Source organism: Stenella coeruleoalba (assembly GCF_951394435.1).
Source record: "Stenella coeruleoalba genome assembly, chromosome: 19".
NCBI classification, from domain to species: Eukaryota; Metazoa; Chordata; class Mammalia; order Artiodactyla; family Delphinidae; genus Stenella; species Stenella coeruleoalba.
Window position 1 is genome coordinate 15,071,038 of NC_137165.1, and position 1,152,822 is coordinate 16,223,859.

The following is a 1,152,822-nucleotide window of genomic DNA, read 5'->3' on the forward strand; positions in this document are numbered from 1 at the left end:
AACAGATTTCATACATGTGCCCTATGAATAAAACAAAACTAAAATATGTAATAACTGCCAACATGTCAGCCTCTAACTTTAGAGTTCCTGTACTGCATGGCATAAGGGGGAAGTACAGAATGACGGTCAAAAGTGTAGGCTCAGGAATCTGACTGCCTTTCAAACTATTCCCTCTCTCTTACTAGCTGTATTATTTCAGATATGTTACTCATCTATATAATAGTACCTATCTCACAAGGTTGTTTTGAGGATTAAATGAGATAACATGTAAAAAGTACTTGGCAAGTATCTGGCTTATGCAAGTGCTCAGTAAAGGTTAGCTATCATTACTACCATTATTATTACTATGCTCATATTTAAGAACATTTTGGGCTGAAGAAATGTTTATATTTAAACAAATTAAAATTAAGTTATGTGAAAACAGTAGTTATAAGTTTTTTTCCCTTGGAGTATTACAGTTAAACCAAAGTGTTCACCAGAAAAGCATGTACACTATGTTCCACTTTATAGTATATTTATCAGTGTGTTTAATAAACATAAGATTGGCTTACTTGAAGATGGACAATATGATTCAATTTGCATCTACTGAAATAGAAGAGTCTATCCTGTTGAATATTTAAAAGGCTGTACATGTTTTCTTTTGTGTGTTAAGATTCCTTAACGTTTCATACTTAGTACACCAAAACACAGGAAAATAGAGGATGCAAACATTTGAATCCTTTACTAGCCATGGGAGCTATGGCAGAGCTAGAAATGGGTTTTCTAGAACTAAGAGTGGTTTTACAAGCAACTATAAATGAAAATACATTGCCCCAAAGCATGAGATTAGAAAGAACTCTTCTTTTTGAGAGAGTCCTCTGCTGTGCTGCTATAATAATCATTGGATGATGGGAGCTGATAGCAAGGAATGACCAAATGAATGGACATCCTCCTTTAATAACTGCCCCGTTTGGGGTGGGAGTTCTTGTTAAAGAAGTATATTTTTTTAAACTTTATTTTGAAATAATTATACACTCACTGGAAGTTGCAAAGAAATGTACAAGAAGGTCCTTCACCCAGCACACCCCCAATGTGAGCATCTTGCATAACTGGAGTAAAATACCAACACCAGGAAATAGACTTTGGTATAAACCACAAAGTTTATTCAGATTTCACCCATTTTACATGCAAAATTTGTGTATGTGTATAGCTCTATGCTATTTTATGACATGTTTCGTGTAACTGTCACCACAATCAAGATACTTAACTGTAACATCACCACAATATTCCTTAGTGCTACCCTTTTATAGGCATACCCACCTCTCCTCCCCTCCCCGCTCCCAACCTTAATCACTGGCAACCACTAATCTGTTCTGTATCTCTATAATTATGTTACTTCAAGAACGTAACATGTTAAATAAATGGAATCATTTTGAGACTAGCTTTTTTTCACTCAGCATTATTTTAATGGAATGTATTTTGCTTAGTACACATATTACAAAACACTTCAGTTCTTGCCACAAAATATTCTAGCCTGCAAGTGACCTAAGGAAATATAGCTGTTAAAAACTGATGATGGGGGCTTCCCTCGTGGCGCAGCGGTTAAGAATCCACCTGCCAATGCAGGGGACACAGGTTTGATCCCTGCTCCGGGAAGACCCCACATGCTGCGGAGCAACTAAGCCTGTGCGCCACAACTACTGAGCCTGTGCTCTAGAGCCCGCGAGCCGCAGCTACTGAGCCCACGTGCCACAACTACTGAAGCCCGCACGCCTAGAACCCATGCTCTGCAACAAGAGAAGCCACCGCAATGAAGAGTAGCCCCTGCCCGCCGCAAATGGAGAAAGCCTGCGCACAGTAACGAAGACCCAATGCAGCCAAAGATAAATAAATAAATATTTAAAAAATAAAACAAAAAAAACCTGATGATGGAGGTTGAATGTGACCAAACCACAACACTGTCATTAACTGATTAGTTTCCAAATTAGCAGGTAGGCAATTATCTTAATTCTATGTCTGAGGACCACTTCACAGAGCAATGAGTATTCATTAATGGTGCCTTCTAATAAAATGACAAATTATGATCAGTTTTAAATTTAGGAAGACAAAGGGGCTTTATCTTAAATTTTAAAAAAATTCAATTTATAAATTGGGTCAAATACAAACTTTTTTTTGGGGGGGGGAGTCACACACAGCATGCGGGATCTTAGCTTGCGTCCCCTGCAGTGGAAGTACGGAGTCTTAACCACTGGACCACCAAAGAAGTCCTGAAGTGCAAACATTCTGACTGTCCTAAAAGCACAAAAACTACTGTATTACACTGGTGTTTCAAAATATTTAGGTTCTCTACCAAAAATCTCAGGGAAATATCCTTTAAAAAACCTGTAGTAGTTCCTTGAAAATGTTTGAACTTAATTGAACAAACATGTTCGGAGCACCCAGTATGTGTATAGCACTAAAAGTGAAGGAGGAGCCATATTTGGTCAACATCTTAATTTTTTATGTCTAATATAAGAGTTGGTACACTCACATTAGCTTTAATTCCAAATAAAAAATGAACATGAAGAAAAAGAATATAAAAACCTCATCCATTTTATATATACAACAATTCTCTCTTTCTCTACACACACACACACACACACACACACACACACACACACACAATTATAAAGGGTAAAGATGTGATCATCAAGTATAAGCACCATGATTGCAGAATTAAGGAGAACACTGCAACTGGATTTTCTTAGTCTTTATTACCTCCATTGTTCTTGTAGAGAATAAAAACTATTTACTAGTGTTTTGTTTCATTAAATTGCAGTCAGATATGACATGACTAAATGGGAGACTGTTTTAAAAACCTTTGCAGGGCTTCCCTGGTGGCGCAGTGGTTGGGAGTGTGCCTGCCGATGCAGGGGATACGGGTTCATGCCCCGGTCCGGGAGGATCCCACATGCTGCAGAGCGGCTGGGCCCGTGAGCCATGGCTGCTGAGCCTGTGCGTCCGGAGCCTGTGCTCTGCAACGGGAGAGGCCACAACAGTGAGAGGCCCGCGTACTGGGAAAAAAAAAATAAAAAAACCTTTGCAGTTAGCTCAGATAAATGGAAGAGAAAGCACATGGTTGTGCAACACCTTTCTTCCATCACTACTGGGTTGCCTCCTGAGCTGTGGTAACAATCAGAAGAGAAATGGCTCTGTATATATTACTGGAACTCCTTCATCAATACACAAAATATAGTTTAATGACACTGGGGAAAAATTACAGATACTGGACCATTATTTATATTATTAAATTATCTTTTTTCAGTCATAAACTTTTTTTAATTAAATGAAAATTCAGAAAAGGGTTTTTTTTTTTTTACAGAAACTAATCTGTTATTCCATAACTAATAAACCACAAAGGGAAAAAAAAATTACCTATGGGCTTATTTCTGAAAAAAGAGGTTTACCTATCCACTTATCCAAAACAGATCTCAGTTACAAGAAAAAACAGTTCAAGAATCAATCCTTCCTTGGGCTTCCTTGGTGGCGCAGTGGTTAAGAATCTGCCTGCCAATGCAAGGGACACAGGTTCGTGCCCTCTCCCAGGAAGATCCCACATGCCGCGGAGTAACTAAGCCCATACGCCACAACTACTGAGCCTGAGCTCTAGAGCCCGCAAGCCACAACTACTGAGCCCATGTGCCACAACTAGTGAAACCTGCACACCTAGAGTCCATGATCCGCAACAAGAGAAGCCACGACAGAAGCCTGCGCACCACAACGAAGAGTAGCCCCCGCTGACCCAACTAGAGAAAGCCCGCGCATAGCAACGAAGACCCAACACAGCCAAAAAGGATAAAAATAATTAATTAATTTATTTATATAAAAAAAGAATCAATCCTTCCTTAAATGTCTTATGGCTACAATCTTCTGTTGTGCTCTTCGAACTTAGAAATGAAAAATTCCTGTTATCTTTTCTTTAAACCTAGCAACAGATCATTTATTAAAGGTCCTACAACACAGTCATCTGTATTATGGGCTTTATTTGTCCACATTCACATGACTCTTCTAAGTACAAAGTCTGTTTAAGAGTTGTGAAAAATACAGAAAATTTTTATTATATAAACTCAGACATAAAAAGATGTGGCTCTGAACAGAAAATTTAGAAATGAGAAGATATAAATGACCATTAACTATATGAAAAAATGTTCAATCTTACCAATAACTAAAAAGATGAAAATGAAAATACTAACTTTTATCACCTATCAAATTGGTAAAGATTTTTTAAAATTATATCATCCAATACTGGCAAGGTAATGAACAAAGATATACTCCTACATTGTGAAAATGTGAAATAGTTTCAATTTAGCAAAATGTATCAAAAGAGCCTGAAAAATATCCATTTCTTTTGATCCAGTAATTCCACTTACAGTTTATTCTAAGGACATAAAAGAAGATGCACAAAAAGATTTAGGTACTATGATATTCACTGTGTTATATAATGGGATATCTAGTCACATTAGTGAAAAACTTTGAACAAAATAAGATTGGTTAAATAAGTGTATACTCTTCAACAGGAAGTTTTGTAGCCAACTGAAAATCTGTTTTCAACAACATTTAATGGTATGGGGAAACTTTAAGGCTACATGCCTACTAGTCCTTGTTCACTACTCAAGAAGCGACCCAATAATCATTCCCTCTCATACTATGGCCACACTGCTTCTTGCGTATTTTACCTTGACTCAAACCTCCCCATATCCTCATCCTCTTTGATGACCTTCTCTTTCACTTCCTCGGCTAAAACCTGGCTTTTCCCTAAAGACATCTTTCATTTGAGGCTGCTCATGGCTCATATACCCCGTACTTCAGATTAGGAGGCTGTTTCTCCTGATTCTAGTCTCAAACACTGTAGGTAAAAATCCTGTTCCTTTGAAGTTCATGCTATATGACTATGTTACCCTTACCCCTCTCTTCTCTCAATTCATGAACCCTTTATTACTTACTATCTCTGACATCTTGAGCTCAGTCTTCCTCTCTACTTTACATCGTGCCATCACCCTGGCATGCCATCATCATCCCAGATAATGCATAAACACTAACCTTGTTTTCCTCATCTCCACTTATGTTTTAATGGTTTTTAAGTCTCCCTTTTAGTAATATATTTGTCTGACTGCAGTTTAATGACTGTTTCCTCTCTACTTCAGCCACCCTGTCTCACGGTCACTCTTGTTACTATCTGCAACTGCCCCAGTTCTGAAACTGTAAACTTGTGCAACCCACCTGATAACCACCACTACTCTTCTAACTATATTTCACTGAACATAAGATGTGCATTATTTCACATTTTAACATTGCTGAAATCTGAATACACCTTACAATCAGTGGCATCATCGAATTACTGTCAAACCAGAGGTATTCTTTTTTGTTGTTGTTGTTTTGGGTTTTTTTTTGCGGTACGTGGGCCTCTCACTGTTGTGGCCTCTCCCGTTGTGGAGCACAGGCTCCTGACGCGCAGGCTCAGCGGCCATGGCTCACGGGCCTAGCCGCTCCGCGGCATGTGGGATCTTCCCAGACCGGGACACGAATCCGTGTCCCCTGCATCGGCAGGCAGACTCTCAACCACTGCGCCACCAGGGAAGCCCCAGAGGTATTCTTAATACTTTAGTTGATACTACTGCTTGCATGTGTGAATATTAAAAAGTATCAGCATCAAAACTTGTAGAATGAGCATCACTGAGTGTTGATGTAGCATTTCTTAAAATTATGCAATTTTGTGGAGATAATTTACTTTTGACTCCCATTTGGGATTATTACTTAACAAGCCTACTTCACCACCTCCAAACACCCTCCTTATAAACGTCGTTTGATGTCAGAGAGAAATGATATAGCACGGAAAAACATTGTCTGAGTGAAAAAGTGAGTCCAAAAAATACTAGATATGAAAAAGTTTTAAGAATTCCTTAACCAATTAATTTTGCTTATATTTTGTTTTATGTACGTATAAGAGTAACCTAAATTTAAAAATCTGTATCTCATTTAGACTAAAAAAAGCCTTTCAATATTGTATCGTGTACTAAATATACAATTAAAATTCTAAGTGACAGGAAAGACTGTCATATTTAATTGACAGTGTTCTTTTTTTCTTAGTGGTACATAAAATAACTGCAACCTACAATGTTTTCAATTCAATGAAATACAGTAGCTCTCTTGATCATTTATTTCCACCGTATCCTTTCTTTGATCCTATGGATGCCCCTAATCCCTTGATTCTTCCATTTTCTATTAGAATCTTTACAGTAGTAAATCTTCAACTCTTGCCAATAATCTTAACTCCTTTGCTATGCTGCCTATCTTCTATTACTCATTTGACAAACCCAAGCCCTGAATCAATCCAACCATCTGCTATCTATATTAGGCCTGCCAAGCACTTCCGTAAAATGTAATTTCTTAGTTTCTAATTGTAACTGGGCCCTAATGCTACCTACCAATTCTTCTTTTTCATTAGTCAAGTCTATCTTCTTTCTCTACCAACTATATCCAGGCCTCCTCTCTTTTTAAACCTCCTAGTCTTTGTCAACTCCCTGTAAAGACATTACCTAAGATTACTGCCACCTTTCAAAACTATTATGAAAAATTATTTTGCACAAAAAATAACACCTATGAACTTATTATCCAGCCTAACAAACAGAACATTATCAGTACACCTGAAGTCCCTATATATCCTTCCCTGATCTCATCTCCTACCCTTTCCACCCTGAATTTTGTTTACAGTCTCCTTGATTTTTTTTTATTTTTTTTGCGGTACGCGGGCCTCTCACTGTTGCGGCCTCTCCCATTGTGGATCACAGGCTCCTGACGCGCAGGCTCAGCGGCCATGGCTCATGGGCCCAGCCGCTCCGCGGCATGTGGGACCTTCCCGGACTGGGGCACGAACCCATGTCCCCTGCATCGGCAGGCAGACTCTTAACCACTGCACCACCAGGGAAGCCCCCTCCTTGATTTTTTTGTTTGTTTTGTTTTTGTTTTTTGTTTTTGCGGTACGCGGGCCTCTCACTGCCGTGGCCTCTCCCGTCGCGGAGCACAGGCTCCGGACGCGCAGGCTCAGCGGCCATGGCCCACGGGCCCAGCCGCTCCGGATCCTCCCAGACCGGGGCACGAACCCGTGTCCCCTGCATCGGCAGGCGGACTCCCAACCACTGCGCCACTAGGGAAGCCCCCTCCTTGATTTTTTTAAAAATAGTTTTGCTACATAGATATTGAAGGGGCTCAGAACATGCTACCCCAAAATATGCTGCTTTGGCATATTGATTAGTTTTGAGTTAAAGACACCTGAAAAACAGCAGATACAAGGACACTCTGACCTTCCTTTTTCTTCCTAAAAGCAGGAGATAAAATTCCCATGTGAAAGGTGCCTTCCCTGTACTAGGAGTTAGAAAAATTCTTATCACCAGAGATGGGGAGTCAAAGCCAGGAGAAATCTATAAACAGACATTGTTAGAATAACTCTTTCTTTAGTCTCCCCCAAATTTTACTTTTCCACAATTGCTACTTTTTGTTAACCTACTATATAAGCACTTAGGCCTACTCACTTCTTTGGGTTTTCATTTTTTCTTGTGAGGGCTCTCATATATGTGTAAAAGAACTTCATATGCTTTTCTCCTGCTCATAGCCCCAGCTAGAGTCTCTAGTAGAATGAAGGAGTATCTTACCTCCTTCTACAGTATACCTCACCAAATGATGTTTTACTTTACAGAAACTGAACTCGTATCCATGCCTCTGCTGATGAACATTTATTTGGGTTTCCTTTGTTTTTGCAAACAAAGAAGCTATGAACATTGTTATGCATGTGTCCTGATACACATGTGTAACCATTTAGGAGAACTGCTACACTGTAGGGAGATATATCTTCAACGTCACTAAATACTGACAAATTATTCTCCAAAGTAGTCTAACCAATTCACACTCCCACCTACCGTGTATAAATTCCCACTACTCTATCCTTGTGAACATTTTATATTGTGGAACATTTTATTCTTTAGGCAATTTTATGGGCATAAAATGATTTTGTTTTGCATTTCCCTTATTATTGAGGCTGAATTATATATTCATATAATTTATATATTTTTCATACATTTATTAGTCATATTCATGTCTTTTGTACATTTTTCTATTTGGGTTCTCTTGTTTTCTTAATGATTTGTTGGAGTTCTTGGTATACTCTGGACAATAATCTTTTCTTATTTTTATGGTTGCAAATATCTTTCCCCTATGGCTTGTGTTTTCCCTTTTAAAATGACACCTATGATATTGGCATCTTTGAAAAGAAACATCAAATAGGAACTCCTATAACTCCCTCTCACAAAACCTAAAAACCTGTGCGTCAGGACCCATGCTTAAATCTCTCCTACATGAAAACAAAGATTCCCTTCCCCCGACCCTACTGTCCCTATAGCCACCGTAAGAATCCTGGCATCCCATAAGAGCCAAAGTGGTCTACCCTTGTTGCCTCTATCCACAAACATTCCTCAACCCCAGCGCAACCTGGCCTCTGTCCCTACCACTCCATTGAAATCGTTCTAAAACCTTTGTTGTTAAACCTAATCCATAGTTTTGATATTTATCTTATTTGACTTCTCAGAAGTATCTGACCTAGTTGATCCTGGCCTTGCTTTAAACTCCCTCAAGCTCATTTCTTATCAGTTCCTCTCTTTTTATGCTCCATTCTTTTTTTTTTAAAATTGAGGTAACATTGGTTTATAACATTATACATGTATTGTATATGTAAATACAACATTCTATTTAGACTTCTGTATACACTATAGTGTTTATGATCCATTCTTAATTAGCTACTTTCATTCTCTTGAACACATCATGTCCTCTTTCCACTTCAGGACTTTGTGTATCTAACTCCCTCTGCTTGGATAAGTGACTTATCCTTCTAGTCTTGGCCTCCTTCAGGAAATCTTCCCTGACTCAAAGAATGTGTTAGATATTTGTACCCTCCTAGGTACATCTATATCTTCTCATTTTACTTATCATTCTATACTGAAGTTGTCATTTTACTTAGCTGTACCCCCTACTGACTAAAAGTTTCATAAGGACAGGGACATTGTCCATCTTATTTAAACACTTCTGTAACTTCACAAACTGGCAACATGACTGGCACACTAAGTATCTGTTAAATAAATAAGTTCAATTTATGGTTGTGTTTTCCACTACTATCACATTTTCTGTGTGTGATATTACAAGCTTTAAAAACTTGCTCAGCTTCTGATCCAGCAATTCCACTTCAAGAATTCATCCCTAGGAAATAATCTCAAATGTGTACAAGAATGCCTTGCGGGATAATGGAATTTGTAAAATCAAAAAGCTGGTAACCACTCTAAGATTCAACAGCAGAATGGTTAAATTACGGTTTATTCATATAATGGAATGCGATATGACCATCTAAAATGATACTGCACATCTTTTTTTTTTTTTTTTTTTTTTGTGGTACGCGGGCCTCTCACTGTTGTGGCCTCTCCCGTTGCGGAGCACAGGCTCCGGACACGCAGGCTCAGCGGCCATGGCTCACGGGCCCAGCCACTCTGCGGCATGTGGGATCTTCCCGGACCGGGGCACAAACCCGTGTCCCCTGCATCGGCAGGCAGACTCTCAACCACTGCGCCACCAGGGAAGCCCTGCACATCTATTTAGTATTTAAAATATACATACATATTCTTCAACCAAGAAGCCTCATTATGGAAATATGTCATTGAAATAAAAGCACCAGAGTATTAAAAAAAAAATTGAAATGTCCAACAATAAGAAAACAGCTGAATAAATTATGGTCCAAATATACTATAAAATATTATGGAGCTGCTGCCCAAACGTGTACAGTGGTTACTTCTGAGTGATGGGATTAACAGTACTTTTAATTTTTCTTTCATACTTTTCTGTATTTTCTAACTGGTCTATAATGACTACGTATTTTTATATAACAAGAAGTTATTCTGATTTATTAAGTAAACAGAAGTTATTCTAATTTATTAATTAACAAAAGCATCTTTAAGACCCTACTCAGAACTGAAAGTTAATTATGCTTAGTATCTTGACCAATTTTGCAGAATAGGAAGTGCCACCTGCCTTTGTGTGGTCAAAATTTCTAATTCCACACCTTCAGCCAGTTAGTATTTAATGTTGGTTAGGTCACTCTATGCCAACACCAAGAAGGAGTTGAGAATATACTCTACTTTTTAAAGAAGTTACCATTTAGTTAAGGAAACAATTAAACAACTAATACTTTTATACAACTAAAGAGCAATCAATACCAACATAATGGCATTTATTCATTCATTTAAATATTTACGGACCATATGCCATGTTCAAGGCACTATTCAAGATGTTGGAGGAAAAATTATAAACAAAAACCCCTGCCCTCAATGAGCTTATAAGGGAACAGACAATAAACAGACAAAATTTATGTCAGATATGTTGCGTTCTATGCAGAAAAATAAATCAAAGAAGAGTAGAGGCAGGAGTGGATTGAATTTGAAATAGGATCTTCGAGGAAGGTCTCAATGAGAACATAAAATTTGAACCAAGACCAGTAGAAGATGAGAAAACAAGTCACAATGAGATCTGGAGAAGAGCTTTTCAGGCACAGACAATAGGCAAGAACATACCAGATACGTCCAAGGAGGAAGGCAAGGATGGAACAGTGAGTGAAGAAACAAACTATAAGTATTAGAGTTCAGGGAAAGGAAAATCATGGTCTGAGAGAATCAAAGAATCATCTATGGAGGAAGAAGGATGAGGCCAAATTTAGAAAGATGGGTAACAGTGAAAAAAGATTGTGGGGACTTCCCTGGTGGTCCAGTGGTTGAGAATCCACCTTCCAATGCAGGCGACGTGGGTTTGATCCCTGGTTGGGGAACTAAGATTCCACATGCCACAGGGCAAATAAGCCCATGTGCTCTAGAGCCTGTGCATCACAACTAGAGAGCCTGCGAACCACAATGAAAGATCCCGCATGCCACAACGAAGATTCTGCGTGCTGCAACTAAGATTCAATGCAGCCAAACAAACAAATAAATAAATAGATTGTATTATATAGAGGAAACCCCAATAGGAAATATGATGACATAAACATGGCAATAAAGAATGCAGAGATCAGGAATTCCCTGGCGGTCCAGTTGTTAGGACTCTGAGCTTCCACTGTCTGGGCCCAGGTTCAAACCCTGGTCAGGGAACTAAGAACCTGCAAGATGGGTGGCATGCCAAAAAACAAAACAAAATAAACAAAGGATGCAGAAATCAATATGATTATAGCAAATGACTTCTATTTGGGTGTTAAGAACTAAAGTTGGACTAAGACCATGTTATGAAAACAGCTGGAACTCTGAAAGTGATACAAAGATGAAAAAGAATTATTAGAGGTTTTTTTAAGCTAATGAAAAAGTAATTTAGAAAAATGATCTGGAATCAATGCAATACGGTTAATAAGGAGACTCAGGGCACAGGGTTTACAAGACTATGGTAGGTGGGAGTGGACAGAAAGGGTAAATCTAGGCAATATTCTAAAAGAAAAAGAACTTGGAAATAGAAGGAATGTAGAAAATAGAATCAAACATGGTATTAAAGTTTCTAAGCTAGGAGACTGCAGAAATAGTGATGAGAAGTGGAATGATATGTATGTTATAGAAAGCTCATTTCATCCAGAGCTGTTTTTAAAATGGTTTTAAATTAAACAAAAAAATTATACTCCCTATCCAAAAGATATGAGTTGTATTTTTTGAAGTATTATTATAATAGTTCGCCCACTGACAACTCACATCTCACATAAAGGATGCGATCCTCATAATTTTACCTCCTTAAAAATACCTTATTGCATCATAAATGGAGAATTTTCTGGTTTGTTCTACATTTTTCTCTAATATCTAAACATATAGGTTCTGAATAGACAAAGAACCTAAAAGTGTATTCATTTGAAACAATTCCTTAGGAAAGCAAATTTCAAATCAGTGGGAAAATGACAGACTATTTAATAAATGGTGTGGAGACAACTATCCAGCCTTTTGAAAAAAACAAAAACGAAAAACAACAATTAAAACTGATACCTTCCTCACACCTCATTCCTTATAACAAACATCAAAATACACGCCAGGTGTTATTAAACATTTAAATGCAAACAGAAGTTGCAAAACATTAAGAGAATAAAATTTTACTCAAAGGTAAAACAACAGTATGTCTGTACAAAGGAGGTAGAACAATTATAACTCTCATATACCAATAGTGGAAATGTAAAATGGTACAACTTTGGAAAAGAATTTAGCAGTTTCTTTGTTCTTTTTTTTTTTGGCCATGCTGTGCAGCACGTGGGATCTTAGTTCCCCTACCAGGGATAGAACCCGTGCCCCCCCACAGTGGAAGCACAGCCTCTTAACCACTGGACCGCCAGGGAAGTCCCCAGAATTTAGCAGTTTCTTAAAAAGTTACATCTACCATGTGACCATTTCATGCCTAGGTTCTACCCAAGAGAAATTAAAGCATAACTCTATACAAAGACTTGTACACAAATGTTCATAGCCATTTTACCTGTAATAGCCAAAAACTGGAAACAATCCAAATGATCAACAGTGAATAAACAATCAAGTTGTAGTATATTCATACAAAGGAATACTACTCAGCAAGAAAAAAGGAACAGACTACTGAAACACAATGTGAGTTAATCTCAAAATAGTTATGCTGAAAGAAGCCAGACACCCCTCACCCCCATCCAAAGTACACAGTGCATGATTCCATTTATATAAATTTTACAAAATGAAAACTATAGTGATATAAACCAGATCAGTAGCTGCCTGGGGGTTGGTGTGTGTGCAAAGGGGCAGAAAGGAGAAATTACAAAGGGGCATGGGGAAACTTTTGGGTGTGATGGACATTCATTGCCTTTGTTGCAGAGCAGTTTCAAGGTATAAACTTAGGTCAAAACTTAGCAAACTGTATATTTTAAATAAGTGCATGTATATGTCAATTATTCCTCAATAAAGGTATTTTTTTAAGTAAAATAATGTCAGGCCATATGCTGAAAACTGTGGACTATTTACCTCTGGCGGGTAATTTTAAATAGAAAAAATGATATAATAACAATAATTTTAAAATAAAATGAGCTGTGGTTATCATGACTCATATACTGGGGAGGAGGAAGAGATGATTTGAACCAGTGACAGGGTTGACAGGTGTTTTACAAAACCAGATGCAAAGAAGCCTCAATGAATTAACCTCAGGAGAAAGAGAAGTGAGGGCATATTTAGAAACCAAAGCCAAGAATCAAAATATGCCAAGCCAAGTACATATGAGGACAGGTGCAGAGCAAATTCAGAGGCAGGAACCTGGTAGCAAAGGCAAATTATGATGCAACAGATGAACAGACTGGCAGAGACAAACTAAAGAGCACAGTCCACGTATATAAAGCAAATCATTCCTGGAACACATAAACAAACTATGGTTTAAGGCTGACTTTAAGAACAGAAAGCAGGCAGCAAAAACAGGTGAAGCTAGAGAGTGGTTAGAGTCAAGTACACTGCCGAATAAACAAAAGAGGCAAAGCTATGCACAAGAATAGGAGCTCACACAAAATTCTTCTCAAAGTAAGGCTGGATGCTCCATTTGGCTTTTATTCCTGGTGGCTCAATAAGAAATGGCCCTAATTCTAACAAAACACCCTTAATAGTTTCTGAAATTTTAACTTCTCCCAGAAGTGAAGATATTTTTGTTTTAACTTGAATCGTCTATAAATTCATGTTCATAATGTACAATAAAAAGCTCCTTTAGAGCAGAGATTGTCCTGTTCAGCCTTTTATTTACTAACAGGAGGTCAGTATTTTCTACACATCAGATGCTCAAATAATGATGGTTAAAAGTGTTGAACAGGGGATTCCCTGGTGGCGCAGTGGTTGAGAGTCCGCCTGCCGATGCAGGGGACACGGGTTCGTGCCCCGGTCTGGGAAGATCCCACATGCCGCGGAGCGGCTGGGCCCGTGAGCCGTGGCCGCTGGGCCTGCGCGTCCGGAGCCTGTGCTCCGCAACGGGAGAGGCCACAAAAGTGAGAGGCCCGCGTACCGGGGAAAAAAAAAAAAAAAAAGTGTTGAACAAGAAAACCATTAAAATATATACATATTATTTTTATTGAAATCTCCATTATCTACTTTCTGAATTACCACTTAATAATATTCCTAGACCAGTCTCCTTCCATTGCACAGGCCCTCCCTATGTTCTTTACCACTGCCAACAGAATATGTGATCCCTAAATACAAAACTAATAAAAAATAAATAAATAAACACTCATGAAATCAAAAGCCACATATATAAAATTTTTAGAATTAGTCATACTCAGCTTCCAATTCTTGGTAAGAAATTAAGCCAGGCTCTATTTCTCTGAAGATGTTCTACAAGTGAGAGAGGTTGGACACGAGAAACAAATATAAAAGCTGTGGGGAAAAAAATGCCTGGGGAAAAAAAGCTGACTAGTCTGGACAGAGGGAGGGCAGAGTAGCAAACCACAGTTAAAGAGGATAGGGCATACAACTTAGGGGTTGGATGATGGAAAGCTTTTCAGAAATGTTCTTTGTCTCCCCAGAGGCAAAAAAAGCAACTGTTCTGAGGTAATGTCAGAGCAGCACCCCAATCTTTAAACTTCTATGGGAGTCTGTTCTCAAATAAAGAGCAACTCTGATGTAGTTACTGGGAAGTGCCCTGAGGGGTATGGTTACCTGGTGGATACAGCAAAGAGAAGCCTAGGATTAACATCATAGGCTCTCTGCCCTGAGGTTCTTCTTCCTTTCTCCGGACCTTACCATTCCTCCCAAACATATTACCATCAAAATTAATGTGGCTGATAATCCCAATGGAAAATATGTTCATGAAAGAAAAATAATAATCCAGCATTGGAGAAGTCTAAGGATTATAAAAATCTTTCTAAAGATTAAAAAACGGACAAAAGAACTGAATAATGTACGTTAAAAAGAACCAGCTTAATGAACGAGACAGAATATAAATTTTAAATGACCATAATACATATCCTCAGAAATAAGAGAGAGGACACTGGCAACATGAAGCAGAATAACAGTTTTTGTTTGTTTGTTTTTGTTTGTTTTTTTGCGGTACGCGGGCCTCTCACTGCTGTGGCCTCTCCCGTCGCGGAGCACAGGCTCCGGACGCGCAGGCCCAGCGGCCATGGCCCACGGGCCCAGCCACTCCGCAGCATGTGGGATCCTCCCGGACCGGGGCACAAACCCGCGTCCCCCGCATCGGTAGGCAGACTCTCAACCACTGCGCCACCAGGGAAGCCCCAGAATAACAGTTTTTAAAAAGAAACAATTTGAAATAATATGTATAGAAAATACAGTTAAAATAAAAATATTAAGAGATGGGTGAATGGATTAAAAGATATGGCTCTAAAATGTTTTAGTGAGCTAGAATTATTAGGCTAAGAAATGCTCCTGGAACATATGAAGAAGGGATAAGGAGATTTTTTTTAAAAAGATACAGAGATATATGAGAGATAGAAGTATCAACATTCATAAAAATTAAAGACAAAGAAGACATATAAACTAAACAGATTCAAAGAAACATCTGAATGACTGAGGCTTTTCAAGAATTAAAGAATAAAAAGTCAAACTGAACAGATTGTGAATGCCAAAGAGAACAGAAAATAAATAAAACACATATACATACACAATACCTTGATACATTAGAATGAAATTTAAGAAAATCAAAGACAAAAGAAAATTCTAAAAGCTTCTAACAAGAAAGAATAGATCACCTATAAAGGAATAAGATCAGATTGACCTCAGACACCTCATCAGCCACACAAGATTTAAGAATAAGTAATTCTTAAAATTACTGGGTGGAGTAATTTTAAAGTGTTGATGGAAAAAACTTCAAACCAAAAAGTTTATATCCAGATAAACTAGCATCAAAAGTAAAGATATTTTAAGCACACAAAGTCTCAGAAGATTTGCCACATAAAGGCTCTCTCTGAAAATACGCATTAAGGGAACTATTCCCAATAAAAATATTGTGAGATTAAGTAAAACTTAATATTATCTTTAAAACTGAGCAAAAAGATAACCAAAATGATCCAGAACTAAAAACCTAGAGCAGCTCTATACAACAGAACTTTCTGAAATAATTCAAATGTTCTATACTTGTTGCCCAATATGGTAGCTACTAGTCACATGTGGCTACTGTGCATGTGAAATGTAACTACAGTGACCGAATTTTAAACTTAAATTTTATTTAAGTTTAAAATTAAGTCTCTATGACTAGTGGCTACCATATTAGCACAGATCTAGAGTAGGATTCAGTAGGCCTTTCTCTTTAAGGCCCAGATGGTGAATATTTTAGACTTGTGGCAATGTGGCCTCTGTTGCAACTGTTTGCAACATGCAAACAGTTTTGTGTCACTGTTTCACAGAAGCAGTCACAGACAACGAAATAAGTAAATGGCAAGGCTGTGTTCCAATAAAACTTTACTCAGGAACAGTCAGAAGTATTTCATTTAAAATACAGACAAGAAAGAATGCCCACTTAGGTAGTCTAACATACTACTGGAAGACTTGGCTAATATAATAAAACAGAGGGAAAAAAAGCATAAGGATTAGAAGAGATAAAGCAGACAGTATAAACAAATTATTACACTAAATGAGTTTAGAAAGACTGGCAGATACAAAATCAATTTACAAAATCAACAGCATTGCTCTACACCGGAACAGTCAACTGGAAAATATACTTGAAAATAAGGTACCATTCACAATAGCTATAAAAACTATGAAGTATCTAGGAGTAAACCTGAAGATAAGGGGTAGAACATTAATGAAATAAAAAATTACTTCATTAAAAAGCCTAAATGAATGGAGAACTATACCACATTTATCGGTAGTTCCTAAAGACTAAACTATAAATCCAAGGCAATTCCAATACAAATTGGAGTTTTAATTTTTAAGGAATTTTACAACTCTAAATTGTCTAAGAACAGTTTAATCAAGTTTGTAAGAGAGGTGTAAAATAAAGGACTCAGCTTACTAGATAGTAAGATTTACTACTAAGCCATAATAATAAAAAAAACTGTAATAAAATGAGAGATTAGAAGCAGATTCACGAATATATGGGAACTTGACATGATAAAGATGACCCACAAATCAAGAGGTAAGCACACACTGTCTATAGATGGTACTGGGAGAACTGGTACATTTTAAGAAAAATAATGTTGGATCCCTACCTCACAACATATATAAAGAGTGAATTCAAGATGGATTAAAGACCTATACATAAAAAGTATTATATATCTAATAGAAGATAGGAGAATATCTTGGTAGCCTCAGGGTGATGAAGAGCTTCTTAAAGAAGACCTCTTAAGCACAAACCATATAGGAATAATTGATTTGACTATATTAAAGAGAGAGAATTTATGCTCTATAAAGGACACTATATTATAGTCAACTTTAAGTTACAATAACAAATTAGCTCTCAAATACTGCTAATTAAGTTTCTCTCTAGATTATTGTTCCACCAAGGGGACAGTTCAGTTTGGCAAGACAGCTCTCTGTTCCATATGGTCATTCAGAAACCCAAGCTCTTTCCAGCTATCACAAGGGTACACAGAAAGTTGGGTCATGGCCTGAAATAATAAACCTATCCATATTCCAACTTACGACAAGGTAGAAAAGAAGCCCACATTCAGGTAAGAATGCACATAATACCTTGTCCATGTTTGATTGGCAAAATTAGTCATGTGGTCTCAATTAGCTAATGATAAAGCAGAAAACACAACCCCTAACTGAGCAGCTATGTGCCCAGCTTAAACTCTGTCATTGCATTAGGGAAGGATAGAATTATGTGTATAATTAGCAATCCTCACCATAGGGACCACAAAAGAAGTAACAGACTGAGAGATTTTCAATGTCTAAAACTAACAATGGATTACTATCCAAATTACATACCATAAAAAAAGACAGGAAATACAATAGAAAGGAGGGTAGTGGATATGAATGAGAAATTTACAGAAAAGAAAGAAGAAATGCCTAATAATTAACAATCAATGAAGTGCAAAGTAAAACAATGAAGAATTGGAAAAATTATTAAGTGTTAACAAGATGAAGAAATAGAGACCACCAATGGAATGCAAATTGGTACAGTCATTCCAGAAAGCAATTTGCCAGTACTTAGTGAAATAATGTATCTATATACTCTCTGATCCAGAAATCCAAAGAAACCCTTTGGTTTCTATTTGGCTTTTACTGGGACATGTACAAGAATGTTTTTTATAGTGCTGTGATAGGGAACTGACGATAACTTAAATGTTTATCTCTGGGGGAATGGGATAAAATATGATGCATGTAATATGCTATCGTTAGAATCAACTAGGTATATACAATATAATGTAGTATTAATTGAAAAACATGAGATCTACAATACAGTGAAGCTCATATATATATAAAATATACACACTCAGGAGCTCCCTGGTGGTCTAGTGGTTAGGATTCTGAGCTTTCACTGTCCTGGCTTGGGTTAAATCCCTGGTCAGGGAACTGAGGGCGTGGCCAAAAAAAAAAATACACACTCAAAACAACACAATACAAAAGCATACACACATATTCAAGCATATATATCAAACATAACACAGTATGTTTAAAAGGGAATGGGAGAGGGGATGAAGAGGAAAATTGATAAATAAAATAAGAGTCTTGTGCAGGCTGATAATGTGAGTGTGCCCTGAAATGAGAAGTATGACTAAGAATTCTCTGATTGTTTAAAAAAAAGCACATTACTACATGCTTAACAGTTCTTTCCTTGTCAGAGATGTCACAGTTCCAGAAAGACATACACACACGTGCACCAACAACACAAAGATGAAAATGTCATGAAGGATGCTGTTCTGAAATAACAATCTTATCTGTTTCATGTGACAATTTCTCTGTGATAAGACAGCAAAATGGGAGAAGCATAAAAGTTGTGTAAATAAGAGGGTAATTTTGGACTGCTCATAAGGAAAAGAACACAGTTCTTTAATATCCACATATAGTGACAGACAAGGATTAAACGAAAAAAAAAACTCAGAACATGATTCTCGATATCTTATGTTGCACAGTCAAAAAGAGTGGTAGAAAAACATTTTATAAGATTTAGTAAAAACATTTATTATAATAACACCTCTTCCAATTATTGCTTAATTCACCAATAAAAGGAAAACTACATTTTATTCCACTTATTTCCCAAAGGAACATCATTAATCATGTTGGTAATAACCAGCACACTTATAATCAATAGTTGGTGGTCTTGTAATCCTCCCCACACAGGCCAAATTTTAATGAAATATATTTGGTAATGTATTTTTTTCAAAAGACAAGCAACAGTTTGGCACCTAATATATAATCATAATGACCAAGTCAGGTGTGCAGTAAACCCCAGTACAGACTTTATTAGAGTTCAGTTATAAATACACAACCTCTTGACATTGAAGATGTAGTTCTTACAGATAAAGCCCAAAGGCAGGAAATGAATCTCCTCCCAAATGCTGCTTCTTATCTTTAAAGTAACCTCAAATTATTACTAAACTAATAAAGTAATTTTGTTTCAGAAAGTGATCTGATCTATTTTATTTTCAGCTTTTGATAAATCCAAGAATGAGATGGGGGATTATTGCTTTCTGTCTGACTGCACACACTGAAACTCAACATGAAAATAAAGGAAAAACTTTTTTTTAATGTTTTTTATGGTGAAGCTAGAATAGGCAATATCAAAGCCTGTCAGTGTATAAGAAAGATGTGTATGGTTTTAGAAAACAGAAAACTAATTTTGTTATTTAACAGCAAATTTAGAAGTAAGGCTTTTACCATCATCTAATTAGAAATTGTCAGTTAAAAATGATGACTAAAAAAGGTGCAATGAGATTGTATAGAAACCAAATAAAACAATAATAATGCAAAAATATAATTATGGTTATTATTGCCTTCTTTATAGAAAATTTTTCTAATATAATGGTTCTTAGCTAATGGCCACAACCCAAAATGAAGATCAAGATTCTATTAAAAAGTCACAAAAAAGCCAGGCTACCAAATATGAGTCTAATACAAAGTGCATGGAGACAGCACAAGTAACTTTCAGACGACTAATGATTAATGATGACAGTTATTCTACACAAAGAAGATAATATCATTTTTATTGTAGCAATATAGCTACCATTTATTATACTTCTATTCTGTGCCAGGCACTGTACTAGGCACTTAAGGTACCTCTAATACTTAAAATAAACGTTTAGATATTATAGAGATTTTCTTTAATGTGGAACTAAAACTAAAAAGATTAAACAATCTGCTCAAGATCTCAGAGCTAGGAAAGCAATGCAAAGTTTCTGGTTTAAGTCGGCAAATTAATACATGCTGCGCTCCAATAAAGATGTCAAAAAAAAAAAAAATACACGCTGCAGCCTCCTCCTCTTCCAAACCCTTAGAATGACAGAAAAGAAATCCATAATTATGCTGAAAAACAAGAAACGGTGCTTTCAATAGACTAGAAACTTGAGGAAGATAGAAGACTAGAAACCAAACTGCCCAGAGGCTGAATGCTAGAAAAGATGGGAATGGTTCCAAGGGCACTACATGTTCTGAGGTAAGGGATACAAAGAGCAGAAGACGATAAAGATAAATTAGCTGGGGTTTTTGCATTAGAAGCAGCAATGCAGGTGATCCTTACATGCTGCCTTTCTTGGAAAAGGTAAATAAAAAGATTCATTTCTGCCCTTAATTGAGAATAGTGAACATAGGAGCTTGAGTTAGCCTGGTGAAATTTTTATAATACCAAGGATAAAGAGAAAAATCCTAACACCTAAGAAGGAAGCTGGGAGTGAAAATTACTTACAAAGAATCAGATTGATATCAGATGCCTCCATTTGGAAATAGTGGATATAAAAGGAAAACAAAGTGTTATTTTAAAGTTCTGAAGGAAAGTAATTTTGAACTTGGAATTCTGTATGTAGCCAAACTATCTTTCAAGAGTGAAGGCAAAATAAAGACATCTGGAGATCTGCAAGGATTCAAAGATTATCACCCACAGGTACTCTCTAAAAGAATTACTTGAGAAAATACTAATGGAAGTACAAACAAAGAAGCAGGAAACAGAAATCAACAATGCATGTACTGTTAAAAAAAATACATGCAACTAAAATCTCAAATGTAATCAGCATAAGGTAACAGAGAAAGAGGAAAAAAGAGAAAAATGGAAGAAAGTAAAAAATTGCTGGGCTTCCCTGGTGGCACAGTGCTTAAGAATCTGCCTGCCAATGCAGGGGACACAGGTTCAAGCCCTGGTCTGGGAAGATCCCACATGCTGCGGACCAACTAAGCCCGTGCACCACAACTACTGAGCCTGTGCTCTAGAGCCTGCGTGCCACAACTACGGAGCCCGCATGCCACAACTACTGAAGCCTGCGTGCCTAGAGCCCACGCTCCACAACAAGAGAAGCCACCGCAATGAAAAGCCAGTGCACCACAACGAAGAGTAGCCCCCGCTTGGTCTTCCGCGGTGGCACAGTGGTTAAGAATCCGCCTGCCAATGCAGGGGACATGGATTCGATCCCTGCTCTGAGAGGATCCCACATGCCGTGAAGCACTAAGCCCATAGGCCACAACTACTGAGCGTGAGCTCTAGAGCCCGAGAGCCACAACTACTGAGCCCATGTGCCACAACTACTGAAGCCCGTGTGCCTAGAGCCCATGTTCCCCAACAAGAGAAGCCACCGCAATGAGAAGCCCGCGTACCGCAATGAAGAGTAGCCCCTGCTTGCCACAACTAGAGAAAGCCTGTGCACAGCAACGAAGACCCAATGCAGCCAAAAATAAAATAAATTAAAAACAAATTGCTAAGGTTCTTGACTTGTCCAAGAGAGGATGTGAACATTCTATTCTAAACACCATTAGAATAATTTAATTATTGTGTTGAAATTTTAAGGGTAAACATTAAAATAACAGAATGTAAAGCTCCCAAAGAGAAGGGTAAAATGGAACAACCACCATTACCACATCAACAAAAACTTAATCCAACAAACAGAAGAAAAAACAAGAAATATATGATTAATAAGCATGGTAAACAAGAGATATAAAATGGCAGGAATAAGTACAAACATCATAATCACCTATTTAAAAGACAAGAACAAAACACAGCTATATCCAAGAGATACAAAAAAAGGTAACGAACGAATGAATTCAATAAAGCTGAAAATAAAGAGATGAAGACAGACACAGCACGAACACGCTAAAAAAAACCCAGCAAAATTAATTTAAAGAAATCTTAAGTCAAGGCAAAAACGGAACAACCCATGGAGATATTAATGAATCTTTACATAATTAACATAGTTCCAAACATATAAAAATAAAATTTATTTAAAAAGAGAAAGCAACAAACTGTAACCATAGTGGAAAACTACCATACCATACTCAAGAGAAAAATCAAATAGATACCAAGTGAGAAAGGGTATAGACTTGAACAATGCAGTTAAGTTTGGACAGAGAATATAAACTCATTCCCGGGCCAGGGAGATGCAGCCTATAGTAATCAACAGGGACTGGTAGAAACTATAGCTAACCAAAGAGTACAAGCCCCACCTAAAAGTAGTCACATTCAAAAAATTTTAAAGACTGTCATGACAGACAGTCAACTTGCTTGTGTCTATTAAATAAATGAATGCACAAATATACATACAAATATGAATATATATTCATATATATGTACATGAATGTTTGTTATAGTACAAGTATGTGTAGTACTTTAAAGAAAACAGAAGAAATTTTCATTTCAAATATACATGGATCAGTCACAAAATCTGCATTGAGCCATTAAGAAAATGTCAAGAAATTACAAAAAGCAGAAGTCACATGGACCATGTTCACAGGCAAAATGCACTAGGATTAATAATAGCAAGTGGGAAGGAAAAGACCAGATACCTGGAAATTAAAAACACAATTCTAAATGATTCCTTCATTAAAAAAAGAGAATCAAAACAAAAATTATGAACTACTTTTTAAAAAATATACAATGAGGTAGGCAAATAACAAAGCCTATGACATGCAAAGCAGGACTATGGAAAAATTTACAGCCATTAATAAATTTCTTAGGAAACAAAAAAGATGTTCAATTGAAGAATGTAAGAGAGAACAGACTAAGAACAAAGAAAGATTACATGGAAATAACAGAGAACAAAGTAATAAAATAGAAAACTAAAAGATAGTTGGATGACCAATAAAAAAAAGGTAATGCTTTGAAAAGGTAATATAATAGGTAAACTTTTGCCAGGTATGATCAAGAAAAAAGGAAAGAAATTGCAAATAAACAACATCAGGGAAAAAAAGAGACATAATTACAAATGCAGAAGAGATTTTTTGAAAGCATTTTAACTATTATTAAAATGCTCTACAAATATAATTTGAATCCCTAGAAAAATGAATGACTACTTAGGAAAATACAAAAAAACAAAATTAGCTGAAAATGTAGAAACTGGAACAGATTTAAAAAAGGAAGAAATTGAAATAGTCAAGGACCAAATGCAAAATATCACTGTGCATTTTAAAATATTTTAAAGGAACATATTTCCTCTGTTAAATGTTCTAAAGCAGAGGCTCTAAGATGTTTTGGCCTCAGGAAACTTTTACGCTCAAAATTATTTAGGACCCAAAGAGCTTTCGTTTATATGAGTTATACCTATCAATATTTATCACATTAGAAAGTAAAACAGAAAATTTTAAATACTTATTAATTCATTGAAAAACAGCAATAAACTCATTTCATACTAACCACAGTCTTATGAAAAAAACTGTACTTTAGCAAAAAAATTTACTAAGAAGAGTGGCGGTGTTTTATATTTTTGCAAGTCTATTTAGCAGAAGATTTTTGGGTTTTCTCATATTGCTCTGTGTTCAATTTGTTGCAATTCACATGTACTGCAGTATCTAGGAAACTCCACTGTACATTTGTGAGAAAATGAGAGTAAAAAAGGCAAACAACGTCTTAGTATTATGATGAAAATAGTTTTGACTTTGCAGACCTCATGAAAGGATCTTGAGGACATCTAGGGGCCTCCAAATTACAACTGGAGAGCCACTGCTCTAGAAAAGAAAAAAAAGATGGAAAGCTACACCAATACCAGGTAAAAACAGAACAAGAAAACTAGGTCAGTGTGACTTAAGAGCAAATACTTACCTTATAACATACACAAAAATTAACTAAAAATGTATCAAAGACCTGTACCTAAGAGTTGAGACTCTTGGAAGAAAACAGGGGAAAAGCTTCATGACACTGGATTTGGCAGTGATTTACTGGATATGACACCAAAAGCACAGACAACAAAAGAAAATGTGATAAACTGGGCTTCAACAAAATTTAAAATTTTTGTGTATCAAAGTACACTATCAACAGTGAGAAAGCAACCCATGGAATAGAAGAAAATATTCACAAGTCATATATCTGATAAGGGATTGATAACCAGAATAAACTCCTACAACTTAACAACAAAAAAACCCCTCAACTACCCAATTTAATAATGGGCAAAGGACTTGAACAGACATTTCTCTAAAACAGATCTACAAATGACAGATAAGCATATGAAAAGATGCTCAACAACATCCGTTATCAGGGAAATGCAATCAAAATCACAATGAGATATTACTTCACTACCATGAGAATAGCTATTATTAAAAAAATAGTCAATAACTACTGAAAGGATTGGAAAGGATATGGAGAAACTGGAACCACTGTTCATTGCTGGCAGAAATGTAAAATGGTACAGCCACTGTGGAAAACAATATGGTGGTTCCTCAAAAACACAGAACTACCGTATGATCCAACAGTCCTACTTGGGTATATACTCAAAAGAAGTGAAAGCAGGGACTCAAAACATACTTGTACACAAATGTCATAGTGGCATTACTCACAATAGTCAAAAGCTGGAAAAAACCCAAGTGTCCATGACAGATGAATGGATAAGGAAAATGTGTTATATACATACAATTGAATGTTATGCAGCCTTAGAAAGGAAGGAAATTCTAACGTGCTACAGCATGGATGAACCTTGAGGACATTATGCTAAGTGAATAAGCTGGTCACAAAAATACAAATACTGTATGATTCCACTTATATGTGGTAAGAAGAGTAGTCAAATTCACAAAAGTGGAATGGTGGTTTCCAGGAGCTAGGGGGAGGAGGAAATGCCTAATAAAAATTTCTGGCAATCCAGAGTTACTGACCAACTTTCACTAATTTATCCTGCATTAAGAAACACGAAAATCTCATGGCTTACAACACAAGGTTTATTTCTTGCTCATACTACCTATCTGCAACATGCTGTTCATATGGCAAAGGGAAAAAAAAGCAATGGCTAAATCAGGATATAGCTTATCACTTCCATTCACATTCCACACTTGCCAAAACAAGTCTCATGAATAAGCCTAGTATCAAGGGGCAGGAAGTATACTCTCCCAAAGGGAGAGGCATCTGATGGGAGGACTCCATAGAGATGGACCCAGTAGAGAGGGTTGCCCAATAAGACTTGGGGATGATAAATCTACAACAAAGGGGAACTCCCTTCATTTGAAAAAAGGTATTTACCATGAACCCAGAGCAAAAATAACTATTGTTATATATCAGCAATAAACACTTAGAAAATATAATAAATGTAACAATAAATTTAAAAGATCCCAACCAAGCATATGAGCTATGAAGCCAATTAACTACGTCATCTTAGGCAAACTCTGCTTCTTTCTTCAACTGTGAAATGAAGATGACAACCTATTTCACTGATTCTAAAACAAATTTTTCACTTTAACCTCTCAGAAACTGATGATTTCTTGAAAGAATAGCTGTCACCCAGAAAGCAATAATAATGCATCAATAGTATATGAACACTTTCCAGTGTCACTTTCTGGTAACATCAAGAAAGCATCAATATCAAAGTATCTTACATTTGATAAAATACAGTAATATTTAATATTATTGTGATGATTACATGAGCTAATTCATATGAAACACTTAGAGCAGTACTTAACATATAGCAAGTTCTCAATAAATATTAGTTTTTTTATTCTTTGTCCCACTATATCTATCAAAACAGATTATGATGCTAGAGTAATTGAAATAAAATGGCATTGGATCAGGATTAGAGAAAGAAATCAATGGAACAGAATAAACAGTCCAGAGAAAGAGACCTGCATATTTATGGGAATTTAATACATAATAAATGAATCATTTTATATCAGTGGGGAAGGTACATAATGGTAGTTCTCATCCTATCATACTCAATACCCCTCTTTTATAGGAAGACTTTGTAAATACTCCTTATCCATACTGAAAGAAAATGAAAAGATAATATAAACATCTACACACAATTCTTAAAAGTTATACATACACACACCCATTTCTTCTTTCTAACCCAGTTTTGGATACACACATACATCCTTACAGAACTAAAAAAATAAAGGGAAATTAATTTATAGGAGAATTATACTATATTTCAATATATAAATGCATAACCACATTAGAAGACAGTAAGTTGTCAAATGCTTCTAACAGGCAGAATCACTGTAATCACCATTAATGCTACAGATACAAATGCTGACTGTAGAACTGGTGACTCAAATACCACAAGTGACACTGGGGACGGTGACCTGGTTTTCTTAAATTGGTGAACTCTTGGTAAAGTTAAGAACAGAATAAGATACAATCTTCACTTAATCTATAAGACAGTCAAAAATAGGGGAAAATTTAGCCACATAAAAATAATACTTTTGCCACATAAAAATAATACTTTTGCCACATAAAAATAATACTTTTTAAAAGTATTTAAAGTTTTATTTTATTTTGGGGAATTTCCTGGCGGTCCAGTGGTTAGGACTCCATGCTTCCACTGCAGGGAGCCCAGGTTCAATCCCTGATCAGGGAATTAGGATCCCAGAAGCCGTGTGGTGTAGCCAAAACAAAAAACAAAACAAAACTTTTATTTAATAAAAATAGAATGTGCAGGGACTTCCCTGGCGGTCCAGTGGCTAAGACTCTGTGCTTCCAATGCAGGGGGTGCAAGTTCAATCCCTGATTAGGGAACTATGATCCCACATACTGCGCAGTGAGGGCCAACCCCCACCCCCCAACCAAGAAAAAAAAAAGAATGTGCAAAACATATGTTGTGTTTACGTGTAAAAAGAACAGGTCCAAGGCTCATAAAATTATAGCTTTTCATCTGTACACATGTTCAGAGGGATTTCACCTATATGAATGGGGGTAAATGAGAGGAAGAATATTTACAATTCCTGGCCCACATCAAACTGTTGTCAATACACTCTCTCTGAGTAACTGTGATAAGTAAAAGCCACCCCATACGTTTCTTAATGCCTCTCTTGAAGCGCCGAAAACCCCTGGAATAAGACTGTTCAAAAAAAAAACTGAACAACTAGCTATCCATTTTGTTGAAAATTAATAGACCCATCTCCTCAAAATATTCCTAAATCACTGGAAGGCAGAGTTGTGTAATTTCACATGATAAAAACTACATCTCAACATAAGCTTGTGTTCCTTTTCCAACTAGTAAACAAGTTGACTCTGAAGTCTCTAGCTCTGCCAATTCCTCAACTAACCCTTTTTCCATTGCTCTCTCAAACTTTAAAAACTCTATTACAGACAAACTGCCTCTCAGAGGCAATATATTATCATGTTTAAAAGCATGGACTTTGGTAACAGGCAGATCTTCTGGGATCAAAAACTAGCTCTATTACCTAAGTACTCTGTGTGTGATACAGGTTAATTAACTTCTTGACACCTCAGATTCCTTAGCATAAAATCTCCCCTTTTCCTTCAGCTTCTTCCATTTTAAACATGTACAAAACACCTTCATCCTAAGAAAACAAAAACAAAAAGGAAATTTCCACCAACTCTACCATTATTCCTTCTATCAACTCCGTCTCCTCTCTTCCTGGTCAAACTCTTTCAAAATAAGACCATGAATTAAATCAAAGAAGTTAATGATCACATAACAGAACAATAAAAGGGATGGAAAGGGAGACTGAAGAACTGAGAAAATACACCAAGGACTAAAACACCACCACTAGAACCAACAAATAAATTAGAAACAGCAAAAAAATAGAAAAGATCTAACTGAAGTATTAACAAAGGTTTAAGATGATGATCTTTGATGCAGAGAAAAAGACAAAGACTGAGTAATTCCTCCAAATATCTGTTTAACTCTCTCATCTTACCCAACTCTACTTTTTCTTTGTCCTTGTCATCTTCTAAACTAACATGTAATTTACTCATCTGTTAGGTTAACTATTTATCACCTCTCCTCCTCCCACCAGAATGTAAGCTCCAGAAAGGCAGTGGCTTTGTTTTGTTTCACTGGCACAGAGGAGGGAATCACTAAATAGCTGAATGAACTAATGAATGCATGACGATATGGAAGACAAAGATGATCCTCCAAAAAGATAAAAGATAAAAAGCAAATGGATCAGAAAAAGTATTGACATGATGACGATAAATTTCTATGAAATGAAGGAATAGTTAAATATTTAGGTAAAAAACAACAATGTATTCCAGAAAAAGTAATTCAAAATGATTTGCACCAAAACACACTGAACTTAGAGGATGTAAAGAAAATACTCACCAGCTGTCCAAGCCAATAAAAAAGTAAGTCATTGAAAGTGGGATAAAATAATGACAGTATTTTACTTCCTCATAAAAATACTCAGCGCCAGGGAAAATAACTACAGTCTACAAAGTTTTGAAATAAATTGTTATTCTAGAAATTCTACAACCATTCAGATAGATTATTTAGGTGACAAAGCAACAGGAAATCAATCACTCCTTAACAATTAAGAATTTAGGGGGGCTTCCCTGCTGGTGCAGTGGTTGAGAGTCCAACTGCTGATGCAGGGGACACGGGTTCGTGCCCCGGTCCAGGAAGATCCCACATGCCGCGGACGGCTGGGCCCGTGAGCCATGGCCACTGAGCCTGTGCGTTCGGAGCCTGTGCTCCGTGATGAGAGAGGCCACAACAGTGAGAGGCCCACGAACTGCAAAAAAAAAAAAAAAAAGAATTTCGGAAATAATGCCCCTATAAGCACATGTCGACAAACTATGGGACAATGAAATTAAGCTGAAGACCTCAGAAATGGAAAACACTAGTAAAAGAACTAGTAGAGTGCACTGAGTTGAATTAAATAAAAAAACAAGGAATACAAAATACAGGAATACAAAAATGATTTAACTTCAAAAAATTAATGTAGATGGGGACGCAGTCTGAGGAGCAGGGGCGGGAGTTTCGAGACTAGGGCAGCGCCAAAGGCCACAGACACCCCAAAACACACCACCAGACGTGGACCTGCCCACCAGAAAGACAAGACCCAGCCTCATCCACCAGAACACAGGCACTAGTCCCCTCCACCAGGAAGCCTACACAACCCATGGAACCAACTTTATCCACTGGGGACAGACAACAAAAACAATGGGAACTACGAATCTGCAGCCTGCAAAAAGGAGACCCCAAACAGAGTAAGATAAGCAAAATGAGAAGACAGAAAAACACACAGCAGATGAAGGAGCAAGATAAAAACCCAACAGACCTAACAAATGAAGAGGAAATAGGCAGTCTACCTGAAAAAGAATTCAGAATAATGATAGTAAAGATCCAAAATCTTGGAGATAGAATAAATGCAAGAAACATTTAACTAGGACCTAGAAGAACTAAAGAGGAAACAAGCAACGACGAACAACACAATAAATGAAATTAAAAATTCTCTAGAAGGGATCAATAGCAGAATAACTGAGGCAGAAGAACGGATAAGTGACCTGGAAGATAAAATAGTGGAAATAACTACTGCAGAGAAGAATAAAGAAAAAAGAATGAAAAGAACTGAGGACAGTCTCAGAGACCTCTGGGACAACATTAAACGCACCAACATTCGAATTATAGGGGTTCCAGAAGAAGAAGAGAAAAAGAAAGGGACTGAGAAAATATTTGAAGAGATTATAGTTGAAAACTTCCCTAATATGGGAAAGGAAATAGTTAATCAAGTCCAGGAAGCACAGAGAGTTCCATACAGGATAAATCCAAGGAGAAACACGCCAAGACACATATTAATCAAACTGTCAAAATTAAATACAAAGAAAACATATTAAAAGCAGCAAGGGAAAAATAACACACAAGGGAATCCCCATAAGGTTAACAGCTGATCTTTCAGCAGAAACTCTGCAAGCCAGGAGGCAGTGGCAGGACATATTTAAAGTGTTTTAATTTCTCCATCAAATCTCATTCAGATTTGATGGAGAAATTAAAATCTTTACAGACGAGCAAAAGCTGAGGAGTTCAGCACCACCAAACCAGCTTTACAACAAATGCTAAAGGAACTTCTCTAGGCAAGAAACACAAGAGAAGGAAAAGACCTACAATAACAAACCCAAAGCAATTAAGAAAATGGTAACAGGAACATACATATCAATAATTACCTTAAATGTAAATGGATTAAATGCTCCCACCAAAAGACACAGACTGGCTGAATGGATACAAAAACAAGACCCATACATATGCTGTCTACAAGAGACCCACTTCAGACCTAGGGACACATACAGACTGAAAGTGAGGGGATGGAAAAAGATATTCCATGCAAATGGATATCAAAAGAAACCTGGAGTAGCAATTCTCGTATCAGACAAAATAGACTTTAAAATAAAGACTATTACAAGAGACAAAGAAGGACACTACATCATGATCAAGGGATCAATCCAAGAAGAAGATATAACAATTGTAAATATTTATGCACCCAACATAGGAGCACCTCAATACATAAGGCAAATACTAACAGCCATAAAAGGGGAAATCGACAGTAACACATACATAGTAGGGGACTTTAACACCCCACTTTCACCAATGGACAGATCATCCAAAATGAAAATAAATAAGGAAACACAAGCTTTAAATGGTACATTAAACAAGATGGACTTAATTGATATTTATAGGATATTCCATCAAAAAACAACAGAATACACATTTTTCTCAAGTGCTCATGGAACATTCTCCAGGATAGATCATATCTTGGGTCACAAATCAAGCGTTGGTAAATTTAAGAAAACTGAAATTGTATCAAGTATCTTTTCCAACCACAACGCTATGAGACTAGATATCAACTACAGGAAAAAATCTGCAAAAAATACAAACACATGGAGGCTAAACAATACACTACTTAATAACGAAGTGATCACTGGAGAAATCAAAGAGGAAATCAAAAAATACCTAGAAACAAATGACAATGAGACATGATGACCCAAAACCTATGGGATGCAGCAAAAGTAGTTCAAGAGGGAAGTTTATAGCAATACAATCCTACCTTAAGAAACAGGAAACATCTCAAATAAACAACCTAACCTTGCACCTACAGCAATTAGAGAAAGAACAAAAAAACCCAAGTTAGCAGAAGGAAAGAAATCATAAAGATCAGATCAGAAATAAATGAAAAAGAAATGAAGGAAACAATAGCAAAGATCAATAAAACTAAAAGCTGGTTCTTTTGAGAAGATAAACAAAATTGATAAACCATTAGCCAGACTCATCAAGAAAAACAGGGAGAAGACTCAAATCAATAGAATTAGAAATGAAAAAGGAGAAGTAACAACTGACACTGCAGAAATACAAAGGATCATGAGACATTACTACAAGCAACTCTATGCCAATAAAATGGACAAACTGGAAGAAATGGACAAATCCTTAGAAATGCACAACCTGTCAAGACTGAACCAGGAAGAAATAGAAAATATGAACAGACCAATCACAAGCACTGAAATTGAAACTGTGATTAAAAATCTTCCAACAAACAAAAGCCCAGGACCAGATGGCTTCACAGGCAAATTCTATCAAACATTTAGAGAAGAGCTAACACCTATCCTTCTCAAACTCTTCCAAAATATAGCAGAGGGAGGAACACTCCCAAACTCATTCTACAAGGCCACCATCACCCTGATACCAAAACCAGACAAAGATGTCACAAAGAAAGAAAACTGCAGGCCAATAACACTGATGAACATAGATGCAAAAATCCTCAACAAAATACTACCAAACAGAATCCAACAGCACATTAAAAGGATCATACACCATGATCTAGTGGGGTTTATCCCAGGAATGCAAGGATTCTTCAATATATGCAAATCAATCAACATGATACACCATATTAACAAATTGAAGAAGAAAAACAATATGATCATCTCAATAGATGCAGAGAAAGCTTTTGACAAAATTCAACACCCATTTATGATAAAAACCCTCCAGAAAGTAGGCAGAGAGGGAACTTTCCTCAACATAATAAAGGCCATATATGACAAACCCACAACCAACATCGTCCTCAATGGTGAAAAACTGAAACCATTTCCACTAAGATCAGGAACAAGACAAGGTTGCCCACTCTCACCACTCTTATTCAACATAGTTTTGGAAGTTTTAGCCACAGCAATCAGAGAAGAAAAAGAAATAAAAGGAATCCAAATCGGAAAAGAAGAAGTAAAGCTGTCACTGTTTGCAGATGACATGATACTGTACATAGAGAATCCCAAAGATGGTACCAGGAAACTCCTAGAGCTAATCAATGAATTTGGTAAAGTAGCAGGATACAAAATTAATGCACAGAAATCTCTGGCATTCCTATACACTAATGATGAAAAATCTGAAAATGAAATTAAGAAAACACTCCCATTTACCATTGCAACAAAAAGAATAAAATAACTAGGAATAAACCTACCTAAGGAGACAAAAGACCTGTATGCAGAAAATTATAAGACACTGATGAAAGAAATTAAAGATGATACAAATAGATGGAGAGATAGACCATGTTCTTGGATTGGAAGAATCAACATTGTGAAAATGACTCTACTACCCAAAGCAGTCTACAGATCCAATGCAATCCCTATCAAACTACCAATGGCATTTTTCACAGAACTAGAACAAAAACTTTCACAATTGGTATGGAAACACAAAAGACCCCAAAGAGCAAAAGCAATCTTGAGAACAAAATATGGAGCTGGAGGAATCAGGCTCCCAGACTTCAGACTATACTACAAGGCTACAGTAATCAAGACAGTATGGTACTGGCACAAAAACAGACATACAGATCAATGGAACAGGATAGAAAGCCCAGAGATAAACCCACACACATATGGTCACCTTATCTTTGATAAAGGAAGCAAGAATATACAGTGGAGAAAAGACAGCCTCTTCAATAAGTGGTGCTGGGAAAACTGGACAGCTACATGTAAAAGTATGAGATTAGAACACTCCCTAACACGATACACAAAAATAAGCTCAAAATGGAATAAAGATCTAAATGTAAGGCCAGATACTATCAAACTCTTTGAGGAAAACATAGGCAGAACACTCTATGACATAAATCACAGCAAGATCCTTTTTGACCCACGTCCTAGAGAAATGGAAATAAAAACAAATGGGACCTAATGAAACTTAAAAGCTTTTGCACAGCGAAGGAAACCATAAACAAGATGAAAAGACAACCCTCAGAATGGGAGAAAATATTTGCAAATGAAGCAACTAACAAAGGATTAATCTCCAAAATTTACAAGCTGTTCATGCAGCTCAGTAACAAAAAAACAAAAAAACCCAATCCAAAAATGGGCAGAAGACCTAAATAGACATTTCTCCAAAGAAGATATACAGACTGCCAACAAACACATGAAAGAATGCTCAACGTCATTAACCACTAGAGAAATGCAAATCAAAACTACGATGAGATATCATCTCACACCAGTCAGAATGGCCATCATCAAAAAACCTACAAACAATGAATGCTGGAGAGGGTGTGGAGAAAAGGGAACAGTCTTGCAAGAGAATTTCTCTGACTTCAAGTACTTCTAGTTGGAGACATCAGGATTAACCAGGATTATTAACCTCATGAAATACAATTCAAGCGACTGTACAAATATTGACTCTCCACTATGGAGAACAGTATGGAGGTTCCTTAAAAAACTACAAATAGAACTACCATACAACCCAGCAATCCCACTACTGGGCATATACCCTGAGAAAACCATAATTCAAAAAGAGTCATGTACCAAAATGTTCATTGCAGCTCTATTTACAATAGCCAGGAGATGGAAGCAACCTAAGTGTCCATCAACAGATGAATGGATAAAGAAGATGTGGCACATATATACAATGGAATATTACTCAACCATAAAAAGGAATGAAACTGAGTTATTTGTAGTGAGGTGGATGGACCTACAGACTGTCATACAGAGTGAAGTAAGTCAGAAAGAGAAAAACAAATACCATATGCTAACACATATATATGGAATCTTAGGAAAAAAAAAAAAAGGTCATGAAGAACCTAGGGGTAAGACAGGAATAAAGACACAGACCTACTAGAGAATGGACTTGAGGATATGGGGAGGGGGAAGGATAAGCTGTGACAAAGTGAGAGAGTGGCATGGACATATACACACTACCAAACGTCAAATAGATAGCTAGTGGGAAGCAGCCGCCTAGCACAGGGAGATCAGCTAGGTGCTTTGTGACCACCTAGAGGGATAGAATAGGGAGGGTGGAAAGGAGCGAGACGCAAGAGATATGGGAACATGTGTGTATGTATAACTGATTCACTTTGTTATAAAGCAGAAACTAACACACCATTGTAAAGCAATTATACTCCAATAAAGTTGTTAAAAAATTAATGTAAACTCACATTGATGCTAAAAAAATTAAAATTTAAAATCATTTATGATAAAAATTCGTAGTAAACTAGAAATAGTAGCTAAAATGTAAAGCGAACATCACATTTGAGAAATTTTATAAGCAATTTCCATTAGTCAGCAATGTAACAAAGTTTCTATCATTGCCTCTCTCTATATATTGTAGTTTTCAGACAACGTAATAAGACACACTCATAATCACAACAAAAGATAAGAAATATGAGGTAAAAGAATTGAAAAGAGACAAAATTATCCTTATTTATAGACACTATGTCTACAAAGGAAACCCAAAAGAATCATCAGGTAAACTATTAGAACTATATAGGTACTAGAATTAAATCAACAATAACAAAAAAATCAGAAGCTTTTACACATACTAGTAATAATAAATTAGAAAAAAATCCCCTTATACGATAACAAGGGCTACAAGGTACCTAGAAATAAATCCAACAAAAGGTGGGTGTGACCCTCATGGAAGAAACAATAAAACTGTACTAAAGGACATATAAAACACCTGAACAAATAAAAAAAATGCTATCTTTATATATGAAAAGAGTGAAATATTAAAATATCAATTCTCTTCTAATCTATAAATTCAATGCAATTCCAATCAAAATCCCTAGTTTTATTATGAAACTGAAGGTGACACTAAAACATTTAAATGACTTAAGGCAATTTTAAAGAATAAGATAAAGCACTACAGTAGAGAACAGGCTGAACAGAATAGCAAGACAATGAATGACTTTGCAGATCAAAAATGAAGATTTCGGTCTTTAAGAGCAATGGGAAGTCAACAGTGATTTTAAAACAAGTAAGACGACTTTGTCAAAAGTGTGCAAAAATGTACTGGAGAGGCTCAAAAGACAACCTGGGATGTCACTGAAAATGGTGGTATGGACCTAACAGAAATTCTCTTCTCCAAAACAGCAAGAAAATACTGGCAAAAAAGGTCAGAATCAGCTTTTTTAGAACTCTGGAAATTAACCAAAGGCTTACAGTAGTCCAGGGAGCATTTATTCAAGAACTGAATATTGGTAAGAACTCTGTGGTGTTTTAACTTGCCCTATTTCCATCATCCCCTCCCTAGTGCCATGGTAGCCTAAAAACAAGAGACCACAATCATAGTACAGTAGAAAAATCAGCAGTCTGGCAGCCACTGCAAAGGGCAGATGAAGTTCCTTGAAAACCTCATCCCAGAGAATTATTGGACCTGTCTGGTGGTTCCCTGGAAGACACCACTCACAAGGCTGTCTTTATCTGACTTGACAGAGTTGCTGATGTAAAACAGCCTTCTCCTTGGGAGTATCTGTCGAAAAACGATCAAAGACAACTGTTGAACCTCAGGGTGGCCTGAGGCAGTGGGTAACAGTTTTCACAGTTGGGGAAAACAACCGATTAACCAAAAAGCTTAAAAGGAAGAAAAGCAGAGGAACAGACTGTCCATATGGGCTTGAAATCCCCAAAATATTCCTAGGGATCATGAAGATCACATGCATACACAGACCTTTGAGCATGATCAGGAAAGACTTAAGAAGGTCCTAAGCTCTCAAGACAGATCTTGAGGACTGACATCAGGCTCTGCACAAGCAAGAACTGAAGGATAAGGCAAAGTTGTAAAATGCCTGGCTATGTGTTGAAGGCATACCCCAAGATGCACACAGAGTCTCTTGGCAGATTTGTGACTTATTAGCTACAGGTGTTTAAGAAAGTCTCTGTCAGCTCACTAGCTGACCATGAAGCTAACCAAGTGGACTTCAGTGGCCACACACAACTATGAATACAGACTTTAAGAATTAGTTCAGGGAATTCCCTGGCAGTCCAGTGGTTGAGACTCGGCACTTGCACTGCTGTGGGCCCAGATTCAATTTCCTGTCCAGGAACTAAGATCCCACAAGCCACGTGGTGTGTCCAAAAAAACCAAAACACAAACAATTAGCTCAGAAAAGTCACTAAGCAAAAAACAACAGCCAATAAAACCCAGCAAAAACAACCAACCTTGGGAAGAGGGGAAGATCTGATTTCCACAGTTGCCGTTTCTATTATTTTAAACGTTCAGTTTTCAACCCCAATTTATGAGACATACAAAGAAACAAGAAAGTACAGTCCACACACAGAATAAACACATTCAATGAACTAAAGGAAACTGTCTAAAAAACTAAAGAAAACTATGAGAATATCTCACCAAATTGAGAATACCAATAAAAAGAATTTACAAAAAAAAAAACAAACCTCAGGAGTTGAAAATACAACAATGCATTATATCTCAGACAAAGGAGATGTAAAAAACATAATCCACCCGTGTGTCAACATAAGTAAATCTGGCTAAAGAGATTTAACCAGAGATTCACAAAGTAACATTACGTTTATGAGGGCACATGATTAATACCACCATTTCTTTCCTAGAAAAGAACAAAAATTCCTACTTCATCTCATCTTCATAATCTGGATGATCTCAGCCACTTCGGTAATGCTCTTATCCTACTGGCATAAGAAGAACAGAATCCTCTTGCTGTCGCTCCCACTCCTCACAAAATTCTATCATTTAATGTTGTCCTTTGCTCTCTTCTTGCATTTTCTTACATATCCATTTCACTCACGGATAGCAGGTTAAGGGATGAATTTTTTTTTTTTTTTTTGCGGTACATGGGCCTCTCACTGCTGTGGGTCTCTCCCATAGCGGAGCACAGGCTCTGGACGCGCAGGCTCAGCGGCCATGGCTCACGGGCCTAGCTGCTCCGCGGCATGTGGGATCTTCCCGGACCAGGAACCTGTGTCCCCTGCATCGGCAGGCAGACTCTCAACCACTGCGCCACCAGGGAAGCCCAAGGGATGAATTTTTAGCAAAGCTACACAATTACTTAAAATTTCTCACTGCTTATACTGCTATTAGATATATTCAGTATCATGAATCTCTAGGAATTCAGTTTACTAGCATATGAGAAAAACGTAAAAAATTCTTAGCCATCATTAAAATAACCCAAATTTCCTGCCATTTTCACAAATAATATGCTTTGTCATGTCCATATAAAACTGTCATTTTATTCAAACTATACAAGACTATCTCCAGAGAAATAGGAAATTATGAGATTGATAACTGATGAAAAACTGAAACTGAAACACTTCCTTGATTCAGATGTACTATAATGTTCAGAGAGATTAAAATTTTAACTTTTTCTTACCATTAGCAAGCCAAACAGGCTTCCAACGAAAAAAAGATTCATTTTAGGAAAAACAGACTTATGAAGACTACTTTAGTTATTCAAGAAAGTGTTTTTATTTTTTTTTATCTGGGGGAACTCTTTATTTATTTATTGGCCACGCAGCTTGTGGGATCTTAGTTCCCTGACCAGGGATCAAACGCGCACCCCTTGCATTGGGAGCACGGAGTCTTAACCACTGGATCTTAGTTCCCTGACCAGGGATCAAACGCGCACCCCTTGCATTGGGAGCACGGAGTCTTAACCACTGGATTACCAGGGAAGTCCCAAGAAAGTGTTTTTAAAAGACTGGAGTTGGGACTTCCCTGGTGGTGCAGTCATTAAGAATCCACCTGCCAATGCAGGGGACACAGGTTTGAGCCCTGGTCCAGAATATCCCACATGCTGAGGAGCAACTAAGCCCATAAGCCCATGAACCACAACTACTGAGTCTGCACTCTAGAGCCCGCGAGCCACAACTACTGAGCCCACACACCACAACTACTGAGCCCACGTGCCACAACTACTGAAGCCCATGCCTAGAGACCATGCTCTGCCACAAGAGAAGCCACCACAATGAGAAGCCCACGCACTGCAATGAAGAGCAGCCCCTGCTCGCCGAAACTAGAGAAAGCCCACATGCAGCAACGAACACCCAACTCAGCCAAAAAATTTAAAAAAATTAAAGACCTGCTTCTATAAAAAAATAAATAAATAAAAGATAAAAGACTGGAGTTAAAGTGGTGAGAGATTAAGAAATAGGAATAACCTTCCCAGACTGCAAACAATACTACAAAGCTACAGTGATCAAAACAGTGTGTTATTGGCACAAACACAGACATATGGATCAACAGGACAGAATAGAGAGCTCAGAAATAAACCCACACAACTACAGTCAATTAATCTTCAACAAAGGAGGCAAGAATATAAAATGGGAAAAAGACAGTCTCTTCAGTAAATGGTGCTGGGAAAGTCGGACAGCGGCATGTAAATCAACAAAGTTAGAACACACCCTCACACCATGCACAAAAATAAACTCGAAATGGCTTAAAGACTTAAACACAAGATATGACACCATAAAGCTCCTAGAAGAAATCATAAGCAAAACATTCTCTGACATAAATCATACCAACGTTTTCTTAGGTCAGTGTCCCAAGGCAATAGAAATAAAAACAAAAATAAACAAATGGGACCTAATCAAATTTGCAAGCTTTTGCACAGCAAAGGAAACCATAAGCAAAACGAAAAGACAACCTACAGAATGGGAGAAAACATCTGCAAATGATGCAACCGACAAGGGCTTAATCTCCAAAATATATAAACAGCTCATACAACTCAACAACAGAACAACCCACCCAACTGAAAAATCAGCAGAAGACCTAAATAGACATTTCTCCAAAGAAGACTTACAGATGGCCCTAGGCACATGAAAAGGTGCTCAACATCACTAATTATTAGAGAAATTCAAATCAAAACTACAATGAGGTACCACTTCATATCAGTCAGAATGGCCATCATTAAAAAATCTACAAATAACAAGTGCTGGAGAGGCTATGGAGAAAAGGGGACCCTCCTACTCTGTTGGTGGGAATGTAAGTTGGTACAGCCACTATGGAAAACAGTATGGAAGTTCCTCAGAAAACTAAAAATAGAACTACCATATGATCCAGCAATCCCACTCCTGGGCATATATACCTGGACAAAACTATAATTAGAAAAGATACATGCACCCCTATGTTCATAGCAGCACTATTCACAAACAGCCAAATGTCCATCAACAGGTGAATGGATAAAGAAGATGTGGTACATATATAAAATGGAATATTACTCAGCCATAAAAAAGAATGGAATAATGCCATTTGCAGCAACACTGATAGACCTAGAGATTATCATACTAAGCAAAGTAAGTCAGAAAGAGAAAGACAAATACCATATGATATCACTTATATGTGCAATCTAAAATACGATACAAATCAATGTATCTACAAAACAAAAACAGGGACTTCCCTGGTGGTCCACTGGTTAAGACTCCGCACTCCCAATGCAGGGGGCCCAGGTTCAATCCCTGGTCAGGGAACTAGATCTCTCATGCCGCAACTAAACATCCCGTATGCAGCAACGAAGATCCCACTTGCTGCAACTAAGACCCGGTGCAGCCAAATAATTAAATAAATAATAAATATTTTTTAAAAACCCAAAACATGGGCTTCCCTGATGGTGCAGTGGTTGAGAGTCTGCCTGCCGATGCAGGGGATACGGGTTCGTGCCCCGGTCCAGAAACATCCCACATGCCGAGGAGCGGCTGGGCCCGTGAGCCATGCCTGCGCGTCCGGAGCCTGTGCTCCGCAACGGGAGAGGCCACAACAGTGAGAGGCCCGCGTACCGCAAAACAAAAACAGACTCACAGATATAGAGAACAGACTTGTGGTTGCTGCGGGGTGGGGAAGGTGGGAGGGAAGGAATGGGAGTTTGGGATAGCAGAGGAAAACTATTATATATAGGATGGATAAACAACAAGGTCCTTCTGTAGGGCACAGGAAACTATATTCAATCCTGTGACAAACCAATGGAAAAGAATATGAAAAAGAATATATATATGTGTGTAACTGAGTCACTTTGCTGTACAGAAGAAATTAACACAACACTGTAAATCAACTATACTTCAATAAAATTAAAAAAAAAGAAATAGTAAAAGCAATGAAAATATACCATGTAATCCGGTAATTTGCAAATGTTTCTAATTTGGGGGATATACAAATACAGTCATGTATTTTTTAAAGCACTGATTTCCTTCTGTTCTTCAAAAATTATAACAATGAAATGAATACAATTTTGAAAAAAAAGAAAAAAGCTCATACTGTCACCAAAAAAACCCAAACCAATTCTCTTTTATTTTCCACTTATATATCCATATAGTTCTGTACAACCATATATACATATTCAATTTTGTATTCTGCTTATTTCATCTTCTTTCATGCTTTTAAATGGTTCCAGTACTCTCTCTCATTATGACTTCTATCAGATTAAATGTGTTATTTCCTGTTATATTTTAATATGATTTGGAAGCTAAGTATCTTACAGGAAATTCTTAAAATTCGCCATAAATTTTTCTTAAAAATTATATTTCAATTATAAAAACTATTGTGGAAAATTTAGAAAATACAGAAAAGCATAAAAATCAAAATAACCACTCATAGGTCCACCAACGACAACTACCATTAATATTCTGAAATGCTCTCTTTACTCTTTTTTCCTTTCACTTTATTTCTAACAATTCTGTAATATACACTGCACCTCACTTTACTTAGCCATGCTTTCACTGTTGAAAGTTGGACTGGTTCTAAGATTTTACTATCATAAACAACCGTGAAATAAAGACTTCTGAATACCTATAAATCTTTAATGCAAACTTCTGGCAACTTCCTTAGGAGAGAATTTTAGAAGGGAAAATTCTGGCACAGCCTCTGTCTTCTGATTGATACAGTGGGTTAAATATACTTGATTCTTAAAGGATTGATACAAATTGCAAAACTGCCTTCCAAAAAGGGGCAATGATTTACAAGAACAAAATTTTGAATTTCAGAATTTCCCATTTCACCAAAACCTTGCCATTATCATTTTTTAAAGTATTTTCTAACATAGTAAAAAAAAAAAAAAATGGCAGCTTACTGTTGCCCTAATTTACATTTCTTAGATATACTAAGATTAAATATTTTTAATGTTTATTAGATATTTCCATTTCTTCTACATTTCTCTATGTATTTTCCTTAGTTTTCTGCTGGAGTTTTAATGCTTTCCTTATAGTTTCTGTAACTGTTCTATAGTTTATGAAATTGAAAGCTTAACCTATAAAAGGACTATACCATGGCTTCTGAGTACTCAAAGTGCAATTATTATCATCTACCATTTATCTAACATATTTGATATATACACAAAAAACTAAATTAATGAACTTAAGCTATCTATTTTAACTTAATATTCTCTTTTAAAGAGATCAATAAGTTTTGCATCTTTATCCAACAGCGACTATTCTCAGCTTGTATGGATCATACCTCTTCATGGCATATGAATTATATTACAAAACTGGATCTCACAAGGTTATTATTATCTAGAAATGAGCATTTCAATTGCCAAGACTAAAAGAAAAATTCATTATGTTCTGCAAAATGAGCAAGCATTTATCACGGAGAAATATCTAAAAGGAAGTTCCATGTTTGTCACGCAACATCTATTTTAGTCACTAGCCACTTCATAACACTTGTGAAATACTGGTTGTCACACATACTTTGGATAATTGTATACATCATGGGTCAGCAAGTTACAGCCAAATCTCAGCCATCCCCACTTTTGTAAATAAAGTTTTATTAGAACACATTTATTAGTCATGCTCATTCATTTACATATTATCTAATGGCTGCTTTCACACTAGGAGATCAAAGTTGACTACTTAGCTTGCAAAGCCTAAAACATCTACTCTCTGGCTCTTTACAATATAGACAGCTAAAACATCTGAGTAAATGATTTTACTCATTCTTAGAAGTCAGCACAAACATTCGGATCCTAACTCATGGAGCTCATACTCTAGTACAGTGAAAGACTTATATGCAACTAACTTATAATACAAGATATAAAAAGCTAAGTGCTCTAAGAAAGGTAAAGAGTGTCAGAAAAAGAAAGCGTCTTTCTAGTGGGGAAAATCTTGAAGGAAGCAACTTTTGCACTGGGTTTTAAAGGATGGCTATAATTTGGACATACAGGATGGAAAGACTTCCAGTGTGAAGAAAAGTAGAGTTGTGAAAGAATACAAACATAACAGTGTACTTTGCATGGAGAAGCACAGTTAGGAGAAAATGCTAATAAGTCCTTTGAAGCCAAAGCATAGGGAAGGCTTTCAATGTCAGGGTGAGCAGTTTAGATTTTAAATACAATTAGGTTCAAGAGTAAGGAAGTTAACAGTGATTAGAACTGTGCTTTCGGAAGATCAATCTATCAACAGTATTTGAAATGAATTTGAGGAGAGAGAGGTGATAAGGAAATTGTTACAAAGCTATAATAATCCATGACAGAAGTAATGAAGGTGGTGGCAATGGGACTGGAAAGAGAGGAGAGACTGGGAAAAAATGAAACAAACACACTATCTTAGCAAAACCACTCAAACACTTATTATCAGACAGCAGCATTTGGATATAATATAAACCTTACTCATATGGGGTAAAAACTCTTCATCTCCTCTACCTTTGAACAAAATGATAATTGTTTCTATTTAGTTCTGATAATTTCAGAAAGAGGGACTATTTAAATAATAATTTAAAGTGCTGGACTACCACTTTCTCCCATTTTTAAACTAACTCTGGATATAAACACACACTGAAACAGAATTCGCTTGCTAGGGCTCCCTCTGCTTGACCACTGGAATAAAAGTCTGATCTTAAATTTGGGCTCTTAGTTGCTTCTGCTGAATTCCTGAAAATAAGAATAGTTGGATTTGCTTCAGAAGCTCCTCGCCAGGTTTATCAAATGCCCTCCTCAGGAGGGGAAACATAAAATATCTTTCTCTGTATTTTCCAAAACACCAATAATTTTATTATTTCTTAACTGATTAATTTTTAAAGAAGAGAGTTTTAGATTCACTGACATAGAGAAGAGACTTGTGGTTATCAAGGGGGAGGTGGGTGGGAGAGGAATTGATTGGGAGTTTGGGATTAGCAGATGCAAACTATTATATATAGAATGGATAAACAACAAGGTCCTACTGTATAGCACAGGAAACTATATTCAATATCCTGTGACAAACCATAATGGAAAAGAATATGAAAAAGAATGTGTGTGTATGTGTATGTGTGCGTGTGTGCGTGTGTGTATAAACTGAGTCACTTTGCTGTACAGCAGAAATTAACATAACATTGTAAACTAACTATATTTCAATAAAATAAATTTTTTAAAAAGAAGAGTTTTATATTCAAAGCTCACAAACATTTAAATAATATACAAATAATATAAGCTGGAATTCACCAGACTAATGTTTTATAGGTAAGGAAATTATTCTAAAGACCGGTTTTATATTCTCTGCTCATTAAGAACTAAACTGCATCTCCCTGTCAGTTGGCTTCTGGCTGGGTTCTACCAACGGAATACAAAAACAGTATATTGGAGGGTAGGAGAAAGGGAGAAGACGAGGTATTTCTCCCTGCCTCTCTCTCTACCTAAGACTGAATCTCCCCGTGGCTTCAACTCCTTTTGGAAAAGTCCAGTTCCCACCAAGTAACCCTAGCCTCTGGCCTCCAGGTCCAACTCCTACCTGTATCCCTCCATTTATCACTTCTTGCCTTTTACTACTGCTAATCTCTGGGTTGCTTCACCATCTCTTGTAGCTTCTCAAGTCTTCCATCACCCATGTAACCAATATCTGCATTAAAGTCTCTCTATGTAAAAGGAAGGAGGGTGGGAGGAAGGGAGGGAAGAGCAAAATGGCCCTAGGCCTTTCTTTTCTGACTCTAGTGTACCCACCGTCCAGCTTCCACTAGCCTCATTTCACAATGGAAAAGAAACAGCAATCACATCAGTAAACTTTCTAGATCACTTGTATAAACCCATCCTTCTCAAACTGGAGTATATGTTGCTTTGCATTACGTGGGTATGCCAGGATGATTTATGTGAAACTACAAGATAACCATGACGTATTTTTCTGTTGTGTCTACAGTGATTTTAAAAAATTATTTGTATATTAAAACAAACCACAAGGGTAGTGTCAACTCAATGGGGAAGAGTCTTCAACAAATGGTGTTGGGACAACTGGATATCCATCCACATGCAAAGAGTGAAACTGAACCCCCATCTCATAACCGTATAAAAATTAACTCAAAATGGATCATAGATGTAATTTTAGAACTAAAACTACAAAATTCTTAGAAGAAAACATATGCGTAAATCTTTGTGACCCTGGATTAAGCAATGGTTTCTTAGGTATGACACCAAAGCAGTAGCAACCTAAGAAAAAAAATATATTGGACTTTCTCAAAATTGAACTTTTGTACTTCAAAGGATGTTATCAAGAAAGTGAAAAGACAATTCACAGAATGGGAGAAAATATTTACAAATTACATCTAATAAGAGCCTTGTATCTAGAATGTATAAAGGAATCTTACAACTCATAACAAAATGACAACCCAATTAAAAACTAGGCAAATGATATGAACAGACATTTCTCTAAAGATGATACATAAATGGCCAATATCCTTGGTCGTAAGTAAAATGCAAATCAAAACCACAATGAGATAGTTGTCTGGGGCATAATGTGGGGAAGCAAACTAACTGCAAAGGGGCGTTAAAGAACTTTCAGGGAAGAGAGAAATATTCTACAATACATCTTGACTGGGGTGTATATATTTGTCAAAAGTCACCAACCTGTACACTTAAAATCCACGTTTATATGCAAATTTTATGTAAATTATCAACTTTAAAAAATGTAAGCCATCTAGAGTCTATTTCTTCAACAGAAGAAAAGAAGCAAAGGATCAAATATGTTCAATTACCTAACTATGCTATTATATAATTAGTAAAAACTGAAAGAGAAGTGATTTTTTCTGCCAGAGCAAAGGAAGTATGAAATTGATACAAAGTCTTTTAGAAATACAGAAAATAACTGAAGTATTAAATAAGCACACATTTGGGGGTTTTATAAACTGCTGTAAACTGGGGCTTCATAGGAAAACACTGTTTTGGCTGCTAAAACATAAAATGTTCATATTAGATGTCATTATCATCAATGCTAACTTTATACACTACCATATTACAACTGAATAACTACACTTAGCAGACACTGAGTAACCACAAAAGTAGTCTCATAAGAAACTACTTTGCTAATAAAAATTTCTAGGAAACTGGCAACATCTTAATAGCTTATTTCCAGGGATCTTTACAGCAACAATTTTGTTATATATCAGTATTATTGTCTGAAATTACTCTGTATAACTGCTCAAAAATAACTGAAGTTCATAGCCTTGGGGAAAAAAAAAATCTCTTAGATTATCTGTGTATCACCTACAAAAAAAAAAAGCAGACCTTTCTTCTTTATTCTTTTTGATAATTCTGTAAATTATAATGCTACAGATATGCTGTATTAACAAATATCTAAAGCAAGCAAAGACATTAAATTCACAAGTTCAATTTTAAAAAAAAATTTCCAACAATGCAGTAGAAAAACAGTTTCCCTTACCTCATCATCATCATCAGAATCATTCCCAAACACTGAAGGTTTTTGCAAAACAGGGTGCAACTGCTGTGCTTTCTTTGGCAAAGTAAGCCCATACCTGCATTTTTTTTTTTGAAATAGAAATTACACCATTATATTTAAATGTTAAACAATAATACAGCCACTACCTCCTCCAGACGAAGCTACCAAGTCAAAACATGTCACATAACCTATGAACATATAACACTGGTTCTGATTTTCAACTATCTAAAAGTTCTAATATGCACTAAGTTTTTATAATTATTACTTTAAGTGATTATTTGTGGGCCAAAATCAAAATACCATTTTAATCAAAGAAGGGAAGTGAATGAAGAGTTCAGAAATGTTTTAGATGGTGAAATGATAGCAAGGTTTTAAAAAGAACATGTTAGTGGAAAGCTCAGTTGATGTCCACTAAAAATAAAAATGCTCTAAACTATCCTTGTGATCTAACAAGAGTCAAGAAAATACTTGTTTTTTTTTCCTATTGGGTACACAATTTTAAAGAAGTTATTGGATAAAGGTTAATGTCATCCATGAAAATTTTTTAAAAGATTACATTAACTGAGAAACCCAAGTAGCCACGGGGCAAATTGCCATTACACTTTATTAAGCACACTTGCTTTGTCTTGGAGCACCTGAAAGAACCATCCCATCAGATCCAACTCATTTAGTTTCTCACGTTTTGGCCTTTAAGACGCAGAAATCACAGAAGGCCGCATCACAAGCGAGGATTATACATCAAAGATAAAACTTCCAAGAACATATAACATTTGTCTCTTTTGTGGCAACGTATACCCCAATTCCCTATATGCCTACCCTTTTCTGTGGCTTCTCAGCACAACAGTCCTAAACCGAGAAGGGAGGGCGGTAATCAGAACTTGACCTGCCAAGTAGAACAAGGCCCTCTAAGAAAGCCAGGAATTGTCTCTCTTCTCATTGCCCCTGAAAGCATCCAACCGGGGAGAAACTCAAGCGCGGGGTAGGAAGCAAGACTGAGGGGCCTCAGACCGAGCTTTTGGAAAATAGAAAAGTCTCGCTCTCTGCCCCTCAGCCTAACTTCCTTTATTTCCTCACAAGTTTCTCCCTCAAACTTCGGGCTTCCATCCTGGAAAATGTGGGGGGGGGATGGGAATATATGTTCCTCAGGATTTCTCGCTTTCCCCCATCTCTATCCCTGACGACACAGCCCCTTCACTTCCAGCGCACTTCTACTGCTCGGCCAAAGACACAGTCGCCGTGGTGTCTCACTCCCCAGCCTAACCCTAACTCCCAGATCACTCACTGCCTGCCCGGAATCGCCATCTTGCTCCCGTCTCCGCTGAACGTGGCCGACGCCGACGTGACGCTGACGCAGACGCCAACGTCGAACGTGAGCTCTCGCGCGGGTTTGGGCGGCCTAGACCCCGCCTACCGGCTGGGTTCGCGTTTTGTGTTGCTTCCGCACTGCTGGGAGTCTGATGCTTGGCTTTGGGCGTTGTTTTGAAAACCGACAGACTGCCTCGAAATCAGTGTGAAGAAAGGAATGGCAAAATTTTAGGCCGGAGGTTCGCAGAGAGTGGTCCTGGGACCAGCAGAATCGGCATCACCCGGGACTTTGTTAGAAATGCAAAATTTCCGGCTCTGTTCCACATCTGCGGAATCAGAAACTCTGGGACGGGGCCCAGAAATCTGAATTTTAACAAGCCCTCCAGGTAATTCTGATACTCAAGTTTGAAAACCACTGCCCTAGGCTATCGATTTCCCCCCGCCCCCGAGGTACTCAGCGTGAGTATACCCGACTCAGGGTAATTTGGCAGAAGATGAAAATCTGTACGCTAACTATCTCATTATAGGACAGAAATGATTAATAAAATACCGTGGTACCACTGGGTATAGGAAATAAAATTATATATGATACTTTTTAAAAAATGCTAGTCACACTTCACCTGTGGACCCACTCATTCTCGGCCCTTTCCAAACTAGTAACAGCAAAGAGATCTTTTGAATTACCGACAGAAGAATGTTAAAATCTCCAGCTGTAATTGTGGATTTGTCTATTTCTCTTTTTACTCCTGTCATGTTTTGTTTCATGTATTTTGAAGTTTTGTTATTAGATATATAAACATGTAGGATTGTTGTGTCCTCTTACATTGACCCCCTATACCATTAAGAAATGATCCTCTTTATTTTTTTATTTATTTTTATCTACTTTATCTGATATTAATGTAACCAGCATTGTTAGCATAGTGTATCTTTTCCCGTCCTTTTTACTTTTAACCTATTTTAATTAGTTTGTGTCTATATATTTAAAGTGGTTCTCTTGTTGATAGCATATAGTTGGGTCTTGCTCTTTTATCCAGTTTGGCAATTTCTTCCTTTTAACGTGGGTATTTAGAACATTTTCATTAAAGCAGTTATTAGTATAGTTGCAATTTGTTTTCTCTTTTTCCTATCTGTTTTTTGTGCTCCCCCCTCCACCTTCCCCCGGCCTTTTGAATTAATAAATTTTTATGACTCTGCTTAAGATTTTTATGCTTCAACTTCTTTGTTGGCTTATTGGCCATACTTTGCTTTTTTTTTTTTTTTTTAAGGTTTTGCTTTAGGGTTTCTGGTACACATCTTTAACTTATCACAGTCTACCTTCAAGTAAGAATGAAGCACTTTCTGTATAGTATAAAAACTTTATAAAAGTATAGTTACATTTTCCCTGAGACTTTGTGCTGTATTTGTCACATATTTTACTTCTACCTATATTATAAATGCACAATAAATTATCATTTTTGCTTTAAACAGTCAATTATCTTTTAAAAATATTTTTAAATAAGAAAAATGTTATGTTTATCCACATATTTACCATTTCCCGTGGCTGCGTATCTTTGTGTAGATCCAGATTTCTTTTTCTTTTTAGCAGGAAAGGGTGGGGTAGTGGGAGGAGGAATTGGATGGTCAAAGGGCACGAACTTCCAGTTATAAGATAAAAAAGTATTAGGATGTAATGTACAACATGATTAATATAGTTGACATTGCTGTATGTTATATATGCAAGTAGTTAAGAGGGTAAATCCTAAGAGTTCTCATCACAAAGAAAAATATTTTTTCTTTTTCTTTTATATCTATGTGAAATGATGTATGTTCACTAAATTTATTGTAATCATTTCATAATGTATGTAAGTCAAATTATTATGCTGTACACCGTAAACTTATACAGTGCTGTATGTTAATTATATCTTAATAAAACTGGAAGAAATAAAGTTGAAAGAAAATGCAAAAGAATCCACAGGCACACGTTCTATTAGCTGTCAGAACGATGACATCATCACACATCATGAAGCCTCTGCAAAGTTCAGTTGCACACTGGTGTGAGGATGAGTGAAAAAGGCAAATTGTTAGAAATATAGTTTTGACCTGGAAAATTCCAAAAGTGTTTTAGGGACCTTTGGGAGTCCACAGACCACATTTTGATATCCACTCTTCTAAATGAATTAATGCTGAGATATATTATTAAAGGAATTATATAGCTTTGCATATAGGAATATGCTGAATGTCTTTTTTTCCCCCAAAGTGATTAGGGTAAGGCTAGATAGAAACCAAATATGAAATCTGCTTGGGGCACAGTGAAATAAGAGGGAAAAAATATATATACATATATAGACACATATATTGGTTTCTGTCCCAGATTCCCAGTACAGAGCTCCTAAAACCTTTGTGATTTCCTGAGTAATTAGAGCACTAAGAGCAACTGTTGTTTTTATACTTGGTCTTTGACCCTAGTTCCTGGTTCCCTGGGTGATAGGAGTTATTTTGTTCCAATGAGGTAACTCTTGGTGGGCTTCTGGATAGCATCAGCATGGGGGCTAGTCACCAGAGAGACCACACCATAAGTTAGAAGCTTGAAACTTTCTACCCCACCTCCCATCCTCCGGGAAGAAGAGAGGGGTTTTAAACCAAATTAATGATCCATCATGCCTACATAATGAAGCCTCCATAAACAACCCAAAAGTATGGAATTCTAAGAGCTTCCAGGTTGGTGAACATATCCACCTGCCCAGAGGGTGGTACACCCCAACTTCATGAGGACAGAAGCACCCTTCCTGACCTCACCTATGTATCTCTATCTGGTTGTTTATATGTATACTTTATCATATCCCTTATATAATAAATAGGTCAATGTAAAAAGAAAAGAAAAATATTATGTTTATTCACATATTTACCATTTCCAATGTCTCCATATCTTTGTGTAAAACCAGATTTCTATTTAGTATAAACATCTTTTTTTTAAACAGCTTTATTGAGACATAATTCACATACTGTGCAATTCACCCATTTAAAGCATACAATTCAGGACTTCCCTGGCGGTCCAGTGGGTAAGACTCTGCACTTCCACTGCAGGGGCCATGGGTTCGATCCCTGGTACCGGAACTAAGATCCCGTTCGCCATGCCACGCAGCCAAAAAAAAACAAAACCGTACAATTCAATGGTTTTTAATATATTCAGAGAGTTGTGCTACCACCATCACAAGCAATTTTAGGATACTTTCAATACCCAGAAAAAAACCCATGTAACCATTAGTCACTCCCATTTACCTCCCCCCGCCCCCGCAACAGTAGGCAACCAGTAATCTACTTCTGTTCTCTATGGACCTGCAGTCCTATTAGTTTTTGCTCTGTGTATTTTGGAACTATGTTATTAGGTGTGTAACTATTTAAGATTTTTATGTCTTCTTAATTAATTGACCATTTTTTCATTATGGAATGACCTTTATCACAGTAATATTCTTTGCTCTGAAATCTACTTTGTCTGATATCTTGATAGTCACTCCAGCCACTCCAAAAGTTTTCTTTTGACACAAACACCAGGGAAAGCAAAAAGATGTTCAGGAAAGGAAAATAATTGTAACTTACTACATAGCTAAGCCCTAAATAGCATACATGATCATGATAATGCAAACACTGAATATCCAGCTATTCTGATCTAAGTTACTATGTAATTATATTGGGAAGAAGGAAGGAGTGGGAAATGTGTATGTGTTTGTGTGTGTGTGGATGCACACACTGGGGAAGGAGCTAAATCTTTGTATTGCATACTGGGAGGTTAATAAATATTGCCTAATTCAGGAAAAAAAAAAAGCCACGCAGCATGTTATTTTGCAATATGGAGGCACATGTCAAAACTACAGCCAGAATAGGGGTTGGCAAACTTTTTATGCAAAGGGTTAGATAGTAAATATTTAGGCTTTATGGGTCATAGGTCTCTGTGGCAGCTACTCAGCTCTGCCCAGTGGTATGAAAGCAGTCATAGACAATATGGGCATGGCTTTTCCAATAAAACTTTATCATGACAGGCAACTAGCCAGATTTAGCTTGTGGGCTGTTTATTAACTCCTGAGATAAAAGAACTGAAAGTAGATGACTTAGAAGCAAGGAAAGTAGGGGTGAGGTTGAGCTGGGAAATGCTCTGGTCTTGATAGCCCTTGTATGACAGAAGGACTTTTTAAACTATGAGCATGTGTTATTTTGCTTAAAATAAAAAGAATCGATAAAGGGTAAAAATAAAGCCTCCTGCCTGGGCTGTCTGCCTCTTACTTATGGAGACTGGACGGGGAATTAGTTACACAAAGTTATCCAGCTCGATATCCTATATAATGCAAGCTTCTGTATTCTCCCATTGCCTTTAAGCTCAGGCAGTAGGTTGAGGAGAGGTAAAATATGGTTAATGACTAGGAGATGGAACACCCACCAAGGGGAATTACAATGCCTACAGAGAAAGACATAGGCAATATTTAATGAATTGATCTTGCCTGCTGAGAAGTCTTTATAATAAGGTCATGGAGGGGAGGGGAGGAACATAGAGTTGATGATGTAGGGTGGGGTTAGGTGGGAGTGGCATTGCATAAAACCTTACAGAAGAGGAATGAAAATTCCCTAAATTACCTGCAAAGGGTCTTCTGAGTCCGTAGATTGAGGATGTCTGTGGAAGTTAAGGGCAGCTGGTTGCTTGATCACATTTAGATTATGAAGGAATGGGAAGTCAGTCACAAAAGACCACATAATGTATGATTCCTTTTATATAAAATATCCAGAACAGGCAAACCCATAGAGAAAGCAAGGTTAGTAGTTGCCTAGGGCTGGGGTGGGGAAAAATGGGGAGTGATTGCTAATAGGTATGGAGTTTTTATGGGGGTGATGAAAATGTTCTGAAATTGATAGTTGTAAATGGTTGCACAATTTTGTGAATATACTAAAAAGCATTTTCATTAAGTATGTGAATTGTATAATATATGTGTTATATTTCAATAAAGCTGTTAAAAGAGCCAATAGGAGCTTTTCTGGGATTCCAATATCATTGTCTTGAAACCTTATGTTGTTTCTGGACCATGGAAAGCTGTAATTATAAAGGAAAGTGGTCTGGATGGTCTACACCATGCAGTATCATTGTTACCTATAAAATATGGAGAAAGAGCTAATTTAAAAATCCAATTAATCAAGTCTAAGCTTCTGAAGTATATGTAAATACAAATAAATCAATAAATCTATTGAGTCAAATAAATAGTTTAAATATAAACCTACATCTAAATTTTTGTCAAGCATAAATAACATCCTCTTCACTAAAAGAGTAAACTCCTGGTGTTAAGGGATAGGATTTTACTTGAACGATAGTTAGATAAATTCAACCCTGTTGGTTGCTTAATTCTAAAGTAGTTCCCAAAAGACTAATAGCATAGTCTTTAGCCTAGTAAAGTCTGGAAAGTGTTGGTGAGATGTCTGGAATGCTGGCAAGAGCAATAAAACAGAAATTAGGACATGTGTGTGCCTCTTACTAGCTGTTGTGACCTAAATAACTCACTCTTTGAGCCTATTTCCTTGGTTATAAGATGGGCATAGTATTGTAATATCGAGACTGCCACCTTACACGTTATGAGGAGGATCAAATGAGCTAGTATGTGAAAATGCTGATACTTCAAACAAGTTAAAATGCCATGCAAGTGTGTGATAATTTTATCATTAAGCTGGATGCCATTTAGTTAACTCCATGACAAAAGAAAGTGGTCTGGATGGTCTACACCATGCAGTATCATTGTTACCTATAAACTATGGAGAAAGAGCTAATAAAATAATAACCATGATAATGGTTAAACAGGTGGCAGTCTGCAAAAATTTCCCCTCCTTGCTGCCTAAAATGCCATTTGTATTCACAGTGGACTCTTTATAAGCTTGATCTGAAGCCATCACGATATGTGGCTATCAGTTTAATATCTTCAAGAACATTGTTCCTAGAAATGTTGCTGCAAATGCCCTGAAAAGACCACTTCCAAATATGAAACAGGCTTATAGGTTAAAACTGGGCATGCGATCATCCAAGAGATGAGGCCTGGTAATAACACTGCCATCTTATCAGAAAAGGTTAAAAAGGGACCTCCAATCTCAAAATATAAGATGTTTGGAACACATCACATTTTGTCAACCAAATAAAGAAAATGAAGTTTAATTTCCCAAAATTTTATTAAAAATGGACTCTGTCATCAGATATCTTATTGCAAAGATGAAATCTCACAACAGAGCAGTAAAGTTTGCTGTAGTAAGAAGCTTTAAATAAATATAAATTCTTTTTGCAGTTCTTGAACTTGAGAGGATTTTGTTATTTAAAAAAAGTGTCTTCTTTTTTCCGTGAGTCATGGACAAACATTTTCCCAGAATTTCTATTCATTGAAATAACTTTTAAGTTGTTAAGGTAAGTAGGGGTAGGGGGTGGAGATGGGGATGGGGAGGAAGTGGTGCTCATATAAGTCTTTGAAAAATTAGAAAAACAATTCCCAGTCCATTTCTTAAAATCTTTATTACTTGGTGCTCTTTTGATGTAAAAACTGCCATTTTTTCTAAATCCTCAGTCTTTCTTCGATTGTACTTTAAAAAAATTAAAATAACTCTGCCCAACGAACCGTAATAGTCCCATGCCAGATACAATGCTAAAACTAAAAGGAAACTTTAAAATATATTCTATAACATACATTTCATTATGGCTACCTTAACTGGATATTTTTTAGATCAAATTTCTCCTTAGGTAGCACTTTTGGTTTTATAAAGCACTGAGATAAATGTCTAGGAGAAGAATATGTTTATGTGGCACTCCTTTCCAAATGAAAATATTTTATTTTATAGTTAACAAACAAAACTGAACATGACAAAAATACTCTAAATACAGTAGCAGTTCCATTAGCATTTCCCTAGCAAGCTTCCACCTGGCATTTTGCATACACATAGGAGTCAGTCTCGGATGGCAATGGGGGTGAAATGGCACTATTTATTTTTTTGTTCAGCTTCATAAGAGCTGAACAGATGTGTGCCCAGTGGTATAAGTATTCGATAGCAGTATTACCAAATGTCCATACTTCAATTCTAGAATGATCTGCACCAAGAAAAAAGAAAGTGTGAATAGTTTTGTACTTTTATTACTAAAATATATTTTAATACTAAAATATAAATTATGACAAAAGTTCATTCGATATATTTTGAGTCAAAACCATAGCAGAATCCTGTTTAAATATGTAATTACAGGAAAATGGATAAATAAATTTCCTTATATTCATATAATGGAATACTACACAGCATTTAACAAAGAACTAGAGCTACATATATCATTGTGGATAAATCTCAAAAACATACTGTTGAGAACAGTAAGTTGTAGAATAGTATGTTCTTTTGGATATAGTTAAAAACAATTTTAAAACCTGAAAATATTATATTGTTTATGGATTCATAGGCATGTAGTAAAAGTAAGAAATCACGATGAAACTGATAAACACCAAATTCATAATAATATTAGCTCTAGGGAGGAAGAGAAGAGAATGGGATCAGGGAGGGGTATAGAAAGTCTCAACTGTTCCTATAATGTTTTCTTTCTTTAAGAAAGTCTGACTCAACCATGCATAATGTTAAGCTTGGATACAGAATATGGCTCCATAATGACTACACAGGTGTTAGTCTCTAACTTCTGTGTTTGAAATATTTCCTAATTAAAAATTATTTTTAAACATATAATCACTGTACACCAAAACATTTCATTTGTTAGACTGCTAACTATTAAGCTGCCATTCGTAAAAGTTACTTTTTCCCAGGAGTCAGTCAGTGACTAATATTCAGATAGAATGGTCCAATGGAAAGAGAATATACTTTAAAGTTGAAAGGATCTGAGTTCTAATCTTGGCTGTACCCCAACTAGTTTTGTGACCTTGAAAAAAGTCACTTAATTGCTCTGAGCCTGTTTTTTCTTCCAAAAAACAGAGATAACTCAGAATTGCTATGAGGATTAATGAGAAAAGATATGCAAAAATCTGTCACAGAGTAGTTGCTCAAAAAAATGTTAATTACCTTCCTTCTTTCAGGTGCCTTCTACCCTCAGGTCTATGTTTTACTCATTTTTGTTACTTCTAGTGTCTAATACAGTTCCTAACCCAATAAATGTTTGCTGATTTGAGTTGAATCAAACTATTAAGTGATACTTATAATTGAATAAGAGGTTTTAAATGCTTTCTATACAGTAGCTCATTAACAACACTGACAATTATGTCACTTATGGATATCTATTAGGATGACAAAACAGAACATATATTATTTCCCTATCTTCTATCAACATGAAGGAACAAATTTCCCTGAATTAGGCTTAGACTTTCTATGGTTTTGAAGGCATCACTACCACAAAGGTACAATGTGGGACAGGAAAGGCACATAAAATATGGAAAACATACTCAAGTCTCATTTTTATTTGAAGCTCACTTTAAAACACGTGGGTACAATTTTCTAAAATTCTGTTTTAACACACGCACGCACACACACAGAGGTACTGTCTTCTCTCAGTTGTAGGTGTTTAATAAATGTTGATTGAAACAACATTAAATTGTGGAATAATTAAAAATTATTCACATTAAAAATACTTGATTCAGGGCTTCCCTGGTAGCGCAGTGGTTGAGAGTTCGCCTGCCGATGCAGGGGACACGGGTTCGTGCCCCGGTCTGGGAAGATCCCACATGCCGCAGAGCGGCTGGGCCCGTGAGCCATGGCCGCTGAGCCATGGCCGCAGAGCCTGCGTGTCCGGAGCCTGCGCTCCGCAACGGGAGAGGCCACAACAGTGAGAGGCCCACATACCACAAAAAAAAAACAACAAAACAAACCCCTGATTCATATGATATTATGGGTAGTACTAGACCAATAACATACATACTTAAAATATTGAGATGCATTTGTTATAATTGATCGCTTTTTGTATTAATTAGCTTCCTGGAAGCTTTAAAAGTTAATGCTATAGGCTGCAAAGATTACTTTGATTATCATAATATTCCAATGTTATGAATCTAAATTAAACTTCACTCTAGAACACTCCTAAAACCAGTCCTAACTAATTTTCTGAGATATAACAGCTCTGCTACTGCCCACAGCCTTTATTCTGCCTTTTCCAGATCCCCATTAAGAGCCCTGTTGCATTGACGCCTGCCAGTGTTCTTATCCGACATCCAAATGATCAGACCCCTATCTGCAGCCATTATTAAGCTAATCAGCCATCTCCACGGTGATTCAAGGATTTGAGGATGGGGAGCGACGTCGCTCCCTTTCACAAGCCCCTGTTGCTTATTTCCTGTCTTACTGTTACCGAGGACAGAAGCTCCGAACCTGTCTGGGTGGAGGTTCCTGTTTCCCTGCCCCGTTTCAATGAGAGATTGATGCCTTAACAACTGGCTCTAATGATTTCTCTAATGAAGCCTCCATCGGTCGGCTGGGTTCCCAGTAACAACGGTTGAGTGTTACTGCCCTCTTGTGGTGGATAGACGCCAGATCTCTGCAGTTCAGCAGAGCTCCAATGCGCATAGATGTAGTAATTCTTCCTTTGTAAAGGATATAGTAAATTATTTGAATATATCTGAGTTTAAAGACTTGCTGGGTCAAACTTTGAATCTCTGTTTATGAACAGAGATTATTAATTCAGAAACATTTTATGGTATTTTTGTAGGGTCTAGCTTAATCAAACTTTTAATTACATAGGGAATTCATTCTGCTGAAAACATTGGGGTATTATAGGATATTTATAATTAAAATTCCATTTATGGATCTCTGCTTTAACACTGGATTAATCCTTTGGGAATTATAGACAATTAGAAAGATGTGCGAAGCAATAAAGAATGAAGTCCTTAAGCTTCAAATCCAAAAGTTAAAGTGTAACTGCTCCTTTCAACTAAAATCTAACCCAAGATCAGCAAGCAGTGTATCTTTTTTAAAAAATTTTGGTTGCATTGGGTCTTTGTTGCATGCGGGCTTTCCCTAGTTGCAGCGAGCGGGGGCTACTCTTCGTTGCGGTGCGCGGGTTTCTCACTGCAGTGGCTTCTCTTGTTGCGGAGCACGGACTCTAGGCGCACGGGCTTCAGTTGTTGTGGCACGTGGGCTCAGTAGTTGTGGCACGTGGGCTCAGTAGTTGTGGCTCACGAGCTCTAGAGCACAGGCTCAGTCGTTGTGGCGCACGGTCTTAGTTGCTCTGCAGCATGTGGGATCTTCCTGGAGCAGGGCTCAAACCCCTGTCCCCTGAATTGGCAAGTGGATTCTTAACCACTGCGCCACCAGGGAAGTCCCTTTACTGTTTATTTAAATTAAATTATTTTAAAACACTTTTAAACAAAAAATAGAAACTCGCTATTGATGTGATAAAACCATTACAAATAAAAGTTGAATGATATTTTTTCTTGTATTCCAATGGCACAGGTATCAGTTGTTTGCTCCTTTTTGTTTGGAGCTTAGTGTGGGAAGCCTGTTACAGGGGTCTTTGCATTCAGTAAACATACTAATACTCTCCCTGTTTTCACTCTGGTACTCTCCCTCTCAGTTGTGTCTGACGTCCCCCAGTCCAGAGAAATTCTAGGTTACCTTCTCTGAGGAATAAATTTCTAAGGTTGGGGAGGGAAGGTTGCCCAGTGGTGTGATGTAGAGAAGATGAGATACAGAGACCAAAACACTAAAACAGAAAGATGAGAAACAACAGGGAGAAGAAAACTTCAAAAAATACTTAACATTAATACTCTCAGTGAGATAAGACATTGCATTCATGAAATATGAACAACATGTTGTAGAAAGCAAATATTTAGAGAACAAGAGCAACAAAAGCTCTCAAACATTAAAATGCACAGAAACAAAAATTCAATAGGATTAAAAGTTGAGAGAATGTCTCAGAAAGTGAAACAAAAAGATGGAAAATAGGACAGAAAATACAGGGATTTTTGAGGCTGAATCTAGGAGATCCCATGTCTGAATAATAGGAGGAGTTCCAAAGAGGGAACACAGAAAAGGGAGGGTAGGACCTCCACTAACCTCTAGGTCATTTTTGTGTAAATAAGAAAAAGACACCTACCATGGATGAATATACTCTATAAGCACACGGCTTGCTGAGGAGAAAAAGGTGTATGATCTACTGTATAGCACAGGGAACTCTGCTCAATGTTACGTGGCAGCCTGGATGGGGGAGAGTCTGGGGGAGAATGGATACATGTATATGTATGGTTGAGTTGCCTTGCTGTGCACCTGAAACTATCACAACACTGTTAATCGGCTATACTCCAATATAAAATTAAAAGTTAAAAAAAAAAAAAAAAGAGGGCTTCCCTGGTGGCGCAGTGGTTGAGAGTCCGCCTGCCGACGCAGGGGACATGGGTTCGTGCTCCTGTCCGGGAAGATCCCACATGCCACGGAGCGGCTGGGCCCGTGAGCCATGGCCGTTGAGCCTGCACGTCCGGAGCCTGTGCTCCGCAACGGGAGAGGCCCCAACAGTGAGAGGCCCACATACCGCAAAAAAAAAAAAAAAAAAAAGAAAGAAAGAAAAAGGTGTGAGGAAAGAGATACCCCTCCTCCAAGCAGATATAGCCTTAAGCTAAAGCACACAGTTTAGTGTATGGAATTCTGGTTAGATTTCAGCCCCCACCATCCTCAGCAGGGCACATCTGTGCAGTGCACAGACTGCACAGCTGTAAGTAGCAGCCTTGATGCCATGCAGGAAATCATCAGGGCTTAAGAACCTGTGTTTCACAACTGAAAAGGCCCAGTGAGTGCTCAGATCAATGGATGAAAACAGACCCACATCAAGATATATCATTATGAAATTTCACAGTCTTGGAGATAAAGGAGTAATTCTATAGCTTCTGGAGAGAAACAAAACAAAACATGCACAGAATCTGAAAGTTACATGCGCAGAATCAGAAAGGCTTCAGACTTCTTTTCAACAGCAAGCTTGGAAGTTCCCAAGTTTCTTCTAACAACGGAGCCATTTCCTCAAGAAGTTAACCATAGAGTTTCCATATGACCCAGCAATTCCACTCGGAGTTATGTATCAAGAGAACTGAAAACACTTGTAAACAAATATTCATAGCAGTATTATTTATAATAGCCAAAAAGTAGAAACAACTCACATGTCCATCGACTGATAAATGGATAAATAAAATGTGGTATATCCTTATAATAGACTATTATTCAGCTATAAGAAAGTAATGAAGTAGTACTGGTACATGCTTGGACATAGATGAACCCTGAAACATTATGCTAAGTGAAAGAAGCCACATACAAAAGCCACCTATTGTATGATTCCATTTATATGAAATGTCCAGAATAGGCAAATATATAGATACTGTAAGTAGATTAGTGGTTCCCAAGGGCTGGGGTGGGGAGGGGCAAAGGAGAGTGACTGCTAATGGGTACCAGGTTTCCTTCTAAAGTGATGAAAATATTCTAAAATTAGATAGTGGTGATGATTGCACAACCTGGTGAACATACTAAAAACCACTAAATGGTATACTTTAAAAGAGTGAAATCTGTGGTATGTGAATTATATCTCAATTTCTAAAAGAAGACAATGGGGGACTTCTCTGGTGGCGCAGTGGTTAAGAATCCGCCGGCCAATGCAGGGGACATGGGTTCGAGCCCTGGTCCGGGAAGATGCCACATGCCTCGGAGCAACCAAACCTGTGCACCACAACTACTGAGCCCGCGTGCCACAACTACTCAAGCCGGCGTGCCTAGAGCCCATGCTCCACAACAAGAGAAGTCACCGCAGTGAGAAGCCCACGCACTGCAATGAAGAGCAGCCCCCGCTCACTGCAACTAGAGAAAGCCCGGGCATAGCAACGAAGACCCAACGCAGCCAAAAAAAAAAAAAAAGACAATGGGGCAATGTCTTTAAAATTACACTTCGTAGCAAACTACAAATCAAATGTGACAGTTGAATAAAAACATCTTCAGACGTGAAAAGTCTCAAAAAATTTACCATTCATGCACTAGTGCTCAGGAAACTACTAGAGATATGCTACCTCAAAACATGGGAGTAGATCGAGGAAGAATGAATGAAGAGAATGGCAAAGTAAATGCCTCTGACGGCAGCAAAATAAATTTCAGGAAGGCAGCTAAGGAGCAGATCTGGGGTGGGGGAAGGCCCCAGATTCAAAGAAAATTAAGATCTCTAGAAAGGATGGCTTCAAGAAAAAAAGAAATTGAAACCAACAAAAATTACCTGGTAAAACTGACCTTTTGGGAAATTAAAAATACGGAGAGACAAATAGAAGGGGTGAGAATAATTATGAAGTACAAAGAAAACTAAGCAATTTAAAAAATAAAAGGCAATTATTTACTGCAGGAAAAAGAAAAATGAAAAAGGAATGATCAAAATATGCTACAATGCTCAGCTGTGGATATCTGAATAGGCAAAATCATGTAAACATTGCATTTGGATTTAACTCCAAATAGTAATACAATTTCATTGGGAGGGCAAGGTAAGAAAATTGTGGTATAACAGAACTAAACTTTCATCTATAAGAAGAAAATCATTTGACAAGGCTTAAGTTAATGACTCAAAAGATAGCAATAGTGCATAATATTAGAAATATAGAAAATTTGAAAACAACAGAAGAAACAGTCAAAAGAGTCAAAAAGAATTGCATGGTGAGAGGAACTGGGGAAAAGAGAGGAAAGGGATGGGCTAGTGACTTCTTTGTTAGAAGGCTTTTAGTTCTATTTGACCTTTTAAAGTACTTTAATAAAAAGTATGATATAGGGCTTCCCTGGTGGCGCAGTGGTTGAGAGTCCGCCTGCCGATGCAGGGGACATGGGTTCGTGCCCTGGTCTGGGAAGATCCCACATGCCGCGGAATGGCTGGGCCCATGAACAATGGCCACTGAGCCTGCGCGTCCGGAGCCTGTGCTCTGCAATGGGAGAGGCCCCAACAGTGAGAGGCCCACGTACCGCAAAAAAAAAAAAAAAAAAGTATGATATAATTTTTATAATCCTTTTGGGATAAAAGACTGTTTTAGCATCCACTGAAATGAAAAAAATGAGTGACAAAGGAACTTGGAAAATATGTTTGCCTTAAATAGAAAAATGTTCTCATTAAACTGATTTTCAACAGCCTTTATCAGATATCAAAGCAATGGGATGTTACCTTGACAAAACCATTTTTCTCATAATTCAATAACTACTATTGGAAAACTTCAAAATTTAAAATCAGAAGGAGTGATAAGGAACGAAAGAAAATAGCTAATTTAATTTTTCTCTTTTTTTTTCCCCCAGATGACTTGAAACTGGAAGGGAAATGCATGGGAAATGGGCAAGCATCTAGGCCCCAGGTCTTTAACAAATTCCAAAATAGTTCCTGAACAGTGTGTGAGTACTTGTCTCATATCTTAACTAAAAGGGCCCTTTAAGCGGTTCTTTTCAGGACAAGGGAATCTATTCTAGAACGGAATGGATGTTTCTACCTCTAGAGCCTGAAATTCGTGAGCAACTCATAAATATCACACTCTAGACTCCCTCTTAAACCCAGATCTAACTGTGATAGCAGCTCTTTTCCGACAAGTAGGAACAAGTCTTGGAAGAGGCCACTATCTAAGAATACTAGGTTTGAAAAGGTGGTAGGGAACTGTAACCAAATCCAAGCCAAATAGGACAAAACAATTTTCTTGGTTTCTTGTCCATTTCATTCTGACTCATTTAAAAGAACCCGGCACATCCTCACAGTTGCAGATTCAGTTCAGTGCTGTATTCATATTTGCTATTTCTGGATGGTTGGTAGAATCCTGTCTGATCTTTAGCTGTGCAGTGGGAGGTGAAGGAGAGAGTCTTGCCCCACTTCTGGAGTGGAGAGGGATGGAGAACAGCACGCAGTAGAGCCACCACGGTGGTGGCAATAGCAATTAGGGAAAGATCTCCCGGGGGAAAGGTGAATCTTGAGGACAGAAGTTAATCAGGGCTGTGAGTCCAGCAGTCCTGCCCCCTGATGGTAGAGCATCTCCCTCCATTGTCATTCTTGGAGGATCATGGTGGTATTTTATGGAGGAAGCTGGTGAGTTTCTTTATAGATGGTGATAGCACTGAGGCTGTGGCTGCTTTGGAAGAGGAGCCCTGGGTCTCTCGCAGGAAAAGTGGAGGGCCTGGGGAACTCCTGCTGAGACCAGTGTCTGTGCACCTATAGATGTTTGGATTTAGGTGTGGGGAGGAAGTATGGCTACTTGCAGAAACACAGTTTCTAGATAGCAAAGTGATTGTGGTCACACTTGGAATGGGAGACAGCTCTTCTTACCTCTAGGTCTGAGAACATTTCCTGGTAGAAAACATCTGTCCAAACCCACTGGGAAGGCGACATGGGACAGAAAAACCAGGCGAGGCTGGCATCAGAGGTCCAAAATGGAGTGAGGAGAACAGATCCATTACAAGGTGGTCAGGTCACGGGTCTTCAGGTGGAGAAGGCTAACTACATGAGTACTTTAGGCAGAGTAACAGAGGGTAGCAGGCTTTTGATGCACTATGCACAGCTGTCGGGAGTGGTCACTGGAGTCAGTGGGTCCCCCACAGGGAAGTATGTCAGCAACATTCACATGCAATGGCATAGTCTTGGGAAGCCAAGCCTGCTGAACAAAGTTGCCCAGTGCTCCTGCAAAGGTGACTGTCTCAATATAAAGGTGGGACACAGCTGCCTGGAATTCCACCAGAATATAAAATAACCCTTTCTAGAAATGTAAATCAAAACCACGATGAGATATCACAACACATCTGCTAGAAAGGCTATTACCAAAACAAAAACCAACCAAACAAAAAAACCCCAAGAAATAACAAATGCTGGCCAGGATGTGGAGAAAAGAGAACCCTTATGCACAGTTGGTAGGAATGTAAATTGGTGCAGTCACTATGGAAAACAATATGGAGTTTTCTCAAAACATTATATATAGAACTACCATATGATCCAGCAATTCCATTTTTGGGTATACATCTGAAGGAAATGAAATCACTATCTTGAAGAGATATCTGCACCCCTCATGTTCACTGCAGTGTTACTTACAATAACCAAGACGTGGGAACAACCTAGGTGTTCACTGACAGATGAATGAATAATGAAAATGTGATATATACATATAGTGGAATATTGTTCAGTCATAAAAAATAAGGAAATCCTGCCATTTGCAACAACATGGATGAAACTTCAGGGCATTAGGTTAAGTGAAATGAGTCAGACAAAGACAAATACCGTATGATCTCGCTAGAGCTAGGATGAAGTGGAGTGAGAGTTGGAAGCAGAAGCCCTAAAAAAGTGTGGGCACATCACCAGCCCTGACTCTGTTTTCTTGGCAAAATCATCAGTTTGGAAGGTTTGGTGAGTTTGGAGCTATGCCAAAAGTCCCTCCCCATCCTGGGCAGAACCTATAGGTATTGGTGGCATTTCATGCTGGGTGGAGTCATTGAGTAGGGGCCTTACTTACTTCTAGAAGAAGGCTCAGATAAACTTGGGCAGCAGAGTGCCCTGCCAGAAGACTCCTCTTTTTCTGGCACAAGCAGAAGGGTGCCCCAAGAGTTCTCTTTCCTTTCCCCAAATGCGGAGCTTAGAATTTCCTGATACAATTGCATCTGAAGGAGAGAGGGTTGGTACCTGGGTGGTCTGAACTTTCTTGATTGATTCAGAGACTGTGGTAATGCTAAAGGTTTGGTGGCGTGGTAGGGGAGCCTAGGGGATATTAGCTTCTGGCTGAATCGAGCTGTTAACTGCAGTTGGAATTCCTGGCACCTGAGGACACTGCTGGAAGAGAAAGTGCTGGGGAGCATTGGAGATCAAGGCTACTCAGGAATCAGCTAGCACAGTCCAAAGTGGGGGCAAGCAAAGGAAACAGAAATTTGCATGTTTTCCTGAAACAAAAGAGCTATATATGACAACAGGAGGTAGTTCTGATTGGCAAATCGGAGGTGAGCCTGAAGAAACTCCCTTGAAGCATTGGTACAATGCCATGGATGATGCCTTTATTAAGGGCTGAGAGCCAATTCCTGAACATGCCTTCAAGGTGGAGAGGGGAGGGGCCTGATCCTCATCCCTAGCTCCTATCTGACAGAGGGACTGGACTGGACACTTGGGGGGGTACCTGAGTCCTTGCCCAAGAAGGGGAACATCAGTCTGAAGGGACACAAGTGGCAGCAGGATCTGGTTCTAGGCCAAGGGGCTGGCAGGTTGGATGGGGACCAAAGTGGAGTAGGGACTCAGGGAGAATCTCAATTAGACAAACGGGTCACACATGGGGCAGTGCCAGGCCCAAGGCAGGGACTAAATCTACTCCAAAGGGAAGAGCAGCAACTAGGCACTGACATAGAAAATATTTCTGCTAGAGTTTTAAGTCCTCAGTGAACAGTGAACAAGTATAGACCAAGTACAGTGTATACAAATATATAGTGAACACGTATTCGTTTTTGTTGTTGCTGCCGTTACTGTTTTCCTTAAACAGCACCTTAGAAGTGATAACTGCAACACCTGTGAATGCAGAGGCTCTGTGAATCAGTCCATGGCCCTGAGGGCACACAGAAGACCTTCCAAACAGGAATTCTAATCTTTACTCACACCACTCTCGGTCCACATGAATTCATGTGAACTTTTTTTTTTTTTTTTGGCGGTACGCAGGCCTCTCACTGTTGTGGCCTCTCCCATTGCGGAGCACAGGCTCCGGACGCGCAGGCTCAGTGGCCATGGCTAACGGGCCTAGCTGCTCCACGGCATGTGGGATCTTCCCGGACTGGGGCACAAACCTGTGTCCCCTGCATCGGCAGGCAGACTCTCAACCACTGCGCCACCAGGGAAGCCCCATGTTAACTTCTATGTGAATCTCGTGTCTAGCACTCCCGAACTTCTGGGAGTATCTCTCCTTCCTAAACCAGAAGATCTCTCTCTCTCTCATCCACCCGTCCTTGCTCACTGCTTTGTGCTTCCGCTGTGCTACGTGCTTCCACTGCCACAGACAGCCTGAAGAGTGTGGCTGTCTTCCCCCGAGTTGCCTTTTCCTTTCTCTTGTCCTAGGAGTCTGATTCTAAGCCACTCTGCCTAATATAGGTGTCACAGAAGTCTAGAAACCCTTGTGACTTGGTCCAGAGTCTCCAAAGAGAGTGGGGGAGAGATGGATAGGCTTAGTGAAGAGATTTCTACAGAGCCATTTTTCCAATTAATGATTAGTTTTCTAAATGAGTTAAAAAAAAAAGAACCAAATTTTTAAGTTCGCTCTTTACTGTTCTATTCATATAAATGGCCTCAGGGGGATTCCCTGGCCGTCCAGTGGTTAGGACTCTGTGCTTCCACTGCCGAGGGCCTAGGTTCGATCCCTGGTTGGGGAACTAAGATCCCACAAGCCGAGCAGCAAAAAACAAAAACAGAACAAAACAAAACTGGCCTTAGGTCTCTGGTGGGGTAATATACACACATAGAGAAATGTGTGCTTGTATATGCATATTTACCCTTATATGTTACCAGTTCTCTGTGGTCAAAGAGCTCATCACCTTTTCCAACCTGGGAGCCTCACTGCTTTGATTCCTGCTGATGCTCCTCCCAAAAAGTCTACATTACTAGTCTATAAAGACTCATAATCTATTATTTTCTTCGGTTCTTCATGGGAACTAAAGATAATAGCTGCCTTTTTGCTTAACATACTTGTCTCCTAGTCTCACTGCAGCCCCTATTTGCTTTTATTTTTTAGCGAATTATGAACATGTAGTCAATAAGTGGGAGACAGAGGTGCTTCTGAATTCTCATACGTGTGGCACAGACAGTCACTTTGGGGATTGCAGTAGATTACAGACAATGCCCCTCCTTTTAGAAGACTATAATCAGAACTATTTTCCCCTAAAAATTGAATGTATGAGCCACTTGCTTTATTCTAATAAAAGTCTCTGGATTGCAACTGTGTTTTGTTGCTCTTGGTATAGATTTAGACCAAAATTAAGTGGAAATTTACCTCTGATATATTCATCAATGAGCTTTAAATTAACCTTCAGTTTCCTAGCAGTTGGATCAAAGTCACAAATATTCTCGACTAAGTATTGGTTAACGTACTGTGAACAAAGAACAAAAGTTATGGAATCATCAACAAGTGGAAGTAGAGTGCCCAATTCATCAGTTTACATAATTCCATTTATATACACTTCAAAACAGGCAAAACCAGTCTATGGTGTTAGAAGTCAGGATTCTGGTTACCCGAGGGTGAGTGTGCGTGTGTGTGTGTGTGTGTGTGTGTGTGTGTGTGTGTGTGAGAGAAGCTGGTGATGGGAGAGGGTACGGTACAGAGGACGGCTTTGGGGATGCCACTAATGTTCTGTTTCTTGATCTAGGTGCCTGTTACAAATGTTCATTGTGTAAAAATTCTTGCCTTTGTATACTTAGGATTTGTGCAATTATGATTTGTATATCTAAACTTGTGTAGGATATTTTTCAATAAAGTGTACTTAAAAAAAAACTTACCAGTTTACACTGATCCCAATTTCCTAAGTCACTTGATAATTCCAATTCTGGATGAAAGAACAAGATAATCCCTTTTAGGATGTCTTGTACTAGTCTTATGTTGGCTTCCAACTCCTGGGACTGGCTGTCTGGTGATTTTGGCTCTGCCAGAAGATCATAATCATAGAGCAACAGTGACACAAAGTCCATGGAGGTAAGCAGCCGGAGGCACTGTTGTAGCTCCTTCAGCATGACTCGGAAGAAGAGAATGCCTGCCCGCTGGACTGCTCCCACATTTTCAATTTCTGGAATGATTGAATGACATCCCACATTGTTGTTTAGTACACACACTACTTTTTAATAGGATTATGAACATAATATAGTAAAACTTTTTTTTTCTTCAGGAAGAAGAAGACCATATCCTATGGTTTTAAACAATCAGTTTCTCTAGTCACGAAATCAAAAGGCAAAAATGGAATTACACCTGGTGAAGTTCACAGGAAGAGGCTTTGAGGAAATGTGGAAACTTTTTTGGAGTTAGATCTTGGTTTGAATACCTACTTTCCCCCTTATTGGTTCTGCAGTCTCTCTGAGCCTCCTTTTCATTTTCTGTGAGGATAGAGCTGATCCCTACTTCCCTGTTGAGCTGTGGGAATTACAGGAGATGGTATATGTAAAAGTGCTTAGCCCCAGGTCTTACACATAGTGGATGCTCAAAAGACATGAGTTTTCTTTTCTTTTTTCTTCTTCTCCCACATTGTGTAGTGGCTAGAAATTTTCAGTTTTACCCCACCAGAGTGTTACTCTACTAATTCTGGTCATTCCATTCTAGGCAGCCAAAGGTTTCCATGCTTCCTTCTTCCCTCCCTTCTGCCCAAACTGATTTTGTGCTAAGGGTAGCCTAGTGAATGTGGAATCATAAGGACCGGGGGCCTGTACTTGGTCGTGCACTAGCTTGCTATTGGACTTTTGTTTTGACGGGCGTTAGCTTCTTTATCTGTAAAATGAGATGTTCCGAAGAGTTAGCACTGTGTAATGTACTGAAAAGAGCACCCAAACTGGGGTGCAAATCCAGCCTTCACCACTTGTTAACTATGTGATTTGGTGCAAGTTGTTTCTCTGAACTTTACTTTCCTCATCTGTAAAATGAAATAATCACCATTCACCTCATAGAGTTATGGTAAGGACCAACTGAAATAACATATTTAAAGTGCTTGACACATGATGTGACATTTAATATTGGGCTGGCCAGAAGGATCATTCGGGTTTTTCCGTAAGATGTTACAGAAAAACCCAAATGACCTTTTTGGCCAACCCAATAAATGCTACTTGTATATTGCCTTTATGAGTCCTTCCAGTTCTAAAACCATGACTCTAGCCAAGAAAATGTGATTCCTTACCCTTTGCTAGAATTTATAGCCCATACTCATCAGCCCAAGACTGCAAGAAGGAAATCCTTCCATGTGGAAAGATCTATATATTGCAACAGTTCATTTTAGAAAATGCATCCTGCATTGCATTGTCTGTGATTTCCCCAAAACTTTTTAAATCCATGAATTCAGATGGTCGCCACATGTACAATACCTAAGATATAGTTTTTCTTTATTTCTCCAGATAATTCGCCCAGTATTTCATTGCAGGCAACTTGGATCACCTTCGTCATTTTCTGTAGATCTTTAAATTCTCGATACAACAACATCTTACTTCTGCCAATGTTAACATCGAGAGCTCCCAAAGCTTCTCCTGTTCTCTCACGAAGTGGAACTACTATGTGGTTTTCTCCACAGACAGAGGCCAAAACAACTTCTGAACTGTCTGTACACTTAAAGAGGAAATCTCTGAAACCAAAACCAAATAAGCATAAGGATATAAAACAACAGCCTGTTCATAACATTCCACCCAAACATACTGAATCATCTTCTCTTGTGCCTACTACACTCCAGCCGCACCAGCCCTTTTTGCTGTTTCGTCTGCCTGGACCACTCCACCCCTTGAGTTCACAGGGGTCTTTCCCTCAGCTCCTCATAGAGAAGCCCTCCCAGACCCCACAATCTAAAATAGCTGCACCTGAGTCTCGCTCCACCCTAATACTCTGCCTTATTGTTTTTACTATATACTTATCCTTATCTGAGGGTATTTGTTTTTTGTTTAAATATTGTCCAATACATATTGGTTGAACGCCTGAAGGAACAATGAGCGTGTTAGGTCAGGTGCCCTAGAAGCAGAGCCTGAGAAAAGGGATGCTCTGTGCAAATGATTTATTGAGGGAGTGCTCTCAGGAGAAACCTGTAAGGGTCTGAGAAAAGCACGATAGGCAAGGGGGAGGAGCTAAGCAAGAATGTGATTTCAGGTGAACTCTAGCCTCAGTCTGATCCCAAGGGGAGCTCTGGAAGGCAAATTGTGCCCAGACTCTCCTCCACCTTGAGGCAGGGGAGAGGCCTTTTGTCAGTCATTAGAGCTCTAATCTGCTTGGGTTGTGTGTGGAGAGGGTGTTTACAGAACTCTTAGGCACCTCCTGGTGAGAGGCTCCCATTGCTCAAGGGTGCTCCTCCAGAGAAAGTTACAGTGTAAGTCATTAGCAGTAGGACCTGGCCCCTTGCAGAAGGTACATGGGGATCTGGGCAGGGCACCTGCTTCAGTGAGGGACCTGCGGTTTTCATAGAAATGTAGTGGCTTCTTTTTTCTCTAGTGAGGTATCTCTTTTTATCTCTTTCTCTCTTTCCCCATCTACATGATATTGAGTGTATCTTTTTTTTTTTTTTGGCCGAACTTTGGCATGCGGAACTTCCTTAACCAGGGATCAAACCCCCGCCCTCTGCAGTGGAAGCCCAGAGTCTTAACCACTGGACCATCAGGGAAGTCCTTACATGATATTGAGATGTCATTCCTTTGAGGTATTTGTAAAAATGTTGGTGCTTTGCATAGCCTCAAAAGCACGTTGAGGGAATTCCCTCGTGGTTAGGATTCCGTGCTTCCACTGCAGGGGACAGGGGTTCGATCCCTGGTCGGGGAACTAAGATTCCATATGCTGCAGGGCATGGCCAAAAAAAAGCACACTTATAGTTCATAACATCAATCCTATGATGATAGGGAAGGTTATGTCCTTCTTTTGCTATTCCTACCCCTTGCTGCAGCTGAGCCATCACTTCGTGTCTTTATGATAACCATAGTAATGATGCATCATGCTAAGCTTTCTTGGTCAACAGAGGTCCTCAAAAAGCACCTGCTCTGGGCTTCCCTGGTGGCGCAGTGGTTGACAGTCCGCCTGTCGATGCAGGGGACACGGGTTTGTGCCCCAGTCCAGGAAGATCCCACATGCCACGGAGCGGCTGGGCCCGTGAGCCATGGCCGCTGAGCCTGCGTGTCCGGAGCCTGTGCTCCGCAACGGGAGAGGCCACAACAGTGAGAGGCCCGCGTACCGCCAAAAAAAAAAAAAAAAAAATAGCACCTACTCTAAGTTACACACAGAAATCCGAGGTTATAAGTCTGGATGTTACAAGGACTCCTGTAGAACTCTTGACCAGCACAAGGAATAACTGTATGGAAAAGAGCTTAAAACTGAATGAACATTCTGGTATGAGGCCAAACTGAAATTGAATTAACATAGGTACTTAAATGTCAAATTAGCCTACTAGTCTGAGATAGGTTACCGCCTATTCAACTATGCTGACCCTCTAAGAAGCAGTGGTCCCTTTTTGCAAAAGATGTATTCTAGTTAAGATCTGTTTTGCATCTGTCCACAGTTTAATAGTCTTTGCATTCCACAGGTGAGAGGCATTCAAGGTTATCTAGAACTGGGGGTTTATTAAAGGCAACATTCTTTGCCTCCTCCCCATCTTTGCCCCAGACTGTCTTCTTTAAATAAAAAATACAAGTCCACAGGCTAGTTAACATTAAGAGGATGAGCTCTGATTAAGTGATGTGGGTGTATTTTTCATAACCATGGTGGGTTTTTGTTAATTCCATGTTTACAGGACAATTATAGAAAATAAAACACTAAATTGAAATCTGTTTTAAAAAGGACTTGAGGGGGAAAGGACCCAGGCAGACAAAGGTCTGCAGTAATTTTTCTTTAAAACCCAATCAGAATGAGAGCCAGTGTATATTAATAAGAGGCAGAAGCTGGCAGTCAAACAAAACAGACCATGAGGTATGTCTCATACCTGAAGATGCAAGTCTTCCTAAAGATGATAGGGGGATTCCTGTGGATTTCTGTTAGACCCAGGTGCCCTGTGACCATCATATTTCGTAAAACATAGTCTGAATCCTTGAAAAGAGGCAGAGATATCATTAGAGAAAGGAGTACTTAGACTTCATACTCTCTCTCTTTTTTAAAAAATATTTATTTGTTTTTGGTTGCATCAGGGTCTTAGGTGTGGTGCATGGGCAGCGTGCGTGCTCTTCGTTGTGGCACGTCGGCTTCTCTCTAGTTGTGGTCTGTGGGGTCAGTAACTGCAGTGCACCAGCTTAGTTGCCCCGAGGCATGTGGGATCTTAGTTCCCCGACCAGGGATCAAACCCCTGTCCCCTGCATTGGAAGGCAGATTCTTAACCACTGGACCACCAGGAAGTCCCCCAGACTTCATACTCTCATTAAGACTTTTGGGGACAAATAAATAGAAAAAAATCAGAAAAGCTTAGGTAATATAAAATGTTTTTCAAATTATAGGTCAAGGTCAATATAATTTTGAGCCACAATGATGCCAAACACTTGGGCCTCAAGGTTTGGGTCTCAGAATTTTTTTTTTCCTATCCTCACTCATTCTATTGGTCATCCCATCCAGTCTCATGATTTTTGTTTTGTTTTGGTAAAATATACACAGCATAATATTATCATTTTAACCATTCATAAGTGTGCAATTCAGTGGGATTAAATACATTCACAATGTGTAACCACTCGAGTAGTTTTAAATATAATTTATTTACCAGTCTGGATTTCTCCCAAACACTAAGCTCATATATCCAACTGCCTATTCAATATCTCCACTTAGATGTCTAACAGACATTTCAAATTATATTTAAAAAAAATCTTTTTCAATTTATTAGGTAAGAAATTATCTTCTACTTAACTTTGTATTTATTTCATTATGAGAACAATTGAACATTTTTTCCCATGTTTATTGACCATTTGCATGAGGTTTTTTGTTTAAATAAAATTGTCCTTTGCTTATTTTTATTTTGGATTTTCAAAATCTCATTGACTTTTATATAACACTGTTAATCCTTTGTCAGATATGTGGCAATTAGTTGTGTTTATAACTTTGATGCAGGAAAGTTTTACATTTTTATGTCATCAATGTATCAACCTCGCTTTAATCATTTCAATCTTAGAAATAGAATCAGCCATCCTTCCTCAGACCATGGCTGTAAATTCCCTCCTATCCTTCATTTTCTTAGCTATTCTCATGCATTTATTCTTCTTCCAAATGAAGATTAAAATCATTTGGCCAATTTAAAAAATCATGCTGGAATTTACCTTGGAATTTTGTTAAATTTAAAAATAATTTTGGTAAGAAATTATATTTTTAAAAAGTGGTCTTCTTGTGAAAATAATCATGATATGACTTTTTAACTTTATGAAAAAAATTTATGTCTCTTGGTAAAGTTTGTAGTTTGCTTCAGGTAGGACCTAAGCGTGATGGAGTGAAGTGGGGGGAATGTTCTGGGCAGGGTAACAGCATTTTTGAAGTCTCTGAGGTTAAAAAAAAAAAAAAGGTTTCATGACTTCCCTGGTGGTCCAGTGGTTAAGAATCTGCCTTCCAATGCTGGGGTTGGGGGTTTGATCCCTGGTCGGGGAACTAAGATCCCACATGTGGTGGGGGAACTAAACCTGCATGCCACAACTAGAGAGCCTGTGTGCTGCAACTAGAGAGAAGCCGGAAACAAAGAGCCTGCGCACCGCAACGAAGACCCAGCACAGCCAAAATAAAAGAAAAATTTTTAAAAAGGTTTCTATTATGTATGGTGGGATGTGAAACATTAATTGTGGTATTGTATACCACCCTCCTCCCCACTCAAGCAGAAAGTTTGTGCTGCCTAAGAAAAGAAATGTGGAGAGGTGGAAAGCAGAAATCACCTGCTAATCTCTGGCTTTTGTTTTTTCAAAAGCCTACTTGATATAACTTAAGATAGCAAACCAGGCACATGTTAGACCTCAGGAAAGTAAGAGACTGAGGTCTTGGTCTCCTTGCTGGCTGTCAGCTGGGGGCTGCCCTTAGCTCCTAGCGACCTTGGGTCTTTGTACAGCTTCAGAACCAGCAACAGAGTGTCAACTCTCTCACACTGCCATCGCTCTGACTCTTCTTCCATCCTTTCACCTTTCAGGGACCATAGCCAGAAAAGGTTATCTGCTTTTAAGGACACGTATAATCGATAGGGCCTACCTGGCTAATCCAGGACACTCTCCCTTTCTCAAGGTCCTTAATACTAATCATGTCTGCAAAATTCCTTTTGCCACTAAGGTAACATATTTACAGGTTCCAGGAATTAGGATATGGACGTCTTGGTGGGGGGAAACATTATTCAGCCTACCACAGTTAAATATTTAACAAATTCGGTGCTCCAAAGAAATAGTTAGACATAGGTGCTTTGGGGTGATAAACTAAATAAATAATAATAATAATGATATTTATTATTATTCACAATAAAAGAGATAGCCTGAGTTTCATATCTAAGAGAAATTGAAACTCCTATGTTCCCTCATTTATAGTTATTGTCAAAAGAGTGAGAACTCTTTTTCCTCCATGACTCTGTACCTTACAGAAACATGGGCATGAGGTGAGGTGGGATGTCTCAGAATCTACTTTATAATTTGTATCAGTCAGGATGTCAGGAGGAAGCAGATGACACACCAGTACTGGCTAATTTGAAGAGAGTTTAATAAAGGGACTATTTATGAAAGCATGGGCAGTACTTAGAATCCCAGGCCTAGTAACAATGGGGCGCTGCTACCACTTTTAGCCTGAAGAGGCAAGGGATGGAAGCAATTACTGGAACTTGGAGAAGACAGGAGAGGGAGAGGGCCACTTGACTAAAGGTACAGTGGCCTTTAGTCGAAGAACACAGCTAACCCACAGCAACCTGGCAGAGGGGAGAGCCAAAAGCAGAAGGAGAGCCTCCCTCTCCTTCTACCCACCAATCTCCTACTGGTGCCTCTCATTGGACAATCCCAAGAAGAAGCTAAAGGCCAAGGAGTCCATTGATTCAGTCTACTTTCTGAGGTACAGAGCGAGCTGGAGAAGAGAGGAGAGTAGATCTGGAGGGGCTGCATAAAGTAAGGGAGAGGCTTATTAAGTTACCATAGTTGAATGCTTTAAAAAAAGGTATCCCTACAGCCATCCTCAGCCACTTTTAACATCAAAACCTCACCTAGTATCTCCCACCTAGGACAAACCCCTGACTACAGGCTTGGACAGGCTGTACTGGTCTCTACCTGGCCGTGACCCCACCCAGACCCTGGCTGCTGAGTGGTCCTCCTCTCCCCGTCGGGATATGGTCTCCACCTCCATAAGATGGCCTTGGGTCAGATGGATAGTGACCCTTGTGGTCTTGTCCACAGCATTACAATTCTGAAACTACACGCCCCTTCAGCTGCGCTTCTTGCTGACTGCTATAGGCGATGTTAACCTTCTTCATGGGCCCTAGGTGCTGTTTCTCTGAGGGCTCCAACAAAGTGCTTAGACGCTGGCCAAGTGGAATGCTCCCCAGACCACACACGCTATGGCCCCACTGTGTCTGTGGCCTATGGGACCTGGTGGTCTGCCCCCTATACTGAGAGGTTCTCACCGCCGCCCACCCAACACATACACACCAGGTGGTCCGCCCCAGTTCAGAAGGCACTTGAAGGCTCCCACCCCCACCCCACCCCAGAAGCAGCACCCACAACTAGGCATTCTCCACCTCCTTGGCCTGGTCACCCCATCAGAGAGGTCTGTGATTCTGCCCTCTTTAGCCAAGGCCTCATCAGCTTGATCCAGCCACTGAAGGAGGGAAGCGGGGACCTGGAGGGAAGGAAGGAAAAGAAGCCAAAAAGGAAGGGGAGAGGCACCTGTGGGACGGCCAGGTAAAGGACTGAAAGACAATCAACGTGTTGCCACCACCTGATCAGGCACCGTGCAGAATAGTTTAGCCTTCTTGAAACGAAGACCCCTTTCCATCCATTCTTATCACATGAAAAATCCTAACATTAACATTAAGTGTAAAGAAGCAAAGCAAACATTCATCAAAAATTCATCATATTGTAGATAGGGAGCCTTTTTTTTTCTTTTTTTGATTGGCGTGATATAAGGTGTCCTTCCAAAACAGGGGTGCCTCATCCCTTCCCAGTTCACCCATATCATCCTGGTGGGGTCTGCCAGTTACTGTAAATTTCCCACCCTGGCCAGGAGGGGCATATCTCAGGATAGATCAAAACGAGTTTTCTTTCCTTGGTTTTTCCAAATTGGAACAGGAAAGAAAAATTCTTCTTTAGTTACTAAGCATCAGGCTTGCCCTGTAGAAAAAAACCTGTCTTTAGCCAGAAGGGCAAAGCCAAAGTGCAGAGGGAAGCAAACGTGAGAACTGGGAAGAGAAATAACATGAGAGAGCCCAGATGGTCATCCCGGAAGCCAGCCTGACTCCTGCCCCTTCTTCATTTGGTTACCTGAGTTAATCAATCTGCCCCCCTTTGCCTAAGGCAGTTTGATGGATTTCTGCCACTCACAGCCAAGGATCTTGAGTTGGGGTCATAGCATAATAGCTAACTGAATATGCTTTAAAATACGAGCAAGACAATAGTATCTAGAAACTCTGTTAACCTGGGGCAGTCTAACACTGCCCAGCCTTGCCTACCTTCGCTGGGCTAGGCTCAGTGAAGTATGTAGTGATGGCAGTGATGCTGGATGTGATGTTGTAGAGCCAGCTGATGCCAGTGATCACAACATGCAGGATATGCTCTCGGCTGTGGACGTAGTGATAGGCAGTACTAAAAACATGGGCAACTCCCTGTAGAGACAGAAAATTTAAATTGCCTTTTCTATTTAAAACACCAAAATAATTAGTAATGCATCAATTGGATTATCTTTTTAATTGATAATCTACTTCCTACAAATTATTCATCAATTCTCAAAAGGCAGTGTTCCAGATTCTACTATGAAAAAAGGATCAATCACAGTGAAATCAAAAGTAAGGAGAGATCTACCATAAGATCAACCTAACTTACTGTGTTTCCTGACAATCATCCAGTGAAATCTGTGATATGTGCTATCAGAAAATAGTGTCAGAAGAACAAGATAAACTTTGAAATGAGAAAAAAAGGTTTAAAAGCCAAGAACTGATGCCAACCTTGGACAGATGGGTAAGAGCTGCCCTGATCTGATGCAATATTAATGTCTGCATCTTTACAAGGCTACTGTCATCAGATCAGCAAGCAGTACAGGTGTGCTGGGTTCCAAGGCCTGCAACACGCTAGAGTACACCATCATCTTAGATACGTAAAGAGAGCCTGTTCTACAGAGAAGGGACAGGAAGTCCTTAGAACCCATCTGTGGTCTTCTTGTCAAGAAACTCTAGGAACCAAAAATTCTTCAAAAATATCTGCATTTTATATTAGGACCCAAGGCATCTAAGGGTAACCCAGGAGCCTTTACCTCCAAGGGCTAGAGAGTCAATTTGGAATTCACTTTGACATATTCTCTAATAAGACCATAAATAGTTCACCTACTGATAGCTCCATACTCTTCCATTTTGCTTCTTAATATCTTCACATGATTCTTATTGTTAAAAAAGATGAAACTTATTATTAAAAAAGATGTCCAGGGAAAATGATTCTACCACTTTCCTCAGTTGTACATCCAGTAAATGAGAGGAGAAAAATTTAAATAATGGTAAATAAACATCAAGAGCATACAGGGGAACAAATGATAGCAACTTCCTGATTGCTGCTATGTCCCAGTCCATTGCCTCCATAAAGGTTTTCAATCTTCCTTCACTGAAATTTCTATTCATAAAATTAAATTTAAATGCTTGTAGAAATGGTCCAGTTACTTTATAGTCTTAAAAGTGCCTCTCCTTTTTGAGATCTAACATGAAAACACGAATACTCGAGAAACATTTAGGCTTTTCCTTCATTTTTTATCCTCAAAAATTATAACACTGAAATAAGAACTATAGGAAGGCATATCATATTTAGAACCACTTGTGGAAACAGCAAAGGATTTCAAGGTACCACTATTAATAAAACATTAATATGTCCCTTCTAAAAGTTCATTCCTACTTTTTGGGTTTTAGTTAGTAGTCTAATAGTTGGATTTCAGTTCTATAGCAGAAAATGCTGTTCCTATGATTAATGCAATCAGACACATATTAACAATCTTCCCAGACAGGCTGAGACATAGATGGACAACTGAGGCTGAGTCCTTCCATGTGTAATGGGGAGCCTCTCCAAAGACTGATACAAGTATGATGACACTATCTGTATACATAGCTTCACTTTCATCTTTGTTTTTTAAAAAGTATAGAAGGAAAGACTTCCCTACCACAGACCTTGAAGAATTTTTCTGTGCCTTACCTGATAGAATTTGATCTCATGGGGTAGGAAGATGTTTATTTTCTGGGGATCTCTTAAGGTGTCGACAGCCAAGACCCCAAAGATCCTCATATATGCATCCTGAAGAGGCAGAGCCAGGAATGACCCATTTTGATCGTTCTTCTTGCGGGAATGGTTCCAGAAAAAGATGTTCCCATGGTTCTGAACTTGGGGGACGTGTATTGGCTTCCCTTCATCCACTACTGTAAAGCTGAGAAATAGGAATATGAGGATGGGAGAAAGGCAACAGGAGGGGGCTTTAGATTAAACCATGCAGGAAACTAGATCCAACCATTCATAATCATTAGTATTATATGTCAGAGAAGTGGACTCAGATAAAATTACCAGTTAGGAGAGTCTGACTTGAGAGAAAGATTTAAAAAATAAGCTTAATGGTGTGTATATAGAAGAAGAAAGATGTTGCTCAGAAAAAAATGAGGATGGATGAGCCAGATACAGTCAGATAGGGGGACACGATGGAAAGTGCAAGGAATTAATAGCGATTATATTGTTATAATGGTTGCAATATCCAGCTGCATTTGATGTGGGACTCTAAATGTTGTTGGGGAAAGACTGCTACAAAGGAAAATAATATCAATAAAAGTTGACATAGAGTAAAAAAAAAAAGCTTAGATCATAACAGAGAAAACATATATAAAAAGGATGCAGGAGACATAACTTACAGAGTAGGCAGAAATAATTGAACTGAAACTGTGAAGCAGAGTCCTTACATGGAAAATTAACGCCTAAGAGTGAACTCTAGAAACAACCAGGTGAAACCATCCAAGACTGGAAACCCATCACCTCCTGCTCTAGAAAGTTTGGTGATCTGAGGCATTTCTCTCTTGGGCAGCTAACTAGGATTTCAATGCTAGTTTACTTCACAAAAGGAATTATTTTTTTTAGAAGGGTGAAACCAACCTCTTCAAGATATTCTTACCTGATCCCCTTCATGTCCCTGTAGAGCACTTTGTTCAGTACAAATGGAGCATCGTCTAAAGTACAAGCTATGTTCTTCAATAGAACCTTCCCTCTATCAGGCAGTAGTAGGTTTTCTTCTAAGAGGGAAATGTGAGCACTGATCTTCTTATTTCCATGGGCTTCAGCATCCTATGGCAAAATGTTTCTGACCATTTATTTGCCAATAGCCAAAGAGCTATTCTCTTAATCATGTCTCCCTTCATTAGCCAGTTTGTGTATCTGAACCCGATAATTTAACTTTCCTGAATAAATGATGCAGATATTACCATTCATAGGCAGTGGGAGAAAAGCTGACACCACAGCTCTTCCTGAAACCTGAGATTTAGTGAGTGGAATAGATATACACTATGTCAATCAGACTAGTTTACTTAAAAAAAAAAAAACCTGCCAGGTCTACTTAAATTTAGAGGTTTAAAACTTGGATCCCTTTGAACCATACTCATGTTGTATGGGCTTCAGTTAAAAGTACTTATTTTAGAGGGCAACAAGATGACTTCATTTCATTCATATTTCTTAACCATCTACTATGATGTGAATATGGGAAAAAATGCTCTCAAGAAATTCTTAACATTGTTTGGCTATGACATTTGATTTACATCATTTCAGGAAAGGATTACTTGTGGATACAGATTGCAGACTTTACTCAACTACTATTTCTAATTAAAATAACTGAGAATTCGCTGTACCTAAAATATTATAACAATATTATATGTTAACACATATATTAAATATGCCCATAAATTGGGGACATGAGAGACACTTTCTCTGATATTTGTCTCCTCTTTCTGTGTACTTGGGTTTGCTCTTTGTGCTTTTCTTTTCCCTTCTGCCTTGATTCCTCCTTTTCTACATAGAAGATCAATAGGCTAACTAACAAAGATGTATTAAGATGTATCTTAGGGTGGGCTTCCCTGGTGGCGCAGTGGTTAAGAATCTGCCTGCCAACGCAGGGGACATGGGTTCGAGCCCTGGTCTGGGAAAATCCCACATGCCGTGAAGCAACTAAGCCCGTGCGCCACAACTACTGAGCCTGCGCTCTAGAGCCTGTGAGCCACAACTACTGAGCCCGTGTGCCACAACTACTGAAGCCCACACGCCTACAGCCCATGCTCTGCAACAAGAGAAGCCACCGCAATGAGAAGCCCGTGCACTGCAACAGAGTAGCCCCCGTTCACCGCAACTAGAGAAAGCCCGCACACAGCAATGAGACCCAACACAGTCAAAAATAAATAGTTTTTTAAAACAAGATGCATCTTAGGGTACTGCAGATCTCTGAAGCAAGTTGGAGCAATATCTTTTTTTCTTGATTGTCCTCCTGTTGCTGGTCACATCATTTCCAACTATATTGGAAAATTCAGCCATTCAGGAGATGATTCCCATAATCAAGTGCTGCTATTTAGCTGAGATGAACAACTTAGTTTCCCTGGATCAATGGAAGCTGTGATATATGTAGAAGACAGCCATGCTATTTCTGCCTGGAAAGAGCAGCAAGCTGGGAGTGTCTGAGGTAGCAGTAGAGCTGTGGACAGTGGTCCATCCAGGTCATGTATTTTAAGTGACAGGATTCTGTGATAGTCTCAGATTGTTTCTAGGCAGTGCTATGAAATATAGTGTCATGTTGGATTCTACTTTATAATGACTTTATGATTTAAATAGTTCCTTTTAAAACTGACTCCCAAAACATCATGCAAGGGAAATGTAGCTTAAACTGCATGTACATCTCCTCATGGCTATTTTTTTTTTTAACATCTTTCTTGGAGTGTAATTGCTTTACAATGCTGTGTTAGTTTCTGCTGTATAACAAAGTGAATCAGCTATATGTATACATATATCCCCATATCCCTTCCCTCTTGCGTCTCCCTCTCACCCTCCCTATCCCACCCCTCTAGGTGGTCACAAAGCATCGAGTTGATCTCCCTGTGCTATGCAGCTGCTTCCCACTTGCTAGCTATTTTACATTTGGTAGTGTATATATGTCCATGCTACTCTCTTACTTCGTCCCAGCTTACCCTTCCCCCTCCCCATGTCCTCAAGTCCATTCTCTACGTCTGCGTGTTTATTCCTGTCCTGCCCCTAGGTTCATCAGAACCTTTTTTTTTTTTTTAGATTCTATATATATGTGTTAGCATACGGTATTTGTTTTTCTCTTTCCGACTTACTTCACTCTGTATGACAGACTCTAGGTCCATCCACCTCACTACAAATAACTCAATTTCGTTACTTTTTATGGCTGAGTAATATTCCATTGCATATATGTGCCACATCTTCTTTAACCATTCATCTGTCGATGGACACTTAGGTTGCTTCCATGTTCTGGCTATTGTAAATAGTGCTGCAATGAACATTCCTCACGGTTTTTGTTTTTTGGGGGTTTTTTTGGCGGTACACGGGCCTCTCACTGTTGTGGCCTCTCCCGCTGCGGAGCACAGGCTCCGGATGCGCAGGCTCAGCGGCCATGGCTCACGGGCCCAGCCGCTCCGCGGCATGTGGGATCTTCCCGGACCGGGGCACAAACCCATGTCCCCTGCATCGGCAGGCAGACTCTCAACCACTGCGCCACCAGGGAAGCCCACGGTTGTTTTTTAATGTCACTTTATTGTCTGTTCTAGGCTTATCTGACTTTTGGCACAAATGAAATTAGGAATCCCAAGACATAATTTTATTTCTTCTACCTTTCCTCTCTGCTTGCCAACTTGCAATCATTCCAGTTGCAACTTTACTAGGCTTTGGGTCATTGTAAAGTATCGGAGTGAATAAAACATCTATAGCAGCAATTTCTCAAGAGAATTTAGTGTGTTCCTCCTTTGTAACCATTGCACATCACCTATTGTAAGAAAATTTTTCTCTTGTATATCATTTTAGAAAACACACCTGGGTGAGGGCCTTAAAGGTCTCTGCGTACACTGGCTCCAGGGATACCCCACTTGTCTCTGCAGCACGTTGGATTTGGTGCAGCCACTTTTGTCTGGCACAATTTCTCAGACTCTCAACACGGCTCCTTTCTAAAGTATTCATCAGAAACTCCACAACGCTTTCCAGAACTTGATCTTCATTGCCCCTGAGTTCAGATACAACCAATTCTATGTATTTCTGAAACTGTTTGGAAGACAACCTCACTTCGTGACCAGGGTGTGGCTTTGGAAATTGGATGTGTAGTTTAGCTAAAAGACATAAATACAAAACCAAGAACTAATCAAAAGTTCATTCATCTGTGGGGGAAATTTTCATTCTCCTCTCTTACAGCAAATTGAAGCCTCTGACAACTGCTTCCCATGGAAAACCAGGCATATCAAAGGCACCTCAAGTCCACTGGAACATCTTACAGTGACTTCCTATACTGAACTCAAGATGACTCTTATGTCATCTGTTATTGTTTTGTTTTAATTCTACCACTCAGCCAGGTGAAACCTTATAACATCATCCTTAGGTCCCTTAAATTCTAGAATCCATCGTGTCCAACTCCTTCATTTTACCCATGTGGACACCTGACTCTATAGAGGTTCAGTAACTTGCCCATGGTCTTGTGACCGTTTAGTGAAAGATCCAGTATTGGAACCCAGCTCTCCTGACCATTGTGTAGTATCTTTTCCTCTGTGGAACATAGTTCTCTGTTATGAAGTTTTCCCATCTTGTAAGTGGAAACCACCTCATTATGCCTTTTGAAGCTTCATTAAGTAAATTGTCTTTGGAGGCAGTCTAAGACAAGTAGTGTAGTATAATGTACAGTTTGTAGAAGGCATAGTTAATGAAGAACACATGACAGTTGATAAACTTAGGTACCTTTGAAGATCAACGTATTGGTTACGTTCATTTCTGAAAGGGTTGAAGACCTTAACTAACTCTGATTGCTCTTTCCCTCATGTACTACATACTTCAAGAATTTGAAATCTGTTATGCTAAAGTAATCAGATAAATCCTTAAACCCAGTGAAGAGCAAAATCATTTATACTGGGATCTAAGCAAATGAAGGAGAGAACTTATTACATTAGAATAAGATTTTTAGTAGCTTTTGATTGAGAAGAATCAATCAGAAGAGAAAAATATAATATAGGATAAGAAAAAGTCATTAAGGAGAATAAGAAGTTAAGTAACTTCAGGGGAAACTTGCAAGCCATTCAGACTTGAGAGGTGAATCAGACCTTGTAGAAGCGGAAAGATAAAACAAGAAGGGAAAATAGGCAGAACTGTGGAGTGGTTTGGATTCTTTTAATCCCAAGAGCATGGGTAGCCAGGTGCACAAAAGGAATCTAACTAAGTACAGTTAAGGTCTTGGACAACAATTCAACTCCTGATTGCTCTGACATTTTCTATATTCCCACCAGCAATGCACAAGGGTTCCAATTTCTCCATATCCTTGCAAACACTGTTATTTTCCATTTTAAAAATTATAGTCATACTACATGAGCAACAAAAGCAAAAATAAATTAGTGGGGCTACATCAAACTAAAAACCTTCTGCACAGCAAAAGTAGCCACAAAATGAACACCTACAGTATGGGAGAAAATATTTGCAAATCATATATCTGATAAGGGGTTAATATCCAGAATACATAAGGAACTCATACAACTCAATAGAAACAAAAAATCTGGTGGAAAAATGGGCAGAGGAACTGAATAGATACTTTTCCAAAGAAGACATGCAAATGACCAAAGGTGCATGAAAAGATGCTCAAACATCATTAATCATCGGGGAAATGCAAATCAAAACCACAATGAGATATCACATCACACTTGTTAGAATGACTCTCATCAAAAAGACAAGAGATAACAAGTGTTGGTAAGGATGTGAAGAAAAGGGAACCCTTGTGGACTGTTGGTGGGAATGTAAATTGGTATAGTTACTGTGGAAAACAGGTGGAGGTTCCTCAAAAAATTAAAAATAGAACTACCAAATGATCCAGGAATCCTACTTCTGGCTATATATCTGAAGGAAATAAAATCACTATCTCGAAGGGATATCTGCATCTCATATTCATTGCAGAATTATTCACAATAGCCAAGATATGGAAACAACCTAAGCGTCTGTCAACGAATTAATGGATAAAGAATCATGGTGTGTGTGTGTGTGTGTGTGTGTGTGTGTGTGTGTGTGTATGACATATGAATTATATATATATGTATGTATATATGTGAATGACACATATACCATGGAATATTACTGAGCCATGGGAAAGAAGGAAATCCTGTCATTTGCAACAACATGGATGGACCTTGAGGGCATTATGCTAAGAGAAATAAGTCAGACAAACACAAATACTGTATGATCTCACTTATATGTGGAATCTGAAAAAGCCAAACTCACAGAAACAGAGTGTAGAATGGTAGTTGCCAGGGGCTGGGGGTGGGGGAAATGGGGAGATGTTGGTCAAAGTGTACAAGCTTTCATTATAAGAAAAGTTCTGGGATTCTAAATGTACAGCATGGTGATTATAGTTAATATTGCGTTGTATACTTGAAAGTTTCTAAGAGAGGAGATCCTAAATGTTCTCATCACAAAAAAAGAAATGGTATTGTGTGAGGTGATGGAAGTATTAACTAAGCTACTGTGGTAATCATTTCACAATATATGTGCATCAAATCAATACATCGTACATCTTAAACTTACACAATGTTACATGTCAATTATATCTCAATAAAGCTCAAAAAAAATTATAGCCACACTAGTAGGTGTGAAGTGGTATCTCATGGTTTTAGACCAACCAGTGTTTTAACTGTATATATGCCATAATACCGGGAAACTTGAAGCCAAGTTGTTACCACAACTTAAGAAAATTCTTACATTTTTACCTTTCTTCATAGATTCCTTTTCCATTCCCTCCTTGTATGTATACAAGAGTTCATCAACTTCATTCAGATCCAGGAAGCCTGAGCTATCACAGTCCCACTTCTGAAAGAGGGCATTTAGGAGAAGTCCCCGTCGGACTTGGGAAGCATTTTGTCTAGCCTAGGATACAAACAGGATAACAAAGCACAGAAGATACACCGTATTGTGCTAGCTGGCATCTTAGGCTTATTCCCCCCAAAGTGCAGCACTTTTTATAGAAACAGCTTTGCTTTGGGACTAAGCATAAATATGAATGGTAAAATGAAGCATTTAATTTTTTATTATTTAAAAAAATTTTTAATTAAAAAAATTTTTTAAATGAAGCATTTAATTTTAGTTCTCTAAATATCATTTCTTTGTTTCACCTTAAGCCAAGAAGCAGGCATTCTCTGCATTGAGCTAAAACACATTAATTTAGGAAGGGGACTCACTCCTTGAGAATCTTTGATTCATTCCTTTCCACTCCCTTACTAGTTGTTCAAGAATGTGATAAAACATGGGGTGCTCTGCCTGGCTTCTTGATGGAATATGTTTTGTAGTAAAGGGGGTTGGATGGCAGTGTTCAAACAACAAAAAAATGACTGTGTTCAAAAATTCTTTTTTATATTTAACATTGACCTAACTTGATATTAATTTTATTTACTGTTTAGACTTTTTTACTAGATTATGTCAACTAGACAGTAATTTAATTTTGTTGCTAAAAGAAAGTGAACATATACCATTTGATTAAATGGGGGGAATAGCAGTTGAGGAGGCAAAAGGAATATCAACTCTAGATTAGGTTGAGAAGACTCATAAGACTGATAAGTTTACTGAATATGCCTGGTGAACCTGATTTATGTGTTTCGTATAAGAGTACATAAGTTGTTTATATCAGCTAATGTGTTTGCATTTATCACCTAAGTAAGTAGTAATTTCTTAAGAAATATGTACTACCTTGGTGCACATGAATAAAAATATATATTCAAGCCACAACTGTACCCCTACGTATGTGCATTTGCAAATGCACTCACACAGCAGACAGTGCACACACACACACACACACACACACACACACACACACACACACACAAACACACATCTTTGTATATACACATTTCTGTTCCTCGGAGTCTGCTCTTCCAGCTTCAGAGGAGCAAAAACACAGCTGTAAAATAAACCATCACCTGCCATCAGAAATCATGTTCTTACTAGGAGAATGAGTTCTCTGGAGTGTGATCTTAGAATATTTGACATTCAAATGAAGTATTTAATGGCCATGCTGGTTGAACTAAAGGGATAGGTTTGGTTGTAAGTTATTTAAGAAGAGCTAGACTAGGAGCAACTGAGATTGATAGATTTATTTATAATAGTGACCTCACCTGTTTTACTGATAAATAATATTACTCACCTCTTCTAAGCCACTCCTTTTCTCTTCTTTTGTTTCAACAAAGCCCTTCTTAAAAAAGGAGGTGAGGGCTTCGCTGACACTCAAGGGGGCATCTTCACCAACAAATGTCTCCAGGAGTTGCACAAACTGGAGCAGATTGAAGGAAACTCCATTGAAGGCACTCCTACCTTTTATTTCCTTGTAAGACTGAATATTTCTGATCATCGAGTGTAGGTCTATCAAGGAAGAAACATACATCAAACAGTGAAGTGAACAATTTTATCAAAGTTCTGGAAAATATACGAGTACTTATTGTAATGGACATCTGCTCCTTTTTTTCCTGTCAGGAATTCATGCTCCCTTCATGAGTTCAGCACCCTCCTTTTTTGATTTAGGAAAACATCTCTCCCCCATTGTCAGTTTAGATGTATCAGGTAGTTCTGAGCTTCCTCCATCCTTGCTTCAAGGATGGCCATGTGATATAGGTCCGGCCAATGATTCACATAGGACAGCAATGGAATCCACTATAGGCCAATGAGAATTAGCCCCAGAACTCTTGGGGCAACTACTGGGGGAGAATCACTCTTCTTATATTCTGATTCCTGAACTAGTATGATGTAGGCTTAGAGATGCCCTCATGGACATCTTTGCCACAATACAGTGAAAACTAAAACTGAAAGTTACACAGAGAAGAACAGGGCTGAGAGGCAAAGAGACACTGTCCTGCTGCTATTATTGAGCTCTTGGATTCAGCTGTGCCTGAAGCCAGCTGCAGTCTGGACTCACTAGTTAAATAAGTCTGTAAATACCACCACTACCACCTCTCCCCCAAAGAGTCTTGACTAATATATTTATCTTGAAGCTCAATGTTATAATATGAAGCATATTTCATGAAAAAGTCCAGTGATTTATGTTTGATTTATTAACTAATTCAATCGTTCATGCCCTTATGCTTCCCATATGAGATTTGATGTGACTTAAAAAGGATCACTCATGCAACTGTTAAAATGGTAAAGCAAAACTGAGATAAAGAAGTAAGACCAGGGGAAGAGGAACATGAATTAGCAGGCAACAAGAGCTTAATCAATGCCATGTAATTCCATGAAATATTTGGAGGATAGAAATCTGTTATTTGATCCATGCTTAAATGAGAAAAAAATTACAGATAGGTGGAAAATATCTTGATCTTATAAGTTCTACTACTTGTTAATGAAAGGTAAAATGATAAAATAGTACGTCTTGGGATAATTGTTGTTAAAGACATGGTTTACTGAGAGCTAACATCTACTCTTTATTGTCTCTGTTGAGTAGATCTTCCTTTGTAAGTCTTCAAAAACAAGATAGATCCTCACCTGCCTCGCATATTTGGATGTGGAACTACCAGGGAGAGGAATAGCTGGAATGATTTCTATTTTTCTAATATCTAACATCTGATTCCCTTTGTATACCTTGATGATAGCTTCAAAGTGGTTTCAGGGCCATTTAACAGTAAAAAGAAAAAAAAATTGGATACGGCCCTCTGTAGCCGCAGGTTCTGCATCTGTGGATTCAACTGTGGATCAAAAATATTCAGAAAAAAAATTTCCAGAAAGTTCCAAAAAAGCAAAACTTGAATTTGCCACATACTGGCAACCATTTACATAGCATTCACATTGTATTTATAACTATTTACATAGTGTTTACATTGTATTAGGTATTAAACGTAATCTAGAGATGATTTAAAGTATATGGGACGATGTGCACTGGTTATATGCAAATACTATTCCATTTTACATAAGGGACTTGAGCATCCCTGAATATTGGTATTCATGGGGGGAGCTCTGGGGGGTGGTTTCCATGGAAAAAACCCCTGCAGGTACTGAGGGACAACTGTATTAATGCATATGTGTTAAAGAGCATTCATCAATAGCACTGCATGTACACTACCACCCAAAACAGTCATCGTGAATATGTTTAGATCCATCAGCTCAGGGACACAATAATGCAAGTATCACTCTGCCATTGTGCCTTGGCTAAGTCCAGTCCTTATCATCGTGTACCACAGTAAATTAAGTTCATCAATTAGAGTGCCATCTATTCTTCCTGGTTTTGTTGTTAACATGTACCTGTGAACCTGGAGTTACCATAGATTAAGTTTGCCTGTTCCTCCTCTTCACATTTGGCATACTTCGTGTTCCAGTTACAAGTCAAAAGTTCACCTATAAAATACACGTTCCATAATATAGCCAGCGTAACTTCACTTTCATAATGGTTTTGCTCTAGAGTATGAATGAAAGGAGGATTAAATGAGAAGTTACCTGACCATGATTTTCCTTCTATTTTTTGGGACTTGGGTTCACAGGATTTGTCTCTCTGAACTTCCTTTTTTTCAGTTTCTAAAAGGTACAAAATAAAATGCCTATGAGTTGGACATTATATACTCTATTATATATTCTAAAGTTAATAAATGAGAGAAATGTCTTGCATATAGAACACAAAAACTTTCTTTCAGGTCCTTTCCTATATATGCTGTATCATAATGGTATCACTTAATAACTTTAGTTTTTGGGAGCAGCTCTGTGACAAAGGCTATTTGTTGTACCCAAATTTTGCCATGCAAATTAAGGGCTATATTTCCTAGCCTCCCTGGCAGCTAGGTGTCACTATATGCCTAAATTCCGACTAATGAGTTGTGACGGGAAATGATGTAATACCTATCCTTTCTCCTCACCTGGTGGTCAGAATGTGGACATGGTGGTGAGCTATCTTGGACCATGTGGTTGGAGGAGACACAAGACAGAAAGAGCTTGAGCCTCTGCTGATTTCATGGGGCTGAGCTGTCATATAAATTTTGACTTTTACATGAGAAACAAAGAAACTCCTGTCTTGTTTAGACATTGTTATTTTGTTTTGCTTTTGTTTGGTTTTTTAGACACTGTTATTTTAGATCACTGTTACAGATAGTCAAAATTAAGTCCTCACTAATAATACATCTGACTGAATAGAAACTTCACTAACTTTTTAAGCTGTATCCCTACTATGCAGGGAGAGCCAGAAATTAGCAGTCTTATTTCATGGAGAAATAAATATAATGCTGAAAAAAATGAAAGATTTAAAATTAGTTAATGTTAGTGTAGAATCTAGAACATAGGTTACCCATCTCTTAGGAGTTTTAAATAATAATTTTCTTTGGGACTGTAGAACTTTAGAATTAAAAAATTATGCCTAACTGAGGTCTTAAGTGGCATTGAGATTGGTTCTCTAAAAGATTAGAATTCTTCAACAAAAAGGGCATAAATTGGCATAGGGAATTCAGAGGAAAAGTCTTCTTCAGAATAAATATTTGAAATGTGGGGTGCTCTCAGTCTTAAATATGACCTCCAGAAACTCTTATATACAACTGAAAAAAGTGAGATACTTTTAAAATTTGAAATAAAAGAAATTTATTTCTTTTATTCTGATATCAGACACCACAGTTAAAATAAAAGGGCTTCTACTGCCTTTTCAGAGGTCCAATGAAAATTTCTACATGTAACATTACCAGATTTCTTCCTTACAAATGGGCTTCTAGTGTTAAAGCAATTCTAGGTAAATTGATAATAGAGACTTTCTGGTTTGCAGGTAATTGATTACTCAAGGTCTAGACTCATGCTGAGTAGCAAAATATATCTGAAGATTGCATGACCTTATATGTCAGGAAGAGATCCTAATTGAAATGAATATTTCCTGAAAGGACTTTAAAAACCACTCTACAAAGCAAGGAGCTGATGTAGAAGAACTATATTAATACCTGAAAGATGACCTTTTCTGCTTGATACTGAAATTTTCTCTTGCAGTTCAGGACTCATGAATAGTTGCTCTTCATAGATTTGCCCCTGAGTCCTTTCTTCCTGTGGAAGGATTTCAGTGTACTCAAAGGAAATAGCCTCCCTAGATTTTTCACTTTCTCTTAAGATACTACCTTTTCTTGATTGTGAAGTTGAGTCTATGTCCTCTTGTTTTTCTGGAATTGTCTCTATGGGTGGCTGTTGTTCCGCAGTTGACCCTCTGAGTGGTCCTTGTTCTACTACTGACTCTCTGTGTGCTCCTTGTTCTGCAACTGACCCTCTGTGTGGTCCCTGTTCTAATACTGACTCTCTATGTGGTCCCTGTTCCTCAGGTGACCCTCTGTGTGATCCTTGTCCTGTTGTTGACTCTTCATGCTGTCCTTGTGCTGTTACTGATTCTCTGTAAAGTCCTTGCTCTGCAGCTGGTTCAGTGTGGATTCCTGGTGGTTCTCCTTGTTCTGTTATTGACTCAATATGTGGTCTTTGTTCTATTATTAACTCTCTACTTGATCCTTGTTCTGGAGTTGACCCTGTGTAGGTTCGTCGTTTTGCTACTGATTCTTTGTTCAGTTCTTGCTCTCCAGTTGACTCTTTGTCTTGTTCTTTGGTTGAAATTCTGTTTGGTTCTTGGTTTGCAGTTGTCCCTCTCTGCTGTTCTGGTGGGCTTTGTGGTAGTGTTGATTTTCTATGTTTATCATGTTTATGTTGATCTTCTGGATTTGCTAATAATTTACTCTGGCTTTTGCTAGCATGTTTTGTATGTTTGCTAGCATGTAATGTATTCATCTCTAAGAGTACTTTGTCAAAGTCTTCATAAATGTGCTTCTGATTATCCATGTCTCCCCAGAACTCAGGCAAGTCTATCTCTCCAAATTCAACAAATGGCCCTAACACAGAAAACAAAACATTTACCTAAACAATTGATCTTATAGTGTAGAATCAGAGCTAGTAAATTAATGTAAAAAAGCAATGGGCTGTGATGACCTAGATGGGTGGGATGGGAGGGGTGTGAGGGAGGACCAATAGGGAGGGAATATATGTATACGTATAGCTGATTCCCTTCATTACACAGCAGAAGCTAATACAACATTGTAAAGCAATTATACTCCAATTAAAAAAAATCTATATGGGAAAAGAAACTGAAAAAGAATGGATTTATGTATATGTATAACTGAATCACTTTGCTGTACACCTGAAACTAACACAACATTGTAAATCAACTATACTCTATTATAAAATAAAAATTACAAAAAAGCAATCAGCACAGTGACTGTAATATAGACCTATTGCTTTAAATAAATATCAGTTACCTTTCCCAGCAACCCAATAAAAAAAAAAGGTATCTAAAGGAACATAAAAGATGCTCACTACTGTAAATTAGAAATAATCCCTTCCTAAAAGGTATGGTTTTGGAAATGAACATGATTCTTCTTTTGCTACTAGGAGAGTTGCTTAGACTTCCAAGGCAAATAGAATTTATCCTCTACTCTTAGTCCTCCCACAGTAAGCATAGCATGGGGCTGAGGAAAGCGACAAATGTCTTTCACCTCATATACCTTTTCAGTATCTGCAATACCAAAATAAGAGCAAAGTTCTATGATAATCTTTCACTGAGCTATATTTTTCCAATATTCATTTTCTCTCCCTTCCCTCTTCCCTCTCTTTCTTCTTCATTCCTCAATTCTTTTTCTCCACAACTTATGTGGACACCTGGTTCAGAATTCTAGGGAAGGATTGGATAGCACTCATGAGAATCCCACTGTTAAACAACAAAACAACCCTGATATCCAGGACTACAGAAAATGGGACTCATGCCACAAGATTGTACCCCTTCCTCCCAAAACAGTTAGTATTTAAGTTCTAAAACTGTGATTCCCACAATTTTCAGGATACTCTATGTACATTATCCATAGATTTTTAAGTATCCAAGTAATAAATTTTCACACAAGTAAAATATTCACTTTCTTTGGAAAACTCATCCATTCAAAGACCTTCTCTTTAAAAAATAAAAATATAAATCACAATCCTTTTGTTTTGGGAGTAATATAAAAAAGATATTTTACTGTATAAGTACAGTAGAGGTGTACAAGTAAAAGTGCTTGAGAGAGAGAGGTGTGGCCAAGAGGCCAGATTAGGAAGACCACGAGGTCACCTCCTTCCTTGGGCACACCAAAATTACAACTATTTACAGAGCGACTATGCAGGAAATCAGAAAAGATTTTCTGCAACTAAAGACATAAAGAAGGAACCACTATAAGACAGGCAGGAGGGGCAGAGATGTGGTATAATCAAGACCCACACCCTTGGGTAGGTGACCCACAAACAAGAGGATAATTACAATTGCAGAGGTTCTCTGCAAGGAGCAAGGGGTCTAACTCCCACGTCAGAATCCTAGACTGGAGGTCCTGCCCCAGAACATCTGGCTTTGAAGGGCAGCAGGGCCCTTAAAGACTGGTACCTGGAAACTATAAGACATTGATGAAAGAAATTGAAGATGACACAAATGGAAAGATACACTGTGCTTATGGACTGAAAGAATCAATATTGTTAAAATGACTATATTACCCAAGGCAATCTACAGATTCAGTGCAATCTCTATCAAAACAACAATGGCATTTTTCACAGAACTAGGACAAATAATTCTGAAATTTTTATAGAAACACAAAAGACCCTGAATAGCCAAAACAAACTTGAGAAAGAAGAATCTGGAGCTATCGCACACCCTGATTTCAAAATTACAGGGAATTCCCTGAGGTTTGGTGGTTAGAACGTTGCACTTTCACTGCCAAGGCCATGGGTTCAATCCCTGGGCAGGGAACTAAGATCCCACAAGTCGTGCAGTGTGGCCAAAAAAAACCCCCAAAACCCAAACAAACAAACAAACAAAAGCTATGGTAATCAAAACAGTATGGTACTGGCACAAAACTGGCATGTAGATCAATGGAACAGAATAGAGAGACCAGAAATCAACCCACACTTATATCGTCAATTAATCTACAACAAAGAAGGCAAGAGTATACAATGGGGAAAGACAGTCTCTTCAATAAATGGTGTTGGGAAAACTAGACAGCTACATGCAAAAGAATCAAGCTGAATTACTTTCTCACACCATGTACAAAAATAAAATTAAAATGGATTAAAGACTTAAATTTAAGACCTGAATCCAATTAAACTCCTAGAAGAAAACATTGGCAGTAGACTCTTTGACATCTGCCTCAGTGATGTATTTTTGGATATGTCTCCTTAGGCAAGTGAAACAAAACCAAAAATAAACAAATGGAACAGCATCAAACTAAAAAGCTTTGGCACAGCAAAGGAAACTATCAACAAAACAAAAAGACAGCCTAATGAATGGGGAAAGATAGTTATAAATGATATATCTGCTAAAGGGTTAATATCCAAAATGAAGAAGACATACAAACCAACATCAAAAAAACAACCTGATTAAAAAATGGACAGAGGACCTGAACAGACTTTTTTCCCAGAGAAGAGGTACAGATGGCCTACAGATACATGAAAGATGCTCAACGTCACACTAATCATCAGGGAAATGTAAATCAAAACCACAATGAGGGCTTCCCTGGTGGCGCAGTGGTTGAGAGTCTGCCTGCCGATGCAGGGGACACGGGTTCGCGCCCCGGTCCGGGAAGATCCCACATGCCGCGGATCGGCTGGGCCCGTGAGCCATGGCTGCTGAGCCTGCGCGTCCGGAGCCTGTGCTCCGCAACGGGAGAGGCCACAACAGTGAGAGGCCCGCGTAAAAAAATAAAAATAAAAAAAAACCACAATGAGATATCGCCTCATACCTGTCAGAATGGCTATCATCAAAAAGACAACAAATAATAAGTGCTGGCAAAGATATGGAGAAAAGGGAACCCTTGTGCACTGTTGGTGGTATTGTAAATTGATGCAGCCACTATGGAAAACAGTATGGATATTCCTCAAAAAATTAAAAGTAGAACTGCCATATGACCCAGAGAACAAATGGGTGGTTGCCAGAAGGGTTTGAGGTGTGGGTGAAACAGGTGAAGTGAATTAAAAGGCACAAACCTCCAGTTATATAATAAATAAGTCACAGGGATGTAATATGCAGCATAAAGAATATGGTCAATCATATTGTGATAAGTTTGTAGGGGGATAGATTTTTACTAGACTCATCACGGTGATTATTTCCTAATACATGAAAATGTCAAATCATTTTGTAGTACATTTGAAACTAACATAATATTGTACATCAACTATATTTCAATTAAAAATGCTTGGGAGAAGGAAACATTTTTCTTAGAAACTTTAGAATTCTAAGTTGGACATTAAAACTGGAATTACCACTACCAACTTAATTTCCAAAACATTCAGATTGTCACTAAAGCACCCCTTCATTTGACTGAATTTAAAATTGAATTCTAGCTGAGCTCTGACTTAACAACTTTTAGTATTACACCATAGTGAAAAATACATCTAGTTGTGATGAAGACTGAATTTTGTGTGGAATGAACAACTAGATAGAGCTATCATGATCTAAGGGAGATGTTATATGAAGGGATTCCATGGGGATAGAATGACCTTGTATTATCATTTCAGTGTACTGCATCACTCCAGCTTGAGCATGCTCCCTCTGGGTGGCACTTACATTGTCTTGGGTTTCGGAGTAAACCTCTGAGCACTTTTGAACTTTGGTCATAGAATGTTTCCAGCAAAGCCAATGTCCTCTGCCGATCCAAAAACCCCACCTAAGCAGAAAGTTGGCAATTAGTTGTTACAGGAGATTTGAAATTTTTATGTAGATGGAATATTGAAGATTTTATCATTACCACCAGCACCGTAATCATGTAAGTAAAAGCTGCAGAGTCAAAATCAGGAAAGTTATATCTTGCCTTTAAGCTTATACTCTACTTCCCCTTTCTGTAACACTTAGTAGCTGCATAAATACTTGTTGTTACTTACTTAATTGCTAAAACCAATATATAATGTTCAGTTCTTATCTAATCTGACCTGAGTATGACATTCGGAACAATTAATTGCTTCTACTTGTTCTTTTTTTGCATTGTTTTTATTTCAAGAAAAATTTCAATTAGAGAAAAATATAGAAAATGATAAAACTAACACTTGTGTTCCCAACACCCAGAAATTATGTTTGTTAACATTTTATGTATGTACTTTAAATACTGATATAATACACGTTCCCTTGCTTTTATTTACTCAACACTGAGATATGATTCATGTATTTAAGGAAATATATTTTATTTCTTTAATTGATGCATGGTATTCTATAATATGAAAACATCCTAATTTTTAAAAACACCCCTCTATGGATCAGCATTTAGATTATTTCCAGTATTTTGATACCAAAATAATGTTGCAGCGGATATCCTTATATACATCTCTTTGTATACATATGTAAACATTTCCTTAGGGTAAATAAACAAAAGTGTAATTAACGGATTGTGTATAATGTGCATTTTCAACTTTAGTAGTTATTGCCAAATAGCTCTACAAAACACCTATACCAATTTACATTCTCACCAGCACTGAATGAGGATATAATTTCTCCATATCCATGCCAATATTTGATATTGTTAGAGTTTATAATCTGATGGATAAAAAATGGTATCTAATTATTTTAATTTGCATTTCCCTGATTATTAGTGAGATTAAATATATTACATTTTCATATGTTTATTATGTACTTGGGTTTCCTGATCAATGAATGGCTTTTTTTTAAAGATTTTTTTGATGTGGACCATTTTTAAAGTTTTTGTTGATTTTGTTACAATCTTGCTTCTGTTTTATGTTTTGTTTTTTTGGCCACGAGGCATGTGGGATCTTAGCTCCCTGACCAGTGATTGAACCCGTACCTCCTGCATTGGAAGGGGAAGTCTTAACCACTGGATGGCCAGGGAAGTCCCCCAGTGAACGGCTTTTTCTTGTCCTTTCCCATTTTTTCAGTTGGCATGAGTAGTCTGTTTCTTATTAACTTATAAATTTTTGATAATGATCATTCTGTTATCTATATAGCAAATAGTCTTTCTCAGTTTATCAGTGTCAGTTAATCTCTTATTTACTTAACTTTTGGTGAGTTTAGCCATATCAATGTTCTAAATTTTGAAGTAGTCAAATGCATCAATCATTTCCTCTATGGTTTGTGCTTACTTGCTGTATTCTTTAGGAAGTATTACCTATACTGAGGTCAAAAGGCATGCTCTATATCTGCTTCTAAAACTTTAAAAATTTTGTTTTCCATATCTAGGTCTCTGATCAGATGGAACTTATTTTTCCTCATTAAGGAGACTGAAATCTAATTTTATTTTTTTTCCAATATGGAAGCCAATCATCCCAATATCATTTATTGATTAGTCCCTTCCCACTAGTTTACATCCATGTTATACACTAAATTCCCACATTCTCATGGGTCTGATGCCAGGTTCAATATTCTGTTAATATAACTTTATTTTTATAAATCAGGAAAATTCTCCCCAACTTGTTCTTCTTTTTAGAATTGTTTTTGCTATATTTGGACCTTCATTTTTCCATACAAGTTTTAAAAACTAAAGCTTTGAAAAATAACATAAAGAAAAGTACACAAATAATAAGCGCATGGTTTTATGAATTATCACAGTATAAACATACACATGAGCTGTTTCTCAAAGGAGAATAGTTAACTTTAGTAAAAGGCATGGTTTTGCTCCAAAACTTGAGGGATCTACATTGTGATTCTACTATTGCAACTTGCGATAGCTTTCTAATTTGCTCTGTTCATTTCAAGTACTGTAGGGTCTTCTAGGTGATAAGGCACAAGATAAAGAAGAGGCTTTGTAATGCAGCCTAGAAAGCCTACAAGACCTTTTCTTGCTCTGGGACCCCCTTTGCCAGCTGATGGCTCAGTTAACACAAAAGAGCAGCACAGATTGATACAAATGTGGTAAAGGTTGTTCCTAAAATGTAAAAAGGTCCAATAAGCATTATGCTTCTTTCTTAGTGGTAGGTGGCACAGGATATGGCAATTTGCCCCGTATTTGAAACAGATATCCTGTCATGCTTCCACCTACTGGAAGCTAAAAATTTTACCAACGTAGAAAACACTGAATTTTTATGGTTTTTATCTTCCACACTCTGACACACATGGAACTTACCAAGGCATCTAATGCTTCTTCCAGCTCATCCAATCCAATCACCACAATGGAAACCATCAAGGTGGTGAACTGTATGATGTTCTATGATATGTCAACACAATCAATGTCTCTGCATACTAAATTATGATAGAAAGAAAAAGAGCTGCCTTAGCCCTATGCCAAGGCAGTGAAAGGATACTGCTGTTCCTAATAGGTGAAATCAAGCTTCTTTTGTTGGTCCTTGCAAACTGCTCTACAGAAAATAGTAGTTGCCAGATCAGTTGTTGTGAATGATGGATCTGTGTCAATTTGGTCCAAAAAAGGTTCCACATCTTGAATAGCAGCTGCAAATGGTGTTAGTGTAATCTACAAATATTCTTCAAGATCTACCTACCTTCTGCATAGGCAAAACAGAAGAACTAGATAAGAATGCTATTTTCTGAATCCTTCATATCACTAATATATTTTCATATCTAATCTTTGTGGAATTGTTTTTTTTAATTTGTTTTTGTTATCCATTTATTTTTTACCATTTTGGCAGGCAGAGAAAGTTCACCATGATAGCCTTCAGCCCCTAATTTGTGAGAACTCTGCTAGTTGCTATACATGTCTATTCCAGTTGTACATTCAAGAACCAGAAATAAATATAGCTAGGTCCCGCAGATTAACTGGGTCTATGATATAACCTTGAACCAAAACAGCATTTATCACCTGACATGCATAAGCCCTAACTTTAACCAATGGTCCACTGGGGCACTTTGGGATACCAGGGATTAGTGTTAACTTGGAGTCTGGTAATCTCTGAAAGTCTGGTGGGATATTTCCTTTTTTCCAATGCATATTCACCCTAGTAAAGGGCTACATACCCTTTGAGGAAGGCTTGAAGTAAGATCTAGACTATATGCTCATAGCAGAATTCTTCCTCAAGAAGGCCAGCCTCCACTTCAACCAAAGCCTTCTGGGTGTATCAACTGCTTGTCTACGAACTGGATAAGAAGCCAAAACTCTCCATTGTGGTGTCTCATCTCATGTTTCTGGCCCCACAGTTAGAGCTTTTCGGTAAATAGTTCTAGTAATAATTTAGTAGATATCCTACCTATGTAATTCCTAAGAAAATCATGATCACTACAGAAAATCTATGAGTCAAAACATTCATATGGCCACTTTAATTTCTGCCGTTCATTGTGGTAATTCCAATCATACGTTCAGGAACTAGGTAAAAAACCACAGTATGAGTCATAGACAAATAAGGCCTATTATAATATGGCCTTTAACCTTGGGCATTAAGTCAAAATACCATTTATCTATGATATTAACTTTGACCAGTAGACTCTAACTCTGGTAGTTAAATGCCACTTGTCTTCTAGGAATCCCATCAGTTCATTGAAACCAGAAAGCCCACTTCAATGCCACTATCTCCTACCATCATTCCCAACCTACAGAGGACAGCTACCTCTGTAGGGATGTTAGTGCTCCCGTCATTAATGGATTTCTCAGGGATTGTCACCTGGGCACTCTTGGGGAATAGGATGAAGGTAAATATGGGTAGGCTACCTATTAGAAATCAACTTTGTCAATTTTACAAGCCTTTGGATTTATTCCTTTATAGCATGCCATGAAGGCTCTAGCATCTCAATCTCATTGAATGCAGGCTGTATTTGAGTCAAGGTTATAGTTAATCTACCAAGAAAACTGTTAAAACCATTTCCAAGATACTAAAAATATTACTGCTTAGCAAATCTTCTAAGTATAATGATATTGATAAATCTGGGCTAATCCAAAGTTATATCCATCCTCCTAAGTCTAAAAGGTTTATAATCAGGAATTCTCTGCCGGCCCAGTGGTTAGGACTTTACCTTCCACTGCAGGGGGCATGGGACCTTCCACTGCAGGGGGCATGGGTGTGATCCCTGGTTGGGAACTAAGATCCCACATGCCACGTGACGTGGCCAAAAAAAAATTGTTATAATCAATTCCCACACATGTTCCCCAAGTTTCTGCTGCTATGAATTAGCAAAAACTTGCTATTCTCCTGGAATACTAACAATCACCTTTCTCTACAGATTTGACTAGTCCTCTTGGGGCATGCTGAGATCTGACTTTTGGGTCTAAAGGCAATGGATGATACACAGGTGGGCCTTAAGGAAAATAGCTAATTGCCCCAAGTGATGTTATAGGTTCTGTAAGGAAAGAAAAGCTTATATCCTCAAAAAAAGGAGAGAAGGGATTGCTTTTGCTGCCAAGGGAGTCTTTAGGGAGGTTTGTGGCACAAGTCTCAGCTTCCATCCAAATGTAACCATTCCAAGTCTCAGGATCTCTCTATTTTCCAAGCAATGTGCTGACTTTCACATGAGAGACTTATGAATTTGGCTTATGTTTTCATTCTGTCCCATTAAACTTGAGGGCTGATTTTTTAAAATCTATATCTGCTCTGAAGCTACAAGAAATAGAGATTCCTTTAGAGTCATCATGGACATTTTCTGGTTTTGTGACTGCAACTTGAGCTGAGCATTTAAAGCCCTGAGCTTGTCTTTTACTTTCTATAATCTCTCCAATACAATGAGATGAAGCTCAACCACCGACAGCCCTTGTAGTCAGCACTATTACAATTATGATAAAATGCAGCAGCCACTTGGTGTCTTAAAGCCCAAGGCACTTCATCCCAAGCAACCATAAGTGGTCATTTAAAATTTTTTTCATTGAGGAATAATAAATATGCAATAAAGGGTATACATCTTAAATGTTCAGCAGAATAAATGTTTACCTATCTATATACTGTGTAAACATTACTCAGATAAAGATATAGAACATTTTTATCATCACTAGAAGGCTCCATCATGGTTTCTGTTAGTCAATAATTCTCCCAAAGGTAGTTATTATTCTGATATTTATCACTATAGATTAGTTTATCTGTTATTGAATTTCATATAATTGGAGTTATATATGACATTTTGTGTCTTTTTTTGTTCAACATTTTATCTGTGAATGTTATTCATGTTTCATTTGACTGTAATTCTTTTTTCATTGCTACACAATATTCTACTGTATGAATACATATATGAAATTTTATTTAATCATTTTATTGTTTATGTACATTTGTATTGTTTTTAGTTTTTGACTATTATGAACATTTTTTGGATTTTTTGGTCAATTTCAATGAAACATAATTTACATCCAGTAAAATGCATCAATTTAAAGTGTACAGGGCTTCCCTGGTGGTGCAGTGGTTGAGAGTCCGCCTGCCAATGCAGGGGACACGGGTTCATGCCCCGGTCTGGGGAGATCCCACATGCCGCGGAGCGGCTGGGCCCATGAGCCATGGCTGCTGAGCCTGCGCGTCCAGAGCCTGTGCTCCGCAATGGGAGAGGCCACAACGGTGAGAGGTCCGTGTATCGCAAAAATAAAATAAAATAAAATAAAAGTAAAGTATACAGTTCAGGGACTTCCCTGGCAGTCCAGTGGTTAAGACTTCGCCTTCCAATGCAGGGGATGCAGGTTGGATCCCTGGTCGGGGAGCAAGGTCCCACATGCCTTGAGGTCAAAAAACCAAAATATAGACTAGAAGCAATAATGTAACAAATTCAATAAAGACTTTTAAAACGGTCCACGTCAAAAACAATCTTTAAAAACAGTGTACAGTTTAATGAGTTTTGATAGTGTATACACCCAAGTAACTACCACCACAATGAAGAGAAAGAACATTTTCATGAAACCGAAAGTTCTCTCGTGCCACTTTGCAATCAGTCCCCTCTACTCATGGCCCCAGAAAACTACCAATCTGCTTTCTACTGTTGTAGACTAGTTTTCTGTGTTTTAGATTTTCATATAATGAAATCATGTAGTGTGTTCTCTTCTGTGACTGCCTTCTTTCACTTAGCATAATTTTTTTTTTTTTTTTTTTTTTTGCGGTACGAGGGCCTCTCACTGTTGTGGCCCCTCCCGTTGCGGAGCACAGACTCCGGACGCGCAGGCTCAGCGGCTATGGCTCACGGGCCCAGCCGCTCCGCGGCATGTGGGATCTTCCCGGATCGGGGCACGAACCCGCGTCCCCTGCATCGGCAGGCGGACTCTCAACCACTGCGCCACCAAGGAAGCCCCATAATATTTTAAAAATTCCTCAACGTTATAATATATATCAGTAGTTATTCTCTTTCACTAATGAGTAGTAATTCCACTGTGTGGCTATACTACCGTGTGTTTATCCACAAGTTATGGACCTCTGGGTTGTTTCCAGTTTCGAGCTGTTACGAATGAGGCTGTTAAGAACATTAAATATGTCTTTGGGTATACATATGTTCAGGTTTCTCTCATTCCATTTTATTTCTCCTAGGTAAATATCTCGGAGTGGAATTGCTGGTTGATGGGTCATATGGTAAGTATATGTTTAACTTTTTAAGAAACCACCAAACTGGGAATTCCCTGGATGTCCAATGGTTAGGACTCCCAGTGCTTTCACTGCCGAGGGCACAGGTTCAATCCCTCGTCGGGGAACTAAAATCCTGCAAGCTGTGTGGTGTGGACAGAAAAAAAGAAAGAAAGAAAGAAACCACCAAACTGTTTTCCAAAGTGGTTGTTCCATTTCTATCAGCAATGTATGAGAATGCTGGTTGCTCTACATCTTTACCAACACTTGGTATTGTCAGGCTTTTTAATTTTAGTTACTCTAGTGGGTGTAATTTTTATCTCATAGTGGTTTTAATTTGCATTTCTCTATGACTATTGACACTGAACATATCTGCATGTGCTTACTGGACATACATATATCTTCTTTCCTGAAAGTTAAAAATAAAATCCATGGCATTTTGATTAGATTGTTTCATTAAGTTGTAGGAGTCCTCTATGCACTCTGGACACACAACTTTTGTCATTAAATCTATTGTAAATATTTTATCCCAGTCTATAGCTGTCTTTTCATTTCCTCAATAGTGTCTTTCAGAGAACAGAATTTTAAATTTGGTGAAGTCCATTTTATCAAATATTCCTTTAAGGTTCATGTTTTCTTCTGGAAGTTTGTGATTTTAAACATTTAGGTCTAAAGGCAATTTCAAGCTTATTTTTATGTTTGGTGTGAGGCAAAGCTTGGAGTACAACTTGCCCCCCCCCACCCCAAAGTCGGTAGCCAGTTTTTCCAGCACCATGTGTTGAAAAGATTATCCTAGGAACCTCTGTTGAAAATCAACTGACCACGTACATGTGGTTACATTTCTTGCTATTTGGCTCCACTGATCTATTTGTCTGTTCTCACGCCAATACCATGCTGTTTTGATTTCTGTAGATATATACTAAATCCTTAAATCAGCTAGTGTAAATTTTCCAACTTTGTTCTTTTTCAAAATTATTTTGGCTACTCTGCATCCTTTGAAATTCATGAACATTTTAAAATTAGCCTTGTCAATTTCTATAAATAAGCTTACTAGGATTTGGATTGGAATTGTGCTGAATTTATAGATCAATTTGGGAACTGACTAAACACAGTGAGTCTTTTGATTCATGAGTATGGTCTCTGAGAGAAATGAGGACTGGTCTCTTCAATGAATTAGGTTTTTTATTTCTCTCAGTAATGTTCGGTAGTTTTCAGTCTATGGGTATTGTATATACTTTGTTCAATTTATCTGTATTTCATGTGTGTGATTTAGGCATTTAAAATTTTCATTTTCCAATTGCTCATTGCTAGTATATAGACATACAATTGATCTGTATGTATTGACCTTACGTCCTGAAGCCTTACTAAATTCACGTATATGTTCTAGTGAATTCAATTTTTATATCCCTTAGGATTTTCTACATAGAAGATCATGTAATCTTGAATTAAGAGGATTTCTTTTTCTTTTCATGCCTATTTCACTGGCTAGTACCTCCACTACAATGTTAAATAAAAGGGGTGAGGATGGACATCCTTGCCTTGTCCCTGATATAAGGAAGAAATCATTAATTTTTTCACCATTAAGTATAACTGTAGGCTTTCCATGGATGCTCCTTAACATTTTGAAAAAAATTCTATTTCTAGTTTGCTGAGAGGTTTTTAAAAAAAATCATGAATGTGTGTTGAATTTGGTCAGATGGCCATATAGTTTTTCTTTTTTTAGTTTCTTAATATGGTTAATTGCCTTGATTGAATTTTGAATATTAAACCAATCTTACATCCCTGGATTACACTCCACTTGATCTTAATATATTACTTGTTTAATATATTGCTGAACTAATTTGCTAAAATTAACTTAAAGATACTTGTATCTTGCTCATGGAAGATATTAGCCTACAGGTTTTTTTTTTTCCTTGAGATAGTTTTGTCTGGCTTTTATATCAGAATAATCATGGTCACATAAAATGAGTTGGAAAATGTTCTCGCTTCTATTTTCTGGAAGACTTTGTGTGGGTCTGGAATTATTTCTTCCTTAAATGTTTGCTAGGACTCAGCAGTAAAGCCTCTTGGCCTGGAGTTTTGTTTGTGGAAAGGTTTTTAATGACATTAATTTCTTTATACATATGAGAGTATCTAGGTTTTCTATTTCTTTTTGAGATAGACTTGGTAATTTGTGTCTGTCAGAGAATTTGTCCACTCAATCTAAGTGGCAAATTTATTGGCATAAAGTTGTTCATAATGTTCCCTCATTGTCTTTTTATTTTATTAAAAAAATTTTTTTTTCTTTTAATATTTTTGGGCCATGCCACACGGCATGAGGGGTCTTAGTTCTCTGACCAGGGATTGAATCCATAACTCCTGCAGTGGAAGGGTGGAGTCTTCTTATTTATTTTCTTCCTTCCTTCCTTCCTTCCTTCCTCCCTCCCTCCCTCCCTTCCTTCCTTTTTTGGTTGGCTGCATCTGGTCTTAGTTGAGGCACGTGGGATCTTTCTTTGCTGCATGCGGTCTTCTCTCTAGTTGTGGCGCAGGCTCTTCTAATTGTGGCGTGCAGGTTTTCTCTCCCTAGTTGTGGTGCATTGACTCCACAGCGCGTGGGATCTGTGGTTTGCAGCACGTGGGCTCTCTAGTTGAGGCACGCAGGCTCAGTAGTTGTGGCACAGGCTTAGTTGCCCCGTGGCATGTGGGATCCCAGTTCCCCGAATACCAGGGATTGAACCCGCATCCCCGGCATTGGAAGGCGGATTCTTTACCATTGGACCACCAGGGAAGTCCTGGAAGGGCAGAGTCTTAACCACTGGACTGCCAGGAAAGTCCCCCCCTGCCCCATTGTCTTTCCGTTGCGGAGCACAGGCTCTGGACGCGCAGGCTCAACAGCCATGGCTCACGGGCCCAGCCGCTCCGCGGCATGTGGGATTTTCCTGGACCGGGGCACAAACCCGTGTCCCCTGCATCGGCAGGCGGACTCTCAACCACTGCGCCACCAGGGAAGCCCCCGCCCACTTTTTGACTGGGTTGTTGTTTTTTTGATATTGAGCTGCATGAACTGTTTGGAGATTAATTCTTTGTCCGTTGCTTCGTTTGCAAATATTTTCCCACATTCTGAGGGTTATCTTTTTGTCTTGTTTATGGTTTCCTTTCTTGTGCAAAAGCTTTAAGTTTAATTAGGACCCATTTGTTTATTTTAGACTGATCTTATTTTCTTATATAAGCACTCAAAGCTATAAATTTCTAAGCACTTCTTTAGTGGCATTTCTCTAATTTTATTACATTGTGTTTTACTTATCACTCAGTTTCAAATATTTCCTAATTTCTCCTGTGATTTTTTTTTTCCTCATGGGTTATTTAGAAGTGTTTCTAAATATTTGGGGATTTTCCAACTATCTTTCTCTTATTGATTTCTAACTTAATTCTGCTGTAGTCAAAGAGCGTACACAGTGTGATTTTTTTTTTTTTTTTTTTTTTTTTTGGCGGTACGAGGGCCTCTCACTGTTGTGGCCTCTCCCGTTGCGGAGCACAGGCTCCGGATGCGCAGGCTCAGCAGCCATGGCTCACGGGCCCAGCTGCTCCACGGCACGTGGGATCTTCCCGGACCGGGGCACGAACCGGCGTCCCCTGCATCGGCAGGCGGACTCCCAACCACTGCGCCACCAGGGAAGCCCTACAGTGTGATTTTAATTCTTTTAAATTTATCAAGATCTGTTTCATGGTATAGCATGTGATCATCTTTGTGAATGTTTCAAGTGCAACTGAAAAGTATGTTTTTCTGCAGTTGTTGAGTTGAATGATCTATAACACTCAAAGTCAAGTTGGTTGACAGCATTTTTGAAGTATTTTATACCCTCGCTGATTTTCTGTCTACTTGTTCTATCAACTGCTAAGAAAGTAGTGTTTAATTCTCCAATTGTAATTGCAGTTCTGTCATATTTTGCTTCATGTACTCTGAAACTCTATTAGGTGTATAGACAATTAGAATTATTATGTCTTCTTATCAAATTGACCTCTTTATCATTATACTGTAGCCCTCTTAATCCTTGGTAATACTCCTGTTCTGAAGGCTCCTTTGTCTTATACTAAAGTAGCCAAAAGATTTATCTTTTTCCATACCTTTACTTTTAAACTATTTGTATCTTTATATTGGTTTTATCCAGCCTCACAATCTCTGTCTTTAGACTGCAGTGTTTAGTCCATATTCATTTAAGTAATTATCACTATGGTTAGCTTTAAATAGACCATCTTGCTACTTGGGTTTTTTGTTTGTTTTTGTCCCATTTCTTCTTTCTTCTTCCTTCTTCTTCTTCTTTCTCTTCCCCTTCCCCTTCCCCTTCTCCTCCTTCTTTCTTCTTCTTTCTTCTTCTTCTCCTCCTTCTTCTTCTTCTTTCTTCTTCTTTTTCTTCTTTCTTCTTCTTCTTTCTTCTTCTTTTTCTTCTTTCTTCTTCTTCTTTCTTCTTCTTCTTTCTTCTTCTTCTTCTTCCTCTTCTTCCTCTTCCTCTTCTTCTTCCTCTTCTTCTTTCTCCTTCTCCTTCTTCTCCTCCTTCTCCTTCTTCTTCTTCTCCTCCTCCTTCTTCTTCTTCCTCTTTCTCTCCTTCTTTTTTTGCTTCTTTTCCTGCCTTTTTAAAAAATAAATTTATTTATTTATTTTTGGTTGTGTTGGGTCTTCGTTGCTGCGCGTGGGCTTTCTCTAGTTGAGGAGAGCGGGGGCTACTCTTTGTTGCGGTGCGCGGGCTTCTTGTTGCGGTGGCAGTGCAGGGGCTCTAGGCTTGCAGGCTTTAGTAGTTGTGGCACACAGCCTCAGTAATTTTGGCTTTCAGGCTCAATAGTTGTGGCACATGGGCTTAGTTGCTCCATGGCATGTGGGATCTTCCCGGACCAGGGCTCGAACCCGTGTCCCCTGCATTGGCAGGCAAATTCTTAACCACTGCACCACCAGGGAAGTCCCGTTCCTGCCTTCTTTTGATTATATTTTAATATTCCACGTTATTGCCACAATTGGCTTAATAGCTATACCTCTCTTTTTTCTAGTAATTGCTCTAAAATTTAACATTATGCATCTTTATCTTATCACAGTCTACTTTCAAATAATATTATATACTTTATGCCTAATGTAAGAAACTTATTTCTATTTTCTCCCATCCATTATTTTTGCTATTGTTGTCATACATTTCACTTCTACATATATTGTAAACTTCACAATACATTATTAGTTTTGCTTCAAAGAGTAAATGATCATTTAAATAACATTTTAAATGAGGAGAAAAGTCTTTTATAACCACTCAGGAATTTTCTTTTTCTCTCTCGCTGCTTCAGTTTGGATAGTTTCTATTGCTATGCCCTTATGTTTACTAATATTTTCTTCTTCAGTGTCTAATTTCATGCTAATCTTATGTAGTAAAGTTTTAATTTCACATATATATATTTTTTATCTCTAGGGGTTTAATTTGGAACATGGCTGGTTGAAACAAGAAGCTAGTGGATGGCACTGTGGATTCAAGATCCTGGTTAACACTTAAAAGATCATTGCTCCTCACTCAACAAAGCATGGCGCGCGCTCTCTCTCTCTCTCTCTCTCTCTATATATATATATATATAAAATATATATATATAATACATATATGTATTTTTAAATTAATTAATTTATCTATTTTGGGCTGCATTGGGTCCTAATTGCTGCACGTGGGCTTCTCATTGTGGTGGCTTCTCTTGTTGCGGAGCACGGTCTCTAGTTGCGTGGACTTCAGTAGTTGTGGCTCACTGGTTTCAGTAGTTGTGGCTAACGGGCTCTGGAGCACAGGCTCAGTAGTTGTGGCACACGGGCTTAGTTGCTCTGCAGCATGTGGGATCTTCCCAGACCAGGGCTCAAACCCGTGTCCCCCTGCATTGGCAGGAGGATTCTTAACCACTGTGCTACCAGGGAAGCCCCAATATATATTTTTAATAGCATCCTCTGACTAAGAAGTAGTATTGCTTTTTTTTTTTTAATGCTGTACCTAATTCTGAAAACTTCAACTGAATAAATATCTCAGAGGAGAATTTCTGCCTTTAAGGACCACTCTGAATGGTGGATTCTGAGCCTCATTCCAGTTAACCACATGTCTTGTTATAAACATTTCTCTACGCTCATGTAGCTATAGATATACAAACATGTGTACCAATGTATATGTACATTTTTGTTTGCTTTACAAAAATGGGATTTTATTACATATATTTCTCCATCTTTTATTTTTTTTTTACTCATTAATAATATATAAAAATCCTCCAACTCAGCTGGTGTAGATCTATTCAATTTGTATAAAGGCTGCATGATATTCCAAGATGTAGATGTACCCTCATTTAAAAAACATTTCCCGGGCTTCCCTGGTGGCGCAGTCGTTGAGACTCCGCCTGCCGATGCAGGGGACACAGGTTCGTGCCCAGGTCCGAGAGGATCCCACATGCCGCGGAGCGGCTGGGCCCGTGAACCATGGCCGCTGAGCCTGCGCGTCTGGAGCCTGTGCTCCACAACGGGAGAGGCCACAACAGTGAGAGGCCCGCGTACCGCAAAAAAAAAAACCATTTCCCTACAGATAAACATTCCCTTTATCTATCCCTCTCTCTCTCTTTTTCGTGTGTAAACAGTGCCATAGGAATCATCCTTGTACGTGTATTTTCTATCTACTGGTGCTTTTATTTCTTTGGGATAAAAATTTCAGGAATGGGATCACTTGGTTGAAGGATGTGTATAATTTTTAGTTAAATAGGTATATCCAGATTGCTTTACAAAGATACTATACTATTAAATTTTCACCAGGAATGTGTGAGAAAATGCCTTTCCTCTATCCCTACCAGCAATAGGTATTATCATTTTGTTTTATTTATTTATTTTTGGTATTGTAATTTTAAAATGTTTTTGCTCATCTGTTGAGTATGCAGTGATTCTACATATTCTATGTTCATATCCTTTGCCCATTTTTCTTTGGGGGCTTACACAGTGTCCTACCATCAAATAAAGGGGCAATTAGTTCAGTGCCAGTAGTACTTGTTGATTCTGACCATATGGAGTTCGTCCCACTGAATCATTTGGAAGTAGACCTTTTTTTTTTTTTGGTGTTTTTTGTTAATGCCCATGGTTCTCCTTGTCCCAACTTCAAGTGTTGGACACTTCCTGGGGGTACTTCCAGAACTTTTACTGTCATCTCTGCACACCCACCCCCTTTACACACAGGTATTTAGGAACACTCATTATCTTTCCTCTAGCCACAGGAGTGGGACTACCCTCAGGCTCATCCACCTAGACCCCTCCTTCTGCAGTGGCTAACCTTCCTCTTTAGTGCCATGTTGCATTCAGGACTTCTCAATGAAGCTTGCAGTCTCTGAGCTACACCCAGGAAATGATGCATAATGATCATTATGCATAATGATGCCCTGGTGTTCTTAAATTTCTCCTCAACCTACTTGGAATTTCTAAGTGTCTATAATGTTGCCTTCAACATACAACCCTGGTTGGGGTATAAGGGTGTAATATCAGATATTAACTCTGACTTAGGGATCCAGGCAACCCCTAAGCAGTAGTCACAACCCCTCCAACCTCCTTCTCCCATCAGCTGGTCACAACTTCCCACTGACAGAAAAAGTGCTTTGATGTCATATTTTGCATTCTTCTTCACCCTATGATTCTCCATTCTTTCTCAAGATCCCAGTATTTTCAATTGAAAGTAGAGGCTTTTGAACTCTTGTCTCAGCTCCTCATTGAAAATTTTCAGAAACTCAATTAACTTCTTTGCTCTAGACTGTATCTACCTTCCTTCGAAGATCAGCACATAACTATTGTTCGAACGATGGGAAGAAAAGCAAAAAGCATAAGCAAACCTGAGTTATTCTTCTAAATATTATCCCACTGTGTGGGATATCCCACTATGTGAGGTAATGTTTTGTACTGCACATGAGTTGGTATTAAGTTGGCCAACAGAGAATAGTTGTTCTCCAGGCATTTGTCAGGGAGTAAAATCTTGACCCATGTTACCCAATATTTATTATTAGCTCTGTTAAAAGAAACAATTTTCAAGGATTGCCTGAAAAACACACAGACATTTCAGATTTTATAAAATATATTCCTGACAAGCCAAATTAGTAGGTATCTGAGAACCTAGACTGTAATGCATTGGCTCCTCTAAGAACTGCTTTTTCTGAATTGCGGTCAGGTGTGGTATCATTTACCTACAGGTAAGGTGGTTTTAAGAAACTGTTCTGGGCTTCCCTGGTGGTGCAGTGGTTAAGAATCCACCTGCCAATGCAGGGCACACAGGTTCGAGCCCTGGTCCGCGAAGATACCACATGCCACAGAGCAACAAAGCCTATGTGCACAACTACTGAGCCTGCGCTCTAGAGCCCGCAAGCCACAACTACTGAGCCCTCGTGCCACAACTACTGAAGCCCATATGCCTAGAGCCCGTGCTCCACAACAAGCCACCGCAATGAGAAGCCTACGCACTGCAACGAAGAGTAGCCCCCACTCACTGTGACTAGAGAAAGTCCGCGCACAGCAACGAAGACCCAACGCAGCCATAAATAAATTAATTAATTAATTAAAAAAAAAAAGGGCTTCCCTGGTGGCGCAGTGGTTGGGAGTCCGCTTGCCTTTGCAGTGGACACAGGTTCGTGCCCCGGTCCGGGAGGATCCCACATGCCGCGGAGCGGCTGGGCCCGTGAGCCATGGCCGCTGAGCCTGCGCATCCGGAGCCTGTGCTCCGCAACGGGAGAGGCCACAACAGTGAGAGGCCCGTGTACCGCAAGAAAAAAAAAAAAAAGGAAAGAAACTGTTCTAATAAAGTCATTTTTTCACTTATTGTATGTCCAGCATAAAGATGTTCACTTCATCACTTAGGGCCCCTTTAATGGGTACTTCCAGAAGAAACTCCTGACTATACTTTTTATCCCAAATTTTTGCACTTCTTCTTAGCTCCAGTTTATATTTATCTTAAAAGCATTGTCAGTAGTGTGTTTCGTCATGTTTCCCTTTCACATTCACTGCTAGGAAGATTAGATTCAGACCTGTAGACAACCAGAGCAAATATTTAGGTCATTCTGGTATGCATTTTGGGCTTTGTTCCCAGCTTCACTTAGTATCCTGCCTCTTATTTTTTTCTTCTTTCACCCTACTTTTAATCTATGTTATTCTGTTGTATTTTATCTATTCTTATAAGCTTCCTTAAATCTTTTCAGTAACATGGGGATACAAACAAATAAATATAAGGTTCATAAACAAATATATTTCAGTAAAGTTTGTATCTATTTTTGCAAATCCATTTGGTATCCTGGCACACTAATGCCTTCCCAAATCCTATTTCTAGAAATACTTTATGATATAAATGTTTCTTGTTTTTAAGAAGCAGAATAAAATGTGGTAGGCTTTCTATTCCCAGCAGCTCTTTTCTATCGGAAGCCACCAGCAAAGAGAGTAAACAAAAACAATTCTAAGCAACCTGTTCTTAAGAATGGGAAAGAAACTTAGGGACAAGTTATAAATCATGAAATACAGTGCCACTCGAGTGGTAATCTGTGATGAGAAAGGCAGAAATTGAGAATAACATCTAGAATGTTATAGCAACTTGAGAAAGTAAATGATAATAAATCAGATTTGAATCTGATAATAAAACGTGAATTGTATTTTGTATGTCCTTTTTCCCTCCTAGTAATCCATTTTCATCAGTCCACAACAGGTTGGATATTAAAAATATCACCACCAACAACAACAACCTAAAAACGGGTCCTTCATAACAAATAGTCTGAGAAGCACTGCTTTAAGGGTCTTATCTTACCTTCCCATGGTCACAATGTAAGAAGAGTTCAGCAAACATCTGTCTCCGCATGTCAGTTTTTATAACCTCCCTGAATTCATCTGCACAGTGGCAAAGGTGCTTAAGGAGCTCCTCAAACATTTCACTTTTAAAGCCTGCAATGTGAGAATAGATGAACTGTGGAGAAAAAGAGGATAAATGATTGATTTAAAACCGTGCTCTTTACTTGGATTTTTTCCAAGGATTCAGTTGATGTGCATGAAATTATTGACTGCAATTTTTTCCATATCATTTGCTTGTCACTTAGATAAAGTATTTTCCTGTTAGTGTTATTATACAAGGTTATGCTGCAGAGACAGGTGATCAATACAGTCCCCAACACCATATACAAGCGGGACTAGATATTTTTGGAACAATTTCCCTTTAGATCACATCAGTCTTATATGGGAGCAGTTTTAACCTCACAGTATGAAATAGCAGCAGTCATAAAATGTGGCCTATAAATGAATAGCTCTAAAAATTGAATGTAGTTTTTCTTTTGATGTAGGGGATATAAGAGCATGTGTGCTCCAAGACTGGCTACATTTAATTATTGGAGTGAAGGGATGGGGAGAGTGGGTGGTTTTTTTATCTTCTGATTTTGCAATAAAGTATCCTTTGTCCATGATTTGTTTTTTCTTTTGAAAGTCTAGAATCTGAAAACACCTGTGCTCTTGGGCTATTCCTCTTGAGCCCTGTTGAATAGATTCCCAGAAGTGGGATTGCTTGCTTAGAAGGTAAACGCATCTGTACTTTTGGTAGGTTTTGACATCAGGCTTGTACCCTTTTGCACTCCCACCACTAATGAATGAGTGGCTGTTTCTCTTCAGCCTCATCATCAGTGTGTATTGCTTTCCACATTTCTGCTAATTTGATAGGTCAGGGACATTACAATCTTGATCTACACGTGACTGTAAGTATCTTGTGATAGAGAGCAGTGTATCAACCACTGGAAGAGTTTCTGAGTGAACTCCTCTTTAGGTGTTAGCCTACCTCACAAGTCAATGATTTCTTCCTCTGCCCCAAGCACAGTGGCAGTCAAATTTGTACTGAATGACCCTGCTTCCATAGCTAGAAATGATTAGGCCATGGGAGGATACTTATCCTAAACAAACTCATTCAGATTCTCTATACTGCGAATTGAGAATTAGGACTGGGGAATGGCCAATTGATCTCTGAGAGGGGCTGGACCTGTGAATGTAAACTTAAGATTTGTTGGGAGGCCAGATTTCTCCATGTGAACTAAGGATGCAGAAGAAGTCTGTACACAGAGACAGATGAAACAAAAAGCAGAGAGAAGAGAGTCTTGATGTTCTCCAACTCCCTATTCCAGTCTCTTCCTGAAGCCAGAACAAATTCCTGCCCTTGCTTTCTGCACATTGCATTTTCAGCTACGTTAGCTCAGGTTGGTTCCTGTTTCTTACAATTAAAGAATAACAACTAATACAGTTTGTTTGAAATGGAACATTTTGTTGGCATATTTCATTGACATAATCTTTGAAATGAAGATTATAGTCGATATTTCACTTCCTCATTAATATCATATAGGCAAATTTAGGATGTATTATGTAAGAGAAATATTAGACTTGAATCCATGCTAATGAATCATAAACCATCATTCAACTGGCTTAGAGATCAAAAGAGGAAAATTTAAACAGAGCAAAGGAGCTTTTCTAAATATTTCATTTCCTTAACTGCCTAAACAACCTAATTGTCATTATTCTTGATGGATTAGTGAGCATAATTAATTCTTTTCTGTTACTTGGGAAGCAGAATAGTATACCGGTTAAGACCTCACATTTTGTCTGGGGTCAAATCCCAGTTCCCATATTTACTGGTTGAGTAACCTGGGATGAGTCGCTGGACTTCCCAGTTCCTTAATTTGTTCCCTAATAGCTATCACAGTCGCTATCTCACTGGGTCATGGAGAGGACCCTGTATATGTACAGAGTATAGGTATTTCATGCAATAAGTTCTCTGCAGCCATCGCTCTTGTCTCCTTTTGAACTAGGTAAGAAATTGATCAAGAAGGTTTTCTTTATAAAATAAAAGTCCTCTCAGCTGACATACGTATCTTAGAAGGAAAAACTCAATGAGATCAGTGGTTCTCAAAGTGTGGTCCCTTGAGAGCTTGTTAGAAATGCAAATTTGGGGACGCTACTCCAAACCTACTGAATCAGAAACTCTGGAGTGAGAACTAGAATCTGTTTTTAGAAGCCCTCTGGGTGATTCTTATGCTCAAACTCACTTAAGTTTGAATTAGATGGACTAAGGCAACTGGTCCTAAGTATACCAGTATTCTAAGATCCTATTGTTCAATCCTTAATGACTTTTTGCTTGAATAGTAGGTACTTTTCTAAATTACTGATAAGGTAGAATTTCCAAATAATTGACATTTTCTGGCAATATTGTGGCTCAGTGCTCTAATGCTGAAATAAAAATTACTGATTCATGAAAAGATTCATCTTGTTTTGTATTAAGCTTTTGGGAATTGACCTCAAAGCCATATGAATTTTCTGGCTGTGGGAATGCTATTAAATCAAGAATTAGTTTAACTGTTTCTCCAAGAGACACTTTAACATTCTAGATTTATAGCCTATGGCTTTTCTGAGTGAGCATATTCCGTAAGCATGGGCTATATGACATGAAAGACAACCAGATGCCAACTGAACTACAAATCAAATTCCAAATAGAACAATTATAGCAGTTTGCCAGTATCTCCTGTAAAAACAGAAAAAATGAAAACATATGGTAGCTTTTGTGTTTTCACATCCTCCCAAGGAATGAGTCAATTAATATCCATAAGTCCTGAAATAATTGCTTAGATGAATTTAAGAATATGATTAACTACTAATATCCTTCAGTTTAATCACTTTGTGAGCTGTTAAACATTAAAACTGTACTTAATTAAGTTGTCTGTGTGTGCTGGATCCCAACATAATGAATTCTAAGATTTTCCTTTCTGACAGGAAAATCAAAATGTTGAGAATGCAGTAAATGTCACACTTAACAGGTTGGTAGCTACTGTTAGATTCTACAGCCTTGGGATTCACACTTATTTAATTATAGACATACTGGAAGATTGATGAAGTAGGTGATCTGAGAGCAGTAGGAAGAAAACTATGTTTGGAGACTATTTATGTTAGGTATTAACTTCCAAATTGTGTTTGGAAGCCTTGGTAGTAAATAACGTTTTCAGAAATGTCTGCAAGCAAGAACTATAGAATATTGAAATACACATAGTATATTTGCTATCTATCATTGAAGAAGTGATATGTTCATATAGCATTTGGGCAGAAAATTAGCTTTCCAGTCTCAGGGAACTTTTAAAAACAATTAATGCTAATTATATATTCAACAAAGCAGAAAAATGTTCTGATCTTTAAAAACTTTGCTTAACAAATGAATTGAACAAAGGCCTCATTTAATATCCAATAATACTAAAAGTGACAGACTGAAACACACAGTCTAACCCATACTGGTGAAAGGTGGCTTAGGCAACGTTATGGGTTTAGTGGTGTGCCCCCAAAATTCATATGTTGAAGGCCTAACCCCCAGGACCTCAGAATGTGACTGTATGTTGAGATAGGATCTTTAAAGAGGTAATTAAATTAAAATGAGGTGACTAGGGTGGGCCCTCATCTGACTAGTACCCTTAAAAAAAGAGGAAATTTTGGGACTTCCCTGGCGGGAAGCCCACTGTTTAAGACTCCCCACTTCCACTGCAGGGGGCACAGTTTCGATCCCTGGTCAGGGAACTAAGATCCTGCAAGCCGCACGGTGCAGCCAAAAAAAATTTTTTTTAAAAGAGGAAATTTGAACATGTACAGAGGGGAAGACCACGTGACGGTACAAGGAGAAGATGGCCATCTACGAGCCAAGGAGAGAGAGACTCTCAGAAGAAATCAACCCTGCCAATTTCTTGTCTTGGACTTCTAGCTTCCAGAACTGAGAAATTAAATTTCTGATGTTTAAGTCACCCAGTCTATGGTACTTTGTTATGGCAGCCCTAGCAAACTAATACAAACAATAAGGAATTGCTGATCAGACAGTTCCTTGAGTTGTGTGTTTCTTACAGTTGAAGACCACCTGGGAAGACACACACCAACTTGGAGGATAGTTTACCATGGGCTCTCCCATTTCCCTGGCTTAAAATTCCCTTGTTTCCTCCTAAGGTTTCCTCAGGTAGTTTCACAACATATTGCTGCCTCTACCTCTCCCAAAGCCATCATTCTTCCATCTTCTGTCCTTCTCTGCCATAGCTCAAAGCACATGGAAAACAAAATGAGCAAAACAAAACAAACAAAAATTACAAAATACAGTTGAACTAGAGAGAATAGAAAGCCACTCAGATGCATACCATCTCAAGGAAAATGCACAGCCTGGACTTAGTAGAATATGTTAAAGTATAATCTTTGGGTACAGCTGATGAAGCCTCTCTATTTAAAGTTTAAACTTTGAGCTGTGTCAGTTTGAAGGCCTCAGACTGTCTGATTGATATAAAACAACTGAGCATAAGGAAGTGACCATCTCAAAGCAGACCACTTTGGAGCAAGAACAAAGAATCCCATAAAAGAGAGTCTAGGCAGAGGCCTGGCTCTTATTTACACCTGGCCAAGGGATACACTGGTTCTTCAGTGTGGCAGAATCAAAACTTAACATCTGAATCCCACTGTATAGTAAATTGCAGTTTTGTATATAATTATTCTTAAGCCCATTTTATAATTCAGGTGTAGACCTCAGACTGCTTGAAGCCTATGTCTACTGAAGGATGCTGCTGGGAAACTGACCCTCAACCTTAGCCAGTTCCACAGTAAACAGGAAGGTGTTGGGTTGTTTTCACTTGTCCTTGGTGAGCAGGTAGATACGTGGAGATCATCCACAATGATCAGGTGGGAGATAAGGAAAAAGAAAAGCAAAGTAAGCTCCTCAATTAGGGTGACCAACTGACTCACTTTGCCTGGAACTTTCCTGGTTAAGCACTGAAAGTCCCATATACTGAGAAATCCCTCAGTCCCAGGCAAACCAGGATGGTTTGAAACCCTCTACTCTGATTCATGCCAATAGTCTAATCCCTGTGGGGAACTCGAGGGATCCTCTGGAAGCATGCTGTGTTGTATCCTGCTTTATATAACAAACTTTCTCTGTAAGTATCTGTAAACGAAACTTTGCAGGCGTTGTGTCTGTGGCATCTTTTCATCTCCAATCCACTGCAACAAACATAAAGCAAACTATATAGAGAGTTATTATTCTGTGGTATGCATTCACCCATTCTTTATACTTCTGTTGTATTTAGATAATTACAAGATAAAGAACACCTAAACGTTTGTTACAAATAACTGGGAATGGTGAACACAAATGACAATCTGAGTCGAGATTCTGGTGCCTGGAGTGAGCAGAACTGATAAGTAGGCCACATACCCCTAGAGAATAGTTCTTTAAAAGGATTCACTCTTGTCTGAGAAATCTATACTTTGTATTACTTTGAGGCAACAGTTGCAGCAGTCCCCAACCTTTTTGGCACCAGAGACCGGTTTTGTGGAAGACAATTTTTCCATGGCGGGGGGTTGGAGGGAGGTTGGTTCAGGCGGTAATACAAGCGATGTGGAGCGGCAGATGAAGCTTCGCTGGCTCTCTGGCCTCTCACCTCCTGCTGTGCGGCCTGGGGGTTGGGGACCCCTGGTTTAGGGGACTAACTGTGAAACTGCATCAGGGAAAGAACATCCATCAGTCAAGGGCCGATTGCTAGTATCAGTAGAAATAGAAGTGTGTCACTCTCTGGACCCCCCAGAGGTGGGAAAGGATGATCTGCATTGATAAGAGGACAGCCTCCTTCAGTTCCTCACTGTGGGGTCTTCGGAGGCTCTCTTCTACCTGAGGCCATCCTTACCCTTTACTCCATGAACCTTGTCATACTAAAGGTCTTGTATATAGTCATCACCAATGGATTAGAAATAAGGAAGTTCCTTTCCCTGGTAGTGCATGGTGATGCCCTCTTCTTTTTTTTTTTTTTTTTTTTTTTGCAGTACGCGGGCCTCTCACTGCTGTGGCCTCTCCCGTTGCGGAGCACAGGCTCCGGACGCGCAGGCTCAGCGGCCATGGCTCATGGGCCCAGCCGCTCCACAGCATATGGGATCTTCTCGGACCGGGGCACGAACCCGTGTCCCCTGCATTGGCAGGCAGACTCTCAACCACTGTGCCACCAGGGAAGCCCTGCCCTCTTCTTCAGGTAGCACTTTCCCCCACAGAAATAGTTACTTAATGATTATTAAGAACTCCATTTCAGGAACTTTGAAAACAAGGACCCCGACCACTATATAAAATATTACTTCTATTTGGAAAATGGGTTTCAAGTTCCAAACAACCAATCAACCTACAGAAACTTTTTTTGGAGAGGGGCATACAGCCATTTGTGGGACTATTATCAAAAAAAATTATGGGCACTTTTTGACAACTCAAGGTAATCTCTGCCTTAAAATGTACCAAGAAAAATTTAGACATACTTATCTCTCAGACTTCTCTTGAAACAGATTATTAGGAAATTCTTTACCAAAACAAAGGGAATTCATGGAGTTCAAAAAGTCCAGGAAATTAGGGCTTCCCTGGTGGCACAGTGGTTGAGAGTCCGCCTGCCAATGCAGGGGACACGGGTTCGTGCCCTGGTCTGGGAAGATCCCACATGCCGCGGAGCGGCTGTGCCCGTGAGCTGTGGCCGCTGGGCCTGCGCATCCAGAGCCTGTGCTCTGCAGCAGGAAAGGCCACAGCAGTGAGAGGCCCATGTACCACAAAAAAAAAAAAAGTTTTTGGAAGTTAGAAAACACATTAAAATTTTTTAAACAATTGGAGAAACTTGAAAAATACATGCAATTTACAGCATAAACGGTAATGTCTTTAGTACATAAAGAGCATTTACAATTCCATAAGAAAAAATAAACATCAATAGGTAAGATGGGCAAAGGATGTGAACAGATAATTCACAGAAGAAAAAAATTTTAATTGCACAGAAAAATATTTAACCTCATTAGTAATCAAAAAGATAAAAGTTAAAAAACAAAATGCCATTAAATTGCAGAGATTTCTTATATGCAACAATGCCCACTATTGGTGAGAATATGGTGCTTCGAAAGCTCTCACATATTGCTAATGGGAGAACAAATCAGTATAATCAAAAGCACAGTTTGACAATAGATACCCAGATCCTTCCAATGTTTATTCTTTGACCTAGTAATTCTTTCTGGGAACCTATTCTAAGGAAATTACTGTGTCTTAGCTCGGGCTGCCATGACAAAGTACCACAGACTGGGCGGCTTAAACAGCAGAAATGTATTTACTCACAGTTCTGCAGGCTGATAAGTCCAAAATCAAGGTGCCAACAGGGTTGGTGTCTGGTGAAGGCTCTCTTCTTGGGTTTCAAATGGCTGCCTTCTTGCTATGTCTTCACATGGCCTTTCCTTAGTGCATGCATGTAGAAAGAGAGAGAGGTCTCTCTCTTTCTCTTCTTATAAGGTCATCAATCCTATCGGATTCGAACTCCACCTTTATGACTTCATTTAACCTTAATTACCTCTGTTAGCCCTATCTCCTAAAAAAAAATCACATTGGGAAGGTTAGGAATTCAACATGTGAATTTGCAGGGGGCATAATTCAGTCCACATCAAGCTGTAAACAAAAGTTTATATGCAGATGTTAATCATCATATTTATAGTGAATAATGAGAAATGTCCAACAATAAATAAATGATTAAATAAATTATAATAATTATATTATAATGTTTCCATTAAAATGAATTATGGATTAAAAATTTTTTCTTCTTTATATTTTTAATTTTCTAAACTGAATATTACTTTCTTACTGAGATATAATTCACATACCATAAAATTCATATAGTATTACTTATATATTTTAAAAAATAAGAAAATTTTCTAAATTGCTCCATTTTAGGGAAACTAGTATAAGACAAAAAGGCAAGTAGCATCTAGAATCAGTGTCTTGCAAAGATATTTAAGTTACATTTATTACTACATTAAAGTGATAAAGCCTTGACTTTTTCTAAACCATTTAAATACTATAGTTTATTCTTCTGCATATTTTTCTTTGAGTAACTTTTCTCATTTGCGCTCACAAGATTTTATTGGGTTGGCCAAAAAGTTCATTTGGGTTATGGAAAAACTCGAAAGAAGTTTTTGGCCAATCCAATAGTTTATGGAGATGGCTGAGTGTTGGCATGGGGAAGCTAATGTCACTGACAGAAGATTTTTTTTATTATTTACAGTTTCCAAGAGAAGGGAGCATGTCATGCCATGCAAAGCCACAGAGGGAGCACCAGGTTTGGGTCTGGAGGCAGAAGCAGGAGTAAGTGGAAAGCCTAGGCCAGAGCCGTTTTGGGGATTTCCTCAGGAAAGGCAAGGTAGGGCAGAGTAAACAGTTTAGGATTGGCTAGCTTGAATAATCTCAGCAGGCCTTGGGGTACAGGGGCAGTCCCTAGTTATCTGGTATCTATCTGGCCCTGGGTTGATTTAGTGCAGGGGAAATATTGGTTTGGTGAGTGAGATTTAAATAAGGAGGTGGTTTAGAGTATGTGCTCTGGATCACGGAGGACATATAAACAACTTTGGCCATTAGTTTGGCCCTGTGACTAATGGATGCCAAATAGACAAATACAGAATCTAAGAAAACAGAATATAATTGAGACAGGATTGACAAATACTTATCTGTATGATAATCATTTCAAGGATTCCAGAAATCCTTCATATAGAACCTTGAAATTGTATATAGTGCATAGTCATCACCTTCCATGGAGCCAGGGTATAAGAGAGGAGGAGAAAGTTACCTTGACTCTGGGACTCAGAGAAAAACAAGGGGAATTAGAGGAGAGACATGAAAAAATATAAAAGCAGGCTATAGAAGACTTAGGACCCTGGTACTATTAAATTGCTTCTTTTGCTTATTCCACTACAGTAGAATCATACTTTCTCAGGTGTAATTTTATGTAGACTTCTAAGCCAAACTGCCTGAATACAAATTTCCCTAGCTCCACTAATTTTGAGACCTTGTACAAGTTACTTACCTTTTCTGTACCTTAGTGTCTTCATCTATAAAAGTAGGAATAAGGATTGCTGAGATTACCTGAGTTAATATATGGATAGCTTTGGACAGCACCTGGCCCATAGGAAATGCTTTGTAAGTTTGAAACCTCATTATTATTTGTAGAACCAGATTTCACTGAATAGAACAAGCTGGTTTTTCTTGGCCCTACCCGAAGGTGTCAGTGGAAGTTTTTCACACGCATCATGAGTACCACTGACTGAAAGAAGTTGCAACATGCCTTTGATTATAAGATGTAACCTAACTTCAGAGGGGTTAAAATATTTTAAAGTGTACATCTTAGAATCGATAAAATAAGTTTTTATGCTTTCATTTAAGTTAATGTATGTGTGACATCCACCAAAAGACAACTGAAACTGGCAAAATAATTTGATTCAAATAATGAATAATGTAACTTACTTCTATAAATTCCATTTTGTTCAGTCTTGGTTCCATTGAGTCAGCAATATCCAATTGTTGGCAGCATGCTTTTAATTATGGAACAAAGGTTATTTGATAGTTTGGTTGTGATACATTCATATTTTATATTCATATCATAGTACTCCAAAAGAACATAAAATTCTTAATGTCCATCAATATTTATAATAGAGTAAATGATATATAGTTGGGTAACATTCCAATTACTACAAAATTATTATTTTTCCTGACTTCTATTTAATTAAGCAACTCAAACACTAAAGAACATGCCTACATTTTTAATGACCATGTCAAGATAAAGCAGAAATAAATAGGCTCATCAATAGTATAAAAGACTGCAAAAATATCTGTGTTGGTTTATGCTAGCATTTATGCTATAAGGTCCTAAAACACAACACTTCCACAAACTTTCCTTTTAAATACTTAATTTTGTCTTTAATATTTTAAAAATTAAATAAATATGAATATATTCTTTTGGTAAAAGATTCAAATAATACAAAAATATAAACAGCAAAATTTGAAATAAAGACTTTTTTAAACCTCTATTTGATATGACAATTACATGATCCTTATTGACCTTACTAGGACACATAAATTGTATGAAAGCTCATGATAAAAGAATTAATACACTGGTTTCCTCTCCTACTTCTAAGAATAACTCTTCCTGCCTATTATGGGCTGGTACATAAAAAGTTTATTTTTTTTTTTTTGTGGTACACGGGCCTCTCACTGTTGTGGCCTCTCCCATTGTGGAGCATAGGCTCCAGACGCGCAAGCTCAGCAGCCATGGCTCACGGGCCCAGCCGCTCCGCGGCATGTGGGATCTTCCCGGACTGGGACACGAACCCGTGTCCCCTGCATCAGCAGGCAGACTCTCAACCACTGCGCCACCAGAGAAGCCCGAGGATTCTACATGTATATAAAAATCCATTCATTTTGCTCTTATTTCAAAATGCCAGATACAAAGAGTATGACTGATTGGATATAATTTTACTTTTCTTATGTCTAAATATTCATTATAAATAGGTACAAATGTCTGACTATTCCATATGTCTTTTAGCGAAGTTGTAACTAAGCATTTATATATTGAAATACAGCACAATTTAATTTTCTTATGTCTTTACTTGTATCTCTCCTTCATATCACAGTTATGACATTATATCTTTCTTTTAAAATTCTGTGTATGTAAGCAATATTTTCTAGGAATTTGATAGGATAATAAAGGGTTATTAAAAATAGTTGTAATAAAATGGGGCACTCGACTGAAAGAATTAAAAATCACTGATTGCATCTCTGCTTTTCTACATTCTCCAACTGAAAAGAGCAAAAGAGCTTGACTACATGACTCTTCATCTTTATTCAGCATCCCTCCACCCTCAAAAAAAAGGACAGAGAAAAATATAAACACTGCAGTAACAGGCAGGCTTACCAAGCTGGAAATCTGGATTTTGAAAAAATTCATGAAGGACATTCTGAATCTGCAAATCAAAGAAAAGAGACCATATACTACTTTTCAATTAGCATATATTAAGTATTTTAGACTAAAAGCCATCTGTAGTCTTTTAATTTAAGTCCTAGGTAATTCTTCTAACCCAGGGACAGAAATAGTAATAATTAACATTTAGTTTATAGCAGATTTCAAAGTATATAAAATGCTTTTGCATATATTTCCTCACTGATTTTCAACCTTTTTGTGTGAGAACTAGGATGCTGAGCAGATCCCATTTGCCCCCTCTAAGGAAATTTCTAACAACACTCAGACATTGGGCATGACGGAGCTAAGGCAAATTTGGCAACCAGTTTGGCAATCCAAAGAATCCTCTATAATTCTTCAGTCTTCAATGACTAAAAACAAAATTTCTGAGCTCTTCTTGGTCCATTTTTTATTTTTATTTATTATTTTTATTTTTATAATTTATTTTTGGCTGCATTGGGTCTTCGTTGTGGCGCGCAGGCTTCTCATTGCGGTGGCTTCTCTTGTTGTGGAGCACGGGCTCTAGGTGCAAGAGCTTCAGTAGTTGTGGCACGTGGGCTCAGCAGTTGTGGCTCACAGGCTCTAGAGTGCAGGCTCAGTAGCTGTGGCGCACGGGCTTAGTTGCTCCACAGCATGTGGGATCTTCCTGAACCAGGGCTCAAACCCACGTCCCCTGCATTGGCAGGCGGATCCTTAACCACTGTGCCACCAGGGAAGTTCCTTGGTCCATTTTTTAAAAATAAGACTTTATTTTTCAGGGAAGTTTTAGGTTCACAGAAAAATTGACCAGAAAGTACAGAGAGTTTCCATAGACTCCCTGCCCCCGACCACCACATACATAGCTTTCCTCCACTACCAACATCCCCCATCACAATGGTATATTTGTTACCATCAATGAACCTACACTGGAAACTCATAACCCAAAGTCCATAGTTTACATTAGTGTTATACATTCTATGGGTTTTGAAAATTATATGATGACATGTATCCATTATTATGGTATTGTACAGAATTGCTTCACCACCCTAAAACTCCTCTGTGCTCTGCCTATTCATCCTTATTTCCCCTCCTCACTCCTGGAAACCAATGATCTTTTTACCGCCTCTATAATTTTACCTTTTCTGAAAAGTCATAGAGTTAGAATCATACAGTATATAGCCTTTTCAGATTGGCTTCTTTCACTTAGTAATATTCATTTAAGGTTCTTCCATGTCTTTTCATGGCTTGATAGCTCATTTCTTTTTAGCACAGAATAATATTTCACTATCTGGATGTACCACATTTATTTATTATTCACCCACTGAAGGACATCTTGGTTGCTTCCAAGTTTTGTCAATTATGCTGTAAACATCCATGTGTAGGCTTTTGTGTGGACATAAATTTTCAACTCCTTTGGGTAAATACAAAGGACCATCTACCATGGCTTGATTGTATGGTAAGAGTGTGTTTAGTTTTATAAGAGACTGCCAAACTGTATTCCAAAGTGACCACACCTTTTTTTATTTTACCAACAATGAATGAGAGTTTCTGTTGGTGCACATCTTTGCTAGCATTTGGTGTTGTCAATGTTCTGGATTTTGGCCATTCTGATAGGTGTGTAGTGGTATCTCACTGCTGTTCTAATTTGCATTTCCCTGATGACATATGTGGAACACATTTTCATATGCTTATCTGTCACCTGTATATCTTTGGTGAAGTGTCTGTTCAGGTCTTTTGCCCGTTCTAAAATCTGTTATTTTTTTTCCTATTGTTGATTTTAAGAGTTATTTGTATATTACTGTTCTTTATCAGGTATGTCTTTTGCAAATATTTTCTTCCAGTCTGTGGCTTGTCTTCCTTGGTCTATTTTTAGCAACTGGAAATATGCTTGGTATTGTATCTAACCAATAATTATTCTCACATCTATATACACCTAAGAGAACATATATAACTCTTAGAGTACAGTTATTTTTCAGAGCTAAAGACATGGTCTCTTAGGGAATTCCTTGGCGGTCTGGTGGTTAGGACTCTGTGCTCTCACTGCCGAGGGCCTGGGTTTGATCCCTGGTCAGGGGACTAAAATCCCACAAGCCGTGTGGCACGGCCTCCCCCCCAAAAAAGGATATGGTCTTTTAGTCCACAGAAGTAATTAGTCACACACATACAAAAAACAAACGAAAGCTATGTCTGTCTGTAAGGAAGAGTTTGTGAAATTCAGCCAGAGTCAATATTTTGGAAATCTACCTAGAATTTTCTTTTTAATGTTCAAGAGAAAATTGAAGAAATTGACTTTCATGAGCTAGACTTACATCAGCAGGACCAAAAATTTAGAGGGAGGTTTCTAGCACTCTGCTCAGTATCTAGCAATCACCCTCTTATCACCCATTCCACCTACCCTTCACAGATACCCTCTTCCTTACCACTATCATAGGAATCATTCCTTTGGGGTCTAGAATCCACTCATTGAACTGTTCCTGCAGAGCCTGTTTCCATGTGTTGGCCACCTTGGCTTTGACTTTGTTCATGCATTCTATTTGTTCTCGTTTCTGTTTAATATTCTCCTTCATCCTGGATACTCTGAAGGATGTAGAAACAGAAGAAATGTCAAGTTGAGACCACTGGATTTGACTCAGATTGTTCAAATGGCAGAATACAGGAGTTCAGAGCCTCATTTAAACTTTGGATCTGTCTTTTTCCGTGAAATTTTCCTTCATTCAAGCCTGTAGGGATCCCTCCTTCCCCCAGCACATACTGAATTTGGCATTAATGATAAGCTGCCTTCTACTATTATTTGACTTTTTATAGAGGTAGGCCTTATTTTACTCAACTAAGTACTGTACTTAAGAAGCACTAAGAATAGCTCTAGAACCTGCCACATATAAAAGCAAGGTTGAACGCACTAAAGCCTCAAGGTGGTGGGCCTCTTTTTTCCCTGGACACGTAAATCATCTTGGAAGGACTCTAATTCCAAGTCTAGGGTGGGAGCCTGGAAACTGCATTTATGAAAAGCATCTCAGGTAATTCTGATGCCTTGGACCAAACTTCTGATTTCTGTCTAGGAAAATTTATTGTCAATTTCTTTTATCCGGCTGGAGTCAAATACTTTTGACAGCCTCTGAGCATAATAGCTAACTTAGACAGAGTTGCATCACCCAGGTTGAAAATGGGGGAAGAATGTGATTTTAGTCATTCCTATGTTTATCATCCCTACTAGGACTTCAAAACCCCAAAACTGGTTTTGATTGAAACACCAAAATGGTTCAGAATAATAAAAATAGCTGCTGGTTTCAAATACAATTTTCAAGTAATGTTTGAGTCAGGTCTTCATCTTTCAAAGAAGAGAGACTAGGGCAATCTGACAGATTTGGAAATGCAAAAGAATTCTCAGTAAGAACTGGTAAACTGGAGAACTCCAATAATCCAAAAGAAACAACTAAAATCTAAATCATTACTTTATGCCCATATAAGGCCTTCAAAATTCTCTAAGAAAAGAAGCCTTCAAAAATAAACTTTGAAGTTTGAAAATAAAAATAGGCAAGTTGTTAAATAGTGCAGAAGGGCTTGTTTCTGAACTGCTGGAAGATTAATTAGCATTTTAAAGGATGTGCTAAGTTCCTCTAATGCGACTACTAACTAGCCAAACCGCCATCACTTATCTCAGAACCCCCAGTCTATTCTTGGCTGGCTCTTCTTCTGCTCTTCCCCTACTCTTTCTCCCCCTGCTGCTTTATCTTTCTCCCTCTCTCCCTCTCTCTCTATCCTCCTCTCCCCTTTCCCCTGTCTCTATACAGCACTCTCCTCAACTTCTGTCTTTTCTGCATGATTTTCTGTTCTGTGTCTGCGTCCTTCTTCTAGCTTTTTCTCATTATTCACTCATTCACACTCACTCACTAAGTCAGTTACTTATTTACTCGTTACACAAACATTTATCAAGCACCTACTATAGATTCTGCCATTATAAAGCTTAGGGTCCACTGCAGAACAGATAAGTAAGTGATATTGTGTAATAAGTACTCGGTGTCTCCAGATTCTCATGTGTATTAATCAACATAGATTAACAAAATTGAGTTTCTGTCCTATTTCCATCTGCCTGAAAAGCCTTCCTCCCTCTCTTTGTTTGACTCCATCCTCCACGTCCTTTAGGTCTCAGTTCAGACATCATTTCCTCCCTCTTATTAATGCCCACATTTAGAAACAAAACTTAGTTTTGTGCTTCAGGGCTACTGCACATGAGACTCCAAATATAATCCAGATGGATTTTTAATTTACTAGGTAACTCATTCAGGGACTGAATAAAATTTCTCTTTAGTGGTCTGCATTATCTCAAGAGGATATCTAAATTAATCAACAGAATTCCATAGCATCCAAAACTCATAACTTTGGGTAGTGTAGGGTAGCCATAATCTGTAAGCAGATTCTAAGTATAAATCCACATTTAAGGAGACCTGAAAGAAAAAAACCTGCAGTGTGGTAAAATGCAAAAATTATCACAGATTCTTCCCATTCCTGTATGCATGTCTGTCTGTATGCAGTGTAACTTTGCAGCTTTTCCCATTATGAGCTGGAGTCTATTTCTGCATCTCTTGTGTCTGTCTGTGGCCATGTGACTTGCTTTAGCCGATGGGTCATTAGCAAACATGATGGAAGCAGAAAGTTGAAAAGTGCTATAAATTATATCACAATAAAACTGGAAGAAAAAGTGCTTAAACATTGGGGTTTGCTCTCTTGTATTGAACTTAAGAGCACTTCTACCACCACCTTGGAAATAAGCCTTGGCTAGCCTGCTGGATGATGATCCAGTTACCTCCATTGCTTTTACCAACAGCCAGCCAACTAATAGACAAATGACTAAGACTATCATTGCCATTTTACCGCAATGTATGAGTGAGTCCAACTGATACCATGTAGATCAGAGATGAGCCATGAGCCCAGTCCAAAATCATGAGCAAATAAATGATTGTTTATTTAAGCCACTGAGTTTTGAGGTATTTTGTTATGCAGCAAAAGCTAACTAACGAAACAGTTTTGCCATCTTAACAACTGTTTTGAGCTTTTTTAAAGAAAAGTACAGTATAAATCTAACTGATTAAAGAAGTAAAAATGCTTCCTTACCCTAATTGTGACAATCCAAATCCTATCCATCCATTCAAGCTGTGTATGGAAAATCTTCCACTCAGAGTATTTGCCTAGATTATATCAAAACTGAATGTTGTATTTCATAAAAACTGGTTCTAACCAGCTTAAGTGCATAATTGACCATGAACTTTGAGTGACCCCAGTACACCAGACCATTACTAGACCTAAGGGAGGACTCTTTCTCAACTGCTAAACAATAGAACTTGTTTTAATCAATCATGTACAAACCTATGGACTCACTCTGTCCTATATACAGTGTGATCGTCTTCAGTTGTTATAACCACTATAAAGCTCCCTTCCTAACACTTAAAAACTCCAGAATTTTCCCCTTCAGCAAACTAGTCAGTGAATTCTTCACTGGTGTAGATTCCTTTGCCTGGCAAGTTAATAAACTCAGCTTTTGTTTGTTTGTTTGTTTTTAAGCTCTGATGGTCTTAGTTTCACAGAGCTAAATTGGACTTCTTGCCATTCTTGGAGCATGTCCACATTATTCCTGTGATGAGTATTCCTATAAAAATACATATATGATATGTGTCTACTTAGTTATTGTACTTAACCCATTTTCTTCTGTTTATTCAATATACAGCTTATTATGAAATGAAGTTCCTGACATAAGGTTCAATGACTTAAGAAAAATCTAAGTTACTGGTTAATCAATGATATTTGAACAGCTAAATAATTAGGCCTATTTGGAATTTTATAAAATGATGAAGAACATTTATTATAGCCTCCCACTTAAGTACAGATGATTAATCATAGAGATTTCAAAATTAAATACTCAATTACTCCAAATTAAGACATATCTCAAAATAATCTTATGTATCAAAAAAAACCAAGAAAACTTTCATCATTCTAAGCCAGATTAGAATATGTCAGTTAATTCATTTAACAAATATTTATTGAGCATTACTTACACAACACAGTGTTAGATGCTGGGGATTCAATGGTGAATATGACAGATGTAGTTCCTGCTCACATTACAGCAGGAGAAACAACCATTACAATTTTGATAAGTGCGATGAAGAAGAAACACAGGATGCAATGAGAGAGCCTATAAGGGAAGACCCCAACCCAAATTCATGACGAAGTGGTATTTGAGCTGAACTCTGAAGGACTGGGAGGATAAGATAAAGAGGAAGGGAAAGAAGTAACAACATGTGAAAAGATCCTAAAGTAGAAAGAAGCACAGTATGTTTGAAGAACTGAAAGAAATCCTATATGCCTGGGGTATAGAGTGTGAGAATGAGAGAGGTGGGAGCCCGGGCTAGAAAGAAAGTCAGAGACCAGGTCATACAAGAAAGTTTGTATAGGCCTAGTTAAGGATTTTGGTTTTTATCCTAAGAATAAAGGGATACCATTGAAAGGTTTCACACTGGAGAAAAATATGAAAACGTTAAACTTTAAAAAAATCACTTCAGTTACAGGTAAATGATAGAGTGGAAGAGGGCAAAATGGATGTAAACATAACAATTAGGAGACTATTGCAATATTGCAGGTGACAGATGATGGTAGCTTAGACTAGGGTGACAGCAGTGGGGAGGGTCAGAAATGAATAGATTTGAAAGAAGGAGGTAAAATCAGCAGGACTTAATGATTGACTGGAAGTGATCAATGAGGAAGTAGAAAGTGTCAAGGTTGATCCCTCTGGTTTTGGCTTAAGAATCTGGATGGATGATCAATTAAGACAATGACTTGTTGAAACTGAGATGCTCGTGAAACATCCAAGTGCACATACTGAATAGATAGTTACATGTGTTGTAATGAGGGCACTCAGGGATGGATTATGGAGTGATAGGAGAACTATGCCTTAAGGAACCTTAATATTTGAAGATCAGGTAGCAAAGAATGAACCAGCAAAGGATACTGAGAAGGATTAAACAGAGGTAGAGGGAAAACTAGTAAAGAATGATATTATGGAAGGAAGGGAAACAGCATTTCAAGGAGGAAATGGCCAACACAATTGAACACTGCTAAGAGGTCAAGTAAGATGAGGACTGCAAACTTTCCACTGGGCCTAGAAGCAGAGAGAATGTTGTCATATTGGTAAGTGACATTTATTGAAGAGAGCCTGGAAAAAAGACCAGATGGAACAGGTTGATAAAAGTGTAGGAAGTAGGGAGAGTGCTATTTGGACAACTATTTTGATAAATTTAGCTATGTTTTAGTCATATTTCCTCAACTAGAGTGTATAAGCTCCTCATGACAAGAACCAAATTTCGTATTTCTTTTTTGTATAAGGTATGGCTCAACATTAAGCACTGAATAATTATGCCATAAATACTGATTGACTGTGAAGACTCCTCAATAAATTTAAGTTATTAATTCATTCATCTAACAAATATTTATTGAGGCCCAACTCATGCCAAATACTTCGCTCAGTGTTGGAAATATAGATATGATAGAAGATGGCATGCAATATAGTGTGCAATATGATAGAAAATAGTGTGCAATAGTGTACTTCTCTGCAACAGTGTAAAATTCTAACACTAATAATCTTTCTCTACACTTCCTTTTTAATGTTTAACTTTTAAAAAAATATATCATACAGTAAAATTAACCTTTTTTGGTGCATAGTTGTATAAATTTCAACACGTATAAATATGTGTAACCATCACCATAATCAAGCTATCAAAAGTTTGTAATTTTACTTTTTTTTTTTTTTCCGGTATGCGGGCCTCTCACTGTTGCGACCTCTCCCGTTGCGGAGCACAGGCTCCGGACGCGTAGGCTCAGCAGCCATGGCTCACGGGCCCAGCCGCTCCGCGACATGTGGGATCTTCCCGGACCAGGGCACAAACCCATGTCCCCTGCATCGGCAGGTGGACTCTCAACCACTGCGCCACCAGGGAAGCCCTGTAATCTTACTTTAAGTGCAAATATTTTTCATTATCAATTCACAATAAGGCAGTAGTGACATAGAATATGCATTCTCAAGAATTGGAGAGATCAAGAATCAGAGGGAAAAGATGCTAAAAGAAAAGAAAATATGAAGAAAAACAAAATGACACAAACCTACCCTCCTTATCAGTTTTGCAAATTTACATGTAAGAATTATAGTCCACTTCAATTCTATACCTGTCTTTCAGGAACCCTGAGGGAAAGCAATGAAAGTATATTGCATATGTAAAATTACAAATGGCAGTGATATTTTATTTTTTAGATAAGTGGCTACCACTATATAAATTGTTCCGAATCAGTAAGAAGTGTCTTCTCTATCTATCGTACTTAGACACCAAACAAAGATGAATCCATTTTTGTCCAGGGAAGTAGGCAGATGAAAAATTTTCAGATCAGGTTGAGTCAAACAGACACTTTAACATTATCACCAGAAGATAAAGTCTTGACAAATCAAACAAAAATATTATGTGTCCTTTTTCTTGAGCATAAGTAAGGAAAACTCATTCCTAAAATGAACGGACTTCTCCAAAGCTCTCTAATGGATTGAGAACAACACAAACAGTGATATAGTTCAGAGAATTTAAAAGCAGGACTGTTTTTGCTAAGATTGCTGGGTATCCAAGCTTTAAGTCAATAGACATTGTGCTGCTGTAAAGCATCCCTAGGATTTCTGAATATTCTATAAATGCCTGAAACTGTCTTGTGTTGACATATGGATCTTGGATTTTTGCCAGAGGAAGATGAAACCCTAATTCTGATAATCTCAGCAAAGAAAGCATCTTTAAATACTTTAACTCTTTCATGATATTCCTAACAACTTTAAGACAACATTGACTGATACAGAATAAGATGAGCAAATGGAAAGACAAGCATTCTCATATAGAAACACTTGTCATTATTAAAGATGTTGATTTTCCCTAAGATAATGAATAAATTTAATCTTATTTCAATAAAAATTCCTATAACGTTTCTTTTGGTGTTCTCTCTCCCCCACTCTTCTTTTTCTCAGGTAGATGAACGAATCCTAAAGTTCATATTGAAAAGTAAACACACAAGAATAGACAGTAGTGATTAGAAAAGAACAAATATAGACTATTCAGTAACTGTTATTGGGCTCACTATGTAGCCATTTGGAAAAGAAAAAGTTGGATACATATTTTAAATCTTACACTAGGATAAATTCTAAATGGATCAATATTTTAAATTAAAATTAAAATAATTCCAGAAGAAAACATGGGACAATTCTTTTAACATCTTGAAATGAAATGTAACAATGACTCAAAGCCCAGAAGCCATAAAATAAAAGTAAATAAATTTGACCACATAGAAATAAAAAATCCTATACATGACACAAGATAAATGACAGGTGAAAAACAGGAAAATATTTGTAACTCATTCACATGCTTTGGATAAAAGGAAGAAAATTAAGAATGTATATTTGCATTTGCTTATGTATGCACTAAGAAACTCTGGAAGGATCCATTGAAAACTAAGAACAGTAGCTATTTATAGCAGAGGTGGAGCACTGCGTGGATGGAGGAAAAGAATGGGAGAGAAAGTTTTTAACATATAACACTTTATACGTTTCAGCTTTTGAACCAGGCGAACATATTACCTATCTGAAAAGTTAAATTTTAAAAAGTCCTTCCTCTCATATAGCTTACTTTCCAATGCAAGAAGACAAATAATAAACAAATAAATATACACTTGGGATCCTAGTGAGATAACTAAATTCATCAGTACAAGGAACTTACTTAATATACCTCGTTAGTCTTCACAGTGCCTCATAAATAGTGAAGCACATAGTAGTAGCTCAATAAATACTTTTTGAAGAACTATAAAGTTACTTTAAGTCCTATTTGTATGATTATGTTATTGTTCTACTTGCTTTTCAACATAAGGAGCTAGATCATCAACTGAAAATACAACAAACTGTACCTGTTGTAAGTAGTGCTTGGAACGTTTATCTTCAGGTCTTCTGCAATATTTCTCATCACCCTCTGATAACCAGACATTCCTGAGTCTTTGACGTAATTAGGGTTGTTTCTCATTAAGTATTCCCCCAAATGGTTAATTGGATCAAACTTGGTTGGAATATCAACTTCTGCCAAAAGCTTTTTCTTTTCCACTTGCATTAACATTTTTTCCATTCCAGGAACTAAGGTGGGTAGAAGTTTGTCGAGTAAATACGCACGAGTGTTCAGTGTCATATTTTCAGTATTAAACCACTCTTTGGCCAAATTATCCGTGGGGAGTTTTTCTTCAGCCTTTTTTTCTAGTTCCTTCTTCAGATTTTCCTTATCTATGATTTTCTGCTGCATTGCCTGGGCTCTTGCCTGCACTCTTTCAAAAAGATTTTTCTTCCATGACTGTTCTAGCTTTGAATTTTGTGCAGTTTGATCTAAATTGAAAATCACTTCTGCAGGTTTTCTAAATACAGTATTCTTTGAGATTCTAGAGTCCTCTAGTGAACAAGTAGAGATTTTTGGCTGCTCCAGGTTTAATTCTGAGGGGACAAAAATTGAAATGTAAGAAATATTAGAAGTAGATTTTAATCTATGTTACTTTAGAATATTATTAGAAAATTATTTTACATCCATTTACATGGTATATTCGAACACAGCTAAAAGTAACAGAAAATCAGACAGCAGTGACTTTAACCATAAGGACATTTACTGTTTTCTTAATCAGAAGCCATTCAACAGCTCAGTGTTTTTATTATGTACCTAGCATGTTTCTATTGTTCTTTATTCATTTTTTGTGCTTGTATCTCAGGATCACAAGATAGCTATTGCAGCTCCAGGCATCACTTCTTTTTTTTTTTTTTTTTTTTTTGGTACTCGGGCCTCTCACTGTTGTGGCTACTCCCGTTGCGGAGCACAGGCTCCGGATGCGCAGGCTCAGCGGCCATGGCTCACGGGCCCAGCCGCTCTGCGGCATGTGGGATCTTCCCGGACCGGGGCACGCATCGGCAGGCGGACTCTCAACCACTGCACCACCAGGGAAGCCCAGGCATCAGTTCTTTACAGGAGAAAAGGATTGAGAACGAAGGGGCTTTCTCCTCTTGAGGTTCTGTTATATTATTCAAGAAGAGAAGATCCCAGACTCCTCACTCTAAGACTTTCCTTTACATTTCATTGGCCCTAATTAGGTTACATGCCCACCCTAGGCCAATAGCTGGTAAAGATAAAAGGGTTATTGAGAATAGTTTTGATCAATCATAATTTATTCCTTGGTCAGGGTTTAGACCAAATTTGGTCAGGGTTTAGACCAAATTCTCTGATATCAAGTGATTTCCATCTGCTACAAAACTGAAGTTCCATTGGCAGACAAAAGGTGGGAAAATGTCTGCTGAGTAGGCAGTGAAGAGAGACTACCAGACATGTACGTGTATTGGGTTGGCCAAAAAGTTTGTTCGGGGTTTTCTGTAAGGTGTTACAGAAGAACCCAAATGAACCTTTTGGCCAACCCAATAAATATATTTCTTCCCACTCTCATATTTCCAACTTCTTTCATGTTGGAGATTTTAGACCAAGATAGTGGACTGAGGTCAGGACCTACATGCCCTCCCTACCAAAATCTCTAGAAATGATAGAAAAGGGTGTGTGTGTGTTTGTGTGTGTGTGTGTGTGTTTTAATATGAACATAAGAATGCTAACAACCAGTAGAAACTAACACAACATTGTAAGGCAACTATACTCCAGTAAAAATTAATTTTAAAAAAAGGACTTTTCTGGTGGGCAAAGACTCCAGTGGGTAAGACTCCACGCTCCCAATGCAAGGGGCCTGGGTTTGATTCCTGGTTGGGGAACTAGATCCCACATGCATGCCACAACTAAGAGTCCTCATGTCACAACGAAGATCCTTGCATGCCACAACTAAGGTGGCACAGCCAAAAAAAAAAAAAAAGAATGCTAACAATCAATTATGAAGAGGGCCTTCAGAAACTTTGAGGGTCTCTGAAAAATATAAGGTAGATGGGATTAGATTGATTAAAGAAACTATAAGACTAAAAAGATCCAGAAGATGACTGTGAAATTTGGGAGCAGCTCTGGGCCACCTTAAGTTTAAAGGGTGTAGATACGGATAGCAGGGGAATGACTGACCTTTTTGTCTATCTTCATCCCCATTTGAGCTAATCACCGGGCACCAGAGGCATTCACCCTTGAAATGGGACAAGGGGATTCAGGCAAGAGACGCAGAATAATGCCTCCACACACAGAGAAAATGAATTGCTGACAGACTTCACTGTCTGCATATCTTACCCCTCCTCCACAATCTGCATATCTTACCCCTCCTCCACAATCACTGGCAGCAGGCTACAGAAAACAGAAATGTCATCCAGAGAAAAGCAAACAGGGATTCCCAAATGCAAATGTAAACAGACACATAAGGATCACCAAATATTTAACGAAAACCAACTCCATGACTAAACAAATGCAATGATTAATACTATCCAAGGAAGCACCACTAATAGAACAAATATAAGGAGTTCTAAAAGAGCTGTAATTAATATCCTCAGAGCAATTAGAGGAAATTAAAAATATAGTTATATTATTTTTAAAAATTACGAGAGCTTGTAAACCTAGTGCTCACACCCTGGCTTCTATCTTTTTTTTTTTTTTAATAGGATTGAAATTTTAAATTTATTTATTTATTTATTTTTGGCTGCATTGGGTCTTCGTTGCTGCGTGCAGGCTTTCCCTAGTTGCGGCGAGCAGGGGCTGCTCTTCGTTGCGGTGCACAGGCTTCTCATTGCGATGGCTTCTCTTGTTGTGTAGCATGGGCTCTAAAGTGCAGGCTCAGTAGTTGTGGCGTGCAGGCTTAGCTGCTCCGCGGCATGTGGGATCTTCCCGGACCAGGGCTCGAACCCGTGTCCCCTTCATTGGCAGGCAGATTCTTAACCACTGTGCCACCAGGGAAGTCCCCAGACCTTGGTTTCTAATATCATTCTCCAATTAAAAAAAATCAGGACTCATTGAAAAAATGGCTGATTCTAGGACTGGGGCAAGAAATATTCAAGATGAGCCTGGAGCAGAAATATACCCATAAATATATGACCAATTGACTTTTGCTAAGGGTGCCAAGATCATTCAATGGGGAAAAAATTATCTCTTCAGCAAATGGTGCTGTAACAAATGGGTATCCATATGTAAAAAAAATGAAGTTGGACCCATACTTCATGCCATAAACAAAAATTAACCAGCTCTAACAGATCTACACTGAGTATTCCACCCAACAACAGTAGAATACACATTCTGCTCAAGTGCACATGGGACATCCTCCAGGAGAGACTATATGTTAGGCCACAAAACAAATCCTAATAGATTTAAAAATATAAATATCATACAAAGTGTCTTCTTTGAAGATACAGGAGAAATCTGTGGGATTAAAAAACACACCTTTAAACAACCAATGGGTTAAAGAAGAAATCACAAGGGAAATTAGAACATACTTAGAGATGAATGAAAATGAAAACACAATATACCAAAACTTATGGGATACAGTGAAAGCAATGCTCAGAGGGAAATTTATAGCTGTTAAGTGACTACATTAAAAGAGATGAAAAATCTCAAATCAATAATCTAAGTTTACACCTCAAGGACTAGAAAAAGAAGAGTAAAATAAACCTAAAACTAACAGAAGGAAGGAAATAATAAAGATTAGAGTGGAGATAAACAAAATAGAGACTATAAAAACATCAGAGAAAATCAATGAAACCAAAAGTTGGTTATTTGGAAAGATCAACATAATTGACAAATTGCTAGACTGGCAAAGAGAAAAAGAGTGAAGATACAAAAAAACTAATATAAGAAATGAAAGTGGGAACATTACCACCAATCTCACAGAGATAAAAAGGATAACCTAGAATAAATGGACAAAAAATACACAAAAAATATCTAAACTGATTCAAAAAGAAATAGAAAATCTTAACAGACCCATAACAAGTAAAGAGATTAAATTAGTAATTAAAACCCTCACAACAAAGAAAAGTCCTGGACCAGATGGCTTCACCAGTGAATTTAATCAAACATTTAAAGAATTAATACCTATCCTTACAACACTCCTCCCCCCAAATTGAAGAGGACATAACAGTTTCTAACTCATTCTATGAGGCCAGCATAGATATGATACCAAAGCCAGATAAGGACACCACATGAAAAGAAAATTTCAGACTACTATTCCTTATGAATATAGATGTAAATCTTCAACAAAATATTAGCAAATCATGAGAATATTCTCCTGTCATCTTCTAAAATTACTTACTGTTTTATCACTCACATTTATATCTACAATACATGTAGAATTTATTTGCATGTGTGGGGTGAGGTAGGACTCAAAAATACATATTTTCCATTTTGGCATCATTATTGAAAACACCTCCTGTTTTCAATACAGGACTTTCAGCTGGACTCTATTTCATTGGCTTATTTGTCTATCCTTATGTCAATGTCCTACTGTCCTAATTTCTGTAACCTAATTATAAATGTTGATATTTAGTAATATAAATCCCCCAGCTTTGTTGTTCTTCAAGATTTCCTTGGCTTTTCTAGGTCTTTTGCATTTCTACATAAATTTTAGAATCAAATTATTTTATATACACACAGACACATATACAGAACCCTGCACAAATTTTTGCTAGAATTACACTGAATCTAGAGGTCAATCGAGGGAGCACTACTTTCTTAACAATATTAAGTCTTCTACTTCATGAATAAGGTATACTTTTTCATTTATTTAGGTCTTCTTTAATTTCTTTTAACAATGTTTTATAGTTTCAGTGTACAGGTTTTGTTCATTTTTGGTTAGATTTATTTTGAGATATTTAGTGCTTTTTATGCCATTAAAATTGTATTTTAAAATTTTCATTTTCTAATTGTTTGTTGTTAATATATAATAGAAATATAATTAGGTTCCCAGGACCTAGCTAGTTCAGGCTCTGATCAATAAGCTATCAGATGTTTTTTTCTACAGCCACGATTGCTGAGGTGATTGGAATGAAAAACTTAGTAAGAATCTTAAGGTTTTTTCTGATATGGCCATGGAGATGAAGTAGTTCCAGGTCTTTCAAATATTATCTACTAGTCAATTTGCTTCTCTCCACTGAAAAAATATTAATGTCAAACTGAACCACAATAGGATTAGGGCCACACACTGTTAAAGTTCTTTGCCTCTATTACTTCGTGGATTCAGGAGAAAAGAAGAAATAGATATGTAAATTATTTTGATACTCATTATTTTTTTAAAGATTTTTTTTTTTAATGTGGACCACTTTTAAAGTCTTTATTGAATTTGTTACAATACTGCTTCTGTTTTTCGTTTTGGTTTTTTGGCCACGAGGCATTTGGGATCTTAGCTCTGCATTGGAAGGCGAAGTCCTAACCACTGGGCGGCCAGGGAAGTCCCCATACTCACTGTTTTTAACATAACCAGAAAGTAGTTATTGAGCCATGCTTCAATCATTAATAACTCTCAATAAATAGTACTAGTGCAATAAAAGGGTAAGAGACCAGAACCTCCTCAACTTAGAGCAGTGTTTTTATAAATCTTATATATTATGAAATATTTGAGACTTGTAAATATAATGATGATATAAGTAGCCATATATCTACTCTTAGCTTAAGAAAAAAATTACCTGTATATTAAAACCTCTCAAATACCCCTACTTTGATAGAAACACTATTCTGAATTTCATGTTTATCATTTTTCTGCATTTGTATATATTATATATAAGCAATATAATATTGTTCTTGTTTTTAATTTTTATAAAAATTATTTCATATGTGTATTCTGTGACCTTTTAAATACTTAATATTACGTTTATGAAATTCATCTATATTGATAACTGCAGCTCCAGTGTGTTCGTTTTTCACTGCTCCATAATATTTCATTATATGACTGCATTGCAATGTATTTATTCATTCTCATTTTGGGGGAGGCTATCCATAAATATTTTAAAATTCTTTTTATTTATTAAAATTTCTTTCTTAGCTTTATTGAGAGTACTCTGAAGAATACTTTTAAATTCTACCTACAGGTGGAACTTCAAGATGGCGGAAGAGTAAGACGCGGAGATCACCTTCCTCTCCACAAATACATCAGAAATACATCTACATGTGGAACAACTCCTACAGAACCCCTACTGAACGCTGGCAGAAGACCTCAGACCTCCCAAAAGGCAAGAAACTCCCCACGTACCTGGGTAGGGTAAAAGAAAAAACAGAGACAAAGAATAGGGACGGGACCTGCATGAGTGGGAGGGAGCTGTGAAGGAGGAAAGGTTTCCACACACCAGGAAGCCCCTTCGCGGGTGGAGACTTCTGGTGGCGGAGCGGGGGAGCTTCGGAGCCACAGAGGAGAGCGCAGCAACAGGGGTGTGGAGGGCAAAGCTGAGAGATTCCCGCACAGAGGATCGGTGCCGACCAGCACTCACCAGACCAGAGGCTTGTCTGCTCGCCTGTGGGGATGGATGGGGGCTGGGAGCTGAGGCTCGGGGCTTCGGAGCTTAGATCCCAGGGAGAGGACTGGGGTTGGCTGCGTGAACACAGCCTGAAGGGGGCTACTGCGCCACAGCTAGCCGGGAGGGAGTCCGGGAAAAAGTCTGGAGCTGCAGAAGAGACAAGAGACTTTTTATTGCCTCTTTGTTTCCTGGTGCATGAGGAGAGGGGATTAAGAGCGCCGCTTAAAAGAGCTCCAGAGACGGGCGCGAACTGCGGCTATCAGCGCGGACCCCAGAGACGGGCATGGGACGCTAAGGCTGCTACTGCAGACACCAAGAAGCCTGTGTGCAAGCACAGGTCACTATCCACACCGTCCCTCCTGAAAGTCTGTGCAGCCCGCCACTGCCAGGGTCCCTTGATCCAGGGACAACTTCCCCGGGAGAACGCACAGTGCGCCTCAGGCTGGTGCAACGTCACGTCGGCCTCTGCCGCCGTAGGCTGGCCCCGCATCTGCACCCCTCCCTCCCCCCAGCCTGAGTGAGCCAGAGTCCCCGAAGCAGCTGCACCTTTAACCCCTTCCTGTCTGAGCGGGAACAGACGGTCTCAGGCGACCTACGCACAGAGGTGGGTCCAAATCCAAAGCTGAACCCCGGGAGCTGTGCAAACAAAGAAGAGAAAGGGAAATCTCTCCCAACAGCCTCAGAAGCAGCGGATTAAATCTCCACAATCAACTTGATGTACCTGCATCTGTGGAGTACCTGAATAGACAAGGAATCATCCCAAATTGAGGAGGTGGACTTTGGGAGCAATGATATATATATATATATTTCCCCTTTTTCGCTTTTTGTGAGTGTGTATGAGTATGCTTCTGTGTGTGATTTTGTCTGTATAGCTTTGCTTTTACCATTTGTCCTAGGGTTCTGTCTGTCCGTTTTTTGTTTTTACTTAAAAATTTTTTTCTTAATAATTATTTTTAAATTTTTATTTTAATAACTTTATTTTATTTTACTTTATTTTATTTTATCTTCTTCTTTCTTTCTTTTTTTTTTTCTCTCTTTTATTCTGAGCCGTGTGGAGGACAGGCTCTTGGTGCTCCAGCCAGGCGTCAGGGCTGTGCTACTGAGGTGGGAGAGCCAAGTTCAGGACACTGGTCCACAAGAGACCTCCCAGCTCCACGTAATATGAAACGGCGAAAATCTCCCAGAGATCTCCATCTCAACGCCAAGACCCAGCTCCACTCAACGACCAGCAAGCTACAGTGCAGGACACCCTATGCCAAACAACTAGCAAGACAGGAACACAACCCCACCCATTAGCAGAAAGGCTGCCTAAAATCATAATAAGGCCACAGACACCCCAAAACACACCAACAGATGTGGACCTGCCCACCAGAAAGACAAGATCCAGCCTCATCCACCAGAACACAGGCACTAGTCCCCTCCACCAGGAAGCCTACACAACCCACTGAACCAACCTTAGCCACTGGGGACAGACACCAAAAACAATGGAAACTCCGAACCTGCAGCCTGCAAAAAGGAGACCCCAAACACAGTAAGATAAGCAAAATGAGAAGACAGAGAAACACACAGCGGATGAAGGAGGAAAGCAAAAACCCACCAGACCTAACAAATGGAGAGGAAATAGGCAGTTTACCTGAAAAAGAATTCAGAATAATGATAGTAAAGATGATCCAAAATCTTGGAAATAGAATGGAGAAAATACAAGAAACGTTTAACAAAGACCTAGAAGAACTAAAGAGCAAACTGTAAACAGAGATGAACAACACAATAAATGAAATTAAAAATTCTCTAGAAGGGATCAATAGCAGAATAACTGAGGCAGAAGAACGGATAAGTGACCTGGAAGATAAAATAGTGGAAATAACTACTGCAGAGCAGAATAAAGGAGAAAGAATGAAAAGAACTGAGGACAGTCTCAGAGACCTCTGGGACAACATTAAACGCACCAACATTCGCATTATAGGGGTCCCAGAAGAATAAGGGAAAAAGAAAGGGACTGAGAAAATATTTGAAGAGATTATAGTTGAAAACTTCCCTAATATGGGAAAGGAAATAGTTAAGTCCAGGAAGCACAGAGAGCATACAGGATAAATCCAAGGAGAAACACGCCAAGACACATATTAATCAAACTATCAAAAATTAAATACAAAGAACAAATATTAAAAGCAGCAAGGGAAAAACAACAAGTAACACATAAGGGAATCCCCATGAGGTTAACAGCTGATCTTTCAGCAGAAACTCTGCAAGCCAGAAGGGAGTGACAGGACATATTTAAAGCGATGAAAGAGAAAAACCTACAACCAAGATTACTCTACCCAGCAAGGATCTCATTCAGATTTGATGGAGAAATTAAAAGCTTTTACAGACAAGCAAAAGCTAAGAGAATTCAGCACCATCAAACCAGCTTTACAACAAATGCTAAAGGAAGTTCTCTAGGCAGGAAACACAAGAGAAGGAAAAGACCTACAGTAATAATCCCAAAACAATTAAGAAAATGGTAATAGGAACATACATATCGATAATTACGTTAAATGTAAATGGATTAAATGCTCCCTCCAAAAGACATAGACTGGCTGAATGGATACAAAAACAAGACCCGTATATATGCTGTCTACAAGAGACCCACTTCAGACCTAGGGACACATACAGACTGAAAGTGAGGGGATGAAAAAAGATATTCCATGCAAATGGAAATCAAAAGAAAGCACGCGTAGCAATTCTCATATCAGACAAAATAGACTTTAAAACAAACTATTACAAGAGACAAAGAAGGACACTACATCATGATCAAGGGATCAATCCAAGAAGAACATATAACAATTGTAAATATTTATGCACCCAACATAGGAGCACCTCAATACATAAGGCAAATACTAACAGCCATAAAAGGAGAAATCAACAGTAATACAATTATAGTAGGGGACTTTAACACCCCACTTTCACCAATGGACAGATCATCCAAAATGAAAGTAAATAAGGAAACACAAGCTTTAAATGATACATTAAACAAGATGGACTTAATTGATATTTATAGGATATTCCATCCAAAAACAGCAGAATACACATTCTTCTCAAGTGCTCATGGAACATTCTCCAGGATAGATCATATCTTGGGTCACAAAGCAAGCCTTGGTAAATTTAAGAAAATTGAAATCGCATCAAGTATCTTTTCCAACCACAACTCTATGAGACTAGGTATCAACTACAGGAAAAAATCTGTAAGAAATACAAACACATGGAGGCTAAACAACACACTACTTAATAACCAAGAGATCACTGAAGAAATCAAAGAGGAAATCAAAAAATACCTAGAAACAAATGACAATGAAAACACAATGACCCAAAACCTATGGGATGCAGCAAAAGCAGTTCTAAGAGGGAAGTTTTATACAAGTCTACCTTAAGAAACAAATAAGAAACTTAAGAAACCATCTCAAATAAACAACCTAACCTTACATCTAAAGCAATTAGAGAAAGAAGAACAAAAAAAAACCCCCAAAGTTAGCAGAAGGAAAGAAATCATAAAGATTAGATCAGAAATAAATGAAAAAGAAATGAAGGAAACGATAGCAAAGATCAATAAAACTAAAAGCTGGTTCTTTGAGAAGATAAACAAAATTGATAAACCATTAGCCAGACTTATCAAGAAAAAAAGGGACAAGACTCAAATCAGTAGAATTAGAAATAAAAAAGAAGTAACAACTGACACTGCAGAAATACAAAGGATCATGAGAGATTACTACAAGCAACTCTATGCCAATAAAATGCACAACCTGGAAGAAATAGACAAATTCTTAGAAATGCACAACCTTCCGAGACTGAACCAGGAAGAAATAGAAACTATGAACAGACCAATCACAAGTACTGAAATTGAAACTGTGATCAAAAATCTTCCAACAAACAAAAGCCCAGGACCAGATGGTTTCACAGGCGAATTCTATCAAACATTTAGAGAAGAGTTAACACCCATCCTTCTCAAACTCTTCCAAAATATAGCAGAGGGAGGAACACTCCCAAACTCATTCTACGAGGCCACTATCACCCTGATACCAAAACCAGACAAAGATGTCACAAAGAAAGAAAACCACAGGCCAATATCACTGATGAACATAGATGCAAAAATCCTCAACAAAATACTACCAAACAGAATCCAACAGCACATTAAAAGGATCATACATTATGATCAAGTGGGGTTTATCCCAGGAATGCAAGAATTCTTCAATATACGCAAATCAATCAACATGATACACCATATTAACAGATTGAAGGAGAAAAACCATATGATCATCTCAATAGATGCAGAGAAAGCTTTTGACAAAATTCAACACCCATTTATGATAAAATCCCTCCAGAAAGTAGGCATAGACGGAACTTTCCTCACAAAGGCCATATAGGACAAACCCACAGCCAACATCATCCTCAATGGTGAAAAACTGAAACCATTTCCACTAAGATCAGAAACAAGACAAGGTTGCCCACTCTCACCACCCTTATTCAACATAGTTTTGGAAGTTTTAGCCACAGCAATCAGAGAAGAAAAAGAAATAAAAGGAATCCAAACTGGAAAAGAAGAAGTAAAGCTGTCACTGTTTGCACATGACACGATACTATACATAAAGAATCCTAAAGATGCTACCAGAAAACTACTAGAGCTAATCAATGAATTTGGTAAAGTAGCAGGATACAAAATTAATGCACAGAAATGTCTTGCATTCCTATTCACTAAAGATGAAAAGTCTGAAAGTGAAATTAAGAAAACACTCCCATTTACCACTGCAACAAAAAGAATAAAATATCTAGGAATAAACCTACCTAAGGAGACAAAAGACCTGTATGAAGAAAATTATAAGACACTGATGAAAGAAATTAAAGATAATACAAATAGATGGAGAGATATACCATGTTTTTGGATTGGAAGAATCAACATTGTGAAAATGACTCTACTACCCAAAGCAATCTACAGATTCAATGTAATCTCTATCAAACTACCACTGACATTTTTCACAGAACTAGAACAAAAAATTTCACAATTTGTATGGAAACACAAAAGACCCCGAATAGCCAAGGTAATCTTGAGAAAGAAAAACGGAGCTGGAGGAATCACGCTCCCTGACTTCAGACTATACTACAAAGCTACAGTAATCAAGACAATATGGTACTGGTACAAAAACAGAAATATAGATCAATGGAACAGGATAGAAAGCCCAGAGATAAACCCACGCACATATGGTCACCTTATCTTTGATAAAGGAGGCAAGAATATACAGTGGAGAAAAGACAGCCTCTTCAATAAGTGGTGCTGGGAAAACTGGACAGCTACATGTAAAAGAATGAAATTAGAACACTCCCTAACACCCTACACAAAAATAAACTCAAAATGGATTAAAGACCTAAATGTAAGGCCAGACACCATCAAACTCTTAGAGGAAAACATAGGCAGAACACTCTATGACATAAATCACAGCAAGATCCTTTCTGCCCCACCTCCTAGAGAAATGGAAATAAAAACAAAAATAAACAAATGGGACCTAATGAAAGGTAAAAGCTTTTGCACAGCAAAGGAAACCATAAACAAGACGAAAAGACAACCCTCAGAATGGGAGGAAATATTTGCAAATGAAGCAACTGACAAAGGATTAATCTCCAAAACATACAAGTAACTCATGCAGCTCAATATCAAAAAAACAAACAACCCAATACAAAAATGGGCAGAAGACCTAAACAGACATTTCTCCAAAGAAGATATACAGATTGCCAACAAACACATGAAAGAACGTTCAACATCATTAATCATTAGAGAAATGCAAATCAAAACTACAATGAGGTACCACCTCACACCAGTCAGAATGGCCATCATCAAAAAATCTACAAACAATAAATGCTGGAGAGGGTGTGGAGAAAAGGGAACACTCTTGCACTGTTGGTGGGAATGTAAATTGATACAGCCACTATGGAGAACAGTATGGAGGTTCCTTAACAAACTAAAAATAGAACTACCATATGATCCAGCACTCCCACTACTGGGCATATACCCTGAGGAAACCATAATTCAAAAAGAGTCATGTACCACAATGTTCATTGCAGCTCTATTTACAATAGCCAGGAGATGGAAGCAATCTAAGTGCCCATCAACAGATGAATGGATAAAGAAGATGTGGCACATATATACAGTGGAATATTACTCAGCCATAAAAAGGAACGAAACTGAGTTATTTGTAGTGAGGTGGATGGACCTAGAGACTGTCATACAGAGTGAAGTAAATCAGAAAGAGAAAAACAAATACCATATGCTAACACATATATATGGAATCTAAAAAAAAAAAAAAAAGAAAATGGTCAGAAGAACCTAGGGGCAAGATGGGAATAAAGATGCAGACCTACTAGAGAATGGACTTGAGGAAACGGGGACGGGGAAGGTTAAGCTGGGACAAAGTGAGAGAGTGGTATGGACATATATACACTACCAAATGTAAAACAGATAGCTGGTGGGAAGTAGCCACATAGCACAGGGAGATCAGCTCCGTGCTTTGTGACCACCTAGAGAGGTGGGATAGGGAGGGTGGGAGGGAGGGAGATGAAAGAGGGAAGAGATATGGGGACATATGTATAACTGAGTCACTTTGTTATAAAGCAGAAACTGAGACAGCATTGTAAAGCAATTATACTCTAATAAAGATATTAAAAAAAAATTCTACCTACATAGTGTCCATCTTTCTAACCAGGAAAAATATTAAGTGGTTTATTTTTTAAAACACTTGAAAAGCCAACATTTCATTTAAAGAATGTCTTAAGTCCAATATTGGATAGTATTTATGAATATCTCTCCCAAGTTTTGATTTCCTCTTGGCTTATTCATATATGGGGGAAATGAGGAGGGTAGTATAATGCTCTTTGTTACCTCTCAGTTGGATTTGTAAACAAGTTAACCTCTTTTTTTGGGGGGTGGGCGGGTAGTGTTTCCATTCTGTTTTGTCACAATGCTCATTAATATCCAATACTTTTACTTCTATTTTAAATAAGTGTGATAGAGACCAATTTTTTTTTAAAGTCTGCAGGTTCTAATGTACTCTCTTTGCTTTTAACCTCTCTAGCATAACCCAAGGCAGATATTCCTCCTCCTGCTTTAAGGGGAGTGCTACAGATTTATAGCAACTTAATATCTAGCCATCTGCATGGCTCATTAGTAAACTCACACATGAACTGGGGCATTGTCTTATCTTTGCTGCAGCCTGCTAGTGCTCCTCTAGTGTGCTTGGCTATTATAGGTTGCTAAGCAATAATCCTCGTGCTTGCATTGTCCCCACCGACATGCAGAATGGAAGTAGATATGTGTTTGGTTACAGCTCTGGTCAAACACTTCTGTCTTAGAGCCATAAAATCAAGAAAAGAAAAGGAGGCACAGCAATAGCAGGGTCAGTAAATCAGAATTCTGAACAAGCCTATCTGTAGGTGTCTTTTGATTGGGTGATCTCTGAATTCATAAATTACAGCACTGCCCCAAGGGAAAATTAAGAGGTTTAATTGAATATAATTTCAAATAGGTACTGGGTTTTTTAGCAGGTCTATGCTTGGACATTCCTAAACCTTTTACAGATAGATAGATTCATTTATATATTCACTCAATAAATAATTATTGATGTCATAGTGCCAGGCACTATGCTAAGCACTGAAATTCTTTTTCAGGATTGTCTTCCTAAACTCTTGCGGAATTAAGAGCCTTTCACATTCTTTCCCAATATGCACACCTTCACCCCTGTATCAATCCACCTTCTAACATACAAAGTCCTATTCAGGCAATATGGGCACAAATGCTTTCAACTAAGTAAGTAGGAACACAAAAGAATTCCTTATTCATATTTTGAAAGGTCCAATCTTGTAAGTGACTTTTATCATTTCCTGCACTTAGTGCATGGCTCACTGCTGGGCATGGCCTCAGTACAACCCTATTTAAGGACATAAATAGGAATGAATTATAACCCACATTATAATAAGCTTTAACAGACTATTTCTTCACAGAAGGCATATAACATTACAGGGACTGGCTGCTGGTTAAACTGGTGAAAATTGACGCAGCAGGGCTACTTAACAGATGTGTGATGTTCCCTTTAAACACAGGTCCTGTTTGAAACTCAGCTGTCTTGGTCTTACCAGAATTTCTTACCATTTGTACATAATGTAGAATAACTACTACGAAAGGAGGAAGAAAAGAAGCACTATTAAACACTATTGTAATTAAAATTCAATAACTATAGGAAAAGGCATTTTCCTACAAAACGTTTTTAAACTTAGGGCTGTGTAATAAGAATAAAGCTGAACAAATTAATAAAAAAGAAATAAGATTTCTCAAAACACAAGTTAAGCTCATAGCCTAAAAAATACAATGACCAGGGAAAGAAATAAGGAATTCCCATGGTACGTTTTTGTTTTGTTTTGTTTTGTTTTTTTGCGGTACGCGGGCTTCTCACTGCTGTGGCCTCTCCCGTTGCGGAGCACAGGCTCCGGACACGCAGGCTCAGCGGCCATGGCTCACGGACCCAGCCGCTCCGTGGCATGTGGGATTTTCCCGGACCGGGGCACGAACCCGTGTCCCCTGCATCGGCAGGTGGACTCTCAACCACTGCGCCACCAGGGAAGCCCCACATGGTACGTTTAACCACAATATTTTCTATGCAAAGATATGTATTTGAGTGTATTCTGGGAGCTGCCTGGCAAGATAACATCCTTTTAATTTTGACAAGTATATAACAAGGATAAAGACACATCCTTTGACATGTTGAGACTAAAATAACAGTTCCTCTTCCCACTTCTTACACACACACACACACACACACACACACACACACATGTATTTACAAAGGGAGATTTAGAAATGTTAGGATTAATAGTGACTGATCACTGAATAAATAAGTACATTGCATTGCATTTGATATCGCAACAAGCAACTGCAATGTTTTCAGTATATATCATAAACTGGGATGAACAGACTTAAACAAACAAAACACATTTCCCTCTACCATACATTGAAAAGTGATAACAAATTGAAAGTATAAGAACAGAAAAGACCATAAACTCTTGATTGATATGTTTTCTAGAGAGGCAATAAATTACATGTTGGAATATATGTGTGAAGATTTGTAGGTGCAAATATGGCCATAAACTGATTAAAGTGAACACCTAATTAAATTTATAGCAAATTACCTAGATCGTGATTCTGTTTGGCATGTTTAAAACGCAAGAGTTCATTTATAAACCTGGCTCAAGTGAGTATGGTAAAGGCAAAGTGTATTTATGGGGTGATGGTGAAGGGTGGGAGTGAGGAGGAAGTAAAATCAAGAAACTGGTGGTACATACAGTGGAATACTCAGCCATAAAAAGAAACGAAATTGAGTTATTTGTAGTGAGGTGGATGGACCTAGAGTCTGTCATACAGAGTAAAGTAAGTCAGAAAGAGAGAAACAAATACCATATGCTAACACATATATATAGACTCTAAAAAAAATGGTTCTGATGAACCTAGTGGCAGGACAGGAATAAACACGCAGACGTAGAGAATGGACTTGAGGACACGGGGCGGGGAGGGGAAGCTGGGACGAAGTGAGAGAGTAGCATTGACATATATACACTACCAAATGTAAAACAGATAGCTAGTGGGAAGCAGCTGCATAGGACAGGGAGATCAGCTCTGTGTTTTGTGACCACCTAGAGGGGTGGGATAGGGAGGGTGGGAGGGAGGTTCAAAAGGGAGGGGATATGGGGATATATGCATATGTATAGCTGATTCACTTTGTTATACAGCAGAAACTAACACAACATTGTAAAGCAATTATACTCCAAGAAAGATGTAAAAAGAAAAAAATGTTGACAAATGCAAAAAAAAAAAAAAAGAAAGAAAGAAACTGGTGGTAGGGGGCAGGTAGGGAGGGACTTGCCAAGAAACTTTTTAAAAGTTAGTGAAGCTGTGAAAACAGTACTAAGTTTATAATAAAGGCAAAATAAATGCTGAAAAGTTTGGTTCTTAATGTGTATGTATTATATATTTACTAATAAGAAGGAATAGTAAATAATACTTATAATTGGTTTAAAAGACAGAAAAGCACTTTGGAGAAAAGTAAGCAACTACAAGTTATAACTACCATCTATATAGCAATTTATAGTTTAGAAAATGCTTTAAAAATTATTGTTGGGACTTCCCTGGTGGCACAGTGGCTAAGAATCCGCCTGCCAATGCAGGGGACATGGGTTTGAGCCCTGGTCCAGGAAGATCCCACATGCAGCGGAGCAACTAAGCCCGTGCGCCACAACTACTGAGCCTACGCTCTAGAGCCTGCGAACCACAACTACTGAGCCCACGTGCCACAACTACTGAAGTCCGCGCGCCTAGAGCCCGTGCTCAGCAACAAGAGAAGCCACCACAATGAAAAGCCCGCCTGTCGCAACGAAGAATAACCCCCACTCACCGCAGCTAGAGAAAGCCCGCACGTAGCGATGAAGACCCAATGCAGCCAAAAATAAATAAATAAAATAAATAAATTTATTTTAAAAAATTATTATTATAGTTCAGCCTAGCACATACTAAACACTCAATAGTTGTAAACCAAATTGAAGAATTTCAATTAACTAAAATATAAGTTGAAATTGTTAAATTTTAAATATTGTGAAAATTTTCTGTCATACAGGATTTCACTAAGTATCTAAAATTAGAAGAACTGTAGTGAAAGGGATGAATGTCTTGCCCAGTTATTTGTTGCCTTTTGATCATATAAATTTTCAACCTGCATAATTATGTGGGATTTGGGTTAAGGATTGGGCTGGAAGTCAAATAGAATAAATGTGTTGTCAAGTACAGAGGTAAAAAGAAGAAATAGAAAAACAGCAGGCAGGTTGAATCACTAGGGTTCTTCATTTTATTTTTGTATTAATGGGTTGTCTGCTATGTGTCAGTCAGCTCTCTTAGCTAAATTTTCTCTTTAAGCACAAGATGAATGGTTATAAACTTGCCTCTAAGTATCAATAGAAGATGACGGGAATATATTTTAAACTATTTCCCAAACCGCATTTAAAATATCCCTGGGATTATATCTTTAAAAGGCAAAATCTTGAGGAACCCATCCCCAACTAAAATTTAGTAATAGTTTTGCATTCTGTTGTGTAGGAGAAAGTCTAGTTCTCTACCTTGGGATTTGACTTTATTTGCTGCTGTTCCTGCCACATTGCTGCAGATGCCTAATGCCAAACTGTCTGGTATACTCCGTGAACTCTGAAAGGAGGAAAGAAACACCAATTAAAAAGTGAAATGCTTTTCATCAAAGTTGCATCAACTCTCCCAATTAAAGAATGCACACAAATCCCTTGTAAAAATCACCAAACATTCCTCCCTAATTTTGCTAGGATTTAATGCTATATATTAGAAGCAAAGCAGTAATCACAGTCTATTTACAAGATAAAGTTCATTGGCTCAGAATGTCATCACATCTTTCTATTGCTAACGTAGTAAATATGCTAAGAATATTATTCCAGATGTACATGAATCCTTGAATTATATAATACTTTCTAGAAACATAATTTGAGACCACAACACAGTGAAATAGGACATTTGAAATTGCTGCTGGTTTCTTTTACTATTAGAATCACCTTCCACGTTTGTGGTGGAAAGAAAAACGTTTTCACCTTAATTAAAGAAAGTAAAGGTTAGTTTTATGAATAAATGGTGACAAAATAGCTTTTTGTACTCATGCTGATGTACTTTTAAAAGGATGATAACAGAATACTTTAAGACTCACATTAGTCAACTTAATGGTGAATCATATAACTATTTTCACTTGCCTTCCCTTTTCTATAAAATATTTTTCCTCATTGAAATCTTCTATTTATTTAAACACAAAGTTACTTAAACGATTAACATGGAGATTACATTTTCAGAATGATAGCGAAGTTCCCCTAAAAACTGGTGGTTATTGTACTCAGGGTAACAGTTCTGATTTTAGAAAGTAAACTTTACTTATAATTCATAATAGCTCTTCACAAATAATTTACCTGTCAATGGAAGTTTTCTGCAACTGACTCAAATGAGTCAGCTTAATGATCAACATGGGTTTGCTTTTTCCCATTTGCCATTTTATCTTTTTGAATACCCACATCTTTTCCTTTTTTTTCTTTGTGAGAAAATTAATTTCTCCAGTTTACTCTCAAGCATTAACATCTGATTACTCATGAAAACTCTACCTTCATAGGCTCTTTTACTTTGGTTGCTTCCTGGTTCCTTTCTTTGTCTTCTTTTCCATTTTCCTGAAGTGGAAATAGTGTTAGTAAATGGTATCCAACAGGAGCCGGAAATAAAACTAACATTTTATACTCTAGTGTAGCAAGCTTTTTATGTAAAAAAATTCACATAATGAGTAAACATCATACCAAATAAAATCACATAAAGTAGTTGTATTAGCAAACTCAAACAGTATTAGACTTGTTAGGTATAAAGAATACAAAGCAACTGGAAGCAGGCCACTGTGACTCAACTATTAGTTGACCCCATTTTTGTCAAAACTTCATGCAGAAAAGTTCAACTAAAAAGAGAAATAATTCAATGACAGAATATGATATTGCATCTCCATTTTCCCAAAAATGTTGAATCTCAAATCCTCTCATGGCTAAATGGTTAGAAACCTATGTAGACCAGGTACCTGAGCAGGTTTGGGTTCCTCTTGAGATGTCGACTCACTCATCTGGACCACTAAAAGATATCACCAAATGGTAAGGAAAAGTATTACCAGACCACTATTTATAACAAAAAGAGAGAAAGAAAATATTAACAAACAGAAATACTCTGGAAGATCAAAATCTCCCCCCACCCAACCTCATCCCACCATTCTACTGAATGATAGTAAGTTCTCAGCTGCTAAACTTCTGACTGTACTACTGTTATTACTGTGGTTACTGATCAAAGCTCAATTAGTGCTAGGCCAGGGTTCAGGGAGACAGGAAAAGTCACCACAGTAATCATCACCATTAGTGTTTTAAAAAACAGCAACAGTAATGCAACTGAATTTTTAAAACATTATCATCATCCTCATTAGTTTTTGAAATTACAAAGTGAGGTGAAATGAAACTTTGATTGCTATTTAATTCATGTGAGAAAGTCAGACATTAGAATAATCACCTTGCTAAAAAGTATTTTTGGAGGGGGGAGTTCTGAGAGGAATGAGATTTATCTGGTTTATTTATTTATGCTAAGGAATAAAAATGGATAATTACCACATCCCCTACTTCAATTGCAAATGACTATAGATTCAGTCACAGATGATCAAAATCACTGTTGTGTCAAAAATCATGTAAGACTTTGTGTATATTTAAGACTTTGTGTATATTTAAGCTAGGTTCTATGTAAAAAGTAATGCATTTTATATACATGGCCTCTGCTGCTAGGGCAGTTACAATCTAGGGACTTCTTAATTTGAAATGGTATTATTTATAATGTGCTAGAGTATTCACTTTTCTTTTTATCAACATATGTTCTGCTTGAATGAACCAAAAGTACGGCCTTTGGAGACAACAGCTTCCAACACAAAAATGCCTGCCTCAAAACCTTTTTGAAGCAATTCATAAATAATAAATAATACACAATAGATTTCTTTGATAGGTCCCAATTGTACATTTTCACAGACTGCTGTTTTTGCTTCTGGTGTCCATCTCCTGAAATTGCTAAAAAGCTTCCTCCCATTTCTTTTAAGATTTACTTATTTTTATTTATTTATTTAGGCTGTGCCGGGTCTTAGTTGCAGCACATGGGATCTTTGCTGCGGCACGTGGGATCTTCATTGCAGCCCGCAGACTCTTAGTTGCGGCAGGCATGCGGGATCTAGTTCCCCCACCAGGGATCGAACCCAGGCCCCCTGCACTGGGAGCGCAGAGTCTTACCCACTGGACCACCAGGGAAGTCCCCCCATTTCTTTTAAAATTTGTTTTGTTTGGATGCACCCAGATAAATTCAACTCAGTAAACCTTTACTGGGTGCCTTCTATATGCAGGCAGACTTTGGGGTTAAAAAGATGGATAGGATCTGCTTTTGTAGAGTTCCTAGTTTAGTGAGAGGAAAAAGGGATAAACAGATGCAATTCCATCTGTACGTGCAAAAGCAGAGGTACAGGGGCTTCCCTGGTGGCGCAGTAGTTGAGAGTCCGCCTGCCGATGCAGGGGACACGGGTTCGGGCCCTGGTCCGGGAGGATACCACATGCCGCGGAGCGGCTGGGCCCGTGCGCCACAACTACTGAGCCTGCGCTCTAGAGCCCGTGAGCCACAAATACTGAAGCCCGTGTGCCACAACTACTGAAGCCCGCGTGCCTAGAGCCTGTGCTCCGCAGCAAGAGAGGCCACCACAATGAGAAGCCTGTTCCCTGCAACGGGGAGTGGCCCTCGCTCGCTGCAACTGGGGAGAGCCCGTGTGCAGCAGCAAAGACCCAATGCAGCCAAAAATTAAATAAATGAATAAAAAAAAAAAAGCAGAGGTACATACAAAATATTAAGGAACACAGAGGAATGGCAATTAATTTTCTCAGGGAGGTCAGGGAAGATTTCACAGAAAAATAGATTTCCAAGCTAGATTTTAAGTGACTAATAAGACTTTGTGTGTGTGTAAAGGAGGGGGGAAAGAGTATTTGAGGCAGAAGGAACATTATACGCTGGAGTATAAAAGTTCAAAAAGTGTTTGAAGCATTCATAGCAGAGCATAGTTATATAATAGAAAGTGGCAGAAGATGAGGCTAAAAAGGTAACTTTTCACAATAAATCAAGGAGTTTGGATTTTATTTTGTGCTTTTTAAGCATAGGACAAGATGCGATGAAATCGGTGTTTTTAAAAAGTTGACTCTGCCGGCAAAGACTGGAAGTGTGAAAGAGTGGGGAAAGATAGAATGAAGGTAAATTTTGTACCTTAAATATTGCACCTGAGATGAATGCCCCTGACTGTAGTCTACTTCCCTACTCCCTTACCATTGTTTCCACCCAAATAAACTTGCACTCAACTCCTTGGACCAGGGTCTGTTCTGAGGGAACCCAAACTATTTACAACAGATAGAATGATCAGGACTGGGGGCATAATTAGATCTAAGGAGTGAAAGAGGAGTAGTTAAGGCTCACTGAGCGTTTTTTAATATTTAGAAGGCTGAATGGATGATGATGCCATTAAGTGAAATAAGGAAAGGAGAGAAAAACAGGTTTGAAGAATGATATGAGTTTGAGTTTGAAGGTATTACATTTAAGACACCTGCTTGATAGCATTTTAAAAAATATTTATTTGGCTGCATTGGGTCTTAGTTGCGGCATGCAGGATCTTTAGTTGCGGCATTCGAACTCTTAGTTGTGGCATGAGAGATCTAGTTCCCTGACCAGGGATCGAACCCAGGCCCCCTGCATTGGGAGCGTGGAGTCTTAGCCACTGGACCACCAGGGAAATTCCAATAGCATCTTCATTAGTAGGACTGTCAGTCACATGTGAAAGAGTAGCCAATTATCCTCGAGGAAGGAGTTTCTCAGTATGAGAGAAATCATACATCATTCTGATTTCTCAGACTCATAGAGGATAAGAAATGTCATTTACCTGGATTTCTTGTGAGTCTTGAACCCCTGGGTATTGATAGAAAGATACATTTGTAGGAGGATGCTAGTGGGGCTCACCCAATAATAGCTAAGAGAAGGGAAAAAAAGGCTGAAAATAAACCCTTGTTGATGAACACTTAAAAGTAGGGCTAAGAAAGAAGAGCCAGTGAAAGATACTGATAACTGCTGGGAATGGCAGGAGACTACTGCAGCTGTGCACCTGCACACTGCTGGCCTGACTCCCACTACCAGCCGCTACAGCCGTGCACATGCCCACAGCAAGCCCCTATGGCCCCACAAGTGTACAACAACAGCCAAGGCCCCCATAGCTGCTGGAGGGCCTGGATTCAATGTGGACACCTGTCACTGGCTTGCATGGCTCTGCTTACCTGCAGTTAACCTTAAAGTTGTGTACCTGCAAGACACCAGCCTCAACTCCCGTCACTGGCCACCACTGCCCAGCATGTGCCTTCAGCTAGCCCCATTGTCACTCAAGGACACACTGACAGCCAGGGCCACTGCAGCTGCTTGTGCACCCCCAGTTGGCCCCAGCCCCTGCCACTGTGCCTCTGCAGCCAGTCCCCACAACTAGCCCTGCAGCCAAGCCTGTGCATACCACTGGCTCTGGACACCACCACTGCCTGGCCTGATCCCTAGCCACTGGACTGGAGGTGCTGTTAAAGACTCCAACAGTCCTTGAAGCCACTGTGGACTGCCTACAGCTCTCACCAAAGATTATGCGGTTGTTGACGTCATGAACCCCAGCTGCTAAACCAACAAGACATCACGCCCCTCCCCATCATTCGGAGATGTTACATGCCCTCACACTTTGCACTCCGCACCACTAGACCCAGGGTCACAGCATGTTCCAGCATGTGCCTGCCCGCAGATGAAAGTCCTTCCATACCAAAGTCAGTCCATAAAGTCTGAAAGAGGTAACTGCTTCTTCAAATGCACAGACACCTACAAAAACTACAGGGATCACAAAACATCGGAGAAACATGACACTACCAAAGGAACACAGTAAACTTCCAGTAATGGGAAGTGGAGATTCACAAATTGCTTGATAAAGAATTCAAGATAACTGTTCTAAAGATGCTCAGAGAGCTACAAGAGAACACAGGTAAACAATTTAATGAAATAAGGGAAATGATACAAGAATGAAATGATAAGTTCCACAAAGAGAAAACAAAAAAAGAGAACCAAACAGAAATTTTGGAGCTGAAGAATACAATGACTGAAATGAATAATTCAGTAGACAAGACTAAACCAAGCAGAAGAAAGAATCGGTAAACTCAAACACAGATCATTTGAAAATATTCAGCTGGTGGAGAAAAAAAGAAAAAACTGAAGGGGAATGAAGAAAGCCTATGGGACTTATGGGACACCATTAAGAGAAACAATCTATACAATATGAGAGTCTAAGGAAGGGGAGAAAGGGGCAGAAAACTTTTTGAAAAATAATGTCTGACCTATACCACCAGCCTGCCATAAAAATACAGTGGTGTAAGTTTGACCTCTCCAATTAACTGCTGTTGTCTCAACTTCTCCAAGTGATTAGAAAATCTCATACTTCCATCTTCAAGTCTCCTTCCTGGTCCATTAACTTTCTTCTTATTATATACTAAATGTTTGTATGTGCAACCTCCACCATGTCCCCACAAATTAATATGTAGAATCCTTAACAGCCCCCCCCCCAAATAATGTCTGAGAACTTCACAAATCTGAAGAGAGATTTGGACATCCAAGTTCATGAAGCTCATAGGTCTGCAAACAAATTCAACTCAAAGAGATCTTCTCCAAGACACATTGTAATAAAACTGTCAAAATCAAAGACAAAGAGAAAATCTTGAAAGAAGCAATAGAAAAGAAGTTTGCCACTTACAAAGGAACCCCATAAGACTATCACAGGATTTCTCAGCAGAAACCTTACAGGCCAGGAGAGAGTAGGATGACATATTCAAAGTGCTGAAAGAAAAAAAAAAAACCCCAAAAACCTGTCAACCAAGAATATTCTATCTGGCAAAGTTATCCTCAGAAATGAAAGAGAGAGGGACTTCCCTGGTGGTCCAGTGGTTAGGACTTTGCCTTCCAATGCAGGGGGGTGCGGGTTTGATCTCTGGTCGGGGAGCTAAGATCCCACATGTCTCGTGGCCAAAAAACCAAAACATAAAACAGAAGGAATATTGTAACAAATTCAATAAAGACTTTAAAAAAAGTGGTCCACATCAAAAAAATCTTTTAAAAATTTAAATAAATAAATAAAAAGAAATGAAAGAGAGAGAAAATCTTTCCCAGAAAAATAAAAGCTGAGGGGAGCTCACCCCCACCAGAACTGTCTTACAAGAAATGCTAAAAGGTGTTCTTCAAGCTGAAATGAAAGGACACTAATTAGTAACATGAAAACACACTGTAAGTATAACTATACAGTCAGATTCGGAATATTCCAATACTGTAATATGGTGGTGTGTTAATCACTTACCTCTAGAATAAAGGTTAAAGGACACAAGTATTAAAAATAACTATAGCTTTGCAAACAATAATTTGCTATTGGATATCCAATATAAAAAGATGTAAACTGTGGCGTCAAAAATATAAGATGGGGGGAGGATATAGAAAGGTAGAGTTTCTGTATGTGATCGAAATTAAGTTGTCATCAGTTTAAAATAAACCATTGTATCTATAAGGTGTTTTATGTAAGCCTCATGGTAACCACAAAGCAATAACCTATAGTAGATGCACAAAAGATAAAGAGAATGGAATCAAAGCATACCACTGCAGAAAATCATCAATTCACAAAGGAAGGCAGTAAGACAGGAAGAAAGAAACAAAAGAATTACAAAACAGCCAGAAAACAATAAGATGACATTTAATTAGATGTTGATTAATAAAAGTTCTCACCTATCAATAAAATGGATTAAATTCTCCATCTAAATGCATAGAGTGGCTGGATGGATAAAAAACCAAGACCCAACTATATGCTGCTTATAAGAGACTCACATCAGCTTTAAGGATACACATAGGCTCAAAGTGAAGGGATGGAAAAAGATATTCCAGGCAAGTGAAAACCGAAAGAGAGCAGAGATAGCTATACTTACATCAGACAAAATAGACTTTAAGCCAAAAACTATAATAAGAGACAAAGGAAGTCATCGTTTAATGATAAAAGAGTCAATTAGTCAAGAATTATGGGTTGCAGAATTACAATATTAATTGAATTCAAATTCCAGCCAAGTTATTCATGTCAAAATTGAGGGATTGATTGGGAAGGAGTACCCTGAAATTTGGAATGGGGACATTTAGTTGGACTAGGAGACTGATAATCTCAAACTTCTGAGTCACTTTGAGCCTTTTTTGACAGTGAAAGCAGTTTGTCCTCTTGTATTTGTGAAGAATATCCTCTTAATTGAAAATTTTGTAATAATATCATCTGGGGCAACTGCCTTGCAAGAGGATGCCCATTTTCCTCAAGACTCACCACAACCACCTCTTACTTATAGTAGATTCGTTAACTCAAATCAGGTCTTTTTATTTTCTCATTAAACTTTGTTTCAATGGGTCTCAAAATTCTGTGACAGATTTTTGGTCAAGTTGTTTCCATAAAAAAGTACTGATTTTAGGGCTTCCCAGGTGGCACAGTGGTTGAGGGTCTGCCTGCCGATGCAGGGGACACGGGTTCGTGCCCCGGTCCGGGAAGATCCCACATGCCGCGAAGCGGCTGGGCCCATGAGCCATGGCCGCTGAGCCTGCGCGTCCAGAGCCTGTGCTCCGAGATGGGAGAGGCCACAACAGTGAGAGGCCCGCGTACCACAAAAAAAAAGTACTGATTTTAAAAGCTAACTTAAAACTGCCACACATACCACATATCCCAGCAATCCCACTCCTGGGCATATACCTGGAGGAAATAATAATTCAAAAAGATACATGCACCCCAGTGTTTATTGCAGCACTATTTACGATAGCCAGGATGAGGAAGCAACTAAATGTCCATCAACAGAGGAATGGATAAAGAAGATGTGCTACATATATACAATGGAATATTACTCAGCTATAAAAAAGAACAAAGTAATGCCATTTGCAGCAACATGGATGGACCTAGAGATTGTCATACTGAGTGAAGTAAGTCAGACACAGAAAGACAAATATCATATGATATCACTTATATGTGGAATCTAAAAAAAAGGGTACAAATGAACTTGTTTACAAAACAGAAGTAGAGTCACAGATGTAGAAAACAAACTTATGGTTACCAGGGAATGGGGATGGGGAGGGATAAATTGGGAGATTGGGATTGACATATACACACTACTATATATAAAACTGATAACTAATAAGAACCTGCTGTATAGCACAGAGAACTCTACTCAATATTCTGTAATGGCCTACATGGGAAAAGAATCTAAAAAAAAAGAGTGGATATAGGTATATGTATAACTGATTCACTGTGCTGTACACCTGAAACTAACACAACATTGTAAATGAACTATACTCCAATAAAAATTAAAAAATGAAAAATAAAATCAAATAAAGGAAAAACTGCCACACATAAAACAAATGGTTGACGAAATATTCTCCTTTCCTTCTGAAGGTTTTGTGATGCAGTCTTTTACCATTAAATGGCCAACTGAAGTGAACAGTCCTAAGACCGTTCTTCCACCACTGATTAAGACTGGGGTGGCAGGTATTGGAGATAACATTCATGTAGCCTTCTGAGCTTTCTGGGCAGACTTGATAACCTTGCCAGCTGCAGCTGCCTTCTTGCGCACTTTTTTTTTTTTTTGTCCACTACTTTGATGACACCCACAGCAATTGTCTGTCTGATGTCGCGAATAGCAAAATGACCCAGAGGAGGATAGTCAGAGAGGCTCTCAACACACACGGGCTTGCCAGGAACTATATCAATGATGGCAGCATCACTGGATTTCAAGAATTTGGGCCCACCTTCCAGCTTTTTCCCGGAACGATGATCAATCTTCTTCAGCTCAGACAACTTGCAAGCAATGTGAGCTGTGTGACAATCCAGCACAGGTGCATATTCAGCACTGATTTGGCCTGGTTGGTTCAAGATAATCACCTGAGCTGTGAAGCCCACTGATTCCATCAGTGGGTCATTTTTGCTGTCATCAGCCACACTGCCACGACAAACATCTTTGACAGACACGTTCTTGACACTGAAGCCCATACTGACCCCAGGAAGGGCTTCACTCAAAGCTTCATGGTGCATTTCAATAGATTTCACTTCAGTTTTAACGTTGACTGGAGCAAAGGTGACCACCATGCCCGGTTTGAGAACACCAGTCTCCACTCGACCCACAGGGACAATACCAATACCACCAATTTTGTAGACATACTGGAGGGGCTTGTCAGTTGGACATGCTGGTGGCAGGATGCAATCCAGAGCTTCAAGCAGCATGGTTCCACTGGCATTGTCATTTTTATGGGTGACTTTCTATCCCTTGAACCAAAGCAGGTTAGCACTTGGCTCCAGCATGGTGCCACCATTCCACCCAGAAACTGGCACCAATGCTACTGTGTTGGGGTGGTAGCCAATTTTCTGAATGTAGATGCTGACTTCCTTAACAATTTCCTCTCAGCTCTTCTGGCTATAGAGTGGCTTAGTGGAATCCATTTTGTTAATGCCAGCAATTAGTTCTTTCACACCCAGAGTATAAGCCAGAAGAGCATACTCACGGGTCTGCCCGTTCTTGGAGATACTGGCTTCAAATTCACCAGTGCCAGCAGCATCAATCAGAACAGCACAATCAGCCTGAGATGCACCTGTAATCATGTCTTTAATAAAGTCTCTGTGTCCTGGGGCATCAATTATGGTCACATAGTACTTGCTGGTCTCGAATTTCCACAGGGAGATATCAATGGTGATAGCATACTCACATTGAGCTTTCAGTTTGTCCAAGATCCAGGCATACTTGAAGGAGCCCTTTCCCATCTCAGCAGCCTCCTTCCTGAACTTTTCGATGCTTCTTTTGTTGATCCCACCATATTTATAGATCAGATGGCCAGTAGTGGTAGACTTGCCCAGATCTACATGTCCACAGTGATGTTGATGTGAGGCTTCGCCTTTCCCATTGTGGCTTAAATTTAGTGGTGGTTTTCATGACACCTGTGTCCTGGTGGCAAACCCATTGCGAAAAAAGCTAAAATCAGATATTAAAATGCTCCAGCAGGGCAAATACAAAGTCTAACCAAGTGGAAATAGGTTTTATGGCAAAATATTTTCATTATTTTCTTGTTTAGTGGCAGAAGCCCAGGGAACATACATGAGTATATTATAAGGGAGTTAAAGGAAGGAGCACAAAATATAATACTGGGTTGGCTGGAATTTATTGATATGGGTACCCGTATCAGAAATTAAGGATTTAATGTATTAGCACCTACAGCTGGAAGTGACACTCACTATTTACTTGGTAAGTTCACTGAAACTTGGACTCCACAGTGGCCTATGTTTAATTAAGTGGAGATACTGGAACTTCCTTGGATAATGTAAGAGGAATCCAAAGTCTTAGGGATATGGGAATGTTGGAGTAGATTTATCACATTTTGACTTGCATATCCACTCCCCACAAGAATATTCTCCAAGAGAACTTGGGGGGTGTCCCTTTACTAAAGCACTGAAAAATACATTAGTGAGTGGAAGTACTTATATCCTTGAAAAGCTCTATGTTGGCTTTCTTCTGTAGGCAAGGCATGATGGGATGACCCATTTCAGGCAGCAGAAGCCAGATGTCAGTGTTTATCCACCAAAGACAAGGCAGGCACATTTACCATAAAGAGAAGTAGAGATACAGTGGTAATCAGATTATTTTTGACATTCAGCTAAATGATTATGGTGGTCCCAGGATTAAAATAGATGGGCAGCCTAATAAAGTATTGATCATCTACACATAATATTTAAAAATCTATACATAGTAGCCAAAAATATGACTTTAGTCACCATAGTGGAGAGTTCTGACTTCTCTCACCCAGTTTCCAGAGCTGAGCCTCTTAATTGAAAGGGCAGGCTGGATCCCCTTAAGGAAGGATTCTGCAGCACTACCATAGCATATACTGAAAATCTTCCTCCAAGTCTTCTCCACAAAGACCTTAGGCCATTTCCTAAAATGACTGTGTAATGAGGAAAAAGATTAATATTCAGGTATTTCAGGGACTTCTAAACATTGGCATTAATTGGTGTTAATTTCTGGGGACCCAAATGCATTCCACCAGTTTAAGTGGGGCCTGTATTGGACAGGTGAGAGATGGAGTCTTAACTGGTTTGTGTTTTGCTTTTTAAAATTTATTTATTTATTTATTTTTGGCTGCGTTGGGTCTTCGTTGCTGCGCATGGGTTTTCTCTAGTTGTGAGCCGGGGCTACTCTTCCTTGTGGTGCGCAGGCTTCTCGTTGCGGAGCATGGACTCCAGGTGTGCCGGCTTCAGTAGTTGTGGTGCACAGGCTTAGATGCTCCCCGGCATGTGGGATCTTCCTGGACCAGGGATCGAACCCATGTCCCCTGCATTGGCAGGCAGATTCTTAACCACTGCGCCACCAGGGAAGTCCCCTTAACTCAAGTTTGTATCACAGTGGGCAGAGTAGGCCCATAGAACCACTCTGCGGTGATTTCACCAGCTCCTGGATGTATAATTAGAATAGATACCTGGTAACTGGCAGAATTTCCATATTGGTTCTTTGATCCTGGAATAAGGACAATGAAGAGCCAAGTTGAAGCCCTTGGGAACCCCCTCCCACCTCCCCCATACACCAGAAGAGTAAACAAAAATTATTGCTTCCTTGGGATGGCAGAATGGGGGATTATAGAGATTAGTGACACCAATAAAGGTTAAAGGAAGCAGGAGTGATGAAATCTATCTCTCGCCAATTTAATTTACCTGTTAGGCCTGTGAAGAAGGCAGATGGATCTTGGAGAATGAGTGTGGGTGATTATAAATTTAATCAGGTGATGCCTCTAATTGCAGCTGCTCTTCCATATGTAGTAACTTTACTGGAGCAAATCAACACAGCCAGTGCCACTTGGTATGCAGCTAGTGATCCAGCAAATGCTTATTTCTCCATACAAATTGGCAAGAAACACCAGAAGCAATTTGCTTTTACTTGGCAAGGCCAACAATATAACTTCACAGTCTTGCCCCATGGCTACATCAATTTTCCTGCTCTCTGCCATAATATAGTCCACAGAGATACTGAGCATCTTCACCTTCCAATCAGCATTAAGTTGGTCCAGTACATTGATGACATTATGCTGATTGGATCCGGGGAACAAAAGGAGCGAGGTCTTCAATTGTCTTCATGAAATATATGCAAAACCAACGGATGGAAGATAAATTCCACTTCTGGTATCAATTTCTACATCAGCCAAGTGCCAGTTATTAGATTATTTTCTCAGCTCCAAATTCACCCTTTTGTACTTTTCTTTCATGCTGGAGCTGGAGTATGAAAACCACATTTCTTTGCCTTGCCAGCTGGCTCTGTTAAGCTCTGCTAATTGGGGGCATCAGATGGAGACCACAAGGCTGAGGAAGGACAAGAAACTTGTTCCTTCCTGTCTACCTCACGACTGCTTCCTGTGGTGTTTTGGTTCCAGGGTGCTTCACTCCAGCTATGCTTCTTTAACCTGGTAGCAGCAGCTGAATCCAGTTTGCAGTTTTTCTAAAGTTTTGTAGTTTTCATTGACATCAGCCAGCCAGTGTTCCTGCTGCAGAGGTCTGGGCCCCAGACTGCTGGGTCCCATGGAGCACCCCATCTAAGCTCAGAGACACCAACGGCAGCCAAGCAGTGTCTTCTTCTCAGAGACCTGAGTTTCAGCTCTGTGGGCTCACTCCTCCAAGTTTGTAATTTTTTTCCCTTTAATTCCTTTGTTTAGGTTGTTTTTCAGTCCTAAAGGTAATAACAGTTGCTACCTCTGTCACACCTTAGATTTCTCTTTTCAGTTTTTCAGTCACCTACTTAACTTCATACCTAGTTAACAATTCTTGTTAAATTATCTGTTCAAATAACTGGTGTGAATTTTATCTCCTATCTGGACACTGACTATCAATAAATTAGTATAAGATTATTAAAATTTAAGAAGAATTACAACCAGGTAGAGGCAATACATGACTCAATCATACTCCACTCACTCTTAGCTGTTTTATATTCTATCTCTATATATTTCTACTTGTTTTATAATTTGTAACTAGTCATTTCAAATGTAAGGGGTTGGATTATAAAGAATGATTTCCCCCCCCACATTTTAACAAGCTTAGCTATACAGTCTTTTAAATGACATACTTCATTTGGCCTGTGATCAATCAGTTACAGACGTACTGCAAGATAGTTATCTATTCAGCCCTAGGAGTGGTCTGAAAGGAGTATGGTGGTTGGTGCCGCTACATAATTCACCCCTGGCCAGAAGCAGTTTGACTTAAGGATTCTCAAAGAGTGACCCAAAGAATCAGAGTCTGATGATCCGTCCTAGTGTGCCCCATGGTTCCACAGGAGGCAAACACAATGGAGGACTTGCTTTATTAAAGGAAGTATCCTCTAATAAAGAAGAAAAGCAAAGGAATGTTCTATCTCTAAGACATCACTTTCAGAGGCCAGTTGCGGTGTGTATTGCTGCTCATCATAAACAATGAACCTTGGAGCTGCTGGAGGAGTGCATGCTCCAGGCACTCAAGGAGCAGGACTCAGAGCCTAAGCTGTGGCCAGGAAAGGCAGGGAAGTCTGCCAGATACTCGTCATGGACTCAGCTCTTAATCTCTCTTCATATATATTGAATTCTTCCCTTTGTTTATGGCTGATGTGCCCTTTTAGTTACATCCAAGTTAGCTGCAGAATTATTGCTCTCGTAACACAGTCCTACCCTGCAAATGGGAGTTTTGTCATTATTTGGTAAAATATACTTAATATGAAAAAGTTTGAGTGGATTCTAAATCCAGTCATGCTATCATAAGATATTACCACATTACATTTTCTAGTGGGAAAAAAGTAAGAGCTACTGGAGTCACACATAATTTATACTTGCAAATTTTGAATAGTTGTGAAAATTATTTTAAATTTATCACCTATTTGTATGAACTAAATTCTCATCAATAATGACTACTAATTGATCACTGTTAAACTGTCTTGTTCAGAAATTACATGCAGTCATTTCGGTCATAAAACCCTACATAGAAAATGTCATGTTTATAGAGGCAATCTCGGGTTTTTCATTAAATTTTTGAGAGACTTTATTTGGAAGCTTATACAAATTCAATATTTAATATCACCCTTAAATATGTTTGTTATTTTTCTCATTATAATTATAAAAAGAAAATAACTTTTTTCACCAAGCCCCATATTGTTGCCTCCAAATCCCCTCTAATTTATCCCAGTGTGCTGAACAATATCATTTCTATGGATGTCATGATATGAAAAAAGGTTGAGAAGCACTGCTTTAACCTTTAAACCAGGATTCTTAACCTGGGACCCCTTAATGGATTTCAGTGTGTGTGTGAAATATGTAAATGTATCTTTCTGGAGAAATGGCTAACAGTTTTCATCAGGTTCTCAAACCTTAAGAACCAGCTGATCTCAGAAATTTCAAAAGCTCCCTTATAATTTCACCTTGAAGAAGGGATAATACAAGTTAAGGGTTAAATGAACTCCAATGGCACAAGGAGGCCTCCATTATCACAGGTGGGAAGAAGAAAGGTGCTCTAAATAGAGCTAGGAGAACTTTTCTCTTTGGCTCCCTCTTTTGGGAATCCTGCTCTTGGCCTCTGTCTTCTCGAATTCAGCTAGCATATTATGACACCTCTTCCCTCAGATCACCAGAAGACCAAGTAGGAAGCAGGGTGGAGCCCAGGAAAGAATGGGTATAAATGGTGCAGAGAGCATAGACTGCAAATGCTCACATGTGATCCAGATCAGTTCACAACGTGGCTATACTGGGATCTGTAGGCAAAGCCTGAAATCCAATATCATAAAGCATACATTTATTTGCCCAGACCTTTTCTGTGTTTCTAAAGCACTTTGTACATATCTAGACTTCTCATATATATATGTGTGTGTGTGCGTACTTCTGGGGCCTAGCAGAGGCAACTGAAGCAACAGTACCACTAAACCTTACTGTAATTATTTGATGAGCTTTTTCCTGCTAACAAGCTATGAGGGGTAGATAGACTTTTGTTTTTAAAACAGTGACTAGTGTATAATACACCCTTGGTATTTTCTCAATTAATGGTGAATAAATCAATGAACATGCACCAACAATTTCCAAATCTTAGTTTCCTTAAAAGGCATATGCCAGGAAGAGATATTTCTCCTGTAAATAAATTAACTTTCTGTTACAAGCCTTATGTGAATTTGGGTACCTTACAATCCCAATTTTGACCAGGATTTTATCACCTCAGATGTGATGAATAATGATGTACTATACCTACATACAAATGAGACATGTCTTGACCACTAATCTACTTCTCCTACTGTTAAGAAAAGGCATGGAATCATGTATTTTTCATTCTTTTTTTAATTACCTTTCTGCTTGATGCTATTTTCTACACATAGGATACACTCAGCAAAAGCTCACTGAACTTGGAACAAACTTATGAGAATAATAAAGTTATCTTAATTACATATGGTGCTTTACAGTTTATATTGCACTTTACATTTTTTTTCTCATTTGATCACAGGAATCCTGTGAGTTAGAGCTCCGTTGCAGAAATGAAGAAACTAAAGCTCAAAAAGTTTAAGCCATTTGTTCAAGGTTTTACAGAGCTGGAACTAGAAGCCAGGTCTCTGATTCCTAGGGTAGTGCTCTTTCCCACTGTAGGATTATCTTACACTGTAAGATTATCATCTTCCGATAATGTTGCTACATAATGCTACATAAAAGTAGATAATCAGTGTTGCTGTCCCTGAGTCAGTAAGAAAATTAACATATAAGTACATTACTAAGACCTATTGATTTGAATAATACTTTTCTCTAGAATGATACTTTGGTTTATAAATCACGTTTCATTTATTTGCCTTCATTCAGCTTTCAGCTATGTATAATTCTTGCCTACGCATATAGCCTCCTGTTTGGTCTCCTAAGCTTTGGTTCAAAGTTCTTACTTCTGAACTTTGTCTTCTCTTTTCCTGTTTACTAAGTAGCTCTGGGAAAAACACAAGTCAGATTGTTTAATCTGTGAACCATACATCTTTGTTTAATTTTGTCTCGCAGGCACTCTTGACCACCACCAGGGGGCAAAAGCCTACCAGCTAGCTTCTCTGCAGTACATTCTACATAGGACTGTACAGTACAGGGACCCTCAGTGTCTGATTCTTGATGGAACCTCCCTGCTAATTATTTCAACCACAGGGCCCCAAGGAGACAACAAAGGCTCAGCACAGAGGGCTCTAGTGGCACTTAACCATAAAGCGGCCAGAAAGAGCTCACGACAGCTCTGTCAGTTTAAAAGAAGCAATAAGATCCAAGAGAGTCTGAGCGATAAGGCGGTGGGTTAATAACTGCAAACTCCTGAATGTGTGTGTTTTACAGCTTTGATATGTATGGTAGTATTTACCAGCACATCCACTCAAATTGAGAAACAGCTTTGTCAACTCTCTTGCCCTGTGTAATCAATCAATGGCATTTGCATAGTGCGATTCCCCCCCCACCTTCAATCTTGATTTTTCATTACATTCTTGGCTTATGTTCAGCTGATTTATCTTTTAGAAAGCGATTTCTTTAAACTATTTAATCGGCATTCCGCATGTGTCTATGAAATAATGAAATCTAAAGACGAAGGAGAGGAAACCCCTAGGAGCAAATCCTGTTTAGTCAAGAGAACTTCTTGCCAGCAGGAAGCAAGTGGGAGGTAAATAGCAGGTTGGACCCTTCCAACTCCGTGAGCCCAGCTTGCTCGGCCTCCCAGGCTCGCTCGGCCTCTCTGCACCTCACGAATAATGAATGAGTCCTAAGACAGGGGCCAGGATAATAGAGGAAGCACGAGGGTACCATAAAGACTCCCGGGGTATAAAATTACAAATCTTTCTTACTTTCAAAAAGTCTCATCCTAAAACATAGAGTCGGAGACGGAAGGGTGGGAAAGCTCAGAAAAAGCCTCCCCGAGGGCCGGGTCAAAGGGAGGGTCTCTAGCCCAGTAAGCCCCACCCACGCTCAGAGAAAGCGTTTGAAACCCCGCGGCGCCCTTTCCCATCCGGAAACATGTTTGCCTCGGGATTTTTACCTCAGTTTCTTCTCACGAAGGTGGGTTAAGCTGTGCGCCCCACCTCAGAAAATGGTCGTCCCTCAGGAGTGGGGGCGCCAGCGACCCTCAGCTGCGAGACCCCGCCCCCCAACCCACTCCACAGCCCCCGGCGCAGCCAAACTGCGTGATTCCAGAGGCAAGGAGGAAACCCGGGAGGGGGCGGCGGCCCTTGGCGCACGCACGCGGCCGGCTTCCGGCAACTCAAGGGTTACGGCCAGGCGGCGGCGCGCGCCGAGGGGAGAGGCGGTTGCTGACAGGTGGCGCCTGCGCACTGGGAGCGCTCATTGTGCCCCGCAGCTGCCGAATCGCCCGCCCGCCCGCCCGCCAGCCGCCAGTTCAGCGCGTCAGTCTGCGAGAGTCCGGTGGTGGGTGCGGAGCCTGCTGCCGTTCGCGCGGTCTCCTCCTCCTCCTCCTCCTCCTCCCCGCCCCCCTCATCCCCACCCCACACCCCTTGCCTCATCCCGGCTCCGTCACCCTCCCGCCCCCCACACTCAGGACAAGAATGCCCTGCCCGGAACAGCCCAGCAGCGCCTAGATGGCTTTGGTCACAGTCCAGCGGTCGCCTACCCCCAGCACTACCTCCAGCCCCTGCGCCTCGGTGAGTCTTTCCCGGCAGCCGCTCTGCTCGCTTCTGTCACTGCGGCTCCGCTTTGCCTCAGCGGGTCCCGCCGAGCGCCACTGCGCACGCGCCGCGCCGCTTCCCAGGCCTGGGCACTCTGCTGCCGCGAACCCCCCACACCCCCCCATCTTAAAGACGAGCTGCAGGAACTACAGAACGTCGATTTGTGCCCCCATCACTCTGAGCACCTAGCGCCTCACAGTCCTCGCCCCGAACCCCCCTGTGGCATGCCTTCCTCTGGCTTGAGCACTTCCTTTCGGGAATGAGTCATTCTTGCTTTTCACCCTCCCCCTTCCTTTACCCTCTGTTGCTCCGCTGCGGGGAGAGGACCCTGGGACTCCTGCGTTGCCCCATACACACACCCACATCCCCTTACCCGCGCCCATTTCAGGGACCCGTTCCGTATTCGCACACTGCACGCCCTTCGGGCTCTCCGGGTGTCTTTCTTCACCCTGGTCACTCGCTGTCTTTTTGTGCCCTGTCCGTTGGGCTTCATTGGACGGCTGAACGGTAGTTACTCCTTGGTTTCTCCCCTCCTCCCCTCCTCCAAAGGGTGGCCGTGGTCTCTGCTCTTTGGATCTCTTACCTCTGCGAGGTCCCGAAGCATCTGGCGCTGCTTGATGACCAGTGCCAATTCATTTACATCTCACAGACATTTATGCCTTACACTCATTGCTCATGATCGTTCTTGTTCTTGGGTCGTGTTTGTATGGCTCGTTACTTCAGATGCCTGTGCCAGTGAAGCGTGCTTCCAGAAGGAAAATACCCAGTAACCAGCCTTTTCCTGCTGGGCCCTTCTTTACCTTCGCCCCACCCCCACTCCTTTACGCTCCATTCTTTTAGCCTTTTTTTTTCCCTGAAAATATTTATTTTTTTAAATAAAATATTGTACCAATGGGGGGAAATGGGATCTTAAAAAAAAAAAAACTAGATGTTTTAGAGGGAATAAGTGGAATGAATATATGAGAAATTGGAAAAACCATTTTGAACTTCCTTCAGAACAGTAATTTAAAAAACTGTGTTGGTGGATGTAGTGGTTTCAGCTTGCAAAAACATATTCAGTAAACGCTGTACTACCTTCCACTGTAAAAATTCGGGTTACTCTTCATATGTTTATGTTAACTGAGGTGTGTGTGAATGTTGACATCTTGAAAGTGTGCTGGTTTGTAATTTCAACGTAGTTTCCTGAATTTTAAAATTTTGTTGTGTAGAGTGGTGGTTTCTTTTTTCCTGAGCTAGCTTTTGCACTTTGTGTGACCAAATTGGCAGCTGTATCCTAATTCTAGAAGTGATTATACTTCAGAGGTTACCTTACTTCGTGTTGTTTCCAGAGAGCAGAACTAGCTAGGATCCTTGGATGGAAAGAAATTCAGGGAGGCAGATTTCCAATCATTCTAAGGAGGAATTTTGTAACAGTGGGGTGGACTGCCTTGCAAAATAGTGAGTGCCCATTGCTGAAAGGTTCAAGCAAAGGCTGGAGGGCCTTTTGCCTAGGAGGTGGTAAAAGGGCTCTTTCCAACTCTGAAGATTATGTGATTTGAGAATAACTGCACTTGAAAGCTAGTAAAATATTTAAGGGTCCTCTGAAGACAAGTATCACAGGAATGGAAATTTAATATACTTTATTCTTATATGTGGTATTTTATGCTAGTTTTTGGAAAGTCACTAACATACCATCAGACCATCTTAATTCACCCCACCAGTAAACCTTTGGAAGAAAGTGGTTACCACGCCAGATTTTGGCTGAGAAAGCAACTGAAGGTTAATTGAGTCATGTAGGCAAACCAGGAACCAGTATTATATTGACATGATTTTCCCTGGGCATTGTTGGAAGCAGTTTATGCTGTAATAATAATATATGTGTATCACGTTATCATACTAATTTTCTTGAGGTGAATGATTAGTAGTACCATATCTACTTGATGTAACTTAATTAGCCAACATTTGGTTATTTTAGAATCTGGAGGTATGTTAATAGGCACTTTTGACATAGGTAATTAAATTGATCATGTGGTAAGCTCAGTTGTTGAGCTAAGTGACTGATATTTCTACATCTACTTGCTACAGTAACCTGGGTATTTCAGTTTATATGTGGCCCTGGGAGCAAAGGAATCCTGGGACGTGTGTGTGTGTGTGTGTGTAACAGTCAGCATTGTTAGCATGACTATGACCCAGTTACCTTTCCCTTTAAATTGTTTTCCTATTCCACTTTATCCAGAGCTTTTTCAGTTGAGTTGTCTCATGGTCCTTGTGTTCCAGTATTTGACTGCTGTCCGACTTGAATGTATTTGCTGTTGCATCTCTTGCTGCATGAATAAGTTGAGTTGTTTGTTTTAAAAGAGAACAGAAAGAATCTACAGAACCTCAAAAGGAGAGATTTAATTTTGTGAGGCTGGAAATTTAGGGTTTTTTAATTAATCATATTAAGCATTCTGTTACGCTCTTTCACTGTAGGAGGTAAGACATTTTAATACCGTCAGCTCTTCAGTGTTCTTTCATTAGAGATTAAACAAATCTATTGATCATCTACTGGGTGTGAATGACTATTATAGTATCAAGATGTATAAGATATTGACCCTATCTAAGATATTGACCCTATCTATCAGGGTCTATAATCTTGGGAGGGAGGGGGTGAGGGAAGGGACAGGGACTGGAGGAGGAACAAACGTGAGAGTAGAAAAGGAGAGTGAGGGGATGCTACTGTATGTACATGAACAGCCAGTTTGTAAATGGCCATAAGTATGTCTGAATTCAAATTAAGATAAATTCACTAATGGCAATAGTAGTAATAATAATATGTAGCATTTAAGTGCCTTACATGGATTAACTTATTTACTCCTCACAGTATGCCCAAGGGAAATTGCTATTATCCCCATCTTACTGATGAAACTGAGGCAAAGGGCTATTAAGGAATGTACCCAGTGACACTCACCTGTTGAAGATGTAATTGAAACACAGATGTGTCTAACTTTAGAATCTTCCATCTTTTTCCTTCCTGGTAATCAAAGAGAAGTATACATAGTTAGGTGGCTCTTGAACTAGGCCTTGAAGGATAGGTTGAATGTTTATAGGCCGAGATAGAAGCTGGGAAGTAGAGAGTATTCCAGGTGGAAAGAAGCTGTATACACCAAGACTTAGAGACAGGAATGTACAACGCATATCTGAAGGACTTATTAAATAGACCAGTTTGAAGAAGGATTTGTTTCGAAGAGTAGTAATAGATAAAGGTGGGGAGGCAGCTAGGGCTGCAAAGGGACTGCTGAGCTTAGGAATTTAAACTTGATAGAGAAGGTAATGGAGAGTCCTCAGAGGTTTTTGAGCGGATATGATCACAGTGGTGTTTTAAGAAAACTGATCTAGCAGCTGTGGGCCAGAGGGAGTTGAGAGGTAGGGCATGAGTGGAGCAGGTTAGAGGCTGTTACAGTAGCCCAGGTGTGAGATAATAAAGGCATGAACTGGGAATGTGAAAGAAGGGAAGGAAAAGGACAGATGCAAGGGATTGTGGAGAAGCCGCAAAGGACCTGGGATTGGATATAGGGGAGGAGGAATCAGAGATGCCAACTCTTGGAATATATTGTTCTAGATGTTTCTAACTAATTGGGGGCAATTTAAGAATTATCTCTTCTATCTGGTATGAATTTTCTGAATGGATACCTATATTGGTCCAGGGTTATATAAATACAGTGAAATACCATAAAATCTTTTACTTTTGTAAAAGTGCTTTATGCTTTTCAGAGTGTCTTGTGTTCATGGTCTAATTTAATTCTAGAATAGCCTCATAAGTTACGCAGGACAAATACCAAGGTTAAAAGGACTTGCTGAAGATTGCAAAACTGGTTGGTATAAGATCCTGCAGTAGAACTAAGTTCCTTGGCTCCTGGTCCACGGAGTGATAAGAGAGACAGCATATTAGTTTCTGATCCTGAGAACTTGACTGCCAATAGAGAAAAGGAATCAAGACTTGAGATGCAATCAAGAACTCACACTGTCTTTTGAGTTCATTTATATATTGTCTGTTTTGACTTTCTGTCTTGACTGTCTAGAACAGAATCATCCAAGTCTTGTACAAATCATTTTTCGGTGATACCCTTATTTGAAGCCTATTATCTCTTGGTTTACATAGAAATCTTATAAACTTGAATATTTAGTTTCCATGCTCATAGAAGATTACCAGAAGCAAAATAGGAATGGAAAGGGGCAGGTGCTGCTAAAGGCAGGCTCCTTAAAGTTCTGGGAAATAATAGTTGAATGGTTTTACAGCAAGAGAGGAGGAAGAAAACCTATAAATAGCTGACCCAAGGAAAAAATTTAGCAGTTAGGGACTACTTAATGTAAGGACAAATACCCCTCTAAGACCCAGTACTCCTTCAGAGCAACTATTATATGGTTATAGTGATGACCCCAAATCATCGTAAGAAGGCTTAATCTTGTTTTGTCTTGGTTTAAGCAGTCGAGATTGAGTGAAGTGTATTTTCAGATAGAGATCCATCCAAGTTTCACCAAAGTCTTGATGTTGAGGATATGGGGAGAGGGAAGGGTAAGCTGTGACAAAGTGAGAGAGTGGCATGGACATATATACACTACCAAACGTAAAAGGGGAGCCGCATAGCACAAGGAGATCAGCTCGGTGGTTTGTGACCACCTAGAGGGGTGGGATAGGGAGGGTAGGAGGGAGGGAGACGCAAGAAGGAAGAGATATGGGAACATATGTATATGTATAACTGATTCACTTTGTTGTAAAGCAGAAACTAACACACCATTGTAAAGCAATTATACTCCAATAAAGATGTTAAAAAAAAGATGCACATTTTACTTAATTGGGCAATTCATATATATATATATAAACAAATGGGGATGTGGGATAAATAGATATTATTGAATTATATATATTCAGATATGACCACACCTCTCTCCCTAGTCAGAGAAAATAAAGCCATAGCAAATATGAAATTGATTTATATAAAGTATATACTTAAAAGTGACGCTTTTTAATTTTTTTGAAGACAGCTTTAGAAACTTTCTTGAACTGTAGAAATAATACATGCCAGTTGTAGGAAATTTGGAAAATATGGAAAAGCACAGAAAAGAGAATAAAAGATACATGCCATACAGCTGAGCGTGTATTTTTACATAGCTGAAATGCTGCTGTATGTATAATTTTGTATGCTTTTTAAAAGTTTTATATATATCATAGATGTATTGCCAAATCACTTAAATGGCTGCGTTGAGTAGTTACAACTCATTCTAACCATTCCATTATTGGTGAATATCTCGGTTTTTTCCTAACTTTTTTTTCTATTATAAATTACATTGCAGTGACCATCATTGTGCAGTCAAATATTTGACTGCATTTTGGAACATTTATTAAGATTTCAAGAAATACAATTACTGGATCACAGAGTATATACAATTTTAAGATTCCTGTTACCTAGTTATACTTCCTAGGATGGTTGTTCCCAGTTAACATTTATTCCAACCAACATAGTGTAAGAATGCTCATTTCTCTTAGCCTTATTAACACTTAGCCTTATTCTCATTTTATTGTTAATCATTGGTAATTTTTGAGGATAAACAGTAGTACCTAGTTGGCTTGATATGCATTTTATTATTAGACAAGTTGAATATTTTTTAGATGTTTATTAGGCATTTTTGTTAACTTTTTAAAAAGATAATTTTATTGAAGTATAGACTACAGGCCCTAAAATAAACCTGTTTTAAAAAGTGTGCAATTCAGTGATTTTTTTTTTTTTTTTTTTTTTGCGGTACGCGGGCCTCTCACTGTTGGGGCCTCTTCCGTAGTGGATAGTGGAGTACAGACTCCGGACGCGCAGGCTCAGTGGCCATGGCTCACGGGCCCAACCGCTCCGCGGCATGTGGGATCTTCCCGGACCGGGGCACGAACCCGTGTCCCCTGCCTCGGCAGGCAGGCTCTCAACCACTGCGCCAGCAGGGAAGCCCCAATTCAGTGATTTTTTTATAAACCTACAGAGTTGTTCCACCTTCACTATAATCCTGTATTTCTATTTTATGAGCTATGTATTCTTTTCAATCTGTGTATTCTCTTGATACGTTATGAATATTACCCCTTTATTTATTAAAACTGTTTGCTTTTTAATTGTTTGTATTGCCCTTAGAATAAAGTCTATACTCCAGAGTTTTGCTAGCAAGGCTTTTACTAAGGCTTTTACTTGCTTACCTCTTCAGCCTTGTCTCTTCCCTGCCTTGCACACTGCTCAAGTCACGCTGACATGCCATGCTCCCTTTGATCTCTAGGCTTTTGCACATGCTGTTCCCTTTTCCTGGAAACCTTCCCTTCATCTCTTTACCTGACTAATTCCTGCTCATCCTTCAGGTCTCAGCTTAAATGTCACTTCTTCTGGGAAGCTTCCCTGACTCCACTCCCAGACTATGGTAGGTGCTCCTTCTGTGCGCAACATAGCACCCTATACTTACCCGTCGTGGCTCTTATCTCTTTATTGTACTTGACTGTTTGATTGCTTATCTCTCCAACTAACCTTTAAGCCAGGGACTGGGTCGATTTACATATTTTTGTATCACCAGGGTCAAAAATATTGGACTGTGGATCAATGGATGGATCGATGGATATAGTCATATTTAGCAATTTTTTCCATTTTGAGTTCTTCCATTGTTTTTAAGCACTGATTTGTTTCTAGAAGCCCAAAGAATACGACCACCCTTAAGAGTTTTTTTTAAATTTATTTATTTATTTATTTATTGGCTGCATTGGGTCTTTGTTGCTGTGCGTGAGCTTTCTCTAGTTGGGGCGAGCGGGGGCCACTCTTTGTTGTGGGCTTCTCATTGCGGTGGCTTCTCTGTTGCGGAGCACGGGCCCTAGAGCGCCTGGGCTTCAGTAGTTGTGGCACACGGGCTCAGTAGTTGTGGCTTGCGGGCTCTAGAGCACAGGCTCAGTAGTCGTGGCGCATGGGCTTAGTTGCTCCGCAGCATGTGGAATCTTCCCGGACCAGGGCTTGAACCCGTGTCCCTTGCATTGGCAGGTGGATTCTTAACCCCTGCTCCACCAGGGAAGTCCCTACCCTTAAGACTTTTGATAAATATTGCTAAATTGTCCTCCATAAAAGTTGAATCAAATTTTGTTGATGAGCTATGTATAAAAATGTCTGCTTCATTGTACCCTCATCAGCCCTGAATATTGTCATCATTTGTTTTATCATTTTAAGAGCTCTTGTTTACTGAACATTTACTGTGTGCCAAACACTGTGCTAAGTACCTTACGTTCATTATATTGTTTAATTTTTACATCACTCCTGTGGTTTAGGTATTATTGTCTCTAATTTACAAAGAAAATTGAGGCTCAAGGAAGTAAAATGAATTGCCCAAGATTATAGGTCTGGTGTCTGACCCCAGAACTCTCTTCAACACTAGTATTTTATTATTGTTTTGAGTTGCCTTTTTTTTTTTAAGTCAGAGGTTAAACATTTTTCAAATACTTACCATTATTTATTTTATAGTCCCTGTCTTTTAAGTCATTCATGTGATTAGCCCAGCTTTCTTCGTGGAGTTATTTTTGCCATATTGATTTGTAAATATTCTTTGTATACTTGTAATATTAACGTTTTTCTGTTATGTTACACATTTTGCCTTGGTTTTCCTTTGCCATTCTGTTCTATTTGTTTTTTATTCATTTTGATGTACAGACATTAAAAACTTTTAATGCTGTCATCTCAAAGTCTGTGTATGTGTGTTTCCATTGTTTTTCTACTTAGTTCAATTTTCCATCAATAGAGTAGAGAAATATTCACTGATATTTTCTTAAATTGTTTTATAGATTATTTTTATACTTAATTTTACTGCATGGTGTGAGATAAATATTAAATTAATTTTGTTCCAAATAGTTAACTTGTCCCAGTTCATTTTATGAAACAATCACTCCTTTTTTCTAATTCCACCTCTGGGAAATACTACATTAGGGTATAAGCTAGAGTGTGTTCCAGTGAAGTTCCATTGCTCTTCCCACAGGATTTTAGTTAGGTTAGCACATATTATTTAGTATTCATTAAATTGTGTGGACAGGGACTTCCCCAGTGGTGCAGTGGTTAGGAGTATGCCTGCCAGCGCAGGGGACGCGGGTTCGATCCCTGGTCCGGGAAGATCCCACATGCTGTGGAGCAACTAAGCCCATGCGCCGTAACTACTGAGTCTGTGCTCTAGAGCCTGCGAGCCACAACTACTGAAGCCCGTGCACCTAGAGCCCATGCTCCGCAACGAGAGAAGCCACCGCAGTGCAAAGCCCGCATACCGCAATGAAGAGTAGGCCCCACTCACTGCAACTAGAGAAAGCCTGTGCGCAGCAACGAAGACCCAATGCAGCCAAAAATAAATAAGTCAATTTATAAAAAAAAAAGTTGTGTGGACAGAAAATAAACTTAAACTAGCTTAGATTTTAAAATTTGACTGGTATCTGGAAAGTCCAGAGGAAGAGCAGTTCTTTGGTACTTAAAATGTGTCTTCAAGTCTCTTGTCCTTTCTATCTGGCTTTAGTGAGAGGGAGCAGATTCTAGATTATGCCCTGTCTGAAAAAGGCACCATGCAGAGCCCACACTACCTTTCTGTGTATCACCATTGCATATCGTTCCAGGTTCCAGCAGCTTAGAGCTTTGCAGTTTTTCCATTAAATGCCTGCTGTCATGTTGGCTACACAGTGCCTAGCCCATAGTAGGCATTTTCATGTCCATGTGTTTGATTTATTTGTTCATTCATTCAAGAAACCTAACTGTAGTAGGGAAACTATTTAAAAAAAAAAAACCAAGCAGTTTGATTATTGATATGACTCTACCCAATTTGAAATATGCCAGAGGTCAGGTGTACATGGGAGGTGAGACCTAAGGAATCTTGTTAATCAGCAAATAGGTACTGAGTGCTGTTTTGTGCAGGTAATGCAATCCATTTTCTTACTCTGGTTCTCAGTACCGTGTCTTTTTCAGATACATTTACAAACTGCCCTGCATTTTCTTGTGCAGCTGAGCAGTATAGCTGCTATTCACAGTGCCCCTCATTTTCCTGTTTGTCAAGAGAAAGTCAGGTGAGGTGATCTTGGCTCTGAAATGTAATGAAAGTCCCATGGTTCCCTTGATTTTCTGAAAGTGAAATAATTTCACTTACTTGGTGGGAGAGGATATGCTTAGAAAGAAATGGGCAGAAGTAATGTACTGTGTTACAGCCTAGATTTTTTGGAGCTGTTTGATTCATTTTTTTTTAAAAAGGTAATTTAGCACCTTTTTGTATCCTGTGCTATACTTGATTCTGAAGGTATCTATTTCTTTACTTATTCATGCCAGGATTGGGGATCCAGCAGCCAGTTAGTCCCTGGCCTCAGGAAGCTTAGAGTATAGTGGAAAGATTGGTATTAAATAAGTAATTATATTACAATGTAGTAATCACAATTGATGTATAAGCCTTGAGGAAGAGAGGGAAGGCCAGCAAGGACTACTGAGTTGAGCCTTAACGAGTGAGTGGAGTTGACCAGCAATTAGAGGGTGAGTAGCAGGAGGGAGGCAGGCATTTCTAAGCATGAACTTAAGGCACAGGGCCAGAAATGGCACATGTGTGCTGGAAGCCACAAGCAGTACAGTGTTGATGCTGTGTAAGGTGCAGAAAATGGGGCTGAAGAAGCAAAGATAACTTCTTTTGAACTGTAACACATGTGCCCTTACTTTGGCTTTCCTTTAAAGTGAATTTGTTAAAATTTGTGATATGAGCAAGAAACCTTAAAGTATAACTGCATAGCTACCATTTTTCAAGTGTTTGCTGTGCTGTAGACACTGGATTCAGCACTAACAGGCATCACAACAATGATTTGAAGAAGTACTATAATTGTTCCCATTTTACAGATGAAGAAACTGATTTTTCAGAGAGGTGTCTAGACTCCCCCAGCTAGGAGTGGCAAAGCCGGGATTTAAACTTTGGTTGTCACACTCAGAGACCAACTACTAGGTGCCGTTTGATTTCTTCTTCTTCTTTTTTTTTTTTTTTGGACCATTTCGCTTCCTGTTTGTCCTCCTTTAGTTTAAGTCACTGCAATTTGAGTCATTTTGCTGCTTATGCCTTGGTACTTGATAAACTCAGTTCAGCAGAAGTTTGTTGAGAACCTTCTCAAGCACTATGGGATGATATAAGGCATTATCCTTGCCTTAGAATTTAAAAGTCTAGTAGGGGAAGGCAGCTATAAGCTAAGCATGAATTAAAACAAAACAAAACAAAGCAAACCCTAGTATGGTGAGGGCAATAGGAGAGGCACAAACCAAGTGTGAACATGGGAAGAAGATACCAATTCTGTAGGGCATGCTGGACAGGGAATGTTTAACAGATCAATTGGAAAAGTTGGAGGAGCAAAAGATTTTTGCAGCTAAGAAAATGAAAGATACGTTTATTACTTCTAAATATTAATCTCTTTCAGTTCCATTTACAATTAGAAGCCAGTTTTCTCTACAGGGTGATTATTGTAAGATATTGTTGTCTAAGGCATGGTAACCAGATACTGAAGCTTCTATTTTTGCAAAATGTGTGTTTGTAGATATTACCTTGCCCCTTGCCTGTTCTTCCTCTCCCACCTCTATACCTTCCCCCACTTAAAGAAAAACAACAACCTCTTTTTTACTGCTTCATATAGGTGAATGTATGAAATTATATTTATTGAACTTTAAGGGAAGACATTTCTGTGCAAGTTAATTATTAGAGCAATGATTTTCCACTTGTTGCTTCAGACAGTTTTATAAAAAGAGCAACAATTTGGGAGAGCCCTTTTTTCACATTTACGATATTTAGCACATCTCAGGCAGGAATTAAAGTAAACCACAGGTTAGCAACTCATAACACATTATCTTAGTCTATTAGGGAAGCTCATTGATTCTTTGGAGTTTAAGAAAGTGATTGTGGTTTAGAATAAAAATAGTATTTGCCAATGATTCTAGTATAAATCACATGGGAGTAGGGAAATCCCTAAAAGTATTTTCATTTCTCTCTTCTTAGCCCTTCAGAAATGCCTGTAGCAACATGAAGCAGTCTAGCATAGTGGTAAAGAGTGTAAGGTCTGGAAACAGCCTGCCTGAATCTGAACCCTGCCTTTACAACTTACTAGACTTAGACAACTCACTTAACTGTTCTATGCTTCAATTTGCCCATCTGTAAAACAGGGGTAATAATAGTACTTCTTTCACAGAAATAAGCATTAAATGAGAGAATGCCTTAGCATCATGCCTGGCACCAAATAAGCATGCACTTATGAAGTATTAGTCATTTTTATAATGATGGTGATTTAGAGTTGCTGTTTGGTTGTTAAGCAATTTTTCGTTATAACACAAATTTGGTGGGGAGGATATTTGTTTTATGGCAGTATAATTCAAATGAATAGCCTATTTCAAGGGTTAGTTTCTCTTTACATTTTTTCTTTCTTTTGTATTTTTTAACTCAATAGTAGCTATATTTAAAAAATTGGGGAATCTCAGCTCTAGATGCCAATCTCCATGACAAAGTATGTTGTGTTTGATTTTGTAATGACCCTAGAGCACCATACAGAATAATAATGTAACTGTAATCTTTAAAAAATTTTTTCACTTGAGAGCTTATCAGTTTTCTAGGCCATGCTTAGCAGTATTTTTTTTTTAATTTATTTATTTTATTTTTGGCTGCACTGGGTCTACGTTGCTGCACGTGGGCTTTCTCTAGTAGCGGTGAGCAGGGCTACTCTTCGTTGTGGTGCACGGGCTTCTCACTGCGGTGGCTTCTTGTCGTGGAGCACGGGCTCTAGGCGTGCGGGCTTCAGTAGTTGTGGCACACGGGCTCAGTAGTTGTGGGTCGCAGGCTCTAGAGCACAGGCTCAGTAGTTGTGGCGCACGGGCTTAGTTGCTCCGCAGCATGTGGGATCTTCCCAGACCAGGGCTCAAACCCGTGTCCCCTGCATTGTCAGGCGGATTCTTAACCACTGTGCCACCAGGCAAGTCCAGCAGCATATTCATCTGTTGAATGTTTGGCTATATGGTAGCCACTGTAAGTGGCCACCTTAGTTTGTATCATAGACTGAATATGTTGGTGTTTTTAATGATCGAGGTTATGAATCATACAGCAAAATAAAACAGAAATTGACAGATTTTTTTAACATCTTTATTGGAGTATAATTGCTTTACAATGGTGTGTTAGTTTCTGCTTTATAACAAAGTGAATCAGTTATGCATATACATATATCCCCATATCTCCTCCCTCTTGCGTCTCCCTCCCTCCCACCCTCCCTATCCCACCCCTCTAGGTGGTCACAAAACACCAAGCTGATCTCCCTGTGCTATGCGGCTGCTTCCCACTAGCTATCTATTTTACATTTGGTAGTATATATATGTCCATGCCACTCTCACTTTGTCCCAGCTTACCCTTCCCCCTCCTCGTTTCCTCAAGTTCATTCTCTAGTAGGTCTGCATCTTTATTCCCGTCTTGTCCCTAGGTTCTTCATGACCATTTGTTGTTGTTGTTTTTAGATTCCAAATATATGTGTTAGCATACGGTATTTGTTTTTCTCTTTCTGACTTACTTCACTCTGTATGACAGACTCTAGGTCCATCCACCTCACTACAAATAACTCAATTTCGTTTCTTTTTATGGCTAATATTCCATTGTATATATGTGCCACATCTTTATCCATTCATCTGTTGATGGACACTTAGATTGCTTCCATGTCCTGGCTATTGTAAATAGATATTTTTAAAATATGGAGACTCTGAGGACACTGAATGTATTTATGGGTTTAAATATATCTTTGTATAAGGAAACAATAGATGAGAAGAATGATCTGTCTAATCCAGCTATACCAAGCAGTTGACAGTAGAAATTGAATGCAGCTTTTTGAAGATGCATTTCTAAAGCAACTGGATGAACTCACATATGATATAACAAGAGAGCTTTGGTTCAGACTTTGGTCGTGCTTTGATTACAGTTCTTATTATTGAACCTGTCAGAAAATAGAAACAACCTATTTCTTCTTAGAGAGAGTACTGAAAAAAATTGCATTAAGATTTCTATAAGCACAATATTTTGATTTGCCTTTTTGATCTGTCTATACAAGCTTCAAATTTCTCAACTCAGCATTTTTATGCTGATTCTGTGGTTTCCAATTAAACTTCAAAGGAAATTGTGCTGGCTGTAAAGGAAGTCTGGTTAGGCAAGGTGTGGCTGAAAAATCCAGGAACTCCTCCACTTGCCTACAAAACATTCTTGTGGGATATAGAACCTTGAAAATTAAATATAGGGCTCTTAGGAGAAAGAACATATGCTTAGGAGATTTCCATTTAAGCACCATTTTTTGTAGGATTTTAATCTATAAGATTAAAACAAGAAAATTTTATTAAACAAAACCATGAGAAGTCTTCTTGTGTTCTTAAAATTGTCTTATAGAAGACTATAGTTGTGGTGCAAAGTGAAAAAGTTTAAAGGCCCAAGGATGATTTGAACCTCTCTGTTTCATGAGCTTGTTTAGAATGCCAGTACATGGAAAGTTAAAAAGAGAGGTATTACTCACCAAATTAGTCTTTGGTTTGTTTCCAGTTGTCTTTTCAGGTGATTCATGGCACTTAGAGGAAGATAGTGTTTTAACAGGTCCCAGGCTTATGTTTTTGTTTCGTTCTGTTTTTTCCATAGATTTTTTTTCACTTTACTGAATAGCATTCACTTGCAAACATTTATTAAGTTCCTACTGTGCATAAGACTTTATATCATTTAAGCTTCTAGTACAGTGTACTTTTTAAAACAAGTTGCCTTATCTTGAACGTGTGATGTAGAAAATTGGAAGATTGAGGTTCTGTGTTTTATTCTTTATTCTTATATGCTGAAATCTCCCATTTGATTTTGTACTTTAAAATTTTGTATTCTATTTTGTGGCTCACATTTCTGAAATAACTGTAATAGTGATTTTCTAATTAGAAATAACTTTTCTGCAATAGTTGTGTGGACTCCAAAGTGAAACCTTGAGAATGGGATTACATGTGGTCCTAATTCAAAGACAAGGAAAGAAATTATTGAAATGGACAGTTGCCTTTGGAAGATATTCAAATATACGAAAATGTTATTTGAAAATGTCAATAGTTGACAATAGTTGGGTCAATAGTTGAGAAAATACCTTATAAGATAATTATCTCTTGACGCCTCCCTAAAATTAGGAAGTTCTCTTTTCTCATTTTCCTTTTTGCCTACTTCACTTGATTTATTATTGACTTTCTGAAATACCATTCAGGAAATTGAGAGCAGAATTTCTTCAAGATCAGTAGCCAATGTGACAGTGATATTGAAATAATGAATTTTTTTTAATGCTGCTAAAACTTTCTTGATTATATTCCTCAGAAGAAAAGTATTCTGTAGATTGGCTCTGAGTATACTTTTCTTCACTGCCAAATCCAGACCTCAAAGGACAGTTTCTCTCTCTGGCTAACTTAATAATGATTTTCTGTCTTAAATTCTTGTTCTTAAGGAAGTAGGCTGTATCATAGCATAGTGGTTAAATTGACTTTAAGTTCTAGAGCCAGATTCTGGAGTTAAAATCCCAGCTCTCCCACTTACTAGGTGTAGACCTTGGGAAAATCACCTTTCTAAGCTTAAGTTTCCTTATATTACAGGATTTATGTTGGCTTTCATGAAATAACTAAATGAAAGCTTAGTACAATGTCTAGGACTATAGCATAGTGTTAGGTAGCGGCTAGTGATTACTAATGTTAAGTAGATTTAATTCTTTGCTTTTTGCACATTATTATATAATAGTATTTAATTTTTAAATTTAATATGATTATATGATTTGGAAGCTTGGCTTCCAAAGTGAACTTATTATAGGTGATATATTTGGGTCTTTACTGAATTGTGTCAAATATGTATTACTTTCACATGGGTCACTTTATGAGAAGTTGTACACCCTGGATTGAAATTAGCACAACCATCTCTGTAATGGTAATGAAGTGATATGTAATGAAGTGCACTTGAAGATAGTGAAAACTGTAGTTTGTGGTTATCTACGGCTACCCTTAAAGCTATTAAAATTCTTTTTAGATAAAGATGCAGTGACCTTTTGCACTAAGCATATGAGTCCAAAATTTAATACTCAGTGACACACATGAGTGATATTTAAAATAATTCAGCCATTCATTTATATTATTTGTCCAAAGAATTGACAAGGAATTTTCTTCTGAGAGTTGTGTGTCATTTTTTGAGACTGCTTCTAGTGAAAGTCTCCATTATTTAGCTCTCCTAAATGACAGCCTTTTTGAAATGTCCCCCAACATCATCTCTCACCTGTGACATTTGAGTTTTTGTAAAATTCTGGCTTAATAGTTTTGGACATCAGAACCCTAAACCTTTTACCAGTAATGTACAGTGGTGGTGCAAGCTCACCTTATTGTTAAGATTACTGAATCACAACCCAGTCTCTTGTTTGAGGAATTTGGATGCAGTGATTTTTATATTTCCTTGCTACTTCTAGTTAAATAGTTTCTAGTTTGGTTCTAGTGATAAAGTTCAGAATAACTCATCTTTTGGGCAGCTTCAGGAGAGTTTTTGCTATAGTAAAAGCTCTGTACTACATCTTTAGTAGGAATTGATTGGAGGTTTTCTGCAATGCTAGGCATTCAAGTAGGCACCTGGGTTCTAGGCTAGACCTACTGAGAGGTATAATACAGAAGGTCACACATTTTAATGTGGTGGTGGGATTATGCAGGTGACCAAAATTAATGAAATTAGCCAAATGAGGCTTCTGGCAAGTTGGAGACTTTAAGCTGTATTGTCAGGGGCTGCCAATTGTGACCAAGTGAGAGTGCAGACCCAGTGTTGTGGCAAAAGTCTTCTATTTCAAGAAACACTAGTAATGCAGACTGTTACGTGAAATCTCTTGATTTTTCAGTGTTGGCAACTGAATTGTCTGGGAATGATATTTTGGCTACAAGTAACAAAAGACCGTTTAAAACATAAGAATATTTTTGGCTTGTCTAGCAGGAAATCCAAAGATATATAGTTCAGGACTAACTCATTCAGCAGCTTAACAATACCATAAGGATCCAAGCTCTCTATGTCTTTAGGTTCTACCATTGATAGTATGTTGGATTCCCATTTTTATACTTGTCTCCACGTAAAAGATGTCTGTTGTAGCTCCAGGCAGTACATCCATGTTTGATGCAAGAAGGGGTGAAAGGTACAGTGCCAGCAGTTAGCTTTACTTTTAATTAGGAAAGCAAAAGTTTTCCTGGAAACCAACCCCATTCCTAGCCGACTTCTCTTTAAGCCTCTGGCCAGAACATAGGTCACATGGTTATCTCTAGCTGCAAGAGAGCCTGGGAAGTGCAGTTATATGACTTTCCATAATAATCATTGAGTGGCAGCAAGGGAGAAGGATGTTTGGAATGTCTGTTGTCAAACTTTATCTATCATAACAACTAATGAAATTTAAAGAAATGTATCTTGAGAGCTAAACAGAACACATCCATGGCACAGACTTATCTTGTGGGCCACTAGTTTGTGGACACATTATCACAGCCCCCCCCGCCCCGCCCTAGTTTAGTACTCTACTACTTGCTCTGGCTTCTATCAGTTAGTTATTTTATTAGGTTTCCAGGGTAGCCTAGTGGAAAAGAGATATCTTTTCATAATGCAGAAAGAGTGTTGAAATTAGAAAGCTTGCATTTGGGACTTCCCTGGTGGCGCAGTGGTTAAGAATCCGCCTGCCAATGCAGGGGACATGGGCTGGAGCCCTGGTCTGGGAAGATCCCACATGCCACAGAGCAGCTAAGCCCGAGTGCCACGACTACTGAGCCTGCACTCTAGAGGCCGAGAGCCACAACTATTGAGCCCATGTGCCACAACTACTGAAGCCCGCGTGCCTAGAGCCCATGCTGTGCAACAAGAGAAGCCACTGCAATGAGAAGCCCACACACCGCAACAAAGAGTAGCCCCCGCTTGCTGCAACTAGAGAAAGCCCACACGCAGCAACAAAGACCCAAAGCAGCCAAAAATAAATAAATAAATAAATAAATATTTTTTTTAAAAAAGAAAGCTTGCATTTAAGTCCTGGTATGAAGACTTGTTAGCAGTATAATATTGGACAAGTTTGCTTAATCTTCTGTGCCTCTCATTCTTCATCTGGAAAATGGGCATATGATATTGCGGTATAGCACAGTGGTTAAGTGCAGAGGCTGTGGAATCAGAAAGACCTAAGTTGGATCCTATCTCTGCCAAGCAAGTTGCACGGTCTCTCTGCTTGTTAATTCTTCTGCAAAATGAGGTTAATATTTGTACTTATTTCACAGATTCTTTATGAAGACCAAATGAGATACAGTGAAGTCCCACCTTAGCAGGGTTTGAAAGTTAACATATAGGAAAAAATCAAATTATAGTCAAAATTACCCTTGAAAAACATCTCTTAAATCACCCATAAAGAACAGTATTCATGATTTGGGCATACAACTCTGTAACTGAGACTGTCTGAGGGGACACAGTTTCTCCCATCTCATGCTCATTTTGTTGCATGCATTTTTTAAAAATTAATTAATTTATTTATTTTTGGCTGCGTTGAGTCTTCGTTGCTGCACATGGGCTTTCTCTAGTTGCGGTGAGTGGGATCTACTCTTCGTTGTGGTGCGCGGGCTTCTCATTGCAGTGGCTTCTCTTGTTGAGGTGCGCGTGCTCTAGGCACGTGAGCTTCAGTAGTTGTGACACGTGGGCTCAGTAATTGTGGCTCTCGGGCTCTAGAGTGCAGGCTTAGTAGTCGTGGCACTCGGGCTTAGTTGCTCCACGGCATGTGGGATCTTCCCGGACAAGGGATCTAACCCATGTCCCCTGCATTGGCAGGCAGATTCTCAACCACTGGGCCACCAGAGAAGCCCCTGCATGAACTTGTTGAATGTAATGGCATGTAAAGTCATGTGAGCTGTAACATAACTTATATTTTCATTCATATTTATTCTCTTATGAGCACATGTAATCAAATTAGCATAAATTAAATGAATATTTGATGCAACTCGAGAGTTATTTGTGAGATGCTTAGCATGGAACCTGGCCCTTTTAAGCCTTCAATAAATGGTAGCTATTGCTGCTAGCATAGGTATAACATGTGCTGTTTTAGGATGAAGAAATTGAAGTTGTCCAGGGCTCAGCTTGACTCCTGATGTGCAACATGGCCAGTGATGATTCTTTTTTCCTGCCACACCAGCCAAAATTTATAACAGATGAGTGTAGCCAAGGGAATAATGTCACTATTTTAGGGGTTAAGATGAGGGTTATGAATTGTATTTCAAGGGAAAACTAACATTACTGCCTCCAAATTTATAAGCCCAAATTAACATGATTCCCCCAAATATGCTAATTTTTTCTTTTTTGTTGTTCAAGTTGGATGTATGTCATTTACACAGAAGAATATTTTGATTTTTTTAATGCAAAAAATTTTTTGCTTGCTTTTAAATTTATGATGTGAAGGTTTTTAAAAGACAAAGTGATATTAAGTGGAATGCAAGATGTCAGGAAGCCCTAATGATAAAATTCACGTGGGAAGTCAATCATCAAGGATGTTAATTGTATTCAAGTAAAGCTACACTGAACTGTAAATGATACAGGTGATCTGTATTACAGCATTGACACATATGTCTGACAAGATCTTATACCACTGACAAAAAGTACTTATTATGTATATAATGATATAATAATCTTTGTACACTTACTCTCTGAATAACATGCAGTTGTTGCTTAAAATACTTTGGGACTTTAGTTACTTGGGTCAGATTGTGGTGCTTCAAATATAATTAATCACATAAAGAGTAAGGCATAGCTTAAGAAATTGCCATGTAGGAAGACAAATAGACCCCTCTTTTCTCAGAGGAAGTACTTATTTTGCAGGTTACTATGGGCAAGGATGCAACCTCTGAATGTTTTTCTTGAGGATCCAGAATTTAAAAGTAAGAACAACCGTGATAGAAAGTAAAACTCTAAGATCAGTAATATCCTTTTGTTCAAGTGCTGTCAGGTATATTCTACTGGAAGTAAAGTTGTCTAAATTTGTACCTTATCACTCATTGCTTGGTATAGAGTTGTCTTGTTTTTAAACGAGGGAGGAAAATCTTGTTTTAAAGTGACTCATGTAGTGATGTAGTATGTGAGTAATGGGGTGGGTGTTTCTTTGCTCAATATGAGAACTAGTAATAACAGATACTGACAATTTTCCCATAGAATTTAACTCACATTGGGAATTCTTAGGAATCTGTGTACAGGTAGGTACCTGGTTCCAGAAGGTTAATAGTAAGAATCGTTAAATATCACTGCTATATGACCATGGGAATTTGTGTGGCATTTACAATATATGAGTTATAATTAGCTTATACTTTTAAGACTTCAAATATATAACAGTCTCTCTTATCTGTGATTATTTTTCTCCTAATGTCCTTTGAGACCCATTCATTTTCGATTGGATGATTTATCCATTTAGAGTTAATTAAATTCAGCTACTGAGTCTTATTTTATGGTGTTTCTTTTTTTTTTTTTTAATCTTACTGTGGTTATGGAACTAGGTCTAATGGAGACTTGATTTTTGTATCTTTATAGCTGTACAGGTATTGCCATGATACCAGGAAATACTGTTTGCTAGTAAAAGGGGAAGAAGTATGGATAACTGGAAAGATACTTAGACATTTCTTTTCCTACTTACAGAGATTTGGAGATGTTTTGAATTTCCTATAAGAGAAGTTGTATTGAAACGTAAGTCGTTTTTACAATAAGGAAGAGTATAGTTTTTAATAATAAATCTTCTAAAGCTAAGAGAGGTTTGGAGAAACTCTTGATGAAAAACTTAGGGAAAGGATTAAACGTAATTAAGGTTTTGGCAGCGTTGATGCACTTTGACTCTGATTGCTAGTCTTATCTTGGAGAGAATTAGAGAGTTTTTAAAAGCAAGAAAACGTTTAAGGCAGATGTTGATGAAGAGTAGCCAATTTGGCTCTGGACTTTAAGTTTTTTCTTTATTTATCTGGAAGATTTCAGTTAAGGAGTTCCAGGATTTGAGTAATAAGATTAGCTTATACATTCAAAAGACTGTTGTCTAGTCCCCAAGGGAAGTGGACAATGTATTTGTGCAAATGTTGCAACTTTGCTTAGTATCTTTGGAGCTCCTTTTTTGGCATTGCCTTCAGTTCTTTTAAGTATCTCCAAAGGTAGCAAATCTCCTTTGAAGGTGAACTTGATTTTTGGAAATAGCCAAAAATAACTCATATCCATATCTGATGAATATTAATTAACCAATCTAAAACAGCTTAGTTGAGTGTCTTTCATATTTCAGGCCCTAAGGGTGTAAGAATGTTTAAAATAATCAGGCCTTGCCTTCAAAGTTGTGGGACAAGAGTTGGTACATAACCCTGGGGCAGATGGCACAACGAGAGACTGTTTAAGGGATTTGGCAGGGAGATGCATAGCAGAGAAGTGGACTCTAAAGCCCTATTTACAAAATTAATAATTTTAGTAAAAGAAAGGAAATGAAGATAGGCCTGTCTGTAAGTTAGTGAGATAAATTTTTGTGAGTCATGAACTGGCTTAAACACAATTTCCAAGCAGATATTCCAAAAATATTTCCAATAGTGGGATATCATAGAACCTCTTAAGATGACCATTTAAAAAGAACATTCATTGTGTTGGTTAAAAAATAAACTTTCAGGGCTTCCCTGGTGGCGCAGTGGTTGAGAGTCCGCCTGCCAATACAGGGCACACGGGTTCGTGCCCCGGTCCGGGAAGATCCCACATGCCGTGGAGCGGCTGGGCCCGTGAGCCATGGCCGCTGAGCCTGCGCGTCCCGAGCCTGTGCTCCACAACGGGAGAGGCCACAACAGTGAGAGGCCCACGAACCACAAAAAAAAAAAAACAAACAAAAAACTTTCATTAGTTTATTTTTTTGGAGGCTTAAATTGAATTCTCTATTTTTACCTTAAGAGATATTCTCAAAAAGTATTCAACATGTAAATTTAACATAGAGTTCCTCCATTGTTTCCTACCTCTCCTAGATGCCTCTCCCTACCTAAGGCTGAAGAAGATAGTCTCCTTTCACAGCAAATGTGAGGGGGAGAGAGGGAGAAAGAGGTAGTAAAACTGAAGAATATTTTGAGCTGATCCATCTCAGAGACAGAGTAGTTAAAATTAGATACTTTTTCCCCCCCTCAAAATGTTAAAGATGTTAAATGATAGAAATAACCTTCAGAGCAAAAAAACCAAATTATTGAGATTGGTTTTAGGGGAACAGGAAATGGATGATAAAGTGACCTTATAGTTTATTCCAAACCAGGATGATAATGGGAATGAAAGGGGTGCTAGTGGTCATTTCACTGCGTGGCACATGTTACCTAGGAAGTGCGAACTGGGACATATGGCCACTCTATGATAGAACTGGAATTTATCTTGATATTTATTGGGTGAGTGTTTACTGAGAGGGAAAATATTTTATTTGGAATTTGTTCCCATTAATATTCTTTGAAACTACCTCACATAAGTTAGTCATTTCTTCCTTTGTTTTCTCATAGAAATTTTATACAACTACATGTATTTATAGCATTATATTGGGGTTATTTGTTTAAGGGTCAGCCTCTCTCATTAGACTGAGGTAAGGAAATTTTCTTGCTCCTTTTTGTAACCCTCTTAGTGTCGGAATGTAATAAATATGTAATAAATATATGTCAGTGAAGGAATGTTGATCTAATTTAATTATAGATTTCCTCATTACAAAAATAAGACAATTCTGGGGCTGATAATTTTACCTAAGCATATTGGATGGATTGCTTGTATTTCATAGCATTAAATAGGTTGAGGATGGATATTTAAATTTATAGGCTGTGTTTTACATTTGTTACAGAGAAAATTTAAAGGATAAGAATGAGATAACAAATAAACTCATGAAAAAGACCATTTGGAATTAACCATCAATAAAGTAGGTAGGAGTAGGGTTGAATTGACTTTATGGACAAGATAGGATGTGCAAAGACATGACAGTATGATCATTTGTAGAAATACACATGATTGGATTTGTTTGGAGTGGGGAGTGTATGTCAGGATGGGGCATGGAGAGAGATGAAACTAAAGAGGACATATTATGAAGAGGCTTCTGTAATACATTAGCAGGTTGAATTTTATCCTGAAAACCATGAGGAAATATTGAAGAATTTTAACAGGAGGAGTGGTGTGATCAGATTTCGTGCTTTTGAAAGTTAGCCATCAGAAAACGTATTGGAGGGAAGCCAAGTCTACTTAGTTACTAAATTGGTAGGCAGAGGGAAGGATGGTAATTGAAAAGGAAGAGTCTAGAGTATGGCTTCAGTGTTTCAGGTTTGGGCAGCTGGATGGAGAGAATAGTGCTGTTCACCCAGCTAGGGTGTGCAGGGGTCAGTTTAGATGGTAGGGTGGGAGGTGAGTATCCTGAGTTTAAGGTATATATGAAACAACTGAGGGAAAGTCCCAAGTTGGATAAATCCATCTGCTGCTCAGCAAGAAGATCTAGACTGGAGACAGAGAAAATGATTGTGACCATTTACTGAGCTTCTGCTTAAAGGTGTAAATGTGTGACTACACTGTGGTAAATACTTTATATACATCATGCATTTGGTCCTTATGAATTAGTTATCATTATTCCCATTTTATAGATTATGAAACCAAGATCCGTGGTTGCACAAGTTAGTAAGCGTCAGAGTCACTTGTGGACTTTAGAGTTGGGTTGAAACCATGAGGGTAAATGAGGTCACTTACGGTGAATGTATAAGGTGAGATAAGTGGAGGACTAAGGCATGAGATAAGTGAAGCACTAAATGTGAACTTTTGAGAAACTTAGACATTTGAGAGGCTAGTGGAGGAAGAAGATCCTGCAGATAAGACTGAAAAAGAACATCAAGAACAATGTTACCCAAAATATGTTCCTCCATTTGTCCTATGAGATAGTTCTTTAAAAGGGAGGGGGTTCTAGAATCAAGTAAGTTTGGGATGTAAGTTTGACTCTACAAATGCTGACCCCATCTTGTAGAGTCACAATGCGCATCAGTATTGATGTGAGAAATCCTGAGAAATATGAGAAATCCTGTAGTGGAGAAACCTGTTTAACTTAATACCATATTTCCCAAATCTATTTGATCATGAACTCTTCTTCCGCTTTTTTGCGTACATTCCATTGACATCCCAGAACTGAAGAATCCAACTGAGTGTGGCATCACAGACTCTAAGCAAAGAGGGAGTTTCAGGAAGGAACTGGTCACTGTTGTATCTGATGTCTCAGATTGCTCAACGGAGCCAAGAGTAGAAAGTCAGTTGACTTTGGCAATTAGCAGGGCACCAGTGACCTATGTGAGAGCAGCAGGTACCGTGGAGTAAGAGGTCAGAAGACAATTGTGTTGCAGCCGGCTAGAAGATAAATGAGTGGTGAGGAAGGAGAGGTAGCAAGTAGAGGCTGTTCTTACCAAAACCTTGCCTCTGAAGGAAAGAAGAAAGTTAACTAGAAGAGAGTGTGGGTGAAAGAAGGGCTCTTTTGTGTTATTTGGAAGAGACTTGAGAATATTTTTCTTATGAAGGGAAGGAGTCCTTAGGCAAGAAGAGGGCCAATATATGGAAGGAAGAGAGGATGATTCATGGAGCAAGATTCTGGAGGACATGGGAGAAGTTTCCAGAAGATGGAGAGATTAGCTTTGGAGGAATGGGAAGTTTTACTCTGAGCTCTAATACAGTAATGCCCTTAGCAGCTTCTTTTCCAAGTAAGGTTGTATTTTTATGTCTACTTTTTTTTTTTTGCGGTACGCGGGCCTCTCACTGCTGTGGCGTCTCCTGTTGCGGAGCACAGGCTCCAGACACGCAGGCTCAGCGGCCATGGCTCACGGGCCCAGCCGCTCCGCGGCATGTGGGATCCTCCTGGACCGGGGCACGAACCCCTTTCCACTGCATCGGCAGGCGGACTCTCAACCACTGCGCCGCCAGGGAAGCCCTCTATGTCTACTTTTTATAGCCTTACTGAGTCTTCTTCCTGATTGTCACAGAGTTGGCTGTCGCTTTCTACTGTCATAGTGTCTTCTAGTAGTTCTTTACTTCTAATTTGCTGCTTCGTATCTGCTTCCAACTAGAAAACCAGGAAATAAGCTGTTTAGGTTTGAATAGGAAGCAAGAGTAAATAACCCGAAGGTCTAGAAAGCATGTTGCGCCCCACCCCCAAGGGATGGAGTTCATAAGCTTTGGGACGTGTCTCTTCTGTACTTAGAATCCCCCTTTTTTTAGGTGAGGTGGTGGAAGGGAGTTGCTTTGGAATTTCTACATTTTCCGGATGAAATACCAAGTAAGGAACTTCTAGAAGTTTTTTATTTATATATATTTTCTATTGAAAATGTCTGCTAGTACTTCATTTCTCTACTTTTTTAAATTCCAAAAGCCATTCCTTCATTTAAAAAAACTATATATTGTTCATACAAAATCTCTTCAGTTTGAAGATGGTTTTTAACTAGAGTCTAGTAAAGTAATGGGATGACAGGATATAAGGTTCTAAATTATAACCATTAAAATGTGCAAGAGTAAATATTCTCCACTTAGTAGTACCAGGTATTTGTGGTGTGGTCTATACTGAGGCCTTTTGATTTAAGTGGGTCATTATATAAGGATGTAGTCCTGCTCTGTGCTTTTATGGCTATTTATGGTTCTTTCTCTAGAGCTAGCTAGCCCTTTTGTTCAAATGAGAAATCTGGAAATTATGCAGTTACCTCTGGACTACTTTTCAAAAGTTTGGAGGCTATTTTTTCCCCTTTTTCTGTTAACTAGGGTATATGTTCAGCATTTTGGAATTTATTTAGAAATGTAGATTAAATCTGATGGGTTTCATCCAGATAGCACAGTACAGGGAAGTGTTTGTATTAAATGTGTTTGCTATCCATCTACACTAGACACATGTGGGTATATAGCAAAGCAGATTCATGGTCTTCATCTCTGTTCTACCAAATCTCTCTTGATGGAGTTCAGGACTGTGTATTGTTAACAGGCTCTTGGGTGATTCTGATAGGCACTAAACATATGAAAACTACTGGTGCACGGGATCCAGCCTGTGATTAAGTCTGACCTATCCTGGTTCTTCCACTGAGTGTTGGCAAAAGTATCCATGGTTAGAACCTAAATCAGATGAGTATGTGTCCAGGTGCTTTTCATGGGATGATATATATATATTTTTAAGGTATCCATTTTATTATTATTATTATACTTTATTTTATTGTTTTGGCCACACGGCTTGCGGGATCTTAGTTCCCCGACCAGGGATCAAACACAGGCCCTCGGCAGTGAAAGCGCGGAGTCCTAACCACTGGACCACCAGGGAATTCCCAGGATGATCTTTTAAAGTGTTTTTCAGACTTATTATTTTTTAACAACTTTATTGACATAGAATTCATATTATTCAGTTAACATATTTAAAGTGTTCACTGGTTTTTGGTATAGTCACTGATTTGTGTACCTATCACCACAGTCAATTTTTTAAACTTTTTTTTTTTTTTTTGTGATACACGGGCCTCTCACCGTTGTGGCCTCTCCCGTCGCGGAGCACAGGCTCCGGACGCGTAGGCCCAGTGGCCACGGCCCACGGGCCCAGCCGCTCCGCGGCACATGGGATCCTCCCAGACCGGGGCACGAACCCGTGTCCCCTGCATCGGCAGGCGGACTCTCAACCACTGCGCCACCAGGGAAGCCCCAATTTTTTAAACATTTTTATCACCTCAGAAAGAAACCTCTTACCCTTTGGTTATCACCATCCTATTTCCCCTGAACCCTAAGCAATCAGTAATCAACTTTCTGTCTATAGATTTCCCTATTCTGAACTTTCATATGTATGGAATCATACAATATGTTGTCTTTTGTGACTGGCTTCTTTCACTTACCATAATGTTTTCAAGCTTCATCCATATTGTGGCCTGTATCAGTATTTCACTCTTTTTTATAGCAGGATAATATTCCACTATATTGGACTTCCCTGGTGGTGCAGTGGTTAAGAATCCACCTGCCAATGCAGGGGACACAGGTTTGAGCCCCTGCCTGGGAAAATCCCACATGCTGTGGAGCAACTAAGCCCGTGCACCACAACTACTGAACCTGTGCTCTAGAGCCCGTGAGCCACAACTACTGAGCCCGCGTGCCACAACTACTGAAGCCTGCGTGCCTAGAGCCGGTGCTCCACACAAGAGAAGCCACCGCAATGAGAAGCCCGTGCACCGCAACAAAGAGTAGCCCCCACTCGCCGCAACTAGAGAAAGCCCACGCACAGCAACGAAGACCCAGTGCAGCCAAAAAATAAATAAATTAATTAATTTTTTAAAAATTACAAAGCTGAAAATTCTTTCTTTCCTAAAATTAATATTTAGCAATAGCATCCCCTAACTTCCAGTGCAGAAGACCATTTAAAAATAGGTCTATTCCCTGTTCTGTGATGACCAGAAAGTTTCTTCTTTCCAAAGAGACAGAAATAAGAATAACCAACATTTCCTGAGCATTTACTCTCTGCCAGGCACTGTTCTGAGCTCTTTGTAGGTATGATCTCAGCAACCTTCTGAGGATAGGTGCTCTTATCATCTCCATTTAACAGATGAGAAAATTGAGGAACAGATAAGGGGTAGAACAGGATTAGAATCCAGGTAGTCTGACTTCGATCCCACTGTCTTAATAGCTCCTGCTGAAGATTGGCCTGCTTTATCCTTCGTGTCTTAAACTCTAATCTTGAATTCCATGTGTCATTTTTGGTGGGTCTAGGAAAGAGGATCTAGGAAATACACCTGAAGTGCCCTGGGGTTTTGGGGTTTTTTTTTTCCTTCTAAAACTCAATCTTATCCTCCATTAATCCTCATTAAACAGTTCCATAATGATAATATCCCAAATGTAAAAGATCCCCATATGTGCTCCAAGACATTTTTTATGGTATTAAATGTATTCTATGGTAACAGTTTGCTTTTATAACATTAATTAATTACTAATCCTGGGTATTGTTACCAAAATATCGTCCATAGGAATATTATCAAATAAAACAGGTGTCCCCAGGACTTCCCTGGTGGCACAGTGGTTAAGAATCTGCCTGCCAATGCAGGGGACAGGGGTTCGAGCCCTGGTCCGGGAAGATCTCACATGCCTTGGAGCAGCTAAGCCTGTCCACCACAACTACTGAGCCTGCGCTCTAGAGCCCGCGAGCCACAACTACTGAAGACCATGCGCCTAGAGCTCTTGCTCTGCAACAAGAGAAGCCACTGCACCACAACGAAGAGTAGCCCCCGCTCACCACAACTAGAAAAAGCCTGTGTGCAGCATTGAAGACCCAACGCAGCCAAAAATAAATAAATAACTTTATTAAATAAATAAAACAGGTGGCCCCAAAGTAACACAAGCTGCATGACCTGGAAGAAGTAACATTGGCGTGGTAGGAGAGCCATTCATCTGGCTTTGCTACCATTTAACTCTGTGACCCTAGCCAGTCTCTTCATCTGTCTGACACTAGTTTTCTCATGTAAGAAATAAGAGTTGAAGTTCTAAGGTCCTTTTCAGTTTTAGCATTCAAAGATACTATGTACTCTTGGTAAAGTGTCTTTGGAACCATGAAATGTAATTTGAACGAGTACTTTAATTGGGTTTTCTTCCTTGGGTTTTATGGTAATTATTGGCAGGCGTGCAGAACAGGCTGAGAGATAATTCTGTTAACTGACCTGTGGATCCTTGGAGTAGAAACCTCTGTTCCTGCACAGGAAATGTGATTTACATGCTATGTTTTGGATATGTATTTTTAGTTGGTCTTAGTGTTCTATTAAGATCTGCCCAGAGACTGTTCAAGGCTTAAATATATTCTCTAATGAGTTAATATATTACTGACTAAAATTAGATTTTTAAAAACTTGTTTTTAAAATAATTCTTAAAAGTGGACCTTTTGGTATGAATAGAGGTAAGAATAGGAAGCGAGATGGGGGTTGAAGGATAATTTAGGATCCAGATTTAGTTTTGTCTGGGAAACTGACAGTGGTTTCTAGAATATGCTTCCTTGGTTATTTTTAGTATACTGTAACCAATAAACCCTTAGTAATAATAGTAGCTACCACTTACAGAGTGCCCACTGTGCATGGCAGCATTTTGACAAGAAATCTGTAAGACCTGTATGAACCCTATTGAAGGATATAAAAGAAAACCTGAGTGAGTAGAGATCTATGCATGTTCCTTGAAGAGAAGACTTAATATTGCAGAGATGCCATTTCTACCCCGATTAATTTACAGCTTCAGGGCAATCCCAGTCAGAATCCCAACAGGCTTTCTGTTAGAACTTGATTCTGAAAATCATGTGGAAGAGACATGCTCAAGAATAGCAAGATACTTTTAAATAAGAGAGTGAGAGATGTGCCCTAGCAGAGAGCAAAATATATTATAAACAGTTACTAAAGCAGTATAAATTAATGGAACAGATACAGATCTATGTGTATATATAGGGATTTACTACATGATAGAAATAATGTTTCAAATCAGTGGTGATAGGAAGAATGACAACTGGAGTTGGTAATTAACTTTCCAAATGGAATAAAGTAAAATTAGAGCTCCACATTAGATCAAACTCAAAAATAAATCCTAGATGGATCACAGGCCTAAACATTTTTAAATATATAAAGTTATTAGAGGAAAAATATAGGAAAGTATGTTTATGTTTCCTTGAGAAAGAAAAAAATCTTAAGTAGGTGACAAAACACAAAACCCTAAAAAAAGATTAATAAATTTTACTATATCAAAATATAAATTTTAATAAAATAAGACACCATAATTACATTAGAAAACAAGCAATAATTGAGAAGTATTCATAATATACATAGCAAATGCTTTGTACTCCTGATACATAAAGAACTCCTAAAAATAATACAAAATATACCTAATAGTAAAAAACAAATTCATAGAAGAGGGAATAAAAATGACTCATAAGAAAATATGTTCATTAGTAATTAGAGAAATATGTTCATTAGTAATTAGAGAAATTTAAAAATAAGATAAAAATTTTCACCCATTGCCTTAGCAAAAATATTTAATGTGATAATATCTGGTATGATGAGGGGATAGAGAAAGAAGTATTGTCATAAACTGTTTGTGGACATATAATTTGGTACAGCCACTTTGGCGGGCAATTTGATGTAGTATCTGTTAAAACTTAAAATACCTGTACCTTATGACTCAGCAGTTCTCTTTCTTGTTATCTACCCTAGGAAAAACATTCTTACTTGTAATACAAGCATGAGCTGCAAGAACGACTGTTGTAGCATTATCTGTAATAGCAAAACAAGACAAAATAAAACCAAAAAACCTAAATATTCATTCATAGGGGAATGCTTAAACTCAGGAACACTAGGTAGTGCTTAAGCAGAATGGGATAAATCTATGTGTACCAACAGGGAAAGGTCTTCCAAATAACACTGAATAAAGAAAGCAAATTACAGAACAGTAAATACAATATAATACTACTTATGTAAAATAAAACATTTCTGTTGTATAAACATACACACGTACACATATCTAAAAATCTGGCTGGGGACTTCCCCCGTGGTCCAGTGGGTAAGACTCCATGATCCCAATGTAGGGGGCCTGGGTTCCATCCCTGGTCGCGGGGAAATAGATCCCGCATGCATGCCACAACTAAGAGCTTGCATGATGCAACTAAGAGTTTGTATGCCACAACAAAGATCCTGCATGCCGCAACTAAGACACAGGCAGCCTAAATAAATAAATAAATGTTTTAAAAATAATAAAAAAATAAAAATCTGGCTAATAGGTGCACTTACCTTGGGAGGAGACTGAGCCTGGGCTTTTTCTAAAGGGAAAGTTGGACTTTTTCTAAAGTGTAGTTGGAATTTTTTAAACAGTGTATTCTTGTCTCATTTGTTTAATTTAAAATAAACTTAATTTTAAAAATTATGGTGATAGGAAATTTTGATTTTAAAAAGTATATTTGAAAACACTTCTACAGTGTGGAATCATTTTTACTTAGTAAAACACTTTTTAAAAATTTATTTTTGGCTGCGTCGGGTCTTAGTTGTGGCATGGGAGATCTTTTCATTGTGGCATGTGGGCTCTTCGCTGCGGCGCCTGGGCTTCTCTCTACTTGTGGCGCATGGACTTCTCTCTAGCTAAGGCGCATCGCACTGGCTCAGTAGTTGCAGTGCGCGGACTTAGTTGCCTGGAGGCATGTGGGATCTTAGTTCCCTGACCAGCGATCAAACCCGCGTCCCCTGCACTGGAAGTCGGATTCTTAACCATTGGACCACCAGGGAAGCCCCCAATAAAATACTTTTATATGTGTGTAACTAGAAGGTAATACATAAAAACATTGAATCTCTCTGGATGGTAGAATCATGGGTAGTTTTTAATACTTGATGTGTTCTATATGCTTTTATATTTTTAATGTTTTTCTTTCACAGTGAACAACACATTTTTATAACAGAAGCAGTTATCTAAAGAGAAAACAAAGAGGCCCTCTGATGAAGGTTGAAACCTCTTTTAAAAATTCACTTGAATCATGATATTTAAGTTTTTGTGAAAATTACTCTTAATCAAATCTAACATTTACTGATGTGAGTTTAAGTTTGGAGGGTGGTAGTAACACATACATAAACATGGGCTTTCTTCCTCAGGAAGCTGTAGAATTAGACTTAATCCACTTCAGTACTTTGAAAGACATTGTTACATTTCCTCTTAATGAATTCCAGTTTCCTATCAGCAATTTTAGCAGGTCAAGTGGGGGTACTTCATGAATTGTTTTTGAAAATGTGGTCACTGGAAATTCCCGGAGAGTCTTCCTTCATTGTTTATGGTTGTATTAGAGTGTGAGATGCCTTTTTTTTTTTTTTGCAGTAGATTCTTAAAGATGGAGAATGATAATAATTTTACTTATTTTCTTAATCATAAGTTCCATCTCCTTCGGAGAATGCATATGCTTCTAAAGACAAGTGAGAATTGTTTTTCCTCCTGACTCTCTGATTCTCTGAGGACACTAGCTAGGTGTCAATTCAATTCTGACACTAACTGCCCAGAGTTAGCATCAGACTCCAGAAGTTTAAGGGCTTAGTCCCACAGGACTGTCCTTACTTCAGACACCAGTCTCAAGTATCAGGTCCCCAGATTATTCACACTTCTGTCCAACTTGGCTACAAAGTCAGGGATTCCCACAACCCTTCTCCTCAGGTTCAGTAACTTGCTAGAATGACTCATAGAACTCAGGAAAGCACCTTACTTGCTGTTACCGGTTTATTGTAAAGGATACAACTCAGAAATAGGCAAAAAGAAGAGATGCATAGGGCAAGCTGTGGGGGAAGGGGCATGGAGCTTCCATGACCTCTCCAGGTGTTTCACCCTCCCAGCACCTTGATGTGTTCACCAACCTGAAAGCTCTCTGAACCCTGTCGTTTAGGGGGTTTTTATGGAGATTTCAACACCTAAGCATGATTGATTAAATCATTGGCTATTGATGATTAACTCAGTTTCCATCCTCTCTCCTCTTCCTAGTGTTTGCGGGGTAGGGCTGAAATTTCCAAGCTTCTAATTAAGGCTTGGTCTTTCTCGCCACTAGTTCCCATCCTGAAGCTATTTAGAGGCCCAGTAAGAGTCACCTCATTAGAACAAAAGATGCTCCCATCGCCCTTGCCACTCAGGAAATCACAAGGGTTTTAGGCTCTGTGCCTGGAACCAGGGACAAAGACCAGATATCTTTCTGTGATACCATGACAGCCAAACTCAGTCTTTGGTTAATAGGATTTGGGAGCTAAGTGTCAGCTTGGTAGAATAAAGGCAGTTTCGTGGTGGACCTTCTTTCATAATTCCATAGAGGTTGAGTAAGGCTTGATGAAGAAACGGGGAGAACAACAAAGGCATGGAAGCCAAAGACATGGAGATAAGTGCAGAAAATTTCAGTATTCTAGATAATAAAGCACTTATGGGAGAGAGAGGGAGATGCTAGCTTAGAGAGCTAAGTAGACAAGAGCCAAGTCCTGCAGGGCCTTGTGTGCCTTGGTAAGAATTTTGGACTTAAACTTTAGCCTTTATTTCTCAAGCTTTAGATTGTATCACAGTCACTTGGGAAGCATGTAAAATTGCAGATTGGCCTAGGAATATGCATTTTTATAAGCATCCTTAGGTAACTCTGACACAGGAAACGCTGCTTTTGGCAATGAAGAACATAAAGGGCTTTATTCACAGAAGCAAAGTTAGAACTGCGACTTAGAGTAGATCGTTGCAGTAGCCAAGTCTTAGAACTAAACACAAAGGCCCAAACTAAGGCAGTTGTGGTTGGGATAGAAAGGATGAGACAGATGAGAGAAAAATATAAAAAGTAAAGCGGTGTAGGGGCTTGATGGTGGATTGTGAGAGGTGAGGCAGAAGAAGAAGCCTAAGTTGACTCTTGAAGATTTTTAGCTTGGTTGGGCTGAGTAGGTGACGGATTCCATTAACAAAGGTACAAGAAGTAAAACTTCCGTGGGAAGAAGATGAGTTCAGTTGTAGACATGTTGAGTGTGTAATCCTGTAGAACATCTAAGCAGATATGTTCCCATTAGGCAGTAGGATATCCAAGAGGACTGGCAATGAAAATTTGGAAGTAATTAGTTTGTAGGCTTTTGTTGAAACTCAGAGAGATGAGATCACTGAAGGAATGCCCATGGAGATAGATACCAAGGGCAGAATCCCGAGGGCCCTCATGTTTAAGGGGTAAAAGTAGAAAATAAATATCCGACAGAGACTGAGAAGGAACAACTGGAAAGCAGTTTGCGGAAGACCAGTAGAGAGTGGTTTCACAAATGCCAAAAGAGAGTTTTAGGAAGGAGTGAATGGTCCAATTCTGTCAAATGCAGCTGAGAAATCCAGTAAGACCAAGAAAAGTGCTCTGAATGGAGACTGCCAGTGACTTTGGCTAGAGTAGTTTCATTGGAGAGGTGGGACAGAGAAACCTGATTGTAGTAGGTAGAAGAGGAAATTGATCAAGTGGAAACAGTGAATATAAAATACTCCTTTCCAGAGGTGCTGCTGTGAATGCAAGGAGAAAAAGAATGGTAGGATCAGATGAAGATACGTCTTGTTTTTGTTTTTGAAGTATGAGATAGACTTGAAAATGTTTATATATTGAGGGAAATGAGCCAAAGTGTTGTGAGCAGGGGAAGATATAGAAGATAAAAGTGAGGGAGGGGATAATTGATGGGGTCCAAGTCTCAGGGGAAGCGGGGGGGGGGGGGCGTCCAGAACCCTGAATAAGGAGTTAGTCTGAACCAGGAAAAGAGCTACCTCATCTTCTGTGATTTAAATATCTATTTCCTCTTATGGTTGAATCTTACTATATAGGATGACATTTCTCATTCTTTTACTCTCATTAGAACTTAAAATATATCCTATTTGTGGTTTTATCAATCTGTCTGTACATAGATAAAAATTCCTACGAATAACCAATATTTAGATAATATAGTATGTCATATATAATTAGGTTAATACTAATCTGTTGCCTTGACTTCTGTACAGATTAGCAAAAACCTTTCTGAAACGTGGTAGGAAAATGTGTATTCTCTTTCTTTTTATGTTCTTCCTTTCTTTTTGCAGTCATGCAACACATACTGGACACCCAAAAAAATGGCACCTCACATAGGATTTGGAGAATGTTTGAATTACAGGCCTATAGCCTAAAATATAAAAGGTACTCATCATTCAGGGTTTACATTCCTTGAACTTACTAACTCTAAAAATTAGTACCAAACTGTTTTTAATAGGTGCCTTTTGTTATACAAGAATTCAACTTGTCACTAGGCAAAAGAATTTAATTTGGCCATTAAGAAAAAAACTGTCATTAATGATAACTTGGTAGACTTCCAGCTTGAAGCATGTTTATTAAAAAGCAAGTATTGTAAAGTTCTATGTGAGAATAGAATGCTACAGTGAGTATATTATGAGGGGGAAAAAATCCTGGCTTGTTCAGTTATAAATCCTTGATGATTCAAATTTGTTGTATTCATTTGATGGTGATGATAGTAGGAGGGAAGAAAAATGGCATGGCAAGATAGATTTACTAGAAAAAAGGCAAATAACTTTTTAAAGAATTTTGGTGGGACTTCCCTGGTGGCGCAGTGGTTGAGAATCCACCTGCCAATGCAGGGAACACGGGTTCGCGCCCTGGTCCGGGAGTATCCCACATGCCGTGGAGCAGCTAGGCCCGTGCGCCACAACTACTGCGCCTGCACTGTAGAGCTCGTGAGCCACAACTGCTGAGCCCGCATGCTGCAACTACTGGAGCCCATGCTCCGCAACAAGAGAAGCCACTGCAATGAAAAGCCCACGCGCTGCAACCAAGAGTAGACCCCGCTCGCCGCAACTAGAAAAAGCCCGCACACAGCAACAAAGATCCAACACAGCCAAAAATAAATAATAGATAAATTAATTTATTTAAAAAAAAAAAGAATTTTGGTAAGTGTGCCACATTACTTTCCAGAAAAGTATATTAGTTTGCACTTCTACCAGTAATGACAGCGAGTGTGCCCCAAACATCATTTTCCAAAACTTAAAAATTATATTCTCATTTTAGGAAAAGTTAAGAAACTTGTCATTGTATATCTATTCAGATGACAAAGTTGATAGCTGTGTACCAACCTATTGTATGTCCCAGAATCCTCTAGCCATTGAATTCGATAACCAAACTACTTCCTATACATCTTAAGAAGCCAGTTTTGCAGTCTGTTTCTCAATGGATATGTTTAATGTTTTTTTTCTCCTTGAAGGCTTTAAAAGTTTGAGTTCATTTTATAGTTTTTAGGGAATTTTCAAGTTCTGATTTCATCCCCCAGGTGTACTTTACATAATTATTTTGTTATTAACAAAAAATTGGAGAAGTGGCTGCTACAGATGGTTTACAATTCCCTAATTCTGTTTAATATAAGGATTTAATTTCTGTTTTTCATTTAAAAACCATCCTATTTTTTGGTGGCCAGTTGACAATAAACTTATAGCTACTGTAGCTAAGGTTTGGGATATCTTCAGTACTTCACATATGTGTAGATGTTGGCAGTGTATTATTAAATTCTAGTTTCTAGTCTTTAGGGTTTTTTTGGTTTGTTTTTTTTAATCTTTAGCCATTTAACACTTTGTTCATCTTACATTCCATTTGTGATAATTGATTTTATATTTGTATTTGAAGACATTAATTACAACCTGGAATATATAATGGGCACATAGATACTGCTCTCTATATTTTAGACCCCGTATACCTAGTGAGAAATATACTCTTGAGTAAAATATGTTCACTTTTAGTTTGATATAAATATTTTTGAGAAAATAAGGAATTGAGCTATAGATGAATTATTGGGGGATATGCTGTTTGGTCCTGTGAGCTCAAGGCTTAATAAAAAGGCCCCTTCTGTGTTTCCATACAAATTTTAGAATTATTTGTTCTAGTTCTGTGAAAAATGCCATTGGTACTTCGATAGGCATTGCATTGAACCTGTACATTGCCTGGGGTAGTATGGCCATTTAAACAATATTAATTCTTCCAATTCATGAACACAGTATATCTTGCTACCATACTACTCAAGGTAATCTACAGATTTAGTGCAATCCCTACCAAAATACCAGTGGGCATTTTTAACAGATCTAGAACAAATAATTATAAAATCTGTATGAAGACACAGACCAGGAATAACCAAAACAATCTTGAGAAAGAAGAACAAACCTGGAAGTATCATGCTCCCTGATTTAAAACTATACTATAAAGCTACAGTAATCAAAAACAGACACAGATCAATGGAACAGAATATCGAGCCCAGAAATGAACCCACACTTACACGGGCAATTAATCTACAACGAAGGAGGCAAGAATATACAATGGGGAAAAGACAGCCTTTTCAATAAATGGTGTTGGGAAAAAACAGCTACATGCAAAATAATCAAACTGGACTACTCATACCATGCACAAAAATAAATTCAAAATGGATTAAAGATTTAAATATAGGACCTGAAACCATAAAACTTCGAGAAGAAAACATAGACGTACTCTCTTTGACATTGGTCTTGGTAATATTTTTTTTGGATATGTCTCCTCGGGCAGGGGAAAACAAAGCAAAAATAAACAAATGGGACTGCATCAAACTAAAAAGCTTTTGCACAGTGAAGGAAGCTATCAACCTACTGAATGGGAGAAGATATTTGCAAATGATATATCTGATAAGGGGTTAATATCTAAAATATGCAAGAGCTCATAAAACTCAATGTCAAAAAACCCAAACAACTCGATTAGAAAAAAATGGACAGGCCTTCCCTGGTGGCGCAGTGGTTGAGAGTTCGCCTGCCGATGCAGGGGACACAGGTTCATGCCCCTGTCCGGGAAGATCCCACATGCCGCTGAGCGGCTGGGCCCGTGAGCCATGGCCGCTGAGCCTGCGCGTCCCGGGCCTGTGCTCCGCAGCGGGAGGGCCCACAACAGTGAGAGGCCCACTCACCGCAAAAAAAAAAATAAATAAAAAATAAAAATAAAAAAAATGGACAGATCTGAATAGACATTTTTCCGAAGAAGACATACAGATGTCCAACAGGCACATGAAGAGATGTTCAACATCACTAATCATCAGGGAAATGCAAATCAAAATCACAATGAGATGTCACCTCACACCTGTCAGAATGGCTGTTAACAAAAAGACAACATTTAACAGGTGTTGGCAAGGCTGTGGAGAAAAGGGAACCCTTGTGCATTGTTGGTAGGAATGTAAATTGGTGCAGCCACTGTGGAAAACAGTATGAAGATTCCTCAGAAAATTAAAAATAGAACTACCATAGGATCCAGCAATTCCACTCCTGGGTATTTATCCAAAGAAAACAAAAACACTAATTCAAAAAGATACATGCGCCCCTGGATTCATTGCAGCATTATTTACAGTAGCCAAGATACGGAAGCAGCCTATCAATAGATGAATGGATAAAGAAGATGTGGAATATATATACAATGGAATATTTCTCAGCCATAAAAAATAATGAAATCTTGCCATTTGCTACAACATGGGTGGACCTAGAGAGTATTATGCAAAGTGAAATAAGTCAGACAGAAAGACAAATACTGTATGGTTTCACTTACAGGTGGAATCTAAAAAACAAATGAACAAACATAACAAAACAGTTATAGATACAGAGAACAAAAAGGTGGTTACCAGAGGAGAGGGGGTTGGGGGAAGAAAGAAATAGGTGAGGAATAGGTGAGGGAGATTAAGAGGTGCAAACTTCCAGTTGCAAAATAAATGAGTCACAGGTATGAAATGTACAGTGTGGGGAATATAGTCAATAACTAAGTAATATCTTTGTATGGTAACATAGCATAGACTCAACATTGGTGATCATTTTGAAATGTATAGAAAAACGTCACTATCTTGTATAACAGGAACTAACATAGTGTCGTAGATCAACTCTACTTCAAAAACATACAAACTCACAGGAAAAGAGATAAGATTTGTGGTTACCAGAGGCGGAGAGTGGGGAGAAGGGGAATTGGATGAAAGCAGTCAAAAGGTACCCAAACTTCCAGTTATAAGTTAAATAAGTACTAGGGATGTAATGTACAACATGATAAATATAATTAACACTGCTGTATGTTACATATGAAAGTTGTTAAGAGAGTAAAGCCTAGGAGTTCTCATCACACAAAAATTTCTATCTCCTTAATTTTGTATCTGTATGAGATGGTGGATGTTTACTGAACTTATTGGGAAACTGTTTCATGAGGTATGTAAGTCAAATCATCATGCTGTACACCTTAAACTTATACAGTGCTGTAAATACATGAGTAAAACTGGAAGGAAAAAAAAAGACCTCTGAACTGAATCCTCGGGTCTAGCCCTAGCTCTGTCACTAGTTAGCTTTGTAACCTTGAGCATATCACTTATCTCTGTGTTTTCATAAAATGTCCTACACAAAGAATATAATTTATATCAAAGTATTGTTCAAATATGAGGTAATACTACTAGGGAAAAGAAAAAAAACTTGGCATTTGAGATTTGGGATGGTAGGGAAATAACTTCCTTGATTAAATTCAGTGTGTACTGTTAGAGAAGGCAGCACGGAGAAAATTGGTCAGGATTCATTCTACCAGAGCCAGGCAGGTAGCATGAATATGTGAATTGGGACTATCTAAGACTTAGGGAATAGATGGAGTCTGTGACAAATCTCTGTGTGTCTCTTGTTTAAAAATTCAGGTTAATAAAAAAAATACCATGGGGGCTATACTGAACAATTCTGTAGGCAGGATCCTTCCTGCAAGTCCTGGTTTTCGACCTCTGGTTTAAAGGAAAGAATGCTGGACAAGAAATGGAAGTCCTAGGTCTGCCATTAACTAGCTGAACAATCTTGGGCAGGTCATTAGATCTCCCTCAGCTTTAGTTCCCTCATCTGTGTAAGTTGAACTAAATCCATCTGTAACAACCCTTCCAGTTTCTGAGAATTACTTTCTTTTATGTTAAGAAGCTTATATTCTGATGGCAGCAAACTAATTCACCTGAGTGTATTTTCTATCTCACTATTACCCCTCCTAGACAGTTGCTCTGTCTTACCTCTGTTGTTAGCCTAATAAGGGTTAAGACACAGATCCAAGGAAGACAAAGAATTCTGTGGTACTTTGAGGAATTAATCTTAGGTTTATTTATTAGATTGGCTTGGCTAGAGAATCTAACTATGGCTGATGCAAAACTTATTAAGGAGAAACTAGGAAAGAAAATGTAATGTGTAAAATGATTTTCTGTCTTTTAAAATTCAGGAAAAGAAACTTCCGCTGAGAATAAATATTACTCCTTTGTAAGTATTAATTACTCCTCACAAAATCCAAGGCAAGGAGGAGGATAGTATTAGCTCCATTTTATAGTTTAGAAGTGGGAAGTATCTTAATATTATGAGCTAAGTGGGCTGAGTTAACAGCAAAATCATGGACTCCAGGATGAAGCCTGCATTCCATCTAACCTCCTTACGTATTCAACCTGCTGCCTCCACCAAGTCAGAATACACAAGTACACTCTCCTCACGTTTCCATATGTCCACATCTTTTCTGTGTCAAGGTCCAGTTTAAACACCCCTCCTCCACAAAGCCCTGCCTAATCCTTAAGCAGAAAGTAAGCTTTCCTTTCTACCTTGTAATTATTTTTTCCTTCTAGTACTGAAGACTACTTAAGAGTGCAATCCACATTTGATTCATCCTTATGTACCATTCAGCAGAGTGTCCCATGTAATAGGCACTCAATGATGTTTGATGGCCAGCTGGTGAGATAGATAATGGACTGATAGATGAATGAAGGAATGACTAGAAGACTTTTTTTAAAATTATATTTATTTAATTTATTTTTGGCTGTGTTGGGTCTTTGTTGCTGGGTGTGGGCTTTCTGTAGTTGCAGCGAGCAGGGGCTACTCTTCGTTGCAGTGCGCAGGCCTCTCATTGCGGTGGCTTCTCCCGTTGTGGAGCACAGGTTCTAGGCGCACAGGCTTCAGTAGTTGTGGCGTGCGGGCTTTAGAGTGCAGGCTCAGTAGTTATGGTACACGGGCTTAGTTGCTCCGCAGCATGTAGGATCTTCCCGGACCGGAGATCGAACCCGTGTCCCCTGCTTGGCAGGCAGATTCTTAACCACTGTGCCATCAGGGAAGCCCTAGAAGTCTTTTTTTTCCTAGCAGCATGTGCATAACTATATTAAGTGTGGCCTTGTACTTGGTTTGCATTTTATTTTTTTATTTGATTCTTAACGAATTATTTTATAACATGAAGTTTTTAAAAACAGCCTTCATCTTTCTAACATTCTAATTCTCTTACATCTTTAGGTATCAAAATTTAGAATTCCAACATTATATTTATGGCATTGCTTTTACCAGCTTAATTTTCATGAGCCTTGGCTGGGACTTGGAAACAATGCATCTTGTTTTGATGACTTTCTGATGGGCCAGAGGCCTCAAATGGATGTCACATGCTGTTTGAGCAGATCTAACAAAGAAAAAGACAGACAGTTGATCCCTCTTTGTTTCAAGGAACCTCCCTCTCTCCCCCTCCCTTCTTCCGTCCCCCCCCCCCCCCCCCCCGTTAGGTTTATTTTGATTCTGGAAATATTCTCGAGCTTCAAGGACAAGTTATAGTTTCCTTTCTTATATCTACTTAATCACAGTAGCATCTAGTAGATTCTCAATTAATATTGGAGTAAATGAAAAAATGAACAGCAGAAAGCATTGTAGCAAAGTGGAAATAGCATGAGCCTCTGAGTAAGAAAAACGTAGTTTGAATACTGGTTCTATCTCTTATTTTCATCTAGGATAAATTACTTGACTGAGTCCCTGTGCTCTTATCTGTAATATGGAGATGATGATACTTAAGATTTTTGATACTCTTGTTTTAAAATATTTGTCAACATACATTCTGATTTTTTGTCTGGAAAATATGGTCATCATATTTTAGTTCTTAGACTTTTCACCATGGAATTTTAAAACGATATACTCCTGGACACATTTTTAAAAATGAAATGTACAGACATGAGATTTAGAGGAAATTAATGTAATTTAGTCACCAATTTGTATAATTATGAAAAATAAGAACACCAAATGCTATGTTTTTAAAGATTTCCTATGATTCACATCAGAAAATCAACGAGTCTTGAACCAGACTTTTTCAGTTGTTCACTTGCTGCTTTGAGCTTATTTTTCTGCCTATTCATAATTTATGTAGCTTATGCCTATTCTTAATTATGTAGATAATTAATAATTTGAGATCATGAGTATCATATTGCACCATTAGAGTTTACTAGTTACAATCATAGTGTAATGTATTTAGTAGGATATGGCTAGATTTTTATCTCATATTTTCCATATGCCTTCACTGATACTTATGACTAGTAATGCACTATTTAATATGGAATATCTACTATAGTAGAAATCTGGAAGAAATTTTAAATACTCCCATACTACCAAACAGGTAGTATGGTAGTATTTGCCTCCCAGTTTCTCTTGATCTTCTCATTGTTTTCATACATTTCTCCAATTGCTTTTAAAATATCTTCATTCATTGATTTATTAATTCTAAAAATATATGTTGAACACTACTATGTGTCACATACTGTGCTAGGCAATAAGCACATACTGTTCTAGGCAATTATGTGTGCATTGATGAATAAAGCAGACAGTTCCTTCTCTCATGAAGCTTATTCTATATAGTAGTGAAGATAGAATTAAGCATGTACGCAAATTTGTAATTACAAATTGTGATGGTTCTCTGACTGAAACAACAGGGAGCAGTGCTTAAATTGGAGATTAGGAAAGGCCTCCCTGAAGAAGTCATACTTAGTGAGGAGGGGCCCGCCATAAGAAAATAAGGAAAAGAGTAGTGTAAGCAAAGAGAATAGCGTGTTCAAAGGCCCTGAGTTGGAGAGAGTTTGGCATATTTGAGAATTTGAAGGAAGGCCAGTGTTTCTAGATCAACGTGCCGTGAGACAGAATTAAAAAAACTAGAGAAGTAGGCAGGGGCCCTCCTTCTGTGCTCCATATCACCATGTTAAGAGAGCACTATCTCTAGTTGTTCCTATACCCACCTAACCTTATGTAAATATTATTAAACTTTTTTGCTGGGGGAGGGAGCGTTGGCTTTTCTTTTTGTAGTGTAGGCTCTAGGCATAGGAATACACACTGATTTTTATTGTTGCTATTGTATTGTTTCTTGGATAGGAGCCAAGTCTTCATGCTAATGTTGTACTGTGCCGTTATGTCCAGTGGGTACTAATAGTCACCAATTCCTTTTGTGAGATGCTAAAACAAACGTAAATCTCTAAACTCTCAGTTTTCTAGAATCAGAGCTGGAATTAGTCTAAAACAAACATGTACATAATTCAAAAGAAATTGTTTTATCCTTCTATCACTTTGAAAACCAGAAAGCAAGCATGTCTAATGGACCACTGCTTTTCATCACTGTTTTTCTGTTTTTAAAAAATGAATCAGGGCTTCCCTGGTGGCGCAGTGGTTGAGAGTCCGCCTGCCGATGCAGGGGATACGGGTTCGTGCCCCGGTCCGGGAAGATCCCACATGCCGCGGAGCTGCTGGGCCCGTGAGCCATGGCCGCTGAGGCTGCGCGTCCGGAGCCTGTGCTCCGCAACGGCAGAGGCCACAACAGTGAGAGGCCCTCATACCGCAAAAAAAAAAAAAAAAAGAATCAGACTTATTAAAGGATTTGGCTGAAATAAGAGTCTCCCTATGTTTTACTAAGGTAGTCATTTCAATGTGCTATAATTTAACTATTTACCTGTTGTTGGATATTTGAGTTGCAATGTGTATAATTCTATAGGGAATATTCTGGACATAAATCTTTTCAAAAAAATTTTTATTGGAGTATAGTTGATTTACAATGTTATGTTACTTTCTGCTTTATAGTGAAGTGAACCAGTTATACATGTACGTATATCCACTCTTTTTTAGATTCTTTTCCCATATATGTCATTACAGAGTATTGAGTAGAGTTCCCTGTGCTATACAGTAGGTCCTTATTACTTATCTATTTTATATACAGTAGTGTGTATATGTCAATCCCAATCTCCCAATTTATCCCTCCCCCGCTTTCCCCCAGTAACCATAAGATTGTTTTCTACATCTGTGACTTTATTTCTGGTTTTTTAATTTTTAATTTTTTTTTTTTTACGTAAATCTTTATATACATCTCAGATTATTCCTTTAAAATAAATTCTGGAATTTCCTCAGTCGAAGATAATGAACATCTTCAAGATTTTTTTGATACAATATCAGATTACTTTTCAGAAAAATTTTACTATTTTATACTCACAGCCATTGGTATGTGAGAGTTCCTCTTTCTCTTTTCCTTAATAGCTTTGGAAACATTTATAGTCTCTTATCTTTGCCAGTCTGAAGGATGAAAATTGTATCTTGTTTTATTTTGCATTTTTGATTAATGAAGTAAGATATGTTTACGTTCTGATATTTTTTAAAAAATCAAATGCATCAGAAAGCACTAATGTAGATAGGATAATATACGTTTATTCCACATGGGTATAAAAAGGATTTGCTTACAAATGGCTGCAAGAGAGTATGTTTTCAAATCTTATTATCTTCAGAGACTAGATGTAAACTTTCAAGCTCTAGCCAGTGTTCAATAGGATATTAACATTGTGAATCCAGTGTCCCAGAACATAAATTTGACAGTTCTCTGAAAACACTGGAACACAGATGGAAAATTCAACAGCCCTTCTTCATTGACTTGCTTATGATCTACCAATGAGCAAAATGCAGCAAGACTGCCAGCTGCTCTGCATCTGCAAACATTTGTGCAGAACTAATTTTAATAGCAGATGATGGAAATTAAAAAAAAAATGCAGCCTCCCCTCTGAGAAAGTCAGACCTATCCCGTGACTTCTCAGATGCCCCATAACCCTGTTAGCCAGAGTTTCATTCCTAAAATTCCATATATTACTTCCCTTCCTTCTCATGTGAGAGGTTTTAGAAATGTTTAAGGGAATCTCACAACTTCAGAAAGTCTTGATACTCCTTTAGTTGCCACCCTATGATGTTGTCATATTTAGAAGCCTCTGTGTACAATTAGAGTTCACCCATGAAAGATTCTATTTTGACCTTTAAAGATACCCAGACTTCATTTGTCTTATATCCATCGTAAAAAAGCCTGCTTCTTCATATAGTTTTGAGGTAAAAATTACAGGTAATGAAAAGAAACTTTAAAACTATTTTTTTAATCAAATGGATGATGAAGGAGTGGTAATTCCAGTAGGAATTTGATGAATCAGTGTCTGAAGGATGCCACGTACAGGTTTTGGGTTTATTGTATCAGTATTTCAGGTCTCCAAAGGAACTCACACAGGCCCAGATGGGTGCCTCTCTGACACTTGTCAGTATCTTCATTCAAATGTCAGAGTTTAGTCAAATCTGTTCTTTTTTTCTTGGACTTGCTTACTGCTGAAAGACTAAATTCCTTCATTATTATTATTTGATTTTTAAGTTTATTTTTTAATTTTTTAAACTAGATAATGTATTCATAAGATTCAGAATTCAAGAAGTTATGAAAGGGTATATAGTGAAGAGTCTTCCTACTTCTGTCCCCCAGCCATTCACTCCTCTTCTTCACATACAACTAATGTTATTAATTTTCTGTGTCTCTAAAAGTACTCTATGTATAGACAAGCAAGTGTGTGTGTGTGCGCGCGTGCCTTTCCCCTTTTTTATACTAATGGCACCATACCATCTACAATATTCTGTACCTTGCTTTTTTTCACTTAGTCTAGCTTAGAAATGCTCCATATTAGTACATAAAAAGCTCCCTTGTTTTTATTATTTCTAGATAGGATTCCATTGCATAGATGTACTTTAATTTCCAGTCTCCAGGCTTTCGTTTTTATAATAAATGCTGCAGTGAATAACATTAGGAAAATGTCATTTCACATAATTATAATAAATTTCTAGAAATAGAGCTGCTGGGCCAAAGGGAAGGTATAGTTTTATTTTCAATAGGTATAAAGCTAGAATGTGACCCAAGGGTTCAACCTTAAAAACCAAACCTGGAAAGAAACAGAGGTCATAGTTAACTGACCAGAGATTCTGATCTGTATCACTAAATGAGGTAGCTTTGAAATATTTTTCTTTATGTAAGTAAAAAAGGCAATGAAAATACTAAAGGATTACTTTCAGTAATGATTAATTTTCAGTGGTGACCAATAACTCTAATTCAGCACTTTAAATTACTTCCTTATTACCACAGATAGTTCAAGGCAATTACATAATTCTAAGAAAGTTCACTTATTCAACTTGCTACCATCCTAAATACTGCTTTGCAGTTTCAAAAAAATTAATGATCGACATTTTAAATAGCATCATGATTTTAAACTCATTCACAATATACTAGGTATAAACATTTATTTAGTTCCTAATCTTTGAAGACATTGTCCTTGCCCTCAATATAGTAATATAAACTATATTAGTAGTTTATAATCTGGGCAAAAATTCAGAAAGGATTCTTTTCATTCTTTAGTGTTACGTATCATGATCTGTACTTTATCTATTTCTTTATTTTCCCATCAATAAATGGTACACTTGGCTAGCATATTTTCAGATGCTTATTTGCAGTCTGTATCTTTTCTTGGTGAAGGGTCTGTTCAAATATTTTGCCTATTTTTTATTAAGATATTTGTCTTTATATATTGTGTTGACAAGCACTTTGTCAGACATATTTTGCATATATTTCTCCCCAGTCTGTGGATTACTTTTTGTTTTCTTAAGTGTGTCTTTCAAAGAGCACAGTTTTTACAAACATTTTCTTTTACGGTTAGTACTTTTTTGTGTCATTAAGAAATCTTTGCCTAACCCAGTGCTGCAAAGATTTTCTCCTGTATGTTCTTGTAGAAGTTACACCTATATTTTGGTAACCATTTATAGTTGTCACAACTTGCTTTCCCAGTTGAGGAAATTAAAGAGAAGAGAAGAAGAGAAGAACTTAAAGAGAAGAACTTAAAGAGAAGTTAAAACAATTTGCCCAAGGTCATTTAGTCGTTAGTTGTCATTATCTCTAACTAATTCTAAATTCTGTGCTTTTCTTGCTGTACAAGTTTGTGCATATTATGTCAGAATATGTACATAGGAAGATCATAAACCATGCTGGTCTGACATATCCTAAGGCTAATCATTTAGTTTGTCAGTTCCCAAGACCTTGCCTTCTCTCATTTCCTGCTGGGATCTACCATTTGTTTAGCCCATCAATCAGAGGGCAAGCAAGGGAGAAATTGTTAAATTTACTAAAATCAAATGTTATTTTCTTAGTGCCTCATAAAAGATATTGTCTAACTACTTAGATTCAGTCCAAATTTTGATTTATGGCCCACAGTATTAGTAATGTAAGAATGCATCTTGAATAGTCAGCCAACAAATATTTATTGAGTGCTTATTATAAATGCCAGGCATTATGTGTAGTTGCTGGGTATATAGAATGAATGAATTAGGTACACTTGATCTTTTTCCTCATGAATCTTATAGTCTAGAGCAGCAGTCCCCAATCTTTTTGGCACCAGGGGCGAGTTTTGTGGAAGACAGTTTTTCCACGGATGGGGTGTGGGGGGATGGTTCAGGTGGTAATGGGGAGCAGCAGATAAAGCTTTGCTTGCTTGCCCGCGGCTCACCTCCTGCTGTGCAGCAGGTTCCTCACAGGCTGAGGACGCTACCACAGTCTGGGGGTTGGGGACCCCTGGAAAGGAGTAGCTTTCAAATTCTTATGACTGAGATTCACAGTAATAAATACATTTTACATTATGACCTGGTATGCTTGTGTAGGTGTTCTTGTATACATGTCTAAAACACGTTTCATGAAACAGTTCTTCCTTTTCCTTCATGCAGTCAGTGTACTCTGATATTTTCTATTCTAGTTAGTTTAAAAAAACAAAAAAAGTATGTTGCTACAGACCTCTAAATTGATTTCACAAGCTGCTCATGGGTCTCTCAGCCTGCAGTTTGAAAAAAAATGAATAGAAGCTGGTTCATTACTGTGTTTTGGGAAGACTTACAGACTGTGGTTTGTTGCCAGGGGGCTTGCTGGGAGAACATGAATATAGTGTTTGCTTCTTGAGATTCCCAGCTGCCCTTTGGTCAAGTGGGACAGTAAGTATAACTATACTTTCCCCCTAAACACACCAAAACTTTCAAAATTTCAAAGGAAGCGCTTACTTACTTCCTTTGTAAGATTCTGTAGTGCTGGAAATGACAATGCTTCTCTTCTTGTTCACAAAATTATGAGGCCTATTATAGATTTAGGAATAAGTGGGAAATAACTAGCTAAGGAAATTTGTCGCTCAAACTAATGCTAAAACATACACAGAAACCTGAAAAACTGTTTCAGTAAGAAAATTTAAAAGTTTCTTTCTTCATTGATTGTTTGGAATTGAGGAAACTGGGTATCCTGAGTGGTATTACTTGGCTGGATATAAATTATGAACAGTCCTCAGAGAAGGGAGTTTTATGAACCCTCACCACAAGTGACCTTTTTATCAAAATATAAAACTGCTTCTTACCTTTTAAGCAGACAATTCAGAACTTCAGAACATGAGAGGGGTCTATCCATTTATCTCAGTTTGCAGTTATTTGAGGATTAGAGAAGAAAGGATGTTGCTTCAGAAATTTGAAATTAGAGACTTTTAATCAGAGGAAGTTTTATTCTGTGACATTTTTTAGTCTGATTTCTACTCAGAATGGACCTAAAAGTCGAGTTTTTGGTAGTGAAGATTTTTGTTTTTTAACTCCCAATGGGAGTGTAACACTATAGCAGGGTGCTTTTTTACTTTGAATCTTTCTAACCACCTTCCTTTGACAAATCCACATAAGCTAATTAACATTGATTTGAGGAATTACAGAAAATATGGTCCAGATTTAAAGTTTCTGGAGGGTGTAAGTTTCCGTTGTATTTCCTGATGGCCTGGTCCCCTTTCTAATGGAATTATTTTATTGTGGCAAAGGGGTGATAGTAAATTATTGTATTTTAAACAATAATTTTCTAAGATGCACGTGGTTTAAATACCAACCAAGAATACCAGTGTTCTCATACAAATATTTGTTCTCCATCTAGACAGTGGGAATAGTGAGAATAACAAAATGGGCTTAGGACAGTTCCCAAGTCTAAGGCTTCTCAGGTTTTTGTTTTGTTTTGTTTCTCCAGTTAGAAGAAACTAGTGTATTTGGAAAGAAATTCCTTGGTTATGAGAAACAGAGACCATCATCTTTAGAGGATATGTTAACATGAGAACTAAGATCTTTCTCTACATGGAATGAACATTTTCCTTCAGAGAAGTTATCCTCCTGGGAGGGGATTTTCTGCTGGAATATCCCTATTTCTGACAATCCTGACCAGGCTCAGACAACTCTGGCTGTCAGAACTTGACTGATGTCTGTGAGACATGGCACTTTTCACTTTGCTTTGCTCAGGGTCCCTGCATGGGCTTGGAGTTCTTCCTTGTGCTGACTGATGTCCCATATAAGCAGTCCATGCATAAGCTCCAGTTTTTCTCTAGGATCAGGATAGTGGCTCTCATAAATTCCTGTGCTTTAGTATCTATCCCTGCTGCTCATGTAAAGAGCTCTGGTTTCAACTGGCCCTGGGCTCTGTGCAGAGATTGACATGGACTTTGATTTCTACAGGGGACCTTCCTGCACTTTGCCTCTGTTCTTGAGAAAAAGCCACTCTCAAAAGCAAGTCATCCTTTTCTGCAAGTTTCTTTTCAGAGGAACTTCCTTCTGTGGCGGTAATCAGCGGGCCTTGTTCACAAGGGTCTCTAATGCCCTGGCCTAGGCAGGGTAACTCTTCCCTTGTGAGTCCCCCAATCCTTCATCCGTCCTTGATATTCTCCTCCTTTGAGTCTCTAGTCTAGTATCCTTGCTTCTGTCAGTTGGTGCAAAATCCTTGTCCTGGCTCTTCCCTTTGGCCTGAAGCTTAGGGACCCAAGGTGTTTCCCTTTGGCCTCCATAAGGACACACAGCACCTGGAAAGCTGCCATGGCCCCATTGGAAATACTCTGGAGATGGGACTCTGAGACCTTAGAAGCCAACCCAACTGAATTAAGGAGCACTGCAAGGGGACAGCCCAGTGACTGGTACTGGAGCCCTACCTCAAATTTGAGCTTTGACTCACCAGCAATCTCCTTTTTAAAGCATGGTTGGCTTGGATTTGGGGCAACCAGCATTCTTGGTTGTAGGAGACACTGCTTTGTTGCTGGAGCCCATAGACCACTTCAGCTTTTGGGAGTTTCTCACAATGGCTCTTATGATATCTTCCAATTGTGGTTTAGGAGATAAGACCCCCTTGGTATTGACCATCGCCCTGGAATCTCTGGCCCTTGAAGCAATTTCTGAATTGATCTCTAAAATCCTTTTCCTAAAGTAGAAACTAAACTTAGAGAAGTGCCCTCTTTTATGGGTTCTTCTCTCCAGGTTCTCTTGCTCCTCTCGCTCTGGGGCATTGCTGTTTTATGTCTGGAATCTCTTGAGACACTTCCACTCTCATCTCTTTGCTCGTTTCCTTACGTTGCTCAACTTGTAGTCAGCTCTGCACTATTAGCCCTTCACAAAGTCCAAAGTCCCACTTCTCCAGATTATTTTTTATGATGCAGGATGAGAGAGGCTGAAAAGTCCGTCTTTTTTTCTCCTCACTGAGGGGAGTGGGGAGGATTTCACAGGCCCATGACCAGTATTTGATAGGGATCCTTCTCAGAATTCTCTGGTGGAAACTGAATTTTATGTGATCACTTTGTCTCTGACCTGCATGAGTTTTCCCCAAGGAGCTTGGCAATCTCACTATGGTGTCAGCTTCTGAAATATGGGTGACTAGGGAGAAAAAGACTAGGACAGATTTTGTAATTGGGCTTCTCTCACTTTTAAATAGCTTTAAGAATTCAAGGATCTTGAGGGGTAGGCCCTACCTCTGCCGTATCCAAAGCTGAATGTGATTTTTTTAGCGCATGTTGAAAGTTTGGATCAGGAAAGGAGAGCTCTGGAATGGTATTCAGGTGAGGTTCCCCTTGGATAGTTTGAACTGTTGGTGGTAACTATTTCTCCAGAGAGAATTTCTTTGAAAGATTAGAGGCTGAGGTTTACAACCTTTAAGCTCCTTCTGGGCAGCTTCTCTCATCATAGTCCAGTTTATCAATTAAAATGCAAAAATGACCTTTCTGCTGTGTGAAGAGATCTTGAGGTCAGAATTTGTATAGGAAATTAATTACAAATACAAAACCATCACTCACTTTACTCCCAGTTCAGCCTGTTAGTTCTTAATTTTAGGTATCTCTAGCCTTCCTTGCTGATCAACCTAGATTCCTCCTCCAGTACTAGAGCTAAATCTTTTAGTTCTCTTATTTATTGCAGAAGGAATCAAGCTCTTTACTTACTGGAAAATAGGCCTAATCCTCGGTTCTCAGTAAAAAACTGTTCTTTTCACAATCGTCTGAAACCTGACTTGGTAATGTCTCATGATTCTATCTCAGTAACAGCAATCTTTCTTTCCTGGCACACATCCCCAGACAATTGTCCAAGGGAGGCTTTTCTCTCCTTTCTTACTCAGTGTCTTCTTCAGATTCCTCTTGTTTCCTGAATTCTCCTACTTTCTCTAAAATAGCCTTCTCTTTGCTCTTCAAACCTGTGTTCCCCAAAGGAATAAAGAGCTTCACCTCTCTGCACACTCTACAGAAGCATGCAGTGGTCATATTACATGGCATACACATTAGCATCTCTAAAACCTAATTCACTTTCATAGCCCAGGTTCCAAATCAAGCTACACAAAAAAGTTTTAAAGGTGTTTGTGTGTGTGTATGTGTGTGTGTGTGTGAGAGGGGAGTTGGGGGTGATTAATGGTTGTGTTTAAACCACAGATAGCTCTCATACATTGGTCTGAGGCGGGAAATAAAGAATTATAATTCTAAGGTGTTAAAGGCCATAAGACAATATGTAGGATGATTTACAAATAAATGGGGTCAACAAGAATTGTATGCTTTCAGCAGATGTGGAGTTAAGCTTTCTGTACCTCCTTGTTTTGCTAGCTTGCTTTCAGCTCATGAAGTCGACAGAATTGTTTTTTTTTTTTTAACTCCTACACAGAACAGGAGGGAAGTAAGCAGCTAACTAGTTAATAGCAGAAGCCTAACCGAAAATGGAAAATAATAGAATATTGGTTTGCCTAAATTGAGACAAACTCATCTCTCTGTAGATTACATATCAATATTGAGCCACTTAATTATCAACTAGAGACATAAATCCAGAAGTTTTCTTTTTCCTTTTGTATCTTGGGATTCCAGATCTTGAAGTTCTGAGTTGCAGCAGCTATTTTTTAAATTAATTAATTAATTAATTAATTTATTTTTGGCTGCGTTGGGTCTTTGTTGGTGCGCGCAGCCTTTCTCTAGTTGCGGTGAGCGGGGGCTGCTCTTCGTTGCAGTGCATAGGCTTCTCATTGCAGGGGCTTCTCTTGTTGTGGAGCATGGGCTCTAGGCGCGCGGACTTCAGTAGTTGTGGCACGTGGGCTCAGTAGTTGTGGCTCGCAGGCTCTAGAGCTCAGGCTCAGTAGTTGTGGCGCACGGGCTTAGTCGCTCTGGGGCATGTGCGATCTTCCTGGACCAGGGCTTGAACCCGTGTCCCCTGCATTGGAAGGCGGATTCCTAACCACTGCACCACCAGGGAAGTCCGTGCAGCAGCTGTTTTACTCTCATTCTTTTTGTGGGCTTTCAGCGAAGGTTGAGCATCTACCACCAGCTTCTTGGCTTTTCTCTGTGTTTATGGACTTATTACTCGTTTATTAATTTGTTCTTACTGCTGTGGATGATTACTTCTCAGAATCCATCATGGTACCTAGCTTAGTTACCTTATATACACATTCATTAAATACAGGTGGTGCCCCTTTATGTAAATTGAATAACCTGTGCATATGAATAACTGCTTTTATATCTCACTTGCCACTTTTCTTTACTCACTACTTTCCTTTTGTTGGTTTTGCTATCAGGAGTTAGTTTTGGAGTGATACGATTCCATCATTCCGATTCTAAAGCAGTGATATATGTGCTATCTACAGATGCAAATACTTTAGTCCAGTGGCTCTCAAACTTTAACTTATAGTTAATATATTTAATGTACATCAGAATCAGTTGGAGGGCTTGTTAAAAACACATCTCTAGGCCCTAACCCCAGATTTCCTAATTTGATAGATCTAGAATGGAGCCTAAGAATTTGCATTTCTAACCAGTTCACAAGTGACGCTGCGCCTGGTGGTCTGGGCAGCACACTTTGAGAATCACTGCTTCTTCCAAAATAGGAATTTTTCTCCTATTTCAGAAACATGCCCTTGTAGGACAGATGGTTATATCAGAAAAAGAGAAGAGAAAGGAAACCAAACCTCATGGAGATCATGGGATTTGGTGGGCTTTTTAAAAAATATTTTCAGATTATCTCTGTGTGAGAGTGTGAATTTGCTGATACAAGTAATGTGGCATTTGTATAGGATCTGAAATACTATCATAAGTGAATATTCAAAGAATTAAAAGCAAAATCTCTAAATCTACAAAATATCCATATGTCAAATCATTATGCTGTATACCTTAAACTAATACAATGTTATATTTCAGTTATATCTCCATAAAACTGCAGGGAGATAAAACTATGGTCTGTACAAAGATTAGAGACAGTTCTAGGCAGTATTCTCATTAGCCTGAGTTAAATTGTATGCTCTAGGCCAGGGATTGACAAACTTTTTCTGTTAAAAGCCTGACAGTAAATATTTTAGGCTCTGCCAGCCTTAAATGGTCTGTGTTGCATATTCTTCTTTGCCTTTTCTTTAGAAAACAAAACAAAACAACCATTTAAAAATGTGAAAACCATTCTTAGCTTGCTGGCCATATGAAAGCAGGCTGTTGATGGCTAACCCCTGCCAAGGCCAGTGAGGCTGAAGTCATCATTTTGAAGCTTCCTGAAATTCTGGGATTTGAGAGGTTCTTTGAAGGATGGCTAAAATTTAGATTGAAAGATTATATTCCTTCTGAAAGGAGAAGTGAGTAGAGAAACAAGCCTGTGATGCTTACCATAAAAGAGCTGTGAATTACGTACAGAGTGTAGAGAGCAGCAGTACCTTTGCAGATGAAATGGACTAACTGCAAGCCAGAGTCAGGGGGTCCTGTGGCATGAATACCTGGACAGTCTCAGCCACTGACAAGCCAAGCTGCTAAGTAGCTCTGAGAAATGAAGATGCTCTTTTGGCTTAAAGCCTCCACGTTGACTTGGAGCCCAGGGGAGGCAGTGTCTCATGTAACAATTGGCTCTTCAATAGGAGCTGTTGCTACTATGACTAATTAATGGACAAACATCATGTGTTTAGGGTAGTGAAGACTATTGGTCTCTTAACCAAAACTATACACAAAGATTATAACTCATCTTAATTTGTGTTATTGTTATTGGCAACAAGGAAGAATTGTAACAACTAATGCTGTCACTTAACTCATTCATTGAACATTTACTGAATGCTTACTCTGTGCCAGACTCTAGAGATACAGCTTGAGAAGCTCACTGTCTAGAGAGAGAAACAATATATATAGAAATAATTGCGGCAGTGTGAGGTAAGCGTTAGAAAATATATGTGCAGGGAACTATGGATGCTTAGAAGAAGGAATCACCAATTCGTTCTGATTTAATCTGTCAAGTTGACCCAGTCTAATTATTACTGGCCATAGATTATATCCTTAATACTAACCAATTATCTTGCAGATCTGTACCATTGATTATAAAGAGGCCTGTGTAAAATACTGTGGTTGGATCAAATCCAATTCATCATTTGGAAAAAGCTATTTCAAACATCCTGCTGTTGCTACTAGGTTTTTAGGATCCTCTTTAAGTGTAAAATATATAGCTCTAGCATTGCTTGGTCCCTTAATTTTGTGCTTCCCACTGTACTGGTGTGAATACTGGGTTCTAAAGCACAATTGTTTTCCCCAGTAAAACTTGCAGAAAAGAAGATTCTGTGGTAGGCAGAAGAATAATGGCTCCCCCAATAGAGTCCTCATCTGTGAACCTGTGAATATATTATGTTACATGGTAAAGGGGAAATTAAGGTTGGATGGAATTCAGGTTGTTAATCAGATGACTTTAAAATAGGCAGATTATCCTGGATTATCTGAGTAGGGGACAGTGTCATTATAAGGATCTTTAAAAGTCAAAGATGGAGACAGAGAAGAGGTCGGACTGATATGAGAACGACTCAACCCACTTTTGCTAACTTTAAAGATGAAGGAAGGGGGCCACAAGCCAAGAAATTCAGGTGGCCTCTAGATGCTGGAAGAGGCAAAGAAATGGACTCTCTCTGTATTAGTTTGCTAGGGCTGCCATAACAAGTACTGTAGACTGGTGGCCTAAACAACAGAAATTTATTTTCTCACAGTTCTGGAGGCTACAAGTCAGAGATCAAGGTGTTGGCAGGGTTGATATTTTTCTGAGACCTCTCTCCTTAGCTTGTAGGTGTCTGTCTTCTCCCTGTGTCTTCACATGATCTTTCTTTTGTGTGTATCTGTGTCCTGATCTTCTCTTATAAGGATACCAGTCGTACTGGATGAAGTCCCACCCTAATAACCTCATTTTAATTTAATTACCTCATCTCCAGATGCAGTCACACTATGAGATACTAGGGATTAGGACTTAAACTTATAAATTTGGGGTTGGGGGGGACCACAGTTCAGCCCATAACACTCCACTAGAGCCTCCAGAAGGAACATGGGTCTGCCACCACTTTGATTTTAGTACTCCTGACCTCCAGAACTGTAAGATAATAAATTTATGTTGATTAAACCATCAAGTTTGTGATTATTCGATATAGCAAATGAGAAAACAAATACAAGTAACCTGAATCTACCAATAGGAGACTGATGAACTGTATTGTGGAATATGTATACAATGGGATATCATGCAGTGATCAAAAATCATGAAGTAAATGTCCATTGATGGATGAGTGGATAAACAAAATGTAGTATATACATACAGTGGAATATTATTCAGCCTTAAAAGGGAAGGAAGGACTTCCCTGATGGCTCAGTGGTTAAGAATCCGCCTGCCAGTGCAGGGAACATGGGTTCGATCCCTGGCGCAGGAAGATCCCACATGCCGTGGAGCGACTAAGCCCGTGTGCCACAACTACTGAGCCTACACTCTAAAGCCCACGAGCTACACTGCTGAAGCCCGTGTGCCCTAGAGCCCACATGCCACAACTACTGAGCCCATGTGCCACAGCTACGGAAGCCCGTGCGCCTAGAGCCTGTGCTCTGCAACAAGAGAAGCCACCACAATGAGAAGTCTGTGCACCGCAACAAAGAGTAGCCCCCGCTTGCCGCAACTAGAGAAAGCCCACACGCAGCAACAAAGACCCAACACAGCCAAAAATAAATAAATAAATAAATGGGAAGGAAATTCTGATACATGCTACAACGTGTATGACCACTGAGGACATTATGCTAAGTGAAATAAGCCAGTCACAAAAAGACAAATACTATATGATTCTACTTATATGAGACATCTAGAGTTATCAAACTCATAGAAACAGGAAGTAGAATAATGGTTACCAGGGGCTAATAAGGGAGAAATGAAGAATTTTGTTGTTGTTAATTTTTTTAATTTAATTTAATTTATTTTTTAACTTAATTTTATTTTTTATACAGCAGGTTCTTATTAGTCATCCATTTTATACACATCAGTGTATACATGTCAATCCCAGTCTCCCAACTCATTCCACCACCACCACCACCACCGCCACTTTCCCCCTTGGTGTCCATACATTTGTTCTCTACATCTGTGTCTCAATTTCTGCCCTGCAAACCGGTTCGTCTGTATCATTTTTCTAGGTTCCACATATATGCGTTAATATTCAATATTTGTTTTTCTCTTTCTGACTTACTTCACTCTTTATGACAGTCTCTAGATTCATCCATGTCTCTACAAATGACCCAGTTTCGTTCCTTTTTATGGCTGAGTAATATTCCATTGTATATATGTACCACATCTTCTTTATCCATTCGTCTGTCGATGGGCATTTAGGTTGCTTCCATGACGTGGCTGTTGTAAATAGTGCTGCAATGAACACTGGGGTGCATGACTCTTTTTGAATTATGGCTTTCTCAGGGTATATGCCCAGTAGTGGGATTGCTGAGTCATATGGTAATTCTATTTTTAGTTTTTTAAGGAACCTCCATACTGTTCTCCATAGTGGCTGTATCAATTTACCTTCCCACCAGCAGTGCAAGAGGGTTCCCTTTTCTCCACACCCTCTCCAGCATTTGTTGTTTGTAGATTTTCTGATGATGCCCATTCTAACTGGTGTGAGGTGATACCTCATTGTAGTTTTGATTTGCATTTCTCTAATAATTAGTGATGTTGAGCAGCTTTCCATGTGCTTCTCGGCCATCTGTATGTCCTCTTTGGAGAAATGTCTATTTAGGTCTTCAGCCCATTTTTTAATTGGGTTGTTTGTGTTTTTAATATTGAGCTGCATGAGCTGTTTATATATTTTGGAGATTAATCCTTTGTCCGTTGATTCGTTTGCAAATATTTTTTCCCATTCTGAGGGTTGTCTTTTCATCTTGTTTGTAGTTTCCTTTGCTTTGCAAAAGTTATAAGTTTCATTAGGTCCCATTTGTTTATTTTCATTTCCATTACTGTAGGAGGTGCATCAAAAAAGATCTTGCTGTGATTTTTGTCAAAGAGTGTTCTTCCTATGTTTTCCTCTAAGAGTTTTATAGTGTCTGGTCTTACATTTAGGTCTCTAATCCATTTTGAGTTTATTTTTGTGTATGGTGTTAGAGAGTGTTCTAATTTCATTCTTTTAAAGCTGTCCAGTTTTCCCAACACCACTTATTGAAGAGACTGTCTTTTCTCCATTGTATATCCTTGCCTCCTTTGTCATAGATTAGTTGACCGTAGGTGTGTGGGTTTATCTCTGGGCTTTCTATCCTGTTCCATTGATCTATGTTTCTGTTTTTGTGCCAGTGTCATATTGTCTTGATTACTGTAGCTTTGTAGTATAGTCTGAGGTCAGGGAGTCTGATTCCTCCAGCTCCGTTTTTTTCCCTCAAGACTGCTTTGGCTATTTGGGGTCTTTTGTGTCTCCATACAAATTTTAAGATTTTTTGTTCTAGTTCTGTAAAAAGTGCCATTGGTAATTTGATAGGGATTGCATTGAATCTGTAGATTGCTTTGAGTAGTATAGTCATTTTCACAATATTGATTCTTAAAATCCAAGGACATGGTATATCTCTCCATCAGTTGGTATCATCTTTAATTTCTTTCATCAGTGTCTTATAGTTTTCTGCATACAGGTCTTTTGTCTTCCTAGGTAGGTTTATTCCTAGATATTTTATTCTTTTTGTTGTAATGGTAAATGGGAGTGTTTCCTTAATTTCTCTTTCAGATTTTTCATCATTAGTGTATAGGAATGCAAGAGATTTCTGTGCATTAGTTTTGTATCCTGCAACTTTACCAAATTCATTGATTAGCTCTAGTAGTTTTCTGGTGGCATCTTTAGGATTCTTTATGTATAGTATCATGTCATCTGCAAACTGACAGTTTTACTTCTTCTAAGGAAATGAAGATTTTTTTTTTAATGAGTGTAGAGTTTTAGTTTTGCAAGATGAAAAAGTTCCAGCGGTTGGTTGAACAACAATGTGAATATGCTTAACACTAATGAACTCTACACTTGAAAATGTTTAAGATGGTAAATTTTATGTTATTTTACCACAATTTAAAAAATTTTAAACAAAGATTAGTTAAAAAGGCAGCGACAGAAAAATAGGTGCAGTGTGTTTCCATTGTATATTTTAGAGAAAGGATATATACACATGTAATGCTTGTATGTGTACACTGTATCTCTGAAAAGATATCCCAAGAAACTAGCATAGTGACTACTTCTGGGAATGGGGTTGTAGAGAACTAGGAGGTGTGGGGGACAATGATGGGAGGAAAATAAATACTCTCTGACACCTTCTGAATCTTGTTTACCACGTACTTATTGAAATAATGTTTTTTGCTAAGTTCACAGATACAGACAACAGGTTGGTAGTTGCCAGAGGCAGGGAGTGGGCAGGATGGGTGAGGGAGTCAAAAGGTGCAAACTTCTAAAATAGATAAGTCATGGGGATGTAATTTTTTAAAAAGAAAGAAAAGAAAGAATGGTTTTAAATGTGTAACTTGGGGTTAGGGACTGCGGAGAGTTTTCTCAGCTGGGTCATCCTTAGGCTATGAAATTGCTTTGTTCAATCCAGTTACACATAAGTGTCAGGATAAATAAGATCTACTTCTCGTCTTGACCTTTAAAGGTTAAAAGCTTTTAGTCGGAAAGTGGTCATCAGGCTTTAGGGTACACATGTATTTTATTGTTTGATGTCCAAAGTATATTTTCAAAGTCTCTAGTTCTTTAAGAACAACTGCAGGGACTTCCCTGGTGGCGCAGTGGTTAAGAATCCGCCTGCCAATGCAGGGGACATGGGTTTGAGCCCTGGTCCGGGAAGATCCCACATGCTGCAGAGCAACTAAGCCACGCCGCAACTACTGAGCCTGCACTCTAGAGCCCATGAGCCACAACTACTGAGCCCACGTGCTGCAGCTACTGAAACCTGTGTGCCTAGAGCCTGTGCTCCGCAACAAGAGAAGGCACCGCAATGAGAAGCCCGCACACCACAACGAAGAGTAGCCCCTGCTCTCCACAACTAGAGAAAGCCCGCACACAGCAATGAAGACCCAAGGCAGTCAAAAGAAAGAGAAAAGAAGGAACAACTGTGATTCTTCACTTAATTAGAACCCCTAAAAGAGTTGGGGGGAGAAAAGATGCAGGAAAAAAGGAAAGATAGAAATGTAATAATAGTTAATTTTTCTACTTCTTAAAATCACATAAGCTGTAACAAAAATAGAATAAAAGAGACAACAGTAGGAATAGGTTTTGACTTTTTTGGGATTATTTTTTAAGACTTCTGCTTGCAAATTGTTAGGTAACTGCGCAAGTTAGATTTTAAAACTCTTCAAAACATCCTCCGTAGTACATGATGCTTTACGTCATAAGTTCCATATAAAGATTGCAACATTTTATTACAATAATTGTTGCTCAGAAGCTGTTCTGGATTGAAACTTCTTGTTATATACGGATGTGTTTTCCTAACCAATCTTAGCCCCTGTTTTTCTCCAAATGATACTTGACCAAAGGGGCATATTTCCACAGAGCCATATTAGATATCTATTAGATAATCATTTATTTTTTTTCTTAATTACATGCTAAATTATATTAATAGAGTTCCTAAGCATTCATTCTTAGAATAAACCCTTTATAATGTCAACGAAAATAATCAATAAACAGTCTATAATAGGAATAAAAAAGAGTTTTATTTGAACCAAACTGAGGACTATAGCCCAAGAGACAGCCTCTCAAATAACCCTGGGGAGCTGCTCTGGAGGAGCATGGTTTTCAACACAGTTTTATATCCTGTCAGAACAAAGAACATCAGACAGGTCAGAGATATATTTCTTCAAGGTTTTAAAAAAAAAAACCAGATCAGCATATACACAGCAAATCAATATGACCTTGGCACCTGGGAAGGAACTGTTATCATCGAAGGAGTACCAGCATTGGCGTCGCAGGAAGGGAGGCATTTAATCTTTATTATTTTTTTTTATTATTATTTTTTTTTCTGTACGCGGGCCTCTCACTGTTGTGGCCTCTCCTGTTGCAGAGCACAGGCTCCGGACACGCAGGCTCAGCGGCCATGGCTCACGGGCCCAGCCGCTCCACGGCATGTGCGATCCTCCTGGACCGGGGCACGAACCCGTATCCACTGCATCGGCAGGCAGACTCTCAACCACTGCGCCACCAGGGAAGCCCTTAATCTTTATTTTTAACACGGACATTCCTTACTTCTGGTAAAAGCACCTTTTTTTTAAGTGATTAAAGCGTATGTACAATGTATGTTTGATAGGCCACAAAAGGCTTATAAAATTAGCATAAAATTCAAGTTCAATCATGTACAAGCTAGAATGACTTCCCCATAACTCAATATGTGAAAGTTCCTTCTATGAATAGTCATAAGCAAGACAGTTCAATCTGCAGAACCCAGAAACAACTCAGGAATTGGAATTACCAAGTACCTCAGAAAGCAGAGGAAAGAAATCGAAATATTCTTTGTCTTCCTTTAGGATTCTTAGGATTTAATTTAGAATTAAATACGTTGGTTGCAAGTAAATACTTGTTCCAGGAACCAATTATTTTTAATGCTACCAGCACACTTAAATTGATACCTTGTATCTTAATGAATTGAATTTCAATTAATAAGTATGCAGTAGGGCTTCCCTGGTGGCGCAGTGGTTGAGAGTCCGCCTGCTGATGCAGGGGACACGGGTTCGTGCCCCAGTCTGGGAAGATCCCACGTGCCGCGGAGTGGCTGGGCCCGTGAGCCATGGCCGCTGAGTCTGTGCCGCAACAGGAGAGGCCACAGCAGTGAGAGGCCCGCATACCGCAAAAAAAAAAAAAAAAAAAGTATGCAGTGAAGTCTTAAAATAACTTTAGGAATGCAAGTGTCATTATAGGACCTCTTTTTTTAATTGAAATATAGTTGATACAATATTATATTAGCTTCAGATGTACAGCGTAGTGATTCAGTATTTTATAGATTATACTCCCTTTAAAGTTATTACAAAATAATGGCTATAATTTCCCTATGTTGCACAGTATATCCTTGTTGCTTATCTACTTTATACATAGTAGTTTGTATCTCTTAATCCCATACCCCTATCTTTCTCCTCCTCCTTCCCTTCCTCCACTGGTATCTACTAGTTTGTTTTCTATATCTGTGAGTCTGTTTCTGTTTTGTTATATACATTTGTTTTATTTTTTAGACTCCACATATAAGTGATTACATACCATATTTGTCTTTCTCTGTCTGACTTGTTTTACTAAGCATAATACACTCCAGGTCTATCCATGTTGTTGCAAATGGCAGAATTTCATTCTTTTTTATGGCTGAGTAATATTCCATTTTATATAAAAGAACCTCTTTCTTTTCTTTTTTTTTTTTTTTTTGCGGTACGCGGGCCTCTCACTGTTGTGGCCTTTCCTGCAGCGGAGCACAGGCTCCGGATGCGCAGGCCCAGCGGCCATGGCTCACGGGCACGCGGGATCCTCCCGGACCGGGGCACGAACCCACATCCCCTGCATCGGCAGGCGGACTCTCAACCACTGCGCCACCAGGGAAGCCCGAACCTCTTTCTTGAAAGGTCATTTTGAAAGAGCTCATGTAAACATGTTGATGTATATACAAGAATGAAAACTTAAAAATCTTAACTAGTATAATTTGGATTAATTAATGTGTACGTTTTTCAGTTTGTGTACACCTTGACAGTGACAAGCCATTTTTGATATGCTTAATATTATCTATGTTATTTTGTTGTGATATGGGAATTTGGGAGAATTGAAAGCAGCTTTGATCTCTACCTTATTCCTTCAGGTATTTTGTTTGTTATTTATTAAGGCTTTAGCTTTTGTAATATTAGAAGTATTCACATATTTTGTAGACTGACTTTTTCTTTTTGAAAAGACAGAGTAAATATTCTTATTTTTTCCTCCTCCAAAATGCAAGGGAGTAAGGAATAAAGAGACTTTGCGTTTGCAGGACCTAAAAATGATTTTAAATATTTAGTTGTTTCTGTTTATTTTCTGAAAGAGGAAGAGGGAGGAGAAATGGAATATAAGACTGGGTTGTAAGGACAGAAACCAAAAGTAGGTAAAGGATCAGGGTAGGGAAAAAGTAAGAAGGAAATTAACCAGGAGAAGGCAGTTAGGAGAAGTAGGAACTCTGAACTTTACTTTGTTTATTTGCACTCTAAAACTCAGTCTCTGCAGGTATTCTGGGAGTTGAATGAAACACAGTCTCAGTTTTGAAAATACAAAATATGAGTCAACCGTGAGAGCAATAAAGTAGTTGTATATGATTAAGTTTCAGCCACCGGTAGTGAGACATTTTTTGTTTAATAGCTTTATTGAGATGTAATTGATAAACAAAAATCTTGACGTAGTTAATGCATACAGTTTGATGAGTTTGGACAAATGCGTACACCCATGAAACCATCATTAAAATCAAGGTAATAAACATAATCTATTACCTCCAAAAGTTTCCTTGTGCCCCTTAGGGGTTTTGTTGGTTTTTTGTTTTGCGGTAAGAACATTTAACATGAGATCTACCCTCTTAACAAAGAATTTTAATGCACGGTATTGTTAACAGTAGGCCCCATGTTGTACAGCAGATCTCTAAAACGTAATCATTTGCATAACTGAAACTTTATGCCCTTTGAACAACTCCCCTTTTCCTCCTTCCCCTCAAACCCCTGGCAACCACCATTCTACTCTGTGCTACTGTGAGTTGGATTATTTTAGATACCTCAAATAAGTGGAATCATGCATATTTGTCCTTCTGTGACTGGCATATTTCGCTGATCATAATGTCCTCCAGGCTCATCCATGTTGTCACATATGGCAGGATTTCCTCCTTTTTTAAGGCTGAATAATATCCCATTGTAGGTATATACCACATTTTCTTTACCCATCTGTCAATAGACATTTGGGTTGTTTCCATATCTTGGTTATTGTGAATAATGCTGCAGTGCACATGGGAGTGCAGATGTCTCTTCGAGATCCTGATTTCAATTCCTTTGGATTTATACCCAGAAGTGGATTTGGTGGATCATATGGTAGTGTGAAGTTTTGATGACATAAGTTTATATATCTCTAGGTAGGAGTAACTCAGTTTCCAGCAGCTGTTACCCAAAACATTTGAAGGAACTTAATGGGTCAGAGTTGGAGCTTTTTCTCTTCTCTTTTTTGTGTTACTGTTAGTCATAAGGGAAAAATACTCTTGTGTTACCAGCTCATTGTTTCACTCCTTTGTCTCATTTTTCTTATCTGTCTTCTAGACAGATTTTGAAAAAGAGATTGGAGAGTGGAAGAAATGTTTTAAATTGTTTTCTGGCATCTGTCAGTAGGACTTGGGTAGGGCATGTTTTTTGGCTCTTCTTATAAACACTTGTTAGCAGAGGGCTAACGAGGCCAGGCTAGTAGTTAGATCCCTTAATCATGTGCTGTGTTACATTCTAAAGCCTGTCTCCAAACAGTCATCAAATATATACCTTTGAATATGAGGGTAAGTGAACACAAACCTACCCCATTCTGGAAAAAGTCCAGAGTACATACTCTGAAGGTTTAGTAGCACCATCTTTACAGAAAAAGGACATCCCATTGCCCAATTTGGAAACCATGGAAAATGCTTCTGCTACTCAAATATTCCTCAGTTTTCCTAACCAATCATCGTGTTGTTTATTCTCTTCAAAACAGCCGTTACTAATCAGAATTGCACCTTCTCACCTATGGGCTAACACTGACACTGTGATTTCTGCTGGTCTTTTCCCTTATGCTTATGGCCCTGTTATCTGGATCTCTGAAATGATCTTGTTTGTATTACAGAGCTCTCATTTGGAAGACAGTGAATCCGCAGCATTACTTTGCTGTGAACGTGAAGAATCAGAAATCTTTAGTGATTCCAATGTACGTAGGTATTTGTCTTTATACAGCCTTTGGTGATTCAAGTGAGAGCTTTTTGAGTAAATTTGGCTCTTAAATGCATCTGAGATAATGCCTATTATTTTATCTATTTGGCCTCACTCATCCAAATAGCCTGGGAAGGCAAATAAGTGACTTGGAATGAGTGTATGTATAAATATATGGTATATTTGTATGTGTAATAATCTCCATTCAAAGCATATCTCTCAAAGTAGATAAATGTTGCACCCTGAAACCTTGAGTCTCCTTCACTAAGGAATATGATTGTTTTTGTGGGTTTTTCACATTTTTTTTTATGGTCTTTTCCCTGTGACAACTGCTTGGTATTGGTGCTGCCACTGGACCTTTATTCCCCACATACAAAGACCTAACATATCCTGGCTGTTGATAATGTTAAGCCAAAGAAATGTTATAAATCCTAGACTATAGAGTCATCCAGATCATCTCAAACGTAGAACCATCTCACTACATTTCATGAGGTGTTATAAATTGTATTGATCTCATCTGACCCCCGGCAGAGTTGCTTAATTATTGCAAATTACCCACAGAATCAGGCTGAAGTTAGAGAATGACTTAAATTAACTACGTATCGCTTCCAGTAGGATAACTGCCTTTGCTAGCCATGGCTAAAACTAGGTTCTACAAACCTTGATGATAAAATCTGAGTTCTGTCTATTCCAGAAGGCTTATTGTGCATAGTAGGTATTCTATAAATATCGCTGAAGTTTCATCAATGGAAACTCTCTCTCGAATGAAGCTGTGCCTCTCAAGTATATCACCATAGTACTGCCTGCTTTTAAACTGTGTTTACTTCACCTTCATGGCGCAGTGAAGGTGATCACTATTTTAAGACCTCATTCAACCGTTATGTTGATTTATCTGGCTGCACTTCATTCAGCACTGACGAAGCGTCTGAAATGGCATGAAGTCAGTTATTGTGACTCACTAATAGCTGGAGTGGTGCTCACTTCCCTAGTACTTGAAAACATTAACTGACGAATTCATATGAACACTCATTTATTATCAACATTTTGCAGATGACGCACTGAGGGTGGAAATGTTATATTCTTTGCCCAACGTTGTGTGATAATCAGGGGCAGCGCTGACATCAGGTCTCAGCTGACAGCCATCAGTGAGCTCATTATCAGCAGGCAGCATGACATCAGATCTCAGCTGACAGCCATCAGTGAGCTCATTATCAGCAGCCAGCATCTTCAGTGATGGAATGTGTACCAGTCTCCTTATATATAGTGCCTTACAAGATTTATCCTGTTCAGTCTGCAGTAGAGTCTTCTACACTTGGACTGGCTTATTGTTTTGGCTGATTTTGTCTTACAGAGGTCAGTGCATGGCAGTCCACGTAAAGAATATTTTTATGAAGTTGGACACGTGGGGAAAAGACTCTAGTTTTAATAGTTTTCTCTCTTAGAAAAAATTAGATGGGTATATATATTTGCAGATTACTCAGGATTGCTTGATTTTATCGCCAGAACTTTCATTCATTTAAGTCAGGTTTGTTGTCTTTTCTTCTTCAAGAGGCAAAAGCGGTTACATGTACTTGGCTGGCTTTACCTGTAAAGGTACTGGATCTTCATCCTGTTTTGTGTGCTCAAGAAGTGTTTCCCATACTTTTTATTTCTTTTCTCACCTTCCCATTCCCACCCCCACATCGAAGGAGATTGAAAAGCTCCTTCCCAATTTGAAGACTTAAACTTGAAAACCAAAGTTTTTGCAGAGCAAACTGACTGAAATGCCACTTCAAATTTTTTTCAAAGGAAGTGGTACGGAATCTTGATAACTATTTGAAATAGAAGTTAACTGTTGTTATGAAGAGTAGAAAATAAAGAACTTTTTCAATAAACCTTGGAATAACAGAAATGTGAACTTTGGTTAGCTATATTCATTCCTTCCCTTATGCACGCACTCATTCATTCACCAAGCATTGATTGACTCTCATGTACAAATTACCAGGCCCAAGGCATTGGGGGTTAGGCCTAAAATATCAAATCGACCCTAAGAGCAAACATCCAGCTATAAGGTAAAAAAGGTCTGAGGCTCTAATGTAAAACATGGTGACTGTAGTTAACATTGTATTTTATAATTGAAATTGCTAAAAGAGCAGAACTTAAATGTTTTCACCAAAAAAAAAAAAAAAGATAAATATATGAGGTGACTGACGTGTTAGTTAACCAGTTGGGGGAATCATTTCCCAATGTATTCATATATCAAATCGCCATAATGTACACTTTAAATATCTTACAATTTTACTTGTCAGTTTTACCCCAATAAAGCTGAAATTAAAATTACTCTAGGAGAATGTATAATCTACTCTTCAACAGATTAGTTTTATGGATATTCACGGAAATGCAGTACATGGGGAGGAGAGAAGAAATCTGTGGGTGAGTGGAAAGAAATTTGGCTGGAGGCAAAGAAGGGATGGCTGTCTCTGGAAGAGGGCTGGCTGCCTTACATCTCCTGGGGCTTTCCCGGAAGAGAGGAGAGGAATGTAGAGAGACCTCTGCCCCTTCTCTAGTCCCACTCATCCTCTAGGGAACCAGATAAAGGGTAGAAGCAGAAGAAGCTATTTGCTCCCTCTGCTATGCACAGGGTTGTTGGAGGCCTCCATAATGGGAAGAGGGACTGCCTGCCCTAGAGCAGGGTGACCGTGTGACTGGAAGAGGTCACAGAGGAAGAAGACACTGGCCCTAGCTCAGGAGTTTCACTTTGTCTCCAGATAAGAAAGAATGTGGGCAGTGACTAGAGCAGGTTCCGTTACTAGTGGCTGCAGCAGCTACTGAGACTCCTGAGGGTTCTCTTCAAATTTCCCATCCCCATACCTACTGCTATCCTGCCTTAAAGGAGAAAGAGCTCAGCCTGAGCTGGGATTCCCATTATGGTGATTGTGGGGTTCAGCTAGAAACAACTGGATTCATTACCATTGTAGGGTTATTTCTTCCCTAGCCTGTAGGTCAGGAAAATGCTTGTTGTGTTATTTTGTCTCCTAAGAATACAACTTAATTCTTTCTCTCCTTTCTTTGTTCTTCTGACCCCACCCCTACCCTACCAAGCAGGAAGAGGGATGGATATAGGTGGTCATAGCATTTTTATGGTCTATTTCGCTCTTTTGCTTGGATATTATATCCTTGTAGGGAATGCATTTTCCCTCTGTGCGATCAAAACAGATTTTATGTTTGAATAGCCCAGTGAAAGGGAAAGGTATTAGCCTTCTGTTATTAAAAAAAGTAAAAAGGGAAAGCTACCCTCTAGAATTGAATGTGAAGAGGGCAGATGAAAAGAAAGGAAAATCTAAAATGTAGAAACTATTTGGTTTAGAATACTTTACATTTTTAAACTTTAGGTTTGCATTCTCTTCTAGGTCAGGACAGATGTCTCAGAATAGATGGCAACTTCAGCGGAGGTTTTCATCTGTAGTGGGGTAGGAGAATGGCTTTGGGAGAGAAAGAATATATGACGTGGCTAATACTAAGTTCAAGATGAAGGATTTAAGAATTTTTAAAAGTTACTAGCATTAAGATAAGCCCTGGTTCAAATGAGTAGCCAACCTATGGATTGAAGATAGAAGGAGCTTTAATCTTCAAGATTCTTTGGAGGCATCCTGTTTTTCTTGTGTGTTTTAAGTTTTAGAATATGGTGTATGGAATGATCAAAACAATGAATGATTTGTTGGCTTAGAAAGTAAAGCTACACTTAGAAGGGGAGAACCGCTGTTGTCAGGAAATCTACTTTTGTAAATCTCTAGAGATTGTAAGCACAAGCAAGATGCTTGTGGATGAACCTACAGATACAATGATAACCAACTGGTTGGATGGAAGGTGGTGATGGTATGTGGGCCAACGAGCATGTGCATCTGGTCATTTCTGTTGATTTGTATTTACCCTCTTCCTTTCAGCTCTCTCCCTTTCAGCTCTCTGTACTGTGTTTTTTATTTCTTTTTTCAGACTCACTTGCAGAGACACCATTTCACTAGCCAATGCACACAAATGTAAAAAGAATTTAAAAAGGAAAATTCGTTGCTAAGGAGATGTGGTTTTTATTACGAGTTTCAAATGGCCATTTAGCCAACAGCGAACAGCTGTCAGACCAGAGTTCAGGATGATTTGAATTGTTTCTGCCTCACCTCTGCTGCATAGTAAAGAGATTGCTGATTAGGGCACCTGGTCAGAAAAGAGGTTAAAAGTGTTGCTAGTGGCAGAAACATAGTTTTACCATGAACAGTATTCCTATTTTTTCCTTTGGAGGGAGTCTGATCCAAATGGTAACGCTGGTAGAAAGCCTCCTATGATGTTAAAATTATTTTTCTTTATTCCAGAATAAAGCATAGCTCGACTATTTTATCCTAGAATGACAAATGAGAAACAGTTTTCAACTTTTCTTTTTTGAAGTCTTACCCTCTTAAGCGATTTATTTGAAGAGAAATGAGGTTTGTAGTAATCTTGGGTACAAAGTCTACTTTAAAAATTAGCTTTATAATTTAACTCAGTGGCTCTCATCATGGCTGCACGTTAGAATCACCTGGTGACTTTTTAAAATAATTTAATAACAGAGTCTCACCTCAGTCCAGTTAAACCAGGATCTCTGTGAGTGGGACCCAGGTATTAGTATTTTTTAAATGCTCGCAGGATTATTCTAATGTGAATCAAGGGTTCAGAACCACTGTTTTATCTCTAGCTATGCTAATTTTTTTTGCCTCCAAATCAGAGCTCCAATCTGCAACATTTGTAACATCTGTTTACATGAAGAGAGAATAAAATATGAGATTGATTAGAATAATGAGTTGACTGTATGCATGTACTACCTCAGGTACAATGCAATTAACTTTTATTCAGTGAAATTCCTTGGCTAGGCTTCTGTTAAAAGAGGAGCAACATACTGAAATTAGGTAAGTCAAATCCTCAGTAAACCTGTGTCAATGAAGGATAAAGTTTTCCATGAGGTTATTAAGACTTACACTTCCTGTGTCAACACTGCTAGGAGCTGGCATAGAAAAGAATCAAAGAGCACTTTTATACTTTGTGTATTATAACTTTATTAAAATAAAATATACACACAGAAAAGTGCACTTATTTTGTACTTTTATTTATATCGTAAATTTTCACAAACTGAAGTTTTCACAAACACACATCAAGAAACTGTGTAACCTGGACCTAGATCAAGAAATGGAATATTACTACTCCCCTCCACCAGTTCCCCCTTCCTCCAACACCCCCTCCTTGCTTCCTTCCAGTCACTACTCACCCTCTGGCTATCACCTCCCAGAGATAACTACTCTCCTGACTTCTTGACCATATGATTTTGATGTGGGCATGAGGCTATGCCCTTTAGATGACCTCTCTGACCTCCAGAATCAGGGGTCAGCATCATGTAATATTTAAAGAGCTCAGGTTCAAGGTTCCAACAGCCTGAGTGAAAGTCCCAGCTCATAGTAAGTCACACTGGCTGTGTGACTCCACTTCTCTAAGCCTTACTTGCCCCATCTGTAAAACAGGTGTAACAGTAGGACCTGTCTCATAGAGTTGTTAGAATTAAATGAGATAATTTATGGGTCTGGCACATTACCTGTGCTGAGAGCAGAGGCAGATATAGTATTCCCTGATGTCATCATGTCTTCAGCAGAGTCAGGACAACGCCACTATGGTCCGTGGGCACAATTTAGTTCATAGTCTAGCTCGGGAGGGAAGGAGGAGGAAAAAGTGGGCATCCTGACCGTCTTTCCTTTTCCTCACCATCCTTGATTTGGCCTGTGACATGACTAACTTGTGGCAACTTCTAAAATATGTTATTTAAATTCATAAAGTGATTACTGAAAGGCCAGAAACGTCTTCTTATGCATCTATATATTTGCCACAGCACCTAGCACAACGATTTACAAGTTGCACGTCGTGTCGTGCCTTGGATAAAGGAATCTGAAAATGATGCTTCCTGCACATCTTGCTTTCCTGTGCTGGATTCGTATTGGTCTGATTTCTGTTCCTTTTGACCAGAGACGTATTTTTGAGACATCTAGCACAAGAACATACAGAATGTAGCAGTTAAACAATTGCAGGCAGAAACCAAGAACTTGGCCTAATTTATAAAATCAACAAAATAAAAGCTCTAACTAGCTGAGTTATTCTGCTTCCATGATCTGAGGTCAGGCCTGCTCAGGTATATTTTCCCCTTATTTTGGTTTAGGAGAACAAGCAAAACAGGAGATGGCAGGACTTGTAGGCTTTTCATTAATAAAATAGTACAGACTTTTTTTAAAGATTATAGTTTGGAAACAATTTATCCTTTGGAAGGTTAGCAAGATAATTTATTGAGCACTTACTATTTGCCAGATGTGTTAAGTGATTTTCATACAATTTAGTCTTAAATCCAAGTCTTTGAGGTTAAGTACTTTTAGTATTTCCCATTTAAAGCTGAGGAAACAGAGACTTGCCTAACGTATGTGACAGTGCTGATATTGAGAGCCAAGTCTGCCTGACACTCCCTGCTTGAGCCCTTAACCTTATGCTGGATTGCCTTTACCCTTGAACAGAATATTGTTATTCTCATGCGAGGAGATCAGGAGCAAATGGAATAGTGGGTCTCAGCTCCGGCTTTGCAGCAGAATAATCTGTGGAGCTTTTCAAAAATATAGACACTCAAATGTCACTTTAGGAAGTTCCTAATTCAGTGGGTCTTGGATGAGCTCAACATTTTTATTCTTTACAAAGCTCCATAGGTGTTTCTTCGTGCAGCCAGAGTTAAGAATAGTGGTTCATAGAAGTTCCCTAGAGAGGAATTATAAGATTACAGATTTGGGGGCATTTGAAGACTGAATTTGGAATATTGTAGAGACACATCGTTGTTAGAAGTGTAGAGAAGGAGGAGGTAGCTTAATAACAATCAAGTTTCATGTTTCAGGAGGTAAGATAGTGTTTATCACTGGAAATTGGATATATCACTGGGGAATTTTATAGAAGGATTGATTCTCCATTCTTTCTATGCATTTCTAGAGTGCTGCCACTTTTGTGCTCAAGCAATCTTTCTCAACCCTAGTTTGCTCTCCCAGGTAATCTGTTTTCTCAGTGCTGGGGGTGAAGTCCTGGTGAAGTCGCGATTTCAGAGCTGTTAGGCAAGAACTGCTAACCTTGGAGAGAGCAGGGGATGGCCCTGATTAAGACAGATGCTGTGGGAGAGTTGTAAACTTAACAAATTCTTAATCTCAGTGGATCCTGTCTTCTGAGTTCCTCCTAATGCCTTTTGTTTATGTTTTTGTAATCTCAGTGTGCTTTGGCAGTAGGGAAGGGGTAGTAATTCTTCCTTTCACTTTACAATTAAGAAAGTTGAGTTATAATTTCAAAGGCCATGACTTTCTGAGAACTATAAATGAAATAATGGCTAACATTTGTTGAGCACTAACCATGTGCCTGGCTCTATCCTAAACATTTTTACATTCATTATCTCATATTACATCTCTGATGTGAGTAGTGTTATTTATCCCTGTTTTAGAGATAAGAAAACTGAGCTCATTTATTCTACAATTCCTTGAGTCTACTCTCTGGCAGTCACCGTGCTGGGAAATGAGTATCCAGTGATGAACAAGTCAGACCCTATACTTATGGAACTTACAGTCCATTGGGGAAGACACATAATAAAAAACAAATAAGAATTCAGTTACAAAATGTGATAGTGCTATGAAAAATACAAATGGGGAATAATAATAAAGAATAACAAGGCAGAATTGCCATTTAGATAAAGGATAATCAAGAAGAGCCTCTCTAACGTGGTGATATTTTAGCTCAAGATAGTTAAAGAGTTTGCTTAGCATCACATCTAGTAAGTGGTGAAATTCAAGTCTGATTCCTAAAGCTCTACTCACCATGCATGCTGCCTGTTAGACATGTGCTTGGAATCCACCCCAGGTTTGTGACTCTCCTCTCTGGTCTGACCAGCATTCATACCGTGACATTGTACCAGATTTCCAGAAGGGCATCATAAAGAAAGAAATTATAACAGTAAGATAATTTTTTAAAAAGAAACTTGCTTCCTAAAATGCTTCTTTAAAAAGAGCACTAGGAGGCAGCATAGAGAAGGGAGAGCAAACAGGGTGGCAAATAGTATATGAATTTCAGCAAATGATGGAGAGACACAAAGAAGCTGAAAATCTCTGCTGTAAATGCGCTAGGTACATTTGCATGAAGAAATGCCCTCTTCACATGTATGGGCTGGGGTGGATGTTCCACTTTGGATCAACATCCTATTTCCTGTCCTTACTTGAACTTAGTTTGAAGGCCCTGATTTAGGAACCAAGCAGAAGACTGCTCATGGAAGATGCTAAGAAGTGTTAGATGGTGCCTAGACCCTCAAGGTGCTTGGAAAGAATGTAGGAGGAAGGGGAACTGCTCTTGGGAAGGGAAAGGACAGAGAGGGAGAGTGAAATACAGTCTTGAATTTAAATGCTGCAGTCTTCTTCTGACTCTATTGCAATGCTTGATGTGCCAAGTTACTGTCTTAGGGTTTTCCAACAGAGGCCTCTGCATTGCCCTTTGCTCCGGAAGAATTTGTTCACTTGCTCTTTTTCCTCCCAGGAAATAACAACAATTCTTTTTTTTTTAATTTTTTTTTTTTTAATAGGCAAAGGATCTGAATAGACACTTCTCCAAAGAAGACTTTTTTTTTTTTAAATTTTTGGCTGCATTGGTCTTTGTTGCTGTGCGCGGGCTTTCTCTAGTTGCGGTGAGCGGGGGCCACTCTTCGTTGCGGTGTGCAGTCTTCTCATTGCGGTGGCTTCTCTTGTTGCGGAGCACAGGGTCTAGGCACACAGGCTTCAGTAGTTGCAGCGTGTGGGCTCAGTAGTTGTGGCACAAGGGCTTAGCTGCTCTGCGGCATGTGGGATCTTCCCGGACCAGGGCTCGAACCCGTGTCCCCTGCATTGGCAGGCGGATTCTTAACCACTGTGCCACCAGGGAAGTCCCAATAACAACAATTCTTAGGCTGGTCAGAGTCTGTAGAAGTGTGATGCAAATTGTTAGATTCTGGATTATAAGCCTAACTGTTTAGATGTAAAGAGTGCCTAGTGTAAATTTCTGCTTGGAAAAGATTTGTGTGTGATATTCATATATACATCTTACTTGATGATTGTATTGGTGAAGATTATAAATTGACTCGATCCTTGCAATCTTGACAGTTTAGTCAAAAGTTATAATAGTGTTCAAAGTCTTTGACCCAGAAATCTAATTCTTGAAAATTTCCTCTGAGGAAATTTTTTAAAAGAAAAGTATATGTACTAACATATTAGTGAATATGTTTAATAATAGGAGAGAGGAGATGGTTAAGTAAACTATGGTAATATTAACTCAATGAAGCCATTAAAATGAAAAACATGAAAACTATTGATATATAGTTCTATGAGAAATTATATATGAAATGTTAAGTGAAAAAGTAAATAAATGGAAAAATTAAGTTGCATCTCTACCTAAGTCTTATGACAAAATAAATAACAGATAGATCAGAGAATTAAATTTTAAAAAATTGATATTACAAGTTAGAACATACAGGAGAAACTTTTTTTATAATCTTGGAGCAGGAAAGCCCTTTTAAAAATAATGACACAAAACTCAGAAATCATAAAAGAAAACATTGATGAATTCAAATAAAGTCAAAAATTCTACATTAAAAGATCCTGTAAACAAAGTCAAAGACAAACAACATGTTGGGAGAAAGATTTTCAACACATGACAAAGATCTAATTTCTAAAATACCTAATGTGTTCTATAATTTTTTTAAAGCTCAGAAACATAATAGACCGATGTGCAAAAGAAATTAACAGACTTTCACAGAAAAAGATATACAAATGGCTCTTCAACATATGAAAAGATATTTAATAGTTCTCATAACCAATACCATTTTTTACCTCTCAGATTGGCAAAGATCAAAAAAGTTTGATAATTGCATTGTGTTGGCAGGATCACAGGGGAAGCAGCTTTGCTATTTATTGTTGGTGGGGTGAATGCCCATAATATTTGCTCCAGAAATTTCACTAGTAAAAACTTATCCACCAGAAATATTCCTATATGTGTAAAAATTCATATAGTCAGAGATATTCATTGCAACATCATTTGTAATAGAAAAAAATTAGAAATATCCTAGATGTCCATCAAAGGGTTTCCGTATGAACCAATATGAAATTATCTCCTATTGTGAAAAGACAACACCAAGGGCTTCCCTGGTGGCGCAGTGGTTGAGAGTCCACCTGCCGATGCAGGGGACATGGGTTCGTGCCCCGGTCCGGGAGGATTCCACATGCCACGGGGCGGCTAGGCCCATGAGCCATGGCCGCTGAGCCTGCACGTCCGGAGCCTGTGCTCCGCACCACAGTGAGAGGCTACCACAGTGAGAGGCCCGCGTACCACAAAAAACAACAACAACAACAAAAAACACCAAGACAACACCACCAAGATGCAAAGCAGTGTGTGTATCATTTGTGTAAAACAAACAAAAAACCCAAAAACAAAATAGCAGATGGAAAAGAATATGTTTAGATCCTTAAAAACACTTAGACTGTATCTGGTAATATACATAAAAATTAAAAAGAGCAATTGCCTTTAAGGAGAAGAACTTGTTGGCTGGGAAGCAGATGTAAGGTAGAGACTGATTATTTAATATATATCATAGTGTCCTTTTTTAAATTAAAAAAAATTTTATTGCAGTATATTGACATAGAATATTAGTTTGAGGTGTACAACATAGTGATTCAATATTTTTATACATTCTGCACTATACAAAGTTATACTGACTGTATTCCCTGTGCTGTACATTATATTCCCATGACTTATTTTATAACTGGCAGTTTGTACCTTTTAATCCTCTTCACCTATTCCACCCCTCTCCCAACTCTTCTCCCCTCTGGCAACCACTAGTTTGTTCTCTGTATCTGTGAGTCTGTTTCTGTTTTGTTATATTTATTCATGTGCTTTGTTTTTCAGAGTCCATATATAAGTGAAATCACATGGTATTTGTCTTTCTCTATCTGGCTTATTTCACTTATTATTAGCACAATACCCTCTAGGTCCATCCATGTTTTCACAAATGGCAAACTTTCACATGCAATGCAATCCCTATCCAAATACCATGGCATTTTTCACAGAACTGGAACAAATAATCCTAAAATTAGTATGGAACTACAAAAAAACCCCAAATAACCAGGGCAATCTTAAGAAAGAAGAACAAAGCTGGAGGTATCATGCACCCTGAGTTCAAACTACACTACAAAGCTGTAGTAATCAAAACAGTATGACACTGGCACACAAAACAAACAGACACATAGATCAAGGGAACAAAACAGAGAGCCCAGAAATAAACCGATGCACATATGGTCAATTAATCTATGACAAAGAAGGCAAGAATATACAATAGGGAAAAACAATGTCTTCAATAAGTGGTGTTGGGAGCACTACACAGCTACATGTAAAATGATGAAACTAGATCATTTTCTTACACCATATATAAAAATAAACTCAAAATAGATTAAAGACTTAAATGTAAGACATGAAACCATGAAACTCCTAGAAGAAAACATAGGCAATATGCTCTTTGAAATTGGTCTTAGCAATATATTTTTGGATCTGTCTGCTCAGGCCTGGGCAACAAAACCAAAAATAAACAAATGGGACCACATCAAACTAAAAAGCTTTTGCACAGTGAAGGAAATCATCAACAAAATGAAAAGGCCGCCTACTGAATGGGAGAAGATATTTGCAAATGATATGTCCAATTAGGGGTTAATATCCAAAATACGTACCGAACTCAGGAACTGATTAGTGTATAGGTCATATGTGTAGAAGTGTTCAGTGATCTTTGAGGGGAGGGTGTGTGTGTAAACAAAAATTCTAAATTTTTTGTTACTTAACTGCTTTTTTCCTCCTCAAGGAGCTTCTGTAATATAGCAGACCCTCACTGGAGCCATTTTTAGATGCCTTAAAAGTGAGCTACAGAGCAGCCAGTATTGTATTAAGCAATTCTAGCCCTCAGAATTTATGGTCCTTCCTGTTATGAGCTACATGTAACAAGTAAATACAAATTAAAATCCACTGGAATATTAATCAATGTGATGGTGCTATGTCCTAATAATTTAAATTCTACAATGCAAAGTTAGGCCCAGTTCTTGTGATCAGCTCCACCTCTCATTAAGTCATAAGCACTACTGCTTCATTTTCTTCCCCATTCTTGGTTTCCACTGATCTGGTACCATGCCTCCATTTTGAACTATTTTGCCCTATCCTGAGCTATTTAAACCACCAAAAGCGCAGCAGAACTGGCCTTGGTATTTCCTTCACTGGCTATTGTGACACTTCCCTGCCTGGCCCCTATGCCTTAAGGGCATGACCTTAGTTTCCATGTTTTGTGTGTATGGTTACCTTTCACTTAGTTATTCTTTCAACAAATATGTACAGAGTACGTCTGATGTGCTAGACACTGTGCTGGTTGTTGGGGATATATAGTGGTACATATAGCAAACGTGGTTCCTCCCTTGGAAATTTACATTCTCGTGGAGAAAGGTGGCATTAAACAGCTAATTTAGCTAGTGAATTTTAAAATTTTGATTGTGATAGATTCTGAAAAGAGGAAAGCACACCATACTGTGAGAATATGGCAGGCCGGGACCTGACCTGCTTAAGGTTAGTGGTCAAGGGAGGGCTTCCTTGGAGAACTGGTGTTTTGAGTGCTCTGAAAGAGGAGTCAGAGTCAACCAGAGGAAAGTTGGATGGAGAGAATGGGGAAGAAAATACTTAGACGTCAGGAAACTTATTCAAGGAACCAAAAAAAGGTCAATGAGGTTGGAACATAAAAAATAAGGGAGGAAATAACACAAGATGATGCTGGCGAGGTCAGCACAGGCTAGATGGTACTGAGTCTTGTAAACTAAATTAAGAATCTTAGTCTTTATTCCTCAGACAAGAAAAAGCCATTGAAGAGTTTTCAGCTGGGGGTGTGAATTAGGGTACCGTTTAAAAAGATCTACCTGGCTTTACTATGAAAATTGGACTTCCAATTTATTTATTTATTTATGCATGCCATAGACAGTTGGGGCATTGTTTTTTTGTGATTTGATTTGGTTAACTCATTCGTCAGGCAATGGCGCTCTTAATAAGAGGGAGGTTGACAGAAAGGCAGTATGGTGGTGAAGAGTGTGTGACCCTGGATAAGTTACTTTACTTCTCTAAGTCTCAATTTCTACATCCAAAGAATGGAGATAATAAATAGTATATCTGCTTCATGGGGTAATTGTGAAGATTGAATGAGATAATATCTGCAAAACACTTAGATTAAGGCCTGGCACATTGTAAGCCTCTAATAAATGTTAGTCACTGTTAAAGTCTAATAATCTCATGAAGGGTTTAGCTGCTGCTCTGAGAACCACCCATTCTTGGTGGTCCATGGAGTAGCTTTCCATCCAGAGGTCACATGTGGGCTTGTCTAGCCACCACCACTGGACTGTAGGAATCTAGCCTAGTCAGCTGCTAGAGAAACATCATGTATAAGGTTTAATTTCACAAATGTCACTTGGAGATGGAAATGAAAGCTGAGGAATGGTAGCTTGCTTTAACCCTAGCTATGGTTTTGCTTTGAAGCTGGCTTTTGAGAGGTTTCCAACACTTGCAGGAAATCAATAGAATGGAGTCGTTGCTTGGAAACGGCTGTATCTCTGTTTCCTGCAATACTAGGTAGCTAATGTCTGTAATTATGCTGCTGAGCAAAGCCTCAGGTTGATCAAGGTTAATTGTTGACAGTATTTGAAATGTTAATAATGTCTACTCCAAAACTACTTTTCCAAAATAGATTGTTCCAGCTTCACAAAAGGTTTAAATGCCACTGATTTCTTCATTCAGTGAGATGTAATTCTAGGCCTGGAAACTGGGATCTTCCAATTTAATGTTTTCTAAGAAATTAGTACGCAGAAAATGTGTTTTTTCTTCTGCTTTAAAGTTTGCCACATCACATGCTTATAGAAATTCTCACTGCCTGACTTTTGTTATTGTTAGCGCGTAGCCTGTCCTCTAAAATTATACATTTCTGCCTTTGATTTGTTTTGTGGAACTAGGGAGAGGGGCTAAAGCATGCCATTTTTATGTAAGAGTCCTGGGGAGTTTGGGTAGGTGGGAATCTATTCTAAAAGTTTGCAGTGGATTCAGACTGCCTGGAAAGTCTTTTGTGTTTAAATTTATCTTCTGTCTTGAGAATATAAGAGGGCAGAATTTTAAAGGGAATTTTGCTACCAAGGGAAAAATTAAAAGTTTCTTATGTAGTCAATGAGAGTTCCCTGCAATCAAGTTTACTTACTGAATTTGTCAGAGATTTCCTGTGGTGAGATGGTTCGCAGATGGTGGATAATTCCATTTTTAAAGTAAAAGTGAGCTTTGTGTTTTGTTCTTTCTCTTGTCTAACATGATGTCTCCACCTGCAGAGCTGCCTTTTCTGTCACTCAGTGCTCTAATGGAAGACCCAAAAGTATTAGCTAAATTGTTCTGGCAGCGGAGAGAGTGTTGGGTAAGGAAGCACTTGGCCAAAAATAGGGCTTTCCCTAGCTGTTGCAGGAAGATAAACAGAGGTTCTACCATATGTAACTACATTCTTTTAAATGATTAACTAATGTGTTATGTAGCATTACTGCTAAAACCTAAAGTGGTGTGGGCTTATGTTGATCTAAAAAAATGTTCACATATAGACGCTATAGCTATGTTGGTTTTTTAATGTACTCATTCATTCTGCTTTTCTTTTTCTTTCATTGTTTTGTTTTTCCTGCCCAGCTTCACTAAGCTATATTGAGGAGTGTACCAAGTCACAGTGTGTGTTACCTGGAACTTCCTGGGAACTGAACATTTTATTCCTGTAGAAATTTGTTTACTGAAATTTTAGAAGACTGACAGTGTAGGAAAACCAAGTTTATTTTATGTGTTGACTATTATTTAAAATAGGAAAAGGAACTTTATCCTTGCCCCTCTTCATCAACCACTTAGCATGTAGTATACACTATGCTAGTTGCTTAAGGTACATCTGTGAACAAAACCAGAAAGCACTGCCCTGTAAAGCTTGTAGTTTGATGCCTGTTACCATTTCACCTTCTGCCTCCGCCAAGGGAAGTGCTAGGTTCAAATCTAGCATGACTACGTGTTGTCTCTGACCTTGGGAAGTCACTCTTTGACCCTCTTACTTGTAAGCCTAGTAATCGTGTTGTCATGTTATCATTCATTTGGGTTTCTCAATAGTCATCCCTTGCATTGGTTCTGTAAGATGAATTTCCTTGTTAATTGCTTGGGTTTGTACTTGGAGGAACTTTATGCAAAATAAAGGAATTTTGTCCCAGGATTTACCTATATATGTTCCCTAATGTGTTTTACAGCTGATCTGGCTTAACATCACCAACAATTTGTACAATGTGAGCCAAGAACACATGAGTTTATGTTTGTAGAATTTAATCTCACACATGTCATCAGAGTTGAGGGGAATGAGGTAGGAAATGAAATAACAGAGTTCTCTGGGTAGATAGCTGCTACATTTTTGGTATGGTCTGCTTTCATTTTGGGAGCTTATCTGCTCTATTCCATGTGATTCTGGTGGGGCTGACAATCACTTGGCCCTGCTTTTCTACCACTGGGATTGGTCATATGCCCATAGACCCATGTCAGGCTGGTCAAAGTATCCCTTTTCCTTGGATACCATGATTGATCCAGGGTAGCACATGACCCAAGCTGGACCAGTCAGGGTCATGTTGAGAGAGATATGGACGCTGGGAGTAAAAAGTTTAAGTTCTTTTTCTGGACTGTCTGATTAAGAGGATGATATATGCTTGGTGTGGTTGGTGGTCATCTAACTACCACATTGAGATAGTCTGCCTAAGAATGGGAAGCAAGCAGAGTCCAAAGAGAGAGGAGAAAGTAGAGACCTAATAACATCATTGCATTTTTTTAATCCCTCTTGGATTTACCAGTTACATGAACCACTACCTTTTTTGTTTTTCTTAACTCACATTGCTTCTTGTATAATACGGTATCCTTATCTATTATTGTAGTAGTCGTTTGTGTTTGCCAATATTTCTGGTCCTCCTTATTCCAGATAATGGTAGGATTATAATTCCTTGGGAGTGGGGCATGATCATGTGACTGCTTTGGCAAATGAAATATGTGACTTTTGTCTCTTCCAGATGGATGGATGCCTTTAAGTCTGAAGGGCTGATGCGTGACTCACTATATTCAGTTCTCCCTGCCATAGTGACTAGTCATGTTCCAGATGAGAGAGGGTAACATGGAGCAGAATCTCCAGCAACCTAAGACAGACATATAGCATAAATGAGAAACTTATTATTTTAAGCCACTAAGATTTTAATGCTGTAGGTTATTGTAGCCCATCTAAGTGATACTTGTTTGGAATATATTTTTATATATTAAAATTTTCTAAATCAAGTGAAAAAATCTTTTAATATGACATCTAGAAATACTAATATCTGCAGAATGAGATTATTAAAATATTTAGTATGCATAGTTACTGCAGTTAAGTATTAAGCTGCAAGGCTAGAAGCAAACAGCAGTGTTTCTTGGTTTACCATACAGGAACTAAATCTGCTTTTAGGGCTGTGACCTCTGACCAAATTATAGTTGCCTTGTTTCATATTATGTGGCAGGACAAAGTCTATAATGACGGGTGTTTAAAACTCAGACACTATGTAAACACTCTAGCCTTACCCATGAGAATTTCTCTTATGTGGCCAGGACAAGGATAGCATCTCCGTAACCAGGCCTTGCTATCTGAAAATAAAGAAACCAGACAGGTAGGAGTAAATGGTTTAAGGACAGATTGAACAAAAGCCTGATTTGCAGCCATGTAGTATCAGTATGGAAGTGTTGAAATTAACAGAGCCTTTGGCAGATAACCATAAGGAAGGTGCCTGCACTCTGCAAAGTGAGTGTGTGATACAGGCAGCAATGAGCTCTGTGGACCTGAACACCCTCTTTAACCGTGTCTCTTTGAGGTGACGGCATTTGTTCAAAACATCCTGTCTTCTCCTCCCTCCACTGTCCTGGACTTCAAAGGCAGATATATAAAATTTTTTTCACTGAAATTTTAGGGAGCATTTTGCTTTAAAAATATATTTATGCGGCTTCCCTGGTGGCGCAGTGGTTGAGAGTCCGCCTGCCGATGCAGGGGACACGGATTCGTGCCCCGGTCCGGGATGGGAAGATCCCACATGCCGCGGAGCAGCTGGGCCCGTGAGCCATGGCCACTGAGCCTGCGCATCCGGAGCCTGTGCTCCGCAACGGGAGAGGCCACAACAGTGAGAGGCCCGCGTACCGCAAAAAAAAAAAAAAAGAAAAAAAAAAAATATATATATATAATTTGTGTGTGTAAATTATTGTATCTTCAATATCTGTGCTGGACTTTCCAGCTTACATGAGGGCCAACATATTCTCATGGGCAAAGCACAATAGTGATCTGTAATTTTAACCTGTCGGTGCTTTAATTTTTCTACCTGTAAGGTGGAAATAAAAAATTGGAAACAAATAAAATGGAAATAAAATTTTTTTCTTCTCTTACCTCTCCTTGGTGCACATGGGAAAATGTGGTTCATAATAGATTTGTCAGGAATCTTGGTTGAGAGTAACAGAAACTGGCTTAAATAGAAAAATAAAGGTTATTTGTTGTTTCGTGTAACAGCCAATCAGAGGGTACCATCCCCCTGCTGGAGGTTGGCTTAAGAATGAGCATGTATCCAGTTCAGATGAGAGAAAATGTGGGAGGAGGTTGAGGAGGAAACTACTGGGACAGTTTTCCTTGTACTTAAGAGACACAGGGGAAGAGCTGTTTTCTTCAGCTGACTGATGTTGGGTATATATGTGATGGACCTTGAATGTGGCAGTAATCTTGGGACCATATTAGCCTAAGAGCGGTGCTGAAACAATCAGGATGGCAGAGCAGAAAGATAAGGAAAATTTCATTCTTGATAAAGTTCAACTACTGAATTAATCAAGATGATACTTTTCTGTATTGTTTAAGCCTTTTTTTTTTTTTCTTTTTTTTGGCTGCGTTGGGTCTTTGTTGCTGTGCGAGGGCTTTCTCTAGCTGCGGAGAGCGGGGGCCACTCTTCGTTGTGGTGCACGGGCTTCTCATTTTGCGGTGGCTTCTCTTGTTGCCGAGCACGGGCTCTAGGTGTGCAGGCTTCAGTAGTTGTGGCACGCGAGCTCAGTAGTTGTGGCGCACGGGCTTTGTTGCTCCACGGCATGCGGGATCTTCCCGGACCAGAGCTCGAACCCATGTCCCCTCCATTGGCAGGAGGATTCTTAACCACTGTGCCACCAGGGAAGTCTCTTAAGCCACTTTTTGATGGATTTTTTTTTTTTATTACTTGAGATTGGAAAACATCCTGAGTAATAAGTAGAGATATTGTGGGCTCCTCAGAGAGAAGAAAAGCTCTTGGAGGGCTACATAGTCCCACTGGACCTATTATACTGCCTCGTACGTATATAGTTGAAGTTGAATAAATATGTGTTAGATAAATGTGGTTGTCTTTATTTGTATTTATAACCGAAGCACTGAAAGATAAAACACCCTTCTTCTCCTTCTCTAACAATTCAATCCAAAAGCCATTAGATAGGACTAAGCATGGTAGGTATCTTCAGGTGGGCACTGAGGCCCAGTGTGGGTGGGATATTGGAGCCCAAGCGAGGTGAGGGGGCATCAACATGAGGGAGGTGCCCTGGAGCTGGTTGTTTGAGCCTGTGTGTATGGTAAGCAGGGAGTCACTGTGGGAAGCCAGAGGGGCGGCCCAGTATGGGGGTGGTAGAGCCTGAGGAATGTGAGGAAGGCATATATAGTCATTGGCCTAATGCAAGGTGTCAGATTCTTAGTAGAGTGAGGAAAGTACCTGCTTAGACGGCTCTGGAAACTCTACTGTGATTTTGTAATCATATGTGTTCAAAATGCACCTCTTTTCATTTTTTAATGAAAATGTCATGAAGTTAACATTCCTAATGCCCCTTTTTAAAATATGAAACTGTTGCTTATTTTAATATATCCCACGAAATGTCTTAAAGACCTGTATGTTTGATGAAAGCAACTTCACCTTCCCAACAAGTCAGCTTATTTTTTATAATGCATAAATTTTATTAATTATAATCTGCGTTTCATCTGTATAGAAAATATTTTTCATTTTAGTTTTCAGTGGAGTAGAACTAAAGTATTTAATTTTTTCACAATGATTCTATGGCACTTTTTAAAAGTTTCAGAGGAAGCCTGATAAAAATAGTCCTTTGAGAGAAAGAGATCAAGCTTACTCATGTCCCAGACTCTTGATTCTGTAAGCAGAAATTTCAGCTCACCATTAATACCAACATAACAGCACAATATGATTGCGATCACTTTGCAAATGTGATTAGCTATTCAAGATTAGCCCATTTTATTAGTGGTAAGTATGGCCAACCTAGATCCCACTGTGATCGTCAGGCAGAATTAGAGCCAGGTTGATTTTCGCAAAGCCAAGAGCTATGCATTGTACATTAAAATGTGCTTTTATGGGAATGAGGATTGGAAGAAACCAGGATCGGTAGAGAGGAAAGTAAGAGTACCTGGCTCATATGAAGTTTTTCTTCAGTGATTATATGACATCATTTTAACAAAAGCTTTTCATATCTAGAAATATACATGACTTAAAATTTGCTGAATTTAATGAGATTGAGGAAGTGCAGCACTTTATGTTAACTAGTTGCCAGTCTCAGGTGACTGAGCTGGTAGGTCACATATCACTGGAGATGCTGAACGGTTAGGCTAGTATACAGGGAGGTAGCAGCGTTTTTTAAGAGGGCCTCGGTGATTCTGGTTCTGTGATTATATTAAGTGTGGGCTTTGCCCTTAGCTACAAATTTGACCCAGGTTATTATTTAGCTCTTGTTTCCAGTCTCTTATGATCATGAATTCCAAGGCTTATTAGGTATAACACATTTAGATATCCTTTTGGTTATTATTGGCTTGGTTGACTGGTTAGTTTTTGTTTTTCCAATTCTTTTTTTCTATATAGTGGATCACAATTTTCCCCCTCCATGGTTTTTCATTATTTTGAAGTCCAGTTTACTCATTTTTCCTTTCCTTACCTAGAAACATTTTTTTTATAATTTATTTGTTCCAGTGACTCACTCATCCAATAAATATTTATAAAGTATCTATTAGGTGCTTTACTCTTAATCAGGATAAGATGTGATTACATGTAATTATAATTCAAGGAAGAAGAGAAATACGAGAAGAAAGGACAGGACTTTTAGGAAAGGAGAGCTCATACCCAGTTGAGGAAGATCAGAGACTTTAGGATTTTTCATGATTTTTCCTCCTAAGAAGCAGGAACCAAGTCTTTGATGAAAGAGAGTCAAAGCATAATATGTTTTTGACTGAGGCATTTCCGTGGGACATGGTGCTAAGAATAATTTGAAATGGTTTGGAATTCTGAATGGACTCTTTCAGATGCTTGTAGGTGGTACAGAAGAAAAGCGAAAGTGCCAGAGTTCTCATGGTTGATGGTTCCCCTAAGTAACAAAGGCAAAAATTGCTGCACAATCCAAGGACCCCTGGGAAGAGAGAGGTGGCAAGGGGCTGAGTTTAATCTAAACTGAATTTCATAACAATTAAAACCTTTTTTAATTTTTATTTATTTATTTGTTTATTTACTAGTTTTCCAATAGGCTTCCTTATAATTTGAAATCTAAAGTCTACATTAATGGCCTCTGGTTGAGGTAGTCTCCAGGGCAGCCTTATATCAGACAATCAGTAGAAATGTTTTATTTAAATTTGTTTTATTCAGTAAACCAGTGATGAGGAACGAAAGGAAGCTTTGAGAAATAACTTCTAGAAGGGAGTTAGGATTTTTACTGCAGACAGCATAATTTCTGGGACCTGGGGCATGCTGTCTGTGTATGTGTGGTAAATACCGGTGGTACTATTTTATCTCCCAGCTATTGGTAGTTGCAGTTTTAGTTATGCTTATGTGATGGTTTGATTGCTTCCTTTATCGAAGTGAAAACATGACATGAAAGCATTTTGTTTGCCATCTCAATTCACTTTATTAGGTTGAGAGGTTTTTTTTTTTTTAATCTACAGCACACTTTATAGCTACTATTTTATTCTGTAGTTTCAGTTGACTCTGTTCAAGTTATATGAAATAGCAGTGTGTAATGTTTCGTTTTACCAACACTTAGTAGCCTTGGTTATTCTTTTCATGGGGTGTTCAAGACATTGTTTATCAGGAAAGTTATGGTTCTAGGAAATTAGGCAAGTAATAAATATTTCCTGGTAGTTGCTCAGAGGTATTTACTGACCAGGATATTATCTGTGGAATGCCTTTTTATAGTTAACCTTTGCTTACAGGAATTGCATTTTTATGCAATTATTGGTGCCTTTTATTGATTCTTTGAATTTACACATTCAGCCAACTTCCTATCGGGTCTGTACTAGTTTCTCAAGAAGAAATATTTAACCAATGAAAATGAGGATAGATGCTTTCATAGTTAAGCTTATTTATGTTAGAATCTATAAATAGGGGAGAGGGCTTCCTGTCAGTTACTGTATACTCATCTTGCCTTTTATGTTTACCTTTTTTTCTCCCTTCCCTAGTTCTGTTCAGTTTTGGGGGGAAAATCTAGATCAAAGAGTACATTACTAATAGATAACATAGGATAATTAGCAAAATAATCTGACTATATCATTATAGGCTTCCTGTAGTTACTTGTCAGATTCTAATGACCTTAAGCATCACTGGTGAGTTGTATTCTGATCTCCCTGAGGATGGCAGAAGAAAAGTATTGCATTGAAAAGTTGGTTATAACAGTTTCTTCTGTCTTAGACTGTTAATTGGTGGGAGGGTGGCAGGGGGAAATGCATCAGTATTTTCCCAAAGTTTAGAGCATAAGTACTTTCTTAAGTTATCTCAAGATATAAAAGTAAAAAGAAGACCAACGAGAGAACTTGAGGTTTGTGCGAAATGGAAGGGAATAGTAGATAGGAAGGAGCCTTAGGGAAGTAAAAGTGAGGTTACGGGAGAAAACGAGACATGTGGACATAGTTAAAGAAAAATAATACTTAAAAGAGGGAGTAACTGAGAAGCTTCTGAGGTGGGTTAGTCTATATATTGACAACGCATGATGCTGATTTTCAACCGTTGGAGGGAAATTCAGATGATTGCATGCTTCTCATAAGATTTTACCTTTCTCATGAAGGTATTCATGAAGTTTTAGTTAGACTAATATTAGTGGGGGAGGTACTGTCTTGTTACATGTTAGTTGGTGGGTTGTCAAGGTTAATGGTGACTGTGAGTGTAATTAAAATCTTCCTGCATTAAGTTGCCAATTACTTTTTTCTCTGTCATTTATTTCCATTAATAAAGAAAAGCAAGGAGTGTTTTAACTGTGGAAGACCTAATAATTGGTTTCTTTATGATGTTCAGTGTGTTAGCAAGGATCACGAGCTAGGCCTAACCTATATTAGGAATTAGATCGTACTCTGATTTATAACTTCATATTTTTTCCTTCTTTTCAATACCTATGTTTCATTTCAAGTAAGTTTGGAGGCTTTGCGTTTGTTTGTTGGTTTGTTTAAGTGCTGAATCAGCTTTTTCTGAACTTCTGTTTTTTTGTCTTTTGTTTATGGAAGCCAGATAAAGTTAATGACATGCCTGTAGTCTTAGGGATTAGTCCAAGGAGTCATAAGCACCTGATCTTCTCTTCGTATTTATTAACTACCATACCCCCCCAAATTTAACTTCTATCTTAATTTTTCAATATTAGGCACAAGCTTAACTTCAGAGTTACATACAGCAGTCCTCTGCAGTGCTCCTCAAACCTTTCCACGAGAAATTGCTCTAACAGCAGAACAGTGTGAATGCGGAACCCCTGGCAGTGTGGATATATAAAGTTTAAAGGAGCTTATTACAAGACTGAAATGTATTTGAGTTCTTATGATTTACTTTAAATTTCATGCGCATTTTTATGTATCTGTATCTCTGTTGCTATAAAAATATTACTTCGCATCAAGTAAAATTGATACTCTCGGGGGCTTCCCTGGTGGCGCAGTGGTTGAGAGTCCGCCTGCTGATGCAGGGGACACGGGTTCGTGCCCTAGTCCAGGAAGATCACACATGCTGCGGAGCGGCTGGGCCCGTGAGCCATGGCTGCTGAGCCTGCGTGTCCGGAGCCTGTGCTCCGCAGCAGGAGAGGCCACAACAGTGAGAGGCCTGCGTAACACACACACAAAAAATTGATACTCTCGAAATATGCCTCAGTGTAGAGGCATCAGGGAAAGCCTCTGGAGAAGGGGACACCTAAGCTACAATCTGAAGGATGAGAAGAAGTAGGCAAGCAAAGACGGGAATGAAGTGTACCAGGCAGAGAGAAGAATATGGCAAAGTCTAAGAGATAAGGTGGCCTAGCTTGTTGGAAATACTGTAAGAATTTTAGAATAGCACAATTCACCTGCAGTTGAAGTACCTGATATCTGAAATTAAATGTTGTCATTTTCCAGGGGAAAAGAAAATTCTTGTGATATGAGCACTGGTCACCATTGGTCAAAGCTACTTCCAGCTAATGGCAGAAAGTCAACCTACTAAATCGAAAATTGCCCTTGCACCTTTAACGAGAGACATTTTGTAAGAGAAAAAAACAGAAAAAGTGTTTATAGTACTTTGCAGGTCTATTTTAGCGTCTGAATGTGTGATGGAATTCTCAGTCCTTTTATTTAGATGTTAATATTGATGCTGTGTCCCAGTTAGTGAGACCTGAGGGACTCCCGCCAACACCCCTGTATGACAGCTCCTCAGCCTACTAAGACAAATGCACATAGAAGGACCTCTGTCTGGTGGCCTCACGTTACTCTGACTTTAAAGGGTTATGAGCCCTTAGGACCAAGCATCTCCCCAGTTGACCAAAAGGAGAACCCAGATTGAAATCATGGTCCAGGTGGTATACACATTGTTAGGCTGTGTCTTGAGTGGTGGTTAGGATGTGCCTGAGATGGGTGGGGAAGATTGAGGTAAATTAGCCAGTGATGAGTGCTACTGTTGGCATTCCAAAGTATGCTTGTCATGTGTAAGCACATGTGTCTGTCAGCCAAGCCAGATTCCCAAAGTATAACTTTTCCACCAGTCCATTTTGCAATTAAGACACATTTTATACCACATAAAGCTAACCTGTGAAAGATTTATCTGCTAACTAAAGGCTCTTTCCAGGGCTGAAGGCACTGAAAATGGTCTTTAAGCAACAACGTATGGTGTTTACTCTTAGTGTTAGTTTTCTGTGGATGCACTGTTTCTCCAGTTCCATCACAGTGTAACCTTTGAATTGTCTGCCCTCTAGTGGAGATATGTGGTTAAATTAACCAGTGTCTCCCGGCTTTAGGAAAAATACCTAAGTTTTCTCAATTGGCTTTCCAATTTTAGCCTCTGTTTCCTTAAACAATTTTTTATTACCACAAAAGCAACATATTTATAATTTTATTCTACTTTCTAAGATGCTGATAAATCCCCTCCCTGGCTTCCCCCTAGGATCAGGTCTAGACCCCTGCCTTCTGCAACTTATCTTTGCAGCTTACCTCAAGGCAAGCCCTGGGTTTCAACTCAACTGGTCAGTTCACCACCACCCCAGTGTGTCAGACATATTCCCACTGTCCTTTCCTTTTTGTTCATGTCTCAAATGCTCTGTCAGCCTCTGTGCCTCTTCAGATCTTCCTCTTCCTTCAAGACTGGATTCAAAGCTCTCTTGTTCCTGTGAACACTGTACCCACAGTGTTCTCACTTCTGAACTCCTATGCAATATACGTCCTGTGCCATAAATTTACACTGTATTTGTTGGATCAACTTTTCAAATATAACAGCCTTATCTCTTCAGGCAGATAAGCTCCTTGAGCATAGTACTGTCTTGTATTTCTTTTTGTCTCTGGTGGACTCTAGCAGCTCTAAATGAATATGTTGATTATTTATTTGCCATTCAAAGATATTGAGCATCCCGCCTCTATCTTTTCCCCTGTTTATGGCCGAAAAGCTAATTGTCTAGATTTAAATATAAATATTAACAAAAAAGCAATGCATTTCCCCCTAATCAAAACTGACAGCAGTACATCTGTTTTAAATATTCTATTTTCTTTTTGGTCAGAACCAGTGACGGTATTTATCAACTCCTTAGTTTGAAAATGACTGGAAATTTGAAAATAATCATGCTGTTAGTTTAGTAATATTTGGTAAGTAATCAGTGTTGCTTCTTTACCCTTCTGCATGTGTTCTTTGACCTTATTTCTGAATAATGTTTCAACTTAAACTTTGGTTGATCATAGTCTAATTCTTTATATCCATAAACAATTCAAAGATTTAATATTAAAAGACTCTTCATACGTGGATTGTACTTAGCCTCCCCCAGGTGTTATCAATGCTTTTTATAGTTTAAATTCCTTGTGGAGGAATGCTAATCATGTATAGCAGAGGACCAGTAATAAAACCAGAAGCCAAGCTAAGCAAGTGGGGTGTAGCTAGCAGGACACACAAACAAGAGAACAGATTATAGAGGCACTATCTCCAAGGTGAAGCTAAGATCAGAGTCAAGAATTTTAAACCAAAGGTTAGAGAACAGTAAAGATGTTGCCATGGGTAGAGGTGATATTCAGAATATTTAGCAATATGGCACAGCTATCAACCAATCAGAATAGGCAGGAGTAAGACCTGGAGGTCCTCTACTCTACCAGGCATTAACTCGATTGTTGCTGGATCGTGAAACATTCAGAGGGGCTCTAGGCAACCACTCTTTACCATTCGGTATTTCAGTGTGTAAACAATTAGTACAGTTGTACCACCATGTCCTGGCTGAACATAAGACCATATGTCCGTATTGAGGCCTCAGGCTACAATGAAGGAAATGGGCCAAGTGTGAGGTCTTCAGAGAGTGGGATGTGGAATTTCACTTTAATAGAAGGAAACAGAATCTGGACAGGGAGATAAAGACAAGGTCTTAGGCCCCTATTGGTGTACCTGGAGTATTCCTTTAAGCAAGAGGAGCAGTTTGTTTCAGTAGAAGGTATATTTGCCCTTCTCAGACAGAATCCTGACTGCTCCTTACTCTTAGGTTACTTTGAGCAAATTATCTCACTTTCATGAGGCAGTTTCTTCAGCTGAAAAATAAGTATTAATCATACCTGTGCTGCATTTATCCTAGGTTGGCTCAAATGAGATAATAGTCATGAAAAGACTTTAAATTATGGAGTGGCACACAGGCAGAGTCTTATTATCTTATGACGGATGCTGCTTGCTCTCTATTCCATGTTTAAGCCCTCATTTTGGATTGACAAACCAAGGATATGACCAATAATTGAATGGAGATGAGGCACATGATATACTGAGTTAACCTAAGGTGTATTCCCAATTTTGCCACTTACTGGTTACCATACCTTGGGCAATACTTATTAATTAATCTAATACCTACGGAGCATCTTCTGTATGACTGCCACTATGCAAACATAGTCCTGCTCTTACAGAGCTTACTGTCTAGGAAGGGAGACGTAAGATCTTTCTGGAGAGCTGAGTTCCCATCGTCACTGATCTCCCTGGCACCTAGCACAGTTATCTGGAGGAGGAGTAGCTCTGTGTACTCTGAGCTTTTTGATGTTTTTCCAGACCTTAAAGACAAATGTTTTCAATCTTAACTGCTTGTCAGTTATCAGGAGCTTTTAAAATGTGCAGATCCTTGGGCCCCACACCTCATGGTGTGCTGGTAAATGTTCAAAAACCTGTTTTCTGGGTAAGGGCTGCTTTGTAGCATTTGCTGACTTCCCTGGTAAATACTCCTAGCATGGCTAATTTCAAGCTACCAATGTGAGTCTCATAAGATCCCTAAAAATCTAGCAGTTGGCTCTAGCACACCACTGGCTTCACCTCAGAGCTAAAGAATAAAAGCCTGTAGGCATGAGGCCTGGAGATTTTTGTTATTAAAAAGGGTTTGAATGGAGCCAGAGTTAAGAACCAGTGACCTATGAAGTTTCCATATTGCATGCTTGTCAGATGTGACAGATTCAGACTAGTTGCTTTTTGAAACCAAGTAGCCTCAAGGAGTTGGATCTCTGTGGTAGAAAAGACAGTCTAGCAACTCTCTAATTATGGCAAGTGGGTGGGTTAAGTCACATATCTTAAATAAAATGTTTAAGTGGAATAAGGATTGTAAACAAAAGGCATCCAATAACAGCTCTACACCCAGAGCTCGGGTTTTCTAGTGGGCAGTGACTGGACTGTGATACGTCTTAAACTAGCTGTTGACCAAAGACTTGGTGTTCTTCAGAGTTATTGAAGTCACATTCTAATCAAGCTGTTTTTCTCATCACTGAGGAAGTACCTCATTAACCATTCCAACTGTGTTTCATACATATTTGTATTTGAAAGGAATTCAAAGGAAACACTTGAGAAATAGTAGGTGTCTCACAGAAGTTTTCTACTGCTTGAAATCATGGGCAAGAAAGTTTATTTAGGGCTTCTTAAACCCTGTCGTGAGAGCATGGTGTGGCTTTGATGTCGGTAATAAGTATTGCACTGTATTCTGGCTTCCATATTTTACTTTAATGCATGTTACATCTCTCTAAAATATGACTAGATTGACTCTCTGTTTTGGTTCCTAATACCAGCAAGTACTATTCACCTCAATTTAAGCTAGACTTTAAAACAAAGTCAAATTATATTGGGACTGCTGATTTGATGGTGTCTGACCTTCTTACAGACCAGCTTCTCAGATGTGAGTGCCCAGGTTATTCATTCTGGTCCTGGACAGTAGAGTGTGTGTGTGACCACACTTGCAGGTCCTTTCTGATCTTCAGCCTTCCAAATGGGAGGACACTTCGTTATAGACACCAGCCTATAAAAGTATCCCTGTGGCCTTCAGTGCATCTTGTACTGACATAAGAATCATCTTCTTTATTCTTTACTCTCCTGGATATCTCTATGGCCCTAGTCTTTAGAAGTTCTACTTCATTAACTCTCTTGCCTACATACTTACTAGCTGGTCACCAGAATTGGTAGAGTTGATTAAAGATGGCTGCAGATTCTTTGCTATTTCTCCCACTGAGAGATAGTGTCTAATTCCCCTCCCCTTGAACCTGGGCTAGACTTCTTTAATACACCAACAGAGCATGGCAGAAGTGACACTGTGCCAGCTCTGAGCCTAGCCTTTTGGAGTTCTAAGCCTCCATGCGAAAAGACCAACCCTGAGGCCACAATGGACTTTGAGAAGGCCCAATCCATAGATGTTCTAGTTGACTTTCCACTTGAGCCCCGCTTTCCAGTTTTCCAGGCTGAGATGTCAGACATGTGAGTAAAGCTGCCTGGACCCTGACTACTGGCCCATCTTCTAGCTAAATACCACCTGAGTAGCACTGACTGACCTTTAGCAATGCCATGTGGAGCAGAAGAATTGCCTAGCTAAGTACTGCTTGAATTTCTTACCCATGAAATCATGAAATATAATAAATTAGTAGTTTGTTATTAAGCAATGGATAACCCAAACTGCTGGTTCCATCCCCATCTTCTTTGTCTCTTGTTTCTAGGAGAGAATCTAAGCCTTCTCTTACCAGTAACCAAGTGGCAAAATGGTGCCTTCACTTCCTCCTAAGCCTGTTTGCTTCTTCCAAAAGCCAGAAGCAGGACTCTTCTGATTTCGAAGCTCACGTCCATTCTTAGGAAGACTACCAGATTACTTTATCCTGTCTGACAGACACCTCCCAGTATTAATTTTCTCTCAGGGGCAGAAGTGACTGATGGATAATCTGAAGTCCAGTTAATGGATAATCCACAACCACTTTTTGTGATCATAGGACTGTTATCTTAATATTCCTACCTTTATGGACTCGTAACATCAATATTACTTGATAGCCTTAACCCCCAATACCCGTACCTTTGCTCCAGCAATTCATAGCTGCTCACCATTCCCTAAATGTCCAGACTCTTACTCCTCTTTCTGTTCCTTTTGCCAACGTTTCTGCCTGAAATACTCTTTCCTTCTATTTTCCATCCAACACAAACCCACTAATTCAAGCCCAGCCTGAAAATTAACTTCTATGAAGCATATCCAAGCCCCACAGTTAGTCATTTCCTCCTCTGTTGTTTCTATAGCATTTTGAATATCCGCTGCTGTAAGCCAAATGACATATCATTATAATTTTTTGGCTTATGGAACTGTCTCCCCTAATACAATGTGAACTATCTAAGGATAAGGGCAGTTTTGCTTAATTTTAATTCCTGGTGCCTAGTACCTAACACATAATAGGTAGTCAGTTAGTGTTGAATGAGTGAATGAATACATAAATGAGAGCAAGTGAATGATTCTGTCTGTTTAACCAAAGGGAAAACCTAAGGTATTACTTCCAGATCTTCGTCACAGGCTAACTCCTGAGCAACAAAAACTATTCTTTTAACCAGCTAAGGAGAAAACATAACTGGCATAGTCCTCACTAGCTGAGAATGCACAGCCAATTAGCTCCAAGTGTTCACATGGTTTTAGTTCACCGCTCTAATCACGCATTCATTCAACTCTTTATCGAGTTCCATCTGCACCTAGGGCATTGTGCTAAACGCAGAGTGAGATGCAAAGGGAAAATAAGGCAGATTACAGTCTGATAATGGAACATAAAACAAGAACCCAGTGGTAACCCAGAAACAGATCTCGGTAGTGCCACAGGAAACATGCACAGTGACGGTCAGGTTTGGAGGGAGGCAGACAGCCTATCAGTAAAGTGATAGAAGAAATACCATGAACTACTGGCTTTTGAAACCAGCTTTGAATGCTAGGGAAGGATATAGGAGAGGGGAGAGGGGCCTTCCAGGATGATGAAACAGCACAGACAAAGGAAGTTAATAGTTGCTTTTGAAAACTGATGAATGAGTCCACTTGGATTGGAGTGTATGGAGAGTGTAAAGAATCTTGCAACAATAAAGCTTGGGAAATTATTGCTTAACACCTACCTAGCCTGGTGTTTTTCAAGGCTGGCAGCACTTCCAGCCTACTTCTCAGCAAATATGACTTGGGTGCTTACGTTTTTTCCAAACATCTTTTACTTAGTTACCTACTTTTATGCTCAGGTATTAAGTAGATTAATAAGAATACATTAATTTTTCAATTCATACTTAATGGTTCCCGAGTACCCTAAAATTATGTATTTTATTTTTTAATTGAAGTATAGTTGATTTACAATATTATATTAGTTTCAGGTGTACCACATTAGTGATTCAATATTTTTATAGATTATACTTCACTTAAAGTTATTACAAAATAATGGCTATATTTCCCTGTGCTGTATAATATATCCTTTTTACTTATTATACATAGTAGTTTGTATCTCTCAATCCCATACACCTATCTTACCCACCCCCTTCCCCCACCTCCACTGGTAACCACCAGTTTGTACCCTATATCTATGAGTGTGTTTCTGTTTTGTTACAAACATTTGTTTATTTTATTTTTTAGATTCCATATATAAGTGATAACATAGAATATTTGTCTTTCTCTAACTTATTTCACTGAGCATAATACCCTCTAGGTTCATCAATGTTGTTGCAAATGGCAGAATTTCATTCTTTTTTATGGCTGAGTAATATTCTATTTTTTATATATATATATATTTTTATATATATATATACATGCCACATCTTCTTTATCCATTCATCTGTTGATGGACACTTAGATTGCTGCCATATCTTGGCTATTGTAAATAATGCTGCTATGAACATTGGGGTGCATGTGTCTTTTTGAGTCAGTGTTTTCTGGATACCCTAAAATTAAATGCACATTCAGAATCTCACACCATATTGTTTATAGGTCAAATTTTTCTTAAGAACATCAAGAAGAAATTATATTCTTTAAATAAAAACTACTTAACAATAGGACTCTGGAATATTAAAAAAAGTCAACAAACATATATTTAATCATTTAATTAATTAGTTCTCCTTATACATCAGAAATTACTCTGTTTACTAAGAAGAAACTAATGTTTATCTCTACACTTTTCTCCTTGTGATTTCTAATGTTCTGAGCATGTTGACTACTGGCATTCCTTTTTTCTTTTTCTTTTTTTTTAACTAACAATATGTGAAGTTACTTGACAAGGTAGGTGGTTATATATGGTCTGGTGTATGCACTTGTTACAATAGAATGGTAAGCATTCTCCCTTTACCTACCATTTAAATGCCACTATTCAAGATAACTGTATTATCTGGTAATTAATCTTGCTGAATAAGCAATGTTGTATCTTTGCGTTTTTGGCAGTGAATTCCATTGAAATAAGCATAATCAACACTCTTCATTAAAAAAAAATCCACTTTACCTTAGGCCTATAATGCCTTGACATACTGAGTTGTTTTTGTTTTTGTTTTCTAAATCTCTTTTTCCAAGTAAGATGAAAGGGAAGCAAATCATTCATTGGCCTGACTATTGTAATATTAATCTAAGAAAGAAAGAAAAAAAAGTCATGTGGGTATCTTGTGTTAGAAACACTTCTCTGACTTGCTTTTTTTGTGGGCCAAAGGAATTTCCACTCCTTTGGCACTATTTTAAAGTGTAGAAGTCATAGAAGAAAGGTGACAAAGGATATTACTTTATTATAAGCCATGAGAAAAGTTATGCTTTTTTCTGCAGTTCCCTTCCTAACCACTGTCCCGGGGTATAGGTACCAAATGCAGATTCTTAGTTAAGAAGCAGCTGGTTATAGCAGAAATGTAGACCTGAGTTCAAATCATGACTCCACGTGGCATTTATTGGCATTGTGACCTTTAGCAAGCTGCATAGGGTTGTGGTGCACATTAAATAAAATAACATATAAAGTACCTGGCCCATAGTAGTGTAAAATAGATGTTAGTTTACCTCTATAGATGTAACTGGTTTTAGCTGTTTGTGGCCTCTAAGGAAACATCAAGGGTATTTTTGCTTTTTATTTCTCATCACAATTCTCATAGGTAGAAAAATCTACCAAAAAAGCTGAAAATAATTTGAATTATCTCTTTTTGGTCAGCTCATTTTATGTATGAGGGAAAGGATATTAAGTTAGTAATAGCCCATAAACATCTAAAAGGGTACTCAACCTTACTAGTAGTCAAGGCACAGCAAATTAAGACCATGGTGAGATACATATAACACTAGATTGGCAAAAAAGAAAAAGAAAACATCTGATGATTTTAAGTGTTGGCTAGGATTTAGCACAACTGAAACTCTCACTCCTTCCTGGTGAGAGTATAGATTGGCACAACTACTTTAGGAAATAATTTGTCACTACCTGGTAAACTTGTACCTTTAGTTATTCTGTGACTCTGCATTTCTACTCCCAGGTACCTTAGGTATACCTATATCCCATTGACACCCTTGTGCATGTAGACCAAAAGACATTTCAAGGAAGTTATAGCAGCATGGTTGATGTCACCAAAAACAGGAACAGTCCAATCTATCTGAGTCGAATGGGTAAACTTTGATATATTCCTATAATGCGGTCTTTTACCCCAGCAAAAAAATGAATGAACTGTAGCTATAGGTAATAAGTGGATGAATCTTATTAGCATAATATTTAGTTTTTAAAAAACATATTGGTGTAAAAATAAAATATAGTGTGTATGTGTGACAAAAAATAAAATAATAATAAACATTGGGAAGACTGCATAAGTGTAATACAATTTTTAAAGCCCCCAAACAATCAAAACTAAATAATATATTGTTTAACAATATAGACATCATGTAATTTTTTTAATAGTGGAATAAAAAATAATGCAAAGAACCAATATGTAAATTAAAATGAAATTCTAAAAAATATTCAAATAATACAAAATAAGACAGAAAAAGGAGAAACAGAGGTATAAAGGTATAGGGGACAAACAGAAAATAAATGGATTTGGTTCTACCATGTTACTAACTATATCAGTAATTACATTAAATGTTAAGGACTAACCACTACAATTAAAAGGCAAAGATTGTCACAATGGGTAAAATAAAGCAAGATCCAACTACATTCTGTCTATAAAAGACATTCTTTAAGTTATAAAGAGATTGAAAAATATACCTTGCAATCAGTGAGCATAAGTCTGGAATAGCTATGTTAATATTAGATAAAGTAGATTTCAAGATAAAATGTCTTACTAGAAGATAAAGGTATCCTGAAAAATAAGAATCAAGTTAAAGGATTTATATTTCTTTCAAAACTTACTATGAGCTATAGTAATAAAGATATAGTACTGGCATAAAGAATGACAAATAGATCAATGGAACAGAATAAAGAACCCAGAAGTAGACCTCACTTACACTGTCATTTGATTTTTTACATGGAGCCAAGTTATCAAATGGAGAAAGGAAAGTCTTTTCAATAAATGTGCTTGAAAACTTGAAATCGATATGGGGAAAAAAAAGAGCCTCCACCCCATCTCACACCACATACAAATATTTATTCAGGATAGATCATAGACCTTATACATAAAACCATAAAGGTTTTAATAAGAAAATATTATAGAGTATCTTTGTGACTAAAGGGTAGGCAAAGGTTTCTGAAGACATAGAACACAGTAACTATAGGAGAAAAAAATTTCCAATTAGACTTCAGTTACAACTCTCACACATTGTTGATAAGCATGTAAAGTGGTATAAGCACTTTGGAAGCCCTGGTAATTTTCTCTAAAATTACACGTGCATGTGTTCCATGACCTACAAAAAACCAGAAGCACATGTCCACCAAAAAAACAGCAAAGAATGCTTATGTAAAAGTTTTATTCATAATAGGCAAAAACTCAAACATCCAGGGTATATATATCAATAGGAGATGAATAAACAAACTGTGGTATATTCATACAATGGAATCCTCAGGAATAAAAAGGAATGAACTCCTTTTACATACAACAGCATAGGTGAATCTCAAAAACATTATGCTGAGTGAAAGAAGCCACACACAAAAGAGTACATACTATATGATTCTATTTATGTGAACAGGGAAACCATTTAAATGGAGTCATATGCTATATACTAATTTTTGATGGAAAAAAATTGTGGCGGAAGAAAAGTAAGAACAGTGGCTGCCTCTAGGTTGTGCCAGGTATTAAATGAGAGAAATTTCTGAGCTGATAGAAATGTTGCATTTCTTGGTAAAAGTTTGAGTTACACAGATACATACATTTGTCAAAACTCATTGAATGGTGCACTTAAGATTTGTGCATTTATTTCATTGTATATACATTTTACCTTAAAAGAAAAGAAAGAACTGTAATACCGCATTCTAATTATGTGCATTTAAGGGCAAGTACACTGTAAACTACTTTGAAATGCAACGGAAGAATAAGATGGAGTGATCAGTGAGGCAGAAAGATGAATAGAGAAGTGATAACGCAAATATAAAAAAATGTTACTGGTAGAATCCAGATGGTGGATACACATGTTCACTATAAGATGTTTCAGCTTTTCTGTATGTATGAAATTTTTTATAGTAAAATGAAAGCAAGAAAATTATAAACTTAAAATTCAAGATAGTGGGACTTCCCTGGTGGTCCAGTGGTAAGACTCTGCGCTCCCAATGCAGGGGACCCGGGTTCAATCCCTGGTCAGGGGACTAGATCCCGCATGCCACAACTAAAGATCCTGCATGCCGCAACATAAGATCCCGCACAGGGCAATGAAGATCCCACGTCCTGCAACTAAGACCCGGGGCAGCCAAATAAATAAATAAATAAGGGCTTCCCTGGTGGCGCAGTGTTAGAGAGTCTGCCTGCCGATGCAGGGGACACGGGTTCGTGCCCCGGTCCGGGAAGATCCCACATGCCGTGGAGCGGCTGGGCCCGTGAGCCATGGCCGCTGAGCCTGCACGTCTGGAGCCTGTGCTCCGCAACGGGAGAGGTCACAACAGTGAGAGGCCCACGTACCACAAAATAAATAAATAAATAAATATTTTTTTTTAAATTCAAGATAGTACTCACATCTTGGGCGAAGGATAAGAATGGGAGATAGGAAATAAGCACACAGGTAAATGCAAAGGTATTGGTACTATTCTAGCTTTTAAGTAGAATGTTGTTCACAGGTATTCATTTTATTATTGTGCCTTATAATTTACATGTATTTTAAATATATCTATTGTCATATAATTTTTCATACAATTAAAAAATGAGAAGAATACATCAGAAGTAGAGATCTATTAACCGCTGATAACAATAATGAAGAATAATTTGTTAAATGAGATTCCAGGAAATCATTTCTATTTATTACAGTTCCCTTGGGCTCCAAAATCTAACATTTATCTTTGCTTATGAGTCTTCTCATTTTCATTCTTGCAAACTTTCCAGGTTCTGACTATTGACTGTAGAGACGATCGGTTCTTTTCATTTTAGCACCATTCTTTTCACTTCCTAAAGGGCATACTTCTGAACCTAAAACTTCCCCTGTAGGCAGAGTGTAATATACCATGACACCTCCCCTGTCCTCCCTCCGAGGGTAGGATCTTTGCTGTCTTCTTCCCTTTGTGCAAGATAATGGGCATACCTGAAATCAATAATGAAAATGAAATGGGAATAAAAGTTATAGAGCTGGCTGTGGCTGCCCAGGAATGGAGGTAGAATGATGTAGAGGTGAATGGGGATGGTTCCATAAACTCGAAAATGTAGGTGACTTATCGGCAGACAGTACACGTATTGTTTGAGATTGTTTTGCTCCTCCTATTTTTGTGTTTGCCGAATAGGGCAAAAGTGACCAGAGTGCAAATATAAAATGTCAGAGAACAAACTTAAAGAAAAAGTTCGCACCTCACTATCATTAATTATCTCATCTTTTCTCACTTTCCTTCATGTTGCTATTCTTGTCTCCATGAAGATCTGTATAGTATCTTAACATATAATAATTCCTAACCTAGGTTAGGCAGGGGTGAATGATATGCTTTTTCAATGTGTGGGGAGGCAGTATTTTATCAGTTTTAATTCTAGCTTTACTACATGAGTTTCCTTGAGCAACTTCTTTCCTTTCTGTGAATTTCAGTTTCTGTAAAATATTCATATTTAATTGAGCCTAAATTGCCATAACACCCTCAGTTACTTTATGTGCCACTAAAAAAAATAAATATTGCAATTAAACTATGATTCAATGCTTTTTAGTCACATTGATTGTAAATTTATCCCAATTTATGTGTATGTGTTAGAATCAGTGTAACTAGGGTACCGTCAACCTTCTGAGTTTATAAGGAATAAGTTGGACAATGTACTTAAAGTGTTGAGCAAGGCACCTGGCATGTTATAAATACTCAATAAGTAGTAGCCATTAAGGTAATGGTGACGTGATCATGAGCACTTTGCAAGATGGTGTTCATTGTTTAGGTGGTTCTTTGGGGATCAGAATCATTAATAGACCATCTTGATGAGATTTGTTGGTGAAAGTCAGAATACCCACTCATTTTAATTTTAAGTAACATAACAGTAACATAGCGTCTTCAGTTGGTTTTCAGAGGTAATTCTTTTAATTATGAGCACTTTGTTATTAAAAAAATTTGTAGACTATTGTGAAAGTTTCCTCCAGGAGTAAATTATGTTGATATATATCAACTCCCTGGATTGGTTGAAGTCACTTTTTATGGAGAGAATTTAGTTTAAGTACACGGCATCAATGAGATATTCCTACAAGTAAAGCTTAGTAAAATTACATTGTTGGTATTATGATATGAGACCTCAGATTTTAAAGTTTTTTTTCTCATTTTTCTGTCTATACAGGAGGCAGACAGTGGGGAGGAGGAATGCCGATCACAGCCCAGGAGGTATGTTTGTTCATTACATCCTATAGTATTCTGTAGTTAGTGTGTTTTCTCTAATTCTTTCTCAGTCTTGTCATATTAGTTGATCCTCGTTTTCCAAGATGCTTAGTTGGTCTCTCAAAATGGAATTACTTTAAGAATTCAGTTACTGGGACTTCCCTGGTGGCACAGTGGTTGAGAATCTGCCTGCCAATGCAGGGGACGTGGGTTTGAGCCCTGGTCCGGGGAGATCCCACATGCCGCGGAGCAACTAAGCCCATGCGCCACAACTACTGAGCCTGCGCTCTAGAGCCTGTGAGCCACAACTACTGAGCCCGTGTGCTGCAACTACTGAAGCCCACGTGCCTAGAGCCGGTGCTCCGCAGCAAGAGAATGCACCACAATGAGAAGCCCTCGCACTGCAACGAGGAGTAGCCCCCGCTCACCACAACTAGAGGAAAGCCCATGCCCAGCAACCAAGGCCCAATGCAGCCAAAAAAAAAAAAAAATTAAGAATCCAGTTACTGACTCAGAAAGATTTTAAATGGTAGACTGCATTATGTTGTGCACCTGAAACTAATATAATGTTGTACGTCAGTTATACCTCAGTAAATAAAGTAACTAATTAAGTGGTAGATTTCTCTTTTTTTAATGCAGAAAGGCCAGTATTGGCCCAGCTTTGACCCAAGTCTCTAGAACTGTCTTGGGTAATAAAAAAGCAAATTTCCTTACCTTTTAGGAAAATGTCAACTAAGGAACATTTCAGCCTTTGGTTTTATACTTATTTTTGTCATTCATTTTGATAGGTTTTGGCAATTTTTACAGATTGGTTAATATTTCACTTCCTCAATACAAAGAATATACTAAGTAACTTACCCAATCTTTTAAAATACAAGGAAACTTTTTTTCTCCCTCTCATGGAATAGTGGGCATGTTATAAGGATACCAATACCTGCTGCCATTAAAAGAAAAAAATTATGAGAGACATCTAGGACATATATAATAACATTTCTGTTATCTTCTTTAAAATTTTTTATGGTAGTATTAAAGATTCAATAGTTCAGAATTCACTGAAATCCTTAGAACTTTGAAAGTCTGTAATAGCAATGTCAATGTTGTATGCAACAAACTATATTATATGATATTTTAATTTCTCAAGATTGCATGGAATTCAACTTTCCTGTTATAAACATTATTATACTGTGACACAATAGGGTACATCTTTTGTAAGAAATAAGTGCCTTTTAAAAATATTTGTTTAAATGTCTGTGAAATAAAATGTTTTTTTTTTAATCAACTCCCTCCCACAAGAAATAGTCTTGGTAAGTTCTAGATGGTCATTTAAATGCTACCAAATTTGTGTCCTCTGAACTCAATCACTAGATGATACTGAGAACGGATACAATAAATGTGTTCATTGTGGAGAAGCTGGCTAAAGGGCATGCTTCCTTAATGATAAATTATCGTGTATTTGTTGATATATATATATACCTCGCTTGTGTAAACCACAGCTTAGTATAAAAATAGTTTCTTTTCATCAGTAACTGAGGTTATTGGCAATATTTTTCCTGCCTTATTACAAAAATTTAGGCTTAAAGCTTAATTTCTCACTGTCTCTTAGGGAAGATCTGACAGTGAAGTGTCATTCTTTTGCATAGGACTACGAGACAGAAACCTAGAAGAAATTTTAGCTCATTGTTTACCAGAGACATCATAACCTTATTCCCATTAGAATGAAAAAGGATTCCAAAGGATTCTTAAATTTTCTGTTAGGGCAGATTTAAAGATCTCTGGGTTAATTTCTTTATGCATTTACTGGGGTAATTGTCCCCCAAAATTACATAATGATGAGGCAATGCAAGTCTATTTTCTTATTCATAGCACTGAATTGTCAAACCATTAAGAACCATAAAAACAGTATATCATTGAAACTAATACCAATTCCAGGTAATAAAAAAAGATGTTGCATTAATCTCTTATTTTAACCAAATGTCATTTATTGGGAAAGTCATAAGTTAAAAGTAATCTTTTAGTATAATTAGCTCAAACTATGCTACCTTTAAAAACCAATGTTCACAGGCAAAAACAAACAAAAATAGATAAATTAGACTGCATCAAAATTTAAAACTTCTGTGCATCAAAGGACACAACAACAGAGTGAAAAGGCAACCCACAGAATGGGAGAAGATATTTGCAAATCATGTAGCTAATAAGGGATTAATATCCAGAATATAAAAAGAACTCTTTTACAACTCAGCAAGAAAAAAACAAACAACCTGTCTTAGTCAGCTTGGGCTCCTATAACAAAATACCATAGATTGAGTGGCTTAAATTTCAGACATTTGTTTCTCACGGTTCTGGAAGCTAGTAGTCCAAGATCAATGTGCTGGCAGATTTGCTTCCTGATGAGAACCCTCTTCCTGGCTTGTAGACAGCTGCTTTCTTGCTGAGTCCTCACATGGTTGTAAGAGAGAGGGTGCTCTGCTCTCTTCCTCTTCTTGAATGTACACTAATCCTATCATGTTGGCCACACCCTCATGACATCATCTAACCCTAATTTCCTCCCAAAGGTTCCCATCTCCAAATATCACATTGGAGGTTGACTTCAGCATACAGACTTGGGGGGCACATAAACGTTTAGTCCATAACATTACACCCATGCCCCCCAAAATTCATCTCCTTCTCACATACAAAATATATTCATCACATCCCAACAGCCCCAAAGGTCTTAACTCATTCTAGCATCAACTCTAAAGTCCAAAGTCTTATCTAAATATCATCTAAATGGGCTTCCCTGGTGGCGCAGTAGTTGAGAGTCCGCCTGCCGATGCAGGGGACACAGGTTCGTGCCCCGGTCCAGGAAGATCCCACATGCCGTGGAGCGGGTGGGCCCGTGAGCCATGGCCGCTGAGCCTGTGCGTCCAGAGCCTGTGCGTCCGGAGCCTGTGCTCCGCAACGGGAGAGGCCACAACAGTGAGAGGCCCACGTACCGCAAAAAAAAAAAAAAAAAAATCCTTAAATATCATCTAAATAAGATATGGGTGAGACTTGCGGCAAAATTCCTCTCCAGCTATGAACCTGTGGAATCAGATTAATTATACACTTTAAAATACAATGGTAGGACAGGCATAGGCTAGACATTCCCATTCCAAAAGGGAGAAATAGAAAGGAAAGAAAAGATGACAGGGCCCAAGTAAGTCCAAAACTTACTGAGACAAATCCCATTAGATCTGAAGGCTCAAAAATAATCCTCTTTGGTTTGATATTGTGCCTTCTAAACCCAGTGGGGAAGTAGTCCTGCCTTCAGGACTCACTGGAGTGGTGGTGTCATCTCCAGGGATCACCTGAGCAGCCCTGCACTTCTGGCTCCCTTGGATTACCACCCATGCAGTGTTCGGCAAGGGCCCACCTACCTGGCACCTTTGAAACTGACGTGGAGGCAGCCTTGCCTGTCAGCCCTCGCACTCTCTGCATGTGGTGGGAGTAGCAACCTTGACGATCTCTGAATCTTTTGGGGGTACTCTTCCCTTTTCTTGGAGAATGTTCATGTTCACAACCTCCCTTCATTCTGTCTCATTTTCTGTTTCTGATCTTCAGTGAGATTCCATGGATGTTACAATGATGGAAGAATTGGCTGCTCTTTACAAAAAAAAAGAGTAATCTAGTAACAAGCACACTAAAATTAAGAATTCAAAGGTAATGAATTGAGAGTGAATATTGCTAGAAACCAAAATTAGTAAGTTAGAAACTAAACTTCACAGAATTAAAAAGTGAAAGTTAAAACACGTTTTAACCATTGTGTTAGCAAAGATTTAGATTATTAGTATCCAAAAAAATAACATTTTCTGCCTTATAAATTGGTACAACCTTTTTAGAGTGTAAATTAGCAGTATCAATTAAAATTCAAAATATTCTGGATTTGGACCCAGAACTTCCACTTTTAGAAGTTAATCCAGAACAAAGAGATGGACCCAAGAGTATTTGTTGCAACATATTTTTTAAACTTGGAAACATCCCAAATGTTGATTAATAAAGAAATAACTAACCAATAATTCTATCGTGTATAGTACTCAAAACGTTTAATAAATGTTAATGTGTGGGAAAAAATTAGAAATTACCGTATGATCCAGCAATTCCCTTTCTGAGTATATACTCAAAATAACTAAAAGCAGGGTCTTGAGAAATTTGTGCACCCATGTTCATAGCAACGTTATTAGCCAAAGGGTAGAAGCAACCCAAGTATCCATAGACAGATAAATGGATAAACAAAATGTAATATATACATATAATGGAATATTATTCAGGCTAAAAAAGTAGGAAATCCTGCAATTTATGATGAACCTTGAGGACATTATGCTAAGTGAAAAAAGGCAGTCCCGTAAGGATTACATATTGTATGATTCCACTTATATGAGGTACCTACTGTAGTCGAATTCTCAGAGATGGGAAGTAGAATGTTGGTTGCCAGGGGATAGGGGAGGATGGATAGGGAGTTATTTAATGGGTACAGAATTTCATTTTTAGAAGAGAAAAAAGTTCTAGAGATGGATAGTAGTGATAATTGAACAATGAACAACAGTGAATTACTTCATGCCTTGTACACTTAAAAATAGTTATTTAAGAGGGCAAATTTTATGTTATATATATTTTACTATAATTAAAAAACAAATGATCTACTCATGTCACACCAGCTCCTTTTCATGATATCTAATTCTGGCGCTGCTTTGTTGTTCCCAGGAGTTAAGCATTAAAAAAAATCATAATTGTTGGGCTTCCCTGGTGGCGCAGTGGTTGAGAGTCTGCCTGCCGATGCAGGGGTCACGGGTTCGTGCCCCGATCCAGGAAGATCCCACATGACGCGGAGCGGCTGGGCCCGTGAGCCATGGCCGCTGAGCCTGCGCGTCCGGAGCACAGGCTTCACAACGGGAGAGGCCACAACAGTGAGAGGCCCTTGTACCGCAAAACAAAAACAAAAACGTAATTGTAGAACTAAAAATCAGGTTGTGTATTATTACCTTTTTGATAAAAATATAAAATGGATGAAATTCAGTTCCAGTCTTTTCCTTTTTTTTCCTTTATAAATTTATTTATTTTTGGCTGCGTTGGGTCTTAGTTGCTGCACACAGGCTTTCTCTAGTTGTAGCGAGCGGGCTTTGTTGCAGTTTGCGGGCTTCTCATTGCAGTGGCTTCTCTTGTTGCAGAGTATGGGCTCTAGGCATGTGGGCTTCAGTAGTTGTGGCACGTGGGCTCAGTAATTGTGGCTTGCGGGCTCTAGAGCACAGGCTCAGTAGTTGTGGCTGACAGGCTTAGTTGCTCCGTGGCATGTGGGATCTTCCTGGACCAGGGCTTGAACCCATGTCCCCTGCATTGGCAGGCAGATTCTTAACCACTGTACCACCAGGCAAGTCCCTCCAGTCTTTTCTTTTGCATATTTATGAACTGATAGCTTTTCGTCTTCTTGTGTCATAACCCACTTTGCTGACTGGGGAACAGCCAGGAAGGTGACTATAAAACGAAACCATATAACACACCAATATTCAATCATGTTGATTTATAAATGGTTATCTCATATGAGTCAACCTAATAAAATTGCAAGATAATAAATAAAAGTGAGCAAAAGAAAGATGCCATTGAAATAAATCTTGAAATCCCAAGACATCTTTTTTAAGGTGACTAGTTGTGGAAGGAAACAAAGTACCTTAGATCTAAATTTAGAAAATATTTTAATTATAGTAGAATTCTCACATTTCTGTATATATCAACTCTAAGCTAAGAATTGTATAAAGTAAAGAGAAAGAATAACCTTTAGGAAATTGTCTTTTGGCTCAGCAATTTATAGTATTGTCCAATAATATAGTTTCAAACATCTCAAAGAAATCCCACTCACCCCCCGTACTACTTTTTTTAGACAAATGAATGTTTAAGCCACTCAGAACAGTTTTTATGTTTTCTCCCTTCAACTCAAGCAACATGTATAATATTTGTTACTATTTTTAATTACTCTGAATGTGTAGTTATTTTTCATGTTTAGCCCTAAACCTCTCCTGTTTTAGAACGTAATTTCTTCCTCTTCAGTTTTTCATAGACATAAAGAATTACTTACCATCTACTGAAAAAGTTCTGCACCTTTGAAAACATGTTATTTTCTCTTAAGTACTTCAAACCTAACAATGAAAGTTTTGTTGCAGGTGGGGAAGAGAGAGAGCAAGTAGTGTGGGCCAGAGGAGTATCAGAAAATATCCTGGGAAGAGTTGGGTCTTGAACGAATGGGATTAGATAGGAGAACAGAAGAAGAGCATTCCAAATATAGGAGGATGGGGAGAGTGGGAGGATATCCCCAGAAGTCTGGAAGTAGGTGCTAATGTGTTCCAGGGACAATAAGAAGACAATTGTCTATATCTTAAGAGCAGAGGAGTTTTGATTTGATAGATCTTTGTCTAGAAGAATGGCATGAATGCCAGAAAAGAGTCTGGCAGTGTTATGCAGTATGAGAGGAGGCAGGAAAATGACTCAGGAAGCTGTTGCAGGCAAATGGCTAGAGGTGGGCAATCACCTCCAACTGACAGCAGCATGAGGACAGGGACTGTGTCTTTTATCTCCGTATCCACAGCAATTAGCCTGTAGTTGCCACTCAGTAAGTGCTTGTTTAATGAATGAATGAATGAAAGAGAATAGAATATTGGTTGATATCTTTACTAGAAATGATATAGTTGAAAAAGAGAACTTCTGTGAACACATATGAAGAGTTCACCTTTGAACATGTGAAGCAACAGGGCAGTAGTCAAGTGGAAACAGCTTGAAGACAGCTGAAAGAAAACATGGAATCAGGGCATGTCTTTGTGTAAGATATAATTTCACAATGGTACTGTGTTACTAATGCATTCATTTTGTGGCCAACTCTTTCTTCCAGATCTCTCTTTGGTACTTCGTCAGGTTCTCTTGAGATATGACTTCATTTAATTTCAGCCTACTTAGTGAAATAATTTTTGTATGGATTTAAATATCATAATGACAGTAAATACTACATTGCCCATCTTTAGGCTGTGGAAGGAAAACAGATGTACTTCTACCTGAGTATATGTTCTAGTTAAAGAATTTGTTAACCTAGAGAATAAGAGTATTCTACTTAAAATTTAAAAAAAAAAGTGGTAAAGAGGAAAAGTCTGCTGTAAATATGAACTGATAATTTATCCTCATATGTATATTTTTAAATTTTGAAGCAATCTCATAGAAAAATTGCTGATACAGTACAAGGAACTTTTTTTTCAGAGCCATTTGATAGTAAGATGCCCCCCTCACCTCACTTTTCTATTTTAAGAAACAGAATGATGATATTAATATTTCATGGAGAGGCCTTTTATTGAACTTATAGCAGAATATATGTGTGTATGTGATTGATTGATTTACAAAAGTAGAGCTTTCCATGTATTTAAGAACCGTCTCTAACTGATGATAGTGAAGCTCTTCATCTTTTGCTTTTGGCCCTCCTGAAGTCTGAATCTCCACCTCCCACCATATGGGTTACTATTCTGATCCAGAGAACTTTCAGCTATTTATAAATATTTTGATGTGGCCACCAGGGGATGTAGTGAGCTATCCTCTCATCCTCTTGAGTTCTGCCACTGCATGGAGTAGCCCCTTTAAATTGGTAAGTGCACACTTTGAAAGGTTCTTTTCCTAGCCACTCAACAAGAGTAAGAATTTTCACTTCCCTGAAGTACTCTGTGTTTCTGAAGAATGTATTCACAGATTCTATTTTATATTTATCTGACATGTTCTGCTTCTGGTAGCTACAATAGGCATTCCTCTTAAATCTGACATGAAAAGCAAACTAATTATTGCAGACATAATGAAATTAGGTATATCTATTAAAGCTAGGTAAATAATTTTACTTGGTTTTTTTCTTTTAATAATTTTACTTTTCCCCCCCAGATGTTATTCTTCAGGGTATTAAAAAAAAAAAAACAGAAAGCAATTACCCCTCAATTCTTGACTTTGCCAAAGTAAGTTTTTGAAAAGTTGTTTTTTTATAGTATAAAACTCCAGAGACTAATAAAGTGTCAAATACCTATTACTGCTGGGAGAGGATTCTGGGAAGATAGTGGAGTAGGAAGCCCCAGGAATCTGGCTCTCTATCTCGACAACAAATTGACCTGGCAGAATCTGTCTGACTTAACTATTTTCGAACTCTGGAGTCTGTTGAAGGCCTGCAACTACTAGAGGAAGAACTGGAGGGTAAATTGTGGTCAATTTCAGCTCTTAGCTCTTAGTAGCTATCCATCCCTCCCCCTCAGCCACATGGTAGGCAGCTGTGCACATGTTCCTGGTGTAGCTTGCACAGGACTCATATAAGATGGGGTGGGCAAAAAAGACCCTGTCCTCCAGATATCAGGGATCTGTGATCTGATAGCTGAGTGCCACTTCTGATCATAGAGGTGCAGACAAAGGGGCAGGCAGCCAGTATTGCTGCATCTCTCCCCTTTGTTGCAAGCCCCTCTCCCTCATGCTGAAGTGACATCCAGGGATTTAAAGGGCTAGCACCCTTTTTTTCTCCCCCTTCACTTTTTGCCTTTCCACCTTTTGGGAGTCAGACATTAAAGACAGGACTTCAGAAGCAGCTCATATAGGGGGAAAATTAGACTATGTCCACATATGCCTAGGGAAAGGCTCAGAAAAGACCTGAGAAGACCTTAAGCTTATATCTCAGACTGATCCTTGGCACAGAGATGGCCTACAGCAATCAGAAAAACAAAAACAATAACAAAAAAATAGTAAACCCCGGGGAAGGTGGAGAATCTGATTTCCAAAGTTACCACATTATTAGATTCACACTAATACCACATTATTATTGTTCAACAAAAAAATCACAAGGCATACAAAAAAGAGTAAAGTATGACCCATTCAAAAGAAAAAAATAGCAGAAACCATCCCTGAAAAAGATCTAATGGCAGATATACTATACAAAGACTTTAAAACAACCATCTTAAAGATGTTCAAAGAACTAAAGGAAACCGTGAAGGAAGTTGTGAAAATGATGTGTGAACAAAATGGAAATGTCAATAAGGAGATAGAAAATCTAAAAAGAAACCAAAAAAGAGCTTCTGGAGCTGAAAAGTACAGTAACTAAAATTAAAAATTCACTGGATAGATTCAGAGGCAGATTTGAGCAGGCAAGAGAAAAGATCATCAGACTTGAAGATAGGACAATGGAAATTATCAAGTCTGAGGAATAGAAAGAAAAAGGACTGAATAAAAGCAAGCAGAACTTAAGGGACTTATGGGACATCCTCAAGAGGACCAACATATATATCATGGGAAACACGGAAGGATGAGAGAGAGCCAGAGCAAATATTTAAAGAAATAATGGCTAAAAACTTCCCAAACTTGGGTGTTCCCTGGTGGCCTAGTGGTTAGGATTCCAGGCTCTCACTGCAGTGGCCCAGGTTCAATCCCTGGTTCAGGAACTGAGATCCTGCAAGCCACGTGGCACAGCCAAAAATCAACAACAACAACAACAAAAACCTTCCCAAATTTGTTGAAAGACACTATAATATCAAAGAAGCTCAACAAACTCCAAGTAAGATGAACTCAAAGAGACACACACTGAGACACATTATAATAAAACTTTCAGAAGACAAAGACAAAGAAAGACTCTTGAAAGCATCAAGAAAGAAGTGCATCATCACATACAAGGGATCCCCAAGAAGAATATCAGCAGATTTCTCATCAGAAATCTGGAGGCCAAAATTTTTCTTATCAGAAACTTTGGAGGCCAAAAGACAATTGGCCAATGTATTCAAAGTTCTAAAAGAAAAAAACAGTCAACCAAGAATCCTATATTTGGCAAAACTGCCCTTCAAAAGAGAAAGAGAAGTTAAGATATTCCAGATAAATAAAAGCCAAGGGAGTTTATGACCACTAGACCTGCCCTGCAGGAAATGCCCAAGGGCTTCCTGCAAGGTAAAATGAAAGGACATCAGATAGTAACTCAAAGCCATATGGAGATACAAAGATCTCAGTAAAGGTAAATACATGGGCAATTATAAAAGCTAGTATTATTGTAACCTTGGTTTGTAACTGCACTTTTTGTTTTCTGCGTGATTTAAGAGACTAATACATTTAAACTAAAAATCCCCCAATGATTAGTGTAAAAGCTAGTGTTACTGTAACTCTGGTTTATAACTCCAAATCTTGTTTTATACATAATTTAAGAGAGTAATGCATTTAAAAGAATTATTAGTTTATGTTTTAGGACACAATGAATAATGGTGTTGTGACATCAGAAACTGAAAGGAGTGGAGACAGAGCTGTAAAGGAACAGAGTTTTTGTATGTTATTGAAGCTAAGCTGGTATAAGTTGAATTCAGAGTGTTAAAACTTTAGATTGTTAAGTGTAATTCCATGATAACCACGAAGAAATTAGCTATAGAACGTACACAAAAGGAAATGAGAAAGGAATTTAAACATTTCACTACAAAAACTCAACAAAACACAAAAGAAGAGAGTAATGCGGGAAATAAGGGACAAAAAAAGCTTTAAGGCATGTGTAAAATAAACAGCACAATGAGAGAAGCAAGTCCTTTCTTATCAGTAATTAAGTGTAAATGAGTCCATGAAACTCTTCAAACAAAAGACAGAGATTGACATAAGGGATAAAAAATACATGACCCAACTACAAGAGACTTATTTGAGATCCAGAGACACAATCAGGTTGAAAGTAAAAGGATGGAAAAAGATATTCTATGCAAATAGTAACCAGAAGAGAGCAGGGGTGACTGTACTAATTATCAGATAAAGTAGACTTCAAATCAAAAAGGTTACAAGAGACAAAGAGGGATGTTCTATATTAACAAAAGATTTGATGCAGCAAGAAAATATAACAGTTATAAACATTTATGCACTTAATGACAAACCATCAAAATGTATGAAGCAAAAACAGAATTGAAGGGAGAAATAGACAATTCTATAATAATAGTTGGAGACTTCATTACCACACTGAAAATAATGTATAGAACAATCAGACAAAAGATAAGTAAGGAAATAGAAGACTTAACACAATAAACCAACTAGATCTAACAGACATATACAGAACACTACCCAACAACAGTAGAATACACATTCTTCTCAAGTGCACATGGGACTTTTTCCAAGATGGACCATATGTTAGGCCGCAAATTAAGTCTCAATAGATTTTAAAAGATCTCATACAGAGCGTCTTCTAAGATCACAATGGAATGCAGTTAGAAATCAGTAACAAAAGGAAAACGGGAAAATTCACAAAATTATGGAAATTAAACAACACACTTTTAAACAACCAGTGCATCAAAGAAGAAATTACAAGGGAAATTAGAAAATACTTAGAGTCAAATGAAAACGACACAGCATACCAAGATTTACAGGACACACACAGCAAGAGCAGTGCTAAGGGGGAAACTTATAGCTAAAAATTCTTACATTGAAAAATAAGAAGGATCTCAAATCAACAAACCAACCTTACACCTGAAGGAACTAGAAAAAGTAGAACAAACCAAACCCAAAGCTAACACAACAAAGGAAATAATAAAGATTAGAGCAGAGATAAATGAAGTAGAGACTAGAAAATCAATAGAGATAATTGATGAAACAGAAAGTTCATTCTTCAAAAGGATCAAAAAAACTGACAAATTCTGGTGCTAGATGGACTAAGAAAAAATGAGAGAAGACTAAAATTACTAAAATCAGGACTTCCCTGGCAGTCCAGCGGTTAAGACTCTGCGCTTCCAATGCAGGGGACGCGGGTTCTATCCCTGGTCAGGCAACTATGATCCCACATGCCACGTGGTCAAAAAATAAAATTAAAAAAAAAATTACTTGGGCTTCCCTGGTGGTGCAGTGGTTAAGAATCCACCTGCCAATTCAGGGGACATGGGTTCGAACCCTGGTCCGGGAAAATCCCACATGCCGCGGAGCAACTAAGCCCATGTGCCACAACTACTGAGCCTGCGCTCTAGAGCCTGCGAGCCACAACTGCTGAAGCCCATGCACCTAGAGTCCATGCTCTGCAACAAGAGAAGCCACCACAATGAGAAGACCGCTCACCGTAACAAAGAGTAGCCCCCGCTCACTGCAACTAGAGAAAGCCTGTGTGCAGCGACAAAGACCCAGCGCAGCCAAAAATAAATAAATAAATAAAATTAAATTATTAAAAAAATTTACTAAAATCAGCAATAAAAGTGGGGACATTACTACTGATTCCACAGAAATAAAAAGGATTATAGAAGTGTACTATGAACAATTGTACACCAACAAATTGGATAATCTAGATGAAATGGACAAATTCCTAGGTTGTCCTTAAAATTGATACTTTAAAAAAAAAACTGTATTAAGGAATAATTGACAAATATACAATAACATTTTATAGGTAAAGCTTGAGTCTTCAAACAGGAAGGTTAAAAATGTAAAATTATGCCTCTAGCAAAATAAAAAGTTCTCAGTAATTAACAATTATTTATGTATTAACTACTAAAACCAAGGAGACATCTCCCTATAAGAACTAGATAGTGCTGTAAGTTATAAGATCTGACAATTAAATAACTGATAATAGCAATGAATTTTTTATTTTAACCACAATCCAATATGTTTCTGTACCTTTTTGAGTTAAAAGAAAACGTCTACTTTCAGTAATCACAAAGTGCTATGCAAATATTCTTTTTTAAGTTTAACCTTTTAAAAAGACATTGTCAATGAGCTGCAAGAGAGAGAGAAAGCCACAGGTACTACCATCATCTCCAGTGCTCTGTATGTGGGTACAATACCTCCATGGCACCCACATGACAATCCAGATGTACTTTTTCAGCCGTGTGTGTTGCAACTTCTTGCATCAGTCTGTCCATCCCATCAAGGTCCAAAAAACCCAGGCCAAAGACCCCAACCCAGGCCTCAGAGATTTTGAAGCCAATGTCATAAGGCTGCTGGACAAAACAATTATTGGTTTTCCAATGGAAGTAAACCAAATTAGTGCAGCCTTTTATTATCAACTAGGCCTTTCTATGGTGAGTTAATAGAACACAACTACAGTGCCCATCACAGTAGAGGCTGTTACCTCCAAAGCCTTCTTTGCTTGGCTCTTTATGACCACAGCCCTGTGTGGAAACAGTTTGAGATTGATGTGTGAAATCTTCGAACTAAAGACTATGCAATGGGGATGCCTCCTAGAGGTGGCGAAGTATTTTTCTCATGTCTTATAGGCAAGGTCTTGAGACCTATTCAGCTCACAGATCCTAGATAAATCAAAAGTATTAGAGGGCTACTCCATAGATGTATAACCTTTGATGACTAACTAAATTGTGGCACCTGAGGGAGCACCTTCAACGTTTTCTTTCTTTATTTATGCAGACCATGTGAAAGGGGCCAACCCTGGGAAGGCTCTGGGCTTTGGGCTATCACTTTTTGCCAAGACCACCAAAAGAACCTTCCTGAGTGCTGAACTGGCCTTCAACCTTCAGGGCTGGGGGCAGCAGTGCTCCAGTGGATCTCGGCAGAAACTATGCCAACCAAGCTGCTGCTGGAAGGAGTCTAAACAGGCAGATGTGTAGATTCTACTAACTATAGCCTGATCCTAGAAGCTACTCATGCTCCAAAGTCCTGCTAGCCCTGCTGTCTTCCCCTTACCATAGTTTTTGAGGCATTTGAAGAGCTTTTTCCAGATTATGTTTAAAATTTAAAAATAAAGCCATGTTGTGAAGAACTCAAGGGCAGAGATAACTTGTCTTGGCATTGGCTTTACTAATTCAGCAAGACCATCAAGTGATATAATCTCAGGATAAGGCCCTAGCTACAGAAAAAACAATGCAACCAAGGAAACCCAGGGAATGATTTTGAATGCATACATCCAGGACAGGAGAGCTACTATATTAGGGATTTTCTTTTCTTTTCATCATCAACAACAACAAATCAGAACATACAAATAAAAGACAACTATATATCCAAAAAAAGAAAATAGTTTCACTCACTCATGAAAAAGTGTACTTGCTGTTAATCCTACTTTAAAACTGTGTTGAATTTTGCAAGTCTGTTGTATATTAATTTGGTGAATAACATTAACATTGAAAAGTTCATAGTAATTTTCTCTAAGGAAGGACTTCATCATTTTTCACACTCTTGTTTGTCTCCCCTCATATGCCGTCGGCTCCCATGCATGCCTTGGTTTTACATTCCCAAGATCCAGGCCAAGCCCTGGCAACTAGTAGGCATGCATTACCTAATTGTTAAATTACTGAGCAAATGAATGATAAATATGAGTTGAAGCTAGGGAAGCTTGATAAAAAAATCCATCTTGTGTCTTTAAAAGTAATTCATGGCTGGATGATTAACTTTCTGTAGTGCTGGTACCTTCTCCAAAAATGATTTTCCCAAATGAATAAAAAGTATAATTAATTTCATTTTTTAAAAAAGTAGCCTACAAAAAAGAATCAAAGATTTGCCCATCCTTTTCCCTACTTCTCTATACTCCCACTGCAGTTCCCAAAATTAGAATCTACCTTCCTCCAGAAAATTTTCAGGAAACTTTAAAAAAGTAATAAATTTAATATACTTCCTTTCTTGTTCACTACAAGTTATTTGTTTTGGATGAAAGGATAAGAGGCTATTAGGAAAGGTTTATTCTGAACACTTAATATCAGAACTGCTGAGTTCAGTATAAGGTCAAGTTTTTATTTTCTTCTCTCCTTCTGATATTCTTGTGCTTATGGGTTTAAACAGTATGAACTGTAGGAACTCCTGAGATTCATGATTTTTCTTACCCTGAAGTATATCTACATATACATACCTATGTGTATCTACACACACAGGGTATACACACACACAAGTACATATTTCAGAGTAAGAAAAATTACAGATATGTATTTATGTATCACCTGTATGCGTTTGTGTTAAACATATTTTATAGGAAATAAACACTACAGAAAGATTTCCTATTATAACTCAAATGAACTCTCAAATTGCCGCCATCATCAAATTCTATATCACTTCAACATTCATATTTAATTATCTCAGAAGATGAGTAAAGCGTTTATTAGAACTGATGTGTTGAATATTAGTATTATTTGTAGACTATTAGTCTTTAGAAAAGATAGTTCAAAATGCTTGCTATACTTTCATCAGGTGATTAGAGAACAAGATTTCTGAAAACCAAAAGATTTCCCAAGTAAAAGTGAAAACTTACCCCAGCACAGCATCTGTTTTTCAAACTGTAATTTAACAGGAAATATATATAAATGTATATAAATTATAAGCATCAAATATTTTTTATTATACCTGTGTAATGGCAGAGAATTGGACTACATTATTTTTTCTATCTTCATTATAATAATATTTCTATGGATAAAAATTCACTTCTGCTTGAGCCTTCCTGTCTGTCTGTAAAATGAGGATAGCATCTGCCCATCTATCCTATAGGATTGTTGAAAATGCAAATAAAATTGTTTATAGGAAAGCTTAAATGAATATCAAGCACCAAATATTAAGGCAAGATATAAAGTGATGTACTTTCACTAGTAATTTCTGTTCCATTTTAATTTCACAAACTCACAGCCTAATTTCTCTAACTCTGTACTATGACTGACACCGTTTACATCATATAATATTAAGATCATTTACTGGGGAAAAACAAGAAGAAAAATTGTCACACTTCATATACCAATAAAGTTCTTATTTAGTACAAGCCTAGTATTGAATTAGAAATGGGAGCTTCCCATCTCTGTGTCAGTAAGTCAAATCTGATTCCACCTGGATGATTACCTAAAGTCACAGCCATTGGATGCTATTTGTAAAACCCTGTTTAAAGGTACTGATCATCTTGCTTCATTCATCAATGAATATGTATTAAACACAGGCTCATCTGCTTGCTTCTCTGACTCACTGCTATTCCACCATCCTGAGGCAAAAAGATTGTATTAATAAACATAACTGGCAGACTATTCTGGTATTAATTATTCACTGAGAGTTTCCCCAAGCCAAGGACCCATTTGGAGGAAGAAGAAAGGACCTGTTATGGATTACCTAAACCAACCCTAAAACAGCTGTTCTGCCGACACACCAAACAAAAGATCAGGAAATTTAGAAACTATTTAAAACACATAATTGGTTATGAGCCACCTTTGCTTATAATAATCCTTACTCTTCAGTGGAAAAATTCTCACCTCATGCTCTAACGGAACTCTCTGCTTCTCTTTCACAGCACTTCCAACACTGTTGTTACACATTACTTGTCTGTTCTTGCCACTTAAACTGAATGAGAGCAAAGACAATATCTTGTTCATGATTGTATCCTTAAATTCTGGCACATAGATGGTACTCACTAGTTTTCTGTAGAACCATACTTTCCACCCATTTTCAGGCTTTAGGAAAAGATACTTAGCCTCTTTGAGCCCATTTCATCAACTCTGTAACAGAAACAAGGATTTGAGATATAAAGGTTAAGTGCCTATCACAATAATAGGCACTCAACAAGTGGTAACTATTATTATTACTAATATTCCTTTTTATTATTATAAACTGAGCTCTTCTAAAAGTAGGATCATAATTTTATGTCCATAATAAACAAGTAAATCTTTACAGTATTTCAGAAACCTTCAGAATCACTATAGCCTAGTTCTTCATCCCCCCCCAAAAAAAAAAAAAAAAGCCAGTTGATACATTAAGGTTTTCAACTAAATTTAAATATAACTGGCAGGCCAGTGTTTTTTTGTTTGTTTTGCAAAACTATTCCTCTTAACAGCTGGAACGTGTAATCAATGAAATCACTTTTAGTATTCAACTGAGTTAAATGGTGATTGTCTTAGGTAGATTGGTATGTGAATTCTACAGAATACCAAATGACTTAATTTTAAGAAAACCAAACTCCAAGCTTTCTGTTAAAAGGATGATCTATAACATATATACGTTACATACACACTCTCTCTCTCACACACACACACACATACGTTTCTGCTGCGTCTTTAGCCACATAAAATATTTACAATTGTTACTCTGGGACAGGAAAATACAGGCCACGTAGAATATAGGAAAGGCATATTTGGGAAGATTACAAATAATTAGTTTAAAAATATGGTGCCAATAAGAAGTTCATGTGTGTTACTATTTTTAAGTTGGAGATTTTACCTGTGATTGAAAAGAGGAAATGGTTCTTATTTTTAAAAAAATAACCTGCTAGCCAGAAGTTGCATATGAAATTCCAAGTCCCTTAACTGTGTGCGATAAGGTAACTATGCAGGAGCTCAGTTTTCAGAATACCAGATTCCACCACGTAAAGCTCATTAACTGAATTACCTCCTAATCTCTCCTCACTCTAGGCTTTTATTTTTTACATACTGTAATTTATTTGGGGGTATATTAAACTCTTAATGCCGTGTAGCAGAAAATAAGCCTATGCAGATCTCTTCAGATGTCAAGCAGATGTCGAGAATGAGAAATTAAATTATCCTTCACACACACACACACACACACACACAGACAATTACATTTCTCTGCCATTCTAGAAATTTCTGGAAAATGACTTCTGAGCCAACTTGATATGGATCTTTAAGGTTCAAGTATGTGAACACATTTGTGGAAGGTTTTTAATCTGCAAAGCATTCTAATGGTCTTATTGGCATCTATACCTTTGGTAAAAATATTCCTGTTTCATGGAGTTTAGACTCTTTAAATATTGTATCCTTTATCAAGATTTATTATGACTATCATTTAATGTTTTAATTTGTCATAGGGTTAAATACAATGTTTTATCTCTCTCTATTGGCTTGTTTCCCTCATCTTATAAACATGGTCAGGTCTTTATCAGACTAAAAGAAATTAAAATATAATTTTAAAATACCATCCCATAGCCTTGTTTTCACCTCAAACTACAAGTTGATTTTGATTTTTTGAAAGGACAGTCTGTATTTACTGCCTCCTTTGTCAACTCACATTCACTGTTTAACCCATGAAATCTGACTTTTTTTCCCCTCCAATACTCAAACTGCTGTTCTTGTTAAGACTGCCAGTGAATAATTTTTGATCCCCATCTTAAATGACACTATTGACCATTCTGCTCTGCAGTTCTCACCTCCTTTGGCTTTCTTATCATCATTCTTTGCTGGTTCTCCTTATACCCTCTGCTCATAGTATCCCAGTTGGTTTCACCAGCAATTCTTACCCTGTTCATCTCTTTTCTTTTTCTTTTTTTAACATCTTTATTGGAGTATAATTGCTTTACAGTGGTGTGTTAGTATCTGCTTTATAACAAAGTGAATCAGCTATACATATACATATATCTCCCCCCTCTTGTGTCTCCCTCCCACCCTCCCTATCCCACCCCTCTAGGTGGTCACAAAGCACGAGCTGATCTCCCTGTGCTATGTGGCTGCTTCCCACTAGCCATCTATTTTACATTTGGTTGTGTATATATGTCCATGCCACTCTCTCATTTCAACCCAGCTTAACCTTCCCACTCCCCGTGTCCTCAAGTCCATTCTCTGCGTCTGCGTTTTTATTCCTGTCCTGACCCTAGGTTCTTCAGAACAATTTTTTTTTTTTTTTTAGATTCCATATATATGTGTTAGCATACGGTATTTGTTTTTCTCTTTCTGACTTAACTTCACTCTCTATGACAGACTCTAGGTCCATCCGCCTCACTACAAATAACTCAATTTCATTTCTTTTTATGGCTGGGTAATATTCCATTGTATATATGTGCCACATCTTCTTTATCCAGTCATCTGTCGATGGACACTTAGGTTGCTTTCATGTCCTGGCTATTGTAAATAGAGCTGCAATGAACATTGTGGTACATGACTCTTTTTGAATTATGGTTTTCTCAGGGTATATGCCCAGTAGTGGTGTCGCTGGGTCCTATGGTAGTTCTATTCTTAGTTTTTTAAGGAACCTCCATACTGTTCTCCATAGTGTCTGTATCAATTTACATTCCCACCAACAGTGCAAGAGGGTTCCCTTTTCTCCACACCCTCTCCAGCATTTATTGTTTGTAGATTTTTTGATGATGGCCATTCTGACTGGTGTGAGGTGGTACCTCATTGTAGTTTTGATTTGCATTTCTCTAATGATCAGTGATATTGAGCCTCCTTTCATGTGTTTATTGGCAATCTGTATATATTCTTTGGAGAAATGTCTATTTAGGTCTTCTGCCCATTTTTGGATTGGGTTGGTTTTTTTTGATATTGAGCTGCATGAGCTGCTTGTAAATTTTGGAGATTAATCCTTTGTCAATTGCTTCATCTGCAAATATTTTCTCCCATTCTGAGGGTTGTTTTCTCATCTTGTTGATGGTTTCCTTTGCTGTGCAAAAGCTTTTAAGTTTCATTAGGTCCCATTTGTTTATTTTTGTTTTTCTTTCCATTTCTCTAGGAGGTGGGGCAGAAAGGATCTTGCTGTGATTTATGTCATAGAGTGTTCTGCCTATGTTTTCCTCTAAGAGTTTGATAGTGTCTGGCCTTACATTGAGGTCTTTAATCCATTTTGAGTTTATTTTTGTATATGGTGTTAGGGAGTGTTCTAATTTCATTCTTTTACACATAGCTGTCCAGTTTTCCCAGCACCAATTATTGAAGAGGCTTCAACAGCAATTTTTTTTTTTTTCGGTACGTGGGCCTCTCACTGTTGTGGCCTCTCCCGTTGCGGAGCGTAGGCTCCGGACGCACAGGCTCAGCGGCCATGGCTCACGGACCCAGCCACTCCGCGGCATGTGGGATCTTCCCAAACCAGGGCACGAACCCGTGTCCCCTGCATCGGCAGGCGGACTCTCAACCACTGCGCCACCAGGGACGCCCTTCAACAGCAATTTTTAAAGTAACTCTTCTCTTTTTAGGTTTTTCAAAAGCATCCAACTTTATTTTCATAGAAATGTTATTTCTGTATTCATACGGTTTCATTATGGTTTACATAATGTTTCATTAAATTATATAATTATGATTGCAATAGGAACCAACAGGTTTTTTTTGGGGGGGGGGAGAAGGATTTGTTTCTGTCACTTTTCTTTTTTTTAACATCTTTATTGGAGTATAATTGCTTTACAGTGGTGTGTTAGTTTCTGCTGTATAACAAAGTGAACAGCTATACATAAACATATATCCCCATATCTCCTCCCTGTTGCATCTCCCCCCCACACCCTCCGTATCCCACCCCTCTAGGTGGACACAAAGACCCAAGCTGATCTCCCTGTGCTATGTGGCTTCTTCCCACTAGCTATCTGTTTTACATTTGGTAGTGTATATATGTCCATGCCACTCTCTCACTTCGTCCTAGCTTACCCTTCCCCCTTCCCGTGTCCTCAAGTCCATTCTCTACATCGGAACCAACAGTTCTTAAAACAAATACAAATATTCTTGATGAGCATCCAACTTGTAAAAGCAGAAGTGAACAGGCATACTAGAGAGGAATAACCTGTTAGGCAGGAGCATCTCTGCTACTATGGTAGGATGCTTTACAGAGAGAATGGAGACTGTCAGTTACTCCAGGAAATTCCTTAAAAGTGAATGCTGGTTAGCAGTTCTCATAAAATTGCCGTGATGATGAAATGAGATATCATTCATTTACATAGTTTGGCATGATGCTTAGCACACAGTAAATGCTCAATAAATTATTTACTATTACTAAGAACATTTATAACCCACTATAACCTTTACAGAAGGCATCTTGAATAAAAGCATTAACCAGACAGCTTTGGGTAGTGATGAGAGGAGGGGAGGAATAGGTTTTTCACGTTAAGTGAACAACATCTGCAAATGCAAACCTGTAAAAAGCATGTTTGGTGGACTGAGGGCCATTTTTTTTCACATATCTCATCTGTCTCCCCTGCTTTACAGGGAGCTGTTTAGTATATAATTATATATTCTCATACTTCTTTGAATATCTCCCACTAACATGGTACCTGGCAAAATTGGCATTCACTGTTTTGGTATGCCTCTGTTTACCCATCTGTAAAATATAATCAATAAGTATAGTATATGTCCAAACATAAATTAACATTTAGGACTGTAAAAGCCCTATTTTGAAGGTTCAGCATAAGAAATTTAATATTCTGCTTCCTAGGGTTCCTTTTTTTATTGTTACAGAATTTTCCCTAGATTCTTAGTACTTATTATGCCCATGTAAAAGAGTAAGCAGAAATTTTTTCGTAGTTAATGCTTCAGTTTGACTAACTAAAACTCTCTTTCCCTTGAGATTTTGTAAAAAAACAGGGTTCTTAGAGGAAAACGTGGCTACCCCTTAAGGGCTTTTTTTTTTTGATGCAGAGCAAAATTTGAACTCCCTTCAGAGATGTGAACTTAATGTTTGATGGAATACATCCATCATTCAAGCGGTATCACTCTATATAGTCCGATATCAATATTGCTCTTTGGAGATGGGGTGGCTGTGCAGAATTAAGATGCCTTTAAACAGGGATTGCATCTTTACAAAGAACACTTACAGCCCACAAAGACAGGTATTTGTGTGCTTTTTTTTTTAAGTGACGAAATTTCTTCTTGAAAGAATTAACTTTTGGGCTTCCCTGGTGGTGCAGTGGTTGAGAGTCCGCCTGCCGATGCAGGGGACACAGGTTCATGCCCCGGTCTGGGAAGATCCCACATGCCGCGGAGCGGCTAGGCCCGTGAGCCATGGCCGCTGAGCCTGCGTGTCCGGAGCCTGTGCTGCGCAACCGGAGAGACCACAACAGTGAGAGGCCTGCGTACCGCAAAAAAAAGAATTAACTTTTTTTTAATAAATTTATTTTATTTATTTATTTTTGGCTGTGTGTCTTTGTTGCTGCACGCAGGCTTTCTCTAGTTGCGGCTAGCGGGGGCTACTCTTTGTTGTGGTATGCGGACTTCTCATTGTAATGGCTTCTCTTGTTGCAGAGCATGGGCACTAGGCATGCGGGCTTCAGTAGTTGTGGCATGTGGGCTTCAGTAGTGTGGCTTTCAGGCTCTAGAGCGCAGGCTCAGTAGTTGTGGCACACGGGCTTAGTTGCTCCATGGCATGTGGATCTTCCCAGAACAGGGCTTGAACCCGTGTCCCCTGCACTGGCAGGCGGATTCTCAACCACTGTGCCGCCAGGTAAGCCCCTGAAAGAATTAACTTTTAAATGTGTATTTAGGTGCCACTTTGGATTACATTCAGCTGTAAGAGTTTCAGAATGGGGCGGGGGGGGGGGGGAGGCTATGTTTTTATTACCGTTTAATTAACTGTAACATCATATTTAATCATCCACTTCTGTTCCAGTAATATCTAGAATAAATTACACCTGGTAATATTATAAGAAGAAAATAACTCTTTAACTGTAATTCATTCACTGTTAGCTAAATCTCTCACTAGGCTCACACACAAAGCCCAAAATTTATTTTCTATGATTTAAAAAGGACTATAATTATAAGCAGTGTTCAGCAATCAGTAAATTTCACTGACTTTATTTTTGACAATCATTTATCATATCTTTTTATTTGCTCAGTTTTCAAAAGTCAGCTTGTACATATTTTAAATTCTAATTTAAAATGTTAATTAAATATAATTTTAATAACTACACAATTATTCTTAAAAATTTTTTGTTAAGAATTGTGTTGATGCAACAATATCTCTCACTTCCCAAAATGGAATTGCTGTTTTTAACCCAGCATAATCCTTTTCCTTGAAGGACCTTCCTTTTGGAAGGCAGTATGCTATAATTAAAAGTCTTCATGGGACTTCCCTGGTGGTCCAGTGGCTAAAACTCCATGCTCCCAATGCAGGGGGCCCGGGTTCAATCCCTGGTCAGGGAACTAGATCCCACATGCCACAACTAAAGATCCTGCAACTAAGACCCAGTGCAGCCAAATAAATAAATACTAAAAAAAAAAAAAAAAAAAAAAAGACTCAACAAAAACAAAAAAACAGTCTTCATTAAGCTTAGTTTTCTCTGAATATGTTACTTTACCTGTAAAATTATGAAAATATCGACCCCAAAGAGTAATTACTATTAAATAAGGCCACTTAAGGTAAAGTACTTTACAAACAAATGATAAATAGTGTAATTTCTGGTAATGTAGTCATTTTTTAAATGCCACTAAAACAAAAAGATTTTTAGTTCATTGTTCTCAGTTACATGAAAAGAGCACTGGTATTGAAGTTAGGAGGCCTATGTTTGTATTGGTTGCATGACTTGACACAAGTAGATTCATTCTTTGAGACTCCGTTTCCTCTTCCTTAAAACAAAAATTAGTGTGCTTATTGTCAGGCAAAAATAATATACAAATATGAAAATACCTCAAACAGTAGGCAAAGTACTATTGTGTAATATTATATCACAGTGGTATTTATTTTACCAGCAGTGAATGTCTTTTGTACTAGCTCTTCTCAAGATCAACTTGTAGCAAAGCATTTTCCTGAGATAAGTTCATTTAGAAGGTTTGTGAGAGGGACTATAAAAATCTTTTAAAAATATTTAAAAGTATTGCTCTTCTAATTTTTTAATACACTCATTTTATTAGGTGTGCTTATCAACCATAAACAGTTTTCCATCTGGGGGCTTAAATCATGGTGAGAAAGGGATTACAAACAAATTGTTTTATGAACTCCAGAAAAGGATGGAAAGGTCAAAGCTGAAATTGCTGCTTTATAAGATGTGGCTCTGTGAAGATAAATCTTAGAGGAACTGGTCTTTTCTCTTTTTATTTGTTACATACCATAAAGTAAGAGCTTGAATAGTAATTAGACTATCAAGCCTAATAATTGTTTTCTATAAGTATACTAGATCCTTAAGCATCTGAAACCAGTTGATGTCCTTCCTCACTGAGATTTTTAGACAAAATATGAACTAGAGATTTTGGGGGTTTTTTTCCTAATATTTTATTATTATTATTATTTTTTTTTTTTTTGCGGTACACGGGCCTCTCACCGTTGCGGCCTCTCCCGTTGCGGAGCATAGGCTCCGGACGCACAGGCTCAGCGGCCATGGCTCACGGGCCCAGTCGCTCTGCGGCATGTGGGATCTTCCCGGATCGGAGCACAAACCCGTGTCCCCTGCATCAGCAGGCAGACTCTCAACCACTGCGCCACCAGGGAAGCCCTAATATTTTATTATTAAAAAAAAAATGTAGGGCTTCCCTGGTGGCATGGTTAAGAATCCGCCTGCCAGTGCAGGAGACACAGGTTCGAGCCCTGGTCCAGGAAGATCCCACACGCCGCGGAGCAACTAAGCCTATGTGCCATAACTATTGAGCCTGCGCTCTAGAGCCCATGTGCCGCAACTACTGAAGCCCGCATGCCTAGAGCCCATGGTCCGCAACAAGAGAAGCCACAGCAATGAGAAGCCTGCACACGGCAACGAAGAGTAGCCACCACTCGCTACAACTAGAGAAAGCCCACACACAGCAATGAAGACCCAACACAGACAAAAATAAATAAATAAAATTAAAGGAAAAAAATGTAAACATGCAAGCAAGTTGAAAGAAGTATACAGTAAACACTCAAATACACATCCCCCCTGGATTCACAATTAACGTTTTGCTATATTGGCTTTATCATATATCTGCTCATCTATCCATCCCTGGACTACAAGTTTTTTTTTTTTTTCGGTACGTGGGCCTCTCACTGTTGTGGCCTCTCCCGTTGCGGAGCACAGGCTCCGGACGCGCAGGCTCAGCGGCCATGGCTCACGGGCCCAGCCGCTCCGCGGCATGTGGGACTTTCCCAAACCGGCGCACAAACCTGTGTCCCCTGCATCGGCAGGCGGACTCTCAACCACTGCGCCACCAGGGAAGCCCATGGACTACAAGTTTTTAAGCAGGAAAACGTTTTTATTTACTCTCTTATGTGTATTTTATATAGCAACCTTAAAAAAAATTTTTAAAGTTCAATGCTTATAAGCTGTAATTTTCTGAATGAGTTTTATATTAAAGAAAAATATTCCACATGCATAATATAAACACATGAATGGAAAGATGAACACCAAATTCAGGAGAGTAGTTACATGCCTAGAAGAAGGGAAAAGTGCTCATAGAGAAGTTCACAGGGGGCTTCGACTGTAATGTTTTAAAATCTGAAGAGTAAAATGTTAGAACGTGATCCTGCTGTCTACTGAGTATCTGGCTGTGTGTTATCCTCTCTGTTCTTTGCTGTATGTTTGAAATATTTCACAATTAAACATTAAGAGAAAGAGTTGCTACCTAGTCTTCTTTTCCCCTGGCAAAGTATTTTTCATTTCACTTAAGATCCATTGTCCAGTTGGCCTCCAGCTGAGGTGGATTGAATAGAATCGAGCAATACCATATCTCTTCTCAGTTAGTTGATGTACTAGCTGAAGAATGATACAGAGTACCCCCTTTCTACTGAGAATTGAGGAGTATAACTTTTGCATCCTTCTTGATTTTTGCCTGAGGCAGGGAAAAGAAAAAAAAAACTTCCTGTATTGTATTTAAATTCCATGAAGATATTTGAAGGTTGTTGAAAAGTACAAAATTGTGTATAACTGTGTAATTTTGCGTGTTCACCTGATTTCAGAGAAGAAAGACATGGAAAGTGAAATATGGCCAGGGAAGCTGATACATGAAAGCTTGGAGAGATAATGATGCTGCTCAGCCAGGGCCTGGAAACTTGATCAGTCTAAACAAACTGCATAGTACTAAATTGCTTGTGAAAGGGCTGAATCAATCCTGCTGCGATTTGAACTTTTGGCTCCTGAAAGTCTAGAGCAGGCTTGAAAATAAAAATAAAACCCTTACATACTGGATTGTGTTCCAGGCCCTCTGCTGTATTCTCTGTATGAAGGAGGCATCTACCCAAAGAGCAAGAGGCAGCAGAAAGATGAGGCAATGAAAAGGAGTCCTAGGGATTTCTCCCCATATCAGGAGCTCCCAGGGAGAGAGACCCTCTGTCATTAACATATTGATTCCTTCAGGGAATATTTATCTAGAGCCCTAAGCAGAATATAGTGGGGTGTGGGGTAAAGGATCAACCAACCAGAATATATATATATATATATTTTTTTTTTCTTTTTGTACGCGGGCCTCTCACTGTTGTGGCCTCTCCCATTGCGGAGCACAGGCTCCGGACGCGCAGGCCCAGCGGCCATGGCTCACGGGCCCAGCCACTCCACGGCATGTGGAATCCTCCCGGACCAGGGCACGAACCCACGTCCCCTGCATCGGCAGGCGGACTCTCAACCACTGTGCCACCAGGGAAGCCCAAACCAGAATATATTTAATGCTTATGACTTGCCCGGCACTGTACTAGGCTCTATGAAGTCCACAAAAGAGAGTTACTGTACGTGATTTGCTTCAGCAGAGAGATAAATTATGTGGCATATGTGACATAAAATAGAGAATAAGACCTTGAATAACAATACAGATTATAATGCTAAAGGAGGGACTTCCCTGGTGGCACAGTGGTTAAGAATCCGCCTGCCAATGCAGGGGACACGGGTTCGAGCCCTGGTCCAGGAAGATCCCACATGCCGCGGATCAACTAAGCCTGTGCACCACAACTACTGAGCCTGCACTGTAGAGCCTGCGAGCCGCAACTACTGAAGCCCACGAGCGTAGAGCCCGTGCTCCACAGCAAGAGAAGCCACCACTATGAGAAGCCCATGCACCGCAACGAAGAGTAGCCCCCAATCACCTCAACCAGAGAAAGCCCGCATGCAGCAACGAAGACCCAGCGCAGCCAAAAATAAATAAATAAATATATTTTTTAAAAAATAAATAAATAAATTCTAAAGGCGTTAGAAAAGAGTCATAGCATACTATAAACCAGGAATTGATCATTGGACTTAATCAGAAGGCCTCAGTTCAAATCCTAACTCTGACACTTGCTATGTAAACTTGGGCAGGTCCCTTAATTTTTGAGCCTCAATTTCCACACCGATAAAATGAAGCTGATAATCCCAGCTAGCTCTATTTACCTATACACAGGATTTCAGTAAGAATCAAGTGAGGATGTATGTGAAAACACTGTAGAGTTTTTAATTAATGAAAGAGCTGAACCAGGCCTTGAAAATATTTTATATGTGGATAACCTGGATAAAAATAACTGTGTAATTTTGTCTCAGAGAAGGAATAATTTGAACAGAGAGGAGAGGGAGACTCAGATATAGGAGGACAGGATAGAAACCACCTAATTATGGCAAGGATTTGTTTTGGGAGAATGGGTAAAAAATATTTACACCGATTGTGTTGGAGAAGGGATGGAGTTGAGAATAATATGCCATAATGGCTGGATTACAGTAGGATTTAAATTATGGAGGATCTGGGACCTCCCCTGTGGTGCAGTGGTTAAGAATCCACCTGCCAATGCAGGGGATGTGGGTTCAAGCCCTGTTCTGGGAAGATCCCACATGCCGCAGAGCAACTAAGCCCATGCGCCACAACTGCTGAGCCCACATGCCACAACTACTGAAGCCAGTACACCTAGAGCCCATGCTCTGCAACAAGAGAAGCCACCACAATGAGAAGCCCGTGCACCGCAATGAAGAGTAGCCCCCACTCGCCACAGCTAGAGAAAGCCTGCACACAGCAACAAAGACCCAATGCAGACAAAAGTAAATTTAAAAAAAAAAGGAAATAAATAAATAAACTATGGAGGATCTGAAGGCCAGAAGAAGAGCTTGGACTTGATCTGAAAGGGAATAAGGAACTATCTGGGGGTTTTAAGTAGGGGATTATTATAAAAGGGTTTAACTCATTTTGATAATCAGTATCTAAGGTGCCTGGCCTTAAGGTGTTCAGGATTAGTCCAATTGTTTTAAGTTAATCTGTCAATAGTATGTTGACAGATTGAATTGGACACATCTCAGTTTAGATAAATGGATCTGAGACTGGATGAATTGGACACACCTTAGCCTAGAGTCTAGGCTTCTTGTCACCTAGACATTAGTCTGGTTCATCTTTTCCTTAACTGTAGCAAGGAATAATACCTGCCCAGCTAGTAGGTTTATTTAAAACATCAAATGAGACGATGATCCCATGATTATCCACAAATACATTAAATGCCTCCTTCATGTGAGATGCTCTGTAAAAAAAAACTAGGGAAACAAAAATATGTTTAGATATAAGTGCTTTGAAAAATGTCTTGGGATGAATAGGAGTTTGAAATACAGAGTTCTAAGGGATCTGGTAGCAAGAGGATGGTATACAACAGCCAGAAGATCATCTTACTGCTATATTTAATACTGGGTTAGGTCCCTATTATTGTCAGGACCTGCTAGCTATAGCTAGGATCAAGTAGAGGAGAAAACACCAGGTGCAGGAAGGTAGGTATTTAAGGTCCGCAGGAGTTCTTCCTTTGGCAGTAGACCTTTTCAGACTTAACCTGTTCGGTAGTGAACCTACATAATCATGCAGACAATATAGAAGACTGATTAACAAAACAGGTTCTGGAGCCAGAATAACTGGCTGAGTTTGAAATACTACTGTATTACCTTAGGCAAATCATTTAACCTCTCTGAGCCTCATAAAGATAATAATAGAATCATAGGGTTGTTTGTGAGAATTGAGATACTGCATGTAAACTCTTAATAGAGGATCTGGTACACAGTGAGTGTCAGCCCAATAAATATCAGTTATTGTTTTTACTTTCAAGACCTTCTCAGCTCCTCTAGAGTCCATATTATGTTACTCCCAAATTTATTTCCCATTTTTCTATCTCTGTCTCACCCCATTTCAGGACATTGATAGTATTAGGCCACATTTGGCTTATTCACCTATAATGTCTTCTACATCATTAGCATCAAACAAGATCTTAAAACATCTTTTGAATTAAAAGTTATCTTCAAAATAGTTTATGTACTATATTTTTTACAGTCTAAGTAATTCTTTTAAATTAATTGTCTATAATATAGTTCTTCATATTTTTCTTTATAATTTAGTATATTTCTCTAGTTTCCTTAAGCATGTTTTACTTTTCTCATGTTATACACATATACGTACGCATGTGTACATATATATACATATATTGATATATATATATATTTTTTTAACGCAGTATGTAAAACATGTGTAGAAGAGAATCTTGGGCCCTGAGTTAATTTAATAGATCACAGTGTGGGAGGAGACACAAAGATTCCAGTGGAAAACAAAAAACTAAACCCTTTAGGAAGGCAATTTGATAATGTCTGCCGATTCCTAAGATGTTTAAAATATTTTAACTAACTGCCAATTCCACCTCTAGGTATCCATCCAACAAATATATTCACATGAATGCCCAAAGATTGTGTGAAAGCATGTTCATAGTGATACTGTATATAATAGTAAAGACTGGACACAATTCAAATGTTCATCAGTAGAGGACTATTTAAATAAATTATATATAATTGTAAAATAGAATACTATGCACTCCTTTAAAAAAATGAGGTTCATCTTTATAAACATGGAAAAGTGTCCAAGATATAGTAATAAGTGTGTGGGAAGCACAAAGCAGAATAATATGCATAATATAATTATGGCTTGTGTGCATGTGTGTTTCTTAAAAGAGCAGCTACAATATATTAATGTTTGCTTATGCAAGGAAAATTTCTGGAAGTATTAACAGTCATCCCTGGGAGTAGGATGATGGGGATGAGAAGAGTGACTTTTAGTGACTTTTACTTTATCTTTCTGAATACTGAAAAAAAAATGTTTTTGAGCATGTGTTTAAAAAATTTTTTTTAATGTTTAAAGAGATGGTGAGGATTAAATGGTTAAATGTTTTGTAAGGTGTGTTGGATGTGAAAAGTGATCTATAAATGCCTATTATTTTTACTAAACAATAGAGTGTGAGGCTTTTGTAACCTGAAGAAAGCAGCATTTCAACATCTCTTCCTACTAGAGCATATGGTTAAGACTATGAAGGATGAGTGCCTTAGATCTGCCTCTCATGGAGTTGATAGGTAGATCTTTTCGGTATTCCCCATTGCTCTTATGGTGGAAAGTTCCCTAGAAAGGATTGGAAGGGCTCAGTGACATTGTTTAATCCAGTGTTTAAAACTATTGTCAGATATTCTTTTAAATAAAACTATTAGCCTTGGGGTGATTGCAAAACTTGATCGCTTTTAAGAGCCTTTGTTTACAGAGTTTAGTGTATTGTATTGAATGAAGAGTGCCTTTGACTAAGTGTAGCAAGATACCTCTAGGTACTGTCTGGGCAACAAGTTTGAAAATTAGGGGTATTATCTTGAGAGTTTTATCCTAGCATTTTACAGATTAACAGGAGACAGACTGTTGTGCTACTCTAGGTAACAGGCTTTTTGTTTTGTAACTCTTTTAAAGTGTTGGTTTTCTCCCTTTTGACCCTCAGGAGATTAATTTACTATTTATTTCCCTAGATCAAGCCCCTTAGAGAAAACATAAAAATACAAATAGATCTTCTGATTGGTATGATCATTCTTTCTTATGACTAGGTATTTAAAAAATAAAGTTATATAAGTTAATACTATTATTTCAAAGCTTAAAAAAAAAGAAAGCAAAATCCCAGTAAGCACTGCAGATCTCATGTTACTACCAGATGGCAATATATAATTAACTGCCTGGCAAACAATAATAGTAAAGACTTCCTGAATGAAATGGTGGTATATAGGGGAAGTTTATTTGTATTTTAATTTTCATTCATTCATCACCTTCTCATTCCAAATACAAACAAATACAGTGCTTTCTGTTATTGGAAGCTGACTGGCCAATTTATGGATGGTAAAAATACAAAAATTTAGTGCTGTCCTGTTTACAAAGCACTTGTGTCTGTGTATCTTAGTAAACCTGGGAGGTAAGCATTACCATCCCACTTTAAGATTAAAGGAATCAGGGCTGGAACAGAGTAAGTTTTGCCTGTGGACAAAGTAGCTAGAGTCTAGAACTTTCTGATATCAGATTCATTGCCATTTTAATGTTGCCCGCTTTAGCTGTTTTTCAGGTTGGTGGAAAAGAGCATAGAGGATTATCTCTAGTCCAACGTTTTCATTTTCTTAGTGAATAAACTAAAATGCACAGTGGACTTTACCTGAAGGTTGCCAGACTGACTTCAGAGTCCCCTTGCGCCCCCCTCCCACACGCACACACACGCTTTCTGAACAACCTAAAGAAAAGCACATAGGTCCTTTACCTTAGAGAAACACTCAAAGGGTAAGATACATGGAAGAGTTAGGAAAGTAGAAACATTTTAATAAAAATGTAAAAATTTATTATAGTTCTGTACTCTGATCTAAGATTCTTCATTGAACGTTCCAACTCTCTGATTTTATTCCTGAAGGGCAATCTCCTCAACCTTTCCCTTAGCTCTCTTAAGCTTACAGAGCCATTAAGGCCAAAAAGTAGATTTTTGTGCCAGACACTCTTTTCAGTGCTTTATATGTGTTAATTTAATTAATCCTCCCAATAACTTCATAAATTAGGTACTAATACTGAGCCCTAGATTAAGTAGCTATTTAAAGTTCATAACTATTGGTGGCACTAGGATTCAAACTCAGCCGATTAATTCCAAGGCCAGAGTTTGTTGGGTTTTCTTAATAAACTTTAAAAAAATTATTTTTAAAGTTCTTTTTTTAATTAATTAATTAATTTATATTTATTTTTGGCTGCATTGGCTCTTGGTTGCTGCATGTAGGCTTTCTCTAGCTGCAGTGAGCAGGGGCTACTCTTCTTTGAGGTGCATGGGCTTCTCACTGTGGTGGCTTCTCTTGTTGCGGAGTATGGGCTCTATAGGCGCATGGGCTTCAGTAGTTGTGGCTCATGGGCTCTAGAGCCTGTGTAGGTTCAGTAGTTGTGGCGCATGGGCTTAGTTGCTCCACAACATGTGGGGTCTTGCCGGACCAGGGATAGAATCCGTGTCCCCTGCATTGGCAGGCGGATTCTTAACCACTGTGCCACCAGGGAAGTCCAGCCAGAGTTTTTAACTGTTGGGCTGTACTGCTTTGAACTAAATGACTGCATTAAGTGGATTAAATCCATTTTTCAGGATCTCCAGATTGGATGAAATTTCTTTCCTAAGGTTCCCGACTCTCCCCAAAACAGATCTTGGGATATTTCCTTAGGGTTTTATTATCCCATTTTACAGATGAAGTTAAGTGACTTGGCCAAAATCTTAGATTATTAAATGACTGTGTTAGAACTAAATTTAGGTCCTCTGGTTTCTAGCCTGCAGTTTTTGGTACTATAACATTGTCACCTTTTCGCTCGTTAGCTATTGTCAATTCAAGTGATCCACCCATGTTGAAATTTTGTTACAGCAACAAAAGCATGTTCACATCCTTCACATTTCACCTTTGGACCTGTCCTGGAGTACAGTTAGGTCAGTATGCAAGTCTCTGGTTTTATACAGTTTTACAGTGTTTATACCTTATGGAGGGACACATGGAAACATAGTAATGGAAGTATCTTATAGATACAAGAGACATCTACTACTTTAAATTTTTTCAATGCTATTAATATATGAGTCTACAAAAAATTTAATTTGGTCATAGCTAATGCTGTCAAGAGCCAAATTAACATTTTAGAATATTCATATTTCTGACCCTTGAAATAGTCAGCAAATGACATGACAAAATTCATTTCAAGTCTACTAAATTCAAGCAACAGTATAAAGAAATGCAGTGATATTTCTTCAGGGCCTTTGGGCAGATTTTTTTTTTTTAGAGAAAGCCCCTTCTGACTTCATGTGGAGTAGAAAACTAGCTTAGTTTATTTCATGCTGCTCAATTTAATTTGGAATCATTTTTGAATTCCCAGATGCTTGGGTACAGAGAACTTGCTCCCTAGAGCCTTGTTTCCTGACACTGGAGAGTAAAGGATTAAATTGAGCTGAAACTAAATTGATTGACATTTTGACACTCTGCAGATTGTGAAAAGAAACAGAATTTGTTCAACTTTTTGAAACAGTAGTAGAAAGAACTATTTCCTTAAAGGTACTTCAGTCTGCAGAGGTGATTTTTTTTTTTTTTCCTTAAAAACCAAGAAGCATGTTCTAGCACTTCACCAATTTTCTATATTACAGTTTAAAATGAGAATTTAACTTTGAAAAGCTTTTGAAAAGGCCTCGATGGGGGTGTTAAAATAGTCTCCTTTTGTTGGACGGGCACTGACAGAAGTCTTTTGAGGAGAAACAAAGGACTATGCACTTATGGGGTGTCACTATAGGAACCTATTTATAAAAGACAAGTATACATATTTATGAAATCTTTATCTCTAGCGTTTTTAAATGCCAGAGATATTAAGTGTTGCATTGAGTAAGATACATTTCCTGCTGAGTTCTTTTTCCGGCAGATACAAATGATTACCATGACATCATCTTTTCCTAAATGGCGTCATTTAAGTGTTGACTTCAATAAAATCCTATCACTGCTGTGTCATGAAAGGAACTGGACTCACCTTAACAGTGCTGTTCCAAACAGCCTGCTACGGTTTTTTTGTTTTTTGGGTTTTTTTTTTTTAATCACTGCAGGAGGCTGTAATAAATTACAGCCTGGAAGAAGTTTCAAACTGGCAAGTTTGCCAGATATTTAAAGCAATTTATTTTGGGGTGTATCAGCAGATTTTTTCTTACACTGCCATTTGGGTGCCTGCTGACATAGCCTGAATAAATCTTTCAAAATTTTTCCTTCCTAGAGATGGATGAAGATGATGATGCACTGGACTCCGAAGTCCAGACCTTTTATTCATTAACTTTTCACTTGCCAACTAGTTCCTTCTTAATTTAGGTATCTATTTCTGGCATGAGTTTGCAATATTTCCAGTCCCTCAGTGCCTTGGCAACAACTTTGTTTTATGGAAGGATCAACTAACAAAAGAAGGATTCTGGTTGTAGACATAGAATTTATAGTTTAGATTATTTCATTACTAGTATTTTGAAAATTGCCAAACTTCCCAATAGGAAAAGAAGTCTGAAATTTTATATAAAACAAAGACTTATTTCTTCTTGATTCAGTATATTATGAGTAGTAAAGTGAGTTCTTCCTAATTATAGTCTCTTTTATAGTTCTACTTTCTCTTATAATTTTTTCTCATGATCTCTTATGATAGTGAAGTGGGTTTTTTTTAAATTATTGATTTTTGGCTCTGGAATTCCTAAAGCAACTTATATCGATGTATATTTTAGTCAAGTATTCATAAAAGCTAAAAATACTGATGCCCAAAAATACTTGTTCTGATGAGACAGTGAGGACAAGAGATAAGGGAGCTAACTTTTTTTTAAATTAATTAATTAATTTATTTTTGGCTGCATTGGGTCTTCGTTGCTGCACATGGGTTTTCTCTAGTTGCAGCGAGCGGGGCCTATTCTTCGTTGTGGTGCGCAGGCTTCTCATTACAGGGGCTTCTTTTGTGGAGCACAGGCTCTAGGCACATGGGCTTCAGTAGTTGTAGCACGTAGGCTCAGTAGTTGGGGCTCACGGGCTCTAGAGCGCAGGCTCAGTAGTTGGGGCGCACGGACTTAGTTGCTCCGCAGCATGTGGGATCTTTCCGGACCAGGGCTCGAACCCATGTCCCCTGCATTTGCAGGCAGATTCTTAACCACTGCACCACCAGGGAAGCCCAGAGAGCTAACTTTTACTGAGTGCCTGAAGGGGGCCAGTCCCTTTTGTAAACCACTACACATAGCAGAGTGTGTAGGTGAGAGAGAAAAGAGATTCTCTTTTTACAGAGCTGGTCCCTGTTCAGGTGAAAGGCACTGCTCAGCGAGTTGTTAAGGAAAATCATAAAGCATCAGGGAATAGGATTTGGTGGGGAAAGCCCTAGATCAGGAGTTATAAAACGGGAGTTCCTATCTAAGTTCCTATCTAAGTCAGCTACAAATAAGATCATCTGGTTAGACCCTCAGTGTTTCCACATCGGCACAGTAAGGATATAACCTCTAGCCCGTCTTCCTCTCTAGATCATTTGGCACAGTAGTTGTCAACCAGGCTGCGCAATGCGATTACCAGGGGAGCTTTGAAAAATACTAACTTCTAGATCCCAACTTTAAGAGATTACGATTTGATTTGTCTAGAGTGCAACCGGGCATTGGGATTTTTTTTTTAATCTCCACAGGTGGATTCATATGTGCAGTTAAGGCTGGGAATCCTTGGTTTGGAGGATGGTTAGTAAATTTATTTACAAGCATTAGCAGATGTTATCGACAGTGTAGATAGACTTTTTTCCCCATCATAGCTTCAACTGTTGGAAAAAAAAAATCCAGTTTATCTCAGCATTTTCCTAGTCCGTAGCACATAGGAAGCCGTTAATAAACATTTATTGCATTTGCGAGTGTACAGCCTTTAAGTTTTAAGGTCATTTGGAAAATGGGGTTTGGTTGAGGTTCATGCATAAAGCAGATTATGAGGCAGGACCTTTCTGTTGAAACATTCCAATGAAATGCGAGCCTTTCTGGCTCACCCCCCGGCTCCCTTCACTCCTTCACCCAAGCCGAGGTGGCTTGGGGCCGACCCTGTTCCCCAGGCTCCGACGCCGGTAGCGGATCTGGCGGCTGCTAAGAGCTCCGGGGCGGGGCGCCCGCGGAGCCCGACCCTCTCGGGTCTCAGGACCCGCCCCGCCGGCGCGCTCAGCCCCGCCCCGCCCCGCCCCGGACGCGAGTTGGGGCGGGCTGCTGGAGGCGCCCGGACGCCGGGACTCCACAGCCGAGCCCCAGGGCTACGGCAGCTGCTTCCGCGCGACCCGGCGGGCCCTCTTCTGCCGCCGGGAGTCCGCGCTGCCCGCGCCTCAAGTCCGGCGGAGCCCAAAGCGAGCGCCTCGTGCCGGAGCAGGGCGGGGGCCGGGATGCGGAGCTGTGCGCCTTGAGCCGGCCCCATGACCCTGAGCACGTTGGCCCGCGAGAAGAAGGCGCCCCCCACCTGCACCTGGAGCCTCAGTGGCCCCGACATGATCCCCTACTTTTCTGCCAACGCGGTCATCTCGCAGAACGCCATCAACCAGCTGTGAGTGCGCCGCGCGCCCTCCCACCCTCTGTGAACGCTTGGAAAGTTTGCTTTTCAGCAGCCGCTTTCCCCCGGCAATTGGGAGCAAGCAAGGGCGAAATCGCATCCTGCTTGCTTGCAGGTCTTGGGGCGTCTGGGGGCATAGTGAGGTGGAGAGGAAGGGTAATTCTTGGAGGGAGAAAGTGTCCTGGGGGTGGGGAGGCGGACAGAAAATCCTTTGGGAGAATTTCTGGTAAACTTTGAGAGAATCTGAAAGTGAGGTCGCCCCAGGGAAATTGTGATGACTGAGTGACAGCCGTATGGCATTCGGGAGACTTGGGCTGAAGGGCGGTCAGTAGCTCTGAACCGCCGGCCGGAAAAGCTAGCACTCCCTTGCGGGTCCTGCTGGTGCTCAAGCTCCCGTGTTTGTTGTTCTGTTTTCTTGTTTCAAATAAGTTTGCTTGTGACCATAGGTTTCTGTTACAAGCCGTGCACACAAAGAAAGGCAGTTCATTCTTAACACCCGCTGGTTGTAGTCTGAAATTATTTCATAAAACTGGATTTTAGTAGTTTGGCTCTTTTTCTTTTTGTCTCCGCCTGTAGTAGTACGTGCTAACAACCCAAGCCTGTATGCACACCTTCAATCGCCAAAGTGCAAGATTCATTTGCATCTTTAAATCTTAACTGTTTTCAAAGTCTCTAGAGTTGTTTCTCCCTTCCATTGTGGTTTAGTTATTTCTGAGAACTGTGTGCTCAAGCTTGTGGTTAATCTCATCTCACAGTTAGGGCGAAGTAGAGGAACTCTCATCTCACAGTTAAAAAGGGCGAAGTAGAGGAACTCCCATCTATTCAAGTTGCATCCTTAAACTAGTTGAGTGATTTAGGGTTACTTTTAGATAGCAGCAGTTTGATCTTTGTAGTGTATTAGCACTCATTCGGAGTAGCTTCAAGGAGAGTCGCCTACTGAGGTTTTCCCAGACTCCTGGCACTTGAGCAACTTCTCTTTCCCTCCCAGGTCAACCCTAAGGAACTTTTTAGTTTCATGTCCAACAATAGAAACTTTCCATTATCCCTTAGTAAAGATCCCAAGAATAGCATGTAAAGTGATTTATAGATAATCTTAAAGCTAATTTATTATTTTAACTAACTGTTTTGCTCTCTTACCAAATCAAATTTGCATTTCAACTTTTTTTCTTTGTGTTGATTCATGGTGGCGCACCGAAAAAACAATATCCCCCCACAGTATCGTGGTTTTACTGTTTTGTATTATAAACGCTACAGAATTAAATCAACTGTTTACTTGTATTTTCCCTTTTAAAAAAAAAAAGACAATTGGAGTGAATAATCTGAAAGTGGATAACCAATCTCAAAATAAGTGCTCACAATACTTTTTAAAAGGTAGTGGAAGCAACCCACATGTCCATTAATGGATACATGGATAAACAGAATGAATATTATTCAGCCTTAAAAAGGAAGGAAATTCTGATATATGCTACAACATGGATGAACTTTGAAGACATCATACTAACTGAAATAAGCCAGTGACAAAGTACAAATACTGTATGATTCCACTTATGTGAGGGACCTTAGAGTAGTCTGGTTGCTAGGGGTTGGAGGAGGGGAATGAGGTGTTTGTGTTTAATAGGTACAGAATTTCATTTGAGGAAGAAGAAAAAGTTATGGGGATGGATGGTGCTGATGGTTGCACAACAATGTGAATGAATTTATTGGCACTGAACTGTACACTTAAAAATGGTTAAAATGGCAAATTTTATATATATTTAACTACAGTTTAAAAAAAGGTTAAACAAAACTTAAAAGGCAGAGCTTCTAAGCTTTGTGGGGAAAAGGAGTTTTGAATCTTGCTTCCTAGTGTGGTCAAGCAAGTACAGATTTCTTTTCCTACTAATTAGTGACTTTGGGTAAGTCATTTGAGTTCAGTTTCTTAAACTGTAAAATGATGATACGGTGGTTCCTACCCCAGAGGATCGTAAAAGATTATATGTGTGGTAACAATTTACAAACTATAAACCCCTGCCCAGGAAAATGTAATTGAAATTAAACAAAAACTATTAGCTGCCATTTATTGACGACTTGCCATTGTGCTAAGTTTAATGTGTATTATTATCTCATTTAATCATCACAGCCATCCTATGAACTAATTTATTCTGTTTACAGATAATGTAGCTGAGGCTTAGAGAAGTTAAGTAATTACTCAAGACCATATAGCTCGTAAATGACAAAAATGTCCTTAGAATCCAGATGTTTCCTAGGCCAGTGCTCTTAACCACTAGAAAAATGATCTTCTGTCTTCGTAGTTGCAAGGCCACTTTTGAGACTTACGTCTCAGGAGTTATCTTTATGTGCTGACATCTTCAACTTAGTAGTGAAAACATTTGCTACACGAAGAGTTTTGCTGTTAAGGTAGACACTCTTTTAAAGAATTTGCAGAATATTTCTCTTTTCCTTTTTGTCTCTCTTTTACCACTTTTTTTTTCTTAAGAGAGTTTTGCTAATATCCTCTTCTTCTAAAGTGTATTTATTAGTATTGCTTTAGCCATCATTTTTATTTTACATTTATAGTGTTGCCCAGTTCATCATCATTTAAAAATCCTTGGGGAGGGGGAAGGGTGAGCTGTGACAGGGCGAGAGAGAGTCATGGGCATATACACACTAACAAACGTAGTAAGGTAGATAGCTAGTGGGAAGCAGCCACATGGCACAGGGATATTGGCTCGGTGCTTTGTGACAGCCTGGAGGGGTGGGATAGGGAGGGTGGGAGGGAGGGAGACGCAAGAGGGAAGACATATGGGAACATATGTTTATGTATGACTGATTCACTTTGTTATAAAGCAGAAACGAACACACCATTGTAAAGCAATTATACCCCAATAAAGATGTTAAAAAAAAAAAAATCCTTAGGGGCTTCCCTAGTGGCACAGTGGTTAAGAATCTGCCTGCCAATGCAGGGGACACGGGTTCAAGCCCTGGTCCGGGAAGGTCCCACATGCCGCGGAGCAACGAAGCCCGTGCACCACAACTACTGAGCCTGCACCCTAGAGCCTGCGAGTCACAACTACTGAAGCCCTTGCCCCTAGAGCCCGTGCTCCGCGACAAGAGAAGCCACCGCAGTGAGAAGCCACCGCAGTGAGAAGCCTGTGCACCCCAGCGGAGAGTAGCCCCTGCTCGCCACAACTAGAGAAAGCCCGCGCACAGCAGTAACAATAGTTACTGTCATAAGTGTTAAATTTTGTTAACTTACACACGTTTTAACTTACACGTGTGTTAACTTACACACGTTTTTGGCACCTAATGCAGAAGTTCTTAATTTTGGGTCTATGGTTATTGAAGCCATGAATTGGCCTTAGAAGCTTAATGAACTCCTTGAGATCATATGAAAATGTTGGGTAAATATATTTTTAAAAATCATATTCTCAAAGTCATGTGATATAAAAGGTTAGGAATCTCGTTCCTGGGACTTCACTGGTGGTCCAGTGGTTGAGACTCCACGTTCCCAATGGAGGGGGCCCGGGTTCCATCCCTGGTCAGAGAGCTAGATCCTGCATGCCCCAACTAAAAGATCCCACATGCCGCAACTAAGACCTGGCACAGCCAAATAAACAAACAAACAAATACATAGTTTTTAAAAATCTCCTTCCTAAAGGGAAGTATTGTTTCTAAGGCCTGATACAGTAAAAACTTAACTGGTGTGAGCATTTCCCTGTGGTGCCAGATATGTAAATAGCAGTGATGAATGGGAGCAACTAAAAGATTAAGATTTAAGGTCCTTAAGTGAAGACTGAATTTTAACTGTATGCTTGGGGCAAGGGGTACCATGACACCTGAGTACTCTTAGGCCAGTGGTTCTCTTGTCATTGCTGAGGACCCACTCATAAGAGCTTTTTTTCCTTTTCTTGTTTGCTGCCTCAGATTTGCTCTGGGTTTAGAAACCAAGTAAACCGTGTAACAAATCCCATGAGAACTGTGTCAGAGTAAAAAGACCACAGTGAGATCTTAGGGGCTTCCCTATGGAGAAAGTTAATGACCTTTAGAGTAGGGCCTTTGGATACCTATTTCGGTGATTTCACAGGCTCTTTCGAATTTCTTGACTTTTAACTGTGTGTATATACATATAGGTGAAATTAGAGAATAGCTTGGGTATTACTGTATGTTATTGGGAATTATATCATCATTATTAGATTAAGGTCTCCCCTTACCATTGTGTAAAACTCACCAAATATAGTGTTATTTCTTATGTATTCAGAGAAGAACATTAAGAAGTGATTGAATTAACTCCAGAAACAAAGAATAGTTACTGTCATAAGTGTTAATCCTACCAGAAAAATATATGTGAGCAACCCCGAGCATCATCTGATCAAACTTCAAGAGTCTTGGATCAGACTGCTCAAATGATCATGAAAAGTTCCATACCCTTTAAGAATCTACATATGCTTTTAAATAAAACAAAAATCTGAAGTTCTGAAAAATATGGGAGCCTGTTATTTTTTTTAAACCTATGTTATTTTTTTTTAAACCTATGTTATTTTTAGAGAGCCAGCCTTCAATCTCTGAGAAGTGAAGTTGCTAAGCAAGGGGCCAAGGCTTTTCTAATGTTATTGTTATATGCCAAACAAATAGCTTATCGACAAATAGGTGACTATTTTTGTGTCCTGAAAAGTTCAGGGAAGGATCAAGAATTAGTAGATAAAATGCTGGCAAAGGCTATCATTAAAGCAGTGTTCCCATTATGAAAACCACTGATCAAAAGTCTTGGAACTTAAAAAAAAAAAAGTCTTGGAAGCTTGAGACATTGCTTGATTTGTTAATGAGGTTACCTTGAGCTTTTTATCCTTGACCCAAAATACTTGTATTTATTTACTTGGTTATGTATATGAGTTTGACTTCCTAGCTTCACATCAGTGCTTTCTGAAGTCAAGCTCAGCAACAGAGGAGCATATTGAGATGATTATCCAAAATGTACCTTTTCATGAAATTGAAAGGTAGAAACAGCTTTATTTTTTGTGTTTATTAGTGATAGTACGAATGCTCTTTTCAGTTCTGCTGTGTAGTTATGCAAGTGATTTCACATGTGCTCATCTCTGAACTTAAGCTTGCATCAGGATCACCTAGATGGCTTATTGAAACACAGACTGCTGCCTACACCACCAGAGTTTCTGATTCTGTAGGTCTGGGGTGAGACTAGAGAATTTAAATTTCTAACAAGTTCCTAGAGGATGCTGATGATGCTGATCCAGGGACCACACTTTGGAAACTACTGCCTTAAAGTATTCCTGTGAGGCAGATTGGGCAAGTCATTATCCACATTTTGTAGAGTAAATAAACTAAAAAATCAAAATGGTGAAGTGATTGCCACAGGGATTACATGATTTGCTATTGGTAGAACTGAAACTAGAAGCAGCATTTCCTGTCTCCAAATCTAGAGCTCTTAACGATGCTGCACTCAAAGTCCTGATGCTTTGTATATATGTGGGAACATTTCTTTAGATAAAATTCTAGCAGTGGAATTTCTGGGTCTGATGGTATGTACCTGTTAAAATTTTGATACATGCTGCCAAAATGCTTTGCAGTTTGCTTTGCCAATTTGCTCTTACAAGCTGTAAGTAAGAGTATAGCTTACTTATATACTTACATAGGTATCTTCACCAACCCTGGTAATATTAGTGATATTAGATAGCAGTTAATTTTTTACTGAGCTCTTACTGTGTGCCAGGCATTGTTTTGAGTACTATGCATATTACCTCATTCTCTGTTCTTAACAACTTTGACTTAGGTGTATCCTCAGTTACACACAAGAGGCACAGAGATTTTAAGTAATTTGTCTAAGGTAATACAGCCAGGATGCAAACACAGACAGTCTCACTCCAGGACCCCTGCTCTTAAACACTCCTCTGTTTGCACTTCCCTTACTATTGAAGAACTTTAGGATCCTTTTGTATTTTTATTGGTCTTGCTCATTTTTCTTCTATAATTTACATGTTTGTACTTTAACCATTTTTCTATTGGTAGTTTTTTTCATGTAGTACTCTGTATATTCTGAATATGTTTTAAAAATACTTTGCCCAGCCTATTGCTTGTCTTTTAATTTTGCATCTTGTATAAAGTTTTTAATTTTTTTTCTTTTTTTAACTTATTGGCTGCGTTGGATCTTTGTTGCTGCGCACGGGCTTTCTCTAGTTGTGGTGAGCGGGGGCCTACTCTGTTGCGGTACACAGGCTTCCCATTGCAGTGGCTTCTCTTATTGTGGAGCACAGGCTCTAGGCATGAGGGCTTCAGTAGTTGTGGCTCGTGGGCTCTAGAGCGCAGGCTCAGTAGTTGTGGCACACGGGCTTAGTTGCTCCGTGACATGTGGGATCTTCCTGGACCAGGGTTTGAACCTGTGTCCCCTGCATTGGCAGGTAGATTCTTAAGCACTGCGCCACCAGGGAAGTCCCAAAAGTTTTTAATTTTTATGTAGTAAAATCTGTCAGTATTTTCTCTTATGATTTCAGTTTTGCATTTGGCTTTTACCCTTCCCACCCACTCCCAGGATTATAAATACTCTTTTGTATTTTTCTAGTATGCCTACACTTTAAAAATATTTCACTCTTTAAAACTGTAATTTATCTTCACAGGCATACCTTGGAGATAATGTGGGTTCAGTTCCAGACTACCACAATAAAGTGAATGTTACAATAAAATGAGTTACACGAATTTTTTGCTTTCCCCATGCATATAAAAGTTATGTTTACACTGTAGTCTGTAAAGTGTGCGGTAGTATTATGTCTAAAAGAAAACAACCTGCTCACCTTAATTTTAAAATGCTTTATTGCTAAATGCTGACCCTCATCTGAGCCTTCAGCAAGTCTTGATCTTTTTGGTGGTGGAGGGTTTGAAATATTGCGAGAAATACCAAAAGGTGACACAGAGACGTGAAGTGAGCAAATGCTGTTGAAAAAATGGCACCAGTAGACTTGCTCTACTCAGGGTTGCCACAAACCTTAAATTTGTTTAAAAAAAAAAATGCAGTATCTGCGAAGCGCAATAAAGAGAAGCACAACAAAACAAGGTATGCCTGTATTTATTGTGTGAGGTCGAGCTTTAACTTTACCTTTTTTCCAAATGGACAGTCATTTATTCCAATACCATTTATTTAGCTCATTCTCACTTCACTGATTTGAAATGCTATTCGTATATATTAAGTCCTATTGACATGTTTTCTTTCATACACCAATACCACATTTTTACTTAATGTAGATTTAGTGGACATTTTGATATCTTGTATCACAAGGCCTACCTCAGTGTATGTGTTTTTTTAATATCTGAGCTACTCTTGCTTATTTTCCAGGTAAGTCTCAGAAACAGATTGTCAATTTCTACTTTTAAAAATCCTATTGGGATTTTGATTTAAATTGTACTGAACTAGGTTTAGGAAGAATTAACAGCTTTATAAAATGAGCCTTCCCGATGAGGAATGTGGTATGTGTGTCTGTTTATCCACTGTTTTTAAAATGTCCTTCATTTAAACTTTACACTTTTCCTCATACAGTAGTTACACATTTCTTATTAGGTATATTCATGGGTGTTTTATAAAGTTTTTGTTGCTCTTGTGAATGAGCTCTTCTTTCCCATGATGTTTTCTAATTAGTCCCTGTAGGTGTGTGGTAAAACTGGTTTTTATAGTATTTGCTTTTGTATCAGACCACCTTGCTAAACTCTTAGTCCTAATATCTAATAGATATTTTAGTTGATTTTCTTGACTTCTCTGGGTGGATGATTATATCATCTGTAAATGGGTTTTCTCTAAGTGTAACTCTTCATTGCTTTGCCTTAGGCTTTAGTGTAGTGTTGAAGAGGAGCCATGCTAGTGGTCTCATCTTGTTTTCCATTGTAAAAGGGGTGCTTTTTATGTTTTCTAAATAGATGTATTGTGTGCTGTTGGTTCCAGCATAGATCACTTTCCAAGTTAAGGATATTTCCTACTATTCCTAATTTCAATTTTTTTTTTTTTTTCGGTATGTGGGCCTCTCACTGTTGTGGCCTTTCCCGCTGCGGAGTGCAGGCTCCGGATGCGCAGGCTCAGTGGCCATGGCTCACGGGCCTAGCCGCTCCGCGGCATGTGGGATCCTCCCAGACCGGGGCATGAACCCGTGTCCCCTGTATCGGCAAGCGGACTCTCAACCACTGCGCCACCAGGGAAGCCCTCAAGTATTTTTAAATTAGATATAGTTATTGAATTTTATTACGTGTTTTTTGGACATCTGTTGGAAGGATAATATTTCCCCCCTTTCCTGGGAATGCCGTGACACATTGAGTTGCAAAAGTTGAATTGTCCTTTCACGCTGTTTGCATTATTTGTTAACATATTGCTGGAATTGGTTTACTAATATTTTAAGATTTTTTCATTCAAATATTTGTTGAATCTTTGGTGCTCTCTTTGTCCAGCTTACGTATGATTTGTTGAATGATTTAGGTATAGTCTTCCATCTTTTTCTAGCTCTAAAACAGTTCTTTAGCAGAAATTCTGTACTTTAAAAGCCTAGAACCAAGAAGTCCTACTCCAAATGTTATAATTTTGTGAAATTGTTTTGCCTTTCAAATTCTTAAATTTCCTTGTTGTATTGAATAAGTGTGTTTATCGTCCATGATACTTTTAAAATCTACATTTGTCCTCTGCAGAAATGGATAAACATAATTATAATAATTGATAATTCAGTGATTGAAGCCAGGCATTCATTTATGATTTAAGAGCTTTTTTTCCTCTTGTTCGTGGGTAAAGAGACTAATAATAGTATTTTTAAAAGGCATGAGGGCTTCCCTGGTGGCGCAGTGGTTGAGAGTCTGCCTGCCGATGCAGGGGACACGGGTTCGTGCCCCGGTCTGGGAAGATCCCACATGCCGCGGAGCGGCTGGGCCCGTGAGCCATGGCCACTGAGCCTGCGCATCCGGAGCCTGTGCTCCGCAACAGGAGAGGCCACAACAGTGAGAGGCCCGCATACCGCAAAAAAAAAAAAAAAAGGCATGAGATGTCTGTTTGATTTTAAATCAGTACTGTTTTTGTGCTTGTTTCTGATCCTTGAATAGGCAATATACCCTTAAAAGGTAGAATATTATTTAAAAGGTGCTCAAATAAGTTTACATCAAGTGAATTAATCTTCTACATCAAGTGAATTAATGGCCTTCAAATATGAAGGAGAAGTTAATTGTCAGAGTAAAAGGTGCATTTGTGTTTTCATTAGCAGTGATAACTTTGTGTGCCTTTATCCGTACTTGTGCTGCTTTGAAGTCAGTAGAGCAGTAATTGGCTTGGAACAGAGAGGAAAAAAGCTCTCAAATTTGGCCTTACTGGAAACCAGTTAACTGAAGAGTAACTCTGCATAATAAAGATGAACAGGAATGGTGAGGTTGTGATGCACTCAAGGCAAGATTTCTTTGATAAATCTGAGTGAATTTTTTTTTCTAAATTACTGTTCTTCAGATTGTGTGCTCACCTGTAATCACTCCTGAAATTGGGCAATTTCTTTAGACTTACACTGAGAAACCATTGCCCAAAGCCAAATAATTAAGGATGTTGTCATTCTCTGGCTCCAAGAGCTGTTGAACCTTGGAGTAATGGAGGGGCTAAACTACAGATCCTCTTGCTCCCTCTCTTCTTGGGTTTCTCCAGTAAATGTGAATCTTCTTAATTACCTTATGTAAAATTGCCTTGGGACTAAAGAACAGTGGTGTAGATGCTATCACATAATGTTTCTGAATTTCTAAGGTGAAAGCAAAAAAATAATAATCAGTATCTTAACTACTTTCAGATAGAGTTAGAGTTAGCTTTGCATTGTTAGAATTATACAGGATGTTGCTTCCACTAACATAATTAGATTTAACTTGAAGAAATGTGCTAAAAACATCAAGGCCTTTTTAGGTGTTCCTGTGATTTGGAAAGGATGTGGCAGATGATTTATAAATAGATTGTTAGTACTGCACACCAAAGGGCACATTTGGGCTCACTTCCTTTTTGCAGGTTGTGCAAATTGGGCAACTCTTGTTTTTTGCATTAATCTGTTTTTAGAGGGGTGTGACCCTTCTTTTAGTAACCTGAGGGATTTGGCATTAGGTATGTGTCTGTTAAAGCCACAGAATCCAGAGGCTTGTATTCCTCTCAAATAAAGAGAAACTTCAGTGTTAGCCTGTACTAGAGTGGGGTTTTTTTAAATTGTAAGTTCAGTTTTCCAGATGTAGAAGACATAGAATTATTTGATTTTTTTTTTTTTTTTTTTTGGATGATGAGCGAAATGGTTCAAATTGTTGCTTATGTTTTGGGGGGAATAATAGCTGCCTCATTTCAGGGGACTGTGGAGATCAAATGAGATAGTTAATAAGAAAGAACAATAACATTTTCAGTTAACGATTATGTTACTTTTGTCATTTGTACTTAATGTTTATTGACAAAGATTCATGTGGATATTCATGATCCGTAGCAGGACATTTCAAGCCCTGAGAATTATAATTGTGGACTTCGTATCGCTTGTCTTCTGTGGTGTCTGTATTCTTAAAACTTCATGCCACAGATAGGCAGGCCTGTTTACAACCCAAGAAGCCTTCAGTACCTCCACAAAAGGCTGATCAGGTTTATGAGCTTAGCATCTTATCTGTGCATCTCATCTCTGTTGTTCTTTGAATTTTGTGTGATAAAAGCCAGTTGATCTTCATAAGGAATAAACTGAATGAGAGTATTTATGATTTTTCTTCACTGATTTTAAATAAGTATCACTTATAACAGAGAGCTCTTAAGAGAGATGTCATTTCTTTGGGACTCTCCTCTGTCCCAGGTACCTTTAAATTACTGTGTTTCTCCTAAAATATACCCAATTCTCATGAACACCAAAAAATTTTAACTTCCTATTATTTTATCGTCTTTATTTTGGGGGGGAAATTTAGTTTGAGAAGTTCGGACATCTATGGGAGAATGTGAATTAGTGTAAATTTTTCTTCCTAGGAGGGGAATGAAATAGATTTAGACGATGTGTGAAGCTCGACTTTTTGGACGTCCCTTTGGCCAGATTTGGTATAGATCATTCTATCAACCCCATACCTGTGATGCTTATTCCTCCCCAATAAAATCCCACATTCAATTCTTAAAGTATCCCATTCATTAAATACTCTATTTAGAGATTCTTAAAAGGTGTCTTGGGTCATGTATTCATTATCTTACTTGTCATTTGTTCTTGTGGCTGATAGTAATAGTCTGGTGTTTGGAATGAAACAGACCTGAGTTCCAATCAGTTTCACCACCTGTAAGCTGTTTGACCTTCAGTATGTTCAACATATCATAAAACCACCATGAGCCTTGGTTTCCTTATCAATAAAATGGAACTTATAGTGTCTATTAATATTAATGTAGTTCATTTAAGTTAATTAAATGTAATATTTATAAAGTACTGCAAATAGTAAGCACTCAGTAAATGGTAGCTAATATTTTTGCCCTTTTGACATGAGCCAAAGTATAGGAGAAGGAGTTAGAGTGGTACGCCAGCCTGGTGGTAAAAATTCCATCATATGCATAACTGTCATGGGAGATACAAAGAAATATAAGACATGGTTCTTGCAGTCAGGATGCTCAGTCTGTTGAGAGATATGAGACAGATCAATAAAAGGATAAATAAGAACACAATTTAGCACATGCTAAGTGGCAGATGAATGGTGCAGTTGGTGCTTTAGGTATTCAGAGGACAAAAAGTTATTGTAAATGAGCCTTTATGGTAGGATTTGAGCTGGAATGCTGACCTTTTTTTCTGGCCCTCTTAAATGTCTTGATCTGTATAAGCAGAGGTAAAGGGTACTTGAGTGGTGAGAGAAAAGGAAGACTAATATGGCAGATGTCGGGCCATATTACAGATAGTTTTCAGTGAATGACTGCTATTAATCATTTGTGGTAAGAAGGAGAATCCAGAAATGCTTTTGTATAGACTGATAATGTTCTTTAGAAAATAGGTATGAGCATATTTGGGATATATCATGTGGGCAGAATTTTAATCACGTTTTTATCGAGTACCCACTGACTACACAGCACAGTAACCAGCATTTGCAGGCTTTACATAGCTTATTTAGGAAGGCTGCCAATTTTACAAGGCTGTTGTTGAATTAGTACCAGTGGTTGGTAGCGCAGTGTGAAATCCCCATAGGCAGCATAAGAACAGAAATCATTAAACTATCTGCTAGTGGCTTTATGGTTAAAAGAAAGGAAGGAGGGAGGAAAGAAAGAAACATTCAAGAATTCCAAAGCAAAACCTCATTCCCTGCTTTCTCCAGGTGCATAGCTCTAGATATTGTTACATCAGCACCATGTGGTAGGCAAGGTGGTTCCCATGGCACAGAGGGCTTGTAATATTTCCAGTGGAGTGAGCCTATAAGGGGAAGGGTGTGCTGATTTTGTTCTTAATGGCTTGGCTACCAGTTTAATGGCCTGGTTGTCAATTAATGGCTCATCTTATTTAGACTTGTATAAGCAATGTACAGCTCCTTAGTTTAAGTACACATGGAAACCATCCTAGTGGACAGGGGGATCTTTTACACGTATGTAAGTAAGCCTATAATTGTATATCAGTAAAGACCAAGGACTATATAAATGCCCAAATGATAGTTTAACAATATTGATTCAAAGAAGAGTTACTGCAGCTACTAAAAATTTAGCAGATTGTGTCTTCTTATACTCTCCTGCACTGAGAGAATTGCCAAACTGAGACTGTATTTATTTCCATTTAGTGATTCTAACTAAATGAATTTAAACCCAGTGTAATTGTTTTTCAGAGTTAAAGAAAAACTGAAGATTGTAGTCTGGCTAGTTATCATCTCTCTAACTTAAAGATTGAAAGCCATTGTTGTTTTAATCATACTTTATTACTTACCTCCTTGGAAATATACTTGAGTATATCCGTTGAGAACCTACCTTGGTCCTGGCTATTCATGAGTTGGGGCCTGTTCACCTTTGTGTCTCGCCTGTGGTCAGTCTCAGTTATCTTGGTAGTCCGCCGCTATGCTCACACTGCTAGAATTCTTTCTTGCCATTTTACACACTTGGAGAAGTTCTCAGCAAGGCCATATGCCCTGTTTGTCAGAAAATGATAGTGTCGTAAGAATGTTTATTATGCTTTTTAAAGAAATGATAACATCTAGTCTCTTCCTCAACTAAAATCAAAATCAACCAATAAATTTTGAATATCAGTGCTCCTCTTTATGGCAGTCTTACAAATCCATTTGAGGAAATTTTTCAAATGGAGAATCTCTTTTGCTTTAAAAAGCCTGTCTACCTTATACACAGTAAAGTTGATAATATCTCATTCTTTACCACCCACTCAGCTTAAAAGTGAACGTGTCCTGGGTGAGTGATTTTTTTTTTTTTAATGGAACTGGTCTTACTGGTACTTAAAATCAACAAAGCAAAAATATTGGTTATTTTTTAATACTGCAGATAATGCATGTTTATTATAGAAAAAACAGAAAACACTGAAGCATTCCTCCTCTCCCCCAAAAGCATTATCCTTATTCTTATCTCCCAAATATGTTTACTGTTAATACCATCCAGGCATTTCTATGTATGTGTATACTTTTATTTATTTATGTATGTATATATTTTTAAAAATGGGATTGTCCTCTATCGTTTGCTTTGTACTCTGTTTTTCTTTTTTCACTTAGCATATTGGGAACATCCTGTCATTGTCCTCAAATGAGTTTCTTTCATATCCTTTTTGAGAGTTGTTTGTTTTCCATAGAACTGAATTCTGTCTGCCCTGTTGGTGCACATTTTGATTGTGTTCAGTTTTTTGCAGTTATAAACAAAGCCTCACTGAACGAATATCCTTGTGCCTAAATCTTTACACATGTCCCTGAAGGAAATACCCTAAAACTCATTTCTGGGATTGCTAGACCAAAGGGTATACATATTTCTAGAGTTTTTGATATAGATTGCCGGTTTGCTCACCAGAAATGTTGTACCAGTCTACACTCATTACTAAAATGAATTTTAGTAATTCATTTTCATAGTGCTGATAAAATAATAAAAAATAAAATCAAGGTAGATACAGTTTTATCCTTCAATTCATCTGAACCAGTTGGAGACCCAGAAAAGTTGATCCTTATTTGTCTTTCCTATCAGGAATTGCTTTCATACCCAAGCACTGATGGAAAATGTGTAAGCTATTTGAGTAGACCTTATGGAAAGATGAAATAATAGTGCATTGATAAGATGAAGAAACTAATTATCCCGAGATGGTGTTGAATATATCTGTAGTGTTTGTGAATTTAGGTTTGCTCCCCATGTTTTTATTTTATTCTAAAATCATCACCATTTTTTTTTTTTCACCATTTTTGACTTAGAGATTTCTGAGCCAAAAGATAACTGACACTTACCTAGGGTCCTGCAGCAAATTAACCTTGAACATTTCATTGTTTTCTGTTTAGGAAGTGTTAAGCATCATTGGGATTTCCCAAAGTTCTATCTTATTAAGGATACTGAAATTTTAAACGATGACCATATACATTAGTTTGTTAATGCTTGTAACTATACTTACAAAGCTAGAATTTCCTCATCTTGTTTATAGGAAGCAGTGGGTATATTTCTCAAAGTTGAGGAGGTGAACTTTCTAGGGAACAAGCCGTTTAAAATCTTGAAAAACAAGTTTTCATCTTTGAGGCTATTTGAATATTGAATATAGGAGAAAGGAGAAGAGTGTATGTATTTCTCTTTTTTAAAATAAATTTATTTATTTATTTTATTTTTGGCTGCGTTGGGTCTTTGTTGCTGCACGCGGGCTTTCTCTAGCCGTGACGAGCAGGGGCTACTCTTGGTTGCCGTGCGCGGGCTTCTCATTGCAGTGGCTTGTCTTGTTGTGCAGCACAGGCTCTTGTTGTGTCGCACGGGCTTCAGCAGTTGTGGTGTGCAGGCTCAGTAGTTGTGGCTCACAGGCTTAGTTACTCCACGGCATGTGAGATCTTTCTAGACCAGGGCTCAAACCCATGTCCCCTGCATTGGCAGGCGGACTCTTAACCATTGCACCACCAGGGAAGCCCAAGAGTGTACGTATTTCTTAAAGCTCTTAAAGAGTCTTTGAATGTCCCTGCAGATCTAAATAGTACTCAGAGGGGCTTCTGGCAGACTTAAAGAAAAAAGATGGGAAGGAGAAAGGAATGTTAGAATGCAGGCCACGTTTGCATGCTGGATTCAGTAGTATTGGTTGCCTGCCTCTGTCTGAAACCGAGCTCCTTCCTTAATGAAGGTGTGTGTTTAAATCACAGGCGGGGAAAGTTTTGGGGTGAAGTTTCACTTTTTTGTAGTGGCAGCAGTCCTGGACATGCTGCTGGAACACAGAGGATGAGTTCAGCACCTTCTCTACAGATGGTATCTCTGCCCACAGCTCATCTCTTTTACATAGCAAGCCTTTGTTCTCTGGAGAGTGGACCTCTGTGGGTTGGCCAGTCCAACTCCTGTCGGAGACTGAAGGTGGCTGATAAGAAGCCCAAAGGTCAAAATGGACCAATGTGGGGTGAGTCTGGCTTTAAGGGGGAAAAGTATCTTTTTGGCCTGCAGGCATCAAAAATTGAATTCACGGCATGGGAAATGTTCAGTTCATCAGCTTCAGCCTTTCAGCCTCAATCAAAGAAAAGCCACCAGCTGTCTCTCAGTCCACAGGAGCAGGAAAGAAACAAAACATTATTTAAAGGGTGTGCTTTAATTGAACTCAATTGTGTTAGGGCTTTCACTTCAGAGATGATTTCTGTGGCACTGTCACTCTGCGTACTGTAAGGTAGCAGATATTAAATCAAAAACTGAAGGTAATCCACAATCACTGGGGTCTTTTGTTGGGTTTCAATGAAATGTCAGTTAGGTTAGATACAGGTACTTCATTTGCTGACGTCACTGTTTGGCCTGTTATTAGGACGTGACGGACCACAAAAACGGGAAAGGCAAATAATATTTGCATTTCTGATTTGGTCTACTGCTTTTTAATTAAATTGGCTTTTACTAAGTATTTTGTTAACTTCAGAATTTAGGTACTACAAATATGTGATCACCAACCTGATTAAAAATCTACTTGTTAGTGATTGTCCTTTAAGTTAGTAGTGGTCCTTGTATGCAGTCATCAAGATTGTAAGCTATTATCCTGTCCTCTAGTCTAGTGGAAAGATTGCGAGCAGGACTAGCTACATAATTTGCAGGGCCCAGTACGTAATGAAAATGTGGAGCCCCCTGTTTGAAAAGCATTAAGAATTTCAAGACAGCAACAGCAGAGCATTGAATCAAGTGCAAGCCCCTTTCAAGCACTGACCTTGTGCAGCTGCACAGATCGCACGTCCATGAAGTGGGCCCTGACCTTGGGATATGAAATTAAATATAGACTCGAGACTTCCCTGGCGGTCCAGTGGCTAAGACTTCCCCTTCCAATCCAGGAAGTGCAGGTTCGATCCCTGGTCTGGGAGCTAAGATCCCACATGCCTCTTGGCCAAAAAAAAACAGAACATAAAACAGAAGCAATATTGTAACATATTCAATAAAGACTTTAAAAATGGTCCACATCAAAAACTTAAAAAAAGAAAAAAAGAAATCAGATATACTCAGTGGTGATCAGAACTTTGCTACTTATTCTACTTGCTGCTTGTTCTTTCCATTTGGCTGGTGGAACAAACAAGGTTAGGATTTTCTTTAAGGAAAGGTAATTAATTGATTTAACTAAAAATACATATTCTGTGTCAAAGTTTAAAAAGTGCTTGCACAATTAACGTATCGTTTAGTTCAAACAATTACACTTTTGAGGTAGCATTTCCCCCCACATTTAATACATAAGAAAAGTAAGCCTCAGAGAGGTTAAGAGATTTTCTCAAGGTCAGCCAGCTGGTAAGTGAGGTTCAAGTCCATCCCTTGTAATGCTGTGCTTTCTCACTACTTTATTCTGCCTCTACAGTTCTGCAAGACCAAAGATTAGGTGACAGAATAACTTGCTTTCTTAAGATTGATCTGTTTTACAGAATTTTCTGCCAATTTTCCAAGAATAACTGCTGGGATAGAATCATTAATATTTGCAACAAGTTTTTACTTCTGTTATTTCCTATAACCCTTGCAAATAACCCTTTGTAGTAATACTTTAGCATCATTTTAAAGGAAAGAGATTGACGTTCAAAGAGATTAAATGACTTATTCAGGTTATATAATTAATAAATGTAAGAGCGGTGACTAAAATCCAAATCCTCTTTATATCTCATGCTTTTTCACTATGCTATATTTGCCTCCAATTAATTTTGTATCTCCACTTAGTAAATAACTTGTTCATTCATGTATTGATCACCTACAATGTTCTAGGCACTGGGAATGATCCAAAAAGACCAACTCTAAGCTCTTAGAACTTACATTCCAGAATGTAAATAAACTATTGTAAATAATCAGCTGATGATATGGCTATAAAGAAAAAATAAAGCAGGACAAAAAAGATGGAAAGTAACCTGGGAGAAGGAGTGCTATTTTAGAGAAAATGGTCAGGAAACTGATAAATTTTTTGAGCCACAAACTGAAGTATGGACATGTGGTATAAATGTATAAATCAATTTTTAGGTATGACAATCTAAACAATATGAGGCCACTGCATTTACAGACATAATAGCAGTAGATAAGGATTGTTGGGGCTTCCCTGTTGGCGCAGTGGTTAAGAATCCGTCTGCCGATGCAGGGGGCACGGGTTTGAGACCTGGTCGGGGAAAATCCCACGTGCCGCGGAGCAACTAAGCCCGTGTGCCACAAGTACTGAGCCTGCGCTCTAGAGCCCGCAAGCCACAACTACTGAATCCTGCGAGCCTGGAGCCCGTGCTCCGCAACAAGAGAAGCCACCGCAATGAGAAGCCCGCGCCCTGCAATGAAGAGTAGCCCTCGCTCAGCCCCCCGCACAGCAACAAAGACCCAATGCAGACAAAAATAAATTAATTTTTTAAAAAAATAGATAAGGATTGTTAACTTACATAAACATTAGCCTACAGTAACACTTATACCTTGCATTTAAATCTCCTCTCCCATGTAGCATGGATTATAAAATCATAAGCTCAAAAAAGCTCTAAATCTAGTCATTTCCTTCGTGCTAAATCACTACCATGTAAAGCAGTGTTTAATGTATTGGTGATCTTGGATTTTTCACACTGTTAGAATATAAGTACAGTAATGGCATGCTACCTGAAATGGCATGCTCTGGGTAGCTATTAAAAAATTCTGGAGTATCCAGCAGGCTTAGGAAATGTAAAACCTCATTTGCTGGTCAGATTTGACTTTAATGAATTTCAAAATCTTGTCCAAAATCCTTTATTGTACTGAAATTCTGTTATATCTTGTACTACAGGGCTTCAGTAAGTGAACTTTCACCTAATGCTTGGGAATCTTTGTGATATAAGCAAGTTTATTGTAGAGGGATTTCCAGAAATGAGGAGAGGAGGCAGCGTTATGGGGCAGGTAAGAGGGCCTTTTCATAGGATTTGCCTTTTGCGTGCTTTAGAATGGCAAGAGTCCAGAGTATTAATAGAAGACCCTTAGAAAGCCCCAGGCCTTATCTGTTCCTCTGGTTTCAAAGTTAAATCCAAGCACCAATCATTCAGTGTTTGCCTCTTGTTAAAGCTGAGTTGTTGTCTGCTAAAAGATGAGGTGGGGGGGAGGGGGTCGGAGGACTGTTAATTCCCAGTTGCTCATAGTCTCCTGAGGGCAACTACAGGATTCCTTTAATCCAGAGTTTTAAACTAAGTTCATGAATACAATGAAATGATATGCAAAGGTGGGTGTATATATTATTAGTACATTTATTTTTCTGCAGGAAAAAGCCATAATTTTCATCAAATTTTCAAAGGAATGTAATGCCCATAATGCCCTTCCCCTCACCCCAAATTAAGAACCTGGAATAGACTATTTTAGGCATTTGACTTAGAAATTAAGTAAGGTGTTTTTAAGCTGTTTGGCCTTCCCAGTGAGATTCATTTATCCATTTTTAAACAATCACTCATGCTTTCCCCACAATGAAAGATTTTGAACTACCATTTTCTCTCTATTGAGAAGGATTATGCAGCCTTTTGAGTTCTCTCTCTCTAATAATCTTGGAGTAGATATTCCAAGAATGGTATTTGCTTTGCTAAAGAAGATTTGGAATATTACTGTAAAGCCTGAATGTTCGTTGTTCCTCAGCAAATAGTCACAACCTGTGTGGTGAGTGAAAAGAGAAGCAGTATTGGGGTAAAGTATTTCTGGTGCTTTGAACTATATCCAGGAAGGCAGAAATAACTTAAAGTTGTTACTTTAAAGTAAAAGTCGTGAGAAGAATTAGGAGAATTTCTAAATGCATTTAAGCCAGATTCTTATTAAATTATAAAGAGCTTGTTGAGAAGTTTGGGGATGACTGCCCTGGGCTTAGATATTTAGTGGAATGAGTGTGCTATTTAATGTGTTGTGCACTGAGAGTCAAAGTATTCTCCAACCCATTAAACCATTCTTTGCTATTTAAGACCAGTTTCTGCACCTACAGTGTATAGTTACAAATTTTTAGAAGTGTGAGCAATTAAGTTTTATGTGCCATTTTTGCTTTCTTGCCATCTCACGTAATTCATTTATTTAGACCTAATCCAGTGCATATTTGGCAAAAAAAAAATCTGTGTTTTGCATAAAAAGCCGTGAGAAAACTCAGACCAGTTTATCTCTCTTAGAAATTAAACACCCTTTAAAAAAGCTTATTTATTTACATACTAGAATTTTGTCCTACAAGAGGATTCAGTCTTTCAGTGTCAATTGAGAATATTTAGATGTAGTTATTTTTCATTAAGTAGGATTTTAAATGCAGAGGAAACAGAATGGAGTTTTTTTTCAGAATTTACACTATTTAAAATATTTTTCTATGTTGCTTAGTTTAGAAGTAAATATTGGAAAATGAATACACAAGTATACTGTATAAGCTGTATGTGCAGTTGTTTTCTCTTTGCTGACTGTTCGTTAAATATGTCACTGTAGAAATGTTAAAATATATAGGAAGAGAAAAAACAACATTCAAAATGTTGCCTTTTTAGCATTAACCATTAATCTGAAAAAACATGCCTCTTCAGTGACACTGAAAAAACTTTGGGAAGACATCCAACATCTGCTTATCTTTCCTGCAGTGGAAATGTTCATAATTGCAATGTGCAGTTTCCTTTGAATGAAGATAAACAGATTTCTATTTGTTATACTTATGTTTCAGAAGCATGTTTACTGAATTCTTTAAATGTATTTAATTTTTTTCACCTCACAGTTGAGGAGGTACCAGAAACATCTGATTGTTATTGGGGTTTTCTTAGCTTTCTCTTGAGGGCAGTTGTGTTTTTCTTTAAGATATTTTCCTCAGACTTTTTACTTTTTTTTTTTTTTTTTTTTTTGCGGTACATGGGCCTCTCACTGTTGTGGCCTCTCCCGTTGCGGAGCACAGGCTCAGCAGCCGTGGCTCACGGGCCCAGCTGCTCCGCGGCATGTGGGATCTTCCCGGACCGGGGCACGAACCCGTGTCCCCTGCATTGGCAGGCGGACTCTCAACCACTGCGCCACCAGCGAAGACCAGACTTTTTCTTTTGACCCCAGGTTTAGGGGCCCCTTACAGAATATATCCACCCAAGCAGATTCCTCCATTACCTGCATTACCATGTCCCTGACTCAGTTCAGCACAGTCTCTATTATAAAATCCATGTTCCATAAGCTTTTTAAAAAAAATACGTAAGTCAGTTTTGTCTCCATTTGGTTCTTCCTTTGCCGGACGATGGATCCAAGAGGCTGTCAGCTGGACACTGCTAGAGGACTCTACCAGTCAGGCCCTGGTGTTTTTGACATAGTGGGGATTCCCGAGTTGAAAACCTATTTGTTCCAGTTCCCAAGAGATCAAACGGCTGAATATTTTACCCTGTTGACCTAGACAGCTCTTTGGCTAAGGCATGGTGAGCAATCCTGGCCAGCGAGTTATCTAAATGATATTCACTGCTTTGCTTTAGTCATGACTGTGCTGGAGTTATGTATGGTAGAGATTGTTCTATGCATACTAGAGATTATACATCTGTTCACAGTGAGATAAAATTGAGCATTGGTTGTTCTATTGGTTGCCAAGGAATGCATCAATATAGGTTTTCTTTCTCAGTGTCTTTCCCCCTCAGCTGAGGTAATAACCCCACTGTTCTGACCCTAAACCTAGGACTGAGTCTCCTATCTTTAGTGGGGTATGCATACCTTGTCTAAATATAGCAAGGTGTGGACTTGGCTAATGTGGAAAAAGACAGTAGAATGACCTTAGCTGGTCTTCATTACTAGTGTTACAATTATATTTAAAGAAATAGGGACACTATTTTAGTTCTGCTTATATGTAGAGATGCTTTTTTCCAGCTGCTCCTTGGGTTAAAAGGTTTTATGCACTAAACCAAAAAATTATTTTAAAAGCTAAAGTAAATCACTTCAGAAAGAAGCCAGGAGTTCATTCCATGTGAAAACATGCCCATGGGACTTCTTGGTGGCACAGTGGTTAAGAATCCGCCTGCCAATGCAGGGGACACGGGTTTGAGCCCTGGTCCGGGAAGATCCCACATGCCGCGGAGCAACTAAGCCCATGTGCCACAACTACTGAGCCTGCGCTCTAGAGCCTGCGAGCCACAACTACTGAGCCTGCGTGCTGCAACTGCTGAAGCCCAGGAGCCTAGAGCCGGTGCTCCACAACAAGAGAAGCCACCACAGTGAGAAGCCCACGCACCACAACAAAGAGTAGCCCCCACTCGCCGCAACCAGAGCAAGCCCACACACAGCAACGAAGACCCAATGCAGTCAAAAATAAAATAAATAAACAAACAAATAAATAAATTTATTTTTTTAAAAAAACATGCCTGGGGGTGGTTTCTTTTTCTTTCATTGACCAAAAGTTAACATTTATTCAGAATTTAAAAGGTAAAGCCTAAGCTTCATGTACTTTAGGATAATAACTTGTATTTATATAATTCTGGTACTTGATACTTTTTAGAAAGCTTGCACAAACTTTTGTCAACTAAGAAGAAAGGATATTTTATCCCTAAGCATGTGAGACAGGATAGATAGAACTAATCCTGTTTTACAGATGGAGAAACTCAGAGGTAGAATGGCTTTCTAGAGGGCCAAGTGAATCAGTAATATGGCCAATTCGGGTGACTCCGGTACACCACCTTTTAGCTCAGGCAGGCAACTTGTACCCTCTTTTATGAGTGTAAAACGACTCAAGCAGCCGTTTCATCCTTTTCTATTTTAATTGATCAACACTGGAGTGGGGGAGGGATGGGATTCCATTTGCAGAAAAATTTTCCAGTGGAATCAGGAATCCAGTGGACAGATTAACCATTTGGTTACTGAGCAGAAACCTCTAGGATTTAACGTCACATTTGCAGAGGCATCCAGCCCATTGTGACATAACCTTTTAAGGGCATTCTTTGAGAGTTACCTCTTCTGCTGTGAAAAACCTAGTTGGTATTTTTGACTGTTTAATAGGAATATGGTGATCTCATCTTGAACTAATGGAATGATTTTAAGGTTCCTAGTGGTAATCTCCTAAAATCACAAACTTAAGAGTTTATAATGTTGAATGAGGAAATTGAGATCCGATTGTCTCATGTCATATTATACAATTCATTGGTGACAGAGCAAGAACTCTAGGTCACCTGACTCTCAGTTCCATGCTTTTTCCTCTCTACCTTTACATGTTTCCCTGCAGCAGGTGAGATACTAACCTTCTCTTTGTAAATAGAGAATCTGCCTAAAGTGCTAAAACTGACTCAAAGGCACCAAACCATATGTAAAGTGAGATTAGAAAACCCTGGTCAGCTGAGTCCTGGCCAGGTGTGCCCCTACTGTCTTCCCTGAGACAACGAAGAAAGGTTTGGTACAGCCACCTCATCACATTTTTAATCATCTTTCACTCTAACATCTTATTTAGTGTTGTGATCCCACTTAACAGAAGAGAAATAAGAAGCAAGGTTAGTTGGCTTCTATATAACATGGCAACTTTACTGTGATTTAAGTATATTCCCCAGATTTATTCCAGTCCTTTCCTCTGGATAGCCTGTGGTTAATGTTTAATATAAATTCTTTCTACGTTCTCCAGAGCTACGTTTTACACAACTACAGATTTTAGAGGTGGGGAAATTAATTATCTATGAGAACTGTCTTCTCATAGATAGTCTTTAATAATGGGTAACTTAATTTAGCTGAGAGGCGAAGAGATTTAGCATTACCAGCTCAGCAGTTTTTCACTGATGTCCTATTCTAATGTAATACAGATGAATTTGTAAAATTCAGTTGCCTTCTTTTGGTTGAAGTTGGCTTCAGGTTTCTGATTCATTTTTTGCTTGTTATTATGTGCAGACAATTAACCTTGCTTTCTTTATGATTGGTTTAAGATGGTGGTTTCACAGCTTAGCTGCACTATCTTCCATTTAAGTTGAGCCCTGACTGTATCATCTGTATACTGTCATATCCGTTGAGTAGGGGATTAGGAAGGAGGGAAGTCCTTTGTGTAAAAGTATTCTCTTCAGCTGTTGTTCCTTGATGCTGGTAGTTTGGTGCCTGGCAGGAAATGATTTAGACATGTGTGATAACAAAGTGACGTGAGGAAGAATTGCCTGTAAGTTTCCCTGGCTTATGCAGGATGATTGGCTGTCAGCTGGCAGATAGGTTAAGGCAAATTTGACCTCCAAATCTGAGGATTAGTAAAGTAAAACTTAAGAGAAAGTTGAGGTAGTGAAAAAAATCTATTTTGAGAAAAGTTTGGACAGAAGCAGGTGGTATGAAAGTTAATGTCCATGTCAGTAAGACTTCTTTTTTGTCCCTCTTGCGTGAGAGTCTGTAAAGCTTTGCGATTTGTTCAAAGGAAAAGATCTGTCTGAAGAGTCAGGAGGTGCAAAGAAAAAGACATTCTTTGATTGCAAGGAATTGACACATATCAAAGCTTTCTCTCTCAGATTTTTTCTTGGAATTTGAATTTCTTTACAGAGTAAATTTTCCATCGGTACCAGAAAGTAAACTAGACGAATATCCCCAAGATATCCATCTTCTCTTCATTCCCATTAGCTCAGATCAGACTACCCTTCTCTACTTCTTGCCTGAAACACTAAAGTAACATCTGTCTCCCTATTTCTAAGTCTCAACCCCTTCCAATCCATTCTCCATACTGTAGTTAGAGGAATCTTTCTAGAAATGCAAACTATGGATCTCTGTTATCCTCAGGGTAAAGTCCAAATTCTTTGGCCAGTAGTATAAGACCACTCAGATCTATGACCTACTTACCTCTCCCCTTGTTTACTTTGACCCTCCCTCTTAACTCTTTCACCATATAGTAAGATTATAGGGACTTCCCTGGTGGTCCAGTGAGTTAAGACTCCACACTCCCAAATGCAGGGGACCCAGGTTCCATCCCTGGTCGGGGAACTAGATCCTGCACGCATGCCGCAACTAAGAGTCCGCATGCCGCAACTAAGAGTCCGCATGCCGCAACTAAGAAGCCTACATGCTACAACTAAGACCCGGCACAGCCAAAATAAATAAATAAATAAATATTTTTTAAAAAAGATTATATTAGCAGTTTTGGTAGCTTTATCCAAACAAATTTATATAAATACAGATTATCAGCTCCATTGTCATGTTAGCAGTAAGGGAAGCTCATATAGAACCTAGAAGAGGCTACTATGCTTGAACAAGAAGTTTCTAAAATCTTTTGTAGTAAACTCACTCAGAAGGCAGATGTAAGACAGTAACCCACACAGCACGCCCAACTTCTCAGAAAAGGGAAGTTCAAGAAAGGATAACAGATAAAACTTTGTTAAGAACTTTGCAAGTAAGTTGAAAGTTCCTCTGTGAATAGAAGTTCCCCACTTGGCATCAGGCATGATTGAAGGCTGCAAAGAAGAACAAGTAAAGCAGGCTCTCCCTGTGATGTGTGTTGCAGACCTCAGGGCTCACACACCCTATGTACACACACCAGAGAAGAGGTTTTACTGTGAGTGACTTTCATACTTTATTATCCTTCGAAATGTGCTTGAGTCTTCAGCATTGTTTCTGTTGTCATTTTCAGATCACATTTATTAAATACTCCGTACATGGTGTTAGAGCGGGCACTATATAAAACAGTGTCAACGGACTTTCCTTTCAGTGCCTCACACACAAAAGAACAAACAATACAGACCTAGGAATATTCATCTCATTAAACAGAAGTAAAGTTTAACATACAGCAAAGCAAGGTGGCAGAACAAGTGTATTATCTTTGCTTTTACACGAATTTTTCTGTACATGATAAACATTTTTATTTGGAATTGAAGCAAGAAGGGAGGAGTAGGGAAGCTTGCTTCCCACTCAGATTTTTATACAGTAGGTTGTGCCCTATCTCTTCTACCACAGAGAGATAGCCTCTCTCTGCAAAGAGCTGAGTGGTGCTGCTGACAAAGAACCTCAGTCACTTGAGTGGAGACATATGGGCAGCTTGAGTCCTCCTTGTTTGAGTAGCAGACATTGCTGGTGGCAAAGCATTTTGGGCAGAGAGGTGGCTCATAAATGAGGAACTTAATCTAAGAAACTGTGGGTTTCTGAGCCCTAAGGGTACTAATTGTTGGTTTCTTCACAGCTCACTTTCTCTCAGGCCCCACCCATCACTTCAGAGAACTTGTTGACGACAGCTTTACTTTCTCAAGTCTTGTACAAAGGCAGATGTCTCTGAAAATGCAGCTTACGCAAAACATCTGTGTGCATGACTCTGTTCCCACGGTGTGTTTTCCTGTACTGCTCCCCCCCCCCCCCCGCTTTTTTGGGTTCTTTTTTAAAATTGAAAACACAGTATAACCATCATTAAAAAGAAATTTGCAAAAAGAAAAAAATCACCCACAATGCCTCCATCCTTACTAATAGCCGTCTCCACTCCTGCCATATTACCTTCCTATTGTTTACATGCGTAGCGTCTTGCCTGGTTACGTCCTTTTTCTTAAGCCGAATTTCAGATACTTTGTCATTCAGCCACTTCCCTTTTTTTTCCCCTGATCCTGGCATCATCTTTTGGTTTTTGGTCTTGAGTTACTGAAAGGGCATTGCAGCTTATCAGCATTTTGTCAGTGAGTCCTCTTTCTCTTATTTTCCTTTCCTAGATCCAAGTATTCTAGTGTTTAGAGTATGGCTGAGATCCAACCTTTATTTTTAAAAGTAAGACACATATATGTGCAGGATTTTTAATTTTAACGTTTAAAAACTGGTGTTTTAAATTATATTGACTTTCAAGGCACATTGCTGTGCCCACCCCAGGGAAGCCTCATTTAGGAAGGAACATATCTACAAACTAGAAATATTGATTTGCTGCATTAATTATATTTATTAAAATGTTGATAAGCATGTAAAAATATATATTCTTTACCCTGATAGAGGAAAGGAAATATACAAGAAAAGTAAAAGCTAAGTAAATAGAAGAAACAGATTAGTCCATATATCAGTATTTATCATAAATATAAATAAACATTTCAATTCATACAGTCCTCCAAAAAGAAAAAAAATATGCACTTTTAAGAATACCTTCAGCCACCTTCCTTTTAGACTTCCTGTGGTCCCCTGTGCTTAGGTATTTAAAGGGTAGACCTCTGTGGTGTGTAGGGTCCCCTGATGACTAAGGAAGTCTGCAACACTTACATACACCCTTGCTATCTGTCTATGGCCATGTGAGAAGGTTAAAAGATCCTCCTCAGGGTTGCAACTTTCCTTCCAATTATTGTGCAAAAAACCTGCCTTTGGCAGTTAAAAATAATTTCCTTTTGTTCCTTATGTTTTCCTTTGTCCTGAGTTGCCACTTGGAGTAGTTTTAGGACCTAGCTCAACCAGTACCTAAAGACATTTAGGTGATTGTTCCTACACTGGAGCAAATATGTGATGATTTACCATTTTTCCCTCCACCACATTTAAACACACAGGAAAATTTTAATTTACTCTTGAATCATTTTGATTTTAATATTTTCCTGTTTTTCCAAATCCTAACTAAAATGTTTGGAATTCTCATTGCTTCATATTGCACACTAGAGTATTGCAAAATACTACTGTGTGATCTCTTTGTCCCTAGCCCTCTAATTTCTTATGAATACTATCTGGAAAATAGGGAAGAAAGTGCTGTGGGTCATTGCTTCTGCATGAGTTTATCTAAAAATGTGCATTTAGTGAATTTGAAAAATTGACTATTAAACATTAAATCAGGCATCAGGAAAGCTCAATAAATTAAATTTGCAAGGAAAAGTGGAGTAACTTTTTCACCTGTATCGGTGGTACAATTCTGTGATGATTCTGTAAGACAGGAAACAAGGAACATCAGGTCGATTAAAAAATGTGAGCTGATTAAGGCCAGAGACTGCCTGCCATTTGCTTCTCTCTTTTCCCTTTTCTCTGACAGCTTCTTAAATTGTCCTTTGAACTTTGCCTTTTGCTGTTTGTTTTTTTCTCTTCCTTCTCATCCTCTTCCTCCTCCTGCTCCTTAGTCATCATCATCATCATCACTAGTATTACTATTTTACAAAAGTTAACTGTTTTTTTAAGTGTCAGAACCTAAGCACTGGCAACAGTGTTCTTCCTAGATTTCACTGTGCATCAGTATGGGGCTGAAAGGATCTGTAATGTGCATTAAGACAGTTACAAATATAAGGATTTTGCCCAAGGACTTTTAAAAAGTCAGACAGTGCAGTGGATAGTAAAGAAAACCAGCGAGTAGATTTAAAAAAGAGTCAACATACTTTGCCATGCCTTTCTCTCTTCCCCTTGGTTTGATAGTTTGAGAATTAGTATCTTTGAGAGACTTTTAAGAGTGCCTGTTGGCAAATTATTTCATTTTCTTAGCCTAGTAAGGTAGAGAACAGCTATAGAAGAACTGGTTAGGCAAGGAAAAATGATAGACTGACGTTCTACAGACTGGGTTAAATTTTTGTGGCCAGTGAATTTTGAGAATTACTTGTAAGGCTGCGGTAAAGTAGTACTGAACTAACTCAATTTAAAACCAAAACCAAAACCTAAAACCTTGGTTTTCTGATAATCTGAGAATTCTTTCTTAGAACCCTCTCGGTACCCTACTAGGTGGGCTACAGTGAGACTGCATTGTACAAAACAGGCAAAGAACTCAAGACTACTAAAGCCATGGAGTGGAGTTTCAAAGTACAAAACAGAACAGCATAACTTGGAAATAGGCCAAAATTTGATCCCTGCTTTGTCATGCTGATTGTGTAATTGGTAAGCTTAGGGAAGTTACCCTCAAAACCTTTGTTTCTTCATCTGTGAAATGGGAAGAATAACTTCTGTTCATGGAGTTGTTGCGAGAGGGTGATTGTAAAGCACCAGGCACCGTGCCTGACACAGGGCGGGTACTCAGTAAATGATAGTTACAGCATCTTTAAGTTTACTTCATAGTGCTCAGAGCCAGCACCTAACCACTTCCACCACCGTCACACAACTCCTGGAGAGAACGTTTTGATGGACATGCCATTGTACCCAATTCCAGGTTTTCACAAAAAAAGTTTGTGAAGTTAATGGCAGAGTTGTTGCCATTATCATCAACAAACAATAGCTATTCAGTAGACAGCTTACTGTACAGGTCTGGGGCTTTGGTGATAAATCTGAGCTAGAGAACCAATTTGGGAGGCGAGACAGTCAGGCCTCAGTGATCGTTCGCAATGATTCTTGCCTCCCACTATTTACATCCCTGTGTAGTTCCCTCCTGCATTAGAGCTGACCTATGTAACTAATAGGATATTGCAGAAATTATGGTGTGTCACTTCCAAGGTTAAGACATGAAATACCGCACTTCTGCCTTGTTCCTCCTGGGATCACTTACTCAGGGGAAAGACAGCTGCCATGTCATAAGGTTAGTCAAGCAGACCATTGCATGGCAGAGAGCTGAGGCCTCCTATCAATAGCCATGTAAGGGAGCAATCTTGGAAGCGAAGCAGATCTTCCCAGCCCCGGTCTAGGCTTTAGATTACTTCATTCTCATAAGAGACCCTGAGCCAGAACCACCAGCTGGCCTGCTCCTGGACTCTTAACCCACAGAAACTGTGTGAGATAATACATGATTTTGTTGCTTTAGGCTTCCAAGTTTTAGGGTAATTTGTTATCTATCAGTAGCTAACTAGTCAGGAGTCGTCCTTTATCCTTTATAGGACAGGGTGGCCATGAAAGTGGATGAGGGCATCCAAAAGAGTATATATAGAGCAAGAAGAGGAATGACAAGGAAATGATAGAAGACAACATATTTAAGAGGTTGGCAAAAGAATAGGAGCCCACAAATGAAAATGTGAAGGAATAGAAGCATAGGAGGAATACAAAGAAAGAATATTACAAGGTCATCAACGATATCAAATGGTCAAGAAAGATTAGGACTGAAAAATGCCCATTGGATTTGACTAACTAAAGAAAATCTCAACTACAGTGCCTTGGAAGCCAAATTACAAATGAAGTGGAGACACTGAGACCTGTGCCACTTGCCCTTCCCTATCTCTTTGATTTCATCTTCTACCACACGTCTTTGGCTCACTACACTTCAGTGCTGTTGACCTCCTTGCTATTTCCCAAACCAGCCAAGTGCACTTCAGAGCCTTTGCATTTGCTGCTCCCTCTACTTTTAATGTTGTTTCCCCAAACAGCCACACAGCCACCTCCCTTACTTCCTACACATCTCTGCTCAAACGTCATCAGAGAGACTTTCCCTGGGCATACCTTATAACACAAATACATACAGCAGCGCTCACTGTTACTCTGCTGCTTTTCTCTGTAGCACTTACCATCATGTGATATCTAAAGGGGCAGCCACTGTGCAGCTCTGGCCAGTTTTTGCTAGGCATGAAGGTGGACATATGTGTTCAGATATTCTCATCTTTCAAGAGAAGCTGGAAATTCTGATTTTTAAGTACAATTAGTTGCAAATGAGTTTCAGAGCACTGTGAAGGTCAGACAATCTGTCTGGTGTAAGAGCAGTGAGCAGGGTAGGGTAGGGTATCTGGCAGAGGATCTCGAGCTGGGATGCTTAGAGAAGTACCAAGTTGGTTCAGTGTCTTAGACACTAAGAGGAGAGAGTCTCAAAAAGGAGAAAGGGATTTGCTAGTGCTCATCAAGGCTCCAGGTGCTAAATGAAAAACAGAAATTGGTGTCAAGCTAAGACAAGGATCTTTGTCCTTCGGATCTATCACTTGGGAAATCACTGGCAGACTTAGGATGGGGAGGAGTTTCAGAGGTGGGACAGAAGCAAGATGGCAGCAGAAAAAAAAGACTGACAAGGGAAGAAAATGGAGACAGCAAGTATAGACTTGCTGTAATAAAGAAGAGAACTTAGAAGGGGACACAAGATCAAGTCAGGGTTTTGTTTTAAGGATGTGAAAGAACAGAGTTGAGCATGTTTCTGGGCTGAGGAGAAGCGGTCACTAGAGAGAGGGGTGACTAATTGGTAAAACTAGGATACAAGGGAATGGGGTCAAGGACACAGGTGAGAGGGTTGACTTTTGACAGCTGGATGCATCATTCTCAGATTGGAGAAAGGCGGTAAGTCCGCAGGTGAGGGAAAGTATCAATAATTGGGAGAAATCACACCAGCTAGCCTCCATTTCTTGATGGTGTAGAAGACCAGGTTAAGTGGAGAGTTGAAGGAAACAGGAGTTGTGATGGGACTTGAGAGTGAGGAGGGTTTGGAGCAGGTAGGGATGGAAATGGTAGGGGGGCTGTGTCTGGAGGGATTAACTGCCCAGCTGAGTCAACTCAGCGTTGTTGCTGTCATCTCTGATATCTCTGTCACTGAGACCATGGATGTGCGCCGGCATCCAGAGGCATGGTTTCATAATCTCCTTAAACATTGGGCTGCCTTTCATTTATTCAATATATATTTATTGCACGTGCACTTAGTGTCAGGTACTATGCTAGACGTTAGAGAGAGAACATTAAACAAGGCAGTTGTTCCCGCTCAAGGAGCTTGCTGCTCATACAGAAAATTATAAATAAGTCATCAAAAAATAATATAATTTTAAGCTGTAGTTAGTATTATGAAGGGAATTCAGAAACAAAGAGAACAGATTGCAGGGAAACCAGTTAGGAAATAGGACATGGGACTAGGTTGGTTAGGGAAGGAAGAAAAGCCAAAAAGAGGTAGATGGCTTGGGAAAAAACTGAGAAATCAAGGGGCCGGAGTCTCAACCAGGTTGAAGAGAGAGTGAACACATGAAGGTCACAAGAGAGGGGGTTGTAGTCAGAAAGTGGGAGTTTGGCTTCTGAAATCAAGTCCATCAAACTCTGATGCCTTCGAAAGGGACTCTGGGAATTAGAAGTCTAAATGGAGTCCAGGTGAAGGTGTTTGAAGATCAAGGGGACAAGAAATTTGGGGACAAGCTGTTGGATGTTCATCTCTATGAACAATGGAATCTGTTAAGATTGTAGTAGGAATCAGGGTTAAAAGAGAGAAGATTGAGCAAAATAAGGAGTAAATTAAAGCTAGTGACAAGGATGTCAGAAGGTGACAGCAACAAAGACTAGAAGTTGCCCTGAGCCTCACAAGAGGCTTTGCGTAAAGGTGAAAGAGAAATGGTCTGAAAGCAGGGGTTGATGTTTTGGCCAAGTGCTTAAAAGCCCAACTTACATTCCTTCTGCAGGTGTGTTTAAAATACCTGGAAAGGCATTTGTTGAATCATGCAAATGAAATAACATTTCAAATGCTGAACAGTTTTTCTTAGTTAATCTTCTTTTGTTTTTTGTTTAATCCCACCAACTATTTAAAATTTGGTGCTAAGTAATGTTGGTCATGTCTCTTGGTGATCCGTGTACATCCAGCATTTTAAATACTGAGAAAGAACTGTTTAGGTCATTTAGTCTTTGGTTCAGACAGCTTTTAGGCTTTACCTTTTTGAAAGAAAAGTATTTAGGTCTAGAGTTTTGGGCCACAGGACTGAGAAGCTTTATTAATTCAGCCTGTAAAGGAAATGGGCTCCTTTGAGCTGAGGTGGTTTCTCCACTCCTTGGAGGAGGACCTTCTTGAAAACAAAACTCCCCAGCACTGTCAGTCATCAGGCGGACTAGGGTCCGTTGTGTCAGGAAGTGCCTGAAACCAACTCCTTTCATAGGCACCTGCGGTTTTCGTTTTTGTTTTTTTTTTTGGTGGAGGTGGGAGAGGGGGGAGTATTTGTTTTTATTTCTCTGAGGAGGGGTAGGTGGAATATTGGCAGGTGGCTGTTGGAGATGAGGCTGAGACTTGGTAGAGTGGCTGCAAAGGGACAGAGATTAGAAGGTGGCAGTAGTGCCACGAGAAGTTCTGGTCTCTGAATCTTAGCTCAAACTCAGAAGTGTTTGGGGGCCAGACTTCTCAGTGTAATTGCAGGGGTGGTGGCTGCCTGGAGGAGCTGGAGAGAGTGGCTGCTCTTCTCAAAGGTATTCAGAAATTAAAATGATTTTACATCTGTGCTGGTCTCACAAAATGTGCTGAATTAGGCCCACCTACTACCAGTTGGAGCCATGACCTAGACCCTCTCTGAGGGCCCTCCAGCTCTGACCTTTCATTATTTGGTAGTACTTCAAAACTCCAAACCAAAATCTAAACACTTTTAATCCCTGACAGGAGGTCGGGTGTGTACATGACCAGACAACATCTAGAAAGAAGCACCTTTGGTCTGAGAGAAGACTGCAGAGGAACCAAGGGCTGGTCAGGCATCCACTTCTTTTCCCATGTAGGCTTTCTTGCCCTCCTGCCTAGGCCTCATGGTCTTTCTTACTTCTTGTTTTTGGCATCTAGTTTTTGATATTTTTTTAAAGCAATGTTTAATATCCAACAAACATACTAAAGGAAAAAGAAAAAAGAAGCAACTTTAAGAAACAGCATGAAAGTACTTGCCTCATGGGAGTATGTCTAAATATTTCCCTATCCAGACCTGAACTTTGTTTTCAGGATACCATGAAAAGTAGAACAAATATCACACCAGGCTTTGCCATGAAATCCTGCCTTTGTTCTCTTTAGATGAACTGACCAGATGTGTTTTTAACTTCTGGTTGCTTCAGATTATTAAGTCAGCAAATATGTCCTGTTATGGTAACCGCTAACTTAAGATAAAGGGTTAAAGTGCCGCCCTGGGTTTCAGATGACATGGGCCTTAGTCTATGCTCCACTGCTATCTAGCTGTGTGACTTGGGGCAAGTCATTCACATCTCTGAACTTCAGTTGATGTACCAATTCTTTGTTGCAAGCTCAGAAATGAATTTTAACTATCTTTTTTTTTGCGGTACGCGGGCCTCTCACTGTTGTGGCCTCTCCCGTTGCGGAGCAACAGGCTCCGGACGCGCAGGCTCAGCGGCCATGGCTCACGGGCTCAGCCGCTCCGCGGCATGTGGGATCCTCCCAGACCAGGGCACAAACCCGTGTCCCCTGCATCGGCAGGCGGACTCTCAACCACTGCGCCACCAGGGAAGCCCTGAATTTTAACTATCTTAAGCAAAATATTTCTTAGAAGGATGTCAGAGCTTACCTAATGGATGGGAGACTAGAAGACCAAACTTAGAGAACAGGCAGGAGCAAAGGGCATTCAAGGAACGCCCAGGAGCAGGAGTCGACTGTGCTGTACCTTGCTACTCTCCCCACTATGAATGTGACCATCCCCCATTCTCCCTACTCACTTGGGTCACTCGCCTGAGATTCAGGAGAGAGTTTCCAACTGGCCAAGCTTAAACCACATGCCAGCTTCCTGCAAGGCCCCTTGCAGTTCCAGAGTTGGAGGGTCACCATGACCAGGCACATTCCCAAAAGGAGACTAGGGTGAAATTAGAAAGGAGAGCTCTATTGCTGGACAGCCAGAAACCACAAATGTCAACTCAGATGTGCCCCCATCTGTAGTAATTGGAAGGTTGAATTGTACGGCCAGTGATAAAATTATTGATCCTAGATTGTGTTTCTATCTGGACATTTCTAAGATGTACATGTTTGAGGCAAAAATGGGATGGTTACAAGATCTTATCAGTAAATGAACATTCAAAAAGGAATATTCTGGGGTTTTTCCCCCTCCAATTTATCGTCTGTAGGGAAAGGACCGGGAAGATTAGTCCTGATGGCATTTGTCCCTCAGCCTTGAACAGACAGACCTTTTTTTTTTTCCTCTTAGATTGTAGAAAAGTAGGAAAGGGGGGAAAATAGCTGCATCTGAAGGTAGTTGTGCTGGGCATTGTGCAACAGAGTTTAAGAGGAAGATTAGCTGGAACTAAAATGGTCTGGTGGTTGTAGTTAATGAATAAGAACTGCCTTAAGCTCTTATCCACTTTGCCAATAACCAGTTTACTAATGTACACCAGCCTCTGCTTGTCTGCTGATAGAGAAAAAATCCTGCTGCCTGCATTCATAGGCATGTATCTGGGAGTTTATGTCCGGGGTGCAGAGAGGGTCCCAGGTATCCATTGCCATTCCAACACTGTCACTTGAACGTATGGCCTGTATGTTGGAGATGGGGTTGGGGATTGTTTAATTACAGAGAATAGTGCATACAGTATTTGGGTTTGGATTTTCTCCCGTTGTAATCTAAATTTCTTTAGGATTACAGAATCAAACTTTTCTCACTACCTGAAGTGTGCTTTTGACTTTTGTAGCCATGTTTCATCCATCAAGGCACAGTGATTTTGTCCTTCCTGTTTTTTGGATTTAGCCAGACTTTTTCAGTAGGCACTAGTATTGATAGCTCTGTAGTCCTTTGGCCTCTGGTCTGATATTTGAAACTTTTTATTATGAACTTACCTTTCTGTGGGATGTGGTCACACTGAGTGGGGACATGAATTCCTTTCCACCTAATGGGATTGACAGAGCTGCCCTAGTACCTTGAATCTGAAATTAAGCAACTAAATTAGCAGAGAAAGCTTATCAGGAAAGGGAGAGTGTTGTTAGGAGAGTGGAATGTATTTGCAAGTTTCCCATAAGTGAATATTCTTCAAGATAAAAATATAACAGTTCAGATTATGTGTATTCGAATTTTACATAAATGCTAACTAGCTTACCTTGTGCAATAACATTTTGTGCCATCAGTATTACACAATAATTTACCTATGAATTTTGGCTTCAGGCAGAAATGCCAAACAAACTCAAGAGTTTGGCATTAGAAACATTATAAACATGAAAATCTACTTTCTTCATTTTAATGTTAAAGTAAAAGCATTACACCCACTTTATGAAACTTGATTTCCCATAGTGAATGATTCATTTCATCTCGTGTGTTACATGTAAAACAGAAGACTGTCTGTCAAACTAACATGTAGCAGTTTGGCCAGGTGTGTCATTGCTTTGTTTTGCTTCCTTGGCCTTCCTGCTGGTCATGGATGACCACCCTGGCCACATTCCTCAAAGGTTATTCTAACCTGAGAACAGTTAAGTATTTTCTTCACTTAGTTGACCTTTTCCTCTACACTTTGCCTGAGAAGAAACTGCCAGTTAACGAGTTTCATGCTTTGCAAAGTGCTTTTGATTGGGAGGGATTGGCACAGAGTGCTTTCCCAAATTATTTAAAACAGAGTGCTCCTTCCTCTGTTTTTGAGACTAAAACGCTACTGTCATTCCCAGTTCTTTTCTCTGCTGTCCAGCCCATCTGGATTCATCTCTCAGCCAGATGTTCTTCATTCCCCTCAGTAAAGTCTTTCTGTTCATGGCCTTGATAGGGGGAACAAAAAAGGAATAAGAGTTGAGATCTGAATGGATTTCAGTCCTTTTCTTTCACTTCTGTCTCTACTTTTCAATTCTGTGCTGTTGAAAAGTTCTGTAGGGAAGGCATTGTGTTTCATCTTCCATAAACTATATCATAAAACTAGAACAACATAATAGAGAGTGAGTGATTCAGAGCATGAGCTTTCAAGTCAGAACTTGGTTTGAATCTTTACTCAGAGGATTGCTAGCTAGCTGTATGATCTTGGGCAGATAATTTACCACCTCTGAGCCCCTCAGTCTCTTATGTGTAAACTGGGGGTAAAAAATAGTACCTACTTCATAGGATTGTTGTGAAGGTTAAATGAAACAATGTAAAGTGCTTAGCTCAGTGCCTGGCATACAGTTGGCATCTACTCAAGTTAGCTGTTATTAGCTCAGTTCATGTATCAAACTAGGGATGACTTTCCATTTGTTGAGCAAGTGATCTTATGGCAAGGGAAGGGTAGATGTTCTTCAGACGTATTCTGATAAAAACTGGAGAATGTCACTGTCACTGTGTTAGAAAGATGATCCTTGTCATTTTCTCATCAAGCAGCTAATGACTCTCCAACTTTAGATTTGGAGAATGTTCTTTATCTTGTGTTTTCCTTAATATGGGGGTTCTTAAGTCCTTTGAGGTTTGTGTTTAACTTGGACATCTGTAATCACATACAGATGGCTCCATAGAATTTACTGGAGCATTCTTCTTCCTGGGCCAGGCTCTAGATAACTGGTCAGTTCAGAAAACATGTAAAAGTTTTCACCTGCCTTTCTAGATTTTAAATTAGAGACCAACTCTGTGTTGATTGAATCTTTAGCCAGATGCTTCAGAAAGACAAATATTTACATAAATGTCTCTCACTATTCTAGCAAGATATACTAAGCCTTTACCTTACACTGAAGTACATGTGATTAAATATACATATTATTTTCTTCATATGCAAATAAAGCATTTAATTTTCAAGTTGAAATTGATCCTCCTAAACTCTGGTGATTTCGAATTTTATTTTTTCACTTCCATGCCACCATGTTGCCATCCCATCTTTGATAGCGTTTATAGAACTTTGACTTTTTTTCAGTGACGAAAAGCGTTTTTTGTAATTAGCTACACTTTCATTCCTGGTCCCCTTGTGATCAACAGTTTATGCCACTTTTGTGATAACTGGGGAGTCATAATCTGGGGCCACAGAATAAAGAGGATTGATCGTACCATCCAGAGTGTATCTGCCATGACTCTCTGGGGGCCTAGATCGCACCTACTAGGGCAGTCTCCTGGCCCAGCTGGACCTGCTGTGCATTTTGTTGTATCAGAAAAGTTTATTGAGATTTGTATAAATGACTCAAATAGAACGGCATCTTTTCCCTTATACCAATTGTGACTTTGACTCCTGGTTTTTCTTTTATAATCAGAAATTTTCCAGGTAGCTTTGAGTTAACCAAGGGCCCTTGTCCTCCACCCCAATCCTCCCCTTGTGAAAGCACTACATACATTTTATTTTATTTTATTTTATTTTATTTATTTATTTATTTTTTTGCTGTACACGGGCCTGTCACTGCTGTGGCCTCTCCCGTTGCGGAGCACAGGCTCCGGACGCGCAGGCCCAGCGGCCATGGCCCACGGGCCCAGCCGCTCCGCGGCATGTGGGATCCTCCCGGACCGGGGCACGAACCCGTGTCCCCTATATCTGCAGGCGGACTCTCAACCACTGTGCCACCAGGGAAGCCCTACATACATTTTAAAGAAGACACTTAAGAAATATGCTTTAAAGCATAAGCCACAAATGTATCTAAGAATAATATTCCAGAAGTCTAAAAACCAGGAAGTTGGTGTGTTTGTCAAAGAGAAACTACTTTTGTCTTACAAAAAGAATGACTGAAATAAGCTCTCAACAAATATACTTCTTTAGTAGATGTAGAGACCCCTTTGCGTACTGGAAACCAAAGTGCCCATAGCTGTAACTTGCCTGCTGATAGGTAACTATTTAGCCTTTATTTTTAAAATATTTTCGTTTAGTAAAACAGACAGTTGCTGTGTTGGCAGCAGTGTGAATGTCATTTCCTGTCTGTGGTGTACCCCACTCATCCTGTCGCTCAGACATTTTGTTTTAGGTTGTTCCTGTAATGTGAGTGAAACAGAGTGACCCGCAGCAGGGTGACATGTGCATACCACAAATGTAACAAGAGACAAGACTTGTGCAACAGACCACAAGAGTGCAATGCTTTATTTAAAGATGAAAACAAAACAAAACAAAGGCAGCCAGCACGCACAATTGTAAAGTGGCCGCTGTGGAGTCTTGTGTTTGTTTTTAGAAGACATATTCTAGTCTATTTGGCAAGTTACCTTAAAGGTATATCAGCTTCATGCCACATGATTAAACGATAAAATTGAATCAAGGACTGACAACTGTTATAGAGATGATTTAATTTCATTTAATCGATTAATTTATCATCACACATTTGTATTTTACAGCCCAGTAATCTGCCACATATATTGAATTCTGTAATCATTACTTTTTACCTGTGAGATTACAGAATTTCTATTTTCTTGTCCTAAATTACAATTCCTGTTTCAGGGATGGGTCAGATAAAAGAGTATGGGGGGAAAAAAACCCTGGGATGAATTCATTTACCCATCAAATATCTGTCAAGCACTTAATATGTGCTTGGCACTATTTCCAGTGTTGAAGATACAACAGTGCTGAGCAAAATAAAGTCTTATTCTTCATGGAGCTTATATTCTATCATAGGGAGATGACCACAATCAAGTATACAAGTGAATAAATATAATTTTAGCTTATGATAAATATCCTGAAGGAAACAAAACAGGACAACAGGATAGAGTATGATTGGGATGGGGGGAGAGGTGATGATATTGGAGCTGTGACTTAAATAGTGACAGGCCAGGAGAAAAGTGTCCCAAGTAGAAAACAAAGAGCACAAAGGCCCTGAGAAGGGACCTGAAATATAGAAGAAACAGAAAGAAGGCTAGTGCAACCAGGTCATAGTAAACAAAAGGGGAGATGGTATAAGACCAGAGAAATAACTTCTTATCAGCTGTTACAGGGCCCTGAGGTCCCAGCTAAGGACTTCAGGTTTAATTTATACATAAAAAGGGAAGCTGTTGGTGGGTTTTAAGCAGGAAAGTGACATTATATGATATTTATCTGTATATTTTAAAGCACTCTGGTTGCTGTTTGGTAAGTGGATAGTAGTGATACAGAAATAGTTGCAGACAGACCAGTTTAGAGGATTTTTGCTGATATAATGTCTGGGGTTAGTTTCACTTCAGGGATAGGGCAAAAGGGGTAAAGATATAGAAAAAGCAGAATTGCCCATGAATTGAAGCTGAAATGTATGAGAATGTGGGGGGCTCATGTATTATTACCTCTACTTTGTATATGTCTGAAATTTTCTGTAATAAAAGAAAACGTTTTAACGGTAGTCTAAGTGAAAAACAGTGGTACCCTGGACCATTGTCAGAGTAGTAATGGAGCTACATGGGCAGATTCAAGATGTATCTGAAAGTAAATCTCATAGGTCTTGTTGATGGATTAGATATATATTATTGGAAATAGAGAAACCAAGGACGACTGTTATATGTTTGTACCAAACAACTTGGATGGATGAAGCTAGGGATCAGGTTTGCAGGGGACTCAAGAGAATAGTTTTGGCAGTGTAAATTTGAAATGCCAATTAGTTTTCCAAGTGGAAATGTTGAGTAGGGAGCACAGTGTAATTTACAATACATTAGCTAACACTGAATGGTGTACTCGCAAGCAATCTTGGAATCCTTCATTATGTGTTTCTAAACTTTGCCATTAATGACTTAGAAGTTCTATCCTTTTCAGATTCTGTAGATAACATTGAAAGGCTAAGTCTGTCGATATGAAATAATTTAGATACAATTTCTGTTTTCTGTGGATATCCACTAGTAATTGTATTTTGAATAGCCTCTCTGCTGAGCAGTAGTTCCCCACCTCTGTTGAGCTATCATTCACATAAAGGATGTTAACATGGAGGGCAAACTCCGTGGGTTGACCAGACTTCCTGTGCACTACTCCTTTTCAATCATATGGAAATGCAAGTTTGTGAAAGTAAAATTTTGAGTAACACTTTAGTGTGATGTGTGTATATTTTAAATATAAGTCTTTTATGCAAACTTCGGATCTATTATTAGTAGCTAAGCATTGTATCGTATTTCACGTCTGATTAGAATGCTGTTGAAACACCATTATTGACAACCATAGATCTATTAGTTATTGATAACCATAGATCTGTTAGCTCTGTTAGTTGTTAAAGTAATATTTATTAAGGGCACCACTCTAAGAAGCTTCTTATTCTTATTGATTCCTCACAACAACCTCAATTTATTTATTAATCCCTGTTTTATAGGTAAAGAAACTTAGGCCCCCTAAAATTCACTCAAGTAGGAAGTAGTAGAGCTAGGATTCAAACCCAGGCAGTCTGGTTCCAGAGCCTTTACCCTATATTTCCAAAGCCTTCACTCTTAACTGCTACCGTGTAATGTATATAGAATATTGTAAGTTTTGTTTCAGAAAAATTATAGTAGACAAGACTGTGTGAGTAACCAGAGTCTCTCTTTTTTTTTTAATTTAAGTATAGTCGATTTACAATGTTGTGTTAGTTTCTGTTGTACAGGAAAGTGATTCAGTTATACATGTGTGTGTGTGTGTGTGTGTGTGTGTGTGTGTGTGTGTATACACACACACATACGTATTCATTTTCATATTATTTTCCATCATGCTTTATTACAGGATATTGAATATAGTTCCCTGTGCTATACAGTAGGAAGGACCTTGTTGTTTATCAGAGGCTCTTTTGATTTTATTTTTACTTCATCCCATGAGGTTGGAACTTTAGAAAAGGGAAGAGAAAACAATCCCAAAGTCGGTCTTCATCTTACTGTTTGATTTTCTTCCTTAAATTACTTGTTTATTTATTTATTTTTACTTTTTCCTTATAGCATCAGCGAGAGCTTTCTAACGGTCAAAGGTGCTGCCCTTTTTCTGCCACGGGGAAATGGCTCATCCACACCAAGAATCAGCCACAGACGCAATAAGCATGCAGGTAAAGCTCCACATATGCCACTCCTTTTCTTGGTTTCTTTACCTTTTGTTCTAAAAGACTGAGTACCTCATCGCCATTTCTTCAACAGTTCCGTAATGGTGAAAGAAAACATTGTACTATGCTGTAATCACTTTTCTTTCGCTCTCATGGACCATATTTCTGGCACTTAGCAGAATACCTTATACACGAAGTAGATGTTCAACAATAAATTTTTGTTGGAAAAATAATCAGGCACAAAAATACACTAATGAAGTCTTATGTGACATCTCAATTAAGGTTTTGGTAATCAGCTAAAAGATGTTCAGATGTTTCTTCAGACTCTATGCAAAATCGATTAACCAAAGATGGCTTTTTTTTTCTGTCTGCTCTCTAGTGATGTTATGAGGAGACTAATATGGCATGTTACTAATATAAATAAATTCAGTAGCACTATTGTGTTAACAAGAGTTACGATATCACATATTAAAATACCAGTTCTTAAATACCAGAGTCTACTTCTTGATTGTGTTCACGCTAAAAAGACTGGAAATTTAATTCAGAGGACTTTTATAGAAATAAGGAATCATCAAATAAATGTTCACTTAGGGATAAGTGTAATACTCTGATTTTGAAATAACCCACTAATATTCTGCACCCAGTACCAATATGAGGCTTGTTTCCCCACACATCCAAGCAATTCTCAGACACCAACTGGGTGTCCTGCAATTCACCTCAATTCTGACACTATCTACCTGGAGATAGTGTCAGATTCCACAGGTTAAGGGCTCAGTTGTATAAGGCTGCCCCCCTTACCCCCAACTTCAGGTGCCAGTCACAAGTCCGGGTTGTCTGTAGATTGGAAGTTCCAATGACCCCCTCCTTGGGTTTGTTTAATTTGCTAGAGCAGCTCACAGAACTCAGAGAAACATTTTACTTATTGGATTACTGGCTTATTATAAAAGGATATAACTCAGGATCAGCCAGATGGAAGAGATGCGTAGGGCAAGGTATGTGGGAAGGGGCACGGAGCTTCTGTGCCCTCTCTGAGTGTATGCCCTCCCCAAATCTCCATGTGTTCACCAATCTGGAAGCACTCTGAACCCTGCCCTTTTGGGTTTTTGTGGAGGGTTCATTACACTGGTATGATTAATTCAATTGTTGGCTATTGGTGATCCATTGAACTTCCAGCCCCTCTCCCCTGCCCAGATAAGGAAGTTCCAACCCTCTAATCACACGGTTGGTTCCCCTGGCAACCAGCCCCCATCCCTAGGTGCTTTCATAGAGTCAAGTCATTAATAGAACAAAAGACACCTTCTTTGCTCCACATCACTTAAGAAATTCCAATGACCACTGAAAAGCAATTATACTCCAATAAAGATGTTAAAAAAAAAAAAAGAAATTCCAATGATGTTAACAGCTCTGTGCCAGGAACTGGACAAAGACCAAATATATATATATTTTATTATAAATCACTGTATCACACCCACTAACAGTAGTGTACGCATTTAATATTTCCATATGTTAGACTTCTCTAAAGTCAGGTGCATTGTGGTGATGAGGTTAAGAAAGAATTGAAGAAAGTTGGTCTAGAGAAAGAGGTCTCCAGGTATAGGATATCCACAGTTTAAGGGAAGATAATCAGCCTTATGCCTCTCTTCTAACAGCAAGCCTAACTTGTGTCATTTTGGGGGAAAAAAAAAAGTCAGTTGTCCTGAGGACACCAATTAGAGAAATCCCAATCAGTGCTATACAAAGAGTGTTTGCTTATTGTCCAAAATGTGCCATTTTGATGACGTGTGATGTCCAGGAGTGGAAGCAATTGGAATTACTAAGGAGAGAAGAAAGAAGACTGTAAGCCTTGAGTGTGTAGGTCAGAGGTGAAAGCCAGAAGTACTGTGTCCCATGGAGCCAGTAGTGAGTTTAACTCCAGTGCAGGTAATCTTAGCTATTTTAGTGGCTGCCCTACTTCTTGTTTGGACCTTCATCTAGTTCCAGATGTAGCAGCTCAGAATTATAATCCATCTCATTGGACAGTATTATCCTCCTACCAAAACTCTCCAGCCATGGAAAAATTTTAAAAGGGGCAGGTGAAAAAACTCTTTGGAAAATTAGCTTTGTACTACATTTTCTAAAAACCTTCCTCTTCAACGCCAACCACCAGAGTCAAGGGGAGAACTCCCCAACGCCACAAAAACTTGAATGCACAGAGGAAGTAGACCCAGCTGAGCTTTGGGTTTCTGTTTGGTGTGGGTATTTATCACAGTAAAAAGAAGACAAAATATTGGTTTAAATCCAGTGTGTCTGACTAAGATGTTAGGCAAATTGCTCTGTGGCATGTAATAGTAAGTGGGGTCAGTGGCTTTTCAGCTGCCACCCAGGTTTCTACTTGACCTTGTTCACTTAGCTTTCTCCATACCAAAAAGAAAAGCAGATTTAACACAAGATGAATGGACTTTACTTGTGATCCAGACCAGAACAGATGAGGCAGTGTGAGTATAAATGCAGCTCACAGAGCCAGACCTTCACATAAGCTGGAGCTCCCTTGGCTGAGCCGGCAGTAACTGAAAGATGATGGCAGAATTGCAAGCAGATCAAGGGCTTACTCTGTCTAATTGTACTTTCTTATGCATATTTCTTGAACGAGTTAGAATTTTATCTGGGCTTCATTAAAAATATCCAAGTACTTTTTTGTAATCAAAAAGTGATATTATAAGTGAATGTTTGCTAACATTTTAAAGAGAAACAACCAAAAGTCTTTAAAATCAAACTGAAGTCTAAAACTTGGCTACCCGCAGTGAAGTATATGAAAACAAAATGTAGGAAAAGGATCTTAATGGTACGGGTATATTGCCTCTATTAGTCTCTGTGAAGGACAGTTTCCCAAGAGGAAATACCTCATGGCAGTACTTTTCACCACTAGCGAACCTGAACTTCCACATACCCAGCTCGCGTAGGAAGCCCTACTGTAGGGGTAGGGCTCCCTGACTTTTGTCGGACCTTCTAAGAAGGTCCAGCTAGATATTTGGGCCACTAGTGCTTGGAGCGGAGTCTTAGGGCTGCTGTTTGCCCAGAAATGTTTCTCCTCTAGAAGTTCTCCATCCTGAAAATTCTTTCTTTAGGTTATTTGTCCTGAGAGAACAAAAGGAAACTTAATTTTTTAAAAGCCTGAGCTGCTTACCTCAATTGTAACTGTAGTCATTCTTCATTGTTTATACCTAACACTTTGTCTCCCCACGCTGATTCTTTTATTTTTAACAGAAAGGGGAGAATTCCCTGGTGGTCCAGCGGCTAGGACTCCACACTTTCACTGCCAGGGGCCCTGGGTTCAGTCCCTGGTGGAAGAACTAAGATCCCACAAGCCACAAGGGACAAACATACTTGTTTGCCAACGTACTTTTTTTTCTCTTCCTGTCTCTCTCTACTTCTTGCACATATCAGCATTTCATCTCATCATTAACAGCTGTGAAGTTACGTGGATGAAAATTATGTATGTAGATTCCAAGACCAATGTGAGAACAGGTTACGGTGGCATCCATGATTATGCAGCCACATTAGTCACTTTAGACTCTTGAAAAAGGGTTGGTCAGGAATGAAGTTTTTTTGTTCTCTGATTGTTATCGTTTATGATAGCACATTATCTAATTATCTCCTACTAGCCAAAGCTTCCGATTTTCTAGTACAGAACAGGGAAATTGAGGAAATCTATAATAGTTTAATACAAAGAAATTTCAACTTAGTTTTATAGGATGTATAAAAGCAAGTGAGGATTGAAATAATGATTGGCTATTATTTATTTATTTATTTATTTTAGTTTTGGCTGCGTTGGGTCCTTGTTGCTGCGCATGGGCTTTCTCTAGTTGGCAGCGAGCAGGTGCTACTCTTCGTTGCGGTTCAAGGGCTTCTCATTGCAGTGGCTTCTCTTGTTGCGGAGCACGGGCTCTATGTGTGCAGGCTTCAGTAGTTGTGGCACATGGGCTTAGTTGCTCTGTGGCATGTGGGATCTTCCCAGACCAGGGCTCGACCCTGTGTCCCCTGCATTGGCAGGCAGATTCTTTTTTTTTTTTTTTTTTTTTTTATTTATTTTCGGCTGTGTTGGGTCTTCATTTCTGTGCGAGGGCTTTCTCTAGTTGTGGCAAGCGGGGGCCACTCTTCATCGCGGTGCGCAGGCCTCTCACTATCGGGGCCTCTCTTGTTGCAGAGCACAGGCTCCAAACTCGCAGGCTCAGTAGTTGTGGCTCACGGGCCCAGTTGCTCCACGGCATGTGGGATCTTCCCAGACCAGGGCTCGAACCCGTATCCCCTGCATTAGCAGGCAGATTCTCAACCACTGCGCCACCAGGGAAGCCCGGCAGGCAGATTATTAACCACTGCACCACCAGGGAAGTCCCTGATTGGCCATTTTAAAGCACCTAATAATATGTTCACTAGAATATATATCCCTTGAGATCTGCTGGATTTAATATCTTTTTAATATCAGCTACTGATGTGAAAATCATTTTTAACTGTTGACATTATTCTAGGGGGGAATCTAAAATTCTTCTTAGATTAAGTGCAACTGAATATCACAATTACAGAGATAGGAATGGCAAAATGGTTAGCTTTTTAAAAGTCAGAGATCATTCTAACACTGTATACCATACATCCCAATTTCAAGATTCCCTTGATTCCACCTTCAGTGGGCCTGAAAGCACAGCCAGTGCTTTCTCTGCCCAACACATTTCACCATCGCTCTCATCAACATCAATCATGGTACAAAACTGACTGGTTTCAAGTGCAGCTTCCATAGGACAAACACGAAGCAAATTTTAATGTAGTGTAGACTTAAAAGTGAATGTATAGAGATCCAGTCTACCATTCATATGAAGACACTCACTCAATTTCTGTGTCTAATTAGAGTCCCTCAGTGAACCAGAACTTTCTTTTACACAAGTTATTAGGGTAGAAGGAATCCTCTCTGTTAACATTACAATGGAGAATAATTATCCTTTGTTTTGTAAATTTCACCAGGTGACCTCCAACAGCATCTCCAAGCAATGTTCATATTACTCCGCCCAGAAGACAACATCAGGCTGGTAAGTTAGAGGTATTATTATAACTTTCTTCCTCAAAAGACTGTCTAAGATAGCAAACATTAAACAGTCATTTTTATGTCCCAGCATAAAAACTGTGTGGAATAGAAAAGAAGAATGACATGTCCCCATCATCAAAGAGCTTAGAATGTAACTGGGGATATGAGTTAATCTGAAATGATGTGAAATAATTTGGTTCAAGACTTGATGAGCGCCAGTTTGTAAGTTATTGACCATAACACCAATTAAAATTCAGAAAAAAGAAACTGGGCCACTTAACCTAGTTGAGGAAGGTTTTATATAGACAGTAGAGCTTAAGCTGGGTCTTGAAAGATGATGAGATTGGCAGAAGGAAAGAAGACAGTCATTCTAGATGAGGGCATGACTGAAGCAAAAGCACACATAAGAGGGACAGGGAGAGAGTTAAGTGACCAAAGGTTTATGCTGGTCTCCGAGTCAGGAGACCTGGGCTTAGTGACAACCATATGATGTTGGACAAATCACTTGGTCTGTCTGTGCCTGCTTCCTTATCTCTTTTCTACCTCTCACAGTTGAGAGAATCAAACGGACACTAAAGCATATCAGAGTATAAAATGCTGCCTACGTATGGGGACTGTTGTTAATACAGGGAAGTTAAAATACCAAAAGACAAGGCAGGCAAATAGGGACTTAATGCTCCAAACTAGAGGTCTCAATCTGGCAGTCCACAGGCCAGAGATATGTTTTGTTTGGACCACACAGTGGTTTTTGTTGCTGTTGTTGTCGTTGTTTTAAATCTGAGCCAGAATTTTAAAGCTGGATGATTTCACATAGAAATCCAGACTTGGGGCTTTTCTTGAAAAATCAAGAATTCTGACAACACTGGGACCTTATTCTTACATGGCAAAACTTGGCTAGACTTGGTAGGGGGAGGGCATCAGTATGGCCTGGGTTCTTAGTTTACTGTAATTTGTACATATTCTGTTGTCTCCTGCACACTAAAGTCAAGTGTCACCATTTGTCATCGTTCCTTCACTGTTGCCTTGTAGTAAAACATCTAATAAAAGTAGGAAAGTAAAAATGGGATGAGTATGATTCTTTGTGGAAAGTGAAAAGTATTTCTACCCATTTAATCTTCACGTGGACTACTCCACTCATTTACATTCCCTATCTGACCCCCTAATATTTAATACCTTTAGTACCTCTACCTTTTCAGTAATCTGTAGTGAAGCATTACAGGTTTTATGAGCCAAGAAGTTACATGGGACAGCTACAGTATTTTTTTTTTTAAACATCTGTATTGGAGTATAATTGCTTTACAATGGTGTGTTAGTTTCTGCTGTGTAATGAAGTGAATCAGCTATATATACACATATATCCCCATATCTCCTCCCTCTTGTGTCTCCCTCCCACCCTCCCTATCCCACCCCTCTAGGTGGTCACAAAGCCCTGAGCTGATCTCCCTGTGCTATGTTGCCGCTTTCCACTAGCTATCTGTTTTACATTTGGTAGTGTGTATATGTCCATGCCACTCTCTCACTTCGTCCCAGCTTACCCTTCCCCCTCCCCGTGTCCTCAAGTCCATTCTCTACGTCTGCGTCTTTTTTCCTGTCCTGCCCCTAGGTTCTTCAGAACCTTTTCTTTTTTTTTTAGATTCCATATATATGTGTTAGCATATGGTATTTGTTTTTCTCTTTCTGACTTACTTCACTCTGTATGACAGACTCTAGGTCCATCCACCTCACTACAAATAACTCAGTTTCGTTTCTTTTTATGGCTCATATTCCATTGTACATATGTGCCACATTTTCTTTAGCCATTCATCTGTCAGTGGACACTTAGGTTGCTTTCGTGTCCTGGCTAATGTAAATAGAGCTGCAATGAACATTGTGGTACATGACTCTCTTTGAATTATGATTTTCTCAGGGTATTTGCCCAGTAGTGGGATTGCTGGGTCATATGGTAGTTCTATTTTTAGTTTTTTAAGGAACCTCCATACAGTTCTCCATAGTGGCTGTATCAGTTTACATTCCCACCAACAGTGCCAGAGGGTTCCCTTTTCTCCACACCCTCTCTAGCATTTATTGTTTGTAGATTTTTTGATGATGGCCATTCTGACTGGTGTGAGGTGATACCTCATTGTAGTTTTGATTTGCATTTCTCTAATGATCAGTGACGTTGAGCATCCTTTCATGTGTTTGTTGGCAATCTGTATATCTTCTTTGGAGAAATGTCTATTTAGGTCTTCTGCCCATTTTTGGATTGGGTGGTTTGTTTTTTTGATATTGAGCTACGTGAGCTGCTTGTATATTTTGGATTAATCCTTTGTCAGTTGCTTCGTTTGCAAATATTTTCTCCCATTCTGAGGGTTGTCTTTTCGTCTTGTTTATGATTTCCTTTGCTGTGCAAAAGCTTTTAAGTTTCATTAGGTCCCATTTGTTTAATTTTGTTTTTCTTTCCATTTCTCTAGGAGGCAGGTCAAAAAGGATCTTGCTGTGATTTATGTCACAGCGTGTTCTGCCTGTGTTTTCCTCTAAGAGCTTTATAGTGTCTGGCCTTACGTTTAGGTCTCTAATCCATTTTGAGTTTATTTTTGTGTACAGTGTTAGGGAGTGTTCTAATTTCATTCTTTTACATGTAGCTGTCCAGTTTTCCCAGCACCACTTACTGAAGAGGCTGTCTTTTCTCCATTGTATACTCTTGCCTCCTTTATCAAAGATAAGGTGATCATATGTGCGTGGGTTATCTATGGGCTTTCTACCCTGTTCCACTGATCTATATTTCTGTGTTTGTGCCAGTACTGTACTGTCATGATTACTGTAGCTTTGTAGTATAGTCTGAAGTCAGGGAGCCTGATTCCTCCAGCTCCATTTTTCTTTCTCAAGATTGCTTTGGCTATTCAGGGTCTTTTGTGTTTCCATACAAATTGTAAAATTTTTTGTTCTAGTTCTGTGAAAAATGCCAGTGGTAGTTTGATAGGGATTTCATTGAATCTGTAGATTGCTTTGGGTAGTGTAGTCATTTTCACAATATTGATTCTTCCAATCCAAAAACATGGTATATCTCTCCATCTGTTAGTATCATCTTTAATTTCTTTCATCAGTGTCTTATAATTTTCTGCATACAGGTCTTTTGTCTCTTTAGGTAGGTTTGTTCCTAGGTATTTTATTCTTTTTGTTGCAGTGGTAAATGGGAGTGTTTCCTTAATTTCTCTTTCAGATTTTTATCTTTAGTGAATAGGAATGCAAGAGATTTCTGTGCATTAATTTTGTATCCTGCTACTTTACCAAATTCACTGATTAGCTCTAGTAGTTTTCTGGTAGCATCTTTAGGATTCTGTATGTGTAGTATCATGTCATCTGCAAACAGTGACAGTTTTACCTCTTTTCCAGTTAGGATTCCTTTTATGTCTTTTTCTTCTCTGACTGCTGTGGCTAAAAATTCCAAAACTATGTTGCATAATAGTGGTGAGAGTGGGCAACCTTGTCTTGTTCCTGATCTTAGTGGAAATGGTTTCAGTTTTTCACCACTGAGAACAATGTTGGCTGTGGGTTTGTCATATGTGGCCTTTATTATGTTGAGGTAAACTCCCTCTATGCCTACTTTCTGGAGAGTTTTTATCATAAATGGGTGTTGAATTTTGTCAAAAGCTTTTTCTGCATCTATTGAGATGATCATATGGTTTTTCTCCTTCAATTTGTTAATATGGTGTATCACATTGATCGATTTGCCTACATTGAAGAATCCTTGCATTCCTGGGATAAACCCCACTTGATCATGGTGTATGATCCTTTTAATAGGCAGTTGGATTCTGTTTGCTAGTATTTTGGCGTCTATGTTCATCAGTGATGTTGGCTTGTAGTTTTCTTTTTTTGTGACATCTTTGTCTGGTTTTGGTATTAGGGTGATGGTTGCCTTGTAGAATGAGTTTAGGAGTGTTCCTCCCTCTGCTATATTTTGGAAGAGTTTGAGAAGGATAGGTGTTAACTCTTCTCTAAATGTTTGGTAGAATTCGCCTGTGAAGCCATCTGGTCCTGGGCTTTTGTTTGTTAGAAGATTTTTATCACAGTCTCAAGTTCAGTGCTTATGGTTGGTTTGTTTATATTTTTCTATTTCTTCCTGGTTCAGTCTTGGAAGGTTGTGCTTTTCTAAGAATTTGTCCATTTCTTCCAGGTTGTCCATTTCATTGGCATAGAGTTGCTTGTAGTAATCTCTCATGATCCTTTGTATTTCTGCAGTGTCATTTGTTACTTCTCCTTTTTCATTTCTAATTCTATTGATTTGAGTCTTCTCCCTTTTTTTCTTGATGAATCTGGCTAATGGTTTATCCATTTTGTTTATCTTCTCAAAGAACCAGGTTTTAATTTTATTGATCTTGGCTGTCGTTTCCTTCATTTCCTTTTCATTTATTTCTGATCTGATCTTTATGATTTCTTTCCTTCTGCTAACTTTGGGGGTTTTTTGTTCTTCTATCTCTAATTGCTTTAGGCGTAAGGTTAGGTTGTTTATTTGAGATGTTTCATGTTTCTTGAGGTAGGATTGTATTGCTATAAACTTCCCTCTTAGAACTGTTTTTGCTGCATCCCATAGGTTTTGGGTCGTTGTGTTTTCATTGTCATTTGTTTCTAGGTATTTTTTGATTTCCTCTTTTATTTCTTCAGTGATCTCTTGGTTACTTAGTAGTGTATTGTTTAGCCTCCATGTGTTCGTATTTTTTACAGATTTTTTCCTGTAATTGATATCTAGTCTCATAGTGTTGTGGTTGGAAAAGATACTTGATACGATTTCAATTTTCTTAAATTTACCAGGGCTTGATTTTTACTCAAGATATGATCTATCCTGGAGAACGTTCCATGAGCACTTGACAGCTACAGTATTTAAGAAATATTCCTCAAAAGCTAATACAGAGTAGAGGGGAGGAGGCCGCCAACTTAAATCAGGAAGCCTGCTGGGTAGTTATTGCAATAATCCAGGTGCGTGGTGACGAGCCCTTCTGGGCTAAGGTGATAACTTGGAAATTGAACTTAATGTATCTGTGGAAATCCAAACAGCTGATCTCTGCTTTGTGTCTGGGAAGAGAGATAATGAGTAGAATACATGAATGATTGCAAAGTTGATGATCAGCCCTCTGAACTCTATGGTAATTACACTGATCATTCTGTGTTTAGATTCTGTCATTTTTTCTCCTGAATGCTGCCTCTATAGCCTTCTTGACATGGCCACTAATTTTTGTTGAGAAACTCACTTTGAAATTTAAAGGAATTGAAATAAGAAATCCCTCCAAAATTATTTTATATCCTAATCCTAATGTAGCATTATACTTACATAAATCTTGTCTATATTTCTTGATATACTTCTATTTTCAACACTTCTTTTTAAGTGAAAAAAGTGGGGTCCAATTCTTCCAGCATTAGTATTTTAAAGCAGTGATGCTCAGACTTTAGAGGACATCAGAATCACCTTCAGAGCTTTGTTAAACTGACATTTGCTGGACTCCACCTGAGAGTTTGATTTGGGGAGCGGGAGGCAATGATAATTTACATTTTTAACAAGTTTTCAAGTCATGCTGATGGCACTGGTCCAGGAGTCACACTTTGAGAACAACCCCTCTAAAACCCATAATAATGGTCACTTGCATATATTAGAAATAGAGATAGAAATTTGTGGCTAGAGCTAAAAGCTGAGGTCTATTACTCACTTTATCGCTTTCTCATTAATAAAATTCCAGAATTTGGGTTGCACCTCTGAATGTTAAAATAATTTCAACCACAAGAGACTTGGGAAAGCATAAGGGAGCAGTTACTAAGGCAGAATTGGCAATTAAATTTTTTCCTTCCTGCTGAAGTATGCAGCTTCAGCTGCTTTACATTTATAAAATATAAATTCAAAAAATGTAACTGACGCCTTTAAATTAATTCAGAGCTCAAGTGACAAGCCATTTTACAGCAGTTGTTTTGAATTGTTACAAACACATAGTCATTATGTTTCAGATTATTGAGTGAGTCATCTTCAAGAAAATGAGTGAATACATTGTGTGACTTTGGACAAATTAGCACTTTTCTAACTGAAAGGAGCATTTGTAGACTCAAAGCAAAGCCTTTTGTCTTGAGTTAAATTTGAAATGCTGAAACTCTCATTCTGGGGATTGTGCATAAGGTTAAAAGTTTGATAGTTAACTGAAATTCCTGCTTTTATTTTTTTTAATAACCCAACAACAAATAAAGGCACTAAATCCCACATTTTGCTTTAGCATTGAAAATAGGACTAAACTAATTTTTCCTCCAGGGAAGCTCTGCATTGTAAATACAATCTTAAGCGTTAGCTTTAGTACTTGGGAAGACCATAGCTGATAATATGAAGGCAGTGGTTTTACAGTGCTCTTGCACATTATCAAAGACCCATTTAATTAAAAAAAAAAATAGACTGGGAAATTAAGAGCTTTGCTAACATTTAAAATAACTTAAGCTAGTGTTTTTAACTAGCAGTGAGGTGCTGACAAGGTACTAGGAGTTGTTTTTGAGTAATGTTGCAGGAGAATTTAAGAAAATGAGTTTTTTGGTTTTGTTTTGTTTTTTTTCAAAAAGAAAAAGGGGTTAATTTTTTTATTTTTAATCAGACAGTACAGAGAGGCATAAAGGCAAAGTAAAAATCACTTTGTATCCTATACTCCAAGAAAACCATTCTTACTGTTTGGATGAGTATCCTTCTAGTCTTAAGTGTACGTGTAAGAGTATGTGTCTGATTCTCTGCGATCTGCTCTTACTGAACTGGGTCAGTGATGAAAATAGCCAAATCTGAGCATCAGAAAACCTTGCAGTCTACCTAATACATGATCTCTGTAGTACTGAGAAGCAAAAGTATAAAGTAATTTAAAACATAAGTAAGGGCTTATGTACTTATAAGGTGACAGTGGATCACTGAAGACTTGTCAGTGGTTGAATGAAGTTGGGGGCAGGGGCAGTGTGTGTATGAAAGGCTAATCAGTTCTGAGCCATGATGAAAAGATTTTACTACTGACCTTTATAACTATTAAGGTTTCTGTACTTGATCTGAGCTCAGAAATGAAAGAAGAAAAAAAGTATGTGTCATGTCAGAGAGTGCCTTTTTTATCTTTTTTTTTTTTTTAAACAAACAGGTGAAAATCTAAATGTTGTTTTATAACCTGCTTTTGTCAGACTTTCCTGTGGGTATCTTTCCATGTCAGTAAATAAATCTGTTTTTAATGCCTGCACAGATATAAGTCATTGGGTTTGCAGGGGTTTTTTGTTTTTTGTTTTTGGCTGCACCCCACGGCATGAGGGATCTTAGTTCCCCGACCTGCACCCTCTGCATTGGAAGGGCAGAGTCTTAACCACTGGACCTCCAGGGAAGTCCTCCCATAGGGTCTTTTTTTAAAGAATTTCATAGAGATTTTTTAAAATAATAAAATCCAGAGACTCCCTCAAGCTCTGTTTCTTTTGAAGACAGTGTTCTTTAGTTCATTAGTGTCACATCTGAAGTCTATTTTAATTTTAGGTATTAACTTTGTTCTTTTGGCTAGAATTTAATATTTGCATACTTTTGAAACCTTTCTTTCTTGATGGATTGCGTGAGCTGCCTTCTGACGTTGGGACTTTATAATGTGGCTTCCCTCAGGATAAACATTGCATGTAGGGGCATGATGTAAGATTCTTGTTGGAAATAGATTAAAGACAAAGGTGCAATGTAAACTTAAGGAGTATTTCCTGATGCTGGATGATGCTGAGCAGAGAAGTTGTTGTATCGGTTTGTGAACTGCTTATAATCAGATTAAGCATTTAAACAAGGGAAGTTTTTAACATTCTTTGATAAGATGAGCTTTGAAAATGAGATGACTTCTCAGACCTAGGATTGCTGGATCCAGTTCTCCTGAAACTTGTACTATTCCAAATTTAGCAATAAATGGACTTTCTTGGAATAATTTTCTCAGTTGCTATTGCTGCCACGTTTTAAAATCCAAAACGTTGCGACTTCCCTGGTGGCGCAGTGGTTAAGAATCTACCTGACAATTCAGGCAACACGGGTTTGAGCCCTGGTCTGGGAAGATCCCACATGCCGTGGAGCAGCTAAGCCCGTGTGCCACAACTACTGAGCCTGCACTCTAGAGCCCAAGAGCCACAACTACTGAGCCCGTTCTCCACAACAAGAGAAGCCACCACAATGAGGAGCCCGTGCACCACAACGAAGAGTAGCCCCCACCCTCCACAACTAGGGAAAGCAAGGAAGACCCAACCATAGATAGATAGATAGATAGATAGATAGATAGATAGATAAATAGATTGATAGGTAAGAAAAATATCTTTTTAAGTCCAAAATGTTGAGGAGATATGGAGATATATGTTTATGTATAGCTGATTCACTTTGTTATAAAGCAGAAACTAACACACCATTGTAAAGCAATTATACTCCAATAAAGACGTTAAAAAAAACAAAATGTTATTTTATTTGGGCGATTAGAGTAAACTTCAGTAGTATCCTTTTCAATGAGAACTTTAATCAGATGCATCTGAATTGTTGCCTTATTTGTCATCTATTCCATGTGAGTTCTGGAAACTGAGGAAACATTGGAATTCCTGCCAATTCTAATATTAGGGTATGTGCAAACTGCCATTTTAAATTATATTTCTCTGATTGACTTAATGAATCAAATTAGATTATTAGATTTTGTTAATCTCCCCAACACAGGAGTGAAATAGACCTCAAACCAGGGTGGGTATTAGTATTTTCTCTATGCTGTGGCTCTTAAATTTTTATTTATTTCCTTAATCTAGAATCTTGAAGCTTAAAGGGAATTTCGAAGCCTCAGGTCTGTCCCCTGGCATTGCAAAAAAAAATTTTTTATAAAAAAATTTGATTTTGGGCTTCCCTGGTGGCACAGTGATTAATAATCCTCCTCCCGATGCAGGGGACACAGGTTCGAGTCCTGGTCTGGGAAGATCCCACATGCTGTGGAGCAACTAAGCCCATGCGCCACAACTACTGAGCCTGCGCTCTAGAGCCTGTGAGGCACAACTACTGAGCCCACATGCCACAACTACTGAAGCCCGCGTGCCTAGAGTCCATGCTCCACAATAAGAAAAACCACTGCAATAAGAAGCCCATGCACAGCAACAAAGAGTAGCCCCCGCTCACTGCAACTAGAGAAAGCCCGTACGCAGCAACGGAGACCCAACGCAGCCAAAAATAAATTAATTAATGAAAAAAAAATTTTTGATCTTGCCCTTCTCATTAGGATGTAGGTGTTAAGTTAATGTCATGGCTTCTCACCCACTGATTAAAGCTCCACTTCCATTTAGTAAAGGTTTAGTAATAACTGTAGGTGCTATCTAGAGGTCCATGATCAAATCCCAAGACCTCTAAGTGCTATTCTTCCATCTAAGAAGCTTAAAATGGAATGAATCCGTGATGTGCCAGTTTCTCAAGCCTAAATCAGTGTGAGATGACTGGGGCCTTTCCCATTAGGTTTAGGATCTTCTGTTCTGATTAGATTAAGCAAGGGAGGGCCAAACATTTGAAATGCTCTTTATATTTTAAATAGACACATAGATAAACAGATACACACCTCACTTTTCAAAGAGAAACAACTAATGTTTTATTTGAATATCACAAAGAAACTTGCTACCCACCTGCTAACTTGGCCTGATAACTTGCATAATAGGTAATATTTATGGAGGTCTTTTGTTTGTTTTTGTTTTTACCTTTATCAGCTTCAGCTTAGCCAATCAGTCCCCACTAGTTGGTGTAGAAGTTATAGATAAATGATCAGAAGCATAGTTTAGTTGTTTCCATGTCATTTGCATGTGAGCCTTTCCAGAAATTCTCAGAGCTTTGACAGGATAAAAGACCTGTAACATACATATTCAGGAAACTGAACAGTTAGATCAGAGCTTGCCAAAGCAAGCCCAGGTTTAGATATGTAATAATATCTGAGATCTTGTTTATAAGAAATTCTAGTTTACCTGCACCAGGTTTTTGGTTAGTTTAATATTTTGTGGAATGTTTCTAGAATCATAGAGTCTGTGCTGCCTTTCAGTCCTCCTCATGTGCATTTACTGCTACTCATAGCTCTATGTGTATAATGCTCACTTGGTCCCAGCCAAATAGGGCTAGACCTTCGTCAGTTTAACTAGTAGTTCCTCTTAGCTTCTCACAAGTGAATTTGGTTTGAAATGTTCTATTATTTCATGGAACATAAAAGTCAGCAGTACAGCTCTCTACCTGGTACATGGAGTTAGTATGGTGGGAATTACATTCTTGTTGTATCAGCTCTTTATTAGAGACAAGCTTAATGTAGTTACTTCAGGTGATTGTGCTTACAAGTAGCTTTTCCTAGGAGTATCAGAATAGAGGTGAAAAGATAGCCAGGAGAGACTGACTCACCTCTGCCTTTTTAAGTGGGTCATGTGATGTCTATTTTTTTTCTTTGCCTGGCCACTTTTGGAATAGTGACAGAATGAAGGAGGAGACTCCAAGAAGAGTAGCGCTGAAAGAATTCCAGATAGAAATTTCTAACAAATTTGTGACAGATTTCTTGAGCCAGGTGATAGGATTGAAACCGTTTCTCTTCTGAGATAAGGAGTGGGGGTGGGAGATTATGTTATACAGAGGATATTGCCTCCAGTGCACATCTTCCTGGCTTTTTATTAACAGATAAAAAGAAGAGTAGTCTAGACTGTACAGTCTGTGAGGGCAGGAACCATATCTTTCTCTTCCACCATTGAATCCTCATGGCTGCCCTGATGATATACACTGTAGATACAGAGTAAATAATTGAATGAATGTTGACTAGTAGCCATTTTACTTTATTTTTAAGGTTTATAAAGTATCTTTTTGAGCCTTCTTATTAAGAAAATTCCCAAACATATAAAGTAGAAAATATGTCTGCATGAACCTGTTACCCAACTTTAATAACCATCAACATTTTGCCAGATTTCTTTCATTTATCTCCCCCTTTTATTCTTTCTTTGCTGGAACTTTTTAAAAACCACTTTATTTTGAGGTACGATTGACATACAAAAAGTACATATTTATATATACAACTTGATGAGTTTGGAGATAAGTATGTACCTGTGAAACCATTACCACAGTCTATATCATAGACATATTCATCACCTCAGAAGTTCCCTCCAGCCCTGCCTCCCTCCTCTTCCTCCTCCTTAGGATGATGACGACGGTGGTGAACTTAATAGAAGATCTACCCTCTTAGCAAATTTTTTTAATAGACTGCATTTTTTAGAACAGTTTTATGTTCACAGTAAAATTGAGCAGAAGGTACAGAGACTTGCCACGTACCCTCTATTCCCACTCAAGCATAGCCTCTCCCATTATCACGATCTCCCACAAGAGCTGAACATTTGTCACAACTGATGGACCTACGTTGACACATCATTATTACTCAAAGTCCATAGTTACATTAGGGTTCACTCTTGGGTGCTATACATTTTATGGGTTTTGACAAATGTGTAATGACACGTATCTACCACTTGAGTATCATACAGAGTAATTTCACTGCCCTAAAAATCCTTAGTGCTCCCTTTACCCCTGGCAACTACTGATCTTTTTACTGACTCTATAGTTTTGCCTTTTCCAGAATGTCATAGAGTTGGAATCATACTATCTATCTAGCCTCTTCACATTGGCTTCTTTCACTTAGTAATATGCCTGTAAGATTCCTCCATGTCTTTGCATGGCTTGATAGCTCATTTCTTTTTAGTCCATTATCTGGATGTACCACAGTTTATCCATTCACCTACTGAAGAATATCTTGTTGCTTCCCATTGTTGGAAGATTTTAAAGTAAAACTTGGGCCTCAGGTCATCTCACTCCAGATATTTAAGAAAAAGGCATAACCACAATGCCATTATCACACTAACAGTAAATCCTTAATATCATCTGAGACCATGTGCATATTTGAATTTTCTGAAGGACCTTTTAAAATACCATAATTTTGATAAAAATAATATAAACTTCTGATATTTGAAACTAAAGAAAATCTTGTAGTGTATAATCTGTAAGAATGCAATAGAGTATATTCCTCTTAGATATTAAACCTTGCTTCCTATTATAATTGTTTGCGGGACATGGATCTGTGAGTCAGGTGCTCACATTCATATACCTCACATTCCACTCTTAGATCATTAGAACATGCCCTGGTAATCGTTATTGTTATAAATTATCCTAATAGCAAATATTTATTGAGCATTTAGTATATGCCAAGCACTGTACTTTACATGCATTATTTCATATGATTCTTACAACCCAATGGAATAGGTATTATTATATTTCCCTCCAATTAACTTACTGAAGTTTTCATAGTTAATCCATGAACTGGGATTTGAATTTAGGTCTCCTAATTACTGGCTCTGCTATCTCCTTGAGTATGCTTTAAAATGGTGATGTAAAAAGGGTTGAATGATCTAAAATTGATCTTCTAAATTTCTTAATTTCTTTATTGTCTATTAACCTCCAGGCTGTAAGACTAGAAAGTACTTACCAGAATCGAACACGCTATATGGTAGTGGTTTCAACTAACGGTAGACAAGACACTGAAGAAAGCATCGTCCTAGGAATGGATTTCTCCTCTAATGACAGGTATGGTACCACAGAGGGGAGAATGAGAAAACCTCTTTTTAAACAACCCACTCCAGTTACCTTTTGAGTTATCACAAAAACACCTTATGCAGTTCTACTCTAAAAGTTCAGTGCGTAAAACTAGAGAACATCAAAAGTATCTTAGTCACACAATCTTGAAAGACAAAAATGTTTAGTGAATGTCTTTGGTTGTGTGTTCCTAATTTACCACTATTCCTTACCTTCTTCCTCTCATCTTTAGATGGTAATGATATAAAGCAAATGATTTAAATTTCTATCTCCAAGGGGGGGGAAAACTGGCTTTTCTTTGCAGTCCTCTTTATTTTAAGCAGTAACGATTCATTTGGTGGTTCTGGGGCACACACCCTTTGTGATAGTGTACCAGTGGGTTCTGGGTTCAAAGAGAGCTCACTTTAATTCCAGTCTCTTATATCCATGGCCTTGCACCTTGCTTTTGTCAAATGTTACACTTCCTTTTTTCTTCTTCTGAGTTAAAGAAAGGCAGGGGGGATGATTGTTTAAACTCAAAACAGAATCTTTTATAATCATTTACCTTTGGCTTTAGCAGCACTATACATCCTAAGATGATACCTAAGGTGATACCATGTATCACCTGGCTTTTTTGTGCCTCCAAGGTTTGTTGCTTTCCATTTTATTTTCCCATTTTTTTTTGGAGAAACCTTGGGAAGACTGTGGAATGTGGCTGCTAAGCAGATCTTTGCACTGTAGATAATAAGCCTCAGGAAATCCTGCCAGATATCTCAAAGCATTGACTTCCTGGTTCAGGACTAGAATGCGATTGTGGAGTAGCTAGGGGTGTGACCCAGGCCTGGGAGAATTTAGTGGCAAAGAGAAGAGGAGACTAAGAGTGATTCTCATTGTCCTGATGTTGGAAGGAAAAAAAAAAATCACATTGTCACCAGAAAGATTCCCAAACTAGTGTTTACCTGAGCTTGCACATAGCAGTCAACCTGAAAATGATATGTGGGTTCACCAGGATCACAAGGCCAGAGTTGTTACCTTGTATACCACTTACAGCCTTTAATTGTACGCTCTGAAATTACACAGGCTTGTAAACCACATTTAGGAAGCTTTTTCTCCTGCATGGTTTTAACCTCTGGTGTTACCTAAGCAACACAGATCTTTCAATAAGCATTTATCCTGTAAGAATACCTACCTTGCCTACATTCATTAGTACTTTAAGACCTCTGATTTGGGTTTTTATGTCTCTAGATCTGTACTGTCCAGTACAATAGCCACTAATCACATTGTAACTATTTAAATAAATTAAAATTAAATAAAATTAAAATTTCAGTTCCTCAGCCACAGCTAGCCACATTTCAAGTACTCTAGCTACATGTGGCTTGTGGCTTCCCTGTCGGACAGTACACTTATAGAACATTTCCATCATTGCAGAAAGATCAGGTGGACAGGGCTGCTCTCCATCTCATTTCCTTTGTTTGGTTCTCCCTGACTCCTCCTTTGGAAATCCCATAAAACAGGAACTGGAGCTGCATGGAAATGTCATTTGAGTCTTGCCCTAGAGAGAGAAGGCGACAACTTCAGATTCTCCTGACCCAGAGTCTGGGAAATCAGATGTCTAATCTTATCTCTCTTTCACTTTGTCCTAAACGTTCCCAGAAATCATAAAGAATGCTTATTAATGTGGGTGCCCAGTATCCCCGGTAAACTGCATCTGTCTTGGTAATAGTCCTGCCTGAATCGTATCTGACTAACAAAAGACAATTTTCGTTTATGGAAGACAAAATGTGATAAGAAAAGCTATAGAAACTAGTTTTCATTCTATTTGGTAAATTTGGTATTATGAATTCCCCTACATCCTCTGTTTGAATGAGCTTGGACAGTAAGAAAATTGCTGCCCACTTCAGAATACTGTTGCTCAAGTAATCTAGTATCATTTCTATCTCAGTTGCTGTTTGAAGGAATCTGTATCATTTTGTATCTGAGAATATAAAAAGTTAATGTTTCAAAACAGTATTAAACCAAAGTGGAACCCAGATTGTTTATGACATGCTCATCCCAAGTAATTCTCAAGATATATGACAGCCAATTTATTTAGCCTATTTATAAGTTCTTTGAGTATTGTGTTATATTTTAAGTAATAAATTTTTAAATAAAAAGTATAACCTTGGTTTCCAAATTGCATTTGGTATATATTTCAAGTTATAAAGTAATAAAGTTTTATGGTATTATTTTATAATTTTTCTTCATACCCCCAACACCTTGAAATGTCTGGTACATAGCGGCACTCAATAAATAATTTTTTAATGGGATGAGTATCTATTAAAATAAGTAACTATACTTTAATGGAGAAACTTTCATGAGACTCAAGATAAACTAGATAAAAATACTAGGTGTGCCTAATTCAGGCCTCTCTTTCCTGTCATGTGAAAAAGCTACTTCTTAATGTAAAAAAGCATTCTGACCTGAATACAAGCAGAAAATGTGATGTTTGGTTCCTGCATATCATTGTCACTTGTCTAAAGTTTAACTGGTGTCTGGTCACAAGCTCATAGATCACACTCTTTTGGACCTTTGGTATCTTCTGTAGTTACTTAATTTCTAGATTTGTCACTAAGCTATAAATCCTTCATGTTTATACCCAAATTATACTTGCTGCTAGGACCTAGCTAAGCATTCACTTAAAGAAAAAAAAAAACTACTCTAAAAATAACTCGCTCAACCTTGGGAAGCCATTTTCAAAACAGGTTTTCCTTGTACTCACCTCATCTAGTCAACAGAAGCAGTGGTGGAGCAGTCTTCCTCCCTCCAGGGCCTGGCTTGATAGCTGTTCAGGAGTCCAGGCCCAAGGTTACAATGTGCCTAAGCTGTTGCAATCTTGATTTGAATCTCCTGAACTCTGGAATCACTAGTGAAGTTGTGAGTAACACAGGGCAGCAAGTGCAGTGCAGAGCCTTAGATACAGCCCAACTAGGGAGTGGCCTTTGTTAGCCCTGCAGTGACTCCAGCAGCAGTGGGAGTTCAGTATTCCCCATGTTGTTTTTATTTTTTTATTTTTTATTTTTTTTTTTGCGATACGCGGGCCTCTCACTGTTGTGGCCTCTCCCGTTGCGGAGCACAGGCTCTGGACGCGCAGGCTCAGCGGCCATGGCTCACGGGCCCAGCCGCTCCGCGGCATGTGGGATCTTCCCGGACCGGGGCACGAACCCGTGTCCCCTGCATCGGCAGGCAGACTCCCAACCACTGCGCCACCAGGGAAGCTCCCCCATGTTGTTTTTAATGCATTTTTCATAATGTCCCCCACCCTGCCCTGCCAAAATCACTTTCCATTGTGTTAGAGCACCCACCACAGATTCATATTCAACATTTGTTTTACATGACAATACTTTCATATGTATTGTTTCACTTTAAATATTTTAAATTTTTATGATAATCCTGTGAGGCTTAGGTTTCATTACCTATATTTTAAGATGAAGAAATTAAGGCTGTGAGAGGTTAAATAACTTGTCAAAAGGAATTGAAATACTGAAGGAGATCGAATCCAGATCTTTTGACATAGTATAACTGCTCAATACGTGGTAGTTGTTATTGTGTTTTAGGCACTGTTGTACACATTTGTTTTTGGTGTGTTATCTAATTTAACCTTCAAAACAGCCCAATAAAGGAGGTGGTTTTATCCCAGTTTTACAGATGAGGAAACTGGAGCACAACGCAATTAAATAATTTGCCTAAAATTATACAGTTAATGCCAGAATCCAGATTCCAAAGCCCCTCTGACTCCAGAGCCTGTGCTCTTAACCGTACTTCGCTGTTCCACCTCCTACATCTGGTGTTCTTTCTACCATACCATGCTGCTTTTCTAAGATATATTGGAAGGGAGAGGGTGTAGGAGCCTTTGGGAGACTGGATGGAGGAGAAAATGGTGTATGGCAGCCTTAAGGAGAGAAAGTGGCAGAGTTCTAGGGTAGATTATAGTTGTCCAGATAAGTGGTGTGATAGAGACACAATTGGGAGTCCATGGCTTCCCATCCTAACCTGTTCCATTAACTTAAAGCTAGTTTCCTCCCTGGGATAGGGTGTGATTTAAATTAATATTTTAACATACCATACTAGAGCTACTCTTTTTCTGGTGGTTGACATTCCTCTTCACTCTGCATTTCAGCAATGCTGTTTCAGTGCACAGCCACCAAGCACTGTTTTATTTTTTTAAGTTGTAATGTGCCTGTTTTGTCTCTCTAACTTGATTACAAACCATTAACAATTACTTTTCCCTTTTAGACTATTGAGTACGTTCTGGTATTTAATAAATCTATGTAAACCTCAGGATTAGAATTGAGCAAATCACATATTCAGAGGTCTTCAGTAACTAGCAATAGTTCTTGGCATTGGAAATAATTCTGAGTTGAATTGGGTGCTGTGAACTTGGGCTGAGACCTGCCAGTTGCAAGTCAGCGATCACTTGGACTTTTTAGACAGTGGCCATTTGCAAGACAGCAGTAAAGGAAGCTCAGTCAATAAGTTCTCTATGTTTAATACCTAGAGACCTAACTAACACCTGTTTAAAAACAGCTTGTGGACACATATGTTGGGTTACTGGTAATATGATAGAAATTTCTGCACTTATGTCAGAATTTCGAGCTTAGGGACTTATCCTTTGTAGTGAAAGAGTTAATAAACAGCTGCTTCCTAGAGTAACAGGAAGTAATTTATGGACTATTTCTTGTCTTGCAGTAGCACTTGTACCATGGGTTTAGTCCTGCCTCTCTGGAGTGACACCCTAATTCATTTGGATGGTGATGGGTAAGAGCTTTCCCTTTTTATTCTCCTACAGAAAGCCAAGGGGTGGGGTTCCATCTTAGTGCCCATTCATTCAGCTGAATGGGAGGCCCATTATGCCCAGCTGAACTGTCATGTCAGCAGCTCAGTGAGTCCTTTAAAACTCCTGTTTTGTAAAGTAGAGTAAAAATATAGCTTGCCAGAGCCTCTCGCTTCTACTCCTCTAGACCGACTATGGTAAGAATCCACACAAAGAAGAGCTAGTTTGTTGGCTCGCTCTTTAGTCTGAGCACGTGGGACTGTTTCAGTGCTCTCCCAGAGGATGATACGTTCTGTTTCACATAATCTCTTGCTGCCTCTGCCAGCTGTCAGCCTACAGTATAACCCATTCCTGTGCCAGTTCTTTCCAGTGACCCCCCCACCCCCACCTACTGGTGTTTTTAGAATGTGTCCCCAAGAGACCAAGATGTTTGCTCCAGTTTATAAAACCAGGGTCAGGTTTGCTAAGAACCCACAAGACTTCCAAATAGAAACATACAGCAGAACAGTTTGTCCATAGCTACAGCTGGGAAACAGTATGCAATTCCCTGACTCCAATGTGGGAGTCCATTCATTTTGCTTGGTAGATAAAATCAGACAATTCGTTGAAGCTTTTCAGTCAAGTCCCATACTCCAGTTAACTTGTACACAAAGTGCCTGATGATACCTTCTACTGCGCCAGCAATTGCTAGCCTGGGAAACAGCCTTGAAAACTCACAACTGAAATAACCTACTCTCATTTATGGATTTTTGTCTCATTCTGTTTTCCTTAGTGGGTTCAGCGTATCAACAGATAACAGAGTTCACATATTCAAACCTGTGTCTGTGCAGGCAATGTGGTAAGAGGACTTTTAATATCTCTATGAAAGTTTTTTAAATGTTATTGGAACAATATTTTGTGAGAAGTAGTATTTGAAATGGCACAGTTCTTTATGAAAATGCTGTATGATCTGTTTGTGTGTATAGGATTTTGTGTGATCTGTGTGGCCATCATAGTTAAAGATGACCTAGAAGTTCAGTTTTCAGATTATCACAATGGAAGGCCTTCAGCGTTGGTGAACAAGTGAAACTCAGAGGTGCTCTTAGACTCTGGAAGACAATGGATCAGATAGCCAGTTGGAACTGAGTTTTATAGGGACACATTGACTAAGTTAGTAGCAGTCTAGAGCCGAGTCTAGAACATTCACAACTATGCATTAACTTCCCCTTTCTTCAGGTAATCAGGGATAGCATTGATGGAGTTATATTATACATCGATAAGTTTCCATTTAATTGCTGGCAACTGTTTGTGAGACTATTTACATAATGCAAATAAAGCCTAGAAAAAACACTGTAGTTGTTAATAACCATCAGCTGGTGTACTGACACTTTTGGGTTACTTACTATATATGTCAGGCATTGAGCCTAGTGCTTTACATGGAATACATCTAATCATCACACCAACTCCCCAAAATAGTATTATTAGCTCCTTATTATGGGTGAGAAAACCAGAGTTTGGAGAGGTTATATAACTGGCCTAAGAGTATCTCTTACGTTTAGACAGAATAGATTCTTATTCTCTTGTTCTAGATTATCTAGAAAAATGATCCAGTATAAACAGGGAATGATGTGACTCTAAGATTCAGAGTCATCCCCCAGTCAGCGATTTGAATTTCAGTTCCTCATTCAGTTGCCTGTTTTATAGTGGAAGTCCCCGTGAGGAGTAGAATGGGCAGAATGCAAGCCAAACAAGAAATAAAGGAGCCTGAAAAAGACTCCAGGGAGATAACTTACCCCTGAATAACAGGATTGATAGGCTTGAAGTGGGTGCGGTCCTAAAAGAGAGTCAGCTGAACAATTAAATCTTATTTCATGCAGTAATTGAGGTAGGACAGAGTTTCAGGTTATGTGTTTAGACCAATTTTTAGATTTAGGGCGTATTTCACAGATAAATTTCTCATAGGAAACTTACGACCTCTTTTGACTAAGGGTCCATTAAAAGCAACTGACCTATACCAGGTAAAACCCGTAAGTCCTAAGTCCCATAAATGCAGTGTTTTCAGTTATATTTTGGGGAGGAGTACAAAGCAGTCTTAATTCTTAAGGATTCAAGTAATTCAAGCTTTGATGTTCTAAAGTAGACTGACTAGTCCTAGGTCTGCTGGCTTATTGCAGAATAAACTTTTTTTGGTGTACCACATGAGGAGTAGTGAACTGAAAGTCACAAAAGAAAAAAAAAAAAGAAAAGAAAAAGATGATGTATGGATCAAAGCAGCATTTAGACCAGGTGTTTCCTTCACAGGAAAGTAGTTACTGCAGCCTCTGCAGCTGATGTATGAGCTGGTTATGCCTTGAGTGTGTTTAGGACATTTGCACCAGACATTTGTGGCATATGCTTTTGAAGCATGTGTTTCCTGGATGAAGAAAACATGCATTGAATATCCTGTACATTGCACTAAGCTGGCTTTTACCTTTGAATCTGTATAAGAAACTGAAATTTGCTGAGAATTCTGAGAATTTGGCTTACGTTAAGTAAAAGGAGGCATTTTAAAAGATTCTGCAACTTTGTTCTTACGGGAAAATCTGTTTCCCTACTAAAAATGGACTGGCATGTTTTTCTCATGAAATTGGTCATGATTTTATTTTTTAATTTACATTTTATGGGGTTGACAAGGACTTAAGGAACAACATTGTCATAGACTTACTTGTGGGAAAATAAACTGGAACAACCTTTCTGGAGAATGATTTGCCAGCTTGCTGTATCATTTTGTATGCCCTTTGACATAGTAATTGTGCTTCTAAGAATTTATCCTAAGGTAATAAGGGTGTGTGCAAATTTTTAACTATAAGAATGTTTGTCAGTGTTCTAATAGTAGCAAAAAATGGAAAGCAATTTAGGGGGCTTCCCTGGTGGCGCAGTGGTTGAGAGTCCACCTGCCGATGCAGGGGACTCGGGTTTGTGCCCCGGTCCGGGAAGATCCCGCATGCCGCGGAGCGGCTGGGCCCGTGAGCCATGGCCGCTGAGCCTGCGCGTCCGGAGCCTGTGCTCCGCAACGGGAGAGGCCACAACAGTGAGAGGCCTACATACCGCAAAAAAAAAATAAAAAGGAAAGCAATTTAAATGGCTAAAATAATAGGAATCAGTTAAATTATGGTACATCCATGTTTCTAAATATTATGCAACCATTAAAAATTATCTAGTTGAAGAATATTTATTGACCTGGAAAGATGTTGACAGCAAGGTGTATAGTAAAAGAACAAGTTAAATGGTGTGCAGAACATGATCAGCTGATCTCTGCAGAGACCAACAGTGGTTATTTCTGGGCAGTCAGATTAAGGATATTTCTGCCGTTTACCTGAGGTCCCTAAATTTTCTAAAATGAGCATGATCACATTTGTTATGAAAGAAAAAAAACAACAAAAAGGCATTTTTAAGAAAAAGATGGATATAGATTGGCCACAGAGTACTCGCATACTATCCTTTTCCCTTAGGAGAGAGACATTAGTTTATAGCTAATAAGACATTTCATTCAACAAATTTTAACTGTGCTCCAACTTTGAACTAGAAGGCATTCTTCTTTTTTTTTTTTTAAAAAAAAGAAGGCATTCTTTTAGGCACTTGAGACAAATCAGTAAACAAAAACATAGAAAGATGCCTGCTCTTGTATAACTCTTCCTAGCATTTCTGGCTTTAGTTTTCCCAAGTATATAACCAAAAAGTTAGTTTTCAGTTTTGTTTACCCTTCTTGAGTTCCTGAGTTCAGAGTCAGAGATTTAATTAGTCTCAGTATAACCAGAGCTGTTCTTAGAAAGTAGCTCAAGTGTATGAATAAATGGTTTAAAAAGACTAGGAGACTAAGGTAGCAAGAATGACAGATGTCATTAGATCAGTACATCCTGGGCATTAAAGGACTTGTCCTCAAGGCTTAGGAACATCTGTCTATGTGATCTTTGTGGAACCTCTAAGAGTCATAGGGAATACATGTTCTAACGTGACTCTGTGCCAAGAGAAACAAATGTTTGTGTAGTAAATGAAGTAGATCTTTACTTCTCTAGTGGCAGTAGCCACAGCGTGGTTCCAACTACAGGATTGTGAGCTCCATTGGTACTCAGACCTATTTTTCACTGGTAGCTTGTCAGTTCTCCTGCTCCCCTCTACCCCCTGCCTTAATAATGCATCATATCTTTCAGCAAGAAATGTCTAGTTGATTGCTATGAAGAGATAGTGTAGTATGATCAGAATCAGAGATTCTTGAATTCCAAGGAATAGATTCTCCAGAGGCCCAACTCTATAGGATTTAAAAATTGGAAGAGTTTGGGGAGCACATGGATTATTGGCCTTTTGGTATCCCCACAGTTCTCCAGTGCTCACTTCCCAGCATATCTTTCAGGTCTGCATTACAGAGTCTACACAAGGCTTGTGAAGTCGCCAGAATGCATAACTACTACCCTGGCAGCCTGTTTCTCACCTGGGTGAGTTATTACGAGAGCCATATCAACTCAGATCAATCCTCAGTCAATGAATGGAATGCTATGCAGGATGTGCAGTCCCACCGGCCTGACTCTCCAGCTCTTTTCACAGACATGTAAGTCATCTTGCTGAGGATCACGGAAGTCCTCTCTGTTGCATTCTTGGGGGTCAGAACCAGCATGTTCCTCCCTAATCTCTCCTCCTAGGGAATTAACCTTACAAGTGATTTTAGTCATTGTCTGCACTACACATCTGCCTCGCAAAGAAACCTGTCCTTTCTGTTGTGTGCAAAGGCCTGAAGAGTTTCACTCCTGGGCACAGTGGAGTCTCCATAGTTAAGATCTGCAATACCATAAAATCCCATTAATTCAGATTCCACTAATTTGAAATTTGAGTTTAAAGGAGTTAGGCTGAAGTCTGACCTTCCATTATCTTAAAAGAAGCATTTCCTAAGCAAATTAATGACATAGAGAAGCTTTTAGAGGATGTTGCTAATACTTAAGAAAACAAGATGTTTCCAGTCAATTTAGAATACCTACGTTGTTATGCTAATTTTTAACTGATTTCTGTTCAAATTTTTTAAAATATATATTGTAATTTCTGTCTTACTCAGCCCCACATTTGCCTTGTTAGGTCTGTAACATTTTTATTAAATCTCCCTGCGGTACTGCAAATTGGATAGCCTAAGGTGGAGCTGATGTTTATTTCCTTTTTAGGTCTATGTGTTGAAACTTATGTGACTATTTTGGAAATTTTTTCACACTTAGTTCCTGCTTTGGAAATCAATCAGGATGTTTATTTTGCTCTGAATTGATCTTTCTGCACTTCCAAGGTGTTCTACATCTGGGAAAGAAGAGTAGCTACTTGCTAAATGGTCTTACAAACCTTCACCTTCAGATTCCTAAAGTGATACCAAAACAATTCGTGATTCTTTTTTTAAAGGCTTAATTTAGATAATAAATGCTTTTTACTAGGAAAGGTGAAATTTCCAAGAATTGTGTGAATGGAATAGTCAAAAAAAACAGTGAAGGCTTTTTTGTATAGGGTATTATTGGTACGAGAACCAGTTAGTACTAGTAGCTCTAGTCCTTTCAAGATTGCACAGTAACTGGGGCTTCCCTGGTGGCGCAGCAGTTCAGAATATGCCTGCCAGTGCAGGGGACACGGGTTCAAGCCCTGGTCCGGGAAGATCCCACGTGCCATGGAGCAGCTAGGCCCATTCGCCACAACTACTGAGCCTGCGCTCTAGAGCTTGTGAGCCACAACTACTGAAGCCCGTGCGCCTAGAGCCCGTGAAAAGGCACTGCAGTGAGAAGCCCGCGCACCACAACGAAGAGTAGCCCCCAATCACCGCAACTAGAGAAGGCCCGCGCAGCAACGAAGACCCAGCACAGCCATAAATAAATAAATAAACAAACAAATATAAATAAGATTCCACAGTAACTAAAAAGATAAGGATAGTATGTATGGCTTTCAGAATCGTGGGCAGTGTTATTGATTTCATGCTTTATGACTGGTTGATGGGTATTGGAGAAATGGATGTCTCATCTTGTTCATAAATGGACATTTTAAATCAGACTTTTCATTTTTCCTGATTTTATTAGAGAAGATTTGGAAATTATAACACAAAAAGGAAAGAAAATAAAATTGCCCATAATCTCTCTGTATCCCTGAGCAAAAAATAATAATAATAGTAATGTAAAATGTAGTCCCTGGCACATGGTAAAGGCTCATTAAATGTTAATTCTTACTAGGTACAATATAACCACAATTTAAGATATATTTAATAAACAAATGTCTGTCTGTAGAAAAAGACTGAGAGCTGTAGGTGAGAGTATTAATAATGACAGGGGGGTTTTCAGTGATTTTTATTTTCTTTGTGTATATATGTATTTTCCAGATTTTTCTCTAGTGAAATCAAGGGAGAAAGTATGTTTGTGTTGTAATGCCTTTTTCATTCCCTCTTCTTCCCTAAGTTGACTAGAAAAGCCTAAAAAATAATGCTGAGGTTACAGAGGAGAATGTATGCCAAAATGGACTTAAGTGCTCTACTGTGAATAAAGTTTATATTTTGAAATCCAGGGAAGGTAGAGCAGGGAACATAGGTGTGTGGTGCCTCCAGGGTACGTCAGATGTTATGCCAGGCACTTCATACATGGTATCTCATTTAATTCTCATAAAAACCTCGTGAGGCAAATAGTATTACTGTTCACATTTTATAGAAAAGGAAACAGAGGTTCAGCAAAGGGAAGGTATTTGTTCAAGATCATACCACTAGTAAGTAGCAGGGCTGGGATTAAAACCCAGGTATGTCTGCTTCCAAACCACTCTGGCCCAACAAGTGTGAAGGATTGGGAGAAAGTCTGCTAAACTAGGGAATCGAACCGATGCACACAGGTGCTAAAATTTGTTTTTTACCAATATTTATTTTTAGTAGAAGACTGAAATGTATAACTTTCTACCATTAGCTATGTCTAGGAAAAATGGTGGGGAGCATGGTTAAGAATGTTAATCCTAGTCAAGACAGGGATGCTTTGGCCGATTGACAGGGAAATGGCAGAGGCGTTAGCTATACTCTGCAGGGTTCGTGAGAAACTAAGAGTACGAGTGGTGGGGAGCCCCAAGGTTGTGGGGTCAGAGCATCCATCTTTGGAGATTATACTGAAGCTATTTTTGCAGCCAGTGATAAGGCCGTAGGCAGCAAGGGCAGGCAGGATGCCTGAAGGCTTAGTCCATTTCCATCTCCAAATAAGGAAGTACAGGGCAGATACCTTTCTCAAGTTGGTAGGAGGGAAAGATGAGACAGAAAGTACTCTCTGTTAGCCTCACTCAAATTCTGCATAATATGAAATAATGCTTTTAGAGAGAAGCATCTAGTTATGTTGAACCAGTATCTTTCCAGTAATTGGAGAATCAGCTTCCTAGTTTGATTTCATAGTAAGGTTCCCAGGGAAATTTTTGTTTTTAAGAGAGAAGACTAAGGGAAGCAGCATAATCTTGCAGGTAGAGTGTTAGGCTGGACGGAGAGTTCTGGGTCTCCTGCCAGTGAAAGTGACGGTTGGCATGTCATTTAACCTTTTAGCTGTTTATTTCGTTTATCTGTAAAATGGGGATAATAATTTCACAGAGATATTGGTGAGAGCTTTTGTGAAAAAGAAAACATTTTGGATGGAATACTCCAGGTAGCTAATCCTTAAAATCCATTTTGGAAGAGAATTTACTTCATTGAAGAAGGCAGAAATCACTCTTCTCTCTTTCGCATTTTTCTAGAACCGTAGCAACAGATGGTCAGCATTGGGTGGCATTTTTAAGCTACAGAAGACCCAGTTCCATAGTAGGTCGCACCACTGGTCTTCCCAGCTTGGTATTCTAGCTCAGCAAGTGGTACTCAGGGGTACTTGATGGGAAATGGTCCTCCATTAAAGTATTACACTCAGTATAGCCTATTTGTCTTTTACTCCTTCTTGGATCTGTATACGTGAATATATTTATGGGCTTTTAGACATGTACAATCTCTTCAAGTAATAATCTCTACATGTTTATATTCTATACATTCTGAAAAGAAACTTTATAAAGTACAATTTTCTTTTTCCCGTGCCTCCAGAATATAAATTTAAGGGTAACAAAGGGAAGGCCTGCCAGTTTGGAAGCATGATCAGGTGGCACATTCATTAACTTGGTCAAATTCCTGCCTAAGAAAAATCACCATTTCTCTCTTCTCAGACCAACTGAACGTGAGCGAACAGAAAGGCTAATTAAAACCAAATTAAGGGAGATTATGATGCAGAAGGATTTGGAGAATATCACATCCAAAGAGGTAAGAGACCTTGAGTCCCCATTGTTCCAAAGCTAGAGGTAGAAAGATAATAGGAGCGGGGCTAGAAATGGTGAGTGATTGAAAGTCCAGAGGGACTCTTCAGAGATTAGTACAAAATGTCATCTCTGTTTCAGATACGAACTGAATTGGAAATGCAAATGGTGTGCAACTTGCGAGAATTCAAGGAATTTATAGATAATGAAATGATAGTGATCCTTGGTCAGATGGATAGCCCTACACAGATATTTGAGCACGTGTTCTTGGTAAGTCCTAGGGCCACTTTAAAGGGGTGTGCTGGGGCTAGTCCATACCAACTCATGGAGGCGGGGGTAATTATCAAATTTTATTATATTTAGATAAAATGTAACTTACATTAAAAACAAAGGTCATAAATACTCAAACCTCATCACTTCTTGTATTTTACTACATTTTACAATTATCTGTGCTCTTAAGGTTATTTACATCTATTGTATGGTGGAAATGTTATATAATGGTGTGCTTCTGCTCATCTCTTCCCAATTCCTCAGTGACATCAGTTGACTATGGTGGGAAAATTTACACCGAGGAAATTGGCAAATGCTACAGATCAGGCCTTTCTTGCCCATGGGTTGTTAAAGATCTCATCTGTCCTACATAATAGAGCCACAAAGCAGACCAGTCCACAGTAGTTTTATACAGTGTATCCCCAAAAAAGAATGATCCTTTTTGAGGTCACTCTTTTAAATCTGCCAAATGGGTCTAAGATCTGATATATCTGAAGAGAGCAGAAAACTACTTTCTATTTTTTTTTTTTTACTAGATGTATTTATTTATTTGTTTTTATTTTTGGCTGTGTTGGGTCTTTGTTCTGTGCGCAGGCTTTCTCTAGTTGCAGCGAGTGGTGCGCGGGCTTCTCATTGTCGTGGCTTCTCTTGTTGCAGAACACAGGCTCTAGAGCACAGGATCAGTATTTGTGGCACACGGGCTTAGTTGCTCCGCGGCATGTGGGAATCTTCCCGGGCCAGGGATCGAACCCGTGTCCCCTGCATTGGCAGGCAGATTCCCACCCACTGCGCCACCAGGGAAGCCCCCCCCAGAAAACTACTTATAACAAAGACTATTGGACTTCTAAAACATTTGGAACCTTGTAGCTACATTTTTAGTCCCTCAATTACTTTTTTTTTTGCGGTACACGGGCCTCTCACTGTTGTGGCCTCTCCCGTTGCGGAGCACAGGCTCCGGACGTGCAGGCTCAGCGGCCATGGCTCACAGGCCCAGCCGCTCCGCGGCATGTGGGATCTTCCCAGACCAGGGTATGAACCCGTGTCCCCTTCATCGGCAGGCGGACTCTCAACCACTGCGCCACCAAGGAAGCCCCCTCAGTTACTTTTTGATTACCAAATCTTCAGTGATTTAAAATTGTTCTTCATGGTACCTGAACATTCAGTGGCTTCTAATTAGCCCAAGATCTGACAGATGGATTAGGAAAGCTTCTAAAATCCTAAGACCTATTTATCTCCCAAATGTTAAAGAGTTCTAGTTTTCATCTGTACATGGTAGTGGGAACAAGGATAACAAGGATAATTGAAGTCAGTGGGGAACACCAAAACCTCACTGTTATTTCCAATTCCCACATACTTTGACTAAAAATTGTAACAAGGAACTAAATCGATTGGTTTTAATTTCACTTCGTTTCTCTGGTAAGGACATTTGTGAAGTGATTAGAAGGTGGGGAACAGGAGAGAAGAGGAATAAATATGCACAGGAACTGACTAAACTGCATCATCTCACCCTGAATATAAGAGTTTATTTCACCAAGCAGTCAGACTTCATGCCGTTGAAGACTTGTGCCCTGAATTAACTTGTTGACACTTTGGAGTACGTATGCTTGTCAAGTGATTCATGGTGGTGTTTAGCTGTGAAATTACCCATGAAAAGCTGTGAGCTGGGAGGGGAGCTTCTTTTCTTTACTTTAACTTGACCAATGTGTGTTGCCATTTCTCAATGTAGATCATTCGGCAGAACTGTCATGGACCTTTCCGTTTGTGTAGCACCTGGCTTTGTTGTCTTTTGTGTGTAATTCCATGAGGGTTCATGTATTCCCTGCTCTTGTATCCTTGGAAATAATTTTTGTGTTGTGCATAGAAAACTTATGAGTCACTCATTCAAATGGACCCTGCCCCCAACTGTCTCCACGTAACATGACTAATTTTTATGAAGGGCAAGTGCCTGTAGCCAAAAATAACTCGTTTGAAAGTGACCAAAGCTATAAACTTGGAAGTTGCTTTCCCATTGAGCTTAGATCTTAATACCTAAAAGGAGGTAGACATGATGAATATCAAATTCAGTCACTAACTTGTTTAATTTCAGACATGCTTCCCTGTGTCTCTGATGCCACCCCCCTCAAGAACTACCTTCTCCTTACCCCTTCCTCAAATGGTACTATTTTAGGACATATAAATAAATTTTAATAGTACTCTAAGCAGAAAAAACAATCCAGTTCTCCCCAGATTAGTCGCTAATCAACTAGAAATGCATTTGAGTATTTGTATCACTAAATTCATCCTATTATTTCATGATTATTGGTGTAGTCTTCTGTCTTGGGTTTTTCTCTTATTACAAAAATAATTCATGTTCGTTATAGAAAATTTAGGCAACTTCAGAAGACAATAAATGACATTTAATCAACACCAAGAGAGATAAGCACTATTATCTTTCATTATATAATATTGCCTCCTAGTTCTTTTTTACTTTTTTAATATGTATCTATGTACATATTTTTGAAAAAAAGGAAAATGTATTCAGCTTCAGATATAATTCTGTTTTCTCGAGAATGGACATGTTCTTTGCATTGTGAATATTTTTCTTATTTGGGAAAAAAACTTTCAAACTAGAGAATCCTGGAATTTAACTCTTATCCAACAAAATAAGTGCATGAACAGGTTGTCTAAACATCTTATTGTATTTCCCTTTGTTTGTACCACCATATCCTGTGTCCAAACCCCTGTCTCTTCTCCAGTGAGTCTGTGCTCTGCTGGCTTTCCCAGCAGTTGACACAGAAAAAGAGGTTTTATCCAAACTGTAAGTGGTGTTGTTAATTTTCTGCAAAGTCATTTCATCTTGTGCGTAGCTGCCATGCCTGGAGCGCAAGCAGATTGTGTGAACGGATGCAGCAGGATTTCTCCCCTCCCTTTGGAAGAATGCTCGGCTTAGTAGTGCACTGCACAGAGATGTTTATTTGGAAAGGTGTCCAGCCGATATGCAGAAGAAAAGTATAGAGCGTAGTTTAAAGAAAATCTGCAGCGAGAAGCCAGGATTGATTGGTTGGAAGCCAAGGTATTTCCAGAAAAAGCAGTTCTTCCACACCCTTAAGAGTGTACTACTTCTCTGAGCTGGAAGCCTTTGCCAACCAAATCTCGTATCAACAGCTCTCCTGGAGGCTGTCCGATTTGGCTGAGAAAATGCTAGATGTGAACAGAGAGCCTTTGCAGAAAGGCAGGCAGCATTCTTAGTTAAATTAGGGAAACACAGTAATATTGGACAGGCAACCGGTAATGTTGTTTGTGAATGAGAGAGAAGTCAGAATTTTACTGCTGATTGTATCTTTTTCAAGATTTGACATTACACATCCTTTTAAAGTAGAGTTTTGGTTTCAAAGAAAAATTGTCTCATATTCATGATTTTTGCCCCTCAACTGGAGATGTGTAGCATTAACTTTTTAGAAGAAAAAGTTATTGATCCTGTGCCTGGCTGCCACAGTAAAGTGACTCACAGCATTGAGGCTGTAGGTATGGTATCATAAAGATTTGGACAGGGATACCAATCCTTGAAGATTATCTCGAGTTGTATGATCTTTGCAGAACCCCCAGTACAGTCGTCCTTCTTTGCCATAGATGTGCTCTCCTCTTTTTGCTTGGAACTTTTGGACCCCAACAAGGTTATTTCCTAAGGATAACATTTTTTTTTTTTTTTTTTACTTCAGGCAATTTTAGTTTTCATCCCAATTTGGAACTTACAGAATTCTTCCCCTTTTTTTGGGAGGTGGGGGTGGAGTATAGCCGATTAACAATGTTGTGATAGTTTCAGGTGCACAGCAAAGCAACTCAGCCATACATATACATGTATCCATTCTCCCCCAGATTCCTACATAACTTTGAGCAGAGTTAGGCCCCTGTGCTATATAGTAGGTCCTTGTTGGGTATCCATCTTAAATGTAGCAGTGCGTACATATTGATCCCAAACTCCCTAACTATCCTTTCCCCCCACCCTTCCCCCCTGGTAAACCATAAGTTCGTCCTCTGTGAGTCTGTTTCTGTTTTGTAAATGAGTTCATTTGTATCATTTCTTTTTAGATTCCACTTATAAGGGATATCATATATTTCTCTTTCTCTTTCTGACTTACTTCACTCAGTATGACAATCTCTAGGTCCATCCATGTTGCTGCAAATGGCATTATTTCATCCTTTTAATGGCTGAATAATCTTCCATTGTATATATGCCACATCTTCTTTATCCACTCCTCTGTTGATGGACATTTAGGTTGCTTCCATGTCTTGGCTATTGTAAACAGTGCTGCAGTGAACACTGGGGTGCATGTACTAAGGATAACATTTTAAAAGAAATCAGTCACTTCAGTCTTTGGGCCAGAGTACAGTGTAGGTGAACCAGAGTGAAAGGTGGAAGTGAACTTATTTAAAAACTGTAGGAGCGGGGTGGTTAGGAATCTGCCTGCCAATGCAGGGGACATGGGTTCGATCCCTGGTCTGGGAAGATCCCACATGCCGCGGAGCAACTAAGCCCATGCACCACAACTACTGAAGCCTAGAGCCCGTGCTCCACAACAAGAGAAGCCACTGCAATGAGAAGCCCGCACACTGCAACGCAGAGTAGCCCCCACTTGCCGCAACTAGAGGAAGCCCACGCATAGCAACAAAGACCCAACGCAGCCAAAAATAAATAAATTAATTTTTTTAAATGTATTACAGTATAGTTTCAAGATTTCATTTTACACTTCCATACAATTAAAATATGCTCTGCATAATTACATAGAACTTATCGAAAACCCCCATGGAATTATGTCACTGCCTGAGAAGCATGGAGGAAAAAAAAAAGAGATTGAGTCTGTTGAGGACCCAAGGGGGCTAATATGCATGGCATTTGTATTGAGGACAGAAAAGTAATTACACCATGTTGATTCCAGTTCTTTCAGGTTGAACCTGAAACAGCCCTAAGCAGAGCCCAAGTCACTTTACATGGGCTTCACTGAGTCAGTAGCTGATGAGTTTAATTTATTTTGTTTCTGGATATGTGTCATTTCAGATTGTCAGTTTGAAGTTTCTCTGGACAGGTAGATGAAAACCATGGACTTTTACCATCACATCAGGGTTATTTCCATCTAGCTGTACAGAATTCCGCAGAGGATTTAGATTTCTAAATTAAGGAGTGAGGTGGTCACATTTCCCTGGCTCAACCCTTATTGCTTGGCTTCTGTCTCCTTGAAAGTCCTTTTTTTAAAAAAATAATTCTTGCCTCTTTCTTTGGTATGGGAGCCAGTTTTCTAAGTTTGAGCACAGAGTCTTTAGAACCTCTTATATTTTTTTTAAAGCAAGTCAGGTGAGCCCTGGTCTGTAGAAAAGATCAGTCATCCGTCACTTACTGACAGTTTTCCTAAATGTACTTCAACATAGCATCCTTGAGATCTCCAAGTTCGATGGCCAAATTACAGATCACTTGTAATACGAAGGTAGTGCTTACATAACACTTGACAGTTTTCAGAGTGCTTCATTTACTTATCTCATTTGATGATTTATTCAGCAAGCATTTGTTGATCCTCTTCGTTGTGCCAGGCATGAGGCTAGATATTTGTGCAGTCTGATCTAATTCCATAAGGAGGGAGTGATGACCATATCAAGATAGATACTCATAGAAGGCCAGTGGAATAAGGTTACAAAGGTAACCTCTGGATTAGACAATTAGAAGAGGTCATTAGCAAGTGTGATGAGGGCAGAAGCCACAGTGCTGTGGGTTGAGATACATGGGAAATGAGGAATTTTAGAAAGTATTAGATGAGGAATTTTAGAAAGTGAGTATTAGATTTCCTTTCAGGAAAAGGAAAAGGACAGTGTCCAGAGGAGGATTTAGGATGGAGAGAGGGTTTTCCATTTTAATATGAAAGAAACGTGAGGGAGGGGCGGGAGGTGTTGGCTTATAAACAATAGAAACTTATTACAGTTCTGGAGAGGCTGGAAGGCTTGAGACCAGTGTGCCTGCATGGTCGGGTGAGGGCCCTCTTCCAGGTCACAGACTTCTCTTTGTATTCTTACATGGCAAAAGGAATGGGGAGAAACTTTATATTTGTAGTTTGAGGGGAAGCTATCCATTAGATTCCTAGGACTAGGGTGGGAGGAGTGTTTCATTTTACAGATAAGGAAAGTGAAAACAGAGAGGTTAAGCAGTTTGCCCAAGGTCCCCCAGTCAGAGGGGGAGTTGGGACTTGAACCTGAGTCTTATAAAGCTAAATTCCACTTAATGCATTATTCTGAAATAGATAAATTCTTATTTTTAAATGTTTGCCTTTTCAAAAGACATGAACATATAGCTCAAAGATAGAAAATAGACCTGAAACATTGAAGAGTTGCTCACTTTTACGCTAAACAGAAATGCAAATTAAAATTACACCGAGATAACATTTCACGCCTATCAGTTGGGAAAAGATTCAAAAGCTTAACCACACATTTTGTTGGCAAGGCTATGGGGAAAGTGGCACTGTGATGTGGAGTGGGTCTGAGGAGATATTGCAAAGTGAAGAAAGCAAAGAACAATAAAAGCATGTGTAGTAAAGTACTTTTGTGTAATTCAGAAGTGGTAAGTATATATTTGCTTATATTTTTTTCAAAATACAACATAGGTAGAATAAGCCACAAACTAATAAAAACGATTACCCATGGGGATTGAGGAGATGGGGGTGGGAGTGAGACTTCAAGTTTACTTTTTAATAAACTTTTGACTTTCAATATTATAAAAGTCTTGTATAGGGCTTCCCTGGTGGTGCAGTGGTTGAGAGTCTGCCTGCCGATGCAGGGGACACGGGCTCGTGCCCCGGTCCGGGAAGATCCCACATGCCGCGGAGCGGCTGGGCCCGTGAGCCATGGTCGCTGAGCCTGCGCATCCGGAGCCTGTGTTCCGCAACGGGAGAGGCCACAACAGTGAGAGGCCCGCGTAACCGCCCCCCCCCCCCAAAAAAAATCTTGTATATTCAAAAAAATGGAAAACATGGAAGAAAAAACACACCCTAAAATTGAATATAAACAGGAGCAAATGAACCCAAATATGTGTCAAATTGATAACCTCACAGAAAGAAATTAATTCAAATAACTTAAGCATAATACTCTAATTGTACCCCTTAGTGGGATATAATAAGGGAAAAAAAAGAAATGCAAAGAAAATTTGAACTTAATATTTTTGTTATTGGTTTTGGTATTGGTGTAATAATGTTAAAACTATTTTGTAAGTAGAGTAAATGAGTTGTTGGGAACCAAATTTCTCACCGTGGAGTAAGGAGATATATAAACAGTGTGGGAGAGGCAAGAAAGAACCATGTGGTGTTGAATTAATTTCAGTTGAAGGTAAAAATATAAACTCAGTATTTTTTTAGAAATATTTCCTAGATCTGACCACTGAAAAGTTTTAGAAACAATGACACCCAGTAGTTAGGAGCATACCTAATTACTGCCCAGATCTTGGTTACAAAATATCATTCTTCACTAAAAGAAACCAGGGCTTCTTGGGGAACTGGCTGATTCTACTCACAAAGTGAATCCGGAACAACTTTCTGTACCACAAAGCATGGATGCGCTCAAAGACTAATGGAATCATATCAAAAGGAACCTGTTTGAAGAGATTCCCACTGGCCAAATTCCGGACAATCTGCATGTCCAAAAAAAAAGATGGTAATGGATTATAACTTTCTAAATACAAAAAGAGTTCAAGAGTCCATAGTGACACTTCAGTAAAGGGTGTGATGATTGATTAGGTGAGACTCTTTTACAGAAGAATGTCAGCTAACTTGCAGAAGGAAAGATGGAATTAGAAAATTACCATTTTGTAACCTCCAGTAGAATAATTCATTTGGGCAAGATCGGCAATTGATGCTGAAATCATAGGGCAAAAAGATTACTTTGCCTTTCACACGGCTTCAAAGATTACTATAGACTACTAATTAATTTCAAAGGAACCTTTACAATAGAGGGATGTGGCAGACACAAAGGTATCTACCAAGAATTCAAACTCAGCCTGACAAATAATGGGACAAACTGACATTATGTGCCTCATGATTTGATGCAGTACGAAGTACACAATATCTCCCTTGTAATATTCTTTTTTTATATAAACTTATTTATTTTATTTATTTTTGGCTGTGTTGGGTCTTCGTTGCTGTGCGCGGGCTTTTTCTAGTTGCAGTGAGCGGGGGCTACTCTTCGTTGTGGTGCGCGGGCTTCTCATTGCAGTGGCTTCTCTTGTTACGGAGCATGGGCTCTAGGGCACATGGGCTTCAGCAGTCGTGGCACACAGGCTCTAGAGCGCAGGCTCAGTAGTTGTGGCGCGCGGGCTTAGTTGCTCCGCGGCATGTGGGATCTTCCCAGACCAGGGTTTGAATCCGTGTCCCCTGCATTGGCAGGAGGATTCTTAACCACTGCGCCGCCAGGGAAGCCCTCCTTTGTCATATTCTTGCCAGGAATGTTTGACCTGAATCTAGTCATCAGGAAACAATCAGATAAATCCAGGTTGTGGGGAGCTCTCCAGTATTACAGACCTGTAGTCTACAAAAATGTCAGTATCATGAAAGACAAAATAACTAAAGGCACAGGGGTGGACTGTTCTAGATTAAAGACATGGCAACTAAATGCACAGTATGATTCTTGATTGAATGAATATAAAGGACATTTTGAGGGCAATTTTTAAAATTCAAATATAGATGATATGTTAGATTATTATTGTATTCATGTTATCTTTCTTGGTTGCAAAAATGGAATTATATAGGAGAATATTCTTGTTCTTAAATGATACATGATCAAGTATTGAAGTGTCATGATGCTGAAGTTACTTAAATGGTTCAGGTAAAAAAAAGTATGATGTATATTGAAAGAAAGGGAAGGACAGCAAGAAAGCAAATATGGCAAAATATTAACAATTGATGTATCTTGCAGATAATCTGTAGAGACATTTTCCTTTAAATTTTGCACATCATGTTTCTCTCATTTGTTTGACTATTTCACTCTCTCCCCCACAGACATACACACACACCGTACCATCCCAGTTTCTTAGATGCAACATAATGCACTAGAAAAAGTGGGGGTTTTAAAATGAAATCCAGTTTTAATTCATGATAATCCTACTTTGTTCATTTAAGAATACCTGCGAGGTGCCAGGCACTGTGCAGGAGTTTCCTTAGAGAACAAGAGACCTGGTTGCTGCCCTCAAGAAGCTTGTATTATAGTGGAGGAGAAAGGTAGTAAATAAGCACGTAAATAAATATACAAGTAAAAATAGTGATGCATGCTATTGATAAAATAGACTGCTATAAACAAGAGTGACAGACTACATTTAACTTAGATTGGAGAATGGTCAAAGAAACCTTTCCAGCAATGTGATCTTGAGCAGATATTATCTGAATTCTATAAGGGTTGGTTTTCATATCTCTAAAAAATGAAGGTAACTTTATTACTCTATCATTTGTGGAAACTGAATATGATAGCATATAAAGTACCTGGCACTGAGAGAGGAAACTTGGTAGATGTTATTGGCCTTCTTTTTAGAAACTGTTTCTTCCCTCACAGGACTCCTTTTCAAGTATTGTATTCGGTTCATTGGCTAATACTCTCTAACCTTGTCTTTTTGGTTCCACAGGGCTCGGAATGGAATGCCTCTAACTTAGAGGATTTACAGAACCGAGGGTAAGCACACAGAGCAATTGCTGACACCCCCATGTCACAGAAATCACTGTTTTATCTTTACATTTTCCCATCAGAGAGGTGTCAGTGAGTAACTTTAAGCTTAAGAGTTGCTTCCAGTTGATTCTTACTGGGTATAATTTAATAAAAATTAAAATGGCTATTCTCCCACTGTTTCATCCCCCCACCTCCGAAGAAAGATCAACTGTTTCAGTGGAAAGGCTTTCAAAAACAAATGTGCAAGCCTTTCATGCTGCTTAAAACCAAATCTAGTTATTGACTCCCTTTTTTTTTTTTTTTTTAAGAGCAGTTTAAGGTTCACAGCAAAATTGAGGGGAGGGTACAGAGTTCCCATATACTCCCTGCCCCACACATGCATAGTCTCCCCCGTTCTCAACATCCCCACCAGAGAGGTACATTTTTTACAACTGATGAACCTACATTGACACCTGGTAATCATCTGAAGATCATAGTTCACATTACAGTTCACTCTTAGTGCTGTACGTTCTATGGCTTTGGACAAATGTATAATGACCATGTGTCCATCACGATGGCATCATACAGAGTATTTTCAGTGCCCTAAAAATCCTCTGTGCTCTGTCCATTTATTCCCCACCCCCACCCCCTGGCAACCACTGATCTTTTTACTGTCTCTCTAGACTTTGGTGCCTATTTTTATGTAAGAGTACACAGAACTGCATATGCTGGGTTCACAGGTCTGTATTAAACATTTACTGAGCAACTTCTGTAGGCCAAGCACAGTGCTAGATGCTAGGGATCCAAAGAAAAATAAGACTCAGTTCCTATCCTTTTATAGTAAGGTGCATGAAGACTAAGTAGGTTATAAATATAAAAGAGACAGTGTAAAATTGAACAAGAAGACTGACCTTGTAGTAGGAAATGTGTTCCTAAGCGGCATGGTTATGAGTTTGATTGAAGCAACTGAGACCACAGTGAACATTCAGCAAGCAAAAAGCTGCCATTCTTCCCTTTTCACTTCTTAGCTAATGCCTAAATCTTTCATTGAACTCAGCCTTAGGAGGTCAGATCATTCCAATAAGAGAAGAGAAAATCATGTCTGGAAATTGGCCATTCTAACTCTTCATTTTGTACAGAGATAAGACCTACTGAGACTCAAGAGACAATGATGACTCCCTGACTGGTTGCTGGCTGCCTGTTTTCTCAGCTACAAGTCAGCCTTCTGGTTGTCTTTAACGTGATTAGATGCATACTTCCTACTTTTCCCTCAGAAGAAAGGAAGCCAAGTGATTATACAAAGAGTTCTTAGGGTGGGGGGGATGGAAATCTGGTTACTTAATATTAAGGTATGAAATTAAATAGAACTTGGAAAATTTAAGTTGATAAGGATTGAATCAGAAGTTCTTGAAAGCAGAGACCATATCTTAGTTTTGTGTGAAACATACCTAGCTCAGAGCCTTATATCAAAAGGGTGCCCGGTAAATGTGAAGGAATGGTAGAAAAATTGACAGAATGTGACCTGCAGGAAACTAGCACCTGATACAGTGTTTAATATGAAATCTGAGATTTGATAGAGCACGGCCTGCCAAATGCATTAGAATCGCTTCATGCATATATTCACTTTGACTTTTGACTTATATCCCCAGCTGGAGATGAGACCTATTTATCTCATTTACTACTTACAATGCTAAATTATAGAACACAGAAAAAAGACAAGTATGGTTAGATGCTCAGACATCTACTTAGATCTTGTTTCTTAAATTCACTGGTGCTTAAACTTTAACGGATGAAGAAGGATTTCCCAGGTGGCACAGTGGTTAAGAATCCACCTGCCAATGCAGGGGACATGGGTTCGAGCCCTGGTCCGGGAAGGTCCCACCTGCCGTGGAGCAACTAAACTAAGCCCGTGCACCACAACTACTGAGCCTGCGCTCTAGAGCCCACAAGCCACAACTGCTGAGCCTGCATGCCACAACTACTGAAACCCGTGCGCCTAGAGCCCATGCTCCGCAACGAGAAGCCACTGCAATGAGAAGCCCTTGCACCGCAACGAAGAGTATCCCCCGCTCGCCGCAACTAGAGAAAGCCCGTGCGCAGCAACGAAGACCCAATACAGCCAAAAATAAATAAATAAAAATTAAATAAATTTATTTTTTAAAAAAAACTTCAATGGATCAAGAATTATAGTTCAGAGATCTGTACACAAAACATGTGTATTGCCCCCTGTGGATGATATAAGGGATTTTTCAAGTGTAATTTTGACAATAAGGCCATTTTCTCCCAATCCACTTACTTTAGAACTCCAAGTAAAATGCTATTCCTTACAAAGCATTGTAAGGAATAGCTTACAATGAAGTGTAAGAATGACAAAGAAGTTTCGAGGAGTGCCATTTCCAATTGGTAGTGGCTGACTAGACTGCTAATGAAAAAGATTGGGAAACCTTGTCCTGCTATAATCCATTACTGAAGTATGGGATTGGGGATGGGAAGGTTGTTCATTTTTATTTTAAATGAGATAAGAGGAAGTGTGCTTGCCTTTTTTTTCTGACAGTTTTGAGATATAATTCACATATATCGTTCACCCTTTTAAAATGTGTACTTCAGTGGTTTTTAGTATATTCACAGAGTTGTGCAACAATCAATTCAGAACATTTTTTTCCAACCCAAAAGGAAAGCCTGTACCCTTTAGCAGTCACCCCCATTTCCCTTCCTCCCTTCAGCTCCTAGAAACTACTAGCCTACTTTCTGTCTCTATAGATTTGCCTATTCTGGACATCTCATTTGTATGAAATTATACAATATGTAGTCCTTTAAGCATGGTTTATTTCACTTAACATTGTATTTTCAAGGTTTATCAATGTTGTACCATGTATTAGTACTTCATTCCTTTTTTATTGCCAAATAGTATTCCATTATATGGAGATATATATACTCACCACATTTTATTTGCCCATTCATCATTTGATGGGCCTTTGGGTTGTTTCCACTTTTTGGCTATTATGAATACTCTTACGACCATTCATGTATGAATCTTTGGGTAGACATATGTTGTCATTTCTCTTCAGTTTATGCCTAGGAGAGGACTTACGGGGTCATATGGTGGTAACCTTTTGGGGAACTGCTGGAGTGTTTTCTACAGGTGCATGTTGCTTGCTTTTTCTTAATTTTTTTTTTTTTTTTTTGGCCGCACCACACGGCATGTGGGATCCTAGTTCCCTGACCAGGGAATCGAACCCTCACCCCCTGCAGTGGAAGCGCCGCGTCTTAACCACTGGACCGACAGGGAAGCCCAGCTTGCTTTCTAAATTAAAAAGAAAAAATCCTTTCTAGTAATGAACTTTGATGCTAAGTTAAAACAGATTCAAACCATGTCCCAGAAAAATTTTGGTTGCTTGACCTTAACCACAGAATTGGTTAGCTTGGCTCTCCCTTTTTGTAGTCATTTCTCTGACTTCAGTGATTGGGTTTGTAGAACCCCACGTGTGGTTCTAAGAAGGAAGCAGCTTCTTTTTTTTTTTTTTTTTTTTCCGGCACGCGGGCCTTCCACCGCTGTGGCCTCTCCCGTCGCGGAGCACAGGCTCCGGACGTGCAGGCCCAGCGGCCACAGCCCATGGGCCCAGCCGCTCCGCGGCACGCGGGATCTTCCCGGACCGGGGCACGAACCCGCGTCCCCTGCATCGGCAGGCAGACCCTCAACCACTGCGCCACCAGGGAAGCCAGGAAGCAGCTTCTGCAGAGGGAAATGAGTGAGTCTGTGCTGTGCTGTTGGAGTTGACAACAGTGGTGTCTAAGTCCATACAGCACTGAGAAAAGGTAATCCTTTGGCAGATTAAACCGAAGCATTTATTGAGATTGCACAGTAAGAGAGATAGCAAAAGAAATTTTTGATACAGAAACCATTTTCTGCAAGCCTGGGAGAACTCTCAGACACATCTGCTGCCATAGCAGCCAGGAATGCAGCCTAGAGAGTTAAGAGAGCTTTAAGTCCAACTTTCCTCTGACCCTACCAGCCTGGCCTCACTTGCCTTCATGTAGTTTAAGGAGAGTAATAGAGCAAAAACTGACAACCTGGCATTTAGAAAGGTAGGAGGGAATGTTTCCTTCTATTTTTTTTTCTTAAGGTACATATTAATAGTCTGATTTAATACAGATGACTTCCAAAAAATTTTATTGCTGGTAATTTTAGTGACTGCAGAGAAATTGTCAGATCATGGGCCTCGAGTTGATTCTTTGGAGTAAAATGCAAGGCATATTTTCAAAAGACTCTGAAAGATGAGATTGTATAACTAAACACAAACTGAAAATGGAATATAGATGTTGAACTTGGTAGACAGCTTTTCTCTCAGTAACTCCCTGATACCCAGGTATGTGCAGGACCCTGTTATACAATTTCTGTATTAAATAAGGATAGCCTCTTAGGGTTTTTTTTTTTTTAGCTTTCTTCAATATTTTAGTATTTAATTTCAGCCTCAGGAATAAACAAGTTTGTTTTTTATTTATTTATTTTCATTTTTGGCTGCATTGGGTCTTCGTTGCTGTGCACGGGCTTTCTCTAGTTGTGGTGAGCGGGGGCTACTCTTGGTTGCGGTGCGTGGGCTTCTCATTGCGGTGGCTTCTCTTGTTGTGGAGCACGGGCTCTAGGCACGTGGGCTTCAGTAGTTGCAGCACTCGGGCTCAGTAGTTGTGGCTTGTGGGCTCTAGAGCGCAGGCTCAGTAGTTGTGGCGCATGGGCTTAGTTGCTCCGCGGCATGCGGGCTCAGACCAGGGCTCAAACCCGTGTCCCCTGCATTGGCAGGCAGGTTCTTAACCACTGCACCACCAGGGAAGCCCAGAAGTAAGCAAGTTTTAAATAAGAAAAATTCCAGTGCTGGGAATTGGATTTCGCCTGAGTAGTAGGGCTCATAATCTCCCTTGGTTTCCTCACAGGGTGCGATATATCTTGAATGTCACTCGAGAGATAGATAACTTCTTCCCAGGAGTCTTTGAGTATCACAACATTCGGGTATATGATGAAGAGGCAACGGATCTCCTGGCTTACTGGAATGACACTTACAAATTCATCTCTAAAGCAAAGTGAGTAATGGTCCCACACACACGTTCTGACCCCTCTTCCTTGTGCACCACACATGGTTGGGGTCTGAAAGCTGTAGATAACTTACTGATGATACTCAGAGGAAAGGAAGTAGAGAAAAAAGGAGACTGAGCTCTCAATACTAGGAAAAAGATGACTAGTGACTTAGTACTTTTGCTTTAAGTAGATGAAGCCCCTGGAAGATGATCTCATGTTGGCTATTTCCGTTGAGCACAAAATTAGAGAAAATAAACTCAAGCTGCAGTGAAAGAAATAGAAATGAGAGAAGGAAGAAATTCTGAAATAGAGGAGAAATTCTGAATGAGAAAAGGAAGAATTTTAAGTTACCAATAGGGACACTTGAAAGTTACAGAATAGAAATTATTCCAGACAGGTGGAACACTTGATCCTGCTCTCTGAAGACAAGGAGAGAAACAGTACACTTTGGAAATTTTTCCCCATTCTTTTACTTTACTTTTATGCTACTCAAAATAGTGAAATATTTCCTCTGGCCCTTCTGTTGTTATCTTCCTTAAATTAATTGGTCCTTTTAGTGAAACAATTCCATAGTATTAATTTAGTGTTTAGTATTAGTATTAATATATCAACACTGATTTTTTAAGTCCCTGGGGATTTTTGTGCCAGTCCTATTTGTCCCTGCAGTAGAAAAAACCATCAGTAAGCATGTTGGCCACATTCCCTCTGCAGGTGGGGTGACACTCAGAAGACCCAGGCCCTCAGCAGTGAAAGCGTGGAGTCCTAACCACTGGACCGCCAGGGAATTCCCACTTTTGTTTTTAAAGTCCTCCTTCAAGAATGATACCACACTTCACTTAAGGACCTACATGGTCAGGAAATGCTTCCTCTTAGTTGTCCTGAATCCCCATACTCCAGCTCTGAGCCCATTTTCTCAGTCTCTAACCAGTACCTGAGAGACTGTTTTATACTGTTGAAGCTTCTGCCACTCATGGCATGCTTCCTATGTGCCATGTACTTTACACATATTCTCTCCGGTACGTTCCAAAACCCAGAGAGGCATATGCTGTCTTCCTTCTGTACAGAAGAGGACAGACTGCAGAGATGAGTTTCAGAGATATTAACTAGTGGTTGAGACAGGACTTGAACCTAAGATCATGTCTCATTTCAGTCCATCAAGTATATGGGAATAGTCTAGTTCCTTAAGGAAAGGGGACTGGAAAAGACTAGGCAAGTTGTCAGGGTTACAGCCAAAGAGCTAGAGATCAAGGCAAGGCCCCAGTCCTAGTGAAGAGAAAGACTTGATTTCAGCAGGGCTGGGGTTACAGGGAGACAACGTGAGGCGCCCACATTACATTTACTGAGAGGCATGCACTCTCCATGTCCTGCAAGTATAGGTCAGCGTCTCAGAGTGAGTGCCTCCCGTTAAGTGGCACCCTGGGCACCTCATGTGTTTCACCCTAATCAGGGCCCTGGCGGTCCAGTGGTTAGGACTCCACACTTTCAGGGCCATTCTAGTTTAGCATTCCTAATGTGATGCTGGGCTTAATTTGGACAATCTAGCACTTGAAGTGAGGGGGTGGGGTGGGCAATGAACCTGAAAGGTGACATTGGGCTAGGTGAGAACTAACTGCAGATCCTTCATTACCTGAGTTAGAAGCCATCCACTGAAAAAGCCCAGTTCAAAATGAAGAAATGTTTTCATAGGAGTGGATTTCATAATTGTATTTTTCTTAAGATTGTCCAAGTTTGAGCACCTTCTGTGCCTGCAGGCATAGACCTGAAATTCGATGTACTAAAGTCAGAGCTTGATGGGAAAATACAGAGCACATGTCTGAACTTCCATCTGCGTCACTGTGACTCGGCTTCCCAACTGGAGTCTAAGTGAAAACTCTGTGGTGCCATAAGCAAAACAAACATGTCCTAGTCATTTGGAATCACCTAAGCTTACAGAGACGCATGTGCGCACCAGCCATAGGACACTAAGATTGTACCTTTCTTTTGAGACTGTTTCACTTATTCCAGACCTTTCTCTCCATTCCCATAGCTTATCTGGCTGGCCCTCTCATGTTGGCACTTAACCTTATGCCTCCTTGCATTGGTGCTTAACTCATTCATGTGCGTCTGTCTCCCGCAGAAGGATTATAAGCTTCTGGAAGGAAGCTTGTCTCCTGTAATAGAGTGAGTGAGTGGATGAATAGGTTTCCCCTGTTAGGCTGACGTGTGCATTTTTTAATTTATTGGAATAACCACTTGGGAAGGATTCCAGCCCATGTACACTAGTGATAAGAGTAAATGTTCTTTTTTCCAGATTTTAAAATGTTGTTCCTACTTACAACTGACAGACGTAATCAGGAGAACCATAAGTTTGTTCATACATTTAGCAAATATTTGAAGGCTTACTCTGGGCCAGACACTGTGTTATTAGCAGAATTAGCATAGCTGAGTAATGCTCAGATCCAAGGTAATGAGCTCTGGCATAAGACTGAGGAGTTTTGTTTGTTAGTGTCACTTTATGGTGACTTTGTTTTCTCTTTCTCTTTCTTCCACCCCATAAAAAAAACAAAAACAGCTAATTATTCATTCCACCCTCCTTGCTGAGAAAGCCATGTGGTACATCACATGGTCCCATCCAGCTCCACAGGTTATATAGCCAGTCCCTAGACAGAACACGGGTTGTGAAAAGTGTTGTGAAAAGTAATATCCAGGGCTACATCTGAGTAAAGAGGAGAGTTAGTTTCATTTGGTTTGTACTTTCCTCCCGGGACAGAACTCTTACTGGAACTGGAACTGGAAGCAACTCACAACATTTGGGTAAATTAGATGAATCACTGCCACACCTGTAATTCAATAGCATGCCAGCCGTCAACGTGCCCCTGGGGCTGAGAGGACTGGCCTCCAGCCACACACAAAATGGGCTCCAGTCTCTAAATAGAAAATTTTCCTTCTGTGCTCTGTGACCAACTGTCATTGCAATTACCTTTTTGAATTTTAATTGTCTACTTCTCCCAATGAGTCCTACCCTTTAGGGAAAAACTGTTACTTATTTTTGCATCCCAGACCTTGCACATTGTCTTAAACATGGTAAATGCCTGATAAATGTTTGCTGAATGAACTAGAGAGGCTTAATATTAACACTGAATATCGTTTAAGTGCACCAGAGTTGCCCCACACATTTGATTAGAGGTGCACACAAGTGCACTAAGGTGGGGTGAATTACAAAGCAAGAAAATGGAAAGGCCAGACAGGAGACGTGGACACATTTAGAACCTAGCTCTTAAAGTGTACTCACTATTGTGTTTTCCTCCTTACCTCAATCCCCCAAACTAGGAAACACGGATCTAAATGCCTTGTGCACTGCAAAATGGGGGTGAGTCGCTCAGCCTCCACTGTGATTGCCTATGCGATGAAGGAGTATGGCTGGAATCTGGACCGAGCCTATGACTACGTGAAGGAAAGACGAACAGTGACCAAGCCCAACCCCAGCTTCATGAGACAGCTAGAAGAGTACCAGGGGATCTTGCTGGCAAGGTGAGTCCTTAATTGACTTTCTCAGATTTTCCCTCCTTTATGCTCCCCAGGGCACAGTGAAATGTCCTCTGCAGCTAGTTCTCACCTAATTTAAGTGTGTGATAGGATTTGAAAATTGAAACCTCTATCCATCTAGTTTTTAAAAATTAAGTACCAGTATTTAAGATCAGCATGGAAGATTAGGCATTTAATCTAAACTAAAGACATTAAACTAAAGGGTGGAAATACTGTTCCCTTATTTCAGATCTCAATTAGGTGCAGGTTTTTTTTCTTTTTTTGCGGTACGCGGGCCTCTCACTGTTGTGGCCTCTCCCGTCGCGGAGCACAGGCTCCGGACGCGCAGGCTCAGCGGCCATGGCTCACGGGCCCAGCCGCTCCGCAGCATGTGGGATCTTCCCAGAATGGGGCACGAACCCGTGTCCCCTGCATCGGCAGGCGGACTCTCAAACACTGCGCCACCAGGGAAGCCCTAGGTGCAGATTTTAATAAATACTTCTCAACAGCTTCTAAGGCCAGATGCAGCTGCCTTATCAAAATGGATACTGATTGCTTCCAGAGTAGTGCTAGCTGAAATTCTTAGAAAATTTTTGGCCCTTTTTTTTGGGGGGGTGCCGCATGGCATGTGGGATCTTAGTTCCCCAACCAGGGATCAAACCCGCACCCCCTGCAGTGGAGGTGCAGAGTCTTAACCACTGGACTGCCAGGGAAGTCCCTGGCCCATTCTCTTAAAACAAGTACCTGCTGCTGCTTTGGGCATTTTTTTTTTTTTTTTCAGTGCTTGAACCTTCAACAGTAATTCTGGTCATGTGACAAATCTGTAGAACTGGGATATATATAACCCATTTGAGGTATGAAGGGGCTTCCCAGAAATAGCTCACTTGTTTTTTAAGATCTTTTAATCTGATTTTATATATATATGTTTTGCAGAAATGCAGAAAATTACAAAGGGAGAAATCATTTAGAAACTCAATAACCACAGACAGCAGTTGACATTATCTTATCTCTTATCACATATATTGATGGATTTTTTTTTTTTTCCACAAAACCTGTTCTTCAGCCTTACTTCTTCACCCAGTATTAGGTCTTTTTTTTTTTTTAAACTGTGGCAGCATTTATTGAGCACTTACACTGCACTTAACTGCCACTGTTCCTTTTTTCCCCCTAGCTTTATTGAGATACAGTTGATGTACAACATTGCATAAGTTTAAGGTGTCCAGTGTATTGATTTCATACATTTACCTATTGCAAACTGATTAACACTGTAGCATTAGCTAACACCTCCAACCCCTGACATAACTGCCGTTTCTTTTTTGTGGTAAGACTATCTAAGATCTCTCTTAGCAACATTCAAGTATATGATTCAGTATTATTAGCTATAATTGCCATGCTGTACATTAAATCCCCAGAACTTTATAATCTCATAACTGGAAATTTGTACCCTTTGACCAACATCTCCCCATTTCCCTCAACAACCCCACCCATGCCCTGGTAACCACCACTCTACTCTGTTTCTCCGAGTTTGGCATTTTTAGATTCCATGTATAAGAGATACCACCATAGAGTATTTGTCTTTCTCTGTCTACCCAGTACTAGGTCTTGAACATCTTCCTATATCAATAAGAACTGGCTGTTTCAACAATAATTTGGTAATTGGTTATAAAATGAGTAATTTCACTACATTATTTTTATTACCCTTTGGTGGTGAAAGCCACCTTCAGCTGATCTCAGGAAAAAGACTCAGTTTACTCTCTTAGTAAACTGAATTCAAGGATCAACTTCCTGAGATGCTACATGCTGTGGAGTACCATATTTTGCTTTGTTTTTCCATGTAGGCACATTCTAGGTGGTTTTGTTAGGGTGAAGGCACTGCTGCCTAGAAGCAGTCGGGGCTGATGCCAGAGTTTGACTCCAGTGAGTCTCATGACTTGGTCTCGACTCTTGAATCTGGGCTGTGTTTCCCCTGAACAAAATGGTAAATAGCCTTCCAGCCTAACCAGGCAGAGTGACCACCCTCCCACCGCCGAAGTATTGTGAAAATGTGGCCACAGCATAGCATTACGGTTTCCACTAAAAAACCCCTCCCATTTACTCAGTACTTGGCATGATTTCATCTGAGCCATTCTCTTAGGAGGCTGGGAGGATACTGAAGTCTCCTCCACTTAAAAAGAATTTGTAGGTCTTTGGGGCCAGATTTTGACGACATTTTTAGATTACATCAGAAGGTAGGACAGAGAAGTTCTTTTTGGCACAAGAAAGAGGCATCTGAGGGTTGGATGAGACACAAATATTGTATATTCCCAGACGCACACATGACGGATATTAGGCAGTGTCCTCACGTGACCCGTTGAGAGGAAGGATACTGTGTGTCCTGCCAATTTCAGTATTTTTTCTGGAATCCCAGGCAAGCTGTTGGGTTGGGGTGGTGTTTTTTTTTTTGTTTTTTTTTTAGCGTATGTAGTTTTTCTTAGATGTTAAAGGTATTTCAGAAAAATCTTAGATGAGGATAAGAAGGGCAACATAAACCCACAAGTCACCCTGCCTCTTCCCTTTCCCTTTTGGTTCCATCCTGCCTTCCTGGTCTTGATTCACGGAGGGAGGGGCAAGCCCTGGGGAGTAAGAAAACCACAGAATCTGAGTCAGTAGATGTGGTTTCCGTTCCTGGTTCACCCCCTTGCTGCAACTTTGAGAAGTTTGCACAGTTCTGATCCTCACCTGACCCCATCTATAAAATGAAAATCAAGAGACCTAGCTCACAGGGTTATTGTAAATAAAAGTGTATATAATGTATATTATGCACCGTTAAGGGTTATTCAGAAGTGGTTCTCATGAAGCCCCTCCTGCAAGGGTACCCAGAGAACACACACGCATGTGCCATTCAGTTCCTCTAGCCACTGCCTTCCGCCACCAACAGACACACTAACTGTGTTAGAAACTGGAATGGAAGTGTCCTGGAATTTTCTGTATTGTGATGTTTCCTGAATTTTAAGAACTAAAATCTAGTGCTGGGGGTGTCACTTAGGCTGCTTTCAGCTGCAAGTAATAGAACATCTTCATCAACTGGGATTTCAGCAAGAAGCAGCACACGCAGATTATATGGGGAAGACTTTATAAAGGGACTGTTTACAAAGGTGTAGGACTGTAGTGGAATCAAGGAACTTATATCAGCAGGGCTGTTTGGTAATAGCTCCTGGGCCCAGAGAGGGATGGCGCAGTTACTAGAACCTGGACGGAGACTCCTGGAGAAAAGGCGCCTTCAGAGAGGAGCAGTAGCCTTCAGTCAGGGGACCCAGCCAGCCAGAGTGGCCCTGCGGGGAAGGAGCTACAGGACTAGAGGCCTGCCTTCACTCTCCTCCCTCCAGTCTCCTGCTGGGGCTCCCCATTAGCCAAACCCTGTGGAAGTCCGAAGACAAGGGGACCAGTGGAGGTGGTTCATACGTCAGCCTCCAGGGCAGAGAGCAGGGTAGAAAGGCTGAAGAGTGCATCGGCAGGAACCAGCACCCAGCTGTAGGTAGTTAAAAAGTTGGACCATTTACCTTCTTTTGTAGCAAGAAGCACCGAAGAAGACTGTAATGGGCTCGGGGATGTAATCAGGGACTTTGGTGCTCTCATCTTCCTGCCCTACTTTGTGTTCTCCCTTGCTTAGTTAATAGCTTGGTCCTTGAATTTGCCTCATGATTGCCAGATATCTGCCACATGTCTAGGCATCTACGTGTAAATTCCACCGCGTCTGGCCGAAAGAATGGGCATCTCAATTAGAGGAGAAGACTTTTCCCAGAAGCTCCCCACTAGACTGCCACCCACCCACCCCACCCCCACAGGACCACTGACCAGGACTGGGTCATATTCTTAAAACCAAGCACTGGGTAGGCAAATAGAATTTTCTGGACTGGTTAAAACAAATTCACATTCACTCTCTGGTGCTAGGGAAGTGCCACATTCCCTGAAACTGTGGGGCAGTGAACAGTCAAACCAAATCAGGCCTCTGCCAGTAAGGAAAGAGAGTAGGAATGCCTCTTGGGTATATAGCTGTTAGGGTCTGCAATCTATGATGTGTTGTCAAGAAACAGCACTTGTAGGCTACCTGCCAGGCTGACTGCCGAGTAGATTGGGCCTCTCAGACTCTTGCCCAGCCCTAGAGTACTGCTCCAGGGTCTGTCTGCTTAGAAGAGCAAAGAAGGAGAAGCCCCAGATTCCTGTGACGGTCTGAAGCTCTGTCAAGCCTTGCAGCTTAGGTCACCAAGAGAGGAAAGGCCTTGGAAAAATCCCACTCATTGTATTTGCAAAGAAATTCCATTTCCTCTCCAGGTGCTTAGATATCTTGTATTTCATATCTTCTCCCAGAAGGCACATGGTGGTTTTCCCAAAGAGATAGAGCTCTGATCCTAGCATTGTCAAGCACCATTGGTTGTCCAGAGTGGCACTGGGTGCTTAACGTGAGGTGGCAGCCCTCTGTTTGAGGGTATTAGCTTGGTACTTTGACCTCTTGGTGGAAGAGAAGTTTAACAAAGTGACTCTAGGCCCCTGTAGTGATTTATGAATTGGTTACAGTCTCTTAATCAGAATGTGAGAGGGTGGACCAAACAGTGACAGTCCCTCTGAAATACAAGAGACTTTTTGCATCTTTTAGTATGTCTTTAAGCCTCAGGGAGACTAATATTTAATAGTCTCCTTTAGACCTAAAAGTGAGGGTATCATAAAGGCACTGATACTGTTCATATCTAATTTTATTTTTTCTGTTTTTATAGCCGGGGGATGGGAGTGAGGGCAGGAGGAGGGGTGTGTGTGCGTGTGTGTGTGTGTGTGTGTGTGTGCATGTGTGCGTGTTGAAACCCTCCATTAAACTACCAGCAACCCTGTTTGTTATTCTGGAGTTGGATCGTTTAGATATCTGGCAGATTTATGTTCCATTAGACAAGTTCAGATTTCATGCATCTGCGAGGTGGACCATGTGTCTGAGATATTAGGTTCCAGTGTATAAGGGGCAAGGAAGAAAAACTGGGTGGTGGCCAGGGAGAGTTCGTGACACATGTCCTCATAGATGTTAGTTTTGATTGTTTGAACGTCCCTGTCACCAGGGCCAGAGGAGACAGAGCTGTCTTTCACCCTGGCTTTGCTGGTGAAGACATTGAAGTCTAGTTAGCTGGTACATAATGGTCAGCCAGCAGGAGGGAACCCGAGAATGAGAGGACATGGATTCCTGGTCAGGTGACAGCCAATCACAAGTAAGGTTTAAAGGATTTTCTTAACAGCTTTTCAGTGAAATAATCTTCAAGTATTTAGGACCACGCACAGTGCATGAAAATGCTCAATTGTTGATGCTTCTTCTCTTCCTTCTCCTCTTCTCTACAGGCTGCCTAATGCCCTAAGAAGTAACCATAAATAGTCTGATTTTACTGCAACTGATACTCCATTTTTAGCAGTATTTTCCTCTATATAATTTTCTCAGAGTTGGTACTTTACCAAACATATAACAATAAGAAAGAAAGTGGAGGCAAGAGAATGGGACATCATGTGCATCCTGTCATTTAGCTTTCCTTCTTGCTCATTTACTAAGTAAAAGGGCAAATTCTTACCCAGAACGGCCCAGTCATCTCACGTGTGTCAGTGTGTTTATGTGAATCCAAATTCAGGTCAGAGGCCACGAACCTGAGACTTGTTTGCATCATCCAGGCCACAAACCAGCTCTGAAGTTCTTTCTGGCACTTGCTGCCTACCTGGAATAGGTCGCGGGAGTCAGCTGAATATAAACATTAACAGTTTAAAATAACAGATATGATCTAATGTCTTACACCTATTCCTACCAGTGACGGAGCATTAGAATAAACTGGCTTGAGAAAGGGCTTCATTGGGAGACAGTTTGGTGAAACCAAGTAAAACTCATGATGCACGTAGGCCTTGTGACCCACCTTTTTTCCCCTCCTGTATTTAACACCTTTGTGAAACCAAAGTGTGCACCAGGCACAAGAATGTCCGTGGCAGTGTTGTTCGTAATAGCTAAAACTGCTTATCAGCAGAGTGGATGAATAATAAATTGTGGCATATTCACTACACTCTATGAAATTACAGCTACACACATCGATGAGTCTTAAAACATGTTAGGCATAAAAAGTTGTAGAAGAATACATACAGTATGATTTCATTTATGTAAAATTCAAAACATACAAACTAAGCTATATATTGTTGGAACAAAACATGCGATGACACAATAAGGAAAAGGGAGGGAATGATAAGCACAAAATTCAGGTGATTGGCTACTAACCCCTGCACTGGGAGGAGAAGGGGGAATCAGGAAGGGCCACATGGAATAGCAGTGCTTTACAGGCTGTGGTAATGAGTATCATGACTATGTCAGAGAGCCGCCTGCCACTCTCCCTGCAGGTTTTACTGCAAAAATGAAAAAGGCAGCAGAATCAGACTTATTTTTGGATTGGGATTTTTCTTTCTCCTTTACAAGAGGTGTCAGTTTAATTCCAGAGCCCTGACCCAATACTTTCTGATGAATATCTTCCCCAAGAAGAGAAGGAAATCCCTGCTGGGTAAAGCAGCTATGATGTCAGCTACTTTCTCTGAGACTTGCACTGTTGGTGCCTATTAGCATAACATCAGTCTCTCGTTCCCTCTCAATTTATTAGTGATTTACAGGCAGTTTTTTTTTTTTTTTTTTTTTTTTTTTTTTTTGCGGTACGCGGGCCTCTCACTGTTGTGGCCTCTCCCGCTGCTGAGCAACAGGCTCCAGACGCACAGGCTCAGCGGCCATGGCTCACAGGCCCAGCCGCTCCGCGGCATGTGGGATCCTCCCGGACCGGGGCACGAACCCGCGTCCCCTGCATCGGCAGGCGGACTCTCAACCACTGCGCCACCAGGGAAGCCCCAGGCAGTTTTTTTAAAACATACTTTGGAGGGTTCTCGGGATCATGAAAATTTCCCGTTTGCCTGTTGTCTGATGAGATAAGCTGTTCTTTACTATTAGGGTGAGAACAGCTACTCCCTGAGATATCTTCCCAGTGATTTGCATCACAGGACTTGTCCTGCCTTGGTGGGTGGCTGAGAGGACTTGGTGCAGGTTTGAACATCCTCATGATAGGTGAGGGATGGAAACTGGAGAACACAGTCCTATTTAGGTCAGGGAACAGGGTGTCAGACGAAAAAGAAGAAGCTTTAAGGGGAGCGCATTGGCACCCGTTGGTCACAAAGTATAGTTCGGGCCCACCTATCCAACCAGTCAGCTTGCCCCTCCCCACAGCCACTCACTCGTTTGGGGTGTGTGATACGTTGTCTCCTCCTAGGGGTGGCTGGAGTTCGTGCAGCTTGGAAAGGGGGAAAACCCCACCTTACACCCAGCTACTTGATTATAGCTTGTCTTCATAAACAAATTGACCTGCGCCCTACCCAGAAAAGCACCCTTCTGCTGGGCAGGCCTGAGTCAGAGAGAGCCCCACCCAAGCAGCAGGCAGGCGGGGGGGAGCTGAGAGCAGGTGCAGAGTTGAGCACAAACAGGGGTTCACATTAGTGCAGGCGTGTGACTCGGCAGAGATTCACAGGCAGCCAAGGCAGGTATGGCCCTGAGCCCAGGGTTAGTTGTTCTGGGCTGTTTCCATTCCACCCTGCGGCGAGGTAGCTCTTCATCAGCTTGTAAGTCATGGAAACCATACCCCCAGATGCCACATTTAGCGACCTGTTCCCTGCCCAGCCACAGGGCCACCTTTCTCTTTTTCATTGGAGCTTTGAGAACTGTGCTTCCTTGTTAGAGTGTGGTTTGAAATGAGATCTCATCAGACCTTCTCTCCATAAAATCAACCAAAGGATGGATGTGTGCATATAGTCTTTTTGGCCCACCTCCTTTTCCAGGGGTCACTTTAGCTTGATGGTTTTTATCCACAGATCCTCATGAAAGGGCCTGTACTTTACGCTTATCCTCTTCCGTTCTGATACCAACCTTTTTCTCCAGATTTACTAGCCTCATCTTTGCTTTCTCTTTTTTTTTGGCTGCGCCGCATGTCTTGCAGGATCTTAGTTCCCAAACCAGGGATTGAACCCGGGGCCATGGCGGTGAAAGCACTAAGCCCTAACCACTGGAACGCCAGGGAACTCCCTGTTCTTTGCTTTCTAATTCAAAAAAGATTACCACCCTCCTCACACTTCCACATCAGTGATTAATCCTATATCAGCTCTTTATCCCAATTATGAGAACTTATAATGGGCTCCAATTGATTATTTCTCTTTGTATTACTTGGATAATGTTTTGTGTTTTTTCCCCCCAGTTATTAATATTAATCAGGCTCATTTTTTTAATTCAAAAGTTGTAGACATACTACAGAGTGTAGAATTGTAAAGCCCTCCCCAAAAGTAAAAGCCCTGCCTTCCTTGAAAGAAACACTGTTACCAGTTTGGTGATGTTCCGTAGATATTTCACTATACTTATTCTAATATGGGAACTGACTATTCCAAGTGTGTTCAACATGCTTTTCACTTAATAGTGTACCTTGAACATCATTCCACTAAAATATTTGGCTGTTTTGGTTTTTTTTTAACTTTAAAAATGTATTTATTTATTTATTTTGTCTGCACTGGGTCTTAGTTGTGGCACATGGGATCTTTTAGTTGCGGCATGAGGACACTCTTAGTTGCGGCATGTGGGATCTAATTCCCCGACCAGGGATCGAACCCGGGCCGCCTGCATTGGGAGAGCGGAGTCTTACCCGCTGGATCACCAGGGAAGTCCCCTTGACTGTTTTTAATAGCCTCATATAAGTGTATGGACCATAATTTAAATAAATTTTTTTTGGTGTTGCAGTATTACAGTAAACGTCCTTATATGTATAGCTTTGTGCACTTACGTAGCAGTATTTCTCCAAGTAAAAATTTTAAAGGGAGAGTTGCTGTTTAAAGGGTTAGATTTTGAGAGCTATTGCCAGGTTTCATTCTTTAAAATTCTACAGTTCACACTCCTATCAACTGTGTATTATGAGAGGGCTAGTTTGACCAAACCATCATCAAGAGCTTCATAAGAGCTAACAACTATCTTAGCTCTTATAAGTCTGATAGTAAAAAAATCAGATCTCATATTCATTTGTTTTTGTTGTTTGCTGTTAGTGAAATTGAGCCTCTTTTCAACTGTTGATTACCTACTTCCACTGGGCATTAACAAAGCATCTTGCAGGTTAAGTTTATCTGGGAGCGGTTTCCTGGGAGAGTATTGATTGTTTTCACAAACCAGAGTAAGGCGTTTCCTATGTATGTCCTCCACAGCAAACAGCGGCATAACAAGCTCTGGCGATCTCATTCAGATAGTGACCTCTCGGACCACCACGAACCCATCTGCAAAGCAGGACTAGAACTCAACAAGAAGGAGATCACCACCTCAGCAGACCAGATTGCCGAGGTCAAGACCATGGAGAGTCACCCACCCATACCTCCCGTCTTCGTGGAACATGTCGTCCCACAGGATGAAAATCAGAAAGGCCTGTGTACCAAAGAAAGAATGATCTGCTTGGAGTTTACTTCTAGGGAATTTCATGCCGGACAGATTGAAGATGAATTAAACCTAAATGACATCAATGGATGCTCATCAGGGTGTTGTCTCAATGAATCAAAATTCCCTCTTGACAACTGCCATGCATCCAAAGCCTTAATCCAACCTGGACAGGACCCAGAAATGGCCAACAAGTTCCCAGACTTAACAGTGGAAGATTTGGAGACAGACGCACTGAAAGCAGACATGAACGTCCACTTACTGCCCATGGAAGAATTGACATCCCGCCTGAAAGATCTCCCCATGTCCCCTGATCCTGACTCACCGAGCCCCCAACCCAGTTGCCAGGCTGAAGTCTCAGATTTCAGTACAGATCGCATTGACTTTTTTAGCGCGCTAGAGAAGTTTGTAGAGCTTTCCCAAGAAACCCGGGCCCGATCTTTTTCTCACTCAAGGATGGAGGAACTGGGTGGAGGAAGGAGCGAGAGCTGTCGACTGTCAGTGGTCGAAGTAGCCCCTTCCGAAGCGACCGCTGATGACCAGAGAAGCAGCTCTCTGAGTAATACTCCCCATGCATCTGAAGAATCTTCAATAGATGAGGAACAGTCAAAGGTAAAAACTGTCTTTATAGTTCTATGCCTAATGAAGTTCTCTTTAATGACAAAATATTTGGGACTCTGCTATGTTCACTATATTTTTGATGTTGCTAAAGATTTAGGAAGGCGATGTGAGAGAGACAGTCTGGCGTGAAAATTTAGGGTTTAAATATTTTTCTAAATCAGTTGCCTTTCAAGGAATTTATCTTTCCAGGCTTTTGGTGTCATTGGAAGCACTTCTGAGAGGGGATGAGGGAAGAAGGGATTAGCCAAAACAAATGTCCTGCCTGACCAAGGAGAAGGTCCCCTGTGGACCTCCGCAGTTCAGATCAAATCTCACCAACAGTGAGGTGCCAGGGACTGATCTGTTGCCTGAGTGAGACGTGTGTCTCTCTGAGAGGATGCATTTGTTTGGGAAATTCTTTCTGCCTCAGAAAATTCAAAGACTAAACGTGTGTTAATAGTTGTTGGAGTAGCAACTGATTCCCATGCTGAGTTCTTGCTATTAATAACATCTCTGAATTGTTCCTCATTGCAGACGCTGTGGTATTCAAGAATTGAGGGATGGTTTGGGGAAATGACTTGGGAGCAGACAGAATCCCAAGATTCGTCTCAGTGGCATGAGTTCTTATGAGCCGTCTCAGACCAGGGAAAGAATTACTATATATCATCAACTCTAAGACTCACACTTATTCTCATTTTGACTTTTGAAATTGGGTTGCATCTTAAAAAACAATGGTATCTTATGTCAGTATAATACAGTAATTGGGAAGCAAGTGGGGACAGATTTACTCTAACATAAATGAAGTCATTTCACGATTTCAGTGGAGCTGACTAGATTCTTGACATCTCCTGATTGCTGTCTACTTATATTTACCACCTCATTCACTCATCTGTTCTCTCTCTTCTTAACTACCCCAGGGCAGTTGTTGCCTCTGCTTCTGTCTTCTCCTCTCCCCAAAAGCTATGCCTCTATTTCGTTTCTACCGGGAAAATCAGAATGCCTGAGCTCTCCTTTGGACTAATGGATGTAGTGGCTCTGACAGAAATAGCTTTTCTGCAAAGTTCTGGTCATATGAGCACTCTCTCCGCAGCCCATGCACACACTGGGCCCGCTGTGGCTTCTCTCCCAGCCTTGGCAAGTTTGCGTCTGCCTGATGTCCCAGCAGATTTCTCCCAAAGGCATAACTGATCTTGTTAGTTTGTACTAGCTCTGACTCTTTTTGAAGGAGAAAGACAAGAACAATTCCTAGGGAAATACTGTACCTTGAAGGTTTATAAAAATGTTAACAAAGTAGATTGATGGTCATAATGATGTTGCTTTAAGAGATGTCCAAGGGCCATTTCTAAATTTTGAAATTCTTATTTTTTTACAGTAGGACTTGATTTTGCATTGGCCAGTTTTCTTTGGCCTTGTTCTAAACCCATCTGGGAATATGTAACTGGTGGAACACTAAAATGTCAGATTCGCAGTTTCTAAGTTTGCTCGGGCACGTGGCTGCATAAGCCAAGGAAGAAGCCATGTGAAACCTAGGAACTGTGCAGTCAGATATAGAGTGCCCCCATGTGCTGGGATGCGGCTGCTGGGAGAAGCAGTGGGAGGATATGGACGAAAGCTGGCAAGACAAAGGACAGAAGAGAGCAGTGAGTCTCCAAATCAGACATCCAGCTTCCTCTACCACTGGGCATATTTAAGGTGGCCACTGAGCCCTTCAGTGGAACTCTTCCCCTTGAACCAAGTTAGGATCAAACTGGAAGGGGATAGGTGGGATAGGCTAGAGAGGAAAGGTTTCATTTACCCCAGTATGGCCTAAATCCTGAAGGCTCATGGTCTTAGGAAAATAAGGATTATAGGAGCCTCCAAGGCTACTTGCTGTTTACTTTTGGAGCAAGATACTGGATTAGAATCCTATTTGAGTCAACAGAACACAAGTTTACTAGACAGTGACACAACCTATGACTAATTTTGTATCTCTGCCTTTGATGAATCTGGTTTTTTCTTGTACGACAGAACAGAATACAACCCCAGGCAGAGGACAGTCCCAGGCACTCCATGATTTGTGTCCTCAGAGAGCCAGAAGGTTCTCCTGGATCAGAGGATTAGTAAGCAAAAAATCTGGCATTTTCAATTAGATTACAGTTAGCCATAACCATCTCACTGTTTTCTCTTCTTAGGCAATCTCAGAACTGGTCAGTCCAGACATCTTCATGCAGTCTCACTCAGAAAATGCAATTTCAGTCAAAGAAATCGTCACTGAGATTGAATCCATCAGTCAAGGAGTTGGACAGATTCAAGTGAAAGGCGACATCCTAGCCATTCCATGCCATACACCAAAGAAGCACATCGTCCATGAGCTGCCCCTTGAGAGGGCCCAAGCCGCAGAGAACAAACCTGGAAATCTGGAGCAGAGTGGAGTTTCCTGCACAGCCCAGCCTGAACTAGCCAAAGACTCAGGGAAGTGGGAGCCAGAAGGGTGCCCAGTGGCACACTCATCCACCACAGAGTTGGAAGAAGAGGAACCAGCTGAGGGGGAACCAGAGCTCTGGGGCCCAGGGATGCCCCCGGGTGCCAAGTGGTGCCCCGGGTCCGTGAGGCGAGCCACCTTGGAGTTTGAGGAGCGCTTGCGGCAGGAGCAGGAGCAGTACGGTGCTGCCCCTGCTTGTGCCTCGTTGTCCACTCGTAAGAATTCCAAGAATGATTCTTCTTCTGTGGCAGATGTGGCATCAAAAGGGAGGAGTGATGAAGCCACCCTAGAACATGCATTTGTCCCCAGGGAACCAGAGACGAGCAAGGGCAAAGGGAAATGCAGTGGGTCTGAGGCTGGCTCCCTACCCCATTCTGAGCAGCATGCCATCGTTCCAGCACCCGAGCTGCCGGAGTCTCACCCGTTGCCAGCTCCTCAGAAGTGCCCAGGGTCAGGTCCCAGAACACAGCAGGAAGGAGTCCTGAAGGAGCAGAGGACTTCGGTCTCATGCCAGGGACCTGAGACACCAGCAGTCCCTCTGCCTCTTCCCAAGAAGATAGAAATCGTTGAATACACCCACACAGTCACGACACCTGATCACGGGCCAGAGGGGGAAACAGCCACCAGCGAAAAGAGTGGGGAGCAGGGACTGAGGAAAGTGAAAGTGGAGGAGTCCGTTACTGTCCTCTGTGCACTGGATGAAAATCTGAACCGGACACTGAGCCCCGACCAGGCTTCTCTGCACCCCAGAGCGCTACCTCTGCCTCACTCTTCCTCTCCCGAGCCTGAGCACGGCAGGCCCGCCCACCCAGCCCCCACCCTGAGCAGCCCTGGAGACGGGGGCAACAGCCCAGCAGCTGCCCTGGAGACGGCAGCGCCTCCTGTCAGTCACTCAGCCCACGTACTTGGTGCCAGCTTGGCTTACCTGCATCCCCAGACGGTGGTTCACCTGGAAGGCTTCACAGAGCAAAGCAGCACCACAGACAATGAGCCCTCTGCGGAGAAGGGCAGCTGGGAGGAAAGTCAGGAGGGCCCCCTCTCCAGGGGCAGTGGAGTGCCATATCAGGGCTCCCAGGTAAGTAGCGAAGACCTGTGTTTAATTAGCAGACTCGGTGACAGTGTTGGGGAGCAGCAAGAAAAACTGGACCCATCACCTGTAGCCTGTCAGCTCCCACACAGCCCTAGTAGTGACGGTATAAAGGGTCTCAGTCACAGCCCCAGTGGGGTGAAGGAACGCGCTAAAGAAATCGAGTCCCGAGAGATTTCCCAGGTAGGGCTCCCCAAACCATCGCAAATGAGGCGTTCAGCTTCCCTCGCCAAGTTAGGTTACCTGGACCTCTGTAAAGACTGTTTACCGGAGAGGGGGCCTATCTGCTCTGAGTCCCCTCATCTCAAACTGCTTCAGCCCTTCCTCAGAATGGGCTCGGGAATGGAGGCCCAGGAGCCCCCAGAAAACCCAGATGCTCCCCAGAACCTAGAGCCCACCAAGTGGTTCATAGAGCAACTCAAAACAACAGAGTGTATCGCACAGAGCAAGCCGGTGGAGAGGCCTCTTGTACAGTATGCCAAAGAATTTGGTTCCAGTCAGCAGTGTTTGCTCCCCAGGGCAGGACCTGAATTGACTAGTTCTGAAGGAGGCCTTCCTTTGGTACAGACCCAGGGACTGCAGGGTGCAGGCCCAGCTCCAGGGCTGGCTGTAGTGCCCCGTCAGCAGCACGGCAGAACTCACCCCCTAAGGAGACTGAAAAAAGCAAATGATAAAAAACGGACAACCAACCCCTTCTATAATACCATGTGATTCTGAGCCTCTATATGTGACTTTCTGAAAGAAATGTTTGTAAAAGGGGCAGGTGTAATATGTAAGGAACATGCACTTTATTGGTTAATTTTATAATACTTTGGTCATTTTACTGTTCCTGGCGCATGCAGGGTTTGGTTTTTTTCCTCTGTGTGTGTGAGAGAGAGAGAGAGTTTGATTTGGACGGCAAGACCATTTTATCATTTTTTATTTTTGGAAAATGCAAACCTCAAAGAATACTCATTTTCAAAGAACACCTTTATCAAAGGCAAATTGCTGTTTTTCAGTCTACTGCCACCTGCTCCTCATTTTGCCCCCTGAGGGAAGGCATGCTTGCTTGATTGAGGAAGGAAGCAGATGGGGAAGGTGGGGTTGAAGCTGGGAATTGGAAATGCTGCCCCAGGCCTGTGTGATGATGGTTAGGTCTCCAGACCTGATGCATTGGATTCACTGAAGGGGGCAGCCCAACGTCAGCATGCTCTCAGACTTGGTCCCCAGCCCCTTGGAGTTGCCGAAATGGGCAGGTTCTGCTTTGCTCTCAAAGAGGGTCTTCCAGAATTCATTTCTCCTGGTCTCCAGAGTGTATCATTACAAAAAGGCATGATAATTGGCTGGCTTTGTAAACTTATCAAGCAAATACTTTTTTACCCCAAGCAAAGAATTTTATTAAATTTAAAATGAACTCCAAAGGATTTCTGAGAGGTCCTCTCTAGAGGAAAGCAGAAGAAGAGAAGGAGGTGAAATTGGGGGTGGAGAGGCCACCACTGCCCAGTATCTTCCAGGTGGACGGGCTCCACACAGGTGGTCATCCTACCCCACCCCACCATCCCCTGGAAATGTGCCCTGCAGCATTCTCCCAACTAAAACACAATAGGGACAAGTTTGAAAAACAGCAATTAAAAGTCAGTGTGTTCTTGTAAAGTGAATACATATGTAGGGTTTTAACCCTTTCGTTACTTGAATAATTCTGTGGGCCTTCTAAGTTTAATGGCCATATTTTTTCCAATTTATTTTCCTCCCTCATGCTGTTTCTCCCAGTGCTGCCTATTTTTTTTAATTTTGTAGGTATTTGAATTGTTACATTACATATGTATAACCTCCAATGAATGCAAAGTTTTCTTTTTAATATTATCACTGTTAACACTTGACATAAGTTTTTTTTTTTTCTTTTTCCTGGAAGATTTGTCATTTCTCTAGTTTATACACAGTACTTATGTACATAATGTTGTCACTTTCTTACATTGTTTTGTTGTTAATGTTGTATGTTGTAGGGTCTTTTTGACTTATCCATTTTAAGAAATAGTAAAGCTGCAACTGGAAAACATACGGACACCACAGAAATAAGACTGATGGGTGTTGGTAGGAATCTGCAGAGTATATATTGATGGTGGTTTTTTTTAAAATGGAGACTTCTAATCACCAGCTCCTGCCAAATTATGCGTTAGTAACTTCCTCCTCAGAGAAACCCCTAAAGGCTCCCATTAGATCACAGTTTGACTGAAGGCTAATTTCTCTTTGAGACTGAAATCCCAGAACGTTGTTCACCACTAGCTGAACCAGAGCCAGGGAGTATATGTGAGTGTTACCGCTGCCCAGGGTGGAAGCTCCTAATGGATTAGGCTGAAGGGCTGCAGGGAGGCCTCGGCCAAGGGCAGGCACCCTTAAATGACCGCGTTTAGGATGCTGTTGCTTTGCTGCTATTGTGGAGGTCCTTAACACAGGAGCACCTGCCGTAAACAAGCCTATTTCAGCTTCTTACAGAAAACATATTTAGCTTGGGATGGAACACCACTGCAGCTCATCAAAACTGAAGAGGTTTGCAAATTTGCTTCCTGTTTGCTTTGGTGGTTGTCCCCATTGCTGAGAGGTTGACCGAGCACAGACCTAAGATTTAGGTTTGGGGTTCATCACAGCACTTAGAGGAAAAAGATGCACAGACTGTCAAAGTGATGTCAGAGGCCAGAGTTCGATGAGGACAGGTGGTATGGTGACCCAAAGGAGAGAGAAAAGGTGGACTGAGGCCACTCGTACGTGTTCAAGAGGAGCTGTGAATCCAGTTGCCGGGTGGAGGCTGTAGTTGGGTCTGACATCACTGCCAGGAGGCAGATTGGACAGAAACCTCCTGCTCTTAAGTGTTTTTATGGTGTAGTAATGATATGTACCTGTGCTGTCCCTAAATAGTTTCCTTAAATGTTCAAATGTGTCATCCACACAGCTTTGTGGCTCCAGGATATTTAATGTGTTGTAAAATGTTTTGCTAGGTGGCATGTTCCAGTGTGAGGAGGCTTGCAGGACAGGGTTATGAATTTCCAGGGCTCATCCATCTAAACTGCCCTTTCTTGTTGAGGCAGTTCCATCACCAATATGTTGGCGAAAGGAGAGGAAACTGTGGCAGGGGTGGGAAGAGGAGGCTTTGCATGGAGGTTAAGAGAGTAGCGTCCACTCAGTTAATCCCTTGAGATGGTGACATCCCTCACATTAAGAAGTACACACAGGGTCGACAGTGTTGCACTGTTCTCTCTTCTTTTCCCGGCCACTGTGTTTAATGCTCACTCTCACTGCATTAAAGAACAACAAAGATTGGGAGTGGGGGAACCTCAAATGCTGTGAAGAAAAACAAAACCTTTTTTTTTTTTTTTAAAGAGTAGAGGAGGTCTTGCTCTGCCTTTTTTTTTTAATAATTATACTTTTTATCATTTAATTTACCTGCCTAAATAAACATTCTCTACACAAGGTCTGTAATTCAGCCATGCCATAGGGTTTTGCCAGCCCTCAGACTCCCAAAACCGAGTGTTCTTGTGCTATTTATGTAGCTGAGCACTGTCCAGGGGAAGTACATGACGGCCTATCAAGAACTTTCTAAACTTTATTCTCTTCAAACGGATAATCTCAGGTGGCCTGTTTCCCTTTTCTGTTCATGGAAAAGCCAGACCCGAAACAGCAGGTCTGGTAGATTGACAGAGATGAGTAGGAAAAGTTTGGACCTCTCGCTCAGTGCCTCTCTTTATTTTGAAAACCATCATAGTCTGACTCAGAATTATTCTGGAGGGATTGTGTGTGTGTGTGTGTGTGTGTGTGTGTGTGTGTGTATGTGTGTGTAAAAAGTAACACTGTGGTGCATGGGATAAAAGCCCCAGGAGCACACAGATTTTGAGCTGTAATCTGGATGGTTACCTGGTCAGTAGGAAGGAGAGAAACCCCTTTTTTGATTTTAGAAACACTTAGGAGTAGTTTGTACTATAGCAGATACACAGTACAGTAGTGTAGTAATACTCATCTCTCCTCATTTTGGTTGCCTTTCAGATTCCGAATGTTTAGGATCATTCCTAACATTTCAGGCTCTTTATCTAGCATTTTCCTGGTTCTGTACCTTTATCCCAACTGGTATTTCCTCTTTCTCATTTTGGGAACTACCAAGAGCCCCAAGGACAGCCTGAGGATGACAGCCCAGGCTCTGAGGTCCCCTCCTGCTAAAGGGCCCCAGACAGATGGCTCTTGGATAGACTTGAAGCTTCTGAGACATAGCAGCTCACAGAAATCTTCATTTGTTCCATCTGAGGATTTCAGTTCTGAAGTGATCTAGCCATGTTTGGTAAAGATGTTTTTGTGGGAACTGTTTCTCTCTCTCTCTATTTTTTTTTTTAAGAAAGCATTATGCAAAAAGGGTCTCTTTCAAGGGCATTTTAAATTTTTTAAATAAAGCCATTCTTTGGCTTTTTTGAACTGTTTGTGGATATTTTGTTTACATTGTGAATATTAAAACGTGCATCATCTTGATGGCCGCTCAGATTCCTCCTCCAGGCACCTAGCCCTGGCCATCCTGTGAGCCCTCACACTGAGCAAAGTCAGCCTTATGGGTAAGTGGGGAAAACCTGGAGCTGACTTCCATCTGTGTCTTGCACTCCCATCCAACACTCTGTATGGAAATATTCATCATTTCCTCAGTGATGGTGTGTCTTATAGTGATGGTTGTAATGGTGAATGGCTAGTGTCGTTTTTGTCTAATTTTGTTTTGCTTTTTGATGGTAGATGAGATGAAATTTTAGCTATTTCAGCACCAATCCAACTTAAAAACATCTTGGATTTGTTTTCCCTTCCAAACTAAAAGATTAAGGCATGTATTAGGCATAAGTGTATTTGCTGCCGTGACTCATCCGACGGCTATATCAGGAAAAAGCCTCCTGCTACCAAAGCAGGAAGCTGCACACTCCTAACCCTTCTCCAGGGCTTGGGGTCCCTTGATGCCATGGAGAGCTATTGCAAGGTGCTTCTGTACTTTTCTGGCCTGGAAGTGGAGGGTGCCTGCGCCTGGCTCCTGCTATGAAAAGAGAACCAGCCTCACTTTCTCAGTGCCCCAGAGATCTGGGACAGGATTTCTAAACTGGAATCATCCCTCATCAGCTTGAAGATGTCCCAAGGGGTATACGACTAGTGCTGCCATCTGTGTCCTCACAGCAACACTGGTGGCAGCATCCTGTGCACACATGGAGAGCTAATACCCAGGGCTTAACTCAAGTTGATGACCCAGTCTGGAAGCTGGGTAACTGGCCCTGAAATGTTTCCCAATCAGTAAATCCACAGGGAACTGTTTGGTTTTTATGTTTTATTGGAATTTGGTTTGCTTGGCATAGCTTAAGGTGCCTTTTCTTTCTTTCTACTTTAATTTTGTAGGACTTGTTCTAAATGTAGAAAACAAGTCCAAAAGACTCTCCCACTGACTGTTACCTTTGCCCCAGGCCACCCCAAACTTTTATGCTCACATTTTATTAAATAAAGCAGGTGCTCCCTGGAATCTCTGGGACCTTTTTGAGGCGTTTGAAGCAGAATATAAAGAGTGGTCTCATCTCCTTCCTTAATCTTCCTGGTGGTTGGGATGTTCCACTTGTATCATAGGTTTTTTTATTACTGATGTGCTCCGCTGTTTTTAAATGTGAACTTGTGCGCAAATGTGCAGATTCAATGTTCTTGTTACAGATTGAATAAATTTTTATTTTGAAGATGAAACGTGTACTTGATCAAGTGCAACAAAAGAGGGGGTTGCTTAAAGGTGGAGGGATTGGAAGAGAACACTGATGGTAAACATGATGCAATTCCCGTTGATTGATCTCCCTCCCTTAGGAGAGAGCTGAGCTCTGGGAAAAAATATAACTTTCTACCTCTCACAAAATGAAGACTGAATGGGAAATGGGATCACTAAAGATTATTTCAGACAGTGTGGCTCCAATCAAGTGACCACGCTGGGAACTTGCCTGGTCAAAGAGGCTCTTGCCAAAGCCACCACCTGAACGTTAGGAGAATGAATAAGCAAAGGGACCAAAATTCCGCCACCATCTGTGGTACAAAGTGTTCTGGGACAGCTGCCGTGACGCGCCCCAGCAGAGACTGGATTTCTTGGGTAGGTGAATTCTCTGGACATTAACAAGACAGAGTTCACAAGCTTTCGGCACAAGGCACTTCAGTTCACTGAAAGGTTTCTAGAAACAGGGCATGAGTTTCCAAAGAAGTAAAAGCTTAACCCTCTCCCATCATTAGAAGAGAAGAGAAGCACTTGATGTCAGTGGTAGAGGAAGAGAGATGGGGCCAAAGAGCAGTTCCCTAAAACGGGCGCGGGGGGGCGGTGCGGATTGCCTGGTGGTCCAGTGGTTAGGACTCCGTGCTTTCACTGCCGAGGGCGCGGGTTCAATCCCTGGTCAGGGAACTAAGATCCCGCAAGCCCTGCGGCATGGCCAAAAACAAAAACAAACAAACAAAAACAGGCTGGGGGGAGGGGTCTCCACTTCTCCCACCCCTCCACAGACCCATCATGAGATATTTAGTGGTGCCACTCATCACATATAAAGCAGCTCTACTATCTAGGGAAAGCTCAGTTTCCAGAGAAAACACTGCCTTGAACTAAAATTAAGTCAGCCTGCTTCAGTCTGGATCATCCATATCAAATGAGATGGGCACACCACTGGTCTCTGGCTGGAGTGCCAGAGTGCATGATGGTGAAGGCAAGGTCATTTCACAAAATATTCTAGGGGTGCCTGGAGTCCCTGACCCTGATCGGTCATGGCTTTCTAGCCAAAGCAAATGGACCAAATCATGTCTAAGTTGCCAGGCCACCTCTTCCAGAAAACGGCTTTATGAAAGATGAAGTCTATGCCTATCTTTTATGGATTGCTATTCAGATGGGTAACAGTTCAAATGGATAACAGCAAGGGAAAGCACCAAGTCCAAGTAGCTTCTTCCACTGATTGGCTCTTTGTGCCTTGGCTCCACCTACCCCCCAGCTCTGCCAGGCCTTGGCAGCCAGAAGAAGGCTAGAGGGCAGAGCTGAGCCATGCCAGCTCTAAACAACACCTGTAAGTTCCTGCTCTTGTACCTGGAGAGCAACCACCCCCCCACCCAGGTCATGGAACTGAAGGCAGAATGGATTGAAGGATTCCTGCTTCTGGGCTTCCCTGGTGGCGCAGTGGTTAAGAACCCGCCTGCCAATGCAGGGAACACGGGTTCGAGCCCTGGTCCGGGAAGATCCCACATACCGTGGAGCAACAAAGCCCATGCCCACAACTACTGAGCCTGTGCTCTAGAGCCTGCGAGCCACAACTACTGAGCCCATGTGTCACAACTATTGAAGCCCGCATGCCTAGAGCCCGTGCTCTGCAACAAGAGAAGCCACCACAATGAGAAGCCCACGCACCACACGCGTGCAGACCCAACGCAGCCAAACATGGACGGAAGGGAGGGAGGGAGGGAAAGAAAGGATTCCTGCTTCCTAGTCCCAGACCCTTACCTCTAGAATGGAGTACCTGGCTCTCTTTAAAGAGGAGAAAAGGAGATGGGAGAAGAAAAACTGCCGTTTCAGGGTAGGAGACAGCATGTCAAATCCCTTCTCTGCCAACAAGTGGTGCAGACTTGAAAAGCACCTGACCCAGCCCTTTTCGCTTTACAGCCCAGAAGAGCTGGAAAAATAGGGTGACTGAGCAACGGCTGAAACTCCAGCTTTGTAATCAGTATAGGCATCCTTTCCTCTGTGCCACAAGCGTATCTCTCAATATCAGCACTTGTGAGAGAAGGTGGCCTTCAGGGAGAGACAAAAATGCATGGTGCTGAAAAGCTGGACACAGACACCAGACCTCTTGGGTAAGAATCTCAGCTGTACTACCTACCAGTTGAGTGATGCAAAAGCTATTTAACCTCTTTGTGCCTCAGTTTCCTCACCTGTAAAATAGGGGTAATAATGGTACCCATCTCAGAAGACTAGTATCAGAATGGAATTAATATGTGTAAAGCCCTTAGTACAGTGTCTAGCTATTGTTATTAAGGAGCTACTGAGTCACTCAGGTGTTTTCCTCCTAATCATGTGCCTGGAATCTTCAGGTAAAAGGGAGATGCCTCATCTACCCTCATGCCCCCCCCCCCACCAATGCCATAATTATTTCTGGGGCACCTGTAACAGTTTCTGGTTCTGATCCCCACAAGCCACTGAATACTTGGACTCTTCCTGAGAAACAAGCCTTGTGAGAGCCTTTGAAGTTCCCACCACCTTCCCTCCCTTTACCCCCAATGCTAATCTCTACCCTCTGGAAGGCTGTGTTCCATTGATTTCCAGGTGTGTCCTGGAGAGTGAGAAGTAATAACCGGTCCCCTGTTGCTCTCCAGGGCCTTATGATCCAAAGGAAGAAATCCAGGCAGTGGGTGAGCACTGGAAAGACAGCAGCTACAGGGACTAGTTCTTCACTGGCTGCATTCTGATCAGGTTTCTTTTTGTCTCCTCCTTAACCCTGGTCAATACTCAGATCCGCGGGTCTGGAAGGGAGTGGGAGGGGGCAGGGGCTTCCCTGGAACACAGTCGGGCACCAATTCAAACAAGGCCCTCAAGACTTTAGGAGTCAGGCTGAGTGTCTAAAAGACCCGTGCCAGGGCTCCCCTGGTGGTGCAGTGGTTAAGAATCCACCTACCAATGCAGGGTACATGCGTTTGAGCCCTGGTCCGGGAAGATCCCACATGCCTCGTGTCCACTAGAGAAAGCCCACCCAACGAAGACCCAACGCAGCCAAAAATAATAAATAAATAAAATAAATAATAAATTTATTTTAAAAAACAATGAAAGACCCGTCCGTGCCAGCCGCTTTCCCTTGAACCTGGTGTTCACTTTTTTTTCTCCCACACCCCTATCACCGGTTTTTAGGCTGCTTTGTGCCCTGTTCCGTGGAATCTTCTCTAACGGGGTGAAGTGCCCAGTACAGTGACAGTGGTCGCTATTGCTATTAATAACAGTAACATTCACAGGCCCCTGTCGGGTACCCTCACAGCTGCCCTGGGCCAGCCTAGGCCCTCATCCAAGGGCCCCCAGAGCATCTTCCGGGACCTCTCCTCAGGGGTGTCTGGACGTGCAGTCCCACAGCCCCGGTCCGCCGGTATGGTCTAAATTGGGAGTGTGATTGCAGCAGGAATGCAGCGTGAAGGCATCTGATCTTGCTCGGCCGCCGGCTCTGAGGGGAGCGCGCCCCCTCGTAGGCTCCCTCTCTCAGCGCCCAGCTCTGGGTCTGGGAACCTGGGCCTCCTCAGCCCACCCGCTAGGCGCGGAGCGCGGAGGAAAGCGCACAGCCGGCGCACACACGCAGAATTACTTTTGACGCTTCTCGAAGGCCCGCGGACTGGCCGCGCAGAGTCTGCAGCACTCGACTTTCCCGCCGCCGGAGGGGGCGGGGCCTATGTGACCCCGCCCCTGCCCTAGGTCCGCCTCCGCAGGTTGATGGCAGCGGCAGCTGGGACTGCAGCGACGCCCGGCCCCGAGAGTCGCAGGCAGCGGCCGGAGCGCGCAGCCGAACGCCCGGGCCCCAGACGCCGCGGACACCACGAGAGGCAGTTCCGGTGCCCTGACGCCTCCCTTGGTCCCCAGCGCAGCCCCAACCCCCTCCGCAGAGAAGTCGCAGCGTGAGCGCCCCTCGGCCGGCCCAGGACCAGGTACCCACCCCCCCACCGCCGCCACCGCAGCCAGTGAAGCGGGCGGGGTGTCTGGAGGGGACAGAGGTCTGCGCCCCCTCCCCCCCACCCGCCGCCAAATTCGGTCCCGGGCTGGGCGGACTTGGTGTCTATATTTGGCCGAACAGCGGCCCGCGCGCCCGCGGGGCGCAGACACCTCGTCTCGCAAGAACGCAGTGCCAGGGCAGGAGGCCGGAGAAGGGTGCGGGGAGGCCGGGCCTCAGGCCGGGAGCCGCAGAAGCGTCTTGAAGGGCACAAGGATGCCCGGGGCTGGGGAGGGGCTGGAGTCAGTCGCTGGGGCTTTGGAAGAGCTCGGTGTGTCTCCTGGGGAAGAGCTTAGCTCAAGCCCCAAGCGGGAGAAAAGGCACCTCGCCCTCCCCACTCCACGCCTGAAAATCTGGCTCTAAGCCGGGGGAAGGGGGGTCGAGGACCCCACCCCCAAGAGAATTTAGTAGGAGAGAGGACCCAGAGGAGAAGTGGGGCTGAAATATGGCCGGCAAAAGCCAGAACACAGTGGTGAGGGCCTCTTAGAGAAGCCAGTGCAGAGAGAAGTGGGAGGAGGAGAGATCCACCTTACACTGTGTCCCCCCCACCAACAGCATGGGAGGAAACTGATGAAAACAGTAGCAGGAAGAGCTCAGGTGAGCTAACAGGAGGAACTTCTCCTTGGCAAATTTTTAGAAAAAGGCAAAACCCCATCCACCTAAACTATGCCACAGATGCTGAGTTTAGGATCTTGAGTGGCTGCAGTCCTAGCCCCACAAATGGCCTTAAGCCAAAGCCTCTGATTCTGGACGAGATGCCTCTGGGAGATAAACCACTTCCGTGAAGAGATGCTCATCCAAGCCTGGCAGCGGGAGGGCAGCCTGGCATTGAGGCTCCTCCCCAAACCACTTCAACTTCCAGGAAGCTTTCAGGCCCAGTCAGGCTCCACTGTCCCCCCAGCCTGGCTCTCTAAGGAGAAGTCAGGCCCCAAATCCTAGCCCCTCGAACTAAGCAAAGAACTTTCCCATACATCACCTTGAAGAAAACTCCCTGCTTCTAGGACCAGACTCTATATTAATTTATAGCTGACTCTTGGTCAGATAACCCTTCTCACTTGCCACTCCCCCAACTCTTCCTCCCTCCCTCCCACAGCTACGGGACTAAGGACCAAAATTTGGGCACCGAGATCCTCCATCTCTGCCCCCAGCTATGAGCCGGCGCGTGGTTCGGCAGAGCAAGTTCCGCCATGTGTTTGGACAGGCGGCAAAGGCTGACCAGGCCTACGAGGACATCCGTGTGTCCAAGGTCACATGGGACAGCTCCTTCTGTGCCGTCAACCCCAAATTCCTGGCCATTATTGTGGAGGCTGGAGGTGGAGGTGCCTTCATCGTCCTGCCTCTGGCCAAGGTGAGAGATGAGGGGAAGGAAGCAGGTGGAGGACACTGGCTGTGACTCCTGGGGACTCCTGATAGCCGCCTGTGTTCTCACCTAGTTCCATTCCTCAGTCAGGAGGGCAGTCTATGTGGACTGACTGCTCCCTGTTCCCCAATCACTCAGGGACCAATTGGGAGGCTCTGTCACCCCTCCTAGAACAGCAGCATCACATCAGCCCCCACCTACTCACAGCCCATCCCTTCTCCATGCAGCACCCTCTTCCCAGCAGGGACCAGGAGCAGGTGATGGATAGTTGGGAAGCAGTGGAGACAGAAGCTGGCCAGATTCTGTTCCTGTCTGTCCTGATGCCACACCCCTTATGTTTTTGGTGTCAGGATTTTTGTACGCAGCCCAGGGTGAGCATTGGATTAAATCACACCCTGGAGCAGCACACTGAGGACAGGGTCAGGCTCTGTCTAAGGAGTTCTTGGCCATCTCCCCCATTCTGGTTCTTGCAGTGAGGTAGAATGAGAGCAAAGGGCCAGGGGACATGACATATAAGGCCAGAGCCCCCTCTACTCCAGGGATGGGGGCCAGGCAATGACCAGCACCTTTACTGAGTAGCTTCAAGCCCCTCAGCCATCTCTACCCACAGGATGGCCACTCCAAGGCATGACCTTGACCTGGATTCCGGCTCCTACACCTTGTTAGGGGAGGCCCCACAGGTGGCAAGGTCAGGATGAGGCCTGGCAATAGCCAGTGACTCACTCCAGGACAATGCAGACACCATCCAAGGACATCATCCCCTGGGCTCAAATTTCAGCCGGAGCCACCTCCTCCCCCAGTACAAGTGCCATTCCAATGCCACACGGCCACCCCTCTCCCCTACCGCCTGGTCTGGGTTGATGCCAGCCCCTGCAAAGGCCTCAGAGCCCCCACAAACATACCATAAAGATTAAAAATAGATGGGCCCCAGCTCAGGTTGGGAGACGGCAGGCACAAGGAATGCCTGCTGCTTGTGGTTCCAAGGTAAAGCCATTGACAAGGGGGAGATCTGCCAACTGTGGCTAGGAAAGGACTGTCAAGCACTGCATTGCATCTTACCTTGACCTATTCCACCAGGGGCTTCCCATGGACATTTCAGTTGGGAGAACAGGCCCAAGAACAGTCTCCTCCAAGTAGATGTTTTTAGAAGAGCACTGTACTAAGAAGTCAAGTCTTGGCTCTACCAGTATCTTGCTTTGTGTCCTTGGTTAAGTTATCTTACCTCTCTGTGTCTGATTCCTTGATGTGAAATGACTTCAACTCTGTCTTCCGTGAAGTAGAGGAAGTAGGCCGGATGGGGTTGGAAGAGCAGAAAGGGGGTGGGTTCTGCAAAGAGAAAACAGAAAATAGAGAATTGAGATGTAAACAGATATACTCCCCACCCCCTGAAAACACACAGGACAGTGGCCCCACATCTCCCTCTCTGACCCCTGCAGACAGGGCGAGTGGATAAGAACTACCCACTGGTCACTGGGCACACTGCCCCTGTGCTGGACATCGACTGGTGCCCACACAATGACAACGTCATCGCCAGTGCCTCAGATGACACCACCATCATGGTAGGAGCCAGGTGGATGCTGCTGGGCTGTTGGGCAGGGGAAGCAGGGAGGGCTGCCTCACTTGTGCTGCAGAAGGTGGTGAGGGAGGTGCTGAGTTCCAGGGCCCTGCCCTGTCCAGCTCCCAGGCTATTTTTAGCTACATGTCCGCCCCCTCCCAGGATGAACTGCTTAGGACTAATTTTAGCCATGGCTACCTTGGGGCCTGAAGAGCAGGGGGGCAGTGCTTTGAAGTCTCCCTGCTCTTGTGAGTAGGCAGGTCTCTGGAAAGCTGACAGTGCCACCTCCTGGCTCCCAGCTGCTTCTGCCCTATGTGGGCAGCATCACATCTTGTCCTGCACTTGACCCTGGGGAAGGGGGGTGGGGGAAGTAAGGGAACAGCAGAGTGACAAAGTGGGCTCCTCATCCCACCTACCGTATGCCTTTTCCTTCTATCTAGGTGTGGCAGATTCCAGACTATACCCCTATGCGCAACATTACAGAACCCATCCTCACACTCGAGGGCCACTCCAAACGTGTGGGCATCCTCTCCTGGCACCCCACTGCCCGGAATGTCCTGCTCAGTGCAGGTCTGGGGGCCTAGGGAGGGGTCCCTACCATAGATTGGGGGGTGTGGGGAGTGGCAAAGGCAGGGCCAGGTGACGGTGCCTGGCCATTCTGGGCAGGTGGTGACAATGTGATCATCATCTGGAACGTGGGCACTGGGGAGGTGCTTCTGAGTCTAGACGACATACACCCGGACGTCATCCACAGCGTGTGCTGGAACAGCAACGGGAGGCTGCTAGCCACCACCTGCAAGGACAAGACCCTGCGCATCATCGACCCCCGCAAGGGCCAGGTGGTGGCGGTGAGTGTCTGGCCTGGCTACGTCCCGACCCCTGCCCCAGGAAGCAGCTGTCAGGCCACTGTACCCACAACCCCCTGAGCCCCTCGTCCCAGCTCTCACCTCCTCCACCTCAACCGCAGACACGAGCCCTGCCCCGCCGTGTCTGCAGCCACAGCCCCTGCCCTAAGTAAGCCCCCAGCCCGCAATTCTCAGCCCCGCTCCTGTTCCCTCCCCTCCCCTGCATCTCAGAAGCTCAGAGGAGGGCTGCTCGATTTGTGACTGAGGAGGGGAGAAGCTGCAAACTCTACCCTCCCACCAGACCTGCATGAACCGAACCTGCGCCCCCGGACCCCTCTCCTCCCAGCCGGCACCCAGCGCCATCTTCCGGCGCCTGAGCCTGACACTGGCTCGCGGGCAGGCCCCTTTCCAACCTAGCTGACCCGCTGGGCGGGAGATTGGAGGCAACCCTCGCGCGTTGTTTGCCCCAGCTGGGTGCCCAGGGAGGGCGGCGGCACCTGCCTCACCAGCCTCAACCTAAGGCGGGGCGCTGGATGCGCGGGGCACGTGCACGTCTGCGCGGAGTGCGCGCGGCGGGCGCGGCGGGAGCGGAGCGGGGCGGGGCGGCGCGGCGGGCACTCTAACCCACTAACCCCGCGAGCAGGAGCGAGCCCGGCCTCACGAGGGCGCCCGCCCGCTGCGGGCCGTCTTCACCGCAGACGGGAAGCTACTCAGCACCGGCTTCAGCAGGATGAGTGAGCGGCAACTCGCGCTCTGGGACCCGGTAGGCCAGGCCGCGCCGGGCGCACGCGCTCGCTCCTTCGCTGGGTCAGCCGGGAGCGCTCTCTCAGACCGTGGCCCGCGCCCAAGACAGCTGAAGCGGAGCGGGGAGCTCCCGTCTGGGAAGCGCCTCTCTGCTCCCCTGGGAAGCCCGCAGGCATCCCCTGCTCTGAGGGCGCTTAAGGGCTCAGAAACTGCAGAGAGAGGCCCGCGCTCTCCAGGCCTGGGGCCAGCCAGGAGACGCCAGGAAACTGAATATTTAAGACCCCTTTTGTCTCCGCCCCCCACACCCAAGTCAGCAAGTTGGTTGCCCGGCCCTCCAGGCTCCCCAGGGCAGGCAGCTGGGTGACGCCTCTCCCTGTCTCCCCCTCCCCCCAGGAGAGGTTTGCGGCCCACGAGGGAATGAGGCCCATGAGGGCCGTCTTCACGCGCCAGGGTCATATCTTCACCACGGGCTTCACCCGCATGAGCCAGCGAGAGCTGGGCCTGTGGGACCCGGTAACGCAGCTGGACGCTTGGGGTGTGTGCCCCGGGGACTGGCATCACGGGAGAGGGGCCAGGCGCCCCCCACCCGCAGGGCATGCCCACCTGGACAGGGCTGGAGGCTGCTGCCCTCTTTGCAGCGCCTGCCATCCTCACACCCACCCCTCTGCCCAGTTTTGCTGCGTCGCCTGAAGGAGCCCACGCTGGCGCCCCCGCCTGGTGATGCCGAGTCCCTGGGGGTGGTTTGCGGTGACTGCATGCGGCGGTGCAGGGGATATAGGTGCGGGGGACCGAGAGTGGTGTACAGGTGTGGGGTCTGCAGCTCTCTTCACCAGAGTTGCCTTGGGAATGCGTGGGTTTTGGGGAGGGCACGAAGCGTAAAGGAGCTTCAGGGGATCCAGAGCGGCACGGCGAGCGGGACAGGGCTGGTCACGCCTCCTGTGCTCGGGCAGAACAACTTCGAGGAGCCAGTGGCACTGCAGGAGATGGACACAAGCAACGGGGTCCTACTGCCCTTCTACGATCCCGACTCCAGCATCGTCTACCTGTGTGGCAAGGTGCTCGCAGCCGGGAGGGGAGAAGAGGGGGCTGGACCGAGATATCGGGGGCCCGCCCAGCATCTCCGAACCGACTGGTTTTGCAGGGCGACAGCAGCATTCGGTACTTTGAGATTACCGAGGAACCACCTTTCGTGCATTACCTGAACACGTTCAGCAGCAAGGAGCCGCAGAGGGGCATGGGCTTCATGCCCAAGCGGGGACTGGACGTCAGCAAGTGCGAGATTGCACGGTCAGCAGCCTTGCCCTTCCCGCTCACCTGCTTCTGTTCCCAGGTCCCATCCGGGAAGACTCGGGGGCTTCCCTAATAGTGTAGTCTCTGGAAAATAGTGGGTTTTCGGGGGTGGGGGGTGTCATACGGGCTTGTTTCCAGTGCCAGCCCCAATGCTACAGGCCTGACATTCTCTGAACTTCAGTTTCTTCATCTCTTAATGATGATAAACACCCCATTAGGGTGTTTAAAGTGCAATGCATGGTAGGCGCTCAGCAAGTGTTGGCCTCTAACCCCTTGGTCCCGGGCAAAAGTTAAGGGAGTCGGAGCCTGAGCGTGTGCCGATCCCCGCTCCCTTATAGGTTCTACAAGTTGCACGAAAGAAAGTGTGAACCCATCATCATGACTGTGCCCCGCAAGGTGAGTGGCTGGGAGAGGGGTTGGGCAGGGCTCCGAGGCGGAAAGGAGCGGAGCAGGCCTGGCACCCTGCTCGTTCTCGTGTTCCCCTACACCTGCAGTCAGACCTGTTCCAAGACGACCTTTACCCAGATACGCCAGGCCCCGAACCGGCCCTAGAAGCGGATGAATGGCTATCCGGCCAGGACGCCGAACCCGTGCTCATCTCGTTGAGGGACGGTTACATGCCCCCCAAGCACCGCGAGCTGCGGGTCACCAAGCGCAACATCCTGGACGTGCGCCCGCCACCCGGACCCCGCCGCAGCCAGTCAGCCAGCGACGCCCCCTTATCGGTAAGGCCCCGCCCTGCTCCACCCAGGCCCAATCTTCACATCCCCCTACCGCACCCCGCCCAACGCCGCCTCTTCCGTCCTCTGCGTCCAACAGCAGCACACCCTGGAGACGCTGCTGGAGGAGATCAAGGCCCTGCGCGAGCAGGTGCAGGCCCAGGAGCAGCGCATTACGTCTTTGGAGAACATGCTGTGCGAGCTGGTGGACGGCACGGACTAGCGCATCGCGCCGGGGACGCTCCAAGCCGGGAGGGCAAAGTGGGGCGGAGCGCAAGCACTCCCGCGCCGCCCCGGCTTTGGGTCCTCTGGACCCCGCCTCTCTGGGCCTGGGCCGGGACTAGGGAGGGAACTCCGCCCCTCGCGGGAGTCCTGGACAAATGAAGCGTTGCGGACACTCGCGTCCGTCTGGCGCCTACCGGGCTGTGTGCCTCGTACAGGACTCAGCAGGAGCTGGCCTTGGAAGGCCCAGGGTGACGGGGGCCTCAACAATGGTGCTGCACGGCAGGCAGTGTCCCCTTTGTTTCCCTTCCCGCCCAGGGCAGGGAAAGTGCTTAGTATTAGCGCAATGCTTGGGGATGTTGGGGAGCTTGGGCTTGACCTCAAAGGGGTAGCGATTTCACGGGTCTCCCCAGACTGGGGAAAATTACAACGCTTCTCCCTGTAATCAGCTCACTTGACTCCACCACCCTGAGTGGTAAACTCAACGGGCGTCACCCGAGTGCTACGGACATACACAAAAGTTGGCTGTACAGCCGGACCCACGGGCTACACCCAGCAGTCTACGGCAGAGGGCTCTCTTCCTTCTCTCCATCTGCAGGGGAGAGGACGGCTTCCTCGCGGCACTCCCCCAGGAGAACCAACCAGAGAACTGGCATGAGGAAGCAGGTTCACACCTCCCCCCTCCCAGACGCACACACACACACACACACACACACACACACCCCAGCCCTCTGTTGCGGCCTTGACTCTAGGAGGAAAACAAGACGTACTGAATGAAACATTTTACCAAGTGCTCAGTCTGTGCCTCCTGCATGGGTGGGGATGCTAGACCCCCAGCCCCTGTAAATGCCACCACCAGACTCCTGGGGGCCCTGACAAATGCAACACTCGGCTCAGGACCCACCAGACATCCTCTTACTTCAGAGCCCTCCCCACACTTAGGTTCAGAAGGAACCCTCAACCCGCAGATGGGCGTTCTTCCCCAGTAAAGGCAGGTAGGAAAAGCCTCGGGTTTGAAGCCTCTTTTATTTGTGCCTCAGAATCAGTCTGGTGCCCCTGGCATCAGGGAAGAGGGTGAGAGGAACAGCTTCCCTTTGTTGTTTTCTTCCATCGCTTTCGTGTCCCTTCCAAGCCTCACTGGCTGAGCCAGGAAGGCCAGTCCGAGAGAACCCAGACAAGGGTGTGCAGTGGGCCCCTGCCCCTGGCGGGGTCTGTGCTTCTCTGGGTGGTGGGGTGGGGCAGGGGAGAGCCGGGGGTTAGCACCATTGGATGAAGGGTTTCGGAGTCAGCCCCTGGGTGGAGGGAAAGTAGGATGCACAACCACAGAGGGCTAGCAGCAGCTGGTGGGAAGGGATGGATGGTGGTGCCAGGGCCCTGGGCGACCCCTGTGTCCAGTCTGGTGTTTGCCCCACGCCCACTATGCCTCCCCATTCGCCAAGACACCACGAGGGAGCCAGGCCTTGCCCAGACCTGGGGCCACCTTGGGCACCCTCCCTGATCACAAAAACGTGCCTTGGGGATGGGGACTCCAACCTCTGGTCACCCAAAGAGAAGCTGGGACCACCCTGAGACCCGGGAGGGGTGTGGGGGCTGGGGGAGCCGGGCACCCCGCTAAGTGCACTTGACGCTGAAATGCCGGGGTGGGGGAGGAGCTGGGCCCTTGACGTGCTGGTTTGTGTCTAGGACGAAGCAGCCACACAGCACGTGGGGAGCTCAGCTGCCCCCCAGGGGTGAAGAGCGGAGATGCAAAGGCTTCACGGGCAGTGTCCTGGAGTGGGGTCAGTGAGCAGAAAGGAGGACCGGCCAGAAGGAGCAAGGGATGGAGACAGTGCTCCTCTAAGGACCGTCTCCCCCTCAAACGGCCTGTCTCCGCCCTTGGACCGGTCCGAGCCCAGGGGAGTGGGGTGGGGTCAGGATACAGCAAAGCAGGGGAGCCGTGCCAGCTGCCTCCAGGAAGGTACCCCACGGCCGGGCCGAACCCCTCCCCATCTGGTGCCGGGTGCGCCGCTACGCCCCCGAGGCGGCGGTTCGGGTCTCCGGACTCAGCTCGGAGAGCGCGCAGGAGGGGCGACTCTCGCTCCGGGGCGGGTCCCGCGGGGCGTGGCCAAGGGGCCCGGCAGTGGGCGCTACTGCTCAGTCAAAGAAAGCCGCAGGATGCGCTCCAGCTCCTCCTCCTCCTGGCGCGCGCGCCGCCGCCGCTCCTCCTGCTCCTGCGCAGACAGCTCCATTGCCAGCCGCAGCTGCTCATCGTAGCTCCGGAACACGTGGCCGCCTTGGCCTGGGCGCGGGCTCGGCCGAGGGCTGGGGACCGACGCCAGGCCCGCAGGGGTTGTGGACTGGCGCTGCGGCGTGGGCGGAGCGCTCCTGGAGGCAGGTAAGATACGTCGAGGGCTCCGGGCGCCCGTATGCGGGGCGGGAGACGGTGTGGAGGCCTCGGGACAGCGCAGGCCTCAACACTCTCCAGTGGAAGCGATGAGTCCCGCGTCACCTCCCTGGCTCCCTCCCACCCGGTAGGAGCTGACGCCAGCTCCTACAAAGCCCATCCTCCCAGTCTTCTAGAACCCCAGCCCCGACATTCTGTCTGGCGAGGGTCTGTGAAGGCTCTAAGGCCGCGTTTGGAGTACTGCTCACCCACCCCTGAGTCAGGAACGGGTGGTGGTGGTAGACGCCATCTTGAAACCAGGAGGGTCCCTGATGGCGGTACCACGGTTCCTCTGGGCCAAGAGGGGTGCTCATGCGGCAGTGTCCATACGCACCGTGACAGGGCCCTGGTGTTCTCTGTGCATGTGTATGGGAGTGGGGGAATAGGCGTCTCCAAACCCTCTCCGGACGGGCGGGCACTGACCTGTCCTGTCGGCGACCCTCGTAGGACATGGGGTGAGTGCCCGGTTTGCTGTTGGTTAGCGCCTCCCAGATGGTGACCTGGGCGGAGGCAGGGGTAAGCCAGTTAGCTGCGGCGGCACCGCAGTCCGGTGGCCCCGTGCGGCCGCGGGGACGCACCTGGTCATACTCACTGCCCGCCTCAAGCAGGCTCTGCTGGATGGCGAACTGCAGCAGGTCGTCATCGTCGTCGCGGGTGGCGGCCTCTCGCTGGCCGCCCAGCACACTGTAGCCGCGTGGGGCCTCGAACAACGCAGGGGAGATCTCGCAGCCGCGGCACGAGGCTGGGGGCGCCGGGCTGTGGGTCAGAGTGGACCAGACCTCCCCTCCCGGCCACTCCCGGGGAAGTGCTCGGTGGGGAGGGGAAGTGAGGGCGGGCTCAGGGCGGGACAGGGTCTCACTCGTGGAGCTGGAGCTGCTGACACTGGAGGAGTCACTGCCCGGGGAAGGGGTCTCGCTGCTGGGGCTGCCTCGCACCAACGGCACCGGCTCATCGCAGCCATTGAGGTTCCCGAAGGTGATACGGGCGTTGAGGATGTGGAAAATCGGGATTTCTGAGGATGCAGAAACCATCAGGCACCACCACCCACTCCCTCACACCTTAGGTACCCACTCTTTACCTCCTCTAAGCCCCATCCTCCCAATAGCTGCTCAAGGGAAATGGGGGTGGAGCCTCACCAATCTTGACAGGGAATCCTGGAGGCAGGCGCAGGGTAATGAAATCCCGGAGCTTGGCAAAAAGTGCATTGCTGACGGCCATGAGGTCAATGATGGGGGCCACCTGCTCACACAGGGACAGGGGATGCTCCTCACACAGCCACAGCTTGGCCTTGAACCTGCACCCCAGATCCCAAGGGGTGAGGGACATTGTAGAAGCCATGGCCTCCCAGCCCTGCCCACCCTTCCCCAGCACCACCACGGGGCCTCACTTCTGTGTCTTGGTGGTCAGTTCCATGGGTCGGCCCATGTCACGGTTGCCAAGCTCAAAGTTGGGATTGAAGTACTCTTCTGCGGTGATGGCAGTGGGGTTGGCTTGGCTCAGAGTCTGAGTGATCAGGGTCTGTACCACACAGGGAGGGGCTTATGAGCCCTTCTCAGTCCCCGAGGCCAGGCCAGCCACTTGGTATTACAAGCCCCGGATCTGTCCCCCCGCCACTGTGGAGCTGACAGGGCCTTGGGCATTGTGGAAAGAAAGAAAGTCCCCACAGGGTGCCTCCCAGACTTCCTCCTGATCCCCAACCAAACCCTTCCACAGAGGGGTACCCCTTGAACACACTCACCCCATTTTGGGGGCCCCCATGCTGCTCAGCAATTCCCAGGAAGGACTGCAGAGGTGTCTTACAGCCTGCAAGAAATATGGCATTTCAGAGGACACTGCAGTCCTCAGAAGTGACAGCACCCAAGACCCAGGGAGGAGGCTGGTCCCTGGAGGGAGGGAGGATTGCTCGCCCACACCACACACCCAGGCACCTTCACCTGAAGGTGATTGAGGACTCCAAGGGGCAGGGGCAGGGGCAGGACCACCATAAGCACAGCTGGAATAAAAGTAGGCCTGGGGCTCAGGAGAAACTTCCAAAAGTATTTTGGGGTATGCATGTGTATCTGTTTTCCTTCAGGTGCATCCACGTTAACTTCATTTTGTTCTCTTGTGAGGTGGGAATTATGTCTATCCACTTTAGACAGACTAACTGGTGCCCAGAGAGTCAGTTGTAGTATCAGTGGGCACAGAGAATCAGTGGCAGGGCCCCTGTCCTTCTGCCTAGGGTATGTCCCACTAGACTAGAATGGCCAACAAACAGTGTACATGACATTCCCCCCTGCCCCAAATCCAATGCAGATATTAGTAATCGATTGTAGCATTCCTTCCCGTTGAGCCCAAATGTTGCCTTAGAATCTTAACAGCACTCTAGGCAACAACTACCGATCACTAGGATTTGGCACTTGAATTGAAACCTATTTGCCTGAATAAGCTATCCTGGCTCTTGCTAGGATGTCAGAGGAAATACCGATGGAGGTGCTTGAGTGGGGCTGGTTCCTCCCCCCCACTCCCCCATCCACCTCTTCCTCATTACCTTTGACCTTGCCCTTGTGCTGTTCTGAAAGATGCTCTGTCCGTGTCCGGGTGATGAGCTCCACATTGGATGCCCCATATACCTGGGGACAGATGAGGAAAGGACTCACAGACAGCTTTGGTACCCCTACCCTGCCCCTAAGGGCGTTATGAACACTTCCTACAAAGAACGGTCAGGGGAGGGGGGTGCTGTCAGTTCCAATCTCCAGGCCTTTGGGCAAGTAATTATATGAAGTTATTCATTCAGTTCTCTTATTCATTCAACAAACATTTTGTGAGGAGCCTTTATAAGCCAGGCACTGAGGCAGCCGTCAGGGATACAGTGGTGAACAAGCATGGCCAGACATGATCCTTGCCCTCTTGAGGCTCACAATCAAGAAGACAATGGACAGTAATAACACAGTGTGATACATGCTCTAATGGGGAGAGCACAGGACTGTGGGACCAAAAACCAGAGGCCACAGCCCAGCCTGTGAAGCAGGGAAGGCTTCCAGGAGGAAACAACAATGACACAGAAACTTGCATTGGTTAGACCCTTCACCACATGGCCCCACATGGGTGATATGGGGGTCCCAGAGTGACTGCTGGGCGTCCCCCACAACAGTCTTCTTAGGGGTAAAGGCCTGGCTTTGGAGTCAGCCAGCTGGGTCTGAAGTTTAGCTCTGGGCAACCTTGTACTGGCCACTTAGTCACTCCAAGCCCCTGCTTCATCATAAAATGCGCCAGTACCCTACTTCATAGAGTTGTGAAGATTAAATGGGAAATGGTGGAAAGGGCTCGATAAACCTCTGTAAAATGGGAATAATAATAGCATCTACCCGAAAGGGTTGTCGTGAGGATTAAATGAGTGTGTGTGTGTGTGTGTGTGTGTGAGAGAGAGAGACATACACACATATATACATAGACGTGTGTGCATGTGTACATAGACACACATACATACATACAAGTACATACATTTAAAATGTCAGAACAGAGCCTTGAGCATGAACATAATATTTGGTGCTCAATAAATGCCGGCCATTCTCATCAGTTGCCTCTTAGTCTCATGACCTTGCCTCCACGCTGCATTGCCTCTGCACCTCCACGGCCGAGAAAGCACGGTCAGGAAACCCCTGCCCAGCTCGCTATAGGCAAGAGTGTGGTGGGGCTGGCACCCGGGAGCTATGACCTCACCTTGGCTTCATACCCATTCACCATCTCGGTCTTCTCGCTGCGCCAGCCCAGGATGCCGGTCTTGTTCCTAGGGAAGCAGCGTGGTCTCGGTGAGGGGGCATCCACCGGGCTGGCTCCAGGCTTCCGAGGCCATGCCCACTCACCTCTCAAAGGAGATGTTCTTGGTGTCGAGCTGCGTGGTGACGACGGGTGCGGTGAGCCGGCTCAGCACCTGCTCCTCGGTGGGCTGGGCAGCAGCCAGCAGTAGCTCACGGTCCTGCCCAGCCAGAGCCAGGGTCTCTGTGTACACCACCCGGCGGTCGTGGTCAATCTCCATGACCACGGCGCTCGTGTCTGCCAGCCGCAGAATAGCACAGGGGGTCAGGGGTCTCAGGGGGCTGTGCCCAGCCTCCCCACCCTGCCCCATTTCCCGCCTGCCTGACCTTGGCCCCTGAAGACAAAGCTGCGGTTCCCTCGCTGCCACGTCATGTGGTCAAAGCCCAGAAGTGTGGTGTCTACCCGAAGGTTCTGCCCACTCTTCCACACTTTGTAGGTGTCACTGGGGCAGATCTTGGACACCAGGGGCACTAGGTTGAAGAGAAGGTCAGAGGTGGCTTCAGTTTGTCTGGCCCACCACCCTCGGCCACCTCAGAGCATGGGGGTCAGGGTCAGGAGTGTGGCTGGAAAAGGGTAAGGGAACCGGTGGGAAAGCAGCCCCTGCCCCAGTTCCCCCCTACAAATGTAGACCACAGGCACTCAGAAATGAACCACCTGAGGCTGGGGACAGGCATGACTCAGCCACCACCAAGTCCCTAGTATCCACCATTTAATTCACTCACTCAACCTTTCATCTAGTCTTCCAACAAATATTTATTAAACACCTGCTATGTGCCAGGCACTGGGGATACAACATTGAACGAGACAGGACCCCTGCCCTCTTGGAGCTCACCTTCTAGTAAGGGGTGACAGGTAACAAACAAATGAGCCAGTCATTACAAAGTGAAGGAAATAATGGAATCAATAGAGGCATCGTGGAAAGGCCTCAGGAAGAGGTAGCAATGAGCTGAGAGCTAAGAGGTGAGAAGGAGCCAAGGGAGAGCGATGGGAAGAGTGCTCAAGACAGGGAAGCAGCAAGTGCAGAAGCCCTGAGGTGGGAGAGGCCCCCGTCAGCCCCTCTTACCCCAGCTAGTGAACTCCCATTTCATCTCCACGTAGAAGTCCTGGGCCTGGAGGATGAAGAGGAGAGTGGCTAAGCCTGCGGTAGAGATAGTGTTCAAAGACCGTGGTGGGGAGGCTGAGAAGCTGGACCTCACCTTGCGCAGCTTCTCCAGGAGCACAGGGATGCCTGCCAGCCGCTTCACCACCCGCTGGTAGTCCCGGTACCGCAGCACCAGCTGCACCAGCTCCAGGTCCCGGGTACTCACAGCTTCCTGAAGCACTGGGGGCGGGGTGTGGGCAAGAGGCGATGTCACAGGGCAGGACCCTGCCTTGGGCTCCCTTCAGCCAATCAGAGGTGAGGATATGATGCCGGGAGACCCAGGCTGTGGGGTAGGGGTGAGTAGGGGTGCCCACCTGTCCAGCCGCTGCGATTCTCCCTGCCCACATCTGCGCCGTGTGCCAGGAGCACGCGGGCACACTCGAGGTGCCCCAGGGTGGTGGCCAAGTGCAGGGGAGTCCGCCCACGGGGATCCAGCTGCTCGATGTCCACCTGGAAGAGGTGAAGAGGTTGCCCTGGTCACTTCTGAGGTAGCCCATCTAAGCCTAACAGCCGCTAGGCAGGCAGCAACCACCTAGCTGTCCTGTCTTGCCCATCTCAGAAGGCAATGGAAAAAACAGACACAATGAGCTGGGGTCAGGTGAGGGGAAAGGGGCTTGCAGGAGAGGGCAGGAAGTAACTCTGAGAAAGGGAAGGACTTCCTTTCCTGTCCACCTAGGTGCCCTGACTGGGTTCACTCTTCCAAGGCCCAGCGGGCTGCCTGTGAAGAGTAAGCCTGGGGCCAAAGTGTGGTCTAGAAAGACCCTTGGCCAGGGAGGGCACCTGAGACAGGACCTATCCTAGGGGTCCAAGACCACACCTTCAGGAAGGGCCATCAACTTAGATCATTGACATTATCCCTGAGAGGTTTAGCAAACAGTTGCAGTAATACATTGATAAGAATGAAAGAATATGTTCATGGTACAACTTCAAACCCATGTCCTATGCCTATGGGACACTATGTATTAACATTTTTTATAAATACTATTATTGTTTTGTGAATAACATGATTATATTACATGAGATTTTTGTTGCATGATAAAAGCACATGTTTGTTAAATATTTAGATACATTTCAGGAAACTACGACTTCTGCTTAAATACGTGAACTGACTACATGTATGTAACTCCTTTTCTCCTCCCCAAAACTTGATTAAAATGCCAGGAAAAGGCTTCTACTCCAATATGGTGAGATAACTGAAATTACCCTCCCACCAAACAGAGAAAGCTATTGCTTCAAAATATATGAAATAATTGTTTTCAGACATTAGGCAACAATTAGTCCAGGACTGTGATCCCTGAAGTAAGAGAAGCAAACAAGGTGGGCTCTATGATTGCCTAAGTTTCTACTTGGAGGAATATTCCAGACAGCAGTTCAGGTAGGGGAATCCCCAGCAGAGCATGGTAGTCTTGCTGAGGAGTTAAGGAGAGAGATAGGAGTTCAGGGAGGCTGAGGTAGCTAGAAGGTGCAGGGCAGAGTTCCAGGAAGAAGTGAGCTATGTAAAAAAAAAAAAAAAAAAAAGCTCCAGAAATCTGCATATGGTCCCTTTGAGTCTTTGCTGAATACTAAACTTCACATGTGTGGAGTGAAACTCAACAAAACCAGGCAGAAAAGGAACAACAGGCTGATAAATTCTCAGAGCTCACCCATGGTAGGGAGACATTCAAGCTCCAACCTGCTAGAGTAGAGAGTCCTTGTTGATTACCCAGGGTATTCAAGAGACCCAAGAAGGGTTATACCTTAGGAGCAGGAATCCTATCCCAAGAGAAAAGGCTCACCCAGACCTAATCTAGTAAAGATTAAAAATAAGCTCCAAAGGATCAAACTGATTTGAAAGTAAGTTAGGCTGCCAGAACAAAGTCTAACAGTCTCTAATGGAAGACAACAATATCCCGATGCTTAACATCACAGCATTTACAATGTCCAACATCCAGTTAAAAATGACTAGACAAGCACAGAAGTAGGATAATATAAAACCCATAATCAGGAGAAAAATCATTTAATAGAAACAAAGATGAATGGCTCAATATGCTCAAAAGTTTAAAGAAAAACACAACATTCACAGGGAAAGCAATGGGAGATAAAAAGTACAATATCTGAAATGAAATTTTCACTGGATAGCATTAACAGTAGACTAGACACTACGGAATAAAAAGAAAATCAGTGAATTTAAAGATACAGCAACAGAACTGTACAAACTGAAGAACAGAGGAGAAACAAAGTATCGAAAAACATTCAAACAGCCTCAGCAATCTGTGAGACACTATAAGGCATTCTAACATATGTATAATTGGAGTCCACAGGATAGGATAAGGAAGTGGAGGAATAAGACAAATTTAAAGAAATAGCCAAAAAATTTCCAAATTTGATTTTAAAAAAACTACTGTAGTAAGTTGAATGGTGGTGCTCCCACAAAACATATGTCTGCATCCTAACTGCTAGAACCTGTGAATGTGGCCTTAATTGGAAAAAGGGTCTTTGCAGATATAATTAAGTTAAGGATCTTAAAATGAGATCAGCCTGAATTATCCAGGTAGGCCCTAAATCCAGTTTATAAAACACACACACACAGAAGTTCCATGTGAAGATGCAGGCAGAGACTGAAGTTACGCAACCACAAGCCAAGGAATGCTTGGAGCCGCCAGAAGCTTGAAGAGACAAGGAAGGATTCTCCCCTAGAGACTTTGGAAGGAGTGGAGCTGATACCTTGAAGCTGGGCTTCTAACATGATGAGAGAATACATTTTTGTTGTTTTAACCCACCCAGTCTGTGGTAATTTGTTGCAGAAACTAATACAATGATAAATCCACAGAACCAAGGAACTCGATGAATCCCAAGGAAGAAAAACACCAAAAAACCTACGCCAAGGCCCATCATAATCAAATGCTGAAAACTAATGATAAAAAGAAAATCTTAAAAGTATTTAAAAAATTTTTTTATTGGAGTATAGTTGATTTACAATGTTGTGGAAAGGATTTTGAGAATTGAGACACGCTATGTATATAAGGACAAATATAGGAAATACTACATACTTTTCACCAGTAACCATGCAAGCTAGAAGACAACAGAATGAAATCTTTGAAGTGCTGGCGAAACAACTGTCAACCTAGAATGCTATATCCTGTGAAAAATATACTTCAAAAATGAAATGGGGGAATAAAGACTTTTATGGACAAACAAGAGCTAAGAGAATTTATCACCAGAAGACATGAAAGAAATGTTAAATGAAGTTATTCAAGTGGAAGGAAAATGATACCAGATGGAAACTTAGATCTATACAAAGTAATGAAGATTGCCTCAAAAGGTAAATGTGTGATGGACTTCCCTTGTGGTGCAGTGGTTAAGACTCTGCACTCCCAATGCGGGGGGCCCAGCTTCGATCCCTGGTCAGGGAGCTAGATCCCACATGCATGCTGCAACTAGGAGTTCACATGCTGCAACTAAGGAGCCTGCCTGCTGCAACTAAGACCCGGCACAACCACATTAAAAAAATAAAGAAAAGTAAATGTGTGAGTAAGTATAAGAATGCCAATAAAATATTTAAAACCCACAAGAAAGTGGCTGGGGCATCACAGTTGACTTAAGGGAACAGAAGGTACTAGAACCCAAGCATTCACAGAGGGAAACCCCAGTGATTAGCAAGCTAGATTCCCCCCTTAGCACCCTTGACAGGTGCAGAACATGCAGGCAGTGGGAACAGCAGGGGTAGGAGAAAGGCTCAGGACTGAATACAGGGGGGTCTGGTTAAAATTCAGAACCCCCTCCCCAATCTTGTAAAGCTGGGAGATGTCCCCCCTTCCTCTCCACAGGATGCCAGGGGTGTATTCTTTATAGAAATTGAGCTTCAGATGTACTGAACTCGGACATTGGTCTGAGGATGAGGTCACGGGACTGAAAACTGGTGAACAGTGAAAGCCCAGTCCCTTCCCTGCCTCAAGTCCTGAACCACGGGCAGCCAGACTGCACATAACACTGCCCCTATCCTACCCCTAGCAGGAGACTGGAGAATTCTTTCTTGCAGGAACCAGAGGCACCACAGACCTCTGGGTACAGAAATCTGGGGATCCTACCAATAAGCAGGCCAGTCATCTTAGAGCAGCACCCATCCGTTAATAAGCTGCACACCCCCCATCCTTAAATATGCCCCAAGAGCCGAGGGTGACTGGACACTTGAGGAAAGCTGCCAACCTGAAAGATACCAAAACATGCAAATAGATGCTAAAAACCCAGAGGAAACAACTGTCAATGCAGGAAACAGAAGAAAAAAAATTTGGGGGGGGGGGACAGTAAGTTACACCCTGAGAAAAATATGGAAAGGAAATTGAATTCATGAAACAAAAGGGGACGTTCTGACCTGTGACTTCTTTCTCTTGCTTTTTTTTTTAAATTAAGGGTACTTGAATGAATTTATTTATTTATTTATTTATTTTTGGCTGTGTTGGGTCTTCGTTTCTGTGCGAGGGCTTTCTCTAGTTGTGGCAAGTGGGGGCCACTCTTCATCGCGGTGCGCGGGCCTCTCACTGTCGCGGCCTCTCTTGCGGAGCACAGGCTCCAGACACACAGGCTCAGTAGTTGTGGCTCACGGGCCCAGTTGCTCCGCGGCATGTGGGATCTTCCCAGACCAGGGCTCGAACCCGTGTCTCCTGCATTAGCAGGCAGATTCTCAACCACTGCGCCACCAGGGAAGCCCTCCCTTGCTTTCTTTATGCCAGCCATACCTGGACAGCTTTACCTGCCCCAGTTCTCCCATCACAGTAAACGGCACCTCAGTTCACTCCCTTTCCAGGTAAGAAACATTAGGACTGTTTTTATCTCTTCTTTTTCTCTCACCTTCCATATCTAACCCATCAGTAAAATTTGACCTTACAGGCTGTACCTTCAAAATAGATCCAAAGTCATCTTAGTTTTCACCACCTTCAGGCTACCCTCCTGGTCGTGGCCACCCCATCTGTCACCTCATTCCGCCCACTCTTCTCTTGGTTCCTCAGGTCTGTTCTTCACAGGGCCCATCATAGGTGCTGTCATTCTGTGAAATATTCCTCAGGTCCTGACGCCGCTTAGCTCAAAATCTCTCCACGGCTTCCCATCCAGTTGAGAAAAGAATCCTGGACATCTCTTTGAACTCACATGCTCTCCCATCTCTCCAAGCTCCACTCCTGCATATCAGCCTTCTCCGGAACCATCTTCTCCTGGATACTAGCAGCCACAAAGCTGCTTCTCTCACTTCATTCAGGCCACCGCTCACATGTCACCTCCTTAGAAAGGCTGGTCCTGACAACCCATCTCAAATGTCAGTTGCTATCTATCTATCTATTGTCCCTTATCCTGCTCTAGTTCTTTCCCAACATTGAAGTGCTTATTTATTTTTTCATCGTCTCCCTCTCCTAGACTGTGAGCCCCACAGAGGGACTGTCTGTCTTGTTCAGGGCTACATCCCCAGTCTCTGGACAGCCTCTGGCACATAACTGGTGCTTGATAAATGCTTATTAAACAAATGCATAGATGACTTTTTAAGGGACATGGGGAAGGAAGGCAAGGCAGTAAAGTGTAAAATTGATTAACCGGTAAATACTTGTAGAGGTATATTGCTTATAATCATGGAGGCAAATACCAGAACAGCCTAAAGAGTTCAAAGTGGTTGCCTCTGGGAGGAGTGGGAAAGTAGTGAGGACTGCTACCTTCTAGCAACAGTTACATATTTTAAACATGAGTGGGAACTCCTTCGTCAAAAATAAGACATTTAAAATAATTCAGGTTTATATAATTTGTATAACCCTGTGTTGGCATTTCTTCATTTCTAAATATACTGGGAGCCTCAAAAAAACCCCAAAACTGTGCGTGGCCCCTGTGAGCGGCCCCCCCTGCTGCTGCTCTACATGAGCTCCCCAGAGGGGAGGAGAGCCTCTTACTGGTTGAGCTGGGCCCCTCAGGGTCCGACCTGGGTGGGGTCCTGAGTCCTGGGGTGGGAGTGATGCAGGATCCATAGACCCTGAGCTGGCTGGGTCATGGGGGGTGTCAGGAAGAGGCCTTCCCATGGGGCCGCAGCCCAGCCACCCATGCCTCCCACCGGCCCCGCCCCAGATGCTGCTGCCGCTAACAAGGCCCCAGGGAGCCAGCAGGGCCCGGTCCCAGGGCTCCAGATGCCGCCTGCCTCCTTCCCCCTCAGGTGACCCAGCTCCAGGCTCCACAGAGAGGCTGGCACTGCCTGCCAGGCAGGGGTGCCCTCCCTACCCACACTCCACAGGAGCTCTCCCGACTCCCCAGGGTCCCCAAGACACCGCTGTCTTCCGGGGCCGACATCAGCCCTGCGTACTGTCAGCCGAGCCCCAGAGGAGTTTCCCCCTCCCGTCCCAAGCCGGGCCTGCAGTGGCAGAAGCACCTTGCTGGGGTCCCAGGCGGGAGAATTCATTAACTTCCTCGGCAGAGGCCTGCTATTTAATTGCTGGAATGAAAAGGTTTCCCAGGAAACCCAATAGCCAGCCCTCCCCACCAAGAGAGCGGAAACTCTGCACCCCAGCGGGCCTCAGCTGGAGCCCAAAGCAGGGGTCTTTCGAGCTTAGGAGCTGGGGCTCCCTGAGCAGAGTCTCCCTGCTTCCACTCAGGCACCTGCCTGCACACACACACCTGCATGCACACACACACTCGTACCATAAGGACACACACTCTTACTCCTGCCTCCACACTCACTGTACATGTGCACCCCTAAGTGTACAAGCACATGTGTGCCCAGGGGCCTCTACTCATGTAACACACGTATTTGCCAGCACATTTGCACATGCACACTCCTTGAACCCACATGGGCTAGCAGGGTATTTTTCAAAGTTGTTTAGCATTAGCAGAGTCCTTTTGGTAGGTGAAATCTTATAAGAACATTCCAAAGGTACAGACTAAACACAGGTGCTGGAGAAGCAAGGTGAGGGGCCCAGAGCCTGGGGCCCCTTGCCTGCTCAGCCTGCGGCTCCCTTCCTTGCCCCGCTCCATCCCCCAGCCCCAGGGAAGACAGCCAGAGTCTGGTATGGCCTCTGCTCCTCTGCTCTCCCACCAGGCAGGCCTGAGCTCACTCAACGGGGGGAGGGAGGCAAGATGCTTCCCCAAGTGGAGTCGGGCCAGTGGGGGTGGCACCTGCTGACTCCCCCTCCGCCCATGCCCTCCGCCCTGCCCCCTCCACCCGCCCCTCTGCCCACCCCCTCCACCTGCCCCTCCGCCCACGCCCTCCATCCTGCCCCACACAGCCCCTCCCCCTCATCCCAGACACATGGATATTTGGTTTCTAGGGTTTGTGGCTCCCTCTCCTGAGCTTCCCGACTCATCAGCTGTGGTGACAGCCCAGGACTGCCTACTTTGCGAGGAGAAGGGATCACAGGCGCTCCTGGCACAACAGGTACTTAGGGTGAGGCAGCCTCTGTCTGAGTATCCGGGGGCCCCACGATCCCATCTCACCTGCCTCTAGGTCAGAAGGATGAACCAGGGAAAGCAGGAAGGAGGACCATGGTGGAGGCAGCCGCCAGAAGAAAGAAAATGTTTCTCTAGGACCACAGTCCAGCCCCCTCCAGAGTGCCTGTTGCCTGGGAAGAATCCTGCTCTCCTTGGCCCTCCCACAGGGAGCTATTCAGTCTAACCTCCACCTCCCACCCCCAGGGAACACCAGGGACGCGTGACTCCAAAACCAAGGCCATGCCCAGCTGTCTGGACCTCAGGCCTCGTGCCAGCCAAGGGGGAACTGGCACATCCACTACCCTACAACCCCCTGCCCCCTCCCAACCTGGCAGAGCAGGTGTGTTGCAGGAAGCAGGGCACCCAGCAACCATTGTATTGCTGGGCATTGGCTAGGGGTGATCATGGACTCTTCCCTTCACCAAAAAACACCCGCTGAGCACCTCCCATCTCCCCGCCACTCCCTGCTTCCAGGCCCCATGAACCTGCTCAGAAGCCTGCCGTGCCATCCCCCTCCTCCTTGGCCAGCATTGCCAAGCCTGCCCACGGGAGGGCTTCTGCAGGGCTTTCTTGGAGTGAAGAAGAGGCAGCTATGACAAGTGAAGACCAGGGAAACCCAGCTGCTGTGTTTTTGAGGAAAACCCAGCTGTTTTCTGTGACAGTGGGTGCCAGAAGGACCAGAGATCAGGGACCCCCAGATGAGATGCCTGGGGTCTACCGGGTTTCATTATGATGTTAAGTGGCTGCCCCCAGACCCATCACTGCAGGAAATGGCTGGGGTGGGCATCCTCAGTTCTCCCTGGGAGTCTGAGGCCCTGGGGACTGAGCAGTGCACATCTGGATGCAAGCATCACTCTGGGTCAGTCCTGGAGTCGAAATACAGCCAGGGGGCTCTCCCACCCAGACTGACTGGCATTCCCCTTCTTGGCACCCCTGACTCCTTTATGGTTGAAGAAGGGTTTAATCTCAACCAATGCCCTATATTCCCCCTGGCCTGGATCAGGGCAGGCAGTATCCGTTTCAGGAAGACAAAAACTCACCAGGGTGAGGGGATGAGTGGGTGGGGATGGGGTGAACCTGGTCCCTGGTTTCTGTGGCAGCCTGAGGGGAGCAAAGAGGAACACACTCAGTGGTCCAGACCACCCCTACCTGCAGCGGGTTCCAGTGCTCCCCATGCAGCCTCACCCCAGGAAGATGACTGCTGACCTGAGGACTGTCAATCAGAGAGGCCTGGGTGAAAAAGCCTTTTCTTCTAAGGCATTCTGCCTCTCTCCAATCTCTGCAAGAAAAGGACCACCCACCCCTTGGGCAAGGGAGTGTGACTGAGGTGATCCGGACATTCAGCCACTAGCCTTCTTCCTAACAATTCTTAGACCAACCATCAACCATCCCATTGGGAAGTTCCTCTCAGATCATACTTAAATCCCTCCAGCTGTAACCTCTATCAGAGGCTTGTCTTCTCTTGCCCTCAAGGGGAGGAAAGCAGAGAATGAGCCAGAAGAGGCTGGACTGTTTTAGCACCCTGCACATCACACTGTACTTCCCTGTTCACACTTGCTTCACCAGAACGGGGTTTCCTGGAGGGCATGGGCTGTGCCTGGTTTGTTCATCTCTGTCCCGCAGGATCCACCACTCTGACCTCGCTTCTGTTACCAGTGGCTGCAAACCACTTCCTTTATGATGGATAAACAGAGATGTGGTTTGAGGAGCAACCTGGAGCATCCTTGTGAAAGCAGAGGTAGAATGGAAGTGGACACCCCGACCAGAGATGGAGGCTCAGGTCACCCCAACACTTCCTGGGACTGCTATGCAGAGCTGGGTGCTGCACTGGTTTGAGGGCTCAGTGGTGGAATTCAGAGACACACTCTGACCCTCACTTTGCTCACCATCTGGGGATGTCCTGCTCTCCACCTCACTCTTCCCTTGGGAAGCAGACAGCTCCTCAAACTGAACTTCCTGTGACTCAGGAAGTGGCCCTCAAAAGGCATATTCCCAAAGGGACAACGCCTTAGCAAACCACTCCCAGCCCAGGGCCCCAGGATCTCAGATCTAGGCCAAGTCTGCAGGCCTCAACTGGAGACAAACCAGGGCAGGCTGGGCCCAGCCCTCGCTCCTGCCTCCCCACCCTGGAGGGTTAGTCGTCCATGCCACCAGTGCCTACCTGTGCCTGAAGGCCAACGGCGGAGTTGGGAACTACTTGTGACCTGTGCCTGCCTGCCTGCCTGCCCTGGTCCTAAAGAACGGCCAGGAGACCCCATCCCTTACCTTATCTTCTTGGAGGCCACCGCCCAGCCAAAGCTGGCTGACCCACCCATTCTCACTGACTAGAGGAACCTGGTAGCCTGCTCTGTGTGCAAACCCTCGAATCCTGCCAGAGTCCAAAGGGCCCCTCGCTGCCTCAGCGCCTAGAAGCCAGGCCCCAGCACCAGAGGGCAGGAGAGCGCCTTTCAGCACCTGGACAAGGCCCTACAGGGCTAAAGCCAAGAGGGTCTCTCTCTTTACTCCCCATTCCTGAGCCGGGTCTGAGGGATCCAGGGGCTCTGCCCAGTCTGAGCAAACAGATAAGCGCTCATCGTGAGGGTAGAGGGCACTGGGTGGGGCTGGAATGTCTGGGAGTGTCACAGCCTCTTTGATCTTTGACCCGTGACCCCCTCCCTACGCAGGCCTTGCCCACCTCCGCACACTCACGCGGGAGGTGTTGCTGCCGAGCTGAGTGGGGCGGACTCTGCTACCGCGTGGAACACAGATGGAGCCGACAGCCCCTCCCCGCAGCCCTCACTGCCCCCGCGGAGGAGGGGCACGGCGTCCCCTACCCCAATCTGGGAGGGTCCGGAGCACGTGTGGGCCGCCAGTCCGGGCCGGAGGGAAGCGGGCGGGGGCCGCTCCCATCACCCTCTCCGGGTCAACAGCACAAAAGCGGCGGCTGCGAACAAAGAAGCGCTGCAAACTCGCCAGGGGGGCGGGACAGCCCGCGCCGCGCCCCCTCCCCAAGCCGGGCGGGCGTGCCCGGCCATGGGGTCCTCGCGGCGCCCCGACGGCGCTCTTACCTGGCCGGCGCGGACCTCTTTCTCCAGCTCGCGGTGGCGGTTGTGCCACACGAGGTAGTGCAGCGGGTACTTGCCCTCGGGCCCCTTCCTGGCGGAGGCGTTGGCGGGGATCATCGCCCGCTCCTCATGCCGGGGCCGCGGCGCCCGGCCCGGGAGGAGGGACCGCGCCAGAGCCAGGGCCCGGAGCCGCGGGGCGGGGGGCCAGCGCTGCTTGCTCGCAGGGCTGCGGCTCGGGCATGTGCTAGCGGCGCCGGCGGGCGGGGGTGGCGCGCCCGGAACGGTGCGGGCGGCGCGGGCCGCGGGCGTCCTCGCGAGGCGGCGGGCTGCGCGGAGAGGCCCCCACCCGCCCGGAGAGGGCGCGGGCACTCGGCGGCGCGGCGCGGACTCGCGCCTCGCCTCCCACACCCCCGCGTACAAAGACGCTGCTCGGCCGAGGGAGCAGGCGCCCGCAGCGGGCGCGGGGGCGCACGGGGCGAGGGCCCCAGGGACGCCGCCACCGCCGCCGCAGGGACGCGCGCCCGCAGCTGCATAGCCCGGCCCTCAGCCCGAGCGATCGGCTAGGGATGCGGGGATGCGGGGGAGAGAGGAGGGGGACGTGGGTGCCCTGGGCAGTGCTTGTTATAACTCGGCCCCGCGGCATCATGGGGCTTGTAGTCCGCCTCGTGGAACTGGGGGTGGCGAGTGACCGGAGAAGGTCCCGCAGTGGCCCCCTGATTCACTGAGAGAGTGGGGAGGGAGTCAGGCCTGGCCGGAACGGAGGCAGTGTCCTGACGCCAGTTGGACTGGGGCGCACCGCCACCCGCTGGCATCTTGCCTTTTGCTGGGGAAGGAGGGGGTTACAAGGCCTTGCTCAAGCCTTAGGGGTCGCGGGAAGGTGTGGCCTTCAGGATTGAGTTTGGGTCCTAGTGGAACGTGAGCAGGATCCAGATTCCAAGAAAAGAGTGACTGATGGAAGGAATCCTGAGAAAGGTGCGGGGCGTTAGTAAGGGTCACTGGAGCAACCAGGAATCTGGCACCTGAAATATTGCGTAGGAGTCTTCCCTGCCTTCTTTCAAAATTCAACTCCATCCTCCACATTTGACGTTAGAAAGAGAATGTCTATTAAGGCTGGGAGAACAGACCCCTCCCCCCATACTCTGTCCTCTGCAAGGACCTGAGTGGGGCTGGGCAGAGACAGCAGCAGGTGGCAGCTCCCCACCTCCACCCCATGTGGTCCCCTCTGGAGAGGAAGTGACTGATTCCAGAGACTAACTCCTTCCTGAATAACCCTAGGGCAGAGAAGTCTTTCCAGAAGGGTGCCTGCAGATGCCGTGATAAAAGTGGAATTGCCCTCTGGGACAGCCTATTGCAAGGGCTGGTAGGACCTGGAGTGGATAGGGATTGGGGTGTCTGAGAGAACCTGAGTTTGAATTCCTCCTTACTATCTGCCTGACCTTAAGCAGATTGCTTAAATTTCCTGGTTTCTCGGACCACTCACCTCTAAAATGTGACACTAAATACTACCTCCTCGGGTGAGCTAAGGATAGTGACTGCCCTGGAAATGGCGCATCCCTCCCCCAACCAGGCGGACTGGGACAGGTGGCGGGACCAGGCACAGAGCCTTCTTGAGCCCACCTTATAACAAGACAGGAATAAGGGATGCCATACCAGCCCTACTTAGAACAATCCAGGAAGCATTTTTGTGAGAGGTGCTAGCAAAAGTTTGCAAACTCTCCGAGCCTCTCTCAGGTTTCTTTGTGTGGTCTTCGGTCCTTCCTCCTCCACACCCTGCAGTGCCAGGCCCCGGCGGGAAAGGATGAGGGAGGAGTGGACAGCCTCGCCCCTTTCTCCAGGCTGGGAGGAGCCAGCTGGCGTCTCCCGCAGCCGGAGACCGCTGCCCACCTCCACCACGAGGGGTCAGCAGAGTGTCGTGGCTGCTGCCAGAGTTGGGGAGGAGGCTGGAGCGGAGAAGGGACGGCTAGGAGTGGCCGGGAGAATGCCTGTACATTTCCTCATTAAATTGTTTTTAGAGTCTTTTTGTGATCTCTCTTTAACTGTCCTGCTTCCTGAGGTGGCAAAGTCTCCAAAGGGAAATTCTGAAACCCTTTTATCCCTAGCCCCAGACCCAGAAGCTCGTCTGTGGCGGGGCTGGGGGCTTCGGGAACAAAGTTTGGAGAGTGGAGCCCTGCTTCGGCCACTCCCAGGTAGTCCCAGGGCCAACCAGGAGATGGGGCTAGCGGGGTGGGGGGAACGGGGTGACTTATCCTTCCTCCCCTGAAAAGGCTTGGGGCTTAAGGACGCGGGGAGCTCAGCCTGGATTGGGCGGGCGGGGGGGGGGGGTGCTATCCTCTGGGCAGCCGGAGTTTCTCTTTTTGCCAAGCGGCCCTGGACTCTAAACTCAGGTCGCTTTTCCTCCGGCCTGCGCGCTCCAGCTGCCACGTGCTCGAGACGCGCCCACACAGCAGAGAAACAAAGACAGCCAAGCAATGGGGTTGCCAGCAGCCGCCTCGACTTCTAATAAATGAAATTCCATAGCTGGGGGTCGATCGGGGGTGAACGGGCGGCCACAGCTCGTGGGCTGTGCGCCCAGGAAGAGCGGACAGGCCGCTCCTCCCATCGCCAGGGATGGGGCCACCAAGCCCATGGACAGACTCCTCGGTGGAGTGCAGCACAGGGCGGCAGGTGGTGTTCTCCCTCCCCCGCCCCCCCCCCCCCCCCCCCGCGAGGTATCTTAGCTCGCAGAAACCCTGCCAGAGGAGCTGCTGGCTATGGGGGGAGGGGGTGCCTGCAAGAAGATTTTTTTCTAAGGTGCGATTATAAATATACCTCGTGGATCGCAATCTCAAACAAACTTGTCAATCTGGGCTGCAGCGAAAGGCGATGGAGGCAGCTTTGCATATATTTCGGGTGGTGTGACTCATGAACATTACTTGTCTCCCCCAGGGAAGCAGCCTGCCACCCACAAGTCACTGCTGCTCTGGCACCGCTGGGATAAAATCAACCAACTCCTGCACCCCTGCCCAAGGACTCCCCTCCTGCTCCCTTGTTGCACAGCAGGACTACATGCCGATGGGGAACCCTCCCCTAATCTGGGGAACCGTCCCTTAATCGTGTCACCACTGACCTGGCCCTTGGGCCTGGGCCTGGGCACCCCTGCCCTCTCCTCACAGAGCTCTGGCCTTTTGCTGCTGCAGGGATGGGGGTTGGGTGCACGTGGGGCACACGTGTATGGGGGAGCATGCTCAGTCCAGGGGTGCACCCACGTGCGGCCTGCGCCTTCTCTCCCTGTCCACTCCCGCCCACCTCCAATGAGTCTCAGTGTGAAGTCCAGGAAGAAAGGCCACCACAAAAAAGGTCCCTGTATGTTATATGCACACGCCCTGGACACACACACCCCTGGTGGCTCAGAAACACCGTTGATATATACAAGACCGATGCGAAGTGGATATTACTGCACACAGGCACAGTGGTCACTCCTCAGGAGGTCTTCAAAAAAAATTGCCCAGATTCTTTCCTCTCTGGATGAAAGCATGGAGGAGGGATAAATGTCTTTTTAGCCCGGTGGCAGGGGATACATGACCTCTGGCACCTGGGCGTCCATATTGCTGGCGGTGTGCGTAGTCAGCAAGAGTGTGACCACACATACACCTGGACACACAGGCGGACTCATGGGGGACCAGGATGCACAACTCACCCCAAACAGAGACAGGTACCCTGAACCACAGAGGGTACCCTGAACCACAGCCCCTTGATGAGGAAGGGGAGCCCGGGCCTCCAGCTCCTTACTCTCTTCTCTGATCCCTAGGGGTCACTGTCCCCGAAAATGAAGGGGATGGGGCTGTGAGGCAAACTCACACCGTCTGGGGACAGGGGTGCGCCGGAGCCGAGGCCTGGGCCGTAGGAGGCACTGCCGGCTCTGGCCTTGCGGCGGCCGTGGCCCCTTTAAGCGCCCCCGCCCCCTCCCGCCCGCGCTCTCGGCTTCCTTTCTCCTGGAGGCGCGGCAGGCAGGGCCTGGCGGCGGGGCGGGTGTGCAGTCTGCCCCTCCCCCGGTGGGACGGGCCTGCGCCGCTTCCTGCAGGAGCGGCCGGGAGCCGCGCAGGGGGCGGAGAGAGAGAGAGCGGCGAGCGGCGGAGGGGCTGCGCGGGGCGGCGCGGGGCGGTGCGGGGCGGAGGGCGCCCGAGGGCGAGCGGGCGGGCGGGCACGGCGGGTTCCGGGCCAGCCTCGGGGGCGGACAGTTGGCCGGGCTCGCGGAGCCTAGCCGAGGCCTTGCCGGAGCTGGGCCGGGCTGCAGGGGCCGTCGCCGCCCGGGCCCGCCGCCCGCGCCCCCCACGCTGGCCCAGAGGGCTGCGGCCGCGTCGCCGCTGAGGATGTCCCGGAAGGGGCCGCGAGCGGAGGTGTGTGCGGACTGCAGTGCCCCGGGTAAGCGGGGCCGGGCCGGGGGCGGGACCGCTCACCGAGGCACCGCCGGGCGGGCGCCGGGGCCTGGCGGGAGCGCTTTGCGGGGCCGGAGGGCGGGGCGGGGCCGGGCCGGGGGCTGCGGCCTCCGGCCTCCGGTCTCGGCCCCCGCCCGGGCCACTGCGGAGCCGCGTCCTTGGCGGGAGGGAGGCCTGGGGGGCCGCTGTTTCCTCGCGTCCGTGGACCGGCGAGGAAGGACATTACCGGCGCCGCCTCCCACCCCTCAGTATGAGGGAGGAGGGCAGCTGGCTGCCCCCCCTTCCATCTCGGTATCCAAACGGAAGCGCCAGCCTGGGGTGGCAGGAGGGCTGTGGCAGAGGCCGGCCGGGTTTAGGAGGTGGGGGCGAGTGTGGTTTTGTGTCATCTCAGTGCCACCCCCGCGTCTTGCACCTGCTGCTCGCATGGTCTGCGCGCCCGCTGGGGTGGCGGAGGGCAAGGGGCAGAGAGCTGGGCAGATGGGCCAGGGGGGCCTGGATACTGTTTCCTCGGGAGCAGATGACGGGGTGGCTACTCCTAGGACTCCCTGCCCCGGGTTCCAAGGCTCCTCGCAGGGCCTGGTGTTCAGGGCCACCACGAGCCTGGGCATCTTCCCCCGAGGCGTCCCCAGGCCTGGTGATTGGGAGCAACGAGACAGCTTTTACTGGGTTCCAGTAAGGCCTACTTGGAAGGTGGGTTTGGCGTTACCCCAGCCTGGGCACAGACCCCTCCCCATCCCCTAGCCCAGTCTGGCCAGAAATGGGTAGGGAGCAGTGCCGAGGGGTGCCTAGATTCCTGGGATCCACCTGGCTTCCTGGCCTGCTTCTTGGCTATATTTACCATGGTGTTTCCCTTCTCCTTCCCAGCAGAGTCAGGTCCAGGCTGATGTAAACCACCCCCCCCCCCCGACCTACTGAGGAAGTGAGGATCAGTGACCCAGAGAGGCTGCTCCATTCTGATGTGGGAGGACACTGCCAGTGATGGGGCTCAGCAGCTGGCCTGGGGAAAGGAAAGCCCTGGCCCTTGACCGGCTCCTTTTTAGAAAAGGCGCCATCTCCCTGGGAGACCTCTGGGCAGGCTTGGGGGAGGGTGGGGTTGTCTGTGAACCTCTGGGCACAAAATAAGTGTGAGAGTGTGGGGTGCTGTTTTGTGGGCTCGTAACTTGCAGCCACCCTTTGGACAGGACCAGGACCCCAACAGGGAACTGTGGGTGCCTGGCAGAGGCACGGTGATCTGGGTGGTTTTGACCCTGAGGCATGTCATAGTCTAGAGGGCCTTGAAGAAACTATCTGGGGGGGGGGGGCGAGGGGAGGAGAGAAGGGGTGTCCCTACCCCTGATTAGTTAGAAACTCTCTCCTTACCCCAGCTGCAGGCAGGTCTGGGGATGGACGGGCTGGGAGGAGAGCTTGCCTTCTGTCTGTCTGTCCGAGGCTGTTCTGCACCTCTGCTGGGCAGACGTAGCAGTGGGGGAGGGCAGGTAGGACTGGGAGGGGGTTGCTTAGTAAACACTTTATCAGGGAAGCCTGGATTTTGGTGTTGTCTTTGTTTCCAGATTACTCTGTGACTCATGGCAAGACTTTCCTCACTCTGGGTCTCAGTTTCCTCAACTCTGAGGCAAAGAAGTTGGAGTAGAAATGGTTTTTGAGGACTGTTCCACCTCCAAGTCTGTGGTCCTGATTCTGGGCCAGGGGGACACTGGGCAGCATTAGCAAGGCAGTTGTCCTTTCTCTGCTGCATTTGACTGTTTGGCTGGAAGCCTCTGGATGTCCAGTGGGCATGGGCAGGAGTGGTGTGTATCTGTTGTGTTGGGGTGCCCAGCTCCCACCCCCAGTCCTCATCCCACAGAGCCATTTGTGTCCCCCTGGAATCTCCTTTTCCCCTGATCCAGAATACAGATCAGGAAGAGGCAGGTGGTGAGGTCAGGATGGTGGGGCGTGCAGGGTGCTGATGAAGTCTTGCTCATCCCCCCACCCCGGCACCTAGCATGGTGTCTGGCACATCGCAGGCATTCTTCAAGTGTCTGGATGCTTCTCAGGACCCCAGCTGACTCTTGGGGGCTACCCCACACCCCGACCCTATGATGCATGGCGTGGCATTTTCAGTTTGGGACCTGTAGCAGCCCAGGTAAGAGGCTTGAGGGAAACCAGCAGTTTGGAGCCCAGGCCCAGAGCCACCTCCTTGGTGTATGCTTCCTACCCAAAGTCGTAGGCTTCTCATTGTGATAGGAGCCCTGCAGTCCCAGCCCTAGGAATGGGGTCGTGGCCTTTTTGTGGTTGGTTAATTTGCAGGGTCATGGAGGTGAAAGGTAAGATGCAGCCTGACCCAGAAGGGCCCTGTCCTCCCTCTGCTCACAGGCCTGGGCACACGGGACAAGTGTGAGTATGCTGTGAGACGGCTGGGCATAGCCTGGCTGCTCTGGCAGCTGGTGCCACCTCATTAGGCACCGTCTGTGTCCCTGCCTGCCTTGGGAATCCAGGAGAGGGCCAGGGGTCGGGGAACCCTGGAGAATGTTTTCCTGCCCCTCCACTCACCCTGCCGCACAGTCCTGGCTTCTCTGTCAGGGGCCTGCGCCTCACACCACAGGCCTTCAGGCAGCCTTCCCACTTTGGCAGCCCCAGGCACAGGCGTGAAGACTTCAAGATGCCCATCCTGCAGGCACCTGGAGTGAGCAAGGCTGGCCACCAGCTAGGGACATTTGGGAACCTGCAGGCTCATTTGTCTTCATAATGTAGATTATGGGGTGGGGTGAGCGATGGGCTTCCTCTTTTACTGAGGTATAACTTATGTACAGCAAAGTGCCTTTATCTTATTGTTCAGCCTGATAAGTTTTTACCTGTGTATATACTTGTGTAACCACAGCTCCGATCAAGAGGTAGAGCATTCCTATCACCTTATAGGGCTTTCTTGTGTCAACGCCCCCCAGAGGCAACCGCCATTCTGACCTCTATCCCCATGGATTACTCTTGCCTGCTTTCAAGATGGTGGGCTTCTCCTTCTTGTCTAGTGAGGATCTGGTCCCTAGATAAGAAGAGGCTGGCTCCGGGCCCTGGAGGTCACCAGTGGCTTTGGGTGGTGACATGTATTCACCTTAATAGAGGCCTCCATGGGGTTGGTGCTGGTGAACATTATCCCAGGACCCCTCCTGCCACTTGCTCACACGTACCAGACGCCCCCCCACCCCACGACTGAGGCAGAAGCCCAGGGGGAAGGTTGGCAGGGTACTGAGGAGGAGACCACATCCCCTAATCCTTCTGCCCCCTACCCTTCTGCCCTGAGTTTGGTCCTGGAAGCCTATTTGGGGGCAAGAGTCCCTTAACCTTAAATTACAATAGCCATTTGACTCTCAGAAACCCTTCCTGGCCCTTTGGCTTAGGAACTGGCCTAGGTGGGCCTTGGGGGCTCCTGCTTGGGTAGGCCCAGGCCCCTTGGACATAGGGAGTAGGTAGTAAGGTGACCCATCTGTGTCATCCAGAACTGAGCTGGCACCAGTGTGCCCCAGACCAGGACAGTGTCCCCTGCCCACCCTTCCTATTTCAGGTCACCGTGGAAGAGAGGGAGAACCCCTCCCCCAGGCTGGGGGCGTGCCGAGCAGAGCCTTGGACCCCTTTCCCCAGATCCTGGTCACTGCCTCATTCAGGGGCTCACCATGTCTGGTCTGGCCCTGGATATCTGGCCGCCCTTCCCAGGTCTGGCTTCTCCGGTAGGGCCACGGGCTTGGGGTGGAGGCCTTAGAGCTGCCCATTTATGATCCTGGCCTGGGCGGCTCCCTCCTGACAGGAAACCCCACCATTTCAACAAGAGGAATTCAGGCTGCGTCATTTCCAGCTTCCTGCCTGGGCTGGCGGAGGGGGCTGGCAGGCAGACCCCTGACCCAGTGGTGTTTGGGGGTGGGGGGGAAAGGAGCTTTACATGCCTGGGGGGGCCTCACCGTTTGGGTAAAGCCAACACTAAAGTTTGCTCTAGGGCTCCCCCTCTTGGCACAGATGGCGGGTCCTTTCCTCGTGGGCCCCTCAGCCTCCGAGGAAGGTGTATGGCCGGTACCTCCTGCATCCCTCTGCCCTGTGTTGGGGGGATCCCTAAAGAAGTCCAGACCCAAAGAACTGAGCCCTCCTCCTTTCACCTGTTTCCATGCCATGGAGGGGACACTCACCACGGCAGAGCTCAGGCTGTATCCTGACTCAGTTTCCTCACAGTTCTCTGGCGAACACTGGTAGAAGTCCTTGCAGGGAAGGGTATGAGAATTGCCTTCTGGTTAGAGAGGCTCTCATTACCCCAAGCCTGTCCCCTCCCCTGGTGGGGGCCGCTCTGGACAACATGAGCACTAGGGGCGAGGCAGAGAGCCAGTCCCCACCCCCTCACCCCCCGCCAGGACGGGGCTTCGTGAGACAGGCCGGGGGCCTGGGCAGAGCACAGTGTCCTGCGAGAGAGGCTCCCTGCCCCCACTCTCCAGTGGCACACAATGGCTGCTTTCTCCCCCGTGACCTTTCTGCAGCCTGAGCTGTATGCAGCTGTCTCCTCCCCCTCTCCCAAGGGGCCTGGGATGGGTGGCATCTCCCCTGCCCTGGAGAAGGACCCCAGGAGTTCCCATCCTGCTCTGGTCCCCCTTCTTGCTTCTAAAGTTCACTTCTCCCCAAGGAGTGGAGAGTGGCTCCCATGGCCCTCGCCCACTTGGGGCTGCAACAGCAGCTGGTGTGGACATGGCATGGTCTCCAGCGCCTAAATGCCTGGGTTCACATCCCAGCAATCCCACTCATTAGCTTAGCTGTGTGGCTTTGAATAAGCACCCTTACCTCTCTGAGACACTGCTTCCTCATTGGTAAAGCAGGGGTAGCATTTCCCACCTTGCCTGACAGTCATTAGAGGTACCGTACTTACGGCACCCAACTGGTACACAGTGGGTACTCAGTCAGTGTTAGTTCCTTTGCTCTCTCCATCCCCCTTAAGAGGGGCTCCAGCTCACCCCATCACTGGTGGTGTCAGGAGACTCGGTCATGAAAGGGGCTCTTACCTGCCAGGATGAGGACAGAGGCGGGAGCCCTCAGAGGGTTGTGATGGGTCAGGCAGGTGAGCTAGTGGTTCTAAAAGAAGCCTGAGTGTAGGAGAAATGTGGCACTGATCCGGACACAGGAGTGCCTAGAGATGTGTGGCGTGCAGTCCTTGGGGACTTCTGCCTCCCTGGGGCAGGGCTAGGGTGGCAGCCTTGTTCCCTGGGGAAAGGCTGTGGAACTGGTCGCAGTGGCTGCAGGACAGGAAGCTTTGCCCGCTGAGTAGGCCCTGGGGACCACACCTCCCCAGAGGGGCAAAGACCTGTAGGAAAGGGCTTGGCTCTGATGGGAGTCCCTCCCACCTCCAGAGCTCAGCGTCCTCATCGCTGGTCCAGCTCCCAGAGCCTTGGGGGACTGAGTGAGCAAATGTACGTGGAGTTCTAAGCGTCGTGCGGGCCCAGGGCGGTGTTCAGGAGGCCTCGCCCGTGTCTGGCTGTGGCTGACCCTTCCCCCCACCCCGGCAGACCCCGGCTGGGCCTCCATCAGCAGGGGTGTGCTGGTGTGTGACGAGTGCTGCAGTGTGCACCGGAGCCTGGGACGCCACATCTCCATCGTCAAGCACCTTCGCCACAGCGCCTGGCCCCCCACTCTGCTGCAGGTACGGGCTGTGCTGGGCCGTGCTTCCTTCCCCGTAGCGTGTGCTGAGCGCTGGCACGTTTCCCCCCCGCACCCACATACACAGCTGTCTGGATCCCGCAGCTTCCGGGGGCAGCACCCACCCAGGGCAGAACCCAATCCTGACCCTCTCCACCCGGGCGCCGGCCCACACGGAGAGGAGGCTTCCAGGACCGGAGTCACACAGACCTGGGCTCTCACCCCAGCTCTGCCACCTAGTAGCTCGGCCATGTGGTGTTGAGTTTAACGTCTCAGAGCCTTGGTGTGCCCACCATGTCACCCGAAGTGCTAAGCAGGACCCGCATCCTTGGCTGGGATGGCCTGACTGGGTAGGGGTGCAGCGGTGCCAGGCACACAGTAGGCCTTTTAGTACTGTGTCCAGCCTGGTGCTCGGAGGTGTTCCCCAGCGCGCAGTGGGCATTCTCACTCTGGCACCTCTTCCCTACAGATGGTGCACACACTCGCCAGCAACGGGGCCAACTCCATCTGGGAGCATTCCCTGCTGGACCCCGCGCAGGTGCAGAGCGGCCGGCGCAAAGCCAACCCCCAAGACAAAGTCCAGTGAGTCGGGCTCGAGGGGTGGTGGCTGAGGTTGTGCGCTCAGGGGCAGGAGCCTGGGAGGTCGCTGGGCAACTGGCCTCTCCCGCTCTGCTCCCCATTTCCTCCTGCGTGCTCCATGCAGCCCCATCAAGTCAGAGTTCATCAGAGCCAAGTACCAGATGCTGGCTTTTGTGCACAAGCTGCCCTGCCGGGACGACGACGGAGTCACCGCCAAGGACCTCAGCAAGGTTTGCGGGGCCCCACAGCGGAGGGCTGGGCCTCTCCTCTCCTCACCCACAGTGCCATCACCACTGAGCCCTAGGCCCCCAAGGCAGCCAGGTCAGGCAAGCATGGTGGGCACGGTGGAGGGACGAGATTGCGTGGTCAGGCCGCGTGTGAATAAGGCCCCTCCGCTCCCAAGTGGACACACGAAGCTAAAATTCTTCAGCTGCCGCCCGAAAGGCAGAAAACTCTGGGCAGTTTCTGAGCCTCCCAGAGCCTCGGTTTCCTTCTCTGTAAAATGGGAAAGAAATAGCATCTACCACAGAGTTAACAGCTGTGGTAGGTGGTGACCGACTGCAGCTGTGATTAATTGGCATGAACTCCTAGTGGGAAGCCCTCTGTCTCCTCGACAACCTAACTTCAGCTGGGCCCCTTGGAGCTGGTAGGAGTCCCAGGCGGGCCTGGACCAGGGGCCGCTGGAGGTGGGAGGGGCCCCCCCCACACCCGTTTGTGGCACACTCTGCTCCTCACAGCAACTCCACTCGAGCGTGCGGACGGGAAACCTGGAGACGTGTCTGCGCCTGCTGTCCCTGGGTGCCCAGGCCAACTTCTTCCACCCAGAGAAGGGCACCACACCGCTGCATGTGGCTGCCAAGGCAGGGCAGACGCTGCAGGCCGAGCTTCTCGTAGTGTACGGGGCTGACCCTGGCTCCCCTGATGTTAACGGCCGCACACCCATTGACTATGCCAGGTGAGGGTCCGCTGAAGGGTGAGGCTCAGGTGGGTGTGGGGAGCGGGCTGCGGCTGTAGGGCTGAGCCATGCCCCCTCCCCACAGGCAGGCGGGGCACCATGAGCTGGCGGAAAGGCTAGTCGAGTGCCAGTATGAGCTCACTGACCGGTTGGCCTTCTACCTCTGTGGACGCAAGCCGGGTGAGCAGTGTGTGGGGCAGGCTCGGCTGGGCCAGGCAGGTGGGACCCAGACACACCCCAGCAGCAGGTGCCATGGTGACAAAGCCGGCTGGGGAACAGCGTTGCTAGGCAACTGGCTCCTGTGAAATTGCTGCAGGCTCTGGGCTGCAGCGTGTTGGGGTAGGGAGTGGGGGTGGGCATAACTTCCAGCCAGTTCCCAGGGCTCTTGGGGGTGGCCTGCCCTCCTCGCTTCCCCTGTCGCTTCTGGGTGCCAAGCCCTGCTCGTGGCAGTGAGGTGGGCTCCCAGCTGCTAAGGCCACCCAGCACCAGTGACTTGGCATTTTTATTTTTATTCAGATCACAGGAATGGGCATTACATCATCCCACAGATGGCAGACAGGTGAGTGCCCACCTGACACCCCTTCCCAGAGGCGGCTGGATGCCCTGTGGGTGCCAGACCCCCAGAGCCGCCCCCACCCCCCAACTCTTCAGCTTTAGGGGCCTGGGACCCCCACCCCCATTCCCCTTCGGGGCTGGAGGCACAAGCATATCGCAGTCCAGTCCTCACTCCCTAATGCTGGGCCCCAAGGCAGGTAAGAGATGTTGACTCAGCACACGGCCAGCACAGCCTAACCCCCGTGGCTGTCAAGCACATGGGGTTTGAGTACCAGAAACAGACCCCCTAGGAGCAGCGGATCACTGAGTTCTGTTCCCAGTGGCACTGACCCCAACTGTAAAATCTTTAGACAAATTTTTGCTCTTCAGTGAAAAGGTGGTGGGCCCTGGGAGTTTGACTAACTTTGGGATTCTGCCAGGCCAAAATTGGGCAGGGGCTGCGGGCCCAAGGCCAGTAGAGGTGTTTCTGCCTCTTATCCAAGAGGCCCCGGGAGCTCAGGCTCGGGGTGGGGGTGGGGGGTGGGGTGGGGGGATGCTCACCCAGCTCACAAGATGGATGCTAGCGCCACCTGGTGGCTGCCCGCGATGGCCAAGCTGTGCCTGCTGGCCTGGATCTGGAGAGGAGGCTCCCTCCCTCTCCAGAAGCCAGTGTGGCCAGATGGGGATGGTCAGACCTGGGCACCTCGGATCCCTGAACGCCCAGATCTTCTCTCTGCTGAGACCCCAAGACACCCCGCTACTTTTCTGGTCTGATTTTGCCTGATGTGTCTGCCTGCTTGCGTGTGTGTTGTAAACGTGTTCTCAATGAAATGTTAACCGACCACCTTCCCAGTGCCAGCTGTTCTTGCCGCTGGACCCAGAGGTAACTCAGGCGTGATCCCTACCCTTAAGGAGATCACAGCCAAAAGGAGAGGCACCCTAGTCAGTTGTAGTCCATTGTGGGGAATGCAGCAAAAGAGGCAAAGGCATAGACGTCAGAAATGCTGTGCCAGGAACTACAGGCAGACTGTGTAGCTGAAGCATGTGAGAGGCAGGGAATCCCAGGAGCAAGACTGGAAGAGAGACGGGGCAAGAGAGTGGCCGGTCCTGAGCCCCGACAAGAGCTGAGACCACCCCAAGAGCAGAGAGGTTCCAACACGGTCGTGTGGAGTCTGCTCTGCCGCTTACTGGCTGTGTGGCTTCAGGCAGGCTCCTTAATCTCTCTGAGCCTTAGTTACTGCTCCTGGAAATAAGGGTGACTTTCTTTCTGGGCTTCTGAGAGGATTAAATAAGATAGTGCCTGCAAAGCATTTAGCGTTTTTATTTCGTTTATTTTTTTGGCCGCACCGCGTGGCTTGCGGGATCTTAGTTCCCCAACCTGGGCCCCCGGCAGTGAAAGCACCGAGTCCTAACCACTGGACCGCCAGGGAATTCCCTAGCATATTTTTAAGTGAGCTTTTTGTTGAAGTGTGCCATACATAACCTGTTACTATTGAAAAGTTCTTAAGGCGAGGGGCAGCGCAGCCAGATGTGTCAAAAATACCTTGGCTTCTGGGTGAATAAAGGGGTGCAGGGGCAAGACTGGAAGCGGGAAGATGGGTGAAGAAATGTTGCAAAAGACCAGGCAGGAGGATGGAATGGCAGAACCTGGGGAAAGCCTGGCTAGGGCTTGAGGCTGAGGGAGGTTGCAGGTGACCCCCAGGAGCTGCCGCTGGTGCGGTGGGTCACTGAGAGGAAGAGCGAGCCGGCCGAGGAGGGGCTGGGGGGAAGACGAGTTGGGCTTGGTACACTCTGGGTCTGGCGTGTGCACGGCGACGGGTCTGAGCTTGACGTGGGAAGGCGTTTGCTGCCCTGCTCCTGGGTAATTGCTGCCTCTGTCCTGTTCTTCCCTCTGCTGCCTTCCTCTGGACTTAGATCTCGGCAAAAGTGCATGTCTCAGAGGTATATGGTGCCTGCTCGGGGACAGGCTCTGGAGGTTTGGTGGGGCAGGGAGGCGTTTGGTGTGCAGCACCTGGGGTGTCGTCTCCCTGGGATCCCTGCATGTTTGGGAGGTCACTGGCAGGGGCCTGGCCACCGCTCACATCTGGCCCCTCCCCTCTTCCCCATCCCGTCTCCCTCCTTCGTCCACAGCCTAGACCTGTCCGAGTTGGCCAAAGCTGCCAAGAAGAAGCTGCAGGCGGTGAGTCTCCTCGGGCCCCTAAGGCTTGGAGCTGCCCTCCATCTCTGACCCGCCCCCGTCCCTGCGACGGCTGTCCCTGCGACGGCTCCCCCTTTCTCTGACCTGGTGCCCTCTTCTAAGTCTTGGACCTGCCCCTCACTCTAGTCTCCTCAGTCGCCTGTCCTCCACCTCCGCACCCCTCGCCTTTGACCCTGGCTCTGCCCTCCTAAGGCTCCCAGGGCACGAGGCGCATCTCTAGCTACCTGGGCACTAACCAGTCTGCTTTGGTCTCCCTCTGCCTCTCCCACCTCGGAGCTTGGCAGGCAGACCCCTACCCCAGTTGCCAGTTCTGAGACTGGGGGGAGGGCTGGGCGGCACAAGGGACACACAAATCGTTTTCGACATCTTCTAAGATCCTGGTGAGCTGGCTTGCTTGGCACTGGGGGGCCAGTTGATCTGACAAAGCCTGGGTCCCCGTCTCCGCCTCCAGCTCAGCAACCGGCTTTTTGAGGAACTTGCCATGGACGTGTATGACGAGGTGGATCGAAGAGAAAATGACGCTGGTGAGCCGGGAGGGGATCGAAGTCTTGGGCAGAGGGGACAGCGCGCCTGCCTGCTGGGGAGGGGCTGGGACCTGGTGTGGCCTTGAGGTCCTTTTACTGGGACTAGGAAGAGGTACCGGGGGCTGGTCTGCCCGGCAGGCCTGCACGTAAGCCCCGGCCAGCTGTGAGCCCAGCCCAGCAGGCAGAGCATGCTGAGCTGGACGCGGCCAGCCTGCTCCTCCCCCCAGCGCCCTGGACTGGGGCTCCTCTGCTCTGGCTGCCTCCCACTTTGGCTCTCTCCCCAGTCCCACTCCGCCCCCTACATCCCTTCTTCCTGGCCACAGCCAGATTCCAGCCCAAACTCCCGGTTGGCAGGGGCTGGCGGGAGGGAGTCGCCTTGTTCTGTTTGTCAGTCCCCAACCGGCCTCTCCCTGACCCAGCCTTACTTCCCCTGTCCGGAGACCACCCCTTTCTTGAACACCAACACTCGGTGGGCATGGGGAGGAGCTCGGAAGGCTGTGCTCCTCGCTTTCCCACCTCCACCCCGTGGGCCTGGCCACCGCGGACCATCCGCTCCCTGCCCCTCCCCCCCAGTGTGGCTGGCAACCCAAAACCACAGCACCCTGGTGACGGAGCGCAGTGCCGTACCCTTCCTGCCCGTTAACCCTGAATACTCAGCCACGCGGAATCAGGTGAGTGGGCTGGACCGGGGGCGGGGGGGGCTGGGGCGATGATCTCCCCTCCTGGGGTCACCAGCTCTATGGGTCCTGCCCTTCCTGGCAGGCTGCTGTCTGGGCTGAGTCTTCCCCACTCCTGGCTGCGGCCTCTCCCTGGCCCCGCTGGCTCTGGGATTTGGGGATGGGGAGGAGGCTGTTCTTTGGAGCATTTGGTGAGCAGCCCCCTGGGGAGGTGTTCCAGCCTCTTCCTGAGAGCTCCCCTAGGCACCCCGAATCTGTGTCATTCCCCACCCCCTGCCCTGGCCCGGCGAGCTGGTCTGGCACGTTTTAGCTGTGGTTAAGTCAACTGTGGGACGGCCTGGCTGCTTTGTCCCCATCTCTGTGTGTCAGCCCTAAGGGCTTTCTCACACCGGCCTGGCCCTTTTTGCCTCTCAGGGGCGACAGAAGTTGGCCCGCTTTAATGCCCGAGAGTTTGCCACCTTGATCATCGACATTCTCAGTGAGGCCAAGCGGAGACAGCAGGGCAAGAGCCTGAGCAGCCCCACAGGTGGGAAGGGCGTGGATGGGGGCGCGGTGGTGGGCACTGTTCCAGGATATTCTCTCTCATGGCTCCCTTCTGGGGGTGGCATGGTAGATGGGCCGTGTGAGCCCTGAGTGACAGGCCTGTACCCTCAGACAACCTCGAGCTGTCTGTGCGGAGCCAGAGTGACCTGGACGACCAGCACGACTACGACAGCGTGGCCTCGGACGAGGACACAGACCAGGAGCCCCTGCGCAGCGCCGGTGCCACTCGGAACAACCGTGCTCGGGTCTGAGCGCTGCCCCTCCCCACGCCTCCACCAAGGCCCTGCTCCATCCTCTCGTAGCTCGGGCCTCGGGGACAAGGGGACTGACTGGCTCACATCTCCTTCTGCAGAGCATGGACTCCTCAGACCTGTCGGACGGGGCCGTGACGCTGCAGGAGTACCTGGAGCTCAAGAAGGCCCTGGCTGCCTCCGAGGCAAAGGTGCAGCAGCTCATGAAAGTCAACAGCAGCTTGAGTGATGAGCTCCGGAGGCTGCAGCGGGAGGTGAGGATGGGGGCCTCCCAGGGCCCCAGTGCGGGGAGGAGTTACCCCCTCCTGGAGGTGGTGGAGCTGCCTGGACCATCCGGAGTGTCTTGACACCACTCTCACTCTCAGATCCACAAGCTGCAGGCCGAGAACTTGCAGATCCGGCAGCCGCCAGGGCCAGTGCCCACAGCCCCACTCCCCAGCGAACGAGCGGAGCACGCGCCCATGGGGCCTGGCGGGAGCACCCACCGCAGAGACCGCCAGGCCTTCTCCATGTATGAACCGGGCTCTGCCCTGAAGCCCTTTGGAGGCCCGCCTGGGGATGAACTCACCACCCGGCTCCAGCCTTTCCACAGCACCGTGAGCTGCCTACGGGCCTCGGGGTGGGGGGTGGAGACGGGGCTGGGACCACTGCAGGGCCCTCCATGACGCCCACTGTGCCACCCCCAGGAGCTGGAGGATGACGCCATCTATTCAGTGCACGTCCCTGCTGGCCTTTACCGGGTAAGCAGGGCCTGAGGGAGGTGGGTCCGTTCCCACAAATAGGTTGTGAGCCCCAGCAGGTGCCAGGCTCTATGCTGGACGCTGGGCACAGGGATGACTAGACACACATGGTCCCAGCCTCACTGCAGGGAAGCCGCAAGGTGGGTGGGGGGGGGGAGGAGGAGACTGACTCCAGCCCTGCCTGGGTTTCAGGTCCGGAAGGGGGTGTCGGCCTCAGCTGTGCCCTTCACTCCCTCCTCCCCACTGCTGTCGTGCTCCCAGGAAGGAAGCCGCCACTCGGTAATGTGCATCCCCAGGGCCAGAGAGATGGGCTGAGTGAGATGTGTGCTTGGGAGGTGATGGGCGGGGGGTCTGTGAACGTGCACCTTACCTGCCACCCCTTCCCTGTACCCCTCCAGAGCAAGCTTTCCCGCCATGGTAGCGGAGCGGACAGTGACTATGAGAACACGCAAAGTGGGGACCCGCTGCTGGGGTGAGGCACCCGGGGGAGGGGGGGGTGAGTGGCCCCTGAGCGTCTGTGAGGGTGTAGGCAAGCGGCCTGATGGCTGGAATGCCTCCCTCTCTCCTCTCTAACCCCAGCCTGGAAGGGAAGAGGTTTCTAGAGCTGGGCAAGGAAGAGGACTTCCACCCGGAGTTGGAAAGCCTGGATGGAGACCTCGACCCTGGGCTTCCCAGCACAGAGGATGTCATCCTGAAGACGGAGCAGGTCACCAAGAACATTCAGGAATTACTGCGGGCTGCCCAGGAATTCAAGCATGACAGGTATGGAGGTGGGCGGAGGCTCGTATGGACTTCTGGGGTGTTGCAGAGGGTAAGAGAGGGACCAGTGTTCCACTGTCCCTGGGAACCTTCCCTGAGAGCCCTCCTAATTTACCCTCCCCTCCCCCCATAGCTTTGTGCCGTGCTCAGAAAAGATCCACTTGGCTGTGACTGAGATGGCCTCTCTCTTCCCAAAGGTACAGGGGCCAGAGAGGGGAGCAGGACTGGGCGGCACCTCAGGTGGGGCAGGGCCTCAGGGCGGGGCAGGTGTAGAGGATCTGACAACTACCTGAGTGGAGCCATGGACACACTGGGCCATATCATGGCTCGTGGTTTGAAATCCAAGGCCCGACTCCCTCTGCCCTCCCTCCAGAGGCCAGCCCTGGAGCCAGTGCGCAGCTCCCTGCGGCTGCTCAACGCCAGCGCCTACCGGCTGCAGAGCGAGTGCCGGAAGACGGTGCCCCCGGAGCCCGGCGCCCCTGTGGACTTCCAGCTGCTGACTCAGCAGGTGATCCAGTGCGCCTACGACATCGCCAAGGCTGCCAAGCAGCTGGTCACCATCACCACCCGAGAGAAGAAGCAGTGACCACTCTCCCTGCACCCTCACCCGCACCCTGGGACCTCACTGGCCATGGGAGCTGGGCCACTCCAGACACTACTCCCCACCCCAACAGAGCCGCTGGCACAAGTGCCCTTAGTGCTGCCACTCTGACCTGGCAGCCAGGTGCCCTGGTGCCCGTCCCCCTCAAGCCCCCAAGGATGGGGAGGTGAGGTGGCAGGAGCTTCTGTCCCCTACATTCCATGCACCTCTCCCTGTACATAGCATCCCCTCCCCCTCTAGTGTGCCGGGGCCTACAAGGCGTCACTCCCAGCCCCTTGCCCTCTAGGGCACCCTCAGCAAAGGGTCGGGTGGGGACACTCCAAATGGGGTGGTTCCCTTACATGCACCCCACCCCCATGAGCCAGTCCAGCCCTATTGGGGGCTGAGCGGGGGCATCCCCCCTTGTACATAATACCTGTGGATGTCCCCACCCTGTAGCCACCAGCCCCCTGCTGCTCTCCTTCAATGCCAAACGGCCCCAGCCTAGGGCACAGGCCCCAACCTGTGCTCCTGGGGTCCCCAGCAGCAAACAAACACTGGAAAAGTCTTTTTTCTCTCTCTCCTCTCTCCCACCCCTTAATTTTAACGTTGTGGTAACTGAGTGTCCCTGCGTGCCTGCGTGTGAGTGTGCGGGGCGGCAGTGCCGTTCCGGAGGCCTGGCCCGACTGGAGTTTTGTGAGGGGGGGGAGGGGACCAGAGCAGCGGGACCCGTGTTGGGCGTTGGCCCCTCCCCCCCCATCCTGGGGCCAGGGACTGCCGGGTAACCAGCTGGGGTCCTGCCCTCTGCCTCCCCTCATTGTTCCCCCCACTCATACCCTTTCACTATGAACGTAAAAGGAAAACCACTTGGCTCCATCTCTCTTCCCCTCCCTTGTGGAGGGGGACTGTGCTGGTTGGGGCAGAGAACTGAGCACCTGAGCCTGGGGCTGGCTCCCCGGGGTCCCTGACTCAGCTGAGAGCCCCCTCCCTGTAACCTCTGAGAGGCCAGTGCCTGCAGTATCTGGGTCCCTGGAGCCTGGGCTGCAGCCTGGGAAGGCTGAGAGGCAGATGGCAGCGCCCACCAGCTCCTCTCCCCGTCCCGCCTCTGTCCCCGGGGGCCAGGCTCTACCTGTGTGGTGGTGGTGGTGGGCTGAGTGTCAAGATGTGTGTCATGTACATTTGTATCAAAAATAAATAAGTGACCATGTGCCCTTTCTGATGCTTAGGGAACTGTGGGAGGGATTGGGGAGGTGGCAGACGTGAAACGGAGAAAGACCAACCTGGCAAAAGTATGAAGCAAGTGAAGACCACGACTCTTCCAGCCCCTGTACTTGAGGGAAGGGAAGCCCCTGTCATCTCTTAGAGGAGTCCTGGAAATAACAATGTTTCAGTAAATACCACCACCATCCCAACCACCTGCTCACCCCTGGTGGTGGGAGGGGTCTATCACGCTACTAAACCCCAGTGTCTGAGGCCAGGCTGGCAAGACGAGACAGGCCAGTGAGCGTCCAACTTGATACTAGAAACCCCCTACCTCAAACACGACCCAAATGGCCTAGGACAGTGCCCTGGGTGGGAGGGAGTCTGTGTGGCAGATGCACAAGCTCAACTCCAGGCTCTACTAAAATAATTTAATAAGAAAAACGGAGTTTTTGCAACGGAGGCGGAGACAGCTCCTTTTTCTCTCCTCCCTTTTCCCTTCTCCATCCCTCCCAGCAAACCACACACTAAGGACCAGCCCTTTTACAACGCTTAGGCAGGACTGCGCCATCTGGCCACCAGGGGGCGGCCCTGCGCGCGGTCCACGTGGCGCAGCCTCCCGGCGGGAGGAGGAGCCGGACCTGCCACAGTGGCAGGGCTGGGGCAGGTCACTCGGAGCTGTCCCCATCCGGGCCGCTGTCCGGCGTGGGCGGGAGGAGGGGTCTCCGGCGGGAGCGCTTGACCCGGCGAGGGGGCATCTGCAGCCTCCGCTTCAGCACCGCTATGGGCAGGGTGGGGAGCTGTCAAGGGCAGGGAAGCCATCGGGAGCGGGGCGGGGCGGGGCAGGTGAGGAGGGGAGCTTCTCACCAGCCACTGTGTCCTGGCTGTCCACTGTGGGCTCCCAGTAGATGCTCTCCCCACGCCTGAAGTTTCGGTGCAGCCGCGTGCAGAGCGTGGCCAGGGTGAGCAGCACCAACAGGAAGGTCAGGGCCATGGCAGCCCAGGCGGCCTCCTCCGTGCGCGGGGTGGGGCCCCGGGCTGCCCGCGGAGGCGCTGCTGCCCGAGCGGCCGGGGAAGCCTGACTTGGACAGGCACAGGCCCCTGGGCTGCTTTGCCCTTTGGGCACCTGAGCCTCTAGCCTGGAGCTGACACTGCTTCCAGGCCCCCCAGGCAGCAGTGGGCCAGTGGGCACAGATGGGGCATTATCCCTTGCACCCTGGGGTCCCAACACAGGCTGCTTGGCCTCCATGCTCCGTGGGGAAACAGAGCGGAACCTCAGGGCTGAGGGGGTGGGCTGGAGACCAAGGGCAGCCCGCAGCCCACGCCTCTTGGCACCACTAGGGAAGAGCTGCCTAGGCCCTCTAGATGCCACCTCTACGCCTGGGGGCCTCCAGCTCCGCAGAGTAAAGGCCAAAGCCGTGGCCTAGGAGGAGAAGAGACAGCAGTCACCCTTTCCCTGCCCAGATTACCCAATGACACCACCACCCTGGGCCACCAACCCAATGACCATCAAGCCTGGCCAGCACCCCTCACCTGCACACACCCTCTCCGGCACAGCCTCCCTCTGCCCGGTGTTGGCACCAAGGGATAGGGCCCAGAAAAACTGTCAGAGCGAAACCATGCTTTCTCCTTCTTTTGCTTCCGCCGCCTCCTCCTCTTCAGCCAGTGGGCAGCCCAGGCTGGCTCTACCCATGCCATCTCCAGTGCCACCCCCCATGCTGCCAGTACCAGGGGCTATGAAAGGAAGTAACTGTTAGAGCTAAGACAAAGATGGGGAGCAAGCAAGAGGAGGCCCTGAATTCCCCTTGCCCTGCACGTGGGGCTGCAGCCCCTGCCAGTGCCAGACAACCACCTTTCAGCAACCACTCACCCGATCCTGGGTGAGGCTGGAATCAGGGGCCAGTAAGGGCTGGGCCATGCAAATGTGGGCCAGGAAGGCAAGCTGGAGCTTCAGCCAGGGGTGGGCACAGGGATGGTAGAGGAAGCTGACATCCTCAGCCTGGAGGAAAGGCATGGAGACATCAAGCCAGGTCCCTCCCTAAGAATCCCAAGTTCTCCCATCCTGGGGAGCCAACTTAAAGGGACTCCCAGGATGGCCAGATGACCCTTCCACCTTCAGGGCTCAGGAAAGGACAAAGGGCCCTGGATACTGGCGTGCACCCCCTCTTGCCTCTGAGCATTCCTTTCATCCCTCCTCTCCATGCACTGCCACCCCTCAAAGCTCACAACTTCTGTGACAGCATGCGTGGTTAACCCTGCCAGACTCAGACCACACTCTTTAGCTGTATTTCTCTGGACCTGCCACGGTGGCTCTACAGGTTCCCAGTCTAGACTGTAAGCACCCCCCAAATAGAGACCAGCTCTTCTATGTATTGCCCCATCTATATATTCAATCTCATCTCCCCAACGCATCCAAATACAGGGCACAAAGGCAGCAGGTGCACAATCTCAGGATGGAAACACTTCATCAATTATTACTTATTCTTTGATTGAGCTGACCTAACGCTCAGCACTTGTGCCAGATGCTGTGGGAGATGCCAAAAGAGAACTCCTGGACTCCGCTTGCAGGGAATGCAAAGGAAACTCAGGGGAACAGAACTAATGCAAATGAAAGCGCAAACTAATAAAACTCAAAGTGATTAGTTGTTAAATTACAAGAGATAGGTTATAAGCATTACACAAATTTGGAGAAGGTGATGAATAAATAAAGGCTAATATGATCAGGCAAGGTCTCAAGAGAGAGCTGACTCCTATGCTGGGTTTTGAAGATGGATGGGGATGGATGGCAGGAGGGCAGGGAGCTGCCCCCTTCAAGTCAGGATACGCCAAGTGTTGAGGGGAATAAGCAGGTGCAAAAGTACAGGGGTGGGAATAAGCCTCGAACTCATACGTGTGGTGAGCAGACCAACAAAACGAGAGGAACCAAAGATGTGGGGAGGTTGGATGAGGTTTACTTAACGAGGTAGAGCCTGAAAAACAAGACAGGGGAGTATGGCCATGATAAGGCGAGAAATAAGGAGCCACTGGTTTCTGAACAGTGGAATGAAAGGGCTGTTTGGGAAAAGGAATCAGGTGGGTGGCATGAGCTCTTTTGGCCTGGAGCTATTACAAGGATCAAAAAAATAGATATTTCAGAAGGAAAACCAAAGGGACAGAGAAGCTATCCAACCACTGGCAATGAAAATAGGCAGCCACACAAGGTGAACCCACAGTTTGGTTGGTAACCTGAGGTCCACACACTCCTTACAGCTTCCTATTTTCCAAAGTGCTGTCCCACACTATTTGTTAACTCCTCATGGGGAGGGACGTTACTAATAACCTCTCTTACAGAAAAATGAGGCCCAGAGAAGTCAGGAGACTTCCAAAGTCACACAGCAGAGCTGGAGCACAGGTTGTTTTTTCCTACTACCCTCAGAGTTTCCCTTGCAGCCTCCTGCCCACACAGCCAGCTACTCAACAGGATGCCTGACAAGCACTGCAGAGGACCAAGGCCTGTGGCTCACTGTCCTGGGACTAAGAACATTGCCTCTTACTGGGGGGAGTGGTAAAGAATGGAGCTGGTGAGCAGAAAAGGTGGAGAAAGCCTGCGAGGAGCTCGCTGTTTCCAGTGCAGACACTGAGGATGCCTCCTGCTTGTACTTACCTGCCGTGGACTCACCCGTGTGTAGGTCACTCTTGGCGACACCTATACAGGGGGAGAGAAGAGAGCTTAGAGCCCATGGGGGACTCTGGGGGGGGGGGGGAGAGAACAGCAGGCCCGTGCCGTCACGTTGGAATGGAGACGTTGGTGGCTTGAGGGCCGGAGGAACCGGCAGAGGTGCTCAGAGGGCGGCTGTGGAAGGTGCCGCGAGGCCAGGGCGGAACTGGGCTGCCCCTTCACACTCCTCTCTCCCACTCTCCCACCGCCCTCCAGGCACCCACCTGTGGGGGCAGAGGCCACAGGCCCTCGGGACAACGGGCTCCCGCCTCCTCCGCCGGCTCAGCCACCACCTGTGGGTTCAAGGCGCAGAAGAGCTGGGGCGTTTGGCCTCGGCGCGGGCTCTGCCCTCTCCCTCCCAGGCCCAGCCCTCCAAGGGGAGAACTCTTAGTCCCCTCTCCGCGCGCCACTCCTTCCAGCACGAACTTTTGGCAAAGCGCTTTGAGATCCCGGGCCGAAGCCTTCTCGGGAGCGGGTCGCCTTACCTCACTGGGACCCAGGAGCCCCGCCAGGGCCGCCAGGAGCAGCAGTTGGGGCGGAGGCGGAGGAGGCGCCATCCCGGCCCGCCCCAGCACTGCCCGCAGCCCAGCAAGCCAAGGAGCGCGCGCCGCCTGGCCCTGCCCCCGCGCACCCACGCCGCCCGCGTGCCCACGTAGACCCCGGGCTCGCGCGCGCCGTCCCGCCCCGACCCCAGACCGCGCGCCGCGACTCTCCAGGCTCGCGCGCCCCTCCCCTCGCCTCGCCTCGCCCCGCCCCAGTGCCCGCCCACAGCCCGGGACATTGCGCGCAAGCGTCCTCAACCCCAAGCCGGAAAAATTGCTCGGAAGCCGGTCTTCTGCGCGCAGCGCTGCGAGGCAGGCGGGACCACCTCCTTCACCCGGGCACTCTTCTCAGCGGGTCTCCGCGGCCTGCAGGGAGCAGCTGCAGCTCCTGGGTGGATCTTGGAGCGGGGAGGAGGGCGGGAATTGGGATTCCACTGTGAACTGGGTGGCCCAGGAGGGGAGACGGGTCCGCTCCTTCGGCAAACCCGCTTCAGACTTATCAATGTGACCTGCATCTAGAAGAGGGACCGAAGCCTGAAGTCCGAGCTGCAGAAGGAAGAGGGTCCCTACTCTAGAGCTACACCTTCATCCCATCCCACTCTTGCCCTCGCAAATAGCGCCCGAGCCCGGAGGAGTCTCCAAGGGTCTCAGGCCTCCACGCTCCCCAGACCCATAAGTCCCAGGAAGCTGGAGCCGGGCTGGGGGCTGCTTTCTTGCCCACGTCCGCCTCCGCTTTCGTAATTAGCCCAGCGGGGACAAGCAGATGCCCAAGGAGACTTTGGTCACCGTGAGGTGGAGTCACAGGCCTCGCCCCCAGCAGGGAGCGCTGGCCAGACGTCACCTGCAGCGGGTGCCCGCTCTGCCGCCCTCTCCCCGGTGCCCTTCTCCTCGGCCCGGCTCAGGATTTTGAGGAAAGATGGGAAAGTGGGTGGAGGATGAGAGTTGAAATGCCCAGCCCAAAACTTTGAAACAGAGGAAGACCGTCTCCCACATAGCTGTGACTTGCAAGGGGTATTTCTTACCCTTCCCCCATTCCCCGGTAATTGCCAGTTATTGAGCTGATGAAGGGACTGCCATCTATCCCCTGCCACGGCCGGGTCGCGGGGTGATAGGCATCCCCCTCCAAGGGCACCTGAGTGCGTCTTTTCCTCCAGCCTATTCTCGGAGGTTTGGGGCTGTTTCTTTTGGGGAAGTCCTTCCTGGGGAGCGGTGGTGGGGATTTCCTCTACCTGAAGCCAGGTTCCAGGGGAGCCCCACGCTCCCGGGGTATCGGCACAGCGCACTAATGCAGGCAAGGGAACGAGCATTCCCCGGCTCTCCAGCCTCCTGCTGCTAACCCGCGGTCGGGGCACGACGCCGGCCCTGGCCCTCGCTGGCCCTGAGCCGGACCCCCGCCCGGCCGGGTTATTGCGCAGTTGCGGGTGCCCGCGGGGCCGAGACAAACACCGAGGTCAGAGAGCACAGCCGAGCCTGGCGACGGAGGTGCGGGTGGTGGCTCCGGCTGCACTGCAGCCGCCCCGCGGGAGCCCGGGAGCCCGCGCCGGGAGCTGCGGTTTATTCACTTCTCCCTTTTGCTACTTCTCAACAGCGGCCCCTGAGGGCGCAGCGACGCAGGTCTCCCCGGTAGCTGCACACCCTACACACCACGGGGATTCTGAGACTCATCCCCGTTCCCCAAGCCTCGGTCTCCAAGTCTCCCCACTTTTCTGCCCCCCACACCCCACTCCTCGGCTTGCTGCCCTCCCCACTCCCTTCCGTCTCGCCGGCGCGTCCTCGCTCCCTCCCCGTGGCCTCCGCTCCTTTCACCTCTTGCTCCTGCTTGTCGCAATCACTGTACAAAGGGCCGTGGGCGGGAGTGGGGGGCGGGTGAGGGGAGCCGGGACCGAACTGGCTGTCTCTGCGGGGCCGCGGCCAATCCGGAGTGCACCCCCTCCCTCCCCGCGCGAGGGCCCTGGGCAGCCGCCGCGGCCCGGCGGAGCCGCGGCCAGAGCGGGGAGCTCGCCAAGGGGACCTCCCCGCCGCTGCCGCCCGCCGGGGGCTCTCCGGCCTCGCCATGCCGCCGTGGGGCGCCGCCCTCGCCCTGCTCCTGGCCGCGCTCGCCCTGCTCGGCCTGCTCGCCGCGCTGCTGCGGCGCCCCGGGAGGCGCGCCGTCGGAGCGAGGACCCTGCCGGGGGCGCAGGGCCAAGACCACGAGGAGGAGGTGGACGGCGCAGGCCCCGCGGACCAGTTCAGCGACGGGCGTGAGCCTCTGCCCGGCGGGTGCAGGCTCATCTGTAAGCCGTCGGCGCTGGCCCAGTGCCTGCTGCGCGCCTTGCGACGCTCGACAGCGCTGGAGCCGGGCCCGCGCTCCTGGCTCTCCGGGCCCCACCTGCAGACCCTCTGCCATTTCGTGCTGCCGGTGGGGCCGGGGTCCGATCTGGCCCGGGAGTACCTGCAGTTGGCGGACGACGGGCTGGTGGCCCTGGACTGGGTCGTGGGACCTTGCGCCCGGGGCCGCCGGGTCACCAATGCCGGGGGCCTCCCGGCGGTGCTGCTGGTGATTCCCAATGCCTGGGGACGCCTCACCCGCAACGTGCTCGGCCTCTGCCTGCTGGCCCTGGAGCGCGGCTACTACCCGGTCATCTTCCACCGTCGCGGCCACCACGGCTGCCCACTGGTCAGCCCCCGGCTGCAGCCTTTCGGGGACCCGTCTGATCTCAAAGAGGCCATCACTTACATCCGCTTCCGACACCCCGCAGCCCTGCTGTTCGCGGTGAGCGAGGGCTCAGGCTCGGCGCTGCTGCTGTCCTACCTGGGCGAGTGTGGCTCCTCCAGCTACATGACCGGTGCAGCCTGCATCTCGCCGGTGCTATGCTGCCGCGAGTGGTTTGAGGCCGGCCTGCCCTGGCCCTACGAGCGGGGCTTTCTGCTCCACCAGAAGATCGCCCTCAGCAGGTGGGTAACGGCGGCTGCAGACGAGCAATGGGGGAATAGAGGTTTGGGGCTGAGAAACGGCTCTGCCTGGTTTTGAATCAAACAGGTTTAGAGCAATTTGGGCAAAGTTTTCCTCACACACTTCCTGAAGCGTCCAAACCCTCTAGTCTGGACAGAATCAGGGAAGCAGGTTTAAAAGCCACAGACGGACTCAGCATCATTAGCTAGAGCAGGGACTCCTGACCTGGGGCCCCCTGGCCTCACTCACCTCAGCCCCACCGTGTCCTAGCAACCTGAGCACCTGCCCCACCCGCCACAAGAGGCAGCACCTGACACGGACATCGCTTAGTCCATAGCTTGTCAAATCAGCAAAGAGGGCTCTGGAAGCAGTTGTGACTGGTTATCTGTCCAGAATGTTTCCTCTGAGCCTGGAGGTGACAGGAATCAGAAATTTGGTGGTATTTGATTGATTAAAATTCTTTAGACCTGACAGATGTTTTGCATATTCCCAGGTATATACTCAATATTTAATGCAAAAATTTTAAGAGTATTTCAACATTTTTTTTAATCTCCAAAAAGAAAAGAATCTACCACCAGGGTGACAGGGGAGAATTTTCCACTGAGAAGGCCTGAGTGACATTCCCACAGCAAATAACCAGGCCTCTGCTTACACTGTTGTTTTCCTAGGAGATGGAAGAACGAGGTCAAAGACATGATGGCAGCAGTGTGGTGTGGCAGAAAGACCTGGGATGTGGGGTCAGACCCACTTGGGTTCAAATCCTGAATTTCCAGCAAGTTAGCTAACCCCTTTGTGCCTCACTTCCCTCTTCAGTTAAATGGAGTTTATAATAACCACTTCCCAAGGTGGTTATAAGCATGAAATAAGATAATGAAAGTAAGGGGCCTGGCACCAATACATGGTGACAATTGTGATTTCTCTTTCTTTCCTTGACCTATTTTGCCTCCTGTTCTAAGAAGGTCAACCCTGAGCTCAGCAACAGCCCATGTGCTACCATGGCAACCCAGAGCCGCTGGAACAGTCCAGGGGCAAGGTACTCTCACGTGGCTTAACTGCCAGTTTCCATCCCCAAATGACCACCCTCAGTACTGACCCTGGGCTCCAGCTGGAGGATAAGGTAAGGGAAGTGGAGAGGAAACCTGGGCCTTTAGGAACTGCCCTGCCCATGGAATTTTGGGATTGCCAACTTGGGGCAAGCCTCTTTGAATGTTTGCAGGAAACACCTATCCAAATTCAGCTGGCTAAGGCTGAATTAATCCAAATAAAGGACTGAGCTGCCCATCCTGGCCTCCTGATCAGGGTGCCAAGCCCTCTCCAGGGAGGTGGAAACAGCAAAGATGTACCTCTTTCCCAGAGCAGTTGCTCTCAGGCTCCCATTTGGGGCCTCACCCAATTAATTACACTCCCAGTCACTTCCTCCGCCATTCAGTCCTCTCTAGGAATACCTGCCCCACTGATCGAGGACACACTCATTTGTCATCAGCTGGATAGCATATTATCTTTTAAAAAAGCAGACAAACTAATACAACTTAAAGTAAGATGTTAATGTTGGGGGATGTCACTTGCTGGTTTGGATAGTCTGAGCCACTGAGTTCTTCCAAGAGAGGTTCAGGAGGTGACATTTCATAGCAGGTTCCCTACAGAGGGTCTGAAGATGAGGTCTGGAGGAGAGCTGTTGCAATAACTCAGCGGCTGTAAAGTCAAATGCTGCCCCAGGGCTGGGGAGGTAATGCCATGAATGACTGTCCTGGTAGAAACTGTAACACAGGAAGGAGGGAGGAAATACCCTGATTGTTGCCATGCCAGCCCATGTCGCCAGATCTCCCCAATCCCCTCGAGAAGCCAGATAGATGCATTTTACATGAAATCTCCTGATTTTAAATGATGGCAATGACATGGAAGTTTTTTAATACATTATATGGCCAAAGAAAGCCTCTGTGGTCAGAATCTGGCCTGTGGGCTGCCACTCTGTAACTTCTGCTGTCAATTTATTTTCCAGTTCTTTCCTCTCTTTCCTTCCTTCCCCATTCAACTTCTTTCTGCCAGGTACGCCACAGCCCTGGAGGACACAGTGGACACTGGAAAACTGTTCAGGAGCCGCTCCCTGCGAGAGTTTGAAGAGACCCTCTTCTGCCACACCAAGAGCTTCCCCATCAGCTGGGACACCTACTGGGACCACAACGACCCCCTCCGGGATGTGGACGAGGCAGCCGTACCTGTGCTATGCATCTGTAGCGCCGATGATCCTGTGTGTGGGCCCCCAAACCACTTTCTGCCAACTGAACTCTTTCACAGCAACCCCTACTTCTTCCTCCTGCTCAGCCGCCATGGAGGCCACTGTGGCTTCCTGCGCCAGGAGCCCTTGCCAGCCTGGAGCCACGAGGTCATCTTGGAGTACTTCCGGGCCTTGACTGAGTTCTTCCGAACGGAGGAGAGGATGAAAGGGCTGAGCAGGCGCCGAGTTTCGTTCCTAGGGGGCCGGCGTCGCTGGGGAACCCTGCCAAAGCGGGAGGTCTCTCCCTCTTCCAACCTGGAGGAGATCTTTAGCTGGAAGAGATCGTATACAAGGTGAGACCTGACCCAAGAACCCGCCAGCCCTGCGAGGAAGAAAGAGCTGGGCACGGCTGTGTCCTGAAAAGGCATTGAGGACTGAATGGGGCAGGCAGCTTCAGCTCTTTGCCCCTGATTCAGCCCCTTCTCTCTTAAACTGGTCTGTGGAAAGAGATGGAACTTCAGCAAGCTAGCGTTCATTTGCCCCTGAGCAGAACTCCTGCCCAGGCCCTGCTCTACACATGCCAACGCATCCTGGTTCAGCAGCTGGGCATTCCCTGTCACTGTTCCCTGTCACCGACTTCATAAGCCAAAGAATATCTCCATGTACGTCCCTGAACTCAAGAGAAAATGCTCGCTCACAGCAAAGATACAAAGGAGATGAGTTTTGTGAGCCATTGGGCAGGTCTGTGCCACATAAATAATCAGCTCTGTGACGCTGGTTCTCAAGGTGGAGCCACTTGATGTAGTGAGGACAGGATGTTTGTGTCTCAATGCTACTTCCCTCGTTTTTTTCTGCGGCTGTGGCGCTCTGCTGACTTCATGTGGTGGCAGACGGGGAAGTGGCTCACAGAGCTAACGCGTCTTGCGTTGACTGTGAGATAGGCCCAGAGGCAGTAAGTGCTGTGCTGAGACTGGGTTGGGGAGGGCAACCAGCTAGACAGCGTGAACGCCTGCGTCTGGAATACCAAGGGCCAGTCTTTCGGTTGAGTTCTGCAAGTCCTGACTGGGAGTGGGGCTGATCTGGGGCTTCAGCCTAGGACCTCAAGACTCACTAGAGAGATCCCAAGGATGATCTTAGGAAGAGGAAATCCTCGCAGGGTCTGGTTGACCATGGCTCAAGGAGCCAGGCTCTCAGACATTCTAGCTGCTCCCTCCAGTACCATTTCGGGGGATTACTCCAGAGAGTTCTAGCGAGAGGTGTTTTTCTCCTGAGATGTGGGCTTTCTCTAAGTGGTAAAAGTATAAACCTCATATCTTAGGTGTTTTTTTGGTTAGTTGCCCTCTTTTCTGACACTACTACTAGCCTTTCCCTCTCCAGACCCTGGAGAGACATCTGGGACCAGAGAAAGCAAACAAAATTTCCAAGAGATTGGCTAGAACTGACTCAGTGATTTATGAATATTTCACATTACCATGCTTTTTCTGCTCAGTTATTCAAAAGGCCATCCATGTAGATGCAGGAAAAGCTTCCTCCTGGATCTGACCACTCAGTGACTGATAGGCTGTTTGGTTTTATGAGGACTAATGCTTAAGATCAGAGTAAAATAAGGCATTGTACAGATTGACCCACACCTTGGTTTGGATTAGGCCATTAAGCAATACAATAGGACATCCAGTTCCTCCCAGAAAATCCTTGCCCTGAAATTTTAATTGGTCATCACGAAAGAAGGCACTTGTTTTGACAGGAAGCTCCATACTGGCCTCACAAATAGCAAAGCAATTTGAAGAAGGAGAGATGTTTACCAAAAGCCATATCCTAAGGCTTGGTATGAGGAACTTCTGGGGCCATGATTTTAGGTTTGGATAATTTTAGCCCATCCTTGTTCCTCTGGATCAAATAAAAAGAAACTCTGAACTATCCAAGAATCTAAACTGAAACGCAGACAACATTCAATTGTCTAAGGCACATTATCCTGTCATGAAAAAATTCCCTCCCTCCTTTCCCCACTTCTTGTTCCTCCTCCTCTATGTTCCTCATCTAACATTCTCTCACCATTTCTGAGCAGGAGAGATAATAAGGAAGTGAACCCTAAAGAAGCTGTTCTACTTCTGGTTAACGCCTGGGTATAAGGCTTGGCAAAGAAGGATTACTGACATCTGGCCAGCCCCCTCCCCCAGCATCTGGTACAGTGGGGATTTCAGCTTATTAGGTTTTGCAGTCCCATATGCAGGACCCTATAACCATTCAGAACTCATTGCAAAATGGGGAGCAGTCCAGTGGTTTTTAACCACCCCCACCCTCACCACCCAGGATTAAAGGGCCCCTAAGGGCTAAAATCCAGATTGTTTCTCTAGGCCAGATACCACGGGACTCTGGTTAAGATAATAGCTTTGGGAGAAATCATGGTTCCTTTTTTACAGGAAAGCCAGCTTGTGGGGTGGGGTGGGGGAGGAGATATATATATATATATATATATATATATATATATATATATATATATATATATATAAAATTTTTTTTTCCAGTTATAGTCTTAAAGCTCTGTGAACAGCAGAACAGCCCTTGTCCCTTGGATCCCCTTGGATCCACAGCCCTAATGACCTAAACCCTAAAGTATTTCTTCTCCATGCCCCTGTGCCAGAGGTACTCATAGCCATTCTCAGGAAGCTACCTCTCTCTCATCTTCTCATCACCATTTGGTGACATCGCTGCTTTTCAAGCCATTTTTGCCAAGAAAGCGTAGTTCCTGTTCAAGCAGGTTTGGGTGACCCTGTCCTTCAGTCTAACAATGAAGTAATCACCCAAATTGGCTCTGCTTTGGTTAATAGCTAATTATATGAAACCAGATGGAGGAACCCCAGGCACACATTCTGAGAGAAGGCATGGCCCTAAAAACGAAGTGACAAATTATGAGTTTGGGGAAGCAAGAAACAAACAACAAAACAAACAAAACCCAAAGAAGTACCACTGAGTTGGGAGTTTTCCAGGTAGCAAGTCTTTAGCAATCCTCTCAGGTCTCAATCACTTGCTTGCCTCCCTTTTGGTCTCTTCATTATTTATAAACACCTTCAAATGGTAAAGGGGGAAAAGAAAACACAATCCAATTACAATAAAGGAGGCATAATCTCAGACCTGAGTTATCTGTCTCCACCCACTGGATCAGAAGGCAGGAAGCAGACAACTGCTTCTCAAGGTTTTCTTGAGTCCTACTAAGTTCTGACCTCTGATACCAAAGACTGTGCTAAGCTGTAACTTAATTCTCTTAAAGATTTAGTATTTTATGTATTTATGCATAGGTTTCCAAGGTGGCTTGGCCAGAGATGACAATAATAAAAAAACACAGCACCAAATCCTCATTTTGAGATGTCATCTCTGTTTTGAGTGAAGATATCCTTGCTAAGACTTGAGTACTGTTAGAAAAGAGGTCTTGACACAGGAAGTGTCATCTTAGCTTTATATATAACCTCAAAACCACCCCAGAGTCAGAAGTTGCTCTGTACTCATCTTCCACCCAGACTGCAGGATCCTTTGTCAGTCAGTCACCCTCAGTAATGCCATGGTTTCTTCCTTTAGAAATGAACTTTAGTATAAAGTTCCCACCCTGCTTAAACAGGCAGAGATACTTGGCCACTTTGGCAGAACTTGCCAATGATACCAATGATTCAATGATACCAATGATCCTACAGCCAAGCCACAAAAGATGGCATCAGAAACTGTTTTCACTAGTTATGACAGTTTGTAGAGTTAAGATTAAGAAGTTATACCTAGGGAGTGTCCAAGTGCCCAGGGATGGAACGAATGCCTTAGGAAGCAGAAGGTCCCACATCATTGGTGGTATACACAAGCTAGACTGCTCCTAGGCACATATCATGGAGGGGACATGTGCTGAGAAATAAGGGTGGCCTACATTAGATATAAGGTCTCTTCTCATCTGAGAGTCGGTGACTGGAAATAATGCTAACGAGCTCAGTGGGTTGTAAAGACTTCTGGTTGGTTTATGGGCTTGAGGATCAGATCATAGACCTGATCCAAATTCTGGGAGTTGGGAGATGACATAAAGATTTTAATGAAAATAACCCTACCAAAGTGACCAGAGGATGTTTTAAGACATCTAATAATTATGCTTTGAAGTATCCAGGAAGAGCTAAAAGTTTAGAGGAAAAGTAGAATTTCATTAAAACAAAAAATAAAAGATATTAACACTTAAAAAACAAATGTCTCTGGCTCCTCCAGCCTTCCTGTGTAATAAGGTATCTTGCTCTAGTGTCTATCACTAGTGAGATTGAAGAAAAAATTCTCTCAGCTTGTTTGCCTCTGAATAATAAATTTCAGTCTCCCTGCAACAATGGCATGTCATTCTTTTTTAAATCTCCACAAACAAATGTGCTGTTTGTCTTCTTCTTAAGTCCTCTATGTACTGAGCTGTGCTTACCTACCTGTGGAGTTAACGGAGCCTCACTGCACATTCTCTATTTGCTGGTTGTTGCTTCACTTCTATAGATCTAGGCTTGTGTCCCCTAACACTAACCAGCGGAACCTCTGTTTAATCAACAACCAGGCCTCCTGCTCTGGGCTAATAATTTCCCAGCAGGCTCAAAATTCCCTGATCATCAGTGGTACCTACACAGAGATATCTTCCAGTGGGCAATTAGTAATTTGTGTGTTGGATAGAGCACTGAAATAGTTTGGAGATGTGGGTTCTAGTTTCTACTTCACTTGTGACTCATATGAGTTTGGGCAAGTTATGAGTTATTCCATATGCAAAGACTGAGACTGTGAATAGGCCTTAATTAAGGTCTGTTAGGCTATAATGAAATAGTAAAAGCAGATGGATCCCATTCTTCAAGCCCATTTAATTCCTCAACCAGAGCTCAAAGACCTCTACAATGAGGTGGCATCTGCTTTCAGATCAGAGTCTATATTCTGATTCTTGTAAGGCCAAGGATTTCCAGTTATTAATTCCACTGCAAAGTTGGGAAGGGCCTGGAAGAGCAGCACCTTTGAGGCTTACAAACTGGGTGCTGGGTTGCCCAATTGAGGACAAACTCTCCCCACCCCCTTCCCAAACACACACACACACACACACATGCTCTCTCTCTCTGATAACCATGTTATGGCTAACAGGTTATACATTGGTTCATTTGTTCCAGCCAAAAACTATCTGCTTTCCTATTTCTTGTAAGTGATGGTCAGAAAGGATGTGACTTTTAAGATCTCAGTTAGCAGTGATGGGGCTAAAGACCAGAACCCTAAACCACTGCTCTTTATGCCATACTTTGCCTTTTCCTAGTCAATCACTGGCTAAGATGACAGGAAATAATGCTCATTTTAAACTCCATAATGTAAAGGGTGTTAACAAAAGGAGAAAGAATTTGTCTTCAGAGCTGCTGCACAACTCTTGTGGTGGAGCCAACATGAATCTATAAATGGCACCCCTAAAGTTATTACACAGCCTGCAATAAACAACACCCTCAGCAGCCTTGTCTCCCTCTTATCCGTAAGAACAAGTATCTGAAAGTATAATTAAAGTCACTAATTGCCTAGGACATATATAGGAAAACCCTGGTTTGGCAGCTGGCATCACTGAGATGTAGATGATAGCACTAACTTATAACCCTGGGGCTGTGGAGTTTATCACTGTGGTGATGTTTTAATTTATGTTAAAATTTCTTTTATTAAAAAAAATTTCTTTTATAGTCAGGTAGATATAGTATAGATATAGTCATGTAGATGATAGCACTAACTTATAACCCTGGGGCTGTTTAGTTTATCACTGTGGTGATTTTTTAATTTATGTTAAAATTTCTTTTATAAAAAAAAAATTTCTTTTATAGTCAGGTAGGATGGGCTTTAAACCCTAAGCATAACTCAGAGCATCTCTGATGTGTTTAGTCAATGACAGCATTTGTTTTGGGTTGCTCACATGGTAGAAGCACCTAACTCTCCATCCACTGTAGTTTGAACTGCTCAGTTGTGGGGATAAAGCAGAAAGAACTCTTGTTTTTTAAACCTCCTTTTAACTCAACCAAATTCAAGGTGGGATGTTGGGAAATGCTGGAGATAGAACACCTGGAATCAAATCTTGGCTCTGCCACGTAGTTGTTTGACCCAGGCAAATTAAACACTACATAAATGCTAATTAATCTCAAAATAGCTCAGCATCAACATTCTAGGAGTTTAGAAGCTATGTTAAAAAGTTAAAAGTGCCATTTTTCTGATAGTCTTCTATTCAATAAAGTAGGTAATCTCAACTATACTTTTTAAAATGACAACACTTAAAACTATTTTCTAATAGAAAAAAACATATAAACCCCAGCCCAAGAAACTCCTTCCCTCCAAATTAAGCCTTCTGACAAAGTCATTTTAACAGGACTGGATTAGATACTCTACCCCATTCAGGGCTGAAATGTGATGATGTTCAAATCTGGGAAAACGAACCCAGGTGAAACCACCTTGTGAAGCTTTGTACAAGGTCCAAGAACTGCATACATCTATGTGTCCATGTGTCTGGGAGGAACTGTAGTTACACAGACCACAACATATGTCTATATAAAACTTAAGAACCTGCAACAAGCCATTAGAAGCTAAAGTAGAATCATCTCACATCCACAGCACAGTAGGCTGCTTCACTGTCTGGGCACACAGAATTCGAGGCAATTAGTCTAGAGGGTTTTAGTCTACACTAGGGAGCTCATTCTTACCCATAGCTTACTCATTTTTGTAACCCCCCAATGTACAGCACAGTGCCTGAGATTCAGTAATTACCTAGTAAATAGTCACTGAACTGAAATATACTTTATCTGTATGGGAATACAATTACTTAAAAAAACTGAGCAGACACTCTGTGTACTAAAATTACTTTATTACAGTTGATTTTTTTTAAACATTTCCTTTGCTATGATACAAAGGATACTTACAAACAAAATATTACATATGACCTTGTTTTCGCTCTTATGTTCTGACAACTTGGTAACAGCTTTAAATGCACAATCTATACAATTAATACAGGTTATATATGAACTATAAGGTATGTTGAACCAGAAGAATACTGACAATATACTGTACAATAAGCCTTACCAATTAGTGCTGCGGACCATTTCTACCAAAAGGAAAATGCACATCTGTACAGTCACCTTTACCAGCTGGTGCTGACAGTGAGGGAGAGGCTTCTTCCCCATTGCAACCCTTGATAAGCCTCCCCTGTGGGTGTCTGTTTGGTCCGAAAATTAAGAGGACTGTGTATATTTAAAATTAGTCTCCGGTAAAGTGGCAGAACATCACTTTCAACATGATAATCTCTTGCCAAAAAAATCAGTCCTAGTTTTAAAAGACCACAGGTCCTTTGTCCACCATGAAAACCCTACAGGCTCAAGGGCTTTAGGAGATGAGAAGATGAAGGCTGCCAAAAAAGGAGGCAAGAAACCAAGCCAAAATCTAGGTCTTGCAAAATCATCATTTTTCTTCCCTTCACCAAAGGGAACTAGAAATGTACAAATTCATTGATGAACCTCAATGATAACATATCAGTTAGCTGATAACCCTCATTTTATCTGGACCCCTGACTTGTGGGAATAACTGAAAGAGATTGTGAATAATATATACCACTTTTAGAAAAGAACCTCTTGCTTAGTTAAAATATTCCCTTTAGCCACCAAAGCTGGTCCTGGGCTATTACAGGTGTGCATTCATCTCTCAATGGTCTACTCAGAAATGATAAGGTTACAGCTTTTTTTCTTTTCTTTTTTCTTTTTTTAAATAAAAAAGCAATTGACTGAAGCATTTTTCTTTTTTTAGGTAAATAGCAAAAATAAAAATAAAAACCAACCCTGGCATTTGCACAAATAATGCAAATGGAGCGATATGGCCTTTAAGGTAATGGGTTAGTAGAAAGGAAGAGAAGTGAAGAAAATCCAGAGAAAATGATGTACTGATTTTTCTTTTTAAAAATTTCTACAATACATGTGCAAAAAAAATCATGCTGGTTGAGGAAAACAAAAGTAAATGAGTATATAAAACTAAAATCATAAATAATATGTTTGGATGACTGGTAAAAGCAGAAACCAACCTGGGTTACAGAAAGGATTATACATTCAAGATGCTCTTAAACCCAGTGGGATAACTTATGTTAAAACTGTGTTAATAGTTACGTTAAAAATCTCAAGTTTGTTTTTAAATCTTCACAATACAAGCAAAGCTGTTTTAAAATATACACTATACATATTTCTCATAGTCTCTCCAACCTCATTAATGCGCATTAGGCTATCTTTTTCATGTACTAAAACAAGGGGGTTTTGAAAGCTAAATTGCTCAGAGTAACTCATCCATTATTTAAATGTTTAAGTTTTAAATGGGTTAAAATTTTTAGCAGACGTACCTAAATAGGATTTAGCAACACAAGTGTTAATAAAAAAACTCTAAAGCACTTACAAATTATCAGGTTGAAATAGTCTCGGGAACTTATGTGCACTATACTTCAAAATGTTATTTACATCAGACCATCACTTTTGTAAAAATTTCCCTAAAAAATAAAAAACAAAATAAATTTGGAGAATTAACCCACTCTAACCTAGCAGAGAAGGATCATAAAAGGAGAGGTAAAACAATAACAAAATTATCTCTTAATAGAAATCCCACATATCCCTCTCTACTTGGATTTTGCCCTATGAAACCATCTGCAATTCCTAATAGGCTCATTTATCAAGTGGCAAGATAATGTGGTAAAATACCTTGTCAGATAGATTACTGGCCTCGAGTGGACTTCCTAAAAAAAATTTTCCTACCTGTGTCTCCTGCTTGGATTATTTTAGGACACGTGTATGTAATTAATTGGAGGGGCACTCTAAGTAGGCACAACTCCCATTTAATGTGGAATAAAAGGTCTGACATAAAATGCTGCTGGGAAGAAAGGGTGGTGGTTTCTTTGATACTATGAAATGCAAGAAAGCACATTTGGAATAGGCACCAAAAAAGAGCTTTCTGGCAACTTACCAGGGGCAGCCAACATCTTAATAAACTAAATATACTTGTCTATGACCAAAGAAGGGTTAGAAGGGTTCCAATATTTCCCCCCAGGTTTGTTTGATATGTGCCCAATAGTCACATGGCCAGCTGGAATCTGCAAACATTAAGCAGTTCCATCCTTTCAAATCACATAATTCATTCCATGACCATGTGTAATTTATAGAAACAATGATGTTCATGCTGAGGCAATGTATTTGAGGGCTCAGAAAAAGCAAACTGTGCCACTGAGAGAAACCTGTTCCCATACAACTGGTCTTCATGCTTTCAAGTGGCCCAAATATACCCTTGATGCTAAGCCAAGCCATGCAAAAGCGAAGAGTACACACTTTTCATTAACACTGGTATCTCATTTCTAAACTTCACTGACCTCAGAGTTGCCAAAGAAACATGAGTAATGAAGGCACACAAATGAAGGTTCATGGATTTAAAAAAATGCAATTCCCTCATCTATGTTTACCAGCTTTAATGACAAAGAAATTGTCAAAGGATTGACAAAGGAATACATGTAATTCTGGAAATAGGAAAATGCTCCAGAAATGGGATCAATGTGCCAGTAATAAGCATAGTTCATTTCATTTGAAAATTCAGCGAGAGCCCAATAAACAATTCCAAGCCATAATGTTATCACCTGCATAATTTACATAAACATTAAAACCCTTGCACTTTATAGACAAAACACACTTCTGTAAACATGGCCACTGGGGGAGGGAGGTTCCCTACCTCATTCATGATTGAGGACATGTAATCATTGTATTAAATAAAATGACTTTGCTTCAAAAGATTTTAAACCTGACCAATGGTTGAGCTTAATTTCTCCCTGTTTAACAACACTGAAGCATTAATTCTAAAAATGTTACCTAGGATGGTTTCAGGGTTAGATGCTAGGACCACAACTGGCAATGACAGCAACTCCTCTCTAGCTGGCACAGACTTATAAACTTTAGTACAAAAACAAAAAAATACAGAAACTAGGTCAATTTGTTAGCTAAATATTTACAGATAATTACATGATTTCTTCACTCACAATTGCTAAAAACTATGAGTGAAAAGGAAACTGTGCAGGTTGAATTACCCGTAATTTAGGGGGAATTCTGGGGTATCAAGATACCCTTTTCATTCATTCACAAGTCTCATCTTCTCTCTACTTTTTCATGGTAAACTACCTACAGATGTCCAGATTAGTATATCCAATGGGCATCCTGTTTCAGAGAGGATTAACCTTTTTCTCTATTTAAAGACTCTCTTGTACATTTAAAAACAAAACAAACCCAACACAATCAAACATAAACACACACACACAGACACATACACACACACAAGCTCTGAAACTTCAAAAAGTTCTGATTGCTGGGTAACAGTTAACAGTGATGGTGACATAGTAAATGGCTCCCCAGTTTTAATTCTCTGCCTTTATTTTCTTTAAAGGATATCTATTTTGGGGTGCGTGAGAGGGAAGTGCAAGTTTAAGAAACCCACAACAGGCAGATAAGGTGCATGCTAATTTACATATTTCTTATGCTCTGAAGACTACCATTAGGCCAAATAGATTCTCTTCCCTTGCATGAGTGAAATTTTGGAAATCTGAATATAAACAAGGGAAGAATTAGTTAATGTGACTTTAAAGGGGGCTACCAGAATTCAGTAGAAAATATAAATGCACAATAAAGGAAGAGTTCTCAGCTTCACTTTCTTTTTCTAGACAGTGTTTAATAAAACTTCTTTACAAATTAAGTCACTTCCAATGTAGACTTACTGTAGTGATTTAATAAAAGTGCAGACAACATAACCAGACACACAGCAAAATAGACTTCAATCAGTAGTCCTTGCATACAAGAGGCAAGTCTGCTAAGTGTACAGCACACTCTTCATCCTTTAAGGAATCTGAGGATGGAAAATTTCCAGTTCTTAACAACTAAGAGTAAGTGAGTGCCTTTTAATAGGCAATGCTACAACCTGGTTGGGGGGCACTATCATGATAGATGAGGGAAAACAGAGAATTTGTTTCTCTTTAATAAGGATCTGTATTTTGGTAAGCAGCTCCAAGATGACAGCCCAAGTTTTAGATTTGTTCCTTAGAGAAAGCAGTTTTCTAAGAAATAAGAGCCTCCTCTTCCATCATTATAGGAGATTCACACTTATACACCTTAAATATATTATTTTCTGACTGGAATATACACTAGACACTTCACATTGTGAGCATGGAACAAAATGCAGGGCCATATAAACTACTTAGGAAAGGGTTGCAGTGTTGGGCCAAATCTGTGCTTGAAAAGTAGTGCCTCCGAAGGGGTGGAAGGTGCATGAAGAACTTACTATTAGCAAGCAAGAAGAGGCAGCTAAAAGGAGAAAGCCCCTTGCCAATACCAAATCCTTCTCTCCCAGTGGCCATTTCCTGTTGATTTTATAGTTTAGGAGAACCTTAGATGCTTTAGCAGTAATTCCTTTCTTGGATGTTTTGGTCCTTAGCAAAATTTATAATAATTATTATCAATGGAGTAAAAAGGGTAAGAGGATCAATGGCACCACTACTAAGAAATATGCATGGAGTGCACATGAAGATTATGTGACTTATTGGTTCTTTTTATCTTTGCAGAGGAATCACCACCAGTGTTTTTAGTTTCCATGGTTCATTTCTCTCTGCATCACCTATCTTTCATTGCATCATGACACAAACTCACAGAAACACTAACTGGCTCCTTCCCCAGCACTATTTTACTGCATTGCAACTTATGGTTCCACATTTTACTTAACTTTCTTTCCACCCACTCAAGTGCTAAGAGGGGATTAAAACAGAAAAGATTGCATCTAATGACCACCTTCTCATAAATATCAACCCAGAGTACTCATTGTTAAGAAACACATGCATTCTTGCCTTAACTGAGGACTAAAATAATGAAACAAAATAACAGAACCTTAAGTGCCCTGATGGAAATGTACAGTATGAATTATATTCATCAATCTATACACACATATAGACACTCATATGTATATACAATATATACATACAAATGATAATAACTATACCAAAAATGTGCATATTTAACACAGTTTTTAAAAGCCAGTAGATTATGGTATAATACAATTTATTTCCACTAGTGAATGGCACAAATGGAGAAATGCAAAGGAGGTGTTTCAAGTACAATAAAGTCATTTTTCACAGGTGAAAATAAACAGTATTATTCCAGTGTCCAACACAATGTATTCTATAAAAGTTTAAAATGCCATTTAGTTAAAGAAGTAGAAAGCTACTAAAGTCTGCCTTATGGTCTGAAAAAGACACTCATAGCGTTTTCAATTTTTGAAAAGGGGGTGAGGAAAAATAGGTGGGAGTGGGAGAGAGTCAAGGACAGTTTCTTTAGTGTACTGAATGATGTTTACCTGATGTCTAGGCAGCTGAAAATCATAATGACTATGCTAAAAAGTTCAACTTACCAATAAATCCTTGGCCTAGAGTACCAAGCATATCATATCTGTGGGTGTGGCTTCAAATGCAGGACTACTCATCTCTAGGCACAGAAATGACTAAAAAGAATGGCAGCTCTGAATAAAACTAATAAAAACATATTTTCCAACTAACTTTATCTATATAATGAAAATACTTTGATACTTTAATTTGGGGTTAGAGCTGACTTTAATAAGGGGAAAAATATGTGCAAAAGGAAGGGAACCCCATTAGGAACAATATATTTCAAGGTATGAGGTTTTGCATTTTTCTAATGCTAACTTAAAAAAGGGAGAGACAGTGAACACAAGAAACTTTTACTGCCAAGCTCTGGATACCAGACATAGCATTTACGACTTTCTGATATGCTGGACAAATATCCCATACTTTTTATTTTCTTAAACACATATATATCAAGTGAACACCAACAATGGGGAAGAGGTAGTAGTAATTTGATCAAATGTTGATGTCTGTACACTGATTCAGAAAGTGCCTGCTTCTTTCTTCAGAATCTCTCAAAACCTTTCAAATTTTCCTGCTACAAGCTTTACTCTTTGATAATTCCTACCATGTATGATATTCCTCAGAAGTTAGATCTTGCAAACACACACAAATCAATTAAGTTGAACCATTTTTGCAAACTATATATATTTTAATTAAAATGAACTTAATGGAATAATCCAGGTATAGTCATGGCCTACATGTAAAACTGGTTGCCACACAATTAAATCAGATACAAAGACCTACTGGATAGACATTTGGAGTCAGTATTCAATCACAATTTCACAAGTACATATGATCTGCATGAACTCAATAACTCAATTTGACTAATTTAAGTCCACAAGTGGACTTTAACATGTATTATTGGTAGTATTTTTTATTTTAAAGAGTTTTGTATGTAAAACTGAGCTGCACTCCTATTCCATGCCTCCAGTAGTATAGAGGGGCCAGACCTAATAAGAATTTTTTTAAAGGTATCAAATTCATATTTTTGGACATTAATTTTAAAGCTCTCTCCTATCATTTTCCTCCAAATAGGTAAATATCTCAATTTGTTTGAAATACTGTATAATAGGTGAATGCAAAATGATAGAAAATTAAAAGCTCCTTTCATTAGATAGACAAGAAGTACATGTCACGTTCACCTAAAAACTGGTGATCTCAAGCATGGCCAAGAGGACAATGTACCGGAGTGCTACCTGAAACACTGCCTAAAACTGTGTGTGAATTCTACTGTGATCTTGGTTTTTAAAAGATTTACATTAAAATATTAATTTTTCTTCTAGTTACCTTTAAATGAATGCCAGAAACTCCTAAAGGGGAGGATTCATGGAGATTAGACTGACATACCTGGGGAAGACTTAAATTTTGTTGAGAAAGCCAATATTTCAACAATTATAGATTACTGTTTGGTCATTAGCCTGGTCTAGGTGAAGAGTATCATTGAGAGGGACTCAGAAAATTCTACCTTGGAGTTCTCTGACTATTACAAAAAGCAGGATCCAGAGTCAGCAGCAAGGGTTCTTCAAGACAAGGGAGGGGTCAAGACAACTTGTAAGAAACTCTGATTTATCACTGAAAAGAAAGTTTTTTTCCTTCAAGTCATACTCACAGCTTCCTACCCACCTTCAACTCAATTTCCACACTAGCAGTGGAATACCAAGTAACATCTAACTTTCAGCATTGGGTTGATCCTTCATTGCAAAACAAAACAGAACAAAACAAAACAAAACAAAACACGCCCCTCTGTGGGAAAAAAAAAAGTTAGCGTTTGTCAAGAGATTCCCTGACCACTATAACTTACTTTACTTTTTTTTTAAAATTTGCCAAACTTGCTAGTTCCTTTTCAGTAGTACTTTAGCACTGAGGCTAGAGACTTCTGGAAGTGGTGTTTCCTGTTGTGTGATGTTAACATGATGCCAAATGGTCACTAAGTCTCAAGGAACTAGAAGTTTGTAAAGTATTGCAGCAACAAAAACAGCAATTAAAAAAAAAAAGAGGACCTGCACATGCAGCAAAATCTACAGTGGTGATGAGGATTAGTCAGCAGCTGGTAAAGTCATTGGCTCAGTGACTCCTGGTTCACTATGGCAACTAAGCATTTAAATAATTGGCTATTCTACTTGTAAACAGGAAATCCCATAAGCCAAAAGGGGTAATCAAATTATGTCTATGTAGTGTGGTGAGAATTCCAATAGATGGCAGTTTGCAAATATGGCATCATTCAAAACTCTCTGGCATTTGATTTGTATTGGCTATATGTTCTTTGTTTCTGTACAAAGTAAAAGTACTGTTTGGGGTCTTGGGAGTTATAGAGCTTAGCTAGGATAAGATATCACAGTATAAGCAACAAAATGTCAGGATATAGAGGCTTCATCTCTTCACTATGCTGCTGAACATACCCACCATATGAACTTTCAGGGGTCTCTCTCACCCTTCTGGTCTTCCCCTTTAAAGGCTCACAGGTTCGTTGATGCAATTCCCACACAACTTGTCATCTCCTTACACCTCCCATCTCACCATGCCACAAAAAAGGCACAATTGAATGGACCAAAAAAAAAAAAAAAAAAAAAATCACTGACAAATCTATGCAGCATTCAGAAAAAGAACTAAATTGTTTTCTACTCTCTGAAAAAGTCAATGGAACCCTTTAGTGTTCATGGATTTCCACATTCTTTTTCACTCCAAATGAGGCTGAGAAGTCAGACCAATTTAATAAAGAAAATACATTGGTGAGGGGACACAGATGTGTTTCCATAATAACTTGTTTCAGCATATGCTGCCTGCTGTGAGTAGCTTATAAGAATTTGGGGTATGGAGAAAGGCTTTAGATTTTTTCACGACCTTCTTAGGATATAATTGCCCCAAAGTGATGACTCAAGACACATTCCTGCATTCTATTTTTGCAGTGTTCAGAAAATACCCCCTAACTAGCCAATTTCTTGTAACCACATGCTTGAGATATATGTGTGTGTGTATGTGTGTGTGTGTGTGTGTGTGTGTGTGTGTGTGTGTGTATGTATATGTATACACACATACATATCTATTCCCCTTTTCAAAATTTCTCCGAAAGTTAAAAAACAAAAACAAAAAAACAAAACCCGGCAGCCAAATACTATGACATCTCAATTAGTAAACACAAAACAGAACGCTTTACAAAAATGAATAAAATATACCATATGCACTCAGCTTCCACACTGTAGTACCCAAGTGAGGAGGCTGCTGTGACGATGTCTGTAGGCAGTTTCTTTTGGCAGACAGCTCCAGCGGAATTGCCACTCTCAATTATTAAGTTATGTATAAGACATGTGTGACCCATTGGATATTTGTGAAGTGACACTCGTGCTTCTGCTCATGCCCTGCTCCGTCCGTCCCCCAGAAGCTGTCCGCCTTAGAGCCTGAGGGCTATTGCGGACTCCCATACTGCTACCTCGAGGTACCCCTTGCATTGGCCCTGAGGGGTGACCCCACGGCTGGGGTCCACCTTGCATTGGATGGCCCCAAGCCTGTGGTGGGCCACCCATGGGATGACCCCAGTGAGGTCCTGGACCCCCAGTAGGATTGTGAGACCAACCAGAAGCTCCTGGGTAGCTGTGGCTGAATGCCTCAGGGGAGAGATTAGAAAGGACCATGTTACTAAAACCTAGTCTCATGCTTTCAGAGTCAAAGGCTTCAATTTCTCTGGCTTGACGTTCCAGCAGGCTTCGTATTCGTTCTGTGCGTTCATTCTGCAAAGCCAACATTTCTTCTTCAATCTGATGGGGGTTAGGAGGAGAGAAGCAAAAAGAAAGCTGATTTATTTTTTAAAATCTACAAACTAAGGAAGTGATAATTACTCAGCTTTGAAGTGAATCATAAAAAAGTTCCCTCTGGCTATTTTATGGCTGTACATTCAAAAATCAAAGAGATGTACTATAGAAATAATACATAATTTATATTTCTAAAATGTGTAAAATCAAGTTCTTAAAAGCAAAGGCAATAACCTCTACTGAAATAATAAATCAAGGCAATTATCACCAATGGCTACTAAATCATTAGGTAAAACACTGAATAAAAAAAAAGTGGGTGAAGGGAAACTAGCTTCATCAGACACAGCAAAATCTCACTCTAATAAAATAAATGTGGGGGACTTTCCTGGTGGTGCAGTGGTTAAGAATCCGCCTGCCAATGCGGGGGACATGGGTTCGATCCTTGGTCCGGGAAGATCCCACATGCCACGGAGCAACTAAGCCCGTGCACAACAGCTGAGCCTGCACTCTAGAGTCCCAAAGCCACAACTACTGAGCCCACATGCCACAACTACTGAAGCCCGTGCGCCTAGAGCCCGTCCTCCTAAACAAGAGAAGCCACCGTAATGAGAAGCCCACGCACCAGAACAAAGAGTAGCCCCCGCTCGCAGCAACTAGAGAAAGCCTGCGCACAGCAATAAAGACCCAATGCAGCCAAAACTAAATAAATAATTAAATAAATAAGATTAAAAAATAAAATAAATGTGGTATTGGTGTAGGGACAGACTATTAGTGAAACAGAAATAAAGATCTCAATTTGTAGGTTTTTAAAGCAGGACAAAAGCATTAATTAATTAATTAATTCAATGGGGGAAAAGATGGATTCTTAAACAAATGACACAGGCACAATTGGCCAACCATCTGGAAGGAAATAAAAATGGCACCCCATCTTATACCACATTCCGGATAGACCAAAGCCTTAAGTGAAAAGCAAACAAACAAAAACTAAAATTTTCATTAAAAAGTTAGTTTCTAGGGCTTCCCTGGTGGCGCAGTGGTTGAGAGTCCACCTGCCGATGCAGGGGACACGGGTTCGTGCCCTGGTCCGGGAAGATCCCACATGCTGCGGAGCGGCTGGGCCCGTGAGCCATGGCCGCTGAGCCTGCGTGGTCGGAGCCTGTGCTCTGCAAGGGGATAGGCCACAACAGTGAGAGGCCCGCGTACCGTGCAAAAAAAAAAAAAAAAAAAAAAAAGTTAGTTTCTATATACCTAGAAATTAGTGGTTGGGTAGCCATCATCATCAGTTCTGAAAAACTGAAAGGTGTTACAAATAAATGTAGTTGACTATACATATATTTTTTAAAATGTAAAATAATTCATAATAAAGTCAAGAGAATGAAAAAAAAAGTTGATGGAGAACTTTTTTATGACTGGTCAAATTGATAATTGCCTAAACCCATTGATCAATATTAATGTCACTTAAAAGGGGGACAGCTAGACATTATGTATCTTTTGATGTGATGCAAAAGGAAGTACACAGTAACCCTCATGAAAATTCCTTGCAAAAATTAAAAACTGAATCTAAATATAATCATGCCTCTGGATCTCATTACCAGTTTATATAGGAAATATGAAGTAAAAATGAGAATACATTAATCGACACCATGAGGACGCAATCAGCCAAATCCAGATTTTGAGAATTCCTACAGAACAAATGATCCAATCCAAATGGAGGGAAAAAAAAAGTGTAGGGGAGAGGGCCCTATTATAGACTAATTAACTTAAAAGACAATTAACCAAAGCAATGTCTGGACCTTGTTTGGGCCCCAATCCAAATAAGCCAACTTAAAGAAGACATTTCTGAGATAACAGGAGAAATTTAGGCATGGACTGAGTATGAGGTAATATTTAAATTTTATTATCAGTTTTGTTAAATATTATGATGGACTTATGATTATATTAAAGTAAAAAAGTCCTTATCTATATTTAGGAGTGAAATGATGCTATGCTAGAATTTGCTTTAAAATATCCCAGACAGAAGGCAGAGGCAAGGCACTGAAGGAAAGATGGAAGACTACCAGGCTACCAAGGAGACTGCTTTTGTTGTTGATGAAGTGAGCAACATTGTAAAAGAGGCCATAGAAAGAGCCATTGGTGGCAATGCCTATCAGCACAGCAAAGTGAATCAGTGGACCACAAACATAGTGGAGCAAACCCTAAGCCAACTCACCAAGCTGGGGAAACCATTTAAATACATTGTGACCCGTGTAATCATGCAGAAGAACAGAGCGGGATTACACATGGCAAGTTCCTGCTTCTGGGACAGCTCTACTGATGGGAGCTGCACTGTGCGATGGGAGAACAAGACCATGTACTACATTGTCAGCGCCTTCGGGCTGTCCTTTTTTTTTTTTTTTTTTTTTTGCGGTACGTGGGCCTCTCACTGTTGTGGCCTCTCCCGTTGCAGAGCACAGGCTCCGGACGCGCAGGCTCAGAGGCCATGGCTCACGGACCCAGCCACTCCACGGCATGTGGGATCTTCCCGGACCGGGGCACGAACCCGTGTCCCCTGCAATGGCAGGCGGACTCTCAACCACTGCGCCACCAGGGAAGCCCCAGGCTGTCCATTTGACCACCTTGTCCAGCCTGTGATTTTCTCCTTTTGTCCCAACGTTTCTCTACCATCTTCTAACCACCAGCCATCTAGTCAGTGATCACCTGTCTCACTCTCTTTAAGTATGTTTTTGTGGCACTCTCAAAATGCAGAGAAAAAAACCAAATAACCACACTGTTCTGTGACCTGCACATCCTAAGTCAGAGGAATCATCACTGAAGGTAGTCAGGAGCCTGTCCTGACACTTGTCTTAACTTTGAATGTTTCTTTTCAAAGGTGCTAAAAGCCTAAATCTGCTAAGTGTGAAACTTTCTCTAATCTGAAATGATTCAAACACACTAATTTTCCATACTTTGTTAGAATAATACATTATTCTAATTAAAAATATATATATATCCCAGACATTCTTTCCCCCAAGAGTGTGTGTGTGTATGTGTGTGTGTATGTAGTGGGGGGAATAGATAAGAAAATATTAGCAAAATACTGATAAATGTTGAAGCTGGGTGATGAGTACTTGGAATTTCATTGTACTAAGTCTCCCTACTTTTGTATATGTTTGAAAATTTCCATGAAAAAAAGTTTTTAAAAGATAGGAAAAAAGAGAATTTGTAAAGGAGCATTAAATAATCATGTTTCAAGATATTTGAGAACTTAAGCCAATAGTCATATTGCTATCTGTAGAAATCTAGCTCAATAAATGTTTACTTTCTATGTGTCATTTTTAAGTGCCCTTAAGAAAAACACAGTTTAGCATGGGAAACACATGCAAATAAAAATTACAATAGAATATGGTAAGATGTAATAATAGATTTATAAAGTATAGCAGAAATACTAAGGGACGGAGTGATTCACTCTACAGGAGAAGGAGACTAGGGCAAAGAAGTCTTCTTAGAGGAGGTGGTAGAGACTGGATTCTGAAGGAAGAATACAAGTTTACCAGGAAGACAAGCAGAGGGGAAAATATTTTCAGCAGAGAGAACATGTGGGAAAACATGGACAAATGGTAAAAATAAGAAGTGTTTGGAGAATTACAGACCGGCCAGATGGACTCCAGTAAGAAGAGTTTGAAAATTATCGAAAGTTCTAAATACTAGTGTTACAAAGATTTAGAGAGGGCCATTCATTTGAAGATTGAAGGAGAACTTAGATTAAACATGAATGCTTCCTGTGAGGTAAAGACATCAAATTGTTAACTGTGGTGATCTCTGAGTGGAAGGATTAAGGACATTTCTGTTTCTCTATATTTCTCTATATTTGCCAGGTTTTAAAAAATGACTGTGCATTTATAAAATAATTTCCCCACTCTTTTCATATCTATAGATAAAATACCCAATTCTTTGGAATTAAACTTATCTCTAAGGATTCAGAGAACTTCAAATTTTTAAAGTATGTTATATGTAAAAAATTTTAAATCCATTTACTTAAAAGCACTTATTTTAATTTGAAGGATCTAATAAATGATGGGAAAGCACTCAGCATGTAACTGATCTGAATTCCTTGCATATAATCTGAAGGAAGCTCATGATAAAAATATTAAACACATTAATGCTTATGAACCTTTTATCCAGTAAGTACTGCTTCAATTTCGTTTGCTGATTAGTTTTGCCATTCAAGAAACTCAGAACATTTTTCAATTAAAGAAAAATAAAACCTAAGATTTGTGATAGGTTACACTAATCCCCATTTCTTTTAAAACATGTTATTTATTACTGCAAATTAGAAAGGTGGTTTCACTGGGTAGATAAAAGTTACCATACTTAAGACTTGAGAGGCTCTCTCGACCTATCTTCTTTGAAATCAAATGTGATATTTTTGTGTGAATATTTTCAGTTCCACAAAGAAAGATCCTGTAAGATGTTCCAGTCGTCAATTCTCACTTAAAAACTACCAACCATGTTTGTTGATACTTAAGTGAAATACTGAAAGAAAATTAATTGAAATGATAAAACTAAAAAATGAAAACATTTATATTTTGGAAATACTGCCACTTTTCATGCACATATAAAATTCACAGGGAATCAACTAGGCGCCAATAAAAAATAAATTTTTTTTTAAATTCATAGGGAATTTAACATTTATAGTTATGTTGTCATTTTGCTGAAAATTTTAATGTAAATGAAATATGAGAAAAGTCATAAAAGGACCTTATGTGAGTCAAGTGAGGCCTACTTTTACTTTGTTGGTGCCTCAACCTACAGGAACAACTCTTGGTTCATTTCGAGATTAAAGCAAACTTCAAAGAGAACTATTCATCATGAAACAAGTAATATTCACTCTGGTTCCACCTCTATTTATTTTCAGATTACTGTTTCTCATCTGTACAACGAGTAAGTGCCAAGTGCAGAAAATACAGCGGTTAAGATTTTTCAAAGTTTCTGTAGAGAGGATACCTGGGTTTGGTAGCTGCCAACTGATCCCAAACTGCTTTACATGCATGTCACTTGAAATGTAAATATTAGCCCTAGTAGCAACTCAAAGCACTATAGATTCATCACCCTACTGTTCCTTTATTATCTGTCATACTAAATAATCTTATGTATTTTCCCTTATCAAAGTAATATAAACCACATTAAAAAAGTAAAATATAGGGAATTCCCTGGTAGTCCACTGGTTAGGACTCTGTGCTTCCACTGCAGGGGGCACGGGTTCATCCCTGGTCAGGGAACTAAGATCCTGCATGCCGCGTGGTATAGTCTCCACCAAAGAAGTAAAACAGAAAAACAAACTATTCTATCATGTTAATATAGCCACTTCTAGCATTACTTCAATTCACTTTAAGTGTGATTGGTCTTTTTTATTTTATTCAACACATAAGCATTTTTCTATATTAATACTGTCTTTGTAGCCATCATTTAAATGGCTGAATAAGATTTTATTAAGTGGCTTGGCCATAATTACTTAATTATATCTCTATCTTAGATGGTTATGTATTTTAAACCATTATAAACTATGCTATAATTACCATATTTAGCATCTTGCTTTTCCTATATTTGGATTTCCTTAGAATAAATTCTCAAACACTTAACATTTCCAAAGTACAATATATACTTCCAGAGGGAAGAGATATGGGGACATATGTATATGTATAACTGATTCACTTTGTTAAAAAGCAGAAAGTAACATACCACTGTAAAGCAATTATACTCCAATAAAGATGTTTTATATATATATATATATATATATACACACACACACACACACACACACTTCCAAATTGCTTTGCAAAATGCATTAACATTATATGAGAGTGCCACTGCACCTTCACCAATGTGTATCAGTTTTATGCCCATATTTTACTAGGCTCTGTAGAACATACAGGCTTGGTTCATATAGTGAAATAAGATTGTACCTAAGACACTAATCAGCCCTAACTCTGAACCACTAGGTGGAGCTAAAAATACAAATACACAGTCCTACCCCAGTATCCTTGGGGGAAGGGTTCCAGGACCATTCCTCAGATACCACAATTTGAGGATGCTCAAGTCCCTTATCTAAAATAGTGTAGTGTTTGCATATAAGCCACACAGATACTCTCATACTTTAAATCACCTCTAGATTACTTACAATACTCTATACCATGTAAATGCTCTGTAACTAGTTGCTGGGGGCATGCAGCAGATGGCAGTTTTACTTTTTGGAACTTTCTGGAATTTTCTTTCCCCTAATACTTTCAATCAGAGGTTAGTTGAATCCATGGATGCAGAACCTACAGGTATGAGAGGGCTGACTGTAAATAGTACTAATATTTCTCTCACAACACTATAGGGAGTTTTCATTTTAGTGATAATTTTTTGAAGCATAAGAGACAGAACTTTAGGTTGAATTTTAATAAGCAAGTTGGAATCAGACAGATTTATGAAATCTGTACATGGGACAAACTAGATTTTTCTCAAAATTTATATGTGTTTATATCTTTCCCATCTTGAATGAGAAACATAAGTGAGACAATTTTTAGAGGCAAGAACCTCTTGAAGAAGCCAGTAATGAGAGCTATGCCAGAAGAAGAGTAACATCTTATTTAGGTGGGTTTTTTTAAGAATGTATTTTTTAATTTAATAAGGAATTCTATTTTTATCACAAGAACTGCAGGAAACAGAGGAAAATCTATGGAGCAATGGTCTAGAAACCATGACAACTTTTATTAAGTTAGCCAAGTACTAACATACAAAAGGATCAATGGAGCTAAGACTATCACCTGTTGGGAACTTATGGCTCAGGAATTCTGGAACATAGCTCTGAATCCTAGATACAATTATATTCTACTACTTCTCATGGCAAAACTTTCCTCTTTATCTTTCAAAATCTAAAAATCTTCTGTCCATCAGTCTTTCCCCAAATATATATATATATATATACACGCACACGCACACACACACATGCACAGCTATAATACCTTAAAGGATGGAAAGGAAGTGAATCTGGGGATTTTAGTTCTATTCTCTAATATATCTGGCAAAGAATAAGTGAAAAAAGAGAGAAAGAAAGAAAAAAAGATACATCTAGAAGTAACATTTTCAGCTTGTGTAGAACTGGCTTTACCTTCTGTCCCCTAGTACTCTTCCACCAATCTGTATAGTTCCAGGCCCAGGATAGAAGAGTAAAGTATATATTCCAGATCCTTTGCCCCTGCCTCTCTCAGGCAATTACTAAAGTTCTTTTTCTTCACTATCCAAGTTTTTCTCCAATCTCTTTAGGTAGAGCTAGGTACACAAAAAAAGTGAGGAACATGGAGCCAGAGCTACTCTCTCACAATTCAACTGTCTTCACATAACACCATATCCTTCCTCTAGCAATTACTACTTAACTACATTCCTCTGATGTTTAGAATTCATTAATTATAATAAGGTTTATTACTGAAACAATAATTTTAAAGAAAAACACTACCAAAACTAGAATTAAGGAAATATGGTATGGTGAAAACAATCTAACGCCACCTCTGCTAATATGAAAATGTATTTATAAAATGTTTCTGATGAAGGCAAATACTAGCACAATTAACTTCCTTCTATTATCTATACCTTTTGTTCTAAGAGTGCCCTGCGGAGGGAGACCCTCTGTTCAAGTTCCCGAAGCTCTCGATCATGTTGTGCCTCAGCTTGCATCTTGATTTTGCTCTGATATGCATTTAACAGCTCCAGTTCCTGCTGCAGCTGCATCTTTAAAACCTGGCACTCTGCTTCCTGTGCTTCATCCAAACGCAGCTGAAAGAGAGGAAAAAACCCAGATATATCCTACTGTGAGCTATTTACCCATGACCTATGGAAAGGAGGTGTGAGAAAAGACAGACAACTCTTTTGTAGGATACACAATTGTTCTCTCTTGTATCTTGGAGTAAACATCTCTGGAAAAGGAAGGCACAGTAACCAGTGATGGTAATATGAAGATAAAAGCTATCATGATCTATTAGGAGGATGCCTGAATAATTATATTTTTCTTAAGAAAAATCTAGAATCTGATTAGCTGATGTAAGACTCTCAATCTCTTCTCTGCAATGGAAATAACTACAGAACAGGGACCAGCAAACTATAGCCTCCAGACCAAATGTGGACAGCTGCCTGTTTTAATTAATTAATTTGATAGTCCACTAGTTAAGAATGGCTTTTACATTTTAAATGGCTATATAAGTACCCACATAATTACCCTCAATTTTGTATCACGGACTACAAAACCTAAAATATTTACTATCTGGCCCTTTAAGAAAAAGTTTGCAAAACTCATATAGAAAATATTTTGTATTTGCCTTCACTAAAATGTGACCATTTGGATCCCCAATACAGTACTACTTTTTGCTCACTGCTTAACAAAGCTGCTGCTCTAATCCTCCTATACCGTTGGGATATGTGCTGAACACCTGAGGCAGTGGCAGAGAGCCTATTTAGAACCTCATGACTAAATGTATCAATGAGAATTCTATATAAATCATGCCTACCTCCAAGCAATGCAGGGAACAGGAAAAATATAGATAACCACCACTATTTCTCAAGCTGTAGGAGAGCTATCACTTCCAACCAGTATTTTAATTGCTGGGATTTCATTCAGGTGGTGGGATGAAAGGGGCACTGAATTTGTTTTGCTTAAATAAAATGAACTCACAGCTTGGGTGGACAGCATTTCATTAATGCTGTGGTCATACTGTTCAGCCAAGATGGCTAACTTCCGGGTCTGCTCCTCCTTGAGACGTTTCAGAACAGCTTTGTGCTCACTCTTTGGTGTAGTCTCCAGTAGGTGATTTCTTAATGCTTTGTACTGTCTGGTTTGGATTTTGCAGGTGTCCTGAAACTGCTTTTTTATTTGGAGTTCTTTAGACTGGGAAGGAAAAAAAAGATGTATATAATTTTTAACATATGGCATTTGTTATACCTTATGCTTATATGAAAATAAAGGCTACTAGGAGACGAGGAGATGAAAAACAAAAAGGTCAGACCGTAAGGTTGCAGGTACAGTACTTTTCCACTTGGTTATTAGGTCAAACCATTGCATTCTATGTATTTTTGTGACAAAATCTCTAATTTAAAACATTAGAATATCAAGAACCTTACTTTTTTCATAGGACTTCAGGTCATACTCATTATTTTACTAGTACATTTAGTTACAAGTAAATTTTTTTTATAGATTTTTTTGATGTGGACCTTTTTTTTTTTTTTTTTGCATTACGCGGGCCTCTCACTGTTGTGGCCTCTCCCGTTGTGGAGCACAGGCTCCGGACGCGCAGGCTCAGCGGCCATGGCTCACGGGTCCAGCCACTCCGCGGCATGTGGGATCTTCCCGGACCGGGGCACAAACCCGTGTCCCCTGCATCAGCAGGCGGATTCTCAACCACTGCGCCACCAGGGAAGCCCGATGTGGACCATTTTTAAAGTCTTTATTGAATTTGTTACAATATTGCTTCCGTTTTATGTTTTGGTATTTTGGCCATGAGGCATGTGGGATCTTAGCTCCCGACCAGGGTCTGAACCTGCACCCCCTGCATTGGAAGGTGAAGTCTTAACCACTGGACCGCCTCGGAAGTCCCAGTGGCACCACTCTTAAATACTGTCCTTGGTTAACAAAATTCTTCCAAGTTAGCCAGGAATGGGACAATGACATTTAGACATTCTCTTCTACCTCTGTATAACAGCCTCTATTCTTTTAAAAGTTTTTATTTTTAAAGGATTGTGCCAAGAAAACTAATTATTCCACATCACTAGCCTAATGAGGGAAAAAGAAAAGCTCCTTGAAAAATGTTTTTTCTATAAGAAGAGTAATACTTGTACCAAGAATAAACTATATCCCTCAATGTTTGACTCAAGTGAAAGCAAGATGAATGTAAGTTACAGTTGTTTCTACTCATTTAACACTGACAAAACATCATCTGGATGCCAGATGAAGAAACAACAGAGCAGGCGTATATCCAACCCATTCCATAGACATAGTACCCCAAACCCCCCACCCCAAATCCTAGTCAAATTACATAAGTGCTAAAACTGAAGTCCCCCTACCTCCCTTTAAAGTCCTGGAAAAAGTTGGAAGAGGCAACCATTACTTAGGTAAATAAAAATGGATAACTTGGCATTAAAATCAAGTCAGTTTTGTTCAAATTGAGTAAGCAGACAGAAATACATAACTAAGAGGAACATGATGGTTTTCTTCCCTAGTAAAGTAACAGAACAATCTCCTTTATGGAAAATCTTGAGCTCATCTGTCATCAGAAGGAGACATTCTATTCTAAATCTGACTACAATTGTGAAACATTATTTTTTGCCTCACGTTTTGTATAGTATCTGTGAAGATTACACTAGTATTTACAAGCTTTCAAACTGAAAAGGCAAAAACAAAAAACAGGAATGGTTAAACATCAAACAACTCTATGCCAAGCCCTACAGAAATGCAGTCATATTAAATTTATGGTATGATGATAGAAAACTAACAAGTTTTCAGTCTGGTTTATTTCTGGGTGCTGCTGACTTTAAAACAGTCATTAATTTCAAAGACATGTTATTTAACTAATCTTTTGGTGGGAAATTGTCTATTCTATAGCCAAAAGAGTATATACCTCTCCACTACAAAGACAAAATAAATTTGAAAAATCATTATGAATTCCAATTTTCTAAGCAATGACTAATGAAGATTATGTGAGTAGTCAACATAAGCTACTCTGTAAATGATTTTAATTAGCTGTTCGGAAAACAAAGTGAAATTTTACTCAGGTTCACAAGGAAAGGGTAAAAACATCTTAACTTTGCTTCTATACTTTTGTTCAAGACAGCTTGTTTGAATGGAGTTGAGTGCGAATCAATAGGTACCATTCGGTGTGGTGTAGCTTCTAGATTTTGACACAGATTACCCCTGTGAATGAATTTCACTTCACTCCAGGACAGTTATTCAGATAAGGGGGTAGGGTTTTAAAAGAAAATACTGTGTTGGGCTTCACTGGTGGTGCAGTGGTTGAGAGTCCGCCTGCCGATGCAGGGGACACGGGTTCATGCCCCGGTCCAGGAGGATCCCACATGCCGCGGAGCGGCTGGGCACGTGAGCCATGGCCGATGAGCCTGCGCGTCCGGAGCCTGTGCTCCGCGACAAGAGAGGCCACAGCAGTGAGAGGCCCACGTACCACAAAAAAACAAAAAAACAACAAAAAAACAAAACATACCCCAACTACCACGCCATGGTCTCACCTACACTACCAAATACATAAAGAAAATAAGCAGAATGGGAATAACACTGTGGTGATTCCACTATTCCTCTTAAGATAAGCACACACAGTGAAGGGAGAGGGGGTAAAAAGGCATTTTTTTTCATTCACTGGCTTCTGTACTGACTAGGAATTTACTGTCTTTTTTGGATACAAATCACACTAGGAGCAAATAAGATTCCAAAACTGTATTACTTGGAACAATAAAGAGAAGCCAACAGGTTAGTTAGCATGTTGACGTGTAGACTGTAATGTCAGCATTGGACATTTGGGTACATTAAAATAAGAACTTTGATTCTTATTTATGGCATTTGCTACAGTTAAATTTTTTTCGGTACTCTACTGAGAAATACATGAGCAAAAGTCTGTAGCTACAGACACTCCATGTCAAAACTAATTAAACATGCTTAAAATGAAAAGAAAGAGGTTTATTCAATTTCTTTACGACAGATTTCTGTCTTAGACTTTTACTGCTTATATGGATGCCTTTTATCCCTATTCCCCTTTGTCAAGAAGCTTAGGCTAAAGGTACCTTCAGACTCTTAGGCTGTTGTCGAACCTCCATGACATGCTTTCGCCTTAGTTCTCGTTCTCTTCGCTTATTATATTCCAGCTGGTTAGTGAGCTCAGTTTGATGCTGCAGTCTGATCAACTCACAGCGCATCTTCTGAATTGTGTTGAGGTGGCGGAACTCCAGTTCTTGCATGGACTCATGCTGTCGCAGCAGCATGGCGTGCTCTAAGTCCTTTTGAGTCTGTCTTTTATTTAACTCCTAATCCATAACACAAAAGACAAAGGTATAATTTACAATGCTAGGGAAAAAACTCCTAAGAAATAGATTAATCAGGAAGTAGATGTAATCCTTAGATTCAATAATGACTGCATAGTAAATATTAGATTTTATGACCTTTACAGCAGTAAATGGGCAATTAGTAGCACCAATTTCCTTATTCTATTCATTTACTATTCATTAATACTATTTTATGCAATAAGCTTAAGACATAGCAAATCTATCTCAGTAGGCTGAATGTCCTTCCTTCTTTCTTTTCTTTCTTTATTGTTTCCCAATTTTATATCTGAAGAGAACTCGTAAGCCATTCTTTGAATTTCTTCAGAGTATCCTATTCAATTCTATTACAGGCAGTATACCCAGCACAGTATAGTGAATAAGAACATGGATCTGGCTCTGCTACCTATGAGCAGTCCTTGGGTTAATTGTTTAAACTCTCTGTGCTTCAGTTTCATCACTTTTCAAATGAAGATAATAATATTGCTATTTCACAGATTTAATGTGAGGATGAAGTGAGTTCACAAATGGAAAGTTCTCAGAACAATACCTCACACATGCTGCTCAACAAATGTTCTAATTCTTTTTTTTTTTTCAGATTAAAAAGAACAAGCATAAAACACACACACACACAGAAGTCAAACCTACCCCCTTTGCCCCTGCAAACCCCTTCTCCAGAGGCCAACAGTTTGGTGCAAATGCTTCCCAACCTTCCCCATGCTTATCGTGAAACATCTATTACACAAAAACATACAGTTTTAAAAACTGAATAACATACATTATAGGCATATAATGTGCTTTCTTCACCTAACAATATAATGGATATACATCCAGATCAGATCAGTATATACAGATCTTTTTTTTTAAGTTTCATAGTAAGCTTCTGCTTTGCAATACCATAATTTTCCATTTTTTGCTTGATAAAGAAATTTTCATTAAATGTTTATTCATGATGCATCATATAATGTTATTATTTCTTTAGGATAGAGTTCTAGGAGTGGATTTGATAGATAAAAGCATATCTATCAATATATCAGTATCAATTTATATTCTTAGCAACACTGCACATTTCCCAATGCCACTACTAGGATTCAATGTTGCTAGTCTTTATATTATTTAATTGATGCAACTGTTTTAATTTGAATTTATTTAATTATTAGTGAATTTGAACAATTATGCTATACTTGAAGTTTATTTTAAGCCACTCTTGTAAATAAATTAATCTGTGCTCACAGGTATCCCTGATAGTGAGAATATGTTTTCACTGGCATAAGAGTTTCTACATTTGCTCAATTAATAATTACATGACTACAAAAAATGTGTTAAATGATAACATATACTTAATGGCACCCATTTCAGTTCAAAAGGTATAAAGTATCCAATAATTTTATGGTATTTAAAAATGAACACCCCTCTCATTCACAGATTTAATATGTATTTAATAAATATTTATTGAATACCTACTATGGGCCAGATACTAGGGGGATATAAAGACCGGAACAAAACCAGTGACTTTAGAAAATTTCCATTCTAGGCAGGACGAGAAACTTACCCCCAAAAAGTGTGTATGTGTAAGAGAGAGAAATGCAGAGAAGAACATTTAGAGAAGAAGGATTTGGACATTAGGGAAGGCACTTCTGAGGAGGTGGTATCTGAGGAGAGACATGAAGGGAGGAAGCAAGCCATGTAGATAATCTAGGGAAGAAGAATTCAGGCTGAGGGAGGTACAAGTGCAAAGACCCTGAGTCTGGGAAATGACAAACATACTTTCAGGAAATATTCTCGTTTCAAACGTACCTCCCTGACAAGGTCCTGTTCCAAGTTATGGCGCCCAAGTAACATTCTTCTCTTGAAGCGACGGCATTCCAGCTCTAGGTATTGTCTCTGACGCCGTAGAAGATTAGCCTCTTCTTCTGCTTGGAAATGCTGTATATTCTCCTTCTGCTTTGAAAGCCACTCCTGTTTTTCTTTTTTTGGGGTGCTCTGATTTTCATTCAGCTCCTGGCAACATAAAAAACAACTCAGTTCGGGCTTCCCTGGTGGCGCAGTGGTTGAGAGTCCGCCTGCCGATGCAGGGGACACGGGTTCATGCCCTGGTCCGGGAAGATCCCACGTGCCACGCAGCGGCTAGGCTTGTAAGCCATGGCCGCTCAGCCTGCACGTCCGGACCCTGTGCTCTGCAACGGGAGAGGCCACAACAGTGAGAGGCCCGCGTACCGCAAAAAAAAAAAAACCAAAAAAACCAAAACTCAGTTCAAAATACATAAAAATTAATTGCATGAATATATCATCTGGTATTTGGTGCATTTAAATAAAAGTACTTAATCTGTGTCCTTTCTAATGCTCAAGGCAGGGCAATGACCTTAAGGAGGTAGGTAATATTTTCCTTTTCTTGAGTTAACCGGTGAAGTAGGACAGGAAAGAGAAATGTATGCTAGAAAACATGCATACCTTTTAGCTTTACACAGCTACATTTATGATGGTTACTAGTTTTAAAAGAATACAATATTGGTAAATGAAGTAAAACACATCATTCTTTAAATGCTTCCCAAGAAGAGACATAAGGCAGTGCTTTCAGGTAAAAATTATTTATATGAATTAATATTAGGGCAAATATACATCTAATGTGTCACTTCTTGGTTTCTGACATTCTAAATATTAAGTTTTTGGCAAAATTATGGATAGACTCAGTATAAAAGACTTAGAAATTAAATGGAAAATCAACAAAACCATGGGAGAATAGAAACCCTTTTTATGAATCGTATTTAACTAAACAAATCAAAACCAGTGCTTTTCTATAGCATTTAAAATATCACCTTCCACGGTCCTGTGGACACAAGGTGGGGGAAGGGGAGGGTAGGAAGAATTCGGAGATTAGGATTAACATATATACACTATCATGTGTAAAATAGAGAGCTAGTGGGGAACATGCTCTAAAGCACAGGAAACTCAGCTCGGTGCTCTGTGAAAACCTAGATGGGGGAGATGTGGGGGGCGGAGGTGGGAGGGAGGTCCAAGAGGGAGGGGATGTAGGTATACATATAACTGATTCATTTCATTGTACAGCAGAAACTAACACAACATTGTAAAGCAATTATACTCCAATAAAAAAATAATAAAAGTGAAAATAAAATATTACCTTACATGTGGTACATATATACAATGGAATACTACTCAGCCATAAAAAAGAATGAAATAATGCCTTCTGCAGCAACATGGATGGACTCAGAGATTATCATACTAAGCAAAGTAAGTCAAAAAGAGAAAGACAAATACTATATGATATCACTTATATATGGAATCTAAAATATGACACAAATGAACGTTATCTACAAACAGAAACAGACTCACAGGTATAGAGAACAGACTTGCTGGTGGTGGTGGAGAGGGAAGGACTGGGAGTTTGGGGTTAGTAGATACAAACTATTACATATAGGATGGACAAACAACAAGGTCCTACTGCATAGCACAGTGAACCATATTCAGTATCCTGTGATAAACCATAATGGAAAAGAATATGAAAAAGAATATACATATGTAGAACTGAGTCACTCTGCTGTACAGCAGAAATTAACACAACATTGTAAATCAACTATACTTCAAAAAAATATATATATTATCTTACAAACTATCTAAATGAAAATGCATTTATATTGGGCCAGATGAGAACACTGACAATGCGCTCAATGAGGCAAACTCTAGGATGATAATTAATACTAATATATCTTCAACCTAAAAAGCAACAATGTTGCACAGTATATAAATAAGCCATCTTTCCTAGGTATAAGATAATTTTTCAAAGACTACTAACCTTATGGTCCTTCCCCTGGTTTTCAAGAAAGAGATCAGTTCTTTATAACTTTAGTTCATAAGATATACAAACACATAAAAAAAATTTTAGTAGTTCTAAACTTAAGGGTATATGTGTACACACGGAAGAGAAAGGGCACATAAATAATCACCTGGGTATATTTTTCAAAATCTTTTGCCAGGAACTTCTCCACTAAGATTCTAGTATATCCCTTCCTCTATGCTAAAAATGATTGTTTTAAATGAACTCACACACATAAATACACACTAATTTGGCTTCTAAAAGAAAATGAATTTATTAGCTGGACTACCTGTTATATGCTTAAAGGATTACCTAAAGCAATGCACCCATAAAACGAAAATCTCATTTCACTGGGAAACGGATCTGTAAAACTGCATTTTGTTGGATATTTATTTACAGTTGGGGACCTATTTACAGTCTTTTCAAACCCAATGTGCCAATATAGAGTTTGGCTTTTGTATTACAGTCACAGGAATATATTACAGGTTATACCCTTTAGAGTTAGAAAAATCTTTTCAATGAAGCTCAGTTGGCAGCGTATACAGAGCAAGCTTTTGTGCCAACAATATGTCCATAATAACATTTAAGTAAGTGACTATAAATCCTACACAAACAAAAGCATTACTAGCAAAGAGATTACTATTATTTTATCAAGACCAATTAATTTATCAGTGCCCTAATAATTAATTACATGGACTAAAAATTTCAGTCAATCAGTCTGTAAAAGGGGGTCTAAATTGAGACATATCATTTCTCTCTCCTGACTACTATCCTGAATAGTTACCCCCTTTCAGAAACTGCCTTGGAACAATCAAGGTGTTCTTCAAAGTCAGACTACATCTGCTTTTAAAAGAAGTTCAAAAATGCAGCACATGGAGAGCAAATAAATATGAAATCGTGGAATCGTAAATAAATAATCAGCATGTTTTGCTATTAAAGAAAATGTGATGAGCAAATATGCCTCTTATCCTTACTCTGTGAACAAATTATTGTAATCTTCTGAGCCAAAAGTAAGAAGGAATGGTCTAAGTTTTTCTTTTTTTTTTAATATATTTATTTATTTTTGGCTGCGATGGGTCTTCGTTGTTGCACGCAGGCTTTCTCTAGTTAAGGCAAGCAGGGGCTACTCTTCGTTGCGGTACACGGGCTTCTCATTGCGGTGGCTTCTCCTTGCAGAGCATGGGCTCTAGGCGCGTGGGCTTCAGTAGTTGCAGCACACAGGCTCAGTAGTTGTGGCTCGCAGGCTCTAGAGCACAGGCTCAGTAGTTGTGGCACATGGGCTTAGCTGCTCCATGGCATGTGGGATCTTCCCGAAGCAAGGCTCGAACCTGTGTCCCCTGCACTAGCAGGCGTATTCTTAACCATGAGCCACCAGGGAAGCCTGGTATGGTCTACTTTTAGAAAAAGAAATGTGTGGCTTCCTTTCACAGCTCAAGTATATTTTGGGGGGGACTCCCTTCCTCCCCAAAGTAGCGGGGACTGGGGCAGGAAAGGGATGCTGCAGGTGACAATGAGGGCCTGGTCTCACCCTCCCTCTCTCAGCTGCCCCTGCCCTGCCAGTCCCCACCTCGGCATTGTGGCTCCCCTGTAACCTTTAATCTCATCTGTCTCGAGGGGAGCTCTGTCTGTCCGCATTATTGATTGCTACCCCTGCCTGGTCTCTTGCCCCCACACCTGGCCCCAGGGCCTGTATGGAGGGACATGAAATAAATGTCCTGAAGCCCAATACCCGTCTAGATCCTGATGATTTCAGACCCGTCCTTGGGGAGCCTGCCACCCACCTCCTTGCCCTTTCCTGGGTCCTCAGGGATTCTAGCCCTGAGCCCAGGCCAGCCGCCCTTAAGTTGCTTCCACATCGATCACAGCTCAAGTATTTTATTTCTCGTGAGTCAGTTATTTAGTAAGTGCATACGAAAACTATTATAAATAAAATAATTTATATTTTTAGGAGATGATTCTTTTTAGATCCTACTCAATTGAAGATATCTGTTGAAGAGTAACTGTTGAAGAATAACTGATTAAAGTTTGCCTTCATTCAAACTGGTAAACATTTAGTGGCCACAAACAACAGAAGAAGAATTTATCCTAATGGTTCTATGAGTCAATCAACATCAATAGATAAAATCAATAAGTAGACAACTGGCGTGAAAATTTTTATAAAATAGATACCTCCTTAAGCTGTTCTTTTCGAAGTTTATATTCTCTTTTCTGGGACTCCAAAAAGCTGTTTAGTTCTTTCTTCTGTTGGGCCTGAATATGTTGCTGAAACTTTTTCTCTTCATTGGCCATCACTTTAGCCTATGGGAAATTTAAAAAATGGATCAAATTAGTTAAGTAGATTCAAAGCAACAGTTTAATATATACCACTAAGGATATTTTTACCCTTAAGAACATAAAATCAGTATAAGCATTACCAATACCAATTACTCAGCATCTTATTATTTGAATTTCAGAGAACCAGTAAAATGGAACTCATCTTTAATATGTTGATCTTTTACAAAATCAAAATGTTTTCACCTTTTTAAAAATTTTACATGTCCTCCCCCAAGAAAATAAAAACAGATATATATCTATCCACAAATATAATTAAGTAATGACCTTTTATCTAGATTGATTTGTATATTAAATAATGTAATATATTCTCCTCTTCAAATTAAACCCTGACCTTTTTTTTTTTTTTTTTGCGGTACGCGGGCCTCTCACTGCTGTGGCCTCTCCCGTTGCGGAGCACAGGCTCTGGACGCGCAGGCTCAGCGGCCATGGCTCACGGGCCTAGCCGCTCCACGGCATATGGGATCTTCCTGGACCGGGGCACGAACCCGTGTCCCCTGCATCGGCAGGTGGACTCTCAACCACTGCGCCACCAGGGAAGCCCCAAAACCCTGACCTTTAACTTATATATTAAGTAATATGAAAATATTAAATATTAGATACATATCATACTGTTTTATTTTTGATTATATAGGCAATGCATATTCATTGTAGATCATTTAGGAAATACAGGAAAACACAAAAAAAATCTTGTATGATTTTACCACCCGGAGATAACCAATATAAACATTTTGGTGCACACCCTTCCTATTTACTTCTATGCATACATACATTTTAAATAAATCTGTAATCATATTGCACATCCTGTTTCATGATTTGCTTTTCTAAATATGTATCTACCTCTTCCCGAGTTATTAAAAATACTACCCCATGTCCAACAGGATTCTAAATATCTATACATTCTTTCATCAAATTACTTCAAAAGCAAATAATTATTTACTCTGTAAATTATTTTGCCAAATTCTCTATTATGAGAGAGTAGTTCTTCTATTTTAGGGGGAAAGGCTGAACAGGGTAACTATAATAAATAATGCCTCAATGTGGACAAGCCAGACACATTTCTAGATATTGTGTGAATTTACAGAGAAGCTTACATTTTACCTGACAAGTGTGACTATCAAAATAAAATTTAACTGATGGGACATCAAAAACATTAAAAGAAAAGGTCTCACGTAACAAGAATCCTAAAAAAATATACTTAAATCATATAGTAAAATGACACTTATTTGTAAAAAAACAAATGGGCTGGGACTTCCCTGGTTGTCCAGTGGTTAAGAATCGGCCTTCCAATGCAGGGGACGCAGGTTCAATCCCTGGTTGGGGAACTAAGATCCCACATGCTGCAAGGCAACTAAGTCCACGTGCCTCCACTAGAGAGCCCGCGTATGGCAAACTACAGAGTCCACGGGCTCTGGAGCCCACGTGCCACAACTACAGAGCCCATGCACTCTCGAGCCCATGCGCCACAAGCAGACAGAAGCCTGTGAGCCGCAACGAAGACCCCGGGCGCCACAACGAAAGATCCCACGTGCCGCAACCAAGACCCAACACAGCCATAAATGAAAAAAAAACACCAAAAAACAAATGGGCTGGGACTTCCCTAGTGGTGCAGTGGTTAAGAATCCGCCTGCCAATGCAGGGGACACGGGTTCGAGCCCTGGTCTGGGAAGATCCCACATGCCACAGAGCAACGAAGCCTGTGTGCCACAACCACTGAGCCTGAGCTCTAGAGCCTGTGAACCACAACTACTGAGCCTGCGTGCCACAACTACTGAAACCCGCACGCCTAGAGCCCGTGCTCTGCAACAAGAGAAGCCCTGAACTGCAACAAAGAGTAGCCCCCGCTCGCTGCAATTAGAGAAAGCCTGCGTTCAGCAATGAAGACCCAATGCAGCCATAAATAAATAAATATTTTTTAAAAAACCCACAAATGGGCTAAATCTTAATCTGAACCTCTTTTATTATCTCTAACATTCTCTATAATCTTCAATTATTCTCTGATATTAAAATGCTGCTATAAATTTAAGATAGGTCTCCAAAAATCACAGAGAAGAGAATCATGAATGATTTTTCGAGACCTAAATCACCTATTGATAGGTGATTAACAAACTCCTCAGATAATCAGGGTACCTAGGGCCTAGAATGGTTGCATGATTTACCCACTGTGATACTATAAAACTATCAGTGTCAGGAAATAATCCCACATCTGTTGCTTCCCAGACTCAGTACTTAATATTACACAATTTATATAAATGTTTCTTCTTTTCCCCAACTGATTTGCTTGGTTCTGGGGAAGATATATCCTAACATCACAATGCCATCTTGGTTAATTCTGAGATGGTTACAATCTAGAGTAAATAAAATAGTAATACTGAATTGGCCACCTCTTTTTCCATAGCAGCCTGATGTTTCTTGATAAGTTTCTCCATTTCTGCAGCAAAATTGTTACGTTGTGTTTCAAGATCTTTGTCTAATCTGAGGCGATGTTCATCCATCTCAGCCTTTAACTTATTTTCCAGAGTCATCAGCTGCTTTTGATGTTGCCGCCTCATTCTCTTATAGCCAGACATTTGTTCTCTAAGCTCAGAGTCCTGCTCATGTTCTTGCATTTGCCTTGTAACCTAGACACACAAACAATGGAGAGAAAAGAATAAAATTAAGGAAAACATTTTTATTTCAGAAGCATTTTAGAGCACTCTACTACTTAGCCAAGTAGACAATCACTGTAAGAGATTCCAGTGAGCAGTTTCCAATTAAATTTCCAGGCGGTCTCCTAAAGAAATAGACACGCTGGTTCTAAAATTTATGTTGGAATATAAAGGACCTACAATAGCCAAAACAATCTTGAGGGAAAAAAAGTTGGAAGACACACATTTCAGTAATCCAAACAATGTGGAATTGGTGGAAGAATAGGCTGAACAGATCAAAGGAACAGAATAAAATCTAGAAATAGACCCAAATATATTTAGTCAATTGATTTTCCACCAAAAAGTCAATTCAAAGAGGAAAAAATGTGTTATCATCAAATTCTGCGGACACAACTGGTTCTCTGTATATAAAAGCAAAAACAAAAAATCTTGACTTCTGTATCACTCTATATACAAAAATTGAGAATGATTTGACATAAACACAAAATCCAGAATCATAAAGTAGAAAAAAAACCAAAATATCTTCATGACCATAGCGCAGGCAAATATTTCTTGGGCAGGACACAAAAAGCACTGACTATAAAGACAAAAATGTATAAACTGATTTTTTTAATTAAGGTGAAATTCACATAATATAAAATTAATCATTTTAAAGTGAACAACCCAGCAGCATTTAGTATATTCACGATGTTAGGCAACCACCACCTCTATATACTTAAAAGACAGCTGTTATGCAGCTGCTCCCCATTCTCCCCTTTTGGTAACCACCAACCTGTTTTCTGTCTCTATGGATTTATCTACTCTGGATATTTCATATAAATAGCATCATATGTGACCTTTTGTGTCTGGCTTCTTTAATTTAGCATGTTTTCAAGGTTCATCCATGTTGTATATAGCATGTATCAGTATTTCATTCCTTTTTATAGCTAAATAATATTCCATTATTTGCATATACCATAATTTGTTTATCCATTCATCCACTGGTGAATATTAATATCTGTGTTGTTTCCACTTTTTGGGTATTGTGAATAGTGCTGCTGTGAACATGTGTGTAGTGTACTTGTTTGAGTAACTGTTTTCAATTCTTTTGGGTATATACCTAGTAGTAGAACAGCTGGGTCATGTGGTAAATCTATGTTTAACTTTTTGAGGCATCATCAACTGTTTTCCACAGCAGCTGAACCATTTTACATTCCTACCAGCAATATACAGGAGTTCCAATTTCTCTGCACTCTCTCCAACACTTGTTATTTTGGTTTTTTTCCTTTTCTTTTCCTTTTTAAATTCATTTTTATTTATTTTTTAAATTTCTTTTTTTTTGTGGTCCACAGGGCCCCTCACCGTTGTGGCCTCTCCCGTTGCAGAGCACAGGCTCCAGATGCGCAGGCTCAGCGGCCATGGCTCACGGGCCTAGCCGCTCTGCAGCATGTGGGATCCTCCCAGACCAGGGTATGAACCCACGTCCCCTGCATCGGCAGGCGGACTCTCAACCACTGCGCCACCAGGGAAGCCCTTTCCTTTTTTTTTTTTTTTTTTTTGCGGTACGCGGGCCTCTCACTGCTGTGGCCTCTCCCGTTGTGGAGCACAGGCTCCGGATGCGCAGGCTCAGCAGCCATGGCTCACGGGCCCAGCCGCTCCGTGGCACGTGGGATCCTCCCGGACCTGGGCACGAACCCGTGTCCCCTGCATCGGCAGGCGGACTCTCAACCACTGCGCCACCAGGGAAGCCCTCCTTTTTTTTAAAAGATATTTGTAAAAAAAAAAAAAAAAAAAAAAAAAGATATTTGTACCTTCCTGTTCACTGCAGCATTATTATTATTTTTTAAAATGTATTTATTTATTTATTTTGGGTTGCATTGGGTCTTCATTGCTGCACGCAAGCTTTCTCTAGTTGCAGCAAGTGGGGGCTACTCTTTCTTGTGGTGCACAGGCTTCTCACTGCAATGGCTTCTCTTGCTGCGGAGCATGGGCTCTAGGCGTGCGGGCTTAAATAGTTGCAGCATGCAGGCTCAGTAGTTATGGCTCATGGGCTCTAGAGCACAGGCTCAGTAGTTGTAGCATACGGGCTTAGTTGCTCTGCAGCATGTGGGATCTCCCCGCACCAGGGCTCAAACCCATGTCCCCTACATTTGCAGGCGGATTCTTAACCACTGTGCCACCAGGGAAGGCCCTCTTTTTTTTAAAAAATAGCCATCCTAGTGGATGTGAGGTGGTACCTCTTTGTGGTTTTGATTTGCATTTCCCAAATGACAAATGATATTGAGCACTTTTCATGTGCTTGTTAGCCACTTGTATTACATTCTTTGCAGAAATGTTTATTCAAGTCCTTTACCTATGTTTTAATTTGGTTGTTTAAATTGGAATTTAAAACTAAATAATTTTAACCTCTCATCAAGACAACAGTAAGAAAAAGACTAGGTAAACCACAGATGAAGAGAAAACATTTGCAAGATATATATGAGATATAATACTTGTATCCAGACTATACAAAGAACTCGTACAAATCAATATTATAATGTGAACATCTGAGTAAGAAACCAGGCAAAAGAGTTGAAGAGACACTTCACTAAAGAAGATATATGAACAGACAATAAGCACATGAAAAGGTGCTTATTATGGTGACATCTTTAGTCACAGGGAAATGCAAAAAACAAACAAAATAATCCACTATGAGATTCTATTTCACACCCACTACAATGGCTAAAAAAAGTGACAACACCAAATGCTGGAGCGGATATAGATCAACTGGAACTCTTACACATTGCTGATAGGCACGTGTAATGGTACAACCATTTTGGAAAACTTTTTTTTTTTTTTTTTTTTGCGGTACGTGGGCCCCTCACTGTTGTGGCCTCTCCCGCCATGGAGCACAGGCTCTGGACACGCAGGCTCAGCGGCCATGGCTCACGGGCCTAGCCGCTCTGCGGCATGTGGGATCCTCGGACCGGGGCATGAACCCGTGTCCCCTGCATCGGCAGGCGGACTCTCAACCACTGCGCCACCAGGGAAGCCCTGGAAAACTTTGACAGAGGAAGTTAAACATATATATACCCCATGACTCAGCAATTCTACTCTTAGGTATTTACCAAAAAGAAATTAAAACATAATGTTCACATAAAGGCTTGTATAAGAATGTTTATAACAATCTTATGGGTAATAGCCCCAAACAGGAATCAAACCAAGTGTTCCTCAATAGAAGAATGGATTAAAAAATTGTGGTATATTCACACAATGGAAATATATTTACAGTAATAAAAAAGAATGAACTTTGATGAACACAATATAGATGAATCTCAGAAACATTAAGCTGAGCAAAATAAGCCAGACACAAAAGAGTACATTCTGTGTGATTCCACCTATATAAAATCCAAAAACAGTTAGAACTAACAATAGTGAAGAAACAGAAAGTGGTGGTCATGAGAGTGGAGACTTGACTAAAGAGGGGTATGAGGGAACTTTGTGGGATGACAATAAATTTTAATTTTTTTTTTTTTTAGTCGATGGTTAACATAATGTGTACCACTAAAAATACTTCAAATTGAATACCTAAGATCTACGCATTTTATTGTATGAAAAAAATCCAAGGCATAAGTCAGCCTGAGTTATGGTACGTGGTAATCATATTGAATAATATAGTTACTCATATCTTTGTACACAAATATACCTACTCTCTGAATGTTTTACTTGAAATAAATGGACTTACTAGGTTTAAGGATATGGATCTTAAGTTTTCTAAAACTTTTTTTTTTTTTAATTTATTTATTTTTGGCTGTGTTGGGTCTTTGTTGCTGCGCACAGGCTTTCTCTACTTGTGGTGAGCGGGGCTACTCTTTGTTGCGGTACGAGGGCTTCTCATTGCAGTGGCTTCTCTTGTTGCAGAGCACGGGCTCTAGGCACGCATGCTTCAATAGTTGCAGCACACAGGCTCAGGAGTTGTGGCTCACGGGCTCTAGAGCACAGGCTCAGTAATTGTGGTGCAGGGGCTTAGTTGCTTCACGGCATCTGGGATCTTCCCGGATCAGGGCTCGAACCCGTGTCCCCTGCATTGGCAGGCGGATTCTCAACCACTGCGCCACCAGGGAAGCCCTAAAGCCATAACTTTTCAAGACTGTCCTTACGGAACTCCCTGGCGGTCCAGTGGTTAGGACTCCTGGTTGGAGAATTAACATCTGCAAGTCATGCAGCGCAGCACAACTAACTAACTAACTAACTAATTAACTGACTAAATAAATAAATAGTGTCCTTAATTAATTTGAGGGAGCCAAAATTTGAGACAGAAGGCTTGCTTGGGAAACACTTAATATGTGCCCAGTCACAAAGATGTTTTCCCACAAGCTGGCCCCTGTCCAGGTATTTATTAAAATAGTCATGAAAAAATTAAGCAATCATTGTTTGCTACTTGCTCTCTTCAAAGAATTATTTACATGTTGTAGAATAGTAGGAATGACTTGACTTATGGCAGGGGATGGTGTTCTTGACCTTAGACATCATTCAGATTCATGGGCCACAGCATGGGATTTATAAGATCTGCTATGTAGTCGATAATTCAGATAACTCCCATATATTTTTTTCTTTCTGTCATATTTTCTACTAACCTATTTTCCCTTTGATATCTTAACGTATTTTCTTTCTATCCCTAGTAAGTATCCTTTATCATGTTTTGGACTTACATATCTGACTGATTAGGGTTATGAGTACCCCAGTATAACAACATCCTTGTAATGAACAAATAATCCATTTTTATTATTTGGGAAATCAGAAGAACTACATTTTGAGTACATCAAATTGGATTACCTGCTATTTCCCAAACATCCCCTCCCTCATTTTGGTCAATTCTTAGGTGGAAATTACATTTTTCCTCTCCCCTGTGCCTAAAACCAACTAATTATTAAAGGCTCAGATGATTTATTTTATAAATACTCCCTTTATGCCCCGATTCAAAGGTAATCTGAATTCCTATTTAGTACCTTTTAGCCCTCTCAAGCTAATTCAATATATTCAAATATATTTCTTATTTGTGTACACATCTCTCAGAGTGCTTTGTATAATATCTTTCTCATAAGAGGTAATTAAATGTTAAATAAATGTTTTGCAAAATAAACCCAGAATAAAAAAAAAAAGAGATAATTATACTTGAGTATAGGCGCCAAGGTCCAACATGAAAAATATATTTCTAATTTGCAGTAGTACATACCAGTGATGCCGTCCGTATAGTAGCAAAGTGTTCTCGATTACGGTAGTGTGATTTATGACGAGATACTTGGGGTGGAGATTGTGGATCTGATGCCCTTGTTCTAGGATCTCCCTCTTCTCTGTAATTTTCTTCCTCCTAGGCAAAGAAACAGACATTACTACCTAAGGCCAACACAGTTCACGTGAACTTTCAAGAAAGTTAAAGTTTAAACACAACTTGATCAATAAATCTCAAAGACATAATCTTAAAAAGCAAAAACAAAAAATGGGAATGCTGACATTTTATTTTCAACACAATTTGAATCAGGAGACATTATTTCCTCAGTGTATGAAATAGCACACAGATTCATGATAAGGAAATGTATATGGCTAGAGTTATTAACAGTCATTAAATGCAAAATTAAAAAGTTTTAACATAACTTAAAAACGAAGATAATAAAGCATGCAGCCAGTATTTTAAACAGCAGTAATAAAATTAATTACTCTAAGGCTCTTGGGCTTTAAAAGTAATAATATAGTTTAAAAAGATCTTTATAATACTTCTGCCATTTGTCCAAGTAAACAAAAAATAGTTATACAAATTTTGAGAACTTATGTCTTTCTTGACATATACCTTAGTTCATTAACTGAAGAGGAAGTCAACTAGCAACCAACTAATTGTGGGAATAATCTTTTTACAGCTAATCCTCTTACCTAAGAATATAAAAATTAAACATGGTTTTTCCCTAAATAACACTACTTAACTAAATCATTCTTGAAAACTGTGTGTTAAAACATTTGTAATATAAATTTTTCCATTTTAACCATTTTTACGTATACAATTCAGGGGCGCTGATTACATTTTCAATGCTGTGCCACCATCCCCACTATTTCCCAAACTTTTCCATCACCCCGAATGGAAATTCTGTATCCATTAGCAAAAATTCTCCATTTCATCCTTCAGTCAGCCCCAGGTAACCTCTAATCTACTTTCTGTCTCTCTGAATTTGCCTATTCTAGATAGTTCATATAAGTGGAATTATACATTATTTGTCCTTTTACATCTGACGTATATCACTTAGCATAATGTTTTCAAGGTTCACTAATGTTGTAGCATGTATCAGAATTTCATTCCTTTTTACAGCTGAAAAATATTCATCGTATGTATATACCATGGTTTTGTTTATCCATTGATCTGTTGAGGAACACCTGGATTGGTTCCACCTTTTAGCTATTGTTCCTAATAACTTTCTAGGTAACACTAAGCTGTGAAGTTTAAAAGGAAGCATTCCTATTAACTGCTAAAAGGAGTTATCTGATCTTCAAATATTTTCAAGAAAATTCAAAATGTTGCATTTGAAAGTATGAAGACTAATGTACTAAACACCAGTATTTCCTAAACCCAGAATTTATACTTTTCTTTAATTACACTATATCTTAAAGATGTAAACATTATGGATAACGCAAAAGTCACTTTTGGTCACCACCCATCCTAACCCATTCTCCCACTCTTCAAAGGCAACTGTTATATTATAATGAATTTCATTAGTAAACCTACTAGTTTTTTTTTAATCTACTATTTTTAAATACTTTATTTTCCATCTAAGTAACTTCAAATAATACATTATACATAGTATTTCTGTATTTTTTCTTCTAAGATTTTTAAAAATATTCTTTTTGTATTCTCAAAACATTAGTTTCCCAAATGCAGACATTACATTGGGAATTAACAAGCCTACTGCCATTCTAAAATAAGTTACCTAAAATTGTTCAAAACTTCTGAAACAGCAAAGAAAATAAAAGAAAAAACTCGAAGGGGATTAGGAACCAAGATGGCGAAGTAGAAGGACGCGCTCTCACTCCCTCTTGCGAGAACACCAGAATCACAACTAGCTGCTGGACAATCATCGACAGGAAGACACAGGAACCCACCAAAAAAGACACCCCACATCCAAAGAAGAAGCCACAATGAGACGGTAGGAGGGGCACAATCACAGTAAAATCAAATGTCATAACTGCTGGGTGGGTGACTCACAGACTGGAGAACACTTTTACCACAGGAGTCCACCCACTCGAGGGAAGGTTCTGAGCCCCACGTCAGGTTCCCAACCTGGGGGTCTGGCAACGGGAGGAGGAATTCCTCGAGAATCAGACTTTGAAGCCTAGTGGGATTTGACTGCAGGACTTCGACAGGACTGGGGGAAACAGAGACTCCACTCTTGCTGGAGGAATCAGACTTCCTGACTTCAGACTATACTACAAAGCTACAGTAATCAAGACAATATGGTCCTGGCACAAAAACAGAAACATAGATCAATGGAACAAGATAGAAAGCCCAGAGATAAACCCATGCACTTACGGTCAACTAATCTATGACAAAGGAGGCAAGGATATACAATGGAGAAAAGACAGTCTCTTCAATAAGTGGTGCTGGGAAAACTGCACAGCTACATGTAAAAGAATGAAATTAGAACACTACCTAACACCATACACAAAAATAAACTCAAAATGGATTAGTGACCTAAATGTAAGACCGGACACTATAAAACTCTTAGAGGAAAACATAGAAAGAACACTCTTTTACATAAATCACAGCAAGATCTTTTTTGATCCACCTCCTAGAGTAATGGAAATAAAAACAAAAATAAACAAATGGGACCTAATGAAACTTAAAAGCTTTTGCACAGCAAAGGAGACTATAAACAAGACGAAAAGACAACCCTCAGAATGGGAGAAAATATTTGCAAACAAATCAATGGACAAAGGATTAATTTCCAAAATATATAAACAGCTCATGCAGCTGAATATTAAAGAAACAAACAATCCAATCCAAAAATGGGCAGAAGACCTAAACAGACATTTCTCCAAAGAAGACATACAGATGGCGAAGAAGAACATGAAAAGCTGCTCAACATCACTAATTATTAGAGAAATGCAAATCAAAACTACAATGAGGTATCACCTCACACCAATTAGAATGGGCATCATCAGAAAATCTACAAACAACAAATGCTGGAGAGGGTGTGGAGAAAAGGGAACACTCTTGCACTGTTGGTGGTAATGTAAATTGATACAGGCACCATGGAGAACAGTATGCAGGTTCCTTAAAAAAACTAAAAATATATTACCATATGATCCAGCAATCCCACTACTGGGCATATACCCAGAGAAAACCATAATTCAAAAAGACACATGCACCCCAACGTTCATTGCAGCACTATTTACAATAGCCAGGTCATGGAAGCAACCTAAATGCACATCGACAGACAAATGGATAAAGAAGATGTGGTACATATATACAATGGAATATTACTCAGCCATAAAAAGGAACGATATTCGGTCATTTGTTGAGACGAGGATGGATCTAGAGACTGTCATACAGAGTGAAGTAAGTCAGAAAGAGAAAAACAAATATTGTATATTAACACATGTATGTGGAACCTAGAAAAATGGTACAGATGAATCGGTTTGCAGGGCAGAAGTTGAGACACAGATGTAGAGAACAAACGTGTGGACACCAAGGAGGGAAAGCCGTGGGGGGGGGGGGTGGGGATGGTGGTGTGCTGAATTGGGCGATTGGAATTGACATGTATACACTGATGTGTATAAAACTGATGACTAATAAGAACCTGCTGTATAAAAAAATAAATAAAATAAAATACAAAAATCCAGAAAAAAAAAAAAACTCCTCTTAAACTAATCAGATGAAGAAAATTATTTACCAAAGTTGAAATTTTTTTTCACTGAAATCCAAATACTCACAGGTTTTAAATGGATGACAGAACTATTAGACATCACTGTGTGGTCTCCCTCCATCATGTCTAGCTCACTCTTGTCATCCGAGGCATCTGGAAGACTGTTAACACTACTGCTTTGGCTACTGGCACTGATGGACATACTGGGAATAGACTGATTACTTCCAACACTATTCACTGTTCCTGTCCGTCCAACACCATGATCTTGTTCCTAAGGAAAAAGAGCATTAGGTTCAAATATCTGTATCTCTTCCGATTTCTTGAACATAAGCACCAAGCACACTGCTTGGCACACAGTCTTTAGAAAGTCAGAGGTGTATCATGAGACATTTCCTTTATTTGGTGAGACCAGGAAGTTAACCAACTGCTAACAGAAAAATAAACAAATAAAAATGACCAACAGGTAAATAACAAAAACCAAACCAACTGTGTGAAAAAGGCAGTTTATCAGTTTTGGGTTATTTCCAAAGTACAGCATTTTCTCTAAATTGTTTGACACTTTTTGAAATTCATTTTTACCACACATCTCATGGGTTATATAGAGAGATTCTGCTCATTTCTCAATGATTCCCATCGTTAAAAGAAGCTTTACTATGTATGCCAATGTGCACTATGAAGGGACTGGATTTAAAGAACACAAAACCCTTTTTTCCCACCTGGGATCTTACACGGGAATTCCGTGTCGGTCCAGTGGTTAGGATTCTGCGCTTCCAAGAAACAAAAGACAAGCCCCAACCTTTAAAAAAAAAAGTCCTAGAAACAACTCCTTTTAGTTGTTATTTTTTTGTTGAAGCCTTTTGAAGTGTATTTTTCTTTCTTATTTAAAATACAGTCTCTAGCCTATCCTTCTACCACCAAATAATTTAATTCCTATTTTTCTGTAAATTAAAAATTATGTATTACATATATATTTAATCACAATCACAAGAATGTTTTTGTGAAGTAACCAGGCAAGCCATGGTATCTGGGTACCAACATTACAATAGTCTTACCATACCAAAATTCTATAAGATATGCAGAATTTAATAATTATGGACACATGGTATATATAGAGGAACTTTTCTTATGTCTCTAGCCTAACAGAGATGCTGTTATAGATTAAACTACATGAGAATCTTATTAATTTCACAACTTTACTTTACCACAACTTTGTTTCATATATCTAGAATAACCCAAAACAATTTTCAAAAGACTATCAAAAGAACTAAAAAATAAAACAAAAATACCCAAAACTGTAGGTTAATAAAATCTTGCATTTTATAGTTCATTAATTACGTAGCACTATTAAAAATAAAAGTAATTAACTGCTGCTCCTAGTTTCAGAATGCAAAGTGATCTCTCTCACTGGAAAACAGAAAAAACAAATCAAAGCTCTGGAATTCTGACAGAAGCAAAGAAGAAAACTGAAAATATTTACAGTAAAAAAGACAGCTTTATATGTATATTTCCATGTGAGAAAGTTCTGTAACATATCCATTGCAAATTTATATTTCCATTCTCCCTAAAAGGCAACAGGGAAAGAACTTGACCTTAAGAGTGACAGCTATTTGAATTTGAACCCATATGGCTCTACCTACAGTGAGTTAACCACTGACCCTTGCTTTTATTCATTTGTAAAATGAGTATTTTAGAACTGCGTAGATGGAATCAAAGTATGCAGAACTGAAAAGAAGTGTCCCTGGAAGAATGCTTGGTAACTTTCTAATGACTTGTGAGTGAGTACTGTCAACTTCCAGAGTCTATAGTTTCAAATACTTTCAAAAGCATGTCCCACACAACTGGACAAGCAGGCAAAAAAAAGGGTTCAGTGTCCAAGATATTTGAGAGGGACCAGATTAAACAAAGTTGAACCAGTTTCTTTAATACAAGACTTCTCAGAGCTTTACTATGTATGCCAATGTGCACTATGAAGGGACTGGATTTAAAGAACACAAAACCCTTTTTTCCCACCTGGGATCTTACAGGACCAGTGTTAAGAAAACACAACCTGAGAACCACTGATGTAAGAGATTCGTGATGTAAAAGACAAGTTGCATAAGTAAAGAAGCCAATGAAGAGAGCTCAATATTTGCATCATTTCTAAATTATTACCTCTTCTTCTTCCTGTGCTTCTACTGCTGGTCCATTATGTGCCTCCTGGAAAAGGAGTTTCTTCATCTTTCGATACTGCAGATTGTCCAGCTCCCTTACTGCATCCTTTGTCCTCTGAATAAGATCTATTAACACCGTTTCAGGGCGCTCCCGAAGAACAAACATGTGCTGGATAAGAGAATGTAAAAGTCAAGTTGAAATCTATATATTTTTCAGTTAGTACAAATGTACCCCTTCTTAGACCCTAGAGATACTATCCTGAATAATCCTGATAGATAACGCATATAATCTATAGCTATTTAATTCTATTACATTTCTGACATCTTATATTTATGAAACTGTCATTTACATATATTCACTCTCTGCCTACGTAACTACCCCCGTACATTTTATAAAAACTTTGCACATCATACTTTTGTTGGTCAACTGAAAATGCAGAGTTGAAATGATAAAAGGGTTTAATTAAACACTAAGAGGTAAGTCCAGTTAGAGCCCTAAACAAAGGCTAAATAAAGGTTTACATATTCTTGTAACTGTTGATTTCACAGAAAAGGCACGTCAGTTCTGAGTTTTATTAGGTTTCAACAGAAATGCATTTACTGATGGTGAATTATGTAATATAAACCTGGATATTATGGTTTTCTTTGTATGTTGCATAAACAATACTCTTCATAAAACACTAGCAGTTGATTAAAAGCCATTATATTATTAGTGATTTTTACCACTAACATTTAATAAAGCTTACCGTTATCAAATAAAGTAGAAAGAACAATTCCAACTTTAGAATATCACTGCTACATTTTGATACCTTTCTTTTCAGAAATTTTCTATGTATAGACTTTTGTTTTGTAGATACAGTTAGTATATAGATTGCAGAAAGATACCTTCTGTCCTTGAGTTCATGAGATACCCTTGAATTTCTGTAACACTTTTACGTCCTTTGTTAGCCAAATTTATTTCTTCTCTATGCAGAGTCCTAACTATATCATATTTGATTCTACTTTCACTATCATAAGTATTGTTATTTCAAACTCATAAACATGATGCCTACAGAATATTTCATCAAATCTTTATGCCATAATTATTTAACCATTACCCTAATTCTGGACAGTTTATTTCCAACTTTTAATTCTGAGATAAATAGCTTCATATGTAAAAAACACCTTTTTTCTATTAATTTTTTTCTTTATGATGGATTGTGAAAGAAATGTCATTAGGCCAAAGGGAAAGAAGCACTTGATAGCTACTTCCTATCGTTTCCAATAAGGCTGTGCCAATACATACTATGGACCAGGTAAATGAATACTATATACAGACTTGGGACCTAATCACCAAATACCAAATACCTAGGCCTGGTGGGTTGGGTTATACCCAAAGAGCTTCTTTCACCTATATTAGACAAGTGTAAGAAGCAAATCACATTCTTCCTTTTTCCTAAGCCTTAGCTTGGTATGTACCACTATTTACAATATTCAGTCTTCTTACCCAAAAATAATATATTTAGAAATATTTCTAAGTTTGACAGTTTTCTACATATAGATCTTGCTTATTTTTCACTAATATAATTCCTAGCTTTACTAAATCTTTTGTTGCTATTGTGAGTACCAATTTATTCAAGCTTTCATTTCTGACGGTATGAGTGCGCTTACTGCCTAAAATTCCCCAAGCATTACTGAAACTTTATACTGCTCTTCTACATGCTAAAGTTGCAAATAATACTATTGAATATATATAAGATCCTTTCAATTTCTTTGTATCTTTAATTGATGTGCGTTGGTGAAAATAAACTGAATCCCTCTGAAATTCTAAAACATTCATATAAAAATAGGCTACTTAAATTTTAGAGTGAAAAATCAACAAGATTTCTTAGGGTCACAAAGAGAATCAAATCTACTTACTATTGCTTTATGTAGATGTTTTAAGAACTATATTAAGTTCAACAATACTATTACTGCTATTAATAAGACAGTCAACTGCCAAATGAAATAAAATTTTTGAGAACAGGAAGCATATATCAATCATTTATTTAAATTAGGCAATGAAAGTTAGTGAAAACTGAATAGAATTTACATGATTTAAAAAATATTTTCATTGCTAAGTTAGAAAAATGTATTTCCAAAAAGGATAAATGATATCCATTTTAACAGTTTCTTTTAAAATCTCTTTCCTCCCACAATATTTTTGTAAATATATTACATGTCATTTCTTTCTTTCATATTATTTTAATACAGGACAGAAAAATACATAAAGTATGGTAGATATAAAAATTAGATCCAAAGTTAAACTATGCTTTACCAACTTTGAAATATGATATTGTTCCACATGAATTAAAATTTGTAATTATAACTCATGAATATATTATTGCACATATAAAAATTTAGCCATTTGGTACTATTTTGGATATTTAACTATATCCAAAATAACTATCCAGACACAGTAAAAACAATCAATTTTCAAAAAATAAATGAAAAAATTTAGCATCTAAGAAGAGTCTCAAGAGGGAACAGTATACAAAATTAGCATTTTAATTAAAAACTAGTAGAGAATACTTAATACTGATGCAGAATCAAAGAAAAATAAAACACATTCTTAAATAATTTCTTAGGGGTAGAAAACAGAGTATAATTGAACTGACCTTTAAAAGTTCCTCTGATGTAGGGCGATCTTGAGGGATTTTCTGGAGGCAAGAATCTACAAAGTTGCGAAAATAATCAGACCTATTGTAAAGGAAAGTATCAAGTGAACATATTGCTATTTCCTTTAAAAACATCCACAAAACAAGGCATGTGCCTACTGGTGGGAGGGGGGATGGAAAAGAAATGATAAAAAAAGGAGACACTATATACATTTCATATATATCTATGAAAAGTTATCTAAAGCAACCAATGAATCTTCACCATTTTCCGAAGATAAATTTGCACAGATTATTTTAAAATTCTGCTCCCACATTTAAAATATCATAACTCATTCTATATTGAGGGAAAATTAGAAAAGCCAATATTTTCCTTTTAGCATTCAAATCTAAGATAACTTTATTTTTTTTTTCCTTTCTATAAGCCACCTTTCTTTCTTCTTTGCCCCCTGGATCATCTTCTGTATAGAGTGATTCAGAATATCACTCCATTTGCTTTGAAGGGAGCATTTTGTATACCTAAGTATTTGATGTCCTAGAGCAAATGGATAAAACTTCCATTAAATCCAGAAAACCAATTGAGATATTTTTTTAAAACATCAGAAGTCTTAACACATTATTATTATATAGTGTTACTGATGAGAGTTCAATGAGTAAGCCAGTAATAATTTCTCCATCGATGTTTGTAATATTCAAAGAAGACCTTAAGTTCTTTACAAGCAAAAAGGAACTCTTTTTTGAATCCCCAACGTATCAATTGAACACAGTGTGAAGACAGTCTGTGTTCAATATATTTATTACTTATATGTACCATAATACTAAAGTCTGAGCCAAAAGATTCCTTCTATGTATATCTACAAAAGTACTAAGAACTATGAATGTGTGTTAATTAATCCTTAAAAAATAAAGTATTGCTAACTTATGCATCTACCTTTTTAAAAATATTTATTAAATATGCTACATATACCCCTGGAATTTTTCAAATGCTAGATACACCTGAGGAATTAATTTCCCAGTAAAATTTTCTGATAAAAATCCTCATTTTCTAAAACTGTCAATCAGTTCTCCATAAACTTTTTTACATGAATGAATGTAATTTTATCACAACAAGGAAGCACTAGAAGAAAAAAAACATTAAGCAGTCTGAATAACAAATGTCATAATAACAATTAGAATGATTCCAAAGTTATGAATTATCTGGTAATTCTGATAAATCAAACCATTTTACCTATGTCTTATACTATATAAATTATAAACCATTCTCCAACTGAACTTCACTACAGGTTGTGGCAATCTATATTTTAGTTATAAAATATTATGTTTAAATCATGCTATTTATTATATAATCAGGGTTATGTATGTTCCTAAAGTTCAAAAAACTAAATATAATTTTTTTGTGAAAAGCAAATACTTTTTGTTTCCATGTGGCATCATCTATCCTTTGTTTCTGAACGAAGTTATATATATGCTAAGAAAGCAGACATAATAAAGGATAAACATGATATAACCTATTTTAATATCTTTTCAGGTAATACATTTTACCTAATTGAAATGAAATCACTTTGATAACATTATGAAAAAGCATTTAATTTATACAATGTCGAGTAATATATCTCTTAGCAATACTCACCATTCATTAGACTGTAGTGTAGGGGATTCATTTTGGGCTATGTGATATAAGGCACTCATTGCATTCATATTAAATAAAGGAGGCTTCCTTTCCGCTGTAAAAGAAAGAAAACTTTCCTGTTAAAATATGTGCCTGTTATACAGGGACATACAAGTATTGTTAAAGTTTTTTTGTTTTTGTTTTTTTTTGAAATAATTTTAAACTTAGCAAAAAAAATTTCAAGTACAGTTCAAAGAACTTTTTCAAGTGAGTCAATGTACAGTAGATTGCTGGCATGATGCCCCACCCTTCCTAAATACTTTAGTGTATATTTCCTAAACATATTCTCATACTAAAAAACCATAACACAGCCATTAAACCGACCATTAATACTGATACATGACTATCATCTAAATCCTCAAACCCCATTCAAGTTTCAATCGAGTATCCCAATGATGTCCTCTGTAGCAAAAGCGTCCTTTGGTCATTTGCATCCTTCAAGGAAATTATCTATTTTATCTAACTTGTTAAATTTATTAACAAAGTTGTTCATAGTATTTCCTTATAATTCCTTCCTTCCTTCCTTCCTCCTTCCCTCCCTCCCTTCCTCCCTCCCTCCTTTCTTTTCTTTATTTTTTGGCTGCGTTGGGTCTTAGTTGCGTCACAGGGCCGGGGGGTGGGGGTGGGGTGGGGTGTCTTCGTTAAAGCGTGAGGGATCTTTCATTGCCGCATGGGCTCTTCGTTGTGGTGTGCAGGCTTCTCTCTAGTTGTGGCATTTGTGCTTTCTCTCTCTAGTTGTGGTGTGCGGGGGCTCTGTAGTTTGTGGCACGCGGGCTCTCTCGTTGAGGTGTGCGAGCTCAGTAGTTGTCACGCATGGGTTTTAGTTGCCCCCACGGCATGTGGGATCATCGAACCTGCGTCCCCTGCACTGGAAGGTGGATTCTTTACCACTGGACCACCAGGGAAGTCCCTATAATTCTTTTAATACCTGTAAAATCTGTAGTGATGTCACCTCTTATTCCTGATATTGTGTCTTCTCTCTTCTTTTCCTGATCAATCTGGCTAGTGGTTTACCAATTTTATTAATTTTCTCAAACAACTAGCTTTTGGTTTCACTGATTTCTCTATTGCTTCTCTGCTTTCTATTTAACTGATTTCTGCTTTGATATTTTATTCTCTTTCTTCTGCTTATTTTGGGTTGAATTTCCTCTTCTTTTTCCAGTCTCTTAAGGTGAGCTGAAGTCATGACCTTGACAATTTTGAAGTATAAAAGACTCTTGAATATCCCTCAATTTGGGTTGGTCCTAATAATTAAATTTGGGCTATACAACTTTGGCAGGAATATCACAGAAGTAAATGTTATATTTTTCTAATTTATTCTATAAGATGATGTATGATTTCAAATGGTTTCATTATTGATGGTGTTCACTTTGATCACTTACGGTGGTGTCTACCAGGCTTCTTCACAGTAGTTTCTCTTTTTGTCTTTGTAATTAATAAGTATTTTGTGAGAAGGTACTTATATAAATATCCTGTTTTTCATAAAACTTTCATTTTATTCTTTATTATATGGAAGTAGACTTCTATTTATTTAATAAGTTATAACCTGCTATTATCATTTATTTTGATGTTCAAACTGCCTCACATTTGAGCATTAAGAACCTTTTTATGATGGCTTCTATTTTTTTCACGTGGCCCCATCACTCCTTGATCCTTCCTTGCTTTCTGGCACACTAAGATGTTCCAGGAGCATCTTGTACTTTCCCCACTCCAAGAAACTATGGCAACGGATGTACTCACTGCTACTGAGGTGTCACTGTTCTTAGATCCTCTCAGTGGATAGAGTTAGGGGATACATGCACATTAAATATCTATATTTGTTTATTGAAAACAATTGAGTTCACCATAATATCACAAATCCAACCCAATACCATAGTATTTATTCCAGCTTATCCTCTTCCCATGATTTGTAATACCCCTCTCTGACAATGAAAAACCTCACTCTCATTATCTTTAATATATTTTCTTATTTGATAAATTTCCCCTGTATGTAACCAGCTGATTTTTGTGTATGATATAAGATAGTGGTCCATTTTCTTTTCTTTTCGTTTTTTGGCCATGTCATGTGGCTTGCAGGATCTTATTTCCCCAACCAGGAAATTGAACCTGTGCCATGGCAGTGAAAGTGCTGAGTCCTAACCACTGGACCACCAGGGAATTCCTGATACTGGTCCATTTTCACTCTTTGCATGTGGTTTTCCAGTTTTCCCAATACCATTTACTGAAGAGACTGTCCTTTCCCCATAGTCTATACTTGACCTGTTGCTGTAAATTAATTAACCATATAGGCATGGGTTTATTTCTGGGCTCTCTATCCTGTTCCATTGATCTATGTGTTTGTCTTATGCCAATATCATACTGTTTTGATTACTAAAGTTTTCTAATACAGTTCAAAACAGAAGTATGATGCCTCCAGCTTTCTTCTTCTTTATCAAGATTGCTTTTGCTATTCAGCGTCTTCTGTGATTCCATACAAAGTTTAGGATTGTTAGTTTTATTTCTGTGAAAAATGCCATTGGAATTTTGATGGAGATGGCACTGAATCTGTAGACTGCTTTGGATAATATGGACATTTTAACAATATTTATTCTTCCAATCCATGAGCACAAAATATCTTCCCATTTATTTGTGTTCTTTTCAATTTCTTTCATAAAAGTCTTATAGTTTTCAGTTTACAGGTCTTTAACCTTCTCAGTTAAATTTATTCCTAGGTATTTTATTCTTTTTGATATGATTGTAAATGGGATTGTTCTCTTAATTTCTCTTTCTTATAGTTTGTTATTAGTGTACAGAAATACAACTGATTTTTGTATACTGATTTTGTACCCTGCAACTTGACTGAACTTGTTTATTAGTTCTAACAGTTTGCTGGTGGAATCTTCAGGGTTTTCTGTATATAATACCATGTCATCTTCAAATAGCGACAGTTTTACTTCTTCCTTTCTGATCTGGATGTCTTTTATTTCTTCTTCTTGCCTATCTGGACTTCCAATAAAAGTGGCAAGAGTGGGCATCCTTTTCTTTTGCTGATCTCAGAGGAAAATATCTTAGCTTTTCACTGTTGAGTATGATGTTAGCTTTGAGCTTGTCATATATGGTCTTTATTATGTTGAGGTATGTTTCCTCTATACCCACTTTGTTGTGAATTTTTATCATAAATGGATGCTGAATTCCGTCAAAAGCTTTTTCTGCATCTACTGAGATGATCATATGATTTTTATCCTTCATTTTGTTAAAGTGATGTACCACACTGATTGATTTGTGCATTTTGAACCATCCTTACATGCTTGGAATAAATACCACTTTATCATGGGGTATGATCCTTTTACTGTATTGTTGAATACTGTTTGTTACTACTTTGTTGAGGATTTTTGCATCTATGTTCATCAGGGATATTGGCGTGTAATTTTCTTTTCTTATAGTGTCCTTGTCTGGTTTTGGTATCAGAGTAATGCTGACCTTGTAAAATAAGTTTGGTAGTGTTTCCTCCTCTTCTGTTTTTTGGAAGAATTTGAGAATGACTGGTATTAATTCTTCTTTAAATGTTTGGTAAAATTCACCAGTGAAGCCATTGGGTCCTGGACTTCTGTTTGTTGGGAGGTTTTTGGTTACTGATTCAATCTCCTTACTAATAATCAGTCTGTTTAGATTTTCTGTTTCTTCATGATTCAGTATTGGTACATTGAATATTTCCAGGAATTTGTCCATTTCTGTTAGGTTGCTCAATTTGTTGATGTATAACTGTTCATAGTAGTTTCTTGTGATTCTTTAGTATTTCTGTGTTATCAGATATAATGTCTCCTTCATCTCTTATTTTATTTGAGTTCTCTTTCTTTTATGGAAAGTCTATCTAAAGATTTGTCTATTTTGTTTATCTTTTTAAAAAAAAACCCAGCTCTTAAGTTTCACTGTTCTTTTCTATTGTCTTTTTAGTCTCTGTTTCACTTATTTCTGCTCTGATCTTTATTTCCTTCCTTCTACTAACTTAGGACTTAGCTTGTTCTTTTTTTACTAATTCCTTGAGGTGGAAAGTTAGGTTGTTTATTTGAGATTGTTCTTATTTATTAAAGTAGGTATTTATCACTATGAGCTTCCCTGTTAGAACTGCCTTTTTTAATCATTTAAAAAAAATTTTATTGGAGTATAGTTAATTTACAATGTTGTGTTAGTTTGAAGTGTAGAGCAAAGTGAATTTGTTATACATATATGTATATCCACTCCCTTTCTCTCTCGTTTTTTTTTTTTTTAGATTCTTTTCCCATATAGACCATTGCAGAGTATTGAGTAGAGTTCCTTATGCTATACAGCAGGTTCTCATTAGTTATCTAGAACTGCTTTTGCTGCATCCCATGTTTCGCTGTTTTTTTTTTTTTGAAATCCCATTTATTACTTTGATTTTCCATTGTCCCTTAGTGGTTTTTTTGGGGGGCTGCATCGGGTCTTAGTTACAGCATGTGGGATCTTCGTTGCAGTGCACGGGCTTCTCTCTAGTTGCAGTGGCGCGCGGGCTTCTCTCTAGTTGCGGTGTGCGAGTTTTCTCTCTCTAGTTGTGGTGCGTGGGCTCCAGAGTGTGTGGGCTCTGTAGATTGCAGCACATGGGCTCTTTCGTTGAGGCACGTGAGCTCAGTAGTTGTGGTGTGCGGGCTTAGTTGCCCCGAGGCATGTGGGACCTCAGTTCCCTGACCAGGGATCAAACCGGCGTCCCCTGCAACTGGAAGGAGGGTTCTTCACCACTGGACCACGAAGGAAGTCCCTGCTTAATCCCATATGTTTTAGTATGTTGTACTTCTATTTTCATTTGTCTTGAGATATTTTTTGATTTCTTCTTTGACCCACTGAGTGCTCAGTACCATCTTGTTTACTCTCCATATATCTGTGAATATTCCAGTTTTCTCCTTATAATTGATTTCAAGTTTCGTACGACTGTGGTTGGAAAGGAAGTTTGATGTGATGTTAATAATTAAAAAAAAAACTTAAAAAAAAAATTTTTTTGGCTGCGTTGGGTCTTCATTGCTGCGTGTGGGCTTTTCTCTCTAGTTGCGGTGAGCGGGGGCTACTCTTCATTGTGGTGTGCGGGCTTCTCACTGCGGTGGCTTCTCTTGTTGCAGAGCACAGGCTCTAGGCGTGCGGGCTTCAGCAGTTGTGGCACGTGGGCTCAGTAGTTGTGGCTCATGGGCTCTAGAGCACAGGCTCAGTAGTTGCGGCGCATGGGCTTAGTTGCTCCGCAGCATGTGGGATTTTCCTGCCCAGGGATCTTACCCACGTCCCCTGCATTGGAAAGTGGATTCTTTACCACTGGACCATCAGGGAAGTCCCAGGTATTTTCATTTGTCTTGAGATATTTTTCGATTTCTTCTTTGACCCATTGAGTGTTCAGTACTGTTTTGTTTAATCTCCATATATCTGTGAATGTTCCAGTTTTCTTCTTATAACTGATTTCAAGTTTCATACGATTGTGGTTGGGAAAGAAGTTTGATGTGATTTTAATCTTCTTAAATTTATTAAGACTTGTTTTGTGGCCTAACATAAGATCTATCCTGGAGAACATTCCGTATGCGCTTAAGAAATACGTGTATTCTGTTGCTTTGAGATGAAATGTTCTGTGTGTGTCTGTTAAGTCCATTTGGTCTAATGTGTCATTTAAGGTCAATGTCACATACTGACTTTTTGCCTGTGATCTAGTCACTGATGAACATGGGGTATTAAAGTCCCCTACTATTATTGTATTGCTGTCGATTTCTCCCTTTAGGTCTGTTTATGTTGTTTTATATATTTAGGTGATCTTATGTTGGGTGCATAAATATTTACAAAAGGTATATTCTCTTGCTGAACTGACTTCTTTAATCATTATGTAATGCCTTTCTTTGTCTTTTATTACAGTCTTTTTTTTAAGTCTATTTTGTCTGACAAAACTATAGCTACCCTAGCTTTCTTTTGGTTTCCATTTATATGGAATATCTTTTTCCATTCCTCACTTTCAGTCTCTATGTGTCCTTATATCTGAAGTGACTCTCTTGTAGGCAACATACAGATGGGTTTTGTTTTTTTATCCATTTAGTCATTCCATTTCTTTTGATTGGAGAATTTAGTTCACTTACAATTAAAGTAATTATTGATAAATATATGTACTCATTGCCATTTTGTTAATCGGTTTCTGGCTGTTTCATAATTCCTTTGTTCCTTTCTTCTCCTCTCACTCTCTTCCTTTGTGAATTGATGACTATCTTTAGTGTTAAGTTTGGATTCCTTTCTCTATATCTTTTGTGTATCTACTAGAGGTTTTGCTTTGTGATTGATATGAAGCTTACAAAATATATAAAACAACATATTTATAATAGTCTATTTTAAGTTGATAACAACTTAAGTTTAAAAAAAGCTCTACACAGGGCTTCCCTGGTGGCGCAGTGGTTGAGAGTCCGCCTGCCGATGCAGGGGACGCGGGTTCGTGCCCCGCTCCGGGAAGATCCCACATGCCGCGGAGCGGCTGGGCCCATGAGCCATGGCTGCTGAGCCTGCGAGTCCGGAGCCTGTGCTCCGCGACGGGAGAGGCCACAACAGTGAGAGGCCCACGTACCGCAAAAAAAAAAAAAAAAAAAAAAAAAAAGCTCTACATTTTTACTCCCCACCACCATGTTTTATCTTTTGTTTGTTGGTTTTGATTTATGTACTTTTTTGTAGAAATTAGAACTTTATTATATTATAAACATTTCCAGAATATAAACTCATTTTGTATCAAGACTTTTTGAAACGTTTAAAACTGTATGTAACTTAAGCTTATTATATAATGTATGTCATTTTCCACTTTCCAATCTAGAAAATAGACTGCAAGTTAGAGCTAATGAAGAAAAAAAAATCAATGTAAGCTGCTTCACAGAGAAAACTAATGAATATAAAAACACCCACCCCAAACTAACACCCAATCAAGAAATAGATTCTATAAAGCCTATTAATCCTCCAATTTAAAATAAATGACCTCCCAAGGGAAAAATACTTCCACCATCATAGCAATTTGATGAATAAAAGCAGAGCCACCCTCATTAAGGGAAATTACATTATGTATAAGAAAAATGTAGTAATGATTTTAGGAGCAGAAAAGTAATTTCCATTTTGGAGAGCAAGCACACTAAATGTTTTCTGTTCACTTAGCCTTTGTACCTGTTCACATGAAAAGAGCGATATGAACATAAACATCATAAAACCAAGCTCCTTAACTATTTCTTCAGTTTAACCTCAGGAGAACCAATGCAAGAGCTTCAAAATCCAAGGGCAGACTGGTCCCAAAGCATCTCCTCTTCTGTCCTTTCTTTCCCTTGTTCCTTTTTCTCTTTTCTACGCTTATGTTCCTCTTTCTTAGAGGCTACACCTCAGCTTTTTTTCTCCTTTAGGTTCTTAAGCTTTTCTGTACTGACTCTGACTGTTTCCACCTCTGTTTCTTTGGATGCTCTTGTGTTTGTCTAAATCTATTTCCTCATAAGCTTTCTTCCTCTTATGCTTGGACCACTCCTCCTCTGGTTTTTCCTGGCCTTCCTCTGGGTATCTTTCTCTCTTCTGATGTATCTGTTTATAACTAGCTTGGCACTGTTTTCTGAGGAGAGGTGCCTGTAAACTCCAGATCGTACACTGTATGAGCCACAGTTTTACTCTTGTTGACTAAAGTTCAGGGATACTGGTTTTCCTGAGAAACAGTCCCTGGTGAATTGACAGTAGTTCAGGGAGTCCAGTCTCAGCCTGCTGTCATGAGCTGGTAGTCACTGAGGTAACCGCTTCTCCACTGCTTGTGAAATATTGCACGGTCTTCGGTAGGTCTGGACGGGTTCATAAGGGAGTCTTTGATCAAACATTCTACACCTGGGTCTAGAATTAACCTCTTATTTGTATCCACAGGTTTCCAAATAATCCTCTCTCACCTTTCTGAAACAAGTCTTTGGCTCTAAGCCTCTGGCTTTCTGCACTTTGATATAATCTTCAAGTTCGTCTTGAAAAGAGTCAGATGTCTTCCTTGAATACTTCATTAGGTTGACAAAGGATTCTGCTTATCAGGTTGAGAACTTGGTGGAAAAATTTGATCATATTCACCCATTAATTGCTTCAGTTTTTTAGCACGAACTTTCCCCAAATAGTGAGACTGTGCAACAACTGAGGAGCTAAAAACCATGATGTAGAGATTAAAAAATCTATTTTTGTCCAATACTTCACTCCCATTCACCTCATAATGTGAAATCCATTGTGATTCAAATTATGGCACTATTCCTTATAAGCCTTTTATAAAAGGTATCTGTAAAAAGTTCATTCTTTGCTCATTCAATGTGGTATCTTCTCTGAGGCAGGGGTGGCCATCTACAACTACCATCTCCCTCTCCGCCAATGCCAGCTGGTGGATAGGCCAAGGTGGAGGAGGCGGAGAGGCAGGGACAACCGCTGCCTCTGCCGCCACCGAGCAAGCGTGGTGGGAGCAGGAGGTGGAGACCGGACTTCCTGAGAGGAAGTCGCCACCACCACCAGTGGCTGAATGGACAGCACCACCACAAGGCCGCCATAGCTGCAAGGTGCACCACTGATTTATGTTTTTGATGTCACAGTTTACATCTTTCTATCCTGTGCACACATTAACAAATTACTGTAGTTATATTTATTTTATTTTCCTTTTACTCCTTTTAAAGTTCTGAAATTTTACATCCTCAATATATACTTTTATAATCAGAAAAAAGTGGTAAATTTATTTTTATAAACACGATTGTACAATCATTCCTGAAAACAACAAACCAGGGATCTTTTCCATCAGATTAACTGTAATCAAACATATAAACTCACCTATGAAAAATCCTGCACTTTAAGATTTCTTGGTCATAGGACATAACCAAGCTATGAGAAAACAGTTTGCTTTAATTCACTATCTTTAACTATTTTAAAGTAAAAGCATGTAACAGATTTAGTTCCCAAGACTACAAATCTAATTTGCATGCCTATAGACCTGTACTGTCTAACAGGGTACCCCCTAGCCACATGTGACTATTTATATGTAAACTTATTGAAATGAAATACAATTTTAAGGGACTTCCCTGGTGGTCCAGTGGTTAAGACTCGGAGCTCCCAATGCAGGGGGCCCGGGTTTGATCCCTGGTCAGGGAACTAGTTCCTGCATGCCAGAACTAAAAGATCCTGCATGCCACAACTAAAGATACCGCATGCCACAACTAAAGATTCCGCATGCCGCAACGAAGATCCCACACGTGGAAACAAGGAGCCTGCATGCCACAACTAAGACCCAGCACAACCAACTAAATAAATAAATATTTAAAAAAAAAAGAAAAATACAATTTTAAGTTCAGTTCCTCAGTTACATTAGCCACATTTCAAGTGCTCAAAAGGCATGGAGACACAGAACATTTCTACCAATGCAGAGTTTTATTTGCTTGTGCTCCTCTAGACCTTTCCCTTGGAACCCAAAGCAGGCTTAAAATATAGTTCCTGAACTTAGAACAACTTCATAATTCAAAACATTTGTAAGTAAAATTTTTTAAAGTGATTATGAAAGACTATTTATAAAAGTTGAAGATGCCAAATGTATGCCTAAAACTCTAAGAATTTCTTTAAGACATCTCACTCATTTGAAATTATCCAAAGGCAGTCACATCTTCTGAAGTTGCTTTATTATATAAGCATAAAAACTCTCACTGTGAAGTAATTCTATCTTGTGAACTACAATAAAAAGAAGCTAGAAAAGTCTGGAAAAAAGAAACCATTTCACAGAAACTGCAGAGTTTAGAGAGGTTTCTTTCCGAGCAGTACAATTAGCCAATGAATACTTTCTAATCAGATAAATACTAAAATATATCAATGATATCTAACAGGACCATTAATGCAATTTCGCTATCACCAAGGGGCACATATATGCATCAGCCAGCATAAGAGTGTAAAAATAACCCATGGGCAGAATATATTAACCAGCTTTTTTACATTTATACCCAGGTTTCTTAAGAAAGTAATTAGGATCTACCAGTAGGAAGAAGAATCAAGAGAAAAAGAATTTAAGACACTTAAGGATACTTTCAAATGGAAGAAACATTTTGCAAACCTCAAACTGAGATGAAGAGATCAGAGGAGAATGGCATTATGGTAATCGCCAAATCTCTATTTACTGCTGTTATCAAACTTTAAAATAAATATGATTTGTCAAAATTACACATGGATTTTTTTTTTTTTGCAGTACACAGGCCTCTCACTGTTCTGGCCTCTCCCGTTGCGGAGCACAGGCTCCAGAGGCGCAGGCTCAGCAGCCATGGCTCACGGGCCCAGCCGCTCCGCGGCATGTGGGATCTTCCCAGACCGGGGCACAAACCCGTGTCCCCTGCATCGGCAGGCGGACTCTCAACCACTGCGCCACCAGGGAAGCCCTACACATGGATTTTTACTTTAATGTGTTGTTTTCAATTCTTGGTCACTCCTAGAATGGTTCAATTAAATATTCTTGTTTTTAAATAAAGTTTAATGGAATGCTCTTATAAGAAGGAAAAAAGAAAAGGATATTGGGCTTGTGGGGGGAAGCCTCGGGAATCAAGAGCAAGAGGATGGCCATCATCTTCAGTTACAGTGACAGTTCAATTACCCACCTGGCTCACTTACATTGGGAATGTTAGTGAAGTTATGGTGGTCCGCTGCTTTAAGCATAGTTCAATTTATGGGCAACAGAATGTGTGCATAAAATTAAACTACTACAATATGTATGCAGCCTGACAGCTAATTCTTAAATCTAACTCAAAGTAGTAAGTATCCTAGGTAAAGGTAAGTAAGTCATAAATGCTTCAGAGACCATCTATAGATGGTAAATCTACTAATCACATACATATTCCAAGTGTTTAACAAATACTCATTAATAATAAGACATAGATACCTCAAATTTAATTAATACTATAGTGGAAATTATTTTAGACCTAATTTAACAGAGCAAATACAATATACCTAAGCTAATATATATAAAAATTACCAGATAACCAAAATGAAAACTATGTAATAAACATATTGCTCCCCTTAGCAACCAACATAAAAAATAAAAAGCTGTAATTTGGTATAGAAATTGAGGTAAAACTTTGATCAAAATTTACTACATAGTAATAAAGAACATGCTTACCTAGTTCAATACACGTTATACCAAGAGACCATACATCTACTTTTCCATCATACTGTCCTTCATCCATGGCTAAAATTACTTCTGGGGCCATCCTAAAAAATAAAATGTCATTTAAATTAAAGTTAAAAAAATGTATACTATTCTTTTAAAATGTAATGACTATCTACATGGAGAACACCTGGTGTGAATTCCAGGCAATATATCTGGACATTAAGAATTTTTATAATATGAAATAAATGTATTACAGGTTGTGAGGTAAATATTTACCTTTGCATATACAGTGTGAGACTCATTCTCACCATGTGTCATGATCATATAACAGCATCCTAAAGGAAGGATGCCCTAGAGGAGGGCTGTATTCTGCATCCGTTCAAGTCTGCAAATTCTAATACTGTATAGCCTTTAGGCCAGTGATTCTCAAACATTTTGGTCTCAGGATTCCATCTAATTTTTGCTTGAAAGATGGAATTTTACCATTGGCATTGAATACCATCAGTTGTTTCCCTTGAAATGACAAACTCACTCCATTTATTTCAGGAAGTACCTATCACAATATCCAACGCTGAATAAGCATAGCTTGTCAGCCTTTCTTTCAAATTAGAATAGTGTCCCATGATAAAAGTGGTTAGGGCAGCTCACAACTAAAACAATCACAAAATTATCAACTTTATAACCAACCAACGATGGTGTCTTGGTGATAAAATGAAACACAGGACTTCCCTGGCAGTCCAGTGGTTAAGACTCCACGCTTCCATTCATTGCAGCGGGGGTGGCAGGTTCGATCCCTGGTCGGGGAGATCCCACATGCCACTTGGCGCAGCCAAAAAAACACAAAAACCAAAACAAAAACCCCCCAAAAAAGCCTACAAAAAACAAAACACTAATTCACGTCTTCAACTAGAGTCTGTGGTTCTTGATGATACTTTACCTTATACTTCATATGTATTTGGTATTAAGCATAGATAGGTACTTCTAACAGTTGCTGACGGCTTCAATAAGATTATTACCAGGTATCCCTGTGTGTGTGTTTGTGTGTGCGTGCACATGTGCATTTGTGTAAAGACATATAAATATGAACCTAGTTCCTCTGTTCCAAGTACACTATATACAAATTAACCAATATGTTTACTTTATTGTAAACTTTCAATTGTCAATGTGTTCTTTAAGATGCTGAAGGAAGTTTGAGAAATTACCAAGAAAAGTTAAACAATTTGTTTTTTTATTGCAGAACTTTTGAGGGCCTTTTTAATATCTAATATTCATCATTAATATCTAAAGAGGGGAAGCACTGAGAAATATTATACACTCACAGAACCCTTTTTTATGGGGGGGACTCTATCTAAACTAGGGTTTTACATAGAAATTTTTGGTCATCTAGAGCAGTGGTCTTCAAATTTTTTATTCATTTATTTACCTTCAATGAATTTATAAAAACTGTGTATCCCTTGCACACTTTTGAGTTGATATGTAAATTTTATAAATTTAATAGCTGCAAAGGATATAATGCACAGTGTATGTATGTATATTGTGTACGTGCTTTAAAGATATTAAAAACTTGGAGCTGCAGAATTAGTTCATTCAATTTATTAAAAACACTGTCCTATAATCTAGTTAGCAAAATCAGTCTTCATGGTCATATCAATCAGTCAAATCAGAATCACCTTCTGCCAGAAAAAAGTCTGAATTCAATGCAAATAACATGTTTATGTGTCCCCACGACAACCATGTCAGTTATGAATTCTGCACTAGAAAAAAAGGAGAGAAGGAAGATAATTGGGGAGAAAGAAAAAGCAAAGGGTAAAAGGAATGGAAGGCAGACGACTGGAAAGGTACAAGGACCTGCCTAGAGTTTTGTCCTGACTCTTCAATATCTGACAGATGCTACATCTTCTCAAATTGTTCCTCTGGTGTTACTTTGAGGCTTTTACACCACAGAGCAATGCATCACTGTAATATTCAGGGTGGGTTAGAAGCCTTTCTTTTATGAGGCAGGAGAAGGGAGATTTGAAAGGCAGGTGAGAAAGATGACGTAGTGGGCCTAAGACACAGCTCTCAGCATACATAGAAAAAGAGGATACATTTGAAAGTTGAAGATCTGGAAAATTATTCCCTTCAAACTTGCTGACATTAATAATGAATTATTCATGGATAAAATTAGATGATGTCTAGAATGTTTCAAAATAACTGAGGGGAGAGGAACAAAGGGAGAGGTGAGTGCATAGGGCAGGACTAGCCATGGGGATAAAGTTGCTGGGCTGAATGAATGATACGTAGGGTTCATTATACTTTTGTCTAGTGTTATATTTGAAATTCTCCATAATAAAAAATAAAAACAAAAAACCCCAGAGAACTCCAAGTCCACTACCAGTCTTTAGGTACTCCTAGTCTGAAGATCAATGATATATAGTAAATATAAATCTAAAGAAAACACACACATTTCCACTTAGCATTTCTATCTTTTCCCCACTTGAATTTTTATTGAATGTTTTCACTCCCACACCCAATATATGATGCAGATAATCATAGGAAGGAAACTGTAGGGGGGACAAATTTTAAAAATGGGGGATGTAAGGGGAGCACTCTAAATCTATATTTGAAACTAACTGTAATGCTTAAAGTTAAAATGTCCAAAATAACATAGTATTTTCAGGAGAAAGACATCTTAAAGACGCACAACCACACACAATATCAATTATGAAGATCAAATCCAGATAAGATTATTCTTACCAATATGGCGTTCCCACAAAAGAATTGGCAGGAGATGCCATGGAAGCGGATCCAAAGTCAGCAAGTTTCACCTGGCCTGGCTCTGTCAGAAGGATATTTCCTGCTTTGATATCTCTGGGTTTAAGGAACACAGAAAATTATTTCTCTTTCCTTCACTGGGTTGTGTAAAACAATGATAAAAATCAAATAAAAATTTGTAAAACAGAGAAGGAGAAATCAAAATAATTAAGTCCTAGGATAATCTCTCAATTGGGATGAGAATTAAGATCCAAATTAGCATACAAAAAATACAGAATTCATATATAGTAACAATTTTGTAAAAGAGAAGGCAAAATAGCAGTAAAAACAAGACAGAAAATCAGGTAATTAAAGTGTATAGTCTTCATTTGAGGTCCTGTTTATTGGTACAAATAATGGTTTTAAAAATTAAATTTAAATAGCAGACCACTCCTTCATAATTTTAAGATTTCTGAGTAACCTACTTAATGTAAAAAAAAAAAAAAAAAAAAGAATTTCATGCCCCCAATTTTTAAAAAAGGATTATTCATATCATTTCCACCCTCAGGATATGAAATGAAAACAAACATATGGATAATGTAATATCCATGATCCCAGAAAATTATGGATATTTATAAAATGGGACTGTATGTCCAACGGGCACCATAACATACACTTAACCTTTCAAAAACAGAAAAACTAAGCTTCCGAGCACTTGTCAATTCTTACTATTGTAATGGACATAATACTAAATTAATCTATTTTCCTTCCATTTGTTTTTTAAAAATGAAGAGATATTTTAGGGAATTCCTTGGCAGCGCTTTTACTGCCTTGGGCCTGGGTTCAATCCTTGGTAAGGAAACTAAGATCCCACAAGCTGTGCGGTGCGAAGACCTTAGGTTATAATTCTAAATCTTCTATTCACTTACTTACTAGTATGTAAATTTCTCTTGGACCTTACAATCCTAATCTTAAAAAAAAAAAAATCACATTAACTCACAATTGACTCTACTATATAGTTTAACATGTATTGCTTGATTCACATATATAATCAAAAAATGTTAATTTCCTTCTAAAACAGGTAAAACCAATACCAATGCTAAAAATGCATTATGGAATGGCTTAATTTTACTATTCATTATCAAGGATCATCAAGGATTAATACTCAAAGCATAAAAAGTATTAAGTATCATTTATTTATCCCTATCATGGAATAAATCTGGCATTATCAGTTACCAGGAAGACAAGATCTAGGTTTAGTTCTAGTCTAAATCCACCTGGCTTTGTAAACTTTGGGAAATTAGTCACAAATTGGGGCATCAGTTTCTTCACTGGTAAAATGAAAAAAGTAAGACTATATAATCCCTAATGTCTTTTCCATTCCCCAAATTAAATGATTCTACAATTAATTTCAATTAAATGTGCACAAATCTATAAAGTGCACATACAGGCATACCTAAGAGATACTACAGGTTTGATTCCAGACTACCCTAACAAACAGAATACACAATAAAGCAAGTCATATGAATCTGTTGGTTTCTCAGTGCATATAAAAGTTATGTTTATACTGTAGGTTACTAAGTGTGCAGTAGCATTATCTCTAAAAAAACATTGTATATACCTTAATTTTAAAATATTTTACTGCTAATAAATGGCAAAACAATCATAACGGTAACATCAAAGATCAATGATCACAGATCACCATAACAAATAAAATGATGAAAAAGTTTGAAATACTGTGAGAATTACCAAAATGTGACAGAAACACAAAGTGAGCAAATGCTGTTGGAAAAATGGCACCTAGAGTCCTGCTTGACACAGGGTTGCCACAAACCTTAAATTTGTAAAAAAACGAGGTATCTGTGAAGTGCAATAAAGCAAAGCATAACAAAATGAGGTATGCCTGAACTTCGGAAAATCCAGCAACATGTGTAGACAAAGATAAAAATTATCCTAAACAAAGAGATCAAGTGTACTAGTATGTACTTTTAAACATGGACAATCTAAAACACCTCAGTTTATAAGAAATGGTTTTATTTGGCTATAACCAACAAAACTTTCAGGGTTAATAAGTGAATAATGTAACAAGCCATTTGCTTGTTAATATATAATAATTTTCAAAGTGCTTACCTATGGATCATGGTATGAGAATGTAAGTAGGCTAATCCCTGGAGAGCACCATGTGTAATTGCTGCTATTTCCACTTCTTGTAATGGCTTTTTGTGAACTTAAAATAAGAAAGTTATTTGAAAATATTTTTATAAAGAACATTTTTGTTTAAAAATACATACCTAATATATAGGGCAATTTTTAAAAACTAACATTTAGCAAGACGGGATTTCCTTCCAAAGATAAGAAAATAATGCTATTGAACTTTTCAACTAGTATACAGTTGTGCCTAGCTGTTAAAGTATATAGTCCACAGCCAATTTTCCTCTAAGCTAACAACATTAAGCAATTATTTGGTGATTACAAAAACAAAAGTAATAAAAGTTCTCCCTTTATTCTAATATCTTCATTCTGAACAGAAGGAACAGATGGAGCTGAATGACAAAGATTCCAAAAAAACTTGAGTCAAAATGAGAGAAAAATCCCTTTTTTTTTTAAATCCCTTTTTTTATGCTATTACATTACATTTAATGAGGATAGTGCATACTATGCAGAGAATATAGAAAGGTTAAGATTTTTATTCTTTCTGGAAAATTTGTACATTACTTAAGAAACCTCTTATTGAATTCTCATTTTATTTTGCTAATACTATTTTTTCTTAATGATTAAAGGGAACCTACCTTCTAGTAAATCTGAAGCAGATCCTAAACAATATTCCATTACAAGCTACATGGGAAGAAAAATTATATAAGTATTAAAATATATTATTAAAAAGATTCTACTTGAGATAAAATAAATTCACCAAGGAGATCAAGAAGACAGTTTGAAGTAAAACAAACCCTAGTCACCATTTACCTTAAAAAATGAGTATTTACGTATCTAGTAATATATTAAGTGCATATGTAAAGTTAAGCTAATGATACATTAATCTTTTATAATACCAACATATAATCATTTGTATAAGATGTGTATTTCATATATAACTACTACTAAAATTATAAAGGAATATACACATTCTGTTACTATTAATTTATAGTACTAAAGCAATACTTTAGTAATCGCTAGGAAGCAAAAAACTGTCCTTTGGAACTATATATACAAAGCTTAGGTTATAGTTAAAGCAAACACAGAGCACCTTCTATGTGCCAGATATTTTATATATATTAAAGCTAATTAAGGGACTTCCCTGGTGGCACAGTGGTTGGGACTCCACGCTCCCAATGCAGGGGGCCCGGGTTCGATCTCTGGTCAGGGAACTAGATCCCACATGCATGCAGCAGCTAAGAGTTCGCATGCCACAACTAAGGAGCCTGCCAGCCACAACTGAGGAGCCAGTGAGCCACAACTAAGGAGCCCACCTGCCGAAACTAAGACCCAGTGCAACCAAATAAATATTTTAAAAAAAACGAATTAAATCCTCACAACCACCTTATGAGGTAGGCCCTATTACTATCCTTATTTTACAAATGGAGAAACATGAGAGACAGAGAGGTAATCTCCCCAATGTCACTGCTTTTTCTTTAACCACAGCCTTGTATTTAGGAGTACTGCCATCACCACCAAAATTAAACTGGATAAAAATGCACCAAACATTACAAATCTAGGTTCAGGATACTAAAATGATAATTAGCTGTGACTTATTAATTATTCAAAATAAGGGATCATTCCCATTTAAAGAAAATTTAGCCTCTCTCTTAAAAGATACAGTTATGCCCACAATGCTACAGTATTACTACCGTGTCACCTCAGCAGTAACAATGGGGCAATATTAATCACCACTTCTTGTAACAAAGTGTCTCAATTCTCTAGCATTAGTATTATTCAGCCAAGGAATCATCATCAGTTCAAATTTCACCAGGACTCAGCAGGACTTCACCAAGATCTTTGTGGTTAAATAGATTACAATATGTTTATGTCAAAGATAGGCTACCTTTCATCCTCAAGTAACAGGATTGCTTTCACAATGTTTGATAAACCATTTGAAGAATGATACTACTAAAAAATGTCAGAGAACATTTTACCATGTACCATGTAATATATTATTAAAAAGATTCTACTTGAGATAAAATAAATTCACCAAGGAGATCAAGAAGAGTGTTTGAAGTAAAACAAACCCTAGTCACCATTTACCTTAAAAAATGAGTACAAGAAATGTACATAAAGGTCAGCTAAATCTCTGCAGTAAACTCACAAATCATACATTCCCTCTCCTGCCTAGGAGCTCTAGGAAAAGCTGCTCTCCCTCTCAGAATGAACTAACATTTCAAGATGTTTCTGCATGGCCTTATACAACCATTTTGAGACATTCTTGAAATAATTAACTCTCAACAGAAACCAACTAAAATTACAGCAAGGAGGAAGCATATACCTACCCATGCTGTGTGCTCACGTAAATAGCAGCCTTTGTATTCTATACTGTTGGGATGTTTTATTCTTTGTAGAAACTTGACTTCCTTAATAATATCCTGCCATTTCTATGGGGAGGAAAAAAACGAATAAAGCAAAAAATTATGAACAGCTGCTTTTCTGGAGAAAGTTATATAAGAAAAAAGTTATCAGATTAAGAAGGGTTATTGAGAACATTAAATTTCATTTGTAATATGTAAATATATAAATAATAAATTAAAAAGTTATGTTCATATAGTTTATAACTCAATTACATAATTTATAAAATTGTTTCATTCAAGGTAGGACAAATTTTAGTTTGGTAAAACTTATCATCAGTGAGTCTTATTAAAATTTTATAACCACACACAAAACATGCTGATGAAAACTATATACCATATTTAGTGATTTTTCTTCAAAAGTTCATCTTCCCTTCTTATTTGCAGCTTTTTCATGTATAATTTATATACCATAAAGTTCATCTATTGTGTTTTTGGGTTATGTGTTCTACCAAACGTTAAGGTTTTGTTTGCTTTTTAAATTCAAACGAAGATTTAAACCCGTAAGTGCACACTTCCTAAAATAAAATGCTAGAGAACAATTAGTTATTATATGGGAAAGTTCACAGAAAAACAAAAAAACAGTATGAAAACATTTCCCTACATATTTTACTAAGAGCATTCCTCAATGACACCTACCAGGAAATACAGATAAACCTTCAGCCATAAGCTACTCCATGACAACCTTAGACACTTAGGCCATGTCCTAAACATAGTTACTCTTAAGAAGCAACCAGAGAACTCTAAAAATACTGTTTACTGGGTCTACACCCAGAGACTCTAGAGGCTTAGCAGCTGTGGGGTGAGAATGAGGAATCTATTTTTTGTTCTTGTTTTCGTTTTTTCAACCTTTACCACTGACTTGGGCCAGATTTCTAAAAGCAGGGAAACTGGCATAATAGGAAACTTTAAAAAACGTTTTGTACTAGAATGTAAGATCATACATCGCCGATGTTATTTCACAAGCCCTCAACAAAATACAGCAAAATATGTTCACAGTGTTTTATATAAAATGTGTAAGATATAAGATGCTAAACTGAGAAAATGTTTCATGGCCTTTAAATTTCAAGTCTGAATGATATTTGAAACTTTCAAAACAAAACAAAACCCTGCAATTTTCAATTGAAAAAAATTTCATGAAAGACGTTAATATTAGATGTGAAAAGATGATGATGCCCTAAATGAAACTTTTTGTTCTAGGTGTGACTAATCAAACAGACTCCAACACAGTACAAGTTTGCCTATGAAAGCTTAGTTCAGAAGTTGTGCTACAGAATAGAATATGAATGAGAGTAATCCTGTAAGAAACTGAGTTTTTTAGGTATCAAAATGATGGAACAGTGATACAATCATAATAGTGTTATCATATTCATAGTATGATCATTACAAAAACAAGATTTATCATAAAATAAAGAGATTCCAAAAAAGTAGAAAACCAAACTCTTTAAAAACTAAAGACTGATCCAGCAATTCCAACTCTGGGCATATACCTAAAGTACTGAGACTAAGGACTCAAAAAAATATTTGTGTAACCCATATTTACAGTAGCATTATTCACAATAACCAAGAGGCAGTAGGAACCTAAGCATCCATTGACAGATGAATGGATGGATAAATAAAATGTAGTGTTTTACACACACACACACACACACACACACACACACACACAAGCTTTAAAAAGGATAGAAATTTTGACACATACCACAACATGGATGAACTCTGAGGACATTATGTAAAGTGAAATAATCCAGTCACAAAAGGACAAATACTGCATGATTTCACTTACATCAGATACTTGAAGTAGTCAACTTCATAGAGACAGAAAATAGAAGAGTGATATCCAGGGGGTGAGGGGAGGAGGGAGTGGGGAGTTATTGTTTAATGGGTAAAGAACTGCAGTGTTTCAAGATGAAAAGAGTTCTGGAGATGAATGGTGGTGATGGATGCAAAACAATGTGAATGTCCTTAAAGCCACTGAAGTACATACTAGAAAATGGTTATGATGGTAAATTTGTTATGTGTATTTTACCACAATTAAAAATAATTACATTGAAAAATTAAAGACAGATCCTAGTTTTTAAAAGTAGACTATATTTCATAAAATAAATTTATGCAATTAAACAAAATAAATATACTAAAAAGCACTACTCACAATATTAGTGAACTAAAGTATACTCAGTGTAGTATCAATAATTGTATTTTTTTTATTTTTCAGACTAGATATATATTGTCTGCTGATTAAAGTTTGCTTAAATCAGCCCTTAAAGTCTGAATCATTAAAAAAATTACATCCAATATAATTTACTGTTAAATGCATCTTATTCTAGTTTACTCTTTTAGAAACTGATAAGCCTTCTATGATAAAGATAAAGTAATATATTATACCACAGTTAAAAAATTAAAAGCAGGGGGACAGGTAGGCTTTTGGAATGCCAGTAATATGCTGTTTATGGCTCTAGGTACAAGTTAAAAAGGTACACTCAGTTTGTGAAAGAAAATACACTGAGATATATTCTTAATATTCATATACTTTTAGGTATGCTACACTTTTTTGAAAAAATTCCCAGCTACCCTCAATTAAAAACAGTATGTCGGGCTTCCCTGGTGGCGCAGTGGTTGGGAGTCCGCCTGCCGGTGCAGGGGACATGGGTTTGTGCCCCAGTCCGGGAGGATCCCACATGCCGCGGAGCGGCTGGGCCTGTGGGCCATGGCCACTGGGCCTGCGCGTCCGGAGCCTGTGCTCCGCAGCGGGAGAGGCCGCAGCAGTAAGAGGCCCGCGTACCGCAAAAAAACAAAACAAAACAAAAAACAAAAAAAAACAAAACAGTATGTCTTTTTCTAACATGCCAAGAAGAATATAAATATTTCACCTACCTCAGTGGACTGCTTTCCACTATAAGACATTTTCTTGATAGCCACCACTTCATTGGTGCGCACATCTCGTGCCTAAAAAAACAAAGAAAGAACTATTGTAAAAATTAACAGATTAAATCTGGGCAATAATTTCTTTGAGAATAAAAGCATTTATGAGCTACCATGTCAAAAGGAACATCGAAACTGCCTTTAAAGAACATTAAAAACAAAAGAACCCAATAACCATATAGTGAAACTTATCAAATCATCCAGAAACTGGTACTTTGGAAAGAAATATAAAGCAGGGTTTATCTTTGAGAGATCTAGTTAAGAGGAAAAAACAGAAATTTGAATAGTACTATAACAGAGAGACAAAACAAGACTAGTATATGTACAAGCCTACGCTAATCAATTTTGAAATCTCAATGAAACGGACAATTTTCTGGAAGGAATAAATCACTAAAACTGATCTAAAGAAGAAAATGTAAGAAAAACAAACAATGGTGGCAGACTGAAAAGAACACCAATGAATTGTCTTTAAAATACTCTTGAGTGGGGATTTCCCTGGCAGTCCAGTGGTAAGGACCCCGGCTTTCACTGCCGAGGGCACGGGTTTGATCCCTGGTCAGGGAACTAAGATTCCGCAAGCAGCCAAAAAGCAAAACAAAACATAGGGACTTCCCCAGTGGTCCAGTGGCTCCGAGCTCCCAGTGCAGGGGGCCTGGGTTCGATCCTTGGTCAGGGAACTAGATCCCATGTGCTGCAACTAAGAGTTCGCATGCCGCAACTAAAGATCTTGCATGCCACAACTAAAGATCCCACATGCTGCAATGACGATCCCACACACAGCAACAAAGATCTCACTTGCCACACGAAGACCCAACTCAAACCAATAAACAAATATTAAACAAACAAACAAATATAAAATACTCTTCAGTGGTGGGCTTCCCTGGTGGTGCAGTGGTTGAGAGTCCGCCTGCCGATGCAGGGGACACAGGTTCGTGCCCCGGTCCGGAAAGATCCCACATGCCGCGAGGCGGCTAGGCCCATGAGCCATGGCCGCTGAGCCTGCACGTCCAGAGCCTGTGCTCCGCAATGGGAGAGGCCACAACAGTGAGAGGCCCGCGTACCAAAAAAACAAAACAAAACAACAACAACAAAAAAACTACTCTTCAGTGGAAAATAGTTCTACCAGGTGAACTTTTCAGGATGTAAGGGGGGAAAAAAAGGAAAGTTAGCCCATTAATTTTAAGAAGGCAGTATAACCCAATAACTAAAACCTCACAAACAGCACAAAATAGAAAGTTAGGTATCAATTTCACTTGTAAATATAGACAAGAAAACTCTAAATAAAATTTTTAAAATATTATAGAGCATTAAAATAATTTTTCATTTGGATAAAATACACAAATATATACAGTTTTTCATTTGGATAAACTTACAGAAATGCAAAAGATTCTAATACTAGAAAAAAACATTTCATAATTTACCACAATTTGTAAAAGTTAAAGGGGGAACAAACAAATAATACACACACACACACACACACACACATATTTATAAATGCTCAATAAATCCTGAAAATGCAGAAGTGCCCAACTCTAAATGTATTCAATTGCAAAGAAGGCCAAACTCTTAGGAAACAAATTAGAAAGGTAATTCTTTAACATGATAAATCACCTCTATTGTAAACTACCGCTAATCAGGCTTAAGAATGCTAAAATGCTATCACAATTATTACTTAACATTGTTGAGGTAATTCTGAAAAAAGGTAATAAAAATGTAACAGAAACACGACAGTTAACTAGAAAAGCTAAACTTCCATGTGTTAAAAAAATGATTATATATTAAGAAGGCACATGAGACTAGCTGTAAAATATTTTAAATGGGTTCACTAAAAGTATCAGAACCACCTCAAATCATCTGTTGGAAGAACTCATCTTCAATTCAGATTTTTAATGAGTTCCCAAAGATAAAATGTTCTAAATTAGATTATGGTGATGGCTGCAAAACTCATATTTACTGACAATCATTGAAATGTAGGCATTAAATTGGTGAACTTATGGTATGTAATTTATACTTTAAAACTTGTTAAAAAAAAGACAGCACATATGTGAATTTTATCTCAACAGAGTGGCTTGGGGAAAAAAAAAAAAAAAGGCACTCAGTTAAGTGGGCCCTGGGAAACTTAATCACATTCCAATTTCAATTACCGGGGTACTGGTTAGGAAACTGGCACCACTTATTGTAATGGGTGAAGCGGATCTATCCACAGACATCCTGCTTGAATATAAATTTATTTTTCCAAAATGTTCTCTGCTTATCTATCTACGAACCTCTTTATTTTAATCATGTCTAAACAGCTATACTGCGCTCTTTTATAAGAGCTGAGATATAATTTACATGCCATACAATACACCCATTTTAATGTGTACAATTCAGTGGCATTTAGAACATTCACAGATATATGCAACCATCATTATAATTTTACAACTTTCATCACCTCAAAAAGAAACTCCAAATTGTTCATTTAGAAATGGTCAAACGGTAAATTTTATGTGTATTTTATAATAAAATTCTTTTCTTCATTAAAAAAAAAAAAACCCATTCGGCCCTAAGCAACAACTAATCTACTTTTCCATGTCTCTAGAGATATGACCATTCTGGACATTTCATATAAATGGAACTATGTAATATGTGGTCTTTTGTGACTGGCTTTTTTCAAGATTCATGACTAATGATATTATCTTTTCATGTGCTCCTTAGCCATTTGTACATCTTTCTTTGAGAAATGTCAATTCAGATGCTTTTCCCATTTTTAAATTGGGTTGTCTTTTGATTGAGTTATAAGAGTTCTTTACATATTCTAGGCACAAGTCCCTTATTAGATATATGATTTACAAATTTTTTTCTCCTATTCTGTAGGTTGTCTTTTCACTACTTTGAAGCACAGAAATTTTTATTTTTGATTAAGGTCAATTTATTTTTTTCTTTTATTGCTCATGCTTTTGGTGTCACATCTGAGAATGCTCTGCCAAAACTAAAGACATGCAGATTTACCGCTATGTTTTCTTCTAAGAGTTTTATAGTTTTAACTGTGACATTGAGGTTTTGATCCATTTTGAGTTAATTTTTCTATAGTTTCTATAGTATGAGGTAAGGACCTAATTCCACTGTTTTGCATTAAACAGCTACACTTTTAATTAGCCTAAGACAAAGCTTAATTTAAAAGCGGGTATACTAAATGCAATGAAGTATACTGGGTTAGATTCTAGAACAGAGAAGAGACAGCAGAAAAACTGGTAAAATTTAGTACACAGAATATAGTACATAGTTTAGTTACTAGTATCCTATCAATGTTGATTTCTTAGTTTTGATAAATGTACCATGATTACGTAACATATTAACATTAGGGGAACTAGATGAAGATTATAGGGGAAAACACTGTACTAACTGTGAAATCTGCAAATCTAATATTATTTTAAAATACTAAATTAAACTAAAATTTGACTATTAAAATCCAAATGTACTAGTAATGATGATTAAAATTAAATGACCAAGTTAAAAGGAGATACGACTTTTGCTTATTCATGTTTTTAAAAAGCAAAAAGTAAAAATACTTAATGTTCACAAACATGTTTTTCCCTCCCTTCAGGATCACATATTGTGCTTACTTAGTCTTCTCTAATCTAGAACAATTCCATAACCCCTCTTTATCTTTCATGATACTGACAGTTTTGAAGAATACACAGTGGTATTTTAGAGAATGTAACTAAATTTGTACTTGTCTGACATTTCTTCAAGATTAGATTCTGATTATACACCTCTGGCAAGAATACTATAAGAGTGATATTGTGTCCTTCCCAGGGTATCATATCTGGAGGTATACAATGTGTCCACTCCTCATTGGTGTTACCAATTTTCATCACCCACTAAAGGTGCTGTCTGTGTTTTTCCAATGTGTATAGTTAAAGTTACTGTTTCCTACCTTGTATCTAACAATCTGTGGAGAGATACTTTAAAACCATGTAAACATCCTGCTCATCAAAATTTTCCCTTAGATTTAGCAAGCATTAAAGATAATAGCCCAAAACAATCTTCACTATGACAATTACAAAATGCTCATTTCCTCCCCCCACCTCTACCATTCCCTTCACATTTATCAGTCAGGCATTCTATTATAAGGAAAACACCCCCCTTTTCATCCATCCATCCATCATCTATCATGGAAATTATGAAGTCCTATTTTATTAAATGGGTTATAATCCATTACTATCTTTATATACTGATGTTCAAATTGTTCCAGATTTGGCCAGTGGGAGCCCCTCTAAGCTGGCTCCAATGTCTTTTTGACAGGCCCCATTTTTTTTTTCTTTCTTTAAAGCACTTTTTAACTTTCTGGCACAAGGTCTTCTAAGGCTTATCATTTATGTTCCCTGCCCACTGCAACAAAATGAGACATTCCTCCAATAAGTTCTTGTTCCTTTTAGTTAGGAATTAAATTCGAGATCTGAGTGCTAAGTGTGCTCATTACTACTGGGTGTCATTACAAATAGAATCTTGCAGCAGACAGAGCTAGGAGATGCACACACACATATATGAGATATAATTATTTCATATTAACACTGTTAATTCCTATCCAATCAAACCCACAGGGTTCTTCCTTACCTTCCCCACTTCCATATTTCTTTCCATATTTTCACAGTTAGGATCCTGACCCCAAACAACATCAACATTATTCATTACTCAATCCTCCTTCTTTTTTTTTTTTTTTGGTCACACCACGTGGCTTGCAGGACCTTAGTTCCCCGACCAGGGATTGAGCCCCGGCCACTGCAGTGAAAATGCCCAGTCCTAACCGCTGGACCACCAAGGAATTCCCACTTAATCCTTTAACATATAGTTTCAGATCCGTCACACCCATACAAATATGAAACAAGTCTATTAAGAAGGGTTCAAGATTTGCCTACAGTTTCCCTCTCCCAACCAGACTGAGAGTATACAGTTAAAATACTACGTACAAAAGTTACTCCTATTAGTTCTATTTTTCCCTTTAATGTGGTTATGTCTGAAATACAGTTGGGTTCATTGTTCCTGTTTGCCTTTGATGTCAGTGACAACCTTCCCCCCATACATATTAATTTTAATTTTTAAGTATATAAAGTATTTATTATCCAAAGAGGTATATTCAAACAAGAATCATTCCATCCTCTATCTCTTCATATCCATTCCTACAACTATCACCATTTTATATGTTGAACTTGGTTGTATAATTTCATCAAACTATATATTTAATATCTGGATATTTATTATATATGAATTAAATTAAATAAAATCAATTTTAAAAATTCCTACCAGCATATTGAATGGCTATTTTTCAGGGATTTTCTCAGTGGGGTTCTTTTATTGGGCCCATTTCTAAGATTCTATGTATATTTTTCCTTTTCTCTATATTTCTCTGTATTAGTGTATTTGGAGAGGAAAGGTATAAGCATAAATTCAGACAAAACTGTAATATAGAAAAAGGGTTGTTTCTAAAATATCAATATCCTGGGTCCCTCCTCTCTATTTTGTGTCCAATCCAGAAATTAAACAAACGTGAGCAACATCAAACACACACATACACATGTGTACACAAAATTCTACAACTTATATACCTAAATGTTAATAGTAGCTGTCCGTGGGTAGTGAAATTATAGATGGAGTTTTTATTATTTTTGTCTCCAATTTATAATTGGGGTATAAACCAAAAGCTCAAATTGTTAAGAATTTGAACCATATATTCTCAAGGGAAATAACATTTTATTATTAATAAATTACTAAATTTATTAATTAATAAATTGTAGTTTCATTCCTAAGGTGCCCATAAAAAAAGACTAAACCCATAATACTGCCAAAATATTAAACATCTGTACAATACTTACTGTTTGAGGGGGAAAAAACAATTTTTATACAAAGAAGAAATCAATGAGTGGAGTTTTCCACTATAGATTAAGAAAGGAATACTTAGAGATGTTTTATGACTTTAGAATAGTATATCGCTGGCTCAATCTTAAAGTTACAGTCTTTAAAATAATAAAATATATTCCTTTAACTACCAATTTTATTTCCTAGAAATTTTAATTTCTGAAGTGTATATTATCTTTCTGAAGTAAAAAAAAAAAAAAAAGAGTCAACTTACATCCTCCCCACTTTTTGGGAAAAAGTCCCTTTCTGGTTACTAGTGAGTTAAAAAAACTTTTTATCTTTGAAATTATTTTAGACTTAGGGAAACGCTGCAAATATAGTACAGAGAGTTACCATATACCTTTCACACAGCTTTTGCCTAATGTTAATATCTTGCATAATAAAATTATCAAAACTAAGAAATTAACACTGGTAAAATTATTAACTACTAACCCCAACCACTATGCCACCAGGGAAGCCCGATTTTTCCATTTTAATTAATAAATATCTTTGGGGCTATACTTGAGATTATGCATATATCCTGTTTCATCTCAAACTTTAACCTACTAATTTTAGCATCTACTAGTGGATCTTGGCTGCAACAATTATTTCCCTTAGTTCTTCTACATTTAATAAAAGGAATTTTTATTCTTTATAAATATGTGTATATCTGTGTGTGTGTGTGCGCATGAGAGAGAGAGAGAGAGAGGAGTGCGCATGAGAGAGAGAGAGAGAGAGAGAGAGAGAGGGAGAGAGAGAGAGAGAGAGGAGTTCCTACTGATACCTCCAATTCCAATCCAACATACAACAGGGTTGTTTCTAGCCTTCCTCATTTCCTTACTCCTAACTTCTTTCTTGGACATTAAGAAAACCGCTTCTCGAGATAAAGATGGCAGAAGAGAAGGACGTGGAGCACACCTCCTCCCACAAATACATCAAAAATACATCTATAGGGCTTCCCTGGTGGCTCAGGGGTTGGGGGTCCGCCTGCCGATGCGGGGGGGCACGGCTTCGTGCCCCGGTCCGGGAGGATCCTGCGTGCCGCACAGCGGCTGGGCCCGTGAGCCATGGCCGCTGGGCCTGCGCGTCCGGAGCCTGTGCTCCGCAGCAGGAGGGGCCGCAGCGGTGAGAGGCCCGCATACCGCCAAGAAAAACCAAAAAACAAAAAAACATCTTCATGTGGAAGAATTCTCACAGAATACCTACTGAACGCTGGCAGAATATCTAATACAACTAAAACTGCAAGAAAGAGCACCACGTAACAGAGTCGAGTGAAGAAAAAAAAAAAAAAAAAAGGAATCAGGATGGGACCTGTGCCCCTGGGAGGGAGCTATGAAAGAGGAAGGTTCCTTCAGTCTGGGAACCCCTTTCACTGGTTGGGAGATCAGCTGGGACAGATACGGAGCTTCACAGGCTCAGAGGAGAGTGCAGCAACCAGACTGTGGGAGGCAGAACAGACAGAAACCAGCACAGATGGTCCTGGACACCTCGCTGCACTTCCCAGCCCGAGATGCACATCTGCTGGTGCGTGCAGGGCTGAGTGCTGCAACTTGGGCTTCAGTGGACAGACCTGGGGAAAGGGCTGGGGATGGCTGTGTGGAGACAGACGGAAGGAGCTGGAGGGTGCTCTGGGCTGCAACTGGGGGTGTGCGCAGGATAGAGCCTGGGGCCACAATAGAAGCCACATAGTTAAACACACATGTAAAGGGAGGGACGGGGCCCCACCATAGCAGCCTCATTCTCCACGAGCTCACCTGAGCTCACAGTCAATGTGGCTCCACCTCTACCACCTCTGTGCTGGTGGGTTGTCCCCATGCAGAAGTGGGGCTGAAATCTGAGCCTACCCTCAGGGGCTGTGAGACTGGTGGATTTACATGGCTACTGGCAGCTTTGTAAGCTCTGTGCCTGCCGGACATCCCAGTGGATTACTGTTGCTTCCAAGGCTGGGGTGGTCCTGTGTTAGTAGCTACAGGCTTTGCGGACACAGGCATGCAGAGGCAGGGCCAGGACCTGGGCTGATTCTGTAGCCCCCATGGAACGTCCAGGTGCCTGACTTCAGTAGATGTGCCCTACTGGCTTTGTGAGCACAGAGCCTGAGGGATATCCAGGCTGACTGCCTGCATTCCCTTGACTGAGGCAAGGCTGAAGGTAGTGCCAACAACAGTGTACTTTGTGAGTGCACATAACGTGGCAGGCAACACCACAGAGTGCAGTTCCTGGTGGACAGCTCCTGTAGAGGAATACTCAGTGGCTCCTCTCCCAGCGGAGGTGCTCCAGTACCACCTACCTCACATCACAGCTCAGAAACCGATCTAGGGGCTTCTATTACAACAACTGAGGAGCAGACCTTACCCCCGAAAGGGCTGTGACAATTACAGAGCAAATAGGAGGCCCCACTCAACATCCAGTGCAGGCTATCTGCTCACTACACCACCAATCACACCTCCTATCAAGAGGATAAAAGCCACTACACACTGAAGAAAGACATGGCAGGAACCCATATTAAAAACAGTCCTCGCACCAAAAATATCAGACTCACACAGGCTACACAAGGATGCTCCCACATAAAAACAGCCCTTCAAGACCACAGTAGATAAGGGTTTCTCTTAAATGCACAGAGTCAGAGAAATATAAGTAAAATAAAGAAGCAGAGGAACCACTCCCAATTAAAAGAACAAGAAAAATCTCCTGAAAGAACAAGCAATGAAACAGACCTCTCGAGACTTCCCTGATGGCACAATGGTTAAGAATCTGCCTGTCAATGCAGGGGACATGGGTTCGAGCCCTGGTCCAGGAAGACCCCACACGACGCGGAGCAACTAAGCCCGTGCACCACAACTACTGAGCCTGCGCTCTAGAGCCCACAAGCCACAACTACTGAGCCTGCGTGCCACAACTACTGAAGCCCGCGCGTCTAGAGTCTATGCTCCGCCAACGAGAAGCCACCACAATGAGAAGCCCGCGCACCACAATGAAGAGTAGCCCCCGCTCGCCACAACTAGAAAAAGCCCACGCACAGCAAAGAAGACCCAACGCAGCCAAATAAGTAAATAAATAAATTAATTAAATTAATAAAAAAAGAAACAGACCTCTCCAGTCTATGAGATCCCGAGTTCAAAAAGTAATAAAAATACTGAAGGAATTAAGAAAGCTATTGATAAAAATGCCACCCACTGTAACAAGGAATTAGAAACTATAAAGAGGAGCCAATTAAAATTAGAAAACTCATTTGCTGAGATGAAAGCTGAGCTAAAGGCAAAGAATAGCAATCAGGGGCTTCCCTGGTGGTGCAGTGGTTGGGAGTCTGCCTGCCGATGCAGGGGACACGGGTTCTTGCCCTGGCCTGGGAAGATCCCACATGCTGCAGAGCAGATAGGCCCGTGAGCCATGGCCGCTGAGCCTGTGAGTCCGGAGCCTGTGCTCCGCAACGGGAGAGTCCACAACAGTGAGAGGCCCGCGTACCACAAAAAAAAAAAAAAAAAAGAGGATTGAGTAACGAATACTCAATACTGCAACTACTGAAGCCTGCGCACCTAGAGCCTGTGCTCTGCAACAAGAGAAGCCACCGCAATGAGAAGCCCACCCGCCACAATGAAGAGTAGCCCCCGCTCAGTGAAACTAGAGAGAAAGCCCGCATGCAGCAATGAAGGCGCAACGCAGCCAAAAAATAATAATAATAAATAATAAAATAAAAATTCATATATAAATATTATAATATTATTATCAAGCATCTTTCCCAACCACAACAGTATGAGACTAGAAATCAATTACAGGAAAAAAACTGCAAAAACACAAACACATGGAAGCTGAACTATATAATATTAAACACTAAGTAATCAGTGGGTCACTGAAAAAATAAAAAAATACCTGGAGATGAATGAAAATGGAAATACAATGAACCAAAAGCTATGGGACATAACAAAAGCAGTTCTAAGAGGGAAGTTTATAGCAATACAAGCCCACGTCGAGAAACAGGAAAAATCTCAAATAAACAACTTATCCTTAAATGTAAAGGAACTAGAAAAAGAAGAACAAACAAAATCCAAAGTTAGTAGAATGAAAAAAATTATAAGATCAGAGCAGAAATAAAGGCTAAAAATACAATATAAAAGATCAATGAAAATAAGAGGTGGTTCTTCAAAAAGATAAACAAAATTGATAAACTTTTAGCCAGATCCGTTAAGAAAAAAAGAGAGGGCCCAAATAAATAAAATCAGAGATGAAAAAGAAGTTACAACTGACATCACAGACTACAAATGTATTACAAATGAGATTACTAGGAACAATTATAATAAATAATATTATAATGGACAATATAAATGTCCAATGTCCAATAAAATGGACAACCTAGAAGAAATAAATAAATTCCTAGAAACATACAATCTCCCAAGACTGAATCAGGAAGAAATAAAAAATAGGAAGAGACCGATTACCAGTAATGAATTGTATCAGTAATCAAAAAATTCCCAAGAAACAAAAGTCTAGGACCAGATGGCTTCACAGGTGAATTCAACCAAACATTTAAAGAGTTAACACCTATCCTTCTCAAACTATTCCAAAAAGCTGAAGAGGAAGAAATGCTTCTGAACTTATTCTACAAGGCCAGCAAGATTTGACAAAAATCAACAACCATTTACGATAAAAACTCTCAACAAAGTGGGTATAGAGGGAATATACCTTAACATATTAAAGGGCATATATATGACAAACCTGAAGACAACATTATACACAATGGTGAAAAGCTGAAAGCCTTTCTTTTAAGATTAGGAACAAGGATGACTACTCTCGTAACTTTTATTCAACATAGTACTGAAAGTCCTAGCTAGTGCAATTAGGAAGGAAAAGGAAATAAAAGACATCTAAATTGGAAAGGAGGAAGCAAAATTATCACTTTTTGCAGATGGCCTGATACTATATATTAAAAAATCCTAAGGATGCCACCAAAAAGCTATTAGAACTCAACAGTGAATTCAGTAAAGTTGCAGGATACAAAATTAATGTACAGAAGTTTCTTGAGTTTCTATACAAATAACAACTATCAAAAAAAGAAAGCAATTAAGAAAACAATCCCATTTATGTAAAATTACGTCAAAAAAAAAATTACCTAGGAATAATTCCTCCAAGGAGGTAAAAGACTTTTCTCTGAAAACTGTAAGACATTGATAAAAGAAACTGAAGATTACACAAATGGAAAGATGTATTTACTCATGGATTGGAGAAATTCATATTGTTAAAATGCCCATACTACTCAGGGCAACCTACAGATTCAATGCAATCCCTATCAAAATACCAATGGCATTTTTCACAGAACTAGGACAAATTATTCTAAAATTTGTACGGAAACATAAAATCCCAAATAGCTAAAACAATACTAAGAAAGAACAAAGCTGATGGTATCATGCTCCCTGATTTCAAACTGTACCACAATGCTACAGTTACCAAAACACTATGATACTGGCACAAGACAGACACACAGATCAATAAGAGAGAAAAGAGAGCCCAGAAATAACCCACATTTATATGGTTAATTAATCCATGACAAAGGAAGCAAGAATATACAATGGGGAAAAGACAGCCTCTTCAATAAACGGTGTTGGGAAAACTAGAAAGCTACATGCAGAAGAATCAAATTGGACTACTCTCTCACACCATATACAAAAATAAACTCAAAATGGATTAAAACTCCTAGAAGAAAACATAGGCAGTACACTCTTTGAAATCAGTCTTAGGAATATTTTTTCAGATATGTCTTCTCAGGCAAGGGAAACAAAACAAAAAATAAACAAATGGGACTACATGAAACTAAAAAGCTTTGCACAGGGAAGGAAACTGTCAACAAAGTGCAAAGGCAGCCTACTGAATGGGAGAAGATATTTGCAAATGATATATGTGATAAGGGGTTAATATTCAAATTATACAAAGAAATCATACAGCTCAACATCAAAACAAACAACCCAATTAAAAAATGGGTAGAGGGCCTGAATAGAAATTTTCCCAAAGAAGTCATAAAGATGGCCAACAGATACATCAGGGAAATGCAAATCAAAAGCACAGTAAGATATCATCTCACACCTGTCAGAATGGCTATTAAACAGACAACAAATAACAAGTGTTGAAGAGGATATAGAGAAAAGGGAACCGTCGTGCACTATTGCTGGGGATGCACACTGGTGCAGTCAATATGGAAAACAGTATGGAGCTTCCTCAAAAATTAAAAATAGAACTGCTAGACAATACAGCAATTCCACTTCTGTGTATTTTTTCACAGAAAACAAAAACACTAATTTGAAAATATTACATGCACCCCCATGTTCACTGCAGCTTTATTCACAATAGCCAAGATATGGAAGCAACCTAAGTGTCCAATGGATAAAGAAGATATGCTGCATATATACATACACACATATATATAATGGTGCGTGTCTCTGTGTGTGTGTGTAATGGAGTATTACTAAGCCATTAAAAAGGAGTGAAATCTTGCTATTTGTGAAACCATGGATGGACCTAGGGGATATTATGCTAAGTAAAATAATTATGCTAATTAAAATAATTATATGCTAAGTAAAATAAGTCAGACAGAGAAAGACAAATATATGATTTCATTTAACATGTGGAATCTAAAAAACAAAACAAAATGGAAACAGACTCATAGATACAGGGAAGGTACAGGTGGTTTGCCAGAGGAGATGGGGGTGAGGGGATGAGTGAAACAGGTGAGGGAGATTAAAAGGTGCAAACTTCCAGTTAGAAACTAAGTGAGTCATAGGGATGAAATGTACAGCATGGGGAATACAGGCAATGACACTGTAATAACTTTGTATGGTGACAGATGGTAACTAGATTTATCATGGTAACCATTTTGTAACATATAGAAATATCAAATCACTATGTTGTGCACTTGGAACTAACATAGTATTGTAGGTCCATTATAATTCAAAAAATAAAAAAATTAAAATACTATTTACAACAGAATTAAATGAGCTATGAGTAATTAAATAAGAGCACAATACTACATGTTATCTCTTCTCACCATCTGAAAGTAAAGGAGTAAAGGCAAAATTGGCTACAGGCCTAAGGACAAACTTCATGCTGTAAAGAGCAAAAAAAGACAATATATACAACCAATCATTTTGTTACAGACCAGGAAACTGTGAATATCCATTTGGGAGCTATTTGAATGAATTAATAAGAATGATCTGAAATCACCATATCAATTAATTATATGTAAATTGTCTTTCTATAATTCTTTCTCTTAAATAAATTTATTTATTTATTTTTGGCTGCATTGGGTCTTCGTTGCTGCACACGGGCTTTTCTCTAGTTGTGGCAAGCAGGGGTTACTCTTCGTTGTGGTGCACAGGCTTATTGCTGTGGCTTCCCTTGTTGTGGAGCACGGGCTCTAGGCGCATGGGCTTCAGTAGTTGTGGCTCACGGGTTCTAGAGCACAGGCTCAGTAGTTGTGGCACACGGGCTTAGTTGCTCCACGGCATGTGGGATCGTCCCGGACCAGGTCTCGAACCCCTGTCTCCTGCATTGGCAGGCGGATTCTTAACCACTGCGCCACCAAGGAAGCCCTTCTTTTTTATATTTATATCTTTTTTCTTAAAACATTAAACAATTTGCTGTACCAGTGAAAATATAAAACTTGCCAAGCCCCTAAAAGAATACAGATTAATAAAATCTTACACTAGGAAATAAGAGGTAAATATTACATCTGTTTTTAAAATAAAGAAAAAAACTTTTACAAAGTAAATAAATGACTTCACTGGGATCATACATGGTCTGCCACATTTGTTAGGAAGCTTGGTTCCAAAGCCAGTGTTCTATGGCCCATCTACAGACATCATGTTGGTTCTATGTAAGGTACTGGAAACTAAAAGAGAACGTTTATCTTCCTGGCAATCTAGAGATAGTGGTCCTTTTGGATATCTGACTCTTTGGTTTGGTTTCAAACACTTTATTATGATGCCAGTCCTTGATTAGCTTGTCTGAAGACAGCCAGAATACCTGGCTCAATTGAAGTATTTTTAAATTTAAGGTGACCCCTACTGTCAATTAATGAAAATTCAGACCTATATTTTAAGAACTATTTTTAGTCACCTAAAAAAATTTGATGAGAAGGTCCTTCCTGTATATACTCTATAGAAAGACACTGCACATTTAGCCCTGTCATGAGGCTGGGGTGAGAGAGCACATAAAATCAGAAGCACACTTTTAGGTGTGCACACTCACATATGCAACACACACATACACACACTGCCACATGGGTTTAGCTGATACTACAAAATATGAATGTTAGTGACCTAGAAATAGAATGACAGCAAAGTTAGTCAGTTGTGAGCTACAGTTAAACTCTGCTCATCTATATGGTACATGTTTCCCAGACATCAAAACAATTAACAGAAAACACCTGCTCTGAGCAGTTGTCCCTGACCCCTCTAAGCTTCCATGCAATGGTTCCTCAGGCGGCCCTAACCAGAACCTAGGTTTCTTTTCTTTATATACATACATACATATATATATATATATATATATATATATATATATACATTTTTTGGGGGGTGCTGCGCCATGTCTTAGTTGCAGCGTGTGGGATCTTTTAGTTGTGGCAGGCACACTTCTTAGCTGCAGCACGCATGTGGGATCTAGTTCCCCGACCAGGAATCAAACCCGGGCCCCCTGCATTGGGAGGGTGGAGAACAAGATATTAAACATTTTAGGCCTTGTGGGCCAAATACATTTCTTCTTTTTCTGTTGCATACTCTTCCTTTTGTTTTTCCAAATGTAAAAATCATTCTTAGTTTGAAAGCTAAATGAAAATAGTTCACAGGCTGGACCATGAGCTATACTATAGATATAGACCATGGCACCTACTATAGATAAATCCTTGGTTAACATTTTGCCACATTTGCTTTGAAACTCTTTATCTAAAAATATATACTGTTATCATTACATTATCATTCTTTTATTATTGAATAGGACTTGAGATAAATTCCTACTCTTGGTTCCAAAGAACTTCATATATTTCCTGAGAACAAGAACATTCTCTTGAAAAACAAAAGATCAAATTTAGGAAATTTAGCATTGATATAATACTATTATACAGTGCATATATAGTCCATATTCAAATTTCACCAACTATCTCAATGTACTTTACAGGAATTTTTTCCCAATCCAGGATCACCCATTGTGTTTAACCACCAGGTCTCTCCTAAGCCAGCTCCTGATATCTAGCTTACACCAATTAGCTTTTGTTGCCCCTGCTATACTTAACTCTGGGACTATGAGACTTTCTCTCCCAACCACAGCTCTCTAAAATAATCCAGCCTGGGTAGGACAAACCCAGAAATACTGCACAAGGAGGTCCAAGCACTAGAGAATCTCTCCCTGCCCACCACTCCCCCATCCTCAGTAAATAATTCTCTTCCGTGAGTGAGGCACCACAGTGTCCACCCTCTTATCTTGTCAGAAAACAAGTTCTTTTGATTCTATCAATTTAAGCTTTAAATTCACTGCCACTATCTAGTTTGAGCTCTCAGCATTTCTTTCCAATTATAAAATCTTCATAATCAGCCTCCCTTCTTTTATCTTTGACACTTGCCAATCTCTCTTCTACACTGCTACAAAAATAAACTTTCTATGTCACAAATGGAAATATAATATTTCTGTTGCACTTCAGTGTTCCCTCAAGACTTCAGATTAAAGCCTACATTTTTTAGTATTTAGTGGAGGAGGTTCCCTTCAGGAGCCTTGCTTGTCTTTCCTTTTTACCTTTCTCTAATCCCATCCTTAGTTCTCATTACAACCTTAATTCAAAACACACCCACTTCAGTTCTGGATTTTGGATAATGCAATTTTATAGTTTTATTTAAAATTTTAAAATCATTGATAATTTGCTAATACGTGATTTAATTCAGTCCCTTTAACGAAAGGAAAAGGACAATAACTTTCCTCACTGGATAGATCATATGGGCAGGTCTGAAGAAGACAGAAAACCTACTGAAATTCTCTACTTTTCAATATCAACAATGAAAGACCAATTGCTCCAAAAACACATATCTTGGGCTTCCCTGGTGGCACAGTGGTTAAGAATCCTCCTGCCAATGCAGGGGACACGGGTTTGAGCCCTGGTCTGGGAAGATCCCACATGCTGTGGAGCAACTAAGCCCATGCACCACAACTACTGAGCCTGCACTCTAGAGACCACAAGCCACAACTACTGAGCCTGCACGCCACAACTACTGAAGCCCGCGTGCCTAGAGCCTGTGCTCCGCAACAAGAGAAGCCACTACAATGAGAAGCCCATGCATCGCAACGAAGAGTAGCCCCCACTCACCACAACTAGAGAAAGCCCATGCACAGCAACGAAGACCCAATGCAGCCATAAATAAATAAATAAAAATAAAAAAACAAAACCACATATCTTTAGAGTAGGATATATGAAAAGTCTACGCAAGTACAAATAATATCAAACATAAATCAAGGGAAACTTCACCACTAATTTTTGCCATGTTTCTGTTAGACTGTCCCAAAAGCCCAAACAAGAATCAAAGCAGTCAATGTATGTAAAACAATTGTATGAAACTACTGGAGAGCAACAAATGTAGGCAAAGCTTTAGAGACCAGAAGCCTTGAGAGAAGAACAGTATCCAATGTGAGCAATAAATTTACTCCAGCTTCATCCTTGAACTTGTGGTATTACAGGAAAACAAGAGTCCAAGGAGGAAGCTAGGCTGAGGAGAGAGGCCAGAGACAGGAGCTTCCAAAGCGTCTGGAACTTAAAAAGCACAATCATGGTTTAAGAAGATGTGGTATATATATGATGGAATATTACTCAGCCATAAAAAAGAGTGAAATATTGCCATTTGCAGCAACATGAATGATGCAGAAAATACCATACAAAGTGAAGTCAGACAGAAAAAGATAAATATTATATGATATCACTTATATGTGGAATCTAAAAAATAATACAAATAAATCTACATACAAAACAGAAACAGACTCACAGACATAGAAAACAAACTTCTGGTTACCAAAAGGGAAAGGGAGGGAGGAAGGGATAAATTAGGAGTGTGGGATTAATACATACAACTACTATACATAAAATAGATAAGCAACAAGGATTTACTGTATAGCACAGGGAACTATATTCAATATCTTACAATAACTTGTAATGAAAAATAATCTGAAATATATATAACTGAATCACTCTGCTATACACCTGAAACTAACATAATATTGTAAATCAACAATATTTCAATTTTTTGTAAAGGTTAATATATTGGAAAAAAAGGCATAATCACAGAAGAGGGAGCTGAAAAGAAGCAGCTCAAAAATCTGCGAATTCTCCTCAAGTGAACAGTCAACTCCTAAGTATGTACTGCCTAAAACTCCCAGAAACCCAAAAGAAAACAGCAGTTGGAAGACTAAAAAGATAAGCAGAGCTTTCAGAAAACAAAAAGTGCTGGAGAGGAGGTTGGAATTCAAACCCCACCAAACTGCTTGAGCTTTTTTTTTTTTTGGTAATAAATAAATTAATTAATTAATTAATTTTATTTTGGCTGTGTTGGGTCTTCGTTGCTGTGCACAGGCTTTCTCTAGTTGCAGCGAGTGGGGGCAACTCTTCGTTGCAGTGTGCAGGCTTCTCACTGCAGTGGCTTCTCTTGTGGAGCACGGGCTCCAGGCGCGTGGGCTTCAGTAATTGTGGGTCTCGGGCTCTAGAGCACAGGCTCAGTAGTTGTGGTGTACCGGCTTAGTTGCTCCGCGGCATGTGGGATCTTCCCGGCCCAGGGCTCGAACCCATATCCCCTGCATTGGCAGGCGGATTCTTAACCACTGCACCACCAGGGAAGCCCTGCTTGAGCTTTGATAAACACCCTAGACAGTCAGTTGGGATTCTAGAAGAGCCATGGTTTAAGAGTAAGGGCAAAGGCCTAGTAATAAGGGCAAAACTGACATCAACTAGCCCTAATAAAGCCTAAAACCAAGCCTCAAGGTGATTCAACACTATACTATCAGCTTACCAAAAGAAACCACAACTGTCTTTGAAGAAAAATAGAACCATCCAAAACATCTACAAATTCTCCTCTAAAAAGAAGAGTAACCAATCACAAATTGTAAGGCATGCTAAAAAGTGGACCAAATACTGAAAAGGAAAAAACTGGAAATATAAATAGGCCCAATGGAGACTCAAATACTGGAGTTACTGACAGAGTCTTAAAAAAAAGCGGGGGGTGGGGGGGTACTTCCCTGTTGGTCCAGTGGCTAAGACTCCAAGCTCCCAATGCAGGGGGCCTAGGTTTGATCCCTGGTCAGGGAACTAGATTCCACAGGCTGCAACTAAGAATTTGCATGCCACAACTAAAGATCCTGCATCTTGCAACTAAAGATTCTGCATGCCACAACTAAAAGATCCTGCACACCACAACTAAAAGATCTCGCATGCTGCAACTAAAAAAAAAAAAAAAAAAAAAAAGATCCCTCATGCCTCAATGAAGATCCCACACACTGCAACTAAGACCCAGAGCAGCCAAATAAATAAATAAAATATTTTTTTTTAAAAAAAGGGAATCAAATGGACATTTTAGAAGTAAAATGTATGAGAAAAACTGCACAAAAAACAGGAGAAAGTTGAAATACTGTACAGGTTTTACATTGTTTGAGAAGTGGTAAAAGTGCTCATTTAAGTTAACTATAATAAGTCAAGAATATATAGTACAATCTCTAGGGTAACAATTAAAATAATAATAAAGGACTGTATAACCAAAAGGTTAATTGTGAGAAAAAATATATTAATCATATCTTCTAAATTGCTGTAATCTGACGCTTTGACAGCTAGGGCCTTGCTAACAGGAAGAGACTACACTCCCAGAGCTAGCTAATTCCTAGAGAGAAAAAACAAGCACTTCTTTCATATACAAACCACAAATCCAGAGCCTGTATCTCCAATGCCTTCACACTATGAGCCCCTACACCATATTCTAATCACCACAGGGCCAAGAGCCAGACAACCAGGGACAGCCCCTCTACCCACGGCCTGCTAAAATTAAAGTAGTTAATCCAAAACTTGCTTACCCTGCTTCACTTGTTTATTCCCACAGAAACCACAAGGCTCTTGCCCATGCTTTTTCCCTTGCTTTCTCACTTATACCAGTGCTTCCCCAAGTGGCCCTCTCTGGCATGGCATGCCCTCTTCTCTTGGAATCTATGAGTATAATAAACTATCTTTTCTTTTTTTTTTAAAGACTTATTATTTATTTTTGGCTACATCGGGTCTTCGTTGTGCAGCACTCAGGCTTCCCTCTAGTTGTGGTGTACAGGCATAGTTGCCCCACGGCATGTGGGATCTTAGTTCCCTGACTAGGGATCGAACCCGTGTCCCCTGCATTGAAAGGGGGGATTCTTTACCACTGGACGATCAGGGAAATCCCTAAACTATCTTTTCAATGGCAGTTGTTACCTGGTCTTTGGTCTTTCCATACCTGAATTAAAACCTATATTTTAAAACAAAAAAACAATAAACACTTGATTAATTCAAAAGATGGCAAGAATGAGGAATAAAGAAAGAACAGATAGGACAAACAAAAATCAAATAGGAAAACAGACTTACGCCCAACTATGTTAGTAACAGCATCAAATATAGATGGGCAAAACACTCCAGTTAAAACAGAGATAGAGAAAAAGCTCCTTGACATTGGTCTTGGCAGCAATTTTCTGGATATGACACCCAAAGCACAAACAACAAAAGCAAAATTAAATAAGTGGGACTGCATCAAATTAAAAAGTTTCTGCACAGTGAAAGAAACAATCAACAAAATGGAAACGTAATCTATGGAATGGGAGAAAATATCTGTAAATCATGTATCTGATAAGGGGTTAATATCCAAAATATATACAGAACTCATAAAACTCAATAGCAAAAAACAAACAAACAAAAACAAAAAACCAACCTAATTAAAATATAGGTAGAGGACCTGAATAGACATTTTTTCAAAGACAACATATGTCAACAGGTACAGGAAAATATCACTCATCATTAGGGAAATGCAAATCAAAACCACAATGATATGTCACCTTACGCCTGTCAGAATGGCTATTATGAAAAAGACAAGTGATAACAAGTGTTGGCAAGAGTGTGCAGTGGTCATAAACTGGTATGGCCACTATGGAAAACAGTATGGAGGCTCCTCAAAAAATTAAAAATAGAACTACCATATGATCCAGCAATTCTACTTCTGGATATATATCCAAATGAATTGGAACTGCGATTTGAAGAGATATCTGCACCTCCATGTTCATTACAGCATTATTCACAATAATCAAGACATGGAAACAACCATATCTTGAAGTGTCCATCAAAGGATAAATGGATTAAGAAGATGTAGTGTGTGTCCATACAAACAACAGAATATTATTCAGCCATGAAAAAGAAGAAAATTCTGCTGTTTGCAACAACCTGGATGAAACGTGAGGGCATCATGCTATGTGAAATAAGTAAGACAGAGAAAGACAAATACTGTTTATTATCACTTATATGTGGAATCTAAAAAAGCTGAACTCAGAGAAACAGAGAATAGAGTGATGGTTACCAGGGGTTGGGGGTAGGGAAGATAATGGCCAAAGGGTACAAGTTATAAGATTAACAAATTCTGGGAATCTAATGTACAACATGGGGATTACAACTAATAATACTTTATTATATACATGAAAGCTGCTAAAAGAGTAGATCATAAATGTTCTCACTACAAAAAGGAAATGGTAATGATGTGGTGGGATGGAGGTGTTAGCTAATGATATAGTAGTAATCATTTTGCAATATATAAATGTATCAAATTAACACACTGTACACCTTAAACTTACACAATGTTATATGTCAATTATATCACAATAAAGGTGGAAAAAAATTCGTGGGGGGAAAAACAACAAAGATGAGAAATACTTTAGAATAAAGTTCCAGAAATAATAAATGAAAAGGAAAAAGAAATACACTACATAAGCATTAACCAAAGAAAGCTATCATTAATATCAAAGTAGATTTTAGGGCTTCCCTGGTGGAGCAGTGGTTGAGAGTCCGCCTGCCAATGCAGGGGACGCGGGTTCGTGCCCCAGTCCAGGAAGATCCCACATGCCGCAGAGCGGCTGGGCCCGTGAGCCATGGCCGCTGAGCCTGCGTGTCCGGAGCCTGTGCTCCGCAACGGGAGAGGCCACAACAGTGAGAGGCCCGCGTACCACACACACACACACACACACACACAAAAGTGGATTTTAAAGCAAGAAATACTAAGAAAGGTAAAGAGTGGAATTTTAATGATAGTGGGACAATTCAACAAGATACAATAATCCTAAATTTGTACATTCCCAGTAACATAGATCAGAAATGTATAAAGTAAAACAAGATGCAGCTAAAAAGCAAATTAGATAAATCCACTATCAGTGGAGATTTTTAAATACCTTTCAGTTACTGATAGAACACACAGACCAAAAACAAACTAGTAAAATCAGAAAGGACCCAAAAGATCTGAAGAATATAACCAACAAATGTTACCTACTTGACATACATAGATAATCACGCCCAATAAACTGCAGAATATATATAATTTTCCAGTGCACATACTAGAAGAAAATATTCACAAAACATATATTGATTGACCAAGTATCCTGGAAATTCTACAAACTCAATTTAAAAAGAAAGCCTGATTTTCAAAAAATGGGCAAAATATTTGAACAGATACTTCCAAAGATATGTGAATGATCATTAAGTCTATGAAAAAGAGCTCAACAACATCAATCAGCAGGGAAGTGTACATTAAAACCTAACTGAAATACAATTACACACCCATCAGAATAACTCAAATTAAAATGACTGTCAACATCTAATGCTGGCAAGGATATGAAGCAAAAAGAATTCTCATACACTGTAGATGGGAATGTAAACTTTCTACTTAGTGAAAAAGTCTGGCAATTGGCATAGAACTAAACATACACCTGCCCTATGATCCAACAACTCCAACAAATCTTAGGTATTTACTTAAAAGAAATGAAAAATTGGGTCCACAAAAAGACTTGTAAATCAAGACTTTAAATCAAAAAAGGTTATAAAAAACAAAGAAGGACATTATTTATTAATAAAGGTTCAATACAGCAAGAAAATATAACAATTATAAACATTTACACACCTATGGACAGATCAGTAAGTATATACAGTTCTACAATAATAGTTGGAGACTTCAATAACCCACTCATAATAAAGCAGAGGACAACCAGACAGAAGATAAGCAGGGAAATAGAGGACTTAACACAATAAACCAACTAGATCTAACAGAATACGCATTCTATACACAACAATAGAATACACATTCTTCTCAAGTGCACATGGGACATTTTTCAGGACAGACCATATGTTATGCCAAAAATCAAGTCTCAGTAGATTTTAAAAGATAGATATCATACAAAGTATCTTCTCTGACCTCAATGGGATAAAGTCAGAAATCAATAACGAAAATGGAAAAATGGAAAATTCACAAAATTGTAAAAATTAAACAGCACACTTTAAACAACCAATGTATCAAAGAAGAAGTCACAAGGCATATTAGAAATACTGAGAGCTGAATTAATACAAAAATACAACGTATCAAAACTTATGGAACCAAGTGAAAGAAGTGCTCAGGAGGAAATTTATAGCTATAAACACATTAAAAAACAAGAAAGATCTCAAATTAACCTAACTTTACAACTTAAAAGCCAGAAAAAGAAAAACTAAATGCAAAGCTAGCAGAAGGAAGGAAATAATAAAGATTAAAGCAGAGATAAGTGAAAGAATCAAAAAATAGACAAAATAATTGAAACCAAAAGTTGGTTCTTCAAAAAGATCAACAAAATTGATAAACCTTTACCTACACACACTAAGAAAAAAGAGAAGACCCAAATTACTAAAATTAGAAATGGATGTGGGAACATTACTACTGATTCTACAGAAATAAAAAGCATTATAAGAGAGTACTATGCCAACAAATTAGACAAAATGGGCAAATTCCTAAAAACAAAACCTACCAAGACTAAAGGATGAAAAAATAGAAAACCTGAATAATATTACTTATTATTATTACTTACTGTAACTAGTAAAGAGATTGAATAAGTCATCAAAAATTTCCCAAAGGGCTTCCCTGGTGGCGCAGTGGTTGAGAATCTGCCTGCCAATGCAGGGATGTGGGTTCATGCCCCAGTCTGGGAAGATCCCACATGCCGCGGAGCGGCTGGGCCCGTGAGCCACGGCCGCTGAGCCTGCGCGTCTGGAGCCTGTGCTCCGCAATGGGAGAGGCCACAACAGTGAGAGGCCCACGAACCCAAAAAAAAAAAAAAAAAAATTTCCCAAAAAAGAAAAGCCCTGGACCCACTGGGCGCTTAAATGAGAAAACAACCTGATTAAAAAAATGAGCCAAAGACCTTAACAGAGGTCTATATACCAGGTATATATCTGTATATATCAAAGAATATATACAGGTGGCAAATAAGCATTTGTAAAGATAGTCCACATCATATATTATCAGGGAAATGGAAATAACAATGCGATAACACTACATACTAATTAGAACGGCCAAAATCTGGAACATTGATAGCACCAAAGGTTGGTTAGGATTCAGAACAACATGAACTCTCATTCACTGCTGGTAGGAATGCAAAATGTACAGCCACTTCAGAACATAGTTTGGCAGTTTCTTACAAAATTAAACACACTCTTACTTATCCAGCAATAGCACTTGGTATTTGCTTAAAGGAATTGCAAACTTACGTCTACACAAAAACCTGCACACAGAGCTTTTTTCAGGGCAGTGAAAATACTCTATATGATACTATAATGATACTTGTCATTATACATTTGTCCAAACCCAAAGAATGTACAACACTAAGAATGAACCCTGATATAAACTATGGTGAGTATGCTACGTCAATGTAGGTTCATCAGAACATAGTTCATTGAACAGTACAAAACATTGCTAAACAAAATTAAATAAGACCTAAATAAATGTTTAGAAAGACATGCTGTGTTCATGGATTGTAAGACTTAATATTGTTAACATGCCAATACTACCAAACATGATCTACTGATTTAAACAATCCCTATCAAAATTCCAACAGGCTTTTTCACAGAAATGGAAAAGCTACTCTTTAAATTCATACAGAATTGAGAGGGGTCCCAAATAGCCAAAACTGTCCTTAAAGAGAATAATAAAGTTATTCCTGATCTCAAACTCACTACAAAGCTACAGTAATCAAAACATGCTAGTATGCTAGTGTGGTACTAGCATAAAGACAAATGGAATAGAACAGAGAGTTCAGATATAAATGTATACAATATGGCCAAGTGATTTGACAAGGATGTCAAGACAATTCAGTGGGGAACACAGTCTCTTCAACAGATAGTACTGGGACAAATGGATTTCCATATGCAAAGAATGAAGTTGGACCTCCACCTCACAACATATACAAAAATGAACTCAAAATGGATCAATTACCTAAATAGAAGAGTTAAGACCATAAAACTCTTAGAAGAAAACACAGGGGTAAATCTTTATGACCTTGGATTTGGCTATGAATTCTTAGACATGATAGCAAAAGCATGAGCAACGAAAGAAAAAATAGATAAACTGCACTTCATTCAAAGTTTAAACTTTTGTATATCAAACGACATTATCAAGAAAGAGAAAAGATAAACTACAGATGCAAGAAAATATTTTCAAATCATGTATCCAATAATTTAATATTCAAAATACATAAAGAACCCTTACAACTCAACAACAAAGAGACAAAAAACCCAACTTTTAAAACAGGCAAAAGACTTGAACAGACATTTCTCCAAAGAAGATACACAAATGGCCAATAAGCACATGAAAAAATGCTCGACATATGTCATTAGGGAAATGCAAATCAAAACTACAAGATACTACTGCAGGCCTAGTAGGATGGCTAAAATCAAAATAACAGACAATGATAGGCATTTGAAAGGACATGGAGTAATTGGAACACTGGTACATTGTTGATGGGAATGGAAATGAAGCAGCCACTCTGGTGCAGTTTGGCAGTTCCTCAAAAAGTTAAACATAGAATTACTATGTAATTCAGTATTTTCACTTCTAGGTACATACCAAAATTTGAGAACAGGGACTCAAATAGATACTTGTACACCAATGTTCATTGTAGCATTTATTCACAATAGGCAAAAGGTAGACATAATCTAGTGCCCATCAACAGATGAATGGTTAAACAAACCATGGCATATACAAACAATGGAATATTATTTAGCTATAAAAAGGAATGAAGTACTGATACATGCTACAACATCAAAGACCCACCAAGTGATTATGCTACACATTATGCTAAGTGAAATTAGCTATACATGCAAGTACAAATATTGTATGATTCCACTATATGAAATATCTAAACTAGGCAAATTCATAGAGACAAAAAGTAGATTAGAGGTTACCACCAGCTGGGTAGAGGGGGAAATGAGGAGTTATTGCTAATAGATACAGAGCTTCTGTTTGGGGTGATGAAAAAGTTTTGAAAATAGATAGTGGTAATGGTTGTAAACATTGTAAGTATAATTAATGCCACAAATTGTACAGTTAAAATGGTTAAAATGGCAAATCTGGTGTTTTCTGGGGTTTTTTAAGTACAAAATACACACATACGCACACAAGAAAAAAAACTTTGGTACATATCCTTCTGCCAAATAATAATCCTAGATTTCCACAAAACTAAAACTGACTCTGTATGGAACTTTACAGAAGTCAGTGTTCTGCAATATTTAATTCTATAGCAATGCAAGTCATATGACTCCTAAAAACAGTGTGCTAAAAATTCTAAACACTAAGTCAAAGTAAAATAATATTCGTTTCCATTTTTTCAATAATCCAAGAAACTCAATAAATAAAGCTATTTTCATATTATACACACACACACCTATGCATGTAACTATATAATGGACTATGGCCTCTGTCTGTCTCTTTATATTATTGTTTTTCATTTTGCCAGGACTGGATTTTAAGTAAATCCTGGTCACTGACATTAAGCCTTTAACACTTACAAAATACACTGCTCCAAAGCTTCCATGGCCAATTTCTCTGAGATCTGTGAAGAGCTTCTCTGGATCTTCTTTGAAGAAGAGCTCTGCAATTTCAGGGTCCTTCAGGCTGCCCGCACGGTTAGTTGATGGCATCCTGCTGGGCAATCAGCTGTCTGATTCTAATTTTATATTGCTATCCCAATCCTTGGTTCATCTGTATGAATGAAGCCACGCTGGCATAAACTATTGTAGAGAAATAAGAAAAGAAAAAAGTCAGGAAAACCAAAAGCTGCTAAGAATAATTAGTATAAGATCATTTTCTGATAGTATATATAAAATTATCTCAGGCCTAGAATTTCACTGAGAAGGAAGTGTGATCTACTAGTGCAGTAGTTCCTAAATCTGGCTCATCATCACGATCACCTGTGGTGCTTAAAAAAATGAGTCCTACTATACATAGGGTATTACTGTACATATACTTTTAAAAATTAACTAAATCTTTGTATCTTGGAAGGCTTATCTAATCCTTATCTAATTCTGAGGCAGTGAGCCCATTGGCAGAAGAGATAATAGAACACACAGACCATTAAAAAAACATGCGTGACAACTTAAGATGTACCAGTAATAGGTTTCTAACAACAGGATGATTTTCAAATATAAGAAAATACACAAAGGATTTAACTCAGTTAGCTGTCTTTCTTTTCCTTTCAGATACCATATGCCAGTGTTCAATCAACTCTAACACAAACATTCCAAAGAAAAATGCAGTAGGAGAAAGTAATGAATTTAATGCAGACAACTGCTTCCCCTGTAAACCTGATTCACATTAAAATATGGCCTTTATCAAATCTGCTGCATTAGATAAGTAGACATTACAGATAACCAATAAATTCCCTGGTGGTTCTGCTATCAGTTCCTCTATATCAGATACCCAATTTAAAAAATGGCTGTCATTACTGAGAAACTTCAGAACCTAGGTTCTGGAATGTTACTACCTGGATAGGAATCCTAGCAACACTATTTATAAACTGCGAACTTGAGTAGCCTTATTTTCCTAATCTGTAAAGTGAAAATAATATCCTACCTAATACAGTGGTTGTAAAGGTTAAATCAGTTAATAAATACAAGCATAGACTAGTACTCAGGCATAGTAAGCACTACATTAAATGTCAGCTATTTTAACCTAAATAAATTCACCAATCAAAAAAAAAAAAAGAAAACCCTCCAAAATGTATTTATTTCATTTGCCTCCTAATTGATTTCATTAGACTCTAGTCAATTCTCCCCCACTTCACACAACTTTTAAGCAGGTAACTACTGGTCTCATTTTTAGTGAAGTCAACTGAACCAATTTTAATTTTTGGTAGAAAACTTCCTTGTAACTACACAAAACATATTTACATGTCTTTTGTACCTCCTTAAATTAACACTCCACTGCAATAAAAACATTTAAATTATTAATTTGTATTTCATTTCTAACACACTTTCTAGGCTGCTCCATATACATTTACCAATTTTCCTGCTCTGCAAGTTCCCTGCAAAGTGTTTCAATTATAGTTCTAAGAATATGTGATCACAGAAGATTGAAGTAAATTCCATACAAAGTATTATTATTCAATTAATCCACCTATTTTTTAAAAACCTGCAGTGTTACTTAAGACTTATTTAAGAACTCTGAATGATCAAGTTATAGTACCTTTATTACCAGAATTATTTTACATTAAAATTCTCTAACCAGTTCCATGATTTGCATATTCCTATCTGCCTAACAAATTCCCACTCAAAATCTTTCAAGATTTAGATTAAATGTAATGTGTAAAATTTTAACTAGACAGGTAGGCACAATGTGTCTCATTCATCTTTATATTACCTGTCTACATCCTACACCATACCTCCAACAGTTAATATTACATAAATATTTGTTGAACTAAAAGAACACACTTAATTCTTCTCTAACACCCCTTAAAATGATTTCGTTTCCACAAATATTTACCAAATAGTATACATGAGAATATGATATGCGAAATATTTAAGTTAATAGTAGAGAAACAGAGTAAATTAATAAGGACAGCACCCTCCAGAAAATCAGAGAAAAAAGAAATGAAGGAACTGGAAAATCTGCTGTACCACATACCGAAAGATAATACAAATCTATTGCTATCAGTAGAATGTTAAAATAAGACAAGTAAACCATTAATCTAAAAGAGTCCAGAAACAAACCCATGTATGTGTATCTCGGAATTCAGCATACAATTAAAGGAGAAGAAATAAATTTTGTTAAGAAAACTAAGAACCCATTCGGAAAAAATTATAAGAATTATATAATGATATCCCTATCACATACCTTACATAACCATTACTGCTAAATGGCTTAAACAAACCTCTCAAATCAATGAAGAAAAAAAAGTATTTGATAAAATAAGTGTTGCCGGGAGACCCCAATAGCTATTTGGAAAAATATAAAATAACACCTGTTCCTCAAACTGTAATATCAGAATTACATATGGGTCAGAAATGCAAAAATTAGAAAAATGAAACTATATAAGTACTAGTAGGAAATGTAAGTTCCTCTGTAATCAGGGAATGTAGAAACTTTCCTAACTATGATCCAAATCCAAAACAATAAGGAAAAAGACAGATATATTTAACAGGTTAAAAAAAAAAAACTTGGGAGAAGGGGCCATGGAAAAAGACACTCCAGACAAAAAGGACAAATGATAAACTTGGAAAAAAATGTCTGAAACTTACGTTTACAAAGGGTTAGTATTCCTAATATGTAAAGAATTTCAAAAAAACAAGCAAAAAAAGACAATAACCTAACATTCTTACATTCTTAATTGGTAGTTTCTAAAAACAGCACCCCTCCCCCAAGAAAACACCACCACCACCAACAACCACCCGGAGGAGATATGGGAGGAAGGAAGGAAGGGAGGAAGGGAGGGAGGGAGGGAGGGAGGGAGGGAGGGAGGGAGGGAGGAAGGAAGGAAGGAAGGAAGGAAGGAAGGAAGGAAGGAAGGAAGAAAAGAAACAACCATGAAATCTATGAAAATACATTCAACATCACTCAAAGTATAAGAAATACAAATTAAAACTATCCTAAGATTTCATTTTGTACCTATCAGAATGGCAAAAATTCACCACACACTGATGGTGGGATGGAAGAGAAATCTGCACTCTCATATAGTAGCAGTGGTAATGCAAAAACAGTACAAAACCTGTGGAGAAAAATGTAGCAAAATCAAATATGCACTTACCATTTCATACAAAATTCCCACTTAAAGAATCCATATCAAAAATACTTATACAAAATATAAGAAATGATAAATGTACAAAGTGAGGAACTAGGGGAATCCCCTGGCAGTCCAGTGCTTAGGACTCCTCACTTCCAACTGCAGGGGGCCCAGGTTTAATCCCTGGTCAGGGAACTAAGATCCCATAAGCCATGCAGATGTCCAAAAAAATAAAAAGATCAAAAAAAACCAAAGTGAAGAACTGGAACTCATTACCTTGTTGATGGGAATTTGAAATGATACAACTGTTCTGGAAAACTGTTTAACAGATTCTTATCAAGTTAAATAAACATTTATTATGAGATGGAACAGTTCCTTAACTAGTTATCACTTACTCAAAAGTAATGAAAACAAAGGCACACAAAAGGACTTGTGCACAGCAGCTTTATTCATAATAGCCCCAAACTGCATATAATACAAACGTCTATCAACAAATATATGTATAATAAAATTGTGATACATTCACACAATGAAATTCTTTTCACAGCAATAAAAAGGAATAAAACTACTGATCCATGCAGCAACCTAGATGAATTTCAAAAGCATTATGCTCCAGCAAAAAAAACCAGAAACCAAACAGTAAAAACTGTATGATTCCCCTGAAAAATTCTCAAATAGGCAAAACTAGTATTGTGACAGAGTCACTGTTGTTTGGGGTCAGTTGGGGGAAGAAAAGGGGAACTGACCATGAAAGGGCTCACAAGGACTTTCTGGGGTAATAGAATCTTCTATTACCTTGACTGCAGCAGTGAATTACTCTTGTCAAAACTCCAACTATATTAAAATAGATGCCTTTATGTATATTATACCTCAATTAAAGTAATAACTTTAAAAAAATTAAATAAATGTCTTAAAATCTAAGATAAATATATGTAGGGATTTCGCTGGTGGTCCAGTGGTTAACACTCCATGCTTGCAACGCCGGGGGCCCGGGTTCGATCCTTGGTCAGGAACTTAAAATCCCACATACCACAAGTAGAGAAGCCCACGTGCCGCAACGAAGACCCAGCACAGCCAAATATTAAAAATTAATTTTAAATATATATATATATGTGTGTATATATAAGTATATAAATATATGTGTATATATATATATTTATATATATAAGATATATATATAGCAAATTTATAAACAAGGTATGGAAAGATATGTATTAAAATGTTATTATTTTCTCTGATAAAGTAGGGCTGTGAAGAACATTACTTGTTAACCTAGACATCTATATTACCTGAATTTTTATAGCAACCACTTTCAACGTTTTAAAAAAATTTTAAATTTGAGAAAAATAAAATAGAATACTTTTTAAACTAGAAGAATACATACTCCAAATAGAGAGAACATCCAAAAGGCTATTAGTACTTTAACTTACAAAAGACTAATGCATTAAAAAAATCTGTATATCAAAAAATTGAGTTGAACGCAAAAACTGAAACATCCAGAGCACCCAAAATTAAGCGTTATTATTATTCCTTAAAGATAGAGATATCATCCAAATCACTAATCAAATACCTAATCCACCAAAATATAAATGGCCAAAGGATATATATATCAACATGCCATAAACAGGCAATACAAATGATTGGGGAGAGAAGTCAAAACTTGAAGAATAATGGGTATGGCCACGAGTTTTCTGATTCCATTTTCCTCCTTTATCTCCCGTCTCTGACAGAAGAGTGTGGCCTCAGTTACAAAACTATGTTCAGGGTGCTGACAAGAAAACACTTAAAGAAATTCTCCCCCTGTCCAAAGGAGCAGGAAAAGGGAACCCTGTGATCTGGAGATTGTGGGGGGAAATGCCTTCTTTTGGTCTTTTCTTTTCTCTCCTCAGCCATAGAATTGCACTGCCCCAGCAACAGAAAAACCCAATGAGAAAACCAATCTCTCTGGCCAGAAAAACTGGGAAAACAGACTCTCTGTCATCCAAAAAGTATTAGGGGAATTCCCATTATTTTTTTTCCTCCTCTCTTTTCTTTCCCCACTTCACTTAAGGGCAGCCCCAGTTATGGCGAACTGTACAATGCAGAGGTGTAAAAGCTCTGAGAGAAACCTGTCTTTCTGGAACTGGGAAAAAGGCCACTGGAAACTGAAGAGTATGGGGGAAATCATGGAGAGGAGAGAGCTGGAAAAGAGATCCCCTAATTCTGTGTACAAACCAATACAAATAATGATTTACGTTTGTGTAAAACAGTCTCAAAGAGGTGCAGCAGAGGCTACGCTAAAGAGAACTAATCTATGATATAAACCACTGCCCAAGTCCCAGACTATCACTGAGAGGCACAATGCAGGGCAAATCCAAAGAGCACAACAAAGCTTTGTAAACAGAACTGATATTAGAGCCACCACCCACAGAAAGTGAGACAACTTGCCATCTAAACTGGTAGGTGTCTGCTAAAACAAACAAACAAATCAACACTCTCCAGAGGACAGTAACAGGATCAGAAATGACAATACTCAAAATGTCCAAGATAAAATCCGAAATTACTCTACATGCAAAAACAAATAAACACACAAAACAGACACACACACACACACAATTGGAAAATGTGACAAATTATCAAGGGAAAAGAGGACCAACAGATGCTTATTTTGAGATGATGCATGTTGGAATTATCACATAAAGACTTTTTTTTCTTTTTGGCTGCATTGGGTCTTCGTTGCTGTGCTCGGGCTTTCTCTAGTTGCAGCGAGTGGGGGTTACTATTTGTTGCGGTGCACGGGCTTCTCGTTGTGGTGGCTTCTCTTGTTGTGGAGCCCAGGCTATGGGTACATGGGCTTCAGTAGTTGTAGCACGTGGGCTCAGTAGTTGTGGTGCATGGCCTTTAGGGCACGCGGGCTTCAGTAGTTGTGGTGTGTGGGCTCAGTAGTTGTGGCTCGTGTGCTCTAGAGCGCAGGCTCAGTAGTTGTGGCACATTGGCTTAGTTGCTCTGCAGCATGTGGGATCTTCCCGGACACAGGCTCAAACCCATATCCCCTGCATTGGCAGGCGGATTCTTAACCACTGCACCACCAGGGAAATCCCCACATAAAGACGTTAAAGTGGCTATTATAATCATAATAAATGAGATGATGGTTAACACTCTTGAAACAACTGAAAAGACAAATTCTCAGCAGAGAAAGAGAAACTATAAAAAAAGAACCTCATGGGAAATTCAGAACTGAAAAATACAGTATCAGAAATTTAAAAAAAAAAATCATTGCATGGGGTCAACCACAGAACATAGATGATAGAGGAAAGAGTCAGTAAACTTGGAGAGAGAGCAAATGAAATTATCTAAATTGAGGAAAAGAAAAAATGATTGAATGAAATGAATGGAGCCTTAGTAACTCATAGGACTATATCAAATTGTCTAAGTTTCACATTACTGGCATTCATATAAGGAGAGGAAAAATAAATTGGTAGAGAAAAAAAACTTTCTTGGTAATGGCAGAAAACTTCCCAGATTTGACAAAAGATATAAATTTAGAGATTCAAGAAGCTCAGTAAACCCCAAACAGGAAAAATTCAAAGAAAATCAGGCCTAGACACATCATAATCAAAATGCTAAAAAACAAACAAAAATTTGAATGACCACAGATTTTCATAAAAAACAATGAAGTCCACAGAAAGTAGAATAATAGCTTTTAAAGGTGATAAAAGGAAAGAACTGCCAACCCGGAACAGAATCCTTTATCTATCTTCTTTACGAATGAAAGCCAAAAAAGAGAGAGAGAGAGATTCTTACCTAAGGGAAAACAAAGAGAATCCGTTCCCAGCAGATCTGCTCTAAAAGAAATGCAAAATATTAAACAAAAGAAATCTAGAGTGGCTACATTAATATCAGACAAAACAGACTTGAGAACTAGGAAAATCACAAGGGATAAGGAGGGACATTACATAATGAGAGGATTCCACTATCAAATCCTAAATTTGTATTCACCTGACTGACAAAAGAGCTTCAAATAAAATGAAGCAAAATTGATACAAATGAAAAGAGAAATAAGACAAGTCTATAATTATACTGAGAGACACCAACACTCCTCTCAGAAATTTAAAGAAAAAGCAGTCTGAAAACACACAGAACAACACTGTAGAACACCACTATCAATCAACCTGACCTAATGACATTTCCAGAATACTACACCTGACAGAATATACATTCTTTTCAAGTGCATATATGATAGTCCCACAGAGAGATCATATTCTGAGCCATAAACCATATCTTAAGCGTGAAAATTTTCAATTCATATAAAATAAGTAATCTGACCATAGTGTAATTAAGCTTAAAATCAGTAACAGAAAGATAACTTAAAAAAAAATTTATTTTGAAATGACTCATGTTGGAATTATCACATAAAGACTTGGTTTTTCCCCAAGTAACCCATGGTTCAATAAAGAAGTTTCAAGGAAAATTAGAAAAGAATGAGTTGAGTAAAAATAAAAATACAACATAAAACTTGTAGGATACAGCTAATGCAGTGTTTACATAGAAACACTGATTCTGTATTGGAAAAACAAGACAGATCTCAAACCAATAATCTAAGCCTCCACCTTAAGGATCTAGAAAGAGAAAAGCAAATAAAACCAAAAATAAATGTAAGGAAGTAAACACTAAAGAAGAGAGTAGAAATCAATGAAATTAGAAAACAAAAAGCCAATAGAGAAAAATCAATAAAACCAAAAGCTGTTTTTTGGTGTGTGGGTCGGGGGGACAGGACAGCGGGATCAATAACACTGAAACCTCTGCCCAACTAACCAACGAAAACAAGAACAGAATCAAATTACCAAAAACAGAAATCAAAGGGCGGAATATTCCCATACACCTTATGACATTAAAAGGGATAAGGAAGTACAATGAACAGCTCTAAGCTGATAAATTTGATAATATAGATGAAGTAAAGTACTTGACAGATATAAACTACCAAAACTCAATCAAGAAGAAATAATCAAGAATAGGTAAGAATAGACATATGTATATAAAGAAATTAAATTCAAATATTTTCACATAGAAAACTCCAGTCCATTGAAACTGGACAGTTTCATTGTCAAATTCTATCAAACATTAAAAGAATAATACCAATTCTACATAACCTCTTCAAATTATGAGAGAACATTCCCAATTAATCTTATGAGGCCACAACTACCCTATCAAAACCAGACAAGAACATTAGAAAAAAAAGGGAAAATTTCTAACTAATATCCTTAATGAAGATAATAGCTAAAATCCTCAACAAAATATTAGCAAATCACAGCAACATGGATGCAACTCGAGATTATCATACTAAGCAAAGTAAGTCAGAAAGAGAAAGACAAATACCATATGGTATCATTTATATGTGGAATCTAAAAGATGACACAGGGACTTCCCTGGTGGTCCAGTGGTTAAGACTCTGCCCTCCCAATACAGGGGGTCCGGGTTTGATCCCTGGTCAGGGAAACAGACCCTGGATGCCGCAACAAAGATTCTGCGTGCAGCCAAATAAATAAATTTAAAAAATAATAATAACTAAAAAATAAAAGATGACACGAACCTATGAAAAAGAAACAGAATCAGGGACATAAAGAATAGACTGGTGGTTGCCAAGGGGGAGGGGGATGGGAGAGGGTTGCATTGGGAGTTTGGGATTAGCATATGCAAACTGATACATATAGAATGGATAAACAACAAGGTCCTACTGTATAGCACAGGGAACTATATTCAATATCCTGTGATAAACCATAATGGAAAAGAATATGAAAAAGAATGTATATATATGTATAACTGAGTCACTTTGCTGTACAGCAGTAATTAACACAACATTGTAATTCAACTATACTTCAATAAAAAATGTTTTTAAATTAGCAAATCAAATCCAGAAATATATAAAAATGATACTACATCACAACTAAGTAGCATTTATCCCAGAAATGCAAGGCTGATTCAGCAGTCAAAAATTAACATAATTCTCCCATTCTAAACAGACTAAAGAAGAAAAAACACAGGATCATATCAACAGAGGCAGAAAAAGGATTTCACAAATTCAACATCCATTCATGGCAAATACTCTCAAAAAACTAGGAATAGAAGGGAACGGCATTAACCTGGTTAATGCTATCTACAAAAAACTACAACTAACACAATACTTAATGATTCAAGACGGAAAGCTTTCCCCTAAAGATATAGGGAAAGCAAGGTAAGAATCTCCACTATAATCACTCCTATCCAACATCACACTAGAAGTTTTATAAGTAAAGAAAAAGAAAGAAAAGGAATAAATAACAGAAAGGAAGAAAAAAAACACCTCTAGTTGCAGACATTACTGTGTACACAAAAAACCCCCAAGGAACATACAAAACAGCAAGGGAAGAAAATGGAATATTCAGATATAAGTCTAAAATATTTGAGTAGGGGCTTCCCTGGTGGCGCAGTGGTGGAGAGTCCGCCTGCCGATGCAGGGGACATGGGTTCGTGCACTGGTCCGGGAGGATCCCACATGCCGCGCGGCTGGGCCCATGAGCCATGGCCACTGAGCCTGCGCATCCGGAGCCTGTGCTCTGTAACGGGAGAGGCCACAGCAGCGAGAGGCCCAAGTACCACACACAAAAAAAAATAATAAAAAAAAATAAAATATTTGAGTAGAATTTATATAGTAAGAACGATAAAACCCTGATGAAATAAATCAAAGTTGACTAAACAGATGTACCATGTTCATGAACTGAATGATTCAATATTGTTATAAGGTCAATCCTTCCCAACTGATTTAAAAATTTGACAATTCATAGATTCAAAGCAATCTCAATCAAAATCCAACAGAATGTTTTTGTACATATCAAAAAACTGATTGTAAAATGTTCATAAAAAGGCAAAGAATCCGAATTAGTCAAGACAATTTTTTTTAATGTATTTATTTATTTATTTTTGGCTGGGTTGGGTCTTCGTTGCTGCATGTGGGCTCCTCTCTAGTTGTGGCGAGTGGGGGCTACTCTTCATTGCGGTGCACAGGCTTCTTGTTGTGGTGGCTTCTCTTGTTGCCGAGCATTGCTCTAGGTGTGCAGACTTCAGTAGTTGCGGCGTCTGGGCTCAGTAGTTATGGCTCTCGGGCTCTAACACGCAGGCTCAATAGTTGTGGTGCACAGGCTTAGTTGCTCCGTGGCATGTGGGATCTTCCCAGACCAGGGATCAAACCCGCGTCCCCTGCACTGGCAGGCAGATGCTTAACCACTGCGCCACCAGGAAAGTCCCTGGTCAATTGATTTTTGACAAAGGTACAACACAGAAAAAAGATAATCTTTTTTGAAAAATGGTGTCATAGCAACTGGACATCCATATGTATAAAAATGAACTCTGACTCATACCTCATACCTTACAGAAAAATTAAGTCCAAACATGGTTCATTTATCTCAGTGTTAAAAAGTTAATGCTACAAAACGTTGAGAAGAAATCACAGGAGAAAATCTTTGTAACCTTAGGTTAGTTAAAGAGTTCTTAGATTTGACACCAAAAGTATAATCCATAAAAGTCAAAACTGATCATTTGGACTTCATCAAAATCAAAAACTTTTACTCTTGCAAAGGACACTTTTAAAAGAAAAGAATGAAGTCAAGCCAAAGACTGGGAAACATTATTTCAAGTCACATATCTCAAAATAGATAAAATATATAAATATATAAAGAACTCTCAAAACTCAATAATGGAGTACAGAGATGCATACTTGAATGATAAAACTATAAAGAAACTGCCAGATGTTATCACTATAAAAGTCATGATAGGGCTTCCCTGGTGGCACAGTGGTTGAGAGTCCGCCTGCTGATGCAGGGGACACGGGTTCGTGCCCCGGTCCGGGAAAATCCCACATGCATTAGAGTGGCTAGGCCCGTGAGCCAGGGCCGCTGAGCCTGCGTGTCCGGAGCCTGTGCTCCGCAACGGGAGAGGCCACAACAGTGAGAGGCCCGCGTACAGGAAAAAAAAAAAAAAAAAAAAAAAAGTCATGATAGGACTTCCCTGGTGGCGCAGTGGTTGAGAATCCGCCTGCCGATGCAGGGGACACGGGTTCGTGCCCCGGTCCAGGAAGATCCCACATGCCACCGAGCGGCTAGGCCCGTGAGCCATGCGCGTCCGCTGAGCCTGCACGTCCGGAGCATGTGCTCCGCAATGGGAGAGGCCACAACAGTGAGAGGCCCGCGTACCGCAAAAAAAAAAGAAAAAAAAAAAAAAAAAGTCATGATAGTGGTTACTTTAGGGGAAAGGGGGAGTTGTGATTGGGAAGAGACACATGGAGGAAATTCTGGACTGGCTGGCAAAGTTCTATTTCTTGCCTTAGATACGGGATTTCATTTACAATAGTTCATTAAACAAATTCATTTATTTTGTGAATTTTCTATATCTATGTTTGATTTTACTCCCCCAAAACTTAGCTACTGATAGCCTACTGTTGAACAGAAGCCTTACTGATAACATAAAGTCAATTAACACACACTTTGTATGTTATATACATTATACACTATATTCTTACAATGAAGTAAGCTAGAGAAAAGGAAATGTTATTAAGAAAATCATGAGGAAGAGAAAATACATTGACAGCACATACATGTATTTACTGAAAAATATCTGCGTAGAAGTGGACCCGTGCAGTTCAAGTCCACGTTGTTTGAGACTCAACTGTAGTTTTTGCAAAGAGGGCAATACAACAAAATCATATGGATTATTTTTAGTTAATTATGGCTGGTATTTTGAAAAACATTCACAAGTCTATAGCTTTCTTACATTCCAAATTTTCAACAATAATCATGTTTGATTTCTACAACCAGGAAAAAAGATTTAAAAAAATCCAACAACATTTGTGCATATTCTTTGGATTGTTAGAAGACAGAAGAGATGAACATAAAATGTATAAAAAGTGAGAACACCAATAAAGTTAGAAATCCCTGAAATATATCATTACACTGTTAAGCTAGAGTTAATAGTATCCACTGCATAACTGCTTCTTTTCTATACATCCTCAAATTTCCAAAAGTAAAGTACTTTATTGTAAAAATCAGCACCATACTGGTTGCCCTGTACCCATGCAGAACATTGCTACAATAGAGTCATCAATGTAAAACTGACAAAGGTACTTGATTTGAATCTTGTCCATTTTTATAAGCTGTCATGAAAAACCAGGAAAAGAAAACAGCACAGAGGAACTTTCACAGCAACCCTAATCATAAACTCCATAATTTCTGCTGAAAATGAATATTAGGTACATGAATACCCTAAGCAAAGGACTAATATAGCCTGATAAACTACAGATCAGGCTTAAAAGATATAAATATTTGTAAAAAGTTCTTAAAGGTACTATGAGACTGCATATACAATCTTCTTCAAAAAAAAAAACAAAAAATAGGCTATTAGGTTACATTTTAAAGATACCTAATCTGTCCTTCGGGGAAAATATCATTATTGTAACTCACCATATCCTTCCTACTAAAAGAGAAGAGTAAAAGACATTAACAATCCTATAAACAGCAAATGAGATCTAATTTGTTTCTGGTTCCACAAAAACAGATCAGAGAAGCATATCATTTATTAAGCTACTGAGGGCTGAATGTAAAAGATACATAATTTTTGTAGGTGATACCATTTTATTCAATCCTAAAACATAGATCGCTAAGAAAGCTGATGAAACTAGAATAAAAACCCAATATACTTTAAAATCTCAGACCCAAAAGGATTTTCAGAATTAAGTAACTGCTCCACATTTGCAAACCACAGTCAAATAATTGACAATAACATCAGTCAAGCCACAGAAAGAAGATGGGGGAAGGGTGCTGATAATCACAGCATATTCAGTATTACTTGAGGAATGCTCCTTGGAGGAACGGTGATGATGTCATAGTATTCCATCTTTTAAGAACCTTCAGATTTTCACAAAAAGGACATTGTTGGTCTTAAGCAACTGCTTCAATACCATAAAGCCCTTTTCCCTACATGTTACTCAGAGGGTTCAGGCTTAGAAACCAGCCAACTTAGTCAAATGTTCAATTACTTTAGAGAAAGAAAAATTGCCTCTTTACACAGAATTGGCAGAGACAGATTACACTGTCTACTATGTCTTCCCTCAAAAGAAACACACATATACACAAATCACTTTACCAATAACTGAGAAATGTCATCAGTAAGATAAATTTGACATTACAGGAATTCACATCAACCTTAATTGACAGAGAACTGATTTGATGCCTGGTGCTTCAACCTACTTGTAAATATTATACATTATAATTAAAAAAGTTTAAGGTTGGAAGAAATTAAGAGAGTATTTGGTTTCAAAAGGTCACATGCCTTTTCTCAAAATCACAGGGCAAATTAGTGGTGGGAAATACAGAATCAATTACCTGAACCACTGTTTACTACTTCAAACTGAAATGAAGAGAAAGGTGAAAAGCAAAAATAATATTATTAAAGAAGTCACTGGGTTGTTGGGTAGGAGAGAATGCATAGGGCAGTATTATGAATATTGTTTAATTTTGAGCATTGATAAAGATATGAAGATTCAATTTTTTTTATAAAACAAGATATAGGTGTATAAGTAATATGTAACCATTTATATAAAAATAAAAAATATATCTGTATACACACAGGTAATCTATGGAGGGATTCATCAGAAATAGGGGTGTTTAGGAGACTTTTTTTTTCCTATGAATCCTTTCTACCTTTCAAGTTTTTATTCCCCAAATGCATGTATTATTCTTCTTTTAATTTTAAAGAGAGATACAGGTAATACTCTTTTCAAGAAAGGCCTTACAGGGACTTCCCCGGTGATCCAGTGGTAAAGAATCCGCCTTGCAATGCAGGGGACGCAGGTTCGATCCCTGGTCAGGGAACTAAGATTCCACATGCCACGGGGCAACTAAGCCTGAGCGCCACAGCTACTGAGCTTGCGCACCTCAACCAGAGCCTGCATGCCGCAAACTACAGAGCCCACGTGCTCTGGAGCCCACACGCCACAACTACAGAGCCCACACGCCCTGGAGCCTGCGACAGAGAAGAGAAGAGAAAAAACAACTAGAGAAGAGAAAAAAACCCGCATGCCACAACTAGAGAGGAGCCGGCGCACCACAATGAAATAGCCCAAGTGCCTCAAAAAAACAAACAAACAAACAAACAAAAAAAACCCCCACGTGCAGCAACTAAGACTCGATGCCGCCAAAAATAAATAAAACAAATTTTTAAAATGTATTAAAAAAAAAGGTCCTTACTTACACAACCTTATTAGTTACTCCAATTAGACTAACCAAGTGAAACTTTTGCGTACCTTTCACATCTTAGATGTAACAAGCACTTAAAATCTTTATAATTAAGATTAGGGAGGGACTTCCCTGGTGGTCCAGTAGCTAAGACTCTGTGCTCCCAATGCAGGGGGCCCAGGTTTGATCCCTGATCAGGGAACTAGATCCCACATGCCTCAACTAAAGATTCCACATGTTGCAACTAAAGATCCCACTCACAGCTAAGACCTGGCAGAGCCAAATATATAAGTATTTTTTTTTAAATCACAATAAAAGAAAATTACACACCAATATCCCTTATAAGTACAGATACAAAAATTTTCAACAAGATATACCATGAGCAAATGAGATTTATTCTAGGAATGTCAGGGTAGTATATGAAAATAAATCAGTGTACCATACCATATTAATAAGATGAAAGAAAAAACAATCATCTCAACAGAAGCAGAAAAAGCATTTGACAAAATCCAATACCCTTTCATGATAAAAACACTCAACAAACTAGGAAAAGAATGGAATTTCCTCAACCCACAGGTATCGTGATAGTTAATGGTGAAAGACTGAAAACTTGCCCCCTAAAATCAGGAACAAGACAAGGATGTGGCTCTCAATACTTCTATTCAACATTGTACAGGAAGTTCAAGTCAGGGCTTGACAAGAAAAAGAAATAAATGGCATGTAGACTGGAAAAGAAATAAAATTATCTCTTTTCACAAATGACATAATCTTATACATAGAAAAACCTAAAGAATCCACAAAAAACTATTAGAACAAATGAGTTCAGCAAAGTTTCAGGATACATCAATACACAAATATCAGTTGTACTTCTATATACTAGCAATGAATATTCCGAAAATGAAATTAACAATTCCATTTACAATGTCACTAAAATAAAACAAATATTAATAATAATATATTTTAAAAGTACTTAGGAATAAATTTAACCAAAGTGCAAGACTTAGAAAATGACAAAACATTGTTGAAAGAAATTAAAGACCTAAATAAATGGAACAACATCATGTGTTCATGGATTGGAACACATAAAATGGTAATACCACCTAAACTAATATATAGATTCAAAGTAATCCCTAACAGTTTCCAAGCTGTCATTTTGCAGAAATGAACAAGTTCTTTCTAATATTCATGTGTAACTGCAAGTGACACAGAATAGCCAAAACAATCTTTAAGGATTTAGAACAAAATTGGAAGACTCACCCTGCCCAATTTCAAAGCATACTACAAAGCTACAGTAATCAAGACAGTGTGGAACTGGCATAAGGATAGGCATATATACCAACAGAAAAGAACTGAGAGTCCATATTTACAGTCAAATGTATGGGACAATAAACCCATACATATATGGTCAAATGATTTTCAGCAAAGGTGTCAAGACCATTCAGTGGGAAAAGAAGTCTTTTCAACAAAAGTTGGTGAGATAACTGGATATCCACATGCAAAAAAGAATGAATTTGGACCTCCTCTTCACACCATATATAAAATTTAAATCCAAATGGACCAAAAATGCAAAAGCTAAAACGATAAAACCCTTAGAAGGAAACATGGGTGACAACCTGCAAGACCCTGGATTAGGCAACAGTTTTTCAGATATGATTCCAAATGCACACGCAAAGAAAAAATAGATAAAATGGACTTCATCAAAATTTAAAAACTTTTGTGCATCAATGGACACCAATCAAGAAGGTAAAAAGACAACCCACAGAAGGGGGGAAAATATTTGCAAGCAATATATTTGATAAGGGTCTAGTATCCAGAACATATAAAGAACTCTTGGGACTTCGCTGGTGGCGCAGTGGTTAAGATTCCACACTCCCAATGCAGGGGGCGCAGGTTCAATCCCTGGTTAGGGAACTAGATCCCACACGCATTCCGCACCTAAGAGTTTGCATGCCACAACTAAAGAGGCTGTGTGTCTCAACTAAGGAACCCACATGCCACAACCAAGACCTGGTGCAACCAAATAAATATTTTTAAAAAGAACTGTTAACTGGGTTAATCCAATAAAATAACTCAATTAAAAATGGGCAAAGGATTTGAACAGACATTTCTCCAAAGAAGATACACAAATGGTCAATAAGCACATGAAAAAATTCTCAACATCATTATTAATTACAAATCAAAACTACAATGAAATACCATACCATACCCACTAGAATGGCTATAATCAAAGAGGCAGAAAATAACAGGTGTTGTGGAGGATGTTAAGAAATTGGAACCTTCACACATTGCTGGTAGGAATGCTAAATGGTACAGCCACTGTGGAAAAGTTTGGCAGTTCAAAAAGCCAAACACAGAATTACCACATGACCCCACAATTCCACTCAGCAAATCCATCTTGCATTTCCCACCCAGGATAATGGCATGGCTATTCCTTGTGTCTCCGAGGTCAGAAAACTAGATGTGACCTAAAAAGAAACGAAATTCAGTTGTTTGTAGTGAGGTGGATGGACCTAGACTCTGTCATACGGAGTGAAGTGGGTCAGAGGGAGAAGGACAGATACCGTATGCTGACATATATATGAAATCTAAAAAAAAAAAAAAAAAAAGGTTATGAAGAACCTAGGGGCAGGACAGGAATAGAGGCGCAGATGTGGAGAGTGGACTTGAGGACACAGGGAGGGGGAGGGGTGGGCTAGGACAAAGTGAGGGAGTGGCATGGACTTGTGTATACTGCCAGATGTAGAATGGATGGCTGCTGGGAGGCAGCCGCATGGCACAGGGAGATCGGCTTGGTGCTTTGTGACCACCTAGAAGGGTGGGATGGGGAGGGTGGGAGGGAGACGCAGGAAGGAGGAGATATGGGGATGTGTGTATGTGTACAGCTGATTCACTTTGTTGTAAGGCAGAAACTGGCGCACCATTGTAAAGCAATTACACTCCAATAAAGATGTTTAAAAAAAAAACCCAAAAAACTAGATGTGACCTTTTAATTTTTTTCCCTTCCTCTTTTTCTCCTCTAACATCAAGCTAATACATTGGTAAACCCAACAGACTTGCATCTCCTCTATTCACTGTGGGTAGCCTAGTTCAGGCCTTAATCATATCTCACCTAGACTAATGCAGTACCTCCTATCTGGACTGTTTGTAGTTTCATTCTCTCCAATTCATCTTTCTTACTGTTTCTCTAATTTTTTCATTAATATATATAAGTACAAACTAAGGCAGGAAATTCTTTTTTTTGGCCATGCTGGGCGGCATGTGAGATCTTAGCTGCTTGACCAGGGATCAAACCCATGTCCCCTTGCAGTGGAAGTGCAGATTCCTAACCACTGGACCACCAGGGTATTCCCAGGAAATTCTTAAGAAAAGTCACAAAATTACTGCTCACCTTTTTATTAAATTCAAATAATGCCATAACACTTAAAGAATAAAGTTCAAACGGTATATAAGGCATTCAAGAACTCCACAATCTGGCCAAATCCTTCCTTTCCAGTCTTTTCTCTTAGTGTATCTATCCCTTAATCATAGCAATGTCCAGCAAAAGCCTCCATGACACCTGAAATACTGTCTACATTCTTAACCAACCTATCCTACTATTTCCAATACAGCTTCAGAACTTCAATTTGAAATTAGTGATTCCTTTCTCTTTACTATATAAATTTTCATTTTGTATCTCTATTTTAATACATATTTTTAATCTCGTTTTTTTTTTTAACATCTTTATTGGGGTATAATTGCTTTACAATGGTGTGTTCGTTTCTGCTTTATAACAAAGTGAACCAGTCATACATAAACATATGTTCCCATATGTCTCCCCTCTTGCATCTCCCTCCCTCCCACCCTCCCTATCCCACCCCTCCAGGCTGTCACAAAGCACCGAGCCAATATCCCTGTGCCATGCGGCTGCTTCCCACTAGCTATCTACCTTACTACGTTTGTTAGTGTGTATATGTCCATGACTCTCTCTCGCCCTGTCACAGCTCACCCTTCCCCCTCCCCATAACCTCAAGTCCGTTCTCTAGGAGGTCTGCATCTTTATTCCTGCTTTACCCCTAGGTTCTTCATGACATTTTTTTTCTTAAATTCCATATATATGTGTTAGCATACGGTATTTGTCTTTGTCTTTCTGACTTACTTCACTCTGTATGACAGACTCTAGGTCTATCCACCTCATTACAAATAGCTCATAACCTCGTTGTTTACATGCCTTATATTCCCAGGCGGTATCATAAGGTTCTAGAGCTCCTGCATACATAGAGCCTAACAGTTTTACACAGCCAATCAAAAAAAGAACAGTTTGTTGAATGACTATTTAAATACCCTATCATTTCATTTATTTCTAAGACTCTATGCAAGTTTAGGTACGGGTAGATATTTTTAAACTCATTCCAATTATAAAAGCAGATAATTCATTTTTTTAAAAATAAAAATAATTTTATTAAGCATATAACAGTTATTTCCATGTAGATTTCAAAATAACTTCAAATCTATCTGCTTCCTACATATTACCCATCTTGCTTCTGGTGCCTGCCCCCTACTGGGTGAGGCTGGTCTAGAGGCTTGTGCAGACTTCTTGGTGGGAGGGGCCAGTGTCTGCCTATTGGTGGATGGAGCTGGGTCTAGGCCCTCTGGTGGGCAGGGCCATGTCAAGGCCTGTGTCTAGAGGTGGCTGGGGGCTCAGGAAGTCTTCAGGCAGCCTGTGTGCTAAAGGGTGGGGTTGTGTTCCCACCCTGTTGGTTGTTTCGCCTGAGGCATCCCAGCACTGGACCCTACAAGCTGCTGGGTGGGGCCAGGTCTTGCTGCTAATGACCCAAGCAAGATGTCTGCCTCAAGCAAGAGTTCACAGAAGAACATTACCCGATACCTCTGCCACCAGCGTCCATGCCCCAGGGTGAGCCTCAGCCACCCGCTACCTCCCCAGAAGACCCTCCAAGACCAGCTGGTAGGTCTGGCTCCTAGGAAATCACTACTTTTGCCCTGGGTCCTGGTGTGCACGAGACCTTGTGTGCACCCTCCAAGAGTGGAGTCTGTTTCCTCCAGTCCTATTGAGCTCCTGTAATCAAGCCCTAATGGCCTTCAAAGCCAATGCTCTGGGGGCTCCTCCTCCCGATGCCGTACGCCTAGGCTTGGGAGCCTGACGTGAGGCTTAGAGCTCTCGCTCCTATGGGAGAACTTCTGAAATACAATTATTCTCCAGTTTGTGGGTCGCCCAATCAGGTGGTATGGGATTTGATTATATCACAAGTGCACCCCTCCTACCAGCTGTCTCATTGTGGTTTCTTCTTAATGTCTTTGGATATAGAATACCTTTTTGGTAGGTTCCGGTCTTTTTTATTGATGGTTTGTTCAGCAGTTAGTTGTGATTTTGGTGTGCTCGGGAGAGGAGGTGAGCTCAAGGTCCTTCTACTCCACCATCTTGTCTCTCACCCCCACATATTACCCAGCTTAATTGCTGGAATTACACTGAGCTCGTACTTTAAGACAAAATTTTTCTCTAAGTTAAAATTTAAATTTAAATCTGTGATTACTTTCCCAAGATCAAATCTACCATTAAATTGTTTTGCTTACAAATACAGTCATGTCCCAAGGAATTACACTAATGTAAAATCTATATAATAGAATTTGCATGATTAATTTTGCAAAGGAGGGAATGGTGACTCAAATACTGTATCCTACTTTGTACAGTCAGTTCTGCTATAACATTTATTTTTAAAACAATTGTAGTACAATGTGAATTATTCATTTACTTATGTGCAATTTCATCCCTGAGAAACACTAGATGAGTGCAGCAAACTGCACCCAGCTGAACCAAGTCTATTAATTGTGTTTTCTTATTTTCTGTATTTTCAATGTTCTGGTCCTCTCAGGGCCAGTCAATTCTTAGAGACAGCAAACAACTAACCTGAGATCATATCTTTCATATGTAAACCAATCAATCCAAAATCCATATTTCCAACTACCTCTTTTACCTAGCTCTTACACTCCAGGCCAGTATTCCCCTGCCCTAATCACTCCAGGGCCAGGTACCAGACCCTTCCTTAGGACAGCCCCTATAGCTCAGAGACCACTGAATTATTAAAAGTAGCCAATCCTAAAACTGCTTAACCTGCCTCGCCCAGTTCCTCCCACAGAAACCACAATAAAGGCTCTTGCCATATTTTCCTCCTGCTCCCTCTGCCTCCTGACCAACCTGGTGCTTCCCTGTGTGGCCTTAGATGGCTTGGTGTCCCACCTCCTCTTGGGAACTGAAACAAACTATCTTTTCAATGACAGTCATCTTCTGAACTGTTGGTCTCATCATACCTGAAAAATAGTAAAACCTACATTTTAAAACACCAAGCCATATAAGAATAAACAAAACACACACACACACCTTAAACATATATTAGCTACCTTAGTTCACCGCATGTGTTATATACATGCCCAACCACATCTGGTGTTAAAGTTTTCTATCTGATTTTAGATAACCTGTCTTTTGTCACTTCACAATAACTCCCACTAAATCAACTTCCACAACAAACCTAAGGTCTCTTTCAGTAAGTTCTGTATTTATTGTAATATTTATATATTTATTAATCATTTAACATGTGTAAAACTATGCTGTTTTTATTAGGTTCCTATCTTTTTTTATGTGACACTAAAGTTTTTGAGTGTTGGGCTCCTAACCCCATTTTTCCCATAAGCCCTGTAGTTTTCACTACATAATTTAGCATAACATGGTGATTTTTTTAGGAACACACATGTTGTGTTATAGCAGAACTGACCATACTTGTATCTGAGGTTCAGTATTATTTTCTAAGAGATATAACGACTCTGTAAACTGTATTTTCTTTCTAATAATATTGCAAATTCCTTAATCGTAAGATACCAGTTATATAGTTCTCTGGTATATATCAATAAATATTAATTTGCTACTGAACCCAAATAACTGTTCTAAATACCTTCTAATAGGGTTCACTGAGGTATAATTTACATTCAGTAAGATCCACCCATTTTAAAGGTACAGTTCTGATATATGTATATACGGTCTTGATATCACCACCACAATCAAGAATACTTCCATCACCCCCAAAAAGTTCCCAATACCCTTGGTCCAATTTTTGTCACTATAGTTTTGTCTTTTCTAGAACTTCTTATAAATGGAATCATACGGCCTTTGGTGGCTGGCTTTTTTCATTGAGTATAATGCCTTTCAGATTCATCGACGTTATTGCTAAGTAGCATTCAAGTGTATGGATATAATACAATTTGTTTATCCATTCTTCAGTTGATGTTCACTTGAGTTTTTCCATTTTCTGGCTAATATGAATAAAGCTGTTATGAACATTATTTGTATGTGTCATTGTTAGCACATGTGTTTGCATTTATCTTAGGTAAATTCCTAGGATAGGGATTGCTGGTAAACATACATTTAACTTTCTAAGTACGAACTGGCCACAACATTTTGCTTTCCCACCAGCAATATATGTTGTTAACATCCTCACAAACACTTGGAGTTTGTTGGTCAGTCTCTTTTCATTTTAATATGAACTAAATAAACATTCTTTACTTTTCCATATAATTAATCTGATAAACCACTGAAATTAATTAGATGTCAAAGACTGCTAAAATGGCATCAAAGATACAAAAAGTAATCAACCTACAATAATTTAAAACTTAACCCTACTCCAGGGTTACAGAAATAGAATTTGGAACTGCAAGAAACCATGGAAGTAAAGCCTATACTTTTAGCTGAGGAAACAAAGACAAGAAGTAAAATTACTCAGACAATAATAATAATAGGGACTTCCCTGGTGCTCCAGTGGTTAAGACTCTGCGCTCCCGATGCAGGGGGCCCAGGTTTGATCCCTTGTCAAAGAACCAGATCCCGCATGCCACAACTAAAGAGCCTGCATGCTGCAATGAAGATCCCGCGTGCCGCAACTAAGACCCGGCACAGCCAAATAAATAAATAAATATTTTAAAAAAGAATGTATGAGAAATAAGAATGTATACTGATTCACATTTCTGGAAAGCAATGCAGGACAAGGTATCAAGAACCTGCAACGAAGACCCAACATAGCACACACACACAAAAAAAGAACCTTAAAAATATTCCTGCCCTTTGACTCAATTCTACCTCTGGGAATTAAAGAAATAATCATAACAAATACGTTCATAACACCATTTAATGATCTTTATCACTAGAGAGGTGACTAAATGAATCCATTTGATGAACTTCTTTAAAGCCATTTAAAAATTTTCATTTTCCAAGAATATTAATGGCATGGGGATGTTGCCACAATAAAAGCTTTAATAACAGGTTGACTATATTGTATAAATGCAATTTTGAAAAAGAATAAGTAATGTGCCTTAAGCACATTATTGTGCCTTAAGCACTACACTAAGTATATTGCATCCATTATTTAATTTATCCTCTTAAAGGCACTAAGTAGCTCCTAAGTAGAGATGTTATGAAAATTAAGATTTTACATATAATATACTTAGCAAAGTACCTGGCACAAAGCAAACAATAATGTTTACTTTTACTATCCCCACATTAAAGATGTGAAACTCAAGATTCAGAGAAATTAAGTGATTTGCTAAAATCACACTGCTAATAAGTGGTAGAACAGAAATCTGAACTCAGGAGGTTTAATTCTAGAATCCCCATTCTTAACTACTATCCCATATACTGCCTACATATTAAAGATACAGAGAAGCAATAGTAAAGGAAAAATACACAAACAGTGATATTTCTAGGTGGTAAAAAATCAGGTTTTTATCTTCCAAATGGTCTACATCTATACACGAATTACTTTTTAAAAAAATAAATTTATTTTTGGCTGTGTTGGGTCTTTGTTACTGTGCACAGGCTTTCTCTAGTTGTAGCGAGCGGGGGCTACTCTTCATTGCGATGTGCCGGCTTCTCATTGCAGTGGCTTCTCTTGTTGAGGAGCACGGGCTCTAGGCGCGCGGGCTTCAGTAGTTGTGGCTCGCGGGCTTAGTTGCTCCACGGCATGTGGGATCTTCCCAGACCAGGGCTCAAACCCGTGTCCCCTGCATTGGCAGGCGGATTCTTAACCACTGCGCCACCAGGGAAGTCCCTATACATGAATTACTTTTAAAACTACTTTTTTTCCAGAGAACTTTAAAATATCAGTAACACAAATGCCAATATTACAATACCTAGAAGTTTAAAAATCTGCAACAAAAGCTTAGTCTTGTTAGTTCAGTATCACAGTACTTTCAAGAGCGGCAATATATTTTCTGGTAAAGAGGAACCACTGATCTAAGCTCAACAATAAAAATCTAACAACTTGAGAATAGTTTTTAACTTATTTAAGAACTATTCATCAGACCTCTTTTGTTTTCCAAGAAAATTTTAAAATAATTAAAATACCCAATATGCCCAAATATATAAAGCAAAACTGTGGTGATTTATCAGCTCATCATCAAATGTGATGGGGAAATAAAGAAAAAACACTTCCCTTCCGGTATAGCTATTCCCATTGCAGATCTACAGTAATTTGGGTAACTGTAGTTTAGATAAGCCAGGAATAGTTCCTTTGTTACCAAAAGGAAGGAAATATTTAACTTCAATATTGAAAAGAGATTACTTTTAAATTGTTATTTTAGACTTAGATTAGCACTTTGTGCCTTCTTTTCACTAGTCTTTCTCCAGGATCTATTCTTGGTTCTGTCATTCTCCAAAGGAGAACTGTCCTAATATACTTGCCTTGTGGCTTTCTAGACTGCAGAATCTTTCCACATTCTTTTATTAGCTCTAATGATTAAGAGTCAAACTCTATTTACTTTCTTTTTTATTACCAGTAACTCAAGAGACTACAACTGTGATGAAGCCCTGAAAAAGTTGTTATTAGGAACAAAAGAATGAGCAAGCTTATTTATTCACTACATACAAAGTTCAAAGGTACTATTAACACCATGTGTTTGACATCTCCACTTGAATAACTCAAAGACACTTCTAACTCAACATAATCTAACCTCTTAGATTAGATAACATAATCAATCAACAACATAATCAATCTTCTTTCTGTGCGTCAAATATAAAATAAAATGAACCAATCTAATGTATCCAACTGGACAATTCAGAAACCTAAGAGTTATTTTTTGACACTTCCCTTTCCTTCACTCATAACCCAATCCATCATCATGTCTTGTAGTTTTGTCCTTTTATATCTTTCTTAAATTGGTCCACTTTCCTCCATCTCCACAATCACCTACTTATTCTATCCAGGCTATTACTTTACCTTACCCGGGCTACTTATTATAACAAACTCCTAAAGGGTGCCACTGCATCCACTCTCGGCCCCCCTCCAATTCATTTCATCTACTACAACCAGAATGACCTTTCAAAACGCAAATCTGATTATGTCATTCCCTCTCTTTAAGTGCTCGATGCTTTTACACTTTACTTTGGTCGAAACAAAAATCCTTACCATGACATTCAAGAAACTGAATGGTCTGACACTACCTACCTCTTTAGCCTCATCTCCTTCCAACCTCCAGTGCTCTGACGACATGAGCCTCTCAGTTTATCACTATGCTCCTCTTTCTACAGAGCTCTGAACACACAGTGACTAAAAACACAGGTTCTGAAATCATATTATTTAAGTCCCCAAACTGGATCTGCCAACATACTAGCTGTCGGCAGTTAACTTCTTGGGCAAGTAACTTAATCTCTCTGACCTCAGCTTTCCCATCTCTAAAGTAGGGGAAATGATAATACCTATGTCATGGGGATTTTGTAAGGTCTGAATGAATTATGTGCAGAAAACACAGTGCTCAAAATTATTAAGTACACTTCATGCCAAACTCCTCTCCATTTCAATTTCTGGTTGTCATCTCCACTGGGAAACTTTTCCCAACCCAGTTCTTCTTCCAGGCAAAATTAATTGGTTTTCTCTGTGAGTGATACCTCCATTAAATTTGCTTATACTCAATTAGCACTTACATCATCTCACTGTACTGAATTATTTGTTTACATATCTATCTCACCTAACCACTAGGTGAGTTCCTTAAAGGAAGAAGCTACCTTATTTATCTTTGAATCTTACGTACCTAAAAATGTCTCTCATAGGGCTTCCCTGGTTGTGCAGTGGTTAAGAATCCACCTGCCAAGGCAGGGGACACAGGTTCGAGGCCTGGTCTGGGAAGACCCCACATGCCGCAAAGCAACTAAGCCCATGCGCCACAACTACCGGGCCTGAGCTCTAGAGCCCGCGTGCCACAACTACTGAAGCCTGTGTGCCTAGAGCCTGTGCACCTAGAGCCCATGCTCCGCAACAAGAGAAGTTACAACAATGAGAAGCCCGTACACCGCAACAAAGAGGAGCCCCCTCTCGCTGCAAATAGAGAAAGCCTGCGCACAGCAACAAAGCCCACATACAGCCAAAAATAAATAAATAGATTTATTTTTTTTAAAAAAGACATACCATGCAAACACTGTTAAGGGTACCAGGCTAGCCTTAGGTATACACCCAAAAGAATTGAAAGCAGGGGCTCAAAGATACATATACCAATGCTGGAAACAGCATTATTCACAATAGCCAAAAGGTGGAAACAACCCAAATGTCTATCAACAGATGAATGGATAAACATGTGATATATACATACAACGAAATATAATTCAGGCTTTTAAAAAGGAATGAAATTCTGAGACATACAACAACATGAATCAGCCATGAAAACATTATGCTAAGTGAAATAAGCCAAACACAAAAGGACAAATACTGTATGATTCAATTTATATGAGGTACCTAGAATATGCAAATTCAGAGACAAAAAGTAGAATAGAGATTACCAGAAGCTGGGGGAGGGGGAATGGGAGTTATTTTTTAATGGATACATAGCTTCTGTTTGGGATGATAAAGTTCTGGATACGAATAGTGGCTCTGGTTGCACAACACTGTGAGTGTACTTAATGCTACTGAATTGTACACTTAAAAATGGTTAAAATGGTACATTCTGTGTTATGCATATGTTAACACAATCTTCAAAAAATGTTTAAAGATTGCTGGAGTAGCCATATTACCAAAGGACCTTCCAGAGAAGGAAAATTACCAAAGAAAAAAAGGGGTATTTCACAATGAGAAAAGGACAATTCATCAAGAATTTACAACAATCCTAAATGGGTATGCACCTAATAACAAAGGTTCAAAATACATGAAGCAAAACTGAAAAGAAAAATAGAGAAATGAATAATTATAGTTGACATTTCAACATTCCTCTCTATAACTGAGAGAGCAAGTACAGAAAAGCAACAGGTGTACAGAAACTTAACACTCAAAATAATTTGACCTAATTCACATTTAAAAAGCACACCATCAATAAATGCAGAATACATATTCTTCTTAAGCTTTATGGACCATTAACCAATCTAGACTATACACTGGGCCATAAAACAAGTTTCAGTAAATATAAAAGAATTAAATTCACACAGAGTGTGTTCTCTGACCACACAGAATTAAATTAAAAATTAAATTAGGAACATTGCTGCATATCTGTATATTAAACAACATATTTCTAAATGACATGATTAATCAAAGAGCAGGACACAAAGGAAATTAGAAAATATTCTGAACTGAATAAAAGTGAAAACATGATATACCAAACTCTGGTTCACAGCTAAAGAAGTACTTAAAGGGAAATTTCATAACATTAAATCCTTATATTAGAAAACAAGAGGGTACCTTCCCTGGCAGCCCAGTGGTTAAGACCCCTCACTGCCAATGCAGAGGACGTGGGTTCGATCCCTGGTCAGGGAACTAAGATCCCACGTGCTGTGCAGTGCAGCCAAAATATAAAAGAAAAACAAAAGGAAAAAAGATTTGAAATCAGTAACGCAAGCTTCCAACTTAAACAAACAAGAAAAGAGCAAATTAAACACAAACATAAAGAAGGTAATAACAGGGATTTCCCTGGTGGCGCAGTGGTTAAGAATCCACCTGCCAATGCAGGAGATACGGGTTCAAGCCCTGGTCTGGGAAGATCCCACATGCCGCGGAGCAACTAAGCCCGTGCACCACAACTACTGAAGCCCACGCGCCTAAAGCCCGCGCTCAAGAAGAGAACAAAGAAGCCACCTCAATGAGAAGCCCGCGCATCACAACGAAGAGAAGAGTAGCCCCTACTCTCTGCAACTAGAGAAAGCCCGTGAGCAGCAACAAAGACCCAACTCAGCAAAAAATAAATAAATAAAATACATTAAAAAAATTTTGTGACCTTAGTTTATAGAAAAATTTCTTAGATATAAAACCAAAAGCACAACCCATAAAAGAAACTGATAAAGTAGACTTCATCAAAATTGAAAACTTCTGCTCTTTAAAAGATACTGTTAAGAAAAAACCAAGCCACAGACTGAGAGATAATACTGGCAAAACATGTATCTACCTAATAAAAGGCTTATATACAAATAAATAATTCATGACTAAATAATAACAATCATAACTAAATAATAACAAACAGCCCAATTTTAAAATGGAGATGGGCAAATAATTTGAACAGACACTTAGCTGAAGAAAAGTATAGATGGCAAGTAAGCACATGAAGAGACATCAAGGAAATGCAAACCAAAATCACATGAATCTCCTCCCCATTTAAGGGATGGGCTAGACTTAGTGACTCACTTCCCAAGAACAGAGTCGGGAAAGGGAATATTAGTAACTTTACAGTGGTGAAACCTGGCAAACACTACATTAACCAAGCGAGGAAGGCTAACATCATCAGTGTTGTCATGTGGCTATCTTGTACCTCCAGATATGACGTGATAAGAAAGGCACTAAGGGACTTCCCTGGCGGTCTACTGGTTAAGACTCCGTGCTTCCACTACACGGGGTGCAGTTCGATAAGATCCCACATGCCGTGCAGCAAGGCCAAAAAAAAAAATAAAAGCACTACACCTCTACAGTATTCTTCCTCAAAACCCATCATTTCAGGCTAATCATGAGAAAAACACCAGACAAACCTAGACTGGCGGACATTCTTCCAAACAAGAAGGACATACAGGACTGAGAAACTATCATATTCCAGAGGAGACTGTGACAGAAAGAGAACATAAATGGAAAAACTGGTGAAATCCAAATAAAGTCTGAGTTAATAAGTAATATGCTCATGTCAGTTTCCTTCTTTCTTTTTTTAAATTGAGGTATAGTTGATTTACAACGTTGTGTTACTTCACGGTGTACACCAAAGTGATTCAGTTATACATATATATACATATTCTTTCCCATTATGGTTTATTACAGGATATTGAATATAGTTCCCTGTGCTATACAGTAAGACCTTGTTGTTTCATGTCAGTTTTCTTAGTTTTGACAAAAGTACTATTAAACACACAGTCTCAGGATATTTATTAATTATAAAGGGGAAAATCACAGTAGAGAAATCCAACAGATACCACCTTAAGCAAAAAAACCACGTTAACATCAACAGTAAAACATACCAACATCATGTATCATATCCCTGATATGATGCACTGAGAAGGCCACAATACACTCTGCAATATTCTTAGCAAAAACATATCCTCAGTCTAATCATGAGAAAACACCAAAGAAGTCCCAAATTTTTGTTAGTGTTGTAACGTATTTTATTTTATTTTATTTATTTTTTTTTTTTTTTTTTGCGGTACACGGGCCTCTCACCGCTGTGGCCTCTCCGCTGCGGAGCACAGGCTCCAGACGCGCAGGCTCAGCGGCCACGGCTCACGAGTCCAGCCGCTCCGCGGCATGTGGGATCCTCCCGGACCGGGGCACGAACCCGTGTCCCCTGCATCGGCAGGAGGACTCCCAACCGCTGCGCCACCAGGGAAGCCCCAGTTGTAACGTACTTTAATTAAATGTGTGTATTTTAATTTTTTGGCCATGCCACGCAGCATGTGGGATCTCAGTTCCCCGACCAGGGATTAAACCCATGCCCCCTGCAATGGAAGCACAGAGTCGTAACCACTGGACCACCAGAGAAGTCCCCAGAGAAGCCCAAATTGAGAGGCATTTTAAAAGTAACTGACCAGTACTCATTAAACATGGCAAGGTTAAAAAAAAAAAATCAAGGTCATGAATGACAAGGAAAGACTGAGGTTCCACCAACAGACTGGAGGAGAACAAGGTCTTACAACAAACTGCAGAGTGCAGTCCTGGAACAGAAAAGGGTTATTAGTGAAAAAATGTAAAATTCAAAGGAGGGCTGAGGTTAAGATCACAGGATTATAACAATGTTGATTTCTTTGTCTTGGTAATTATTTTATAGTTACGAAAGATTAGGGAAAGCTAGATGAAGGGCATACCTGAACACTCTACTAACTTTGTAACTTTTCTGTAAGACAAAAATTATTACAAAAATTTAAAAAATACATTACATGTCAATTATATCTCAATAAAACTGAGAAAAAAATTACAAAAAATTCCTGGCCATCATCAAAACATCTACAAACAATAAATGCTAGAAAGGGTGTGGAGAAAAGGGAACACTCCTACACCGTTGGTGGGAATGTAAATTGGTACAACCATTAGGGAGAATGGTATGGAGGTTCCTTAAAATACTAAATACAAAACTACCGTATGATCCAGTAATCCCACTCTTGGACATATATCCAGAGAAAACCATAATTCGAAAAGATACATGCACTCCAATGTTCACTGCAGCACTATTTACAATAGCCAAAACGTGGAAGCAACCTAAATGTCCATCGACAGAGGAGTGGATAAAGAAGATGTGGTACATATATACAATAGAATATTACTCAGCCATAACAAAGAACAAAATAATGCCATTTGCAGCAACATGGGTGGACTCAGAGATTGTCACACTGAGTGAAGTATAAGTCAGATAGAGAAAGACAAATATATGATACTGCTTATATGTGGAATCTAAAAATGGTACAAATGAACTTATTTACAAAACAGAAACAGAGTCACAGATGTAGAAAACAAACTTATGGTTACCAGGGGGGAAGGGGGGGGATAAATTGGGAGGTTAGGATTGACATATACACACTACTACATATAAAATAGATAACTAATAAGGACCTATTGCATAGCAAAGGGAACTCTACTCAATACTCTGTAATGCCCTAAATGGGAAAAGAATCTAAAGAAGAGTGGATATATGTATATGTATAACTGATTCACTCCTCTGTACACCTGAAACTAACACAACATTGTAAATCAACTATACTCCAATAAAAATTTTAAAAAAAAGAATTCCTGACTCTCTAGTAAAATCACCAAACTTATAAGCCCTTACCCAATAGCTATGTATTAAAATGATATTCCAGCATTTACTTTGATTTTTATAAATAATCCTATGGAAGAAATATTAAATTTTCACAATACCTATTCCTTTGTAGTTAATGAATTTTTATGGTATGCCAGAATATTAGCAAACTGAGAGATGCATTTTATTCTAAGCAATTATTGTAATACTTCTTTAAGTAAAAGGACGATTACCAAAAAAGAGGGGCAAAATATCCTTTAAAATGTGTAAAACTTTAGGGGGAGATATGTCAGTTTTGACCATACATTAAAAGATATAATTATCTTAGCAAATCATTAACAATAAGGTATAATAATGCTCCAAGTGCCAATATCAAATATATATAATAACTCATGTGGGAAGAGGAACTTCATGTAGATAAAGCATTCTTATTTGTCAAGCTTGAACCAACTTGCTTTCATTTGACACAACTAGACAACATGAAAACCAACCAGAAGGGCTTCCCTTGTGGTGCAGTGCTTAAGAATCCTCCTGCCAATGCAGGGGACACAGGTTCGAGCCCTGGTCCGGGAAGATTCCACATGCCACAGAGCAACTAAGCCCGTGTGCCACAACTACTGAGCCCGCAAGCCACAACTACTGAAGCCTGAGCTCTAGAGCCCACATGCCACAACTAATGAGCCTGCAAGCCACAACTACTGAAGCCCGCACACCTAGAGCCCATGCTCCGCAAAAAGAGAAGCCACCACAATGAGAAGCCCGTACACCCCAACGAAGAGTAGCCCCCACTCGCTGCAACTAGAGAAAGCCCACCACGCACAGCAACAAAGAGCCAACACAGTCAAAAATAAATAAATAAATAACTTAATTAAAAAAAAAAAACAACCAGTAAACCAAATTCATTCAATATTTACTAGGCCGCTACCAAGTCCCAGGCCCTTTCCTAGATGTGGGAATTCAGAAATGATTAAGTGGGAAGGCAAATATACAAACAACTGAAATTTCACTTAACAAATACTTATTAAATAATAGAAGACAAGTAAAAGATCACCCTACTTTGAAGAAGCATACCCCTTTTAGAAAATCAATGAGTTCAAATCTGCCTCTCTAAAGTACCAAACAAGGTACTGAATTTAATTCCAAAGAGAGAAACTAAAATCTTGAATCATTTTTTAAAATTTTACTCAACATAGTTGTTTTTTTTTTTTTTTTTTTCGGTACGCGGGCCTCTCACTGTTGTAGCCTCTCCCATTGCGGAGCACAGGCTCCGGACGTGCAGGCTCAGCGGCCATGGCTCATGGGCCCAGCCACTTCACAGCATGTGGGATCTTCCCGGACCGGGGCACAAACCCATGTCCCCTGCATCGGCAGGCGGACTCTCAACCACTGCGCCACCAAGGAAACCTTCAGCTTTTTTTTAAAACTGAAGTTTAGTTGACTAAACAAACAAATAACACGACAAAAGAACATAAGGAAATTTTTGGAGGTGATGGATACTCTGGTTGTGGTGATGGTATCACAGGTGTATGCTTATGTCCAAATTCATCAAAATGTATACACTAAATATGTGAAATTATTTATATATCAATTACCGCTCAATAAAGCTAAAAAAAAGTGAACATCATGGATACTTTCAGTGTATTTTACTACAGCACTTATCTTAGTATCCTACCTTTATTTTCATCTGCTTATTTTTATTGTCTATTTAATGTATTATATGTTTTTATGTTAGTCACCTGAAATCAAGTAATTTGATATGCATAACTTCAAATGTTGTGCTTTTTTTCATGCACAAAATCAAACGAACATCTTTCAATGCCAAGTCAGAGGACAATATTCAAATATTTGAAGTGAGAAAAGCCCCCAAATTACTTTATCTGCATTAAAATTTATAATTGTACACAATATTAGAAGGGGTTTTAAACTCAAAGTTTAAACTAGTCTCACCACATCTCCTTTTTTTTTTTGCGGTACGCGGGCCTCTCACTGTTGTGGCCCCTCCCGTTGCGGAGCACAGGCTCCGGACGCACAGGCTCAGCGGCCATGGCTCACGGGCCCAGCCGCTCCGCGGCATGTGGGATCTTCCCGGACCGGGGCACGAACCCGCGTCCCCTGCATCGGCAGGCGGATTCTCAACCACTGCACCACCAGGGAAGCCCCACATCTTTTAATTACGCATAGTATGTTGTATTTGTACCAGTTTGGCACTTAATTATACAGTAACACCAAATATTTTACATCTTCAAAGATTTTTCTTGGTAACTAAAATATTCTTCTTTGAGAATCAAAAGTTTATATTTGTCCAAAGAAGATATGCAAAAGGCCAATAAGCAAATGAAAAGATGTTCAACATCATTAGCCACTAAGGAAATGGAAATCAAAAGCAAAAGAGGTAGCATTTCATACCCATGAGGATGGCTTATCATTAAAAAAAAAGTTAATGAAAAATAACAACTATTGGAATGGATGTGGAGAAAGTGGAACCCCTGTGCATTCAGCCACTGTGGAAAACAGTTTGCAGTTCCTCAAAGTTAAACAGAGAATTACTGTATGACCCAGCAATTTCACTCCTAGGTATAAACCCATGAGAACTGAGAACAGGTACTTAAAGAAGTACACGTATACACATGTTCACAGCAGCACTAGCACAACAGCCAAAAGGTAAAAACAGCCCAAATGTCCATTAACAGATGAACGGATAAATTGTGTCTACAATTCTGTATACAACAGAATATTACTCACCCATAAAAAGGAATGAAGTACTAAATGTGGATGAACCTCCAAAACATTATGTTAGTGAAAGAAGTTAGATACATACGTTCTATGGTTCAATTTATATGAAATACTGAGAATAGGTAAATCTACAGAGACAGAACACAGACTGGTGGTTATCAGGAGCAGGAAAAGGGGAAAACAGGGAGCAACTACTTAATGTGTAAATGGTTTGCTTCTGGGGTAAGTAAAATACTCTGGAACTTAGAAAGAGGTGGTAGTTGCACAATACTTTGAGTGTACTAAACGTCACTTAATTGCTCGCTTTAAAATTATTAATTTAATGTTATGTGAATTTCATCTCAATTTTTTAAAAGTTTGTTTTAACCATCTGGGACAGAAACATTTCCTAACTGTATTAGAATCTTCCATACAGTCTTGTTTCTCTTTTTTTAAAGAAAAGCACACCGAACATAATATTTTCCTGTTGACTCAGGATCATCACTGTGAATAACAATGACTATATGAGTAAGCGTCTTATGTCTTAATTATCTCTGAGCCTGTTGTCTCATCTGTGAAATGTCATATTTTGGCTAGATCACAGGATATTTAACAGTTCTAGAGCCACAGATACCTGTGAAAATCCAATTAAGCTACAGATTATCACCATAGAAAAATGCACGTGTGCACATATATACATGGCAAATTACATACAATCTCAGGAAGTTCAGACCTACTGAACTCACAAAGGCAATTCCCATGGGTTCAGCATTAAGGAGGGGGTAAGAATAACCTAATTAGATTATCTCTGTGATCCTTTCAGTTCTAAATTTCACATTCTACTGCAGTCTAATACACTGGAATAGCCTCAAGATCTACATAGGTTCATGAAGATGTGCTTTTTACTTTGTGTAGTTTTTTTTTTTTGAAGATGTTGGGGGTAGGAGTTTATTAATTAATGTATTTATTTTTGCTGTGTTGCATCTTTGTTTCTGTGCGAGGGCTTTCTCTAGTTGTGGCAAGTGGAGGCCACTCTTCATCGCAGTGCGCGGGCCTCTCACTATCGCAGCCTCTCTTGTTGCGGAGCACAACAGGCTCCAGACGCGCAGGCTCAGTAGTTGTGGCTCACGGGCCTAGTTGCTCCGCTGCATGTGGGATCCTCCCAGACCAGAGCTCGAACCCGTGTCCCCTGCATTAGCAGGCAGATTCTCAACCACTGCGCCACCAGGGAAGCCCTACTTTGTGTAGTTTTATAAATAGTTGTCCTAGTTCACTGTCAAGCTGTCTACTACGACTGCTAGTTGCTATCCAACACTTAGGAGAACTTAAACTTTAAAAATTCAATTAGATTCTCATCAACAATTAGTCCTATGTATACTATGTTAGGCATCATACGGGAGAAATAGAAAATAACCACTGTCCCACTAAAGTTAAGACAATTACGTAATTACAAAAAAGGAGAATATCTCATTAAGTACTAAACTGGGATACTGATAATGAGCCAAAAAGTACTTAGATAAGAACAAGGACAGGGAAAATTCCCTGGCAGTCCAGTGGTTAGGACTCTGTGCTTCCACCGCAGGGGGCACAGGTTCAATCCCTGGCCCAGGAACTAAGATCCCACATGCTGTGTGGTGGGGACAAAAAAAAAAAAAAAAAAAGAACAAGGACAATATAAGCTGGAACAGTTGGGGACAATTTCATGGAAGAACACTTGAATGGACAGGGAGAAAAGGGCAGATGAGATCAGAAGGGCATCCAAGGGACATCATGAACACAGGCAGAGCAGATGCAATAAAATCTGTGTGCTGAGCAGTAATGGGAAATAAGACTGCACAGATATGGAGGGGCCAATCACAGATAAGCTTAAAATTAAACAAATAATTATTTGCACCAACAAGAAAATAAAGACAACCTACAGAACAGGAAAAAAATATTTGCGGGCTTCCCTGGTGGCGCAGTGGTTAAGAATCCACCTGCCAGTGCAGGGGACACAGGTTCGAGCCCTGGTCCGGGAGGATCCCACATGCCGCAGGGCAACTGGGTCTGTGCACCACAACTACTGAGCCTGTGCCCTAGAGCCCGCAAGCCACAACTACTGAGCCCGTGAGCCTGGAGCCCATGCTCCACGACAAGAGAAGCCACCGCAATGAGAAGCCCACGTACCGCAACGAAGAGCAGCCCCTGCTCGCCGCAACTAGAGAAAGCCGCGTACAACAACAAAGAACCAAAGTAGCCAAAAATAAATAAATAAATAAATTTACTAAAACAAAATATTTGCAAATCATATATCTGATAAGGGGTTAATATCCTAAATATATTTTTAAAAACTCGTACAACTCAAGAGCAAAAAAACATACAATCCAATTTAAACATGGGCAGAGGATATGAACAGACATTTTTCCAAAGAAGACATACAGATGGCCAACAGGTTAATTGCTCAATTAACCTGTTGCAGCAGCTTTTAACCTGTTGGTTAATTGCTTTAACCAACAGGTTAAAAGCTGCTCAACATCACTAATCATCAGGGAAATGGAAATCAAAACCCCAATGAAATATCACCTCACATCTGTTAAAATGGCTATTACCCAAATGAAAAGAAATGTGCTGGCAAGGATGTGGAGAAAAAGGAACACTTGCACACTGTTAGTAGGAATGTAAATTGAGGCAGCCTATGGAAAACTGTACAGAGGTTCTAAAAAATTAAAAAGAGAACTACCATACAATCCAGCAATTCCACTTCTGGGTATTTATCTGAAGAAAATGAAAATACTACAAGATATATGCATCTCCACGTTCACTGCAACATTTACAACAGCCAAGATAACGGAAACAACCTAAGTGTCCATCAATTAATGAATGGATAAAGAAAATGTGCGATACATACATACACACATATATAAAATGGAGTATTATTCAGCCATAAAAAGACAAGAAAATCCTGCCATTTGCAACAACAGGGATGGACCCTAAGTGAAATAAGTCAGACAGAGAAAGACAAATACCATGTGATCTCACTTATATGTGGAATTGGGGTGTGGGGCGGAGCTCTAGATACACATAATAGATTGGCAGGTGCGAGAGGCAGGGGCTGCGGGTGGATAAAATGGGTGAAGTGGGTCAAAAGGTACAAACTTCCAGTTATAAAACAAATGTCATAGGGATGTAATGTACAGCAGAGTGACTAGTTAATAATATTGTATTGCATACTTGAAAGTTGCTAAGAGAGTAGATGTTAAAAGTTTTCATTACAAGAAAAACGATCTGTAACTATGTATGGTGACAACTGTTAACTAGAATTACTGCAGTGATGATTTCACAATACATACAGCTATCAAATCATGTTGTACACCTGATACTAGTATGTCAATTACACCTCAATTCAAAAAAGGACAGAGACTTCCCTGGTAGTCCAGTGGTTAAGAATCCGCCTTCCAATGCAGGGGATGCAAGTTCGATCCTTGCTCAGGGAACTAAGATCCCACATGCCACGGGGCAACTAAGCCCATGTACCACAACTACTGAGCCCACACGCCACAACTAGAGAGCCTGCTCACCATGACAAAAGATCCCGCCTGCCACAACTAAGACCCGACGCAGCCAAATAAATAAATATTTTTAAAAATAAATGAAAAATTAAAAAGGACATATTTGCAAAAATAATCTATGGTAAAGAAGTCAAAACAGATGTGGGAGGAGTTGTTACTGAAGAGAAAGAGACAAGAGGGAAGCTTCTGTAATGTTAGAAACTTTTATAGCTTAGTCTGAGTGGTAGATACATTTGTAAAATTTAATTTGTACACTTTACTGTTTGTATATTTTACCACAATTGAAAAAAAGGACACACAAATAGTTGCCAAATAATACAGCAGCTTTATAGCTTTGAACAGGTAGCCAAAGAGTGGTGTGTTAGGAGATAAATCTTACATTAATATGTAAGAGGAACTGAAATGGGAGAGAAAAAGACAGCCTTTTAAGTAACTTAGAATTAAGGTAATCATACTAGCTAACACTGATAGAACACAACATGCCAGGTACTGTTCTAAGAGCTTTACATATAATAACGCACCTGATCTTCTTAACAACGCTATGTGACAGGTATTAATTATTATCCCCATTTTACCGATGATGAAGCCAAGGCCCGGGTTAAGTAGTCACATAATGAGAATATCCGTGAAAAAAACCTTTCTTTTTCACCACTCACACTACATATATACCCATGAATATACAACAAAACAAAAATCAAAACAAGCTAAAAAATGGCAATCTCAACCTACCAACAAAAACAGGGACTAAAACAGTGCTTTACCAGGGATAGAGAGCATTCAGCAGCAACATTCCTTTTCCCCATCCTTCAATGTCAGTACCATCTTCTCACCAATTTCAGTCAGCATTTCCACCTGACTATAAACCTCACTCAGCAAGGACTCCATTTGCATAATCACCCTTCTATCCCTTACTCCTAAAATAAGGCTTCAAGAAAAAAAAAAAAGCTTCTCACAACACTGTTAAAGATCCCTGGAAAAGGGCTTCCCTGGTGGCGCAGTGGTTGAGGGTCCGCCTGCCAATGCAGGGGACGCGGGTTCGTGCCCCGGTCCGGGAAGATCCCGCATGCCGTGGAGCGGCTGGGCCCGTGAGCCATGGTCACTGAGCCTGCGCGTCCGGAGCCTGTGCTCCGCAGCGGAAGAGACCACAACAGTGAGAGGCCCGCGTACCGCAAAAAAAAAAAAAAAGATCCCTGGAAAAGAGAACAAAGGGTTAAACATATTTCAAAGGAAGAAACCCCATGACTTCACAATCTGTTGGATGAATATAGGTGAGGAAAGAGACTAAAAGAATCAAAACAGGGCTTCCCTGGTGGCGCAGTGGTTGAGAGTCCGCCTGCCGATGCAGGGGACGTGGGTTCGTGCCCCGGTCCAGAAAGATCCCACATGCCGCGGAGCGGCTGGGCCCGTGAGCCATGGCCGCTGAGCCTGCGCGTCCGGAGCCTGTGCTCCGCAACGGGAGAGGCCACAACAGTGAGAGGCCCACTTACCGCAAAAAAAAAAAAAAAAAAAAAAAGTCAAAAACTGGAAAAGATTCAAATATCAATCAAGTGAATTAATATATTATGGTATATCCAAACTCAGGAATATTACTAAGGAACAGAAGAAATGAACTGCTGATACACGCAACAAAATGGATAAGTATCACAGACATTATGCCAAGAGAAAGAAGCCAAGCACAAAACCACATATTGTGTGATTCCATTTCTACGAAACTCTAGGAAAGACAAATCTAATTCATAGTAACAGAAATCACATCACTGGCTGCCTAAGAATAAGAGTGGAATGAGACTGATTGCTAGGGAATTTTCAGATGAAATAAAACTGTTCTACATCTTCACTAGGTTGATGGTTACAGCCATTGATCTCTACGCTAAAAATGTGTGAATTTTACTGCAAGTAAATTATACCTTGGTAAAGTAAGCTGACTTTAAAAAAAAGTGTTATTAGCATTGAAGCAGGTGGGTAAATAAGGGGAACCTTTTGCGAAAGAGGATGAAAAAGATGAGTTCATTTTAGATGTGTTGAACCTGATGTGCCTATAGATATCCAAGAAGTACAAGACATCTCAGACAGGCAGTTGGGCATATAGGATGGGGATGGGAGAGGCACTGGAAAGAGGAGAGAGAGAAAGAGGAGCAGAGAGAGAAAGAAAAGTATCAACTGCTGAGACATCTACAGTTAGGGGCAGTCAGAAAGAAGAATCAGTAAAATAAAATTTTTAAGAAGGAAGGAGATGGTAAATAGTGTTAAGTATTACAAAGAAACAGAGGGCATAAAGGACCACACATGAATTTATTTTTGTGAATTCTAAACCTGTCTTTTATGAACATTTTTTTTTCTAACACTGAACACAGTGTTTTGCAAACAGAGAGAGAGTCTCCCTCTCTGAGAGTCAAAGTCCTGCTCCCTGAAAATCTACCTAATAAACAAATTGATGTTTTAGGCACTTGAGATATAAAAAAGAAAACAGGGTCAGGAGGACTGACGTCACAAGTAGATTTATGCTCTTAGAAACGTTTTTTCATATGTTTTTGGACACACTAAATGACTAAGAGAATACTAATAACATTTATATATCCAGTATTAGCTATGCACACCATACAGTTAATTTGCTAACTATGTATTTTTCTTTTTTCTCTTTTTTTTTTTTTGGCCGCGCCTCGTGGTACGTGGGATCTTAGTTCCCCGAGCAGGGATGGAACCCACACCCCCTGCAGTGGAACCTCAGAGTCTTAACCACTGGACGGCGAGGAAAGTCCCATCTTTTTGTACCTTCTGAATTTTATATCATGTATTGTTACAACTTATTCTAAACAATTTAACTTTTTTCCATTATTTGAGGACTTTAAAATTTTTAAGGCAAAAGTTGATTTTCCAAAGGCCAACCATGGTCCAAGGATGCAAGGACAGCTTGGATGATGGAAATGCTTTGACTAACTTATTTTTCACAGACCTTGCCCACTACAGAGAGCTTTAGCTCTGCCCATTAACTTCATGTTGAAGTACTGTCAGCTTCTCAAAAATAAGCCCTTTCCTTCCAATGGAGGTAAGAAGACACTTTTACAGATCAGATTTACTTGTTTCCTTTAATCTTTCCTAAGGTTTTCTTATAAAAATCCCTACTCCTGACTCAGCCTTCTACTTGAATTTTCTATTCCCAACAGCCAGACTCCCTCTTATTCTAATCACCAACATCCCCATGACTAGCAATTCACATACCTGAAAGGAAATTCTCACTAAGGGTAGTAATAGAGAGATAAATCACATACACTAGAATTTCAGATACAAAGAACTGACGAAAGATTCTCACAATCAAAAAATTAGACAAGGGCTTCCCTGGTGGCGCAGTGATTAAAAATCTGCCTGCCAATGCAGGAAACACGGGTTCGAGCCGTGGTCTGGGAAGATGCCACGTGCCACGGAGAAACTAACCCCGTGCACCACAACTACTGAGCCTGCGGTCTAGAGCCTTCGAGCCACAGCTACTGAAGCCCACGAGCCTAGAGCCCATGCTCCGCAACAAGAGAAGCCACCGCAATAAGAGAAGCCACTGCAATAAGAGAAGTCACTGCAATGAGAAGCCCATGCACTGCAACAAACAGTAGCCCCCGATTGCCGCAACAAGAGGAAGTCCGCGCACAGCAACGAAGACCCAACGCAGCCAAAAATAAATAAATAAATTTATTTAAAAAAAAATTAGAGAACAGGTTAAGTACAGCAATATACGCAGGGATCAGACAGAAGGCGGTAAAAAACAGAATAAATGAATAACAAACAGCAGCTTCTAATCTGTGAATCTTTAAAATGCAATTAAATAGTCTACACTTGTGAAATTTCAGAAAAATCTTGGAGGACAAAATGTTATTTACAAGAACAATACCACTGTTAATTCATTTAAGCCTAATTAACAACAAGTCGAATTAACAGTATTTGATTGATTATTCAATCAAAGAGGTTTTGGGTTTTTTTCCCTCCTTCTACCCTACTGCCAAGAAGGTTCTACTCAACCAAATAGAGTACAACTAGCTCAGGCTTTACATATACTCCTGGCTATCTGATCTTAAGTTATTTAACCTCATGAGCATCAGTTTCCCCTCTATAAAATGCAACTGCCATCTACCTTCCAGGGATGTTGTAAAAAACTGAAATGAAAAATATATCTTAAAATACATAAATAGTGGGCTTCCCTGGTGGCGCAGTGGTTGAGAGTCCACCTGCCAATGCAGGGGACACGGGTTCGTGCCCCGGTCCGGGAAGATCCCATATGCCGCGGAGCGGCTGGGCCCGTGAGCCATGGCCGCCGAGCCTGCGCGTCCAGAGCCTGTGCTCCGCAACGTGAGAGGCCTGCGTATCGCAAAAAAATAAAAATAAAAAAAAAAATACATAAATAGTACCTGGCACATAGTAAATGCTCAATAAATGGTGGCTCTTGTTACTACTAAAATTCTTACCATAAATTTCAATATTATTCACTTTTTAACTGACTAAATAAGCTGTAAATCAAAACGACATATATTTACCATAGCTGAAATATTTCAGTTCTCCCCTTCAGGACATACTGCACTTTCTTACCCTCTCTGTGAAATCTCTTAAGACCATATGACTTGCTTTGGCCAATGAACAATAAGCCAAAACGACATGACCCTCTTCTAGGTAGACACTTTAAGAGCCAATAAGTTATTAGCAACAGTCTCCTTCCCATTGCCACGGAGATCATGGAACCATGTGATGGAGCCTCCATCAGTCTGAGACCCTACGTAGTGAGATCAAACAGAATCCCCCACAAACCCACACTACACATACATCATGTCAAGCAAAAAATGTTTGTCCTGTTAAAAGTCACTGAAATCTTTGAACTGCTTGTTACCAAGAGTCATTCTCAACATATCCTGTCCCTTACCTCTAGTAAACCCTTGATTCCATCAATATTTCCACCTTAGTCTCTCTAAAATCCATCATGTCAGCTCTACTCCTTATTTAGACTTCTCTAATAACCTTATAACCAAACTCCCTATGTGTAATTTTTGCCCATCTATTCTCCACAACTCCAGAGTAATCTTTTTAAAACACAAATCTGATGATACCACACCCCTGCTTTTATATGATTTTCACATCAAATAGGAGCACAGCAACGGCCCTTCAAGAAACGTAAGAGATGCTAGAAATGTTCCATATGTTGTTGTGCACGGTGGCTACATGAGAATATACAACTGCAAAAATTCAACAAGCTTACACTTAATATTTATACACTTTGCTGCATTAATTATGCCTCAATTAAACAGTTAAAAAGATATGGCCCCCAGAGGGCAGACAGCAGAAGCAAGAAGAATTACAATCCTGCTGCCTGTGGAACAAAAACCACATTCACAGAAAGACAGACAAGATGAAAAGGCAGAGGGCTATGTACCAGATGAAGGAACAAGATAAAACCCCAGAAAAACAACTAAATGAAGTGGAGATAGGCAACCTTCCAGAAAAAAAATTCAGAATGATAGTGAAGATGATCCAGGACCTCGGAAAAAGAATGGAGGCAAAGATCGAGAAGATGCAAGAAATGTTTAACAAAGACCTAGAAGAATTAAAGAACAAACAAACAGAGATGAACAATACAATAACTGAAATGAAATCTGCATTTCATTTAGAAGGAATCAATAGCAGAATAACTGAGACAGAAAACGGATAAGTGACCTGGAAGACAGAATGGTGGAATTCACTGCCACGGAACAGAATAAAGAAAAAAGAATGAAAAGAAATGAAGACAGCCTAAGAGACCTCTGGGACAACATTAAACGCAACAACATTCACATTATAGGGGTCCCAGAAGAAGAAGAGAGAGAGAAAGGACCCGAGAAAATATTTGAAGAGATTATAATCAAAAACTTCCCTAACATGGGAAAGGAAATAGCCACCCAAGTCCAGGAAGCACAGAGAGTCCCATACAGGATAAACCCAAGGAGAAACACGCCAAGCCACATAGTAATCAAACTGGCAAAAATTAAAGACAAAGAAAAATTATTGAAAGCAGCAAGGGAAAAATGACAAATAACATACAAGGGAACTCCTATAAGGTTAACAGCTGATTTCTCAGCAGAAACTCTACAAGCCAGAAGGGAGTGGCATGATATACTTAAAGTGATGAAAGGGAAGAACCTAGAACCAAGATTATTCTACCCGGCAAGGATCTCATTCAGATTCGACGGAGAAATCAAAAGCTTTACAGACAAGCAAAAGCTAAGAGAATTCAGCACCGCCAAACCAGCTCTACAACAAATGCTAAAGGAACTTCTCTAAGTGGGAAACACAAGAGAAGAAAAAGGACCTACAAAACAAACCCAAAACAATTAAGAAAATGGTCATAGGAACATATATCGGTAATTACCTTAAACGTGAATGGATTAAATGCTCCAACCAAAAGACACAGGCTTGCTGAATGGATACAAAAACAAGATCCATCTATATGCTGTCTACAAGAGACCCACTTCAGACCTAAGGACACATACAGACTGAAAGTGTGGGGATGGAAAAAGATATTCCATGCAAATGGAAATCAAAAGAAAGCTGGACTAGCAATACTCATATCAGATAAAATGGACTTTAAAGAATGTTACAAGAGACAAGGAAGGACACTACATAATGATCAAGGGATCAATCCAAGAAGAAGATATAACAATTATAAATATATATGCACACAACACAGGAGCACCTCAACACATAAGGCAACTGCTAACAGCTATAAAAGAGAAAATTGATGGTAACACAATAATAGTGGGGGACTTTAACACCTCATTTACACCAATGGACAGATCATCCAAAATGAAAATAAATAAGGAAACAGAAGCTTTAAATGACACAACAGACCAGATAGATTTAACTGATGTTCATAGGACATTCCATCCAGAAACAGCAGATCACACTTTCTTCTCAAGTGCGCACGGAACATTCTCCAGGATAGATCACATCTTGGGTCACAAATCAAGCCACAATAAATTTAAGAAAATTGAAATCATATCAAGCATCTTTTCTGACCACAACGCTATCAGATTAGAAATGAATTACAGGGAAAAAAACGTAAAAAACACAAAAGCATGGAGGCTAAACAATACGTTACTAAATAACCAAGAGATCACTGAAGAAATCAAAGAGGAAATAAAAAAAAATCTAGAGACAAATGACAATGAAAATACGATGATCCAAAACCTATGGGATGCAGCAAAAGCAGTTCTAAGAGAGAAATTTATAGCTATAGAAACCTACCTCAAGAAACAAGAAAAATCTCAAATAAACAATCTAACCTTACACCTAAAGGAACTAGATAAAGAAGAACAAACAAAACCCAAACTTAGCAGAAGGAAAGAAATCATGAAGATCAGAGCAGAAATAAATGAAACAGAAACAAAGAAAACAATAGCAAGGATCAATAAAACTAAAAGCTGGTTCTTTGAGAAGATAAACAAAATTGATAAACCATTAGCCAGACTCATCAAGAAAAAGATGGAGAGGACTCAAATCAATAAAATTGGAAATGAAAAAGGAGAATTTACAACAGACACTGCAGAAATACAAAGCATCCTAAGAGACTACTACAAGCAACTCTATGCCAATAAAATGGACAACCTGGAAGAAATGGACAAATTCTTAGAAAGGTATAACCTTCCAAGACGGAACCAGGAAGAAATGGAAAATATGAACAGACCAATCACAAGTCATGAAATTGAAACTGTGATTAAAAATCTTCCAACAAACAAAAGTCCAGGACCAGATGGCTTCACAGGTGAATTTTATCAAACATTTAGAGAAGAGCTAAGACTCATCCTTCTCAAACTCTTCCAAAAAACTGCGGAGGAAGGAACACTCCCAAACTCATTCTATGAGGCCACCATCACCCTGATACCAAAACCAGACAAAGACACTACAAAAAAAGAAAATTACAGACCAATATCACTGATGAGTATAGATGCAAAAATCCTCAACAAAATACTAGCGAACAGAATCTAACAACACATTAAAAGGATCATATACCATGATCAAGTGAGATTTATCCCAGGGATGCAAGGATTCTTCAATATAAGCAAATCAATCAATGTGATACACCATTTTAACAAACTGAAGAAGAAAAACCATATGATCATCTCAATAGTTGCAGAAAAAGCTTTTGACAAAATTCAACACCCATTTATGATAAAAACTCTCCAGAAAGTGGGCATAGAGGGAACCTACCTCAACGTAATAAAGGCCATATACAACAAACGCACAGCAAACGTCATTCTCAATGGTGAAAAACTGAAAGCATTTCCTCTAAGATCAGGAACAAGACAAGGATGTCCACTCTCACCACTATTATTCAACACAGTTTTGGAAGTCCTAGCCATGGCAATCAGAGAAGAAAAAGAAATAAAAGGAATACAAATTGGAAAAGAAGAAGTAAAACTGCCATTGTTTGCAGATGACATGATACTATACATAGAGAATCCTAAAGATTCTCCAGAAAACTACTAGAGCTAATCAATGAATTTGGTAAAGTTGCAGGACACAAAATTAATGTACAGAAATCTCTTGCATTCCTATACGCTAATGATGAAAAATCTGAAAGAGAAATTAAGGAAACACTCCCATTTACCACTGCAACAAAAAGAATAAAATACCTAGGAAGAAACCTACCTAGTGAGACAAAAGACCAGAAAACTATAAGACACTGATGAAAGAAATTAAAGATGATACCAACAGATGGAGAGATATACCATGTTCTTGGATTGGAAGAATCAATATTGTGAACATGACTATACTACCCAAAGCAATCTACAGATTCAATGCAATCCCTATCAAATTACCAATGGCATTTTTAATGGAACTAGAACCAAAAATCTTAAAATCTGTATGGAGACACAAAAGACCCCGAATAGCCAAAGCAGTCTTGAGGGAAAAAAATGGAGCTGGAGGAATCAGACTCCCTGACTTCAGACTATACTACAAAGCTACAGTAATCAAGACAATATGGTACTGGCACAAAAACAGAAACACAGATCAATGGAACAAGATAGAAAGCCCAGAGATAAACCCACGCACCTATGGTCAACTAATCTATGACAAAAGAGCCAAGGACACACAATGGAGAAAAGACATTCTCTTCAATAAGTGGTGCTGGGAAAACTGGACAGGTACATGTAAAAGAATGAAATTAGAACACTCCCTAACACCATACACAAAAATAAACTCAAAATGGATTAGAGACCTAAATGTAAGACCAGACTCTATAAAACTCTTAGAGGAAAACATAGGAAGAACACTCTTTGATATAGATCACAGCAAGATCTTTTTTGATCCACCTCCTAGAGTAATGGAAATAAAAACAAAAGTAAACAAATGGGACCTAATAAAACTTAACAGCTTTTGCACAGCAAAGGAAACCATAAACAGGACGAAAAGACAACCCTCAATATGGGAGAAAATATTTGCAAACGAAATCAACGGACAAAGGATTAATCTCCAAAATATATAAACAGCTCATGCAGCTCAATATTAAAGAGACAAACAACCCAATCCAAAAATGGGCAGAAGACCTAAATAGACATTTCTCCAAAGAAGATATACAGATGGCCAAGAAGCACATGAAAAGCTGCTCAACATCACTAATTATTAGAGAAATGCAAATCAAAACTACGAGGTATCACCTCACACCAGTTGGAATGGGCATCATCAGAAAATCTACAAACAACAAATCCTGGAGAGGGTGTGGAGAAAAGGGAACCCACTTGCACTGTTGGTGGGAATGTAAATTGATACAGCCACTATGGAGAACAGTATGGAGGTTCCTTAAAAAACTGAAAGTTGAATTACCATATGATCCAGCAATCCCACTCCTGGGCATATAGCCAGAGAAAACCATAATTCAAAAAGACACATGCACCCCAATGTTCACTGCAGCACTATTTACAATAGCCAGGTCATGGAAGCAACCTAAATGCCCATCAACAGATGAATGGATAAAGAAGATGTGGTACATATATACAATGGAATATTACTCAGCCATAAAAAAGAACGAAATTGGGTCATCTATAGAGACGTGGATGGATCTGGAGACTGTCATACAGAGTGAAGTCAGAAAGAGAAAAACAAATATCATATATTAACGCATATATGTGGAACCTAGAAAAATGGTACAGATGAACCGGTTTGCAGGGCAGAAATTGAGACACAGATGTAGAGAACTAACAAGGGGGGAAAGAGGTGGGGGGGTGATGAATTGGGCGATTGGGATTGACATGTACACACTGATGTGTATAAAACTGATGAAGACCTGCTGTATAAAAAAATAAATAAAATCAAATTAAAATAAAAAAAAGTTTTGGCCCCAAAGTAGTTTTTCAGCTTCATTTTACTGAATTTCCATCCCAAACCACATAAATAGCCTATAGCCACAAACTATTACTAATTACATTCATAGACATTGATCTTTCATGCTCTCAGGTATATAATTCCCTTTCCACTCCTACTTTTCTTCAAGACCCATATAAAACTGCACTCCCTTAGGGGTCATTCCACCTAAACATCCCTTCACTTTATTTCACTTGTCTGATGACAGTTCTTTGTACCTTAGTATTCACTACACCAGTGAGTCTCAATAACAGGTGATTTTACTCCCCAGGGGACTTTTGCCAATATCTGGAGACATTTTTAATTGTCACAACTGGGGAGAGGGAGTGCTTCTGGCATCTAATGGGTAAAGGCCAGGGATGCTTCAAAATATCTAATAATACACAGCACAAATCCACACAATAAATTATCCTACCTAAAATGTCAACACTGTCATGTTTTCGAAACTTTGCATTGCATTATTGTACGATATATTTATTTGCAAGTCCGTATCCCTGTTGAACTGAAAAAACAGGAGAGATTAAATCGTACTCATTTCTGTATCCCAACACAGTATCTAGCAAATAGCAGTCAAAAATGTATAATAAATAGATGTGTCATCACTGAACCTATTTTGATAAGTACAGTGCCTAGAATGCAGCACTCAAAAGATACATGATAAGTACATGTGTTATGACAACCTTATTTTGATACTAAAGCTATGTAGATAATGGTTATACTGGTAGTCTTTAAATTCAAATTCCATCAATCACTATTTTGATTTGGTGTTTTCATAGTACATACCGACAGATCATAAATTATAACCTATGTATCTCAAAGTGTTAAACTGAAATTGATTTCTATATTAAGCTTAAACCAAATATGAGTAAACCAAAGAGCTTAATGACTATGCTTCAAAAGGATTTAACAAAGAACACTTTTTCAAAAAAAAAATGTTATAATCTCATATCACAATGCCACTTGAATGAGATAAAGTAGAATAATAGATACTAAAATTTGGGATACCATTTCACCTAATATTAATCCAATATAATTCATGTTAAAAAAAACAGAATGGTGGTGTACCTTAATATATTAATTGTCAAAAACAATTAGACAGTTTTTGTATTATTTAATAAACATGTCGTACGTCAAAAGCAGAACCATTATATTGTTAATGACTGGATTTACCACCTCAAAGATAATCATAAAACGCATTTTCGATGTTTGCTTACTGTATCTATTTCACCATTCCTCCCCTAATATATTCCATGCCATCTCCAGGAAGGTTGAAAGAAAATGTGTATTTACAAGGCTCTTAAATTAACCAGATGTCTTGTTAAATTTAGTTCTTTAGAGTAGACAGACTGTAAAATGTTAGGAGACTAAGTCTCCAACTTAAATTTTTGAGAGAATGATACATTATTAATACATCTACATTTCAAATCTGATAAATAAAAATGAAAGTTCTTTATTTGATTCCTATTTAAAGTTCTCAAAACATTTAACTTTCAACATAGGTTCATTCTTGTTGACTGAAAAAAACAATTGCAAAAAAATCACATTTGGTCTTCCTTAAAGACACAAAATCTAATTCACTTCTGATACTGAAACTACTAAATGCAGAAAGAAAACAAAAAACAAATTTTAAAAAGCCCACCACCCTTACCATTTATTTGATTATCAAATAATAAACAACACGTATTTCACATGTATTCAACCAGAGAAAGAAAAAAATTCATTTGGTAACAATGCATTATTTAGGATTTTGGTATAACATCATTTACTACAGTAATAAACTCTCTTGTGAAACTTATTCTTCTAATTTATCAAATTATCTAATACATATTACAAAAACAAAATTCGTCGATCAATATTTTTGTTTTCCCCTAAAACCATGCTATTCTTGAAGGCAGTGGACCTCTCCAACCAGTTTACCATACATTTGTATGCATATGCATAATCAGTTCAATCAAAATGCCACATAAACAAAGAAATATCCAAATTCTATACTTTCTATTGCTAGCATTCAAGTTTCTCTACTACAGAACATTTCTTTCCTAAATAGAAAATTTTCCCATCTTTTCCTTAAAATCTTTTTACTCTTGATTTAAGTTTTATGGCATTATTTCATAGAACTGAACTTTCACACATAATACACAAAAATATTTTGTCAGTATCTAAACTAAAGATAAAAGGATCTTTTCATTACAGTATTTTCAAATTACTTGTGCTTTTCTGGGTAATGGAAAAATTATCATCAGTAACAAGCACATATGTCAAAGTAAAGAATCTGAGAGTGAGCACATTATACTGCGCCCCCAGGACTCAAAACCCTTGAATTGTAAGAAACAAAACCAACTGAAATACCGTACTCCAATAATGTGATGTTCCCTATAAAAAACATCACAATCATCATCTACCATTTACACAGCATGAGCTTCCTTAACCGCAGTATATTAAATACTGTAACACATACTATACAGAGTGCAACAGTGAAGAGTAAAGTTTCCTTATCAAGTACCATTATAGGTTAATAAGTAATTTTAGTCTTTACAATCAAAAATATGGATGCTTTTGGCAAAGAGACAAGTTTTCCAATTTTGGGTGACACTAAATTCCCAAGTGTAAAAAAGGAAAAACCTTGACCTTGTTTAGTAATGCTGTTCATCAACTTTTTCTAAAACCTTTCTCTGCTTCAGTGGAAACAAACTGGAAAAAATCAGTCCAAAATACAAACTAGAGACTCGTAACTACCACCATAAGTGAACTAAAAACATCAACCAAAATATAAGGATATCATTAGATGTAATGCACTGAAGCACACTGAAATTTTTTTAAAATACTTAATAGGGCGGCGCAGTGGTTGAGAGTCCGCCTGCCGATGCAGGAGACACGGGTTCATGCCCTGGTCTGGGAAGATCCCACATGCCGCGGAGCGGCTGGACCCGTGAGCCGTGGCCGCTGAGCCTGCGCGTCCGGAGCCTGTGCTCCGCAACAGGAGAGGCCACAACAGTGAGAGGCCCGCGTACCGCAAAAAAACAAACAAACAAATAAACAAACATATATATAGTGCAATTAATAGTTTAAAATTAAATCTATATATGACTCAAATAAAAATAAAAGATATTTTCTTATTATGCTCCAAATAAAGTTTTCTTTTTTTAAAATAAATCCTGCAATTCATGAGAAATTGCCCTCACATACATAAGACGTGACATTAGAGCATGTGATAACATGCTCCCCAATATAAAAACCTCAGAAGTTATCATCATACCCAAAACTGCTGGTATCCTGCCCAGGACCTATCAGTACCCCAACAAGCTTTGAGACCTAGGAACGGTAAATATGTGCAACATAACTAACAAATAGACTAGAGACTAGAATCAGGAGAGATTGAAAGGAGAATTGTTGAAAGAAAAAGAAAAAACAAGCATATTCATACTTCAGAAATATGCAGTTAGAAGTAAAAAGCATGAGTTCAAAAAGAAACTTCAAAAAAATTTATCTGTGTACCCAGAACACATAAAAATAAAGCCAAAAAAAGTTTCCCATTACAATGCTCACCCTTACTTACACAACACACTCTGGTATTTCCCATTATTTTTTATTTAAAAAAATTGGTGTTGTGACCCAGTAAATTGAACTGACAAGTCACTAATGGGTCACAACCTGAAGTTTGAAAAGCACTGGCTTAGAGGAACTGACAACCACAGGAAGATCCTTGCTTTCCTCTGAATATCTGGTTTGAGAAAACTATTTAGGAAGTGGAAAAAGTGAGAAGACAGAATTCCTCCAGGGCAGGGACCAAACCTTATTGGCATGTAATCATCACTTAACATTTGCTGAATTAATATACTGTGGAATATAAAGCACTTTCAAGATGAGACATACCTACAAAACATACCTAAAAAAAACGCTTAGGAGAACATGAGTACTTTGGATTCCCTCAAAGCCAGGGATGGTGAAAAGAGTTCCAGGAAGTAGAAGTATGATAGCAAAAGACTTAAATAAACAAATGAAGTACCAAAGAGGAAGGAAATTTTGTTCTTTAGGACAGGTTTTACATCCAGCAAAGGAAAAAGAAAATCTCTTATAGAACTACATAGTAGTCCATTTCAGGTACAAAAAAGTTTGTAAGCTATTCTTGGTTAGAAATTCGAACCATTTCTTTAAAAAATATACGTTGAGCTCCAAATGTATAAATCCAACTTCAAATCAAAATTATGGAATGTAATTCATTCTTAAATATTAGACTCACTATTTTCATTTGTAAACATTTATTAAGTGGCTAATATGTGACAGCCAACAACTTATTGGGTGCTTACTATGTATCAAACAATACATTAGGTACTTAACAAGGGTTATCCCATTTAAACCTAGCAACCTTATAAAGTAGGCATTATTTTCATTTTATAGACAGGGAAAGTGAGGCTTAAAAATGTTATATAAAGAAGTTACACAGCTAATAAATGGTAAAATTAAGATATATTAAGTGACAGTTGTATTATTGGTGGCTGCAGACCCGAATATTTTGTTCCATTCCAGTATCTGTTGATGTTTTTCTCAGAAACTAAACTTTGCATGTCTTTCTAAATGAAGTAATTCATCTACTTCTGAATCTGCACAACATAATCATATTGAATAATTTTATCAGAAAGAAAATTCAGCCCCTTCTCAGCTTTAAAGATAAGTTAGAGGCCAATTAAATGTAGTTATGCTTTTATAACAATGTCACTGCTACTGGCATTTTTAACAGGCTATATATTAATTATGCAAAGTACCTAGTAACCTGTACTTTTATTAACTTTATTTACATGCCACATAAATTTTTTATATTGTGAAAAACCTTTCCACCTTTTATGGGCTGCTTAATTTTGTCACTAGTTAAGAAAATGCAGCCTTAAACTGTATTTCAGAACAAAAAGTCTGCTTCTAGCACAAACAGAAGAGACTGATACAGAAATAATTGTTACCAAATGTTAAAAGAACATCCCAATTGAAAGTAATTGTTTCTAGCCCCTCCACACAGCATTTAAATTCATGTGGATTTTTTAAAAAGGTATGAAACACTTTAATGATATTAAATATCAATTTTTATCATTAAAATTAAAATATTTTAATCCAATATAATGGAATGAATAGAGGTTTGTATCTTTTACACTTACATTTTTAGAATTTGAAATCTTGAAGAATATAAAAAAATAATCCAGCCATGAACAAGTACAGAAACCTAAAGGCAGACGAACATACGTTGGCACTCTGCTTAATGGAACAATCTCAATTTTATGCAAGACTTAACTACAGAATTGACACTTTTTAGAAGAGATGCATTCATATATGATCCTGAACTGAATAGCAGCCCTTACCTTATACATAGAAAAAAGCTCCTAATTTCTAAAAGGTTAAATCAGTATGAGTACAATTATTACAACAGACTACTGATAACCAAAAAGATATACAGAGGAGAAATAAAATGATTTTACTATACAGAGCAGTCAAATGAAAAACAAAGAATTTATTAATTTGAATAACAGATTAATCTCAAATCTAATTTCAATGCCAACAGTTGGCCCCCTAGATAACTTCCGGATTTACTAAGTATTCATATCTACTAAGTACCAGCAAATTCTTAAAATAAATTACACTTTTTATGGTTAGTTAAGAGTATTCAGTCCTAGCATTCTGTAAGTAATCAGTTTCTTTCTTACTACTGGGATGGCATCACAGTATGGGACCAAATATCATGTATATACCTTGATGTAAAGAAAACTTGTTTTATATTAACATGGTCAGTTAACTGCCACATCTACAGTTCTCCCAAAATATGTATTACAGAAAATACAATAATTATTTTCTATTCAATTCACTCATACTTTTGGTCCTGTATATTGCTGTATTTCTTTAAAACCTCTCAGTTTAAATCTGTTTGAGAAACTATCCTTTAATTTGGAAGGAAATTTAGTTACTGTCAAGATAATCCTAGACTATACAAAGCCTTTAAACCCAATTGATTCTTAGAAATTCTTCCATCTATAAAACATGAGAATTATAACCAAATTAACAAATCAGGTATCAGAATGCCAAAAATTAAGTCACTAAGAGGGAATTCAGAGAATCAGTTGTGAAAGAACAGGAAGTGATGTACACTGCCATTTTGTAGATAACTAGAAACCCAAGAGGTACCATATAATCTGGAATCAATTAACTCAGACTAACAGCTCTTAGTTTCTCTTTCTGACAGGGGCATCAGAACTCACCTGCAATAACCCGCAGACAGTTTTTCCTTAATAATGAATTTATCTAATTGGTCATGAACATAGTTTTACCACCTTTAACCGAATTCCTACCAACTACTGAAAAGGGTTTCTTCATAGTTGTTCTAAAGAGTACCTCTTAGTTCTAGTATGCTGATATATAGCAAGTAGTTTACCTATATCCAGTGTACATCCTTAAGTTTTGTAGCCCTTATTGATAAATCCCCTCTGCCTTCACCTTTCGAAGACAAAAACAGTCACTTTTTACTGAGCAGTATGCTTGGGTTTATACATGCTAGTATATATGAATTAATTACCGACAAGCCATAACACAGGAATTAGACTTTACCTCACAATTTGCCAAAGAGGGGAAAACTACACACCACAACATGCAGCTTTGTGCCATGAAATAAAGATTCAAATGAGAAGTGCTGTTTAAGTTAAAATGAGTTCAGATAAAAATCAAAAGAGAATAAAGTAAGGAGAATTCCATTTGCTGAGGAAAAACAATAAAAACTGATTTAACATACCATTAATGTGTCTCCCTATATTAAAATCATGAAATAAGATGACAGAAACTAAATTAATGCTTAACACCACTACTACTAACATCTTTAAATACCTGTCTTAAAACAGGTTTCAAAATACAACAAACACCAAAAAAGCTCTGATGGACAATGTAATATGCAGATGGCATTTGGAAGTATTTAAAAACAAGTCACCCACTAAGTAAAGCTTAAACACCAAATACAACTTGCTAGTAAAACGTCAAGACAAGATCTCTGTAGTTAGTTTAGTCACCTTCATCACTTTGTATAAAAGTTATTTAATTATATGAATATTCATGTACGGAACATTTTGAAATCACTTCATCAGTAACTCTAAATACTTAAAGAAAAAAGTATCAACTGTAGATTTCAAGACTACTCTTTGGTCACAAGAACTTGGCAACACACTTCCAGAATGTTAATTTTTTTAAAATTTATTTCTACTCTACTAAACAAAACCAACAAGTACTACTGTAAACCAGATAAGATGATTTGTTTTAAACAAATATGACATGAAGCAAAAGAAGTGGAAAAACGACTTACTGACTACAGAATACAGATCCTATCACAATATCATTAGGCAAATTAATCTTTATTAATTTTTATTACATTAAGAAACAAGGCATTTTCAACAGAAAGGTTTGTAACCTAATCATTTTCGGAAAATTCCGATTTCAATGTATACAAAAGTATTAACCCTAAAAATTCACAGCTCAGGGAGAAGGAATGTCCATCAGACAGCCTGTCTGTATACAATAATCTTTAATAATTCTTCAAGAACTACGAAAGTCATAGGAAGAAAAAAAAAGAGGGAAATGAGGGAGTACAAAATTATTTTATTTTAATCCTAACGAAAACCCAATATGCTCACACACAAAAAAAGTCAACCCAGTGTTTTGAAAAGAGAGAGACATCAAAACTGTTCTAACATGGCAGGGTCTCTCTTGAGAGGCCGTAGCCCCCCAACAGTAACAGACATACTTCCCAGGGACAGATCTCAGGGGAGGAGTATTAAACCAGTACCGTTATCGATTTAAAACCAAAGGAAAAGGGGTAACCTTTCTAAGGGAAGCGCCATTACTTCCCTCTCTTGCTCCCCCTCCCTTCAGTGTATACACGGGCCTGTGTATGAAGAAACTGCCTTGGACTTCTGCAGCACTGCAGTAGACTAAAGAATGGGGAAAGGTTGAGGGAAAGAAACGCTTCCATCACCCCTAGAGAAGAGGGGTACAGATTTCCCGAGCAAGGAGGGAGGGTGGGAATCCACCCAGTAGACTACCCAGAGCGGTCTCCCTTCCCAAGAATTCACAGACACTACAAAGGAGGAGAGGGAGGAGCAGAGGAATCAGAAGGGAAAGGGACCTCGCGCCTTTAAATCGGGGTGCACATCAACCCAGTCTCCCTAGGAGGGCCACACCTTCCTCGAGACATCCTCTTCTACCACCCCTTCCGGTAACCCTCAGGAAAGAGGAATGTAATTGCTCTTGCCCCTCAAAACGGGAGGGCGCCCAGCTCACCAGCTTCTTCACCCCACCCACAGAATCACAGACCCTCCTTGTCTCCCTCCCCCACCCCACCCCCACATCCCTTCTTCCGCGCAGCGGCCAAAGTGGGCCGAATTTCCCCGCCCCCTCCATGTCTCCCTTTCCCAAGGCAGAGGTGCCCTTACCCTTTCGCCGACAGGTCTGGGGCGGAGTAGGCAGCCACAGCCCCCTGCAGCGCTTGGGTAGCCGCTACGCTGGAGGGCGAGGAGTGAGGAGGAGGAGGGGGCCAGGCGACAGACCGCCGCCCCCCCCCCCGGAGCCCCAGCAAGCCGCCCAGCCCAAGCTCTGCGACAAGGGGCGGGGGGGGGGGGGGGGGCGAAGGGACTACCGGGGTCGAGGAGGCGCCCTCAGCGCTTGGACTCAGCTAAGATGGCGCGGGGAAGTGCCGGGAGCCGCCGCCGCCGCCGCCGCCTCGGGGGAACCGGCCCGGGCCTCGGCCGCCTCCCGTCCTCACACAGCCGAGGCCCTCTCGGTCCCCCGCCGCGGCCCCTCGGCGGGCGGGCCCACGCACAGACCTCAGCCACCACCACCCCTGGGAAGGGGGCGCTCACAAAGGGAAGAGAGGCCCCGGGCCGGCCGGCCGGCGGGGCGGGGTCCCCAGGGGCTGGAGGCCTCAGAGGTTCGCGGGTGCCTCGCGCTCTCGGCCCACGAAGGGCGCAGGCAAGCAGGACCCCTCCTCTCTCCTTAGGCAGGCGGCGGCACCGACTCACTCTCTTTGCCACCCTCCCTCTCTCTCTCTCCGAGCCCTGAAGCCACAGAGCCCGGCCGCTGCCCAGATTCCCCCCCCTTCCCAGACACCACTCCCCTCCTCCCGACAGTCATCCCAGTCTCCAATCTCGCGAGATTTCCCGCCTGACAGGCTCGACCCTGCGCGAGGCAAGACTGCGTACGCGTGCACGCCCTCACGGCAGCGCGCGAGTGCTTACACTGGGCGGAGTCTCCAGAATGGCCCAGAGTTCCGTTGTGTCTCCAGTCCGGCCTCGCTCACCTGGCGGAGCCGTTCTGCCACGTGGGCGTCAGGTACATTCATTTCACCCTGAAATCTAAGAAAGAAGCGTCAGGTGCATTCATTTCACCCTGAAATCTAAGAAAGAAGAGCTTATCTGCTCTTCTCCTTTGCTTTTCCCACTCCCAAAATATCCGTCCCCCCCAGAAAACCCTGCGAATGAGAAGCTTGCCCTGACATGTTGAATAGCCCCCTTCTTACACACCTTATTTCAATCCCTCCGTGGAATTCAGAGGTAAGCTGGTCAGCGTAATCAGTATGTAACTGAGTTTTTCAGATTCTAAACGTTTATAATAATTTTTGGAACTGTAACAAGAGTTGGAAATACAGAGCTAAACCATCCTATAGTTAGCGATGGTAGGAAAGGGACAAATTCTTGAAAAGTTTTTGTGGATTGAGTAGGTTGAGTAACAAGTGCAGTAAACAAACTAAAGAGTTCTAAGGGAAGAGGTAGTGCTTCTCATTTTTTTAAATGAAAAACATTTTTTTAGGGGAAAACCCCTCCAGTGGGCCACAAAGAGAAATTTTATTCAAGAACCAAAAGGTATGCCTAAGGTGCAGTCATAAAAAATCTTGGTTCTTCAATCAGTAAAACAACTGAGATGAATAGATCTGTTGTGTGAGATTTGTGAGTGAAAATGTACACCAGAACAGTTGTTGGAAGTTACAATAAACTAGGAAAGTACATTGGCTGTGATCAGAAAAAACAAGCTCTCTGCTTCAGCCGGATGTACATGTAATTTGTTCTAAATGTTCCCTCTCCTAGTAAGGGTCCTTGCTTTGCAAGTCAGTCAGTCATTACTCTTTTCACCTATATCGTCAACCATTCTCAAACGGCAACTTCCCCTCAGCATTAAAAACAAAACAAATAAAACAAAATAAAATTTAAAAAAACAAGCCCAAGTTTCTCCTTCTCTGAGGGGAAAAGAAAGATTATGATCTTCACCTCTCCTGTCCTTCACAGACAAAGTCTTGGAAAATTTGTCTATCATCCCACCTCCACAGAAAATTAAGAATTTGATCTCGCCAAGGTCAAGAGTGTCCTCCTTAGTTATGCCTAGTGGAGTATTCATTTTAATCCCTTCCTTCTTGACATCTACAATACTTGACACAGTTGATACTCCTTCCATCTTGAAACTTGTGTTCCTCTTTGGCTTTTCAGCACCACTCAAAACCAGTTTTTCTTGTACCTTCCTGTCCCTGAAGCCCCTCATCCTCCACCCACTCCTTAAATGATGCCCCTCCAGTCCTGATCCCATCTTCTGAAAGTGTTACAGCAAGAATGTTCTAGTTACTTCATACATTTGGGAATGGAAAGAGATTCATGCTTTCCCATAGTATTTGTTCTTAATCTTTTTATAGAAAATTTCACACATACAAAAAAAGGAGTCAGATAGAATAGTAAACCATGTGTCTATCATCCAGCTTCAGCTGTTATCACACTTTATCAATCTTGTTTCACCTATTCTCCCACAACCTTTCCCCTCACCCCATGTACTTTTAAGTAAATCTCTAATAAACCATCATAACATTTCACCTGTAAGTACGCACTTTAATACGTATCTCTAACAAATACTTTTGTTGTAACATAACCTTGATTTCATTATCACACCTTTACAATACTTCCTTAATATTATTTAATACCCAATCAGTGTTCAGTTTTTCCCAATAGTTTCCAAAATATCTTTTCATAGCACATTTATCTGAATCAGGGTCTGAACAAATTCTCCACTTTGCATTTGATTGATAAATATGTCTCTTAAGTCTCTTTTCATGTTCCCCTTCCTTTTTTCTTCCTTCCTTCCTTTTTTCTTTCTTTTTCATATGTAGTTTATTTGTTGAAGAAATCAGATTATATATCCTAAGAATTTTCCACATTCTGGACTTGGCCAGTTGCCTCCTCATGATGTCATTTCATATTTGCTTCAATGATTATATTTCTTATAAACTGGTAGTTAAATCTAAAGATTTGACGTTGTATGTGTGGTGTTTTTATAGTATTTTGTATCTGCCACTACCTCGTTCTCACACTTACCTCCACCTCTACCACAAATTGTAGTTTCCCCCGCCCCATTTCCTCAGCACATGGGGCATCTTAAGAGATTCTGGCTGTCTCATTATTATTATTATTATTCCAGATCTGTGCCTATGATCTGGTGCAAATAGGCCTCCCTCCTCAAATTCTTCAAATTTCACACACACACACCTACACATGGGCTTATCCCAATGTCAAATTTGTTCAACAGGAAAGTACTGTTAGTAGATACTGCAAAACATATCAGTTATTTAATTTTTAGAATTTATCAAAAAAAAGAAAATTATACTCATCGATGGTAGGAAAATAAGTCAATGCTTAGAATGGTTGCAGATATTGCACTTTCTGTGGATTTAACTCCTGAACACTTCTTGGATTGGTCTCGTTCTTCATCCCCATTGCTTCTGCTGTGGTGGTTCATACCTCAGTTTCTCACCTGAGGTACTGTAATTGCCTTCCAACTACTCTCCTTGCTACCCCTCAGGATGCCCCATTCTCTGTCCTGAGCTAAATGGTTTTATTCTTCCTAAAATGCAATTTCTAAAAGCTGAATGTTTAATTTCTCTGCTTAAAACTCTTGCATGACTCCCCAAAGCCTTCCAAATTAAATCCAAACAAAACCCCTGCATACCTCTCTAACCTTAGGATATTCCTACCATGCTGATATTATTCACTCTTCTGCTAACGGCTAATATGCTTCAAGTGTCACCTCCCTGAGAGGCCATCTCATATCTCAACTAGGTATTCTTTTGAGCCTATAAATTGGGGTCAGAAAGCTGTGGGAGATGAATGGGTACCAACCATGATTTGACCTTGACAGAAAAGTTACCCAAGCAGTGGCAAAACCAAGAATAAGTTCTTTCCAAACATTGTCTCATTTAATCCTCACAACAAACTTGTGATGTACTATTATTATTACCTCTGTTTTATAGGTAAGGAAACCAGGGTTCAGAGAGTTTATGTCACTTCCCCAAAATCAAAAAACTAATAAATAAGTGGTGAGCTAGAATTTGAACCTAGTTGTGAATGAATCCAAAGCATGCTTTCTTTCTACCATATTATACTCCTGGTATCACCAACCGAGGATAGCTTGATGCCATGTACACATTTCGAGTGTTTAAGAGATGCCTGACCGTGTAATGTCAGTGTATTTGTTGTTGCACATGTATCTGTGTGCAAAAAGATAGCTTGTCAATGTGTGGGTGGGTACACTGACTGATATGATATCTAGCTAATGAAACTATCTGTTCAGTATTGTCACTCATTAAAAGACCAAGTCATGTTCAACTCAATTTAACAAATACTTGTTAAATTTGTTGACAGCTTAAAGTCTGGTGGTCATACCTCATTCAGATGTGTCTACAAAAGGCTGCCTGATAGAAGCATGGTTTCACAGACTGCAAAGTAACACTCATCATATACAGAGTTGGTTCTTGAGCTCTGCATCCCCGTATTAATCGGGTTCATTTTGTGAACCTTTTACAAATGCCACATTTGAAAATGCCCTGCATGTGGAGGCAGCAGATTATTCTATTTTAACCCACAGAAATAGACAAATGCTGGGCCAAGGTCCCCTAAGGATGGTAGAATACAATTCAGTTCAAGAAAGTCCTGTCCTAGAAACCTTTCAGTCTCATGTATCTATCAGATAAGCATCTGCAGCAAGCCATGAATAAATTAAAGCAGCCGCACCGGAGTCTAAAAGAAAGCCAGCCCTGAAGATATCAGGCAATGGATGTGAAGGTAGTACAGTCGTAGTTAAAAACATTGACTGTGGAGTCCCACCTCCATCTCTTACTCCTGTCAGTGAGTATGTTACTTTGTGCCAGTTTCATAACCAGGCTGGGTGTTGCTTTCCTTATCTGTAGAATGGGGTTAACGTTACCTTCCTTACAGGGTTGTGTGAGGATTTAAATAAGATACCATGTAAAGTGCCTAACCCATGGGAAATGTTTTAAAGTGTTAGCTGTTATTGTGTATGTGTCAGGAGGTAAATATCCATTGCACTGCTCTGACACTACCCTCTGGCAGGCACCCATGATCAGTGCATCACGACTGTCTGGGACATCTGTGAATGTGGCAAGGGTTGGGCAGCATGTCTGTGGACTGAGAGGTTTTTGGAATGTATCTTCTGGACCAATTGGTGATTTTGTCATGCCCATGTCTTTGGCTGACATCTGCCACAATTGAAAACACAAATTCCTACCAGAGTTCTGATATGCAGGATATGAAACAAACAGCTGGCAATCAAAACTTAAAATAAGTTGTTATTTTATTGGCCTAGGATTGTCTTTGGGCCTCCTCTTTAGCCTTCTCTTTGCTAGGCAGTAATATGATACTGGTAAGAAGTCTTTGGTTGAAAGTGACGATTGAAATCACCTTACAGGGGAAAAAAAAAAGGAAGTTTATTAAACCCTGTAACTGAAAAGTCCAGTGCTTTAGGAATTAAAAGAATTTTGTCAGGTGTTTGCCTCTTTTTGTTTCCCGTTTTCAGTCTCTCCACGCACCATACCCAGCTCCCAATTGCTTGGCTATTTTTCTCCATAGATTGGATTTTGTTATAAGGTTGTCTGTGTTTGTATTGGAGTGGGGAATGCAACTGAGGATCCGGGTGCTTCCCACTGCTGTCATCTAGTTTAATATACCCCAACACTGAATGCTGCCATTAATACTGTCTATACACAGGAAACGAATCAAGGGCATTTCTAATATTGGTTTTAACCAGATGCTTCCTTTGCTGATATGACACTGTATTATGATCACTAGTGACAGGAGCCCCGTCCCAAAATTTAGGTTTATACAACCACTTAATCTCTCCTGCTATGTGGCCTTTCCTGCATAACCTGCTCTCTCTCACCTGTTGCCCAAAACCCCCGAGCAGGGGACAGAGGTCTAGTCTAGTGATCAAATGGTACCATATAAATGGTTATCATGAAACTCATCCTTTATTTCTCCTCTTCACAAATGTTCTCAACACAAAAATATAACAATATTGTAAATGTAGAAATTGAAGTCATTTGGTACTTTGTGAGGACGAGCAGATCAGAATTTGGGTCTTATGGACCAGAGACAGTGTTTCCATGAGAGGTGCAAACAGGCTTCACATAGATCATATTAGATGAACTTCCATCTTAGTAGTTTATTCAGGTAGCAGAGGCATGGATGCTGGACTGAGGCAGGGGGCAGAGTGGAATGGGAGGAATGGCCACAGAAGTCCAGATTTACAGTTCATCCCAGTTTAGTGACCCTAAAGGCAAAGGAAAGCTTCTCACTCTCACCTAACAGTATATAATATCCAAAGGAACATCTTTGAGTGGCCCAAATTGGACCCTGTGTTATATGCCCTTCTCTGGGCTAGTCATTTCACCAAGGGGTGAGACATTTTGATTGCCCTAGCTAGGATTGTGTGTCCACTCTGTGGCAAGAGGCTCAGAGTAACAGTTCCACAAAACTACACAGAGCGATGGAGAGGAAATTCCTTAAAGGAATGTAGGGTATTTTCTGCCAGAAGATGAGGGAGAAATTCTGGACAGACAAAAACAACAGATGTTCACTACAAGAAGAATAGAACTGCTGGCAAGGCCAAATGATATGGTGTTGTGGGGATGCTAGCTAGAGTACAATATATTGGCACTTGCTGTGGCCAGGTAAAAGAAAGCAACTATCACCTGGACACAACAGAACTTTCATATCTATGACCTCTTTTGATCTTCACCATAACTCTGAGAAATGGTCAGGGCATACTTATTTTACAGAATGCACTTTTGAGAGTCAAGCAACAGAGAGAAGCACAGTGGAAAACACATGGTTCACACGACAAGACCAGGTACCTGGTATTTATGTATCTGGTATGTACGTCAGTTTGGGAGGCGGGTGCCTTCCCAGACATTCTTAGAACGTTAAGACAATTCTGAAAGTATCTGGCATGTGCAGGAACCCAGAAAATGCCCAGCATCCAGGTACATAGTGCCAAGGTGACTGCAGCTTCCTGGGAACTCTAGCACACATATGCATCTTTTCCTAGATTTCTCTATCACATTAACATTTATAGTTGCTATTCTTCCACATACTCCAGGATAACAGCCTTCATTCACTCACTGTACTTCCATCTCCCACATCTAACCCAATTTCTGACACACAGACAACCCACAATAAGTGTTTATGGAATAATGAATTGAAAGATAGCAAGCATTATTGAATGTCAGTCATGTACATTATGCTAGGCTCTATGGATATAGAGATGAATAAGATACAATTCCTATTCTTGAGATCACAGCCTGATGGAAAAGGCCAACGAATAAACAGTCCTAAGTCATTTAGGACTCTTTGGCTGTAAGTGACATAGACCCAAAGTAGTTTAAGAAAAAAATGGGAATATTTTGGCTCACACAAGCTAAAAAGTCCACAGTTCGGGCCGGCTTCAGGCAGAGTTAGCTTAGGGCTTAAATGCTCTGGTTTCATCTCTAGGACTTCCACCATGTTAACTTTGGTCTGGAGACTTCACAGCAAGAAGCATCAGCAATTCCAGTCCTTACATCCTTTCAAGGCAACAGACTGTAGTGGTTCAGAGTGAGACCTGGTTTGACGCCTGGCCTCACCACATACCGGCTATGAGAACTTCAACAAGTTAATTGAAACACTCTGTGCCTCAGTTCCACCATTTGTAAAAGTGGAATAATAACTGTACTTACCCCGTATAGTTATTGTGAGGGCTAAAGAAAATAAATTGTGTTCAGAACTCTCCCTGGCACGGGATAAGCACTTAATAAGTGTTAACTATTTCATTATTTTTGTTATCATTATTGTCATCAAATTTCAGGAAAAAAATAAGAGAATTTTTTTCCCCAAAATGCCAGAGAAAGTTTTATTGCCTCTCATTGGCTCTATCTGGATCATGTGCCCATCCCTGAGCCAGACACCGGGGAATGTCATACACTGCACACACTGGGGGCTTAGGCCTGATAAACGTGCTCCATCTCTGGAATGCAATGTCACAAGAACCACATAGACTATGAATAGAGCACAGGCTTGTTCCCAGCAATGGAGGTGGATGCTAGGCAGCAAAAACAAGACATGAGCAGCAAAATAGGCTTGATGGTACAGTCTGGCCAGTGCTGCGATCATGGTAAGTATGCGAGCCCATCTGAGGAGCTTCTGGGAAGAACTGATTTCTTTTAATCGACTACCTAGGTCCCCTAATCCAAAAGGGACTGTGGTAAAACATACATAACAAAATTTACCACTTTAACCATTTGAAAATATACAGTTCAGTGGCACTAAGTACATTCACATTGTTGTACAACCATTGCCACTATCCACCTCCAGAATTTTTTTCGTATTCCAAAACTGAAACTCTGATAGGCTATACTCCAATATAAAATAAAGAGTGAAAAAAATTTTTTAAGAAACTGAAATTCTGTACTCTATACCTGTTAACCAACAACCTCCACCGTCCTGCCCACCCCCCGCCCCCGGTAATCTCTAGTCTACTTTCTATCGCTATGAATCTGATGACCCCAGGTACCTCGTATAAGTGGAATCACATAGTGTTTGTCTTTTTGTGACTGTCTTATTTTACTTAGCATAATGTCTTCAAGTTTCATTCATGTTGTAGCATGTGTCAGAATTTCATTCCTTTTTAAGGCTGAATAATATTCCATGTATGTATGTATCACATTTTGTTTAGGCATTCATCTGTCAATGGACATTTGGGTTGTTTCCACCTTTTGGCTATTGGGAATAATGCTGCTATGAACATGGTGTACAAATATCTGAGTCCCTGCTTTCAATTGTTTGGGTGTACAGGGGTTGAGCTTTTTAAGAGCAAAAGAAAAAGCAACTTTATTGGCTAATTTTTTTCCTCTCTTTTTGATTATGTCAAATTCTCAAACTCCCATGCCGCCTCTGACTTGGACCACTCCCACTCTATTGCCCAATTATATGCCCTTACTGCTGAGGATATACATGAATACAGAGGTTTCCCCCATCACCACCACGGGACCCAAGAGTCTGCTTTGGAATTGGATGATGCACTGAGAGAGCTATCCTTCCACTCACATCAGACTCTTTGAATGATAGGAGGAGCTTAGGATTTGAGAAACTTTGCTTTCCAGGGAGGGAACATGCCAGCTGTGAAAAGCCCACAGGTGTAAACTGTCAGATGGTGACTGCCTGTGAAAACTGTCAAGATTCCTGACAGCTCAGCTGAGAACCTAATTACCAGTTACAAAGAAAGACAGGAAAAGCGTGTTGTCAGAGAGCACCTGGTCAGAGAGAATGAGGTACGGTGTCCTGGCCTCGTCATCAGCCTCCTTGTTTCAAATAGAGCAAAGCACATTAGTATAATTGACATTACACATGTTTATTATCGGGAACAAAGGGACCATGTCAAACCACAGCCCTGTATCAGCTGAGTCTTTGGTAATCACATAAATTGAACAGTGGCATTTGACCTGATTGTACAAACACTTCTGGTATTCTCAGTGCCAAGGATAATACCAAACCATACTTAACTTTTCTCCTGGAATTTACACAAACTTCAACCAATCCTCCTCCTTTCCTGAACTGAAGAGGAGCAGTGATCCTTTGTTCTGGTGAAGCTTAGAGAGGGATAAAAACTTACCTAATCAGCAACCCAGCATCTTATCTTCCAAGGAAAATAAATTAATATCAACCACACTGCAGCAGCAACATGAGGAAACCAGCAGTCTTTACCAAGAATCTTTAAATTGGGGGAAATCAACATTAGCGTATTCACATGCTAGTTATTACAAAGTCTTGGTCCTCTAGTCTTGCAAAAACACTCACACACACCTCCCACTCACCTTTCTTTCTTCAATTGCAGCACCTGAGCATGGATGCTGACTTTCTCGATGGGAAAAATTTTCTTCGGATTCTTGAAAATCAGGGACCTCGTATTTATTGCAACAGGAGACTGGAGGAAAGAGTTAACATTTACTGGGCACATCTATTATGTCCCAGATACTATGTTTTACCTCTGTCTAATTTAATCTATAAATCAACTGGCAAAGTAGATACTATTATACACATCTTCAGATGCCATATCTGCAGCTCAGAGAGGTTAGGTAAATTGCCCAAGATGACGCAGCTAGTAAATGACAGAGCAGATTTTTTTAATGTATTTATTTATTTCCTAGGACAGAGCCTAGAACCCACTTTCTGGCTCCAAAGCCTGTTCTCTTTGTAATTCATTATGCTGCCTCAGTAGAAGAAACTAAAGGGATTCCCAAGAGATAAAACTGATAAATGCATTTCTAGTGCATTTGATTTTCCTATACATGTATGGATTACAATTGCCTGATTAAATAGAAGACATTCAACAAAATACTCCATCAGATTCAAAGATGCGACAGAGAATAGAGAACTGGGAGGGAAAAGAAGTGGATGTGAAGAAAGAAGGACCAGAAAGAAGGACCAGGAAAATGCTTGGGAAATGTAATGGGTAGCAGGAGGTTAAGGTTGTTCTCAGATCCAAGATCCTAAGACCCAAGGAACCAAGCAAAAGCTGATACTCCTTTTTTGCTTCATTCACCATTTATTTCCTCTTCTCCTATAAAAGGATTAGCAGGATGGGCTCAGTGGGAAAGGAGGCCCCTGTGGGATCCTGTTACCAGCCATCTGTGTTCTGTTCTTTACTTTTGAACAAGACAGCTCCAAAACTCTGAACTGGAGAGGGAGTTGGAGCTGCATACAGATCAGCAGAGCTGTTGCTAACAGCTCTGACGCCTGCAGAATGACTCAACCCTCTGTGCCTGGCAGAGTCAGCTGTGGTCCCCTGGAGCCTCCTACTCTTGGGAGAAAATCAGAGATGTGGGAAAGTGGCTTGGGGAAAAGATCCAGATCCTGCATCTTGAGTAGGAATTCAGGCTGAAAGGATAGGTAGGGGCATCTTCATTTAAGAGTACCTGCTGGGGACTTCCCTGGTGGCACAGTGGTTAAGAATCCGCCTGCCAATGCAGGGGACACAGGTTCGATCCCTGGTCTCAGAAGATCCCACATGCCATGGAGCAACTAAGCCCAGGCACCACAACTGCTGAGCCTGCGCTCTAGAGCCCACGAGCCACAACTACTGAGCCCGAATGCCACAACTACTGAAGCCCGCGCGCCTAGAGCCCGTGCTCCGCAACAAGAGAAGCCACCACAATGAGAAGCCTGCACACCACAATGAAGAGTAGCCCCCACTGGCCACAACTGGAGAGAGCCTGCACGCAGCAACGAAGACCCAACACAGCCATAAATAAATAAATAAATAAATAAATAAATAAATAATAAAAAAAAGAGTACCTGCTGATGATGGGGGAGGGAGTAAAGGTGACGGTGAGGGAAGCACAGTTCTCTATACATTTTAGCTGCTCTGCAAAAGGAATATACTGTCTGGAGGATGGCAGTCAGCAAAAGCCATCTGGCTGTGTCACCAGGAATTCAGCCCGAACACAAATTGCACTCACTTCCTGGGGAAATTTTACTCAGGTATAGGCATCTCCTGCCGTTCCCTCACTTTCTGGGGAACCTAAAGACTCTTCCTGTTCTTACACAGCACCATTACTATTTAAGAACATTCTCATGCTGAACAGTTGCTACTGTCAGACCTCTCCCCTGGTAACTCAGATCTCTGAGATATAGGCAATTAGGAGGAAGTTACTTGTGTATCTCGCCAGGAGGCATCTGGATTTACCCTATACCAATACATACACACCCTGCTCCACTACCACCCCAAACAACACCAGGCCTCCTCAAAGACTTTTCCTTTCAATTGGCTCCTTACCACTCGTCAGTATATAGCCCCCGAAGTTCGGCTTCCTGTTGTCATGGTAACTCAGAAGAAATGGTTGCGGCTGCCAATATAGGCATCTGCAAGAGTCCCTAAACTCAGACTCCTTTAAAAACAATAGCATAATGTGGAATCACCACTCTATCCACCCTCCTCACAACACCAAATACACACTCTCAATTGTAGGTTTTTTGGTTTTTTGTTTTTTTTGCGGTACGCGGGCCTCTCACTGTTGTGGTCTCTCCCGTTGCGGAGCACAGGCTCCGGACGCGCAGGCTCAGCGGCCATGGCTCACTGGCCCAGCCGCTCGGCGGCATGTGGGATCCTCGGACCGGGGCACGAACCCGTGTCCCCTGCATCGGCAGGCGGACTCTCAACCACTGCGCCACCAGGGAAGCCCTCAATTGTAGGTTTTATAGACAGACTCAGTTCTTGGAATAGCTGAGAAAATGGCTGTTTTGCCCCAAATGAAAGGTTTCCATATTCTAATACAATTCTTTCTTTGGACACTAGCCTAGAAACCTGACCAACCTACCAAGAGTATTAACATCTCTAAAGGTCCATGGAGTTTACAAAATACATCCATATGTGCCCTTTACTTATACTTCATTTTTTCCTGTGCCTGTAGGGAGAATCTGGGCATTTAGTATTTCAAGGCTAGGACTGCTGGCTAGTTTCCCACAAAGGGTGAGGGGACTTCTGATGTCCTCATATAATACATGTGGAAGTTCTTTGTACCCTGTAGAAGAGTGTTCAAATATTCATTTTTAACTACTCTTCCATGCCCACATTCCCCTTTAGTTCAAAGCTATATTGCATAGGACTCTGGTGCCAAACCTCCTAGTATGAATTCCTTCTCTACCGTTTACTTTGCACTTTTGGCAAGGCTTTCTCTGTGCTTCACTTTCCCCATCTGTGAAATGGGGAAGATAGTAGTACCCTGTTCAATATACACACTACTATATATAAAATAGATAACGATAAGGACCTACTGTATAGCACGGGGAACTCTACTCAATACTCTGTAATGGCCTATATGGGAAAAGAATCTAAAAAAGAGTGGATATATGCATATGTATAACTGATTCACTTTGCTGTACACCTGAAACTAACACAACATTGTAAATCAACTATACTCCAATAAAAATTTTTTTAAAAAAGAACTTCTATCAAATGACAGTCAGAAAAAGTAGGAGAAACTAAAATTACCAATATAGGCTAAAAGTTCTGCCTACAGTTTGCTAAAGCAAAGCATTGAGAGTGTGGTTTTAAAAATTAAATCCTTGGGAATTCCCTGGTGGTCCGGTTGTTAGAACTCCACGCTTCCACTGCAGGGGGCACGGGTTTAATCCCTGGTCAGGAGCTAATAGCCATAAATAAATAGATAAATAAATCCTCAATATTATTTATAGAAAAAATAGTACCCTGTTCAGAGGGCTTCCATGAGGATTAAATAAATTAAAATATGTAAAGTACTTTGATCAGTACCTGGTTTTATATATCAAGTATGCCTCTGGACAGAGTATGCTGCTGAGAAACACAGACAAATTACCTGACCTCAAAGAGTTCAAAGGCTGATATCCATATGACACAGATAGAAAAACCAATAATTACAGGTAATGTGACAAGCACTTCTCTGAATGGAGAGACAGAAGAGACAAGAAGGCCAGAAATTCAACCTTGAAGGATGTCTGGGTTTTCCTAAAACAAATGGCTTATTAGTAGGCACTTTGGGTTGCAAAGGATGACTCACCCCATTTAGCTCAACAATTTTGTTTTAAAGATATATGTCACAAGAAACCCAGGAAAACTAACAGCCCAGAAGAGCAAGAGACAGCATCTTAGGAATTTTCATCCTGATGCTCAGGATGCTAGTGACTATTAGCACGACTTAGCTATCCTCCAGGCAGGACCTCTTTTCCAACTGGTTCCTTATTCTTCGCTTTGTATTTATGTTCTCTAATTTATAGTTTCTATATCCTCACAGCTCTAGCTTGCCTTGACCCCTCATGACTCTGAGTTTATCTCATGACTTCTTTTTTTATACAAATTTTTAAAAAATTTTATTATTATTTATTTTATTTATTTTTGGCTGTGTTGGGTATTTGTTGCTGTGCGCAGGCTTTCTCTAGTTGCAGTGAGCGGGGACTACTCTTTGTTGTTGTGCGTGGGCTTCTCATTGCCGTGGCTTCTCTTGTTGCAGAGCACGGGCTCTAGGCGTCGGGCTTCAGGAGTTGTGGCTTGCGGGCTCTGTGGGGTCCTCCCGGACCAGGGCTAGAACCCACATCCCCTGCGTTGGCAGGCAGATTCTTAACCACTGCACCACCAGGGAAGCCCTCATGACTTTATATGTCATTTTAGCTCTTGTTCCTGTCATTAATAGCCACATTCTTGGGCTTCCCTGGTGCCACAGTGGCTAAGAATCTGCCTGCCAACGCAGGGGACGTGGGTTCGAGCCCTGGTCCGGGAGGATCCCACATGCCGCGCAGCAACTAAGCCCGTGCGCCGCAACTACAGAGCCTGCGCTCCAGAGCCCGCGAGCCACAACTCCTGAAGCCTGAGTGCTACAACTCCTGAAGCCCGTGTGCCACAACTACTGAAGCCCACGCGCCTAGAGCCCGTGCTCCTCAACAAGAGAAGCCACCATAATGAGAAGCCCGCATACTGAAACAAAGAGTAGCCCCTGCTCACTGCAGCTAAAGAAAGCCCGTACACAGCCAAAAATAAATAAATAAATTTATTTTAAAAAATAACCACATTCTCTCCTTTCTCTAACTCATGTTTAGAGAGTAAGAGAGAATCTGATTGACCTAGTCCTTTTTTGGTGCCAGGTATGTTGTAAGTTGCTGGCCAGGTTCTGGATTGTCCACCATTGCATCAGATGCCAATTCTGGTCTAGTCAGCTAAGGCAAAAGTACCTCCATGAACTGTACATGAACTATGGCTACCTAGGGCTGCCTCTTCAACAGTGGCTGTAGGTGGGGAATTTTCCCTTGGAAAGGAAATATGGATGTAGCGGTCATGAAGTTCTGTTTAGAACAGAAAGAAAAAATAACATAACAAAGAGCATGGGAAAGAGAAGTGCAGTGGGTGTAGAGTTGGTTCAAGACATTTATTTACTGAGGCGTTGCTAAATGTCAGTCACTGTGCCAGGAGCGGATAACAAATGCTGTGATAAATGGTATATAGGGTGCTATGGGAACCCATTGCAGGGTCACCTGAAGCAGACAGCGAGTGTCAAGAAAGCCTTCTTAGAGGAAGTAAACTCTACACTGGGACCAGAAAGAGGAGTAGGGGCACTTCCCTGGTGGTCCAGGGGTTAAGACTCCGAGCTCCCAATGCAGGGGGCCCAGGTTTGATCCCTGGTCGGGGAACTAGATCCCACATGTACGCGGCAACTAAGACCCAACGCAGCCAAAATAAATAAATAATTTAAAAATAAAAAAGAAGTAAGAGGAATAGGAATAAAAAGGAGCATAGCACATTCCAGGATCTGAAAGTAGCTTAATGAAGCTGCCAGAAATGAGAGGGAATAATAAGAGACAGGCAGGAACTACATCATTCAGGACCTAATAATTGTAATTACCATTTATTGAACACAGAACTGAACACTATGCTAAGCATTTTATATATATGAATTGGCTTATTTAATCCTCCCAATAACCCTATGAGGTAAGAATAATTATTGTTCACATTTTTTAGATGAGGAAACCAGGATTCAGTGAGATTTAATAATTTTCTTATGATCACTTAACTAGCAAGTGTCCAAACTGCTAAATTATACTTAGTGTATGGGCCATATTAAGGGTTATTGTCTTTATTTTAAGACCAGTGGGGAAGCCATGGAGGGATTTTAAGCGAATTTGCATTTCAGAAAGATTGCTCTGGTTGCAGAGTATAAAACGGGTTACAGGGAATAAAGGGGGGACATAGGGAGACCCTTTGAGTTCTTATTGCAGACCAGGTAAGAGATAGTAGTAAGTTGGACAGGACGCTAACAGTGACATGGATGTATTCATTCATTTATTACTCTGATCAATACATATTTAATAAGCTCCTACTATGAGTGCTAGGCACCAAGGATATAAAGATGAACAAGGCAGATGGGGTCCTGCCTCACAGAGTTTATCTGTGATGGAATAGACAGGAATTAGTGGAGTTGGATGTGAGAGTGATGGAAAAGAGAGGGTCTGGGATGATTTACTGGCTTGTGATTGGCTCCAGCACCCTCACCCTTTCCACCTCACTACTCCCTCTAAGGTTGTGTATGTTCAGGTGGGGAACAGGGAGTTAACCAATAAAGTTAGGAAGGAAGACCAAGGATAATTAGGAAAGAGTTTTGTATGCCATTCTCATCAGCTCAGACTTTACTCTGGAGACTTTAGGGAGCCATTGAAAACGTGTCATCAGGGAAATGGTTTGACCAGATATACATGTTAGCAAGACAAAGATTTATCCTTTCTGAAACTTAGAATTCCTCCAGGGCTGTATAGCCAGTTTGAAAGGGTGATGAAGCTCAAATCTTCTTTTCATATTCTGTCCTCTAGTGGCAAGAGGAAAATTAGCAAGTTCTAGCTCCACAGGTTTATAAGGAGCAGCCAGCTTTGATTTGCCCTGAATGTCACAGCTCTTGTATCTCTGAGCAAGTTCTGTTGCTCCGTCTTCAGCAAAGATCATCCATTTATTCCAGGATTCCCCCAGTTCCATGGACACAGCTCTGTCTCCCATTTTAGAAAGCCCTCTTCTGAGAACTCTTACCAGCCTTGTTCCCAACCTCCCATCCCCACCTCCACACTCTTCCTCTCTTCAGTGCCCTTGAAATGCAGATCTGGCAGTGGGCAGCCCTAAAGAGGCTGCAAAAGCTAGCACTGCTGCCCTCAAGTGGAGACCTAGGGAAGTGTGCATTGCATTTTTCCCGGAACCACTCCCTCTCAGAAAGTCAATTCTTTAAACTTGGTATCTTATGGAGCCCCCGTTTCATTTGCATCCGAGTTATAAAAAGACAGTGCCCCCTTCTACTCTAGGACTCAAACTTAAGGAAGCAATGTGGAGGAGGAAAAAGCAGGAGCTCCTCCCTTCCATGAATTCAGCATCGTCATCATCACCATCACCAGTAACAGACTTGGAAAACAACTTATCAAAGGCTTTAAAACAGAGTAGGGCAGATATAGGGTAGCCTCGTCAAAGACATCTCCTGCTTTCCTTGAAAAGAGTTGTTGTCTTTCTCTCAAACCTTAATTCTTGTCCTTTTGTCCCAGAGTCCCCACCCTTCTAAAATGGAGTTCTGATAATGCCCATCATAATGAAAGAGTCACATCCAAGTGTATGGATCTTGGAAATAAATACTGGAATCGCTTCTCAAAAATCCGGATTGATTTAAATGCCCTCTGGCAACGTTCCTTTGGCATCCTCACCAACGCTAATGAACTTGGGCCACAGTCTCCTCCACTCATTGACTCAGCACTTAGTGGCAAAGTGACCCTTTAAGTCTCGTCTCAGCTAAGACAGCTCCTCTACCTGCTAAAAGGATGATTTTGTGAATTAAAAACTGATGCTGTTTTTCTGATTTAGCACATACACACCACCCACAGGCAATTTATTCCAGAATTTCTTTTAAAGCCAGAGGCTTTAAGATTTCTGACCAACAGATCCCTCCCCCATTCAGGCCCTCTATTCACCCAGGAATTTGAGATGGAAATAGTACTGCTGGCTAGAGTAGAGCCGCATACCAGTGCTGCTGAGAGCTGAGTGGCCGTTGCCATGGGGGCGAGAGTGTTTGTATAGAACTGCCTATACAAGGTGGTAGGCTTGAGGGCTGCTTAGCTTCAGAGGATTCTAGAACTGAGCCAGCTCCCTCATTTTACAGATGAGGAAATTGAGGCCCATAGCGTCAATTCAATGACTTATTTAGGGTCCTAAGGCAAGTTAGAGACAGAGTTGTGCTCTTTGCGATATTACATCACCTTTTTCCTGAAAACACTCATGCTGGTTGAGTAGGTGCTCCTCCACTCATTTCCACTAATGCCACTGTGCTAATCCAGCACCACCAGTTTCAGAGAGAAGTGCCAGGAAATGTGGGACTGGCAACAATGAGCGTGTAAATATCCTTGCATATGTTTGCATTAAATTACATGTGCACACCTGTGGGTGACTGAGCTAACTAGGTATCCGTATAGCTCTCTGATTCCTGGAATTCCTCAAACCTCAGTTTCTTCAGGAGTGAAATTCAGGTAAGAAATAGTACCTATCTCAAAGGATTAAATGAGATAAGGTATTTAAAGTACCTAAGCAGAGTAGCTAGCATATATTAAGTGTTGGATATTATATTGTTTCTATTATGTTTTTCTGTAATGGAATGTGTCAGGGATTGCCTTTAAGGCACTGGGTTAAACGCTTTAATTTTTTCATTTAATTTTCACAATAACCCTTTGAAGTAGGTTCTTTCATTTTCTATATAGCACTGATGAGAAAACTAGGCCTAGAGAGGTTGAGTAACTTGCATAAAGTCACAGGGCTAGGAAGTGGCCGAGTAAGAATCAAAACCAGGTCTGTCTAACGTTAATGCCCTCAATCTTAATAATTAGGTTATAGTAACTCTCCTATAGAAAAGTAGAAAATCAACTGGCCTATTCTAGTGTCTTTGAGTTTGTTTCCTAGAACTCTAAATCCAGATACTTTAGATACATATTACATGTGTAATGGGCTGACTCATCCACATATATATATATATATATATATATATATATATATATTTTTTTTTTTTTTTTTTCCAGTACACGGGCCTCTCACTGTTGCAGCCTCTCACACTGCGGAGCACAGGCTCTGGACGCGCAGGCTCAGCGGCCATGGCTCACGGGCCCAGCCGCTCCGCGGCATGTGGGATCTTCCCAGACCGGGGCACGAGTCCGTGTCCCCTGCATCGGCAGGCGGACCCTCAACCACTGCGCCACCAGGGAAGCCCCACATAAATATATTTTAATTAAACCCACTGAAACTGTAAGCAAAGAATTTGTTTTCACTCCCCTTTAATTACAGTTCTTTATAGAGACCCTACTTAGCCATTTTGTACAAGAGACAATGACTGAATGCCATTTTATTCAATATTCTATTGTTTTAAAAACACCTAGTTGGTCCTGGCAAGACCTATGTAAAGAACACCAATCTAATTGAAATCGTGTCCCCAGATGCTTGAGATCCTGCTTATCTAGTAGGCTGTCTATACTTAAAAATCTCTTTGGGCGTAAGAGATAGAAAATTAAACATGTTTCTTTAACAGATATTCTCCCATTCTTACTAAAAATATCAACTTTAAGATCTTCCAGAGTCTAACTCAAATTTCTCTTGTGGTCACACCATTCAGTTTATGTCAGATCAATTCCAATCAGAACTTAGTTGTTCTTGGCTGTTCCCTTTTCCTTCTCTCTCTTTTCTCCCTCAGTGGTTTCATCCACTCCTATACCTTCAACTACCCTTGCTAGATAGAGAATTACCACATCAATCCTATTCATTCAATAAATTTAATTAACTACTTGCTATTGTTGGCGTCAGTTTGTGAGCCTGACACACAGTGAGGCCAAACAAACTGAAATGTCGGAATTTGAAGCAGAGAAAGGTTTATTGCAGGGCTATGCAAGGAGATGGGTGGCTCATGCCCTAAAAAGCCCTGAGCTCCCAGAAGGGTTTCGGCAAAGCATTTTTTAAAAATATATTAATTTATTTATTTAGCAGTGCCATGTCTTCATTGCAGCGTGGGGGGCTTTAAGCTGCAGCATGTGGGATCTAGTTCCCTGACCAGGGATTAGAACGCAGGCCCCCTGCACTGGGAGTGTGGAGTCCCAGCCACTGGACCACCAAGCAAGTCCCTCAGCAAAGCAATTTTAAAAAATAGGTGAGGGAGGGAGGTCACAGGGTATGTGATCAGCTCATGCACAATTCTCTGATTGGCTGATGGTGAAGTAACAGGGCGGTGGCACAGGTGTTAACATTATCAGTCCTTAGGCTCCAGGAGACCTGGGCCTATGTGCTCATGGTCATCAGATAGTTAACATCTTCCATTTGGTGGGGGTTTTTCACACCTGTAAAACAACTCAGGAAATGTACCTCAGATACTATTATCTAGGTACTTCAGAGAGGAGCTAAAGCAGAGGATATGGGGGAGAGGCCTGTCCCGGGAAGGCCCCGTAGGGTCCTTCTCGGTTACATGATGTGCTACAACCTGGATCTTACTGGTCTAGTCCAGTTTGTGGAACATCTTCAACAGGATAATGTGAGGTATTTGACAGCCCTGTAAAAGTAGCTCTGGGCAAAAAAATACCTTGGCTTCTCTGTACTCCAGTCAAGGCATTACCTCTCTGACCCTTCTTATCCTTACATTAGCTGCCCACAGTCTGTGCAATTCTTTATACTGACTCTACAAATCTCCTTATCTCAGTTCCACTTGGAGCTATGCTAGAAATAACTAATATATATCGCCCCAAAGTCAACAAAACCTAAACCTACATCATCAACTCCTTCACCAAACCACTCTGTGCTCTTAATTTCCTTCAGGATTTCATTTGACAGAAGCATTAGTCCTCCAAAAATTTCTCGAGGCCTCCTGATTGCTCTGACACAATCCACTCCACTTTCAGTAACTAATGTTGAAACACAAATCCAGTCATGTTATTCCCCTGCTTAAAACTAGTCTACAAATTCCTATTGCTCTAAGAATATAATTCAAATTCCCTACCAGGGCCTAGAAGAAACCCTGAATGATTTGGCCTCTACCCAGCTATCTATTCTAACTTCATGCCACTCTCTCCTGCTGTGCTCCAGCCACACTGGCCTTCTTTCAATTCCTAGAACAGGCAAAACTCTCTCTTGACACAAGCTTTGGCAAAAGCTCTCTTCCCTCTGCTCTTGTCATGTTCTATTCCTTATCCTTTGAGTCTTGGTCCGAGGCTATTCCCCTTCTCCAACCTGGCCTTCATCCCTAACCATTCCTTTACATGATACCATTTGTTTCTTCATATGTTTATCTCAACAATAATGTTATATGTTTTTAGAATACACCTATTGGTTCTCTGCCTCCCTTCCTAGATTGGAGGCTCCATGAGGGCAGGGACCATGTCCACCTAGTTCATCAATGCATATCCTGCATTTAGCACATTGCCTGGCACATAGTAAGTGCTCAGAAATGGTAACTGCTACCTTCATTCCTAGTGAACTCCCTTTCTCATTCTGTAAAATGGCTGTTTCAAAGCTTTACTACTCTCTTTAAACTACATCTTCTAATCTCTATCTCTTCTAAAATCTAACCAGAAATTACCATCCTATTCTCATTTTCTACAATTTCCTTAAATACCCTACATTTGAGTGACACTGGACCACTCAACATTCCATCACATTTCAGCCCATTGTTCACATTATTTATCTGCCAGAAATACCCTCTCTACCCACTCCCGTCCCTTGTTATCATTTGTCCTTAAAGCCCAGTGCTAATGGCATACTCCCTCTCCAGTTTTCCCTAATAGCCTATAATTAACTGCTCCCTTATGAGCATTCTCAAACCTTTCACAATATTTTTACATAAAAGTTTCCACTTTTTATCTGTGTTATTTGTGTGGGTCTCTTACCCTGGAGGGTGAATTCTTTAGGAACAAAGTATTTGTTTTCTTCTATAAATCCCCACCACCCAGCACAGCTCTGGATATACAGTCAATATATCGTAATCAAATTAATAAATCCAGGGACTTCCCTGGCTGTCCAGTGGTTAAGAGTCCCTGCTTCCACTGCAGGGGGTTTGGGTTTGATCTCTGGTCGGGGAACTAAGCCTGCATGCCGCACAGTAAATCAATCAATCAATCTGGAACAGAACATCTCTACAAGAAATTCAAAGCTTGCCCCAGAAACTAAGTAATAAGAGACCTGATAGGACTCTGAGAAAAAGTAAGCGCTGTGTTAACCATGCTTCAGATACATGTTTTCTTCAGAAGTCACAGAAATAATTAAAGAAGTATCTCTTTGGATTTTCTTCCTATATGGAAAAACAAAGAAATCCAGGAATGAAGTGAAAATTGGGTGAATCAGGGCTGCTTGGGCTTTATGAATTTGGGTACTCATTACTTAGGAAAAATGTGAATGCTACCTCTTTCTAACTCTCCTTTATTCTATAATGAAGAACTGGGCCTACCTCCAGATATTCTGACTTAATTGGTCTAGCATATAGACAATGATATTTTTTAAAAGCTCCCTAGATGATTAATGTGCAGTCAAGATGGAGAACCAATTCCTAGAATGAGGTTATGGACTGAATGTTTGTATCCCCCTCAAAATTCATATGTTGAAGCCCTAACTTCCAATGTGATGATATTTGGAAGTGGGACCTTCAGGAGGTAATTAGGTTTAGATAAAGTCAAGAGGGTGGGGCCCCCATGGTGGGATTAATGTCTTTATAAGAAGAAGAAGAGACCAGACTTTTTCCCCTTGTAAGAATACAGTAAGAAGGTGGTAATCTGCAAGCCAGGAAGAGAGTCCTCACTGCAAATGTGACCATGCTGACAGCCTGATCTTGGACTTCCCAGCCTCCAGAACTATGAGAAATCCACGTCTGTTGTTTAAGCCACCCAGTATACATACTTTGTTATAACAGTCCAAGCTGGCTAAGAAAATTGATAATCCATTGGTCTTTCATATAGATGTACTGCTGAGCAGTGATTCAACAAATAATCACAGGACTTCCCTGGTGGTTCAGTGGTTAAGAATCCTCCTGCCAATGCAGGGCACACGGGTTAGATCCCTGGTCTGGGAAGACCCCACATGCCGTGGAGCAACTAAGCCCTTGTGCCACATCTACTGAGCCTACGCACAGCAACTACTGAGGCCATGCGCCTCAACTACTGAAGCTGGCGCACTCTAGGGCCCACGTGCCACAACTACTGAAGCCTGGGCACCTAGAGCTCATGCTCTGCAACAAGAGAAGCCACCACAATGAGAAACCCATGCACCACAACAAAGAATAGCCCCCGCTCGCTGCAACTAGAGAAAGCCCGCATGCAGCAACCAACACCCAACACAGCCAAAAATAAATAAATTTTTAAAAAAATAATCACAACCTTTATCATAAAAAGCACTTTGGAACACTGCCTGGCACATAGAAAATGCTCAATAAATGTTTGCTATTAGTATTAGCATCATCATCACCATCATCAAGCAGATAGCCAGGGGTTGTTACATACTTCACTTCCTTTAACTTTCAATAAAGAATGAAAGGCAGATTATTTTTCTGATAAAGAGATTAAGATTTAGGAGATTTAAGTGGTTTGACCAAGGTTTCAGAGTCAGGACTGAAATTATGTCTTTACACCAGGTTAATGGCTGGAGAAACAGATTCCTGTTTAGAGTTACTCAGAATAACAATTCCCAAGACGAATATTACTATTCAATATTTATGCTTACTTTGTTTCCTTGGCCATCATCCACTTTAAAAAAATAAATTTGTTATTAATTTTTGGCTGTGTTGGGTCTTCGTTGCGCGCGGGCTTTCACTAGTTGCGGAGAGCATGGGCTACTCTTCATTGCAGTGCGCGGGCTTCTCATAACACTGGTTTCTCTTGTTGTGGAGCACAGGCTAGGCATGCGGGCTTCAGTGGTTGTGGCTCGCAGGCTCTAGAGTGCAGGCTTAATAGTTGTGGCACATGGGCTTAGTTGCTCCGCGGCATGTGGGATCTTCCCAGACCAGAGCTAGAAGCCGCGTCCCCTGCATTGGCAGGCAGATTCTTAACCACTGCGCCACCAGGGAAGTCCCATCATCCACTTCTGTTTTCCAGATTAAGTCCTCCAAGAAAGGCTTAAATAGCAGTCAGTATGGGCTAAAACCAAACACAAGTGGGCAGAATTTTTGGACCTAAAAACCTAATGGTTTCACTTTGGAACAATTTACTTTATTTACAATTCAGAGCCTCCAGCTCTTAGGCTATCCTCCGGGACTGAAGAGATCAGATTGCTAAAGATGGCCTTTTTCTAGAGGTTCATTTGTTATCTAGTATTCATGCCCTTGTGCCCTTGTTAATTTCTATGACTGTTCATTTCCTAAAAACTCAGAGGATAATGCCCGGAAATGAGTCCAGAGAGGGAAAAGGTGAAGAGAAGTGCTGTTGTTAACATTATTCCAACATCCCTAGGAACCCAGGTCAATCCAGGACAACTTTGTGCCCTGATTATTTAACTGAGTCCAAAATTGGATATGGTTTTTTGACAGTCTGACTTCCTTGAGGTGAGAGAAAAACCCAGAGATGGGCCAGATTCCTACCAGGAAGCCCAACATTTCACCTAGCTAATATTCTTTCTTAAAGAACCAAATCAAAGTCATCTCTTTTGTGACAGCATGATCGCATTTTCCTCAGTGGTCCCACGTTGGAACTACCTTTATTACAACACTTAACATTGTATTAGAATTATTTGATTACCTATCACTTCCCTTCCTCTTGCTATGAACAAATAGAAGGATCTTATTTACCTCTAGTATCTAAGAATAGCAATTACACAGTTGCTGATACATTGGATGTGCTCAATAAATGATAAACAACCCGATGCATAAATAGATAGTAGGCTTTTGGGTGTCATTTAAGCCTGAAGTGATGACACAACTGCAGAAGATGTACTTTTGCATTATTTGGGCCTGTATCTGTGCCTTGTACCAGATGATTAAATAGATGATGAACTTTATTTTGCTCTATTCGACTTGGTATCTTCCATATCAGTTTTCAAGAAATATATGTTGAGGATCTGTTCTGCTCAGAAATGGAGTAGAATTCACATGTTTTAACTGGGGCAAAGTCCATGCATAAACTTAATAAACATTTTTTGGATTTTTGCTGTATGCAAAATATAATGGGAGGGACTTCCCTGGTGGTCCAGTGGGTAAGACTCCACAGTCCCAAAGCAGGGAGCCTGGGTTTGATCCCCGGTCAGGGAACTAGATCCCGCATACATGCCACAACTGAGTTCTCCTGCCGCAACTAAGAGTTCGCATGCTGCAGCTAAAGATCTCGCATGCTGCAATGAAGATCCTGAGTGCTGCAACTAAGACCCAGCACAGCCTAAATTAAAAAAAAAAAAAAAAGAAAAAAGGATGGAAGATAGGATGTATAAAAGGTTGGGCCAGGATTAGTCTTATAGGGGATGCAAATCTAGAAATAGATTTTTAAAAATTGTAAATTTGGGATCATAAAATAACAGGGCATTTTAGGTTATAGGAAGACTATCAAGAGCAGAAAGGCAAGAATGAGTATGGCATATTTGGGAGGCATTAACTTTGTAGTCATGGGTTCTCACCAAAGAAGATACATGAATGGCTAACAAGTGCAGGAAAAGATACTCAACATTATTAGTCATTAAGGAAATGCTGATTAAAACCACAATGAGATGCCACTTCGCATCCACTAGGATGGTTATAATCCAAAAGACTGACAATGCCAAGTGTTGATGAGGATATGGAGAAATTGGAACCTTCATACATCATTGGTGGGAATATAAAATGACACAGCCACTTTGGAAGATAGCTTGAGAGTTTCTTAAAATGTTCAACATAAACTTACTCTGAGTCAGAAATTTCACTCTGAAGAACTACCCAAAAGAAATGACCATATACGTGTCCACTCAGAAATTTGTACGTAAATGTCATAACGGCATTATTCATAATAGTCCCAAGGTAGAAATCACCTAAATGTACGTCAGCTGGTGATGGTTTATGATAACCATCATAAACCACCCAGCCAACAGATATTGTTCAGCAATAAGAAGGCATGAACTACTGACACACTATGCAACATGGATGAACTTCAAAAACATCATGCTGAGTGAAAAAAGCCAGACACAAAAAGCTCCACTTAAATGCAATGTAGGATTCCATTTACATGTGTTCCACAAAGGGCAACTCTATAGAGATAGCAGATGAGTAGCTGTCTGGAGCTCGGAGTAGGAGCAGGAATTGACTGCAAATGACTGCAAGGGAGCTTTTTGGGCTTAGGGAGATATTTCAAAACCAGATTGTGGCAATGGTCGTACAACTCTATAAATTTACTAAAAATCATAGAATTGTATATTTACAATAGGTGAATTTTATGATATGTAAATTATACCTCAGTAGACCTGTGGGGGTGGTGGTGGAAGGTTTAAATCAAATCCTGGCTCTATTACTATCTAGCTATGAGACTTGGACAAGTTATGTTAGCTCCGTAAACTTCTATTTTTTTCATCTGTAAAATAGGGATGATAAAAATAGTACTGTAGCTACCCAATGAAGACTAAGTAAGGTCATTCAGTAAAGCACATAGCACATAGTAATTACCCAGTGAATGTTAGTTCTTGTTATTATTAGTGTTATCAGAAGGTGGTGAGATCTGCCTGATAGGATGAGCACATGGCCCATATAGGGAGCAGGAGCACTGGGGTGCAGTAAGCCAGGTGGGACTAGATGATGGAGACTGAGTTATTCGTATTTATTTTCAAAAGGTGCATGGAGATTTAGAGGGAAGAGATCTCAAGTCCCAAGAAGGAAAAGAATTAACTCTGGGGCTTTTCAGGAGATAAAACAAAGAAGCAGATGGTAATAAAAACACAGATGAGGGCTTCCCTGATGGCACAGTGGTTGAGAATCTGCATGCCAATGCAGGGGATACGGGTTCGAGCCCTGGTCTGGGAAGATCCCACATGCCGCGGAGCAACTGGGCCCGTGAGCCACAACTACTGAGCCTGCGCGTCTGGAGCCCGTGCTCCGCAACAGGAGAGGCCGCGACAGTGAGAGGCCTGCGCACCGCGATGAAGCGTGGCCCTGCCTTGCCACAACAAGAGAAAGCCCTCGCACAGAAACGAAGACCCAACACAGCCTAAAATAAATAAATAAATAAATTTATTACAAAAAAAAAACAAAAAACACAGATGAAAACTGAAGATAGGCAAATAAAGAGGGAAAAAAACATAAGAAGTGATCACTAATTGGATGAGTAGAGCGTTACTGAGAACCCTTTACTATAATAAATTAGACTTATGTACAGGTAAAAAAATTAAGTTTATTTACTCATGTAGTCACTCATTCATTCACTCAACAAAATGTACAAATCAGACATAATAAGAATACCTACCAGGCTTCCGTGGTGGCACAGTGGTTAAGAATCCGCCTGCCAATGCAGGGGACACTGGTTCAATTCCTGGTCCGGGAAGATTCCACATGCCACAGAGCAACTAAGCCCATACGCCACAACTACTAAGCCTGTGCTCTAGAGCCCGTGAGGCACAACTACTGAAGCCAGCGAGTCACAATTACTGAAGCCCGCATCCCTAGAGCCCATGCTCTGCAACAAGAGAAGCCACCACAATGAGAAATCCGCACCCAGCAATGAAGACCCAATGCAGCCAGAAATAAGTAAATAAATTTATTGGAAAAAAAGAAGAGTACCTACCAGGGTTGTCATGAATTAAATTGGTTAATTCTTGTAAAGCATAGTTCATAAAGATTTTTGTATATCATATTAGGAAATGGAATTGGATTTGAGCTTCAAGAGTTATTTTCAAACTGTATTAAGATTGTAGATAACTGGCAGCTCAGAACTGTTGTACTCCAATTTCTTATCAGAAATATATCCTAGAACACACTGCCATTCCATACTTTTCAATAGCTTAACTGAGGGACTTCCCTGGTGGTGCAGTGGTTAAGAATTCACCTGCCAATGCAGGAGACACAGGTTCCAAGCCCTGGTCCGGGAAGATCCCACATGTCGCAGAGCAACTAAGCCAGTGCGCCACAACTACTGAGCCTGTGTGCCACAACTACTGAAGACTGCGTGCCTAGAGCCCGTGCTCCGTGACAAGAGAAGCCACCGCAATGAGAAGCCCGCGCACCGCAACAAAGAGTAGCCCCCACTCCCTGCAACTAGAGAAAGCCCGTGAGCAGCAATGAAGATCCAATGCAACCAAAAATAAATATAAAATAATAAATAAATTTATTAAAAAAAATCTTAACTGAGAAAAATAAGCTTTGTGGAGAATATGCAATCAGTTCATTCATTCCTTTCTAAAAGTCTGAAGTTCTTAACCATTTTGAGGTCTTGGACCTCTTTGTAGTTTAATGAAAGTTCTAGAGCAGCAGTTCTCAGACCAAAAAGTCTTAAAAATTAATGAGCTTTTGTTTATGTTGGTTATATCTATCAGTAATTACTGTATTAGAAATTAAAGAAATAATGATTTCATTTTAAAATAGATGTAAGCTTATTAGTACATGTTAACATAAATAATATATTTTTATGGCAAGTAGCTATATTTTCCAAAAAATGTAATAAGAAGACTGTCAATGTTTTACATTTTTACAAATTTCATTAATGTCTTCTCTAGCTAGATTCCCATATATATATGCACATTGTCTGTTACAATATATTGTTTTAGGTGAAGTATATGAAGAATATTGGACCTCACACAGCTATGTAGCTGGAAAAAGGAGACATACTTTAATAGCCTTTTCAGATAATTGTGGTTATTTTTTGATATTATATGGAAATTCAACAAGTAGTCATTTCTTAAAGGTTACTTGCAGTGTAGAATCTGAAACCATATCAATGAACTTTTTGTTCTCTGTTTCATTAAATTCCATTGGTCTTTCTTGCTCATTGAATGGATCTTTTAACCATGCATGATTTAATATGCACTGGTCATTTGAAAATATTGGTTCACTGAGCTATGCAGATCTTCCAACTCTTGACATATTTTATTGTACAATATTTTAAAAAACATTTATCATCATCAGAAAAGTCTTTAAAGTATTGGGAAGCTATTGAGCTCATGGTGGTAAAAACAAGTTTCCCAAAATCCTAATTTTTGTTTGAAAACTCAAATTATATCAATGGCAAGGAAGCCCATCAGTTATTTTCCTTGACACGCAGGCTCACTTTGTTCATTTTTCAGAAAATTTCAGCCAAATTCACAAGTCTGAATAACCAGAGTTTGTCTGTTAGTCATTCTTCCAAGTAAAACTGATAGTCAATGAGAAAAGCAGCCAGCTCAGATCACAACTCAATGAATCACATAAATGTTTTTCCTCAAGACAGCCATCGATCCTTCTTACACATGCAGCACAAAAGTGCCTCATGCACACTTCCCATTTTGTCATACAAAATAAAGACACATGTACCGAGGGGTCAAGATTTAATAAAATTCATAATTTTTACTGCATCGTCATTTATTCTTAAGTAAAACTGCACTTTTTTAAAAAATTGCAAGCAGATGGCAGTAAAGAATACAATGAGTACGAATACGGTTGGCGCTACCCACCTCGATTTGTGCTAAGGCACCAGCAGCTTTACTCACCACTGTTTTGGCACCGTTAGTGCAAATGCCAACGTAGTGAGAAAGGCAAATAATATCTTGGTTTTGTTATGCAAATAAGCCATTCCCTCCACCTTAAGCATCCCCAGATCACACTTTGAATATTACTGCTCTAGAGCCTTACTACCGAAAGTATGTTCTGAAGATCAGCAGCAGTAGAAGCTTTTTAGAAATGCAGAATCATTGTAAATCAACTATACTTCAATAAAATGAGTTAAAAAAAAAGAAATGCAGAATTTCAGACCTAATCCCAGATATACTGAATCAGTATCTGCATTTTCACAAAATCTTTAGGTGTTTTGCATTCACAGCAACCTTGCACATTAGAATCACCTGGTGAGCTTTTAAAACATAGCCATGTGCAGGCTCCTCAAGATCAAATCAGGATACCCAAAGTTCCCACCATTATAGTTTTAAAGCTCCCTAGGTGGCTCTAATGTGCAGTTAAGCTTAAGAACTACTGCTCTAAACTTTTTCCTAGGAAAATGCATTTACTCCTGGACATAATTTTTTTTCTTAAGACTTTACCTTTTTTTTTTTTTTTTTGCGGTACTCGGGCCTCTCACTGTTGTGGCCTCTCCCGTTGCGGAGCACAGGCTCCGGACGCGCAGGCTCAGCAGCCATGGCTCACGGGCCCAGCCGTTCCGCGGCATGTGGGATCTTCCCGGACCGGGGCACGAGTCCGTGTCCCCTGCACCGGCAGGCGGACTCTCAACCACTGCGCCACCAGGGAAGCCCAAGACTTTATCTCTTAAGAGCAGTTTTAGGTTCACAGTAAAATTGAGACTAAGATACAGAGATTTCCCATATACTCCCTGCCCCACACATGCATAGCCTCCCCCATTGTCAACATTCCCCATCATAGCGGTACATTTGTTGCAACTGCCGAATCTACCTTGACATGTCATAATCCCTCAAAGTGACACAATATTTTTGCATACAATTTCAGAGAATTTAAATACTCTAAATGTTGTCCATGAACCTTAGATTAAGAACTTTCACAAGAGATCCCTTAAATAAAAGAAGCATAGATTGAATAAAACCAGGAGAGTTGCTTATCTTCTGGGCATCATCATGATCATCATCATCATCCTTTGCCTTTACTGAACTATACATGGCTGTCATGTTCTCAGCCTTTATTATAGGCACTATAAGAAACAGCCCTTCAAAATGTATCTCCATGCTTACTATAAGGAGGATGCTGTTGGAGGTGACATTGTTCACAAGATTTGCAGTCAGAGAAAGCACAGCAGAAATTTATGTCAAGTTTTGGGGTTTTTTTTTTAATTTTTTAATTTTATTTTTTTTAATACAGCAGGTTCTTATTAGTCATCAATTTTATACACATCAGTGTATACATGTCAATCCCAATCGCCCAATTCATCACACCACCATCCCCACTCACACGTGGCTTTCCCCCCTTGGTGTCCATATGTTTGTTCTCTACATCTGTGTCTCAACTTCTGCCCTGCAAACCAGTTCATCTGTAGCATTTTTCTAGGTTCCACATACATGCGCTAATATACGATATTTTTTTTCTCTTTCTGACTTACTTCACTCTGTATGACAGTCTCTAGATCCATCCACGTCTCAACAAATGACCCAATTTCATTCCTTTTTATGGCTGAGTAATATTCCATTGTATATACGTACCACAACTTCTTTATCCATTCGTCTGTTGATGGGCTATGTCAAGTTTTATCTCCAGGAAAGGTGGTGATTTCCTTAAGTAACCAGACTGTTTTTGCCTATGAACACTGCAAATATTGTTGCAGCTGATCACATTCTCATCTTTTTTTCAGGTTGCCAGGGAGCTTAAAATCAAAATTTTTTGTCCTTATTAGCAAGTGTATATAAAACTTCATGGTATGCACTTTTTGAGATTTCCTCACTCTTGGCTCCATTTTCCTACCCTTATAGTCCCTTTGCTTTACGTTTCTTATATGGAATATATTTTCTCTTGCTATTTGTTTTTGCAACTTACTAAGCCACCTTAAGGTTTTTGTTGTTGTTGTTGTTTGCCGTATTGTGCAACTTGCGGGATCTTAGTTCCCCGACCAGGGATTGAACCCAGGGTCATGGCAGTGAAAGTACCGAGTGCTAACCACTGGACCGCTAGGGAAGTCCAAGGTCTTGTTTGCGAGAAGACAAACTATAGATGAATGAATGAATGAATGAATGAGTTCAATTAAAATCAGGCAATTCCTTGAAGCCTCATCCTTGAATCTTCATTAAAGACAGACCTAGTCATTTTTCTTTCTTTCTTTTTTTAAAAAATATTTATTTATTTGTTTGGCTGTGTCGGGTCTTAGTTGGGGCATGCGGGATCTTTAGTTGCAGCTTGTGGGATCTAGTTCCTTGACCAGGGATCGACCCCGGGCCCCCTGCATTGGGAGTGCAGAGTCTTAGCCACTGGACCATCAGGGAAGTCCCTACTCATTTTTCTTAGATGGGCTTTTAGATAAGATACTCTAAATATATTTGGTACTCGTAAAGTAAATATTTATTAAGGATCTACTGTCTTTCAGGCTCTGGGTTGGGCAGGTCATCAGGAAGGGAAGGAGCCCACTTTTCTTTTTTAATAGAAAAGTTGACTATGAAGAAAGAGAGCAAACAAGTCCTCCAAGTGAGCCCAGAAAAAAGTTATTGATGGATTTAAAAGTTTTATATTCTTTGACCCAGTAATTCCACTTTGGAAAATTATCCTAAGAAAATAATTTAACAGAAGAATAAAAAAATATATGTGTGAACATGCATTATCTTGATAATAGTAAAAGTAAGTTTTTAAGCAAACGTGTTAGGTGAGCAATAGTAACAGCTACTCCTTAGAGAGGTGTGATGATTAAATGAGATAATGCATGAAAATTACTTAGTGTAGTGCAAGGTACAAAGTAAATGCTTAATAAAAGGTGGCTCTCATGTACAGTCAACTAATATTTGACAAGGATCCAAAAACACTCAATGAGGAAAGGATAGTCACTTCAGTAAACAGTGTTGAGAAAACTGGATATTCACATGCAAAAGAATGAATTTGGACTCCTATCTCACACCAGTCACAAAAATTAACTCAACATGGAATAAAGACTAAAATGTAAGACCTGAAACCTTAAAACTCCTAGAAGAAAACATAGGGAAAAATCTCCTTGACGGTGGTCTTGGCAATAATGTTTTGGATATGACATCAAAAGCACAAGCAACAAAAGCAAAAATAAACAAATGACACTATATTTGTAGAGGGACTACATCAAACAAAAAGCTTCTGCACAGCAAAAGAAACAATCAACAAAATGAAGAGGCAACTTACAGAACGGGAGAAAATATTTGCAAGCCACACATTAAATAAGGGGTTAATACTGAATACTTAAAATACATAAGGAACATGTAAAACTCAGTAGCAAAGACCCAAAAGATCCAATTTAAAAATGGGCAGAGAACATGAATAGATATTTTACCAAAGAAGACATACCAATGGCTAACAAATACAGGAAAAAATGCTCACCATCACTAATATCAGAAAAATGCAAATCAAAACCATAATGAGATGTCACCTCACACCTCTTACACACCTCTTCAAAAAGAAAAGAAATAACAAGTATTGACAAAGATATGGTGAAAAGGGAACCCAAGTGCAGTATTGGTGGAAATGTAAATTGGTACAGCCACTATAGAAAATGGTATGGAGGTTCTTCAAAAAATTAAAAATAGAACTACCGTATGATCCAGCAATCCTACTTCTGGGTATTCATCCAAAGGAAATGAAATCACTATCTTGTATCTGCACTTGCATGTTCATTGCAGCATTATTCACAACAGCCAAGACATGGAAACAACCTAAATATCCACTGATGGAAGAATGGATAAAGAAAATGTGATATATTATATATATATATATATATATTATATTTATATATACACACAAAATGGAATATTATTCAGCTATAGAAAGAGAAGAAAATGCTGCAATTTGCAACAACATAGATGGACCTTGAGGGCATTATGCTAAGTGAAAAGTTCAGACAGAGAGACAAATACTGTATGATCTCACTTACATGTGAAATCTAAAAAAGCTGAGCTCACAGAAATAGAGAGTAGATTGGTGGCTGCCAGGGGCTGGGTGGCAGAGGAAATGAGTGAAGGTGGTCAAAGGGTACAAACTTCCAGTTATAAGAGGAATAATTTCTGGGGATCTAATGTATAGCGTGTACTGTCTAACAGTACTGTATTGTATACTTGAATGTGGCTGAGAGAGTAAATCTTACATGTTCTCACTTTAACAACAACAACAAAATGATAATTATGTGAAGTGAAGGATGTGTTAACTAACCCTATTGTGGTAAGCATCTTGCAATACATACGTGTATCAAATCATCACAATGTATCAACTTACACAACGTTATATGTCAGGTACATCTCAATAAACCTGGAAAAAAGGGGTGGCTGCTATGAATGCTAGGAAGCAATCTCACCAACCCTCCATACTTAACACTTAACAGAGACCTGTACACTTGAAAAGCTGCCTTAGGAAGGCAGGAGAACCATACCAAACCTCTGCTTCCCCATCTCTCCAGTGGGTCCCTACCACCTCAATTCCCCAACTTTCATATATTCATTACCTTAGAAGTAGAACCAACAATACCTGCAGATAGATTTCTTGGGATATACAAGGTCAGAGAAAGAAGAGAATCAAGAATGACTCAGGGGACTTCCCTGGTGGTGCAGTGGTAAACAATCTGCTTTCCAATGCAGGGGATGTGGGTTCGAGCCCTGGTCAGGGAACTAAGATCCCACATGCAGTGGGGTAACTAAGCCCGCGTGCCCCACCTACTGGGCTTGAACGCCCTGGAGCCCGCGTGCCACAACTAGAGAGAGAAAACCCGCACGCTACAACTAGAGAGCCCGTGCGCCACAACGAAGACCCCGAGTGCTGCAACTAAGACCCGACACAGCCAAAAAATTATAATAGTAATAAAGAAAACAAAAAGAATGACTCAGGCTTTTCGTAACTGAGTGAATGGTAGTGTCACTTACGAAAAAAGGGAAAGCTAAGGGAAGATGGGTTTTGTAAGAAAATCAAGACTGATAGAGAGGAAAAGAGGATTCAGGATCAAATCTCAAGAAGTAACAGTGGGCTTCCCTGGTGGTGCAGTGGTTAAGAATCTGCCTGCCAATGCAGGGGACATGGGTTCGATCCCTGGCCCAGGAAGATCCCACATGCAGCGGAGCAACTAAGCCTGTGCACCACGACTACTGAGCCCGCGCTCTAGAGCCCATGAGCCACAAGTACTGAAGCCCACGCACCACAGCTACTGAATTCCGCGTGCCTAGAGCCTGTGCTCTGCAACAAGAGAAGCCAGGACGATGAGAAACCCGCGTACCATAAGGAAGAGTAGCCGCAACTAGAGAAAGCCCTCTCAAAGCAACGAAGACCCAATACAGCCAAAAATAAATAAATAAATTTATTTTTTAAAAAAGAAGAAGTAACAGTGTGCCAGGTATTTGTTGTGGTTTTAAAATATATCCACAAAATCTTTGACACTCCTCTCTTCAAGAGATTGAGCTTAATCCCATTCTCCTTGAGTGTGGACTGGACTTAGTGACTTGCTTCTAATGAATGGACTACAACAGAAGTGATGGTGTTTGACTTTGGAGATAGGTGCTAAAAGGCATCACAGCTTTCTCTGACCAGTCACTCTGGAGAAGCAGCTGCCACATTGTGAAGTGGCACACACAACAGCCCCGTGGAGAAGTTCACGTGTCTGGGAACTGAGGCCCTCTGCTATCAGCCATACGAATAAGCTCTCTTGGAAGCAGATCCTACAGCTTTCAGAGGACCACAGCCCTCACTGACATCATGATCTCAACTTCATAAGAGACCCTGAGCCAGCTAAGCAACTCACTTCCATATTTCTGACCCCTAGAAACTGTGAAATAATAAATTACTGTTGTTTTCAACAGTTAAATTTTGGGATAATTCGTTGTACAACAAAAATAATTAATAAAATACTTTTCCTACATTTTTTCTCTATTTTTACAGCACTCTAGGTAAATGGTATTATTTACACCCATTTTACTAAAGAGAGAATTGAGGTTCAAAAACATTAAGTGAGTTGTCCAGAAGACTCTTAGCTAGTAATTTTTGGAACAGATAGTAATTTATGGAACTAGAATATGAACTCAATCTAGCAACAAACCCTCATGTTTTCTGTGTGTTGTGTTTGTGTGTGTGTTCTCAGTTCCTTTTCCTTTACCCTCTCTTCTTTCCCTCTACCCTCTCTTCTTTGTGTAATTTCAACTCTCCCTCTGTGAATGACCCCAAATCTTCATATTTCATTTCTCTCCTGAATTCTAGTCTTATGTCTTAACCTGTTCCAGACTAGAAACACTGGCTCCTCATTCAGCACCCCCAAGTCTGTCCCAAGAAAAAGTTCATCCTTCTGAGTTCCCTTTTTCTGTTCAATGACAACATTCTAGTACCCTTAGTCAAAACTCCAATATCATTGCTTTTTCTCTAACTTTTTAAAAACTGTATTAATGGTACCTGCCTATTCCTGAAAATGTGGAAAGCAATAAATTTTTAAAATTCAAAATTATCTATAAACAATAGTATGATAACAATAAATAACAAACTTCTGAAATAAGTCATGAAATTATTACATCCATACAGTGGAATATCATGCAACAGTTTAAAATTTTTTTAAGAGGAGCAAAATTAAAATTTTATGTTACAGATAGAAGTCAGTCTTTTAAACTATCTGTAATACTTGCAGGGAAATCCTCTTTTCCAGAGATGTAGGCAGAAAAATAAAATAAATGGGTATTAAAAAAAAAAGAAATGGGTGTATTCTCTTCATGCTCACAGACTTGCTTCTCTTACGTTCTTTAGCTTGGAGAATGGCAGTACCATCCACCCAGTTGCCGAAGCCAGAAACTTGAAAGTTGTCTTCAAGTACTCCCCCTCTTTCACTGCTGCAGTTGATAGGCAACTTCTTTCATAGCTCTTTGTTTTCTTCCATACCTCAACAGATTCTTTGTGCCTCTTGCCTAGGCAACCACAATATCATTGCAGATCTCCAGGATTTAAGAATCTCCCTCTTCCAAACTATCTTCCACGTTACCATCACAGGTATCAACCATGGACCCGAATAATAAAAGGTAATTTTCTGCTGTTTGCTTCTAAGACCTACAGGAGAAAGTTTAACTAGATAACAGATTCTGAAAATGCCATGTCTTTACTTATGCATGGTATAACTGTTTTTTTTCTTCTTTGCCGGGAAAATTCCATTTCATCTTTTAACACAGCTCAAATGTCACTTCCTCTCTGGCTCTGCCAGCATTACTCTATCCTCTGTGCTTCCAAAAGCACTTTGCATATGCCCTTTTTTTTTTTAAGATTTTTTTTTTTTTTTTTGGTGTGGACCATTTTTAAAGTCTTTATTGAATTTGTTACAATATTGTTTCTGTTTTATGTTTTGGCTTTTTGGTCACAAGGCATGTGGGATCTTAGCTCCCTGACCAGAGGTCAAACCTGCACCCACTGCATTGGAAGGCAAAGTCTTAACCACCAGGGAAGTCCCTGCATATACCTCTTTAATGACATTATGACATTATGTTGTGAACACTGCTTATTTAAGACTTATCTGTATCTCACTTTTATTTTACTTATTTATTTACTTTTAAAAATATTTATTTATTTTGGGTTGTTGCATTGGTGATCTGATAGACTGAGTTGACTCCTGGAATTTGCAGTGGTCTGAAGTGCTGAATGATGGCGAGAATTAAAAATGGTGTAGCCACTGTGGAAAACAGTTTGGCAGTTCCTCAAAAAGTTCAGGTTAATTATCATATGATCCAGCAAAAAGAAAAAAATTCCTTTTTTAGGTGTATACCCAAAAGTATTGAAAGCAAAGACTCTAACAGATATGTGTACACCCATGTTCATAGCAGCATTATTCACAATAGCCAAAAAGTGGAGACAACCCAAATTTCCATTAACAGATGAATGGATAAACAAAATGTGGTATATACACACTGTGGAATATTATTCAGCCTTAAAAAAGGATGAAATTCTGATACATGCTGCAACATAGATGAACTTGAAGACCTTATGCTACATGAAATAAGCCAGTCACAAAAGGACAAATCTGTATGATTCCACTTACATGAGGTAACGAAGGTGGGCAAATTCACAGAGACAGAAAGTATAACAGAGGTTCCTAGATGCTAGGGGGAGCAGAGAAAGGAGTTATTGTTTAAGGTGTACAGAGTTTCAGTTTGGGATGATGAAAAAGTTCTGGAACTGGATATTGGTGATGGTTCTACAACATTGTGAGCGTGCTTAATTCCACTGAATTCTGTACATAAAATGCTTAAAATGGCAGATTTTGTGTTGTGTATATTTTACCTGCACACACACAAATTTTTTTTTTTTTTTTTGCAGTACGCGGGCCTCTCACTGCTGTGGCCTCTCCCGTTGCAGAGCACAGGCTCCGGACGCACAGGCTCAGCAGTCATGGCTCAAGGGCCCAGCCTCTCCGCGGCATGTGGGATCTTCCCGGACTGGGGCATGAACCCATGTCCCCTGCATCGGCAGGCGGACTCTCAACCACTGCACCACCAGGGAAGCCCCACACAAAATTTTTTCAAATTAGCACAGAGTTAAAAAAAAAAAACAAAACCTGCCATCTTCAGTAGATGTGCCAATCATTGTCTCCTCACTTGAATCCCATCTTTAGTGAATTTGTTCTTCCCATATTCCCTAGAAGAGAGTGTAACCTGAAGCAAACTAGACCAATCAGATTCCCTCTCTCAGGAATATGGAATTGAGACGCTGAGAGACCAAGGCAATTAGCAGGTGGTGGATGCTTGAATGAAAAGGTACTATAGAGGCTAGACCACAGTAGATCAAAACCATGCGAGGGCTAAAGTTTGGTGGATGCACAGAAACTCATCTGCAGAGAAAATGGAGACAATAGACCAACCATTACTACGAAAGGTGGAGAAAGGAGCCCAGATTACCACTCCATAGGTTGTCTTGTTCTAGCTGGTAGTATTTAATTTTAAGTGATAGCATTTGTCTTATACTTCTTTGATATCATAAATCTGTTCAAGTATCTTCATTACCATTGTTATTACCCCAGACTAAAGTCTCATCATCTTTCACCTGGATTGTTCCAATAGTCTGCCCATTAGTCTCCTTGCTTCAACTCTTGCCCAATCCATTTGCCACCTTACAGCAAGCTTTAGAAACAAATTAGATCATGCTACATCTCAGCTTAAAATCCTTAATGGCCTCTATTGCTTTAAAATGAAAACTGAGCTTCCTTATATGACTTCAAGCAACTATATGATTGGGCCCTTGCCTCCCTCTCCAATCACATCATATATCACTACCCTCCACATGAATAATCTTCATATCTATAGTCTATTTGTGTATGTGTGTGTGTGTGTGTGTGTGTGTGTGTGTGTGTGTGTGTTCTGTAATCTACTTTCCTACCTGGAATACACTTCACTAGTTCTGAAGGTTTATTTATGTCTTGTCTTCCGGTTTCAGCTCATGTCACAAGTTCAAAGAGGTAGTACTTTAACACAGTGGTTGTCAACTGGGGGTGATTTTGACCCCCAGAGATTTGGCAACGTTTAGAGCCATTTTTGATTAACACAACTGGAGGGGTTTGTTACTGGCATCTAGTGGATAGAGGCCAGAAATGCTACTAAACAACCTAGTATACACAGGACAGCCCCCAGCAAGAAAGAATTATCCATTCCAAAATGACAATAGTGCAGAGGTTGAGAAACCCTACAAACAACACTTTAAAACACCCTATTTAAAGTGACTCTATTTCATTGCCCTGTTTATTTCCTTCACAGCACTTATCACAGTCTGAATTTACCTTTTTTTGGCTGTGCCATGCGGCATGCAGGATCTTAGTTCCTCAACCAGGGATCGAACCTGTGCCCCCTGCAGTGGAAGTGCAGAGTCTAACCACTGGACCGCCAGGGAAGTCCCTGAATTTATCTTTTTGTTTGCTTGTGTGTTAATTCTCTGCATGTTCCATTAAAACATAAGCTTCATTAAGTCAAGATCCTCATTTGCCTTGTTCACTGCTGATTGAATGAATGAATGAATTTCATGCACATGTACCTACTCAATATACTTTCCCCACTATTTAACGTTTTATTTTACAAATTAATCTAATTCATTTCCAAAAGCATCTACTTTTATTCATTACTTCAACCATTATTTTTTTGAGCACCAGCTATGTGCCAAGCAATGAGCTAGGTACTGGGTAAGTAACAGGGAACGAGACACAGCCCTTGGTCTTAAAAAGCTTATAAGTCAAGGGTTTGTTGGGGAGGGATACATGTAAGTAAAAAGGCCATTTATAGGTTGGGATGCTATAGGGAATCAAGGAGAATATACGTTCTCTGCTCTCAAGGGGCTTAATCTCTTCTGGGGGGAAGGTGAAGTGGATGAAAGATGTACACATACAACTACAAATACCAGAGACGAACACAAATAAGAAAAGCAAGAAATGTACTAGCTATGGAAATCAGAGAAGGCTTTGTGGAAGAGGTGTTATTTGATTTGAGACATATAGGAAGACAGATGTGAGTTTGATAAAATAGAAGGAGGAAATCGAGAGAAGGGGAAAGGGCATTCCAGGCAGAGAGATGGGAAGAGCCAAAGCACAGAAGAAGTGTGTGTGCCAGGAACGCGTAGACGTGTTTGGCTAAAGCACCGGAGATCAGTGACAGCTTAAGCTGTAAAGGGAGACTGGGTCCAAACTGGGTCAGTTGAATACGAATACAAATGACCCAAATCTTGCCCACATTTCCTAAAATTTGGGGCAGCATTTACCCCATGCACACTGGGAAAAGGAAGCTTAGAGAAATCTGGTGACTCACAAGTCATTAGTAGACCTTCATTGTTTCGACTGTCAGGATTTGGGGGAAGTTTCTGGCTTACCATACCTCCATGATGACACTCTTGGAGGGACAGAGTTTCTGTATAATACAGACACTTCCCATCTCAGTGTATGAACAAACAAGGTGTTACCAGATTTTATTTGGTGGGGGGGGGAGTAAAAAGTCTCAAAAAGGAATACTTATCCTTTTCTTTCCAAGGTATGATAGGAATGACTGTACACTAATGAAGGGAGAATAAGGAAACAGAAGGGGAACCAAATAACGGAAAGAATAGGTCAGTTTGTTTGAGAAACAAGCTATGCTGAAGTATTTATTTGCAAAATTCCAGTTGCCATAGCAATTGGATGCTGCTCTTTCCTCTGTTCCTCCTTTTATCCTTTGCATGGCCTTTAAAAAAGTCATTTCCTAGGCAGATGTAGTCCTTGTCGTTTAGCTTAAAGAAGATTTTGGAACATTTCTTTCCACCTGCTTTTCCTTTTCCTTTTCCTTTTTTTTTGCAGTCAAAATCCAGCCACTCACCTGGGAAGAACCGGGTGGTGCTGGCCATTTCAGGAGCAGGATCTTAGGATCAGAGGAGCATAATCAAGCCAGATCCAAGTGGAAATGCCCAGCTGTTTCTTTCTGTAGCATTTCAGCATATACATAAGTGATAAGTATAGGGATTAAGTAAAATGTAGAATGGCTTAAAAAAAAAACCAACCCTAAAACAGCTTGCAGGTTACAGACAACATAGTCAAAATTCTCTAAAACTCAAAGTCAGAATTACTCCCTATTGGAAGGGAACAATAATGATTATGAGTATCACACTATCTTATCCCACTGGATCCTCACAGCAATACTATGAGCCAATCATAGCTAATATTTACTGAGTGCTTACTTTGTACCACAGACTCTTCACATCTAAGCTCTCACTACAACCTTTGTTGCAGATAATTATCCTTATTTCAAAATTGAAAAAAGAACATAGATTTAACAATTACTGAACATACAGTGGACCCTTGAACAACACATGTTTGAGCTGTGTAGGTCCACATATACATGGATTTTTTTCAATAGTAGATAATACTGTACTACATGATATGATCTGCAGTTGACTGAATCCCCGGATGCAGAACTGTGGATAGGGAGCACCAGCTGTAGATTATACATGGATTTTCCACTACATGAAGGGTCAGTCCCCTTAATCCCCACGTTGTTCAATGGTCATCTTACTATGTGTCAAGGCACTGTGCTAAGCCCTTGAAATGCATTTTCCCAGGACAAACCTCTGAGGTGGGTCTCTATTTTACTGAGGATAAAGAAGGTTAAATACCTTGCCTAAGTCTAAATATCAAAGAAGAGAAAGAAGCAAGATTCAAAGCTTGGTTTTCTTATTCCAAAGCTCATGAGTTTGAGCACTCCAAAAATAGAAATAAAAGTTCAGAGAGTTTAAGAGACTTGCTCAATGTTACACAGCTAGCAAATCACAGACTGATATCTGAATCCAGGTTTGCCTGATTCCAGAATTAAAATGTTGACATTTTGCAGTAAGAAAAATAATTTACTTCTCTGATCTGAAGCTAGTTCTGAAAGCAGAGCAATCTAACTGGGTTTTATTTCATTGTACTCTTTGAATATATTTCCCTTAGAAGTTAGTTTGTAAATCGATAGCCAGACTTTTCGTTATTTGACTAAACTGTAGACTTATAGGGCAAATGTTTTCTATTCTAAAGGTGTTTACACCCTATTTAAGGGAACTAGACATTTAAAAAGAAGAGAAGGAAGGGAGAAGAGGAGGGAGGCAGACAGGCATATAGAAAGGGAAGAAGGAAGTGAGGGAATAAAAATAAAAAATAATAGCATGTGAGGTGAGATAGATGAAGTATTTACTTTTATCTTTAACTTCTAGAGTTAGTGAAGAAGGATTTTTACTACTTACATTTTGTAGGTGAGACCAGGATGGATTTTGCCAACAAATGGTGAATGTTCAAACTCGGTGCTTTTTAAACTTTAGCGAACAGATGAATCACCTGGGGGATCTTGTTAAATGCAGATTCTGATTCAGAACATCTAGGGTGGGGACTGAGATTCTGTATTTCTGACAGGATCCCAGAAGATGCTGATGCAGCTGGTTGTGGATCATACTTTGAGTATCAAGGCTCTAACTTAAGAGATGTGATTTATTTTAACTTAAAAATTATGAACATAAATATTTAGAAGGAAAAATCCTAATTCACATTAACCTCTAAGTATTGATATTTACCCTATTATTTAAAGATCGTAGTGAAGGTCTGCTTCCTCCAAAATATAATCTCCACTGGCCTGACCCAACGTCCAACATTTCTCACTCTTATAGTTCTCCTTTGGGTTAGAGTACCGTCTCTTAAAAGGTAAATATATGGCTTGCCTGCTTTCCCAACTGCCTTCTTGCCTGCCTTCCTGCCCTTCTGACTTCCTCTCCTTCTGAATATTCAATCCAAAAGCCATTATGGGGGGTGCAAGCAAGATAGGTGTCCACAAGGAAGGGGGATGAAGAGCAGTGGCAACTGGGTGCAGGTTGTTGATGTATGAGTGGGAAGAAGAGAATGTTTGCCTGAGGAGGGAGCATCATGAATTTGGGCAATTAGTCACTTTGGAGAATATGGGGGGAATTGACTCAATGAGTAAATATTGAGGATATTTTACTATGGGAATTACAAATATGGAAGGGGAGAAAACTAGAAAGGCCTTCTAATGTTATATTAGAATTGAACTTATCGGTGTGAACTCATGGTTTAAAATACAGAGAGAGACATAAAAACAAATATAGATATAAACGTACACATGCAGGGCTTCCCTGGTGGCGCAGTGGTTGAGAATCTGCCTGCTAATGCAGGGGACACGGGTTCGAGCCCTGGTATGGGAAGATCCCACATGCCGCGGAGCGGCTGGGTCCGTGAGCCACAACTACTGAGCCTGCGCGTCTGGAGCCTGTGCTCCGCAACAAGAGAGGCCGCGATAGGCCCGTGCACCGTGATGAAGAGTGGCCCCCGCTTGCCACAACTAGAGAAAGCCCTCGCACAGAAACAAAGACCCAACACAGCCAAAAATAAATAAATAAATAAATAAATGTACACATGCATATACATATAATACATATATAGGTACACAATATTATACATTGTATACGACATATATGTGTACATAATTTATATTTACATATAGATATAGATATAGATATCCATTAGCTTAGAGGGCCTTAGAGCAGCAACAATCCAATAGCAATGAGTACACAAGTGCCATATCTTGGTTGCTAAATAGTACTCTCTGTTAAACGATATCAGGGATGCTGGGAGAAATAGCTTATTCCAAACTATTTGGAATATGGAAAGCACAAGATAAGCTTGGAACATCTTTTTGTACACAAAAAATAAGGTCATATTCAAAGAATGATGAGGGTACATCAAAAGGATACAGAAGCCACCTCAAGGGGGCTAAATCTGGGACAATTTGGGTATCAAAATACATGAGGATAGTAATGGATTATATAAACAGCAATGCATAAGTCTACACTGATATAAATAAATACATGAAAACCAATGGGAAGACTAGAAAGATTTTCTTTACACTCGAACACTAATACATGTAGAAAGAATACTGGAATTAGAAAATCACCATTTGTCAGCCTGTAGTAATAGTTAATTAAACCAAGAAACATTGTGGATACTAAAGTTACTGGGTGAAAATTTGATGAGGAACAGGATATTTACATAGTCTCAAAATACCTCCTTACAAAATACTTAGTTACACAGTGAAAAAGAGTAACTTTGGAATGGAGAAACCTGGCAAATATCACATTAACCAAGTGATCAAAGTTATCATCAGCAGCAATGGGACAAACTGAAATTGTGTACCACCTGATAGGATGCAATGAGAAAAACACAGTATCACTTTTGTGATAATTCTGCCAAAAATGCATTACCTGAATCTAATCATTAGGAAACATGAGAGTAACCCAAATTGAGGGATATTCTACAAAATAATTGGTCTGTAGTCTTCAGAAGTGTAAGGTATTGAAAGTCAAGGAAGATTGAGGAACTACTATTCCAGATTGAAGGTCACAACTACACAACATAAGATCTTGGATTGAATTGTATACCTACAAAGGACATTATTGGAACTATGGCTGAAAATGGAATAGATTCTGAGTATTAGGTGGCGGTCACATATCAGTTTTGATGGTTGTATTGGGGTCACATAGGAAAATATCCATGTTTGTAGGAACTACACTCTGAAGTATTTCTGGATAATGGCTCATCATGTTGGCAATTTTTACCCAAATGGATTGGGGGTGGGGAGGAGTTATTTGTATTATTCTTGCCGTCTCCACCCCCACAAAGTAAACCTATAATGTTGAAGAAGTGACTCATTACAGAGCTCCATTATCAATGACATCTATCATGGGTATAGGATATTAGTATTAGCCAATGGGTATGATAACATCAAATAATAGCTATTTAGCAGTATGGTAGACCCTGTTCGTTGCCTACCCAACTGTTGTCCCTTTTCCCATTCTTGTTTTCTAACAGAACCCCAGTTTTATTAAGATATGGATATCTGGGTCCTTCCTGTCTGCAGGATGTGAATTTTTATTGATCTAAGCCAATTATGGCTTAGGCATGAGCATGTAATGTAATTCTAATTAATGATACATGAAAGAGGTCTTCTGGGTGAGGGGGGAATATTTGGAGGAATATTTTTCACGTGCGTGTCTTATTATTAAAAAGAAAAACCATTAAATTTCTAGAAACATCATGTTAAGCTTCATGTGTGAGCTAAATAAGTGATCAGTTCACTATCTTCTTCCATGAGCTCAAATTCCATCCAAATTTGTGGAAATAGGGTACATGTTAGTTTGTCTAGGCAGAGGGCAATTTCTCTTAGGAGAACTGTATCTGTCTTTGAAAATCAGTGAGCTAAAAAGTTCTCTTGGCAGACTTTCTCAATTAGGCTGCTTTTGATTACAGGTAACAGAAAACCCCAGCTCAAATTATTTAAATAAGGAAAATGTATTATCTCACCTAATAGGAAAGAGATAGAATAGTTACTAGGATGGTTAATTTAGCAGCAAATAACGTTATCAAGGATGTAGGGTTTTGGGTTTTTTTCCCTAACTTTCTGCTCTTCAGTGTGTTGGCTTTTGTCCTCGGGCTTATCTCCTCATGGCTGCCGCAGTTCCAGGGGACCACATGTAGACATAACCATATAAAGTGATCTATATAATGCCACGTTTTTTGCATTTTTGCACTTTCTGTTGGTGATTTTACTACTTAATATGGCCCCCAAGCTTATTGCTAAAGTGTTGTCTATTGTTCCTAGGTGCAAGAAGGCTGCCATGAAGAAGAGATGGAGAAAATAAACATTAGATAAGCTTCATTCGGGCATGAGTTATAAGGCTGTTGGCCATGAGTTCAACGTTAAGGAATCGACAATATATAATAAATATGGTGTCTTTAAACAGAAACACACATAAAGCAAGGTTATGTATTGATCAGTTGATAAAAATAACCAGAGGTTTGTAGGAACTTAACCTTGTGTTTCCCTTAGGAGCAATGGTTTGATAGTCATTAATTCAGTGCTTGTGGCCACTTTATAGAATATAACTACCAAAAATAATGAGAATTGACTGTGTCTCATAGGGTTGTTATAGCAGGGCTTAACTAAAAACTATTGCATGCAAGAGTTCAGCATTGTGCCCAGCAAGGGACTTAGGACCAGTGCAGGGTTGGGGTGGGGGTGAGACTCTGGATATATTATTGTCAGTTTGACTCTGACACTTATCTAAGTACCACATGGTTCAAAGCAGGAGTATATTTGAGTGAAACACATGTTGATTTAGAGACTTCACAATGAAGCTCTGAGGCTAAGTCACTGGATTCCCCTTGAGAAAGCTTCAAATAGACCATCTTCTTGCAAATAACAGTTTACTTTCACAAAAATAGATGACCTAGCTCATGATCATAATTAGCCTTCTGGAATTAAATGACAATTGCAAATGAGTGAATATAGTTCTCTCTTTTCACTTTCCTAAACCGGCGGGTAGCTCCTACTCTTTTTCCTCAGAATGTGCATTTTAATAGTAAAAGTGCCACATTTTGTCAATTATTACATTACACATATGATTATGTAACATCATAAAAAGGGCAAGTATTTTACAGATGAAATATAATGAAATTTCACAAGAGGTTCAAGAAGGAACTCCGTAATTCTCATTTCAAAGATGCTGAAAAAAGGCCCAGACATCAGGTTAAACAGCTAAGTGACAGATGTGATTAAGACCTGTGCTGCTGCCACCTGTGCGTCGTCTCATTGCATTGTGCTCTGTTCTCACTGGGATGAGGAGAAGTGGAGCCTAGACATGCTTTTCCATAGGAGACTGCAGTGGTCTTGCAATTACTCCTAAGGCTTCAAGCTTTTTTCTGCCTCATGGCATTTGCATATGCCACTTTTCCTTCCTAGAATACTCTTCACCATTCTTCCCCTAACTCTTACTCATCTTTTGACTGAAATGTCACTTACTTAGAGAGGTCATGGCTGACCACTCCCTTCTCCTACCCTAAAATATCCCTTCCCCCAGTTCTCTTTCAAAACATTCTGAACTTTCCTCCATAGCACTCATCACAATTTGCAACTGCACGTCTATTAGTGTATGTATTTGTCTATCTTCTCCACTAGGCTCTCAGCCCTATGCAAGCAGAAACCTCACCTGTTTTGTTCTCCACTGTAAACCCAGTGCCTAGCACAGTGCTGCATGCATAATAGGCTCCTAAATAAATATTAACTGAAAGAATAAATGAATGAATGAAGTGTTGTTTATCGCATACTACTCTGGTAAAAGATAGCTGAGGTGGAAATGGATGTTACTAACAATATTTAAAAGATTGGTGTTTGGTTTCATCATTCTGTACTCTCAGCATCAAGGAGCGTTTGTCTAAAACATCCAATCTCCTAGTGCCAGACCTAGACTCTCTAAATTTGGAGACTGGTTTCTGGAACAGATACATGTACTAGGACTGATTCAATTTGTAGGATTTTAGGCTTAAAAGTTATTACTGAAATAAGGTTTGATTTCATATTATTTTGGAGTAACTCCAGGCATTCACCATTCAATGTGAATAATTCAATATTATTCTGGAGTAACTCCAAGGCATTCACCATTCAGAGGAAAAGACATTTGTTTTGTTTTGCTAAAACTGAACCCAAGCTATATGAAAGACACTGCTGTATTTATAGATAATTTTGTGCCTTTTAGGTATCTAAGAATGGATATTGCTTTTGGACTGTTATAATATATTTTTCTATCTGTATTGCTATCCTACAAAATTTTACTATGTATTTTAATTTTAATTAATCTTTTTAATAATTGTAAAAGCAAGCATATTCTTTGTAGAAATTTTGGAAAATGCAGAAAAACATGAGGGAGAAACAAAAAGTATAAAGAAACAAACAAAAAAAATCACTCAAAATTCCACCACCTAGAGATAACCATAGTTGTTTTTTTTAATTTATTTATTTATTTATTTATTTATTTAATTTTGGCTGCATTGGGTCTTCATTGCTGCGCGCGGGCTTTCTCTACTTGTGGCGAGTGGGGGCTACTCTTTGTTGCGGTGTGCGGGCTTCTCATTGCGGTGGCTTCTCTTGTTGCAGGGCACAGGCTCTAGGCGCGCGGACTTCAGTAGTTGTGGCACATGGGCTCAGTAGTTGCGGCTCGCGTGCTCCAGAGCGCAGGCTCAGTAGTTGTGGCACACGGGCTTAGTTGCTCCGCGGCATGTGGGATCTTCCCGGACCAGAGCTCGAACCCGTGTCCCCTGCATTGGCAATTCTTAACCACTGTGCCACCGGGGAAGTCCCACCATAGTTGTTTTTAATTGAACTATAGTTGATTTACAAAGTTGTGTTAGTTTTAGAGATAACCGTTGTTAAAACTTCTGTATAGGGGCTTCCCTGGTGGTGCAGTGGTTGAGAGCCTGCCTGCCGACGCAGGGGACACGGGTTCGTGCCCCAGTCCGGGAAGATCCCACATGCCGCGGAGCGGCTAGGCCCGTGAGTCATGGCTGCTGAGCCTGCGCGTCCGGAGCCTGTGCTCCGCAACGCGAGAGGTCACAACAGTAAGAGGCTTGCGTACCGCAAAAAGACAAAAAACAAAAAAACCTTCTGTATAGTTTTTCTTGGCTCTATTTCTATGTGTATGTGTGCATAGGCACACATCTATATTGTATATATTATACACAATGCATATATACACATGTCACATATGTATATTTGCGTATATAATATGTATATGTATGTATAATACATATTCTATGTGTATATATGCATATATATTATATATAAATAATATACACACATATATAAGTTATCATTTACTGTGTATGCCAGATATCTTGATTTCCTTTTTATACAGTTTTTCTCTTATAATCCTTTCAATAGTTCTATGAGAAGATACTATCATTCTTACTTTACAGATGAGCAAATTGAGGCTGAGAGTATTCATTTGTTTGCCTGAGGTCATTAGTTAGTAAATGGTAGATTTGAGATACAAATCTATATCCAATTCTAAAGTCTATCATCTCAACCATTATGACTGCCGGTACATTTCCATGTCTTAAATCAAATTGGAATTACTATAGAAATAATTTTGATTCTGCTTTTTGACTTTTTATTATATTTTCTATATAATATTTCACTATCCTCTACTAACCTAATTTTAATGGCTTTATGATATTCCATAAGATTATTGAAATAATCGATGAATGAATGAAATATTGTTTCTCACACACTGCTTTGGTAAAGAATGGATTGCTTAGATGCTCTGATGTTTCAGACTCTTTCTGTCATCTTATTTTCTTAATTCTTTTCATATTCTGAAACGATTTTCTCTTTTTCTTGTCTCTTACTATATGAACTATGTGTTCTTTGCTTTTCAAATCCTGTGTCATGCTTTGGAAGGTATACATCCTGTTTTTATTCTAAAAATGCTCACCTTTGGATTAAAGAAAAACACCTTATTTTCAATATCACAATGAAATAATATCTCTTCATTTCTCTTGTGCAAGATGGTGTGTTTAGCACACTATTTCTTTCTTTTTTAATTGGGGTATAGTTGTTTTACAATGTTGTGTTAGTTTCTACTGTACAGCGAAGTGCAGTTCCCTGTGCTACACAGCAGGTTCTCATTAGTTATCTACTTTATACATATTATGTCAATCCCAATCTCCCAATTCACCCCACCTCCCCTTCCCCCCTTGGTATCCATTTGTTTGTTCTCTACATCTGTGTCTTTGTTTCTGCCTTGCGAACCGGTTCATCTGTACCATTTTTCTAGATTCCACATATATGTGTTAATATACGACATTTGTTTTTCTCTCTTCTGGCTTACTTCATTCTGTATGACAGTCTCTAGGTCCATCCATGTCTCTGCAAATGACCCAATTTCATTCCTTTTTATGGCTGAGTAATATTCCATTGCATATATGTACCACATCTTCTTTATCCATTCATCTGTCTATGGGCATTTAGGTTGCTCCCATGACCTGGCTATTGTAAATAGTGCTGCAATGAATATTGGGGTGCATGTGTCTTTTTGAATTATGGTTTTCTCTGGGTATATGCCCAGTAGTGGGATTGCTGGGTCATATGGTAATTCTATTTTTAGTTTTTTAAGGAACCTCCATACTGTTCTCCGTAGTGGCTGTATCAATTTACATTCCCACCAACAGTGCAAGAGGGTTCCCTTTTCTCCACACCCTCTCCAGCATTTATTGTTTGTAGATGTTTTGATGATGGCCATTCTAACTGGTGTGAGGTGATACCTCACTGTAGTTTTGATTTGCATTTCTCTAATAATTGTGATGTTGAGCATCTTTTCATGTGCCTCTTGGCCATCTGTATGTCTTATTTGGAGAAATGTCTATTTAGGTCTTCCGCCCATTTTTTGATTGGGTTGTTTGTTTTTCTGACGTTGAGTTGCATGAGCTGTTTGTATATTTTGGAGATTAATCCTTTGTTCATTGATTCATTTACAAATATTTTGTCCCATTTTGAGGGTTGTCTTTGTCTTGTTTATGGTTTCCTTTGCTGTAGCACACTATTTCTCCTCATTCTTTACCTCCCACTCCCCACATCCTCTCAGCTTGGTTTTCGTTCGTGCAATTTGGCCTTTTCTACCTTGATTATCCCTCTTGGAAAGAAAAATTTCTTTTTCTACATTATGTATTTTCTCTTATGAGAGTTATTTTAGACAATTAAAGTTCTTTTATGCATAAATTTTTTGTGGTCTGACTTTCTTCTTCCTCACTCTTTTTTTTTGGCTGCGCCACACAGCGTATAAGATCCTAGTTCCCCGACCAGGGAATCGAACCCTCTCCCCCTCCAATGGAAGCATGGAGTCTCAGCCACTGGACCGCCAGGGAAGTCCCTTCTTCCCTATTCTTGACTTCTTATTCAACAGGACACGTTTGAGAAGTTTTTTCTTTCAGGGCAGATAACCTGCGTAGTGTCACTTTTGAGCCCTTTGTATCTCAGTACTTATTTATGAGGCCTTCACAACTTCATGACAACTTTGCTGAGTGTAGAATTCTTAAATTATAAACATTTACTCTCAGAATTCTGCAGGATATACTTTATTGACTTGTGTCTTAGAGTGCTGAATTCTGAGGCCAGTTTGAGTTTAGTTCCTTTGGAGATAATCTGTTCCCTCCCACTCCCCTGCCTGGATTCTCGAAGGCTTTTTGCTTTATCCCAGAAATATTAAAAAATGTCACCTGGCTAGTCTAGGTGTTGATTTCTTTTCATTCATTTTGCCAGCAGGCTTAAGTATTAGGAAAATTATTTAATTATTGCTTCTATTCCTATTCTGTTTCTGCCTTCTGAGATTCCTAATGTACTCAGTCAATTTATTCAACAACTATTCTATGCGAGGCACTAATTTAGGTACTGGGGATACATCATTAGGGAACATAAATGTTTACATTTTTGTTGATTGGATCTTCTGACTCTGCTCTCTCTATCACCCACCTTTGTTCCGATTTTTCAAGGAAACCTCATCCTTTGAGCCTCAGCATATTTTCATAGTCCTATGGGTTTTTTCTGTTTGCTCATCTTAACATAGAGAGGTCTGTATGTGTCCAGCTTTGGTTAATATTTAAGTAGGAATGGCAGAGGGTTCTGTCAGAGATTGAAGTGGGTCTGAGTGTGTGCCCTGACTAGCTCCCCGTCTGCCTTCATCTAGCCTTCGACCTTGAGTAAGGGGATGCTCATGGAATTCTACTGGGGTGATAATATATTTCACAAAAGTGGAATATTGAACTGACCCTTCCTCCTAATTGAGCCCTTTTACATTTTAACTAGAAGACATCCCTCCAAGTTTCTGGCATATGGAAGGTTTTTCCTCTATTTTTATGCCTTTGATCTTTTCTATGTGAATTTAGAATGAGGAAATTTAGAAGCCTGTCCTCACAAAGCCATTTTTATTTAAAAACGGCAAAGTAATATTTTTTTCTCTATGTTAAGAAGGTTAGAAAAAATGCTCAAGACTCATAATTATATGTAGTTTTGAAATTTTTCATAAAGGGTCTCAAACCCCTTGGGAAACTACATGGTCTAGAGAGAGCTGGGAGAATGGAGTCTGACTGTGATATGTAATTTCATTGTGGCTTTGAACAAACTATTTGAACTTCAGGTTCTCTAATCTTAGATCTTCTTACGTCATACCATGACAGGGAAAGAACCAGAAAAAAATAAATGTGGAAGTTCTTTGAACTGTTCAAAGATAGAAACTAAGGAAATCTGAGGACTTTTTGTTGTTGTTTGAATGCTATTATAGCTTTGAGTACTTTCAAGCTAGCCTAAAGACTGTCTGCTTGAGGCGTAACAAATGATGTCTGGATGTTGGGAAGCCCAGGTATGCAAAGCAGTTCTGAAGTGTAGCCAAGAAGCGACACTGCTTTGGACACTGTCGTGTGGTGTAAGATGCAAGGGAGTGTTAACTGTGGACCCATTTTCCTGTTAGGTCAAATTACTATGCCCGGCTTATCTGAAATTAGTTTGCTTCTCCTCTTCATGGAAATGAAGGCCTCTGGGTGGGTGAATCATGCCTTAATAAACAACTTTTGTACTTCTGGCCAGCATAGGCAGCAGATGTTGTCTATCTTTGTGAGATGACTTGGAAGTATGCAAAAAAGAAACATCTGTATTGTTATTTCAGAAGCTTAAAGAAAATATTTTACTGCCTCAGGGCCAAATTTTCCAGGTTCTATCCCTTCCTACCGTTAATCTTTCCTGTATTTTATGATTCAATTTCTTTTTGAAATTCCTATAAGGTTCAATATTAAATTTCCCTAATCATGGGAAAAAATATTGTCTATATTAAGATCCATGACACTGCAGCTGTTTCAGCACTGTGGAGATAAATAGCTCTCTATATCACTGGTCTCAGACAAGTGACTTTTTTTTCAGTAATGGACATGAAATGGAGGAATAAGAATTTTTCCCTTTTGAGCAAAATATTAGCAAACCGCCAAGGTAGAGGGGGTTTTGGGGAGGGATGGACTGGAAGTTAGGAGTTAGTAAATGCAAACTATTACATATAGAATGGAAAAACAACAAGGTCCTACTGTATAGCACAGGGAACTATATTCAATATCCTGGGATAAATCACAATGGAAAAGAATATAAAAAAGAATGTATATATGTGTATAACTGAGTCACTTTGCTGTACAGCAGAAATTAACATAACGTAAATCAACTATACTTCAATAAAAAATAAGTTTAAAAAATATTAGCAAACTGGATCCAACAACACATAAAAATGATCATACACCACGATCAAGTTGGATTCATCCCAGGATCACAAGGATGGTTCAACATATGCAAATCAATCAATGTCATACACCACATCAACAAAAGAAAAGACAAAAACCACATGATCATCTCAACAGATGCAGAAAAAGCGTTTGATAAAATTCAACATCCATTCATGATAAAAACTCTTACCAAAGTGGGTATAGAGGGTACATATCTCAACATAATAAAAGCTATGTTGTGACAAACCTGCAGCCAACATAATACTCAACAGCAGAAAGGTGGAAGCTTTCCCACTAACATCTGGAACAGGGATGCCCATTCTCATCTTTTCTACTCAACATAGTATTAGAAGTCCTAGCCACAGCAATCAGACAAGAAAAAGAAATAAAAGGTATCCAAATTGAAAGAGAAGAGGTAAAATTGTCATTATATGATACTATATATATATATATATAGAAATTACATGTAGAAATTACATATATATATAGAAATTACATGATACTATATATAGAAAACCCTGAAGACTCCACACAAAAACTACTAGAACTGATAAGCAAATACATCAAGGTAGGAGGATACAAGATTAACATACACAAATTGGCTGCATTTCTTTATACTAAGAAGGAAATAACAGAAAAAAAAATCTCTTTTAAAATCGCATTTAAAAAAACACACAGGGCTTCCCTGGTGGCGCAGTGGTTAAGAATCCGCCTGCCGATGCAGGGTACACGTGTTCGTGCCCCGGTCCGGCGCTGAGCGGCTGGGCCCGTGAGCCATGGCCGCTGAGCCTGCGCTTCTGGAGCCTGTGCTCCGCAACGGGAGAGGCCACCACAGTGAGAGGCCCGCGTACAGCAAAAAAAAAAAAAAAAAAAAAAAAAAAAAAAAAAAAAAAAACACACACACAAAAACCTTAGGAATAAACCTGACCAAAGAGGTGAAAAACTTATATGCTGAGAATTATAAAACGTTGATAAAGAAGATTGAAGATGATTCAAAGAAATGGAAAGACATTTTACGCTCTTGGATTGGAAGAATTAATATGTTAAAATGGCCATACTACCTAAAGCAATCTATAGATTTAATGCATCCCTATCAAACTACCCATGACATTTTTCACAGCACTAGAATAAATAATCCTAAAATTTACATGGAACCATAAAAGGCCCACAATTGCCAAAGCAATCCTGAGGAAAAAAGAACAAAGCTGGAGGCATAACCCTCCCAGACTTCAGACAATACTACAAAGCTACAGTAATCGAACAGTGTGGTATTGGCACAAAAACAAACATATGGATCAATGGAACAGAATAGAGAGCCCAGAAATAAACCCACACACCTACAGTCAACTAATCTTCGACAAAGGAGACAAGAATATACAATGGAGAAAAGACAGTCTCTTCAGCAAGTGGTGTTGGGAAAACTGGACAGCTGCATGTAAAACAATGAAATTAGAACACAGACTCACACCACACACAGAAATAAATTCAAAATGGCTTAAAGACTTACATATAAGACAGGATACCATAAAACTCCTAGAAGAGGGCTTCCCTGGTGGCGCAGTGGTTAAGAATCTGCCTGCCAGTGCAGGCGACACGGGTTCGAGCCCTGGTCTGGGAAGATCCCACATGTCTCAGAGCAACTAAGCCCGTGTGCCACGACTACTGAGCCTGCACTCCAGAGCCCACGAGCCACAACTACCGAGTCCACGTGCTACACTACTGAAGCCTGCATGCCTAGAGCCTGAGCTCCACAACGAGAAGCCACCACAATGAGAACCCCGCACACCTCAACAAAGAGTAGCCCCCACTCGCTGCAACTAGAGAAAGCCTGAGCACAGCAATGAAGACCTAATGCAGCCAAAAATAAATAAATTTATTCAAAAAAACACAAACAAACAAAAAACTCCTAGAAGAGAACATAGACAAACCATTCTCTAACATTAACTGTACCAATGTTTTCTTAGGTCAGTCTCCCAAGGCAATAGAAATAAAAGTTAAAATAAACAAATGGGACCTAATCAAACTTATAAGCTTTTGCAGAGCAAAGGAAACCATAAACAAAATGAAAAGACAACCTATGGACTGGAAGAAAATATTGGCAAATGATGTGACCGACAAGGGCTTAACTTCCAAAATATATAAACAGCTCATGTGACTCAATAAAAAAACAAAAACAAACAAACAACCCAATCAACAAATGGGCAGAAGACTTAAACAGACATTTCTCCAAAGAAGACATACAGATGGCCAATAGTCACATGGAAAGATGCTCAACATCACTAATTATTAGAGAAATGCAAATCAAACCTACAATGAGGTACCACTTCACACCAGTTATAATGGCCATCATTAAGAAGTCTACAAATAAATGCTGGGGAGGGTGTGGAGAAAAGGGAACCCTCCTACACTGCTAAATGGAATGTAAATTGGTGCAGCCACTTTGGAAAACAGTATGGAGTTTCCTTAAAAAACTAAAAATAGAGTTGCCGTATGATGCTGCAATCCTACTCCTGGGCATATATCTGGAGGAAACTCTAATTCAACAAGACACACGCACCCCAGTGTTCATAGCAGCACTATTTACAATAGCCAAGACACAGAAGCAACCTAAATGTCCATTGACAGATGAATGGATAAAGAAGATGTGGCATATATATACAATGGAATATTAGTCATAAAAAAGAATGAAATAATGCCATTTGCAGCAACATGGATGGACCTAGAGATTATCATACTAAGTGAAGTGAGTCAGACAGAGAAAGACAAATATCCTATGACATCACTTATATGTGGAATCTAAAATGTGACACAAATGAACTTACTTACAAAACAGAAACAGACTCACAGACTTAGAAAACAAACTTATGGTTACCAGAGAGGGAAGGGGGGGAAGGGATAAATTAGGACTTCAGGATTAGCAGATACAAATTACTGTATATAAAATAAACAAGGCCCTATTGTATAGCACAGGGAACTATATTCAATATCTTGTAATAAACCATAATGAAAAAGAATATGAAAAAGAATCACTTTTTCTGTACACCAGAAACTAACACAACATTGTAAATTAACTATACTTCGATCTTTAAAAAAAACAGTAGAAGTGGAGAGATCTATTTACTACATAGGGCAGGGAGGAAAAGAGTCTTTGAAGTGACACTTACATTAAGTTTTAAAATGAGAAGCAACATGCTTTGGAAAGAGCCGGGGAGAAGCATTACAGCAGAAGAAACAGATGTGCTAAGGCTTGACTTGTACAGAGAACTGAAAGATACAGTGAATGGTTGTAACACAATGGTTGAGGAGAGGGTGACATGAAATGAGTTTGGCGAGGAATGCCATGAAAGTAGAGACCAATAGCTTAGACTAGGAGGTAGTGGAGATGTAAAGAAGTCATCACAATTTGCATATACTTGTGGGTATAGCTGATAGGACTTGTGAATGAAATAATTGTGGGGGATGAGAGAAAGAGGGGAGTCCAAGAAGACTCCCAGGTTTCTGGATTAAGCCACTGGTGAATAGCAGTGTCATTGCAGACTGAGAAGATCAGAGAGAAAGAGGTTAGAAGAAAAACCAGTTTTGCTTTTGGGTTTGATAAATCTGAAATGCCTGCGATGTATCTAAGATAGAACAAGTAGGCAATTGAGAGTCTGGAGCTCAGAGGAGAGGACTGAGGACATATATTAGAAATAACACTGTAGGGATGATATTTTATTTATTTATTATTTTATAAATTTATTTATTTACTAATTATTTATTTTTGGCTGTGTTGGGTCTTTGTTGCTGTGTGCCGGCCTTCTCCAGCTGCAGTGAGCAGGGGCCTCTCCCGTTGCAGAGCATGGGCTCTAGGCGTGCAGGCTCAGCAGCTGTGGCACATGGGCTTAGTTGCTCTGCAGCATGTGGGATCCCCCCGGACCAGGGATTGAACCCATATCCCCTGCATTGGCAGGTGGATTCTCAACCACTGCGCCACCAGGGAAGTCCTGGGATAATATTTTAGACTTGGAGGTGGGTGAGATCTCCTAGGAAGACAGAGTAAAGGGAGAAGAAAGGAGAGCTGAAGACTGAGCATGGAGAACTAGCCAGGTGAATAGTTGTGCCACTAAAAGAAATGCTGAAGGAAATTAAGAGGAGCATATGGTTAGGAGAGGAAATTGATGATTTATCTTTGGAACTTGCTAAGTTTAAGGTACAGACTAGACTTGTTTCATTTCTAGTGTGATGCCTGGCAAAATGTATAGGTCCCCTTTCACAATGTTAATGCCATACTTATATTTTATTTTGTGATGAGGCCTTACAATATCTCTGTGAATTTTCAGGATAAAACATTCATGGTCATGTCCGAGTTGGAGTTTGGATCAGGAGAAACAATTCTACTAAGATCCATGAAATTGAAGGTGTTTCTGAATTATGGAGATAAATGGTTCTCTATGTCACCAGTCCTAAACAACAAGTGGCTATTTCTTTTTGGGTAATGGACATGAGATGAAGAAAGACAAGTTTGTTCAATGTTGAGCCAATGTGCTTTACTGGTAGCACACAAGCTGAGAATGCAATGAAAATACACGTGTTTTGAACATCTACTATGTGCCAGGTCCTGTGCTAGGTTCTGGGGATAACTCAGAGAACAACATAGACAAGACTTGCACCTTACAAACAAGCAAAGGAGATGGGGAAAAATTAACCTACAAATAAAATAACTGCAAAGTGTGGCAAGTGCTATGAAAGAAACAAACAGATCCAGGAAATAAGTGGGAGGGGTGGTAAGGCACTTTGGGTTTAGAAAGGGTCTTTAGGGAAATTTTCCTTGGGTAAGTGACATTTACTTGATTCCTGAAGGATGAGGGGTCAGTCATACCAAGATTAGGGGATGTGCCTGGCTATCGATGAAACACCAAATTGTTTTTTGCAGAATCTGACTGTGAAAAGTTAAGCCAGGCTGAATAGCTCATATTGGAATATTCAGTATGGGCACACTGAGAGCGGGGGAAGGTGTTGGAAATGGTCTGCCCCCATGGGGAGTATTTTATCATTGACTCTGTTTAAAATTGCCTGCATAGGGTGATAATAAAAAGTGGACTGACATTTAGCCAATTTTAATATTATTTAAAAATTCTTTGCAGACAATGGCCCTGTCGTGGGCTGAATGATGGTCCTCAAAAAGATACATCCATATCCCAAACACTGGAACCTGTGACTATTACCTTATACAGTAAAAGAGTAAATATTAACTTACGTGAAAAGATGTAACTAAGGATTTTGAGAGTGTGTATCAGATTATCTTTCTGTAAGCTGAAAGTAGATATTAGACTGAGATATTAAGTTACCCAGTTCTTGAGGTAAATAGGTGTATGTTTTAATAGAGCTGTCACTGTAGAATTTGATGCTGTGTTAGGAGAAGTGTTTCTTACATCCAAGTTTGCTTACAGCCAAGTAACTTAACCCAAGTTAAGTTAACCTGACTAGCCATGTAGGTGTTTTATATTGCCATTCCTATTGCATAAGGAGGCCTTGTGGTAGTTCAGGTGGGCCCTCTCAAGGCAAGACTACAATCCTGGGCCTGGTCACAAGTTTAGGTTCATATACTTATCAGCGTTAGGAAGACTGAATCACACTAGCCACACTCACAAGGCTGGCAAGTGACAAAATTCAAGTGTTTAAAAATATTTATTAATTTAATAAATGATGATGAACTTATGTGTGTTGATTAGTGTACTCTCCTTATAAACAAGTCATATATAATATGGGATTATATTCAGAATGTAGCTAGGTGATGACATATGAGCAAGCAGAAGTTTAATAAATGGTTTTATACCTGCAGTAGGCAGGCTCTGAGATAACCTTCAATGATCCCTCTAATGAAAGTATAGTATTCATACCCTGCTGTGATTCCCCTCCCCTTGTGTGTAGGTGTGTATTCACTTTTAACGAATAGAATGTAGCAGAAATGATGGGATTTCACTTCTGAGATTAGGTTACAAAAAGACTGTGGCTTCATCTTGAGAGCTCCCTCTTGTTCTATTGCTCACTCTGAGGAAAGACAATTGCCATGTTGTGGGCTGCCCTATAGACAGGTCTCTGGCTAATGACCAGTGAGGACCTGAGGTCTTCACTCCAACATCTCACCAGGAACTGAGTCCCACCATCAACCACATGAGTGAGCTTGGAAGCAGATGCTCGCCAGAGGCACCCAGGTATGCAGCACCTGGATTCCTAACCCTCAGAGGCTGTGAGATAGTAAACGTTTGTTGTTTTAAGCAGTAAGATTTGGGGTAAATTGTTACACAGCAATAATAACTAACACAACAGCAATCATATAACTTTTGAAATACTAATTTAAAAACACTAAAAGACAATAAGGAGGGAAATAAAATTGAATAAAAACTATAACAGTAGTTTCCATGGTTACACTATTTATTTTAATAGCTTCTGAGGCATTCTAATCACACTAACTAGATTCCCTAGTAGTGGTTAATTTCATCCAGTTTATGTTGAGTCTTACTAGTTTTATTCCCAGGGAGTGACATTTTATCTAACTTCTAGATGCATCTAACTATGGACTCCAACAAACTGAGTATTATACACACTGACAACTAAATATTTATTGATTCATTCATACATAAATTCATTTTGTCTACTGAAGACTCAGAAAGGAATCCAAAATGGCATACTGATTCTGTTGGTCTTTTTTTTTTTTTGGATTAATGTTCACAGGAGAGTTAGATGTTAAATTCATTCATTTTTTTAAAATACTTTTTTTAAACAAAAAGTATAAATGTTAAATGTACAATGAAAAAATAGAGAAGCAAAAAAGAAGAAAGTGAAAGTCAACTTTGAACCTGCTACTCAGAGAGGACTGCTACTGAATGCACTATTGATTTTAGTTGACAGCAGTTGCCTATTCTATTTTTTTTTAAACATCACAAATAAGACTTTTTATTGTCACCATTAAATATCTGAATTATAAACAGATTCTTGGATTGGTGGCTCATATCCATAAGCTCATTCAACTCTAGCATTCAACTCATCCCCAGCAGCTTTTCCAAAACTACTACCTTCACCATGAAACTCCATTAGTTTACCCAATTCAAATTTTTGCTTCTTAGGATTTTTACTTGTCTAACAAAGACATCAGAGAGAGGATAAAAAGACTGGCAAAGCCTTTTCTATGTCTTTCCCAGTGCTGTCTGGAATCAATTTATTGACCACTTTTTTTAAGTTATTTGTCTGCACCTCTCGGGTCATGATTCCCAACATCTTCTGGATTTCTGACTATTGTGTTTTTTAGTAAAATCAACACAGAATTAGATGAAGCAAATAACCATTGGTAGTCTTGACATCAGCATGAGATTCGATCATGGCCTGCCATTTTTTGACCATTCTGGAGCACAGTTTATCACAGGTACAATCCATGCCATGGGAGTTGGTCAGGCAGTTTTTGCCCTGAACATCCTCAGTAATTAGCTTGGATTTTCTAAATGCACCTTCATTATTCTGCAGATGAGCAAGGCTCACTTTAAAAACATGACCCTTGAGGCCATCAGATGCAATTTTGATTCCTTGAGTTTTCCTGACTAGTGTTTTTCCAATGTTTCATATACTGAACATAGCTGGTACTTTCACATCATACCAATCTTTCATAGAGAATGGATTAACCGCTTTCTTCTTGGCAAACTTTTTGCCACTTTTCATAAGCACTTATTCTTGCCCACTGCCATGGTGCTGCTCAGAGGGCCAAAAGGGCTATTTGCTTTTTTTTTTTTTTTTTTTAAACATCTTTATTGGGGTATAATTGCTTTACAATAGTGTGTTAGTTTCTGCTTTATAACAAAGTGAATCAGTCATACATAAACATATTATTTGCTTATTTTTTTAAAAATTGGGAAAATATTCTATTCTTGGTTAACTTGCTAATTGATTTTTCTGAAACTCAGTTTCCTTAATGAAATATTATATCTGAAATTTTATGTATTAATATTTAATAATTTAGTATCACTAATATTTAATACCTAGTACCACTTACTAATGTTATAAACACTATACCCAACAACTTTATTTACATTATCTAATTTGACTTTCACTATACCTTGTGAGTTAGGCACTAATATTACTTCTATTTTTCAGATAAGTAAACTAAGGCTTAGAGAGGTTAAATAATTTGCTCACACAGGGTCACAAAGCTAAGCAGTTTCAGAATAGAGATTCCATCCCAGTTCTGTCTGACTACAAAATTTATACTCATACCACTCTGCTATAGTTTCTCCCTCAAACTTGTTCCCATAATGCTTTTCATAAAGGAAAAATGTCATTTAAAAAACTTTCATATTTAGAAAAGACATCATATTTGTTATTAAAAGACTAACCTAATTTACCCATACCTCCATTCAATTCCTTTGAAAGTTTTTTGAAGATAGTGTCTCAAGACAAAAATATTAAGATCTAAAGGAAATATACATGAATAAAATTCTTTCCCTGCCAAAATAAAACAGTGGATGTTACCAATGATTTGCCTCGTTTGAAACTGGAACTATCATCAGGGAGCCAATTTCCATTTATATAAAACTACATAATTCTGTTTCTGATTATAATTTCTAAAGTTATAGTCAACTGTTACAGTTGAAAAGCTAGATTTTTATCAGTTACACTTCTGCTGCTGTAGAGTCTATTATAATGAAATAAAGGAGTAATATGGAAAGAAAGAGCAGTGATAGTGATTAAGGAATGTTAGAATAGAAAGAAATTTGGAGGCTACTTTGCCCATTCTCCATATTTTAGAGAGGAGAAAACTGAGGTCCAGAGAATTAACTATCTCTGTATCTCTTAAGCTGTCAAAGTAGACAAAGTGTAAGAGTACAGGTGTGTGAAAAGTGACTTTCATCTGATAATTAAGACAGTGTTGCAAATGTATTCACCCAAGTTCTAAAACTCTATCAATAAGAGAAACAGATTTTTTTAAAACCCCAAATAACAAAAAGCATAAGATCTGGTACATAAAAAGTACCTAATAAATATTTGCGAATGAACAAATGAATAAAAAGATTTTATTGCTTTCATTTTCAAGTTCCCTCACAATCCTTTAATTCATATTTTATATGCAATCATAATGTATACATATAGTTTATTTTGCTCTTTGCCCTTGAGTTATAGCATAACATTTTTCTGTGTTATAAAATGACCAGAACCTTTTAAAGGACCTATTGAAGTTACAACACTTCTGAGTCAGATTCCCAAATGACTGTTAAAAATGACTATTAACAGGGGTGAATCCAGGTTTTGCAGGGAGGCCCTCATTAAGGAAAAATTACAAAAATATGTTACTTAAAAAATTTTTTTACAAAACAGTGAAAAAATATCTATCTCTTTCAAGAGACCATTTCTAGGGCCCCTCCAGGGCTTGGAGGGGCCTGTGCATTGAGTGGCCCTGAACCTTCATTAGCTGCATAGTACATATGCCTCTGTTGGTAACCAGATACCACCTTCATGGTAGTTATGATACAGCTTGAATGTTTTTTAGAGGTTTACTAAAATTTTAGAAATGTACATCACACTTTGACAGTGTTAGAAATTCTTTCTATCCAGCTGACCTGGAATCTACTTCAGGCCCCACCATAAACTTGGTGGCTTTTAAATTATAAGCAAGTCTCTTAACTTCTTCAGGTCTCAAATTCCTCATCTGTAGAATGGGCTTAATATCTATCTCAAAGAATTGCAAATGAAAACAAAGATAAAATAGTTGGTACAGTTACTGACACATCATAAATGCTCCATAAAGATTAGGTATTATGATTACAGTGATAGTTAAAACATTAGCCTACCTTATATGGGAACCTCCTGTCTCTCCATTACAACTTTGTACATTGACTGTAGGTAAAATATGGTGTAAAATGAGTTTTAAGGATTGTGCAGATTCAATTTTTTATTATTTTAATTTTTAAAAATAATGTTATTATGGGGCTTCCCTGGTGGTGCAGTGGTTGAGAGTCCGCCTGCCAATGCAGGGGACACGGGTTCGTGCCCCGGTCTGGGAAGAACCCACATGCCGCGGAGCGGCTGGGCCCGTGAGCCATGGCCGCTGAGCCTGCGCGTCCGGAGCCTGTGCTCCGCAACGGGAGAGGCCACAACAGTGAGAGGCCCGCGTACCGCAAAAAATAAATAATGTTATTATGAAAAGTAGTAACTACATAACAGAACATTTGGAGAATAGAGAAAAGAAAAAAAATAGCACCCATAATTTCTCCAGACTTATGCTATATTTTCTTGTTGTGTTTTTTTCCTTAATGCAGGCTTCATTTAAAATATAAAAATGCTTGAAATAAGTAGACCCAATTATTCTCTTCTTTTTTAATTTAATTATTTATTTGGCTGCGCTGGGTCTTAGTTGCAGCACGTGGGATCTTTAGTTGCGGCATGCAAACTCTTAGTTGTAGTATGTGGAATCTAGTTCCCTGACCAGGGATCGACCCCAGAGCCCCTGCATTGAGAGCACAGTCTTAGCCACTGGACCACCAGGGAAGTCCCCCAATTATTCTCTTTTCAAGGGGGGTTGGTATTATGGCATTATTATTTTCAAATACATGGCAAATCTCAAAATATGTTTTACATAAAACTATTTGAGAAAAATCAGGAGGAAGAAAAGATACACATTCTACTGTTGCCGTTCCATAGTTATTCCCACAAGCCGCGCGGCGCGGCCAAAATAAATAAATAAGTAAATAAAGATTCATGTTTTTATAAGATTATGATCTTACTGTACATATAATTTGATAGTCTGCATTTTTTTCCTACATTATATCACAAGTCTTTCTCCATACTACTACATACTACTACAGCGACATTCATAGTAACTAGAGCATCTGAGAGCAAGGCTTAGTTTCCAAAACTTCATATGACTGTGTGTGAAGAAACTAAGGCAGGCCAAGGTTTGAAAAGTCAGAAACTCGGAGTGAGTGCTTTTGGTTTGCCTGCAACTATAATGTGGAAAATGTAGAAAGAGAAGTTATGACTCAGGGATTCTTGATTTTCAACCAAACGTCCCAAGTCAGCAAAAGAATATAAAGCCCTATCAATATAATCCTAAATTCCATAAACACTTTTATTTCTTTAATAGATGGGAAAGTGGTGCAATACTATTCAACAGCAAGGACTTATCTGTCACAACGTGTTATTATTAGGGTTTTAGCTCTCAAAATGGGGTAAATTTACTCCCCCACCACCCAAAGGGGTCTTTCTTTAAAATTCCGCAAGGCAACGCAAATCCTCACTATAAAGAACAAGTCAAGTCTGGACATGGTTGTCTGAATTCAGTGACATTTGCTCTTGGAAAAAGACTTTTACCTTTTAATTATGCTTTTGTGCTGATATTCATTGATTTCAAAGCACAAACTTTTTCTTTTAAGCTTCTTGTTCCTTTAACATTGTCCTGCTGTAGGAATTCAAGCCACTTTTAAAAATTGTAAAATATACACTGAGGAAGCAATCCACATGTCCATTGCTGAATGAATGGAAAAACAAAATGTGGCATATGCATACAATGGAATATTATTCAGCCTTAAAAAGGAAGGAAATTCTGATATTGATACATACCACAGCATGGATGAACCTTGAAGACATTACGCTAAGTGAAATAAGCCAGACACAAAAGGACAAATATTGTATGATTCCACTTATATGAGGTATCATAGAGATAGAAAATAAAATAACGGTTACCAGGGCATGGGGGAGAGGAAGGAACAGGGAGTTATTGTTTAATGGGTACAGAGTTTCATTTTCTGATGATGAAAAGTTCTGGAGATGGACAGTGATGATGGTTGCGTAACAGTGTGTGTGCTTACTGACACCGGACTGCATACTTAAAAAGGAGTAAAATAGTAAATCTTATATATTTTATGGTAAATTTAAAAAAATCCAGTGTATAACATACATTGAGAAAAATGTATTATACATACATACATATTCAGTTTAAGAAATAATTATACAGCAAATATATGTGTAATCACCAACTAGGTCAAGAAATAAAATATTATCAGAGTGCACCCCCGTGCCCCCATCACAACCGTTTTCTTCCTTCCTGAGTAACCACTGACCTGACTAAACATTTAAAAATCAGGCTGTGATGTGATAATGCAGGATAAGTTAAATCAATATTAGAAAATGCAACCGAGCATTTCTTTAAATTCCAATATTTTCCATATATGCAAAAAAAAATTTTTAACTTAACTTTTAAAGTGCTCTTTCACCCTCTTTCTCTCTTGAAACTCTTCACATTCTAAAACCCTTCTTAGTTCCACAGTTGACCTCACCTGCAGCGTTAAAACAAAACAAAACAAAACAAAAAAACCTACTTCAGTGTAGATTTTAGATTTTCATTCCTCCCACTCTCCCTTGCCTCCAACTACAAAGAAACAATGATTTAAACCCTTTGTGCTCTTTTAGAAAATTACACAGATACCCCATTGTGGAATCCTATAATCCCTTCGTGGAAAGGAAGAGATTAGCATATGAATACAAAGCAAAATGAATCCAGAATACAAAATGATCTACTGGATTGCGAAGCTCTTGTGTTTTTAAAAATGTATTTATTTCCTCTTTTTGTATTGCCCCTTTAGTGGTCTCAGGGTTAAGGGAATTGAGCTTCCCCTCTGGTTACCCGGAAAAGGATTTAGAAAGAAAAAAAAAAGCCAATAGATTCTAGGAGATGCAAAACCAACAGATGGCTCCCAGAGCCACTGGAATCGCCAGTGGAATCTGCTGCCCTCAACATGAGCTAGCTTGCGGGCGAGAAGTGTAGAAAGTGCTGTTCGCAGACTGCGCAGTGAAGGAGAGAAAGCGACAGAAGAGAGAGCCATAGTGCTGACGTTGAAGGCCCGGCCCTGTAAGGTTGCATAGGGTAAGTGGCGTTGGCCAGCAGGCAGTGGCTAAGGGGAAGGAAAGAGGATTTGGGCTAGGGGCGGGGCCAGAGGCACAGCGTGGCTCCTGATTGCTGGGGTGCGGTGCCAATCTCGCAGAATCGCTCGGTTAACCAGTGCGCTTGCGAGACGCGCTCAGATATACTGAGTGAGCCCTGAGAAGCAGTCTCAGATCCTGACGGTGCAGCAGCCCGCAGCCTCAGCTAGAGAGTCCCAGCCGCTTTCAATGGAGGAGAAGCCCAGCCAGCCACAGCCTCAGCACCATCACAGCCACCACCATCCGCACCATCACCCCCAGCAGCAACAGCAGCAGCAGTCGCACCACCACCACCATTATTATTTCTACAACCACAGCCACAACCACCATCACCACCACCATCACCAGCAGCCTCACCAATACCTGCAGCATGGAGCCGAGGGCAGCCCCAAGGCCCAGCCAAAGCCGCTGAAACATGAGCAGAAACACGCCCTCCAGCAGCACCAGGAAACGCCGAAGAAGAAAACAGGTCCGGGAGGGAGGACGAATGGGGGAAGGGGGATGGAGGTGGGGGGGTAGGGGAGATGGGGGTGGGGCTGGATCGGGGAAACGCGGACGGGGTCAGGGTGTGTGTGCGTGTGTGTCCGTGTCCTGCGGGTCTGGGGAAGCCCCCTTTCATTCTCCGAAAGCTCGGGCTGGGCCCCGGGGTTTGCAGCGCCCTCTTCTCCTCAGCATGGGAGAGGCCCAACCAGGCCAGTGTGACCTTCCCGGCCCGGACTGGAGGGAGACCCGGAGGGTCGGCCTTGGAAGTCTAGGCTTATATTCCTTTCTCGTTTACTTTCTTGCGGCCCCGGAGGGACCCTAATTTGGGGGCCCTGAGTTGGGGGTGAACCTCGCCCCCCCAGGAAAGTCCTTCGGGTGTAACTCAGGAAGGCCTAGCGAATTCCGACTCGGGTGGCGTCGCGAGACCCTTTTGCGTACGGCGATGAGAGGGTAGGGGGGCAGAGTTGAGGAAGTGTCCTCCCTCACCCGCCACCCCAAGCCCACCTGTGGCCTTGGGGTTCCCCGTCTGGGGGGGCGGTTGGGACCCCTCGACTCTCGGGTCATTTCCACCCCTAGACGCCCCTTTCGGGCACCGCACCTCGCAGTCTATCCCCGCGGCTCCCCCCGAGGCCGGCGCCCCGGGCCCGCTCCCCCCAAAGCCGGCGCGGCTGGAATGTTCTCTCCTCCTCGCGGGGCCGCTTCCTGTCCGCCATGTTGGAAGCCGATTCCTGTCACCGACTCCGGCCCACTGAAGAGCGGAGGGGGAACAGTGTCGAGGGGCGCACGGCGCGGCCGAGCCGGGTGGCTGGGGATCCCCCTCGGCGTCACCTCGCTTCCCGCCCTGCGGGGGCGCCGCCGCCCCCGGCCCGCGGCCGCCCCTCCCCCCGTCGCCGGCCGGGTTGTGTAACCCGGTGGCGGCCGCGCGGCCCCGGGCGGGTCCCTGGGGTGAGGGGCGGGGGCGGTTGGGGTGGGGGAGGGAAGCGGCCACGAGGGGAGCGGCCTGCGCCGGGCCCCGCGTGCTGGCGGCCGCATTTCCCGCTCCCGGGTGCGGCGGGAGGCGCGGGCGGTCGGGGCGGGGAGCCGGCCTCGAAGCGGGGCTGAGGGAGAAGGAGGCCGCGGGCGGCGGCCGCGAGCGCTCCTGGGGCAGGAGGGCTTGGGCGGGGGGGCGGGAGGGATACATTTTGGGTAGAGGCGGTGCCTGAAGACCGGGTGGGGTACCCAGCGGGAACCAGGCTCCCCGGTCACGAGTTTCTCTGCCACAGGAACCTCGTCTCCTGCCAGGTTCGCTCACGACTCCGCCTCTCAGGCTTTCACTTGGGCCCTTTCCTTCTAGCAGCTCATTTTTACAAAAAAAAACGCTTGTTCTATCTCTCTCCAACCACCCCAACATTTATTTTCCGGGCTTGGGCAGAGGTTTTGAGGAGAGAGATTAGAAAAATGTTTGATTGAATGGTAGAGAGGGCGACGTTTTTTTGACCCCTTTTTCTTGCCCTTAAGGGTGAACCGAGGTGGCTCATCCATGAGGTTGGTGCACTACCATCTTGCCTGGGAGGAGACTTTTTTTCCATGTTAGAAAGGAAAGGTGTTTTCCGATTTTAAAACCGATATGGATCCCCAAACTCTTCTTTTTAACAAATGTTAAATTGAGGGCAAAAGTCATTTTAGAAAACATTTGAAAAGAAATGAACTTAAAAGTTTATAACCACGCAGATTAAAAAAAATAATGATTCTTTATAAGTTGAAACGGTAGGAGAATGAATGTTAAATCCTGCGTGTCAAATTTGATATAAGCAGTTACTGAGAGCTGGAGAAAAACTGCTTTTCTGTTGCAGATTTAATAGTACTTGAAGAGTGAAATTGGAATGTCAGCTTTTCCATTTTGGGGGGTGGTAGGGACTGATGGTGTGCAGTAGAAATGAACATTAAATTTGTTGAGTATTTAATCCTAAGGATTTGGAACAGTTTAAAAACTGTTAGAAACTATATAATACTAGATCTTTTTAACGTTAGGTTTTTTTCAACTTAAGGTGAAAAAAATCTTACTATGGTTACTTGGACTATAAGGCAGTATTACAGTTCAGATTGGAAAATTCAGTTTTGTCTGTCAGGTATTAATATACTCCTGCAGGACTCCTCTCTACTTATGGGGGCAGCCCCTGAACCATTCAAGGTGGCATCCTTCAAATTATAATAGTTTGTCTTATCCTGAAAGGGAATAAATAGGGGAAACTGGGTTTAGCAGTTCTGAGAGAATGTAAACAATTGGGGCGAGCAGCTTTTCTTGTGTGGCCTGGTCACACCACTGTTGCTTCAGCATGCATAGTGCTAATATATTAAGAAAACTTGTGAGGATTTTTGAAATGTGTCTGTAACGTGTCGAGGTGGGCTTTTATGACCCATTACCCATAAACCTGTAAAGAGTAACAATTTTTCTTTATCCAGAAGAGGGAGCAAGAGAGGGACAAATGCAAATTCATTCGGTAATTTCAGATACTAATCCAAAAGCTAGATTTATCAGAACTCCAGTTCTGCTGAGTCCTTTTGAAGTAGGGTTAGGTGCTTTAGCATGGCAACCCTAAATAATAAAAGCACTTGGAGACTTTTGATTTCTCTCAGTAATTCTATAGTGTTTACATTTTCTTTCAATATCTAAATTTTTAAAAGAAAATGTCTCTTCGGCAGACTTTTTGCAACCAACAAAGTTGCCATGGGAAAATTTTTATATGGTTAAATGAGAAATATTTTTTGTTGTTAAAACTTGGGGGGCGGAAGTATAGGGGCTTCTGGGTGGTTTTTAAGTTGGTGATTTCTGATATCAGAGCCATTAAATAGGAAAAATTTTATTTTAAAGTCTTGGCTTTGGTCCAACTAGTTTGGACTTTGGATTATTTATTTATTTTTGTGTTTAAGACTGCTTATGTTTGAGATCTGAAAAGTTATGACTAATTGGCCCAAGGGTACAAGCCTTTGTTTTAGCCTGTTAGTATGTTAAATGGTATATATAGTTCTCATTGGTCTAGAGTTGTGCACTGGTAAACTTGTATCTGTTAAAAAACGTTGAGAGTCTCTGTCGAAATTTCTGCTTTTCTGGAGAAAAATAAGAACCTTTTAGAAAACATCCTAAGCAGTGATCTCTGCTGTTTCATAGAATTTTTCCACCAAAAGTTTGATTTGATTGGCTATCAGCTTTTTTAGCCAGCCAAAAAATAAAATGTACCTTTACAGAAGTTAAGAACTTCTACAAAATATATTCTCTCATGAAACAAGTTCTGTGCCACTATATCTCAAGAATGATTATGCCTTAAGTATGTTTTCTTAAGTTATTTCCTGAAAGTTTATATAATTTGCTCATTTCTCTGATGTGGAGTGACTTAAAATTATAGTAAACAGTGTTGTGAATCTTCTCAGTTTGTTCTGTTTCACATCAAGTTCTTTTAAAACAATGGTTCTCAGGCCTTAGAAAAAATCTTAGTGTCCCTTATACTCTTAAAGTATACAAAGAGCTTTTGATGTGGATTATGTCTATTGATATTTACCATATTGGAAATTAAAACAAATCTCAAGACAAGAAAATACAAGCTCATGTGCCTTTTAGCCTTGACAGGCTAAAGGCCCAAGAGAATGAATGAGAGTGACAAATTATTTATTCCTTTTGGAATACTAAATACTAGGAATACTAAATACTATTGGATTTCCCCCCCACCCCCTGAAAAGCTGCCTTAAATGAGTGTGAGTGTGTGTCTGTATCCATCCTTCTCTTGGATCATGTATCTGTTTCTAATGACTTGACCTCAAGATGCTTTAGGGAACATTTCACAGTAAGGTAGATAAGTTGTAATGCTATTTTACTAGTAAGGAAGTGAGAAAAGTTGTTGACCCGGCTGAATCACCTATAGTAATAAGCTGATTCTGGTGACTGAAGTTCTTAAATTAAACTTGAATACCATAACACTTTTTCAAATTAGATACCGTTCATTGTAGTTTTGTTAGTATCTTACTGAATCATTTGGTTAGGCAGTATGACATAGTGATGGGAAACCATGTTCCAGACAGACTGGAGTTCAGCTTTCCAGTTCTTCCACTTTGTGACTTGGGCAAGTCCCTTAATTTCTCTGAGAGTCTGTTTACCCAAATATAAAATGAAGAAAATGTATCTATAAGAGTTAGTACATAGGTGCTTGGGTTTCATACAGTAGTAGTATGATTTAATGTCTGGGAAGTGTCAATGAATTTAAGACCACTTTTTTTTTTTTTTTTTTTTTGGCGGTACATGGGCCTCTCACTGTTGTGGCCTCTCCCGTTGCGGAGCACAGGCTCCGGACGCGCAGGCTCAGCGGCCATGGCTCACGGGCCTAGCCACTCCGTGGCATGTGGGATCTTCCCGGACCGGGGCACGAACCCGTGTCCCCTGCATCGGCGGGCGGGCTCTTAACCACTGCGCCACCAGGGAAGCCCAAGACCACTTTTGAAAAAGTTCACAAGTGTTAGATTTTTGTTTCACAGAATGCAATAGGAACTGCTTATGGTGACCACCAGCCATGTATGGTTTCATAGAAGTGGAATCTTTAATTTTGTTGTAATACTTAGATTTACTGTATCAGTATAACTTGATTTTTCCCAGAAGGTAGCTCTGTTCTTAATTGTAAAAAAATTTTACTTATTTGTTTATATTTAAATTGTTTATTTATTTATTTAGGCTGCACTGGGTCTTCGTTGCAGCGCGCAGTGTTTAGTTATGGTATGTGGGATCTTAGTTCCCCCACCAGGGATTGAACCTGGGCCCCTTGCATTGGGAGCATGGAGTCTTAACCCCTGGACCACCAGGGAAGTCCCTATAAAGGAAATTTTACAACAGCCTTGTGAGAATGATGGGAAGGTTGATCCTGTTAGGTGAGAGATATTATGCTTAAGATGTCATCTTCTTTCTGACCTTAGACTCTGGTTTGATACCAGGTCAGTTCTGTCTCTTGCTTAGTAAACTTCCTAATCTGTGAAATGGGACTGACAAGTGTTTTCTCATAGAGTTATGAAATAATAACATAAAGCTGAAGTCATAGTGTCTAGTGCGTTGTAAATGAATAGTTGTTAAGTGTTATGTACATATTGTAATTTTTTTAACCTTTTTTTCCCTAGGCTATGGTGAACTAAATGGTAATGCTGGAGAAAGAGAAATATCTTTAAAGAACCTGGGTTCTGATGAAGCCACCAACCCTATTTCCAGGGTCCTCAATGGCAACCAACAAGTTGTAGACACTAATCTGAAGCAGACTGTAAAGTCCAGCACCTTTGGGAAAGCAGGAATTAAAACCAGGAATTTCATTCAGAAAAACAGTATGGACAAAAAGAATGGGAAGTCTTATGAAAATAAATCCGGAGAGAACCAATCTGTAGACAAGACTGATACCGTAGCAATTCCAAATGGTGTTGTAACAAATAATTCTGGCTATATTGCTAATGGTTATATGGGCAAAGGAGCAGATAATGATGGTAGTGGATCTGAGAGCGGATATACCACTCCTAAAAAAAGGAAAGCTAGGCGCAATAGTGCCAAGGGTTGTGAAAACCTTAATTTAGTGCAGGACAAAATAATGCAACAAGAGACCAATGTCCCAACCTTAAAACAGGGACTTGAAACTTTCAAGCCTGACTACAGTGAACAAAAGGGAAATCGAGTAGATGGTTCAAAGCCCATTTGGAAGTATGAAACTGGGCCTGGAGGACCAAGTCGAGGAAAACCTGCTGTGGGTGATATGCTGAGGAAAAGCTCTGATATTAAGCCTGGTGTGAGCAGCAAAAAGTTTGATGATCGGCCTAAAGGAAAGCATACTTCTGCTGTTGCCTCCAAAGAGGACTCGTGGACCCTATTTAAACCACCCCCAGTTTTTCCAGTGGACAATAGCAGTGCTAAAATAGTTCCTAAAATAAGTTATGCAAGCAAAGTTAAGGAAAACCTCAACAAAACTGTACAGAACTCTTCCGTGTCACCATCTTCATCTTCATCCTCTTCGTCATCTACTGGGGAAACTCAGACCCAATCTTCAAGTCGATTATCCCAGGTCCCTATGTCAGCGCTGAAATCTGTTACTTCGGCCAGCTTCTCTAATGGGCCAGTTTTAGCAGGGACTGATGCAAGTGTGTATTCTCCTGGGGGTCAGCCACTGCTAACTACTGCTGCTAATACTCTAACACCCATCTCTTCTGGGACTGATTCAGTTCTCCAAGACATGAGTCTGACTTCAGCAGCTGTTGAACAAATTAAGTCCAGCCTTTTTATCTACCCTTCAAATATGCAAACTGTGCTGTTGAGCACAGCACAAGTGGATCTACCCTCTCAGACAGATCAGCAAAACCTGGGGGATATCTTCCAGAATCAGTGGGGTTTATCATTTATCAATGAGCCCAGTGCTGGCCCTGAGACTGTTATTGGGAAATCATCAGATCATAAAGTGATGGAGGTGACATTTCAAGGGGAATATCCTGCCACTTTGGTTTCACAGGGTGCTGAAATAATCCCCTCAGGAACTGAGCATCCTGTGTTTCCCAAGGCTTATGAGCTGGAAAAACGGACTAGTCCTCAAGTTCTGGGTAGCATTCTAAAATCTGGGACTACTAGTGAGAGTGGAGCCTTATCCTTGGAACCCAGTCATATAGGTGACCTGCAAAAAGCAGACACCAGTAGTCAAGGTGCTTTAGTGTTTCTCTCAAAGGACTATGAGATAGAAAATCAAAATCCTCTGGCGTCTCCTACGAACACTTTGTTAGGCTCCGCCAAAGAACAGAGATACCAGAGAGGCCTAGAAAGGAATGATAGCTGGGGTTCTTTTGACCTGAGGGCTGCTATTGTATATCACACTAAAGGTAACTTATTTGTTTCCTATATGAAGGTTCTTACTGGTCATTTTAATGTACATTTATTGCCTGTTGTATTAAGAGTGAAATTTGGAAGCTACTATGAGATTCTTTAAGAATTCCAGAGCTTAGTTGAGAATAACAATGTTGATAAGCAGCTGATATCAGACTCTAATTCAGGGTCTTTGAAAACAGTATGGTTAAGGTTTAGAAGGAATGTTCACTTTTCCAACTTAAAAGTGTTTCTTTTTATATAGACAAGGATAATTGACCTCCTGCCTTTTGTTCAAGGAATATTAAATTTTTTCTTTGAACAGGTGTTGCCTCTCCTTTGCTTTTTATATCATATGCTGCTTTATTAGTGAGCTCACTTGTTTGTTCTAATTTGCTTAAAATGAGTAGGAGCAGTGTTTTGGAGGAGTCCAAAAAGGTGGAGTGTCAACTAATTTTTTCTCTTATAAGAAGGAATAACGGGTGCTAAAAGGTAGCTAGAAAATAATCAAACTACAATGGCAGGTACAATCATCATTGTATGGACCAGGCTCTTGGGAGTCTGCACCTGTCACAGCCCCAAAGCCCATGTTAAAAAAGAACCAGATATCTTTCAAGCTCCATGTTAATAATCTTCTTAGGATAAGGCTTATTTGTGTCTTAAGGAAAAATTTGCTATTTGGCATAACTAATTTAAATCCTTAAAATAATGTTTTTTTGGTTTGTTTGTTTTTGCAGTATTTTTGTAGCCGTTTTTTAAAATTTATTTTTTATTGAAGTATAGTTGAATTACAGTGTTGTGTTAATTACTGCTGTACAGCAAAGTGACTCAGTTATACATATATACATTGTTTTTCATATTCTTTTCCATTGTGGCTTATCACAGGATATTGAGTATATAGTTCCCTGTGCTATACAGTAGGACCTTGTTGTTTATCCATTCTATATATACCAATTTGCATATGCTAATCCCAAACTCCCACTTAAAACAATGTTTTTTGTTTCATGAATGATGTTTACAAATGATGTTACAAGTACCTCTGTGCTTTGGAGAACAGTGGTTTTCAGTTTTCCTTCTCTACCTCCCCCACCTCCCCTAACAGAAATCTACACCCCATGCGTGCATGCACATGCCTAATATATACTGCACAGTCCCATTTTTAACAGTAGCTCATTAGGCAATGATTTGCAACTGCAGCAAAGAGATAGCATATCAGATAATAGGGGTAAGGTAATTACCATATTCTCCCTGGAAGAATCACTGCCTCATAGATGAATAACAAAGCTATTTATGTGACTTCTAAGCAAATTACCTAGTCTCCATACTTTAGCTGCAGATTGTAAGACATTTAGTAAAATAAGCAGATATCCTTTTAAATTTTTCTTCCTTTAAAAAATAGGAGTAAATAGTAGAATTGCCTTCTGGGAGTTTAGGAGTAGAAATCCTGGCAGATAAAATTACCTGTTTTCATTTTTCTCCAGCACTGCTCTTCGGAAGTAAATACGCGTTAATCAAGAGCTGGGTGTTTTTAGGAAAGTTAGGGTAAAAAAGAAATACTTAGTTTCTTAAGACATTGATTAATTATATGTTAAATTCTGCCAGGGGAGTTGGGTGTTTTTGATATTTTCTGTGCCATCTGCCCTCCAGAGACCGCTGTACTTGGAAAATCTTTACTTTATACTGGTGGTGGTTGTGTGAGCCTGAGATGTGTTATGTTCTCCCACAACCTGGAAAAATTCTGGGACAAGTTGTTCCATTGGGAGCTTGGTTGTTGGTATTATGTATGATGTTTATTATGGAGAAATGCAGGCCTTTTTAAATGGCAGTATTAACTTCTGTTTATTCTTAGGTATTCTGTGTATGCACTTGTCCTATAGATGGGCTAACTAACTGTGAAATCCATGGTATTTAGATAAGCTAAATACCCCTACATGGATGCAGTTGTACTTACTTTTGCTGAGGTAACTGAAAGATTTGCTTTAGTAAAGTGCATCAGTTTGAGTTTTGTAATTGGACATTATTGAGATGAAATTGGTATTGATTTTTTTATTTTCCTTCCTAGAACAAACAGGTAATATTCAGTTCAATTAGGTCCCAAAGTGGCAGGTTCTTTGAATTCCTACCAAATCCATTAGGTCACTAATTTTTCTTTTATTTGAATTTGTTTTGGTCACAACCTTTTGAAGATACGAAGATCTTTTTCTTAAAGGAAGGCTTGCCCTTTTTTCAAGTGTTCTAAAATTCTAAAAGAGGCAATAATCAGTGGGGCTTATTGGACTATCCTTTAAAAGAGCACTTGTATTATTTTCTTGATCCTTTAGTATGATCTTTAAATGTTCAAAAGTAAACTAGTACTGAGTAAGTTGAATGAAGTTAGACTTAGAATTGGAAGTTCTGTGCATACATCCTAACTTCAAAAATAAGCCCTTCAGCAACTTTATTTGGAAATAGTGGGTAGGAGGGTGCATTATGTCAGTTTGACAGGAATGGCACATTTTTTAGATTAAATGTTAATTACCTGTGGTCTTAAACATTAGTTACTGCAGATTTAAAAAATCTGAATGTTTAGTTGAGGGATGTGAAATGAAGATACAGTGAGGCATAAAAAAGGAATTGATGGGAATTCTTGTTCTTGGGATTTTTCTTATAGCTTTTGATATAAATATGCTACTAACTTCTTAAGAAGTAAGACTTCTTAAGAAAAGAAGTCTTCTTAAGAAGTACTCTTCTTAAGAAGTAATCTTTGTGGTTTTGGGGGGAATATTGTACCATGACATAGCAGTACCAGTATTTAAGTTAAGAGGTAGGTCTTCTTCTCCTATTTATCTCAAGTGACACTTGAATTAAAACTTTAAAGTGATAATTTTTTAATTGATTATGAAAAACTTAAGTATATATAAGTATATAAATATATTTATGTATATTTAAAAATGGAGCCAAATAGTACAGTGAACCCCAATGTGCCCATCATCCAGCTTGAACATTTAGAAAACATTGTCATTCTTATTTCATCTACCCACCTCCACACTCTTAGGAGTTTTTAAAAGCAAATTCCAGGTATCAGCATTTTACTCATTGATACTTTGAGTATGTTAGGGTGATGGCTTTTAATGCACATACCCAAGACGTATAACCATTGCCACCTTCAAAGTAATTACTCAGAATGCTTAGTTAGTAGAACTCTTTGATTTGTTGTCAAAGGCTTAGAATACTAGATCCTAACTTTCTGAGGTGATATCTTTAGTTTTGAAATGGTCTAAAGTCATTTGAAGCCAAGAAGTAACATTGATTGGTGTGAGTTGTGTGGTTAATGTGTTAATTTAAACCAGTTAATTTATCTTGCCTGGCTAATACTGCACTAAAGGATATTAAGCATTCAAAATGCTGACATTTTGGAGTATTCATTAAATAATTTGATTTGATAAAATTTACCCAGCACATAGAGACGCAGGGGAGATAAATAGTGTAAGATTTAATTTTTGATGGTTGGGGTGAGTCAAAATGAAAGCTGTCTAGTATAAAATATTCCTAAGGCAGCTCTAGGCTATTGCATGAAATTTTTAAAAATTGTTTATGTATTACCTCCACAGGTGGCAGGTTATTGGCATAAGTGGTTTGATCCACTCGAGTTGGGTCCTGGATTGAAAAAAATTTTTAACTCACTGGGTGGTTCTAATTGCCGACTAGGATTGGGACTCTAGGTCTATAGAGAACTTTCCTCAGCTTAATTCTTTTTTTTTTCTTTTCTGTCACAGTTTTCTGTACTTCTAAGGAGTTGTGCAATAATTTGTTTTCCTCTTAATGTTGTACCTACCATAGGCCTAGTTGTGAAAGACTTGCTTTCACAGGATGAGTCTTTTCCTTTAAAGAACTTCAGTAGAGGAGAAAACAATAAACAAATTTTAAGGCAAGGATTTTAAATGTCATAAGAAGGATAAAAATAAGAGATTTTAGTTGGGGGAGAGAGAGTTTCTTACTGGAGTAAAGGTAGGAAGAGTAAATGCAGGGTATGTTTTCCTGGAGGCAGTGGCATTTGAACTGGATTTTGATGGATGGGGGTAAGATTTTTGACTTAATGGAAATACAGAGAACAGAAAGATAAAGAACAGAAAAGTTGGAAAACAAGTAAGGTAGGAAGATATCCATTTTGGATGTGGTGAGGGGATATAAAAGAGAAGGAAGGTAAATTGCTGCCAGATCATGGAGGTTTTTAATTTCCATCTGGAGGCAGAGGGAGCCACTGAATATCAGGGAGATAGGCAGGTAGAATGAAGTAATTTAAACTGACAAAAGACAGGGATTTTAATGCTATTCCTAATTCCTATGTACTTAGGCAAATCATTTATCATTTTTAGGCCTGGGTTTTCTAATTTTATAAAATAAGTATATCAGCCTTTGTTTTGTGTTACCAGATTGTGCTCAACTGCTGTAAAAACTGGGTTGGTATTAAACAATTGACTTGTAGATCTCTGTTCGGGTAGATTAATGTGGCACCAATTTGTAGAGTAGATTAGAAGCCATTTTTCTGGTGACTAGAAGTAAAAGATTAGTCAGACTCTTGGAATAGTCCCGGCAGAGAAGTAACAAAGGTTTCCCCTTTGTATTTGCAGTCATGTGAATGTATTATTTATCCAAAAATGAACAAACATTTATTTTTTTTTAAAGTTTTTAGATTGGGTAAGGGCAAGAGGGAACTGATAAATATTTCTACATCTGCAGGATAATGGGAAACAGGATTTTTAAAAAATATTTATGTATTTTTTATACAGCAGGTTCTTATTATTTTATACATATTAGTGTATATATGTCAATCCCAATCTCCCAAGGGAAACAGGATATTGAGGAGGCAAGTTATGGTTAATTAAGTTGATCCATAAAACTGATGGGAACTATACATACAGTTTATATATTTGTTCACAAAAAGATCTGAATATTAAATTTTCTCCCGTTAACACAGTGCTTAATAAGCCTTTTCACTGTATTGCATTTGCTCCATAATTGTGCCATCAAAGCTATCTTTCTAATATTCTTATTAATAGGTACCTGCAGATTTGAGTTTGGTTTCAGTCCTAGCTGAATATCCTATATTTGGGAAGAGTCCTTTTTTCCCCTTTCTGTAGTATGAAACATATAGGAACGTATGTGACAAGTAATTCTTAATAATTGTGTGAGATCCTTTTTTCCCAGTGACTTTCCATTTTAACATCCATACTGGGTACTTGATTTCTCATTAATTCTGCTTTATGAGTACAGTAATTTGGTACTAATCTGGAAGGTAACTTGTAAGGAATTTAATAGAAGCTAAAATTTAACCCCTAGATTTCATTAGCTGAAGTCCTGAGGGAAGTAATCACCCATGCTATAAAAACAGAAATTGTCTGTTACTTTCATAGTAGTGGCAGTTTCATTGTAAGCAACTTGAATTTGATATTTAACCTTTAAAAGTAATCTGGAATAGAATAAGTGCTCCAAGTTTCGATTGTGTGTATTTAGAGGTTGTCCAGACAATTCTGTTGTCTGTTGGTGTTGCTCCAAATTGGGAATGTAGGATTGAGATTGATACACTGAAGAGTTCATTAAGCATCTACTGAAAAGGTGGTGACTTAACAACTACCTTAATCAACTTTACTTGAAAATGTACGATATTTCTTTATGGGTATAGTCAAAATGAAAAGAAAAAGAAAAGGGTGGGGAGAAATTTCTGACAAGCAAAAGAATAGGTAGGTAGGTACAGTGACTGGTTGAGAAGGAGGAAGTCAGGATAGCAAAACACAGTGTTGGGATAGCCAGAAATCATCAAAAGACAGGTAAATCTAAACTAGAGAAAAAGAATTTAAATTTATGCCACCACCCTTGCAGAATTTTACAGAAATTGATCTAAAATGTCTTAATAAGGGGTTGGAAGGCATGATTACTGATAAATTGATCTGGGGGTTCTCAGTTGTGGGAATCAGCTTGTTTTGCCTTATATATGATTTCTTTTTGTGGGGAGCCATTACGTGCTTCTTAAAATGTTTATAAATGATTTTTTTTAAATGTTCTATTAAACTGGGACAGTAGTATCTTTCAGTTTTAAAGGCAAACAGTTAAGCTTTTAGTTAGCTTTAACCCTCTTCAGTCTTTTTCTTTGAAGGATTTTAGAATTAGAAGATTAATCTATTTGGTTGAACCATATGAAATTGCTGTTTTTGTAGGTCAAAACAGGTTGAATAATAGCAGTTTCAAATGGGTCTACCTAAAACTACTTTTCTATATTATTACTTCCTTGACTGATTTATGAGTAGTATTCCGTTCAAATCAATATTTATTTACTATGTCAAGCACTGTGTGTGGTGATAAGCAGATGAAAAGAGAGGGTTCATGTTATTAAGGAACTCAGTCTGATGGGGAAACATATGGAAAGAAATTTATTACTAGTGTCATTCCTCTATAGAAAAATGCATTTAGAATATAGAGAAACTGCTAAGGTGAATGGGTGGGGTCAGGGGATGAGGGTAGTCAGGATTCAAAAAAGAAGTGAAGGTTGGCTTATTTATTTGTAGAAGGAGAGTCAGAATATTTTAGGTGGAAGTGAAATAGTGTTTGAAGATTGCCAGTTATTCAGTTTGTTTCAAGGAAGGTGAATGGTGCAAGTTAAATCTTTAACTTAGTCATTGAATTTATTAATGTATCAGCCACTGTGTCAAATGCTAGAAATTTATTTTTTATTTCATTTCTTATTTTTGGCTGCTTTGGGTCTTTGTTGCTGCGTGCGGGCTTTCTCTAGTTGCAGAGAGCAGGGGCTTCTCTTTGTCGTGGTGCGCGGGCTTCTCATTACAGTGGCTTCTCTTGTTGTGGAGCACCAGCTCTAGGTGCAGGCTTCAGTAGTTGTGGCTCGCGGGCTCTATAGCGCGGGGTCAGTAGTTGTGGCACATGGGCTTAGTTGCTCCATGGCATGTGGGATCTTCCCGGACCAGGGCTTGAACCTGCGTCCCCTGCATTGGCAGGCAGAGTCTTAACCACTGCGTCACCAAGGACGCCCTACAAATAAATTTTATATGAGACATACACAGAACCAGTCTCCATGTAGGCAAGTGGGAATCCATTGAAATGTTTTGAGCAGTGTGGTCACTTTCAGATTTATATTTTTAAAGGAAGAGAATTATAACCATGGTGTAGAAAATAGAAAGTGAGGCTCAGTTAACTGCATAAGAGAGCAGTTAAAAGACAACTTCAGAAATGTGCATAGGATACCACTGCTTGAACCAGGGCAGTGGCACTGGGCTAGAGAAAAGGGGATAGGTAACTAGAAAGTTACAAATGTCTTAACCTTGGGTAAGAGTTGCAGTAGTTGAACACTCCCTCCCTGAATTCTCTAGTTTCCATTTCCTTAACTCTACCCACTCTTCCTACTTCCTGTATGTTTGATATAACCTTCCTGGTATCATTCTCTTTTTCTCAAATGTTGGTGCTCCTTCAGTCCCCTTTTCATGCTTTTGAACTCCTGGGTAATCTCATTTAATTCTGTTGCTGTGAATTAAGCTTAAGACTTCTTCAGCTGCTTTTATTGCTGAGTTCAGACCACGTATATTCAATTCAACATCACACCAATTCTGTGTTTGTAAAACTGAATTCATTTTTTTCCCAAAACCTGCTCTTTCTTTCTTGCCTTCTCTCTCAGTGAATTAACATACAATACAAATACAACCCTTATCGTTAGGTTTATATGGATCCTCTCTAACATCTCCATTCTTTTCTATCTCTAATACAACTGTCCTAAATTCTTTACTTATGCAGTAACATTTACTGGGCTCTTTTTCTGTATTGTCATTTCATCCATTCTCTTCAGCTGCCTTGAGGAATCATTCCTAATATTTAGTTAATAACCTCATATTTCTTCAGTAGGTTCCCTTCACCGATGTAATTAAATAACAAACTTTTCTTTATGAATGCTTTGTGCTCTTTCCCCAAAATAGCAAAAAGGCATTTTTCTTTGTCTAAATCTTTCCTTCTTGATGACTTTCAGCTTTGTTCCCTGAATAGTGTTCTTTGTCTGAATCTTTTCCTCTTAGTGACTTACTAAATTACCTGTGACTGCTAAAGCCTGGGTCAGGAAACTTGTTTTATAAAGGACCAGATAGTAAATATTTTAGGCTTTGTGAGCCAGTCTCTGTTGTTATTGGTTCAGCCTTGTACACAAAAGCGGTGGGCGTGGCTCTGTTCCAGTAAAACTTTATTTGCAAAAACAAGTGGTATGTAGAACCCAGTTGGCTGACTGCTTTAAATTAGCACACCTTGTTTAAAATACCATCAAGCTTTGTTTGTGCTGATGTTTCTTCTACCTAGAAAAGCTACCTACCTACTCTACTAAGCTCACAGAAGCAGAGCATTTCTTTCTGTTTTTGCATCTATATCCCTATCCCCTAAGTAGTGCTTTTTAATCCACTTGGAATATAGAACTTGTAGGTAATTGGACATTTACTACAGGAAGCCTTGAGATAGGGAACTACATAGAAGGTAGTCTGCTTTAGAAAATTGAATGTTACATTTTATTCATTTGAGTGGCATTACTAAATATTTGAATTTTTAAAATTTTGATACAGTAAAATTTCAAATTTGGGTGGTGGTAGTTTAAATGATAGAATCATGACAAAATTGCCTACCAAGTTTGGCCCTGTGGCTGTTTCTCAATAACTGTTTACATAATTGGATGATGTGATTCCTGTTTTAAAAGAACTGGGAAGTTAGACGTGTGTGTGTGAGTGCATGTGTGTAGAAGAGGGCAGTGTTAAAAGTAAAAAGATTAATGTTATGCTATGTTATGATTCTGTATAGTTGAAGGTGCCTTCTGTAGGCTTCTTTATACTTGTTCAGCTTCTCTTGTTATAAAGTTAAACAGAAACTCATTTCATATTTAATGTCTGAATCCAAACTTTTGTAACCTAAAAGAGGGCAAAATGTCATTCAGTTCTTTCCCATGTATTCTCTGTCACTAGCTTCTTGTTAGTCTTTTTAGAGTGGTTGAAGCATGGCATATAATCCTGCAAACAATATTTGATTTATTTCCCCTTCTTTTTCATCTTAACTTGGAGTTTCATGGAAACATTAAATTCTAGTCAAGGAGATCAAGTTGCTACTAGTTACAGAAGTAATTGATATTAAATAGCAGGAAGGGGAATTGCATTCATTTCTCAGTACAACACTGCAGATAATGCTGATTTCCTGGCTGGAAGCTAGGCTGGCCCATGACTAATTTTTTAGCTAAGTCAGCATCCCTTTTCCCTCCTCAGGAGTCATAGTCAAATTCATTAGTCCAGAGCCCATATTTGAGGGTAATAAAATTTTCTTGCCAGAAATAATTTAAAATTATTAGAGTAGAATGTAAAACTGAATGTCCTAGTTGAAGCTAAGGAAATGTCTTCAATCCACTAAAGAAATGGGATGTTTGCAAATAGTTATTTTTGTCTTTATTCTAAATGTGTATGTTTACTCAGCTTTAGAAGTACAATAGTACGCTGCTACTGTGACTCTTGAATGTAGTGCCCTTCTCCCCCCCCCCCCCCACAAAAACAGGGTGGGGCAGCGGCAGGTTGAGGTTTTCGGCTGGGAAGAGAAAGGAAAATGTTATAGCATAGGCGGGCTATAACAATGAAAAGTTCTATTGTTCTTTTCTTTTCTCAACATACAACTAAATATAGATGTATCTTTGCATTAAGCAGACTTTAAATAATGAGCATCAAGTAATCTGTGTATACACAACTCAGGAATTTATCTGTTGCAAAATGGGAGATTTCTGTACTTTAAAAGGGGGAAAGGTGGTTGGATTAATTTTTTCTGTAGTGAGGTCAACCAAAGGAAGGCTTATCTTTGGACTTCTTAAAGTAAGCCATTCTGAGATCCAGAAGTTTGTAGATAACAGCTCTAATGACTATTGCAGCTACTCCTAATTGCCTGAAACTAGTGGGATTAGAAATTATATTGAAGTGATAGATACATGAGTGCCATGACTAGAATTCCTTTCCTGATATATCTTCTTTTTTTTCCCAGATTAGACTGGTTGCAATTCTCTCTCCTTAGACCTCCTAGGAGATGGGAATTTTCCTGCCAATCTTTAGATGGGCATCTGCTCAGCAATTTAAAGGCCATAGCATCCATCTAAGCTCTTGGACCAAGTGGCAACCAGTGCATTATTCCCAGTCTTTGTTTAATCAGGGAATTGCTGTGATACCTTGAATGGGATTTTATCTGGGTAATTCTTTGATCATTTTGAATAATTAACCCATTACTCCAAACATCCAATTTTGACAAATTTTCAAAAAATCTTAGCAGGTTTTTTAGAAGTGAGTTTGATGGGGTGGGGGCAGGGAGAATGTGATTCTACCATTCCCTGACCCCATCCATTCACATAAAACAAAAAGTAATAATTTTAGATCTAGACGACACTTACTTCCTTTTAGCCCGGGGGAGCTATTATATTGTACCTTAACTATAACCCATGTTCAGATGTATCTGATCTTAATGAGCTCCAGTTTTATTTTTCCTTAACTATAATTGGCTGCTGATAAATTATAGAATACAATTACAGACAGTCCAGTTATACAGAATAAAAATCACCTTTTTGTCTTTTCAAAATGGTAGTTATAGGGCCGTGGAAGAGCACTTATTCTCAGTGTTAGTTATAGGTCATTCCCATTACTAAGTAGTTTTTGTTTACATTAATCTCCTTTCAAGGAACAGTTCTTAGGTTCTTGTGGTGTAATAGTCGTCTACTGTCTTATTCCTCAAGGCTTCAAATATCCCTTCTGTGAAGCTTTTTCTTATGCTTCCAGGTAGAGTTTTTCTTGCCCTCTCTCTGTATGTCACTACAGTTTGGTCATGTACCTACTTCCCTTATTCTAAGATACTAAAATAGGCACATTGTAAATGATCACATTTGAATGGAATTGGAACAGATAAGGGTTGTGTGTTATTAATAAATAGGTATGGATTGACATTTTGACCTTATGGGTTAAGAAGAGTAGGTTGGGTTTGTAGGAGAGAACTACTTACCTATAACACAGAGTTAAGTAAAATTTTAATAAGGCATTTTAAGTGTCAAGCTTAATTAAATTTGATGAATGCTTCATTCAAAAGACGTCGGCACCTTGTTGAAGGATGATGGGTTGACAAAAAATACTTGGTGTTTTTTAATAACAATGAGCTATTACAAAAAAATCATTTTATCTGTAGCATGCATGTGCATATCTTTACTGTTTGTGCAGACAGATTGTTCTCTTGGCAATTTGATTTCAGGTAATAATTGATTTTCTGTAATCAACATTTAAGGCCATCTCAATGACACGCTCAAGAATTAAAGGAAAATATGAATATTTTGTCTGGGTTTCATAGAACCCAGCCCTACCGCCAGCCCAGCAATAATCCGTCTAGGTTTTTTAGGTTTAAAGTGAAAAGCATAGCTTTAAACTTTGCTCTACAAAACTTGGTGTATAAAAGTAATCCTTTTTTTCCTTCTTTGCAGAAATGGAATCTGTTTGGAATTTGCAGAAGCAAGGTAAGAATGGTTAGGTTACCTAAAATGTCCTTATGGCCAGTCTTTATCTGTATTTGTGTGATAGACAAAGGGTAGCCTAAGAACTGAAATTCATAGTTCATAAAAATATTAGCTGTTTTAAAAACCTTATTTGGGCTGTATATTCTCTGCAAAGAAGGTTAGAAATCTACAGAATAGCAGATTAGCTTCCTTCACTCCCGTAGACAAGATGTGAGTAGCAGGAGGGCAGAGGGACTGGATAATCCACATCTGGATAATTTGGAATTTTAAAAAAACTGAAAATTGCTTATCTTAATTATTGAGTGCTTTATTTCCAAATACAATAAAATATGTTAGTTGTGGGATACCTGAAATAAAGTGAGTATTGGTTTGGAGAGTCAGTCACTAATAATAGATTTTGGCTTTCAGAGCCCTGTAAGCCCACTTACAGGGCAGGATCCCACTTGCCATGCACCTTGCTAGTTAAAATAAGTGAATTTCAGATGAATGTGAAAGTCCTAGAATTTCAGAACTTGAAGGCATTAGAAATTCTGTTTTCTTACTACAAATTAGGAAACTGAGGCACAGAGGGGTTACTATATAAACTAGAAAGTGTCCGGACTAGAAAGTAAGATTCCCCGATTTTCCAGCATTGCTTCTTCTTCCATCCTCTCTCTTATTCTTAGGCCAGGTCTTTTTTGTCTAACACAACCATGACCTGAAAATAACTAGCAAGCTCTTAAATTATTTTGAATTGCTTTCTGTGTACCTCCTTATTCAAACACACATTTAAAACATAGACTAGAAAATATACCCTGCAGAAGTAGACCTACCTGTTTTTTACTCTAAAATGGTTATTAACTATTAAGAATTGAGCGTTGCCTTCCTGGCAAGCTGCTAATGGATGTCCCTTGGAGTTCTAGAAAGGATATTGTTTCTGGACTAAGTTAGATTGATTCTTAGCCTCAGGTGAGCTTGAATTCTTCGATATTATTTTCAGGCCTTTATACTTTTCTATTAGGTTGACAAGTTTTATTTTCATTAAAGCATGTGTACTTCAAAAAGTTCTTAGGGTAGATAGGCATAGTATGTAATAAAAACATTGCTCTCCAGAAGAGGGGGGCATACAGATAAATAATGGGAATTTAAAATAACACTGGAGTCTTTGCCCAGACACGTTCTGACTGTTTTATACTTCAACCTAGGATATCCACAGGTTTTTGCTGTTGCTGAGGATAAAGTCTGGTGGTGCTATGGGAAATTAGAGGGAAGAAATAAGTAATAATTAGGACGGAACTGGTAGTTTTGCTTTAATTTAACCTGAAATTTTTGGTGCTAGGTGTTTCTTGAACAGTTCCTTAATAGACAATCCACATTTCTTAAATAAATTTTGACTTCATTTTGCTGAGAAGAACAAAAGAAAATAAATCTAAGTGTTTACTTTAGTATTGGATTATTGATGACTTAACCTTTGTCTGCTTTTTTCAAATGTGCTACTTTTATAATCAGGAGAAGCACATTGTCCTGGTTAATTGAACTCAACCCTCTTAACCTGTAGGCATTGAGGCCCCTCACTGGCTCGAGGACCTTTATGCTGGGAATCCATTGAGGTGGATTTATTTGAGAAAAAGTGAATCACACATGTGTTGATACAAAGAGGAAATGGCCTTTAAATTGTGTTTTCATAAAAGGAGTTTACATGATGATGGTTATTTGGGATTTGTTTTTTGAACATGGGCATTTGGGGATTTCAGACTTCGTTTTTATTTATGTGTTTATTTTTTAAACTTCCCTCCAGATCCCAAAAGGATAATCACTTACAATGAAGCCATGGATAGTCCAGATCAATGAAGGACCAGACTGCCTATTTGTAACCTTTCTGCAGCATTAGAGCCACCGTTCATGGGGGACACAAGGCTTTTATGCTCCTAGATCTTCAACGCAGCAGAGGAACCATAAGTAGAATCACAGGATAATATATACAAATATATATATATATATACATATATATATATAGTTATTTAAAAAAAAGGCACCTGAAAGTAATTAGACTTCTTAAGGAATCAAATTTATTTCAAGAGACTACACATGGTTATTTAATCTCTGGTACTGAATAGTTTTTTTTCTTTTTTCTTTTGTTAGTTTTCGTTTTTAAGTGTGAATGCAAGTGATTAATGAATATGGACTTATTAACAAGCGTGGTTCTAAAGTTCCTGCTGTCATCAACTTGGGCAACAAATGACCCACTGGAAAGGCAAATCCACTTAAAAGATCTCTGTATCTTGTTCTGTGACTAAAGTGATACACTAATCACGGGGAACCCAGAATGATTCAACATTTTTCCCCACTCCTCCCTTGATCTTTTGGTTATACTAATGAGCCCTGCGAGAATGCTGGATAAAATGCCTTGAAGTTTGCAGGGGTGTATTTTTTTAGAGAATATGATTTGCATGTCTTGCCAGGAGCTAAGCAGCCTCTGTGGGGTGTTGGGGAAATATTTTCTTTCTTTCCTTTTATTTTTTTGTGGGGTGGGGATAGGGGAGGGCATTGAAGTTCTACAGTTCTGGAATAGTTGGTGGTACATAGTTCACTTGGCTTTGGTTACATATTGGACTTTAATAAGTAAAGAATCCATGAGTGTCATTTAAAGAAAAGTTACAGAACAAACAATTGGCTTTAGATATTTAATATGGAAAAATACTCCTGTGCCCATATTTTAATGTAATTGTGTAAGTGGGAGCAAAAATATATTCTGCTTTTCAACTGTAGGTGCTCCGGACTTGCTCTCTGTCACTAACACTAAATGTGCTGTTTTTCTTGTTTTTCATCAAACATCTGAAGAGAAGCTTCTGTACCTTTCTGTAAATTCTCTTTTAATTTCTCAGAAATAATCTAAAGGGGGAAGAAAAAAGTCCATGAAAACTATGAAACTTCATGTTTTTAGCCAGTGAGGAGGTAATAAACCCTGCCTATAGAAGGTGTGTTTCCATTCAGACTATACTTCTGAGCTTATTAGCTTCTGATTATATCTTAATAAATATATTTTAATACTAGAGCAAATGGGTTTTTTAAAGAAAATAATGTGAAATTCTGGAAATTTTCTTTTGGGCAGAGAAGAGCATTAGCCCTGTCTTATCATCACATTACCATCCTGTTGCACTGCAGCTTGTATATAGCATGCTAAAATAAATTTTTTTGTGTGTGCAGAAACTAAGGGTCCAATTTAAGATTGGGTGGTGTTAGTGGCGTAAAAACAAGTTCTCTGGCCTGACATAGCATTGCGTCACACACACATAGAAATTAGTATATCCATGTATGTCAAATACAGGTTAAAATAGCAGGGCATTTATATAGAGAGATGTAGTCTTCTAATAAAAGTAGACTGGATCCCCAGGGGTATTTGGGGAGAAAGTAACTACTTTTGCTCAACCCTTTTGCTTAAGAAATGTCCAGTTTTGAGCGACTGTAGTATGGATGAGTTTTCTTGTTTTGTTGATTATTTGAGGCTTTTAACAAGTAGTTTGTGAAAGAAGCTGTTGGACTCAGCATAGAGTAGAGAAAATATCTTTATAGTCTGGATTTCTGCCCTGCTTAGATTTTAAAAGTATAAGCATGGATTGCCAATTCCACTTGATGTAAACAAAACTTTTATACATAATATATATATATAATAACTTATTGTATCAGTCCAGGTTCAGAAACTTGTGGTAGGCCAGTTCCAGATAGTTTCATTTCCCCTGTAAACTGTATCACTTTTACAGATATTGTAATTTTCAAATGTATAATATGTTTACAGATGTGCCCTGCATTTAGTCTGCCTTGTTCTATTTTGATTTTTGTTGAGTCTCCTGCCTGCTTGCCAAAAGCTAGGATGCTTCAGGCCCATGTACAATTGAAAGCAGAGGCATCCTTGAGCTTTAAAGCATTGAACAAACTGGAAAATGCATCATACCACATACTGAAGTGAAAGAAGTCTGTGTTTTTGTGTTTTTTTTTAAATAAAAATTTTCAAAAGGTTAAAAAAAAAAGATACAAGGTTGATTAAAGGAAAAAAAAAAGGCTCCAGTTTGTTTTACAGGTTTTAAAGTTCTGCTGTGTGTTCAATTGCCTTGTGTAACCACTTGTCGCCTTAGGGCCAGATTCTCTCCCTCTCCCCTTGTCACCCTCCTTTTTTTAAACATCCATTTTGCTTACCTGGAATTTGAAAGCTCTTCTGTGTCACAACTCACAAGAAACTTTCTGGGTTTGTGATATACAGAGGTTGAATGAATATATATTTTAAAAGGAAAAAAAAAAAAAAAACAGCCCGCATCTGAATTTTTAATTTAGAAGCAACACTTACTTGAAAATACCTTTTGAAAGTTGTCATTGCTTTCCTACTTCCCTTCCACATCCCTCAGGCCTCCATGTTTAGAGAAGCCAAAAAGAGAATGTACCCCATCTCTGTGTCTGTCCAAAGGTTTTTGAGTCTCACTTCTAAATGAAACAATGCAACATTTCACTTTGATTTCCCCACTGAAATTTCCTTGATTATATGGTTAGAGGTATAGAGTTAGGGATGTCTCTTAACCTTCTGGAACCCTAGTGCCCCATAATTAACTGTCAGTATTTTGGGGGCATTGGGTTAATGGACTTACTTGCCTAGGTACAAGCAGGACTTTTGAGACATGTCTCCTTTGTGCTGTTTGGTAACACTTAACTCTACTTGTCGCAATCTTTCTTAGGTCCTCACACAATTCCTTACAGAGCACTTATTAAAAAAAGAAAAATCTTAAGAGTTGATGTTTTCTGATTATTTTGTGTAAGCTTCAGCTGTGATTAATTTAGCACATTTAAATAACATTGATGTGTTATTGTTCGGTATAAAGAATTTTTCTTCAACTCAGAGTATTAGTACTGTAGCATAAACCAAATACAGTCTAGAGGGGATTTTTAACATCCCTCCATTATAAAGACTGAAAAGGTGTGTGTCTGTGTGTGTGTTTGTTGAGTGCTTGTGTGTGTGAGAGAGAGGGAGATATTAAAAATTAGTAAATGAATGTGTGTAAGACATTATATTAGTATTCAGAGAATGAACTTGTATTTATTTTGTGCCATTTGTTTTCATTACACAGAATAAAGTCAGGTGGTTTTAATCCTTAAAAGGGTAGTATTTGAAAAATGGCACTAAGAATGAAATCATGACCTATTTTTTTAATAGCTATGAAGATACTAATTAAGGGTGAAGATTTCTTTTTAAATCTGTCTTGATTGTAGGTGTCTGTGTCACATACCACTCTCTTGTAGATGTCTTGAATAATTCCCCTTCCCCACAAAAGACAGGGTGTATTTATCTTTCTCTTCATTCACCCCACTTTGCTGAACTGAAGTTAATTCCATAGCCTTTCCTCTGACTTCAGTAATAATGAGCTTTCACATACAATGTATTTACAGCATCTGTAGTCAGCCCTTCCTCCTCTTCTACTTTCTAGGAGTGGATAGACAATAACTAGGAATTTGTTAATGGCAGTTTGTTTTTCCTTAAATGGCTGGAGAGGTTTAGAATTTTGCTGTTTTCCTTAATCATCTGCTTACCCTAATCATCACAGAATCTGCAAAAACTTTATAAAGGAAAAAAAGTGCTGCATTGTTTTTTCAAATAACCGTTTCTAGGGAAAATATGACAAACCTCAATGAGTGTTGTCCACAGTACAAAATGTGTTTCTTTCACAAAACATTACATAGCAGTGGTAGTTCCGTACTTGGTTGTTAGGCTTGTTGCTAACCCAGTTGGAGGCATCTAATGGTTTATTTTTTGCTGTAAACTTTTTTAGTGAAATTGTATGTCATGTACCAAATGGCCACAGTCAAGGAAATTTAGAAGAGGACTTTGAATAAGGAGGAAGTCATTCTTTCAAGGCTTTCTTCCTCAAGTTCTAGAAATAGATTAAAAGTCTACACTTTCCAAGGATTATGAGAATAGTTATGCCACTGAGCCATATCCTCAAATAACACATGATCCCTCTTGTATACCTGTGCTAACTGTGTAAAACAGACACTATAGTGGGACAAATACATATTATGATCAGGTCTGTTAATGCTGCACCAGTTGTAGATTCTGATCAGGCAGTGTCTTTTAATAGTCCTACCCATAATTTTACTGTTGAATTTTTAAAAGAAAGGGTAGAATTTGCTCAGCTTTTTTCCCCCAAAAATGTTGATATTTGTTTAAAGGGGAGGGGCAGAGGATAAGACTAAAAGAATAATAACAGCTTTATGTTTGCAGAGATGCATTAGGTTTTCATTAGTTCTTAATATTGATGTTATTTTCATTAATGTAATTAATTGACAGAGCACCAGGATTCTTCTATTTTGAGAAAGATGGGCTTCTGCTTTAAGTATCTTAAAATGTTTCTATTTAAATATACATCAATCTGTTCAGATGTGTGAGAACCAGGACCACCCTGGGTTGGTTTAAAGAATGATGAATCATTGGCTTCACTGAAAAGCAAAATTTCACTTCACTCAAAATTTACTGAGTTTTAAACTAAACTTCACACCATTTTGCTACTCAAGAAGGGTCTTACGAATAAATAGAGTTTTAAGTTGTCTACACGATAAAAACACTCAGTGAAGCATGAATGGTATATTGCTTTTGCATTACTGGGAGTGTCAAAAAGCAGTTATGTGCTAGAAACCTATGGAACAGCCATCCTCACAAGTGGGTTTGCTGATTCAGACTTCCCTATTTATCCGTAAGATTTTGTTTATGTCCAGAGTTCTAAAGCCGTTTTATAGTACTGCAGTATCCCTTTTCTGCAGCCTTATTAAAATAGCTACAGACATTTTCCAATTCAGTTTCACTTTGATTGCATATCAAAATTTTACTCTGTAGACCAACAAAACCAACTTGAGGTAAATTGCAGAGCTTTCCATAAATCCTTTTCTCCTCAGGTGCTAAACAAAGGCTCCAAAAATGGATACTGCTTTAGTAATGTCTGCTTTATTCTTAAATATTTCTTTTGCTAGGTGTAAAGATTTGGTGTTAACAAAAGTGGTTTAATATGTAAATATGAACGAATGCCTTTAGTTTACCCCTGTTTGTTTCCTTTATCCTCCGTGGAGGAGGATCCTTTCATGATACTGAATACATTTCATTAGGTATTGTTGCATTTTTAGGATGAGAATACAACTATTTTCTGTCTTGGATTAATCCTGCTGCTGCTATGAGAAACTGAAAAATCAAGAATGTGATGCACTTTTTACATTACTATATACCATACCTTTATAGGTTGCTTTGATACCTTTCCTGTAGCACAGCCACTAACGAAAGTGAATGAATTTAAAAATTCTCTTTGGGAGGGAATCAGTACAAATTATTTATGGTATTGGCCTATGAAGGACATTAACTTAGGAAAATACAAATTCTGTTAGTATTACACGTTTTGGCCTTAAAATGTCTTCTACTACTGAAAATCTTTTAAATCTTAATTTTGCTTCTGTTATTCCCTCTGCCTCAAAAAGAGGAGTTGGGAAGAATGGCTTAAAGGAAGTATCATTGGTTTGTTGCTGATCTTTTAGAAAGAAAACAATTGTCTACTATATATACTGGGAGCTTATTTTTGTTTGTATACAGAGGAGAAATAATGTTGCCCCAAGCCAATCCGATTTAGTTTAATCAAATCAATCAAAACCAGCTATTCTTCTCTAGCGTACTTTTACTTAGGAAAGATAAACTTATGCTACTTTACAAGAGGAAAAGTCATTTCTCAAGCACGTACTCAAACTTGAAGGAGATTGAACCCAATATGATGGAGGAAAAACACCAAATGGGGTGGAAGAATATGAGAGAGAGATGTGGTCCAAAGCTATCTGATTATATTTTGATGTTGCCAATATTGCAAAGCCAAAATTTTAATTTGCTTATTTAATATATTTGTTGGCCAGAGATCTATTTTTATATCAATGTGCCTTGCATGTATATTAAAAAAAAAATTGGAAAGGCCATGTTACAATGCCTGAGACAGTTGATGGTTCTTACCACCTCACTAATTTTTATGCAGTATGAAATGCTCATTCTATCACCCAACTGGTGCTCTCTGTTTAAAGTTACAGATCTCGTCACAAACTGGAACTATTTTATAAACTGGGAAGTGATTTGATTTACTTTTTTGGTTGTATCTTTTCCTTTTTTTTTTTTTTTCAGTTCTTAGTCTGTTAGTGGCTGTTCTGTAGTGGGAAATAGTAAAAGGATTCTTCACTTTCTTTCCCTCCCCGCTCAGCACCTTCTTCAAGTAATGTGATGACACCATTTCTTGTGTGCTTTGAAAGAAGTTTCAGCTTGCTGTTTCCTTTAGTGTTATAAAAAGCATTGTTTGCAAAATCTAGGGAGATAATGGAGTCCACTTTCATTTGGAATTCTATGTGAGCTATGATCCAAGTTATTGGCTCTTTCCAACTTTAAAATTTTTTATTGTTAAAGCACCTTGCTTAGAAAATTTTAAATATTTATGTCTGCAACAATTGTCTCAAAATAATGAACTGTGCAATTCTGTCATTAAAAAAAAGAAAAAAAGATCTGAACTCTCCCTACTGTGACTTGTTAGTTTCTCTGTATTTCCTGCCAGTGTAAATGTGAAAAGCTTTGCTTGCATTACGTTTTAGAAATGCATTTTGCACACTCGAATTTTGCCGAAGCTCCATGAAAAGGTTAGATCTAAGTAGATGAATAAAGCTATGCACATGTCTTGAAAGTTTAATTTGTGTGTCATTACCAAAAGTGACCTATCCTTATTACTTTGCTGCTCTTAGCTTTACCATGTTTAGAAACATGGCTCAAAGTTAGAGTTCTGGGCTAGCTCATCAGTGGAACTAGAAGAGAGGAAAATTGGCACCTATTTTAATAACATAGGTTTAAAATGAGAGCTTGACTCATGTCTACTAAAGGGCTTTTTTTTGAAACAGGGCAGTTTTATCAGCTTTCCAAACTGTTGGATACTCTTCAATGAAATTTTCGTTGATTTGATCAAATAGAAATGGGAAGTAATTGAAACTGAAGTGAAGGAAGGACCTTTGCCACATGGAGTTCTGTGACAATTCTATATTAAACCTCTAAACCTGGTTTAAAGGTAGGATAGCCTTTTTACCTTTGCTTTAGCATAAATTTGGTTTACTGAATGAATGACTGACTTGAGATAAGAATCATTCAATTCTTTAAAGATCAAAGCACAGGTTAAAGATGATGTGTATCTTTTTAAAACTGCCCAAGCTGATTAGAACAGGTTAGAAACTGAGCTGATTTGGTTTAATTGCTGCAGTCTGCATGTACTAAATAGCTTTACTTCACATGTATGTGTACTTAAAGGTTGTGTAGATGTACTGGCCAGGTTTTGTCAAATCATCTTCTAAAAGATTGTTTTATATTCTCTTCCGGACCTTTGTAGAAGAGGCTAATATGTTTAAGTAGAGATAATACTAATGGTATTTTCCCCTTGCTCCTAGATATAAAAGAAATATTTCTGTTTTATAGCTTTTTCCTATGTATAGAAGAATATTACTTCTCTATCATCAAGTGTGCTCTTAATGTATGTTGTTGTCTTTGAAAACACAGCAAAACCCTTCTATACCTTTACTGAAAGTGACAGTTAAAATCTAAGTCTACTAATCAAGATGTGAAAGGTGGCCCATAATGCATGGCCTTAAAAGGCATGAATGCAGGAGTATAGCATCATCTTTGATGGCTATGACTACTCCTCAGCATCTGTCAGTGGTTCACATGTTCAGTCTTAGAACATTATTGGAGGAGCAAAGTAATTTCTGTGTCTTGTGTGCATCAGCACTTAGGAGCTGAGTTACCTCTTAATCTGGGGGAAAGGACAATTAATGGGCTACAATTATGTTAGAGGATTTTTTTCCTTCCATCTCCCAATTTAAAAAATGTTTTTTCAGTGTTTGTTTTGACCAGTCCAGAATGATAGGCCTTTTCTAGATACAAGAACAGTGGCCAGAAATTTACCCTTTTGCTAAATGCTTAGGTATTTGCCATAGCTGTTTCTGATGTCATGGATTCTGAGGAAGTGTCAGTTACATGATGATCTTCCTTTATTGGTGTCTTACTTCATGTTCAGTGTTTTAAAAATACAAATTACAAACACTCTACATCCATACCCAGATTTACTTATTTTATCAGGAAAAAAAACTTGAGAAATTTGTAGATCAAATTAAGAGACAATAAGTGTACATTGTTGAATAAAAAATTTTAAAGTTTCTGAGGTGTTTGTGTTATCATCTTTTGTGTGCTTTAATTCAAAAAAACTACTGAAAACTAAGTTAAGATCATGACATTGATAATATTTTTTTCAAAGTGTCAAATGTACAAATAATTTAAGTCTTAAATATAGCATGGTCATAGGTCATGGTTTTTTTTTCTAATCATACAGGTTATTAAGGTACTTAAGAATTGCCATATGTATGGAAAAATCGGTTGTGAGAGCAGCTATCCTGCCTTTTGTCATGACATTGAGCCTTATGTTCTTCCAGTTGAAATAAGAAACTGAAATTGAGCTAAGCAGTTAAGCAATATGGCAGTGCATATTTGAGAAACTTCCTAAGTTTGTTTAACATTGATTTGTCACAAGTGAAAAAAAACAAGTGCTAACATCAACATTAGAGTGGGGGTTAGAAAAGATGAAAAAACATTTACCAAAAGTGTGTGTCACTATATAGACTGATGCATTTGGGTTATATGCTTTCATGTTCTTTGAAATAGGGAATCATTGTCCTTGGCCAGGTAAGTGACTTGCAAGGACACAAAAGGGAACTTGGGGTTTTACTGAAGCTTGTCTTTTAAGATTCTCAGACATGTAAATGTGATTTCTATAAAGCATGGTAGTTAATTCAGTCTACAAAGTTGTTGGGTTTTTTTTAATGACATTTATTGTGGATTTCAGCAGCTAACATTTGGAAGCAGTATCTGAGCAGAACATAAAATTCATTCTAGATTGCTTAGCAAGGACTCGTGCTTGGGGAATTGTTACTTGGAGCTTCTAATCCACTACTGTTGGATACGGCGAATTGATTGAATCTGGGAAGTCTGGGCATGAGAACCCCACTCTCTCCAGTGTTTATAGTCTCCTCCATGATGGTCACATTCCAAGATATACTGATAGCCACGGTATCCAGGATACTGGTAGCAAACCCAGCTAGGAAAGCCAAAGCAGATTGGATTATTAGAACTAGTTAGGAACCTGGTCAAGACCCCCAAACCTGAGCCTCTTTCCTCGACACAATGATATGGAAGGCTTTTAGGCTTAGAAAACAAGAGCCATCCTAAATACGCCAGGCACCATTTGTGAGCAGATACCTACAACCAGCTGAAAATTAACCTTGATTATGAAAAAAGGTATATGAGAGTAGTCAACATAAATCCTTCCATACAGGAATGTCTGGGGGAGGAAAAACTGAGATGCACTTACGCTCCACATTGTATCTTCATGGAACCAACTTCGTTGTTGAACCAACCCATGGCTTGCAAGGAGGGGTAGTCATCACAGATTTCCCATTGTCGTCCAATAAAGTTTTCTTTCTCAAAGATGGTAATCTTAGACTCCTTATGATTCTATAATGCAGAAATTTTTTTTTTTAAGTTTAGTACCGGTGTTAAGGCTGTCATTGTAATTCTTTACCAAATTTATCAAACTCAAAACTCTCCTGGTTTACAGGAGGAAGTACATGATCATTAATTGTAAAAATATTTCAGGCAATACAGAGATTTTAAAAATTGGGTAATCAAAAAAAAAAAAAAATTGGATAATCCTGGGCTTCCCTGGTGGCGCAGTGGTTGAGCGTCCGCCTGCCGATGCAGGGGACACAGGTTCGTGCCCCGGTCCAGGAAGATCCTACATGCCGCGGAGTGGCTGGGCCTCTGAGCCTGCGCGTCCGGAGCTTGTGCTCCGCAACGGCAGAGGCCACAACAGTGAGAGGCCCGCGTACCGCAAAAAAAAATTTAAAAAATTGGGTTATCCTGTTTAATCCAGTTTAATACCATAACATTTAAGATTTTTTTTTTTAAGATCTTTATTTTTGGCTGCGTTGTGTCTTCGTTGCTGCGCGCGGGCTTTCTCTAGTTGCGGCGAGTGGGGGCTAACCTTCGTTGCGGTGCGCGGGCTTCTCATTGCGGTGGCTTCTCTTGTGGAGCACAGGCTCTAGGCACACAGGCTTCAGTAGTGTGGCACGTGGGCTCAGTAGTTGTGGCTTGCGGGCTCTGGAGCGCAGGCTCATTAGTTGTGGCGCATGGGCATAGTTGCTCCACGGCATGTGGCATCTTCCTGGACCAGGGCTCGAACCCATGTCCCCTGCATTGGCAGGCGGATTCTTAACCACTGCGCCACCAGGGAAGTCCCAATACCATAACATTTAAGATGTACAAATAACTGATATACTTTGGAACAACGAAAGACCAATGAAGGAAAATTATGACAGCAGGAAAAATATTTGAAACACATAGCCAACCAAAGGATTAATTGTAATGTGGAAAAGATCCCACAAATTGATAGGAAAAGTAAGTCCATGTGTGCCTAAGTGTTTGTGTGTGTGCATGGCATTGGAAACAATGTAAATGTCCAGTAGGGGATATGAAGACTACACAGGCATTAAGAAGGCAGAGACTAACCTTTATGAAGTTCAAAAGCAGGCAAAACTAGCCTTAGTGATAGCAAGTGGAAAGGAGCAATTGATTGGAAAGGGACACCAGGTAATTTTATGGGGCAATGGAATTGTTCTCTATCTGATTAGGGTGTTGGTTATGTGGGTATACATGTTTTTCAAAACTCATAAGTATATACACTTAGGATTTGTGCATTTCACTATGTGTAAATTATATCAATACATTAGAGGAAAAAAATTGGAGTTAAAGTGAGATGAAAACACATCCAGATAGGGAAATACTAAATACCTTTTAGTTCTAGAACAGTTTAGTTTACCATTTCCACTACTTGAATTTTGGTAGGACTTTAAGATGAGATAATTTAATAGCTAAAATCATGAGAAAATCGCATGATACAGATGAACATTTGAAAAGGTTTTAGCCTAGCCTTACTCCCAATGTAGGGATCATTTTTCAACACACCCCTCAAGGTCATCCTGCTTCTGCTTGAATTCTCCAAAAGACTAAAAGCATCCCATTCTGATGCATAATTGAATATTGCTTAGTGTTAGAAACAAAGTTAGGAATCAAAGATAAGAGGTGCTGGAGCTCTTGCCTACTTATTCAGTCTGTACTAAAGGGTTACTTCAGCATTACCCTGTTTCTAGGTAAAATGATACACAGATTGAAATTTAACTGGCCCAGGATTTACTTTTATTACATGGTAAGTGCTCTCACTAATTATCCTATTGCACTTCTGAAGATCTGGGCTCCTGAGTATCCGCTTCCTGACACCTATAAGAAGCCCTTACTTTTAGCTTAATAAAATACCATCTAAAAAAAAAAAAAATACCATCTAGGAGAGAAAAAAATCAAATGGTAAACTTAGAAACTAAGGGAGCAGTGTTTTTCTTTTTATACTTTTTTCCTTCCTGCCACATTTCAGCATAACTGATGGGAAATAACATAAGTGTCAGTCCATATGCACCCTCTCTTATCCATCCCCCACATGCACCGAAATGAAAATTTCAGGGACTCACAGCTGAACAGATGGGGCGGAAGGACATGAGGCGCTCAATGTGGTAGGCATTACTCCCGCTCCAGGCATCCCAGCGAGGGTACTCTCCTCTCTCCAGGACAAACTGTTGCCCGCAGAAGCTGGTATGCTCATAACCAATCCAGCTGCCAAAGACAAGTAATGGTGTTTGTTCATGGTGTTCAGAGCTTACATGGCCTCATGGAGAAGGCATCTTTTGTTTTAGATGTTAACAGTGGGGTAAAATATCCAATTAAAGCCATGCAAAGTAATACTTTTATCATGAGAGGTGGAGAATGGCAGCTGCACTATGTGGGTTTGTAAATATATTTGTTTGGGGTTATCCACTGAAGAGGTGTACTTCACTGGCCTGAGTAATGAGTATTGACAAAGTCTAAAATTACATTTCCTTTCCAAGTTACCTTATTCTCTACTTGGAGCTCCAGGTTCAGGATCTAGTGACTGACTATTGCTTTGGCTCCAGCCAAACCTATTGACTTCTTTCTAAGAAAGCAAAGGGATGAACAGGCAGCTGATGAATGACTAGTCTCTTGTTTCCTTGTCACTTTGTGGGTTCTTCTGCATGCCTATATATACCTATACCTTATTTATTAAAACACCTCAGATTGATTTTTCACAACCAGGTCTCAGTTACTGATGACACCTTAAAGAATTTTACTTTAAGGGTTGAAGAGCTCAATTTTGGGGGTGAGCAACTTGTGGAAACCTGTCTACATGCACGGCCAGTTCTGCCTAGGCCAAAGTAGAGTCCTTGCCTTTGTGTTTTCAGGCTGATGATCAAGGCCTCAACTAACTTGCCAAGAGTAAGAAGACAAGAGAGGGTCTTCCTTGCCAAGGAGATTAACCACCACCAAGAAACTCCTGAAAGACTAGCTAGGAACTACAATTACTCTCTGGAGTTGAGTTCCTTTTTACAAAGAGAAATTAGCTAACAGTGTCTGCTCTGGGACATGGAGGGGAGTTAGCTGTGAAGCTGTAGCTTGATAGTTTCCTCTCTCTTTTCTGTAGGAAAGAAAAACTCAAGGGGCTTGTGGCTATTCTGAGGGAATCCTAGGCAGAAGCCTCTGGGCTCCAGAAGCACAGAACTGATTACCATCACTGCCCCACCACATGGTATATATTTCTTTAATCCCGCCCAAATCTAATACCAAGCCACTAAGAACCTCATGTTCCTTCCAGTTTTGAGTTACTAAACTACATATGTAGTGACTTTTGGGTTTTTTTTGAGATTACTTAAGTATGGAGGCTGCTCTCCCAGAAATGATTAGAGTTTGGGGGAACATCTTTCTTCCCTGATCTCCACCTTTATGGCCACATGTCTGAAGGGACCAGAAATAAGGGGCCTGATGTTCTGCTGAGGTCTATACTCACGCGCCACATTCCACCTTGAGAGACCGGACATTGTCAAAACTGCGCTCAGAGACATTTGGGCAGGAGCTGGTGAACTCCATTCTCTTGCCCTGGAAGTTCTCCTGGTCATAGATGGTTATCTGAAATGGGATTAAAATGGGAAAACAGAGCTAGAAAGTGGTACATCAGGAAGAACAGAGGCCCAGGCCAACATCTTAACCTGTGTCTGAACCTATGTTTTCCATCACTAGCTGCAGCCCAGGAGGCCTGATGAGGTCTCTTCTAGTGTAGACTGGGTTAAGAAGGGGTTTGAACTAATAGCACTGGTTGGCGGTGTTCACATGCCCAGTCGGGATGAGGCGTGGGGATTGGTTTCTGACAGGAATTGTCCTCCAGGGATGATAGCCGACCTAGTGGGCGTACCAGTGATTTGTGGACTCTTACTCCACCATGCTTCCTGCATAAGTGTGGCCAGAAGCCATGAATCTGGGAGACCCAGGGAGGGCCTCCCTGTGAATTATTTCTTAGCCTCAGCTAAGAAATAATTATTTCTTAGCTCCAGCCACACCTGCTATAGAAACCTAAAGAGTAAAGGGAGAGTTGTGATAAACCCCTTTCATACCTTGAACTAGAACTTGGCTCTTGAACCTGGCTAGAGGACAACTCCCAAAGCTGTGAACAGGACTCAAGAGTTGACCCAGTGAGAAAGGTAAGGGTGTTGAGGGAAACAGTGGCTGAGGACCAGCCACTTCAGGCAGTGGTTACAACCAACCTCACGTTGGGAGTCAGGAGACCATAGTCCAACCATTTATTTGGGATCTGGTGGCAAATCTGTCCTCATTTCTGGGCCCTCAGTTTTTCCATGTCATAATTCACTTGGGCTGCTCTATTTTAAGATGATTTTAGCGGTGTGGAGGAAAATTGACCTAGAAAACTAGGTATCATTTCCCACCCATCATGGGCTTCCGGGGTCATCCTTCTTCTGTCCGAATGGGGCACCCTGAGAAGAACCTTCCTGAGACAGCATCTGGATTTTGGGTGAACCCTTCCCCTACAAGCTGGTGTTTTATTGGTCGGTCACTGTCCCATGGAAAAGCACAGCTCTGAGGCCTGCTCTGAGGTGGTATTATACCCCCTGCCCTGATGGAGTCCTCAATTTTCCCTGTGATAGCGATGGGCTTACCTTCCATGGCCCCACAGACCCCGGCATGGGGTTAGTTTGAGCCATCTTGGTGGTTGGAAGGGATTCTGGAAGACAGAACACACACCAATGACATGGTCTCTGGGGTGAGGGAAGAGGAGCACAGGCGGAAGTAAAGGAGGCTTGAAGTCCAGTAAACAGACTTTGGTTGGGACGCTGGCTCTGCCTCTCCCTAGCTGAGCCTCAGTTGTTTTCCATCGGTAAAACTTCTATGCGCAGAGTTATTGTAAGGATTAGAAGCAATAACGCAGGTAGAGCACTGAACAGATGCCATGACCACTTGGTAAACGTGGCTCTCGTCCTCTTGCCTGCCTCCGGGCACCCGCTGCTGGTGGCAGCATCGCCTCAGTCTTACATACCCCAGTGTAAACCCCTTGGCAGCCATCCAGTCCAGACGTTTCATATTACCAGTGCGTGGTCTCACTGTCACCTGGCTTCTCACAGCCCTCACACGGACCAGCTGTGCACAGCCATGCACCATTCCCTCCCTACTTCTCTGCCTTCTAGACCTACCCAGCCTTGGTCTTGCCTCCGGAGACTTTGCTGCTTTCCCCAGCCTATGGTGACTTGCTTTCTTTCCTCATTTCCAGCGCTCATCACGGTACTGATCTGTCTTCCTATTGAATATGTCCTGGGTGAACATCTCCATGGCAGGGCTGGGTCTCCAGAGTGACTGGTGTAGCACCATGCTGAGCCCATGTTGGGGTGGTGCGTGTTTAAGGAGGGGGACGGGCGGCATTGAAAGACTTACCGAAGGAAAGTGAGGAAGAAAAGAGGATGATCATAATAGCTGACACTGAACCGTGGCCCACCCTATGCCAGGCCCTGTCCTACATGCTTTACATGCATTAATACATTTAATCTTCACAATGAGCCTATGAGGGAAGCGCTATCATTGTCCCCATTTTACAGGTGAGGAGGCTCATAGAGCTGAGGTAGATAGAAAAAGATGGTAGGAAGAGTAAAGGAGGGAAGGACAGGGGGCAGAGGTCAAGGAGGGAGGGAAGAAAGAAGACAGGCAGGTGGACGTCAATTTTCTTAACTCAGAACAGCCATTCATAGCTTTTCCCTCTGGCTGGTATTGGCCCAGGGACTGATGCATATAAACTCTGTGACGTAACTCTCCGTTCTGAACCTCTGAACAAGCACTTCCTAGCTCTTGCCCCCCTACCTTCTCCCTATGCCCCAGGAGCCTGTCATTTCTTGGGGCCCCATGCCCCCTCCCAGCCGTGGTTGCTAGGGCAGTGGTTATTGTCATGTAAGTGACTCCTCTTGGGGTGGCAAGAGGAGACTACCTCCCCCAGAGTACCCCAGTCTTCTCCAGCCATCTTCAGAGGCTCTGACCACAAGGCAGGAAGACGGGGTCCCCCTTCTGGGCATGTTTCTGCAGGGGAAGGAAAGGAAGGACCAGAGCACCCCTCAAGGCCTTACTCACCCAGCTCCTGCTGCACAGTCTGGGTCTCCATCTGGTGCCACTTCCTCTATGGCCCTGCTCTTTATAGCCCTGCGGCTGATGCCCTCCGGCCCTGTCAGCACTCTGCTTTCCCTCTGCTTTTGTTCCCCCTGATCCCAGAGCTTTGGTGGCTCAGCCTGCTGGGCGGACATCCCTCAGGGCTTTGTTTAAACCTGGGATACAGAAATCCAGAGAGGCCCTGCTGCTGTGGGCAAGGCTGGCTGTGCAGGCCTTGGCTGCTGTGGACTTGCTCTCAGAGCAGCTGGGAGGTGAGGACAGGCCTCTGCGTGCATCTTGTCCCCTACTCTTCTCCAGATTCTCTTCCTCTCGCCACCCCAGGACCTTCTAAGACCCCATGTCGTAACAAACACATCAAAATGCACCTCCCTTCTCATACAGGATATACGTTTTGGTTGTTTTTGTTTAAAAATGCAAAGGATTATTACAATTCTGAACTCTATTTTTTAAAAAAATGGTTCAGTGTGTGCTTGGAAATCTTCATTATACCATATTTATATGTATAACTATGCAAGAGTCGAATTCAGTTATGGTCAGCTAGTAGACAGGACTCTCTCTTTAGCTATGTTATTAAATATTCATTTTAATTTCGCAGCTTTCTTTTTCAAATTTGGAGCCAATAAATCTTTTGAGGTTTTTAAAAAATATATTGCTTTAGGCCCTTAGCAGTCTCACAGGCCCAAGGTACCCTAACAGGTAAAATGATTTCTCCCTGGAATTTCAGGGCTCTTGGTGAGAAGAGTGTGTGGTGATTGGGGGCCTCCCCAGGAGCCCTGAAGGGGAGGATGTGTGGTTCAAGAATCATAGCTACTGTGAGAAGGAGGAGGGTGCATGGGTGGAGGTTGCCATGGGTGAGCCTGGCAGATGTGAGTTCAGATCCCAACTCCCCCTGGGTGGGTGACTGGGCAAGTTATTCAGCTTCTCTCAACCCCCAAAAAGGAGATACTATCTGCCTGACACATCGTAGGTTTATTATTACATATTATCCTACTCTCCTTCTGGTGACAGATCCTGTAGAAAATCTCATAGCAGCTTGGAGAGAGGAAGAAACTTTTCCTAGTAAAGTTCTCCCAATCCCTCTGCCAATCTCTCTGGCCTGGAACTCAGGTTTGTCTGAGCCCCCTTTTCTCAGAACCAAAAATCCAGGGGCCAGTTCTGGTACACACACAAGTATTTGCAGGTCAGGCAGAACATTCCAAATCCACTGGTCTGATGATAAGCGTGATGTGCCACCCTAGGATGTTTCTGCTGCTTGATTAATTGATGGCATCTGGATCGATGGCTGGCGAGAACAGAGTCGCCTTGGGGATCGTGGCCGGCTGGTGGCTGTGCAAGGGCTTAAGGCACCAGCTGTCCATGCTGGTGATTCTTCCTCGACTTTCCTTTTCTCTCTCCTCAGAACTGGGGTCTTGGGAAAACACTTATTTGTTCATTTGTTCATTCATTCATTCCTTAACTCCTGGACTGGCTTAGGTACCCCCACCAAGTGCTCTCATGACACCCTGCACTTACCGATGATGGCATGGATCACACTTAGAAATTGTTTTAGAAACTAGAAATATTGGGCTCCGAGGAGGGAAACTGGGCACTTGGGGTTCGAGTATAGGACAAAACTTTTCATAGTATAGTTTTCTGTACTTTTTGAGTTTTGAACAATGTGGACATATTTCTATCAAAACAAAGTTATTTTTGAAGATAAAGAAACTGCTTAATTATCTGCTGCTTCTGCTAGACGCCATCCTCTATGATGGCCGGGGCTCAGTTTTGTTCATTGTTATATCTTTGGCTCTGGGCAAAACTCTTAGCTCGGTAAATATGTTTTTGTTTTGTTTTGTTTTGTTTTTTTAAAGAAGATGTTGAGGGTAGGAGTTTATTAATTAATTAATTTATTTTTGCTGTGTTGGGTCTTCGTTTCTGTGCGAGGGCTTTCTCCAGTTGTGGCAAGCGGGGGCCACTCTTCATCACGTTGCGGGGGCCTCTCACTATCGCGGCCTCTCTTGTTGCGGAGCACAGGCTCCAGACGCGCAGGCTCAGTAGTTGTGGCTCACAGGCGTAGTTGCTCCACGGCATGTGGGATCCTCCCAGACCAGGGCTCGAACCTGTGTCCCCTGCATTAGCAGGCAGATTCTCAACCACTGCGCCACCAGGGAAGCCCAGTAAATATGTTTTGAATGAATGAACGACATCCAATGATGGAGTTTTGTGACTCTGGCGGCAGAGGTGAAACTGACGTAGTCCTCACCACCCTAGCCACAGCCGACCTGCTTGTGTTGTGTTTGTGCTTCTTACATGCTCAGCATCTCAATTTGGGAGCTTTACACACTACTGAAGTGTTAGAGCCATGCAGGCTGATTGAGCCAATTTTTAATTTTTGCAGAAAAATGGGGCTTTCACGTTTGATTGAAAAGCCCAAACCCATGAACAAAACCACTGTAAGGGGGAAGATCAAGGTCACTGTGCAAACAATTTACAAATATCCATCCAATTTTCCTGGGGTCATGAGAATCCCTAGCCTGTCCTCTGTCCTCTTTCCTCAATTACCTTAAGTCCAAGGAAGCTGGAGAAGGAGTACCAAATCTCCAGTGCAACCATCATGCTTTCCAAATAGCACCTCAATGTTTTTTTAAAAATGTTTATTTGGCTGCGCTGGGTCTTAGTTGCGGCACATGGGATCGTTGCCGCGTGTGGGCTCCTTTAGTTGCAGCGCGCGGGATCTTTTTTTTTAATAAATTTATTTATTTTTATTTATTTATTTTTGGCTGCATCGGGTCTGCGTTGCTGCACGTGGGCTTTCTCTAGTTGTGGCGAGCGCGGGCTACTCTTCGTTACGGTGCTCGGGCTTCTCCTTGCAGTGGCTTCTCTGTTGTGGAGCAGAGGCTCTAGGCGCCTGGGCTTCAGTCGTTGTGGCACATGGGCTCAGTAGTTGTGGCTTGGGAGCTCTAGAGCGCAGGCTCAGTAGTTGTGGCGCACGGGCTTAGTTGCACCGTGGCATGTGGGATCTTCCTGGACCAGGGCTCCAACCCGCGTCCCCTGCATTGGCAGGCGGATTCTCAACCACTGCACCACCAGGAAAGCCCTGGAGTCATCTTAGTTGCAGCATGCATGTGGGATCTAGTTCCCCAACCAGGGATTGAACCCGGGCCCCTTGCATTGGGAGCGTGGCGTCTTAGCCACTGGACCACCAGGTAAGTCCCCTCAATATGATTTTTAACCAAGTTCTACAGGATTCCCCCCCCCCCCGACATTGTTTGGAACTACTGCTTCACCTGCCCCATGATGGTTATGGCCTCAGAGCTCCAACTCCCTCCGCTGTCTCTTTCCAGGAAAGTCAGGGCACAGCCACTCCAGGAGTGGGAACCAAGAGAGCAACCAGCTTGTATTCCCTTCTCCCAAGCTGGGTTTGGGTCTCTCCTCTTCATCCTTAATAACAATAACTACAGTGTACAGAGCATTTACTGTGAACCAGACACTACCTTCTTTATTCTCAAAACAACCCCATGAAGTAGATCATTATGATACCCATTTTACCAGTGACTTAACTGAAGATCTGAGGGGCCAAGTTCTGGGCCAGGGAACCCAACAGGGACTTGAATGCACGTCTCTCTGATTCGAAAGCACAGAGTTTTTCCTACTGGCAACCCTGCCTCTCTGGCGTAAAGTCGGATGATAATACCTACCTGACCCACGGCTGTCAGATGAAGGGAAATGAAAGTGTTTAGGGTAGCCTTTGGGACCCAGTACCATCAATAAATGGTAACTATATTATAGCTTGTTCCAAGTCAGATACTATCTTGTGCCAGATTCTCATAGAGATGAGTGGGAACAAGCAACAAAGTTTTAGAAACATTTATCAGATAAAAAATATTGTCTTTGAATTTCAAAAAGACCACATTCATTCCGTTTTCTTTTTTTTTTTTTTCCAATAGTTTTCTCTATTCCATTTTAACAGCGCATTCTGTCAGTCTAATCTTCTGCAGGGCATTGATCTACGGGGGACAGGGATTGTGAAGTCTGTTCTCAGTCCACACACTCATCACATGAACAGGTGGGGCAACTGTCTACCCAGCGGGAGGGGCTTTTAGATGTGGAGGTGATGACAGGCGTTGAGGAGAATGAGACAGTCCCCAAATGTAACGTGGTCGATTTGAACCTTGGGTTCCCCAGCACTAAGGCTACATGACAATCATGGTAGATGCTCAGAAGAATTTTATGGATGGCTTGGACACCCTGACCTTGTCTCTGGGCCCAGGGAGCCTCACAGGATGAGGCCCAGGGTGAGAGGGGTGAGGTCATGGGGCCAGGGCAGCCCCTGGACTCAGCACTTTTTGGCAAGAGCATAATGGGGCTGACCAGGCGGCTGAGCAGCACTTCTGTTGTTTGGGAATAAGCAGGATGAGTACAAAGCAAAGGGCCCAGTCAGCGTTCAGCCAGCACCTACCTCCCCCATGAGGGGCTGCTTCGGGGGGACCTTTATTGCCCTAGTCCTTGCTACACCTTTAAACAAGTAGGAGAACCAGGGCCTGGCTGGGCCTGAGAAGGCGCAAGCGCTAGGAGAGAACTTGGGGGGCATCTCAAGTCTCTGGTTCTTTCTGAGCTCTTTCTGTGTTCATCTATCCCTTTGCTTCCAGGCATAAACGGATGCCCGCTTGCCTGCTAGGGAGTGCTGCGGTCCTAAGGGCCCAGCCTCTTAACCTGCTTCTTCTGTGTGTAACTAGCTGGAGGGCATCTCAATTCCATTCGGTCTTACTGAATTTCTCAATACTGCAGCTTGTCATTTCCTCTCAACTGGAACCCCATGAAACTATTAGAAAAATAGGAACAAAGATGGGACTTATCCTATTGGGTGGCACTCAGCCCATTCTCTCAACTACAGCCAAGTAGTTCAACTCTGTGTCTCATTTAGGGCGGCCAGATTTAGCAGATAAAAATATAGGACACCCAGGTTAATTCGAATTCCAGATAAGCAATTAATATTTTGAAGTATAAATAGGTCCTAAACATTTTTTATCCTAAAAAATTATTTGCTGTTTATCTGAAATTCAAATGGAACGGGGTGTCCTGCTTTTGATCTGCCGACACCGGTCTCCTTCCACCTTTGTCTGGATCCAGAGGTGATACCCCTCTGCCAATCTGCTTCTCTGTTGTCCTTTGGAGAAGACAGTGTAAAAAAGTCACCATCCCGGGCTTCCCTGATGGCACAGTGGTTGAGAGTCCGCCTGCCGATGCAGGGGACGCGGGTTCGTGCCCCGGTCCGGGAAGATCCCACATGCCGCAGAAGGGCTGGGCCCGTGAGCCATGGCCGCTGAGCCTGCGCGTCCGGAGCCTGTGCTCCGCAACGGGAGAGGCCACAACAGTGAGAGGCCCGTGTACCGCAAAAAAAAAAAGAAAGTCACCATCCTCATGATTACTTCCCTGGCATACCCCGTCCCACCAGCCACCCTACAACATCCTTTGATAGAGTGGAGAACGGGAGAGAATCTATATGTTTTTAAGTGTTTTCCCAAATGTTATCTTATCTAATCCTCCCAAGTATCGCTGAAAGATATGCTTGGTTAACCCCATTTTACAGTAGAAGAATCAGACTCAGAGAGCTTATGTTACTTGCCCAAGGTCACAATGCTGGGAAGTGGCAGAATCAGGTTTCAAACTTGATTCTCTTTGGTTCCAAAATCTATATTCTTTACCGTATTGTTTATAGGAATCCCTCACCCTTCATTTGTTTGAACAGCATGACTCAGAGAGAGTAGCCATAAAAGCACATTTATTTTCATCTCCTCTGCCTCATTATGTTTTTCCACTGGGGCTAATTTCTTTCCCTTGCCCTGCATGTAAACTTGGGCAGTCCCAAGACCTTTAGTGGCCATTTTTAGGTAATAAAAAGTTGGATGTACTTTAAATCATAAAAGACAGTCTCAAGTTAAAGTGAGAATGTTCAATCCACTATAGTAACCAAAACGTCAATCTCCATTCAAAGGTGTCTTCTTGCTACCCCAGATAGGACCTGCGTTAGGCAGAAAGCCTGAGCCCAGGTTAAGGGCACTCTTTTTTCTTTCTCCTGCTTACTCACTGGTTTCTGATCCTTCTAGGATTGGAGGGAATGGGAGAAGGAGAGCAGAACATTCCTTACCTGATGGTCCTGTGATAAGATGGCTTCACATTCTGTGCCCAGCAAATCTTCAAAACTGCCCGTCTTGTGGGCACTTACTGGTTCTTGGGAGACGCCGACCTCCCCGCGCGCCCCCCACCCCCCGCCGCCACCACCACCACCACCTGCAGTAACCTTGACCCAGGTCTGTGCATCTCCACTCTGGCTATTGTTCCTTCTACAGCCCCTAGGCCCCTGGTGGTCTATGTCTAGCTTTACTCTGCTGAGGACCCATCAATCCTCCAAGAGTTCTGCTGGACTGAATCTGCTCCAGCTCCATCCCAGTTCCTTCTGAGGCATGACCCACGCCATGCCTCAGGAAACACTACATGTACTTTACCACAGCAAATTCTAGAATGTAGGCTGATTCTTACTTAGCCTCCTCTGCTTTGCCTCATCCCTCAGCAACTGCCCAGCTCAACTTCTGACCTTTAGATTTCTAACTGCAGGGACACATAACAGGCTTTCTAAGTGGAGACCCTGGAGCCTTCACCTAAGGTGAAGCTCTTTCACTCCTTCCCTGAAGGATGATGGGGTTCACAGCACAGCTTCTCGAAAAACTCTCTCCATAGTCTGTCTCTCATCTCTCCAACTGTACAGCCTCGGTGTCGGAAGGAAGTGTTAAGAGCCGTCAAATCAGTTCTCAAACACCTCCTTTGGAATTTCTGCATAGTGTTCTGTCACATAACTCACTTCGGTTTCTTTTTTTTTTAATGTATATTTTTTTAACATGGACCATTTTTTAAAGTCTTTATTGAATTTTGTTACAATATTGCTTCGGTTTTATGTTTTGGTTTTTTGGCTGTGGGGAATATGGGATCTTATCTCCCCCCAACCAGGGATCGAACCAGCACCCCCTGCATTGGAAGGTGAAGTCTTAACCACTAGACTGCCAGGGAAGTCCCCTCACTTTGGTTTCTAACATCTAATGTCTCAGCCAAAACGTCCATGTTCACATCCTGTAACATGGGTGTGTTACTTCGCTGCTCTCTTCATGCTGCTCACCCACCTGTGCTCCCTTTACCCCCAGCAGGAGAACTTACATCCTATTTCATCAGGCATGGATTTCCCCAACTTCCTGACCCTGGAACCTACAGTACCTGCAGCACTATCTACTTCCACACCAACCCTCACCTCTTCACCTCCAGTCCCAGATGTTCACCACTTCCTGTCCTGGATAACATACCATTCTGTCTTCTTAGGAATTTTATTTAATCGATTAGCCCTCTCTTTTCTAGTATTTTAAAAAATAATGTCTATATTTTACTACAAAAGTATATGTAACTGAAGAAGTCATATATTAACTGTACAATAAATATTTTTTACAAGCCCAGGAACCCTGCTTTTCAAAGGTTACCATTTTCAACTCTTTTAGCTTTTCCTTTGGTATTCATTGATTTTTAGACATTATATACTGATTTCTTATCTTGGCAGACAGGATTTTAGCTCTCTTCCCCTCCCCACTGTCCTATAGATCCATTACAAATTTTGCTTAAATCCATATTCAGTGAATTCGTTTCTATGACTTTGTAAATATTATTTACTACTGGACCAAGTAATGCATGATAACGTTTCCTTTCTTGAACAGTGTTTTGTTTTCCCTGGAGTTAAACATTCCCTAGTTTTGTCATAGCTTCAGTTTTCTTGCATCTTCATGAAATACCTCTTAATACAATGTCCTACATGCTCAACCTATCAGAACCTCCTATTGGCTGCATCTTTTCCCCTTGGAGACTTCCATCTAGAAGCCTCTGTTCTCCTGCTCCAGACTGAAGAAGTTTCTGTCTATGCTACTGCATAGGTATTGCCCAGAGACCTCTCTTGGCTGACATCCTGGGAACTCCCTTGTCAGTGCTCCAGGGTTGAATCCGTGTCCTCTTTCATAGTTTACCCTCTTGTGTTAGGAAAACACATTCTCTAACAGTGTCCTGAGAAATGGCACATGAACGTAAATTTTTTAAGGTCAAAATATCTAAAAATGTATTTTTGTATGGTCACATTTGATTGAAGGTTTGGCTGCGTATAGAGTGCTAGTACCCTACAGATCGGGAAGGCGGTTCCCCTTTGTCTTCTACGTGCAATGTTGCTATTGAGACGTATAATGCCATTTTGATTCCTCATCCTGTATGAGACGTTTTTTCATTCTTTCTAGAAGTTTTTTGTTTTTTTTTTAATTCCCAGTGATCTGAATTTCCTGAGGCTGTGCCTTGGTAAAATCTTTTTTTCCCTTTATTTCTGTGAGCATTTAGTAGACTTTTTCAACTTTCAGAAAAGACAGGTCCTTCAATTCTCTGAAATGTTCCTGTATTACTTCTTTGATCATTTTCTCACCTCTGTTTAATGTATTTCTTTTTCTGCAGCTATTATTCGTTGGACATTGGACCTCCCGAACTGATACTCTAGTTTTTTTTATATTCCTATTCTATTTTTATGTCTCTTTGTCTTTTTGTTCTGACATCTAAGAGATTTCCTTGATCTTAGCTTTTAATTCTATATTAGTGTCCTACTGCTGCTATAGCAAATTACTAGCCCAAACATAGTGATTTAAACAACACAAATGTATGATCCTACAGTTCTGGAGGCAGAACTGCACTCCTTCTGGAGGCTCTCAGGGAGAATCTCTTTCTTTGCCTTTTCCAGCTTCTAGAGGCTGGTTGCCTGCATTTCTTGGCTGATGGCCCCTTCCTTCAAGCCAACAGCATGGCATCTTCGAATCTCTCTCTGTGTGACGCTGGTCTTCCTGCCTGCCTCCCTCAAAAGGGAGGCAGGCAGGATTATATACCCAGATTATATACCCAGATAATCCAGCATAATGTCCCCCATCTCAAGTTCCTTAATCATATCTGCAAAGTCCCTTTGCCATGTAAGATCATTTTCACAAGCTGTGGAGATTAGAATGTGGACGTATCTTTGCAGGCCCATTATTCTGTCTACCACAAACTTTTTACCAAATTTGTTATTTTAACTATCACATTGTTAATGTCCAAGAGTCCAGTTTTGTTTTCTGATTGTTTCATTTTTAAAGCATCCCGTTCTTGTTTCATAGATGCAGTATTTTCTTTTATCTCCCTGTGCATATTTTTGCTTCTTTGAAGTTTCTTCATCTCCCTACAATATCTCTATTCTCTTCAGGTTCCTTTACTTCTGTTTGTTTATTACTACTATTATTTTATGTTGGAGACTTTTCCTACATGTGTCATGATCTGTGGATGTCCTTTCTTATTGAAGAAAAAGTGCACTGGGAAAAACTGATTGGAAAGTCTGGATGGCTGGGTGAACACTGTCAACTGTAGATTTCATTATATGACAAAAGGTGGTCAGCCAGCTTTTTTGGTTGGGAATTATTAAAAATCAGTAACTGTAGGTGTTTTGCTTGGGTTGGTTCAATTTCCCCTCCTGGAAGTCATACTGCACTCTTTGTGTCATTGTGCCCAGCCCAAACACAGGGACTGGTGAGTTATACTGCACCTCCTTAAAGGCTCCTGTTCACTTTTTGTTTCAAAGATCTGATTGGAAGTTACATATGTCTGCTGGTTGCATCAGTGATGGAGTTCGTTTCTGGTTTTTGGTCTCCATGTCATGTTAATTTTTAACCTCTCTCCTACTGACTCTTTTTCCTCAGCCTATAAACATGCTTAAGGCTCCTCATCTGAAAACAAAACCCCAACCTACCCCCTCCAACACTCTGCTTCCCCTTCTGGATGTCACCTACTCTCTCTCTGCCTTCATAACCACAGGTCTTAAAAAAAAGTAACTATTTCAACTTCCTCACCTCCCTCTCTGTCTTCAAAAACAGCAATCTTATTTCTGTCCTTGCCTTTCTTCCAAAACTGCTTTGGCAAGGGAGACCAGTGATTTCCATATTGCCACATCCGACGGACCCTTTTTTTTCTCTCTCTACAATATTTGACTCATTGAACGTGTCCTTCTTTAGAAACTCTCCCTTGACCTCCATCTGAGTGACTGCTCTCTGCTGCTTCTCAATCTTCTCAGTCTCTTCCCTTTCCCCTTCCTGCTCTTTCTAGGTCAGTCTTCCTGACTCTGTTCTTGGCCTCCTTTTCTTCTCATTCTAGACTCTCCTTAGCTAATCTCATCTACTCCCAAGACTTCAACAACCACTTTATTCTGATAACCCTCAGAGCTATATTTCAAATTCAGACATCTCTCTGTGTATTCGTTTCCTAGGGCTACTGTACAAATAACCACAAACTTGGCTTAAAACAAGAGAAATTTATTCTCTCAGAGTTCCAGAGGCCAGAAGTTTTTTTTTGTTTTTTTTTTGCGGTACGCGGGCCTCTCACTGCTGTGACCTCTCCTGTTGCGGAGCACAGGCTCCGGACGCGCAGGCTCAGCGGCCATGGCTCACGGGCCCAGCCGCTCCGCGGCATGTGGGATCTTCCCGGACCAGGGCACGAACCCGTGTCCCCTACATTGGCAGGCGGACTCTCAACCACTGCGCCACCAGGGAAGCCCCAGAGACCAGAAGTTTTAATCATGGTGTCAGCAGAGTTGGTTCCTTCTGGAGGCTCTGCGGCGGAAACTGTCCCATGCCTCTCTCGTAACTTCCAGTAGTTGCCAGCAATTCTCAGCCTTCCATGGCTTGTAGATGCATCACTCCAGCCTCCGCCTTCATTCATCGTCACATGCTGTTCTCCCCATGTGTCTCTCTGTCTTCACATGGATTTCTGATGACACCAATCATTGGATTTGGGGTCCACTCTAATCCAGTATGACCACATCTAAGTTCACCTAATTTCATCTGCAGTGACTGTATTCCCAAATAAGGTCACATTCCGAGGTTCTAGGTGGACATGAATTTTGGGGAGACACTGCTCACTATTCAACTCCAGTGTTGAGTATTCAGCTTCCTCCTGGACACCTGCAGTCAGATGGCTCCCAACAGACTCCTCAAACCCAACAGAGCCAAGCGGTTCAGATGATCTCCACTGTCACTCCTACCCCTCAACCTGATCTTCCTCTGGTTTTCGCTGTCTCAGAGATGGTGTCACCATCCACCTAGTTATCCAAGCCAGAACCTGGGATCAATCTTGACTCCTCTCTCTTTCTCACCATCATATCCAACCTTTGGCTGAATCTTGCTAATTCTACCTCTTTAATAGTTCTCTATGTCCCCACTTCTGCAATCCCATTTATCAGTTATTATAAGTTTGGCTGCAAGTAACAGAGAACCTAATGCAAACTGGCTTAGCCACTAAGAAAATTATTTAGTTCATTTAACAGACAATAATGCAGTAAGGGGACTTCCCTGGTGGCTCAGTGGTTAAAAATCCACCTGCCAGTGCAGGGGACATGGGTTCGAGCCCTGGTCTGGGAAGATCCCACATGCCGCGGAGCAACTAAGCTCATGCGCCACAACTACTGAAACCTGTACTCCTCAACAAGAGAAGCCACTGCAATGAGAAGCCCACACACCTCAACGAAGAGTAGCCCCAGCTCACTGCAACTAGAGAAAGCCCGCTCACAGCAGCGAAGACCCAACACAGCCAAAAATAAAGATATATATAAATAAATAAATAAAATAATAATAATAATAATAATGCAGTAAGGTAAGCTTCAGGCTTGGTTGATCCAGTGATGTTTCAATGACCTGGGTTTTTTGGGTTTTTTTTAAATTATTTATTTTTGGCTGCATTGGGTCTTTGTTGCTGTGTGCAGGCTTTCTCTAGTTGTGGCGAGCGGGGGCTACTCTTTGTTACGGTGCTTGGGCTTTTCATTGAGGTGGCTTCTCTTGTTACGGAGCACGGGCTCTAGGCACACGGGCTTCAGTAGCTGTGGCACGCAGGCTCAGTAATTGTGGCTCACAGGCTCTAGAGCACAGGCTCAGTAGTTGTGGTGCCTGGGCTTAGTTGCTCTGTGGCACATGGGATCTTCCCAGACCAGGGCCCAAACCCATGTCCCCCTGCATTGGCAGGTGGATTCTTAACCAGTGCACCACCAGGGAAGCCCATGACCTGGGTTTTTTTTCCATCTTTATTCTACTGGCTTCATCGTAAGCCTGGTTGCTTTCATGATTATTGGATGTTTTCCAGTAGCAACTGGGGCCATGTGTTTCATTTTTCCCATCCATCAGGAGAGAGAGAGTGGCTTCCTGTGACGTCCTAAAGAGTAAGGAAGAACTTTCCCAGTAGACTTCAATATCCAAAACTTGTGCCTTACTGGCTAGAATTAACAGGAGTGAACATTTTGCCATATTTACTTCAGGTCTTTTTAAAAAAATAAACGTTACAGATAAAATTGAAGATTCCTTTGTACTTCCCTCAGTCTTATTCTCCTCAATCCCACCTCAGAAGCAACCACTATTCTGAACTTATGGATGTTTCCCATCTATGTTTGTATATTTCTTTTACATGCTTATAAAAATATATGTGTATTTTTTTGTTTTGTAAAAAAAGTACATAATGTACATATAAAATGTATACACATAAATGTACATAACACATATAAATTCTGCAAATCCCTTTCTTCCTTCAACATTATATTTTTGAAATCTGTCCATATTGATACATGTAGATCATGTTCACTCATTTTATGGACTATATAATATTCCATACTATGAATATACTGCAATTTACAATCTTACTTTGTGTCTTTTTTTATCATGATTTCTGTGCATTTCCCCCTTCACTCCTGCCTTCTGACTGAGTTTTTAAATTATCTATTTTTCCTCCACTGGTTTGAAAAGTGTACATTCTGTTTCTTTTATTTTAATAATTACACAATCTTTTTTTTTTTTTTTTTTTGCAGTACGCGGGCCTCTCACTGTTGTGGCCTCTCCTGTTGCGGAGCACAGGCTCCGGACGCGCAGGCTCAGAGGCCATGGCTCACGGGGCCCAGCCACTCCGCGGCATGTGGGATCTTTCCAGACCGGGGCATGGTATTCTATTCTATGAAAATACCAGTTTTTAAATCCTTTGTACTATTGTACTATTGATAGAGACTTGGGTAGTTCCCACTTTGGGACTATTATAAATAGTATTATAATATAGTATAAATAGTATTGCTGTGAACATACTTATGTATGTTTTTGGTTAAGATCTAGAAGCATTGCTTTTGGGAAGATACCTAGGGGTGGAATTGCTGGGTCACACATACGCTCAGTTTTAGCAGACATCGTCAAACAATTTTCCAACGTTGTTGTACTAATTTACACTCCCACAAACAGTGTGGAGCAGTTTTCACATCTGTGGGCACATATTAGAGGATTCGGCACTAGAGTAGGTCTTTTCCCTCAATTACACGGGATTGAGAATTACTACTGCTCCTTTTCAAGGAGAATAAATCAAGATTGATATCAGAAGCCCTGGTTTATCTCTTTTATACTTCATGATATATAACTACAAAGTATATCAAAAACACTACAGTTTGTCAAGCTTCTACCATGTGCCAGACACTGTTCCAGGAAGCCGTTTCCTCCTTGTCACGACCCTATGAGGTAGGCATTATTATTGCTTCATGTTTCAGGTGAGGCAGCTGCAACTCAGGAAGATGAAAGAACTGTCCCAGGACCCCAGAGCCGGAAGCAGCAGAGCTGTAGCAGCCTAACTCCGAAGCCTGGCCTCTTCACTCTGAACGGCGAATACGCTCCTGCATCCTCCTGCCAGAGCGTGGGCTCAGCTTTTGTCAAAAACCTCTTCTGCACCTCCCTAAAGACCTAAACTACAGAGCCATGTACTGTCAGATATGACTACCTGGAGCAGATGAAATGTGCCCAACTGCAGCCAGAAATCCATGCCTTTGTATCGGCGGGTAGAAACAAGCGAGTGGTCACCGTGAAGAATTCTGCTCCCAGAAATCTTGCTTCTGTCGAGTGTACCGTGAGTTACATTGGCTCAGTGCTGGCACATAGTGGCACCTCAGGAACATTGGCTGAACAGAACTGTAGAAAAATCCACATTTGTGATGTTGACCCAGGGCCCTCTTGGCTGCAGCTCCTGGCCTCTAATCTTTGACCACCAGGGGGCACACTTCTGTCCCTCATTCTCCCAAAGCCAGTTCCCTGGGGAAGAGAGGGGTCTGTCAGAAAACTCTGAATTTAGAAAAAAGATACAAGAGAATTGGGTTTTTCCGGGTGTGGTCCAAGGACCACCAAATCATAATCACCTAGAGTGCATGGCTAAAATGCACCCTAGAGCCGTAGAATTAGACTTTCCACGGGTAGAACTTAGGAATTGTACCTTAAGCAAGGTCACCAGGTGATTTTTTTTTTCATGCACATAGCTCTGTGTTCAGACTACCCGTGTTCAAATATTGACTTTTTCACATATTAACTGGGTGACTTTGAGCAAGTCAATTAACCTGAGACTCAATATTATCATAAATGGGGACCATAAAACCAGACTTAACTCTCAGAGTTGCTGTGAGTAATAAATGAGACAATTCATGTAGAGAGCTTAGCATGGTGCCGGACAGTGTCTTAGCACTTATAAAGCTTAAATTATCATTACTGGGGCCTCCCTGGTGGCTCAGTAGTTAAGAATCTGCCTGCCAATGCAGGGGAAACGGGTTCGAGCCCTGGTCTGGGAAGATCCCACATGCCACGGAGCAACTAAGCCCATGCACCACAATGACTGAACCTGCGCTCTAGAGCCCAAATGCCACAACTACTGAGCCCGTGTGCCACAATTGCTGAAGCCCGTGCGCTAGAGCCCGTGCTCCGCAACAAGAGAAGCCACCGCAATGAGAAGCCTGCGCACCACAACGAAGAGTAGCCCGCGCTTGCCACAGCTAAAGAAAGCCCGCGTGCAGCAACAAAGACCCAACACAGCCAAAAATTAATTAATTAATTAATTTAAAATATATCATTATTATTGAATGATCTTAGGAGGGAGTGCGGTGAGGGGGAAAGAGCACAGTGGATGAGACCTGGAAGAAGTCTGGGATATATGCTCCCAGTGTAGGCTTTGCTGCTCTCACCAGCTGTGTGTCCTTGGGCAAGTCATTTAACTTACCTGGGCCTCAGTTTCTGCACAAATAAAATGAGAAAGTGGGACTAAGTGGTCTGTGAGATCCCTTCCAGTGCTGATGTTCTGTGAAAATTTCACAGGGTTTGAGGATCCTCGTAAACACATGCACACACACACACCACCTATGCCGCCCCTGTGTGGTTCCTGCAAGCCCCTGTGTGATTGTATCACACCAGATTACATTGCTAATTCTCTTCCCTGCCTTTTGTGAGGAAGGCAGAGCCCATGTCTTCTTCATCCTGGAGCCTCAGAGCCTGGCACGTTGCCTACCACATAGCTCCTGTGCAATAAATATCATTTATACTGAGAAAGTAGAAATATAAAGTGTGACACAAATGTGAGGAATTAGGATAATTTTTAATCCTAGTTGGTCTTTAAGAAAACAGCTGTTGGGGTAGGATTAGGCCAAGAATGGCTGGAGGAGCCTGGAGGTCAAGGTGGGATTCAGGTGTGAGTACTGAGTGGCCAGAGAACTGGGTGCAGGGGTACAATGCAATTCACCTGGCACCCTCCTCCTGAAGGTGAGCTTCTTTTCGTTGCTGCTGTCGATTTGTTTTTTGTGTGTGTGAGAAGCAGGACTGGGGTCAGTGTCTAGCGTGATAGCCTGCAAGTCGTAGACCTTCAAATATTTCACTAAGAATCGTGGCCCAGGAGAGCTAGAAGGAAAGAGAAGTCAGAAACAATCCTCCCATTTTTACAACACAGCAGAAAACTATGAGCCAGGAAGGCAGAGCCCCTTCCCAGGATGACACATCAGGTTGTGGTGGAGACGGGCGTGTGAGTCTACCAAGTTCCATGCCAGGGCCTTGCTCCGGACCCTGCTTCCTCCAGCACTTTTAAACGAACGATGAACGCACACAAGTGGAAATGTTTCTGAATGTGTGCTCATGTCTTTACCGGTCTTTGGGTTTGTCCAACTCTGTGTGTCCAGCTGCCTCCTGCATGACTCCACCTGGACGGCCCCCAGGCATTTGAAATGCAGATAGCCCAAACTGAGTTCATTACATTCCCTGAGTCTTCTACCTCCCTTTCCTGTTTTTCTCTTTCAGCAAACAACGCCACTGTTTATTATTCTTTTACTCAGATTAGAAACCTGGGTGCCACTCTTTTTTTTTTTTTTTTGGCTGCACCCCACAGCTTATAGGATCTCATTCCCCCACCAGGGATTGAACCCCGGGCCCTCAGTAGTGAAAGCCTGGAATTCTAACCACTAGGCCACCAGGGAACTCCTGTGGGTGCTACTCTTGACTCCTGCTTCTCCCTCACCCGTCATCACCAAGGCCTGGCAGTCCCACCTCCTGCTCTCTCTTCATTTCATCCCCCTGAAGCTGCTGACGCTTCAGTCCGGGAACTCATCATTTCCAGGCATCATGCAGACTCCTAACCAGTGTCACTTCTCTCCACTTGATCTCCAGACCCCAGCAGTCTGAAGCATCACCCGCTGTCTCTTTGTAAAATATGAACCTGTGAAAATATTTACGGAGGTTCTGTGCTTGGTGATAAGTGAATGATGATGAACAAGACAGAGATGGTCCAAGAGATGAGCAGAACAAGGATGATATGGACAAATAAATGGGTAATTACAATAGGTTATGGAAAGTGTTATGACGGGGGAAGTATGGAGTGAGATTAGAGCTTTGGGGAAAGACAGCTGCTGAGCTTGGTTTGTTGAATGACTAAATGTGAGTAAATGAATACTCCTAATCCTGTGAGATTTCAGTATCTGCCCACACCCCCACCCTCCGTGTCTTGCGCATATTGTGAATATGTCTGTGTATATATGTGTGTCTGTTGGGGTTGGATTCAGCTGTGCGTGAGAGAGAGTCAAAATAACAGTGGTTTAAATGAGATAGAAGTTTCTTTTTTCTCTGACTTCAAGTCCAGACCTAGTGGTCCAGGGCTGGTGGTGTGTTTTTAAAACAAAGTTGCAAATTCTTTGACTCTCCTCCCATTGAGAAGTGCAGGTCTATGACCCTTCTCCTCAACTCTGGGTGGGCTTGTGACTTCTTTGACCCATAGCATAGGCAGAGGTGATGTCAAGTGACTTCCAAGGCTTGGTTGTGAAAGGCCACGGAGTGTCTGTCTTGATCATTGGAACGCTTTCTCGTGGAGCCCTGAGCTGCCACATAAGGAGTCCAACTCTCGCGAGGCCATCGTGCTCGAGAGACCACACGTGGGTGCTCCAGTTGACTGTCCCAGCTGAGCCTTTCACCAGAAGCTGCCCGTGCCAATGCCAAGATGCTAGACATGTGAGTGAAGCTGACTTGGACATTCCAAGCCAACCCATGCACCGGCTGAATACCACCAGGTGACCTCAGTCAGTGGCACAAGGGGCAAGAAAATCACCCAGGTGAGCCCTGCCTGGAAGTTGCACTTCCACTTCCATGTACATCCATTGACCAGAAAATAGTCATATGACCACCCTTCCTGAAAAGAAGGCTGGGAAATGAGGTCTTTATTCTGGGTAGATACTGCCTAGCTGTTAATAAAAAGTTCTATCACTATAGAAGAAAAGGAATCTCATATTAGGGGAAGATTAACAGTCTGTCACTCTGTGTTTGTGTGTGTGTGTGTGTGTGTGCGCGTGCGTGTGTGTATCCAGGGAGCAGCTGGACCTGGAACATGCAGCTCTGGTCCCAGGCTGACCCCTCACCTCCCGGGGCCAGACTGCTGGTACCTGCTTCATCTGACACCACTTCTGGTACCCACATTCTGGGTGGATGAGGGGACCCTGGATTAGGGCAGTGATTTCTCAGCATCCTCTAGACAAGAGGGAAGACAGGCTGGAGGTGGGTCCAGCCTGGAACCCCAGGCAATGCTTCTGAGTCTGGCCTGGGGAGCCCATTGCCAGGTGGGCCAAGGACTTACAGTCTGGTCTTTTGGTCCTTGGGAGTAAACTCCTTCCCAGCCAACTTCCTGCTTCTGCAGGTGAAACCCATTCACACCAAAGTTCCATTATATCCTCACCTGAGGAGGTGCCTGACTTGCTTGTAGACAATATTTCTCGATGCTGGTGAGTGGGCAGTCGGAGTGATACCGGTCAGCCAACTACAGTGTGGTCCAGTGGTTGCTGCACAGTCTCTGGAGTCGGAAAACTGGGTGAGAACTGGGCTCCACACGTACAGGTTGTAAGAACTTGGGGCAGAGCTCTCAGAGGGTCAGTTTCCTCATGTGTAAAATGGGGATAATAAGAACTGCCTCACAGAATTTTTATGAGAATTAAATGGAGTAATATAGATGTAGCAGTTATCATAGTGCCTGGCCCATAAAAAGGCCTCAACATATATTAGCTATTATTATTATTATTACTGCTACTACTAGTATTAAGCCCTGAAACGCTATATCTCTGCCCCCAAAGAAAGGGGAATTGGGAGAAAGAACAGTAAGTTTGTACAAGATTATTGATGTAAAATTTTTTGAGATCTTACCCATTTTTTCTCCTTCCTGTTGGTATTTTTAACACCTCATCCCCACCACTTCCTGCTTTTCAAGGAGCTGGGTTGTCCTGTGCTCATTGCCTCAGAGGATGACACCTCAGAAATAAAGTTGCTTTCTGGCCTCCCTCTCCAGAAATCTAGTCTTCAGGGGAATAGAGGGACCTCTGAGTAGAGACTGGATATTTGAGGAAAATATCATACGTGAAAGCCGGATGGGGTGTTTGAGAGGAGAGGGGCTCCTTTCAGAAACTGGAGAAGCTTCCTCCAGGCTAAGGAGGAGAAGAGACAGAGGGGAAAGGATGACTCTGTAGGTGGCCATGAGTCTTAGCCAGAGGGATCCTGTGGTGTACTAGGGCTGGAGCCTGGGGCAGCAAAAAGGAAATGGTGGTCTGGGGAGGTGGGGCAGATGGGAACTTGGCTGCCAAGAACCCAGGACCCTCAAGCCTGGCATGGACATAACAGAGAAAGCCAAGAAATAAAGGACATCTCAGCAGTAACCCAGTGTGGGACAACCAATGGCCCGGTTCTACCAATCAGTTGACATAGAGGCAGATGACATAGAGGGCTGAGCGCTTGCACACTTGCCTTGGGACACCTTGACAAAATCCTGGTGCAGGGCTTCCCTGGTGGCGCAGTGGTTGAGAGTCCGCCTGCCAATGCAGGGGACATGGGTTGGTGCCCCAGTCCGGGAAGATCCCACATGCCGCAGAGCGGCTGGGCCCGTGGGCCATGGCCGCTGAGCCTGTGCATCCGGAGCCTGTGCTCCGCAACGGGAGAGGCCACAACAGTGAGAGGCCTGTGTGCAGAGGGAAGGGGAACCTAAAATGGCCTGGGATTAAACTAAACTCTATGGTTCAATACAGATATAAAGTTTACATCTATTTCTTATACCCTGCAGTAGAGAACAGAGTCATTCCTGCTATTCTGTGTCAAGTACTTTATAGTTTATGACAGGAATCTGTGGAGCTGGAGTCACCTAGACCTGGGTTTGAATTCTAGCTGAGTGATCCCAGCTAAATTACCTAACGTCTCTGGTCTTCTGTTTCCTCTGCTACAATGTAGGGATCCTAATCTTAACCTCACAGGGTCGGAGAGAAGGTATGAATGAGGTAAGGAATGTGATGTTCCTGAGTCTGGCCCTGGCCATCCAATATTTGTTGGTTCTGTTACACAAATGACGACCAGAGAGGTGGAGTGAGTTGCCCCAAGTCACACAAGAAGTGGTAGAGCCTGGGGCCCCTGATTTCAGACTCAGATGCCGAGAGACATCAGGAAGGCCAGACAAACTGGGAAGTCTTTCTGGGGAACAGGGCTTTCTCCTGGGGAGGCACTCCTAAACCTCATTCCCAAGCTTCCCCGGGGCCCCTCCACCAAACTGGGAGAAAAGAGCTTCACTGGTAGGAACTTCCGCCTTGGGAACGGAACAGCCCTAGCTCCTGATCCGTTCCTGTCAGTGCCAGCCAAGCACTCCTGGGAGCCAGGTGGTTTCCAAGCTGGGCCTCACCTGCACCTCTGCAAGGATGACTACGTCAGGGTGTCCATACCTGAGGAGGGAATTTCCTGAAGCCGGCAGGCCATGGCCACAGCTTGATCCTGAACACTGGAGGGTAGGGGGATACTCGTGGCTTCAGTTGTGCCGAGTGTGTAGGATTCTGAACACAAAGAACACACACTGTGGGTCTTAGCTTTGGTGGCATCCTTTTCTGAGTTTACCTCCTACAAGTCCCCCACAGCTTGGGGACAAAAGCCCATGTTCTGCGTGTTTCCTGGTCTGCAGCACCCCGGAGCAGGCAGCAGATTTCTTTCAGCCTCCACCTCTCAGCAACAACTATTCCCTTCCAGGTAAGAGAGTTGTGGGCCTGGCTCTAGGGGTCTCCAGAATCCAGAGCCATAATAAGGATTTAGAATTGACTGAAGGAATATCTTGCTTATAGAAGGAGGAGAAGGCTCCAGGGCAGCCCTTGTCTATGGCACAGGTGCAATGGCATTGTTTTTAATCTGGGATCAGAGAGATACATAGGTATTTCTCCTGTGCCCTGCTTGCTCTAAATCATGTTTCTCTCTCCTTTGGGAGGCTGCATGGTACAAAGAGCACAGGCTTTGGAGGCAGCAGACCTAGATTGAAATCCTGGCTCTGCCATTCAGTTTTCTCGTCTGTGAAATGGGGATAATCACGTCCATCTCAATTAGCTGTTGGAGGACTTTGATACGAGCACATGTGAGAAGGCTGGCATGAAGCAGGTGGTTGCTGGAAGGAAGGTGGATTCTGAGAGATTTTCTGTTGGGGGACTCCGGGGTGCCCACCCTGGGACCATGTGGCACAAAGAATTGGGGAGAAACAGAAGAGAAAGTAACTGCCTTCTTAGCCCAGAAACTTTACAGTAAGAGTGGCAAACAGATGCCAAGAGGGGTGTGCTGGTAAGCGTTTAAAAACTGGCTCCCTGGAAAGATGTGTGCAAACACATAAGGTTATTAAAATGTTTTATTTGTATAAAGAATGTGTAGCACACAATTTAGAAATAATAACAAAATATACAATACTCTTTATGGTCAATTCCATTTAGCCAATTCATTCCCACAAAATGCCTTCATTGATTTTTAAGGGCCGCTTGTATCAGTAATCAGCCTTAGGTTACAACTGATAAACAGGTGTACTTTTGACGTGAATGTTGGTTGATATTTTTGTTGAAGTTAAGGCATAAGATGAAAGTGAAATAATAAAGATTTTTTCTTTTGTCTGAACTTCACTTGTTAGTCAATGACTGAGCAACTTCCTTGCTGAATTGCATGGTAGTTTTCAAATACTGAAAGACTAGTTCCTCAAATTTTTGTGCTAATCATAATGTAACAGCTACAGATGCGACACACTAAGTTTATTGATGTTATTAATATTTTCTCCATCAATACCTTAAGTCTAGGGAATTTCCTGGCGGTCCAGTGGTTAGGACTCGGAGCTTTCACTGCCGGGGGCCTGGGTTCAATCCCTGGTCAGGGAACTAAGATCCCACAATACCTTGCAGCACGGCCAAAAAATAAACCAAAAAACTTAAGTCTAGACAATCATCAACACAATGAATCAAGCCCCGTTTTATGGTGTTTGCCGATTTCCATGGTGTAAATACTCCTATTGTGGCCAGTTTCATGCTTCCAATGTGACAAAACTGAACACAGTGTTGGGAAGAGATGCAGTAACACACCACTATATAATATTTCCACCATATAAGCACAACAGATGTAAATAACCTCAAGAGCATAGATAATAGTAAAATGTATTAGTAAAATAGTAAACATAATAGTAAAAATAGTCATTAGGAAGTTGAGTTTTGTTTTCAATTTAGTGTACTTAATTGTAAGTTTATATAATTTAATTTTTTTATAATGGCTCAACAACTGACTCTAGAAATTTGACAATCAACTCTTGTGAATGGGTACCAGCCAGCTCCAGCATACCACTGCACAGGAGATCAGATGGGTCTTGTAAGTAGGAGAAGCCGGGTGAGTGTGGCTGAGGGAAATTGGACAGCACCCCCTACCCTAAACAGAAAACCACTAAGCAGGTCCCGCCAGCTATTGACCATGGTATGTAGTATTGCTAGATCACCCAAGGTTTCAAAAGAAACCAGAAATGTGGATTTTTATGTGAATCTCTTGACTTAAAAAAAATTGGCTACAAATCAAGACATTTTTGAAAACACAGTGCTAGCCAATCAAAACACATTTATGTGCAGAATTCAGCCTGTGGGCTTCCATTTGTGACCTCTGCCTTCACATGTGCCTCATGGGCTGTCCTGCTGGGGACCCAGTGAGCAGGGCTGGGGTGAGAATGAGGTGAGGGAGGCAGTAGCCTCAGGCACAAAATTTAAGGAATGCTAAAAACCTCATTAATCAAGATAAAGAATATTTTACTGGAATATTTTCAAAAATTTAAACTGATGCAAAAAAAAAATCCATGTTGAACAAAATAATGTTTTCGATACAGAAAAGATCAGTAACGGTATTGTGCCAGGCCACGTGGGGGGCTGAGGCAAAAGGAAGAATCTGTACTACTGATTTGGAACTAGAGGAGCTTAAGAACCCTGCCAGCAGTGCCCCTCTCTGGCCCTGTGTTCTAGGGCTTTGGGACGGGCAGAGATACTCTAAGATATGGACCTGGAAACCCTTCCAGGCCTTGGTTCTTCTTGCAGGCCTCTATGATCTGTGTGGTTCCAAGGAACACCCAGAGAAGTCTACCCAGCAGTCTCCCCCAACCCCCAAAGATCTGAGTTCAGAGGAAGAGCTGGACACACTGGAGGTGGAACTGATTTGCATGATAAGGCCTGTAGCTGCTGAAAACCTGGGGATTCGCTACTCTTGACTCTGCAGGGTCCTTGTTACGTGACCTTGGCTGGCTGGCTGGGGCATCACAATTTCCTATGATACGGGGTCTTTGCTCTACTCCCTGACTTCTAGCCTGTCACAGCATCTTGTTTACCCCTCTTGGAGTTTTTCCTTTTGGATCTTAGAATCTAGAGGTCAACGTTTTCATCCCCTGCCTCCAAGCAGGAAAACACTTTGCTTAGCCTAGACCAGGTTCTCAAGTTTGTTCCCCATGGGCCATTGGCAATGGAGACATTTTTGATTGTCATGACTCGGGGTGGAAGGGGGGTTGCTACTGGCATCTAGTGAATAGAGGCCAGAGAAGCTGCTAAACCTCGCTCAATGCACACGACAGTCCTCTATAGTGGAGAATTATCAGGTCCAAAATGTCAATGGGCTGAGGTTGAAGCTGAGGTTGAGAACCCTGGGCCTGCACAGATAGATCTCTGCCCTATTTTCAAAGTTCTCCTGAGAGACTGTGCTCTCATCCATTGTATTAGAGCCCCGGCAACCAGAAACTTCAACCCTCATTCACTCATGTGGACAGCTTGTCTTTTTGAAAGTTAAGGGGAATGGAGAGAGGTTCCAGGGGCAGCTGCAGGATTCTGTTTAGGAGGGGACTAGGGAAGACGATCAAGTCAGCTGTGAAGGCTGGGGTCCTGTCTTGCCCCTGAGTTTGCACAGTAAGCATGCTGCTGCTCTATTTAGATTGTATTCGCATTTGGGAGGCTGAAAGAGGGGACTGATGGTGATAAGGGGTGTCAATACCCCCCTCTAAACTATGCCTTGGCAAGCTTTTCAGTAATTCCTAGGATTAGAAGCTACAGACATGTAAAGTTAGATAAGATTTTTGCAATGGGAGGCAAGAATGGGGGCTGTGAGACTTGCCTCTTCCACATCCTGGCATGGTGACAAAAAGTTATATGTGACCCCCGAACCTGGAGGAGAAACAATCTAAGTTATGAATAGTCTGCTGTGGCATGTTGAGAAAAACATGCCTGGTGCCTTGTAAGTCTGAAAAAAAAATGCCCAGGACGGTTGGAAGGTTCAAAAGCCCATTAGTCAGGAACATTTCTGTGGAAGCCTAATTGCAGTGTAAGTGTTCAGACTGTCTTGGTTAATTTGGGGTTGTGCTGGGGAGAAACTTGGAGAGTTGCTGCTTCCATCCTTTCTTCCTCAATGTCCTTTTCTCTGCCAGTTTGTTCTCCTTGTCCTTGTCAGGCAGCAAGTGGCATGCCTGGGTATCAGGCACAGATGGAACTGGAGTTCTTGCTGTGGGCCAGAAATAGTTATGCAAATATCTGGCTGCTGGGGCTTTATATTTATCCGCGCCCCCCCCCTTCCCTCCCTATTCCTTCCCTCACCTCAATTCCTCCCTTAAACCTTGTGATTTCTGTGTCCACAGGTACCCAGACTGGGGTTCCTGGAGTCTTCTCACTTCCTAGAGGGACAGCTCCTGGCGGGAGAGAGGATTCTCCTCAAATGCCTTGAGGCTGCAGCCCAGGACCTCAGCCTGAGGTCACACAGAGTCTTGGCCATCAACCTTGCCCACGTGGCACTGCGGGCATTTACGGGGTTGGCCTTCCTGCTGGGGCAATACTCCCTGTTTGGGTTTGATGTTCCATGCTTGTTTCATTATCACTCCTATCCCTGTCCCCCTAGTACTGACTCCTTTGTGTCCAGGGCCGCAGAGAAGGTGATGTTTCTGAATTTCATATTTGAGGTGGGAGTGGGATTCTTTCTCCCGAACCTGGTGAAGCTGTAGTACTGGGGCTGGGTCTTCCCCTGCCAGCCCCTCTCTGTGGCCTGTGCCAGCTGCTGCCACTTATGGGGTGGCCTGCCCATGCTCCCCTGCTCCATTCTGATGAGACAGCCCTGGGCTCCAGGTGCCCTTCTGCCTGGAGGTGTAGGCCGGGTCAGTGCAGGCCCCAGCGCAGCACGCCTCAGGCTCCCTGCCTGATGGTAAGAGGCAACCGGCTCAAGGTAGCAGCAGGGACCTGAGGGCTGACTGGGCAATGCCACCCGGCAAAAAACCCTGCCATCGCCATCACTCTCCAGCTTTATCCTTGAGGTTGGGGAATCCTGCTTCCTCTTGAAAGCATTACCTCAACAGATGTAGGATAGCAAAGTGATTAAGAGCAAGGCTTCTGGAACCAGACTGTCTGGGTTCAAATCCCAGCTCTGGACTTCCCTGGTGGTTCAGTGGGTAAGACTCTGCACTCCCAATGCAGGGGGCCCGGGTTCGATCCCTGGTCAGGGAACATGCCGCATGCTGCAACCACATGCCGCAACTAAGACCTGGCGCAGCTTAAATAAATAAATATTTTTTAAAAACCCAAAAACAACGAAAAACAAATCCCAGTTCTGCCATTTACCAGCTGCATAGCCTTGCCCAAGTTGCTTAACCACTCTGTGCCTCAGTTCCTTTACCTGAAAAAAATGGGAATAATAAACCCTACCTCCTAAGAGTGTTGGGAGGATAAGATGAGTTTATATATGTCAAGTACTCACCAATAGTAGCTGGTCACAATAAACATAAGCCATTGTATTTTTGTGTGTGTGTGTATTTCTTTTTCTTGTTTTCTTTTTTTAACATCTTTATTGGAGTATAATTGCTTTACAATGGTGTGTTAGTTTCTGCTTTATAACAAAGTGAATCAGTTATACGTACACATATGTCCCCATATCCCCTCCCTCTCACGTCTCCCTCCCACCCTCCCTATCCCATAGCCATTGTATTAACTTTAGCTATCTGGAGGGTTGCTTTTGCCTTGCTGCCTGGCCCATGGAGAACAGTGGGATCAATTGCCAACTCCTCCCTCACTTGCTCCTATGTCTGTTGGTAGCAGAGTCCCCACACAAATCCTCCTTCCTAGTCTCTCCTACCCAGTCCCCACATCACCTCCCTGCCTCAGACTTGCCTGCACTGCTACTGCTGAACCTGCCAGCACCTTCCTGCCTGCACTGTCCCCTCCCTCCCTTCTAACCTGCACTTGCCTCCCGCTCAGCTCTCCACTTGAATTAACCCCTTGAAGCTCCTCAGCCTGGCATCCAGCATCTTCCACGAGCCAGTCCAGACCTCGCTACCCACTCTTTCCCATTCCAGCCACAGTAGGAGCTATGCCCGGACCTTCACCCGCTTCTTCCCACGCTTTGCTACAGTCCCTCCTGGGGAGCTCTGCCCTGGTTGGCTTCAGGGCCAAACTAACTGGGTTCAAATCCTGTTCTGCCACCCACTGGCTGTGTGACCTTGGCCAAGCTGCTTGGGGTTTTGAGGCTCAGTTTCCTTCTGTATAAAAAGAGACTAATAATACCCACTTCACAGGGGTATAAAGCACCAGGTGCACAATGTTCCTCAGCGGTGCTGTGACCGTCGAAATTCTACTATTATAGGCTCAAATCCTAGCCTCTTTCTGTGAAGCCTTCCTTGACCCCTCCTCTGATCTGTTCCTCCTCTGAACCTCCAGGACGATTCCACTTGATAATTAGTCATGCATGTTGTGACTCCCCTTGACTGTGACCTTCAGCAGTTATTTACATCCATCTTGCTGTGTAACTTTGCACGTGTCTCTGACTGCTCTTTGCACCTCCGTTGCAGGCAGGGCAGAGATGCTGAGCTTTGCAGGAAGAGGACACACAGTCCTGCTCTTAACTTAGTGCTTTGCATGGAATAGTGGCTCGACTCATCTATGCTGATTTAATTTAAGGTTGATATCTTCAGACCAGAATTAGGAGTGGCCAGAAAGGGCTTTGCCTGAGGCATGTCAGCAAACCAGAGGAGATGGACATTCCCTTGTCTCCTACAACTTGGGGCAATTTTAACAGCTAAGAAAGTTCTTTCCAAGTCTAATTGGAGTCCTGCTTGCTGCAGTGGAAGCTGTTCTCCTTGGGCCTCAGGCTATTGGTGTCTTGGTCCTGAGTAGCGGGGGACCAATTGCCTTTGGGTTATGCTAATAAGCTTGGATTCTAGTCCTTAGGCCAGGGTTCAGCAAACTGTAGTCCTTGGGCCAAATCTGGCCCACCATATATTTGTTTGTTTTTTAAAATACATTTATTTATTTTATTTATTTATTTTTGGCTGTGTTGGGTCTTTGTTGCTGCTCGCTGGGCTTTCTCTAGTTGCAGCGAGTGGGGGTTACTCTTCGTTGCGGTGTGCGGGCTTCTCATTGTGTTGGCTTCTCTTGTTGCAGAGCACGAGCTCTAGGTGCATGGGCTTCAGTAGTTGCGGTGCACGGGCTCTGTAGTTGTGGCTCACGGGCTCTAGAGCGCAGGCTCAGTAGTTGTAGCGCATGGGCTTAGTTGTTCCAAGGCATGTGGGATCTTCCCAGACCAGGGCTCGAACCCGTGTCTCCTGCATTGTCAGGTGGATTCTTAACCACTGCGCCACCAGGGAAGCCCCCACCATCTGTTTTTAAAAATAATTTTTATTGGAACACAGCCATGCTCCTTCGTTTGTACATTGTCTATGGCTGCTCTTGTGCTACAGTCATAGAAATGAGTAGTTGAGACACGTGCAAAGCCTAAAATATTTACTATCAGATGCTTTACAAGATCTCCCAAGGAGGGGGTGTAGGATCCTAAGAGCAGAAGGTGGAGGAAGAAATCCTAGGAAGCACCAACACTGAAGGGCAAACAGAGGAAGTAGGTCCAGCAAAGAGATTTAGAAGAAGAGGTTCCAGGGGCCAAGCTGAGAAGAAAAGGCAGGTCAAATAGGCAGTAGTCAGCAAGCCTGAGAGGCAGTCCCTAGCATTAGCAATTGGTAGGTCATGGCTTGGGTGACCAATTTGTCCTATTTTGCTTGGAACTTTCTGTTTTAGCACTGAAAATCCCACATCCTGGGAATGCCCTCAGTGTTGACACTGACAGCTGGTGACTCTACTGCTGTCCTCACCAAGAATGACGTCAAGAAAAGTTTAGCTTGCAAAGTAACTAACTTCCGGAGACATTATTTTCCCAATGAGCTGATAAACCTATGTCCTAGCTGGATCCTCTTTGAATCACTCCAAGCATAATAACAACATGAAGCCCTCTCTTTGTACAGCCCTTGACCATTATGCAACCTCATTCCATCCTTACACAACCCTGTGAGGTAGGAGTTCATAGCCCTAATTTTATAAGAATGGAAACTGAGAGGTTAAGTGATTTGACTAAGCTCTCACGACAAGTAAGTAGCAAAGAGAGGCTCAACTTCAAGCCTTATATCTCCAGAAGCACATGCTCCAGCTGCCTCCACAGCTCTGCTTGTGTATGTCTATAGTCTAGGATGCTGGGCTCGAGGCTGGTGGGATTGTGGCTCATTGTGGAGTCAGGCGGAGCCCGTGAGATTCTTGGGAGCATGGAAGGAGTCCCACAACTATGTGCAGATCAACACAGAAGGAGTAAGGCTGCAGGTTCAGACAAAGGCCGACATATAAACTGAAGAGGGGCCATATTCTATGCAATAGCTGGACTCTTTTTATTTTTTGGCTGCACTGTGTGACTTGCAGGATCTTAGTTTCCTGACCAGGGATTGAACCTGGGTCCCAGTAGTGAAAGCACCAAGTCCTAACCACTGGACTGCCAGGGAATTTCCAATAGCTGGGCTCTTAAAGATATTTTTTTATTGCGGTAAAATATGCATAACATAACATTTACCATTTTTACCATTTTAACCATTAAGTGTACAATTCAGTGGCATTAAGTACATTCACAATGCTTTACAACCATCACTGCCATCCATTTCCATTACTTTTTCATCATCCCCAACAGAAACTCTGTACCCATTAAACAATAACTCCCCATTTCCTCCTCCCCCTAGATGCTGGTAATCTCTATTCTACTTTCTGCCTCTATGAGTTTGCATATTCTAGGTACCTCATGTAACTGGAATCATACAGCATTTGTCCTTCTGTAACTGGCTTCCTTCACTCAGCGTAATGTCCTCAAGGTTCAATCATATTGTAACATGTGTCAGAGTTTCCTTCCTTTTTATGGCTGAATAATATTCCATTGTATAAATGCTACATTTTGTTTTTTCATTCATCTGTTGCTGGATGGGCTCTTTTCATATTCTTACACTTCTAACAAAGATAATCATATATTTCTGATGTTTTTAAGTATCATTCTAGAGACAACAAGATACTATATGCCTCCTGAAGAAAGAAGACCATGCCACCTATGAAGTATCCTTCCCCCCAAAATAAAACTCAAATTTGCTCAAGCCTCTAGATCTATTTACCAATTTATAGGAAATACAGAGGCCAGAGTATCATATTAAACTACCCCATGGGGATGCAATCAACAAAGTCCAGATTGTGGAAAATCTGTAGGATAAATGACCTAGTTTCTCCCATAAATGAGCTATGAGGGAAAAAAGGAAGAGATAGAAGAGAAACCTGTAGGTTAAAAGATACTTAAAAGTCACATCCTGCAAATATTCTTGCTATTCTGATTTTATAATAATCAGAGCAGGCTAAGAATTTGCTACACTAAGACCATGCATGTATCCCCAGACCTAGTTCTTTCCCTAGGTCTGGTTTTATAAATGCTGGTGATAAATCAAGCCTGATTTATATATATGCATCTTATGTGGGAAATGTCTGTGACTCTAGGTATCTGATCAACCTCGAGAAATTACAGCACAACTAGTGTAATAACTTTTGAAGATAACTATTGCTAATTTGATGATTACCAGTTGCCATTAAATTAATTGTAAAAAAAAAAGTTGACTAACTGCAACATGTGAATCTTGATTCAAACAAACAAGCAATTAAAAAAAACTTGATGAAGATAATTGGAAATTTGATGATATGAGGGAATTATTATTTAAAATCTTTACGTGTGACAATGGTATGTGGTGTTGTTTAAAAAATAATCCTTATCTTTTAGACATACACCCCAAAATGTTTTCAGATGAAGTGATATGAGATCTGGGATTTGTTTTAAAGTTAAGTTATAGGGGGGAGTATAGTTGAAACAAGATTTCCAGGAGTTGATTGAAGCTGTATGATGGGTACTCAGGGGTTTGTTATATTGTTTCTTTTATTTTGTCTGTGTTTGAACTTTCCCAAGTTAAACTTCTTTATGTCATTTCAGCGACATGCTCCTTTTTTTGGGCTGGTATTCGGCAGGTACTCTCTTCTAAGAATTTAGCTTCAAGTCTCCTAGAGAGGGTTCTGCATCCACACTGCAAATGTCTATGCAAAGGAATAAAGGATCTTCGGCTAATGCATTTTGAGGAACAATATTCAACATGTGCTCTTGTCACCTGAACATCACTTGCTATCACACAGATATGCAATTCCGTGAGCTTTAAAAAAAAAACTGGCTAGCTTATTTGCGATCCTTTCTGGAGTGTCATATCGTGGTAGCTTACTGTGTGACGAGTATCATCATGCTTTACCTGTGCCATTTCCTCTAAGCCTCACAATAACTCTATGACTTACACATTATTACCAGCCTCCATTTTACAGATGAGGAAAGTCAGAGAGATTAATAAGGGCTAACATTTATTAACCACTTACTACCTGTCAAGTACTAGGCTAATTGCTTTAAATGAATTTGCTTGTTTTATCCTCACACTCTTATGAGGTAGGCACTATTATTATGCCCATTTTATAGATGAGGCAATTGAGGCTTAGAGAGGCCAAGGAACTTGCCAGCAGCTGCTAGGCCACGTGTCCCCTCAAGCCGCGTGGCCCCAAAGTCCATGCTCTTTTCACTCTGCCCAGGACACAGCCCAGCAGAGTGACTCAGAGCAAGCGTTCCGGGCTCTGCTATCTATTAGTCGTGTGGCCTTGGGCAAATTATTTCATCTTCCTCAGCCTGGTTTCTAATCTGCAAAATGGGGATAAGAACATCACCTCCCTAATAGGGTGAGGATGAGGACTAAATGGGACAATGCCAGCCAAGGGGTTAGCTTAATGCTGACCCATAGTGAAGGCTCAGTTGCTGTAAGGGATATTTATTATTACCAGCCTTCTCCCTTAGGGGCTTCTCGACTTGAGTCAGATTGCTTTAGGAGCTTACGAATTTTCTGGAAAAAACTGGCCTTTCCGTGGTCATCTGGGCTATTTTATGTGGACACTGCTGTGACGTTTTTCTTTGAAGGGTGAATGGGGCTTTACTTTTACTTTTACTTAGAGCCAGGGCAGGGATTATTCTGACCTTTGAGAAGTAAAAGATTAATAAACAAGTGACCATGAGCCAGAGTCACTGTGGGCGTTGCTCTGGTGTTTCATTCTTGCCGGGTTTCTGAAATTGGTTCCTGGTTCAGGCTAGGGGAGCTCTTAGGAACACCGTGTGCTACCCACGAGTGTCCTGATGTGGACGCACATAAATAACACAGATGTTAATATGTCTATTCATTCATTGCCGTGGTACAGGGGAAAGAACATGGGCTTTGAGTCCTGGGGACCTCAGTTTGAATCCTCACTCTGCCACTTGCAGGCTGTGTTTCCCTAGCTGTGAGTTGGGAAAGTTATGAAAACAAAGCTAACAGTTATAGAATGCTTACTGTATGCTAGGATGTTCTTTTTACATATTAACTCATTGAATTGTTAATAATCTTTATTTTTTAAAGCAATATTAGGTTCATAGCAAAATTGAGCTAAAAGTACAGAGTTTCCACATACCCCCTTCACCCTCCCCACCACCAGCCTACCCCACTATGAACATCCCACACCACAGTGGTGTATTTGTTACATCTGATGAACCTACACTGACAGATCATCACCATCCAGTCTGCAGTTTACATTAGGGTTCACTCTTGGTGTTGTACATTCTGTGGGTTTGGATAAATGTATAACGACATGCATCCATCATTGCAGTATCATATAGAGTAGTTTCACTGCCCTAAAAATCCTCTGTGCGCTGCCTATTCATCCCTCCCTTATCCCAATCCTAACAACAGCTGACCTTTTTATGGTCTCCTTAGTTTTACCTTTTCCAGGATGTCACAGAGTTGGAATCATATAGCCTTGTCAGATTGATTTCTTTCACTTAGTAATAAGCATTTGTTTCCTCCATGTCTTTTCATGGCTTGATAGCTGGTTTCTGAATAATAATCCATTGTCTGGATGTACCACAGTTTAACCATTCAGCTACTGAAGGACATCTTGGTTGCTTATAAGTTTTAGCAATTATAAATAAAGCTGTTATATCCGTGTGCAGGTTTTTGTGTGGATATAAGTTTTCAACTCCATTGGGTAAAGAACAAGGAGGACAATTGTTGGGTCACATGGGAAGAGTGTGTTTAGTTGTATAAGAAATTGCAAACTGCATTATCAGAAAATCCACAAACAACAAATGCTGGAGAGGGTGTGGAGAAAAGGGAACCCTTCTTGCACTGTTGGTGGGAATGTAAATTGATACAACCACTATGGAGAACAGTATGGAGGTTCCTTAAAAAACTAAAAATAGAACTACCCTATGACCCAGCAATGCCACTACTCGGCATATGCCCAGAGAAAACCATAATTCAAAAAGACATGCACCCCGATGTTCATTGCAGCACTATTTACAATAGCCAGGACACGGAAGCAACCTAAATGCCCATCGACAGATGAATGGATAAAGAAGATGTGGTCCATATATGCAATGGAATATTACTCAGCCTTAAAAAGGAACGAAATTGGGTCATTTGTAGAGACGTGGATGGACCTAGAGACTGTCATACAGAGTGAAGTAAGTCAGAAAGAGAAAAACAAGTATCGCATATTAATGTATATATGTGGAACCTAGAAAAATGATACAGATGAACCAGTTTGCAGGGCAGAAAGTGAGACACAGATGTAGGGAACAAACGTATGGACACCAAGAGGGGAAAGCGGGGCGGGGGGTGGGGGTGGTGGGATGAATTGGGAGATTGGGTTTGACATGTACACACTAATATGTATAACACAGATAACTAATAAGAACCTGCTGTATAAAAAAATAATTAATTAAATTAAAAGAAAAACCCAAAACTGCCAAACTGTCTTCCACAGTGGCTGTGCCATTGTGCGTTCCCACCAGCAACGGATGAGCGTTCCTGTTGCCCCACACTCCCACCAGCATTTGGTGTTGTCAGTGTTCTGGAGTTTGGCCTTTCTATTAGGTGTGTAATAGTACCTTGTTGTTTTAATTTGCAATTCTCTATGACACGCGATGTAGAGTCTTTTTTCAAATGCTTATTTGCCATCTGTATATCTTCTTTGGTGAAGTGACTGTTCAGGTCTTTGGCCCATTTTTAAATCAGATTGTTTGTTTTCTTATTGATGTGTTTTAAGAGTTCTTTGTTTATTTTGGATAACATTTCTTTATTAGACGTGTCTTTTGCAAATATTTTCTCCCAGTCTGTGGCCTGTCGTCTCGTTCTCTTGACATTGTCTTTTACGGAGCAGAAGTTTTTAATTTTAATGAGGTCCAGCTTACCAGTTCTTTCTTTCATAAATGTCCTTGGTGTCGTATGCAAAAAATCATTGCCGTAGCCAAGATCATCTAGGTTTCCTCCTATGGTATCGTCTAGCAGTTTTGTGTATTTGTCTTTTACATTTAGGTCTATGAGTCATTTTAATTTTTGTGAAGGGTGTAAGGTCTGTGTTTAGACTCTCTCTTTTTGCCTGTGGATGTCCAGCTGTTCCAGCAACATTTGTTGAAAACATTAAACTCATTTGATTTTCAAAATAGACTTTGAGGCAGGCATTATTAGCCCACTTTTTCAGATAAGGAAACTGAGGCACAGAGAGGTTTTGTAAGTCACCCAGAGTAACACAGCTAGCCTTGACCGAGCTGGAATTTGGACCCAGGCAACCTGGCTCCCGAGTCCATGCACTCAACCCCTATCTATAAAAATAATGTCTCCCTCAGGGACTTCACTGGGGGTCCAATGGTTAAGACTTCGCCTTCCAATGCAGGGGTGCGGGTTTGATCCATGGTCGGGGAGCTAAGATCCCACATGCCTCATGGCCAAAAAACCAAAAAATATAAAACAGAAGCAATATTTGTAACAAATTCAATAAAGGCTTTAAAAATGGTCGACATCAGGGCTTCCCTGGTGGCGCAGTGGTCGAGAGTCCGCCTGCCAATGCAGGGGACGCGGGTTCGTGCCCAGGTCTGGGAAGATCCCACATGCCGTGGAGCGGATGGGTCCGTGAGCCATGGCCGCTGAGCCTGCTCATCCAGAGCCTGTGTTCCGCAATGCAAAAGGCCACAACAGTGAGAGGCCCGTGTACCGCACAAAAAAAAAAAAGAAAGAAAGAATCGTTGACATCAAAAAGATCTTTTAAAAAAATGTCTCCCTCATACGTTTGTTGTGAGGAATAGAGATAGTGTCTAGCACATAGTAGCTGCTCAGAAAGCAATAGTGATAATCATTGTCCTACTTAGCTTCCAAGGTTCCGCTCAAATGGCATGTCCTCAGAGCAGCTTTCTTTCATTCCTCCAGCCAAATAAGCCGTCCATTATAGCGTCATCTCATCATCCAAGGGATGACAGCGTGGTGAATCCCCCTGCAGTCAAAGTTCACTACCAGCCCCCGCCCTCACCATGTGAGTTCCCTGGAGAGACGCTCCAGGTCTGATAGCTCTATGTCCCTCAGAGTGTGCTGCACTTGGCACTTAGCAGGATCTCAGTAAAAGTGTGCTGCGTTGAGTTTGCGTTACATGCTATTCCTTTATCCAACATGCACATTCTGGGTTTGGTCTATTCCTCAGGATCTCTCAGTTCTCACTCAGCTCTTAGCTCCTGAGCCCCCTTGCTTGAACCTTCCCTGGTCTGTCAGGTTGGGCCACGCCTGCCAGAAGTTCCTGGTTGGGCTGTTTACGGAGGCAGCTGCCCTTGTCTGCGACACCCTTTTACCTGCACCACCCCACTCAGTTTCTTCCACGTTCTGGGGTACCTCCCTTCAGTATGGACACTGCCCATAGAAATGCCCACCTCGCTCTCTCAGCTCAAGGCATAGCACCTCTCTTGGAGGTCTGGTCTCTAAATGTCTCTGGCCTCTTCCAGAAAGTCTAAAATTCCTTCTCAATGGGTAGAGCAGCTCACCCGATATTGATAGGACATGAGGACCCAGGGGCAGACCTCATTCCAAAGAGCTTCTGAAAGCTGTTAATCTTGGCATTGCGGGACTCCTTTGGGGAGTGAGTGCCATTTATGGCTATGACTCCTGGGCCTTGGCTCATCCTTTAGGCAACTCCACCTGAGACAGGGCTCTCTCAGGCCAAGCCACCAGGAGGCTGTGTCCACCTTGGGGAGTACATTCTTCCAGTGCCACCTTGGGCATGGCTGGCAGTGCCTGCTTTGGACTAGGCCAACTGGCATCCTCCAGCAGCACCCTATGTCTGTCTCTGCAGAGCCACCCTGGGAAGATGTGGCCCGCGAGGCTCAGTTGTTTTCTCTGGACAGCACTGTCCTGGGCAGCACCCTCTTGGACACAGCCAGCAGAGTCCACCAGTGCCTGCCGCGGACAGAGCCTGTTCCATACATTCAGCATGACCCCGGGGCCTGCCCTGGGCACGCTCAGCAGCCCCCAGTGCCCAGTGCAGACAGGATCTCCAGGCAGGGCCTCTCGGACCCGGACCGAGGCCTCCAGCGCAGCTCCCGGTGCCCGCCTGGCCCGCTCTGGAGGCGCGCCCAGGCGCTGCCAGGAAGGCCGGCCGTTTATCCCCGGAGCCGCCAGCAGGGAGCTCCCTTTCGGCTCGGCTCGTGCGGCCGCGGGGGGCGGCGCTGCGCTGCGCCGTGCTGCGCTCCTGCCCGGACCGGGCCGGGGCCGCTGGATGCCGCGTCTCCGCTCCTGCTGCCTGCCGGGCGGGCTCCGGCGGCCGGTGAGTGCGGGGCGGCGGGGATGGCCGCTCGGTAGCGGGCTGGGGCCGGGCCCGGGGTGGGGGTGGGGGGGGCGGCGGGGCGGGCTCGGGCCGGGAAGGCGGGCGGGCGGCGGGGCCCGCCGGCTCCTCCTCCTCCCCTGTCCCCTGGAAGCGGCGGCCCGGACTCCCGGCTCCGGTCCCTGGCCGTGCCGCGCAGCTCGGCGCCGGGACGCGGGGCCGACCGGGAGTGGGGCGGGAGGGCGAGCTCCGGCCCCTTTTGCCACCTCGAGGGGCGGGGGGAGGCCGGACAGGGTGGCCTTCAGTTTCGGGGGGGCGTTCGGGGCTCGGGGGAGCCCAGGTGGCCCCGAGCTGCGGGGTGGAGGCTGCAGCCCGGGGGGTAGGGGGCTTCTCGAGGCCAGGCCCAGGCCCCCCAGACAGACTGACGGACCGAGGCTCTGAGGAAGGCAGCGGGGAAGGCGAGCACCTCCACCGAGTCCTTTATCCCTCCCAGCGGCCTTCACCCTTTCATTGCCAGGCCGACACCGGACTCCTCTCAAAGGAGCAGCTGCCAGACAGCTGGCAAAACAATGGAGACCCTGCTTCCCTGGGCCCCCTCCCCTTGGGGCAGAAGACGGGGGGCGGGTGGGTGAACGGTAGGCTTTGGGGATTAGGGTGTGCCAGCTGTCCCCTGCGAATGGCTGCTCACCTCACCTCTCCCTGCCAAGGGGTGGGGTGCGTGTGGGAAGGTTGGACTATCTGCCCCAGGCCTCTGGGAGAGACTGCCCTGATGCCCCGCCCTGCGAACCTGTCATGCCAGTTGCTTCGCCAATGGGAAGGGGAGATGGTAAGGTTCGCTGCCCCCCACCCCCTTGTTGGGGGTGCCGCTGGTACCAAGGCTGGTGAGGAGTGGGTCCTGTTCCTGGCTGAGATAAGGCCTGCAGGGACACACTGCACATTGGAGCTTTGTTTGGGGGTAGGGGTGCAGTGGGGGATGGCGGTGTCACCCTGTTGCAAGGCATGTGTGTCCTGCTGATTAGTTGGAAAGGCTGCCGGCCAGAATGAGCTGGCGGGGAGGGTGAGGATGGGGGAGGCTGCCAGTTCGTTTTTTAAGCAGTACTCCTTTTGCCTGGTCCCTTGGCCAATGGGGCATGTGTTTGGCAGTGTCCTCATGGTTTGTGTTTGTGTAGGGAGGCCTGGGATGGTGCTTCCTGGGAAGAGCTTTCCTGCCTAGGGCCTTCCTGCCCTCAGATGGTCCCCCCAAATTATGGAATTGGATTCCCTCCCCTCTTCACCTTGCCAATGATTTATGTAGGTTCGTTTTGTCTTTTGGAGTACCTAGCATGTCTGTGGCTGAGGAGGCCTAGTAAATCCCCCTATGAAGAGCGAATGGTGCCGAGTGTGTCTGCACTGCGGCCATGCTGGAAGGGATGGAAGGTTGTCCAGGTGATTAAGAGCAAGAACACCTTAGCAAGACATTGAACCTAGAGGTTCAAGCTGCCTTGCCATGTGCTTACCAGGTCTGGAGCCCTTTTCTTGGGCAGGTTGGTATCCTGTTGTCATGGCAATGGAGTTGGCCTTGCCTCGTGTTCCCCACCCTATTAGCTCAGGGGCTACTTTCTAGTTGGAGATATTGAAAATTGCTCTCTTGAGGTCTCTGGTTTCCGGACAGACCTCACTGGCTCTTTGTCAGTGGCCTGCCCTCTGTCCTTTTGTGATGAGGACTTTCCAGGAAGCATCCTCCTGGTTGCTGGACATGACTGGTTACATATAGCTTTGGGTGGAGGTGTGCTTGTACATTTGGGGTTAGGAACATTGGAGTTGGGGCCTCAATTCCAGGAAGATGATGGGGGAAGCTATTGTGTTGGGGGGTTAGGGGAATGAGAAGCATCACAGGTGGGAGTGGAGGGTGGGTGAGGAAGGGGTAGAATGCTGATGGTCACTTCCTGTGGGAGCTTTGAGCTTTGAACAGTTGATGACTTGGCACCTGGCAGCTCTGAATATCTAGTTTGTTTACTCCTGTCTCCTGGCCTGACTCAGTGGCAGGGTGTGTGTCCCAGGGCTTCCTCTCACGATCCAGGCTCTCCTCAGAAATCTTCAGGTGGATTGTGCCCTTCCTGACTCCTGCCTGGTCCCTCAACCTCACTGCCTGGCAGTCTGGACAGCCAGCCTGTTGGCTGGAGACCGCTTCACTGGCCTAGCTTGAGGCTGTTCATTGAGGGGTACATGTGTCTTCAGAAGCTGGGCCTGAAAACTCCAGGGTCCCCCAGTGGCAGGTACCTGAAGGTTGACTGGGAGGGGCAGAAGTGGGGCTTGTGTGAAAGGAAGAATCCACCCTCTTAGGTGGAGCAGGGAGTTGTTGGAACTCAGGAAGGCTTGATTCAGACTTGCTGTGTCACAGATCTCCAGGGCAGCAGGGCTGTTCTTACTCCTTCTCAACCAGAGGTCTGTCCCCAGCCAGACCTCCTTCACCTGGAGTGGATACCACAGACTGGAGCCAGAGGATCCACGTGAGCAGGGTCCTGTTGGTGGCCCTGAGCCCCAGGCCTTGTCCTAGGCCTCTCCTGGGTGTGGTGGGTAAAGCTGAGGGGCTCTGGCCTGATATAGTTTAAAGGTTTGGGGGGTTGGGAGGGCCCAGCCCACCCTGTGCTATGATGAACAGGTTTCCCCAGGACTTGGGTTGGGGGCTTGATGGAGCTTTTAAGTTCTGCTTTGGGTCAGGCCCCGGGGTTCTTTAAGATCTGCTCACTGCACCTCACCCCCCATCACCATTTTCTGAGGCAGCCTGAATTAGAGGGTCAGGTGGTGCAGTAGTGGGAACTGGATTGGGAAGGGTGGGGAGCAGACTTGGAAACCCCCTCACCCTCCGCCCCTTACTTTCCTGCCCTTTCTCTTGAGGTAGGAATTGTGTGGCTTGTAAATTATCCACATTCCCTTGACATTTCAAATAGTTTACAGTCAGGCAGCAGTTTAAATTGTGGACTGATGATTTTACAGGGCCCAGGGCCCTTTCTCGCAGCCAGGTACTTCATAGTCACTTACAAGGAATTATTTTTGTTATTCTCTAGTATTCAGAGATGTTGGATGATGGGCTGTAGGTCACACAGCAAATCAGAGGGAGAGCGGGATTAGAACCTCAAGTTTGTGGTTGAGCTGAATACCTCTTCAGCGAAGCCCGAGTCTGAAGTCTCAGGCCCATGGAGATTTTAGAGTTGAAAAAGCTGAGGTCTAGAGAGAGGACGGGACTTGCTCAAGGTCACACAGGAGGTGGGGTGTTGGGGTGTTAGCTGAGCTTAGCGCCCAGCGGGCTGCGGCAGGCCCCGCGGGGGGCCAAGGAGGTGCATCTGGAAGAGCCGCCGGGGACCTGGCCGGGCTTCTGGCACGTCTCCCGCTCTCGTTTCTCCCGGGGCCTGCGGGATTGCTGCGTTCCAGGGGAGACGGTATCGCAGCGGAGGCGCCGCGGGGCTGCGTCTGCGCCGGCCCGGCTGCCTGGAGGTGCCGAGGGCCGAGGGTTCCCGGCGCTGCGGCGGGCAGGGCAGGGAGCCGGCTGCCGGGCGGCCGGGCCGGCTGATGTCATGTGAGAAGCGTGCAGACGGAGTGAGTGAGCACACCTGGAGCCAGAGAAGCTCCATGTGACCTGGCAGTGAGTCATGGGCCGCGTCGGGGCTCAGCAGGACCGCCGGCAAGAAGCTCCACGGCGGCGGCGACAGGCGTCACCCTGCGCTGCCCGGGCCGGGCGAGCCCCCCTGGGCCACGCGTGCAATTCCTCGGTCCGGGCTGGCAGGCGGGCGAGCGCCCCATCAAGGCCTCGGGGCGGTAGGAAACGGCCGCTCAGGGAGGTCAGAGGCCAAGGGAGAGAGGCCGGCTCTCTTGGGAAAGTATTTCCTTTGTATTTATTTATGAGTGTGGTCGAGGGTGGGAGGACTGGCCGTTTTAAGTATACACCCACAGCAGCCAAGTCTGGGCGCCCTTTTCTTGGGATTCTAATGTTATAGTTTCCATTTCCTGGGGTTTCTACTTTGCCAGCTGCAGGGTGACCCATTTAAATCTGTCCCCACTTAAAGCCACAAGACACTAGTGAGATCTATTTTAACCAAGTCCCCCAAGTCACTGAAACATTTTCAAAGCATGAGATGGCCAGCTTTGAACTTGTCGTTGCAAACCGGTTTACAGCTTTAATGCCAAATGCATTGCTTATTACTTTGTCACACCTTCCTTTTTTCTTCTTTGATCTTTAAAATCACAAAAGTAACATGCTAAAAAAAGGTTTTATCTGTAGCAAGTCTATGAGGTAGAAAGCTGAAGTGTTACCCCTCTTTGCCATTATTCCACAGAGAAAAATCACTGATATATTTGTGTAACAGATCTTTCCAGACTATTTTTTAAAAGCTTGTTATGAATATTTTATATATTATGTATTTATAGTTTAATACTTATATGTTATATAAATAGATTTTTGTGTGTGTGTGTGTGGTACACGGGCCTCTCACCGCTGTGGCCTCTCCCGTTGAGGAGCACAGGCTCCGGACGCGCAGTCTCAGCGGCCATGGCTCATGGGCCCAGCCGCTCCGCGGCACGTGGGATCTTCCTGGACCGGGGCACGAACCCGTGTCCCCTGCATCGGCAGACGGACTCTCAACCACTGTGCCACCAGGGAAGCCCCTACCTCATTCTTTTAAATAACTGCTAAGTTCTATAATTTAGCCACTCCCCTAGTGATGGGCATTTATAGAGACAGAATTTTGCTATTATGAAATAGCAAAGATTAGCCATGTTTATTGTGCTGCAAAGATTAGCTGTGTTTATTGTGTGAATATATCTATAGATGTCCTATAAATGGAATGGCCCTGTCAAAGAATATGTACCTTTAAATATTTTCGTAGATACCACACACTTGCCCTCCTTTTATCAACTTATATTCCCAGCAACACATTTGGGACACCCTGCTTCTCATCCTCTAGTTGATTGATGTTAGCTTGGTAGTTTTTACTAAACTGCTAAGTGAACGCAGTATACCTCTGTTTTATTTCGCACAGCTGTGACCATTACTCAGGCTGAATACCTGTTCATGTTTGTTGGCCATTTGTATTTCCGCATCTATGAATTGCCTGTCCTTATCTTGGCAGTAGTTATATGGGGCCTCTGGACTCGAGCCAGTGTGATCCAGCTTGGCCGTGTGCTAACTGGATTGCCTTCACTTCTTTGGGCTTTACTTTCCATATACAAAGGTTCTGTAGAGCACTAAGATTGTATGTCTAGACTTATTTTAGTCATATGTGTGCTGATAGTCATTTGTGTACTTTATTATCCTCTCTACCATCCCATTAAATGGCATAAATGTGCCTTGCTACCACTGGTACCATTCTTGAGGACTTAGTTTGGTCTAGGCATTATATGAAGGGCATATATACATATTTCATTTAATTCCCATGCCTTATGTGGTAGGTACTATTATTTCCATTAAAAAAAGAGGGAAAATAGAGGCACAGAGGCTTTAAGTGACTTGGCCAAGATTGCATCGCTGTTAACCCGAATTTGTTTTCAGCTTTGTTACCTGACATCTGAAGCCTAAACTCTTTCATGGATTTTATTTATCTTTATATCCCCTACATTTAGTAGGTGCTTGATAAATACATACTTTTCCCAACATTTTATCACAAGGATCTGCAAACATTTAGAAAAGTTAGAGTTTTACAGTGAACACCCCATCTCCTAGACTCTACAGTGAACACTTTACTGTCCTTGTTTATCACATCTTTATCCCTTGGTCCAACCCTCAAGTCATCTTATATTTTTGATGCCTCTCAGAGTAAATTGCAGACACCAATATACGTTACCCCCAGTACATTAGCATACATGTCATTAACTAGAGTTTGATATTTGTTTACTGTTCTTTTCTTCTTTTGAGTGAATATTTCATACAATGAAATGCACTAATCTTATGTGCACTGTTTGATGACAATTGACAAAATGTATACATCTGTCAACCCAAACCCTTATCAAGATATGTCACATGAACATTACCCTGGAAGGTTCCCTCATGCCCCTTCTCAGGTAATCCCCACTCCCACTCCACCCCCACTTCCCAGAGGTAACCACTGTTCTGATCTTTTTTCACCATGGGTTACTTTTGCCTATACTAGAAATTCATATAAAAAGTACCATACCAGTATGTCGAAGTCTTCTTTTACAGTCACTTAACAGATGTTTTTGAGATTCATCCCTATTGTGTGTATCAGTAGTAGTTTCCTTTTTATTGCTGAGTAGTATTCCATGATATGAATATGTAAATTGTTTCTCCTGTTGATGAATTGATAGGTGCATACTTGAATTGAAAGGTCCTTGCCCTCAAAATGCTTTCTGTCTTAAAGTAATAAAGCAGCTGAGTTGACTGATTCAGTGGTACTTTGCTTTGATTTGGGGGATAGTAGGGTCAAGATGATTTAGGTACGTACCCTAATTTACACACAGACCTTCCCTCCACTTAAAATTAGGAAAGGCCTCCTGGAGTAGGGTGAGGGGTGAAAGGCAGAGAAGGAGGTCAGAAAAACTGTAAGGTTACCTTCGGTGGGGGGGGGGGGTAAGAAACGAAGGGGAGGCAGGTAGAAACTGCAGCTTGGAATGGGAGTGGGGAGGTAGTGATTGCTGCTGGAGACTTTGGACCTAAGGACAGGAGATGCGGGGAAGTCCAAGGTCCACAGGAAGTTGACAGAGCCCAGGTCTCTGGTGAATTGGGCTCTGAGATGCATAGGAGCAGCTGCAGCTATACTGCAGGTCTGACCCTGGAGGGGGAGGTTGCAGGTAGCTCTAGACATGTGGCACAGGAAAGAACCCAGGCCACAGCCAGGCCTGGCAATTGTAGGGACAACAGTGGGGAAGGGGTACCTTGTGAGCTGTGTAGATAACAGTGGCAGGACAGGGCTGATGAGGGAAGGGCTGAAATGGACCTAGTCTCCAAAGGCCCCAGGGTTGGGATGAGAGGGGTGACTTTGGCAGAAAGTTAATAAATAACTTATGTCCACAAGAGACTTAAATATTTGGAATTTTATAGCTAGAAGAGACCTAGATCGTCTAGTCCAACCTTGAGCAAAGTGACAGGCTCAAGGTCCCCTAGCGATTTGTTGGCAGATCCAGGCCTAGATACCAGATCTTCTAACATTTCCTGCCAGCACTATCCCCCTGTGCTGCTGCTGTGACTGTCTGTTGTTTCTGCCTGATGCAATGCTAGTGAGGGACAAGCTTTTGCCGAGACAGCCCAAGGATTCTAGAATTCTGGGGGCTGTGTACCGTTGATACTGCTCAGATATCTAGTCCCCAGCAAAGAGCCGGCACTGGGTAAGGATTGCAGAGTGAGAATTGGAGACCATAAAAGGTGTCTTGGTGGGATAGCATTGTAGGCGGTTTGGTTCTCTGTGGTTGGGCTGAGGCTGGGATATTGGTTTGTTCCCTCCAAGTCCCCAAGGTGGGTTTCTTTCTTCATTTCCCCCACATGTCCCCCTGGAGCCATCTTCTAACCTAGCCTTTTAAGAGAGTGCAGGTAGTGACGGGTGAGAGGTAAGGTGAGCAGTGACCAACCAAAGATCCTGCATCCTAGCATATGGTAGGTCTGTCCATACCCCCATCGGCGTTCAGGAGGAGAGGGAGAGACCCCCTATATTACAGTAGAGCCCTGAAGAGAGGATGCCTGTTGCCAGACTCCCCTTCACCCTGAATCAGTCCAGGCTCAGCTAGCCGAGGCTGTCCCTGGCTTTGCACTTCTTGGGCCCTAGATTTTCTGTCTTCCCACTCCCAGGTACTGTGCTTGGAACATTAAGAACTAAAAAGTTCAGAGGGAACTTTGTTTTACCAGGTAGGCACGGAGGTCAGAGGGGGAGAGGGGTGCCTGCTGGGTCCACAGGGAACCAGTGACTGGGCCAGATCTCCCACCTCTTTGGGTATGCTCTATAACTCAAGAGTTCTCTAGAACTGCACTGCCCAAGCAGAGGGCTGTTGAATACTTGAAATGTGGTTTGTCTGAATTGAGATGTGCTCCAAGTGTTAAATGTGCACTGGATTTCGAAGACTTAATACGGAAAAGAGAATGTAAAATATCTCAATATTTTTTACATAGGTTACATGTTGAGATGACAATATTTTGGATATCTACATTAATAAAGTATATTGTTAAAGTTAATTTTAACCGTTTCTTTTTACCATTTTTAATATGGCTGCTAGAAAATTTACAATTCCATATATGACTTGAATTATATTTCTTGTGGACAGCGCTGCTCTAGAAAGGATACTCTGATCTCTCAGGGGCCACATGGGTCAGGGTGATGGGCAGGGGGAAAGCAGTTAGCCAGTACCCCGGGGGCCTTGGGCACTTCTGGCCTTGATGCCTTCCTAGGCATTGTACCTGGGTTGGGGGTCCTTCTCAGTAGAATTGGGGGGCCTGGAATGCCCTGCTTGGTTGTGGCAGTGGGGTACACAGAGAGGAAAGGCCTCTCCAGGGCTTGGCAAGAGCTCGCTGCTACAAGGGGTAAGCTTGTAGGTCTTGTGTCTAGAACTCAGAGCGGGAGGCCTTCATGGAGAAAGAAAAAAGTACGTTTAATTTCTAATTAGGTGGTACAGCCTCCTTCTTGTTCCCTGCTGGTTAGAACAAGGAAGCCTCTCTCAACTCCACCCCACCAGGTTTTTCTCCATCCTGTCCCCAGATGGGTGTGCCTAGGGGTGGGAGTAGGTTGGCCCCTAGGCGCATAAGCCCTGGAGCTGGGGTTTTCTCTCAGGCTGCCACGACTTTCTTCCTGAGGCTATATTTAGGTGTTGGTCTGGGGAAAAGGATGTGAGCTTTTCAGGATCCTGTTTATCCAGCAGACCCCACGCCCACCCCCACCTTGCAGCTGTCTGTCCTCTATTCAGTCTGGAACTTCCCCTTACCTCCCTCCCTGCTTCACTTTGGGCGCCCAGGCCCTAGAAAGAAAACAACATTTGCCATTGAATCCTGCGGTCACCGCCTACTAGCTGTGTGACAACTAACATATACTTAATTTTCTGAGCCCTGTTTTCTCATTTGTAAAGTAGAGATAATGATACCTACCTTGCAGGGATGCTGTGAGGTTCAAATGAGATAGTGTGTGTAAAGTGCCTGGCATTATGCCTGGTGAGTGGCAGTCATTAAATAAGTGTTGGTTCTTTGAGATCTTCTGTCAGGCAGTGGCTAAGGCTGCTGCTCTAGGGATAGCAGGTTTAGGAAAGAGTCCAGTAGCATGTGATGCCTATTGCCTTAATGACATTGGTTATGGGGAGGTGATGGTACACAGAGTCCATTTCCTTTTTCCTTTGTGTTTGAATCTTTTTTTAAATATTTATTTATCTATTTATTTTATTTTTGGCTGTGTTGGATCTTAGTTGTGGCATGCAGGCTTCACTCTAGTTGTGTCGTGTGGGCTCAGTAGTTGCAGCGCACGGGCTTAGTTGCCCTGCAGCACGCGTGATCTTAGTTCACCGACCGAACCCGCGTCCCCTGCATTGGAAGGTGGATTCTTTTTTTTTAATTAAAAAAAAATTATTTATTTTATTTATTTAATTTTAGCTGCGTTGGGTCTTCATTGCTGTGCGCGGGCTTTTCTTCTCTAGTTGCAGTGAGCGGGGTCTACTCTTCGTTGTGGTGTGTGGGCTTCTCATTGTGGTGGCTTTTCTTTTTTTTTTTCTTAAATATTTTTATTTACTTATTTGGTTGCATCTGGTCTTAGTTGTGGCAGGCAGGCTCCTTTGTTGCGGCTCGCGCGGTGGCTTCTCTTGTGGAGCACGGGCTCTAGGCAAATGGGCTCTAGAGCGCAGGCTCAGTCGTTGTGGTGCACGGGCTTAGTTGCATGTGGGATCTTCCCAGACCAGGGCTCAAACCCATGACCCCTGCATTGGCAGGTGGATTCTTAACCACTGCACCACCAGGGAAGTCCCTTGCATTTGAATCTTAAGTCAGATCCCAAGTTGGCTTGATGACATCCTCTAACCAGGAGGTTAGATCTCCCAGATGCCACCACCATGCACAGCTAAGCCTGGGTCTTTCAGGAATTACAGGAAATGACAGACTTTGGAGTCTGGGCTTTTATAAACTGATCTAAACCTCGTTTCCGTATTTGTAAAATGGGGGTAATGACAGGCCTACCCGTAGCAGTGTTGTGAAGATTACCTTAATTGAGACAGTACCGTGTAAAACAGAGCACCTGGCGCATAACTGGCACTCAGTGAGGGAAAGCTGTGCTCATTAGTTGGCCGTGTCTGGATTGGAGACACAGAAAGAGGCTCTGCTCGAATAACCTTTCTCCCTGTTTCTGTTTGCAGCGGCAAGGTGGGGCACGAGGGCCCTGTGCTGAGCACCCATAGTCCTCTGGGGTGCCACCCCTAAAAATAGCACCCCACCATGTTTAACCTAATGAAGAAAGACAAGGACAAGGATGGCACGCGGAAGGAGAAGAAGGAGAAAAAGGAGAAGAAGGAGCGGATGTCAGCGGCGGAGCTGCGGAGCCTGGAAGAGATGAGCCTGAGGCGTGGCTTCTTCAACCTGAGCCGCTCCTCCAAGCGTGACTCGAAGACACGCTTGGAAATCTCCAACCCCATCCCCATCAAGGTGGCCAGCAGCTCCGACCTGCACCTGACTGACATCGACTCCGACAGCAACAGGGGCAGTGTCATCCTGGACTCGGGCCACCTGAGCACAGCCAGCTCCAGCGATGACCTCAAGGGTGAGGAAGGCAGCTTACGGGGCTCGGTGCTGCAGCGGGCAGCCAAGTTCGGCTCCCTGGCCAAGCAGAACTCACAGATGATTGTCAAGCGCTTCTCCTTCTCCCAGCGCAGCCGGGATGAGAGCGCCTCAGAAACCTCCACCCCCTCAGAGCACTCTGCCGCCCCGTCTCCACAGGTGGAGGTGAGGACCCTAGAGGGACAGCTGATGCAGCATCCCGGCCCAGGCATCCCTCGACCAGGACCTCGGTCCCGAGCCCCTGAGCTGGTGACTAAAAGGTTCCCGGCTGACCTGCGCTTGCCCCCCGTGGTGCCCCCGCTGCCCCCTGCCCTCCGGGAACTGGAACTGCAGCGACGGCCCACGGGGGACTTTGGCTTCTCCCTGCGACGCACAACCATGCTAGATCGGGGCCCCGAGGGCCAGGTCTATCGGAAGGTGGTTCACTTTGCTGAGCCCGGCGCGGGCACCAAGGACCTGGCCCTGGGGCTGGTGCCGGGTGATCGTCTGGTGGAGATTAATGGGCACAATGTGGAGAGCAAGTCCAGGGATGAGATTGTGGAGATGATCCGGCAGTCTGGGGACAGCGTGCAGCTCAAGGTGCAGCCCATCCCGGAGCTCAGCGAGCTGAGTCGGAGCTGGCTGCGGAGCGGCGAGGGACCCCGCAGGGAGCCAGCCCATGTGAGTGTTGGCCTGGGCAGCCGGGGGCAAGCAGGGATTGGGGATGTTGGCATCTCCTGCGACTGTACCTGGGTGGATGATTGGGGTACCCAGGAGCTACCGTCAGAGCCTAGCGAGGGTGTGACCGGTGAAGCCGTGCCACTCCTTGGGCTCTGGGACGACTTACCTGGCCTGTGAGGAGGAGTGACCTCAGAAGGTGTGATACACAGCGATACAAGCTTTATGATACCCTGGTGGGCTAATATGTCCTGAGCCCTAAATTGGGGCATGGGAGCTAACATGTGCCACTTCCAGATGTGAGAGCCACTCTGGGCTACTACTAGTCCAGACTGGTATCTGGACTAAAATATAGGATTTCCATTTTTTAGATATTGGAGGTGAAAAAAAGATAAAATTATTTTAAATCAGGGCTCACATTGGTAGCTCCTGGGGAGATGACCTCAGGCCTCCTTTTACCCCTGAGTGACTGAGGAGCTGAATACCAGGTAAGGTTGCAGAGATAATCAGTGGCCAGATCATCGAAGACCTTGTAAATAATGGTAGGAGTTCAGATTTTATCCCAGTGAAACAGGACCATTGTAGGGTGTTCAGCAGGGGAGTGACTGGATCTGATTTATAAAGAACACTCGGCCTCCAAGAGTCTTTATTATCTCTTGGAAGAAGAAAAAGCACGGCCCTGGAAAGGCAAAAGGGATCAGGCCTACAGAGATAGTATGACCTGCCTATCCCTGAGATCCCAACTCTTATCCTGCCCACACAAAACAGCAGTGGAAGGGGGTGACCTAGGAGCAGAAGAGACTGAGATTAGATGTATGAGCAGGTCTCTGAGGGGATGGAGATCTCTAACCCCAGGGGACTTTTGATAGGGTAGCTACAAATCAGTTTGGAGTGTTCTGCCTAGAGACAGTCTAGGAGGGACAGGTTGGCCTCTAGCCATCCCTTTGTCCTGGCTGTGGGTTTTAGGATCGTTCCGATCTGGTCCCTGCAGCCTGACCACTGCATAGCCCAGCCAGGACCTTTCAGCACTAAGTGACCAGCCAGATGTGTCAAAGTCAGAAGCGGGAGGAAATGCTAAGGAAGCAAGCAGAGTCCTGGTCCTGGCTTTCTCCTGGGGAGGGGAAGTGGGAGCTCAGATGGCTGTTCAGCCTGGCAGCATCTCGGGCCAGGGGGGCCTGGGAGCGGCCGGGTTAGGCTCTGGCGGGAAGCACTGGAGCTGGGTTCCCGGCCTTCCTTTACCCTGGGGCTGGTGGGGTCAGGCAGCTTTGCTAGTCAGGAAAGGGTAGTGAGTGGAAGGGAGCCTGTTGTGGAATCCAGGGGAAGACCTGGACTCGTTTATTCCGGAAACACACATCAGGCACCTACTGTGTGGTAGCCATCAGGCTAGACTGAACTCAGGGAAGTGCAACTTAGAGGGAGTAGTCTTTATTTCAGAACCAAAAATCATACCGTGTTGCCATGTCTGTCTGCTTTCTACCAGGCTAACATTGCTTTTAACAGATGGAACTCTCTTCTTCTTAAAGAATGAATCTCCCCTAGGGGATTGTTGCCAGCTCCCTGTTGAACCACAGCACAGGCCTCTGTGGGGCCCTGGGCCTGGCATCTCGGATGCTGTTTAGTTTTGTCTTTATAGCACAGGGATCATCCTGGTATCTCATATTTCCCAGCCACTCTCCCTTCCCAGCTAGCTGCTGCTACCTCATCCCTGGGGAAGTGGATGGCTTCGCTTTGGAGGCCCTGGTGGATTCCACATTACAGCAGGTATCCCTGAAATGCTGGCTTGTTCTCGTCCCTGTGGGGCAAACCCAGCTGGTGGCCAGAGGACGTCTTTGTCCACCTGAGGGATCGGGCAGGGGACGAGGTTGAAAGCCCCACCCTCATGAGTCTCCTAGAGCCCTCTGACAGGTTAAGAGAAGCCCTGTATCTTTTCCTACCTGGGTAGGTGGTGGGGACTCAGGCCACAGCAGAGGGGAGTGGAGTGAGCCCAGCATTCCAGCTTCCTGGGACAGACCCCGGAGCGGGTGTGGGAGTGCTGCAGCCTCTTCTGCGGCTCTCATCCTCTGTCTCCTCCTCTTCCTCCTGCTCCTTTTCTTGGCAGCAGTTCTAATCCCAGTTCCATGCCAAGAAAAGAGTCTTCCCGCCTCCTCCAGGCTGCTGGGTGGGGTACCCTGACAACTCCAGCCCCACGGGTACAGCTCCTGGCGGCCACCCTGCCCATCAGGCCATCCATCAACTGTGTCCACACGTTGCCTGTCCCCAGGGAGCTCTGAGGGAGCTGGTTAGCCATCTGTTCTCTTTCGGCACACAGATGGGGGCCAGGCCCCATGGCTTTTTCCGTGGCCTCTTCAGAAGGCCCCAGGGAGAGACAGCCCCTTGGGTTTCCTTCTCACATGGTGTGTGTCCAGAATGCTTGGCTCACACCTTCTTCGTGTATCCCTGTGGCTGCTAGACAGGGTTCCACTGGGAGCAGGGGTGAGCTACGGTAGTAAGATAGACTTGGGGCCTGATAGGAACCACTCAGCTGGCCTGAGAGAAGCAACTCTTCTGCGTCTTTTCTTCCGCTCACCTATCTATCAAACAAACATTTGTTGAGCACTTTCTGTGTGCTAGGTCCTGGGGTCCAGCAGTGAGCAGCACATACCCCCAGCCCCAAGGAGCTCATAGTGTGGTGGGAGGGATGGTCAAGTGGCAGACAAGGGCAATGCCGTTTGAGAAGCTCAGTGACAGGGGCCAGGACACGGCCCTAGGGAGCACAGAAGAGGGACTTCTAGGACAGCCTTGGGAATGAGTCAGGGAGGACTGACATCTGGGTGGGAGATGAGTGTCAGGGAGGCGAGAGGAGGAAGAGGAAGGCTGTAAGACACATGTCAAGGTCTAGAGGTTGGAGAGAATGACACATCTGGGGAATAAGACTGGGGGACAGTGTGGGGACATTATTGAGAGAAGCAGCAGGAGAAGCAAGCAGGGGCAGGTCACAAAGGCCCTTGTGAGTCACGCTAGGGAATGTGAACTTTAACCCAAGGGCAATGAAGCAATTTAATTAGGGAGTGATGGGAACAGGTTTTTGAAAAATCTCTCTGCGTATGGAGAATGCTTTCAGGTGTAGCAAGGATAGCTGTGGGGAGAATAGTGAGGGAGCTGTTGTAATCTCAGTAGGATGGATGGAGGCGTGAACTTGGGTAGAAGCAGTGGAGATGGAGAGATGCATCAGATGGGAGCAAGTGAGGTAGGCTCTGTTGTCTTTTTTATTTTATTTCAGCTTTTTTAAAATTAAAATATAGTTGATTTACAATGTTGTGTTACTTTCTGGTGTACAGCAAAGTGATTCAGTTTTATATATGTATATAAAATATATATTTTTTCAGATTCTTTTCCATTATAGTTCATTACAAGATATTGAATATAGTTCCTTGTGCTGTATAGTAGGACCTTGTTGTTTATCTATTTTATATATAGTAGTTTGTATCTGCTAATCCCAAACTCCTAATTTATCCTTCTCCCTCCATTTCTCCTTTGGTAACCATAAGTTTGTTTTCTATGTCTGTGAGTCTATTTCTGTTCTTTTTTAAAAATTAATTAATTAATTAATTATTATTTGGCTGTGTCGGGTCTTCATTGCTGCACACGGGCTTTCTCTAGTTGTGGCGAGCGGGGGCTACTCTTCGTTGTGGTGCGCTGGCTTCTCATTGAGGTGGCTTCTCTTGTGGAGCGTGGGCTCTAGGTGCACGGGGCTTCAGTAGTTGTGGCACATGGGCTCTGTAGTTGTGGCTCACGGGCTCTACAGCGCAGGCTCAGTAGTTGTGGTGCACGGCTTAGTTGCTCCGCGGCATGTGGGATCTTCCCAGACCAGGGCTTGAATCCGTGTCCCCTGCATTGGCAGGAGGATTCTTAACCACTGTGCCACCAGGGAAGTCCCAGTTTCTGTTCTGTAAATAAGTTCATTTGTATCATTTTTTTATATTCCACATATAAGTGATAGCATAGGATATTTGTCTTTCTCTGACTTACTTCACTTAGTGTGATAATCTCTGGGTCCATCCATGTTGCTGCAGATGGCATTATTTCATTCTTTTTTATGGCTGAGTAGTATTCCACTATGCATATATACCACATCTTCTTTATCCATTCATCTGTCCAGGTCTTGGCTATTGCAAATAGTGCTGCTATGAACACTGGCGTGCATTGTAGTCTTGTTGATTGGTTGGTGTGGGAGAAGGAAGAGAAGAGGGGTCAAGCATGACTGCCAGGTTTAGGAGAAGATGCTACGTTCTTTCCTTGGCTCCTCAGGAAAAATGTTCTAGGGACATCTGTTTTGGGATCAATTACCCTTAAGTTTTCTAAAGGCAAAGAGTTCCTTGAGTTGGCGAGATTGAGGGAGGTGTTGGTAATGATGAGGGTCTTAAAACCCCAGTTGGTTCAGAATTCCTTCCTCCAGGTCCATGAGTCTGAGTGGAAAAGTCAATAACCATTAAGAAGGGGTAGAAGCCTGGCCGGGACTAGGACCTGGGAGAGGGGAGAGCGGTCCCTTCTGTTTGTATCCTCAGTGGGCCCTTCATGGGGGACAAATGTGTTGTCTGGGAATGTAAGATGTTTCTGCTGAGCTCAGAAAAGCCCAGCTGGCTAAACCCTGGCCAATGTGGTTGTCCCCCTGCCACCAAGAGCTAGAGGAGCTGGCCTGCATGGGAGCCATACCTAGAAAGCACTGCTCCCCTGAGCTTCTGAGGATGTGGTGGGAGGGGAGAGATGGGGGTTTAAAGGAAGGCCTACCACTCCCTCCCAGTCAAGGCTAGTTTCCTGATCTGTCAGGCATTTGCCCGAGATCCGTGGTACAGTTTCTTCTGTTGGACCTTGGGGTTTTTACTCAAAGGCTATAGGGGGCTTCCCTGGTGGCGCAGTGGTTAAGAATCCACCTGCCAACGCAGGGGACATAGTTTTGAGCCCTGGTCCGGGAAGATCCCACATGCCGCGGAGCGACTAAGCCCGTGCATCACAGCTACTGAACCTGCGCTCTAGAGCCCGCGAGCCACAACTACTGAAGCCCACACACCTAGAGCCCGTGCTCCACAGCAAGAGAAGCCCCCACTCGACGCAACTAGAGAAAGGCTGCGCCTAGCAACAAAGACCCAACTCAGCCATAAATAAATAAACAGATAAACAAACAAACAAAGGCTATAGGGCTGTCAGGTTCCTTAAGAGGTCGTCGTGTCCATCTAAACCACATCCACACTCCAGAATCGGGAAGAGAGCATGTTATAGTGTAAAGAGCGTAGACTTTGGAGTCAGAAAGACCTGTGTTTGAGTTTTACTAAAGTTACCAAACTTTGTGAGCCTCAGTTTACCAACTCCCTTAAACATTGAATGAAGTGTGCTTAAGAACCGGCACTGTACCAGGCACAGGGGGATTAAATAAATAAAATATAATCTTTCCTTGAGGGAGCATAGACCTAAGTGAAGAAATGCAACCAAGCACCATGACTGCTATCCCGGAGGTCTGCACAACTATGCAATGGGGTGAGAAGGAGGACGTGGCCAGTTGTGCTAGGGAGAAAAGGGGTGGCCATTAGGAGGGGCCTCCGAGGCAAAGTGACCCATGACCTCTATAAACCGTCTCTATTCTATCCTCCCGGAATTTGAGAGGACTAAATCAGAGAAGGATGCACACCCAACCAACTACAGTTTTCTCTGAGAAAGAGAATAAGATTGGAGCTAAAGGGAGACTTGTTTCTTATTCTGTATACCATGCTTTGTGGGCCTTTATTTAAGATAAACATGTTTGTGTATTAGATGATGTCACTTATATAGACTTCAGCCGGTAGTAAATGCTTAGGAAGATTAGTACCCTTCCCTCTGCCCAGTCTCTAACGCCATCCAGGAAAGATAATTTTGCAGCCTCTTTAATTAATCCGTCCTAGTGCTCTCCCATTCTTGCCCCTGGTGAGGTTTTCTTTCCAACGGGACGCCTAACGCTTTTGTCCAAACTTTCTCTGTAGCTCTGTTAAAAACAGCCAGCTGGCGGGAAAGATGGGGCGCTGGATGCTCTCTTTCTTTTTCCAGCTTTTTAGAGTCTGGCTTCTCAGGGCTGCAGGCATGGTCATCAGTGGCCTTGCAGGGGACTGGCTGGTCAGGGTTGCCTGCATCTGGGAGAAGGCAGGGGCCCCCTTGCTGTAGTGGAAGGCCCTAGTCCCCTGGGCGGAAACGGTATGAGCCTCACCAACCTTGTCCCCAGGGTCCCTGGGTGCTGTCAGGAGTGGGGCCTGCAAGATCCCAAGGGGAGACTTGAAATGGTGCTGCTTCCAGGCCTTGCCAGGCCAGCCAGCTTCTGGGCAGTGGCCTTCCCAGGGGCTTCTGGTGGTGAAGTTAGGTACTGCCTGAGTTCAGGGTTCTAAAATGCTCTGTTCCTAATGTTACTCCAGGAATTTTTTTTTTTTTTTTGCGGTACGCGGGCCTCTCACTGTTGTGACCTCTCCCGTTACGGAGCACAGGCTCCGGACGCGCAGGCTCAGCGGCCATGGCTCACGGGCCCAGCCGCTCCGCGGCATGTGGGATCTTCCCGGACCAGGGCACGCACCCGCGTCCCCTGCATCGGCAGGCAGACTCTCAACCGCTGCGCCACCAGGGAAGCCCACTCCAGGAATTTTTTACTTCATTTTGCGCCAAAGCTTCTGGCACCTCTGGCATCAGAGTCTCACCATGTGAGAGCCCTGGTTTGGGGGCTCAGGGTGGAACCCAAACTATGTCCTTTTGGTAATGAGAGGCGGGTGGGTAGGTGTCAAGGGTGTGAGAACTGGTGGGTGAAAGGTCTTTGGGAGCATTTTGGGGGGTTGTCTGTCCTGGATTAGTGGGGTACGTGGGACCAGCATGTAGACTAGGTCACTTCTATTCTGCTAGGTCTCCCTTTTGTCTTCAGAGGACCATTCTGCTTTTTTCCCAGTGAGATGCTAGATGAACTACAGTCCCAGAGTGCCCTGGCCACCCAGCCCGTGGGTGGTGGGCACAGTGCCCAGGCCACACTGGACTGGGTGTGGGGACATGTCATGGTCATCGGTTGTTTTTGCAGGCACAGCCTGGAGTCCTGGTGCAGGGCAGAGCCTTGATTGAGGTAGCCTGCTCCGGCCCCTTCCAGCCCTGGCCAGAACTCCTCTGGCCCATCCTGATACCCCTGGCCACCTTGTCCTCCTCTCCCTTCTAATCTCTCTTATTTACATTGAAGTGGTTCTGGAAAATACCAGATATGCAAACACCCAGACTGGGGGTGGGTGAGGAGTGGGGTGAAGGGGGGCGTGTGTGGCGGGTGGGAACACAAGTATTTTAAAAATGCTGCAAATCTCTACAGCATTTCCCAGAAACCACAAGCACGCGTTCCGCCTGCCAGCAAGGCTCCCGCCACCCCGCTACACTAAGCTGCTGGATTCTCCTCACTGGAGCCCGGGGTGGAGAGCAGCATCGTGGGGTGGGGACCGGTGACCAGTTGGGGTGAGGGCTCCCCTGCTGCCTGGGCAGGCTGCCTGGCGCCTCCTTTGTCTGTCCGGGCAGCGGGTACGGATGTGCCCCAGGCATCTGCAGCACTGTGGGCGCGCACTGTGCCAGACAGGCACTGCCAAGGAATGGAGCCTTCATGGCCCCCCACCTCTTGCTGTGCAGTTTGTGGGGGGCGCCCAGCCGACCCTAGAGTCCTGCGTGGTGCTTGGCAGCAGCTCCCGTCCTGTGAAATACAGGGGACAGTGTCAGCAAAGCTTATTTTTTCAGTTGTTGGCTCTAGTTTGGTTGGGAAACTATTTCCTTAGGCCTGGGTCACCGCTCTGGCTCCCTTAATCTCCCGCCATATGTTCCTCAGAATCAGGGCATGGCTGAGCCAGGCCGCTCTGCACAAACTCTGCGGCAGGGAAGGACGTGGGGTGTTTGCCCAGTGTTCTGTACGGCACCCAGTACAGTGCGTAGCATGTACATGCTCCCCAAGTGGTATTTAATTGATCTGGTAAAGATTCAGCCGAACAGAAATGCGTTGAGGGAAGGGCATGAAAAGTAGAAGCAAGAACAAAGATCCTGGCTGGCGTTCACTCTGCTTTCATTAGACACTGTTCTAGATGTTTCACACATATTAACTCATTAAATTTGAAGTAGGTATTATAATCATCTCTGTTTTGCAGATGAGGAAACTGGTTTACAGAGAGGTTAAGGTTAAGTTACCTACGGTTTCACGGTTATTAAGTGACTGGTCAGGATTTGAACTCAAGGTATCAGCTTCCTGCCCTTCACTATGCATAGGAGAGATGGATATCTGTATATCCATATAGATAGCTATATAGGGCAGGGGAAGGCAGTCTCTGGATATCCTTAAACATCCACTGCCCAGCCCGGGCCTGGGCCTTCTGGTTCCCGCTGCCCTGTCACTAGAAGCCTCTTCTCCAGAAGGAAAGGGGAAGCAGCCAGGAGTGACTGACCGCTCGTGCTCTGTGGATGGCGTGCTGCAGAAGGGTGTGACTGTTGCTCTCAGTCTCTGTAGAGGATTAGCCAGAGGAAGTGAGCCCAAGTGGCAGCGGGTGGGATGTAACCTTGTGGGAGCTGGGAGAGGTACTGGAAAGGTGGCTGAGGGAAGCCGCAGGAAGACAAGTGGCATCTGTCTTGTCAGCCTTCGGGTGTGGTCCCCCGGGGTGGGGGAGGGTTGTGCTTTTGCCCCTCATACGTCTCCCCTTCTAGATCCTGGAGGCCAGGCACGTTGCCCCCTCACCTTTTTGGCCCTTACTGACATGCTGGTACTGACCTCTGCAGCATTTGGGGTAGCAAGATCCCCGGAATGTCACCTCTGACCAACAACATGCCCTCTTCTGTGGCGCAGGGGTGAGTGTGTTCTCTCCTAGTGTGCACTGTGGGACAGAGGTGAGGAGCACGGCCTGGCAGAGCGCCTGGCAGGTGGTGGGTGTGCAATGCAGAGTTCTCACTGGCTTCTACCATCGAGTCTCTGCTGTTCCTTTTGTCTACCATGCTTTTCCCTGCCCATCCTCATGTACTCATACATCCCGGCCCTGGTTTGAATATCGTTTCCTGAGGGAAGCCTTCCCTGGCCCTCTCAGACCGTGTCAGGTCTGCACGTCCCCTTTCTCCTTTATAACTTGCATCAAGACTGTAATTAATTCGTTATCTTCTTCTTTCTGCCATGCTGGAGCACTTGAGAGCAGTGGATATTTGTGGAAGGAAAGAAGATGGTTCTCTGGTCAGGAACTGGTTTCCCATTCTCTCTTGTCTGGGTTCCCTTGTTTAGCTCAGTTTGGGTTCCTAGAACCCTCCCCACTGACTGTGCTTGGTGACTTGTCTGCAGTGTGTTAGGACTTTGTTTCTCGTGTGCCTGGACCCTCGGCATCCGTCACATGAGTGGAGGGGAGATGGGCTCTAGACAGCCAGGAGCAGGGGCCTGGGGAGGGGGCTCTGGGAGGAGGGTCCCTGGGACAGCCTGCCAAGGAAGGCACCAGGCATGGGTGAGAAGCAGACTCAGGGTCACATGAGGTCACACAGTGTCCGGCCCAGGGGACCTTGGAGGAATGTGCCTGTCTTACTGGCTGCAGGTCTCTGAGGGGGTGGAATGTGGCCTGACAGGGCTCAGGGCGCCTTCTTTCCTTCTGCTTTCCCTGGGCTGCCTGTGTGCTGGAATGTCGGCAGGCTGGGAATTTTCACAGCAAGGATTTTTCCCAGTCAGAGCGACAGATTACAGCTGGAGCCTGGGGACAGCTCCCGAAGGGGCAGGGGCTGCCGGAGAGGGCGGGGGCAGATGCGGGGCAGCCCCAGCTGCTCTGCTCTTGGGGCCTGGACTCAGTTCCCATCCTCTCTGGGAAATGCAAACATCTGTCTCCCCATTGGGCCAGGCCAGGGGGAGCCTGGGCTTCTGGAGCTGCGGGGCTCAGGAGAGGCAGCGGGAGGCCTTGGGGACCAGAGACTCAACCTCAGTGAGGCGAGAACGTGGCTGGCCGTATCCCACAGGGCCTCACTTCCTCCAGACGGTAAGTGCGTCAGGAAGGGGTACTGCCTCGATTCCATCCTCAGGTGGGGCTGTGCCTGCCAGACCCAGGTTCTCGGACCTGTAGGGGCCACCCAGCCTCGGCAGGAGGTAGCATCGCTGAGTTTGTCACCTGTATCCGTCCTCCACTCTGTGGACCACACAGCACCTCCAGGGCCTGGTTCCCTCTCTTAGTGACCTTTCCAGCCCCTGTGCCCTCTGCCCTCTGAGCTCCATTCTGCTGGCTCCTCCCTCCAGTTCCCATTTCTGCAAGGAGCTGACTCACTTCCTCCCTCCCTGCCCAGCTTCTCTCACTGTCGGGTCCTAGGGCAAGCGGGTACCCACAGGGAGGGAGGTTTCTCACAGGGCACTTCCTGGGCTCCCTTCTCTGGCAGCAGGACTGTGAGGCTGCCCCGGCTGTGGGCAGAAGAGGGCTGCAGGTGGGGTAGGCTGGGGAGGGGCCTGGCTCTGGGCTGCAGGGACCAGGTGCCAGTGTCCCCCAAGCCTTGGCACACTCGAGGCAGGAGGTCAGGAAACCTTGAGGAGCACCTGCTTCCTGTCACCCTGTGGGCTTGGTTCTGTGGAGGAGAAAGGCTGAAGATGTCATCACTGTGATCTGGGAGCCTGTGCTTTCTCTAGAACAGAAGACATCTGCGAAAAGATAGATCTCAGCCCGGAGTGGCATGGGCTGGAGGCCAAGCAGTGACAGCACTGTCAGGCAGCATGAGACGGTCATGACTCTCTGTGACACCGAGTTTCATGCCCAGCCCCATCCCATCAGGGGGAAAGTGTCTGGAGAGTCCGGTGGAGCCTTCCGGGGACAAGGCGAGGGGAGGGGTCTGATACAATGTCCTTGTTCCCGCTGGCGGCCTGCATCCTGTCCCTGCCCACCCCCAGGTCCCTCATCCGTGGACTGGTTTGGTTGTGGAGCCGCCTGCAGAAGCACTGGCTTCGGAGCAGTGAAAGGTTTCCTCCCTGGGTGGGCTGGCATCTTCTATCTCACCTGGAGCGGTCCAGGCTGTGAGAGCCTGTGTGCCTGGCGCTTCAGGCACAGGGCACCCAGCCTGTGCTGGGCCTGGCACAGCCTTGCATCCTCCTCTGCAGGCGGCCTAGGTTACCTAAAGGACACAGGCACAGGGTAAGGCTGAGGCCCCACTCACTTGGCCATGCATCAAGGTCAATAGAGGCGAGAGGGAAACTGGGCGCACCGCCTGAGAAACCTGGGGTACGGCTGTGGGCTGTCTTCCTGGAATCAAGTGGCCAGCAAAATCCTTATTCCCCGTAGCACTTGGCTTTGCCTGGAGGAGCCCTCATTTCTCTGGCAGACTGCAGTGATCCTGATTCTGGCTTCAGGATTTCTGGACAATGACAGGAGTTTTTTGTTTAGATGAGGTTGGGGGCGGCAGGTGGGAATGAGGCCTAAGGTTGGAGAAGGTGAGGGGTACCAGCCTGAACACCTTTGCTTGGTAAAAGGCCCTCACCCTCCGTCGTGGGAGGTGAGCCACCCTGCCTAGTCACACAGATGCCTGTCTGCATTCCTCTCCCAGGGCTTCTTTATTGTTTCCTGCCCCCACCCATTATTTCTTGGCCCTGACCTGGGGAGAAGAACCAGGCTCTGTGACGGGACACCCAGTTTGGAAATGGCTTGGCGCACGTACACACACACATACACACACACACACTCAGCAGAATTTAGTCTGGGTTGTCCTTTTCACCCAGACCCTTCCAAAGCATTTCTGCCATCAGCTTCCAGCCCTTCTAACCAGCCCTCACCTTCTCTGTGCAGAGGAAGGCTGGCCACAAACCAGAGGACTTGGTTTCTGGGGCAGAAGAAGGCACGGCTTTCCTGTTTTTTATCAGGGCCCTGGGTTCCCCACCCAGCCCCTGTGTCTTCCTTAGATCACTGTTTTCTTTGTAGGTGTTTTGGGGGGGGCCGCGCCATGCAGCATGTGGAACTTCCCCGACCAGGGATCAAATCCGTGCCCCCTGCATTGGAAGCGCGGAGCCTTGACCACTGGACCACCAGGGAAGTCCAGACCACTGGTTCTGAGGTCTCTCTCTGTGCCTCCGAAAGAGGAGCCCCTGCTATAAAGGGTCTCCCATCTTCCCTCCCCACCCATTCCCTTCAAAATCCCCAAACTGCAGCTCTTATTGTTGCTGTAGAACCAGATGCTTGGCAAATAGAAGTTGGATGGGAAGGCTGGTTTTGGCTGTACGAAATACTTTCAGCTCATTTGGGGGAGGAGAAGGAAGAGGAAGCCAGCATAGGCAGAAGGGCCCGCAAATCGGGAGTTGTGTATGATTGTGTATGTGTTGTTGATCCATTGGTATGTACTGGGCACGGCACAGACTCTGGAGCCGGACTGCCTGGGTTTGAATCCTGGCTCTGCTGCTGACCAGCTGGGTGACCGTGGGCAAGTTGATTTCTCTGTGCCTCATTTTCCTCATGTGTAAAATAAGAATATTAGTACTTTCCTTGTGAGGCTGTTTTGAGGACTAATGAATCAGCACATGTAAATCGCTTAGAATAGTGTTATTGTCATCATCACTGATCTGTCTCTGAGGGCTGAGAAGCACTTGGTGCCTGGGAGCCTGATGGGTCATCTGCCCACAGGAACGCCACAGCCTGTCAACGACTCAGCTCAGCTCATGGAGGGTGGGGTGGGCTTTACTCTTCTCCTTAGGATGGTGCTTTTGCCCAAAGCGCCTTCCAGGTGGAGATAGGGAAATAAGGCCCAGACTGGTCCCCAAGCTTACTCAGGGCCGCATGGTAGCCTCAGAGTGGGATTGCTTTGCCCTGGACATCCAGTCGAATCTGTTTGATGCCAGTTTTCAAAACTGTGCTACTTTGCCTGTGATTTCCTTCCGTCAAATTCTTGGCTGATAACGATACCTTTCGACGACCAGACTTCTATCCTATTTGTTTTCCAGTTGAACAAACAAACTCTACTTTCTTGTGGTCTCTTTACAACTTACTGTGTTTCCTCGCACCTGTGTTGCCTCTGACAGCCCACGTGGATTAGGGCTAAGCAGGAATTGAGGCACAGAACTGAGAGGCAGCCCTGACCTGCCAGTTCCCGGGTCTGTTCTCTCCTCCCTCCCTCACACTTATGAGCTTCCCCAGACGCTCCCACCTTGGATTTTCTAGCTCCTGTTGTATCAAAACCTTTCAAATTAAGTGCCGGTGGTAGAATGTGATAGCAGTCGGATCCGTGCCCTGGTCCCTCCTTCCTCCCTGGGGAGCTCGATTGAGCCTCTCTAGCAAGGTGAGCATGCCCCGGAGTCCTTTCTCCACCACGTCCTCCTCCCCCTCTTCCTCATTTGCTTTATCCATCTGGCACCACAGGCAGGTGTCCGGTTATGGTCCCCACTACCCTGTGGGAGAACTCCTAACGTTCTGTTCAGTACCAGGCTTCATTGCCTTATTTGCTCTTCAAAGTTCAGGGTTCTGCTGGCACTTCTTTTTCTGGGAGCACTAACATCAGATGAGTCCAGCAGCGGGTGATGTGGGGAAGCCCTCAGGCCACTACATTCCAGATGTCTTACCCATGCATGGCCCAGAGACTCTGCAGAAACAAGGAGTGATTGTGTGCACTGAGGGGCTTTCTCCCAGGCCTGGGATGCCTTGGGGTGGGGGCTGGCTTCCATTCAGCCTTGCCTTTTCAGCCCTTCTGCATCTGGCTTCTGCTCCCAGGCTGGGGGTTACAGTGTGGCTACCGTCCCCCCCCCCCCACTTCTTTCTGAGGCCTGGGGGTCAAGGCATGGCACATGGGGATAGGAGTCTAAGCAGACTCTGGGGCAGGGGTGGGAGAGAACAGCAGGTGGTCAGGGACAACACCTGAAGGAGTATTCGGCAAGGATGACAAGGACAAGCTGAAAGGGGGATCCTCTGGACCAGACCTGTCCAGTAGAAAGTTCTGCAAAGTGATAAATGTTCGATAGTCTGTGCTTTCCAACTTGGTAGCCATTAGCCACACGTGGCTATTAAGTACGTGAAATGTGGCCAGTGTGACTGAGGAACTGAATTTTAAATTTTATTTCATTTTTAATTTAATCAGAAGCATTCCCTTGTTTCAATTTAAATAGCCCCACTTAGCTAGTGGCTACTGTATTGAACAGTGCGGCTCTAGACAGCTCATTCAGAAAGAAGTGGTGGGGTGCTCTTGAACCTCGTCTCGTCTTGCCGTCCCCCTGGTGAGGCTGGGAGGGTGGTGTTTTCTCTTCCTCTCAGGAAGGAAGGCTTGTTCTCTCGGGCAATTTCTACACTTCACCAACTCAGGAATCCTGATGCCCCAGGGCCAACGGGTCCCTGGCCATGTGCCACCACAACTGGGGCAGTGCTTCCCCAGCTCGCCAAGCATGTTTTCTGCCCAGCCTGGTAATACACAGGTGCTCGCATGCCCCAGTGGATTTGGCCAGGGTTGTTAATGCAGAGGTGGGGGGTTAGTAGGAAAAGTAGAAGCTTTTGCTTCTTCCTTCCTGCTTCTATGGAGGTTGGGTCTGTGCTTTATTTTGACTTCAAAGAGTGCTAGAAACAAGCCCAACAGGGGCCTCCAGAGGTGAACACACAGATCCTCAAACATTTATTGAATATCCAGTGTTTGGAGGACACTGAGGCTTGTCTAAAGGAGTGTCTCTGAGAATAAATAGCACAGGCCTCTAACTCACACTCCGGGAGGCCGTACTGATATTTTAACTTGGTGTGGCTGACCCTTAAACTGGGTTTCCTTTTTTTTATCCTCTGGAAATAGAGAAGAGTTGTCGTTTATGTGAAAAAGAGACGAACGCTTCTTCATTATGCTTGTTCTCTCCTGTCTGCCAGAGGGGGCGGGGATGGGAATATCACGCGTGGTGCATTTAGTAGACTCAGAAGTGCCCCAAGTCTTGGTGGGATTTGGGGCAGGAGGGTGGAGGACGTTGGACAACCAGCCTCAAGGTTGGCCCTTGGCTTTGGGCCTTGTGGGAGCTTGGCAAGCAGAGGCAGTTTGGAAGTCCCCGGGGGCCAGGAGGAAATCCCCAGCAGCTGAGAGTCCTCAGGGAGCAGCAGGCCTACTGGAGCCACCAGTCAGGTGGTCCGTCCCCGCAGGCAGCCGGGACCTGACTTCGAGGGGATGGTCTCCTGGTCTTCTCAGAGAGGACAAGCCCAGACTTCCCTGCTTGGGCTCTGTGTCCACGAGATGGTGTGGTGTCAACAGGCTCTGAGCAAACCTTTGGGTGTGCCAAGGCAGGGGCTGGGGGAGCCCAAAGCCTCAGTGACCACCTCCGGGGCAGTGATGTGGGGCTGGCCACTCCGAGCCCACTGACCCTCCTGGATAGCTTGTCCCAGACCTCTCCCCACGACACAGGCTCAAGGCATCCCTGGAGTCTTCTGTTTATTCACGAAGTCATCCATTCATCCATTTTAGTCCATCAATAAGCATTTACTGAGTGCCTGCTATACATACGGACTGTTTTGGGCTGTGGGGATGGAGCAGTGATGAAAGCAAAGTCTGCGCCGAGCTCATCTTTGCCTCTTCTGGACGTATCCCTCCAGGGTAAAGGGAGAGGCCATCTTGCCGCTTCTGCCCCCCTCAGCCTCCAGCTCCCAGGGGGCGCCTCTTGGGGGCGGGGCCGGCAGGGCGACCCCAAGGAGGTGCTATCCCGCGGCCTGGGCGCCGGCTGGCCCTTGAGAAGGGGGCGGCCGCCCTCTGCCGGGCTCCAGCGGCACTACAGGGCGGGTGCACACCGGGCTTCCAGGCGCATGTGCCGGCCGGGCTCCGCCCCCGACTCCGCCCCTGCGCTGGCGGCGGGGGCCCGTCGGGGCCAGGAAGCGTAGGCCTCAGGGGTTGGGGGCGGGGCCGGGGGCTGACTTGGCCGCAACCCAGCGAGGCAACTCCTGGGCAGGGTTGTCTGGGCCCATCCCTGCGCCTGCACCTTTGGTCTCGGCGGGTTTCTCCTCAGACCTCCTCCACCTCCCTGCGGCCATCCCTAGGCTTCAAGAGGGTCTGTTCCCTTCCTTTGGGATCCACCACTGGTTATTGATGCCCAGTGAAATTTCAGAAAAAACCTTGGTATCTCAAGGAGTACCAGTCACTGTCTACTGACACACTTACACTGTTACTTTATAGGAGAGAAGACATTTCTTACACACCAAAAAAAAAAAAAAAGGTAATAAAGGCTAATTCTTGCCAACAGAGGGAAGGCACAGGTGCTGAGAAACCTTTGAACTGACCATCCCGAAGAATGCATCTGTCTGGTGGTGGGGAGTCTCCAGGAAGCATAAATAAATGCTCCAGGCCCTCCCCAGCCCTGAGAGCATAGCGCTGGAAACAAGACTCCCCCCAACTTCCTTAAATAAAGAGTTCTATTAGTGACACTTTATACATTGCAAATTAGTCATAACACAAGCACTACATAATTAGTATCCATTTATGGAGACAGTGTTTATACCCCCGCCCCCTTTTCTTTTAAGAGTTTTGATTTAAAGGGGAACTAGAAAGACAAATCGGGTCAGAGGAGTATTCTTTCATTAAAATGCTAATTAGAACCTCAGTCTCAATGTTTTACAAACTACCTCCCTCTAAACCATCCTCAAGAAGTTCACAGTCTAGTGGTAAGGGGATGAAACAAACAAAAAACAAAAAACCCCAAAACAGGCATTGTGCTTCCCCGCAGTGTTCACCGTGAGGTATTACACATCATCATTAGTTGCAAGAGTAAAGGACTTACTCCTCAGAGCCTCCTGTCTAGCGTGCTCCCAGCTCTGCTTAACCACTTTGCCTAACCCAGTGCCGGAAACAGAGCCAAGGCCCTTTCACTCATCCAACACTACCAATGTGGGAGAGCAGAGTAGTTGAAGTTGTTACTCAATCTGGATATTCCTTTGTTCCCCATTCTTTTCTGCGTGGCTAATTACACATGTACCTTTCAGATCAGTTAGTTAAATCCAATGGATATTTATTGAACACCTACTATGTGCCTGGTTCTGGGGAGTAGGATGGTATCTAAAGGAAGTAGGAAATCGTCCCTGTTCTCCAGGGGGAGAAGGCTTAAACACATGACACAAATAGATTACCATCAAAACATCAGTTTAGTCATGGCATATACTCATTAAACTTCAATAAATTCAATTACAGTTCCCCCCCGCAATCCGAAAGTACAGCGTTCCTACGAAACCTTTTGGAAGCTGAAATGGTGCAAAGTAAAGAAGCAATGACCTTAAGGCACATTTTGCTAATGGATGCATTTTTAAAAATCGAGATAAAGCACACATACAGATTCACTTCAAAGCTATGACAGTCTTTTTTGTTTGTTTGTTTTTTGCGGTACGCAGGCCTCTCACTGTTGTGGCCTCTCCCATTGCGGAGCACAGGCTCTGGACGCGCAGGCTCAGCGGCCACGGCTCACGGGCCTAGCCGCTCCGCGGCACGTGGGGGTACGAACCCGTATCCCCTGCATCGGCAGGCAGACTCTCAACCACTACGCCACCAGGGAAGCCCAAAGCTATGACAGTTTGATGCTGAGATGCTGAGTGTAGTTCCTGGGGAAGGAGCTTGGCAGTGCTGCCTGGCGTGTGTCCTGCCGCTATAACGCTTGCTGCAAAACAAACACTGGACACTATTTTTGTTCTTAGGATTTTTTTGTAAAAGCGAAAATCCTCTTCAGATTTCTTTTGCTTATCGGAAACAGGTACTAATGTATGCCTTTCGTAAAAGCCAAGTGGCATAAAACAAACCTTCAAAAAATGGAGGATACCTGTATGTGGTTGTGTAGGAAACTATATATTACTGTAGTCTGAAATTATAACCATTGTATTTTGTATACTTTTATTCAGTGCTGTACATGACTGTATACATTATGCTTTCAGATATATAGAATGGTGTATACAAACCCATGTGTACTATACTTTGTGAGCAAGTTTAGGGATTTTTAAGAGTAATTTTGACTATATTCTATTTTTGCCTTACATGCTGACTTTAGAATCTAATTCCACATGGTATGTGACTCCCCTGTATGTAATAGAGCACTGTGTCGAGTATACTCAAGAACCACCATGCATATGTGCTGATGTATAGGTATAGACAGTGACCACTGTGGGTTTTGTGGGTTTTTTTCTTTTCACTACACCTTGGTTTTTAATAATAATTGAATCACTACCGACAATTTGCCAGGCCTAATGCTAGGTGCTTTCCATGTACTTCTTTTTTTTTTAAATAAATTTATTTATTTTTTAATTTATTTTTGGTTGTGTTGGGTCTTCGTTGCTGCACTTGCGCTTTCTCTAGTTGCCATGAGTGGAGGCTACTGTTCGTTGCGGTGCGCGGGCTTCTCATTGCAATGTCTTCTCTTGCCGTCGAGCACAGGCTCTAGGCGCCCGGTCTCAGTAGTTGTGGCTCGCAGGCTCTAGAGTGCAGGCTCAGTAGTTGTGGCACACGGGCTTAGTTGCTCCGCGGCATGTGGGATCTTCCTGGACCAGGGCTCGAACCCATGTCCCCTGCATTGACAGGTGGATTCTTAACCACTGTGCCACCAGGGAAGTCCCACTATTATTATTATTTTTTTTTTTAATTCTCACGACAACCCCATAAGGTAAGTGTACTATTATAAGGCAAAAAGTGGAAAATCTAAAAAATCGAGTAACTTTCCCTTAGGTCAGACTGCAAGAAAGAGTCCGAGCTGGGATTTAGACTTTGCACTCTGTTACCACGCAGGTCTTGGGTTTTGGGAAAGGCTTCATGAAGGAGGTGGAACTCACGATGGACTTTGAGAAATGGGGAAGGTGGAGGGGCTGGTGGAGAAACTTATAAGTAAAGGCTCTGTGGGAGATGAAGGCAGGGAGCCGTGGGAAGATCTTCCTGAGAGAGTGAGAGCCTGGAGTGCTGGGGAGAGGGCGAGGGTGAGAGGAAGGTGAGGGTGAAGCGCTGAGGAGGACCCAGATTGCGGCTGTCCTTAGAGGGAGGCTGAGGTGCCTGGAGGTGGTCTGGCTGGCTGTGGGAGTGACCACGTGGCCCCCAGAGCCATAGGACAGGCTTAAGGACCAGGTCCTGAGACAGTACTGAGCTTTGAGCAGCAGAGGGACTAATGGTGATTATGTGTGGAGCTGAGTGGGTTGCCAGGGCCCCAGTTTCCCCCTCTGAATGAAGAGGTTTCCCTTTTCACTAAGGGAAGTGAAACTGCCCTGAGATGGTCTCCGTCAGTAACACCAAGCATCCCAGAGACAGAATGGACAGGATCTAGTCATCTGAGTAGAAACTCGGGAACGGATGGGCCCACGGTTACTACTAGTAAGTCAGACGAGACTGTGCAGATGAAGTGACACTCGGTCACCCAGAAGTCATCTTCCAGGGCACTGCCGAATGGCAGGTGAGCCTCGAAGGCCCTCAAGCAGCCAGCGTAGAGAACACTGAGTCTGCGTGTGAAAACCCAGGCCTTTCACTCACAGGAGAGGCTGTGTGTTCGCTGACATCCCACGTGTTCTGCTCTGGACTCTTCTGTCAGGCTTGGTTATTTGGCTTTACAGCCTTTGGCAGAAACAGCGTATTAGAAGCAGGTGAGACTGCGCAAGACAGGCGTGCTGACAGGCAGAGTGACAGCCGATGGTCTGGCAGGGGTAGGGGACAAAAGAACTAAGCAGCAGATACACAGACACAGAGGGCGTCTGGCCTTCCTAACATGGGGGTAGCCCGAGGCTTCAGGGTGACTGCGGTGCCGAGTCGGGGCTGGTGCCCTTGGAGACTGGTTTGGGGTGTTGGTGGGGCAGAAGCCAGGCTGTCAGTCAGGAGGTCAGAGTTTAAGATGTTAGAGATGAGTTCAGAGTATTTTACCAAAGAAAGAGAATCTATAAAATGTTTGTTATTTTTATGACTGGAAATAGTAACAGAATTTAGAAAACTACTTAAAATAGAAAGTATTTTGTCCCTTAAAGAGGGTAGGCTTCAGTTACCTGAAAATTTTGCTTGTGATGCCTCTCCCCCACCCCAGTGATCACAGATAGATAATAACTGTTAAAACTTATCGAAAACATAGGGGCTGGACCCTGTTCTTAGGGCTTTGCAAGTACTAATTCATTTAATCCCTACAATAACCCTATGTAGTAGGCACTATTATTTCCCCCATTTAATAGGTGAAGAAACGGAAGCACAGAGTGAAGTCGTGTAGTTTACTGCATGGAAGAGCCAAGATTGAACCCGGCAGTCTGGCTCTGAAGGCCTCACTAACTTAACTGCAGTACAGTGTGAATAATTCCTTTAAAGCAGTGGTTCTCAGAATCACCTAGAGAGGGCTGGTAAGAACTCAGCATAAAAACATGCTGAGTTTCTGATTCAGTAGGTCTGGGGTGGGGCCCTAGAGTTTATATCTCTGACAGGTTCCTAGGTGATGCTGATCCTGTCGGTCTGGAGACCACATTTTGAAAACCAAAGCCCTTTCCCTGACTGAGACTTCACCAATTTCATGCTAAGAGAGTCAGTGCGGCATAATCCTCATTTTGCGGATGAGGGAAGTCTAAGTCACCTGCCCGTGGTCACACAGCTAAGTCATTCATTCCTTCATTCACTGACTCTCTCATTGATATAACAAATGGGCACCTCTGCACTAGGCCTCACGTTGACCTGGCAGTCAAGCAGCTCTCAGCTGTGGCTGTATGTAAGAATCACCGGGGGAGCTTTTAAAAATCCCAGTGCCCGGGCCGCCCTCCCAGACCAATTAACTCAGAAACTAGGCGGAAGAGGTGGGATCGAGGCATCGGTATTTTTAAAGTCCCACTGGGGATTTCAGTATGCCGCTGAGGCAAGTGGCACCACTGTGTCAAGAAAGCACTGGAGGTACGAAGACCTGTGACATGGCACGTGCCCCCGAAGGGCCAGACCATCTCCCCGGGAAGACACACCACTCCCTAGAGAGCAGACTCACGAGGAGCTGGGCTTCGGTCCTCCTGGGCAGTGCTTAGCAACCTCTTCATAGAGAAAGTAATACTGTTTACAGGACCTGCTGGGCTCACAGGACCGGCCAGGGTGACAGGCCTGGGGTCTCCAGACACCCTGTTGGGCATTGGTTAGGAGACAGCTCTGCTCTGGCTTCTCAGCAACCCCCCCTCCCCTCCCCCTCCCCCTCCCCCTCCCCCTCCCCCTCCCCCCCCACCCCCCCACCCCCCCCCCCCCCCCCCGGCCCCTTTTCTTCCTGGAGAGGAAGAGGGAGGCAACCACTGTTTCCTTTTTTGCTGCAGAGCTGACAGCTTCTGAGACAGCTTCAAAAGACCTGTCTTTTGGCTCCTTCCCACCTGCGCCCATCTCCCATTTCAGCCTCACCGGTGTCCCCAACCCTGGTCTGGGCACCCTGTGGTGCTAACTGAAGAGCCAGGCCAGGTTTCTCTTCACGAGGAACGCTGGCCTCTCACTGGCAGCCCTCGCTCATCCGCCAGACACCCAAGATTTCCTCTGTCTGCAGGGCCAAGGCCCACCCACCACACCCCACCCACCCCACCTACCCCACCCTCCTCTGTGCCTGTGCGGTCACTGGCTGTGTGGGAGGGATGTCTACGCAGAGCGTGCCATTGATCCTATGCACGTCCCCGGTGTATTTGTTACAGGGGGGCGGCCACAGTGGGCCTCAGACTGATGGTGCGGGTCTCTGCTCCTGCAGGACTTTATAGGACGGCTGTGTTTGCGCACAGTGGGCAGTGGGCCCTGTGTGTTGTATTGGATGTGACGTTAGTGGTTGTCTTGGCCTCTGCCGCAGTAATTAGATGGCTGGGGTGAGCCTATGATTTGTGTGTTCTCAGGAGCGCTGTGCTGTGATCGAGTGTTCATGCATGCTGGGGTGTGTGTGTGTGTGTGTGTGTGTGTGTGTGTGTGTGTGTGTATGCACGTGAACGCGCATGTGCATGTCTTGACTCTGGCCTGTGGGGTTGGGGGGCTGCAGGTCTCAAATTCCTCTGCTATTTTTAGGGGCCATATCAGCTCAGCTGTCGGGAGCCTGGGTGTGTGTCAGTCGGAAAGTCTCACCCTCCGCGTCCCTTGCCCCTAACCCTCCAACACTGCCTGCCCCCCACCCCACGTCCTCACTCCAAGAGCCTCCTCCGTCGTTTCCACGCGTGCCGTATCACCCTCTCCTCCCGGCATACCTGGTACCCGCAGTCCTCCAGGCCACTCACTCTCTCCCTCTCTCCCACTGGCTCTGGCCTGGGTTGGGCAGCTCTGGGCGGGAGGGGCCTGGAGAGAGGGAGGGGAACAGGGGCGGGGCTGCTGCCAGTGCTATTTTGAGCTGCTAACGGAGCAGCATCGGAGAGGAGACTCCTTGCTCTGGCCTGCTACAGGCCAGGCTATGCGGGTGAGTGTCCCTCTGACCCCCCACCCCGGAAATGTCCCAGGCTCCTCATGCTGTTTCCTCATTTAGGAAAGGAGGGGACTTTTTGTTATTTCCTTCGAGGTGGCTGAAGTAGGTGGGGAGGGAGGCGTGAGGCTGCCTTGGTGGGGAGAGAATCCTCCATCCCCGCAGCCTCTACCTCTCAGAGGCGAGGGGCAGGGCTTCCCGGGCCTGACTCATGACTTGGGAGGTCTTGTCCCTGCTTTGCGTTGCCAGCATGGCCCTCCACCCCCGCTTCCCCCTGGTGGACGAGAGAGGGGCTTGAGAGGGGTGGCTTTTGGAGTTGTCAAGGATCCCCCTTTCATTGTCCCCGAGAGTGGACTCAACATGGGCTCCTCCATTTCTGTGGATCGGACACTCGGAAGGGCCACAGATGGCATCTTGGAGAGTAAGTTCCTTAAAAAAGCAAGTGAGGAGAGACACAGTGGCCTCCCAGCCCGTTCCGCTCCCCCACGCCGCCCCTCCCGGCCACCAAGGGTAAGGTTTTCAGTTGTGTCAGCAGCTGGCAGCGAGTATGGGCTGGCCTGGTGCGGAGGTGTATCAGGAGCCTGAGCTGTGCCTCGGAGCATTTGTATCTCCCTGTGCCCAAGGACTGCCCCGCTCCAGCCACAAAACTGGCGCCAGCGCCAACGTGTGTGGGCGGGCTGGGGGTGGGGCCCGAGAGGCTTCTCACCCTGAGAGTGGGTGCTTCCTGGTAGAGCTTATAACCCACCCCACCTTGGGCCTCCAGGTCCCGGCAGCAGGTCACAGACTTGGGGCCATGCACGCCGGTGGCCAGGCAGTTGGCAAAGTGCCCTGCAGAGGGGCAGTGAGTATCCCCAGAGAAGGGGGGGCCTCCAGCAGGTCTGGCCGTTGGAGGAGGAAGCCCGGGCCTTCTGCAACTGCAGTGGCAGCAGGAAGCTATCCCAGCGCACCTGCTTCCTCTAGGCTGGCCTGGCCGACAGTGGCCGCGCGCTTGGCTACTTTCTGTTCCGCCCTGGGTGGGGGGGAGGGCTCTCGCTGGAGGCTGGACCAAAGGGGCCAGGGTGTCCCTGCCAAGCTCTTCTCCCCTTTATTCTCTGACAGCATGGCCTTTAGGCCACTCCCTGCAGAACCCTCCCAAGCGGCTCTGTATAAAGCTTATTCCAGTCATGGGTGGCTGGAGGGGTAGAGGCCATCTCTGGAAACCCCAGCTTTCTACCCAAACTCTTGCTCTGGCGGGTGATGTCATGGAAGGACAATGGCACAGGTGAACCAAGGGAGGTGGGGGCAGGGCTTCCTTCCATCCCCTAACATGAGCCTCTGAGGTTCTTGCTGGAGGACAGACCTGGGCGTAAGTCCCAATCAGCCACTCGCTGCTGTGAGACCTTGGGCAGGTCATTTCTGAGCCTCCTTTGGCTCATTTGTAAAGTAGGAATCATCCTAGTATCTACTGCAGAGGGATGTTGTGAGGATTAAATGAGATAATGCGTGTAAAGCGTTCAGCACAGTACCTGGCACTTAGTAATGCTCAAGAAAGACTAACTGTTCTTACTGTTATTTCTTCCCTGCACCTTCATCCTCCTCCACATCCTTAGATTAGTCGGTGCTAGGCTAGGACTGGCAGGGATAGGGTCAAGTGGGAGCTCCCTTCTGTGTTCGAATGGGAAAGGAGAGAGAGGAGGATGCCATGAGAAGCCCGGAGCGTGTGTGTGCGAGTTGGTAGAGGGAAGAGCTGCCACGCTCCCTTGGCCACAGGCAGCAGGATCTTCTCTTCCCCTAGGCAGTCTTTCTCAGGGTGTCCACTGCCCTCGGGGGCTTGCAGTGGGTGGACATCTGGCATGGATGTCCGTGATACATTTGTCCAGGCTGAGCACTCCATGCCTGAGGGGTGCCTGCTGGGTGGAACGATCCCCCTGGGGGCATTTGTGCACCTGTACCCTCCTGTGCGGGGCACAGAGGATGATAAGTGAAGGGTGGATGGTCCTTGCTCATGATGTAGAGGGTAAAACCCAGCCTGACCCAGACCCCTGAGCCTTGGAAGCCTTCGGGGCTGAGGGTAGATGGGTCCCTAGCACATTTCTTGGATTTCTCCTCTTTGAGAACAAATGCTTTTAGCTATTATCTCCTCTGCTTTTTCTTTTTTATTGACTGTTTAGCCATCTTTATAAGAGAAATAAATAGTAAGTGACAAATACATAACAAAATAAATACCAAATGTCTCTATTATGTCTAATTTGCACAATTTACAAGGTTGTTAGGATCACTGTTTGCTTTCTATTTAGGTGCTAGTTTTTTTTTGAATCACTGTTCTTTTAGGAGTTTTCCATATGGTTACATTGTCCACATATTTGTTCGTTTAAATGGCAACACAACAGTGTATTGTACTGAAGTAACATAGTTTACCTAACCCCTCCCTAACTCTAGGGAGTTAATTATCTCCAATTTAGGGCTATTATAGACAGTGCATTTTTGTATTGGCCTGTGGAGGTTTTCTTTCTCTTCCTTTCTTTAAGTCAGCTCGTCGCTTATACGTTCCTGAAGGTGGGACGGCCAGGCCAGAGGCTGATGTATCTCATGGCTATTGTTGGCTCCAGGAAGAGCTACTAAGCAATTTCAGAGTGTCCTGCCCTCCCTTCATCCCCACGGCAATCGGGTTTACTATCTACTTATTGTTGCTACATTTAGAGATTATACCTCCCTTGTCTTCCCCACCTCCCTGGGAATCAGGATCGACAAGTCTTATTCTCCGTAGTTTACAGCTGACAGAAGAGACCAGATGGGAATAAGAGGTTTGTACAGAGAACCCCCACTGCAGGACCGTCAGGCAGCAAACATTTATTTAGTGCCCACAGTATGATGAGTAAAACAGAGTCCTGCCTGTGAGGAAATCACAGTCCGGGGAGTGTTATAGACACACAAACAGCCCCCCAAGATCCATCCTGGGTGTGAATCCCGGTGCTGCCACTTACCAGCTGGGGGGCCCTCAGCAAGGTACTCGCCTTCTCGGTTTTCTTACCTAGAAAGTGGGTTTTTGTGAGGATTGGAGGAGGAGACAGCGTAAAGCGCCTACCACTGTGCCAGATACCACAGTGAGTGTTTGGTGAGCATTGGTTTCTCTTCCCTTCCCCAAAGAGAAGAGGCCAGAAGTGCCAGAGAGGGAGGAGGTGGTCAGAGCCTCGGAGAATGGCAGGGTCGTGGTCCCTTTGCAAGTCCAGAAACTCAGTTTGGGCACGTTGAATGCTAGTAAGCTCCACATTATCGATCCATGCTGTGGCTGGACCCAGACCCCCTGAACCTCAACGCTGACGCAGATCTTAACCAGAGCTGGCTACTAAGGATGACTCAGCCCCTCTGACCCCGCCTCACATAGCAGAAAAGGGGGGCCTCCAAGGGAGCAGCACAGGCTTGCAGTCAGAGCCACCTGGGTTCAAATCCCAGCTCCATCACTTACCAGCTTTGTGACTTAATCTCTTTCTGAGTCTTTCTCCTCATCAGTAAAGTGGGAATAATAATAATTCCCATGTCATGAGGCTGTCATAAGATTTACATACGAAAATATACTTTAAATATTTTTACGGGGCCCATCTCATTGTCGATGTTCCATACTCAGTAATTAATGTTGCTGGAAATGTCTGAACTCTCCAGAGATGGAACAGGTCAGGGAAGAGAGGCTCTGGCTCCCAGGCACCCTTGCTGAGAACCGTAAGTTCTCAGCTCTGAGGGGACTGTGCCAGAGATATGGCCACCATCTTTGGGACTGTGTTGCTTACCTGTTCTGTATTGGATAAAGATAGGTTATTCTTTTTTTTCTTTTTTTGCGGTACGCGGGCCTCTCACTGCTGTGGCCTCTCCCGTTGCGGAGCACAGGCTCCAGACGCGCAGGCTCAGCGGCCATGGCTCATGGGCCCAGCCGCTCGGCGGAATGTGGGATCTTCCCGGACCGGGGCACGAACCCGTGTCCCCTGCATCAGCAGGCGGACTCTCAACCACTGCGCCACCGGGGAAGCCCAAAGATAGGTTATTCTTGATCCTAAGCAAATCTTAGTTAAAATCTAGTGATAAGGAAGAGAGGAGGAAGATCCAGGCAATTTTGCACAGAAGCCACAGAGAGAATTTCCTCCAGGGAAAAACCTATGTTTGCGTTCAGTGATGCTCATGAGGAACAGGCCCAGGTGTGAACGGCCTGGTGTCCTTATAGCTGGAGGCTGATGGGCTCCTCTCTGGACACACAGGAGAACTGGAGCAGGACATAAAAGAACGAATGAGTTAATTAAACAAACAAACAAACTTGGGGCTTCCCTGGTGGCGCAGTGGTTGAGAATCTGCCTGCTAATGCAGGGGACACGGGTTCGAGCCCTGGTCTGGGAGGATCCCACATGCTGCGGAGCAACTAGGCCCGTGAGCCACAACTGCTGAGCCTGTGCGTCCGGAGCCTGTGCTCTGCAACAAGAGAGGCCGCGATAGTGAGAGGCCCGCGCACTGCGATGAAGAGTGCCCCCCACCGCTTGCCGCAACTAGAGAAAGCCCTCCCACAGAAACGAAGACGCAACACAGCAAAAATAAATTAATTAATTAATAAACTCCTACCCCCAACATCTTCTTAAAAAAACAAACAAAGCCTAGCATATGAACTGGATAATAGGATAGAAACATCAACAAAGCAAATTTAAAGTAATTCACTGAAAACAAAACATTCTCTGTTTTTTCGCTATTCATTCAGGATAAGTAAGAATAAGAATGAACCAGTTTTTTAACTCCACTGACTTGAACGGATTCTTGAGATGAAGCCTCTCCCTGGGCTGAGGCCAGTTCTGCCTGTTGAATTTCAAGAGGACCCGCTCTAGTTTCTAACCCCCAGACGGGGCAGCTGTGCAGTGCTCCAGGCCTCTTGCCCCTGGCAGGTGCTGGTGAGTTGCAGGTAAAAGGCAAAGCCACAGGAGTCCTAGAGCAGCTTCCTTAATCCCCTCCTGGCTCCCAGGCCTGCAGCTTTGGTTCACTGAATTAAGGGCTTGCGTGCCTCTCACCACCCACCCAGCCTCCTAGGCTGCCAGACCTGGAAAGGACTTTAACCATCACCTGGACTAGTCCATCCCCTAATTCCACAGAGAGGTCCAGAGAGGTGAAGTGGCTTATTCAAGGGCGCACAGCTTCCAAGGGCTGTGTCGATGTTCTGTACGTTACATTGCCTTCTCTTTTCTCTAATATTTTAACCCTTACTCCTTCTCTGACCTTTTGAGCTTTGTAATCCTTCCCCCTCCACTGCATCCCTCCTTTCCCCTGTTGCCCACAATCTTTGTCCCGGCAGGTCCTGGCCTTTAGGAAGACTCCAAGTCCCTGAGAGACCCTGCCCCCCATTTCTTCTCTGGCCCAGAGTGCAGGCTACTTTCGGCACCATGGCCTTTTCATCAAGGTTCGCCTTCTGGGAGCAAAAGGAAAGTTGTATTTCAAAACTCTTTATGCTTTTCTTATGTGCTTGGCATGGTGTGTGCAGGCAGGAGACTGGCTTGTGGGAGTGGGAGCTTTGGAAGCTAGAGACGGGTTGGGGCATGTGTGTGTATTTGGGGGCCGAGGAGAATGACCAGGGGGTCCAGGAACTCACTCTTCTGTCTGGATGGGCTCCTGCGCTGAGTCATGCTCCTCCCCTGAGCTCCACCTCTGGTGAGCTGAGCTGCCTTTTGTCCCACTGGTGCCCCTCCAAGTTAACCCCTCACACCCTTCCCACTGCCGCTGCTCTGACTCACCCCTGGGAATGTGAGCTGCTATGAAGGGGCCGCTGGGAATGGCTTTGGCTCTGAGGCCTCAGAGCTGGGTCTCCCCGAGTCTGGGGGCTGTGATGGATAGGGGGAGAGGAGCCAAGAGAGGGGAACCAGGCCAGTGGGCCACCTGGGGCCAGAGGGTGATTCAGGCTGCAGACCTGGGCGTGCCTTTGTGCTGTGCACAGTCCCCAGCTGGGCAATGACCTACAACAGACAGAACCCTTCGGGTGGGGGTGGGGCAGTGAGTCAGCCTCCAGCTAAATCCAGAGCTGAGCTCAGAGCTAGGTCTAGTGTCCCACACATTTCAGGGGGCAGGCGCTGTTTCCCTCAATGCCTCGCCACTGGGGGAAGACCCTTGAGGTCCCAAGCTTGAGCCAGTGGAAGGAGGACAGATTTGGAGCTGCTGAAGGACACGGAGTGGACTTGGAATCTGGGCCATCCCTGAGCCCGAGCTAACAGCACTGCGTGCAGTAATGAGTGTGTCTGGGTGTGAACACTTGCTGTCCCTCTAACCTGTGTGTCTGGGAGCTCGTGCACGGTGTGATGGTGCGGGGGGGTGGGGTGGGCAGTGATGGGCATTTGTAGGGGCAGCAGGTGCAGACCTAGACTCTCCCACTTCTCTTCCTTTCCTCTCCATCCTTTTCTCCGCTCCAATCCTAATTTCTAAAGTCGTGGAGTCCACTCTGATGAGTAATCGCCGTTTTCCCTCTGGCCGTGGCACTGTGTACTAACGCTGAAGCTTGAGCCCATTGTAAAAAGCTCTGTGGGCTCTTAGCTTCAGCACTGCAGCGGCTGTCATGCTGGTCAGTGCCCCAGGCACCGCTAATCAGAGCTCAAAATTAGCCATGGACCCTGGTTGCAAATGGAGAGTCCCCCCAGGTGGATGATTAAAATGATTTTGGATGAGTTTCAAAGGATCTTTTCCATTAGGAATCAAGGACACCTTCCCATGCTCCTGCCCCCTGTGCTGGGAAGGAGTCATGCTGAGGATGGGGTAGGGCTGGTGGCAGACCTGTCTTTTTCCTACAGTCCTAAGTGACTGGGGAAAGAAGAGAAATGAAATCCACGAGGACTGCCTGAGCTTTTGGAGGAAGAGATGCTGGTGAGGGGGAGGGGAGGAGCCTCTCCCAGAATTGAGGCCTGGTCCTCTGGGTCTGTTCTGAGCCAGGCTCTGAGCTGAAAGAACCATCAGAGCGGCCATATTGTCTGTCCTTTTTCCGGATATATTATGGTCTCTGCCCTTTGGCCCTGACTCTACTCCTCCCCTCTGACTTGGGCCAACCAGCTCCCGGGCTGGGCACAAACCCCAGAGCCCAGGCATCTTTCCTTCCTCCACGCCCCACCCCGAACCTTGGGGTTGCCTCCCTCAGCTGCATGGTTGGCAGAGTTTTGTGGGTCTGAGGTTGGGAAGTTATCTGGCCTCCTGAATCCCCGCCTCTGCCCGACTTCCTGCCTCCAGCCAGAGCTCAGCGCTCTGGTTGGGAAGGCACGCAGGCTCTGTGCTGAGGGAAATCATACGGACCTAGAAGCAAGCCTGAGCCAGGCTGATAGGGACCACCTATTACCCCACACTGAGCTCTGCTGGCCCAGCCGGCCCCCCACGCTGGGGTCATTCCCTCCTCCTCAGTCCCTAGGTCAGGGAGGCTCTTGTTCAGACCACTTCCTGTCTGAGCTGGGAATGGCACTTGTAGTTTCTCTCTACCCTGTAACCAAGGCCATGATGTCGCTCTCATGGGTGGACCTCTTTAGGCAGCCTAGGTGGGTCACGTGGCTGGTCACTGAGGGCAAAGGGTACTTGGCTTTAACCACCCCCAGAGACTTCATTCTTGAAGTTGTCACTGGACAGTTTTGACCCCAGGATAGGCTATCTGGTGCTCAAGTCCATAGGCCCAGGACTCCCAAGCACTCAGGAGCTCTTGCCTCTCAGAGAGAGCGACTGCTTGGATGTTTTCCTTCTGTGCTTTTAGTGCTGGGTCTCCCCACCCTGACCTCTGACCTGCAAAGTGACTTCTTTGTCTGCTCCCTCAGGTTAAAGAGGAGGACAAAACTCTGCCGAAGCCTGGTCCTCCTGCCAAGGAGGAAGGGGCTGTAAGTGCTTCTCCTAGACCCGTGTGTGTGTGTGCGTGTGTGTGTGTGTGTGTGTGTGTGTATGAGAGAGAGAGAGAGAGTTGTGTGTCCAGGTGGGTTGTGTCCACAAGCCCAGGCCTAGTCTGGGAGGCAGTTCCACGGAGCAGGCAGGCACGGCAGGGTGCCCCTTCCCGTGTGGGGTGGCTAGAGGGAATTGCAGTAAAGGGACAAAGTGCAGCATGTGTGATGCCAACCTGGTGTGTGTGAAGGAGATGGCAATGCCAGGGCATGTTGGGGGCCTCTCCCTAAGCCCCCTCTTTAGTTCCTACCTATAGTTCTGGTTTCCTGAACTCTTTGGGGCTGGAGAGGCCTAGGCAGACAAATGAGAGCTCAGCTGTTGGGACTCTCCGTCCTGCTCTGGGTGGCACAAGCCAAGGGCAGGGAGGGGTTTCACCGCAGCTGCTGCTGTCTCTTCCCAAGACCCTGTCAGCTGCTCAGCGCGGGTGACCTAGAGGCAGGCTCCAGCCGTGCAGTGCCACTACCCCCCCCCCCACCAAGTCATTCTGCCTTGGGACAGAGACCCTGAATAAAGTTGGACACTTTTAAGGCAAGAGAGGGGACACGGTTCTAGTCAGGCGAGGGCTGCTGTTGGTCTAGCGGGCAGGAGTGCCCAGGGCTCGGGAACAGAGCTGGATCACAAAACAGATCTGTACTTCGTTACCCCACATGGTGCCTGCCCCCGCCCCCCACACACACCCCTTCCTTGAGTGGAGATTTGATTAGCCAGGTGTTATGGCTTCCACCTCATCTGTAAGCAGTGCTGCAAGGTCAGGGTGATTTCAAGGGGATATGTTTGAGATTTGTGAGGGAGGGGCCTTGGAGAATGCCAGATTTGGGGGGGAAATTATGTGTAAAGTGCTTAAAGACTGCCTGGCACATAATAAGCTCCGTTTAAGCGTTAGCAGTTACTATCATCATCATCATTGTCATTGTCAACATGAGCTTCAGTTAGAAGGCATGGGAGGAAAGCCAGAAGTGGGGGGCAGGGAGTGAGGCCCAGCAGCTGGGGCCACGGCAGCTCTGCAGGGCCCTGACATGCCACTGAACACTCTTGGCCCAAGAGGTTGAGGAAGGGGCCCCTTCAAGGCCTCCCTTTCCCACCCCTGCAGCAGGGCCACCCTGTACCTGAGGCCTGGGCTGAGGTCGTTTGGCTCAGCTCTGCTCAGGACGTGGGTCTCTGTCCACACGGCAGCCAGAGGTCTGTCCGCTCTGTGAGCGCCCTTCTGCATTTCAACAGAGGTGGCCGCCAGGTACACCCTAGAACCAAGGTCACTGTTTGGGGAACGAGGACTCAAGCACAGCTCATTAGTGGCAGGGCACTGCCTGACCAGCAAGGAGCCCCTAGGTTGACCTGGCTCTCCCAGGCCGTGTGGCTTGGCTTTGCAGGAAACTGCCCTGCCATTAGCCAGGCGGGCCTGCCCAGTGGCGGTCCCTCGCGACCGCAGACGGTCCCCACCAGGCAGAGTGTGCTATAGCATCTCCAGTGGACTCCTGGGTGCCCAGAGGCTGGCGGAGCCTAGATAGGGTGGAGCTGTGGTCGCTTGAGTGCTGCGGCTGCCACCTCTTCCTCCACGTGCACTCTGGGAGCTAGGAGGCCTCCAGCCCTTGAGAGGTTTGCACAAGGAAAACTGCAGGGAGCCTGGCAGAAAGCAGGCTGAGGTGGAAGCTTCCTGGGCCAGCACTGGGTTTCTGCAGCTCTGGAGGGTGTGGGTGAGGGGTAGACAGTGGGCTCAACCCAGAGGAGTGGGGAGGGAGGAGGCTTGGCATGTCTGCGGGTCAAGAATTACTTCCTAACTACGGTTTTCATTGGGATGGGCAGGCTCTGGGTCTGACTACAGAGGAAGTTGGGTGATAGAAGGACCAGGGACCACCAAGGCAGGAAGCCCCAGAGTTAGGCCCAGGATCGATGGTAGGAATTGGTGTTTGACCTCACCATGCTCCGTCTCTGCTGTGTTTGGGCTGTGAGGGAGCAGGCTTCCTGGGATCCGGGCTTAGTTGCTGTCCTGACATAAGCCGGTAACTCTGGGGTACCTCATGGGCCTCTGGGCACCCTGTGCTGGCCTCTCACCGCTCCTTGCTAAGCCTGGAGATGGACAGCAGGTGACCTGCTGTGCTTTATGGGAGAGAGAAGCCAAACTCTTCGATGCAGTTGTTCTATCTGGAAGATGGAAAGAGGGCTTCCTGGGGCAGCCTCTTGGAGCTTGTGTTGTTTGTTGGATGAATGGAAGGTCTGTTCCACGACTAGATGTGAGGTCACACCTCTTACTTCCTCTGTGTGGGGCGGGCAGGGACACGGGCTGATGCTAATGTCTCCCTGTATTTGTGTGACTGTAGCTAGAGGGCAGCTCAAAGGGCAGCAGTGGCCCATCTAAGAGTCCTCAGCCTTCCACCAGCCCTGTACCCTCAGAGGCTCCCCAGAGAGCCAAGAGCCCTGCATCCACACTCGCCATGAACGGCCCGAGGACTGCCTCAGCGGAAGGCCCCAGCGAGGAGGCCCAGGGCCTGTCCCGGAAGAGGGTGGCGAATGCAGTGAGGAAGGTGGTGAGCAAGGTGCTGCCTGGCGAGGAGCCTGGGAGCGCCAAGGAACCTGCGGGCAGAGGGGTCAGATCTCCTGAGCACCCAGCTCGAGGCAGGAAGGGAGAAAAGACAGCCACTCCCACTCCCCCTGCTCGGCCGAAGTCCGAAGCAGAGAAGGAGGCCGCCAAGGATGAGCTCTCCATGGGCCTGCGGAGCCTGATGTCTCGGGGCAGGGGCAAGGACCACAGGCCACGTAGCAGGCAGGCTCCCGGGAAGGGGGAGAAGCCCTCCAGCCAGGAGCCAGGCTCCTCGGGGAAACCAGTCTCCCCAGAGACAGTGGACACCTCAGAGAAGCTAGGCTCCCCAGCCCAGTCGGAAGAGCTGGCGGCCCCAGGCTCCGCCGACCCGAACCTCAAGTCGAACCTCACTGGATTGCAACAGAACAAGTCACCAGCCCCTGACGTGCAGCAGGAGGTACCTGAGTGTGTCACTAACCTCTGACCCTCCCTTACCACCCTCACCTGAGGACTGGCAGCCAGCTTTCCCAAGGCTCTTCCACGGGCCCCGCATGATGGCGAAGCTGGGCCCGGGCCACGTGCCGATGGCAGGGCTGCATGGCTTTCCTTCACCGAATGCCAGAACCCAGGGGACCCGTTAACTGCATGCTGCTGCTCTTCCACACTTGCCGGGGAGTTGGGGCCTGGCCCCCAGCTACATGGTATCAGCTTGAGGCCCCAGATCCCAAGTCGAGGATCAGAGTCTTAGCAGATCAGTGAGAGGGTAGAAAGACAGAATCTCTGGGGTCAGGTGGCCTGTGCTCACATCCCATCCCCAGCCACTCACTCCTGTGGGACCTCAGCGTCTCTGAGCCTTCATCTGTCGAGTGGGGATCACATAGGTCTACCATCCCTCCTCTGAAGCCCCTGGGCCAGAAGTATTTTGGAAATTAGCGATTTTTTATATTTGAGACTGTCATGCAATGTACATAATGAGCAGCAGCTCGTGACCAAACACATTAATATTCCCACAGGAAAATTATGAATGTTCATGCTGCAGGCGGCGGGGGGGATTAAACAGTCAGGTTTTGCCACCAAAACCGTTACGAAAAGTCTTTTGTTTTGGAGGGCTTTTTGGATTTTGGAATTGCAAATAAGGGATAATACCTACTTTGAAGTGTTGCTGTGAACATTAGAAAGGATACAGGGAATGAATGCTCTGAGCCTAATCCCTGGTGTGGTGGGTGCTCCGTGAACGGTAGCATCCGTAGTGATGCTGGTAACAGTGCTTATTGGTACCATCATCGCCATCACTACTTCTTCAGGCCTGGCCAGCTGTCCCTCTGGCAGCAGGACTCTTGAGGAGCTCTGGGCCTGGGTGGCGGAGGAGCACAGTAGGTCCCCTTTGTATCGGCGGTCCTGTCTGTCCACAAAGTGCCCTCTGGGTGGGACAGGAGGCTGAGAGGCACAGGGGAGGGCCAAGGACGATCTGTCCAGCCCTTTCCCTTGGAAGGCGTTGCCTGCTTGGCTGGTCCTTGGGTTGGGGGGCATTTCTCTTCAAGCTTTCCCATTTTGTGGACCCTTCTGGGTCCTCAGGAGTTGGGTGGGTGGGTGGGTGGAGCGATGCGTCAAGTCTCACTACTGCTTCTCTGTGCTCCTGCGTGCTCCTTCTGGCTGAAAGGGTACAGTCGGGGGAAGTGGGGCAGGGGACCACCTAACGACCTGTCCTGTCTCCCAGGCCCTAGAGGCCCTCCTCTCTGCCTGCTGCCTGCTAGGATTCCTAAGGTCTCAGACTCGCCCTGCTCCCCATTCCATTCTTCCCGGGCTTTGCAGAACTTAGAAGAGAGCAGGCGGCAGCTTCCCTCACCCCTCCTGGCCCACTCTGCATCAGGGAAGTGACCTCCTGGCACACAGGAGTTGGCAGGGGCGTCTTGGTGTGAGGCGAACCACTAGCCCCTAAGAAGAACCTCCGAGGAGCCAGAGAGTGTCACGCGCCCGTTCCTGGGCCGGCTGCCTTCCCTCTGGCTCCCTGTCCCTCTGCCTCTCACTCAGGTGGAGTTGGGGCTGAGATGGGCCCCAACCTGGAGTTCAGCCACCTGTCGCCTGGGCCCAGGGCAGGGGCCAGAGGATGCGTGTGAGAACAGGCCGTCCTGGTGCTGGAATGGTTAAAGTGGTGGGAAGAATTAACCCTAGAACTCCCAGGCACCTGTTTTTATTCTCATCTGAGAGCTTAAAAACTCAAGTTGGTGCCCGGCTTGCCTCCCTGACCCTATTCCACTAACCCACGGGGGTCCCAGTGGCTTCCTGAGCTAGAAGCTTGGTGTGCTGTGCCCCCAGTTCCCCAGGCCGGGACTAATAGTGGTTTGACCTTTAGGCAGGAGCTGCCCCCGACGTCCAGCTGACCCCCGCAGAGGAGGCCCACCAGCGGCTTGAGAGGATCTTCGCAGCTCCTGTAATGCCGCCTCTCACGTGTGGTTCCCAGTCCCTGGTCTCCTCTTTGCTGGGGCTGCTGGCCAGACTGTGTGTGTCTGTGTGTGTAGGCCCACCTGACAGTAGAAGTGTGGCTCCCTGGAGGCCTGGGGGCCCTCACATGGGCTTCCCATTTGGAGAAATGAGAGAAGGGCACTGTGGAGGGTCTGCGCACAGTGAGGCCTGTTCCTCCAGGGAACCTGTGGGAGGGACCCCTCTGGCTAGAGATCCAGCCCCTTCTCTGGCCCCAGTCTCTTGCCCTGGAGGGCGTATCTTGGTGTCAGGGCCTGGTGGGTGCGAGGCAGGGAGAAGACACGCCCCTTTCTTGATGCCCTGGTTCTCCAGTCCCAGGTGGGTCCTGTTAACTCCTTGCCCATTTCTAACAGGCAAGGTCCAAGGCCTGGCTGACTCCTCTTCCTCTCCAGAAAGGCCTTTAAGTAACCAGACAAAGATGGGGAGGTCGAGGCTGGCCACCGGGTCTGTCCACAGTCCCCTGGTTCTTGGGCAGTTGGCAGGTGGACCTGGATGGGTGGTGCTACCTCTGCTTGCCATGGGGTGGGAGTGGTGCAGGGCTGCAGTGGGAGTCTGAGGAAGGGGTCCTAGACTTGGGGCTGCTGGTGGTCCTGTTTGATGAGCTAGGCAGGGGTGACAGCTCTGAAGGGCCGCCCTTGGCCTGGGAGTGGCACCCTTGGGTGTATGTCTGGAGGCCAGGGGCAGCCTGTACTGGGGTCCGGTGGCTACAGGGGAGCTGGGCTGGGAAATGCCCTGGAGATAAGGCCAGAGGCTCCCAGGGGTCCCAGGCCCTGGGTGTGGTGAGGTGGTCTGGTCTGGCAACACAGAAGAGGAGGGTAATTCAGAATGGACTGGATGGCCAGCCCAGGAGGGACTGTAGCCTGAGGCAGAGCGGCTCGCTCCTGCCGCAGGGAATGACTTATCAGAGCATTTCCTCTGAGGAGTCTGACGGTACCAAGTGTTTCTTCACTAAGCAGGGCCTCTCCTTCCCGGCCTGGCCTCTCCTTGACTAGATACAATACACCTGCCGGGCCAGCCCTCCTACCGTCCACCTCCTGGTGCTACGCCCCTCTCCCCTCCACTTGGCCCCGGGTGCTTGCTGAAGGGGACATGCCAACGGCCTGCTTGTCTTCACCCCTCTTCTTCTCTCTCTCTTCTTTGCTTGCTGCTGGTAGCTGGACCCTGAGGCCGCCTCTCCTGCCCACAGCCAGGTAGGGTACTCCTGCCCCCCTCAGGAGCCCTCCGCTTCCTCTGGTGACCACCTGCCACCCCCGGCCGGCACCTGGGCTGGCGTCTGTGCCCGGGCCTTGTGCTGGAGTGTAAGGCCTCTTTCCCCTTCTGGCTCCCACCTCACGTGGTATCTGGGGGGACCCCTGGGGGAGGCAGTGCCGGGAGCTGGACATGGGGCAGCTCTGTGTCAGGCCCTGGAGGAGTGTCTAGACTGAGGGTCGCCACTCAGTTTGGCCTCTGTGGCGCATGGTTCTTAGCCACAGAAGCCCAAGGGCCTGGCCAGAGCTTTGGTTTCTAGGTGTTTCAATTCTGCTCCCTCTGGGTAGAGAAAGCTGGAAAGGCTGAACCCCTACCACCCCCACCCCCACCCCCTCCCCACTCTGAAGCCTGTCGCTGCGCATCCTCTGTCTCCCCCTGCTGGCCAATATGGGAACCTGTCTTCAGATTAGCTCTAAAGGAACTAGCTGGAGGCCATGGTCCTTTGATGTCACCTTATTCATCAGTCTCCAAACCCTGGACCCATACAACATGCCCATTCAAGACAAAGGCTCCCCTGTCTCATTTGAAAAAAAGAAGGAATTTTGTTTTATAAAGTTAATTTTTTCACATATAAAGAACTAGCCTTTTTTGGATGTCTTCACTGAAAACGTTGACAGCCCCATAGTGATCCTCCTATTTGAGGGGTAATTTCACTGGCCCATGATATGCAAAGTCTGGAGCCTGCTGTGTAAGTCAGCCTTCTGACTCTATAGCCCAGAAGGGCTGTCAGCGAGGGAGAGGGAGTTATCTGAAGCCAGAATCCAACCTGGGAGTAGAACCCAGATCTTTTTTCTTTCAGCTCCAAGAAATGTAACAAATAACGTATTTGTTATTATTGTTTCTTGTCCTTTCCAATCCCTCACCCAGGGGGTCAGTATCACAGAGCAGTGTCTACGCCTTGGCCCCAGGTCGGTTTCATGAGGGTGGGGGACCCTAGGAGACTAACTGTACCTCGCAGCTGGGGATCCCCAGAGAGTTGGGGGATGGGGCTAGCTTGGGGGCTGCTCATGTGGGGGGTGACCGTCCACCCACCAAAGGACACTGGATGACCCTGCTGCCCCGTTGCCCACATGACAAAAGGAGCCTGATGGGCCATGGGGGCCAGGCCCCGCTCCTGTTTGCCCAGCTCCCCCAGGCACCATTGCTGACCAGCTCAGGTCTCTTAGGGGCGCCAGGTTTGGCAACCCTGACATTGCCCGTGAATGCTTCTTCCTGATCGGTGACCACCTGGGCTTCCGGGGGCTCCCAGCCCCTTTATACCCATTCCCATGCCCATCCATGTGGCATTCAAGTCTCTTCCTGTATTTGACAGAGCACTGCTACCCCTGCCCCTGCCTCATGTCCCTGGCCATGCTGCTTCGTGCCCCCGTATGGCCTTAGCACGTCCCCGTGGGTCTGTGCTCCTTCTGAGGAGGCACGGAGGGGGAGCAGGGAGGCTAGCATGTGCATCTGGGCACTGCCCCTGCCCAGGAGAGCCTCCTCTGGAGGGAAGACCAGTGTCAAGGCTAGGACTCACCCATCATGTTGTACTGAAGCCCTTGGAAGACATTCTCAGATCTTGAGGAAACGCCCTTTCCCAGCTTGGTGAAGGAGGGCCTATTAGGTGGGTGAATGGAGAAGCCAGGCCTGTAAGGTCACAGCAGCTGTGGCCCAGGGTGAGGGCTGGAGGCTCGGGGTACTGATCATACAGTCTTTGCAGGGAGGGAGCAAGAGGGTGGCTGCTGATTTGCTCTCCTGGGATCTGCTCTCTCCTAGGCACATACTCCATGTGTCCCTGTCTTTCCAGACCCTCGGGGCTGTCAGGGTCCCCAGCTCTGTGTCCTTGTCCTCAGGGCTCCTCAGGACCACCCGCCACCAGCTCCTGGCTTCCCCAGCTTCTTCCTTTGATATCTCTGATGTCTCCCGTTCTGTGTCTGCCACCCACCTGTCCCCCTCGCCCAGTGGCTCATCCGGAAGCCCTTCCCCTCACATGTCTCCTCTCTCCTGCTGTCCTTGTCTGCTTTCCAGAACAGGGTCTGACTCTTTATTCTTCCCCTCCCTCTGATAGGTGAAGACAGAAGAGCAGATCGCAGCTGAGGAGGCCTGGTATGAGACAGAGAAGGTGTGGCTGGTCCATAAGGATGGCTTCTCACTGGGTGAGTCTGGGGAGACCCAGGGCCTGGGCCTCTCTGGTTTCAGGGCTGGGTGGTGGGTGGGCCTCTGGGTCTGGAGAGGCCTGAGTGGTGAGCAAGGAGAGGCTGGTGATACAGTGGGGAGAAGGCAGGACCATGAAGGGCCCAAAGAAGGCTGCCATGGCTTCCCGGGCCCATGTCTGTCTGTCTGTCCCTGCTCTGCAGCCACTCAGCTCAAATCCAAGGAGCTCAGCTTGCCCGAGGGGAAGGTGCGCGTGAAGCTAGACCATGATGGAGCCATCCTGGATGTGGACGAGGATGACGTAGAGAAGGTTTGCAGGAGGCTGGTGGAGGGCACAGGAGGGGGGCCGGGCTGGGCAGGCTGTCCGCTGGCAGAGCAGACTGGATCTGTTCCTCAGTGCCCGCCCGCCTGTCCTGTCACACAGGCTAATGCTCCCTCCTGCGACCGTCTGGAGGATCTGGCCTCGCTGGTGTACCTCAATGAGTCCAGCGTCCTGCACACGCTGCGCCAGCGCTATGGCGCCAGCCTGCTGCACACGTACGCCGGCCCCAGCCTGCTGGTCCTCAGCCCCCGGGGGGCCCCCGCTGTGTACTCGGAGAAGGTGCAGCCCCCCTCAGCTACCACGTGGCCCCACAGACCGCCCCCTCTATCCCCTCCCCCCTGCCCACTTTCCCCGACTCCACCCCTTCCCCTTGGCATCCCACGGGGCTCCTGTCCACTCTCACAGTGGCCTTGGGAAGAGGAGTCATTTCAAGGGGTGGAGACAGAAGGCCCTCCCCCAACCTCACAGAGGCCAGGACTGGGCTGGTATCTGCATTTCCATGCGTGACCTTAGCCTCAGAACCTTCTGGCTCCCCTGGAGTGAAAAGCCCAGAAAGATGTGGGCCTTGGGGGTGAGGGCTGTCCGTGTGGAGCCAGCTAAGAGCGCCTATCCCTTCCTTCCGTCCCTCTCGCGCCCAAGGTGATGCACATGTTCAAGGGGTGTCGGCGGGAGGACATGGCCCCCCACATCTATGCCGTGGCTCAGACCGCATACAGGGCAATGCTGATGAGCCGTCAGGACCAGTCCATCATCCTCCTGGGCAGTAGTGGCAGTGGCAAGACCACCAGCTGCCAGCATCTGGTGCAATATTTGGCCACCATCGCAGGCACCAGCGGGAATAAGGTGTTTTCTGGTGAGGCAGGGGCAGCTGGGGAAACAGAATGGGCTGGAGAGGGGTGTGGGGATGGAGGCCCCGCCGAGGTGCCAGTTCTTCTTCTCCCTGGCCTCTCCGTGTCCACAAAGCCCCTCGATCCTCAGCAGTCTTGTCTAAGTACCTGGGCCTTCGGGTGCTGGAGGAGCAGCCATGGGATGGGCCTCCCATTCGCCCTGGGCCTCTGGAGCCTGTGGCTGGGGGCAAGCTGCCCGTGGCTTTCCTGATGGGCCCTGGGCCTGTCTTCTGCAGTGGACAAGTGGCAGGCTCTGTACACCCTCCTGGAAGCCTTTGGGAACAGCCCCACCATCATGAACGGCAACGCCACCCGCTTCTCCCAGATCCTCTCCCTGGACTTTGACCAAGCCGGCCAGGTGGCCTCAGCCTCCATTCAGGTGAGGGGACACTCAGGGTGGTAAGAGATTGGCTGCCTGATTTCACGCCCTAGAAATCAGACTCTCCCCTGCACCTCATTTTCCTGGGATTCTTCCCTAACGAAATGGACCCTGGGCCCGGCAGGGCTGGCCTACTTTGCCCTGAGCCTCCACATTCTGCCCCCTGTGCCTCCTGCCCTGGATGGGGCACGGCTCAGCTTCCTGCCCGTCCTGGGGTTGCCCACACCCTAGTTGGGGCCCTGGCCCCTGCTCGGGGGTTTCTCTCAGGCTGATTCACCCAGGCAGGACTGGCCTGTCAGTAAAGTAAGGCCCAGCTGAGGCTGATTCCCTTCCATGCTAATGAAGTCTCTCACCACAAAGTGTCCAGCTCCCCAGGAAGACTGTGCCTGGAGGCTGGGCGGGGTGGCAGGGCCTGTGTTCTTCCCTGGCTCTGGTGTCTGCCCCAGGTTTGACCATGAGGTGATCTGGCCGCTGGTTGAGCGCCTGGAGAATCAGATGCAGCCGCTCGCTCCCATGGGCCTGGTTCTTTCTGGTGTGGGTGGGAGAAGCTTGGCCTGGCACTGCCTCCTTGCCCACATACCCTCTATGCTGTGCCACAGACGATGCTTCTGGAGAAGCTGCGTGTGGCACGACGCCCAGCCGGTGAGGCCACGTTCAATGTCTTCTACTACCTGCTGGCCTGCGGGGATGGTACCCTCAGGTGAGACGGGACAGAGGGAACAAGGAGGGTGCTCTGGGCTCCCACCACTGACCGCTCCTGGGCTTTGCCAGTTGATTGCATCCCATGCCGGTTGTTTATTTCACGCCTGCCATGTGTTAGGCTCTGAGCTAGGCCCTGGGGATGGTGAGATGAATGAGCCATAGGCCCTGCCCGGCGGGAGCTCCCTGGCCCCGGGCATGGGGGACCTGGCTATATGTGAGGGGCACCATTGACCCTTCAGCGTTCCCAGGGCCTAGCTAGGATCTGTGCTCCTGGGAAGCCAGATCTGGAGAGGAAAGCACACCGAGATGCAGGTGGTCAGAGGCTTGCCCGCAGTTACACAGCTAGTATGGGGCTGAGCAGGTGTTTGAGTCCACACAGGGGCCAAAAGCCCGAGCCTTTTCCAGTGCCCTCTATGCTGGCCTCCCTGCATCCACGTTGGCTCCTCCGCCAGGCTCCTCCCTTAGACCTTCGGGCTTGCTGTCTGTGTCCACTGAGAAGAGGATAAATGATAAGGCTGAGCAAGCAGCCCAGGGCACTGTTGTCTTGAGCTCTCCTTGTCACTGAGGGCACGGTCTCAGTCCTGGCTGGACTCACCCTTCAGGCAGATTGCCTGCTGTCTTCCAGGGGTCTGTCTGGACACTCTCACCAGGGCCTGTCTGTGACCTGTCCTAGGGAGGCCAGTGCTCTGGCCTGGTGTCCAGGCCAATTAGGAAAGGCCGTAGCAGCTGGCCTGACAGGAGGGCATGATGGGCAGACAGAACTGAGTCTGGAAGCGGAGTCTCTGTCTCCAGCCCGGCAGGGAGATGGACTTGGCGTGGGGACCAAGCGCTGTGCTGATGCCTCGTTTGTACCCCTAGGACAGAGCTCCACTTGAACCACTTGGCAGAGAACAATGTGTTTGGGATTGTACCACTGGCCAAGGTGAGGGGCCTCTGGGGACGGGTGGGCAGCCCTGGGCCTTGGGGTCAGAGAAGCTTGGAATGTCCTGGACTGCCTCATGGGAGTAGCAGGAGCCCAGCCCAGGCCGGGCGGCTGTCCTCTAGCTTGGCCGCCCTGATGCTCCAGCAGCATGAGAGATACCAGAGGGACAGCCCCTCTGAGATCTGCTGCCAGTGTGCCCATCTGTCGCTGCAGCCTGAGGAGAAGCAGAAGGCGGCTCAGCAGTTCAGCAAGCTCCAGGCGGCCATGAAGGTGCTGGGCATCTCCCCCGACGAGCAGAAAGCCTGCTGGCTCATCCTGGCTGCCATCTACCACCTGGGGGCTGCAGGCGCCACCAAAGGTAACGGACCTAGCGGGTCACCTGGGAGAGCTGGTGGGGGCCCAGTCCACTCCCAGTTTGTCCTGGCCCAGCGCAGACTCACCTGTCATCAGACACCCCTCTTTGGCTTGTGCCTCTTCCCCGTCCCCTTCATCAGAGCAGAAGTCTCCAAACCCCCGGAGAAGCATCTCTGCTAAGGATGGTCAGAGGCCTGGACTGAGGTGGCAGTGACCGGGCGCGCTGTGAAGAGCAGGGGGCTTGGGGGTTGGAGGCTGAGAGGAAAGAGAAGGGCACGAATTCAGAGCAGTCCCCCTGGAATAACTCTCCTTCTTGTTCCCTTTCTGACAGAGGCCCCCGAGGAGCAAGCGGGTAACTGACCTTGACCCCGTCCTGGGGTGTAGGGGCCACCTTGCCCCCTCTTGGTGCTTGCCCTGGGCTCTCTCTGGGGGCTGGGCTTGTTCTATCATAGCAGAGGACACTGGCCTGGGAGAAGCCCCAGGGTTGAGGGTGGAGAGGGTGCTTACTGGCAGTGGGGCTTCTCAGAGTCCCAGGAATAGCTGCTTCTACCTGTTTTGCATTCAGATCCTGGAATCTCTCAGGATGCCCTCCATGGGGCTTATGTGGGGAAGGGTGTGTTGCTTCCTGGGGCTTCCCAAGGCCAGTTTTCCCTCAGTCTTCCCTTCTCTCCACTGGTTTGGTAGTAGGTGCCTCTTCCTCTTGCATGTCAGGGTAGAGGCCACTAGGGGGCAGCAGGCACCGTGGTATTGAATGGGCTGCAGCTTCAGCATCAGTGCTTGGGGTCTTGTGAAGGGCTGGAGCTTGGTCTGGCTTGGAAGAGCTCCTTTGCCTTCCTCTGAGATTCCATTGACGGTCAGGTGCTCTGAGCTCCTCTTCACCCCTTTCTCCTCCGGTTTAGGGAAAGGGATGCTGCTTCTGAACAGCACCTTGGGCATTGGCTTCATCTTCCTCTGGGATGTGAAGGGCCCCTGGCTGTCAGCAGGAGTGAAGAAGCGCTGGTGGGTGGGAGGGTGGGCGGGTGCATGGGGGAACATGCGTCTGGGTGTTAGGTTCCTTATGATCCCAGCAGGTTACATCCCTGCCAAAGAGGAAGCAGACTCTGAGTTAAAGAAGTTGTCTCCACACTTGTAGGTGGGCAGGTGGGTGGCTGTGTGGCTGTGTCTTGAGGAAGTTCTTTCACTCCAAGGAGGTAACAGTGCAGGTTTCCTGTAACCCTACTCAGCGCTGCCTGCAGGTGGAGAGCTCTGGGTGCGTCAGTACGTGGACCTTGTTGAGCAGTGTCTGTTACCTCCTCAGAGCTTCCAGTATTTTCGGCCGGGGGGGGGGGGTGTGTGTGTGCACATGTGTGTGTGATAGAAAGTCTTTGCAGGTCTCTTCCCTTGTGTGTCAGTGTGATCACATCCATAAACATACTCCTTTGAGGCTGTGAGTGTGCGCGCGCACGCGTGTGTGTTTTTGTGTTTCTGAGTCTGAATGGGGTTGTGTTTTCTCTCCTGCTCATCTTTCCAAAGCCCCACCCCCACGGGCCCTTCCACTGGGCCTGGCAGGCTCAGCTGATGACTGTTTGCTAACATGCTGTTTTTCTTTGCATGCTGCATGCTGGTCCTTTGCCTTACAGAAGCTGCCGAAGGTAAAACCTTGTTTCTTGTTAGCTTTCCCTAATTGCCGCGATTAGACACGTGTCGGCTGAGGCGCGTCTGCCCGCGTGGGCTGTTCCCTCTCCCCCGCAGTTTTTTCTCGCCTCTCCACTGTTGGGCCACCGTGGATGTTTGCGGTCTCGCCTGGCGGACGCATTCGGGAGGGTCCTAATGTGTTCAAGGAAGGGGGAGATGCCAGTGCTCTCCTGATACTCCCTCACCAGGCACAGGCAGTTCTGTGTTCATCCTAGGTGGGCTGGCTCATGCTCTGTCCTTCCCCACGTTGGCGCCTGGAGCCAAGCCCTCTAAAGGGGTTTTTGCAGCTGATTGGGAGCCCTCTGGTGGCCGCAGTGTGGAGTTACCTCCTCTTTTAGGACCTGCTCGTTCTCTCCAACCCCAAGGGACACAGGAAGCGCTGGCAGCTGCTGGCTCTCCCTGTTTTGCCTGAAGCCCTGCTGGTGTCATCAGGGCTCGTTTTTTTCCCTCTGGAAGATGCCTGCTCCCTAGTGCTATGGGCGCAAGGGAGCTGAAGGGCACAGTGGTCAGCAAACAGTCTAAGGAGGAAGACCCATGACGTCAGGTCCTTTTTTCTACCCCATAGCTGGGCGCAGGCAGTTTGCCCGCCACGAGTGGGCCCAGAAGGCCGCGTACCTGCTGGGCTGCAGCCTGGAAGAGCTCTCCTCGGCCATCTTCAAGCACCAGCACCAGGGCGGCACCCTGCAGCGCTCCACCTCCTTCCGCCAGGGTCCCGAGGAGAGCAGCCTGGGGGACGGCACAGGTACCCGAGCCCCTTGGCTGCTGGATGTGATTGGAGGCCTCTTCCTGGGCTCGTTGCCATCTCTGGGGTGGGCAAACTCCTGAGGTGAATAGATGCTCCCATTAGAGGGAGAGACCCAGCCCCAGGGCCCCATGCTGCCTTGGCCTGGGTGGGTAGGGAGCACACCCAGGTGGGGAGTCCCAGGGACCTGGAGATAGAACTGACCCTCCTGCCCACAGGCCCCAAACTGAGTGCACTGGAGTGCTTGGAGGGCATGGCGTCCGGCCTCTACAGCGAGCTCTTCACGCTTCTCATCTCCCTGGTGAACAGGTGAGTGCCAGGCAGGGCCTAGGAGCTCTCATCTTGCTGCCTTGACGAAGGTGGGGTTGATGCCTTTGGGCTTGTGTGATTGCCGAGGCAGAGCCATCCTCCACCAGCAGAGGGCTCACTGTCCCTGCAGGCAGGAGAGGCACGTCCTCCCCACGGGTCCTGGGCACCTGGGTAGGGATGGGGATGGGGGTGGAGTGAGCTACCTGGGCACCGGGGGCACTGCCCTGGGCAGCTCTGACCCAGGCTCTCCCTGTGAAGGGCTCTCAAGTCCAGCCAGCACTCACTCTGCTCTATGATGATTGTGGACACTCCCGGCTTCCAGAACCCTGAGCAGGGTGGGTCGGCCCGCGGGGCCTCCTTTGAGGAGCTGTGCCACAACTACACCCAGGACCGGCTGCAGAGGCTCTTCCACGAGCGCACCTTTGTGCAGGAGTTGGAAAGATACAAGGAGGTAGCACTTGACCTTGCCCCTGCCGCCTAACGCCCCCAGGCTCACCTTCTGGCCTTGGCACCCTCAGTGCGGGGGGGGGGGGGGGGGGGGGAGGCATCTGTGGATGCAGCAAGGTACCCCTTCCCTTCTGGCTGCTCCCTTCCCAGCCCTTCACTCTCTGACATTTATGTCCCCCTGTGGTCTCTGGAGCAGGCCGCTTTTCCTGCCCAGGCTACGTTCTTTCTTTATGGAGAGTTTGCTCTCCAAGAAGCCCAAGATGCATTCAGGGTCCCTGGGAGCCCCTCTCTGCCCACCTTCAAGGCACCTGCCTAGGCCCTGTGAACCGCCACCGTGCAGTTCCTGCCTCCACGTGTGTCGGGCCTGGCCTTCCCTGTCTCCTGAGCTGTTGGTATAGTGACTGATTACTTAGCCCCCCTGCCCCCATAAAAGGGTGTCCCGGATGGATCTGGAAATCCTACCTCAAGTGGAGGTGAGCTGAACGAGCTGGGGAGAATATTTATCTTGGGTGAGAGAAGATTCAGGAGGAAAATGACAGTCGTCTTCAAGTATTTCAAGGATGAGTGTGTGAAATCGAGAGTGGGCTAACTCCACGCAGCCTGATCAGCAGGTGGGAGTAACAGGAGTGTGTACGTGACTTTAGCTCGCTGTAAAAGGAGGTTAGGAGAAGGTTAGCTGTCCGAAGACACAATGCGGTGCCTTGAGAGGTGGTGAGCATCTGTCAGTCGGGCTGTTGGAGGGGAGCTCCTGCTCGGATGGGACATTGGACTTGCTGACCCCAGCGTCCCCACCTGGCCTGCTCCTAGGGCTGCACCCCACACACGGCCCTGTGCTCACTACCTCCCCACCTTCCCTCCTAGGAGAACATCGAGCTGGCGTTTGACGACTTGGAGCCAGCCACAGGTGACTCTGTGGCCGCCGTGGACCAGGCCTCCCATCAGTCCCTGGTAGGAATTCCAGGGAGGGCCTGGGCTGGCCTTTTCTTGCCCTTCCCATTCCTGTCCCTTGGTAGAGCCCTCCCCATATGAGCTGCTGCTGCGTGGGGACACTATGGGCTGGGGGGCCCAGCAGTCAGGCCCAGACACCAAGCGCTTCCGAGCTGTGCGCCCTTTCGCTCAGCTGCCAGCCAGTCTGGCCGGGAAGGTGGTACTTCCTTCTGCCCTGGTGCAGTGGGGAGCACCAGCCATGGGTGTCTGAGCTCAGGCCCTGTCCCAGCCGTGCCTCCAGTGTGTCCGCCAGGAGCCCTGTTACCACCTCCTCAGTGGTGAGGGCCTGGCTGGACCCAGAGGACACAGTCATCCCCTCCCATCGTCCCCAAGCGGAGGACCAGTGCAGCCTAGCAGAGCAGGGCGAGGAGGTGGCATTCACCCAAACACAGAAACAGTACCCAGATATAAAATGCCCACTGAGGGGCTGTGTGGGTGTGAGTCCTCGCCGCTCAGTCTGGGGACGGGCCTTGTCACCCTTTGGGCAAGCGTCTTGGGCACCTTGCTGCCTGGGGGACTGGCTGCCTGGCGGACGCCTGGCATTTGGCCATTGTCTTCAATTAGGGAAGCTGCATGAGGCGCTTTATTGGAGAATTGGCATTTTTGCCAGGCTGCTGATCTCCCTCCTCTGCTTTGAGTCCCACCTCTCTCTCCCGCCTCCCTGCGGGAAGGCCCTGGCCCAGGGGGTGGGGCCCCGGGAGAGCGAGAGTCCCCCTGGGACAAGGGCTTAAAGTGCCCAAGTCCCACATCTCCCCAGGGAAGCTGGCTTTTCTTCCTGATACCTAGGCCCCTGCCAAGGCCTCCCTCGAGAGCCTCTGCCATTCCCAGGAGGTGTGGGCAAGCTGACCCGGCTGGCTTAGCAGCAGCGGTGGGTCAGACAGTGTGTTTGAATGGGGCTTGGCCATCCCTCCCCTCCTTTGCTCTCCCCTTTCTGATGGGTCTGGGCACGGGGGCCCCTCAGTGCCCAGCCTGCCACTCACCATCCAGTGGCTTCTTGCTCGTTCCTGCCGTACAGCTCCAGCTGCTCGGGGGCCTTAGTTGCCCATCGGTCCTCGGCCACCTTCTGTGTCCTCCTGGTCAGCACACAGACTCCCTTGGGCAGCTTGGGCCAGAGAGGGAAAAGGGTACTTCTCTTACTTCTCTTGTCCCCAGTCCCTAGAGGCCAGGCCAGAGTCCTCCTTGCCCAAGGAAGACCTGGGAATTCCGTAAAAAAGGCACCTTCACCCTTGGTTGTTTGGCTTGCATGGGGAATTAGAAACCAGAATTCAGTATTTCCACCTTCTCTTGAAAAGCTGGAGGATTTGCCGACACTAGGCCACCGTTCTTCCGGGACAGCGGTTGGCTGCTCCTGAGTGGTGGCTGTTCCCTTCAGATGGGGCCACCTGCTCTCCAGGCGCCCCAGCTCTGCCCATGTTGGCTGCCACAGCCATGAAGTCAGCTGTCTTAGGCTTTTGGCACTTGAGTTTAGGACCCTGTAGTGACCCCACCTGCAGTGCTCCGAGCCCTCTCTGGGTTCTTCCCTCTCGGGCGGGGAACCAGGATTAATCACTGTCTCTTGTTGACAGCTTCCTTTGGGCCATGCCCTGTGCTCAGGGCCTTAAAGACCTCATCTCCTTTCATCTGCGTGGGAGGTGATGCCCAGAGAGTGAGGGCAACGCGGGGCTCACCCAAGCCCCCCTGATCTCCAAGGGGTTGAGGATGGAGGAGAGGCTCTGGGCGTCAATAAGAAGCCTTCAGTCTTTGGGGACTTAGGACACAGGTCCTAGGAATCATATTGTGCTGTGGGCTTCTCTCTCTGATCTCTTTCTGGCCCCTCTTTCTCCTTGCTGGCCACCTGCTCCACAGAATGTCAGCCATGAGTGGCAGGAGCTGTAGCGTGTGTATCTGTGTAGCATGTTTATGGTGTGCGGTCGGGACCACAGGTCCTAGCCCCCTTCACACTGCTCCATGTGACACTGCGGGATTTCTTTCCTTCTGCATAGGTTCGCTCGCTGGCCCACACGGATGAGGCGAAGGGCCTGCTATGGTTGTTGGAAGAGGAGGTGCTGGTGCCAGGGGCCACTGAGGACGACCTCCTGGAGCGCCTTTTCTCCTACTATGGCCCCCAGGAAGGTGACCGAAAAGGTAGGTGGTACCCCTGGAGGGCAGCTCCTCTGCTTCCTCTCCTGAGAACCCATTTATGTATATATGAGTCTAGTTGGCACTGCCTGGAGGGCTCACTGAGTCCATGGGCTTTTGGGGGACCTGTGCCCTGATGACCTGAACCTTGCTTGCCCCGCCCTCAGGCCAAAGCCCCCTCCTGCGCAGCAGCAAAGCGCACCATTTTCTCCTGGGCCACAGCCGTTGCACCAACTGGGTGGAGTACAACACGGCCGGCTGGCTGAGCTACACCAAGCAGAACCCGGCCACCCAGAACGCCCCCCGGCTCCTGCAGGACTCCCAGAAGTAAGAACACCACTCCGTCCACCCACCCCGGTTTTCTCTTCCTGCTGTTTGAGGGTTTCTCTGTAGTGTCTCTGTCGGGTGTGAGACGTGCAGCCCCAGCCCAGATAGCCCAGGCCCCCGGCCACGGTGACCTAGGAGCTGGGAAGAGGAACGGCCTCTACTGCTGCCTGAATATGACTTCTTTCCCTCCTTTTCCTCCTCTGGCAGAAAAATCATCAGCAACCTGTTTCTGGGCCGGGCGGGCAGCGCCACGGTGCTCTCAGGCTCCATTGCGGGCCTGGAGGGCGGCTCGCAGTTGGCGCTGCGCCGGGCCACCAGCATGCGGAAGACCTTCACCACAGGGATGGCGGCCGTCAAGAAGAAGTCCCTGTGCATCCAGATTAGGCTGCAGGTGGTGAGTGTGCCAGTGCAGGCCCTGGGGCGCTTCCCGACCGCTGGCAGGGGGCCGGGGCCTTCTGGGCACGCTCCGGTCACCAGTGCCCACTCGGCAGCCCACTCACCTTGATTGCTGCTGGTGGGGTCCTCTTGCAGTGCTACCCGCTGTGCGTGGCCCCCCGGGCCTAGTACGAGCAGGGTTGTCCAGGCTTAGCAGGTCCTGCCCAGCCAGGGGTGGGACACCTGCCATCCTGCCACAGAGTGGAGACGCTGGCGCCAGTCCCTGGTCTCTTGGCTCGGGCTGTCAGAGCCCACTGAAGGCTGTCCCTTCCCCTTTGGCAGGACGCCCTCATTGACACCATCAAGAAGTCAAAGCTGCATTTCGTGCATTGCTTCCTGCCTGTGGCAGAGGGCTGGGCGGGGGAGCCCCGTTCTGCCCACTCCCGCAGAGTCAGCTGCAGCAGTGAGCTGGACCTGCCCCCGGGAGACCACTGCGAGGCCGGGCTCCTGCAGCTGGACGTGCCCCTGCTCCGCGCCCAGCTTCGAGGCTCCCGCCTGCTTGATGCCGTGCGCATGTACCGCCAAGGTGGGGCCCCTTCCCTCTCAACTCCTACCTCTCCCTCCTAGAGCTGCCCCTGCCCCTCCCCACCTCCCTAACAGGGCCTGTGGGGCTGGAGGGGTGCTGCTCCCCCCCATCTCCGACTGGCCCTAGATCCCCCTCATCTCTGCTGCTGCCTCCTCTGGGGGTCTCTCCTTGCATCTCTCCAGCCCAGTCTGTTCCTTTCTCTTTTTCTTGCCAGCCTGCTGACCATCCTCTCCCTTCCACATTCCAGCCCTCCTCATCCCCTCCCCTGCCCAGCCCACATGCCCTGTTCCCACAGCTCCCTCCTCCCGCCTTCCCTGGTTTGGACAGGTCAGCTCTGCCCACAGCAGCAGACTCAGTGTCCTTGTGGAGCAACCGCCTCTAAGAGTGGGCCAGCCCTGCAATGAGAAATGAAGTGTTAAATCTTTCTGAAGAACTTAGAATTCCCAAGAAAGGTCAGACAGACCCTTTTTACGGACCCATCTGGACGAGGGGCCAGACAGGACGATAACAACAGTGGTTAACATCCTTAGAGCATTTACGGTATACCAGACACTATTCTAAACTCGTCCCACACAGTAACTCGTTTAATCCTCCCAACAACTTCATGAGATGTAGGTACTAGTATCATCCCCAGATGAGGTGACTGAGGCTCAGAGAGGTTAAGTAGTTTGCCCAAGGTCACACAGCGCGTGAGTGGCAGAGCAGGATTTGACCGAAACAGACCAGTTTCTGAGTAGGGTTTCGTTTGCCTGAAAAGTTATGAATCGCCAGGTTTCCGCCCTTTTCTCCCTTAGCTAGAAGACCATGCAGGCTCCCACCTACCCACAGCCAGGTCCCCTGGAGGCATTCCACAGGGGCACCGTCACTTCCTTAGCAGCCAAAGCTAGGAAACGGGCTCCCAGCCCTGCTCTAAATAAATCATCGATCTGTCCCCACGTCTTGGTAAGGAGTTGCTGTTTATTATTTCAAAACCAGATTGTTACCGCTCTGAACCAAAATCAATGTGCTTTACTCAGACAAGCAGATCGATGAGGCCAGCCGCAGCAGACCCCCTCTCCTCCCCCAGCCCCCAGCCACCATCGACGGCGCTGATGATTAATTAAGATGCCAGGCGTCCGGACCTGCTATCCTGGCCCATCAATTTAATTGCAATTCAGATACAATCAATAGCTCACTTTGTCTTGGCCCCTCAGTGGCCCCCGCCTCCTGTTTCAATCATCAGGCACATGCGTCAGCCCCATCTCGCAGTTGGAGGGCTTCCCAGAGCCAGCTAGGCCGCTGAGGTGGAGCGAGCCCCCGACGGGCTGTCAGGCGCCTGGGTTTGGAGTCCAGCTCTGCCTCCAGCCGCAGGCTTTGTGACCCTGAGCAAGCCAGTCACTCCCCCTCTCAGGCCTCAGTTTCCACGTCTGGAGGCTGAGTTATATCCAGTGTAAGACCTCTTTTTGGCTTGAAATTCTGTGATTCCATAGGAGTGGGTCTCTTGGTCCACTGCCGTGGGCTCTGGTGTCCTCGGGGTGCCTCAGGGTAACCTCTCGCTAGCCACAATCCTGACCTTGCCCCAGCCTCAAGCCCAGACAGTAGGGAATCTCCGTTAGAGGTAACACTCTTTAGGGAAAGGGAATCTACAAGCCTTTTTGGTCACCTTGGGCCGGGCCCAAGGTCAGGAAGGTGGCAGGAAGGGAGCCCTTTCTGAACACCCACCAAGTGAGCCAACCTGTGCTTTCTACACATTTTCCCATTTAAGCACCATGACTACCATGTGGGGTAAGTGGTAGGGCCCCCATTTACAGACGAGGAAACCGAGACTCAGAGAGGTTGAGTGACTGGTCCAAGGTCACATGATAGCAAGAACCAGGGCAGGATTCCAACCCTAAGCCCTTGCACTTCTCCTCTCTGCTATTCTCCGATGCCCTATTTCCTTTTTTTTTTTTTTTTCCTTATTAAGTCCTCAAGACATCCTTCTCTGGGTTATCACGGAGTCATAGACCTGGAGGCTAGAAAGCATCTTAGGGGTCATCCAGTCTCTTACCTCCATAGCATTCCTTCCAGGTGGTCAGCCGTCCCCCGTTTGCATCCTCACCGACAAGGAAGTTGCTTCCTTCTAAAAGAACCTGTTCCCTGTTTAATCCCCGCAGTCCCAGCGTGGGGCAGCCTGGTTGTCCTCCCGCCTCCTGTCCGTCGCCCCTGCCTCCCTCCTCTCCACTCTCCTTTCCCGGGGCGACCTCGACCGTAGGCTCTCCTCCCCCCGCAGTCTCTTCCCTTTCAGGTGACTCTGCCTGGGCACCAGTGGTTGTTGGGGGCTCTGGGAGCAGGCGAGGCTGACGGGCCTGGCTCCGGGCCGCTCTCTCCCTAGGTTACCCGGACCACATGGTGTTTTCTGAGTTCCGCCGCCGCTTCGACGTCCTGGCCCCGCACCTGACCAAGAAACACGGGCGCAACTACATTGTGGTGGATGAAAAGCGGGTAGGTCTGGGTCCCCTCGGCCCCGCCAGACCCTCCTCCCTCTGCTCAGACCCCTCCAGGCAGCTGCCCTTCCTCCCCTAGAGAGAGCCAGGCTGGCCCTGGGTCAGGTGCCTGGTTTTGCCCAACCAGGGCCAGGCCAGGGACACATGGCAGCCAGGCTGTGGCGGTGGGGGGAAGGCAGCCCGGGGCACGGACGGCCTGTAGGAATCACAGAAGAGCCACCCGCTTTAATGGCCCGAGCTGAGGGTGTCTGCTCTCCGGTGAGCCAGACAGTCACCCAAGAGCCTCCCAGGTGGCAGATTAGAACGAGTGTTTTGGGTGCCCCACTGGTAGCACCCGGGCCCCTCGGCCTTGACCTCCACACCAGGGCCTAGTTCCTTCAGCAGGAAGCTGTCCAGGGGAGGGGCAGGCATCCCTCCTTGGAGGAAGATTGATGTGGCCGCACCTTCCTGGTGCCAGGGTGAGCCTAAGGCTCCCAGGGCAGGCCCCTTGTCAACCAGGTTGGTGAGTTCCTGGCTGTGTGAAGGGATGTCTCCCTGCCGTTCTCCGCTGTCACCTTGACCCCCGGAGGCAACTCCTCAGAGAGCCAAAGGGCTCCTTGAGCCGAGGAACCCTCCTGCACTGTGCTCTGGCCTCAGGCACTCAGCCTGACTTGGAAGGCATCTCAGGCCTTAGGACGGCTCTCCTCAAAGAGAGAATGCTGTGCAGGACAGGGCAGGAAGCCCCCTGCCTCCTGCTGCCCCCCGAGTCACAGACCCACACTGATGGAGGCCTCAAAGACCTTCTCCCTACCCTCTCCATCCGGGACCTGCCAGGGTGCAGGGTGACCTTGGTGTGGCTATAGATGACCCCCCCAGACTTGGAAGGCATCTCAGGCCTTAGGACGGCTCTCCTCAAAGAGAGAATGCTGTGCAGGACAGGGCAGGAAGCCCCCTGCCTCCTGCTGCCCCCCGAGTCACAGACCCACACTGATGGAGGCCTCAAAGACCTTCTCCCTACCCTCTCCATCCGGGACCTGCCAGGGTGCAGGGTGACCTTGGTGTGGCTATAGATGACCCCCCCACACCCCCTTCTCTCTCACCCTTGACCTCCATTCCCACCTCCCCCTCATGGCTACACCCAGCGCCTCATCATCCCTGGAAATTCTCCGCTCCTGAAATCTCTCACCACAGCCTCCTACCTGTGCGTCTGACCCCTTCCTCAGGACACTGGCTCTATGACTCCATCATCACCGCTCATTTCTGGACCCCACTCCATTTTCTCTGCTCTGTCCATTCCCTTCTGACTTCACTTCCTTTTCCTCTCAGTCTCGACGCCGTGGTCCTGCCCTCCGGTCACGGCCTTCCTCACCCTCAGCTCTCCTGAGCTTCCCATAGCACCTTCCCTGCTCAATCCCAGCCCTGAAGGGCCGCCTTTGGACGTCTGCTCTCCTTGGCTTGGGGCTCCCAAAGGGCTGTGGGAGAAATTTATACAACTGCAGGGACTTGAATTCCTATAGGTCCGTAGTCTCCAGGCTCACTGGACCCTTGGGCCCCATTTTCCACATGCTCCATCCTTACCTGGCCCCTGTTCCGAGCTCCTTCTCTGCTATTCCATTCTCCGTCTTTCTCCTCAAATCCTCCCCCACTGCACCTTCCCAGCAGTCGACCTTGCCTCCAAACGCTGATAAAATCGAGGCTCCAACTTCCTCCTGCCTTTGTACACTCCTCTCCAGGTGCCTCCTTCTTCCCCCGCCCTCCTGTCTGGGTGGGAGAAGTATCCTCCCTCCCCTTGTCCGGTCCCTTCTTCCCGTGCTTTGGAACCAATTCCCTTTGGCCTCTCTGGAGACCTGCTCCATCAGCGATACGTCTTCTCTCTCTCCTGTTCCTCCGGCCTCTCCTCTGCCGGCTCTTCTCTCAGTGGAGAAACGTACCACAGACATTACGTTCAGAAAGGAGCCTTCCATCAACCCTCCCTCGTGCCCTGCACCATCGACACTTAGTCTCCTCTTGCTGCCCTTGCTCCACTGCCGTTCATTCCTCCACCGGTAGCTGCCTGGTTGCCACCCCTGACACCGGGGACCGGTCTTGTCCTCCCAAGCCCTCCATGTTACCAGAGCTAATGGGCACTTTTCTTTGCTTCTTGCCATGTGACTGTTGACAGCTCTGTTCTTTTTGAAACATTCTCTGCTCAGCTTCTTTGATGCCACTCCTGGTTTTCCCCTTGTCTCTCTGTTCTTTCTTTCTCGGTCCCTCTAAGCTTCCCGTCTTTCACACCCCCCTGAAGTAAAGGTCTCTCTCTTCTCTAAGACTCCCTCCTTGGCCGTTATCTGTTTTCTATTCCACACCCTCTTCCTGGGCGACCTCATTCATGCCCATCACTTCAATTACCGCATATATATTGATGACTCCCAGATCAATGCCTCTAGCCCAGGCCTCCCTCCCACGCCAGACGTGCATTTCCATCTAGCTGCTTTCTGGGCTGCTCTACCTGTACGCCCTTATAGTACCTCAAACTCTGCACGCTCACACCAAACTGATTATATCTCCTCCCAAACCTACTCTGTCTCTTGTATTGCCTACCTTGTAGAATGGCACCAGTAACTAATTACTACACAAGTCAGAAACCTCCATGTGTCCCTAGCTTCCTCCCTCTCGTCTAACCCCCACCCCCCCACATCGGGCAAGGCTTCATCTCCTTAAGGTCTCTCGCATCTCCACCTCCTCTCCTCCCTTTGGGTCAGGCTCTAGCCTTCTCTCCTATGGATTCCTGCCTAAGGGGTCCTTGCATCCTCCACTCATGTGCCGGTGGGATTTCTATCAAGAGCACATCTGACCGTGCCCCTCCCCGAGAGAACCCTCCAGGGGCTCTCGGAGCACACAGGCTCACGTCCTTTGCCCCTGCCCACCTATCTACTCGCCCCTTAACTGCTGCCCGCCCCACCCTCCAGTTATACTGAACTACTTGGAGTTTCCTCGGCGCTCCCTGCTGCCTTATGCTTTCAGGCCTTTGCGCATGCTAGTACCTCTGCCTGAAATGCCCTCACCCCTACTTTGGCTAATTCTTACTTGTATCTAAAGACGGCACAAGCAACACCTCCTCCGAGTGCCTTCCACAGCTCCCTTGTCTGGCTTAGATGCCTCCTCCTCTGTGTACTTCACCAATTTTCTTGTCTCGCTCCCCAACAAGATAGCGTGTTCCTCTCGCAGTCATCTTTATATCCCCGGAATCCAGCAAGGGGCCTGACGCTGCAGAAGCCACCGAACGTGCTCGCTGAATAAAGAGCGGACTGAACGGAGGACGGGAAGGGCTGAGGGACTGGGAGAAGCCCTGCGTGGAGGTGGGGAGTCCCCGGGTGGGCTCCCTGACAGAGGCATCTCTCTGTAGGCGGTGGAGGAGCTGCTGGAGTCCTTGGACCTGGAGCAGAGCAGCTGCTGCATGGGCCTGAGCCGGGTGAGTTGTCCCTACAGGAAGGCAGTCGCTCTCACTCTCTGGTCACACTTGTCCACGTGGCTGCCCCTCCCCTCCTGCTCTCCCTGCTCAGTCCGACTTCAGGAGTCTCCTGGGGCCCCTGCTGGGTCTTGCCCCCGCCAGCCCCCTTCCCCCCCAGCCACTCTGGGGCTGCCCTTCCTCTCAAGCTGCCCCCTTCAGGGCTGGGGGCCAGGAAGTAGAATACTCCAGCTGCAGCAAACTTGGCTCTCCCTCCCTCTGAATAACTGTCTTGTTCAGTGCACGGAACACCTCTGTGATGTCAGGAGGGAGTGGGTCAGAAGCTGGCCCAGAATTGGCCTGAGTCCTGGTGTGGGGAATGGGGAAGACGGAAGGGAGAGCTGGGAGAGGCGGGAAGGCAGAGCCTCCTTGGGTGAGTCGTCTGGGGCTGCCAGGGTCCCAGAGAGCAAGCAGGGCTTGGTGAGGCTGTGCCGCCACCACCCGTCCAACAGGCCGAATTCCTCACCTGAATGGAACGTCGTGCACAAAAGGCAGGCACACCCGGGCCCAGGTGCCAGTCTGCCCGTCGCTCCATACCAGAGGGCCAGCCGAGCGCCCCTCCCGCGGGGCAGGGAGCCTGGACACCCCTCTCTCCCGAGACTGGGAGGCTTGACAGGTGGCATCCACGTTTGTGCTTCAAGGGCCAAGGTGGGACGGAGAGCAGTTGGGAGCCACCGGGAGGGTTCTGGACTGTCTGTCTGTCAGCAGAGAGGGAAGGAACGCGTGGGAGTATGAGGTGGAAGGGGGTGCTCGCAAAAAAGCCTTGCGTACTGCTTGTCAGCTCTGTTCTCCCTGCGTTGCTTCTGAGTCATGGTTTTGGTTCCTCTGCCCCCTCGCTCACTGGGGATCCGTTTCCTGTCCCCTGCCTCTGTCTTCGTCTGTGCTGTCCCTGGTGTATCCGTTTCCTTTGGGCCGTGGCTGTCCGTGCTGGTCTCTGTTCCGTGGTTTCAGATCTGTTATTTTCTGCTTCTTTCCTTGTCCTCTGTGCCTTCTGTGGTCCCAGCCTCTTTCCGTGTCATCTTTCTGGTTTTGGTCTCTGCCGTTGTCTGGTTCACCTTCTTGCTCGCCTCCTCCCCACCTGTCTCTAAGCTCAGGAGCGGCCAGCTGAGCTTCCTCCCTGGGAGGCCTGCAGTCAGATTTTTCACTGCAGCCTCTTGCTCTCTCCCTGGGTGGGCTCCTGTCAACTCTGGCAGGCTGAGCCGCTGCTGGCTGGCCCTGGGGCTGGCACCTCCTCCAAGGTATGTCTTGGGTAGAAGAAGGCCTGCACAGACTGGTCCTCTTCCCAGCTGCCCTCTCCGACTCTCTGCATCATCCCAGGTGCCTGGCTGAAACAGGAGAACCCCAGGGCCCACTCACGCTCAGAGCAGAATTAGGGGCAAAGTCAGATGTTTGCTGACATCTGGTTTGGGAGAGAAGTTTCAGGGCTTCTGGGCTGTGGTTAGTACTGGCTGGTGAGTGAGGATTCCCTGTGTGTGTGTCCCATTGCTTCAGAGGAAAGGGGGTCTCAACCTGAGCCCACAGGACCCTGAGGGTTCAGGCAGGGAAGCTTGGGTGTCTGAGAGCTTCCTGATGTTTGTAAAACATGTGTGGATAGGTGTGTTTCACGGGGAGAGACGGCCCTGAGATGTCACCTGATACTCAAAAAGACTCAACCCCACAAATGTACAGAGGTCGAGAGAGGTTTGAGGCTCACTGCTCTAGACTCCAGACCATCCTTTCGCTTCTCAGTGTATTTCTGGGCCTTTCTCCATCCCCCTCCCTGACACCTCACGTCTGCCTAGTCAGACTGACCACTAGCATGTTGGCCCACCCTCTCGGGGGACTTGGGTCTCTCACACCCCCTGTGGAATCTCAGGCTCACGCATCGTGGGAAACAGAGGCTCAGGTAGGGCTCGAGACCCACTGGAGATCCCAGGCGCTCAGCCCTGCGTGTTGCAGAGGACTGAGCTGGCTTTCTCCCAGGCCAGCCTCGGGGGAACTAGGTTCCTGCCAGAGGCGGAGCTTTCTCAGCAGAAAGTGCGGGCTCTCTCCCACTTCTTCCCTGGAGGGAGGCCTGGGGACACCGTGCCTATCGGTTCTGAATGTTTCCCGTGGAGTTCACATCTTCTCTTTGCCCCACAAAAGGGAATTTTCTGTCTTCTGGGCAAGGTGGAGGTGGTGTATACCTAGATGGCCTTTGCCCTCTGCAAGGATACTAGTCTTTTTTTCACCTGACGATTCCCCCTCTTCTTTTTCTCTTAGCACAGAACATTTTATCCAGTCCCAGCTCAGGGCACCAAAGAGTGAGAGGAAAGGCTGGGTGTGGGGACATCCAGCTGGTTCCTCTCACGCCTGCCCTCCGGCCCCCAAACCCGTGTGACAGGTCCTTCGCCTGGGCCAACCCTCACCCACCCCACTGGCTCTTTCACGAGATGAAACCTGGGTGTGGGGGCAGGGTGTTGGCACATGAAAGAGGAGACAGTCCGACATGAAACGGAGCTGGGAGGATGCAGAGGAGGGGCCCCCTCCCCGGCCTCCCCCTTCTCTGCACACTGCATCCTGGGCCTTTTCCTTCTTAAACACATACACCACCATCTGCCTGATCGCAGGCAGCTGGAGGCCAGAGGCGGCTGGAGCCCGTGGCGGGCCTGCAGTGGCCGTGGGTACAGGGGCGTGGGCAGTGCTGCTGGCAGCCCTGGGGGAAGAAGCCACCATAGGTGTTGCTGAGGGGCGCCTCCCCATATGACCGGCCGCCGCTTCACGTCCTTCTTGTCCCAGATACCTTCCCTCCGGCCTCCCTCTCCTTTCATCTCTTTCCCACCTTGCTCCTCCCCTTCCAAAGCCTCCCCAGCCCCCAGCCTGGCCCTCCTCCCTCAGCCTCTTTCTTCCTCCCTCCTCGTAGACCCCGGGATTTTCAGGCTCTTCCCAGGCCAAGGGCCAGGTTCTGGGCCTGCTGGCTTTCTGTGCCAGCTGCTCGTTCCTCCACCGGGTTGCCCCCAGCCCAGGCTCCCACCTTCACCTGGCCCGCGTCTCCACAGGTGTTCTTCCGGGCAGGCACACTGGCACGGCTGGAGGAACAGCGGGATGAACAAACCAGCAGGAACCTGACCCTGTTCCAGGCAGCCTGCAGGGGCTACCTGGCCCGTCAGCACTTCAAGAAGAAAAAGGTGCTGCTGCAGGGCCATCCCCGTCCCACTCCTCAGCCTAGATGGGCAGAGCTGAGCTCCTGGGGGTGGGGGAGGGACACTCGAGGGAACGTGCGGGCAGGAGGTCGTGGGGCTGTGAGTTATCGCTATCTGGGGGAGAAGAGGCTGGACGTCCCGGGGCAGCGTGCCCTGGGCCAGGGCAGGGGATGGGCAGCTCCCTGGTGCCAGCGACAGTGCTCGTGTACCCAGCGATGGGGCTGTGTGGCCTGGTCCGGGGGCTAGGGTGGTGGGGAGCAGGGCCCGGGCAAAGGTGGGCTCCGGATCGTAGGCTGCTCCGTGAGGGTTAAGGAGCTGCGTCAGCGTCTCCTTTTCTTATTAGCAGGTCCATAAAACAGCCAGTACCTCCGACTCTTGTGTTTCAGCAAGATTAGGTTTTAGAGCACATCTCGGCCAGGGTGCTGGAAATAATCAGGCAGCAAATAAAGCAGACGAAGTTATTCCTAATGAGGGCGGAGCGCTTAGCGCCCAGTGCGGTGCTCCCAGGGCCGGGCTGTCTGCCTCCCACTCTCTAAGGAACGGAGGGAGGCTGGGGGCAAGGGGTGGCTTAGGGAGTGTTTGACTCGGGGTCAGTTGGCCAGAGGAGCAGCCCAACAGCTGAGCTGGTGGTGGGGAGGGTCCTGGTGGGCTCAGGACTGAGAGCCTGCTGTGTGCCACGCCCCACCCCAACTTAGATCCAAGACCTGGCCATTCGCTGTGTGCAGAAGAACATCAAGAAGAACAAAGGGGTGAAGGACTGGCCCTGGTGGAAGCTCTTCACCACGGTGCGACCCCTCATTGAGGTACAGCTGTCAGAGGAGCAGATCCGGAACAAAGACGTACGTAACAGCCTGGGAAGGCCACGCTGCTGGGAGGGAAGGGCTGTAGTTGATCCACGTGGGCAAGAGTTTTGCCAGCTTGTCTTGGGCTCCCAAGTGCTCCTTTGTTTAGTCCAGAGAGCTGGTATCCTTGAACTATGCCCAGCAAACAGAAGGCGTCCCTCTGGGGTGCTGGCTGAGCCCCTAGGTATCCTCTTAGGATAAGACCTCAAGCATCCTCAGCATATGGGGAAGGGTCTAGGGATGGAGCCCCAGGGAGGCAGTGGCTTCCAGTGCCCTCGTGTCCCGGCCCAAGCTTCACCAGCTTCATTCACCCCAAGGGTGCAGCTCCTGGGCCCCAACCTCTCCCAGGGCCTCTGGCTCACTTTGCCCGCCTTACTGCACCCTAGGAAGAGATCCAGCAGCTGAGGAGCAAGCTTGAGAAGGTGGAGAAGGAGCGGAACGAGCTGCGTCTCAGCAGTGACCGGCTGGAGACCCGGGTGAGTGCCTCCCAGCACCAGACTGACCGGCCCACCTCCGCAGGGCGCCCAGCCCAGGAGGCCCCCCACTGCTGTTCCAGCTGAGTGAGGCAGGCAGTTCAACTGGTGGCGACTCCCTCCCCCAACCACAGATCTCAGAGCTGACATCGGAGCTGACGGATGAACGTAACACGGGAGAGTCCGCCTCCCAGCTGCTGGACGCGGAGACCGCTGAGAGGCTCCGGGCTGAGAAGGAGATGAAGGAGCTGCAGGTGAGGGCAGGACCGTGCTAGCGGCTGCCGCACTCTAGTGCCCACTGCTCCCCCAATGATAGGTGGCACCTCTGCCACCAGCCCAGCACCCCTGTCTGCCCCGGGTAAGCTTAGGACTGTGGTCTCGGTGGTTCAGGGGCGCGGGTGGTACTGCGCGAGGGGGGGATCGGCATACCTCATAGCCTCCTCTTCTGCAGACCCAGTATGATGCACTGAAGAAGAAAATGGAGGTGATGGAAATGGAAGTGATGGAGGCCCGTCTCATCCGGGCAGCTGAGATCAACGGGGAAGTGGATGATGATGACACAGGTGGGTCAGAGGCTGGAGGACTTGGAAGTGGCCTGAGTGGCAACCTCCGATGCCCACCCCTAGGAAACCACACCCCTTGTCTCCTGTCTGTAGGGCTGTTTTAAGGCTACGTGAAATAAACTGATGAGAAAGTAGAGGTGCCAGTAAGTGCAGGCGATTATCGTGGAGGGCGGTAACAGCCGTGATAATGATGATGTCTGAGGACCACGGTCTGCCGGTCCCTGGGGAGAAGACGGCACACGTGGCCACATCACCCTCTCTAGGCTTCTCCCAGCTAGTGGCTCCTTCTGCCTTGGGAGGAAGCCACCATTCCAGGGACCTTTCTGAGTCCCTCCAGCTTACTCCACCTGCTGCCCCATCCTTCGTCCCCTCGGCCCCTTCTCAGGGACTCTCAGCAGCTCGGTCCTCCCTTGTCTGCCCCCACCCCACAGGTGGCGAGTGGCGCCTGAAGTATGAGCGAGCGGTGCGGGAGGTGGACTTCACCAAGAAGCGGCTCGAGCAGGAGTTTGAGGACAAGCTGGAGGTGGAGCAGCAGAGCAAAAGGCAGCTGGAGAGGCGGGTGAGTCTGGTGGAAGAAGCGGAGGTCTGTGCCTAGGAGGAGCTGGGAGAAGCTGGGAGGGGCTTGGCGCCACGTGTTGGCCCAGGGAGTGGCCGGAGCCAGGCAGGCCCTGGGAGCAACGGGGAAGGGTTGGTTGACATGTTCGCCTCTTGGTTCGGGGGACAACCAAAGGCAAGCTGTTGTTAAGAGTGTCTTAGGTTCCCTGGACGACCCTGACTTCATCCCCCATCCCCACGTCTCCCCCTCATCCACCCACTCCCTTCTCCTCACCTCTTTGACCAGTACTTCTGGGCCTCTCAATGGCTGCTGAGCCTGCACCCCATCTTGCCCCCTAGCTTGGAGACCTGCAGGCAGATAGTGATGAGAGCCAGCGGGCCCTGCAGCAGCTCAAGAAGAAGTGCCAGCGGCTGGCAGCCGAGCTGCAGGACACCAAGCTGCACCTGGAGGGCCAGCAGGTCCGCAGCCACGAGCTGGAGAAGAAGCAGAGGAGGTGGGTGGGCCCCCTGCCCTGGACGCAGAGGACTTCCTAGAGCAGCACGAGACAGGGCTCCCTGCCTCCCTCCGGGGAGGAGAGAAGAGGGGGCCTGAATTTGGCCAGGGGCTTTGCCTGCATGGTCACTCATCCCGGAATGTGAGTCAGAGTCTCACTCCTAAGGAGCACGCAGACCACAGCCCCACCGACGGCCTGCTCAGGGCTTCGCTCTCGGACACGCTCCCCTCAGTATGTGCTGTCACCCTGCCTGGGGCCGGGAAGGATGGGTGTCAGCCAGAGCCCGTGCAGGAACCTCTCCACGGCGGCCCTGCCTCTTGCCCTCGCCCGGCTCCCCATCTCTCCCTTGCCTCAGCTACACAAACACACTCTCCTGACTAATGTCGTTAAACTATCGTGCCGCTTCCATCTCATTATGGTAAATGTAATGACACAAAGGGGGGCAGGTGTAGCCCTCACAGGAGAAAATCCAATCTAAATTAACTTCCCTGGCTGGGGATGGGAATGGGATGCCTCTATTAGTAACAGGGAGGAACCCTCACACCCTGGGAACAGCAGGGTGCCCCAGGGGGTGGGAACGGCACCCGGTTCCCCGCTGCAGGGGTCGGGTTCTCAGCAGAGGCACCAGTTGCCTTTGTGAAGGGGCAGCCCTACACCCACGCCCTGGGGGTGAGGACGGCAGGGCTGAGTCCTTTCAGTGACCCAGGGTTACCTTGGCCTCCTGGGCTCACTCGGGCCTGCCAGGCTGCTGCTTTGCAGAGAGTGGGGGGAGGTAGGAAGGCCTTATATTTCTCCCTCCCAGCTCTGTGACTCTCTGCTTCCCTAGTTCTCATTTTTACCCCCACCTTCCCTTTTACTTAGCGGCAGACACCCTTAGCGGGACACCCCGCCCCCGCTCAGAGCACCCCCCTGACAGTGCCAGCTCGGCCTAGTTACCGTCTCACTGCACTCCCCGCTGGGCACCTTATTAGGTTTCAGCTGCCCGGAGTTTTCTTACTTTTTTTTTGATGTGGAGTTGGGATGGGGATGAGCTGTCCAGTTTTTGACCTGAAACCGATTAGCTCTTCAGCGAAGGTGGTAAGAGGAATTTCAGCAATTTGCTCCTTCTGTAGCGTCACTGGGCAGGAAATGGAAGTCTGGGAAGTGGAGAAGTGAAGAAAGAGGCCCCCGACCGTGGACCGTGTGCCCGTTGAAGCACGCTGCCAGCCGGGCACAGTGGGACTGGGGCCTCCAGCCTGGTGTGGGGTGTCCTGGGGGTGACAGGGTGCTGCTGGAGCAGGTGGGCCTGGCCAGGGCCTAGTGCTCAGAGGTGGGGCAGCAGCCAGCTGCTCTATCTAAAGTTGCCAGACTGAACTGTAGAAAGTGAGTTAGACGCGGCAGGACATCCATTTCTACCCATTCTGATGCCGCTCTGCCCTCACCCTGGTCCCTCTTCCCATTCTTTGATCTGTTGAAAGGGAAAAGGTCGAGACAATGCCAGAGGAGAGTCTGTCCACCTCTTCCCTGGAAGCAGTCTGTGGTTCCCTCTCAGCCCCATCTGGTGAAAAGCCTCCTTGGACCTGTGTGATGAAATCCCTACCCACCCCATCCCAGACCAGGTTGCTCAGCAGGGCCTAGGTGGCCTGACCTGTAACCCCTGAATGTCACCTGACCACTGGCCCCAAGTTCAGGCTGCATGATTCCCCCTGACTTGGGTCCTGTCCACATCTGTGGCACCACTTCCGGGCGGCCTCTGGGTGCTGGAGACCTGGACTCCTCCCTTATCTGACGGAGCCGCATGGCCACGCTCCCTCGCAGGTTTGACAGTGAGCTCTCGCAGGCGCATGAGGAGGCCCAGCGGGAGAAGCTGCAGCGGGAGAAGCTGCAGCGGGAGAAGGACATGCTCCTCGCCGAGGCTTTCAGCCTGAAGCAGCAGATGGAGGTGCGTGGGGCTTCCCATCGTCCATACCCCAACCCCGTCACAGGCTCGGGCCAGCCCAGGGCCAGCCTCATCTTCTCTTTTGCTCCAGGAGAAAGACATGGACATTGCGGGATTCACCCAGAAGGTTGTGTCATTGGAGGCTGAGCTCCAGGACATTTCTTCCCAAGAGTCCAAGGATGAGGCCTCTTTGGCCAAGGTCAAGAAACAACTCCGAGACCTGGAGGCCAAGGTCAAGGATCAGGAGGAGGAGCTGGATGAGCAGGCGGGGACCATCCAGATGCTGGAGCAGGTGCTGAGGGCTTGGCTGCCGTCCCCACAGCTACCCTGGGGTGTGGGCCAGAGGAGGACAAGATCCCAAATTCAGTCGATCATTCCTTCTCTTATTCACAAAGTATTGAGGGAGCACCTGATCCGTGCCAACCACAGTGTGAAGATAATTAAGCTTTCATGGTACTTTCCACAAGAACAGATCTTAATTGACCTCCACTGGTGAGGGGCTCAGAGTGCATGGCAGCAGGAAGGCCATGAGCCCATCCAGCCTGCCACTGAGCTACCGTGTCAGTTCAGGGAGCTAGAGCCTGGAGGCCAAGTGGAAAAGCTGCAGGACTGCCCCCACCCCCAGCAGCCTTCTCTGGGCCTGTGCCACACATCTAGGAAAGGAGTTCAGCTTCTCTGGAGAAGCCACTTGCCATAGAAACAAGGTGGGAGCGAAGGGAGACCTTCCCTGCTCCCAAGCCTGGGGAGAGCGGCCCATGAGGGTGCAGTGGGGAGGGGTCAGGGTGCTACTGGGAAAGAAACCCAGTCCCTACTCCCACCCACCTCCAGGCCAAGCTGCGGCTCGAGATGGAGATGGAGCGGATGAGGCAGACCCATTCCAAGGAGATGGAGAGTCGGGATGAGGAGGTGGAGGAGGCCCGGCAGTCGTGTCAGAAAAAGGTGAAGCAATGGGCGCTTACCTGTCTAATATAAATGCCGGTTCCCCCATCACCGCTTTGAAGTAAGGGCTTTTCTGTTTCTTTACCTTAGCCACACCATTTTCCATTGCTATTCAGGACCAGGAATCTCTGCTCGGGATCCTGGCATTGGCTGGGATGTGTGTTCTCAGGGTCTGTAGAGAAGCTCAGGCCCTTGAGGAGTTAATGCCCCCTGCTTTCTGTGCCAAGAAGCAGGCACAAGGGCTCTGGAGCAAGGGCTCCCACACGGGCCTGGGCCCCTGTGCATGGCCTGCCGTCCCTCCTCTCCCTCCCAGGCCGCTTTGAAACCCTAGGAACTTTGAATTCAGGGTCTGCCCCTCTGGGGTCATCCATGCTCAGCGCCGCCCCACTCTTTTCGTGGGGTGGGAGGATCCAGCAGGGAAGGGGCTAGCTGGCACCAGACACTGAAGGGACGAACGGGCCCCTGTTCCCAGTTAAAGCAAATGGAAGTACAGCTCGAGGAGGAGTATGAGGACAAGCAGAAGGTGCTGCGGGAAAAGCGGGAGCTGGAGAACAAGGTGGCCACGCTCAGTGACCAGGTGAGTGGAGACTGCTGGCTGCCGCAGGGAGAGCTGGGAACAGGAGGGGTGCTGGTTCCGTAGGGCCCGCTGTCATCACCTGTGGGATGGGTGATCACATCCCCTGCACACTGGGGTTTCTCACCAGCTGGCATAATCCTGGCACTTCCTCTGTCATTGCTCATTAGGCATCTCTGAGAGTGAGGGTAGGGTGAGGAGTGGGCTTGGGGAAGACAGGAGGATGCCCCGGGGCAGAGCCCAGAGCCCCAGCTTCTGGTGTCCACCCAGGTGAACCAGCGAGACTTTGAGTCAGAGAAGCGGCTCCGGAAGGACCTGAAGCGCACCAAGGCCCTGCTGGCAGATGCTCAGATCATGCTGGACCATCTGAAGAACAACGCACCCAGCAAGAGGGAGATCGCCCAGCTGAAGAACCAGGTACCTGCAGACAGGAAGCCGTCAGCTTTCTCTCTCTCCCTCCTGCCCCTGTCAGTGGTTCTTGAGTCCTCGGGAAGGGAGGTTACAGGGAAGTGGGGAGAAGCCAAACTCCCCAGGGTCTGCGCATGCGATATGCATGACTGTCAAGCCCCGGATGGTATGGACGGGCTCAGCATCCACCACCCCTGTCACGGGAGGAGATGCCGGTACACACACAACACATCACAGCCCTGGGGTCTGAAGTAAACAGGGGAGAAGGAGAGCTCCTGGGTTCTCTCTCCCCTGCGAGCCTCCTGCACAGCCCTCCTGCCCCCAGGGAATGGCTGACGTCTCTCCCTGGGGCGGGGGTGGCTCTCTGTCCAGCTGGAGGAGTCAGAGTTCACCTGTGCAGCAGCCGTGAAAGCGCGCAAAGCAATGGAGGTGGAGATCGAAGACCTGCACCTGCAGATTGATGACATCGCCAAAGCCAAGACGGCGGTGAGGATGCAGGGTGTGCCGGGCCAGATTCGGGGGGCTGAGGGAGAATGGAGCTGTGACAGTGGCTGCTTTTACCCCAAACAGGGCTCATTCCCCAGCCCGGTCCCTTCACGCCAGGGCTTTCTGCGGCAAGAGCGGGCCTCCTCTCCTCTGCCTCTCCCCACTCAGAGCAGAGGCCTGGGAGGGGGTGAGGTGGAGGAGGGAGCCAGCAAGGGCCCATCTCCCTGTTTAACCACCTGTCTGTGGGCGCTTGGCCACAGGCCCCGACACCATAAATAAAGGCAGCAAATGTGGCTGAGGGATGTAAACAGGTACCTAGAGATTAGCAGAAGCACCGATAAGAAGATGGGATGGCTCCGTTTCCCTCCCCTGCCCCTGGCCAGCCCACTGACAAGCCCAAGTGGCAGCTAATTAGAGCGCTTATTTAATGCCTCGCTTTTAATTCCCCACCTCTCCCACGGCCCATCCATCGGCCGAAAGCTCATTACTGGGATACGGCCATCGGTACCTCCTCAGGCGGGGAATGGGGCAGGGGAGGAGGCTGGGCTTGGCTCTGGGCTCCCTGGCCCCCCAGCCAGTCACCTGACTGCTGAGAGATGCCAATCTCCTGGCTTGATTTATCCCCGTGACATTTATGCTCCTCAGCAGTTTTCAGGTGAGTAATTCAAATTCCTTAATTGTGTTAAAAAGGGCTGTTATAAAATTACCATTTTATTTAAATCCAAGTTAATAAATTTCTTGGCGGAGTCTTCCGCAGCTCCCCACGTCCCGGTAACAAGATGGATGGGGCAGAGAAGGAGCCAGCGCAGTCATTTTGGTTTGGAATTACAGGCTAATAGATTCATTCATTTCCTGAAGCTGCTGTTGGCTGTCTCTTCTCCTCCCCCCGCCAGGAGTGGACTTGGCTGTGGGCGCTGGATGGCCAGGGAGCAGGCAGTCCCAGGAGAAACATGCCAGGAGAGTTTCACAGATTTGAGGGGTCCTTCCTTGGGGCCTGAAGGGGGCAGAGTGCGCACAGGTTAGGGCCTGAACGCTAGTGCTAGGATGATGGGTCGTTGGTTCTGGACAGACCTTTTCTGCCTTCTCATTAGCCTCCAAAGAGCTGTCAGAAAGCAGCTGTCATTTAGCCCAGGGTCTGCCTGAGCTGCAGAGACAGCCCTTTTCCCTCAGCTCCCTGGCCCACAGCAGGACAGGCAGTTCCCTGAGCATCATTGGTCCTGGAACCTCCTCCAGCGGGTGGACCTGGCCCTATCATCACCCCGTCCCATTGGAGGAGGCCTAGGGAGGTTCAGTCTTTCCACCAAGGGCCATCAGGCAGGCCAGGCCTGATGCTCTCTGATCTGTCTTCGCCTCTGTCCAGCTGGAGGAGCAGCTGAGCCGCCTTCAGCGTGAGAAGAATGAGATGCAGAGCCGGCTGGAGGAGGATCAGGAGGACATGAATGAGCTGATGAAGAAGCACAAGGCAGCCGTGGCTCAGGTACCCTGCCCAGGAGTGCCCCACCGCACCCTGCAGAAGCACCGTCCCCTGGTCCTCCTCTAGGTCCCTGGCACAGCCTCTTCTTCGGGGGGGTCATGGTGCCTGTGTGCCCTGGCCTCAGTGAGGGGTGGGGTGGGATGGATTTGGTGCTCATGGGGGATTCTGCTTCGCACCCTCTCCTTTCCCAGGCCTCCCGGGATCTGGCTCAGATGAATGATCTCCAGGCTCAGCTAGAAGAAGCCAACAAAGAGAAGCAAGAGCTACAGGAGAAGGTGGGGACCAGGGTCTCCCTTGGCAGAGACAGGGTGCCAGGGTCACTGTGTGGGGGACCAACTCCCAAGCTCACAGGCGAGCACGTGCTTCTCTCTGCCGTCAGTCAGCGTCAGCAAGCGCAGAGGCCTAGGCTTGCAGCCGCCATAGCAGACAGCTTCAGCTGCCTCATTTCACATTTCTATGCCCTCTCTGGTCCTTAGCTTTCTCTTTTCTCTCCAAAGGGCAAAATCTGTGCCCGCGCAGGGCCGGGTGGGGAATGCCCCTGGCTCGGGGCCCCATCCTTCCACCTCCCTGTGCATCCCTCCCTCCCTCAGCCTTCTAGTCACCATGGTGATCTTGCTGGGGGGTAGGGAGAGAGAGAACCTGCCCCTTCCCTTTCCAGGCTCAGTTCTTTCTTCCCTTCCTGCCCCCCCCCCCAACCCCCGCAGCTACAAGCCCTCCAGAGCCAAGTGGAGTTCCTGGAGCAGTCCATGGTGGACAGGTCCCTGGTGAGCAGGCAGGAAGCTAAGATCCGGGAGCTGGAGACACGCCTGGAGTTCGAAAGGACCCAAGTGAAGCGGCTAGAGGTGGGTGCACACTTCCCCGTCCAGTCCTCAGCAGGCAGGGCTGAGCGGCCCCAGCGGCTGGAGCCACGCATGCTCAGCAGGGCCCGGCAGGCCCGCAGCCACTCTGCTCCACGGAGGCCTCTGGCAAGCTGCCGGGCCAGCTGACGGGGCGGGTGCCTTCTCCCCCGCTCGCCAGGCCTGCTCTCTGGGCACCGCGGAGCCGGCCCGCTTTACATTCTGACCCTGTGCTTGCCTTCTGCCAAGGGACCAGAGCAGCTTAGCTTTTCGTCTTCATGTTTTCCTCCACCGTGCACTCCCCCCGCCGGTCCCCTCCCTCGCTCTCGGGCAGGGTCGTAAATATGCAGCGGGTGGCGCCACTTCTGCAAGGGCTGGAGTCTGTCCTCTCGCCTCTCCGCTCGCTCTTTCTCTCCCTCCCGTTTTTTATTCCCTTTTTTCCTCAGTTCTTCCCATGCTTGCATTCTCTGCCTTTTCTCCTTCCCTCTTCATTTTCCTCCATTTTGGCCCCATTTTTTCTTCTCCCTCTGTTTATTTTCTCCCCAGTCTCATTCCCTTTCTTACCCTGACCTATTTCTTCCTTTCTCCCCATCCCATTTGTCCTCTCCCTCTACTTTTCACCCTCTTCCCTTCGACCCTTCTCCTTTTTCTGTTCACCTCCATCTTCCCTTTCCACCCCTCCTTCCTCCCAACTGTAATCTCCAACCTCCGCATTTAATCCTTTCGGTTCCACTCTCCTGAAGCCAGCGTGCTCCGGCCCCTCCCTCTCCAGCAGAGCAGGTAGGAAGAAAGAGGCCAGCAGAATGACCTCTCTGGGTTTACACCCCTCTCATCCTATTTTAAGTTCTCCTCCTGCATCCCAAGCATGTAGACATCTGTCTGAGCACTGACAGGCCTTCATGAGAAGTATGTTCATGGTGTGGGTGCTGAGGGACATCCCTGCCACCTCCCCATTAACCCCTGAGTCAATGGAGCAGGAGAGAGGGTGGGGATGGAAATAGGTGACTGTGGAGCTGGCAGTGGGCCTCGGAGGGCATTAGTACCCTTGACCTTCGAAGAAAATATGGCTGGACCTCCCAGGACAGGGTCACAGTCCTCCGGCGAGCTAGAAAGAGTGAAGGAGACTTAGTAATAGTCCACGTTCTGCCTTGGTAATATTTTGATCCACGTTTTACACACAGGAAGGGTTAAGTAGGTTGCCTAAGGCCCCGAAGCTATCAAGGGGCAGAGGAGGCCACTGGTCTGGTGGATATAAAATAGGACAGACCTGCTGCACTTGCCTCCTTTTCTCGTGGGCCCCAGTCCCTTTCCTCAACTCTCTCATTTTCCCTTCTGCTCAGAAAGGCAGTACCGTGGTTTAGATGCACAGAATGTTAAACACATACAGCCCTTAGAGATGCAGCCTTATTTTAGAGACACAGAGGCTGGGGGCTGAGAGTGGCGACCCCACGGCCAGTCAGTGGTAGAAGCAAGGACTAGGACCAGAAGCAGCGTTCTTCCCTCACGCTCTGCCCCAATCTCCAGGGCTTTTTTTGCTCAGCGTCCTATGGCACAGAAGGGAAAAATGTGTTCACGTTTCGGGGGAAAGAGAGATTCATCAGGCTTAGAGGAATGGCTTTGTGTTTGGCATGTGACGACTGTTGAGTCCCCTCCTCATCCAGAATTCTCAGTAAAGCCATTTACTTCTGAGCACAGGCCCTAGCTTTTGGAGCTTCTGGGTTTAGGGTCTCTGAGGGAAACCCTGCTGCCCGTGGAGGCCCCGCACACGGCATCAGGGTGGACAGGCCCAGACTCTAGCCAGAGCTCTCCTCCGACCTAGGTGGTGATAATGATGATAATAGCACTTTTCATCTTCCGGAGCCCCTTCACATGCATTACTTTATTCGGGCCTTAAAAGACCCCTGGGGAATAGGTGTTATTCTCCCTTTTTCACAGAAGGACGAAGGACGTCGCCTCCGAGGGCTTTCGTGGCTTGCCCACCTAGCCAGTGAGCGGGGCAGCCGGAGCTGGACCCGGGCCTCCTGACTCTGGAGCTCTGCCACACCCCGCTCTCTGCCTGGCTGATGGGTCCCTCTTCCCACCTCCCTGTCCAGAACCTGGCCGGCCGGCTCAAGGAGAACATGGAGAAGCTGACTGAGGAACGGGATCAGCGCACGGCGGCCGAGAACCGGGAGAAGGAGCAGAACAAGCGGCTACAGCGGCAGCTCCGGGACACCAAGGAGGAGATGGGCGAGCTTGCCAGAAAGGAGGCCGAGGCGAGCCGCAAGAAGCATGAACTGGTAATGCCCCCTACCCACGAGGCCTGAGGCTGGCGGCCCTCTGAGAAGCTGCTAAGCACACACCTCACCCGTGGGCTTGTGGAGGTGGGCTGCAAAGAAAGCATGGTTTAATTCTAAACCAGAATTAGAGGGAAGAGAACATGTCAAGAACACAGCCCACAAAGCCTCAGGGCAGGCCAGGGGCCAAGGGTGGTACCGGAGTCTCCATCAGGCAAGGCCAGGCCTCAACAGCCCAGCAACAGCAGAGCAGACAAAGCTCTGCAGGTTCTCAGCGGCACCCACGTCGCTGCTGCCTGGCCCAGGGAGACTGGAAGCCGGCCTTTTCTGGGACAGCTGGGCGAGAGACTAGCCCTCCTGTGGACTGGACTGCCCCCTCTCCCTCCTAGGAGATGGATCTGGAGAGTCTGGAAGCTGCTAACCAGAGCCTGCAGGCTGATCTGAAACTGGCGTTCAAGCGCATCGGGGACCTGCAGGCCGCCATTGAGGACGAGATGGAGAGTGATGAGAACGAGGACCTCATCAACAGGTGAGGGGCCTCTATGGCAACCGTGGCCGGCTCGGAGGCCCTCTTGACTGCCTCCAGACCAGGTAGAACAGCTGCAGTCTGGGTCTCCCCACCACTGAGCCTCCAGCCCACCCTCCCCTCATTGCCAGACCCCAGCATGGACCCTGTCCTGCAGCAGCTGAGGGCTGGACAGCTGCTGCCCGGGTGAGACCGCCCCCCCCTCCCGCCACTTCCTCCCTGTCCTTCTCCCCAGGCCTCCCAGGGACCTGGCTCTCCAGCTCTGCCCGTTGAAGATGAGTTATTCCCCCGTTTAGCTGCATTTCTGATGGCACCTGCCCCACTCTGGGGAGAGCAGAGATTTAAGGGCCCTGGTGCCTTGTTACCGTGCTAGAGCTTTCCTCACATAAGACCCACCCAGGGAATGGTTTAGCATAGAGATTTGTAGTCTTAGGCCGAGGAGGAAGTCTCGAGGCAGGCAGACTGGCAGTGGGGGTGGGGTCAGACCCTGGAGAAGCTCCCAAGGCTGCCCTGAGCAGACCCCCCAAGACTTGCCCCCATCCCACCTGAAGGCCGAGGCCCCATCCTGCTCCTGGGAAGCCCGGGGAGCCTGCTCCTTTAGGGCAGGGGAGTGGTGCCCCAGGCAGCCTGGACCTCCCTCTGAGGACAGCACTGTCCCACCTCCTGGTCTCAGCCAGCCAGAGACTTGTCTTGCTGAGGAAGGAGGGGTCCTCGGCTGAGGGGTCCACCTTGGTTGACTTTTCTGTGTTCTTCCGGCCCCCTTGCCCACCATTTTCTTTCTGTTTCCAGTTTGCAGGACATGGTGACAAAGTATCAGAAAAGAAAGAATAAACCGTGAGGACTGGAGCGCACACGCTCTCTGCCTCTCCTCGCGTGGTGTCTAACCTCCCCCTAACCCTGGGCTCCCGCCCTGCTGCATGTCGCATGTGGACACACAGCCTCCTCTCCTCCTCTGAGCTAGTCCCTCATGCTAACACGGCTCACTCTGTCCCAAGGGAGGCGAGGGGGCAGGCCGCGCCCTGTAGAGCGCAGGCAACAAGGGTGCACTCCACCTGGAAGGCTCACTGGCCCCCACATCCTTGGTCGGCAGGTTGGGGGCTCTGTCAGAAAGGAGAGCTCACGCGCTTCCCTGGTGGCGCAGTGGTTGGGAGTCTGCCTGCCGATGCAGGGGACACGGGTTCGTGCCCCGGTCCGGGAAGATCCCACATGCCGCGGAGCGGCTGGGCCCGTGAGCCATGGCCTCTGAGCCTGCGCGTCCGGAGCCTGTGCTCCGCAGCGGGAGAGGCCACAACAGTGAGAGTCCCGCGTACAGCAAAAAAAAAAAAAAAAAAAAAGAAAGGAGAGCTCAGCCTCATTGGATGGTACCCACAGCCTGCCTTCGTGAGCCTCCGCCTCTGCCCCATCAGAAACCAAGTGTAGCCGCTTCCCGGCCTCTTTCTCTGGGGAAAAGTCTGTTTGGGCTGGATTTTTCCCCTTCCTTGGGCTCCTTTGGAGCCTGAGCTGCCTGAAAGAAGTGGGTATGTTTCATTTTGAAAGGTCCGCCACCTTCTTTTGGCAGACAAGGGTAGAAGGTGAGGGGCGTCTAACAGTTACTTGTTGGGAGAAAGCATCCAGGCTTTCTCCAGGAAGGGAACACAGCCAGATGTGTTTACTTTACTCTCCGCAGGCACCTTGGGCAGAAGGAGGCCCCAGGCATTTGTGCTGCTGTCAGTCAGGTGGCGGGAAGCCCAGTAAATCCACCCCCTGTCCGTTTCCTTCTTTCTGGGTGGGAGCTGGGCAGCTGGGGCAGATGTGCGGGCCCTCAGGCAGATCGGCGTGGTCCTCCTTCAGGTCCGACAGGGCTGGTCTTTGGAGGTGGTGGTTCTAGCGCCGCTTTGGGTTTCCTCCCCCACTCTCTCTTGCCTGGCAGGCCTCCTACCCTGGCCAGGATGGGCTGGCAGCAGCGCAAAGGACTCCGTGAGAGCTAATGATAAATGTAATAGTGTGTAACAGTGACAGAGGGCCGCTGGAGCCCGGTTGTCACACGCAGTTAATATCCCCTGCCGTTCTGTCTCCGTTTGTTTGTTCCCCCGGGATTCAGCTCCCAGTTAACTAATAGCACATGAGCCTGGACATAAATTGTATTTGACGCGAGGTTTAATTCCGACCATTTAAAATTTCAACTGCCCCCCGAGCCTGCCTGCCCCTGGAGTTTGTTTACGGGCCTGATTATTTAAGGAAAAGAATCCAAACATCCTCTATAGGATTGAAACTAAAGGAAAGGCAAGGGCGGGCAGGCCAGCTTCTCAACCCATTCGCTGCTCTGAATGTCAGGAGGCAAATTCATATTCTGGGCCCATGACTGTCTGTCCCCTGTGTGTTCCAGCCCTGCCATCCTTGGGCTGGAGGAGCTTCGAGGACTGACAAAATGCGCATTTCAGATCATATTCTAAACCACTGCACACGCGCACACACACACCAGCGTGCACTCATGCAGGCACACAGGGCCTGCAGTCCTAGCCGGGTTCCTGCTGACGGCAGAGGGGGTCTTTTCCTCAGCAGCTCTGGGCCCCTGCTCCAAGTTATTGAGCGAGTGTGCTAAGGCAGCCAGAAAAATAATGTTTCGATTTACTTAGAGATACAGTTGTTGTTGCCATAACCCTAATGAAAGCAGTAAACAGCACAGTATTAAGGGAGATTTATACAGAAACGCTTTTAACACGTAGACATAGATTTTGCAATGCATACAGCACCTCCTTTCTAATGACAATCAGTATGGTTATGAATGGCGGTGATAAATTACAGGCTTTGAAGCTAGAGAAGGAGGTTTTTTGCACGGGTGTATAAGTCAGGTGGTATTGGCGTTCCACAGGGCCTGTGCACCATAGTAGATCTGCCAGGCTCGAACAGGCACAGGGCTTGCATTAGCCGTTTCGGGGCTGTCTGCTAAACTCCCGTTTAACCGGGGCATCAGCCAGCCTGGTCTTTGTTATAATTCTGTATTTGACGGAAGCCCATAAAATGTGCTTCTTTATTCCCCTCCCCACGAGTCATGCTGTCTCACCCCCAGAACAGAGTCTGGTGGCTTCTTCTGTGTGTGTGTGTGTGTGTGTGTGTGTGTGTGTGTGTGTGTGTGTGTGCATACACACCCGCACGCACGTGCGCGCACGCGTGCACACCTGTGTGGCTGTTTATTCAAGAACATAAATCAGGAATGGGGCTGCTCCTGTTGACACAGATGAAAGGAAATTTATATCAAGGAGCAATCCTAGCATATCCATAGCAGGGAACGTGGTGAGCAGACATCTTGCAGAATTCTAGAAGCAGTCTCACTCAGGAGCTATATCTCCAAGCCCCTGCTGCTGTGCGAGGAGGTCACCATGATTCCAGCATCAGAATTTGACTCCTTTGGGCTTTCTTGCAAGTCGAGAGGGCTCAGGCCAGCTTGGCCAGAAAAAAGCCCTGGGGGAGCAAGAGCTGGAGGCTTCCTGAGGGTGGAAGAGGAGACTGGGAGAGACAGAGCTCTTGTCTGGGATTTCTGGGCCCCACTGGATCTCCAGGTGCAGCTTGAATCTCTTACGAACCCCTCGGGAAATGCTGCGGTCCCTGCCTTGTCCTTTCTGTTTCTTAAGGGCCAAGGGGAGTCGCAGGATGGGTCTGCGATATGGCCTATAGTGCCCAAGTTGGCACTGCATCAGCTCAGGAGACTCCGGGTTCAAGCTCGCTTGAAGTCATAACGAAGCCCTTCTATTCTCTGTTCCATCACCAGCAGCCCAGCTCTTGCAGCAAAGGCATGGAAAGTGGCAGCAGCTGTAGCCACATTTTTGGGAACAGGCAGCCAAGAACAGCAGAATAGGCCTCAGGGAGGAGCTGAAGGGCCCAGGACTCCTCTTTTTAACCAAAAGCCATTTAGCTGTAATCGATGAAGGGACGGTCTCCCTGTCGTTCTCGCTGGATTGGTTGGCTGCACAGCAGCCTGTCACAGAAAGTGGGGTGGAGGTGCCTCCGTGCTCCCCAGGGTCTCCTCGGTGGCTGTCACACAATGTGGCCTGCTGAGCGGGGCAGGGCCCTTGTGGATGGTGCGCTCCTCCGTCTAACTTCTCTTGTTCTCTCTGACTCACTGATGCGCATGCCGCCCTGCATCCCACCCCCACCCAAGACAAACTTGCTTTGCCACTTTGGTGCTGCCTCCTGGGCCACCAGGTGATCACCTCTTCCCAGCCTTGCCTACCTTTCTGCTCCTCATCCCACAGCGAGGGGGACTCAGATGTGGACTCAGAGCTGGAGGACCGGGTCGACGGGGTCAAGTCATGGTTGTCCAAAAACAAGGGGCCTTCCAAGGCGGCTTCCGATGATGGCAGCTTGAAGAGTTCTAGGTGAGCGTGTGGCCTTAGGTGGGAGGAAAGGCCACCTCGTGCCCCAGGGATGGATGAGCAGCGCCTTGATCCCAAAGAGGGTGGGCCTCACGCCACCTGCGTCTCTCTCTTGCCTGGTATGTGCGTGAGGGGCCCAGGCCTGCCCCTGGCACATGGGATGAGCACAGGAGGCCTGGTTTCTTCTTAGTCAGGGTCTGCGGCACCCTTTTCCGAGGTAATGTTTTCCTACCGGGCTTCAGGGCTTTGGTTTGGTGTAGGTTTAACTTCATCCCCACTTACTCATTCAACAGATGTTGAACGAACTACCTGATGGTTTGGGCCCTTGGAATCAAGACTGAAATGGGGCGCAGGGGGGACTCTGGATCCCACACCCTGGACAAGGCCAGTCCGGGCTGGCTGTGGACCTCTGAGGTCTTAGTAGGAATAGCAGCAGAAAAGGCCCCAGTTCCCCTGACTTCCCTGTCACAGCTACAGACACATTTCTGTCTTTCTCTGCCCATTCTCTTCTTCTTCTGGTCTCTTCACTCACCCTCCACCATGCTTTCTGCTAACACCCATCCACTGGGGGAACTTGCTCCCCTCTTTTCCAGCCCAGTCACAGTCTTCTGATCACACAGGCAGCTAGCTACCCCTGAAATCCAGGTCTCCAATTCCCATTCCTCACCTACGGGCCAGCCGGGGTCCTCTGCTCCCACCCCTCCCGTGGCCACTTCCCTGCTGACTCCGCCCTCCCAATTCAGAGCCGTCCTGATCCCCCAGGGCTCGCCTTTCCACCTCCTCCCAGAGAGCACTGGGTGAGCTGGGTAGAAAAAGTAATCCCTCTCCTTCTCCAGCTCCCCTGAGGCCCCTTCCCAAGTCCAGCCCCTCACCGCAAGCACCCAGCAGCCCCCTCTAATTGGTTTAATTTACTCGGCCAAACAACATTTTGTTATTGCAGATAATGCCACCTTCCCCGCCCCACTGCCGTTCACCAGGGCCCGGCACCAGGCTCCAGGTAGTTGACAATGAAATAAATTGAACTAAACGTTTGCGAGGGGAAAAAGTGATGAAACAGAACAATAGTCTAATTTACATGACATTCTCCATGAAGCTATTTTCACTGACGCAAATTATTTTGCTTCATTTCCTCCGACGCTCTCACGGCCACTTTGCCAGGGCTGCTGCCAAGTTCTCCTCCCTTCTCCCTCCCCCGGTGTCTTTATTCTCTATGTTTAATGCTTGTTTCTCTCTCTCATTCTCTCTCTGCTGCTGCTAATCCACTCCCGGTTCTCTCCTCCCTGGCCTCACCCCCGCACAGCAGAGCTGCCCTCAACACCCTGGGGAAGGAGGGCAAGGGGGTGGAGGAGAGGCCGGCCTCTGTGCTGAGCTCCCTGAGCTATCGGAAGCGGCTCACCCTGAAGGACTCCATCGGGGGCACTGGGGATGAGGATTCGCTCTTCACCACCCTGAGCGAGCGGCCAGCCTCCCCCGAGAGGCCCCCCCGGAAGGCCCGCGGGATTCCCAGGGAGGAGCCGGGCCTGGGCAGGAAGTCCGAGGAGCCTGAGGAATGTGGCTCCGTCTTCTCCGGGGTCAGGGGCTGCTCTAGCCGGGGGCTGGAGAAGCCGTGGGGCTCAGACTTTGACCGGGCCTCGGCCATCTCTGCGGCCGTCAGCCGGGCCTCCTCGGCCACACAGCGTGGCTCCGGCGAGGATGGGGCCTGCTCCTCCATGAGCTTCTCGCTGTCAGGCTCCCCCGGTTCCCGCCGCAGCACCTCGAGGCTCGACAGCCTGTCAAGGACCCTCAGCCCTTCCTTGGGCCGGGCCTCAGCCCTCAGCCGGGAGAGCCCCGATTCCCACCTGTCCCTGGGCCGGAGCTGCCTGGACGATTGGGACGATGGAGCCAGTGTGGCCTTGAGTGAGGCCCGCTCACAGTATAGCTACCCATCCCTGGCCCGCAGTCTGTCGGTGCCACCCCAGCCCCGCATCTCCGCCTCCGCCACGGATGAGTCTCTCGACTCCAGTGTCCGCCCCATCAGCCGTCACTCCTACCTAGACCCAGACCTGGAGGCTGCCATCCATGAGGTCTTGAGCTACAAGCCCGTCCCGTTCCACCGGAGCAGCCTGGAGCCTGACTCTGAGGAGGATGACCGGAAGAGCATCCAAAGTACCCGGAGCGCCCAACTGGACGCCCCGGCACGAGCCACCAGCATCCGCCGCTCAGCCTCTGCTGCGGACGTCTCTCGGTCCCGCAGCAGCCGGAAGAGCCGGAGCAAGAGAACGAGCAGCTCCAGCTCCAGCTCCGAAGATTCCTCGGAGCACAGGCGGCGGAAGAAGGGGAGCTCTCGAAAAAGCAAGAAGAAGTCCAAATCGAGAAGGAAGAGAACAGAGACGGAGTCTGAGTCCTCCTCATCGACATCCAGTGGCTCCACTGTCTCAGGCCACAGCCGCTCGAGCGTGAAGAAGGGCCCGGCTGCGGAGGACAAGGAGGCTGGGCAGGCGCGCCAACAGTCTCGGAAGGAGGAGAAGAAGCGCAAGAAAGAGGTGGACAGCCTGATGATGCGGTACCTGTACCGTCCCGAGAGCGACTAGTGCAGTAGGTGGCACCTGGCGTGGAGTGCAGAGCATGGTGTGTGCCGCTTGGTGTGAACTAACGTCCCACCCGCCACCACCCAGGCCCCTTCCTGCATTCCTCGCGGGCAGGCCTGGCCTCGGAGAGCCTCCTGGCTACCTCAGAGAGCGGGGGCCAGCTGAGCTGATTAGTCATTCTGAGCCCTGAGCCCAATCAGCTGAACTCGCTGGTGATGTCCGTCACCTCTCCGACTTATCAAGTCCTAACCCTGGGCCAGGGACCACCCCCCACCCCACCCCCCACCAGATACGTGCCATATTTTATTCACTTAATCCTCACACTAACCCCACAACAAATGTCTGATTAGCCCCATTTTATAGAACAAGAAGCTGAGGTTCAGGGAGGTTAAGTTATTTGCCAAGGTTACATAGCTGGTAAGTGATGTTGCCACGATCTGAATGGAGTCTATTCAGCTTGCCCTCAACTACTCCTCCATACGACCCAAGGCAGAGCACATGGGCAAAATGTTTCCTCTGTGTGCCTGGCAGCACCCGTATGGAACTTCCGTCCATGACCCTGACATGCTGGGCCCAGGAAAGGGCTCTAGCTGACCCCCGGGCGTGGGTTGGTACATCACTGGCCATCAGCTGTTAAGGGGCCTTTTGCTCAGCTCTCCCCCACCTGCAATGTCACCCTCCTCTCTGGCATGCGTCTCAAGCCTAAGAGTGCAAGGCTTACAGGGCTGCAGCGCCCACATCACCGCACCCTGCAGCAGACCTGGAGATGCCTGACTCGCTCCCCACCCCTCCTACCCGAAGCCCACACATGAGCGTCACCTCATCTCAGCTCATCTTGTAAAGTTTTAATGAATAGAAATTAGCAGCTGCTGAGTGACAGCCCCCTCCTGGCTCTCCTGCCTCCCCCAGCCTTCTCCCTGTGGGAGGGAGATCTAGCTGTTAGGCCCTTTATGCCCACACCCCCACTTGGAAGAAAGGCGAAGACTGACTCACAGGAATACTATTGTTGCCAGTTTCCCTGGTGGGCGGTGACATTTGGATCACCCTGGTTATGTGAAGTTGTTTTTGGCATGGTACCCTCCCAGGGCAAGCTTGCTGCTTCTCAGGAGGTATGACCCCAGAGCGCAGGCCCCTGGGGCACGGGCAATGTTTCCTAGATGCATGAACTAACACACACACCTGTCGCGTGCTAGTGGGCCTCTTGTGCAGTGGAGCAGCTGCCCAAGCACACTGTCAGCTTGGGCAGGGTTCTACCAAAAGGGACCAGTTTTGTTTTAAGGAATGGAGCCCATGGAAGTGAATGTTACCTGCAGCTATTTGGAGATGGTGATGGGATGGGATTGGGGGGATGGTATGGGGGAGGTGGAACTTGAACCCAGACCAGGCTCATGGCCAACTCAGATTCTGTGGGCCCTGAGCGGCTCAGAAACCAAGCCCTTGGGCTTACCCCTGCTCTGTCACTCCCTCCACGTGGCAGATGGTTGCAGGATGCTCTGGGAAGAGTAGGAAGCATCTCAATTGCACTAGGGAGCTGTTGTCAGTACACAGTGAGAAAAGGCAAGGGTCATAATATTGTGTCTACCATCTCAGCCCTTCCTTCCGCAGCCCTGCTGAGTGCCCTGCTCCCCTAGCACGGGAAGTCAGCTGATGGGCCATGGGAGGAGGTTTGGAAAGCAGAGAGGGCCAGGCCCTTCTGAGCACGGTACCAGTACCTGAAGAGGGAGACGTGGGCCTAGGCAGGCCATCCCACACCGACCAGCAACTGGTGGATTTCAGACCCCAGTGACTCAGCCCGTCATCACCCTTGACCCAGCAAGAACAAGAACACAGAAAGCCTGTTTCTTCCCTCAGCCACCAGCACAGTTCTTGTCCACCAGGAAAACAGGAGTAGTCCTGAAACCCTACACACTGCCACCTCCAGCAAGGATTGGATTCACTGCGGCCAGAGTGGGCACCAAGCCAGAAGCTAGCCACCCAGTACAGAGCTGGCAGAGAAGGTCCAGGGGAGGGAGGACCTAGTTGGACTCCGCGTGAACTGGCTTTGGGTGAATAAACTGCCAAGAGTGGGGGCAGTTTAACTCCCCACCCGGTGATGGGGCTCTGCAAGCATGCAGAACACTGAAAGCATCCGTAGCAAAGGCAAGGGGAGGGGGCTGCTCGCCCAGTGGGAATTAGCTTATGCACCAAATCGTTTGTGACCGTGTTGAGCAGGAGACGCTGGCTTGTGAGGAGGAAAGCTTTTGAAACAATGTGGTTAAAATGTTCACATTGCAGCCCTGACTCTTGCCCCCGGGAAGGGGGCCAGCTGCCTGCTGTTGACTCTCTGACAGCTGTGCCTGTAGAAGCCGCAAAGGAAGCTGGCTAAAGAGCACCCAGGGTGGGAGCAGGGGTGTCTCGTGGCTGCACAGAGCAGGGGAGAAAGGCCTGGCGTTTAGCGTTCCCGGCTGCCTCTGCCACTGCACCCAGCATCTGGACGGAACAGTGTTGAAACCCAGCTGTCGTTCATCCAGGTGTCTGCCTGGCCGGCACAGGAATATGGAAGTGGGGTCTGCAGCTCCGCTCTGAGGAGAGGTGGGAGGATGGAAAGGAGCACCCCATTTGCATCCGGGTCCCAGCCCTGGCACCTACCTCACCCCCCCTCTCCCCACAAAATAACCCCACTGTCTTTCCACAGAGCCATTCCTCCCTTTGCCCAACAGCAGACCTTAGCATTGGGTGCCCAGAAGTTCTGTCTAAAAAAATGAAAATAAAATCAGGCTCCCGCTAATTCACAATTCAAAAACAATCCAAAAGCTAAAATAACCCCAGTTTTTTCTATGTTGCACAGTCATCATTGAGCTTTATAATTCTGTCCCTGAGACGTCCCAGAGTCCTTAAGTGCCTTTGGCCCATCAAAGTAAAACTCATTTATGTTCAGACTAGTTTATATTAAATGTGTTCTGTGCTATTCTGATTCCTTTAAAAATGGTAATTCGTTCATGAGAAATACGATAACTATTAACCACACTGCCCCATTCCTAAACCGTTTTGCATAATTGAACAAGCTCTTCTATCAGACTGTTCCATCTCCCCAGGGAGAGAGAAAGAGAGACCTGTCTTTACACACCCCCTGGGCTCTTGCCCAGGCCAGTGGGGAGAATGCAGGTTTCATCTGGTTTTCTCCTCAGGTCAGCGGTCTGGCAGCAAGGTGGAGTCATCAAAAGGCTTTGAGGTCTAAGGTCCCAGGTTCAGATTTACACACAGGCTGTGTGACCTTGGGCAAGGTGCTTCGTCTCTTTGAACCAGCTTCCTCATGCCATTTCATGTGGTGGAGAATAAGATAGCACATCCAGAGTGCCTAAGACAGTGTCTCACATCACAGGAAATACTCAGTGATGAAATCCTTTCTTCAACACAGTTGGAAAACCTGAGCATGTGGTTCTTTCTTGCAGAACGCTGTGTCCTCCTCTTTTGGTTTGGAGATAGAAGAACTTTGAAAGCGCTAGTAAACAAGGGCCTTCCTCAGATTCTTAAATCAGAATTGTAGACAGTGGGATCACAGGATTCCTGTTTATCCTAGCAGAAGCTCTCTAGGATCTGGAAGCAGGGCTGTGTTCCTGAGCTCACTGGGCAGGGAGGGGCCCATTGAGTGCAGGGCACTGGTAGGGGTGGAGCCACCCCGGGCTGCATTTTCTCCAACATTGCTGAAATTACAGTGCACTTGGACTGGCAGAGGCAGTGGAGGTGGGAGGGGCAGGGGAAGGCTGCTCTAAGACTTTGGAAAAGAAAGAAAAGAGAAGGTGACTAGAGGTGGAAATGAGATCCCATCCATGCTCAACGCCATGAGTCTGCTCCATCCAGGGAGTAATGCTTCTTCATATCTTGGTCAGGGGAGAGCGAGAGGCTCCCACTGGCCTGATGAAAGCCTTGGGGTTGGATTATGGTACCAAGAAAGGGATGACTATGCCACCCTGAAACAGAGGTCTTAACCAGCTCCTACATCCTGAGTCTCTATTCCTTGTGAGTAGATGATATCATGGTCAAGGGCAGAAACTCTCTCCGGCCTTAGGAAAATCTGATCAGGAAGAAGGGTTATGATCTGGGAGTATTCAATGGGGAAAGCCCATCCTTCTTAGAAGGAATCTTTTTGGGAGGAACTTTACTAAGACAGGTTGTAGTCGTGTAATCACCAGACCTGCAGTCTCCAAGTCAATGCAGTCCATGGACTGCCTGTATCAGAATCTTCTGGGGAGGGAGTTGAAAATGCAGAATTCCTGGGTTCCACCCAAGAGCTAGCAAATCAAAACTTCTCAGGGGAAGAACCCGGGGATCTTGCAGCCAATTCTTATGCACATTCAAGTTCGAGGCCCACTGCTCTTCAGCATTACTTTCCTGGGAGTTGTAAAAGGTTTCAGAGTCAAAACAATGTGCTCCTTTCTCTTACTACTCTGAGTATCTTCTGGGGAAGCTAGGGAAGTCTTCTACTTCTCAATTTGTGACAGGGTTTGGGGGGCCTCCCCAGGACCAAAGGCTTTGGTGCGGAAGGTAAAGAGCATCCTTCCTCTGTGACCTCATTCCTCTCTCCCTGCAGCCCCACCAGCTACTGGAAGTCCCTTGCCCCTGACCGGTCAGATGATGAGCACGACCCTCTCGACAGCACCTCCAGGCCCCGATACTCCCACAACTATCTGAGTGACAGCGACACAGAGGCCAAGCAGACAGAGACCAACGCATAGCCCAGGGGAGTGGTGTGCACCCCTCCCACCCACGGGCTACTGCTGCCACGGCACCTCTCCCGGGAAATGGCGGGGCACGGGTCTCCCCCACCTGACTGCTGATCTGCATGGGAAACACCCGACCCTCTACGGTCAGGGGGCTTCCCAGGCTGTGGGTATCTGACGTTTCCACGTGGAAGAGGTGGAGGGAAGAGCAGTTCTGAAAAGAGAACTTTCTGCTCCTGCCTTGGGCCACCGTGGATGGCAAGTGGCTTGGCACTGCATAGAGCCGGCAAGTTGACCTCCATCTCAGCCCCCTCCCCCCCGCTCAGGGACGGTGGACAGATTGCCTACTGGGACATTCTCGGGTTGCTGGGTCCATGGGGAGGAGTTTGGGGTGGGAACAGCAATTCCTTCCCCATGACTTGGGGGAGGGCTTTCTCTTCTCAGTGCCTGCTGTCTTACTACTTTTTAATTTAAATACCCAACCTCTCCATCACAGCTGCATCCCTGAGAGGGGGAGGGGGCTGTGGTGGCAGCTGGCCCGCCTCCCCGCACCGGGAATGACTAGGGGAACCTCAGCTTCATCTTTACTCTTAAGAGAGCAGTCCTTTCTCTGTGCAGCTGGAGAGACCCGTGAGCAGAGCTGGGCCCAGGTTCTTAAGAGTCCGTGTGGGGAGGGGCTCTCAGGTGCTTCTGGGTTCGAGCTGAGCAGGCCTACACAGACGGGGGTGCATCTGTACCAGCCAGAACTTCTAGCCCCTACCCTTCTTTGTCTCATCAGTGTGTTAAGTGCAATGACCCATTGAAGAGTAAACCCATTCCACCTAATGCCAATTCAGGGCTTATCCAAGCACTGCCTCCCTCCCCCTCTGTCCAAGTTGCCTGGATCACAAGCTCAGCTTGAGAGGGAAGGCCTTGGGTTGAGGGCTTGTGGTCAGAAAAACTGAAGATGGAAGCTTTGGTCGGTACTGGTGTGTATTAGATGCGAGTCCTCACCCTGTGTCCTAAGCCTGAGTCATTTTTCTTCTTCCAGTCGCCCTGCCCACACACACTTATCCCAGACATGACAACATGCAGACTGACAGTCCCAGCTCCCACCCTAAAGATCATCCCACCAACACCACCAGACGGGGGCCCAAGGGCAGTGCCTGGTGCCGCTCCCATCTGCTGTCTCCCCTTCTCTCCTGCAATTGGTTTGTACTCATTGGGCTGTGCTCTCTTCCCCTGCTTACCTGATGTATGGAAATAAATGTCCTTCTTCTCCTGGCTCTGCCAATTTTCCTGCCTGTTCCTTCAGGCTCAGGTAAAGTCCAGGGGTGGTCACAGGGGAGCAGAGTGAGGACCCTGGTGGGGACCTGGGGGAATCACCCTCATCCCTGACCTGCTCCCACATCAGACCAATGCTGCTCAGAGAGCTTGGCAGGTCCTCTGGAGCAGGCGGAGGCAGTGGATGAGAGGGCTGGTCAAGGAAGACACAAACCCCACCTTTTATTTTAAGAGCCCGTGGATTGTAATTCAGGTTGGCAGAGCCGTCCAGGCCTTGGCCTACCCTGGCCTCCACTTGGGAATGTTGAGGTCCCTCTGATTGTTAAATCTTGCCAATTACAGAGATCCTATCTCCTCTCTCTCTCTCTCTCTCTCTCTCTCTTTTTTAAGTTTAGTCATCCCAAAGATGACTTTCTGATCAACACTTGGCAGAACTCTCTCTGTCCTCCAACCCCATTGGCCATGGGGCAACTTGAATAGGCTGGGCGTGCCGGCTTCTCCACGCTGCTCAGTCTCCGCCTTCATGCCCCAGTCCACACGTGGTTCCCTCACTGACAGCTGAGAGGCAGTGGGCAAGAAACAAATGACTCCCTCCTCCTCCTCCTCTACCTTCTGTAATGTGACCAGTTATAATCCCTGCGTGCATGAAGTATTTACAGCTGGCCGATCAGGCTCCTCTGGTTTGGACAGGTAGGCAAGAAAGGGGATCAGACAGGCCTGATGCTGACGCTCTGGTGATGTCACCCACCCAGAAAGGGGCAAGAAAGGGAAAGAGGGGGAAATGTCATCCCCAAAATGAATGGGAGAGAAGTGTGAAGTGGCTGCACCTTGAACAAAAGAAGCTGCCCCCAAGGTGGAATAGAGAAGTCAGTCAAAGTGAAGTCACTTTTTTTCTAAACTGCTGGCTCCTCATGTTCAGTTCTGTCACTCACATCTTTCACTCCTGCTTTCAGATAGCTCGGTGCACTTTTTTCCTCCCAGGAACTAGTGTGACAAAAGTCCCTGCTACCTACAGACAAGATCCCAACTCTGCTCACCCACACTGGCTCAGGCCTTTGGTTAATTATTGATAGAAAGTCCCAGCATCAACCTCTAATAGCCTTCCCTGGGGCGGAGGGCTTTGTTCAAGTCGGAAAATATGTATTATTCATCTGCTCATTCACTCAACAGTCAAATATTTCATAACTGTCGCTATGGTCTAGGCACTGTTCTAAGTGCTGGGGATGGGTGAGGTCCCTTCCTTCAAGAAGCGGATATTCTAGTGGAGGAGTTAAACACAAAAAATATGTGTGTCTGACCTCCTAATATGTGCAAGCTTTGGGTGAGTAGAAAGGAGTACATCATAGTGTTTGTCCTCCAGGGGCTCATGTGTTAGGGTTAGGGCAGATCCCTTTGGAAATAATTACATGAGACATAAAAGGACAAAGAAGTTGCTTTGGGCAAGTTATGAGGGGAGACACTCTCACTGAGAGAGGGTGGGGAGGGACTGGGAAGGCTTCTAAAAGGGGCTGGTATTTTGAGCTGGGGCTTGAAGAAAGGATAGCACTTCCACAGGTAGATATTGCTGGGATGGGTGTGCTGGGAAGAAAGGAGAACTTGAGCAAAGGCCCTGAGGCTGGGAAATAGAGGTGGTGGCAGGGAACTCCACAGGCTGTCTGGGGAAGCTGGACATCACCTCACATGACCAACACTTCTCCAAGCTTCAGCAAAAGGCCTTCGGCCAGCATTCTGGGCTCCAGGCTGGGAGGAAGGCAATTCCCTCTGCACAAACTCCTCAGGGAAGTCCAGGGACCTGCAAGGCCATCAGAGTCCATCTTCGTTTGGGGTATGCCTTCAGAGCTCTATACGCTCCTGCCCTCACCTGTGCACTCATGGTCGCTCTGGTCCCTAAAATGTAAGTGATTCCCACAAAACAGGCAGCAAATCTGTCCCTGTGCCAGGCTCAAAGCCGCCTCGCTAGATTTTCCTCTCTAATCTCAGACCCTCAGGATTGCTCTGAATCCTGGATAAGAGGCATTGGGAGGGGGGGACCCTGTGAGGATCCACATGGTGCCCAGTCTGTGCCCAGAGACGACAGCAGCACATGGTGACTCCCGAACTACCTCCTTTTGTCCTGTGTCCTCTTGGCAGATGATCCCAGTTGCCCTTCCCCCATGCCCCACCCCCATGCCTGGTGGCACAGACACTTAGCAATTTGCTCCTTAATTGTCCCCCAGCTAGGCTGCGCAGATGCTGCTCTTTAATCTCTCCTGATAAATGAATCGCGCCTCTCCTTTAATCATATGTTCATATCCAAGCCAATTTGAATCCATTTGGCAGGGAGTGTGTTGCAAGAGATGCCATGACTGCTGCTTCTCCCCACCCAGGGCCCTGGAGCCAGCGCGTCTGCTGTCCTCACCCTCAGCAAAGAGCCCAGGAGGCCCATCCAGGCGAAGGATCTCCTACCTGAGTGATGGGGACTTTTCAAAGTCAATCATTCACTCCTGTCCTCCAAGCAGGCCCGTGTGGGACTGGAGGGAGATGGATTCCCAAAGGCCTCAGAAGTGGGAGGGACAGGGTGAGTCCACAGCCTTCCTTGGTCATTGAAGAAAGGGCCCCATTATCACCCCTGGGAGAAAGTGCTGCCTTAAATCTAACCCTAATCCTTTCTGTTCCCCTTTCATTTCCTCTGAGCTGGTTCTCAGGGAAGCTGCGACACTTTTTACATAGCAACGTATTCCAGACCAGTCTATGATCATTTGTACTTGCCTGCTACTGCTACTGGCTGCCACCCCCAACGCCTTTCATCTTTCCCCAGGAAGTCTTCTTTTCTAAATCCTCCAGCCTGGTGGGCAGTCCAGGACATGCTTGGTAATGTACCAAGTTCTGCCACGTTTGGGGCTGCTGCTTCTTTCACCTACCGAGTGGTGTCCCCCGACCCTAGTGGAAGCAAAACAAAATCAGACGAATAAAACCTGCTAAACTGAGCGCTTCTGCCGCTAGCACTGAGACCTTGGAGAAGAGCCTTGACCGCTTGGGCCTCAGTTTCCCCATCTGTAAAACAAGGTGGAATTGCTGGCAAGAATCTTTTGGATCCTAGGTTCGGACAGAGCCCCTCAATGCTGCCAACAGAACCTCTCACCCCCACCTTTTTATCACCCTTGGTGAGGAGCCGGAGGGGACCGATGGGTGGCGCAAGTGGGGCCGGGAGAAGACAGACGTCTTCTCCCAGCGCGAGGGCTGTCTGGGCTTGGTTCCGTCCAGCAGCCCCACGCGCCTCCGCGTCCTCTTCATTTCCTTTCCTTTTTCCGGGCTGGTTCTGCCTGGCCAGGCAAGCGCCCTCCGGTTCACTGGGAACCCGGGCGTATTAGCATATTCATATCTCATTTGCATGACCTCGGCCTCCGGAGCACGGAACCTCTGGCTCCGCCTCCGTCTGGAGGTTCCCCGCCCCGTCCCCCATCCGCCCCCGCGCTCTTCCCGGAAGCCATGCCCCTTAAAAGGTCCTTGAGCCTGTGACAGGGCCGAGACCGTCGGCGTTGCCCTTGAAGGATTCCAGAAGCATAAGGACAGGTCTCCTCGCGCAGCAACCCGACGATACTGTTCCCCGCCCTTTTAAGGGCTACTGGAAGTCCTCAGCAGGAGCTGAAGCTGTGTAGCAACTGGGGCTGAGGGGCCTGCCCGGCCTGTCAGTAGTGACCCAGAGGATGAGGAGGACAAAATCAATATGACCATGGTGAGCACCTACTTGTGTCCCCAGTGCTTATACACTTTGCCTACATCTCATTTAACCTTTATCACAACTCAGTGAAGTATCATTGTCCCCGTGAGGAAACAGGCCCAGAGAGGTGACATCCGGCCTAGCAGGGTCCTCAGCTTGGTTCCAGCAACTGGCCAGGCGTCTTTGAGCTACTCTGGCCTTGTCAGAGGGTGAAGGGGGAGGCGAGAAGGCCAAGAATTGCTGTCATGATCCTCATCTCAAATCACTGTGTGCCTGGTATTCACCAAGGCCTGCCCTTAGGAAGGAAGCACTTCTTGACAATTTGGGGGGGGGGGGGAATGTCAACCTCACGTTTGTGTTGCTCCTTAACAATTCTCAGAGCATCCCCCATACATGATCACATTTGTGTTTCAACAACGGTGCCAACAATATGAATAACAGTTCCACATGGCCTGGAATGCGTATTTTAGGCTCTATTCACCTCAATCTAATTTCATTACAGTACAATGGAACAATCCAGACCATTCTCTGGGATCTGATCTGGGAGGAGTGATTTCCAGAGCAGTAGCCATTTTGAAGTTAACAAGGATGCTAGATTTATTTAGAAGGAATTTTACAGAGAACTTGAATCTTCTGTAGCGTCAGCCCCAGTGATGGGTCATGTACATGAGGGAGATTCCGAAAAGGATGTGTGCTTTGCAATTGAAGTCAGTGACATAAATCTCCCAGCGGAATACTTAAATGCGTGGATAGAATTTGCTTTAGATATCAAAAGTCAGCTATGACAGTATGGAAAAAAAAAAAAACAACCTCAAAAAGGATATTAAGTTTTGACACCATCCAGGCAAATTATACTTGCGGTGGTTTAAGAGTCAAAGAGTTTCCACATTTTAATAAATTTTTATATGTTTTGTGCCACATCTACGATCTGACTAGATTAGAAAAAGAAGCAAAAGGATTTGCGGAAGAAAGGACACTAGGGAATTTGAAAGTGGAGAATTAAAAAAAAAAAATCCTGGTACGGGAATACAGCCAATAGCTTCAGAAATTTTACCTCTTTGAAAGACAGGTCAACAACTGATGACGAGGCAAATATGAAACTGTACATGATGAAATAGGCCTCGTGGCTTATATTTAATCCTGGGGACTGGCGTCAGTTACAGGTTGGCACCCTTGCTTAAGGGCTGCTTCTGGCCCCCACAGGAATAGTGTCCTCTGGAGAGCAAGGGAGATTGACCCTAGTGAGTGGCACTGCCCTGGAAGGTTCTGCACTAGAAGCACAGGTCCATGGCCTGCTTTTGAGGGTCCAGGAGCTCATCTGTGGGGGCTTGTCTTTCCAGTGAACCACATACTGAGCCACTGGACAGGATTTAAGAGGAGAAAAGGAGCTTCCGCTCCCAGGCACTGGCAAAATAAGCCTAGAGAACCAACTCGAAAGTGAGGCAGTCTTAAGCTCTTTGAATGGGTTCTTAAGGGAACATGTACACATGACAAAAGTACATGTGAAAACAGATAAATAGATAAACGTTAGATGAGACTGCTGAAAAATAGAAATAGCTTTGTTTGGGGGTGTGGGATTCTAGATGAAGTATCTGTGCTTGTAATAAAGTTTTCATACAATTTTTCTTTTAAGTCAGTACAGATGTGTATCTGTGTCAAACACCAAAGAAGGCCCCCAATTGTCATATTAGTGTGACTATAAGAGTAGCGTCTTTCCCAGCATTGCATATATAGAAATAGTAGCCCTGGGTGGGGAGGGGTAAACCATGTGGCAAAGCTGCTTAGAAACTGCTTAGATCCCTTGCTCAGGGAAAGCCATTCTTAAAGCAGCAGGCGTCTCTTGGCATGGCAGAGAATGGAAGCTGGAAGAGGAACAGATTGGAGGGTGGAACTTGAACAGGGTATTTAGGGGAGAGGAGCAGTGGGGGAGGGGGAGATAAGAGGATCCAGACATGGCCTCCCATGCAGCCTGGAGCCCTGCAGGTGACAGGTTTAGGCAAGGAGACTCGTGTTGATGAAGGGACCGGTGGTGGAGTGGGGTGAGGAGAAGCTGAGAGTCAAGAAGGTCATTTAGGATATTTGTGTTATGGTTATATACTTTTTTTTTTTTTAAGATCTGTAAGGGTGGACATGACCCAATGGCCAGACTGTGCCTAGCTAATGGATTCCTGCTTCTCATACCTGACTCCGTCTAAGAAGGTTTAGCCCCTTAAGGAAAAAGTATTTTCGCTGTTTCAGAGAGTCAACTGATCGGTGAGTTCTCTGAGAAAATGAGAAGGTATTGATTTTAGAAGGGGAGGACTAGGGGTTCAGACCTCGCATAAGGTCTGGGAGGAGTAAGTCTCCTGGGGCCTGGAGGTGATCTTCATCTCCCTCCCCGCCCCCACTCCTTGCTCCCCAGTAGAAATCAGCTACAAATCTCAGCTTGTTGGGAACAGATGGCCTTGGCTGACGAATAAGCCACCACAGGCTGCTCCACCTGTTCTCGGGTTGGAATAATCAGCTCGAGACAAACATCGGCGCTGAAATAACTCATGGCAGCGGGTGATACGCAGGCACAGATTCCAAAAATCTCTTCAATAGACCCCCTCCAACTCTCTCCCCTGCCCAGCCCCTAGAGGCCATCAGGGGAAGGTAATGGAGCGCAGAAGAGAGAGCGAGCCCCAAGCTGAGCGCGATGGTGGAGCTGGTGATTGCTCCGGTGGAGGTGGGGTGGGGGCGGGGCTGAGTTATGGGGGCGGGGCTGAGTTCGGAGGGGAGGGGCGGGGTGGGGGAGGGAATACCTTGCACCTCGGCAGGGCGGGAAGTTATTTCTCAAGAGCATGTGGAGAACGTGGGAATGGTTGATCCGTGTCAGGGACAAGTGTGAGGAGATCCAATCTGTCGGTGAGAGTAGAAAACTGAGAATTTGGGATTCTTGTGAATGTGTTCGTTAAAGAAGTGATATGCAAATGAGATCAAGCTACCCGCGAATCTCTCAGCAGCTCAGACAGCTCTGCCGGCAGCCGCCGGGGGTGGCTGCCTGGGTGCCCATACTTCTGTGGACTGGTGTTCAGCCTCCCCTCACGTCCTTGATGAAGTCTGCTGGGCTAATGTTCCCTGACAGAGGCAGATGAGCCCGTCGGGAGGGTGACAGCGCTGGGAAGCAGTGGTGACGGCTTGCGGGGGGGGGGGGGGGGGGGAGGGGGTGTTGCCGGCTGAGATGGGGGCCTGGCTCCTGTGGAGTCAATCGAGAGAGGGCAGGGATTGAGAGAGAAGAGACAGGCTGATTGCTTGCTCTGGGTGCCGCAGGCAGGCGGCTCCCCTTGGTCCAGCCTCCTGGCCTGGTGCATAGAGCCTGAGTCCCCAGAGGCTGTGCTGGGGTGGGGGAGGAAGCCTGAAGGGCTCTTTGGACACCCCCAGTGCATCTCTGACTGCCAGCTCTGGTTCCTCACAAGTGGTCCCTGTGACTCTGCCTGAAGCCTAGGGCGTTGGAGGACAGGGCTCTCACCTATCATTTAGGGTCCCACAAACCTGGTCTCCTTAAAGTCAGTTGTGCCCACAGAGGTGCCATGGTGGCCCATTTCCAGCTGAATGCCTGGCTCTGGGGTTCTCACCTTGCTGTATATTAGAAACACTCAAGGAACTGTTTTTGTTTTGTATACAAAGAGTAAAAAACATAGTATAATGAACCTTATCCACCAAACAGCTTCAACAATTTTCAACACAGTGAATCTTGCTTCATTTGAACCTGGCCCACTTCCCCATTCCCTTGGATTATTTTGAAGGAGACCCCAGATATGATATCACTTTGTTACAATGAAGATATTTGTTTAGTATCTACCCCTCAAAGAAAAGAAAATGACTCCTTAATGTAATCACAATACTCTTATCACACCTAAAAAAAATTATCAATAACTCCTTAGTACCAAATATTCAGTGTTTAAATTTTCCTGATTTTAAATATTAATAATGTAATAAATTTTACATATATATATATATATATATATATTTTTTTTTTAACTTAGTTTGTTCAAATCAGCATCCAAACAACATTGAGGAGGTTTTTTTTTGGCCACTCAGCACGGCATGTGGGACCTTAGTTCCCCAACCAGGGATCGAACCCATGTCCCCTGCTGTAGAAGGACTGGACTGCCAAGGAAGTCCTATCATTGAGGAGCTTTTTAAGAAATACTACTGTGCCCAAGGCCTTCTCCCTCGGGGATTCTGATTTAATTGGCCTTGGGTGGGGCCCAAGCATCATATTTTTTAAAGCTCTCTTGATGGTTTTAATGTGCAGCCAGGGTTGAGAAGTGCTCTACCTTTCCCCCTACCAGTTTCCTGCCAACTCCTCGTCCAGGCTCTTAAATACTTCTTCTGCCTCCTGCCAGTAGACCAGAGCAGTTGGCCCTAATATGCCTACCTGGAGGAGTCGAGGGCTGCCCATCTTTTCCAGGCTTTTCTTTCCAGATGGGCTGAAACTCTCTATGGACACAAGCATTCCCTTCTCTACAAATTCACATACCACGTAGGCCTGTTCCTATCACTTTCTCCCCTAATATGCCTGGTGCCTGTTCTGGCCTTGCAAAGCATAGTAGATTTTTTTTTTTTTCATGAAAATAGCAAAATTCCTGCCTCAGGAAAAAGTGAGAACTTCCCTGGGGGCAGTTTTCATCTGGCTGCTCAAGTGGCTCAGCACTGCACTGGAGCTGAGAGAGAAGCCTGCTGGGGGCTTGGCAACAGATGTAAGGGAGACAGGGGATTGAGTGGGACTTGAACCCAGCACATTTTGGGGAATCTAAGAAACCTTCCTCTCCTGAAGATGCTGGCCTCAGGAGCATTTCAGAGAATTATGCCCACGTTCCTAGCTCGCAGCCGTCTGCCTGCCTTCCTGTGGCTGCTGCTTCTGTTCATTCCCCTACCCCTCCGTTCCACCTGCCTTTTGGATTTATTCCTCCCTCCTGTGTCCCCCACTCCATGCCTCACTGAATGTTGGTGAAACAAATCTAGTCTAAAATAATGAGCAATCAACTACCCGATGCTTGGGGCAGGCTGGGCAGGGGCTGGGGGGAAAGGGTAGGGAGCTGAATCACTTATAAAGCCTAATAAAGATGCAGATGAGCATGTTGACTAGGAGCCCCAGAGCTGGGCTTATTCATTATTCAAAGTTATGTAAATGCCACTGGGTCCTGCTTGTTAGACTCCTGCCCCTTGTCCCTGCTGCTTCTTCCTGCCTGACAGATCCAGCCTGCCTTATGCCTCACCTCTCCTCCAAGGTGCTTACATTCATTCTCCCTGCCCAGAATCTCTTCTCAGACCCTACCTCCTCTCTAGCCAGAAGTCTTCCAGAGATTTGTTGGGAGGTCCTGGCCTTCAGGCAAGACTATACAGACCCAAATAGGTGGGCTTCTCGGTTTTAAAGATTTCCAAGGAAAGAATACCCTAAGCAGTGCTATATACATGTTTTAATATCTCACAAATCTACTTAGTGGGATGGATTCCCCGAGTTCTAACCTAAATCCCTCTTGCTGCATGGGAAGCCCACCACTGAAATAGAATATCCAATAACCAAATTCTCTTTAATCACTCTTTTGAGAAGTTAAATGCAAGCATCAAGTCACTCCAGCCTAGTACCCCCAGATTAACTCGTCCTTGTTGCTGCCACTTACCTTGCTAGACAGGTGAACCTCATTCCAAGTTACAATCACACTCCTTAAGCTCTTAAACCTGTCCTGGGATACCAAACTCTGGTTAGTGTTTAACTCGTACTGACTACACCATATACCTCCTCTTTTTCACATTGGGATTACTGACTTGTACCCCACAATTGCCTAGGCCTTAGGACTCAAATTACTTTCCCCTGACTCTCCTCAGTCTTTCCCTTTTTCCCCATCACCCCCTAATTTTTCAGATGATGAGGCTGAGAAATGAAGAATTGGGTCAGAGTCGCAATGGCATCGATTGCCTCTGCTTTCCCTTCTTTTCTGGGCTGCCTCTCCTCCCTCCCCCAACCCCAATCTATTTTGAGCCTGCCTCTGTTTTCCTTAGTCTGGTTGGCAACCATGCCCGCCTCTTTCTCTTCGCTGCCCTTATCTCTCCCCTGCAGCCTGTGAGGACCCCAGTTGCCCTTCCAGAGGTCTCTTATTGCCTGCCTGATTTATTTTGATTTTCTCCCATCTTGAAGATAGGTAGGGTCGGCCTGAAAGTGGATGCCTGGCCACACTCAAGCAGAAGGTAGGCAGGGAGATAACGCTGGTGGGTCTGCTTGGCAAATCCTTCAAAGTTACCAAAACCCTCAGGTTGTCCTCCGAGCCCATCTACAATGTCTAGTCCTCTTCTCCATATCCACAGACTCTATCTCCTACATCCCTTCTTCCCCTCTATGACCCCATCCCACGCTCAGTAAGAAATGCTCAGTTCCTCCCACTTGGGTTGTGTGCAGCACCCCTGCAGGTCCTCACCTGCCTTCTTGGCCTGCACATTGCCAGTCTCTTCTTATCCAATTCCTGTTTCTCTCCACTCTTCCCTGACCTCATCCCTCCCACACACACCCGTCCCACCCCACACGCCCCTGCCCCTGCCCTTGCTTGCACTCTGTTTCTAGGACACACTGGCTCATTTCTAAAGAGACTTTGCCAGCCCAGGCAGGGCTTGTCAGCATCCCCCACTTGTCCTTTCTCAGCCTCCTCTAGACACTTGTCCCCTCCTTTAGCTGTCACCGGCAAGCTGAATAAGACTGGATATTTTGGAAGGGGAGCTGCAGCTGGCTGGGGGAGGAGGGTGGCACTGAGAGAAGCAGGAGCAGAGGGAGCTGCGGGCAGCCATGGAATGAGAGGGAGAGAGAGGTTCCCAACATCCTTCCTCCCCAACTTTGCCAGCTTGGGAGCTGGCAGGATCTTACACTGATCCCTCTCTGTACTGCATTTTTCTCTGTCTCAGTAATAACACGATACCTTGCTTTACAATTTACCACATTCTCTTACAGGCCTCCAGGTATCTGCATGGTGTACTCCCTCTCCTCCAAGTCTGCTCAAATGCCTCCTCCTCAATGAGTCCTACCCTGACCACCATTGAAAAGGGCAGCCCCTCCCCCAGCATTCTCTACCTTCCCCATTCTGCTCTGTTTTATCCCCAATGCACTTGTCACCCTCTAATGTACAATACAATTTATTTATACATATTATTAACATGTCCTCTCCTCACTGAACTGTAAACACCACAAGAGTAGAGATTTCTGTTTTGTTCACAGATACATCCACCATGCCTAGCACAGTGCCTGGCACACAGCAGAACTCAACAAATATTTGTGTGTTGAATGAATGAATGAATGAATGATCTTATTGGATCCTCACACACTCCTGTAGAGTTGGTCAGTATTATTATTCCCTTTTTATTTACTACGGTAAAATATACATAACTTACAATGTACCATCTTAACCGTTTTAGGTGTACAGTTGAGTGGCATTTAAGTACATTCACAGTGTTGTGCAGCCATCACCACCATCCATCTCCAGAACTTTTTTATCTTCCCAGACTGAAACTCTGTGCCCATTAAACAATAACTCCTTATTCCCCCCTCCCTCCAGCCCCTGGCAACCACCATTCTACTTTCTGTCTCTATGAATTTGACTACTCTAGGTAGCTCACACAAGTGGAATCATACAATACTTGTCCTTTTATGTCTGGATTATTTTATTTAGCATTATGTCTTCAAGGTTGATCCATGGAATGTATCAATAGTATTATTCCCGTTTTACAGATAGGATTATTCCCACTTTACAGAGGCTGTGGTTCGGGGAACTAAGTGAGAGCACCCAAGAAGCAGACTTGGCGTGGGGTTGACAGGATTGGCTGGCTTTTATAACTCCCAGGAGAAATCAGTACTAATCCATGTGCCTAGGCCTATAAGGCAATTGAAGAGTAATTTCCTCTGTGTTGTTATTTCCTTTGGGAATATTTTTACTCTTATTTCCATTTCCCACTCTTCCCCTCTCAGCGATTCCTTCGAACATTTCCACCCCACCCAGTCCCAGTTTTTTTCTCCCCAGAGCACTTTAACTCCTGTTCTTTTGGGTCAAACTGGCCCTGTCTAGAAATGCTCCTGCTTGGGTTTCATCTGAGTGCACTCAGCCTTGCTTGAGTCTCTATTTACACCTCTCACCCCTCCACCCACCCTGGGGCAGTTATGAGCCTGTTTCCTTCCAAAGCAATTAGTGCAAGGAGGCCAGCCAACTGGGTGTTAATGCCGTTTCATTAAGTGGGAGCAATCCTAATGATAATAAAATGGCACATTTAACATTCAAACATTGAACAGGGTTTCTAAGCGAGTGTGTCTCTCTCTTCCTTTCTGGTAGAACAGCTCCATCTTCATAAAGACCTGACAATACACCTTAATGAGAGACTGGGGAGCTGAGCATCTTTATAGAACCAGAGAGAGGATGAGAACCAAACAAAGAATCCAGAGAAAGAGGGTGTGGTGCACTGAGGGGATAAAGACCCCAAGGAGTCCTGGGGTAATGGATTCTGTGGTGCTAATTTAGACAGTTAAAGTCTATAAGAAATAAGGTCACATGGAAAATAAAGCCCACCACAGGCTTTCATGCAATGCAGTCATTTACTTATCTGTTTGTTCAACACATTTTTTGCAACAAACATTTACTGTGCACCCAAGATGAGCCAAATTTTACAGGAGTTTGTGATAGAGGGTGGCTCTAGTTTTATGAACAGGAATGCCAAGGGCCTTAGTGGTCTACAGATCATCTTATTTACTCTCCCCCAGGCAGCCTTAGTCAAATCTATCCCAAATTCATCAAATGCCCCCGTGAAGAGAATTTTAACAACTGCTTTGGTCTCCTGAGCCAGTCCTTATGCCCCCTCCTTATTGAGAGATCCAGCTTCAAGGTCCTTGCTACTCTGTGATCATAGAATATCTGATTTAACTTCTGAAGCAAAAAAATTGTGGGATTGGGGAGCTGGCTAGGGAAAGAAGGTAAATTCAATCAGCTGGTGTTTATGGGGAACTGAAGAGGGGCAAGAAAAAAGGATAACATCTCATAGACACTTCCTTCCTCTGAGAAGTCTTTCCCAGAAGAGGGCTTTGTTCCGAGCTCCTGTGCACAGAAGGGAAGCAGCTGGCCAGTCAAATGTGGGCTTTGCCCAGGCGGGGGAAGCGGCTGATTCGAAAAGGTGTCAAGTCATAGGATGGCATTAATTTCATGCTTAATTCATACAGGATCTTCCCCACAACAGGGGACAGCTTAAACCCATGCCCTAGGGAAAGGAGAACAGGTGGTCAGGCATCCTCAGAGACAGGTACTGGACTCCCTGGACGTCCCCTACACAGTCCCCAGATAGAGCTAACCTCCCCATTGGTCGCATCCCAAAGCTGGAAGTTGCCTCCCACCGTGAGAACCCTTTCTTCTCTGATAGCCCCTCTTAACCCCCTTATACACTCAAGGTCTATGCTTTGGCCCCTCTCTGTCCAACTAAAAGCATGAAAAACACCATTTTGCCTGGCACTGAGGTGGGTCATCTTTAAGGCACCCCGTCTTCCCTTGCTCAGGCTCACCAGAGAATCCAGCACCAATGACAATGTTGTCGTACTTTGGGTGTCGATCAAGAATGAAGTGCTCATCAGGGGTGTTCTAGAAAGAAACAATCACACCTGTGTCCTTTGAGGATAGAGGGAGGAAGAAGAATTGCAGGCTCAGAGGGGAGGAGACTCAGCTGGATTTCTTTCCAGAAAGAATAGGAATGGGGCACAGGAATGCTTTCTGCATGCCAGTGCCCTAGGGTACGCCAGTCTTTCTCATTTGTCCATCTGTCTCTTCTCATGTAGAGCTATGAACACAGTAGGTGCTCAGTTAACGCGTGTAAAGTAACTTTAGCGAAGACGCCTCAGGCCCTGGTGACATCTGTCTCTTCTCTTTGTCCCTAAGGCCTGCTCAACTAGAACATCTTGCCAAAAACTCTTTTAGAGCTCTTCTGGGAAATATAGTGAAGGACTGCCAGACGTATGCCTAGTTTCCTAATGAAAAAGAATACGAATAACCTCTAGTGGGCCCTCTCTGGTGGAGGTGAACTGACCCGCAGGAATGAGCTCATTTGTTTCAAGTCACATACTGTGTCAGGGGTCAGGTAGAGTCCAGCCTGAGCTGCACAAGGCCAGTCTGTCTCATTCCCCTGTTCTCCAGGGCTGCAAGAGAGCCTGGCCCAGTTGCCCACACCCTTACCGTGTACATGCAGTGCTCCATAACAGCAGGCTCGGGCTCTAAGTTAGGTAAGTGATCTCTGACAAAGCAGCTCAGGATGTGGACGTCTTGGATGTCTGAGAAAGCTGCAGGGCAGTCCCGCTCCTCAGGATCTGCATTGTTGCCGTGGTGATAGCAGACCTGGCTCCCAATCAGAGCAGTGTGAGCTGGGATGGCTGGCCTCCTGCACACCACCCCCAACCCAGGGGGCAGGTTGTACACAGAATGCACCCCATCCATCATCCCAGCCTTCCCCAGTCCTGACAGATGCTGTTTGTTGCCACATGAGTTTGCCTAGCTGTCCATTCCCCCGCCAACCCTATGATTGCAAAGGAAGGGCTCCAGGACAGCCAGGGGTCTTGTGTTGCGCATAGTGAATAGTGAAGTCCGTTCCTGCTCCTGCCCACTGGGATCTGAGGGAGTCTGGTGAGAGGAAAGTTAGAATAGCTGCCCCACATCTGCCTGGGCCCCTATTAGCCTTCTCTTGGCCTCTCCGCTCACCTTCATCAGCCCTGGGTACTCTCTGGAGGGCAATCCATAGATGTGGTAAGGAGCCAGGCCAAAGCCCAGGAAGCATGGAAAGGCCTGGGACACACCGTAGCTTCCGGGAACCTTCTCTCGCCAGTAACACACATTGATCCGCAGGGTCTTGGAGCAGGAAGAAGAAGTGGGAAATGAAGGGAGAAAGCATTTCTGGGGTCCCGTAGCCCTTTAATATAAGCCCAGATGCCCTGATTAACTCACCCATCTTTGTTTCACTCAATTCTTATGTCATTTGCATGTTACATTATGTTATGATGCATAAAAATTGCTGAATCTGTCTCTTCCCCTATTCTTAATCTTCTCCCAAAACTGCATCCAGCCTACTTCTCTCTCTCTCCAGGAGTTAATAATACCTCATGTTTATTGAGTGCTTACTATAGGCCAGGCCATCTCCTTAGGTTATATATATATATATATATATAATTTAATTTAATTCTCCAACAGCCCTAGTCCCCACTTTACAGGTTATAAAATTGAGGCTAAGTGAGGTGAAGATGAATGAAATTTGCCCAAAGTCATCCACTAGCAAGTGGCAGATGGAAGACTCAAGTCCATCTGGGTCCAAGGCTTCTTTTCTTAAGCACCACCTCTCAGGCTTTCAGCTCCCTCTACCTGGAGAGGCAGCTCAATGCCCAGGGGACGGAGGAGCCGGTTGGTCCAAGGACCTGCTGTGATGATCAAACTCTTGGCTTGGTAGCTCCTGGAGGTGGTTTTCACCACGACCAGTAGCCCTGGTTTTATCTCCATCACCTTCTCTCCATCATGCACTATGCCTCCTAGCTGTCGAATTGCATCCTGAAAGGGCAGGAGCAGGAAAGGGCAAATCAGTTATGTATGTGGTTCACCCTGGACAAAGAATCCTTCATCGAGTGCAGAAAAGAGAGGACAGAATCTAGATCTCCTCTCCCATATTGTGAGGCCTAGCAGGGTATATAAAACTGCCCAGTCCAAAAAGTCAAGACTAAAGCTGGCAGGGCAAAGGCTGTCATCCAACTGGGCATCAGGGGATGGCTGATGGGGACCCAGGATGCCCAGAGCAGGAGCTGCAGTGCCCCTAATGCTGCACGGTATCACCTGAAGCGCTCTGAGCGCCTTGTCAGCATAGAGAACTCCTCCAGACTTTTCCAAGAGCCCCACTTCTCCCCTGGCCAACCGAATATTGGGGAAACGTTGCTTCAGTTCCTCAGATGGAAGACACTGGTGTTCCACTCCCTGCCTAGACAGAGTAGCCTGGATTATCTTTAATTCTGCATTCTCCTTCATGCCCAGCAGCAGTAGTCCAGTCTGCCTATAAAAAAAAAAAAGACACCTGAGTGAGAGTCTGCGTCCGGGCCCTGGGCCTTCTCTGTCATTTTTCAGCAAGGGGCCCAGACCAGGCATCAAGGGGAGTCCTGGCCTCACATTCAAAAAACAGGCAAAGACATCTACATTCTGTTGTAACAGTCCAGTATTGTTGTGCTGGTTTCCAGCCCATCCCCAAGTCTGCCCTTGGCTCTCACTATTGGTTTGCTTATCCCTCCATCTTCCCTCATCAGGATCCATCCTGCCCTTGAGGTCAGAGACCCTAAGTCCTCTTTTATCTCCACACCTAGAAGGTGGTAAATGTTCAATGAACTTGATAAGATTTCCCTTTCCTCCAGTCCCCTGACCCCACTCACTGTTTTGATCTCAATTCTTTATCCCTTTTCCCCTCCCCAACTCCCTGCTGTTTCTTTTCCCTGTTCCTTTTTCTTGTCATATAATGTTTTGTCTCTTCTTGTGATCTATCTCTCAGTTCCTTCTCAGAGGCTGCCTGTTTTGTGGAAAGGGTCCTAAGTTGGGAGCTCTGGCTCTGGGTCCAGTCCCAGCATCCCCTCTGTGACCTTGGTCTGATTGCTCGCTGATCCCAGATTCCTCCTCTGTAACACATGACTGTTGGACTGTTGGTGGTTCCACACCAGGGGAGTTGTGGAAATGGCATGGATCATTTTTTTGCTTGTCACAATGCCTGGGGGTTGCCACTCACATTTGGTGGGCGGGGGCCAGGGATGCTAAACCTGCAATGCTCAGGAAGATCCCACCCAAATGCCAATAGTGCCCTCATGCAGAAACCCCAGTAGGTGAGATGGCCTCTTAGGACTCCAGCAATTAATTCAGCGATTAATGTTTTTGTTCTCCCTATACATCCCTCTGTGTTTCTTCCACCATAAGAGAATGAGAGCTGTTTCTCTTTAACGCTTTCCATCTCTATGTCACAAGAGATCAGAGCTCCCTTTTGGGGGTAACTGATCAAAACAATAGAAGGGTCACTTTGGCCCTTGGGACCATTCCTGTAGTCCCTCTCGGTTTCAGCAGCCACAGTGACAAGCATCAGCCCGACACATCCCCCAGGTACTGTATATAAAGCTCGTAATAGCCTATAATGGAGTCTCATGGATATTACATGCTTCCAAATCCCACATTATCTGGTTGGGGGGATTAAAGAGAAGATTGGGAGGGGGTAGGGACACAGCGGGCCCTGGGGCCAGTGTCAGTACACAGAGCCACGCAGCATGCCCAATCCATTTGCCATGGCCCCCGCCTACCCAGCATTCACCACTGGTGAGAAAGCAGTGAACGCCTCTGCCTCTTCAAAGCTCAACAGAGGAAAGATGCTGTAGAAATCCCCACTAGCCAGCAGACTGTCTTTTTCCTGTGGCCCCAAAAGAACTTCAGATTGGTTCTCAGTTAATGAAAATTTGCCTAGTAAACTCCTTGGTCAACAGGATAATTAAGGCACCCAAGCGTACGTTCTTGAGCCCTTTGTACCTGATGAGGTTGTAGCTGTGTAGAATTCTGGGAAAGACCTCACCTTAGCAGTCACAATGTCAGATCCCTGGCCCGGAAATTCCAGAGCAGCATATTCTAACCTCTGCCTGCAATATACTAGCCTTGGTCTCTCACATACTCTGAGATTCAGTTACTTTCTCTTCCTTCCCTTCCTTTCTCCCTTCTTCCCTTCCTTCCTTCCTTCTTTCCTTGAAATAAGAACTCCTCTTTCAGGAATGTACTATATGGAGGAAATGAACTCACGCCAAAGCAACGGGCAAATCTGTTGAATTATGAAATGCTGAGTGATGTTCTAATTCCCAAGCCGTCCTGCGGTGGATGAAGCGGGAGCTCCCTATCCCTAGGAGTAATCAGCAAGTTGATTCTGCTGGTGAATGTAATTGTGCCAATTGTAATCATTTTGCTCCAGCTCTCTGCCCCTGTGGCATTTATTTCTCAGCCCAGATATTGATCTAACACTGGGAAATTTTCCATCTGAATTTGTGATGCTGGACCCTCCCTTAGTCCGGAGATGCGTTTGGGAAATTCTCATTTTCCGTGGATCACAGCTGAACCATTTGGCCTGAGGGAAACCATGCACTGCCAGAGAAATGCCTTGGATCGGAGAGAGATTTTTGACCATTATGAGCAAATCGGAAATAAATGTAAAACACTGCCTGGAAATGCAAAGGCCTGTCATTATGGGAAATAGGTGAGAGGCTCCTGTGGGAGATGCTTAGAGAACTGGAAAGCAGTCAATCAAAACCGGGATCAGAGAACGGGCCTTTTTCCCCCAGTATGAAGATAGATGACTTCCATGCGCAGATTGAAAATCATTTAAGTACTTATTTTCTTAATGGCTTTTCCTAGATCCCAATAAACAGTCTGCTCATTCTGCATCAATTTCTCACCCCTATGCTCTGGGCCTCCCTTTCCTCTTTTTCTGCTCAGATCCAGGCTACGAAGTTTGAGGAGGAGGAGGGTGAGAAGGGACAAGGGCATTGCAGGAAAAAAAAAAAAAAGACCAGGAAATGAGCGGTCAGGGCTGGTCTAGAAAGACGGCACCTTGTAGTGAGGCCGGGGTGCTGGGGATCCCTGGAAAGAGTGCAGCTCCCAAGTCCCAGAACACCTTCAGAGCATTTGGTACTAACTGTGCCTTCCTCCCAACCCTAGCTGGATCCGGCCCTAGGAAGAGATAATCGAAGATTCCTCCCAAGGGCCTTGTTGACTTCTCTATGGCCCAACTAAAGCCTCAGACGTGATGTAGGGAGTTGGTGATGAGGGATTTCCACCAGTTACTATAGCAGGACAGGAGGCAGGATGGAGTGGGGAGGATTTGGGAGGGGCAGACAGCTCTCCCTGCATCTGCCATCTCCCATCCCAAGCTCCAGCTTTCCCCGCTCTGGGTTAAAAGTGCCAGGAAAGCCAGCTCTCAGAGTCACCTTGGGGAAGAGACTCCAACAGGGACTTGGTAATGGCTGCTGTCTTTGTTGGTTTGGGAGGAGCTCTTGGCGTTTCATCTTCTGCTCAGTGGGCCGAGGTGGAATTGGTTAACAAAGACTGCTCCAGGGAGGGGATGTGGCTGACAAGCCAGACACTTCGCAGACACAGGAAGCAGCAGCTGCGCAGGGGGCCACCAGGTTCTGGCAGCAGCTGTACTGCCTACGGCTGTGATCTTGTCTGATATTGTCAGCTAAGCAGGGGCAGCCCGGGTCAGGAGCTAGATAGTAGGACTCAAAGGGAGAAGGTGGGGCAGGAAAGAGATGGGCCACAGAGCTGGGATTTGCTCTTGGTATCAGCATCCTGGCTGTACACATCACAAAAGATTCAGACCTTGTGATCTGACACATGTGTCATCGTCTGTTCCCAGAATATATGCAAATATCCTGAGCCACCCATATTTAGTATGCCTCTGTCACAGGAAGCAGCAGAACAGAATGAAGAGAATTGGACAACCACCTTATCAACTCCTGAAGGTTTTTTTTTTTAAATCATCATCAAATATCATTAAGTTAATATGTTCATATCTATCAGTTCAATTATGATATTGTGCTGGTTCTTCCAGAAGAACCTAGGAGAATAAGAATCACACAGCTAATGAATCATTTAGAAAATCAGAATTAGGAACAAAAGCTAAAGGAATTGGAATAGGAAGTATCTGTTCTGTGTCTCTACTAAGTAAAAGAACCAAATAAATTAGTGTGCCTGAGTAAATTAGTTTGGCCATAAGAAAGGACTTGCTAATAATAACAACAACAATAATGCCTAGCACTATATAGAACTTCAAAGATTTTTCAAAGAACATTCACTTTACTCTTCATTTTCCATAATTGGGGCTGTAAAGCATAAGGATAGTCTTTTAAGAGGAGCTATGATATGTCCCAGTCTTTAAATGTATGTTAGCAGCCTTCTGACCTGGGATGATTTAGGCATGAACTTGTTTGGAAACAGGGGATGGAAAAGGTAACCAGTTTGTGGTATTTCCTAAATCAGGAGTCAGCAAGCGATGACCCAGGGGCCAAATCACCTGTTTTTGTCTGTCCCACAAGCCAAGATGGTTTTTACAGTTTTAAATGGTTGATAAAAAGCAAAAGAAGAATATTTCTTTTTTTTTAATATTTATTTGTTTGTTTATTTTTGGCTGCATCAGGTCTTAGTTGTGGCACGCGGGATCTTTCATTGTGGCACACAGGCTTCTCTCTAGTTGTAGCATGCAGGCTCCAGAGCATGTGGGCTCTGTAGTTGCGGCAAACGGGCTCTCTAGTTGTGGCACGCGGGCTTAGTTGCCCTGCAGCATGTGGGATCTTAGTTCCCTGACCAGGGATCGAACCCACGTCCCCTGCATTGGAAGGCGGATTCTTAACCACTGGACCACCAGGGAAGTCCCAAAGAATACTTCATGACATGAAAATTATCTGAAATTTGTGTCCATAAATAAAGTTTTATTGGAACCCAGCCATGCCCATTTGTTTACATATTATCTGTGGCTGCTTTCACAATGGCACAGTTGAGTTGCTGGCAGAGTTGAATTGTTGCAATAGAGACCATATGGCCTGCAAAGCCTGTAAAACTATGTGGCCATTCACAGAAAAAGTTTGACAAACCCTGTTCTAGACTGAAAGTTGAGTAATTCTGTGACTTGCACTACAGGTTAAGACCCTGACTACTCAGTAGCAACCCTCTCATGAATTTGTCGGGAGAATTAAATGAGTTAACCTGGATCAAGTACTTTTAGAACAGCCTTAGTTTCTCATTCTAAGCACTAAAACACGCAGTGATAATGATAATGATGATGATGATTTGTCAGGCACTATTGCAAGCCCTTTACAAACTTTATCCTCACAACAGACACAGGAAATAGATATTATTACCCCTACTTTACAGATGAGAAAACTGAGTCTCACAGAGGTTAGACAGCTTGCTCCAAACCACACAGCTAAATATGTCAGAACAAGATGATATCTAGAGCCAGTGCTGCCTGGTTCCAAAGCCCTTCCAAATTCCTGTCCTCCTGCCAAAGAGAGGGATTGTGAGATTATGAGATTCTCCTATCCAAGGGTCCCTTTCCCTCTCTCCAGCAGCCCTTCCCCTCGATGTCCATGGTTGCTGCATCCCATCTGTCTCCTTCTGCCTTTCTTCCCCCCTTGCTCAATGGAGATAGGATACAGCTGACCCAGAATAAGTGGCAGGAACTGCCATTTATTCAAAAGTGCTAGGCATAGTGCCAAGAGTCTCGTTTAATCCTCACAAAGCCCTGTGAGAAAAATGAGGCGCAGAGAGGTACAGAAACTTTTCCAAGGTCACACAGCTGGTAAGAGGTAGAGCACAAAGTCAAATTCAAGCCTGTCTGACTCCAGAATTGTCTCCCCTCTGAAAGATTCCAGACACTTTCCAAACATCTTCTAGTTACCTCCTTATCTGCTGGGATGAAGTGTGCCCTCTAAGGCCTCAGCAGTTCTTTTAACACAAGATACTCAGCAGTATTCACAGATGGCTGACAGAGAGAGGTTCCTTTGCCAGGCCACGCCTCAGCAAGACATGCTCCTTTATTTGGGTGCTGGGTGTATTAGCTGCGTCTGGAATAAATCTGTAATTAGCTGCCCTAGCTGTATTTGCATAATGGATTTCACTTTGTTCTTAAGTTAATGGTGTTTTTGCAACAGAACAGTAACCTCTTGGTTCCTGGCCATTAAAATAACTGCCACCCTGTAGGGTAGAGCAGTGGTTTTGTAGGAAGTTCAGTTAAGAGCCACAGAGAAGGCGGGAGGGATGGTAGCATGGTTGGTAAAAGTTCTCTTTGCCTCCTGGGTTGTCTGCCTTCTTCCCCATGAATATTTGAAAGGTCAGTGAGGGGGGGTCTTAAGGGTCAGAGAAGGCCATGCAGGCAACAGAGAAATAGCTGCAGGCTCACTCCCTGGTCAGCAATGCAGCCTGAGGAGCATCCCCATTTGCTCCTATGGGAGGAGGTATTCAGAGAATCAAATGGATTTATAAGGGTTGTTCTGGGGGAGAGGACCCAGCATTAAAGTTTGTGATACTAGCAGAAATATAAAGAATCAGGCAGAGGCCTTCTCCTCTATTTCAATCCCTGCCCTGAGAGGTTCTCTGACGGTTCCACGGAGATGTAGATATAAACTCCAGCTCTGAGCATCTGCCCAGTGTCTTTCCAGCAGTTTTCCCCAAACAACCTCTGCAAGCCTTGGACACATGGTCTAACCCCAGCCCTGGAACTCAGAGACTGTCAAGAGCCAGCTGGACCTGTCGGGTGACCATGAGGACAGCAAGCAGAATGCTTCCACGTGTCTGGCACTTCCGGAGGCCCCATGTCCCTCCGTTGCATGTCAAGTATTCCTGGCACCGCCCTCTTGCATAGTAAAAGCACCCCCAGGTGCTGAGCCCCACAATCCAAGGGATTCTCCCCCACCAACCCAACCTGTATAATTGGGTTCCCGCCTCATGCTCCAGCTGGGCCCATATCTGGTAGCACTCAGCCATCATCTGGGTGTAGAAGTCTTCAGGGTACGCCCTTCGGATTATCCGGCTTTGCCCATGGGAACTTCCTCGGGAGTGCGGGAGGAAGAACTGGAGAAGGAGGACAAGAGACAACTGCAGCTGTCACCCCTCCCCTTTCGGAGCCCACTCATCATGTGCTGTCAACAAGGAACACTTATTCTTCAAATATTTCCATACAGTCTCCCTTTGTGGCCAAGTTACTGACTTGGCTTCAGGATAGAATTTCTTCAGTAGCTCTAACTCAGGCATCCTTTTTGCTAACATCATTCACTTCCCGAAGTCCCTCTGTGAGTTAGTCTTCAGTCATCCTGCTGCAACCTTGCCCCACTTAGACTCATGGAGAAGCAGAAAGAACCTTTGAGATCATTCTAGTCTAGGCTCCTCATCTTTATGCACAAGAAAACTGATGCTGACTCTTTCTCTGTAGTTTCAGATTGCTCAGGACAAGAGAACCATGTTGAGATTTAGCAAAAGATGGAGTGTTTCCTTAAAGGTTGGACCAGGAATCCCTCAGGCTTTGAGAAAACTGATAGAGAAATGAAAAAGGTTTCTAACCAATCCAGCTCATTACCAAGAAGAATAAACCAAAACCAGCCTGGATAGATTTAGGCAGAATGGGAGGGTAGAAACCTTTGGAAGGTGGGCTGGGTGCACCTGCCTCGGGAAGGCTGCGGATATACAGGGCCCAGGCCTATGTACAGTGGCCAGTAGACTGCACTTCATGGGGTCACTTTTCTATAAGGAAAAATAAATACCTAAGTCTTATTTCCTGTGTATCAAACAAGGAGGCTGCTATTATCCAGAGGTGGCAGAAAAAACAGAAGCCTCTGCTGGGTTCCAGGGTGAGAGGCCAGAAATATGCAGGGAAGAATCCTACCTCCTAGACTGACAAATCAGCCTTTCCCTCTAGGCAAATTATCTCTATTTAAGGTTACCCAAAGCAGAACTGATTACTTTTCTGGGCCAGGGCAACCATTTTGGCACAGAAGAGACTGGATGGGAAGAAAGAAGAGAATGGGGTCTGGGGTGCTTCTTGGTCAAGAGCAGGATCTGGGAGGCAGCAAAAGGAGGAAATGTGCCTAGAAACCCAAACTGGGTCTTAGGGAGGGTGGAACTTTCTTTGCATTGTCATGAAACACACCAGGCAGCTAAGCTACAAATTGCATAGAATTTGTGAAGATCAGGCCCTTTGGCCTTCACCCCACAGAAAACCCTCTTGGGGGAGGAGAAAGGGACAGTCCCTGAGGTCAGGAGTGCAGAGGGGACACGGTACCTGCTCCAGCAGGAGGACCCTCTTCCTGTGTTTGGCCAGGTGGTACGCAGTGAAGCAGCCCTGGATGCCTGCCCCGATCACGATGGCGTCATAGAGATCTTTCTGAGCAGCCATCCTGCCCACTGAGTTAGCCCTACAGCCTCAGAGACCACATACAAAGGAGAAGGCAAGCGGAGGCGGGCTCCAGCCTGAAGGAGGAGGAGTAAAGCAAAGTCCAACCTGGCCAGCATTCCCACAATTCCCTGGGCCCTGTCCTTCTCCCCACTCCTCCCAACCCCCAAAACCTGGCACAGGGCTGAGCCCCCGCCTCCCCTGCAGAGCAGAGCTGGGTAGTATGATTTGTGAGGTTTAGCCCGGCTCAGCTGCCAGCCTCACCCTTGCATCCCTCTAGCTTTCTATTCTTGGCTCAATTATTGTCATGCAAATGGATCCTTCCTATGCCACCTTCCTGTCTCATTATGATCTTTGTCTCAGGCCTTCGGCCCTGGAATTTCAATGCCTCCTAGACCAAGCTGGGCACCCGGAATGCTGCCTCCCCCTGCTGGCCTCCCTCTCTCCAGCCTGATTTCCTTTGGAGATTCTAGAGGGTACAGACCAGGCATCTGCCTAGGGTGTGAGGGCCCCTGGAGTGAGGGCTCCCTCTGTGCAGGGCAGTGTGCTAAATGAGTACTCTTGCATGCATGTGGGACAGAGCTGGGATTTGTAAGGCCTAATTCTTTTTTTTTTTAATTTATTTATTTTTGGCTGCATCGGGTCTTTGTTGCTGTGCACAGGCTTTCTCTAGTTGCGGCAAGCAGGGGCTACTCTTCGTTGCGGTGCACTGGCTTCTCATTGCCGTGGCTTCTCTTGTTGCAGAGCATGGGCTCTAGGCGCGCGGGCTTCAGTAGTTGTGGCATGTGGGCTCAGTAGGTGTGGCTCGCGGGCTCTAGAGCGCAGGCTCAGTAGTTGTGGTGCAGGCGCTTAGTTGCTCCGCGGCATGTGGGATCTTCCCGGAGCAGGGCTCAAACCCGTGTCTCCTGCATTGGCAGGCGGATTCTTAACCTCTGTGCCACCAGGGAAGCCCAGGCCTAATTCCCATACAATTTGTGGGGGGGCCTCTGTAAGGAAAGGAAAAGAGGGACTTCCCTGGTGGTGCAGTGGATAAGACTTCGTGCTCCCAATGCAGGGGGCTCAGGTTCGATCCCCGGTCAGGGAACTAGATCTCACAAGCTGCAACTAAGGAGTCCATGTGTCGCAACTAAGGAGCTGGTGAACTGCAACTAAAGAGCCCTGGAGTTGCAAGTGATGAGCCTCCGGCCACAACTAAGACCTGGTGGAAAGAAAGAAAGAAAGAAAAGAAGGAAGGAAGGGAGGGAGGGAGGGAGGGAGGGAGGAAGGAAGGAAGGAAGGAAGGGAAGGAAGGAAGGAAGGAGAAAGAAAGAAAAAAGAAAAGGAAAAGAAAAATTGTGAATACAAAATTAAGTGCTAGGATTTGGAAGAGATTGTGCAGTTAAGGAGCCCTGTGGTTGAAGTTTCATTAGCTTCCCGATAAATCAAACTCTTCATGCATTATTTACTTTAATCCTCACAGTCCTAGGTGTAAATATTTTTATCCCTACTTTTGTCACATTAAAGATAGCTCCCAATTCTTGGTCACTGTTCCCATCACAGGCTCTGTGACTGCTTGACCTATAGAATATGGTGGAAGTGACACTGGGACACTTTCTGGCCCAAGCCTTAAAAGTAGCTTCCTCTTCTTGTCTTGGAACACCCACTCTTGGACCCCTGAGCCTCCATGTTAGTCCAACCACCTGTTGGAGAGACCACATGGGGAGGCCCTGAGACTACATGGAGAGCCAGAGTGAAGCAATCTTGGACCCTCCAGCCCAGCCCAGCCACCAGCTAAATACCACTGAGTGACCCAATTAATGCCACGTGGAGCAGAAGACTCATCCAGCCAAGACCCATCTGAACTCCTGACCTACAAAATCATGAGATAGAATAAAACAGTTGGTGTTTTTAGCCACTAAGATTTGAAGTAGTTTTTTATGCAGCCATAACTGAAACACCACTTCACAGCCAAAGACATGAAGGCTTACGGAGGTTATAACTTGCCCAAAGCCACCCACCTGGTAAACATATGCACTGAGGTGTGAACCTCGGTTTGCCTGTTCCAAAACCTGTTCCCTTAACCCCCGTGCTATACCAAGGAGTAGTCAGACTTGTAATGATGATTCTGATTTGAATATTTTGCTGTTTCTCTCATGGCCATACTGTGAGTGGGAGAAAATAATAGATCAGGACATCCATGTGACCCTAGGAAGATGCTTAGCCCTAGCAAAGAATCCTCCAGAGTGGCCTTGGCAACTAGCAGTTCTTTCAGCCCAGGCTTCCTTTCTTAGGAAGATAGGGGCCCAGGGAGGGGGTACCATACGACTGGCATTTCTTTTTCTTCTGAAAAAAATTTCTCTAGGATCCAGAAGTCACCTCAACTCTCCCCAATCCCTGACCCACATGGGACAAGATAGCATCCACCTCCCGATGGGACAGCTTCCTTACGGTAAAAAGTGGCAGACATAACTGAGAAAAGTGGACTATTTAAGTATGTAAGGGCTTGATATAAATATATAAGGTCAGCCTTCGGATTTCTCTTGATAAGATGTCAGAGGAGATGAACAGTTTACACAAAGGAGAAGCAGACAATAAATCCTCACGTGGAAATGCACCCAGTCTCACTAGCAACGAAAGAAATGGGGATTAAATAACTTCAAGGTACAATTACGTGCCTATGAAATGCGCAAAAGTAAATAAAAATGATAAAATCTGTCAGTACAGTGGGGACGGAGAGAGAGTAGGGTGGCAACTCAGATTGTCTGGGCTTTCTGGAGAGCTCCAGGGTGGTAAAATGGTTCAAACCTTCTGACCTAGAAATTCGACTTGGGGAACTGTACCCCAAGGAAATATCCAAGGGAAGAAAAAGACATTTGTATGAAGACATTCCTAGTTGCAGTTTTATAATATAAAAAAATGGGAAACAACCCAGCCACAGGGGACAGCTGAACAAACTCTGGCCCGTCGACACAATGGAATACTAGGTAGGATTCAAAATGATAAGTGTGAGGACAGAGGGCTCCGCAGACCTGTGTATATGAAATCATACTGAGGAAGAGAAGCAGAACACAAATAGACACACACAGATCACAACCATGAGTTACGTGTGTGTGTATCAAAGATCTAAAGAGAATTTGGCAAGGTGACTGAGCTTAATACTCATTAATTCCCGTATTCTGTAAAAATTGCACTTCCATTCATAATTTGTAAAAGGATAAGGAGAAATCCCCTGAGGAAGCAGATGCTTCATATCTTCCCGGTCACCGGTTCTGGGGCCTGGGGAAGTTCTTTTTTTGTTCTAATCTCAGTTTTCCCCAGCTGCCCCCCCCACCCCATCCCCTGACATTTCTTATTGTTTGTCCTCCAGGGAAGCTACAAAGCAGCTCTGTATCCCACATCTTCTTTGTTTAATATAATATAACTTCAGAAATAACAACTCCATTTCCCCATCCCTACTTCACAAGCCTGCCCTCGATTCCTGGACTCAAGCATTCTGCTTCTTGTTAAGAATTTCAAACGACTCCTCTGAAAGCAGACACTGGCCATGGTCCAACCTTCAAATGAAAAGCAAACCGGCTTCTGAAGGCTGCCCCTCTCTCTCAGGGCTGCCCATCCTTGTGGCCATCCTGATAGGGGCAGGTAGAGAGAAACGATCTCCTCAAATTCCCCATTAACACCCATTCTGGGTCGGAAGACCACTAAAGGGAGAGCCAGCAGCCCTACACCGCTGCCATGTGTCAGCAATTGCCGCTGTGTCCTGGGGCAGAGCCGTGGAGGATGTAAGGCTGAACTGCTCATCTGATGGTTTGATTGACACTTTGCAGACACGGGTGGGAGAGCCGAGCCAGGGAAGCAGCAAGCTGTACAGCTCAGAAATAATGAGAGCACCCGAATCGTGAGAGAGAGAGAGAGCACGGAATAAATAAGAGAGACCTACCTGGGAGTTGAATGACTAGGGAGAGGCTTCTGTTCTCTTTCCTCTGCACCTCTTTGCCAAGGAGCTGGAGCCCGGGGCAAGGAGACAGGCAGGCCGACCAGGAAGTGGCCCCTGCAGACCCATCCTGCCGGGTGCTGAGGGTGTTTGGGGAAGAATGTGCAGAGGATGCCAGCACGAGAAAACCAAGAGCAGGAAAGCTGGATCTGTACGTGGTCTCCATACACATTTCGGACCTATTGCATGTCTCAGCTTTCATCCCTCTCCTCCATCCCCACTCCCTTTGCCCCAGGTCGTCCACCTGCCTTCCTTCACCTAGATTCTTGCATTAACCTCATAAGCAGTCTCTCCACCCCATCCTTGCCCCTCTTAATCTATCCTTCCGTGTTCCTGCCAGAATCTTCTCTCTAAACAGCAAATCTGAACATGTCACTCCCCTGCTGAACATTCTTTAATAGTTGCCTATTTCCCATTAGGATAAAATCGCAACTTCTTAGCTTGGCACACAAGGCGGTAGGCGTTGTGGCCTCTGTCTGCTCCTGCAGTTCTACTGCGGGTCCCTTCTCACTGTGCACTTTAGGCCCTGGCAAGGCTGAGCTGAGAGAGGTTCCAGCGTTCCCTATGATGATCCCAAATCCCTCACACACCCGCAGGCTGACTTGGATGACTTCTCGCCTATAGTCCCTTCCTACCCTGTCTTCATCTCCATGATAACAACGAGCAGAGAATACTGTATTGATAAGTGTCTGCATGTCTGCCTTCACCCTAAGCTCCTTAAGGAGAAGGGTCTTCTTCTGATTGTCATTTTTTTAGGTAATACAGACATAAGGAACAGCAATGAAAAGGTTCAAAAGAAAACACTACAAAAAGGAATTCTCCTTCCCACCCTGTCCTCAGCCATTTCCTGCTCCTCACCACATGCAATACTGTCACTATTTTCTTTTGTATGCTTCCAGAGATGTTCTATGGGTGTACAAACATATGGTATATTCCTTTTTTTTTTTAATCTCAGAAGTAACGTACTGTACAGCACCTTGCTATTTCCATTTCCTATATCTTGGCTTCCACCTGAGTCATCCGGGGCTGGCACATTCTTCCTGATGGCTGCATAGTATTCCCTGGTGTGGAGGAGGCATATGGGACAGATAATCACCCACACGTGTTTGCTGAATAGACAGTGGGTTTCTCTGGCTGTCACAGACACCTTAGACATGTGGCTCTCTAGCCTGCTGGTATTAGCTGGTATTAGACATGTGGCTCTCTAGCCTGCTGGTATCTAGCCTTCAGGGAGGTGAGAGGTCTGTTCTGGACTCGCCCAGCAAGTTTATCAAAGGCTGACAGTGTCTTCTGTGAGTTGCTGAGGACAGTACCCTCCTTCAAGCCAGGAGGTAGGGGGTGGAATCCCCAGAGACCCTGACTTCTGCTTCCTGCCGTGCCTTTGTTTTGGGTTTGTTAAATGGCAAATATTAGGGTCAACTCTGCTCCCTCAACACAAGAGTTCGACTACTAAGCAGTCTCCAGGGGAGGGAGGAAATAAGGAAAGTCCTGGAAATTGGGCTGAAACCTCTGAGAAAATATTAAATCATCATTTAGCCTGAGCACTGGGGATCTGCCTATGAAAGGATGCTCTCAGACCTCCCTGGGATGAGAGGAAATTCAATAAAAATGAGGGAGAAGAGGTTTTCATTGTCTTAAGGGAAAACATCCCTGAAGAGGAACAATAGAATCTTCTTAATCTTGTCTTGAGGGCTTTCTACCCCAGCTCTATACAAATATGTGTGCATATTTGCACACTCATCTGACTGTGGTGCTCTAAGATACACCCAAGTGTTCATTAAGTAGTTGTATTTACATGTATGTGTATCTGAGTGGGTATATTTCCACCACTAGGCTTTTGTTTGTTTTTTATAAAATATTTATTTATTTGGCTACATCAGGTCTTTGTTGCGCCATGCAGGACCTAGTTTCCTGACCAGGGATCGAACCCGGGCCCCCTGCATTGGGATCATGGAGTCTTAGCCACTGAACCACCAGGGAAGTCCCCTCCACCGCTAGGCTTTTGGAGAAGGTCCCATTAAAGCTCAGCAGGCACTGAGGGATATGGCAAATCAAAGAGTGTTGAGAATTGGTGCCCCAGTTCTGCTCCTAGGAGGTGAGGGTGTGTCTGGAATGGAGACTGCATATGAATCCTCTGTCAGGAATCTCCCCTTCCTCTCTCTTCCACATCTTTCTTATGCTTCATAGCCTGGATATCAGGAAACTCTGGGCTGGGGAGTTGCAGGGAGGAGTGAGAATTGGGGGCAGGAAAAGAAAAGTAGCTTTTGTATGAATTGGGCTGGCTTGACAGGTGACAAATAACAACTAAAATTCGGTAGTGTGCAGAAAGATTAACTCCAGGGGTTCAACTCTCTGGTATTGTCCAGTTTTCAAGGAGATATTGTCTTCCCCTCTCCCACCTCTGCAGATGTTGCTGTTTGTTAGGGAAGGCAGATGGGTATGGGAGTTCGGGTCCTCCCCACAATATACTGGCAGACGCAGGGTCATAGCGGCAGAGAATCAGAGGGAAGCCTGAGGGAAAGGAGGGAAGGGAAGAGAAGCGGAATTCTAGACAGCAACTTCTAAGTCATCTTCAATTCCCATTTTCTGCTTGTGACCTCCAGGCTGCCCCCCAAACCAGTCTAGCCCATCTCCTGAGCATTAATGCCTACAACATTCATCTCATACTCTGCTTTCTCACTGGTTCTTTTTCTTCTGTCATTTTTTGTTTCTGCCTTGGGCCCCCTTTCTTCCCTTGAGATCAAGAGAGAAGGAGAGGTTTGAGGGAAGCCCTTTGTGGATGGATGGTATGATACCAGGGCCTGGTTGGAGGAGAGGCCTCAAGGCAGTGGAAGAGGGAGAAAGGCCAAAAGGAGCCAGGGAATCTTAGGTACCAAAGCCACAGGGCTCTGCTTCTTGGTGCGAGGCTTTATGGAGGTTTAGCCTGCTGGGGCTGGGAAGGAAACTCAGCTGTACCACTCCCTCCTTTCTCATCTGGCTGCTGATTTAAACAGGACTTTCATGCTTGGGATTTACTGGCCTCTTAAATCTGTGGACTAGTGTCTTTTATCAGTTCTGGAAACTGCTCAGCCATTATCTCTTTTCAAATATTTGCCTCTGCCCTATTTGTTCTTTCCTCTTTTTCTGGGATGTTAATTAAACACGTATCAGGCCTCTATCCATTGTGTCTCTTATCTTCCCTATTCCCTCCTCCCTTTTTTTCTCTCTGCGCTGCATTCTGGGCAATTTCTCACTATTACCTTTTACTTTGCTAATTCTCTGTTCCACTGCATTTAAGATGCTTTTAAATTAATGAGTTGTGGGACTTCCCTGGTGGTCCAGTTGTTAAGACTCCACACTCCCAGTGCAGGGGGCCCAGGTTCTATCCCTGGCCAGCAAACTTGGTCCCACTTGCTGCAACTAAGAGTTCACATGCTGCAACTAAATATCCCGCAGCTAAGACCCAGCACAGCCAAATAAATAAATAAATATTTTCTTTTAAAAAGTAAAAAATAAATTAATGGGTTTCGTTTCAATTGCAGTTCCTATGGGTTTTTTCTTTTTTAGAATTTCTATTTTTTTTAAATTCGTTTTGTCACCTTACACAATTTCTTATTCCCTGTAAATATTTTCAGGCTTGTCTTTTATTTCTTTGACCACAGGAAGCATTATTTATAGTCTACATTTGTTGTTGTTGTTGTTGTTTTTCGGCCATGCTGCGTGTCTTGCAGGATCTTAGTTCCCTGACCAGGGACCGAACCCAGTCCCCCCGCAGTGAAACCTCGGCTCCTAACCACTAGACTGCCAGGGAATTCACTGTAGTCTACATCTGATCATTCTAATTGTGAAGTCTCTGCTGTTCTTTGGGTTTCTTTAAACATTTATTTATTTGACTCCACTGGGTCTTAGTTGTGGCACGTGGGATCTTCATTGTGGCATGCAAACTCTTAGTTGCAGCATGTGGGATCCAGTTCCCTGACCAGGGATGGAACCTGGGCCCCCTGCAGAGCCTTAGCCACTGGACCACCAGGGAAGTCCCCCTCAGCTGTTTATCATTTGTCTCTTGTTTCTATGATTCTCACTCATGGAGCCTTATTTTGTTGTAGGCTCCACTCTCTTCAACCAAGTTCTGGTGACTGCACTTGAACAAATTATTATTTATTATATGTTTTTCCAAATAAATAGGAATAATTTGAGTATGAAGGAGCCTTTCTCTAGAGAAGAGTGTGCTTACTTCTGCCAGGCATCAGGGGCACCACCAGTCCTGAGCTATCTAAACAAGTTCTGGATCTTAGGTTCCCTGGATCACCTAGGCAATGTGAACCTGGGCTGGAGTACTTCAGTCCACCCTTACCCTGATAATGTAGCCATTTGGGGTCTCAGTGTATTGAAAAAAGGATCTTCTATTAGACTGTCCACCATGTGAAGGCACTGAGCTTGGAATTCTAACCCCCTCCCTCTTACAGGTGATTAAAATGAATGTTCAGATTTGCTAGGACAGCTGGGCTCTTTCAGAGAAAAGTGGTTTCTATGCTCTGGCTTTCTCTTCCATGTTGGCCCATTAATTCCCTACTATTTTATCAACTCTTTGGGGCTTTTAAGGTGTTTTTGATATTTTATCTAGCACTTTTAGTTGCCTTTGCTGGTATAGTTGGTCCAAATAACTCAGCCTGCCATAACCAGGCTTCCAACCTCAGCTGCAGTCAGATTACTAGTACCCAAAATACATCACCCCTTCAGTATGTCCTCCATTTACACTCTCCTGTCCCCTTCCTCCTCAGATAAGAAGTGGAAAAAAAAAAAAAAGGCAATTGTCAACAAAAATGACCACCTTCCTCAGAGGACAACAAGAGTGGGAATCTCATAATAGCCACCATGAGAGTCAGATTTAGGGGTGGACCAGCCAGCCTTGGCTGAAGGGCCAGTATACATGGGACACTAAAGCATCATCATGACTGGAATAAGAAGGGAATTTTGCTGACCAGATGCCTTTTAGAGAATCACTCTATTTGTATAAAAGGAAAACTATTTTGATAAGATGCAAGTGTAGACCCCACCCCATCACCCAGGTTAACTGCCTTCACCTGAGAGTGGGTCCTACTTACTTCACAGTTTTTGTTTTAAATAATGGGGCATGCAACTGCCCACCAGAGCTGAATTGCTCAGAACAATGAAGAAACATGGTCCTCTGTTCAACCTTCCTCTTTGCAGCGCCTAATCCCTTTACATAAAGTGTTGAACAAATATTTAAAGAAAATCAGTTTTCTTTCTATAAGGATAACAAGAAACTTGCAACACTAGTTGCCTCTGGGGAATGAAGCTGAGTGGAATCTTGTTATATAGGAAAAGGCTTAGAAGAAAACACTGTACAGATAATTGCTGTCCTGAGGGGGCTCAGGGACAGACTCTGGACATAGCATCCTGCCTGCACCTAAGTTCCCAACCACAGGCAGGGTTTCGCCTTGGTAGGATCAAAATCCACAGAAGGGCCAGAAAGCAGGTGAAAGATGGTGTGCAACACCTGGAAATGTAGGGAGTATAAAGGGAGTGGGATTTCGGGACCCACTCTGGGTCTCATCTCACTGAGCAGGGTCTCGTACAGAACCTTGAAATGATCCATGATGAGTTCCCAGTGACATGTAGAGTGTTAGGCAACTGCTCCTGCTTCCTGCCTTCCTGCCTCATCCTTGGAACCCTCGTTCTCTCAGTCTCTCTCTCTCTCTCTCTCTGTCTCCCTCCCTCCACCTATCATATTTTTCCACCTTTATTTTCTTGATATTTGGAGGGGCAGAAGAAGGAAAGGCTTAGAAAATACATTGGGAATAGTCCAGCTGTGTTTGGAACAGACTATCAGTGCTCCTTGCCCAGAATTCTTAAAGGAAAAGAGAAAGCCGAGGTTCATGGAATAGGCTGAGAGAGGTCTGCCTGGAAACCATCCAGAAAGCTCTCTGGACACCCTGGGGGGTCTGGACAACCCTGGTTCTTATCATTGCTCCTTAATAACCTTTCGCTACATCGCATAAGGGCCCTCACTTTATAGACATCTCACTGAATCTTCACAACAGCCCTGGGAGGTGGGCAGGGCAGGCATTTTTACCCCTATTTTGCAGATGAGGAAACTGATAGCTGGTAAGTGACAGAGCCAACATTCCAACCCCCAGCCAGGATTTCAAGCCCCAAGCCTTTCTCTACATCCAGAGACAGGCCCAATGGTCTTGCTCCAGAGCATCCTGGGTGCTGGGCTCAGTGCCTACATGGAGAATGGGCAAGAATGTGGTTCATTCCATGTTGCAAACCATAGCATTCCCCACCCCGTCCTCTGCAAAGAAAGAGAAGGAGCATGACCCCAATGGGAAGAAATTCTAAAGCAGCCCCCTGGGGACCTTTGGAGAAGCTGTCTGATTTATTCTGGTCCCTACTGGTTTTCTGTGCCACATTTATAAACGTCAACACTGGAAATGAAGTTCCCACTGCCTCGGGAGCTGCTGGTTGTTGCTGTTGCTCACCAAGGGTTCAGATGAAGTGCTTCCCCCTCCTCTTGATTGATAGAGAGCTGAGAATAAAAGAAAAATAAAAGCCCCCTGGAGCACTGATGGGAGGAGGCAGCTTCTCAGAAAGAGAAAGAGTGGTCTCAAAAAGGCTGATACTGGTGGAGCAGAGAGGGTGTGTGTGTGTGTCTGTGTGTGTGTGTGTGTGTAAGGAGAAGACCCAGTGTTTAAGACCACGTGGAAAACAAATACGTTCTATTTACGTAGAGAGAAAGAAAACAGCGGTTCATTTCAGGAGCTCTGACACAAGATGAGGGAAGGGAAAGATATCCGTGAGGCTGTCTTTGTAACCTCTGGGCTTCTACTCTCCCTAAGCAGAATCTGCTATCTTCTGGGGTCGGGAAAGGGACAGAGAGGCTAGCAGAGACTTAGAGCAAGGGGGTCCTGGAGGAAAGTGGAAAGAAATGAAAGGTAAAGTTTCCCAAAGGACCACACAGATACAAGGCATTGACATTATTAACACAACCAGTGGCTGAGACTGGAGACGCCCTGCTGGAACTGACATGGACACTATACAATAATACCTTCCCTTGCTGGTCTCCTAAATCTGTGATGCCCTCTGGTCTTTGAGATATGCTGGTTGGGACCAACGCCAACAGCCCTGACCAAGTGCCTGAGAAATGAAGCCGTTAACCAGGGATGGCCTCAGTGGTTCCCAAATCAACAAGCCATTTCAAAGTTGCTTTTAATTTGATTTTTTTGTACATGTATTTTTTAAAGTACTAAACCAAATATTTCCAAATGACCGTTGTTCTCTTCAAAGTCTCCCCCTTGAGAGCTTGCGTTGTTAATCCAGTGGCACTCTGTGTGCGGCCCAAATCATCTTAGAGGGCGATGTGTGAAATACTTTCAGGGCCAGTTTATAACCTGGGGCAATAAAATGTCATGTTACTTTATAGGGGGTTCCTTCTTTTCCCTTAACTTGATTTATCAGACCTGTTTCCTGGTAACTTTTGCCCCTTTCCAAGTACCAAATCCTCTGCCAAGCTGCTTTCTCAGAGTGGTCTGGAATGGTCCTTGGAGGACAAGATTGTTCAGTTATTAGCAAAAGAGAGAAACACACAAAAGGAAGAAGAATTGTTATGTTAACGCGATGGGACCCTGGGTGGGTTTTCTCTTTTCACTTTCCTCGTGTGGATAGAAATGTTTGTTTGTTTGTTTTTAGCGTGGAATAAACAAAATGTGGTCTATTCATACAATGGAATATTATTCAGCCTTAAAAAGGAATGAAATTCTAACACATGCTGCAATATGGATGAACCTTAAAGACATTAAGCTAAGGGAAATAAGTCAGTCACAAAAGAACAAATACTGTATGATGCCACTTATATGAGGTACCCAGGGCACTCAAGTTCATAGAGACAGAAAGTAGAATGGTGGGTGCCAGCAGTCGAGGGAGGAGGGAATGGGAACTACTGTTTAATGTGTACAGAGTTCCCCCTGAGATTATGAAAATGTTCTGGACGGTGGTGATGGTTGCACAACTATGTAAATGTACTTAATGCCACTGAACTGTATACTTGAAATGGTAAATTTAAAAATAAAAATAGGGGGCTTCCCTGGTGGCGCAGTGGTTGAGAGTCCGTCTGCAAATGCAGGGGACACGGGTTCGTGGCCCGGTCCGGGAAGATCCCACATGCCACAGAGTGGCTGGGGCTGTGAGCCATGGCCGCTGAGCCTGAGCGTCCGGAGCCTGTGCTCCGCAATGGGAGAGGCCACAACAGTGAGAGGCCCGCGTACCGCAAAAAAAAAAAGAGAGAGAAAAATAAAAATAGGGAACTCCCTGGCGGTCCAGTGGTTAGGACTTGGCGCTTTCACTGCCATAGGCCCAGGTTTGATCCCTGGTCCGGGAACTAAGATCCCACAAGCTGCGTGACGTGGCCAAAAAATAAAATAAATAAAATGGTAAATTTTATGTTATGTGAATTTTACCACACAAAAAAGTGTGGATAACAAAATCAAATCTACTCTCAAAAGATGAAGACTTGACATCACTAATATTCAAAAGAATTTGCTACAGGGTGAGCCAAGGTCCAAAGAGAAAGGCCCCAAATATTCTTTGCTCTGGAGCAAAACTGGAGCGCTGGGGTCAGGCTGGTGCTGGGCTCAGGCTTCTGCTCTGGGACAGCTCCGGGAAGGGGCCACCTCCTCCAGGTGTTCTCTCATGTCCCATAACATCGTCCACCTGCCACGGCTGCTATAACACCTCTCCCAGTCCTGGAACATTCCACAGCCTGGGCCTCCCTGACCTGGCCCTCTGGGGTTGGTCCGCTCCCCTGGCAGTGCAAACACGGCTACAGCAAGTCCTGGCTCTGCTCGCCAGGAGGCTGCTGAGGTGGCTTTTTAATCCTCCAGCCGTGCCATCCTCGTGGTTGCTTTTATTAGGAAATGTAATGAAAAAGGCTATGTGAAGGCCCTGCCAGAGGGGAAAAAAAAGCTGGTAAGATTCTGCGCCAAGTGTGGCGAGAAAAGAAAAGGGGGCAAAAGCACATTAGGAGTCAGATAATGAGATAAATGAAAGACCGCAGGGAAGACCATTTCTGCAGACTTGCAGGATGGTTGTAAAATTTTTAATTTGCTGAATTCTCCTTTTTCGTTGTCTCTGACTCTCCCCGTCCCTGCCTCTCAGAACTTGGGTCGGAGGATGGTACCTTGGGCAGCGAGGCCCCGCCCAGTCAGAAGTAGCAAGAAGACAAAAAATCCCCCCCCAACCCTGCTCCCCACCACACACACCTGCCTTCCAGGGAGCTGCTGTGATCCTGCTGAAGGGAAAGAAAGAGGGAGGCATCAAGGGAAGAAGGAGGGAGGAAATGGGACTGTGAGGAAGGACAGGAGATCAAAGACCAGGGAAGTAGGGAGGAAGAAAAAGCCCCCGCTGCTCCCGCAAATCAATTCTCAGCAATGCCCGCCCTTCCGTCTGTGCTCTGAGCTGCTGAGCAGAATGCCACCTCCGTGGGATGCCAGGCCTGAACAGAAGGGTTCTGGGACACTGGCACACAGGCCAGGCTGCTAGGGACCACTGGGCCTGCGTGGCCCTGATGAGAGAGGTTCCGCTTCACCAGAATCACCCTCTCACCACCTGTAAGGCTGTAAGGATGTCCTCTCCAAAATCTAGTTTCGGTACTTGCTTTGGAGGACTTCCTCCTCCTGTTCCACACTTCTACAATGGGAGGGATTGAGGGTGGACACAGTGAGTAGCTTCCCCACAGGGAGCAGGGTGCCTGTGAAAGTACAGGAATGAATGGTTCAGAATGGAAGACACATTGTTAGTTATTAGGAAAATCCCTCTCCATCCTCCGTCCCTTGTTCCTTCCCCGGTAGAGACTACCTGCTCTGCTTCCCTCCCAGGGAAGCCATCTCTCTCTGTGCTCCACCTCCTGCCAAAGTGTGCTGCTGGTTACCTAGGGAATGGGCATTTCCCGTACCAGCTACAGCAGAAGGTGAAAGAGCCATGAACATCAGCAAGGTTCATGGGTATGAGAGGACCTGTTAGAAATCTGGCAAAAGACCTGCTGAAATCTAATTCGTGTCTACAGAACTCTGGGAGCCCTCCAAGAACCTGGGGAGTGTGACAGTGGGGCCCCAAGCCAGGCTGGGCACAGGAAGGGGGCTGGGAAATAAGGTAAATTGGGACAGAGACAGGCAGTCCTAAGAGGGAAGATGGAATAAGTTCAAGATCAGTTGGGAGAGTTGCAATTTGACTGTGGAGTAAAATAAGCTGGGAATAAGGGCAAATACACCTAGTCAGTGCTTCCTACACTCCAGGCTCTGAGAACCTGAGAATATTTACTTCTTTAATCCTCACCACAATCCTATGAGGGTGGTACTGTTGTTAACATCTCCATTTTACACATGAAGAAACTGAGGCACAGTGAGAGGTGAAGAGGAGGAAAAAGGATTCCAATCTCCAGAGTCTGTGCTCTTTCTTTTTTTTTTTTTTTTTTTTTCAGAGTCTGTGCTTTTAACCACTTCTCTCTGCTCCTCCAGAACAGGAGACAGGTTTGGCAAAGTATCAGAGACTAGTTGAGAGGGAGAATAGCACTGTGGTAATGAACGTGAACTTCTGGGCCAGGTAGCCTGACACTGACTAGCAGTATGACCTTGGATAAAATCCTTAGAGTTTAAGGTCACCCCTCAGAGTGAACTGAGAAGTGCCTGAGGGCTTATAGGTTTAAACACTGGCACAGCACCTGGCCCCGGAGCTCAGTCAGTGGCAGTTTTTAACATCGTTACTCTGCTCCTCCCATGAGAGGAAGAGAGCATCTTCTGTGCTTGGCAGCTGGCAAGCCTCAACTTCTCACCTCTGGGAAACATTTCCAGAAATGAGAACGGGCCCTTCCAAGGATCAACTTCATAGGGGCACACAGTGCTGCAAACAGGCCCAACACCCAGAGCACAGCCCCTGTCCTCAGACGCCCCCTGCCCCTGCTCTGACCAAGTGACCCCAGCAGTTCCCAGGCCACGGGAGCACCCCCCAGTCTTGTGGCTCATTGAATTGTTTCAGGGAGTGGCTGTCACCGCCACCGCCACCATCCTCTTTCCCCGTCTCCTTCCCTCCCCCAGCCCCTGCTTTTCGCTTGATGGAGAAAGCACAAATTAGGCAGAAAGGAAAATGTTGACAGTTCCCAGCCCTCCCTTGCTGGGGATAAAGAGAAATACGTTAACAGTTGAAGCTTTAGGTGGATCAAACACAGTTTGTGAGATGCTTCACATGTATTATTCATCTCACCAATGAGATGCAATCTTGGGCTTTCTCTTTTCCCCCCATCAAGAGGAAACCTTGGCTACCGTGGAGAAACTGGGCTCCAGAGAGGAGAGGCACTTTCAGAATGCCATCTTTTCAATATTAATTCAACAAGTCCATCTCGTGTCCCTCTTGTTCTTCCCAAAGACTTCCAAATGGGATGGGTCAGCTTGCCAGAGAATCTAAGGGAACAAAGGCTATAGGTGAGACCGACAAGAATTGGGCAGCAACTGGCACCTAGAATCAAAGAGAAGACTGACTGTGACATTTAGAGGAGGCAGGAGTTGGAAGGTCCTCCACATGCCGCATAAACTTGAGGGTTGTAACTCTCAAGGGCTCAAGAGCTCTAAGAGGAGTCATCTCAGCTGTGCCTTTAGCTCTGAGACCCTCCCAGATAGTGGGGCTACACTCAGCCTACGGTTGGACGCCTGGAGGAAGGATCTGGATCCAGGCTCAGGTGCTTGATGCACACCCCTTAGGCCTCGTGATTAGGACTAGCTGAGGCCCCTGCCCTCCTGGCCTGAGGGTTTGGCACTCATTCCTTGCTCCTTCCCCTTTTCACTTTGGCCACTGAGGTCCCCTCGGGGCTCCTGCCAGCATCCCATGGGTCTGAGGCACCAGCGCAGGCTTCTCAAACCACACACTGCCCCCTTCTTGAACGTCACCCAGAGAAGAACCTGTGCCTGCCTCCCCTGGCTTTGCCCCACTATCTCACAAACCTTACACTTGTGCTGTGCTGAACAAATCGGAAGTGTGGGTGGGGAGTGGGCACTGCTGATGGAATGGGAGATTGAAACAGCCTGTAAGGAAATTTGACATGATGGATCAAAAAGCCCTTAAAGTGTACGTTCCCTTTAGCAATTCCATTTCTAAGAAACTGCCCCAAGGAAACATTGGGTGAGTGTGCAAAGATGTACAAAATGTCCACCCCAGCTTTGTTGATAATGGCAAAACCAGCAAACATCTTCAAACCACAATAAGAAAGGATTGGTTATGGGACTTCCCTGGTGGTGCAGTGGTTAGGAATCCGCCTGCCAATGCAGGGGACACGGGTTTGATCCCTGGTCTGGGAGGATCCCACATGCCGCGGAGCAACTAGGCCTGTGTGCCATGGCTACTGAGCCTGCGCTCTGGAGCCTGCGAGCCACAACTACTGAGCCCGTGTGCCACAACTACTGAAGCTCACGAGCTTAGAGCCCATGCTCCACAACGAGAAGCCCATGCACTGCAACAAAGGGTAGCCCCCGCTTGCTGCAACTAGAGAAAGCCCATGTGCAGCAACAAAGACACAACACAGCCAAAAATAAATAAATAAACAAACAAAAAAAAAGAATGAAAGGATTGGTTGAATAGTTGCCTTCAGATGCAGTCATTTAAAATCAGATTCTGGAATACTGGGGGGAAGTAATGTACAAATATATTTGCATTCTAAATTTCATATAATAAATACAAAGCAAAGTTCCCCCTTACCCTAACCCAGTCCAGTTCCTCTCCTCAAGATACCAATTATCAATTTAGCACATACCCTCTCAGACCTTTATTTTTGAAGAATCAATATTTAATGTAAACAAGTAATAAAACTCAGGTTATGCAAGTTGGTAACTAGAGATGTGTGTCAGTGCAAAGAGAAAAAGACTCACTGATTATACACCAAAACGTTAACAGTATTCAGCTCTGAATAGTGGGATTGCATATGATTTTTATTTCCTTCTACAGGAATAATTGTATTTTCTACATGAACAGAAAAGGGAAACAATGGCATTTTTAAATATAGTAAAACACAAAGAATGGATAACATTGGCTGCCTCTGAGGAATGAGAGAGACAGTTCACCATATACCGTTTTATGCCTTTTGAATTTTGCACCTTGGGCACGAATTACCTATTTGAAAAATGAATAAAATTTTTTAAAATTTAATATGGCGATAAAATAAAATGAGGGGCAGTTGGAGAAGACCTCTGAAGGATGGCAAGCCCTGGTATTCTGGGAATCTGCAAAATTCCTCAAGCTGTAGTTATACAATAGTTTCTCCAGTAGTGCTCGACTCTTTCTGTCTCACCAGGCAAGGAATTAGGGCCTATAACCTAAGAAATGAGGTAGGGTCTAAAATAAACCAGGCTGCCAGCCAGAAATAACTCTGCAATAATTTACAGCACAGCAACAATAACGGCTTCCTTGAGCCCGTTTTCATACTTTTTCAAAGTACTTTTCATCTCCCTTTGGTTCTCCAAATTTTCCTTGAGGGGACTTGCTGCTGGCAGGTTCCTGGGCAGGAAAGGGGGGAGCTGAAGGCCTTGTCTAAAGGGCCATTGTTTGCAGTCTGCCCCAAAGATCCACATTTCCCAGGACTGGGTGTTGGGTCTCAGACAACAGTGCTCTCTCCTTTCCAGATCATCTCATTCATCAGCACCCAGCCTGTCACCTGTATATGAGCCTCAGGTTCCTAACTTGTAATATGAGCGTAATCAGCCTCGCCCCTTAGACTGAGCTGTGGGTGATGGTTGATAGACTGTAGGGCAGAGTGCTGCCCAGTCAGAACAGAGGGTTCCCAAAGCTGAAGTGGCTTCCAGGAAGACCCCTGGGTGGGGGGCAGGGAGGATCTAGACAGCCCCTCACGTCCTGCCCCTCAACGTGCCCGCCCTGCCCAGAGACCTAGGCCCAAGGGTGAAACCCCCACCTTCACGCTGCTCAGCACAGGGGTGCCCACCGGTGATCCTGTCTCACCTAATAAATTCCTGTCAGAGAAGCAGTCAGGGCCTGGGAAATAAATAATTATATTTAACATTTTGTAATAACAACAATTAACCAGTAAATAATGTCCTTTAAACTGCAAACGCTGGAGTAAATTAATTCTTCTAATGAGCTGTCAGGCACGGAAGAAAAAAAGTCCCCGTTTCCTTTGGTGCCACGAGGCTGCCGTGTGAGCAGCTAGGGAAGCTCACCTCGGGCCCCGGGAGCTCATTACTGGCGCGGATTTCCCGGGGAATCAGCCGGCCTCGCCTGCTCCCAAGTGGGCGCTCCGCACCCCCCCGTGCCCCCCCACCCCCCGCCCCTTGCGCACCCAGCGCACCAGGCGGGCCGCAGCCGCACCGCGCACCTGCAAAGGAGCAGAGCGGAGAGCATTTCAATTAAAGACGCCCCCCTCCCTCTCTTTCCCCTGTCTGGGCAGCCTCAGCCTCGAGGTGGCCCGGGCCAGGAGCCGAGGACTGAGCTGGGGAGAGAAATCAGGGCGCATCCTTAGTCCTTGCTGCGTGACCTTGGACAGCTTTCCTGCCCTCTCTGGGCGGGGAAGTCATAAATGGAAATGTGAAGCTAATCAAACCAAATGTGATTACTTCTGAGCTCCCGAGAAGCCTGTGACCATAAAAAGACACCTAAGAGTAAGGCAGCTCTTTATGTACTGAATCAGAGTAATCTCCAAGATATATTGTCAGGTGACAAAAGCAAGGCACAGAACAGTGTGTGGGGCTATGCTACATCTTGTGTATTAAAAATGGGACTAAAGAAAGAGAATATGTGTCCCTATTTGCTTGTATATGTGTGGATAGGAAATGCAGAACACTGCCTGCCCCTGGGAAGGGGAACAGGGAGATTGGGGTGGGACGGAGGATTTTCAATGAACCAGCTTATTTTTTGTACCTTTATTTTTTGAACCATGTGCAAGTATTGCCTGTTCAAAATATAGAGTCACACACATCAGAGGTCACCTTGTCTCTCAGTAGCTTTCAGGAGGTGGGAGCCACAGGGGGCAGCTGAATTGAGACCCCAGCTGAAACCCCTCCAGAGACAGTGCTGCATCTCTGATAACCTCTCCTGGAGACAAGCTCATGAGTCCGGAAGTGCTTCCAGGATCTGTTCCCATTCCCCCCTGCTTTCTTTGGAGTTTCTCTCTTCATGCGCTGTATTTGGTGGGTGAAAGGGCTGATAGATGCAAAATGGGGACGGGGGTGGGGGCGGGTGAGGAGCAGCCACAGTACAGAGCAGAGGGAGTGCAGGCAAGCCCAGCCCTCTGGAGCATATAGGCCTGGGTTTTAATCCGCATCTGTCACTCCCTAGCTGTGTGGTATTGTATGTCACTCTCCCTTGCTAGGCTTCAGAGTCCAGACATCCCTGCCTCCCTCGGGGAAGACTAAGATGCTGGGCCTGATGAACAGGCGTCCATCCCCACAAGATTCAGCTCATGCCCTTTGCTCCCCAGGACAGACAGAAGACCCCCTTCACAATCCAGGGCCATCTGGCCCCCAGACCCAAGCCTCCCCAGCTGCAATGCCCAGTCCCAACCCCCAAAGGAGGTAGATATATGGCCTCCCTATGGCTGGTGTAGCTTTGCCCACTTAGTACCTAAATTGTTCTAAATCCAAACAGGCTCAGGGTAGCTGGTGGCTGAGAGATAGTGTTGGAGGCAGAAAATCAGCCAGGCTCAGGGCTCAGTCACAGCCCCTGGGGGGCTACTATGGGGCTGGGGGTGAGGGAAGGGGTGGAGCAGCAGTGCTCCCAGCCCCCATCGCTATCTGACCAACTCCCTTTTTATCTGTTTGGATCCTTACCTTCCTCATTACCTGTCTCCTGATTTTATTTTATTTTATTTTTAAATTTAGTTATTTTTTATTTTATTTATCTTTGGCTGCATTGGGTCTTTGTTACTGTGCACGGGGTTTTTTTCTCTAGTTGCGGAGAGCAGGGGCTACTCTTCGTTGCAGTGCGCAGGCTTCTCATTGTGGTGGCTTCTCTTGTTGCGGAGCAAGGGCTCTAGGCGTTCAGGCTTCAGTAGTCGTGGCTCGCAGACTCTAGAACACAGGCTCAGTAGTTGTGGCGCACGGGCTTAGTTGCTCTGCAGCATGTGGGATCTTCCCGGAGCAGGGTTTGAACCAGTGTCCCCTGCATTGGCAGGCCGATTCTTAACCACTGCGCCACCAGGGAAGCCCCTATCTCCTGATTTTAAAGAGTTTCTTAGCTAAAATATATTTTAAAAGCCCTGACCTTGGCCATTCAGAACTGGGCACCCAAGGCATGGGGTTCCAGAAAGAGGAGGCACAAGAGAAGGGGAAAGGGACCCAATACACGTTGAGCACCTGCTGCATGCCGGGCACTCCTAGGTATTCCACCTGCAGTGTTTCATGTTAATCCTCACAACCTGTGACTTGGGTAATAGTATCTCCACTGTAGAGACTGGATAAGAGAAGTTCCAAGAGGTTAAGAGACTTGCCCAGGGTATTGGACTATAGTGATTGGGCTAGAATTTGAACCCAGATCAGCTGACTCCAAAGTCACATCTCCCAACACCCTGCTGCCTGTCCCAGGCCCCATGCCTCACCACCTAGATAGACTAACACGGTTGGGGAGAGGAGGGGAGTAAAAGCTGAGGTGCAGGAAGCTGGCCAGCTGGCCTCCTGACTCATCACCTCAATACCCTCAGCTCAGTACCTGCAGCATCAGGTGAAAGTTCAGGGAATAATTGCTGATTGTGAGAATTCTGGGGAGGCTCCCTTCCCTGGCAGGCTGGGGGAGGAGGAATGGCTTCATTTAACCAGACAGGATTCAGGCAGGGGGGGAATGAGGGGATCTCTGATGGTATGTTTAGGACAGAGTGCTGGCTAAGGCTTAGGGAAGGGAGTCTAATAGACCTGGGTTCAAATCCAGGCTCCATGGCTTACAAGCTGTCTGACCCAGAACAAGTTACTTAACCTCTTTGAGTTTTGGTTTTTTCTTCTACAAAATGTGGAAATTGTTTCCTCTCTTTGGGCTGTTGTGCGGGTTAAGAAGATGAGGGGTGTAAAGTTCTAAGCTTACTCCCTGGGCATAAAGTAAGCACCCAATAAATGGCTGTGTCTGTACGGGTGAGCTTTTTTGCTGCCCTGCTAGACAAACTCCATCTCCAAGACCAAGAAGGGCAGTTATCCTGGTGCCTGAAATAGGCAGACTACCTCTGTGATTCCCAATTTGGGAGGCAGCCCAGAAAGGCCTCCAGGCTTGGTTTTTGCAAGGGGCAGCGGAAAATCGGAGCTGAAGCCAGCAAAACGAGGTTCCCTGCCGCAGGTCTGAGTCAGCTCCTCCTGGGTCTCGGGGTTCAAGAACCTTCCACAAGGTCACACAGCCTCCCAGTCACCCTGTCCTCCATACGACTGTCCCCTTGGCCTGAGCTCTCCAAAGACCCTGGACACCTGTGTGCATGAAACACCAGCTGGGAAAGAGAAGTGCTTCGGTGAGCAGAGGAAGCTGGTCTCAGCCACGGGGAAATTAAAACCGGCTTGCCCAGCACTAAGTTACCATGTCGCCTGAAATCAGATCGATTTCTTGGGCTTGTTGTGACGACAGTGTTGCAATTGATTCGTCTAGATGGCGAGGAGTTTATCTATTTGGAGCTGTCTGTTATTGATCTGAATAAGCTTCTAAAATAGCCCAAATACCTGGTGAGGGCGAGGTCGCCACCAACTCTGGTTCAATATTAATTATAATAATGAACAGGCATGAGGAGGGTTGGTTCGTTGCTTGCCCTGCAGGGCTGGCCTCTGTGAAGTTTGGTGTTTAATATTCATTGTGGGTCAACCTGTACAAAGAGCTGGTGGACACTCCTAAACTGAGGGAAGTTTGCATGGGTGGTGATGCTGGTCTCTGCTTCCATGGGACAGAGAAGGCACTGGTGCTGCTGAAACAGGCAAGATTTAGGTTAGACCTCAAGAAGGACTTACTAATGACCGAAAGTGGATGGATAGAGCATTTCATTCACTTATGAGCCTGGACAAGTTATTTCTGAGTCTCTTTCCTCCTCTGTAAATTGGAGATTATAATACTTAACTTCTCAGAGCTTCTGCTACTGCTATTCTGGGCCAAAAAAATAAGACAAAACAAAACTCAAGGCCTCTTCTGGGCTGTCTGCTGGTTCAGGGAGAAGCAAACGGTCCTACTTTGGGTAACAAAGCACCTGCCCTTCTCAGCCTTGACAGAGTGAGCATTTGGTCAGTAGAGTTATTATTATAATAATTATTAATTCTATGATATTTACTGAGCACCTGCTACACGCCTGGCCCTGAGGAAGAACTAGGAAAGAAGCCATGATTGCTTTGAGGAGACCTGGGTTACTATGGGAAGCAGGACATCCCACTTGCTGGAGGCTCTCAGGGGTTAGGGAGAGCCCGCTTTCTGGGAGACAACTTGGAAAGCAGGCAGATGGACATAAGGATCTCATGGAGTGGGCGCAGGTCCCAGGCAGGGTTACCCAGCAGAAGACAGCTCTGCTAAAAATCAGTCCACAAGAGCCCCTCCAGAATAGCATTCTTCCAGGAAGAAGAGGATCCTGCCCTCAAAGGATCTAGCAGAAATGTGATTAGACTTCGTGGTTCTGGTCTGCAAGAAGCAAAGAATAACCAGCTGACTCCCACTGCCCCTGAAGACACCAGCTGAAACTGCAGCAAGAAACATGGAGGTCAAATCAACATAAGTACTTCCTGGCTGAGGTTTGGAAAGCGGAGAAGGAGACCCTGGATGGAGAGACTCCCGTGTCTGTCTGGGAGCCTGGCCTACTGCCTTCCTTGTGACATTCCTGCCTCTGTTCCTACAAAGCTCTCCTCTTTCCTCCAGCTCGGTAGCTGGTGGAGACCCCCATGGCCAGCCTTAAGAGAAACATCAGAAGAAAGTTAATAGCGAAACGCTCTGGCGGATCTAATTGATTTTTTTCCTATTGGTTCCCTAATATAGGTAACGCCGTTCCTGCCGCTTTTTTGGGCTGGAGATTATGTCATAAATAAAGAGATTTGCTCCCTGTATCCATGTGCTTATCTTTAATAAGTTAAGAACTCGACATGCTTTAGGAGGACTTGAAATAAGCGACGGATCTGGTGGTGACGGCTTCAGCTGTGGCAGTGGCAGCCGCAGCTTTATTTCAGCAGAGGGGGAGGGAGATGGCTGAGGCGGGTGGTGGGAGAATTTGCATTATTCGGGCTGCACTGGGCCCAGGCTCAGCCGGAAGAAGAGAGGGATGGGAGGGAGAGCTGGGGGGGAAAATTCGTGGTGGCAGATGTGGCAAAATGGCTGGACAGGGCCCATGAGGCTGGGGGTAACATGGGAGTTAAGAGTTCAGGTTCTAGAGCCGGGTAGCCTGGGTTTAAATCCCAGCCCCATCGTTGCTTACTAGCTGTGTGACCTTGAGCAGTTTACTTAGCCTTTCTGCTTCCTCATTTTACAAATGGTTAATAGCATCTACCTTAAAAGTTGCTGTGAGGATCAATGACATGCAGAATGTTTAGAACAGAGCCTGGCAAGGGGTATGCGCAGACTATGTTAGCCAGAACATGATAGACATCATCTAACTCAGTTCACCTGAACTGCCACTGAGCCTCTGCCATGCGCCAGGCCTTGGTGTGGGCTTCACAGATGAGTGAGACACAGCCCAGCCCTCATTTCATGGAGCCCAGCTGGGGACCCAGCCCCTGTGACTGGCATGAACTGGGCAGCAGTCCTGAGTGTCCACACCAAGGGAATCCAAACAGGAAGTGGTGACCCCTTCCTGGGGAGGCTGCCATCCTATGTCCCTGTCTTGAGGCTCACTCACTCTCTAGTTCCACACATCCCACAGATTCACTAGCATTCCCTTCAAGCTGACAGTGAACAGAAACTGTGCAGCATGTTCAGAAACAGCTCTACTCAAGACTGAGCACAATCACCACCAGCCACTGTGCACTTGAGTGCCAGGCTTCCTCTCTCCTTGTCTCATTTAGTCCTAAGCACCCCTATGAGGACAATACTATCACTAGTTCCCATTTTATACTTAAGGAAACTGAGGCACAAAAAGGTAAGGTGATTTGCTTGAAAGCGTACAGCTGGTAAGGACCGGAATTTGAACCCAGATCCACTGACTTCCCTTGCTCTAAACACTGCCCTCTATTTCTCACGCTGCACTTATAGTCACAAGCATTAATGAAGCACATATAATATGCAAAACCCTAGGCTAAGGGCTGAGGGGATAGAAAAATATGAGCATTTATTGAGCACCTACTATGTGCCAAGCACTCCTACAGGTTATCTCACTGAATATTTCTCTGAAAGGCAAGTAGCATCATCCTTCATTTTTTAAAAAAAGATTTATTTATTTGGCTGTGCCGGGTCTTAGTTGCGGCATGCGGGATCTTCATTGCAGCACGTGGGATCTTTAGTTGCGGCATGCGGGGTCTTCAGTTGCAGCATGTGAACTCTTAGTTGCAGCATGTGGGATCTAGTTCCCCGACCAGGGATCAAACCCGGGCTCCCTGCATTGGGAGCATGGAGTCTAAGCCACTGGACCACCAGGGAAGTCCCTGGTAAAGAAGTAGAAGCCCAGAGAGGCTCAGAGACTTGCCCAAGGCAAGCAAAAGGCTGGGATGATTTGAACCCAGACCTGACTTTGAAGCCCGGGCACTGTTCAGGATGCCCCCCCCAGCCTCTTGATGAGCAGTCTTCCTTTCCAGAAGGCCTTGTTCTTGCAAACCACTAACATGATCTCGGAGCAGCCAGCAGGCCTGCCCAGCCCTACCCAAGAAGTACCAGCAACTTCCTTTCCCCCACTCACTCAGAAGATGGAGGGCAGGCCCAACAGCGTTAAGAGAATCAGTTGCTTATCCTATAAGTGAGGAAACAGAGCTCCTTAGCACCTTCACATCCTCACTCCTTCCCTGATAAGGAAATCAAGGCTCCAACATGGGCCAGGTCTTGGCCAGCCCCTCTGGGCCAGTGGGGCTGAGACCAGAATCACGCCTACCTCCACTTCCCAGTGGTACATGGGGCCACCTCAGTGATCCCAGGATGCTGCTCACCATGTCCCATCGATTTCTACAGCTCATCTGAGTAGGATTAGATGAAGTTCTCCCTTCACAGGCAATTTCAGAGGGGCTGATTGTCAGTGTAGAAGTTTTCAGTGAGGGGCAAAGTCAAGAAGCTGTTTTTACCCCCCTACAGATGTGCTAGAAGTGGAATCCTCCTCCCTCCCATAGGTCTCAGGTGGCCTTGTGCTTTCCCAGTGGGAGCTGGTTTCCCTCTCAAGCCTGCATTTTGCCCTCTCCCTCTCTCTTCCAGGCCATTGTCTGGCCCTGCAGATTCTGTTGCTTTAAAGATTGGTGACCTCACAATTGGTTGCCATAGAGACCATTGTGATGTCACAAGCAGAGGACAAGTAGTTCAAGGAGGAGTGAAGGGTTGGAGTGCATGGCTAGAATTAAGGGACATTTGGGATTTCTGTCCTATTTTCATGCCCAGAAAAGGTAGTGTCTGGAACTGCATTCTGATATCTGAGGGAGACCTGACCAATTTTCCCTGTGTTCTCCTGGGACTGAGATGCCTAAGAACCCAAAAGAAGGGCCAATGAAAAGGGACATCAGAAACACTCCCCACCTTGGGCTCTCAAAGGAATGAGATAGATGCCAGGAGGAACTGTGTGACTGGAAGATCTCCCTGGAGTGGATGATGTTGCTTTGCCTTAGGAAGCTTGAACCATGGGAGACACTTAGCCTCTAGGGCTTTCATTGCCCTGTTGAAGCACCTTGTACAAATGGACATGCTGTGTTTCAGTGTATTGAGACTCTATCTCCCCTCCCTGGACTGGGAGCTCTGCCTTTCCAACAGGCCACTAAGGTTCTGCCACAATAGACGTTCCCTCATTCAGTAAACAAATGAGTAAGAGGGTGATGAATGAACTGGGTAGGAGGTTGGAGGAAGGTAGAATGAATGCATGGACAGATGAATTCATGGACAGATGGGCAGATGGGGAGCCCAGAGGTCATGTGCAGCCCCCTGAGCTTTGGAGCTCTACACCTGCCTGCCTCTCTAGCTGCATCCCACCCCACACTTCTTTTTCTCTATGATCCAGCCACACTAACCATCTCTTAGTCCTGCCTACCACAGGACTTTGCACATGCTGTCCCCTCTGCATGGAACATACTTCCCATGCCTATTCAATCGAATAACTCATACTTGTCCTTTACATTTGTATTCAATCACTGCCTCCTCACGGAAGCCTCTCCTGACTAGATCAGGTCCCCAGCGTGGGCCTCCACAGCCTGTGAACCTCTCCTGAGCATCTGCTACATTGTAGCTTTGCATTTAATCAGGTGGTTCTGTGCAAGGTATCCCGTTCTAGACAGTGAGCTCTGAGCAGGCTGGGGCAGTGTCTGTTTTCACTCACCTTTTTATCCCCATCACTTAGCACAGTGGATACTTAATATTTGTCTAAAGAATAAGTTGATAAGTAACCAGCCCTGCCCTGCCTGTTCCAAGTGGCCCACCATCCACGGACTGCACCAGAGGAGAACATCTGTGCATAGACCTCCTGGAGGTGAGACCAGGGCAGCGGTTAGAGGTCCAGTGAACCTGAGATCCCTCCCACACCTGCTCCTGCAAAGGCCCACTGGCATCTATAGCTTTCTGCTCTGCCTTGGTATTCTGTATATCTTGGTTGGACCTACTAACTAGCTACAAATCACTTAGCCTCCCAGAGCCTCAGTTTCCTCATCTGTACAGTGGGGACAATAACAATACCTACTTCATAGGGTTGCTGTGAGGATATAAATTCCCCAGCTCAATGCCCAGTAATAGTAAATAATAAATGATGCTGTTATTCTTATTTTTAGAGGTGAAGTACAGCCCACTGGATTCAGGGCTAACTTCTAAAAAAATGGGGAATATACCAAATTTTCATAAATCTGCTTTAAGTGCACGTGGCAATCTTTTTGAAGAGGAAATACTTAAAGCCCTTCTGTAAAATATGAACCAGCTATGAGCCCGTCCTTTATGTAATTCCAAAGCTTCATGCCTGGGTTTGCTTAAAGGGGAAAACTCAATTATCCTCTCACATTATTCAAAGCAACCCCTAATCTTACCTCAGGCGTTAAAAAAAAAGGGTGGGAGGCATTCTTCTACCCCCAGCCATGGCATGACCCAGGGTAAGTACTGTCAGGGGCAAGGGCATGAGGTCCAGAAAGTGGTTCATGCCTCCCCCATCCTGTCCTAGTCCCCGGAGGTAGGTGGAGCTGGCCTTGGGATTCTGTTGGGTAGAAGGGCTCTCCCTGACAAAAGGAGACCAGCTTTTGGTCAGTTGGTACCTCCTCCTTGCTTGTCCTATGTATAAATACTCTCTGTCTACTACTGACCGGGATTCCAGGTCAGGCCAACCCAGGTAAGAAGCAGGTGGGGCACTCTAGCTGGCTCCACATAGGAAAGAACTAAGATGCCTTTGAGGGGCATCCCAGGCAGCCTGGAAAGTTTGTTCCTTCCTCCCCCACCCCCAGCTCACAGTAGCCCCCTGAGGCCCACCGGACAGGAGCAGCCCACACAATGCATCTGGGGCCTCCTCCCCCTTTCTCAGGAGCTCACTGCCCCCCGACCCGTGACCCACACCCTCATCACATGGTCATCATCCTGGTACCAGGTCTCCAGCCTGAGCCACACCACTGTAAACCCAATGCCTCTGGACAGATGTATTTAATGTAAGTTCAAGCACTAGAAATATGGAGTTCAGAGCATTTTATTTCTAGAGCCCTCTATATTTCTCTGGGATTATCACCTGTCTTTGTTCCCTCCCTTTCTGGGTTATTATCTTTGGACCCTTTCCAAGCCAAGCTGCCTTGATTGCCTGGGGAGAAGAAGGCCGCCAGCATACTCCCAAGGTTTCTCTGGGTCTGGTGAGGGCAATCTTGGGGAACCCTTTCTTCTTCCTTCTGCATAACTCTGCAGGTGGCTGCACTGCCCAGGCAGCCTTGGCTTTTAGGAGTTGGCTTCACCAAGAGACTCTCCAAGTGCCAGGGAACATTGAGGGGTGGTGGAAGTAGAGGCCTCATCCCCCAAGTTAGGGAGGGCTCTGCTCAGGGTGAGCCTCAGGGTACAGAGGGGAGGGAGAAAGCCAGCTGTTCTCTTTTCTACACGGTGCCAACCTAGCCTGACACCAAATTAATAGCATTCAAATGAGATGCAAAGCATTATGCAAATCTAGAAGAGAAGGCCGCTGTCACCGAGGGCCTTTCAGCTGTTGGAAGACCAGCACCTTGAGCCCTTTCCCAGAGGACCCCACAGGCTCCCTTCAATTTCAACCCTCAACACTTCAGCACCAGCTGGTGTGAAGAATCCGACGAGACTAGAGTGACCATGTCAAGGTCCTCTGATGCAAGGGCCCACTCTGGTCTCACCTCCCAGGCACTCGGGTCCTCTTCCATTCTGAAATGATGCAGAGACAGCCACAGAAGGTGATATAACCTCCCTCTGGATGCCAGAATTCCAGTTCCCCACTCATTAACAGTGTATGCAAAGTAGATAGGGGAGGGTTTGCATCTATTTAACTGTCCATTAAAATGGCCTCACACCCATCACCTCTGCACAGGCCCAGGCTTCCACATTGTCAACCCCTGCTGCCTGCAAGCACCATGTGGTCCCTGTGCCTGGTAATTGCTGTGGTGTTTGTTGAGCTGTATTTGCATTTGATTGTCATTTAACTGTCCATCTTTCTCCTTCAATCAAACCGGGGATTGGGCTTCTGCAATTGATTATTCATTTTATTTTCAACCCCTTGGTGGGTTTTTAAGAGTTTCCTTTATTGGTGCCACAAACTTGAATCCTGGGACTTCAATCATATGGAGGAGGAAGGCCTCCTCCCACCATCCCAGGGCTCCTACGTGAAAATAATGTAGCCAACATCATGGATCTTAAGTCCTTTCCCCAGTCTCTCTGTTTCAGCACCTGCCTCATTTCTGCCCAGCCAGTGGCATTAAACATTTATGGAGCTGTGGAGGATCAAAGGCTTTGGCTGGGGGTGGTGGGCCGGCTGGAGGCCTCGATCTGGAGATGGAAAGCAGAAAGCATCAAACCCCCTTCTGCTGCTGTCTCTACCCATCCTGGGCTCTTGCAGAAGCTGATCTGGCCCTGGTCCTGCAGTGGGAGCAAATACTCAGGAGTTAGGACTCCCATTTATGAGAGCAGAGCCCTCCTTCTGCCCCTAAATTCAAAAGGTTGACTTTGGGTACTCCAGGAAGCCTGGCTGGAGCTGTGGCATCCCAGACTGCTCCAGACGCTGCAGGGTCTCGGAGCCCCCTCTGAGGAGTGGTTTGAGGTGAACAGGCAGCAGTGTGCCCCTGGGAGTCTCTGGAGTTAGGTGGTAGCCCCTGCTCCTGCTTCCCTGAAACCCCCAAAACCCCTTGACTCCATGGAAGATGTAGCTCTGGTTTGAAAGCTGTGTTAGAGGAGACTAATTTTCTTCTCCTTTCACTCAGAAAGCAAATGTCATCCAGGCAGAGACTTCAAAATAAGTCACCAATGTGCCTGTGATCCCGCAAATTGATGGGCTGTTTGGAAGTGGGGACGTGAGGCTGGCTTCTCCAAGGGTGTGTGCTGGATGTCTGGCACTCTCTGGGCAGAAGCTATGAGGGTCCCTGAGGTTGGAAAGCCCCTTCCTCCCTCTCTCTGGCTCTCAGTCCTAATGCAGCCATTGTAACTCAGATCCCTTCCCGTACCTTCTGAGTCAGCAGTGAACCCCTCAGTTCCTATCACTAGCCATGGTGCTTGAAAACCCACCTTAATAAGTCTGGACTCCCTTGTTTGGGTGCAAATATCTTTGTGATGGGGTAACCCCTTCCATGTAGTCACTAAGGATGTCCTATGGCTCAGACGAACACAAAGCCTGGCCCCAGCCTGCTCCAACGCTTCCTCCTACATCCCTGCAGAGACTCCCTTCTCCACCAGAACCAGTCTTCTCCCTGACCCCACACCATCTTGCAATTTCCACCACTTTGCATTTGCACAAGTCTCTCCCTCCACTTTGGATGCCCTCCTTCTTCCTCTCCCCTGACTGAAACCTAAAGCATAATTAAGACCGATTTCAGGGAATTCCCTGGTTGTCCAGTGGTTAGGACTTAGCGCTTCCACTGCAGGAGGCACGGTTTCAATCCCTGGTCGGGGGAACTAAGATCCCACAAGCTGCATGGTGTGGCCAAAAACAAACAAAAAAAGACTGATTTCAGTCAACCCATCTGCTGTGTGAAACTTTCAATGACCTCCCCTCCTCCTCAAAAGCAATTGTCCCCTCTCCATTATCTTACAGCACTAATTTGGCACCAGTGACCTGCCTTGGGCATGCCATTATTTATTCACAAATATTTATTAAGCATCTACTATGTGTAGGGCACTGGGCTAGGTTGAGATTTGAAGAGACAGACATGTTCTGAACCTTCACAGAGTTGACAGCTAGTAGAGAAGACAAGCAAGCAATTACATAGACAAGGAAGCCCAAGATCCTCTGGGGGTAAAGAGCCAGGTGGAGGACACAGAATGAAGAGGAGAAATGAGACCAGTAAAGGGAGCCTTGCAAGTCTCCCCAGGCTGCCACTTTCAAATGTGTATATGACTTGAGTGCACTATAAACCTGTAGCGTAGAGCTGAATGTTCCCTAAGGCATCTTATTGTCCTTAATTTGTGGGTGATGCTGAGATCTGGGGAGAACGGGCCCCTTGAAGGGCGTGAGACAAGGTGTTGACAGAAATTCTACTACTTCCCAATTTGGTCCAGGCTCTGCCTCAACCTAACTGGGAACCCATAGCACAGAGGCCACATTGACTGTCTTCAGGAGGGAGGGACAGCCCAGGTACATATTCTTCCCATGATGCAGTACAAACCCATCCTCTGAGCTCAGGGCAGAGTGATGCATTCTGGGGTTTGTAGTCTTTATTGGACCCCCTCCTGAATGCCTAGGTTACTTCAGGCAGTAGAAACCATGATGTGACATGTTCCTGAGCTTCTCCTTCTTGTGAGTAGTGCCTACCTCATCAAGAAGCCCAGCTGCCACCAGCCTCCAAATCCCCATGAATCATCCTGGCACACAAGGTTCATCCCTGGGTCATGATTCACCCTCCTCTGCCCAAGCTGCTTAGTTCAGAGGAGCCCAGGAATCAAGGAGGAGCTCAGGAATACCTTCAAGGAGGAAAGGAAGAATCTCATGCCACTTGCCAGTATTTCCTCAAACTCCCCTCATCCACAAAACCTTCTACCTCCCTCCTCTGTTGGCAACCCTCTCCCTCCGTCCCTTCTGCATCTTCTTTCCTGGCTTCCTCTCCCTACCTCTGATTCTTTTGTCAAGTCCCTTCCCTTCTGCCATCCTTCTGCTACTGCCATATTTTTTCTCAGCTTCTTGAAACAACGGTCCAGAAATCCTCTCCCAGTGACTCCCTCAGGTAATTCTACATGCCACCTGCCTGCTGCCTGGGATTCTTTACAGGGATCAAGGTAGCTCCCCAGGGCCCACAGTAAGAGGATCTAGAGAGAATCTGATAAGCAGAGCTGGAAGATTGTGGAGGTGGTAAGGACAAAGAGACTGAGGAATGAGCAGAAGTCTTGCCACTTGCTTCTAGAATGAGATCAGGAAGAGCATTGGACAATGACTGGAGTCTGGAAGCTTTGGAGAGGAGCCAAGTTCATGTGAAAAGAACTAAACAGAAAGCTATCCTTCTCCCCGGGGGCCACAGGAAGTTCAGCCCTCCTCTTCCTCTACAGGGAGTAATAACATCAGTCACAGGGTCATGTCCCATTTGTCCATTGAGGCTCTTCAAGTGAACTCATCCTTGGAGCCAGAAAAACCTCTGGATCTAAACATCTGCCTCAGGGATGTGACTGCCCTCTTTGCTGCCCCATGACTCACTGGGGCTGCTCAGCCCAAGCAGAGTCCTAGAAGCTTGTTCTTCTATGCCCTTGAATGGTACAGCCTCCCTGGCTACTCCCCTGGGCCTCCTTCAAGTCTCTATCTAAAATAGCCCTAGGGAAATGCCATCTCACACACACCCCATGCCTCTCCCATTTTCTCCGCCAGTTCCAGGAACCTGGGCAGGGATAGGTGTGAAGGGTCTGCTCTCACTGGCTAGCGTTGTGGCTTCTCTGGTCCTGTAGGGGGGCCAAGGCAGGGTACTGGAGATCCAGGGCTGCAATGGGGACCCAGGATATTACCTTCAGCTTCCCACAGTTTGACCAGGTTGGCTCCTGCCAAGTGTAGAATGTCTTCCCAGGACACGAGTACCACTGGCTTTTAACTATAATATCAGAATAATTAAGCTTTTCTGTGAGCACAGTTTGCTGCTGCTGCAGCTGCCTGGAGCCCTGGCATTTATTGAACACAAAGTAATAAATTATTGTCCTTTGTACGCTCAAAAGCCATCTTCATTATAGGCCCAGGACGAAGCTGCCCCAAGGGCACGCGGACCTCGCCAGCTGCCTCACTCGCGGACTTCTTCCCAGGTCACCCTTGGCGCCTTCAGGTACCAGGATGGGGTGGGGAGAGATGGTGAGAGGGTGGCTCTCTCACGGAGAATCGGGTTAGAACCCCACCTCCTCAGCAGGCTGCTAATGGGGGAGAGGGCAGCAGGCTTGGCTGGGCGTGGGCAGCGCGGAAGGGCGGGGGCCGTGTGCCCACATTAGCAGGGAAGTCCTTCCCTTGAGCTGGCGGCGGCGCGGGAGCCTGTGCTCCCGCCGCCGGGTCTTCTGCGCCTTTGCTTGAGACTTTACGGTAAGCCGCTCCTCCCGCGCCCCCGCCCCCAGCCGGCGCGGCGATCCCCGGCGCCGACGCCAGGCGCTGGCCGTGGTGCTGATTCTGTCAGGCGCCGGCGGCGGCTGCGGCCACGCTCCCTCTCCCCGGCAGGACCCGCACCCAAGCCCCGCCGAGCTCCCAGCCCTCCCATCGCGGCCCCGACCTGGGGCGCGGCCGCTACCGGCACTATGCGCCCGGCAGACCTGCTGCTCCTGCCCTCGCTGCTGGCGCTCCTGGCTCACGGTAAGGGAACCCGGCGTCCGGCGGCAGGACTGGGCAGGAGCAGGGTCCCGGGGGTGGGAAGAGAGGACCATCCCCGCGCTGAGCTCCGCGCATCTGGCTGCCCAGCCCAGGCACCGCGCTCCGCCGGCTGCGCTGCGCCCCGCGCCGGCCGAGCCGGGCGGGGCACGGGCTCCGCGGGCGGGAAGCTGCCGCTGCTCCCGCCATTCGCACCCGGCCGAGACCTCGCCTTTAATCATCTCTCCGGATCTAATGGGATTTTTCAGCGGCAATTCATCACGCCACCCACTTCCCACATACACTCACGCGTTCATCCGCTCGCTACCTCTCCACACTCCAGGCGTCTGGGAGCTCTGGGGCGCGTGCCGGGGGGCAGAGCACAGGGCGGTGAGTCGGGACGGTCCCGTTGGCGGCCCAAGGTCCCGCCTCCGTTGTCGCCCGCCAAACTTCGTTCGACTTTGCCACCCGTTCCGGGGCCTCTCACTGCGGAGGGACGGGGCTGGATGGCGGCCGGACCCGGATTCGGGACTTCGCTCACCTCTCTCCGCCTTGGCGCTGCCACGCGGGAGTCGGGATTTAGAGTACAATTCCAGGGAGAAACTCGGGGGGTCCGGGGACCCCTATCAGGCTCCTCACTCTGCCCTGGGCTGCAACAACTGAGGTCCTGAGATAAAGACTCTGTCCTCCCCGGAGTCCTTTCCTTGCACCCTCCATTCTTGCACACGCCCCGAGCTCTTCCTACCTCCCTGCCTGCCGTCCTGCTCGGCCCCTCCCCACCCCATGGCCGCAGACTCTTCGCAGGAGGACTGGTACCTCACCCTGCGGTCCTCGGTCCCCCGCTTGCGGTCAGATTTCCAACTTCATCGGTCCCGGGTCGAGAGAAGCTTGGCCATGGAGTGTGCAGCGAGGGAATGTTAGGGAGAGGATGGGGGTTCTGTGCCTCGGGGAAGGAAGGTTTCCAACTCTCGGCGGGACCTGCCCTGGCTCAAACAAACGCTCTCAAAACTACGGACACCCACGTCTTTCTTCCACTGCAGCCAGTGACTGGTGTGATTGCCGAAACCTTGCTTGGCGTTGGGACCCGCCATCCCTAGGAGTATGGTTCGTAGGGCATGATGTGGAGGGGGGAGAAGGTGGGAGTTTCTAACCTCTTCGCTCCATCTTTCCAGGCCTCGTTGGAGCTCAGGGCGGTGGGGCCGGGGCCAGGTTGGGCCCCTGGGCCACGGTTTTCTTCGCTCTGCGTCCCCAGAGACGTGGAAGCCCCTCTCTGAGCCTCTGGCTCCAGTCACACGCAGCCAGGTGTGCTCACTCTGCTCCCTGGCTGCCCAGACCGGGTTCTTTTGTGGCTCCAGGAACTCAGTGCCATGTGTTCCCGCTGGGGAAGAGGGAAAGAGTCCTGAACGCCCTACAGGGCCAGGGCAGGGAGAGGGGGGAGGAGAAGCTCGCATCCTGGCCCAGCTGTCCGAAAATGTCCCTGGGAGCCCGGGGCATTTCTTGTGATTGGGCCATGTCCTTGTGCTGGACAGCTCCCTTGGGGTGCAGGGCCTGTGTGTGCCTCCTGGCCTGTGGTCCGAAATCTCCTGGGTGGGTGTGTGGGTCTGTGTGTGAACGTAATCAGGGCCCAGAGTGTCCGGAGTAGTGGGTCCGAGTGTGTCTGGGCTTCAGAAGGTCTGGATGTTGCATGAGGGCTCAGCAGTGAGTGGTGTGAGGAGTGTGTAAGGCCACCAGTGTGCGGTGCAGCCTCTGCCAGAAAGCTCCCTGCAGGGCTGGAGTGAGACTGCGGGTCTCCAGGAGGATGGCTGGTGTGGCCGGGAGTCTGGGGAGCCTCGCTAGGCTTGTGGGTGTGAGCGCTGAGAAGAATCTGTTCACTCTGTGGCAGAGAGTCTGTGTGTGTCCAGCCAGTGTCCCTCCCTGACCATCCGGACCTCCCCAATGCCCACGAGACCTCTCCCCCAAGGGGTGTGTGGGATAGGGGTCTGCCTGCTTGGAAAGATCTTTATTTTCACTCCCCAAGGGAGAAGAGGAAGGAGCCTGGCAATGCCAGGCCTGAGGGGAGAAAGCCTGGACCTGGGCCAGCCCTGGCACACCCCTTCCTCCCAGCGGGGCTGCAAGGTCCCAGTCGTTTGGGTACTGAGTGGTCTCACTGGCAGGCAATGCATTTGGCCATCTCAGGGCTCCTGGGGGCTTCAGCAATGAGAAGGCGGGCCCGGAGCAGTAAAGACCTCGGCCTATGAGCCTTTGTGGCTGGGTGGTGCATCCCTCTGCCTCGTGGCCTCGAGAGGGGAGCCTCAGCTTTCCTCACATTTTGGCAGAGAGACACAGGCTTGGATGCAGCCGGAAGCAGCCCAGAAGTGGCAGGAGGCGGCATAGGTGGAGACCTCAGGGGCAGGGCGAGATCGTGCTGGGCCAGGCTCAAACCCATGGGTTCAGTCCCCTATTCCCTCTGCAGCTACGGGGGCACGATCGGCCTGAGGCTTGAGGGGCGCCATGAGCCACCGGTGGTCCTCTCAACCCACAGTTGGTACCCAGCGATCCTGCCACAAGGGGAGAGGAAAGCGGTTTGGGAGGGGCGGCGTGTGCTTGAGCCTGCTGTGTCAGTTTAATGATTTTTAATGAGCAATTACCTTTAGTCATTCTCCTAATTTCTGAATATCAATAAAGTTAATTAAACTCTGCATGTGTGAATGTGGCCTGGGGAGATTATGAAGGTGGAAGCAGCAGAAACTGGGGTGGGGTTTGGGTCTCCAGAGGTAGAGGCTGCCTCCACTGGCTGTGTGACCTTGGACCTGATGCTCTCCCTCTCTGAACTCTGATGGAGTATGTGGTGGGAAGAGTGAGGGAGGGGACAGCAAGTAGGGGTTGCTCTCTGTGCCAAGAACTGGGGGACGGTGTCTGGGAGGCAAGAAGAGGAGGAAGGCTTGGCCTCCAGGAGCCCTAGTGCTGAAAGAGTTAACAAACCAGGGCTGCCTTAACATAAAATGGTAATTGCCGTTTCCTGCAGACTCTGTGGTAGGTGCTAGAGTCTGATCGAATATTCCTGAGTCTGGGGGCTACAGCCAAAACTAGCACCAAGCCCTTCTCCCTGTTGCCCAACCTGGCACTTTGGGGTAAGGAAGGGAGTGCTGGGCACAAGCCTCAGTGGGAGACAGTCTAGATTGCACTCAGAGCCCCAGAGGTTGACATGGCGGGCAGGAGGCTCCCCTGGCTTTCTGAGGAGACTGGAGGACCCAGAAACTGCCACGGACTGGAGGGGAAGTCTGGGTTGGCTTTTTGCCCCTCACGGGCCTAAGCTCATCAGGCTAGGCAGGCCCTGGCAGCGGTCCCAGCCTCCTCAGCAGGGTGGCAGCTTAAAATGCCTTGGAGACACCATGGGGCGCTAATGGGGATTGAGGAGACACAGGGGCTGGGTTTAATTAGAAACTGGGCTTAATTAGAGCTTCTGTGCCCCTCCCACCATGGCTGCCTGAATGGTGGGGGGCATGTCAACAAACCTCCTTCCTTAGCCCCTCCCTCCACCCAGCCCTAGGTGCCCAAGCGTGCCAGCCTCCTCCACCCTCTTTGTCCCCAACTCTCCAAGCCTTTTCAGGCCCCGTTTGCCAGGCTGGGCTCAGTTCAGGGATGCTGTGCCCCAACCTGGGCAGAGCTGTCAGAGCTGGGTACCCCAACCCCCAAATAAGAAAGAGGCTGTGGAAAAGGGCGTATAGGTAAGGATTACTTTAGTGAAGCGACCTCTCACTTCGGATGGTTAAGAGCCTCAGGCTACCTGTCTGTCCTCAGGCATGTCTCTGTCCTCTGTGGGTCTCCACCTCCTGGAGCGTTCAAGTTTAAGGGTGCACCAAACTGGTGGTTGCCAAGCCTGGAAGCACATTAGGGCCTCCAAAGGCTGTCAAGTCATGCCGATTTCTGGGTCTCCAGCTTACTGGCCTCCTCTCAGGGAGGAAGAGCCAGGCTGTGTATGTTAGAGGCTTGGGGGCGGGGGGGTTGGTGTTGAGGAGACAATGCTACCAGCCCTAGTCAGCAGCTGGGAGGTGGGGAGCAGGTACTAGGAGGTCTCCAAGGCCCCTTTCACAGTAATTCCGGCAGGAAGCCAATTTGCCCAGCCAGGCCAATCAGTTCCCCAAACTATCCATGTTTTCAACAGCTTCTGGTCTCTTGCTGTTCCTCCTGCCTGAAATTCTTTTCCCCTCCTGGGCCAACCTGGCTCACTCCATCTCATGCTTCAGGTCCCAGCTTAGTTGGCCCTTCATGCAATTCTTCTGCACATATTTATAGGACATCTACTATATGGTTTCTCAGGGGAAGCCTCACCTGACCTCCAGCCTGGGTCAGGGGATTCTTCCGTGCTCCCACCATCCCCTGGCTTTCCCCCATCAGGTTACGCATCTTGTTGGAACGCGAGCGCCTGATTGCCTGATGCTCCTTTCCAAGAGCAAGACGGAACTCAAAAACAAGGGTACCAAATCTGTTTTGCTCCGCCCCTCCATTTCAGGGCCGTTCTAGAATTCCTCTCTGGAAGAAGTTTAGGGTCAGCTGCCTGTTTAGAAAGGAGAGCTGGGTGCATGGCAGCTGGGACTGTGTCTTGAAGCTGAGTTTGCGTAGCAAGCACACTATTTTTACATAGATTGTATGTTAGGATTTTTCCCTCTCCTAACGGTTGGCCAATTATCCCAACTGTAAATTATAGCCTTTACTTAGTTTTTCCCTTCCACAAATTAAGCTGTCACGCTGTCAGCCTGAGGTGGCTTGGGGGTGGGGTGCTGATGGCCATTCTGAGAGGACTAAAGCCTCTCTCCTGCTGCCCTAGTGCCACCACTGCTTGGGTCCCCAGTGGCACAGAGCCTAGCACATGGCATGCATTAAATACACGTTGAATAAATTCATGAGCTGTGCAGGTAGGCAGCGGCAGAGTTAAGCCCAGAGCCTAGGCTTCTTGACTCGCTCCCACAGCATGTACCCACCACTTCTGCTGGCTGGGAGGGGGTGCCCTGCATGAACTTAAGGACTGAGACAAGGGAGGGGTAGCCCCATGTCTTCTGTCTTTATCACCTCCTCATCCATCTCAGCTTCAGACACCCTCACAGAGCTTGGAAGGACCAATATGAAACCTTGGGAGCAGCTCTGAGCCTGTCATGCCCTTGAATGAAAAGGTGGGGGTAGAGGAGTCATCCAGGACCACCACAGTTCATGTCCAGGAACCTTCCACAGCTCCGAAAAAGTGGCCCCTGCGGTGTATCCATCCCCTGGGGTACATTCATTCATCATTTCACAAACATGTTATTGAGGTATGAGGCCTGGCTCAGAACCTTCAGGGGCCAAGTCTTTCATTTTTAAGCCTTTTCTATTTTAATACAAGAGACTAGTTATCCCCACTTTACAGATAGGAAAACTGAGCTTCCGAGAGATTAAGTCACTTACCCTGGGCTTAAAGCCAATCAGTAATAAGACTACTCCAAAGTGCCTGCCCATTTTGCAAAACCTGGCTGCAGCCAGCACTGTGTCTACTCCCCCACCCTAAGGCAGAGCTTCAGTACAAGCAGATGGGAACCCAGAAGAGTATCAATATCCTTATAATAATAATAATAGCAGCAACAATAATAGCAAACATTTATCAGATACCAGCTACGTGCCAGGCACTGTACTGCTTTATATACATTTAGTCCTCATATCATCTCTATGAGATAGAAGCTATTATCTGCATTTTATAGAATGCCAAGTTCAAGCCCATGTTGTCAGACAGTCCCAAGACATAAATGGCTCCTGACTTTCTTCTAGCATGTTTCTAATGATGACAGTGGTTTATCTTCCTGATGTCTACCCTCAGTCCTTACTGATGTAGATTAGGGACATTTTATCTTGCTCAGTCCGTAGGGGCAGAGGAAAAAAACATCTTTTCTGGCACTTGGAGGCCAGTATAGAGCACAGGACTGGGAGTCAAATGAACCCTGAAGTGTTGGCCCAGAGGCCAGTGACCTTGGGTAAGTCTTATTCTCCCATCTTTTAGGAGCCTTGGTGAATGAGAATACGAGTCACTCCTCTCCTGCATCTGGGCTGCCCCACCTACCCCCACCCCTACCCCCACCCCCGCTGAGGCCCAGCCCCCAGGCAGGAAGGCCCAAGCTTGCCTGAAGCTCAGATCTTGGACAGGACTGGGAACCAAGCCTACCACAGCTTCCCTCCACCTGCCTACCTGCCACGCAGCTGCCTGCCCTGGGAGGGGAGGATCGATGCCGCAGCACCGGCAGTGCTGTTGGCCATTGATTGTTGAGATTTCTCAGGCGGGCTCTGGAGTAAACAAACCTGCTGCTTCTCCAACAACAATCCGGGGTCTCAGGCTGCAGAGTGCAGCCTTGCCGGCAGACAGGCTGGTGGAAAGGGGCGGGGGTGAGGGGTGCTGGCTGGGCTCAGCAGGGACAAGGGGCTCTGCCAGGAGATGAGAAGGAACTGAGTGTGTGGGAAGGTGGGCAACGGAGAGACTGGGTGAGGGTGCTAGGGTGAACCCTGGACCCTGTGCATGCCTTGTTCAGTCCAACCTCTACATTTTTGCTCAGCCATTTTTCCATACCTGGAATGCTATCCCTGGGTCCTTCTGTTTATTTCAGTTCGACTACCCCCTCTTTTCCTGATCATCCAGCCCAGAGGGCTCTCTCTCTTCTCTCAACACTACCACCCATCAGGAACTTAGCCCATCCATCCATCCTTCATCCACCCATCCCTTTTCCGTTCAACAACCCTCTATTGAGCACCTATCAGGTGCTTTAATAGGCAGAAATGCAACATAATCCCTGCCCTTAAGGAACTCATTTTGGAGGGGGAGCTGCCTTCTTAATAAACTCAGCTGTGACTGCCTCCCCAGCTAGACTACAGACCCTCTGATTTTAATTAAATGCGATACAGACAAGATACTCAACAGCATCCAACCACTCACCTTCAAAAGGACAAGAGATTCCTGGCCAGGGACTGCTCTGAGCCTCAGTTTCTCTTCTGTAGCAAGAGAGTTCATCTTTGGGGTCTTTGAGGGCCCAGTGAGCCTCTGGGATCCCTAGGCCAGGCCTTGCTTGGTACCCCCCATCACAACTCCTTCCATCTTTGCTGGGTCTGAGTGTCTCTCTAACCTCCCAAGAAGGCAGAGCAGGTGCAGGGCCCCTCCTGCCACCAAACCACATGTGCTGGAGAATCCAAGCTGTGGGTCTCTCCCCTCCCCCAGTGCAGTCCCCAGGGGCCCAGCCGGAATCCTGCACCCATTAACCTCAGCATCTCCCTCAGTCCCCCACTCCTTCCCTCCCCATGGGCTCGTCTCTCTACCCTCAGGACTCTCCTTCCAGCTGGTCATGTGCTGCAAGGGCAGAACTGCAGGGCCCCTGTGAAAAATGCCTGAACCACAGAGCAACCCCCAACAGATGCTCATTTGCATGCTGTTTTACCCCCTTTGCATTCTCGCTCCTTATAAAAGGCACAGAAGCAGACCCTGCCCCTCCCACTCTCAGCCCCGATCCCTCCCCCATTCCCACCCCCATAGCTTCTCCCTCTCTCCCTCCCAGCCCAGCAGCTGAGCACCAGCTCCTTTGTGCCCCAGGCAGCCACCTGCTGAGTGTCTGGCCTGGGTCCCACCAGCCAGCAGGTGCCTAGGGAGCCCCAAAGCCTGTGAGGGGGGGATATCATGCAGTCTGGAGAGCCAAGTTGTGCCTCCGGGAGGAGGGGGCAGCCCCAAAGGAAGAACATGATTAGAAGAATGCTGGTCAGGGCACCAGGACTCCCAGAGTTTAAACCTGATACTGCCTCTTACTGGCTGGGTGACCTTGGGCAAATCATGTCACCTTCCTGTGCCTCAGTTTCCTTGGGAATTCATGGCATCTGTCCCACCTCTTTCAAAAAACAGCATCCAAAATCAAAGAAAATCAGAAGGGGTGGTGACAGGGAAGAAACTGGAAGCCCCGCTTAAGAGGAGGGTCCTCGTGTAGCCAGAGCTGTCCAGCACCAGGAGGGGCTGGTTTTCAGGTCGTCACTGAAGGGGCTGGGTCAGAAGCCGGAGGAGCCCAGTGCTGGACTCCCAAGGCAGGGGCGGGCAGTGAGTGCCAGCTGGCCCAGGTCTGACTAGGAAGCTGAGACTAGCAGTGTAGAGGGATGAAGGCTGGGATTAGAGTGCTTCTAAGGGCTTTCACCCTGGCTTGCTGCTCTGATGGACATTCTTAGATATCATTTATATCCAGCAAGGGGATGTGCTAGTGATTGGAAACATCTGGTCTGGCAGCTGGCAGCCTCCCTCTTGTTGTGAGGTCCTATCTTCTGGCTGGTTAGAGGAAATGGGGGAGAGGGAGTCACCTTCTTTTGAGGACGGAAGAGCCCCTGGCATCTCCAGGCAAAGGTGTAAAGGTGGGACCAAACAAGGCATGCCTGAGAGAGGTCATTGGTGCATTTGCTTATCCAGCCTCCCCTGGTCCACCTTCCTTCACCGCCCACTCCATTCTTTCCACCTCCTGACAGAGCCCTAGCCTTGCTCTTCTGGGTCCAGCCGTCTCTCTCTCATCCCCCCACCCTGCCTGCCAGCCCAGGCTAGGAAGAAGCCTGCCGCTCAGGCTGGGGTGGTGCCCTCAGCCTAGTCTCTGTTGCACCTGTATCCCTGATACTACCTCTGGCGCTCCCTGGTCCTTCCCTGCCCTGGGCCTCGAGCAGAGGAGACTGACGGGGACACAGAGGGAGGACTTAGCCTTCTCTACTCAAGGTGTACACACACCCTGTCTGGCAGGGTCCTTGGAAGTCAGAGCAAGGTTGAGTCAAGAGAGAAGACTGAGGGATTGGGGGCTGCACAGCTGGGTCCATCTGGTGTTCCCAGGGGGTCTGGGGGAGAAGAAGCCCCAGATACGCAGGTAGCCATGTCTGTATATATCTCTGCCTGGCTTGTCCATCTACCCCTGGGTGTCTGTGTCCACATGTCCCTGCATATCTGTACCCTTCTGTCCCTATACCCTGGGACTGTGGCCCTGGGTGTAGGCACAGCAGGTCCCAGTTCAGTCTGGTCTCTCCCCTCCCCAGAGCCTGTTCCACTCTCTTCCTCCCCAATCTTGGGCTCCACTGACCCCTCAAGGAGACTTGAGCTGCTGCTGCTATTTTTAGCTGCTCTGCACCCCTCCCCTCCCCCACTCAGGCTTGCTGGGGAAGTGGGGAGGACAAGCTGAGCCTCGGAAGCCTCACAGGCTGGGGTGCTGGGCTGGTAAGGCCCTTTCCCCTCAGTCCCACAGGCCATAGAAACAAGGGGAGTCTGGGATTGTCCACAGGTGCAGGGCCCATGCCCTGGGGCAGCTTAGGCCCCATGCCACCTGCCTGGGGCTAGGAGAAGGTCCCAGGCTACCCTCCCCCGCCCCCTCCAAACCTCTAAAGGCAGATCCCAGGCCTCCAGTGATTCTTCCACAGGCCATTTGGAAGTAAGGCAGGACCTCCTGCATCTCCCCCATAGAAGCTGGAGAGACAGAATGGAGTTCAAAGTGTGAGGGAGACGGGAGGGAGTATACCTGGATGAGGCTACCCACACACACACAGGGACTTCAGGTACTGGAGATGAGGTGTATGGGGTCCAGTGACATTCAGAAGGAAAGTGGCAAGTCAACAGAGCACAGTCCCCTGCCCTGCCAGGCCCCCTCCACTTGTACCACTGCCCACTGTGAGGCTCCGTCGACCCCTGCAGTTGGGCACTGATAGTAGAGGGGCTGTGACTCTCCACCCCACTCACCCGAAGAACCTAAAAAGCCAGGAACCAAGTACTATATGAAAAGCCAGACAGGCCCAGAGAGGGCAAGAGAAGCCCAAGGTCACACAGCCTGTCCATGGCAAAGCTACCTCCATGCTGGAGACAGGGCTCTGACAAGGCCTCACCAGTCTTCTCAGCTTTCACAGCTAAGGTCAGACACTCTAGTGACCCCCAGGGGAGAGAGAGCCGACCTCAGCATTAAGGATCAGGGCAACTGGGGGTCTAGGCGCAGCCAAATCCCTCAATCCATCTCTTCCCAGATGTAGCTGACAAAAGTAGCCACAGGGCAAAGGTCACAAGGTCACTTTGGCCCTGGTACGTAGAGTGAGCCTCTTCCTCTGACCAAAGGCCACAGAATCTTGGGGCTACCGGGCCGGCCATCCAGCTCAGAGGTGAACACAGGCACTGGGAGTAACCTCAGTAATGCCAGCTTTTGAACTACAGGGGGGATTGGTGGGGGGAGGGAGAAACAGCCCAAAGATGCTGGTACCTTGGTACCCTGGTACCTTGCTGGGCTCAGTGGCTAGGAGGGACTCTCCTCCGCAGGACTCTCCTCCTCCTCCCAACTCCCCTGGAATTGGGCAGGGGGCAGAGGATGGAGGGGATGGCCATTCCTCCTCCTCCCTAGACCAACCCCTGTCCCCCAGCTTCACCTCTGGGCTGGGCTGAGCCAGCCCTGGTACTAGCTCCAGGGAGAAGGCCTTCACAGCCTTCCTCAGCCCAGCTGACATTTCCAAGGTTTTCCATTCAGAGAAATATGATCCCTGCTGCTGCTGAGGTGGCGGTGCTGGGGGAGGGCTGACCTGAGCACCCAGCCCAGGGCCACATCCCTCCTCTGCCCTGGCCACACTCCTGCCAGCTGGCATTATCACGAGGAGTTAGCAGAATGGTTAGGTACCAGCTGGTGAGGGAGGTAAGGCCAAAGAGGGTCCAGGTTGTTCCTCTCCTTCCAGCCTGCCCCAGGGGTGGGCGTCAGTCCTGCTGCCCCCACGTCCAAGGCCAGCCCCTTTTCTCTCCCAACGCCCCACTCCAGGCCCCCAGCTCCTGTGCCACCTGTCCAGCACCAGGAACTGCTGGCAGGCAGGGCTAGGGGTCCCAGGGCCAGCAGGCAGGCAGGAGCGGGGAACTCAGGGCCGCAGGGGAAGGTGTAGTGCACAGCAGGCGACGCTGTAGCAGAGGCCTCATTAATCACCTCTCCAGCCCCCAGCTCTGCAGTGGCGAGACCATATTAGATTTTAAATTGGAAAGCGGAGAACGTGGCAGTTAGCGCTCCCTCTACCCTGGGCCCCTGGCCACAGCCTCACAGGAGAGAAGGGGCAGTGGGGAGGAGAGGGCAGCCGCCCAGAGCCCTGTCCCCTCTCTCCCCACACACCCAGAGCCTAAGGGGCTGTCCAGGCCACATGGCCCTGGGAAGGGTCAAGTCAGGGTCCAAGAAGGGTGCAGGGTGAAAAGGAGGCAGCACAGCAGCCGCCTTGGGGAGAAGTGCATCCCTTCTGGGAGGTTGGGCCTTTCCAGGCTTGAGGACCCTGAATCCAGGTTCCAGGGTGTGGCGTCCATGGTCGAGAACACAGGGTAATGACTTTTGGTCCTTGTGTGTTTGGAACTACACACACACACACACACACAAACACACATGCAGGCACATGCACACGCTCACGTATACACACGGGCCCACATATTTACAGGCCCACACATGCTCATATGAAGCAGTAACTCTGCAGTAGAAACTTGAGCCCAGGCTGTGGAACAGGCAAACCCAGTTCAGACCCCTTATCTGCCACTTTCCTCCTGTATGAACTAGGATGATTCACTTTGCCTCTCAGCCTCAGTTCCTTCACATACAAAGTGTAAAATATTGATTCCAGGCATAAAAGGCGCTGCTCTGGGTGGAAGACAGCCCCCTAGGAAGTCCTGCCTGACCCATGGAGGGTGCTCAGTAAATATGATGCCTTCCCCTGGTCCCAAGACCAGGCAGCTACTCTGGGGCTGCCCAGGAGCCCTGGGGTGCTGGCCAGGCCAGGCTCCCTGCCCCTGTGTGCCTGGCTGGGCAGGGAGGTAGGGGCAGGTGAGCTGAGCACAGCAGGCATTGTCATGGAGCGTTCACACACCCTGGCCCCGTCCTGGGCCAAATAGCCAGAGGCCAGGGATTCCTGGCTGCCCTCCATCCATAACGTCCTCCTATACCAGCTCTGCCTGAGGTCCCCAAATTGCCCATTGAACACCCCACCCCTCCGAACATCAGTGCTCAGCCCAGGTTGGGAAGAAAACATTGTGGGTGGGTGGCACCAGTCCTCCCTGAGGAGTGAGTGGCTGACAGGCTCAGCTCTCCCGAGGCCTTTATGAAAAACCTAAAGAAGTCCCAGGGCTCCTTGTCACCTCTCCCTGCCCAACCCCAGGCCCCAGTTTTCCCAGGCCCAAAGGAAGGGAGTAGACACTGTCAGCCCATCTTTTTTTTTTTTTAATAAATTTATTTACTTATTTATTTACTTATTTTTGGCTGCGTTGGGTCTTCGCTGCTGCACTCAGGCTTTCTCTAGTTGTGGCGAGCAGGAGCCATGCTTTGTTGCAGTGCTCAGGCTTCTCATTGCAGTGGTTTCTCTTTGCTGTGGAGCACAGGCCCTAGAGCATGCAGGCTTCAGTAGTTGTGGTACATGGGCTCAGTAGTTGTGGCTCGCGGGCTCTAGAGCAGAGGCTCAGTAGTTGTGGCACATGGGCTTAGTTGCTCCGCGGCATGTGGGATTTTCCTGGACCAGGGCTCGAACCTGCGTCCCCTGCATTGGCAGGCGGAGTCTTAACCACTGCGCCACCAGGGAAGTACCCTGTCAGCCCATCTTAATCTTCTCCAGGACCCCCTCCCACTCTAGGCTCTTCCCTTCTGAGCGGTGAATACTTCTGGGTCTAGAGGTCGGGTTTTGGAGCTGCGCTTTCCATCATGGTAGCCACCAACTACATGTGACGATTTAAATGTAAATTCATGAACATGAAATCAAATTTAAAATTCGGTGTCTTGGTCTCACCAGCCACATTTCAAGGGCTTACTAGCCATGTATGGCTACTGACTACCATGACAGACGTGCAGACATAAAACATTTCCATCATCATGAAACGTTCTATGAGACAGCACTGCACTAGGGCTGCATGGCCTTTGCGTTTGAATCTGACACATCCAAACTGGTAACTTGGGAACTGCCCTTCCCTGGGTCCCAGTTTCTTCACCTATAAAAGTTCATATCTCAGAGTTATTGTGGGGGGATAAATGAGTTAATTCTGGTAAAGCACCTTAGAATGGTGCTAGGTGTATGGTAAATTCTCAGTAAACAGTGGCGTTCAGTATTTTTTTCACAGAGCCCTTTGTGGCTCACCAGATCCTGGAATGTGATACTTTTTCCATTTTACTGATGGGGAAATGAAGGTTCGGGATGGGGAAGTGATTTGTGCAGGGGGACCAATTAGCCTGTTAGGGGCGGGACCAGAACAGGTGGGCTGACACCTGGGTGTTGCCTGCTCTACCCCCATTACTCCCTCCATCGGCAAGAAGACCCCAACGCTGGAGATGCCGAAGCCCAGGGTTACCCGCCCACCCCCAACCTAGTACAATGGGGGAGGTAGCTGTTCCTGGCAGCTCAGGAAGCAGCATGCTCTCTGTCGCTGGAGGCATGCCCACAGATGGCAGACAGCCCCAAAAGTATTGGAGGGTTCACTCTTCAGAACAGTTGGGCCAGATGCTCTTTGAGCCCCAAAATCTTGAGTTCTAGCCCTGCCCCAAGTTTACTGTGTGACCTGGGAAACCTCTCTGGATTCTGTTTCTTCCTGGGTAAATGAGGGAGGGATGAAATGCACACAGAGGCTACAAGGGCTCAGATTCTGGGGAGCAGCCGCTTCCTTGCCTAGGTCCCAGCCAGGAGGAGATGCCCCCATTCGCATTTGTACTCCAGATTTAACCGAACTGCCAGGAGTTGGCCAAGAGAGGGAAGTAAGAGGGTGAGATGGGGGATGGTCAGTGGCAGGGGAAGAGAGGGCAGTCTGGGGTTGCAGGGCCCACCAGCTTGTGCCGATAGACACTCTTCATCAGTTGCCAGTTGGGGCTGTGCTGGGGCACTGCCAAGGGTTGGCTGCCCATCTTCTCCCTGCAGGACACACCTCTGCCCACCCCTGCCCTCCCCTGCCCACTCCTCCTGGCCAAGGGCCAAGCACTTGGGGGAGCAGGGTGCCTTCCAAGTGTGCAGACAGGCAGAATCCTGGCTTGGAGAGTGTGTCCCCTGAGCCCACCTTCAATGTACCTGGCACCAGGGGTCAGCATTTGTGGGCAGAGATGCGGGAAGAGAGATGCCTTCTGCTAGATCCTTGGCCATGGACAAAGCTGTACGTGTGCTGAGGGCCTACCGAGAAGTGCTCCCAGGAGATCAGAGGAGAGAGCTGTTGTCACCCACTGGGCCAGGCAGGGATGGCTCCCTCAGTCCCAAGTGGGGATTGGAGCTGGATCTGGTAGGGTGGGAAAGTTTAAAGAGACAAAGTAGTGAGCAATAGGGAAGAAGGCGGAAGGCACCTGTTCTGGCAGAGAAGTTCCCTTTGAGTGTATCTGCCACACTCAAACCACTGCCCACCCTAACCACTGGCCCTCCAAGACACCACCAGGACTCCTTCCCCATCACCCCAAGCTGCAGTGCTCCCAGCAAGAGTGCCCTAGGATAGTGACGGCCAGGCTGGTGGGGAGATAGTCAAGAGGTACAGCTGAGGGCCAGTGGGAGCAGTAGACTGAGCTGAGCTATGGAGCGGCTGAGCTCTGGGTTCTAGTCCCAGGCTTGCCACGCATGGGCTGTGCAACCTCGCACAACTTACTTAACCATTCTGGGCCTCAGTGTCTCTGTCTCTTGGGAGGATAACTGATTACGCGTGAAACTGCTGAGGGCATGCTTAGCACTGAGTAATGGTAGCTGCCTGGCTGCAAACCACAGGAGGCAGAACGTGTCCGTCCTGCCTCTGCCATACCTTTTGGGTCCTGAAGAAGCCACACCCCCACTCTAGGCTTCCGTTTCCCCATCTGTTGTATAGGGCTTCCATTGCCTTTTCTGTTAATACAAGTAGTCGACAGCAGCAGACCTACCTCAGACACAGGGATACTGTGGGGTAATTATTTCAGTAGTAGAACATGGAATCAGGCCTCAGGGGCCCTATGTGGCCCTGCCAGCCTCCAGCTGGGGACCCTCAATTCAGGAGGTAGGCCTGGGCCCAGTGGAACCGTCGCTGTGGAGACCAGGCTCTGGCTCTGGGGGGCCCAGGTGCTCTTACTCCAGGAGCCTCTCTTCCCTCCCTCGGGCTCTGGGATAAAGGGGGTCCACGGGGGCCAGGCCCTCACTAATTCCCTATTAAAACGTGAAAGGGGCCAGAGAACCTCCAGAATAAACTCATTAGCTTTTATGGGATAATAAATGGATCCCATTGAATACTCATTCTCCCTATGCTGGGCCAGCCCAACCTCCAGAATCCTGAGGGGTAGCTCCCTGCCCACTGTATCCCCAGGTTCCCCCTGTACCCACCTGCAGTCATGCTCCCCTCAGCTGAAAGCTGGTGCTACCACAAGTTGGGGATCAAGCCTGACCTTTCTGAGAACTGTGGGGTCCCCTTCCTGTGCCAGCCGCTAAGGCCAGCAGGTCCCCCCGCCCTTGCAGAGGACGGGGTGGGGCTGGCCGTTGGGAGGATGGGCCTGTCTCTAGATGGCCCTCACCAAACCCAGGAGATCCCCACTCCACAGCTGGAGAAGCAAAGGCTCGAGTGGGCAGCCCCCTGCCCAGTCACACCGCTAGTGAGACATAGATTGGGGATTGGAACCTGAGGTTTTTCTTTCTGTCTGGAGCAGAAAGATCTGCAGACACAACAGCACTAAGCAGACAGCCCGCCTGGGCCTTAGGTGGCATCTGGAGTGTGTTGCCTGGTGCAGCATTTGCCCCAGGCAGGGACCACCACCCTCCGCCATTGTCTCCACACAGACCAATTCCAACTCCTCAGCCCGCAGGGGCAGTGACCCTTGGCAACGTCCTGGGCCTCACTGAGCCTCAGTTTCCCCAACTCTCAGACAGGGACAGAACACCTACCCAGCTGGATGCTATGAAGAAGAGTCCCCAGTCGTTGTGGCTTTCCCTAAACAGAAGCTAGCACCGCGCCCCATCTAGATCCCAGTCTGTGCAGGTGGAGCACGCGGCCCCCTGTCTCCACCCTCATCCAGCTGGGCCCAGGGGAGGAGCGGGCAGGTCAGGCGGCTTTCCCTGGGAGGCCCCGGCGGGGGCTAAGAGGAGGGGGCTTCCAATCCCAAGAGGGGCCACAGGGGGGCGGCGCGGGCCGGGAGGCGGAGCGGGAGAGAATCCACTGGGGAGGCATCCTGAATGGCTCATTAGTGCCGATGAAAGCCTTTTTTCATTTCGTCTAAATACTTTAAACAGGGCTCCCTCCGATGTCTATTTGCATAGCTTGAGAGCTAATGCGGGGGGAGGGCCCAGGAGGCGGCAGCGGGGCCCACCAGGGCTGGGGGCTGCCGGGAAGCTCCGCGGCAGGAACGGCGACAGGGTGGTGTGGGAGCCGAAGGGTGTTTCCCAGTCCCAGCCCACCTGGAGGACGCAGCCCCCCGGCCCCCGCGGGAGCAGCAGCCCAGGGTGTGCATTCCTGCGTTTCGGCACCGGCACCGGACAGGTGGGGATCATGGGGGGCTGTTTTGCTGTGGGCCACTGTCCCCCACATACATGCCAGCCTCGGAGGCGGCTGCCCTTTGCGCAGCGCGATGCAGTATTATCCTCCTTGTACAGCTGAGGACGCTGACATGCTCGAGGTCACACACACTGCCACACAACAGGGGACATGGTCGCCCAGAAAGGAGAGGCCTCACCCGGGCCAGCTTCTCCCAACCCTAAAGGCCTGCTCAGTGCTGCCCTGGCAGGGGGCTGCCCCCCTCGGAGTGTGGCCTCTCCCTCTGTAGTCCCCGCCACCAAAAAAAAAAAACAACAACAAACAAACAAAAAACCCCTGCTATTTAGAACAAAAAGATTCTCACAGAACCTCTCCAAACTGCCCGTTTTACAGCTGAGGACACAGAGGTGACTTGCCCAGGCTCACTTGACTTTTAAGTGGCAGAGCTGACATTTACACCCCAGTGTATGTGTGACTTGGCATGCCCGCCCTGCGGAGCAGTGTCCTCGGCTTCTGGTTTGAGTCCCAGACTCAGGTGTGCTTTGGACACAGAACGGGGGCTCCCTGGGTCCCAGCCAGAAGGCTTCCTGAGGGCCCAGCTCAGCTCAGCCTCAGCTCAGGTCCCAGATGCCAGAAACTCTGGCCTCAGCTCCACTTCTAACCTGCATAAGACCGTGGACAAGTCCATTCCTCTCTCTGGGCCTTAGTTTCCTCAACTGGCTAGAGGACTCTCTGCTGGGTAGCCCCAGTCCCCTCCTCCTGTGAGGCAAGCTAGTGTCCTGGAAAGACTAGGGCTTTGTGAACCAGATCAACATAGGTTCAAATCCACCTTTGTGTGACTGGACAAGTCCTCACCTTACCTTTCTAAGCTTCAGGTTCTTTTTCTGTAATGTGGGAATAAGAGTCCCACCTCACAGACTCGTAGCGTCAATTAGATAATCCAAGATACGGGAACGGCCCAACTCAGTGTCTGGCACACATTAAGGTGCCTGATGAGACTGGGCATTTGGGTCTCTGACACCTCCTGCTGCTTCCCCTGCATCACACTCCCCGTTTGTCAGTCTCTACACCTTTGGTGTAGAGACTGACCAGGCAGAGAGAACCCCAGGAACCTGGGGAGGGGGCTCACAGGGCCTCAGGATTCCATCAGAATCATCCAGGGTGTCTGGAGATGCCCTTTCCCTGGAAATGGCTTGTCTCCCGGAGATTATCTTACCCTCTCTGATAGTGGGTAGCGCCCTCCAGGACCACGTGGCAGCGGATTGTAGAATCAATTTGCTTGTTTGATATGCTATCTCGATCCCACTTAACCAAGTGCTCAGTCCCCCCAGATAACACAATCAGTGCAATCGACAGTGACGGGAGGTGCCCATTAACTCTGCTCCATTGCCCAGCACCCACCTGGCAGCCAGCGGGAGGAGCTGTGCCCGCTACGGTCCCTTCCTGAGACAGAGGCACTCCCTCTCCCAGTGAAGACTTCCGCAGGTGCCTACCCTGGGAGCCTCTGCTACATCTCTTCTTGGGCAACCCTGGAAGGGGACACTGGAACCCTAAGGCTCCAGTCTATGTGATGAGAAAGGCTCTTCTTCCTTGTCATATGCTATGATCACTCTCAGGTAACCTGGCAAAGACCGTGTGACATCTGGGGGCTGGGCAAAGAGAATAGCCCCGTGCTGGCATGTCAGAGGCACTCCCTGGACCCTCCACCTGACTCAGATGAAACACACGGGACACTGCCAGACCGTCTGCTCCAGCGGGTATGGGTCTGGCTGGGCATCTAGTTTGGACACTGTGTTGTCAGTGTCTGGTACAGAATGCCAAGGCACAGATGGACTCCTTTAGTGAGCATCTCAGGAGATAGGGGTTGGGCCTCGTTCCTCAGGGCTTTGGGGCCCCAAGGCCCCTCTGACCCAGAGCAGTGGAGAGCCCTCTGACCTGCACCCCCCTCCCTCACGCCAATTTCCTCCCTCCTCCCAACTGTCTGACACATCAGAGCTACCATGGTCTCCTGGACAGAAGGTAGGCCATCTGCCGCTTCCTCACGCCTGCCAATCCATGGGGTGGGTGTGAGCCTGTGGAATGACAGCCCCACCATCGGATGTGCAGAGGAACCAACCTTCTCCTTGCAAACTCTGTTATCTCACCCTGGCTGTGTTTCCCTTCAAATCTTCATGCAGCCATTTTGAGAGCTGTTAAAATCAGAATATCTTCCCAGCCTTCTCCAAACTGGCAAAATTCTATGTGAAGTGAATCTGGAGCCAGCATCCATTGACCTTTTTCTGGCAGTCAAGGATCTGGGGAGCCTAGTGGGCCACAGGCAGAATATGCATCATCTCTTCAGCTATGTGTTTAAATAAGTCAATACAATCAACAGCATAGCAACCTCAGACCAGTATCAGCAAATAAGTTTCTTCTTCCATAGCCTATCTAATCAATTGGTAGTGGCTGCCTGGATAACTGTGTTAAGAAGGATTCTGAAGCCCCATGTGGCCTCAGCAAGAAATAACCAAAATTGGTTAATAATGTCTACAATGGATTGGGGGGGAGGGGCTTGTAACATGCAGATGACCCTACTTTAGATCCTGCCCTAGATGGCCCCTGGCTTGTGTCAAAAGAAAGATAAAGAGAATTCAGAGAGGCACAGCAAATGGGAAAGGGAAGTAACATTATCTCAGTTAATCCTATAAAAGAAACCCCATTTTACAGATGAGAAAAATAAGGTTCGGGGAGTTTGTTATTTGCCCAAGGTCACACAGTCCCATGGTGATGGATTTGAAGCTACATCTGCCTTACTCCAGAGTTTACATCTGCCTTACTCCAGAGTTTAGCTTTTGTAGAAGGACAAAAAAGAGAGAGAGAGAGACAAAAGAAATTATTTTCTGAAAAGTGAGAGAAATAGGGCATAATGGGACCCCAACAAAAATGTCGTCATGTGTCCGTGAAGGAATCCAAATATATGAAGCATTTCCTGAGACTAATGACCAGGTTCATTGAAAACAGAAAGTGAACTTGAATGCAATGCCCTGTAATCTCAGGCAGAAAAGTCACACTGGTGGGGGATGGCACTCTTGCTAAGGGTGTCATCTCCCGTCTTCAATTACCTGGTCGTTGACTTTGAGCAAGTCATTTCCTTTCTTTGACCTTGTTTCGTCATTGGTAAAATAAGGCCTTTGAGCTACGTTAGGGATGAGAAATATTTGTTCGTCATGTTGGTCTGAGGTATCAGGCATGGCTGCCTAGAGTGCTGTGTTGAGAAGGATTCTGAGGCCGAATCTGAGAACAGCCAGGAAATAGTGCAATGATAGATTAGTAATGTCCACCTCTGGTGTTGGAGGAGAAGGGATATCTCATGTGCCATCCTTAAAGTATGTGATATCATCTATCTTCCAGCTCTAAAATTCTATAGCTCCATGATTTTCAACCATGAGGACATTCCCCAAGGCTCTATGTCAAAAGAGAGGTGGGGGCTTCCCTGGTGGCGCAGTGGTTGAGTCTGCCTGCCGATGCAGGGGACACAGGTTCGTGCCCCGGTCCGGGAAGATCCCACATGCCGCGGAGCGGCTGGGCCCGTGAGCCATGGCCGCTGAGCCTGCGCATCCGGAGCCTGTGCTCCACGACGGGAGAGGCCACAGCAGTGAGAGGCCCGCGTCCCGCAAAAAAAAAAAAAAAAAAGAGAGGTGGGTCTCCTACTGCCTGGACTAGGTGTGATGCTGCTCACTGTGGGGCAGGAGGAGAACCTCTGATCATCTGTTACTATTTCAGGACTTTCCTCGGAGGCCCCTACAGTGGGGGAAGAGCAGGCCCCAGGCATGGAGGAGATGGATGGGGAGCTGACAGTGAACCCCACACCTGAGCAGCCAGAACGAGGCATCCACTTCGTCACAACGGCCCCTACCCTGAAGCTGCTTAACCACCACCCCCTGCTCGAGGAATTCCTACAAGAGGGGTTGGAGGAGGGGGAGACAGAGCTGAGGCCAGCACAGCCCTTCCGGCCTGACCCACCTACACCATACACCCCGAGTCCCCTTCCCCTTCTGGCCAAGCAGGACAGCCGCCCCGTCTTCACCAGCCCCACTCCAGCCATCGTGGCAGCACCTACTCAGCCCCAGTCCAGGGAAGGACCCTGGAGCCTGGAGTCAGAGCCCTCTGCACTTCATATCACAGCTCCCCTACCTCCAGGGCCCAGTATGGCAATGCCCACCCCAGGCCCAGCAGAGAGGCCCAATACTACACCCCCTAGCAGGGCATGGACTCCGACCCGAGAAGGTCCTGGAGACGTAGGCAGGCCCTGGGCTCCAGAGGTCATGTCGCAGACCACAGGGCTTGGGATTGAGGGGACCGTCACCACCTCTACGGCTTCAGGAGATGATGAGGAGACCACCACCACCAGCACCATCATCACCACCACCATCACCACAGTCCAGCCACCAGGTCAGCTACTTGAGGGCTTGCAGATCTAGAGATGGGAATGGGGGAGCTGAGGGGCCCCTGAATTCCTCCCTCTCTGTCACTGTGCTGGCCTGCCTTGCCCTTGGGAACCAGACAGACCCAGGTTCAAATCCTGATTGGAAGCAACTACAGCAGACCTTAGAAATTTGATCTCACCTCCCTGAGCCTCATCTGTAAAACGGCAATAAGAAGACCTACCTCATTGAGCTACTGCCAAGAACTGAGATAAGATTGCACACAGTAGGTGCTCAAGAGAAAGGGGTCCCCTGCTTTTAACAGGGTAGTAGACCTCCCAAGGGGTGAGCTTCACCACACACACACACACACACACACACACACACACACGCACAGGTCAGCCATAGTTGGATCCACTTCGCCAGAGCTGGGTTTAGCCTTATGTCTCCTCCTGCCTCCCAGGCCCTTGTAGCTGGAATTTCTCAGGCCCAGAGGGCTCTCTGGACTCCCCCACAGCCCCCAGCTCACCCCTTGATGTCGGCCTGGACTGTTTCTACTACATCTCCGTCTATCCTGGCTACGGTGTGGAAATCAAGGTGAGTGACCTGGATTCGACAGGGGCAGAACTGGGGCTAGTGTGTTATCTTTCCGGAAAGGTGCTGGCCATGGGGGCGGGGGGTTGGGTAGAGATGTGCAGGGTCAGCAGTTGGACAGGGACCTAGGGCCAGGACCGGGCAGTGGGCCTAAAACATGGTTGGATTCTGCCCTGCGCCTCAGGGAGTGAAGAGGGTCCTGCTCCCGCGCAGCGATGCCTAGGCTGAGAGGGGCTGCTGGAGAAGCACGTGTGCCTATCCTCTTCCCCCAAGGGTTTAATCAGGAGCTCAGGAGAGCCTGAGGAGGGGCTCTAGCCTCGATGGGCACGGGATTGGGTGAGCATCTGAATCCATGCGTCTGAGTTGAAAGAACCCAGGGCGGCCTTGTTGGACCTGTGAGAGCCGTGGAGCCTCACTCACTCATATATTCACTCGCTCTTGTATTCACTTACTCTTTCCCTTCAGCAAATACTCCCTGAGTAGCTCCTCTGGGCCAGGCCCTGTGCTGGCTCCTGGGATGCAGAGGTGGGAAGAAAGACATGGCCACAGCATCAAAGGTGACCAGCTGCTGGGAGAGCCAGACCTAGTGCCCAGCCCCCTGCCCCCTACCTTCCTGGGCCATCTCATCCCTCCCTTGGCATTAAGGCTCCCTCCTAATCCCCAAACCTGAGCCTGCAGGTCCTCATGGCTGTTCCACAGGCTCCACCACCTCCACAGGCCCCAAACCCAACTCTTTCTTTTTGTTCCCCCAAACATGCTTGCCACCCTACTCCTGTCCTCAGAGACTGACCCCAACCAGCCAGAAACCTAGAGCAGGGCCACCACGGTGCATCGTAGATGGCATCCCTGGAGCTGTGTGACCAGAGGCACCTTGGCCCTTCCCTCTCCCTGTTCCACCAGCTCCCTGATGCCCAAGTTCTATCACCATGACACTCCCCCAGACTCAGATCTACCGGCTGCTCCCCCTCTATCCCAACCCCCACGTGGTCCAGCCTCTCTCACCCGTCCCCTGATGCTGTAGTGGATGCCTCACTGGTCACTCCACTCACGCTTGCCCCCATTACCATCCTCCACCCACACTGCAGTCATTTTTCTCAAATGAAACTGATCCTACCTCCCACGTCTCCCCCAAGGGCCTCTAAATCAAGGCCAGTGCCTCTGGGCCCATCTCTAGCCACTTCTTCCCTTGTTCTCTACTCCTGCTTTGCACTAAACGGCTTGCAGCTAAGGGAATGGGTCAAGCGCACTTTCCCCACAAGCCCCAGTTTCACCTACTGGTCCCTTTGCATGGAAGAGTCATCCTCCTATCTCCTCCCCTAGGACTCAACCCTGGCATCACTTTTTCTGGGAATTCTCTCCTGATCCCCAAAGCCTGGGGCATCCCCCATCCTCGCTCATCACGCTGTCTCCTATGGGTCTGTTTATAGCTGTCATCTCCCTGGTTAGACTGTAAGCTCCTTGAGGGGTGCCTTGGTGTACACGGCCCAGACTGGGTTCTCCATGGGCTGACTGAATGAGTGGACAAATGAATGGAGGTGGGGAGGAATGAGGTGACATTTAATGTGACTCTGGAGACTGAATGGAGGTGGAGAGGAGAGGCATTCAGCCCAGTTGAGGGAATCAGGGCGGTGACTGAGGAGCACAGGGAAGGGGCAGAGGAGGAGTCCAGGGAAGAGGACAGCTCTGCCTATCCCCCGTTCCCGGCCTGCTCCCCACGCATCCCAAAGCCCCTGGATCTGGGCCTAAAGCTCATCTGTCCTGGGGCAGCACCCTCAGCCCTGCCCTCTGGGGATGTCAGGTCCAGGTCTCTGAGCCAGGCCCTGCGGAGGGGGACATCCTCCCAGCACTGGTGGGCCCCTCCCCTTCTTTCTCTAACTGTTTGCTCCTGTTCTGTCAAGCCCTGTGCCCCTCGCTCTGGTCTGACTGGGAGGGTAATTAGGAACAGCCACCCCACCTCCAGCCATTAGCACTCAGTGCCGCTTAATTAAGGTAATTAATGTAAAATCAACACCTAATGAGTGGTGGCACTGGCTGTGGCTCACCAGGTGGAAGGCACCAGCTGCAGGTGTGGGGAAGGGGGTGGGAGGGGGCAGATGCCAGGCTGGCTGCCCCTCTGCAGGCCTGGGCTGGTTCTACCCCCAAGCCTACCATCCCCACTGACGCCCACTAGGCCAGGCCGGGCCCAGTCCCGAAGAATGGGCCGGGCCCATTCTCTCCACAATGAGGCAAGATGCTGCCTCTGCCTGCCCTGGCCCTGGCCCAGGCACAAGCCCCACCCTGGATACCCAGCCTCTCATGGAAGCCCCCGGAAGCCCTGGAAGCCCCGTATCTGTTGTCTGGTTCTGCCACATTTTTTTTATCAAATGTAAAAGCTGTTACCAGGCAACCTTGAGAGGAAGACCTGCCACAGCCCTGGATTGCTGTCAGGAGACATAGCAGGCAGATGAGGGCCCCGCCCTCTACCGTACCACCACTGGGCAGAGTCCTTGGGGACCCTGTCGGCCCTGATGGCCGGAGAGCACCTGAGGCCACGGCAGGGAGGGCTGGGTGGGGATGGACAGAATCATCAGGGCTGAAGCAGGGTTTAAGGTTCTTCCATGGCCAGTTCCAGCAACCTCTGCTCCTATCTAAGCCTTCTGGCCACACCACACAGGCCACTTGGGGACCTAAAGAATTAATGACACTGCAGACCAATACCCAATGGGTAGTTGAAAAACTGAGGCCATGAAGGAAAGGGAATTGCCCAAGGTCACTCAGTTAATCATTAACTAATGTTTTGGTTTTTTAATTAATTAATTAATTTATTTATGTTTGGCTGCATTGGGTCTTCGTAGCTGCGCGCGGGCTTTCTCTAGTTGCGGCGAGCGGGGACTACTCTTTGTTGCAGTGCACGGGCTTCTCATTGTGGTGGCTTCTCTTATTGTGAAGCATAGGCTCTCGGTGCGCAGGCTTCAGTAATTGTGGCTCACGGGCTCCAGAGCACAGGCTCAGTAGTTGTGGCGCACGGGCTTAGTTGCTCCGCGGCATGTGGGATCCTCCCAGACCAGGGCTCGAACCTGTGTCCCCTGCATTGGCAGGCTGATTCATAACCACTGCGCCACCAAGGAAGCCCTAACTAATGTTTTTTGATGAGTGAATTTGTTCCACAAGTACAGATTGAGCAATTACTACGTGCCAGGCTCTGTACTGGGCACTGGAGACATGGATCTTCACAGTTAGTGAGGGAGACAGAAATCATAAATGATGACCCCCCCCAAAAAAAAATGATGACCACAGAATGCACAGTGCTGTTGGGGATAGGAGTGGGAAGCACAGAGGACGATAGGAATTCCAGGATAGGGCACACTCCACCATGGGGGGGCCAGAGGGGGTCAGAGAAGGCTCCCCAGAGGTGATGATACCTGCTCTGAAGCCTGAAGGATGAGAGGCCAGCAGCCAAGCCTCAGCTGGAAAGCAGCAGGTAAGGCAGACTGGCCCTTGAAGCCTGCCCAGGCAGTTTTGAACGGGTGACCTTATTGCCTAGGAGCAGGAGGTGGGCTTAATGGTTTCTGGATTGCACTCCTGCCAGAGGCTAGGCCTGAGTGCAGTGCCCTCCTGCCCAGGGCTGGCAGTCGGGCCAGGCCACGCTGTGCACTGGGGGCAAGACAGATGAGACAGCTGGAATGCCCAGGAGGCTGCCCACTGCTCCTTCAGGCTTGGGGAGCGCTTGTGGCTTCTTCCCATCATGGGTAAGCCCCTGCCTGCCCTTCCGTGAATTCACAGGGATGGCTCAGGGTAGGTGGAAGGGATGGAATCCAGGCAAGGGGACTGGAGGAACCGTGGGAGGAGAGGAACTTTTTTTGTTTTTCGTTTTGGCCATACCACACGGCATGTGGGATCCTAGTTCCCCAACCAGGGATCGAACCTGAGTCCCCTGCATTGGAAGTGCGGAGTCTTAACCAGTGGACCACCAGAGAAGTCCGGAACATCTTAAAGACCCAAAAATCACACTCCTGTGCAGGTCAGCCTGACACCATGCTGAACCCCTGCCATGTGGCCACAGCTCAGGCTAAAGGCTGGGCCCCTGGGCAAGACCCTCTCAATCCCCTCCTTGTGAGGAACAGCCTCAGGGGTTCCAGAATCCCTAACAGCCCATCTCTCCATGGCTTAGACCACAGCCCCTCATAACCTGCTTCATCCCTGGCCCCCACCTCCCCTCAGGATGCTGCAGCTATCTGTGCCTTCTGAGGCCGAGGGTCTGGGCTGCCCGTAGGAAGAAGGCCAGGGCCAGCCCTCTGTGATGGGAAGAGGCTTGCCTATTTCAGCTGGGGATTGGGCACTGGGCTAGGCTCTTTTTTAGAGAGATCCAGAGAAGACCCTTCAGGGTGGGTGGGCATGAGCCCCATGGCCCATGAGGGTCCCATTTCCTCTCCAGGCAGCCAGCTCTCCTGAGAGCTCCAGGCCTTTCTGGGCCTGGCTCACGTCTCTCACTGTGCTTGGCGTTCCAAGAACCTTCCCGCTGCCAGCCCCATCTTGGCTTGGGTGCTCTCTGTACCATCTGGAGCCTGGACACAGCTGCCCACAGTCCCTGCCCTAGTGCCCCAGATGGCCCCATTGGAACACTGCTCTCCCATGCCAGCCCAGCTGCCAGTTTGATAACCAGAACACCCTACCCTTCTAGGCCAGGTCAGGGCCAGGCCTGATATGGACGCAGGAGTAGGGTGGTGGGTCAGGGGGGTGAGATTTCTCAGCAAGCTCCTCTTTCTTGGCTCCTAGAAGGCTTATCTGAGGGGGGGTCACAAGGGAGGAAACAGGTCTAGCCCCAAGGATTTAGGCCCCTCTTCCCCTCCCTAAAGCAGACCCTACCCCATAAGTGTTTGTAGACAAGCATCAGTTGAGACAAGAGCATAGAGGCTGTCACATAGAGCACAGAAACTGAAAGTGGGCTTCCAGTCCCGGTTCTGCAGCCCATCTCTCAGTCACTGGGCTAAGCCCTGGCCTTCTCTGGGCCTGTTTCCCTTTCTGTTAAAGGAGGTTGAACCAGATGATTCTGGCTTCTCCCAGCCAGTCCCTCTGAGTGTGGCTCCTTTTCTGGGTGGGAAGCTCCCTCATAGCTCAGAATGGCAGTGGTATCTCAGGCCCTTGACCCTGTTTCCTGCTTCCTAGCAGCTCAGAATCTGGGCTAGGGAGAGGGTGGCTCCCAGGTACAGTGCCTCCCAGGCAGAGCCCTGGCAGACCTGAGGTGAGGTGGGTCCACAGCCTGGGTGGGGCCCAGGTCTCTCCAAAAACGGGAAAGAGGACTGCTCATGCGCCCTCTCTGTGCTGAGCCCCATACAGGCAGGATCTAACTTAACCCTTATAACCCCATGAGGTGGGTGTGATTATCCCATTTCACAGATGAAACTGGGGTTCAGAGATGTCATGTGACTTGCCCAAAGACCTATCAACTAGTCGATGATGGAGCTGGGAGTTGATCCAGGACTCAAGAGTCCCTATTCTTCCCCTGGCCCAGAAGATTGTCCTGTTGCAGAAAGAGAGTTCAGTTGGGAACAGTTGGAGAACTCCATCCCCAACCCCTTTTCTCAGCCCAGCCCTGCCTGCTCCTCTAGGAACCCCATCTGGAATTCTCCCAGTTTCGGGGGAGAGGCCTGGGATGCTTGCATGAAGACAAAGCACTGGACCAGGAATCAGGAGTCCTGGCCTGGAGTCCTGGCTTTGCCTTGGATTTACAGTGTGACCCAAAGAGGAGCTCTCAACTTCTCTGATTACGAGGTTCCCTTCTCTATAGGCTGGAGGTAAACACAGCCTGCCCTGCCTCCCTTATTGAGGTTTTGTGAGATCTGTGAGGATAATGGGTGTGAAAGAGCTTTGAAAACTGTAAAGGATCTCATGGGAAGAATTGTGATTCTACTACTGTTGGAGTGAGGGAGCACATGTATGTGTGGACATATGTGCCAGGTCACGTGTTTGAGGGAGTTGTGTGCATGCGGTGGGTTTAATGTCAGAGTACACACACAGGTGTCGGTGATCAGGAGAGTGCAGTGGAACAGGGGCCGTGGTCAGCTTCTGGGAGTGGGACTCAGGTACTGGGGGAGGGGCTTACACACAAGTCATCCCTGAGCTCATGGCCCGTGCAGGGTTGTACTAAGATGATTGTGTGCAAGGACTTGTGGCACCATCCTGTCTATGAGTCGCACCATTAGAGCATGTCCTAGAGACCGACTGGCAGCTTCCATGGGGACAGACAGGCCAGTCAAGGCTGATGGTCTGGGGTTGGCAGAGGGCAACCTGAATCCTCCCCACCTCCCATCCAGGAAGGAGTCAGCCCCCTCAAAGCAGCCATATTTCCTTCCTTGAACTGACCCCTGGTCTGCTGGAAGCTGGGCAGTGTTAGACAGCCCAGAGTCCTGTGGGAATTGTACTCAGCTCCCTCTGCTTCTGTCTTCCCCAGCCTGATCCCCAGCTCCCCTCTTGTCACTGGCTAGGGGTGTGGGAAGACAGCCGTCGTGAGCAGAGCTGACATTTCAATCTGTCTCCTGAGCCCTTCAGATGCCTGCAAATTACATCAAGACTTCATCACCCCCCTTGTCTAACACCAAGCCCTGTCTGGCCCCTGTCAGGCCTGGCCCTCAAACAAGTGACAAATTACATCTGGCCACTGTGGCAGGCCTGCAAGTGGGTGCTTGAAACCCAAGGGACCAGCGCTGCATAGACAGCCATTTTGAGAATAGAGTACCTTCTGGATAAGAGCCCCAAGTAATCAGGCCCACTCCATTCCATGCTCTCATGGCAACCCCTGCCACCAGGCCAGCTTTGAGGGGCCCATGCCTTCCCCAGATTGGAGGGGGACAGAGGTCTCAGCTCCCAGTTTTCTCAGCTTTACAGGCTTCTGGGGGGAAAGATGGCTCAACATCTTGAAAAAAGCCCAGTATGGCCAAAAACCACCTCCCTGCTAAACCTGGCGGACCTGGGACCCAGGAATAAAGATGTCTAGAAATCTGTCTGCGGGAGACACCCCCATGAGGTTAGGAGGAAGGGAGCTGCCTTTGCCTCCAGCAAGGCCAGGCTCTACTACTTAACACCTGTGTGACCTTAGCCTCTCCCAGCCTCTGTTTACTTAAGGGGACTTTACCACCCGCCTTACAGAATTCTGGTGAGGATGAAATATCTGTAAATAGTACAAGGCTTGACACATTGTAGGCGTTCTGTGAATGGTAATTGTTGTTATTGCTGTTGCCACCGTTGCTGGCTAAAAAGCAGGGTCAGGAGCTGGAAGATAGGGGTCAAAAGGGTGTTTGTGGGAACTAGGAAAAATGCTAACTTCACGTCTACTTCTCTGCCTTCACTTCATTAGTAATTCCCCTGCGGTGATGTCCTCCCTTTCTCCTCCTCCCAGGCCGGCCCTGCCCCCGTAAGGCGCTCTCAGCCCCACCTGCTCCACGTGCTCTCCCTGAGCCTGCAACCCCTCCACTCCCCCCTAGAGGATTCCTGCTGCATGCATTCAGTCCCACTTAAGGCAGAATTATATGCTGCCTGGCATCTCTCGATAATTACAGATTCCACGTGTGTGTGTCTTGTTTGCCCAACTCTAGAATCACAGAATCTCCAAGTTTGAGGGGACCTCATCCAGCCTCCGCCTGCTGCAGGAATTCCCTGAGGAATGTCCCTGGCAGATGGTCCAGCAGCCTCCACCCAAATGTGCCCTGGAGGGGAGCTCCTCATGGAGAGGCTGCACATCTGCCCCAGCACCCTGCCTTGCGTTTTCTCTTCAGCCCCAAAGATCCCCTAGGCCTTTTCTCCCAGGCAGGGGAGTCTGCAGGGCACGTATGCTCTCACCACCCACAGTCTGAGGGGCCCAGAGCCTAGCGCAGCTGCGTCCTTGGACCTGGCTGGGCTCAGCATGCTCTGTGCTTCTCAGTTTACAGAAATCTGCAAGGAATGTCCCTCTAGCGACCCACACATTCACCCTTTCCACACATCTTTATTGCAACTGGCCAGGGAAGAGGGCATTGTGACCCAAAATGCTACCTTTAGGCTTTATAAGAGAGACAGACGGTAGAGAGGCCTGAAGTAAAGGAACTGACTGGCCTGGCTTGGGAGGCAGAGGATGGTGGCCCTGAGACCTGAAAGAATGAGCAGCTTCAGCAGGAGAGGAAAAAACGGAAGGCATTCCCTGGGCTGGATCCTGCATATGCAAATGCCCAGAGGAGGGGAGTGAGGCATGGCCTGTGGCTGCAGTGAAGATAAGAGGCTGGCAGAGCTGCTGAGGCCAACTGTGAGCTGGGAAGTTTGGACCTCTTCCTGTGGACAATCTGAAGTCACCCACAGGGTTTGGGTAGGAGAGAGACATGGTCCAATCTTGAGACAGCCGGGGCCAGGGAGATGAGTTGGGGATGGGAGGGGTGAAGGCCAGGTGAGGAACAATGGGTGGGGGGGAGGGTGGTAGGTAATCAGAGCCAAGATAGAGACAAAGGGATGGAGAGGAGGAATCAACTGAAATATTTGGGAGATAAGATTAGGAAGGATTTGGTAACTCATTGGATGCCACTTAACTAGCCCAGGAGGATAATCTGTGAAGGTCCTACCTCAGAGCAACATAGTAAGGACCTTGGAAACCATGTAGATCAATGCTTCGGAATCACCTTGTTAAAATGCAAAGGATGAGGACTTCCCTGGTGGCGCAGTGGTTTAGAACCTGCCTGCCAATGCAGGGGACACGGGTTCGGGTCCTGGCCGGGAAGATCCCACATGCCTTGAAGCAACTAAGCCCGTGTGCCACAGCTACTGAGCCTGCACTCTAGAGCCCGGTGTGTCACAACTACTGAAGCCCGCGCGCCTAGAGCCCGTGCTTCGCAACAAGAGAAGCCCCCGCTCGCCGCAACTAGAGAAAGCCCGCGAGCAGCACCGAAGACCCAACACGGCCAAAAATTAATTAATTAATTAATTTTAAGAAGAGAGAAAGAAAGAAAATCAGAGATATAAAAAAAAAATGCAAAGGATGATTTAGTAGATCTTAGGTGGGGTCTGAGCTTCTGCATTTCTAACAAGCTCCCCGGTGGTGCTGATGCTGCTGGCCCAGGGACCACATTCTGAGTAGCAAAGATTCACACTAGGCATTTTATATGATGGAGAAAATGAAGCTCCAATAGTCGGCATACTTGTCCAAGATCACATGGTTAGGACTAGGTCCCAGACCTCTGGGCTCCCAATCCAGTGCTCCTTTACCAGGCCACACTAACACTTCCCCTCTGGGCAGAGTCTGTTGCTGTCCAATCCTTGTTGAATGAAGGCATGGAGCCCAGAGGATGCTGCAGGGATTGAAGGTCTAAGGGTGTTGGGGTGGTGGCAGAGGGGCCTGTGACAGCCAGAGGAAAGGACTGGAAAAAGAGGCCCGGAGAAGAGAGAACAGAAGGGTGGCTGGCACGTGGAGGGGCGTGGCATAAGGCTAGGCTGAGCAGTCAGCAGAGGCCAAGTTGGGCAGGGCCTCGAGGGCCACAGCAAGGAGTCTGGACTAGATACTGTGGTCTTTGTGGGCTCACTGGAGAGCCACGGATGATTTAAATAAGGAAGCACCATGAGCAGCAACGTATCAGGGCTATTCACTGGCTGCAATTCAGAGAATATGAGGTGGAGGGAGAAGTGGGTTAAGCCCTGCAGGCAGGGAGGCTGGCAGGAGGCTGCTGCGAGGGTCTAGGTGAGCAATAACAGCGAGGACAGGGGAGGTAGCAGCGGGGATGAAGGGCAGTGAACAGAGTTGGGGGCCAGTTGACAGGAAGGAATGACGGATTTGATGTGGGGTATAAGGGAGGAGGAGAGATGCCAGTTTCTAACTTGGGCCTGCAGATGGATGGTAAGGTCATTCCCTGAGATGGGGAGCCAGGGGAGCTGCCAGCTGGGGGAAGCGGGTGCTCAGTTTGAGGCAGGCTGGGTGTGAGAGGACAACAGAGGATGTTCAGGGGAAGCTGATGTTTAAGAGCCCACCTTGCTGGCCAGGCCCTCGGCAGACACCATCTAGTTCAACACACCAACTGCATCCCCACCTTACCAATGAGAAGACTGAGCCTAGAGCTATGAAGGGACAGGAAGCATTTGGTGTAGCTGAAAAGCTTTGGAAACAGAAGTGTTTACAAATCCCACTTGTGCTAATCTCTAGGTGACCTTGGATAATTTACTTGATATCTCTGAACTTCAGGTCCCATTTCACAGGGTTACTGGGAAGGTAAAATGAGCTCTTCCTGCACTGAAGTGCCTAGCTCAGGGCCGGGGCTCCAATGCCCAAGGGGCACTGAGGATTGGCCATGCCCCGGGCCTGCAGGAGCCTGAGGGCAGCAGGGCTCAGTCAGCAAAAAGAAGCCTGACTCTTCTGCTTTGCTCTGTTTATTCTATGGACAGGTCCAGAACATCAGCCTCCGAGAAGGGGAGACAGTAACTGTGGAGGGCCTCGGGGGGCCTGACCCCTTGCCCCTGGCCAACCAGTCTTTCCTGCTGAGGGGCCAGGTCATCCGCAGCCCCACCCACCAAGCGGCCCTGAGGTTCCAGAGCCTCCCACCACCCGCTGGGCCTGGCACCTTCCATTTCTACTACCAAGGTAGGCCTGGGTAGCTGAGGAAAATACCAGCCCAGACTGGCTGCCCTCCTGGGGATCTCTGGTGCTGTTACAGCCTGGGGGAAGCATGGAGAGACTAGTAACATACAACTCAGTTGCCCAGGGAAGCTCTGTACAACTGGAGGTGAGTATTGCCCATCTGATACCTCCAGGACCTTCCCTGTTCCACCTACCACCCTGCAGAGAACTGGTCTCAAAGGGGGACTGACACAGAATCAGGCAGCCCCAGGTGTGTCCCTTGCCACTCATTCATTCAGTCAGTCAGTAAACTTTTCCTAGGCATCTGCTCCTTGCGAGGCCTGTGCTAGAGACTGGCAGTATCAAGATCCAGCCAAGTCCTTGCCCTCAAGGAGTTCAGAATCTCCTCAGGAGGCAGACACCTAACAGGCAGTAACAATAGAAGGCCTCTCCCCAAATGCAAGGGGGTCGAGGTCAAAGGGGCTTGATAGTGACCATCTAAAGGTCCTTAGCTACCAACCTGGCCTTCCTGAACTGCCTCACCTGGCCATGTCCCAGTCAGCTCAGAACACCGCTGGAAATAGGAGAGTGGCATGATGTAATAGGAAAATCACAGACTCAGGATATGGGCACATCTGTGTCTGAATCTCCTTCCCACTGGCTATTGACCTTGGACAAGTCATTTGACCTCTCTAACCCTCCTTTTCCTCTGTTGTAAAATGAGTCCAAAACACCTACTCCACAAAGTCATGGTAGGGATGAAACAAAATGGTGCATGTCAAGGGCTTAGCACACATCCAGAAAGAAACCGGAACTATGTTAAGGAGCTAGTAGGATGGGAAAGGGAGGAAAAGGGGTTTGGGACTCTATCCCTCTCCCATCAGTATCCCTGTTGGCCCCTTCTTCCCCAAAGTCTTCTTGATCCCTTGCACTGCTGTGACAAGGTAACCAGTTCAGACTGGGGAGTGCTAATGGGGAAATGATTGACATGAACAATTGGCTTGCATTGTCAGGGACCACTTCCGCGGCCCTGCCAGGAGCCACAATCACTCCTCTGGAGATGGGGATGCTTGGACCCCTCCCCTAAGGAGTACTCACCCCTTCCTGGCCTCTCCACCTAAACTGGGGGAGCAATCTGGTGTGGCAACAGGGAGCCTGGTGGCCATCAGGGGCTGGTCAGGGGCTTGTCAGAGGCAAGGGGCCAGCTGAGGCAAGGGTGAGCGTCTAGGCAGCCCGACCAGCCTCCCTAACGGCTCATCAGTCCTCCCTAGCAGTGGGCATAATCATACCACGGTAACCTTCTCTCTTGCTGCAAATTCCTTTGCACAAACCCCCAGACCTTCTCTCTGTTGGGCCAGACAAAGGTGGCTGAAAGGCAGCGAGTTGGAGGCCTGGCGAGGGGTGCAGACCCCAAGGAGGGGCTGGGAAAGCTGGCCCAGTCCTGCCTCTTTCTCAGTTCCCAGAAGCCCTCCCTCCTCGCCCAGTTTTTGTCAATGATCAGCTCTTTCCTTAATGAGTGTAATTCCCCTAATTATAGGCTGTAATTAGCCCTGATCCCAGAGATGGGAACAGGAGCGTGTGCTCATACGCGCATCTCCCTGGGCTGGAGAAAGAGGGTGCCAGAAGAGGGGGTGAGGGGCCCTGTACCCACACCCCTGTCAGAGCTATCCAAGATAATGTTGGAGATCATAAGGTTGGACCCTCATCTGCAGAACCAAATTCCAACTCCCCTCCCACAACCTCAGGCAGGGTGAGGAAGTAGAAGGTCCTGCCAGGCATCCCCCTCCTCCCTCCTGAATATTCCTGGCACTGGACTTGGCCCCAGAAACAGATGCCAGGGAGAAAATAGCTCAACAGATTTCAGTGATGCAGGCTCCCCGGGAACAGTCGTCATGGCAACAGGAGGAAGCTCGTCTTGGGAAGTGGCACTTTACCCACCATGGAGTCTGGGGGCTTCATTGTCTGCCCCCAGCCTCCTGCTCTCACCTCATCCCAGCCCAAGTTCCTAATCTGTGAAATGGGGGACCTCCCTTCCCGGACCTGTGATAAGAACTCATGGGGAAGATGGAAGTACAAGTGCTGAGCACGACCTCTGGCTCATGACCTAGACTGCCCTCAGTGTCACTCCCCCCTCCATTCTGGGTAGAGTGTCCCATCCCATCCCAGCCTGGGGTTTCTCCCCAGATCATTGTGAGTGGCCGCCCTGAACAACCACCCAAGACAGCCTTCATTATTACTCTCAGGTTTCTCTGACTCCTGAGCCCAGGTTTCTACTTCATGTGGGAAAGCAGGTGGGAAAGAGGAGATATAAAGCAGTGGGCTCTAGGGCCAGGAGTTTCAAGCACCCACTCTACCACTTACTGACTATGTGGTCAGGGCAAGTCCCTCAGTCTCTCTGAACCTTGGTTTTCCTCACCTGAAGGTGAGTTAATAACCCCTAACTTCCTCCTAAGCATGTTGTAGACATCAAGTAAGAAGAGTGTGAAGGCACTTTAGAGGCTGGAAGGTGCATGCACATGAGTGGTGCTTTTGTTAATCAAACTTACAAACAATAACAGCGAGCTGGTGTGTGCAGTATTTGTTCTGGGCCAGACACCGCACATATATCCTCTCACTTAACCTCTCATGTAACAACATTGGATGCAAACTCCAAATGGGTGGGTAAACAAGGAAACTGAGGCACAGAGAAGTTATGTAACTTGCCCAAAGTGGCACAGCAAGTAGGGGAGCCTGTATTCAAACCCAGGCAGTCTGACATCAGAGCCCACCTCCTAAGCACTGCCCCATACTGACTACCAATCACAAGCAATCACTCATTGGCCATTCTTTTAAGAACTCTGTGAGAGACGGATGAGTAGGAATCATCTCCCCCTTTCACAGACCTAGTAACTAAGACCAGGACAGGTGAAAATCACAAAACTTGTGTCTGGACCCTCGTCTGCCCAGAGGCAGGCTTTTCTTATATTCATACAAAGGCACACAGAGGCTTGTAGAGTCCCTGCCTGGACCTTTCTTCCTATCCACCTAGTACCATCGGTAAGGGTGGGCCTCCTCCACCCCGAGACCCACGAGTGGTTCCTCAGTCTAGACGGTCCTCATCTCTCCCACCACCTCCGAGGGTTTGCAGACTATAGCCCAGACTCTTCACTCAGCCCCTCTCCTTGACCACCTCTCAGACCCAAGCCCTGACCCCTATTTTTAGCTAAGGCCCCAGTTTGGCACTGGATTGGGATTGGCCGGTTTTTTTTTTTTATAGGATTTGCTGCCACCATTCGGTCATACTTGGTATGACAGTTCTAAAAGTTACCAAGTTTCCCAGGGCAACTTGTCCCTCCCACAACTTCCTTGAAGGCGTGTCCTGCCTTGCCACCCTCGACCCATCCTGTTTTTAAAAAGTCCTCAGCCCTTGCCATCAAGCTTTTTAGCATTTCTCAGTGAATACTGGGAAAGCTTTTACTGTCTCTGACTTAAGTGTTTCCTGCTGTAATTCATATTTGTCCCCTATAGGAAACATAATATCAGTACTTTACATCAGTATAGGCTTTTCTCTATTTCAAGTTCTTTCACATCTACAAGTCATTCAATAAACATTTCTTGGTTCCAGAGGTACCAAGCTGAATAAAATACTATCTCATTTATTCTCACAATATCCCTGTAAGTGGGCTGGCATTTTGAACCTCATTTAACAAATGAGGAAACTAGGACACAGAAAGGCGAAGTAACTTGCCTAAAGTGTCAGAAAGCTTGGACCAGAACCCAAGGCTCCAACTTCCACCTCTGTACTTGCTCCATTAACCAGCCCAGGCTGCCGGAAATATCACTGGCACCTTCTGGGGAGGGGATCAGAGTCTCTTCTGGAATTCCTGATGCTTCCTCTGACACCTCAAGGCAGGCTGGGGCAGGCCCCTTTTGCCCTGGCTATGACTCAGCCCACTCAACACACACACACACACACACACACACACACACACACACATCACCCATTCTCTCTCTGCAGCCTATCTCCTGAGCTGCCGCTTTCCCCGACGACCAGCTTATGGAGCCGTGACTGTCACCAGCCTCCACCCAGGAGGTAGTGCCCGCTTCCACTGTGCCACTGGCTACCAGCTGAAGGGTGCCAGGCTCCTTACCTGTCTCAACGCCACCCAGCCCTTATGGGATTCTCAGGAGCCTGTCTGCATTGGTGAGTAGCCCCAGGGGACTCAGAGCTGAACAGGGGAGTGAGGTGGGGGGCTCATTCCTGCTCTCTGTTGCTGTCTGGCACCTTCATTTGCTCTCCATAAGGAAGCCAGAAAATGGCCACACACATCAGCGGCGTTCACCCAACCTGCACTTATTGAGCACTTACTGTACGGAGGCACCACAGGTATACAGAGCAGAATTAAACAGGGACTGTGCCTTCAGGGAGCGCACAGTTCCAGGAAATGGGAGTGAAAGAAAGTACATGGGTCACCAGCTTCCAGAGCAGGGAGTTAAAAGTACCAATGAAGAGGGAATTCCCTGGCGGTCCAGTGGTCAGGACTCAGTGCTTTCACTGCTGTGGGCCCACGTTCGACCCCTGGTCGGGGAACTAAGATCCAGCAAGCTGCACAGTCAAAAAACAAAACACAAAAGTACCAGTGAAGAGACAGAGTGACCTGGGATAGGGGGAAGCAATCATCCTTAGCTGGGTACTTAGGAGGCTTCCAAGGGGAAGTAAGCGTTGAAGGTTTGACTTTTTTTTTTTTTTTTTAATGAGTGTTGAGTTGTATTAACTATTCATACAGCTGTTATTTAGATGATCATATGATTTTTCCTTTGATCTGTTGATGTGGTAAATTATAGTAACTGATTTTTAAAATTTATTTATTTTTTATTTTTTTATTTTTGGCTGTGTTGGGTCTTCGTGGATGCACGTGGGCTTTCTCTAGTTGCGGCGAGCGGGGGCTACTCTGTTGTGGTGCGCGGGCTTCTCATTGCTGTGGCTTCTTGTTGCAGAGCACAGGCTATAGGCGTGCAGGCTTCAGTAGTTGTGGCACGTGGGCTCCATAGTTGTGGCACGTGGGCTCCGTAGTTGTGGCACACGGGCTTAGTTGCTCCGTGGCATGTGGGATCTTCCCAGACCAGGGCTCGAACCTGTGACTCCTGCATTGGCAGGCGGATTCTTAACCACTGCACCACCAGGGAAGTCCCTGGACATTTCAGTGGAGGGAACAATGTGGGCAGTGACACAGAGGTGAGAAGGTGAGGGAGCATTTAGGGACACAGAAAACAGCCAGGTTTGGCTGAGGCCTGAGACATGTGGAGGGGGCAGTGGGAGGGCCTTGAATGTCAGGCCAAGACACTGGGTGGGGAGCTGTTGAAATTTTGTGAGATGGGGAGGGAGGGGCTCAGAACTATTCCTCAGGAGAGACAGCCGGGTGGTGTCTGGAGGCTAGGCAGCCAGCCAGGCAAGACGGTTTGAACTTAGACAATGACTTCGGGAATGAAGAGGAGGGAAGTGTTTCCAGAGTCACTGATGAGGGAATGGGGGGAAGGAGGAGACTCCCAGGTTCTGGCCCTGGGTGATCAGGGAGTCTGAGACTGCTGCCAGTGGAGTGGGGCTTGTTGGCAGAAGGGAGATGGAATGTTTAGTTTGCAGTGTGAAAGGCAGCTTGGGTTTTTGATACTTATTTCATTCTATAAACTCTTTCTAGGTGCCAGGTATAAGCAGAGGTGAATAAGCCAGACACGGGCTCTGCCCTCAAGGAGCTCTCTGTCTGGTGGGAAGACTGGAAAGCAGCTCAGGAAGTTCAGTGCAGATGGAGCTGTGATGGGGGGAACTCAGGGCACAGTGGGGATCCAAGGGAAAGAGAGCGTCTCCAAAATGAGGAAGGAGACAAGGAAAACTTCCCAAGGAGAAGGCAGGGAAGGATGACAGGCATGTTAGGGTCAGGGAAGTGGAGTGGATTCCTGGAACAGCACCTGCAAAGATGCGGAGGCATGAAGCAGCACACTGTCGTGAGGACATGGTGAGGTGCACCTGAAGAAGCGGGTGTACGGGGAAGGGCTGACGCTGAGTCAAGAGAGAGTGGTTTATAAAGGGCTTGAACACCCTCTTGAGGCTGGACTTTATCCTGAGGGTAATAGGGAGCCACTGAGGAATTTAAGTGGAGGATGGGGCATGATCAGATTTGAAGGGCAGTTCCATTCTGAGACCAAGCAGAAAGGTGAGTCTGCCCCCTCTGCAAAGAAGCAGAGAAGAAACTCACCACAACTCCTTCCCCGGAAGCTTTATTAGGTTAAAATATTCTGCAGTCTTGAACACTTGGAGACAAAGGCACCGGGTCTTGGCCATGGCAGCCTGGTCTCTGAGAGCTGGTCCAGAGCTGCGTGTCCAGGAGAGGAAAGCGCTGCCTGAAACCAGCCACACTCCTGTTGCCTGAGACCCCTTCTCTGGCCCCATCTAACTGCCAGGAGCCCGTGGCCAAGTAACTCAGCAGCCCTCAATGATGGGGATGGGAGAGCTGATAAGCCTCTGCTTAGGAAGAGAGGACGGTCCCAGGCCAGAGGGACCAGTGCTGGAAAGGCCCTAAGGGGTCAGCCCAGAAATGACAGTGGTAGTGATGCTGTTTCAGACAGCATTCAAGACCATCGCCTGGCTAGCAATGCCTGCTAAGGGCACAAGAATTGGAGGTGGACGGCATGCATACCAGGTGTTTGTCATCCCTGATCTAGTCCCACTCTCTTTTTTAATATCCATTCACTCATTTTATTCAACAAACATTGAATACCAACTCTGTGCCTGGCCTGAAAAGACTTGGTCCTTGCCCAAGGGGGCCTACGTAAGGGACATATCCAATAATAACTGGTTTAAGAAAGTGACATGAGGTAGAGACAGCAGATATACCCAAGAAGGTTGGATATACCCTGCAGCAGATATACCCTGGTAAGGGGTATTAATAAAGTTCACCTGGGCAGGGGAAATCAGGGATGGCCTCCCAGAGGAGTCAGCAGAGAGGGTAAGTGACTTACCCAGGGCCACACGGCTAGGCAATGGAAGATCTACCTTAGTCAAGGGAGTTGCACATGAAGAATAACAGAGGTGTGAAAGGTTAGGAGGTCGGCTGCCTGGAGCAGGGTCACAGGGGCAAAGGATTGACCTTCAGGGCCATGAAAGCAAGCTCCCTGCTGGCCCGTGCAGAAGGTACAGAGCTGGGATGGGCAGAGAGGCTTGTTAGGCTGTCTAGGATCCCACTGGCCAGCCCAGCCCACCGTCCCACCCCTGTCTCACAGCTTCCTGCGGTGGAGTGATCCGCAATGCCACCACGGGCCGTATCGTCTCTCCTGGCTTCCCGGGCAACTACAGCATCAACCTCACCTGCCACTGGCTGCTTGAGGCTCCCGAGGGCCAGCGGCTGCACCTGCACTTTGAGAAGGTTTCCCTGGCAGAGGATGACGACAGGTGAGGGGGTATCCTGGTGGGATAGCAGTGCCTGGCCTGGTAATACCCTGCTGGAGGGATGGTACCCAAGCCTGGGGCCTCACCCCACTCGACTCAGCGACCAGCCACGCAGCTGCCGCTCTCCTGGCCCAGGCTCATCATCCGCAATGGGGACAATGTGGAGGCCCCCCCGGTGTATGATTCCTATGAGGTGGAGTACCTGCCCATTGAGGGCCTGCTCAGCTCCGGCCGACACTTCTTTGTGGAGCTCAGTACTGACAGCAGTGGTGCGGCTGCAGGCATGGCCCTGCGCTATGAGGGTGAGTCTGCTGGGACCTAACTGGGGGTGGGGGTCTTGAGCCTGGGGTCTCTTCTCACACCCTCCCCCTCTGCCTCCATTCCATTATCACGCCTTCCAACTCAGCCCTTGCTCACCTGCCACCCAGGTCCCCTCTCCCTACCCCTCTCCTGAAGTCCAGGATTCTACTCCATCTTTTCAGGAGACCCCTGCCTGGACCCAGGACCTCTGGTCCAAGAGAATGAATTCTCTAGAGTTTGAAGAACAAAAATGGCCCCAACCCTTAGGGAAGGAGAATTGCTACAAGAGACATCCTAACACCACTCATGCATGCATGTGTTCATTATTCAAAAAACATTTATTGAGCACCCTCTGTGTACTAAGCACAAACTAGGCACTGGGAACACAATGGTAATCAAGATGACCTCCTGAGCACAATCGGGACTGATGCTCTGGGCTGTCCCTGCCCTCTGCTCCAAATCTCAGACATACATCTGCAGTCAGGAAGAGAAAGGCCTTGGGGAGGGAAGTAGGCGGACAACTGCCCCCTGTGTTTGCTCCAGTCGAGGCTGAGCTGGGCTGGGCCCTGTGGTTTGCAGCCTTCCAGCAAGGCCATTGCTATGAGCCCTTTGTCAAATACGGCAACTTCAGCAGCAGCGCACCCTCCTACCCTGTGGGTACCACCGTGGAGTTCAGCTGCGACCCTGGCTACACCCTGGAGCAGGGCTCCATCATCATTGAGTGCGTTGACCCTCATGACCCCCAATGGAACGAGACAGAGCCTGCTTGCCGAGGTCAGTAGACACCAGTAGATGGGCCTGCCAGGGCAGGGAGCAGGGTGGGCACCAGGGAGCCAGCCACAGGGCCTGGGACCACAGGGGCCCTCTGACATGTGTGATTCAAGCTTCCCCCTGAGGAGGAGGTGGGGGGCTCCAAGCAGTGGGTAGGCACTCCTGTGGGCCGGTGGCAGCTCCAGGACATGGCACTGGGGGGAACGCGGAGGGGATGCGCCTCCTCTGCTTTCCAGCTGTGTGCAGTGGGGAGATCACAGACTCGGCCGGCGTGGTGCTCTCCCCCAACTGGCCAGAGCCCTACGGCCGTGGGCAGGACTGCATCTGGGGCGTGCATGTGGAGGAAGACAAGCGCATCATGCTGGACGTCCGAGTGTGAGTGCCCACTGGGCTTGGCCAAGCTACCTCCTGAGCTCTGGGGACATCTGTCACCCAGCCCGTCCTGGGGTCCCCGGGCCCACCCTTCCTGACAGTCCTCCTCCACAGGCTGCGCATAGGCCCTGGTGACGTGCTTACCTTCTACGATGGGGATGACCTGACAGCCCGGGTCCTGGGCCAGTACTCTGGGCCCCGTGGCCACTTCAAGCTCTTTACCTCCATGGCTGACGTCACCATACAGTTCCAGTCAGACCCCGGGGCCTCAGTGCTGGGCTACCAGCAGGGCTTTGTCATCCACTTCTTTGGTGAGCTTGCCCCTGCCCCACCCTGCTGCCTGGGGGAAAAGGGATGCCAGGATGCAGACCCTGAACCATGGCAAGTCAGAGAGTCCAGGGCAATGAGGAGCCTGAGTGCTCTTATCTGATGAGGGAAAGCTGGGAAACTCCAGGTATCACCTTCGGGAAGCTAGTCTTGTTCTCCATCTTCCCTGAGGGCCCAGTGAGAGGAAGCAAGGCTCCGCTGCAGCAGGAGGGATTTGGGTAGACAGCAGGAGGAACCTCATAACAGAAATAGGGAACTGAGGAGAGGTGTTCGTTTCTACCTTTCTAACAATCTTTGACAGAAATGACAATTTTCCCCACCCTACCCAATCCCTGAGGAATTGGCCGACGTGCTTCTGGAAGTAAGGCCAAAGCTTAGGTGACAACCCTGGAATCTAGGAGACACAATGATGCCAGGGACAGGCAAGGAGGGGCCCTTGAGCAGGAAGGCATGAATCGCTGAGCCTGCCTAGGCCAGGCTAGGCCCAGGACAAACTGGCAGGAGCCGGAGTGCCCTCAGGGTCAGGGAGGCTAGCACAGTCCCTTTGGTGCTGCTGACGGCCTGCTCTTGCTGCCCCCAGAGGTGCCCCGTAATGACACGTGTCCGGAGCTGCCTGAGATCCCCAATGGCTGGAAGAGCCCGTCGCAGCCTGAGCTGGTACATGGCACTGTCGTCACTTACCAGTGCTATCCTGGCTACCAGGTGGTGGGATCCAGTGTCCTCATGTGCCAGTGGGACCTAACCTGGAGTGAGGACCTGCCCTCCTGCCAGAGGGGTGAGTGTACCTGTTCCCCATATTCTCCCCAGCGCAACCTACAAGCCTCTCTCCTGGATTCTGACCCAGACTCCAGCCATTATTAACTGGTATTCATAGCCTCAATTTCCTCATCTGTGAAATGGGATAATACTTTCTCATAGGGTCATCCGCCAAGTACTCCGAGTATTTCGTTCCTGGTATATGGCCAATCAGTATTTGTTGACTCTGATGGATGGGAAGGGGCGAATGAGGAGATACACCAGCAAAAGGGTAGGGGCAAATAAATAGGGGTGGAGCCGTATGCCATGAAGATGTTGGCTGACTTGGAACAAAGCCAGCGTGGACTGGCTTTTGCTGAGTTCTACTTGGGCTACTTCCCCCCCTCGCCCCCCACCCTTAGTGACTTCCTGCCATGACCCTGGGGATGTGGAGCACAGCCGACGCCTCATATCTAGCCCCAAGTTTCCCGTGGGGGCCACCGTGCAGTACATCTGTGACCAGGGTTTTGTGCTGACGGGGAGTGCCATCCTCACCTGCCATGACCGCCAAGCCAGCAGCCCCAAGTGGAGCGACCGGCCCCCCAAATGTCTCCGTAAGTCTCAAATGAGGAGGAGGGGAAGATGCTGCCTCTGGAGGCTAGGGGCCTGGCACCCTCACTGGGCTCTGCCTGCTTTGCAGTGGAACATCTCAAGCCGTGCCATGGCCTCAGCGCCCCCGAGAATGGTGCCCGCAGTCCTGAGAAGCAGCTGCACCCAGCGGGGGCTACTATCCACTTCTCATGTGCCCCTGGCTACGTGCTGAAGGGCCAGGCCAGCATTAAGTGTGTGCCCGGACACCCCTCACATTGGAGTGACCCCCCACCCATCTGTAGGGCTGGTGAGTGCCCTGCCACCCCCGGAACCTCTGCCTGGCCCATAGGGCTGCTCTGGCAAAGATGTCAAGTGCTGAGAACCAGAACCCCCTGCCCATGCCCCCTTCCTGTTATTCTTGGTCTCCCCAGTCTCTGCCAGATCCTTCTGACCTGGTGACACCAAGACAGATTCTGGGATGGGCTCTCCTTGGACAAATCCTTCCCATGATCAGCCCACTCCCTACCTTAGTGGTTTGGTTCTTTGGGCTCATCCACTGCCCTTGGCCCTCCCCTCTTGTTCCAGCCTCTCTGGATGGCTTCTACAGCGGCCGCAGCCTGGATGGTGAGCCCCCAACCTTGAGGGCCAGGGAAATAATCTCCCTGCCCCTAGTTCTCACAGCTCCCAGGCCATGGGTTCTCTGAGGAGGGAGGGCAGAGAAAGAGAGAGAGAGGTCTGGGACTAGCGGGGCAAAAAGCTCCTTCCCTGCCCCCAGCCAGCTAGAGGGAGCTGGTGGCTGGATGCCCCTGGGCAGAGGTGAGGGGATATGGGACCCAGGCCTCTGCCCCAATCCCATCCTCTGTGCTTTCAGTTGCCAAGGCGCCTGCTGCCTCCAGCACCCTGGATGCTGCTCACATCGCAGCTGCCATCTTCTTGCCGCTGGTGGCAATGGCGCTCTTGGTGGGAGGTGTGTACCTCTACTTCTCCAGGTGAGTCTGGCTTCCCTTCCTGCCCTGCACCCCTGACTCACTCCTGCCCAGCACTCCTGACTCACAGGCTTCTCTGCCACACAGGCTCCAGGGGAAAAGCCCCCTGCAGCTGCCCCGAACACGACCCCGCCCTTATGACCGCATCACCGTGGAGTCAGCATTTGACAATCCGACTTACGAGACTGGAGTAAGTACCCATACCAGGCTTGACACCCTAATCAGGACCCAATCCTATGCTCCCTTGGGCAGGTACCCCTAAGGGTCCTGCCAAGCCCTCTCTCTTTCCCTTTCCCTTTCCCTTTCCCTTGGGAAGGTGGATTATGGACTGACGAACCTTTTACAAGTTTCCAACTCCCAGCAGTCTCTTTCCTTTGCAGGAGACGAGAGAATATGAAGTCTCCATCTAGGTGGGGCAGCCTGGGCAAGCTGGCTCAGCCCTGCCTCACAGCCCAGCAGCAGAGCTCCCAGCTTCCTGCTGTCCCTCCACCTCCTGTACATACCACCTGGGAAGAGATGCCACCAATCCCTCAAAAAGTTGTGCTCTTCCCGCCTGCAATGCCCGCCAGGGCCTATTTTCTTGGTACCACTGCCCACTTAGGGCCCTTCCTTGGGTCCAAGTCAGGGTCATCTGCCTCTAGGCAGAACACAGCTGGGGCACAGGCATCAAGAACCAGCATTCTCCTGACTCTCTTTCGTGCCCTGGACCTCCAGCCTGGAATTCACAGGCAGAGTGGGAGCGCCTCTCTCCACGTGACCGCCATCCAGCCCTGGCATGTAGCGCCCTGCAGCAGGGTTAACTTGACGGTGGCGGAAACTGTGCCAGGGTGCTCCTCACAGGGCCATCACCAGTGGCCAAAACTGCTCTCAGCAGTGACCTCTGGGTAGTCCTGACATGCTGACATCAGCCCCCTCGGGGGGGGGGGGCCTCTAGTCTTTCTCTAAGGCCCTGGGAATGGTCAGTTCTGCCTTCTATCCCTTTCTGGGGGAGGCAATAATTCTAAGGCATCCTAAAGGGTTTAGGGACTCTACCCCAAGCTCAGGTTGGGCTTCCCTAGGCCACACCACTCATGCTCCACACCAAAGCAGGACACCCCACTGCTCCCCTGGCAGCCCTGCACCCTGAAGAGAGGGAGACCTTCCCCTGATGTCAGTCTGGCTGTTAAAAACATCCTCTTTCCCACTAGCCCCTCCCCCAACCCCAGCCCCCTGTCAGGCTTCCCTCCTGGCCACTGCGTTTTGGGATAAGGGGAGTGGGCAGGCATATTCTGGAGAGGAGCAGAGGTCAAAGGGTCCAGGAATTTGGCATGGAACAGGGGGTCAGAGCGTCCCAGGGAGAGGCCCAGAAGCTGGCTGCAGGCCACTTTGTACATGTAATGTATTATACGGCGTCTGGGCTCCAGCCAGAGAACAATCTTCTATTTCTGTTGTTTCCTTATTAAAATGGTGTTTTTGAAAAAAAAAAAACAAGCAATGGCCTGGTGGATGGTATTTTCTTGGAGGGAAGGAAGGTGGGAGATAAATGGGATGTGGACTTTAGGACCAGAAGGCATGCTGGACCTACCAACTGATCATCTCCAGATTTTATCAAAAACCAGTCATGGGAATTCCCTGGTGGTCCAGCGGTTGGGACACAGCACTTTCAATGTGGTGGCCTGGGTTCAATCCCTGGTCAGGGAACTAAGACCTTGCAGCAGCAAGCTGTGTGGCGCAGCCAAAAAATATACAACAACAACAACAGAAAAAACACAGTCACGTGCCAGTGCTTCAGGGACTACTGTCCCAACAAGGTCAGTGCAACAGATGGCATGTGAAATGAGAGGTCCCAATTGCTGGTGCCACAGGGGTATGGGAGCCCAGGAACTCAAATGCTTATCAATCCCAATGCTTCATTTCCTCCTCTTTGCTAGGTCCAGAACTGCAGGCTGGCACATTCCCAAGCCTCTCCTTTGAGCCACTGTATTGCTGAAAAAGCCCAGGAAGCCTGATGCCTCTCTTCTTTCGCTTCCTTCCAGCTAGCAAGGCTTAGGAAATTGGAATAGGAATCAGAGACTGAACCCCTGAACATGAGGCTCTAGTCTGTTTTGTCCTCAGAGAACATCCAGACTGTGAGGCGCAGAGGCAATGCAGCGTAGGGGCCTGGCTCCTATTTTTTTTTTTTTTTTTTTTTGTGGTACGTGCGCCTCTCACTGTTGTGGCCTCTCCCGTTGCAGAGCACAGGCTCCGGATGCGCAGGCTCAGTGGCCATGGCTCACGGGCCTAGCCGCTCCGCAGCATGTGGGATCTTCCCGGACCGGGGCACGAACCCATGTCCCCTGCATCAGCAGGCGGACTCTCAACCACTGCGCCACCAGGGAAGCCCCTGGCTCCTATTTTAACAAAAGCTGTATCCATGGACTCCAGAAAGAGGTGACTGAAGCGGATGTGCTTAGGTTTGCCACGTTTGGTCCCTCCTAGCCTCTATGCCCCTTCCCTATGGCCCCCAGAACCTCCTGAGATGTGTTTAGCCAGCCTTGGTCCCCATCATACATCCATGCTTAGAGGTATGCTCTGCATGGCTGCTCTCCAGAGTAAGAGCAAGAGGGAGGCAACAGGGAGTTAAGGGCACTCAGAAGCCAGATGACACAAACTCTCTGACGGAAATAGTAGCAGTAACCAGAAATTCTACAGTCATCCAGCAGGGAGGTCTTGACCACTCACGGCTGCCCACCTCCTGGTTCTACCACAAGCCACCTTGAAGGATGGAGAGGCTCCAGTCTATGCAGGATGCAGTGCCTAAATTAGCCACAAGAGGTCACTTCCGAAGGCATCTGTAACCCACCTGCTCTCTCTCCTCAATCCCCCTGGAACAGCCAGGGCTGGAGCTCTCCAAGGTGGCACCAGCTACTGGCCCCACTGGGCTGACCTCATCCTCCAAGTTCTGAGGGGAAGGTTTGTGGAGTGATTAGTTCCCCTGGCACTTGTCAACAGAGCCAAGTATTATTTCCCTCTTTAGCCTATTAATGCCTATGTCTGTTCTCAACAGCAATGATGGTGTTGATCAAAGCAAAGCCTGGCTCTTTGGACATGTGCCAATGGCTTACTTTTCTGCCCCATAATACCTTCAGGCTGACACATCAACACAGCTGGGCCCTGAGCAGTGGGAAGGACGCCAGTGGGAGAGGGCACATGATGTATCCATTTCTGAGGGTCTGTGGCATGAAATACAGCCTAAGAAGAGATGAGGTCCGCCCACTTCCATACTTCTAGCTCAGCCCTCCTCTCTCTGAGGGCCACATCTCTGGCCCATAGCCACTAAGATTTCTTGTTTGCTGAGGCTGGTAGAGGGCAGAGAGGGCCGATCTACATGATATACTCCCCTGCTTGATCAATAAGGCCCAGGACTTTATCGTTCTTCCCAGGCAACAACAGGATCATTAGGAAAGTCAGAAAAACGGAAACCTAAGTCCACACACTGACATCCCCACCCTATCCAATCATCCTCCTTACTCTCCCCAAAAAAGCAGCAACTCCTCGCAGGCAGTTAGACAGTATCCTAGCCTGGGAATCAAGAAAGCTGTTTCATTCGTAGTTCTGCCATAAATTCACTATGTGAACGAGGCAAATCACTGCTCTTCTTTGTGCATCTGGAAGTGAGGAGATTAAGAGATGGTTTTTAAGCCCTTTCCAGTTTTAGGCTTCTGAGAATGCTAAGTACACCTTAACATCAAAAGTGAGCCAGGACACAGCTACCTGGTAACAACGCCAACTAAACGCCTAGTGTCAGGCACAATGATGCCACTCCCTTCTCCACCGCTTCATCTACAGTCAGGCAGAGATAACTGGCAGCCTCTGAAGATGGTACCAAGGGCAGGGGCGGGCGCCGTGGAGAGCGTGAAGCCCCGCCCAGAATTCGAGGTGAGGCCTTTCAGACTACAAATCCCAGCATGCAGCACGGCAGCTCTGAAAAGTATCTTTCCGGCAGGCAAATCACTCTTCCCCGAGTCTATGTTACCGTCCACCGCATCGCATGCACACGGAACTACGGCCCCCATAACCCACCAGCGCCATCGCGATTCTTGCTCCCAGGATGCAATGCGCTCTCGTTCGCCCTTTGGACCCTTTGCGCATTGCAAACTGGGAGTTGAAGTCCACTGAAGGCAGGTAGCTGGGCGTTGTCAGCATTACAAACTCTTCGCTTTGGGCTTCCTCTTGGAAAGCAATTCTCAGGGACAGTGATCAAGAGAGGGTAGTAACGGGCAGGTTGACCTCTCCTTTCATCACCATGAAAGGCAGGAATGCTCAGGCTAAAATTTACTGCTGGGAGCGGGAGGGAAGAGGGAACAGTAGCCATCCAACCCGACACCAAAAGCATCGTTTTCCGTCGCGATGGCTTTTCTTTTCTCTTTACCAATATGGCGCCTGGTCCAGCCACACCTGACGCTGGAACCAGAGTCCAGTACAACATCCCTAGAAGTACTTGCTGTCACCGACAGCCTACCAGCTCTAGCCAACACCACACTTTGCTCCTTTCTGTTCATGCCTGAGGGCACCAAGGACACGGTGGTTTATATCCCACTACCAAAATGGCGAAAGGAGAAGCATTCTTGTTAGGGCCTGCAGGTGACAATACGCCTGCGCGGAGCCGGCTGTGTTGCTGTGGGGCGGGAGGGGAGCATCCTCAATACGCCTGCGCGGGAACAGAGTAGTCTTGGTCTATACTCAAACACCAATGGATGAAGAATCCCCATGTTCCTGCGGCTGCGCCGTGACCCTTAGGCGCTCTCCCAGGCGCCTGCGCGAGACCTCAAGTCCCGCCCTTTTCTCTCAGTACGCTGGCGCAGGGCAGAAAGGCGGGGCTTCGGCTCTCCAGACGAATGCCAGCGCGGCTGCGCGCTGGGGGGTACCCCCTCACTGCGGCTGCGCGGGAGCCCGGCCGCCGGCTGTCACTGCGGTTGCGCGCGGCGAGCGGCGATCCCGGGGCGCCTGCGCGGGTGGCTTTGCGGGCGCTCGCGGTAAGTTTGCGCCAAGTGCGCGGCAGCCGGGACGCAGACGGCGGCGGCGGCGAGAGGCGGAGCCCGGGGACCACCCCCCATCACCCTCCCCGCAGTCACCTCACGTACCACAACCTCACCTAACCTCTCACCCCCACTGCGATCCCCCCAACCCCGGGATGGCAGCGCCCGCCAGCTTTCCCGGCCGGACCAGCGGTCGCCAGCACCGGCTTTAGCCTGTGGGACTAGGCCCCGCCGAGGCCTGACTCCCGGAGCCGGGACCCACCGTGCAGCCAGACGCCGGGCCGGGGCTGAGGGGCCGCTCCCCCCTCACGGCCCGTGGGGAGGACGCTGCCGTCCCGGGGACTGGGGGCCGGGGGGTGGGGGGGGTGCCAGGGCGAGGAAGTCGGGACCCGTGTTTGGAAAAAAGAAGGGGGGCCGGGGTCAGGAGCACCCCCTCCCCCCGTTTCCCCCCTCCCCCCGGGGTTGGGGGGGCCGGAGCAGAGAGCGCCCAGCCCGGGAGGTGGATGAATGTGGGAGAAAATGGAGACCAAGACGATCGTGTACGACTTGGACACGTCGGGGGGGCTGATGGAGGTAAGAGTGGCCCTCCTCATCCCCTTCCCCCAGCGCCGGGAGGGAACCTCCGCCCTCCGCCCCACAAAGCCGACCCTGAGCTCGCAGCGCAAGAGGGCCGGGGGACGGGGGGGCTCTTCCTCACCCAGACTCTCCCTCCCATCTTTGCAACTCGGGGGGTTACGCTCAGCCGCCGAGGACGTTTGCAGCAGTTTCACCTACCCGCCGCCCTCGATTCGCTCTCCCGAGGCGCCAACCCACTCCATCTCGTTGCACCGGCGGGCCTCCCCACCCCCTTCTTGTCGGCCCCTTTGTGCTTCCCCCAGCACGTCCGGGTACTGGGCTTCAGGCCTCTCCCGAGCCTGGCTTTGGAGTCCCCCACTGTCCATACAAGGAAGTGGCGAGAAGGGAACCGCGCACCCTCTCCCCATCCCCCTACTCTGATCCTCCCCATTTGGAAGAAGCCGTTCTCGTTGTTGTGCTGCAGGAACGCGGTTAGGTTGGGCTCCCCCTGGTTCCGGGGGCTGAGAGGTTCTGGGAGCAGGCTGGATGGGAGGAAGAAGGACAAAAGGGGGGAGAGGGGTGGGTGACGGAGAAGCCGCGCCGGGGGGGCGACGGACCGCCCGGGACCTCCGGGTGTGCACACACGCCATTTGTATGTGTGTGCAGCAAATCCAAGCTCTGCTGGCTCCCCCCAAGACGGACGAGGCAGAAAAGCGGAGTCGGAAGCCTGAGAAGGAGCCCCGGCGAAGCGGCAGGGCCACCAACCACGACAGCTGCGATAGCTGCAAAGAAGGTGGGGATCTCCTGTGCTGTGACCACTGCCCGGCCGCCTTCCATCTCCAGTGCTGGTAAGGTCTGGGGACCCCTCCGGAGCCCCTTGGCGGACCCTTCTCGGAACATTCCTTCACCCGGCCTACCCCTGGCTGCCGAAATAACGGGCGCTTGCAGCCGCTAGCTTTCTGCAGCCGCTGGGGCCAGCGCCTCCCCGCCCCCAGGTGCTGCCCGGATCCGGCCGTTTGGGGGGGGAGGAGCAGCTGTGGGTCCGGACCCCGAGGTGGGGGTTGGGAGGGGTGAGGAGAGCCCCATCTGGGATTGGAAGTCGCTGAGGAGCCGGGACGGAGCCGGTGGGGCACGGCCGACGGTGGCGGGGAGGAAGGGGAGGAGCTCCGGGCCCTGCGCCGCTCGCCTCCCCGCGCGCCTGCCGCCCTCGGGCTCCTGCCTGGCTGGGCTGTCCTCGCGGTGGGTGCGCGGAGCCCTCGGCGGCCGGAGCTGCCCTGGTCCAGACCCGCGGGACCCGGCGCCCGGGCGCTCCCGGCTGTGGAAGAAATCATGGAGGGTGTCTCTCGAGTCCGCCTCTTCTCTCTGCCTCTCTGTTTACAATATGGCGACCTGCCTTTAAATTATATTTTTATTCTCAGCGCCATTTTGGCTGCATATATGATTTGCAAACGTCTCCCGGGGAACGGTGGGGGTTGCCTCGGGGTCCTTTCTGCGGAAGCTCCTCGGGGGCCGGGGCTGGGATCTTGCCGCTTTAGTCCCCTTTCTCTGCCGCCGCTTGCCCCCTGTTGCCTGTCGGAGCTGCCTCCCTCTTCCCTCCCCGCCCCGCGCTGCCGCCTCTTGGGAAATCGGGCCGGGTTAGACAATTAAAATTGCCATTGGGCGCCGATTTCACTTCTCCGCTCGGGATCGGCGAACCCTTCGCTGCAGAATCCTTTGCTGTCGGGGTTAGGATTGTGTGTGGTGGCCCCGCGAGGGCATTTTTAAGGACCGGAGCAAAAAAGCTGTGCGCTTCCCCCCACCCCCCCCACCACCCCCGCGACGCTTACTGAACGCGAGGGGAGGGGAGAGACCGAAGAGGGAGGGAGGGACCAGGGTTGGTCGCCCGCTGCTTGATCCTCCTCTGCAGCTCAGCCCAGAACAATCCGGCCAAGAAGAGTTTAAACTCCAGGTTCTGCCTGGAGAAATCACCTCTGCCCTCCACAAAAATCCCACATCTGCGCCGGGACCCCGATTGCATCTTGTTCTGATGGGTCTTGTTCTGTTCAGCAACAGTTGACTGAGGCAGGCGTTTATGAGAGGAGATGGCTGGAGAGAGCGGGAAGGAGAGGGGCTGTTCTGTTTGTTCCCACCCGTTTTTGATGTTGCCTTTTTTAGCCCTCTGTTTAAAAAAAAAAAAAAAAAAAAGTGAGGTTTTCCTTAAGCTCTCTACACAGTTCCATTCACATTCTGTTTCTCGGTTGGTGGAGTAGTGCCCACTGTATATTTGTACTAATTGCAGGTTTTGGAACACTTATTAGACAGATGACTGATACTGGGCAAATTAAGTCTGTAGTCAGAAGTTTTGTAGGAAGCTCCCATTACCATTCCCAAGATTCCTTTGCCCAGGAGAGCACCCTATCTTGGCTTGTAATGTTGCAGGGACAAAAATGATTATCCTGGAGGAAGCTTTGCCAATGGTTTTAAAATTTTTATTGTGAAGTGACTAATACCAGCAGTAAGGTTCTGTGGTTTTTAACCTTTGCTTCCTGTTGGTATAAGGTGTAATCCACCTGGGGAAAAAAATCTCCTGTCAAGTTTCCTGTGCTGTTCTTGAGCACAGAAGAGATTTGTACCTGGATGTGTTGTGTTGCTCTGGTTGCGAATTAAACTTGAGCTGATTTTTTTTTATTGCGCTTGTTTGATACATACTAAGACTGAATTGTAGACTTCTTGATTTAAAATGTGGGTTAATGTTTTACCTGTAGAATGAAGTTACCGTTAACCAAGAATGGTGATTCCCATACTGAGTGAGAATTTTGTAAGCTCTTTATTATTGTTTGTTTAATAAAGCTGAAATTGTTTATTAGAAACTTCAGGCATAGAAAAAGTGTGCTGTTTTGCCTGAGATTGGGCTTTCGAACTATAAAACCTAACCCCTGAATCTTTGAATTTGATGAGTTCAAGTCTTGTCAAATTGTAACAATTAACAGTTCTACTTTAGCTGGTAGGAGAGAGGGAGGGGTTTCTAGCTGTTAGTGAGATTCAGACTGTGCATTTCATTGACTACTTTTTTTTTAAGACCATGAATGGGAACTGGTAATCAGAGCTTTGCGAATCCTAGTAAATGAGGCAGAGCTTGTTTCACATCTCCAGTTCCCTCTTTGAAGATGCCAGGACTGAATGTACCATTGACTTATCTGAGTAGTTATATAAATCACAAAACGTTGCAGATATTGGTACAAAGGCAGGAACCCTTCTTTCAAGTGAGGGTTACCCCACTTTCCTGCCTCCTACCCCACACTCTTCTAGCCCAAGTGAAGTATTTCATTAACCATCTCAACCCAAGTAGTTAGGTCAAGCACTTAATGGTGTCAGAAAATTTTGATTCCTGGGTGTGCTCATGGTAATTTGTCCCGTTATTGTTTATTTGTGTCATGTGGGAGTGAGGTTAGGAGGTGTGACTGTATTTTCTCTTCCTTCCCTTTTTAACTAAGACTGGATTATTTAGGTAAGCATAGTAATGATAATTTTCCTTATGTACAGAATGTTCAAAAGTGAAGGTGGCGTTTTACAAACCCTGTAGGTCATAATTGCAGTGCTGCTGTGGGTCTCCATTCAAAATTCTGTGAGACAATTCCTCTTTCAGTCTCTGGTGGCCTTGCCAGCTTGCCTCCCAGTGAACAGCATCTAGTAAAATGCTCCCGAAGTGATTCTAGGCAAGCTTTACCTCCTGGGCTTAGTGACATGGCCATAACCACAGGGGATTTTTCCTAAGATAATCTACTGGAGGAAATGACTGGTCACATAAGCTGTATTAATTGTCTTGTCTTATCTCAGGGGCCAGGGCTCTGTATGAGGAACAGTCCTTTCTTCCCAGTTAGACTGGGAGCCCTATTTCTGGGTTTTCTCTGATGATCTGGGTGAGGGAATGAATTGTCCTGTGCTCAGTACCATGAACTCATTGAAGAATTAAACTTGAGGAGCTGATGTCTTCATATTTGTTTAAGTGATAGTATAATCATTTTATCCAAGTTTAACTGGTTTATCAATTATTCAGAGTGGGGTTAGGGGTTACTAAACCTGCTCCTAGAGAATTAGGAAGAGATGTTTTTAAGTGTTCCCTGGGGAACCTTACCTTTATCATAATTGTCGTGCAATAAGTTGAGCTTTCCGAAAATACTGATCTCCATGGACTGGTCTCTAAAAATTGGCCTTAAAAAAAAAAAAAAATTAGACTAACTGGTGGAGCTCTGGTTGCCGCCGACCCATCTTTCTGTTTGAGATGGATAGGATTGTTCTCACTGAGAAAGTGAATACCATAGGCATCGGTAATGGGGCTGACTGGAACCTGGATGGTTTCCTCTGATTGCATTTTGCTCCAAACAGTCTGAGGGACCAGAACGGTCTGGTTGAGAAGTGCATCTACCTCAGCAGACCTCAGCATGGTCGCTTCCCGTCAGACAGATTTCTGTAGCATTTGCCTCCGCATGTTATATTTGGAATTGTTGGCCGGCTTTCCTCTCTCTGGTGTTGGCAGCATGATCCAAAATGAGGTTTTCGAAGAATGAGAGTAAAAAGGTCTCTGTGCACAGGCAAAACTAAGCTCAGCTTGGAGTTTTGCATATTTAATTTTCAGTGAGTCATAACAAGAAAGGTTTCACACACACAGTAGAAAACTGCCTTGCAGAAAATCTATACTGTTTGAACTTTTAAGGAGGTGATTTTTCTGATTTTGTTGTGTTTATTAGCTCGTCATTAGAATAGTATCAGGCAAGTGGTGAATTAAAATACATTTGTTTTAACATTATCTTATACATCTTTTGTTTCTGACATTCCAAGTGCTTGGAAGCCTGGCACTGAAGAACTGGAGGTGACAGCATCTGGACTCCCTCCCTTCACTCTGCCCCCTCAATAGTAAAATAACTCAACAATAAACAAACCTAATTTGGTTTTGTGTGTATTTTATTTATTTTTGCATTTGCTGTGTTGTGTTGGAATCTGGGTGTGTAGTATTGTTTTTAAATGGTCCACTCAAACAGGAGGGGTCTAGTAACATTTAACTTTAACTCAATTTCACATGCATGCTTCGTCAAATTAATGTGGGGCTCCGGGACCAATTTTTATGAAATGAGTACTTTAGTTCAAAGATAAGGGATAATCGCTGTTTAAAAATATAAGACTAATACTTGGTATGAGTTGTTTACTCAAAAAATGTTTGTGACCCAGATGGCTTTGGTTGAGAAAGGAAGCGTCAGAAATATTAAAACCAGAAAGAGAGGTAATACTTCTCAGAGGTAACAGTTTTTGTGTAATTTAAGGCAAGTACTTAGTGGTACTGTTGTAGGAAATTTTTCATTTCGGGCTTGTCCCAAAATTAATTACCATACTCAGTGAAAGGTAGAATGCAGTTATAATCTCATCCATCTCCTGCTGTTCTTTAAGGCTCTCAAAGTACTTTACAGATGGGCTCCACTAGTACATTAGTGCTGTTTGGGGCCTTTGTAAATGAGTTGTGTGGTTTTTTACATGTTTAAATGTGCAAAAGCCATATTTAGGTACAGCCTTCATTTTAATCTGGAGATGAGATTCATGTTGGTCTTTTTAAAATTCTTAATCAAGTATGTTTCCAAGAGATTTTTTTTTTTTTTTTGCGGTACGCGGGCCTCTCACTGTTGTGGCCTCTCCGGTTGCGGAGCACAGGCTCCGGACGCACAGGCTCAGCGGCCATGGTTCACGGGCCCAGCCCCTCCGGGGCATGTGGGATCCTCCCGGACCGGGGCACTAACTCGTGTCCCCTGCATTGGCAGGCGGACTCTCAACCACTGCGCCACCAGGGAAGCCCCAAGAGAATTTTTTTAAAGCCAAATCATAAAGACAAATAAATTACCTGATTTGAACTGAAAAGGAATTCAAATTGTCACTACTGTGTGTTGAATGAAACACTGTTTTTTATTAAGCTGAGTGAAAGTACAAGTGTTACTCAAAAGGGCTCAGTGAGTTTTCCAGTTTCATCCTTCTAGCATTTGTTGGTGCTTCATTCCTTTTTATGGCTGAATACTATTCTGTGTATGGCTATACCATATTTTTGTAGTCCATTCATCAGTCGATGGATATTTGGGTTGTTTCTTCTTTTTGCTATTGTGAATAATCATGCTGTGAATACTTGTGTGCAAGTTTTTTTGTGGATATCTGTTTTCATTTCTCTTAGGTATATACCCAGGAGTGAAATCACTGGGTCATATGGTAACTCTTACATTTAACCGATGAAGAACTGCCAGACTATTTTCCAAAGTGGCTGCATCATTTTACATTCCCACCAGCAGTGTATGAGCATTCCAGTTTCTCCACATCCTTTCCAATACTTGCTATTACCTGTCTTCTTGATTAAAGCCATCCTATGGCTATGAAGTGCTATCTCATTGTGGTTTTGATTTGCATTTGCCTGGTGACTAACGATACTGAACATCTTTTCATGTGCTTCTTGGCCATTTGTATATTTTCTTGGAGAAATGTCTATTCAGATCTTTGTCCAATTTTTATCAGCTTATTTGGTTTTTTATTATTGAGTTGTAAAAGTTCTCTATATATTCTAGATACAAGTCCCTTGTCAGATATATGATTTGCAAGTCTTTTCTCCCATTCTGTGGGTTGTCTTTTCACTTCCCCTATCTTTTTATTTTTAAATTTTTAGTCTTACCTAGAAAAAGATGGTTGATTTAAGTACACTTAAATGTCTATGCCTATATTGTCTATGTAATGACAGTAAGTAAAGGATTTCTTCTGTGAACTCAGTCAAGATGATGTGTCTCAGTGGAGGGAACCTTATGATGATTTGGTATGTTGCTATTTCAGCTTTTCTGGGTGACCCCTCTTAGCAAAGCCGTCTAAGGCTGGAAGTTACCCTAGAGGAAGTATAAAAAATCCACCACCTGCCCTAAGGCAGGATGCTCACCTGGCTCCCACCAGCCACAATAGAAAATTTCTGTGTATAGGCACTTCTCATACTTGGAGGCCCCTGGTTCCTGGTTTAAGGAGGAAGATTTTAATCACCTCAGTTTGATTGGTAACTGCTTGGGGTGGAAATAACTACAGATCAGTTAATGAGCTTTTGATCTCGGTGAACAAGAACAAAAAGTTGTTCGAACAGTGCAGTGAACTCACCTATTTATACGTGTCTTTATGTAAGTCCAGATAACAGTAAATAGGGAGGCGGCATGCAGAGAATATTTGCTTGAAGGTTTTATATAGCTTATAAAAAGAAACCGTCTGCTTTGATGCTCCCTAGAAATGCAGGTGTCCTGCTTCTTAACAGAAATGGGTATATTTTTTCTTCTACAAGTGATATGGCGATAGAAAATAGATGAAGCTGAGTGTTGTTTGCTTTGAGTTATGAGTAGAATACTGAAATCCATCTCTGAACTTTCTTGTCCCACCCCCAGCGCATACACAACAGTTCCTTGGGTGTGTAGTTAAGCAGACCAATCTGGTGGAAAATTCTGGTTGAGGTTATGTTGGCATTTACTATGGTAATGCAGCACAGGCACCTGGAAATGCATTCTTGTTTTCTGGGGTTTTTTTGTTTGTTTTTGTTTTTTATCTTTGGCTGTACTGGGTGTTCATTGCCACACGCAGGCTCTTCGTTGTGGGCTCAGTAGTTGCGCATACACAACAGTTCCTTGGGTGTGTAGTTAAGCAGACCAATCTGGTGGAAAATTCTGGTTGAGGTTATGTTGGCATTTACTATGATAATGCAGCACAGGCACCTGGAAATGCATTCTTGTTTTCTGGGGTTTTTTTGTTTGTTTTTGTTTTTTATCTTTGGCTGTACTGGGTGTTCATTGCAACACGCAGGCTCTTCGTTGTGGGCTCAGTAGTTGCAGCCTGAGGGCTTGGTTGCCACGTGGCATGTGGGATCCCAGTTCCCCGACCAGGGATTGAACCCATGTCCCCTGCATTGGAAGACGGATTCTTAACCACTGGACCACCAAGGAAGTCCCTGCATTTTTGTTTTAAGGTGCCAGAGTTTTAAGTCACCAGAGCAGGAAAAAAAAAAAAGTTTGTTTTCCCACCTCCACTGTGCTCTTCCTTTGACTTAAAGTCCCCAGGGAGTACAACATGGCCAGCTGCATTGCCATTCAATGAGTGACACTTATAAGAGCACCTCTGCATAATGCTAGCCTCCCAAGAGACAGGACAGGAGTACAGCTGTCCCCCTGCCAGTTTCCTGAAAGAGGAGGACATTGTATTCAGTGCAAGTCCTAGACCAAATTTCAGAAAGGCACTTTGGTGTTGCAGATTTGTCACCATGCCCAGGACGCATGCACAGGTCGCTCGCTGACTGCTTTTCCCATGACTCAACAACAGTTAAGAATAAGAAGGTGACTCTTTTTTCTGCCTGCCACTTACAGATATCAAAATCCTCATCCTTTAAGCCTTTAATTATTTCTAAATCTAGTCTCAGCAAATAAGAATAAAGACGAAGTTTTGTGTGAGAGGCAAAAGACACTGAGGGGTATAATGGGCACTGACAAAAGAAGAAACTATTGATTGGACCCATCAGTAAAAAGGAACTTGGCTGTTACATACAGCTGTTGCTGAATTCACAATAAGCAAATTCCAAGTACACCTTGCAGATAGATGAAATTTTCTAAATAAAGAAAAACTTGACTCACTCATTCAAAGAACTACTCCTTTCCCTTTTGCAATCCTGTACTAAATGTTCATTAAACTACTTGAAAGCCAGAGACTGACCCATTTCCTCTGCTCTTTGCTGCGTAATACTTAGTGGTATTACAAATGAGAGACGTGCAAAGATAAACACTGGTTGGGGAACAGAAATGATGTCTGGGTTCTTCGAAGTGGATGGTACCTTTGTTAACACAAACACATGGTGACTATTCCTTTCTCCCTAATTACGTTTGCTTTTCTGTATGTTAGTAGCTTTGGTGTTTAATCTTTGCCCTTCCCCTGTTTTCTGACAAATTGTACAGGGTATCTCCCAGGAAATGTTTCCCGGTCTTGAAAGGACAAAAGACTTAGCAACAGCAGGGTGGGGGAGGCAGGTGGCGGGGACTCAGTGCCTGAACCTAGCGTTAGTCTTTCCCACTGATTTGGGCTCTGCGTGAGGCTCTTTTTGAAATAAGCTCAAGTGAGCAGGAGAGGACTCTCTGTGGGGTTTGAGCTTAACTGTAGCCCAAAGACATCACTTTACCTCCAGGCCAGGCAGGGGTGGGGGTACCTCTCAGAGTTACTAGCAACGTTGAATTCTAGGGTGGAAACCTGTTTGTAGCAGCACGAGCACATTTATAGTCTTTTATCCAGCTGTGATCCTCAGAGGGTTGTTGGATATTTTTTCCTCCTGTCTGCATTTGTACAAAGAACAGAGCAGAGAAGCTAATGAAGTGCACGGAACTTTGAGTGAGTTTAGAAAAGTCTCTGCATTACAAAACTGGGCAATGTGGAGCTACTCCTGTTCTTTCCACCAGCCATGGGCTCCTGTGATGAGCTGTGAGCTTTTTAATTCCCATGTTCACTGAACCCTCAGGTAGAGTTCTACTGATTCTTTTTTTTTTTTTTTGGCTGCGTTGCATCTTCCTTGCTGTGCACGGGCTTTCTCTAGTTGCGGCGAGCAGGGGCTACTCTTCGTTGTGGTGCACAGGCTTCTCATTGCGGTGGCTTCTCTTGCTGCAGAGCATGGGATCTAGGTGCACGGGCTTCAGTAGTTGCAACACGTGGGCTCAGTAGTTGTGGCTCATGGGCACACGGGCTTAGTTGCTCTGCGGCATGTGGGATCTTCCCGGATCAGGGCTCGAACCCGTGTCCCCTGCATTGGCAGGCGGATTCTTAACAACTGTGCCGCCAGAGAAGCCCCTCTACTGCTTCTTGGTTTTAACAAAGCTCTGGAAACATTAGAGGGAAACTCTATGGTGAACTTTTTCCATTAACAATCATCAATTATTGGTCAAAATACATTGTGAAGATTATACTACATAAATCTCATTAAATGTGTCTAAACCTGTAACTTTTCATAGTTCTATACATGGGTTGGCTATATTTAACTTTCCTTGATCTTGCCATTTTTTTGAAAGAGCGTCTTAAATGTAGGGAGAACTATGTCACTAATTTTGACCTTTATTGAGAAACACTGTTTTGCTTTATTATCTTTGTTTTGCTTTATCCCTCCTTGGTAGTCCTCTTGGTTTTGCCTGGCATAGATGACACTTAGCCATTCTAACTCAAAGCAGTTCTGACGCCTGATTCCATGATATCAGACATCTTTGACTTCAGGCTGCAGTTTGTGGTGTTGTAGGAAGCTGTATAGTAAGAAAAGTGCCTGCAGGTTATTTAAGTTACGGGAAAGAGCTCATGTGCAAGGCTTGTATGCTTGCTGTATACAAGCTTTCCACAAATCTTACCATTTGTGTGCACACATTCAGGCCCTTAGGGTGACTGTTCTTTGGTTAGGGACCATCTGAGAGAAAAGTGGGCCGAAGGGAAAAATCATGGCACTCTGTCTCTGACAAGTATGTTCAACTCCTAAATAGGTCACCAGGGGTATAACTGGAAGGCTTCAGAAGCCCAAGTCCACACTTAGCTGTGGCATCAAACCACAACAGCACAGTTTGACAGCGTGCCCAGGAGATTACTTCAGTCATGCAGGGTGGGGAGCTTTGAGGTTTCTGAGTAAAATTGGGGGAGGGGCAAGGGTAAGGGTAAAAGAAGAGGGGAGTAAGCCCTGTGCTGTTTTGGCCCCAATAGTAGCATTATTCTTTAATTTTTTTAAATTTTTGTTTGCATTGGGTCTTCATTGCTGCACATAGGCTTTCTGTAGTTGCAGCGAGCGGGGGCTGCTCTTACTTGCGATGTGCGGGCTTCTCATTGCAGTGGCTTCTCTTGTTGTGGAGCACGGGCTCTAGGCACGCAGGCTTCAGTAGTTGTGGCACACGGGCTTAGTTGTTCCGCGGCATGTGGGATCTTCCTGGGCCAGGGCTCGAACCCGTGTCCCTTGCACTGGCAGGCGGATTCTTTTTTTTTTCTTTTTAAAAATTTTATTTATTTATTTTTGGCTGCATTGGGTCTTCGTTGCTGTGCACAGGCTTTCTCTAGTTGCAGCGAGGGGGGCTACTCTTGGCTGCAGTGCACGGGCTTCTCATTGCGGTGGCTTCTCTTGTTGCGGAGCATGGGCTCCAGGCGTGCAGGCTTCAGTAGTTGTGGCACGCGGGCTCAGTAGTTGTGGCTCGCGGGCTCCAGAGCGCAGGCTCAGTAGCTGTGGCGCACGGGCTTAGTTGCTCCGCGACATGTAGGATCCTCCCGGACCAGGGCTCGAACCCGTGTCCCCTGCATTGGCAGGCAGATTCTCAACCACTGCGTGGCAGGAGGATTCTTAACCACTCCGCCACCAGGAAAGTCCCAGTAACATTATTCGTCCTCCTTCATTTTTTTTTTTAGAAGACCCTGTCAGAGGAGAGTAAATGAAGCAGAAATCCTCCTTAGGGAAAAGCAGCTGAGCCTTGGGTAGAAACCCGCTCTACATTTAGTTGGATTTCAAATATTCTCCCTAGGATGTTATTATTTTTAGTTTTCCCAGCCTTTATAGAATTTTAGGTCCAATATCTGTAAGGTGTGAACTGGTCCAGATTCCCTGAGCTGTGTCTACAAGAAGAGTGTAGCCTCTTTCCTTATTCTTGATAGTCCCACTAAAATTTGACCACGGAACAGTACCCAGTTTTCCATACCTTTGAGACTCTTATGGAATACACAATTAAAATTGTTGGTTCTTTCCAATGGAATATTAGAAAGTGGAGTATTAGAAAGTGACTGTTGGGGATGTATGTATACGTATAGCTGATTCACTTTGTTATACAGCAGAAACTACCACAACATTGTAGAGCAATTATACTCCAATAAAGATGATAAAAAAATTTTAAAATAAATAACTAAAATCCTTTGTTGCCAAAAAAAAAAGAAAGTGACTGTTGAGGCCAGAATATTGACTCTTTTCTAAAATAGGTGGTCTCCAGCATCCATCATAAGGTGAATGAATGAAGCCCATTTTTTAACTGTTTGCAGCCAGCTCATTTTCCATTGTAGAGAAGCCAGGATTGCAAGAATAGGCAAACCAGTGGTAGATCAGGTCCTGTGGCACCGGGCTTGGCTTGTAGAGAAGTTAGCAGAGGCAAACACCTGTTATAACTGTTGGTTCTACCCTCCCTCCTTCTTTCCCTGCACTTCTTATAACCCTCTTCTCCAGGTGTCCTTCACTGGGAGGATGCCCCAAGCCAGCTCTACATAGAAGGCAATAAAATTTGGGGGCACAGTCAGCTAGTTTGAAAGGATTATATGCCTGTGGAAGTGACGCAACTAGCTAAGTTTCTCAATAGGGCATTTGTAATGGCCTGGCATTTCATTGGCCTCCTTGTTAACACAGCTACTAAGGCTCTGCATGAAAGAACCAGCAGCCCTTGTACTTTTTATGTACTTTGTGGCATTAGCTGTATTTGAGTCAGTAGCTGGGGTAAAGGAGAGTAAGAAATTAAGGTTCAGGGACCCCCATGAACTTTCTCTCTGCTTTCATCTCTCCAGTATCCTTCGATATGACCCTCTTCTCTGCCTTTGAAAGGTAGGCCATCCATGAAGGGAAAAGCTGATGCCCACACAAGTGTCCAGAGAAAGCTTACTATTTCTGCTGACATTTAAATTTCATTAAATTTTGTTCCCTCAAAACACAGACCATTAAATTTGGGAATTATTAATATAACTTTTAATTTAAGTTTTAAAAGATATTGTTAAATTAAACTTTACCCATCACCTCTTAGCTTTTCCAGGACAGAAGCTGATTTCAATTTATAAAAGGCTTGTTTTCTGTACTGATAGGTGCCTTTATAGATCAAGATGGCTGCTAGGAGGCTGGGACATGGTTGTGGTCCTGTCAGCGATCACCCTCACTCCCCTTTTAACTGGTACCAACACGTTTCCTGAGCGGACGGAGAGCAGCAGGGCCAGTCTGAGAGAGAGGAGGCCTGTTCCGCGCATGTATTGTCTTCTGCAGTTGGTCTTACACGATGCCGTGAAATATAGATGCAGGATTTTTATCTGGTAGTGGACCTCACATGGATGGATGAGACCCATGAACTGTGAAATTAAAAATCAAAACTGCTCAGTGCCGTTGTTTGCTTGCTGAATACCCCACCACCACCAAAAGGGGGGGGGGAGAGACATACAGATGATGCGGGGCGGCGGGCAGTGGAATCTTTCTTAGTCTGATATTTTATTTCAACTGAAATGACTGTTTATGTAGCTAGAGAGCTTCTGATTCTTGGAGAATGGTGGGTTCTGACAGGAGGGACCCTAACCAGGGTCATTTGACTGACCTCTTTTAGAAGAGAACCTGAGTGGAAGGCTGTTGTTGGTATATTGTGTGCAGACATGCTGTTTGCACAGTGTTCCTGTTAAGTGTTTGTGTTAAATAGAATATTTTTGTCAGTCCAGGAAGAGAAAATGGAGTGTGTTCTTTCCTAAGTATTTTTCATCCACTTGCTCCCTCTTGTCCTAAGACGTACACCAAAGCTTATGATTTGGTTAAGTGATATATTCATGTCTCTCTGGCTGCCTTTGGCTCAAGTTTTAAAATGTCAGTGTTGCTTGGCTGGATGGACAGTTGCAAGCCATACATCAGTAACAACATATTAAAAAAAAAAAGTCCAGAGCCCAACACCATTTTTATCTGCATGTTATAATGTAAAAAATAGGTCTCTGAAATAAAAGGCAGTCTTTTCTGCTTCCCTGTCTCCCTTCACCTCTCCCCTCCTCCCTTTGTTCTCTTGTTCCCCTCCCCCTTCTCTCTTCCAGTTCCATATTGAAAAACTGCTTGTGCTGGCTGGATAATTAACGCAGAGCTATGGAGCAACAGGTCCCACTGGTGGCGACTAAATCTGAAGTAAATGTTAATGTCGTGCAGGTTCACATATATTAATAGGCGAGGGAGATGAGTGAGGTTAGACTCCGATCAACCACACTGGTATATGACTTGAAATAGATCCTCTTAATTAGAGAGCCAAGAACCATGACAACTACCAATATCTTCCACCTGCAGTGGTGAGCTGCAGCCTCATTAGTGAATGAAAGAGGCATTCTAAATTAAAACTGGGCTCTGTCCTTGGGCTGTAAGTTGGGATCATCTGGCTCTGGGCTTTGAATCTTTGACACGGAGAGGTCTGTCAGTGCAGGCATTACAGTTAGCTGAGGGGTGTATGTTTGTGGTTTTCTTTTCGATGACTCCAGAAATAGACCAATCTAGACACCCTGTTCAGCAACAGAGATGCATCATTTGCATTTGTTTATGGAAGTTCAGATGCCAGAGTCCCGCTGCAGAGGTTGGCTTTAGGAGTTTTAGTTTTAAAAAATTAATGTTTGTCCAGCTTTTTAGTTGGTTTGTGGGCAGATGTTACTGTTAACAGTTTATAGGCCCTCTCAGGCCTCACAGAGAGCCACACCAAACTCTGAGACGCATACTCTTCAGTTGTACAATCTCTGAAGATTTAGAGCTCTATTGTTATGAATTATTTTATAGCTAACAGTGTCTTCAAGATCAGGTAGTGGTTAAAATAAATAACAAGTTGGAGAGCAGTGAACAGTCACTTTCTGGCCAGGAATTGCAGGCCAGGGCTTTTTAACAAACGATCTGGAAGGAAACATCCAGAGCCATGAAGATGGGAAGATATTCTGCAAGAGCACCATGCTCACAGGGCACTCTCTTCTCTGCCATGGAGAAGAGTGCCTGTCTCGCAGCACCGCAGGCCATATTCTTTTGAAGTCAGAAAGTAAAATAAAGGCCCTTGGCCTGTTGGCTAAAGAGCTACCAGTTATCCAAGACAAGCCAGCTCACATACAGAAAATGACTCTTCCAGGACTCACCTTCCTTCCCAGGACATAGACAGTTCTCAGAAGGAATCTAAAGTTTCAAATAATATTGTGTGCTAGGTGGACTTTAGTCTCTGTTCCCAGGGAAATGTCTCCACTCCCAGAACCTTCCTTTCATCAGGTAGGTTTTCAAAATACAGAAATATACATTCTTCTAAAACTATAGTCTCCTCGTGAACACCTCAAGATCCTTAACTTCACCATCTTTAAAGGATCACTGGCTTAATTACCATTTGCTGAATAGCAGTTGTTGAGATGTGGAAAGAGTAGGGGAAAGGCCACCGTCACCTTCAGGTACCAAAAGACCAAAGTTCTGAGGCTCTGTGTTGAGTCTGGCATCCATGAACTGCTGAGTTTTATATAGGTCTGTATGGCAAGAATCAGAATCAGTTTGTAGTTGATTATATGTGGTCTCATTACCAACTGTCCTTTTCACATTATGATCCCTGAGAGCAAGGACCATTTTTGAAATCTCACCACTTAGCACGTTGTCTAGCATAACATAGTGTCCAGTAAATGCTTGAGTGATGAATGACTCTGGTCCTCTCTCCCTAAAGGCTGTGTTTCTTGATGGGTTAGATCATAACTTGTTTGCTTTGTGTCCTTCCTCTAGCATGGTACCTCCAGTGTGGCATTGGTTAGTAAGCAGTGGGAACTCAATAAATATTGACTAAAGGAGAGGGGAATGCTCAACCCTGTGGTTGAGGAAGATACTGTGACGGATATTCCACTGTGTTCCCTAGAAATAGGAGAACTACCTAGAAATCACACTGGGCTCAAGATTTGGAAGAACCAGGAAGCTGATTTTGGTTCTAATTCTGCTTTCTGACTCCATGGCTTTAGATAAGTCCGTTTAGAGATACCTGTATGATGGGAGTAAGAATTAATTTTCACTGTATGATGGTGAAGATCAAGTAAGAGCATCTGTGAAAACACTTTGTGAACTGTAATAGACTAGATGTAAAATGAGATTATCACTCTGCTATTTCTAAGCTTTAGCGATTAGGAAGCATATTGATGTCTTTACAAGCAGCACTGGCTCATTACAGTGTTTTCATGGTTTTTACTGCTGAGCAGCAGAAACTGATAATTTCAGCACTACCTGACTTTTAACTTTTAATGATTTCCTTTTGTAGAGGATGGCTCTCAGTACCCTGTCTTCATTGATATATGGGGATGAGAGGGAGCTGGAACAGAGCCATGTTTTTCTTGACAGGCATATCATGATTTAAAGATTCTGGCATGCATATAATTGTTTTGAAGTTCATACTTAACTTATGAGAACATGGGGGGCAAGGAGCTTTAAGATGGGTGGGTGAGGTGGGGAAGTCCTCAGGATGTGTATGTAAGTACCCCGAGACTGCAGAATCTCCTTTCTCCCTGGAATCCTTTGTCTGTTGACAGTATTTCTCATATGGAACAAAATTAGTCTGTTTGCAGAACAACATCTTCCAGAACTAGTTCCTGAGCTTATTACCCCAATGGCAGCCTGTCTTTCCTTGAGTCATTTCATGAATCCTTTTCCTCTAGATGTTTGAGTTGAAAAACTGCCTTCTAATTTTTGGCTGTGCTGGGCCTTCGTTGCTGTGTGGGTTTTCTCTAGTTGTGGCAGGAGGGGGGCTACTCTTCCTTGCGGTGCGCAGGCTTCTCATTGCGGGCTTCTTGTTGCAGAGCACGGGCTCTAGGTACACGGGCTTCAGTAGTTGTGGCATGCGGGCTCAGTAGTTGTGGCGCACGGGCTTAGTTGCTCCGTGGCCTGTGGGATCTTCCCGGACCAGGGCTCGAACCCACGTCCCCGGCATTGGCAGGCGGATTCTTAGCCACTGCGCCACCAGGGAAGTCCCACCATATTTTCAGATTTATTTCAAGATGCATGTTCTGTCTCTGAGAAAGCAGCAAAATCCCAACAACGCCTCACTCTTTTAAATGTTCTGTGTTCATCCTGGAGACAACACTCTGACTTTCCTGTATGGCTCCCTAAACTCCCAGCCTGAACTTTAGGGCAGACAAGAGGAGCCTGTGGCCATAATCTACAATTCTGAGAAATGTTTGTTCTTCAGCATGGTATCTCTGAAAGTGATCCTTTAGAAACTAACCAGGAGCTACTTTTGAGAGCCTCTTAATACAGATTTTGAGCATTTTACCCCTGTGTTAAGAAAGAGAAATGATGAGGACACAGGGAGGGGGAAGGGTAAGCTGGGGCAAAGTGAGAGAGTGGCATGTAGATATATACACTACCAAATGTAAAATAGATAGCTAGTGGGAAGCAGCCTCATAGCACAGGGAGATCAGCTCGGTGCTTTGTGACCACCTAGAGGGGTGGGATAGAGAGGGTGGGAGGGAGGGAGATGCAAGAGGGAAGAGATATGGGAACATATGTATATGTATAGCTGATTCATTTTGTTACAAAGCAGAAACTAACACACCATTGTAAAGCAATTATACTCCAATAAAGATGTTTAAAAAAAAAGAAAGAGAAATGAGAAATCAAATTGTTTAAAGAGGGTTTAAGTAGGTTACGGTATGAAGTTCAAGCTTGCAAATATGGACTTTGATGTCTTCTTATTGAAAACATAAGTAATTTCATGTGTTATTTAACCACCAGAACAAGTGTCTGCACATCCACATTGCCTTGCCTCATGACTTGGGTGGAGGGGGTTACATTCACTTCTTAGAAGCCCATTATTTTAGTGTTCCCCAGTTCTTTAAAGCTTTATTGAGTACCTACTGTGTGCCAGGCATAATGCAGAGTGTAGAGATACAAAGGTAAATGAGGCAGAGAAGGAGATTCAGGTACATAATATTTCACTATAGTATGGCCCAGAAGTGCTGTAGGGAATCAGGGGCTGTCAGAGGAGTCTTCCTGGAGATAGTGCCTGACTTGAGCTCCAAAAGATAAGGTGTTCACCAGGTGAAGGAGTGGGGGGAGGCTCAGCTTTTGTGGTTGTGGGTAGCAGAGAATGAGAATGATCAGAGAAAGGGTTGAGAAACAGTGTGGACTGTGTAGGGAGCCACCAGACTGATGGAGCTGGGGAAGGGACAGGGTTCTGGCTTGCAGTACTGAGGAGCTTGAACTTTATCCTGATGGGGTAAGGGCAATATTGAAGGGCTTTTTAATAAGGAGAATGATATGATCAGAATTGTGGCAGAATTATTCTGCCAGCAGGGTTGGAAATAGATTGAGGAAGGCAGGAAGAGTGGCCAGGGGGCCATTCACATCTTGGTAAAAGATCTAAGCCACTGCCGCCTTGCCTCACCCTTCTGTGCTTTACATGTTTGCTGTAGGGTATCTTGATACAAAACACAAAGTCAGTAGGCAGATGAAAAGAAATGATGAAAAACAGAATGAGAAATGGCAGCCTTTTCAGGATTAGTTTTAATATGACAGCTGCTGAAGCACAGCAGAGTCTGTAGGCCTTTGCACATTACATGCATGCATTTCATTAGTTTGGACATGGCCTATGCAGAAATACATTGGAGAGAACTAGGAAAGACTTTACAGGTGACATTCACTTGTGGCCCTCCAGGGCTTGAAGACCTGTCCCAGTAGGCCAGTGTGCCTCCAGTTTTATGCTTCCTGGTAAGGATCCTCCTGAGATTCCACCAAGGAAACAGAGGATAGGAAGCAAGGAGCTGTGAGGGCTTGGTGGACATCCTGACATGTATGCTCAGGGCTCCAGGGACGCATTAGCAAAGTGGGAGCTAGGAAAATTTGTCAAGCCAAGTGCTGTTTTAGGTAGAAACGGTAAAGCAGCCTAGCATTAAGGCCTGGGACTTAAGGGAGAGTCCTTATATATTCATAGTCTGTGTATATATATATTTAGCATTTCTCATGTATTTTGAAAAAAAAATTTCCTCCATACCATTCCAAGTAGGTGACTCCCAGGAACCAAATGTAGGCATTTCTTAAGCGTAAACGTAGCCTTATTCTGTATAGCAGTGGTTTTCAAACTTTGGTATTGAGCAGAGAACTTGTTAAACATGAATTGCTGAGCCCCACTCCCAGAATTTCTAATTCAGTAGGCCTGGAGTGAGGTCTCAAAATTTGCATTTCTTCTTTTTTTTTTTTTAATTGAAATATAGTTAATTTACAATGTGTTAGTTTCAAGTGTACAGCAAAGTGATTCAGTTATACATGTGGACACACACACACACACACACACACACACATACATTCTTTTTCAGATTCTTTTCCATTATAGGTTATTACAAGATGTTGAGTATAGTTCCCTGGGCTATACAGTAGGTCCTTGTTGTTTACCTGTTTTATATATAGTACTGTGTGTATATTTTAATCCCAGACTCCTAATTTATCTTCCCCCTACCCCTCATCCCCCTATGCTATGCCCTTTAGTAACCATAAATTGGTTTTCTGTGTCTGTAAGTCTTTTTCTATTTTCTAAGTGAGTTCATTTGTATCATTTTTTTTAGATTCCACATGTAAATGACATAGAATATTTGTCTTTCTCTGTCTGACTTACTTCACTTAGCTGCAAATGGCATTATTTCATTCTTTTTTATGGCTGAGTAATATTCCATTGTATATATGTATCACATTTTCTTTATCCATTCACCTGTCGATGAACATTTAGGTTGCTTCCATGTCTTGGCTGTTGTAGATAGTGCTGCTGTGAACATTGGGGAGCATGTATCTTATCGAACAGAATTTGCATTTCTAATAAGTTCTCAGATGATGCTGAAGCCACACTTTGAGAACTACTGCTGTATAGACATTATAAATGTGACCCTCCTAAGAATTTAATAAAATTTCATATGGTTCTTGGTGTAACCTTAATGGAAATCAATAATCTGGAGGAGCAGTAAGGCCGGCCCTACACAGCTGTAATTTTGACTCATTATTGAATTACTGAGTGACTACTGTGTGTACAACCTCTATATTATAAAGATACAAAGAGGGAAGAGATCCAGTCCTTGTCTTGGTTCCTCTAATAAAAGAAGTAAGAGAATTGTCACACAAGGGAAAGCTGAAGAAGGATGTCTGAGTAATCTGGGAAGAGCGCATGGAGGAGCTGTGTGCTCAGTTATCTGTCGCTGAATAACAAACTACCCCAAAACTCAGTGGCTTAAAATAGACGCTAGTTATTTATTTATTTTTGACACTAGTTATTATCTCTCACAAATCTGCATGTTGACTAGGCTCAGCTGGGTGGTTTTTCTGTACACATTGTTATCTGGACTGCAGTTATTTGGAGGCTCAACTGAGCTGGCATGATCCAAGATGACTCAGTCACATAGCAGTAGTTTGTGCTAGCTGTTGGCTTGGAGTTAACTGGAGCGCCTTAAGTCTCCTCCATGTGACCTCTCAGCATGAGAGCAGGGCTCTGAGATGGAACATTGCAAGCATTTAAAAATGGAATCTGCAGGTCTCTTCAGACCCAGCCATGGAAGTTACAGCATTGTCACCTCTGCTGCATTCTGTTGGTCAAAACAACTTACAAGAGGGAATTACCTGGCAGTCAAGTGGTTAGGACTCCACAGTTTCACTGCTGAGGGCGCAGGTTCAATCCCTGGTCAGGGAACTAGGATCCCATTGGCCACTAGCTGTGGCCAAAAAAAAAAAAAGTCACAAGACAAGCTCAATTCAAGAGGAAGGAAATGGACTACTTCTGGGCGGAAGGAGTAGCGAAAAATTTGTAGGCATCTTTAATCTACCATAGGCTGATTGAAGCAGGCCTTACAGGATGAATAGGGTTTTGGTAGGCATAGCTTTCAAGGGGAAGAGTTCTAGCAGAAGAAATAGCAAGTCTTCAGTTTAACTAGGAGAAAAAGAACACGAACGGGGTCTGGGAAGATGGAAGGAGACCATTTTACAGAGCGCTTTGAACAGCAGATGGAAGTCCTTTGGCAGGCCTTAAAAAGATGGTGGAGGACCTCTCTCTCAGTGATTTTATTAGCATGGTGCAGAGTTTGGGAATGACTCTTCAAGGCTCCAAACTAGTTCATTATATCTTTCTTTCCCTGTAAGCCCAGTGTTAACAGCTTTGGATTTGGCTTCTCTTTCTAAGATATGGGAAGGGATGCTTACTCCTTAGGTTATTGTAAATGATGCCAAGTAAGCATTTTGAAGGATAAGAGAACCCAAGCAGTGCTGCAGGACTGGCCAGAATACGAGTTGAGGGGCATGCAGCTTTGTGTCAGACCTAGTTAGGCTTTTCCCTGCTGCATCAAAGGGTTAGTTACTTAGTCTTGCCCTTGTCTTTTCCCCACAGTAACCCTCCACTGAGTGAAGAGATGTTGCCTCCTGGGGAGTGGATGTGTCACCGGTGCACTGTTCGCCGAAAGGTAATAATGCTGCTTTCTGAAGGCTTTGCTCAGGATGCCAGATCTAGAGCACTGATATTCTAGAGCTAAGATGGCTTGGCCCTGAAGGCATTTTTGTCCCTTCTTCTTGTCTCTTCCAGCCCTGGAATCACCCTCACACTCCCCATGGTGACTGTTTAGAATCCAGTAGGGCCTAAAATCCAAACATGGGCTGCTGAAATGGGCAGAAAAGGTGTGTTAATTTACTGAGCCATGTTAATTCACTAGTGACAGGAGTAGTCTGATCTCCTTGTAGACCTCCTGATAAGTGGCCTGAATGTGGCAGCCATATCCAGTGGCTGAAAGAGGCTGAAGAGGAAGGCGCTCCTCCAGCTTGATACAAAAAGGATTCCCTTCACCCCAAGGCAAATAAGTTGCTGGTATCCAGAAGCTTGGCCAGGTGTGTGGGGTGGAGAGGACTTGGACCCACTTGGACCCCAGGTTGCCTAACCTTTCTTTAGCTCCCCTTCCCTCAGCTTTGATAATTCAGTACTGGCTTTGAGAACATAATTTTCTACTTTGAGAACTTCTGTGGGGTATAAAAGCTAAATGCTCCCTTATCAAAAAAGGAAGTAGGTGTGCTTCCACCCAGATTATGAGAGACCCAATCCTCAAATTATAGGCTGTGGATTCGGATTTGTCTGTGAATTGTAAACCACTCCCTACCCTCCACCCCACACTAATTATACACCAAGCAACTTTCCCTTGTTGTGACGTCAACCTCTTCCTGGCCCCTCAACATGATGTCACAATGAATGATTACTTCCTTGGTTGCAGAAACAGGATGAGATGATTCAGAGATTGTGGTTTATGTGTGTAACAGTTTTCAGCCTTTAAGAAGAAGGTAAACAATTAGGCAGACCTTTATTCTTCAATGTGTGCATAGGGTTCTTATTGAAGCAAGCCAAGGCCAAGTCAGCCATCTAACCACAGCTGTAGTTTAATATCTCTTGAAGTCCACAAACCAGGGTGTCCTCCAGCTTGTCCTCCTTCCAAGATCTCTACCTGTGTGTCCCCAGCTAGATTAGAGTGGGGCCAGTTAGAATCACCTGCCAGCCAGGAGGCCTTTCAGAAACTTGCCACTCAAAGAAGCTGGACTTGAAAGGGTTGGGAACAGCTGTGGCGGAAGAGATGAAGCCAGGAAAAGAGGGTGAAGAAGAAGAACTAACATTGTTTTAGTGCTCATCATAGCTGGGTTTTTACATGTGTTATCTCATTTAGCCCACACAGCCAACTATGGGTACTGGTGGTATATTCTCCTTTTTTTTTTTTTTTTTTTCTCTCTCCCTTTTTAAAAGGAAGAAACTGAGGTTCACAATTGGTAGAACTTACCCAAGTACTCAAAGGAATGGACACAGCCAAGATTTGAACCAAATTCTGTTTCGTTCCAAAGCCCTATTACTTCTTCATCAATTTTCTGGAAACAGAGCTACTTTCTGGGGATTATATTATAGTATGCCTTTTTCAACAGAGTGTGCTTTTCCTGAAATGCCACTCTGACCTGCTCTCAGATGGACCTCTATGCCTACCAGTGCCAAATCTGCCCTTTGCACCATCACCTCTACAGCCCTCTGGCCTCCTGCGGTTACAGTGAAGTGGATTGAAATGATACATCCTGTGGGCCTCATCAACCTCTGATGTTCAGGTTTTATTCCTAGTGGAGGCTAGATCTTCCCCCAACTCAGAGCCATCCCTTTCATATATGTGATGCTCTTTATCTCTACCGTATCCCTGAGAGGAGGAGAAGAAAGGTCTTACTAGTCTCACTTTACGCATAGAGAAATTCCTGCCCTCCGGCCTGAGTCACCTAAGGTCATAGGGAATCAGAGGCAGAACTGGGACAAGATCCCAGGTCTCCTGACTGGAGACCAGTGCTAAACCTTCATTTGACCACTCTATTTGGAGCCCTGGAGGAAAATGTATTATCAGTCATTCAGTCCTACTCTGTACACTTAATCTTTTTCCATGTCCCCACCTTTCCATTCAAAAAGTGTCACTGTCAGAGTTCTAGTTAAACTTGAGACATTGAAAGCCGCCGTTCTTGGACGCCATGATTGCTGGATCACTGCCCTCCACACACCACCCTTCCACCTTGTGGTGTGGCTGCCTTGCAAGTCAGCACCCAGCCTCCCTGGACAGGGAGCTCTACTTGCCTCTTTACTTTTTACCTTTGCTTCTGCAGGTTTTTCTGTATTTTGAGCAAAGTTCTTAAAACCATTCAGGGCACTCCGAGGCAAACAACAGTGCTCTCTTTGATTCTCTACGTTATTCTCACTGTCCTCACTTAGTCTAAGTTTATTCTCACAATTAACGTTTTATCCCTTTACCGCCCCCCCACCTCGTGTACAGACACTGTGTATCATATGATGTGTGGTTTGTAAAATTGTTTCTAACTTTTGTACTTTTTGGTGATTCCCTGCTGCAGTGGTTTTGCCAGCTTTAGTTTAGTTCAGCTATAGTTTTGTCAACTTTAACAGACCATTGTTCCAAGTCCCCACCCAGGTGGATGAGTCTCTGATATTAGAGACTTCCGTAATTTTGGTTAGTGGTCTAGCAGGACTTTGTAGCATCCATCTCTATTTTGTGTCACTTTGTGTGATGGGCCCACCTGTTTATTTGCACAGAAACGAGAGCAGAAAAAGGAGCTGGGCCACGTCAATGGACTGGTGGACAAATCTGGCAAACGGACTACATCCCCCAGCAGCGACACTGACTTGTTGGACAGATCAGCTAGCAAAACTGAACTCAAGGCCATTGCCCATGCCCGGATCCTGGAAAGGAGAGCCAGCCGTCCTGGCACGCCCACATCCAATGCCAGCACAGAGACCCCCACCTCTGAGCAGAATGATGTCGACGAGGACATCATCGACGTGGACGAGGAGCCAGTGGCAGCAGAGCCGGACTACGTGCAGCCCCAGCTAAGGCGCCCCTTTGAGCTGCTGATTGCTGCCGCCATGGAGCGGAACCCCACCCAATTTCAGTTGCCCAATGAACTGACTTGTACCACTGCACTACCAGGTTAGCCAGACTGTCATATCCTCTCCCCTACCCTGGCTTCCCCAAAGGACTCTTGTCCAACCAAAGGGCTGTGCAGCCTGTGAGGTGTAGCCTCACAGGTGTAGTTGGTGTCCGTGTAGCCACTGTCTCAGGTTCCTGTTCTTGGTTCGAGATCTTTGCAGGTTTACAATGCTTGCTCAGTTTTCTATTTTCCACCCTTCCCAGTATCACTTTAAAAAACAAAAAAGGTAATACACACACATAGTTCAAAAATCAAAAAATATAAAAAGGGTTACAATTAAAAATTTCATACCCATCCCTGTCTGCCATTTGCCTACTTTCTACATTCCTACCCCTCACAGATAACCACTGTTTGGTTCTTATGTATCTCCTAGAATTTCTTTATATAGATGTACCATAATTTATTTAACCAATTTCCTATTAATGGAAATTCTGGTTGTGCTTAATCTTGTGTTACCACAGATACTGTTTCAACAAATAATTTTGTAAATACATCATTGTATACATGTAAATGTATCGGTAGGATAAGTAGGATAAATTACTAATACTAGAATTGCTGGGTCAAAACTATGCATTTATATTGTTTTTAAACTATGCACTTGTAGTTTTGATGGATATTATAAATTGCCCTCCATTCCCTTTTTTTTTTTTTAATCAACTCATGGCTTCTACTTGATACCACAAAGCGTCTAGATCTTATTTTCTTCCCAGAGAAAGTGAAATTGGCAGGCTTAAGAAACCTGCTGGTCAGTAGGATGCATACAGACTCAAAGCTTTTCTGCTTTCTATAAAAATGCAGTAAAATTATATTTTTTTCCTCAGCCACCTTCACAGAATAGTCTTTATTGACCATTAGACCTGGGTATTTCTATTTCTTAAGTCACCCGTATCTAACCTAGGTTTCTGACCACTTCATGTCTGCAAAACATTTAGATGTGTTTCTGCCATAGAGCAAGTGACTTGTAATCTTAGTTCTGACTTAATATCTCCCTTTTCCTCCTTTCTCATTCTTTTTCTCCCTTCAAACCAGCCCAGGGGGCCTCAGAAAGAGATGCATGTCCAGGCCATGACACATGCTTTTACTAAGACCTGTTCCTCGGACTTACTGTTGTTTCCATATCCCGAACTAGGAACTCTCCATCCAGGAGAAATTCAACACCACCAATTTCTCTTCTAGGTTCTAGCAAGAGGAGAAGAAAGGAGGAAACCACAGGGAAAAACGTTAAGAAGACACAGCATGAGTTAGATCACAATGGTCTTGTTCCCTTACCAGTCAAAGTCTGTTTCACGTGTAACAGGTATTTTTCTTCCATAGCAAGAGGCTCTTCCTCATATCTAGCAAATGTTTTTTTCTCTCTTCTATTGTCTTTTCCAAACCATGTGTGTTACATATAGATAACCCATATTCTGATGGTATGAGTACAAAGAGACTGAGTGACTAATTGACCAGAGCCTTGAATGTTGTAACAAAAAATTCTTGAAGAATCACGGTGCAGAAGTACTGTAAACCGTGTTTATAGAGGCTAGAACGAGAGGAGTTGGACTTAAAATGAAGCATGAGATATTTAGACTGGCTAGCAGGAAGAACTGTGGCCAGCAGAGACACACATCCCTGGAAAAAGGCAAATGATTTCTAAAGCACTAAAGATGAATTTTAAAGTAGTACAAATATCCATACTAGCTGGTATGCCTCAGACTGGATGACTTCCAAAAGCCTCTAGGCTGCCCCAGTTGTAGCTTCCCTGGGACGCTGGTTCCCTTCAAATAGGATCTCCTCAGTGATAGGAACCAGCTGCTTCAGTTACCGAAGCTGGACTTGTTGGCTTGGATGTGTTAGAAGGGCAGGATAGCAGGAGAAAATAGCTATCAAAAAGAAATGTTCCACAGCAAAAACTATAGGGAACCAGATAGTAGAGCAGCAGAACTCTGAGCCACACCCAAACTGTGTCTCCAGAATAGCTTAAGGACTCACTGAGTATCATAGTTACAAATCATGATTGGCATTAGCTTACATGCCCTCCCTTGATCTATGCTTACACGAATACATTACAAAATCATTTTTCCAGCACAACTCTCTGGTTGTCAGTTTTGCTGAGTGCTTCATATGGAAGAGAAGTCTTTTCCTTTTGTAGTATAAGACTCTGGAAAGGTTGCTAGTGGTTTTTTTTTTTTTTTTAAACTGAGGTAGTTGCTTTCTTTTAAGGAGTAGAAAGATCAGAGCAGGGTTGGCTGTCTTCCCCCAGTGGGTATCAAGCATTGATCATTCCTGCTGTGACAACCACTTTAGCTCTACTCCAAAAAAATTCACTTCTCTACATTCCTCTTAGGAGAGAGAATAATGAGGAGCCTGGTGGTAGCCCCCAACTTCATCCATCTTCCTAATGGTGAATGTAACGGGATTATTGGGGAGGAGGGTGTGGGAGAACATTGTTAGGATTAAGGAAGGGATGCTGTTCCACAGTGCAGAGTTTGTTTGAATTCTCCCACCTTGCCATAGAAATGGCCTATATCTCTTTTTTGCAGGAGTTGTCGCGTGGCCCCTCTTATCCAGTGTGACTATTGCCCCCTCCTGTTCCACATGGACTGCCTCGAGCCACCGCTCACTGCCATGCCCCTGGGCAGATGGATGTGTCCGAATCACATCGAACATGTGGTGGTAAGCACAGCAGTGTCCTTCAGTCCTCTGTGGGCACAGCTGGGGCATGGACTGATTCAGTGGAAAGCATAGTATAGTCAGCTTTGTACCAGAGTTCACTTTAATCTCTCAGACACTGGTTTCTGCAAACCATCCTACTCAGTTCTGATTACTTTGACATGCCTCAGCTGTGCATCTAGCCTTTTCCCGCAATGCCTTGTTTCAGTCGCACCGACAGACTTAACCCACTAGCGCTTGGTTGTTCGTGAATAATTTCCTCTGTAATGAATTAAGCAGTTGGTTTTACAGCCCTAAAAGGGGGAGTGCATTAGACCCAACCTTATGCAGATAAATGCTCTTCCGTATCTTCTTGCTTCTTGTTCTCAGAGGGAACAAACTAAGAAAATTCTAAAATATTTATTCTCGTAGCACTGGCAGTTAACTGCCCAGTAACTTTGGAGAACTGAAGAATTGACACAGATAACGGTATTCCAGACAGTCAGCCACTTACTGAACACCTTTTGTGTCCTACGCACCACATGAGGCTCTTGCCCTTCTCTTCCTTCTTTACAAAGACCTTGTCAGGACACATAATAGGTGTTCAGTAAGTAAGTTGTTGAATGAATGAATGAATGGTATGAGGGTGCTATTATCTTATCTCCCAGGAGGTTTGGTTACATTTTCCAGACTGCTTCCCGGGGCTAGAATAGAACTGTAATTTGCTATCTCCAAAAGAGGTTTAGGACATTTCCTGATAGGCACGGTCACTCAGAAGGTTGAATGGGAGAGGGCCTCAGGCGGAGCAGCTCCCTTATAAGAGCAGCCTTTCCAAATTAAAAGGGTAATTGCTTAAGACATTGTCCCTCAGATGATGATAACCATGGAATGACTGCTTGCCTTCAGCATGACAGTGTGCTGTCCACTTTGCACCAAGAGGAACTTCAGTTATAGACTTGCACATAGGGAGAAAAGGTTTGTTTGGCCCTCTTCATTTGACTAATGCCACTCAGAAAAGTTTACATAGGAGGAAGCCTCTCTGCGAGGCTCAGTGGTCTTGTTTTTTTTTTTTTTTCCCCCCAGTGGTCTTGTTTTGCCTCTTGCTGAACCAGAAAAACCCAACCATGAGCAGTCAACCCAAATACGAATCTGTAAGAGCAGCTTTCCAGCAGATGAGAAATTATTAATTGGGTGGCTTTTTATTAGCCACTTAGGGGTTTTTCCTAATGTACTAGGTAGGAAGCTGCCACATAGATCTTTTTTTTTTTTTTTTAACATTTATTTATTTGGCTGCATCGGGTCTTAGCTGTGGCAGGCTGGCTCTAGAGCACACAGGCTTAGTTGCCCCGCGGCATGTGGGATCTTAGTTCCCCCACCAGGGATGGAACCCACGTCCCCTACATTGGAAGGTAGGTTCTTAACCACTGGACCACCAAGGATGTCCCCTTTTCTTTTAATTAATGTGTAGGGGACCAGATGTAGAAGAGGAAAAGAGGCCTCGTTTCTTTGTGCCTTCTCTATGCAGCTGCACAAACTTTTCTTCCCTCCTTATGGCCTCTGAGAGCAGTCCAAGGTTTTCTGCCTGCTGTAGAGCAAGGCTCTGGTATCCAGATGGGTTCACTAATGTTCCCTAGTACCGTGGTGGAGGAATAGGGCAGGAGACACAGTATTTTGGTGCTGATCTCACCTGTCAGCCAAGCTCCCATACAGGAAACAGTCTTGCTTCTGGTGGGAGAAAATCCCTTGCTAGGAAGGGAGTCTGGAGCGCTCTAGGGCCAAGACCTGCATCTCTGAACCCTATACGCTGGATAGTCGACTGTCAGAGGCTGAATTTGGAAGGGCACTTCTTGGCTAATTCCCTATTCTTGTACCCCTCAAGCCTCCCCAGGGAGTAGGAACTAGGCTGGACTGGGCAGGGTTAAGGGAGAATGTCTCATCCATATTCCCTGGCCCTCTGACGGGAGTGTTGACATACCAGCACCTGACAGAAGGAGCCCATTTGGCCCAGGGCTTCCTCTTTTTTAAAAGTAGAGCATAGAGTTAATTGGGAGGGGGATGCGTTCTGAACTTCACTGCAGGAGTGTGTCTGCTCTGTCCCTAGCTGAACCAGAAGAACATGACGCTGAGCAATCGGTGCCAGGTGTTTGACCGTTTCCAGGACACCATTTCGCAGCACGTTGTCAAAGTGGACTTCCTGAACCGAATCCACAAGAAGCACCCTCCTAACCGCCGCGTGCTCCAGTCGATCAAAAGAAGAAGCTTGAAGGTGAGTCACAACCTGGTGCAGGCAGGATGTGGTCTCCGATTGCCTTCCTGGGGTAGACAGAGGATCGTGGTCCCAGTTTTACAGATGGGGAGACTGAAGCCCCTGAGGTCTGTCTGTGGTGTCTTAGCAAGTAATGAATGTGACCATCATTTTAATACTTGGGGTTGGTGGTCAGGAAACCCGCAAGTGGGCCTTCAGACTCGGCCAGGTTTCTAGTTCTCCTAAGGATAAGTGCCCTTTCAGCCCCTCCCACCAAACTTAGGTGTGCTCTGCTTTTACTGCCCCTTGCCTGGCACTCATTACATCTGTTTCTGTTAGATGGCCCCTTTCCCACAGCTGTCGGGTGAGGGGAACGTGGGGGTGATTAAGCAGAAGGCCTTATGGAAGGTGAGGAACTATCCATTTTTCTGGGCTGCTGTTAATATATCAACCAATACTCAAAAAATTGTGACACTGGTACAACTTGACATTTGTATGCATTTGACAGCTGCTAAAGTGTCCACAGAGATGGACGGGAGTATTTCCTTCATTGAAAAGCGTTTGGTAGTATTGAGGCTCTCATAAACCGTTCGGTCTCATTCATTTAACCTAGAGAGCGCAACACTATATACCTGAAAGTAAACTTGATTTTTCTCTTTTGAAATAATCCTGCAGACAGTCCCATGCACCAATGGAAAACAGCAATTCTCAAATATGGCCACTTGGTGGCAGCCACACTTTAAAATCACTCATCACACTTTCATTGGGTGTCAGCGCTAGCAAGATGTTAACTGTTGAAAATTGTATAACAGACTCTTAACTGTGTAAATATTTATGCGTCAGTAGAAACACCAGTTTTCCAAAGTTAAATTAAGGTGTTTGCAGTTGAGGGTAGGGTATTTTGGAGGTGACGTGCCTCATACCTTAGTTAAACATCTAGAGCTAAGAGTAATCTCAGCTGTGTGATTCACCATGTGCATTCGGAAGAAAGCCTGGCTGCTGAAGTGAACAGGCCAGGAGGCCCTGATAAAATCCTGTTGTTTTATGATGCCCCCTCCCCCTTTTTAAATGTTTCCTTATTCTCGAAGAAAATCCAAGGGTATGAGTTACCTGAAAAGCATTTTGTTCTTAGACAGTTTGAGAGTGAAATGAGGACTGTAGTACCAGAGGACAGTGGCAGGGAACTGCTCCAGCTCTGTTCTGGAACATTGGCCTTCATCCTTGATGTATAGCAGTGCAGGCAAAATCAACTGAGACCTTCATATCTTATCTTTGTTGTGGGTTCCTCTTCCCCCCACCCCTTCACTCTTCCCGAGGGCCAACCTTAGGCTAGCCTACTGCCCCATTCCTCCACTTCTGATTCCTGGATGACCTCAGACAAGCCCACAGCACCAGCCGCCACTGTTAGTGGGGATGACTCTCAATTTCATGTTCCTTGCCTTTCTCATCATATCTAGATTCATATCTGCCTGCCCATCCCACAGACACCTCAGTCTCAGCCTGCCCAAGACCAAAAGTCTTCTGCCTCCAAATCTGCTCTTCCTCTTGTATCTCCTGTTTCAGTCAATGACAGTGATCTCTACACAGTCCCTCAAACCAAAGTTCAGCTCTTCTTCCCTTATCCTCTGTAAGGACTTGGTCACCAAATCTGTTGGTTCTCACATGTTTTCCAAGTCCACCTCCCCTACTTTTAGTTCCCCTTTGTCTGCCTGGAAGTTTGTCCTCAACTTCCAAGTCTCAGCTCAAATACTGCCTTCCTATGAAATCTTCCCTAATCCCAAGCTCCTGCCCCCCCAGACAGAAATAAGCACTCTCTGTGTTTTTTATAGCTCCTTAGACATGCCTGTCTTCTAGGACCCATTTACATTGTATTGTAATGTTTCTGTGCTTATCTCCCCACTAGACTGTGAGCTCCTTGGGGGCAAGGCTTAAGTTTTGTTCATCTCTGGATCTCTAGGACTTGGCGTAGTGCCCAGACTCAGGAGGCGCTCAATAAATGTTGATTGAATGTATGAATGACTCTTTGCTTGTATGGCTCTTTCATTCATACGTGGTGTGTTTCAGAGTGTGTCTTCTGTCTTTCTGCAACAAATAGGTCTTCAATTGTTTTGTGAGTCATGAATGAATGGATGAAGAAAACTGACATTGATTGAATGCTTATCACGAGATAGGCCTCACGCTGAGCATTTCTGCTGTGAATGTGACCTTATTTAACTTTTTATCTCTCAGATACTGCTCACTCATCTCTCAAATTTGATACTGATCAATAAGAGCCTAGAGTACCAATTTGAAGTCCTGTCCAGTGGCCATCCTATACTTTTTAGGCCAAAGCAGAAGGCAGCATGCCAGAAGGCCTAGTTTCTGCAGCCCTTGGACCTTGGTGAAGAAAAGTGGGAGACATGGCTGCTTTTTCCAGTTCTGTGCCTTCTCAGGCTAGTGTGTGTGTATGTGTGTCTGTGTGTGTGTGTGTGTCAGAGTCAAAGAGATGGAGGTATAGAACAGTAGCAGCCCACTGGGCCTCCTTGTCCTTGGTGGACACCCTAGTGGATGATTTCCCCTTGGGCATCGGCACCACAAACAGAAGAGCACGGCCAGGGCAGAATCCACTGGGCCTGTTGGCACTATCACCCTCTCCTTCCTCCTTCTATCTATCTATCCTGAACAGGTTCCCGATGCTATCAAATCTCAGTACCAGTTTCCACCCCCTCTCATTGCACCCGCGGCCATTCGGGATGGGGAGCTGATCTGCAATGGGATCCCTGAGGAATCACAGACGCACCTTTTGAACTCTGAGCACTTAGCCACCCAGGCAGAGCAGCAAGAGGTGAGTGAAGGCAGGGCCGGGATTCCAAGTCCAATCTTCCTTCCACCTCGCCGCAGCTGTTAATTGGAAGTCATTCTCATCCCCATCTTCTGCAGCCCCACCCTCCCCCTCCCTGAGCCCCCCACCACCACCCCGCCCCCTGAGTTGAATGTTCCAGAGAGAACCTCTGGCTCACATCCTGAGGCAAGTAAGAGAACTACACAGTCACCTGGTCTGCTTCTCTCCGTCAGTCCCCCAGGGTGCTGTGAGACGGGCAAATCTGTCTTGTAGAAACAGATCGGTAGACCTATAGAGAAGTTAGGTGACAGTGCTGGACACACAGCAGGTGCTTGGGTGCTTGCTCAATATTGGTGACAAGGTGAGCCTTAGGGGCAGAGTCAGAACGGGAATCCCAAGCTCTGCTGACCAGGGTGTTGCCTGCCGAGTATACCAGCAAGCCGTGCTTGGGAATGGAAATGGAACCCTCTCAGGAGCCAAGCACACCCTCTCTGGGCATTCGCGATGGGACCTCGGAAACAGTGCTTGTCAGCTCTGCTGTAGCCCTGGCCGCTGTGGCAGGAAGGACCAGCGCCTCCCAGGCCTCTCACCCTCCTCTCCTCTCCTCTCCTTCCGTTGCAGTGGCTCTGTAGTGTTGTTGCGCTCCAGTGCAGCATATTGAAACATTTATCTGCTAAGCAGATGCCTTCGCATTGGGACTCTGAGCAGACAGAGAAGGCTGATATTAAGCCTGTTATTGTGACTGACAGCTCAATCACCAACTCCCTGCAAACAGCTGACAAGGCACCTACACCTTCCCACTACCCCTTGTCCTGCCCCTCAGGGCTTAGCACCCAGAATTCCCTGAGCTGCTCTCCACCCCACCAGCCCCCAACCCTAGAGGACATCAGCTGCAGTTCTTGTGCGGAAAAATCCAAGAAAGCCCCCTGTGGGACTGCCAACGGGCCAGTGAACACAGAGGTGAAAGCCAATGGCCCACACCTCTACAGCAGCCCCACTGATTCCACGGACCCCCGGCGACTTCCAGGCGCCAACACCCCCCTACCAGGCCTCTCACACCGGCAAGGCTGGCCTCGGCCCCTCACGCCACCAGCGGCTGGGGGGCTTCAGAACCACACCGTCGGCATCATTGTGAAGACAGAGAATGCCACTGGCCCCAGCTCTTGCCCCCAGAGGAGTTTGGTTCCTGTCCCAAGCCTACCCCCTTCCGTTCCCAGCTCTTGTGCCAGCATCGAGAACACCAGCACTTTGCAAAGAAAGACTGTCCAATCACAGATAGGACCTCCGCTGGCAGAGTCAAGGCCCCTGGGCTCAGCCCCAAGTGCCACCCGGGTGCTCACTCCCCCCCAAGCAGCAGGAGATGGTATCTTGGCCACAGGAGCCAACCAACGATTCTGCTCACCAGCGCCATCGTCAGGTGAGTGCTGCTCAGCCTTTCATGCTCTTCCTGGCAAATAAGACTTAAGATTCAAAAAACACGTGTATCCCTGTGAATATGTCAGAGGACTTCGATGTCCGTATTATTTGTCCTCCCCTGTTTCTATGATAGAAGAGAAAGTACATGTTAACTTGTCCCTATTTTGTAGGCGGGACTGCTTAGGCTCTGAAAGTGATTTCCTTAAGGTAACCTACCAAGTCAGTGCAGGATTCGAACTGTGGCCTGGGTCTTCTCACTCCACCTTCCCGCACCTTCCAGGCTTAGTCTTCTTCCTGTTTTGTTCCTTCACCTTAGAGGAAAGCAGCATGCTCTCTGGAGCCACTGTGGTCAGCCTGAGGTTCTGGGTGATGGCTTCAGTGTTTCACGATCCACACCAGAAACTAGATCCACACCTGATCCAGATTCTCAGAGAGAGCTCATTTGAAGGAATTTCCATGTCAGGGAGTGCAGATGCCCGCAGAGGTTGGTCTGGCCCAAAAGCTTGCCCTCGGGCCACATTCCAAAAGGCAGTCCCTTAATCCATACTTGGCCTGGTGTAGGCCTGCTCTTTCAGCTGTCCCCAGTCAGCATTCAGGACCTCAAGGTTGCTGACCCCAGCATCTGAACCAGGTTTCAGATGCTGCTGGAACCCCCTGTGGTCTCTCCCGTCTGAACTGAAGCTGGCCTCCTAGTCAGCTGGGAGTCTCGGTAACCAGGTGACTGTGACTTCTCTGCATGGGGGCCCCTGGTCCCAGGATGGCCCCTACTCTCAGGCTCTTTTCCTGTTCTGCTTATCTCTTAATACCAACCTGGGTAGATTTTGCACCCTGTGAGTCCAACTTGAGTGCGCAGGGATTGCAGAGGCAGACACCACTTATTTGAATGAGCAGAGGCAGCAGGGAGGTAGTCGCGGCCCAGCGAATGAAGCTGTCCCACCACGTTCCCCAGAGCAGTAGATTTCACTTGTTCTCGGTGCTCTGGAGACTCCTGCGTGCCCGGGTGCATTGTCGTTCCATCTGCCCTTCCTCACCACACGTTTTTAGCTCTAGGAGTTCCAGAGCCTATGGGGTGAGAATCAAGAAGGGAACATCACCTTGGGTCCGAAATCCAGACCTGTCTCAGCAGTGGGGGATTGGACCGGTGGGTTTCCCTCAGGCGACGTAAGTAACAGTCTTCCTGCTCCGTCCCCAGATGGCAAGGTCAGCCCCGGCACGTTATCCATAGGAAGCGCTTTAACCGTACCCTCTTTCCCAGCCAACTCTACTGCCATGGTGGACCTCACCAACTCACTTCGAGCATTTATGGATGTCAATGGAGGTGAGTGAGTGAACTGCTCTGCCACCAGCGACTGTGGTGAAGGTGCTGCCCCTGTGCAGCATTCAGCTCATTGAAAAGGGGACAGAAGGGATGCCTGATCTCAGAGGGCTGGGAGGTGGGTCGGGGAGCGGGGTAGGAAAGAAAGCCCCTTCTCCTGTTTCGAAGGGAGAGCAAAGCCAAGCTGAACCAGTGAGAAGAGAAGAAAATCACTTTAGGCAGATCATCTGGACTTGAAGAATAAAACCAGGAGGAGCCTTGCTCCCAAAGGAGGGATCTCATCTGTGAAAAATCCCCAGAGTCAGGGAGAACTGGGGCAGGTCTTGATCTCTGTGAACAGGGTGGGTGGAAAATCCAAGCCTCAGTGTCAGACATCTGGGCCCTCGCCCACAGGCAGGCAAGTGGTTTGTCTTGCTCCACTTTCTAGGACAGCTGTACCTAACATTAAGCTACCCCACTGCAGGAGGCATCTGCACAGGCTGCGTTGGCGTCTGTCTCTCGCTGCAAATGGCTAGTGAGGTGCTCAGCTCCAGATCCTTGTACCACTTTGTACTCTGTGTTGTTTTAAGAAAATCACTTGGCTGGATTTTAGGAATGCTGAAATAGTTGCTCTGTGATGCTCACCTACTTCCGCATTCCATTTCCTCCTCAGCAGCTTTTTAATCTTTCTCTTTGGTTAATAGAAATCGAGATAAATATGCTGGACGAGAAGCTGGTCAAGTTTCTGGCCTTGCAGAGAATACATCAGCTTTTCCCCTCCCGGGTCCAAGCTTCACCGGGCAGTGTCGGGGCACATCCGCTGGCTTCTGGAGGGCACCACACAGAAGGTGCGCATGCCCATATCTGCCACCACACCACACCGTTAGATCTACCCTCTGTGTGTGTGAACAGCCGTCTCCTCTCCATGGAGAACCTCAGCTTTCAGTATCTCAGTCCTCCATGTATGCCTTTACTGGGCTTAATAAAACACCGTGGTTTCTTTTCTCAGAAAGCAGAAACAAGATGGCAACCACAGCTTTCAGAACAGGCTCGGGAAAGTCTGCTGTAACTCTTTCATACGCGTCCTCTTTGAGGCACAGAAAGCAGCTATGAGCGCCTTTGGGTATTTGTGGTGTGCTTTCTGCTCAATCGCTCTCAAATATTTGAGTTAGAAGAGTTTCCCAGAAGGTTAACTCTGCTTAGGATAGCCCTTTGAGCATTAGCCATTAAAAGCCATGCTGCTTAGAAGGTGGTCCCCAAACCAGTAGCATCAGCATCACCTGAGAGCTTGTTAGAAATGCAGAGCTCAGGCCCCACCTCAGACCTATGGAATCAGAATCTGCATTTTAACAAGAACCCTAGGTGATTCATATTCAAAATTAGAGAAGCATTGGTCTCTGCCTTCTGGGTTTTTTTGCACAGCCTCCCTATAGTATCGGTTGGTATATCCCTGATAAACCAACAAGCAGCCCAGGTGCTTCAAGTACTATCATCCTTGAGTTATATGGTCATCTTCAAAGATGGTCCTTCTTATTACCCATGTGGGAAATGCTGTAAGTGGGGAGAGGAAGCCTCACCCTGAAGCAGCCTAGTGTCAGATGTGAGTTTGGAAAGATGGCTCATCCAGTGGGATTATTTTCTTCAGGCCATCACCAAAGGTCCAGGTTCTGTTGATTTATGTTTGGGCCCCAGGTTCTGTTTCTGAATGGTCACGTCCCTGTGTTTGCCTTGTAGTGCCGAGAAGGGAAGTACAGGCCCGAGCTGTGTTCTACCCTCTCTTAGGGTTGGGAGGAGCTGTGAACATGTGCTATCGAACCCTCTACATCGGGACAGGTAAGCCAGCTGGGAGAGGTGCTGAATCTGTCGGCCCTAAAGATTGATACTCTTACCCACAGAGGCTAGAAAGGGAGGGAAGCCCTCTCCAGGGCTGACGGGTTTAACCCAGCAGACGTCTGGACAAGAGGGACTAAGAAAGGAGACCATCAACTGCTTGTCTTCCCTGCTAAAGGCCCTTTTGCCTTGTGCCCAGTGTGGCATCAGGAGGGCTGAACGTCAGCTCTGACTGCCACCCAGTGAGGCATTTTAAACACTGCAGGAAATACCTGAGGAGAGGGCAGATGCTTTGTCCCTGGAGATCTTTGAAAAAGTGATGGGGCTCACACATATCTAACACTTACTTAGTTAGCCCTACATCTTGTGCAGAGGGACAGATGAGCCCTTAGCCTAGAACTTTCCCTTTCAGATGATACGGTTTATGGGCCCTGCACCCCATCTTGTGCTCTCCTAGAAATACCCCATCCTCTTCAGTAGCTCACTGCTCTCCTCTGGGCAACAGCACATGTTCTAAAGCAGATGAGCTGGTGGGGACAGCTGTTCTTTAACAGGGGATTAGAAAAGACATCAGTTTTTGTTCAAAAATACAAGGAGAGGGCCCTGAGCTACCTACCCCTTGAGCTCCCGCCCGGAAGTTCCCTGGCCCCTCACCTCCCCCACACATACCCCTGACAGTCTGTTCTCTGCCTTCCTTTTCCTCGCGTCCTGCCACCTCACAGGAGCTGACATGGACGTGTGCCTTACAAACTATGGTCACTGTAACTACGTGTCTGGGAAACACGCCTGCATCTTCTACGATGAGGTGAGGGTGGGGACGCGGTGGGAGAGAGGTCTTCCAACATGAGCCCTGTCCCAGGCGCCGGGGTTTGTTCAGTGCCCTGGGGTGAGGGGAAGGGGATTGGGGGTCCTCTCCTTTTCTTCCCTCCCCGTCATCCCTGGAGAAGAGTCTTGGTGTGAAGGGGCATCCTACCCGGCTACCCGCTCCCCAGGAGCAGGGCTCCCATTTCTCCTGAGGTTGGTCAGCAGGCCCAGCGCGGGGCGGAGCACCCTAAAGCAGGGGAGGGGGCCATCATAGGAGGAACCAAGCCCTCTGGGCGTGTCCCTGTGAGTTTCATCTTCATCATCACGTGCCGGTGAACATCATTTCACCAGGAGCCCGTGCTGAGGAGGCAGACTATTGCGCGGGCGGGGGGCGGGTTAGGAAGGAAACTTCCTTGAAGAGGTGAGTCTTGCGCCCCATTCGAAAGGGACAGGGAAGGGGGGCATGATTGGGGAAGAAAGAGGGAGCTCCCCAGGTAGAGCAGCACAGCCTTCTCCATGTGTATTCTCTCCCCTTAGCCCCAGGCCCCACGCAGCAGACCACACATCTTATCTTCCCCCCTCCTCCTCAGAATACCAAACATTATGAGCTGTTAAACTACAGTGAGCACGGGACGACGGTGGACAACGTGCTGTATTCATGTGACTTCTCTGAGAAGACCCCGCCAACCCCCCCAAGCAGTATTGTTGCCAAAGTGCAGAGTGTCATCAGTAAGTTGGAGCAGAGGCCTGTGGCCACAGAACCTGCCATGTTTGGACACATTCTCTAATGCCTCAGTCAGGGTGGCTCTGGCTTGCTGCCATGACCTGCTGTCTCTTGCCTTCCTGGTCCCGTCGGCCAGGTTCTCCGTGCTCGTGGGCCCAGGAAAGGCCACAGAGAAGCATGTGCTGTGCAGCCCCACGTGTGTACACACCTACCTGGGGACTTCAGACTCCACCAGTCCTTTCTGAGTGCCCCTCACCCCGAGTCACGCAGCATTTAGAGGGGGGAGGTACAGGGGCCCAACCCTGGCAGACAGCCCCGGTGGGTTGGCTGCTCACTGTTCCTCTCCTGTGACCTTCCCCCTTTTTCCCAGGGCGCCGCCGGCACCAGAAACAGGATGAAGAGCCAAGTGAGGAGGCAGCCATGATGAGCTCCCAGGCCCAGGGGCCGCAGCGGAGACCCTGCAACTGCAAAGCCAGCAGCTCGAGCTTGATTGGGGGCAGTGGGGCCGGCTGGGAGGGCACGGCCTTACTGCACCACGGCAGCTACATCAAGCTGGGGTGCCTGCAGTTTGTCTTCAGCATCACTGAGTTTGCGACCAAACAGCCCAAAGGCGATGCCGGCCTGCTACAGGATGGGGTCTTGGCCGAGAAGCTCTCTCTCAAGCCCCACCAGGGCCCTGTGCTGCGCTCCAACTCCGTTCCCTAGGACTGGCGGCCACCCGTCACCCGCCCTTCCACCCAACCCAAGACTCCTGCAATGCAAAAATGTACACAAACCAAGCCCGGGGTTTTTTCTATACTCCACCAGAAACCCTTCAACTACAATCTTTGCATGAAATGAAGAAAACCTTTTGACTTTTTTAAAAATCCTTTTTCTTTTCTCAAGTTCTAGGGGGCATTTGCACATATATTTGTACTCAACATTTCATGGGAAAGCGGCAGACCGAGCTGAGGAACAGCGTGGGCAGGGAGGGGAAGGCCAGTGGTCTGGACACCTCCTCCGACACAAAACCGTTCCCCACCCACCTCCTGCTCCCTCCCCCTCGCCCGCCGTTGTAAAATAATCAGAAACTTGTTCTATTTTGTGGCAGTGACAATAGTTTTATATTAAAAGAAAAAAATACAGTTTTCATACAGCAAAATCTATACAATATCATTGTTTTATTTAATATAAAGATCGCTACCCACCCTCCTTCCATGGTTCCCACCCTCCAGGTTATTTTCCCTTTCTGCAGCGGTTGCACTACAGGTAGCTACTGTGTATTATGGACAAATGAGAAATGAATTCTTTTTCTGGCTGTCCATCTATTTTATTTCAAATAAGGAAAAGTGTATTTGGATTTTGTGTAAATACATCTAGTGATGACATTTTTTCAATGTTTTTTAAAACTGTACAGTACTACATGTGGTAGAGCGTTTTCTTCAAATTGTCTATTGTAGCAAAAGCGTTTTTGTCGTAAACCTGTTCTGTCTCCTTTTTTTGTTCTCCTGCCACTTCTCTCCTCTTCCTTCCACCCCGACAACTAGTACCGATGTACATAGTAATTGTAATGTTTTAGACTTTACAGAAACTTTCCTGTATTCTGTATATAAAAAAACAAAAATACTTCAAATTATGTTTTCTGCCTGTCTGTCCTACCTGTCATCACCCTTAGAGGGGACCCTCCCTGAGGCCCTGGTCCCACAGTCTCATTGAACAAGCCTCACTCCCAGATGCTTAGTCCCCAAGGAAAGTCAGGAGAGGGGAGGCGCTGGAGAAAAGTGCACCTAAGGTGGGAGGGAGAAATGGGAGGGGACGGGTGCAGCTGTGAAGGGGGGCTGTTCTGTGGCTTTGTGGGTGACTTGAGGGAGTTCAGAGGGCTTGATCATTTGACACGATCAGATTCTGCAAGAATCCAAGAGTGTGCAGATCGCTGCTCCTCCTGGCTCCAAAAGCAAGACATTAAAATAGAAGATGGCATGAGACCTCTGCATTCTGGTCTAGAAGCTTTAACCCAACGAGTTGGGGCTGCCTTTGGTTCCAGTTGTTTGTTATCATATTTTATCCAGCTATTCTGGGGGAAGTCATAACACCTGGTTCTGTTTTTTTCTGCCTGGAGCCCTTAGCTGGGCATGGAGGAATTCATTAATATATTCCAGTATCACTCGAGTTCCTCCAGTTCCGGCCTTTGCCAGGCCTTGGTCTTGGTCTAGGTCACTTGCTGTGAGCAATCACCAGGGCAGATGTGGCCCCTGCCTCTTGGAGCTTAGAATCTAGTGTGGAATTTTGATTCGAATGTCTGGAGAACATGAAAAAGGAGAAATCCAATCTCTAGACTCAGCCGTGCCACAAGTAACGTGACTTGCGATCACAACTTTACAACTGTAGTTCCTCATCAGAAGATGATTCTACCCGTTACCTTAATTCTAAGGCCCCCAAGCACCCTCTTTTTAAACCAAACTATTTCTTCCTCCTCGTACACTTACCTAAGAAACTTTATCTGAGAAGTTTTTCCTGAAGACCATCTCCTACTCCTTAAAGAACACATCTGTGTGTATGCCAGCACTGTTAGAGTGGGTGGTACCTGTTCGCAGATCAGGATTTTGCCTTGGCGGGGGTGGAGAGTGCCTCCATTAATTTCATTAATATTCCATCCCTCGCCTCATCCCACAGTGTCAACACTTGAACACTGAATCCACAGTGCAGCTAAATAGGAAACTTCCCCATGGAATGTGAGGTCTGGCCCTGGCTTCCACCTACTTGTCTAGCTTTGTCTCCGCCACTCTCCTACCCCTACCCTAATGGGCCTCTTGAACTCCTTAAGGACAAAAACATTATTCTGCTCGGTATTTCCAAGGCTATCTGCACTGCTGGGCATGCCCTAAGTGCCAAACAATGGGTGCTAAATTGTACTAGATTTTTTTCTCCTTTCTCCTGGCAAGTCACCTGGCCAGGAATACCCTTACCCATGCCTCCCTAGCTGTCCCCACCCACTTTGCCATCATAATCACTTCCATTCAGTGATGGTGCTTCTTTACCTATTTCTACCACCTGTGAGAATTTCAGAGACAAATTGCCTCCTGAAGGTCAGATAACAGATTTTACACTCTCTTCCTGCTTCCCTTCAGAAATGGAGGGGTGGGGGAGGCAGGGAGATAGACAGCTAATGAATGAGTGACTCCTGACAGCTCTTAACTGATGGTGCCACCCTGAACACACTGTGCCACCTCTGGCCTCTTTGGGAAGAATCCCAGAAGCTGAGGGCTGAATATGAGGATTAGGAATTGACGGGCTTGTGTTTACTGAGAGCAGAGCATCCAGGACTGGACTCGCTCTCAGACACAGCAGCATTCATGTACCCACTCCTCCAGATGGGCAGGATTGCTATTTACTGACACCCAGAGGGCTCTCACATCTGCTTAGCCCCTGCTGCTCCAGAGCCCAGAACAAAGTACAGGTACATACGAAGACGGTCACTCAAGCACCCACTGGCAGACTACAGATGCATGCACACACCTGGAGGGTCTCGAGGCCCACAGATTCACACACCTACAAGGTGCTCACATGGGCACACACACACAGGATCCAGAGGCACGCACACAACCTAAAGGGCGATCCCAGGATCCATGGGCACATTACACACCAAAAAGTCATTCACGCCCTCCCTAGGGATTCATGTACATACGTAGAGGGCGCTCCCAGGGCCCACGCGCACCTAGGTTTTCGCACCAGCACACACCCAGAGGACGCAGACGCACGCCTAGGGGGCGCTCCCAGGGCCCACGCGCACACGCACGCACACACACCCCCTGCCCTGCCTCCCGCCCCCGTCCACCTCAGCCTCCGCCTCCGCCTTCGCCTTCGCGAGGCCGAAGAGCGCCTGTCGCCCTTCCAGGCCCGTGCGGGGCGATCCCGCAGCCTCCAGGCGGCGATCCAGGGCGGCTGGAGGCCTGAGCGGGAGCCCGGAGGCGCGGCCGGCATGGAGGCGCTGCTGCTGAGCGTGGGGTTGCTGCTGGGCGCCTACGTGCTAGTCTATTACAACCTGGTGAAGGCGCCGCCGTGCCGCGGCATCGCCAGCCTGCGGGGCCGCACGGCCGTGGTGACGGGTGAGTGCCGGCTGGCGGGCAGGGGGCGGGGAGGCCGGGACGGAGGGGGCGGTGGCCCGCGGGCTCAGTTCGGTTCCCGCCCGCCCTCCGCAGGCGCGAACAGCGGCATCGGGAAGATGACGGCGCTGGAGCTGGCGCGCCGGGGAGCGCGCGTGGTTCTAGCCTGCCGGAGCCGGGAGCGCGGGGAGGCGGCCGCCTTCGACCTCCGCCAGGTGAGGGCGGGCGGGGCCCGGCGGGACCGTGAACAGAGGACAGTCACACCTGGGACACAGGGGTGAGCAGAGCAGCTCGGGGCGGGTTTGGAGGAAACGCAGCCCCTGAAAGGAGAGTGCAGCTCGGTTCGCCAGGTGCAGAAGAGGGGGTGCACAGGTCTTCTGGTCACACAGCAAAAGGGCACCAGAAAAAAAAAAAAAAAAAGGGCACCAGACCTGAAGGAATTAATTGCTATTCTAAGACATTTAAGGACCAGTAGAAGTTACATTAATGAAAGAGTCGGAAAGGGAAAAGCAGAGGGAACAGCATACACAAAGGCCCTGAGGCAAATTAATTGGTCTGATTTAAGAAACCGATTAAAAGGTTTAATGAGCCTGGAACACAGAGTATGAGGAAAAGAGGCAAAATGAAGGGGCTGAACACTCTGAGCCAGGGCCAGGTTCTGAGGGCCCTTACAGACCCTACTGAGATCAGACTTTATAGAATGGGCAGTGGAGATCCAGTGAAGGGTCTTCCACAGGGTCTGGACTGTCAGAATAGCCTTTTGGAATGAACCCCTTGGTGGCCGTGTGGCGTCTGGTTTGGAGGGGGTAAGGGTGGGTTGGAGGACACCAGTGAGAAGTCTGTTGTAGAGTTTAGGGTAAACAATAATGGGCAGAGGGTATGATAATAATAATAATAATAATAATAGCAAGTGCCTATGCACGAGTGCGTGCCAGGCACTGTTCTAAAGATTTTACATATATTAACTCATTTAATCCTCACAATAGCTCTGAGACAGGTACTATTATTATTATTCCCACTTTACAGAGAACTAAGGCTCAGAAAGATTAAGCATCTTGCCCAAGGTCTCACTCTAGTAATAGGCAAAGTCAAGGTTTGCATCCAGTGTTCACACACTTATCCACTACATTCTAACGCCTAGGGGCAGATCTTAGTAATAGTAGGAGTTGAACTCTCAGAATTTGGTGCCTGGGGAGGGGGAAGAAGAGAAGGGTGCATATGACAGCCCAGCCCTTGCCACTCCACAGGAGAGTGGGAACAATGAGGTCATCTTCATGGCCTTGGACTTGGCCAGTCTGGCCTCCGTGAGGGCCTTTGCCACTGCCTTCCTGAGCTCTGAGCCACGGCTGGACATCCTCATCCACAATGCCGGTGAGGGGCAGCAGGCCCTGCAGGGGGGCGGCGGGTGGCCAGGGGGCAGCCGACCCCTCCAGCCAGGCTTTGCCAGGGGACATGTGGGAAGGATGCCCCCTACCACCATCTCACATGGGGGACACCGAGGCCTCCAGGAATCCCTCTGGAGCAGTTGCTCACACCTAGCCCCTGCCCCAGGGATCAGTTCCTGTGGCCGAACCCGGGAGTCCTTTAACCTGCTGTTGCGAGTGAACCACATCGGCCCCTTCCTGCTGACGCACCTGCTGCTGCCCCGGCTGAAGACATGCGCCCCCAGCCGCGTGGTGGTGGTATCCTCAGCCGCCCACCGTCGAGGCCGCCTCGACTTCACACGCCTGGACTGCCCAGTGGTGGGCTGGCGGCAGGAGCTGCGGGCATATGCCGACAGCAAGCTGGCCAATGTATTGTTTGCCAGGGAGCTCGCCACTCAGCTTGAGGGCACTGGCATCACCTGCTATGCAGCCCACCCAGGTGAGACTTGGCTCTCTGGCTGCTCTGCTGTGTTTTGATTCCCCCTCTCCCATCCTCGCCCCCATCCCATGCTCCCCCAACCTCTCACTGAGCCACAGAATCTCAGGGTAGGAAGGAAGTCTGGTCCAAGGAGAGAACTGTTCCTTGCTGATCTTGAAGCTAGGCTCTCCTTGTCTGGGTTTTTCCTCTCACACCACAAACTGGGATGCTGACTGCTAGGTAGGGTATGGCAATGAATAAGGCCTAGGTTCTCACCCCAAGGAGCCATCCACATGACTGAACTGACTATAACATGATGATAATGATGATGTTAGCTAATAATTATTCATTCTGGGAGCATTTACTGAGTACCTACTATGTTCCAGGCATTAATCTCAATGCAGGGGATGTAGCAGTGAACAAAACAAAGACCTTATCCTTGTAGAGTTTACATTCTACTTTAGAGAAGGGGGAGACAGCTAATAAATAAATATATACGGTGACAGGTGGTGATAAAGTGCTACGGGGCAAGATAAAACAGGGTAAGGGGACTAAGAAATGACAGGGTTGGCACAAGAAAAAGAAATGTCAGGGAGTGCTATTTTTATCTATGGCAGTCAAGGAAGATGTATCTGAAAAGGTAACATTTGAGTAGAGGCCTGAAGGAGATGAGAGAATGAGGCATGAGGTTTTCTGAGGAGAAGAGTTAAAGAACAGAGTAAATAGCGAGTGCAAGGGCCCTGAGGCAGAAGTGCCTGGTGTGCTTGAGAAAGAACAGGGAGCCTGGTATGGTTGGAACAGAGTGAGAGCGGAGAGAGTGACAAGAGATGAGGAATAGAGATGGGCTGGGTCATCCGGGGTCTGCGGGTCCACTGGAAGCATTTTGTCTTAACAGTCTGAGTGATTTTACTGATGACTAAGACCCATCCCTGCCTTTAGGGAACAGGTTCCAGGATAACAAGATTTGCCCCACCCGTATTACCATACTGCATATTAGATAATCATTGCCTAAGGCTCATTAGTAACTATAATAGTGACAATAATAATTATAGATAACCATTATTACACTCCATGCCTCTAACGTCCGAAACAGTGTCTGGTCTACTACAGGTGTTAATAAATGTTTGCTGATTAAACAAAGGAATAGGAAAAAAGATGAGCTAGTAGAAAAGGTGGAGAGAGTCAGAATTGTTCCAGGCTGGGGACACAGCATGAGCAAAATCTGGAAGATGAGGATATATAAGGAGTTTGGATGGAGAAGAGGAGCTTGCTGTTAGAAACGAGTGAGGTCACCTTGTCGGGGCCCTAAATACTACCTGGTAAATACTACCTTGGTTTCCCTGGAATTGGACTCTGTTCCCCACTCCCTTGTAGCCCTATTCTTGCTGCTTTTACCCTGGGCCCTCACCCACTGTCCTCCCTGCTCCTTCCTTCCTTTCTTCCTGTCCACAGGGCCAGTGAACTCGGAGCTGTTCCTGCGCCACGTTCCTGGATGGCTCCGCCCACTTTTGCGCCCAGTGGCTTGGCTGGTGCTGCGGGCACCACGAGGGGGTGCCCAGACCCCCCTGTACTGCGCTCTGCAGGAGGGCATTGAGCCCCTCAGTGGGAGATACTTTGCCAACTGCCATGTGGAGGAGGTGCCCCCAGCTGCAAGAGACGACCGGGCAGCTCACCGGCTATGGGAGGCCAGCAAAAGGCTAGCCGGGCTTGGGCCTGGCGAGGGTGCCGAATCTGATGAAGATCCCCAGCCTGAGGACCCATATTCTCCGAGCAGCCCCCACCCTGAGGAGCCCACGGCTTCTGAACTCTACCCCAGCCCTCAGAGTTCACCAGACTTGTCTAAGGTCATGCGCCGAATTCTGGTTAAAGCTGAACCTGAGCTCCAAACCTCCTAACCCCCAGGCCGGGAAGCTTTCCAGGGCACTTGGTGGGCCTTGAAAACCTTAGCTGTGTGCCAGGCCACGCACTGGGCATTGAGAGGGTTGCAATTTTTACCTCCATGGTTACCTTCTGGGGCTTCAAGCTACATCCTGGACAGCTCGTTTCCTGATGGAAGGAAATAAAGGGTGATGATTTCTTCCTGAGAGTGACCGTAGCCCCAGATTGAGAGGTGGGGCGTAGTGTGCCAGATGCGGCTTCTCAGGAATTTGAATTTCGTATTTTCCAGGCCCTACCCTCAGGAATGCTGATCAGCCCTGGATGAGGGCCTGGGAATTTGTGATCTGATGCACTGCCAACACTGACAATTACTCAGCCGGGCCCTTTTCGACCGTGTAGCTAGGTAGTTGCATTATCCCCTTTTTCCAGAGGCGGGATTAGGCAGCCAGGTAAGGGACTCGCCCAAGGTCTCCCAGCTAGTAAGAGCAGGGGCTGAAATTGGAGCCCCGGCAGGCTGACTCCAGGGCCGGCCGCTGTAAGGTGGGTGCTGGGAGGTGAGAAAGGGCAGGGCGGTTGTTATCGAGGCGCCCGGCGGGAGTGGAGGGACGCCTTTGAGGGCTGGGCCCCGCTATGGCGACCCCGTGCCATAAAGCGTGTTGACCGCCGCGGCTTGAGCTCTGGCTGCTTCCCTCGACACGCCAGCCCCGCCTTCCGCCGCCACACTTCCGGTGGGGCCGCGGCCGCGGAGGGGCGCGGGCGGGCGGCCGCTGGGGGTGGCGGGATAGGCTGGGCGCGGCCGGCGGTGCGGGCGGGCGCGGGTTGCGGGCCGGCTGCTGTTGTCCAGGTCTCTGCGCCCCCCGAGGGCCCTCCGTCCCGCCGGCTCCATGGGCAATTGCCACACGGTGGGGCCCAACGAGGCGCTGGTGGTTTCAGGTGAGCGGGCAGCGAGCGAGGGAGGTGGGTCTGGGACACCCAGGGCCTGGAGGGTGTTTGGGACGGGGGCTGTGCCTGGGAGGGCGGGGGCCGGGCTGGGGAGCGAGCAGGGAGGGGCCAGGCCGGGGAAGGGCTCCGGGGGTGGGGCCTGAGCCTACGGCGTTCCGGGCCGCACCTGAGACCCCTTCCAGGAGGGACCCTCCCCCCAGTACTCCCATTTGCCGTGCTCTGCGCCCTAGGGCACGGGCCAGGGTCTCCCCCGACCTCCCCCGCCCTGAATGTTTAACCGTGTTTATTCCCTCCTTTCTCTGCTTCCTCCCCTGACAGGGTCTCCCCTGTGGCCTAGGGGTTCCCGAACTGAAGCCTTGGGGTTCCGGGAACAGTCTGGCCGGATGTCAGCGCCTGGGACGGGGGTTGGGTCGCAGGTGCACGTCTGGGGAGGGACCCTGGGCATGAATCCTTGGGCTCTGGGCACAGACCCGTTAATTCCCAGCAGGCTGGGTTTGCTGGGGTTAACTGGCACTGCCCGCCCCAGGGACGCGGGTGCGGCCTCTACAGAAACCTGGCTCTGTGTTGCTCTGGTTGCAAAATGCTGCAGGCTCCAGAACTTCTGTGAGCTTAGGTGGGGCTGGGGGACTGCAGTATTGGGGAGGGGAGAGATATCTTGCCTTAAGGCTGCTATTTAAATTGTATGTTTGGGTATCTTGGGAAGTGGCAGAAGCCTTTCAAGCCACGAATTCGTGCAGCCCCTGGCACGGGTGCTGGGGAGAGGCTGTGTTTCCTGACAGCTTGGAGGCCTGTAGCTGCAGGAATCCCTCATATCTTCCCACTGTCAGTGTGGCTTCTCCGCCTGTGCAGAGTTGTTAGGGCCGGCTGCAGAATGAACAGGAGAGGGTGGGCTGTGCCAGGGCTTGTAGCTGCCCACCTTTGAGAGGTGTGATGAATCCATTGGGCACTTTCACCCCAGAACATGGCCTCTGGCTCAGTTTGGATCTCAAAATCCATCTCTCCCCTGGGACGGGAAATCCCCAGTCTCCCTAACTAGCACCTTACTCCAGTGGGGGAATTAAGATCCTTCACTTCCCTAGGAATTCCCTGGTGGTCCAGTGGTTATGGCTCCATCCTTCCACTGCAGGGGGCCCGAGTTCGATCCCTGGTTGGGGAACTAAGATCCTTCACTTCCCTGAAAACCAGAAAAGATAGCCTTGGGGTCACCAGGGAGACCCCCAGAGAGCACTGAGGCCAAACCTGCTCCTCTGTAAGAACTGGGCCAGTCTCCCAGCCACCACTCCTAAAGAAGGTTTTTAGAAACCCAAATCTGCATTGCACTTGGTTTTTCTTGTGGGATTTCTCTCTAGAATCCTAGTGGCGCGGGGCAGGATGGGGGTGGGGGAGCCACTCTTCCGGTTTCACTGGATCTCCTAATCCTGAGGAGACAAAAGGTCCAGTCCTGTCTTTGTGGAGATCCTTGAGACTGAGGAGCAAGAGGAACCCCTGAGATGGGCTGCTCTGTGCCTTCCAGTTACCAGGAACCTGGTCCTCTGGCCAGAGGCCAAGGCAGTGCTAGCTTCGAAGCTGTTTTAGGGGTGCGGAGAGGAGGCCATGCTGAGAATTAAGAGGACTGGAGTCAAGGGAGGGTGGAAGAGGAGAGAGAGAGAGAGAGAGAGAGAGAGAGAGAACGCCTGGCATAATATTACCTTCGGATTTGAGATGATCCAGCTGAGCTGTGGCTCTCTCTAGCACGTGGACTCCCAGCCCGGCGCCCCCCCGCCCCATTACTTGGGCCTGCATCTAAGTCCAGGGGCATCTCACACAGCCTACTTTCAGAAGGAGGATGTTGATAGATTTCATGCATCTTTTCCTCTTGAAAAGTCTGGAGGTTCTTCTTCCTGTGTAACCCCGCTCCTTCATTCTGTAATGTAAAATTTTTTCCTCTGTTTCCGCTTTTGGGAGTTTAAAAGGGGAATCCAAATTCCATACACCTTTCTCTCTTCTCTACAGTAGGTCAGAAGTTCTTAGCCTGGAGTTTGTGGATTGAATGTAGAGGTCTTCGTATTTGGATGAGGGGAGAATAGTACATTTTTATTCACACTAACCTAAACTGATATTTAGCGTTTCTTATGATTATTAACGTCAGCAACAATCCATGATAGTATTAGCAGGTATTTTCCTACCATTCTGCCTTTGTTGCAGGTACCGTAAGAACCATTTATGCTCATCACTACTTTGAAATTAAGCCAGTTGTTAAAATATCTACCACGAGATCTTATTATTTAATGTATTACACAGAGCACATATTACTATATCACACATTTGGTGGTTTTAACATTTTGATAACTTTAATTTGTTTCTTCTGTATCTTATTTTATGCATTTATGAACATTTGGCCATTACCAGACTACTAAGGGAGATTTCGACTGAAGAAATCCCCCTTGTATGGGAGGTCCCTGGTGGTCAACTGGTTAGGATTCGGCACTTTCACTGCTATGGCCCGGGTTCAATCCCTGGTCAGGGAACTGAAATCCCACAAGTCACGCAGCACCGCCAAAAAAAGAAAAATCCCGCTTGTAGAATTGTAGATGGTCTTCTTGACTAGTAGGAAGAAAAGGATGGAAGAGGGGCAGGAAGGGAAAGGAGTGTTCCTGAGAGGGTGGACTGGCGCCTGTGTTTGGGGAGGGCTAAGAGTAGGACAGAGGTCATCATGGGATATTTTTTGATTTTTCAGCTTGGTTGAGGACAGAGCAAAAGAAAGCAGGTTGAGTTAGAAAAAGTGAGCTAACATTAGGAGAAACTTCCGGGTCTGGAGACAGTGAGAACTGGGGAGGTCAAGGAGGGGCCGCCTAAGCGTCCTCTTTTGGGAGTGGTGCTCAATGTGACCAGGAAGCTGGGGGGAGGAAGATGCCTTCCAGGGGAGGAGGCTGCTGGGGGCGGGACAGCCTGGCAGTCCCAGCTTCCTGTTGTTGCTACCCCTGGGAACCTGGCCATGTTGCCCTTGGCTGAGGCCCAGCCTGAGCCGAGACAGCCTGCTCCCAAGGTCAGAGAATGAGTTAAAGGTAAAGGGTGGACAGCCACCCTGGGGTCCCCCACCCCCATCCCGCCCCGCGCCACTACCACCACCCCTCCCACAGCACACTGAGAAGTCCCCGGGGGGGGCGGGGGGGTGAGGAACGAGGAAGTGATGGCTACTCTAGAAGTTATCTCCGGACATGAACCCCTAGGTCTGGCCTGGGTCACTGCAGGAGGCTACCACAGCAAGGAAGCTGTGCCCCAGCCCCGACCAGGCCAGAAGAAGTGGAACAAGCTGTGGTTTTGGACCCTCTTCCAGTTTCACTGGATCCCGAGATGGTTTGGGTTTCAAGTTGACTGCTTGTCCTTAGCGGCTTCCCTTACCCCGTCCCCAGGGCAGAGAAGCCTGCAGCGCCTTACCTTGAGCAGCGGCCCCGAGAACCCGTATCTCCAGGACCTAAGACCTCTTCCTGCCCCTGTGCACGCTGCGGGGCTGCTCCTGGCCCCTGGGCCTCGGGCTCGGCTGCTCGCACCCTGTGCATAGAGCAGACCAGGACACAGGGCTGGCCGCTCCGTGGGCCGTGCCAGACACCGGCCCTCTGACTTGGCAGGCCCGACGCTCCTGCGGGGTCCTTGTTCCTTTGCCTCCGCCTGTTTAAAACTTGTCTCTGGTTTGTGGTTCTCTCTGTTGTCTCTGCTCGGTTGTCGGCCTGACCACCCACCCAAACCCAGGCTCTAGACCTGCAGTGTCCGATATGGTAGCCACAAGCCACAGGTGGCCACTTAAATTTAAGTTAATTAAATTAAAATGCAGTTCCTTGGTTACAGCCGCCACATTTCAAGTGCTCAGTAACAAATGTCCCTGGTAGGTGCTTTGTTGCACAGCACAGCTGGGGAGCGTTTCTACCGTCGAAGGAAGTTCTCTTGGACAAGACTACTCTAGGAGTCATCCCCCCACGTGAACCCCTAGGGCTGGCCTGGGTCACTGCAAGAGGCTGCTTCTACCCAGCCTCCCTGACCCAGGTATCTTCCTCCCACTGCAAAGTGGTGTTTCTAAAATATAAATGTAACTGTTGCTCCTTAGCTTAAATGACTCCCCCATCACTCAGACACACACACACACACACACACACACACACACACACTCTCACACACACACACACAAACACACACACACACACACACACACACAAACCCTGTCCTTGGCCTGATACCCAAGACACTCCATGATCTGCCCTCTGCCCCTCCACCCTGCCTTGTCCCCTCCCAAGGGGCCTGAGAGACACTGTAACCCAGATATACAAAACTACGCCCTGACCTTTGACCATGGGAGACAAACACCCTAAGGCTTTCCTGAAAACCCGTTTGTGAACGAGGAAATGATGACACCCACTGGCATTTTCCCCATTACGTTTCCTTTGAATCGTCTGTTTCTGAACATGTCTGCACTGCAAGTGAACAGCCCCTCTTGCTTTTACTGAGTTTTCTTGAACTTGTTGAGTAATTTTGGCATCAGCAGAAGGGTTTGTGACAAGAATTTCAAGAATTGATTTTTCTCGTTTCTGTATAGAGAGCTGCCGTACGTGTCCACGGCGTGAATCAGGTCGTGGCCAGGTTCAACATGCTATTTAGTTGATACACAGTTTTTCCAGGAATCACTTCCTTTTTAGGCCTTTTCCCTTTCTCTTTTCCAGTTGGTACCATGAGTTGGGCTCTGTTATGAGGCCTTGCCTTCCCCATCCACTCCCACAAGAAGAACGAATTCACTCTGAACCCCTGGGAGTAGAGAACCAGCCTCACTGTTGGACACGAGCAAGGCCCCAACCTTGGCTCAGTCTGTCTTCCATTAGCCTCCCACCCGCATTCCCTCTGTGACTGCACTCACTCTGATAACAGGCGAATCGCATAGTATGACCATCATCCCAGGAAAAGGTCCCTCCTCCTAGTCTCACCTCTTTTAAGATAGGAATTTTATCTTCATCTCTGTTTCCCTAGCATGAAAAAATATTTGTTTGCCGAATGGATGGTTGAATCAAAGATGGAAGCTTTTCCATTCACTCCTGCCCACTGACCTCTCATCTGTTCTCTGAAAGCACTTACATTCTGAACTACTCATTGGCTACCCTCCTTTCTATGCAAATTGCCTGTCTACCAAACTAGATCCCAAGGCCCTTCAGGGCATACCTTCCATTTATTTGTAACCTCAGCACCTGGCACCCAGCAGTGGGAGTTGTCAAGTGTCAGAGCAGGCGAAGGCCCAGAGCTGCTGTTGGCGGCATGGAGGGTAGACAGACCCAAGAACTGACTGACCAGCAGTGGTTTGCTTTGCTCTCCAGGGGGCTGTTGCGGTTCTGACTATAAACAGTATGTGTTTGGCGGCTGGGCCTGGGCCTGGTGGTGTATCTCCGACACTCAGAGGTAAGGGCCTGGGGGCCAGCAAACCGGGCATCCTGGTGGGCAAGGGAGAAAAGGGTTTCCATCCTTACCCCCTTCACCCCACAGGTCAGCTAGAGCATCTACCACTTGCTGCCTTCCACTCTGGGGGGCGGGACCTCCTAAGAAGCAGATGAAATGGGTTACACAGGGATGCAGGAGGTCTGTCTGTGGGCACCTCCTCCTTGGTGGGTGTGCTTTTTTCCATTGAGGGCATTACTTCTGTCCCAGAGAATTCAAGCAGAATGCTAATGCCCTGATTCTAGCTCAGAGTTATTCGCGAAGCCTTAATTACACACCTGTTTGGAGTGGGTCTAAGAAGGGAAGAAGGGCTGAAGGGACCCCTTACACAAACCCTCACCTGTGCAGGCCCTGGGACAATGCAGGCAGGGCCTAAATGGCAGAGAATGGATATACAGTCTAAAGGGGCTCTGACAGCAGCGTGTTAAAGGCAAGGGGTAGGGATCTAAGGAATTGGCTCTGGGGCCGGGCAAGACGGCTCTGGACCTCCTAAGTCAGTCTGGAGAGACTTACTCGGGGAAGGGAGGTTTCAGCTCCCCAGAGGGCCCACCGTCAGGCTCTACCTGCTGGCTTTCCCAGAGCCTGCCGCAGGGGTGGACTTGGCCTGGGCCTCTCCTGCCCCCTCACTGCCCACCCAGGAGGAGATGAGGCCCGGGCACCTCTCCACCAGCACCCCTTCCTGACTATGGGAGATCAGGCGAGGGGCCCAGATTCTTCCAGGCCAGGACCCAGGCAACACAGGCAGTAGAGCTGCGAAAGTGCGGGCATGTTGGCGGCGGTGGGGGTCATCTGAAGGGGAAGCAGCAGAGATTCCAGTGAAATCCCCTTCCTGGATCCCAGCCCCACCAGTCAGCAGAGAGATGCCCCATGGCCACACTGAGCTGCTAGTGCTTGGGGCTTCAGGGAGTCTGAGGGTGTTGGCTAGTGTCAGGGGCATGGGAAGCATGTCACCGCTTTTAAACTTCACTGATTTCTCACTAACCCCCTCCACTGTTCCATCTCTCCCCGCACCTGGCCCTGCCTGAGTTGAGGGATCCCGGGGGACTCTTCTGGCCCAAGGCCAAAAGTGTCAGAGAGTAATCAGTACTGGTCACAGCTTCCTCTCAGGCGGATCCTAAGCACTCCTGAGGGGGCCAGTTGGCCTGTCAGAAGCCCTGAGGTACCCTCCGCAGAGACACTGTCACCCCACCCCACCCGCCATGGGGCGACAGAGCATCTTGTCAAGACACCTCGACATACAGCCATGCCGAGAGTTTGCCATTTGCTCAGAGACCTGTCCTGCCCGGGCATCCACTGCTGGGGCAACACCCAGCAGCCCTTTCTCCACATCCATGGTCCCCGCTCTGTCTTCTTGCTCCAGGGAGCAGAGCCCCAAGACAGGAGGGCCAAGCTCCTCTGACAGCAGGCTTGGAAGTGAGGGGTGGGGGCCCTTGTCCTCATCCTAGGAAACTGATCTCCCACATCCAGGCTCAGCATCCTCCCTCTGGTCCCACTTGCTGGGTAGTCTGAGCCTGCAGCCGCTCCCCTTCCTGGGCCCTGTTTGGGGCAGCCCCTTCCCCAGCCCCTAGCCTGCTTGGGGGACATCTCCACAAGCTGGGGCCTTTATTTCCCTAGGCTGGCAGGAGCCTCTCAGGTCAGAGTAGAGGTTTCTAGCCCAGCCTCCCTTTTGAGATACTTTCCACAGCCATCCTACATGTCACCCTCCTTGGTGTCAGCCATTCTTCTCCAGAATCAGGGAAGTTCCTCCTGCTGCACTTTGCTGCCACATCCTGTCCTATCCTGAGGCCCTGATGTGGGCAGCTCTCTCTCCCTTGCCCGAGTGATTCCTCCACCTCTGGCATCTGAGCTGCAGCCTCCTTCCTTCGCTCCCTTACTCCCTCCCTCCTCCCTCTTTCCTGTCCCCCTCTCTCCTCCTTCCCCAAAAGAGAGCTTGGTGGGTTCCTGTCTGAGCTGGGTCTAGAGTCCTCTCAGACCCAAGGGTGCTATTTTTAGGGGCTCGAGTGAAGGCAACCTTTGCACATCTGCATGGCTGGAGCCCCCAGGGCTGGCACTGCGAGAGTAGAGTTGGGGGATCCACATTGCCTACTGCTCCCCGTCCCTCCAGTCCACCTGCTTCTGCTCCGTCACCTCAGCCTCCCTCCTCCCTTCCTCTGGTGTAAGGAACCTTCCATGCTGTCCACAGCCTGGCCTCCGCCTGGCCCAGCACCCTGCACACACTCTCACACACGCTGCCCTAGGAAGGCCCAGCTGGGGGGGGCCAGGTAGCTTTGAAGCACTTGGTTTCCTTTGCCATGACTCTGTGCTGTGCCCAGCTCTAGAAATTCCAAAGTGAACGACTCCGTTGTTTCCCAGTTGTTGTTCCTGTGACTATCCTGGCAGGGGCGCACTTTCTGCCCCAGCCTTCCTGGACACGCCCTTCCCCCTGATCAGAAAATCCAAAAATCTAGGGAGGGGGCTTTTCTGGCCCTAAATTGCCTTCTTAGTGATATGAAGCACAGGCCTTGAGGGTTTGTGCCCCCAGCAGGATTCAGTATTTTCTGTGGCTTATTGATCCCCAGAGTGGCCTCCCCCGCCAATTCTGGAAACACAGGTTAGCCTGTGTCCGGAGGGTGGAGCTGAGGCTGTCTCGCAGATTGTGCCAGGAATCTCCTGGGAAAGTGAGGTGGTGGGTAACCCAGGTGCCCTATGCACAGGCCTCCCAACCTCAGGTCACAGGCCCAGGGCATTGGCAGCCTTTTCCTCCAGCCCAGTAGCTCCTCACTGGAAGGGTATGGGGGCTAGAGAAGAGACCCAGAGGCCTCAGGCCAGCAAGGGGGTGTCTCTGTCCCCCAACGGCCCTAGGCTGAGCTGGCAGCGGGGGGGAGCTGAAGTGCTAAGAGCAGCCCCGCCCCACCCCCCAGGCGTCAGGCTTTGGGTGCTTGTCTGGTAACCACTGTGTGTGTTTGCTGTGTCCCCTCCTACCCCTTCCTGTCCCTACCTCTCCCCACCCCCTGGCTGCTCCTCAGACTGTCTCTGGAGGTTATGACCATCCTGTGTCGCTGTGAGAATATTGAGACGTCGGAGGGGGTCCCGCTATTCGTAACAGGGGTTGCACAGGTAATAACCCACCTGCTTCCCTCCTCTGTGTCTAACCTTCTCTCTTCCTGCCCTGCGGGGCCTGGCAGGCAGGCGCCGGATGGACTCCACTTCTGAGAGTGTGCCTCTCTCCCCTCTGCTCCCACCTCTGCTGCTCTGGGTGGCAGGGTGGATCCCTACAGATCCCCAACTCCCTTGCCCTCGCTCACTGGGGCTGCTAGCGGGGAAAGGGCGAGGGCTTCTGGAAGCTCTGCCCAAGTCTGCCAGTGGGGGTCCTTGGATGACAAGCCTAAATTGGGAGTAAGTTGAGGCAGGAGACACAGGCCCTCTAGTGACAGAGCTGGGCTGTCTGGGCGGAGGGTTCCGGCCTAACGACTCCTACAGAAGTCCTAGCCCTCCAGGCACCACGGAGCCCCTTGCCAGCCCCTGCTCCAGGCTGACACCTCAGTGTCAAGCCCTAGTCCTCCCTGCAGGGCCAGGAGATGCGTCCCAGGGGGAGTTCTGTTCACCTCGCCACTTGACGCCCCCCAATTTCCTGCCCCTAATTTGTGTTGAGGGACCTTTGAGCAGATCTCTTGTCACCAGACTTCAGCTTCCGCATCCGTGAAATGGGGAGAATTACGCCCTCCCTGTGCCTTGTAGGAATATTGGAAAGGCGAGTAGAACAATATGAGGGCGCTTTGGGATTTTCAGGGAAGAAGTGCTAGAGGAACCCCATCTGTACCATGAACACGATCTCATGATCTCACTTGGAAAAGCAAGTGACCTGCTGTCTCACTCCTCACTGCCACGCAGCCGTAGCTATGAAACCCTTTCTTGAGCAAGGGCGTTGAGCAACTCCAAGTGCTTCCTTCATGACATGCAAGTTCCCATCTTCATTGCTTCATTCACCAGCTCCCTGTTGAGCACCTTGTCAGCTCCAGGCACTGAGGAGGCAGCGATGAACATCAGAAAACCCCTGGCTTCTCAGAGCCTGCATGCTGGCAGGTCCCCAGGCTGGAAGAGACCTACATGTCACCTTACCCATCCCCTTCCCTCTCATGAAATTGTCTTCCAGCTTATCAGGCAAAACCCCGGCACCACCACACCGTTCCTCACCCATCATGTTATCCCTAATGGGAAGGGGACTGTCCCCATCGCACCCACCCCTGTAGCCACAGGAGGGAAGGCCTCAGGGCAGAGGCCTGAGAAGAAGCTCAGAGCGCCTTGTGTGGAATGAGTAGGGTCCAGGCCTCTCTCGACCCGCTTCCAGAGCAGCCTCATCTCCCTCCAAACCAACGTTCTACTTGAAACGGCTGCAAATGCCCAGGTCCCTTTTCAGCTGGGTGCTGTGGACCCTCGAGGACTCAGGTTGTCTGGGCAGAACAGCTCTTTGTAGGATTAGTGCTCCCTGGCCAGGAAGCTCTAGTGTGACCCCAGCCCTTTCCCCCGCTGGCCCACCTGGCCCCAACCCCAGAGGGTGGGCTTCAAGTCCTAGCCTGTTGCCAGGTAGAGGGACCAGGCCGGGATTCCTGCGCAGGGGGCAGATTCCCAGCGTGCCAGGCTACACGGCAGAGCTTTCTCAGCAGCCTCCTGGGGCATCCCAGGGTGTGAGCAGACCCAGGGAACAGGTGAGGGCATCCCTGGACGGCCCGCACAGCACGGCCTAGAGGACCAGCATTGACATGCTGTCCCAGGACACACACACAACTACATCTGTAGACTCTGCCCACCCCCGATCCTCCAGCCCAGACCACCCACAGCCAATTCTCCTCTGCTTCCCTTTCCCACTCCTCCAGCCAGGCTGACCTGAGCAGAGGACACGTGTGCACGTGGGTAGCACACTCCACTCCTTCCTGTGAGCCCTCTGCACCCCACCCCCTGCCTGCTTTCCCACCCATCTCCTCCTCACATGCTCCCTGCTCTGACCCCTTAGAGGGTCCTCCCCCGCAGCAGGACCCCTGGCCCATCCCAGCCGGAGCAGTGAGGTGTCGCACTCTTTCCCCGCACCCCAGGCCCTGGGCCCCCAGACCCATGTCCCTGTTTTGCGTTTCTTGGCAGGATTTCCCTAGAGATTATGACGTTGCAGCCCCGCTGCGAGGACGTAGAGACGGCCGAGGGGGTAGCTTTAACTGTGACGGGTGTCGCCCAGGTATAGTAACTCAGCAGCCCCACGCATGTCCGTTGAGCTGCCTCGTCCCCATGCTGGGGTTTGGGGGGGAGGAGGAGAGGACGGCAGCCAGGGGCAGTCTCCCTCCAGCGCCCCTGCCCCCGCCCCCCCTGCCAAGAGTGTCATCGCCACTGGAACGCACTCGGCCTCTTGGCCGCCCAGCAGGACTAACAGACACCCCTTCTCTCCCCAGCGGGCCCACGGAGGACAGAACCAGTGCTGAGAACTCCTGTCTCACTAACCCCACCCCGTTCTTTGCAGGTGTCAGAAATGCCAAGCCCCAGACTCCAAGCCTTCCCTGTTCCCTGGGTAGGGGGCTGCAGGGTGGGGACCAGAGGGCGAGGCCATGTGAGGCAGGGGAGCTCTGGAGTCGGAGGCCGTGTTATCTTCCCAGCTCAGTGCCTGGCCAAGGGGCTTCCTGCTCTCCAGAAGCCCACACAGGGCAGGTTCAGCCATGTTCTAGGCCTCTGGTGAGGGGGTTGTCGGCTTAGTGCCTTGGGAGAGAAAGGCAGGAGGATGCCCACCCTCGGTGGCGGACCCCGGACCTGTCTCCTGCCCTGTCCCGGCTCTCTTTCCTAGTCTGTCTGTCTGTCTGTGCCCCTATTGCTCATTCTCCTTTTTGCAGAGACCTGCAGGCTGAGGGGCAGAGAGTGGACTGGAGGGGTAGTGGGGAGCCCCAAATGCCCAGGAGAGAGGCCATGGCAGGGCCTGGGGCTGCCAGTGAAGATGAAGCTTCTCAGTATGAGTTCCTCCTGTCTTCTCCACACTGGAGGCTTCAGACAGACTCCACCCCCTCCCAGCCCCTAGGCCTCCAGGTCCTGAAAAGGAGGGGAGGGGTACCATCACCATCCTCCTGGGTCTGGGGCCTCCGTCTGCCTCCCTCCAGCCTGGCTCAGGCGCCTCTGTGACTACCGGCAGGTGAAGATCATGACCGAGAAGGAGCTCCTGGCCGTGGCCTGCGAGCAGTTCCTGGGCAAGAGTGTGCAGGACATCAAGAACGTCGTCCTGCAGACCCTGGAGGGGCACCTGCGCTCCATCCTCGGTGAGGCCCTGCCCAGCCCAGGGACCCCTCTGCTGCCTTCAAGGAGCCTCACAGTGTCCCCAGGCCATGGCCAGGGAGGGGACAGGGCGAGCAGGGGGTTCTGTCTGTCAGTCCCACTGAGAGGCTTCTAGCTGAAAAGCTGATACCTTTTCCGTCAAGTATTTCCTTTCAAAACATGAGGTGACTTGAGTGAAGAGGAGGGCATTGAAGTAGGGGGGGAGCGGCTGCCAGTCTGGTCAGGCACCTGGTGCTGCTTGGGACACTTTTCCTCATCCTGCCTGGACCCTGCAGGAGGAGGCTCAGTGTTAGACACTGTTAAGAAGAAACCAAGGAAGACCCAGCTCTGACCGCGTGACCCCTGCTATACTCAGACCTCCGCCTGCATGCCTCCTCCCTTTCCCAGCTGGCTGGGCCCCTGGGGAGCCAGCCCACGATGCTTCTGCCCTCAGGGACCCTGACAGTGGAGCAGATCTATCAGGATCGGGACCAGTTTGCCAAGCTGGTGCGGGAGGTGGCAGCCCCCGACGTCGGCCGCATGGGCATCGAGATCCTCAGCTTCACCATCAAGGTGCAGTGTGATGGGAAGCCTGTGGCCTCTGCGTCCATCCGGGAGTGGGGAGCTTGGCCAGAGGAGAACCTTTATGCCTCTGACTGTTCCCAGGGATGACTCCCCCTTCCCTCCCCAGGACGTGTATGACAAAGTGGACTATCTGAGCTCCCTGGGCAAGACGCAGACCGCTGTGGTACAGAGAGATGCCGACATCGGAGTGGCCGAGGCTGAGAGGGATGCAGGCATCCGGGTATGTGGGCTTTCCTTCCCAGCCCCAGGGACAAGGAGCTCCGGGGTGGTGGGACCACGGTTGCTCAGGGGACCCTGAGCACCTGCCCCTCCTGCTCCCAGGAAGCCGAGTGCAAGAAGGAGATGCTGGACGTGAAGTTCATGGCAGACACCAAGATCGCCGACTCCAAGCGAGCCTTCGAGCTGCAAAAGTCAGCCTTCAGCGAGGAGGTCAACATCAAGGTGAGAAGCCGTAGGGCATCCCGAGTTGGGGCTCAGGGCCCAGGACTTGGCAGCCAGCCTCTGACATGCTGACCACACTCCCGCCCCAGACGGCTGAGGCCCAGCTAGCTTACGAGCTGCAAGGAGCCCGTGAGCAGCAGAAGATCCGGCAGGAAGAGATTGAGATTGAGGTCGTGCAGCGCAAGAAGCAGATTGCAGTGGAGGCGCAGGAGATCCTGCGCACAGACAAGGAGCTCATAGCCACAGTGCGCTGCCCCGCCGAGGCCGAGGCCCACCGCATACAGCAGATCGCCGAGGGCGAGAAGTAGGTGCCGCTGGGGCCCGGGCTGGGGGATTAGTCCAGCTCCTCTGCCACCCATGCACTCCCTCCACTCCTGACCGAGCTTGGGGGCCCCTTCTCCCCCACTGTGAAGTAGGAGTGACCCGCCTCCCCCACGGGATTGTTGTTAGGAAGACTGAATTTGATGTAGGAGGTTTAAGGGCCTGGTATGGTGCCTGGCACAGAGGGCACCTCTGCTTGGTCCCCTCTCTCATTTGCATCTGGGAGCCAGTGCCCTCTCCTTGGCCAGATCCAGAAGGCCAGGGCACCCCCCTCTCGTGGGTCCCCCACCCCTGACACCTGCCAAAGCAGAGGCTCGGGGTTTGTTGGCCCCCAGGCAAGGCTGGAGGGGCCCCCGGCACTTCCCACTGATCCTGCCCACCCGGGCTCCCCCAGGGTGAAGCAGGTCCTCTTGGCACAGGCAGAGGCTGAGAAGATCCGCAGAATCGGGGAGGCGGAGGCAGCAGTCATCGAGGCGATGGGCAAGGCAGAGGCTGAGCGGATGAAACTCAAGGCTGAGGCCTACCAGAAATACGGGGACGCAGCCAAGATGGCCTTGGTGCTGGAGGCCCTGCCCCGGGTGAGGCTCCCACCCCAGCCTGGGACTGGCTGGGCAAGCGCTGGACTTCTCTGGACTTTGTCCGTAACACAGCGACAGGCTGGCTGGGAGGGTTAAATTGGGGAGTACTCAGCAGTGGGGAGAGAACCCCACAACAGGCATAGGCTCATCCCTAACCCACTGGGCCATCTGACCATGAATTGCAAATGAAGGCCACCCAGGCTACACTGGGATTGGGTGAGGTAGAGACGGGAGGGAGAGATGCTGGACAGGGCAGGTGGATGGAGTCTGAGTACCAACCAGCTCCCCTCCCGCCCCCCGCCTCCTAGATTGCTGCCAAAATCTCCGCCCCCCTGACCAAAGTCGATGAGATTGTGGTCCTCAGTGGGGACAACAGCAAGGTGACCTCAGAGGTGAACCGACTGCTGGCCGAGCTGCCTGCCTCTGTGCACGCCCTCACGGGCGTGGACCTGTCTAAGGTGGGTGTCTAGCCATCTGCGGTGGGTTGCTAGGCAGCCCAGTGGACTGGCCCAGGCGGAGCGGCCGGTTGGGGGCCCCGGAACCAAGGCCTCATGGCATCTCCCATCCTTGCAGATACCGCTGATCAAGAAGGCCACCGGTGCACAGGTGTGAGGTCCCGAAGGCTCACACCGTTCAGCAGCCACCGCCCCCTCTTCAGCACCCGTTTTAGTACCACAGGGACAACGGGAACGTTACTGACTCTGGTGCCTTATTTTGTAGGGACCAGGAGTGCTGCGTGTTCAGGCCTCTGGCTGTCTTCCCTTCTCCCCTGTCTCTGTCTGTCTACATCCTCTTCTCCTCTACCCCACACCCTCATTTTCACTGCCACATTTGTCTGGTTTGTCTCTTCCGCCCTTATCTTCCTGTACGTTTCTTCCTTTGTCTGTTTGTCTTTTTCTCTCCCCTCTCCTCCCATCCTCTACACACATCATGTAGTTTAGGCTGAAGATGTTGAGTATAATCATTGTCTGTCTGTTGGGGGGTGGCCCTGCTGCTCCTCAGAATCCTGGTGCCTTGAAGTTTTCTGTGCATCTGTCCATCCCCCCTGTGGCCCCAGCCAGAGCTTCAGCATGGGTGCAGGGATTCTGGGTAGGACGGCCACCCTGCCCTCTCCTGGCCTGGTCCCTGCCCCCAGGAAGCCCCCAGTCTCGCACACTCTGGCCCTTCTCGGCCCAGGTTATCTGTGGCTGCAGGCCCAGGGCCAGCACCATTCACTAACCCCGTGCCCAGCCCCAGGCCTGCTCTCATACCTTACCTCTTTCTCCCCCGCCCAGGGGCACGGAGGGAAGGCCTCCTGTGTAGAGCAGCTCCCTCAGTTTACTACTGCCTTAGGAGGCCCCTGCTTGTGCTCAGGGAAGTCCCCTTCATGGACATGTCCCTACTAGGTGGAGTGGGGCTTGGTCCCAACTCTGCTAAGCCCTTCTGGGATCAGGATCTAGCCCTTCTGGAGACTAGAAAGTGTAGAGACCCTCTTCCTACCAGGGCTGTACTGTTCTGGGTGTCGGGCTGGGCCCTTCCAGTGGGCAAAGCTCTGGTACCCTATACAGAATCCAGTGCTGTAGACTGGCCAAGACTCCACACCCCTTGTGCCAGCTTCCTTCCTGGCCAGAGTGACTAGGTTCCAGCCATGGGGAAGCAGCCCAGTCCTCTGTGTCCTTGCTCCAGTGGAGGCAGAAGAGCCCAGGACCCAAGCATCCTGTGGTCCCAGTCCCCCACCCCTTGCCCTGCCCCAGCCTGTGTAGCCGTTCCTGCATGTGGATGCTGCATGTGTGGTCTGGGGCTTGGACGCTGCACTGCCCCGCTGCCCGTCCCTTCTGGTGAAATAAAGATCTGGTTATGCCCACACCCTGTATTGTGTCTTTTGTGAGGGGAGAGACTGGGAAGCAAGGACCAACCAGGTCCCCCACCCCCTACACCCCTTCAGCCTGAAAGCTGCACTTTGCCTGCTCTTCCCCACCCTAGCCACTGGGGGGCACCAGCACCCAGGCCATGCCCCCTTAGCATCCTAGAGCAGGGCCGCCATCGCCCAGGTGCTGAAGCTAGACCTGAGGCCAGGGAGACCTGGCTCCACTGCAGACAGAAGACGGAAGGGGCTGCCAGGTTCACTGCACCCCTGCCCATCGTGAGCCCCACTCGGTAATGGAGACTGTTTCTCAAGAGCTTGAGCCCTGGAGTCAGACTGCTTGGGTTTAAATTTTAGTTCTGTTGTTCATCACCTGTGGAATCTTGGGCAGGTAGCTTCATCTTTCTGGGCTTCAGTATTTGTATTCATTTTACAAATTTAATGCTTCCTATGTGCCAGGAGTTGTCCTAGATGCAGGGGAGACTGCAGTGAATAAAACCAATCCCTAGCTTTTAGAGCTTACATTCAGGTGGGGGGAACAAAATAGATACAAAAACTAGATACAAAATAGATACAAAATAGATACAAAAACTAGATACACACTATGTTAGATAATGGTATGTGCTAAGGAGGAAAATAAACAGGGAAAGGAATAGGAAGTTCGAGAGGGTGTTGAAACTTTAGTGTGAGGAAGGCCTCATTGAGAAGGTAGCACTGAGGAAAGCAAAGGAATGAGTCATGCAGATACCAGAGAAGAGCTTTCTGTCCAGAGCCTCTGACATGGAAGTGTGTCTGGCATGACTGAAAAACCAGCAAGGAGGTCAGTGTGTTTGGAAGTGAGTGAATGAATGAGCAGTGGGGTGAGTGGTGGGAGATGAGGTCAGGATGGAAACCTGTTTCTGGTTCATGTAGAATCTTAATGGGACCTATTTTTGCCTTTGCTCCGAGATGGGAAACCACTGAAGCTCTTCCAAAGAGAAGTGATGTGATCTGACACATGTAAAAAGATCATTCTAGGCACTGAGACAATCCAAGGGAGGCAGGAAAATCTTTTCCAGAAATGGTGGAACAACTGAGTCTAAATGAGAAAAAAATTGGGACTTCCCTGGTGGTCCAGTGATTAAGACTCCGAGCTTCCAACGCAGGGGGCGAGGATTCAATCCCTGGTTGGGGAACTAAGATCCCACATGCTGCGCAGCAAAAATACATAAACAAATGAGAAAAAAATTGAGTCACAAGCCCTACCTCATTCCATATATTGATACAAAAACTAGTTTGAGATGGATCATAGATCTAATGTAAAAAATCAAACCATAATGCTTATAAGACAAGAGCGAAATGTTTCTGTGACCTTCGCACAGGCAAGATTTCTTAGGACAAAAACAACAAAAATAAAGCACTAACCATAAAGAAATTAGACCATCAAAATAAGTCTCTGTTCATCAAAAGAAACTTAAAGTGAGAAGGCAAGCATAGTCCGAAAAAACATTTACAGTATGCGTTTCTAACAAAGGGCTTGCATCTCATTTAAAAAGAGCTCCCAGGGCTTCCCTGGTGGCGCAGTGGTTGAGAGTCCTCCTGCCGATGCAGGGGACACGGGTTCGTGCCCCGGTCCGGGAAGATCCCACATGCCGCGGAGCGGCTGGGCCCGTGAGCCATGGCTGCTGAGCCTGCACATCCGGAGCCTGTGCTCCGCAATGGGAGAGGCCACAACAGTGAGAGGCCCGTGTACCACAAAAAAAAAAAAAAAAGAGCTCCCAGGGACTTCCCTGGCAGTCCAATGGTTAGGACTCTGCGATTCCAGTGTCGTGGGCCCCGGTTCGGTCCCTAGTCAGGGAACTAAGATCCCACAAGCGGCTGGTGTGGCAATAAATAAGTAAATAAAAAGAGCTCCCACAAATCAATAATAGAAACACAACACAATACGAACGTCACTCTTAATGCTCTGCTGAAAATAGAATGGAGAGGGACAGTTGCTTCTTACCTGTATTGCAATAATACAGGTGAAATATGGTGATGACTTGGACCAATGGGGGCTGGTGAGAAGCACTCAGATTCTGGATCTATTTTGAACTAACCAGAGTTGCTGACATTGGGTATAAGAGAAAAAGAGGGGAAAGAAAATGCCCTCAGTATGCCATGTTCATGAATGTAAAGACAGTATTACAGGGACTTCCCTGGTGGTCCAGCACTTCCACTGCAGGGGGCACGGGTTTGATCTCTGGTCGGGGAACTAAGATCCTGCATGCCACACAGTGCGGCCAAAAAAACAAACAGATTCAGTATTGCAAAGATATAATTTCTCCCAAATTGGTCTATAGGTTCAATATAATACCAATCAAAATCCCAAGAGATTTTTAATTGACAGACTAATTCTGAAGTTATGGGGAAATGCCAAAGGACCAAGAATAAGCAAGACAGTCTTGAAAAAGACTAAAGTCGGAAGATTCGAACTATCAGATGTCAAGACTTTTAAAGTTTTAGTAATCAAGACAGTGTGATACTGGCACTTGGTAGACCAATGGAATAGAACAGAAAGTCCAGAAAAGACCCACGCTTGTTTTATGACAAAAGTGGCAATGCAGAACTGTGGGGAAAAGACAGTCTTTTCAATAAACGATACTGGATATCTGGGGGGGTGGGGATGGTTCTTGACCTTGAACCTCACACTGTACATGAAATCACTTCCAGATGGGTTGTGGATCTAAATGTTAAAAGTAAAACTGTAAAACATATAGAAAATAACAGAATATCTTCATGACCTTAGGATAATCAAAAAAGTTTTTTAAACAAGTCAAAACTCAATAACTATAAGAGCAGAAATTCCCTGACGGTCCAGTGGTTAGGACTTGGCACTTTCACTGCAGTGGCCTGGGTTCAATCCCTGGTCAGGGAACTAAGGTCCCGCAAGTCTCGAGGTGTGGCCAAAAATAATAAAAATAATCAAGAATATCTGTTTATCAAAAGACATACTAATCTCCAGGGAATTATACTGAGCAAAAAAGATCAGTACCAAAATGTTACATACTACATATATGATTCCAATTATATAACTTTTATTTTTAATTGTGGTAAATTACACATAACATAAAATTTACCATCTTAACCAATCTGAAGCCTACATTTCAGTGGTAGTAAGTACATTTATATTATTATGTAACCATCACCACCATCCATCTCCCAGAACTCTTTGTATTTTGTAAAACTGAAACTCTACCCATTCAACAATAACTCCCCATTCTTCCTTGTCCCTGGTCCCTGGCAACCAACGACCTACTTTCTGTTTCTATGCATTTCACTACTATACATTCCTCACATAAGTGAAATCATAAAATATTTGCCTTTTTGTGACTGGCTCCTTTCACTTAGTATAACATCCTCAACGCTGAATAACATCCCATTGTATATATTCACCACATTTTGCTTATCCATTCATCTGTTAATGGACACTTGGATTGCTTCCATGTTTTAGCTATTGTTTTTGTTTTGTTTTGTTTTGTCCCCCCCCACTCCATCCTCCCCCACCCCCCCCACCCCCCCCACCGCCCCCCCCCCCCACCACCAGGGATTGAACTCGGGCCCTCAGCAGTGAAAGCTCCGAGTCCTAACCACTGGACTACCAGGGAACCCCTATTTCTAATTTTTTGAGGAACTATATTTTTTTCCACAGCAGCTGCACGATTTTATATACCCACCACCTACCAACAGTGTACAAATGTTCCAATTTCTCCACATTCTCACCATTCTCACTTGTTCTTTTCTTTCTTTCTCCCTTTCTTTCTTTCTCTCTCTCTCTTTTTTTTTTTTTTTTGGTAGTAGCCATCCTAATGAGTGTGAGTTATATATAACATTTTTGAAATGACAAAATTTTAGAAATGGAGAACAGATTAGTGGCTGCCAGCGGTAGGAACAGGGGTGGGTGTGGTTATAAACATCAGGGATCCTTGTACTGGAACTGTTCAGTAACTTTATCGTGGTGGATACATGTACATACACACGTGATGAAATTGTGTAGAACTTAATACACTTACATAAGTGAGCACAAGCAAAACAGGAAATCTGAATAAAATTGGTAAATTATATCGATGTCAACATCCTGTGATATTTGGCTGTGGTTATGATATTACTCTACAGTTTTGCAAAACGTCACCAGTGGAGAAACTGGGCAAAGTGTGGAAGGGACCTCTGCATATTATTTCTGACAACTGCATGTGAATCCACAATTGCCTCAATAAAAATTTCAATTAATAAGCACACACACACACTCACACACAAGGACCCATGGAGAATATGAGAAGGCAAGCCTCAGAATCATGGGAAAAGATATTTATAATACATATATCTGGGGGGAAAATGTAGCACTCAGAATATACTTTGCAAATCAAGAAGGGAAAAGACAGATAACCCAAAAGAAAAAGAGAAATGATGGCTCAAGCACTGCACAGAATGGCCAATAGATGCATGAAAACATGTATGGCAAAGATAGTGGCAAAGACAGTGGCAACAATATTTTCTATTCTACATGTCCCTCTTACAGTGTGACTTTGACAGTCCTTCCAATTAGAGGTGGAGACTATGCCCCCTTCCCCTTGAAACTGAGTGGACTTTTGTGGCTATTTAGGTCAATAGAATACGGCAGAAGTGATAGTATATGACTTCCAAGGCTAGCTCATAGAAGACAATGCATCTTCCACTTTATTTGCTGGAATAGTCTGTCTTTAATTCTTCAGCCACTGTGTAAGCAGTCTGACTGTGCTGTGAGGAAGCCCAAGCAGGCAGACCACATGGATAGGCCCTGAGCTACATGAAGAGAGAGGGATGCCCGGCCAGCTCCCAGCTCTCCCAGCCCCCATCTGACTTCATCTGCATGAGAAACCCCAAGCCAGTTCTGCACAGCAGACCTCCTGAAATCCTGACTTCCAAAACTGTGCAAAGTAGGAAAAGGACTGTTGTTTAAGCTTCTAAGTTTGGGGATGATTTGTTACATAGCAATGGATAATGGGAATAGCATGCATAACTTCATTAGTCATCAGGGAAGTCCAAATTCTGACCAGAACAGATATCACTGCACATGCACCAGAATGACTAAAATGGAAAAGAGTAACAATACCAAGTGTAGGGGAGGATGTGGAGCAACTGGAAATTTCACACACGGCTGGAAGAAATGTCAGTACAACCACTTTGAAAACCTGTTTGACGGAATATAGTACCTACCCCTGAACATAAGCATGCCCTTTGACCCAACCATTCCACGCCCAGCAGAGATACACACACATGTATGTACAAGAATAATGGGAGTTCCCTGGTGGCCTAGTGGTTGGGATTCTGGGCTTTCACTGCCATGGCTCGTGGCAGCGTGGTAAAAAAAAGAATCTTCGTGGCAGCATTATGAATAACGGCCCCCAAACTCAAACAATCCAAATGTTTACTAATGGTAGAATGAATAAAGTGTAGTGTTTTCATGAAATTGAATACTGTGCAGTAATGAAAATAAACCAATTACTGATCCATACAACAACTTGAATGAGTCTTGCAAACATAATGTTGAGCTAAAATGATACACAGTACGTCGTTCCGTTATACAACATCCAAAAAAGCAGGCAAAGCTAATCTACGGTATTAGAAGGCAGGATAGAAGTCACCTTTGGAGAGAAAGAGGCGGGTTAGAGAGAGAGGATGCACCTGGGAAGGTGGTGTTTCTTGACCTGGGTGGTTCTTACTTGGGTGTGTTCACTTGGTGATAATTCACTTATGAGTTTGGTGGGGTTTTTTCTTTTTTCTTTCTTTTCCTTTTTCTTGGTGCCACGCAGCTTGCGGGATCTTAGTTCCCTGACCAGGGCTCAGAGTCCTAACTACTGGACCACCAGGAATTCCCCATTTTTTGAATATATATATATATATATATATATATATATATATATATATGTATATATATATATATACATATATATTGTACTTCGGTAAAAAGTTAATTCAAGAATAAATTGTCGGGCTTCCCTGGTGGCGCAGTGGTTAAGAATCCGTGTGCTAATGAAGGGGACACAGGTTCGAGCCCTGGCCCGGGAAGATCCCACATGCCACAGAGCAACTAAGCCCGTGCGCCATAACTACTGAGCCTGCGCTCTAGAGCCCGCGAGCCACAGCTACTGAGCCTGCACGCCTAGAGCCCATGCTCCGCAACAAGAGAAGCCACGACAATGAGAAGTCCATGCACCACAACAAAGAGTAGACTCCACTCGCCGCAACTAGAGAAAGCCCACGCACAGCAACGAAAACCCAACACAGCCAAAAATAAAAACGAATAACTAAATTTTAAAAAGCGAAAAAAGAATAACTTGTCTCAGTGGGTGTATATATATTCCAAACTTATCAAATTGTGCATTTTTAATACGTGCAGTTTATGGTCAATCATACCTCAATAAAGTATTTTTTTTTTTTTTTTTTTTGCGGTACGCGGGCCTCTCACTGCTGTGACCTCTCCCGTTGCGGAGCACAGGCTCCAGACGCGCAGGCCCAGCGGCCATGGTTCATGGGCCCAGCCGCTCCGCGGCATGTGGGATCCTCCCAGACCGGGGCACGAACCCGCGTCCCCTGCATCGGCAGTCGGACGCTCAACCACTGTGCCACCAGGGAAGCCCTCAATAAAGTATTTTTAAAAGTTGAAAAAAAAAGGATAAGTTGCCTCCAAGGCTTTTTGGCTGATCTGGAAGAATGGAGCTGCTATTTACTGAAATGGGAAAAACAGTTGAAGGAGCAGATTTGAGGTGGGATCAGGGACCTCGGTTTTGGACATGTTAAGTCTAAGGTGCCTATTAGAGAAATTTGCCAACTAGGAGGTTCACTTTACAAGTTAGTTTTGGGGAGAGGTCTGGCCTGGACACATGGATTAGGGAGTCACCGGTGTGTAGACAGTATTTAAAGCCATGGGACGAGATGAGATCAACGAAGGAATGAGTGCAGGTGTAAAGAGAAGAGGTTCAAGGATTGAGCCTGGGGCCGTCTATAGTGAGGGTTATTATAAGGACTAAATGACATAGCTCAGGTTCGCATCAAACATGACATTTCATGAGCGCTTAGCATGTAGGAGCTGGTATGATTTGCTTGGCAGCTGGCTTATAAAGCCCTCTTGCAGGCATTTCTTTTTTTTTTTTAACAGCTTTATTGGAGTATAATTGCTTTACAGTAGTGTGTTAGTCTCTGCTTTATAACAAAGTGAATCAGCTATACATATACATATAGGCATTTCTTTTCTTTTTTTCAGATTTTAATTTTATTTTCCAACTGATTACTAAAATGATGTATATGTTGTACTCATTTAATCCCTGAGTCAACCTGTGAAAAGAGCTACTGCCCTCCATTTTATGAAATAACTGAGGCTCACGGAAGTGGAGAAACTTACCCGAGGTCACACAGGGTCTGAGCCGGAACCAGGACTGCAAGCCAGATGCCCAGACTCTGAGGCTCCTGCTCTTTTCACTACTTCCTGTTGACTTTCAGGAAATGGAGGCCTGGGTGGCCGCACTAGGACCTAAGTAGGATATGGTCCTGGTTCGCCTTAGCGTCAGGGACAGTGGCTAGCCAGAGGAGACGACCAGAGGGGCCTGGGAAAAGGCAAGGGTCTTGCTGAAAGAGGCTTGAAGGATGCTGGAGGCGGGGAAGGGGCAATGATCTGGAGGGAGGCTGAGGCATCAGCACCTGTGTTAAAGCCAATGGACTCCGAGAGTGAGGAGAACAAGGCCTCGTTCCCTGAGCCTGGAACCAGCCTCAGGAAGGGCTGAGGGCCCAGCACAGAGGGGGTTAAGCACCCTGGAACCTTTGCCTGGGGTGGGGGTGGAGGCAGAGGACTGTCTGGAGGAGCCTCTTCTGGCCTGATAATCCAGGCTGCCTATCTCTTTCACAGCAGCTGTGAAGCAGACAGGTTGTCCTGGCAGGGAGGGAGGGAGGTAAAGCCCGGCTGATGGCGGGAAGGATTTGAGGAGGGAGGGACACCCAGACTCCCTGGAGATCCTTTCCTACCTAACAGCTACCTTCAGGGCTGTGCCAGGAGATGGGAGCGGGCATGGCCCGAGTCTGGACATGGGGGCTGACCAAGAGAACAGGAACTGGGAGCTGATGAACAGATCTAGGAAGGTGTGGGTTGGAAAGTTTCTATTTCTGCCTCAATATGAGCCTGGGCAGGTGTGCGCTCCCACGCACACCTGGCAGGTATTTGAGTGAGCACACGCCCCACCCCTCTCCGCCCCGGGGAGGATGAGTAGGAAAAGCCCATGGCAAAGCCAGAAGGGAAGGAGCCTGGCATTTGCTGAGCTCCTGTTACATATGAGCCAGTCCCTAAGTTAGAAACTGTCACCTCTACCATCTCATTTCATCTGTACCACAATCATGAAAAAGATGGCATTTTAAGCCCATTTTACTGATAAGGAAGCCGGCGCTCCAAGAGCAGGCAGGGCCCAGGCCCACTCGGCCAGCTGTGATAGAGCCCGGGCTCTGACAGGTCCAAAGCCATGCTTTTCCCTTCTGGCTCTGAGTCTATCCCGGGCCGGTGGTCTGGAAAAAAAGCAAGAACTCTAAGGCGTGACTCCTGAACTGTACAGGCTGAGGCGCTGGTTCAAGCCTCAGAGGGCCTGGCCTGTGATTCCAGGGCGTGTGAGCTCCATACGAGGGCCTGGCTCGTGAGCCGCAGGAGGTCAGAGAATGCAGAGCATTGTTGCTGGGTTGCAGCTGGCCAAGAGCAGGTGTGGAAGAGGCTTAAAAAGGGGTGAGACGGGTGGGAGTATCTGAGGAAGCAGAAGCAAGGAGGGAATCCCGACTCCATTGGGAGCTTCCCACGTACACTTTCACTGAGTCTTCCCGAGGTCAGCCCCATTTTAGAGACGAGGAGACCAAGGCTCAGAGAGATGAAGCAAGCGTTGTGGTCAGAATCACATTACTGGTAGGTGGCAAAGCTCGGGTCTGATTCCATTGCCTCTGAAACTTTCTAAGGCCCCACAGAGACACACACAAGATCAACCTCATTTCATAGCAGCTTTGTGCACAGAGCTTGGGATCTGGAGTTTAGAGAGCAGAGCTGTAGTCTTGCCTCTTTTCCTGGTTACTGTGTGACCCAGGGTCATGAGTTTCCTCCCAGAGCTTCAGTTTCTGTTATAAAATTGGCATGCAGTCATCTTTCGGAAACTGATGGACGTTGGCAAGGCCCCCAGAGAAGCCATTGCTATGACCCGCAGCACCTGAGTTCATTGCTCAAATCGTGCCCTTGCTCATGGGGCCAACAGGAATAGAGCGTGTAAGGGGATGTGTTGAGAACGTGCGTACACGCTGGTCACTGTCTGCAAGGCATCTGTTCAGTGTAAGGCTTTCTCTGAGCATCTCCCAGGATAAGGCCCATGAAGGGTGCTGGGGCCATAGAGAAGAATCCGACAAGGTGCCTGCTCATGGAGCCGCTGGGGGCAGATAAGGGATCAGATGAATTCTCACAGTGTGATAAGGAGAACAGGGAAGGTCCAAGCCTAGACACAGGGGCAAGTGTCAGGGAGGGTTAGGAGAGGCTTCACAGGCCAGTCATGAGGACACCAAGCCGGGAGGAAAGGCGCTCGCCAGCGTAATCTCTGACGAAGCCCCAGGTCGCAAGCCCCAATCTACCACACGGAGAGTAAGGATTAGATCAGTTTTCCAGCCTTTCTTGCTAACACCTGTTAAGCTCCTAGAACCACAACAGCCTCTTGCTTTGAGTCCCCTGCATCTAAAGCAAAACAGGAGAGCGAGAGCTTCCCAGAACTTCTTAAAGTCCTTGGTTCCAAGATGAGTTTTGCTGCTAACTGTGCTGTGAGTGAGACATTGAAAGACCGTATTTTTCGGCCTTCTTTTATCTTTGTACAAAACTGCCGACTTCGTGAAACTTAGTAAAACAACCAAGAGAAAATTAAGAGTAATTTTACTAGCTGAGTCCAGTTTTTTTGATGTGTATCTCCGTGTGTTATAGGTCTATGCAGACATCATACATGTGTGTTGTGTATGTGTATCTGTGTGTGACTCTGTATGTCTGTGTACCTGTGGGTACCTGCTGCTGCCTTCCTGTTCCTCATAGGGTCATGGGTTCCCTGATTCTCAGAGGTGGAGGGAACCCTGAGGCTTTGGATTATATATCCTCCCCTCCTCTGGGCCTCAGTTTCCTCTCTTATATAAAGGAGGGACTTGAACTTCATGATTTTGAAGGAAACTTGCAGATCTTACTGTCCTTAATTTCATCACTCAGCACATGGTTTAAGGACTTCATCCAAAGAAGGACAAAATAAGAGTCAAACGTTTAAAGCTGCAGTGGCAGGGACTGGAATCAGACTTTGGAAGGATAAGGTCCCGGACAAGCCCACCCCAGTCTCAGGAGAGCCATGAAGCTCCTAGTCTGAAGCAAAAGCTGTGAGCATATAAGCCTTCTCCCAAGGACTGGGATTGTGTCCCCCAACCCCAGGCTGGCTGCCAGGCAAGGGGCAGCGTCTCCATGTGACCTGCAGAAAGGGAGAAGTACTCCCAACCTAACTCCCCTCAGGGTTCTAAGGAGGGAGAAGGATGGAAAAGCAGCCATCCAGGAGACCGCCCTCAGCATGAAGTGTCCTCAGGTTCTACTGTGGCCCCTGCAAGCTCCTGATAAGCAAAAGGGCCCCTACCCTGATAGCCCTAAGTCTGCTAATCAGGGTCCCCAGACCACCCCGCCCAGGCTCAGGCTCTCCTTCAGCCCACACCCTGAGCGCAGGCTCCTCCACCCAGCTTGAGGCCACAGTCACAAGATCTCTGGCTGGTGGAGATATTTCTCCTCTACCTCCAGGACCCCTGAGTTCTGTCCATGCTCACCCCTGGACTTGGCCCCCAGGGTCTAAGTGGAAACCTAGCCAGCGAGTGGCATGAATTTGGCCCTAGTGCATGAAGGCTTTACTCTGGGAAAGGAGCCTGGACTATCTGTGGGGTCACAGGACAGGAAAGGGGGTCGCAGGGAGGCAGGAGTAGACAAGGATAATTCCTCACTGGGTTAGAGCACCTGGGTCTATAAAGGCTTCTCACCCACATTTCTCACTTAATTCTTACAACTTGGTAAGATACGTATTATCACCAAAGCTCAGAACAGTGGCATTTGCCCCCAGTCACACAGCAAGAGAGTGAAACAGGAAAGGAGAGAAGGAAACTGACATTGGTTCATGCACGCTGGGCTCTGATCTGGGTGTTTGACATGAGTGCTCCCATAATCCTTGTAACCACTGCTTGAGGTAGGTTGGACAGCGCCCATTTTACATTTGAGGAGACTGAAGCAGAGAGCACTTGGCCCAGAGGCACAGAGCTGGATGCAATGGAGTCGGGACTGTCACTCCAGGCCTGTTACCTCTAATCCTGGGCTTTCTCTATGGCCTCCAGCTGCTTTCAAGAGTATTTCATGAGTTCTCAGATGTTCAACAACAGGTCTCGGGACCTCCCTGGTGGCTCAGTGATTAAGAATCCGCCTGCCAATGCAGGGGATACGGGTTCGAACCCTGGTCCAGGAAGATCCCACGTGCCGCAGAGCAACTAAGCCTGTGAGCCACAACTACTGAGCCTGTGCTCTAGAATCCATGTGCCTAGAGCCCGGGCTCCGCAACGAAGAGTAGCCCCCGCTCGCCACAACCAGAGAAAGCCCACGCACAGCAACGAAGGCCCAATGCAGCCAAAAATAAATAAATAAATTAATTAATTAAAAAGAAGCAACAGGCCTCACCTGTGGCCTTCAGTGAGCCCCTGTGGGAAGCGGGTGAAGTAGGCATTAATTTGTTTAACCCCTTCTGTGGGCTAAGTGCTAAGTGCTTTACCGGCAGCTCATCACCTAGCTCTCACAGCTCTGCGAACTGGGGAATGTTATTGCTCCTGTTTACAAAGGCAAACATGGATGGTCCAAGAAAATGGCTTGCCTGAGAGAGCCACATCTTTGTCAGTCTGCCTCCCCAGGTCAAAGTCTCTCCCCTCCCCCACATCACATCAGTCATCCGATGTGAATGCCTGTTTAGTCACTGCTCTGTGGTAGAGATACAATGGTGAATAAACCAGGCCCTCGTGATTATTTGCTTAATGTGAATAATCACACAAATAAACGAGCCCATAACAGGGGGATTTAACTAGCCGGGAAAAACTTCCCTGCAGAAGAGACACTTAGAGATCTGAAGAGAGGGAATAAGAGTTAACTAGACAAGAAAGGAGGGAAGATCATCAGAGTCAAGAGCATGTGTCAAGCCTCTGCGACGGCAGGAGATAAAACACCTCCAAGGAACCGAAAGAAGTTTGGGTCTCTCCCCTCACTCCCCATCCTGGCCTCATCTGCCCCTGCAGAGGGGGGTGTAACTGCTTCCCAGAATACACACCAGATGGTCTAGGAGAGGAGAAGGGGAGGGAGCAGAAAAGCAGACGTGTTCCCCAGAATGGGGGTCCAAGGAGCAGAGGCCCTGCTTTGAGGAGTCTCTACTCCAAGTCTCACCTTTCCCAGAGGCAGAGAACCTAATACTGCCGGGCTCTCACTCTGGGGGCCTTGAGCTCTGACGAACAGCCCCTACCCTTTCCTAAGCTGGCTCCCACGTGAGCTTGGGACTCAGCCAGCCACCCTCAAATGTTCCGGCAGAGGACCCCTCCCCCTAGAGGACCTTGCCCTGGCAGAGGTGGGCAAAGGGTCCGGCCTCCTTGGGTTCAGCATAAACATAGACAAGGGCCGGGGGACTGAAATTTAGGTCAGCGCTTGCCCCAAGATCCAGCTGTCAGGACCCTCCCTGCCTTATAGAGATTCAAACTAACATTCCCACCACCAAAAACAACCACCACCACCTCCCCAGGGTTCTGACCAGCAATTAAGCCCTGCAGGATGTCTGGGGTGAGGCTGTTTTTCCTTCAGCCAGGCCCAAGCCTAGCAGGCTTAGCAAGGTCCATAAAAGAGTATGTGACAGGGCTTCCCTGGTGGCGCAGTGGTTGAGAGTTCATCTGCCGATGCAGGGGACACGGGTTCGTGACCCGGTCCGGGAGGATCCCACATGCCGCGGAGCGGCTGGGCCCGTGAGCCATGGCCGCTGAGCCTGCGCGTCCGGAGCCTGTACTCCGCAACGGGAGAGGCCACAACAGTGAGAGGCCCGCGTACTGGGGGAGGGGAAAAAAAAATTGCAAAGAGTATGTGACAAAGGGCCTAATGGAGAAGGGCCAGTGACCCTCAGTCCAAGGAGTCTAGCAGGGAAAGGGTTAAGAGGCAGGGCCTTCCAGAACCCGGGAAAGTGCCCCGCCCAAGGGGAGGGGCCAGCTGGTGGATTAAAAGGGAGCAGCTCGAGTGGAGAGGCAGGAGGGACAGGGTTTCCCTACTTCCAAAGGCCTTAGTCTGCAGTTCCAGCCCCAGGTAAGTGTTCCTCCTCTGGGTCTGTCTGCTTGTTGGTCTGACCAGAGGAAATTTTCCGCTTCATTATGTGACCTCTGGCTTGTTAACCTCCGGCACTGGGTCCCTAAGGACATCTCAACAGACCCTAGCTCTGAAGGGCTCTTTGGATCAGTCCCCTTCAGGCTGCCCTTGACCACAGGATCAAGGAGATGCCGGCCAGGGAGTGGGGAGCTGTGTCCATCCCTGACCTGTCCTGCTGTGCCCCCAGTGCCTGGCTCTCTCTGCCACAGTGCTCTTCAAGCCATGCTCCCTGTGCCTCCTGCAGGGCCCTGGCTGGGATATCATCATATACTGTAAGTTTGTGATGAGACACTACAGTATAGATGATGTACTAGTCCGGGTACTCCCAGCTCTGGAGGCTGATGAAGAGGCCAGGGGTTGCTGCAAGCCCACCGTTCTCACTGCTCAGCCTATCACAGCCTGCCGACCGCCAGGGCACTTGGGGGTGGCGAGGAAACCGTTACCATTACTGAGTTTAGTAATGGTAACGGTTCTTTTGCTGCACCCAGAAAACGTGCCAAGAAGATTGCTCGGGACCCTGGAGCAGCCTACTGAAGGGAGGGAGACTCCAGCTCAGACAATGGGGTAGGGGTGGAGGGAATGGGTACGTTTTCTCTTTCCTGTTCTAAAGAAATAAAGATGAGACCCAGAATGCTGCTTGTCTTTCAACTTTATTAGCATTCGAGATTGGAGAGAGGGATCAAGGACTTGAGGAGCAGGTGGGAGGCACTATCTCACTCAGGACACGTGGGTCCTTACACAGCTGCAAGGTGTACGAACTGAGGGGAGAGGGGAAAGATCTCCCTGCTAACAACTCAGGAAGAAACTCGGCCCAATGCCAGGTGGCAGAAGTGCTCCCACACCAAAGGGCCAGCTTCTAAGACCTAAGTAGCTACAGGCCCAGGCAGAGGAACCACGTGGGAACCAGGCTAAGGCAGATTCCTTCCTCCAGCAGGAGGCATGGCCGGGCAGGGGCTGTGCATGCTCGGCCAGCCACGCAGTCACTGTCCAGGCCCGGCTCCAGGCCCTGCAGGCCCCAGGTAAGGGCAGCTCTGGTCAGTGGCTCCCGCCAGCAGCCTGGGCAGGGATGCCTTGGGAAAGCTATCAGAGGGTGGTCACTTGAGGAGTTTCACAGACAGGCGGAGCTGAACTTCACAGAGGAAGATGTTCATGAGGTCGCGGCCCACCTCCTGTGCCACCTGGGAGATCAGGTGCCCTTTCGGACCGATCAGGATCCTCTGAGGGTGGGGTAAAAGACAGGGACGTGAGCCTGCTCTCAGAGCTCCCAAGCAGTCAGGGAAGAACCCCTGCCTAACAGAGTATTGGTCCCCCCTCCAAGCCCGGCCCTGCTTACCATGTGAGATTCTTTGGGCACCAGAAGCTTCTGCTCAATCATCAGCTTCCCGTCTGGCCCTTCCTCCCACATTACCGTCTTCTGCACAGGGAGACACCGTGACTGGTCAGGCAGGCCCCTACCCCGCCCTCTTCGGGACCCAGCTGTCTGCTCCGGGTGTGTGCCTGATGGAGAGCCCCATGACCCCTAACTGCGCCTGCACCTGCTGCACGTTGTAGGGCACCTCCTGGGGCAGGTACTCCAGGAGCTTCTCTCGGATCATGTTGGCGCAGATCTCCTCAGGCGTCTGGCTGGTGAGGACTCCACTGTGGAACTCCCAGGGCCCTGGCCGGGCCTGTGCCAGGAGGTATTGCTATGGGCACAGAGGGAGTAGGTAGGCATCTCAGTCCCAAGCAGGACTTTCCTCTCACTCTCACTTCCAAGAGGAGGAACTCTGAGGCTTGTCTTCACATGGTGGAAACCAAGGGCCAGGCTATGGTCAAGGCCAACTGACCTTTAGTGTTTTCACATCCTCCTGGCTTAGGGCTGACAACATGAAGATCTCCTGGAAGTGGGGCCAGCCAATCCGCTGAGGGTCTCCCACAGACAGTGTGTTTGGGCCCTTAGCTGCTGGGCTGGAGCAATGGTTGCCCGGCTGCGAGCGGACAGCCTGCCTCATTTTGAGCTTCTTGCCATTGACCACACCTTCAGTGAGGGCTGCTGTAAGCTCCAGGAGAACTGACTTCTGCTTCAGGCAATCAACCTGGGGGTGGGGGACGGGCAGAGGGCTGTGGTCAGTGAGACGGGACCCTTTAAGTAGACCCCTTCCTCAGGTAGGTGGTGCTCACCTTGTTCATGACAAGGATGCTGGGGACTTGGGAGAACTGGGTCAAGCACTGGAGCACCTGGGGACTGAGCTGGTTCCGAGTCCACTTGTCTGAGACATCCACAAGAACCACAACTGGCAGTTGGCAGTGTAGGGAGGACAAGGTTATGACCACTCATTCCCCCTAACCCCCAAAACTTCCAGGGTATGGGATCTGGCCAACCCCCATTCCCCCCAAACTATCAGCAATGAGAGGCCATGACCATGTAAATTGGGCTTCAGTTTCCCATCCTGAGCCTAACCCAGATCAGCAGATTCCATGCTCTTCCATGGATCTTCCAACAAAGAGAGCTCCAGATGGTGCCTAAGGGACAGACATACATAGATCAGGAAGGGTCTTGGGAGTGATGCCCTCCTGAGGAGGGATGGGGTGTGATAAGGGGGTTTTCCAGCCCCTATGATGCAATCTCCCCACTCCCTCTTCAACACCTTTCCCCCCTACAACTCCCTGTTTCCCTAGATATTACCTTTTCTGTTTAGCAGGGCTGATGAGGCCAGGTGTGTCAAGTAGAATCTAAAATCAGGAAAAAGAGATGCCCAGACCCCCGACCCCAGGAGGAAAGATTATGGCTGGGTAGTGAAAGGTCACCCACCCTTGATGTCAGGAGCCTGCCCCCACTTCTTGGCCAATTTTTACCCTCCAGCCTTGCTTTAATTCTAGACAGGATCCAGGAGAAAGAGAACAACTGTGAATATCTGGAAGATTAGGAAGCAGTAAAGAGGCAGTGAGACCTTTCTGACTAGATGCCAAAGGGGGAAGGTAGAGAGAGAACTGCACAGGCCTAAAAGGAAGAGGAGCCCCCTTCCCTCAGAGCAGTGAGCCTAAGCATCATTTTCTTCAGGTCTAACAGTAAGGGAGACCCTCTTAGCTTCAACCTCTGTCCTGTTTGCTGGACATCCATTGCAAGTACCCACCACCTGGGTCTCTTTCTCTGTGATGACCCCCAGAGCTTGGCTGCGAGTGGTGTGCACCTTCTGGGAGACAGGGAACACCTGCCAGGAACAAAGAAGTCCCAAGTGAGGTCCCAGATCCCTCTAGGACAATCCACGAAGGCACAGTAAGAAGTGAGAAATGAAAGGGTCGGGGGTGTCAGGGATGCAGCATACTTTTCGGCCCAGCAGCTGGTTGGAGAGGGTTGACTTTCCTGCATTCGGGGCACCCAGGAGGACTGCTCGTAGGACTCGGGGGTTCTCAGGCATGTCGGGGCGATGGACCAAGAGGAGATCCTGCTCATCTGTGTGTGGGAATGGGAGGGGAGTGAGAGGTAGTGCAACATGGATCCCCTGTCAGGTACTTGGTCCTACGCATCCACAAAGGGAATATGGATACGAGATTCATGCATCAGGTTGAAGCCGAGACCTGGCTTTGAGATTCAGTTTGTCCATTACGTTGTTTATATGCCTTTATCAAGTTCTCTAACTGCTCTAAGCCCCTTAGTTTTCTCATATGTAAAACAGAAATGGTATTGATGACTACTTACTGTATAACCTTCTTTTGACCATTGGCAATTGTGTGAAACCACTCAGCACAATGCCTGGTACTTAATACTCAATAACCTTGTGGAATCGTATTGTGTAGTTGTGCCCAGTAAATGTATGTACATGTGTGAAAGTATCTCTATACCAGATAAAGCCAGAAATCCCTCCAGCTCTATCTTACCCTACTAAGAGTACAATGAAGGCTCTGCAAGCTTTCTCAGTCTTTCTGTAATTGCTCCTCATGACACTGCATCGTAATTACCAGTTTTTGTGTTCAGCCTTTAGTCTATGCTACTTGAAGAATAGAGGGTGCTATTTCCAGGTGTACAGTTGACCCTTGAGCAACATGGGTTTGAACTGTGTTGGTCCACTTATACGCAGGTTATTTTGTTTTTTTATTCTTCACTAAATGTGTACTATGCGATGTGCAGTTGGTTGAATCCTCAGATGGGATTCGTGGATACGGAGGAGCTGCATATACGGAGGGCCCACAATAAATTATATGAGGATTTTCGATTGCATGGGTTCTGCACCCCTAACACCTCTGCCCCGAGTTGTTCAAGGGCCAACTGTAATTCAGTGTCTTGACAAGTAGATGGGTCAAGCTTGCTCCCCATGTGAGGACAGAGAGCCACAACTCTTCCATGCCTGTGGCCCTTCAATCTCCTGCTCTTTGTGAACGTCTGTGGTTGTGACCAGATCGGTTCCCTCTGGCTCGAAAACTCTTAGAACCTAGTATCTCTTTCCTATGAGATCCTTCACTGCTCGCTTCTATCTCTCGGGGCCTCAAGATCGTTTTCTGTAATACAGAGCCAAAGACGATATCCCCAGAGACTGAGGGGTTTCCCCGACACGGGACTTTCTGTGCTAAAACAGTGACAATCCCAGACAAATCTATCTGGGCCCTTTACCTCTGTGCATGGACACGGCGGGGACGCGAAAATTCAACGAGCTGTCTGGCTGAGAGAGTCCGAGGAAGCAGTCCAGGGCTGAGCTCTGGCCATTAGGGCGAGAAGCCGAGGCCAGGCGGGGACCAGAGAAGGCCGGGCCTGAGACACAGGAGACGCACCTCTGCTGACTGCCCAAGAGCAAGGGGAGCCGGGTCACCCATTCCCTCGCGGCGTCGGGACCCGGCGGCCAAACCCCTAACACTGTTCGAAGGAGCTCAGCACCTCGCCTGCCGGAGGCAGCCATCGCAACCGCAAGGCACGCCGGGAACTCCCAGGAACGCACCTATGATTGGACAGTGCTGCGGAGAGGCGAGCGAGCGGGAGAGAGCTAGATCGGCCCGAACAGAGCGGAGGAACATGGGACATTGGAGGTGGGCTGGAGTTGGAAGCGCTCTGGAGACTGCCCGAGGCTAAGGAACGGGGAAAAAGTGTATTTAGAGTTTGTGTGAGCTTGAAGATCTTTTGGATTTTCATACGCATCGTGTTTTCTTCTTCTCCTGCCAAAGTTTTGTAGAAGGCCCTTCTAGCCCTGCCTCATGAAAGACTACATCTCCCACGAGGCCAAGCGGCAAAATCGTTCTCTTAGCGCCTGACCCCACTAAGCGGGAGAAACTCGCGCAACGAAGGAGCGATGGTCCGGGGCGTGGGACCGTGTACTGCTCCCCGTGAGGGTCTTTTTAGTCCTTTCCAGCCTCAGGCTTGCAGGATCCCCTCCCAGTGCCCCTCTGGCTTGGCATAGCGTCGGCAGCGGCCTCCGGCAGTCTGTACCTTTATGGGAGCCTCCTGTAAGGAAGGGTCGGTGTTCCCGATGAGCAGCAGACCCGGATTTCCCTCCTGTAAGACTCGGCTACTATCTCCTCTCTGAGGCCATTCCTTTCTGGAGAAAAACCAGAGGGTCTGCAAAGGGAGAAGAAGCGGCTTAGTCACCTAGGATCTCCCGGACTGCCTTAGCGGCCTGAGGAACCTGATAGACCTTGGCCGATCTGTGGCCTTAAGCCCTCTCTTCATCCTTTGAAGCCTCAGTCAGACTTTTGGAGTTGAGGGATAAATCTCGCGGGTTTGGAGGTGCTGAGGATACAACAATGAACAAAGCGGACAGAAATCTCCAGCACGGGACTTGTATCCTGGGGGCTGTGCGTGCGTGTGTGTGTGTGTGTGTGTGTGTGTGTGTGTGTGTATGAGAGAGAGAGAGATACGTAAGTGACCTGTGACCTGACAGGAATAGTTTCAGTAGGATGGTCTGGGTGAAAGCCTAAATGGAGTGGGTTTAAGAGAGAATGAGGGGAAAGGAATTGAGGGCGGCCAGAATATATATACAACTCTTACCAGAGGAGCAGAGCAAAAGAGAATGGTAACACAAGAGTGGAAGAGAGGGGTGGAGTTAAGAGACGATTTCCTTTTTCTTTTTTTTAAGATGGGAAGTTTTTGTTTGCTCATGGTAGTGACCTAGTAGAGAGGAAGAAATGGATGATATAGGACAGAGAGGGGAGAATTGTTGGAGGATGGTAAGAACCAACTGGCCAGGCTGCTGTTGTCGGAGTGGATGCTGAGTGTCCAGAGAAGCTCTTAGTGACATGGATTGACAGAGCCTTGGGCAGCCAGATGCACTGATGGTTTGCAAATGGTGTCAGGTTCCAGCTTTCAGGCTGCCTGCTCTGTTAGTAGAAGAAACAACCTTTTTGGAACGTGATATTCTGGATGTCCTTTGGGCATATGGGTGTCCAAAGAAAAAGATGCTACTAAATATGAGACAGCCAACAATCAGAAAAATACAAATCTTCCTTCATGGACAGTTAGGTGAAATACCATTTCAACTGCAATTTAGGAGAAGGGAAATGTCAGGTTAAACAGTAGTTGAAGAGCTTAATTGCATAAATGCAACTATCACCCAAGGAACACATATTAAGTACTACAGTGGTGGTAACAGATAACAGTGAAAGAATCCCAGGGATGACACAAAAACTTAGGGGAAATGAGTCAAAGTGTCTTGTTAATTCTCTTCTTTCCCAGAGATTTTCTATCAAGGGATATTGTGGGGGGAATTTTGTATTTTGTGAGGTTAGGAGAGATTAATCAAATGAATCAGACTGCCTGGGTTCATATCTCAGCTTGCCACTTATTAGCTGTGTGAGTTTGGACAAGTTATTTAAACTCTCCACGTGTCAGTTTCCTCTTCTGTAAAATGCAGATGATAATAAACATTTATCTAATATCATATGTTCATTTGAATCTAGGGTTTAGAACAATGTAGGCTCTTAATAAATGTTCCTATCTTAAGGCTGTTTTACCCCCTCAGAAACCTTGTTCCATGAATTATCCTTTCTCTTCTTTTTTTTTTAAGTAAATTTATTTATTTAATTAATTTATTTTTTGGCTGCCTCGGGTCTTCGTTGCTCCGCGCGGGCCTTCTCTAGTTGCGGCGAATGAGGGCCGCTCTTCGTTGTGGTGCGTGGGCTTCTCATTGCAGTGGTTTCTCCTGTTGTGGAGCACGGGCTCTAGGCGCGTGGGCTTCAGTAGTTGTGGCACGCAGGCTCAGTAGTTGTGGCTCATGGACTATAGAGCATAGGCTCAGTAGTTGTGGCGCACAGGCTTAGTTACTCTGCGGCATGTGGGATCTTCCTTGACCAGGGCTCGAACCCATGTCCCCTGCATTGGCAGGCAGATTCTTAACCACTGCTCCACCAGGGAAGCCCCTATCCTTTCTTTTCTGTATAGACAATTTCTCTCTGTACTATATTCCTCCCATCAGTATATATATATATATATATATATATATATATATATATATATAATTTTTTTTTTTTTTTTTTTCTGGTACGCGGGCCTCTCACTGTTGTGGCCTCTCCCGTTGTGGAGCACAGGCTCTGGACGCGCAGGCTCAGCGGCCATGGCTCACGGACCCAGCCGCTCCATGGCGTGGGGATCTTCCCAGACCGGGGCACGAACCCTCATCCCCTGCATCGGCAGCTGGACTCTCAACCACTGCGCCACCAGGGAAGCTCCAGTATATATATTTTTTAACATCTTTATTGGAGTATAACTGCTTTACAGTGTTGTGTTAGTTTCTGCTATATAACAAAGTGAATCAGCTATATGCATACATGTATCCCCATATCCCCTCCCTCTTGCGTCTCCCTCCCACCCTCCTTATCCCACCCCTCTAGGTGGTCGCAAAGCACCGAGCTGATCTCCCTGTGCCATGCAGCTGCTTCCCACTAGCTATCTATTTTACATTTGGTAGTGTATATATGTCAGTGCTACTCTCTCACTTCGTCCCAGCTTACCCTTCCGCCTCCCCATGTCCTCAAGTCCATTCTCTACATCTGTGTCTTTATTCCTGCCCCTAGGTTCATCAGAACCTTTTTTTTTTTTTTAAGATTCTGTGTATATATGTTAGCATAAGGTATTTGTTTTTCTCTTTCTGACTGACTTCGCTCTGTATGACAGACTCTAGGTCCATCCACCTCACTACAAATAACTCAATTTTGTTTCTTTTTATGGCTGAGTAATATTCCATTGTATATACATGCCACACCTTCTTTATCCATTCATCTGTCAATGGACACTTAGGTTGCTTCCAGGTCCTGGCTATTGTAAATAGAACTGCAATGAACGTTGTCGTACACGACTCTTTTTTGAATCATGGTTTTCTCAGGGTATATGCCCAGTAGTGAGAGTGCTGGGTCGTATGGTAGTTCTACTTTTAGTTTTTTAAGGAGCCTCCATACTGTTCTCCATAGTGGCTGTGTCAATTTACATTCCCACCAACAGTGTAAGAGTGTTCCCTTTCCTCCACACCCTCTCCAGCATTTATCATTTGTAGATTTTTTTGATGATGGCCCTTCTGACCAGTGTGAGGTGATACCTCATTGTAGTTTTTGACTTGCATTTCTCCAATGATTAGTGATGTTGAGCATCCTTTCATGTGTTTGTTGGCAATCTGTATATCTCTGGAGAAATGTCTATTTAGGTCTTCTGCCCATTTTTAGATTGTGTTGTCTGTTTTTTTTTTTTTTTTTTGATATTGAGCTGCATGAGCTGCTTGTGTATTTTGGAGATTAACCCTTTGTCAGTTGCAAATATTTTCTTCCATTCTGAGGGTGGTCTTTTCATCTTTATGGTTTCCTTTGCTATGCAAAAGCTTTTAAGTTTCATTAGGTCCCATTTGTTTATTTTATTTCCATTTCTCTAGGAGGTGGGTCAAAAAGGATCTTTCTGTGATTTATGTCATAGAGTGTTCTACTTATGTTTTCCTCTAAGAGTTTTATAGTGTCTGGCCTTACATTTAGGTCTTTAATACATTTTGAGTTTACTTTTTTTGTGTATGTTTGTTAGGAAGTGTTCTAATTTCATTCTTTTACATGTAGCTGTCCAGTTTTCCCAGCACCACTTATTGAAGAAGCTGTCTTTTCTCCATTGTATACTCTTGCCTCCTTTATCAAAGATAAGGTGACCATATGTGCGTGGGTTTATCTCTGGGCTTTCTATCCTGTTCCATTGATCTATATTTCTATTTTTGTGCCAGTATCATACTGTCTTGATTACTGTAGCTTTGTAGTATAGTCTGAAGTCAGGGAACCTGACTCCTCCAGCTCCATTTTTCTTTCTCAAGATTGTTTTGGCTATTCGGGATCTTTTGTGTTTCCATACAAATTGTGAAATTTTTTGTTCTAGTTCTGTGAAAATTGCCACTGGTAGTTTGATAGGGATTCATTGAATCTGTAGATTGCTTTGGGTAATATTTTCACAATATTGATTCTTCCAATCCAAGAACAAGGTATATCTCTCCATCTGTTGATATCATCTTTAATTTCTTTCATCAGTGTCTTATAGTTTTCTGCATACAGGTCTTTTGTCTCCTTAGGTAGGTTTATTCCTAAGTATTTTATTCTTTTTGTTGCAGTGGTAAATGGGAGTGTTTCCTTAATTTCTCTTTCATACTTTTCATCATTAGTGTATAGGAATGCAAGAGATATCTGTGCATTAATTTTGTGTGCTGCTACTCTACCAAGTTGATTGATTAGCTCTAGTAGCTTTCTGGTAGCATCTTTAGGATTCTCTATGTATAGTATCATGTCATCTGCAAACAGTGACAGTTTTACTTCTTCTTTTCTGATCTGGATTCCTTTTATTTCTTTTTCTTCTGTGATTGCTGTGGCTAAAACTTCTAAAACTATGTTGAATAATAGTGGTGACAGTGGGCAGCCTTGTCTTGTTCCTGATCGTAGTGGAAATGGTTTCAGCTTTTCACCTTTGAGAATGATGTTGGCTGTGGGTTTGTCATATATGGCCTTTATTATGTTGATGTAGGTTCCCTCTATGCCTACTTTCTGGAGAGCTTTTATCATAAGTGAGTGTTGAATTTTGTCAAAAGCTTTTTCTGCATCTATGGAGATTATCATATGGTTTTCATCCTTCAATTTGTTAATATGGTGTATCACATTGATTGATTTGCATATATTGAAGAATCCTTGCATTCCTGGGATAAACCCCACTTGATCATGTTGTATGATCCTTTTAATGTGCTGTTGGATTCTGTTTGCTAGTATTTTGTTGAGGATTTTTGCATCTATGTTCATCAGAGATATTGGCCTGTAGTTTTCTTTTTCTTTTTTTTTTTTTTTTTTACCGTACGCAGGCCTCTCACTGTTGTGGCCTCTCCCGTTGCGGAGCACAGGCTCCGGACGCGCAGGCTCAACGGCCATGGCTCACGGGCCTAGCCGCTCCGTGGCATGTGGGATCTTCCCGGACCGGGGCACGAACCCGTGTCCCCTCCATCGGCAGGCGGACTCTCAACCACTGCGCCACCAGGGAAGCCCTGTAGTTTTCTTTTTATGTGACATCTTTGTTTGGTTTTGGTATCAGGGTGACCTCCCATCAGCATTTATGTTTTATTTATTTTTTTTTTTTTGCGGTACGCGGGCCTCTCACCGCCGGGGCCTCTCCCGTTGCGGAACACAGGCTCCGGACACGCAGGCTCAGCGGCCATGGCTCACGGGCCCAACTGCTCCGCGGCACGTGGGATCCTCCCGGACCGGGGCACGAACCCGCGTCCCCAGCATCGGCAGACGGACGCCCAATGACTGCGCCACCAGGGAAGCCCAGCATTTATTTTTTAAAGGCTTCACCTTTTCCATCTGAAAACCAAAAACTTCCTTGACCCCCAAGTCCTTTTCCAATAGAAGTCACTTTATCTTTCTCACTAAAATATTGCAGTGAAGATGGTGGACAGAAACAGATGGATTCCAGAGATTTAAGGAGATAGAATTTGAAGGAGATGGTGCTCGAAACCCTCCAGTGGCCTTCTATTACAACTAGATTAGTCCAAAGTCCTTGCATGCATTGAGCCCTGCTAACTTCTACTCCCAAGGTGTCAGGCACACTAGTTTTCTCTTGAATATATCAAGCTAATTTCTGCCTCAGGGCCTTTACACCTGCTACTCCTGCCTCCTATGTTCTAGATTTGGCTTCTGCTCCCCATTCAGGTCTCAGCTGAAATGTCACTTCCTCAGAGAGCCTTTTCCTCACAGCATTTATCACTACCTGCAATGATTCTGTTGCAGTGTCTGGAATACTGTAAGAGGCTGTGCAGGGCTCTTCAGGGTTTTACCTACCTGCTGATGGCCCCAATCTAACCGAGTCACTCCCTTGCTTCAGTGCCCTCAGGATAAAGTGTAAAGTAAGTAACGTGGCTCCAGCTTACTTTGCCAGTCTCATCTCTTGTTCCTCTTTTTCAGCTCAACTGAATTTTTTTCAGTCCCCCAATTGCCTGGTATTCTCTCTTACTTCTAGGTCTTTCCATAACCTGTTCCTTCCATGGCTGGTTAAATTTTCTCTTAGGATCCTTTATCCTTCTATGACAAAGCAGTTAATAATATAGTGAATGAGCACACAGATTATTGAGACAGACATCCTGGCTATGGTTCTCAACCTCATTATTTTACTGTGTGACCCAGGGCAAGTAACTTCTCTCTACTTCAGTTTCCTCATCTATAAAACAGGAATATTGATTGTTGTTGTAAAAGAGGGTTGTTACAATTAAAAGAATTTAATATGTGTAAAGTGCTTAGAACAGTGCTCGGCACATTGTAAATGCTATGTGTCTGCTGTTATTTTTTATTTATTTATGGCTGTGTTGGGTCTTCATTGCTGCACGTGGGCTTTCTCTAGTTGCGGTGAGCGGGGGCTACTCTTTGCTGCAGTGCGCAGGCTTCTCATTGCGGTGGCTTCTCTTGTTGTGGAGCACGGGCTCTAGGCGCGCAGGCTTCAGTAGTTGTGGCATGTGGGCTCAGTAGTTGTGGCTCTAGAGTGCAGGTTCAGTAGTTGTGCACAGGCTTACTTGCTCTGCAGCATGTGGGATCTTCCCGGACCAGGACTCAAACCTGTGTCCCCTGCATTGGCAGGCAGATTCTTTTCTTTTTTAAAATTTATTTATTTAATTTATTTATTTTTGGCTGTGTTGGGTCTTTGCTGCTGTACGTGGGCTTTCTCTAGTTGTGGTGAGCAGGGGCTATTCTTCCTTGCAGTGTGTGGGCTCCTCATTGCGGGATTCTTGTTGCAGAGCACGGGCTCTAGGTACACGGGCTTCAGTAGTTGTGGCACGCGGGCTCAGTAGTTGTGGCGCATGGGCTTAGTTACTCCACAGCATGTGGGATCTTCCCGGACCAGGGCTCGAACCCGTGTACCCTGCATTGGCAGGCGGATTCTTAACCACTGCGCCACCAGAGAAGTCCCTGCTATTATTATTATATGTCCTCTACTAGACTGTAAGTTGTGAGAGGACAAATAATATAGATATTTTATATGTATGTCACTACTGTGTCTCCTGCATCTAGAGCAGTGTCTGGCACATAGTGTCTGGCACATTGTTCAGTGACTGAATAAATTACATCTTTCTTTGGATTGGTGGTCCCTTGGTGGTGTCAACATGTGAAGCAGTTCCAGATATTATATCTTCTTACATCCAGTTTTTGTGGGAAAGAGCAACAGATCTTCCCAGAAGGAACTCCTTGTGCATTTTTGGCTCTGACTGGATTACATGCCCATCCATGAAACAGTCACTGTAACTTAGGGAATGTTACGTGTTGATTGACTTGGGGTCTAGGCTATTTGCTCATCCACATGGTCTGAAATTGGAGTAGGGGTGAATCTCTGAATGAGTATCATTGGATATAGTGAGTGAATGCTTGGCAGGAAAAAAAAATCACAATTTTGCCCTTGGTAAGACATTCAAATAGGGAAATGGCTCAGGAGACCCTTATGGTTCAAATATAAGAAAATATGCTGTCATCATATAGATTCCAGCAGGCCTTCTCAGGGGCTGTGTGTGGTGGTGGGGTTAGGAAGTCACGGTTCCCAGAAGTTTCAGGGGCAGCTATGGCCTTCTTTTTAGTCATCCATTCATCAGAACATCGTGTCGATATTAATTCTTGCTCCTTTCTGGTTCTGCAATTCCCCTGTGGTGCCAAATGTGCTCTCATTCCAAAGGATAATACTTTTGCAAGTAATGACAACCCTTCTAAGCCTGGAGCTAGGCTCTGTAGGGCCCCACCTACAGGATGTCCTGTTTACTGCCCACCACCCTCTCAGCTGTTGTAGTTTACTCTACGTATGTCCAGATGGAACTCCCTAGCTGGGAGGGTATTCATACATGAAGCCTGAACCTTTGAGTAGATTTGCTTTTCTAGGGACAGGATTATGCCAATTTATACACTTTCTCTACAGCAACATATGTATATATGTAAAAGCCTATGTATGTAAAAGTCACAAGCATCTGAGGAGAAAAAAAAATTCTTAGTTTCCTAGGTGCTTCAGGGAGTAACCCTTAGTTTCTTAGGGAACTGAGAATTCCATTATATGCATTTGTATATATCTTCCTGCCTCCTTTTCCAGAAGAATGTGAGCAGGCTCTATTACCTCCAGCATGTCTGTGACATTCCATTTACAGCCTTTTCAACCTTTACTCTAGGGCGTATTTTTGCTTTTTTCCAAAATGAGGAAGACCCTTAATGTTAGATGAGGAGTTCAAATATTAATCTTAGATGAGGAGTTCAAATACTCGTACCAGATCCTGGCATCCAACAGTAGCTTTTGCTTTCCCTAGAAGTAAAGCGAACTTAAGACCCTTCACAAAAGAATGGAACTTCTTCTCTTTCTCTCTCTCTGTGTGTGTCTCTCTCTGTCTCTCTGGACTTACATTATATCTTGGTCTCTATCCCTCCAGACTCTGAATTGTAGACAGAAGATTGGGCTGGAGGTAGGATGGAAGAGTCACGGTGATAAGGAGAGTTTCGTCCTGTACCTCCTCTTCCCGTTGACTGCAGTGCATCGCCCGCAGCTTTCAAGTTTGCATTGTTGAGGTGAATTCCCTGGTGGTCCAGTGGTTAGGACTCCATGCTTTCACTACCTAGAGCTGGGGTTCCATCCCTGGTTGCGGAACTAAGATCCCACAAGCCACCAGACGCTGCCCACACCCCCACCCCCCCCCGACACAAAAAAGTTTGTATTGTTGAATTCCTGGGACTGAATTGAGCCTAGTTTCTTGTTGGGTTATGATAAGGCAGCAGTCTAGGTAGGGGTCTAGGGGTGACAGCTGGGCCTCCTTGGGCTAAAGGCCTGGTTTCTGTTTACCAATTTGCAAAAGAGCCAGGCTCCACAGCGAGAGTTGTAAAGTAGGGGACTATTAACCTGCAAGTCCCTCGATGGCACATATGAGATGCCTAGAGCATTTTCGTCCCATAAACAGTACGAGCTTGATAAACAGACTGAACAGTGCATTCTAGGTGCAGTCACCTTTTTGACAAGGTCCCCAGAGCTTCTGAGCACCTACTGGCCAGTAGTGTATTCAGGGATGTCAAAGTTGACTCTTGCACAATTACCCCTCAGTGCATTCTAGATGTGATCGTATTCTTGAAAGAAACCTAAATTTATCAGTAGTCACGTCAGAGCATTTAGGCCTTTAAGTGCAAGTGGGATCCAGAATCCTGGAAGTGCTATGAAGTCTACGGCCCCTACAGGCACCGCGTTTAGAAACCTACGCTACCTTCCAGAAGCCTCAGACCCTGGGGCAGGCGCCAAAGCCTCTAAGATTAAGTCCTCGAAGCCAGCAGCCATGTCCACCCGAGACCCGGGGGTCCAGGGCATCAGGCACTGAGGCAGACACCCCCGGTGCGGGCTGCGCAGGCGCGGGCGGCCCGGAAGGGCCCCGGCGCTCCAGGCTGCGCAGGCGCAGGAGCGGCTGCCGGCGAGTCCCCAAGGCGGCGGCGGCGGCAGCGGCGACTGAGGAGCCGGGGCGTGGAGCAGCAGTGGCGGCGGCGGGCGGCAACGGAGCAGCCATGAGGGCCGGGCCCAGTCACCGACAGTGAGTGGTGGTGGAAGCGGGGTGGGCGACGGGAGGGAAGGGGGTAACCTGCTGGAGGGATACTCCGACTTGGTGGGGGGGCTCTGCCTGTCGGAGGCGAAGGGGCGTGGGGGAGGGACAGTTTGAGATGATGATGCGGGAATTTGGGGCAGGGGTGGTCAGATGGCCCGGCGTCAGGGCTGGACAGCTTGGGGAGGGAACGGGGTGCGCGCTGCAGAGTGAAGGAGCCCGCCGCAGGGGCAGTGTCCCGCGCTCCCCCGTTTGTCATCGTCCCTTCCCCCGGGAGCTTTCGGTCGCCTCTCGCTTTCTGCTTCTTTCAGAGAATCGTCTCGGGGGATGGGGGTGCGTGGAGGATGAAAGCCCTGCTGGGGCTGAAGAAGACGGCTCTGGTCCAGGCAGGGAAGAGCCGGTCGCCCGGAGTAATAGGCTGCTCTGGGTAGAGGGTGGGGGTCGTTTAAAGCTGGGAGGGGTCTAAGGAAAAGAGCTGGGGGCTTAGAGTCCGGCAGTTTCGAACCCACGTCCACCGCTGTTTAAAGCTGAAAGGTAACCTTGGGCAGGTCCCACTTAACCTTTCTGAACCTCTGGAAGATGTAATGTGTTTCAACGGACTATTGCAAGCATCATGTATGTGATTGAGATCGTTTATAAAAATTGTAAATTGTGAGTACTGTGCCGAGGTTGCTATATCACCAACAGTATCACTGGATTTTAGATCTTACCGTTATTAATGGAACAACTGATTTCTTTGTCAAGGCGAAACATATTGTTTGTAAAACCTCAGTAGGCACAGCACAGACGTGTTTTCTTCATCAGCACAGCAGATCGTGTGCATGTGCAGAAATACCAGTTTCTTCTGTGATGTGACAAATTAACCATCAGACTTGTGTAGGAAAAATACCATACTCTCAGGCATTTTTACAAATGGTATGTAGCTCCTTACTCAAGAGGGAGGCAATAGAGAATGGAAGGCCAATCTGTTAAATGCTTTCTGAACACAGCCCGTTTAGGTTTGTTCCCTTGTAACCACAGTTGGTACTAACGTGCTTTATGATGAGTTGAAGAAACTAGTTTGAGACAAACTGGGAGGGGTGCACAGTGAGGGATGTGCGAATACAATTTGTTATTTTTTAATTGTAAAAAAGTTTTTTGTTGCAAGAGTCTCTGGTTGCCCCAAGGCCCTGTCTCTGTTTTGGAGGTTAGATAGCATATAGCAACTTTTCATCTCCACTTTTTGTTACCCTGCCTGTGGAACCTCCAGGGTGGAGTGCCTCTCAAAGAAAGACAGAAGCAGCTGTGCAGGAGCCCAAGAGGTGGCTGGTTTGTTTCTGAGGGGCTGAAGGAGCGCTCCTGAGGCTTTGTTGTTGTTCTTGCTGTTTAGGGTGGACAAAGCAGAGGACAGAGTTAAACGGTGTACTTGGAGAGAGAGAAAATGGCTTTCTAGTCACAGCTTTTGAAAGAGATGAAACTCCTTTCAAAAGGATAGAAAGAGACGATGCTTCAGCTCTGCTGGCTCTGAGGATGCGGAGCTTGAAATGGTGAGGTCTTTTGGAAATTAGTGAGTGATTTGTCTTTCATCTGACCAAAGGTAGGGAGTAGCTGTATTAGATCCTTGAAGGTTCACAGATAAGGAGAATGAATTATTTTATAGGAATAGGGAAATGCACCGTAGGTGTCTTTATCTTCTCCATCTGGTAAAATGTGTTTTACTTCTTTCCTGGAAATACACAGTGATACATTATATTTAACTTTTTGCTTTAGTTCCTTGGCTGTCCCAATAAAATCTGTGTCCATAACACAGAGGTAAGTTTTTTATTCTTATTTAGAGGATAGTTTAAAAAAGAAAGCATTTGTTACTGTTGTCATAGGTCATTTACAGGATACAAATTTATTCTGTCTTTCACCACCACATGGAAGATGAAGTAGAGGTATAAAATGTTAGAACTAACCTAACCATCTTATTTTTAATAGTTGGACATTTATTTTTAATTTTGGTAATGCATTTTCCCCTCTATTGGAAACTTCCATCAGTTCAAACAAGTCCATAAATGCTATCCTTATTACGTTAAAATGGTAGAGGTTTGTTCAGCTGTGATGAGAATTGCCTGTCCTCTCCTTCTATTCTCTTTCCTATTTGTGGTTCCTTTTATGTAGTAGATTACTGTTACAGAATGAGGAGTCTTCCCCTGAGGGAAAGAAAGGGGATGGCCAGTGCCTTGATTGCCTTGTTGTGTGAGCAGTCCGCCTAAGGGATTACATCCCCCGCCAGGGGATGTAAGGACTTCCCCTGAATCCCTGACATAGCAAGAGCTAAAATAAAAGGAATAAGGTTTACCGGTTCATTTTTATTCTAATAAAATGAATCATTTTTCTTTAAAAAAAAAAAAGCAAAAAGCATCTCATGCCTCGGGGGATCATTTTTATTTTTTTTATTTTTTTAAAAATTAATTAACTAATTAATGTATTTTGGCTGCATTGGGTCTTCGTTGCTGCTCGCGGTCTTTCTCTAGTTGGGGCAAGTGGGAGCTACTCTTCGTTGCGGTGCGCAGGCTTCTCATTGCAGTGGCTTCTCTTGTTGCGGAGCACGGGCTCTAGGCGCGCGGGCTTCAGTAGTTGTGGCTCACAGGCTCTACAGCGCAGGCTCAGTAGTTGTGGCTCACGGGCTTAGTTGCTCCGTGGCACGTGGGATCTTCCCGGACCAGGTCTTGAACCTGTGGCCCCTGCATTGGCAGGCGGATTCTTAACCACTGCGCCACCAGGGAGGCCCCTCAGGGGAACCTTTTTAAAGCAGTCTGTATAAAAACAAAATTTTGGTGTTTTTACCTCCCTCTCTTTTTTCCTGAGAATATTTGCTTGCAAACAGAATCTTTGTTTCTTCAGAGCCTTTGTGATTTTGCCACCCATTCCTTAGCTGAAGTCACTTTTGTGATATTTTTATAGCCACTTAACAATAGAGCACAAAGGGGTTTCCTTTTTGGTCTGTTTGTCATTTGTTTTGGTTCTTTTTTTTTTTTTTTTTGTGGTACGCGGGCCTCTCACTGTTGTGGCCTCTCCCGTTGTGGAGCACAGGCTCCGGACGCGCAGGCTCAGTGGCCGTGGCCCACAGGCCCAGCCGCTCCGCGGCATGTGGGATCTTCCCAGACCAGGGCATGAACCCGCGTCCCCTGCATCGGCAGGCGGACTCTCAACCACTGCGCCACCAGGGAAGCCCTGTTTTGGTTCTTGATAGAGTGCTAACAACTTTAAAGGAATACTATATGAGAAAATGTTAAAAAGGAAAAATAGAGTGGATTTATTTATTTATTTATTTATTAAACCTGAAGTATAGTTGATTTACAATGTTGTGAGGAGAGTGGATTTAACTTAGTGAATTTGTAAGTTGGTTCTGATGTTTGGAGGGTAAAGGATTCAAGAATGGACCTGTGGTTCAGAGTAGCCTTCTGAGGACCAGGGTTTGCTTACCAGTGTTTATTTATTTAGCACGGTTGTTGGCATAGAGTAATTGCTGATTAAATATTTGCTGAAGGGAAAAATAATAACAATATGAATCATAATCAGCAAACATGGGTTCAAATCTTCTGCAACTTTGTGTGTCTTTGAATAAGCTTACCCTTGTGTCTTTACCTGTTTCCTCATATATAAAACAAAGATAATAATTGTACTTACTTCATAGGGTTGTTGTGAGGGTTAAATGTGGTAATACATGTAAATTGTTTAGAATGGTACCTGATACTTAGTAAATGCTAAATGAATGCTAATTATTACTAGTGTTTGTTGGATACACACTCTCTTTGTGCCCAAACCACTGGTCGAAGATGATTATGACATAGCCCTTGCCCTCTGGGAGTTCACAGTCTAGTGAAGGAAACAGAAGTATACAAAGTAATTACATAGAATGCAATATCTATTTTTAAAAATTTTTTTTAAATTAAAAAAAATTTTTTTTGCAATATCTTATTTTATCAAATCTGTGGTGCTAATGATTGTAAGGCTCACAGTTATTTTGCATACCACTGAAAAAGAAGAAATGCTGCTAATGAGACTGGCATGCCATCAGTTGTAAGGTGTATCCTGTTTTCAGAGAAATATGACGGAAAAAAGGGTGTCTTAGAATTGATGGAGAGACTTCCCTGGGGTCAGTGGTGAAGACTCCATGTTTCCACTGCAGGGGATGATGGTATGATCCCTGGTTGGGGAACTAAGATCCTGCATGCCACATGGCCAAAAGAAAAAAAAAAAAAAGAATTGATGGAGTGTAGTAAGTGGTGCTCTACTAGAGAAAGGTACAACTTGTTACGAGAGTTGATGGAAGGGCTGGGTTCAGATATCGTCAGTAAAGGCCTCTGCTGCATTGAACCTGCATGATAGGCCCTCGCAGATGGACATGAAAGATAGGGCATTCCAGACAGACAGTAAAGTCTGAAAATGGGAAGGGAGAGGGCATTATTGATGTGTACCACCATATCAGGACAAGCAGGAGGAGGAAATGAGCTAAGGCTTTGGCAGAGTAACATTGTATAATGCAGCAGAGCAGGACAGGAAGCTTGGAACATTTTCAGAAGAGACATGAGCCTAATTCTTGGATTTAAACTCCTAAAATATCACAACTCTAAAAAGATGATTCTAATACAATAAATTGGGAAGTGAGAGTATGTGTGAGAAGTGAAGTGGCCAAGGGAAGGGCTGAAGCTTTACAGCTGACCAGAGAGGGGATAAGTGTGAAGTCCCTGTACTCTTGGTGTGAGGTGAATGCTTTCTCAGCAGAGAAGTGTTTAATATCTATTTCTGTCTTTTCACTGCCTATCAGGGTCTTGATTGTGTCCCTGTTAGAGCTTTGTAACTCAGAGTGAAAAGGAATACAACTTGAGAGGAAAAATGCTAAATTTTCTTTATTAAAGATGCATTTAATACAAGGAGGGTAATAAGTTATCAGATTTGATAGCTCAGTTATAAAATGGTGGTTTGGTACAGTGCTGGATTGTACAGTTTCATGGGAAAACATAGGTCATTTAAGGAGTGACTTAAAAGACTCAGAAGGGCTTCCCTGGTGGCACAGTGGTTGAGAGTCCGCCTGCCGATGCAGGGGACATGGGTTCGTGCCCCGGTCTGGGAAGATCCCACATGCCGCGGAGCAGCTGGGCCCGTGAGCCATGGCCGTTGAGCCTGTGTGTCCGGAGCCTGTGCTCCGCAACGGGAGAGGCCCGCATACCGCGGAAAAAAAAAAAAAAGACTCAGAAGAAAAGAAAAAAAAAACTCAGTTATTAATTTTCTGGTAACTAACCCTGAAGCTAGTAGGGAAAACTATGAAAAACGAAAAATAGCATAAGCATGAATTTCTGTAGTGTCTTTTCTTTTCACCGGTAAGCCAAAACTTGACTCTCTCTCTCTCTTTTTATTTTTTTTTTGGCGGTACGCGGGCCTCTCACTGTTGTGGCCTCTCCTGTTGCGGAGCACAGGCTCTGGACGTGCAGGCTCAACGGCCATGGCTCACGGGCCCAGCCGCTCTGTGGCATGTGGGATCGTCCCGGACCGGGGCACAAACCCGTGTCCCCTGTATTGGCAGGCGGACTCTCAACCGCTGCACCACCAGCGAAGCCCTCTTTTTTTTTTAAAAGTATTTATTTATTTATTTGGTTGTGCCGGGTCTTAGTTGCAACAGGCAGGCTCCTTAGTTACAGCTCACCAGCTCCTTAGTTATGGCACGTGGACAACTTAGTTGTGGCATGCATGTGGGATCTAGTTCCCTGACCAGGGATCGAACCTGGGCCCCCTGCATTGGGAGCACGGAGTCTTAACCTGTGTGCCACCAGGGAAATCCCCCAAACTGGACTCTCTTAAGCTTTTTGGACTCTGGTCTCATTGAAAAATTTTGGGGTTGATCCTCAGCAGTCAAATTCAGCAAACATTGAAGTGCCTACTGTGTGTTAGGCGTTGTGCTAGGCACTGAGAATTAAAATGTGAATGACATGATCCTTGTTTTTAAGGTGCTCACATTTTTTTTTTTTTTTTAATTTTTTGGCCACGCTGCTCGGCATGTGGGATCTTGGTTCTCCCACCAGGGATTGACCCCGTGCCCCCTGCGTTGGAAGCGTGGAGTCTTAACTAACCACTGGACCACCAGGGAAGTCCATTAGGGTGCTCACATTTTTTTTAAAAAATTTATTTATTTATTTATGGCTGCGTTAGGTCTTCGTTGCTGTGCGGGCGGTGAGCGGGAGCTACTCTTCATTGAGGTGCGCGGGCTTCTCATTGTGGTGGCTTCTCTTGTTGCGGAGCACGGGCTCTAGGCGCGCGGGCTTCAGTAGTTGTGGCTCCCAGGCTCTAGAGAGCAGGCTCAGTAGTTGTGGCTCACGGGCTTAGTTACTCCACAGCATGTGGGATCTTCCCAGATCAGGGCTCGAACCTGGATCCCCTGCATTGGCAGGTGGATTCTTAACCACTGTGCCACCAGGGAAGTCCCCTAGGGTGCTCACATTTTAATTGGAGGCTGACAAATATGTAATTATGAACCAATACAGTATGTGCTGTCATAGAGATCTGCACTAAGAGCTATGGGAGCACTGGTTCTGCCTGGGGGTGGGAAAGGAAGGTTGGAGAAGGCTTCCTGGAGGAAGAATCAATTGAGTCTTGAGGAATGAATACAGTTTGGCTGCTTCAACAGAAAAGGATTGGAGAAGATAGTGTTTCAAGTGCAAGGAACAACTTGCACAAGGGTATAAGAGTATGGACCCTTAGGCTAGTGGTTTAATGTGCGTAGATCATGGGGTATGGGGTAGAAGTGGAAGGACGTGAGGTGAAAGATGGGTTGGAGCTCAATTGTGGATGGCCTTGGTGAGGGGTCTGAATTTTATTTTGTAGGTGCTATGGAAGAGTTCAGATCACTCTTTAAGAAAAGTAACACTGATGAATCAACAGCAAGGTCCTATATCCTGTGATAAACCATAATGGTAAAGAATATGAAAAAGAATGTATATGTACAACTGAATCACTTTGCTGTATAACAGAAATTAACACAACATTGTAAATCTACTATACTTCAATACAATAAATTTTAAAAAAAGAAAAGTAATCTAACACTGTTGACAGTGTGGAAGTTAGATTTTAAAAGGAGAAATTGGCTGCAGGGAGACAGTTAGTTATGAGACTGGTGTGATGGTTGCTTGAGAGACATTGAAGATCTCAATTACAGTGGTAGTGATGGAATTGTAGACAGATTAAAGAGCTTTTTAAGAGACTGACTAGAAGGATCTTATTGACTTTATGTTGGGGAGTGTGTAAGGGAGAAGTGGTTGTCGAAGATGGATTTGAAATTGCTTGGGCAACTAAGTGGATGGTGATGTCATTAAACAAGGTAGGGAATACAGGAATAAGAGGGTGTTACATTTGAGGGAAAATGAGTTTGATTTTGGTATGTTAGATTTGAGGTGTCTGGGAAATCCAGGAGCAAATGTCCAATAGGCTTCTGGATATTTGGGTCTAGAGTTCGGTAGAGAGGTTTAGAATGGAGATGCAGATCTAGAAATCATTAGGGTGTAAGTAATAGTTAAAGCCAGCATGATGACCCTGTGAGTCTAAGTTCCAGTTGCTTAATATGTTGTTCATTCACATCATCTGGAGGGATTGGCTTAATGGAAATGTGGCACTCAGTACTTTCTCAATAGTAGTTCATACTTATTTTTACATTTTTTAATGTGTTACATACTTGGCTTAAATTAGCAGCTTTTAGGTTGCAAGCAAGAATAAAACACAAAACTTCACATCTTAGTGGAAAGAATGGTATTACTCTTAATTAAATAAGGATACCATTCCTGCTTAAAAGCATATGTAAGTTTGTAAATTTTTCAATGAAAGGAAATTAGTGGGCACATCAGCTGTACATTTTCTTTTCCTATTCTCAGTGGTTTACCAGACTTAGAAAACTGCCTTTTCTTTATTTCTTTTTTCTTTCTTTCTCTCCTTCCTTCCTTCCTTCTTTTATTTTTGGCTGTGTTGGGTCTTTGTTGTGGCACACGGGCTCCTCTCTAGTTGTGGCGTGTGGGTTCTGTAGTTGCGGCACACGGGCTCTCTAGTTGTGTCGCGCAGGTTCAGTTGCCCTGCAGCATGTGGGATCTTGGTTCCCCGACCAAGGATCCAACCCGCGTCCCCTGCATTGGAAGGCGGATTCTTAACCACTGGACCACCAGGGAAATCCTGAAAACTGCCTTTTCTAACATCAGTTCCATTATAGATATGGGGGGGAAAAAAGGAATCTGTTCCACTGAGTACCTCAGATTAAAAGCTAGGTGAGAGCTTCCCTGGTGGCGCAATGGTTGAGAGTCCGCCTGCCGATGCAGGGGACGCGGTTTTGTGCCCCGGTCCGGGAAGATCCCACATGCCGCGGAGTGGCTGGGCCCGTGAGCCATGGCCGCTGAGCCTGCGCGTCCGGAGCCTGTGCTCCACAACGAGCGAGGCCACCACAGTGAGAGGCCCGCGTACCGCAAAAAAAAAAAGCTGGGTGATTTTTTTTTTTTGGCTGCTTTGGGTTTTCGTTGCTGTGCGCGGGCTTTCTCTAGTTTTGACCAGCGGGGGCTACTCCTCATTGCGGTGCATGGGCTTCTCACTGCAGTGGCTTCTCTTGTTGTGGAGCACAGGCTCTAGGCGTGCGGGCTTCAGTAGTTGTGGCTCGCAGGCTCTAGAACGCAGGCTCAGTAGTTGTGGTGCACGGGCTTAGTTGCTCCACAGCATGTGGGATCTTCCCGGACCAGGGCTCGAACCCTGGTGGATTCTTAACCACTGTGCCACCAAGGAAGTCCCAAGCTAGGTGATTTTTATGAACCAAAACCTCAGAAGATTTGATTTGAAGACCACAGGATAATTTTTAATTAGTGATACCAGGTTAGTTCAGAGTTGGGATTGGGAACTCAAGTCAGCTATCTCTGTGCAGTCTTCTCCTACCACACAGCTTTCCACCGTTTATATAATAACTGAAAACACTGAAATAAATATGCCCGATGGTAAGTGAAAGATATACATGCTGTTGTTGCTTTTTGGAAGGACAATTTGGTATAATTTAGGTGCTTTTTTTTTAGTTCATGATTTTGAAATATAAGCAAAGGCATGTTTTATGAAAGGAAGGAATTTGCAGAGTGTTTAAAGTTGTTGGTATATTTTAGCTAAGCATTTTTAATATTGACATTGAACAGGATGTCTGGCTTTGACTGGAGTTTCAAATGCTGGGAATCACAGACATCTCTAGGGTCTTGACTTGGTTCAAGGCTTAGCTTCCCATATTTCTCTTTTTCTCCCTTTCCTTGGGGATTTAATGTTAAAAAGAAAATTAATCTGTAGATATGTTATCATTTTACCGCTTTATTATGGAAAATTTCAAATATATGCAAGAGTAGACAGAACAGTATAATGAACCCCTATCACTCTGTTATAATAATTGTCAACTCATGCCTGTCTTGTTTCATCTATGTACCCCCTACCCACTAACCCACCTACATTATTTTTTAAAAATCCAGGATATCATAATTTCATGAATAAATATTTCAGTATGTATCTCTAAAAGATAAGGACTAAAAGAAATCCCACAAAAAATTAACAGGCATTTTATTTCTTAATAGCATCAGTTATCCAGTTAGTTTTCACATTTCCCCAATTACCTCAATAATTTTTCAACTGTTTGTTTGGAACAGTATCCAAATAGGTCCATACAGAATGATTTCATATGTCTGCTTTTTATCGTTTAACCTATAGGTTTGCCCTCCATTTCTTCATGTATTCATTGACGATCTCTCCTTTTTTTTTTTTTAAATTTATTTATTTATTTTTGGCTGCGTTGGGTCTTCGTTGCTGCACCTGGGCTTTCTCTAGTCGGGGGAGCAGGGCTACTCTTCGTTGCGGTGCGTGGGCTTCTCATTGAAGTGGCTTCTCTTGTTGCGGAGCACAGGCTCTAGGTGCATGAGCTTCAGTAGTTGTGGCACGCTGGCTTAGTTGCTCCGCGGCATGTGAGATCTTCCCGGACCAGCGCTCAAACCCGTGTCACCTGCGTTGGCAGGCAGATTCTTAACCACTGCGCCACCAGGGAAGCCCCAAGATATCTCCTTTTTAACAGCTGTTATCCCCTTTTACTCTTTTGGAGGATTCCTTTTACAGTATGTCTACAAGATAGGACATTCTCTTTTCAGTTTCTTCCTGTCATTCAAAGCAATTGGTCATTCACAACAAAGATTTATGCATTGCCTACTCTGTGCTAGGAGCTAAGAATGAATTAGCTAGTGTAGCTAGTTCTGCCCACCCAGTTTATGTCCTGATGGGAGAAACAAAGTTAGCTATCAGTTATAGAATATAACATGTTAAGAGGGATGTTAGAGGACCTCAGGGTGCAATGGAAACATGTTAACCCTTAACCCATATTTGGGGGATCAAGAAAGGCATGTGGATGGATGAAGGAATGTTCAATGTAACACCTGAAGGATGACTTGGAGTTAGGATTACTGGCAGCAGAGGGACTGTTGTTTGTAAAGTATAATAAGTTTAACATTTTTATTTTCACTATTTGAAATAAACAGCATGTTTTTTAGGAAAATTGTGTTTTCAACTTTATTGTACCAAATAATATTAATACATATCTTTATACAAAGCACTTTTCTTCCCTTTTGCACAACTGCAAGGAAATCTCAAAACAGCTGTGCAAGTGAAAAATCAGAACCTTGAAAAATAAGCCTAGAATTTCCAGCCCTTACAATGCCCCCATCGTTTGTTTGCTTGTTTATTTATTTCTTTATGGCTGTGTTGAGTCTTCGTTGCTGCACGTGGGCTTTCTCTAGTTGTGGTGAGTGGGGGCTACTCTTCGTTGCGATGTGAGGGCTTCTCATTACGGTGGCTTCTCTTGTTGCGGAGCACAGGATCTAGGTGCGTGGGCTTCAGTAGTTGTGGCTTATGGGCTCCGTAGTTGTGGCTTGCAGGCTCAGTAGTTGTGGTGCACGGGCTTAGTTGCTCTGCAGCATGTGGGATCCTACCGGACCAGGGCTCGAACCCATGTACCCTGCATTGGCAGGTGGATTCCCAACCACTGGGCCACCAGGGAAGCCCGTACCCCCATCGTCTTTCTTAAGGTTAACCTAGGCAGCCAACTTCCATCTATAAGTAGACACTTTTGGGGAAGCTTAAAAAATCCTTGACAAGTTGATTCTAAAATTTATATGGAACCAAAATAGCCAAAGCAATTTTGAAAAAGGTTAACAAAGTTGGAAGACTCATACTACCTGATTTCAAGACTTACTGAAGATCTACGGTAACCAAGACAGTGTGGTATTGGCAAAAGGATAGATATATAGATCAATGAACAGAATAGAGAATAGAGAAATAGACCCACACTATTAAATAGGGCTGTTTGATTTTTGACGGAGGTGCAAAGGCAAGTCAACAGAGAAAAGATAGTTTTCTCAACCGCTAGTCATTGGAACCACTAGATATCTATACGCAAAAAAAGAAAAAAAGAACCTCAACCTACACTTCACACCTTATGTAAAAATTAACTCAAGATCAATCACAGACCTTAATGTAAAATGGAAAGCTATAAAATATTTAGAATGAAACAGGAGAAAATCCTTGTTACCTTGAGTTAGGCAAAGAGTTCTTAGATACAGTACCAAAAGCAAAATCCATAAAAGAAAAAATTGATAAATTGGGCTTCATCAAAATTTAAAACTTTTACTCTGCAAAAGCCAAGATACAGACTGGGAGGAAGTATTTGCAAGTCATCTATCAAGATAGGAACTGTATATAGAATGTATAAAGAGCTCAAAACTCATCAAGAAGAAAAGCAAATGACACCATTAAAAAAATGGGTGAGAGATTTGAATGACTTCAGCAGAGAAGATATATGGATGGCAAATAAGCTCATGAAAATGTCCTCAACATCTTAGTCATTAGAAAAATGGAAATTAAAATCATAATGAGATGTGCCATTAGAATGACTAAAAAACAACAAAAGAAAACTGTCTAGATTATGGACTGATGAGGATGTGGAACAATTGGAACTTTGGAAAACACTGTGGGGGTTTCTTATAAAGTAAAACATACACTTAACCATATGACTCAGGTGTTTACCCAAATTAAATGACAACCTCTGACACAAAAACCTGTATGTGAATATTTATAGCAGCTTTATTGGTACTCACCCAAAACTGGAAACAACCTGAATATCCCTCAACTTTGGAATGGAAAAACCAACTGTGATATATCCATACAATGGAATACTACTCAGCAACAAAAAGGAACTATTCATATATGCAATAACATGAATGAATCTCATATGCATCATGGTAAGTGAACGAAGCCATACTCAAAAGGCTACTCTACAACCAGGACCTACCGTATAGTACAGGGAACTATATTCAATATCTTATAATAAACTATAATGGAAAAGAATCTGAAAGAGAATGTATATATGTGTGTGTGTGTATATATATATGTGATATATATATATATATCATATATATATAACTGAATCACTTTGTTGTACACCTGAAACTAACATAACTTTGTAAGTCAACTATACTTCAATTAAAAAAAATACTACACGATTGAATTTATATGACATTCTGGAAAACTCAAAACTATAGGGACGATGGAGAACAGATCAATGATTGTCTTGGGTTAAGGGTAGGTGAAGTGTTTGACTACAGGGGGGTAGCATGAGGATATTTTGGGGAGGTGATAGAACTGTTCTGTACCTTGTTTGTGGTTATAGTTATATGAATTTATGAGAACTCTTAGAACTGAACACTATAAAATGAATTCTACTGTGTAAAATTTTTATTTATTTATTTATTTATGTCTGCATTGGGTCTTCATTGCTGTGCACGGGCTTTCTCAGGGTCTACTCTTTATTTTTTTTTTTTTTTTTTTTTTTTTGCGGTACACGGTCCTCTCACTGCTGCGGCCTCTCCCGTTGCGGAACACAGGCTCCGGATGCGCAGGCTCAGCGGCCATGGCTCACGGGCCCAGCCGCTCCGCGGCACATGGGATCCTCCCAGACCGGGGCACGAACCCTTGTCCCCTGCATCGGCAGGTGGACTCCCAACCACTGCACCACCAGGGAAGCCCTCAGGGTCTACTCTTCGTTGCGGTGTGTGGGCTTCTCATTGCGGTGGCTTCTCTTGTTGCCCAGTGCGGGCTCTAGGCACACGGGCTTCAGTAGTTGTGGCACGTGGGCTCAGTAGTTGTGGCTTGCAGGCTGTAGAACGCAGGCTCAGTAGTTGTGGTGCACTGGCTTAGTTGCTCCATGTCATGTGGGATCTTCCCGGACCAGAGCTCGAACCGTGTCCCCTGCATTGGCAGGCGGATTCTTAACCACTGTGCCACCAGGGAAGTCCCTGTGTAAAATTTTTCAGAAAGAAAGTCTGAGGGTAGAAGACTTTAAAAAAGATTTTAAATAACTCTTTAAAGACATTAAAGAATTCCAGAAATACAACTTCTTAAATATTTGAATTTTTTAACTTAATTTCTTTTTTGAATATATTTTAAATAATTTAAAAGATACGTAATGAGGGGACTTCCCTCGTGGTCCAGTGGGTAAGACCCGGTGCTCCCAGTGCAGGGGGCCTGGGTTCGGTAGTTGGTCAGGGAACTATATCCTGCATGCCGCAACGAAGATCCCGCGTGCCACAACAAAGACCTGGCGCAACCAAAATGAAGACCTGGTGCACCCCTCTGCTGGGCATCCATCCTCTTCCCTTTGCTACTGGTTTTTTGGTGAGAGATAATTTGAACTATTTGCTAGTGTTTCTGGATCATGTCTCTACTCTGCCCTTTTTTCCCACAAATACTCTGGTTTTCCATCAGATCTCAAATTTCTAAGTAAGGACTTTTATTTAGATAAAATAAGATCTTTCCTCTTAAGTAAGGGATTGTTGGGTATCCAATTAGGCTTCTATATCTCACCTAAATATTTGCCTGTTCTTGGTAAATCATTAATCTCTAGTCCGTTGATGTTACTCTCTTCCCCATCTTTCTCTCAAAGGCTATCAAGTGGATTATCTTTACTTCTTTCTTCCACACCTATAGGGTTTACTATATTCATGTTGGCCTTTCCTTTCTTCACTATACTGTTAATCCTCTGTGACCTTGTATCACTGTTTCTCTTTCAGCCGAATCCTTAGTCTTCCTGTCTTTATTTTTTCTTTTCACAGGTGATGTAATTCACTGCACACACAGACAACTTCTCCAGATGTCTAGGTTTAACTCAGATCTCTCTCTTTGTCTCTCTTTCCCTCTCCCCTGCGCCATCCCTCCTTCCCTCCTAGAATCCAGGCCTATATATATATTTATTTTTAAGGCCTATATTTCCAAAACCCACCTAGACATTGCATAGGCATCACAGAATTCATTGTCTTCCCCACAAAATCTAAACATTCTAGATTTCCTGCCTAGTTGAACGGTATTAACAGCCACACAGTTGCCTAAATCAAAAACTTTGGACTTGACCTTGTTTCTTCCTTCTCCTTCATCACTCATATCTGGTTGATACCTAGGTCTGATTTTAACCTTCAAGGTCTCCTAAACCTGCCGTTTCCTTTCCAGCCATATTGCTGAAGTCTTGGATTAGACCGTTTTCATTTCTCACTTGGACCGTTGCAGTAACCTCCTAACTGGTCTGTATGCCTCAGGTCTTATCATCCTTCACTTGATCCACCACACTGCCACAAGAGTGATCTTCCTAAATTCTAAGACTACTTACGGGCTTTCCCTTTCAAACCCTTCATTACCCACAGTGCCTGATACATAGCACATGCTTGATTCCATCTTCCCTCCTCCTTTCCTCATTATGTTTTTGCTCAGGCTGTTTTCTTTCCCTCCAAGGACACTTCCAAAACAGGCAGACAGACATAACCAATAATCTAGTGAATCTCCTGATTAATCTTTAGAATTTAGCTCACAGCTCATTTCTTCTGTGAAGTCTTCCTAGTTTCCAAGTCAGAATTAATCACTTCTGCTTCTGGGCTGCTCTGATATTTTAGTATCCTGTTAGCATTACACTTATTATTCTAATGTTTTGTTTCATCAGCTGGATTGTGAGCTCTTTGTGGGTAGGGGTTATGTCTTTTTTACCCTTTTAAGTTCAGCAGCACCTAACAACTAAGCCTGCCAAATTTATTGAGTTTCTAGTATGTGTTGGGAACTAACAATTCTCTTGTAAGCAAAGTCCCTGTTCTTATGGAGCTGATGTTCCAGTGAGGGTAAACAGACAACAAACAACTTTTAAAAAATCAGTTGCAGAGCATTAAAACAGCATGATGTATTAGAGGATGAATGGATAGCTACTTTAGATTGGGAGAATAGGGAATATCTCTCTGAGGGTATGGCATTTAAGATCCAGGAGGATACAAGGATTAGCAGATCAAGCATTCCAGTGCAAAACTAAGGAGGAATGAACTCCATATGTTGGAGGAGCAGGAATAAGACCAATGTGGCTTGAATATGGTGGGTGAGAGGGAGAGTGATGCAAGAAGAGGACAGAGGCCATATGACATTGAGATTTGAAAGCTAGGGTAGTGTGCTTCCTTTGGAGGCTTTTAAGCAGGGATATGATGTGAGTTGATTTGTACTTTTAGAAAGATACTCTGGTTACTGTGTATAAATGGTGATTATATTTATTGAGATGGGTAAGACTGTGGCAGAACATATTTATCAAGGATTCTGTTTTGGTCATGTCGAGTTCAAGCTGCATGTTCGACAGCCAACTGGAGCTATAAGATAGTTGGGTAGAAAAGCCTGGCATTCCAGGGAGAGGTCTGGGCTGGAATTGTAGACTTGGAGATCATCAACGTGTAGATAGAAGTTGAAATCATGGAATTCAGTCAGGAGGTCACCTAGAATGGTCTGTGTCTAGAGAAGAGAGGTCTGACACAGAAGGAGTAGCCAGTGAGGTAGGAGGAAAACCAGGAAAAATGGTGTTATGGAAGGCAAGTAAAGAACATGTAAAGAAGGGAGTGGACCACTGTATTGCATTGCTGTCTCAGATAAGAGCAGAGAAGTACCTGTGGGGTTTGGCAACCTAGAGGTTATTGGTGATCTTGAGTAGAACTACTCATTGGACTGGTGGAGATAGATGTCTGATTGTAGTGGTTGGAGGGAGCAAATGAGATGAAAAGCATTTCATTTTTGTATGATGATGGCAAGGTTTTGGAAGCCTGTTTCTAAAAACTTCCTGTGTAGTTACTAAATTCTTACTTATTTGTATTCCAATGTGGTTATATATTTTTGTCAAAGCATTATAATCTTAATGTTTTTGTACCATCATTTTAGGTAGATTCCTGTCCTCTCAAAACCTAGCTTAGGGGCTTCCCTGGTAGCGCAGTGGTTAAGAATCCGCCTGCCAAGGCAGGGGACACAGGTTCGAGCCCTGGTCCGGGAGGATCCCACATGCCGCGGAGCAGCTAGGCCCGTGCACCACAACTACTGAGCATGCTCTCTGGACCCCGCGAGCTACAACTCCTGAGCCCGTATGCCACAACTACTGAAGCCCGCGCACCTAGAGCCCATGCTCCACAACAAGAGAGGCCACCGCAATGAGAGGCCCACGCACTGCAATGAAGAGTAGCCCCTGCTTGCCACAACTAGAGAAGGCCCACACACAGCAACAAAGACCCAATGCAGCCAAAAATAAATAAAATAAATTTATTTAAAAAAAAACCCAAAAACCCCCTAGTTTAACTAGGGTTATGAACAATACATATACACTGGTGAGTGAATGAGACTGTATTTAAGGATCAGGTCCCTAGTCTTGGAAAAGCAGACCGGCTTCACCTTGGCTTTATGATACATCAGTTTTCTCAGCTGTCAAATGAGGATAACAGGACCAGTTTAGCTCAGTGGGTGGTTGTGAGGCATGACTACTAATGAAAATTGTAAAACACTTTGGCAAGTTAAAATGTGATATAAATGCTAAATAATAATTTTTGTTTTTTGTTGGGTTTTTTTTTGCGGTACACAGGCCTCTCACTGTTGTGGCCTCTACCGTTGCGGAGCACAGGCTCCGGACACGCAGGCCCAGCCGCCATGGCTCACGGGCCTAGCCGCTCCGCGGCATGTGGGATCTTCCTGGACCGGGGCACGAACTCGTGTCCCCTGCATCGGCAGGCGGACTCTCAACCACTGCGCCACTAGGGAAGCCCTAAATAATAGTTCTTTATTGGGATGTTGTGAAAATTAGCAATATGCTGTCTCTTAGAGCCCTTAAGTTCCTTTTGAGAAAGGTGATATATATATATATATTTTTTTCTTTTTAAATAAATTTATTTTATTTTTGGCTGCATTGGGTCTTCATTGCTGCGCGCGGGCTTTCTCAAGTTGTGGCGAGTGGGGGCTACTCTTTGTTGCGGTGCATGGGCTTCTCATTGCGGGGGCTTCTCTTATTGCGGAGCACCGGCTCTAGGTGCGCGGGCTTCAGTAGTTGTGGAGAGCTGGCTTCAGTAGTCGTGGCTCGCGGGCTCTAGAGTGCAGGCTCAGTAGTTGTGGCGCACGGGCTTAGTTGCTCCGCGGCATGTGGGATCTTCCTGGACCAGGGCTCAAACCTGTGTCCTCTACATTGGCAGGCTGATTCTTAACCACTGCACCACTAGGGAAGTCCCGGTGATATATTTTTGTAAATACTATTTGCAGAAAAAAATAGCTCAGGATTTGGGAAAAGATTGCTATCCTAATTTCTGGAGTGTAACAATTATGGAACCATAATGAGACAACTTTTTATTAAAGAGAATATTTCCTAAAGGTTTATTATAATATCACTTTAGAGGTTTCTTATCACAAGGGTTTTACCATCTTGGCTTTTTGGTTCAAGTGAGGGTGTGAGTGGCACCCTATGGCAGTTAAAACTCTGTTTAAAGGACTGGTGGTGGTGGTTTATTGTCTATATTTAAAGTGTCACAGCCAATCAATAGAACCACTCAAAAAAAAGCATTGAAAAAGCATTTTAATTTATTTTAGGCAACACCATATAGACATTTTAATGTAGGCTTAGGTGATGGTTGCAGTTAGGCTTTAAAGAGAGAGACAGTGCCATTTCAGGCAAAACTAGCACTCCTTGTTCCACACCTGGTTCTAAATATAGAATTGGTGGCATCATTACCTATAATGTACTTAGAAAATGCCTGAAATTTGAATCTGATGAACTAAATTTTTCTCAGCCTCTAAAGTGACATTAACAATAGAGGAAAACTGGGATGTGGTTCTTTTGATGTTTAAAACCGATAAGGGAAATGGTTAAGCAATAGTCTGCTGACATGCTCAGAACTTTACCCTGCTGACAGCTCAGTTGGGATCTTGTGTATTATTTTTTTCTATGGAGACCTGTGTATTGCTAATTTTAGAACAGAGTGACATGAAGTTCTTAGCTTTACATAGGTCGGAATTGAATCTTTTTTCTGGAATTTCAGTTCCACAATCCATTACCTCTTTGTATCAAGGACAAGTGAAAGGTTTAGGTTTCTTTTCCTCTTTGGTGGGAAGACTGTACTTGTTTTTGCCTCACCCAGGCATTATTCGCTTTATTTTTGCATTTGGTGACTGGAAAGGGGGTCCCTGAATGGTCTGCTTCTACAGCAAAGACGGTGGAGTAAGCTTTCTTTCTTGGAGATGCTTTACATTTGTGGTTGTATTTAGGCTTTCTGTTATCTGCTGCCATCATCTGCCTTGCTCATTGTAGACTCAGGGATTGGCTTCAAGTTCATAGGTAAAGGTTCATCTTAAATTCTTATTTTAGTTCCTTTGGGTTTGATTTGCAGTTGACCTGTATCCATTCTACTTAATTGTTTCTTGTTTCTTTTCCAGAGTAGATATTTCACAAAGCTTCTATCATATATTTTTAGGAATGTATATTTTTTCCAGCTTTATTAAGGTATAATTGATTAATAAAATTGTAAGATATTAAAGTGTACAACATGATTTGAGGCACCCTTATCTTCTGTTATTGTTCTTTTTATTCTGGAGGCTTGCAGTTGGCAGTACTATCAAGCCAAAATACCTTTGGGACTGTATGGAGAAGGCACTTTCCACCACTTCCTAACAATATGGAATATATGTAATACTTGATCTTATGTATTTCTTCTGTGACTACTAACTAGTTCATGCCCTTTGAAAATATCCCCTTCGGTTGTTTCTTTTTCTTATTGACTTGTAAAAATTATTCGTATTTTGTGGCCAATTTGTTGCAAATATTCTTTAAGGCTATGTATAAATGAGAAAGCAGGCTATTGCATCAAATGCTTATCCAAGATGATATTTGGTTAAAATGTTTGCCTTGGTTATTTGAGCAATGGTAAGCTTCTTTTGTCTCTTTCCTTCCAAAAATGCATAGAAAAGCTCCTTCTGTCTGAAGTAAAGTGTTGGCTCTGTGTTGGTTATAATTTGCTTTTTCTGGCTGGCAGAGCCTTCTTTTTGTTTTCTATCTTCTGACAGATTATAGGATTGTGGGGAAACAGCGTCCAGGGCTTTTTCAGGAACTGTGCCATTTTATCTACAGGAGAAGCCATTGGCTTTGGCACTAGAAGGGAATTGGCTCTTCATTTAAAGATGCCAAATCATGCTTGATTCACAAGTTTGCTGTCTCATTTTGTGTATGTGTGTGAAACTTTTTCAGGATGTTGGCTTTTACTTTTTCTACCATGTGCTACTCCATCAGTATGAGAAATTAACAACTTGTTCCTTCTCTCCAACTCTCCACCCCCAACACACACAATCCAAACATCCCAAACCATAGCAAAAGATGCAGCAGTCATTTTGAGGATTAGGGCAACTTAATTTGCATAAGAGAGAGCACATTTAGGAAACTTCTACTTATTTATTTATCCTTGATGTGCTCTTTGCAGGGGGGTGTAGTGTAATTTATCTTGATTTCAAATGAGAATTTTTATTATCATGTAAGCAGTCTTAACTCCAATTGTATCTGTTACCTTCATGCTTTTTAAACTGTGTACAATTGATTTTGAAACCTAGCCAACTAGATATTTTAACAAATCTTCCACGCACGTTAATGCCTCACTCCTCTACTTTCTATAGATAACAGTTTAAAGATAGCTTCTTTTTTTTTTAAAGAATCTTTTTTTTTTTAATTTTTTAAAATTTATTTATTTATAGCTGTGTTGGGTCTTCGTTTCTGTGTGTGGGCTTTCTCTAGTTGCAGCAAGCGGGGGCCACTCTTCATTGTGGTGCGTGGGCCTCTCACTATCGCGGCCTCTGTTGTTGCGGAGCACAGGCTCCAGACGCGCAGGCTCAGTAATTGTGGCTCACGGGCCCAGTTGCTCCGCCGCATGTGGGATCTTCCCAGACCAGGGCTCGAACCCATGTCCCCTGCATTGGCAGGCGGATTCTCAACCACTGCACCACCAGGGAAGCCCTAAAGATACCTTCTAAGTGAAGCTATTTCCATTTAGATTAAGGTGGGAAAATTGTAAATAGGAGAGTAAGCCAGTTTTGATAAGCTGGTTTGTCTAGTATGAATTTTTATATGGACACATGTTTTTTTCCTCCCTCTGCCAAACCGTCCTGCCCCAAACCCACAGTCTTGCAAAAGTTGGGGTTTGGTTCTCATGTGCATTCTTTGTTGTAGTTTGCCTTTTTTTTCCAAACTGGTGTCTCCCTTCACTAGACTAAGCACCTTAAAGACAGAGTTTGTAGCTTATTCATCTTTTTGTCTCTGGGGTCTAATGAAGTTCCTGGTATGTAGGAATGCAGTAAATACGTGGTGATGTGAGTGAATGAATGAATGAATTGAATTCCCAAAGATACAGTGAATGGATTTTATACTTCCCTCTAGTGTCTGAAAGAGAAAGTGCAGCCAGTTAAAAAAAAAGTTAAAAGAATACCTTGCTAACATTGAAATAATAGTCAAAGCATTGCCTTTTTTCTTTTTTTCCCCCAAGTTTTCACACTTGTTTTTTCAGACCTGTTGTTCTCTTTAAGTCTAGTGAATAATAAATTTCCTTATCAAAGTTTGTGTTCTGTCTCTTGGGTGTTTGAATTTTGTAAAATGTCACTAGTGGGTCTTTATGGGGAAAATGCCTTTTTATTTTATTTTATTTACTTATTTTTTAACACTAAAGTTTTATTTTTTTTCTTTGCCATTATGCTTTATTACAGGATATTGGATATAGTTCCCTGTACTATCCAGTAGGACCTTGTGGTTTATCCAATCTATATATAATAGTTTGCATCTGCTAATACCAAACTCCCAATCCCTCCCTCCCCCACCCCCCTCCCCCTTGGTAACCAAAAGTCGGTTCTCTATGTCTGTGAGTCTGTTTCTGTTTTGTAAATAAGTACATTTGTGCATATTTTAGATTCCACATATAAGTCACATCATGTGGTATTTTTCGCTTTTGTTTTTTTTATTTTTATTGGAGTACAGTTGCTTTACAATGTTGTGTTAGTTTCTACTGTACAGCAAAGTGAATCAGCTATATGTATACATATATCCCCTCTTTTTTGGATTTCCTTCCCGTTTAGGTCACCACAGAGCATTGAGTAGAGTTCCCTGTGCTATAAAGTAGGTTCTCATTAGTTATCTATTTTATACATAGTATCAGTATATGTCAGTCCCAGTCTCTGAATTCATCCTCCCCCTGCTTCTGATTTATTTCACTTAGTATGATAATCTCTAGGTCCATCTTCATTGCTGCAAATGGCATTATTTCATTTTTTTCTGGCTGAGTAGCATTCCATCATTTATATATACCACATCTTCTGTATGCATTTATCTGTTGATGGACATTTAGGTTGCTTCCATGCCTTGGCTATTATGAATAGTGCTGCTATGAACATGGGGGGGTGGGGTGCAGGTATCTTTTCAAATTATAGTTTTGTCTGGATATGTGTGCAGGAGTGGGATTTCTGGATCATATGGCAACTCTATTTTTAGTTTTTTGAGGAACCTCCGTACTGTTTTCTATAGTGGCTGCACCAATTTACATTCCCACCAACGGTGTAGGAAGGTTCCCTTTTCTCCACACCCTCTCCAGCATTTGTTATTTGTAGACTTTTTAATGATGGCCATTCTGACTGGTGTGAGGTGGTACCTCGTAGTTTTGATTTGGAAAATGCCTTTTTAATAGTGTTTAGCTTAGGTTCAGAATAGATCATTGTTATTGTTTTATTTTTGTTATCTGGTTCTGCTGAAAACTGTATATTTATTTTGATTTGAGTAAATTAAGCATCAAACGCACCTTTTTGGGGTTTTTTTGCTTGTTAAAAGTGTCATTTGGGAAATTTGCAAAATAGAGTACTCAAGAAATATTGAAGTGCAAACAATGATCAGACTAGATGGATGTTACCTAAACTAGTTTTCAGTCCAACCCATTGATCTTTCCTTCTGTTTCTGAGAGATGGTATGTTTGTTTTGTGTTTTAATATCTTTTGCTGATTGTGAATGTAAGGCATGTTCAACACAGAAAGTTCAAAAATTACAAATAATAATTTGTAATTCTACTACTCAGCTAATCTATTAAAATTACAAAATTAATGCATGTTTTTTATCTTTTAAAAGATTGAGTAAAACAAATATAAAAATTTTTTCCTCTTCATTCCTCCATACCCCTCTTTTCCTCCTCTCAGTGGTTACTACTGTTGACAGATTGGTGTATGTACTTCTAGATATTTTCTTGGACCTACAGACATATATATAATATTCATATGTGCTTCAAAAATAGATGTGTTTATCTTATAATACAATCTGAAACTTGATGTTTTAAAACTTTTTGAGATAAAATGTATAGGAAAGTGCACGTTAAGTGTACAGCTCAATGAATTTTCACAAATTGAACATACTTACGTAACTAGTTCTCAGATCAAGAAACATTACCAGCCCTCTTGAATCCCCTCCTAGCAATTTGTCCATGATATTGTTGAAGCACAGAGTGGATAAGTCCTTGGTCAGTACCGGCAGACTTAGAATTTGGTTATTTGTTCTATCTTGAAAATGAATGAAGTTATTAATTATTTCAACTTTGGTGGCTGTTATGAGAACTTGGGTCATTTAGTGATTTGGACCATTCTTTTGCTGTAGTGTTTACTGGTCTAAATATTTATAGAGAACTTTACTATGTATGACTTACTGTGCAAAATTGGGAAAGGAGAAGATACAAAAACAAGTGTAATATAAGCTTTGACTTACAGTCTAAATTAGGAAGACAAATCACATATTAGACAACAGAACAGTTAAGTACTAAATTGTGTAGTAGTGATTCAGAAAAGGAGTCATTGCTGAGAGCATTAAAGAAGGCTCCACAAGGGAGGTGGAATTTGAGCTGAGCCTTGAAGAATGGGTAGGATTTAAATGGAATGGTTATAACAATACAAGTCATGGCAAGAAAGTAGAAATGGAAGATACACAGACAGTGAGCAAGCAGATCGGTCTGTCTGCTATGGGAGTAAACTGCTGAGGAAAGGTGGAGAGTAAGTTTGATAACATAGGATAGTACCAGACTGTGGAACATACAATAGCCATAGAGTGGAAGCTTGGTTGGATGGCATAGGCACCAGAGAGCCACAGTAGAGCTTAGTGGATAGGAGTATTAGACTTGGAGCCAGGAATACTCAACTTCTAAAATTGGCTTTTCCATTTACCACCTTGTTGACCTAGAGCAGATTGTTCAGCCTCTCTGGACCTCAGCTTCTTTGTCTGTAAAAATGGGGGAAATGTCTATTTCATAGGTTTATCATGATGATAAAATCATAATTATTTATTATGTATATTTTTTAAACTGAAGGATAGTTGACTTACAGTATTTTTCAGGTGTACAGCAAAGTGATTCATTTATATGTATATTTTTTTCAGATTCTTTTCCATTATAACTTATTACAATATATTGAATATAGTTCTCTGTGATATACAGTAAGTCCTTGTTATTTATCTATTTTGTGTGTGTGTGTGTGTGTATATATATATATATATATATTTTTTCCCCCTTGACACAGGGGCTTGCACCTAGTAAATGTGCAATAAATTGAAGTGTTTCTGTAGTTCTTAAGGAGAAGAGCAAATGGATGTGAAAGCAGTGCTATGTGGAATTAGGGAGACTAGAAAGAAGTTATAGTTTCCCCCACAGACGTAGTAAGGGTCTCTGTTAAGGTAGTGGTAATAAGATAGAGTACATTTGAGCGGCATGAAAAGAAATTGGACTTGAGTTCCTCTTTAGGAGGAGGTGTTTTGGGCTTCCCCTGTGATCTTGTATTAAACAGTTGTAATTCCTCTCTGTTTTCTTGGACTGTGTAGATGAAGATAAATTTGATGTTTTAATTTTATTTTAGGTACTCAAAATACCCTGAGTTCCTCATTTATATTTTAGAAGAGGATATTAGAAGTTTTGTCTGAATTATCTAATTGTCAAGAACATTTGTGATAATGGTGAGACTGACATGTTTATTTGTTTGTTTTTGATGTCTTGGCAAATTAATGGGCTTATGAGTGATCTTGGAAGGATTTTTTTTTTTGGCTGCGCAGTGAGGTTTGTAGGATTTTAGTTCTCTGACCAGGGATTGAACCCAGGCCCTTGGCAATGAGAGAGCGTGGAGTCCTAACCACTGGACCGCCAGGGAATTCCCTAAATCTTAGTTTCTATTTAATCCTTAAAGAGAGAAAAATTGCCTTTTTCAAGAAGGTTAGAATTTGAAGGAAAGTACTCACACAGCTGTTTACCTTAGTCATCAAGAGTAGCTTTTAGGGCTTCCCTGGTGGCGCAGTGGTTGAGAGTCCACCTGCCGATGCAGGGAACGCGGGTTCGTGCCCCGGTCCCGGAAGATCCCACATGTTGCGGAGCGGCTGGGCCCGTGAGCCATGGCCACTGAGCCTGCGCGTCCGGAGCCTGTGCTCCGCAACGGGAGAGGCCACAACAGTGAGAGGCCCGCGTACCGCAAAAAAAAAAAAAAAAAAAAAAAAGTAGCTTTTAGGTCAGCTATTTAAAATAGTAGTTTCTTGAAGTATTGTTTAGTTATTTTAATATGGAAAATGCCAGAGAATTGCTAAATGATATGGAGCGTTGTAACTGCTTTTGTGCTTTTGAGGATTTTTGTTTAGGTCAGATGTATTTGGGAAGGGAATGGACTCGTTAGCTAATTTGGGAGACTTTTGTGGGCAGTATGTAAAATAAAATTTTCACGTTTGGGTCTTTTTATCTGGAACTTAGCCTATGAGACAGCAATGAAGTTCCTCCATAAATCTATTTAAGCCCAAGCCTTTTAATTTGGGTTAGAAAAAAGCTGGCTTTTAAATGGGCATGTCACACAATTCCTTTTCCAGCTTCCCAGAACACTGAGGTTATATATATATATATATATATATATATGAAATGCTTTGGGCTCCACATAAGAAAAGGCTACTTAATTTTAAAGTGTTTTGTTGTTGTTTTTTAAAAATTGTAGTAGCACTTGGGAACTAAGCGGGATTGTAGTGTGAGGTAGACACTTAACATTAGTTGCAAGAACTTTGTGGACAAAAATGACAGTGTAGGTAATAACTTGCCTTCCCCATCCCCACTTTGTTTTTCTTAAATGAACCCCTACTACTGCTTCACCACTATACCTAAGAAAATATTCGACAGTCTTTAGCATATTCCATCCCAGCAGTGTTAGGCCCTTAACATTGACATTAGTGATTGAAGTGTTGATGCAACCTGCCAGTTATGCGGAGGCCTGGCAGTTCCTGAGAGTTTTTTCTAATATTAGGTGTATGGCTTGAACAAGACTTAGATATTTGTTTCCTAATTGTACTGAAACCTGCTAAGGGAGTGGTTAGCCTGGGTTTAATTGGATGTAGATAGCTTGTATCTGAGGTGGGTTGGATCCAGCTGAGTGTGTGTCTTTGGTGTTTTGTTTGTTGCAGATGATTTGATGTATTCCTTCTCCCAGCGCACCAACTTCCAGATAAATCCCTTCCCAGTATGCGCCCCCCTCCCCCCTAATTTCTGCGTCACGGGAAGCAGGAGTTTCAGACAGGGTGGATTGATGTGTGCAGCTGATCTAATATGCAAACCTAAATCTATGCACTGTTATGAGGGAGTGCAGTTGATTAGTCTGAGAAAAGAAGGGCGAGGCAGAGAGGCCTGGGGAGCATCTTTCTACTCTCAGGTGTCTCCGGATGGCTATTGCTGTGGAAGTCTGATGCACTCTGGGAGGTACTGCCTGGATGGGGGTCATTCCTAGTACCCAGGCAGGGCGTGGGCGGGGGAGCAGGAGAAGGGGCGCCGCATCACCTGGCCCATCCGGGATGCCGGGCTGCAGGCTTCGGGGTGGGGGCCTGGAGAGATGGGGGCAGCTCTAACAAAGAGGAGCCGTGCCAGGGCCGGGGCCGCGGGTAGCTGGCCTATCCCGGGCGGCTGACCTCCCAGTGGGCCTCCCCAGTTGGCTGTTTGGTGAGTCGCTCCGCTGGCTCCCTGGCTCGCCATTGGCTGTGCGGACTGGAGGGGGCTCGAGAAGGGCCGGGATGGAGTTGAGGGGGCGGGGCTGGCTTCCGGCGGCGAAGGGGGAGCGAGCGGTAGCCGGCTGGGGGAGGGGGTGTCGGCGCGCCGCGGAGTGCTGCGCTCAGAGAGCCTGGCACCCGGAGCAGCCGCCTCCCCCTCCCCCTGCCAAGACAGCTAGAAACCCCTTCTCTTCCATCCTCCCGGGGCTCAGGCGAGGAGGGCTGAGCTGCCCCAGGCAGGCGGGGCGGAGCCCGGAGCCCCACCGAGCGCTGCGGAGCGAACCTCACCTCCCTCCCTTCCAGGGCTCAAGGTGTGTGTGCTTTTTCTAACCAACCCCGACTTCAGCCGACTTAACCTTGTGAGAAAGGGGGAAATGGAATGGGAAGTAAGAGCTCCCCATCTAATCAGTTTATTTTGATTTTCTAATTCTACCCTTCATTCTTCTTTCCCTCCCTTCATCTCACCCGTGCAGCAGGGTAAGGAGATTCAGGACTCTCATCTCTTTTTACTGATGTGTCGATGTCGGTCGCGTAGTAAAATGAACAGAAGAAAAAAAGAGGAGCCTTTCTTGTGTGGCATCTGATGCAGCAAACCAAAAAAAAAAAAAGCAGGTTAGGATAGGAGTGGGTTTTTGGAACTGTTCTGCATCCGTGTCCATTAAGGCTGTCTTCACCATTTTCCTACTTGGGACTGCCTTAATCAGCAAAAACAATCTGAAAAGGAAGGAGGTGCCAGTGGAAAGAGGGATCAGCCCCCGTCAGATGGTAGTTAAAGGAAATCCTGATAGTTGTTAGAGATTAACTCTGCTAAAGTCTCTCCCCGAGTACAGTGTTACCGGCTTTGTGTAGCACTCAGCCCTGTTGGAGAAACCTAGCTAGAGCAAGCAAACTTACCTTGCTGTTACTGAAACTTAAAAGTCTTATCTTTTTCTCCATCTGTATATTTCTCATTCATAGGCTCTCAGAGGGATTAGTTTCTGTCATCAAAAACCAAACTTTAAACAAATCCAGATGAATTTTGTTTAATTCATTTATTTTTTAAAGCGCCACCCCCATGAATTCGTGTGGCTGTATCATTACAATTTATATGTATGTCTTGAGTTCCTTTGCTTCTACAATGTATGGATCCCTTCTTTCTGAAGGACAGAGCTCATCTTCAGCCAAAATCAGGAACCTCTTTATAGGTTTTTAATTGAGAGGAAAGTTATCAATTGAAGATAGAAAACCCAAAATTTATGATAGAAACAAAGGAGGGTGTGTGTGTGTGTGTGTGTGTGTGTGTGTGTGTGTGTGTGTGTGTGTGTGTGTTGAGTGGCAGTGTTCATGGTAAACTTGTTTGGACCAGATTTATCTTAATGTTGATTAGCAAAGAGCTCGAATGCCAAAAGTGAGAAATACCAATTTTTTTGGCAGCACTTTGGTAAGTATTAATTGAAATGATTGAGAGTTCAGTCTTGTAATCCAGGTTCAGTTTCCAGAAATTGTTCTAACTGGAGTTCAGTTTTGAAGATAGAATTAATATGCTGGAGCTGTTTTACCATTTAAGCTAGATTAATATTTTTTCTTTGCATTGATTTATTTTATCTCTAATCAATAAGGGCAGTTTGGGGTAAAAGCAAGTATTATAAAGACTAGGGATGATGGGATAGGAAACCATCTCAGTTGTGGAAACTTACTAGGGATCAGGAACTTAATATCCTTTTTTTTTTTTAATCGCAAGTAGCCTTAATATAGAGTTGTGCAAAAAAAAGTAGATTCACAGTAAACCTTTGTTAGATTTTGGGTTTTTAGTTTATTACCCATTTATCCCTTAAGACTCCATGAATCATGTTTAAATTGAAAGGCAAAGAGAATCCCCCCATGACTTTCCATAATCTCTTAGGTTGAGGGGACATGGTGCAGCTGAGGTTCAGTCCACTGATTTTTCTTTAGCAATCTGTTTTTGTCCATTCTGCTTATTTCTGTGAGTCACAGCTTAGAATGTGTTAAGAAAAAGGGTCTTATGTTCTCTCTAAAGGGAGACTCAAGCCCAATCCCCCATTCGCATCAGAAGTATAAAATGGTCCCCTTGAGAAGGTGAAGGAAAAGATTGGACCCTTGGCGTTGTTTGATTCTCATGATAATCAGCTTGAGTGTTGTCAGGTTTGGAATTGGGAAAAGCTTGCTCAAGGTGAGAAAATATTAGAGGCAAAAAGACCTGGGAGACAATGAATGCATTCATATGGAGATGGGGCTGGTGGTAGTTTTTAGCTCTTCAGCTCTGTCAGTCAGGTGTCTGAGACAATATTTTGTGTGTTTAAGCACAACCCCCTCCCCCAAAGGTTGACTCTTGGAAGCTGAATCTTTTGAGGAAGTTGTTTGCTGTCTGAATCCAGAGGGTAGAGGACTTGGTGGAGTCTGTTATCTGTTTATGGCTTAGATAAGGACATGGAATTGATTGCTGGTGAGTTACTGAACTCTTCCTAATGAATGGTTGCTAGGCAAAGTGCATCTCAATCAGTTTAATCCTCAATAGTTTACAGGTCTGCTCTTGGTGAGAGCCAGAGCTGTCTTTCTAATGATACTGCCCTTTAAGAATCCTGTTGGATGTGCATATATGTTGCTCAGTGGTTCAAAAAAAAAAAAACAAAACAAGACTAGAATAACTTGTGTGTTTCATTTCATCCATCTAAAATAACTTAGCTTTTGGTAACCTGGGTCAGCCTTATCATTAACTTCTCTCCTGGATCAAGTGGTGGGATGAAGTTGCTCTCCAATGTTAAGATACCACTATTCGATTATCTTTGAGTTTGTAACTAGTAAGGCAGTGAACTAATACATTCGTTTTGGAAACAGGCCAGTGATAACACTGCACTTGGGCCTGGATGGATGGAAAAATAGGACAGAGTAAACAATTGAGGGCATAAATAATGAATCTTCCAACTGAGCCCTGGGAGAATGAAGGAGATTATCCTCAGAGCTGTTCAATCTGGCAGTGAAAGGGGAAGAGTCCACTGAATTAATTACCCTGACTTGTTTGATACTGCACTTATTATGGGATTGTTAGAGCCATTCAAAATAGAGTTGCCTTTTAGATATAAACTTTTAATCCATCATTTTTTTAAACCAAACACCCAAATAGCTCATCTGTTTTTTAGAATCCAGGCCTTTGCTCCCTCCCCCAACTTTGTTTTCTGCATTAGCATTTTATGAATACTGGACAGTCCTTTTGTTTGGTCACATCTTAGAATTTTGCCTAATTAGAGATTTCATCGTCTGTAAATATATATAGTAATAGAAGAGAGGACCTGAGCCTGGCTTAAAGGAATTATTTGGTACCTTGAGTACATATTATATTGTACCTTGAAATTAAATGTCGGGTTGTAGGGTATAATATATAACAGCTCACAAAAGGTTAAGACAAGAATTCCTTCAGCCCAAGAATCATTTCCAGTATTAACATAAATATTTTTACTTTTGGATTAGTTTTCATCCAGTGAATTAAATAAGCACTCTCTTAGTGGTCTCAGCATTTCTCTGAGGTAGGGAAAACTAATGCCTCAAGAATGTCTAAATAACTTAGAAAGTGATTTGGTAGTGAAGCCAGACCCAGAGCCAAGGTCTCTGAATTCTTCCCTTCTCTGAATTTCTAATATATTTAATTCTTTTCTCCAAGAACTCCTTTCAGGGTCCCTATTTGAAATGATTGAAATTTTCCTATCTCTACCCTGAGAAGGTGTTTTTATTTCTCTAGTTGTGAAGAGAATCCAAAGACCAAGATGCCAGTATCAGTCAAGAGAAGGAGAAAGGTTCAAGATGAGGTGCTGGAGGAATAAAAGAGATGTAAAGGAAAGGCCAAATTGAAGTTTTATTAAATTTGGTGCCAACGGATCCAGGGCGGGGGTGTGGGTGTGGGGGTGTGTGGCTGATTAGATCAAATTTAGTCATAGACTGAGTTTGTTGCATTTAAGCCTAGCTGAAAAGGGCAGGAGGCATCTTTACCAACATACAGGCAGAACTCTAGTTAAGGGTTCATTCCTGATCAGAGCATACAGTCAGTTCTTGATTATTCATGCAGAAGGGCAAACAGGCAAAGTATAGACAAGTAAAATCCAAACATATCCCTAGGCCACATTTTTAAGCAATAGCTTTAACTTCCTCTGCTTTTTTTTTTTTTTTTTTTTTTTTGCGGTACACAGGCCTCTCACTGTTGTGGCCTCTAACTGTTGTGGCCTCTCCCGTTGCGGAACGCAGGCTCAGCGGCCATGGCTCACGGGTCCAGCCACTCCGCGGCATGTGGGATCTTCCCGGACCGGGGCACGAACCCGTGTCCCCTGCATCGGCAGGCGGACTCTCAACCACTGCGCCACTAGGGAAGCCCTCCTCTGCTTTTTAACTGCGATTTTCCAACTGAACAAACTGATTAAAATTTTGTTTCTTTGTCTGGTCATTCAAGAGACAAGTAGGTGGGACTTCCCTGGTGGCGCAGTGGTTGAGAGTCTGCCTGCCGATGCAGGGGACACTGGTTCGTGCCCCGGTCCGGGAAGATCCCACATGCCGCGGAGCCTGTGCTCCGCAACGGGAGAGGCCACAACAGTGAGAGGCCCGCGTAACGCAAAAAATAAATAAATAAAGTGCTTTACTGAGGATTTTAGTACTTAGGCTTCATTCAGTCCCTGTGAGGTATGGTACGATTGGAGTGTGATACTGTGTTAGGACATTTCTCCAGAGAGATGAAAGGAACCTTTCCTCTTAAGAAAAGTGCTTTCCCTATTTCCATATCCTGTGGCAAAATGAATTTGGAACCAGTTGCTTTTTCAGCAAGCTATATTTTAATTTTTGCCTCTTTTCCAAGCTGAACAAATGTCCCAACTGAAAAGTGTCGTTCTTATCATTCATAGTATGTTCTGGAGAGATTGTTCCTTAGTGCACCTAGAAGTGAGAGGCTGATGCCACTTCAGTCTGCATGCCAATTTTGTAGCTCTCTAAAATTCTGTTTCTACCAGCTCCCTCCATCCCCCTATCTGTCCACAGCTGCTCATCTTTCAGCTCCCCACAACTAGAGAAATGCTAGTCTTTATTAAAGTCAGAGTTGCATCCGGCAGCAGTCTTCGTGTGTGTGCTGGTGGGCTTGCATTACTTTTTTCATTATTTCTTGAAGAGTATTTCAGCATTACAGAAACAAAATTTTCCTCTTCAAAACAAGTTGATCAATTGCTTTTTATTAAATGTGCAAGTACCTAAGAGTTAAACTTGAAATGAGAGGGGGGAAAAACTATTTTAGTTATAGTTTAATTGCTAAAAAAAGGTCTCTTATGTAATTAAAAGCTGTACTGCTGCCTTGCACTGAAACTAGCAGATAAAGCATGGAGAAAGTACAGTTTCTCAGTGAGGACCACACTCTGACTATGCTATTTAAGGTTGCTGCCCCATCCAGTCCTCCTCATCTCCTTACACTGCTTCATTTGTTTTTTTCATAGCATTTATCACCTTCTAATAGTCTGTGTCACTTACGTATTCATTAAGTTTATCTGACCCTCACACTCTACCTCATGTACAAATGGAAGCACCATGAAGACAGGAGTTCTTGTCTGTTTTGTTCATTGCTGAGTCCCTAGCTCCTGGAGCAGTGCCTTGCTACATATTAGGTACTCAATAAATATTGATATTAATTAATTGGAGGAAGTACTCTTTAATAGAATAGATATCTGGGGATTAGAATTGGAGTGATGGGAAGAGAATATTATCTTCCTGGAGCTAGTACTAAATTAAGGATCAGATTACTTAACTACTTTAAGGGAAATAATATTTATGTGAAAAAACTCAAGTAATTGGGATTAATTATCCTAGATTAGAGAAATGACATTTTGTTTTATTTTATTATTTTAAATTAATTTATTTATATTTTTGGCTGCGTCGGGTCTTTGTTGCTGTGTGTGGGCTTTTCTCTAGTTGTGGCAAGCGGGGGCTACTCTTCATTGCGGTGCGCGGGCTTCTTATTGGGTGCCTTCTCTTGTTGCAGAGAACGGGCTCTAGGTGCACGGGCTTCAGTAGTTGTGGCACTTGGGCTCAGTAGTTGTGGCTCACGGGCTCTAGAGTGCAGGCTCAGTCATGGCGCATGGGCTTAGTTGCTCCGCGGCATGTGGGATCTTCCCGGACCACGCCTCGAACCTGTGTCCCCTGCATTGGCAGGCGGATTCTTAACCACTGCGCCACCAGGGAAGCCCATGACAGACATTTTATAATATGTAAATATGAAGGAACATTGTATAAAGATAGATGACTAGCTCTTATTCACCTACACGAGGGCAAAGGAATAGGCTGAAACTTCTGAACAGTGAAAATAAGACATGCAGAAGAATTTACTGATTTTGAGAATAAACACTGGAACAGGTGACCAAAGAGGGCTGGTTTCTCAGAATGGATTTTCAACGCGGGCACCATGTTGGCGGCAATGGTGAGAATGGAAAGAGCACAGAGCCAGGAGTCTGAAAATCTGGTTGAAGTCCAGGCACTTACTAGCTTTTCCTAATTTCTTTATCTGTGAAAATGGCACTAATGATACCTGCCCAGACTATCTCAGGGCATTTGAGAAAATTAAGTTAGAGAATCAATGTGAAAGCACTTTGAAAATTGTAAACCTCTCTACAAATGTAAGCAATTGTTAATGATTTTACAAAACCACCTCTGTAAGTGATTTAGAATCTTGGAATCTGGAAATTGGGTTTAGTGGTCGTCTAGTCCAAATTCTTAGCTACTGAAAATAAACTCTTTTCCGTCATTCTTAATGAAGGGGTCATTGCTTTTGCTTTAGTGTTTCTAGTGCTGTGCCACTGTTGAATAAGCTCAAATTATTGTTTATGTTCACTGAAAATTGCCTTTCTTCAGACTTTATTAACCTATTTTTGATCTCTGGAGCTCAGAGATAAAGCTGCTCCCTCCTTTGTATGACAGCCCTCTTATGACACCTTTATTTGAGATCTTCATCATCTCTCACCTCGAAATCACTATAGCCACTTAAATGACTTCTGCCATCTCCCATTTGTCTTTCACACTTCCAGCAGATTTATTTAAAATAGACATCTGATCATGTTACTGTCCTTAAAACCTGTTCCTATCTCCCCATGGCTTCAGGATAAAGTCTGACATTAGCTAATAATAGTTATAAGTACCGTCATTGAGCATAGGCACTGTACTAAGCACTTTATAAATATAATCTCATTTAATCATCACAATTAGTCTATAAGATGTCAGGGCTAGTTTTCTGCTGATTTATTTATTTATTTTTATTTTTTTGGGCTGCGTTGGGTCTTCATTGCTGTGTGCGGGCTTCTCATTATGGTGGCTTCTCTTGTTGCAGAGCACAGGCTCTAGGCGTGCGGGCTTCAGTAGTTGTGGCGCACGGGCTTAGTTGCTCCATGGCATGTGGGCTCTTCCCGGAGCAGGGCTCGAACCCGTGTCCCCTGCATTGGTAGGCGGATTCTTAACCACTGTGCCACCAGGGAAGCCCCTGCTGATTTATTTATTTATTAAAAATTTTTTTTAAAAAATTATTTTACTTTTTTTTTTTAATTAATTTATTTTTGGCTGTGTTGGGTCTTCGTTTCTGTGCGAGGGCTTTCTCTAGTTGCGGCAAGCGGGGGCCACTCTTCATCGTGGTGCGCGGGCCTCTCACTGTCGCGGCCTCTCTTGTTGCAGAGCACAGGCTCCAGACGCACAGGCTCAGTAGTTGTGGCTCACGGGCCTAGTTGCTCCGCGGCATGTGGGATCTTCCCAGACCAGGGCTCAAACCCGTGTCCCCTGCATTGGCAGGCAGATTCTCAACCGCTGCGCCACCAGGGAAGCCCCCTGATTTATTTTTAATCTGCTATTCTGTCCCTCTAGTATAAAATATAAGGCTCTTCATAATTTAACACATCAGGCTCATCTCCAGGTTTAGCCCATACACCCGACACTCTCCTCTCCATACCAGACCACTTGTGGTTCCCCAAACAAGCCAGCCAGTTAGTTTTACAACTGCATGCCTTTCATTATGCTAGTTTCTCTGTGTAGAGTGGCCTACCTGTCTCAATCTGGTAAATTCTTACTCAGCCTTCAATGACCCATATTGTTTTCTCCCATCTTTCTCATTGTTTCCTGGAAGTATCTTTTTCATTATTTAGGTTTTCAAACAACTCTGTTTTCCTTCCTTCCTTCCGTCCTTCCTTTCCTGAGGTTTATTTATTTATTATTTTAAGAATATTTATTATTTATTTGGCTGTGCTGCTGGGTCTTCATTGCAGCATGCAGGATCTTCAGTTGCGGCATGTGAACTCTTAGTTGCAGCACGTGGGATCTAGTTCCCTGACCAAGGATCAAACCTGGGCCCCCTGCATTGGGAGTGTGGAGTCTTAGCCACTGAACCACCAGGGAAATCCCTCCTGAGGTTTAATTGATAAACAATATGATATTAGTTTCATGTGTACAACATAATGGTTTGATATTTGTATATATTATGAAATGATCACATTAATCACATACCTCATCAAGATTTTGTCTGCCATATCTGTATTCCTAATATATAGTACTACTACTACCATAGTGCCTAGTGTGTCATAGGTGCCCAGTGAATGAATGACGTTCCTACTAAGTGTCCTCTTTTTCAGGTTAAACTCCTGTTTCACTTTGCTATCCATATTACAGTTTCTAGATCCTTCTCTTTTTTACATACTGGATGAGATATTTTTGGCTTTTCCATATTTCATATCAGAAAATGTTGTATTTTGATGACTAGAGGAAGTAAACTGCAACCTTCCAAAATAACTTTTATTGAAAAGTATACCAAGTGGACAGTTGGTCCAGCTGCTTCCTTGGGGATGGTTCTGATTGCATTAGTAATTTCTCTAGCCACCTCCTTGCTGGGATAGAGCCCAGACCACCTAAGAAAAAATAAGCAGAGGTAGTACTTTGTACTTGTTTTTCTCTTTTACCTTCTGTCACCTCAGGAGGTTACTGCCTCCTGCCCACTTTTCAGGTCATTGTAGATATAATGACCACAATTTTCCCCTTTTGTAAGAGTGGCTACCTAAGATGTCATAATACCCTTAGGAGTCTCAGTCTCTTGGGCTATAGACAGAATTGAAAAGCAGAGAGTCTGATACTAATTCCAGGGGAAAGGGCACAGTTCTTGTCCAGAATTGAAGGCAGATGAGTCAGGCAGCAGGAATCTATCAACTCCAAAGTCAATTCAGAAGCGATTTAATCTTTGCTATTGAAGCAGATCTGCAATGCCATTTGCCTGTCTAAAAATGAGATTACCCAGGATTCTCTTACAAGAAGATAAATTATTTGTGTATCAGTAGCTCCCAGCCTTGCATAATGTCTCTTCTTACTACCACATGCTAGTGGCACAGGGCACGTCTCGTGTGTAGTACTAAGGTGTGGAGATCAGGCCACATTGCTTTACTTAGGGTGTCCGGGGAAAGTTAACAGTTCTCAGCAACTCTCAGCCTTAATGGGCTTGGTTATTGTTAAAATTCATCTTTATCCAAGGAAGTGTTGGTTAATGATTTTTCTCTTGGCCCAACATGCTTGGGCATTAGCTGGAATTGCTGAGTGATTTGCAGTGGGGAAGCCATGAGAGCAATTTCTTGTTTGTCCACAGATTATCATTAGCAGTTTTGTTTGCAAATTGAAGGAACAGGAGAAGTGGGCTCTTCGCCAGTTGCAGCTTCCCGATGACTAGGGCATTAGTTCAGTTGTGTCCAATTAACTTTTATTGCAGACAGTGGTGTTAATTACTTGCGAGTCTGTTTTTTGGCTGCAGTTATCCTAAGGCTGAAGTATGAACTTGATGGATTTTAATAACCAGAGTGACATGTTTCACTCCCTCACTCCACTGCAGTTACTTTTTTTTCCAGACTTCTTTTAAATAGGAGGTCAAAGCATTGTAAAAATCCATTTCAGAATTAAAACATATTGTCCTTCTTTTGAAGAGCAGTGTAGGATCATATTTTAAAAGAATCTGTTAGGAGCAGCCTTAATGGCTTTTTATATTCTGACATCATACCCTTGAGTTCATTGCTGCTTATCATGGGAGAATAGACTGAGATGGAACTAAATGTCATTCACAGGAGTATGTGCTTATTGTAAGATTATAGTAATTAGCAAGGTGCAGTTTAGTCCTCTGCTTGCACTAAAAGTGCAAAAGAAAACTTTTGGACACTAGAGTCAGTATGGAGACTTCCCTGGTGGCGCAGTGGTTAAGAATTCCCCTGCCAATGCAGGCGACACGGGTTTGATCCCTGGTCCAGGAAGATCCCACATGCCACGGAGCAACCAAGCCTGTGTGCCACAACTACTGAGCCTGCTCTCTAGAGCCCATGAACCACAACTACTGAGCCCGTGCGCTGTAACTATTGAAGCCTGCGCACCTAGAGCCCGTGCTCCGCAACAAGAGCAGCCACCGCAGTGTGAAGCCTGAGCACCGCAACGAAGAGTAGCCCCCGCTCGCCGCAACTAGAGAAGCCTGCACGCAGCAATGAAGACCCAGCACAGCCGAAAAAAAAAAAAAAAAGATAATAATAATAAATTTTAAAAAATAAAGTCAGTATGACACTGAGGACACGTTTCTTTAGCTCTGTAGGAACTTTAGTTTGTGATTTTTTAAAAAATTGCATAATGTCTTTGGAAACAATCCTTGTTAGGTAGAGAAAGAGGGAAGAAACAAAAGGAAATAGTTTGTCTTTCTCTAAAGATGATGACGTTCCTTTGCTATTTCCCCTTTCTCTGTTGTTGTTTGATGGTTACCCTGAATTGGCTTAGTAAGCAAAATTTTCTCTCTTTAACACGAAAAGAGTGAAGCTGATTCCAGCCAGAGCTGTTCCTCGATCTCTAGGTGACCTGCTGCTGCTTTCATTCTGGATGTTGTTGCTCACCTTAGTGTCCTTTGTTGCTAGGCTCTCTTCCCAAGGGCCTATCGGTCTCCTTAGATATTTTCATGGATGTGGCTGCATAAAAATTTTGTTGAGGATAAATTGCCAAAAAGTATGGCCACACATTTTAAGAGTCTGCTTTTGTTAGTGTTTGTTTAAAGTAAGGGAAGGGGAATTCCCTGGCGGTCCAGTGGTTAGGACTTGGAGCTTTTATTGCCGTGGGCCCGGGTTCAATCCCTGGTCCCTGGTCCGGGACCTAAGATCCTACAAGCCGCGTGGCACAGCCAAAGGAGGGGAGGGGGGAGAAAGTTCGTGGCTGCTTGGAGACAGGCTATAATATAGTTGTTCCTCTTCCAAAACTTCCATGATCACCCTAAATAGGAAAGAAGAGGAAAGGATGAGTGATAAACATCATCTTTGTACTACTTCAAAGCTCTTCATTGATTGTTACTGAAAACCTTTCTGCTGTAGAATAACCAAGACTCTGCCTGCCAGCTGCTGCTGGTGTGAAAGTAGAGAAGCTAGTTATAGTTGCTACATTTCAGGAAGTCTGGAGATAAAGCTTATGATGTCATTTGAAACTTTTTGTATAGTGGGAGGAAAGAGTGTCAAAACCCTGTTACAGTCCAGAAGATATAACAAGGCTTTCCCTTGGAGCGTAGGTTATATGTGTTTAGAAGGAAAGGCCTTGAAAAACTCTCACTAAAACATGAACTTGATGGAGATGTTAGTGAATGTCAGGCCTAAAGAAAGGAGGCTCATTAATAGTGCCTCCTTCAGGATAAGACATTGCTTTTGGAACCTTTCTAAAGGTGAAATTTTCCATCTTTAGGGTAAGAGAGTTGCATGAATGCCACTTAGTGGAAGCATTGCCAGAACAGAGTGGAGGTTGGGAGAGAATTTGAAGTGCAGGCACAGGAGAAAATGTTATTCAGATCAGTGTTGAAAAGAAATTAGAAGTTGATGAGGCAGAAAGATACAGGAAACCTATTCCAGAAGGCAGGAACCCCAGTGTCGGCACTCACCAATTCAAAGATGTCACCTGCGTTGAGATAAAATGAGAATGGTTTCTAACAGACCACTCTTTTCAACTTTTCTTTATGATCTCCACACCCCCCCCTTCAGATTTCAACACTGCTGTCTTGTTTTTTTGTTTGTTTGTTTTAACAATTTTAGTAAAAAATTTGGAAACAGGGACTTCCCTGGTGGTGCAGTGGTTTGAATCCGCCTGCCAATGCAGGGGACACCGGTTTGATCTCTGGTCCGGGAAGATCCCACATGCCGCGGAGCAACTAATAAGCCCGTGTGCCGAAACTACTGAGCCTGTGCTCTAGAGACTGCGAGCCACAACTACTGAGCCCGTGTGCCACAACTACTGAAGTCCGCACGCCTAGAGCCCGTGCTCCACAGCAAGAGAAGCCACCGCAATGAGAAGCCCACACACCACAACGAAGAGTAGCCCCCACTCGCCACAGCTAGAGAAAGGCCGCACGCAGCAATGAAGACCCAGCGCAGCCACAAAAAAAAAAAAAATTGGAAACAATCTCAAATTTATAGAAAAGTTGCAAGTACAGTACAGAGAATATTTTTCTTCCTTAAATCATTTGAGAATAAGTTGCTGACTTGATGCATCATCATCCCTGAATACTCTGGTGTTTATCTTCTACAAACAAGAACATTCTCCAACATTATCGCAATTCAGCCATCAAAATCAGGAAGTTAACAATGACACATTGCCATCAAATAATTCTCAGACCCCCCTCAGATGTTGCTAGCTGTACCAGTAATGTTCTTTATTACAAAAAGGGTCCAGTTGAGGATCATACCTTGCATTTATTTCTTATGTCTTCTTGGTCTCCTTTAATTTGGAACAGTTTTTTAGGCCTTCTTTGATGTTCACGACCTTGACACTACTGACAATTATTTCGTAGAAGGTCCTCAATTTAGGATTGTCTAATGGTTCCTTGTGTTTAACTTAGGTTATATGTCTTTAACAGGAATATCACAGGAGTGATGCTGTGTTCTTCACTGCATAATTTCAAGAAGTGCAGAATTTTTATTTGTTCCGTAACTGGGAATGTTTGATCACTTGGTTAAGGTGGTGCCTGCTAGGCATTTCCAGTGTAAAGTTACTCTTTTCCCTTTGTAATTACTAAGTATTTTGGGAGGAGACAATTTGAAACCATGCAAATATCCTTTTCCTCTTAAGCCTTTCAGTTTACTAGTTTATTTACATTAGTATGGACTCATGATTTCCTATTTTATTCAACTTATTACATTTTATTAAATTTAGTCTGTTATCTTTATTTACTTTGATGTTCAAATTATCCCAGATTTTGCCAGTAAATCAGGAAAAAAAATACATAACTATATGTTTAACCTTAAAGATGCCTAAGTGATTTGCTGTCCTTCTATTTCAAAGGTTTGGCTGACACTAACCCAAACTAACATCTTTTGAACAGTGGTAGAAAAAAAAGTTTGTAATTATTCTATTCCTAGTATATGTCTCCTTCACTCAGTGTATCCATTCTCTGTTCCCTCTAATTTCTACTGTGTAAACTTATCTTTCTGGAGTTTCCCTCACCAGCTGAGCATCCTGTAGCTTCTGTGTTCTTTGACATGTCACCATTATTCTTTGAGCACTTCCTTTCCTACACAGTAGTATGTACCAGCCTCATCTAGTACTTTCTCTGCCTCAGCCATTTCTCCAAGGCGCCTTTGTTCCTGTTACGGAGGATTTAGTATTTAGAAGCCAAGATCTGAGCAGACCCTATTGGGGCTCATTGTTATTGAATGGGAAGTAGTCGCTGCGTCCATCCCCTCTGGGGATGTTCTCACGCAACTTGGGTTCTGACTCCCCACATCAGGGCTCCCCACCCTCAACTTTGTGGATACCCTCCTCACTCTGTGCTCTGTTTGGGTACCTTCTCTTTCTAATCCAGTTGAAACAGAGGGAACTGGGTGAAAGTTGGTGAGGACACTTAGTTGGTGAGGGAGACCCCAGAGCGAGAAGTTGACGGAGTTGAAATTAGGACAGTGAATGGATACACTGAGTAAAGGAGGCATGTACCAGGAATAGAAGAGCTGTGAACTTGTTTTCTGCCACTGTCTATAAAATGTTAATTTGTGTAGTGTTAGCCATTTCTTTGAGGTATCTTTGAGGTAAAGGAAGACAGCTCATTTAGACATCTGTAAGATAAAACGTGTATTTATATACTTTTTCCTGATTCACTCAGTGCTAAAGTAATCTTGAGTTAAATTGCTTTGTTTGGGTGGCACTTAATATTTCGTATAAGACACATGTTTGACCAGTTAGAACCGGTCACACACTGACATATAACAATGATGAATGATTATGGAATTTCTCAGGGCCAGTCTGCTGATGGGTTGATGTGTGAGTGAGCTGTAGTACTTTGAGTCCTTGAAAAATTTAAAACTACTTTGTTAGTTTTTGTTTTGTTTCCTAAGGCAGTTCCTGAAATGAGGAAGCCTCCTAAAGCTAAGTTCAGAATCTTATTTCTGTGGGTGTTTACTCTAGCTATCAAAGTATTCTTCCAGCAGGGACAGGGACTGTCTCTCTGTTCTCTCTTCTTGCTGTGGATACAGCCAGTATTCTGAATTTCATTATCCAGTTGTGGTAGTTTGCAGCGTGTGGGAGGAGGTGTTGCTCCTCTTCCTCAGTAAGCTTTCAGTTCCTGGGTCCTTTTAAGGTTTAGCAGCCTCTCCTGCTTTCAGAAACACCGTAGGCTTCAGAAGCCTGGTAATTCCTTGGATATGTGGAGTGTGAGCCATAAAGCTTCCAGTGATAGTGAGTCTTAGTGAAATGGCAAGGCAAGATCTTTTGATTTTCACTAAGGCTATAGAAACCCTCCCCCAAAGTTGTTATACATCAGAATTCCTCATGGTCCTCTACTCAGGCTGGGGCAGAAGGAAGGGCCTAAATGAACAGAACGTATTAGTGTATCAGTCATGCCTTGCCCTATTACCTTAAAATCTGCCTATTGCCAAACCAACCCTAATAATACTAATACAGTGAAGGGTGATGTGTTTACTGTAAGCATAACTTCATTCCCTACCTGCGCTGAATTTACTAGCCTTACTGAAACTCTACACTAGAAATCTAAGGCACATAAGCTCAAGGTATTGTGTACAGAGAACTAGTTCTAAGAAGGTAACAGACCAAATGAATATATGGTGGATATACTAGATGCATAGCCATGGAAAAGTGTGAGCTCCTTTTCACCGCCCCCAAATTTAGAACATCTTAAAGAGCAGAGGGATGCTTCCTGCCAGAGACCTTGGTGGGCTGTATGATGCCCAGCTTCCATCATAGTATGCATGTCCAAAGTGGAAACAGACTTAGAAAAGGTATGAGTTGAGAGTACGTTCAGTTAGGCAAGGTTTACTTCTCACATTCAGGAAAGAGCATGAGAATAGGAAGGGAAGAGTTTTCTGTGCGAGGATTGAGAACGAGAGATAACTGTGTTGGATCATTACTTGTAGTATTCTCTGATACAGTTCCCTCAGTGTGAATGATAGAGCTTTCCCCTGGGGAAGAAAGTCTAACCACTCGAACCTAAAGCGTTTCTTTGCCTTTATGTAGTCACTTTCCCACTGCAGTCTTACCTTGGTTATAGTTGCTGCCCCGCCCCTTTTTTTAAAAAAGGAATTTTCACTAAAAGCTGATTCCAAAGTGTTAGGCTAGCCGAAGAGTTACAGAGTATAATAGTATAATAGAGTTACAGAGCGAAGTGCTGATGTGGGACAGGTAGTTCCCCAAATCCATAGGAAAGTCGATAATTACACTTAAAAAACAAAACCATGGCTTAGAATTGTATGTTTTTGTTGTATATAATAGTGTAGGAAGGGCTTCCCCTGGTGGCGCAATGATTGAGAGTCCGCCTGCCGATACAGGGATACCGGGTTCGTGCCCCGGTCCGGGAAGATCCCACATGCCAGGGAGCGGCTAGGCTCATGAGCCATGGCCGCTGAGCCTGCGCATCGGGAGCCTGTGCTCCGCAACGGGAGGGGCCACGACAGTGAGAGGCCCGCGTACCGCAAAAAAAATAAAATAAAATAAGTGTAAGAAGAGGGCTGTGATAGGTACCGAATAAATAAAGACTTGAGAGGCAGCCATGGTATAGTGCAGTGTTTTTCGAACATCTTCATCTGTGCCCACAATAAAGACTGCATCCCAATAAATACACACATAATTTAAATAGCTGGAATAGAGTCATGAAACAATAAGCATTCCTACTGTTACTTTGTGATTTTTTTTTTTTTTTAAGGCTGGTCAAGCCTACAGATTAGAAAATACTTGTCTAATGGAATGAGCCCCAAGTCTAGGAGTTATGACAGAGACTCGATATGAGGTCCACTATCCCAGCTACATATCGCTAGACAAGTTACCTAATCTTTCTAAACCTGCTAATCTATGGAAAGGGAATGATACTTATTCCATATAGATTAAAAGATTGTTTTAAATTTCAAGTGAAATAGTGTATGCAAACATGTTTCAGAGTATAAAGAACTATATAAAATGTAAGGTGGTGGTTTAGTTGTGTTGGCAAAATAAAAAGTGACCTGGATTTTGATAGATTAAGAAAGTGATAAGAGCCAACATTTGAATAACGTTCAGGCACTGGTGTCCTAAGCACTTGAGTATATTAAACTCATTTAATTCTTACAACAATCCCATGAACTAGGTCCATTTTACAGATGAAGTTGTTTCTTTCCCAAGGTCACATAGCTGGTAAGCAGCAGAGCTGAGAGTCAAACTCAGTCTTGTCTCTTAACCACTTTGATGTGCCTCTTGTTAATCCAGATTTCTTCAGGTGATTTGAGCTTCACTTGACACTTATCTATATGTGAATTTTCCCCTTTTGAAAACTTATGAGAAAATGACTGCCCTTGCCAGCCAGTTTTTTCCTAAGTTACTTCCTTGGCTCTGTTCGTTTTATATTCAAGAAATGAAAGCTAAGTAGAATGTTATCCTGAACTAGATAGTCCAGGAATGAGAATTTATCCCCACAAAGTGCTGTAATGCATTTAATGCTGAAATACAAATGACTTCATAATTTTTATGTATATATAATAAATTTTACAAAATTATTACACCATATACATATATATATATACACACACACACACACACATACTTTTTTAACCCAGCATTTATCTTATAAGCATTTTTTTGTCCTTAGATATTTTTTAACAATATATATTTTTTAATTTGGGAGGCTCATACTAATTTTAATAGATGAATAGCCCATAATTTATATAACGATTTCCTTACTTTTGGACATTTAGATTGTTGGAGTTTTTGCACAATTATGAACCATACTACAGTGAAGAGAGTTGTATGGAAATCTTTGTTTACATTTCTTTTTTTTTTTAATAAATTTATTTTATTTATTTATTTTTGGCTGTGTTGGGTCTTCATTGCTGCACATGGGCTTTCTCTAGTTGTGGTGAGCGGGGGCTACTCTTCGTTGCGGTGCGCAGGCTTCTCATTTCGGTGGCTTCTCTTGTTGCAGAGCATGGGCTCTAGGCACACGGGCTTCAGTAGTTTTGGCTCGAGGGCTCTAGAGCACAGGCTCAGTAGTTGTGGCGCATGGGGCTTAGTTGCTCCGCGGCATGTGGGACCTTCCCGGGTCAGGGCTCGAACCCGTGTCCTGTGCACTGGCAGGCGGATTCTTAACCACTGCGCCACCAGGGAAGCCCTTTGTTTACATTTCTGATTAGTTCCTTAAGTTAGACTTTAGAAGTGTAGTTACCATATCAGGAGTATGAATATTTTAAAAACTTCATGTTTATTTCTAGAACGAATGTGTCAATTTAACATCTCACTTTAGTGACTCTTCACTGTATCCTTGACTCAGTGTGTTCTAGATTTTTTTCCAAACATGTTTGTCAATTTTTAATCAAAAAATAAAATGTCATTCTATTTAATTTACATTTCTTTAAATACTAGATAGTTGCACCATTTCTTTATATGTTTAGTACTTGCTTATATTTCTCCAACGACTTTGGTGGGAGTTGTGTCTTCAGTCCACGCACATGCATTCAGATGTTGCTGTGGATCCTGTCTCCTTTCACTGCTTCCATTCATAACTCTTCAACACCTCTTCAAAATTTCATTAAAACCATTCTCTGCAGTTTTGACAAACTACTCTCTTAGGCAGTATAAATCAGTGTTACTCATTACATAGCAAAAATATGGGTTTATAAATGTCTCTTGAAATTTCTAAACCCAGCAGTGAACTTTGGATTAGGCACTTTAGACCCAGATAAGGAAGACACCTTGGCACCGGGGTGAGGAAACAGAAGCACACACAGGTCCAAACACTCTCATCTAGATTTGTTTTAGAATAATACCTTGTAGGGACTTCTCTGGTGGTGCAGTGGTTAAGAATCCGCCTGCCAATGCAGGGGACATGGTTTCGAGTCCTGGTCTGGGAAGATCCCACATGCCGCGGAGCAGCTAAGCCCATGCGCCACAACTACTGAGCCCGCGTGCTGCAACTGCTGAAGCCCGCGTGCCTAGAGCCGTGCTCCGAAACAAGAGAAGGCACTGCAATGAGAAACCCTCGCTCACCACAACTAGAGAAAGCCTGTGCACAGCAACGAAGACCTGATGCAGCCAAAAATTTTAAAATAAATAAATAAATTTATTTAGTAAAATAAATAATAATGTCTTGTAGTTACGTATTCAGAATGGAGCAGGCTTATAAAAAAGAGTGAAATAATGCCGTTTGCAGCAACATGGATGAATCTAAAGATTATCATGCTAAGTGAAGTAAGTCAGAAAGAGAAAGACAAGGGGAGTTCCCTGGTGGCCTAGTGGTTAGGATTCTGGGCTTTCACTGCCGTGGCCTGGGTTTGATCCCTAGTTGGGGAATTGAGATCCTGCAAGCCATGCAGCTCGGCCAAAAAAAAAAAGAAAAGAAAGAAAGACAAATACCATACGATATCACTTATATGTGGAATCTAAAATATGACACAAATGAACTTACCTATGAAACAGAAACAGATTCACAGACGTAGAGAACAGACTTGTGGTTGCCAAGGGGGGGGGTGTGTGCGGGAGAGATGGACTGGGAGTTTGGGATTAGCAGATGCAAACTATTATTAAATATAGACTGGATACACAACAAGGTTCTACTGAAAAGAATATGAAAGAGAATGTATATATATATGTATAACTGAATCATTTTGCTGTACAGCAGAAATTAACACAACCTTGTAAATCAACTTCAATAAAACACATTTTTAAAAAAATGAAGCAGGCTTTCTAAATGACCTTAAGTCTCTTAAATTTCTGTCACCCTTCAAACTTGAAAGCCAGACTCTAGACTGAGTTAGGGGGCCTACTCTGGCGAGGTGATTCTGAGGCAAGGGAGTCACTAGAGAATGCGGCCTCCGTGCAGGTGAGGGGAGGAGAAAGGGCGTGAGTAAGCAGCTCATTTAGATGTTCTTTAAACACATTCTTGCCAAAGTTTTTTAACAGCCTGCTAAATTCTTCACATTCTTTTTCCATGTTGTCTTTGATCTATAAAATTACAGAAGCTATACTGAGGAACTGCCTTTTTCATTTTAACCGGAATGAATACCTGTCTATGATCTGACTTGTTTTGGGCTCAGTCAAGGCCTATTAAAGGACTTTTTAGACACCCTGAGTCTTAAAATTGCACCCAACTTTGATATCTTTCCTACAGATTTACTTTTTTTTTTTAATGATTTAGCTCTGATGCCTCAGTTTCCCCATCTGGATGTGAGATCTGTGCTTCTCTGGCAGCTTTTCATGGACTCATGTGTGATGTGGGCTTTGAAGATTAAAAACTGCCACATAATTATAGGTTATTTGTTAAATTATATTTAATCTGAGTAATAATCAGAAACTTTCTGATTTGATACAAGTTTCTACAGGAAATTGTAAAAGGTAAAAATCCAATATTTGTGTATTATCTCAAGCAAGCGGTTTCTTCTCGTTGTTATTCTCATTGTCTTGCTGGGCACAGTCCCAGGTACTTATGAGTAAAATTCTACCCAGCTTGAGAGCTCTGCTTGTGATTATGAATGTGGTTAAATACAAAGGTCAGTCTACCTTTCTAAAATTGTTCAGCTTAAGTTATAGTGATACAGCCCTGATAGGAAACTGAAGGCTATTACATACGATAATGAAAAACTGCAAATTCTGATTTAGTGGCTTGCAATGAACACAGCCTGCATTTCACAGTTTTAGGAACACTGATTTCTACCTAATGGGGATGAAAGTACAGAAGCCAAAGGATACTGTTTTTTTTTCTTTCTTTTTTTACTTTTTGGCCTTGCCGCACAGCATGTGGGATCTTAATTCCCAGACCAGGGATCGAACTTGGCCCCCTGCAGTGGAAGCATGGAGTCTTAATCGCTGGACTACCAGGGAAGTCCCAAAGGATACTTTTCAATACAATGCAAAAGTAGTACCTGGGCCTTTTTTTTTTTTTTTTAAGTACCTAGGCAGTTTTTGTCTCCTCTGCTCTCTCTCACTCTCAGAGTAAAGGCACCTGTGCACACACAGGCACGGACACTTTTTGGCACTTGTATTATCCATGTGTTTCAAGGACCTAAATTCAGATAAATTCCAGAGCCTGGGATTAAAGTGTATTGCTATTCTTCTGGAATGTGAGCCAATAATATTTATTAAACATCTGTTACATGAATAATCTCATTCCTGACCCTGTTACTTGGAAGGATAAATAAAAGACAGTCTTTGGAAGCTCACACTCGAGTTGAAAGGTTAGAATGGCCAGGGCAAATACTTTCCTAGGACCTGAATAACAAATTCAGGAGAAAGCAGTGGGTCATAGATGAGATAAATAATAAGAGGATCTAGGAAAGAGTATTCATGCTAAAGAAAGCAGTGGCAGAGAAAGCACCTTTAGGGACCAGGGTGGGGTGGGAAACAGCATAGGAACAGGACCTGTTGTGATGGCTCTAAAGGGTAGTTAGAAATAATGTTTCCAGGGCTTCCCTGGTGGCGCAGTGGTTGAGAATCCGCCTGCCAATTCAGGGGACACGGGTTCAAGCCCTGGTCCAGGAAGTTCCCACATGCTGCAGAGCAACTAAGCCCGTGTGCCGCAACTACTGAGCCTGCACTCTAGAGCCCACGAACTACAACTACTGAAGCCCGTGCACCTAGAGCCCGTGCTCCGCAACAAGAGAAGCCACTGCAATGAGAAGCCCGCATACCACAACGAAGAGTAGCCCCCGCTCACCACAACTAGAGAAAAGCCCACGCGCAGCAATGAACACCCAACGCAGCCATAAATAAATATTTTTAAAAAAAGAAATTTTTAAAAAAAGAAATAATGTTTCCAAACCCCTTGAGCCTCTGTGTTCAGCTATGTGGAGATGGTTTGCAGCAGGGATAGTTCTGGGCTTTCAACAAAGTTAGTCCAGAGTGAACATCCATCTTTCTCTCCTGCTCTTTCTCCCAGCCCAGAGTTGTGAGGTTACAATTACAAGTGACTTTAAGTCCCCTATTGAGTTAAAGATAGAGAAGAAAGATGCCTTTGAGCAATGACTGAATGTTATTCAGATCGCGTAAATAGTGAAAAGTACAAGGTAGTTGGAAGTTCACAGTTACCTGGACTGGCAAAAATTACTGGTTGAATAGATTATTTCATTGACACAGACTATAAGATGACTGATTCTGCAGAGTCTGATTTGATAAACATGTAATTTTTGCCATCCTTGACCCCGTTTATTTTCGCCAGAGCAGTATTTCCGTTAGGTTTTAACCTAATTTCTTGGACCCCAGGAGTAAAAGAATGGGGAACAGTAGGATAAAACTTCTACCCCCACTATTGAAAAGTAGTCTTTTTAGATAAGCCTTTACCTCATGGATGAGAAGGCTTATTAATCAGAGATAGTGATGACTCTTTTAATTAATGCAGCTTCTCAGTGTTAATCATATTCTCTTAAGATGCATGTGCTTAGGATTTTCACTGTTGGGTATATTTTATAAAGTGGAGTCAAATAACATGGGGCATAACATTTTCTCTTTTTTACTTGGTATTTCAGAGATGGCACTGCTCTCAATTTCATTTTTTAATTAAAGTCCATAAATGGCAGGTTTAAAATTTTGAACCACAGCATGAATCAGAAATTGGGCTAGTCAACCTTTTTTTTGCGGCGGCGGTGGGGGGGGTTCTTTTTGAAGGTGGGGTTGAAGGGAAGGAAAAGGAAAGCAGGAGAGAGACTTGGCAAAGAAGGGTACTGGAAGGCACTAGGGTGTGAGTGGGAGACTGTGCTGGGAGGTGATTACTCTAGATCGCTTCACCCCCAGCCCCCAAGTAAAAACGCCTTTGCTAGCATTTTATTTTCTCTCCCTTCCTTTTCTCACTAAAAAAAAAAAAAATATGAAGAGGAGTCTTCCTTTTCCTCCTTTTCTACCCTTCAGTGACCGTAAGCATAAACAGGGACAAACAGTACAGACAGCGGAGGTTTTCCTACTGGCAAACCTGTCCTAAGGCAGAGATGGTCCTTTATCAGATGCCACCCAGGAAAGCAGAGAGTGTAACAACATAACTCTTAATAAAACCTCTGTCAGTCTCGGTGGGGCGGGGGAGGTGGGGGGCATGGGTGAAAGTCCTTTTGAATTTTCTCAGTGGGGACAGGGTTTTTTTGTTCCTTAATTAGAGGTAGTCTGGGAGAAGCTAGCACTTGTGCAAATGCCCCAGGAGAGTCTGGACACCTTAGTTCTGTGCTCATGGTAATACCATCGTCCCCCTGCTTAGGCAGCAGACCAGCTGGTGGTGGGAAAGCTGTCTGAGAGCGCCCAGAGAGGCTCTGCCAAGGAGATCTTTTTCCTTTCTCTGTGGCATCTGCAGCTTATTTGGTCTGAGCACCAGGTTACTAGTTGATTCTGTTCAGTAGTCTGGACTTGAATTTTGAGGCCCTTTCAGAGAAGGTAGAGCTCATGTTGATTTCTGGGTCTAATTGTGCTTCTGGAAATATCAGCTGTAAATTGTATTGGAATTTAACGTTTAAGAAAAAGCCAGATGGTAATCAAAATGTGTGGGTGGTTTGAAGTTTTTAAATAAAAGGCTTGTGCTCAGCTGTCGAGCCTCCAGAGGAGTGCTTTATACTATGCATCCCTGCTTTCTAGAATGGGCTGTGGAAGGAAGTTGCTTCCTTCCTGTTTCATCATACCCTTTGTGACCTTGCCACATTCTCTGCCTTCCCTGCCCTGGCAGAATCTGATTCTTGACTTCAGTAAAACTGCTCAGGGGGCTTGAAGATTAAGGATGGCAGAACTCTTAAAGAAAGGTTCACAAACTAAGGGCTGTACTCTTAGCAGCCCAGTTAATGCCAGTGAGAGCTCAAGAATAGTCTAGACTTGCTGGGTGATTCTGGTTGGGAACATAATCATAGAGGGTCCCAAGATCTGGTGTCTTTCTTATTCATTTACTTCTTCCTGCGCAAACTAAAAACTGACTTTCTGGAGTCTTTACAGAATTGACCTCTTATTTTTGTTCCTTTGTTTGCTGTCAGTAAATCTATTAATGCCTTTTGCCACAGTTTAGCTGACTTAATTCTCTCTTGTTCTGCCTCTTGAAATCCAGAGTTGTGGCTTGAAGGGCAGTATGTTATAGTCAGCTCTTAGGATCCACAGCCTCCACTCGTCTCTTCTTGGTTGCAAGGCATCAAGATCTACTAGGTATATCAGAGATTACAGTGATCATTCATAGATTGGTTCCTTCCAGAAAGTACAGGGAGAGAGTGTATCTGCAAGAGAGCTGAATGAATGTGTTTTTTGTACCTCCATCGTCACAGTATCTCAGCTTTCCAGGTGAATTACAAAGCCTGGAGGTGGGGGTGTGCTTGGCTCGTAGAATCAGCAAGGGGGGCAGGGGAGGTTAGAGGATGAGGTCAGAGAGGTAGTGATCATGTAACAGATCATGGAAGGCCTTGTGGGCCACGTTAGGATTTTGTATTTTATTCTAAGTGAGATGGCAAGTCATTGGAGATTTTTGAGCTGATATGATTTCCAATTTAAAAAAATAAATTACTTTGGCTGCTATGTGGAGAATAGATTGGGTGATGGGGCAAGGGTGGAACAGAGAGACCATTTGGAAGGCTATTGTAGTAATCCAGGCTAGAGATGATGAGATGACAAGTGAACTTATTGCCTACTTCCAAGAAAGGTTGGGAGACCTAATTAAGAAAACATCACTAGGACTTCCCTGGTGGCGCAGTAGTTAAGAATCTGCCTGCCAACAAAGGGGACATGGGTTCGAGCCCTGGTCCAGGAAGATTCCACATGCCGCGGAGCAACTAAGCCTGTACGCCACAACTACTGAGCCTGCGCTCTAGAGCCCTCAAGCCACAACCACCGAAGCCCACACTCCTGGGGCCCGTGCTCCACAACAAGAGAAGCCACTGCAATGAGAAGCCCGCACACTGCAACGAAGAGTAGCCCCTGCTCGCCGCAACGAAGACCCAGTGCAGGCAGACATACATACATACATACCTAAATAAATAAATAGGAAAAAATCACTAAAGCCCCTCACACAGTCCATTTCACAATATTAGGCTCCAGTATTTGTTAATTCTCTTCCTTTCCTTAGAGTTTGCCCTCAGCTATATTAGGACCATAGGGGAGAGCTTATTAAATAGAGATCAGCATTCACAAGGGAAGGGTTGTGAGCAGTACCTCAGTCATTTGACCCTAACAGAAGACTTTTTATTTCTTGAGGCACTGCAGTTGGCACAGTGTGTTCATACTGTCATCCCACCCACCAGAGACCTGAAAAGACTGAATCCGTGCCAGAACTCTGGGGCAGCTCCATTCTCATTGAGGCATTCACTCTTCAGTTCTTTCTGCACTTGCTATCTTAGACACAGTTTGAGTAGCCTCTTTTACAAAGTATCTTTTCAGCTACCTGGCCTTTCCAGCTGGAGCTCTCTGATACTCATCGTGACAAGGTAGTTTCACATACTTGAGAGGGCCCTCTAAGGGAAAGAAAGAGGTTTTGTGGTCTTTGTTTAACATTTGAGCTTTCCCCCATTCCTCTTTTGTTGTGATCTAAAGCCTTAATATGCTACCTTGATTTCTGGGGTTTGCAGTATGGGAAAGGAATTTAATGTGTTTTAGTACATTCTAGTTGTTTGGGAAAAAGCTTGGTCCTTGGTACACAGGGAGCTTGCATTGTTGACAAGGCTTCCTTCCCTACAGAAGGCTACATCAGTGTCTGCTTGCTTTGGCTGTGTAAGTCTTGTTGGAAGACTTCACTGATGAAACCACGCCATCTTGATACAATGTCAGGACTGCCTGCCCAAAGAGGGCTGCTGGCAGCCTACCACCTCCTTGATTTACCCTGGGAGCAAAGCAATTTTTTTCTTTTTTTTGGGTTCTGGAGGTCTAATTGTGTGAAAGGCAATAACAAGGTGAATCCCTAGAAACATACAAACAGTTTGTTTTAATAGTAGTTAATTTGTCTCTTAGGATGCTTTGTTCCTTCCTCTTTTTAAAAGTAAGTTCAGGTGAAATTCCCTGGCCGTCCAGTAGTTAGGACTCCGCCCTCTCACTGCTGAGGGCCCAGGTTCACTCCCTGGTCTGGGAACTAAGATCCGGCAAGCCATGGGGCGTGGCCAAAAAAAAAACAACCCCAAAACAAAGTAAGTTCAGATTACTGGGGTCATAAGTTGGACTTTGGGAGCCTTTGCAACTCATATACTGTACTGTCTCTGGAAATGTCTGACTGCCCCAGCCGCCAGCCAAGGCTGAGAATAGACGGAGCTGGGCCCTATGAGGGCGAGCTCTCTTCAGGAACATTGTTCTGTTTTCAGGGAGAAATCATCTTTTCCTTCACCTCAGTTAGACTGTGCCCTAGCCTTTGTGCTCCTGCCTCAGCTGGGGCCCAGATGAAAGCCAGCATGCCGTTTATCTGGCAGCCACATGGGCTTATCCAAAAGCAGTACGGAGAGCAGTCTACAGGAAATGCAAATGCCAAGCGAATGCATCTATAGCTTGTGAACATAAAGACCTTCAGTTGTTTGTGTGGATAGGTATTTTCTAGTTTTTATTTTCCCCACCCAAGCATCTGCGCTGACTGAAATATTTGAGCCGTAGTAATAGTTGAGAGCAAATTGTGCTACAGATAAAGACATAGATATATTTTCAACCAACATGCTACTAATTAAATTGTTTATCTGTCTAAACCTGGACCACTGTTGCTCATATCCGATGTCCCTGGTATCTTCCTTGAGTGAGTTGCCTTGTGTTCCATGACCTTGTTTTTTTGTCATTACAGTGTGAGTGACTGCCTCATGTTGTGTTGATGCTGGTCTGCCATGCTAGCCTGTCTACCAGGGCCAGGTGACCTGTCCTTTCAGCTTCTTTCTCACACGCAGATGAACACTGGACTTCAGAAATGTAAGTAATCTGGATCCCAGTGAAGGATGTGATCGTTTATTTTTTCCCTACATTTGAGCTATACCAGAGGCACATTTGGGGTACACTGACCATGAATTTTGGTACCTCCAAGATATTCTTCAGCACAGACATCAAGAAAGCAGCCGCAAAACTTGTCAACATTGTGAGACACTTCTCTGATCAGAGAGATCCTCTTTTTTTTAATTAATTAATTTAGTTAGTTGTTCTGTTTATTTGGCTGGGTCAGGTCTTCACTGCAGCACACAGGATCTTTGTTGCGGCACACAGGATCTTTGTTGTGACGCGCGGGCTCAGTAGTTGCAGTGCACGGGCTCCAGAGTATGCAGGCTTAGTTGTCTCGTGGCATGTGGAATCTTAGTTCCCCCAACCAGGGATCAAATCTGTGTCCCCTGCATTGGAAGGCGGATTCTTAACCACTGGACCACCGGGGAAGTCCTGAGAAATCCTCTTAAATACTAGAATTCCCCAGTGTGTATCATCTTAATTTTAATTGTTGCTGATAGCTATCTGTTAAGCAATAAGGCTATAAGGAGTTTTACAGGATATATATATCAAAGAAGTGTTTCAATTTGAACCCCCATGAGGAATTGAATGAAAACTCACAGTCCAGATTACTTACTGTATCTCTGAGACAAACTGTATCCACTGTTCTGTTGTTTTGAGCTCTCTGAGCACTCTCTGCCATGGAAATAGACAGTTCCCTTTGGCTTTGCTGTCTGCCTTCTGAGCTGTGGCCCTCAGTTCACAGCAAGTAAAGAAGCTTTTGCCTCCAGAACGGATAGGAAGGTAGCTTGCTCAGTCTCTCTGGGCGTGTTCCTGTTAATATACTTGCTATAAGACGGAGTTTTTGAGAACTGTTAGATTCCTGTCTTACATTGGCTGGAATTGGGGCTTTAGACTTTGTATTTTCCCAGATTCCTACCTTCTATCGCTGTACTACATCATGTGCAAGGAAAAGAGTCTATTCCTGACTTATTACCATGTACGGCATCTTCAAGTGTGAAAATGGCCCTAAATTTGGAATAGACTTTCCTTTCAGAGTAAAAAGGGAAAATCAATGAGGCATCTAGGCTTACCCTTTAATAGAAAAGGAGCTTCAGCACCTTACCTGAATCCTTTATGACAGAGGTTGGCAAACTTTTTCTGTAAAGAGTCAAATAGCAGATATTTTAGGCTTTGTGGATCATCCCATATGGTCTCTGTTACACGTACTCACCTCTGCTGTCGTAGGGCACAGGCAACCGTAGACAGTATGTAAACAAATGAGTGTGGCTATGCTCCAGTAAAACTTTCTACAAAAGCACAGCAGCTGGGTTTTGGCTTGCAGGCTATAGTTTGCCGCCCCCTGCTCTGTTGAGATCATCTTCAGAAGTTAAAAATGGTCTGGCCTCTTGACTTCCTTTCTTTGAGGGAGAGTAAGACTCAGAGCCTGGCTAGTTCTAGAATTTGGCCAGTGAATCCAACTTGCGTCATGACAAAGCTGAAGGTGACAGTCTTCCTTCTGCAGCTGCTTGACACAATAGGCCGGCCCTGCTGTCCCAGCTCCTCCCCAGCTTTTCTCTTACTAAAGGATAATTGGGTGAGAAAGTTGTCTGGGCTCCTTGGCCACCCAAATCTGCATGCTCGCTGCATTGTGACTGGTTCCAGACTTCCAGGCACACAACTGGGGAGGGAGTGTGCTCGGAAGCATGCAGTAAGATAACAAAGAGCAGCTCGCTGTCTGTCTTCTAGGTTCCTTAGCGCACTCTGACGGCTTCGCCCAGAGATGTCCTGTCAGGGGCTGAACTGCTTGGGAAGAAAGGCAAGTTGGCAGCTTTATCTTAGTTGCTGACTTGGAACCTTCACGCCCTTCTCCCCAAAGCAGTCCCCAAGTAGCCTCTGCCAACCACTGTCCCAAATCTCTATTCAAGAATTGAGGTATGGGGCTTCCCTGGTGGTGCAGTGGTTGAGGGTCCGCCTGCCGATGCAGGGGACACGGGTTCGTGCCCCGGTCCGGGAAGATCCCACATGCTGCGGAGTGGCTGGGCCCGTGAACCATGGCCACTGAGCCTGCACGTCCGGAGCCTGTGCTCCGCAACGGGAGAGGCCACAACAGTGAGAGGCCTGCGTACTGCAAAAAAAAAAAGAATTGAGGTATCCTTTTTCCCTGGTTTCAGGCTTACCTGTCCGTTTAGGGGACAGTGTATTTGAATCCCTCTGACTCTCTTGTTGCTCTCCTTAACTACACCTAAACTTTTGCAGAGGAGAAAACCCAGTGGTGTTTTTAAGCCCACTTACTTTCTTCTTTCCTCTCCCAAAATGTGTAAGAAAAAAAAATCCTGGGACTTTCCTGGCCGTCTGTGCTTCCAACTGCAGGGGGCGTGGGTTCAATCCCTGGTTGGGGAACTAAGATCCTGCAGGCCACACAGTGCAGCCAAAAATTTAAAAAAGAAGAAAATCCTGTCTTGTGACTTAGCTCTTCGCATTAAGCATTTACCATTAAGGTGAGATGGAGTATAAGCTGTCTCCTTTGGAAACCAGCAGCCAAGGAGCTGCTCAGAGCCCAGGCCTATCAGCTGTAGAGACCTTAAAACCAGTTTTGTAACTGCTCTTCAGCCTTTCCTTGCCCCCATCCTAGGGAGGGTCTTAAAAGGTGCTCAAAACACAGAACTCCGTATCTGGTGAGGGGATGGGGTACTGATATTTATAGCTTAATATATGTTTGGTTTTTTTTTATTGTTAACATCTTTATTGGGGTATAATTGCTTTACAGTGGTATGTTAGTTTCTGCTTTATAACAAAGTGAATCAGCTATATGTATACATATATCCCCATATCCCCTCCCTCTTGCGTCTCCCTCCCACCCTCCTTATCCCACCCCTCTAGGTGGTCACAAAGCACCGAGCTGATCTCCCTGTGCGATGCAGCTGCTTCCCACTAGCTAGCTATTTTACGTTTGGTAGTGTATATACGTACATGCCACTCTCTTTGTCTCAGCTTACACTTGCCTCTCCCCATGTCCTCAAGTCCATTCTCTATGTCTGCATCTTTATTCCTGTCTTGCCCCTAGGTTCATCAGAACCATTTTTTTTTTTTTAAGATTCCATATATATGTGTTAGCATACGGTACTTGTTTTTCTCTTTCTGACTTACCTCACTCTGTATTGCAGACTCTAGGTCCATCCACCTCACTACAAATAACTCAATTTTGTTTCTTTTTATGGCTGAGTAATATTCCATTGTATATATGTGCCACATCTTCTTCATCCATTCATCTGTTGATGGACACTTAGGTTGCTTCCGTGTCCTGGCTATTGTAAATAGTGCTGCAGTGAACATTGTGGTACATGACTCTTTTTGAATTTTGGTTTTCTCAGGGTATATGCCCAGTAGTGGGATTGCTGGGTCCTATGGTAGTTCTTTTCTTAGTTTTTTAAGGAACCTCCATACTGTTCTCCATAGTGGCTATATCAATTTACATTCCCACCAACAGTGCAAGAGTGTGTAGCTTAGTATACTTTATGTTGTAAGAGTCAGCTCAAGGCAGGGGAGATGGGTCTGGGGTCAGGAGAGGGCATATGTGGCTTCTTGGCCCAGTACTGTCAGTCACCTGGCTAATTATTCCCCAGGCTTGAGCTGCCTTATGTACAGAATCACAAGATTGTTCCCTTGAAACGCCAACATTTTCTCTTCTCCCCTTCCTCTTCTACATGTATAGGAGGATGTGATGCATTTTCCAACCTAGAAGTATAATTTGCCATAGTTCAGGCTGGATTAAAGGACATCTTGCCTCTGGGTGGGTCCTGCACTTGGTAGAAGACCACAGCTGTGGTTAGGTGGATGCCCTCCTAGAACTTTTCTCGATTGTTATTCCATAATGTCACTTGCTTTGAGAGACCTCAGCCATTTTGGAACTTTGTACTTGCAAAGTCTATTTTCCTCTGACCCATCTTCTCCAAATTCCCCAGAAAATGTGTTTTTGAACATTTTTTTATTCATTAACCCCAAGCCTCTGCTCCTAATTTTCCAGCTCACAGGTATATCGATAGGGTGGCCTGGTAAATATTTCTGGGTAGAGTGGTTGAAATGACCAAAGATCCCTGGTCGTCAAATCATCTTTTAGACAGTTACTGTGACCTCTTTCATTGTAGAGTTTTGGGGCCTAGGGCAAGTATCGACATTAATTTTTTACTACTTCTCTGTGTGCTTATGTGCCCCCTAGTGGAAAGACCTGGAAATGGTGAATTGGCCCAGTGACTGGATAAACTACAGAGAAATATCAGAAACATTAGCTAACGTTTGTTGAGCGCTTACCATATGCCAGGCACTGTCTTGAATATTTGTATGCATGTTCTCATTCATTCCTCAGTAATTCCATATGGGGGACTCTCTTATCTTTCTTTTCAGGATGAGAGTGTTTGTCAATGTCTCGTTACTATTCAGTGACTGGGCTAGAACTCACACTTGGGTCAGACTCCAAAGCCTGTATTTGACACACACTGCCTGTGTCTCTCCACAGGTTAGAGGTTCCTGCTGCATAAGCCACCCATGTCTTTTGATCTTCAAAACAGAAGGATAAACAGGGAGGTCCTTGCAGGGAAGCCTGGATTCAGGGAGATCCCCCCAGTTCCTAGAATAGACAACAGTGCTTTCTGTACTACATGTAATGCTCAGACTCAAGTCCAGGAGGTACTGCAGTTAGGGCTTCCATGGTCAGGTTACTTTGTCCCGTCTGTGGGCAGACTCAGCCAAACCTGCTATCCTTGAATAGTAACTATCGACAGTCATAGTTCCTGTTCACAGAGCATTTCCCATTCATTGGATCTCTTGATCTTAGTAATTCTGTGAGGTAAGACAGCAGGTATCATCCCTGTTTATAAATGAGGAATGACTGAGAGAGAAACTGAGTAGTCAGATAATAAAGCCAGTGCTTGAATCTGGATCTCTTTTTTTCTAACCACAGAGTCTCTGTTCTCTACACCGCCTTATGCCTCGATTAATGACACCATTGGTACCAGCTATTTAAAAAGTTGTTTACAGAGCTGTAGTATCCGTGTTGGCTGTGCGTTTAGAGGAAGATGATGCAGAAGAAAGAAAGGCTTCAGGGTGCCTCTGTGGGGACTGAGATAAAGTACTGAGGAAAACTTGGCTATTTTTTAAGGGTTGGGCTGAAATCTGGTACATGACGTGGGTGGTGTTGGATTCCCCGAATGTGGCCTCTTTCTTGTCCAATATGCTCCTCTCATCCTTGAGATTCTTCCTTAACATACTGTAGCCTGTGTCCACCCTTCCCACCCCTCACCTCACCTCACCTCACCTCATCACCACTGTCAGCATCAGTGGAGGCAGGACAGAGAGAACTAATCGGTGTAGTGTCCCACTCCATACTTCTGACTGAGGCCAAGCCATCAATACCTCTGCCTCTGCTAGAAAAAACCAGCCTTAGAGTTGATATTGACTTGGAGCAAAGGAGCTCTATTATTCAACAAGCCGCTGTACCAGTCTCTCTTCCCTGACTTTCAGAGAGAGAAGCCCATCAACATGGAGGAAAGCTCTTCCAACATGGAGGGGCGGACCTTCCTTTCCTGTCCGAACTGAAACCCAGCAGCTTCAGACTCCCATTATTCAGCCGAGTCCCAGTTGTTCAGTCAGACAGTACACTTACCAGGCACTTACTACACGTTTGCTCTGGGTAAGGAAGACACTGAGCTAGGAATGTCGCATGTTTTTGATCAGTCACACAAGAGTACAGTGGCTGACCAGGGCAGCTTCTAATGGAATTCTGGCGCCTTGAGTGTAGGGAAGATCTTTCAGTGATCCCAGACTTTTTTGGTGTCTTCTTGTCCAGGAGAATGTAAAACCGGTCAGAAAATGGCCCCACTTTGTCGAGACTGAAGCCTATTAAGGGTCAGTGGCTTATAAGAAGCCGCAGAACTCTGTTCTCCAGGCTTTGACCTCCTTGCCAGCTAGTGCTACCTAGTAGGTGGGAGACTTCCAGGCCTCTCTGCCTCCCTCTGCTTCCTGCCTTCAGTTGTCACTGTCACATTCATCCTTCTAAATCAGTCCTTCTTCAAATCAGTCATCTTACAAACATTTCGTTTATGAATGGAGCAACTATTCTGTACTCAGTAAATAGAGCAGAGCCTTAAATATGTGGGAGTGCCTACTGCGTTCAAGGCATTGTGCCCGTGTTTGAAAGCAAACCTTTTCCTTTCCGTACCCTTTTGCTAAGTTCTACCTCGTCGAGCCTGGGTCCGGATCTCTCTGCCTCTCCTGGACTTGAGCTTTCTTTCCTTGCTTCCAAGAGCAGCAGTTCCTAAGCACTTGCTGCCAGCCAACCAGCAACGTCACCTAGCGCAGGCAGCTGTGCCCTTTTCCTGCTAGCACACTCACTAGACTACTTCTGTTCCAGCTGATGCCCAGCGACATGACTTTGAATGGGGTCTCCTCTGGGCCAAGCCAGCTGAGGCCACAAGCCAGGCATTTGGCCAGCTCAGTCCTTGGTCTGCCCTGGCTGCCCCCTAGAAGGGGAGGAAGTAGGGAGGGAATCAGCTAGCTGAGCCAAGGCTCCCAGCCAGTCCCCTTTTTTTTTCCGCTCTGGGCAGTCTGTGTACTTACTCAGCAAGCCTTTATTAAGCACCTTCTGTGTATACTCAGGGGAGACCCTCCCCAGAGAGAGGGAGAAGGGAGCAGAGACCCCTTGCCAGGAGCCTGGCATCCTTAAAGAGCTCTTGTTCTCAGAATCTTTTCCTTTTTGATGGAAGCACGACATCCGCTGGAGCCCCCTGATGGGAGGCAACTGGAGATGGGAACAAAGAGACTGTTAGCATTAATGAGGCCCATTGAGCGGTGTTTCCGCAGTCTCCAAAGAAGGCAGGTTTTTCCTCTTTCATTTTGGAAAGTGACAGCTCACAAGGGCCGAATACAGACTATTTTTGGCTCTCAGGACTTAAAGATTCTCTGAATCCGTTCTCCTCAGTTCCCTCCCTGCTGCCCTGTCATTATTGTCACCCCCACAAGGAAATAAATAAAGCCTTTTGATCTTCACCCAGTCAGGCTTAGAGTAAGCTGTAAACAAAAGTGAACTTGTGACTTGGGGATGGGGAAGGGATGTTGGCAGCTTACTCCTCTGCCCCTGAAAAAGCAGCATCCTGTCTGCTGCGCCAGGATGCCCACCCAGTCGGCACGGTGCCCCAGCTGCCAAGGCAGAGAGAAAGTTGATGCCTCACTGACAACTGCAGACTGTAGAGGAGTCATTCTGGGTACCCTCTTCCTCAGGGTGTCATGGGGCAGGGACTGAGTGGCCCTGACAAACAGCTCTGCTTAGAACCTTCAACCCCCAGGCCAGGATGGGCTGGTAGGAACTTGGAGAGAATTCCATGTGAGAATTGGCCAAGTTCTGGCTCTCTAAGATAGAGACTTTCGCAAGTTGCTCTGCTATTCTGATCTTCAGTGACCTCGTTTGTTAAGTGGGAATACCATGATAGTACCTGCGTCCTAAAGCAGCAGCAAGGATTCGTTGAGACAGCCTGTCCTCAGCACGAGGCCTGGTCCATTAGAAGTACTCACTCAATGTGAGCAGTGCTTGTTTCTGTGGGGGCTGAGGCCGGGTCTCAGTGGAAGACTAGAGATGACAGCTTAGTTCGCCCTGCCCCTCAGGCCCTCAAATGGGAAATCTAGAAGGGCTGGTTGGCTTGGCACTGATGAGCTCCGTCTCCTTCTTTGCTCTCCTTCCCCTTCTCTCTCTAGGGGACACTACACAGAAAATGAGAACTGCTCACTATCCTACCCCAGCCGAATTGGACGCGTATGCTAAGAAGGTCGCAAACAACCCACTGACTATAAAAATCTTCCCCAACAGTGTGAAGGTTCCCCAGCGGAAACACGTTCGTCGTACTGTGAACGGCCTCGACACATCAGCCCAGCGCTACAGCCCCTACCCGACTCAGGCTGCCACCAAGGCAGGCCTGCTTGCCATTGTCAAAGTGCCAGCCAAAAGCATACTCAAGGACTTTGACGGCACCCGAGCCCGGTTGCTCCCTGAGGCCATCATGAACCCCCCAGTGGCGCCCTATGCTACTGTGGCACCCAGCACTTTAGCCCACCCCCAGGCCCAGGCTCTGGCCCGCCAGCAGGCCCTGCAGCACGCACAGACCCTGGCCCATGCCCCTCCCCAGACGCTGCAGCACCCTCAGGGTATCCCGCCACCCCCGGCGCTGTCCCACCCTCAGAGCCTCCAGCAGCCTCAGGGCCTGGGCCACCCTCAGCCCATGGCCCCAACCCAGGGCTTGGTCCACCCTCAGGCCCTGTCTCACCAGGGTCTCCAGCACCTCCCCACTCCCTTGCTGCACGGAGGCCGGAAGATGCCAGACTCAGACGCCCCCCCGAATGTGACCGTGTCTACCTCAACTATCCCCCTTTCCATGGCGGCCACCCTGCAGCACAGCCAGCCCCCGGACCTGAGCAGCATCGTGCACCAGATCAGCCAGTTTTGCCAGACGAGGGCAGGCATCAGCACTACCTCAGTGTGTGAGGGCCAGATCGCCAACCCCAGCCCCATTAGCCGCAGTCTGCTCATCAATGCAAGCACTCGGGTGTCGACCCACGGCGTCCCCACACCAATGCCTTCATGTGTGGTCAATCCCATGGAGCACACCCATGCGGCCGCAGCCGCATTGCCCGCTGCGGGCCCTGTCAACCTGCCCACGGGCATCTCTCGAGCCCCCACTGGCTACCCTAGCGACCTCAAGCCAGTCGCCTGGAACCAGCACCAGCTGGCCCACCTACAGCAGATGTGCAGTGAGGCCGGCGGGACACCGGCCCCTGGCCTGACAGGCAAGCATGCGGCAGGACGCGAGTTGGCGGGGCCTGGCTTCGTGGGCAAGGCCCCTGCCTACCCGCAGGAACTGTGCATGGCGCAGGCTTTCCATCTGAAGCCACCCCTGGAGAAGCCAACCCCGTCCCCACCAGTCAACGGCCTGGCAGCCCCACTGGCCTACCCTAATGGTCACTACTTCCAGCCCCTGTGGAACAACATTCTGCCCACTCCCAATAGCGACAGCTCGGGGTCTCAGGACCTCGCCGTGCCGTTCCACAGTGGGCAGCCTGCGGGCGCACCCCTCGACTGCGCGGCGGCTGGGGCCCACTACCGGGCAGGGACCGGGGGCGGGCCGGTGGCAAGCCAGAACAGCCTGGTGCAGACAGTGGATTACCTAAGCGGGGATTTCCCGCAGGCCTGCTTCCGAGACCAGAGCCTGGCCGTGCTGAGCAAGGCCCACCGAGCCCCTGGCAGCCGAGCCCCTGATCCCACAGATAGTCGAAATCTTCATATTCAGCACCCTGGGTATAGATAGGTAGCCCTGGTGCCCTCCACAAGCTACACATCATACGTCACCCGTCACCCTCCTAGGTTTAGTCTTACTTTTGAGTAATTGGATAGTTTCAAAGTTTCACTGCTCCAACGTGATCATTCTTAGATGTCTAAGAAAGGGAGTTTAGTGGGATCTAATTGAGGACGGGGGGGGGGGGGTCCTCTTTGCGCTCATCTTCCCCTCTACCAGCCTCAGCAACTTTTGGGTTTATGTTGGGACCTCATCCCAACTTCAGGCTTTTCTCTCCAATGCCTGCCTGTCAGTGCAGTTCTTCCCCCCACCCCCACCTCGGCCATTTCCCACCAGCCCCCTTTTGTCTGTTCCTGCACCTCTCACTGTTTCTCTTTCGACTGAGGTGTGGGCTAAGGGAACGGCTCCCTAGGTCAGGTAGCTGTCAGTGCCCAGCCACCTAAGCTAGGTCTCTCCCTGTCTGTCTCTCTGGGACTAAGAAGCCAGACCTCCCAAGTGCTCTGAAAGCCAATTCCTTGTTTACCCAAAGACCTCAAATCAAAACTGACCCTGTCTGCATCTCCTCCCAGCCCTTCTCCTTTCCTCAAGGCTTTGTTTTACATCTGCATTGATCCCAGAGCCACTGCACTTGTCCTTGCCACACTCCTCAAGGGCATCCTGCAGCACGTGGCCATAGCCTTGAGACCAAGGGGAAAAAAAAGCTGTGTTTGGATTGGTACCTTGGTTCCTGACTCCCTTTCCCTGCCTAGAGAAATGCCGAGACCATCCAGCATACCCAAGATCTTTCTCGCTGCTGTCTCTCTCCTAAGTCATCTGCTGCCCTCATCCCCCACTCCCCCCTCAAAAAAAAAACGCAAAACAAAACAAAAAAGTCTTTCTTGAGGGATTAGGTAGTAGGTATGGGATGATCACATTGGAGTTTGGAATTAAAAACACTGAAAAAAAAAGTGCATTTGGTTCTCTCTACACTGGCTAAGAATATTGCTCTACGCTGTAAGTTTTAAACGTCCTGTTTCTGTATGAATGTAGTGTGGGTTTGAGTAGCAATGTGTGTGAGCGGCCCCACAGGTGCATTCACTGTCTAGTCACCTTTCACAGCCCCTCAGTTTAACGAAGAAAACACAAAGCCTTAAGCTCTTTGAATTCTCCTTTACCAAATGAGCATGGTTCTAACAGCTGGAGATGGGCCTCTCTTGGAAACAGCCCCTTCTGCCCCTCGCCCTTTCTTCACCCACTCCATGCTCCAAGTCTCATTCCCAGGTGACAGTTAGTTGGCTAGAAATTTAAAACTTTTCTGTAACTTCAGATTATGTTTTGTTGTAATGTTTTGCACCCTTCTGTTAAAGATGCATAGTTGGGCTTTTTTTTTTTTTAAAACCAAATAAGCCCTACCCTTTCCTCTTGTCTCTGGGGAACGTGAGCTTTCTTATTTAAGATTTGGGGTTTTGTTTACTATACGATCCACTGTTCTTTAGCCAGAAATTCTCTAGTGATCTGAAGCAGTGTGACTGAAGACCAGTTTTTAAATTATGTGTTGGCAAGTTGCCTTATATTTAAAAAGAGAAAAAAAAGGAAAAAAATGCCTGATTGTGTTATGCCAAATGATAGCAACATGAAGTCCTAACTCATTGTTCCCAGTGGTTTTCCTGCCGTCTGTGAACACTGGCACCTCCCTGTCCTGAGCCCCCAGGAGTACCTGCAGCTTCTGGTGCGATGCCTTCTCCCTGTGTGTTGGCCACCATCTCACCCAGGGGCCCCTCCCAGTTCTCGCTTCTCTGAGTTAAATTCTCTGAATGAACACCATTGTCTCCCTTTATCCCTTGCTTGATCTCCAAACCAGATATTTTTGCTGTAATTTGTTCCAATGCCTCCCCCCAAAAGGTGAGCTGCCCTTTTAGGAAATTGGACCAGACACCAACTTGGGGGCTTAAAATCAAACCTCAAACCCATCTCTTCCTGTGTAGGGGTGCAAGCCTCTGAAGCTCTCACTCCCACCCCTAGTCTGCATGGAAAATGTACTGTGACCCCCCCTGCCCCCCATCTACCCTCGCCTTTGGTGTGAGATGTTTCCTAGTTCACCCTGAGCCCCTCTTGCCAGCCAACCCCCAACCAGCAATAAGGGTCCAAGCCAGGGCCGCCTATCCACACCCCCTGCCTCCATTCCACACTGCCCCTAGAAGATACCTGGATCCTCACGCCACCCACATACTGTAGCATTCATTCTCCATCTCCTTCATCTTCTCACCTGTGGTGGTTTATGGGCGTGATGGGGTTTTTAAGATTATTATAAACCAGTAAAAAGAAAAAAACTCACCTTTGATCTTGTCCTATTCGTTTAATGCTGTCAGTGTTTGAGATGATCTTTCTTAACGGTTTTTAACGTCTTAAGAGAATTTCTCATTTTTAAGGGGACCCCTATAGTATTTGTCCCCGTCAGAAGCCCTCCCACTCCATTATCCCAGACCAGGTGTGTTCAGTCAGCCCCTGGAGGGCACCTGGCTGACTGGCCCTCTCCCTAGGCAGGGCTGCAGGGGGCTTGGTGGGATTTGATGGTTAAGTATGGTTCGCTACCCCTCACTGGAGGTCCAGTTCAATGTAATGCCACTTTCACTCCAAGGACTATCCGTCACTGAAAAACGGGGACCTGGTTTGCTAATAAGCCAGCTTAAGACTAGACGACCCTTCCCCCCACCCCACAACCTTCTCCCACCTCGAACATTTTCGAATTTGAGGACCTCTGGCAGGTGGAAGTAATAGGTGGTGTGATCTGTAGCATGAGAAGTGGTCCTCTTGGTGGTTTGAATCTTAAGGGTTGAGTACTGATGGGAGAACTTTCTTCTGTCTGCAGGGGAAAAAAAAATCCAAAAGAGCTATTTACGTCCCCTCCTCCCTCTCCACTTTCTGCTGCGTTTGGGTCTGGGCTAAGATGTGATGGAGGGAAGGAAAGATCCCACAGGTTGTGGGACTCAGTGAGGGTGGAATCAGATGGTTAGGTGGCTCGAGTTGAAAGCACCCTCCTGAGCATGCCCTTTTCTGTGGGGTGCCCTTTTGTGAAGGTGCTTTGCCTCCTTTACTCCTCATCCCATCCCTGTGAAAGAAAACCCTCTTCTGCCTGTGTCAAATGAGACCTACAGTCAGCCTAGGGTCACAGGGCTAGACAGAGCAGATGGTTGAGTTGAGCCCAGCTCACGCTGTGAGGCAAAATCTGGCCTGAGTTCCACAAGCAATTATGACTGTCTGCAAAGGCAGTGAATGAGGGCTAGGCCTGGGCATGGGGTCAATCGCAATATCCACTGCAGGGAACTGAAGGCGGCACCAGCCGCCTTTGTGAACCTACCGCCTGGAATGGTGCAGTGGCACAGTGCTGCCAGCAGAGGGAGCCCAAGCTTGACCCGGGGGTTCTGGCTTCTCTTGGAAGGCTTCTGCAGAAGAGTGGTTCTACCTGTTGCTGCGTGAAGCCCGTGCTTAGGTGAAGGCATTTCCCCTGCTAGAGCCCATGGTCGGTCTTCTCTACCAGCTTCCAGGCTTCACAGTACCACGACAGTTTAGATGAAAGAGCCATCTTTACTTTCTCAGCAAGGCAGCCAGGGCTTCATCTCTCCCTAGATCAGTGAATTTGACCTTTTGAAGGCTAAGTTGGTTAGTTCCCTGGGCTGGCTGTCTCAGGCTCAGGCCTTTCCTATCACCTTCTGATAAGGGCTCTTTTCACCTGAGTCTCTGGGAAAGTAGAAAAGGCAGGCTACAGCCCTTGAACCTTCTCCGTACTAAACAATACTTCCCATACACTGGGCCTCTTCTCAGGGCCAGGCAAGAGTAAGGCACTTTATGCTGATGAGTTAATCTTTACGAATCTAGCAGGATTACTTTAATTTTACCAGTAAGGATGCCCCATGTAGCTAAGTAACTTGCCAAAAAAGCAAGCACAGCAAGGATCCAAAATCAAATCTACTGCCAAAATTAAAGGAAGCTAATCTTCTAGTGACTGCTGGAGCTTAAAACAGAATCCAGTGACAGGGGGGGGAAAAAATCCAGGCCCTGCCCCAAACTAGCTGAAAGATCACTGAAGTCAATTCACTCCTCTGTTCCTATTTCACCAGTCAAATGTGGATAATCACAGGTACCCATTGAGGCCTGTATGAAAAGTAAGTATGGATGAGAAAATTTCAAGGCTCCTGTGCGCAGTTTAGGAGTCCCTGGGTGTGGGCTGGGCTTTGGAGTTAGACTAACATTCATAAAGCACTCAGAGACATCCCTCAGTATCCACAGGGAATTGGTTTAAGAATCGCCAGCGGATACAGAAATTCACCAAGTCCCTGATATAAAATAGCATAGGCTTTGCATGTAACCTATACACATTCTCTGGTATACTTTAATCTCTAGATTACGTACAATACCTGATACAATGTAATACTATGTAGATTTGCCCATGAGTGGCCAAAACCTTTTGCTTTTTGTAACTTTCTGGAACTATTCCCAAATATCTCCAATTCACTGTTGATTGAATTCGAGGATGTGGAACCCACAGGTACAAAGGACCGACTATTTTTACTGGGAACATGCATGGTCTTCACCACAGCCCACTAAGATAGGTCCTTTTATTAAAAGCTATTTCACTTGACTGTTGTATTAAATAATGCATATAAAGTGCTTACCAGTGTCTGCCACATCAAAAGTACTCAATAAATGGTAGCTATTATCATTAGACCAAGAAAGACCTGCCTAGAGCACAGGCACTAGTCCTTTGTGGGGTATCGATCAGAGACTCTAAACCTTATAAAACGTCCAGAGCCTGCACCTCCCTGCTCTAACCACTAGAGGGCAGCAGCAGGCAGCTGTCCTCCACACAAAGCCTAGTGCAGTCCCTCTGTCTTCCACCAGAGGGCGATGCAGCAGGGCAGCTGGATCCTGGGGCCAGAGCTGTTGCAGTCCCTGACTGGTCCCTTGACTTCACAATTGGGCCCTGAGCAACCCAGATGAGTCAGGCTGGAACCAAGGTAATAAATACAAGTCAGGATTTATTAAAAATCAGGGCTCCCCTGCTGTGCCCTCCTGGCACTAAGTAAATAAATAACCAGAGGGGACACAGCTGGGGAGAGGAGACATCAGATCTCAAGACAGATTCTTTAACTACCCCTCAGTTTCCCAACTCCCCCTCCCCCCCTATGGCTCTTGGGACGTAGCACCAGCAGGCACCTCAGTCCCTGGAAGAGTGTGGCCGGCACCAAGGCATGTCTGCCCTGATCCTAGGCAACAGGCCCCGGGATCGCTTGTTTCCAAGCCCTTGATGACCCTAAGACCTGCTCTTCCCAGAGGCCAGGGCTGAAGCACCAAAAGGAGGCACCTGAGGGTGGTAGGGAAGGAGGGAGGGGGAACAGGGTAACAGAACCTAGGCAGCGGAAGCAGCTGTAAGGGGGTCCGGCCCCCTCTCCAGGCTCAGCCTGCCTGATGGAGGTCATTTCCCACCCCCCTTTTTCCTATAGCTGGGTCTGCTCTCAGCTGAGGATCTTTCGGGGCAATTCAACAGAGGCACGGATGAAGACTGCATCATCCCGCACATAGTTTCGCTTGCGGATATCCTGGTGGGAGATGAACTTGGGGTAACCAAAGCCCAGAGAACTCTCATCCAGGGAGCCCCGCCAAGTGCCTGGTTTTTGGAAATTCTTCCAGTTTGGGTCAGGGTGAAAGGTCTCAGTGACATGCTGTGGCTTAGCCAGCCCAGGGTCGCTCTGATCCAGCAGGGAGAAGGTGACGCGGCGGGCAAAGGGCCACTCAAGGAGATTGTCAAAGGCACCTGGCAGCACGCGAATGTAGAGCGAGAGATGTGTACCCTCACCACTGCCATTGCCATTGAGGAATGCAGACACCTGCAGCTTGTAGCCATACTTATGCGTGTAGAAGGCGGGGCTGAAGCACTCGAGGTTGGGCTTGGCTTTGGCCTCCTGCAGCCTTCGCCCGTAACTGCCGATCTTCCAGATGAGCACGCCATCACTGCCCACGGAGAGCTCCTCCAGCTCTCTTCGCAGCTCCTGCAGCTCTTGCCGTTGCCGGCTCACCAGGGCACACATCATGGCCAGATGTGGCTTCACGCTCTCCTCCACGTGCCGTGCCATTGCCAGCTTAGGGCACTGTTGGCAAAGCCCCAGGCCATGGGGGAAGAGAGGAGAGTTAGTCGGGGCAAGTTCAGGGGAGAGGGGAGGAGCAGGTACAGGGCAGTGGGCACCCGGCTCTGAATGAGGGAGGTAGAGGGCTCTAGGAGGAGGCTGGAGCCGGCCAGCAGGGGGAGGGCTGAGGCTTCAGAGCAGCACAGCAGGGACCACTAAGGGCCTATGTCTGAGGTTTCAAGGACCAAGAAGAGAGCTGACAGGAAGGAAGAGAGGCATCTCACCCTGTGCTTGCAGCCGGAGTCTTTGAATGGGCACAGCACCAGGGCAGTGCTACAGCTGTCCTTGAGGTGGCCCGGCAGATCCTCCCGAGCCATGGTGCCCACGCCACACTGGTTGGGGCACGGCACAGGCAGCCTCGGGCACTGGTACTGGTGGCTCTAGGGCCGCAGAGGCAGAGAGAAGCAGTCAGTAGCCTGACTCCCTGCTACCTGCCCTGCGGCCCACAGCTCAGGAGGGCCTCACCTGGATGGTGTCAAAGACAAACTCCTTGGTGCAGTAAGTGCAAGGCTGGGTGCGCTTGGGGCACTCAGAGGTGGCATGCTGGGCCAGGAGCCGCCGCATCATGCGGGCACCGCATTTGTTCTCACAGTACACACTCTCTTGCGGGCACACACCTTCGTGGCTCTGTAGAAACGCCAGAGGGGCTGAGTTAAGGGATCCCTGGGCCACAGGTGCCCCACTCTCCCTCTACCCTCAGCCAGGCCCCACCCACCTCAAAGGCCTCCCCGCTGAAGTCACAGCCACAGAACTCGCACTTGAGTCGCCTCTTGGGGCAGTCGTGCTGCAGGTGTGCGGGCAGATCACGGCGGCTCAGCTTGGCGGGGCAGCGGTTGGGGCAGGGGACTACATTGAAGCTGCAGGTATTCAGGTGGCCCTGGTGGGAGGGGCCACAGTTAGTGCCTGCCCAGGGAGGGGCAGTCCCCCCACCCCGGCCCCTTCAGAGCCTCACCTGTAGGTGGCGAAGTGGCCCACTCCATCGGCAGCCCTCCTCACTGTGGATGCAGCGGATAGGCAGGCCCAGTACCTGTACCTCCAGCTCTGGGTCTGGGTAGATCTGGGGACAAGGAGGCGGGGAACTGGTCAGGGTCAGAGCCTGCTACAGTCCCCAGTTCCCACCTCCTCCACCCCAGATAGCTTAGCTCTCTACCTTAGAGCCAGAAACAGCCCCTCGGTGTAAGTTCTCCTCTGTGCCCAGGGATAAAGAGTGCAGCAGGTGGTCTCTGCTCTAACCTAGATTCCAGGGTCCCCAACACGCTGGCCCAGGACGCTCCCTTCGGAGCAGCAGCCAATCAGCCTGCAGCCCCAGGCAGCCTCCACACCCTTTGCTTCCTTCCTCCTGGTACAGGGGTCCTGGCCCTCAGCCACAGGGCTGGCCAGCCACCCAAACGGGAGGGGACACTTCTGGCGGGCACAGAGCGGTTCTGTATACCCCCACAGGCTGGGCATTGTGCCTGCCCTCCAGGGCAGACTCGGGCCTCATCTGCGAACTGGCCTGGTGGGAGGGAACAGGCCACGTTCGTAGGGGTGCATGATTCTGCGGCACCGGGTTGACACTGGCCCCGAGCCCACTGGTTGCAGCAGCTCCAGCCTCCACCGAGGGCAAGAGCCTGTACCTGGCACGGTGGACTCACCTTGGCATAGTCCAGAGGAAGTTGATCCTCAGGGCACTTGAAGACTCCTTCACTGTGAAGGGGGAAGGGACAGGGTCAAGGCGCCATACTATGGGAAGAGAGATCCCTGGGCCCCATCCCCTCAACCAGGGTAGCCTCCTTCCGTCACCAGACCGGTTCCCAGGTTCCCAGGCAGCCCTACCGGAGAGGGCGAGTAGAGGCCTGAGGGTACCCACTTCTACAGGACCACCAAAGATCCCAGCTCCTGTCCCGGGGAGGGTGGATTTGGGCCCAGTGGAGGCAGAGGCAGCTGCTTCAGACAGCATTTGGCCAACAGGTGGCAGCTGGCACCCCTCCCCCAGGATGGCAGCTGGACGGCGAAAGGAACAGGCTGCCCAGCCACCCAGTCCCCCAGGTTACTTTTCACTGGCTGGGCTGAAAGCTGTTGGGGGAAGGTGAACACGGATGGGCTGAGGTTAAGCGCCAGGGCTGCCCAAGCCCCTGCGAGGGTGCCCAGCCACGAACCCAGGGCAAAGGTCAGCTTGGGGCCACCTTACCCCAACTCTCCCCTCCTCCTATGTGGGTGTGTCTTCTAAAGCAAAGAGAAGGAAAGGCTCGCTCCAAGGTACTGTGTTTACACTCCCACCCAGTTCTCACAACCTGCCTGGGAAGGGGCTCAGTGTCTCCACTTTGCAGATGAAAGAACTGAGGCTCACGGGTGAACTGGACTGTCTGTCTGATTCCACAGCTCAGATAGTTTCTACTACGCTGTACACAGAAGAGAGGCCAGTCCAAGAAAAAGTGTCCAGGCAAGCATGGCCAAGGCTCTGGTCACTGCACGGCAGGCATCTGAAGCCTGCTGCCCCTGTCCGCTGCCCTCCCTCTCCTCCACCAACCCCACACCAGGCTGTTAGCACTCAAGGAGCCTGTGGCATGCCTCCTTCTGCCAACATGGCCTCGCCGACCCTAGCCAGGACCAGTCACGCATGCCTGGAGTGGCCTAGGCAGGGCAAGGGCTCACCCAGCAGGACTGAAGACCCTCAGGCATGGCATTTCTGGCAAGTCTGAGTCAGGTAGGTGGGAGGCAGGCAAGGATGAAGGCGGAAGCAGAGGCTACAAGGCAGCCCTGTCCACGATGGCGTTTGGCAGGACGTGGGCAGTCCATGCCCCAGGTGCTCAAAGGATTTCTAGCACCCACCTCCTCCCCCTGACCCCACGACTACTACTGGGCATGCTGCCAATGCCAATAATAATACATGCCCAGGCACTGAGGAGGTATGCCCGTGCCCACAGGGTAACCAGGCTTCCTGGACCAACCTGAGTAACAGCGCTGGCAGGAGGGAAAGAGGGGTGGGCCGTGGGGGAGGGGGTCTGCTTGGCTGCTTCAGGAATGTGCTGACTTAGTGGTTTTGGAGTCAGGGAGGGGACTGAGGCAAGTCCCCAGGCTTCAGGCAGAAGATTAGCCTGGGCAGCTTGGGGCCCAGCCAGGACAAAGGTTCGCCCAGTGCCATGGACACCCTAGCTGGTAGGGTGGGAGGCGCACGGCCTGTCCCACCATCCCTTCCCTCCCGGGCCTCAGCGTCAGAGTTCAGGCGCCAGCCGAGGTGGGGAGGCAAGGGCAGAGACTGCTCCAGGCCGTGCAGTGGAGGCCCAGGCCCAGGGGAGAAGACAGGATGGGGGGAAGGGGCTGTGGGAGAGGAAGAGGGGATTTCCGGGAGGGGGAGGGGAGAAGCAGCAGAGAGGGACAGAAGAGGGAAACAAGCCTGACAGCCCCCTCCCCCGTTCCTTCCCCGAGGCAGTCAGGGTGGGTCAGCTGAGGAGGGGGGAGGCTCAGCTGGCCTCATCTGGAAACCAGAGGGCTGGGGAAGAGCACGGGAGAAGACAATGGGGCTGTGTGTAGGTAGGGGAGTGTGTGTACACTGAAGGGAGGAGGGAGGCGGGTGAGGGAAAAGGAGGAGGGGGCAGCACAGCAGCTTGTGCAGGAGCATATGTGAGGGCAGGACCGGCCCAGGCTGCGGGGAACCGAAAACAAAGGGCCTGCTGAGATTTCCGCCGGGCAAGGGGCTGCGGAGAACGGAGGGACGGAATCCCAGAGGTGCTCTCCCAGCCTGCGCCCCACGAACCCTCAACAAACAGCCTCCTGACACAGGGCACTGGCTGACCCAGCCTTCCCCGGTGCTCTTGGCCCACGACCTCCCCACGACACGGGGCTCCCTCTTCTTGCCTCCCCACACCCAGGACTGAGCAGGTCCCAGCGTGGACAGGAAGACTCAGATCACCGCAGGGCGCCCAGAACTCAACGAGTGCCCAAGAGCCCACGGAAGACCTGGGTCGGGAGAGCGCAGGGGCCGTTTAGTCACACCCAGGGTGCGACCCCCTCCCCCTCACGACTTCTAGACCACTCGCAGTACTCAGGACCCCCAGGGGCAGGGAGGGACACCCAAAGGGTTCCTGTTTCAGGGGAGATCGGGAGCGTCGTAGACCTTCCTCTATCGTGCGACCACAAGCAGGCCGGGCTTACACCCCAGTTAAGCCTTTAGGTAATTGTGCGACCGTGGGCAAGTCGCAGCCTTTCTTTGAATTTGAATCTCGTTTCCTCATCTGTGAAATGGGAGAACAATAGCTGCCGTTCTCGGAACGTCCGAAGAATCAGAAAAGCTAAGATGGGTGAAAGCTCGGAGGCTTAAGGTGCTGCGCGGGGCACAGGGTTTTGTCCTCCTCTTCCCAGGATTCAAAGTTCAAGGGTGAAGCCGTTCTGGCTCTCAGGTGAGGGGGAAGGGCCGGCCACGGATCAGGAAGGGCGTCCTTTCCCACCTCCACCCTGCGGGAAGGCACGGAATTCTTCCCACCTGGCGCGTGGCACGCGGGACCCTACGGATCAGTGCGTGGGGTCCTCCCTCGGGGCCTGACGTCACTCCCGCCCTGTGACGTCACGGTGGGCGCCCCTGAGGTCACGGGGCCGCGGCGCAGACAAAGGCCCGGCGTGCCTTCGACCTGGGTCCTCCCCCGGCGGCGTCTCCCACCCCCACCGGCCGTCCCCTGCTCCCGCCGGGCCGCACCTGAGGAACTCCTGCAGGCAGGTGTCGCAGAAGCGGTGGCCGCAGGTAGAAACCTGCACGGGCTCGCGCATGGGCTTCCCGCACAGCGGGCACAGCAGCCGCCGCTTGGGCTTCTCCAAGAACTTGTAGTCAAAGCCGGGCATGGCGGGCGGGCACGGGCAAGCGGGGCCGGGTTCGCGGCGGCCCCACAGCCCGCGCCTCGCTCCAGCCGCGCTCCCGGCTGCGGGCGGCGCCGACTGGCAGCCGTGGCCTGCGCCCAGCCCTTGAGCTCGCCCGCCGGAAGAGGGGGCGGGGCCGTGCCCGCGCGGTCCTAGTGCCCGCCCCGCAGGGCTCCCCACCCACCCGGCGTTGCGGCAGCTTCGGGGTCGGCACTCAGTCAGGCTCTCCCCCTCCAGGAAGCAGGGTCTCCTCGTTATGCTTGGGAACAGAGATCGAGGCTCCGCTACTCCCCAGGGCCGGGGGTGGGGTGGGGGGAGCTCTGATGCTGGATGGGGCGGAGAGCCTCGGGGGACGGGCCGCGCCACAAAGATTCGCTTCTCCGGAGTCAACAGCTCGGCCTTGGGGGCCACGTGTCGCCCAGGGGCCCGGGGCTCCAGCTTCCAGGTGCTAGGCAGCTGAAGCCTGGCAACCAGATCCGGGGAGCCCAGCTGGGCGAGGAGGCCGGGCTGGGAACTGGGCCAGAGGAACCTCGGCCCGGGCCTCAGGCTGCGCCCACATTCCTCTCTCCACCGCGGCCCTGCAGCCCAGATGGAGCCCAGCCCAGCCCTGGGGTGGCCGCCACCCCCAGCCCTCAAGAGACCACACTCTAGGCAGGCAGCTGATTTTTTATTGGCGCTATTTCCCAGTCATCTGGGAAACTAGTCTGGTCCAGCCAGCTACCCTTTCTCCCAACGTGCTTTGGGGGAATGGCATGGGGTGAAGGGCAACCTTCAGCAGGGATGTCCTTTGCGGTATACTGCAGCCCATGCACTCCCCCAGGGGAAGGGAGGCACTCAGATTGTGTAAACCCCTGCCTCAGGATATAGGAGTGGGGGCAGGTGGTAGCACTCCCGGGACCTCCCTGCCCCAGGCAATGCAGGGGCTAGGCCTCTGGAATGGCCAGAACAGGCAGGCCCCAGCTTGCCTTACTCCAAAGCACTGAGCTGTGCTCCCAGTAGACACCTGCGACTTATTTTCAAACTGGGCTGGGGGAAGGGGCAGCATCTAGGTGGAGCCACAGCTACCTCCAGCCTTTTTCTGCAGAGGCTCTGGAGACCTCCCTGCTTCCAAAAGTTACGTCTGGCCTCCAACTCTAGCCAGGCTGAACCCTGGGGACGTTGACTAAAGATAAGAAGGGGTGGGGAGGGGAAAGAGGGACGTTGGGGGAGTAGGGTGGGTTGAGTTTTACATATCCAGGGCCAAAGGCAGAGCAGGGGCTTTACTGGTTCTTATACCCCATTGATGATACAATCCAGGGGGCTGGTCATGCCTGAGGCACCTGCACTTTTCAAGAACATTTACAGGAGAAGCAATATCGGGGTCGTCCAGAGGTGTATCCAGGTGCCTCAAGGGGGGACTGGCTCATCTGTGACCGCTGGAGAGCACAAAAGAGAAATCCCTGCAGCCTCCCAGAGGGCGATGCCCCCAGCAAGCCTCAGCTACTTCCACTCTCACTCCCACACTGGGCCCTGGACTCTGGACCCTGCCAGGCCAGAAACAGAGGTTCAAACTAAACTGGACTTGAGGGTTGGAGGAGAAAGAACGCATTTGGACCCTGGGGAGGAGCGGAGGCAGCCCTTCAGGCACAAGAAGCACCTACCCTTGCCCACCCCAGGAGCTCACTTTTGCCCAGCAGCTTCTGCTTTCATTTATCTGGGGGCTGAAAATGCTTTTAATAATTTGGGCTGTGACCACTGGGGATGGGAATGTGGGCAGGGGCCAGCTGGGTTAACCCTTGTGTGGGTGAGGGTGAAGTTATAACTCACGGCGGATAGCCAGGAGAGTGTTTCCATGGCAACAGGACACAGAAGTCACTGTGTAGGGGTGTGTCTCATCCAGCTGCACTGGCCTAGGGAGTCCAGCATCCTCATCCCTCCTTCCCAGTCGACCTCGGGCCCCTTTGCCCCAAGAGTACACTTCACTTTCTGCCAAAGAGAATCCCAAGGAGAGAAATGAGAGAAAGACATACCTTAGCAAGCAGCTAACTTCCTAGATTGCCATACTGGCCCCAACATGGGGTTGCTGAGTTCAGTAGCCCTGAGCATAACCCCCCATTGCTCCTGGGTCTGCCCACACCCCTACCTGCCCCAATGGCCACAGTGAAGGCATCCCCACAGGCCACCATTGCTATCTTGATTCCCTGGAGGCCTTGGACTTGACAAGGTACCCGGCTGACCCGGCGAGCGATGGTACCCAGCTGCCCATGCTGATTGCTGCCGAATGTATAGCAGTCACCAGAGGCTGTAGGGGAGGAGAGAGGAAAGGAAGGAAAGGGTGCCTCAACAGAGGGCCCAAGGAAGCCAGGGGAGTCCACCTTTGGCCTCCTGTGCCCAGGTCCTACTTACCAGTTACAGCAGCTGAATGAGCAGTGCCCAGGTCCACGCTCAGCAGGGGCTCGCGGTCCAGGGGTGCAGAACCTAGTGGTGTGAAGCTCAGGGCCTCCTCCACTTGCTGGTGTGGGGCAGGCTCCTCCCCTAGGGAGAGATGGTCCAGGCCCAGCTTGTTGAACCTGAGGGCAGAGCCAAAAGCCAAGTCCAGCTGACACAGTTTATATAGACTGTCCTCCCCCCACGTATCTGGGCAGGAGCTGGTGCACCAGGGGACATATCTTACACAGAACACTCAAAACCCGCTCAGTTCTAATCCCAGGTGGGAGGTAGGCAATGACAGATGGAGCACTGGCAGCTAAGGGAGGTCGGGGAGGGCAGGCTAGTCATTGTAGTGCACCTAGTTCACGTACCTGTTGCTCCCACAGGCCAGGGCTTGGCCGGACACAGTGAGGATCATGGAGGAGTCAATGCCACATACAACCCGCTGGGCTTCCTGTCCTGGGGGCATGGGTACCTGCTGGGGGCAGCTGTGGGACTCTCTGTTGCCTAGTCCCAGCCGGCCTACAAGGAGAAACCGGCACTGGGCTAGTTTGAGCTTGTCTAGCTTAGTGATACTAGGATAAGGAGGACCCACAGGGCAGCATGAGTGAAGGCTGTTCCTGACTGAAATGCCCATCCTTGGCCCCTCCGTGGGTCAAAATTCTACTCCTTTAAGGCCCTGTTCAGGTGCCACTTCTCTCTTCTCCAGGTAGAGTCCCTTGCCATTCCTTGTGTTCCCACACCTCTGGACCTTGGGTGAGCCCTGATGCTGTCTGTCCTCTATCATGTTGGAGATGTGTCATCCTTCCCCCATCTAGACTGAGTCCTCCAGGAGGACGGGGACCCCTATCTAAGTCATCCCTAGTTTCAATGCCCAGCCTGATGCCTGACCCAGGGAGGGGCACAACATATATTTCTGGATGAATGAAATCTCTCTCATTACATCATGAGCACCCGAAGGAATCGACATCATGTTCATCTTGTCTCAGCACCCAGCACAAGGTGGGCACATATTGGGTGTGCAATAAAGGTTTGTCGAGTGAATAAATGAATCAGAGAGAAAAGGAGGAGGAGGAAACAGGCCATAGGGTAGAAGATGGCTATGAAGAGGAACAAATCATGGCTGGGGTGTTCCAGAGGCTAGAACAGAGTGAAATCTTACCACCATCTCCGCGGCCCCAGGCAAACAGTTCTCGCTCAGTGGACAAGGCCAGCACATGAGACGCCCCACAGGCCACCTGCACCATCTCATAGCCCAGCAGGGCCTCCACAATGGTGGGCTAGACAGAGAGGAAGCAAGGGCAGACTGGGCAAGGGGCCTGGACTAGCCACCTGGCCTCAGCATCCTCTGTAGGGATGAAGTTGGAGGCTGCAAATTCTCATGAGGTGGCTGTCTCTTTAACTCCCCCCCACACACATATTGCAACCACTGGGGAAGCCTGGTCTTTCTGTACTTCCCCAGATGCTGCCCAGAACAGGTGCAGCCTGGGAGGTACAGGGACCTGTGGCTGCTGGGGATTCCCCTGCCTCCAAGCTGGGTGTCAGCTCTCAAATGTGGGCTGCTTGCCATCTCCCCACTTCCTCCTCCCCAGTATACACTCAAAACCCACCTGGCTGATGTCATTGAGGCTGCCATGGCCTAGGCACCCATTGCTGCCACTGCCAAAGGTCATGATGATGCCTCGGTCTGGGGAGGGGAGTAGTGAGGAAAGGGAAAGGAAAGAGGTTAGGCTGTTTTTCCAGACAGACCAGTGCAACCTTGGATCGGAGGAGCAAGAAAAAGTTAGTTGGAGGCTAGGGCTGGAAGAATTGGGTGGGGGGAGAAAAGGACTGGGGTCTTTCTTCCCAAGTGTGTGACTTTGGACAAGTGACAGCCTCTGAGCCTTAGTTTCTAGATCTGTCAAATGGAGATGATATAACTGCCTTGTCAGGCCTGCTGTGAAGGTAAAGGAGATCGGGTAAGTAAAGCACTCCCTGGAAGATAAAAGCATTATTAAGTGAGCAGTTAGCAAATGAAAGGCAAGGAAGGAAATTGCTCTGGGGGGGTCTTCTTATAGCTGAGCCCCCACAGGCTAGTCCCCTGACCAACTCACCAGTCAGGCAGGCCGTGAAGAGGTCCCCACAGGCCACATGCTTGATAGTCACACCCGACTGGCCCTCCAGGAAACGGGAGATGAACTGGGGCTGCTGCTGCTCCACCGCCCCAGGGAGGAGGGGGTCCCCTCCAGCGCCTAGGGGCGGGGCCTGCAAGGGGACAGGGGAGGGCGTGGGTGGCGCCTGAGTGCTCTGCTCCTGAGCCACGCCCCCCTCCATTCAGGGCCCCACCCCACCCCCACCCCCGCCTGCTCACCTCCCAAAGTATGAGGCGCCCAGAGCGCGTGACGCCAGCCTTCTGCGTGCGCCCCGCTGCCACCTGGACCACCTCTGTGTTGAGCATTGGCAGCCGCAGCGGCACACTGAGCCCGCCACCCCACACGTACACCGATGACAGGGGCGGCGGAATGGCCGGCCGGGCAGGTCCCCGGGGAACACCTGCGGGGACAACTCATCAGGCCTATTAAATTGGTGGGATGGACTTCCCTGATGGTCCAGTGGATAAGACTCCACGCTCCCAATGCAGGGGGGCCGGGTTCAATCCCTGGTCAGGGAACTAGATCCTGCAAGCATGCCGCAACTAAAAATCCCCACGTGCTGCAACAAAGATCCCCACATGCCGCAACTAAGACCCCGCACAGCCTAAATTAATTAATTAATTAATTTAAAAAAATAAATTGGTGAGAATGCCATGGTGTCCGTCGGAACCCCTGCGGTCGCCCCGACTTACCTCTGCAACGGCCACTGGTGGTCCTGCCCCCTGTGCTGCCGGGTGCCATGGGTGGCCCGGTGGCCAGGGGCTTCTCTGCCCTGCAGGACAGATGGGGGCCTCAGGACAAGGACCCTCCCTGGCATCCCCACACCCAGAAATGGTGGACTTGCCGAGAATGCCCCTCTCTGCCCCAGGCCTACTGTGCTCCCACGGGGTGCCCCACTGCTGCCCAGGGCCCCCTCCCTGCACCGGCCTCCGCATGCGGACGCTGCCCAGGTCAGTGTGGAGGTTGAGGAGCGCCCGGATGCAGAGGGGCTGCGCCATGATGTGGCTGAGCGGTGGCCGCTGTGCAGGCTCCAGGCTGAGAAGACTCAGAACCAGCTGGCGCAGCTCAGGGCTGTACCGGTCAGAGATGGGCGCAAAGGTGCCGCTCATGATCTTCAGCACCAGCGCTGGCAGGTTCTGTGAAGGCACCACGTGTGGGGTTGGCCAGAACCTCAGGCCAGGCTCTTAAACTGCAGCACCCCCAGCTCCAGCCCCAGCCCCTAGCCTGGTGGGGTGGCCACAGCCCTGCACTCAGAAGCCATCCGTCTGGTGAGGGGACTCTCAGGATGATAGGGGAGCCAAAAACTCTGCTTTTAAGAACCTCTGAGAGGGGAGCTGCAGCCATGTCAGCTGGCTGCATGTTGGGAAAACTCACGTCTTGCCCTTAGGAGGGTCCCTAACCTGATGGGAGAGCCCTACCCTCAGTTTAATGGGGGTCCCAAGCCCTACCTTAAGGAACCCATAGTCTTAGGGAAGCCACAGCCCTGGCCTGGGGTAATCCACCAGTCTGATGAGAGAGACATAAGCGAGCCACAAGAGAAGAAACACAGAAGTGGTTGGAGCCAAGGACTTCAGGAGATAGAGGTAGGGATCTCAGTTGTCCCCCCGGGGGGACTTACTCACCGCAGCCTCAAAGGCCCTCTTGAGGCTGGCCAGCTCATATAGGACACAGCCCAGGGCCCAGATGTCACTCTTCTGGTTGTAGGGTTTGCCCTCACACAGTTCAGGGGAAATGTAGCATGGAGTACCCACCACCTGCAGGAGGGAAGCTGATATTACAGCCCCGGGGTGGGAGGACCAAGGCTCTGCCCAAAAGCCCACTTAGAGACAGCTTCTCCCCAAAGTAGGCAAAAGTGCTTCCTCCTGCAGGACCATGCAGCCAGGGACTAAGGGGCCAAGGTCTTGGGGGGGTGGGGCTGGGGACAGGGATGCAAAGTAGACCTTGGCCCTCAAAAGCTCCAGCACCCTTGAGGTCCCCTCCATGCCCAGGCACCGTGTAGGCCTTGCTCTTGCTGCTAAGGATTTTGGAGATGCCGAAGTCACCAATCTTGACGACCATGCGGTGTTTGTCTAGAAGGATGTTTTGGGTCTTGAGGTCCCGGTGCAGGATGAGGTGGGTGTGCACGTGATGCAGCGCCAGCAGGATCTGCACAAAGAAGTGCAGGATGGTCTCCTCCTCCAGCAGGGAATTACAGCGCTTCTGGATGAACTCAGCCAGGGTGCCACCTGCAGTCGCAAGGAACTAGTCAAGATCCAGGCCGCTCCATGCTTGAGATTTTCCTTTTATGAAACTAAAGACCCAGACAGGGCAAGGGCCTGCCAGTGTCACACAACTGGGGTCAGAACCCTATACCTCTGACCCTCAGCCAAGCCCATTCCGAGGAGGGAAGCTGGCTGATCTGTGCCTGCCTGTCCCAGAGGTGAGCGGCCCTTGGAGCCAGGCCAGTGCAAGGAGGCTGGCCCACCTGGTGCATATTCCATGGCGATCATGAGAGCCTTGTCCTCCAGGAAGTTCTCGTAGTACTCAATGACATTGGGGTGGTTGAGCAGCTTGAGGACCTGGCACTCATTCTGGGCTGCCTGTCTCTCTTCCTTGGTCATCTGCTCCACTGGGATCTGCTTGATGATCACCAGCTTCTGGTCAGCCTTGCGAAGGCACAGGTGAACAATCCTGAGGACGTGGAGTACAGGAGTGGGTACCGGCTGAGCTTCCAGCCACATATCAGGCAGGGCAGACCTGGTGACTGGGTGTTCCTTAGGACAAGGGAATTGGCACCTAGACTAAGAAGTCATCTAAGTTGGTGCGCAGAACACTGAGTTTAGGAATAGGGAGAACCGACCACAAGCTGTCTGAGACCTTGGGCAAGTCGTTTAACTTATCTGGGACTCAGTTTCACCACAGGCACAATGACTGTGCCTAATAATAGTCTTGGTCTCTGTAAGTCTGCACAGACTCTGGAGTTAACTGCCTGGTTCAAATCCTGGCTCCTCCTCTTACTAGTTATCTGGTCTTAAATTATGTGACATCAGGATCTGGAAAGTAGGATCGATCTCACAAGGTTGTTGAGAGGATCAAATGAGAAAATGCATGTACTGCACTTAGCACAGCGCCTGGCACATCAAAAATACTCAGTGAGTAGGAGCCATTCATTTTATTATTTTCTGCCAATTTTGTAGTCAGTGTTCATAAAAGCAGGGTTTTGTTCTTTCTCCTTCACCACTATAGCCCCACTGCATAGCCTAGTGCATACCCCAGCACTTAGTAGGAGCTCAATAAGTATCTGTTGAATGATGGACTATCTAAGTATCAACTGTATATCTCCAGCTCAGACCTCTCCTCTGAGCCTCAGACTTACATATTCAACTACTTGCTTTGCACCTCTACCTGAATGGCTGGCAAGCATCCTGAATTTTAACAAATACAAAACTCTTGATTCCTGCCCTTGAAACCTTTCCTTCCTCAGTTTCTTCCATCTCAGTAAATGACACCACCATCCCCCAGTTATTAAAGTCCCTAAGTTAGTAAAGTCAGACACCTGAAAATCATGCCAGAATCTTTCCCCTATCTCACGCTAACATCAGTAAATCTTGTTTCTACTACCTCCAGAATAGTGGGAACCCACCCATTTCTCTGTGTCTTCTGCTATAACCCTTGGCCAAATTATCATTTCTTGCCTAAAATACTGCACTAGACTTCAAATGGTTCCTTTCACTCTTGTCACCCTCAAATCTAAATTCTACACAGCAGCCAGAGTGACATTTTAAAAATGCAAATCATATCAAGACCATTCCTTTGCTTAAACCTCATTTCCTTTCCACTGCAAATAAATTCAATTCCTTTACCTCAGCCTACAAGGCCGTAATTTGGTTCCCGCCCTCTGTGACAATCACATTTTATTCCATTCTTTACCTTGCCCACTACGTTCCAACTACATTAGTCTTTTTCTCAGTTCTTTGAATACTCTGAATTCTTTCCCACGTGAGGACCTTAGCATAAACTGTTTCCTCCGCCTGAGAAGCTCTGCCTTTTTCAGACTACATACTGGTCCTCATTCCTCAAGTCTTGGTTTGAAACTTCACTTGCCAGAGAAATTTTCCCTGATCATCCCAAATGAATAATCTCTGGTGTTGTACTCTATTCTCGCCGTTTGTTAATCACTGCTTTAACAATGTCCTGTTTATTGTATAATTTTCCGATAGTCTGTAAGCTCCGAGGCAGAAAGGAGCACGCCTGTTGGTCTTAACTGTATACCCAGTATCGAATGCCTGACGTGTATAGTTGCTGCTCAACATTTGTTGAATGAATGAGTCAGGATCAAAGAACAAACTCTGAGGGGGGCCGCAAAGGCTGGCCGGGGGCGTGACCTCCTTGGAGGCGGAGTTTCCCAACCAAGACTAGGACAGGAAGCCTGCGGAGGGCTTCCCGGATTAGGCGCTCACGCATCGGGGCGGGGCTAAACGGGTAGCGATTTTGCTGTCGGAGTTGGGGCTTATTTTCCCTCTTCCCGAGCAATTGCCTCCCCCAGAGCCCTGGCTCACCCGAAGGCACCTCTGCCCACCACTCGGATCCGCTCGTACTTCTCCATCTCATTTCTCAGAGTCACATTTCCGGAACCCCAAAACTCAGACACAGCGCGTGCGCGGGCCCGCCCCCTCTAGGACCACGCCCCCTGCACTGCAAGATAATGGAGGGGCGGAGCTAGTGGAGCTAGGTGTTGGTTCAGCCTCTCATTTGTCTCCGCTAATTTGCACCGTCCCTGCAGCCCGGATCCGCAGTCGCCCTCCCAGTGTGCAAGGAATGGGGCGATATGCCATTTCTTGGCATGCCCCGCAAAAGCCAGCACCTTACCAGCTACTTCCTACACACGTGGCCGCATCCGGCCCTCGCAAAGCTTCCTTAGACCGCAGGGGTTCCCCGCGCAGGCCGAGTGAGGGTGGGAAGAAAGGACCGATCTCTCTCTGCCCCACTCTTTGCCCACTAGTGACGGTGTTTCCGAGGGAGAGGGCAGATTCTCACTGGCACGCAAACGATAAACACTACCAAAGCTGAACCGAGTCGGCGCTCTCGGTCTGTGGGGCAGGGTGCCGGATTAGTTTCGTGTTTGCCTAGGGAGGGACCGGGGAAACCCCGACCTGTGCAAGTTGATTCACCTAGGGAGGACGTGACGCGGTCTCCAGGCTGTCCCGACTAGTGAGCTAGTGAGCACTGCGCTCGTCAACACCCTCAACTCCCCAACGCACACATACAACGCTGCCGCTGCCGCAGAGTAATCTGCCTTCAGTTCTCAACTAGAGAGAACTTCCTTGGGGGAAGATGGGAGGGAAGTGGATTACTACCTGAAAGCTTCGGGGAGAAGGGGAAAGACCCTTGTTCGGCTGATATGGGTTCAAGGCTTCTGCCCAGAGGAAGGGGGTCGGTTAGTACAATCGTCCAAGATCTTGACCAGAAGTGAGTTTAATTCCAGGTCGCTCCCTGGCGCCTCCTGCACTTCACGAGCTCCATAAATGCTCAGTTTAGGGAGCAGGAAGGATGGTGATTAGTTAAGGGATAGCATCCCTATTTCTGAGTGGGCGAGGAAAGTGAGGAAAGGGGTGTTTATCTTCAGCTCCCACCCTGCCCCTTGAAAGGGTGCCCAAACCTACCCACATGGAATGACCACTGGAAGGGCCCCTCATGAGGGCCCCTCAGTCTGGCTCAGGCCGCTGTGGCTGTCGGACAAAGCTGCCCTGTGAGCAAAGGGGAGCACAGAGTGGAAGGCCGCTCAGCCGGGACACTCCGTGCTCTCACCTAGAAACCGATTGGGCCTTGGTTGACCAAGAAGCCCCAGAGGGGTTAATGTGTAACCTTGGAGCCATCAGGGGAGGCAGAACAAACACCCAAACCGCTTTGCGCCTCGGGTTTCGGGCTTTTCCTCCCTCTCGCAGCACCTCCACCACCTCTCCCCCGCCCCCGCCCCCGCCCCCGCCCCAACTACTCCTTTCTCCTTTACCCCTGTCCCCGCCTCTCCGCCGCCCTTCAGTTTGCCTGGTTCCTTCGCGGGCGGGAGGGGATCCCGCGCCACGGTGAGGACAGGCTGACACCTAGTGGTCGCGAGGTGCAATTGCTCCACGCCACTGGCCTGCGGAATGAGAGTCACCCCAGCGGCCTGGGCAAATCGGCCGTCTTCCCCGCCCTAGCCTCCAGGGAGCAGGGAGAAGAGAGCTAGGACTGTCTGAGGGAGGACTATGACTGCCGCGCGGCCCCAGGAACCCAAGAGCCGGACGGGAAATGGGTGATGAGTTAGTTAGTCGAGTTTCTAGGCACCGACTCGGTGCGGGACGAGGTAGAGGCAGGTAAACGTGTTCGTCTTGGGCTCGAAGAAGCTAGTGATCCAGTGGAACAAGGTCCGGGCGGAGATCACAGTCCGAAGCGGGGCACCGGCTGGTCCCCAGAACCAGGGATTAAGGACGTGGGTTGTGACGGGCCTCGCTTAGTTCTGCTCACAAAGGAGTTGAGGGCGGGCAGAGAGAGTTCTCTCAGTACCCGCCCAGGCAGGGGAGCCGGGACCCCTGGGGAAAGTTGGGCATGCGGGTTAACTAGGCCAAGCGAGCGAAGTGGGACTCCGTCGGCAGTCGGGAGCTGCCAGCGAGGGGTGGCTCGAAGGCGGCGCCCCGGGGACAGCCCATTTTGCCCGGAGTCCGCGGGAGCCTGGAGGCGCCAGGGGGGGCCCCGGGAAATGGGGCCCGCGCCCGCCGCGCTGCAGAGGCGCCGGAGGGGCGGGGATAGGCGGGCGGGGCGGGACGGGGGCGGGGGCAGAGGCCGGCTGGGAGGGAACTGGAGGAGCGAAGGGGCCTAGAGGTCTTCGCCGAAACCGTGTGTGTGAGGCCGGCGGCCGGCAGGAGAGGCGTCCGGGGTGGACTGGCCCGAGAGGGAGCCCCTTTCCCGAACGGCCGGAGGAGGCCACCTAGAGGGCGCACAGAGGCAGGGAGGGCCAGCATGCCCCCAATGCTCTTCCCCGCCCTGCCGCTGCTCCTGGGCGCCACGCTGACCTTCCGGGCGCTCCGGCACGCGCTCTGTCGCCTGCCTCTGCCTGCGCACGTGCGCGCCGACCCCCTGCGCACCTGGCGCTGGCACAACCTTCTCGTCTCCTTCGCCCATTCCATTGTGTCAGGGATCTGGGCGCTGCTGTGGTGAGTGAAGGACTGGGGGAGTGAAGGTGGCTAGGGGACCCCGCATTACTCTTTCCATCACTCACCGGCGGGCTAAGGCCCAGGCAGTCTCACCCGATTCCCGGTTTAAAATGCTGTCCAATCAGGAGCGGCAGCAGCGCCGGGGGGCGGGGGGGCGGGGCTCTCACCTGGGAAACAGGAGACACCTGGGTTTCAGCCGAGCCCCTCCTGGCTCCCCCGTCAGCCAATAGTGCCAGCCCAGACCCTCCGGGGACCGGCAAGGGTAATGGCGGGGGGAGTCGTGGGTCCCTGGGGATACTGAGATGAGCGCCTGCCTTCTCCCTTCCCTTCCAGTATATGGCAGACCCCTGAGATGCTGGTGGACGTTGAGAGCGCATGGTCGCTTTCTGGCTATCTGCTTGTTTGCTTTTCCGCAGGTAGGTCTTGCCCAGGAAGCATTAAAAAGGGGGGACAGGGGTAAGCTTCTTGTTCAGTACCATTTATGACCTCTTCCCCCAACCCTCCGCTAGGGTACTTCATCCACGACACACTGGATATTGTGGTTAGCCAACAGGCACGAGCTTCTTGGGAATACCTCGTCCACCACGTCATGGTGAGAAGCAGGGGATGTGGTATAGGCCTGGTGCTAGCAACCTAGTCTCAGCTGTCTTTCTGAACCTGGGAGGTAAAGACCATCTTTTCTTAACTCCATCCCCACCCTGTGTCCCACATCTCATGCTAGAATGCTGAGGGCTGGCAGTCTCTGGGCCCTTGCTTCACTATTTGAGGCCAGCAATCATGGCCTCACCTTCTTAAGACTGGAAACTCCACCCAGAATCTGTGGGGAGGGATCAAAATTTAATCTTGACTCCACTGTAAACTATATTTCAGAAAGCAAATAAGGGAAGATTTCCTACCCCTCAATCTGGTAGCCTTGTTATTCCCACCAACTTCCAGGAAAGCCTTGACATCTGGGTTCCCTAAGCCATTCTCTCCCTTGCCTTGTAGGCTATGGGTGCCTTCTTTTCAGGCATCTTTTGGAGCAGATTTGTTGGTGGGGGCGTCCTAACACTGCTGGTGGAGGTCAGCAACATCTTTCTCACAATACGCATGATGATGAAGATCAATAATGCCCAGGACCTCCTCCTCTATCGAGTCAACAAATACATCAACTTGTTTATGTACTTTCTTTTCCGACTGGCCCCTCAGGCGTACCTCACCCATTTCTTCCTGGGTTACGCCGGCCAGAGGAACCTGGGAACCTTTCTGCTGGGCATCCTGCTTATGCTGGACGTCATGATCCTCATCTACTTTTCCCGCCTCCTCCGCTCTGACTTCTGCCCCCAAGGTGTCCCCAGCCGGCAACACAAAGACAAGTTCTTGATTGAGTGAAAAACGCAGTTAGGGACTTGTGGTAAGGACAGCAAACACAGCCAAGAACACCCTCACACGGACTGAGAAGAGACTTATTAGCCCCTTGCCTGAGGTGTCCTCTGGGGCCAGCCACTCCACCTTTCAAGCCTGCACCCACTATTGAAAACACTAATGAAAGCACTCTTCTGAAGTCCTTGTCCTTCCTTGGGCAAGGGGTGAGGGAAGCAGACAGACCGGTTGGACATGGTAGATGGGTATGGGGACAAGGTGCTACTGGAAAGCCAGCCAACCCACACTGCCCTGAAATGGATGCTAATGAAAACTCTGGATACTGGTTTCATACAAAGCCTCTTCCAGAGATGAAGGAAGGGGTTCTTGCAAAGCTTCTTGCTTGGTCTCTTACCTCATGATGGAGGCCAAGTTGTAGTTGTCCTAAGATGTGTCTGGGTCACAAATATCTGTTACAGGTATGGTGAGGTGATAGGGCTGAGTGTTCCAACAGGTTAAGTAGACCAAGAGTCTTGCCCAAGCCCTGTTACTTAGGTGTGTATATACCATAGTATGGCCTCCCACCCAGAAATCAACAGAAAGAAAAGAAGCATACATCTAGTGAAAACTTTTATATTTAGAATTAGTCAGCTGGACTCAGTTTAGATGATCCCAATCTGAAAAACAAAAGGGAGCTTTGTTACTGGGAGTTGAAATGTGAATATTAAGCGGGAAATGTCAAAGTTAAAAAGCAAATTGAGGGCACATGGTGAGGGGTAGGGCCTATTAAAGACGGGGCTCAGTCAGTTGAAACTAATCACCGAAGTCAAAGTTTGGTAACTAACAGACACATCATTTGCACCCAGGAAGCGGGGGTGTTAAGGAGTTTGTAGCAAAGGAAGCTTACTTTGTTGGCAACATCCAAAGCGTCATAGTCAGGAGCCAGTCGAACATATGCCTTCTTCTCTCCATCAGGCCTAGGGTGGAGAAGGAAGCCTTAGTCCCTACTGCCCTCACTGCCCCCATATGCCCTTCCTTCCTCCCCAGTCTTCTGGCATATCAGTGGTTCCTTTGTTCATGTCACTCCCCCGCCCCAAATAGTGATTTTTCCATCATTTGCGCAGAGGGGGTCAGGGAAGCCACTAAGCCACAAATGAAGCCAATTCCATTTTATGGGAAACACCACAGGCATCCTGACATTAACTGTACCTTACTCTAGGGTCTGCTTCTGTCTAGAGATAGGGATCAAGAAAATGAGCATCAACCCCTTAAGTCCTAGAGGAAGGACAGCTGATGTTTCCTCAGAAGTCCACACTCCATACAAGGGGCTGCAATTACAGCAGGGGCTGCTCACTGGGAAGTCTACTTCTGATCCCAAAAGCAGCATCAAGGAATTTCATGCCATTCTGGTTTCCTGGCTTCTGACAAGAGGCCCAGAGGCCCCGGGTTCCTCCCCATCCCACAGGACTCCACTCACCTGATCAGGGTGTTGACCTTAGCCACGTCAATGTCATAGAGCTTCTTCACAGCCTGTTTAATCTGGTGCTTGTTGGCCTTGACATCCACAATGAACACCAGTGTGTTGTTGTCTTCTATTTTCTTCATGGCTGACTCGGTGGTGAGGGGGAACTTGATGATGGCATAGTGGTCAAGCCTGGGAGAGGCAAAATGGGGTCAGCTGGCTTGGGCCCAGTACAATAAAGAATGCGCCCTCTTTTTGAGCCCAGGTGCATCAGACAACGAGGTAGCAATCATTTGTGTCAGACTTTGGTCGCTGAACAGTGTCATCACGTGCACCCTGAAACTTAGGGACCTGGAGCCTCAGCTTGGGGACATCTCAAGGGCTTTCACGTTAAGTGATTAAACAATCATTTTTGAGTTCCAACTTTATTCATTCTTTTACCTGACCTCAACATTTCTGAAGAGCACATTTCTAGAAGAAATTTGAGACTTAAGAGGTTAGACAACTTAACCCAAGAGCACAAAGTTAAGACTATGGGATCTAGAAACTCAGGCTAGGGTTCCAAGAATGTTGGTGCTTCACTATGAGGCTGAATTGACTGTTTTGCCCCCTTTGGTTGCTGAAAACTGGCTTACAAGCCATCAATTCTTGAAAGTAACTTTTTATTTACAGCTCAGGTTAGTTACAGTGGCCATCTAACACAATTTTCCCCCTGAAATTTAGAGAAGCAAGGCTCTATTTGCCTGGGTACACCATCCTCTTTTGAAGAGAGATCAGATCTCAATCTCTCATCACACTAAATTCTAGGTCCAAATGGCAGTAAAAAGTCTGTCAAATCCATTTCTCCGTGGACACAATCCACTCTCCTGCCTTTTTCTTAGGAAGCAGTGGGAAGACCCACTGGTGATAACCACTACCATGGCTCTACTCTAAACTGTGCTCCCTAAGGTCGGTCATTACCACTAGTGACACCGGAACACTCAAGTACCCTAACCTTTTCCACTCACTCCAACCATTCCTTGAGTGTAAACATTTGGGAAAGTGAATGAAAAGAAGTTGCCATACACTGCTGCAGGTCTTCACTGTCCAATACAGATAAATGAATCTCATCAATCTGGAATCATCCCACATCCTCACCTTACAGGACTATTCCCCACAGCAAAGATTTAAAAAAAGTGCAATGAGGAGCAACCTAAACCTGGAACCCCCAAACAAAGAACTTCTAAGTCCCACTTTATACTCACAAGAAGGTAGACTACATATGAAATGATGATTAACCTAACAATTCGCTAATCTTGACAGTGACTCTGGGTTGTTTTAAACAATTCCTGCTAATATGCTAAACACACCTCCTTTCGTTTTTAAAGAGGGCATTATTCTCTTCATACTTCCTTTAGAGAAGCACACTAAGTACCAACGTGGTTTTGAGAAGCCATGCTCTAGGTTTGGTAAATTTCCAAATTACCAATGGAGGATACCCAAACATCTTTTCATGGGTACGGGGCAGTACTGACTTGTTTCTCCTAGGGGCGCTCTTCCGAGGATATTTGGGCTGCCTCCTGAGCCGCAGTGTTTTGGGCCGTCGGAAGGTGGGTGACGTCCGGATCTTCTTTTTTTTGTGGCTGTGTACGCCTTTCAACACTGCTTTCTTGGCCTTCAAAGCTTTTGCTTTGGCTTCGGCTTTGGGAGGGGCAGGGACTGAGAGAAGGAAAGAAGGAAAGAAAAATCCCGAGGGTGCGAGATTCAGAAATCAATCACTTCCGGCCTCAAGACCCATAGTGGGCGCCCCAGGCCACACGTGCATCAGTGGTTCCTTTGAAGACATCACAAGTCTCAGGAATTTAAAATTTTTCCATCATATGCACGTTTCTAGGGGGAACTTGGGATACGATGAGAAAGAAACTAGCAATGACCGAAAGCTTGACACTTGATAAAAATGTGAACTAGTAGTTTTATGTATACCGTCGCCCAGCCATTGGCGGAGAGTATATAGCCCCATTTAACATGGGGATAAAAGAGAAGTTGAGGGTACCGATTCCTTACATGTCTAGAGACATGGAGCTCCCCAGAGCCGACTGTCTGGCTGTCCCCCGCAGGTGGTACCGGCCGGGCTTGCCTCCCCAACACCCTTCACTGAAGCCCAGACCGTGCGGCTGGGCCCACGCGCTCCTCAGCGTTGCCAAAACTCGAGGAGCTGTCCCACAGCACACACCGCAAGGCCTGGCCCAGCCATCATCCTCCCAGTCCATTCACTCTGCGGGGACCCCAGGCCAGCCAGCTGTGTATCCCCAGCCCCAGCACACACCTTCCTTCTTCGCTTTCGGCGCCATCTTCGTGAAAAGGGTTTCCGAGACTTGTTCCCACGGGCTTATAGAGTCAAGTCTCACAGAAGACTCGCGATACTTTTTAGTTAAATCTGATTGGATACTCTGCAGCGCGACGCCCGCCGGGAATGGTAGTTAGATTTTATTTCCTCGCGAGAGGGATTAAACTAGCACCACCCCTCCGTTTGTTAGACCCTAAAGCTTCATGGGGGTTGTAGTGTTTTGGAGACGCGTGTTTATTTTATGTGGCGGGTGGATGGTGTAGCCTGCGGCTGCACGGGACTGAGCGCTTCACATCCTGAGCAACTTTAGGGAGGAGGATTACAGGATTGCAGTTACACTGCAAACTGGAATTAATATACTGTAGTTAGATTGACTCAGGTAGAGTGAAGCAAAATTCTATAACGTTAGAGCAGAATTTGCCCAGTCCAACTCCCTCAGACATCTGTGGAAATTGAGGTCGAGAGAGGGGACACGGCTTATTTTATAACACGGTGATTAGGTGGCGGAAAAAGTCGAGTCAGGCGGAGGGGAAGAGCAAAGTGTCAGAAGAGGTAGGAGGTGGCCACATTGCCCCTATGACAGATTTCATGCTGTCTTCCCGATAACACTCTTGAAGAGACTACCAATTATTCCAAATACCCAGAGATCAGATTTCTCCAGAATACGCTCGTTCTTCTTGGGAATAATTTCATTCACAGTCCCCTCCCTTTAAGCAGTCTTCTCTTCCTTGATCCAGTCATCTTTGTGTCCCCAAATTCAGTTCCCGACACAGAGCAAGGTTTAGTAAACGCTCGGGTTTTCTTCTTTGAACGACTGTGCTTATCCCATATCACATCTCCTTTCTGTCCTGCCCCTCCTCTCTTGGAATCACCTTTGAAGGTGAGATTTGTTGTGTGCTACCCCCTCTTCTAGCCTGCAGACTGCAAAAAGGAAAAGTCCTGGGGGAGTGGAGGTAGATTTCAATGGGGTCAGAGCGAAGAACGCCCATACCAAAGGAGAGTCCCCATGTCCCAGAGCGGTGACTTCTCCAAAGGGAGGAATTCTGGGTCCCCTAGCCCTCCTTTATCCTCCATCAAGGGAGGCAGCTTGGTCTTCGGCGCCCCAGGCCCCCAATCTAACACGGCAGCCTTGGAGGAAAACGCACCAGATTTCGGACCTCTCTCTCCTTGGTGGTACCTCGTTCCGACCCTGGCACCCCCTCTACGCTCCCCACCACCACCTCCCAGGGCAGAAGGGCGAGTGGGGGCAGACCCTATGAGTCACGTCCTGGGCCTGGAGTTGAGGAGGGAAGCGCCGCCTCTCCTAGGGCCCCTTCTCTCCCCCTTTCCCCTCCCGCTGGTTCCTGGCGCAGCCAGATGCTGCGCAGCGATCACCGATTCCCCATCACCAATTCGACTGGGTAAGGGTCCCCATGGAGGCTCCGCCCGGCACAGGAGGTGCCCGGGAGAGAGACCTGGGGGATCCCGATCTGGGCAGGTTCCAACCAGGGTGAGGGCGGGCCCGCAGCCGGGTGAGGCGTCTGCAGGGGGAGCCTGACCTGGGGCAGCGCTGGCGGGAGGAGGGGAGGGGGAGGCTGGGGCGGACTGCGAGGCCTGGAGCTGCCGGGAGAGGGGCGGGGGGCGGCCCTTTTCCAGGAATTTCCGGGGATCAAGTTACAGCGCTTGCGAAGGGAGAGCCGAGTGGGACGCGAGGCCCTGCAGCGCACTGGGCCCCTCGCCCCCTCCTCCAGCAGTCCACCGGCCGTGCTGTGCCGTCCCTGCCCACACTGACCCCGTGTGGCGGGGCCGCTCCGCGCCCCCGGGCTTCTCTGTTATGGTAGGGTCGCCTCAACCCCGAGTTGTCGTCGGGTCTTCACGGCCTCGAGTTATTGTAGGAACTATCCGGCCCCGGGTTATTGTAGGGTCAGCGCGGGCTCGGGTCCCCCCAGACGGGACTCCACGCCCCAACTTGGCGGCCGAGGGGTCTCCTCGCCCCCGAGTCGTCCTGGGGACGCCCCGGGCCCGGGTGATTGTGGGTTCGCCCCGGCCCCGGGTGATTGTCTCATCCCCGTGGCCCGCGGTGGTTGTAGCGTCCCCGAGGCCACGGGCTCCCGTAGGCTCCCCGTGGCCCCGAGTTATAGTCGGGACCCCTCGGTCGCGGGTGATTGTTGGGTCTCCACGGGCCCGGGTCGCTGGGGCGGATCAGGCCTCCGCGCCTTCTCAGGGCGCCCCGCAAGGCCGCAGGCAAGATGAACATTCTGGCGCCGGTGCGGAGGGACCGCGTCCTGACGGAGCTGCCCCAGGTAGGCGCCAGGGCCACGTCGGGCTTCTGGCTGCGGTGGGTGTGGGCGGGGAGTAGGCGGCACCAGACCAGTTACAGGCTTGGGCCCAGCCCTGCCGCCCAGCTAGGCCTGCTGCTTCTGGGTGGTCTCCTCCCCATCCCCCGCCGCGGGCTGCTTGGTTGCGGGAAGAGGGCCAGGAATGGGTGAGTCTCGTTCTCTTCCCTCCCTCTCAGTACCTGAGGAAGGAGGCCGCTTTGCACGTGCACAAAGACTTCCACCCCCGCGTCACCTGCGCCTGCCAGGAGCACCGGACAGGCACCGTGGGGTGAGTTAGAGACACCCGGAACGAAGAAAGGAAGTCCCAGGAAACCTGTAGTCAAAGCAAGGGTACAGAGCCAACATCTGGAGGCTCCGTTTCAGCTTTTACCAGCTATATGGTTATTCCCGCTTTTCATGCCCCTGTGTGCTCCTGTTTCTTCCAGCTAGGTTGAGGCGAGTCCTAAGAGATGGGGTGGGGTAGGAAGGTGGCAGTTTAATTCCTGACAGAGAGAAGGTGTCCAACATGAGGGCGTGGTCGCCAGCTCAGCTTCCCACACACCATCTATATGAGCTCCAGGGTAGGGAGCAGTCCTAGAGGGATGAGTCCTATTGTGGGTAAAAAAAGGTAACACTGTTAACAGTTGCCACCAGTAATTGAGCATTTACTGTGTGCCCAAGCAGTGTGTTGTATACTATTATTGTCTATTATTAAATGGAAAACACCACCACTTTTAAGATGTATCCTGATTTCAGAGATGTTAGAATGTATGTTTGTGTGTGTGTGTGTATGTCTCAGAATATAGGACATTTATCTCATTTTAACCTTCACAACAACCCAGTAAAATGTACGTTAAATCCCCACTTAACAAAGGTTGAAACTGAGGCTCAGAGAAGCTGAGAAACTTGTCCTAAGTCACACAGCTAGTAAGTGAGAGCTGGAATTCAAAATCATGTCTCTCTGATACTAAAACAAAAACACTCCTCCCCAGCATATCTGTCCAGGCCTGGTGTCTATGGTAACCTCAGCCTGGGTGCAGCTACCTTTGTGGACCTACTAGGGAGCATTGGGACTCCTCTGAGTGAAAGAGCTAGCGCTCACTTTTCCTGCCCACTCTTGTGTCCAGCAGATTTAAGATCTCCAAGGTCATTGTGGTGGGGGACCTGTCAGTGGGGAAGACTTGTCTCATTAATAGGTAAGAGGGTGCTGCAGCTGAGCTGGTCTGGGCTGGGCAGAGTGGGCCCAGGTCTAGCCAGGTGGGCTGGGCTCAGGACCAGAGCATCTGGTGCCCCCTCAGGTTCTGCAAAGACACCTTTGATAAGAACTACAAGGCCACCATCGGAGTGGACTTTGAGATGGAACGATTTGAGGTGTTGGGCGTCCCCTTCAGTCTGCAGCTGTGAGTTCTTCCTCCACTCCTTCCTGCCGTTCCTTCTCCCAGCACCTATCTCCCACCGCAGCCACCAGCACCACCCTGCCCCACACATACCTGTGTTCCCCCCTCTTTCCTCCCAGCTGGGACACCGCTGGACAGGAGAGGTTCAAATGCATTGCATCGACCTACTACCGAGGAGCTCAAGGTAAGGGCCACGGTTAAGTGAGGTAGGTGGGAGCACCTGGCCTCTAGTCTAGGGCTGGAGGGATTGTGGAAATGAACCAGTAGTGTCTTCCCCAACAATCTGCATGTTTCTTCCACTCTTCCAGCCATCATCATCGTTTTCAACCTGAATGATGTGGCCTCCCTGGAACATACCAAGTACGTGCGCATGCTGAACTATAATGGGGGCTCTGGGAAGAGAAGGTTCAGAAAAGAGAGGGGTCAGGAGCATGGAAGGGAAGGAGAAGAATGTATCCAGGACCAGAGAGAGGGTCCCTGGGCATATAAGTGTCAGCGGGGGGAGGCTGTCTAGCTCCCTCATCCCTTGCTGTCCACTGTCTATGGCAGGCAGTGGCTGGCTGATGCACTCAAGGAGAATGACCCTTCCAGTGTGCTTCTCTTCCTCGTGGGTTCCAAGAAGGACCTGAGTGTGAGTGTGCCAGTGGGGGGAGTTCCCACCTTGACAAGGGAAACCCCACCCCCAGCATCTGACTCTGGCTTTCCCTCAGACTCCTGCTCAGTATATGCTAATGGAGAAAGATGCACTCAAGGTGGCCCAAGAGATGAAGGCCGAGTACTGGGCAGTCTCATCTCTCACTGGTGAGTCAGAGGCGTCCCGCCTTCTGCTGTGGCATTCCTGCCTACCTTGCCTCTCACTCCTACACTCCAGCTGTGCTCATTGACCCCAGGCCTGAAACTGCTCCCTGTGTCAGGTGAAAATGTCCGGGAATTCTTCTTTCGTGTGACGGCACTGACCTTTGAGGCCAACGTGCTGGCTGAGCTGGAGAAATCGGGGTCCCGGCGTATTGGGGATGTTATCCGTGAGTGCCCGCCTGGATGAGGGTGGCAGAGGGCACAGGGACCCTCCAATCCCTGCTTCACATGTTTCTCACCCTTCTTCAGGCATCAACAGTGATGACAGCAACCTCTACCTAACTGCCAGCAAGAAGAAGCCCATGTGTTGCCCGTGACGGGTGAGGGTACTGTCCAGAGACTGCCCAGCCCTGGGGCAGTGTGCCACCTTTACTCCCCCAGAGCTCAACCCCTGGACATTTGCACTGACTGTTTTTCCAGACCAAAGAGCTGCCCTTGGTGGCAGTATCCCCAGAGGTGTAGCTGGGACCATGCTAGTCACTTTCTGCTCCCAGGCACCGTGCCAAAAACTGGATGCCCCTCTCCTCCAGGGTCCTCCAGGTTGCCCAGTGGTAGGGAGGTGGGTGGGCCCTGCTGCTCTTACTCAGCCTGCTGGGCCCTCTGGGTTTGAGGATGCTTGATGGTCCCAGCCTCACACTATGCCTTATGCATTAAAATATCTGTTATTAGCAGGTTAGGTGCTGGAGTCCTTTGTGGGGGATCAGGGATGTGGAATGGGCAGGGCTGTATGGTGATCCTGGGACTGGAGCCTTCTGGGATTCTGGCCATTCCTGGCCTCTGGGCAGGCCTCAGGCAGGCTAGGAGCTCAGGGACCACGTTTGGGGGATGCACCGAACCCTTACTGGATGACATCTGAATAATTTTTGAGATCTTTGAGAGCTCTTTTCCTTCGGTTCCTTCCCCCCAAATGTCTCCTGCTACTTTGTGCTTATACCCAAGTCCACCATTGGATAATATTTTTATTTTTTTTCACCTTCCTCCTGCCTGTCCTTTAAAAAATACTTCTCTGAGGGGAACACAGTGAGAAGTGAATGAGTTTTGGGTGCTTTTTGGGTTGACCAGAAGGCCCAGGAAGGTAAAGGCAGGGCTCTTACTCAGAAGATGTGCTATCTGATAACATCTAACTATATTAGTTAACAAAATTATCAGTAGCGTATTCTTATATTTTAAAACAATTAAAAAACTAAATTGGATAAAAAATAAGATATACGGGGACTTCCCTGGTGGTCCAGTGATAAAGAATCCACCTTACAATGCAGGGGACGCGGGTTCGATCCCTGGTCAGGGAACTAAGATCCCACATGTTGTGGGGCAACTAAGCCCGCGCGCCACAACTACTGGGCTCACACGACTCAACTAGAGCCCGCGTGCCACAAACTACCGAGCCCACAGGCCCTGGAGCCTGAGAGCCACAACTAGAGAAAAACCCGCACACCACAACCAGAGACAAGCCCGCGTGCCAGAACAAAAGATCCCGCATGCCTCAACGAAGATCCCGCGTGCTGCAACTAAGACCCAATGCAGCCAAAAAAAAAAGACATACATTTTTCCCTCTTCAAAAAAAAACACGTGCTCCAAGTCAGGAGGATCTGCATTTGAATCCTTGCTGTCCATCCTGGGACACTCAGACAAATCACTTATCCTCTGTGACTTAGTTTCCTCATCTCTATTATTATTTTTGGGGGGGCATGCCATGCAGCTTATGGGATTTCAGTTCCCTGACCAGGGATGGAACCTGAGCGATGGCAGTGAAAGCCCAGAATCCTAACCACCAGGCCACCAGGGAACTCCCAGTTGCCTCATCTGTAAAATGAGGTTTCATGGATGAAATAAATCACTAACATACACAGGAAGAGCTCAAAAACCTTAACTATTATAACAGTTTGGATGAAGAGTGACCGAGAACCTGGCTCAGAGATTGGCTAGAAGTGTCTCAGATATCTGGACCAACAATGGAGGGACACATGTGGCCTGGTGTCATCCTGGGAGGTCATGGAGGGTCAAGATTAGAACACAGATCCTCGTTCCCAGTCAGCAGATATTCTTCCTTTGCTTCCATTTTTTTTTTTTAATTTAAATTGGAGTATAGTTGCTTTACACTGCTGTGTCAGTTTCTGCTATACAGCAAAGTGAATCAGCCATACATATACATATATCCCCTCTGTTTTGGATTTCCTTCCCAGTTAGGTCACCACAGAGCACTTGAGTAGAGTTCTCTGTGCTATACAGTAGGTTCTCATTAGTTATCTGTTTTGTACATAGTAGTGTATATATGTCAATCCCGATCTTTTGCTTCCATTCTTACCCACTACTCTATTCTGGAAGAGTTGGCTTTTCTGCACTCTCCCCCTTCTCCTGGCTTCCCCTCCCCTGCTGTTCTTATTTATTTTTTTAAAACTATTTTATTTATTTTTATTTTTGGCTGTGTGTGTCTTTGTTGCTGCACACGGGCTTTCTCCAGTTGCGGTGAGCGGGGCTTCTCTTGTTGTGGAGCATGGGCTCTAGGCACGTGGGCTTCAGTAGTTGTGGCACATGGGCTCAGTAGTTGTGGCACATGGGCTCAGTAGTTATGGCTCACGGGCTCTAGAGCGCAGGCTCAGTAGTTGTGGCACACGGGCTTAGTTGCTCTGCGGCATGTGGGATCTTCTCAGACTAGGGCTCGAACCTGTGTCCCTTGCATTAGCATGCGGATTCTGAACCACTGCGCCATCAGGGAAGTCCTCCCTGCTGTTCTTAGAGTTCTCTAAAGCTACAGTGGGTCTGGGTGGTGATCCTGCACTCCGGCTGCTGGGTCTTGAGGAAGGTGGAGGTTGAGATCATGCAGAGCAGCAACAGGAGAGGCCCTTGATGGCTCTGGAGAAAACAAAGTTTAAGCAACATCCTTTTCCCTTCTCTCCATCCTTTGAGGCATATCCTGGCTTTGGAGCCTGGTACCAAGAGAAATTGAGAGGTGTGATGTGTGGAAAGTTAGTGATGTGGCTGTAAC

At 44.1% G+C, this 1,152,822-nt stretch overlaps 25 protein-coding genes and 4 pseudogenes across 61 annotated transcripts in view; 15 read left to right on the plus strand and 14 right to left on the minus strand.

Moving 5' to 3' along the window:
* NSRP1 (nuclear speckle splicing regulatory protein 1) overlaps positions 1–47,461 on the minus strand; it is a 66,507-nt gene extending 19,046 nt beyond the window's left edge. Inside the window, exons 1-2 of the mRNA XM_079905147.1 lie at positions 47,426–47,461; positions 46,126–46,219 (exon numbers count right to left, since the gene is read on the minus strand). Of these exons, the coding sequence (XP_079761273.1) occupies positions 46,126–46,219; positions 47,426–47,445 (114 nt within the window). The 5' untranslated portion in view covers positions 47,446–47,461. The remainder of the gene's footprint in view (positions 1–46,125; positions 46,220–47,425) is intronic.
* Positions 47,462–54,344: 6,883 nt separating this feature from the next.
* EFCAB5 (EF-hand calcium binding domain 5) lies at positions 54,345–167,746 on the minus strand (the record flags this gene model as incomplete). The annotated part of the gene is given in 25 exon segments (XM_079904136.1): positions 54,345–54,526; positions 66,390–66,486; positions 66,893–67,176; positions 68,456–68,709; positions 71,035–71,138; positions 75,700–75,852; positions 77,417–77,645; positions 78,375–78,544; positions 81,287–81,576; positions 84,202–84,358; positions 85,629–85,843; positions 87,713–87,805; positions 87,905–87,982; positions 89,377–90,300; positions 94,044–94,143; positions 110,677–110,832; positions 120,199–120,266; positions 121,646–121,694; positions 124,090–124,246; positions 131,642–132,209; positions 149,337–149,421; positions 150,387–150,449; positions 150,842–150,894; positions 150,897–150,924; positions 167,552–167,746. Coding segments are annotated over 25 exon segments (4,737 nt in total). The 5' UTR covers positions 167,732–167,746.
* On the minus strand, positions 158,451–159,840 carry LOC307177353 (elongation factor 1-alpha 1-like; annotated as a pseudogene). Its single transcript has one exon. The product of its transcript is annotated as an elongation factor 1-alpha 1-like (transcript).
* SSH2 (slingshot protein phosphatase 2) lies at positions 167,206–412,639 on the plus strand. 3 transcript variants are annotated; one of them, XM_079904135.1, is made up of 16 exons: positions 167,206–167,582; positions 230,641–230,721; positions 267,476–267,519; positions 344,021–344,124; positions 349,111–349,175; positions 361,639–361,760; positions 366,474–366,542; positions 367,331–367,396; positions 370,928–371,122; positions 374,731–374,824; positions 374,959–375,087; positions 384,710–384,756; positions 389,659–389,805; positions 393,110–393,310; positions 402,560–403,394; positions 405,554–412,639. In XM_079904135.1, exons 1-16 carry the CDS (start codon positions 167,520–167,522, stop codon positions 407,639–407,641), a joined length of 4,350 nt encoding a protein of 1,449 aa, XP_079760261.1. In that variant the 5' UTR covers positions 167,206–167,519; the 3' UTR covers positions 407,642–412,639. The 3 variants fall into 3 exon arrangements, with proteins under 3 accessions (XP_079760261.1, XP_079760260.1, XP_079760259.1); XM_079904134.1 differs by lacking the exon at positions 230,641–230,721; XM_079904133.1 differs by lacking the exons at positions 167,206–167,582; positions 230,641–230,721; positions 267,476–267,519 and adding an exon at positions 303,018–303,346.
* Positions 412,640–416,103: 3,464 nt separating this feature from the next.
* Positions 416,104–423,401, plus strand: CORO6 (coronin 6). Of its 2 annotated transcripts, XM_079905157.1 has the most exons (12): positions 416,104–416,593; positions 417,749–418,003; positions 419,452–419,574; positions 420,011–420,140; positions 420,237–420,418; positions 421,059–421,178; positions 421,553–421,672; positions 422,110–422,214; positions 422,301–422,446; positions 422,788–422,845; positions 422,944–423,174; positions 423,269–423,401. In XM_079905157.1, exons 2-12 carry the CDS (start codon positions 417,806–417,808, stop codon positions 423,389–423,391), a joined length of 1,536 nt encoding a protein of 511 aa, XP_079761283.1. In that variant the 5' UTR covers positions 416,104–416,593; positions 417,749–417,805; the 3' UTR covers positions 423,392–423,401. The 2 variants fall into 2 exon arrangements, with proteins under 2 accessions (XP_079761283.1, XP_079761282.1); XM_079905156.1 differs by lacking the exons at positions 416,104–416,593; positions 417,749–418,003; positions 419,452–419,574; positions 420,011–420,140; positions 420,237–420,418 and having other exon boundaries at positions 420,684–421,178; positions 421,553–421,694; positions 421,832–422,214.
* A 2,115-nt stretch (positions 423,402–425,516) lies between these two features.
* Positions 425,517–441,659, minus strand: ANKRD13B (ankyrin repeat domain 13B; the record flags this gene model as incomplete). 2 transcript variants are annotated; one of them, XM_079905152.1, is made up of 15 exons in its annotated part: positions 441,230–441,659; positions 431,066–431,201; positions 430,807–430,931; positions 430,674–430,719; positions 429,937–430,080; positions 429,658–429,847; positions 429,515–429,581; positions 428,343–428,424; positions 427,551–427,615; positions 427,200–427,330; positions 426,949–427,106; positions 426,672–426,824; positions 426,391–426,554; positions 426,236–426,312; positions 425,517–425,754 (listed from the first exon to the last, which is right to left on the minus strand). In XM_079905152.1, the coding sequence occupies exons 1-15, from the start codon at positions 441,341–441,343 to the stop codon at positions 425,517–425,519; spliced, it is 1,890 nt and encodes a 629-aa protein (XP_079761278.1). In that variant the 5' UTR covers positions 441,344–441,659. The 2 variants fall into 2 exon arrangements, with proteins under 2 accessions (XP_079761278.1, XP_079761277.1); XM_079905151.1 differs by lacking the exon at positions 425,517–425,754 and having other exon boundaries at positions 425,874–426,312.
* A 3,669-nt stretch (positions 441,660–445,328) lies between these two features.
* GIT1 (GIT ArfGAP 1) lies at positions 445,329–459,626 on the plus strand. 3 transcript variants are annotated; one of them, XM_079905149.1, is made up of 22 exons: positions 445,329–445,627; positions 447,623–447,763; positions 451,149–451,282; positions 451,748–451,860; positions 451,982–452,087; positions 452,595–452,812; positions 452,898–452,992; positions 453,329–453,371; positions 455,261–455,287; positions 455,477–455,525; positions 455,995–456,067; positions 456,641–456,738; positions 457,159–457,270; positions 457,399–457,532; positions 457,640–457,792; positions 457,904–458,134; positions 458,225–458,278; positions 458,471–458,557; positions 458,677–458,750; positions 458,858–459,040; positions 459,171–459,234; positions 459,411–459,626. In XM_079905149.1, exons 2-22 carry the CDS (start codon positions 447,724–447,726, stop codon positions 459,621–459,623), a joined length of 2,301 nt encoding a protein of 766 aa, XP_079761275.1. In that variant the 5' UTR covers positions 445,329–445,627; positions 447,623–447,723; the 3' UTR covers positions 459,624–459,626. The 3 variants fall into 3 exon arrangements, with proteins under 3 accessions (XP_079761275.1, XP_079761274.1, XP_079761276.1); XM_079905148.1 differs by lacking the exon at positions 447,623–447,763; XM_079905150.1 differs by lacking the exons at positions 447,623–447,763; positions 455,261–455,287.
* A 1,218-nt stretch (positions 459,627–460,844) lies between these two features.
* Positions 460,845–465,237, minus strand: TP53I13 (tumor protein p53 inducible protein 13). 3 transcript variants are annotated; one of them, XM_079905155.1, is made up of 7 exons: positions 465,000–465,237; positions 464,739–464,807; positions 464,461–464,502; positions 462,688–462,816; positions 462,351–462,551; positions 461,685–462,240; positions 460,845–460,987 (listed from the first exon to the last, which is right to left on the minus strand). In XM_079905155.1, the coding sequence occupies exons 1-7, from the start codon at positions 465,069–465,071 to the stop codon at positions 460,977–460,979; spliced, it is 1,080 nt and encodes a 359-aa protein (XP_079761281.1). In that variant the 5' UTR covers positions 465,072–465,237; the 3' UTR covers positions 460,845–460,976. The 3 variants fall into 3 exon arrangements, with proteins under 3 accessions (XP_079761281.1, XP_079761279.1, XP_079761280.1); XM_079905153.1 differs by lacking the exon at positions 460,845–460,987 and adding an exon at positions 461,039–461,598; XM_079905154.1 differs by lacking the exons at positions 460,845–460,987; positions 464,739–464,807 and adding an exon at positions 461,039–461,598.
* Positions 465,238–467,084: 1,847 nt separating this feature from the next.
* On the plus strand, positions 467,085–472,634 carry ABHD15 (abhydrolase domain containing 15). The gene is made up of 2 exons (XM_079904723.1): positions 467,085–467,990; positions 470,035–472,634. Exons 1-2 carry the CDS (start codon positions 467,110–467,112, stop codon positions 470,558–470,560), a joined length of 1,407 nt encoding a protein of 468 aa, XP_079760849.1. The 5' UTR covers positions 467,085–467,109; the 3' UTR covers positions 470,561–472,634.
* Positions 472,635–485,626: 12,992 nt separating this feature from the next.
* Positions 485,627–625,876, minus strand: TAOK1 (TAO kinase 1). 2 transcript variants are annotated; one of them, XM_079903960.1, is made up of 21 exons: positions 625,632–625,876; positions 590,523–590,635; positions 569,884–570,105; positions 543,876–543,947; positions 540,930–541,031; positions 539,238–539,283; positions 538,579–538,675; positions 536,452–536,565; positions 533,725–533,816; positions 522,558–522,651; positions 520,931–521,012; positions 518,296–518,463; positions 516,212–516,415; positions 512,472–512,606; positions 507,014–507,250; positions 504,468–504,596; positions 500,264–500,467; positions 498,212–498,451; positions 495,102–495,314; positions 494,027–494,209; positions 485,627–486,421 (listed from the first exon to the last, which is right to left on the minus strand). In XM_079903960.1, the coding sequence occupies exons 3-21, from the start codon at positions 570,013–570,015 to the stop codon at positions 485,960–485,962; spliced, it is 3,006 nt and encodes a 1,001-aa protein (XP_079760086.1). In that variant the 5' UTR covers positions 570,016–570,105; positions 590,523–590,635; positions 625,632–625,876; the 3' UTR covers positions 485,627–485,959. The 2 variants fall into 2 exon arrangements, with proteins under 2 accessions (XP_079760086.1, XP_079760085.1); XM_079903959.1 differs by lacking the exon at positions 590,523–590,635.
* On the plus strand, positions 488,181–488,794 carry LOC307177830 (dynein light chain Tctex-type 1-like; annotated as a pseudogene). Its single transcript has one exon. The product of its transcript is annotated as a dynein light chain Tctex-type 1-like (transcript).
* On the minus strand, positions 529,850–532,741 carry LOC307177128 (lysine-rich coiled-coil protein 1-like; annotated as a pseudogene). The gene has a single exon. The product of its transcript is annotated as a lysine-rich coiled-coil protein 1-like (transcript).
* LOC307177398 (uncharacterized protein) lies at positions 625,598–676,887 on the plus strand (the record flags this gene model as incomplete). The annotated part of the gene is made up of 4 exons (XM_079904502.1): positions 625,598–625,688; positions 625,876–626,526; positions 661,739–661,816; positions 676,871–676,887. 4 exons carry the CDS (start codon positions 625,598–625,600, stop codon positions 676,885–676,887), a joined length of 837 nt encoding a protein of 278 aa, XP_079760628.1.
* Positions 676,888–685,391: 8,504 nt separating this feature from the next.
* Positions 685,392–686,161, minus strand: LOC307177399 (small ribosomal subunit protein eS1-like; annotated as a pseudogene). The gene has a single exon. The product of its transcript is annotated as a small ribosomal subunit protein eS1-like (transcript).
* Positions 686,162–691,506: 5,345 nt separating this feature from the next.
* NUFIP2 (nuclear FMR1 interacting protein 2) lies at positions 691,507–720,554 on the plus strand. The gene is made up of 4 exons (XM_079903961.1): positions 691,507–691,854; positions 697,002–698,726; positions 710,207–710,239; positions 712,017–720,554. Exons 1-4 carry the CDS (start codon positions 691,575–691,577, stop codon positions 712,067–712,069), a joined length of 2,091 nt encoding a protein of 696 aa, XP_079760087.1. The 5' UTR covers positions 691,507–691,574; the 3' UTR covers positions 712,070–720,554.
* CRYBA1 (crystallin beta A1) lies at positions 720,555–727,914 on the minus strand (the record flags this gene model as incomplete). 2 transcript variants are annotated; one of them, XM_079903962.1, is made up of 6 exons in its annotated part: positions 720,555–721,398; positions 721,672–721,814; positions 723,881–724,022; positions 725,269–725,387; positions 726,431–726,495; positions 727,884–727,914. In XM_079903962.1, 6 exons carry the CDS (start codon positions 727,912–727,914, stop codon positions 721,251–721,253), a joined length of 648 nt encoding a protein of 215 aa, XP_079760088.1. In that variant the 3' UTR covers positions 720,555–721,250. The 2 variants fall into 2 exon arrangements, with proteins under 2 accessions (XP_079760088.1, XP_079760089.1); XM_079903963.1 differs by lacking the exon at positions 723,881–724,022 and having other exon boundaries at positions 721,290–721,814.
* A 35,599-nt stretch (positions 727,915–763,513) lies between these two features.
* On the plus strand, positions 763,514–859,036 carry MYO18A (myosin XVIIIA). Of its 3 annotated transcripts, XM_079905158.1 has the most exons (42): positions 763,514–763,626; positions 773,926–775,003; positions 813,485–813,572; positions 813,774–813,880; positions 813,995–814,171; positions 814,532–814,745; positions 815,016–815,158; positions 815,758–815,858; positions 816,719–816,782; positions 816,996–817,140; positions 817,468–817,488; positions 819,376–819,552; positions 819,771–819,861; positions 820,120–820,312; positions 821,170–821,256; positions 823,278–823,419; positions 823,581–823,740; positions 823,948–824,134; positions 824,458–824,701; positions 827,055–827,164; positions 830,531–830,596; positions 833,650–833,778; positions 834,489–834,632; positions 835,022–835,111; positions 835,243–835,362; positions 835,560–835,671; positions 836,103–836,230; positions 836,566–836,720; positions 838,518–838,641; positions 838,730–838,930; positions 839,467–839,577; positions 840,050–840,154; positions 840,422–840,568; positions 840,932–841,045; positions 842,406–842,522; positions 842,711–842,794; positions 843,224–843,361; positions 845,449–845,634; positions 846,021–846,160; positions 846,947–846,991; positions 850,390–850,512; positions 857,647–859,036. In XM_079905158.1, exons 2-42 carry the CDS (start codon positions 774,005–774,007, stop codon positions 857,789–857,791), a joined length of 6,174 nt encoding a protein of 2,057 aa, XP_079761284.1. In that variant the 5' UTR covers positions 763,514–763,626; positions 773,926–774,004; the 3' UTR covers positions 857,792–859,036. The 3 variants fall into 3 exon arrangements, with proteins under 3 accessions (XP_079761284.1, XP_079761285.1, XP_079761286.1); XM_079905159.1 differs by lacking the exon at positions 817,468–817,488; XM_079905160.1 differs by lacking the exons at positions 817,468–817,488; positions 846,947–846,991.
* An 11,590-nt stretch (positions 859,037–870,626) lies between these two features.
* Positions 870,627–883,159, minus strand: PIPOX (pipecolic acid and sarcosine oxidase). Its single transcript, XM_079903703.1, has 8 exons — positions 882,585–883,159; positions 881,232–881,380; positions 874,586–874,799; positions 874,124–874,306; positions 873,470–873,616; positions 872,951–873,109; positions 872,287–872,362; positions 870,627–871,988 (listed from the first exon to the last, which is right to left on the minus strand). Exons 1-8 carry the CDS (start codon positions 882,696–882,698, stop codon positions 871,858–871,860), a joined length of 1,173 nt encoding a protein of 390 aa, XP_079759829.1. The 5' UTR covers positions 882,699–883,159; the 3' UTR covers positions 870,627–871,857.
* Positions 883,160–915,642: 32,483 nt separating this feature from the next.
* Positions 915,643–959,566, plus strand: SEZ6 (seizure related 6 homolog; the record flags this gene model as incomplete). Of its 4 annotated transcripts, none has more annotated exons than XM_079903535.1 (17): positions 915,643–915,697; positions 935,877–936,545; positions 936,981–937,114; positions 947,483–947,678; positions 951,652–951,837; positions 954,909–955,077; positions 955,210–955,376; positions 955,954–956,148; positions 956,382–956,520; positions 956,632–956,828; positions 957,425–957,619; positions 958,002–958,193; positions 958,280–958,477; positions 958,756–958,794; positions 959,042–959,159; positions 959,244–959,346; positions 959,537–959,566. In XM_079903535.1, 17 exons carry the CDS (start codon positions 915,643–915,645, stop codon positions 959,564–959,566), a joined length of 2,982 nt encoding a protein of 993 aa, XP_079759661.1. The 4 variants fall into 4 exon arrangements, with proteins under 4 accessions (XP_079759661.1, XP_079759659.1, XP_079759660.1 ...); XM_079903533.1 differs by having other exon boundaries at positions 959,473–959,553; XM_079903534.1 differs by having other exon boundaries at positions 959,521–959,553.
* A 4,305-nt stretch (positions 959,567–963,871) lies between these two features.
* Positions 963,872–1,004,315, plus strand: PHF12 (PHD finger protein 12). Of its 2 annotated transcripts, XM_079903532.1 has the most exons (15): positions 963,872–964,726; positions 965,375–965,556; positions 985,837–985,909; positions 988,552–988,945; positions 990,123–990,243; positions 991,469–991,601; positions 993,679–993,843; positions 996,488–996,646; positions 997,265–998,060; positions 999,252–999,377; positions 1,000,058–1,000,201; positions 1,001,088–1,001,186; positions 1,001,906–1,001,988; positions 1,002,578–1,002,716; positions 1,003,082–1,004,315. In XM_079903532.1, exons 1-15 carry the CDS (start codon positions 964,661–964,663, stop codon positions 1,003,414–1,003,416), a joined length of 3,015 nt encoding a protein of 1,004 aa, XP_079759658.1. In that variant the 5' UTR covers positions 963,872–964,660; the 3' UTR covers positions 1,003,417–1,004,315. The 2 variants fall into 2 exon arrangements, with proteins under 2 accessions (XP_079759658.1, XP_079759657.1); XM_079903531.1 differs by lacking the exon at positions 963,872–964,726 and having other exon boundaries at positions 965,095–965,556.
* A 2,162-nt stretch (positions 1,004,316–1,006,477) lies between these two features.
* DHRS13 (dehydrogenase/reductase 13) lies at positions 1,006,478–1,010,756 on the plus strand. Its single transcript, XM_079905577.1, has 5 exons — positions 1,006,478–1,006,796; positions 1,006,890–1,007,008; positions 1,008,041–1,008,164; positions 1,008,345–1,008,656; positions 1,010,088–1,010,756. Exons 1-5 carry the CDS (start codon positions 1,006,670–1,006,672, stop codon positions 1,010,528–1,010,530), a joined length of 1,125 nt encoding a protein of 374 aa, XP_079761703.1. The 5' UTR covers positions 1,006,478–1,006,669; the 3' UTR covers positions 1,010,531–1,010,756.
* A 275-nt stretch (positions 1,010,757–1,011,031) lies between these two features.
* On the plus strand, positions 1,011,032–1,027,033 carry FLOT2 (flotillin 2). 7 transcript variants are annotated; one of them, XM_079904325.1, is made up of 11 exons: positions 1,011,032–1,011,053; positions 1,016,789–1,016,870; positions 1,022,022–1,022,112; positions 1,023,049–1,023,172; positions 1,023,622–1,023,740; positions 1,023,859–1,023,972; positions 1,024,074–1,024,193; positions 1,024,283–1,024,497; positions 1,024,909–1,025,092; positions 1,025,401–1,025,550; positions 1,025,666–1,027,033. In XM_079904325.1, exons 3-11 carry the CDS (start codon positions 1,022,038–1,022,040, stop codon positions 1,025,702–1,025,704), a joined length of 1,140 nt encoding a protein of 379 aa, XP_079760451.1. In that variant the 5' UTR covers positions 1,011,032–1,011,053; positions 1,016,789–1,016,870; positions 1,022,022–1,022,037; the 3' UTR covers positions 1,025,705–1,027,033. The 7 variants fall into 7 exon arrangements, with proteins under 7 accessions (XP_079760451.1, XP_079760455.1, XP_079760450.1 ...); XM_079904324.1 differs by lacking the exons at positions 1,011,032–1,011,053; positions 1,022,022–1,022,112 and adding exons at positions 1,011,254–1,011,446; positions 1,019,912–1,020,002; XM_079904323.1 differs by lacking the exon at positions 1,011,032–1,011,053 and adding an exon at positions 1,011,254–1,011,446.
* A 13,984-nt stretch (positions 1,027,034–1,041,017) lies between these two features.
* ERAL1 (Era like 12S mitochondrial rRNA chaperone 1) lies at positions 1,041,018–1,045,362 on the minus strand. Its single transcript, XM_079904330.1, has 10 exons — positions 1,044,968–1,045,362; positions 1,043,685–1,043,812; positions 1,043,493–1,043,570; positions 1,043,045–1,043,091; positions 1,042,820–1,042,881; positions 1,042,540–1,042,652; positions 1,042,206–1,042,454; positions 1,041,915–1,042,064; positions 1,041,713–1,041,793; positions 1,041,018–1,041,596 (listed from the first exon to the last, which is right to left on the minus strand). The coding sequence occupies exons 1-10, from the start codon at positions 1,045,248–1,045,250 to the stop codon at positions 1,041,474–1,041,476; spliced, it is 1,314 nt and encodes a 437-aa protein (XP_079760456.1). The 5' UTR covers positions 1,045,251–1,045,362; the 3' UTR covers positions 1,041,018–1,041,473.
* A 9,900-nt stretch (positions 1,045,363–1,055,262) lies between these two features.
* FAM222B (family with sequence similarity 222 member B) lies at positions 1,055,263–1,120,064 on the plus strand. 3 transcript variants are annotated; one of them, XM_079904227.1, is made up of 3 exons: positions 1,055,263–1,055,366; positions 1,107,995–1,108,116; positions 1,115,866–1,120,064. In XM_079904227.1, the coding sequence occupies exons 2-3, from the start codon at positions 1,108,035–1,108,037 to the stop codon at positions 1,117,467–1,117,469; spliced, it is 1,686 nt and encodes a 561-aa protein (XP_079760353.1). In that variant the 5' UTR covers positions 1,055,263–1,055,366; positions 1,107,995–1,108,034; the 3' UTR covers positions 1,117,470–1,120,064. The 3 variants fall into 3 exon arrangements, with proteins under 3 accessions (XP_079760353.1, XP_079760354.1, XP_079760355.1); XM_079904228.1 differs by lacking the exon at positions 1,055,263–1,055,366 and adding an exon at positions 1,081,687–1,082,111; XM_079904229.1 differs by lacking the exon at positions 1,055,263–1,055,366 and having other exon boundaries at positions 1,108,046–1,108,116; positions 1,115,978–1,120,064.
* A 116-nt stretch (positions 1,120,065–1,120,180) lies between these two features.
* Positions 1,120,181–1,128,582, minus strand: TRAF4 (TNF receptor associated factor 4). Of its 2 annotated transcripts, XR_013825014.1 has the most exons (8): positions 1,128,291–1,128,558; positions 1,125,253–1,125,304; positions 1,124,571–1,124,675; positions 1,124,334–1,124,495; positions 1,124,084–1,124,245; positions 1,123,843–1,123,998; positions 1,120,795–1,123,582; positions 1,120,181–1,120,299 (listed from the first exon to the last, which is right to left on the minus strand). XR_013825014.1 is itself a non-coding variant. In XM_079904230.1 (7 exons), the coding sequence occupies exons 1-7, from the start codon at positions 1,128,431–1,128,433 to the stop codon at positions 1,122,950–1,122,952; spliced, it is 1,413 nt and encodes a 470-aa protein (XP_079760356.1). In that variant the 5' UTR covers positions 1,128,434–1,128,582; the 3' UTR covers positions 1,122,450–1,122,949. The 2 variants fall into 2 exon arrangements, 1 of the variants encoding a protein (XP_079760356.1); XM_079904230.1 differs by lacking the exon at positions 1,120,181–1,120,299 and having other exon boundaries at positions 1,122,450–1,123,582; positions 1,128,291–1,128,582.
* A 526-nt stretch (positions 1,128,583–1,129,108) lies between these two features.
* On the minus strand, positions 1,129,109–1,137,597 carry NEK8 (NIMA related kinase 8). 3 transcript variants are annotated; one of them, XM_079905703.1, is made up of 15 exons: positions 1,137,528–1,137,597; positions 1,135,454–1,135,659; positions 1,134,982–1,135,214; positions 1,134,612–1,134,743; positions 1,133,917–1,134,125; positions 1,133,682–1,133,761; positions 1,133,208–1,133,389; positions 1,132,951–1,133,101; positions 1,132,468–1,132,544; positions 1,132,020–1,132,137; positions 1,131,229–1,131,316; positions 1,130,834–1,130,997; positions 1,130,571–1,130,729; positions 1,130,255–1,130,413; positions 1,129,109–1,129,863 (listed from the first exon to the last, which is right to left on the minus strand). In XM_079905703.1, exons 1-15 carry the CDS (start codon positions 1,137,572–1,137,574, stop codon positions 1,129,835–1,129,837), a joined length of 2,034 nt encoding a protein of 677 aa, XP_079761829.1. In that variant the 5' UTR covers positions 1,137,575–1,137,597; the 3' UTR covers positions 1,129,109–1,129,834. The 3 variants fall into 3 exon arrangements, with proteins under 3 accessions (XP_079761829.1, XP_079761828.1, XP_079761830.1); XM_079905702.1 differs by having other exon boundaries at positions 1,131,229–1,131,379; XM_079905704.1 differs by having other exon boundaries at positions 1,131,229–1,131,379; positions 1,133,682–1,133,716; positions 1,133,887–1,134,125.
* A 2,030-nt stretch (positions 1,137,598–1,139,627) lies between these two features.
* Positions 1,139,628–1,141,547, plus strand: TLCD1 (TLC domain containing 1). The gene is made up of 4 exons (XM_079905372.1): positions 1,139,628–1,140,158; positions 1,140,492–1,140,574; positions 1,140,668–1,140,750; positions 1,141,146–1,141,547. The coding sequence occupies exons 1-4, from the start codon at positions 1,139,965–1,139,967 to the stop codon at positions 1,141,527–1,141,529; spliced, it is 744 nt and encodes a 247-aa protein (XP_079761498.1). The 5' UTR covers positions 1,139,628–1,139,964; the 3' UTR covers positions 1,141,530–1,141,547.
* A 492-nt stretch (positions 1,141,548–1,142,039) lies between these two features.
* On the minus strand, positions 1,142,040–1,145,309 carry RPL23A (ribosomal protein L23a). The gene is made up of 5 exons (XM_079904623.1): positions 1,145,267–1,145,309; positions 1,144,476–1,144,659; positions 1,142,977–1,143,153; positions 1,142,407–1,142,476; positions 1,142,040–1,142,176 (listed from the first exon to the last, which is right to left on the minus strand). The coding sequence occupies exons 1-5, from the start codon at positions 1,145,289–1,145,291 to the stop codon at positions 1,142,162–1,142,164; spliced, it is 471 nt and encodes a 156-aa protein (XP_079760749.1). The 5' UTR covers positions 1,145,292–1,145,309; the 3' UTR covers positions 1,142,040–1,142,161.
* Positions 1,145,310–1,147,366: 2,057 nt separating this feature from the next.
* On the plus strand, positions 1,147,367–1,150,328 carry RAB34 (RAB34, member RAS oncogene family). 6 transcript variants are annotated; one of them, XM_079904724.1, is made up of 10 exons: positions 1,147,367–1,147,569; positions 1,147,782–1,147,873; positions 1,148,712–1,148,780; positions 1,148,883–1,148,984; positions 1,149,101–1,149,165; positions 1,149,290–1,149,341; positions 1,149,531–1,149,612; positions 1,149,692–1,149,782; positions 1,149,872–1,150,003; positions 1,150,086–1,150,328. In XM_079904724.1, the coding sequence occupies exons 1-10, from the start codon at positions 1,147,516–1,147,518 to the stop codon at positions 1,150,151–1,150,153; spliced, it is 807 nt and encodes a 268-aa protein (XP_079760850.1). In that variant the 5' UTR covers positions 1,147,367–1,147,515; the 3' UTR covers positions 1,150,154–1,150,328. The 6 variants fall into 6 exon arrangements, with proteins under 6 accessions (XP_079760850.1, XP_079760852.1, XP_079760851.1 ...); XM_079904726.1 differs by having other exon boundaries at positions 1,149,896–1,150,003; XM_079904725.1 differs by having other exon boundaries at positions 1,148,715–1,148,780.
* Positions 1,150,329–1,152,822: the final 2,494 nt, after the last annotated feature.

Coding starts and splice junctions, on each gene's coding strand:
- GIT1 (XM_079905148.1), top strand. CDS start 445,576: ATGTCCCGGAAGGGGCCGCGAGCGGAGGTGTGTGCGGACTGCAGTGCC. Junction 453,372..455,260: donor ATCCCACAGATGGCAGACAG/GTGAGTGCCCAC, acceptor CTCTGGACTTAG/ATCTCGGCAAAAGTGCATGT. Junction 457,271..457,398: donor GAGCCTGAGCAGCCCCACAG/GTGGGAAGGGCG, acceptor CTGTACCCTCAG/ACAACCTCGAGCTGTCTGTG.
- TRAF4 (XM_079904230.1), bottom strand. CDS start 1,128,433: ATGCCCGGCTTTGACTACAAGTTCTTGGAGAAGCCCAAGCGGCGGCTG. Junction 1,125,305..1,128,290: donor TGCCTGCAGGAGTTCCTCAG/GTGCGGCCCGGC, acceptor CCCCCTTCACAG/TGAAGGAGTCTTCAAGTGCC. Junction 1,124,246..1,124,333: donor TCAGCGGGGAGGCCTTTGAG/GTGGGTGGGGCC, acceptor GCGTTTCTACAG/AGCCACGAAGGTGTGTGCCC.
- DHRS13 (XM_079905577.1), top strand. CDS start 1,006,670: ATGGAGGCGCTGCTGCTGAGCGTGGGGTTGCTGCTGGGCGCCTACGTG. Junction 1,006,797..1,006,889: donor CCGCACGGCCGTGGTGACGG/GTGAGTGCCGGC, acceptor CGCCCTCCGCAG/GCGCGAACAGCGGCATCGGG. Junction 1,008,657..1,010,087: donor CTGCTATGCAGCCCACCCAG/GTGAGACTTGGC, acceptor TCCTGTCCACAG/GGCCAGTGAACTCGGAGCTG.
- MYO18A (XM_079905158.1), top strand. CDS start 774,005: ATGTTTAACCTAATGAAGAAAGACAAGGACAAGGATGGCACGCGGAAG. Junction 827,165..830,530: donor TTGTGGTGGATGAAAAGCGG/GTAGGTCTGGGT, acceptor ATCTCTCTGTAG/GCGGTGGAGGAGCTGCTGGA. Junction 846,161..846,946: donor AACGAGGACCTCATCAACAG/GTGAGGGGCCTC, acceptor TTCTGTTTCCAG/TTTGCAGGACATGGTGACAA.
- SSH2 (XM_079904135.1), top strand. CDS start 167,520: ATGGCTTTGGTCACAGTCCAGCGGTCGCCTACCCCCAGCACTACCTCC. Junction 167,583..230,640: donor CCTCCAGCCCCTGCGCCTCG/GTGAGTCTTTCC, acceptor TTTGTATTACAG/AGCTCTCATTTGGAAGACAG. Junction 349,176..361,638: donor CAGAAGACAACATCAGGCTG/GTAAGTTAGAGG, acceptor ATTAACCTCCAG/GCTGTAAGACTAGAAAGTAC.
- TAOK1 (XM_079903959.1), bottom strand. CDS start 570,015: ATGCCATCAACTAACCGTGCGGGCAGCCTGAAGGACCCTGAAATTGCA. Junction 533,817..536,451: donor TTTGTGGGAACGCCATATTG/GTAAGAATAATC, acceptor TTTATTTTTTAG/GATGGCCCCAGAAGTAATTT. Junction 504,597..507,013: donor AGGCTGCTATGGAAAAAGAG/GTGGCCAATTCA, acceptor AATTTCCCATAG/GCTAAAGTGATGGCCAATGA.
- RAB34 (XM_079904724.1), top strand. CDS start 1,147,516: ATGAACATTCTGGCGCCGGTGCGGAGGGACCGCGTCCTGACGGAGCTG. Junction 1,149,342..1,149,530: donor GCCTCCCTGGAACATACCAA/GTACGTGCGCAT, acceptor TGTCTATGGCAG/GCAGTGGCTGGCTGATGCAC. Junction 1,149,613..1,149,691: donor GTTCCAAGAAGGACCTGAGT/GTGAGTGTGCCA, acceptor GCTTTCCCTCAG/ACTCCTGCTCAGTATATGCT.
- ERAL1 (XM_079904330.1), bottom strand. CDS start 1,045,250: ATGGCTGCCTCCGGCAGGCGAGGTGCTGAGCTCCTTCGAACAGTGTTA. Junction 1,042,065..1,042,205: donor AGGATGTGAAAACACTAAAG/GTCAGTTGGCCT, acceptor CTGTGCCCATAG/CAATACCTCCTGGCACAGGC. Junction 1,041,597..1,041,712: donor TGCCCAAAGAATCTCACATG/GTAAGCAGGGCC, acceptor CCCCACCCTCAG/AGGATCCTGATCGGTCCGAA.
- PHF12 (XM_079903531.1), top strand. CDS start 965,255: ATGGGAGGAAGAAGGACAAAAGGGGGGAGAGGGGTGGGTGACGGAGAA. Junction 991,602..993,678: donor ATCACATCGAACATGTGGTG/GTAAGCACAGCA, acceptor CTCTGTCCCTAG/CTGAACCAGAAGAACATGAC. Junction 1,001,187..1,001,905: donor AACCCTCTACATCGGGACAG/GTAAGCCAGCTG, acceptor GCCACCTCACAG/GAGCTGACATGGACGTGTGC.
- CORO6 (XM_079905157.1), top strand. CDS start 417,806: ATGAGCCGGCGCGTGGTTCGGCAGAGCAAGTTCCGCCATGTGTTTGGA. Junction 422,215..422,300: donor TCGTCTACCTGTGTGGCAAG/GTGCTCGCAGCC, acceptor CTGGTTTTGCAG/GGCGACAGCAGCATTCGGTA. Junction 422,846..422,943: donor TCATGACTGTGCCCCGCAAG/GTGAGTGGCTGG, acceptor CTACACCTGCAG/TCAGACCTGTTCCAAGACGA.
- FAM222B (XM_079904227.1), top strand. CDS start 1,108,035: ATGCTAGCCTGTCTACCAGGGCCAGGTGACCTGTCCTTTCAGCTTCTT. Junction 1,108,117..1,115,865: donor GAACACTGGACTTCAGAAAT/GTAAGTAATCTG, acceptor TTCTCTCTCTAG/GGGACACTACACAGAAAATG.
- NEK8 (XM_079905702.1), bottom strand. CDS start 1,137,574: ATGGAGAAGTACGAGCGGATCCGAGTGGTGGGCAGAGGTGCCTTCGG. Junction 1,134,744..1,134,981: donor GCAAGAGCAAGGCCTACACG/GTGCCTGGGCAT, acceptor TCCCTCCTGCAG/GTGGTGGGTACTCCATGCTA. Junction 1,129,864..1,130,254: donor CACTCTCCTGGCTATCCGCC/GTGAGTTATAAC, acceptor TGTGCTCTCCAG/CGGTCACAGATGAGCCAGTC.
- ABHD15 (XM_079904723.1), top strand. CDS start 467,110: ATGCCGCCGTGGGGCGCCGCCCTCGCCCTGCTCCTGGCCGCGCTCGCC. Junction 467,991..470,034: donor CAGAAGATCGCCCTCAGCAG/GTGGGTAACGGC, acceptor TCTTTCTGCCAG/GTACGCCACAGCCCTGGAGG.
- TLCD1 (XM_079905372.1), top strand. CDS start 1,139,965: ATGCCCCCAATGCTCTTCCCCGCCCTGCCGCTGCTCCTGGGCGCCACG. Junction 1,140,575..1,140,667: donor GCTTGTTTGCTTTTCCGCAG/GTAGGTCTTGCC, acceptor ACCCTCCGCTAG/GGTACTTCATCCACGACACA. Junction 1,140,751..1,141,145: donor ACCTCGTCCACCACGTCATG/GTGAGAAGCAGG, acceptor CTTGCCTTGTAG/GCTATGGGTGCCTTCTTTTC.
- FLOT2 (XM_079904324.1), top strand. CDS start 1,011,398: ATGGGCAATTGCCACACGGTGGGGCCCAACGAGGCGCTGGTGGTTTCA. Junction 1,023,741..1,023,858: donor TCCTCAGCTTCACCATCAAG/GTGCAGTGTGAT, acceptor TTCCCTCCCCAG/GACGTGTATGACAAAGTGGA. Junction 1,024,498..1,024,908: donor CAGATCGCCGAGGGCGAGAA/GTAGGTGCCGCT, acceptor GGGCTCCCCCAG/GGTGAAGCAGGTCCTCTTGG.
- TP53I13 (XM_079905153.1), bottom strand. CDS start 465,071: ATGGCGCCTCCTCCGCCTCCGCCCCAACTGCTGCTCCTGGCGGCCCTG. Junction 464,808..464,999: donor GGCTCCTGGGTCCCAGTGAG/GTAAGGCGACCC, acceptor TTGAACCCACAG/GTGGTGGCTGAGCCGGCGGA. Junction 462,241..462,350: donor GCCGGAGAGGGTGTGTGCAG/GTGAGGGGTGCT, acceptor TTCTCCTCCTAG/GCCACGGCTTTGGCCTTTAC.
- NUFIP2 (XM_079903961.1), top strand. CDS start 691,575: ATGGAGGAGAAGCCCAGCCAGCCACAGCCTCAGCACCATCACAGCCAC. Junction 691,855..697,001: donor AACGCCGAAGAAGAAAACAG/GTCCGGGAGGGA, acceptor TTTTTTCCCTAG/GCTATGGTGAACTAAATGGT. Junction 710,240..712,016: donor TTGGAATTTGCAGAAGCAAG/GTAAGAATGGTT, acceptor ACTTCCCTCCAG/ATCCCAAAAGGATAATCACT.
- RPL23A (XM_079904623.1), bottom strand. CDS start 1,145,291: ATGGCGCCGAAAGCGAAGAAGGAAG. Junction 1,144,660..1,145,266: donor GCCGAAAGCGAAGAAGGAAG/GTGTGTGCTGGG, acceptor TCCTTCTCTCAG/TCCCTGCCCCTCCCAAAGCC. Junction 1,143,154..1,144,475: donor AGCGCCCCTAGGAGAAACAA/GTCAGTACTGCC, acceptor TGCCTCTCCCAG/GCTTGACCACTATGCCATCA.
- PIPOX (XM_079903703.1), bottom strand. CDS start 882,698: ATGGCTGCTCAGAAAGATCTCTATGACGCCATCGTGATCGGGGCAGGC. Junction 874,800..881,231: donor GCGGGAACCCAATTATACAG/GTTGGGTTGGTG, acceptor TTTTTTTTATAG/GCAGACTGGACTACTGCTGC. Junction 871,989..872,286: donor CATTGGTGCTGGATTCTCTG/GTGAGCCTGAGC, acceptor TCCTTTCCCTAG/GGCATGGGTTTAAGCTGTCC.